Raw genomic sequence first — 1,056,793 nt, 5'->3', positions numbered from 1 at the left:
CGCACCTGCTGGGGCTCACGACTTCAGAATGAGCAGGGCTGAAGCCCTGAGCCCTGTCGGGCAGCTCCTGCTGGGCTGAAGCCCTGAGCCTCAACAGGTGTGCCCTGGGTCTCAAACTTCTGAAGATTGTTGTGTGCAGCTCAAGGGGGAGGGGGAGGGTCAGTCAGTTTGGCCACCCGATAGAGAGGGGGGAGATATCTCAACCACCTCTCAGTTCCTTTGCCAATAAAGAATCCCATGTGACAGGACTCTGAACTAATGAGGATGGACGGTAGATTGTGGAATGTGTGTGGCCAATACATCTTGAAGAACCACAGTTAGTGTGGGGTGAGTATCTATTCTCTCAGGGTATGTCTACACTACAGGATTATTACAATTTTACATAAATCGGTTTTGTGAAAGATTGTATGAAGTTGAGTGCACGCGGCCACACTGAGCACATGAATTCAGCGGTGTGCGTCCATGTACCAGGCTAGCATCGATTTCTGGAGCATTGCACCGTGAGTAGCTATTCCGTAGCTATCCCATAGTTCCCACAGTCTCCCCCACCCCTTGGAATTCTGGGTTGAGATCCCAGTGCCTGATGGCGCAAAAAACATTGTCACGGGTGGTTCTGGATACAGCCTCACCCCTCCCTCCATTAAAGCAGCAGACAACCGTTTCGCGCCTTTTTTCCTGGGTGAACTGTGCAAACGTCATAGCACAGCAAGCATGGACCCTGCTCAGATCAAGACCGTAATTGTGGACGTTGTAAACACCTCGCACATTCTCGTGCAGTCTATGCTGAACCAGGACCTTCAAAGCCAGGTGAGGAGGCGGCGGCTACGGCAGAGCGGTGACGAGAGTGATGAGGACATGGACACAGAATTCTCTCAAACTGCGGGCCCCTGCGCTTTGGAGATCCTGCTAGTAATGGGACAGGTTCTAGCCACTGAACGCTGATTTTGGGCCCAGGAAACAAGCACAGACTGGTGGGACCGCATAGTTTTGCGGGTTTGAGATGATTCGCAGTGGCTGCAAAACTTTCGCATGCGTAAGGGCACTTTCATGGAACTTTGTGACTTGCTTTCCCCTTCCCTGAAATGCCAGAATACCAAGATGAGAGCAGTCCTCACAGTTGAGAAGCGAGTGGCAATAGCCCTCTGGAAGCTTGCAATGCCAGACAGCTACTGGTCAGTCGGGAATCAATTTGGAGTGGGAAAATCTACTGTGGGGGCTGCTGTGACGCAAGTAGCCAAAGCAATCATTAAGCTGCTGCTACGAAAGGTTGTGACTCTGGGAAACGCGCAGGTCATAGTGGATGGCTTTGTTGCAATGGGATTCCCTAACTGTGGGGGGGGGGGGCGATAGATGGAACCCATATCCCTATCTTGGCACCGGAGCACCCAGTATGTAAACCGCAAGAGGTACTTTTCAATGGTGCTGCAAGAACTGGTGGATCACAAGGGACGTTTCACCAACACCCACGTGGTATGGCCAAGAAGGGTTCATGACACTCGCATCTTCAGGAACACTACTCTGTTTAAACAGCTGCAGCAAGGGAATTACTTCCCAGACCAGAAAATAACAGTTGGGAATGTTTAAATGCCTGTAGTTATCCTGGGAGACCCAGCCTACCCCTTGATGCCATGGCTCATGAAGCCATACACAGGCAGCCTGGACAGTAGTCAGGAGCTGTTCAACAACAGACTGAGCAAGTGCAGAATGGTGGTAGAATGTGCATTTGGCCGTTTAAAGGTGCGCTGGCACACATTACTGACTCGCTCAGATCTCAGCCAAACCAATGTCCCCATTGTTATTACTGCTTGCTGTGTGCTCCACAATCTGTGTGAGAGTAAGGGGAGACCTTTATGGCGGGGTGGGAGGCTGAGGCAAATCACCTGGCCGCTGATTATGCGCAGACACCAGGGCGATTAGAAGAGCACACCAGGAAGTGGTGCACATCAGAGCTTTGAAAACGAGTTTCATCACGGGCCAGGGTATGGTGTGACTGTTGTGTTTGTTTCCCCTTGATTAAACCCCCCCCTTGATTGACTCATTCCCTGTAAGCAACCCACTCTCCCCCTTCGATTACAGATTGCTTAAGGAAATAAAGTCACTATCATTTAAAAATCATGTATTCTTTATTAAAAAGTCTTTATAAAAAGAAGGAGAGAACTGACAAGGTATCCTGGGTGTGGTTTGGGAGGAGGATAGGAGGAAAGGAGAAGGCCACTAAAAATATTTCAAAGTAATGACAGCCTTTTGGTTGGGCTGTCCACGGGGGTGGATTGGGCGGGTGCACGAAGCCTTCCCGCACGCGTTCTTACACGTCTGGGTGAGGAAGATATGGAACATGGTGAGTGGTGAGGGTGGTTACACAGGGGCTGCAGCGGCACTCTGTGACCCCACTGCTCTTCCTGAAGCTCCACCAGATGTCGGAGGATGTCAGTTTGATCACGCAGAAGCCCCAGTGTTGCATCCCATCACCGCATATCTTCCTGCCTACACCTCTGATCTTCCTGGCACCACCTCTCATCTCGAGCGCCCCTCCTCGCCTCACGTTCACTGGCATCTTTCCTGTAATTTGATACCACGTCCTTCCACTCATTCAGATGAGCTTTTTCACTGAGGGTCACTTCCATGATTTCCGAGAACATTTCGTCTCGCGTCTTTTTTTCCTCCGCCTTACCTGAGATAGCCTTCGGGATGGAGTAGGGAGGCTTGAAAAATTTGCAGCTGCATGAGGGAGGTAAAAAAGGGAGAGAAGTATTTAAAAAGATACATTTTACAGAACAATGCGTATACTCTTTCACAGTGAACACCACTATTCACCTTACATAGCACATGTGATTTCACTACAAGGTCGCATTTTGCATCTTAATATTGTGTGCCTGTGGCTCTGGTGTTAGAGATCTCACAGATGCAGGTCCGGGCAGCAGAATTCAGCTTGCATGCATCCATGATAAGCCATTGTCTTTCGGCTTCTACAGCCTTCATATACACAGTGCCCTCCTTTCCCAAATACCAAGCAAATCCCATTCAGTGCTGCTTCTTTCCTGTTAACATGCAGCAGCAGAAACCACTCTCCCATTCAATTCTCTGGGATGATCGCTTTACCCCTCCCCCCACTGCGTGGCAGGTATCATGGAGGATCGCTGCTAACCACCCCCCTTCCACACCACACCACGTGGCTGGTAGCAGGGAAGATCCCTGCTAGCCAAACACAAAAAAGCTCAGCGCCATTCCGCCATCTCCCCTCCCCCCGCTTGGCTACCTGCAAGGAAGGATTTCTTTTAAGCAACAGGCAAACAGCCCGGTAGGAATGGCCATCTCTGTCCCCTTAATTAAATTCCTGAACTTCAACCAGGTTCCCATGAACGATATCACTCTCCTGAGGATAACAGAGCGAGATAAAGAACGGATGTTGCTTGAATGCCAGCAAACACTGGGACCATATGCAGCTAGGCTTTGTCATGCAATGATACCAGATTACTTGCTACATGCATGGCGTGGTCAAGAGTCCTACCATGGTGGACGGAATAAGGCTACTTTGCCCAGAAACCTTCTGCAAAGGCTTTTGGAGTACCTTCAGGAGAGCTTCATGGAGATGTCCCTGGAGGATTTCTGCTCCATCCCCAGACATGTTAACAAATTTTTCCAATAACTGTACTGGCCGCTAATGCATCCCAAGTCCTCAGGGCAAATCAATCATTAAAAAACGCTTGCTTTTAAACCATGTTTTATATTTACAAAAGGTACACTCACCAGAGGTTGCTTCCATGGCTTCATTGGTCTGGGCTACTGGCGTGGGAGGGTAATTCTGTCTGGGCGAGAAAAAGCTCCTGGCCTTTGGGGAGAACGGAGTGCTGTGTGCTCTCTGCAAGCTCGTCCTCCTCTTCCTCCTCCTCCTCCTCCTAATCTTCCCCGTTCGCAGAATCCTCGGCCATGGCTGAGATTACCATCCCCACCTCGGAATCCACGGACAGGGGTGGGGAACTGGAAGCGGACCCCGTAGAGTTGCATGCAGCTCAGCGTAGAAGCAGCATGTTTTCGGCCCTGCCCTGGACCTTCCGTTTGCTTCTTTGGTTTTCTGGAAGGCTTGTCTGAGCTCCTTAACTTTCCCTCTGCACTGCACTTAGTCCCTGGTGTGGTCTTTCTCCATCATAGCCTTGGAAATTTTTTCAAATGTTTTTTCATTTCGTCTTTTGGAACGGAGTTCTGTTAGCACAGAATCCTCTCCCCATATAGCGATCAGATCCAGTACCTCCCGTGCGGTCCATGCTGGAGCTCTTTTTTCGATTCTCAGGAGACTGCATTGTTACCTGTGCTGATGAGCTCTGCATGGTCACCTGTGCTGGTGAGCTCTCCACGCTGGCCAAACAGGAAATGAAATTCAAAAGTTCACGGGGCTCTTCCTGTCTACTTGGCCAGTGCATCCGACTTCAGATTGCTTTCCAGAGCGGTCACAGTGGTGCACTGTGGGATACCGCCCGGAGGCCAATACCGTCGACTTGCGGCCACACTAACCCTAATCTGATATGGTAATATCGATTTCAGCACTACTCCTCTCGTTGGGGAGGAGCACAGAAACTGGTTTAAAAAGCCCTTTATATCGATACAAAGGGCCTCGTTGTATGGACAGGTGCAGCGTTAAATCGGTTTAACTCTGCTAAAAATCGGTATAAACGAGTAGTGTAGACCAGGCCTCAGAGTGATCGTCACAAAGATTCCTCACTTGATGGCTAGCAAGCAATATCCCATCCTGGGAGGTGGGTAAGAGTATAGTAGTAGGATTTTATGTTTGTATTTTGTATAATTTAGAATGAAGAAGGATAAATAATAATAATAATAATGTAGCATGTATTAAATGTACTGATGTATGATTTGACCATATCCTGCCAGCCACCCTTTTTTGAATCAGGGAAAGGAATGGCCTAATGGGCCATTGGTAGAGATGCATCAGCCAGAATCTGTGTCTGAGCCGATTTCAAGACAGTAACAGACCTTTTAGGGTCACCACTTTGTTGTAGGTTTAGCATTTTAAAATAAGAATACAATTGTTTTTCTCTTGCATTGCAATTTGATGTTCCTGTTCAAATGTTCTGTGTAAATCAATTCTGTTGTGCATGTGAATGAGGAATGTGTGTGTTAGAAGATAAGTGCAAAGGCCCAAACCAGATGTTCTAGGGAGGAACTGAGGACAGATGCAAAGGCGCCAGAAGATTACAACATGCAAATGTCAGAAGAGGGCAGACTGACGACTCTAAAGATGAGACAGGCACCTATCACGAGGGACAAGATTGTTGTGATCAAAACCAGCATGGAATAACTTCCAGAGAGTGGATGAAAGAACAAGATAAAGAATGGGAAGGACAATTTAAGAAAACAAGCACTTGTCAAACAACAATTGATTACAGCATGACTATGCAAAACTCATTGGTCCCAGTGAAGGAAAAATCACTATATAAACGGGGTGCCTTGCCAGAAAACTTTGGGTTTGTCCTGCCAAGACTTCCCCAGAGCATCGTGTCATGACCGACAGAAGCTGGCTCCTACTTACCCGTGATCAACCTAGCTGGCCACTAGATTGATCCAGACTCTGGACTGGTAACTATAACATCGACTGGCAGGACAGCGTGAGTGTGACTGAATGCATATGCTAATTGTTGTATCTTCAATAAACGTGGTGTATTGCCTTTTCCCCTGAAAAAGATCCCGTGTGCTTCTTTCAAGCATAACAAGAGGAGTACTATTTCAAATACCAGCTGAAGGACAGCCCTGCCATCATTATAAAGGGAAGGGAACAGCCCTCCTGTGTACAATACTATAAAATCCCTCATGGCCAGAGACACCAAAATCCTTTTACCTGCAAAGGGTTAAGAAGCTCAGGAAACCTGGCTGACACCTGACCCAAAGGACCAATAAAGGGGACAAGATACTTTCAAATCTTGGTGAGGGGAAGTCTTTTGTTTGTGCTCTTTGTTTTGGGGGTTGTTCGCTCTTGGGACTAAGAGGGACCAGACATCAATCCATGCTTTCTAAATCTTTCTGAACCAGTCTCTTATGTTTCAAACTTGTAAGTAACAGTTAGGCAAGGCGTGTTAGTCTTATTTTTGATTCTGGCCTTGGTTTGAAAAAGTTTCTAATTGTTCATGCGTTCTTTAGGCATTTCAGCCACCACCTCTGCTAAGGGTCCACTGAGCTGTGGCCTCAGCTCTATCATGTACTGGTCTGTAGAGATGTTGTACCCAAGGCAGGCCCTTTCGAAATTTTCTGAGAAGGCCTCAGTATCATCACCTGCCTTGTAGGTGGGGAATTTTCTGGGATGGGAAGCAGTACCTGGAGAAGGGTTGTTAGGGTTGGCTGGTAAATCCTCCTTAGCCCTTGCGAATTCCAGTTTCCCTTTCCCTCTCCTCCATCTCTTTTTGTTTCACCTCCATAGCTCTCTTGTGGGCAGTTTCTTCCCTTGCATTTTCTGCCTTCAAAATACTAATTTCTAATTGTTTTAGTTCCATCCGTCTCTTATGTTCATTTTCTTTCTCTGTTGCTTCCAGTCTGGCCAGCTCTAGTCATTGGTACTCATTTTCCTGCTTTCTTGTGCTAGGCCACACTCCTCTGTAGTTCACTGAAACTGGGATGCAGTCAGCTTAGGGCTGCTTGGTTAACAGAGCCTTTCTAACTAGCTATACCCGAGAGGTAGAAAGAAAGAAAAACAATTCAGCTTGTAAATTCCTTTTGCTGGCTGCTTGCTCACAGCTTGAAGCCTTCTCTTAACAAAGACTCTTGTTAAAAAAACTTAACACCTCTGCCTTCAGGCTGCTTTCTAAGCAGCCAGAAAGGAGAAAAAAAAAATCCTACTGGCTTTAGGTTTAAAATGATCCCACCACTCTGCCACCATGTCAAGGTTCCTCCCCCACTCTGAACTTTAGGGTACAGATGTGGGGACCTGCATAAACACTTCTAAGTGTTTAATTAAAGAAAGAAAGGTAAAAATCATCTCTGTAAAATCAGGATGGAAAATACTTTATAGGGTAATCAGATTCATATAGCCCAGAGAAACCCCCTCTAGCCTTAGGTTCAAAGTTACACCAAACAGAGGTAAAATCCTCTCAGCAAAAAGGAACATTTACAAGTTGAGAAAACAAAAATAAGACTAACATGCCTTGCCTGGCTGTTACTTACAAGTTTGAAACATAAGATAGTGGTTCAGAAAGATTTGGAGAACCTGGATTGATGTCTGGTCCCTCTTAGTCCCAAGAGCGAACAACCCCCAAACCAAAGAGCACAAACAAAAAACTTCCCCTCATCAAGATTTGAAAGTATCTTGTCCCCTTATTGGTCCTTTGGGTCAGGTGTCAGCCAGGTTTCCTGAGCTTCTTAACCCTTTACAGGTAAAAGGATTTTGGAGTCTCTGGTCATGAGGGATTTTATAGTATTGTACACAGGAGGACTGTTCCCTTCCCTTTATAGTTATGACAAGCCCCAGTGAAGCTTCCATCTGATCTGGAGACTTGCACCAAGGCATAGTGAGTGGAGAAGGTGTTGACTGACCTTCAAGTCAGGAATCATACTTTGCAAGAAGTTCTTGATAATTGGAAACTTGTAGCTGAAGCATCACCAAGGATGCTTTCAACAAGAAAGACCCACTTGCAGAGAAGTTAGATCTGGTCTGTTGCTTTGATCTCTGTTGGATAGCATGGATAACCAGACACCCTGGGGCGGAATGCTGAAAAAAAAAATTTACATCCATTAGAACCTGGTATCTGTCTGTATACTTGGAGATCACAGGAACACGTGCAGGAGTAGCTCATATCTTTGCCTGTTCTAAAATCCCCTACTTGATTGATAAGGCCATTCTGCCCAACGATTAGGGCTGTAGTGTGTCCAATAATTTATGCTGCTTTTCTGAGGGATATACAACGTCCTTATCAGATCCCAAAAAACTTTTAGTTCATCCAATGGGGCTATAGAGGGAAACTTAGTTGTCTTTTCGGGGACAAGGAAGAAATAGCCAATGGCTGGATGTCTTCTCTGTCAAGCTCTTGTTCCTCCAACACTTGTTACCAGAATTGGTACTGGAGCCAGTTGGCTTAGTTGCTTTGAGGAAAATTACCTTGGAGTCTGCTGAGGAAGCCATTTTCCTAATGTATGGCCTGATAACCTAAGGAGGCCCTTAGGGCCTGCAGCCAATGATTTTAGTTTAGTATCCACTTACTGTGTGATGTTATGATTAATCAATGTTATATTACATATATTCATTGTATGTTAATCAGAGTTGATTTGTAGGATTATAAAGGTATAAGACTGATCAGTATTTAGAGGAACTATGTAGTAGACGTGAGTAGAACAAGCTGAAATGCAAGAAACTGTGGGTTGATGCCTGCAAGACTTTAGCTTAGCTATTGGAGACAAGAAATGATAGTGTAAGTCAATGACCGAGAAATAACCTGAAAGATTATGGGGAAAAAGAGGTACCAACTTGCAATATTACAAAAGTATAGCTGGGAAGATTAAATTTAAATTATAAAGTGCTGTAACAACAAATATTGTATCCAGTATGTGCCTTTAACTGTGAGATAAAGGTGGTACGTCAATAACAAGGACCTACACAGCCTATAGAATTCGGAGTCTCTTGTGTTTCTAGGGGACACAGACCAATAAGAGAGAGTTTGGCACTTTCATGTACATAGGTAGAATATAGGTATAGACAGACTAACAATTTAAAAAAGGGTGCCCAGAGTAGGCAAATTGAGCTTCCTGTGGGAAACTCCAGCAGGAACAACTCCCATATTGATGGTCAATCCATGAAAGGGTCAACATACTAACATCATCTAGAAGCATGTACCCCTGTAGGTATAATTGATACATTGTACTTATCTTTAGGAATTATATATGCTGTGACATTTATAACTTCATTGGTAACTTTAATAAAAGTACTAAAAGACAGATGGCTCTTGTAACTGTATGCGTTATTTGCCTACGGTTTCATGTGTTCCTATGGACTGCAGAGCCAGAACAAACAGAGATAATTCTGTTGAACTTGAGACTGTAGCTGCCAGAGCAGAACCCACTAGAGTACAACTAACATTAAATAGAATAAAAGGCTACAGGCCCAAGGCTGGTAAAGTTACTGAGGGGAAGGAGGGCACACAGGAGGATACCAGTTCAGTGATCCACATTAATGCGTGTCTCTAAAGGATTCCTTCCTCGACTGCCTGTTCACATCCCACTGGGTTATCCACAGTGGGGAACAGGTCACATTCCAACAAGAATAGGCAGCTTTCTCATTCCTTTTCAGGATAATGTAGCAAAGTCCTGATCCCTGGAGGGAGCATGCCGCCAGTCCAGTGTCCCCCAGCTGAGCGAGGACTGTGGCCAGTTCGAACAGGTGATGAAAGAAACCAACTCTTAAGTCGGTCCAGGACTGGGGAATCTGGTACTGGGCCAAGTTAGTTGGTGCCAAGAATTGCCTCTCTGCCAGCAAGATTTTCTATATAGATGAGTCCATCGGTGCTGCATGTGTCACCAGGCCCCCAGTGGCTGGAACTGATTAGCCCGGCACATGTTTCCTTGGTATCACTGCTGTCAGAGTAATCTGGTGAATGCACACAGTGCCAGAGAAGGGCCTGCTGCCTGAGCAATACCAGTAGCAGTGCAGTGCTGTGTGAAGCAGCCATCTGTACATATTTCACCTTAGTGCTTGGGTTAGGCTCAATCTTAGGATATGAATTTTTGTCTTGCGACTGGAGAGGGAGCTGCACCTTTGATATTTGGTGCTTTGCTACCTATGGCCCCTCTCCTGGGTTGGTGGCAAAGTGGCACTAGAGAAGTGCGAGTGTCCAAGAAAAGGTGGTCTTTCCAGTTGCTTGTCAGGATCTGTAAAAGTCTGCAGAGATAACTCCAGAAGATGTAGCTTCAATCTGCCTTCTCAAGCCTCCAGAGAGTGTGCTTTGAAAATGTCCTGTGCAAGGACCAGTGTTCAGACATGTGTCCCTCTCCTAAGCACAGGAAGCAACTCAAGTGGCTATCGTTGACAGGCTCTACGGAGATTTGCCATCAGTCACTTTAGGCCTATGTATGGTGTAGGGGGAGAGGGGTCTGGCCCTGGTGCAGGGGTGGGGAAGGAAGAATCCGACCAATGCCCTGAATCTCACTAAAACTTACTTTTATTTTTACTTTGCTTTTTTATTTTTACACAAATGTGTATATTAAACTTGTCTATATAACTAAAAAACCCTCACCTCAACAATAGGTCTAACTAAAGTATCTCTGCAGGTGAAGACATGTGGACACCGCAGAATTCTGCCTCACAGCCATGGGGTGGCAATTTGAGGCCCCCCTACCCCTTATGTCCTCAATTATGGTGGCTGCTAGGGCCTAAGACAGTGGTTCTCAACCAGGGGTAGGTACATTTACCTCTGGGGGTACTTAAGAAGTCTTCCAGGGGGTACATCAATTCATCTAGATATTCGCCTAGTTTTACAACAGACTACATAAAAAGCACTAGCGAAGTCAGTACCAATTAAAATTTCATACAATGATTTGTTTATACTGCTCTATGTACTATATACGCTGAAATGTAAATTCATTTGTTTTATAACTATATGGCAAAAATGAGAGCATAAGCATTTTTTCAGTAATAGTGTGCTGTGACACTTTTAGATTTTAGAAGCAAGTAGTTTAAGTGAGATGAAACTTGGGGGTATGTAAGACAAAATCAGACTTCTACAAGGGGTATAGCAGTCTGGAAAGGTTGAGGACCACAGGCCTAGGACATGAGCACAGTTCCAATGGCCACTGCTATTCAAAAGAAAACAAACAATTTCACATATAGCGTGGGCGCCCCCCCCCCCCACACACCAAGAATGGAATCTGTGTGGACAATCACTGAAAAAAAAAAAAAAAAAGTGTTTAGTATTTTCTATCAGCCACCAGAGATCTTTAGGTGCCTACACTGTCTGGCTCATTGTGATTGTATCTTTACTTCTCTTGAAGACAAAGCTAAATAAGAAGAGTAAAAATTACCACTTGCTCATATTTGTGATTTTCTTTCCCTTTTTTAGCATATGTCAGGAAGTTCTCATTGCACAACTTCACCTGCAAAATAACCTAAGATTTGATTGAAGGACTGAAGGTTAAAAATCTAGTTACTAATTCACCAAAGTCCACACCCTAAGAATCCACATTTGGCTGCACTTTTCTGCCAGTTCACAAACCAGGAAGTATACCAAAGACAAGACTACCTGCCCTCATCAGGCATCATCATATTTTGGACCTGTCTCTGTTTTGACTGTTTTACTTTAAACATGCAACAAAAAAAGTATATCTTAAAATAAAGCGAAAGTCAGATTTTCTAATCACCTGATATTGAAAGGTTTAAAGAAACCCTCTACAAATAGCATCAGCTAGACAGTGAAGGTAAAAGCTTGTCTGAAATACAAGTATTTATATTATTTTCAGCTTGCAGAGCAGAGTAAGAGGAAAGTTCGTAAGTGAAACAGCACCCAGTCTCAGAACAAAGCCATCCCCCAAGACATTCACAGACATTTAACAATTTTTTATTTATTTAATACGAAAAACAGAATTGTAAAAATCTACATCATAAAATCTCACTAACAGATACTAGAGAAGAATGGTGCAAATTTCCCCACTGTTAAAAAAGCATCTGGATTGCTCCATGCTGAAGATTTCATGTTGCCTTACCTTGCCTTGTTTGGAAGAGGACCATTAAAAAAAACCCACAGAAACATTATATAATTTATCACTTATATAAAACCACGTTCCAGGAATGCTGAATATCTATGAATAATCATGTATTACTAAGAGTACTGCTCCACACTACAACAAAGTGTTCATATAAATTTAAGAATTTAGCCATTCAGTGAGTATTGCAACAGTGTACAAAGAATGCATTTCCAACATGCAATTAACAAATTAAGTCCTACTATGGTATGTTACAACCCCTAGTCTTCCAGCTGATAGTTGGGGTTAACTACCAGGTATGGGTCTTCATCAAAGCTCTCTCCTTCTGTGGAGCCTTTTAGTCCAGTCTGGGTGAGTTCTATTAGAATGTGGTCCTGAAACAGACACAAAAATCCTTACTCACACAAAGGCTTACAGCCTTAATACTGAACACAGTTATTTTTCAAATATAATTCTAATGCAGTAAGTGTTTGTTCTTTTTTAAAGAAAAGTCAACTCCCTTTTGCACTTTACTTCATCTTTTCCCTCACCTCCCTTTCGCATGTTTCTATCGTAAGTACTTATATGGCACCCCCATTGCTATGATATCCAAGTACAGATGGAGTAACTGAGACACAGATTTCAACAGGCGTCTGATGCCTAAATACTTTTGGGGATCTGGCTCTAGGCAACTTGCCAAGAGCCAGAGAATGACTGTGGTGGAGCAGGGAATTAAATCCAAGTCTCCCACAGCCTAGTGCTCTAAACAACCAGATCAGCCTTCCTCCCAAGGATGTGGTTCACTGCTACTTTTACCCCTTTAATCCTGCATGCCCATCCTTATTTCACCTAGTCCTCATGCTACCCAGACTTCATTATCCCCGTCTCTCCCCACTCTTCCATTGTACATGCTGTCTGCTTCAATTCTTCCCTGCAAAGATTCCACAGGCTCTCTTCTTCTGGTAGTTTTTCCCTGTGTTTTGCCTCTTAGAGCAGCTGACCCTTCTTACAGGTGGGGCAGATAGCACCACCTATTATTAAAAGTTGCTCAACACTTACCCTTATAGGAATGTTTTAAATTGTTTATAACACTACCAAGCCTTAGCCATCTAATCTGAAATTTTCCATGCCTGCATGTCTCAGATGAATTTTTATTTTGAAAATTTCAGCCAAAATGGTTCAACTATTTCCAAGAATGAGATTAAGGGGCAAAATACATTAATAAAACAATGTAAAAACATTTTGGCAACCTTTTCTTTGAATAGTTCTTGTGTCCTCATACTTTGGAGTAGGGACTTGAAATTTGGGTTGTGTGATTTGCTGTCCCTGAGAAAATCTGCCCAAATTTGACCAAATTATAATTTTTGGGGGTGGAGGTGGGGAGGTAAATTCACAGTTCATACATGCTCAGTAAAGTCTTAGATTTTAGCAGCTAAAGTCTCCAAAGTTTCCATCTGCTGAGGACAGCTCATACATGTGCCCAGACTGCACGTGCGCCATCCTCACAGAGCAACTGAGCATGCTCCATCTGGTCCGGGGCCACAGGGTCAAAACAGAACTTTCCCTGTAATGGCTGCTGTAAGCGGAGGTGGAGCCAGGCAGTGGAACTGAGGCAAGGAGTCTGCCTTTCCTGTAAATTCAATGCCCTCATTCCTGGTGCTCAGGCAGTATGGAGGAAAAAGTCAACTGACTCAAATGCAGAGGAGACAAGAACCAGAGCTGGAACAGGGAAAGGAGCAAATCACAACAAGGAGCCTGGTGGGACTAGGGGTGGGCTGGAAGATAAGGCGAGAGAAAAACTGAGCTGTTATCTGTGAGGAGCCTGGAGTTAGGGGAGACAGATCTGACGAGTCAGAGGAGAACCGAACTGGGTAGGCAAGAGAGACTAGGCCTGAGACACACAGATTTAGACTGGGTAAATGAGGAGAATACAACTGGTACAAGGAATCACGGGTGAGGAATATACTGGACAGGTTGGAGGGAATGGGGCAGTAGAGTCTGTGTTGACTAGAGCATACTTCTCTCCAGAGCCTGGAACAAAACCCAAGATTCCAGACTGTCTCACCATTTCTTTGGCGCTGGCAAATCACTGTGAAAGCCACTGGCAAAGTGTGTGTCTCATCCCTTTCTAATGCTGCTCCACGCAGAAGATGACAACCTATTCTTGTTATCAGTTATTCCATTAGCTGAAATGGCTGAGGTCAGGGTGGAAAAATTAAGGGTTCCAACTCTGCTGATGAACCATTTGGGTGTCAATAAGACACTGAAGCCTGTGCCACCACATTTTCACTATTTTTAAGATGTGATATCTAGATTAAAACCAATGTGGATATGCCTACCCAAGTTGGAGTATTGAGTCCAGTTTTGGGCCCCCCACTACAGAAAGGATGTGGGGCAGATGATTCTTCCATTTCAGCTACAAAGATAATTGACCAGGTTGTTGTAGGTGGTCAGCTGCTGAAAAGGCAGCTGACCACCTCCAGGCATGTTCAGCTCATGAAAAGGCAGCTGTTGGTGACATTAGGATGAATATCATTTTGTTTTCAAAAACACTGAATATGTTGATAACATTGCTTTGTTGGGTCGGTTTGGTGAATCGCTGCAGAGGACGGTTGATCTGGTTGGGCACAAAGCAACATGCACTGGCCTTGTTATTAATATGGACAAAACCAAGTCCCTGGCCATTATCAGCCTCCAGCTCCTGATTACAGTTAGCTCAGTATTAACCTGCCCAGTCACGATATTGGAGTAGGTGGCAACTGTCAAATACTCAGGAAGCATCACAGACCACATGGAAGATATTCACAAGATGTGGATGCTCATACAGCAGCAGTTGCTGCCATATTCCAGGCCCTAAAACGGCCTCTATGGAGACATTGTGACAACAAGGTTTCTACAAAGCGGTGTTATCTACAGACCTACAGTTATACCAACTCTTTTGTATCGCAGCAAAACTAGGAAAGGACACTAAGGGAAGGCTGAAGAGCACTGGACCGATGTTGTCTTTTCTCATAGTCTTGGTCAGTTGCTCCATATCAAGTGGCAGGACAAAATCAGCAATGAGGATATTCATAGCCAAACCCAGCAACTACTTTCATCAGCCCTGGTTCAGTTTTGACAGCTTTCTTGGTACAGATATATTATTAGCGTGGAAGACCAACAAAGTGAATGCCCCTACATGGTTGGCAATCACATAGTCACCGAAAACTTCAGTTGGCACAATAAGATTGCCAATGACAGAGACTGAACAGTCAACCCATTTCTTGCTGGAGATTGAGCTGGGTGGCACTTGAGCTGCAAGGAGGTTACGTCCCTCTACTCCAGAATAAGAGTGCCTTGTACCAAATTAGCTTTAATCTATTTAGTCAGGAATAGGTACCCTCCCAAGGTAGATAAACCCTAAAAACAGTAACTCTTGGCACTGCAGAATTTACATAGCAAACCAATTTAGCAACATTTGTACACTGTTTTAAGTAATAGACTTGCCTGCCCCAAACACTGCCATAATGAGAAGCAGCATTTCTTGCCAAGTATAGACCAAAGAGTACTTTCTAGTTAGGCTTTTGATTAAAACTGACTTCTCAGCTTCCCTCTCGCAGCTGTCATTTTAATACAGAGAGAAAAGATAGACAGAAGCTAAATTTCCAGAGAGTGAGTTACGCCACAGTGACAGAGACCTAAACTCACGAGTGAGGACTGTGACATTGAGCCAGAAAGCAACTAGCAAGTTAAATGACCTAAATTTAACCTTTAAAAAGACATATTAGCAAAGTATATAAATGGTAACTAGGGCTATCCCTTATAAATAGCTAACACAGCCACAGACTAGAGCTCTGAAATGCAAACCCATACTGTCTGTTACTATATCTATTGATTCAGAGATCAAAAGGGAAATATTAACATTTAGATAGAACTTGGGTGTAAGAACATAATTGACTAGATTTCTCACTGAAGATGGTAGTAAACTGTTTCTCAACTGCTTAATGGATAATTACCTTATGCTGATGAATGCAACTAGTTTCCTGTGTATACATAGGAAATAGGTTACTGTAAAGCCACTGTTATTCACCCAAGGAATGCCTGCTGTCAAGAGGCTATTGATGGCCTGCCAGAGCAATATAAGAAGAGCTCTTGGTCCCTGATCCTGTTATCTCAGATCTGTTAAAGCTTCATAAGGGGATGTTTGAGTCACAAGACTGAGGTCCCCAGCTCCAGAGTGGGTCACCCCGATATTGGACACTGGACTCTAACCTATGAAACTAATTCTGAAAACTCTTTGCAACTCTAAAGCTCACCATCTCTACTATGAAATTGACCTAAGGATTCTATGTATGTCTGTATGCATAATGATCTTTTAACCAATACTCACTCTCTCCTTTTTTAATAAACTTTAGTTTAGTTACCCAAAGACACACTTATAGCCAATTCTTGTTAAGATCTGAAATATTCATTGACCTGGTGGGTAATGTGTCTGGTCCTTTGGGACTGGTACAACTTTTTATATGATGAATAAGATTTTCAGTAATCCTGTATTTGACTTGGCTGTCTGGGTAGGAGCTCAAGGCTGGGTTGCTTTAAGACAACTGTACTTCTGGCTTCTGGGTAAACCAGTAAGGTATTGGGGAAACTATTTTGCTGCTGGCTTGATGAATCTAAGTATCAGAATTACCACCAGTTTGGGGGATTATCAGCCCCATTCTTTGCAGTTTGCTCTAACCAAGCAATCTCAGTGTGGCCCGCCCCGGAACCCTGATCACAAGAATATTTCAGCTACATGGGCAAAAGAAAGGGGAAAGTTCCATTCCTCGGGAGGCTCACGTTATTTACTGAATGCCTGCAAGTCACTACAAGAAAAATAGAAACCCTTGAAACCGGAGTTCATGAAAAGCTTCAGGGAGTATCACAGCCTGCTATTAACCACTTCTTGTTTGCAATTCAGCAGGACAAAAGGAAATCTACTAATACTTGGAAAAGGAAAGTATGTAATGCCTGAAACTCACTCACATCCACTCACTCCTTTTTCAGCTTGTAATTCTGACATTGCTTCCACGACCGGAGTTTTAAGAGAAAGATATCTAGGTGTTTATACAGCGCCAATTATTGGTGCCTGCGCACAGACATACTGTATGTTCCTAACTTGTCAAATGCATCAAAAAAACATTTATAAGCTAAAAACCCTTTTAAATATCCACACAACTGCATACATACATAGTGTGTAAGTCGATGAATGACTCTCTCTATGATCTTCTTTCGATTTATAAGCTCTTCTTCAGACTCTATTTCTGATTCAATTTCCTTTAAGTACCAATTAATAAGATCACTCTTCTTTAATGAGGAATCATCCTCTTCTGCAAGGAAAAAAGAAACCTAGATTATTCTAGTTACAATGCCAATCCCCAGATTGCACAAACATACAGCAGCAGGAGGATAATAATCAAACTGTCAAAGAGAAGACTTAGTATAACATTTACATGTTGAAAAGAGAAGCCCAAAATAACCTGTCAGATTATTTGTATCAAGGAGTTTTAATTTCCCAGGAAATGAGGTGTCTGATGACAGATGACATGTCACAATCACATTGGAGTCACACTTAGACTGAGAACTGAAGCTCTCATTTCTATCCATCCATGCAGCTCACAAACTAAATATGCTGTCTGGAAAAAACACCAGGCAGAAGATTCAAAAGGTAAGAAGCAGTGGCAAGCAGCGCTGTCTAGTTTCCTCCAAGTAAAGCATTATTGTTCTGCCCAAACAGGAAGACACTAGTGTCTTTTGTAATAACTGCACATTCTGTCTACCTAAACCACTTTTGCAGCTTTAACTGGATATTGCAATCTTTACTTCCAATCTTAATTTTTTCTGTAGGATTGCTATATTATTGTCAAACAGCTGCATGTTTCACCCTAGCAGTGACTTCATTTCGGCTGACATATTGTGGATCGATGGTGCTGTGAAAAAGGGCCTCCAACCCAATTCATTAAGACAAACCATGCAGCCTTCTCTCAACTTTCAAACCAACATTCTTTGGTTTAGCTGACTGGGTGCTAATGAACCCAAAGTCTAATTTAAGAAAAGTTTGCTCATGGGATTTGTCTGAACTTGGTTTCTGAATGGGTTGTACAGTCTGAGACGATATTCTTCTTGTGTCTTTATACCACAATCATAGGTTTCCACAGCATTGGGCACATAATATGGCTTGGTCTGTAGACCTTGTGAGATCTTCATGATTTCTCCAAAAGCTGGCAGACCAACAGATGGTGTGTGTTTCACTGGAGTCACATGTGTCCGAGTTATTAGCATAGCCCCACTTCCGCATATTGACCTTCCAGCTCTTGCTTGGAGGCTATTTAAACATCTCCAGGTCTATCAATCTCTCTCGGTACCTGCAGGAAGGGTTCGGCAACATCAATGTGTATTTTGTCATCTTTGTTGAGTATTTTGAGCAGTGTGTGTTACATTTCCAGTTGTGTAGCTGTTGCTGATTTTTTAAGCAGTTCTGTTGCTGCTAGGGAGGCCACGTGTCACCATGTAGCGGATGTCTGGTATCTTCAACCTGTTATAATCATTCAATTTTGCTTGTGACCACTCTCCTGATATCTCGTGGAGCAACTCCAGCAAGCACATAAAGGCTTGTTCATGTCTGTTGGTTTTAGACACCTGCGGCAGCTGTCAATCAGTACAGGTTCCAGCTGCTTTCTGTAAGCTGATCTTTCCCATACTGGACATATGTATTCAGCTCTCAAATAGTGACGGGCAAGTGCAGTGGCTCTTAGGATTCAAAATGGGGATCCCTGCAATTAGCAAGTTTTCTGAGCATATTGCTCTAGGTGCTAATTTTGCCTTTTATCATCTTCTCCACCTGTGCCTTGAAGGAGAGAATGCGGCCTGGCGACACTCCACAGTAGACAGGATTCCATCAATGGGCAAGTGATATCCCATTCCCGATGATGCTGAGTTCTCTATTGGCCTCACAACTCCAAAAATGGAAGAGAAGGACTTGCATTTTGGCTGTGCTGGCATGCACTTCATTCTCTATGTGACAGACAGAGCCCTGACAGTGCTGATGTCCGTGTAGCTTTGATCTGGGCAAGAGCCGTGGCTTGGGCAGAGACACCTAGGTCATCAGAAGATAAAACTTCTTTTGCCAGTTGATCCAGAGGTGGTGCTAGCCCATTGGGGGTCTTAAGCAGATGCATTTTTGCCCCACACAACACATAATAAAAAGCTAATAGTCCTTGAGCTGCTCGGGCCCTAAGCAATTGCTCAGTCTGCTTACGCCAAGCACCAGCTCTGAGTTGATCATTCACATAGAGGCTGAGAAGTATTGAGGAGAGTATGCTCCCTTTTGGTAGGCAGTTTTTCTGTTGCCACCATTGGCTCCACTTCCCGTGTTATTTGAAGTAAAAACATCGGTTCTCTAGTAGACACTATCAGTTGTACAAGTTGGTGACCTTTCATGATGTATATTTTAGTGAGGAGCCTTCAGTGATTTACTGTGTCATATGCTTCTGGCAGGTGCTGTATTTGTTGACTCTTATTATACCATTTTCAAAGCCATCTTCAATGTATCTAGTGATGTTCAGCATTTGACAGGTTCATGACTTGCCTGGGCGGAATCCAGTTTGCTCTAGGATTAGGTCCTTTTCAACAAGTTGTGATAGGCGGTGTAGGATGAGATGCTCTTACAGTTTGTGGAGATGACACAGTAGTGATATAGGTCTGCAAGTTCTTCAGCTCCACTGTGTTCTTCCGCAGCTTCAGGACTGCCTCAACACATGCTTGCTGCCAGATCTTGGATTCTTTGTATGTATCTGAGCAACTTAATTAACCAGTTCTTTATTGCTGGTCCAAATGGTTTGATTTGTTCAGTATGAACACTGACTAGACCAGCAGCTTTGCCATTCTTAAGGGCGTTAATTCTGGAGGTTAATTCAGTATACAAAAGTCTCCTGCTCTTCTTGCCACTTAAGCTGGCATCTTAGGTTGTTTGTTCAGTGCCCTAACATTTTCTAGGAGATGTCGCTTTGCCTTCCTTGGGTGGTTATGCTTTCTTTCTGCTGTGGGTCATGTCCATACTCTCAATGAGTTTCTGCCTTTATTGCTGTTTTTCCTCCTTTAGTACAGAGACCAGTTCTTTGCCAGTTGCGATGATATCCTCAGTGAATGAGGATGCTTTGAACTTCTGCTTTTATTTTGTGTACCAATCCGATCACTCAGATGTTAGTCCTGGCAAATAATTTGTTCTGCAGTCTCATGACGTATGCGTCGACACACAATACATACCACATTGATAAACTGTTTGTAATTTTCTAGTATTGGTTCAATCTTTCTTATAAAGAGCATTGAGGTCACTGGGGAAGCCCTTTCATTCCGCTGTCTTAAAATTAAAGTCATGCAGGAATGATACTGAATTTGGCATTATGGCTTCATTGATCTGAATGGTAATGGGCCGATGCTGCGAATGTGGAATCGGACCCAAACTAAGTTTGTTACACGAACCAGCTATGTTGTTGCTGACAAATGCCAGATCAGAGTTGTAGCCCTGCACTACAATATAACCAAAGAGCATCTGTGATGATGTAGCCCATTCACTTTACAGTTTTTAAATTAGTTCTTACCTTCTTCTGCTTTCCTGAGGTGCAGCACAATGAGGTTAGAGATTCGGCGGTATTCGGAGAAGCCAAGTTTCAGGGAAGCCTTGGGGGCTGCATCTTTGTTTGTATCCTCAGAGTGGTCACTGATCCCATTCACAAGGCCATTGACATCTGCTGGAGCATCTGCACCACCTGTATCAACAATTTTTATGAATAAAGTTTAAACTTCAGGTAATTAGCATCGTTATGCTGATCTGGAAGCTGAAGCAGTCTGACTTTCCCAAGATCACAGCAAGATAGTGCCAGAGTTAAGTACAATCCCCTACTCAAGCCCTGGAGCATGAGAAAGTAGGGACAGAGGTTGAAGCAGGAAACAAGAGAACAGATGCAGTCTGTGAAACAATTAAGCACTAAACATTGGAAGGTCCCCCCTCTCATTCACAAGCAAAGCCAGAAACTGTCAGCAAGTGACTTACCATTGACTCCATCTTCAGCCTCCTGATCCTCCATTTGCTGTTCGTCATCTTGGTCTAAATTGATGTCTGGAGTCTCAACTCTGATGATAGATTTGTTTAATAACCTGAATGCTTCCTTCACATGTTTTGGATGAACCTAGGAGAGATTTGCAAAACATATTCATGTGTTCAGAACCTAAGAATTGTACTTCAGATAGTTACTTCTCAGGGTAGAATCACAAAGAATGGCATTGCAGAGCCTCCATAGTCACATCTTACTAATCCTACATCAAAAGTAGTTTTTTTTTTTTTTTTTTTTTTTTTTTTTTGCCAGCCCCAGAAACTCACCCTCGGCTGACAGCCAAGGTTGGTTCTTTCCAAAACTATGCCCTCTGACAGCTTGTGACTTTCAGAAAATTTGCATAGGATTACTGAGGAATAAATAGCCTGCTGATGGTGAGTTTTCAGGCTGGCAATTAGAAAAAAGGTTTTGTTCAAACTGAGCCCACATAAATAGAGAACATCGAGTCCCACAATGACATTTTTATAAGATCTCTTAATGACTTTTGATAGGACATTGACCCTTAACGCAACAAGCAACATTACTTAAATTACAGATAATCCTAACCTTTTCTTAGAAAGTGACACTTTTACTATTCACTAGTGGGTTTTTTGCACAGTACTTGAAAAATGAAAATTTAAACTTGCTTGTTTCACTTTCAGGTTTCCAATACAACAACACAATGCTGTGAGATTTGACTGGCAACAGTATTCAAGACTGTTTATAATTGAAGTGTGTCACCTTGAAACCAGAAAGCAATTAACTAGAATCATCTTCATTAGCCCAACCACAGGCTGCAAGGTTTTTAAAACTAAACTTAGCCAAACTCTGACCTGACAAGCATCTTTAGAACATAACTAGCAGATATTTTTTGGATATCATATCAGTTTAGAACAAAGTGTGTCAAATTCAAACAGTAATCAGTAAAATCATGTTAATCCTATATTCACAATGAGGCAGATGGGTTTTTTAACTGGGATTAGATTATGAAAAAAGGTAGTGAAGTTTTCCAAATCCCATCCATACAAGAAACCACATTCAGTAGATCTGAACAACTGCATAAATATGATCAGGCATGTATTCTGGGTTCCCTGGTCTTGGCTCCCTCTTACTGAGTTCAAATACACCCATAGGCTTTGCTGGGCTCCTTATACTTGGCAATGCGTCAGTGAGGCTTAGATGCCCTGCTGGGTTCTGCTTGGCTCCTTCTTGACTGGGGGTGGAAGAGAGTGGCAGCATCTCCCAAGCCCACTCAATCACAATGCCAATGGAGCTGTATCTCAGTAGACTGTGTAGATCTTCATAATATTATCTTTCTCCTGCCTTACATGTTTTGATGAGCAGTGAACATTTAAATTAATATTGTTAAGCACATGAATTAATATCCAATTGGGCAGATCACATATATCTTAACTTTGAAAATGTGAGCAACAGTATATCTCCCTCTCCTCCCCCCAACAACATCTAGAGATTTTTTAAATATGGGAGAACAAGGCAGCAACATGAAAGAGGAGCTGACATGCCATACAACTGAGCACTGTGTGAATCAGACACCTTATTTTAAGCTGGGGAAGAAAATGGCCAGGAAAAAGCAAATTCAGAGTATCACTGTCAAGTTTCAAGACCAAAATGCTAATTGCCTTTATGTAGCTGTTTGATTTTTTTTTTCTTTTTTTAAAAGCTTAGTGTTACCTCATCACAACAGTGCATTCGGGCCATAGCTTCAGACAGTCGAATCATGCTCTCCAGTTGTCGTACTGTGATTCTCCAGGATGACTTTGTAACTCCAGAGCCATCTCGTTGACGTAATCGTTTATACTGCTCAACTATGAAGTCCTCTGACTCTTTAGAAATCTGATTGAAATAAGATGGTACATTTGTTCATAATGAACTGGTTTAAGTATACTGCTTCCATTAGCAGAACTTCTGAAAGTTCCACTGCATATTTCTAAAAGCCATTTTTAAGTTGTAATTTGGATAAACAACAAAGAATATGCTTCAGTTATGTTCAAATTTACATTGTTCTATGTGCAGTAACCTTTCAAAACAAAGGTTTTCAATTCAGTTGCTTGATTAAGCAACAAGTCACTGCACTACAGATTACCAGATACTGTTGAGGAAATGATTATTCTCCCACACCCACAGATATGAATTAAACATGATGAAGCTTTTCATTTGTTTTTGGTACTGACAGACACTCAGCTCAAGTTTTTAAACGCAATCTCAACTGTGCTGTCGGAGGTTCTGGCATTTATAAGGAGAGCAAGTGGATCCAAAATATTCCAAGCTTCCATGCCACAGCTTAATTAACTGCTATACTGTTGGATCAGTTCATTGATTTACTTTCTACTTGTACAAAGAAAGCATTAAGCAGAGTAGTAACTTCATTTCCTTAAAAGCAGCAAAGAATCCTGTGGCACCTTATAGACTAACAGACGTATTGGAGCATGAGCTTTCGTGGGCGAATACCCACTTCACCCAATGCAGGTGCCACTGGATTCTTTGCTGTTTTTACAGATCCAGACTAACATGGCTACCCCTCTGATAATTCACTTCCTTAGACCTTTCTGTATTCTAAGATAAAATTAAAAAGTAAAGTTACCTTCGGTTTAAACTGTCTTGCAAATAGCAGGTACCTTCTGATATCATCTAGTGAATACACACGATCAACAGATTCTTCTATTCTGGAATGCAGATCCACTATGCGCCTGGCAATGGCATAATCCGTAACCTAAGAAATCATTGCTTTGTTAGATCATTTTCATATAGCATTGAAGCCATCATCAACTTAACACACAACAAGGACATTGTTCCTTCATTTCCTACTCCCCCATTTGTGCCCTTGATGTCAGAGCTACTTTTTCCAGAAGCAAAACTATCAAAACTCTATGCCACAGGATACCATTAGAACATTAGCAGTTTTAAAGAGATGGAAGAGGTAGTAAAAAACCTAAATGAGACTGGCCATGACTTCTTGGAACTTTACTTTATGAATAGTATCTTAGTCAAACAAGTGGTAGAATCTGGAACTTGATAGTGAGGGAATTCTAAATTCTCTTTTCCTTCATCTCAGACTACTTTCTGTGCATTCCATCAACTCAATGCCTGTTAGAGAGTCACTTAGGGAAGGGAACAGAGAAAGGCAACGCTTTCTACATCTCATTATCTGTATTATCATAGAGGCTCAGAGCCACAGCCAATGATAGGAACCCCATCGTACTAGACAGGGTACAAAAAGCAAAAAAGACTGCAAATTCTATGGGGTATAAGGCTATCTAAGATAACATATAAAAGATGGAGAGACAGACTGACAGGGGAGTACAAGAAAACACAGATAATACAGTAAACTGTGGTCTCAGCACACCAAAGCAAATACCATGTTGACTATCGGCAGCAGTCACAGCTTCAGCGACCAGCCAAAGCACAAGTTAAATCAAACTACTAGAAATCAGCATAATCTGTATGGTAGATTTGTATTTCCAGCCTTGTAATTCTGTAGAATGCAGAGAGAGAGAAGAAAAGGCTCTGACAGCTCCTGCCCCTGTACTTACCTCATTACATTCATCCACAAGAATGAAGAAGAGATCAAATCTGGACATGATGGGAGCTGACAGATTTATGTTCTGTTTCAGAGATTTTGATCTGTCATAACGCCCACCAACTGGGTTTGCTGCAGCCAAAATGGAGGTCCTGGCATTCAGAGTAGCCTGACAATGAAAGAAAAAAATTACCAAAGCCTTAATATGTCACTTGTCAGTGTCACTTACTAAGGAAATGCAACAAGTTATGGCTTCTCTTCCAACTGGTAGGTACAGAATTTAGGCATCTGTTTGCTAATGCAGCCACATACTTTGCACTATCCCCACTGATTTAGAAGGAACCTCTACTGACAGCAGCAGCACAACAAAAGCAGTAGAAATGATGCCACGAAAGAGTTTTGGCTACCTAGTACTTTGCCCTGATATACAGTTCACATTAAAGGTCATCATTTTAACAGTTAAGATAGTAGTATCTGAAATACTGCAGCAGGCACTTTATTATATAAGGCTCAATGCATTCAAGGTAGGTTTCTTAGTTTTACAGAGAGGGGAAAGTGAGGCTCAGAATGGTTAAGTAATCTGTATTTAAATATATATGTTACAAATACACAGATACACATGCAAACTCTGCAAGGAATGGTGCAAGTTACCTTAACTCCTGCTTTTGTTATGGATATAGTCTGTTGCTCCATTGCTTCATGAATGGCAACTTGATCTCGTATATCCATTTTGTCAAATTCATCAATGCAACAAACCCCCTAAAACAAGTGTAAAGAAATAAGATCATCCAACTTCTACAGCAGTTAGCTCAAAAAAAGACAAAAAACTGTTGCAAAATTGTATTCAGTGAATCAAAACAACACACAGAATACTGGAACCCTACTACTCTTAAATGCTGCTTCAGATTTTAGTTAGTGGACTTACATTATCTGCCAACATCAGGGCTCCTGCTTCAATGACAAATTCATGAGACTCCTCATCTTTCACTACAGCAGCTGTTAGACCAGCAGCACTGGAGGCTTTCCCGCTGGTGTACACAGCACGGGGACTGAACTCCTCCACATGTCTGTTGGAGAGAGGTACCAATTAGTCTGCACTAACTATCCACTTTTATTAGAAATGTTGCAGAAGGTGCAGATACAAGAACTTTTACACAGTGATGCCTTCTACCACTGTATCAGGCCAAGGGATATGCTGGCCGCAGCTTCCAGCCACCCCCATTGGCCTGGAGCGGCAAACTGAGGCCAGCAGAAGCCGTGATCAGCTGAACTTGAGGACACGGAAGGTTGCTGTTCCCCGAGATAGTACATAACCTAAATTTGGGACATTGCAGATTAATAAAATGTAACAATACAGTTTAGATATTGGCATCTAAATATTCGGGTACCTCTCTCAAAAAGGTTATACTAAGAGTAGCTTGTGGAAAGCAAATATAGCAGTGAGTGTAGATTGTCCCTCTGTAGTTGATAAATTTAGGATAGGCTGTTCCTTACTAAATACAATCCATCAGAGAAGTATTTCAGTTACTTTCCCAACATGTTCTGAGTGCTATGCAATCATTAAGCCTCTAAAAAATCTACTGGACCTCAGAAGTAAAGTATAAAGATCTTACAGGTGGAGGGAAAACACAGATATGTTTAACAACTGGTCAAAGGCCTCTCACAAGTCAGTGCAGAACTGGAATTAGAATTTAATTCTTCCTATTCCAAAGTCTATGCTCGTTCCTCTAGACTACGCTGTGAGTGGAAACTCCATAAAAACAATGCATTATGTCATATCTGATGTTTTAATTTACCAAATATTAAACAATATAATAAATTTACTTGTTTATTTTCTAAAAATGGGTAGTATGAACCATGCTGTAAAGGGGTATAAATATATACTGCATTTAATACTCAAATTCTGTCAAAAGCAACACTTGTTACCATATTTGTCAAGCACCAGTCCATTTCTGGCATCTAATGTCACCACCACCACATTGTTCTTACGGTGTAGCCAACAGAGTTTATTGTTTGCTTCTGTATGTCAAAAAATATTCAGTGGTGTTTGCATGGTTCTGGAAACAGGTGCTCAAATAACTTATTCCTCTTTACCTGAGGTAAGGCTGAATAAATATGCTGTACAGATACACCTCAAGTATGGCTTGACTCAAAGATTTTTTTTTAAGTCTCTGGGATACAGTAAAACCTGAAGAAGAAGAAATATTTTAAGCCTTACAAGATTAACTATGAACTACTTGACACTACTCCTTTAAGTTATTGAATACACATATCAAAGTACTAGCTAGGAGGCAAATGCATTGCCTTCCCATATTCATTACGTGCTTTACAACTTTCTCCCAACACACACTCCTAGCTCTGGTTACAAATGGCAACATTTAAGTGCTGGATTTTAAAGATATGCTTACTTGAGAAACTGACTCTTGGCTGTACTTGGATCTCCAACAATGCAAACGTTGATGTCCCCACGCAATGAAGTGCCTTCTGCAGTTGTCTTAGGAACTCCTCCAAACAGCATCAGTAGAATCCCTCGTTTCACTTCATCATTACCTGCCCCATAAAGAGAAGTTCCAGTGATGGCCCATAATGCAGCTTTGGGATGTTACACTTTGTGTAGATAAAAATTCAGCCCAATGGAAGTTTAAAATCTCATGTATTTCAACAACATGCACTGGAAACAGCATTTATATGCTCGATGCAATTTTAAGGTAGAGCAAATTACAAAGAAGCTGATTTCCTTGGCACTATAGCAGCCCCAAATCTTTGGACAGAACAGGGGCACCTAAGTGAGTTCACAAGCAATTATTCTGAGCCAGTGTCAAAATATCAAATTGCAGCTATTGTCTGACAAGTATTTCATACACACCATTCAGAACAGAGATATGTGAAGTCCCATCCCTTGGATGTTTTTGAGCGTCTATACCAGACAAAGTTTGCATCCAACTGCTAGGCTGTAGGGTTTACTGAACAACTAGAAATAAACAGGTCACCCTTGTAACGGAAATTACTGTTCTGATTGCATTTCATTCCAAAATATTAAATAAAAACCCAACCTTTTATAGAGCAATATAAAAACTAGACAGGAAGATTTGAGATATTAGTTACATGTCTTCAACCCGTCCCAACACATGACTGAATAGCAGTAGTGGATACTATCAAGAATGCAATCTGCTCACCCTGCCATAACAGCTGGACTCTTACCATGTACAGTAGGGAAGAGGCTGGTACAGAGATTATGGTAAAGGTTTTTATCCTGGCTCATTTCAAACACCTTTTCCCATTCCTTTACAGACATCTGGTTTTTAATGCTCTCTGCAGTCTGTTCCTCATCTCGGAGCTCTTTCCCACCAAACTAAATACAAATAAGAAAGTAAGAGTGAGGTAACATGATACAAATTCAAAGTATGGCAGTGCTGGGGTGGGTGGGGAGGGAGAGGAAAGAAAACTACAGGCTTGAAATCACACAAGTTTAGCATGGAAAAGACAAATAAGGTTTCTGTTCAGTATAGCCTGCTGGGATCTCTACAGAAGCATGTGGGCTTGTTTAACAGGGAAATAAAAAATTGAGGAATTTAAGTTATGCTTTTTGATTTCCATGGAAAAAGTACATTTGGAACATCCTTTTCTTTTCCAGTAATACCACTGAGCCCCTTCACTCCCAAAGCAATGGAACCACATGCAGCATTTTGCCCATAGCAAAAGAGAATTCAGTAGTGAAAGGGGTTAAAGAGTCTGTGCTAAAACTAAACTTTTAATTCTCTATTGAAATTAATTGGAAATGGAAAGCAGATCACTAATACTAGAGTAAGTACACTTCTGCTTCCAGTAAATTTAGGAAGGATTCAAATACACATCTATGCAGATGTCAAGTTGCTACTGAAATTATGCAAATTACGTTAAAACTTAGCCACAGATAGTTTTAAAAATTGTTTTTAGTTCATTTGTACTGTGGGAGCACCCAAAGAACCACAATTTCAGGATCAGGAGCTTGGTATTGTTCATGTAACATTTAAGATGACCTTAAAACACCCAGGAGATTGAGATGTGGGGAGAGATGGGAAAGATGTATGACTGGATAGGAGACGAGTCATTTACTACCTTCTTATTTTAAAAAACTCTACAGTAGGCCAGATAGTTACACCTCTGAAGTATATGTGTGGGAGGCGGGGCTGCTCTCTAGTAACCCCTTCAGGCCCAAGCATGGTACTGCACGTGGTCCCTGCCAGAGTCTGCAAGGCTTGGCTGCCGCTTGGCACAGGGCAGCCTTTGATGCAAACTTGGCATCAGTCTCTAAACAATAACAAATAATAAAACAACAACAACAACTCAGGTTTTGGTTGTCTGTACCTTTATACAAAGAGGAAAAAAGGCAACCTTAAAATGTACATGCTAAGTTGCAGTGTTTAGGGAAAGGCCCCTGATGTGAACCTGAGTTCTGGCTTATCCTTGAGGAGTTCCTCCTCTGTCCCAGTCTCACCCAGCTCTGCCCCTAATCAAAAGCAGGCACAGCCTGCTGGTTTCTGATTGGTCAGTATTTCCTTTTGACTGTCCTAGGCTTCTGGAGAACTATCTTGTTGGTTTGCTTAAACTGAGTGGTTTTCCTTGGGCAGGAAGTGTCAGGGCACTGATGTCTCTAGCAGGGGGCAGAAAAGATTTGACACAGTGCGAACATGGGAAGAGAGACTTTCCTCTTCCATCTTGGTTTATGTAGCAATATAACATTTGCAACACATCAGATCCAGGGAAAAATCATAAACAGATATAAACTGAAGCTTCACTCCCTAGGAGAGGCAAAAAATCCACCACTATCTTCAAGCCAGATCTTTAAGTCAAGTCTATTTCTTGAAATACTTACCCGTGGATTTGTTGGAGCAACATAACATGCTAAGAAGACTAGTTTATAGGACAAATCTCTGACTCCCAGAGCACGAAGTCCTCTGATTCCTTCAGTTTCATAACCCTCTGTACCACTGACACGAGAACCAGTTTCTGCACGCACACCTGCCATATGAACAAGAGTCTTAAATTTTGTTTCAAGTATGCACACAGGACAGCTTAAGTCGCCATTTACAGACAGTAGTGTACCTGGGGTGGATAGCTGAGCTACATCGGGCACAACAATCAGCGATCCTGTGAAGTCACACTTGTCACCAGCCTGGGCTGACTCTACCGCTTCAGCACGCAGGATCACTTCCACACTGCGAGGAATGCTTCCTCGAGGCAGTTCAGCCTGCGTCTCCTGAATGCGAACCTAAAGAGGAAGAGAATATTAAATGCTCTGCTGAAACTGACAAGTTAAATTTTTAGCAATTTAAAAGTATTTCTAAACTTTTTATATCTAACATGTGGGGAAATGGCATTTGCCCTCTGGAAGCTTCAGTCATAACAAAATCATGCCACTTCCTTTTAAATAAAAAAAGGTGACTATTTAAAATGTCCTACTGGAGCAGAGGATTAAGGATGTTGGAAAAACTGGATAGGGTGCAAAGAAGTCAGAAAACTAATTTGAGGACTGGGGAAAATGCCGTGCAGTGACAGATTTAAAGAGTTAATTTTTCTTCCTTCCTCAAAAGGAATGCATAAGTTAATTTAGGCCCTATCTACACAGTAAAGATTGTAAAAAAGCAGGGTGGATTAATTTAAAATCATGGCAATTTAAATCGCCAAGTGGAAAGCCTCAATTTAAGTAGATTTTAATCAACTTTTTCCCCTTGTACTTCAGTTATTTTCTAAGAAAGAAAATATTTACATTGGTTAATATAATCATTAGAAAAATCATGTTGATTTACAACTATACAGAGCCTTCACACTAGATTTGGTACATCTTTTTGTTTTCTAGGCATGTACATTATAACAATATACATTGCTTAAATCAATTATAAAGCTTAATATTTTCAGATTCTTATTAATGTGCATTTTTAGTATGTTAGAAAACAGTGAATTATATATTGCTTATTTATTATATAATTTTTTGTTCATGATTTGTGTCAAACTGCATTAGGACAGGAGCTGGAATGTAATTAAACAGCATATTTATTTTTCATTTAAAATGTTTTGAGAGATTATAAATGTAGGTCTTAACATATTTTGTATTAAATTCCGATTATAGGGTGGTTTTTTTAAAAAGAAAAAAATTTAATAAAAACAAAAAAATCAATTAAAAAATCCAATGTTTTATTTTTTCAAAAAATCGTCCAATTTTTACATACCCTAATAACAAAATAAATTTGAAATTCAAAATAGCATTCTCATTAAACCATGTTTAAAAAAAAACAACAACAGTGTTTCAGCATAAAAAAAGAGATGAAGGCTACTGTTTTTTAAAAGCCTGATAAAATGGGTTGGGCTTTGCTTATCTGAATCACTCCATATTAATATAATTCAGTCATAACCAAAGTTAATAACTGTTAAACTCTATTTTAGGTGGACAGAAAAAACTGTTGGCATAATATTTGTATAGAACAATTTTACCTTGCTTATTATGGAAACTGGCATTGACGCTCTCCTGCCTTAAAATGTGTTTTATTTATAGACGAATAAAGCATCTCAAGTCTGAAACTTGCTTAAGTCTCATCTGTAACTTCAAACACTTAAAAATACATCTTCTGGAGATAGAAAACAGCCACTTATAAATTCAAGTGCCTTGTGTTAGGACTGCAAAATATCTGACTCCATATAATCAAGATTAAATGTGAACTAGTGGCAGTAGCACCTTCTAAATACGCAGACATCATTAACACATACACCCAACAAAGTTCTAGGGAAGTCATGGAAATACCTTTTGAAAGTCAACAAATCTTGATTTGTTTGTGTCCAGCAGGAATCTCCTTCTATTGGCACATACTGGGTTTCTGCAGATGTTTGGCTGTGTATATTTAAATTGCTGCTCCACATCTTTTATCATTGTCTGACAGTCTAGACACAGGAAGGTTCCACTTACAAGCTCGGGATGAACTGGATGGGTTCGTACCACCTGTCCACTAATACGCATCAATGAGCCAATTCTGGCTGATGTCAACTCTCGAATTCTGTTAAAAATATCAGATTAATAGCCATTCAGATCCTAGGTGACCTGGCATTCCACAGTTTTATGCCCCATTTCAGCAAAATACTTAAGCACTTAAGATAAATATGTGCTTAAGTTCTAAGTAATATAACAGAATCTAAACACAAGCTTAAGTGCTTTACTTAACTGGGGTCCTTAAGAGCATTCAGTACCACACCAACATAATTCTACAACAGACATATTACTGCCAATATCATGCTTAGCATTAATGAAACTTGCTCATTTACTCTGTGTTTCTAAAATTATTTGTGATAAAGAACATAGTTTGAATGATTTCTAAAGTTTAAGTCAGCATTACAAATGCATCAAAGTTGTGTTTTGAAAAAAAATGTTTTAAACTGATTTTAAAATAGACAAGTCACAGAACGCTTGTCTATTTAAAAGCGACAGAGGGCTTGGAAAATATTTCTGTGGAAGACTAGATGTTTTTCTAAAAGATATGCTCTAGGAATTATTTTGGCTAAATTATTTGGCCTGTGTTACACAGGAGGTCAGACTACTAGATAATCACAGTGGTCCCTTTCTGGCTTTGGAATCTATTAATTTATTCAAAGTTTCATTGCAGTGTCACGTGTTTACTGTTGTCAGATCTTCTTTATCCTACGTCTGCTTAGTCCAGCTCAATGTGTTTCAACTATATATATAATATCTTACTTGTGTCTGGTAGGTAGATCTTGGAATGCAACATAAAAGTCTTTGTTTGGAGGAACATTTCCATGGTCTCTGGCAAAAGTCTTCACTGCTCGACACAGATAAGGATAAACTCTGAAATACAGGAAAGAATTTCACATTTTACAGGAGTTACACATAACTCCTTTCCCCTTTACACCCAGCCAAAGGCCTCCCTTTGTAAGTTTTGGATTTTAGTATGTCAGGACACACGTAAGCAAGTATAAATATGCCAAATATGAAATACTGTGGGATATCACATTTTTGCTCTTCATTCTGAACAAGAGGGTTGGGTATTAAGCTTATTTCACTATTAAGGGCACACCTTCACTTCATGTCTTTAACATGGCTTGTGTAGTGCTGGCACAGTGCTGGGAGAGAGCTCTACGAGAGAGAGCTCTCCCAGCACTATAAAAAAATCCCATCTCCACGAGGGGAATAGCTACCAGCACTGGGAGCACAGCTACCATCGATGGTGCACTGTCTACACTGGCACTTTAAAGCGCTGAAAATTGCAGCGCTTGGGGGGGTGTTTTTTCACACCCCCAAGCAAGAAAGTTGCAGCGCTGTAAAGTGCCAGTGTAGACAAGCCCTAAGTCTTCTGGGTCAAGCTTAGCCTGAAATAGATGTTGAGACTAGAAAATAGCAACTGGCTCAATAAAGTATTTTCAAAGTAGCAAGTACTACGATGGGTGGATTCATTTAGTATTTCCATATTGTCCATCTCCTTTTCTCACAGCACAGATGCAATTGCCTATTTGCCTCATGTTTGGTGGTAGTTCTGAACACAACACCTGAAGTGGGCAGAGCTAGTAATCGGGCCAGTCAGCAGAAAGTTCCGATGTAATGGGAGGAAATGTTTTTAACACTAATATCCAGGTCATGTTGCCCAGTTCTCAGGTGAGCCTTACCTGTAGAACTCCTCCTGGACAGTGGTAGAGAGCTGCTGATTGAACTGCTCCAAATCCACAAAGCTCACAATTAATGTGTTCCTCTCTGGGCGGATTAGCTCTTCAGCATCATGCAAGTATTTGACTTCCCCATCACTGTTCTGGAATCTGAAAGGGACAGCATTTCAGGGAAAAAAGTTTTGCAGTACTGTATACCAAACAGCAACTGAATACAATTCTTCAATGCCCCGTGTAAAGGGGGTAGGAGAAAAAGCCATATAACACTAGCACTTGCAAACGTCACTGCCAAATACAAGTTTCCTCCTGCCCCTTTGTCCACTGATCCACAAATGGCGAATTCAACATGAATTAATACAACTGGATCTGTACTTCACGTACCTGGTTCCCCAGACAGCATTTTATTTATAGTTTAACAATGACCTGCACAGGTAAAATGTGTTTTATTTCTTTATGAGTGTTACAGATGATATGAGGAATAGCACCATGTGACAGCCTTAGTTTTTGATTGAAGACCCCTAGAGGGGAACTCTGAACTTCAAATGTGAAAAATGAAACTTAAGCAACCAAGAGATAAAGGAACTTTTGACCACACCGTATAAAGCTTCATTAACAGCTATTGAACAAACATTCCTGTCAATGACTTGGAAGAAAAGTTCTCTCTGGGAAAATTCAAATAACCCAAGGGAGACCCACATTCTCTCTCATGAGCCTTAGAAGAGACTCACTATTCATGACAATGAGATATTATGAAGCACCAAATTTAAACACAGTTCAAATCTAGGCCAAAATGAGTTGACAGTCTTGCTAACAGTAACCTTTGTAGGTCACATGTGCATGATTGTACAAGAAACCAAGGGTACAAAATAAAGGCTGATTTCTGTCAAGTATTAACATCTTCTGTGCACAGCTATCCAAAATGCACAAAGCAAAGCACCAGTGAGTAAGGTACAAGGAAATCTCATATAAGGGTCTAACAATTTATTAATCTGTAAACCATCTGGGATTATACTTTAACAAGAGAAAGCTCGAACAGAAGTAAACCAGGGGGAAGACACCTCCCCTTCAGGTCAAACATAATGGACGCCAACCAGCTGCAAACAAGCTCAGCTGTGTATGATTGTAACTAGGAGAGGCAGCATCAGTGCAGGGAGGTGCCGGGAGAATCAGCCCCCATCAAGCAGTCGCACTGACCCAGGTCTCCTCCACCCCGCAGCGTCCGTGGTTTTAACAGACCGAGCTCCAGGCGCTGGGGAGGCCTCCGGGCCAAGGCACAGCGGCGCGCTCCCGGGGAGACGTGGCTGAGGAGGCTGCCGAGTAAGGAAGGTGCCTCTCCTGAAGCCGAGTCGGGCCCCTCAGAGCAGCCGCAAGGTGCGCCCCTCCCCCGCCCATTCCTCTCGCCTCCTGCAGGGAGCATCTCCGCCAAGGGGGGCAGAGGGCAGCAGCGCAGCTAGTGCAGGGTAAGGGCCCTGCTGCCCCCGCCCCGTGACAGCGTCCCGCCGGCGGCGGGGGGCGCACAGCTGCCGTTGCCCGGGGGCACTTACTCCTCCAGGAAGTCCTGGAACAGCTTCTGGCACTTCTCCGCCACCTCATCGCGGAGCTGCTGATGCGCGGCCCCCGCATCCCCGGCCGCTAAATCCATGGCTCGCGCTCAGCCTTCTCACCGCCACCGGTCCAGGAGCAACTCCCGCGCTGCGGACAGAGGCCACGTGGCTGCGGGAGCCACCACCGACCAATCAGCGGCCACCTCTGCCCGCGCCCCGCCTCTTCCGAATATTCCCCGGCAAGATTTTCGCGCCAAACCCGACGGCCTGCAAATAGAGGGGAGGTGGCATTTAAAGGGGAAGTTTGCGAGTCGGCGGAGGCAAATTAAGGGACAGTGAAACAACAGCTCAGCCTCTGCTGGGGAATGTGTCTGAGCGCCGCAGGCAGCAGCAGCTGCGCATGCGCAATGGTGGAGGCCCCTTTCTTCGCTTGAAGAGGCCTGAAGGCCCTTTCAGTCTGTCGTTTCTGTGATTCCAGTTTGTGAGCCGAGCTGGCGACAAGCGGCACCTGGCGGCCGGCCGCAGTTTTCACACAGTGTGCCCCGCTGAACCACCCTCACTTCAACTTAAACGGGAACCGCTCAGGTTTGTCCCAGCTGCCCCTCCGTTGTGGCCAGCGGGCCAAATTTCAGTGGCTTGCGCTGGAGCCTGGCGTTGTTTCCCCTGCGGGAGGCCTGCCCCTGTCAGCGGTAAGCCCTGCGCTTAACGTGTGCCTGGCTCCGGGCGCCTCTGCCAGAAGCGGGCAGCCTGCCTAGGGTGGAGTGGCCACTGTAGGGACTAAGTCTCACGTCGCTGCACTGCGCGGAAGCGTGGCTCAATGGCAGCTCGACCTTCAGCTCTGGAGCAAGTACAGTAGGTGTCAGGGACCCACAGGCTCGGTGCGGTGCCCCCAGCTCTGCACTAGTGTGAAAGCTACTGTTGGTCCCCCAGAATAGCTTACAAGCAGCTGGCCCCCCCTTAACAGTTTACAAGGGGCTGGGGGGGGGGGAGGGCAGAAGCCTCACGAACACAGTAGCCTAAACTTTTGAACTATTTTTTTCTTTCCGCCTCAAGGGTCGCCTAATGGAAGCGCCGGCTCTGGCCCTGCCCGGGTACAAACGGCATAGCCGTGAATGTGGATATAAATCCGTGTCCGCAGAGCTGCAGGGCTCTACTCATCAGCAGGTTGGGTCTCTGCCGGGCCAGGAATCGGGCAGCTCCTGTGTGGCTGAACCACCTCCAGCTCCACCCACTGGGGCGGTGCCCAGGCTCACCCGCAGCTGTCCCTGGTTGTGCTAGTGAGTGAAAGCGGATGCCATGCTCCCGGACGGGAGTCCCTTCCATGCCTTTTTTTTTTTTTTTTTTTTAAACAAACAGTAATCGTATAGCAGGGCAACATGCTCAAGGGGGCAGTGCTGCATGCCTTCAGGGCAGAGTGCCGCTCCCTGCTCCACTGCTGCTACCACTTCCTTCCCCCCAGTGGTGCAGTAAACATTTCTTGCTGTACTGCCCTCAAGAGGGGGGTACCTGACCACCTCACATGACCTTCCATGTAACTCCTCCCTGCCTGCCCCCCCCCCACAAAAAAACTTTCCCCATCCCCTGTGACATCCTTCTTTGTATACACAAACATCAACATGCTTAACTACTACCTATTTGGGGGTGGGGGGTGTGAGTATTCAGTTTTATATGGGAGTTGGGAGAGGAGCCATTTCAGCATAAGTATGACTTATTTAAAGACAAATTTTAAGTAGAACTGTATCCTAAACTGTTTTATGGTATTGTATTCAAACAGTCATTGCTCTACTCATTGTACCCTGACAACATTGCTGGATGTCAGGGTGTCCCCCTCTCCTCGCCTGTGTACCTGGGACTGATCTTATTTAACCTTTTTATTACTGACCTTGGCACAAAGAGCGGGAATGTGCTAATAAAGTTTGCGGATGACACAAATCTGGGGGGTATTGCTAACACGGAGAAGGACAGGGATACTATTCAGGAAGATCTGAACCACCTTGTAAACTGGAGTAATAGAAATAGGATGAAATACAATAGTGAAAAGTGCAAGGTCATGCACTTAGGAATTAATAATAAGAATTTTGGATATACGTTGGAGGCGCATCAGTTGGAAGCGACGGAGGAGGAGAAGGACCTTGGGGTACTGGTTGATAGCAGGATGACTATGAGTCGCCAATGTGATACGGCTGTTAAAAAAGCAAATGCGATTTTGGGATGCATCAGGCGGGGTATTTCCTGCAAGGATAAGGAGGTGTTAGTACCGTTATATAAGGCGTTGGTGAGACCCCATCTGGAATACTGTGTGCAGTTCTGGTGTCCCATGTTCAAGAAGGATGAATTCAAACTGGAACAGGTTCAGAGACGGGCTACAAGGATGATCCGAGGAATGGAAAAACTGCCTTATGAAAGGAGACTCAAAGAGCTTGGCTTGTTTAGCCTGGCCAAAAGAAGGCTGCGGGGGGATATGCTTGCTCTATATAAATATATCAGGGGGGTTAACGTTAGGGAGGGAGAGGAATTATTTAAGTTTAGTACTAATGTAGGCACGAGGACGAATGGGTATAAACTGGATATTAGGAAGTTTAGACTTGAAATTAGACGAAGGTTTCTAACCATTAGGGGAGTGAAGTTCTGGAACAGCCTTCCGAGGGAAGTAGTGGGGGCAAAAGACTTTTCTGCCTTTAAGACAAAGCTTGATAAGTATATGGAGGGGATGTTATGATAGGATCGTTAATTTGGGCAATTGATCTTGGATTACCACCAGATAGGTCTGCTCAGTGGTCTGCGGGGAGATGTTGGATGGGATGGGAACTGAGTTACTGCAGAGAATTCCTTCTTGGGTGCTGGCTGGTGAGTCTTGCCCACATGCTCAGGGTTTAGCTGATCGCCATATTTGGGGTCGGGAAGGAATTTTCCTCCAGGGCGGATTGGCAGGGGCCCTGGAGGTTTTTCGCCTTCCCCTGCAGCGTGGGGCACGGGTCGCTTGCTGGTGGATTCTCTGCAGCTTGAGGTCTTCAAACCAATTTTGAGGATTTCAATAACTCGGTCCTGGGTTAGGGGTTGTTATAAAATTGGATGGGTGGGGTTCTGTGGCCTGCCTTGTGCAGGAGGTCAGACTAGATGATCATATTGGTCCCTTCTGACCTATGAGTCTATGGGCTGAGCTGGGGTTGGGGAAATAGGAAGAGCTGGCTGAAAAAAAGCCTTCAGGCTCCTGAGTGTTCTGCTGAAGAAGATAGTACTTGCCCAACACCCAAAATATTTAAATAAATGGTATTCTATTATGGTTTAACACTGTGATTAAAACTGTGTTTAGGGGTGACTTTTAATGTTGTGATTCATAGAGTATCAGGGTTAGAAGGGACCTCAGGACATCATCTAGTCCAACGCCCTGCTCAGAGCAGGACCAGTCCCATTAACCTCAGTTAATTTTTTTTAATCATTTGACAGCACTAAAAATACCCTCAACATCAACAGACTTCTGCTCTACGTTTCTGGTCTTGTCTACACTAAATTTGCTTTTTTAGTGGGGTTGTTGCACCTACACACATATACCACAACCAGAGTACAGATTACACTTCAGCAGGATTAATACCGGGGTAAAGTTCAGATCATGTACCAACATGGATGGAGCTTAATACAAGTAATTCAAATACTCTTCCAAGCACTGTCCCTAAGTCCAGTCTTCACTGCTTAAGTGTTCTGTCTAGGTTACTGTCTGCACTCCATTGCACATGGATCAACTTGGCTAGAAGTCATGTACCCATACAACTAGCACTGTACTGTGGTCTATACTATCATAGTACAGATTGCTTCAATACAAAGTACTTTTGCAGAAACTGCTATAATGCCTTCTACCCAAGACATTTTACGAACAGCAACCTAGCCTCAACACATGCCTGTAATGCAAGAAGTTATCATCACCCATCTGACAGATGTAGAAACTGATTCCTGGGAAGATTTGTTAGGGCTTGTCTATACAGACAGTGCACTGTCCATTTACAACCCAGTCTGCTGTGCATTGCTTATCTTGCCACATGCTAGCTGGATGTGTGGACCCTGCTACAGTGCATTAAAGTTCTGTAGTGTGCTTTGATCTGCTGCTGTTCTCCAGTGAGTTAGTGCACGACAGGCTAGTGCATTGTAGATTTACACGCCACCTTGCCACGCACATAACTCTCCATATAGACAAGCCCTAAGTAACCCCACTTTTTACCACCAATTCTAAGCAAAGTTTGAGAAGTACAAGATCAGAATGCAAAGTTAATAGGGGAATCAGTCACACAAACACCATGTGATGAGAACAATTGCAGTAATTTATAATTTTATCAAAAGATCAGATAAAATGTACCTATCAGTTACCATGATGAACATGAGTCCAGAGTAGGAAAATCAAACAAACAAAAAACACCACTAGCCCATCATAAACCCCAGTAGAGCTACCTGTAGAATTATCAGTTTTGCTGGAAATAAACCAAATATGAATATATAATTAAGTATTATAGTAAATGCACATGGGAGTTATTGAAAGAATCGATAAGGTTAAATACCTGTAAGGTGAACACAGGAGGTATTAAAGGTTTTACAGGAATGTTTTAACTCCTTTCACGCCAAGTCCACATTGAATGAACAATTGCTATCTAGTACAGACATATATATGTGTGTGTATACACACACATTATATTGATAGATATTATGCATCTGGTATTAATATTTTATATATATATGTGCGCATGTGTGTGTTGGGCAATCAAGATAAATTATATTATACTTATTCTTTCCTACTTATGCTAAGGCATATATCCGATGATGCTCCAGGACAAGTATAGCTCAGCACTTGGCTTATGCAAATACAAAAACTCTCAAAAGCTAAATGGATGAGCATTATATTCTAAAAATGTAATATCTGGAAACAAAGATACGTGGAATTTCAAGGAAATAATGTAAGATGTATGAATGCTTTGTATTGGGGAGTATCTACATGCCCCTTCACGTCTGGAATTTAATATTCAGTAGAAAAATAGGGAAGTACAGGAAGCACCAAAGGCCAAGCTGGCTAGTTCAACTGTAAGTGATGTGAACAGGATTCTGTAACTTGTACACAACCATCCTATGAAAAATGGATAGTTTAAGGGGGCATTTGGGATGCACATCATCGGTGTAAGATGAATTGAACACATTGTGAGATTTCACTTCCTGGGAAGGACTGGCAATATATTAACTCTTTATCGTGTACCATACTCTATTGTCTTTAGACAGTACATTTGACTGAGCTTGGTTATTTAGTCTCTTGAACATTCTTAATATCAAATTGCAAGTATAGTAAATGAGTTGGCTGTACCCTTTGAGTCAATAACAGCCATGAGTAACAGTATTTAGAGCTTTTTTTTTTTTTTTTAATAGATAGCTCTGAATTGTGGGGCTGCTGTTGCTTATAACCAAGAACAGTGGAAACTAGATAGTCAGTCAGTAAATCCTTGTGTGCTCAGAGTGGGTGATTGGACTCCAGGCCGTTTACTTCATCCTTAAGCCAACATCCAGGTCCTTTAACACTAGCAACCAATATGAACAGGTAGTAATATGAATCAGTGTGTCTGGTGAAATATTTGCAAAAGTGTGTGTTACTATAAAAGGCTAAGTCTGGTCAAAAGGGGGACCTGGCAGCATCTGGTCAGATCTACTGGCCGGACACCAAAATTCTGGTTACTGAGGGCATGGGAGGTGCCAGGTCATCACCTGTGCCAGTCCCAACTCAGCTGGGGCCATCTCCTGCCTGTGTCTGAGCACTGCAGCTTCCAGATCCAGCTGTGCAGGCGAGTCCCACCCAACCTTGCGGGGTAGGGGAGCAGTGAGTGATGGGGAGGGGGAAACAGCAGCAAAGGCAGGGGGGGTGCAAAGCCTTGAGCAGAAAGAGGTGAGGCAGGGTAGGTTCCAGCACTCCCACTCAAGTGTCCAGTTTTTAAAAATTACAAAGTTAGCAATTCTATCTCACCCCTCCCCAAAATAAGCAAACCATCACATAGTTCACTGTGTGTGTTACACTCCTTCTGCCATCTTTTGTCTGCTGTGTCTAATCAGATCAGGGGAGGGCAAACTACGGCCCACAGGCCAGATCCTGCCCATCAGGGCTTTCAGTCCAGCCCGTTGGATTGCCAGCCCCATGGCACAGCGGCGCTAAAGCAGGCTCCCTGCCTGCCCTGGCCCCTGCTGCTCCCGGAAGCAGCTGGCACCATGTCCCTGCGGCCCCTTGAGGGGGAAAGGGGCAGAGAGCTCTGTGCACTGCCCTCACCTGCAGGCTCCCATTGGCCAGGAATGGGGAACCGCGGCCAATGGGAGCTTCAGGGCTTGTACCCACAAGTGAGGACAGCGTGCAGCAGAGCTGCCTGCTCCATCCCCAGGAGCTACTGCCCGAGATGCTGGCCACTTCCAGCAGCATGTGACCAGGGCAGGCAGAGAGCCTGCCTTAGTGCCACTGTCATCCTGGAGCCGCTCGAGGTAAGCGGTGCCAGGCCTGAGTCCGCACCCCAAACCCCTCCTGTACCCTGCATCTCAACCCCCAGCCCTGAGCCCCCTGTCACACCCCGCATGCCTCCTGAATCCCAACCCCCTTGCCCTGAGCCCCTTCCTTCACACCGCACCCACTCCCACATCCCCAACCCCTTACCCCAGCCCTACATTCAAGGCCCTGCATACAATTTCCCCACCCAGATGTGGTCCTTGGGCCAAAAAGTTTGCCCACCCTGAATTAGATTGTAAGCTATTCAAGGCAGGTACTGTCTGCTGCTCAGTGTTGCTCTTAGGCGCCAGCATGATAAATAATAAATAAAGGTTTTTGATCTGACAAAAAACGTAAGCAAGTGCTTCACAGGATCAAGCCCTAAGCAGACAACACACAGAAAGAGAGTGGAGAACTAGGATTGTTTTAAGAAAAGGCTTGGAGAAGACTGAAGCACAATAGATCAGGTCAGGGAGCAGGTTCCAGCATTGCAAACTTTCAGAATTTTTTTTGTGAGTGTGGGGATTTCGGTGAGTGCTAGAGCTCATCTCCCGATGAAGTGAGAAGTTCCACCCCCCCTTGTGAAGTTCAGACCTGTTGGAAGGTAGCAGAGCCACTCCCCTATTCTCCCTGGATGGGAGGAAGGAGCAAATAACCCTGTAGCTCAGCACAGCTTTGCTCCCTCCTCCCTTCCTGTCCTGCTTGCAATACCTGGCCTGGGAAGGAGCAAAGCGGACCCCACTTCAGGCCTCGAAGCCCAGGATAGGGGAGGTGAAAAACACTAGGAAAAGCAGAAGTGAGGTTGCTGGGGCTAAGGGGCTGAATCGATGGCTGGGCTGGACTGATCTTGATTGGCTCAGGGGTGCTGAACGGGGACAGAACTGATGGGGGGACTGGGGAGTGAGGATTAATAGCTGGGCAGGGGATAGGCAGATGTGGGGGCAGCAAGGACCAAAATCACCTTGCCCAATGCATTCAGGAGAGTGGCTAACAAATTTCTCTCTGACATGGAGGGGGAGTTCAAACATCAAAAGAGAAAATTAAAACAATACTGTATAGTGTGGGTGGGGGAGACTGGGGTTTTGTGGGCCAATCAGGATTTTTGATCTCTTGATATTGGAAGTACTGGGATTCTAAGTGCAAAAGGTACGAAGATGTGATGGAGGAAGCAGCTAGACGTGATTTGGGTGAAGAAAAAAGGTAGACACAAGCAATACAGACCCTGAACTATGCAAATTGTTTGCTTTTTATCTGTATGCAATTAACATTATCTACCTTATCCAGCCACACTGACCTTTGCCATAAAATTTAGGCAATACATTTCTCTTGCAATTAAAAGATTATTTTTGTATTCTTTGTGACCTCTGTCATTCTTTAATGGCCATCCCCTTGATGCTGAAAGTTAATGTTTCAGTAACATGAGACTGCAACAGAACACAGGTATCATGGCACGCTACCATTATCTGGAACATTGGCGGAATCTAGTCCATCCCTTCCTCTCTACCATATTTTATTTCAGAACTCAGGAAGGGGATAGTCACTTAAGATGAGTAATTTCCATTGGTTTCCACTTCTGACCTCAACACACTAGATTGGTAGAAGGAGCAAATACATTCCTCACTGTGAACAATGTCTATTTTGTTAGCAGTGTAAACATTGACCCTGTGGGTCAATGTGAAGTTAAAGAAAAGCCATATCATTAGAAATTAGCAGAAAATGCAGAAATTAGTTCACATTAGCTTTATTTGGCCTGTTAATGACTAGTGCACTTGTAAAAGTCATCCACATATAACTTTATAATGTGAATACTCATGTTACATGGATATTACTCATGCTAAAATCCAACTCTTGTTTTGGTTCTCCTATGTAGAAGGGCTTTAAGTCTTTTAAAAAACCATGTGAAAGTTAATGGAATCTGTGTACTGCTTCCCATACCCTTCTCACCACCACCCCAGGCACTGTCATTACAAACTGAACACTTGACCAGATTCTAATAGTGGACAGATGTTCAGGAAAAAAAAGTGCACTGTGAAGTTAAGTTAGAAAAAATGGTGACCACTAAGACCAAGAGATTCTCAGAAGCAGGAGAACAAATACTTGCAGATGAAGAGAAAACAGGCTAGATGGGAAAGGAAAACAGACTAACATTCACAAGTACATAACAGTGCATTTAAAGGAAGCTAATCTAAATACATCATTTTTGCTTTCAACTGTGATTTTTGGAGCAAAGTATTCTGTTTCTCTCCCTCATCTGACACCTGGCTGGAGATAAGACGGAGTAAAACTGTTAAGAAAAGAAAACTCAAGTCAGGCAGCTGTAATTAGGCAGGACCCAGTCCAAGCATGAATGGAGCAGCCAGAGGGGGAAAAGGCTATAGGGATATCAAAGCCAGATACTATACAATGAATTTTCTCCTCTTATTAATAAAATGCACCAACTTCTCTTGCTCTTAATGTTCAAAGCAACTTTCACTAGCTCTGTGAAATGGTTTTTGCTTCCTAATAGGAGAGACTGGTTTCTCTGCTAATTTATTGTCTACAGGATAGTATGCCTGGCAATACTCCTAAGTGGATTGTCCTTCTGCTGGGCAGATTCAAAGGCAATTCAGAGCTGTCAGTCAGGAAGCCCACTGCTCTGTAGGTCCACCCCATAACTGCATGCTTCTGACTGCTAAAGTTAAATAAAGGAATGGAAATATTAATAAGGTTAGCTTCTGCCTGACTTCCTGTTGGCAAAGGCAGGACTCTGTTTCTATGCAGCCAGTGGATGATCTTCAGAGTCCTGGGCTTGCTGACAGGCAGCTCTGAATTGCCTTTGAATCTGCTCAGTGGGACAGAGAACTCTCTTCTGAAGAATACAGAAGTGTTCTCGTAAGAGAACTACCCCCTAGGTTTATTTTGTATGAAAATTTTAGAAGTAAAGCAAGTTTTACAGAGGCTCTGTGGCTATTGCTGTCTAATATCCTTTCTGAATCTGGAATGTTTATCAGACTCTAATGTCATTATATATATATATATATATTTAAGAAAACAAAAAACAGAAGTCTGGATTGGAAAAAAGGAAGCAGTCATGCAGATCAATGGTAAAAAATTTGGGATCCCTCCTGAAAATTGATGGAAATTAAGGATTATGCACAATTGATTTTTCTAAATCTGCTATAGGAGATTCAACATTTATCAAGACAGCATCCATACAATTGTAGGAGAACTATCTGTAAAGTTTTAACTGTATGTTATAATAAAGTGTTTTACTCCCACATTAAAAAACCCCACCACCATAGCAGAATGTAAATCTTAATGCAGAAGGTGTTTATTCTTGTGAATTATTCTTTAGGAAGCCAAGAGGAAATTGCACATTAAGGATTATGCATATAGAGAAGTCCAGCTTCACATCCTAAATATGGCCCTAGTGCAGCCAGTGTGAATAAACTGAACTGAAGCATGAGCTAGGACAGCTCCTATGGAAAAACAGATACAGCACATTGCCAGAGAGCATCTGCAGTGATTACATGGTATGTATGCACCAAACATGCTGCATACTTTCATGGCTAAGGGAGCAAATGGCAACCTGCATTTAATTCTTTCTGAAACAGTCTTTCCTCAATTTGTTGTTGGCACAAAACGTGAGGTAGTGATTTTTATCATAAATGGGGCTTCCAAAAAAGACTCATCTGGATACATTACCAGCTCTGTATGAAAAAAGTTAATTGAATTTAATTCCCATTGGATTGGCTGAATAACCAACTCTTTTGAAGCTAGGATTTAGTAGTAATTAATCTCTGATAATCAGCTGTATTTATAATCCATTTAGCTTGTTAAATACAACTGGGATACTGCAACAGATTTTAAAAAGAAATTAATAATTCTGGGAGAATTCCACAGTAAATCATCACAACAGCAAATCCGTGCAGTGTATTCTCTAAATTGCATGACTTCTATCAAAGCTTTTGGCATCTTAAACTGATTATGTTTTATTAGAGAACTTCATCACAAACCATTAGAGCTTAAAGCCTTGTTAGATGACAATTGCAAAAACTGATTAGTCTTTTTGAAAAATGCTCCACAACTGCACATAGTCTGATCCTTGTATTATAGCCAGTATCTGCTTTCCCAGGCACTTTAACATCAAGGTGGCAACAATACTTAGCATCTATAAAGTTCCTCCTATAGAAGGATCTCTAAACATGTTAAATGTTAAGGCCAACATTTTAGAACCTAGGAGTCACAGATGCTCAACACCTCGCAAAACAAGTCCGTTATATTGAGGTGCATAAAAATTGAATTAAGTGCCTAATTTTTAGGCACCCATATTTGAAAATTTTAGCCTACTGGATAAAGTACAGGACACTGATTAGGTATCGAAGTACCACTGTTTTACAACTGGTGTGACCAATGTATGGGAAGATTACATGATTTAGCTAAAATCATACAACAAATTAAAGATGTTCTATATTAAATAAATTACCTGCATGAAAGTAATGAACACTCAAATATGTATTTTCATAAATAGTGTATTCATAATTAAAACCTCTCATGCAATCAGCAATTTATTACTAAAAACATCATATTCCAGCAAACACCTGGCCCTCTACAGACACCATAAAAGTAAATCTAGCATTGATATTTTAAGAGTCACAGCCTACAACATAGCCTCACTCACAAGTTAAACCTACTTCAGATATTAGCCTCACCAAAATTATGTTTCTAACAAAACAAAATGCTCATTCTGAAGATTTTGCACGTAGACATTTCATATATACAAAGATTAATAATTTTAGTTTATTTCATTATAGAAGGCAATGCATCATCTTGAGAAGGCACAACTGACCTTGATAGGCTTAAAAAAAACAACAAGCTATTGAGAGATGGGAAAAGCCAGTCTCAAGCAATTTAAAAAAAAAACAAAAAACTGATCAGTGTTAGAAATAAGGAAAAATATGATGCAATTGCTCCACAAACTGATGCTTCTGGGCTATAATCAAATACACACATCCTAATTTGTATTCCCCCCCCGCATATATCTACATGGATTGTTTAAAAGTAAAGAGTAGTTAATACAAGAGCTTTCAGGTGGCAACACTGTGTTGGGGAAATAATGTACAAGTTTATGAACAGAATATAAAATACTTTAAAAAAATTAACAATAAAAAATGTAGTTTTTCAGTTCTATATGTCAGAGATGCAAAACTGTGGCAGATTGCTCAGTTCACCCTGCTCATAGGATTTATAATTAACAGAACCCAATATTTACTGGATCACATTATTCTCCTGTCTTAAAATGATGGTGTAAATATGTTAAAAACGTGCTCCCTCTTTTACTAACTATTCCATAAGGACTGGAAATTAAGAAACCACCTCATAGGAATCGCTTTTTAAAATTCATTTTCTATGCATTACTCTTGAAATGTCTTCGCTGATTTCTCCTCAGTTATTCCTGTTTTGTATGTTGTCAGAGGCTTTACCTTTACAACATGCCATTCTGGGTGCTTCTTTTGCCCCAACACCTTTCTCTTGCAACAGGTTTTGCTATAGGGTTGGTCTAAAGAGTTGTGAATATCAGGGAGGCAGTTCCTCCCTCTCCATAGTCCAAATCAGAAAGGAAAAATTGAACAGTTCTGTAACTCATAAAAAGTCCAGCTTTGCCCCACTTTCCTTGAAAGGCAATGGGGTCAGTTGTCAGGGCTGGGTTTCGAACCCCTTATTAGGCTGAGGTTCCTGGGCTATAAGGAAGAGAAGAAAATAAACAAGTTAAACCAAGTCTATCTACTTATCCAGAGGGTCCAGGCAGCAGAGAACCTTAAACAGCTTTTCTAGTCAGCAGTCCCTGCTCTGTGGGTTTAGGGAGTTCTGTGACCTAGCTCTGCATCTATGTACATGCCACCCCTTACTGGGCTTAGATATTCACTTTTAAGGAGCTGGCCTTCTCCTGGTGCAGCAGACTTCACAAGTGTGTAGGGTTGGAGCTGACAGCCCAGAGTAGTTCTTTAATCCCTTCCTGACAGGGGTGGGGCAGGTTCCCACCACATAAATGGGTAATACACACAAAACTAAGAGTGATCCCATTGTCTTTATATTACTTTCTCAAGGAGTTACACACAAAAAGAAAAAAAAATAAACCAATTAAACTTCAGGTGTTTGTAGCATCTCTTTCCAAACAACTTCTGTATGCTCAGGATTATTTTATATGAACCCAAAGGAAAAAAATACAGATACGGAATAGATAATTTACTTTTAAGTTTTATTGCAAGCTATTTTTACAATTTAGTATGAACACTTAGTTAACAAAGTTCAACTTTTCACAATACTCAGTTTATCAGGTAAATTAATTAGCAACTTGCTACTTTCCGCCTGCTTTTTAGGTTACCATTGTCTACAGTTATTGTTTAAGCTTCGATCAAATACTGTACTACAAGATATACAAACTTGTTGCTGTAAGTTAAAAATTCATATTTTTGTAGTCTTTATTGGACAGTTTATTAAAACTGAAGTGTTTAGAAACTTGCTAAGTAATGCACTAGTATAACATTAACTGAATGTAAGTATGACATTACATTAAAAATGTACACACACCTATTGCAAAGATTCCAGATTTATTAAAATACTTCCCTTTAAACAGATAGTAATGAAGGATTCAAAATATTGTTGTGGCACTTCAGTAGGATTTGACTTCCTTATTTTAGTGCATATTACAAGTAGTCAGAGTATAGGCTGATCAATAGCAGGAGACTGGAGAACTTTCACACAGACGTCTTAAGGAGTTAGTCGTTTGGGATCCCGAGGGAACATGGAGGTTTGACGAACATTGCTCAGTCCCAGATAGAGCATAGTTACTCTTTCCAACCCTATAAAAATTAAATCCAGTCTAGTCAGTCATTAGTTTCTAACTCTTGACAACATGAACACACAGTTAACAATTCTAGCAAGCTTTATATACAGCAGAGTAAGGACCACACAACAGGGCATACAAGTGCTCTCAGATATCAGCAACTGCTCTCAGATATCAGCATAACTGACTACAAAATGGAACTAGCACCAGAAAAAATGCAAGTTTCCCAACACCACACACATTCTGCCATGTATTACTCTGCCTTATAAAATTAGTTTTTGCGTGCCTGGACTGGGCTATGCACACTAAGTAGGTGGGCCCTAAAGGGCAAAATGGGGCCCCAACTTCATTGGGAGTCTCTAGGTGTTGTTATTATTATTATTATTAATTGTAATAATAATAATAATAAAGATGGAGAGAAAAAATCAGTGCTGTCTTAAGAACATATTAGATGCCAGTACACATCCGAGCAGTTTCTGACAGTGTCTAGTACCAAATATTTCAGGGCAAAGTGTCAGAAACTTTAGTAGACAATTATGGAATAACCTGTGCTTAGGGGAAGTTTCTTCCTTATCCCATAGTGGTTACAGGTAATTTAGAACTCATACCTACTACTGGATGTAACTGAAATTATTATTCCTTCCAATGTGCAGTATTGTGTATTTATAAATGCTGAATTTTATGTGCCGTCATGCTCCCCATTCACCTAGCTTTGTTAGGCCCTCTTAAGTTCCTCACAGTCTTCTCTAGAGACAATTATTACGTTGTTCAGGACATCAGCAAATATTGCCACTTCACCGTTCAGGCTGCCTTTCCAGCTCACTAACACTTGCATCAGACATAAACCCCTCTCTGCAATGAGTTGCTTACAATTTCTTATAAATCTAATTACTGAAGAATATATCTGATTTAGAAATTGTTCTGAAAATTTGTTTATAATTTTCTAAATTCATTTTACAAAGATAAGAAGACACCCATGCAAAGAGAGACCGAAACAGAGAGCATTGGTTTTGGGCACTTATTGTGTTTAGGACACATATAGAACTCTATTTCAAAATGCATGAATAGGTTACATTTTGCTGCTGAGACCAGTGTGTGCAATTGCAAATTGCTGTGCTTAAAATGCATTTTAAAATTTAATGCTATACACTTTGAAAAATTCTCTCATTTTTGTTCACTTTAATATTTAAAATGCTCATACATAGGAAGCCCCTAAACCTCAATACCTTTGCTGAACAAGTAGCTGATCAATGAGATTCAGCTGGGTAACTTCACCATGAATAAAATAAAAGCAATCACTGGTTTCTCCTGACTTCAGAATGGTTTCATCAAAATGTAGTGAGGAGCCTAGAGCCTCCACTATCTTTATTCACTTTAAGTCAGTTATAATAAATCATAGGAAGTATTTTTTTTATTGAAGTTGAGAATCAGAATGATCAATGTGACTAACAAGTGATTTATTCTTGTGCTCTGTGTCTCTTAACTTTGGCAGATTGGTCCCTCAATATTTTCCATTTTATGAAATTACTAATGCTCACAATTTAAGCTTCTTTCCTTAAATATTCTTCGACAAGGAGCTTACAATGTTGCTCAACAAGGCCACAGCACACATACAGGTTAACTTTTTGAATTTTATTCTGAACACTTTATTGATTACTGTAATCAAAGTTACTTGAGACTGACCATCTGATGTTAAACTTGGACTGGAAGCTAGCAAAAAATAAAATCAAGGCAGATACATTACCTATCCCACCACCTGCATGGGGAGGTGCACCAAAACGGAAGGAATCAATGTAAGCCTTTATTTTCTCCAAGTCTAGGGAAGAAAATAATTTTTATTTTCATGCAGAGCTAATGTCTCATCTTACTAATATACTCAAAGAAGCCAAAAGACTAAATGCTTGGGTGTGTCCATAATGATTCTACAAAACAAAAACGGGGGCAATGAAGCCATGAAACCAGATGTCGGTTTGTAGCCATCAAACAGATGTAAATAATGAAGCACTGTCTAGAAGCTATGACTTTATCTGGAATATTATCTTTAATTTATAATCAATGAAACTCCATGAAGTCCCCTGATGTGATTTATTTGGGGAATGCCTTTTATAATAAAATAGCAGCTAGGCCTCTACTGTACATCATGGTGATCTTAACCCTTACATAGCTGAGAAATATAGTGGAACATTCATGCTGGTACAGTATTCTGAGAAGCTGAAGCTCAGTGTACTCATTTCAGCTTCTCTCTCTCCTCACAACCACCAGCAAGAGAGCTCTCCCAGCTGCTGTTCCTTACCTCCAAGATAGTTGCACTGCCACTCTACTTGCTACCCTTCACAAAATATCCTGACTCATACTCACTTCACCTCTGCTGATTCACTTCTGTTTTCCGCTCACTTCCTTTCTGTCTCCCTCTATTATCCAGGCTGCATCCATGCTGATTCCCTCCCCAGTTCCACTGATAGATGTTCCCTACATGACCCATTCCCCTCTTACTGGTTCAAAGCCTAAGGGTCAGCAGCAGCAGGGAGTTGCACTGGAAGTGGTATACCAGAACCATGGCAGGGTGGGACCTGCTCTCATAAGAGTACCCTGTCTGTTGCTGCAGAAAACCTTCCTACTTCCTGTACTCTCTACAGCTGTTAGAAAACAGTTTATAGGTTTTTCTTCAGGATTAACACTATAATGTTTTAAAAAATGGTTAAATTAGAAAGAAATTAGTTTGTTATGCAAGAGCCAGTATTACTATTGCAATATTGCCCCAGATTATGGTCTCAAAATGCCCAAAATCTTCCTTTAAAGGTATAGAAAAACAAACATTCAGAACTCCCTTGATGCAAATGATTCAGACAAGGATTATGCCTTCATGCCTGAAACTAAAGACAGAAATAGACAGAGAAAAAGGTTTTCATGTCATGCTTCAATGTTGAACTGTTCTTTCTCTCATTACCAATGCTTTGCACAGATTTTGGAAGTCATATGAAAAAACAAATTCTATCTCACAATTTATAACCTTTCGAAATTTAAACATTTTATTACCAATGCCATGATGCTGGGCTCTTTCTGTCAGCAGCTCAGGATCGTGAATTCTCTGAGCCCCAGATAAAATCTCTTCCCCTCTCATGAACATATCATAGGAGTTGGAGTTTTTCTGGAAAGGAAAAGTTTGCATTTCATTAGTGACTGAAGTTGGAGAGAAGGGTGTGTTTCCCACTGACACCTGCTCAGCCTGCAACCAGCCAAGATGCTCTTTTCAGTAACTTCACCTATGATACTTGGTGCAGCGAAGTGACGGTGTGAAATACTGTGGGCTGCATCAGTAAACTCAGCTCTGCTTCCTGTCATCACATTCGGACAAACTGATTTGTGAACCTGAATTCTGCCACCTCCCATTTTGCAGAATCACAACATTTGTATTTGGAGTTTCAGCAAATGTAAATGTAAAAATGCAGAGCCCATTCTGGCAACAATTAGGGGACTCCATACAAAAACTAAAGAAAGCATGGCTTCGGCTACAGCTTTTATTCCCCTGTAAGACTAATTTTGCTCTCCATGCATTAGTGACTACAGAAACAGCAGTACTCTGACAGACAAGGCCTCTGCTGGGAAGTTTTCTCCTACGGGTTTCTAATATTTACAGCTGTTTGTTTTTCTTTCTGGCAGATAATACAGGTATGGCCCAACAGATATTGGTTTACTCCTAATACCAATGTGAATAACAAATCTTATTGGAAATGCAGATCGCATAAGAAAAAGTTTTTAATTCAGCTGTGCTTTGTCAAATTAGATTTTCATAGCTAGATTAAGACTTTGCTTTTTTACACTGAAAAACACTACACAACTTTACTTACAGGATTTCCTGGGTCCGGCATTGTATAGAAAGGCCTCACAGCCAGAGGATATTTGTCAAGAATATAGAAGTCTGTATCGTACTGTAAGAAGATGAAATATTTTAATAAAGTTAATACTAGATCAAATGGGGTGAGGTGAGGGTTACATAGAGGAAGCGACAACCAATGATTCTTTTAAATCGAAACAAAAAGTCTGTTAGTTTAAAACCTCATCTTTTTATTAACTTTTGCACAATTTAAGAAAAGGAGAAACAGTTGATCCATTTATTTTACCCATATCTTAGCTTGAAAAACAATAGTTAGAAAGGGACACTACTGTACTATCTTTACTAGCTTTTTGGACACTGCATTTGTTATGAGCTCTAGCATTCCTGAATATAAAGTTCCTTGTCCTAGAACGTATGAATGGCCATACTGGGTCAGATCAAAGGTTCATCCAGCCCAGTATCCTGTCTACCAACAGTGACCAATGCCAGGTGTCCCAGAGGGAGTGAACCTAACAGGTAATGATCAAGTGATCTCTCTCCTGTCATCCATTACCACCCTCTGACAAACACAGGCTAGGGACACCATTCCTTACTCATCCTGGCTAATAGCCATTAATGGACTTAACCTCCATGAATTTATCTAGCTCTCTTTTAAACCCTGTTATAGCCCTAGCCTTCACAACCTCATAGACTCATAGGTCAGAAGGGACCAATATGATCATCTAGTCTGACCTCCAGCACAAGGCAGGCCACAGAACCCTACCCATCCACTTTTATAACAACCTCAACCCAGGACTGAGTTATTGAAATCCTCAAAATTGGTTTGAAGACCTCAAGCTGCAGAGAATCCACCAGCAAGTGACCCATGCCCCACGCTGCAGGGGAAGGCAAAAAACCTCCAGGGCCCCTGCCAATCTGCCCTGGAGGAAAATTCCTTCCCGACCCCAAATATGGCGATCAGCTAAACCCTGAGCATGTGGGCAAGACTCACCAGCCAGCACCCAAGAAGGAATTCTCTGCAGTAACTCAGTTCCCATCCCATCCAACATCTCCCCGCAGACCACTGAGCAGACTTATCTGGTGATAATCCAAGATCAATTGCCCAAATTAAACTATCCTATCATAACATCCCCTCCATATACTTATCAAGCTTAGTCTTAAAGCCAGATAAGTCTTCTGCCCCCACTACTTCCCTCGGAAGGCTGTTCCAGAACTTCACTCCCCTAATGGCTAGAAACCTTCGTCTAATTTCAAGTCTAAACTTCCTAATATCCAGTTTGTACCCATTCGTCCTCGTGCCTCCTCAGGCAAGGAGTTTCACAGGTTGACTGTGTGAAGAAGAACTTCCTTTTATTTGTTTTAAACCTGCTGCCCATCAATTTCATTTGGTGGCCCCTAATTCTTATATTATGAGAACAAGTAAATAACTTTTCCTTATTCACTTTCTCCACACCATTCATGATTTTATATACCTCTATCATATCCCTCTCTTATTCTCTTCTTTTCCAAGATGAAAAGTCCTAGCCTCTTTAATCTCTCCTCATATGGGACCCGTTCCAAACCCCCAATCGTTTTAGTTGCCCTTCTCTCAATCTTTTCTAATGCCAGTATATCTTTTCTGAGATGAGGAGACCACATCTGTATGCAGTATTCAAGATGTGGGTGTACCATGGATTTATACAAGGGCAAAAGGATATTCTTTGTCTTAGTCTCTATCCCGTTTTTAATGATTCCTAACATCCTGTTTGCTTTTCTGACTGCCACTGCACACTGAGTGGACATCTTCAGAGAACTAGTCATGATGACTCCAATATCTCTTTCCTGATTAGTTGTAGCTAATTAGCCCCCATCATATTATATGTATAGTTGGGGTTATTTTTCCAATGTGCATTACTTTACATTTATCCACATTAAATTTCATTTGCCATTTTGTTGCCCAATCACTTAGTTTTGTGAGATCTTTTTGAAGTTCTTCTCAGTCTGCTTTGGTCTTAACTATCTTGAGCAGTTTAGTATCATCTGCAAACTTTGCCACCTCACTGTTTACTCTTGTCTCCAGATCATTTATGAAAAAGTTGAATAGGACTGGTCCAAGGACTGACCCTTGGGGAACACCACTAGTTACCCCTCTCCATTCTGAAAATTTACCATTTATTCCTACCTTAGTTCCCTGTCTTTTAACCAGTTCTCAATCCATGAAAGGATCTTCCCCTCTTATCCCACGACAACTTAATTTACATAAGAGCCTTTGGTGAGGGACCTTGTCAAAGGCTTTCTGGAAATCTAAGTACACTATGTCCACTGGATCCCCCTTGTCCACACATTTGTTGACCCCTTCAAAGAACTCTAATATATTAGTAAAACATGATTTCCCTTTACAGAAACTATGTTGACTTTTGCCCAAGGATTTATGTTCTTCTATATATCTGACAATTTTATTCTTTACTATTGTTTCAACTAATTTGCCCTGTACTGACGTTAGACTTACCGGTCTGTAATTGCCGGGACCACCTCTAGAGCCCTTTTTAAATACTGGTGTTACATTAGTTATCTTCCAGTCACTGGGTACAGAAGCTGATATAAAGGACAGATTACAAACCATAGTTAAGAGTTCTGCAATTTCACATTTGAGTTTCTTCAGAACTCTTGGGTGATTGCCATCTGGTCCCGGTGATTTGTTACTGTTAAGTTTATCAATTAATTCCAAAACCTGCTTTAGCGACACTTCAATCTGTGACAATTCCTCAGATTTGTCACCTATAAAGGACGGCTCAGGTTTGGGAATCTCCCTAACATCTTCAGCCGTGAAGACTAAAGCAAAGAATTCATTTTCTTTCTCCGCAATTACTTTATCGTTTTAAGTGCTCCTTTTATATCTCAATTGTCCAGGGGCCCCACTGCTTGTTTAGCAGCTTCCTGCTTCTGATGTACTTAAAAAACAGTTTGTTATTACCTTTGGAGTTTTTGGCTAGCTGTTCTTCAAACTCCTTTTTGGCTTTTCTTATAACATTTTTATACTTAATTTGGCAGTGTTTATGTGCCTTCCTATTTACCTCACTAGGATTTGACTTCCACTTTTTAAAAGATGTCTTTTTATCTTTCATTGCTTCTCTTACACAGTTGTTAAGCCACAGTGGCTCTTTTTTAGTTTTTTTACTGTGTTTTTTAATTTGGGGTATACATTTAAGTTGGGCCTCTTATTATGGTGTCTTTGAAAAGTGTCCAAGCAGCTTGCAGGGATATCACTCTAGTCACTGTACCTTTTAAATTCTGTAAATGTGGTGTTGTTTTTTTAATATACCAAACACAGATGTTCCTTCTCCCACCATTCCTAGTGGAAGCCAGACTAAATGACTACATTTTATTTTTAGTGCACTAGTGTGACTGTACTCAGAATGATGTTTGTCAGTGAATTAGTTACTGAAAAACTACCAGGAAAAACTAACATTTTATTTTGGTTAGAGCAACTAAAAATCTTTTCTGGGAAGAGTAGTTTTTTAAAGCATTATCTTTTTGGAATTTACAATCTAGTGAGATGGTAAACAACAAATATTAAACAAGACAATAAAAAGATATTCAAATATTTACTTTATGGTTTGCTTTTAAGAACAATTATTCATGTGAAAGAAAATAAACTGTCAACAGATTGATGAACAACAGTAAAAAAAAATCCACACACACATCTAGAACAGAGGTCCCCAAACTGCTGGGCACACCCCCCTAGAAAGGTGTGTAGGAACATTTTGGGGGGAGGGGCATAGGGACCCTGGGCCAGCCCCCATAGGGAGCAGGGATGGAGCACCACCCAACTCCATACCCAGTCTTAGTGCGGCTCCACACCTGGCCTGGGGCTTGGCTGCTGCCCCACTTCTGGCCCTGCCTCCACCCCCAGATGCGGCTCTCTTCCAGCCCGGGGCCAATATGGGGGCCAGGAGCAGCCCTGCACCTGGCCGCAGGCTCCCCTCATGGCCAGCTCATACTCTGCTCCCACCCCAGCCTCGGCCCCTGGCCGCAGATCCATTCCCAGCCCCGTTCCTGGCCCCAGATCCACCCCCAGCTTAGCTGCGGCTCCAGCCTCAGCCCCCTTACCCGTGTTCTCATTCCTCCTCCCGCCATCCAGACCTGCGGCCCCACTCCCAGCCCCAAGGGGCACGGACAAGGGTAACTGGGGGCATGACCCTCAAAAGTTTGGGAACCACTGATCTAGAACAATCACTGAGAAAGTCTTATGCCAATCATAGAATGCTGCCCAAATTACTCTGGCTTGTTCAGAGAAGAGCTGGCATTAGAGATGCAAAAAGCTGGTTTGTACAAAACAGACATTTCTCTCTTGTTTCATATGTTAAGATTAAGCGTCAGTTTTAATAAAGAGAGTAATTTATTCTGAAATGACTGTTACCTTCTCTTTCACCAGACGACCCAGAAGCTTTTCATTAGGTGTGCTGAAAAGAAATATTCTCACCATCAGAATAAATCAACTTAGACCTTTACCAGACATGCACCTCAAAGAACACAACAGATTTATATCTAATGGGTTCCCCCACACCCTCCTTTGGAAAACATACAAATAGTTCCTGAATAGTTTTAGATCCTACAACTCAGAATTTTAAAAACATTAATCACATTTCTTTGGGTTCTTAAATGAAGTGTGGTAGTGTCCTAAAATATCCCACTTTGCAGAAATATAACCCCCCTGAATTAACTGATATCTACATATGTGCTTGCTATTACCTTGCCGGTTCTTCTCACACTATTTTTACTAGTGAAAGATTATGGGCCTCATTCCCTACTGCCTTGCACAATCATTGACATTTGTGTAAAATGATATCAGTTAGATATGGAAATAAGCATTTTGCAATATTGTACCCTTAGACTACCTTTTAGGGGCAGAGATCTGTTATTTTTATCAGCGCTTTGGAGCTGTGCTCTCGCTCCGCTCCAGCTCCAGGCAAAAACCTGCAGCTCGACTGCTCTGGAGCTGCTCCGCACTCCAGCTCCACTCCAAAGCCCTGATTTTTATTTACTTGTAGAGTAACACACACCTCTATGATGTTGTACAGATGCGAAAGAGCAGAAACGTTTTATGTGGTAAGTGTACTTGGAAGCTGTTGTGAACCCACAGGGCCTTTATTGATATCAATGGGAATTAGATCAGGACCTATGTTAAACAGGAAAAAATGTACAGCAAATTTCCATGGTAGAAGGGCTGATCAATAAGCAAGATTTTTGACTGTAGAGTTTTTGAACTAAAATCATGCTCACACAGATTCCTGCCACTGCCAGGCAGACAAATGTTTTATTCTTAAAAGGAGTTCTGCCCTCTTTGTACTTTTAGTTTGTTTTGTGTTGGGTCCCAGGGCTTTCTAAGGTATAAAATCTACAGTGGGGAAAAAAAAGAATTATTTTCATATCCAGTCACTTTAATTTTTCAACAGATATGGTCTAGTTTATTCTTCATTTCAAAACTTGGGATGTGTTCTCATGCTCTTTGGTCACACAATGCATAATCGACACCTTAACAGACGGTGCTAGACCACTTTTACAAGATTGTGCTACATTCTAACAATATGTATGTACCTTAGATCGTCTTCATCCCCCATCTCTACTCCAGCTTCCCTGAGCATAGCCAGAGCTTCACGGTACTCCAGCCTCAGAGTTGGCTCCAAAAACTTGAATGGTTCACAAGGAAACTGTTTGTTCACTGTCAGAATTTCAGTTTGAAACCTGTATACATTTTTTTGGGGGCGAGTGGGGGGGGGGGGGAGAGAAGAGTTATTTCATTTGCAGTCAAATAAGGTTACAATTGCAGTGCACATTTTTGCTGCAAGAGGTCACTCTTGCAACACAAACTAATTTGAAGCAGTTTCTGGGAGATTTCTATATAATCAAAACTGAATGTTATCCAAGATAATGCAATCTCCATTTAAATATTACAAAAATTAAATATTTTAACACTACTCTTGCTGCTTCATTCCCCTCTCAAGAAGTAACTGCCTGACCAGATTTATCCTCAGAATCATTGCTCTTAAAAAGAAAACAAAAAGCCCTCAACCCTCTTTACTAGCTCTACTCCTTTGAAATTAAGTATTACGTAAATCAAACATCATAAAAACACAGATTTCCTTTTGGTCGAGTAATAAGATCTGTGTTTCTGGCAGCAAGATACTGCATAATTTGTAAACGGATGTTAGATTTCCTCCCAGTACTTGATGAACCAAATTTGTCATGTGAGGTATGTGGCAAAAAATGGAAAATACTGTTCTTGGCTTTCGTAGCAGATAATGCTGACTACTACAATAAATAGGATTCTAAAAAAATTTCTGTAAGAGCAAATATATAGCTCAATATCAAAATAAGGACAAAGAGTTTGTATGTGTACAAGAGTAAGGACATTTAAATTTGAGGACAGATCATTTCTGTTAGGAGGCCATTCCAACAGTGAGTTTTCTTAATGCACTCTGACATACCCTAGGAATTACTGCCCCGGGAAGAAAAAGATCATTTCTTCAGTGAATTCCAAAATCTAAGATGCACAGGGAAAGTCATGCAGAGTAAGAGCCTTAATTCTGAAGCTCTCACGGCATAAATCAGGTTTCTAGCAGTTATTTGATAGAGTGAGGATGGAGCACCCACTACTTTTCTGCAAGGACTCTAGAGATCTCAAGCAGATGAAGCTGTCCACAGAATGAAAAATGCTCTATTTACCTTTCTTGAAGCCCCTTGAATATCTGTACTAAGGTGTCTGCAATCTCATCAACCACTTCATGATAGTGGTAATTAAAAGCCATTTCAATATCCAGACCAACAAACTCAGTTAGGTGTCTGTGTGTATTGGAGTCCTCAGCTCTAAACACTGTAAAATTAGAGCACAAATTCTAAACAACCTTGTATCCTAAAGGAAATGACTACAATAGTATTTGATTTACAAAGAATAACTCAATCACATCATGTCTTGCGTCGATCATGCATTACTGTACGTGAGCATGACAATTCCTCTTACCTAAAACCACACACAACTCTTCCTGTAGAGATGGGCTACCCCCTGAACTTAATTTTGGTAATGAGCAAGACTTACTTGGTACCTTTAGAAATCTTTAATTCTCTTACTTTAGATGTTGTTCTGCCAATTTAGAAATAAATCACTCGTTACCAGCTTTAAATGTACCAGTTTTACGGTTCTGACAAAAATATATGTTAGTGCTCAGTGGACGCTATTTCTGTTTTTCAAAAGCTTTTGAGGAAAGGGAGATTGGAAATTAAGGACTAGGGTTCTTTGCTCTCAGTCCAATTTACACTGGAGGTGTTGTTTAAATGAAGTTGTTTCTAGACATACAACACAGGAGGGGTGCATTTTAGGAATTAAAATAAATTTAAAGAATGTAAAAAACTAAGCATATTTTTAACTGCTTGGTATTGGAAGTAAAGCATGTTCATCAAGAATCATCAGCTTCTGGCATCACAGAGTTAGTAGATGCTTTACTAACTTGTTTTAGCTCATCACTGAATTATTAACTTCCATTTCAGTCCTCCCTCTTTTTCATCCCAGGGCCTGGAATACTCCATGGCAACGTCGGCTAGAGAACACCAGTGCTTTCTATCAACGCGTCTGACTTGAGCATTGCACTTTTATTCCACCAGCTTATCCCTTAAACATGGTCATTATGTCAGCCCAGTTAGTAGCCTTGAAACTTTTGTTCACTATGTAGAGAAGAAGTGAAAGGATTCAAACTTTCAGTGTGTGCACATCATCCCATTTGTCACAGGCTTGCTCTAAGCTAAGCCATCACTACAGCATGAAAAACCGATAAAACGAAGTTATTCTGACCTGGTCCAATGCAGAAAACCTTTTCAAAGTCAGCACAAATACACATCTGCTTGTACAGCTGTGGGGACTGAGCCAGGTAGGCACTGCTTTTGAAGTAGGATACAGTAAACACATTGGCTCCTCCTTCACTGGCAGCTGAAAAAGCAAATGTTTACAGCAATTAAAATATAAACTTACAAAATCCGAGGCTGATCTATTCAAGTACGTTTGGGTTCATATGTAAAGCTCAGGATGAGATATTTCAAAACCAATTAGGGGAATATACATAGAGCAACCATTAATTTCAATGGGAATTGTATGTTTAAATCCTTTACTCACTTTAGGGGTGTAACATGCTGGGCATAAAAAGTTATCCTGAGAGAGCAAGAGCGCACGCACTTGAGTGCAAAGTCAAAAGAAGCAAAGAACTCCTGCATTCTAATACCACAACTGAAACTGACTCCCTTCTGTGCCCTCAGGTGAATCACTTTACTGTTGTTTCTCTGTCTATAATATGAGAATGATACTTTCCTACCTAGGTAACAAAAGACGTTGTGAGGAATCGTTAACTAATGTTCTTAAAGAGCTTTGAAGATGAGAGTACTATGTGAGTACTGAAAGATTATCCTCTCTTCCACGAAGATAAGCTTCTTTTTTACCAATACCCTCTTTTCAAACTCATGTGCAAAAACTGTTATGCCATATGAGTTGCAACACAACCGCCCCCCCTAAAATCTCAGATTTTCAGCAGCTGTTTCTGCACATTCTCAGTAGAAATGGCTTAATTTAAGTAAATATGGTAACAATTATTCTTGAGCATGAACCAACAACTTTTGAAATCTTGAAGACTGAAACAGCTAGGATATTTAAATATGAAAATTAGCATACATAGACTGTACCTACTTAACGATTTTGCATAAACATAACCTCACTGAAACAAATAGGATGTTTGCACTATTGATATGCAACACAGTAAGAATGGCACACTTCCTGGAGGGTCATATGCAAAGAGAGACCTTGTGAGCCATTTGTACTAGAGCAAGTCTGTTTTTATAAAACAGACATCTAACAAGAAGGAGGTGAACTGTTGCGTTCAGTGAGATTTTCTGTAGTAAGACAGTTGCTTGCACATATTAGGTTATAAAAGGCTGCCGTTACAGTCTCAGTTGATAACTGATCTCATAAAATAAAAGGAGAATTACAAAATCCACTTCTAAGAAAGATGTCTGAGTAAGGCACATCCAAAGAAAGAATGCCACCACTAATACTTTGCCCTGATATAGCATCTTCCATCAGAGAACTGCCATACAGCTTAGCAACGTTACTGACGTCTCGCCATACCCCTGGCAGGCACATACCATCTCCAATTTGCAGATGGGAGAAGTGAGGCACTGAGCCATTAACTGACTTGCTCAAAGTCACACAGCAAATCAGCGGCAGAACCAGGAACAGAATCTACATTTCCCATCTCCTAGTCATGTGCATTAGTCATTAAGCCCTGCTTCCATGCAAAGCTATGCTAGCAGCTTCAAATAACCTTATTTTGCTCTCTATAGATGTGACAACTTGCAATATTTTCTACCACGGAATGATCTTCTGTTCAGTATCAAGTGAGAGAAGGCTCTTCTGTGGGGAAGCTGCATTTAAGTTAAATGTATTGGATTTTAGATTGGTGGTACCCAACATTCAAGAGTTCAAGCTTTGTTTAACTTAACAGAATCTTAAAGTTCAATCTTTGTTTAACTTAACAGAATCTTTACATGCCCAGGAGAGACTCCAAGTCAGGTAATAATAATCCTTTCTTGTCAAGAGTACTAACACTAAAAGGTGTAAGCAGTGAGCCAACTACTAACATCTAAGGATAGGAGAACAACAGAACACTGTTTTTGATTTCTAGAAGATGCTATTCTAAACTTAAAAGATAGTAATTTATTGCTTGTTAAAAAGAAAAAAAAATCATTTTTCAGCCCCTCAAATAATCAATCCAGTATTGCTGTGCTAAGTAAATGCCATACCACATTAAACCATACCATACCTGAGATGATTTTGGGAGTCTGAATTTCCACAAACCCCTTGTGAAGGAGAGTTTCTCGAAAGAGCTGACAGATACCAGACTGAAGCTGGAAGACAGCTTGACTAGTACAGGTCTATAGGAAAGGAAATAAAATAATGAATCCTTAATTAGTTTTACTTGCTGAACTTTATTACTTTTGTCATGACCATGAGAATGTTTAAGCACTCTCAGGAGTGCTCATTATCCCATATTCCCAACGGTCTGAAAAAAGAGAAGTCTGAACTGAGAATTACTAATGACCTGAAAACAACAACAGCAAAGGTAACAAGTGAAATCCTTTTTCTTCACTTTACAGTGCATTCAGTTACAAGGCACTAGTGTGAATTTTACACCCTCCTAAAGAACCACTGAGTTGTGAGATACATCATTCTCCTCCAAGATGAGATTTACAGTACGATAACACTGTAAAAGTTAAATCTATTAGAAAGCTTTCATTGCACTGAACCAAAACAGATGGCAGAAATATATAATGAATTAGCTTTAAATGAATACAAGATAAAAACAATGACCTTGGTAAAACATATAAGGGAGAAAAATCAGTTTAGTCCTGTTAAAGAGACCACTGAAACACAGGGCCTTTGGAGATAATGTAAGATGTACCTTTAGATATACCCCCCATCCCTACCCCCACTGCCCCCCCCCCAAAAAAAGAGAGAGAGACATAAAAGCATTTAAAATTTACCACAAAAACTGGTCAAGTAAACTACTTTTTGTTCAGTCTTTCGCATGTTTGCTGCAAAATGTAAATCACCTTTTAAAGTGAAAACTTTAAAAAAAAACGTTATAAGGATATTGCTTTTCATGTGTGCAACAGTTAATCCACTTGTACATCTAAGTACACTAAATATTCCTTTAACGCTTTTTGGAGCTTTGGTGTGAAAAAAGTAAGTCAATACTGAAAAATATTTCAATACGTCAACACTGAACCCACACTTAATTTCATGCCGATACAGCATGAAACTTGACAGTTAGTTATCTACAGCTGTATATAAATATATCAGATCTTTCAGTTGCTTGCAAGAGCTAACATTTAAAAAAAATATATGATCTGCGTCATAGCACTGTTTACTTCTTCTTTCTGCAATGTATCTGACTTTCCAGTTAGTTGAGGAGAGACTTGTGGTTTTTCACATGACATGCCACCAAACCACATATACCTATAAAACAATCAAAACAAATCACATAATCATCCAAGTTTAGACAGACAGCATACTGAATGCTTGGAAACAAACCTAGTCTGATCTCCATCGGAAGACGAAAATTTCACTCAACTGAAAAAGCGAAATAGAAAGGTATAAAATATTGTGGCTTTGTAATAGAATGCCAATAAACTCTAAATTATGAGTCTAATTACATATTTTGGTGTATGAGTGAGTGGGACTCTCTTCATAGTTGCTGGAGTTTTCACAGATTGATGTCTTAACCACAACTGTGCTCCCAATACTTTCAGAATGCGGAAACTAAGGTTTTGAATAACAGTTAAGAAATGAGTCCCCTCTAACTTTTTTCAACCCCTGCCCTGCTCAGTTTACAAAATTTACTCACTCCAAGAGGAAGGCACAGATGTCAAGACAACAAATTGACCCCAAGCCTTGTGGGCTTAGGCATTGCAGTATAGAGTGCTGCATCCAGACCATGGGAATGATCCAGAGGGATAGTTTTCTATTTTGCAATTTAATACTGAAAAGTTGGAAGATATTGTCCACCAGATGATGACCATCCAAGGCACCAAATTTGGGACCTAAATTGTCAGTGCCTTATATCTGATTAGGAAGGAGATATATGCCACTATATGATATGCCACTATCAAAATGCTCAGAGGCAAGTTCCTACAGTATTCCTTTTAGGTGGCAGAGTAATAATGCCTCTTCCATATGTTTGATGGACTACCACTAATTCTAGGAGACAGAGAATTCCTGGGCTACAAAATCATGAAAAATAAAGAAAAAGAAATGGGATTTTGCTATCTCTTCCTTCCCAATCTGAAAGCAATTATTTGTTCTGCAGCCTAAAGCTGTATACAGTAATACAGCCACCTGAGATCTAACCATTCTCTTTTACAAGTTGTTTCCCCAAGAATTCCTCTTCTATCTGTTTAGCAAGGCCGCAGAGCAAGGACTATGCCTTCTTAACCCCACATATAGTACTAAGTTCTCTTTTTTTTTTTTTTTTTTAAGTGAGTATTTGTGAAAGTTGTCAGATTGACAGGCCTGGAGATTGATGCTTTTATTTAGTTACATAATGGGTACAGCAGAAGCAGTGACAATGCAACCCTCTCCAAAGTGCCTCAATTCTGACCTGATAGGACCACCTCTAAAGGTGACGGTAGTTGATTTTCAATGCCCATTCAATCATTGGCTTCTCTGTGGAGACTGCCAACAAGGGTACCTATTTAAAGTCCATTGTGATGTGGAAACCTATTCAGCAGGAATTAAACAGGCCACCAACTCATTTCACACAGGCTGCTAAAGAGCCCTTACTACCAATGTAAAACAAATTCAAACTGCTGACCGAGAAGTGAAAAGCTCTGTATCCTATTACCAGTTTCCTGAGCCAGCCAGTCCTGAACTGAAGATGTGACAGATTATTCCCTGTCAATATGAAGCAACACTTCTCTCATTTAAACATTTTCACAGCAGTAAAATAAGCCTTAGGACAACACAGATCTAAACTGAACTGGCTAAAGAAATTCAAGCTGTCACCCTATCCTTAACTATCTCTGCTGATGTATCTAGTATTGTGGGGTTTTACAGTGGTATGCAATGCTGTTACCCAAGTGCTACAATACCTACGTACAAAAGACCAAATTAAAGATAGTGACAAGGTCTCATTGTGAATTATTTTTATATTTGCCTTTAAAAAAGTTACACCACCACAATTATTTTTCCGACAACACCAAACCTTCCACTGATATATTGGCAAATTGCATTGACTGAGTCCATTCCATAGTCTGTGAAGATTTCTTCATGGAATTAAACGAGAAATTGAAACAAACACATTGCAGTATTAATGTTCGAAGTAGGTTGTCATAAACAGATAAGAAAAGTTAATAGCACAGAAGTGCTTCATATCTCTTTTGCCTGGAAAGGGTTAACAAGAACAGTGAGCCTGGCTGTCACCTGACCAGAGGACCAATCAGAGGACAGTATACTTTCAAATCTTGAGGGAGGGAAGTTTTTGTGCTGTGCTGTTAGTTTTGGTTGTTGTTCACTCTGGGGGCTCGGAGGGATCAGACGTGAAACCAGGTTTCTCTCCAATCTCTCCAATCCAGGCTCTTGTAAGTTCAGACTAGTGAGTACTAGGTAGATAAAGCGAGTTAGGCTTATGGTTGTTTTCTTTATTTGCAAATGTGTATTTGGTTGGAAGGAGTTCAAATGTGTATTTGGCTGGAAGGAGTTCAAATTGGTATTTTGCTGAAAAGATTTTAATTTGTACTTGTATACTTAGGCTGGGAGGGTGTTCCCAGTGTCTATAGCTGAAAGACCCTGCACCTATTCCATTTTTTTAAAATTTACAAAGATAATTTTTACTGTTTTTTCTTTCTTTAATTAAAAGCTTTTCTTGTTTAAGAACCTAATTGGTTTTTTATTCTGGTGAGACCCCAGGGGACTGGGTCTGGATTCACCAGGGAATTGGTGGGGAGAAAGGAGGGAAGGGGGAGAGAGAGGCTAAATTCTCTCTGTGTTAGGATTACTGTCTCTCTCAGGAAGAGTCTGGGAGAGGGAAAGAGAAGGAGGGAGGAAGGTGAATTGTCCTCTCTGTTTAAAGATTCAAGGAGTTTGAATCACAATGATCTTCCAGGGTAACCCAGGGAGGGGGAGCCTGGGAGAGGCAACGGTGAGGGAAAGGGTTTACTTTCCTTGTGTTAAGATCCAGAGGGTCTGGGTCTTGGGGGTCCCTGGGCAAGGTTTTGTGGGGACCAGAGTGTACCAGGCACTGGAATTCCTGGTTGGTGGCAGCGCTACAGGTTCTAAGCTGGTAATTGAACTTAGAGGAATTCATGCTGGTACCCCATCTTTTGGATGCAGAGTGGGGAATTGTACCATGACATAGGTCTTCTGCTTTGGTTTCATATGCCAGCTCATCTGACCTCTGTCACAAACAATGGAAGAAATACTGTTAACTATTTGAACCCTGTGCTTTCTTGGTCATAATCTCTTCCCATTTTTGGCTATCGACCACTATTTTTTGGCCATTTTAATAATACAAAGTAGAATTAAAAATAAGATACATTTTAAAGATATAATTAAGCTTGTAAATATATAGTGAGCACATTTCAGTCAAAAAGTGCTGTCTACAATAGAGTGACTGTAGCCATACAAAATACCTAGACAGACAGAAAAATTGTTCCAATGGAACTTAGCACCTTGCAGGACTGAGTTATAAGAGAGTTGCAAATTGAGCTCAGAGGTGCAGAGCCAGGAACTATGAGTAAAGCTAAGATTTTGTCATGGATATTGTTAGCAAAAGTCAGGGACAGAGCACAGGCTTCTGTGAATTTTTCTTTATTGCCTGAATCCTGTCCGTGATCTTTACTAAAAATATCTATGATAAAATGGGAAGGGGCTGGGCAGCTGTGGGGTAGCTAAAAGCTCCAAGGCCCCCACCACCCATGGGGGTGCAGAGCTCCAGGGTCCCTCTGATCCCCATGGTGGCAGGGAGTTGCAGGATCCCCGCACCCTGTCCCCAGTGGTGGGAAGCTACGGGGATTCCAACAATTGCTGAAGAGGTGTTTATGCCCAACCAAACTATTTTCTATTTAAATGGTGTGCAAAAGGAGTAAGCATTCTTTATATTTATTCTTCAATGAATGAAAAGTCAGTACCTATTGCCGGCTCAGAATTATTAGTTTAAAGCATTTGTCACTCTAACGTATGAAAGAATATTTTCAGCTGGGTAAAAAACAGTTTCTTTGTGTTACTAGTGTAGTGAGAACTACCAGTTACTTAAAAGCAGTGCTCCATACATTTAAAACCGGAAACATTACACAAGAAATGGCCTTTGCTTGATATAGGTATTAGGAATTTTGACAAATCCAAACTATCCATTACTTTTAAAAAAACCCTAATTTTTACATCTTGCTTTTTACAACCTATACCTATTTAAGTATACAGAGAAGCAGAAAACAATTCCTAAAGGAATTCTGAAGTATTTACTGCTGCTTTCTGCCTGCTATAACTGACTGACTTCTAACTATTACAAGAATTACTAAACAGCAAAATTAAAAAGGGAGAAATAATGCAATTTCTCATTTTCAACATCTAGATAAAACTTGCAACTCTTCAAACATCCAAATGCACATTCTACCACCATTCTGCACTTGCTCAGCCTATAGTTGAACAGCTCCCTACTATTGCCCAGGGTGCCTGTGTATGGCTTCATGAGCCAGGGCATCAAGGGGTAGGCTGGGTCCCCCAGGATAACTATAGGCATTTCAACATCCCCAACAGTTATTTTCTGGTCCAGGAAGTAAATCCCTTCCCGCAGCCGTTTAAACAGACCAGAGTTCCTAAAGATGCGAGCGTCATTAACCTTTCCTGGCCATCCCACGTGGATGTTGGTGAAATGTCCCTTGCAGCAGCATTGAAAAGTACCCCTTGCGGTTTACGTACTGGGTGCTCTGCTGCTCCAGTGCCAAGATAGGGATATGGGTTCTGTTTATCGCCCACCAGTTAGGGAATCCCACTGCAGCAAAGCCATCTATTATGACCTGCACATTTCCCAGAGTCATCACCTTTGATAACAGCAGCTCAATGACTGTGCTGGCTACTTGCATCACAGCAACCCCCACAGCAGATTTGCCCACTCCAAACTGATTACCGACTGACCGGTAGCTGTCTGGTGTTGCAAGCTTCCACAGGGTTATTGCCACTCGCTTGCGAACTGTGAGGACTGCTCTCAACTTAGGCCATGTCTACATCTAAAATTTTGCAGCGCTGGTTGTTACAGCTGTATTAGTACAGCTGTATAGGGCCAGCGCTGCAGAGTGGCCACACTTACAGCAACCAGCGCTGCAAGTGGTGTTAGATGTGGCCACACTGCAGCGCTGTTGGGCGGCTTCAAGGGGGGTTCGGGGAACGCGAGAGCAAACCGGGAAAGGAGACCAGCTTCGCCGCGGTTTGCTCTCGCGTTCCCCGAACCCCCCTGCAAACCGCAGGGAAGGAGACCTGCTTGTTCGGGGAACGCAGAGCAAACCGGGGAAGGAGACCAGCTTCGCCGCGGTTTGCTCTCGCGTTCCCCGGACCCCCCTGCAAACAGCAGGGAAGGAGACCTGCTTGTTCGGGGAACGCGAGAGCAAACCGGGAAAGGAGACCAGCTTCGCCGCGGTTTGCTCTCGCGTTCCCCGAACCACCCTGCAAACCGCAGGGAAGGAGACCTGCTTGCTCGGGGTTCGGGGAACGCGAGAGCAAACCGGGGAAGGAGACCAGCTTCGCCGCGGTTTGCTCTCGCGTTCCCGGAACCACCCAGCAAACCGCAGGGAAGGAGACCTGCTTGCTCCGGGGTTCGGGGAACGCGAGAGCAAACCGGGGAAGGAGACCAGCTTCTCCGCGGTTTGCTCTCGCGTTCCCGGAACCACCCAGCAAACCGCAGGGAAGGAGACCTGCTTGCTCGGGGTTCGGGGAACGCGAGAGCAAACCGGGGAAGGAGACCAGCTTCACCGCGGTTTGCTCTCGCTTTCCCCGAACCACCCTGCAAACCGCAGGGAAGGAGACCTGCTTGCTCGGGGTTCGGGGAACGCGAGAGCAAGCCGGGGAAGGAGACCAGCTTGATTACCAGAGGCTTCCTCAGGTATGCTGGGATACCTGCTTATTCCACGGAGGTCAAGAAAAGCGCTGGTAAGTGTCTATACTTGATTACCAGCGCTGGATCACCAGCGCTGGATCCTCTACACCCGAGACAAAACGGGAGTACGGCCAGCGCTGCAAACAGGGAGTTGCAGCGCTGGTGGTGCCCTGCAGATGTGTACACCTCCTAAGTTGCAGCGCTGTAACTCCCTCACCAGCGCTGCAACTTTCTGATGTAGACAAGCCCTTAGTATTCTTGTGCTTCAGGGCAGGGCAAAGCAAGTCACAAAGTTCCATGAAAGTGTCCTTACATATGCAAAAGTTTCGGCACCACTGTGAATCATCCCAAACATGCAACACTATGCGGTCCCACCATTCTGTGCTTGTTTCCCGGGCCCAGAATCAGCATTCCACAGCATGAAACTGCCCATTACCACCATGATGTCCACATTGCCGGGGCTCACGCGCTGAGAGAAGTCTGTGTCTATGTTTTCATCACTCCCGTCACCGCGCTGCCTTCTCGCCTGGTTTTGCTTTTGCAGGTTCTGGTTCTGCATATACTGCAGGATAATGCGCGTGTTGTTTACAGTGCTCATAACTGCTGCAGTGATCTGAGTGGGCTCCATGATTGCTGTGCTATGGCGTCTGCGCTGAAAAAAGGCTCAAAATGATTGTTTACCATTGCTCTGATGGAGGGAGAGGCGACTGATGACATGGCTTACAGGGAATTAAAATCAACAAAGGGAGTGGTTTTGCATCAAGGAGAAACACACAACTATCACACAGAATGGCCCCCTCAAGGATTGAACTCAAAACCCTGGGTTTAGCAGACCAATGCTCAAACCACCGAGCTATCCCTCCCCTTACTATTCATGGAGGAGGGGGAGCAAATGAATACAAAACAAATCTGGTCTCTTTTTTGTTTTGATCCACTCACACCATCTCTCTAATACATCTTAGCCTGGCAGCAGATGGTGCAGTACGACTGCAGGCAGGACTGAATCTCCACGAGAGAAAACTTAGAAAGAGAATGACCTGGAGTCACTCCCATTTATGTCCAACTGCCCCTGACCGACCTTAACTCGGTACTGTGAACACACTCCGCCATTATAATGGTCTTAAGTGGGAACACACACAATCGACTGTATAAAATTGATTTCTAAAAAATCAATTTCTATAAATTTGACCTAATTTCGCAGTGTAGACGTACCCTTAGTTGCAAACTTCCTCACCACATGCTTCAGCAGATTACTGACCAAGCTTTCAGGTCGGGACCCCACACTCCCACTCTGAATCCAACAGCTATTTTCCTTTGTCTACTTTGGTGCAATGACAGAGAGAGAAAAGGTGTCTTAGCATGTCTGCCCTTTCTTTTTATAACTCTGTCCCCCACTTTGGGAAGCATTTTCAGGTGGGAGCAAGGTGACAGGCAATCTAGTAAAGAAAGGAAACTCCATGCTATTTCTTTGCTAAGAGCCTAGAGGTAGATTTTTGTCCCTGCTCCCTTCCTTGCCAAAGAATGGTCTATCAGCCTTGTTGACATCTGGCTGAGGTGTCAGCTTGCCCTTTGTCTCTGAGAAATAGATTTAGCCATTCCCCAGACTTATCTGGGAAACATGTTCATAAATTTACATATAATGTTGCTATGTGCATTTTGGCATGGTATTACTGATCAACAATTTATGAATTTTTAAATGATACCTCACAAGGCATATCTTGTACATATTATTATAACAGTGTGTCGTTTCTGAACAGAGGGGCATATTTTGTCAATGGGCCTTTTGTTTTAACAGTTTTGGCCATCATATATATGAAAACAAAAGGCACGTATGTCTCTGAATAGCACATTTAAGTACAAGCATACAAGAGAGGTAGTGGGATGTTGATTGCATATTTTTAATCCTATAATGGTAACACAAGATTGATACCTTTTGTACAAGTCCAACCTGGGATATATTGTTTCTCAATTCACCTCCCACTAGCCTCTCAAATGAATTTTATTTATAGTGCTCAGAGCAGCTCATGGCTGTCCATGAAAGTGGATATTTTAGAAAGCAATGCCACAACCTGGAGCTTTTAAATGATTTTCTTCCCTGATACACACAATTTTAAAATGACAAAAGTGGCAGTGCTGACATTTACAGAAAGCCAAGGATCATAATTTAAAAATAGCACCTAAGTTTACTGTTATCAAGGTCCTTTGCTACCTGACCTGTTGCAAAGTCCATTTTGCCCTACACAGCACTTACTATTAATTTGTAAGAGACAGTGCTTCATGGGATAATGTGCGTGCTGAGTGCAGAATGTCAGACAGACCACCAGAGGTAGCAGAAAGGAACTCAACTTTTTTTTTTTATTGTGCTGTCTAATCTTTCAAACCTCTTTTCCTGAACTAGACAAATGGTTTAAGTATGAAACTGCCACATAGGGCTTTTGTTTTTAAAATAGAAAGACCCTGACCTCCTGGTTAACCTAAACTTCCTTTTTGCTGATCATAGAGAAGAGATATTGTCACCATCAGATTCACTGAGTTTTCTCTTACTACCTGTGACCCATGAATGAAGGGAAGCCAAGGGAAGAGGAGCGGAGGCAGTGGTTATAAAGAGTCCTAGGCTTGAAGATATCCCCCCCAGCTGTAGATGTTTCTCATAGTCACTAGATCATATCTGAGACTAAGGCCTAGCAGAATCCTACTTAGATGATATGGTCTCTTAATCCTCCAAAGTAATTTCCCCCACACTCATATCTTTGTTCCCTAAGTAGCCTGGGCTGAACATCTATTCATTTTGCTTAAGTATCAGATGTTTCATCCCCATCCGCTCTTTAAAAGAATCTTAAAAACCAAGTGTTCATTCCTAGACTTCCATAAATGTAGAACAAACATTTGAAATGTAAAAGGTCTAGGTGGTAATCTTAGTCTATTTATCCAGTGCACAATTGTTCTATAAAATGTTTTCTACTGTCCAGTGTATTTACAATTGCATCTAGGAATGTTTTTTTGCCATTTAATTTAGGAGACTACTCCTTATTACAGTATGACCATCAAGATATTTTTCTTACATTTACCTTAAAATTTCCCTTTTGTAATTCTCTCATTCTTCCTAATTATGCCTCTTGTACCATACCATGTCTCTCTCCTTGAATTTTGTATTCTTCAAAATATATACACTTCTGCCCTGCTTTTCCACTGACCATATCAACTTGGGGGTTAAAATGTGGTTCTAAACACAGTTCAGAATAAGTTCAGGCTAATTTGTTTTAGCATACCATTGTGGATGAAGCCAAACTGAGTTTGGAAACCACATTTCCCTAATCTAGAACATAGTTTCTAGACCAGAGATCGGCAACCTTTGGCATGTGCCCCATCAGGGAAAGCCACTGGAAGGCTGGGACAGTTTGTTTACCTGCAGCGTCTGCAGGTTCGGCCAATCGCAGCTCCCACTGGCCACAGTTCACCGTTCCAGGCCAATTGTGGTTGTGGAAGGAGGTGGCCCTGCCTGCGCCGCTTCCTGTAACCTCGATTGGCCTGGAATGGTGAACCGCGGCCAGTGGGAGCTGCGATCGGCCAGACCTTCAGACGTTGCAGGTAAACAAACCGTCCTGGCCCACCAGCAGCTTTCCCTGATGAGCCGCTAGGGTGAACAGACGACAAGAACAAAATATTGGAACCGCTGCCAGCGAAGCAAAAAAAGAAAAAAATCGGACAAATGGCGACCCAACCATACAGTGGTCAGGACACAGGACAAAGAACAAAGATTTTATCGGGACGTCTGGTCACCCTACAATCCGTGTGCCAAAGGTTGCCTATCCTTGTTCTAGACTCTGTTTAAGTGTGATTTGGCTCCAGCCACACTGGCTTGTTAAATTGTGTTTAAAATGAGGTCACCTGAGCTATTATAAAATAAAAGTAGTTACACAGTCAGCAAACACAATTCACTGCAGATTTGATAAAAAGCAAAGAAGGTACCAATGTGAGATTTCTTAAGATAGCTAAAGCACTCGACCCAAGATTTAAGAATCTAAAGTGCCTTCCAAAATCTGATAGGGATGGGTGTAGTGCATGCTTTCAGAAGTCTAAAAGAGCAACACTCTGATGCGGAAACTACCGAACCCGAACCACCAAAAGAGAAAATCAGCATTCTGCTGGTGGCATATGACTCAGATAATGAAAATGAACATGCATCAGTCCGCACTGTTTTGGATTGTTATCAAGCAGAACCTGTCATCAGCATGGACGCATGTCCCCTGGAATGGTGGTTGAAGCATGAAGGAACCTATGAATCTTTAGCACATCTGGCATGTAAATATCTTGTGATGCCTGCTACAACACTGCCATGAGAATGCCTGTTCTCTTTCAGATGATATTGTAAACAAGAAATGGGCAGCATTATCTCCTGCAAATGTAAACAAACTTGTTTGTCTGAGCGATTGGCTGAACAAGAAGTAGGACTTGCAAGCTCTAAAAGTTTACATTGTTTTATTTTTGAATGCAGTTTTTTGGTACATAATTCTATATTTGTAAATTCACCTTTCATGATAAAGAGATTATATTACTGTACTTGTATTAGGTGAATTGAAAAATGCTATTTCTTTTGTCTTTTTACAGTGCAAACCCTTGTAATCAAAATAAAGTGAGCACTGTACACTTTGTATTCTGTGTTGTAACTGAAATCAATATATTTGAAAATGTAGAAAACATCCAAAAATATTTAAATAAATGGTATTCTATTATTAACAGTGCGATTAATTGTGATTAGTTTTTTAAAATCACACGATTAATATTTTTGATCGCTTGACAGCCCTATTTATCACTTTATTATCGTCTAGATGTTTGCAAATTGATTGCTTAATTATTTGCTCCATTATCTTTCCGGGTGCAGAAGTTAAGCTGACTGGTCTGGAATTCCCTGGATTGTCTTTATTTCCCTTTTTATAGATTTGCCCTTTTCCAGTCTTCTGGAATCTCTCCCGCCTTCCATGATTTTTCAAAGACAATTGCTGATGGCTCAGATATCTCCTCAGTCAGCTCCTTGAGTATTCTAGGATGCATTTCATCAGGCCCTGGTGACTTGAAGACATCTAATTTGTCTACGTAATTTTTAACTTCTTCTTTCTCTATTTTAGCCTCTTCTGATCCAACCTCATTTTCACTGGCATTCACTATGTTAGACGTCCAATCATCACCAACCTTCTTGATGAAAACTGAAACAAAGAGGTCATTAGACACCTCTGCCATTTCCACATTTTCTGTTATTATTTTTCCCCCTTCATAGTGTTTGTCCCAAAGACTATAATCTAAATAACTACCATCATTTTTTTTCTTGGACTGTTTCTAAACAATAACCATCTGCTCTTTAGAGCAAAACTTTGCATTTGAGTTCTGTTTCAATTTAAAGATTTCTTAGAATTTTTACATGGGACCCTGGTTATTTAAATGATGTTACAAACAGGAATGACAATTGCTCTGAAGCAGCACTGATGAATATATAGCATAATTCTCAGAGGTTTGTGATTCTTCTATTCCCATTATGGCAGCCCAGGCTTTTCAGACATATACAATGGATCTAACCTTTCATGTCTGGGAGCTTGAATTCAAATCTTGACCAAGAACTCAAATTAAAATGAGCTCACTGAGCCACATACATCTCTGACTTACATCCCAAAATGCTTTCGAGTCCTTATTTTGTCATCCAGTATCTCTCTCCTGTATTCATAGAATACTTTCTTACCTGAATCCTTGGAATTCTATCTCAATCAGACATCTAAGAGGACATGGACACTGTTTAAAATCTATGTACCTTTATATCATGAAACACAGAAATCTTGGTAGGATTTCAAGTCAAGTGCATATGTTTAGCACAATTATTACTAATGCAATAATTTTTTCCCCAATGTTATCTATAACGATCAGTTAACATGAGCTCAAAACAATTAACTTAAATCCTGGGGTTCTCATGGATATTTAAGCTCTAAATTGCTGCAGTTAACCATGTAACATAACCAGTTCCTTACCCTCAGATCAATTACTCTGTTGTCCAGCCGTGTATCTTGGTTTACAGTAGCTCTTCCTTCCTAAACAGTTGTGCAAAAAGTATGTAATGAAAACATATACACACAAAGAAATACATTCCACAGAGTGAAACACACTTTGGTTATAAAGCATTTGCAGTATTTGCAAATCCAGTGGGAGGACTTCTAACACTACTTTGAGGGACTTAGTAGAACAACTCAAACAAGAATTGTGGTAGATTCTCTATATCGGGTAATTTTTAAATCAAGTTCAAGCTCTAGTTCAAAAGCAATTATTTTGGGAAACTTCCATGCCCTGTGTTACACAGGAAGTGAGATTAGATGATCACAATGTTCCCTTCTGGCCTTGCAATCTATGACCAGTTCTTTGTTCCCCCAGTGTGATCATGAGTGTTCAAAATGTGGCCATTCACAATGGATACAATGCATAAACTAGCCTCGAGGACTGCCAAAAACCTGAAACATGCACAAGTACTTGTTTTAGAATGAGGTTCTGTAACACCATTTGGTACAACAGAGCAGAGTCTGCAAATTATGTAGCTGTTGACTCCCACTGTACCACAGCAAGTATCACATAGATGAGAAGGTTTCAGGGAACACACACAATCTGGATGTAAAGGAAGTCAAAAAGCAAAAATCACTGCATTAAGAAGTGCTTTCATGTTTTTGCTCAACTACAAATACAATGAAAATTCACAGGTGTGTTAGGGACAAAAGTTTTCACCTCCTCTCCTTCCACCTCAGCTCGAACGGCATCATCCAGCTGCAAAGGCAGTCGGGGCTCAGCCAAACTGATCACATAGATCTGAAAGTGAGACAGTAACAGAAATAGCATAAAACTCAGCTCAAAACAAAAGGGTGATTTACAAAAAGGTATTTCTGGCACAAACATGAAACAGTGTTTGCATAAATCGTTAACTGGAAGCGTGCGAATTTACTCAAAAAGTCAAAAGAGGGAAATGTTTATTTGGCTTTATTCTCATGGCTGTACTGGAACACTTAGTGTCATTTCTTTCCTCCAAAAAAACAGGAAACAACGAATTTTCTCTCTTTTTTGGAATAAGCACATCAAGGAGAGATAGCCAGAAGATGCCAGCCTAATGATTCATAACTGGGCTTTTGGAACCTGAGAAATCATATCAGTCCTTTTCCCCTCTGAGGAAGATAAATAGAAGCCCATGTGGATACTTATTAAAGTAGCATTATATTGGCAATATGGTAGTGGCTAGAGGCCCTGATTAGGAGCCTGTTGGACTAGACACTGCACACACACAGATTAAGAGATAGTCCCCTTAGCTTACTCTCTAAATGTACGGTAAGGCATGTATGGACACTTTCGTAAGAACCCACAACCTGCCTGATTTGCATGATTATTAAAACAAATTTCATGGAACTTTTAGTAAGTCTAGGGGCTTTCCTCAATATTCTTGACTAAAATATACCTCCCCAATGCACCTGTGTAATGTATTATACATTGGCAGGCTGCTGGACTCTACCTATACAAACTACTAAAATGCAGTCATCCTGAGGGTGTAGTTTGTGAAGTGCTTAAGTGTCCTTTTGGTGAAAGATGCCATATGAATGTTAAATACTAATTCTATCAAACTGCACTTCCCCAGCCTCAATATGCAAACTATGGGGAATTTATGTACTCTTAAATGTATTTCACAGAACTTTAGAGGGGACATGTATGATGCATAGCCCTTCTGCATCACAGTGAAGACATATGCATTTTTCTGCACTAACACAAACATCTAAAAAAATTCTTGCCTTATGCTTAAAAAGAAAGAGGCAGATCTCTATGGACAGAATTTGCTATTGACAAGAATCAGAACTGGAATTAAAAGCCAATCCTAGCCCAAGTGTTCTAGCTATAAACTTCAAAATACGATTCCAAATGAGGATTTTTTTTTTTTAAAGAGCAGATGGAAACCACAAATTCCTAAAATTACATGAGTGCGTGTGTAAAAAAAACCCCAAACAAAAACCACAAAAGTGCTTCATGTTTACCGTATTAAGCATTTAAGTTTGTGTTTTAATGCAGTTTACTGTAAGACGAGTCTACAAATCTTAGGAACTTTTACTGAAAACATAAATTTCACATTTTTTTTATAAATTTGTATTAAAAAGGTGTCAGAAATAATTACCCAGGTGCATTATTTGCTTAAAAACATGTTACCCTTTGGACGTGCAGCTCAACATCTTGCTGAGTACAGCCTCCAATTTTCTGATGCACTTTCCTCACAATGCCTTCAACATCCACAATGCTCTCTTTATTGACGCTGTCAATAGAGATAGCCATTTTAATAATTTCATCACACTTTTAAGTACTAATTTGGATATCACCCACCAAGAAAACTACATTTGTACATAATGCTGGAACAATATAACAGACTAGAGCATTTTAGGTAAAGTCATTATTATTTATATACAAGTATTGAGCTAGCAAGAGGTCTTTGTTAAAAAAAAATTTCCCAGCTGCAATAAATTAACATTGGGGTGGAGGGTTGAGGAGAAAAGGGGTAATAATTAAATATATTTCTTCTACATTTCAGATTTGATTACTACTACTTCTGTCCGTGAATTGCTTTTTCTTTCTCTTTCTTTCTTCAAAACAAAAAAGAAAAAGGTTCTCAGTGTACTTGCAACTGAATGAGGTAGTAACAGATTCCAGAGTCAAACATCTTTTAGGAACAGATTTCAAAGTATGGTGCATGTTTTGCAGGCTGTGGGGTCTAAAATGGTGGTCCCCCAAATTACAGGAACACCAAGGTGAGAACTAAATCAATCATCTGCAGGTTTGTTTGTGTTTTGCTGGTGAGCTCAAACAGAAAGTTCATTTAAGCTATAACTTAAGATACAAATCCATGTTAATATTATAGTTGTGTGCATTTACTTTTGGTAAAAAAAAAATTAAACTACATACAGACAGGGAGGCAGATACTGGCCTTCAGAGTCAAAAAGTTGAGGTACTCAAAAGGGACAGAAAAGAAGCTAGTTTGCCAAGGCCACTAAGTACATTCTTCATCCCCAGATTTCTTGGCCTGCCTTTCGTTGCTTCTGTAATCAGCTTCTCTCTGTTATAGATGATAGATAACATATATTCTTGTGCTATAACTGGCCTATTTTCAGGTACAGGTGAGCTGTGTTAAATGCTCATTTAAATCCAAAGACACACACCTTCACTTAAATTGTTTGCATTTGTCAATTTTTATTACTGTAATGCCTGAGCCAAGAAAAAAAACAAAAAACTCTTCCTTTCCTTCCAACGCCTGTCCTAGATTAAATAAACTTGTAGTTTAGATCCTATTGGTCTATATTAATTTTTCTGCCATTTAATTGGAAGAATCATCTCAAACTGCCAGTTCACTTTTTTCCTAGGGTGTAGGCCAAAGGGTCTGTTTTTATTCTGTTCAGTGCTGGTTCTCACCAGCAATATAACTTAAATCTAACCAAAAGTTTCTGGATCAATATAAGTTGATGGTGTGACGGGTTGGATCACAGAAACCGGCTTGGGAACTGCCAACTGATGTGCCAAGACTACTTCTGCCCCTGCTTTCCCCCCTAGCTCAGGACTCCAGCACCCTGTCTTGTTGAGCCAGACATACCAGACTGCTCCAACACAGACCCAGGATCTGAATCATATGCCCCAAAACTGCAGACTCAACTGAAAGCAACTTACAGAAGTGTTCTGTCTTTAACACTCAGATGCCCAACTCTCAATGGGGTCTAAACCCCAAATAAATCCGTTTTACCCTGTATAAAGCTTATACAAGGTAAACTCATAAACTGTTCGCCCTCTATAACACTGATAGAGAGATATGCATAGCTGTTTGCCACTGCTCCCCCTCCCCCAGGTATTAATACATACTCTGGGTTAATTAATAAGTAAAAAGTGATTTTTATTAAATACAGAAAGTAGGATTCAAGTGGTTCCAAGTAGTGACAGACAGAACAAAGTGAATTACCAATAAAATAAAACATGCAAATCTAAGTCTAACACAGTAATAAAACTGAATACAGATAAAATCTCATCCTCAGAGATGTTTCAATAAGTTTCTTTCATAGACTGCATTCCTTCCTAGTCTGGGCACAGTCCTTTCCCCCGGTACAGCCCTTGTTCCAGCTCAGGTTGTAGCTAGGGGATTCCTCAAGACAGCTACCCCCTTTTGTTCTCTTCTAACCATTTATATACTGTTTGCATAAGGCGGGAATCCTTTGTCCCTCTGGGTTCCCACCCCTCCTTTTCAATGGAAAAGCACCAGGTTAAAGATGGATTCCAGTTCAGGTGACATGATCACTTCACTGTAAGACTTCATTACCCACTTGCCAGCACACACCTATACCAGAAGACTGACCAGTAAAAACAGAGCCATCTACAGATAATTGTCCTGGTTAATGGGAGTCACCAAGATTCCAAACCACAATTAATGGCCCACACTTTACATAATTACAATAGGCCCTCAGAGTTATATTTCATATTTCTCATTTCAGATACAAGAGTGATACATTTATACAAATAGGATGACCACACTCAGTAGATTATAAGCTTTGTAATGATACATTACAAGAGACCTTTTGCATGAAGCATATTTCAGTTACATTATATTCAAACTCATTAGCATATTTTCATAAAATCATATAGAGTGCAACGTCACAGATGGCTCCATTTGCTTCAGAAGAGATGTAGCTAAATTTTATATTACCCAGTTAGCTTCTAAGAAGTCTACCAAAAGAGAGGATTCAGAACTAGGAAAATATACAGAGTTTTCAGCTAATTTTCTGAAGTTCAGATTCTTCATCTATATTTTCTAGTGTCGTCATACTATGGAAAAGTATACTAACAATATTTAAGAAACCATATCCAAAAGGATAACTAATTCTACTCCACCTACCAAATAATATACAATGGGTAATGAGGAAAACAGGTTATCTGCCATCTAAAAGAACCTGACAATTACCAGTTAAAACAACTCAACCTTGAAAAACACATGCCCTCCCCATATACCTGCCAAACTCTACTCCACACAATAAACAAACAAAATATTTATTAATTAATGTTCTCTGCTGGTTGTCAGTTTTTTAAAGTCAGTGGTATAGGACAGGAGACAGCAAAAAGCCTTGTTTTCTTTTTCATGTGTCTTTAAAAAGAAAGGACACTACCAACAACCAAAAAGCAGCATTAAGCCATATAGAAAATAAATCCACAACATATGGTACCAGTACTCCTGGCCATTTCTTAGTCATTTTATATAGACTACTGAAGGTTTTGTCTGGTCCATCCAGTTCTTCAGCTATTTGTGGCAGCAATGGATGTAAAATGCAAAGCAAGACGAAGCAAGCCCAATGCTGAGCTTTTTTAAATATTCCATCCTATAATTTTTTTTAATAACTTATCTAAAACTGAAGCCCAGCTGCAGAGGAGAAGAGACATTAAGAATACACAAAGAAATTACATATTCAAATAAGATTTTACATGAGATGAACCATCCATGAAGAGATTCAGAAAGACTATTGTAAAGAACAGGAGCAGCAAAAGAGAAAAGGCTTTTCCACCAGAGTATCAAAAGTATGTAGAAGAACAGAAGTCAATGCTAGATGAACAGAAGGAGCAGAGAGGAAATAAAGAATGAGGAGCAGGGTGAGATATGCTGAAGAAAGGCTGTGGAGATTACACAGACCAGGAGAGCAATTTTAAATGGACAACTTAAATGAGTGGGAAGCCAATGGTGTTTTTACAGGCTGAGAGAGTAATTTTTCTTTCTACATGGGACAAGGGAGTCAGTAACATTCTGGACATGCTAGAGCAGGGGTTCCCAATGCTGTGCCTGCGGGCACCAGTACCTGTGGAGGGCATCTAAATGCGCTTGTGTCCTGGCCAGCGGTGGAGCATCCGCCGAATGCTGCCAAATTTCTGTGGCATTTCGGCAGCAACGCCTCTCGATGACGTCACTTGTCGGCAGCAAGCAGCGTCATCGAGAGGCGTTGCCGCCGAAATGCAGCAGAAATTTGGTGGCATTTCGGCGGATGCTTCATTGCCGCCACAGTCCTTTGTCTGGCACCCACCAGACGAAAAGGTTGGGGACCACTGTGCTAGAGTTTTTCAAGCTGTGATTTGAGGAGAATGCTCCAGCACAGTCAAACTGAAAGGAAAGAGAAGACGACACAAATGAGTATTCAGAAGGTCTACCCATAGAAAAGGCTGTAGATGCGACGACAGACCTATAAATTTGCCCAGATGGTAGAAGGGAGGGAGAAACGAGCAAATTTATAGATATATCATGGAGGCAAATGGATGGTCTGAGTAGAGATGTGGGAGGGATATGGAGTTATATTAGGCATCTCCTCTTGCCTAAGAAAAGCACTTTTGTGTTGGAGTCATTTACATGGAAGAAACTGAGATGAAGTCACAAGTTTGCTTCAGCAACACAAGCAGAGAATGTGGATATGGAGAAGTCATTAAAGAGAACTAAATAATCCCTGGTCCTTGTATTTCTACTCCTCCTTTCTTGAAATATCGCTTTACAAAGCACAAAACACACTTGCTACTAGAGCCAGCTATATGTGGGCATCTCAATGGACATCAGACACAAGCAAGTTTATTTTACTGAACATAGAGGCCTAGCTTTTATGTTACCATAAACATTCACATTATATAAATGAGTATTCATGGTTTTAACTGAAGGCTTCAATACATATTATGTGGATTCCAGTCAAGACTGGAATTACACAGAATCCGAATTTTTAAACTCAAACTGATTACAGTTGAAAAATCAAACTGCTAACTTTTGTGTTTCAGTTAACATAAATGACAAATTAGAGAGTGTGATTAATGTCTGAATTCTTGGCTGTTCATTGAACCACCTACTGGGTAAATTAAAGATTACCATTAAGATCTTTTCTGATTTAAATGAATCAGTCATTTCTTGCTCTGAGAGATTCCAGGTGAAGCAGACATTTAGTAAGTTTCCATCAAAGCGCTACCTATTTTAATGTTGTATAGAATTAAGTTCAAAATTAAAGAAACAGTCAAAGATTTCTTTTAAACGGCCTAATTAAAAACCTCTCAATTTTCTAACCGCCTCCCAAGGTACTCCTTAAATTCCTTTTTTATAATGTTTTATACAGATCGTTCTTTACATTTTTGTTGATATGACTGTCTCAAGCAGGGGAGCAAGAGCGGTCTGAAACTTACAAACACGTCCAGCCTCACACTACTTCCGAGACGTCTTCCCTGTTAACTTTCATTCAGCCTTCCAACATGGTGCTTTCCAACTCCCTATGGATGAAGCTGGGAAGGGGATTGTCATTGTTCTTCTGAGCCCAATCACTGCTGCAGAGAGAGTCATGCCAGGGATGCGGAATCCCCACTGCCTTTCAGCTCCCTAGAAGTGGAGACTTTCTCCTGGCTTCCTGAGATGGGAGATACAACTGCTCTCCAGGTCCCACACTTTCTCCAGGCCCTACTTCTATTGAGGCATCTACTGAGTTGAATAGAGGACTCCCTCCAGGATTTTGCACCTCCTGGTTCTGCTGCATACCTAGCTCTAGGAAGGAAAAGGGGGAAAAGGCAGGATGACCCTCGTTTCTTTTGGTCTTATTCTGGAGGAGAGCATCCTTTCACTCTCTCTGTCTCTCTTCTCCCCCAATGGTTTGTCTGTCCATGTTGCCACCAGCTGCTTTCTGTTCTGTAGCCTGCGGAGTTGGCTCCCATGCTCGTGGTGCTCCTCAAGTCAGTGAAAGGGCTCCCAGAGCCTTATCATCAGACTTCCAGTGCTCCCTGCCACATACAGAAGCCAGAGAAATGAAAGGGAGACTAGTCTCAATTCCCTCACTGTTACTGCTTCATCTCAGACTTGTTGAGGGTCCCAGAGAAAAGGTGTCACTCTGGACCCAAAATCAGATATAGTAGCAGATGTACTGCTGTGTTACTGGTAACACTCTTGCAGGACCTGGGATCTACCCTCAGAACAAAAGTACAAGGGTCTCATGCCAGTGCATGAAACAGGCAGTTCACCTGAACATTAGGAGAACAGTGAAATGGACCACCCACAAAGTGAATAATGCACAAAGTCAATATAGTGTAAAATGCACAAAGTTAATATAGTGAAAGGACCAATAAATATTTTTTTTGTGTCTTTCATTTTTTGCAATATTAGGGATTACTTCTAACAACAGTAGGTATAATTTTTTCATACAAGTGTGATTTTCAAATTTAACTTAACAACTGTCAAACTAAAATTTAAAATGGAGGATAACTATAGAATGTAAAATTACTACCTCCATTTGAATTTATCACTCCAGAATACTTTTAAAAGCAACAAATCTAGAAGGAGAAGTGGAAGAGGGGAACAGGAAAGAATGGGACACACAGGACTCCTGGTTACGGAAGAGATTGGGGGATCCTGGTATGGCAGAAGAGGGGCACACACAGCCTCTAATAGGAGGGAGGGAAGAAAGAGGGAGTTCCTATTTAGATCAAAGATCTTAATATTTTGCCATCATTAGAAGATATACACTGGTGTATCAGCCACACAAATCAGCTGATGCAATAGTCTGAAGATTAACTCTAACCAACAGAATAACAAACTGAAGGAAAGTCCATTAGCTGGTAAAGAAAAACAAAACTGACTGAACTTGTTTAAACTGCATGACTTATTACTGAAAGAGGTAACATGCTTGTGATTCATTAGCTATACAACACAGACTGCAACCTAACTTCCCTTCACTGAAGATCAATAAAATATAGATGATATGGCTTTGTACATTTTGAACATTTCTCAACAATATGACCTAAAGCACAAGTGTTATCAGCAATCAAAGCTCTGAGGTGATGAACAATAATGAAAGAGATACTGGAGACTGGTGAACATGACAATTAATTTATCTGAATAATTATCTCATATAGTAGATTTTACAATAATAATTTCACCCATCTACTTATACGGATATTTTAAACAATTTACCTCTGTTAAGCTAAGACAAATTTTCACTGTGTGTACCATTGCTAGCCAGCAGATAGAAGGTGAGGGATTGGGAAGGGTGTTTTTTTCATGTTTCTGTCCTATGAAAGTATAAACAGTGCAACTATTACAACTAATGTTATTTTGTATTAATCACAACTTCATTCAAGGATCTTAAGGCTAGTCTACAATACAGAAGCTATACAACTCTATTTGCAAAACCCCCTTGTGATGATAGTGTACACCAATAAAACAAGTTCTTTTTCTAGTATAGTTAAACCATCTCCATCAATGACATAGGCTGTACCTACAAAAGAACTGTTTTTGCCTGTATAAGCTACACCTACATGTGTGGGAGGGGGCTGCTGGCATAGCCATGTGGGTTAAGGATGTGGTTTTTTCACACTACTAAACAACACAGCTATGCCAGCAAAACTTTGTAGTGAAGATCTGGCTTTCAAGCACTTTACAAACATTACTTAAGGTAAGCCTGACATAAACTCTTGTTAAGTAAGAACTGTAAGCAGATGCCCCATTATTCAGATGCAGAAACTGACAGGTGAAAATCACTGAGCTCAATAGAAGAGCTGGGAATAGAACCCACAAGTCCTGGCTCTCGGATCTTTCCTCTTCCAATTAAACCAACACAAGAACCTCACAGGAATTAAAAGTTAATCTTCATATGCACCCATATTTTTTTAAAAAATCATCATTCCCTTGTATTGTTAATTTAATAAGGGCACTCCTATTTAAATGGTGAAGTCTGTCCTTTTGATTAGCATGGAATTAGGAGATACTGTTGCTGAGAGAGACTGTACTGTGTAACTCCACATGCAACTTACTTCACATTCAGGTTGGTCCACTGTGGTTTTACATAAAAGTGATAAATTCTATGAAAAACCTAATGACTGCAAAGTAACATTGGCAAGTTCCAGCATTATAATTCTCCAAGCTTAAGGCTAGCATCAAAAGAATTACAACTAGCTAAAGGCGGCAATGGGTCACTTTTAACATCTTAGTTAATTATATGACTTAATTAATAATGATACAGAACAGCCACCATACTGGCTCAGACCAACGGTCCATCTAGCCTACGATCCTGTCTTCCAACAGAGGCCAAGGCCTTCAAACAGAATGAACAAAACAGGCAATCACTGAGTGATCCATCCCTCGTCCACTCCCAGCTTCTGGCAGTCAGAAGCTAGGGACACCCAGAGTATGGGGTTGCATCCCCGACCACCTTGGCTAACAGGAACTTATCTAGTTCATTTTGAAACCCCATTATAGTTCTGGCCTTCAAAACACCCCCTGGCAATGAGTTCCACAGGTTGACTGTGCATTGTGTGAAATAGTACTTTCCTTTTGTTTTAAACCTGCAGCCTATTAACCTCATTGGGTGACCCCTTGTTCTTGTGTTATGTGAAGGAGTAAATAACACGTCCTTATTCATTTTCTCAACATCATTTGTGATTTTACAGACCTCCAGCATATCTACCCCCTTAGCCATCTCTTTCCCAAGCTGGAAAGTCCCAGTCTTTTAACCTCCCCTCATATGAAAGCTATTCAATAGGCTTAATAATTTTGATTGCCTTCTCTGTACCTATAATTCTAATTTTTTTATTATTATTATTTTTTTAAGATGGAGAGACCAGTATTCAAGGTGTAAGCACACCATGGATTTAATATAGTAGCATTCTGATATTTTCTGTCTTCTGATTTATCTCTTTCCTAATGGTTCCCAACATTCTGTTAGATTTTTTGACTGCCACTGCACATTGAGCAAATGTTTTCAAAGAACTATCCGCAATGATTCCAAGATCTTTCTTGAGTGGCAACAATTAATTTCAATCCCATCATTTTGTACGTATAGTTTGGATTACTGTGTCAAGATGACAAAGAATTGTAACCCAAAGGAAGATTACGAACAGTTGATCCCAAGCATACGTCCCTGTGGACCAATGGTCTAAGCACAGCTGTTTAGTTGATCCACTTAGCCCTTGTCTGCACTAGGGTGGGGTGGGGGGATCATTCTAAGTTATGCAACTTCAGCTACGTGAATAACGTAGCTGAAGTCAACGTACTTAGACCAACTCACCGTGGTCTTCACTACGGTGAGTCGACTGCTGCCATTCCCCCATCAGCTCTGCTTGCGCCTCTCGTGGCACTGGAGTACAGGAGTCGCCAAGAGAGCGCTTGGGGGTTGATTTATCGCATCTAGACTAGACACAATAAATCGATCACCGCTGGTTCGATCACTGCCCGCCAATACAGCAGGTAGCAAAAACATACCCTTAGTCTACTTAATGCTAGACACTTCACAGCTTGTGTAGGCTGAGCTCAATGCACACACCATGGGCTTCCTCTTATTCCCTCTCTACAAGGTGTGCGTGCCCCACCCTCTTCTTTTTCAGGGATTCCCTGCAATTTCCCTGGGAGGGTAGGGGGTGGATGTGTGTTTCTGTCTGCTTCCCATTCTACCCTCTTCTTGTTACCGTGGTCTCCCATTCCCCCCTTCCCTCATCACTATATCTTTTTGAACTCCATTCCCCTCTTTCCCACCCATCGCCTCCATTCCTTCAAACCGGGGCTCTGGCCATGGCTACACTCACACTTTACAGCGCTGCAACTTTCGCGCTCAGGGGTGTGAAAAAACACCCCCCGAGCGCTGCAAGATACAGCGCTGTAAAGCGTCAGTGTAATCAGGGCGGCAGCGCTGGGAGCACAGCTCCCAGCACTGCACGCTACACCCGTAAGGGATGTGGTTTACATGCAGCGCTGGGAGAGCTCTCTCCCAGCGCTGCCGCTCCGACTACACTCATACTTCAAAGCGCTGCCGGGGCAGCGCTTTGAAATTCCAAATGTAGCCATACCCTCTGTGTGCCCTCCCATACCAGGGTCTTCCAATATCCCCCATCTCTTCTCTAATAAGGGTTCTCATTCCCATCTCTCCCTAGACCTCGCTACCACATTCTCCCGTTCATGCCAGGGCCTGTGTGCACGCGTGCACACCTTTGCCCTCTCCCCCCTTATTCTTCTGTCTGAGAGAGAATGTGTACAGGATGTGTACATGTTAAACTCTATTGGGAGGAAAAACTGAGATAAAATAGGGTATTGTTATGCTGGAAGGCGTTAACTTGTGCCAGGTATCAGTTCTCTGACCTGTAGACAATTGCAGAGATGCATGAGGGTGTGGCTGTGCTTAAGAGTTGGCAGCTGCTTCATGTGTCTCCCATTTTCCCCTCTTCAAGGGAAAAATGTGGACAGCGTGAGAGATTCTCCCACCCATGTAGCTACTGTCTTGCACGTAAACTCACTGGCAGAGAGCGTCTTCACCAGATATGCTACAGCAGGTGTGCCGCTGTAGTGCTTCTAGTACAGACTAGCCCTTGGTTTTCCAATTTCCCCTCAGATCAATAGGTTTCCGCCTGCTGATGGCTAAAACATTCTCTGAAATTCTGTAATGGATTGGATATGATGTTCAAAACCTATTACGTTACATACAAATTGAGCATAAGACCTTCAAAAAGCTTGGCCAATAATTTCTGAATGGTATATATTTCGAAATATTTCCCAGGTAATGTCACCAGCTAAGCAGAAAATCTCTTAGTACTTTTAAACCTGCTACAGTCTCTCAAATCAATATGATTATGTTATAGCAGGGGTGGCCAAACTGTGACTCGTGAACCACATACATCTCTTTTACCATCAAAGTGTGGCTCACAGAGCCCCTCAGACCACTCCACATTCTCCACCTACCAGACGGCCATGGGGGCGAGGCTCAGGATCTCTGCTTTGCAGCAGGATGGTGGGTGTGGCAGGGGCTTCTGCCCAGCAGGGAGGGGGGGGTCTTGGGGATTCAGCCCTGCACCCTGTCAGATGCCTCTTTTGGGACTGAAGCCTCGAACCCCAGCAGGTGTGCCCCAGCCCTGGAACTTATGAAAATTGTCATATGCAGCTCGGAGGGCCAGTAAGTTTGGTCACCCCTGTACTATAGGATAATTGGATTCCAAGTGTACAGACTAATAGAACACCTTCTTTAAATTCATTTGGGTGAAAATTCACTCTACCCGATTACTAAACAGGGGCCTCAAATGTGGTGAATGCCAAGGAGAAGTGTTACAAAAAGCACGTAAGAGGAAAGCATTGCTGATGCTGTTTAAAATTCCTCAGAAAGTCTGCAGGCAGCAGCAATATGCCTTTCAGGTGCAAAAGACCATGTGGAAAGCTGAAATACAGACTGACTTTTACATTTAAAAACATGTTGCTAAATTAATTATGCAATTTTAAATGGAGGATGTTATGTTAAAATGTTACACAAACAGCTACTAGCTCCCTCTTCTTTTCAAAATAAATGATAGTTCAAAAACAAAGTTTTACTCTGCAGTTATTTTTCCTAGAGTCTGAAACAGTTGTGCTTTCATTCTCCCCTTTCCTTTTTAAAATTGGCACCGTCATAAACACCATGATACCAATATCAGCGACAGTCTGGCAAATCTGAACAGAGCCACATTAATTGAAGATGAATGTTATTAATATGGTAAGAGCAATTTTCCTTCACTACCAATTAGAAATTCAAGTTCTGACCAAATTCTGCACGAAGGGGAAGATCATAATATTAGTTAAGATCAGCTGACTTACATAATTTCTTCTTAGTCAGATTTTTCATTCCAGGACTAATCACTGGCACCACTGATTTCACTGTATGGGTTTTTGTTGAAGACCGATTCCAGTTATAAAAAAAGAACCAGAAGCAACTTAGGCTATTTCTAAACTACGGACCTTACAGCAGCACAGTATACCGCTGCAACTGTGCCGTTGTAAGGTCTCCTGTGTAGCTGCTCTACACTGGCAGGAGAGAACTCTCCCGCTGGCATAATTAAACCACCCCTAACAAGCAGCAGTAGCTATATTGGTGGGAGACTCTCCCGCCAACATAGTGCTGTCCACACCAGTGCTTTTGTCAGCGAAACTGTCGGTCAGGGGTGTGGTTTTTTCACACCTAACAGACAAAAATTTTGACAATGAAAGTGCAGTGTAGACAAAGCCTTGGCAAATGTACAATAATTCCAATTATTCTTTATTGAAATTAAATGTATACGCACATACATGAATTTCTATATGAATAGTAAATTATCTTTGTAACCTATGATACCAGTTGATTCTCAGTTAGTGCATACATAAATAACACCACAGTATATAATTTGAATGAAAAATACCTAGCATTGATGTACCACTAAGGTAGCAAACTTAAATATTTAAGAGTTAGGAAACTCCAAGAATGAAGTTTACTTACTACATTGTACATCCTCTATATTTCATGTCTTGTATTAAAAATAATGTCTGAATACATGTAAAAAGGAAAATATTTATAGAATATATTTGAAATATATTTGTAGAATGTGTGTGAAATACAACCAAATTTAACATTTAATTGGTTGGGTTTTTAGCTCTAATGTTGCCTTTTAGCTATTTACCTAGCACAGCTTACAAACTCTACAGTCTTTGCTAAAAGAGTTTGCAGGTTCCTTGCTGTGAACAAATGGTTAGTTACAAAAATGCTGTAATGCTCCTTAGTCTGGAGCCACTTTAAAAGCTCCACTACCCATTACTTTAAAGCCATTAAGTCTGTCAATCCTACAGTCTCCTTCTGCTTTAGCAGCTTTGCTCTAACCAAACAGCTGTGCAATTAACCGGGTGCGCATACAGAGGCACCATATCCATCAAGCTTAATGGAATTTTCTCCTGAATGTGCTCCACCTTTCATTTACAAATGTTCATAACTTACTTTAAAATCAATTTATTTGTGTAACTATAAATCATACTCTTATTCATATATGCCAGACTTCAAATCCAGCATGCAAGTAAAAATTCAGGTCCTGAGCTACAGCTGAGTTGTACTCAGCACAGTTGAGGAGGGGTCAAAGGTGACTTTAAGGCCTGGTCTACACTAAAAGTTAGGTTGTGAGAAATCCACATCCCTGAGCAATGCAGTTAAGCCAACCTAACCTCCAAGTTAAATGGTAGCTACTCCCTCTCGTAAAGGCGGATTACCTACCCCAATAAGAGAGTCCCTCATGTTGACGCATGTAGTGTCTACACTGAAGTGTGACTGCATTTCAAGTATAGACAAGCCCCAAGTTTTTACTCTGATCTGGGGTTGTGTGGCATCCAGCACCAATTAGAGCAATCTCAAAGCTGCTCTATTTTAAGACAGTTGCTAATAGTCCCAATGGGCAGTTCCAACACCCAGAGATCACTGTTCAGTAGAAATAGCTATAGTTTTAGTTAAAACAGATATCAGTATGTTTAATTAACAAATGTTGTATTACTGCTGAAAGCAGCTTTAAACTTGTCTATGGCAGAGCTCCCCCTGCTCAGGTGGGAGCTTTTTGGTAAAAATCCTTAGTATTCACATAGCGTACCTGAATCAGCTACACAAACACTGACCAAAACTGTAACTACTTCTATTAAACACAATATTTATGCACATTATATCAGCAGTTAATTCAGTTAAGTTACAAGATGTGAGAGCACCTGAACCAGAATACAAAGGAAAACACTGATTTACACAGGATTCACAATCTTTTAGTCTTTATGTCTATAAAGCTGTTCTACAGAAAACAGGACCTCTGTATGACAACCTACTCCCTTATTCTACACCAGTGGCTCTCAACCTTTCCAGACTACTATACCTCTTTCCGGATTCTGATTTGTCTTGCATACCCCCAAATTACATCTCACTTAAAAACTACTTGCTCACAAAACCAGGCATAAAAATACAAAAGTGTCACAGCACACTATTAAGGAATAATTGCTTACTTTCTCATTTTTATCGTATAATTATAAAATAAATCAACTGGAATATAAACATTGTACTTACATTTCAGTGTATAGTATATAGAGCAGTATAAACAAGTCATTGTATGAAATTTTAGTTTGTACTGACTTCACTTCTGCTGTAGACTGTTGTAAAACTAGGCTAGTATCTAGATGAGTTGATGTACCCCCAGAAGGACCTCTGTGTACCCTTGGTTGAGAACCACTGCTCTACACTAACTTTCTTTCCTCAAAGCTGACAAAAAGTGTAGTTGCTACAATGGCCACTAAATGCCTTAATCTCTCTTTGTTATCCGTACGTGTATTAATCTATACTTTCTGTTTTAACCACATAACTGTATTATGGCAGTCTCTGACTGATGATAATCTTTCATCAGCTTCATATGGCAAGCAAAAACCCACAATAGCCACTTCGCAGTGAATCACTTTCTCTTAGCTGCTGTTTTGAACAACACTCTCGTGAACTAACTGTAAGAAGCTTATGTACATATTAGTTTACTTTAGATAGAACACAAACTGTTGCTGCTCAGACCTGAAAAAAAATTGACCTTCAGGGAGAAGCCAATCCTGGAAATTTTCAGCAAATTAAAATGGTTGAACATGGTGTTAGAATGGAAATTCTTATGATACCTTAAATACAGTTGTTCCTGGTGCCCTGCTATAATATTAAACTACAATTTACAATAACCAAATCTAACCAACTTCCCTGGAATTGGAGTCAATACCTCATTTATAAGGCAAGGCAGCAGTAATAATGCGGATCAGTACCTTTGATTGATGGCACTGAGGATTACTGCACCAGCAACTTAAATCATGCTGATAAAGTCAGAAGGGAAAAATAGTCATCACCAGTAGTTTTATACTCTCATTAACTCATTCAAACATGGCAAGGTGTGTAATTCTTTCATTATAACGGATAGGGCCTACCAAATTCATGGTCCATTTTGCTCAATTTCATGGTCACAGGATTTTAAAAACAGTAAATTTCATGATTTCAGATATTTAAATCTGAAATTTCATGCTGTTGTAATTGTAGGGGTCCTGACCCAAAAAGGAGATATGCGGGGTGAGGGGGGGTCTCAACGTTATTGGAGGCGGGAGGGGTTGTGGTACTGCTACCTTTACTTCTGCACTGCTGCTCGTGGCAGCTCTGCCATCAGAGCTGCGCAGACAGAGGGTACGTCTACACTACAGCATAATTTCGAATTAACTAAAACCGGTTTTATAATACCGATATTATAAAGTCGATTTTATGCGTCCACACTAGGGCACGTTAATTCGGCGGTGTGCGTCCATGGTCCTAGGCTAGCATCGATTTCTGGAGCGGTGCACTGTGGGTAGCTACTGTAAAAGAATGAGGCCAATAATGTCGATTTGCGTCCACACTAACCCTAAATCGATATAGTAATATCGATTTTAGCATTACTCCTCTCGTTGGGGAGGAGTACAGAAATCGATTTTAAGAGCCCTTAAAATCGATTTAAAGTGCATTGTAGTGTGGACGGGGACAGCGTTAAATCGATTTAACTGCGTAGTGTGGACCAGGCCAGAGAGTGGCAGCTGCTGGCCAAGAGCCCAGCTCTCAAGGCAGTGCCGCCACGAGCAGCAGCACAGAAATAGGGATGGCATAGTATGGTTGTGACACTTGATTATGGCATAACTATGATGTATTTTATGCAAGATAGGTCATGTGAGATATTGAAAAGCTTATGATTTACTGAATATGGTTATCCTATTTGTATGCATGTATCATTTTGGTATCTGAAGTTAAGAATATTGTCTATGCATCTATTACAAATGTGTTTACACCTGGGGAACGTCCACTAGGCAGAATGCAATCAGTCTAGAAAGCTGACAAGGGCCATTAGAGAGAACAGGTCTTAGAAGAAGCTAATCTCCCACCGGGGAGCCTTCCTGAGGATGCTACAAACAGCCTTTGAGTCATGGCTGCTGTGACCTTACAATGATATGTGACCAAGTCACCTGGTAATGGACTCCATCTTGGAATACCAGGGTTTTTCCACTGACCAGGCGTGGGAACCAAGCTTGGAGACAAAGGGTTCCCACCATATGCATAAGCTATTTAAGGCAAGGGAGTGACCTCATCGTCATTCTTCACTGACTTCCTGCACAAAGAGGCTCTGGGAAAGACCTGAGGAACAAGGACTGAACTGGGGGAAGTGCTGGACCCAGGCTAGAGGGGTTTCTAGACTTTGAAAGGAATACCTGGGGGTTTTAAGCTGTAAGCATGGGAAGCTGGCCCCTTAAGAATCTCTGCAACTGGCTTGAATCATCATTTATGGTGAGAAGTTGCTACTCATATTCAATCTCTTTAGTATCTTATGCTTAGACTGTGTTTTTGTTTATTTGCTAGTAATCTGCTTTGATTCTTTGCTGTTCCTCATAATCACTTAAAATCTACCTTTTGTAGTTAATAAATTTGTTTTTGCTTTATCACAAAACAGTGTGGGAGAATTATAACTTGGGGCAAAAAGCTATTGTATATTTCCTCTCCACATTGAGAGAGTGGACGAATTTCATGAGCTTATGCTGTACAGATCACTGTGCAGTGCAAGACTGTACAATTTTGAGTTTACACTCCAGAGCGGGGTGTGCACTTGGGTACCTGGGCAGTTCCTTAGCTGAAGCCTTCCCATGCAGAGCTGATCTCAGCATCTGTATACAGCCGCAGCTGGGTGTATCCCTACCTGTACGTGTGCTGGAGAAAGCTTGAGGGCCTGTCGCATCAGTGCACTGTAAAGGGAGCCCAGGCTGGTGGGTCAGGAGGGCTCAGTGGTACCCCAGTTCCAAGTGGCACCCTGGGGGGAACCCATCACAACAGTATTCCCACACTTACTTCTGCGCTGCTGCCTTCAGAGCTGGGCCCTTGATCAGCAATCACTCCTCTCTGGCCACCCAGTTCCGAAGGTGGCAATGCAGAAGTAAGGGTTGCATGGTATGGTATTGCCAGCCTTACTTCTGCACTGCTGCTGGCTGGACGCCCGGCCAACAGCCACCACTCTCCAGCTGCCCAGCTCTGAAGGCAGCGCAGAAGTAAGGTTGGCAATACTCTGACCCCCTTAAAATAACCTTGTGACCCCCCTGTAACTTTTGGGTCAGGACCCCCAATTTGAGAAACGCTGGTCTCTCCGTGAAATCTGTATACTATAGGGTAAAAGCATACAAAAGACCAGATTTCACGGTGGAGACCAGATTTTATGGTCTGTGACATGTTTTTCATGGCCGTGAACTTGGGCCTTAATGATGGACATAGTAGCAATGCTGAAGAAGAGACCTTTCCCCTGTAGTGGTCTAAGAATAGATGATAATGAATGATGTAAAGTGATTCTAATTCCATTTTGAAGGCATGTGATTTATTTATTCAGCTAAACTCAGCTCAGCTGCATCATTTAATTCCCAGCAAGATTTTTTTTAAACCCATTTTTCTGGCTGGTTGACTGAAACAGAAGGAGGCCAAGTTACTTGACCAAGGTTACACCAAGTCAGTAACTCATTTTAAAATTAGAACATAGAGTCTTGTTTTTTTTTCACTGCTAGACCACATGACCTCCTGTGGTTCAAATTGAGAAGTGGGGAAAAGCCCAGCAAAGAATTAAAACAAACAAATCAAAAAATCAGCATCACCACCTATACCTTATACTCTCTGGGAAATATAACTCACAAAATATTTTGACTATAAGTTTTAACAAATTACTAATTGCACCTTGTTGGAAGTCTTAGCAGAGGCTTCTAATGGAAATGGCAAGGAGACAAGTACCCTTCTTACTCCTACAGAAGGTCCACTCCAAGAATGGACTGAGACTTTTTGATGGGAAAGTTAGGGGAAGCTTGAATTAATATTGCCCATGGCTGTTCTCTGGACTTCAATTCCATGGCTGTTAATCTAGCATCTTTTATGGGCACTACATTGTTTTCAACAATTCACTTATTTTTTACAAAAATTAAAAGCAGAAGTGTATCATAGATCAATTTACAGTTCAATCTCTTTTTAAAAGCGGAGATTAGATAGATATTCCCTTTGTTTACAGAAAGACAAATACTGCATGAAAGCTGGAACATTTAGAATACAATTTATTAGTATGTTAATACTGTTAGACCACGGCAGATTATGAAAGTTCTCATTTTTCATATGTCAATACCAAAAAGAGGAACTAGTTTGTTTACTGCCTGTGAGAATTTTTACAAGAATCTCGTTAACCTGATATTAGATTATCGTAGGTTCTTTTTGTAAACCACATATGCATCATGTCACCAGATGTTTAAAACAGTTCTTGGACATATAAAAGCTTGCAGACAGGGGAAGCAAGGCAACTCAGAGTCAAGAGTTATTGGTATTCTTTCATATATGTGAAAGTACTACATGAATGCTGAGGTCTACATGCTGCCACAGGGGAAAAGGTCAACTTAAATCTTAAATATTTTATAAGATAAAGGATATTTCATCAATTCATATTTGGGTAGGAAGAGACAAGTTGAAGAGAAGGAAAAAGACATAAAAAAAGGCAGGGAAGCACATGGTAATTATTAATCATTTATTTATAGCATTACATTTGCAAAAGGTAATGGTCACCGGCTCAAAACACTCTTAGCTGGCACAAGACAATGAAGACAACAGTTGAAGTATGGTAAGATAAAAAGGGATTACTGGGAGAAGAGCAAGGTATGAAGAAGTCCTGGAATGAGTTTAGCAGGGCTTACGAGAAGGAGATTGGGAGTGGAAATGAGGATTGGAATTGATGGAGAGGAAATGGCAGACTCTTTGAAGCACAGGGAGCAGTATGAATGAGGAAAAAGATAAAACAATAAGCAACAAGGAGCAGGTAGAGCATAGGAAGAAATTCATAAAGTGAATGGAATAAGATTATGTATGACCTTGAAGGTGAGGACAAGGTGCTTGACTTTCGTGTGGTAAAAAAACAGGAAGGCTGTGAGGGATTAAAGAGATAAGAGGAGAGCAGTAAGAAAGTTACACCAATCAAAACAACTAACTTCCAGGGCGTAGGTAAAATGGTTTTGAACGTAGGGATAGTAAGGAAAACGCAGACAGTGCTAAGAGGAAGATGTGTCAGGATTTAGCATGAGAATGTACATGGGGGAAAGAGTAGAGGAAAAAATAAAAAATGATACGGCATTTTGAGCCTGGGCAATGGAAAGAATAGTGGAACTGTATCAATGGTGATTAGAAAGAAGAGGAAGAGACAAACTGGAAGGAAAATAAGAAATTCAGTTTTATAAAGATAACAGCAAGACATTCAACAGGAGATGCCAGACAGCTGAAGATATAAAATTGGACAAGGCTGGATGCCAGGGCTAGAAGGGTTTATGCAGGATTCATTGGCATAAAGGAAGCCACCAGATTGGAGATGATTGTACAGACAGCATAGCAGGAGAGAAAGCCCTTTTTCTTTCAAAGTATCTATTAAGTGCTGGGAAGAAACTAAACACAGACTGTCACATGGAGACACAGAACACTTCACTCTGGCTCCTCAACACCTGTAAACATCATGTATCCTGCTGGTAGCGCCAACACTAATTGCCGCCAAACAACAAACAGGGCTGGCTCTGTTTTCCCACTGCCTTGCATCTAATCACCAGAAGCACTGTTCTAACCTTCTAACTCTGCTTCTGGGAGTGTATAGTATAATGAATCCCTCTCCCTTCCCCTAGCACATCAAAGGCTTTCACACTCTTACAGCTAATTACTGGGGGCTACATTCCCAGTTACAAGGGTAGTGCCAAGGACTGAACAGCAGCACCTCAAGTGCCACATGTTAAACATATTATTGATTGGTTCTATATCTTAACTTGTGGACATTCAGCTAAAAGACTTGTAAGTTCAGAAAGTTCTACTATAAAATCACCTTTTCCACACAGACATATAAAGTAGCAGATGACCCAAAACCTGAAAGTCCAGTCGAGCTTAAGAAAGGAGGGCAAGGAGAAGAGACCCCTTTAACTCACATTCATCATTTTAGCCTTAAGAATAATACAAGCCAAATAACTAATTGTAAACAGCTGTAACACACTTGTTAATTGGAAACAAGTCTAATCATTGCCAAAAAATAAAAAGAACAACAAAAGAGCACAGCTTGAAATGGACAACAGTAGAGAGTAAATTAGATCAATTAGGTTCATAAAAACAACTCTCAACTTTCTCCCACTCAGTAATCAATTTGCAACATGGAATTTATTTCAAATAAAATGTAGTTCAGAGCGTATATTTATTCTAGTTAAAAAACATTCTACTAAGCTGCAGATCTGCTACTTAAGGAAAATAAAGACTGAGCATGTGCACACACCCCGTTCTCTCCCCCCGAACACAAAATTAAAAAAAAGTGACCCACTATGCTAAGCCTGCCAGGCTTTTTGTTAGCTGGCTTGGAAGTAAACGTAGGTTGTCTGTGGAGAAAGAATGCTGCTTCAGCAGTTCAGAATGAATTTCAAACCTCTGTTCTATTTTATCTTTTGTAAGTGTAATGTATTCAACGCAATAGTGAACTGACAATTTAAATAACTACATTTTAAAACAAACGAAGCATTGATGTTAATGTGTGAAAATGGTCCCAACCCCTTGGAGTCATGGTTCCCACCATTGTTTACTTTGACAACAGGATATAATTGCTTACTTACTTGGCAGCAAACTTTACCATCTGCTTGCTTGCATGGTCTCCCACAGCTACAAGAGCCTGCACATTAAACTGCTGCTGACGTAGGACTAAAAAACATTGCTTCCCTGAATAAAAGGAGAAAAAAATGCAGGTGTATTAAGGTCAAGTTACTCAGGATCTTTGTGAATGAAAAATGTTTTACTACTTTGAAATTAAGCCTGAGTTTTAACACAAACGAAACACGGTACATTATGCATGAGCATTTGAAATTGCAGATAAGCCAGAATGATCTTATCTCTAATATATGAAAAAAAAATAAAAACTTTTTCTATAAATAACAAAATCTGTTTTTAAAGCAACTTGAGAAAGATCACTGATATTTATACAAGATAAAAGGAGCAAAGAATCCTGTGGCACCTTATAGACTAACAGACGTTTTGGAGCATGAGCTTTCGTGGGTGAATACCCACTTCTTCAGATGCATGTGGTGGAAATATCCAGGGGCAGGTATATATATGCTAGCAAGCAAGCTAGAGATAACGAGGTCAGTTCAATCAGGGAGGATGAGGCCCTGTTCTAGTAGTTGAGGTGTGAAAACCAAGAGAGGAGAAACTGGTTCTGTAGTTGGCAAGCCATTCACAGTCTTTGTTCAATCCTGAGCTGATGGTGTCAAATTTGCAGATGAACTGAAGCTCAGCAGTTTCTCTTTGAAGTCTGGTCCTGAAGTTTTTTTGCTGCAGGATGGCCACCTTAAGGTCTGCTATAGTGTGGCCAGGGAGGTTGAAGTGCTCTCCTACAGGTTTTTGTATATTGCCATTCCTAATGTCTGATTTGTGTCCATTTATCCTTTTCCGTAGAGACTGTCCAGTTTGGCCGATGTACATAGCAGAGGGGCATAGCTGGCATATGATGGCGTATATTACATTGGTGGATGTGCAGGTGAATGAACCAGTGATGGTGTGGCTGATCTGGTTAGGTCCTGTGATGGTGTCGCTGGTGTAGATATGTGGGCAGAGTTGGCATCGAGGTTTGTTGCATGGATTGGTTCCTGAGCTAGAGTTATTATGGTGCGGTGTGCAGTTACTGGTGAGAATATGTTTCAGGTTGGCAGGCTGTCTGTGGGCAAGGACTGGCCTGCCACCCAAGGCCTGTGAAAGTGTGGGATCATTGTCCAGGATGGGTTGTAGATCCTTGATGATGCGTTGGAGGGGTTTTAGCTGGGGGCTGTATGTGATGGCCAGTGGAGTCCTGTTGGTTTCTTTCTTGGGTTTGTCTTGCAGTAGGAGGCTTCTGGGTACACGTCTGGCTCTGTTGATCTGTTTCCTTATTTCCTCGTGCGGGTATTGTAGTTTTGAGAATGCTTGGTGGAGATTTTGTAGGTGTTGGTCTCTGTCTGAGGGGTTAGAGCAGATGCGGTTGTACCTCAGTGCTTGGGTGTAGACAATGGATCGTGTGATGTGTCCGGGATGGAAGCTGGAGGCATGAAGGTAGGCATAGCGGTCGGTAGGTTTTCGATATAGGGTGTTGTTAATGTGACCATCACTTATTTGCACCGTGGTGTCAAGAAAGTGGACCTCCCGTGTAGATTGGTCCAGGCTGAGGTTGATGGTGGGGTGGAAGCTGTTGAAATCATGGTGGAATTTTTCCAGCGTCTCCTTCCCATGGGTCCAGATGATGAAGATGTCATCAATGTAGCGTAGGTAGAGAAGGGGCGTGAGTGGACGAGAGCTGAGGAAGCGTTGTTCCAGGTCGGCCATAATGATATTGGCATATTGTGGGGCCATGCGGGTGCCCATAGCAGTGCCACTGATCTGGAGAGATATATTGTCATCAAATTTGAAATAGTTGTGTATAAGTATAAAGGCACAGAGCTCAGCAGCCAGTTGTGCTGTGGCATCATCAGGGATAGTGTTCCTGACAGCTTGTATTCCATCTGTGTGTGGGATGTTTGTGTAGAGAGCTTCTACATCCATGGTGGTTAGGATGGTGTTTTCTGGGAGGTGACCAATGCATTGTAGTTTCCTCAGGAAATCAGTGGTGTCACGGAGATAGCTGGGAGTGCTGGTGGCATAGGGTCTGAGTAGAGAGTCCATATATCCAGACAGTCCTTCAGTGAGAGTGCCAATGCCCGAGGTGATGGGGCGTCCAGGATTTTCGGGTTTGTGTAGTAGATAGTTTAGGTAGTAGATAGAATAACCCTGGTCGGGGCTCTAGGAGTATGTTGATTTCTTCTGGTGTTAGTGTAGGGAGTGTCCTGAGTAGATGCTGTAGTTTCTTAGTGTATTCCTCAGTGGGATCTGAGGGAAGTGGCCTGTAGAATTTGGTATTGGAGAGTTGTCTGAGGGCCTCCTTTTGGTAGTCAGACCTGTTCATGATGACAACGGCACCTCCTTTATCAGCCTCTTTGATGATACACAGGTGCCCTCCCACCAACAGCACAAGAAGAAGAACTCCACATGGACTCCTCCTGAGGGTCGAAATGACAGTCTGGACCTATACATTGAATGCTTCCGCCGGAGTGCACAGGCAGAAATCGTGGAACAACAACATTGCTTGCCTCACAACCTAAGTCGTGCAGAACGCAATGCCATCCACAGACCTCAGAAACCACCCTGACATTATCATCAAAGAGGCTGATAAAGGAGGTGCCGTTGTCATCATGAACAGGTCTGACTACCAAAAGGAGGCCGCCAGACAACTCTCCAATACCAAATTCTACAGGCCACTTCCCTCAGATCCCACTGAGGAATACACTAAGAAACAACAGCATCTACTCAGGACACTCCCTACACTAACACCAGAAGAAATCAACATACTCCTAGAGCCCCGACCAGGGTTATTCTATCTACTACTCAAACTATCTACTACACAAACCCGGAAATCCTGGACGCTCCATCATCTCGGGCATTGGCACTCTCACTGAAGGACTGTCTGGATATATGGACTCTCTACTCAGACCGTATGCCACCAGCACTCCCAGCTATCTCCGTGACACCACTGATTTCCTGAGGAAACTACAACGCATTGGTCACCTCCCAGAAAACACCATCCTAGCCACCATGGATGTAGAAGCTCTCTACACAAACATCCCACACACAGATGGAATACAAGCTGTCAGGAACACTATCCCTGATGATGCCACAGCACAACTGGCTGCTGAGCTCTGTGCCTTTATACTTATACACAACTATTTCAAATTTGATGACAATATATCTCTCCAGATCAGTGGCACTGCTATGGGCACCCGCATGGCCCCACAATATGCCAATATCTTTATGGCCGACCTGGAACAACGCTTCCTCAGCTCTCGTCCACTCACGCCCCTTCTCTACCTACGCTACATTGATGACATCTTCATCATCTGGACCCATGGGAAGGAGACGCTGGAAAAATTCCACCATGATTTCAACAGCTTCCACCCCACCATCAACCTCAGCCTGGACCAATCTACACGGGAGGTCCACTTTCTTGACACCACGGTGCAAATAAGTGATGGTCACATTAACAACACCCTATATCGAAAACCTACCGACCGCTATGCCTACCTTCATGCCTCCAGCTTCCATCCCGGACACATCACACGATCCATTGTCTACACCCAAGCACTGAGGTACAACCGCATCTGCTCTAACCCCTAAGACAGAGACCAACACCTACAAAATCTCCACCAAGCATTCTCAAAACTACAATACCCGCACGAGGAAATAAGGAAACAGATCAACAGAGCCAGACGTGTACCCAGAAGCCTCCTACTGCAAGACAAACCCAAGAAAGAAACCAACAGGACTCCACTGGCCATCACATACAGCCCCCAGCTAAAACCCCTCCAACGCATCATCAAGGATCTACAACCCATCCTGGACAATGATCCCACACTTTCACGGGCCTTGGGTGGCAGGCCAGTCCTTGCCCACAGACAACCTGCCAACCTGAAACATATTCTCACCAGTAACTGCACACCGCACCATAATAACTCTAGCTCAGGAACCAATCCATGCAACAAACCTCGATGCCAACTCTGCCCACATATCTACACCAGCGACACCATCACAGGACCTAACCAGATCAGCCACACCATCACTGGTTCATTCACCTGCACATCCACCAATGTAATATACGCCATCATATGCCAGCTATGCCCCTCTGCTATGTACATCGGCCAAACTGGACAGTCTCTACGGAAAAGGATAAATGGACACAAATCAGACATTAGGAATGGCAATATACAAAAACCTGTAGGAGAGCACTTCAACCTCCCTGGCCACACTATAGCAGACCTTAAGGTGGCCATCCTGCAGCAAAAAAACTTCAGGACCAGACTTCAAAGAGAAACTGCTGAGCTTCAGTTCATCTGCAAATTTGACACCATCAGCTCAGGATTGAACAAAGACGGTGAATGGCTTGCCAACTACAGAACCAGTTTCTCCTCTCTTGGTTTTCACACCTCAACTACTAGAACAGGGTCTCATCTTCCCTGATTGAACTGACCTCGTTATCTCTAGCTTGCTTGCTAGCATATATATACCTGCCCCTGGATATTTCCACCACATGCATCTGAAGAAGTGGGTATTCACCCACGAAAGCTCACGCTCCAAAACGTCTGTTAGTCTATAAGGTGCCACAGGATTCTTTGCTGCTTTTACAGATCCAGACTAACACGGCTACCCCTCTGATACTTATACAAGATAGAAAGCTAGGACTGAAATCTACAAATCATAACAGGTCAGAATGATTGCATGAATAACTACAGAGTATATCAGTATTCACTGATCTTGGATAAAGTTACCCTTTTTAATTCTGATATTTTCCAAACAATTCATTTGTGAGAACGGCCCTACTGTTGCACTTGCCTTTTGACACTGCTTCTAAATCTTAATTATTTTTAAATACCAGAAGTTTAGTCATAAGTTTTCCTTTTCCTAAAGTTTCTCCCACTTTTATTCTCCAAGGTTTCACTTTACATGAACTGCAGGTAAACCAAGAGTCTTCTCTAGTCTATATCACTTTAGAATAAGTCAATCAATCAGTCGCTCTCTCCCTGCCCCTTCCTAAATTTACTCAGTCACTGCCAAAATTAAAGAATAAATGAAGTTAAAGGCATCTAGGTCACTACAGACTTGCTCTGACAATCACTGAGGGCAAAAAAGTCTTGATTTTAAGTCATAGGGACTAAACATCAGTGTACACACAAACAAACACACACACACACACACACACACACAAAACGAGAAAGAATACTGATTCTGGAGAAGGACAGGAACTTAAACAGTTAAAAACCTGAGGGAAATTCCTAGAAGATCAAATTTATTAAATCTAGAATTTAAGGAATAGCTAGCAAGACAATGGTAGTAGCTTACATAGAGTACAACAATGCAGTTTGTTGATTTCTGAAATGCGTCTCTCTCACTCAATGAAGTGAAACCCACTCAAACCGATTTAAATTGACAGTTGCAACAACCTGGCATTTCTTTTCACACTTCTAATGAAAATTTACTGAATTTAATTTGCAGCAAAGTTTATGATTTTAATTGCATTTTGTTCAGACACAGAGTGTTAATAACATACATTCCATTGTTTTAACATCCCTTGACAAGATGTGTCAACATCCTTTTAATATCCAGTTCTGACTCATAATGATACAGCAATATTTCCATTAAATTGTTGATAGTGCACGTGCTGAAAGCCAGATGCTTCCCTAAAAATTGTCATTGTAAGTTTGTTGGTTACTTACATTGCAGAACACTAAAATCAACACATTGTCTATATGTAATGGGGTTTTATGGCTTGCTGTACCCGTAAGGGCAGCTAATCAGCAATTGGAACCCTTATTGGTGTCCCTCTGCTTTGGCCACCGTGGGTTTCAACTGCCTGGATTCTTAGCTGCTAACTGGTGGTGTGTTCACCCGTTTATGATAGTCAGGAACCTACCTTACTTTCCTCTATTGTTTCAACTATCTCCAAATCTGGTACTTATCCCTATGACTAGTCTGATACCTGGTGAACATACTATTCTGACACCTCAGTAATGGATGAACCCATAATCAAGGTACTTTATTTACAAGGGGAAACAGAGAAAGCATATAAAAGGGAAGGGGAAGATCGATTTGGAGTGGGTACATCAGTAACACCACACAACCCACAAATAACACTACTCCATAGGGTGGATTTTCCTAGATTCACAGGTCCAATTTATTCTACATTAGTGGGCTCCTTAATGTGGAAGAACCCACACATCTTGATGAGTTGTTGCAGACCTGACAGTACTTGAGTGCAGCAAGGTGATGATGGTTCAAATTCACCACCCGACCATGACAATTATGTGGAACAGCCTGACTTCTAGTAGTAGACTTAGCTGCCATCTCTCCCCAGACTCATTTCCAGGAAACCATACCAACTTCCCAATAGGCAGCAAGCGATTCCTGTAAAGAGTTCTGACATTATCTCCTTTCTTCCTTCTCTCTGAAGTCGACATACGGGAATCCCAAGTAATTTCTGAATGTATGGGGTTCTGAATGTCCTCTGTCTCCCAGATTGTTCTTCCCTCTTCCTCCCCAGTTCCTTGTCAAAATCTGGTCTCCTGGGAGTAGTTCTTGCTCCTTTATGCATTCATAGATTCATAGATTCTAGGGTCAGAAGGGACCAATGTGATCATCTAGTCCGACCCCCTGCACAAAGCAGGCCACAGAACCCTACCCATCCACTTCTATAACAAACCCCTAACCTATGCCTGAATTATTGAAGACTTCAAATTGTGGTTTGAAGACCTCAAGCTGCAGAGAATCCACCAGCAAGTGACCCATGCCCCACGCAGCAGGGGAAGGCAAAAAACCTCCAGGGCCTCTGCCAATCTGCTCTGGAGAAAAATTCCCTCCTGACCCCAAATATGGCGATCAGCTAAACCCTGATCATGTGGGCAAGACTCACCAGCCAGCACTCAGAAAAGAATTCTCTGCAGTAACTCAGATCCCATCCCATCCAACATCCCATCACCAACCACTGGGCATACCTATCTGGCGATAATCAAAGATCAATTGCCAAAATTAGGCTCTCCCATCATACCATCCCTTCCATAAACTTATCAAGCTTAATATTAAAGCCAGATATGTCTTTTGCCCCCACTACTCCCCTTGGGAGGCTGTTCCAGAACTTCACTCCTCTAATGGTTAGAAACCTTCGTTTAATTTCAAGTCTAAACTTCCTAGTGTCCAGTTTATACCCATTCGTTCTTGTGTCTACATTGGTACTAAGCTTAAATAATTTCTCTCCCTCCCTAATATTAATCCCTCTGATATATTTATAAAGAGCAAGCATATCCCCCCTCAGCCTTCTTTTGGCTAGACTAAACAAGCCAAGCTCTTTGAGTCTCCTTTCATATGACAGGTTTTCCATTCCTCGGATCATCCTAGTAGCCCGTCTCTGAACCTGTTCCAGTTTGAATTCATCCTTCTTAAACATGGGAGACCAGAACTGCACACAGTATTCCAGGTGGGGTCTCACCAGCGCCTTATATAACGGTACTAACACCTCCTTATCTTTGCTGGAAATACCTCGCCTGATGCATCCTAAAACCGCATTAGCTTTTTTAACGGCCGTATCACATTGGCGGCTCATAGTCATCCTGTGATCTACCAATACTCCAAAGGTCCTTCTCCTCCTCTGTTGCTTCCAACTGATGCGTCCCCAATCTATATCTAAAGTTCTTATTATTAATCCCTAAGTGCATGACTTTGCACTTTTCACTATTAAATTTCATCCTATTACTATTTCTCCAGTTTACAAGGTCGTCCAGATCTTCCTGTATGATATCCCGGTCCTTCTCCGTGTTAGCAATACCCCCCAGCTTTGTGTCATCCGCAAACTTTATTAGCACATTCTCGCTTTTTGTGCCAAGGTCAGTAATAAAAAGGTTAAATGAGATTGGTCCCAGAACCGATCCTTGAGGAACTCCACTGGTAACCTCCTTCCAGCCTGACAGTTCACCCTTCAGTACGACCCGTTGGAGTCTCCCCTTTAACCAGTTCCTTATTCACCTTTCAATTCTCATATTGATCCCCATCTTTTCCAATTTGACTAATAATTCCGCATGTGGAACCGTGTCAAATGCCTTACTGAAATCGAGGTAAATTAGGTCTACTGCATTTCCTTTGTCTAAATAGTCTGTCACCTTCTCAAAGAAGGACATCAGGTTGGTTTGGCACGATCTACCTTTAGTAAAACCATGTTGTACTTTGTCCCAATTACCATTGACCTCAATGTCCTTAACTACTTTCTCCTTCAAAATTTTTTCCAAGACTTTACATACTACAGATGTCAAACTAACAGGCCTATAGTTACTCGGATCACTCTTTCTCCCTTTCTTAAAGATAGGAACTACGTTAGCAATTCTCCAATCGTATGGTACAACTCCTGAGTTTACTGATTCATTAAAAATTCTCGCTAACGGGCTTGCAATTTCATGCACCAGTTCCTTTAATATTCTCGGATGAAGATTGTCCGGGCCCTCCGATTTTGTCCCATTAAGCTGTTCAAGTATGGCTTCTACCTCAGATGTGGTAATATCCACCTCCGTATCCTCGTTCCCGTTTGTCATCCTTCCATTACCCCTAAGCTCCCCATTAGCCTTATTAAAGACTGAGGCAAAGTACTTATTTAGATATTGGGCCATGCCTAGGTTATCCTTAACCTCCTTTCCATCCTCAGTGTGTAGCGGTCCCACTTCTTCTTTCTTTGTTTTCTTCTTATTTATATGGCTATAGAACCTTTTACTATTGGTTTTAATTCCCTTTGCAAGGTTCAACTCTACTTGGCTTTTAGCCTTTCTCACTTTATCCCTACATGTTCTGACCTCGCTAAGATAGCTTTCCTTGCTAATCCCACCCTTTTTCCACTCCTTGTAGGCTTTCTGCTTTTTCTTAATCACCCCTCTGAGATGCTTGCTCATCCAGCTTGGTCTACAACTCCTGCCTATGTTTTTTTTCCCCTTTCTTGGGATGCAGGCTTCCAATAGTTTCTGCAGCTGCGACTTAAAGTAATTCCAGGCCTCTTCCGCATTTAGATCCACAAGTTCTTCAGTCCAATCTACTTCCCTAACTAATTTCCTTAATTCATTAAAGTTAGCCGCTTGAAATCAAAAACCCTAGTCCCAGATCTATTTTTGTTTATCTTTCCATCTAGTTTGAACTGAATTAGCTCATGATCACTCGAACCAAGGTTGTCCCCTACAACCATTTCTTCTATGAAGTCCTCACTGCTCACCAAAACCAAATCTAAAATGGCATCCCCTCTTGTCAGTTCTTCAACTACTTGGTGAAGGAATCCATCAGCTATCACATCCAGAAAAATCTGAGCCCTACTATTCTTGCTAGCACTTGTACTCCAGTCTATATCTGGGAAGTTAAAGTCTCCCATGATCACACATTTCCCATTAGTGTTTACTCCCTTAAAAACATTAAAGAGGTCTCTATCCATATCCAAATCAGATCCCGGTGGTCTGTAGCACACTCCAAGCAGTATCTCAGGGGAGGCTCTAGTAGCTTTCTTTCCCAGTGTGATTTTTGCCCAGACAGACTCTGTCTTGTCCATTCCATCACTTCTTATTTCTTTACAGTTAACCTCCTCATCGATGTACAATGCTACTCCACCACCTTTGCCTTTTATTTCTATCTTTCCTAAACAGCACATAGCCTTCAATACCTGTACTCCAGTCATGACTACTATTCCACCACGTTTCCGTTATCCCTATAATATCTGGTTTCACTTTCTGCACCAGTAGCTCTAGTTCCTCCATTTTGTTCCCTAGGCTCCTCGCATTAGTGTACAGACATCTTAATTTTTGCCGTTTGGCTTCACTCACATTCTGTACCCTCTTAGGCACAGACATTCTACCACCACCATCACCTGTTAGTCTGCTATCTACACTACCCTTCCTCCTTATGTCAATTCTTCTGTCCACGGCTGTATCCCCTCTTACTTTGTTTACTTCCCTCTCAAGGGGAAATTCCGGCGTGGAGATCTCCCGAACATCTCCCAACCATCTCCCCCAAATTTCTAGTTTAAAGCTCTCTTAATCAGGTCGGCGAGCCTCCATCCTAGAAGTCTATTTCCCTCCTTGCTCAGGTGAAGTCCATCCCGAGAGAACAGTCTTCTGTCCGTAAATGCTTCCCAATGGCCGTACATCCCAAAGCCCTCCTTATAGCACCACTGCCTGAGCCATCTGTTGATCACCATAATCTTGTCACACCTCTGTCGCCCTTCTCTAGGAACCGGCAGAATCCCACTGAAGATCACCTGAGCCTCGATTTCCTTAAGCGTCTTCCCCAGTCTGGCATAGTCTCCCTTGATACATTCCAGAGAGTATCTAGCCGTATCATTCGTTCCCACATGAAGGACAATCAACGGATTCTTCCCCGCTCCCACTAGTATCCTTTTCAGCCTCAGGTCCACATCCTGTATCTTAGCACCCGGCATACAGCACACCCTTCTGTTCTCCTGATCAGCTCTAGTCACAGGCCTGTCTATTCTTCTCAGTAAGGAGTCTCCAATCACGTAGACCTGCCTTTTCCTGGTGACAGTGCGCTTCTCCGGCCTATCTCCCGCACCCACCGGCTGCAAGTCCTCTCGATTCCTATTCCCCCTTGCAATCCTCCTGGGGTTCATATTTGGTGTTGCCTCCATTGACTCCTCCCCTCCTCTTGCAGGACTATCAGCTCTTCTCTTTTTCCTTGCCCTCTCTCCTTCAGCGACCACCTGCTGTGCCCCTTCTTCATTTTCCAACTCTGAAAACCTGTTCCTGAGTTCTATTTCTCCTTCACTGGCCCGTCTTTTCCTCTGCCTGGTTCTCTTAGTCACATGCTTCCACCGCCCACTTTCCTCCCCCAGCAGTCTCTCCTCTGAATTCTTTGGTCCTGCTTTCATCTGCACATCTGAGCTTATCCCTTCAGCCCCCTCGTGTCTGTGCTCCATTGTCTGCTCAAACCCCCTTCTGAACTCAACCACAGTTTCCACCTGCATCTCCAGTCCTCGGATCTTCTCTTCCATCAGCTCTATCAGGCGGCACTTCATGCAGACAAAGCTCTTTTCAGGCGCCTCCTCCAGGATCATGTATATGCCGCAGCTTCCACATCCAGTCATCCTCATTGTGTCTTTCACTGCTGCCTCTGTATCAGTCATGGCCTTCCCACCTGACGCCTGGTAGTCAACACAACACAAGCCCCCAGCAGGCACCAGACCACCACCCTATCCCTTGATTTGCTTGTCGGTTCCTCTGTCTTAGTCATCCCTGCAACCTCCCCCTGGAAACTCCCACTGAAACTCCCCTGTTTACAGCTCTGTTTGCTAGCTGTCTGTGCTGCTGCCTGACTGGCTGGCTCCTTATATAGGACCCCATATCAGGTAAGCCCCACCCCCTAATCAGGGCTCTGCTGCTCTCCCAGCACACTGCCCCTAGCAGCCCCACACACACACTACACACGACAATCCACAAACTACAAACTACACACTACATAATACAATCTACAAACTACAGACTACACACTACACAATACAACTACAAAAACCTGCTCCTCCAACAGAACTCCCACTGAAACTCCCCTGTTTACAGCTCTGTTTGCTGGCATTGATCACGTTGAGTCTAATTCTGAGTTTCTGTCTTCACTTCACTGTCTTCTGTCTCCATAGCCAGTTGATAGGAGTTCTTCAGTTGTTGCTTTAATTTTTTTTTTAATATATGTGTGTGTGTGTGTGTGTGTGTATATATATAAATTAAAGTATATCTATAAGATACATCTTAGGGAGACAAGTCATCTGGAGTCACTCCAAAAAAAATGTCCAAAGGTTGTCTTGCTTCCTTCCTAAACATTAGATAATAAAGGCAGAATACATTAGCATCATTTCTGGTACAATTAAAAACGTGTACTAGCTGTGAAATGTGTTGGCTTCATTTGTGCTTTGTATTGGGCTGAGAGTCCCAACCACGTACAAAATCATCCTTTTGAAACTTTCTGGCTGTGGATCTCCTTGTACGTGATACGGAGACATCCAGGATTATTTTATACCAATTATTTGTAGTAGTTCTTTAATAAGTCTACTTTCTGGTCAGAGCAAATTCTGGCATGCCAACCATAGTGCATAAAATACTTGTCTGTAATATCTTGGCTACAGCAACAGCACACACTGATCTTTCGTGGGGAACGCCTGTGCATATCAAGTGAAATGATCGGTTACCACTAATACGCTAGTGTCCCATTTGTTGTTAGGGTCTAAGGACAGAAAGTTAATACACACAAGATATATGGGTCCCTTGTTTTGGATATTAAGTGGGAAGACAGGTAAAGTCTTCCGAGCTAAACATTTGGCATAATCCTTAAAATATTCCTCTACATTCCTTGCTAATCTGGGCCAACAGAACCTTCTTCTTACCATCTCAAGTGTCTGGTCTATCCCAGAATGTCCTCCTTCATCATGCAAGACTTCAGAACCAGGTCCCTGAAATCTCCTGGCAACACTAGCTGACGATAATGGTGATGAAGCAAGTTCCTAGTCTCTTGACATAACAGGCCTCCTTTCAATGTTTACTAGTCTCTCTCAAGGTCAGTTTGATATCTGGATGTGCATTCTGTATGATATTCACAGGTCTACCTAGCCTTTTGGCAATCAGGATCACTTTCAGCCTAGGATCTCTAAAGCTGGGCACTGGTGATATCTTCCTCATGCAATCTGTGTAATGAGGTAAGATCCAGATGGCTGGTATTTGCATACACCTCAGATATAGCACCAGGAGGGGCTCTAAGCATGCTGATAGCCCTAATTTGGTTCACGACTGCATCAACAGGCCAGGTCTCAGCCATCTTACACAAAGCTTCAGGATATAAAGTTAAAGGATTGTTATATGTATGGACTGTGAATTTCACTCCATAGAGATAATTGTGGAATCTCGCAGTCACAGTCTCTCAGTCACCCACTTTGATGCCAAGAACTCTAGTTTGTGAACTGGACAGTTTTTCTCTGACAATGCTAGACTCCTACTAGCATAGGCAACTGGTCTCCATACATCTGGATATTCTTGGTAGAGAATCCTCCCAGTCCTTCCTCACTAACAGCCACATAAATGCTTCTGTGATACTAAAAAAATGGGTGTCAGTGCATCTATAACATCCAAAAGTGTTACAATTGGGAGTCTCCCACTTTCCAAAAGGTTGCCTCTGTAGTAGATGGCACCTATATGCAGAGCCCAACCTTTTCCTTTAAAATTTCATTTAAGGGTTGACAAAAGGCAGAAAATCCTTCTACAGATAGCCTATAATAACTTTAGAACCTTTCATGATTTTGGTCTTGGCCATGTCATCACGGCTTCCAGCTTATCTGGATCTGCAGCAACTCCATTTTGAGAGACAACATGCCCTTTATACTTTACTTTTTCTTGAGAAAACTGGCATTTGTTTGGAGAGAGTTTCAACCTTTATTCCTGCAGGCAGTCCAACACTTTCCACAAGAGTTCTTCATGCTCTTCCAAAGTGTGCATGAACATTACCAAGTCATCCAGATACACCAGGACTTTCAGAAAGTTCATATCACTAACCATTCACTCCACGTGTCCAGGGCCCCTGATATTCTCCGGAGCACTCAGAAATTCGTAGAATCCAAGTGGACAGAGGAAGGCTATTTTTTTATACTGGGAAGTTCTATGGGTATCTTGATAGTATCCGTTTCTCAGATCCAAAACAGAAAAGCGATAGCTTCCTATTAGGCAGTGTAAGGCAAGATCACTCTTGGGGTAGCATACTAGCTAGGGACTGTACATCTATTTAAAGCATGTTAAGCTATGCACATACATCTATCTCCATTCTTGTTTTCTAGCCACAACAAATGGGAACGGATAAGGACTTCTGGAATTCCTGGCGGTTCCTGAGGACTTCCAACCCCTAGATACATTTCTGAACCTCTTCTACATTAGCAGATACTAGCTTCCTTGATCTTTCAGAAAACGTCCTATCATCATTCAAACAAAAGCGATGCTCAACTCCCTTAGCACAACCCATGTCCCACTCACAAGTGGAGAACACTTGGGCTCTCTGTGCTAGTTTCCATTTCAATCTCTCTTTCCACATTGGCAGAATCAGGGAATTCCCAAAGTTCAACATCTCTCGGTCAAATATGAATACAATCTTCCTGCTAGGGACAGTATGGGCCACAGTTGCAGCCAAACACCCCTGACTTAACACACTTCCCCAAGGGACAGTGTTTGAATGTTTACTTTGGTTAGCGATCAGTAGCTTTACTGACATTTTTGTATGAGATGACATTTTGGTCAAATCTAATGGCTAATTACAAGAATAATATCATAATTTTAATATTCTGAATTGCATTGCACACAAATATTCTCAGTTCACATTATGCATTACAGGACTTCAAAATTAGAACTGCAGATTTAATTTGCAATAACGTAGCTCTAACATGCAGCTGCAGACAATTTAAACAAGTCTCAATAGATAGATGGAGAGCATCTGATAACATTTTGTTTGAAACAAAACAGTCAGTGCTAATATGAAAATGAAACAAGCACCAAAAAGTACTCAAAAGTTAACATCGCAATGATGTGAACACTAAAGACTTTTTACCCTATTATGTTGATCGCAGAAGTTCTACTCAGTATATTTGATTTTCAGAAAACAGATCACAAAAAAATTCCATACCTCGTGGATGGAAGGCGAAAACAAAGGAGATGAGTAGGTATATAGTGATGAGCTTACTTGTTTGTAACACAAACAACATTAAGAGACTGCTGTAAATTAAAATCTTCACAGCTTTACAGTTCAACAGAGCACAGCAGAGGTAAATGGACTGTGTTTTTTGTTTGTAAAATATGCCTCCACAAACTAACAGTACAAAGACAAATCTACTTCTTTTCAGTGATATATCTGTATCTACCAAAGATAATCCTCCACAGATAAATTATCCCTATTCTACACCCATCAAATACCAGTGTTTTGTAAGTGTTAATTTTTACTAAAAAAAGAACACACCACTATGGAGTTGCAAACAAAGAAAGGTGATCAGATAAAATAGATATTGAGAAATGCTGGTTTAGGGTTTAAGAAAAACACACAGTTCAGAACAGATACATAGTAATCATACTAGTAAATATTCAAGGAGAGGACGGTAAACTAAACGGGAGGACATTGATTTGCACAGGTTAGAAACAAAAATGTAGCAGTTTTACTAAAATCAAAAGTGAAAAGTTGTTTGCTACAGTCTGATGGGAGGCTGCATTACAAAATGATTCCAATATTTTTATCATGAGCAATGTTGGTTTGGCTTGTTCATATACTCCATAAAATGTTCTCTTTTCTCATATCAACTATTTCTAATCACACAAAATGATAAGTGATCAAACAAATTTCATTGCTGGGGATGATTAAAACAGCACAGTTAAAAGAAAACAGGAAAAATCTGAACTTCTTCCAAAGGACTAAACCATGTGAAACAAAATATCAAAGAGGAGTCATGATCATATCTAGTTCAAGACTAGATGCCTTTTGAGATGAGACAAAGGGAAAAAGAAAGCATCAGGATGCAAGAAAAATATTTAGGTTTATAGTTCTTTTCATGTATCAAAATCTTTTTCTGTTCCTTAAAACTTAAAGTTCATGAAGAGCTTTAACAGCCTACGTTCAATCACTTTCACATGTGGAAATAAGGTTTGTCCCATAATAAGAACGTCAGTGTTCAAATCAGATACTGTTACAGCCAAGACAAAGTCTCACTAAAAGATATGGGTAAAAAATAATACAAGGCAGCCCAATGCAAAGATCCTACACAAGGAAAAAGGTTTGTTTTGAACACTTGTTAGTTGGTTGGAGTTGTTAGTTGGTTGCAGTAGGAGAGAGCCCAGGATTTACCTCAGCTAGCTAAAACATATTACCTGCCTTGCCTAAACTAGGATTTTAAAGCACATCTTTTTTCCTAGTGAAAATAAGACCTTACTATCTAAGATGTTTCCCATATAATATGTTCAGGCCTCCATCAGTGTAGCATGAAAAAAAAAAAAAATCTTGCAATAAGCTGTGCCAAGAAATCTGGTTTCAATCTTGCAAGGTGTCATATTTTCTTATAAGCCTCTGTATACTTACTGCATCTCTCAAAATAGAACCAGGGCTGCGAAAAAAAACTAAATATTTTCTATTAAAAAAATTGAATGTTTCTTTAATGCCCCCTCTACCCATTCTCCACTGGGGGGGCGGGAATGAGAAAAGGAAGGAGGAAGCAGAACCAAAAGAACTGACAACTGACCATTTTTAATTTTGTTTTGATGAAAAAATTTCAGATGTTTTCCATGTTTTCAAAAAGAAATTTTTCTCTCTAGACAAGCTTTTTGATTATAAAAATGTGACCAACTCTAAATGTAACGTTGTATTCATTTGTGGATATAGAAAGATAAATAATCAATTCTTCTCTTCACTTGTGTTCTTCAACTTTAAGGACCCAGGACTTAGGGCATAGTTATGTCGGTGTAGCTAAATTGGCATAATCCCATAATGTAGATGCAGCCTACACCAATGGAATGGGTTTTTCTGTTAGTATAGGAACTCTACATCCCTAAGCGAAGTTAGCTATGCTGACATGCTGCATCTACACTGGGGATTAAGTTGGCAATGCTATCATGGTGCTGTCTGCACCCAGACTGTCCCGAACAGAATCCTCTCATCCCACCTGGATCCCCCCTGGTTGAGCCTGCCTGCCCCACACCTGATGCACCTGGCACAGAGCCGTGGGTGTTTCTGGGGCAGGCTCAGGCCTTGTGCTATATCAGCGTTGGGTGCAGCCTCACCGCTGAGTCCGTGTCCTAGGGGTAGGGAGGCTGCAATGTGATCTCCCACCTTGTGCAGCCCCTCCTCACTGCCATGCTGGAGCCTCTGCTTTTATTTACTGACAGATAAAACTTGCAGAATTTTGCAGCATTTTAAAATATTGTGCACAGAAATTTCACTTTTTTGTCAAAGAATGCACTCGAGTACAATTAAATAACTCAAGACAGATCTCCCTAATTTAACTTTTTTAAATGAGAACAAATTAAAACTTTTAAAAATCATATAAAGAGAGAGTCTAATCGTCTTAAGGTTATTTTCTGATCTGAGGGTAGGACTCTGACAAAGCAAGAGAAACCAGAACAAGCTCTCTCTCTCTCTTTTTATTCTCTCTCTCTATCTCATTCTTTTTTATTATCTCCACAGAAAGATTAACTAAATTGGTTTCTCAGGGAATTTTTTGGACTGAACTCTTCTCCCCTCTTTGCCTTCTGCATTTTTTCCTGTTCTCAGATTACTATCATGTAATTTCTGAGGACCGTTTTCTTTATGTTCTTTACTCAACAAATCTGGGGAGGACTATCAACTCTCAACAGAATAGACAAAAACAGCTGAAATCAGCCCAACAGTTGTCAGTGTCTGATGTAACCTGAAAGGCCAAAGCCTATTTCAGTACGCACACTGCAAACGGATCTCAAGGGAGAACTTCTGGTTCCAGTGAAGAAAAATGGCTGTCAGCCTTGTGTGACAGCCCATAGTACTCAGGACCTACAGAGGACTTTCCCTTTCTCTCAGCTGAGAAAGATGATTTTTTTTTGTTTGTTTTAATTTGAAGTTTTTTGGTAATTTGAAACTAAAATGGTTTTGTTTCCTTTAGAGGACAAGATGGCAACAAAAACTAAGCCATAAATTAATTATTCAGCTTGCAGACTGATTTTGGTCTGTGCAGCGATTTGGAATGCGATTCAGTTTTGCTTGGAAATCTGAATATTTATGTAGCCGTGAAAGTATGTTTTTAAACAAATCTCTAAAGTTCAACTAAAATAGAATGACTACGATTGTCTGTTTTAAAACTCTTGGATACTGTTTGCCTACAAAGTAAACTTAGTAAAAGCAATGCTACATACAGCAAAATGTGCTATTTCAACACAGATTCCAGTTTAACAAAGAACAACCTCAGAGTCTCTCTTTTCCCAAACATTTTATGGGCAGGGGGAGAGGGAGAGGGAGAGGGAGAGAGAGAGAGAGAGAGAGAGAGAGACTGCTACTGTCTCAAATTATCACATAGGGCAGCAAAATGGCAGCTGCCATACTCTGATTTGTATTGTTTTTACGATAACTAAAATTTAAATGTGAAATAAGTGCCAATAATTGTTCTGAAAAAGGACAGTGAAATTCTGGAAGTAATCTGGTATTTTCTTGTGACACACACATAAGTAGTAGAAGTTTTATAATGTTGCCTCTCTCTGGCGAAGGAGACATTGTAAGGAAAATACAAAATACTCAGTTTATTGTAAAAACAAAACAAGAAAAAACTTGGATGCATCTCACCTTTAGCTCTGCTTGTATGAATCCTGCCACGAACCCAAACCACTTGATCAGCTTTTTCTACTGTCAAGTCATTTATTCGAACCAAAACTCGATCTGTATCAAATGAAAAAGTTATTTTGGTATGTTGATCTTAACATAAATATTGTTTGTCATTGCATTCTAAACACTAGACTTCTGTACAGCACTTGCTCATCTTTGTATGACAAAACCAAAACCATTACTAATTAATGGGTGTTAAAAAGCACTAAAAACACCCCAATTCCATTTGCAACATTCGATGAATTGTTTTGATCAACTAGCTTCAAGATGGTTCAGGCTAGTTTATAGGTTGACTTGTAATTGTCATTGGGGACAAGGTCTAAATGAGTTTAGAGATTAGAAGTAGTGTAGGTAGAAAGTCATGCTGAACATCAGTTTCTAAACTCTGTTAATTAATTAATGCTTTTACAGCCCTTTGGAGACATAAAACCTTATAACAGACAAATTATTTTGCAGGTGTACTTACAAAAAAGCATGAACCAGAAACACTACAGAGCTATGGATGGATCCATACAAAATTCTAAATGAGCAAACCCAAACTTATATAACTCAATACTGACACAGAAGGCCTAAATAACTTTAAAAATACGGTCCAGGGTGCTGTGGAAGAACAGGGCTTATGCCTTGCAAGTGCAATCTCTATGTAACATACAGTCTTTTACAGGTGTGACAATGATTGCCTAGAGTCAGAATTCCCACATTATACTTTGGGAGTTAAATCCGTTGGTCCTTTTGAAAACCCCACTAGACAGTTTCTGCATCTTTAGGTGCTAAAATATCCAAAGAGGCTGAATTTTTAAAAGTATGTCTACACAGCCCATGGGAGTGAGCCTTCAAGCCTAGGTTGACAGACTTGAGCTAGCACGGCTCATGCTAGCACTGTAAAAATAGCTGTATAGACAGCACTTTGAAGTTGCATCTCAGGCTGTTGAGCTTAGGAGGGGGTGGGCTTCAGAGCTGGAGCATCAGTGCAAACCACACGTTCAAAGCACTGAATATACAGCTATTTTTTAAGTTCTAGCCAACCCAGGCTCACTCCCACAGACTGTGCAGACATAACCTACAAGCCTAGAAATTTGTATACCATCTTTGGGCTGGTGCTGAAGTGCCATGTTAGATTAACCATAGCCAAATGGAGACTGCGAAATAGAAAGGAAACAATTCCAAGAATGAAGAAGTGACACTGGAAAACCAAAGGCCACTCTGAAAATTAAGGCTTTGTCTAGATTAGGATTTAAAGATGTGGTGTTAGATCACGTTAGTGAACATATGTTAACACACACTATAAAAGTCCAAGTTCCTCCTAGGCTTTACCAGCTTACTATGTGTTATACAGTGCACTGTCTACACTAGACTTTCATAATGTGTTCACTAACATGGTCTAACGATACAAGGGACATTCATAAAGACAATGGTTTAAGTGTCTTGATTAAAGTGCAATTTTGGAAGCAATGCATATTGCTTTTAAGTTTTAAGCCATCACTACTTTGGAATGAAGAATGGAAAGTCAGTTAAGAATGAGAACTTCACTTACTACATGCCTGTGTGCATCTCATAAAACTCTAAAGACCATATGTATTTATTTTTTAAATTCCTACAAATGGGAATTGTGTGTGGTCAGTCAAGGGCAGAATATGGCCCATAAAGCAGCATATTAAAGTATTGGGGAAAATAGTTTTAAAATAAATCCATAGTTAAAGGGATTAACTAACCAGACAACTGACATTTCACACTACCGCAACCAGTTAATACGGTAACTCCATGAGAATAGCTTTATTTCTACCTGTCTTTTCAACTGTACTTCTTCCTAATTTCTTGGCTGTAAATTTGCTGAATGATGTTGAGCACTCACTTTTATTTTTAAACAGTATCTAATGTTCAGTTACAGCATAAGTAACTTTTTATAACCCACAAATTCTAGCAATAACATCTAATCATTCATAGTTGATATGTGGTTAAAACTGCTACTCATTAAAAGGGATAATGGTTTTATCTTCACAAGAGATATGTTATACCGGCAATCTAAGGTAACACAGAGCTCAATCCCTGCTTCTAGATTTCTCCATTCAGTGGGATCCACCTTTTCCAAATACCAAATTTAATTTCCCTAACTAGAAACCCCATCATCCCTACTCCAAGTTTCCCTTTCCATCAGAACTCTCTCATCGCTTGCCCACTCCAGGTTACTGTCTGCCATTCTGAACTCCTCTCTGCCTTTGAATACCTTTCACAATTTGCCCTGCAATGGTATTATTCTCTTTTGGGTTGGGATTTAATTTCTGGGATTTAAGTTTTTGGTTTGGAAAATTCTTTTTTCTTTTTTACAACAACATGAGTACATTAAGGTAGTTCTGGGTAACATATATGTCATTTCACCTAAAATTCTGTTAGCAACACATTCATAGTTGTTTTGCAGTTAGCACTACTCCTCCAAATAGGAAAGAACTAGTCATTCCTTTGCAAATAATAGACACATAGAAACAAAGAGCTACAAAATGAAAGTACACAGAGGACTCAGATGGAAAATCTACCCAGCTGGAAAGGGTGTTATAGAGTAACAACTCCCTATCTTTCAATTTCAGCATTGCTATTGCAAATATGTAAATAGTGCAACCTCTAGTTTCCAGCACTTCTAAAAGTTTGATATTTAGGCAGAACTAGAATTACCTTAATTTAAAATTACAGTTTCAAAGCTACAACTTTTTCCAGGAGCTAACATAAAGACAGACTGATATGTCACTCTTTTTACAAATCTCTAATGCATTAGACATGACCAGCAATCTGCATTAACATTTCTAAAAGTTTACTGTACACAATGGTCCAGCTTTCATCAGACAACTCACATTTTGCTATGAATTTTTATATAGTTTAAAAATGAATTTGAATTATTTCATCTTACACAGAAAGGGTAATAAAACAAACTCCAAAGAGAGGAATTATAAAGAAAACTATTTTTCAAGAAGTAAACACAGCTACTTTTGTAGCTTGTTGCTTCTCTAACATTTCTAAAATTCACCCTTCTATCCTTGTTCATGACAAGAACAATCAGCTTTGCATGATTGTAACCCTGACCCTCATCTCTCTTCAAGGCATCCAAGAAGTTGTAGCTAAAACAATCCTCCCTTCATGCTGTTCCAACTATGTCCCCTCTCCCAGGAGTCCCTTTAATGGCTGTCTTTTCCCAGATCAAACTCAAGCTCCAAGTCCTCACCTTCAAGGTGCTACACTTCTTTGCTTCTGCCTACACATCAACCTTTATTTCTATCTACTGTCCTGTTCACTCCCTAATACCTGTACCCAATATTTTCACCTTGTTGTTCCTTGTCTCTTCCTCTCACTTGTGCATCTATGCCTTTTTTCTATACTGTGTACTACACTCAAAACAGCCACTTCCTTTTAGGGTGACAAAAATCCTCATCTGTTGTTCAAAACCCATTATTAAATTACTTATTATCCACTAATTCCACTCCAGCTTCTCTTGTGGCTGACCTTATTCTAAACAAGGAAAAATTTAACCAATAAAATAAGCTGTATCAACTGTACAAGTCAATCTTTATTGTAAACCAAGCTCTTTCATTCCCTCCCCTAAACCTTTGTCTTTATCAGTGTTTGCCCAATTTAGATTGTATATTCCTAGAGGCAGGGTCTGTGCCTTCTGATATTTCTATGGTGCTGCATAAATATAAAAGGCAGAGAGTGGAAGATGACTGATGAAGGTTGTGTAAAAAAAAAAGCTGAAATTCAAAGGCTGTAAAGATGCAAGTAGTTACAGCAAAGGGAAATGGGCTAAAGGGAGGGAAAGTCAATTGGGTTTAATTAGCAGTCACAGCCTGAAGCAGACAGGAAAGTTTCTAAAGACATGATTTAATGGGACGTGAGAACATCAGATAGCCGCAGGGTTGCCAACATTAGCAGAAGAGAGACTGAATTTATAGAGTTACAAACAGACCATGATCAAAGGAGGAGACGGGTTTGAGATCAGTGTAGTAGAGAGGAATACCTATGAAAATGTTGTGTGAAGTAGCAGAACAATTTTGACTTAGATTTGGAGAGAAATAGGAATCCATGAATATAGTGGGATAATAATAGTCCTGTTTCCTAGACTGGGAAAATAAATTGGCTGTATCATTCCGTACCTTTCGGGCTAATTGTCAAGTGACTATTGATTTTGGTTACTCAACTAAGATGTCTCAAAATGAGGGCACTAAAAAATTGAAGTATTCAAAATAGCTTTTGAAAATTTATACCACTAAATTTAAGGACAAGCAATTTCATTAAACAAGTTGGGAAGTGACTGAGGGTCAAAGAAGGATGTATTCTAGTAATGTTCCAAAATAATGAACAAACTTAATACATGAAATATGGGGAAAAAATATGTCCGGGGTCAAGAGAGCTAAGTAAAAACCCTAGTCAAAAACAGATAAAGACACAAGCCAAAAAGGACTTTTTATCCATGTGAACAGACAGTTTCAGAATCTAAACTTAGAGTGGGGAGTTAGAAGCCAATGGATAATAGAGACAAAAAGAAAGGCCTTGACCTAATGCTGGTGGAGGAGATGGTCAATTTCTTTGGTTCTTGGCAAAAACCTAAAGGCACTTCATAGGGAAAAGCGAAATGAGACAGTGGAAAGGAAGTATTCAAAGAGGAGTGTGCTGGATAAATAGCATGAGCAACAGTATTCAGTGTCACACTGAGATCAAGTAGGATGTGTAAGGACTAATCCATAATGAGAGGCAAGGAAGAGACAGTATTAATACTCCACAGTTTACCATATTAAGACAGTTAGATGTTTTTATACTGTGCCCTTCTGACACACAGTGATCACCAAACACTTTCTTTAAAGTACAAAAGCTTTTAGCAGGGAAATGATGACATGGTTCAACTGTAGGGAGAAATATTGTAGAGCAAACTACAATTGTAAGGACTTGTGAGAAGATCTGAGCAGCTGAACATGTAGACAAGAAAGTACTTTTCCACTGTTTTTCTTTTAAATGAATATTGTTTCTCCTTATAAATCCAACTTTTCTAAGGTACGTTGATTCTGTGGACCTTGTAATCTGAAGAAAACATTTTCAGATAAGCATATACAAAATGTCCTATTTTTTAGTGAGGCAAAATCCACAAATCCTCACACTGGGATTTTAAAAGTAAGAGAATTTCTGGGGGTCAGGGTATTAATTTTGATGAACTAAACACAGTTTTCTTTTTTCATACTTGAACTCATCTACTGAAGAACTACAGCACCAGGCACTATCCTGCCAAACCATAGGTTGATGACCATATGGCCATCATATGTGTCTGTAAGATTCTTTTGGGCAAGAACATGGCTATTTATCTTAAGGAGTTTGTTCTAATTTACGACAGAGGAATCCTATTCCATGGTTTGTATGTCTTCAATATACATCATTTAATCCACCTGGAAATTGATGGGTTTGCAGGTCCTGCCACATTCTGAAGGATCATACAGGAAATCTAGGATCACTGGTCTGCAATCTCTTCTCGTGTAAGGTAGGACAATCTGTCCCTTATGTCATGCTTTGTTTAGGATGATTCCTAAAAAAATATGTTTCTCTGTAGAATGGTCTGTATTTCTTCCTGTGCTGTCTAGTCACTGTCTTTTTTTTTTTTCATTTATTTATTTGCTTCTGTTGGTGTCTCTGGCACTATTTTACCCAATGATTTTCTAAACAATTTCTAGAAGCTGTTTACCTTCTATGATGATTTTCCACATGCAAAGCCACATGTGACTACATATAGCATGCTGTAATTCATGACTCTGGTTGAGAAGGGAAGTGTGTCCATATGGACATCAGAGAAGAACAGTTACTATAAACTTTTTCAAGAAGGAAGCACCCAAATTATGGGCTCTCTTGTCTTGAGTGGTAGTTCCTCCAAGACTGTGCAGGATACCATGGAGTAGATACCATGGGATAGATATTGCTGATGCTGTTAGGGACAAACCAGACTCATAATTTCCTTTAAGCTATAAGACCACTCTTCTGTCAGTGGAGTCCTTTGGTAAGAGGCCTCCCTTCCTATGCTGCCACATTCTAAACTAAGGCCACGTCCACACTACAGAGTAAAATCGAAATTAATAAAATCGATTTTATAAAATCGATTTTACGCGTCCACACTAGGGCACATTACTTCGGTGGTGTGCGTCCATGGTCCCAGGCTACCATCGATTTCCGGAGCGGTGCACTCTGGGTAGCTCAGTAAAAGAATGGGACCAATAACTTCGATTTCCATCCACACTAACCCTAAATCGATTTAGTAATATCGATTTTAGGGTTACTCCTTTCGTTTAGCTGGAGTACAGAAAACGATTTTAAGACCCCTTAAAATCGATTTTAAGTGCCTTGTAGTGTGGACGGGTACAGCGTTAAATCGATTTAACGCTGTAGTGTGGACCTGGCCTAAGAATGAGAAAATGGCATCTACCTTAGTCTTAGATTTGTGATTATAGAGTTTCCTATTTCTTCTGTGAGCTGTTTTGGTTTTGAGGGGCTTTCCCACTCAGATCTGACGACCTCCTCCAATACCAAGTGGAATGGATTTGGATACTGGCAATGCTCGATGCTGAGAACATTATTTGGGGGGGGGGAAGGGCCCAGATACAGGCAAGTTTGCAGAGCTAGAGTCAGGGAAAGAAGTGCTAGAACATGCCACAAATCTGCCTGCATCAAGAACACAGAAATAAGGGGCTAGGATACCTGTACCCCACTTAATGGGGGAGCCCCTGCTGGAGTCCCAGTGTTGCATACTAGGAGAGGGAGGCTGTAAGCTGGGCAGCTGCAGAGAGAGAAGCTGCAGCCTGGATGCCAGGGCTTTCCACAGAGAGTAGGGGTGCTGGGGGCCCATGAAGCTGCATAATACCCCATACCGATGCTGCCCTGCTCACAGCTTCCCTCCAGACCCACAACAGGTAGAGGGACCTGCCCTCATGCTCCCCAGCTGCTGCCCTGCCCACAACCCCTCCTCCCCACTGAAAGCCTGGGCATCGAGGTTCCAGTTCCCTATCCATAGGCAGTTTTGAAGGGCCTTCAGCCAGGGAAGGCACATCCCAGCACTTCTTTCCCCAGCTGCAGCCCCACAAACCTGCCCTCTGCTTATTGGCAACTGCTGCATAATGGCAACTTTTTGCTAGTAACCAAGGTGTTGCTAATAAGCAGAATCTATTGAATTTCCCATAGCTCCTGCACTTTCCCACTTCACAGCATTTCTGGTGGGGTTTCTTTGGATTTGAGATCTCTGGTGCAGGGTCTTCCCTGAAAGGCAAAGAAGGGTACTGCGCCTTATCAAGGTAAGGAGGTCCACAAGGCTGCTTGGTGGAAGGTCTGAAACTAGCAGGAGGGAGCTGCTCTTGGGACTCTATTGTGGTGCAAATCTTCAAACCAAGAAGCTCTGGAACACCAGATCTGTTTGCTGGGTAGTCAGCATCCCCCTGGAGAAGGGCACAGGAGGAAAAGCAGCTTGGGCAATCCTTATGGAGTTGGCCCATAAACATGTATCACCTTTTCTCTGTTAGTATATCTTGATATGTCAGTTCCTTGTCCTTCGGTGACCCCATATAGTTTGTGCAGAGCTGCAACCACAAGCAGTGGCTATGGATGTAGTATCCAGCAGCTTCCTACAGCCTTTGGATTCTCTGGCTTGAGAACAGCAGCCGCATAGGTTTGCCACCCCCCAGTATGTACCCATAGGTTTCATGCAGGCTTGTACGTGGGACAGTTTGCCTGTGCTGCTGCAGCTACAGTATTATTTTTATTGTGCTAGTTCAGATGAGAGCTTGCACAAGCATGTGTATGCAAGCTGGGACTCACTCTCCCAGCTCATAATGTAGATGTAGCCATTGATCCATTTTAGGGAGGCACTGCTTGCTGCTACTCCTGTAGCTCTTTCTCCTCCCCTCCTCATTTGCTTGCCTTGCTCTGCATTTCCCTGAGGAGAACCCACACAATCAATTTCTTGGAGAGGCAGCAACTGCCAAGTCTTGGTCTCTCTGCAGAAAAGGCAAAGATCTCCCTTTATACGATTCATTATGGAGGATATGTTCAAGGGGCAGGTTTTTCCTGAAGTTTTACTATTTTCTGCCATAGTTTCTTGCATCTAAGGCTATGAGCAGAGACTAGTCCAGTGGTTAAGCGCTGGATCACAGGAGACCTGGGTTCAATTCCTCATTCTGTCACAGACTGTGTGACACCTTGGGCAAGTCACTTAGTCTCTTTGTACTTCAGAACCCAATCTGTAAAATGTGAATACTTCCCTATTTCACAGCGGTGTTGTGAGAATAAAAATCCATGTTTGTTAGGTGCTCATGTACTGTGATGAGGGCCATAAGTACATATATAGTTTTATGGCTAGATAGCTGTTGCAATATCTCATCAGAGTGCTTACTCCAAACCAAGGGAACAAACGCTATTCCATTTCCTAGGACTTGCTGAATTAATTTAAATTTCACTAAGTCAGTGTTAGAACAGTAACGTGCAAGGCAATTTTATTTTATTCCTGAGAAAGAGTCAAGCTTGCAGTGGGAGACAAAGAGAAAAACTCTTGGTTCTTCGAGGGACATATAGGTTGCTTCACTGACTGAAAGATCTGTCTCTACTTCCAGTACTGCAAACAAGCTGAATAGGCAGCGTGAGATCTGTGGACCTTTCCTTGCTAAAGAATTAACATTTTAACAAATTAGGCCAGGTCCACACTGCATGGACAATAGCAGCATAGTTGTGGCACTGTAGCTACGCAAATATAACCCTGTGGTAGATGCAGCCTTCAGTAACAGAAAGGATTTTTCTATTTCTGTAGGAACACCATGTTCCTGAGTGATAGAAGCTACGTCGACAGAAGCATTCTTCCATCAACCTAGCTGCATCTACCTCAAGGGTTAGGCCAGCATAGCTTCAGCACTCGGGACTGGATTTTCATACCCAAGTGTCGTAGTTATGTTGACCTACATTTTACGTGTAGATCTGGCCTGAGTGACATCCATATTTTATTGTCTAATATTTCATCACCTGTCTTTGCAGATCAATGCAAATGCTTTCAGAGCCTTTAACATTTCAAAGCAATAATTCCAATAACAATTGGAATGAATTTTTTTTGTTGACACCTGTGATGTAGTAGTATAAATGGACATGGATAGAGAGACAAGTAGTGACAAGGGAGATAGAAAAACAGTCTAGCAAAGAAGTGTTTTAGTTCAAAACTGGCACCGCAAGTATCCAACATTGTATTAATTGTTTTAGACGTTTGTTTTGTTTTTGTAACTGACCTGATTTCTCTTGTGATTGTATCAGTGGTAACACGCCATATCTCTCCTTAGCATAATCCTAAAAGGTGTTGGAGGGGACAAACAAAAATTATTTGTGTCAAAAAAAATGTATACTACAGCATGTAAAAAATAATTGCATAGTCAACTGGCCCATGTTAGGACAACAGGGTAATCTAAAATAATTATAGCACTATTTCCTATAAGTTTCCCTATGTGTTATTTTGATACCCAAGATGAGCTGATGTACCACTGACAACTGCTACAAGATTAAATGCATGCGAATAGGGTATTATAAATAGAGGGATCCCAATCCTGGAATCCATTTTCCCTCTTAGTCCCCTGGAGCCCAAATCTGCAGATCTCCAGGGAACAATGTAAAATTCATCAGTTTACTCAGGCATGTGCCTGACAAGTGAACAGATTTGGCAAGTTTCTTATTCTATTGGAATATTTTGGCAGTTGTGTACATTTAACTGCAGCTAACAGAGGCTTACCAGTTTCTGTTGTTTTTAGTGAAGCCATTTGTGCCCAGAATTAATTATGAAGGGTTCCTTTTTCACATTTTAAAAATTAAACAAGTCACTCCATGGGTACGTGTTATTGATGTTTGTCCCACATGCCATTATTAAGGCTATGTCTACACTACTGTGGTAAGTTGACCTATGTTACAAGATAATGTAGCTGGAGTCAACATACCTTAGGTTGAGTTACCGCAGGGTCTACACTGCAGGATGAGGTGGGGTTGATGGGAGACTTTCTCCCAGCAACTTACCTACTCTTCTTGTGGGGGGTAGAACCCAGGGGTCAACTGGAGAGTGAACGGCTGTCGATTTGGTGGGTCTTCATTAGACCCACTAAATTGACCACCGGTAGATCAATCTCAGAGCCTCAAGCGTACAGTAGATGTAGGCCAGCAATTGGCAACCTTTCAGAGGTGGTGTGCCGAGTCTTCATTTATTCACTCTAATTTAAGCTTTTGCATGCCAGTAATACATTTTAACATTTGTAGGTCTCTTTCTAGAAGTCTATAATATATAACTAAACTATTGTTATACGTAAAGTAAATAAGGTTTTTAAAATGTTTAAGAAGTATCATTTAAAATTAGATTAAAATTCAGAGCCCCCTGGACCAGTGGCCAGGACCCAGACAGCGTGAGTGCCACTGAAAATCAGCATGCGTGCCATAGGTTGCCTACCCCTGATGTAGTCTAAGGTAATGTTTTCTTTATATGCAAAAAAGACTTTGGTTTACCACTCCTCAGCTTTGACCTGTGTGATCTCAAAGTGTAAGACAAACGCTTCCCAGGCCACCAGGAGGCTGCCATAACTCATATTTTGGTGCGGGGAACTGAGGTGTTGATTTGGTACCTGACTGTCTCATGAGAATAACTGGAGTGTTTCTAATTGCTCGTGTGAGGACCCCGGTCATACACACACCTATGACACAACCCCATGAAGGATAAAAAGCCATTCGTTTGTTGGGAGCTCAGACACTAGCCTGAGAAGGGCCGTATAAACACAGAGATCTCCAAATAGCGGTGCAGCTGTCCCCTGGAAGGGGGGGAGGAGCCCCTGTGACAGGCCAACTCCGGAGGCTGGGCATAGTTCCTCTGGGAGCCCGGGGGAGCGGGACGCGAGCACGAAGCCGTCTCCGTGGTGTGGGCACTGGCTCCCCGCTCCCTGCCCTGGGGGAGAACCTTAGGTACACCTGCCTCCCCTCCCCCAGGGCCTCCTCTGCAGCCAGCAGCCCCCGAAGGCCTCCCGGGGTGGGTTGTGCCCCCGTCCCTCACGGCAGCCCAAGCACCCCTCCAGGGACGGGCAGCCCAGCCCCCGGACCCGGGGCCTTTTCCCTCACACCGCCCGGACCCACATCAGCAGGCGGCGGCTCCATGCTAGCTCGGTCGCGTTCCTGACTCTTGCGTGCGGCGCTGGGCATCTGGCCGGATCCTGCAGCAGCTTCTGTCCCTTGGCGGCTCCCGTACAGGACGTGGCGAACCCACTCCCCACCCCCACTCCTCGGCTCTAGCCGCACACACGACTCCGTCCGGTCTGCCGCGTGGCCGCAATGTTTCCGGGCACACAAAGCTCGCGAGAGCAGCTGTCAGCAACGGGAGAACATCTACCTGCGGCCGTATCCTCCCAGAGAGTTCTGTTATCTCGCGAGAAGTGCGGAGCCCGCTCGCGGCCTTCCTTCCCCCGCGAGCATCTCCTCTCGCTCAGGTTCCTCCCCGCTCCCGGGAGGCTGGGGACCATCAGCCCCCCTGGCATTAGCTGCGGCCTTGTCCAGCAGGCCCCCAGCGCCAGTCTGCGCTCCCCGCGGGCGGGCGCCCCGCAGCCTGGGGAATAGCCAGGTGCTTCCGCCCCTGCAGCTGCCAGCGCCCAGCTGATGCCAGAAATGGAGGTTGTGCCCAGCTGTTTGGTGCCTGGCTGCTTTCCCCCCCCCCCCCCCCAAGACTGGGCGGGCTGGTTAGCATGCGAGTCCAGTTTAAATTGGAGTTTCGAGTGTTTACGTTTGGCCTAACGAAGCTCTTGCTGTGTGACTGGTGTTCATCCTTCCCTGCCTTGCGTACTCTGTGCTAGCTCTAGTCCGGCTTTCTCCCAGCTCCAGTCCGTGTGGTAATTTCCCTTTCTAGCTCCATCTCACGGAGTTATGGACTGTAGCAGCCGCGAACTCACATACATCACACAAGACAAAATCCTTCCTCGCCCCCTGAATTGCAGCATGCAGTTGGAAGGCATCAGCAAAAGGGAGAAAATCTGGTTTGTATGCGGTGTTGCTGTAGCCCTGTTCGTTCCAGAATATTAGAAAAATAAGGTGGGTGAGGTCATATCTTTTACTGGGTCCATTTCTGTTGGTGAAAGAGCCAGGCTTTCAAGCTACACTATCCTCTTCTTCAGGTCTGGGAAAGGTACTCAGTGTCACAGCTAAATGTGCAAGGGGAAACATTGTTTAGCATAAGCAGTTACCACGTGTTCTAAGACTTGAAGAAGAGCTCTGTATGAGCTTATCTCTCTCACCAACAGAAGTTGGTCTCATAAAAGATGTTACCTCTCCCATCTTGTCTCTAAAATCCTGCTTGAGAGCAATGTTCCCTCTAATTTTTTACATCCATGTGGGGCTGTGGGGTTTGAGGTGTGGGATGGGGCTTGGCTGGGGCGGAGAATTGGGGTGTGAGAAGTGAGGGCTCCAGCTGGGTGTGCAGGCCCTGGGATGGGGCCAGGAATGAGGGGTTTGGGGTGCAGGCTACAGGAGGGAGAGAAGACTCCACGCAGCTCTTTCTCTCAATGGGCTCGGGGAGAGGTGCCTCTTCCCGGCCACAGCAGTTCAAATGCCGAGGAAGAGGCGCCTCTTCCCCCGTAGCCCTTGATAGCCTTTTACATGGATGTGCAGCTTAGAGGGAATTTAGTTTGAGAGTCTTTGTGGTACTTTCTTCTGTCTAGTGGAGAGGTAAGTTTAGATAATTAGTATATTGATAGTTTTATCTTTTAACGGTAATGTAAGAGCACCCAAAAAATGTAGACTTTCAAGAGGGGTCAGATTTTTCTTTCCCAGTTCTTACTGCTGCACTTAATGACAGCAAATGCAAATCCTGTGACTCGCCACTAGATGAAAGGTGCATTTGCTGCTATATTGGAAAGGCTCATTGCTCTCTGGAGTTTTACTACCACTGAATTTGCTGCAGAATCGGCTTTTTCCTTTTAAAAAAAAAAAAAAAAAAAAAAAAAAAAGTTTCACAGAACTGACCAAATGCAAACTGAAGTGCAAACTGATGCAGTGATGTTTGCCTATGTCTGCAAACAGCTTGAAGCAATAGCTCTAAGTGAACTACCCTATTAAACAGGATAGTAACTCTGAATCCTAAAGGTGGGAGTTTAAAGGACAGCATTAACTGTTTCATTGCTGATCCATTTACAAGAAACATCCACCTAATGTGCTTTTCCCACAATCCAAACCACATCTCATACCTCCCCATGTGCCATAATCCCCAACTTTCCAAAAATCTCATCTTCCCCATGTCCTACAATACAGAAATGCATTTTCAGTACAAAATTCTCCAGCACACTGAAAATAAAGACATCATAAATTAAAATAGGACAATTGTACTAACTGTATTCACTTTTATATTTGATTAAATACAAAACTCAATGGTCTGTGTATTTAAAGCTGCTGTAGGATTTCCAAGCAGTTGCACCAGAGTGCTGCAGAATCCAGGTCCCTTGGCACAAAATTCAGGTCAAGCTTGCTGAAAAGTAGAAGGGACATTATTTAAAGGTAAACAATAGCTCATCTGCTGCACCTTCTGTTATGGAAAATGGTTGACATTCACTGAGGCAATTTTATTGAAAACCATTTAATTCACCTGCAGTGAACCCAAGAGTGATGAGTAGGAATAGACCTGTTATTAGGCACAGACCTGTAAAAAAGGCACTAGGAACTCTGCCTAGAATGGGCTGGCTATTCCCTGTGGATTCATTGCAGATTACCAAATGGGGATAACATCACCAGCAGCCAATCAGATGGTCCTCTTGAGTATACATGGATGAAAAGCATATTACACTTAAGTAACAAGACATGACAGACCATGTGTTAGTGCTAAATAATTTATGCCTCAGCCACATAATCACAAAGCCAAGATGAGATCTGGTCAGCTGTTTGGGGTTTAAATTAAAACTAGCTTCTCTATCTGAAAAGAAAGATAGTTGGCAAGTGTTATGATCAGAAGTGCAGTGTAGAATTCCTAGCTGCTCAGTTTAGAATAGACAGTCCCAGGTTTGGTTTTTCTGGCAGACATTTAATCATTTTACAATTCTATCCTACCAACATTTTTTTCGTTGACTCCATTGCATTTCAGTGTTGCTAAAGGTACGCTTCTTATTTATACCTCCCTGTGTCCCTACTGAAAGGTTTCATGTTTATTTAATAGACTTCAGTTTTTAAAGTTAGCATTCAATATTACAGACATAGTTGATCTTTAGGCACAAATGCTAGTGTTTAGATGTTGATATTCTTGATATTTAAAATACTAGCATTTGCATCCTCAGCGTATAGGTGATGTGTAGGGGGGATCTATGGGGTCAAGTGCTCCCCCAGATTTCTGCTTGGCCTGCTAAGGGGGAGGGACAGGAGCTCTATCCTTTTCCCACTGCATCTGTCCCCCTAGCATGATTGGTCCCCGTCCCTGGCAGTCTGGCCCAGCTGGGGAGCAGAAGGGGTGGGAGCAACCATTTCTCGTGTTAACTGCTCCGGGTCACTGCTCTGTGCAGTGCGGCAGCTGCCTGAGAGATAGCCTGGCTGGAGAGGTGGTGGTGGGGGCCCGCCCTCTCCGCTACCCACCCAGACCCAGCTGCCGGGGAAGGGGCTTAGTGAGCCAGACCCCCTCTTCGCTCCCGGCACATTTTCTGCTCATTCAGCCTCTGTCCCCAGCAGCCCGGTTTGGTGGGGAGTGGAGAGGGCAGGCTGCCACTGCCATCTCCTCAGCTAGGCGCTCCTCAGGCAGCTGCCGTGCTGCACAAAACAACACTTCAGCTGCATGAGAAGCGCCTCCATCCTGCTCCACTCCCTGGGCACAGCTATCGGGCAGGGACCGAACATGCCGGAAGGAGGCATAGTGGGAGAAGGACGTTGCTCCCACCCCATTGGCAGGTAACTCTTGAGACGAGAAGAGCATGGCGGTCCCCGGGCTGGGCGCAGGATGGGAAGGTTCCAGAAGCAGGTTCCCTGGCCTCTGCTCAGCCAGGGCTGGAGCTGGCCCCAGCTGGGCCCAGAAGCACATGCTTCCCGCTCCTGTGGTCTCATCCCCCCTGGAGCCAGAGGGATTGGCTGCCCTCGCCCCGGGAGGTGAGGCTGGAAGTTTCTCTCAGAGGATACACATGTGCTCCCTTTCCTCATTATTAGGAGGCATGAATGGTCTATGCTGGAGGCTGGCCTAATGCTATAAAACTTGGGTCTTGTGTTGATATCAGTATCACAAAAAACTATTAAAATACAGTGCTGTTTGTACTTAAGAGCTTGATCCTGCAAGATGTGGAGCAGTCACATAGTCCATTGAAGTCAGGATGAGTTGAGGGTGCTCAGCACCTCACATGATCAATCCCTGTCTATGTAACAATCTATAAAACTTTATCAGTTACCCTTTAATCTCCCAACATGCACTTTAATTAATCAGAAACAGAGAGTTAAATATAAAATGTATTTGGGGAAGGAGCTTAGGCATTTAATTTTAAATCCTTTTAGGATCAAAAATTAAAAAGTCATCTGATTTATGATACAGGGGTACATGTTTAGCCCCTGCCCCTGACAGCAGTGTCCAGAGATATAGTATACATCTCCCCCTTATCTGCTGTTTCAGATATCCCTCTCATCAATAGGGGAACGTTTTCCAATTTACATTGTTCCTGATCCACATAGCCATCATTTACATGTATCGGGACCAACATGAATTGGAACATGTTTCCCTGTTGTACAGTACAGTACTGTACTTATGTCCGCCGGCCACGTCCAAGGCTTATTACCTAGAGAGGACATTCTCCATACTGATTAAGGAGACAGCAGGTGAAGGAAAGCCTAGTGTAAAGGAGTTCTGGAAGTTCTACAACATCTTGAATGGCGTGGAAAACATTGATGTGTCATGGGAAGAGGTCACATGGCAATATATAAACAGCCTTTGGCACCGTGCATGGCCAGATGCTGTCCACAGCTTCGTGGGATTTGATGCCGTTCCTTCTCTCGAGCAAGCAATTGTCAAGTTGGTGAAGGGTATCAGCTTCGAGGAGGCGGATGTACAGGAATTCTTGGACCCACACTGAGCAACTGACAAATGAGGAACTGATAGAGCTGGCCTGACAAAGGATATCCAAAGAAAGCAAGAATGATAATGATAATGACATAGGGCAGGAAGCCAGGAGTCTGACGACAAAGGATCTCACCCATTTCTTTGGATTGCTGGATGAGATGGCAGAAATGATACAGAGCCATGATCCTTTTTCATGAGTGGTCTGCCAAAGTCTCCAGGGCTGCCAATGATGCAGTGGCTTGCTACAGGGAGATCTATTGTTCAAAAATTCAGGCAGGAGAGCAAACGCTGATAAAATCTTTTTTTAAGACTTCCACAACCAAAAAGCCATGAAAAAGCCCACCCAAGAAAACCCAGCTGCCACCCCTACCTAAGTTTAGCTGTTTTATATAATACACTGTTTTATACTGTATTACTGTATTGTATTTACTGAATTAAAATGTTCTATGTGTTTGAACGGTGTTAGTAGGGTTCTACATTTTTTATTCAATGTTTTATGTGTAAAAGGTGTAATGTATAACCTGTCATGAAAAGGTACACTGTTTAGGCAAAAAAAGGCATTGTCATAGGCAAGTGTGGTGAAGTTGTGAACGCATCCTCCCCTTATTCCATTATTTCTGATGGGGAAAAATTCCCCAGTATACGTTGTTTCAGTACCATTGACCTTTTCAAGAATGCAACCCCAATGTATGCAGGGGACTCCCTGTATAGTAATGAATGTTTGCTTAGGCTCTGACTACAAAGAGGCTATGCTTTTGGCTAATCAAATCTTGGAAGTTTTTGAACTCATGTACAGAATTAAAATGTTTTCGTGAAAACACAAAAATTGGGGTGGCTTGGAAAGGCCTCAGAGAGCTCAGCTCTATTGCCAACTAGTGCACTTTTTAGTGTGCAATCACTCTTTGTCATGAAAAGTGATTTTAAAGTGTTTCTCCTATTTTGCATGCTACAGAACATGTTTCAATGGGGTAAAAAGTTGCATTTGTATTTTTCTCCCCAAATTCGTCTATCTAGGTACTACACTTATATGGCCCTCATCAGCTCAGTGTCTGAATGCTCCTGCAAATAATTAAAAACAACCAAACAAATACGAACATAAATTCTCCCTGCAGCATCTGTAAAAGAAAACTTGAATTAGTATTTGATTTAAGAAAAAAAAAGAGTTCAGTGTGTGTGTGTGTGTGTGTGTGTGTGTTTTGAGAGAGAGGCAGAGAGAGAAAGCTAAGTTATTTTTATAACTTTCAAATGTTGGCAAGTATGTAGTTTGTAATTTATCCAAAAAAAAAAAATCACAAACTTCACAAATGAATAACAAAGGCTTTGCATCCAAATTTGAGTAGGAACTGGATCTGGCAAATCCAAATCCTTCCTGGATTTTCCCAGCTCCGCTTCCTTTAGGAAGTTTTTAGTCAATGGGAAACAAAGCCTTATTCAAAGGATTAAAGCCACAGCTATTCTCTTTGTTTTACAGCTTCAAACATGGTTTTCCTCTAACAAACAACATTTGCAATTAATAAAACTTCTACAAAACAGGAACTTTGGAGACATACATGCTTAGATAAGAAGCAAGGGGTATTTCTTTTACAGAACTTCATACAACGTTTTGTAATCTTTTTCATTAAGATGTTGATAATTGAGTTTCCCAATTAGTTTTGGAAGAGTTCTTAATAATAAAACAACATGTACTGTGATCTGTGATGGATGGTACATTAAACAGGAGAAAAATCTTGTTGGCACTTCAACTGTAATGGGTCCCAGGGTGATTTCAAATAGCTGAGAGGAAACAACTCAAATTTCATATGATGCATAGTTAATCACTGCTTATAACAGTGAAAAAACTGCAGCCAACTGGGATTTAATACTTCACAGTTTTACAAAAATGTAGTTCTGCATTAATTCTGTCATACAGCTATTTGAAGTTGGACTCAGATTCTGTATATCAGTGTGTTTGTAAAAAAAAAAAATCATATCCTAATATTTTACTCCATTGTTTTTATGCCAGGAGCTATTTGATGGATACTTTCATGTTTACATCCACTTTTGAGGGCAGGGAGAAGCTGCACAATTTCAGCATTGTTGACCAGTGACCCATGGCCTGATCCTTTGGAGATTACGAGGCAAGCTTAATTTATATATTGTGATAATAATACGGTTAGTAGTTATAAGTGATTTCCATATAGTTGAAATACGAGTAGAGAAGCACATAAAATAGTAAATAGTATCAAGATAAGGTTTAGGGTTGACAATTTTGTTTAGACATATTCCTGGAGGTTGCATCACATGGCATACTTTTTAATTAAAGATTAATCTTTAATTCCTGGAGACTTCAGGACAATCCTGCAGAGCTGTCAACCCTAATAAGGTTGGCAAAAGGTTGAGGCCTGAGCCCGAATAATTATTGGACTTAACACAAATGCTTCACCTAAGGTCATAAAATTTAGCAGTATGTAGCTTGTGACAAACAACTAAATCACAAATGAGCAAAAATAAGTTTAAAGTAGTAGCTTTTGGGAGGATTTTTGTGTAGATATATCTATTGAGCAAACCACATTGACATTGAAAACATTGGGAAAGACTTCAGAAGTTTATGATGCTCCAGAATACCAAACAAGGTCAGTAGGAATACCACATATGGGCAAGGGGCTGAAAACTCATCAAAGAGGGTCCCAGATATGTGTGGATAGACTGGGAAAAGTTGTGTAAAGGTGATGTTTGCCTGACCTTAGTTGGGCACAACAGGATTGACTAGGCTGGTGTAAGCTGGAACGTCGCTTCTCACTTATGGTGTACTCCACTGACTACCTTCTATCTGTGTTTTCCACGGTCTCCAGGAGTGAGTATGACAGCACTAGGGACTTTCCTGTTGCATGTATCTATTTTTGGTTCAGTTACATTAATGCTTTTATTTATTTGTATTTTGAATGAAGTTTTCATGTCTATGTGATTATACTTATGTCATTCACCAAACTTGTTTATTATATAATTTATGTAGTTGATGAGTAAAAACTTGTTATCTATGACAGGTGGATTTGCACCCTGAATTAATTCTAAGGTTACAGCAGGATTACTGGAAGGCATTGTGCCTCAGAGAGCCTTCCAGTTTGCAGGAAGAAAACTACCACTGTGGTACCCTATGTCTCCCTCCTCCCCGCCTGTTGAGGGAGGAGAGGGACTTGTGTCTAATAGGGTGCTGGCAGGAAACAATCCAGAAAACAAAGGGTCTGAACTGTGCTAGGGTTGCCAACCCTCTGGGAAATAAAGATCAAATTTTAATTAAAGATTGTCATGTGATGAAACCTCCAGGAATACATCCAACCAAAACTGGCAACCCTAAACTGTGGCAGGCCCTTTTGTGGGGATACAGAGGGTGCAGTTACTAGAAAGATCTCTTGAAATTTCCCCTGTGCACTTTTATAGAGATTGCTTACTGTCATTAAAGTTTCTATTATTTGCACTTTTATCAGTTCTTCAATCGTTTGTATAAGTATCTCTGAAAGCATTCAACACATTGTATGACATGAATAACTCATTTATGGATATAGAGCTATATCTTTTTTTAATTGTGTGCTTATTATAAAACATTAACATATATCAATAAAAAGTCTATTTGCTCACTTACTAAATTATTATTTATAAATGCAAAGACTTCGTTTATAAATCTGTGTACTTTTTTGAGCTGGTTTGCAAACCCATTGGCTTCTCCTCTTTTAAATCCTTCCTGAAGACCCACTTTCATAAAGCATACAAGGAATTTGTTGTTTAAATCTTCTACTTAATTCAGTCTATTTATTTTATCATCTTAAAAAAATTATTTGCTCCATCCTGCCATGCACTAGCCTTCACTGAACAACCATGTAATCTTACTGATGTGGACGCTCTCCATTCTCCCCAGAACTCCCTTGTGCATTGTAACCTCTCCCTTTTTGTCATGTCTGAGATTAGTTTTTAAGATCTTCACTGCAGTGATTCTGTCTTATTTTTTTCTGTACTGAGTAGTACTTTGTACATTTTTGGGCCCCATTAATCAGGATCCTGTACCCTGGGAAGATAGTTCTGACATAGATGATCTAATACTTTATAATCGTTTCCAGACAGCAAAGCCAACTATTGTCCATTTTAGACTAATTACAAGCACAGTGTTATTTATAAAATGCCATTTCTGAGTTATAGAAACATAGCAAGCATCTTAAGTCACCTTCTGTTATTTTTTTAATACTTGTAACCCAAATATAGATTTATTTTCTTTTAGATTTTGTCAGCTAAATTTGCTTTTGCCTTGAGACTTTGTCTGCTAAATTTCAATCTGGAATAAACTTTTGCAGTCAAGTCATAAACCCCTTGAAATGGAAGGTTATAATGGAAATGCTGAATCAGGCCTTAGATACAGTGGCAGGAACAGTGCTACTCTATTAGTAAAATATAAGTCAGGAACCAACACTAAATGTGATCCTTGAGCTCATCCATTAAGAGTAAATGTTCTTTGTCCCTGTCTAAAACAAGCAAGGAACTCAGAAGAGTAAATGGTTATATGTAATAAAAAGGATTTAATATACAGTTCTTACATTTTTCTACAGAAATCATACGACTTATCTGTAAACAAAGTCTGCTATTGATTAAGGGAACTACAACAGACCTTTTCACATGTACACATTGAATCAGACCCCGAGATGTTAGTCACATAGTGGAAGTGTGGAAGTGGACTGAGTGATTCCTAGAGGAAATAAATGCTAGCATGAGAACAACAGCTGAACTAAAATCCCATAAGCCAGGAAAAACAGCTACACAATTACACTAACAGGTGGTTGGTTTCAAAACAAATTTCAAGGTCTGACAGCTCAATGCACCTGCTTTAGGCTGATTTCTTTTAAGGGTGTGTATTTGGAATGAACCATTGATAAAAACCATAATTCTTTGTGCTTGAGAAAAGTCATTATTACCATATAGTGAAGATAAACTACTAGAGCTTGCAAGAAGCAGTACTTAGCCAATAGGTAATATGATTCATTCTGCAATCTCTCTCATTACAGTTGAAACCTTTCAGTGCCAGACCTAGTCAGACAAATACACCTGAGGCCAAAATCATCTCGGTGTGAACGAGGTAACTCCATTGAGTTCACTAGATTAATGCCACTTATGCCAGAGCTCAAATTGGTCCCTGGTCTTCCCGATGATCAGAGAATAAAATCTCATCTCATCTGAGATTATATGTGGTTAATTATATGTAGATAAGGTTGAACAATATTTTTTATTTTAAATATCCGTATGACTTTGTTAAATTTTTATCTTTTGAGATGAAATTTTGTATGTTTGTTCTCAGCTCATGAACAATTATTTTTAAGTTTGAGCAAAAAAAGGTTAGCCATCAAGGAGTGTGGAAATACACACTTTTACCCTTTAAATTTGAATGCTTGTGACCTTCTTTGAACAGCTCCAGTGTGTTAGCAGTACATGTTATACATTTAAAATTTGACAGAGACATAATCCCAGTTCAGACATCTGCCTTTTGGTGGTCTGGTGAAAATTGGTTTTGATTTGATCAGTTTACAGGGGTTTAGGGTAAAATTTTCAAAAGAACCTAAGTGATTTTGAAACTCAAGTCCCACTAACTTTTAATTGAAGTCAGTGGGACTACTTGCAATGCATAAAGTTAACCATGTATTTAAGCCTTTGTAGGATCTGCACTTTAGTTTGGACATTTCTTGTTTTTTGAATGCTTCACTTTGCAACTTTAAAGTATTTTTATTGAGTATTTTGTATGCAGTAATTTTGTTTGTTCTTTAGATGTTCCTGGTATTGTATGAAGAGAACACAAAGAAAGTGACACAATTTACAGTATCATATTTCAATTCTATTCAGAAAACTTGAATGATTAAATAATATGTTTAGCAATCGTAGACAGTCTGTACATAGATTGAGAGAATAACTGACTAACACGTAAGTGGTAACAAACTATGTATTGCCTTAGTTAAAACATTGCAAACTGAACATTAGGTGCTTGCTTTTCAAGTACCATAGGAAAGATTTCATTCTTTAAAATTGGCCTCTGCTGTACCATGAAAGTAACTCTGCAAATAACAGGAAATTTATAATCTATATTTCCTAGTCTAACTCTTCAGAGATTTTATGCTATTATGGGTTTTTGAATGAGACTTAAAAAAACTCAAGGTTTTGTCTGCAAACCTTAAATATTCCATGGCACTTTTTGTAGGAACAGGAGTTTTCCCTGTTGTCTTTAGTTAAATTCCCCTTCATCCAGTTGTACTGGTTGATTTCTACCACTTTTCCAGAGATGGCAGCATTTTAGTAGGACTATATATATATATATAATTTGCAACGTGCCTTTGGATCCCAGGAGTATTCATGTTGTTAGTTGTAATCCTATAGGGAACTGTCTATGCTGAAATATATGAAACACCAGACTAGTGGTTGTGCTTGTGTCAGATTCATTGCTCCATAGGCCATTGGGGTTGAGAGCATAGACATAACTTTTGTGGGAAGGTGAGCACTTTGTGTCATTATATCAAGTGATTCCACTCCCTCCTCAAATCAACACACAAGCATCATTCAGATTTCCTCAGCTGGAGAATTAGCTTTCTTGACACAAAGTGCTGGAGCGGAGAGTGGGGTAAATAAACTGAGCAAACGGGGAACAGGGATCCCAGGGAACCATATGCAAGCATATACCTTATACCACAGAGAGCAGCTGCTTCCTAATGCTGCCCCTTCTGCCCCCCAATTGCTGTAGAGCACCATCCACAGGCATTTGAAACCTCTGCATTGTTTGGTATTCTAGGGAGCATATGTTGAATTGCTGGTTTTATTCTTCATCAACTTTGTGCTTCCCTCTACAGCAGATAAAAAAGATGACAATGTGGCCCAATGTCTGTAGTAGGGAAACTAAGTTGAACCGAATGTAACTGATTATCATTTAATCTTTTTTTTTCACAAATGAAACTATATAAATCCTATGCTACCCTTTTGTTGTTGTTGCTCTTTCAGATTTAATAAATTCTTTACCTGACCACAGTGTTGCTTGTAGAAATTTGTACATACCACACATTAGAATGACATCTTTTTTTGATTCATTGTGGACATTCCAACTAATTCACTATGCATGGCTTCTCTGTCTGAGTTAACCATGGAGTATATGGAACAGTAAATCACTGAATATTTCTTTACTAAATATGTTCTTATGATTACATTTAAGCCCCTCTGTGCTCTGTGGATTTGAACCCTCTCTAATTGCAAAAAGTGGATAAGAATAATGTCATGGAAGATGTTTAAATAAAATATTTAAAATATTCTTCACTCACATATCTTTCCAGCTTTGTTGGAAACTGTCAATTATCCAAACATTTAATTCATTAATTTAAAATCTTCCTATTTGTTTCTGTAAAACACAAGTCTAATTAATCTATCTTTCTGTGCTATAAGCAAATGATTTGCATTCCATACATTTACAGAAATGTTTGTTGGTCAGTGTGACAACTGACTCATGAAGAGCTGGATTTTTATAGTGTCTTAGAGGATCAAACGGATTTTTTTGTTTTCTTTTTCATTTCCTATGAATTTAGTGATTGTCAAAGGGGCTGTCCCATCAGTTCTGGTGGCTGGAGTCCTGTATTTAGCCATACAACTTGTGTTTCCCCTACTCTGTCCTGCCTGCGTGGCTCAATCTTCATCATTCGTGAAGCCCTTTCAGTCCTTGGCCTTTTCCAATGAAACTGTGATTAAAGATGCTGATAACATGCAGTAAGGGCTATTTTCTCCTCTTTTTGAAATTGAGCAATTGTTCTTTAAATTGTTCTTTAAATTAAAAAAAAAGTCATATAACTTACTTGCCTTCTGAAGAATTTAGATTATGCAATGGTATAATGCAAGAGCCTACGCCACTGCCAGAGAAAACCACCATATCACAAAACCAGCTATTCGCAATTGGCAGTCTCAGTGGAGAAGGCCTGGATTTAATGGACATATGGACTGAACTAGCCTCTTGGTACCCACTATAGACAGAACAGTTCCACTTAAGACAGTGTTGTTCCTTCAGTGCATGAGTGAGGCACATTGTTGGGGCAACACAGAGAAGCTTGTACTGCCACTGCCTATGCTGTACCTACTCAGTCAATGTAGAGAGGATGCCAGTTTCCCAGCCAGTTTAACATTGTTATCAGCTTTAAATTAATTAAACCAAAACCTCAGTTGTGTTCCTCTGGAATAAAACATATCATAAAGCTGAAAACTAAGTGCATGAAATCCAGGACAAAGTGTTCTCAGTCAAGGGGATACAGCAGTGAAATGAACTTCCAGAGAAGAGAAGATGAATCAAAAGTCTGAGCACCGTTAGGAATATTTGCTAAAGCTCCCCCTTTGGTAAAATGTCCCCTTATTAGCAGTAAACATTCACATCATCAACTATTTTCATCCTGTGTCACTTTCCTCCTGAGGTAAATGATCCAAAGCAGAACTTTCTGTGCAAAACAAAACAAACAAGCAAACAAAACCTGTGAAAAGGGAGAAGTCCACTCAGAGCTTTTCTATTGCCAATCCTATTAACGTGGAAATGCTCAAATACTACAGAGCTGGGAAGCAGTACAGAATCTCAAGATAGATGGATGGAGATGAAGTTCTGTTCAATAAAACAAGTTTGTGAGAAAATATATCTTCCAGGAGATGCTAAATGTCTAGCAGACAGGAAAGAGTAGTCAAAAGGTAGCTTTTCAAAAACATACAGCCTATATTTTTGTGTATAAACAGCAACATGAAAAATCTTTCAAAAACCAGGGCCGCCTGGGGCGGGGCAAGAGGGGCAATAGGCCCTTGGCCCCGCAGGGGCCCCCACGAGAGTTTTTTGGGGCCCCTGGATTGGGTCCTTCACTCGCTCCAGGGGCCCCGGAAAACTCTCGCGGGGCCCAGGCCCCCGGAGCTTCTTCGGCTCCGGGTCTTCGCCGGAGGGGGGTCCTTCCGCTCCAGGGCGGAAGGACCCCCCGCCAGCAAATTACTGCCGAAGCTGGACCTGCCGCTGAAGTGCAGCCGGGTCTTCGGCAATAATTCGGCGGCGGGGGGCCCCCTGCCACAGGTCTTCAGGGCACTTTGGCAGCGAGTCTCGGAACGGAAGGGCCCCCCGCTGCCGAATTTCTGCCGAAGCGGGGCCCCCCCGCCGTTGAAGACCCCAGGCTCCCGGAATCCTCTGGATGGCCCTATCAAAAACTACCATTTGATCTGTTACCATAACTTACTTAGGATTTTATATTGCTCCTGTCACATGGCATCTAAACACCAAATGAAAATAGATATCTATAAATTACTTTTGAAGAGTCAGATTTAAATAAAACAATGGGAATTTAAAGTAATTGGGAAATGACATATTTTCAGCCTCTTAAGGAGTATAAGCCAAATCTGCCCTGATGTAACTACATTCACTTAACTGATGTTACTCACTGAGTCAATTTCAGAAGATTTGTCTCTCATTGAGTTTCTGTGCGCATGTGGACCAGAACTATATTAGCTACAGCTATGCTGTTTCTAGTAGAACTCTAGCAGTATCTCCCTATCCAAGGTGGACAGAGTTTTTTGTCTGAAGATTGATTTAGAGTTATGTTGTAAAATTACTGTGTATACTACATCTGAGGTGAGGTAGTAGGAAGGGAAGTAGGGCCTAGTTCTGCTCTCACACCAGTGTCAATCAGGAATAATCTACTGAACTCAATGGAGCTACTCCAGTGTAAAATCAATGTAAATCAACAGAGACTCAGGGCTAGTCTCCACTACCGGTGGGATTGATGCTGCAGTGATCGATCCACAGGGAGTCGATTTAGTGGGTCTAGTGAAGACCCGCTAAATTGTCTGCCAATCACTCTTCCATCAGCGCCGGTACTCCGGTATGAGAAGAGTAAGGGAAGTCGACTGGAGAGTTTTTGTGACCCAGCGCGGTGTGGACTCCGTAGCAAGTAGATCTCAGCTACATTGACTTGAGTTATGCTACTAACATAACTCAAATCGCATAGCTTAGATCGACCTTTCCCCATAGTGTAGACCTTCCCTCAGGGCTGTAGCATTTGGTTGGTTAGCTGAGTTTTCAGAAAAATATTCTTGTCACCCTGATCAGGGAAACTATGCTAGAACTCTGCTGTATATCTTATCCCAGCATAAACAGAGTTTTAGTTTTCAGTTTGCTGTGATTTATAGGGGGACCACTAAATGGGACCACTGTAATCATCTAGTCTGACCTGCATAATGCAGGCCATAGAACTTTCCTAAAATTATTCCTGTTTGAACTAGAGCATGTCTTACAAAAAAAATCCAATTTTGATTTTAAAATTGCTGATGGAGAATCAACCACAGCCCTTGGTTAATTGTTCCAATAATAAATTGCCCTCACTGTTAAAAATGTTCACCTTATTTCCAGTCTGAATTTGTCTAGCTTTAACATCCAGCCTTTGGATCTCACAGTTCTGTCTGCTGGATTGAAGAGACCATTTTCAGATGGGCCTACAGTGGTAAATTTGAATCTAGATTTGAACTTTCTAAAAGTTTAACAGGCTACATGTTCAGACTTGGCTTTGAGTTCAGGTCTACCTCTATTCAGAAGTGCTTACGTTTTATACAGAATAATATGGCCTGCTTTGGAAAGGAAGTAGAATAAATAGAACTGGAAGTGGCAAGGTCACCTTTAATAGCATATGAACTACTTTTTAACAAGCTTTACAATTGCTTTGTTTCTTCCTCCTTTAGTGCTATAAACAAGCTTAGTCAAAGAAAACCCTTTAAAAACAACATAAGGAAGCTGTGAAAGATGTTAAGAAAGCACAAGAGCTGCCAGACTGGTTAGTATTAAACACAACATTGTCCAACAATTGTATTGCGTCACAGAGTCCAGAAGGGGAAAACTTTTTTTTTTTTTTTTGAGGAAGAACTTATATTGTCATGAATTCCTGTGTTGTAAATGAGACATAAACAGCATTAGAGTTGGAAGATTTCACTGATGTGTGTATCTAGTTTATGGTTTTCATTGGTGCATTTGCTGTTGCCTTTAAATAACATATTTTGGTTGAATGGCACAGGCTTATAAACTGTAAGCCTGATCCTGCAGACTTTGCTCATATGCATAGTTCCACTGGCTTAAATGGCTGGAGGACTAGCCAATGTGACATTTCAGAAGTATCATTACAGTTGTGCAAAATATAATGGAAATGTTTAACAATAAGTGAAAAGTGAATGGGTCTAAGTTTTAAGTACAGGTACTTGAAAATTTATCTCAGTTTGAAAGTGTTTAAGGAACCTCTCTCTTATATGTCTGATGATAATAAAATACTTATACCCTGCACTGCTATAGCACCTTTTATCTGAGGACCTCAAAGCATTTTACAAACCAGTAACTAATTGCACTTTGCCTCCATGTTCCATGCCTTTGTCACCTTAAAACTATACTACAGCAGTGAGGTTCTTCATTATAATCTTCCCAGAAAGTAATTTGTGCAGAATGCAACGGCCAATCCGCTAAGAAGCACATCTGTCCAGGAACACGGCACACCAGTGCTCCATGTGTTGACTGCCTGTGGATTTTTAAATGGAGTATAAGAGGGTTGTTTTGACTTTTTAAGCCCTACATAATTTAAGATCTGTCTGCTTGAGAAACTGCCACTCCCCCTGCAGTTGCAATCAGCAGAGGCTCTCAGTGTGGAATTAGCTCATTTTAAAAACTCCTTGCAGTATGTTTTCTGTGAGAGGCCTTGCTCCCTGCCCTAGTCCGAAATAGTCTGAATTTTTTACCTTCGGAGGATCCTGTAAACCTCATATATTTTTGTGGGTTTAGGAGGATGTAGAGCAGCGGTGGCCAGTCTGTGGCTCCAGAGCCACATGCAGCTCTTCAAAAGTTAATATGCAGCTTCTTGAATAGGCACCAACTCCGGGGCTGGAGCTTCAGGTGCCAACTTACCAATGTGCCAGCGGGTGCTCATTGCTCAACCACTGGCTCTGCCACAGGCCCTGCCCCCACTCCACCCCTTCCCACCCCTTTCCCTGAGCCTGCCATGCCCTTGCTCCTCCCACTCTCCATCCGAGTCTCCTGCATGCTAGGAAACAGCTGATCTGCAGATGCGGGGAGGGAAGGGGAGGCGCTGATCAGCGGGGTTGCTGGGGGGTGAGAGGCACTGGGAGTGGGTGGGAAAAGCTCATGGCGGGCTGCTGACATATTACTGTGGCTCTTTGGCAATATACATTGGTAAATTCTGGCTCCTTCTCTGGCTCAGGTTGGCCATCCCTGATGTAGAGATAGAATGAGGGCTGGTACATGTGAATGACTTGGGGTATTGTTTGGGATTGATGTTCGTTTTTATTGCTTATTTTCCAAGTTTGGAGATGAGGAGAGTCTTCTGGTTTTGTTTTTTTTTCTGTGTCGCTGTGTTTTAACATGCAAAAAACACTTGGATCCTTTGACAGGAATTTTTAATATTATAAATTGAAAAGTAAATTAATTAATTATTATTTATTTTAACTTTACAGTATCTCTGTGAGGGTAGGAAGCATTATTCAGCTGCACAGATGAGAAATTTGAGGCACAGAGACATTAAGTGACTTGCTCAATGCCATGGAGCAAGTGAGTGGCATATCCAGGAGTAGAACTTCACCCATTCTCTTGCTCTGACCACTGCACATACTTCCTCTTTGGCTGTAACTGATAACACTGGATATCAAACCATTATTATCTTTGCACCAAATGAGGCCTCTAATTTTTGATGGCTGTAGTAGCTATGCTTTGTCCTTTTCCTTCCAATGTTAATGTCTCATATTATTAAGAGATCAGCCACTGTGTAGGTTGGTAGAAGTTATTTTTTCCTGAAACTTTCTTATTAGCATAAGTGTCTACAATGACTACATACTTTGAAATTTCTGAACCCGAAGACAACAGTTATGCACAGTCCCAGAATAAGAGGAAAACATGGCACAGTACATCACTGATTACGTGAGAACTGTTGCTAGTCCTGTTTTTCAAAACCACAAACCCTGACAAAATGCTTTTAGTGGGAGCTATTCAATTAGTCGTCTGAATAGTTCTTGCAAGAGATCCAAAACACTGCCTTCTTTTTAGAATAAGTGACATTTAAATTAGCCTGCCTCTAAAAAGCTATGAGAGGGGATGAAGTAGAGGAACTATGCAAAATGGATGCTCAGTGGGCAGTTACTACCACTTGCTGCAGTTTAGTCATTTTTTTCACAATTACTGTATTGATTTGTGGCACTGTAGACAATGTGTATCTGATTCACCCTTGGGCACAAATTGTGGCACATAGTTGGTACTGTTTTGTGTTTAAATACTTCCATAATGGCACCTCATATCAAACAATTGTGATTTCTAGTAGCTATTCCAAACCCCCACAGCTTTGTTTAAAATACTGATTTAAGTTCCTCCCTGACAAGAATGCATTTACATGCAATATACAAAATAATAGAATTGTGGTCTGTAAGGGACCTCAAGAAGTAATCAAGTCCAGCCCCCTGTGCTGAGGCAGGAACAAATAACCCTAGACCACACCTGACAGCTGTTTATCCATCCTGTTCCTAAAAACCTCCAGTCATGGGAATTTCACAACCTCCTTTGGAAGTCTATTCCAAAGCTTACCTACCCATATAGTTAGATAGTTTTTCCTAATATATAACCTACATCTCCCTTGCTGCAGATTAAGCCCATTACTTCTTATCCTACCTTCAGTGAACATGGAGAACAATTAATCACAGTTGTCTTTATAAGAGCCATTAACATACTTGAAGACTGGTTTTGGATCCTCCCTCCCCTCTCCCCCCACTTTATCTTCTTTTCTCAACAGATTTTTTAATCTTTCCTCATTGGTCAGGTTTTGTTGACCTTGTATCACTGGTGTTGCTGTCCTCTGGACTCTCTCCAATTTGTCCATCTTTTAAAGTGTGATGCTCAAAACTAGACACAATACTCCAGGTGAGGCCTCACCAGTGCTGAATAGAGTGTGACAGTTACCTCCCATGTCTTTCATACGATAGGCCTGTTAATACACGGCAAAATGACATTATTTTTTTCCCAACAGCATCACATTGATGCTCAGATTCAATTTGTATTCCACTATAACCCCCAGATACTTTTCAGCCATACTACCACTTAGCCAGTTATTCCCCATTTTGTAGTTGTGAATTTGATTTTTCCTTCCTAAGTGAAATATTTTGCACTTGTTTTTATTGAATTTCGTCTTGCTGATTTCAGATCAATTCTCTAATTTGTCAAGATCAATTTGAATTCTAATCCTGTCCTCCAAAATGCTTGCAACCCTTCCGACCTTGGTGTCATCCACAAATTTTATAAGCATATTCTCTACTCTATTATCAAGCCATTAATGAAAACATTGAATAGAACAGGACCCAAGACTGGCCTCTGTGAAACCCCATTAGATACATCCTCCCAGTTTGATAGTGAACCACTGATAACTAGCCTTTGAGTATCATCTTTCAACTGAAGTCTATGGCAAAAAAAAATAAAACTCCCACTGAAATCAATAGGAACAGGATTGGATCCCAAATTACCGACAACAAAAATCATTCATAAATTTGGTTAATTACAACATATTCAGTTTACACAGAGACAGTGCATGAGTTATCAAGGAGATTCAAGTATGTGTAAAGTTTGAAGATGTTGTAACAAACCATTTTTGTTTGGGGAAGGGATAGCTCAATGGTTTGTGCCTTGGCCTGCTAAACCCAGGGTTGTGAGTTCAATCCATGTGAGGGGGCCATTTAGGGAACTGGGGTAAAAAATCTGTCTGGGGATTGGTCCTGCTTTGAGCAGGGGGTTGGACTAGATGACCTCCTGAGGTCCCCTCCAACCCTGATATTCTATGATTCTATTTTTGAGCCAGAATGATGTAGAAACATTAGACAAAAGATACAATTTCAAATCAGAGTAATTTTTAATGACTTGTAGTAGAAAAGAGGTCTGACCATACTTTCCCCCTTCCCCCAAGAGTCCTTTGCATTCAGAGTAAATCTGGAAATTTTCAGGCCAAACCAAATTTTCCAAACCATTTATAAAGGAGCTAAACTGAGGTTTAATAACAGAAGCTGGTTACGACTTTAACTGTTGAGAGAGAACCATTTCACGGTTGTCTTGGATCACATACTTCTGGGAAGCAGGTACAGGGCACTTGGCTGCTGGTATGAGAGCAACTTTTGCTTTATTTAAATGCTGTGCAATAGTGGGTTAGGTTAGGTTCTGTTTGCTTGTCTTCCTAAATCCTCGCTGCATGGATAGTTGCTTTTCAGAGACTTGAATCGAAAGGTTGAAGGTGAAAGGAATAGTTGAATACATCTTTCTTCAGTAAGAGGATATTTAGCTACATGGGCTTCAGTTAAAGAGACCTTCAGCCATTTACTCAGCTTGACAGCATAGACGTTCACAAGATAGGAAGTGCCTCTCTCAATAAAATGGGAAAGATTTTTGCATAGTTTTTAAAGTTCCTTTTGGCATCCCTGAGCCTCTCACCAAGGAGGCCAGCTTGTTGAAAGAGGCTGTCATATTATTATTATTAATTACTGATATTACTGTAGCACCTAGGATTGCTGATCATGTAGCAGAACCCCATCATGCTAGGCACTGTACAAGCACAGGACAAAAAGACAGTCCCTACCCCAAAGAATGTACAATTTAAGTATAAAACATGAGAGAACAGATAGATGCGGACAGATGAGGAAACCGTGAGACAGTGTTGGTTAGTGTGGTGGGCAGTGGCTTCCGCATACCAATGGCCTAACTCAGGGGTTCTCAAACTGGGGATCAGGACCCCTCAGGGGATCATGAGGTTATTACAGGGGCAGTCACGAGCTGTCAGCCTCCACCCCAAACCCCGTTTTTCCTCCAGCATTTATAATGGTGTTAAATATATTAAAGAGTATTTTTAATTTATTGAGGGCGGGGGGGTGTCGCACTCAGAGGCTTGCAATGTGAAAGGGGTCACCAGTACAAAAGTTTGAGAACCACTTGCCTAACTGTTGTTAAGTTTTTTTAGAGGCGTCACTGCAAAGGAGACTTTTAAGGAGGGATTTGAAGGAAGCTAATGAGGTAGCTTTGCATATTATTACAGGAAGCACCTCCCAAGTGTGAGGGGGGCAGTATGAAAGAAAGTGTTACACTGGCTGCAAGCAAAACTAATGTAAGAGCCACAAACCTGCCTTAATGTTGGTTCAAGTATCAGAAGGAAAATGGAAATGTTGGGGTAACACACATGACTGGTATATTGGTATAGAAGGGTACAGCTTGCTTAGGAAGAACAGGCAGGGGAAAAAGGGAGGAGGTGTTTCCTTATATATTAAAAATGTAAACATTTGGACTGAGGTTGAGATGGATATAGGAGACAGACTTGTTGAAAGTATTTGGGTAAGGATAAAAGGGATAAAAACAAGGCTGATGTGATGGTAGGGGTCTATTACAGACCACCTAACCAATAGAAGAGATAGATGAGGCTTTTTTTTAACAACTAACAGTATCATCCCAAGCACAGGACTTGGTGGTGATAGGGGACTTCAACTACTCAGACAGCTGTTGGGAAAATAACACAGCAGGGCATAGTTTATCCAACAAGCTCTTGGAATGTATTGGAGAATTTTTTTTTCAGAAGGTGGAGAAATCTATTGGGGACAGGCTGTTCTAGATTTGATTTTGACAAATATGGAGGAACTGATTGAGAATTTGTAAGTGGAAGGCAGCTGGCGTGAAAGTGATCATGAAATGGTAGAGTTCATGATTCTAAGGAAGGGTAGGAGGGAGAACAGCAAAATAAAGACAATGGATTTCAAGAGGGCAGACTTTAGCAAACTTAGGGAGTTGGTAGGTAAGATCACATGGAAAGCAAGTCTAAGGGGAAAAACAATTGAAGATAGTTGGCAGTTTTTCAAAGAAACATTATTAAGGGCACAAAGCAAACTATCCCATTGCATAGGAAAGACAGGAAGTATGGCAAGAGACCACCCTGGCTTAACTAGGAGATCTTCAATGATTTAAAAATAAAAAAGAGTCCTACAAAAAGTGGAAAGTAGGTCAAATTACAAAGGATGAATATCAGCAAATAATTCAAGTATGTAGGGACAAAATTAGAAAGGCCAAGGCACAAAATGAGATCAGACTAGCTAGAGACATAAAGGATAAAAAGAAAACATTCTATAAATACATTAGATGCAAGAGGAAGACCAGGGACAGGGAAGGCTCATTACTCAAAGAGGTGGAAAAAAACATAACAGAAAATGTGAAAATGGCAGAGGTGCTTAATGATGTCTTTGTTTTGGTTTTCACCAAGAACATTGGTCGTGATTGGACATCTGACAGTGAATGTCAGTGAAAATGAGGTAGGATCAGAAGCTAAAATAGGGAAAGAACAAATTAAAAATTACTTGACATGTTAGATGTCTTCAAGTCACTAGAGCCTGATGAAATGCATCCTAGAATACTCAAGGAGCTGACTGAGGAGATATCTGAGCCATTAATGATTATCTTTGAAAAGTCATGGAAGACGGGAGAGATTCCAGAAGACTGGAAAAGAGCAAATATAATGTCAATCTGTAAAAAGAGAAATAAGGACAACCTGGGAAATTACAGACTAGTCAGCTTCATTTCTATACCCAGAAATATAATGGATCAAATAATTAAGCAATTAATTTGCAAACATCTAGAAGATAATAAGGTGATAAATAACAGTCAGCATGGATTTGTCAAAAACAAATTGTGTCAAACCAACCTGATAGTTTTCTTTAACAGGGTAACAAGGCATGTGGATGGGGGAAGTGAAAACATGGTATATCTTCACTTTCGTAAAGCTTTTGATACGGTCTCACATGACTTTCTGATAAACAAACTAGGGAAATGCAACCTAGATGGAGCTACAATAAGGTGGGTGTATAATTGATTGGAAAACCATTCCCACAGAGTAGTTATCAATGGTTCACAGTAATGCTGGAAGGACATAATAATTGGGGTCCTGCAGTGATCAGTTCTGGGTCCAGTTCTGTTCAATGTATTCATCAATGATTTAGATAATGACATAGAGACTACACTTATAAAGTTTGCGGACAATACCAAGCTAGAAGGAGTTGCAAGTGCTTTGGAGGATCGTATTATAATTCAAAATGATCTGGACAAACTGGAGAAATGGTCTGAAGTAAATAAGATGAAATTCAATAAGGACAAATGCACACTACTCTACTTAGGAAGGAAAACTCAGTTGCACACATACAAAATGAGAAATGACTGCCTAGGAAGGAGTACTGGGGAAAGGGATCTGGGAGTCATAGTGGACCGCAAGTTAAATATGAGTTAACAGTGTAACACTGTTGCAAAAAAAGAAAACACCATTCTGGGATGTATTAGGAGGAGTGTTGTAAGCAAGACACGAGAAGTAATTCTTCTGCTCTACGCCACACTGATTAGGCCTCAGCTGGAGTATTGTGTCCAGTTCTGGGTGCCACATTTCAAGAAAGATGTGGACAAATTGGAGAAAGTCCAGAAAAGAGCAACAAATATGATTAAAGGTCTAGAAAACATGACCCTGTGAGGGAAGATTGAAAAAATTGGGTTTGTTTAGTCTGGAAAAATGAAGAGTGAGAAGAGGACATGATAACAATTTTCAAATACATGCAAGGTTGTTACAAGGAGGAGGGAGAAAAATTGTTCTTCTTAACTGCTGAGGTAGGACAAGAAGCAAGGGGCTTAAATTGCAGCAAGGGAGATTTAGGTTGGACATTAGGAAAAACTTCCTAACTGTCAGGGTGGTTAAGCACTGGAATAAATTGCCTTGGGAGGTTATGGAATCTCCATCTTTGGAGATTTTTAAGAGCAGGTTAGACAAAAACCTGTCAGGGATGGTGTAGATAATACTTAGTCCTGCCATGAGTGCAGGAGACTGAATTAGATGACCTCTCGAAGTCCCTTCCAGTCCTATGAGTCTATGATTTTAAATTAAATTATTTATTTAGGTATTGGAGTTCTCAGCTATATCAGATGATTTTGCGCTGTCCTTAGTTTACTACCAACAGATGTCCCAGATGTTTTATTGCCTGCTGCGCTGGATGTGTTCACTGTAGATGCTGCATTAATGAAGTGGTATTGCCAGAGCTCCTTGTGTAGTCACTTCTTACAGCTGAACTGGAGGATAGAAAGCGTATTACACAACAAACATTTGTTTAAATCAAGGCACTGAAAACTTAAGATCAGGTAGAACCTCTGTGTGTGTATCTAACAAACCCCACCCAATCCTTTTTAGCTTGTAAGATCGGAAATGATCTCGGGGCAAGTTAGTGTGGTTGACAAATGCAGGTGGGTCCATATTTATATTTAAATATATATACCAGGTATTTTTAAGGCATTTATCACTATGGTATCTAATCTCTCATTGAAGTCTGTGAGACAGCATTGATGTAACTGAAGGCAACAGTTCATCCTAGAGAAGGACTTTAGGGGCCTAATCTCTCCTCATAAGATATGGGTAGTTCCCATCAGTGGGATTTATTCATCTCCTGCCTGGAGGGAAGCCTACCCAATGAACTGGTCCATAGATTTTAGGTTACTGAACTATATCTCACATCCTACAATTCGTTGTATTTCTCTGGAAACATCCCATCACTTTGTAAATTTGGGGACTGGAGGGAGGCTTGCCAGAATATCGTTATCGATTAAATGAGGCAAGCTGCAGCTTACAGTTACTCATTTAGGTAGGTTAATGGAGTTGCTTTTTAAAGAATTTTCAGGTGAGTGTGTTGGGTTTTTTTTTTTTTTAATCTAAGTTCCATTTAAATACTTTGATTAAATGAGGGTGGTTTTTTTTAATCTAGTCTACCCATTAAAGCATTTTGTATGAGACTTAAGTGTAAATTCTGATAGGATCTGAGCTGGTACCAAATGAGGCGGAACTAGATATCACACTCATGCACAGCAGGAATTAAAGGAAGTAATTCCATATGAAAGCCTCTAGCAAATGTAAGGAGCAGAGGAGGATGCATCTTCTACAAGGTAAATGAGTTGGGGAAACTTATGAGGAGAAAACAATAAAATAACAAAGGAATAAGAAAATAAAATTAGTTATACTCACTGTACTGAACTAGTTAGAATTATCTTTGTATTTCTGTTCTGCTGTTCTTAGAATCTTATTCAAAGTACATTAAAAATAAAGAGGGGGAAATGCTTAATAAACCAGTCCTTACTATGGAAATCTGAGTTGTAAAATGTCTTTGTTTCATGTACTATTTGTTTTTTGATACAATCTTGAAGTGTTGACTGATCTCTTCCTGCAGAACACCCATTTGCTGTGACAAAAGGGAAGGCTACAGCACTCAGTGTTTTGACTTTTGAGTCAGTATGTAAACTGTGAAGGTAAAAGGGACAGATTGCCCACTTTATTGATCTGACCATCCAAGTGATTATGAACTTCTGCATCAGACTGTCTGCCTTTATGGTAAGCCAGATGTGCCAAGCTGAATTAAGTTTGTAATTCTTGCCTGTTGGTCAAAATTAAGGCTATAAACCACCATTGAGAGAGCAGAATTGTACCCCTATGCTGCTCTAACTCATTCTAGGGCTGGCACACAGAATAGAGGAGCCATAACCAGCTCCTTGATGGTCCCCTCACTCTCTTGTGATAAGCAGCTCTTGATGCAGGAGAGAACTGGTCCCAGTGTTGCATTTCACCAGCTGATTAGGGCATGATTCCAACTGTAGGTTGCTGTCTACAGGTTCCCAGATATCGCTAGAAATTCAAAAACCCAAACTGTCCAAAACCCAGACATTGCTCCCCTACCAAGACATGGCTCTGGAGGCTCTGGAGGCTTCTGGCCCCACCTGAATCCAAGTGATCTTCTCTGTGAAATAAATTGTAAACTGCACAGTGAGAAGCCCTCGAGTCCATAACTGAATGGAGACAAGTAGGCTGTTCACCATCCAGAATACCATGGATCAGAACTTGGTGGATGCTAAGGTGGAGAAACCTTTTGTGGCCTCCACCACAGTCATGGTATAAAATAGAGGTTTCCTATATGTTTGTCCCTGTCATGGTGTCCACTCGCTGATTGGGTAGCTCCTCCTGGCTGCTCTGGGGATTAGAGTCCTTCCAGGTCTGACATCCACTTCTGATACTCATTCAATCACACTCTGCCACCTCTCTGTCTCTGTCTCTGTGACTCAGGGAACTCTCTCTTCATCTCTTGCTCTTTGTGGTTGGCTACTTCCTCTGTGTGATTTGGCCCTCCTGCAAGGGCATTATCTGTTTTTCCCCTTCTGGGGTATCAAAGTGTCTGCATATAAATAGTCTCATGCAGTCTTCCTATTCATTGCCCAGACAGGGCCACTTCTCCATTGGTTGGTAGGGTAACCTGGGCATATCCTGTACTCCAGGTTCCAGCTCAGCAGCCAAGCTCTGCACCATCTTAAACCTTGCTGCCATTTCCCTGGACTTTTTCCTATCTATGTTTCCTTCCTTCCCTTTCCGATGTCCGGAGAGTGGCTATAGGCTCACTAACTTCAGCCCTCTTCTGCTGCCAATTTCTTGGGTTTATACTAGTCTCACCTAGTCCATCTCACCTGGGCTCCATCAACATTCAGGGGTTACTTAGGCTACCCAGTTCTCCTCAGCTGTAGCCTATCCAGTTAATTGGCCCCTTCTCAGTCTCACTACCCTCTTGTACCGCATCACACTTCCATTCCCATATGTTTCTCCCATTTAATTTAACTCAGAACAGGATTTCCACCATCAACACTCTCACCTCCTTTTCTACTTCATTTGTCACAGGTTGCTGTACACCAAGGTGACTGGTGAAGACAGTGCAGTGAATGAAGATGTTTAGGGGCCAGTGCTTCAATAACAGAAGATGAAATATAATAATATCCAGCTAGACATAAGACCATAAGAACGGCCATACTGGGTCAGAACAAAGGTCTACCTAGCCCAGTACCCTGTCTTCCAACAGTGGTCAATGCCAAGTGCCCCAGAGGGAATGAACAGAACGGGTAATCAGTGATACATCCTCTGTCACCCATTCCCAGCTTCTAGCAAACAGAGGCTAGGGATACCATCCCTGCCCATCCTGGCTAATATCCATTGATGGACTTAGCCTCCATGAACTTATCTAGTTCTTTTTAGAACCCTGTTATAGTCTTGGCCTTCACAACATCCTCTGGCAAGAAGTTCCACAGGTTGACTGTGTGTTGTGTGAAAAAATGCTTCCTTTTGTTTGTTTAAAACTAGCTGCCTATTAATTTCATTTGATGACTCCTAGTTCTTGCGTTATGACACCACTGATAGAGTAGTCCACCAGCTGAACAGAGTCCTGCCTGAAGCCACCTGAAACCCTACTGCTTCCAAAAATCTTTGAGGTGGTCTAATAAAATAGATCCTGTGCTACAAGGGGAGCAAAGGAGAGTCCTGATTGCAGATTAGAGGAGGAATTGGTCTTTCCATGCCAATGGATTCATCCCCTCCCTACAAAACCAACCTGAAACCAAGTTCTAGATTGTGTCTAAGATTTAAGTTAGCTGTTGCATTCAGTGTTTCATTTAACCATATTTTCCATTCAGTGTCAAACATGTATGTGGAGCTCTTAAAGACCCACCCTTTCCCCTTCCTTCTCTTTCTCCATTTTGGCCTCTTCAGTGTCTGTTTTTTCTGTCCTGTTTATTTTTCCTTTCTCCTTTTGCTCTTTGTCAGTACTCCCCTTTCTTATTTTTCTGCTTTTCCATCTTCCTAAATGTTTGGTCTTTGAGGCAGCAAAAATCCTTTATCCTATGGAGTGAAACTGACTAGCATTCTTCTAGACATTTTCCCTGATAGACCCTTTCTTGTTTAAAGAGAAACTACATTAACAATACAGGGCTAGAGAAATTTTGTTTTTAATACACCAGCAGCCTCAGTAAAATCTGTGGAGCTGTACAGGTGTAACTGATGGCAGAAGTGGGCTGCAGAAACATGTAATTCATCTTTGAGTAGTGTATCCACATCTAAAGGATGTGGGCTGAAGAAACAACCCTCTGACCCCTCTCACAAAGGGAAGAAGAGAACAGGAGGTCCCCACAGTGAGTCCCAAGATAGCCGTAAACGCTCTCTGGCAAACTCGGAAGCCTCGGTACCATCAGCACTGAGACCTTTGCATACCAGTACCCATGTCTCATGGAAGTCCTCCATGGCAGGTACCATTGACAAGCTCATGGACTCGATGGGCACTGACACCGAGTCATTGGCAGCGAGGGACGAGGACAAGAGTAAGCACTCCTCTAAAAATATATTGCCGGTAAGTGATCCAACATCGGTGCCATCATCGACATCTCATTCGGCACCAGAGCCACTGGTATGGACAAGATCTCCGGCCTCCCCAAGTAGCGCCAATGGGATTGAGTTGATCAGTACCTCCGGAATTCCAACACTCTTGGGACTTCTGTGTGTCAGAAGTATCAGAGTCCCCTCTTCTTGGTGCCAGAACCTCTGCACTGAGTCTTCGACTGGCATGGGAATCTTCCCCACTGCCCCGTCATGCTCCCCTGCTCTCTAGTGAGGGGTCAGATAGTGAACCTGAGGAGGTGGCACCACAGTACTCCTCCCAGTCTCCTTACAGTGCCCAATATCAGCAGGGTCCTCGAGCGTAACCTCAGATGGCTCCACCACCACAATCTTCATATGGCCACCCATGGGCATCACCACTGACCTCTATGCCACCACTACTCCAGTGGACATACTGGGACCATCAGGCTGCATATCACCACCGTGCCTCTCAAATTTCTAGCCCCACCCAAGAACCCTCAAAGCACACCCCTTTGGCCATGGCTTTCTGAGTTTCAGAATCTCTGGAAGAAATCATGGAGGAACATGAGGGTGCTGTTGAGGAAGAAGTGACCCAAGGACCATATCCTCCTCCCTAGATGAGGCCGTCATGCCTCCCCTGTCGTCTCTGGCAGATGACTTTCGCCTCTTCCAGGACATCCCGAAGAGAGTGGCAGACACTCTCCAAATACCACTAGAGGAAGTCAAGGACACCCACCATTGTCTCCTTGATGGACTCCACTCATCCTCTTCCTCAAAGATTGTCCTAACCATTAACAAGGCCATTCTGGAACTAGCAAGAACCATCTGGCAGACCCCAGCATTGGTGGCACATACCAGCAAGTGGGAAGACAAAAAATATAATGTCCCAGTGTGGGAGACTGAGTTCTTCTTCCCCCACACTCCACCCAAGTCCATCATGATGGATGCTGTTAACTCCTGAAGCCATCAACAACATATGAAGTCCACTCCATACACTAGGGACTGGAAGTGTTTGGACCTTTTTGTGAGGAAAGCATAACTCCTCAGCCACACTTCAGTTTTGAATCACCAACTCTCAAGCCCTGATGTCAAAATACAACTATGTAAATCATTCAAAACTGAACGATTTTATTGAGCAGCTGCTTGTGTCACATCACAACCAATTCAAGGCCATTATTCAGGAGGGATAGTCAGTAGCAAAAACAATGCTACAATCTGCCCTCGACACAGCCAGTACAGTTGCCAGGTCCATCTCTCTGGCAGCAGTGATGCAACAGATGTCATGGCTCCATCTCTTGGGCTTCCTGAAGGAGGTACAGTCAACCATTGAAGATCTTCCTTTTAAAGACACTGAACTCTTCATGGAAAAGACTGATGCCTCTCTTCCCACCTTGAAGAATTCTCTAGCCACTCTCCATTCGCTGGGCATCTACACATCAAAACAAAAGAGGAAGGTTAGCCCACAGCCCCAGCACAAACCATGCACCTCCCAATATCCAGCTCAATGCTACTACAAGCCACAGAGGAAAAATAATAAATTTTCAAAGTATAAACCATCTGACCCGCAGCCTTCCTCAGCCCAGCTGTCTATGTCCAAACTCCAATTTTGACGTGTTGGTTGAGGTGCCAATAGACTACCCCCCAACTGCTACAGCTGATCACTGCTATCTACCCATTTGGCTGCTGGTTGGCAGCATTCTGTAGCACCTGGGAATGCATAAATCGAATCAATGAGTCCTAGAGATCATTTGCAATGGTATTCTATCCATTTTTATTCTCTGCTCCCTCCACAACAACCTTCTCTATCCCTCTTCAGGGACCCTTCTCATGAGAGTTTACTATGACAAGAGGTAGATTGTCTCCCCAGGTAAGAGCCAGAGAACCAGTACCTCAATATCTACGAGGAAAAGTGTTCTACTCTTGCTATTTTCTAATATCCAAGAGGAAGTTAGGTTGGAGACCCATACTAGACTTCAGAGCTCTCAACAAGTTTGTCAAAGCTCCAAAATTAGAGATGGTCACTCTAGCAATGATCATTCCAGCTTTGGAACAGGGAGACTGATTTTTCGCCCTCAACCTTCAGGACACCTATTTTCATATTTCAATCCTACTGACTCACAGATGATTTCTCAGATTCACTTTAGGACAAGACCATTACCAGTACAGGGTGCTCCCCTTAGGGCTATCATTGGCTCCAAGAGTATTTTCCAAGGTTCTCTCAGTAATGGCCGCACTTTTACGCTCCCAAGGGATCATGATTTACCCTTATCTGGATAAAGGCCCAATCTTATCCAATTTCAGAGCCCAATCTCTCCAAGAGGCTCACCAAGTCACCAAAGCTGCAATGCACATGTTTACAGACCTGGGCCTACAGATCAACAACCAGAAATCAACCCTTGCTCCAGTGCAACGTCTAGAATTCATAGGGGCCGACCTCGACTCGGTACAGGCCAGAGCTCTCCTACGTCAACACAGATTTCTCTCCCTGGCCACACTCATAGAGACCATTCAAAACAGCTCACGTATATCAGACACTGCCTCCAACTCTTGGGGCATATGGCATCAGGCACAGCAGTAATACCACATGCCAGGCTTTAATTGTGATGCCTCCAGATGTGGTTCAGCTCAGTTTACAAACCAAACAGGGATAGACTAGACAAACCTGTCTCCCTACCTGCCAGGATCTAGAACTCCTTAGATTGGTGGAAAAAGACCCAGCCAGTGTTGCAAAGGAATCACCTTCTTGCAAACTCCACCCCCCACGTCGTTGCTTCTCACTATCAACGCATAGCTCACAGGTTGGAGGGCACATCTAAATGACCTCACTACACAAGGGAAGTGGTCATCCAAAGAGGTATCTCTTCACAGCAACCTCCTGAAGCTAAAGGCAGCTAGGATTGCATGCTCCCACTTCCGCCCACTGATCAAAGGATTGCACACAAGAGTCCTAATAGACAATGTAGCCTCTCCCACAACGTCACACTGTCAGCAGCCTATCTCCCCGGCACACAAAACTCCATAGTGGACAGTCTCAGTCACAAATTCCATATGGTCATGAGTCGGAGCTAGACCCACTAGTACTTCATGATCTATTCAGGCACTGGGGGATGCTGATCACAAACTTGTTTGCCACTTACCTGTTCACCTACATACCTCTCAATGAAAACAGTCTTCCTGGTAGCGATTACCTCAGCTAGGAGAATAGGAGAAATAGCGAATTGTCAAAGTTAGAATCAGGACTCACAATTTGTCAGACCACTCTGTTTTATTAGCACAGCGCTCTGCCAATAACATTCAGAATATGTGAGCGGCCATGCAAGGCCAAAACAGTCTTATTTATACAGATAAAAGAGCGGGAATCAGACAAAGGAACAAAGAAAGCAAAACTGTAAAATTCACCTGGGGCACAGCATGCATATCCTACTTCCTTACTAACTCTTTATGGATCTGAGGCTAATACTTCACCAATTGCCCTTAAATGGTGCAATTGTTCTATGTGAATGTCTGTATTCCTGACACCTGGATTGCAGCATTCCAACAGTTTTTCTTAAAGGTACAGACAGCATTTCTTTAATCCTTTCTATTTTCACAATATAATTCATTCTACTTTCACAATCCCTCCTTTTGGTCAAGCGCACGCCATGACCAACAATTACTGGGTTCCACAAATTAACCGTTCCTTATCTCTTAGTTCATCAGCGATATTCAAAATCATCATATTAGCACTCTGTTTTGGGGCAGCCATCTGGGTGACACAATTCTGGATACAACAGATTAACTGAAAGCATACAAAAATCACTAAGATTTCAAACAGGATAGTTAGGGCTCCCTGAAACAACCAGTTTCCTATGCCAGAGAAATTGAACAGGTTACTTAGCCACTTCCATAAAGAACTCAGCTCTTCATGAGGAAGATATGCGATTTGTTCTAAGTGGCTGTAGCGATCTATTACCTTATTGGTATTGTATAAACATACAACATTGTTTTCCAGTGAGAGCACAGGTCCCTCCTTTGGCCGTGAGCACTATGTCCAATGCCTGACGGTTCTGGAGGGCCACCTGTCCGATCGCCTCTGTTTCCTTGGCCAGGGCTCTTAAACTTTCTCTGGTTTTATTTGCCATTATTTAACTACTTAGGAGCCTTTTTGCCTGGTGTATTGCTCCCCCAAGTGGGGTAAAGGAACTGCCAATAGCCTCTTCCCAGGTGTCATTACTGTTCCATATTGTGTTAAACAGACAAGGTCCTCCAGTGAGGTCTGGGGAATTGAGTGGGATAGCCAGGACAGGAACACCAGTTTGAGAGTGGGCTGGGATGTGGCTGCAGACCCAGCATTTAGAAATAATAAGGGTCTGAGCTATCCACACTTGCTGCTGGATAAAAGAATTGTCATTGTGTGTACCCCAGACCTTAAGATACCAGCAGCCGAGGAACAGGAGCTACCAGAGCTGCATGTTGGAGGCAAGGCCCTTCTGGTTCTGACAACCTCAACTGAGGGAACTGCACTCACAGTTTTATGTCCACCAGGCAGCAGGCGCTCGGCTCACTACTGCTTCTTCTTGGGCCTTGCTTTATGTAGTCATCTGCTTCTGGCAACCCTTACGAGAGCGTAGATTGTAAGGTATTGCAGGCTGTTCCTCTACGTCTTCTTCTGGAGTCAAAAAATTGACTCTGCGTGGTCCTGAGGTGGTATTTGGTTCACTGGGGTGGTGCATTCTTACACTGCGAAGCATGTATCCACTCTGAGATGCCAGACAGTTTAACAGCCGTCCCTTGACTCTGGCTATAACAATGGCCTTCACACCTTACCTTGTCCTGATGCATACATTCCTCATTCACACAAATAGATTTGAGAATACAAACAGTAGTATTTTATATTGAACAAAAAAAACATTGCAAATTAAACCTTGCTAAGTTTTACAATTGATAACTAAGACAATTTACATTGAGACCCAGGCCTTCAATGTTTCTCTAATTTACTTAACACAGACACAATAGAGAATCCTGTCTCTTACTACCTAAATCTTAAAACAAAGAGTTAGAGAGGGCCCAATTTGTAATGCATATGGGAAAACAGAATCCTATAGTCCCAGGGGGTCATTTCTTTCTGCTATTTAAAAATAGTGACTAGCAGGATGAAATCAAATTATACTTTAATTCTTATGGGATATTATAAAATCCTGCTCCTACATATCCCCCTTTTGACACTAAGATTATTAATCGCCAGTGTCACTTCTTATTTAGTCCACGTAATAGAAAATACTGGGAGGTGATTTGGGCCTGTGGCTTTAGCTTTACATACATTTGTTTTATCCACCAGCACTTTTTAAACATTTCAATTAAACACATACAATGTAAAACCAAAAACAATTAGGGTAGTAATATTAGTATGCCAGTAGTTGTGGGAGACCATCCAGAAAATGTTATACCAATGGTAAGCTGTTATGCTTTTATGCAGTGGCAATTTTTAACATGTCCCCATTTGCGTGTATAATATGAATAGTTCAGTTTTCCACATTTTTGTTTTTATTTATTTTTTTTTTTAGGAGCCATGTTACCTTTTTACCTTTTAACAGATGATTGGTAACTGTTTGCCATTTAATGCCAAGGTTGATAGAGAACTCAGCTAAATCAGTGCTTACAGTAAGCGGAGACTCTTTTGTTGTTGTTGTTGTGGCAAATAGTAAATGTGATTATTGGTAAACACAGTACTTACATTACATTTACATTTGTCTTCTGGTGGGTTGCTAGCACTTTTTAAACACTTTTCCCCAAGAATTAACACATACACATAGTCCATTATACAGTACTTTGGATTACCTGAAAGACAAAAAGAACAGTTTTCTACCCCTTTTGGGGTGGCATTGATTATTGCTTAAAGATTTCATTCTTTTACAAATACCCTTCCTGACTGCAGGCAAAACAGAGGAATTACCCCCATATTTTCCTGTGTGTTTTTTTTTTTTTTTAAATAGGCAGGCCAGGTTTTAATGGCTTCTACATTTTAAGGGTTATGCAAAAATTATTTCACTGTTTAGTTATTAAATTCATGAGGTGGTGTACCTCAAGTTTTGCCTCTTATATAGCAGACCAAGTTTGTAATGTTTTCCCTGCTGTGTTAAGCTTTAAGTTTATTCACAGGTAATAGCTGAGAAGCATCATTACCATATTACTTTAAAGGATTTTTCCAAAAATCATACACACTACAAGTTGTTACAGGGGTACTCACTAACATTAAAGTTATTTTAATGTTTAATATTAACAGTAACATTAGCATCAAATTAATTAAAGGTATCTTGTTATACCATGCCTTTTATGTAGGCAGTTTGTTTGCTGACCAGGTATGTTCTTTGTTTGCAGCTTCATTTGTGCTGGCAGTTTTCACCTTTCTTTATCAGTTAGGTAATTTGCATCAACACAGGCTAGGCTTTTGGATTCAAAGCCATCAGCAGAGCTCAGAGACTCTGTTTTAACACACAGGGATCTGAAAAAGAAAACACAGCCTATTGCGGCTCTTTTTGGAGCCCTAATAGGATTTTAATTCAGCAGCATATTTCATTTGCATTTTTTTTTTACATCCCTTTCTACAATATACGCTGCACATGTCCTACGGAAAATGCACATTCTTTCTATACTATAACTTTTCAAAAACATTAGCCATATTAATTTTTACATAAGGTATACCTTTGTTTTGTTTTTACAGAGTTTTCATGTACTTTTATTAAAGTGACAGTCTGATTACACATAGTCATTTTAAGGCTCAGTGTTTTTAACATTGCTTCTTTTTGTTTTGTGCACCTCACCTCTGCTGTTGCTTCAGAGGGTCACTGTTAACTTCTTATTCTGTCATTACAGCTCTTATCTGCTATTGTTACAAAAAAAACAAACCAAACAAACAAAAAGACTCCAGAATCTCTACCTATTCTCCTGATTCTGACTGCCCTATTGCAGCCATGACTTGGTCTTTATTTAAAAACATTTTAATTTTTGTAAAGAATCAAGTTACCCCTTAAGGGTTAAATGCTAAATCCCAAAGCCAAACAACACTAATTACCTGTGTCTTGCAAAAAGGTCTGTCAGTTTTGCAACTTTGAATCAAAAGTCAAATGAATTTTTAGTGGCATTAAAAACAAAAACAAAATCAATTTATCTTACACCTACAAAACAGTAGTTTTACAAACCAGATGTGTTGGTTTAGATTCTTAGAACTTTACATACACAGACAAATAGATACATACACATTTTCTTTTCCTTAACATTTTTTTTTTACACTGCTTTGTTTTTGCATAGCTGTATATATATAAGGATTATTTACAGGCACTCTTCTGGAAAAGGGCCCATTTTCCCTTCAGAATGTCTGCAAAGAAACCAAGAATTCTCTCTCTTTAACATGGTCCTTTTTAACATTTTCCACAAAGTTTAACTGCTTAATTCTCTCCAGCCTCTATAGTTAACTTTTCACTCTCCTTTCTTAAATCACTTGTTTATGTTCCAAAATGACACCTTTATCACCTTAGATTTCACCCTTTTAAGTATTGTTCCAGGGGTTCATGCCTGCACTTACTACTTTTTTTTTACTCCTGACTCTATTCCCTTAGGGCTTTCAACCTGTTTCTTTTCTGTTGCTTGCCTGCTTGTCTGGGCCCGATCCTGCTTTTTTCAATGAACCATTTGTGAATGATATTGTGGTCATTTCACAATTTTGAAAGAAATGTTCAAGGAAAGGGACCAGGAAGGGTGGGAGCTAGTTGAGGAGCCCCCCCCCACCCCCAACCTTGCTGAATTGGTAGTGGGACACTATAAAGAATCAGTTTCTGAGGCAGACAACAAAGGGGAACAGAACAAGGGACTTTTTGTCCTTTTTACAATGAGATGGGAGTATGAAGGGGTTTGGATCGATCCGGGGTTTGGAGAACGGGGTAAAGGGGAGCGCTCGGTCTAGTGGTGGGAGAGGAGGCTTTTAATAAAGCTTTTAACTTATTATTTGAATAAGTGAGAGAGGCCAGTTTTGATTTTGTCCACCTATGATTTGCCTCTTCCCACCACTGCATGAAACAATTAACCTCTCCTTTAGCCAATTTAGTTTTAGGTTGGCCGAGTTTGTCCTTTAAGACGTCCACCCAGTCTTTGTTCCAAGATTTTAACAGTGGCCACTGAGTTTTGGGATCCCCCTGAGTTAGCCTAGACCATTTTCCCAGAAATTTACAGGAGTCTTGACCCTTTTTACAGGAGTCTGGACCCATCCTAAATACATAAAATGAGCCGGCGTTCATTTAGGGAACTGTCCCGACTTAGACGTCTGGTTACCAGTACAGGAGGACTTTCATACACCAATCACACAAGAAGGAAATTCAGGTTCGTCAGAGCGATGCCTGCTGCAACACATAAAAGGAGCCCACAGGCTACTGCCTCAATTGCCCTTGCTTTCACACTAAGGGTTTTACCCAAGGTGTGGTGCGGCTGCAATTCTGCAGATTTCACTCACTCAGACCGCGGGGACAGGAACCCCTTGGTCGGCCGATCCCCAGACAGAGACGGCACCCAGACTCAAACACTCCACAAGAGGACAGATAGACACAGAGACAGGACAGTCCTCAGTCCGGACAAAACACAGAAATAATTACCTGACCAGATTCCTGATGTCAGATCCCGGGATCCCTACCAGAACAGAGTGGGAACCAACAGGTTCGATGGCGTAGACCTCACTGTGGCTGTGCGCCTTTCCGCTCTAGTGGGGGACCGCTTGGGCCAAATGCCCAGGTGCCGGCTGCCACGGTCATCCCACAAAAACAGTCAGGAATCACACAGCCCCAGTGAAGACGGTTGCCATCTCGGTGGAACCTCCAAATTGTCAAAGTTAGAATCAGGACTCACAATTTGTCAGACCACTCTGTTTTATTAGCACAGCGCTCTGCCAATAACATTCAGAATATGTGAGCGGCCATGCAAGGCCAAAACAGTCTTATTTATACAGATAAAAGAGCGGGAATCAGACAAAGGAACAAAGAAAGCAAAACTGTAAAATTCACCTGGGGCACAGCATGCATATCCTACTTCCTTACTAACTCTTTATGGATCTGAGGCTAATACTTCACCAATTGCCCTTAAATGGTGCAATTGTTCTATGTGAATGTCTGTATTCCTGACACCTGGATTGCAGCATTCCAACAGTTTTTCTTAAAGGTACAGACAGCATTTCTTTAATCCTTTCTATTTTCACAATATAATTCATTCTACTTTCACAGACTCTGATGGCACATCCCCCCTACACAGTATTCTTTCAGGACAAAGTTACTCTCAGACCACACCCAAAATTCACTCCCATGGTAACCTCCCCATTTCACATGAATCAATTGATTCACCATCCAACCTTTTACCCAAGCCACACTGAGACAACAGGGAGGCTATACTACACGCTTTAGATATCAAGAGATCCCTAACCTTCTATCTGGACAGGACAAAGGTTTTCAGGAAGTCCCCAAGACTTTTTCTCTCCATTGTGGAAAGATCAAAGAGCTCAGCAATATCAGCACAAAGCCTCTCCAAGTGGGTTTCGAACTGCATTAGATGATGTTATCAAGTTTGCAGTATAACCCCCCCACCGATACTATTCATACATACTCCACATCATCCATTGCATTTTGCAAGAATGGCCCTATCTTAGAGAACTGTGGAGCAGCAATATGGATATCAGTCCACACTTTCCCAGAACATTATGCGATCACTGGGGACTGCACCTCCGATGTCATCTTCGGCTCTATGATGCTGTCATTTGTAACTGACCTGACTTCAAAGCCCTGGCTCTCCAGTGGGGATATTGCTCAGGAGTCACCTACAATGGAGCACCTATAGAGATATTACTCAAGAAAAATTACTCACTTTGTGCAGTAAGGAAGGTTCTTTGAGATGTATGTTCCATGAGTGCTCCAGAATTCACTCTCCTCCCCTCTACTTCAGAGTTCTTGTCAATGATTCTGTGATAAAGAAGTAAGTGAGGGAGGCTAGCCTCCTGGTGGGGCATGAGGGGAGACATGGCCACATGTGCGGGCCAAGTGAACACTGCTTCCGAAGTTCTCCGATCAGCAGCACAGTGATGCACGCACACCTACAGTGGAGCACCCATAGGGACGAGGGCCAGCGCTTCCATTAGGCAACCCTAGGGGGTCGCCTAGGGCACCAGGATTCTGGGGGAAGCATTTTGTGCGCTCCCCCTGGGGCGCACGGGAAATTCCGGTTCCGCTCCCGTCGCGCCACCAAAGAAGGATCTTCTGCCGACGTGCCACGGAAAACAGCAGCAGGCAATTGAGCAGGTCAGTGACTGCCGCTGTCGCCTGCGGCATTTCGAATGAGGGTCGTTCTTCGGCGGCGCAATGGGAGCAGAACCGGAAGCTCCCACGCGCCCCGTGGGGAGTGCACAAAATGCCGCCCCCCGAATTCTGCCTAGGGTTCCAGAAACCCTGGCGCTGCTCCTGATAGGGACACACATCTCAAAGAGCCATCGTCACTGCACTGAGTAACTTCATTTTCTGGTCTGTTTCCCTTTCCACCAGCAATGAGCTAGATACCGAAGGAAACTAATGAATCTTAGTCAGTTTCCCTCCAAGTGCAGAGCTATTTAAACATCTATTGACAAAGAGAAATGGGCTAGGATTAGTCTATTTCCCTTTGAAGACAGCTGTGTGTCCCCAGTGCAGAAGAACTGGAGCTTTATTTCACTTGCTGCTTGCTGGCAGTGAGTCCCTTCCAACCCTAATAATCTATAATTCTATCTATAAATTGTAGTGTCATCTTAAATTGACGCAGGACCAGATGACTCCATAAAGTAGGATGCATCTGACAGTGAGCCAGGAGTTCAATATCCATGTGATAGATTGTTTTGGGCCCTTGCCATTCTTAGCAGATAAAAGTCTGTTTGGTAAAGGAGCACAGGAATTATGTTCACTGGTATCTCCAACTCCAGCATCAACTTCTGGGGTTCTTTTCTTTTCTTTTCTTTTCTTTTCTTTTCTTTTCTTTTCTTTTTTAAGGTTAACTACAAATGGAATTGGCAATTTGTCTTCATTGCAAGAATTAGATTGTGTATTTTGTTGTTGTTGTCTTAGTGTTACCAGTCTGTGTTTTTGAGAGGATAGACTTCCATGCTATTCCACCATGTGTGATGTGTGTGAAGCTTGAGGTACTGTGCAGTGCCAAATGATATATATGTGGGACACATGAAAATACTAATATTTTCCATTCAAATAGCATCTTTCTTTCCAGAGGATCCCAGAACACTTCCTAAGCTATACATTGACTTCACAGTCCTAGACTGAACACCATGGTTTCTTGCTTCTCACAATAGCAGGAACAGAAGCCACATCATTTGCTCCAAAAGAACACAACCCTACCACTTTAGCTACTTTGCTAGCAGTATAAGAGCAATGGCACACAGTTGAGCAATTCTGATCATGTTCCGTAGAAGACAATGGTATACAAATGCACTATCCTACTCTTTGCAATATGTACACTGGAATGGGGAGTAGCTGCCAACTGGCACACAGCATGCCCCATAATCAATATGGGGAAAAGTTGGAAATTCTGGCTGGGACCCCCCCTTTACATGAAGCATACAGGGCCTTACCTAACTGCATTGTCTCTGTGGATTACAGTTGTCTTGGAGAGTTGTGGATGAAGATTCTTGATTGTCTCTGAGGTAGCCATGTGCCAACTCATTTTGGGACTTGTAGATTAGGACTGGGACTTCAAACTTGGTCCAAAAGTGAAAGGTGAGTCAGTGGAATGCACAGAGCATTGCAGCAATATTGGACTGCTTCATGCTCTGTAGCTTTCTCTCTGTTCACATGCACTGCTGGTAGAGTGAGCCTGCTGCAGTCTGTAATGGAGATGACAGAGGCATGGATTACACAGCATTTGCCATCAGTAACCAGCATGTTAAAATCATGCCAATAAAAGAACGTACAGAACCACTGCAGAATTGGCCCTTTAAAATCACTTTTTTATGATACTCTTGTCTCTAACAGGAAGTGAGCGATTATGTGATATGGAATAGTGATGAGTTCAAACTAGAAAATCTGCACCCAGATATCCCTGAACTTTCAGAAGGTTTGGCAAACATCTCTAAATGGATGGATAAAATGTTGACTTCTCCTGGGGCTGGGGAAAAACCTGTTAGCTGTTCTTTGTCTTGGGAAAAAATGGTGAAAGGAGAGAAAGTGAAGGAAACTATGCTTGCATGCCTGAAAAGGCACCATGATAATACAAATTGGAGAAAAAGAGTCAGGTAGGAAAAGATTATGAATGAATGGCCATGGGAATTTACATGCAAAGTTATTCTTAACTGAGAGTTAAGAGAAAGCTTAACAGATCTCCATAAGTACTATTACTTCAGCCAAAGCCAACAGAAAATTGGCAATGATCTGGAATGCACAGTGAACAGCTCCAAATGCATGCAAGTTGATTAGTCATGCGTGACTTCTGAGGGCCCTGGGTTGCAAGGGGATTCACCCAATCAGGAGAGTGGGGGGAAAACAAACAAACAAAAGGAGTGCAAATAATTCTATACTCCCTCTCCTGCCACATTTGGAGATGTCCCCTTTTGTACTTAATACAAGGGAGGCAGAAATTAGGCTACAGCATCACTGGAACAGACGGCCACACTCTGTCTGTGCAAGGGCAGCATGCGCTTTCTTTCAGAGAGTTGCTTGGCAACAGAATGCTGTCTGCCCAAGTAACTGCAGGAGCCCATTGAACTTGACAGAGGGAGAGAAAGGGAAAAGGAAAGGGAGGAAGAGAGTGAGCTCACCAATTTAGAAATTTCTGGCAGCTGGGCAGGGACACAAAGGAGGAGAGAGAAAGGAACTAAAGGAAAATGGGAAAAATACAGCTATATAAGGAGAAATGTCTGTATAGATGGAGGATTAGATTCTGATCTCAGACTTGTTGTACATAGGTGTAATGCCCTTGACTTTGTTAAAAATTAAAGGAGGATTGGGTCCACAGGATTTATTAATTTGTTTGATGAGGAACATGCACTCTTTTGAAAAGCTTAGAGTGCATGTGAAAAATAAATAGACACATAACAACTGTAACACATCTTTTGAAGTGGATAACAAGGCCATTTCCATATAGCAAATTTTTCCCTTACATACTCTCAGAATGAGATAAGAGATGTGCTTTCTGTGATGCAGGCCAATAAATTCAGGCCAGGTCTACACTACAAAGATTTGCCAGCACAACTACATCAGTTAGCAGTGTGAAAAAATCACACCTCTAATCAACATAGTTATGCTGGCAAGCAAAGCCCCCTGTGCAGAAGCAGCTTATACCAGAAAAGAGGCCTTTTGTTGATATAGCTTATGCTTATGTTGTTCAGGGAAGTGGTTTAACTGTAGTGAAAAGATAACTCTTTTTGCCAGTTGTGACAGGTTGGATCACAGAAACCCACTTGGGACTGCCACCTGATGGCACTGAGACTACCTCTGAGCCCGTTGTCCCTAGCAGCTTGGGACTTCAGAACCCTGTCTTGTTGAGTCAGACATGCTAGTCTGCTGCAAACATAGACCCAAGTCTGAACCACGTCCCCCAAAAGCTGTGGACTTCACTGAAAACAGCTTAAGAAGTGCTCCTGTCTCTAGGCCCCATACACCAGAGCTCCCAATGGGATCCAAATCCCAAATAGATCCATTTTACTCTATATAAAGCTTATACAGGGTAAACCCATAAATTGTCCGCCCTCTATAACACTGATAGAGAGATATGCATAGCTGTTTGCTCTCCCAGGTACTAATTCCTTACTCTGGGTCAATTAATAAGCAAAAGTTAATTTATTAAGTATAACAAGTAGGATTTAAGTGGTTCCAAGTAATAACAGACAGAACAGAGTAAGTTACCAAGCAAAATAAAACAAAACACACAAGTCTAAGCTTAATACATTTAAGAAGCTGAATACAGATAAATCTCACCCTCAGAGATGTTCCAATAAGCTTCTTTCACAGACTAGACTCCTTCCTACTCTGGGCACAGTCCTTTCCCCTGGTATAGTCCTTGTTCCAGCTCAGGTGGTACTAGGGGATTTCTCATGACTGCAGCCCCCTTTGTTCTGTTGCACCCCCTTATATAGCTTTGGCACAAGGCAGGAATCTTTTATCTCTCTGGTTCCACACCCCTCCTTCTAAATGGAAAAGCACCAGGTTTAAGATGGATTCCAGTACCAGGTGACATGGGCACATGTCCTGTGAGACCCCAAGCCTTCATTCTTTCTGGCTTAATTCACAGGAAGGCTTGCAAATAAACAGAGCCATTTACAACCAATTGTCCTAGTTGATGGGAGCCATCAAGATTCCAAAGCACCATTAATGGCCCTCACTTTGCATAATTACAATAGGACCTCAGAGTTATATTTCATATTGTTAGTTTCAGATACAAGAATGATACATTTATACAGATTGGGTGATCACACTCAGTAGATTATAAGCTTTGTAATGATACCTTACAAGAGACCTTTTGCATGAAGCATATTCCAGTTACATTATATTCACACTCATTAGCATATTTTCATAAAATCATATGGAGTGCAACATCACACCAGTATACACTGGATCGCCACTAGGGGGCTTTGCTGATAGTGTAAACTAGTCCTCAGCCTGTGTCAGCTCAAGAGTGAGTGAGCTCTTTAGCATGATGTCATTAAGTGCTGTGTTGAGGACTGGATGTCTACACTATAGAGATCAACAGCTAAATAGGTAATAGTAGCATCAGCATACTGAGTGACTATTTTCTATTAATATAGAGGTTTGCATTTCTCCCAAGGAAATTCAGTGGGACCTGAGCACCAAACCCTTAGGCTGGAATTTGCAAGAAGTCTAAACTATTATTTATTGTATAACTCCTGTTTTTTTCATTTGATATAAATGGGGTATCCATACTTTCATGAAAATTTTTTCTTTACAGAACATTCAATTATTTGCATCATTGAAACTCACAGAACTTACTCTATGGAATAACTTCTCAAATGACTCTAACCACAGCATATAAACAACATTAGCCAGATATTTCTACTAAATGATCATTAAATAAAAGTTATTAATGTTGACATAATGTCTGGTTTCAGAGTTAGCAGCTCACTGAGATGAATGAGGTTAGTAATCTCAATTCTTTTAGAGCTGATGTTCTGGTTTGTGAGTCTACAGATTCAGGAAGACAGCACTGAATCAGTTTACATTGAGAAGGTTTTGTTAGGCCAAACAGAGAGGCTAGAGGAACATAAATTTGTAAATGAAAGCTTAATTTCATCAGAAAATACTGGGACAACCAAAAATCCCAGGAGAACTCTAAATAAGAGATACTATCACAGATCAGACCCAGGTCCATTTAGCTTGTTATCCTGTCTTTGACTGTAATTAGTACCAGAGGAAGAAGAAATCAATCACATGCTAAATAATTATGGAATAACCTAACAAACAGGAGCTGCATATCGGAGTTTTGCAATGGTGTTCTCCGGGTGAAGGAGGAGAGACTGTGTGACCCCTGGGGAGAGTTTGTTTGTTTGTTTGTTGTATGCTTGCTTGTTTTCTGTGTTCTTGCTTGATTAAAGTGTATAGTGTGGTTGCTGTGGGGCCTCTGTACTGAGCCAAGCAATCTACCAGGCTTGGCTGAGAGCTTGCTAATGAGGCTGTACCCTGCTATCCTTTGATTGCTAACCCCATTAGGATCCTTTGACAAGAGGGTGGGGCTAACTCAGGAAGAACAGGGTTTTAAAGAGCCAGCTCCTAATTGACCAGAGGAGCTATCAAACAAGAGCAGCAAACAGGAGAGTTTAGAGAGGGAGTGTAAGAGGCAGATTCACCTAACAATCACACTCTAAACTTAGGCCAAAACTCCTCTCCCGCTCCCAAAACCAAAAACTAACAGTCAGTTTTTTTAAGTACATCAAAAGCAGGAAACCTGCCAAACAGTCAGTGGGGCCACTGGAGGATCAAGATGCTAAAGGAGCACTCAAGGAAAACAAGTCTGTTGTGGAGAAGCTAAATGAATTCTGTGCATTGGTTTTCGCTGCAGAGGATATGGGGGAGATTCTCCCACCCAAGACATTCGTTTTAGATGACAAATGTGAGGAACTGCCCCAGATTGAGGTGTCAGTAGAGGAGATTTTGGAACAAATTGATAAACTAAACAGAAATGAGTTACCAGAACCAGATAATGTTCACCAGAGTGTTCTGAAGGAACTCAGATACAAAATTGCAGAACTACTAACTATGGTATAACCTATTGCTTCTTAACTCATCCTATGTATCAGATGACTGGGGAGTAGCTAATGTAACACTGATTTTTTAAAAAGGCTCCAGAAGCAATCATGGCTAGTAAGCCTAACTTCAAATTGTTTGAAACCATAGTAAAGAACAGAATTATCAGACACACAGATGAATGTGATGTGTTGGGGAAGAGTCAACATGCCTTTTGTAAAGGGAAATCATGCCACACCAATCTATTAGAATTCTGTGAAGGAGTCAACAACTTTGTAAATAAGGCTGATCCAGTCAATGTAGTGTACCTGGACTTTCAGAAAGCCATGAGTGGTGCGTATCATAGGCTGGGGGAGGCTGTGCTTCCCCAAACAGCCTGGCATGCCCCCGCCCACACTCCGCACCCATGCCCCCTCCTGCAGTTCCGGGTGCTCTGCTCTGGCCCAGGCTGGGGCTGTGGCTGGGGCTGGGGCTGGAGCTGGAGCTGGAGCTGGAGCTGGCTGTCCTTCTGCTGGGATTTGGGTGGCTGGCAGTTGGGCCATGCTGCCGGCCTAGAGCTTGGACTGTGTCACCCAGTGCACTGGGGCTGGGGGCCATGATGGGGGTGCTGGGCTCCAGAGGGGGGAAGAGAAAGGGAGGGGAAAAGGTGGGGCCTCAGGCAGAAGGGGAGGAGCCAGGGGCTAGCCTCCCCCAACGTCCAGGTCACTGGCCACCCATGCAAAAAGTGTTTGACAAGGTCCCTTACCAAAGGCTCTTAAGCAAAGTAAGCAGTCATGGGATAAGAGATAACATCCTCTCATGGATCAGTAATTGATTAAAAGATAGGAAACAGGGTAAAAATAAATGGTCATTTTTCACAGTGGAGAGAGGTAAATAGTGGGATCCCCCAAGGATCTGTAGTGGGACCTGTGCTGTTCAATATATTCATAAATCAGGGGTTCTCAAACTGGGGGTCATGACCCCTCAAGGGGTTTCGAGGTTATTACTTGGGGGCCGCAAGTTGTCAACCTCCATCGCCAGCATATATAATAGAGTTAAATATAAAAAAATGTGGTTTTAATTTATAAGGGGGGTCACACTCAGAGGCTTGCTGTGTGAAAGGGGTCACCAATACAAAAGTTTGAGAATCACTGTCATAAATGGTCTGAGAAAAGGGATGAACAGTGAGGTGGCAAAGTCTGTAAATGATACAAAATTACTCAAGATAGTTAAACCCAAAGCTGATTGTGAAGAATTATGAAGGGATCTCACTAAATTGGGTTACAAAATGGCAGACAAAATTCAATGTTGATCAGAGCAAAGAAATGCACATTGGAAAAAATAATCCCAGCTATGCATACAAAATCGTGGGCTCTGAATTAGCTGCTACACTCAAGAAAGAGATCTTAGAGTCTTCATGGATAATTCTGTGAAAATATCTGCTCAATGTGAAGCGGCAATCAAAAAGGCTAAAATATTAGAAACTATTACGAAAGGGATAGTTAATAAAACAGATAATATCATAATGCCACTGTAGAAATCCATGGTATGCCCACAACTTGAATAGTGCATGAAGTTTTGGTCATCCAATCTCAAAAAAGATATGTTAGAATTGGAAAACGTGTAAAGAAGGACAATGAAAATGATTACGGGAGTGGAACAGTTTCTATACGAGGAGAGTTAAGAAGACTGGAACTGTTCATCTTAGAAAAACCATTGAAGAGGGCCATGATAGAGGTCTATAAAATCATGGATGGAATGGAGAAAATGAATATGGAAGCGCTATTTACTTCTTCACATAACACAAGAACTATGGGTTACCCAATGAAATTAATAGGCAGCAGGTTTAAACAAACACAAGGAAGTACTTATTCACACACTGTGCAGTAAACCTGTGGAATTCATTGCCGGGGATATTGTATAGGTCAAAACTATAACTGGGTTCTGTAAAGAACTAGATAAGTTCAAGGAGGGTAGGTCCATCAATGGCTATTAGCCCAGATGGTCAGGGATGCAATCTCTTGCTTCAGTGTCCCAAACCCTCCAACTTCCAGAAACTGGGACTGGATAACAGCAGATGGATCACTCCGAATTGTTCCTTTTCTGAAGCATCTAGCACTGACCACTGCCAGAGACAGGATACTGGGCTAGATGGACAATTGGTCTGACCCAGTACAGCCATTCTTATATTCTTAACCTGCCCAAAAGGGAAATTTCTTCCTAACCCTCATCTGCTAGTGGTTGGCTTGTATCCATAAGAGTGAGGATTTATATCCGTTGGGAAAAAGGAAATCCTTTCTAATGTAACTAGGTGTTCTAATTAGTCATAATACAAATATTAATATGTTATAAATTTGTGTTCCAGTGGAGAATTTCTGTGGTGCATGCTCCCAGTAGCCCTACTCACCATCAATATCAAATTGTTCTTTCTCTGCTTGGAAAAAAAATCCCAACAGGTCACAGCTATCTTCTCTCATTATCTCTGATGAATGCATCTAATCATATCAGAGCAATGTTATTAGCTGATTCAGTGGAAGGTTAGAAGAGAAGCTGTAGCAAAACAGAGGAAATGAAAAAAAAAGTTTATCCTTTTAGAAAGTTACTAAAATTAAAACAAACACCATTTGTTCAGTAATGTGATTTTTGTTTTAGTTCCCCCTAGAGAAACAAGCTTAAAATGACTGAGGAGAATGAACCTCCCAAAGAATGTGATAGTCACAACTAAATTGTGGGGCAACTGAGAGAAGCAAATCTTCTTGGATCAACTCTTGTGTGCGCAGCCTAACTTCTGATGTACACAGTTTTATTCAAAAGTGGATTCTAACTTGCTGGGGAATTTTTTAGGTACTGTGTGTTGCTGCTGTCATCAGGCATATCATTCCAATTCTTCTCAGTGCAGTGATTTGTGCAAAAACATTTTTCCTCTTGATGCCCAGGAAATGAGCCATACTGACTGTCCATCAGAGGAGAGAGATGCCTGAAGGTGAGCATTGTGTTTGACTCTCTCATGATGACAGAGAATGCTCTTTAACCAAAAACCTGACTGTCTGTTCCATGTCAGAAAGTATGATCATATCTGTCAGAAATTACCAGGTTTTCCAGGGTATAGGGATATCTCAACCATTCTGATCTTAAAGGAAACTCATTTTACCTTCCCAGTGTGGGCTTGACCTTTGCTTTTCTCTTATCAGGTTTGCCATGCCCTACAATACAATAAACACACAAAACAATGTCAAAATAACATTAAGGAAGGAAAGGAAGGAAATTCTGAATTACTGCTTTCACTCAAGCCTTCACTCAGCAGGACTCGGTGTTATCAAATGATCAAAGATCTGGAGCTGAAAAGCTCTTTAGGGACCCTATAGGTTGTACCAATATACTGTGAGCCTATTATACAAATTGTGCACTAAGTAATTGTAAATACTTTCAAAGAGATATGTAAGTTCATTGCTCAGTGTTCTGCTGCTACCTTATAATACCAAAGTACAATAGGGATGAATTAGAGTTGCTGTTAACAGCATTTAACTTACACCTTCCATTTCTCTGTGGTTTTGCTTCCTTTTGTCATCTGGAGACAAGTTTTCAAATGTGAGAGCCTATGTTAAGTATTAAGATCCCACAATTGTGAACCTGATCTAAGCAGCCTAAAAACCCATTTTAAGTGCTTAAGTGTCACGCTAAGGATCTAGTGCAGAGCTCAGTTCTCACATTTGAAGATTTCGCTTCGCATATGCATATATAATGATCACTGTGACATAGTACTTCATTTTCTACAGATTCACAATTACCTTGTTTAATTTTGTTCAAACATGGTAACAAGATCTAGACATGAATTTCCAGACAGATTTGTGCACTCTTTTTGTAGCTGTGTTGGTGCCAAGATATGAGAGACACGAGGTGGGAGCGGTAATATCTTTTATTGGTCCAACTTCTGGTGGTGAAAGAGACAAGCTTTTGAGTTTACACAGAGCTCTTCTTCAGACAGATTTATTTCATATCATCTGAACATCGTAAATATGGTCTGCATTGACTTTTAGTGACATAAACCCATTTTATTTTGACCTGGCTTCCATAGATTTTCACTGAAACCATTTCACTCTGACAATTTAATGTTCTCTCTATAGGTTCTCATCCTACAGACCCCCATTGATACTGATTGCTAACTTTCAATTTGGCAAAGGAGTGTCTCTGCAGAATTACTGCGATCATTGTAACAATCACAAGGATGGCTTAAGGGTCTGTGGAGTTTCCCTGCCCCTCTGCAAAGCCACACTCTTCTCTGATGTTACTTTTGGAAAACCTCACTTTATCTGAAAGAATTTTAAAACACTCAAATGCTGAACTGTTGTCACACATATGAGACCTTTTGGAATATGCATTCTCACCTGTCATTTACTATTAAAAGTACATAGAATAATTGTCTGCCAATGACTGGATTATGGAAATAGTAAAATATAATGGACTAGCAATAAGTTTATATAAAATTTTGCTTCATTTTAATATGGAAATATGTCAGGTGAAGGGCATTGTTTGCCAATTCCACAGATGAGTTGAATGAAAAAGGACCATGGCTACAGCAAGAAGGTGCTAAGCCGTTGCAAATGGGCTGTACCTTCTTCAGAGAGACCACACCAGTCATAAGGGACCTGAACAGAAACAGAGGGACAGAGCTCAGCAACCTCAGTGAGTTCACACCTGCTCTCAAGTACCTGAATATTATCAGAAGGGCTTTAGTATTTGTACCAGAGGATTCAAGAACCTGCCATGGTCACTGCTGTAATTTTGGTACCATTATTTTGACATTGTGTTAGACTGTTTGGGAATGGATATAAAAGTATTAACACCTTTCCAGCCATGGTTAATTTGTGTGTAAAGTAACAGGGTCAGATTTATTCCTGCAGTAACTCTGTTGAGCTACATTAGAGGTGAATTTGTCCCTATGTTTTTATGACAAGGGTAGGCAATCTATGGCACACATGCCGAAGGTGGCACATGAGCTGATTTTCAGAGGCACTCACACTGCCCGGGTCCTGGCCACTGTTCTGGGGGGCTCTGCATTTCAATTTAATTTTAAAGGAAGCTTCTTAAACATTTTAAAATCTTTATTTACTTTACATACAACAATAGTTTGGTTATATATTATAGACTTATAGAAAGATACCTTCTAAAACCTTCTAAAATGTTAAAATGTATTACTGGCATGCAAAACCTTAAATTAGAGCGAATAAATGGAGACTCGGCACACCACTTCTGAAAGGTTGCTGACTCCTAATATATGAACAACATGAGACTCCAAGGGTGAGCAGACAAAAAAATCAATGGTTTATTGTGTATCAGTTGAATTACTTATACAGGGTACAAATTGCTAAAGGATAGTCATATGTTTCTGTACATCACTCTTATGTGTTTATTGCTTCATTGGACATGAGCTCATAACAATGTTAATTTTAGCATTTTCAGAAGTGAAGACAATGCTTGTGTAAAATGTCAGCTAGGTTGACACTCATGGAGACAAAAGCCTTCTTTATCCAGTAAGAGTTATGGGAGGGGAAATGGGAAATGGCAAGACAAGCTTTCTACACTGCCCTGCCAATGTGTCTTGATACTGACATAGCAGGCTGTAGGGTTGATACGGTAGTTCAATCTTCATGCACATTCAGTCTTCAGTATTTCTCCAGATATTGCCAACAAGGATGCCAAAAAGAACAGGAGTACTTGTGGCACCTTAGAGACTAACAAATTTAAGGTGCCACAAGTACTCCTGTTCTTTTTGCTGATACAGACTAACACAGCTGCTACTCTGGAAGTTGTGATAGCAGTTTTTCATAGAATCATCGGACTGGAAGGGACCTCAAGAGATCATCTAGTTCAGTCCCCTACACTCATGGCAGGACTAAGTATTATTTAGACCATCCCTGACAGGTGTTTGTCTAACCTACTCTTAAAAATCTTTAATGATGGAGATTCCACAACCTCCCATGGCAATTTATTCCAGTGCTTAATCTTTAAGTTTTTCCTAATGTCCAACCTAAACCTCCATTGCTGCAATGCTTGTAATGTTGACTCTTATCTACTGGATCAGGACAGATACCATTTCTTGTAGGTCACCAAACACTCAAAATGGAGTGGTGATTTTTGGTTACTACTCACACATATTCTGAGTTAGCTATCAGAATTTGCAATGTGCTATAGCGGTGGTATACCAAAACTATCCCAGGAGCACTTCCTTTTCTGTCTGCCTAATGCCTATACTAACCCTTCCTGATACAGAGTCATTCTCTTACAGAAACTTTTTCCCAGAAAGCCTTTCTGGGGCCTGACCAGAAACACAAAGCTGCAGTCCTAAGGTGGCCATTTTGTAACTTGCTACTGCTCGCTACATCTCCCTCTTTGCCAGCTGGTAAGTACACTTAGCCCCTATGATATTTTCTCCTACTTTCTTCTTTCTGAGTTTTGAGATGACATATTCTCATGCACACCATATGCCATAGATTTGTTGGCACTGTGGATAACAATGAAAAAAGGAGAGTGTAAGAAAACAACGTGGTTAAATAAGCTGTTTCTGTAGAATGCTGTTTTAGCTTTGGGTCAGCCTGTATTTTCAAACAAAACTCTGGAATACATTTCTGGTTGGTAATACATTTCAAACAGTCTTTCATTGTTGAACATTTACAAAATTGTGAAAGGGATTGATACAAACCATCAAGATACATTTTTCTTTTTAAAAACAATCCTAAAACTATTTAGGGAACTCAAGCAGAGCTATCATATGAAAAGAGTAATAGACATAGCTGCTGTCTACACTGAGAATGGAGTCATGTTTGAAAGAAAAACATGGTTCTTCTTAAAATATTTTCTAATGTTTTTGGCTCTTCGGGGTGGCTAGAGCCAAGCTATGTTAGAACAGTGTTCAAAAGTCATATTCAAGGCTAGAACTGAGATTCTTGACCATGTGTAACCCACACACCTCCTAGGGGTGGTGTTCTGTCCCATCTAGTGGCACCGAGATCACTTAGGCCACGTCCAGACTAGGTATTAAAATCGATTTTAGATACGCAACTTCAGCTACGGGAATAACGTAGCTGAAGTCGAATTTCTAAAATCGAGGTACTCACCCATCTGGACGGCGCGGCATCGATGTCCGCGGCTCTCCGTGTCGATTCCGGAACTCCGTTCGGGTTGATGGAGTTCCGGAATCGATCTAAGCGCGCTCGGGGATCGATACATCGCGTCCAGACTAGACGCGATATATCGATCCCCGAGCAATCGATTTTAACCCGCCGATGCCGCGGGTTAGTCTGGACGTGCGCTTAGAGAGAGAGATTAATGAGTCTGCTCTACAGCCTTAGCTAAAGGCGATATGTCTTCTAGCTCATGCAGTAGAGGCTCATGCAGTAAGCTCCAGAGGCCCCAGGTTCAATCCTGTGTTCCCACAACCGGGGTCTGTCAGCATGACACCTACTCTGAGCTTTTTATGCTGGGTAAAAGGGCTGGAGTGGCATAAATGGACTCTGAAAGACTTGCATCTGATCAGGTAAGAATTTCCCTGGTGCGGGCACTGAGAAAGACAGCCATAAGGTTGTCCTCCAAGGACCCCTCATAAAACGTGGTGTAGGGATATGCTAGGCATGTGGTATGTGTCACAAAACATGCAGTGCTGCCAAGATTCTGGGCAGAGCTATGACACGTAGGGCAGACCCAGGAGTTTGTCGTAATTTTCCAGACCTCAGTGTTGTTTAAGTTCTGATGGGGGCCTCCCACCTTAGCCTCCCCTGTCCCTATGCTGTGAGTTCTGTGCTGCTCCATTTAGGGGTGTCTACACATGGAGTTATTCAGGAATAGCTATTGTGCTTTGTTTATACACTACTTTAATTTGGGTTTACTTTCAAGTGCAGACAAGCCCTATGGAAGACTCAGCATAGAATCTCACTCTAGGATTCTACTTAGTTCTGTTCCAGTTATATGGGACCATATAGTCTGTTGCTGAGGAAAGCTATGTAAGGAAAGAGAAGAACTGAATTTAAAAGATATCTAGATTTCTTTCTGAAGAAAGAAAGGACGGAGGTATACAGTAAAAAGTTATGATCATGTTATTTTTTGTGCATGCATATTTTCATGCTCCAACAGGCTTTATAATCTTCATACTTTTCTGTTTCTTCTACCATTTTGCAGCACTCTTCTTTGTCTCCCTCTCCCAGCTCCATTTTATTATTCTTATCTCATGTGTTAGAGTGAAGTCACAGAATTAACAACAGAAAAATTATTTCTGAGTTGAAGGTAAAAGGCCAGATTGGTCAGAGAGGTGACCAACATTTATGCTTTAGTTATCATGAATTGGTGTTAAATGTGTACTTCTAAAAACAAACACATTCTTGTTAGTACAATATATCTCAAAATGGGTTCTCAGTTCATCCAGTCTGATTTCACTTATTCAATATATTGAGGAGATTTATTGACTTCGATTGAACTATGACAGTTTACACATCTGGGAACCTGCCCCTGTCCCATTGACTCAGCTGTCATTTTCTTTATCGTTTTAGATTTTTCCTTTTAGTTTCACTCTCCCACATTTTCCTCTGCCCTGTCTATCTGGATGCTCAAGGAACATCACAGTGTTTGGCTGTCCTGTAAAGATAGTTTAATACAATATGTTCTGAGTTTTGGCTTGGGATAAAATCTACAAATGTTTGTCAAAGCCATGTCAAATGGGAACAAATCCTAAAGAGCTGCCCCTTGCTTGACCCAAAATTATGTGGTTTATCAAAAGAGTAACATCAAAGCTGATTATTTTACCAAGAGGCACCACACAGGGCAACCCTTTGATTTTCCCTTTTACTGCTTACACGCTCATATAAAGCTAATTAAAAATAAAATATCTCCAGATCCTTTTTTTTTTGTATTTTTAGATACTCCCATATAAGGGATCACGTCCATGTTCTTGGGTGTACTTTTTAAAAGTGTTTTTCTACTGAGCTAGAACAATTATCATTTGTACATTCCTCACTTAAAAAATAGGAAAGTAGTGTAACAAGGAGCCTGCATTATACAGCTATGTCATTGTATTTACATGATTCAGTACTGCAGCTGTTTGGTCCCTTTATTCTTTTCTCTGGCAATAATTTAAAATAGATCTGGATAAAGTGAAATCACATTCCTGTTATTTGCCATGCTGTAAAAAATCCTTACAATATTTAGAGTGGCAACAGTTAACTGAATGTTTTGAGATTATGTTGAGAAGTCAATAGATGTGAGCAGATGGGTCCCCAGTTCCAATCTTCATACTGGGTTATAGGGAAAGAAGTGTACTGCTGAGAACCAGCCTTTAAGTAATGACTATACCATATGTTGTAGACAAACACATTATGGTTTAGCAGAAACAATCTGAAGAGCATATCTTGAATCATTCAAAATCTTGGTTTAAATTTAACAATGTTATCTCAAAACACAGAGCTGGAGATTTGAATTTAACACAAATTCAGTAGTGCTAGCTCGCATTTACCTTTATATATCCTGGATGTGCTACATGGATAGTCAAGAAAGACTAGAAAACTGATAATACTGTGTCAGATTAAGTCTTTTGCAAACCATTAAACTGGTCTGTCTTGAATATTTGACATGTGAGAATTTAGCCATCTCACGCTGATTTGTACTATGAATGCAGAAAGCAATGGTTGTCATGGGTCAGGATCCCATTAAAACACTTATTTGAATTAACGTGTTAATACTGATAGACCTATTTCATTGGCAGAGAAAAGAGCTTCAAGCACTGAACTTTTAGAAGTTGTTATAATATGAAGGATGTAATTCAGGCAAATATTTAAAATGATCTTTCATGTGTGAAATAAAAAATTTGAGAACTTACAACTGCCTACTTTTTGTGGGAATGCCTTTCTATTCGAGTTTACAGGAAACAACAAAATAAGGTAGCACAAATGTAAATTCTCTGAGAGAACACAACAGTGCATTTCACTGTAAAAAGCTGTATCCACTCTGCCTTGCAAAATGGCAGATGGAGACTCCTTAGAAATATAAAGAACACAAAGTCTATTGTATAGCTTACATATACCATAATATCAGCTGTAAGTGGTATTTTATTGAGGTAGGAATAAATCACTAAAAGAACAAGAAGTTCGGTGGCACCTTAAAGACTAACAGATTTATTTGGGCATATGCTTTCATGGGTAAAAAAACTCCACTTAACTTACAAATGATGAAATTTTGGCGCAAAAATATTTGCAAATAACTAGTCTAAATATTGTAGCATGCTTTATCAAGCCATGTTTTATGCAGTGTATCAGAGCTTTGGTCTTCAAACAGAGGAATTCCTCCCCACAGTCCCTACACTGTGCCAATCTTCTATGAGAAAGTTGCATGGAATTCCCTTCAGATTTCATCATAGTCACTCCAAAGTTGTGGCCACTAGGTTCGCTGAAGAGCATGTCAATGTGCTCTTTCTTCTCCTACACTCTGAAGCTGAGCACTCTGCCTCCAAAGTGGAGTGTGTTCCAGAACCTTTGTTGGAATCTGAATGAATTTATTAATTTTTAAATTAAATGTAGTCTTTATACAGACAAAACTCCTATTGTAGTTAATGGTTGATCCAGATCCTGAAGTTCTTTGTCAGTGCATAGCCTGAATAATCTGGCTGTGCCCATAGGAATTTTCCTGATAGGGTGAGAGAGGACTCAACCCCAACTCAAAGACTGATGAGCTGCATGGAGCTGCTCTGTAATCAGTAATGAAGCCTCAGGTCTACAGTGGCCTCTGCAGCTACTGCAGCCTCCCTCTGTTTGGAAGGGGAAGGAGTGGCTGATGGATCCACAAAGTGAGAGACGGACAGGCCAGAAATTTACATCTGCACACAGATTTCATTGTTCTGTGCATAGGTTTAGCATACAGCAGCTTCCCTGGCATTGTCCTGTCTTTCTTGGGACCCTGGTGAGAACTGTCCACAGTGTCAGGTTCCATGTAAAGGGAGTGAATGCGCCTGTGCTGGGAAAGAGTGGACCAGGTGGGAGATGACACGTTGTCTTACCACCGTTGTTCTCCCACCAGCCCTCCATAGATTACCAGGAAAAGGGAGTGCAGCTCCAGGTTCTGTAGATTTTATCTGGAACCCGTTTGCACTAGAGACCCCCTCTACAGGGGCAGAGTCCTGGGAGGAGCTGTGACTAGACCTGTGCTTTAGGGCCACATTGCTACAGAACTAGGGAGCCTCAGAGCCAATGTGAAAACTCAGGTCCGCTGTGCAAAAAGCTCGTGTCCCTCAGCAGATCTACAGCATCTGCTTGCATTATGGGGCATCTTCTGGGTTCTGGGGACAGCATTACAGCTCATTCTGCCCAACTCTTTCCCTGCCATGAAATTATACTATGTGACAATGAGCTTAGTTTTCCTCCCCTCAGGCCAGCTCGCTAGGTATTTCCATAGGAGAGGAGGCCCTGGGCCTTAGTTTTTACTGAGTCCTTGCTAGAGAAAAATATTCCTTGAAATCAGCATAGTCGAAAACTTAGAAAGGACTTCAAGATTTAGTCCCTTATTTTTTATTTTCCAGTTCAATTTCATGGTGTGTGGGAGGTTACTGTACTTCTCAGAGAGTAAAGTCCCATAAGCCAGGTCTGTACTACAAAGTTTTGTTGGAATAGCTATGTCAGTCAGGGTGTGAAATAACCTACTCAACAGGCAAAACCCTGATGTAGATGCAGCTACACTGACAGAAGAGTGCTTCTGTCAGCGTAGCTAATGTTGTTTGGGGTGGTGATGTTACTGCGCCAGCGGAAAACCTCCTTCTCTCAGCATATGCAGCATATGCTGCATCCATGCTAGGAGGCTCTGCTAGTATAGCTATCCTGGTATAGCTGTATTGGCACACCCTGGATAGTGTAGCCTAGCCTTTGGCATTGCTTACCAGCATAGATAAAGCATTATACTGTACCTGGCCCGTGTCAGTGTAGCTGATGATCCAACCAGTGGACCAAATTTGGTGATGAATCCAGGTCACGTGCCACCTGAGGCCTTTTGCATATACACTAAGAAGACTCTCCATTGGCTGGATGCAACCATACCAGTATAAAGACATTGATATCAGTAGAACTTATTGCTGTACTGGAAGGGGAGGTTATGGGGAGATTATTAATAATGGGTAAGATTTTTAAAGGCTCAAATGGTATAGGTATGACTATAATCTTCAGCTTGCTTTGTTGCCATCACCATTTCTCAAACATAAGAAGATTCTGACTGCCAGAAGTACAGAGAGATAGGACCAGTGAACTAACATATAAGAATGTAATAAAGGGAAGCAAGCAATGCAGTGATCGTACGAACACATCCTTAGATAATGAAAGAAACCATAATAAAGGGAAACTTTAGCAGTTGTTTGTAAAGAAAAATGTCTGATCCATCTAAATAGAGTTTGAATGTTATCTCTATGAAACAGATCAGAATTGTGCTCTTGTATGTAATTACAAAGTACTCCCATCAACTTCACTGATGTCTTGTAGGCATATTTCAGGGCAGAATTTGTGTCCTAGCATCTTTAGTACACTACAAATATAAAATAGAGTCTAAGTGTTTTCACATTTGTATGCACGTTTGTAAGCTAGGCCTTTTCTCTTGTGTTACCTGAACTTGAATGTTTTCCTACTTGCAAGTGTGAATCGTGTGTTCTTTTATTTTGTGAGAGAGTCGAAGCGGCTCAGACAGTTTGTGTAGCATTGTCCCTTATCAAATGAAAACAGATACGTCAGTAGTTTGAAAGCAAATCCCAGAAGTATTTCTAGTAAAAACAACTCACATTAACTGTAACCATTTTTCTATTCAGACTACCTTTTTTCCTCTGCTTGCAAGTCGCTACTGTTTTTACTTCTGCTGGTCTTTCTAACAAACAAAAATAAAACAAAGCCTGCTTGGGTTTTGATTACAGCATAGTCACAAAAGTTCTGATTAGCTAATATCACATGGAATGTGGATGACTTTTTTTTCTTTTTATGAAGGTGCAATTATCTGAACTCTTCAGAAGGCATTTGGCAATATTCATTACTTTTTCTCTCATAACAAAGTTGTCTGAAATAATTTCAAAGGAGCATATCAGTAGTGAAACTTCAAAAGAATGTTGAGAGTTGGAGTTCTGCAAAGTGTTTTTTGTAGACAACATGGTTCTCAAACAAGCTTTCACTGTCAAATGCCTTTGTTAGTGATTGTAATTTGTTTTTAAATAGTGATGAATGTAACTGTCTATAAGGCTGCCCTATATGTCTATAAGCTGCCTCACCAAAACCAAAACTACACTGCACATGTAATTCTCTCTCTGGGGTCGAGGATGAGAGAGAGAACAAACCACATGATGTAAGTCACATTGCTTAACGCACTTCTGGAATGCGCTCTGATACCATGGTGATGGGGGTGGTATAAGACCCTATATAGAAAAGTATGATGTGCAAATTATTTGACTACTGAATTAAAAGCAAGCAGCTATTTATGCACGTGTGCACACACACACACACACACACACACACACACACACACACACACACACACAAAAATCCAACAGAACAACCCCCCTCCAAAAGTTATGGCTCACTATACATATACTGTGTATTTTTCTTATAGAATTCAGGTACTTGTCTAATCTATGAATTAATCTTATACTAAAGAGCCAAGCATTCAAAATGGCAGGTTTGCAAATTTGCTTCTGCAACTATTTGTTAATACAAGTGTACACATAACCCTTTGCACATACAACCTACCCCCTTTCCCCAAACTTGTGTGTGCAAACAGCAGCTGTCCATAGAGATCCGGTAGGTAAATATTCAAGTATGTGGCTTATATGCACAATTCCTCCTTTTAAGAACTGACACTGCTAAGGTAGGAGTGAAATGGATTTTATTCTGGCTTATTCATCTTCAATTGGATTGTTAACTAACAACCTCTGATTTGAAGAGGTGCAGAAGTCAATACCATCATAAAATAATAGAACTGGAAGGGACCTCGAAAGGTCATCTAGTCTAGTCCCCTGCACTCAAGGCAGGACTAAGTATTATCTAGACCATCCCTGACAGGTGTTTGTCCAACCTGTTCTTAAAAATCCCCAATGATGGAGATTCCACAACCTCCTTAGGCAATTCATTCCAGTGCTTAACCACTTTGGCAGGAAGTTTTTCCCAATGTCCAACCTAAACCTCCCTTGCTGGGAATGGATATAGGTCAGTAGAATCTTGTGCTGGTGTGGATCTCCTCCCTCTCCCAAGAAAAAAGAAAACAAAAATCTCGGAAAAACCCAGCTTGACTTTCACAACCCAGGCTGAATTTGTAGTATCATAGACTTAGACTTAGACTTTAAGGTCAGAAGGGACCATTATGATCATCTAGTCTGACCTCCTGCACAACTCAGGCCACAGAATCTCACCCACCCACTTCATTCCTCTGGTGGTTAGAAACCTTCATCTAATTTCAAGTCTAAACTTATGGAGGGCCAGTTTATATCCATATGTTCTTGTGTCCACATTGGTACTGAGCTTAAATAATTCCTCTCCCTCCCTGTGCTTATTACTCTGATATATTTATAGAGAGCAATCATATCTCCCCTCAGCCTTCTTTTGGTTAGGCTAAACAAGCCAAGCTCTTTGAGTCTCCTTTCATAAGACAGGTTTCCATTCCTCAGATCATCCTAGTAGCCCTTCTCTGTACATGTTCCAGTTCCAGTTTGAATTCATCCTTCTTAAACATGAGAGACCAGAACTGCACACAGTATTTCAGATGAGGTCTCACCAGTGCCTTGTATAAGGGTACTAACACCTCCTGGAAATACCTTGCCTCATGCATCCCAAGACGACATTAGCATTTTTCACGGCATATCACATTGGCGGCTCATAGTCATCCTGTGATAAATCAATACTCCGAGGTCCTTCTCCTCCTCTGTTACTTCAAACTGATGTGTCCCCATCTTATAACAATAATTCTTGTTATTAATCCCTAAATGCATGACCTTTCACTTTTCACTATTAAATTTCATCCTATTACTATTAAAAATTAAAAGGTCATTCAGATCTTCCTGTATGATATCTTGGTCCTTCTCTTATTGGCAATACCTCCCAGCTTTGTGTCATCTGCAAACTTTATTAGCACATTCCCACTTTTTGTGACAACGTCAGTAATAAAAAGATTAAATAAGATTGGTCCCCAAACCGATCCCTGAGGAACTCTACTAGTAACCTTTCTCCAGCCTGATAGTTCACCTTTCAGTATGACCTGTTGGAGTCTCCCCTTTAACCAGTTCCTTATCCACCTTTCAGTTTTCATATTGAGCCCCATCTTTTCCAATTTAGCTAATAATTCCCCATGTGGAAACATATCAAATGCCTTACTGAAATCGAGGTAAATTAGATCTACTGCATTTCCTTTGTCTAAAAAATCTGTTACCTTCTTAAAGGAGATGAGGTTGGTTTGGCACGATCTACCTTTTGTAAAACCATGTTGTATTTTGTCCCAATTACCCTGACCTCAATGTCCTTAACTACTTTCTCCTTCAACTTTTTTTTCCAAGATCTTGCATACTACAGATACTTTTGCTTTCAGTGAAAATCTTTGACTTTTTCTTGGGGAAACAAACATTTTCTCACCAGCTTTACTTACTTGGCATTATTCCAGTGTTTTGGGTGATGACCATAGAATATTGCAGCATTTTGTTATGGGTAACATATATGAGGATGCAGGTTTTATTTTAATAGTTCTTGTCAGCATCTGACACCTATTAAATATGGACATAGGATGAGAAAAGGAGGAATAAAACTTTTAACTCACTTGAAATATACTGGAGCAAGGGGAGCTGGTTTACACTGTAGATTTTTACCATATTTGAACACAGTTGTCGAGAATCAAATTAACTGAAAGTCATCAACTTTGCAGTCAGTGTAGATGAGGCCAAATTGTGCCTCTCCATGAGCTCTAGTAGAACTTTTATACATCATATACATGACACATTACCAAGACACATTAGAACCCCCTTCACATTCTGCAGCTACTGTTAACCAATGAGAGCTACTTCTCTTTGTAGTGGAAGTACACTACTGTCACAAAGATGTTGTTACAATAAAATTTTAATTCTCTTGATACTGGTAGTAAGGAACAGTCTTTCATTTGCAGGGTGATTGACAAGATAATTAATAGGTCTTTTCCAGCCCTAATGTCTATAATTCTGTACTAAATGTGTGTGATGCAGATAATAAATGTATAGCTTAGTAATTTATTTGAAGAGCGACATGTTTCCACTAGCCACTGGAAAATATTCAGCTATTGGATATTCACAAGTGCAGGCATGAAACCTGGGTTAGAGGCTTGGGGGAAATTTCTAAGTCTCTTCAGTGCACTGCAGCCAACTGGTGACTGAATTTCGATTCTCAGTTATGTAATCTATGCAGCTCAGCAATATGCAGTACTCTTCCTTCATAATGGATGCTGTTGGCTGGAAAAAATTGCTGCTGTCAGAGCTGCAGTGTAAAAACAATCTCATTGTATTCTTACTTATCAAATTTACACACCCACATGAAGTTTCATCTAATTGCATCCTATCTGACTGTCAGGGAAGGAAATGGTTAGATAATCTTGTCTAAGGCTCAGAATAAAATCAAAATCAGACAAAAATCAAAACCAAAATTCTCTTTTCTCTTGTCTGCTGGAGTTGTGATGCCCTTACTGCTAGCCACTCTCACTTGCTGCTGCTGTGTATACTGACCCTCTGCTCGCTGCTTCATAATACAGTGCTTCTACTATAGTGCTTCATCTTCTACTCCCTCCAATTGGCTGCTCTGTGCTGCCCTGCCCAGCTGGGGTTTCCTGCATCTGTCTGCTAATTATGCTAACATGACCTAATGAAGGGCTCAGTGTCAAACAGACACCCATAATACAACATTCAGGAACAACACGTCTCTCCTCTCTCCTTGCTTGCCTGTTCCTGCTGCTTTTCTTGTTTCCCTGTCCAACATGGTTCAGTTGGAGCCCCATTATTTCTATTATCTGTTTTCCTGAATCTGTGTAGCCTCCCACTATGATCTATATAACGGCACCATCTAAATACAATTGTAAGCCTATTAATCCGTCCTTACTTGTACTAATCGTCTTGGTGTGCTTCTTCACAGGCCAGTACCCAGAGTACTGTTCCTGATTATTACTATTTCACAGAGGAGCTGAAGTCCAAGCTTTGCATCTAACTTGGAGGGTCAGGTGTGCTTGCATTCATGCAAAATTCTGTTCTTTTTTATTTGCCCTGATAATAGAAGAGCCTGCAGCTGCAGAAAGTGGCTTAACATCATAAACAGAAAGAGTTGACAATATCTGTCGGATTTCTGAAGCTGCTGCCTTTGTCTTCTTACTGCCTCTAATCTCACTTGTATTAGCATGTGTCCCTGTTCTAACTTTTTTATGCAAAACAGCTAATTATGGGCATGCTTTCCTTTTTCCATCTGCACACTCAGATCTAAAGTTTTCATGGTCACAAGTGTAACCGATTGTTTCCGACACTTTGATCACAAACTCCAAACAGCACCTAATCTCCATAAACTTGTTTGTAGAAAGATCTGTAAGAATAATAAGAAGTGCTAAGTAGTAGTATTATCTCATTTTAGAACTTCCCAATTTGTCTTCACCTACAGTTGGAGTTAAATTCCTCTTACCTTTTCTTTATCCCCATTACTTTACCCATATATTGTTTTCTCTCCCCTGTTAACAGCCAGCAAGAATCATTGTTTGCTTCTTGACCAAGCAAATCTCTACTAGCTTTCTCTTCTATGATTGTGATTCAATACATTTTCATTTTCCCTTTTTTTTTTCTAAATTCTTGTACCCAACTCTGTTCTGCCTCTCACTGTAAAGCATTTGGTAATACTGGTTATGATGGATGCTTTCTAAAAATTTGTTGTTATTGACCTGCAGAGTTAATATTTCCATCTAGGTGCAAAAGGAACACATTGTGCGTTCTTGCGGAGGCCTTCTTTTCAGGAAAATGTGGATTTGTCACTCATGAGGCTGCATAGGTGCTATTCTTGTGCTTCAGGGGAAGATGCAAGCTGCTTGATTAATTCTGGACTCCAGGCAAGCCAACATGTGATGAGTAAGTGATACAATAGCCTCTGAGGAGACAAATACCTTTTCAATATGATGAAATATCAAATGCTGTGTCAACTGGTCCCAGGAGGGAAGCATGGGGTTAAGGGAAAGAAAATTTGGAGAAAAAGTATTAATTATCAGCAACATTTCCATTGCTCCTTTTTGAAAGACTTTCATCACATTTTAGAGACAGATAAAATTTCACAAACATTTAATCTTCTGTGTTTTTTCCACTCATTTTTTCTCTTTTACCTTTCTCCTTTCGCTCATCATTCACCCCATGATTCCTTTACACCCAGCTTTTCCTCTTTTAGGGCAATTTTTTAAAATTGTGCCACCACCTCTAGTGCTTTAGTGGCACTTTTGAAAGTCTTCCCCTTGCTACCCACTTCCAGTTTCTGATTACAGATGCTAGGGAGGAAGATAAAGAGCTGTCAACAGTGGAAACAGATAAGCAAGATTATATATCACAGGATCTGAAATGTGAACATGTCTGTGATATTTTAGTTTACTTCTCTCATAGTTAAGGCAACTTAAAATAAGAAAGCCTGTCTGCAGTCTGATCTTGTACTGTCTGGTAGGCAGCTTTACAACCGCCATCAGCAAAGATACCAATGACAGACCCAGATATCACTGCCAGGAAAAAATACTTTCCTGAACTTAACATCTGGGTCCTGCAGCTGAAAGGAGCAGAAGAAAAAGGGGAAACAGTACAGACTGTCATCAAAAGGATGTGATGGTGCCAAATTAGCATGGAAATTACATATAGATGCCATTTTTGACTTCAGACAAATGGCTGGGCTATTTCAGAAGAACAAAAGTGCTTAGAAAGGGATGATTAGTGAATGAATGTTGATTTTTGTAGCTATACAAAACAGGGTTATAACTAGTGACATGAAGATTTTGAAGTCCTAATGCCCAATTAGGTAATTTTTTAATTTGAGCAAACATATTGAAAAGCCAATATATAAAAGAAAAGAAACTACGGAGAAAACCAATGGTTCTTCTGATCATTGCATCACTGAAGCTGCACAGGGCACAGTGTGACACTTCCTCTGAAAAGACCTATTATCTGAAAATTCACAATTAATCAAAATTAGTCCACTCGCTGGGATTGTGGTATAGGAAATTGGAAAGGCTACTGTACCATAAACCCTGTTTTAGGGGCCCATTGAAGTCAGTGGGCATCTCCAGTAGGCTTTGGATCAGGTTCTAGGCCAGAGTGTCTCCTTTTTAAAGGCTATACATCCAAGAGGAGAGAAGGGTTTGTTGGAGCTAGGATGCTTGAGAACACTGAGGCTTGAGTGGGGAAATGGGTGCACTGGGTACACCTTTGTGGGTGTTTTTTGTTTGTTTGTTTGTTTACAGAAAACTGGAGGAAATGCAGTTTAAGTGTAAGAGATAAGCAAAAGGGAGATAATGCAACAGTGCTGTCACTGGAACATTTTTGCACTGTGAATTCAAAAGCCTGAGCATTAAAATTTCTTTGTTGGCCTGATAAAAACTATAACACTATCTGCTTTGTTCTTATAGTCCTTCTCATACAAGGGGTGGTGGGACAATTTGTATGTGGGGCGGGGAGTGCTGAGAGTAATTGAACCAAACTGTAAACCCTGTATATGATGGAAACCACTTCAAGCCAGGAAGTGCGGAAGTGCTGCCGCCCCCCTCCTCCCGCACGCTTAGTTCCAGCACCTATGTCTCACACTATGCCTCTTCTTGTCATAACTGGATGGGTAACAATATTTGCTTTTTATCTTCCAGATAAAAACAAACTGAAGCCAGTGATTTAGGTGGTTGCTGCTTTTTATCTTTCATGACTACAGTTAGAGAATGTGTCACAAAGTAGTAGACTGTAAAACTTATTTACAAAATTCTATGCATTTTAGAATGTCTTGTTTTCAATTTATATTTTCTTTTACTGTTGTACCTGAAATTACTGTATACAAATGTGTAGGATACATTTCTGATAGTTGTTCATGTTCGAGTCAAAGAAGTTCAGGTAACTGCATCTTGTATATATCTCAGTGGATAAAAAACATTGAATACATATATTTAATAATTTATCAAGTTTTTTTCCCCAAGTAAAAATTGGAAATGGAATTTTAGAGTTTGAGGATGGAAACATTTGACGTGTTTGGTTAGCCAATATGAGCAACTTCTGGGAAAGAGAGAGAATCAAGTCCCTCCCCCCCCCCCCCGCCCCACTAACTCACAATCCCTGCCGTCAGAATCATTACTCTTACTGTATTGCATGCATCCTCCGCCGAAGGAACTCTGCACAATGAAGGCACATTGGAAAATGAGAAGGCATGGCAATTTGATGTGCTACAAATACAAGACTATCCACAACAGCTTTTAACTAGAGAGAGATGATGGTAGGCACTATCTAAATCTAAGTAAATACATACAAAGGAAAACGAAAAAGGAAGACTGGTTGGCTCAGAGGTTCTGTAATAGGATACAGAACTTTTCCCTTCCAGATCCAAATCCAGTCTGTTTTGGAAATGGTTGAAAACTATCCACCTGGTAGCTGTTTATTAGCCTATGTGAAACAAATTAGTGTTTTAAATCCAGTTCACAGTGGAAAGGTGTAATGTTGATTTTGTGATATGGATAATTGGAATTAGCTGGCACCTTGTTGACAGTCTCAGCAGACAGGCTGTGGAATCCATGGTCCATGAACACTGCACTATATCCCCTCACCTATAGAGGTGTTTGCTCTAGAACAAAACTGAAGAACATTGAGAGGGCAGTGTAGGGGCAGCTTGCACAGCCATCTTTCCTATACATACAGGATGTCAGCCTCCAGTGCCATCAAGCCAGCATCTTTCTCAGTACTACATTCACTTTACATTTTTTTAAAAGATGGAGCAGTACCATGATGTAGGGTGGCCAGATTTGAAAATTAGGCCTCCTCTCTTGATATTACCACAGGGTGCTGGAGCATGCCACAGGGTGATGTCAGTAGCTGAAAGGAGATTGCAAGAGAATTCATTAACTGGAAGGGCTGGCAGGAGAATGCTTACTGGGGCTGGGAATATATGTTGGAAGGGTTTGGAGATTTTACCTACTCAAGTTTATCAGGGGAAGCAGTGTAGTTTGGCAGTGAGATGGGCCTTTCAGGTTACGGGGGCACTTTATAGTACATACCACAAAATAAAACTGGAAAACCTTGAATCAAAAATAATCTTGTACAAAACAAATACCTTTAGTGTTTTGCTTGTAGTGGAGTTCTTTGTCTTGCTGGTAGTTAAAGCAACATTGATGGTTCTTACTACCAGTTGGGAAACTGCATATATTTCAGTCACACATTGTTCTTGCAGGATTTCCTTAGGCTAAGCTGTAAAGTGTGAAAGAGTACCATTTAAGAAAGTCTGTGAATAACTAGGAAAAGAGGATCAAACTAGGCAGTATCAGAAGCAGTGCAGGATCTCAGGGCCTTGGTAACAGAATATTATGAGTACCTACCCCTCAGGGCCTCCCCTCAATCTATTTAATGTTTTTTGGAAGAGTGGGCGGAAAGAATTTCAGATTTTTCCCTGGGTCCCCAAAACCCTCTGTGCAGCCCTGCTGTCCCTGCACTCACCCCATAGTGGCTGGGCATGGCTCCCCTCTGTTGGCATTGTGACCTTGTGCATGGGGTCACAACCAGCAGCAGCTCCAGGCACCAGCACAGCAAGCGTGTGCCTGGGGTGGCAAGCTGTGGGGGGGGGCACCCTGCCAGTCCCTGCGAGGGCAGCAGTCAGGCAGCCTTTGGCGGCTTGCCTGCGGGAGGTCCACCGGTCCCATGGATTCGTCAGCAATTTGGCGGTGGGTATGCTGAAACTGCGGGACTGGCAGACCTCTCGCAGGCAAGCCGTCGAAGGCAGCCTGCCTGCTGTGCTTGGGGCGGCAAAAAAGCTAGAGCTGCCCCTGGTCACAACACCACTCAGCTTTGCCCCCAGCTGCCCCTCTCCTGTGACAGAGGGGCAGCCGGGCCAAATTTAAACAGCGTTGTGACTGCATGCGCTGGATTGCAGTGTCATTCACTGAAATTCCATGGATGTGGAAGCCCTTAGTCTTCTTTTGCATTCTTGGCACTAGGGGCTCTAACCAGGCAAAGAACAACCTCTGCTGCATTAGGCATAGGCCAGCTCCTCAGGTCTCCTTGGATATATTACTGTGGAGGCAACATTTGCTTGAGATGGAGATATGCCTTCCCAGCAGTGGAAGCAGGTACAGTTGAAGGCATTATATGGCTCCCTGTAACAGCCCCTTTCCAGAGCAGAGTCATTTGCTGTGTCTTCACTGACAAAAGATGTGGTGGGTTATTTTACCGTGCCTTAGCTATCCTGCTGTAAAATCGTAGTGGAGATAAGGCACTGTAGTCTTACCGTGAGCTAAGCTAGGTGAGGTCAGCCATGAGCCTTGTCTCTAGTTAGTATTTTACAGCAAGATAACTATCCTGCATTAGTTATCTAGCTTTTAAAAGCCACCTTTGGGCTTGTGTAGCCTAGGGCTTAAGTCAGTGTAACTTACCTCACTCAGGGGTGTGAAAAAGCCACCCCCGTGGGCGACATAAATTACATAGACTTAAAGCATGGTCTACATTGTGCTATGTCGGCAGGAGAGTGTCTCCTGTCAATATAGCTGCTGCCTCTTGTTGAGGTGGAGTAATTACTTTGGTGGGAGAGCACTCTCCTGTCGACACAGTGCATCTTCATTAGATGTGTTACATGGGTGCAGGTGTGTTGATGGAGCCGTGCTGATATAAGGTGGTAGTGAAGACAAGCCTTTTATTTCAGTGAAGACAAAGCCATATGGCTTGTCTACACTGACACTTAACAGTGCTGCAACTTTCTCGCTTAGGGGTTATCATAACCTTAGTCCCAGATTTGGACCTTAGCGTCCAAAATATGGGGGTTAGTATGAAAACCTCCAAGCTTAGTTACCAGCTTGGACCTGGTACCTGCTGCCACCACCCAAAAAATTAGAGTGTTTTGGGGCACTCTGGTCCCCCTGAAAAACCTTCCCTGGGGACCCCAAGACCCAAATCCCTTGAGTCTCACAACAAAGGGAAATAATCCTTTTCCCCTTCCCCCCTCCAGGTGCTCCTGGAGAGATACACAGACACAAGCTCTGTGAAACTACACAGAGACTCCCCCCTCTCTGTTCCCAATCCTGGAAACAAAAAGTACTTTCCTATTCCCCCAGAGGGAATGCAAAATTAGGCTAGCAATCCAACACACAGATCTCCCCGATTTCTTCCTCCCACCAATTCCCTGGTGAGTACAGACTCAATTTCCCTGAAGTAAAGAAAACTTCAACAGGTCTTAAAAGAAAGCTTTATATAAAAAGAAAGAAAAATACATCCAAATGTCTCTCTGTATTAAGATGATACAATACAGGGTCAATTGCTTAAAAGAATATTGAATAAACAGCCTTATTCAAAAAGAATACAAATCAAAGCACTCCAGCACTTATATTCATGCAAATACCAAAGAAAAGAAACCATAGAACTTACTATCTGATCTCTTTGTCCTTACACTTAGAAACAGAAGACTAGAAAGTAGAAAGTACTTCTCCAAAGCTCAGAGAAAGCAGGCAGACTCACAAAAGACTTAGACACTCAATTCCCTCCACCCAAAGTTGAAAAAATCCGGTTTCCTGATTGGTCCTCTGGTCAGGTGCTTCAGGTGAAAGAGACATTAACCCTTAGCTATCTGTTTATGACAGGGGTGTGAAAAAACACCCCCGAGTGCAGCAAGTTTCAGTGCTATAAAGCGCCAGTGTAGACAGTGCACCAGTGCGCTATGCCCCTCGAGGAGGTGAGAGCTCTCTCCCAGTGCACTAGCACAACTACACAAGTCACCTTAAAGTGCTGCCGTGGCAGCGCTTTAACGTTGCCAGTGTAGACTAGCCCATAGTCTTTGCTCCCTCTGGCCTGCAGCCAGGCTTAGGTGTGTTATGGCTGGGGGTGCATTGTAATACTGTGGGCTGGCAGTCTGCTGGGGAAGAAGATTTAAAAGAGACCCCATTCAGGAACCCAGGCAGGGAGATGAATGTGGGGCTCGATCAGGCCAAAGATTTCCTCCCACAAACGAAACTGCAATTGATGAATAAGTGAGAGACGAAGAGAAGAGTGGAGTGAGTCTTTTTGATTAAGATCTTGTTTGTGCATACGAGTTGTATGGATGTAGTTAAATTGGCCTAGAAACTGATTTAATTAAGTAAGTGCAACTCCCTTGTGTGGATGCTTTTAAATCACTTAAAGGAGAAGTGACATTCCTAAGGAGCTACATAAGTATATCAGGGTAGAGCAGAGATTAGAATTCAGGAATTCCTGCTTCTCAGCCATACGCTCAGTCTCATAGACTGCATTTTGTCCATATCTCAATAGAATTCAATAGAATTAAGTAGGAAGAGAAGAGTTATAGTATTTCTATCAAATGCTGCCAGCATAATTTGTATGCTTGTTTGTGCAATCTAATACACAGAGTATTCCCAAGTACTAAAGTTTGCATTGGAACATTTCATTACCAGATATTTGTGTAAAAAAAAATACTAGTATCTTCTGAGAGACGGACCATCTGGGAAGGCTACAGAGAGTAAATTATTTCACCTACCATCAAGCATAATAAACACCTCTGAAACACTTCATTTAAGTGAGCCAGATGGTAAAATAGGAGTAAATGGTGCATTATTAATTATTATCATCAGTGTTTGGTATTTGTATTGTTATAGCACTAGGAGCACTAGTCAAGGTCCGTTGCCCTAGTCATTATTCAAACACTGAACAAAAGGATGATCCTTGAACAACGGTGTTGCTTTTTGAGCTGCAATTAACTCAAGACATGAGTAGATTTTGGAGTCAGTAGAAACCAGTCAGGTTATTGTTTTAGCCAGGAATAGATTTCACTTAAGTCTCCTTAAGTGTGCATATGCAAATCTAGTGGTATGGTATTTCAACCTTGCAGCATGACATTTCTCCTCTGGTATATCAGCTTAAAATAAGATTAAAAAGAATTAATCTATGACAGCCAATAGATGGGCTAAATTTGAGTATTCTATGTGGGTGCAGTAAATTTAATAAGGTAGAAAGGTAATGCAGCCTTGCATGTTTTTTATATATATAGGGAAGATCTAAAGCTTGCTTATCTATAATCCAGTTTGGGTAATTATCTTAACTAACAATAAGGAATGTTAATAGAATCCACACTCAGGCAGCCAAGACTTAACTAGGATTTACCTCTGATTCTCACAGTGTTAATTGTTAACTAACAATTTGTCTTAACAGAGAGACAAAGTGAGTGAGGTACAGACAAGTCTCATCTTATGCTGGGGTTATGTTCCGCTGTCAGTGCGTAAAGCGAAAATCGCATATAGTCAAAATTACATTGAGTGTAATGGCCGGCGCAATCGCCCGCACTGCAGATACAGTATTTAAATTGTTATTTTTCTCTTTTTTTTGTTTTTGCTGACCGCACAAAGCTCAATTTGCGCATGTTAAATGCGTGTAAGATGAGACTCGCCTGTAATATCTTTTATTTGATCACCTTCTGTTTCTTTCAGCAACAGAACTTGGTCCAATAAAAGATATTACCTTTGCATCTTGTCTCTCCAAAATCCTGGGACTGACAGGGCTACCATACTACTGCATAGTTGGTGTTAATGACACGCAGGTAAACACTCAAATCTGCTCTTTTCATTTTTACACCTTTCAGTCATAGATAAATCCTGCATTGATACCACAGTGGATTCTATGTAATGCTCCTTATTTGTAGACAGGTCAATTAAAGGTCAATGTAGTCTAGAGCTCTGGTGGGCAGTCAGTGGCACTTTGAAGATATCCTTGAGGCTCCATAATTTGGTTACTGCTAGCTGATTGGCCTTTGAAAACATCTGTGCAGCTCAGCAAATTAAAACAAAGAATCCTTCAATGAGTCTTGATTTGTGTATTTAGGTTTTTCTTTGTTAGTGTTGGTGGTGATGAGAAAAGGTTTAAAAGGTCTGTTTGCTTGCAAAAGGAGAGAATTTGAGTTTAGGTATTTCTGACATTTGGACTATTTAAGGCTTTAATTTTTTTCCCCTTGTTTGTTTTTTCTTATATGTTGAGGTGGTTTTTTTATTTACTTGAATTTACATTTTTGGTTACTAACTTTTAAAGCAAAATTTCAGTGGGCAAAATTCAATATCTATTGATTGTGAGGTCAATATGTGTGTTTTCTCTACCCATCAGGTATTTCTTTGTGCTTTGAAATACATCAGCAACCTTGATTATCTAATATTTTAAAGTATTTTGAAACTCTTTAGGGGCATGATATACAGAGAGTGAATTAATATCTAGCATTTTCCAAGTGTGTTTCTCAGTGGAAAAATACTGTGTGTTTTTATTGTAGGTACTAATCTGAGTAATAGTGATCTGACTATTTTTATTGGTTTGTTTTTTAACAAAATCAGTTTAACAGGGGAACTGTAATGAGATTAGACAGCTCAGTTTTACCTCTAGGCCCCTGATATGAATTTGCCCAGTTTGGTAGTGACTGAAAGTTTTTTACATCTGATGGTTGTTGGTGGTTTATGTGAAATAAATTTGCAGTTGGGAGTTTGGTCTCATGTAAATCTATGTAGTTGTACCAGTGTGAATTTCCTTAATGTACAAAGGGTCCCAAATACCACTTAGGAAATTAGTGAAATAATTATAAGCCTTAAATTGTGGAAGACTCCAGATACAGATGGGATTGGGTCTGAAAAGTTTAAGGACACAATGTAAAGCTTTATCAGTTCTGAGATTAAAGGGATCCTTCCAAGTATTTAGCCTTGTATTCATTTAGTCCCTATGGAAAGCAGAGACCTGGCAGTGTGTGTGTGTGCTATGGATGCCTATATCTAATTAATTTATGATTATATCCTTTCCAAAATATCACCTAAAATAGGTCTGAATCTCAGTAGTGAATTATCATCCATCTGGATCAAATGGCTCCAATATATGCAAGGTCTTCTACTTACATATTATACTATTGGTTTCTATTAAATGCTTAAAACACTGGGGCTAAGGGAGCTATATGAAGGATGTATCTGGCTCATCTAACGGTCATATAAGATGAGTCCTCCTCAAGTCCTTGGTTTAGAAGAAGCATTTAGGCCCTGATCCTCCAAAGACTCATGCATGTACTTACTATTATGAACCATGAATAGTCCTATTCATTCAAATGCAACTGCTCCAACTGCATGAAGATAAACAGTTTAGCAAATCTTTGTGATTTGTTTTTATACATCTTTCCAAAATATAATTAAAAAACCTACACTTTCTCTTCCATGGAGTTCAGTTAAAAGAAGGCCTCCTTTAATGACAGTATGTTCTTAGTTATGGGGAGGAGAAGGGGTGAATTTGAGAGGCTATGGTGAGAAAAAGGGAATAGACGTTTACCTATGAAGACATTATTTCTACTAAGTTTGCTGCCTATTATTATTGTTGTTTCTGGGTTTTACGTTATTTTTGATCAATGCAACACCATAAAAGTCTCCCCTTCTAACTAGTCATTGGTGTGTCCTAGTCTTCAGGCTTAATTTAGTGAAAAATCTTACTAGGACTTTGAATACCTGGGTCATTTTTAATGCCTCCCTCCCTCCCCTTGATACTAGTTTATATTTTATTTATTTCTCTCTGGTACTATGAATTTATCAATCATATACATTAGGTTTTCACTGCACCAATTTTTATTAATTGTTCAGTCTGAAAAAGTAATATAGGATACAGTACCACAAAAAATCCATGTATGAGTCTTTTAGAGGAATATAATTTACTAGCACCCAGTGGTGCTAGAACTAAGGGTGCTCGGGGTACCCCCTGTTTTAAAGTAGTAATACCAAATACATGCTTTCCATCATCAGCTCCTCTACTATAAAAATTGTTTTCGCACCCCTGCTAGCATCTGCTCAGATTTCTCAACTACCTTCATTATTGGGAATGAATCCATGAAATATTGTATGTGGAGTTGTGTGAATCCCAATAGTAAAGACAAAAATGGTTGAGCAGTTTGACAATTCCAATGTGTTAGAACTAGTTGTACACCTTTTCCAGATCATAACAATTAATTGTTTCATTGCCAGAAACCCTGAATATTTATTGTTATACTCTGGAACAAATAAGAGCATCTGGAAAGAATAGTCATTATAATTAAATTAGTCTTTCCAATTGGAGAAAATGGCAGGCCTTCTCCATGATTTAGAGCTGGATAATCATCAGTAATTTGATTTAAAATGGGCTTATGGTTTCATTAATACAATTGGGAGGCATTAGCCATGAGATAACCTCCTAGGTATCTAAAGAAATTAGGAGCTCACAAAGGTAGGAACATATAATTAAGTCCTGAACGGACAGCATTTTTGATCTCCACTGACCTTTGGTTGGATTAACTCCACTCTTTATAAAATAATTTCATTTCCAGCAGCTCAGATCCATTATCGGGTTTTGCTGATTCAGGATTAAAAATACTTCAGTGGCTGAAGAGCTTCTTCACAAATAGATGGACAGCTTACGTTGAGTTTTGTGGAAGGGAGAGGGAAGATGCTGTATGGTTCAATTAATTTTCTGGTGCATGGGCTGAGTTTGTGTGCAGACACGTTCTATAGCCCTCCTCAGTTATTTACTTGATGTTTGTATTCACACATACAGTATCTTGGGGGAGGGGGATGGGGGAGAGCTGCATTTCTTCAAAGCAGAAGCCCTTCTCGCCAGTTATAAAGTGTATGTGGAAACATGAGCCTAATTTTCCACTGCCGTGCAGTTTGTCCAGTCATTTGTACCTTGCATCTGATGAAGTGGGTATCCACCCACGAAAGCTCATGCTCCAAAACATCTGTTAGTCTATAAGGTGCCACAGGATTCTTTGCTGCTTTCATTTGTACCTGTGCACAGTGAGTGTGAAATGCTGCATGATCTGGTGGTGGTTTACACTCACTTTGTATGGAGCTGTATATCCTCATAAGGTGCAAAGGACTAGAAAATCAAGCCCACTAATTTTATCTTAAACTGACAACCATTTTGCCAGTAAGCAAAATCACTTGCAGCAGTATCAGGTCCAGTGTTGCATAAGTTAGACACTGCGCACTGACAACGAGGCTGGTATGCTGTTGACATGTTATAGACCTACTGGTAGGTTTGTGAAAAATTCTATTATTTGGCATCAAGACAAGTGAAACCTGTGTCAGAACAAATGACATATAACAACTTATTGCCTGCTGGACAAGAAGCTGATCTGCACTTAAACATCCTGCTTGCACTGAGTGACCTGAGTTCCTTAAGGACTTAATGGTGAAAATGATAACTGTCTGCCTATCTCAGTTTGCTTGGTGCTTGTGCACTTAAGGGAAAAATATATCCATAACCGGGTGCCCTTTTCCTGCTTGAGCAGTCACAGGAGGGATTTAGATAAGTAGATGGTTGAGTGAGCAAATCATCTCTGCTGTTTGCTGGTGGTTACAAGGAAACTGAAGCAAGAGGGCAGATTAGATCTGCAGCTTGTGAATGCATAAAGGGCCAGTGTGGCCCCTGCCTGGGTGTGCAAGGGGTGGAGAGGGTTCAATGACACTGTACCCCTCACCCGTCACCCCCTCTTTATGCAGAAGTCAGCCATGAAGTGTTGGGGAGGGCAGACCCTCTTAGTGCCCTCCTGGGTAGTAACTAGTGGGAAGGGGCAGTATGAGAGTGGGTCATGACTCCAGTACTCCCTCAGCACTAGCTAGAAATGCTGTTCAGTTCCAAAACCGGTGAGGCTGCTGTGTTGTTGCGTGCTGGGTACTCTGGCCAGAGCATAGCAGTTCCATCTCTTTCAGGGTACCAAGAGCATTGCGTAGCGCCAGTCATGCAGACAACACAACCTAGATTTGCACAACAATTCATTTTGGCTAACAGAAATAGGGGTTACTATGTTTTCTTGCCTTACACCAAAGCTGGGATTCAGGCTGAGGCTGAAAGCATTTTTCCTAGCCCCACTTCTAAACTCTAAACCAGTTTCTCCCTTGCTTCATGCTTCAGTTAACAGTCGGGAGAGCTTTACAGGGTAATACTTAAAGCAAAAACTGAATGCTTAAATGGCAAAGCCCTTCTAATTTTTAACTAGTATTAAGTAAGATGAAAACCAGTGTCTACCCTCGGAGGACTTTGTGCATATTGGATGAAGATTGATAGTGGTTAGCTTCTCACATTTGACTTATCTTAAAAGTTATAATCAGAAAAGTAGAACATCCCATCATATTCTCTCTGTAGTCTAACTGCAGCGCTCTATTACATATCTTCTAGTTTAAAACGCCACTGTTATTAAAGATCTCCTTCAACCGTATGCTGACAGGATTTTGTGCTCTGACTCCATCTTGATGATCAAGCTTTTGTTGTGGGAGGCGTGGAATCAGTTTCCTATTGTCATCCATCTCAGTCCATCCATCCACACCTTTAAAGAATAATTTAAAATTATTGTCTCCGGTGTTCAACTATATACACTGTTTTTTAAGTATATTCACCTTGACCATTTGTTTATATAATAATCCTTTCCCTCTCCCCTTTTATTCTTGTCAGAGGTCCCTAGCTTTATTCATCAGTACACTTGTGTTTGAGTTACAAGAGTGTGCTGGCCAGTTGTACAAAATCAGGAGAGAAATGATCCCTGTCTCCAAGAGCTTAAAATCTAACCAGAAAGTAGTATATTTCAGGTCCATAATGATCCAGATTCGCACAAAATATATTTAACTACCAGTGTCATTTAAAACAACAACAACCGCCTACAACAGAGAGAGAGAGACAGGCCAATCTCTGCTCTCTGTTTTCCTGATATGAATCCGCTGGCTTTAGTGGAGGCATTGCTCCAGGGTAATGGAGGGTACAGTTTAGCCCAATGTAGTTAAATGTAACAACATGTCTTTCTTTGGTGGATTATCGTTGACAAGCTTCGCAGAAGAAGTGTGTTTTAAATAGGCAATTCACTGAAGACCACTTGGTGCCCCAGATGGAGAATCCTGGTATAAGGGACAGCACGGGAGAAGGAGTGCAAAGACAAGCATGGGAAATTGCTACCGAGGGCGCAACCTGGAAGAGTGAAGGGAGTGGGAGGTAAGAGAAATGTTGTCAGATGTTCTGTTTGCATTTTGCATGTTTGTTACGTTTATTGTGGCTGTTTTGCAATGTCCCGCACGCTGAGGGAAGGGTGACACTTAGACATGAAACTGATAATTATGACGGCTGTCCTGCTTTATGATTGCTTTGCAGTGGTAGCCGCCAGCATGGAGAACAAAAGTTAATTGACAAAACCTATTCTCAGAGCTGTGTTGACATCACTGAGGACACTGACACACAGATAAGGGGCCTCTTCAGCACACTGCATTCAGACAGACTTCTTGATGAGGTCAGCAGGAGATCTACCTGATTAAGGAGTGCTGAATAAGGGCCTAGGACGTAAACAAGCCTGGGCTGTGTTTGCATTATAATAAACTTGAGAATAAAAATCAACATTTCAATAGGAAATTGAAGAATTTCATGTGATATGGGAGGAAGTTATCTTCTGTCTAAGGCAAAACCCGGATGTGGAGGAGAGAGGCACATGAGATGGCTAAGGAAGTATTGTGGACAGCCAGGGATTTGTGCTTTGTAAAGTGTTTATTTGTTGCTCCTCCATATTTTACGTTATGTATAGTTTTGTAGAACTGTTTAATAATCTATAAAGATATATTAAAAAAACAGGCAAAGCAGGAGAAGAGAGAAATGTTCTTGTAACTTCCAAAAAGAGGAGAGTAGAAACAGCAGGGGAAAACATCAATAGCAAAAAAATGACTAGACAGTGTGATAGTTTAATGAAAAATTTAAATTTCTTTGTCTGGTGAGAGTCTGTTCTGATGTGAATTTCAGAGGGTATTTTAAAAATATTGGCCCATTTCTTTTAAATAGGTGCCACTAGAACTAACTGCTCATGAGTTGTTGAAAGCTACACATGCAGGGCTCCTGACAGCAAGACAAAACATTGCTGAAAAAAGTAAATTATATGGTATTTTATTTCAGTTACATTCAGCCGAACAATTCCATGTGCTCCATGTTAAAATGTTTACCTTTTTGTGGTACTGGGGGTGTGTATGTGATACGCAGGGTCATATCCCGCCCCCGCCCCCCGATTTGCTGCTTGGCTTGTACTGAGCCTGCTCACATGGACTGAGCATGCTCAGTAACAGTGCTGGAGCCGGCTGCCCTCACTCTGCCCCTCCCACCCCCCAGATACACACTATGGGCAGGCATAGGTCATCTCTGCTGACTCCCATTGAAGTTAGTGGAAAGACTTCATTTGGCTTCAGCTGGTGTTGGATTGGGCTATAAGAATGTGTTCAAATAAAAGGCATGATTCTGCAGATAGTGAGAATATGTCACAGGTGACTTGTCCACACTTGAGAAAGTAGGCATGCTAACCACTGTGTCCTCCTATCCCACCTGCAATATAACCTTGGATGAAATCCTCATCCATTGAAATCAATGGGAGTTTTCCCAATGACTTCAGTTGAACCAGGATTTTATTTCTTGGATCTACACATGAAAGTGTATGGTTATGTACATGTGAGCCAGCCTCCTTTCAGACTGGACTTGTTCTGAGCAAACGTCATGTTGGTTTCTTCCATGTAACTCTGCACTGCATCAGTACCAGAGTGGAAGCAGAATCAGAACTTTGTTTACTGCACTACAGTAGGTGTGAAAAGCTTAATGAACCCTAGGCGTGTTAAAGATTATATATATTGGGAGAAAAAAATTAAAAAGTCAAGAAATTTTGTATAATTGAGAGAAAATGTTTTCTGAAATTCTAAATATTGTAGACTCTTCATAATCAGTGATCTCAGTCATCTCTTACACTGCTACCTACTTGTGACCGGCAATTGTGTTTGTGTTTTAACGACAAGGAGAAACCTAACGTGTAGAGCTTTCAAACATAAAGTGAGGGAGTGGCATCCTTTGAGCAAAACTAACAGGGCCCTATCTGCTTAAGTGTTTCCCAAGTTTCAGCACTCTGCATTATATGAGAATGCACCATTGTTAGGGAACTTTGGGGCATGTCTGGCTCAAGGAAGTACTTCCTCATCATGCTGTTTCCTTTCCCAAACAATATAAAAAATGGGCTTTTCAACTGAACGTGTAGAATGGGCCATTTTGTTCATTGTCCAACTTGAGAGCCACCATCACAAGATAAACCTTTCAGCATTTGTGTAAATGGCTACATGGGTTATTGTAATTTCCTTTATATTTTCCTGGTGATTTTGTTCTGATTGATACATAAGCTTGGATGTAGAACTCACTCTAAAAAATTTGTGCAGTGCCAAATCTTGCCAAGACTAGACAAGGAAAAACAAGAGAGCTTTCCTTCACCTGCTTATTGCATCCTGGAACTTCTGTTTATGACCTCTGAACCACCCAAGTTCAGAACTGAGCTCTGAAGTGTTGAGTCCATGCCATCTGATTTGGCCAGCATAGGAGAGAGAATATAAAATGTAATGAATTATTGTGTAATGCCTTCTCCAACAACACAAAGTATTCTGACTGTGCTCCCAGCTGGGGCAGCAGAGTGAAGGAAAATAGACAGTTACTTTGAACTTGGTTCTTCCTTGCATGCTCCAGGGGATAGAGGTATCTGCTGAACTAATCTTTAGCATTTATAATGCTCCCATCACAGCAGTAGCTAAATGATTGTGTTTTAATTCAGACTTTGCTAGTGGCTCACTGTGTCACCCTGGGCAAGTTGCTTAGGGCCTGATTTTTTCAGACATGCTAAAAAAGAGAGGAAATGGGAGCCATAGGCACTTCTAAAAATCGGGATCTAAACCTCTTGGTGCCTCAGTTTACCAATTTATGAAACGATATAGTACTTACCTACCTCAATGGGTCATTGAGACCGTTACCTAATGTTTTTAAAGTGTGTTGAGGTCCTCAAATGAAAGCTATAGGAAAATTTGTGGAGAGTTAATGTTTCCCAAGGCAGCCTTAACCCTTCAATGTGCACTCCCTCAAACCACTCAGAATGACAGAATATGGGAGTATGGCTACTGTCCCATGCTGCAAAAGTTGAGGCACAAGTTTGCAGGCAGGGGCGGCTCCAGGTACCAGCGCAGCAAGCATGTGCCTGGGGCGGCAAGCCGCGGTGGGCGGCCTGCTGGTCGCTGTGAGGGCGGCAGTCAGGCAGCCTTCGGCGGCTTTTCTGCAGGAGGTCCGCTGGTCCTGCGGTTTTGGCAGCAATTTGGTGGTGGGTACGATGAATGTGCGGGACCGGTAGATCACCGGCAGAACCGCCACCAAATCCGCGTGACCAGCGGACCTCCTGCAGAAACGTCGCCGAAGGCTACCTGACTGCCATGCTTGGGATGGCAAAAAACATAGAACTGTTTGCAGGGGAATCCGGAGGAGTCCCTCTACTCAGCTGCTTCTGCTCGCTTTCGAACCCTGAGAGTCCCCCAGACCAGTGAAGGAGAGTTTGCAAACTGCAATTCAAGTACAGCTGAGGTGCTTGAGTATGTATTACTCTATTCCCCTCTGAGCACTTTTGCACGCAAAGAGAGCATTTGGGCCTCAGTGAATATATTATAGATTTTTTAACCCTGTATATCACTTTAGCACAAGTAAAAATATATGAACTGGGTTGTAACCGGAGTTTATATGTGTGCTGCATTTGCTGTGCATTGTCTGATGTTTTTAGGAGAGGGTAGACATAGCTATTGTTTTATTATATAATGAAAGTGGTGTGACTAGGCATTATGGGTGTCTTGAAAATTAAACAATTAACTGATTATTCTGCTTACTAAAGAATGACTAATTTGGAAAGAGACTGAAGTTTGTATTCCTAAAATTCTGATGTGCGGGTTTGATTTGCCCAGAGATTATTCCAATGTGTAGACTGGACCCTGAGGATCTGATTCACCTCTGACACCCAGTTTTACATTGGGGTAAATCCACTGACTAAAGTGAAATTGCTCCTGATTTACACTGATATAAGAGCAAAGTCAGGCCCTCAGTTTTATGATGTATTTAAAGATAATACATTTTTCAAAAAATGAGGCAAATTCTGCATTTTGTTTACACAGTTGCAAATCTGCAGAAGTGTAGTGTAGTAGTGTAACAGAAAAGAATTGGGTCCATAATTTCTTATGAGTTTCCTCGTGACAGATTTGTATTTAATTTACAAATGTCTCCATAAATCTCAGTAATGTTTCAAGTTGTGTAATTTACTTCTTTAAAAATATGTTCTATTTTTGACTTGTTTTCTTTTCTGGAGCCAAATCCCAAAAGATCTTACAACTCTTACTAGATGTTGAGGCCATGATCCTGCAAGGCTTACTCTCTCAGATCCCGTTGAGGTCAGTGGTAATTTTGTGCAATAAATCCTGAAAGACTGTAGGAATTGGCCTCTGATGTTTTAATTCACTAGCCTATTTTCCACAGAAACACTTCCTGTGTTTTGTTTTTAAAGGTCTCCTTTCAATGGTCTTCACTGGTAGCATGCACTATTGGTTTTCTTGCACATTCTCTTCCACTAATTCTCTGCCTAAAGTAAAGGTCGACTGACTGCAAAGTGTAATGGGAATGACTTAAATTAATGGGAATGGCTTAAATTAATGTTAGAGTGCTACAAACATTTCATCAACAACTAAACAGCAGAAGGTTGATAGCCAGTAAGTCTTTTGTAATTGGAACTGAAGGAGACTGAGTAATTGGATAGGGGTGCAAATAAAATGAGTCAAAATCAATGAATAACTGATTCTTTACAGAAAACTTAAAAAGCAAGAAACCAACATTCTATTTAGGAAGGTCTGCCCCCATATCTTTTTTCCTTATTTTGCTTCCCTTGTATTTTCTGTTATGCAGGACAATTGGATGAAAACAGGATCTTTTGTTCCTCAAGAATTCATCTGTTCCTGTTGCTAATTCCCCAGCTGATGTCACTGAGGATTACATGACTTCAGGTGGGGAATAAGCAGATGAACTCTGACACAAAGATCCTGTGTTCATGCAAGTATCCTAAATAATAAAGAACGAGGAAATAGAAAAACAGAAAATGTTCGGATTTTACACATTTTACAAATTCTGCTCTCATTTACACCACTGCAACCCCATAAAAACATTAGGATACTCGCCCATGTGGGAACACATTCTGACTCAGTGGGTTTGCTGAAGTGCCAATATCTGCTTCAATTAAGAGAGTTGTGTGGCTAATATGAACAATATATCTTTTAAAAATACCAAAACAACAAAACTTACGATTGTTAGTCATGTAAAAAGCACTTGACAATATCTTCTGTTTAAGTGGGAACACAAAAATTATACTCAAAGAGCTTTCCTTCTTGGTTGGATATCTATTATTTACTACTTTTGAATTCACAGTTTTAATACACAGCAGTAACTAGCATAAAGAAATAGGATTGTAACACTAATTGTAAGAGTTTTTTCGGCTTTAAATCTAATAGTATTTTTTTTCCCTAGGACAAAAAATGTAAATTACCCAACGACAGTTTTTGAAATTTTAAACAGAATAAATGTTAAGTTATACTGTCCTCAGAATATGTTAATTAAGCTTAGTGGCAACATGCATGTGATTTTTTTTTAATCTGAACACTATAGAAATGAAACCACACTACTGACTTTTAAGAAACCTTGTCTCAGTAACATGGTTTATACATGAGTTCAGTAACAATAAGCTACTTCACTGCATGGCAAACGAACTATTGACTTTGCTTGGGATTCGTACCAGGACGTGGGCAGCTCAATGGAGAAAGCTCTGTGGGGGGAAAACACTTTTCACAAAGGAAACAGCATACCACCTTTGTTTGCAGCTGGAATAAAATGTCTATTAGAGGAAAGGATTTTGGTTCAGCTACTTTGACTATTGTTGGCTTATGGAACGGCCAGTTAAAAAACCCTACAGCTTATTGCAGAAGTGTAGGATTTGACTTTATAAGGAATCAGGAAGGGGTTTTGAAATGTTATGAACAGGTGAAAGAGGAGGGACATCTCTACCCTCTCATTTTGGAGGCCTGTTCCTGTTTAAGTAGATCTGTGCTTTGTGGAATGGGTGGCAGGGCCCTGATTTGGTAAAGTACATGCTTCTCTGCAATGGGTCTACTCACCTGCTTAAAATTAAGCATGTGCTTAAGTGGCATTTTAAATTGGAGCATTTGTCACCTTTGACTTGCAAACTGTGGGTCTAATCTATCACTATTGATGTCAGTGTCAGCAGGATCAGACCCCAATGTTGCCTTAGGCATTACAATATAAATATAATACACTTATAGGGGAAGCACATGTAGAATGATTTTAAAGGACAAGGATATCATCTATTTGTGAGGATATCGCAAAAGGCTCATGAGAACTTGTATTAGATTGTATTCTAGTTGTACTTACAAACATGATTTCAAATTTTTCTGATGTGTATTATACAGAGTGGGAGTTTAACTTGGATTGTATATAATTACATTAAGTGTAAAATCTCCTTTCAAGATATCTGCACACTGCCAATCTGTTTTGTTACATGCAGGTATCAGATAGCACTTGAAAAAAAGCATCTAATGGAAGTTGTATACTTACCATGAGCAGTTAGAATCTCATTCTAACATGGATGTTTTTGATTTTCCTTAAAAGGCTGATAGCACCTGTTAAGGTGGTTAAAAAGACATTCTGGTTGCAGTATATTACAATAAAGAATGTTTTTTTTTTGTTTTCAAATAGCCATTAACAGTTTAACTGAAGCGGTGATAAGCTATTGTAAAGGCAAGGTTGGCTACACTGTGTGGAAAAAGCATTAGCAAGTTGGTACAAAATAAATACCATAAGCTGCTCAGTTGTCTGTATTGATGAATATAGTTTGTTTCATCATTGGACAGGCAATATATATGAAATCTCTTGTTTTCCCCTAGGCCCATATTAGATGAGTTATGTTGGTTTCAAAGATTGAACATTAATAATCAATTCAAAGTGGTAAGAAAAATAAAGTATATGGAATTAAGATCTGAAGAACATACCACTCAAAGTAGTTTTTATCATGTACTTTTATTAACAACCTTACATAGCAGAGTTTTGCAAACCAATCCATTACTAAGAATTGAAAAAAAAAATCTAGCATTTGACAGAAGAGGCTTTGGTTATAAGTGACATTGTCTACAGCAGAATTAAACTATTGTAAACCAAACAGCTTATAGTGGGGTACGGGGGAATTCTTGAATATCACTCAAAATATTTTTTAAACAGGAACACATTTGGAATATTTACATTCAAACAGAAAAACATTTTCTAAATTTTGAACAGTCACTTGCTACACTCTAAAAGTTTTTAGTTCACATATCTATACACTCAGACAAGTACTAAAACTTTGTGAACTAACCACTTGTCCACAGGTCCTGCCTAGACACTTTGCCATCAACATGAAAATGTTTATATAAATAAGTCAATTAAACTTCACAGAAACTAAAAGAAAATATAAAATTCCAACCGTAAATAAAACTGTACATTATGGTCAGTCTTGTTTTTTCCGAAATCTCATGTAACTTTTTTTTTTTAATGTTCTTTATTACAAAATAATGGGAAGGAGACTGTGTTAGCTGGAATGAAAACTTGAAGACTCTGACTCTGTAGAAACAGAAGAATGTCCACCACGTTTGCCTTTGGAAAGGATCTTAAGGCTTGATCCTCTGCTAACTGATGTCAAGGCATTTTGTGCTGATGTTTTGAATTTGGCACCCAAGAAGGCATAAAGAATCGGATTCAGGCAACAGTGGAAAAATGCTATGGCTTCGGTAATAGAGATCCATTTGTGTACTATCATCTCAAAGCTGCAGCCATGCCTGATGACTCCAAGCAGAATGAAGGTGTCTGTGCTGATGCCAATGTAGTAAGGCAACCAGCAGGCAAAAAAGGCAAGGATGAGAATGACTGTAGTCTTCAGTGCTTTGCGCTTCTGGTGACCCTTGGAGTGTGACAGCTTAGAAATTATAATACAGTAACAAGTCAGGATTATTAGACCAGGCAACACAAATCCTACCAAAATATGCTGAAATCTGAATGAAATCAGCCAGTTGTCATGAGGGTAGACGCGATCACATACATACCTTCCATCTACTTCACTAGTACTGGCAAAGATTATATCAGGCACTGTCAAAAGCATGGCTGGTAGCCATACGCCTATGTACACTACCTTTTCAGCTAACAGCTTCCTTGGTCTCTGGCTATTGGTAGCATGGACTATTGCCAGGTAACGATCTAAACTTATGAAGGCCAAAATCAGGACACTGCTATATAGGTTGACAGTGTAAATGACATGGACTGTCTTGCACAGAAAATTCCCAAAGTACCAGCTTATAGCTGCATCCACAGACCAGAATGGCAAAGTGATGACAAACAGGAGGTCAGCCACTGAAAGGTGCAACCTATATTTGTCGGTCATGCTTCTTAATTTCTTTTGGTAGCCCATGACAACGATAACCAATCCGTTGCCAATGATTCCGGTCAGGAAGATGATGGAGTAGATGACTGGCAAAAAGATACGGTTGAAATTAGCATTTTCATGCCCAAAGCATGGCTCTTCGAAGTCCCCATAGTCACGGCCCGAACCAAGCTCATCAGTGCCATTATCAGGAAATTCAATGGTGAACCCAGAATACAGCTACAATAAAACGAAAGAAAAGCTGTTAGACCTCAACTCCACTTCCACTAAGACTGTTCACTATGTATCTATTATTTACTACTTTTACCTATTTTATCTATTATTTACTACTTTTGAATTCACAGTTTTAATACACAGCAGTAACTAGCATAAAGAAATAGGATTGTAACACTAATTGTAAGAGTTATTGTATAGATATTTTCACATTAATGTCTAAAGAGCCTCCTAAAAAGGCATGGTCAGGGATAGGGAAACACTTCCAAATGCTAATCAAAAAACCATAGTAAGATTAAGTTTACTTTAAACTTAATTATCTAAACAATATTTAAAAGTTTTGATCACTTCTACTTAATTTTCCCTCCCCTTTGGGAAACAATGTTTGTCTGGGGAGCGGGCAGGAAAGATAATTGCCACTCTGAAATGTTATCTTGGTTTCAGTACACCTATTGTATCTGTTTTTAGCAGATTCACCTTACCAATGGAAAAGGTCTATTGCATCGCCTAGTGGCTAGCCCATCCCTTGCTACTGTAGGATAGCTCTCCAAAGAATAAAAAAAAAAAGGAGTCCCGTGGCACCTTTATTTGGGCATAAACTTTCATGGTTAAAAAAGGGAAGGGAAGGGAATTCCCTTCTCTTCATGTGCCAATATATATTTATGACTGTATCTGTAACTTGCACTCCATGCATCTGAAGAAATGGGTTTTTTACCCATGAAAGCTTATGCCCAAATACATCTGTTAGTCTTTAAGGTGCCACTGGACTCCTAGTTGTTTTTGTGGATACAGCCTAACACGGCTACCCCTCTGATACTTGTCTCCAAAGAATATCACTCATAAGAACAGTTTCATTTTAATTCTTACTACACAGGTGTAGAGGTCCGTAACTAAGCATCCTCTAACCAGTAACACTGCTTCTCCAGATCTCCCACTGATTCAACTACTGCGATCAAGAGAAAACAATAATAGTGAGGGTTCCCTGCAGAGGAACAACTGACAGTTCTTCAGAAGAGGTGACCTCTTAAATAGAGGAGAGCCACAACCCTTAGAAAGGTCACCAAGAGCAAACACCTTCCCCTCCCTCTGCTGTGGTTGCAGGGCGTCGGGCGTCATGGGACTAAGGGATTGTTGGAGCCTAGCTGGGGAAACTGTTGAACGGTGCCCGCTAGTGGAAAAAGGAAGCGAAACAGTGGCGGCCTCAGGCATGAAAGTGCATCAGGAAACCACCAACGGCTAAGAACCAAACTAGCAAAACAACACAGGTTGGAGGGAATGGCCACTCTTATGCAATTACTCTTCGTTTATATACATATAATAAAAATTATATAAATATAATATTTTCAGAGGGTTTATGCATCCTAGGAGATTATAAGGCACTTATAAACAATCTGATACACCAGCTCCAAATGGATTGATCTATTTATGCATTTTACAAGTTATAGATAAAAGATTAATCTTGCCAGATCTAGGCAATTTTTGGCCCTATTTGCCCCCCCCCTTTAAAATTTCACGGGTTAAATGGAGAGAAAGTGTGGGAACTCATACTCCACCACCACATCTCCAAAATATCATGCGGCTGATGAATCCTGGCTCCACAGCACTGCAAATCCCCAAATCTGGTATCTGGTCCCAAAATTCCACGGGCTAAACTGAAAAAATAGCAGAGCCAAAAAATAAAAATCCAGCGCTGCAAAACCTGTCCCCAGCACTTGGGCACCCTAGGAGCAACTAGACTCCTTCTGTGTTTAGACATTGGAATTTCGGGGCTGGCTGCTGCAACAAATTGGCTTGATCCAAGTGGATCCAACTTTTATCTTTGATAGCAAACTCATCAGGGCGGCACCATCCACCCGAAATCTTACATTGTAACAGTGCGCTCAAGCCAGCACGGACAGCCTTTGTCGTTGGCACTGGTTGAGAAGGCAGCAAGGATGGAAGGAAAGTGTTTGAAATTCATCTGACAGCTCCGCTTTAAAACGCCTAAGGGGACGCAAGTACAGCAAGAAGCTGGGGACCAAACCCCGCCAAGTTTTAACGGGGCTCAGAGCCTGAGTGCGGGACTCCGCTCAGGTCTTTTCAGATGCCCGCCCTGAAAGTCCAGCGCCGGGCACCTCCCATGCGCGCGCTGAGAAAGGAGGGAGAAGAAACGCAAAGTGCACATCGGGTCCAGTTAGGCGAAGGCAGCCACCGCCTAGTCCCTTGCGCCCCCGTCTCCAGCCGAGCAGAGAGGACGCGCCTGCCCCTTGCAATCTCCTGCCCGCACGCTGGCCCCAGGAGTCAATGCACTTTTGTTTGCAAAGAGCTGGCACATGGGTGCGTGCGCGGGCTCCTGGCTGCAGCCCCGGCGCCAGGCGCTCCCTGGGTGCGGCGCCAACCGGGGCAAACCTCTCCCGCGCAGCGCGAAGTGCTGGGGGCAGGCTCCCGCCCGAGCCTGGTGCTCTCCTTCAGCCCCCCAGCTCTCCACACTTACATCCAGGCTGTCCGCGACGTGCGCCATCCCCCCCAGCTCCGTGCCTCAAAGCTGCCCACGCGTCTCGCTGCGCTCCGAAACTTGCAGCTGCGCCACATAAACTCCGGAGTCCCTCTGGCGCGCCCCGGACTCTTATAATCCACCCGGGCCCCCCACCCCACCCCGGTGGCAGCCTGCCTGTGGCTCCTCCCAGGCGGGGGGGTGTCAGCCGCATATGCCCTGTCCGCTAGTGAGCATGTGCGGCTGCCCCAGCCGCTGCCTAGGGGTCGGGCGGAGGAGGGCGGGCTGCCCATTCGGGGAGGGGAGGCTCCGCCAGGCTGCTGCCCGTGCCCTGCCCCTTGTCCTGCGGCCGTTTCCGCGGGCACTGAGTGCCCAACAGCCAGGGGTCCGCTCTCCACCTCCAGACTGGCGCGGTGGTAGCCAGAGTTGGGGTGGGGGCAGCCCCTCTCAGCCAGTGCCCTATGCTGCCCCATGGAGCCCAGGCTCGCCCTCATAACGAGGCACTGTGCTGGATGACCTGGAGGAGACCCAGAGGTGGGAAGGACACCCCTCAAAGTGGACCCAACTGGTGCTTAATTTGTAATGAAAGAGGTGGGAGGATCAGGCAGTTAGTTAACCGGGCACAAGCAATTGAGGTGGCAAGCCCAGAGGTGCCAGGGCTCGGAACTGCCAAACCTAGAGGTGCAGGGGCTCAGCTCTGGCACAAGTTAAGCATGGGACCCAACCCTCTGTTCCTCACAGCTGGTTTTCAACCCCAGCCCAGACTCAGAGTAGCACATATGTTGAAGGGTGTGCAGTGAGGGTAACAGCTAGAAAATAGAAGGAAGTGATATGAAAGAGTGCCAGAATGGCAGTATTGCTGCCCACAAGAGCTGTAAAAGATGAGACAGCACCCCCAAAAATAAGGAGATTGGCTTGAAAAAGCATGAGATTTTAAAAAAAATTCTAGTCCACGTTTTTCCAGCTTTCTTCTATAAGCAGGAGGGCTAGAAGCTTAAAAAACCTGAGATTTTGGGTAATAATTTAAGAAAAACAAAATATTCTGAGGTTTACAATAAATCACCAGATTTGGCAATGATGGAATAGGCAAGGACTAACAAAATCATACTGAGACAATAAAGTAAGGGCATGCTTGCTTTACAATGATCTAATGCTGCCAACACCTATGCAGGTAAATTACTTTAATGAGTAATCCCACAGGTTTCAATTAGGGTAATTTATTCACAACTGTAGCATCCATTCTATACTGGAGTATAATAAATACTAATTATTTTGGAAACATTGGTTCAGTTTATTCTTTGTGGTGGGTGAGTATCGTGTGTGTGTGTGTGTGTGTGTGTGTGTGTGTGTGTGTGTGTGTGTGTGTGTAATATTTTATAAATTTTGCAGATAACGAAGCACATAAATCACATTGAGGTCCTTCTGTGGCATATATGTGGGACTTTGTCAAAGGTCTTCTCAAAGCAATAGAAACTCCCCTATCCTAACAATGCACATTGTCTAGGCTCTATGTTAGCCTCCAGTTTTGGATGCAGGGCGTATTACTTGGGCATGTGACAAAAGTCAATGTTGTGCTACTGTTCACAAGGGTTTCTTCACATCATGTCTGAGAATACATATGGCTAATATAAGCTGTGGTCTCCATTAGCGAACAAAGGTGCATGAGTATTCAGTTATGACAGATAACACTAGTCCTTTTGTTAGTTAACAAAATGATTATATCAGAGACGCAGATTCACTATGTGCAAGTTTCTGACTTTAGATAGTCTAGTTTTTTAGTTAGAGGGCCCAGAAGTATCATGAGACTCAGTGTGAACTTTTTAAAGGCTAAATTTTAGCTTATTGGAATTTGGGAATTCATTAAGAGATTTACTTGAAAATCCTCAGAAAATTCAAGCCGATGTTGAGATTATATCCTGAAAATTGGAGCTGGATACTCTGTTTAAAACACAAGCAAACAAAGAAAATCTCCAGAGGTTGAATGCCCCATTGTAAGTGAAAAACAAGAACCCAAATTTAAGTGTGGCGTGACTACCATTCTGGCATAATTAATTATTCAGGCAGGTAAATTTTTCACTAACAATCTCTATTACATATACAACAAAACAAACAGCTTTTCAGATGTGTCTATGATACACTCATGTCCTCTTGTTAGACACCTGTCACACATGATCTTAAAAGCAATGGATGAGAATCAACATTAAAAATGAACCATTAATGTATTTTGTGGTCTTTCAAGTGTGCAGTAGACCAATTGCTAGTGTGTGATAAATGAGTGTGATTTTCTTCATTTAGATATATTATGGTACCTTTCGCAAGGTCAAATGATAACATTTAAGGGTCTGATCCTGACAAACATTTTTCGCATGAACAGTTTTCACTAGTGCAGGAAGTTCAGCTCACCTTAGTGATACCACTATGTGATTAAAATCCAGGCTTTCCAGGGACTGGACATATTTTGAGGAGTTTGTTATAAAAATATGCAACCATAGATTATGGGCCAGATTGTCAAAAGTGTTCAGCACCAGGCAGCTGCCACAAACTGGCCACTTCATTTAGATTCCTAGATGTGAACTGAGCACTTTGGAAAATTTGGTCCAAAATTGCCAGAAGTTGAGATGACAGACAGATACATTTTAATGGAGAGCACATTTTGACCTGGGAGAGGAAGCGGTTAGGCTAGATATCCTCTCTGAATAAATACAATACAGCTACAATGAGTTTGCTGCCTCTCCAACTGTTGAGGCCAAGTCTATGGCATACAAATTCACATACAACTAAAAACATAGTTAATAGAGTGGATAGCACTGAAGCTGTGCTGCACATATAGACTATGTGGGATATTTGGAGATCCTAATGGGACCTATGGCATTGAAATGTGTTTGGCTGCAGGCTGCTGAAGCCAGTATTCACATAGCTGTTTTTATATCTATAGCTCCTTTTGTTTCTCCTAACTACCCCTCCCCAAAAAAGTGAAAACTTCCTTTGTAAGGGGGACTGAAGTGTGTGAGTTAATGATTTCCAACCTGATAAAAGAAAGAGGCTGTTTCTGCAGAAGCATGTAATTCAGTGAGTGAGCTACCAATCTTCCACAGACAGTGCTAACAAATAGCAATTTACAAGCTTGTGTTTTGCATTAAATGTTTTTCTGGTGAGAAAATTACTATGAAAATCAGATCGTACCCTCACCCATTTGGCATGTGTTTGTTTTTGAAAATGCGCACTCTGGGAAGTGAAATCCTACATGTCCTTACACTATTTTGCCAACAATGCAAGTTCTCAAATTGTGAATCATTAACCTATTTTTGTCTACTAAAAAGAAATATCAGTGCCTCTCCCTGGAGAACAAAGTAGTCTCTAATACAACTTCCACAATGAAAAATGACCTATAAGTAGATTCACAAAGATGGGGGAAAAAAAGTAAATTGTGTTTATTTTAATTATTGTAAACATCACTTACTTACTTTGAAGTCACTTTAACAAAACAAACTTTCAGCTAATGGAATAATGATCATTACATTATTCTGTATGTACAACACCTAGCACAAAGAGAACATGATCCCTGACTTATGGCAGATAGGTGCCACTATGATGGAAATAAAGAATAACAATACTATATGGATAAACTGCTCCCCACTTTGTAACACATATTATTGTGCTGTCCCCCTGTATGAGTGTGTTTTAAATATGAATGGACACATTCTCTATCTGTCTGAAATTATTGTGCCATTTATTAGGCAGTATCTCATTTTAGAAATATCCACTGTTTTCACATCTACATGCAAAATCTCTGTTCATTGTACAGCTTACCAAAATGGGCTTTGGTGTACGAACGAGAAATCCCTTTTGAATGTGTGGGATCCTTCCACCCACTGTGTTTCATTTCAGAAAGCAGGGCCAGTGCAAGAAAGATGTTATTTTTCCTTCTGCTATGTATTGTATTGCACAGATTTTTCAGAAATCATGTAAATTAGCCCTAAACAGGCCTTCTTGAAGTGCGAACTATGCAAAATGTTACAGGTATGTAGTAATTTTCTTAGAAATTACTAATCTGTGCTTTGAATCTTTGCTGTTTTTACAGATCCAAATTAACACGGCTACCCCTCTGATACTTAATCTGTGCTTTGTGTTTGTACTGCATCTTCACAGTCAGTAATGTTAATGATGCCTCAGCACAGCATCCTGACAGTGTTTCTATGAAGCACGCAGACTTCTCTATTATTCATGTATGACTTTGGGTGATGGAAAGATCAGGAATTATGACATCAAACAAAATTGGCCTATTAGTATGCTAATAGGAGATTATGGAAGGTTTATGGGCCATATTTTTAAACTGGTAGAGAGATCACAGAAAGTACTATAAGAAGAAATTTACGAAGAACCCTTCACTGCTAAGTGTTTATCTGGAAACTATCCGGAAAGAAGATGGTTACTTCACAAAGGAAATGGTTAGATAAAGGGAAGACTTGGAGAAGAAACGTGATGGAAATAGATTCAGAATAGCACTAACAATTATAACTTTAGTAAAGTTTGGGGGAAGGGATAGCTCAGTGGTTTGAGCATTGGCCTGTTAAACACAGGCTTGTAAATTCAATCACTGAGAGGGCCATTTGGGGATTTAGTTGGGGATTGGTCCTGCTTTGAGCAGGGGGTTGGACTAGATGCTCTCCTGAGGTCCCTTGCAACCCTGATATTCTATAAAACATGAGCTAGCTTTAGTAAATCTGGAGGCCACCTGTCTGCAAGGCCAATGGATTACCCTGTGGACCTGCCTTAACACAGACCTACATGCCCCAAACTGTGGTGCAGCTTTCTGGGAAGGGGCTGTCAAGTAGTGCTTAATTTGTAATGAAAGAGGTGCTGGGACTCAAGCAATTTTTTTTTTCAAAACTGACATGGCTAGCCCAAGGGTGCTGGGGCTATTGGATATATCTCGAAATGGTATATATGTTTGGGGTGAAGTTTGGTGAGGAGTGCACAATTTTGTTGTAAAAAGGAGAGGAATGCAGTGTTGTGGCCCAGCTGGCCCAAGACAAAAAGGAGGAGGCAACAGATTCCTTAGGAAACTCAAACTCTTACTGCCACAGACTGGGCAGGACATATTATCAATAGGGTGTCAAGCTGCTTTAAGTTGTGTGCATTCTGGAGGAGTAGGCTTCTCACTCATATCGGTCTGCTGAAGGGGGACAGACATCAAGCCTACGCGTGGCAGAGTACGTGCAGAAGGTGCAAGAAAGCTGGGTGTCAAGTGGCAGCTTTCTTAGCGTTGTCTGCCTGGATCCCACCAGGTCAAGATGTCAGTGGCTGCATGCTAAAGAGGTACTGTGTTCTAGTCGGAACCAGTGTAATTCCTGTGCTCTAATGCCATCTCCCTATGTGGCCATCAGGAAATCACTTAACCTCTCGGCCTTGCTTTACACAACTGTAAAATGGGGATAACAATGCTTATCTCCATACCTGAGAGGGGTGTTGTGGGGATTAATTGGATGATGTTTATTAAGCACTTTGAAGATAGACAGTGCTTATTTTAGAACCTGTCAAAATTATTGTTGACACTGATCAGTCCAAACTCAAAGGGGACCAAACTCATTAAGTTTCTGGACCTCTTCTTCTCTTTGGTGGTGTTTATGGGTAAGAAAATCTGCTTGCCCGGTAGATAGTTTATTGCTTGTTTGGAAGCAGAGTAGACTGAATTGACTCTGAAGAGACACTTTGAACAATTCGGTTAATCCTTCTAACAAACATGTCTCCATTTGCACATCACTGAAGTGGAAGGTTTTATCTTTGATTATATGGCAGGGCACTCGAGGAGGCATTTTCAGGTTTCTTCCAGAACTGCAGTCAGATCAGGATTATGAAGACAAGGTAAAAGTTGGGGTTTATTACCTATATTATAAATCATTCCTTCACGCTGAGCAAGGCAGGGGTCTGGCTTCCCCAGTTTGGACATGCTTGTGTTTTGCTAAGAAATGTTTTCCTCCTAGTTTATTATCCTGGTTTAGTGTTGTACTATAAAGTTCCACTGAAGGCCTGCCTGCCTCGCAGTTCAATTCTGGTTAATAAGGAATGTATTTGCTAGTGTGGCTCTTGCTAGCAATGTGAGGCCCATTTGACACATTTTATATAGTTCACATATTTTATGGTGTATAACACAATTTGGTCTTGCCTGTAAACAGAAGGCAGTATCACAGCATGGATACATGGTTACAACATAGTTTATTCCCATCTAGATAGGTAAAAAAATCTGATGTCTTGGCTGCAATAATATCATGTTAGAACACAATTCTCAGACACTGGAAAGTGTACTTTGCCCATGGGCCCTATTATTATTTCTTCAGCCAGTGTAAATGGGGCCTAGCTGTTTAGAAGATAATTAGACCCATTCCGCTTTTGTGTCCTAGTACCCAGACAGCTAGCAATGCAACACATGCCCCAGGATGCCTTGGTCGGTATTTATTTTAACTTCATCCCTTTTGGCCTACATGACAGTAAATGACATGTTTGGCATTGGGCATCAGCCCCACCACTTCTCCTCAAGCCAGTCTTCAAAATGGCAGTCCCACTGGGGCATAGAAGGCAAAGCAAATACTCATTGTAGCAAAGTATGCTAGGCACCTGATTCTAGGGTGACCAGACAGCAAGTGTGAAAAATCGGGACAGGGGCTGGGGGGCAATAGAAGCCTATATTAGAAAGACTCAAAAATTGTAACTGTCCCTATAAAGTTGAGACATCTGGTCACCCTACCTGATTCTACCATTGCGTCTTTTCCACTTTTGCCTCTTCCTTTTAATTCTTGCTTCTGGGAAAGAAGTTCTACATTCTGCATGTGCACTGGGCAGTCTGAGGTGGTCTCTCTTGTTCATTTTCTCAGTTTTCAAAATATCTGGTGAAATATCTTGTTTGTGTGGCTGAGAGATGGTTCTGAAAGCAGAGGCAGGAGTAAAAATCTTCTTCTAACTCAGTCTGTTCATCCAAGGCCAATAACAGCTAAATTATACAATTTAATTCTAGCAGTCTTCAGGAGCAATCTGCACATATGAATATTGCCTTAATTTAAAATAAAATAGGATTCAGCCAATTTCCACTGATGCAACCAGAAAACAAATAAACAAACCCAAGGTACTTATCAACAGACAAAACATGATTCTGCATTCTTGATGTTATAGAGTAGGGAAAGTTTCTACACTCTTTATAAAACCTCTTAAAACCAGACATAGGGCTGTGTGTTTCACAACAGTAACTGCCATGTTTGAATCTGGCTGACAGGCATAATGCCTGCCCTCTGCTTCCTCTCAAGTTGGTGTTGAAATCTATTGCCCTGCTAGTTCAGGGAGGGACAGCCAAGTTCAGTGCCGTAAGGAGCAGATTTTGCTAGACACCTGGTCCATTCTCTGTGGATTGTGTGCTCTAAGTCTCTCCCAATGAGATATTAACTCACTGCAGAATTCAAAACATTTTCTGAATGCTTGGAAGCCAGGACGTGTATATACAGCCATTGCATGGTCTTCGAGCAATGACTAGGGCCGGTGCAAGGATGTTTCGCGCCTTAGGCAAAACTTCCACCTTGCGCCCCCCCCCCCCCGTGCCCCAGCTCTGAGGCACCCCCCTGCTGCAGCTCTGCCCTGAGGCACCCCCCTTGCAGCAGCTCCGCACCCCCCACCCCAAGGCACCCTCCCCGCCCCAGCTCACCCCTGCCTCGCCTCCTCCTCAAGCACGCCATGGCCGCTTCACTTCTCCTGCCTCCCTGTCAAGGCGCCGCAAGCCTGGGAGGCAGGAGAAGTGAAGCGGCCATGGCGTGCTTGGAGAGGAGGTGGGGCAGGGGTGAGCTGGGGCAGAGAGCTCCCCTGTGTGCCGCCCCCTCCCCAACTTGCTGCAGGCGGCCCTCCCCGTGCTCCCCTGCCCCAGCTTCCTCCACTAAATGCCAGCAGCGACCGGGCAGCCGAAGATCCAGCCGCTGCGGTCGCTGCCGAAGAAAATGGCACCCCCCAAATTCCAGCGCCCTAGGCGACCGCCTAGGGCACCTAAATGGTTGCAGTGGCCCTGGCAATGACCTACTCTTTCCTGACATGGTGGTAGGGCTATGGCCCACTTTTTGTTTTTTGAGTTACTTTCTCCTCAAAGAAAATTTTTATACCCTTCACTTGTTACACAGCTAATTATCTTCAGCAAGGTGAAGGCAATGTTAATGTATGTATTGAGATGACTATTGAAAACACAGATTAACCTTTGCCTTTAAAACAAAACAAAACAAAAATCCCCCTCTGAATGCTGCCAGACTTACAACCCTGTAGACTGAAGTTCTCCCAATCCACAGGACTTGTTCAGACACTGACAGTGGATATACAAACAGGGCCTGGCAAATCCATTCACTTTGTCTGTCAAAGTCAAGGACATTGGTACAGAGCTGGTAGAAATGTTTGTGGCAGTTCACTGATTTGCTAATAATTTGTACAGGTATTTGGGTCTATTCTTTTTTTCCCGCTGGACTCTTTGCGATGAGTGCTCCTTTGAGTGTTCGATGCTGCAGGATTGTTGCTCGATATTTGTAAAGGTTATGTAAGTCAAATAGTTCCTGTTCCCTGATTGTCTGACGAGATCATGGGGGTGTTGAATCACTCAGGTAAAGGTGGAGGGAGCACTTAAGGAAGGTGACAAAGTAGGAGACAAGCAGGCCTAGGAAATTTTAGGGTACTCAAAATCTTTTCCTGTCTGCTTTTGCACAAGAAGGAGCATTATATTAGGCTATGTACATGGACCTCACATTTTAAAATAGCTACTTTTCTTCCTGGTTGAAGGAGTGGGGGGACAGGGGAGAAGAGATTATAAGTCAGTTTTATTGGCTGCTTAGTAGACTATACATTTAATTTTCTCTTGTCACATTCCCATCAAGAAAAATACAATGGATATACAAAGTGTTCAGGCAAGCACTTCTGACATGAACATACTTGTTCACATATGAATGCTTTTCTTTTCTTTTCTTTTTTTTGCACTTGACTCTACCTGATTAGGCACAAGTAACTGTATTTGTATAGGTAAAAAACTCCTCCCCAAATATTAATGTGGACATAAAATGGCTGCATGAGTTTTCCTGGAAAAGTGAACAAAAGAGGGCATGAATGTAACTGGATCAAATGGTGAGCTGAGTTTAGCAAACATGTTCACAAATAAATTATTTCACTGTTTGCCCACATGTAAGTTGAACATGATTAGGGACAGTGTGAGGTTGTAGGTGCTTATCATGTGTAGTTCCTACTTGGAGTAATACATGTCATCACATTTGCCCATAAATTCAAATGGTGGCCTAGGATCCTGATCCTTCATCTTCCACTTGAGTCAGTGGGACTGATCACATGAGTAAGGGCTGCAGGACTGGAAGCAGCCATTTTGTATCTTCATCTATTTCTCTAGGAACTGTAGCCTAAACATACCTGTTACTGAGACTATTTGTTCACTTCTGAGTGAAAGTTTTGAAAAACATACAGGAGTGGCTATTCTAAAAATACGTCTAGGGTACAGTCTGTGTTCAGGACACTGTGTGCTAAGTGATGCTTTATCAACCTTAAAGAAAAGGTTATAAAAACAGGAAGATGCATTGATATAGCTAAGGACCCTGATAGCATTTCTATCTGTCTCTTTCCTTCTAGAAAGATCTCGTTGGGTACTAAGGGAGGGTTGTCATAAACAGGGACACTTTTACTCCTTTTTCCTTAGGGTTTATGTGCAAAGAACTTGGCACAATGCCCAGTTCAAACCACATTTGTTGACGTCTTAGGTAATCACATGCTCAGTCTTCTCACGTACTGTGGTTTCAATTTGTAACGGTTGTTTTGTGGTTTGGAAGATGTGTGGAGCACTGTCCCTTTTCTTTCAAAAATGCAAAAAGCCAAAATCCCCCCTTCCCTCCCCTCCCTCGATGAAGGCAGAGCTGCTTGGGTAACAATTATTTCACCAAAAGTAAGTCTTTAAGGAAAGATTGACTGTTGTATGATTTAAAATTGAAACCAAACTAAGTAGCCACTTCAGATTACTTTACTGTGTAAATATGTTAGCAGATAAAGTACATGCAATATATATTTCAGTGGCATTTACTGAATTTGAAGACACACTTTTAATCTCTCTGGGATATGGTCAAGATGCATCAAGGAGTTAGGAAATTCATAATCCATGTCTTTATACATTTTTAAGACTTGTGGTTTATGCCTAGCCTTGGAGAATGACTTGGAAATGTTTTCTGCATACTGGCTAGTGAACCTGTATGTGTACTACTGCCTTTCTTTAAATATAGTGCCTAACCTGCAAAAGTATTTGTGACTATCACTTTTTAGCAACTGATCCACAAAGGGTTTAAATCCAATATCAGTGCAGCTGGGGAACATTCTCCTCTAGGTCAAGGAGCAAAGACTTGATTCTTGGGTTCTATTCCCCTAACAGCTGCAAAGTCCATGAGACTGACACTGTATATTGTAGCTGATGACCATGAGGTCCATTTAGTTGCGGAATAATTTAGTGTGTATTTATTCTGTGTTCAGAACAGTTGATGTTTGATTCCTGGTCCTTGTTCATCAAGTGCTGAAGGGGTAGCATGATCAATTTCCTGTGACATGCCTTACTTTTCAGAGAAGCTATACTTCTGCTGCCTTAAAGGAAGGGCACTGGGTATTTCCAATGGGAGTCTTTTACAGCTAGAAGGCTAGCAGTTCTGAATGGGAGTTGAGGGAGGCAGTGACAATTAAATTGGTGGAGTAATGGGGAAGATCTTCATGCTTTTAGGGTATGTCTACATTGCCCATGTTACAGCGCGGCCGCAACAGTGCTGTGCCATGGGCAGTGTAGTAACGCTTTATCACTGGAGGAGATCTCTCTCAGCGATAAAAAACCCCACCTCAAATGAAGGGTGGTAGCTTTATTGCTCGGAGTGCAGCTCCTGGTGATAAAGCACCATCTATACTGGTGCTTTTCAGCACTAAACTTTTGTCGCTAAGGGGGGTGTTTTTTCACACCCCTGAATGACTAAAGTTTTAGTGCTGAAAGTGGCAGTGTAGACACAATTAGAGTAATGTAGTTGACAGATGGGGGGATATGTAATCCATTTGCAGAACAGTCATACCTTGCTGTTCTGATTTGCCCCCCAAGCCTTCACATAGAATCATAGAATTGTAGGACTGGAAGGAATCTGGAGAGATCATCTAGTCCAGTTCCCTGCACTCATAGCAGGATTAACTATTGTTTAAACCAGGGATGGGCAAAATATGGACCTTGGAGCGCGGTGGAGAGGGGGGCGGGCAGAGGGCTCTGCATGCTGCCACCCTGGAGCCGCTCCAGGTAAGTGGCACTGGACTGGAGCCCTCACTCTGAACCCCAACCCCTGCCCTGAGCCCCCAACTCCATGCCCTGAGTCCCCTGCCACACCCTGCACCCCTCCTGCCCTGAGCTCCCAACCCCCTTTCCTCAGTCCCCGCCTGCACCCTGTGCCCCTATTGCACCCTAACCTCCTGTCCTGAGTCTGCAACTCCCTGCCCTGAGCCCCCTGCTGCACTCCACACTCCTCCTGCACCCCAACCTCCTGTCCTGAGCCCCCTGCCATACCCTGCACCCCTCCTGCACCCCAACCTCCTGCCTGAGCCCCCAACCCCCTGCCCTGAGCCCCCTCCTGCACCCCTCCTGCACCTCAACCTCCTGTCCTGATCTCTGTCCCGCACTCAGCACCCATCCTGCACCCTGGCCCTCTGCCCTGAGCCCACTCCTGTACCCCACATCCCTCCTGCATTTCAACCTCCTGTCCTGAGCCCTCTCATACACTCTGCACCCCTCCTACACCCCAATAGCCTGCACTTAGCCCCAACCCCTGCCCTGAGCCTCTTCCTGTACACTGCACCCCCTCCCGTGCCCCGCTCTCCCTCCTTCACCCCAACCCCCTGCCCCTGCCTACATTCATGGCCCTGCATGCAATTTCCCCATCCAGATGTGGCCCTCGGGCCAAAACGTTTGCCCCTGATTTAGACCATCTTTGACAGTGTCTGTCTAACCTGCTCTTAAAAATCTCCAATGATGGAGATTCCACAACCTCCCTAGGCAATTTATTTTAGTGCTTAACCACCTGTGACATTAGGAAGTTTTTCCTACTGTCCAACCTAAACTGCCCTTATTGCAATTTAAGCCCATTGCTTCTTGTCCAATCCTCAGAGGTTAAAGAGAACAATTTTTCTCCCTCCTCCTTGTAACAATATTTTATGTACTTGAAAACTGGTATCATGTCTCCACTCAGTCCTCTCTTCTGCAGACTAAACAAACCGAGTTTTTCAATTTTTACTCAAAGGTCATGTTTTCTAGACCTTTAATCATTTTTGTTGCTCTTCTCTGGACTTTATCCAATTTGTCCACATCTTTCCTGAAATGTGGCACCCAGAACTGGACACAATACTCCAGTTGAGACCTAAACACCACGGAGAAGAGCAGAAGAATTACTTCTCAGGTTTTGCATACAACACTCCTTCAAATATATCCTAGAATGATGTTTGCTTTTCTGCAACCGTGTTACACTGTTGACTCATATTTAGCTTGTGATCAATCCACTCTGATCCCCAGATCCCTTTCTGTAGTACTTCTTCCTAGGCCAGTGGTTCTCAAACTTTTGTACTGGTGATCCCTTTCACATAACAAGCCTCTGTTATAAAAGCTGGAGACAAAGTGGAGTTTGGGGTGGAGGCTGACAGCTTGCAAGCCCCCGCCCCCTCCATGTAATAACCTCATGACCACCTGAGGGGTCCCAACTCCCAGTTTGAGAACCCCTGTCCTAGGCAGTCATTTCCCATTGTGTATGTGTGCAACTGATTGTTCCTTCCTAAGTGGAGTACTTTGCATTTGTCCTTATTGAATGTCATCCTAGTTACTTCAGACCATTACTCCAGTTTGTTCAGATCATTTTGAATTTTAATTCCATTCTTCAAAGCACTTTCAACCCTCCCAACTTGGTATCACCTGCAAACTTTGTAAGTGTACTCGCTATGCCATTATCTAAATAATTGATGAAGATATTGAACAGAACCAAACGTGTTTTAACTTATCTGTCTTTCAATGTTTTTTCTCTATGGCACCTATCCTTTTGGTATTTAAGTTGTGTCTGAGTTAGATTGTAAACTGTTTGGGGCAGGAATCTTGTCTCTTTTTACTTTTGTAAAGTGCTATGGACACACAGACAGCTCACTAAATAGTAGAGCTGTAGGGTTGGAAGGGACCTCAACAGGTCATCTAGCCCTGTAGAAAATAATTTGTTATTAAGCTACAAAATGTGAGCTGAAGCTTGAAGCCTTTATTCAGTCTTTGCTAAGGCAAGTCCCCCACTGAATTCAATGCAAGTCTTGACTGAGTAAGGACTTCAAGCTCTGGGGAGATGTGAATGGGTTCCCCTTCAGCTTCTGGAAACCTTGGCTAGTGAGCCCTCTGGATGAATTAAACAGCATATGCGATCCACTAGGTACCTTAATCAAGTACTCTTTATTATTGTTTTCTCCATTGTGCTCCAGGTGCAACACAAACATAGCAGCAGTTAGGAACCCCACTCTTGTGCCCTGGCTTTTATAGTGCTTGCCTTCTCCCACCCATCCAGCTGGTGAGCTACTTATCTTATCAGCTTCACTACAGGTGCAAGTGATCCCTTCTAACCTTCCAAACCTGCTTCTACTCGAACTATACAAAGTAACCCCAATCACCTCAGTCCAGCTGCTATCTTCCCCGAGTCCATATTCCACATATGGACAGTCCCACTTAATGTGGCCTTCCCCTCTGCCACTCCCACTGGAAGCAGGTTATATCCCGGCTGGCTGAAGTGGCCACTCTTTCCTCCTCTTTTGCACTCTCAGGTCTTACTGCTTGAGTGATCTTGCCTCCCCACTCCTGCTTGTGTTGGACAAGTTCCTTGGAAAATCCACTTCAACACACACTTCAGCCAATTTTACTACTGCCTTCACCATCTCTGATTGCTGTGTTCTCATCCAGATCTTGGTATCTGGGAGGATCTGTGTAAATTGCCCTAATATCATGGCTTCCATAACCACTTCCACATCTTGCCCCCTTGGTCTCAGCCATTGGTTGGCTTAATCAATCAACTTCTGCGCAAATGTTCTGGGCCTTATCAGATAAGTCCACCTGGCCAGGGCCAATTGAGAGGGTGCAAGAGGGCCACTTGGCCTGGGCCTCAAGCTCAAAGAGGCCTCAGATTTTGACACTTGTTAATTTTTTGGCATTTGATAAGTTTTGCAACTTGTTTTTATGCATATCCCTATCGGACCAAAATGTGACACACTCTCTCAGCTATGGGACAAGAACATTTGAATGGGCTCGCCATGCTTAATATCAGCTATGACATTGCATGAAAGCTAGATTTTCCCTCAATAATTAGTGCATTTGCACAGAAAAAGGCTAGAAAAGCATTTGTTAAATAAAAAAATATTCAAATTATGTCTCACTCTTTTTTTGGTGCCTTATTTTGTTTTCATGTGTTGTCATTTTTTATTTTTATTATGGCTAGGAGTCTCAAAAGTAGGAAGTGGCCCAGTCTCTCTGGACCTCTGAGAGGGCCTGCACCTGGCCACTCTAAATTTCTGTTGGTATTTTTTGGCTGAAAGTGTACACGGTCCAACATAGCAATCTTTAACATGTCATAGTTCTTGTCCTGCTCCTTGCTCAATGCTATGTAAGTGGTTTGAGCTTCTCCTGTCAGATAAGAGGCTAACTGTAGGGCTTGTAATCCTTTACCTCAGCCTGTGCCAGCAGCAATGCTTTTGGGAGTCAGTAAGAATGCATGGGCATCATCCCCAGGGCTCATTTTACAAAGTGTCAGCCCCAGCCCCTTCCCCTCTGCCTGACTTCTATTCTCTGCAGCAGAACTTGTCATGTTTTGTATTAACTGCTGAAGTACCTGGGCCTGTTCCTGCATGAACTTCTGGAACATTCACTGTTATTCTTTCTGCTATTCCAGCAGAGCTTGTCACTCGGTCTGCTGAGTTTGCTGGAATGCCTGCAGCATCCTCTGCATCTCCTTTTGTTGCTCTACATATCAACTCCTCCATCTTTTCCCCAGTTCAGCTTGTTGCCTGATCTAGGGTGTGTTAATAATATTAATTTAATGTATCAATTTAATTTTATTTTACTTTTGAATTTTCTATTAAGTATTGATAATAATTAATTATTAATATTAATTAGTATGTGTTTTAGGCTCGCCAATCTGTTTGATCAGAAGATAAAAGTTCTTGTCCCAAATCAGGCTCCACGGAATTTACAAAGGACCCTCAGGGGTATGATAGGAAGCTCACACTGAGGCAGATATAGTCATAAAGACCTTTTAATAAAATCAATGAAATAGTAAGTAAATGGTAAAATAATCAGAGTTACAAAGTTACAATTGTATTACTGTTATTCAAAAGATACATATAGTAATACAATATTATATGCTGCAAAACTTTGGTTAATATATTCACACCCTATCTTGATAACCTGGTGTTGAAAGACACAGGAACTCACCTCTGGGAGTTCAGGATTCTCACCTCTTGCAGAGGTGTGCAGAGGAAACTAATGCGAAGAGTTGTCAAAGCTAACTTAGAGTTTACTTAACTAACTTAAACTTAAAATTAAAACCTAATAAACAAAACTAAGAACAAAAGTTTAGGGAAACCAAGCTTAGCCTAGTCCCCTTGGAACTGAAAGTTTGAAAAGAAAATAAGTACGGCCCATTAATAGTTAATAGCCATCATGGATGGATAGCATCGATAGTTGAAGATGAAGATAGTGAGGTGGGTCATCTCTTTTATAGGGCACAAGTGCCAGAAATCCTTCCTCTTATGCCCAAATTTCATTCCTCACCCACAGAAATGTTAGGGTACACTTACCCCATAGGCTAGTATGTATGTGCATATTTTTGACATGTACGTATGCACATAAGTTTCCTTGTACTATACCTGTTAAGTCTATGGGTACAACTTTGAAAGAAACCCCTATGCCATTCTTCATTGTCTATTGGTCTAGGTAAAAGGTCTTAGACCTAGGCGTACTGAAATCTATTTAGGTAACAAGATGAAGGTCAGCTTTCTGGGTAAAAGGTCTTAATATAGATATGCTAACTTTGCCTTAGCTTAACATACAGGTTTTTGGCCTGTAGGTCTCTTGCATTACAGCTAAACTTATTTTTAATATACATCTGTAAACCTATTACAATACATCAAATACTTAATCTTATAAGAAAATATATATCTATGCAAGCAAACAGATAAATCCTTTAGGCTACAGCCTGTCCTCACACCGGCTGCCTCCCAGACCTCCTGGCTCTAGTGACAAGTGGAGCCCAGACAAGCCCCCACCTGTGAATGAATTCTCCCTTCAGCTCCTGGAAACCCTGGCTGGCAGGACCAGCTCTAGGCACCAACAAACAAGCACATGCTTAGGGCGGCACAATTCCAGGGACAGCATTCCGGCCACCTTTTTTTTTTTTTTTTTGATTCGGCAGTTGCACTCTTGGAGGGTATTTTGGTTTTGTCCTATTCTAACCACACCCAGTAGCCTGGGTGCCCCAAATGACCAGGGGGCTGGCTTCCCATAGGTTCTATTTTTGGCTGCTAAAAGCACTCTGTCATAGGAAGGAAATTTTGTCCTGTAAAATATATATGAAACTGGAAGTTAAAATTCCTATGGCTTATATCTAAAAGAGTAGTAATTACCAACCACTGTCCTGTTCCTTCTTCAGTTTAAACAGATTCTAATGTCCAAGGCCATGCATCTGCGTGTGAGCTCTTGCTGAGCATATCACAGCCTCTCTTTTGACCTACAGAGTTACTGCACTACTAGTATCTGACTTAAATATTTGCACCTTAAGATATCTGGAGTTCAAAAGGTACAATATAAAGGTAAATTCTATTCTATATTGTTTGTTTATCAGAAGATGGATCAAAATCACTGATCTGTTAGTTTACTGATTGAGTGCATAAATGTCACTGTTGTAAAGGAACCTTGAGAAAAGGCCAATCGTGACCGATTCCGAATGATTGTCCAAAACAAACAGTTGAAATCATAGATGACAGAGACAGAGAAAACCTCTCTGGCTATCTAGCTGTACTCTTGCCAGTGCAAGGCTGCATGCTGCAAGACAAGCAGCAAACCAAGACCAAGCAAATCAAAGCAAACCCAAGGCAAACTAGTCCCCAGTCCATTACTCAGGAGAGCAGTGCCTGATGCATTAGGAAGACAGGATTTCCATGGTGTTAATTTTAAGGGATTTGGATGCCTAGTTCCCTTTAAAATTAATGCAAATTGGTTGTCCTAAGAAGCTTTGACAATCTCAGCCTTCAGTCTTAAAATGTCATTTTTCTGAAATAGAGGGAAGTCCTTTTTTCTATATTTATTACAAAATTATGCTTGGAGGTTATCCTATGTATATGCTGTAGAGAATTAGAAGATGCATTTTGGCTGTGATTATGAATCAGACATACATACTGAAATGGAGGTGAGTGAATAGTACAAGTATTGCTCCCACTTCTAGGTAAGGAATGGAATAGCACATAATCTGTAACAATGCAAAAACTGTACAGTTTACTGTCCAAACGGGCAGGTGGACAAGGAATGGCAGTGAGTGCTTTATTGGCCCCATGCCCATTCTCTGGGTGAAAGTTGGTGGAGATAATACATATTGCTGAGTAATAAAACACTAAGGATCAGATAGGTTTACATTCAGTGCACTGTAGACGATACTTTTATGTGGCATGCACCTTCCAGCTTCCACATAGATAAATTTCAACCCACAGGGGCAACTTGTTTGACTTAACTTAAGAGGATTCATGCAGTAAAATTAAACAGGACCAGACCCTCGCTGGAAGATAGAGGGAGAGGGAAAAGAGCATGTTAAAAATATTCACTACACAACCATTGTGTATGCAAGTCAGCAGTAAATTTGTATGCACAGTGGTTAAAGAGCAGCTTGTTCCTGTGAAAAGATCACCCTTACAATGCTTGAAAGGAAAGGTCTGTGTCAGCTTAATTAACTCCTTGTAAGTGCTAGTAACTTAAGTAAGATCTCCCCAGGAGCTGGTCTAACTTGTGCACCCGGCTTTTCAGAAAATTTGTACAGAGAAACACGAAAGAAATGTAAAAAATGAACAAAGACTGGATCCTGGCATTGTTCTGCTTGCAGAGCTCCCTCTGAAGTTAAATTTTTTATGTGTGGAATGAGAGGTGCATTGGATAAGTAAGGTTAAACAGTGAAGAGAACAAAAAATAGCCAGGGAAGGAAAGGCAAACAATAAGAAGTTCATAAGAAGCAAACCATCAGATAGGAGGAGAGACAGTAGGGCCATTGAAGGGCAAGAGCCTGAAAAGTTAGCACCAGATGAAGCTGATAGTCATTCTCCATTTCAGTAGTTCCACAATCAATAAAAAGTAACTCATTCTGGGCAGGATGGGGAGAAATAAGGATTCCCTCTGTAACAGAGCAGGCCTGTTTGAAATGTTGTGAGCTGAGTTGAATTATAAATGGGTATTCAGCGAGAAATAGGGGGAAGCCTTTGGGGCAATTTGTTCTAGCTCATTAAGAACAGGGATTCCAGGGGCTAATGTCCCATCCATAAAAAGAAACCAGGGAGAATGCAGGAAATAACCTTCAGTTCTGGGCAAGTATTAAAAATACTGATAAACACAAATTAGCTAAAATAAAAATCTCTGCCTGTGCATAGGTGTTCTTGTCCATCTAAAAATGAGGTAATTTAATGCTTGTGAGAGTGAGGCACATTATGAGCCCTGGAGATAGAAAACCTCAGCTTATTCCCAAAGAGGGTACAGCATGGGGAGCAGAAGACCTGGGTGGGGCACATCATGATTTCTGTCCCTCGAGCTGTTAAATAGGAATCCTCTATCCTTTCAATCTGATTTCTGTCTAATCTTAGTTATCGACCAATCTAATCTAATTATTTATATTTTTATAAACTCATCCGTCCCAATGGTATCACTGTGGTGTTAGCTGGGACACATCACAAGTTCCTGTCTCCTACTATTAAGTAGGAAACCTCCTTCCACCATTCCTCTAAGCCTAACACACCAGGTCTGCACACTTTGAGTTAGGGAATGGTGATGGAGACTTGCTGTTTAATATCAAGAAGGGGGAGCTTGTGGCATGCCCCTGCCAGGATCACAATAAAGTGGTTGATAGCCTGATTCCATGGAGGACTGAAGTAATTACCATGAACAGCTCATCACATTAGCACTTGAATCTGCCCAAGTTCTGTGGGAATTCCATGGCCAGGGCATTCTAGTTTTGGCAACATAGTCATTGCTGCCCCACTTGTCTCTCTAATCCTTAGCCTTCAGAAACTACCTGTGGGTACAAGAGGGAGTTTAGTCTCCATACACATTCCATCCTTTCTCCAGTGATGGCCAACAAGCAGGGCTGAATTTAGGGGCAGGCAACCCAGGTGACCGTTTGGGATGTCGGGCTTGTGGGGGTGCTGGGCGCAGGGTGCAGTTTTTGTTGTTAGCGACAAATGGGAAAATAGAATGTTTGAAGTAACATGTTTCAGGTATTCTTTATGTGGAATTTTTCATTCTGGTTTAATTATGTAACTGATTTCTCAAGCAATTTTGATACATTTGGAGTAAAAACCAAACAACTGTAGATATGTTGATACATGGGGAATATTTGGACATCAGTGATAACCTCTACGTCAAATTGGACAACATCTGTCACATTTTGCAACACGGGAAGAACTCTCCACCCAAGTTCTCCAATTTATTCATGATGTAGAGCTGAAAGACACTTTTCCTATTGTGTGGATAGCTTTGAGGATTCTGCTCACTCTGCCAGTCTCAGTTGTTAGTGGTGAGCGCATCTTTTTGAAGCTCAGACTCATTAAAACATATCTTTGATCGACAATGGCCGACAAGAGACTGACATCATTTGCTATTTTATCGCTCGAAAAGGCCATTGGCCAGTCTTTGGATCTCTCTGTTGCTGTGCATCAGTTCGGGAGAGCAAAGGCGATAAAAACGACTTTTGAACTAAAGGACTAGGTTTAACATTTTAAGGCTATCACCTATGGTAAAACACTATTTAATACTGGTTCACCCAATGCTGGTGCACAGTTCAATTTCTTGATTTCAGTTATTCTTAAAAAGTTTCTGTAAACTTAGAGGAAACAATTTTTTTATTTGCTTATATATGGCATGAATAAATACAGATTTACAGATTTTACCATGTAAATTTATCGTCTTATATGACAAGGATATACATGTATGCAGATCATGCCTCAAAAGATATGCAAAAGTTTCACAAATAGAGTGGGGGCACTGAAGAGCTCCTTGGGCCCCACAGGTGAGTTCACACGGTATAACCAGGGGGTGGTGGGAGGACTTCCCTTAGAACCTTTCGCCTATTAGATAGGGTACTCACCCAGGCAGGGCCGGTGCAAGGATGTTTTGCGTCCTAGATGAAACTTCCACCTTGCGCCCTCCCCCCCGCTGCGCCCCAGCCCTGAGGCGCCCCCCCCAGTGGCAGCTCCCCCCTCCGCCCTGAGGCACCTGCCCCACCCCAGCTCATCCCTGCTCCGTCTCCACCATGAGCACACTGTCGCTGTTTCACTTCTCCCGCCTCCCAGGCTTGCGGCGCCTAAGCTGATTGGCGCCGCAAGCTTGGGAGGCGGGAGAAGTGAAGCAGCTCACCCTACCCCGCCTCCTCCTCGAGCACGCCGTGGCTGCTTCACTTCTCCCGCCTCCCAGGCTTGCAGCGCCTACCTGCCCCGCCTCCACCCCGAGCACGCTGTCGTTGCTTCACTTCTCCCACATCCCAGCCTTGTGGCGCCTACCTGCCCCACCTCCACCCCAAGCACGCCATCGCTGCTTCACTTCTCCCACATCCCATGCTTGTGGCACCCACCTGCCCTGCCTGCACCCCAAGCACGCCGTTACTGCTTCACTTCTCCCGCCTCCCAGGCTTGCAGTGCCGTGCCCACCCTTACTTGCTGCAGGTGGCCCTCCCCTGCCCCAGCTCCCTCCACCTAAGTACTGGTGGCGACCGGGGCGGCCGAAGATCTGGCTGCCGCGGTCGCTGCCGAAGAAAATGGCGCCCCCCCAAATCCTAGCACCCTGGGCAAATGCCTAGGTCTCCTAAATGGTTGCACCGGCCCTGCACCCAGGATGTGGAGACTCCCTAGTTTAAGTCCTCACCTCTCCTGAGGTAAGAAGGGATTTGAACTGGGATCGGATACCTCTTAGGTGAGTATAGGGTGACCAGATAGAAAGTGTGAAACATCAGGTCAGAGGGTGAGGGGTAATAGGCGCCCCATAAGAAAAAGCCCCGAATATCAGGACTGTCCCTATAAAATCGGGACATCTGGTCACCCTAGGTGAGTACGCTAGCCACTGATCTGAGATATATTCTGATAGCAGTCTCTCTCAATCTCTCCTACTGAAGTTGTTCCACTTTAATTAAACAACTGAATAATTATTAACTGGGCCAATGAACTGTGTAGCCTAGTGGCTAGGCACTCACCTGAGAAATGGCTGATCCCTTTTCAAATCCCTTTCTTCTCCTCATAAGGGTGGGGGATCTTGACCTGGGGGTCTCCCATATCCTCAGTGAATATCCTATCCACTAGGCTAAAGGTTATAAGAGAGGTGCTTCACCTTCCATCCCCTGCCAGCCATTTTGTTTTGGGCTCCCACATGCAACTTAGGTGGCCTAACACCTATCTTCCCCCGTTCCTCAATGACAAGCAGAGCAAAGCGCCTCCCTGCAGTCTGGATTTAGGCATTTATCTCTGACAGAGGGGTGGGACTTAGAACACTCTCCTCTAATTGGCATCTCCCACTGGCTGGTTTAGGTGGCTCCCTGCCTAATATGCTAGCGTTGTGGCTTTGTGTATTGCATTCTCAGGTACCTATCTCTCCCCATTCATTGTAGGGGGAACCTTGGCACCTAACTCAGGCTTTGTGGATCGCGGTGCTGTTCCTGTGATTTTCTAGGCTCCTCAGAGTTAGGCTCATGATGCCCAGCATTGCAAGACCTAAAGGCATGTCTATACTACAAAATTAAGTTGACTTAAGTCAGCGTACTGCCATTGCAGTAATTAAAGTGGTGTTTCACATTCACACTATGCTCCTTCTGTCGGCAGTGCGCATCCTCACCAGGAGCCAGAGGCAAGGCTTGGGGTGTGTGTGTGTGTGTGTGTGTCACATGCCCCCACCCAGAGTTGCTGCTTGGCTTGTACTGAGCGTGCTCAGTAACATCTGCAGCCACTGCCCTTACTCTACCCCTTCACTATTGGCAAGTATGTCTCATCTCTGCCAGGAGCACTTCCACTAATTTAACTGCATAGGGCATTGTGAGGCCTTGACAGGTCTGTCAGTCTTGGGGCTGGGTCCAGGTGTGAGTCCTGTGGGGGGTTGTCAGTCAACAGGTGATGTAAGTAACACAGTGCCCTCACCCTAACTACATCGACTTAAGCGCTACACCTCTCGTGGAGGTGAAGTTATAAAGTGGGTGTATTGGGTGATTTACATTGGTAGGAGCTACATTTTAGTGTCGATGTTTGCAGAGTTATGTTAACGTAAGCTACCTTACTTTGGACTAACTCTGTAGAGTAGACCAGGCCTAAATTGCTTGGAGCATCCCACCCTTTATGTTATCCTTTACACCAGTGAATAGTGAGTGTGAAATGTTACCTCATCAGAATGGTGCACGCACTTTGTACTGGTGCAAATGAATTCACAAGGGACAGAGCAATGGGGAATCTGGCCCTTTGAATATGTCACTGTATCTATGAAAATGAGTGAAGCTAGTGGACAGAGTGCATTTGGAAATCAGGAAAGTACTTTCTTATTACGCTGTCCCATAAAGGATATTGCAGAACTAGAAGGAGTTCAGAGAAGTCTGATGAAAATTATCAAGGGTGTGGAAGAGAGATTGAAAAGGCTAGGATGGTTTACCTTAGAAAGGAGATGAATAAGAGAGGACTTGATAAGCCTATAAAACAATGAATATTCTAGAAAAGGTAAATCAGGAACTTCTTTTCTCCTTGTCTCATAACACAAGAACAAGGGGACATTGATTGAAATTAAAAGGTGGAACATTCAAAACCTGTAAAAGGAAATACTCTTTCAATGTGATTAAACTAAAAAACTCTGCCACAGGAAGCTGTTGCGGCTAAGAACTTAACAGGATTGAATAAGGGATTGAAAATGTATATGGATATGAAAAACAGTGAGAGTTATCATACTTTGTAATAAAAAATTGTGGATGGGATTTTAAACCTCATGTTTTCAGGGCTCAAACTGATTTATTTCTAACTTAGGCTTGGTCTACACTAGCAATTTATGTCAGTACAACTACATTGCTCAGGGATGTAGAAAATCTACATCCCTGAGTGATGCTGTTAGGTTAGTATAGGTCCTGGTGTACACAGCGCTATGTTGATGGGAGGGCTTCTCCCACAGACATATCTATAGCCTCTCTGGGAGGTGAAATTCCTATCTGGGTGGGAGAAGCAGCCCTCCTGTCAGTGTAGGTAGTGTCTTCCCTGAAGTGCTGCATCAGTGCAGCTATGCAGCTGCAACATCTTAAGTGAAGACAAGTCCTTATAGAGATCAGGTTGAGACCTAAAGAGGCAGGTAGCTGTCTCCACATCTGCCTTTCATAGAAGCATCTGATTCTGGCCACTGTCAGAGACAGGGTCCTGGACCTCGAGGCTGATCCAGTATGGCAATTCCTGCATTCCCCTCTTGTGGCATAAGAAAAAGTATATTAATTTTGACAAAGGAGGGCCTGTGGTAGTGCTTGTAGCACAGGATTGAGGTCAGTTGGGACTCCAGGTATTATTCCTGGTTTTATCACTGACTTGCCATGTGATCTAAGGCAAATAATTTAATACCCCTTTGCATCAACTTATTCATATGTACCAGGAAGATAATACCTACCTCACAGGTTATGCTGGTGTAACTTCATTGACTTCAGTCAACTATTCCTGATTTAGCCTGGTGTAAGTGAGAGGAGATTTAGGCCCTTGATGCCTTTGCATAAAGGCTAATTGGCTGGAATCGCCATGGGGAGTACAGTCCTTGCTCCCTTCCAGCACTCCCAAAGGTACTCTGTACCTGCAAGGGGATGGGGTGCTGCCTGTGGAATTAGAGAGTATACTGCACACCATGGTGTGTGCTGCTGGGGAGTCCCTCAGAGGAATTCTGACCAAGCCAGACACACTCTGTTTGAGGGTTCAGACTACTGTGCAGCTCCTCTAATACCCAGCAGACAACACTTCGGGTAGAATCCAGCCCTCTGTGTATAAATGACAACACTGTAGTCCAAAATGGAGGGTCCGGGAAATATAGATGACTAGAGACCAGTTTGGATAGGATAAGCACTTACATTCTGTTTTATAAATACCTTACATAGAAAGACAGCTAATGCTTTTTGTATGACAAGTGTTCCATACATAAACAGTTCTGCATAAATAAATGTCTGGGTTAAATACTCACTAAGAGTGGTCAGAAATAATCTTGCAGACTAAAAACAGAAGGTTCGCAACATAGCAAACTGAACTCAGAGAAGTCTTGGAGGTACAGAAAAGATATGTAGATATAAACTGAACTGATAAAACCAGTAACTGAAGTTCATCTCAAGAGGGACCTGGACACATTTTATTAAAAACAATGGAATGAAGGAGTACAGATACTATTTAATCAGAAGCATGACATGAAGATGAATTATAGTTAGGACTTTTCCTCCTGCCCTCACTTGACTTTGTTGTGCTAGACCTGGAAAGTCTATATGGTTGGTCTGTCATTTGTATTCTTATATGGTGCCCATGTCTGTAGTATCTGACTACCTACCAAACTATGACCTTGTCTATACTAGACCTTATGTCACTATAACTTATGTCGTTCAGAGGTGTGAATAAGCCACCCCCCTGAGTGATGTGTCAGTGGCTCTCAACCTTTCCAGACTACTGTACCTCTTTCAAGAGTCTGATTTGCTTGTGTACTCCCAAGTTTCACCTCAACTAAAAACTTACAAAATCAGACATAAAAATACAAGTGTCACAGCACACTATTACTGAAAAAGTGCTGACTTTCTCATTTTTACCATAGAACTATAAAATAAATCAATTGGAATATAAATATTGTACTTATATTTCAGTGTATAATATAGAGAGTAGTATAAACAAATCATTGTCTATGAAACTTTAGTTTGTTCTGACTTTGCAGGTGTTTTTTATGTAGCTTATTGTAAAACTAGGCAAATATCTAGATGAGTTGATGTACCCTGGAAGACCTCTGAGTACCCCCAGGCGTACACATACCCCGGACTGATAACCACTGATGTAAGTGTTGGTGTAGGCAGCGCTATGTCAACGGGAGAGCTTCTCTGGCCGACAGCTACTACTGCTCATCGTGGCTAGAGTTACAGTATATCTACTATAAAGATAAGTCAATTTAAGTTACCTTAACGTGCAGCCACCACTGTAATTTTGTTGCATGTCCCCACTATGTTCCTTGTGACAGCGGAGGGCATCCACAGTAGCAGCTCTTGCATCAACATAGAGAGCAGTGCACCGTGGGTAGCTATCCCACTGTGCAACTGACTGCAGGGTGTTTTGAAAAGGGTTTGCAATGCCTTATTGGGACACGTTCAGTGTCACATGATGAAGGTTTCTCAATCCCATCACTCCATAGGCATTTTACCGGTTTCCAGCTGTTTTTCAACTGCTTTGGTAACCTGCAAGCCAGCCATCTGTGTCAGAAAGCAGGGAACTTGCACTGCTCTTCAGTGGTGTACTGTTTGTTATGAACACAAGGCTATAAGAGGAGCTCAGTGGGGTGGCTACTCAGCTGAGGGAGGCCTTGAAGGAGAATTTTAACTATGAGCCACAGTAATGTGTGTTGCTGTAGTGTGCTGAACCTGGCACTGTTAATTTAACCCAGTGCAATTTACATCTATATGAAAAAGTCAGTGCCAGTGGTGTCTGTTTTTACTTGTCCAGGGAAAGTTTTAATTCTGTTTCTTTTCATTCTTCCTTAAAATCATGCTCTCTTTTCCCACAGCCTGAGGCTAAGCACCCTGACCCTAGCCCCCTCCTTGTAGAAGCAGTATGTCTGTGGCTCCGCACCAAAGCGATTATTTGCTGCCCATGCCTTCTGCTATGCCACAGCTCTTTAGTTTTTACATGGCACTGCGGCGTGGCCTTGCACAGCCCTTCTCCTCCATGCCCTGAGCACCTTCCTGTGGCTGGAGTGGAGCTGTGACTGCACAGCCTCCTCTCCCCACAGACCTAGCAGTTCCACCACCTCCCATGTACTTTAGGCAGGAGCATGTTTGCTGCATGCAGCCGACCTGCTCAGCAGGGCACTAGCTATATGAGCGCTCCACACCAGGCAAACAGGAAGAGCAATTTCAAATCTTCCTGGGGCTTTAAAAGAGGTGCATGGCTGCGTACCTGGTTGCAGGGCAGTGGAGCTCAAGAGTGACCAGAGTGGTCATGGTTTGTATTGTGCATAGGCAATATGTAGGTGGGGGCATTTGGAGTCAAGTGTCCCTCTCCCAGATTTCTGCTTGGCCTGCAAGGGAAGAGGAGTGAGAGCGGCTATGTCCTTTTCCCGCAATGTCAGCCCCCTAGCATGTTTGGCTCCTGTCCCCAGCCACTAGTTGTATTAGCTAAGGATGGCCACTCCGGGTCGTAGCTTTGTGCAGTGAAGTGCCTGCCTGTGAGAACCTGGCTAGGGAAGCGGTGGTGACCCTGTTCCCTTTGCTGCCTGCTCAGGCATTGCTGCCAGGGACATGGGCCGAGTGAGCGGGAAATGTGCCAGGGACTAGGGTGACCAGATGTCTGGTTTTGGACTGGAACATGCAATTGAAAAGGGATCCTGGTGGCTCCAGTCAGCATTGCTGTTGACTGTCCAGTTCACGGCACGCGCAGCAGGGCTGGCAGGCTCCCTGCTAGCCACCGGGCTCCACAGCTCCCAGGTTGGGAAGCAGCCGGCATATCCGGTTCCTAGTCTTAGTGGCTACTGGGGGGGTCTGCATGCTGCCGTGCCCCCTGCCTGCAAGGCACAGCTCCCACTGGATGGGTCAGGGCAGAGGAGGAAGTAGCGCAACCACGACTCCCGAGCGCTCAGCAGGTGGCTGTTGAGGTCACATAGCGTGCGCCTCTCCCACTGCTGCCCAGCCGTCTTCTCCTCGTGCTCCTCCTGTGGCTGGGCTCCAGCTGCGGTACATGCCCTGTGGTGAACCACGGTCTGTCTGTTGCCCCATTGCCAGCACCCAGGAGTTGGAGGCATGTATCCCCGTCTCTGAGTGCTGGGAATGGGGCTGCATCCCCACCCCCTCACTGCATTCCTCCTTGCCCCAACCCCTCCACATCCCTATTGCATCCCTCCCCATCTCATCCCCCGGCCCCCATCCTCCTCACTGCATCCTTCACCCATCCCATACTGTTCTGCCCCCCCACACGTACCCAGCCCAGCCCTTTACCCCTTACAGCACTCTCCCACCCATTCTCTCCACCTCCCAGAGTTGTCATCCCACACAGCCCCGCACCCCATTCACCTCCATACACTGCTGCACTCCCACTATATCCCTATACACCCCTGTGCGCCCCACATCCTCATGCATCTGTAGCCTTCTGCCTCCCCCTGAATCCTCATCCACACCACATGCCCCAAACCCCTCCTCTCTCCTTCACTGCCCCCTCTTTCTACCACTCTGCTCTCATCCTTGGCCTCTTTCCCTCCTCATCTCTCCTCCCAACCCCATCTTTTCCCCTCTAGCCTACTCTCCTCCCTTCCTGGCTGGGTGATTTAGGCTGTCCCTGGAAAAGTGTATGAAAAAGTGTCTCTGTGTAGGCAAATGTGTGCATGCATGCATTGTATGTGTGTAAGAGACTGTGTCTTTGTGTAGGGAGGTGCGTGTATTGCCGCATATGTGTATACCTGTGTGAATAAAATTTGTAGCCTAACTCTTTGACTTTTATTCCTTTTGCTGGCTTGCACACAAAAAAATTGATGACATAAAATGTGTGTATTCATTTCATAACACGTTTTTAAAAGAGAAGGGAACTCTAAAATAAATGTATTATTGCTTAAAAAGTTAATGTTGTTGATTAGTAATTGCAGAAGAGCCAATGTATTATATATTTCTCCCTACCTTTGTCTAGCTACATTATAAACTCTTTGTTGCAGACTCTCTCTTTTCACGTGTATGTCCAGCACCTACCACCCTGGATCCCTGATCTTAGTTGGGGTTTATAGGCACTAAACAACGATTGTAATAATAAATAACGTGGAATTATATGTACTAGTGCATGCTAGATGTGTACACATGAATACATGTGTGTATCTGCATGTAGGTGTGGGTGTCAGGTTCTACAGATTTATTTATATAGGTATTTGGACAGGTGCATTTCTGTGGCTGTGCTCTATGGATTTGTATTTGGGTTTCAGGAATGGGCCTTTAATGTACGCATTGCAGCTGTGATAATGTGTGGTCCTAATGGAGGGAGGGGACATGGAATGAGTGGGGGCGTGGCCTTGGGGAGGGGCAGGGCCTTGGGAAGGGCAGGGCAGGGATGTGCAGGGGGTGGGACAGGGATGTTTGGTTTTCTGGAATTAGAAACTTGGCAACCCTACATGGGAGGGAGGACTCTGCCTCCCCAGCTGGGCTGTCTTTCAGGCAGCTGCCTCACTGCTCAGTCAGTGACCTGGAGCAGCTATCTTCAGCTGGTGTTAGAAGCAGCTCCATCCCATTCCCCTCCTGGGCCTGGCTGCCAGGGAGAGCAGCTGAGTGAGGCGGAAGTGTGCCGGGAGGAGGCACAGAGGGAGAAGGACAGAGCCCCCCGCAAGTAACTCTGGTGCGGTCGGGAGAGCGGGCGCACCTTAACTGATTACACTCGTTATAGTTGGTATGGCAACACCCATTTTTTCATGTTCTCTGTGTACATATATATATATATCTTCCTACTGTATTTTCCACTGCATGCATCCGATGAAGTGTGTTTTAGACCACAAAAGCTCATGCTTAAATAAATATGTTAGTCTCTAAGGCAGATGTGGACAAACTACGGCCATTGGGCCACACCTGGCCCGTAGGACCATCCTGCCTGGCCCCTGAGCTCCCGGCCAGGGAGCCTAGTCCCTGGCCCCTCTCCCACTGTTCTCCCTTCCCACGCTGCCACGCTGACCAGGCTGTGGCCCGCCGCTCCCGCTGGGCAGCTTGGGGAGTGCAGCTGGCTCTGGCTGGATGTTGTGGCTGTGAGCTCCTGCTGCTGGTAAGGGGATGGGGAGTGGGGGTGGGTGGGTAAGGGAGTGGAGGGTCCTGGGGGGCAGTCAGGGGATGGGGAACAGGGAGAGTTGGGAGTGGGAGTCCCTGGGGGCCTGTCAGGGGGTGGGGATGTGGATAGGAGCTGGGAGGGCAGTCAGGGGACAGGGAGCGGGTGGGAGGTTGGATAAGGGGTTGGGATCCTGGGGAGCAGTTAGGGGTGGGGGGTCCTGGGAGGAGATGGTCAGGGGACGAGGAGCAGAAGGCGATTGGATAGGGGGTGGGAGTCCCAGGGGGGCTGTTGGGGTGGGGTGTGAATAGGAGTCTGGGCAGTCAGCGGACAGGGAGCAGGGGGTTGGATGAGGGTGGGGGTCCCAGGAGGGGGCGGTCAGGGGACAAGGAGTGGGGCGGGGGTTGGATGGGTTGGGGATTCTAAGGGGGGCAGTCAGGGGGAAGGAAGTGGGAGGGGGCAGATAGGGAGCGGGGGCCAGGCTGTTTGGGGAGGTACAGCCTTCCCTACCCGGCCCTCCATACAGTTGCGCAACCCTGAGCCAAAAAGTTTGCCCACCCCGCTCTAAGGTGCCACAAGTACTCCTCATTCTTTTTGTCCTGAGATTGTTGATATTTTGATCTCTTCTGTGACAGTTCTAGATTTGTGGGAAAGCTACTGAGAAAGCATTATCTGCTGCGCATGCAGGTTTCACTCTTGAATTTGACAGTTTCATAGTTGCAGCGTAACAGAGCAGTCAAGGCAAGTCATGATCACACATTGTCAAGCGGTGCCTCATTTAAATTGGAAGGGCTTTGGAGATAGGAGCAAAATCTTTAATTTGACTTGGTAACCTGCAGGAAGGGATTGAAAAGAGCAGAGCCCCGGGGCCAATGTGCTCTTCTTGGTAGCTTGTGTTGCTGTGCAGGTGTGGTGATGTGTTCTGAACCAATTGCAATTTTTGTTGAGCTCAGCAGTTACAATAATCAAGTATGGAGGTCACAAATACATGAATTTCTGTGGTAAAATTCTAATCCAGTGGGAAAGGACCAGTGCTCTTGCCCACCAATGATGGAAAATGTCCTTACTCCTTATGTCTTTGGATTTCCAGAAGCAGTGAGGAGTCTGGATGGGCAGTAAGAATCTTCACCTGACACCTATGTGATAAAGGTAACTACTTTTGGAATATTATGGCTTGGTAAAAGCAAAGTCAAAGTAATAAAATTAATTAATTTGTTTAAAGCAGTGAATTAAAAACACTACCTGGTGTAGGCCCAAGAAATATGTGAAGTGGCATTTTTCTAATTACTAAATGTTATTTATTGAATATTATTCAGATCTGTTGACATTTATATTGCTTTTGCCCTATTTAGAGTCCTGTATATGCCAGTTCTCTGTGATATATGCAAGAGAGAACTGATCACTTTCACACAGTGGGTGCATGGCTTAGTGAACTTCAGATGCATCATTTACTTAGAATTAATACACACTTTATGCAAAAACTACACTTCAGAACAGTTTAGGGGAAATTAACTTGACTTCCATGGAAACAAGCCAAGGGGTTTTAATGGATTGAGACTATAAACGGGTTTAACATTTCCTCTCTTAAACACAGCAAATTAAGAAACATCAAAACAATGGCTTCTGATAATCCTTTCGCATGAGGCTTAAATTCCTAAAGTGATTCCTTTGCTGGAGTAGCTGCTTTGTTTAACAATGAGTTTCATACAAAAGGCTCCCTAAGGCAAGAAGACAGACAGGATGCAGGCTTTGAAAGTTTGCTGGGCCAATCAAGATTTTTATAGCCGCAGGCTACACAGCAACAGTTAATTTGGGGAATCGTTTAACTGACTATTTTTTTGTATAATGTTACAGTACCTGTGCCTTTAGCCTAAACTTTTTCTTTGTACCAGCTGGCATCATTATAACATTTCTAAAACATCTCAAAGGCTGCAGTCAGTGCCTTGGATACCTTTATGACTATACTGAAATGAAAATGAGAGAGTGAAATAATGGCTTTTCACTGGCTTTTCTGTTGCTGTGGATTTCATGACCTCTCTGCAAAGAAATATCTACCTAGCTGATAGGATGCATTATAATCAATTCAGCCCAAAGTATGTGTTTAAAAAAAATTACTCTGAAAGCAGAGTAAAGTGTGTGTGCTTGTGTATGTATATTACAGTCACATATTATTAAACTTCCAGCAATTAGAGAAATATGTCTAGGTTGTTGAGACAGGCAATACACAACTATTAGGTCCCAGAAAGGGACTCTTGTGGTCATGGTGCCCCCATGTTCCAGCTGTAATTGATTCCATTGCCAATTGTTTTTCATTGTACCTCCAAGGCAACCAGCTCTCTTTCCCCTTGTGAACCAATAGTCACTGGACTCTTTGGAAGTTACCAATATCTTTCAATGATAGGGAGTTGCTTTGTTTAAAAACCCACATTTGCATATTGGCCTGTTAGAATATATATTTGTATATCTATATGTAAAAATATTTATCCGTAAAGCTGACACATTTAAATCTGAATATTAGAGTGGAAATTTATTATTTTATTATTAGCAAGTTTATATAGAAAATGACCAACCCTTGGTTTCAAAATGGAGGAATGTATCAAGTGTTATATTTCTGTGTGGGAGCAGGAGGGAATCCAATTATATGGGAGCTAGTTAAGTAATAAATTATAAGAACACAAAGTGTTGTTGTTTTTAAAAAAAGGGCAACAAATTTTTATGTTTGTTCAGATAGCTCCCAAGCTGATCATAGTTTTAAGTTCTTTAAATACTTGTAACTAATATCCCACAAACTGAGATATCTTCTGTTGTGAGGGTGGGGATATGTAGGAGGGAAAATGCCACAAAGAACTAGCTTCTCCTCTCACCCCATCCCCAACCATGGCAGAGCCTTACCTTCACTCATCTCCAATGATGGGGTTTCAACATGGTACCGGGGGAGGGGAAGAGGGGGGAATGATGCCATAGACCTGACAGGCCTATTCTGTGGCTCCCAGACAATATCTGCCTAGTTTGGGTCCCATCCTTATTGTCCTGTATCAAACGGGATGTTTTTGGATGACTCAGAAACTGAACCCAAGTCTCTAGGGCTCAGCCTGGTCCCTGCCCACTAGACCATGCTTCCTACTTAACATTCTAATGAAACTTGTTAGAACATGGCTTCAGCAAAAATAGCAAAATTTTCAAAGAGTCTTAAACCTAGGAAACCCCATTAGTGCCACCCTGTCCCTCTGACTGCACAGGCTTGTCAGATGGCTGGTGGGTACTAGCACCCTCTTTTGTGTTCAGATTTTCTTCACTACAAAAGAGCCTCAAGGAAGTGATTTAATCCACCCATTCACTTAGTTCCTGAATACCATGCATCAATGACTTCTAACAGGAGCTGTACTTCTCATTTGAGAACTAGTGTCTTGGCTTGATTTAAAAATATGTGTGTGGGTTGGACTAAAGTTTACTAATGCAAACTGAGCAATCATAGTAAACATTCCTGCAGGTGTACACTTGCAGCTGGCCTTCATTGCCAAGTTAACTTGATCTGTAACTAGAATGTTGCTCCAAACTTGAGTCCTTTCCACATACAAAACCCCTTATCTTTAGTGTGGTAGGGCTTTTAATTGGAATTGGCTGGCCTCTCAAGAGGTATAGGCTACAGCTCAAGTTAGTACACCTCATCTGGTGTTAATGCAACCACTCTGTAGCATGGATACAGGCTAGCTGTCCTCAAGTGTCACCAGTCCTTCTAGTGCCATGTCACAATTCCTCCCATAGGCCTAGAAAGGACTGACAAGTTTTCCCACAATTCTCTGGGAAAGAATTAATAGATTGGCTCAGCTGACTGAAGTGCAAATTACTATGGGATATGCCCCCAGAAGTCGCAGTGCCACACACAAGTGAGTGCATGCACACCAATGTGGACACAGCAGCTCGAGTGGTTTTTTGCAGTGTATCTGCTTTCACTCAAATCAGGCTACCTTGAGAGTGTGGAAAACTTGAGTTGACTCTGCACTGAAGACATACCTTCTAGTCACATTTATGGTTAAGGGTATGAGAGCATCAAGGTGGGTGAGGTAATATCTTTTATTGGACCAACTTCTGTTGGTGAGAGAGACAAGCTTTCGAGCTTACACAGAGCTTTTCTTCAAGTCTGAGGGCTTGTCTACACTATGCAGCTTTAGCGACAAGTGTGAACACTCTTTTGCGGTATTTTGTCAGCACTTTTGCCGACAAAATACTTCCAGCCCTGCAAGCACCATAAACTTCGCTCTCCTGCCGACAAAGCCACGTTCACACTGCTGTTTGCATCAATAAAACTTGTCTTTCACGGGAGGTGGGGGGGTTAAGTATCCGCGAAAGACAAAAGTTTTGTAACAGCTGTGCAATGTAGACATACCCTGAGGAAAGAACTCCCAGCCTCACGCAAAAAGCAAGATAGAACAGATTGTGCTAACTGCTTATGCTAAACCTATTGTAAGGGAGCATTTAAGGTACAGTGGCATGTTAATACTTCTGCAGTCATAGGACAAAGAGAGGTTAGTGGGTTACAGATTGTTGTAATAAGCCGTAAATTCAGTGTGTCTGTTTAATCCATGATTTTTGATGTCTAGCTTAACGAATTTAAGCTGCCAGACTCATCTTTTGAAAGTGTTGTGCAAGTTTCATTTGAGGATAAGGACTGATAGGTCAGCTATAGAGTGATGGCTTTGTGAAAAATGTTCACTCACAGGTGATATGTTGTTTGTCTTTTATCATTTTCCTGTGAGAGTTCATTCAACAGCAAAGTGATTGTATAATTTCATCCACAAACTTGTTATTGGGCATTTAATGCACGGATGAGGTATACCACATGTTGTGATAGGCATGTGTAGGATCCAAGGATCTTGAAAGGTGTTGTGGGAGGGTTTGATTTTAGACACTAAAATCATGGATTTATTTGCAGTTCAAGCTATTCAGACATTTCAAGGCCTGTAAAAACACGAGTCCTTTTGGCACCTGAGAAACTAAGTGCTGTAAGTTTAACATGTAAGAGCTCTGAGTAAGAGCCCAAATTCCAGCATCACTTCCCATTGCATGATTTCCAAGATTTCTGATGAGAGTTCTGCACAAAAGCTGCATTGTTCCCTCTGGGATTTACATCACCATTTTATCCTATTATTCCTGATATTTTGCCAGTCATATTGTGACCTTCTTGAGAAGGATGAAAAAGCAGTTTGCCTCCTTGACAGCAAAGAACAGAAAGAAGAGTTCTTTCCTCTTCCTGAAAGAAGTTCTTTTAAAAAAAGTATTTTAACTTGAAGCTCTGCCTTAGACTAACCCAAGGAGCATGCGGTAGGAAAATATGCTTTTATTTTATTTTATTTTATTTTATTTTACCAAACTACTAAATATAGAGATTGGATGGCTCAGAAAATTGGGATGGGATAATAGAATCCTTTTGGACTTTTAGGTCAACCATGCAGTTCTAGTCAAGGCTAGAAGAGGTACATATAGACACTGCAGGATTTCATCTGCATCTGACTCCATAGAAATCAGTGATAAAGCTCCCATCCACTTCAATGAGGCCAGGATTTGACCCTGCACATCCTAAGTGGCCCAAGTACAAAAAGTTAACAGGTTTCAATCCAGTTCCCTATATACTAATTATCACATCTTAAAACCCATTGACCAGATTCTCTTTTACACTAAGTCCTCTTTACATCACTCTGACTTAAAGTGGACATAAATTATTATTATGCCCACTCCTAAACCTCCTTACACTGCGAGAATGGCCTACAAGGACCATAGTGTAAATGAGAATCTGACCCATAATGGCCACATGTGGGGAGAGGCACAGCAGTTGAGAAACTGAGAAGTGAGAGTCCTTTTGTGAATACCCAATAGGCCAAAGAAACCATGGATTCTCCCTGTGGCTGTGTGCGATACTTGTGTTTTCAGTGTTGCACAGCAATTCTGCAGGGAAGTGGTGAGTGGACAGATCAGCAAATGAGTAAGTGGAAAGTTGTTGGGCTATAGGGGCCTATGCAAATTTTAGCTGTTCATGGGGATAAATTCTTTTGAAATAATACTAATGTAAATTCTTTCTTAGCAACTACAAGGCATTATATAATCCTATTCACTTTTGTGAATACCTATTTTGTTGTGTCCCATTAATAGGCTAAAACTTATTCTTAGGCTAAGTAACTAGCAGCTTTAAGGACTACACCCAGGTTTGCTGGTGGTCTACATAGAAAAGGTCTACTCGCCTGTTCAAGCATTTACTTGGTCTTCTGTAAACTATGGGATGGATTCTTCAGGTCCCGTCGTCCCTTCTGGTCATGAACGCAGAGAAGATTTTTGTAGATTTGCTTATGTTTTCAAACCAACTTTAAAATGACTTATGCTTCCAGCTCCTCCTAGTATAACTACCAAAGGCAATGAATTGCATAGAGGAGTTTAAACCCCAGAGATAAGATAAGTGCTGTAATATTGTTAACACATGAGAAAACTAACAAGCCTTGATTATAAGAAAGCAAATAATGCTGAGGTTCGGAAAGAATTAATACATCAGAATTGAGGCTGAGGTTAATGCCGTAGAACAGTTTAACCCAGCTTTAAAATCAACATGTTGCCTGACTGAAAGCTATTGGAAAACAGGAGTGATACAACCTAAATTCTTAATTCAGTATAAGAACTGAGAAGCAACGTGCTTAAAACATCTTACTGAGCTTATCTGGGAGACAAATTTTGTGGGTTGCATTGTACCTAATATTTAATTTCTGTATACAAATCCTTATTTACAGAACTGCACAGGCTAATCCAAAGGCATCTGTGTTAGGCAACCATTCCAAGGAGCTACAAAAATTGGTTTCTTAAGGTGGGTCTTTCAATAAACATAGATGATACATTTACTCAAAGAGATCAATGGAATCCATATGGTTTAAATCATCTTAATTTGATATAAAAACTACTTCCTTATGTTTACACTTGAATATAAATATTTTTATTTATATGAAAATTTTTAAACTCGTACTTAAAAACAAATAGAATTTAAATGTGTATAAGGCCATTTGTAGCCAAAATTTGTTTCATATGCCAGTTACTCTAGACATAGCTGAAATAATAACATAGGGCCAAGTTCCCAGCTGTGCAGTTGGAATTATGTCAGTTTATACCAGCTGAGATCTGGCTCACAATGTTAATTGCAACTCTTTTAATTAAAAGACCCTGTTTTCAGTTGCTTTTAACTTTGCCAAACTTTAATTGTTTGGGCTGAAATTTTCCTTATTGGGTGTCTGCCTCTGGCTGACATTTTTTGGAAAGTTTCAACAAAAAGTGATGTCCAAGAACGAGACTGGGGAAAAATATTGTTTTGCCCTTGTTTTGAAAAAATAATAATAATTGAGCAGCTCTACTGCCTTTTTTGTGGGACTTGAAATTTCCCTGGGCGGAGGGGTGTTCTTGTTGCAGGATGTGTCTTTTGACATCCCAAATTTGATCACAGTTTGCATATGCTCAGTAAAGACTTGTCCGGATTTGGAAGCTGAATTCTCTGAATATTATCTACACTAAGCATGCCATCCTCTCACTGCTCTTAACTGCTGACCTGGCTGCATCTGTGCCAGTATGATCCCCACAAAGTGACTGTGCATGCTCCATCCCAGAGATGCTGGGACTGAGCAGGGCTTTTTGCCCTGTGATTACTCCTGTCAGGCCAGGGCCACTGTGGCACTGGACACAGGAATTGAGAGCAGGGAGATGGCATCTGCTAGCTCTCCATGCTATCTCTGTTGGTACCAGGCAGTGAGGAGGAGGAGGAAAGAAGTAGCCTGATTTAAATGCAGAGGGGTGCAGGAGAGAGTTAGGGCAGGGTAGAGATGGGATAGGAGCCTAGGGAGGGACAGCGGTAGCAGGTGAGAGGGGCAAGTGCCAGGGAGGATAGAAGATAGTCTGGAATAGAACCAAGGGGTGGAGAGGAGGGAAGTGGAGGGGCAGGAGCCATGGTGGGGGGATAGAAGCAGAGTGGGGGAATATGGTCAGGAGCCAGGGAGGGCAGAGGCAAGCGCTGGATGAGGGTGGGTAGGAGCCATGGGAGATAGCAGTGGAGGGATTGGAGACAGGAGCAGAGCATGTGGTGTTCAGTGATCATCAGTGCTAAAGGCTAGAGATCTGCTTTGTTCAGCCTCTGGTTCCAGTGGGCTGTGCATAACGAGCTTCACAGCACCCCAGACTCTATTTGGGAGGATCATCACCATACCACAGAGTGGACAGGAGCCAGCTGGGAGGGGACAGGAGCAGAAGGATCTGTAACCACTAGAGCACACTTTCCTGCAGAGTTTGGAATAAAACCCGTTATTTCAGACTCTCAGCACTCCTTTGCTGTCAACCAATAGCTGTGAAAGAGTGTGGCAGAGTGTGTCCTCTCGATCCCTTCTATTGACAGGTCCACATTAAAGATAACACCCTCTACTGCTATAGATACACCATTGCCTCAAGTGGTAGTGGACTGTGCTGTGGCTCTAAAGATCCCAATCTTGCTGATGACACATATGTGGTCAGTATGGTTCCATGTGATGGAATTTCTGACATATTAAGTTTTACGTCTTTTAATAACTTAGGCAATTACTTTCGTAAAATGTTTTTAATGTAACATCAAGGTTGAAAGGCCAACACTGAGAAGTTAGGAAATGCCATAATTAAGGTTGCCTGGACAACCCTCAGTTTCCCCCCCTTGTGAGTATGTAGTAATAGTGTCTTTAATTACAGGATCACATACAATTTTTTCTACAGGACCCCTACCCTATTTTTTCTTCATTCTTCCTGCCACTGTTGTCTGTAGGATCTCGGCCATATTTGTTGCAGAAGTTGGAAGGTGTGTAGTGACTGAGACAGAGAACTGCTGGAAGCAGGGCTGGCTCCAGCTTTTTTGCCGCCCCAAGCGATGAAGAAAGGAAAAAAAAAAAAGGGTAAAAAACCAATTGAGCTGCTGGCGAAGTGCCGCCGCCGAGTGAAGAGAGGGAGTGAAGGCCCCGCCACCGAGTTGCCGCCAATGACCTGGATGGAGTGCCACCCCTTTCTATTGGCCGCCCCAGACACTTGCTTCCTTCGCTGGTGCCTGGAGTTGTCCCTGGCTGGAAGAGAAAAGATACTCTCATAATTAAAGTGGTTAAATGGCACCATGGAGAACTGGATTCAACACCTGCCCTTTCTATGGAGTTCCTGTGTGATGCAGAGCAAGTCACTTAAACCAAAATTTTCACAGGTGGACACTGTGAGTTCCTCATTTTCTGTGTACCGAACATTTAGATGCCTGGGATAGGATCTGATTTGCAGAAGTACTGAGCACTTGCACATGCAGCTCAAGTCAGTGGGAGCTCTACTCTGAACCTAAAAAGGGCTATAGAATGCTAAGGACTCTGAAAAATCAGGCTCAACGCTTCTCACATTGGGTTAGGGTACCTAAAATTAGTGAACATTTCTGACAATTTTGTCTTCAGTTTGTGTCTATTTCCCATGTGTAAAAGAAGGATGATAATACCACCTCCCCTAAAAGGGGTGTTTTGAAGATAAGTTCATAAATGTTTATAAATCACTAAGATACAATGATGAGGGCACCATAGTAAATCCCAGAAAGAAATTAATATTTTGGATGGTGTGCAGTAAATAATGCGTGGTGCTACACACTGAATGATGAGGAAAAAAGATACATCTTGAATAGCAATCCATTCAGTGAACACTTCATGATGTCCACTGAACGAGGCAGGGGTCCGACAGGGAAAAAGTAGCATGAGATCATGTAACTAAAGACTGGAACGTAATGCATACACGGAAGAGGGGTGAATTAAGATTGCACAGGTAACCTTCATCATGGCATTTCCTAACTTGGGAGTGCTTGTGTTAGTAATTGGGGAGTGGGTAGTCTTGCCTAATGGAAGGATCTATGAAAAGTAATCAGGTGTTAGGTTGGGGTCAGTAGCCAGAAGATGAGCTGGGATTGGAGCTGGGACTGGCAGCCACTAGTCAGGAAGGGAGTGTGGGAGTAGAAGGCAGAGATGAGACCAGGATCACACATGGAGCAGGAGCAATGCAGGAATGTGGAACAGGATGAGAGGGGAGCAGGAACCCAGTGCCGGGTTTACAATGGCACCAGTGGCGCCATGGAGCCAGGCCAATGCTCAGACAGGGCCCCAGCCTGCTCTGCTTGCACTGTGCCCTGAGACCCCGCCAGCCCACTGGTTCCCCACCACTTGCTCCTCTTGGCCAGCCCGCTGGCAGGGCAAGGGCTCCTCTCCACCCCCTGGTCCCACCTACCGGCTTCTTTCTGCCTCCTGATCTGACCCCATTGCACCTCCAGCTCCGGGTAGTCTCTGCTTCCCACCACCTGTGGGACCCCACCTGTCTCCCTGGAGCTGAGCCGCCTGGGACTGGTGCAGAAGCCTGGCCAATCTTGGACAGTTTGAGGGAGGGCTATGTGGAGAGCTTGGCTGGGCCCCTCCAGGCAAGTGGGTCCTGAGGGCTCCTGGCTGGGGCAGGCCCTGGCCTGGCTGATTGCGCCCCTCCCAAGGGGCCGGAGCGATTCCCAGCCCTGGCTATACTGCCGGCTCAGCCTGGCAGACACAGTCACCTCATGGAGTGCAGGCTCCGAGTGGCGCTTACCTCAAGAGGCTCCCGGAAGCAGTGGTATGTCTCTTCTCCAGCTCCTACGTGGAGGCGTGGCCAGGCGGCTCTGCACGCTGACCCATCCGCAGGCACCCCCCTGCAGCTCCCATTGGAGCCCGTAGGAGCCGGAATGGAGCTGTGACAGAGTAGGGAGTGGGGAGGATTGACCTGGGAATGTTGTGTGGGAGTTTTACTGGTATTATCTGCATTGGTGATGGGATAGCAGGGTGTGACTTCACTTGAGGAACGATACCTGAGCATGTAACCTGAGCCAGGAAGGGACTGGGGCCAGGTAACGCCTTCTACCCAGGAAACTGGATTAAGGCTGGAGGAGGAGCCAGGGTGTGTGGCTGGCTGGGACGGCTGGAAGGGGTATCAGTTTGGAGCTGGCTGGGGAAAAGGAGGGAAGCCCAGACCAGTGTCTGGGCTCCCTGCCCCCCAAGATGGACTTACTGAGGGGTCCTGTTGTCTGTACCTACAAGCTCTGTTTTGGATTGTATTCCTGTCTTCTAATAAACCTTCTGTTTTACTGGCTAGCTGACAGTCACGGTGAATCGCAGGAAGTTGGGGGTACAGGACCCCGACTCCCCCACACTCAGTGACAGGGGCCATGCTGCGGCTTCCAGGAGCCGCATGGTCTGGCCCCTGACCCAGCACCCCAGCCAGAGTGAAGCCAAGCTTAAAACAGCTCGGGCCATAGTTTGCCCACCCCTGGGCTACATACTGCAGTCCATTTTCAGGTACAATTCTCATTAACCCAACCGGGGTTCTATCCGTGGATCTAGAATGATAAATGGCCCTTAGTTTTTAGATATATTAAATATTTTTGAATCAAATGGGCTATCAAATAAAGTTTCAAGACTTTCTATCTTATCATTTATTTCTTACACTCATATAAGACAACTTACGGATGGATTAAACACGAATGTTTTGAAATGTTTCCCGGGCAAAACAATAATCCTCTAGTTTAATGAAAAAGAATAAACATATCCCTCCTAAACGCCTATCAAATGTTTCTTTCCCTACCAGCTTAGCTTCTGGTTTTTGTGTTGCTAGACTGATTGGAGGGGTCTTGATCTGCCCACAGTTCTTTGTTTAAAGCTTTCCACAAGTTAATTTTCCCAGGGTCATGCCGGGTTCTTTCACTATGGTCACAGCATTTTCCTCAAAGATATTTTCTGCAATCTCTCTGGCTGGCTGGCGCTTACTCAGGCTCCTTGTTTAAATAATGTTGATGGTGGAAGCACTCTGCTGGCCTCTTCAATAGGATTTTTTAAAAACAACATCAGCTTTTCAAGCCTGTCCTGCTCTCTGTACTCAAGTAAAACTCCCACTGAACCTTCTCAGTACCGTGTAAGCACCACTGAGTACAAGGGCAGTTTTACAGGAGTAAGGACTACAGGATTGCACTTAGTGAAAGTGTATTGACTTTTAAATGCTAACAGTCCAGTTCTATCAAAACATAGTTAGCAAAAGATGATGTTAAAAGCTGAAATGTGTGTGTAACGGGCCAGATCAAAAGCCAATTGAAGTAAATGGAAAGACTCTCGCTGATTTCAAAAAGCTTTGGATGAGGTCCTAGGTGTATAGCTCAATGAGAATTTTTAACATTTGTTACAATACAGTAGAACCCCAGAGTTACAAACGCTTTGGGATTGGAGGTTGTTTGCAACTCTGAACAAAATCTTATGGTGGTTCTTTCAAGTTTGCAACTGCACATTGACTTAATACAGGTTTGAAACTTTACAGAAGAAAAATGCTGCTTTGAAGCATCTTAATTTATATGAAACAAGCACAGAAACAGTTTCCTTACCTTGTCAATTTTTAAAAAAATCTTTCCTTTATTTTTATTAGTAGTTTATGTTGAACGCAGGACGGTACTGTATTTGCTTTTGGGGTGGGGAAGGACTCTCTGCTGCCTGATTGAACACCTGCAGTTCCAAAGGAGGTATGTGGTTGACTAGTCAGTTCATAACTGTGGCATTCATAAGTCTGAGGTTCTACTGTACATTATTTTGAGAATAATTCATAAAGTTGTTCAATATTTATTATAAAGAAACCTGTTAATATGAAAATGTCCCTCTGCTCTTGTCACTCTGAACTTTCAAATTTCAATACAATTATCTGCAATGGGCCAAACCCTGTGCTGCCTTCAGGAGACAGGTGGGGAAATTAATGGTGGTTTATGGAGTTGTGTGGAGCCAATTGCAGAGGAAAAATGTTCCATCTCTTAGGCCCCACTTCAGGAAGGCAGGTAAGCATCTGCTTAAAGTACATGTCTAAGGGCTGTCCTGAATAAGGATGTCTTGCTGAATCAGGAATCCTGCGCCTAGCAAGCATCAGACATGATAATGACCATGATGTTAGCTTCCCTCCCACAGCCAAAAACCAAAACTGTGCATCAGCCCACTGTGTGAGAAGAGTGGGGATTTTCTGGTTCCCCCACTCATGTTGCTCTAATTTACAACAGAAAACAGAAAAATGCATGAGTAGATGTTGCTTCTCTAGGGTCAAGCAAAATCTTCAAGATTCTCCTAAATACTGCACTGCTTGTGGCATGCCATGTTTGTTCTTTTAAATCTGTGGAAATACAGTACAATCAAACAGACTAAAGGACTGCTGCTGTGAATACTTCACTAAAATAAAGGCAGGTGAGATAGTATCGTTTATTGGATGAATTTCAGTTGGTGAGGCAGAGATGCTGTTGAGCCACACAGAGCTCTTCAGGTCAGCTCCCTATTTCTCTCTTACCAACAGCAGTTGGTCGAATAAAAGATATTACCTCACCCACCTTGTCTCTAATATCCTGGGACCAACACAGCTACACTGCAGTTCAAATAAGACAGATGTGTCTATTTCATGAGGGGAGTCTCCAGATGCATGCATTTGTGGTTATTTAAGTTGAATGATTCCACAGTCAATTGAAATAACAGGTGTCCATTGCTGGAGTACTACTGACCGTTTTATGGGTTAAAAATAGTATTGAACAGCTTGTGAGAGGCCTGGGTTTGATTCACAGTTCCCAATCTCTTGCTGCTAAAGCCAGCAGAGATTAGGAATGCTGTGCAAGCAGCTAATATATCCGCTCCTCTTCCTCAGCCAGGAGGAAAGGTGGTCAAGAAGTAGTATTTCTGGTGGGGGAAACCTCAGGACTCCTGCAAAACTGAAGGTTGTCTTTGGTGGGGAAACAAATCATTATGAAGTCACTTAAATACTTTCTTGAATCATTTAAAAATCTAGAATTCTGCAATAACATTTAAAGTTGGATTTAAGAGTCCCAACAGTGTCAGGGCTTCTGACTGCAACAGGCAACTCCAATTTTTGGGAATAAAGCAACTAGTGACTCCAAGTGATACTTAAGTAAGGTAAGAAGTCTATTATTGGCCGTTCTGAGAGAGACCAGAAACGAATGAAGACAGTAAACCGATTGAATAAGACAGTAAAATGCTGTACAATGAGTTAAATGTAATGGGTCAAATTAATTCCTGGGGGAACCATAAGCTTCAGTGGAGAAACAGCAGGAATGAATTTAGCTCGGTAATGGTTAGTAGGATTGGGCCATCAGTGAGAGAAAGAAACTATATTGAAAATATTACTAAACAGGAAACCACAGAAATTAGTGTACAATGAGAGTGTTATGGTGAAATAACCTAGAGCAGGTATGCATCCTGGTTTAAACACTGAAGCTTGATTTTTCAGAGGTACTGAGTATCTATCTATCTTTCTGATTAACTTCAGTGGGAATGGGGGGAGGGGGGTTTCAACACAGCTAGGGGAAAAGGGCAAAGCTTTGTGATTTGTTTGCAAATGGTGCAGAATCTTGTTAGAAATGAATAACTCATTACAAAAGCACATTCCATCATCTCAGTATTGTGTTGCATTACGAAGTTTCACAACAAAGCAGAAGTTCTCAGGTGGTAAAAAGAACAAAACAACACAACTTTGTTCCTGAGAGTCTGAAGATGCAAAGGTTTCCCCTCCCGCTCCACCACCCAAATTCGTGGTAAAATAGGATATGGAAGTCTGATTGCCACCAAACATTGTTTGAGAATTGGGGAAGACTTTTACAAGTCATATTGTTTGCTGTGTTGTGGTGGATGTCTTGGTCCCAGGAGATTAGAGTGACAATATAGGTGAGGTTATATCTTTTATTGGACTGACTTCTGTTGGTGAGAGAGAGAAGCTTTCAAGCTAAAAAGAGCTCTTCTTTAGGTCTGAGAAAGGTATTCAGAGGGTATGTCTACACAACAGACCCCCCCGCTGGCCTATGCCAGCCGACTTGGGCTTGTGATTGTTTCATTTTTGTGTAGACATTTGTGCTCAGGCTGAAGCTGAGACTCCAGGAGCCTCCAACCTGCAGGGAACTAGAGCCTTGCTCTAGAGTGTGGAATCCCTGTCACTGGAGGCTTTTAAAAAAGGGTTGGCCAAACACCTGTCATGATGGTCTGTGTTTACTTGGTCCTGCCTCAGTACAGCAGGATGGACTTGACTTCTCGAGGTCCCTTCCAGTCCTACGTTTCTATGAACTGGGTGTCACATGGGCATCTCTCCTGTAATGAGCTCATGGATCCTGGTTTAAATGAGTCTGTAATGTGAAATGTTTTGTTCATGAGCTCAGGTAGTTTATTGAAACACCAAAGACACTCACAGAACAACTAATGTCCTGAACATATGAGTGGTGTTACCCTGGGCTTGTCTTGGACTATTTTCTTGGTTAGTATTTACCTTCCTTTGTGTGGAGACTGGCTACCAGAATCTAAGAAATCCCCCCTCTCTCCTCACTGAGAGCCTCATTGTCCATGTATGTTGTTCAGGAATGAACTTGAAGTGAGTATAGTTACATGCGTGAAAAACTGTGTGTGTGTAAATTCAGGTCCAGTACCTCCTCTGAATTGGCAGAAGAGCAGCTCCCTCTCTAATGCTGCCCAAGGGCGTATTCCATACTTGTTTCTGCCCTTCTTTTTCCAAGCAGCTTTCTAGGGACCCAGCAGCCAAAGCTTTTGCCTCTAAAGTCCTTTTGGCTGATTTCCTGCTGAGGTAAGCTTATAAAGAGAGAGATTGGCATGCTAATGTATTGGTCATAATCCTGTTCTTTGTTGATGGCATATTTGTGATAAAAATTGGCCAAGTTGTCATTATCTTCCTTTCAGAAATTCTAGCTGAATCAGGGCCTTCTCGTTTCAGAGTCAATGTCTAGGTACCTCCCTCCTGGAGGATGTCATCTGGAGCCCTTCTGTAATACTTTTGCTTAATGCAAGGTCTTTGTAATGGTCTCATCTAGCGTTTAATCATTTGGCTTCCCCTTTTCTCTAGACTTTCCTTTGTGAGATATATATGTTTAGATGCCTTAATCTTGCTGAGACCTTGAGCTAATTCTTTAACTCTAGTTTCTCATGGGCTAAATCCTGCAATCCTCACAAAGTTCCTATCCAAGCAATTCTCCCCAGGCCTGCAGGATCTGGCTAGAGGCTGCTAGAAGGAGTTTTCCTTGAGTATGGGCTACAGGCATTGGCCCACAAGAGGCAACAATTTCAGTAATTGAGCCAATGGCTGAGGAAGACCAAGACATCTTAAAATATGCTTTATCGAAAGAGATAATAACCATGGTGATGGAGTGTATAATGCTAAGACCAGGTACCTGGGGAAGGGAATGGTATTTTTAGCAGCCATGTGCTATCCCAGTGCCAAAGGAAGTGATTGTAGTACACAATAAAGAGCAAGAGTGGGAAGAGATAGGTCAGTGGTTTGAGCATTGGCCTGCTAAACCCAGGGTTGTGAGTTCAATCCTTGAGGGGGCCATTTGGGGATTGGTCCTGCTTTGAGCAGGGGGTTAGACTGGATGACTTCCTGAGGTCCCTTCCAACCCTGATATTCTATGATTCTAAAAATAGGTTCAAAGGAAAACTTGCAGAAATTTATTGAGTAGGCTGCAGTCCAGTGCTTGCTTAACAAAAAGACAAACCCTGAAATTTGTACCAGTAGAGCAAGTGTATTAAGATAGCATTGTGCAAGAGAAATCCAGGAGATATTAAGGCAAATGAAATAGACATTAATTAATAATATTACAGGCAGGGCTGAATTAACTCTCCTATGGATCTGGGGCTATTAGATTTTGTGGGGCCCCTATATGCAAGTCTTTTTCCTAATTTAAAACAAAATGATCACAATTAGGGCATCAAGGTTATTAACCCTATACTAAACTCGCCTTTTAATTAACAAAGCCCTTCTGTGGTTACATTTCAGTCTTAAAATACATAGAATATAGTTATTTTAATTCAAAGTAGCCTACTTCTTACCTTAGAAGAGTTGTTATATTAGTTTCTTTCTGGGAGGGACATTTCCCAGTTTTATGACAAAATCTTCAAAATAAGACTGCGGCAATATAAAGAGTATTAAAGACAACTGACGTTCTAACATTTTTCAGAAAATATATTCTAATCTTTACAAAACACTATCACTTAAAATATTGCAAGTAGGGAATAAAATTATTACAGCAAGAAAATGACGTAGCAGAATGACTTAGACATGGGTCTGAATGCTAATGCTGGTATTTATGATACCGGCAGGCTGTATTCAGTGTAAAGGTGCAAATGTCTAGAAATTAAAGTGTCATATTGGCTGTATGTTATATGGTCAGGAGACAATGGAACTACACAGCATGAAATAGGAGAGATTACAACAATCTGGTGCAAATGTTGTGTAAAATTAGAAATGTTAGAACAGTTATCAAAGTCAATGAGATTAATCATAATTAAATCTAGGCAAAATAAGATTTGCAGAGTTGATTTCATTGTACTGCCCTTTTCTCATAAGCCACTTAAAATGTGTTGCTAAAGTCTTTGGTAGAAGGTAGCAAACAATATTAAAGGGGAAGGCATGACTTGGAGACCTTATTTCAGTGGAGAAAACTATATTAGTTGTAGTTAACTCTTACAAAGCATTTTCATATGTAGATTTGAAAATGCTTTGCAAAAAAGACATTCTCCCTTTTACTGATTTAGAAGCTGAGGCACAGAGTGGTGAAGTGATTTACCTTTGTCTACACAGCAGCTAGTTCACAGAACTGGGAAGATAACCTAGATCTCCTGACTCTCCATCCAGTGTAAGAGAACAAAAATTGAATTATACATTCACATTCCAGTTTTGTTACAATATCATGGGCAAAATGATCTCTCTCTCTCTCGCACTGCAATGTGCCTTCCTTTTCCATTGTAGGTCTTGAATAATTCAGGTGAAAGTTTATTTCCATTAATACCATTAATCCTGAAAAATATAAGCTAGGCAATAAATCCATGTGTGCTGCTCCACTGAGGGTTTAATGGGATTCTTTGTGACTTCTGGCACTGGATCAAACAAGACACTCCTATGATTATTACTGTTCTTTGTTTGGTTAGTATCTGCAAGGTTCTAAGCAATTTCCAGACATAAAAGAAGACGCATTGCCTTCCCTAAGAGTTTATGAGGTAAAAGACAGAGGAGAGGAGAAAAAGATACAACATATAAGGAAAGTGGTCAAGATAGTAACTGGCAATGCTTTAATATCACAATTTTTTAAAGATACACAGAAATACCACTACCACAACCTAGCCAAAATTAGTCTAAATGAATAATCTGTGACATTTCTGTAATTTAATTTATAATCATGCAATGAGTTACTTCAACAATGATTTTCCTAAGAGGTAGAAAAATACAGTTTACAAATAACAGTTCAGTAATAAAGCACTACCTTGTTAGTAATGTGCCACAGAAAGCACCAGGGTAATATCATGCTTAAATCAATAGAGAGTGAGTCGATGATCAAGAAAAAGAAAAGAAAAAAAGCCAGTTTTTTATCCACTTGTCTGCGGCAACTTTGGTACACACATCTGTGCATGGATATTTCTTGTACTAGCCCTTTGTGTATGCAGGTGATTTACAAAGCCAATGTATCTGAATGGGCTTTGTGCATACAGCTTTGATTACCTGTAAACAGGATGAAAACTCTTAAAATGTGTGAGCAAATGTTAATGCAACAGAAGTGCCTGGATGGTTATGTGTACAGGCAAAATTACACCTGCACAACTGGAGGCCAGGTCAAAGTTCCAGTGATAATTGACTATAAGTGAGTAATACAAAAAACAAAACCCCACAAACATTGAAGGGTTTGTTAGCGAGACTGATGGCCTTGGATCTAGATAAGTCATCAATTCAAATCCAGCCCAGGTCAGTGGTGACCAAATGTCGTCATATGAAGGTTTTTCACAAGCCCCATATTAAATAAATTTGCTAGTCTTATCTAGTTAATATCTACCTCATAAACACCATTACCACAATTTAGATAATGGCATAGAGTGTATATAACCCACACACCTCCTGGGTGTGGTATTCTGTCCCATTTAGTGGCACTGAGACCACTTAGAGTTAGCTAAGTGCCTGTTGGCTTTTAGCTCATGTGGTGGAGGCTCATGCACTAAGCTCTAGAAATCCCAGGTTCGATCACGCCCGCCAATGACTGAGGTCTGTCCGTGTTAGAAATACACTTATAAAATTTGCAGATGATACCAAGCTGGGAGGGGTTGCATGTCCTTTGGAGGATAGGATTAAAATTCAAAAGGATCTGGAGAAATGGTCTGAAGAAAATAGGATGAAATTCAAACAAGGACAAATGCAAAGTACTCCACTTAGGAGGGAACAATCAGCTGCACACATACAAAATGGGAAATGACTGCCTAAGAAGGAGTACTGCAGAAAGGGATCGGGGGTGAGAGTTGATCACAAGCTAAATGAGCGACCAGTGTAACACTGTTGGTTGGGTGGGGGGAGGGGAAGAAAGCAAACCTCATTCTGGGATGTATTAGCAGGAGCATTGTAAGCAAGAAACAAGTAGTAATTATTTCACTTTACTCCATGCTGATTAGGCCTCAACTGGAACTGTGTCCAGTTCTGGGTGCCACATTTCAGGAAAGATGTAGACAAATTGGAGAATGTCCAGAGAAGATCAATAAAAATGATTAAAAGTCTAGAAAACATGACCTATGAGGGAAGATTGAAAAAAATGGGTTTGTTTAGTCTGGAGAAGACAGAGGGGACATAAAAGGCTGTTACAAGGAAGAAGGAGGAAAAATTCTTAACTGCTGAGGATAGGACAAGAAGCACTGGGCTTAAATTACAGCAAAGGAGGTTTATGTTGGACATTAGGAAAAACTTCTTGTCAGGGTAGTTAGGCACTGGAATATATTGCCTAGGGAGGTTGTGGAATCTCCATCATTGGAGATTTTTAAGAGCAGATTAGACAAACAAATGTCAGGGATGGTCTAGATAATAATCCTGCCATGAGTGCAGGGGACTGGACTAGATGGCCTCTCGAGGTCCCTTCCAGTCCTATGATTATATGATTCTTTCAGTCTTTGTCCTCTATAATCATCTGATTCCGGAGATCAGTGGCTGCCCCTGCCTCACTGAGGGAGGTGGGTTCTGTCCACTTTCCCAGTTACCAAAGGCCAGAAATGTTCACTTACTGGAGAAGTGAGTGCTGTCCTGGGAGACAGCTTTACCTAGGTATTTTCTTCTTCATTCCCATTTCTGTTTTTTTGTTCTTTTTTTAAAATCCCCAGTAATCAGTTGATTACAGTGTCCTTGTGGGGCCCCTCTTATCTGAGAGGAGCCATTGCAGTTTTGGTAGATGGAGCCCCTTTAATGCAGGCTTCCCCTGCCAATGCAGGAATCCAATATGCCAGCACCTGGGCTGACAAAATGCAACTACTGTACTTCTGAACATCAATCCGTTTGGAAGCCTGAAGGTCAATAACATTTTGGTGGTATTACATTAGAGCAGGGGTAGGCAACCTATGGCACGGGTGCTGAAGGCGGCACGTGAGCTGATTTTCAGTGGCACTCACACTGCCTGGGTCCTGGCCACAGGTCCAGGGGGCTCTGCATTTTAATTTAATTTTAAATGAAGCTTCTTAAACATTTTAAAAACCTTATTTACTTTGCATACAACAATATTTTAGTTATATTATAGACTTAGAGAAAGAGACCTTCTGAAAATGTTAAAATGTATTACCAGCATGTGAAACCTTAAATTAGAGTGAATAAATGAACACTCGGCACATGACTTCTGAAAGGTTGCCGACCCCTGCATTAGAGCTTGTCTGCATGGTGTGTGTGTATTCGCACCAGTGTGTTGTGGCCTGTGTGGACCCTGCTGATGTGCACTAGAAGTTCCTTAGCACGTTAACATTGTACTGTTTGAAATCGGACTATATTAATATGAATCACAGAACTTTTAGTGCATGATAACATAGTCCTGAGTTCTTCTAGGAATGATGCTCTGACTGTATGTAGCACTGTGTGTTGTTACTTCCTCCCTACTGCTTTCCAGAGGCAACTTGCAGGAAAGCTGTTGAAATAGGTCTTCCTGCCTCTACCTCGTTCAGGCTGGTCACATGTTAGAAGGATAGTCATAGGTACCAGAAAGGGGTATACCTTTGATGTATTTTGCTTATTCAGAAAGTGCAGGCTACATGAAACAACTTCAGTGAGGTATGAAGGTTAAATTTACACATTGGATCAAGCTCTGCTCTCCTTGAAGCTAATGGAGTTAGTATGGGGGGACATGCCAAATTCTGTTCATAGCTACATGGCTATCTTCTGATTTTTATTTTTTTAATTTTTTTATTTTACAGTTTTGAATATAGTAGTTTCAAATCAATTTACTTGGGAGGTCACTGATATAATCATTAACCCTCTTAATGATGGTAAAAGTTAATTAGAGTGAACTATTGTTTTCAGATACCTCATCATTCAGGTTCCAATTATCACCTCATTGTCAGTATTATTCCACTGTGGTATCTTTAGCTGCTATTAAAACACATCTTTTGTAGTTACAACACCACTAAAGACACAGAGCCCAAACAGATAACATATCTCAAGTGTAAACATTACATGGGACAGTATGCTCTGTATCTCAATACTGAGTAGATTAAATCTAACAACAAACCACAAGGACTGAAGCAGGGGAAAGAAGATTTTCCTAATTAGCTTATGCTCTGAGTCAGCTGAAAATATCTGATAAAGGAAGTTTAAAAATATAAAATCCTAAATGCAAAGTTAATATGCATTAAAGTGAAAATAATAAAATAAGTTAGTTATTGTATTTGAGCAGTGGATGGTAGGTTGCATTTGCTTTTTTCCTTAGTTTTCTCAGTTTAACGTAACAGTGGATTCTAAATACAAGGCTTTCTCAGTCTCTTAAAAATGATAATTTATCTGTAGATTGATTTCATTTTAATATAACAATTAATTTCCTCCTATTTTAGGGTGTGTCTAGACTATAGGTTTTTCTAGATGAGAATAAAAGGTGGACTTTTAAAATGCGGTAAAAGTAACTGTAGGGTCTGTCTCTTCCAGCTAACGTGTAATAATATAACATTTCAGTGGTGTGGGTTTAGAATGGGTATGCAGTTTTAAATTTGGACATAGATGGGTAAGTATGGAGTAACATAGAACTCGGTGGGAATGGGGTGTGTATGGTGGGGGAAAGACAGCCTAGTACAGATGGAAAAGAAAGGAAGTGGAAGACTGTTTACAGATGGTCGCTTTTCCCGTAAAGTCTCAACGTAATCAAACATAGGCTGTAGTAGAGCACAAAGCAAGGACTGTGCCTTGGCAGTTTGGCTTACCTCTCAGTTATACCATTTTTTTTTATACCGGTATAAATCCATTGACATTAATAGAGAACTCCGGATCTATACCACTGTGAGGAGGATCAGGAACTCTGTGTAAAAGTTCTTGCCCTGTAAGTTTAAGTAAAGTCTTGTCTAGATTAGGACAAAAGGTTTCTTTAAAAAAAAAAAATTACCTAATGTATTTTAGCCAACATGTTTTAAAACCATAATTTAGACAGGGTAATGATCCCTTATTGTGATACTTCCTTCTCTCCCTGATGTCAATTGACAGAATAACATGGACATAAGCAAAATGGGTTGCTTTGGTTGAGGATTCTCAGCCCCTCAGAGGATCAGGCCCACTTTGTAATATTTGCCATTACTTAGAGTAATGAGGTACAGAACAGAGATATATGACCTGAGCATCAGGAATATCCAAGTTCTAATCCTGGCTGTGACATTGACTCTTTGTGGCTTTAGGAAAACCACATAATCTTTCTGCCTCAGTGACCTCATTTGTAATATTGTGACCATGCTTAAACTTCGTTCTCCCATCACATAGGTGTCTATTAATAGGCCAGATCAGGCCTGCACAACATACGGGCCGCATGTAGCCAGTGTGGGCTCACTGCGCGGCTCGTGGGAGGTGAGTAGGCAAGCAGTGGGGTGGGGTGAACCAACGGCTGGCTGACTGGCCAGCCAGCCATTGGGTAGGGTGGTGAAGAGGCCAGTGGCAGGCTGGGGAGTGAGGGTGAACCAGCTGCAGCGGGCGGGGCAGTGGCAGAAGGTAAGAGGCCAGCAGTGGGCAGGCAGGTGAGCTGGCAGCATGGGGAGCATTTGATCCGGTGGCGGCGGTGGGTGGGAGGGCTGAGGAAGTGAGCAAGCGGCAGGAGGATGACAAGCCGAGCAGGTGGGCAGTGGCGGGGGGAGCAGGTGAGGTGTGGGCAGGGGGCTGAGCAGGTGAGCTGGGCATGGGTTGATGAGCCGAGTGGGCGGGCAGTGGCAGGGGGCAGGTGAGCCAGTGGCAGGGGAGGGGGGCTGAGGAGGCGAGTGGGTAGCGGGGGGTGAGTAGGCGAGCCGGGTAGGATTGGGGGGATGACATGCCAAGCCAAGCAGGCAGGTGAGCCAGCAGCAGGAGAGGGGGGCTGAGGAGGCGAGTGGGTGGCAGGAGGTGAGTAGGTGAGCCTGGGGGGTGCGGAGATGAGCCTAGTGGGTAGGCAGTGGGGGGGCGGGCTTTATACTTGGGCGGTGCTGGGGTGTATGTGTTTCGGCAGGGCTGGGGGGTTTCAGCCCTCAGCTGTTTTCTTTGGAGTAATATGGCCCTCGCTGCTTTACAAGTTGCGTAGGCCTGGCCAGATCCTCAGAGCATATAAATTGGCATAGCTCCTCCATTGACTTGAGCAGAACTAGGCTGACTCTTACCAGCTGAGAATTCAGCCCAATGTTTGCAAAGTTCTCTGAAGATGAACAGTGCTGCCTAGGAGCTCATTATCACTACTGTTGATCTTTGATACAGCATTGAGTAAGCCTATTGATGTTCACATGGTTACTCTGTAACCCTTGACCACAAGAATTGTGTATTTGGTTTGAGTGCAGGGGTTGGCACACTACCACCCAAGGAACAGGGGTTGGGGCCTGCCCGGCTCCAAGCCCTGGCTTCTGGAAGCAGTGGCATGTCCCTGCTACGGCTTCTACAGTAGGGGCAGCCAGGGGGCTCCACATGCTGCTCCTGCCCCAAGTGCTGTCCCCCGCAGCTCCCATTGGTCAAGAACTCCTGTCAATGGGAGCTGCAGGGGCGGCGCCTGGGGATGGGGCAGTGTGCGGAGGCCCTTGGCCACCCCATCATAGGAGCTGGAGGGGGCACATGCTGCGGCTTCCGGGAGCTGCTTGAGATAAGCACCACTTGGAGCATAGAAGGAGGTCAGGAGTGCAGGCTCCAACCCCCTGCCCTAGCTCTGATCCCACTCCTGCCCTCTGACCCCTCAGTCCCAGCCCAGAGCACCCTCCTGCACCCCAACCCCTCATCCTCACCCCAGAGCCTGCACTCCCAGCTGGAGCCCTCCCCTGCATCCCAACCCTCTACCCCAGTTCAGAGCCCCTTCCCTCACCTGAACTCCTAATTTCTGGCCCTACCCCAGAACCGAGCATTCAAGGCTTGCCATACAATTTCCATGTGGCCCTTGGGCCTAAAAAGTTTGCCCACTCCTGTTCTAGTGGATATTATGCCTTGATTCCTCTGGCTATCATTTGTTTATCCTCTGAACTTGGTGTTGCATTATGACTCCATTACAAACCCAGATACCCACCTATAGCTAAGGAGCACACAGTGGAACTCAAGATAGGCTGCAAAAGTGGCATCTGTAATTCCACCAGTCCCAGGCCAGCTGTGTGTTAGGCCAGTTCACCACTGTAAATTAGCGCAATCTGAGGCTGTATTGTCTTTTGCATCCACCCATCCACAGCCTTTAGGAATCCTCGGGGTTGCCGTGACCTAGAGCTAGACTTTATCGGGACTGTCCTGATATTTACTTGTTTGTCCGGCGTCGGACGCAGATTGTCCCGATATTTTGCCCTCTGGCACACAGGTGGAGGGGCTCGTTCCCCCAAGCCCCAACTCCACCCCTCCCTCCCCTATTGGATCCCTCCCCAAATCCCTGCTCTGGCCCCGCCTCTTCCCCAAGCACACCGCATTCCTCCTCCTCCTCACTCCTCCCTCCCAGGCTTGCGCTAATCAGCTGTATGGCAGGACATGGCAGCCAGCTGAAGGGAGATGGAGGCAGAGCGAAGGTGAGCTGGGGCGGGGCAGGGTGTGGAGCTGTCAGCGGGTGCTCAGCGCCCACCAATTTTTCCTATGCTTTGGGAGCTCTTTGTTCGGTTGTTGTTGTTGCTCTGCTGGCATCCCCCCCGCATCCCAATATTTCAGGTCTCATCTGGTCACTCTACCTAGAGCAGACAGCCAGGGACTAATGGTGTCCTGCCAGGGGTCTCAGCTGGTGTAATGATATGACCTCCCATGGAGCCTCAGGGATCTTCTATGTTTCCAGGCATTTTTGGAATTTCAGAGTATGTTGGTAGTTTGCCTGGGGAAAGGAAAGTTTATAGGGAATTAGCTCCATATCTTCAGGCTCAGAAGATACATATATATTTGGTAGAAGCCAAAATAGTGCCAGGCATGACAAAAATTGCATTTCCGCTTGTGAGTTCCCTTTACACCTCTTTCAGATAAAACCAAAATGTTACCAGCAGCTTTATAGTCTGTTGGGCCTGTTCCACTGCTGGGGGGACAAATCAGTCAGCCACACCCAACTCTGTTTTAGCCTTCAGTGCAGGCTCTTCTATTGCTCTGCCCCACAGCATCACTTTGATTGATCAGTGCATCAGTCCTCACAAAGAGAGCACTGATCACAGAACATGTCACCTGTGTTGTTCTAGACAATTCCTCAGCCACCCGCTGGCCAGGCTGTCAGTGGCACTGCCCTCCCAAAAATTATTAAAGTAACAAATTATTGTCCTGACCTGGCTGGTACTGCAGGGTCCTCTACCCCCCAGTAGCTTAAGGGGCCCTCTCTTGCAGACTTCTGGCATTGCTCAGGAAAGTATTTCTCTCTCATGCCCCCTGCCCCTTTGCCTCAGGTGGGTCCTACTTATATTCTCCAGCTGTGAATCAGAGCCAATAATTAGTTGCTGCTTAGTTGGATTAGCTGATTCCCAACACCTGCCTGCTGTGGGCTTCTCTTTAGGCCAGGGCTTGCTGCTCTCTCACTCCTCAAGCCCTTACAGGGGCAGATTGCCCTGCTACAGGGGCGTGTTGGTTCTTTCAGCTAGACAGGAAGCTGGGGCCAACACCCATACAGTGCTTGTGTGGTACCTTGCGTTTTAGTTTTTATATTAGTCGTGTCTAGAAGCACTAATGTCCTGTCCCTTAGGCCACACTTCTGCTTCATCTTAAGAATATTACAATCCAACACAAAACAGCATTTTGAGAAATGGATATTTTTCACTTAGCTAAACTAAACAAATAAAACCAGACACTATGAGTTAGATTCTCCTGTTTGCCAAGTTCATTTTGAGTCAACTTAGAGTGGCTGGAGACCTGTACTGGTGAATTCCTGCATATGCTCTGCTGCTAGACTCTGCCACCTTGTGTACTGCAACCCCTACTTTTAGTATAAGGGAAAGAAAGGAAGTGTGCTGGGGAGGAAGAAAGGGAGGGGTAGTATCAGAGTAAGGCTCTGCTACAGCTAATTCTTTGCTGGTGTGGAACTACAGCCAGCCATGTAAGATAAAGCCATACCTGATGACTGGCTCCCTGTGAGCCCCCACCTCTCTACTGCATTGAGAATCCAACCTATTTCTTTTTAAAAGGTCCTCTCTTTAATCAAACTGTTTGCCACCTTGTCTTTTGTTTGTGAAATCTCATGTAACATGGTTCTACAGTCAGCAGGGCCTTTGCCAGGGAGTCAGATTGGAGTGGTGCAATGAGTCAGGAGATGAGTTTTCACCTCTGAAGCGATGGCTTCAAATCTTGGCCTAGGCCTCGGATAGGAATGAGTGTACATTAACTCCACTAAACAACTGGCATTGTTCAAGAGAGGGCTCTGGATTGAACTCAGGGTAGCTGCAGGTCAGCACTGAAATACATTGATAGAGTTACATGTTTGGGAAGGTTGCCCAGCACCTCTGCTCATCTTTGGCGCAAGTTGGTTTCTTATTGTATTCATTGACTTGCTTTTTTTTTTTTTAGTCAGATTCTGTGCAGAATCTTCCTCCACCCCAATCTACAGGTGTGCTGGGAAAAGATTAATATTATTAATGATGCATCCGTCCTGTGCTGGCTGCTCTTGTGTACACAAAGGGGACTTACACTCCCCAACATGGAAGAGAGAAGCATAGTATTACTTTGGAAAACTTCTCCTCCTCTTTGTGCCAAAACTAGGTTTTGTGGAATTTCCTACGATCTTGAGTTGTAGCACAGGTTCAAAGCCACAGTGGAGCACGTCTTTCTCCTCAATGCAGGTTGCCACTACAAAAAACACCCTGTATACCAGGGGTAGGCAACCTATGGCATGTGTGCTGAAGGTGGCATGTGAGCTGATTTCAGTGGCACTCACACTGCCCAGGTCTTGGCCACCGGTCCAGGGGGCTCTGCATTTTAATTTAATTTTAAATGAAGCTTCTTAAACATTTTTAAAACCTTATTTACTTTACATACAACAATAGTTTAGTTATATATTATAGACTTATAGAAAGAGACCTTCTAAAAAGTTTAAATGTATTACTGGCACACAAAACCTTAAATTCGAGTGAATAAATGAAGACTCGGCACGCCACTTCTGCAAGGTTGCCGACCCCTGCTGTATACCTTTGATTTGAGCCCTTTTGGGTCCTGTGATGGGGCACACTCACCTGTTGTGAGCACCTCCTGTCGTCTGAAAGTGAACCTGCACTCTTTCTGCTTACAGTGCCACCTATAGGCTGTTGCCATCATCTGGCAGGTCTTCAGTGGCTGAGTCTTTTGGCTAAGTCACACATAGTTTAAAATGGATTAAGAACCCCTTCTTCTGGGGTAGAAGGTCCAACAGGGCCTGTCCCTGTGCCTTTGTTAATGTCTTTAGCCCTGTCTCTGGGCTCCGTTCTCAACCCCATCTGGGCTAGCTCTAAATCTGTATCTGCCCCATCTCTTGGGGAGCTGGATTACCTATGCTGACCGGAGAACCCCTGTGCAGGCATAGGCAGTGTCTTCACTGAAGCGATGCAGTAGTGCAGCTGCACCACTGCAGTGTTTTAAGTGTAGACATCCTTTACTTTTATTGGATGCAATTGCGTCTGCATTTTCTTAACCACTTCTGTTAAATAAACAAATCAGACTGTTATGAGCCTGCTATTGTTAATCTATCCTGAGGCTTTTCTTAAAAATGCTGTAAAAGATAGAAACTATGGTTCCATTCATTCAAAATGTTCTTCAGATCAATATGGATCACAGTGTCATTGCATTACTTTGCTAGCTATCCCTTGTTTCTAGATTTTATCATCTCACACATCTGTTAGGGTTCTCTGATTTCATAATTATTTTGCCTGAAATCAGATGCATATTTCACTCTATTCAGTAAATATGCCCAGAGATTGCTTTTTGGATAATCAATAGCTGCCTGATACAGCTAGTTCTGGAGAGAAAAAAATTAATTGGTATATGAATAATCCTGTTGGTCAGTAAAGTTGTGTATTTAATTAAAGTATTGACATTCTGTTGCTGTAGTGGTGGTTTTCGTATTAGAACTTTGCAGTTTAAAGCAAGGTGTCTGCTGTTTTGACTGGGGGTTTTTAATGTTAAAAATTAGACTTTTTTACTCTACCTTAGAGGTCTAATTTCATACAAACTTGTATTTTGCATAGAGAACCAGATTTAGTTTTAGTATTTCTTTAGTTTCATTTTGTTAAATGGAGGGAAATTCTCTTGTCTTCCACACAGAAGTCACAACACTTCATAGAGAGTTTTGCCATCACCTTCTCTTTCTCCTTTTGTTTATCTAACACCTTTGTGAGATGTTTAGAACCCTTCCGCTCAATAGAAAACATTTGTTTGGCATCCTCTTCCTGTGATGGATACAACATGTGAGGAGTTGTCTGGCACACCTGACCCCATCCTACACTTCTTAGGAACTTGCTTATTTTGATTTAGTAACCTGGAGGAAAGCTTCCAAAAGAAATTAATTAGAGAGACAAAGTGGGTAAAGTAATATCATCCATTGGACCAACTTCTGTTGGTGACAGAGAGTTTTCAATCTTACACAGAGCTCTTTTTGAAAGCTTTCTCTAAAATCACATACTCCCGTAATTCTCTTATTCTTTAGATGCTTAACAACCTACATTCCTGCTCATTTTGTCTGCTTTCACAGTTGTTTTACATGGACATTTGAAACCAGCTGTGAAGTGTGCTTTGTGCCATACATATGCCCAGGAATGCTATACTCTCTGTATTACACCTTGTTTGAAACAGCAGCAGAAGCAAAAAAAGTTGCTGTTTTTGTTCATTGACAAGAGGACCAGGCAGGTTGTAAATGTACTCAGTATTTCATAACAGTAAGGGTACAGAGAGAAATAAAACATACAAAGCTATTTGAGACTGAAGATATTTAAATTCAGTGCACATGTACTTTGATGTCCATTCCTTTCATGTAGGGGAAAGGCTGAACAGTGGTTATACACAGTTCATTTAAAAAAAAAGGAAATGCCCCCAGACTTTATTTTCATCACAGTGTGCACAGACACTGACCTACAGCTTCTTTTAGTATTGCACACTGCACTGAAATGGAACCATTCCTGTTCTTTTAACTAGACAAATATTTAACTTGCCTCTTCAGATCACTATACTGTCACTGTTCAGATATACAGATCTGCATTTTGCCAAAAAGCCTGTCTGTTTTTCAGTCCTGTGCACAGTGGAACTGCCATCATCCCGTTATGGGGGGGAGGGAGGATTTTGAGAGATTGGGTAGCATGGTAGTGTGTGTCATACACCCTATGGTTGATTTACAAAGGATTATGGCCTACTACTGTTCTGAACTAGTGGCGTTATTCCTTTAGCTTAGGTAGTGGAGGTTTGTGCCGAAGGTCCTGGGCTCAAATTGGCTCATTGTGGCAGCAGTGGTTACAACTGCATACTGTGGAACACCGCTTGTCAGGGACTCCTCCCTTTATGGTTTCATTGGGGGCAGGCAGGAGGTGGTGCCTGTGCCTTGAGACTGGAGTAATGATTGCAGATCAAGTCTGCTGAACAGAGAGATGGGAGGCTTAAAGTTAGGCTCCTAAATACATATTTAGGTATCCAAGCACATGTGGTCTGACAGAGTTGCTGAGTACCTCCAGTTTTCACTGACTTCAGTAAGATTTGTGGGTGCTCAGCGCTTCTGAATATGGATTAAACCTTTAAACTCAGGGACTCATGTGTAACAATTCTGACCACTGCGAATAACAAAATACTGCCTAATTCACATGCTACAAAATGTGGCAGCCACCAAGGGACAGACACATAGATAAGTACAGCATGAAATACCACAAATGTATAACAGTACTACCCAAATACTTGTGTATATAATAATGCTGACCCCATATAGTCTTTCTTCAGCATGTATAACAAGGCCATGTGTAACATCTACAGATCTATTTATGCATCTACATATAATGCCATGGTGATTTTGGAAATTTGTCTGTGCAGTTTATGAATTCTAGCTGGTATTATGAAGTTATGAAATTGCTGTATTACGGAAAGCCCTCAGTTGATGTGTATCCACTGTTGCTGCCAAGCCCTGCCACAGATGTATGCAGCACTGTGAACAATCAAGAGTACCTAGCTTTGACGGTTTTGACTGAACAATAGATATGCTAAAGGTTTGCAGGTGGAAGAAAGTACATCCTCTTCCTGCCTGAAAGGTACGAGAAGTAGAGGAGTGGAAAATTCCCAGATATAGGACGAAGAAGTGAGGTGATCAAGCAGGATTTTAATAAAGTACTCATTGGAGATATACAGGAAGTTTAAGCAGAAGAAAGAAGGGCACAGACTGGCCAACACTGGAGGAAGCAAGCTGGCATAGGGAGAAGGCTCCATGTTTCAGAAAACAAACCATGCACTGGAGGAGAAGACTGTGAATGGATCTAAAGGACTCTGATCCTAGCCCAAAGAATGCCCTGGAGTGGTGAGGAAACTGAAGCAGGGAAATGTGTGTAGAGTTGATTATCTTTGTATAAATATATGTATTTCTCATGGGATTGGGTAATGAACAATAGCGTGTTAGATTTCTGGGCAAAGTATCTGCGTGTTAAATGCTATCCCTACCATGTGGACTCTTGAAAAGGGAATCCAGAAGGCTCCCACCTTTGGGTGGAGTTCTGTGGGAAGAGTATATTTAAGCTACGGCAGAGTTTGAGTCAGCACTGGTCCCTGGGACTGTGCAGAAGGTTCATGTGTTTGCAGCTCTTAGGATGGGGTGCTAGATAGAGGATCTGTGCTCTGACAAGAGTGCGCAGGGAACCTGACAGGGAAGTAACTGGACTTTGCTCAGACTCTGAGGCTTAAAACACCTGAGATCCAGTGATTGGGACTCCTCAAAGCAATCTGGTTAGCTGCTAGTTGGGGCACTTGGTTGTCTCTGTGACAAATGCTATGAGATATCTGCATATATACTTGTATAGAACAATATTGTTCCAAATAAATGTGTTCTCCTTGCTAACTGTGTACAAAACAATAGCAATAGTGCACCAAAAATCTCTGTAATGATCTGTTTATGAAACATTTAGCTGAAGAACTTTATGTACTGTTCACTTATCTGTGTGCTGACCTATTAGAAATACAAATGAATGCTCATGAAAATACTGGGAAGTACAGAAAGCTAGAGGTACAATTAATGCTCTACCTGGAGAAAACTAATGAAGAGGTTTTATCTGATGTAAGATGCTACAGAACAGAATCCTATCTGGAGGATGGGGTCCCCCACACCATTGCACGCTTCTATTCTTTTACCAAATATTTCTAATCTATTCCTGCCAAGGCATTTCAGGTGGAGAGAGCACTCTGTCAGTTGTCACTGATATAATCTCGATAACTTAAAAAGCATATTTGAAGGATTTCATAATGGCATCTTTGTATGAAAAAGAGGAAAGAGATGAGTTAAAGGGGAAGAATGAGCAAATTGAAATTGCAACTTCAGGAAACCATATTGCAGCTTAAATGCGTGAGTGTGGAAAGAAGTCGGTGCTTTGTCACCATGCAGGCTACAAGATCTAATACATATTAATAAAAGTAAACCCAGCAATAAATAAATTCACAAAGTGATTCACAAATCATCTCTGATCTTTTTTTAATTCCTTTCATTTATGTTTACACTTTAGGTTTTAGCTTTAGTAAAATGGAATGAAAGCAAATCTTAAAGGCAGGAAACTAGACCAGGTAATTTATACAGAAATGTATAACACTGAAAACCTTCCTAATTCTGTTGGTTTAGGAGTGCAACAGGGAGGCTTGTCTGGCTGTGGGCTGGAGAGCCTGGGGCTAAGCCCACCTGATTATAGTATGAGCCCCACCTGAGGGGAATCAGGCACATTTCCCATAAAGAGCAGAAGTTGGCTGAAATTATGGGAATGAGAGCCAGGCCTAAGTGGTGGTAAAACCCCACTGGGGAAAGGGCTGGAGAGAGAGCCAGGCAGAGGCCTGGGAGAGATAGAGGGTATGTCTACACTGCAATTAGGGTTGCCAAGGTATCCGTTTTTTTACCAGAACGCCTGGTTGAAAAGGGACCCTGGGGGCTCCGGTCAGAACCGCTGACTGAGCCGTTCAAAGTCAGTTGGTGGTGCAGTGAGGCTAAGGCACACCTCCTGCTTGCCCTGGCTCCATGGGGCTCCTGGAAGCAGTTCCCAGAAATGGCCGGTGTGGCCCTGAGGTGGTCAGGGGGCTCTGTGTGCTGCCCACATCCACAGGCACTACTCCCTGCAGCTCCCATTGGCTCTGGTTCCTGGTCAATGGGAGCTGCAGGGGTGGTGCAGGGACATGTTGGCTGCTTCTGTGAGCCACCTGAGGTAAGTGTCGCCCAGAGCCTGCACCCCAACCCTCCTCCCACGCCCCAACCCTGAGTGAGTAAGCAAGGGTGTGGGAGAGCGAGCAACAGAGGGAGGGGGAATGGGGGAAGGAAGGGGCTAGGGTTGCCAACTTTCTGATTGCAGTAAACCAAACTGCAATGTAAGCCCAAGGTTAGCGGGACTTCAGTCAGCTGACCAGTGTTAGAGACCTTAAGGCTTGAGCGTTCTGCAATAATTCTTAACTCTGTGTTAAGAATTTTCTAATCCAGGCTTGAACCTAGGGCTCTGGTGTCCATACTGCAGGATGCAGACCTGAGTCAAACTAATCATATACCAGGCCCCTGAAATGTGGTTGCTCTATCCCTTTGACTGTGGTGCACTATGAGAAAATTTTACTGCCTGCCCAGCATGTTATGGGAAGTTTGAACAACCTGCTGAGCAATATGAAGGAGACCCCTTTTCCTTAAGTTCTCTTGCTTGTGCTTTCACTCCCGAGTAAGGAAATGGGCAGAGCTTCCATGATGCATTGGTGGACATGGTGGTGGTGTTTTCTGACCCACTAACAGAATTTATGATGGAGGAGGAGTTACCCAGGCAAGGCAGACTTGAACTGGCTGATGCTGCTCATGACACTCGGTGTAGCCGCTGATGCTCCCTACATAGACCCATGCTTCTGGCGCAGATCCACAAGCACAGAATGGTGGCATCAAATAGTCATGCAGACCTGGGATTATGAGCAGGGGTCCAAAATACTCGCATAAAGAAAGCTACATTTTTGGAGCTTTGTGAGCAGCTTGCTCCAACCCTTGAGTGTAAGACACACATGAGGGCTCCATTGCTGATCCATCAGGCAGGTTGCTATAGCCATCTGGAAGTTGGCTAACCCAGACTGCTACAGGTCTGTTGCCAACCAGTTTGGTGCTGGAAAGTCGATTGTGGGTAAAGTGATGGTGGAATTTTCTGAGCTAAACATGTGTGGTTTACCCAAGGTGGCGGGCATAAAAGATATTCTTGAGGTAACTGCTGGCTTGGAGAGAGTGGGGTTTCCAGACTGTGCCAGGGCCATTGATGGGACTCATGTGCCTGTAATTTGACCTCCTCAAGGAAGATATGAATACATAAATGGCAAAGGATACTAATCCATTGTTATGCAGGTCCTCATGGACCACAGACAGCAATTTATGAATATTAACATGGGCTGCACTGGAAAAGTTCGTGACACCAGGGTGTTTCACCAATTGGGAGTCTACATTCCTGGACAAGCTGTGGCACTAGTCCCACTAAATGACATGGTCATAAATGGAGGTACTGTCCCCATTGTTATTCTGGGGAATCCTGTGCATCCCTTTTTGCCTTTGCTTAGGAAACCGTACCCTGGCAAAAGGCAGTTTAGTTACACTCTCAGCAAAGTATAGAATGCTCGTTGAACACATTTGGCAGAGTGCAATCCTGTTGGAGATGCCTACAGACCCATTTGGATGCCAATGTCATCAATGCTGTCTGCACTGCCATGGCTTGTTGTGCTTTTCACAATCTTTGTGAAGCAAGAGGTGCGCCATTTCCCTCTGAATGGACTTATGACAGTGATGGGCTGCTGAAGTGGTACACTCAGCCAGAAAGTCCACCTACCGCAGCTGGAGCTGGATGCATCCAGACAGTAGAAGTCAGGGATGCTTTGTTCTCCCACATTATGGACTTGCATGGCTCAAGGAAAGAGAGGGAATGGTATCTCCGTGAATATGCTTGTGGGGGGATGGGGCTACTTAATTGTAGGAAGGGTTCAGTGCATGGGGAGGGATGGAAGCTTGGTTGCCCTGGAATGTAGTTATGAATGACATGATGACTTATGAAATGGGGGGTGGGTTGCAGTGGGGGATGAGTCACAGTATGGATTCATATAAGGAAGCAATTGAAGTGTGGATTGCTGTACTTAGCTGTATAGTGAAATAGCGTTCTCTGACTAATTTCTAATTGTTCCCGATCATGTGTTTACCTTTTCTTCAAATCATGATTATACAATGAGATGTAGTGATAGCAAAAAACTCTCTTGATGACATAAAAGGCTTTATTTATAAATGTGTTAAAACAGTACAACAGTCACCTAGTGGGAGAGGCAGCAGGAGCCGGTACACTTGCAGCACTGACTGAACAGCTCTCTCTGCTGAGCTCTATCCTCCTCCCTTAGCTGACATTCCTATTCCAGGAACTGCATAGCAAATGCTTCCTCTGTGCTGAAACCCTGTCTTCAGGCTGTGCGGCCAGCCTGTGCCTGTCCTCCTGACTCTTGCTATGCCTTTTCTCCAGTCTTAAGTCTGTCTGTTTCTGGTACTAGACCTGCTTGTTGGCCTTCTCAAGAACTTCAACTATCAGTTCATGAAGGAAACACATCCTCTTTAAGAGTCCGTGAAGGTGTGCTGGGTCAGACTTCTGCTGTACTGAGGTTGACCTGTGGAGGTGTAGTGGCCAGTAGAGGTCAAGAGGACTGCAATAGCACAAGACACACAGAGTTATGGTCTCAACTAGTTCAGTGGAGGAGCACAGAATTAATTATTGTGGAATTTCAAAGACATAAAATGTTACATTTTAAAAAATGAACTGCAGTACATTGCGAAAGGGATGCTTCAGTCCACAGAATCTCCTGGACACAGCCTGGTTAATCATAGTTAAATTAATGTAGAGACAATGGTAAGTTTAAAAATTCAAAGTAGCTTTTGTTTTACAAAAATTGCATAACTACTTGGGTTAGGGATGGTTAGTGGCCGTGCCACAAAAAGTTTCATCCAGCATTTCAGGGTTTCACATTGTGGAGGACATAACTGTTCTTTTAGTGTCCTGTTGGTGACAGGAGATGTTATTTCAAGCTGCTGGTGGGAAACCGGCAGTGTATGCAGCCAAAGTGGGGGCTGAAGTGTATGCAGACAAACATATAGTGACTGAACAGCACGTCTGAGTGGAGTGGCTTGATCAGTTACTGAGGTGGCCCTGGAAAATACTGAGGTGGCCCTTCCTCACAATGTGACTACCTATCTGGAGTTCCTGCTTCAGGAAAAGTTTGCAGCATCAGCACCTGAGATTGGGTCAGAATTCATGAGGGAATCAACAGGATTCTGCTTTAGCTTCCGCATGACTTAGTCTGTTTCGGCTGCATGCAAATATAAAGAACTCCACAGCCTTTTTCCTCGCCAACCCCAGCACATTTTGGACAAAAATTCAGACCCTAGTCGTACTTGGAACAAATGATTGTGGCACTTAGGGACTGCATAGACTACCTCTAACTGAAATAGGCTAGTATTGAAAATGGATCACATTTCTCAAGTACACGCAAGCAGTCCACTGTTTCCAGGCAGCTCCACAGAGTGTTAAGTGATTACAGAGCAGCAAACATAAAGGCACGGAAATGTAGTGTTGTTGTTGTTGTTGTTTTTAAGAAACAGGAATGGCCCTAGCAAAAATCTATGTATTTCCAGTAAAAATACTCTCTGTAGGGAGGCGCCCTGGCTCCCCGCCGTGCCTGAGAGAGACGAGCCAGAGCAGGTGCCTCAGTGGGCGGAGTCACTGCCACCTGTCCCCCCCTCCCCCGCGGAAGTCAAGGGGCGGGACAGGAAGTATAAAAGCCCGGCCTCAGCGCTCAGTTGGCCGCAGGCTGTCGGAGAGGACAGATGCTGGTGCCTGAGCTCCCGCCGGGCCCAGCCTGCCCCGTGCTCACTACCCGGAGGAGCGCTGGCCTGACCTGCCTCGGGCCCGGTATCTGAAGGAGCGCTGGCCTGACCTGCCCCGCCCCGCGCTCACTACCCAGAGGAGCGCCGGCCTGACCTGCCCCGCGCTCACTACCCGGAGGAGCGCTGGCCTGACCTGCCCCGCGCTCACTACCCGGAGGAGCGCTGGCCTGACCTGCCCCGCGCTCACTACCCGGAGGAGCGCTGGCCTGACCTGCCCCGCGCTCACTACCCGGAGGAGCGCTGGCCTGACCTGCCCCGCGCTCACTACCCGGAGGAGCGCTGGCCTGACCTGCCCCGCGCTCACTACCCGGAGGAGCGCTGGCCTGACCTGCCCCGCGCTCACTACCCGGAGGAGCGCTGGCCTGACCTGCCCCGCGCTCACTACCCGGAGGAGCGCTGGCCTGACCTGCCCCGCGCTCACTACCCGGAGGAGCGCTGGCCTGACCTGCCCCGCGCTCACTACCCGGAGGAGCTGCCGGAGCTTCCCACTGCCCAGTATCCAGAGGAGCCCATGGTCTGGGACCCGCCGGACACCGCCAGCGGAGGACAGGTACCTAGAGAGGGGGAGACTGGAAGTGGCCCAGGGGTAGCCGACCCCAATCTGGCTCCAGGGGACCCTGAAATAATGTCAGTGTGTTGCGGCCAGGATTCCCCACTGACTGCACGAGCCCTTGCCGCTGCTAGGGCCCCGGGCTGGGACGCAGTGGAGTGGGAGGGCCTGCGTCCCCCCTTCCACCCTTCCAAGGGTGGCAGACTTCCCCCTCTCCCTGGCCTGAGGAGGCCTTCTGTATAGACTTACAGTTTAAACTGCTGCTCAGCCCCTGCCTAAGAGTCTGAGCTGGAACTGCTTACTGCCCCGCCCTGCCCCAGGGCCCGGCTTATAGACTTTGTGTTTGCTCAGCCTGCTGAAAGGCCTGAGTCTGACTGCCTCCTGCCCGCCCTGCCCAAGGGCCTGGGCTTATAAACTTTGTGTGTACCTGACCCTGCTGAAGGGCTGGGATTCTGCCTTGTTTACAGACCCTCTATTCCCTCAGCCCCTGCTGAGGGGTTCTGCCTACACGGACTGCTGCCTGTAGGGAGGCGCCCTGGCTCCCCGCTGCGCCTGAGAGGGACAAGCCCCCGGCACCGGACCCTTACACTCTCTAACGGTATTCTTTACTGTTTGCATTTCTTGGTTGTCATTTTGCATTCTACGTGGTAGGGGTGTGGGAGGCCAAGGCATTGGGATACAGTCCACCATTAATGGATACATGCTGCTAGCCTGGTCTTTTCAAAACATTTGCATTGATTCTTACTGGGCTCAGGGGGCCAGCTTCTGTTCCTTCCGTGACTGCTACAGGTTCAGCAGCAGGACGTTCCTCGCAGGCAGGCAGGTGATGGGAAGGGAATCAAACAGCTTCTTCGAATATGGATGCAGAATTTGCTACTCATCCTGTTCCAAAGCCTGCTCTGGGGCCAGTTTCATCAACAGTGACTCCATGCTCCTCACTCAGTGTTTGCTGCTGGTTCCTGTCAGTCCCCATGCTGGATTCTGGGGCCAGCAAGGCGCCATCCCATCATCATGCACTGTGGTTGGCTCCATGCTGGGTGCAGTGCCCAGCACCTGGTCAAACTACCCATAAAACTGGCACAATGTCTGCGAGTTGCCCAAGGTGCAGTTCTGGTCCCTGGTCTTCCAGTACCTGCTCTTGAGCTGCTTAATACACTCCCTGCACTGGTCACCGATCTGATAAATTTGCAAAGCTGCCTAGCTTCTTTGCGATCAGCTGGTCTGTGTGGTCATTCCTGGTACTTTTACTAAAGTCCACAGTTTTGCCATCTTTGCACCAGAGATTCACCCAAATCTGGCTGCGCTCCCGTGACCATGAAGCAGTACGCTTTGCAAAAGGTATGTTCTAATGGTATATTTGCAGTTCAGTGATCAGAAAACAAGTTAAGTGTTAATGCTGACTCACTGAACTGCTGAGGTGACTTTCATTTTTACTTGAGTTGATTGGAGATTCTTGGGATAGAAAAGACAAAGGAATCCCATGGGATTGTGGGATACTTTGGGGAATGCCCAGGACCCAAGTCAAGCAAGGCTGTATCTACATTGCAAAGCAACAGGACTCAAACCCTGGGTCGCAGCTTGACATGGACCCAGAACCCCCACCCTCACAGGGTCCTAGCACTCTAAGTCTGAGCCCAAGTCTGAGAGATTTGTGTGTAGACAGAAAGGGGTTTAGACTCAAGCCTGAGTTTTAAATCTGGCTTATGTTGCAGTGTAGACACATCCAGGGGGGAGAACTTAAGGGGCTGGATAGGAAGTGACCTATTGAAAACTAAAGAAATATGTAGAACTCCATAGCCTAGCTGTTCAGTACAGTGCCCTGGGCTGGAACCCAGAGTAGAGAGTGGGGACTGGGTTTCCCTACCAGCCGCAAGGAAGGGGACCTTTAAGCTCACCAGAAGGGTTATCAAGCCCAGCATGGTGACTACAGGCTGAGCTGATGACTGGCTGAGGAAGATCCCCAGAGATGGGGAAGAATTTGTTTGTGTTAGACATTTTGGAGACTTTCAGTTTGGACAATTGTGACCCAGGAAGAGGTGCACTTAAGTTCGTGATCCTGCTGGAGGGGCTTGTCACTGGAAGAGAAGCCACGGGAGGGTTGGAGTGATTGTCATCATGGGTTGCTAGATAAGTGAGAAAGCTGCTATGCCTGGCCCCAAGGGGGCACCTAGTGGTGAGTGAACTTGTTTACGGGGAGACAACCCCTTTTTTTGGATGCTTTGAATATACATACCAGTTTGCTAGACTACTGTAATCAAAATGGAGGTTATACTCTATGGATGAGTCTAAAGCAGAATAAAAATTAGATGTAATGTGCCAGCTACCCTTCTCCTCCCACGCACTGTCCACAGGTGCTGGCCTGCACCTATTCCTCTCTGGGTTAGGCATTTTTCCTCTTTGCTTATGTGGGTGTGGTAACACCTAACACAGACCCAAATGACACACACAGGAGGGGTTTGTAACCATTTATATAAAAGAATATTAGACAAGGGAATGGGTACAGACCAACAGGCTAGACTGGGGGTGGGAAACATAAGTGAATTCAACAACGGGGGTGAAACAGTAACACAATCCCTTCCCCCAACTTTCGGAGATGCCCAGAATCTCCTCCCTTCCTAGTGCCTCTAATACCACCAGTGGTGCACATAAAGCTGAGATATGCTGCTTGGTGGCTGCTTGGTCTCAACCTCTGGCCTGGTAAAGTATGTTGCTGCTCGGCTACTCGACCGTCACCTTGCTTCGGGATATACGTGAGTCTAAGTCTAAAGTGTTCACCACCCATCCAGGTCTAGCAGTGTCCTTCACAAGTCCTTTTCCCTAGGCTCCGTGTACCCACATCCAAGGCAACACAGTCCTCCTTACTTTCTACAGTGGTTTCTCTCTGCCAGGATGGTGCCCACCCTCCAGCTCCTCCCAATAGTCCTGGAATTGTCTGCCTTTTTTCCCCTCTGGGCCGATGATCCTCCAGGACTTGGCTGCTTGCACTTATGCGCCATCTGCTAGCTTATTACACTATTTAAGGTCAGTTAATATCCTTTATTGGACCAAATTCTGTCAATGAATAGGGTGTGAAAAATTGGAACGGGGTTGGGGGGCAATAGAAGCCTATGTAAGACAAAGCCCTGAATAATGGGACTGTCCCTATAAAATTGGGACATCCGGTCACCATAGTTAGTGAAAGAGAATTCCGGAGATCTCTGTGAAGCTCAAAGCTTGTCTCGTTCACCAGCTGAAGTTGGTCCAATAAAAGATATTGCCTCACCCACCTTCTCTCTTTGTTTAAATCTGTCTCTTCTCTTAGGCACTGATTCAGTAAACGACATAAACATTTACTTAAATCTATCACTATTCAATGAAGCACTTCAGTCTGTGATTATGCCTCTTTGAAGTCAATGGGGCCTAAGCATATGCTTAAAGTAAAGCACGTGAATACATGCTTAACTTAATCAAGACTTTTAAAATGGATAGCCACATAACTGGGATGGTGGACTGCCCAATGGGATTCATATGTAGTAAAGAAGACAAGAGTGTAAACAAGACAATTAAAAAAGTTGGTGAGCCGAGGTGGTGAATGAGATGAAAAGGAGGCTTCAGTGAGGAAACCCTCCACACAAAACTGTGCAAAATAATGACATTACCTGCAATAAAGTAAAGCATTAGATCAGCTGCAATCTACTGCCAGCATATGATTGTGAAAACCCAACAAATGTCTTCTTAGTTCTGTGCTTCAATGATTTTCTGATGTGCACTGGGAAGTCCTGTCATATAAAGTTTGTACTGCAAGAGTGTGTAATAGAGTCAATACCAATGTTTAGAGAAAAAGTAAACAAATTATCTTCATATTAGTTATTTACAAATAATAGCATGATTAATATCCCCATATTCCTGAATGATGAATGTTGGATCTTCAAGAATTATCCAAAGGACTGAATTCTCCTTTTATTAATAGTTTAGATCTGTTAAGTCTCAATCCACTTATTGGTGATTTTCACTTGTGTAACAAGGAAGATCAGGCCCCATGTCTTCAGTGTGAAATGTGTTGAGTACTGATGAAAAGTGCTAATGGTGAGATTCACCAGTACACTCCAGCTGCTATGTGGTGCTCTGGTGATACAAGGCAGCCAGAATGTACCAGTGAATCTGGTCATCTGTATCTTTTTTTCTAGTTTTATTTTTCTGAAGTTTTAAGCAGACATGATATGTTCTTATTGTCCTCAGGAACATTATTTTTCTCTGTTATAACTCTCATTTTACATAGTCCAGAAAATGCCATGGTGAATTAGATAATGTATTTTTAAATGCATGCTGTGTCATGGTGTGGTGAGGCAATAGCTCAGGGATACTGTTCTTTAACATGTGCTGGAAGGGAAGAGTGGTGGTTATGCCAGTCATTAAAAAAATTTTTAATGTATTTTTTTCTCCATTTGTTGAAAATACTGGAGTGCTCTTCATGAGGAAAAAAATTAAATAGAAATGAGAGCCTTAGTTGGCTAGAAGGATATGCTATGATTAAAAATCACCTAATTAAAAAAAATCAGGAAATGACACTGAAATTATAAAACCTGAAAGAACATGGAAAAATCATATACTCTTCAGCACTGATATTTTTTTAATTTACTTTTTGCCCTTTACTCAGCTGAGACAGTAAAACTAAACTGAGAAGTTTCATTTTTCTTTCTAGTCCAATTCACTTTCTGGTTCTAAGGCATTAGTCCAATGCTGCAATGTTTGGGTTGAAAGTACAGAGAATCCAGTTATTTTTGTTTTTTTCCTGAAAATAAGCCAATTAATGATACAATCAAAATGTTGAGTTTCAAATGACATATCTCTCTAACCTAAGATTTGCAAGGTATTCTACAGTGCTTATACCTGTAGTACTTAGGAGCAGACTAGGTAATTTTGGATTGGCCAAACGTGTCAATAGTGAGCTTATAATAAATTCTGCTCCTTATTTCTCCCAAGTTCCAGGAGCTTTTCTAATGCCCCGCCTCCCCCCATGTTAGTATTTCCTTGGGCCTGGTTCAGCCAGGACTTTTCACCTTGGGTAGTCCTGCAGCCATTTTGATTTGCTAGTGTTTTATACCCACCTTGCACTGTAAAGCACCGAACAAGGCAGGAGAGGATTAGGCCCCTTGTCTTTTCTTATGATGGGTGGGTTTGACAAATAGGTGGATCTTGCAACATATTTTGCAGTTGGCCAGGTTGTTTGTGAAGTGTTTGTGAAGCCAATCGGGCTACTTAATTTTCAGGATTGAAATTCCCATTTCATGGCTGCTAGTGAAAAGTTAGCACTGGTGGTAGAATTACTTGGGGCTCTAGGTGTAACCCTCCTTTCCTCGCTGGGTTACTTGGGAGTAGACGACACTCACTTATGTGCTTGATGTTGTTGACATCAAAGAAGATTCTAAGTATTCCTGTTGGATAGGTGGGAATCCTCTATTCATCCCTCTGCTGCAGTCCCTTTACTCCTAAAGGAATTTAAAATTGGCGGTGCCTCTGCCTGGCTGGCCTCTGTACACACTCAATGGCATACCTTGGGAACCTCCAGGAATAAAGCTATTCTAACAATAAATAATAATAATATAATCTGTAGCATGGGTATAACTCAAAAATACCAATTATAAATAATATACATTCAATACACTTAAATTAGAGTTAACACACCTTTTACTTAATAACTGAAAAAATTCAAGGTATAACAGACTAAGATTAAATGTCACTACTAATTTAAATCCAGAGGGGGCAATTGAATAAAATCAATTAACAAATACAGTATACAATAATAAATGAAACTTATCTAACTGGCATTTACACTGCCACCATTTACCCCACCCCGGAGTGTACACTCCTCTGGATTTCAGAGTCCCAGACACTAGTTTGCGTGAGTGCACTTAGAGCTTTGCAGCTGGAGACAGTACTCAGTTGATCCTGTGGATCAGACCAGACAAGGTAACAAGCTGTACAACCCCGCTGACGATTGGAGTTTGCCCCACCAAATGTCAGCAGCTCTGAGTCCTGGTTCGATGGGAGGATCACTCTGCCTCTCCTCGGACTCAGTCTCTCTGCTGCGCCTCTTCCATTGCTAGTACTTTCCCAAACCAGAGTGGGGGTTATTCACAGTTCCTTCACTGCAGGCCCACCTCAGTCAGCTCCAGGCACAGCAACAGTCTCTGCCCTGGCTCCAGTGAAACATCTGAGGCTCCCTGCTAGATCAAAGCCCCTGTAGGCTCCCAGCCACAGCTCCTGGCTTCCTAGCAGCAGCTCCTGGTGTGGGCAGAGCTCCACAGCAGCAACCTCAATCCCTTTTTCAAAGTGGCATCCACCACTTGCTCTCCCTAAATGAGGAAGTCGCCCCCTCTTTCCCCAAGGCATCATGGGAGTTGTAGTCTCTAAGGCTAGATTGCAGCACACAGGCTTTTGCCCTGGAACACTCCCAATAAAGTTCAGAGGCCTCTCTAGTAAAGGGTGCCTACCAGTGGTGGATAAATGATTTTGCCGCTCCTAGGCCCTGACATAATTGTCGCCCCGCCCACTCCTGGCCCTGCCCCAACTCCACCCTTTCTCCGCCCCCATTCCACCCCTTCCCCAAAGTCCTGCCCCAACTGCACCCCCTCCCTGCCCCTATTGAATCCTTTCCCCAAATCCCCACCCCAGCCCCACCTCTTCCTCCAGTGTGCCGCGTTCCCGCTCCCCCCCCTTCCCCACGAAACAGCTGTTTTGCGGCGCAAGCTCTGGGAGGGAGGGGAAAAAAACAGGAAGTGGTGGCACGCTCGCAGAGGATGTTAGCTGGAGCAGGGGAGCTTCTCCATGGGTGCTCAAATTTGCCGCCCCTTCAAATTTGCCGCCCTAGGCCTAGGCCTTGTTGGCCTAGACGATAATACGCCGCTGGTGCCTACATAGGGTCCAGTTCTTCTTGCAGTGATGTCAAATGCAAAACTCCCACTATCTTCAGAAGTGCAGGACCAGGTCCCTACTGGGTAGAGGTGAGCTGGGACCGAAATCATGGATCTGGAGGTGAGTTTGCAGCTAAAACCTGTCTGTATAACGGACTGAGTTTGAACATTCTGGACTTGGAGAAGCTTGAGTTTGAGAGTGTATGGCTCAGGACTCTTGGTTCTGTCTATTATAGAGCTAAAGGAACATGTTTTGCTCTCAGTGAGATGTAAATCTGGAAGGACTCCATTGACTTCAATGGAGTTACTCCTGATTTACAGATTTGGAATCCAGATCTGGACCTGGGGTTTTGGTTTGGGCCTGTGCCTTATGAAGAATACTTCATTGTAATGTATGCAAATAAACTCACCATAAATTGTTATTTGTAGAAGAGGGTTGTTCACATGAAAGTAGCAATAGACCAAGAGCGGTTGATTCAGAGTGGAGATCTGAGGCAGCCAGGAGGAGATTATAGGAAAAGAGGGAGCTGTGAAATCCAATAAGCAAGCTCTGAAGTGGTCAAAAAAAGGAGATCACAGAAGCAGCCTAATTTCCTCCTTTGACAAGGTTACTGGCCTAATGAATGGGGGAAACTGTATATGTGATATACACCTCTACCCCGATATAACGCTGTCCTCGGGAGCCAAAAAATCTTACCGTGTTATACGTGAAACTGCATTATATCCAACTTGCTTTGATTCACCAGAGAGCGCAGCCCCGCCCCCTCGGAGCGCTGCTTTACTGCGTTATATCCGAATTCGTGTTATATCGGGTCACGTTATATCGGGATAGAGGTGTATCTTGCTTTTTAGTAAGGCTTTTGGCACAGTCCCACATGACATTCTTATAAGCAAACTAAGGAAATTTGGTCTAGATTGAATTACTATAAGGTGGGTGCACAACTAGTTGAAAGATCATACTCAGAGTAGCTAACAATGGTTCACTGTCAAACTGGGATGATGTATCTAGTGCAGGGGTGGACAAACATTTTGGCCCAAGGGCCACATCTGGGTATGGAAATTGTATGACGGGCCATGAATGCTCATGAAATTGGGGGTTTGGGTGCAGGAAGGGGTGAGGGCTCTGGGGTGGGGCCAGAAATTAAGAATTCAGGGTATGGGAAGGGGCTCTGGACTGGGGCAGAGGGGTTGGGATGCAGGGGCAGGGGGGGATGAGGCCCACAGCTGGGGCTGTGGGCTCTGGAGTGGGGCTGAGGATGAGGGGTTGGGGTGTGGGAGGGTGCTCTGGGCTGGGACTGAGGGGCTTAGAGGGTAGGAGGGGACTCAGAGTTCGGGCAGGGGGGTTGGGGCACAGGAGGGGGTCAGGGGTGCAGGGTCCAGGTGGTGCTTATCTCAAGCAGCTCCTGGAAGCAGCGGCATGTCCCCCCCCTTCGGCTCCTATGATACGGGCAGCCAGGGGATCTCTGCACGCTGCCCCATCTGCAGGCGCCGCCCCTGCAGCTCCCATTGACTGCATTTCCTGGTCAATGGGAGCTGCAGGGGGGTAGTGCTTGGCCAGGAGCAGCATGTGGAGCCCCCTGGCTGCCCCTACCGTAGGAGCCGGTGCGGGGACATGCCGCTGCTTCCAGGAGCCAGGGCATGCAGCTGGGCAAGCCCCAACCCCTGCTCCCTGGTGGGATCTGATGGAACAGATGTGGCCCCTGGGCTGTAGTTTGCCTACCTCTGATCTAGTGGGTTCTTAGCATCATTCTGTCTTTCCATAAACATTTATATCAGCAGTTTTCTCTTATATTTTATAACTTTCAGTGACATGTGATATTGCCAAACATATATCAGATGAACCTGCTTATTACTTTATTGTTTGTGGTATGAATATGAACTTTAACTTCCTGTCTTCCAATTTAGCTTACTGTCTAGCTTTTCACTGTCTGGGTCACTTCATGTTACAGCTGGAGCTTCCTGTTTTCAGACACAAGATATCAGCCCACTACGTGAACTTGAGGGGCAGCTTGTACAGAAATGATGCATGATTCTAATTGTTTGTCTGAATAAATTACATTTACGTAATGGAAGCAGTCAGGTGTCATATCACTCTTGTGCATCAGTTCTTCAAGTACTTCCCTATTTACAGTTCTTGTTTCTTGATATGCAACTTTCTCAGCTGCTTGAAAAAATACTTGCTGATTAACTTGCTGTGGCAGATCATGAAAACCTTCCTCAGGTAAAACTCCCACTGATTTCAATGGGCCAGATTCTAAAAGCCCTCACTTCAGGCAAACTCCAATTGAAGACAATGGGTATTGTCTGAATGAAATCTAGAGCAAGAAATGGAATGATTTGAGGCATGATTGTATTCTCAAGATCAGCACTTGAGAGGTCCCTCTGGACATTTATCATCTCTCTAGTGTGCAAGCGGGGAGGGGCAATTTCTTCCGTAAAGTACACACTTCTTAGGCCCTGTAAAAGAGGTGGTGGTAGGAAGGGAATCCTCGTTAGGAAATAGAGGCATCTTTGCTAGGAAATGGGGGTTGCCAGCAGTAGCGGATTAACAAATTTGGTGCCCCATGGCCCTCAAAAAATTGCCCCCCTCGCTCAACTCTGCTCCCCCACGGTAAGCCTGGGAGGGAGGGAGGGGAGAGAAGGGAAGTTGTGGCATGCTCGGGGGATGGCAGCAGTGGAGTGGAGGTGAGTTGGGGCAGGGAGTGGTTCCTGCCCAAGAGTCACTCCCCACACCCACTGGCCCCAGCTCACCTTTGCTCCGACTCCTCCGATTGCGCCGCTACTCGCTTCTGTCTGCCTCCCTCCCAGTGCTTTTGTGCAGCGAGCCTGGGAGGGAGGGGGGAGAAGGGGAGTTGCAGCATGCTTGGGGAATGGCAGCGGTGGAGCAGAGGTGAGCTGGGGCAGGGAGAGGTTCTCGGCTCCCCTGGGTTATTCCCCGCTCCTGCAGGCCTCAGCTCACCTCTGCTCTGCCTCCTCCAAGCGCACTGCTACTTCTCCTTCCCTCCCAGCGCTTTCACGTGGCAAGCCTGGGAGGGAGGGGAGAGAAGGGAAGCATGGTGCACCTGGAGGAGGAGGCAGGCCGGGGATTTGGGAAAGAGGCGGAGTTTGGGAGGGGTCACAAGCAAATTTGCCACCTCTGCAGATTTGCTGCCCTAGGCCTAGGCCTTGTTGGCCTAGGCGATAATACGCTGCTGGTTGCCAGGACATGGAGCTAGCATGGAAGCACAGGGGCTCTGTATGTATAGTTCTTACCTTCAGCAGATCGCTCAAGATCCATGGATTGCTGGGGAACCACCAGATTTACTCTCTAGGATGGGGCTGCAAGCCCTGATAGAACAGTGACGAAGAAACTCCATAAAAAGAACTTTTGTAGTGGTTTCTGCCATCTTAACCCACTCCCACAGGTTTTTTAGAAGGGATGATCCTGCTCTTGCTCCTGTTGGTAGGAGTAGTGAGTACTAGAATTTCTTAGAGTAATTTCTGCTTGCTCTCACATGAAGCAGCTGCAATATTGCCTAGCCCAAGTGCTTGAAAACCATGACTCAGGCCCCAAAGAATCAGGAAATTTAAAACAATAAAAATAAATTTTGAGTTATTTTCTTTACTTCTGGTTTCTGAGTCTTCAGTATACACTTGAGTCATACTTTCAAGCTTTTCTCCAAAAAATAGGAGGGCTAGAACTTTTTTTTTTTTTTTTAATGAAAGCTGACATTCAAATGACTTCCTGATTCTAGCAGCTTGGACTTTTAAGAAAAACTCCAGATATGACACTAAAAACATGTGAACTGGCAACACTGTAGCAGAGCCTAAAAATCAAACCTCATCTCTTGGTTTTTTGCTTTGTTCTAGTTCAGTGAGATCCACCCTGAACAACTAATTAAACTGGGCAATGTTCATTCTGCCTCTGAAGAGAGTCCCCATTAATCTACTTTAAGTTGCTTGATTAATTATCCTCACTGAAGAGTTTATTAATTACTAATTCAAAAAGAAAAATCCATTGGAACCCTACGGTATTATTCTAGAAAGGAGGCTGAATGTAGGCACACACAACATTTAAGCTGAGGCACTGCAAAGGAGCCTTGGTGCAAATGAGAATAATGCCCATATAGTTTTCTGTCCATCTGGATTTTCTGAACATACCTGAGAAGCTGACTGAACCTGGCAAACAGTGAATATCCAACTATTATAGTTATATAAAGGATGTGTGTTTATACATATGTTCATCTTTCAAATATTCAACAAGAATACTTAAAGTGACGCCCGTACATAAGTGATCTTTTCCACTGGTGTCATTTTTTTTTAAAAGCCTTTATCTGATGCTTAATAATACAACTCAGGTTTCAGCACTGATCTTGACAAATTCAAGTTATCAAAGAAAATGTTGTCCCCAGAGTCTGAGTGATAAAGGAAATTACTGGGCGACAGATGACCTTGACAAGACTCAGTTTAAAATGGAGTTATCAAGCTAAGGGAAACAAGCAAAAAAGTAGCTTGTATGTAGTAATGTGGCAGCTGAATTGCTTATCAATCTACACTGGAAGACGGAGACAGGACTTCCTAAGAACTCGGAGCACTATTGAAAAGTGTGCGCTCCCTTTAAAGGTGTATACAGAGCAATGCTTGCTCTTCTTAATAACATTTAAATTTCACTTTGAATTTGCAGTGTGTCTAGCTAGCCAAATGGTGTGTGTGTGTGTGTGTGTGTGTGTGTGTGTGTGTGTTGGGGGGAGGGGGAAAGATTAATTGAATCGGAAGCTGAATTTCTTGTTTCATATTTGTAAACGCTTTATCTTTAACAAATGTTCCCATGAATTGAGGTTTATTTGTATGAGCTTTAGAGGAAAATGAATTTTAGGTCAGTAGACAAAGTGTATTTAGTGATTTGTGACACAAAGTTCATTTTAGGCAGATGTAGGGTAGCAGTCATATTAGAATTCTGTTTGTATGAGTGAAGGAGGTGGCATTCTATCCTATTTTGTATGGAGTCTCATGCTGTACTCATGGCTGTAGTATTTGAGCACCTTCCAGTAGTGCATTAAGTCATGTGGCTTATGTTTGTCATGTGTGGCTCATTTTCTCTCTCATCCTGTCCCTGAGGGGAAATAGTGGGTGCAATGTAATGTTTTGACAGGCTTTGTTAAAATAAATACCTACACTCTGCTATGGGTTTAGGTCAGAGAAGACAAAGTTGAAGAAGTGCCTCTTGCAGTAGGAATGGAAGGAGGTGAGGTGTTTAGTTCTTAGTTCCTATGGGAGTTTTCTCCTGAGTCTCGGATCAGCCCCTCAGGCCACGTCCAGACTAGGAATTAAAATCGATTTTAGATACGCAACTTCAGCTACGGGAATAACGTAGCTGAAGTTGAATTTCTAAAATCGAGGTACTCACCCGTCTGGACGGCGCGGCATCGATGTCCGCGGCTCTCCGTGTCGATTCCGGAACTCCGTTCGGGTTGATGGAGTTCCGGAATCGATGTAAGCGCGCTCGGGGATCGATACATTGCGTCCAGACTAGACGCGATATATCGATCCCCGAGCAATTGATTTTAACACGCCGATGCCGCGGGTTAGTCTGGACGTGCGCTAAGAAAGCTCTCTTTACTGCACAGACAAACGTCATCCTTATGGTAGAAGGTTCCATTGTGTCTGTGGGACAGAGTTGTCAACCACAGTCTTCATCCTGAAGCTTTCGATTATCTTTTAGATATCCAGGGCCCAGACCATAGAGCGCTGTGGGTGCCAACACCTTGAACTTTGCTGAATAGGCTTGGAAAGCCAATATACATAACGGAGGACAGGTTTGATGCTTCATGCCCAGACATATAATGCAATACTGTAGTCCACCTGGGAGGTGACAAAGAACAGTTTCCTCAGTCAGAGCTTGGAGGTAGACCTTATGGTGGGCCTGCAGATCATCCCACAGTGACCAGGGGTCTGGGTTATCAAGATCACTTATGCTTACCTGTCTTTCACTGTGGTAGTAGCTGACAGAGCTTTTGTCTGTACAAACTCTGTGAAATGATCCTACACTGGGGAGGACTGAGTCTTTGCATCTTCTTCCCTAAGTTCTCTTCCTCCTCTATTACCCCCACCCCCAATCCACCACTGTACCTTCACCTGCTGATCCTTTACCCCACATAATTCTCTTTCACTTAAAGGTGCACACCCAAAAATGGTCAATTCCGTATGTCATTTAGGTGTGTGCCTAGCTTCCTCACTAGTGCTGAACTGTCACATAATCGGTTTTCATCAATAACTTTCTACCATATCTGATTGGCTATCCCATTCTGATGGACAATGACCCATCCTGAGGGACAATGATCTGGCCTCAGTTATACCTGCCTTTCCCAGCAGCAGCAGATACAGTATCCAGCCAGGGAGCTGGGATTGAAGCGGAAACCACAGGAGAAAAGGGAATCCACAAAGGACAGCAGCAGGAAGGTATTCCAGTCAGATTCCTTCCCCAATGAACCGGACCGGCTGCTTTCCTTCCTTCAACTTCTGAAGGACCACTCCTCTGCCAATAGCTGGGCCCTGCAGGAGTCCTTGGTAGGATAGGTGGGTAAACTTAGCTCAGGAGATGAAGAACTAGGACTCTTGAGGGGAAGAGATGCTGAGAGGAAAGAACAGAATAGCAGGAAGTTCTATTAGCTTGAGAAGGTGAAAGCCCTGCTAACCCAGGCTTCACCATCTTCCCCCACCCCTCTAGCCTCCCTAGGTAAACCCTGCCTCTCCTCTTGAATGCATCCTACCCCTTCCAGGTCATGACCCTCCTGTGATCCTTCTGTGTGAAGTCAGAGGATGTGAAGCATGACAACAGGAAGCAGAGGAGTGTGTTTTTACCGTCACTTAGAAAAAAATTGTAAAAGTTGTAGTTTGTTTAAAATTCCCAATCATTTGGAGAAAGTAGTTCATTGGGGTGAGGAAATAATTTGTAAAAGTTACTGCTAGACGCCCAGACTTTATGAGGGACAGACTGACCGACATTGCTCTTCCAGCATCAATAATCTTGCAAGAGTGGAGGTTGCATACTTCACATTGTTGGGTCAGGATGTGAAGTGTACAGATTTGTGTGCACCATTACACTGCACAACTCCAGGCCTGTAGGCTGCGTGAGGCATCATCTTCACACCTATGAGTTTTCTTGGCATGTCGCTATCTGCATTGGGCAGCAAGAATTTGGATCAAGCTGTGTAAACTTTAAATAAGTATAAAATGTGTAAGATTTCTTACACTTAGTGACACGTTCTTAGTAAGCTTGTATTGTTTGGGCTCCTAGTTAATGCCAATGGCAGTTACATGCAAGCGAGGAGAGAATTTCAATACAACCTACATGATAAAAAGAACAAACAAACTGCCAGGCAGGATTTGGAGCAAGCTCTAACTTCTACAAAGATTTTTTTTTTTTTCCTCAGTCGGAATTCTTCCATGTATGCTATATGCTCTTCCTGCAGGGTCTGTGTGTGTTCCACCTCCTCTCTCCATAACAGACTCTGCTTAGGAAAGAAGCTGTGCTATTCTAGCCCTTACAAAGCTACAAAGAAAATTGCCTAATTATTGAACAGTATGTATTTCCTGAGAGTTTGGACATATTCTGGTCTCTTGAGTCAATAAATCCTTTCAGTCCCACAATGAAAAAAATATAATAACATTAATATTTAGGATGTGGTGAAACAAATGGACAGAAGCCAGGAAATTCATAGCTGGAGATTGCCTGGAACCTCAATGCATCGCTATTTTTCACAGAGCTCTGAGTTAAATATTAAGGATTATCTAGTGTCAAAATTAATTGTGAATTTCCTGTCTCTTCTTTTGAGTTAAATATCTCTTTACCTAGTTTTCCTCACTTTTTAAAGATTTGATTTCAGTTTTCTCCAAGAATTGTTTGTAGGGCTGAGCAGGCCACTAGGTAAACTCTAAGTGAGAACTCTTTGACATCACCAGACTTACTCCATTCCTGGCCATGCCACAGTCTTCCTGTATGACCTTGGGCAAGTAACATAATCTCTCTGTACTTTGATTTCTCTATCTATAAAATGGGACTAATACTTATCTAGCTTACCAGGGTATTGTGAGGCATAATTTATTTTACTTTGCTATCTTTGGGGGAAAATTACTAAGATATATATTCTTCCATATACCTATATGCTCACAGCAGGTAAAATCATTGACTTCATAAGAGATTCACTCAGTTAACAAGTAAATAATCATTTTGTTTCCACTGCCATTTTGCCTGAAAGTTTCACATGATTAAGACTTGAGGTGTTTGAGATCCTGTTAGATCTTGTGCTCGGCAGCTGTCCATTACTCAGAAAACTCATGTTGCATCATTGATTTGCTATTCTTTAAGAGGCAACTTTTTCCCCTGCTTGGAATGCTGAGTTTAGGCTATACAAATAGTTTGAGAACTGAACTATTTGAGAATAAAACATTCCTTTCAGCACCCAGGCAAGCTGTGTTAGCAAAAATATATTACTGCTGTGATGTAACACAACATGACTAGTTATTTCCACCACTCTTACTCATGTTTCATACTAAGAGTGGGCATGGCTTTTTTTTGTTTGTTTGTTAAACTAAATGCCACTTTTTATTATTCAGATGTCCCAAAATATTAGCACTGAATAAAATTCAGCATTACATAAATACTCACGAAATTGTTGGGTCTAAACTTTTGGTGAACTTTGGGGAGCCAAAAAACACCCAGACTGGCTGTCTCTGCATAATCCTTCCTGAACCCTTTTGAACAAAACACTGACCTGCAAACTACTCATGACACCCCCTTTCTCAAGTAGCCATTAGCCTTTATCTCTATGCATTTACTTGTTAACTTGCTTTTCCTGTAAAATCTTGATTGATTATGCATGACCATTATCTTTTGTTAATCACTTTGTTTACTTCTGTGTATAAATATTGATGCTCACCCCTAATAAAGGGGCCACACTTAATCTAAAGCTTGTAGAGCTAAGGATAGTGTGAGCCCGTTGATCAACGCATTGGTGTCTGATCTCTGACAGAATTGTGTGCCCCATACCAACTCCGCACGAACTCGGGTGCTGGAGAGGTGGGTGAGGACTTGCTTTATTTACCTAACAATTTGGGGGCTCGTCCGGGATTCCTTCTGGTGCGGTACCTCTGTCCAGTGGTCAGACCACTCATATATGAATTGGCAAGGCGCCACAGGAGATTTCTCCCAGCCAATTCAATATTGAGGGGTCGTGTATTGGACAGCAGGGTAAACGCCAGTTGGAGGGCTCCTGTCAGACACCATGGGTCAAGGGACTAGCGTGCCTCTTGAGAGTCCGTTGGGGATTGTAAATAAGTTATGGAATGAAGGGAAACTCCCAGTACAGACAGGAATGTCTAGGAAGAAGTTGTACACACTATGTGTAAGGAATTGGACTGGGTATACCGCGGTATTGGCCGACCCGGAGATGAGGTGGCCTTCGTATGGCTCTTTCGAACAGGCTGCCTTAAGAGGAGTAAAGAGCCAGATCGAAAAAGACCATCCGGGACAGTTATGTTACTGGTTTTGTTGGGACACAGCAGCAGAGCTGTGGAAATCTTTAAAAATTATGGCAGTCAGGTACTCTCCCGAGAGTGAACCCCCTCCAGGTTATTTCGATGAAGGGTGTAGACCACGGCGTGTTTTGACTCGTCAGCTGGTCCCCTCTGCACCTGCCCCTATTCCTCCGCAGGGGGACTCTCTCCATGTAGCAGAGGGGAATCTGCAGGATCCCAGATTGGAATTTCTGCAGAAGGATGAGGAGGAAATGAAGGGGCAAACCTCGGGAGGAGTAGTTACTAGGCTAATGTCCAAGCAGATACAGCAGGGTGCATGCCCCCCCCCTGAGGATAGCCCAGAGGATGTCCCCGTCAAATCTCTTGCGAGTAATAAAAGTATAGTTAGAGAGATGCCTTTACAGGTGCACGATCAACCTTATATGGGCAATGATGGACGGTTACAACATGCTAATATTGTGGAATATAAAGGATGGCTAGAATGGGATTTGAAAGAGTGGGGACGGTTGTCAGGGTCTTTTGGGGAAAATCCCCGAAAGATCATAGAACTTCTAGAAAGATTGTTTTTAAGTTATAATCCTACTTATACGGATGTGGATCAGTTGTTAAGTAGAGTTTTGACCGGAGAGGAACGTAGTAGATTGTGGATGGCAGAAAGGACATGGGGAGATAGCAATGCAGTTAATCTTACTTGGATGGATAGGCGGGATCTGGCCGCTGGCTGGAATCCCCTAGACTGGACTCAGCCAAGGCTGACTCAGCTGCGAACAGATCGAGAGCGATTGTTAGAGAGACTCAAGGAAATGGCTCGCCGCTCGCCTAATCAGGCTAAATTCATGCAGATTCGGCAGGAATCTGATGAGCCGCCCAGAAAGTTCTGGTCGAGGCTATTGGAGGGGGCCCGAATGTTCACTCAGATGGATCCTGAGAGAGAAGCAGACCACCCTACTCTTATTTCGTTTTTTGTGAATCAGTCGGTGCCCCCTGTAAGGGATTACTTCTTAAAGTTTCGCCCTGGTTGGGGAGGTGAGTCAGTCACTTCAGTGTTGGACGTAGCTGATTTTGCCTGGGAGAAAGAAAGGGAAAGTAGTAAAAAGAAAGAGAAAAAGGAAGAATATAAGCTGATGGCTTTAGCTTTTCATGGCGGTGTTCGAGGCAAAGGCCGTGGCCGTGGCAGGGGATTCCAGGGTGCTCGGGGAAGAGGGTCCTGGCGACCCCAGCCATCAGGAAATTGTTTTCAGTGCGGACAGCCCGGTCACTTTAAACGTGAATGCCCCTGGGGACACCCAGAGGGTCTGGTTGCATCCGCAGATGCTTACACAAGTGAGGAATACACCCCTGCACCACCAGCTCAGCCCATTCCCCAGGCCTGGATCAACTACGGGAAACAGCAGCAGCCGCAGCAAACTCAGCCTCCTCAATGACGGTACCCCGGGGGCGAAGGCAAACAATGTGATGGTCTTATTTCCTTAATGTCTTTAGCTGGCTCCTTTCTCACTTTCTCCCCTCCCAGCAAAGAGCCTCGTTTAACCCTTTCAGTCCAGGGACTGCCTGTCTCTTTCCTCATTGATACTGGGGCTACTTTCTCTCTTTTAAATCATGCCCCCTCTCCCTGGCTATCCTCTGAGATTAAAACTGCGACTGGGGTGGAGGGCAACCCACAGTCTCTGGGACTCACTTTGCCTTTGAATGTTATTTATGCTGATAAATGTTTTCCTCACCGTTTTCTTTTTTCCCCAGCTTGTCCGATCCCTTTGATGGGCCGGGATTTACTCTGTAAGCTTGAGGCTACTTTAACCTGCACTCCTGAAGGGGTAGGATTATTGATGACAGTGTTAGGAGATTCGGCCCCTACTCAGGGTAATTGGGAAACACCCCCCTCTCTCTCCCCTGACCTCACTGACTTGCCTTCAACCCTCTGGGGAATTTCTGACACTGATGTTGGCCTGCTCCTTTCGGCAGAGCCCGTAAGGATTCAGGTGAAGCCTTCCTTAACCCCCCCGTCAGTCCCTCAATACCCCCTGTCGCTGGAAGCCCGGGAGGGCATCCGCCCCATTATCGAGGGATTCATTGCACAAAAGCTAGTCCGCCCTCAGCGCACTCCCTGTAACACCCCTATACTGCCCGTCAAAAAGCCTCCTAAAAAGGACGGAGACCCTGTTCGTTGGCGCTTTGTACAGGATCTACGAGTTGTTAATCAGTATGTGGTCCCTCTTCATGCAGTAGTTCCTGACCCAGCTACTATCATCAGCCAAATCCCCTGGGATGCTGAGTGGTTCACTGTTATTGACTTAAAATCAGCTTTTTTCAGCATTCCTGTGCACCCAGACTCTCAGTATCTCTTTGGTTTCACCTGGGAGGGACAAAGTTATGTCTGGCAACGACTCCCTCAAGGCTACAGAGACAGCCCCACGATTTTCAGCCAGTGCCTCCGCCACGACTTGGAAGGTTCCACCAGTCCGCAGGGATCCACATTGGTCCTATACGTAGATGACATCCTATTAGGTAATCGCGAAGAAGCTGCCCTCCGCATCGATGGTAAGGCACTTTTATTATACCTACACACCAGAGGCCACAAGGTAGACCCTAAAAAGATTCAGTGGGTCTCACAGAAGGTCCGATATCTGGGCTTCCTGTTAACCCCAGAGGGAAGACAGATGGACCCAGCCCGTATAAAGACTATTCAAAACTGCCCTCTACCGAACACCAAGAAACAACTTCGAGGTTTCTTAGGATTAATTGGCTTCTGTCGCCCCTGGTTGCCGTCCTGCGGGGAATTAAGCAAACCGCTCCACCGACTCACTGCTAACCTTGCTCCTGACCCTTTGCAGTGGTCCCCGGACACTATTCAAGCCTTTCAGTTACTCAAGGACAGTGTGGCCTCCTCCATGTCTCTCCGCCCCCCCAATTACAGCAAACCCTTTCACCTTTTTGTCCACGAGAGGGGCGGAATTGCTAGTGGTGTCCTTACCCAGCTGAGCGGGCCCCACCATTTCCCGCTTGCTTTTTACTCTCAGCAAATCGACCCTGTCGCTCAGGGAACCCCATCCTGCACCCGGACTCTGGCAGCAGCAGCCCTGCTGATCACAAAGGCAAAGAGCCTAACCCTGGGTCATTTTACCACGGTTTGGACCTCTCATGCCTTGTCAGCCCTTCTGCGTAGGGGCACAACCCAAGTCTTTTCGGCCCATCGTCAGCAACAGCTAGAGGCCGAACTCTTAGAAGACACTAACCTAATTTTTGAAAGGTGTGGACCCCTTAATCCAGCTACCTTGCTTCCTGACCTGCCAGTCCTCCAGGATCAGCATGACTGTGTGGAAGTAGTTTCCAGCATCTTACAGATAAGAGACAACCTGTTTGACGTGCCACTGGACAATCCCGATTGCATCCTCTTCTCGGACGGAAGCTCCTTCTATGTTGATGGCAAGCGTTTCACAGGTTATGCTGTCACCTCTGAATGGGACATTCAAGAGGCCGCCTCACTGCCAGGCAACTGGGGAGCCCAAGCCGCTGAACTCTATGCCCTGGCCCGAGCTTGCCAGTTGGCCGCTGGTAAGACCGTTACCATTTTTACTGATAGCAAATATGCTTTTGGAGTTGTGCATTGTCATATCCACCTCTGGAAGTTTCGAGGTTTCCAGACAGCTGCCGGTAAACCCATTCAGCACCTCCCCCTCATCCACAAGCTTTTGGACGCCCTCCAAAAACCCTCTGTCCTGGCTGTAGTTCACTGCTGGGCCCATACTAAAGATAGTAGCCCCGTTACCCGTGGGAATGCCCTGGCTGACGCCTCCGCCAAGAAGGCTGCCACCTTACCTTTAGCCATGCCCACGTTGGCTATTGCAGCCTCCTCCTTTACTCCACCGCACCCCATACCAGTACCCGCTGCTGAACTACAATCGTGGGAGAGCCTCGGGGCCACTCTGGTCAAAGGGACCTGGCTTATGCCAGATGGCCGAGCCTGCCTCCCTCGCTCCACATACCCCGTGGCAGTTCGCTGGCACCATGATAAAGGGGGTCACTACGGCACGCACGCCCTCGTGGACACCATCGCTCGCTTTTGGTATGCTCCAGGCATTCAACCCTATTGCCTATCAATAGTGAAAGCATGCAGCACATGTCAGCGTAATGGACCTGCTCCGCCTCTTCACAAAATTAAGGGTGGAAGACCTCCGCCTGCTGCTCCATTTCAACATCTTCAAATTGACTTTGCAGATATGCCAAAGGCTTTTGGGAAAAAGCACCTCCTTGTTTTGGTTTGCCCTCTGACTTCCTGGGTCGAAGCTTTTCCTACTGCTAATTGTACTGCTGCCACAGTGGCGAAGATTCTCCTTAGAGACATTGTACCCCGTTTTGGCATCCCTCTTGTGCTCGACTCAGATCGCGGACCTCACTTTACTGGTCATGTCCTTGGCCGTTTAGAACAAGGACTGGGCATTTCACACTCCTTTCATACACCCTACCACCCCCAGTCTAGCGGGAAAGTTGAGCGTATGAATAGGGAACTTAAGTTTACATTGGCTAAATACTGTCAGGAAACAGGATTAAAGTGGCCTCAGGTACTTCCTTTGGTCCTGTTTCACCTTCGTACTCGCCCAACCCGCGCATTGGGATTATCCCCCTTTGAACTGCTCTATGGACACCCCCCTTTCAAAGGCGGGGCGCTACCACGTGCTGATGTTTCACTATTGGGAGGGGATCATATGACCGCGTGTCAGTTTCTCTCCCTACAGGCTCGCCTCCGTACCCTTTGGAAAGCCTCGCAGTTTTCCCAGACCGTGCCGCTGGAGGAACAGATCCACCCGTTCCAACCAGGGGACTTCGTCTGGGCCAAAAAGTTCGTTCGTGACGACACCCTCCAGCCAAGGTTTACTGGACCCCACCAGGTTCTTTTGACAACCCAGACTGCAGTGTTCCTGGAAGGACGCAAATCTTGGATCCACCACTCCCACGTCAAGCCAGCCGTAGTGGACCACAGTGACGGACCAGCAGCTCTTGTCACCACTGAGGACACTGCCTTCGACCAGTGGACCAGCTTACCTCTCTCAGACATTAGACTTAAATTGACTCAAAAAAAATGAGAGGACCCTTTATTCTGACAACTGTATGTTTTTTTTTATGCTTTTTTAGTTTATTTTCTGCTTATGAAGATAATGCTTTTATTAGATATTCCCACGAGGTTAAAACTCGTATTTTAGGAAATAGAAGTAATTGCTGGGTATGTACTCAATTTCCAGTAAATGCAGCACAGGGACTCCCCTTCACACCCATTCCCCTAACCACTGCTAATATGACTTGGATGCCACCGACTAGAATAAAAGATCCAGTCCAACCCAATCTTACATGGGACAAAACAGGAGTGCCAATTAACAAATATCTCAGGGTAACCAATCAAACAGGATCACTGTGTTTTGTTAAAGGAAAAGGGTCAACTTTTGTGGGAACAAGTAAATGCAACATATATTTTAATGGCACCGCTTTTAGTAAAAATCTTGGCTTCAAGCCTTGCGCATCCCACTTATCCCATATGTGGATCCCTCACCCCGATCCAACCTTTTCAACTTTTTCATGGAGGGGCAGGTTTTCAGAGTCAGTTTTTAAAAAGCCCTGCTCAGATCTCAAGGGTGTCCAACTAATTGTTAAAGGATACACAATTGCCTTCTACAACTGCTCAAGCAGTACTACACTGCCCTTTGAGAACAACACTACCAAATTGTGCCTCTGCAGTTCACACAACGACCCCTCTGCGTTACCAGGGGAACAGTGGTACAACGGGTGGTGGGTTACCTCCTACTTTGAGAAATGGAATACCCAAAACGCATTATATGGAACATACTGGGTGTGCGGGCCCAAAGCTTATTATTTTCTCTCCCCTGATTGGGCAGGGTCATGTTATTTGGCATGGCTAGCACCGCCTTCTCGCATCTCCCTCACTCCCCCTCATTTTCCCCACGTTCGTAACATCCGTGAAACTGACAGAGATATTAATCTCCGTGATGGTTTGTCCTGGCAGCGGTGGGCTGGTCACACTAGCTTGAAGGGTGCTATCATCCGTCTACAGGGACTATTAGAATCTTTGACCAATGAAACTGCAACCCTATTTGAAAATCAGGCCGGGGAAATGTCCCAGCTGCGCCAGTTAGCTTTGCAAAACAGAATGGCTTTAGACATAATGTTAGCAGCCCAGGGAGGAACTTGCGCCCTCATAAATGAAGAATGCTGTGTTTTTGTAAATGACACCTACTCTGACACTTTTCAACGTACCAAACACCTAAGGGAAATGGCTAAAAACTACTCCTCTGGCCAGCCACCTTATGATTGGTGGGGAGCCTTATGGAATTGGCTGCCCGGATTTGGGTGGGTTAAAAAACTCTTGGTGGGTGTTGTTGGGGCCATAGTAGTCCTTATAATACTGTGTTGCTGTATTCAGTGTGTCCCCTCCCTCATAAACTCATGTAAATCAGTTTATTCTTTTCCCACTTCAGCTAAAAGCCTTACTCTCTTCGAATTGGCCCAGGCTGAAATTGCCAAGCGGCCCTTAAGATCTTGAAATAGGGTGTAGCTTTTTGATTAATAGTTATCCCAAAGCTACAAATGGAGGAATGTTGGGTCTAAACTTTTGGTGAACTTAGGGGAGCCAAAAAACACCCAGACTGGCTGTCTCTGCATAATCCTTCCTGAACCCTTTTGAACAAAACACTGACCTGCAAACTACTCATGACACCCCCTTTCTCAAGTAGCCATTAGCCTTTATCTCTATGCATTTACTTGTTAACTTGCTTTTCCTGTAAAATCTTGATTGATTATGCATGACCATTATCTTTTGTTAATCACTTTGTTTACTTCTGTGTATAAATATTGATGCTCACCCCTAATAAAGGGGCCACACTTAATCTAAAGCTTTTAGAGCTAAGGATAGTGTGAGCCCGTTGATCAACGCATTGGTGTCTGATCTCTGACAGAATTGTGTGCCCCATACCAACTCTGCACGAACTCGGGTGCTGGAGAGGTGAGTGAGGACTTGCTTTATTTACCTAACAAAATTGCCTTATTTCTAAAACAAGATCAATTTGGTGACTTATGCTATTAAAAATGGGCTTAATTTTCTTACATGTATCCTCTATGAAGACAGGAAGTCAATATTTTGGGTAAAATTCTTTACAACATTAGTCCTGGGAATTGCTCTTAACTTCCATAGTGCACAATCTTGTAATTTATATAGATAGAGAATGATATAGGCCTACATTTCCAGGTCTGGTGCAAAACTTGTGTTGGGAGGCAAAGGGGGATTTACATTTCCTGGTGTTCCTTTTATCTTGAGACCAATGCTGTCCCCAGTACAAGTTAGAGCAGCCTCAGAGCTGCACTAAATTAAGCTCAGCTGCCAAAGGCCTGAAAGAGCTGTTTAAGCAGCTGAAATCTCCCTAGAGCAGTGGCAAACTGATCACATCCTCTTTTTCCTACTCAGGCCCTCTGTGTTGGAAGGGGGATGTTTGCCCTGTGGTATCTGGGATTCCCCTTATGCTGGGGGATTCCTCAGGAGTCTGCTTAAGCTCTGCAGCTCCTTTGTGAAGTTCTGTTTATAACTGGGATAATTATTTGAAATACCAAATTTCGTAACTTGGCTTGATAAGGTCTCCTCCATGTCATGCCTTCCTAATGAGGGAGATTGATTCTTCAGCTGGTGCCTATGCAGAATGGCTGCAAACACAGTCTCCCAGGGCTGCAGTCAATAAAAGAGCAAATGTTCTGTGGTTAAACTTGTTTCTCTTTTTCATTCATAGAAGACATATTAAATCAGAAATTCCAAAGACCTTTTCTGCTTCGTAGATAACTGAAAGAGAAAAAGAGACAGCTGTAGGTTAAAAGGGGTGACACGAGTGGGCCCCATTCTAGAAATTGATGTGAAGTCCTTTAAAATCCAGTTGAACGTTTGACAGCAAAAAGCCTGCTGCCAGCTGAATTTGTACTTAAATGAAATTCTCCCCAGACTTCCCTAAATTCTGTTCATGTGAGTAGGGCAAACAGCTGGAGCTTGTGTGAACTACTGGCAAGAGAACTGTTGGAGCCAGGGAGTATCCTGAGTTTTAATCTGGTCTTATGCTACTGACTCATTGTGTAACCCCGAGTAAATCACTTGACGTCTTGGTTTTTTTGTCAGCTCAGCTTAGCTGGAAAATTGAGTAAAAAGCAAAAATTTCACTGACTATCTGATTCTGCAGCTGAACTGGGTAAATTTATGGGTCAGGGCCTGATCCTACACCACTGACTTCAATGGGAGCAGAATCAGGGTCTTAAATGAACTGCAGGAAACATCCAATATATTTCTGGCTGTGTGAAGGAGTGGATTTATTTCAGTGGATTCACCTGTTGCTAATATGTTAAACAAAAATGATTCAAGGGGTTGAGGTCACCAAAAGCTTGTCCGTTACCGGTGTGACATTACATAAATCAGTTAGGTTTTTCACTACATTCTTACAATTCTCCCAACTTTCAATATTACTTCACTCAGTGCGGCATCACTTTGAATTTAGTCTCATCAATAAAAAGTGTAAATTGGGAGTGCAGGAGAGCCTTAGAAATAACAATGGGAGAGTATGTTGTTCAGTGGCTAGAGCAGGGGACTGGTTGTCAGAAGCACAGGTTTCTAGTCCCAGTTTTGCCACTTAGTGAACTTGCCTCTGTGCTTCTATCAAGTGTTTATACGAATGCTTACTCTACCTGACAGGCATGGTGTGAGGCGCCCTTGTTGCTGTAAAGCGCTTTCAGATGCTGGGATCAAAGGCACTATTAAAAACAAAAGTTAAAATGGAATGACTAATGTGAATCTGTACTGGAAACAAAGGCTATGCTAATATTTGGTTTGCTGATGTCATTGGAAGGAGGAAAGAGCTCAAGAAAGCTAGGGAGCCATTAAAAAGAAGTAGTGAAGGAAGAAAAGCAGCAGGCCTCGCATGCGAAAGCATGGAAAAGAGAGAGAAGTGGGATAGAATTTATTTTCTCTTTTTCTCTTCCACCCACAGCCCCGAGACTCCTTGAAAAACAAACATTCTGAAAATGTATGTTGGTGCATCTCTGAGTTCTGTGATGCCACAGACAGCTTGATCCTTGCTCTTGGGGTTTGTTATGATGTCACCACAATCCCCAAGTTATTTCAAGCCTCATCAATACGACTCCTACACATTTCTCCATTATGTGCAAATGCTACATTAACCACTGTAAACTTCATTCATAACTTTGTGAGACCTTATGCTGAGTATCCAAGGGTGAATGACTTAGCTGTAGTTTTATTGTGTTCTGCTCCTTTTTTTTATTACTTCACTATAGAGAAGCCAGTTCCTATTACTGAAATCCATCTGAGAGAGATCTTATTACCTGAAAAAATGTTTTTTGATCTTTACACTTCAAAGGTAATCCTTTTTATGTCTGCAACCGGTTGGGGCCTGCCACATGAATCCCATTCTTATACTTCCAGGAGTGCGTGTGTCAAAATCCTCATCTTTCTCAATGCTTATAGGTCAGCTGATTTATTTTTTTCTGTTTAAAAATGTATGATTATTTTTCTTTTTCTTTCAAACCATGGACATTTATTTAAAAAAATACTTTGAGGTTTAAGTGTATTTTATTTTTATTATTATTATTATTAAGATGGGAACATGTTTCTTTGTTTAGAAGTTATAACAAACAATTTTCAAATGTCCCCTCTCCAGGCTTATTGTCTGCCTCTGAAAATCTGTAATGTCTCTGACAGATGTGAATCTGAACTCAGCCACTTAAAATCCGGGGAAGTTAAAATCTCAACCCACATCTAGACCCAACCTTTACATATAGCCCCTCTCTTTGAGGTTGAACTAAAACCATGAAATTTGGTATGTTTGAAAATGGGAACTGGATCTGAATTCTGAAGATTGATTCTCATCTTCCTGATTTGAACAGTGCCATTTTCAGGATGGCTACCCTAAACAGAGCTAACTCCTAAAGTTATTTTGATTATATAGATAGTAAATTAGCGATGCAATCTGATTACATTTTATCAGAGTTCTTTCTCATGACTTTTGGAGTAAACAAAACATTATTCACTTGTGCACCTATTGGTTACTATAAACTTCTATGAAACTGATGAGACGTTATGGTTCTTTGTGTTAAAGAAAGTAGATTATATGAACAGTGAGAATTTAATTGTCAACTTTTTAAATTTTCACTCACAAAACTCCATGGGCACCTGTTTCTATAGGCAAGCTGCAGATCTGTGCTTGCAAATTGACATTTTCAGAAGAAGCATGGAAACATAGCATGGTTCAAGAATGGGACTGGGAGACCCAAGTTTTCTTCCAGACTCTGTCACAGATGTCTTGTGGGACCTTGAGCCAGTCCATATGAGCTAATTTTTTTTAAAAATCCTGTTATTTTGGATACTTCCAATGTGGGCACCGTTGGCATATTTCAGATGTGCTTTTGTACCTGATGACTCCAGCTGAAGTCAATAGGCATTATGGGTGTTTACAGTCTCTGAAGATCAGACCATAAGAAAATAAAAGGTATTCATATTTTTGTAATTTAATGTGATATGAAACAGTCTGTCATGAATAACACTTTGCTTGACAGCCCACTCTACTGAGTATTTGTGTTTCACTCTGCTGTTCTGAATCACTGATTAGATTTCTCTAAAATACAAATGAAGCAGTTTTCTCTTATTGGCTGCCGAGTTTATTGCACTCTTCTGCAAATGTGTTTTCTATGTGCTAACAGACCATTTCAATTTATGAGCCATTATTGGTATTTGTATTATCTGATGCTAATCATAACATTCCTGTCAATAAGGCTGTACCAGCATCTCCATTGTAAATCATGTTTATAATGGGTTAGCCTGAATCTTGCTTTGCCTAGCACAGGATGGTGAACAGAGAAGCAGCTCTGATCCTGCCTGCCTTGTACATGGCAGGATTTGATGGGAGGATGAGGAAATCTGCCATGGAGTAGACTTTGTCACTCCTCTGAAATGGAGCATCATGTATGCACACCCATTTAGTTCTTGTTGCTGAAAGGAGCATACATTCCGGCAAGGGACTTGACGTGAGCCCTATTCCTGTTAGGAGTATTATGCAAGGGGTGAGATGTTAGTCCAGCTCAAATCGTCTTTGTGCATGTCTGTAAAGAGGCTCCCTACCTTCCCCCCACTCCCCTTGCAACCACACAGAGCACAGGGCAGTCTTGAGCTCCTGCCACTAGCATATGGGCAGGTAAACACAGATGGCACTTACCCACTTCAGCAGTATGGAGTCTAGTTTAGGTTAGTTTACCCACTTCTTTTTTTACCATTACACCAAACCAGTGTCTGTCTTTACAGATCACTGGTAAACAAGTTCAGAGATATGAGTACGACAGTAGCTGGGCCATATCATAATGGAGAGCAGCACAACAGCCAACAATGCTGTACATTTACATGGTCGGTTCAGTATGATGTAGCTGGCTGCCTTGGTTCACAAGCAGAACAGAAACAAGCTAGCAAGAAGAGTGAGTTTCTATGAATTCCCTAAGGAGTATAATTTGTACTGGCCAGAGAAAGGTCACTGGTAGGACAACACACACAGGATTAGAGACACAGACTTGGCTTGATGATTTATTTTTAGTTTGAAAGTAATATCACTTTGCTAGTATGGTATTCTAGTTGCAACCCATGACAGATGGGAAGAATCCACAGCCATTTGGACTCCTTATAGTATTTCAGCATTTACTACTGAATCTGATTTAGCCCACTGTTTGAGATTTTTAGAGAGAAGTGATCAAAACAAAACAAGTAATATAAACCAAATTCTTTTTTTTTTTTAACTGGAACCACTCCAATAGATACATTAGTAAACTTAGTGCAGGCTGCCAACAAAGACTGACCTACTATCAGGGTAAAACTTTGTTAGAAAGCAAAAATATGCGCACATTTTAGAGACTTTTTTTACTACGTTGGATTACAGATAAAATGCTAAAATGCCATTAAACTCAATTAGACATTAAGCTTTGTTTGAGATTTCCTTTTGGCTTCTGTTGCTCTCTCACAACTTTGTGTCAAACCATTTCAGTGTAGTTCAGGGGCTTGTCACTTGAAATAACAAGTCATGTTTGTGACAAATAGCTTGTTGTAATAATACTACTACTTAGCAACTCTCACAGGCAGCTAGCTCTCTGTGTGCTTTACAAACGATTAATACCAATTTTACACCTGGGGAAACCTGGTTTGGCAAAATTCTCACAGAGAATCAATGGCAAAGCTGGGAATTGTACCAATGATTCCTGATTCTGTCCAATGGAACATGCTGCCTCCATTGTTACATGGACTTCATGGAGATACAGTTTACTTGTACACATGAATAAATTTGTTTTTCTAACATGCCTCTGATATTGATAGCCAATCAACGAGGAGGAATAATAGTAGTAAATTGTCATCATCTTATTCATCATGGCCATAATTCTGTGTCTGATCTCTTCCAGTGGGTGATGAAAACTAGAGATACTGCCAGATGCCATTGCCATTCAAGGCTTTACACTGCAGTTTATATTTTCCAGACAGAGGTGTCCTGAATGGAGACAGATTTCAATATTCCCCTTATGAGCGTATGTTAGGGTGCAGTGAGTGAGAATGCGTGTGAACACATGCCAGGAAGCTAAAAAGCAGAAAGTGTCTGGGAGAATGAGTTCAAGCGGTGCACTTGCAATAGCACTTTTGTGGCCTTCTTGGATTGTGGAGCAAGAAATGATGGCTGCAAGAAATGATGGCTGCATTGTTCCAGTCAAGAGAGAGGTTTTAGTAACGGAGAGAGGCAAAAACATAGATTGAAAACTCCACAAACACCTGGAGTATCAGTGACCCTTATATATAATTTCTATAGTGACGGCAATCTCAGTCGCTCACCAGATTCTCTGCTAGGCACTGTGCAGGTAAGTGACTCTGTTAGACAAATATGTAGGGCTAAAGTGTATGATAGGGTAGATGCATAGATACATATGGATGAAAAGCTGAGCAGTGGAGCATAATTGTGGGGGATAAGAGATGGGTGAACAGTTTTAAATGAGCATCCTGTTTGGATCTTGTGAAGTGCACAGAGGGTATCACACACCACCATTTAGTATGTGGGTTCCTACTTCTGGAGGACTATTGGTTATGGTAGCAGAAATGTTAATTTTTCTTCTTCTGGCTTCCTCCTACACAAGGATTTGGACATTGAGCCCAGGCTACAGTCGTGATTAGTTCTGGCTGGTGTTGATGGACCAGAACTAGCCAGCAGTATAACTAGATATAAAATATTGTTGCCAAAGTGATAAGGGTCAGATTCATTTTATATAACAAGTTATCTCCAACTCACATACAAATCTTCCCCAAACAGGGTTGTATCCATTGCAGTGCTAGTCAGAAGTGAAAAGCAAGTGGTCTTTGCTGGACAGCAATTAAGCAATTAGGGGCTGTCTCTAAGAGGGTCCCTTTGCAGTAAAATAGGTGCCATCAAAGTGACAAAGTGATTATTTAGTTCCTTTGGTGTTGTAAGGAAATCTTAGTCAAGCTGGCTCCAAGACCCAGCAGGTGGGTTCCCCACCTGAATAATCCTTGAGAACATGTGGCTGAGCATAAGAACAAAAGGAGTTTAATGGTTTTTTACTTAGGGTTACAAAGACTCTGAGTCCTGAATTAAAACCTTGCAAGAAAGAAATATATGTGGGGTTTTAAAGAAGTCCAAAATCTTTATCCCTCTCTATGTTGGGAGAAAGGAAAGCTGAGAGTCACCAAACCGGAGCTGATGACAACTGTGCTGCTTTTACTGTTAAAACGACCTCTGCTCAAAGCCTATCTTCAGAAACTGCACACTTGTAAATGAAAGTGGATTAGAATAATTTATGGATTCAATGTCTGCTGGCCACTCATTTCTCTCTTAAAAGAAATAACCAACTTCTCAAGTTGCTGTGCACTAACTGCCCAGCACCATGACAATTCAATAAGTGAAATACAACCCTTTCTTTTCATTAATGCTAATCTATTTTTTGTCAACCTTGTCTTTCCAGCTCTCACCAGTTGGACTATGTAGCCATTATGCGCACAGAAGTCCCACAGAGATAGATGGGAGTTTTTGTGTGTGCAATCGTGTCCTTATTGCTGTCCATCTCTTGCTTCTCTTCTCCTTTCTCCAATCTTCTTGCAGGCATTTTGTTCAATTCTGCTCATTTTTGTGCATGTGAGTTCATTTTTCCTTCTTTCTTCATTCTCTGTTCTTTAGCTAAAACCAAGTTTGAATATCTGATCTGTTCTCTGTTGGAGGATAATATCCTGTCCTGGCAGTATGATGGGATTAGAGATGAAAAAAACTATTAGATTGTTAACTATTATGATCCATTCTCTTTTTTTTTAAACTGTTTTTGATTGGTTCACTTGGTTCCCTGTATTTCTACACCTGTATTTTCCTCCTCACTCCATTTTTGTCTCTCCTTTCTTTCACCTTTTCTCCTTCCCTGTCACTTCAATTCTGGTGGTGATTTTTGTATGGTGGACAGCTGTTCACCAGAAACTGGACTCAGCCCGCTAATTTATTTCTCACAAGCCACTGAATAGTCATCAAGGTATAACGATTTTCAGTCACAGCTGACCTGGAGAGCATCTGGATCTTTTAACCTAAGTTCAATAATTTTTGCAATAATAGGGGACAGGCAGAAAAAGAAACTGTGAAACAGAGTCCAATCCTACTCCTTTTGAAGTTAGTGATTCCAGTGGGCTTCCACAGTCCTGAAGGAAGTTCTAAGCTGCTTTACATTTTCATCCCAAGTCCTCATTACCTTACTACTTTAGCTATGGGTTGCTACACTTGCATACATCAGCCTAACCATATTTACCAAAAGCCATGAAAAGTGCTGGAATTATACTTTGCTTCATCTTATACCAAGTATGCTGCTTAATAGGCATGGGTCAAAAGTAAATTGACTTTTTACAGGGAAACAGGCTGTTTCTCAAAAACTATTAAGGGATCTGTCTTCTGGAATATCCCTATCTTGTTGACCTTATTTACAGATTTCATGAAAAATACATCTTCATAACATTGATATATTGACCTTGTAGCATTCAATTTCCTTAAAGGATACCTCTGTACAAAATAAGTATGCTGGTAAAGAACACATGCATACTGGAGCAAAACTAATGAGGCTAAGCACTGTGGAATATATAGCATACAAAGGCTTTTTTAAAATGTAGCAGTTCTCTTTGGAAATAAAGAAATTTGGTGATTTACTGTGGCTACAAATGAAATAGTGTTTTGTGTGGGGGTAGGAGGAGAAGAATTGGGTAATAAAAACAACAGTTGTGAAGCATTGACAGCTTTTTTTTAAATTGCAAGCTAGGTCTACATTTGTCCTTATTGTCAAAGTGTTGGTCTTGTTTACAAGTAAAAAGACAAAGAAAGTGGTATAGTAACTCAGTTGGTTTAGCACCTTGGAATTACATTTCACTGTAAATAGTTTTAAAATAATTTTAAGGCGGCATTTTCTCCATTGTCGTATGATCTGGGCTGTTTTTTTGTTTTTTGTTTAAAAAGGCTGTTCATAGAAAAGTCAGACCAGATCAGACCAGCAATCCATCTAGTTCACTATACTATCTCTGATAATGATCAGTACCAGATTCTTCAGAAGAAGGTGCAGAAATCCCAATATGGGACAGTTATGGGGCATTTCCATAGGTGAAGCATCTTCCCAGCCTTTGGCAGTTAGGGGGAGGCAGATGACCCAAAACATGAGGGTCAATATCTCTTACATTTTTAGCCTATCTAATATAATTGTGGATGTTCATTATCCTACAAATACCTAATCCTTTCCTGGATTCTGATAAGCTCTTGCACTCACTGACATCTTGTGGTAATGAGTTCCAAAGATTGATTGATTTATTGTGGAAAAAAATATTTTATCAGTTTTAAATGTATTTCAGTTTCATTGAATGTTCCCTTGCTCTGAAAGTATGAAAGAACGTAAACAGGAGCACTGAATTTACCTTCTTTTTTCCATTTGTTTAATGTCCCCATCTCCTCTCTAAATAAAACAGTCCTAACCTTTTCAGTCTTTCTGATACAGAAGTCTGTTCATGCCTCTAAGGGTATGTCTACACTACCCGGCAAATCGGCGGGCAGCGATTGATCCAGTGGGGGTCTAGACGCGATAAATCAATCCTCGAGCGCTCTCCCATTGACTCTTGTACTCCACCGCCATGAAAGGCGCAGGTAGAGTCAACTGGAGAGCAGCAGCGGTTGACTCGCTGCGGTGAACACACCACGGGAAGTCAATCTAAGTACGTCGACTTCAGCTACGTTATTCATGTAGCTGAAATTGCATAACTTAGATCAATTCCAGCCACCTCCCCCCCCAGTGTAGACCAGGCCTTATTCCTATTGCCACTTTCTGTAAATTACCCTTTTGGCTAGAATGTTAATAAATACCATGTAATTATAGTGTTCAGGTCAAGATACAGTTTATAATGGTTGCAAACCACTAATATTTAAGCCCCTGGGAATTCTGGATTTTTACTGAATGATTATCAAAATTGCTACTGCCTTGGTGAAGCTTCAGTCCTATTTCCAATTTACTATATCTTCCATTTGTATAACTCATAAACTAAATGCAGGCAGAATACTGTAAGGGATTCTATGTGGTTATTTTTCAAAATCTCTATTTTTCTATTTTGGAATGGAATGGGTGTGGAATAGTTTTTACTATTAAACTAGTATCAAACTGTCATATCTTTGCAAGTTTTAGCAGAGTTAATACAGCTTATATTATCATCAATGCAAAACAATTCACCCTAATAGGGTGTAAAGGCTCATTTATACAAATACATTCCATGATGCTTTCTAGTAAACCACAATACAGCTGTGTTTCTGTGTTGTGGACAAGCCCTTTGCCAGAGAGGATATGTTTGTGTGGAATAATAGATCATGACATTGAAATGAGTCTGTTAACTCAGCATTTGTAACTGCAGCCAGTAGTTTACTTTGGGTCTGCAGACACATACCGTTTAATCCACATTTTTTTGGAATGATCAATAGACCAGATGCTTGTCTCCCTCACCAACGGAAGTTAGGCCAATAAAAGATCACCCACCCTGTGTCTCCAATAGATCAGGGTCAGATGATCTCAGGTAGAGTCAGCAATTCAGATTAATAGACAAGTCACAAATGTATGCACCGTCTTAAGTCTTTAAGGCAATTTTAAAATCAATTTGATGTTGACAGACAATCAATGTAGCTCTTTCAATATGAAAGTAAGATGCTGAGGTCACACAGGGCCAAATTCTGCTCTCAGGTTTTCAGTGTTTTTCCTCACGTTGTAGCCTTCTCAGCATATTCAGAGGGTAAGGCCATGAATAATTGTTATAATATTCTAACACAGAAGACTTTTCTATAGGCTTGTGATATTTCGGCCACATTTTGACAAGATTAAAAATAAATGTTTCCCACAGATCTCATATTGCAATGAAGATTCTCAGATACAATGGTGATGTGTGCAGCATAAATACCTAGTTTCATTGAAAAATGGCAGATCTGGGGATAACGCCTGTATTTTCTATATACTGTACAATGTTGTATGGGTCTTCATATATGAAGCAGACCAACCAAAAATAACTCTGATTTTAGCTATATTAGTCCAATTCTGCCCTCAGTTATACAGATGCATATCTATTCCCATCAACAGAGTTGACTCAAAGGGGTTCATGGGTTTGCCACAAACTAAATGTTTCTGTAGACACTCCCTTAAGAGGGGGAGAATTATGGAATTCCTCCCCGCCCCCCCAAAAAGGTTTGAGACCCAACACCTTAGTGGATGCACTCAGGATATGTCTGCACTGCAGTAAAACAGTGGCCCATATCAGCTGGCTCGGGCTATGGGACTATAAAATGTCAGTATAGATGTTTGGGCTCCACTCCGAGTATCTACATTGCAATTTTAGAGCCCCGCAGACTGAGTCAGCTGACATGGGCCAGCCAAGGGTGTTATACTGTAGTGTAGACATGACCTCAGAGACCACAGAGGCACCAGAGGTGCAGCTAGCACTATAACTGTGACAATAGATTCATCTCTGACTCTGTGTAAGTGAAAACACTCATTATTCCATTTGCTTAATTGAATGTGAATTCCTTGTTGCATGTTGAACAAATCAATTTTCTATTCATCTCAAGTGGGCAAATCTGTATATATAACACTATTGGGTCCTTGATCATTATACTCTAAACCAGTGGTTTTAAACCTTTTTTTTAATTTGTGGACCCGTAAAAAATTCCAAATCGAGGAGTGGGCTCCTTTGGAAATCTGACACATAATCTGAGGATCCCCAAGGATCTGCAGACCCCTGGCTGAAAACCACTGCTTTAACCTTATCAGCAGAATTCATGTTTCAGTGTGTGCTTTTCATTTTTACATGATAAACATTACTAAAAATTAGAGGTAGCATTTTACTGTTTATATATTGGGCAAATATTAAATATGTGATTTCATTCATGGGATCTGTTTGGGCCATAGTAAGTAACTAACTAATGGGTTTTACTTGACAAATATTATGAAGCTACATCATTAGAGAAGATAAGTGACTGTTTATTTTGTAATTATTTACCATCTAATTTCCATTGCATTTTCTGATATTGCCATTGCAATTAAATGAGGAACAGTTACCATGAAAGCAATGAGCACTCACATGAAATTTGTGGCTTGTAAAGTAAACTATTACCAAATTAGATGAACTAAATTGGCTAGAAATGATTGAAACTATCTAATCCACACCTTCAGCTCTCTGGGTATGTGGAAAACTTTCTACTTTTGAAAGGGCTTTCTCTACCCAGTGCAGATTGGCTGTTTGCTCCAACCCTCTGCCTCTCTGTCCCTTTACTTCAGCTTCACTCTGCACCTGCCCTTCTTACCCTGGTCTCCCCTGTCCTGCCACCCAAGTCCCCTTTCCTTCAGTATCCTCTTGCCCTTCCCTTTTCAGGAGGGATAAGTTAAATGGAAAGAACTCATCCTCCCTCCCAAAAACAAAGCAAAACCCACAATCAAACATATTTATGGAACTAACATGCCGTTTGCTGCCAGCACATTGTTGACTCTGCTTGTGTGATATGTCCCTGCCCACAACTCTTCAGGGCAGGGACCATCTAATACTCTGTTTGTCCTGTGCCTAGCATAATGGGCCCTGTTGCTGGCTGGCCTTTATGTGCTATCATGATCAACATGGTTAATAATAGGCAGGTAGTACAGTCACTGGACAGCTAGACTCAATGTTTATTTCCTACCATAAAGTAAGATGAGGTGCCTGCTAATATTTCATATATCAGAAATATTGCATGGCCTCAGGTTTGGAAACATCTAGTATGTGGCACCCATTACATCAACTCAGTAGATGTGGTCAATATATAGTTCTTAACTATCTGAGATGTTATCTTGTTTATGAACACACCCACAAAACTCATTCCCAGAGTGGCTCTTTTGTTAAAAGCACAAGGTATTAGGAACAAACTCATCCAGTATGGGTCTTGTGTGCAAGGGTCTGGGGAGAAGGATGTAGGGGCACTTTGTAGAAAGTTCACATGCCCTGTATGGTACAAAACTCACCTTTCCAGGAGCTATCTTCCTGCTGGTGCACTAGGGAGCACCGCTCCCTTCTCCTGTGGAGCAAAAGACAGGAGGACATGCACTAGGGCTGCAGCGGCTACTGCAGCCTCATGTCTGTGCAGCCAGTACCCAGCAGGGGTTGTAGGTGGAATTTCATTTTGCATCCGACGAATGTTTCATTCATGTTGCATCTGACGAAGTGGGTATTCACCCATGAAAGCTCATTCTCCAAAACGTCTGTTAGTCTATAAGGTGCCACAGGATTCTTTGCTGCTTTCATTTCCCTTGTGCATCTCCCCAATATCTAGCTGCGTGCTGGATTCAACATCTGCCCCTTCATATTTTGTGGATTTCAGCACTTTTTTGCTGTGTGTGCGTGTTGGGTGAATCCCCAGGATTTCAGCTGACTGGGAGTGTTTTATTTGTGAAATATGGAGTCGGGGAGGTGCACAAAATCCTGAAGCTACAGTCCAAGGGAGTCATAGTATAGGACCTGATCCAGTTCAACTCATTGGGAGTTTTGTCTTCATTTGTGGCCGCATCAGGCCTATGTGTTGAAACTGTACCACTGATTAACCCGGAGACTGATGAAATATATTCACTGGCTGAAAACTGGCTATTTTGAATAAAGGAACCGACAGCTAAGAGAGGGAATTTCCCTGGCTCCAGTCTATAAGTAATTGAGCTGCTCACCGTTTCTTCTTGATGCTCATTTTAATTTAATCGGTGTTTTAAAATGCCTCTCTTTGTTGTTTTCTGGCATTGAAATATGAGTAAGGTCAGGACAATAGTGAGTGAAAGGGAGCATTCCCTAGATTTCGGGTACACTTTTCCATGGATTTCTATTGTTACTGCACATGACCAATTGACCTTTGAAACCGTGTCAGAAATAACTCTAGGTCTTGATGGATGACATTGACCTTAATAACAATAACAAAACACAGCAAAAGAAATCCAGCCCATTTTCTTTGTAATCACCATGGATTGCTGGCTCTCAGGCTCAGACTTTCTATTATTGTTCCTCTCATTTACAAACCAGACAACATTACAATAGTTTTTACTTATTGGCTGGTACGAGAGCTAATGTGAAGACGGGTAGTGTGAATGCAACAGACGGAACTTCATGGTAGTAAGTAACAGACAGAGGGATCAAGAACAGAAAAACTGACTTTAAAAGAAAGTATGTTCTCTCTCACAGATCTAGCCAGGCATTTTACAGTTGAAACTGCTAGTCTTTTGTGGTAAACTGAATGACTTGATTCTCTCCACCTTGAATTCTTTCCCTCAAATATATATGCCCAATTCCTGCACATATCTTAAACTAACAGGACTGGCTCCTTGTGCAAAGATTTTGTAATGTGCCCTCTGCGTTCATCATTGAAACTAAAAATGGTTGAGATTACTTCCGTGGTTTTTGTTTGTTTAAGGCAAACATTTTTTATCATTTCAGTGTTTTAAACAGAGAAAAAGGACAAATAGAAATATGAGCCTCAAGTTCCATATAATTATTTATTGGTGGGACAAGAGACTTAAGGGCTGTCAAATCTCTGTCTTTCTCTAACATTTTTTTACTGTTCTGTGCAAAAATTGCAATTAAAAAGTCCATTTTTAAAAAATGATTTAGAATCATCAGAAACCTGCTTGAAAAGGGGAACTTATTTACACAACATCTACAGTTAATGAAGAAGTTCCTTATTGGTATGATATATTAGCTCAACTTTTGCCTCTCATGGTTTAGGAAGCAGAGAGTATTCCTATGTTATACAATTCATTAAACTTGTCTAAAGAATACAAAGAGCCTATATCCCTTTGTGCTTTGAAAAAGGCCATTGTGAATCTACTCCGACTGGGTGCTTTTCCAGATTTCATGCCCTTTAAAGCATCAATTACCTCTGACAATTCTATCAGACTTCTATTAAATTTCCACCTATTAAGTTTCCACAGCCCATAAGTAAATTAATCTGCCCCAATCCAATCATTAATCAGATGAGTGAAAGAATATCTTTAAAAAAGTGTATAATTTATTATGATGATATCCCAAAGAAATTGTTCCTTTTAGTTAATAATTTGTTATCCTGTGCATGCATACGTGATATTAGACAAGCAGGACGGTTTTTCAGGCTATATCAATTAGTTCATATTTGCATAGCACTTTGAAGATGTAAAGAACTATATAAATGTAGAGTATAATTAATTAATTAATTATTAGGATAATCAATCTATCAGGCACATACCCCTATTTGTAAAATATATTTAACAGTGTCAGACTGCTTTCAGCCTTCATGGCAAAGAATTTTTTATTTTTATTTTTTTAAAAGACCTCAGTTGCTTTTTCCCATTTTGTATTTTTTTGTTAGCTTTGAATAAGAATGCTGCTTTAACAGGCACAACAGAAAGAAAAGATAAATAATCTTTTGGTAGAACTACAACTTTAGTTACTTCTTTGCATACCAGTCTTAAAAACATGGTGGGCCTGACTGAAATCAATGGGATTGCACGTTGAGTAAATCAGCATTATATTTATCTTCTGTACCTACCTGCCAATATGTCACTGAATCTCTATCTCTTAACATAGAAAGGGATGGATTCTAATGATTTTCAAAACTGTTTTTAAAAAATGATTTTAGTGAGGGATTTGGATTGACATTAATTTAAATTAGTTTAACATTGTATTGACAAAGCTCTGAGGGGGCAGGAAGTGTTGTGGCCTGTATTCATGTTATGTGGGAGGCATACAATGCAGGAACATTCAAACTTTAGTTGGGTTTAGGGGCTTTACATGCCTAAAGGCCTACTGGGAATTTTTGCTGAAGTAAGGAGTGCATGAGGTGCTAACCCAGCTATCACACCTAAGTAAGTGATGTTGCCACTAAACTGCATTGTTCATTTCTTGATTTTTTTTTTGTATAAACAAAGAAGTTGCAAACATTTTATCCTCTCATTAAATTTGAACATGATAAATTCTTTCTCAAAGCACATTCTGGCTTTTCTGACTGGAAGAAATAAAGCCTAAACAAAAATTCTGAGAATAAGAATAGGGAAATCAGAGACAGACATCACATTTAAGAAATGACTAATACGTCCCTCCCCTTTGGAAATACTTTTGTCTGGAACAACCCAATAACAAACCAACGACAATACTGCAGCCCCTGAGAACCAGTTGAATCAGTCAGAAGGGGAAGAACAGGCAGGGGGTGAATATTCTTCTAATAATTTGTTAAGAAACACTGTAAAGTCTGACAAAGGGATCTGCATAGATGGCCACAAATGGTGCTACAGTGCCACCACCTGAGAGAAAGAGAGACTCGGAGGGAGGAGGAGAGGAGGAGAAAATGAGGATAATTCCAGTGTATAAAAATCCTACTGGAGTCCTGATTTTTGAAGGTGATTGAACTCCTAGTGCTCTGTCAAGATGCAGCAGCTGTTGAGGAAGGAGGCCAGCCTCTGGTGTTTCTCCCAGACAGCAATTTGTTTTCATCTTTACCACTGACTAAGCCTGGGACTCGTAAATCATGAAATGCATATGAGACATGAGCAATGATTAAAGTAGATTGAAACAGGAGGGGGGTGATGGTGGTGGTGGTGGCTCTCACTGCACTGTACCCTTCTGCTTGGGGAGCTGTGCTTCTCCACTCCCACTTCCCTCTTCCTGCATATCAACAATTCAATGGGAATTTTACCTCAGAATTCCCACTTGCTCTGCTGGGTGCTATAGTGGATAAACTATTTCCTCCTCAGCTCAATATGAATACATGTAGAACAATCAGATGACAGGGCAAGGTACTGGAAGACCTGGAGTCTATGGCTAGCCTGGTCTTCGGTGAACTGAGCAACCTTGGGTCAACCTCTCTTTGTCTCAGTGTCTCCATTTATAAAAGAAATCCTCCACTGGAAGAGGACCACTCTGAAAGACCTGTTGCCTGTGGCAGAAGTTGCCACAAGGTGGTTTCTACAGCTCTTACTAGGCACCAGGGCCGGGTGGCTCAATAACAGGAAGCCATAACTGGGTCTCTGATGACAACCCTTCTCCACGGGTCAAGTGGGATGAAGACTTGGTTCCTATGACACTGTCCAGGACAAAATGTCGAGAGACCTTAATGGTTACAAACACCGGGAGAAGGTGGATAATTATTGGAGGAATGGCACAGTTAGGATTATGTGATTCAAGAATAAATTACCAGGGAAAGAGGCAAAGACTATCTATGCAAATTGTGTTTTAAAATTTTAGAGAATTTAGGATTATGAGCCCCATCTATGTTGAAAGTCCACTATAGCGTAGGCAAAAGCCAGAAGTTTAGTACAGAGATGATCTCAGAATGTACAATATAATCAAATGGACCAATTTTTTAGCTAGTGGTAATTGAGAGTTCATTTTTGCATGGAGAGCTTCAGTCTCCATCTGTTGAAAAATGTTGCCCAGTATAGGTTTTTGGGGTGAAGAGCACTGAATCTGTGACTCATGTAACTGGAAGGGTCTGTCTTCACAAAAAAAAAAAAAATAAAAAAATCCTGTACTCAGTGGTGAAAGGTTGAGTCAGCTGATACAATATTGAACACGACAATGTTGGCTAGTTAAGGTTAAAGCACAATGAACTGAGATGATGCTGAACACAACTTGTCAATGTCCCGTCACTCAGTGATCAATCACTCACTATCAACATTGCTTCAGCTAACTTGACTCTTCACAATTGTTCTTCAACATCATAACATTTTCTAGCAAAGTCAAGCCCTAACAGAATAAACCTTCTTTGCCATGTTTTTCCCTTATCATTGCCTGCTCAAATAGATATAGTATAAGGGTATGTCTACACTATGAAATTAGGTCGATTTTATAGAAGTCGATTTTTAGAAGTCTGTTTTATACAGTCGATTGCGTATGTCCACATTAAGTGCATTAAGTCGGCGGAGTGTGTCCTCACCACCGTGGCTAGCATTGACTTACGGAGTGGTGCACTGTGAGTAGCTATCCCACAGTTCCCGCAGTCTCCACGGCCTGTTGGAATTCTGGGTTAAGCTCCCAATGCCTGATGGGGCAAAAATATTGTTGTGGGTGGTTTTAGGTACATGTCGCCAGTTGCCCCTCCCTCCGTGAAAGCAATGGCAGACAATCATTTGGCGCCTTTTTTCCTGAGGTACCCATGCAGATGCCATACCACGGCAAGCATGGAGTCCACTCAGCTCACCATCACTGCTACTGTTGTGGGAAAGTCTACTGTGGAGGCTGCTGTGATCCAAGTAGCCAATGCAATCATTGACTTTCTGTTAACAAGGGTAGTGACTCTGGGAAATGTGCGGGCCTTTTTAGATTTTAGGTACATCCTATTCCTGTCCTTTGTCTCTGGTGGAGAAGTCTTGCAGCCGTACATTCCAGTCCGGTCGGCATTGTAACACCTCATAGCACTTCTGTGGTTGACACATGTAACAGTTCCAAGGCTTTTCTCTTTTGCCTTGGCCGAGGTACCTTGCCCTACCTTGACCTCCAAGCATTTGACATAGAAGCACCTGCAGTAGCTGGCATTGCTACACGGCAGCAGCTCCTTGCCTTCGCAGTAGATGGTGCAGTAGGACTGCTAACCGTTGTCATCCACCATTCCCACTGCAGCTCCGCTCTCCTGCTCCCCAACGACGAGCTTGGGGGATCCGTACTGGTCCTCCTGGGTGCTGCTGGCAGCAGACGGTGCAGCAGAACTGGTAACCGTCCTCGTCAGACATGTAGCTTGGTTGGGGGTTCTGGGAATGTCTTCCCTGCCCGGCTCCTAGCAACCTCCAGTGCATGGTGTACGGCTCCATCACTTCCCCTGCAACTCTGCTCCCCAGCGACGAGCTTCGGGGAATCTGTTCATGAAGTCTGGACAGTAGTAAGGAGCAGTTCAACTATAGGCTGAGCAAGTGCAGAATGGTGGTAGTATGTGCCTTTGGACGTTTAAAAACTCGCTAGTGCTGTTGGTCAGACCTCAGCGCAACCAACATTCCCATTGTTATTGTTGCTTGCTGAGTGCTCCATAATGTCTGTGAGAGTAAGGGGGAGATGTTTATGGCGAGGTGGGAGGTTGAGGCAAATTGCCTGGTATCTGATTTTGAGCAGCCAGACAGCAGAGCGATTAGAAGAGTACAGCAAGGTGCACTGCACATCAGAGAGGCTTTGAAAACCAGTTTCATGATTGGCCAAGCTTCGGTGTGACAGTTGTGTGTGTTTCTCCTTGATGCAAACCCACCCCTTTTGTTGATTTTAATTCCCTGCAAGCCAACCACCCTCCTCCCTTTGAAATAAAGTAACTATTGTTTTGAAACCATGCATCCTTTCTTTATTAATTAAAAAAAATGAGATAATGGACAAGGTAGCCCGGGTGGGTTGGGGGAGGAGGGAAGGACAATGCCACATTGCTTATTGTAGCCTCACTAAAAATCAAGCTCTTTGAATGACAGCCTTCTGTAGCTTTGGCCATCCCCTGGAGTGGAGTGGCTGGGTGCCCGGAACCTTCCCCCCCACCCCTGCATTCTTGGGCATCTGGGTGAGGAGGCTATGGAACATGGGGAGGAGGGTAGGCAGTTATACAGTGGATGCAGTGGGGATCTGTGCTTTTGTTGGCTTTCCTACAGCTCCAATGGATGCTTCATCATGTCTGTTTGCTCCCCCATTAGCCTCAGCATCACGTCCTGCCTCTGCTCTTCGCGCTCACTTAATTCTTTCCTGGCCTCTGCCACTGAATGCCTCCATGTTTTAAGCTGTGCCCTATCAGTGCGGGAGGACTGCATGAGCTTGGAAATCATGTCATCGCAAGTGTGATTTTTTTTTTGCCTTCTAATCTGTGATAACCTCAGGGACGGAGATGATAGGGGGAGCGTAGAAACATTCTATGCTCTACGATTTGGAGGGGTACTGCATGGTCACCTGTGCTGCTGAGTTCGCCACGCTGACCAAACAGGAAATGAAATTCAAAAGTTCCTGGGGCTTTTCCTGTGTACCTGGCTGGTGCATCGGAGTTCAAAGTGCTGTCCAGAGCGGTCACAATGGAGCAGTCTGCGATAGCTCCTGGAGGCCAATACCGTTGATTTGCGTCTGCACTACCCCAAATTTGATCCAGAAATGTCGATTTTAGCACTACTGCCCTCGCTGGGGAGTACAGCAGTTGATTTTAAGAGCCCTTTAGGTCGACGGAACTGGGTTGGTTGTGTAGATGCATTCATTTTTAAATCAACCTAACATGGCTAAATTTGACCTAACCCTGTAGTGTAGACCAGGCCTAAATGTTGTGAACAACAGGAAAATCTCCAGGTATTTATTGTGTGTCGCTCTAGTCTCTCCTCATTTCCAACCAACCACTGGGAAGGGAAATTGCTGAGATCTTTATATCCATTTGTTGGTCAGGATGAATGATGGAAAAAGCTAACAGACACACTACAATGAGCTAAAATCTACTGTGGGTTTTTACAAAAAAGTCCAGAAACTTATATATAAAAGCAAAGATTAGTTCAGCCCATCCTTTTTCCCCCTTTTCTGTAGAGAGGTGAGCGTCATCCACCCCCCCGCCATTAAGAAGAAAATTTTAATTTTAATTTTCCAAAATCTTGTTTAGCTAGCTTGATTAGACTCTATATTCAGTGTCCTTAAAGGACAGCAGTTGATATAAGCTGTTTGAGGTTAAGAAACAATGGGTAGTGTGGTTAGCACAGTTTCCCATGTCTCTAAATATAGAATAAGAATAAGAATCCCATTAAGACAATGAAGTGAGATAGAAACAGGATTGCTGCTTTGGGCTGCAGGTTCTTTTGATTGTTTTCTAGCCAATATGTAAACTGCCATTCTGTTTTTTCCATTTGAGAACAGACCTCTGCCTTATCATCATCATCACAGCAGCTGTGCTTGCACTATTTACCAATAAGGAAAAGAGACATTACTGTTGTCTGAGTTGTTATTTCCTACAGCAAAGAATAGGGGTATAGAGGTTGGGGGGGGGAAAGGGGAAATGTGTTGAAATGCAACTTGGACAACGTGAGCCATGGGTCTGACACTCAGTGAGAGTAAAGCAGTACACAGCTGCCAGCTCTTCTCATAGCTGTACGTATGTGGAACAAATGTTAATCACCAGCCAAATGAAACCTTACGCCTCCATGCCCCCCCATACAATCACATGAAATGATTTGTAGTCTCAGCTCAATGTTTTAGTACATCTTTTGATTAAAAACTTGCAAGGTATTTTTTCTACTTTAGCTACATCACTGCTGCTGAGCCAGTGCAAAGCCCCAGTGTAGATATGGTGCATAAGTATAAAGAGGGCTTCAAAGCAGGGCAAGCCGTATCTTTGTAGCTTATTTTACGCTGGCACAGTTGACTTATACAGGTGTAGCTACACAGGTACAAAAAGCCATTGCATGGACAGGGCCAAAATGTATTATCTACAGATTAAAACGGTATAATTTTGTTGGAAAATTGTGCAGTTCTTTGTAAAAAAGATGAATGTTCGTCTTGGGGAAAAATTACAAATTCACTATTTTAGTAAAGATAGGGAATATAAGGGTTGTTAGCTAGAAAAAGCTGAGCTCTCTCCAATAAGAGCAACATTTCACTCAGAATCAAATTCACAAACACTTATGAAAATATTAGAGATGGGCTGAGTTGCAAAGCTCAGGTCTGAATCTGGATCTAAATTATTCCCCATGTTCAGATAGGAAGTTTTGCTTCCATCCTTTACAGAGGGACAGCCAAGCAGTTTGAAGCCAGATCCAAACTTAAGGAAGTGTTCAGACGTGGGTTCTGGTTTGGGTCCACTTCTAGAAAACACAAGAGAAGTGTGGTCTGAGAGTAGGAGTCGGCCCTAAGAATCTCTGAACAGCAGTTCCTGCTCAGATACTAACTCTCTCTGCAGAGGTTGGTGTGTCACTTAACCTCTGTGTGGCTTAATTTGACCATCTGTAGAACAGGTATAAGAATTACCTCAATAGTGGATGGTTGTGAGGGTTAATTAGTTAATTTTAGTAAAGTTCTTTGAGGATTAAAAGCTCCGTATAAGTGCTAAAACGTGGGATTGCTAGCTTTGTGCAGTTCTATTCTCAGTCCTGCTACTGGCAGCTAGTGATGGAGCAGAGAGAGCTCCATCTGCTTACACTGGGGATAAAATCCATAGATTTCAGTTCCTATCTGAGTATCAAGTGGACAGAAACATAATACAAAGGTAAAAATTGAATCCCTGATCCTGTATGCTGGGTGGCACAGGTGTGCAAACAGTTGGTGTGGAGCCTTTCTGCTTCCTCCAGTGGAAACTGCTCCAAAATCTGCTATATGCAATGTTGTTGTAGCTGTGTTGGTCCCATGATATTAGAGAGATGAGGTGGCTGAGGTAATATCTTGATTGGTCCACATTGTCTCTTCAAATTCTACTGTCAGTTACAAATTTTAAAAAAAATTGCCTAGATGAAACCAAGAGCAGAATTAGTTTTCTTTGGTTTCTTTACAATGGCTCACTTTCCGAAACAAAGCCCTACCATCTGTGAATAAAGTTCATTGCAGCTGTACACAAGCCGTTTATTAACCTCTCTTGTATTAGCATAGTTTCACCCTTCTGCACTCCTCCAAATGGTCACAAAAGGACCTGCCACAGATATGGAAAACAGGAGCATAAGGTCAGACTCTCCCTTACCAAAACAAGAAAGAGATACAAAGTTGAGACCTGGAAAAATTATCTAGGACGGTTCTGGAATCTCTTTAATTGGATGTTTTTAAGAACAGGTTAGACAAACACCTGGCAAGGGTGGTCTATAATACTTAAAGGTACTGGACTAGATGACCGATCAATGTCCCATTCAGTCCTACATTTCTATGATTTCTAAATGGGGTTTTGGTGGCTCCTTGAGACCATAGACACTTATTCAAGATGCTTGTTTTTTCTTTTTTAATGTAACAGGTGTTAGTTTCTCATATTGGTTTTCTTATCTGCAGTAGAAATACTTGTATCTAAGGAGCCTCAGGGGAAACAAACCTGGAATTGCTTTAAGAACTCTCTGTATAATTATACCACACTGAATATGCGCTACAGCACCATACTCCAGTGGTGAAAAAAATCTATGTTTTTCTATCATACTTCTCAGACTAATTCCCCTGAGTAATCCCCATACTTTGCTAGTTTATTCAAAGTAAAATTGATTTTCCTGGAAGATTAAGTCATACCTTGCGGATTGCCGTGGGTTGTGCTGTGTAGGCCTTTTGTTAATAGACTCTCCACAGCTTAATTTTGTTTATATAAAGTAAAAAACAATAAATAGGAGTTGACAAAGTTTGGGGATCTTTGAGCAGACAAAAGAGTCAGACCTCTCTTCCTCCCCCTTGGAGCACAGTGCTCGGCAGTAAACAAACTTCAATTAAGTATTTAGGAAGAACTGAGTCACCACTCAGGGTAGAGCAGGATGTTTAGTTTATCTGTGAAGTGCTAAATGACACAGAAAGTGAGCCACATGGCTCAGTGTGTGTTTGGTTAACCAGGGGGAGAAGTGTTTATTGCGATCAACAGTAACTGATGTGTGACTCTGTTCACAGAGATACGTCCCACTGTGCTCTCTCTCAGCATTCAGTAGCAGCGCAGAGGTTTCAGTGTGGTGGGACTGACTCTAGTACCAGACAGAAATGCAAGCATGTACTGTAAGTGCTTGTGGGCAATGGTTTCCTGTATGGAAGTACTGAAAAGAGACCGCAATATATTCTCTTTTTAAAAGACAAGGTGGATGAGGTAACATCTTTTATTGGACCAACTTTGGTTGGTGAGAGAGACAAGATTTCCAGCTTACACAAAGCTTTTCTTCAGGTCTGGGAAATGTACCCAGAGTCACAACGAAATACCAAGTGGAACTGATTGTTTACTATAAGTATTAACACATATTTCAAGGGACCATTCAAGGACCTCCTGTCATAGGGGAGAAAGGAAGTGTGTGTGTGGGACATTTAAAAAGGATCATTATGGATATTCATTTTAGATGGCATTGGCTACACAGATGCTGTAACCTTTGAAAGTTGAGGCACAAAGACATTTAACTGATGAGCATAATGCAGCATTTAAGTAGCAGCCAGTTGCACCAGACTTAAAGAAAAGGTTTACCTTTTCTAGATGTGACAGGTTGCGTCACAGAAACCCCCTTGGGACTGCCACCTGATGTGCTGAGACTATATTTGAGCCCGTTTTCCCTGGCACCTTGGGACTTCAGTACCCTGTCTTGTTGACCCAGACACAGTAGCCTGCTACAAACACAAACCCAGGTCTGAACCATGTCCTCCCCCCCAAATTGCAGACTTAACTGAAAACAGCTTAGGAAGTGCTCCTGTCTCTAGCACCCAGACACCCAGTTCCCAATAAATCCATTTTACTCTGTATAAAGCTTATACAGGGTAAACTCATACATTGTTTGCCCTCTATAACACAGATAGAGAGGTATGCATAGCTGTTTGCTCCCCCAGGTATTAATTATTTGCTCAGGGTTAGTTAATAAGCAAAAAGTGATAAAAAGTAGGATTTAAGTGGTTCCAAGTAATAACAGACAGAACAAAGTAAATTACCAAGCAAAATAAAACAAAAACACACAAGTCTAAGCCTAATACAGTAGGAAACTAAATGCAGATAAATCTCATCCTCAGAGATGTTCCAATAAGCTTCTTTCATAGACTAGACGACTCCATAGTCTGGGTTCAGCAATCACTCACACCCCCGTAGTTACTGTCCTTTTTTCCAGTTTTTTTCAGGCATCTCTTTGGGGTGGAGAGGCTATCTTCTGAGCCAGCTGAAGACAAAATGGAGGAGTTTCCAGGGCCTTTTATATTCTTTCTCTTGTGGGCAGAAACCCCTTTGTTCTCCTGTGCAAAATCACGGCAACGAGATGGAGTCTGTAGCCACCTGGGCAAGTCATATGTCTATGAATGATTCAGCTTTTTGCAGGCTGATGCCGTTGTTTACATGTTAGTTTGAACGTTACCAGGAAAGCTCAGATGTGTATTGGCGGATCCCAAAGTCCATTGTCAGTTAAGTGTTTCTCGATTGGGCACTTACTGAGAATAGTCCTTTTTCAAGAAGCTGACCAAATGCTTCACCCAGGCTACTTAGAATCAAATGAGTACATAGCCAATATTCATAACTTCATATACAAAATAATACATACATACAGACAACATAATCATAACCAGCAAACTACAACCTTTTCCATAGACACCCCACTTGGCCTCCTCTGTACAAGAGCTGGTGCAGCCATAGGACCGTGGTTGCAACAATGATCTATATAGTCACAGTTTATGTCAATAATGTCACACTAGATAACCAAGATATAGAGCCAAGAGAGAGGAGTGGGATATCAATACCTGGAAGTGTAATTCTGCAGCTGAGCATCTTCCAGGAGCTTGTGAATTCATTCTGCAAGTGACCATAGGGATATTTTTCATTTCTGAAATAGTGATGTTAGGCAGTCAGCTCCTCATTACACAGTCCCCTTTCCAACTTTCCTTTGTCTTGGAATGGCTCAGTTTAGGAACTCAATGAGCCATACGTTTCTGCTATAGAGTAGCATTACGGGTGCTAATTATAAAAAGAGCAGTATGAGAGTTATGTTTTCTGTTCACAGAGGGTTTGGACAAATCTAGTTTTGGTTCATATAAGTTTCCACCTCTTGGGTTTCACTTTGAGTTTTGGGCTTGAACAAACCTTAGAACTTAAAGTGGAATTCATCCACAATAGTCAAGTTTTCTTTGGTTGCTGGTCTAAACCATTGAGTTTTACAAGATTTCTCGGTGAGAGGATAAATTGTCTGATGATCACTTGTAATTTGACCCAGACTTACTCAGAGCTTGTCTCAGACTCCCAGATGAACTTTTTGGTGAACCCAAATTTGTGAGTTTGTATTGAAATGGTTTTCAGTTAAAAGAATTCACACAGCTCAAATTTGAGAAACCTAACCCATGGTCATACACAACTAGATCTATCAGGCCTGATTCTCTGCTCATATAGGCCCTGATCTAGTAAAGCACTTAAACATGTGCTTAACTTTAAGCATGTGAATAGTCCCATTGACTTGAAACTCCTTTGGTGTGTTGCCAGGTCAGGCCTTTAAATTGGAGGTAAATCAGGAGAAACTCAATTAAAGCCAAATAGTGTAAAACAAGAATTAGTGAGAAGAGACTCAAGCCCTGTATTTATAGGTGGTTTCAAACTAACACTTAAATCTGAGCACCCTGAATTCTAGGTGGGTTTGGAATCCAAAATTTGGATCCAAATCCTCTGATGTGGACCTGCCTCTCTGCTGTGGGCATTTTAAATATTTTCCTAAGCAAAATGTCTTTTTCTCTAGTGAATCTTAAATAAAATCTTAATAAATTCTATTTCTGTTCTTAAATTAAACCTGTATTGTATACATTTGCTCAGACTCTGTATTCTGAAAGGTACATCGATAGGATTCAGATAGGCTCAAACCTTGAATCTTAGGGGCCAACTTCAAATTCCCAGTTTCAAACGTGTCCCTACAGTTTTTATTACAGTCATTGGATCCAGCCCTAAAGAGACCTGTTTTCCATAACTAATCTGGGTGTAGCCAAGATGGTGCAAATCTCATAAGGACTAGATGAAAAATTCGATTGAACTCCCACAATTTCTGCATGTTTGGACCAAAATTTTGGGAGAACAGCCTGTGAGACTTCCAATCCCTGCTGACAAAAGATCACTGAGGACAACTCCACATATCTCATCTCAGTATGCTAGGAGTGCACTATATGATAAACACACATGAGTGTCCCAAAACAGTGAATTGTTTAGAAACTTCAACCCTCCTTTAAATTTCACAACCATTTAGACCCTGGAAAGGGAGATTTGCCTATTATTAAGCTGCCTAATCCTAAAACACCCTTGCTTTCCATGAAACAGTCCTCTGATCCAGGACGAAATGGTACAATCTATATGCTTCACAAAAGAGCTAGTGTAACCACCTAGTTAGGGGGAAAAAGTCACTAACAACTTGTTTTCCAGTTGATGTATGTTTGTTTGTTATAATCAGTGAAGTCAACCCCTAAGGAATTTGTGTGACAAAATGTTTAAAACATCCTTATACCCATCATTGGAGCATGTTACAAAAACAGACATGCTAGGGTTGAACTCAGTAATCAGCTGCTCAGCAGAGTAGCAGGGCTGCTTGTGGGCTGGGGTGGGAAAGAATTCTAAAGCAGAAGTGCAGGGGGAAACTAAAGCATTTGAGGAAGAAAATTAGCTAGAAATAGGAATAGCTTTAAAATAGTTTTAGAACAGTCACCTTAGAAAGAAAGAGGAAGAAATGAGTTGTCTGGTGTGCCTTTTCCAAGGTAGAATTGAAGAAGCTTTGTCCTATAGTTACCCATCAAGCATTCAGCTTGGCTTGGGTATTACACTGATCATTTAGTGGCTGTCTACATTTTTCTATAGGGTAAAAAATAAGACTAAAAATATAAAATATGAATACTGAAAACTTCAGAATGTTGCTGACTGTTGAATAAAAATTGGCTTTTCTTCATGAATAGATTCTCTGGACCAGCTACGTGATCACTGGGGCTGCTGACATCACTCGTGCAGTGCATGCTGAGCAGAGCAAAACTGACGAGGAATTGCATTACTAATCTAGAAAATAAAAAGATTGCACATGCACTGCCCCCCGGAATGCTCTTTAATTTTGTGTGGGCTTTGAGCAACAAAATTGGGCTTTTTAAAAAAAAACAAACAAACATTTCTGTTCAATTCATCATAATTAAAGAAGCATACCTTTGTCAGTTCTTTGTAATACACATTCTCAAGTGTTCCAATTAATTTGTCATCCACTGAAGATATTGAACAACTAATAAATGGAAATTCTGATTCTGTAGATGGAAAGAATTAGATTCAGAGTAATGTACCTAGCAAGCTGCATGTAGGAGAAATTGTTCAGTTGTTTGGAGTATTTCAGCTTAGCAAATATATACAATGTCATCAGTATCCCATCAGGTAACACTGGGGTTTATTACATGCAGCAGAGTTAATTTGTGCACCCAGGAGGAGAAAGAGGCCATTAGAGCCTTGCACTTCAGGAAAAAGCAAAAGGAGGTGAGTGGCTCTCACTGTAGCAAGTGGTCCTTCTTGCTATAATTTTAGACATGCGGTAGATTTCAGGCCAACATTTATTTCTGGTAATATTAGCCCTGTGCTTTCCAGCCTGAATGTTAAGTGACTTTGGGGCATCTGATTAGATATGATTTATCTCTTTTGTAAAGTGGATGCTATGAAATGGTTACCTACAATTCCTTTTAACTGACTTGATTAATTGGAATTTTCAGTTGGCTGAAATGGGAGTGTGCACATAATGGAACACAACAATCATCACTGTGGTCTTAATGCACAGGCTTTTTTAAATGTACTGAATACATTTTTTTTCTTTTCAACAAACATCTTCTCAGTACCATTCCTCACCTGCTGCAGAAATGGTGGGCAACAGCAATACACTGTTTATAATTCAGTAAACAAAAGGCTACATATGCCAATACAGTGCTCTCATCTTGAAACTGGATTGTGTCTATTTTATGGTTCAAAAGAACGAGTGACACATACTGAATCACTAGCACTTGGGTTTTCCTTGGAGGTTTCTTATTCATTGATCAGGCCTGATTCCACTTACCGTATATACTCGATCATAAGCCAGTTCGTTTATAAGCCGCCCCCACTCCCCAAGATGGATAAGAAAATATGGAACATTTTTATGACCCATTCATACGCTGACCCTATAATTCAGGGGTCGGCAAACTTTGGCTCCCGGGCCATCAGGATAAGCTGCTGGTGGGCTGAGACAGTTTGTTTACCACAAGCATCCACAGACACGGAGGTAAACCTAAGTAAATAAAGTGTCCCGACCTGCCAGCTGCTTACCCTGACGGGCCGGGACAGCAACTGGTGGGGAAATTTTTTTTTGGGGGGAGAAACAGGGCATCACGGGAGGAACCCCAGTGACCACCCCAACATGACCCCATCCCTAGCCCAGGACCCCTATACTCTCCCCATCCCATCCCTTCCCACCTTATCTGGGGCGGGCCAGTGGAGGATGTCTTTGGCCTGGCCGGAGCTGCTCTAGCAGGCTGGGTGGCACGGCCGCAGCCTGCTCTGGCAGGTCAGACCAGGAGGCCAGGCTACAGCCTGCTGTGGTGGGCGGGGCTGAAAGGCCTGGCCACAGCCTGCTCCGTCAGGTGGGGCTGAGCGGTGTGGCCACAGCGTGCCAGCCCCGGAGGTGCAGCTGCTTCGGAGGCTGGGGAGAGAGCAGTGTGGCCAGAAGCGGAGAGACTCTGGCCTTGCCTCTTCCCTTCTGGCTGTGCTGCCTCTCCTTGCCTCCACTTTTGAGGGGGAGGGTCTGTGTCCCAACTCTCCCTCTCTATACCTGTTCATAAGCTGACTCCCTTCTCTGATGCTTCTCTTTTTTAACTAAAAAAAAAAAAAAAGGGCTTATGAACAAGTAATTTAGGAAATCAGGTGAGAACACAAACTACTTGGGAAGGTAATCTACAGATAACGAACAGCATTTCCTGTTTGAAATCCATGCTGAACATTTAGGGCAAAATTAATAAATGCACAAACACGGGTATGTAATTACATGCCTAACTTGCATGCTCAATGGAATTGAGCACAGAAAATACAAATGTGCCTATCTAGTCATGTATGGGCACAATTATCTTTTTTGCCTGCACAACTGTGGAAAATGACTGAGCAAATTAGGTGCACAACTAAGTGCATACTTTGCATGTGCAATTGCATGTCTAACTTTTTTGACCCTCCTGGTTCTGACTGTGAATGGTTTGATATGTGGTGTTTACGCAGATCAGCAGTGCATGCTTACATATTTGTAAGTCCTTTCTGCTGAAAACTGTGTTGTCATCACTTATTTCTAATAAAAAGAATGAGATTCACTTGCATTAGCCACACATTTAATAGTCACTATTTTTATATATACAGGATGTTTTATTAATTTTTTTTCTACAAGGTAGTATAAAATAACTCATCATTCCAGTAGCTATGCCAACATTGTACATTTGTCTTCAGGGTCAAAGACTGACTGCTTGTAATGACTTTTCTTTCTAACTTTTCTTGTTTCATTGACAATGGCAGCAAAATAAAGCTTTTAAAATGCATTCAGTGTTAGCACAAGTTCTCAGAAATACCGCCCCCTGCATATCATCTGAAGAAACCCATTGTTGGCATAATTAAAAATATCAGGGATACATGAGGAAGTGGGTAGTATACATACGTCTTTAACAGAAAAACTATTATTGCTGGGAAAGATTTAAAAAAATAGATTGAAGAGTAAGGTCACACTTTCAGAAATAAAGTTTAAATCCAGACATGTTCCAGCAGATGGTCTGATTCTCCTCTCATGCTAGTGTAATCAGTAAATCAGAAGTAACATCAGTGAAATCAGTAGTTACACTGGAGTCAAACTGGTTCAAGGGAAAAAAGAATTGAGGCCAGATGTTTATTTTAAAAGTGGGAATAAAGTAAAGATGCAAGAAATAATGAATATCTTAGATAAGATGTAGACTTTCTTTCTGATGGAGCCTCCTGAAACGTAATGTGTTCCAATCTCACTTCTGACTCCCTCTTCAGCCAGCCTTTCTGAAGTCAGAAAATACTGGCTTCCTTTGCAAGTCTGTTATGAGCAATCAGATAACAGTTGTGAAGTGCTTTGAACAGAAATGATAAACTCTTATTTAGTAGAGGGATTACAAGCAGCACAAAGATTTGTATATATCTAACACAGAGCTCTGTGGGTTTTGGACTTGACGCAGGTTTTGAGGGAACCACACAGAGTTGAACCTGGGAAAAGTTCAAGGCCCGTAATCCTTTAACTACACTAGGTTCAGATTTTGAATCGGAGCCTCTAATCACAGTGATCCCCTGAATCTGGGCCTGATCCTGCAAGCGATCCATATGCTGGAGTCTCATGGGCTTTGTGATGGAGTACAGAGAATGGCACACAGTTAACTCAGGAGTAATGCACATTGACATTCCAGGGAAACAGAGTTCTAACATACCAAGGTAGACTTCTGAAGTAGAGCACGAACCTGTACCAGGGGTGGGCAATAGATGCAGAGAAGTGAACAGGAGCCGTTCTATTTCTTCTAGAATCTGATAATATTTGTAAAGCCCAAAAGAAAATGGGTCAAATCAGCTCTCACTTATGCTAGTGCAACCTCTTAATTTCAATGACAAAACATCAGCAGGGTTGCATTGAGGTAAAAAGGATATGAATATCATGACCAGTGCATTCTCCTCTGGTCTCTAACCAATTTGTCTACTAAGCTTCCCTTTCAGACCCAAGACCACTGATGTGATGAGGGAGCAGAGGCGGCCCTGGGAGTGATACAGTGCAGAATGCGTGCAGACTCAAGTCTGAATCATTAACAGTTTCTTTTCACCATAACTGGGGAGAGATTATTTGTGCAGGGGTCAAATGGACAGAAATATAGTAACTCTGCTGAAAATTATTTGATTCTTGCTGACTGTACAGCAACTCTTGAATTTCTTTAGCTTGAGCATAAAACCCCCAGTTGTACACAGGCTTTGCCTCAAGGGTCTGTGTTTTTAAAAAAGAGAGAGAGATAAAATATCAAACAAAATAACAAAATCAAAAGGTAAACCAAAAAAAAAATCCTCATTTTAGTTTTCAACCCAATCCTAATGAGCCACTGTTGTGGAGTCAAACCTTCCCAAAGGCATTCTGACCCCTGTCTCCCATGCAGCTACTCACCTACCCTTTCCTTTGAGCTCTGTGCATGGGAAGGGAGTGGCTGAGCTGCAGTTAACCTCCTGTTCACCAGCAACCTGTCCCTGTATCTTAACAGCATGGAGAGTGGATACATATGGAGAGAAAGTGGGCCCTTTGTATCAGGCATGGTTATTATAGGCTTGTTGTTATAATAAGTTTTTTCCTGTCAGCAACCACCAATATATTTACAGTATATAAACAGCTTCTTGTGACTATAGATATAGCAACATGGGTTTCAGACAGGACTCTGCACACTTTTATTGTAACTCAAGCAAAACTAGCTTGTTAAGATCAAATAGTTCCACAGTAGATATTGGCTTCTTCAGGTTTCATGCCAGATGCAAATAGTTGTTAGGAGGCATTTATGCTCTACTGCTCTTGTTTGCTGTATAGTCTTCCACTGATACCCAATATCAGCTGAGAGGATAATCGGGTCTTGTTGGCAGCAACCATGATCAGAGCTTGTGGAATAATACAGAAAGAGAGTAGCAAATATTTTCATAAATGAGTGTGTTGAGTTCATTCCACCAACTTGAAAGGGGTCATGTTACTCTTTATTCACAAGTATTCTGTTGATTGTCATTTGTGAAAATGTTTGTGAATCCCAAAAGTTTCATTAATTTTAGCAATTCAAACTGTAAGTGCATTTGATCTTGTCTGTACTCTATTCTCATCATTAGTTAGTTATTATTCTCCTGCTGAACCACTTTCAGTCATTCAGTTAGAAAATAGAAACAATACCATGTGATTTAGATGACCAGTCTCTCTTTCTCTCACACACACATGCTCGTACTCTCTCTCTCTCTCTCTCTCTCTCTTAGCAAATTGCAAATTGTTAAACTGAAGAGTTCATGAACTGCCTATTGGCTGAAATTTTTTGCTTATACTATTCTGCAACTACTAACAAATAACCAGGCAGAACCAGGATCAGGTTAGAAAGATTCCCAAATTGAAACAAGGGTTTAACAGGTTGGATAATTTCTTTACAATAAATAATACAGCCAACACTAATGATGACTGTAACTGTGTTTTACCATGCAAATGTGGGCAGTGTTTGTGCCGTTCTTTTCTGAGCTTTCTTCTAGATTATAAACCAAATTTATGTTCTCTTTGAGTGCTGCCACTAGAAAATAAATCTTTAAGGGGAGGAAAAAATTGGTGAAAAAGGTTACTTTAGCTGTGTTTCATGTTCTGCATAGGTTCTTGTTTCCGGCTCTCTTACTAGTGTCATACAGTGCGTAATAACAAACCAGCTGATTAACAAAAAGAACATTTGATTTCTTAACACTCCTTTCCCTCTCAACTTCTGTCTGACTTTCACTTTCTGTCCTGTTATTGGCCACATCATTCTTGTCATGTTACTGGGGAGGATGACACTGTACTGTTTTTTTCTCTTTTAAACAGATTTTATGGGCTTTTCTATAGATTCTCTAGACTTTTATAGAAAGATAATGGGATCCACAACAGGGAAATCTTTTCGCTATCATTGTTAGCAAAGGCACCTGAAAGATGCCTCATCCTGTGAGGTGCTGAATGCCTCTTCAAGAAACTGAGCGCTCTTAACTCTTTTCAAACTCAGCCTGTTGGAAGACGCTCAACCGGTGCTCAGCACCTTACAGAATTAGGTACTAAATAATGTGCACAGATCTTCCAGATAATTTCCAAGGATCAAAATCTCCTGTTACTATGAAACAGTTATGGGCTGCTCTAGCATTCTGAGTAGCAAGATACAAATACAGTATTTGATATGTAAATATTATGTCATTATGAAAGTGGAGTTAAATCACATTTAATCTTGGACATGTATTTCGAAAATGTATATCTTCTATATTCTGGGGTCATGAAGGCTACTTGGCCTCCCCATATAGCCCTATTCTTAGGGCAGGCAGAGATAATAAATAATTAATGTGCTGGTGAATGAATTTCTTCATCACAGGTCTTTGTAAGGGAAAAAGATGCTTTTAAAAGGTTTGGCCTAGTTCCATTTGTTATGATAATACATTGTTTTCAGTCCTCATAGTATTGTTCATACTTGAGGTACAGTGCCTACAGGCACATAATTACATTTCAAATGAATGCAGCAAGTAAATGGTTGATGGAGTGCTGCCATCTCTTGGTTATGCAAATTGTACATGTTGCAGAAGAGTTATTGGGCAATTTTCTTAGTTGGAAATACCCAGCCTGAAAAAGCTTAATTCTATTTGTTTTGTACAGGCCATTACTATTCAGCATTAATATTCAACATGTTTGCAGATGCTTTCCATATAGTGTGCAGAACAAGATTATTTGAGATACTTTGATTTTTGTACTTTCTATTAAGGAGGGAAAGGATTGCATTGCTGCTACTGTAATCTTGGCAGTGGCTCAAGCTTTAAAAGTTCAGTTTGGACATTTAAACACAAAGCGCCAGATTCTGCACTCAGCAATGTTGAGGGGAGGCCGCTCATTGAAGTCAATGTGCAAGTGTTCAAGGGTAAATTTGACCCCAACAGTTAGAAGAATGGAATTGAATTTTGATAGAACTAGGTTCTCTAGACCACACATTGCTATTTTGGGTTGAATTCTGCTGTCACTGACAACAGTGTAAATCTAATCGCTCCAATCAGGTCTTTAATGGGAAGGGGGGGAACCCCCCGCCACCACACAGCAGTAACAACCAACAAAAATGAAAACCACCAAAATACCTGATTCTCCACTGCTATCTACCCTATGAGCAGTTGACATAAAAATGCTACCATTCTTGTTTGGTAGGGTTTTCATAGATTATTTTTACAACTAGAAGTGACCATTATGACTCTAGTCTGATTCCTGCATAACACAGGCCAAATAATTTTACCCAGCAATTCCTGGATCAAATTCATAACTTCTGAAGTGAAGCACATCTTTTACATTCATTTTCACAGGTGTTCATGACCAGAAGTGGTGGAAGCACCCTAAAAGTGTATGGGGGCGACAAGGTGCCTTAACTGTGGCCTCGCCCCTGTGCCACGCCGCCCCTGAGATCCTGCCCCTTCTCCCCTGCCCTTGCACTGCCTCTTCCCCCTAAAGCCCTACCCCCTGTTAGCTCCTCTCTGCCCCCTCCCCCGTCACTCACCCTTACAGCTGGCAAAAAGTGGCAGGGCCATGGCTCCCTGGCCTCCCCTGTTCCGGCACTCCTGTACATGAGTGCAAAAGGAGCCAGGCAGTAGAGAATCAAGCCCACTACTCATGGATGCTGACTGTAAACACCTGCAATACTCTTATTCAGTGTTCTCTGTAGTAAAACCATCATATAAACAAATATTAATATTCTAATCTGCAATAGTGATTCAGCTGAAAGCACTGAGATGTAGTTTTGTAATTGTACTGACAAATCCAATTTGATTCACTGTTCTGTTTATCTAGCTTCTTTATAATTTTTTTTTGAACAGTTGTGCTCACTAAACTTGTTCGTAATGTATAAGTAAAAGGCTTATAAAGTAGCACAGGGGCAAATTCAGACTTGGTGCCATGATTACTGGGCTAGCTGCAGCTCTGCCCTCAGTCAGGTCTCTTTGAGCGCATCCCTCAGATATTTGGCCTTGTGCTTTTACCTGTCCTAGTGTGGATTTTTGCAATTCTCCCACTTTTAGACTAGGCCCTAGGCTACGTATCCTTTGTATTGACTATTTACCCAGCAGATCTGACTGAGTTCAGGCATCTGCAGTTTTTTCCTTTGGGAATCTGAGCAGACAGACTTCTTAAAACCAAGTATTGTTAATTTTACGAGCAGGAACAAAGCATTTAGAGAAAAAGAGACTTGAAGACAAGTCTACAGGCATGCCTTCCTAAAGCTCCACCATCCTGTGATAGTAACCTAGTCAGGCCTAGCTTCTTCAGACACCCCGGCAGGTGCCTGTGTTAATCTGGTTTCTCTGAACAGCCCCCCACCAACTGCCTACTCCCTTTTTGTCCAGCCAGAATTCATTTGTACAGTCAGTCCCTGGGATTTTGGCCCTGCTTATCAAAAAACGGTTTGAACTGCTCAGCAGGAGGTCAAGACAGACTCCTCAGAGCTAATGACTCTGCCATTGTTCCATGAAAACCCTCAAATGATTGAGAGGGTGGCTTACTTCATGTACAGCCTTAACACAGACTTCATACTTTTTGATTACAAATCGCAATTGTCATAAACAGATGGTTAAGGGTTAATGTCTCTTTTACCTGTAAAGGGTTAAGAAGCTCAGTGAACCTGGCTGACACCTGACCAGAGGACCAATGGGGGGACAAGATACTTTCAAATCTTGATGGAGAGAAGTCTTTGTTTGTGTTGTTCGCTCTTGGGGCTAAGAGGGATCAGACATACACCCAGGTGTTCCCAATCTTTCTGAATCAGTCTTTCATGTTTCAAAATTGTAAGTATAGCTAGGCAAGGCGGATTAGTCTTATGTTTGTTTTCTTAACTTGTAAATGTGTCTTTTGCCGGAAGCATTTTTACCTCTGTTTGCTGTAACTTTGAATCTCAGGCTGAGGGGGGAGGAGTCCCTCGAGGCTATATGAATCTAAGTACCCTGTAAGCATTTTCCGTCCTGATTTTACAGAGATAATTTTTACCTTTTCTTTCTTTAATTAAAAGCTTTCTTTTTAAGAACCTGATTGATTGTTCCTTGTTTTGGAATCCAAGGGATTGAGTATAAACTCACCAGGGATTGGTGGGGGGAAAAGGAAGGGAATAGTTAATTCCTCTTTGTTTTAAGATCCAAAGAGTTTGGATCTGTGTAGCTTCCCAAGGCAACCCAGGGAGGGGAAAGTCTGGGGGGAAAAGGAAGGGAATGGTTAATTCTTCTTTGTTTTAAGATCCAAGCAGTTTGGATCTGTATAGCTTCGCAAGGCAACCCAGGGAGGGGAAAGTCTGGGGGGGAAAGGAGGAGAGATGGTCTATTTCTCCTTTTTTTAAGACCCAAGGGGTTTGGGTCTTGGGTTCCCCAGGGAAGGTTTTGGGGGAACAGAAGTGTGCCAAACACTATATTTTTGGCTGGTGGCAGCGTACCAGATTTAAGCTAGTAATTAAGCTTAAAAGTGATCATGCAGGTCCCCACTTTTTGGACGCTAAAGTTCAAAGTGGGGAAAAACCCTTGACAACAATGTATTGACTTTGGCCCCAATTCAGGAACTAGCCATATTTAGGAAGGGCACTTAACCATGTACACATGCTTTAGTGCTTTCCTGAATAGGGATGGACTTAAGCACTGCATCCCTTTCACACAGAGTAAAAAAGCCAGAGGAGGACAAAGAGACCCTAAAAGCCCTGTTTCCTTGTCAGTCTACATCTGAGAAGGAATTAATTTGGCTTAGAATTTTCATTTCCAGAGCTGAGCATTTAAATAATGCTTCCCAGTCTGACATTATTTGAGATGTTTTCATTATATGTAAGTGACGTTCAGCTGCTTTAATTTCTTTTTCATTTGTTCTGGTCCTGCCTAATCTCATATTTTAATTATTAAAATAAACTATATTAATCAACATCATGTCCATATAACCTTCTGTCTCATTAAACCAGTGGTCCCCAAACTTTTTACATCACACCCTCTCTTATCTCTGTCCGCATCTCCCCCATGGTGCTAGGAGTGGGCACACAGCTCCGGGAGGAGGAGGGACACGAACAGGGGTAAGGGGGCCAAAGATGGAGGTTGGGATAGGAGCGGATCCCCAGGCATAGGGCCAGCAGCCGGGACCCTGGGCGTGGGGCTGGCGATCAGGGCGGGGGCCAGGAGTGGAGCTGAGCAGTGCTTCCTTCCCACCCCCTCTGGAGGCTTCGCCAGGCCCCAGCCGCACCCCCCCCAAATGTTACTGTGCACTCCCCAATAGCGGCCCACCCCACAGATTAAAGCAGAGGTCTTCAAACTGTTTTCAGGCATGATCTGAGAAGTAAATATAAGTGGGTAATTAATTTTAATCATCTCAATACATAACCAGGATCTGATGAAGAAATCTGACAAATTTTACTTTTCCTTTCTGTCTTAATTCCCGTACCAATTCCTGACATCCCCTCTACTGTTTCCAATAGATGAGGTGAAAAGATGGGGTGTGTGGGGAGGACAGCATGGCATCATATTCTCTCGCCCTCCAGGTAGCACCTCAGTATGAACTCTACATCTTTAGTCATCCACATGTTTTTGTTTTGGCTGGGCAAGGAGAGGGTGGAGCCATACAGTCAGTCTATGGCGTCATTTGGCTGTTTTCCAGAATAAATTAACCTAACATTATACACAGTAATTTATACAAATTCCTGCTCTGCATATTCAGTAACCCTCAAAGAAGAGGTGACAAGGGGTTTGGTGCAGTTGTACATGGAAAGGACAGAGCAGTGCACTCTTATGGAAGCTATGTTATCCTGGGATGTTAAGGTATCTAACTATCTAGGTGAAAGTGAAATCTCAGCCCAACCCCAATGCTCAGTTCCCAATGACTCTGCCTGAAGAATTGACTCTCATCGTAGCCCAAATATACAGCAAACGTTTCTACTGCTCATACAGATCCGTCTCTCCTGAAGCTGCCTCCACAGTGTTGCACAACCCCAGTCTAACAACAATATAGCTTATCTTCCCAAGAGTTTGAACTTGCTTGCACACTAAGAAAAAGAATTCAGAAGACTGTCCAACAGAGCCACCTGGTGAGGTCTCCCATAACAATTGCAAAAATGAATGTGGTGGGTGGCATAACCCAGGGGAACCCAAAATGGGACCCTCATGGTTCCCTGAGGTGCCAGTTACCCTGAAGGCAATGTCAGCTTACGAAACTAAGGGTATGTTTATACTATGGGATTATTCCGATTTTACATAAACCAGTTTTGTAAAACAGATTGTATAAAGTTGAGTGCACGCGGCCACACTGAGCACATTAATTCGGCGGTGTGCATCCATGTACCGAGGCTAGCGTCGATTTCCGGAGCGCTGCACTATGGGTAGCTATCCCGTAGCTGTCCTATAGTTCCCACAGTCTCCCCCGCCCCTTGGAATTCTGGGTTGAGATCCCAGTGCCTGATGGGGCAAAAAACATTGTCACGGGTGGTTCTGGGTACAGCCTCACCCCGCCCTCCGTGAATGCAGCAAACAACCGTTTCGTGCCTTTTTTCCTGGGTGAACTGTGCAAACGCCATAGCACAGCAAGCATGGACTCTGCTCAGATCAAGACCGCAATCGTGGACGTTGTAAACACCTCGCGCATTCTCATGCAGTCTATGCTGAACCAGGACCTGCAAAGCCAGGTGAGGAGGCGGCGGCTACGGCAGCGCGGCAACGAGAGTGATGCGGACATGGACACAGAATTCTCTCAAACCGCGGGCCCCTGCACTTTGGAGATCCTGCTGGTAATGGGGCAGGTTCTAGCCATTGAAAGCCGATTTTAGGCCCGGGAAACAAGCATAGACTGGTGGGATCGCATAGTTTTGCAGATGCGGGATGATTCGCAGTGGCTGCGAAACTTTCACATGCGTAAGGGCACTTCCATGGAACTTTGTGACTTGCTTTCCTGTGCCCTGAAATGCCAGAATACCAAGATGAGAGCAGCTCTCACAGTTGAGAAGCGAGTGGCAATAGCCCTCTGGAAGCTTGCAATGCCAGACAGCTACCGGTCAGTCGGGAATCAATTTGGAGTGGGAAAATCTGCTGTGGGGGCTGCTGTGATGCAAGTAGCCAAAGCAATCATTAAGCTGCTGCTACGAAAGGTTGTGACTCTGGGAAATGTGCAGGTCATAGTGGATGGCTTTGCTGCAATGGGATTCCCTAACTGTGTGTGTGGGGGGGGCAATAGAAGGAACCCATATCCCTATCTTGGCACCAGTGCACCCAGTACGTAAACCGCAAGGGGTACTTTTCAATGGTGCTGCAAGCACTGGTGGATCACAAGGGACGTTTCACCGACATCCACATGGGATGGCCAGGAAGGGTTCATGATGCTCGCGTCTTCAGGAACACTACTCTGTTTAAACGGCTGCAGCAAGGGAATTACTTCCCAGACCAGAAAATAACAGTTGGGGATGTTGAAATGCCTGTAGTTATCCTGGGTGACCCAGCCTACTCCTTGATGCCATGGCTCATGAAGCCATACACAGGCAGCCTGGACAGTAGTCAGGAGTTGTTCAACTACAGGCTGAGCAAGTGCAGAATGGTGGCAGAATGTGCATTTGGCCATTTAAAGGCGCGCTGGCCCACATTACTGACTCGCTCAGACCTCAACCAAACCAATGTCCCCATTGTTATTGCTGCTTGCTGTATGCTCCACAATCTCTGTGAGAGTAAGGGGGAGACCTTTATGGCGGGGTGGGAGGCTGAGGTAAATCACCTGGCTGCTGATTACGTGCAGCCAGACACCAGGGCGATTAGAGGAGCACACCACGAAGCGGTGCGCATCAGAGAAGCTTTGAAAACGAGTTTCATCACGGGCCAGAGTATGGTGTGACTGCTGTGTTTGTTTCCCCTTGATGAACTCCCCCCTTGATTGACTCATTCCCTGTAAGCAACCCACCCTCCCCCTTCGATTACAGCTTGCTTAAGGAAATAAAGTCACTGTCGTTTAAAAATCATGTATTTTTTATTGTCATTATAAAAAGAGGGAGAGAACTGACAAAGTCTGCTTGCTTTTGTCTCCATTGATATTATATGCTTAGTATCTGTGTAACCCACAACCTCCTAGCGGTAGTGCTCTGTCCCCCTCTAGTGGCATGGAGACCACTTAGAGATTAATGAGACAGCTACAGCCTTAGCTAAGAGCCACAGGGCTGGAATTGAAGCAAGACAAATTAGCTTATGCCCTAAGCTCCAGAGGCCCCCAGGTTCAATCCTGCCTACCGATGACTGAGGTCTTGTTGGTGTTACATCTGATCCTTCTCTCTTTTTGCCAAAGTCTTTGTCAGTCAAGTGTGTTCAAGGAGCACATCACTTAACATTGCTCTGAAGAGAAGGTAGGCAAGAATAATTTCACATTGGATGTGATTGCAACAGTAAACAAATTCAGAGGCCTGTCAATGGCTAAGGAAGCACTTTCTGCTTTAAGATCTCCAGTCTTGGAAACCTTTGAGGTGCTATAAAGTGAGAGAGAGCTCTCCTACAAAAACAGAGGCCATTAGAAGCTGACATGGATTACCATTCATGGACACTTTCCTCACACCTTATGGGGAAATGGCAACTTCAGTTCTTACATGTGCTAGCAATGAGGATGAGCAGGAGGACACCAACAATGGCAATCTATGTACAGGACTTCAAGTACAATTGGCTTTGATTAATCACGCTGCAAGGAAGTTGCTTGCAATGCTCTCTTTGTACCATTTTATATACTAGACTACCTCTTACTTACCTTAATATTTTGATGCTTGGGTGACATGTTTAATAAATACATTCTTGTAATTTTAGAAAATGATTTTTGCCAGGCTATTATATTGAATCTAGTCAATAATTATACCTTATTAAAATGGTTATTTTTTCCTTTTTATGTGTTGGACTTTGTGTAAGATAACAATCTTTCCTCTGCTCTAAAACCTCATTGTATGTTTGCAATCAACTCTTCTTTTACTGAACTAGATATAGTAGCAAGAAATTTTATAAATTCTTGTTTTATTTCCCACTTCTCATAGCTGCTCATACTTGAATGTATTTCAAGGAACTGGGCTATGAACTAGCTATTTTATCCTGATCTATATGTCAGTGAAATTATATCAGCACTATTTATTGGATTGAAAAGCTTTACCGGTATCCAGCTGGGCATCAACTTGCTTGGTAATAATTCCCAAAGAGAAATAGATTACTTTTTTTCATGGCTTTTAAAAAAAAGTTTAGTATTGATTTTGAAAAATTCATACACAGAGGTATTTTTTATTTATTCAATAAAAGAAAATAAGTGTGTATATGGCTTTTAAGAAAAAATTTGTAAATACAGAGACTCCATATTAGACAAGTATGATTTTTCTGTCTTAAAAAACTTCCCCAAAATAATTAATATTTAGAAAAATATTCAATCTTGGTTTAAAAATGGTCAGTTATGGAGGCTCCTCCACCACCCTTGGTAAATGTTCCAGTGGTTAATTACTCTCACCATTAAACATATATGCTTTATTTCCACTCTGAATTTGTCTTGCTTCAATTCCAGCCACTGGATCACGTTATGCTTTTTTTTTTTTTTCTTTTCCCCCCATTATTAAATAATTGTTCCCCATGTAGACACTTACAGACTAAGCCTTTCTTTATTAAGATGGCTAGATTGAGCTCTATGTGTCTATCATTATACAGCTTGTTTTCTAATCCTTTAATCATTCTCATGGCTCTTCTCTGAACCCTCTCCAATTTATCAACATCCTTTTTGATTTGTGGGCACCAGAACTGGAAATGCTATTCCAGCGGCAGTCACACCAGTGCCAAATGCAGAGGTAACATAACCTCTCTACTCCTACTTAAAATTCTCCTGTTTATGCATCAGAGGATCTCATTAATTCTTTTGGCCACAGCATTGCACTGGGAGCTCATGTTCAGCTGATTATCTACCATGACCCCCAAGTCTTTTTCAGAGTCACTGCTTCCTAGGATATAATCCCTCATCCTGTAAGTATGGCCTAAATTATCTGTTCCTACATATATATATTAAGCCAGGGGCAGGCAACTTATGGCATGTGTGCCGAAGGCGGCATGCAAGCTGCTTTTCAGTGGCACTCATACTGCCTGGGTGCTGGCCACCGGTCCAGGGGGCTCTCCATTTTAATTTAATTTTAAATGAAGCTTCTTAAACATTTTAAAAACTTTATTTACTTACATACAACAATAGTTTAGTTATATAGTATAGACTTACAGAAAGAGACCTTCTAAAAACGTTAATGTATTACTGGCACGCAAAAACTTACATTAGAGTGAATAAATGAAGACTTGGCACATCACCTCTGAAAGGTTGCTGATCCCTGTATTAAGCCATATTAAAACACATATTCTTTGCTTGCACCCAGTTTACCAAACAATCCAGATCACTCTGAGTCAGTGACCTGTTCTCGTCATTACTTACCACTCCCCTAGTTTTTGTCTCCTCTGTAAACTTTATCAGTGATGATAATATGTTTTCTTCCTGTCATTGATAAAAATGTTAGTGTAGGACCAATGTACAATAGAATCAGTTGAAAAATGACAATAGTTTTTCATGAAAAATTTGAAAAACCATTCTGAATTTTTGAGGAAAAACTTTGGCAGAAAATTTTAATGAAAATCCAGAACCAGAATGTGAAGCATGTTGGACTTTTGAAAAGAAACAAACAAAAAATCATTTTTGAGATTTTTGCCCCTCCCCCCCTTTTTTTCTTTCTTCATTGGCAAAATAGAAAAAAGGAAATGTAAAACTGAACAAAAAAAATCATTTGTCAGTTTATCAGTTACTCATTGAAAAACAAATGGAGAATTTCCAATGAAACTGACATTCTCAGAAAATTTTGTTTAGAAAAAGTCATTTTTTTCACTGAAATATACTTTCAAACAAAAATTTTGACCTGCTTCAACTTATAAAGAAAGTATTGCCCTCATAACTGATTGCAGTAACAGTCCATTAATAGTTTTCCTGCTCTGTGACTATAACCTTGTACCACTACTGTTTAGTCTAACCAGATACTGTTCCATTTTAAGATTGAGCCTTCTCTGTCATGTTTGTCAGATAATGTAATCTGGAGGCTAGAGTCACACAATTCTCTTTCTGTCAGTGCATGTGTAATTAAGAAAGGGTGGTAGGAAAATTCACACCACCAGGTCTGGGGAGATATTAGTTGCCTGAAGAATAGGCTTAAGAACTGAATAGAACATTTAAGCTTCTAACAGGTCTAATTCTCATTTATCAGTCTGACACAAGCCTTTTTAAAAAAGGAATTTGTTCTGATAAAGGAAGTGTGATTTTTTTAAGCTCCCCATTCTAAATCCTCAGCCAGATTCAGTTAGTCTGAGTCTAATCCAATAATTTAATTGTTAAACACGTTCATGAGTCGTGTTAGAGTTTGTTTATAATAGTGTTTATAGCTTTGCACAGATTTGTGGTGGTGTTTGTACCGTGACTTGTTATGAACACTAGTTGCCTTCGTCTGAAGCTGCAAGTACTTGGCAGCTGTGTACAGATTTGTCTCTTAAAGTTATTTTATGAATCCAGTCTATAAATTCTGAATGCAGTATACAGATGGTAAGGTATTGGCATTGTACTTTTGTCTCTCAGAGGAAGTCCAGAGTCTACTTGTGATGGATCTGGTCTGATGGTTTCAAAAGAGTATAAGGAGAAAAAACTGGCCCTGGTTAGGGAGTGCTTCTGAAGCAGGGGTATGATCATGTAGTTTTCACACATTCCACCCCATCTTTCTCTTCTGGCATCTTTTGCTGCTCCACCCAGTTTCCATCTCATGGAGCCTAATCAAGGATGGAGCAGTCCTACAGCTGGTCACTTTTCTGGTCACAAGAGCTGTCTTACAGCTGAGAGATATCATATCACCCCAATAGGGGAAAAACTGTCAGTTCTCCCCACATCTAACAGAAATTAAACCCCATCTAAAGACCTCTCAGGTATAGTAGGATACATATTTGATGCCTTTACTGATTCTTTCTGACTCTGAAAGCCAAATAGTATAACGCCTTTGAAAAAAGGCCACTCACTCCATGACAAACTGCTGTTTTCATTTAAGTACTTATTTACTACTGATGGACAGCTGGAGCCTAAATTCTATTTGCTTAGGTGATCAGGATCCCAAGCTCATTTATCTTTTGGTCCTTAAAGTCCTCGAGTAACCTTGCCATAAGTTACTGTCCTTGAACATATAGGCACTCAGGCTAACCTTTATGCATTCTACAATATGCTTTGAATTAATCGGTCTTCTTTCTCTTGTTGTTATTTATGCTGGAAATATACTAGCCACTTCACAATACAGATAAGAAAATTTGGTCTCTGCCTCAGAGTGCCGACAATGTAATTTTAGATGTGACAGAATAAAGGGGGGTCTGGGGCAAGATAGTAGAACAATAGGGAAGTGTAGGGGGAAGAAGTAGAAGAGAACCATCAATAAGAGGATACAAACGCTCTGCAAAGGCTAGTCTGCAGCGTGGCAAAATAAAGAATTTATTGTTCTATATCTCAGTAGAAATAACTATAATTGCTAGCTCATTTCTTGTAGGTGTGGTTGTAGAAATGGCTTTTCAGGAGATTCTCTGAGCTGCACCTTGTATTGCTGGCAAACTAGGTATAACTTTCAGTCACAAATGCCTTGGGATGGATTTAAACCAATGAGCTCCATATGCCATTACCAAGCTCCCAGCTGTCTCTATGTCCAAACCTAGAATTTAGCAAGTGCTTTATATATCTGACTGTATCTGCATATGTCTGAACTGGCTCTCCAGTAAATCACACCTGGCCTGGTTGTGGTGGCTCTGTGTGAATGTACAAGACAGAGAGGGTGCCAGGTTTCTCCTCACTCCCTTTGCACCTCAGGTCAGGGGCTAGCCACCGTCAAGTTTGGGAACGGAGGGGCCATGCATGTCCAGCACTTCCATGGATCTGCCTTCTGCCGCCCCACTTTGCAGGGCTTGGTTGGAGGATGTAAGGGGAAGATGCATGCTGCATCCTGCTAAAGGGCATAGAAAATTGCTCTCCAGCCTGCACTTTACCAGAGCCTCTGTAGGGATACTGGCTAAGCCAGCCATTCCATCCCACCAGTCCCATCCCAAGCTGAGATAGCTGCTACCATTTTTGGCTGTGCTCTGGGTAGAGTAGCAAATTAATAACAATCCACTCCAGTCTTTTTGGCATTTGCAGGAGGGACATTAAAAAATAAACAGGGAGAGATGAGACAGTTTCAGTTGCATGTGATGGCAACATGTAGGCTTCCGCTTTAAAATATTTCAGGCACTTTCTGTGTCACTTTTACTTAAGGCAGATAATGATCGTATCCTTGGAAGACAAGCATAAGTATTTGCCTGCCCATCTTGGCACAATAAGTAAAGGAAGCAATTTTTCACCATATATGGAAGCTGAACACAACTATTGCTTCCTTCCAAAAACTGACCATACAACTTAGAAAAGATCCCCTGGGAAACATTCAAAAGTATGAAGATAAGAGGGCTGCAAATGCTAGCACCTTGGTGCAACCTGTAGAATCTTCCCAGAGACTCTGAGCACACCTTGGGCTGAGATAAATGATACACAGACATAGGGCTGCAGGCTCTCTTATTACAGTTTAGTCTTTGATTTCAGTTGCATTCAGAACTGATGGCAACTGATTATGGGACATGACAAAGAATATACTATACCTTCTCAGATTGTTTTGTTTTTGTTTTTATTAGACAGGGATGAGCAGTTAAGCACTGAATAGCCAAGTGAGCTACAAAAGCTGAATGAAGGATTTAGGAGTCTGCTTTTTACTTAGTCAGTTTTTCTGAATTCTTTAGCTCTCAGACTTTTCTGTTCCCCTGCTATGGGGAACCACTAAGTCACTGATTCTGCAGTCAAGTGCTGTGGATGGACCCCTACATCCTTACAGTGGGGGTTCAAATGGGTACAGGGATCTGCCTATGTAGAACACATTGTAGGGCCAAGGCCTATAAGAACCCAGACCAAAGAGGTAGCTGAATCTCTAGCCAACTACCCACTTCTCCTGCCATCCATCTCCACCCTCTGACAAACAGAGGCTAAGGATACCATTCCTTACCCCTTCCTGGCTAATAACCATTAATGGACTTAACCTCCATGAATTTTATCCAGTTTACTTTTAAATGCTGTTATAGTCCTAACCTTCACAACCTCCTCAGGCAAGGAGTTCCACAAGCTGACTGTGCGCTGTGTGAAGAAGAACTTCCTTTTATTTGTTTTAAACCTGCTGCCTATTAAGCCTTAGAAAACAGGACCTGAAATGGTGTAACTTTTAGGCACTACTGCACTATAAATATAAAATATGCCTAATGGCTGAAGGATGGGGCTCACTGGGACATACTGTATGTGGTATGTCTATGCCTCTCTATCTCATCTCATCAGCCCATTCTTCTTATAACTCTTGGCTGACTGCTCAGGCATCTACTGGCTTGATTAGACAGATATAATATAATATCTGTTAGGCATTCAATGCATTAATTTTGATTTTTATACTCTCCAATGACTCTTTTTGCCAGGCCTCGGCTCACTCCGGCCATAATGAAACAGGAAAACATTAGCATTTTGGGCAAGCTCACTGATGAAGGAAGTTTCCCAAACTCTCCAACTTCTATAAACTGTTAGAACTGGGGAGGGAAAGCCAGCAGACTATATTCTCATGTGAGCTACTTGCTTTCATGTATTTGACTTGACTTGACTTCTTTAGCCTTCTTCACCTTTTTAGTGATGGAGAAGAAATCTATTACACAATAGCCTGAGCTTTAAATACTGTCTGGCTAATCAAGGTGAGTTTTGCTTGTAGCCTCCACGAGGTGGCAGACTATGCACTTACATTTAGTGCACTAAAACAGCCTAATATGAATGTATTGAAGATAGATGGAAGTTGCTCTTTACCTTCTGAGTGGTATGTGAGTGTAATCATGGTTACGCATCTGGGATGTAGCTAGTGCACCAGCTATAATTAAACAAAAAAGGGATAGCCAAAGAATTGTTGATTAAATTTCCTATTCCAAAACAAAACAAATTGCATGAATACCCAGTCTAAAGCATATGCTTTATTTTTTTTCTTTTGTTTTTTGGCTTGTTTTGTTTTTTCACTTGGAAGGGGAAAATAGACCCTCACAGGGAGCAGTGCACAACATGATTGCTTTCTGGAATTGCTATGCTGGGAACAGTGCACTTGTTTTAGCACCCTATCGATTTTTTTAAAGCAATTTTAATGTCTAATTTTATTCTGACCTGTGACATCCCTGCTCTTCCAGGATGGGTCTGCCCTTGAGAGCAGAGATCGTTAATCATGCCAGCTTGTAACAGAGATTCTGTGATGTGCACAAATTGGGATGGAAGAGAAGGAAACCACTAAATTAATTATCACTTGTATCCTAAGCCAGGATCCCAACTCTCTATCTTATATGAAATGTACAAGCAAAGCATGGCCTGCCTGAACTCAGAGGGGACTAAATGGGACCATTTTATTCTACAGGTAAGAGAAATCAGTCACTGCATCTGAAACCACCAAACAGCCTTTCAGTTGGGAGGGCAGGTTAATCTTTAGCTATCCCACAGATGAAGGACCAGTGTTTCATCCATTAAAATGACCACTTGCTTTCTTTTCTTCTTTAAAGCCTGAGTAACGGACTGCCAGAACAAAATTGCAGTCAATCCTCAGTCAGCTGACAGTGAGGTGTGCAAAACAAGAGATGTCATTTATTTTCAGTGGGCTGATTCTATGCAGCGCTGATCTCACTTTAGGAAACAAAATGTAAATCTCCAAAAATCACCAGTTCACTCCAAATAATAGAGAATTATGGCTGGGATTCTATTATCCTGCCATTCTGTATTAACAGTACTCTTTTGAACAAACAATCACCTCCCTACAGTGTGCACCGCTGACAACAGTAAATTTGCCATTGAAAAACTGGTGGAAAACAAGTGTGCTCTTAAAGAAAAGAAATACAGGGAGTAAAAGGAAGACCGGCTACTCCCTAGGGTTTGACATTATTCCCTATTGGAATAGTACCACCAGATTACATGGAAACATACATGCAAAGAGCATGAAGTGCTCTAAGAGTGCTTAAATTTATGTGGTGCTACTCTTGATTCTTTGCTCTCTTACCCCACATTCATGTGGCTAATTTACCTCTTCACTTCTAAGAGGAAACATCACAAAGTAACTGGAGATGAGCAAAAATTTATTTTTAGAAGAGCAAAATATCTGTTCTAAGAGGAAAAAAAATACTTGGCAACTTATGGCTAAGAATAGCTCTGATTTAGTTTATTCACTCACTGCTTTGATCAAGTGAGAAAGTGGCTTGGTTTTTATTCTACTTCCTTCCTTCCCAGCAAGCCTTGCTCTGAGCCTACAATTCTAATTGCACTGCCACTATAAGTCTCAGAATTCCTTTGATCTAGGGGAAATCAGGTACAGGTCAGAGATGGAACCTGAATCCCTCTTACAGGTCCAGCTCATCCTGTGACATAGGGCAAAGGGAGAAGGAGAGCAGGTAATCTTTCTCTGATGCCTGAAAATATTGACTATTGAAATCATCCTCCTGCAAATGGCTTTAGAAATCTGAACCTGTCACAGGATCAATGAAACAGATAAAGAGCAGTTGGTGTCATTATAATTCAGGAAAGTTTCAGAGTTTGACTTTTCATTCAAAAGCTCGATGATACGTTTTGTATGTATTCTCTCTGATCTCTGCTGTATACATGGGTTTGTGGAGGACACAGCATTCAAAAGTAGTTACCAAACTTACATGCTATTGTGAGTGCACAGGTGACTTCTATCATGGGAAGATTAAAATGGAAATCCTATATAATATGCAACAATACAGTGTTGGGGAGTGATAGGCCAACCCACGTTAATAGCTAGTATGCAGATTAGGATCCGGATCAGGTTTAGGGGCAGGGTGTGGAGTTCATATTTGAGACTGAACCAGGACAGGGTCTGGAATGAAGATTAATGGAGTTGAAATCTGGTGAGGTGTTATCTCAAGGTTTTGGCTCTAAATACTGTAAATCCTGGGTGATCCTGGGTTTCAGTGAGCTTTCTGGCCACATCTGAACTGCAACTGGAAAATACACCCTTTCCAGTTTTGGGTGCAAGCTAGAGCTAAAACCATAGGAATGAATTTGGATCCAGAATCCCTTCAAATTTGGGAACGTGTGGATCTTTCTTAGATATAAGTATCATTTATTAATGTTTGGAATTTCAGTACTGCATAAAGGCACTGACCAAAATCAGGTCCCCCTTGTGCAAAGTATGGTACATACAGATAGTCAGATGGCATTGTCCTGAAGAGCTTCCAATCTAATAGAGAAGATAGACAAAAGGTAGGAGAAAGGAAGTAGAATCTCCATTTTACAAACTTGGAACTGAGGCACAGTCAGATTATAGGCTAGATTTTCAAAAGAGTTCAGTGCCTGCAACTGGGAGCAAATTTGCCAAAGAACCCAGCTCTATTTAGGAAGCTCAGCGAAGTGGCCAGATTTTCAGAAGTGCTCAAATGAGTCACTCCTATTATGAATGATGGCGTGTCAGGCTACTGAGCACTTCTAAAAAGCTGGTCAGAAGTAATTTATTAAAGGAATCTGTTGCAAAGCGGGGAATTGAACTCAGAACTCTTGAAATCCATTCTTCCTAATTCAACAAAGCACTTTAGCTTTCTGCACAGTTTTAATTTTAAATTTGTGCTTAAGTACTTTACTGAATTGAGGCCTTTTTAGCATTCAGATAACCCATGTTTAAAAATAGTTTGAGATTAAAGCTAGTTGAAAAAATTTCAGTGAAGCTTTTTTCATGGAAACCAAAATGTTTCATGATAATGTATTTTCAACTGGAAAATCTGAGCATATGCCCCAGAATATCCTGGTGTTTAGGGGCACTCAGGTGGGGTGTAGGGGACCCAGGTTCAAGTTCTTGCTTCAAACTGGGAGAACATGGACTTGAACGTGGGTTTCTCACATCAAGGATGGGGGTCCTAGTTACCTGTTCTGGGGTGGGTGGGCTTTTTCATGATACTTCTAAAGGTCTCATTTTTATTCTGCATTGGAAACAAATTGTGAAACCTCAAAAAATTTCACAAGATGGAACTGCTTTTTGGCCAGCCCTATTCGAGATAACACATCAGTCAGTGGCTTAACTCTCAATTAAAATAATGAATAGAGTTTACAAAGTTTGTCAAGGCTCACCCAAGAATACACTCGGGGAGCAGTCTCTTATTCTTTGTAATAATACGTAATGTAGCTATTTTGGATGAAAGTGTTGATCCATCAAATCACTATTAAAACTGAAAGCAACAGACACACATTCACATACAAAAAGAGAGGTGCTACCTCAAACACAAATTCATGCCTGCATTCAGCACACAGAATGTAGCACATTGTACCGTTGTCTCAGTGGATTTTACTAAAAGGATTTTCTAGTAATTGCAGATGAAATTATTGTGACCTCTCTTTCAGAAGATCTAAAGGAGTCTTTCCATGTACCAGTATTTAGTTTCTACAAAGCCCTCTTGCATTATGCACTTAGAAAAATCTGGCAACTCTAACTACATACACTGTGGAGTATTATAGCAGAAGGACAGGTAGCTTTTCTATCATTAAGGTTAAGATCAGCTTTCTGTTTAAAGGTTGAGTGTTCTAAGTGCTCTAAAATCTACATAGTTAACAGATTGCCTTGAAATTTGGTGTGCTTCATCGGGATGGAGGATATGGTCATTGATCCAAATTTGGGACTATTTGATGTGATAAGTCCCCAGGGGGGGAAATACCTTTTCTTAGAGCTGAAATATTCTGGCAATGTTTTTTTTGGTCACAGATAGAATAGAGATCAAACCAAGGCTCAGATCATCATACCAGGGTCTAATGCTTCAGTATTGCCCCAACAGAGTGTATGGCATCCACCTGCCTCTGGGGGAAAAAAATTAAAGCATTATTTGAAAAAGTTTGCTTCTCCAGTTTGGCACACTAAGGCCCATGTGCCTATTCATGCACCTATTGGATTACACTGAGCGTGTGCTGAGAGAGAAGCTAACTATCTGGAAAACTACCTCTCCATCACAGGACCTGTGTTAGCTTGCTGGGAGTGCTTTCCTGCAGCGGGCCACAGCATGATAGGCGTGCCTGCCTCACAGTTTCCCCTCTCAGGTAACACAATAACTCCATGCATACTTAGCACCTAGTCTATCAACATGGTTTATTACCAGCAGATAGTTAAAAACAGTCCATAATCAAGAGTCCCAACATAAAATCCATTCATCACTTCCAGCACAGTCTCTAAAATCACCCACGTCTCATCCCACAAAGCACATTAGCCTCCCTCTGTGAAGACATTAACAATTTCTGCCATCAATGGATCCTTGACAGCAAAGGATCCGGGTCTAACTTGCAGGCTGCCGCAGCCGCAGCCCCTCTAGAACTTGTTTGAAATAACTCCAGAGAAGTTGTTTGTCCTCAAGGCATGGTTCTGCCCCCACTGTGGTGGCCATTGTTGTCTGATTTGTTTGGTTCTTGTCTGCTATGTATGAAGGATTTTTCCAACTATCATAAGGATCTTACTCTTTCCAGGCAGATCAGAATTTATCAGGCTGTCAACTGGTTGATGCAATGGTGGATAAGTTGAAGAAAGATAAATATTTCTTAGGGAGAGGTGGAATCTTCTTCAGTGACACAAAAGCCCCTGAAACACATCACGATTCTGGATGGGGAGTTTCTATACATTCAAGTTGTGAAATGGGGGATTGCTATACATGTGAGTGGTCTCTGTTGTATATCAGTCTGCTTAAATGGGGATATAGTTTGCACAGGGTTTTGGTAGAACTATCTTTTGTTAGAGGGTGAAAAGTGACCTGAACTGTGTCTTACAAATACTGAATGAATGCAACCTGCCTTAAGTAATGCTGTCTCCTGTCCATTTACTTTCACATACATTTGGCTGTGGAGTCAGGAGAGCCCAGAAAGCCATCTTTCTGCTTCAGGGATTGTAAATTTTGTGCATGCACATACTCACTTTCTCTGTATCAGAGAATCTCTAAGTAGGTCATCTATTGTAAATTAAATTAGGCTGCAATTAAATTTAAATTACAGTTACAGTAACCAAGGTACTGGGTAGCTAAAGTGCTGCAAATTAATTACATTGGTGTTGCTAAGTAAGTAATACATAATTACACTTTTTTGAGTATGTAGTTGAAAGGAATTTGCTTTTCCAATGATCATTTTCTAGCACTGCTGCCCACTAGCTCCTGTAACTTTCCATTCCTTTGACATGCAGTCTGCTCCACACAAGCTCCAGATGCTCAGTGTCCACCCACCCACTTTAGAAAACATACCTGAATATTTAAATATGAATGAATTAATTCAGAGTTTAAAAAACAACAAAATGTACCAAGATGAGCCAGCATGATAACATCAGCAGAGTGGGAAACAGCTGGGGCAGATGGCTTTGGGTATGTCAGCCTGGCTGTCTGTTGCTAACAAGCTTGTCAGCTGACATCAGGTAGCACTCAAAACCCTACCTTGAGATGAAGAGAGAGGATATCTTTCTCCCTGCTGTCATTCTTCCAGTTTATCACTTTACAGGCCTGCCCTTGGGATTCACAGGGCCAGGGGCAAAATGTAAAAGTAGCCTCATGTTTCCTGATTTAAAATCAGCCCTCTGCACCAGTTTCCCTCCATCTTCTCTCTGCCATCACTGCCTCATCTAAGTGCATTATTTTAACCTAGCTCTTAAGAGTTTTTAAAGATCACTATGAAGTAGTTCTACAACAGTTTTTCAATTACAGAAGAGAAGTGGTGTACATCTCTCTGCAGATGTGTTGCTGCTACTGGCTTCTCAGCATGTCTGGTCCCAGGAATGAGACAGACACTTTCCCTGAATAAAATATGCTTGGAATGGGCTGGGAGGATGTAACAGAGGCTCTGTCTACATTGCATAGTAAACTTGGTCTGGTTTGCAATTTCAGTGTTTCCAAGCCCGTGCTTGAGCATACTGGAGATGGAGTGCTGCTGTCCTTTATCAGGCTTTGAAATTTGTTGGCATCTATGAGTCTTTGTGGTCTCCAGCAAATCAGGGTCATTGGTCTTTCTTGTTGCCTGGGAGCCGGAGGCTCTAGAGTCTAGGGTCACTGCCCTAAATGATCTGTCCAAGACATTGCCTGGGTTTTGATGGCCTCAATCTTGACATGTAGGCTGCAGACCAGGTCCAGGGTCTGACTGGCTGCATGAACTGGACCAGAGATGACCTGTGACAGTCCTAGAGAGCAAGATGAGTTTTGGGACTTTGGCATCTATGGCATTTCTAGTATGCATGTTGAAATACCCCAGACTTGTCATCCTGTCATATGACTTGTCAAGCTGTGGCCAAAGAACACTATGGAGATTAGACACTGCAGGAAGTGTTGCTCTGAGTGTAAAGAGACAGCACTCTCTGACCTTCTGATTGACCCAGGCTCTCTATTTAACCCTGAAATGTAGCCCAGGAAGTTGCTTAGGCAACTACACAGACTTCTGGTTTGCAGTGACTCCAGACTGCACCTTGCTTGCTGATCTCCAATTTCCGACCCTGATTTTTGCCTCCTGTTTCCAGCCTGGTAACAATTTATGATCTCTAGCCTCTGACCCTGACTCTTGCCTGTTGATCCTGGCTCTAGTGATTGTGCTGATCCCAGTGTTCTGACTACTACGCTCTGACCATCCTGGACTTGATGACACCCAGCTTTGACCACCAGGCAAGACTGCCTATTCCCAGTTTGCTCAGACCCTTTTGACCCCCTCAGCGGAAGCCCCTTAGCAGGCATCTGAAAGGGATGGGTCTGTCACCACCCCCTGGACCCAGGGATACCAGATCTGCAGGAATGGGTCACTCAACATCAAACTGAGAACCAATGGGCCCAAGTGGTGCAGCGTGTAGCAGAAAACCGGACACTCTGTGAGTAGCTAGCGTAGTCCCAGAAAGGGAAGACTGTGGTCCAGGCTTGGGCTCGGCCAATGCCCTCTGAAGAGGGCCCTGGAGTACTGCCACCTGAGCTTTCTGATGGGAATGGTCAGATGTTCAGAGGGTTCCTGAACCAGTGTCATCTCCTTTTCTTGCTCTGTCCTTGAATGTAACCTATCGACCAGGCCGGGGTGGGACTCGTTAGCTGGAGAAGTGCTGGATTAGACCTTCTCCCACTGGAGCAGGACAGCTCGGTGTTAACTGACTAGAATGCCTTCCTGCAATTTGTTTCCACTATTTTTTCCTGGGACCAGACATGCTGAGAAGCCAGTAGCAGCAACACATCTGCAGAGAGATGTACAACACTATTTTTGATGGCCTGCATCATGCTCACTCAGCCCACTGCCTCCTGCGTTGCTCTGTTCTGGTGATTCACGCTTGACGTAGAGTGGAATGAAGCTGCTGAACTGCACCAGTTTTGGTGTGGACTTAGTGAGGACATAAAGGATGAGCTAGCCTGCACTGAGACCATGACCAGCTTGGATGCTTTTACTGACCTCTCTCTCTCTCTGTACTGACAATTGGCTGTGTAAAAGGATAAGCAGGGGACCATGCTGCTGCCTCATCCACATGCAATGCCAGAAACCCCCGGCCCAACCACAAACCAGTGCAGGTTTTTATGGGCCACCGATGCTTTCCCCTGGAAGAGAAGAAACGTCAATGGTGCAATAATTGATGCTTTTATTGCAGAGCACCAGGACATGCCCTCACCTCTTAACCATAGGGGACTGCTTCACATTGCCACCAGTGAGGAACTAGGAAACAAGCAAACCCAGGCTGTATGGAGGCCCAGGCAGGGTATTCCCAGGGGACTATGCTTAAAATTCAAGGGAAACTTGATCAGGGACATGTGAGTCCTCTCCACATTTCCAAGTACAGATAGGGTTACATACCACAGATGGGGCCAGGTTGATTCCCCACTCTCTTTATCAGTTCTGGGGCTACTGATAATTTCATAGATGCTGAAGCTGCCAAAACTCTACAAATCTTCTGGTTAAAGTTTATGTCAATTCTTGTGGAGACGACTGATGGGGTCTCTCCTGTTCTCAGGGCCAGTGACATAGGAAACAGTACCCCTAGAGGCTGTACTCCAGGACATTGGGAGCTGCGTCAATTCAGTATGATTCATTCCCCATGCTTCCCTCTTATTCTCAGCATCACCTGGCTTGCATCTCCCAGAGAGAGAAAAGAATCATCTTCCACTACAAACATTGCCAAAGGATCTGCCTGCATACTGCAAGCCCTGTCCCTGCAGCCATTTGGAGGTGACAGCACCTGTCGGGGAACCCCTGATGATGATGGCTAGCCAGAAGGAACGGCTCCCAGCCTGAACCCCATCTCCCTGATAAGTATCAGGATTATGTGGACATTTTTGAAAAGAAAAATGTGGACACGCTACCTCACACTGGGATTATGACTGCCCCATAGTCCTGCAAGACAGAGTGAAGGCTCCTTATGGACAAATCTATATAATGTCCAAGCCAGAACTGGCAACCCTTTGTGTGTACATCCAGAGAAAACTGGCCAAGGCTTCATCCAATGCTCCACCTCCCCATCAGGGGTTTTGGTCCTTTTTGTTAAGAAGCATGGGATGCTACACTGCTGCACAGATTACCTGGGCCTTAAACCAGCTGACGGTCTGAAGCCACTATGCCATGCCTGTCATTTTGGAGTGTCTAGATCATGTACAGTCTGCCAGAATTTTCAGCATATTCAGAGAACATGGAGTGGCATTTTTACCACATTTATTCCATCTTGGAAAGACTGTGAAGCACGGCCTCTATCTGAAACTGGAAAAATGTACCTATGACCAATCCTCCACAGAATTTTGGGGGTATATCCTTTCCTCACAGGACATTAAGTTGGACCCCCCAGAAGGTGGAGGCCATCTGTGGCCGGGCAGTGCTCAGGTCACACCAGGAGTTGCAGAGATGTCAGCAGTTCAGCTATGACTGCTAAGCCAGAGTGTCTATGCCCCAGTCCTTTGTGTAGCTGGAGGAAATGTAAACGCCTCAGACATCAATAGAGTTCTGAGTTGTGAACTGAAATCTCCTCTCTATAATAGCCATATTCATTGCAGTGAGTTTAGCTGGGAAAGATTGGTTATGTTTTAGGGTACTGATAGGTTTAATTTGAGTGCTTTTAGGATTGGATTTAAGTACTACTAATAAAGCAGAATGATTATTATCTTGTTCTCTAGGGAACTGAATTATATCAGTCTCCTTTCCTGGTGATCATCTTACTTTCTCTTCTGCTTCTATTCCTTAAATGAAAAAGAAAAGGCTTTTCAGTCATTCTTTTGAGGGCAGCTTGTGTCTGGGATTTCCTACAAAGAAAGAACAGAGATAATTCCAAGTACATCACCTGGCCTTTACCAGAGGTTCTGTATATCAATCAGTGTGCCCAAAATATAGCAAGTAATGCTATTTTTTAGCTATAGAGTAATCCTATGTGTAAAAATTAGTGAAAAAGGAAAACCTTAATTTAAGAAGTTGAGTATAGATGCAAAGAAGTTAAATTAACCAAATAATGGCCTGCATTTGAGTGTCTTAGGTATGACAGATCTTTATGAACTACATCATTCTCATTACGTCTTGCTATGTGTTTCAGTGAGAAATTGCATCTGGGTGCTTCAAAGATAGACAGTTACTTCTTTGGAAGCATCTCGGTCTTTTGTATATTGTGATTCATTATTACCATTAGTACACTTTAAATAAAGTCTTTCGTTAAATGTATAGTTTTCCTTATTAATTTGATACTAACAGTCATTAAAAAAGAACTAGTCAGATAACCCTTCATTGACAAGGGTATTTTATGCAGGCTAACTCTTCCTAATTAGGTATTGCAGAACTATACAGTTGAATAGATGCAGTCTTTACTACATTTTGAAGCTTGCTAATTACTTTAGCAAGCCACTGGTTTTGAAAACAGGGTCTGGCAATCTAGTAATAATTTAGAGCAAACATATTGAGATCCATCTTGGCATATGAACAATGCTTTTTGTGTGGCTGAGAGACTTAGAAATGAAGTAAAATAACAAACACACTAAGAACTGACTCCTGGGATTTCTTAAAAGAAAGGAAAAAGGCATCCCAGAGAGGGCATTTCAGCTAGTTAATGAGCAGGCTTAGCATGGCAATTTTATATAACTTGCTCTTAAATTATATCAATATATATAATTATAGCTTATTTTCTTACCTGCCCTTGGGAGAGGCTGCAGGTGCAATGTGCCCAGAAGAAAACAATCCTTGCAGCATGGTATATTAGATTTGTATCTTTTAATACTTGTTTTTGCCCTGTATAGCAAAACTGAGTGAAGTGAGTAGGAAAGAAAGAGGTGATCAGGTTTGTGATAGCAGTTCTAAGAGTACACTGATATTTCCAAACGTTTATTATTATTCTTCTATTAGGTATAAATGTAAAAAGAGTAAGATCACTTAGGTGACCCAATCCCAATGCCTATGACTTGTCTCTGAGGGTATGTCTATGTTGCAATTAAAAACCCACGGCTGGCCTCTGTCAGTTGACTTAGGCTTGGGCAGAGGGGCTATTTAACTGCAGTGTAGACTTTTGGGCTCAGGCTGGAGCCCAGACTGTAGGATCCCATGTGGCAAGAGAGTCCCAGAGCTCGAGCTGCAGCCCCTGAACATCTATGTCGCAATTTAACAGCCCCTTAGTCCAAGCCTGAGTCAGCTGGCACAGGCCACCCGTGGGCGTCTAATTGCAGTGTAGAGATACCCTAAGAAATTGCAAGTGACACTACGTTTAGAGCACCTTGGTATTATTTCCTCTCTATAATTTTGAAAATGATCTCGCCTTTGTTTTATGTGCTTGCTGAGAGTATTTGCCTTTCCTCAGTATTACGCACATCACTGATTTTATTATTCAAGTTCAAACTCTGCTGTTTTTGTTTTACACTCTTTTTGTGCCTGGTGAGCTCAGACCATTCAGGCACTGTGAAAAGATTTGGCTAACTTTTAATCTTTTCATTTGATTAAAAGCATTTCACATTAAAACAAAAAAACAAAACAAAACAAAACAAAAGCCAAAGGACTTCTAAGAAAAACAACAATAGACTAGAGTTGGCCATTTTAATGGTCAAATAAAACAAGATCTGATTAGACTCTCATTTATCCCCAATTCAGAACTCCTATGTGAGAGTGTCTGAAATCTTCATTCATTCTTGTTTAACCTGTAGCCGGTTAACCATTTTCTAATGTGACTGTTGTTTTGGTCTTGCATTTTTTTTTTTCTGTGTCTGAACTAGTTTTCAAACCTGGATTTTTTTATATTTGCAATGTTTTGGGTCATGTTTTCTCATGACTCTCCAGTCACAGTGCTGGACACAAGTTAATAGAAGTAGAAATATAACCTTACTGTGATATGAACTCTATAATGTATTCCTGACAATATCTAGTTAGTGTTTGTGGGTACATCTATGCTGCAGACTCAAACCCGAACAAAACCCCCGCAGCAGTGAGTCTCAAGAGCCTGGGCCAGCTGACAAGGCTAAAAATAGCAGTCAGCCCAGGCTCTGAGACCTTCCTCCTTGCCACATTTCAGAACCCAGGACCCAGCCTGAATGGGAATGTCTACACTGCTATTTTAGCCCCATAGCATGAACCCCCTGAGTGTAAGTTGTTACCCTGGATTTAAGGGGTGGATGTAACAAAGTTGACCCAGGTTTTGAGACTCACTGCTGCCTTTTTGTTTATTTTTTGCACAGTGTGGACATTCCCTATGGCAGTGGTCCCCAAACTTTTACATCTGGTGGCTGCCAGACGACGAGCCACAGAGGACCGTGGCGGCGGACGAGCATCCGCTGAAATGCCGCCGACAAGCAGCAACGTCAATAGGTGTCACCGCCAAAATACCACTGACAAGCAGCGTCATCCATAGGCGTTGCCGCCCAAAATCGGCGGCATTTCAGTGGTGACGCCTTTGGATGGCACCCACGGGCACCGCTTTGGGGACCCCTGCCCTATGAGAATTTACAGATATGACTCTGTCAATCTGAGCTTTTCAAAGAATGCAAAAGAAACCTAAAGCAGGAACTGTCATTTATCTGTGTATTCTCTATATGTCTGTGTACCACAATGGGGCCCTATCCTGGTTAGTCTCTGTGTGCTGTGATGATAGAAATAAAGAATTACAAAGGAAACAATTAGTGAAATTGATAGCATGGGCTGGGCTACAGAGCTTGGTTGATCTCTTTGGGAATGATTAGTCCCAGCCCTGGCCAGATGTGCACAGATGGGAGATTAGGCAGGAGCTCAAGAGGCAGGCCAGGGAGGGGCATGCTGGAGGAGAAGAGGCTGCAGAGCTGTCTAAGGAAAGCTGATTCTGTGAAGAGAAAAGATTGCAGCATGGTGAGCAGGCTGCAGCCCTTTGAGCTCTGAGCTGTAAGCAATCGGCTACCAAAGTGGCCTGCAGTTTGGCTGCAGTCATTTCAATGTTCCTTTCCAGTGTTTGTTGTCTTGCTGCAGCTTAATCAAATGAGCTCCAGGAGAGTCTGAAGCCATAATAGTTTATAAAGCAGTATTCAGTCCCAGCAGCTAAAATCTTTACTAAGATATCAAACCCAGCAGGGTTCAAGACTAAGGATCACTCCAACAGATCTGCCATCGTCTCAAAGCAGAAGAGAAAAACAAATCTCTACAAAGAAGAGTATCGCTGATGATTAGTCCTCCAGCAAGAGCCAGACTTCCACAAGAAAACTGCTAGCAATCAATAAAATAGCCACCGTGCTGCAGTGAAAGCAAAACACCCTGGCCTCATGTGGACTCCATATTCATTTGGCCTCTGAACATGAACATCCTCTCTTGTACTGTTTTGATTTTGTTCAAACTTTTCCCATACTGTAACAGGAATGATCACTCTCATGGTATTGAAATAATATTTTCCACTTCTCTAGTGCTTTCCATTCAAAGGTTGCTGTGCTTCACAAACATTACAGAGTGAATCCTTTCCTCACCATTGGGGAGAAGTAAGGAAACTGAGGCAGCAAGCTTGAGGGCACATTTTTCAGAAGTGTTCACTAAGTATGTACCTGACTTGAGACATTTTGTGGCTGATTTTCAGAGGGGCTGAGGGCAGGCAGCTCCCAGGGAAGTCAGTGAGAACTGTGGGTCCTCAGCACTGTGAAAATCAGGAACAAGGTGTTTCAAATTTGATATCTCAAAAACGGAGGTAGATAATTAGTCTGCATTTCTGAAAATGTGATTGCCTGTGACTTGCCCATGGTCACACAACAACTCAATGCCAAAGCTGGGAACAGACCGCTGATTTCTTTACTCCCACTCATGAGCCTTAACCACAAGACCCACTCTGACCCAAAACCTCTGTATGACAATTGGCAGAGCACTGGGGCATACAGAAGTACATGGATCCCCTGGGCTCACCAAAGTGTGTCATGGAAAGTCTAATGAAAAACATTGTGAGATGCATGTACAGAGAATATGTGAGGACCTAGGTATGTATACGCTAAACATTATGTTCTATAGGTCTGTAGTTAAAAACAGTCACTCAGAGGAAGCGTGTCTTGAGACAAACTCCTTCAGACACTTATCTATGGGGTGGACCCTTGTGTTTTGTATGTCATTCAACAGGAGTCTATTAGCATTCTAAGTCAAATGCTAACGAACAGCTGGCGGAGAGTTGAGGAAAAACAGCAGAGTACGGGGGGTGTGTGTGACTGTATCTTGAGGTAAACATCAAAGATCTGTTCTGGTATAAAAAGAGATATTCCAGCATCCTTCACCTAGGAAGTAAAGTGACAGTGAGCATGGTTCACAAGAAAAGCGGTCTCAGCCAGGTTCAGTTTAAAACACTGGAGAGAACTTTGGGTCAGACAGGCTTCTTTGGACAGGAAGATAAGGTGTTAGTTAAGTTTAAGCATTAGAATGTGTGATATGATCATGTTTTACATGCAACCATTTGTTCCAGTTTCTAACATTGGTTTTTATTTGAATTCCTGTTCTTTCTCAGATTTCTGCTTCTTCTATAATTCAACTCAAGTGCTCTGTGTGATACAGGAGCAGTGATCTAAGGTAAAACTAGTAAACTATGTACGCTGTTCCTTTGGGAACAGAGGATCTGGGGTTTTTGTGGATATCCAGTGACCAGTGGCTGGATTCCGCATGGGGATATTTTGAGAGGACTTGTAGGAGGGTGTGTGTGCATCTGCCCTTAACCTGCAAGCAAAGACAGGACTGATGTAACCCAGAGGAGAGTGCTTGAGTGGCTAACAGGCTGGTTGTGTTGGGGAACTAACACTCAGATCCTACAAGCAAGACTCCCTCACTCTGGAGGTAGGTGGAAACAAGGTGACTCACAGTCCAAGAAATGTCATACCCACCCTTCATTCCTTTTGGTATATGACCTTGATGAATGGCTTCTCTTTATCAAATATTTCAATCTTGCTTTGGCACTTAATAATTTGCAAAAGCCTCTTAGCACTTTGTATGCTCCTCAGCCACCTCTTTACCTGACGATAAAAATATTTAAGTTGACAGTGACTTTCATCTATGCAGCTCTGCCTGGGAATGGTCTAAAGCAAAGATTCTTCTTTTATAGTATATTTCTGAAGAAAGGCTCATGGTCAAAATTGCAGTACCAAATTCTATTTGGATCAATTTACAATAGCTTTAATAAACGTTTTGAAGTGCACGTGGTTATACAGCAAAATAATCATCTGTGACATCAAACAGATGTCTCGATGCTTACAAATGTACAAGATGAGGAAGGGACATATGCAGTCTAAGGCTATGTCTACACTACAAAGTTAAGTCGACTTAAGTTATGTTGACATACAGCCACTGCTGTAATTAAGCCGCTGTTACATGTCCATACTATGCTCCTTGTGTTGGCAGAGGGCATCTGCAGTAGCAGTTCTTGCATCAACAGAGAGTACTGCACCATGGGTAGTTATCTTGCTGTGCAACTGGCCGCAGGGTGTTTTGGGAAGGGTTTGAAATGCCTCATGGAGGCAGATTCAGTATCAGATGATGCAGGTTTCTCAATCCCATCATTCCATGGGCATCCTACGAGATTTCCAGCAGATTTGCAGCTGCTCTGGTAACTTGCAAGCCAGCCATCTGTGCCAGAAATCATGGGTCCTGCACTGCTCTTCACTGTTGTGCTGTGCGTTATGAACACAAGGCTATAAGAGGAGCACAATGTGGGGGCTATGCACCAGCACCACCCTGACCCCAGCCGCCTCCTTGTAGAAGCAGCATTCTGCAGCTCTGCACCACAGGCGACTATTTGCCTCCCTTGCCTTATGCTATGCCTGCGGCAACTTTTTGATTTTTACATGGCACTGCTGCATGTCCCTATCGGAGCCCTCTTCCTCCATGCCCCAAGCATGTTCCTGTGGCTGGGGAGCTGTGACTGCACCGCCGCCCCTCCCCACAGACCCAGGAGATTCACCACCTCCATGTACTCCAGGCAGAAGTGTGTTTCCTGCATGGAGCCGACCTGCTCAGCTGGGCAGTAACTATGTGAGCTCTCCACACCAAGCAAATAGGAAGAGCAATTTCAAAACTTCTTGGGGCATTAACAGGGGAGGGACTTGTACCTGTGTCCCTGGCTGCAGGGCAGTGGAGTTCAAAACTGTGACTAGAGTGGTCATGGTTGGTGGGCATTGTGGAATACCTCCTTGAGGCCACTTAGGGCAAGGTAAGAAATGTAGTGTTCACACTGACACTGCATTGCTTTAACTATGTCACCTTAAGTGCTATACCTCTCGAGGTGATTTTATTATGTTGGCGTAACTGGTGAGTTAAAGCAGTGGGGGGAGCATTGCAATGTGTAGACCTCCATAGTTAAGTCAATGCAATCTGCCTTATGTCAGCAAAACTGTGTAGTGTAGATGTGGCCTAAAAGTGGATAGCATCATTAATTCAGCTTATAAAGCATCAGTGGATCATTAGCAGACAAAGTATCAACAGTGTTTAAAATGTGTCAAAAGAAAAATCATGTTGTCCAGTACCCAGCAACTTTTAACACAAAGTAGCAGTGGTCTTTCTTTCTTTCTTTCTTTCTTTCTTTCTTTCTTTCTTTCTTTCTTTCTTTCTTTCTTTCTTCAAAACAAAATTGCCCAAATGCAGCCCAGGTTTTGAGCCACTATTGGCACTTGACCATTAATAAATAAATCTTTTAATGTCTGAAAGATCTTCTACCCTTGGGTAACTCAAAATGTATGAATGGATTTTCTTTAGATTTTTTTCTTCAAGAAACGTTTATCTCTATGTTGAGAACAAGCAAGAGAAATTTCAGCCCAGAAGATAAAGTTAGAAGTTGCTAGAACTGAAAATAGGGGCTGAGAATGAAAGTGCCATGTCAGATATGCTTATTTGGACAAAGCCACTTGAGAACTAAATAGTCACAAAGTTCCAGTGTGGATTAGGCACTGTTTAAGAGAAATAAATATGGACTATTATCACTATGGGAAATAAATTAATAGCCGAGTGCCCCAAGGACTTGTACTAGGAGTTGTGCTAATGATCTGGGAAAGTATGTCAACAGCAAGGTGCTGCAATTTTCAGGTTAGGCAAAATTACTTAGAGTAGATTAATAAAGAGATGACTGTGTGGAATGTTCAAGGGCCAAACCAAACTAGGCAATTTGTAACACAATGGCAGATGAAATCCAATGTAGACAAGTGAAAGTAATTCACATTGAAAGAACAATTTGAACTAATCATACTTATTGATGGGCTTGAAATTAGCTGTAACAACTCTGGGAAAAAGACATGGTCATCACTGTGAAGAATAGCTCGGTGAAAACCACTTCCCAGTGCACACCAGCAGTCCAAAAAGCAATTGAGATGCTAGCTTACATCAATGTGCTGTATTAAGACAATATCCAAAATATGGAAACTGATGGTACACCCTCACCTGCATTACAGTGTTCAACTCCTCTCTATCTCAAAAGGCATAAAGCAGAACTAGAAAAGTCCAGTGGAGGGCAACTAACCTGATTAGAAACATGGAACTATTTCACTATGAAGAGAAATTGGGATTATATAGGTTGGAGAGGAGTCTAATAAAACATGACATGATGGAACATGTATAAAAGTGTTTGCTCTCTTGCAATATGAGGAGAAAGGGACACTGAAATGAAAAGGCAACAAACTTAAAACTGATAAAGGGAAACATTGTTTACAACATGTAGAACTAATTTATGTAATTTGCTGCTCAACCTTTTACTGAGACAAAGAGATTTTGGGCAAGATTTTAAAAAGTGACTAGTGATTTTTGGGTGTCCACATGGGCTGCGGGAATCATAGGCCAGGGGAGGCTGTGCCTCCCCAAACAGCCTGGTGTGGCCCTGCCCACACTCCACCCCCAGACCCTCTCCTGCCTTCTTCCAGGTCCCTTCCCACTCTTCTGTGGCTGAGAGGCTGGAGCAGACAGGCTGGGGCTGGTGCTTGCAAGGCCCGAGGCTGCAGGCGTAGGGGCTGGGGCCACATTGCGCCACCCACCCAGCACTCTGGAGCTGGAGTTGGAGGCATTGGGGTTGGGGGAGCTCCGGCTGTGCTGCCCACCCAGTGTGTTGGGGCTGGGGGCGCTCTGGCCATGTCGCCTGCCCAGTGCTTCGGGGCTAGGGGCACTCGGGCCAAGCTGCTCCGGGGCTGGGGGCGCGCAGGGGTGTGTGCTCTGGTCTCCGGCAGGGGAGAAGGAGAGAAACAGGAGGGGGAGGGTCAGAGCCTCGGGCAGAGGGGGATGGGCCAGGGGCTAGCCTCCCCAAAAGGCTCGTTCACCCGCCACCCATGGGTACCCAATACCTTAAAAGGGTCTGGAGTTTGTATTTTTTTTTCTTCAAAAGGGAACGTGCCCAGAAGTTCAGGACTCTTCATGGAATCTCAAGCTGAGCAACCCAAATTGCTAATCACTTTAGAAAGCATTAGTCACTAAAATAAATTCTGAAAAATAATAATTACCTGTTAGGTCAGTAAAGCCATTGATTCTAATCTGTAATTGTTATTTTCCTTACACCTTAAGAGAGACAGAATGGTGTAATGGAGTGGGTAGTAGACTGGGACTCAGGAGACCTTGGGGCTGTTTCTGGCTTCATTACTGAGTGTGTGACCTTGAGCAAGTCATTTCACATCTCGGTGCCTCTGTTTCACATCCTACTATATTACAGTCTAAAAAGATAAGACTGACCACTCTTCTGGTATTGCATCTGGTTATGTGCTTATACAGCATGCGTCACATGGGGCTGCAGTAACAGGGCTTCTAGGTGCAACTGTAACATAAATCAGCTATAACCTTAACCCTGTCTCTAGTACTAGAGACTAGAGCTGGGGAAGAGAGGGACAGTGGTTCCTTAGCCTCATAAGGCTCTGGGGGCTCCATTTTCATGTACAGGACCTCAGCAATGGCATAATTCTTACAAAAGATTTAGATTTGGTGTTGAGAAGACAATAGTACTCATGATATTAAATGGACTGTCACTAGGCTGCATTTCTAAACCAAGCCATTCCCCCACTTATTTGGTCACTGGCTGGCTGTGATTTCTAATCAGAATCATTGAGAGCAAATTCTGCCAGTGTGCCTCTTTGCAAGTCTTTCAATCTATAAACATATTGGATGCTGTTGTCTCTTAAGAACATATTATATAAACTCTCCTTCTTCTCCTGTTGTGTCATTGCTACTTGTTCCTGCTATTCACACCCTGCTCACTGAAATAAATGTGGTGGTGTCAGAGCTACTTTCTGTTAATTATATTTAACTTAATGAATGCCTCCTTCTTGCTTTCTGATGTGGCAAATAATTGAGAATAATCGGAAACAAAATAGTTGGTGTGAATTCAGATTGTAACATGAGTAATCTTTTTGTAACATGAGTAATCTTTTGCTGCAACACGGGGTGTTTAGACACAAGCTACAGGCATATTGTGGCAATTTAAAGTTAACTATAAATTAAAGGAAAATGAAATGAAAATAATTGATTACGCTGATCTAGAACCCTGGGTTACTTTGCAACTTCATACATTCAGCTTGTAATCCCCTGTTGTGTAGAAGGTGGCAGTCACCTAGCATACACTATACTGGACAAGTCTGAGGAAGTTTCTATGAGAAGTGACATGGGAATTTTAAAGAAACAGAAACTTGGTTTAGGGCTTCACCCAAAAGAGTATAATAATTATTTAACATTATATTTCAAAGTTTATCTGCTTGTCATTATTTAATGTATCCATTAACTGGGGACATGGAGATCATGAAACTAATAATAGTCCAGTGGTAGATATGGAGTATCAAATAGTTTGAGAGTTTACATTTGCAAGGGCTCTATATGAATCCTGCTTGCTGGTCCACAGACACACTTGCATGTAATGTTGTCCAGGCTGGCCAGAGAACAGATACAGTATTGGCAGCATGAATATAAACTTCCCTCTACAAACATCTTCAATCACAATGAATTAGCTCATCAATTGAGTAGATTCGGGTGACTGGTGGAAAACACTTTGGGCCTGATCCAGATGTCATTCGATTCAATGGAATCACTCTCGTTGAGTCCAATCGTGCAGTCCTTTATGGATGCTTATCTGCACTGAAACATTAATTCATTTCAGCTCTGCCCACTCCCCTTCTCTGTTCATTTCCTGTGAATGTTGATGCAGTGATGTTTTCCTGGCAATAATGTTGATGAAAAACAACCTTTGAAGTTCTCTTTCCATGATCATTTGCACCAGAAGCCAGTGGAGAAGAGTAAGAATACCATGTGATTTATGCAGCTAATCATCATGAAGCATTACAGCTCAAATTTTGAGTGTCGAAAGAGTAACCAACATGTAGCAGAATTTTGAATAATGCATGCATTTTTAAACATTGGGCTCCAACTGTGGACATTCCACAAACAAAAAACTCTCAGATTGTTCTTTTTGAATTGTATTCTACTGCTGAAAGCATCAGTTGGTACTTTGGATGATATGGATGCCTGTCTACTACCGTTTGGACTGAGGCCATAACTGTCATCTCATAAGTCACTGAAGAGTTGTCAGACATTTAACATTCAAAATGAGATGAATTCATAAGATGAAGATTATTCATAAGATGAATTCATAAGATTTCATTAAGATGAAATCATAAAGCTAGTCACAAACTAGCATTTATTAAAGTTCAAAATTCATTAGGTTACTGCAGAAGCGATGCAAATTAGTCGATAAGATCCTGTATTCAGATAAGATACAGAGCATCCTTTTGGATGGCATTTAAAGTGTGGTTTGTCACGCTGGAACCCCATGGCCTTAGACATCAATATTACACTTTTTAAATCGATACATACTTGGTGAACTGTTGTTGCAAATATAACTTAGATAGAATGAAACACACAGAACAAGGCAGTCACAGTACTATGACATACTCTTGTCTTTGCTGTTCCAGACACAGGATAATGACTGTGAAAATAACAGTAGAGTGTATAAAAGCACTTTGAGTAAAGTGACTTGTAATAGTGCCTGACCTCTGTATGTTGCCTGTCCAAAAGCAGAAATAACGTACATTATTAAAAACAGTTCTGTAGTTATTGAGTAATGTGCAATCATACATTTTTCTACTTTCTTTCCTCCGTTTCTTTGCTACCAAAGAAAACGGCAAAAGAAAATGTATTTGTTTAAAAATGGTTTACTAGGCACTTTTCTTCTAATGTCAAAGTGTTCTTATACTATTACTTATTACTGTGCATTGTCTGCTAGGGATATATTTTCTATCGCAGGATTCAAATTGCTTCTTGTGCCGTCAGTGTTTCGCTGTATCTTTCTTTTTAAGGCAAGACAGAAAATGCATTTCTCTACAGCAGCAACAACGATGTAGAAAAACTTTATTTTGTGTGGCAAGGAGAATAATGGAGTTAGAAAGAGCCTGTAAACTAAAAAAAATCTATTTATGGCACTTAAAACCCAGTCCCTTCATAAGACAGGTATGTGTCTGTTCAGCTAAAATACAGAGTGAAATAGAAAAGCATAGAATGTAACATAAGGCAATAGTCTTCCTAATAAACACAAGTCACCTTATAAAAATTCCTTAAATTACGCTAATGTGTGGATTTAAAGGTGATGATCGCACTCTGTTGTCTTGGTGTTGAGCTGATTGTAAGTTTAGGCACAGGAGCTGGTCTGAATGTTGATTCAAAAGCTGGATGAATTAGTAATGAGGAGGTGAAGAAAACAGAGTGACTGATATGAGGAGACTAGGAAATGTAAATCATAAAAGGACGTGGAGGACAAAATAAGTGAACACTGAAGAAATGATAGACCCAGAGCCAGTGTCCACCATTTGAGTGCCAGACATCCCCTTAAGTACAGTAAATTGTTGCTATCACAAGAAAATATCTAAATGCATATAATAAAGTATCATTAAAGCTGATCATCTAATTAAGAAAAGAGATTAAAAGTCTACAGTGTCTATAATCCAGGTATGTTAGCAACAAGAAGAAAGTCAAAGGGTGGGCCCCTCACTGAATGAGGGAGGCAACCTAGTGAGAGAGGATGTGGAAAAAGCTAATGTACTCAATGCTTTTTTTGCCTCTGTCTTCACGAACAAGGTCAGCTCCCAAACTGCTGCACTGGGGAGCACAGCATGGGGAGGAGGTGACCAGCCCTCAGTGGAGAAAGAAGTGGTTCAGGACTATTTAGAAAAGCTGGCTGAGCACAAGTCCATGGGGCCGGATGTGCTGCATCCGAGAGTGCTAAAGGAGTTAGTGGATGTGATTGCAGAGCCATTGGCCATTATCTTTGAAAACTCTTGGCGATCGGGGGAGGTCCCAGATGACTGGAGAAAGGCTAATGTAGTGCCCATCTTTAAAAAAGGGAAGGAGGATCTGGGGAACTACAGGCCAGTCAGCCTCACCTCAGTCCCTGGAAAGATCATGGAGTAGGTCCTCAAGGAATCAATTCTGAAGCACTTAGAGGAGAGTAAAGTGATCAGGAACAGTCAGCATGGATTCACCAAGAGCAAGTCATGCCTGACTAACCTAATTGCCTACTATGATGAGATAACTGGCTCTGTGGATGGGGGAAAGCAGTGGACGAGTTATTCCTTTACTTTAGCAAAGCTTATGATACTGTCTCCCACAGTATTCTTGCCAGCAAGTTAAAGAAATATGGGCTGGCTGAATGGACTATAAGATGGATAGAAAGCTGGCTAGATCGTCAGCTCAATGGGTAGTGATCAATGTTCCATGTCTAGTTGGCAGCCGGTTTCAAGCGGAGTGCCCCAAGGGTCGGCCCTGGTGCCGGTTTTGTTCAATATCTCCATTAATGATCTGGAGGATGGTGTGGACTGCACCCTCAGCAAGTTTACAGATGACACTAAAGTGGGAGGACTGGTAGATATACTGGAGGGTAAAGATAGGATACAGAGGGACCTAGACAAATTAGAGGATTGGGCCAAAAGAAATCTGGTGAAGTTCAACAAGAATAAGTGCAGAGTCCTGCACTTAGGACGGAAGAATTCCATGGACTGCTATGGATTAGGGACTGAATGGCTAGTCAGCAGTTCTGCAGAAAAGGGGTTGGACTAGATGACCTCCTGAGGTCCCTTTCAACCCTAATATTCTATTCTATTCTAATGTCTTTTATATTTTAGAGCAACTCTGTGTTTGCATAACTATAGCATTTATGAAATTTAGATATGACAGAAAACAAGTTTATTTGAGGCAGCTTAAAGTTTCACATTTCCCCTTCTTGCTCCAGCTGAGTGATAAGGAATTATGTCAATAATAAACCAGAAAGAGAGAAGTTTAAGTATGTACTTCAATTAGTGCCTCTTCATTTCTTCTCTGAACACATGCAATTATCAAATGTTTGTAACAATGGCCACCATTCAAACTGTGCTAGTTGCAAATGATGTAGGGTGCAGTGAGCTGAGCACATGCATATCTTTAAGCCTGTGAATAGTTGTATTGAAATCATTAAGACTACTCACATAATTAAAGGTAAGAATGTTTTTAAGTGTTTTGCTGGATGGGGTGCCAGAGAGCTCAACACCTTGCAGGATTGAGCCTATGCTGACCTGCCAATCAATTGCTTATGAGAAGGAGTAAATTTGGAAGAGGCATTCTTTTTTCCTTCCAGTTTTAATCATGTTAACAGTTTATTCTTCCCTGTCTATGCAGAGAGAATTGTAGCTATATGTGTTTCATTCTTACAGCATTAAATGCACCTGTGACACTCTATCCACCCCACCACACAAGGCTTGGAGAGGTTAAAGTGTCTAGGCAGGCCAAGTATCTGCCCACGCTGTACCTGAGGAAGGAGACAGGGAGCAGGCCAATTGGAAATGGGATCAGCTGGGCAGGAACAGGAGGGGCCTGTATAAAGCCCAGGAGCCATACGCCCTAATGGGGGTAGTCTACAGTCATACTCTGGGAGCAGGGTGTTGGAGGCTGGCAAATCCAGGAGGAAGGGGATGCCAGTTAAGTAGGAAGAAGCCCAGGGAAACAGCAGCAAGAGTGTTGGACCATACAGACCATGGCTGCTTGTTATAGGGTCCCTGGACTGGAACCCACTGTAGAGGACAGGCCTGGGTTTCTCTACCATCCACTGAGAAGTGATGCAGGATGTTGAAGCTGCTAACTGGTCTGGAAGGACCTTGATTTTCCTGGAAGGGGAGGATTTTAGTGAGCTGGCAGGAGGGCCATGCCAGGAACAGGAAGCTGCAGTTCCAGCAGTGAGAAGGACTACAGGTTGAAAGAGATAACAAGTAGAGATCCTGCCAGAGGAGGGCAGGGCCTGACAAGAGCTAATCCCCAGAGCTACCAGCAGGAGGTGCCATTTGTGGTGAGTGGACCCTGTGAAAGGTCCATAAAAGAAATGATCTAATAAATCTGTAGATATATCCTGTATGCAGTTATCAGATGAAGTGTGTGTCATGGTTTGTTTTTTTTTACTAATTTTGGCACATTAATTTAAAAGAAAATTTAAGGACTCCTTATATGTACCTGCATACTTTCTTTTTCTCTGTGGGTCTTTTGTGTGTCCTGATGGGTGCTGTTCTTTCTGATATTTGGAAGTGTGTAAGCCACTATTGAAGCAGGGACTTTATTTTCTTGTTTGTGTTCTAGACATTCCAGTTTTTGGCCTATAGAACAGGAAAGGAAGGATGTCTTGCAGTCAGAGCACTGGAGTGGGTATCTGAAAGTCTGGAGTCTAGTCTTCACTTTGACACAGGCTTTCTGTGCAGCCTTGGGCAAATTCACTCTGCTTCAGAACATTATTTTACATTGGTGGAAAATACTTCTCTTCCACCAGGGATGTAGTGCTGCTACATGACTATAGGGAAAGCACTTTGTTTTCAGATGGAAAGTGCTACAGAAAACAAACCCATGAGCAGCCAAAGAAGCTGTGTGAGATCCTCTGATCTTGGCTTATCCCTGGATTTATGGGGTCAAACCCTATATCTGGCAAGGAAGGAAGGAGACAGCAGTTAAAGTGGATGCTCAGTTACTCATTCCAGGATTTGTTTTTTTAAAACAAGTATCTTTTTAAAACTGTGGTAATGCTCTGAGACTTGGTGCTGTAGAACAGCTCTGTCAGTTCAAGGCTTGATCCAGAACTCATTGAAGTCAATAGAAAACTACATCCCCATTGATTTAACTGGTTCTAGATCAGAGCAGTTGTTCTGTAGAACGTCTGGATGGGCTAATGGGAATTTTGGGGGCACAAGGAATGAAAGATCTGGTCCATATATTGTTGCCATTTATCCTTTAGACTAGGGTGGGGGAATTTTGAGGTCTCTTGGTGCAAAACTGCCAGAGAGGCAGCGTAGGTGGCTGGTGCAGTGCTTCTCCTGCACAAGGGAATCCTCTGGTGGCACAAACACTGTAGCAGTTCCTGTGCCACTGCCCCTCCCTTGCCCTGACACAGGAGAGTTTGGCTTTATCCACTCGACACCCTGGCAATTCCTGGCTGCCAAAATGACCCATGTGAAGCTGTGGGCAGTTGGTTATAATTTTAAACAATCTGAGGCTGCTCTAATCTACAGTGGAGACTGGGCTGGCACAGAACTAGCATCAAAATTGGTATAGTAGGGGCATAAAGGGCTAATCTGGGCACAGCTGAGAGTCTGGCCTTTAGCCTTGGGAATGGCTAGACACTATAAAGCAGGGGTTCTCAACCTTTTTCTTTCTAAAGCCTCTCCCCCAACAAGCTGCTACAGAAATGCAAAGCATTATTTAAAAAAGTGTTCAACAGTTAAATGTGTGGCATTGCCACTTAGGATGGAGGGAATTAAGACCAGTTACTTCATAAGTACTCAAAGGCTTTGTCTGCTATGTATGAGGACCAATGGCCTAACCTTTATGTGAATGAAAAACAAGCCTCTGTGTTAGGGGAGCACCAAACAGCTTATCTCTAAAACTGCACTCTTGTAATAGAAAACTAGCTAAGCCTTCTCATTAAATGTACGCTGCCCATCTTTACAAAAATATGCTTCGTTTTCTAATAAATCTCTTAGAAAACTTCAACTGAGCTCTTTCCAGTGGAAATTCTTGCCTCTAGCTGTGGCTCGTTTTGAGCCACCTGTATATTTTTCTGGAAATGATAGGCTCACTTAGTCACCAGGGACTCCCTTCAGGGAGCAATGTGCCAGCACTCCCTTCCAATGTTGGCAACTCTTGTGATATTTGGTATTTTTCTTAAAGCACCAGCTTCTAGAATTGAGACACTTGTAAGGAAATCTCATCTTTCATTTAATTAAAATAAAATAAAAATGTTGAGTTTTCATAGTTGCAGGAAAAAAGCTTGAAAAGGTTACCCGAGTGCACCCCGCAGGCTCAAACCAGACAGCAAATAAAAGGAACCTAACAGTTATCCCCCATGATTTTTAAGCAAATGTCATTATTTTTGTGGTCTGACTCATGATTTTTTGGACATTTGGGGTTGGCAATACCTCTCTTCCAATGGGAAAATGGTCAGGTGCAAGGACCTGATGGCAAGTGGATGCCCTCAGTCTGATTAAGGAACCAAAAGTAGGCTGGAGGAGAGAACACAATATGCAGTTACAAGCTGCCTCTTAGAAATGCCTGTTTCTTACAGAGTTCTTAGAGATTTAAAGGTGCAGTACCCAGAAAACAAAGGCCATAGTTTCTTCCTGTGAATACATTGCTTGACTTGTCCCTGGAGTTATTGTGCAACATCCACAAAAGGCACAACACAACCAAGAGATCTTGGTTGAAATTCTGGCCCCATTGATGTAAATGTTTTCCCATTGACTTCAAAAGAGGCAGGATTTCACCTCTTGTCCTAAAACACTGGTTCCTTATGAAGAAACTGGTGTACCTGCTTTAAAGGAAAATAAATATGTAAAACACTGGAGAGAACACTGGGGTTTGGGACCGATTGCTTTTTCAGAATAACTGCATTTTAGGGTCCAAATAGATTGACACCTCGCTTATGCAATTTTTTCTTCTCTTTGGGTGAGACTTTATATGCTGCATTTCAGCCCAGAGTATACTTTGTCTGCTGTATATAAAGTCCTGAAAACAGGGTTTAGAATGGGAAAACAGACCAAGCTTTTACTACAGCCGCTACCTGCAGTAGCGGCTGTAGTAAATAAACTTGTGTGATAAAGGCATTCCTGAAACCTCTAACATGCTACTTCACTTTTAGAGAAGTACCACTAATAATGGAATTGTTTCCCCAGGATGTAACTTGGATTTAATTGTATGTTAAATATTCATCATGTGTGATAGCTCATAAAAATATCCTTGCATTAATGTCCTTTTAAGTGGGACATAACTCCTCGCTTTGGGCAGTGATCCTTAAAAAGTGATGCCACACGAGAGCCCAGTGTACTTGGGACATTTTAGTAAAAGAGAAAAAGGAATTGGGTAACACATATTGGACTTCTAATGGCAAAACTTTATTTTTATTTAAAAATGTAAATGGCAAATCATAGACATAAGCATTCTCTCCAGAAAGCTGATTCTAAATGAGGGAACAAGCATAGTATTTGACAAATGTCCAATCAAAATTTTGAATGTGTATGAACACTGTTTTACAGATTTACAGACCAAAAGAGTTATTTGCCAAATTTCAAGTCATTATTAACTATACTAAAAAACTGTAAGCTGCTTGAACACAATTCCAAGAGGTGAAATTAGCCAAATAAAAAATTAATTGAATTATTTGCCCAGCTGTATTCTGAACAAATACTTTACACTGGCAAGGAACATGAAAGAAAAGAACATTATTTTATAAATACAGCTCACCTTCACATTACTCTTTGGTGCAAATGTTCCCTCATGGATGTGAAATCCTTGTACTTTACTTTTGGACTTTGTGAATTCTCATTATAATCACCATAGTTATAACAAGTGTTTATGATAAATATACTACTCGTCTAGGGATAGTAATATGAGAGCACACACTGGAGATTACTTGAAAACTGGGAGACAGTTTAAACAAAATTATTTCATATAAAGAGTAATACATATGTGCCAATATGTTATAAAGGGCCTTTGAAGCAGGGAACATTAATGAGCTCAGGAGACAACTAAATGAGTTTTTAAGTAAAACGAGACTAAAGACGAATGGGAAAGAAATGGGGGGCGGACAAAGGAGCAGATATGAGGAAAATTACTCTACCTTGCCATCGGAAGCAGAAGAGCAAATCTAATGAGTGTCATTGCTTTCAGTCTTTTTTTTTTTAAAAAAAACACCACTTCTCAGGTATGAAATGTAGTCCATTATCTGTCATTGATATTTCAAGAAGACTACAGGCAAGAATATTTTGTAGAATACAATGGCTAGCTATTTTCTCCTTCCCCCCCCCACCCCCAAGTGTAGGGATAAAAGAACCTTGAACCACTAGGAGAAAAAGATTTTCTCCATGTTAGTCAGCAAAAATCAATGCACAGTTATATTTAGTAGCTGATCCCTTCTTCACATATGAAGTGATGCTATCTAGGGATCTATTCACTTGCCCTGCAATACCCTCACTGTCTGAAATGTTTTAAAACCACTAAAAGGGATGCTAATCAGGTCACGGTAACTATTCCCCAAATTATTCTACGGAAGTCAAATATGTAACCAAAGTACATATGCCTCTTCCTACCCCATCTCTATCCTCAGTTACTTTAGGAAACAAAATGACCAGATAATTTAAAGAGACATTGTCTATTCTACTGTGTATGATCCAGCCATTGGGGGGAGTAGGCACATAGCTTAAAACAAGGAAATGTTTGGCTGTTCCAGGGTTGTGTTGTGCATTGTCAACTTTGGAAAGTGTGGGTCAATGGAGCTATTGCAAAGATGTATGCAAGTTGCTTGAACTAAAAAGACTGTTAATACTTGAAGTTGGATTATATCTTGTTTATATTACAACATATGGTGGTGAGGTGGAGCTGAAAGAAAAAAGAGAAATAGGTCTGGGAAGACATCTGTAAGTAAGGTCTATACATCCATAGAAACACAGGTGAAATGGCTGCAATATATGGGACTATTTAATCCACAACACTTAATTTGGGATGAATACTGAAAAAATATTTTGTTCACTGCTAATGATGTTATAGGTGAAGATGAGAAGAAACGATAATACTTGGCAGTGTAGGGGTCAAGACCTCAGTTTAATGAGAAACCTGCTAACCCCGAAAAAGCTCAGGGATAAAAACTTTTGATAAGCTTAGTGATGCTGTTCTTTTAAAATAAAAACCATTTCAACCCAACACCCAGTAAAATAGCAGAATGATTTTAGTTTAACTCTGGGACAAGGAAATCCAGGGTGACAGGAGGAGAGTTTGTGGCAGAACCGAGGAAGCTGTCTCAAGATTGTAATTATGGTGTGCTTCTGACACAAATGCTAAGAGACAGATTAGTCTGTGGCATTAATGATGACAAAATGCAAAGAAGATTACTGTCTGAACCACAGTGAACATTTGAAATAGCTCTGAAATTGGTCCAGGCTATGGAATCTGCAAATAAAAATGTACAGGATTTACAAACATAAGTCACAGGAGCCTGGGGAGATGGAAATAGCATGCAGGAAATACAAGGTACTGTGCACAGAATTGCAAGGCAACCTAGAAACAGATCTAATTGTCTAGCAGAGTTTTATTGTGGAGGCAGTTAAAATAGAGATAGTTAATAGGCACCAATGGTCTGCTGATTTAAAAATCACATTTGTGGATTGACTGGGCACGTTCAAGAAGGTTGAAACAAAACCAAGAAAGCAGACATACAAAACCATGATAAAAAGCAATCTAATAGCTATGATACCTTTCATGTACTGGAGGAGGAAAGTAGTGAGAAGGAAAAAATGGAAGTAGCTTATGCTATCTATAGTAAATGGGTAACAAATATACCTAAATATATGTAAATGGGTAACAAATATACCAGCCACATTGGCCTCACTTGAAATGGGGTGGGGTGGGGGGAATGATTTGAGCTTGACATGGGATGTAGCATGATTATTATGAACCAAGAAGCATATGATACCTGGTGAAAAGGTAGTGAACCATTTCCACTGCAGTAATGCAGGGTAAAATTAAAAACATACTAGAGTAGTAGTAAAAATACTGGGAGCCACCAATGTGAAGATTAGCCATCAGAGTCAAGTAAGGCATTTACTGTTGCTCGTGATTACTGGGTACTGACCCTAACTTGCCCAATAGAATGGTAGGCTGACTCCTTTCCACGGGAGTGGAAAGGAAAGATATATCACTTGAAATCACAAGATCTAATTCTGGAAACTGTTTAAAATATATGTAAGGAAGTACTTACAGATGAAGTGGGCATTTTAAAAAGGTACTACTGCTAAAATCTACAAAAAACCAACTGTCAGGCTTTGTTTCAAGCCCAGACTTGTACCCTTTGCTGTGAAATAAAAAGTTGAAATTGTGTTAATAAGACTACACACAACTGGTGGTATTGGATCTTTAAAGTTTTTTTTTGAATGGGCTGCACTAATAGTACCAATGTTTGAAGCTGGATGGTTCCATATGCATGTATTGACTATAAACAAGGTTTCACAATTAAAACAGCCAATTTCAAAAATTGAGGATCTGTTTGCAGTTTTAGTAGGAGCATAATTGTTCACCAAGTTAGACATGAGCCATACTTAACAGATTGTCCTGGAAGAAGATTTCAAGCAGTCACTCAAAATGCTCAAAGGACTGTTTTAAATATAATCAGTTACTTTTTGGTATGTCCCCAGTCCTGGCTATTTTCCAAAGAACCATGGAGGCATTGATTCAGGGAGTTCCAGTGGAGCAGTATATCTGAATGAAATGCTAATTACAGGTACTACTGAAACAGAACATTTACAAAATTTAGCTGAAGTGCTAAACAAGCTAAAGGGAACAGGTCTGCACCTGAAAAAGAAAAAGTGTTTAGTCCTGGCATATAAGTGATATACTTGGGATATAAAGTGGATGCCCTGGTACTATGCCCAGTGAAAGATAAAGTCAAAGCAATTTGGGGTGCACCTACATATAGGGATGTCTCAGAGCTGAAAGCCTGCTTATGCTGGCTGAATTACTACAATAATACTAAGAATTTTACTAAAGAAATCGTGCTAAACAGGTTGGGTTTTTTTAACCCTTCTTTGACAAGGTAATTAGTTTGGTGGATGGGGGAATGACATGGACATAATATACCTGGACTTTAGCAAGGCTTTTGACACAGTCCCACATGACTTTTTGTTCCTAAGTAAGCTGGAGAAATGCAGGCTCAGTAGAACTACTATTAAATGGATACATAATTGGTTAAACAACTGCAAACAGAGTAACTATTACTGGAATAATGTCAGATTGAAAGAAGGTCTCAAGGGGTGTTCCACAGGGATATGTTCTGGGTCTGGTGTTATTTAACATCTTTATTAATGACCTGGATGTAGAAATAGAGAGCATTCTGATCAAATTGCAGATAATGCAAAGTTGGGGGTTTGCAGACACTTGGGAGGATAGAACTAAAAATCAAAGGGATTTTGATAAATTGTAGAACTGAACTATAGGCAACAAAATGAAATTTTACAAAAGCAAATGTAAGGTGCTACACTTAGGGAATAAAAACTAAATGTACAAATACAGAATGGGGGATAACTGACTTGGCAGCGGCACTGCTGAGAAGGAATTGGGAGTTGTGGTGGATCACAACCTCAACATGAGTCAACAAAATGTGGAGCTGTTCCAAACAAAGAAAATGCAGTTTTGAGTTGCATTAACAGAGGCATAACATGCAAGTCATGGGAAGTGCTCTACTCAGTGCTGGTTAGGCTCAGTTGGAGTAGTGTCAACTTTGGTCACTGCTGTATAGGAAGGATACAGAGAAATGACAGGATACAGAGGCAAGCCACAAAGATGATCAAAGGGATGGAATGCAAGCCATATGAGCAAAAGCTGATGGAACTGGGTGTGTTTTCTTTGGGAAAAGAGGAGACTATGGGGGGACATGTTAGCGGTCTTCAAATACTTAAGGCTGCTGTTTAAAAGATGGAGAAAAATTGTTCTCTTGCCACAGAGGGCAGGAAAAGAGACAATGGGTTCAAAATACAGCATAGCAGATTTTAGACTAAATCTCAGAAAAAACTTCCTAAGAACAGTAGGACAATGGAACTGACTGCTTAGGGAAGTCGTGGAAGCTCCTGCACTGGAGGTTGTCAAGAAGAGACAGGATAGCTATCTGTCTTGGATGGTTTAAACACAACAAATCCTGCATCTTGGCAGGGGATTAGACTAGATTTTGTGGTTCCTTCTAACCCTATGATTCTATGGTACGTTTTTGCCAAACTTACCAACACTTGTAATGTAGATGTTACTGAAAAAGGGTGCTAAGTAGTATTGAAAATCAGCTCCAGGACAAGCTTTCGAGGATTCTAAACTACTGCCATAGTCTTCAGGATGCCAGCTGCCATTCAAGATATTACAGGGACAGTCTCGTACACTGTAATTCTGGGGGACAGAGGGTTATGCACCTACATGTGCAAAAAAGGATTATGGTTAACTCGGCAGATATTAGTACAGCAGCAATGGATTTGTCACCTGAAAATGCCCAGTTAGATTCCTGCTCAGTTTCTGGAGGAACAGCTACTGGACACAATATCAACTGTTACAGAGAAATCTCATGGACAGACTGTTCCAGTTACTGCACTGCAGAACGACTGTTTTGAACCAAAAGTTGTATTTTCAGGAACAACATTGATGGCAGAATTACCTTTTGCAAAGATTGAATTGACGTGTGCTAGAGGGGGAAAAATGTCCACCTACCTATTTAAAAGATTATACAGTGTCACAGTGACTGAGTGCCTATTTATTTCTTATTTTCTATTTGAAATGCATTACTGGTTGTTTAGTTAACATTTCCCCACTTTTAAGTATTTATGTGTATAATAAACCAACTATTATGTCTATAGTAAACCAGCTGTCTGTTTTGTTGGCAACTTTGGAAAGTATGTCTGTGGAACTATTGCCAAGATATTGGCATGTTGCTGAAATTAAAAGAATGTTAATGTTCAAAAGTTGGATTGTGTCTGGTTGATGCTATAGCACTGTCCAAATAGCTTACCTAAAACAATGTAAGATTCTCTCTGGGTGTGCTGTAGGGCAAAATACAAGCGAAGATTGGGGCTGTGATTGTCCAGCCCCATGTTATTTCACACCATCAGAAATATACCAACTTCTCACTAGAACTGGTCACAAAATATTTTCCCCTGCAAAGTATTTCAGTTACAAACTATTTTTCTTCTTCAAATGAGTGCTTTGGTGCCCCAGGGAACCTTCAGGTACTTTATACTCTCATTCTTCTCTACAGGCTGGGCTTGCTGTCTGGAGTACATATCCCACAATGTACCACCTTGTCCTGTCTTGGTGAGGGGCTGGGATGCATCATAGGAATGCCTGGCTGTGGTTCATCACAGGGGCTGTAGTGTGGCCTTCCATGGGAGAAGGAATGGAAATTTAAGGCACCCAGGCTATAGTTCCCTTGAGGCATTACTTTGCCCTTTTGAATTTACATATTGATTTTTTTGGCCAATGTGTACGTTTAGGGTGGGGTTGGTTTGCTTTTTCAAAACAAAGAAACAAACACTTTTTGTGAAAAAACTCAATTTTCCATCAAACAGTTTAGACAAGAAATTTTGGACCAGCCTTGCTTCTAAAATTGTTGGGCTAAATCCTGCTGTCTTACTTAGATACTTTTGATAGGATAGTCAAACCCTAGACTGGCCAGGAAAGGGGTAATGAGCTTCTTGGGTTCAGTCAACTTCTGTCCTGCTACATCTACAATAGGTGCCAGGCTTGGAGAGGTTAAAAGGGGAGAGCCCAGATCAGCTGGAAGCTGGCTGGGTAGGAGAGCAGACATCTAGCTCTCAGTCTGAGAAGACTAGCTGGGACCAGGAACTGCTTGAGAGACTGCTGCCTGTCAGCTTCCTGAAAGAAGGTAGGCCTAATGCAGGAATATTGTGGTATCCTCCTAGTGCCTTGCCTGTTGTTGGATGAGATGGGGTGTATAGATCCCACAGTGAGGCAAGAGAGGGCTGGTGCAATACTGGGCCCAAAAGGCCCTGTCCCACTACCTGGCACTGCTGAGCATGTTTCTGGGGAAAGGACCAGTATAAAAGAAGCTCGAGAAGCCATTTCGTGGAGTAGAACTACTCTGCTATGGAGGGGGTCTGACTGTGAGTCTCCCTGTTCCTGGTTTTGTGACACTAACTTATGGAAAGGTTACCTAAGGGTCACAGGTATTGGCCCTAGATTATGGGGGGTTGAAGGAAGGATTGTAACTCAGATTGTGAGCACACCCTAAACTGAGGCACAGGGTTCGGTAGGAAGGGGCACAGGGGCAGGCTGAACCCAGGCCAACCCCACTGCTACACTTTCAGTGCCCTGGGCCAGGGCCTAGTGAAGCAGGAGGGCCTGGGTCCCCCTACCAACCACATGCCCCAAGAAGGGCAGGGCAAGGGGTTACCATCCCAGAAGTCAGTCCAGCAGGGACCTCCTCCAGACAACAAGGGACACTGAACTGAAATGAAGGCTGTCAGAGGCCCAAACTAGGCCTGATGACGGACCAAATCACCCTGCTGCACTGGGAAAGATGGTGCCATGGTATAGATGGTGCCCTGCCTGAAGGGAGTGACAGCCAAATAAAGACCACTTTTTTTTTTTGGCATAATTGACTGAGGACCACCAGTGGTCGGCTCAGGGTAGGGTAACCAGATGTCCTGATTTTATAGGGACAGTCACGATATTTGGGGCTTTCTCTTACGTAGGTGCCTATTGCCCCTCATCCTCTGTCCCGATTTTTCACACTTGTTATCTGGTCACCCTGGCTCTGGGCCCAGAACTGTTAATACTGCCTGTGTCCTCTTAGTTCTGTATGAAGCTGGCTGTATTCTTCACTTCACTGTTGCTGTGGTATTAATTCCTGAATTATTTCTAGTTAATGCCTTTAAATTAGTGATGGTGAGGCTAAGTTCTGTTCTCATTTATACTTATGCAACCACTTAGGCTTTAATGGTTGTATAAGTATAAATGAGTGCAAAACTTGGCCTGCCCTTTAGAGATCCATGCCATGTTCACACGTGTGTATTCCAACTGGCCATTGATAAGGAGGTCCCACGCTACACTGTGCTTAAATATAACTTCTATAATACCAGTGAGTGTTTTGGCTTTAAATATCTGCACTGTTTAACAAACAAATTTTCAAAAGGTCAATTTCAGGTATTTGATTTATACCTTCAATCTATCTCTAATTATTTTAACCTTATAATCTCCATAAATCCAATCATTGCAGTCAAGCTTTGAAGATGACCTAGATACCCTAATGCCTTGTGATTTTGCTCATGAGATCACAAGTACAATACTAGGGCAATTATTTTACTTGACTCTTTACAATTTTTTCTAACTCTGAATTGCTTTAACAATTTTTCTGCTCTTGAAAGCAAAAGGAAGAACTGAGCAAAGTGTAACATATCCTGGCATTGTGGAAACTATCCTAAATAGTTCTACCAACACTGCAGACCTACAACTGGACAGATAACTATGGAGGAGTATAAAAATATTGCTCGAGCATGCAGGGGTGTAATCAGGAAGACAAAAGCACAATTGGAGTTGCAGCTAGCAAGGGATGTGAAAGGTAACAAGAAGGGTTTTTACAGATATGTTAGCAACAAGAAGAAGGTCAGGGAAAGTGTGGGACCCTTACTGAATGGGGAAGGCAACCTAATGACAGATGATGTGGAAAAAGCTGAAGTACTCAATGCTTTTTTTGCCTCGGTCTTTGCAGACAAGGTCAGCCCCTAGACTGCTGCACTGGGCAGCACAGTATGGGGAGAAACTGAGCAGCCCTCAGTGATGAAAGAACAGGTTAAGGACTATTTAGAAAAGCTGGATATGCACAAGTCCATTGGTCCAGATCTAATGCATCCGAGAGTGCTGAGGGAGTTGGCTGGTGTGATTGCACAGCCATTGACCATTATCTTTGAAAACTCGTGGTGATCGGGGGAGGTCCTGGGTGATTGGAAAAAGGCAAATATAATGCCCATCTTTAAAAAAGGGAACTACAGATCAGTCAGCCTCACCTCAGTCCCTGGAAAAATCATGGAGCAGATCTTCAAGGAATCCTTTTTGAAGTCTTTGGAGGAAAGGAAGGTGATCATGAACAGTCAACATGGATTCACCAAGGGCAAGTCATGCCTGACCAAGATGATTGCCTTCTATGATGAGAGAACTGGCTCTGTGGATATGGGGAAAGCAGTGGACATGATATATCTGACTTAGTCGCCCACAGTATTCTTGCCAGCAAGTTTAAAAAAATATGGGTTGGTGAATGGATTGTAAGGTGGATAGAAAGCTGGATAGATCATTGGGTTCAATGGGTAGTGATCAACAGCTCGATGTCTAGTTGGCAGTCAGTATCAAGCGGAGTGCTCCAGGAGTCAGTTCTGGGGCTGGTTTTGTTCAACATCTTCATTAATGATCTGGATGATTGGATGGATTGCACCCTCAGCAAGTTCGTGGATAACACTAAACTGCGGGGAGAGGTAGATATGTTGGAGGGTAGAGAGGGTCAAGAGTGACCTAGTATCAGAGGGGTAGCCATGTTAGTCTGGATCTGTAAAAGCAGCAAAGAATCCTGTGGCACCTTATAGACTAACAGACGTTTTGGAGTATGAGCTTTCGTGGGTGAATACCCAGATGTACATGCATCTGATGAAGTGGGTATTCACCCACGAAAGCTCATGCTCCAAAAGAGTGACCTAGCAATTTGAAGGATTGGGCTAAAAGATATCTGAGGTTCAACAAGAACAAGTGCAGAGTCCTACACTTAGGATGGAAGAATTTCATGCACAGCTACAGGCTAGGGACCGACTAGATAAGCGGCAGTTCTTCAGAAAAGGAGCTGGAGATTATGGTGGACAAGAAGTTGGATATGCATCGCCAGTGTGCCCTTGTTGCCAAGAAGGCTAACGGCATATTGTGCTGCATTAGTAGGAGCATTGTCAGCAGATAGAGAGGAATAATCACTTCCCTCGATTCAGCACTGGTGAGGTCACACCTGGAGTACTGTGTCCAGTTTTGGGGCCCCCACTCCAGAAAGGATGTGGAAAAATTGGAGAGTGCAGCAGAGGAGAGGCTCAGGGAACTGGGCTTATTTAGTCCAGAGAAGAGTGGGGATTTGATAGCAGCCTTCAATTATCTGAAGGGGGGTTTAAAAGAGGATGGAGTGAGGCTGTTCCTGTGGTGGCAAATGACAGAACAGGAGCATTGGTCTCAAGTTGCACTGGGAGAGGTCTAGGTTGGATATTAGGGAAAAACTATTTCACTAGGAGGGTAGTGAAGCACTGGAATGGGTTACCTAGGAAGGTGGTGGAATCTCCATCCTAAGAGATTTAAGATGCAATTCTGTATTTACTGTAAATTAAGAAAGAAGCATCCTTTGCTGTTTGGCATTTTCATGTCCCGATGAAGAATCAGTTTATACATATAGTAGGTGACCATGTAGATCCCACCTGAAGACCCACTCAGCAAGGCTTACAAGAAGCTGGATGACTAAGTTGCATGACAACCTATTTCATTTATCTTAGCAGATAACTCTCACTTGTGTGGATGGAGGGGGATGACCATTCACAGGGAGCAAAATAGACACTGACTGATACTGGGCATGGGTTAAAAGCTTTCTCTCCCTGCTTTGGGTAAGCAACACTCCCTTTCTCTTCTTTGGCTGGGGCCACGAGAGCTCGCCCCACATTCCAATCTACTTAACTACTGGTATTAGGAGTAAGATAAGTAGTTGAAAGAAGGAGAGTGGAAGAGGGAAACAGAGTATATTAAACAGAAGTGTAACCAGTAACACATACACAATAAGCCATGCATTGCCCTGGCCACTTAGAGACTGGTCCTGTAAGGTTCTGAGCACTGTGGAACTGATCCAGCAAAGCATTTATATGAGTGCTTAACTCATGCACATGCGTAGCTCCATTGGAACCAACAAGACTGCTCACATATTTAAAATTAAGCCTGGGTTTAAGTGCTTTGCTAGAGTGCCAGCATGCTCAGCACTTAGTATGCGCAAGCTCTTAGCATGTCTGTTTTTTATTCTTTTCTCCACTCTTCCCTTGAAGAGCAGCAAAGACAAATGAAGGTGTGATGGGGTGTACAAACGCCACACTAAGCCAAAAGGAGATAAAAGACAACGCTGGGCCCAGGTAGCTCCACCCTTCCAAGTCTGCAGAGCATGCTCCAGCAGGAAGAGCAGGTTAAAAAGAGCTCAGAAGCATAGGCTGAGGTGAAAAAGAAAAGTAGCTGCAAGGAGAACAAACCTTTCTCCCGGGGAAGCCAGACAGAAGATTGAGCCTGAGACAGAACTACATGAAGTACTTTCTCCCACCCCCTTTGAGAACCGACAGGCTTTTGGGGGCTCTATTCATTTTGAGCTCTGTTATTGAACACTGGGATCATCCAGTTCTTGATTGGGGCGTGGCCCCCTATTGTCCAAACTGAAGGAGAGTAAGTAGGAAGTGGCTCAGGATGGCAGACTAGGAAACACTGCGGAGGACTCTACTCCCCAAGAGGCCAGGGCATAGTGGAGCTGGAGGGCCTACGTGGCCCTACCCTGCTTAGTTAAGAGCAAGGCCTCAACATGGATCAAGGCTGTGATGCCTCCAGCTTAGGGGTATGGGCCAGGCATCTCTCTCAGCTTCCAGGGTGTAGGTGGAAAACCGGCTGCCACTAGGTCCCCTGACCCTCTATGATAGAGGCCCCAGAAGGGCTGTATCTTTCTCTGTTTGGAAAGTGCCTGGCAGAACGTGGAAGTGACTGCAATATAGAGATAGCTATATACACCTTTAAAAACTGTGTCCTTTCCTGGAGAACACAGAGCAAAGAAAGGAATTGAATTAATAAAAGGGAAAGTTGAGGAGAAAGTGATGAACAGTAAAAATAAAAGCATTAAAAATGAGTGAAACACCTTTAAAAAACTTTAAGTACCTGGAGTGAGGATTCAGAGGCTCATGGGTAGTAAACACTCCCAGCCAGGGGTTATTGCCTTCATGATAGATGTGCTGTAATTCCCTGAAGCACCGCCATCCTCCTCCTTTCAGTTCTTTGGTTTCTTGCAGTCATGTAACACGTTTGTTTTTGCTTCGGCTAAGTCTCGGGGATGTTAAAAATCTCCAGTGCACAAGCCATTCTAGTCTGTTCAATTTCTCCAGTCTCTGTTGGGTTCAGAGCAAAAATTTGTCAGGATCAGAATTCTCAATTCTATCAGATGACACTTTCTCTAATATTTGTTTCTTATTTTACTACTTCTTAATGATGGGAACAAGCCAAAACCATTTATCTAAAGTCTCCTCAGTGTTGGGAGTAAAATAAAATAAGGGATTAGCTACCCGGATGTTGGTTTTGAATAAATAAAACCTGAGATGTGGCTTTGTCAAAGAGGTAAGTGTGGACAAAACTTCAGAGCATTTTTTATGGGGGAAGTAACTTTATATTTCAGCTCAGGAGCTATTTGTATGTGTAGTCCTATTTGACTTCAGGTCCTTCTTGGTCACCATTCTCTGCATTCTCTATTTCAAGTACATTTAAAATAACATCAAAATTGCTTGAAGGTTTCTGAAATGAGATGAGTCCTGACTCAAGCTCAATTTGACATCTCAAATTTGATCAGCATGGTCCAGTCAGTCAGGAGAGCTGGGTTATCTTGCCAGCTCTACTACTGGCTTTTTGTGAGAACTTGAACCAGTCATGTCATCTGTGTGTGTGCCTCAGTTTCCCCATTTGTAAATTTGAGGTAGTGCTTACATCCTGTATTTAATGTTGAGATCAATGGATGAAAAGCCCTACAGAAGCATGAGTGGGTCCTTGTGATTGTCCATTTCCTCCCTACCAAACTTTGGAAAAAGATGTAAAAACAAAGTGTAAATTCTTTCTTTTCCTCCAACCAATATTAATGCTATTCTCTAGTAGATCTAAGAAAACACAATTCAAGATGATCAATACAAACCTCAAAGAAACCCTCAGGGCAGGATGTAAATCATTGCAGCATTTGCCAAAATGTTAAAATTTCCCTCCTCTTCTTACCATTCAGTCTTTCATGACTGGCTACCCAATTGTTGTCTTCCTCCTATTTCTTTTTTTACCTACTGCTTGAATTGAATGTATTATCACTTGTGTGAGACCCAAGTACAAACTGGATGACTCATACTTCATGCACATAAACCCTTGAACACAGTGAGCCAAAATCATTTTTCGGATATCTCCACTGAAGTGAGTGAACTTACAACAATGACAACTTGGCCCATTATTACTGAAAAACATGGCAATTTCACACATGGCAATTACATTTTCAGTGATGCCTCTGTCTGAATAAAATCTTTCATTTCAGCTGAAATACAAAAACAACAAAGAGCCCAGCTGTCTGTCTTTCTTTGTGTCATCCTGCACACTTCTATTTTTGATTAAATGTATAGGATTCACATGATATGTAATGGGTATCCAGCCATTTAAATACACCTCAGTCCACTTTCAAATGATGCCAGAACACATAGGCATGCAATAAAGGGGAAGGAGATTGTGCAAAACAAGAGTGACGTACTCAAATTAGCAAGTCACAACCATTTTCCTCTCATGAAATTTAGGAAAATTGTCAAGTTGCTGAGAGCAGCTTGGATCTATCAATGGTGACCTCATACAAACAGTTGAATATAAAGCTCCAATCACACCCTCCAATTCACATGTTGTAATTCCCACATGATTATTCACATATCTTTATGGCCTAATGACTTTTTTTATAGCGTCTTACACTGTGTATACACATGAAGAATTTCACTGCTTAATAATTTGCATTTCTGTAGCAACTTCCCTCTGGGGGACTTGAAGCATTTTATAGCACTTCACTACGACTCACAATACACCTGTAAGATACAGTACATAATAATTATAGCAACATTACAATGATTCTGTTTATTTAACTGATTTACTCAAGATCAGAGTCAGTGGCAGAATGAAGAATAGATGTCAGTAGCCATAACAGTTGTACCCACCTCTAACCATTACATCACACTTTTTCCAAAGAGGTTTGGCATCATATTTTTTTTCCCCAGGCATCTACCCATTTTATATCATTTCCACTCAGTGTTACATAATGGTGTAAAGTACCACCCTGGAGCTTCTGCCTAATAAGTTTAATACATTTGGAGTATCAGCGCTAAGCACTCGTGTGTACTGCATGCCTATGGAAAAGAGTCTGTGCCAAATTCACCCCAATGTAACTCCCTTAAAGAGAATGAAGTTACACCAAGGAAAGAAGAAATTGGAATAAATGCATACTTAGTGATTTATTTATTTTGTAAGCAGTTTTGACTATATTGTCCCAGAATATTAGACCACCACCTCGCCCATCTTGTATCTCTAATTCAGTGACTTTGTAATTCTACCTATACTGAGGCCAGAACATGGCAAATGTGCCTTAAATATACCTCACAATGATCTTGCATCTCTCATTTATAGAGCATCTTTGTGAGCCTTGCAGATAAGAGCTGTTCATTCCTGGCAGTGTACATAACACTGCTGAGTCCTTTAATCTGAGAGGCTGAAAGGTAGTCTTTGGGCTGGGAAAGGGTTGTGACAGGGGCCTTCTGTTACTCTCCCACTCAGCCAGAATGAGCCTCTCACAGACCAATGGGAGATGATATTTCAAAACAGAAAAAAGAATTGTAGCTATATGACTGTTATCAATGGGATATATATTTTAATCCACTGTTTGGTGTTTTTAAATATGTAAACTGTTTGTGACATTAGTTTGTCATTTATTAAGTAAGGAAAGACCAACCTTGCATTCATGTTCTATACAGGCTTGCCATCTTCTCAGCTAGCATCATGCCTTTTATGGTATGATTAGAGTATAGGAAAACCAGAGAATATAGTGAGACCTGGAGAAACCTCAGGGAGCTCTAATTCCTGTAATACTAATAGTGCTGCAGCAAGCCACACTGAATAAAGAGTGGTGCATGAGAGAAGACAGAAACTCATTAGAGTAACAGTTCAAGGCCAAATTTTGCTGTGTTACACTGAAAAATCAATGGCGTGACTCCAGCTTTAAAGTGAGAGCAGAATTTGGCAGTGTTATACCAATCTTCCATTTTTAGCTGTCCCTTGCAGGTACCTACAATGTAAGGAGATTAAAGTTTCTGCAGCCCGGTTGTGTTTTACTAAATCGTTCGGAGGCCAGGCGGTCTTTTTGTCGGTTCTTCCTTGGGTTTCCTTGCTGCTGATCTTTTGTAGTAGAGAGAGAAATACAGTATTATCCACATGCAGATGCACCTGCTCAGAGCCAAAGCACAACTTAGGTTTATGGACGCCTCTCTGAGAGGCCCGTTACTGTTCTTGGTCTGAAGCAGTTGCTCTGAATTCAGTGAAGTCCTCCTTTATATAATAAATCATTCTGTGGATTTTACTTCTGAAACATCTTGAAAGGAAGAGTTTTTTCTGGATAGGAGATTTCATTGCAGCAAAGCAAACACTCGAAAGAAAGGGGACTATTCACCATGGTTTCAGGCAAAATAAACACTAGCATGTTTAGCCATTTAAGGCTATTCAGAACAGGGCCTGTGCTGTTTCAGGCAATTAGTTTTCCTCATATCGGATCAGTTTTTGATTTCAACATTTCAGGTCCTTTGGGATCAGATGCTTCAAATATCAGATGCCTCTTTCTTATTTAAAAAGGAATCGCATATTTTTTTACACCCGGGGTGTGTGTGTGTGTGTGTGGAATACTGCTGCAATGAGCCCACAATTGCTTCTTCTAGGGAGATCTGCAGCTGGCTGATGCTGTCCACTTTTTGGACAGCAGTGGCTAAAGAGAGGTATGGCTGGGGCTGTCTGGAATGAAGATTTGCAGCTGCACCTGCCCAGTCTCAAGGCAGCCTATGAGCACAGCTGAGCCTATGAGCATAGTTGAGCTTAGTAAGGCTACCTGATTGGCTGAGGACATCAACAAGCCTGCTCTTAAGCCCAACGGCAACAAGTGAGCTCTGGCTTGGCTTAAGCCTGCTTTTCCTTTGTTCTCAGCCCTGCTGCTGTCCCACCCTGTCTGCTCCAGCCCTGCTTAGTTCTATCCGTTGGCTCTGACTGTATGCTCTTCTTAGCCTGACTGCCTCTGCTCTGACCACTAGGTATGATTAGTCACATGCTGGTTAGGGACAAGGGCACAAGAGATGATCTGATTCAGCATGATTTTCATTGGTTATTTTCTCTCAGAACCCTTTGGGAGGGTAATGATGCAAACATGCCCTGCCCAGAAGTGAATGCTCTCTTGTAGTTGCACCAGCAGGGTTAAACTAGGACGTTTTCTCATCCATATTGAGAATGGCTGGTCCAGCTAGATTTTGTGGTGGCTTTCCTAGATCAGCAAAAAGCAGCTACCTTCAGCTTCTGATATGTGGCTGATTTAGGGAGTTTGTGGCTTTTAACTGTGTGGCTCCTGCTTTGAAAAACTGTTTCTGCATGTGCAGTACCTGTGCTGCTGTACAAAGCTTTATGAACTATTCTGTACATTTTTGTACTTCCTCATCTGAATGCAAGCACTATAGGAAAGTGGAGACATTTTACTTAGAATGTCCATTGTGTTTTATATTCAATTATATTAATAAAAGTGAGGGTTGAACAAGTGGTTTAAAAATGGTTTTCATTGCTGTTCTTGGAATCCTAATTAACAGTGCTTCTGGACTTTGCATAAAGTTTGTATGAGACGCTTCCTGCTGTACAGATAGGCCACTACTCAGTCTGGCATCTTCATTATTGATTTTTGTCAGGCCTAAAATCCCCATGGAGTTGTATGGAGTATTACATACTGCTGTGTGTGTTTTGCAGGAATGAAGTGTGACAAAGACTGTTTCCTCATCAAGCCCTTTAAATGAGGAACATGATGATTTACTACACATGTGTTGAATGTCTAACATATATTGAAACAAATTGCAGCAAGGTAGGCTTATAACTAATTCATTGAAGTGAACTGAATAAATATTAAGCTGTCTTGAATGACTGACTGATGCCACTATGTAGTAGACTTGGTATTTAAAAGTTTAATTGTGATCCCAAGGCAGTCACTTGGCCTCATCCTGAAATATAGAATAAGAAATGGGGTATCTGGCATATTAACATTTTCAGGATCTGAACTTGGGGCTCATCTCTACTTACAATGATATTTTAATCATTTTTCAAAATTCCAGTTCTGCCTTTGAAATATCAAATGAGGATGGGCACATGAACTTAACATTGTGGATATGTCCTCTTCTCCCATTTTTTCAAATTACTGATTGGGAAGTGGACCAATAAATTGTAGATAAAACAGAGAGGGGTCTTAATGGAATAAATTGTGATGTTAAGATGTTTGATATAGCAATGACAATGTAAATTTTAGTGCTGCTCAACATTTAAATGTCAATGAAACTTTTAATTGTCAATTTTTGACAAAAAAATGGGAAAACTGAACACTTTCTCTTTTGCAATGAAAATTAAATGCTATTTATCTATCAATATTTAATTTGATGTCCTGTGTATATATAACAAATAGCTGGTAAACGAATTCCCATTGCCATGGGGAGAAAAAGAAAGACCTAGCAGACTTCGATAGTGATGATTAATCATATGGCCTCCATGTTTTTAATTTAGATCAAATTTTAATATAGATTGACTGACTACTTAGTAGCTGCATCTTGGAAATTAAATGTCTTCATAAGCACCTAACATAGGAGCACAAGTTCTGTTGAAAATCAATAGGACCTGTTCTCCAGGTCGCTCTTAGGCACTTCAGGATGGAATTTTCAGAAGATCAGGTACATAGTTCGAACTGTGTATCTTTAGCTGTCTTTTCCTTTCTGATCATGAAAATAATCTAAAGCACATGTACAAATAAGACTCTCTCATTTGAAACTTTACTCTGGGCTTCTTTCAGCCCTGAAGTAGGGCTTGCCTTGCTATCTCCTCTCAGAACTGAAATTTAAGCACTGTTGTGTCTGGGGAATTCCTTGTCCACCAGCTGCCTCAAATCTGATCTGCTGGGAGTTTAAAATGCTGGAGACCCAGATGCCTGTGCTGCTGTCCCCTTGGGCATTTGTGCTGTGTTTAATGACAAACTTTAACGTTTAGTCAGAATGCATCAGTTCCAAGACTGTCAGCTTCCTTTCTTTCCAGTGCCTCTGCTTCATGTTAAACCAAATAACTTCTGCTCTCACTCTTGTGCAGTTTGAGTTCCTTTGTGGGGAGTCTGGTATTTGGGGAAGAAATCCCCCGTGGGGACCTGACACTTGACCATATATATCAGTTGTTCTCAAACTGGGGCTGCCACTCGTGTAGGGAAAGCCCCTGGCAGGCCAGGCCGGTTTGTTTACCTGCCCCATCCACAGGTCCGGCTGATCGCGGCTCCCACTGGCCGCAGTTCTCTGCTCCAGGCCAATGGGAGCCGCTGGAAGTGGTGTTGGCCGAGGGACATACTGGCCACCGCTTCCAGCAGCTCCCATGGGCCTGGAGCAGAGAACCGTGGCCAGTGGGAGCTGTGATTGGCCGGACCTGCAGACAGGACAGGTAAACAAACTGGCCTGGCCTGCCAAGGGCTTTCCCTACACAAGCGGCGGCCCCAGTTTGAGAACCACTGATATATATGGTTTGTTTAATTGATGCTAGCCTTTGGCTCCCCTTCTCTTCTCTTCTCCCCCCACCCTCCTGAAGCTTTTCTCAGGTACTGCAGTGTTGAGGACCACAACAATAACTCTAAAGATATGGTAAGTAAACTTTTCAATAAGGATGATAATTGAAAGTAATCTACGTAGTTTTTAACTAGTGGCTATGGGAAAAGGCTGGGATGCACCACTTGTACCTGCATGTCAGGGTCAAGGGAAAATGTACTCATGGACACTGACATACTACACCCTGAGCATCCCTCCAAGGGTGCCCCATGTTAGCTATGCTGCCAAAGCTCCTACAGCCAGAAAAAACACTTAGATGCAGCTCACAGGGAACATAGTGAAAGATGAATACAGCCTGCTGCTCCAGTGGTTTTCCTAGGGACTATCTGTAGGGTTTGGGGCATGAAGAGATTCTGCCTTGGATGTGGGCTTATGGAAAGTGGTCTGGCATCCCTTTATTTATAGATTGGCCAGATTCAAGGACAGATCAACCCAGTAAATATGCACAAGGTTTAAACTGTGTGTGCTCTCCCCCTTTCTTTAGTTCCCATGTGCACCTGCTGTGCGAACCCAACATACGTTTAGCACCTGTAGCAGCTGCTCCACAAGGCTGGCAGCTAAATCATTGATTGGACACCTATTGCTTCTGCTACTTGCACCTAGATAGACCTAGCCTGCATATTTATATGGCCCTCAGAACCATAGCATGAGAGCACCACCCATCATTGATGGAATTTATGCTCACAACACTCTACTGAGGTAGAGGAAATACTAGCCATGTTTTATAGACCAGGATCTGAGGCATGAAGCAGAATGAGTAGCTTGTCTAAGGTGACATGGGAAGTCTGCAGTTGAGGCAGGAATTGAACCCAGGTCTCTTGAATCTTCTCTTAGCCACTATCCCACTTTGCCTGGATCTCCCATTGCCTTCTGACTGCACTTTTCAGTTTTCCTTCAATTTTTCACGTCAGCTGTTTTCCCCTTCTCTTTGTTTTCTAATGCCCAAAGGATCGCTCAGCTATGGTATTCTGGGAGCCTTGTCTGACCAAAAACTCCATGGTGGTGTTGTCTGTCAAATGAATATTTCAGTTGTATAATGAAAGGGCATTCATATATTGTACCTCATGCTCAAGGAGTGGGCAAATAGCTATTCAGGAGGGCTTTGCATATTAGCCTCCTCTTGTGAACTGGTGCTACAGGATTATATTAAATGAATACATAATCCCATGTATTATGTAGAGATTAAAAGTGACTTTAGCTTGCATGTCAAAATGATGATGGATGGAAGCTTCTTGCATATGCATTTGCCCAGTAAACTCTATTAAACAGCAAGTCTAGGAGGATTTAATATGCTGGTTTCAGAACAGACCAAATCAATAACATGGGTGAACCTGACAAGATATTTCGTCTTTATTGTGTAGACCATAATGGCTCTTATTGAAAAGTGTTCAGTTTTTTTAAACTGTGGTCAGAGTCTAGATATGACAGTGATTACTTAAGATAGATAAATGATCACCTACGCTTTTCTCTCTGAACCTGACACCGTTCTCATTCACTCATCACTTTTATTGGCATTATTAAATTGTCTCGTCTTCACAGACTAAGGAAAGCTACCAATATTCTGTATTGTGAAGGCTTGTTTATACGCTCTTTTCCAGAGTGTGTTTCATTTAGATTTCCTGGGAAATATTCCCCCTCACTCCTCTAATTGCAGCATCTTTCTGGCTGAATAGGTGTGATGCACAGCTCACATTGTAAACTGGTACTTCTGTTTTTGGAATACAAGAGGACAAACATCACTCATCTGATATCTGGTCTTCTCCCGACTAGACAAATTTGGTTGAGAGGTCACTAACAAAGTTGAGACTTGCACTGTCTCAGTGCAGGAAACTGCTAGTGCCACTCTACAAGTTATAAAGGTGGTAAAAGCTAAGATTCTCCAATAATGTAAAAGCGCTTACAATAGTGCAGCTTGGCTCTTGGTTGAATACAATTCTATAACTCACTCTTACAAGACTAAGGACCTCTTCCATCCTCCTGGAAGCCCAGCTGCTATTTCAGCAGCAATTTGTGACCCCAGAACTCAATCTTAACTACCTCTAACTCTAAAAATTAAACAGGAATTTTCCACAGTTCTCACTTCACTTTTTACACTTACAAGTGCCTGAGATCCCCAGAATGCTGCTGACAGTGCAACTTGGCATTATGGAGGGGAAGGGCCAGTTTAAAATGGTCTCTCCTTCTCCATCTCCTCTCTATCCTAACCAACAAGCTGCCCCTCTTCTCTCTGTAGCCTTGTTATCTTTTCTATGCTCCCATACAACATGATGGGTCATATGGGCTTTATTTTAAGCAAGGAAGTTCTAGCTATTGGGAGTTGGTTTAGGGCTGTGACATCACAAAAAATGTTCACTTGGCCAATCAGAACACGAGGTTGGACAGTCAGTGCCCAAAGAAGGACTATAAGGAGTAACCTTTTTGATCAGAACCTTATGGGGTCTCCATGGAGTTTAAGCTGTGTAGACTTCTCTCTACTGGGTAATATGTTAAATAAAACCTTGCATCAAGTATCCATATGTTTATATAAATATAGCTAATGTTTTATGTTAATATTTGGCATGTATATAGCTCACTCCATGCATGGATCTCAATGCACTTTTCCAAGGTTAGCAATCATTACTTCCCCCATGTCATAGATTGATGCACAGAGTTTGAGTGACAAGGTTGCACAACAAGTAATTAGCATAGCTTAGAATAGAACACAGATCCGCTCTAGTGTCTTACCCATTCAACAATACTGCTTTCCTTATTACATGCATTTTCTTTTGCAGAAGTTGAGGAGGAAAATGAAGTCAAACCAGTAAAATAAGCATTACTTGTGCTATTGCAATTCAGGTCCAGGAACTACAGGAGAAGGTATGTGCTCAAATCCAAAGAGTGTTGTAGTTGCCATTTATGTTGTGGGGACCATACTAAAGTATGCATCTGTGCTGTTCATTTATTCACTGGGGAGTAGTCCTAGTACATAATTTGTATTTTCAAAGTATTTCTTGTCTGCTCTGGCTTGAAGTCAATTTTTCCATCGGCATGCAGGCATCAGTGCCTTTCTTCAATCTTCACTCTTTATATAATTTATTTGACCAGTGCAATCCTACACATCTTCTAGAGATTGATAGTCCAACAGCCATCAATTTAGTCAGCTGTTTATTAAGTCCTGTTTCAGAGAGATCATGTATCAAGGAAACTTTGGGGCTGTATATACTGAAAACATTGTGCGCATATATATATTAAGTATAGTTTAGTATTTCTAACTCATCCTATTTATATGGCTGTTTGCATTCAGAATTTCCATATTTCTCTACCTTCTCAAATCATATGCCATAATGTTTGTGGCTGGTTCTCCGCTCCCTTGCACCTTGTATAAGCATTTACGCCTGTGCAAAGAGGATGTAAGTGTTGCCAGATGAAAACTTGTGCACTTTCCCTACCCATTTTGCACTGGTTTAAATGTCTACACAGTGTAAGAGGATAATCAGACTCCCTGTTTCTAGTTTAAACATGCAACCTTAGTTTGTTTATAATAGGCATTATAAAAAGTGCATGATTCAAATCTTAAGGTGCAGAAATTTCTGAAAATGTGTCAAAGAAAAACCTTCAGTGACATTAGTTTGAGTTGAAAAGGCCAAGCCTAAAAAAGGAGACTTGCTGAGCAGGTATTGTGGATGCACAGAGCTATTGAATGTATGTATGACATAGGGGGAAAAAATAAGATTACTGAGAGTTTGATGTATGCAAAGTGTTTTACCTGAAAGTGTGCTGCAGCTCTGGATTAAAGGTAGAATGATTGGATTGAAAGAATAGTTGCTGGAAAATAAATTGGGTTGCCATTAGAAGTGATTTTTCACATTTTACTTACAAGGCTGAAATAATTAGACCTATGTAGGTTATCTATCCTCTATAACGTGGGTTATTTTGTGAGATAGTTGACAGATAATTACAGCACAAACGGTCTAATTTTTGTTCTGGTCTATTCAACCCATAGTGTCCTGATTGCCTACAAGGAAACACACAAAGAACTCATTTTTATTTAGGTAGGTCACAGTCCTTCCATGGTTTAGAGTTATATATTGTACTCTGTACTCCTGAGTTTTGCCTGAGTAAGGAATACAATATATAATTCTACTGATGAATGGTTTGTGACCTACCCCAAATAAAAATGGGTCCTTGTTATGAAGGAGGAGGTCAGAGATAGTCTCTAGTTCTTAATGTGTGCCTGAAAGCAAGGATCCTATACACAAAGTAATAAAGAAAATGTAACTCATGTCTATATTAACATGTATTCTGAATCTAGGGAGCATAAGAACAAAATAAGGATAATTCTTTTGCCCATGATCTGAGAGAGAGACATGCTGGAGAATTATTGAGGGTTTAATCCTACTCCTATTGAAGTTAATGGGCTCCCTATTATTATCTGTCACCCTATTATATGAAGTATTATATCTATAATTGAAACAATAAGCCACAATAGAAGGTGTATTCATGAGCATTTGCTTTAGACCTCCCCCAGCACTCCTGGGCCCTAATTCCCATTTCACTTATCTCAGGTTAAATCAGGTAGAACTCTACTGAAGTACAAAATAGTGAGAGGCAAATTAGCTGCACTGACTTTTAACCATCTCATTTTCATTATGTGCTTTTGGCACCCAGAGAGACTTGGAAAAGGGGTTAAGTTTGTGGAGTAGTTGATGTTTCAGCTAAAATGATCATCCCTCTGAGCTATTGTTTCTTGCTGTTTGCAGGCCAGGGTAGACAGTCCTGCATCTGTTTATACACAGTTTAGGTCTTCACGGTTATGTTTCCATGAAGCCTAGAAACAAAGGCCATGATTTGCCTCCTATACCAGTTCTAAACAAGTGAAATTGCATTGACTTCAATGGAGTTACTCTGACTTGCACTAGTACAGGTAAGAATGGAATCACATGAGATCTATTTTAATGAAAGCACAGTTCTACATCAAGGGGTGAATTCTACAGCAAATGCTATGGCTATGGAATCCTGGGCTACTTGGAGCTCTGAGAATGATAGGCAGTCAATCAGCAGTGAGCGAGAAAGAGGGCAAACACTGGAAGAGTCTGAGCAGTTAAGGAAGAGGGATACATCAAGGGGAAAGAGGTGAGTAGTATAAGAGATCCTAGATGTGCTAATTCAAGTGATGAGGAAATTGTTTGGAAATTGTAGGTATAGCCCTGCAGTCACTGCTATACTAGAGGCACTGGCAGAAGTATTCAGACTTTCTTGGGAATCTGGGGTCTGCACAAGGCTACTGGGACTTGTGATCTTCTACTGTTGGCTGGGGCAGCAGGGGAAGGCAGATCCTGCTCCCACTCCTAGAGTCCATGCTATGTTTTGGCAGCTGGCTCAAAATCTGGAAAGCAACTTAATTCATATGATGTAAGCAAGACATGAGAAGCAATTCTTCCACTCTGCACTGATAAGGCCTCAGCTGGAGTATTGTGTCCAGTTCTGGGTACTATTTTTTTAGGAAAGTTGTGCACAAATTGGAGAAAGTCCAGCTGAGAGCAACAAAATGATTAAAGATCTAGAAATCATGACCTATGAGGAAAGATTGAAAAAATTGGGTTTGTTTAGTCTGGAGAAGAGAAAACTGAGGGGGAACATAACAGTTTTCAAGGACTTAAAAGGTTGTTACAAGGAGGACTGTGAAAAATTGTTCTCATTAACCCCTGAGGCTAGGACAAGAAGCAATGGGCTTAAATTCCAGCAAGGGAGGCTTAGGTTAGACATTAGGAAAAACTTCCTGTCAGGAGGTTAAGCACTGGAACAAGTTGCCTAGGAAGTTTGTGGTACAAAGTTGCATTTTGCCTTTTATATTGAGCTCCTGCCGGTATGGTGTCACATCACACATGGCTGGGCAAAAGAATTCGGTTTCCAGGAAGCCGTGGGTATGCCAAAGGGTACGTGGGGTTGGCTTCTTCAGCCTTCATAACATGTGGGAATGGTTTCAGACTGCTGCACCCTCCTTTCCCATAGCAAGCAATGTTGGTTCGGTTTGCCGTTTAAAAGGAGGGGTGGTGTGCAGCACACCCCTCCCCCCACCACATGGCTATTCTCCGGGATGATCCCTTTTAGTCAAGCGCTAACAGCCCAGCATGAATGGGGTCCTTTTACTGTTTCCTTACAAAAATTCCCCTATTTAAACCAGGTGACCATGAAAGATATCACTCTCCTGAGGCTGACACAGAAAGATAGACTGAATATTGCATGAATGTTTCAAAAACTTAGGACCATTCGCTGCCATGCTTTGAGCTGCAATGATTCCAGACTACTTTCTACTAGCTTGGCATGGTAAAGTGTCCTACTGTGGAGGATGAAATAAGGAAGCCCTCCCCAGAAACCTTCTGCAAAGGCTTTTAGGGTATCTCCAGGAGAGCTTCATGGAGATATCCCTGGAGATTAGTGCTCCATCCCCAGACACGTTAATAGACTTTTTCTGTAGCTGTACTGGCCGCAAATGCATCCCATTTCTTCAGGGCAAATCAAACATTAAACACAATTGCTTTTAACCCCTGTAGTTACACATGTACACTCACCAGAGGTGCCTTCTCCTCCTTCAGGGCCCGGGAACCCGCTTGGGAGGGTATTGGCTCCAGGGTGATGAAAAGGGCCTAGCTGCTGGGGAGGACCGATTCTTCACTTGCCTGCTGCGCTTTTTCCTCTTCCTCATCCACAAAATCCTGTTCTGTGTTGTGTGAGACTCCCCCCTTGCAGGTGTCCACAGACAGTGGTGGGGTACTGGTAGAGTCCCCCCTAGAATGCCATGCAGCTGATCATAGAAGCGTCATGTATGGGGGTCTGATCTGTAGCGACCATTTGCCTCCTTTGTCTTGTAGTAGGCTTGCCTGAGCTCCTTAACTTCCACACGGCACTGCTGTCTGTCACTTGTGTAGCCTCTCTCCATCATGCCCTGTGTGATTTTGGTATATATATTAGCATTTCTTCTGCTCGATCAAAGTTCTCCCTGCACAGATTCTTCTCCCCATACAGCAATCAGATCCAGTGTTTCCTGTTCACTCCATGCCGGAGCTTGTTTACAATTCTGGGATTGCATGGTCACCTATGCTGCTGAGCTCACTGTGCTGGCCAAACAGGAAATGAAGTTCAAAAGTTCCCAGGGCTTTTCCTGTGTACAGGCTAGAGCATCAGAGTTGAAGTTGCTGTCCAGAGCGGTCACATTGGAGCACTCTGGGATAGCTCCCGGAGTCCAATACCATCGAATTGCACAACGCTGCATCTGCACTACCCCAAATTTGAAAGACGGTTGATTTTAGTACTACTCCCTTCCTTGGGGAGGAGTACAGCAGTTGATTTTAAAAGCCCTTTAGGTCGATGAAACGGAGTTGGTTGTGTAGCCGCATTGCTTATAGAATCGACCTAACACGGCTAAATTCGACCTAACCTTGTACTGTAGACCAGCCCTGAGAGGCAGTAGCTAGGTCAATGGAAGTATTCTCCCATTTACCTAGTGGTGTCTACACTGGGGGTTAGTGGATCAACCTAACTACGGTGCTCAAGGCATTGAAATTTTTCACAGCCCTTAGCAACACAGCTAGATCTAATTTTTAAGCGTAGACCAGGCCTAAAAGTATTGAAGATTTACATGAAAATAACATTAGTTTTATCACAGCTTAAGAGAAGGTAAATGGATTTGAAAGTTCTGATGATATCTCAGAATATGAACTGTTTGCAAAACTGCTGGTATTAAGCCAATCTCTCTTTAGAAATTTAGAGTTTTAAAAGAAAACACGTTTAAACTTCACAGAGCCTGTATACTATACACATTTCTAGTGGAAAAAGCATTTAGCTTCTGCACTCCAGTTAGTTTTTTGACAAATGAATGATGGGAAGAAATAGTCTAAAGGCAAGTCCACTGCATTTTAGAGATACATTCATTAACACAGAATAGCTAAGATTTTATATACATTTTTCACAGGATTCCTTTGCAATTATATTAAAGACTGTGGAATTCAGATGTGTTGTGATTATAATAGTGATGTTGAACTTTTTGTGCTTGTCTATTTGTAGGTACTGGGGGTGAGGGGAATAAAATTTAATTGATACATTGCAGCTCTCATCAGCTTTGGTATATTTAATGAAACTTCAGTCATGAGGAACATCTCTTGTTCTGACAAAATCGGGTTAGTGATGCCTGACACACAAGGCAACATGGGCTGACTGGTTCAGGAGCTCCTCAGTTCTAACCTAGGCTCTGAAAACAAAAGAGGGATAGTGTTCATACACCCCAGTAGAATGATGTCATCTTAATTAAGTCCTATGAAAATTGGTGCTGAATATCACATATACCTGTAAGGAATTTATTCTGAGGCAGTGAGAATGACACGCCTGGAACTGTCAAAGTGGGTAGCCCTGACATGTAGTTCAGCTGCATGAGAATGGGTAATGTATAGAGCGTAACTCAATTCAAAATAAAATAAAATTTTGGATTAGGTTTGTTTATTTTTTAAATTACCAGCGAAGCAAAAATCCATTGTTTTTCCAGCTATGGTTATAGGCCCTATACTGATAACCAATTATCCTTTAGTTCAAAGGTTCCTGAATTTTGGAGCAGGAGCAGGACCTCTAGCCTGACCACTGCTAAGACCCAAGTGGACATACAAAGTGGCATACTCACAGCCATGGAATTCCAGGGAGACAGCTTGCTTTCTACAGCATCAACAAAATTATGATTTATTTAGACATGAGGATTCCTAAAATATGCTAGACACTTTCCAAGTTCAGTAGAGGCCACATTTCCTGCCTGAAAGTAAAAAGGTTCAGGGTGGTAATAGATCATGGCTTATTAATTACATTTTTTTAGGTTCAACATAGGAAAAAACCCTCATTGCCTCCCTCCAGAATCCCGCCTTTTCATCTTTTACCCACATTCACTCCCATGTTCATTTGGAGGATTCCTACACATTTTCCCGAGCACTTGACTTCTCCCTTCATGACAAAGAGCAGTTGACTTGGGAGTTGGATAAATGCAATAGCAATATACAAAAACCTGTAGGAGAACACTTCAACCTCCATGGACACACAAGAGCAGATTTAAAGGTAGCCATCCTGCAGCCAAAAAACCTCAGGACCAGACTTCAAAGAGAAACTGCTGAACTTCAGTTCATTTGCAAATTTGACACCATTAGCTCAGGATTAAACAAAGACTGTGAATGGCTAGCCAACTAGAAAAGCAGTTTCTCCTTCCTAGATGTTCACACCTCAGCTGCTAGAAGGGGGCCTCATCCTCCCTGATTGAACTAACCTCATTATCTCTAGACTGCTTCTTGCCTGCATATTTATACCTGCCTCTGGAAATGTCCACCACATGCATCTGACTAAGTCGGTATTCACCTACGAAAGCTTATGCTCCAATACTTCCGTTAGTCTATAAGGCGCCATAGGACTCTTTGTTGCTTTTTACAGATTCAGACTAACATGGTTACCCCTCTGATACTTAGATGACCTAGTCAGCTAGTTTCTTGTAGACATTGTAGAGGAAGTGGGACTTCAGGGAGAAAGTAAAGAAGAGGATGATGCTTTTACAGGTGAGCTCAGGAAGAGTATTCCATGTGTAAGAGATGGTGTGGAAAAATGCCTGGAGCCCACTGAGAGAGAAGCAGACCAACAGTGTCATCAGGGCAGCTCCATGGTCAGAAGAGACTAGGAGATGTAAGTGGGAAGGCCTGAGTTTTGATCACCATCAGGATTTAGAAGATTTATTAACCCTGAGGTGAAGAAAGGTGAGGCATCAGAGGGGGAGGGGATTATAGCAACCTTGGATGAACTGGAGCAGGGTGATGTGTGTATTGGGAAGGGCAGTGAGGAGGTGATTACAATAATCAGGACAGGAGTCAATGACAGCCTTGATAAGATTTTAGTTATCTGGACACAGAAGATCAGACTTCAGAAATACTGTGAAGACAGAAGTAACCTGGGTGTGTGGGGCAAGGAAGAGGGAAGAGTCCAAGGTTAGAGGTCTGAGCGCGGGGATAATGGTGATTGGTTTTTGGAAGCAAGATCACAAAAAGCATATCTACTGGAAGACATGCAAGAAGAGATGTCAGAGATCCTGAGGTACAAACTTGGGTGGAAGGAGGCAGGCCAGGAGTGGAGAGGTGTATGTGTGAGTCAGTGGCATAGAGATGAAAATGAAAGTCATATGAATAGGCGATATCATCCAGACATAGAGAAGGGTGACTCTAGGACAGAGAAACTTATCCTTAGAACTTGCTGAGAGCAGGTCTGTGGAGCAGAGATGGTGGAAGCTTGTTTGGAGAGGGAATCTAGGATGGAGCTGGATGAAAAAACTTGAGGCAACAGATGCAGACTTTGCACTTGTGTTTGAGGAGAAGAAAAGAAAGGGATAGGATATGGGTTGGTAGTTAGGTGGAGGGGTGAGAAAAGGGGTGGCTCTTTGAGGCTGGAGGAGCTCAGAAAATTCTTGTGTTGTGAGGGGAAGGAATGAGAAGTTAAAGGGGAAAGCTATACAGTGGGGAGGAACTGCAGCAAGGGAGGTCAGGCAGTCAGAGGGCATGGGGTTACTGACACAGATGGAGGGATTGGAGGCAGCGGAGCCCTATGCCCATTATACACAGTATGTACCATTGGCTGGGATGCCAATGGTGGTGGTAGGGATGGGTTGCCTGAGTGTGTGTGTGGGGGGGGTGATAGAGGCAATTTTCCCTGGGGCCTCATTGGAGAGGCCCCAGGGAAACTAAACCAAGTGGCATTTTGACCCCATGTACCAGGTGGAAATGTACCAGGTGGAAATGCCATTCACTGAAATTTGGCCCTGTGTATTCTCCACCATGTTTCGTTATGCATACCACGTGAAAAATGTCTGGGGCACCCTTAATTAGAGGTAGACTGTGTGGGAGACACTTTTGTCATGGAAAAATCATCCAGGGGAGGGGAGAAAGCACCAGGGATATCATAGTCTGGCTAGGCAATCTTAGAAGAAATCAGCAAGAAGCTGTAGAACAAGGGAGAAGAGTGCATGGTTGGAGGTTAAGGACTGGCGTGAATGTACAATGTATTAATATTATATAGGTGAATACTATTAGCTGACTGAACTTTACCATCAGTCAATAAAAGATGTTTCCTGTAATTTCTGGTAAGTGTAGTACAAAATGTTCACTCTGTTTCCCTGCATGTGAGATTTCTATCAAAGAATCACAATGCACAGTGAAATCTGTTTTTATAAGTGACCCCTTAAGGGACCAGCAATACTTGGTTACCTAGCAAAAATGCACTCAAACTGCAGGTTGAACGGAATTGTTCTGGAAACTTTAAAATGACCTCTTGAGATAATGGTGGCCTAATGGAGATGGGGCCCTTGGTGTGCAGCACTTGTGGTATATGTGTGTGATGGGAGTGGGGCAGTCCCTTGCTCAGGTTCTGGAGGTATAATTATTTTAAAATGTATATAAAACGTTATGCTTTTTTTTCTCTGTTGGGGTTTGCAGATTTTAGCAGGTTCAAATGAAAGTAATTGGCTTTGTCATCATTCGGACACTGAAATTCAATTTTCAGTGTAGGAAAGTATTAAAAAAAACAAAACAAAAAACAAAAACCCAAACCAAAACAAAGAAAAATGGCCTAAGTGCTTATAGTTGTAATACATGCTACATTTATAGTATCCCACCAGGATACAAAAACAATATAGTTCAGGCACTTTGCTAGGCTGAAATAGCATCATTCCTGTGGTATTAGTTTATAGCACACGGATTCATCTCTCACTTGTGGGAAAAGTCACTGAAATAACTTATGTCACTATTAAACAGCTTCACTGCTGATGCATTGCAGCCTCAGCACATTAACTATATTTACTGTCTGAGATACAGAAAGGAGTCTGCGTCCTATCTGACGAGGAAGCAATAAAGTTTTAGTGAAATGGAAGTAAATCAAGGTTTAAGTTTGCCTAGTAAAAATACACCCAGTTATGTTTTGCATCATGTTTTATTCATTTAGGAATTTTTAGTTAGCATTGTATATACAATCTGAATTTGTTGATAAATACATTTTTCATATTGTCCATTGTTTTGGGCTGTTAATTGAACATTAACAGAAAGGAAAACAGAAGTGTGTGTTCCAAAATATCATCCGTGTCTTTTGCAGAAGTTGGAAATACAATGAACACCTTATCAAGGGGGAAGGTGGGTTAAAAGATGTAAAGTCATTGGATTCCAGGTGTATACATTGCTGCATATATTGAAAGGGTTACCAAGATAATCTAGGGTACATCTACACTGGAGTGGCACAGCTACGGCATTGCAGCTGTGCTGCTGTGGCACTGTAATGTAAACACTTGCTACAGTAACAGAGGGGGTATTTCTGTCACTGTAGTTAATCCACTCCCTTAAGAGGTGCTAACTAGGTTGAGGGAAGAATTCTTCTGTTGACCTAGTGTTGTCTATACTGAGGCTTAGGTTGGCTTAACTATGTCTCTCAGGAGTGTAGCTAGGTTGAACTAAGTTTTTAAGTGTAGATCAGGCCTTAGAGTTCTAACATTCTTCTGAAACTTGTGGTTTTGAACAAACCACTCACCCACTCATTCAGTGCTATCCTTGCACTCTCTCATTCCGGTGTGGAAGGCTGTGCCTTGTTAAAATACAAATATGAAGGCTGGCCTAGTGGTGGCTATCATTAGCATGTGGCAGAACTAAATTCTGAATGTCACACCAGTCCCTTACTACTTGGGTTGTGGACGCAGTGTGCTCAGCTTCTGGGCAGTGTGTCCCTCTAGCTCATTAAGGATTGGCAAAGACAGACTCCCAAGCTAATCAGAATCCCAGCGGAAGGGGGAGGGATTCCATACGGGGAACCTGGATTTGCATGGTAAAACATGTGGAAAATGAAGGAGAGGGCAAAAGGGTTGAGGAAAATCCATTTCATAGGGGAAAATTGTCTTCTCTAACAGGACTACTATGCATCTCTTCTTGCTCCTGTTTCCCTTTGATATCTCTGTTGTAGCAGATGAGCTCCTTTGGATCAGTGTTTGATGATTTCTGCTCTGTAGTGGCTCTATGCCAAAATGATTGATTGGGGCGTTGTCACCATTTTAAAAACCCTTTGTGATGGGGTGGATGTCATCCCTAGTGACATGGGGAAGAAACTGTTAACTAGCTCCTCAAAGGGAGGGAAAAGTCCTGCCACACCCCGGAGGACTTTGTGCAAGCCATCAATCGTGGTGGTGGTGGGGGACACCAGATATCAGGACCTCAATAAGGGAGGTGTTTGGGCTTTAAGGGGGTCCATATACCCACAGCTTGCAGGCTAGCCCTAGCCAGGGATGAGTCTGCATGTAGGGCTTGGTGGGCTGCAGCACAGGTCAGCATTTTGATTTCTAGGCATGCATAACCTGAGGGGATAGTGGCCTCTTCTTAAGAGGAGCTGTCAGTCCACTAAGGCCTTGTCTACATTACACACAGGAGCGGCGCCAAGGTTTTTGGTGCCCTAGGCGCAGGGCCAGCTCTAGCCATTTCGCTACCCCAAGCACGGCGCGGGGGGCGCTCTGCGGCTTGCTGGTCCCGTGGCTTCGGTGGACCCTCCGCAGGCACGCCTGCGGGAGGTCCACCAGAGCTGCCCGCCGCCCTCCCGATCAGCAGCAATTCTGCAGCGGAGGGGGGGGGGTCCTTCCACGCTCCGGGTCTTCGGGGCACTTCAGCGGCGGGTCCCGGACCGAGTGAAGGACCTGCTGCAGAATTGCTGCCGCCAACCCAGAGCGCAGAAGGACTCCCCGCCTCCCCAAATCCCAGTGTCCTAGGCGACCGCCTAGGTTGCCTAAATGAAAGCTCCAGCCCTGATTACACACTTATGTTGGCAAAATTCTGCTATGGCTAGGTACTATCAGGTGTATTACAGATGGAAATTAAGCATTAAATTCCTTTGCTTCTGTTGGTTTAATTAGATCCTTATGGTTACTTTATAGTCTTGTTTAGATTTTGAAGCTGTTAAAAATTTCTTTTGGCAGATATTGTTAAAACACCGATATATAATGCAAAATTAAGCTGCAATACGTCCAGGCAAAGGGATGTATTAGCAGCTTGTATAGAATCTTTCACACAAACAATGGAACAAATCTCAATAGGCTACGTCAACATGTCCCCATTGCCTATTTTAACAAATGCATATTTAAGATTGCCAAAGTAGAGCAAGGTCACTGTCTGATTGAGTAATCTGACACTTACAAAGACATGCAGTGTAATATGTCTACTGGTCTCCAAAAGAGTATGTATGGAAAAATAATAGTAGAGGTGAAAGATAACATGTAAGCATTAGTAAAATGGCAAATAGCTTCTTAGGCATGTCAGTCCTGGCACCATCAGTCCTGCCACTAGCTAGACGGTGAATGAAAACAGAAAGGAAATGTCTCATTCTAACACTGAAGATTACATGCCATCAAAGTGATAAAATTCCCCAAGACTTGTCCAGACCATCTAAAAAGAGGGATTGGATATGTACAGCATATTGAAACTCCAGGCTAATTTATCACTCTCGTGAAAACCAAGATTATGTATTTAAACAGCACACAAGGTGCATTAAATAAATAAATAAACCAACCTTAAAGGCTGAGCCCAAAAATGAAAATCTGAGCGGACTTCAGCCTTTATCATCTTAGCTCTCTGTGTGTGACAGGCAATTTTCCTTTTTAATTTTCTCTAGCAGTGAGGAATCCAGTGGTACATCTTAAAAGATATGACCTTTATCCTTTTAAGCTACCTGAATCTAGGCAGGAAATACAATGGCCTCAGTGCCTATGAAAGGCCAGCTTGAAGGGGTAAATTCTCCTGGGTTTGCCTCAGTGGGCTGAGGAATGGAATGAAAGATTTGATTTTTGCACACAATTCTTTGGCTCTTTTCACCGATTTTGTTTAATGGTAGCATTTTATACATTTTTAAAATCATGGGTGTTCCATAAGAATGGATAATGACTTCCACTTGGCCAAAATAATATGCAGATTCTGGCCGTAAGCCAGACATATACATGCATATAACTACTCACTTGCATAGTTCCCTTGGACTCAGTGAGACTACTCACATGAGTAAAGTTACACACACACACACACACCAATGTTTAGAAGATTGTAGTGAGAAGCAATTCCCCTCACCCCACGAAACAAGAAATATATACTATAGCCTTTGAGTTAGTGTTGAACAAAAACCACAAGCTCACTTTTCTGATTTCTTTTGGATTCTAAATTCATATGCAACTTGGAGAGAGGTTTTTTTTTTTTAAATTATATTGTGCTCCTTTATTTCTGAAAGGATGTCAACTTTCACAACTGAACTTGGAAGACAGTTACCCCATAAAGTGACCTTATTGCTTAAGCCATTTTTAGAGAAACATGTTTAGGAATCACCCAGATATTGCATCTTCCAAGGTGGCAGTACCATGTGTTTGCTGTATATCCCTTCACTTTGGGCAGCATACTTCTTACATTTAAAGTGCTGTTTACAGTCAGAAAAGTGACTGGTGGCTTGACTGTGAACCCCTTGATTACAATTAGCTGTTATACACCTGTGTAGCCTCACTGGAGTCCCAGGGGACTACTTGAGCATAGAATTCCTCACCATTGTAAACAAGGGACTCACAATCCAGGCTCTCTCATAAAAATTCACCATCTTTCTCCAGAGAGTTCCTCCCTTTGGGCTAGATTCTGCCATCCTCAAGCTCATTTGTACCTGACACCACAAGAGTCTCTTTTAAAACCAATGATATAAAGTACTATTCAACTGGGGGGGAGGGGGCAGAATCTAGCCTTTTGAGATTAATATCTGCTATTGTTCTGACTATAATACATTTCACTCTACATTACGACCAGAGTCTAGTGCGTGTGTGTAACAGGCAGTTTAAACTGTGGCTGTCTGCTATTGGAGATGAGGAGCCATTGCTTACACTGGGTAAATAAGAGCAGAATTCAGGGTCTCTCCAGGCCGGCAGACCCCAGAATCTCTGTCTCCAACAGCAGACAGCCACAGTTTAAACTGCTGCTTCATGACTTGTCCAAGATCATAGAGGAAGTCTGGGGCAGAGCAGAGAATTGAACCAGGGTCTCTCAACTGCCAGTGACTGACTTAGTAGACTGTCCTTCCTCAGACTTGCTCATTGTTGGCTTTAGAGTACATGCTCCACTGAAGTGAATGGGAAAAATCGCATCAGTTGAGGCTATTATTTCAGGTGTCTGCATACTGGGGCAAACAGGTTGGTTTAAATTCATTTCAAAAGGATTTTTGTGATCAGAAGGTTTAGAGACTTATTCTTTTAAATGAAAGCAGAGATTCTGAAATAGAAGGTGCAGCCACTAGGGAAAAGTAACCATTCATCTGGTGGCTGGAGGCCAACACACTCAGCCCCTTTATTTTGATTTGACTTTGCAAGGATAGACTCTGGGTTTTTTTGTGGGAAGAGGGAGAGCAGATCAATCAGGAAGGCACTAAGCCCCAGTAAACAACCTCAAGATGGCACTTTTACAGAGTCATTTTTCAGATTAGAAGCCCACTTTAAATAATTGCATCATTATATGCAATTATAGCATCAAATAGCAACATTATACACTCCAGCAATTTTGCTACACCTATTTACATGAAACAGATCACTTTAAATAGTGAAATAGATCACTTTAAATAGAGCAAATTCATTGTTTGATTTGATTATGGTAATTACATGATAGCATGATGATCAAATACCATTTTTTAAAGAAATCCACAGGATTAAAGGAGCCCTAAAAACTATTACAATTAAAACAAGCATAGTAAGGACAGTTTGCAGTGAAGGAGTAAACAACTAATGGCCAGACAAAAATCACTATCCTACTGTGCTCCATAGGCTCTAGATTGGATTCTTATCCATGGATGCCCACATGATCATAAGTTTACCCAATAACCTTCCAATTGTTTAGTCAGTCATTAATATATTGCTGTGTTCATCTGCCTTTTGTATAGAGTGGTGTGCTGGTATACCAACCCAGGAAAGGAATCATGACTTTGTTAGGCTGCCAAGCCTTCCTTTCTCTGGCATGATCCGAGTCTGTAGGAAATTACTAACCTCCTCCTGGTGCATTGTAGAGAAGGGTTGAAGCTACTCCTGCCCGCAACTGCCCAGGGGAGTAGCAGCAGCCACTGTACAGTTTCCTCTTTCTCCTACAAAGCCCAGACAGGGGAGACCATGAGAGGGTGCTTATTCCTTCTTAAGATTTCCTACATGGCTGTGTAGCCTTGGCCACAATCTGGCACTTGCTTATTAGCATTTAAGGGCCTATTCTGCATGCCTCGTCCACTGAAAGGACACTCTGGCTCAACATTATGCACACCAACCAGGCAATATTCTGTATCACTGTACACTCCCTTTCTTCCTGCACCTCAGGGTAACTCTTTGCTGAAGCACAGGCTGGAGTTGTCTCTTCATAGAACATTACAGAGTTAACCTTCTGGGCTATTGTATGTAAAGGATGTTAATTCCCAGTCAGTTTTCTGAGAGAGAAAGAACTATACGCTTTGTTAGTACAAGATTTAATGCACACACAACCCATCTTAAATAGTACACAATATTGTAAATAGTATTTGGAATATTATGAATAACTTTTTAAACAAAGTTATTAGTCAACTTTTCTGCTTGTTTCTGTTACAAACATACACATGCAAATTTTCAACATGGCTTCTTCCATACTTCAGCACACATTGGCACAGCCCCCTCTGGTCTTCTCTCTGAGGTGATTTCTCAGTCTTTGTGGCATGACCCTGCTATGTAGTGTGGTGTGTCACTTGAACTTTTCAGAGCTTGAAACATGGCAGCATCTCAGTCCTTCCAAATACTTCAGGACCCTGTCACCAATCAGTCTGGGGAGCTCCACAGCTGCTAGCATTCCAACCCTTGTGTTAATAGTGGAGTCATCCTCTCAATTGCTGGTGAAACAGAAGTCTGTAGCCTGTATCCAAAGTGGTCAGCATATAAAAATTCATTTCCTGGATCTCGATAAGGCTCTCACTTTATAGGGCATAATCTTCTCTCTGTAAATCCAGCTAAGTTGCACACGAATGCACAAAACCTCAGCACACTAAATGCTACCCCATTCTCTTTAATTGAGACAATACCAGTTTAGAGTTGACAGCTCAATGTACGTTCTATACTGTAGTGTCTGGGACAACAATCACTCCCCCTCCCCACCCCCGCAGCTCTTCTCTAGGCCCGTAAAACACACCAGGGTGGGTCAAATATTATCTTAACAGAATGCTTCTCTAGGAAATAAAGCTGGAATGTATCCAAAGTGGTACAGGAAGTAGAACCCAACCCTCACCATAGCGAACATCTCTTGGTCCTGCATTGATGAGCCACTGAGCCCACAGGACTGTCTTTAACCCCTGTATTTATAACCTTCCCCTCTTGTGCTCTTATAGGCTCAGCTCTCAGCAGGTGGCTAAGGTGTTACCTACCAGGCAGGCCCACGACGAAAGATTCATGTGCAGCTTCAGAACAGCTACTGAGCATGCAGGCAACTGCCACACCCTGTTCTGGACATTTCTGAGTCTTTCTAGCTGCATGCAGCACACAAAGTATTCAACTAAGATCCATGTCACACCTCCTTTGGATAAACACAGTGGAAAAAGACTGCTGTAATATAAAGCATGTGGGTTATATAAGGAATGCAGGGTTGGGCCCTAAACAGTTGTATCCTTTGTCAAATAATTTGAAATTGCTCACACCATTGACCTTGTGTTTTTCTGACTAAGCACTAGTTTGGCTTTAAGGATTGCATTAGTATAATGTCACATTATAGCAGGCTGTTGAAAGAATCCATTAGGGGCGGGCATTTATAGGGCTCCAGTGTTAGTCTGCAATTTGCTAATGACCATCAGGAGAAAAGCACTAGCTAATAATGGGTTTGAGTCAGCAGACAAAAAAGCTTGTCAATGACTATTAATCTACTAAAGCTCCTGTACTCTTCAGCCATGAAGTCAAAGTGCAGTTCTTTGGGGGAAGTTCAATTTCCAATCAGTGGGACAATTTCAATAATGCACAGCCTTTTCTTTTTCTGAGGGGAAAATCTACCTAGCTGGATTGATTGATTCATCAGAATGATGTACGGGACTGTTGAATATGAGGACACCCCCCCCCCCACCATCTTCTTTGTTGTAGAAAGAGTCTCTCTGCTCACACAACTCAGCTGAGAAGGTCCTTAAAGGGTCCATAGCTAGGGCCCTACCAAATTAACGGTCCATTTGTCAATTTCATAGTCATAGGATTTTAAAAGTCATAAATTTCATGATTTCAGCTGTTTAAATCTAAAATTTCATGGTGTTGTAATTGTAGGGTCCTGACCCAAAAAGGAGTTGTGGAGAAGTTGCAAGGTTATTGTAGGAGGGTTGCGGTACTGCTACCCTTACTTCGGAGGTGCCGCTGCTGGCAGTGGTGCTGCCTTCAGAGCTGTGCAGCTGGAGAGCAGTGGCTGTTGGCTGGGAGCTCAGCTCTGAAGGCAGAGCCACCAGCAGCAGCAGCGCAGAAGTAAGGGTGGCATGGTATGGTATTGCCATCCTTCTGCACTGCTGCTGGCGGGGCACTGCCTTCAGAGCTGGCTGCCAGGCTAACAGCCGCCACTCTCTGGCTGTCCAGCTCTGAAGGCAGCACAAAAGTAAGGGTGACAATACTGCAACCCCCCCCCCCACACAATAACCTTGTGACTCCCCCTTGAAACTCCCTTTTGGGTCAGGACCCCCAATTTGAGAAACACTGGTCTCCCCCATTAAATCTGTATGGTATAGGGTAAAAGCACACAAGACTGGATGGGAGGAGACCATATTTCATGGTCCGTGACACATTTTTCATGGCCATGAATTTTTGGTAGGGCCCTATCTATAGCCCAGAATTTGAGCTCTATCCTATCCGATCCTGACAATTGTATTACTGAGCTCTAGGCATTTTGGGGAAGGGAGAGAGAAAGGGCTGTATTAAATAGCTGTATCTGGATGACAATGGGAAACAATTAAGGAAGTCAATAAAGAGCAGGAAAAGGGACATAAGGACTAAGCGACAGGACAGTGGGTATTTAATTGCTGCCAGGGCCATTTCAGGTCACCAGTCCCAGCCCAGGATTCCAAGGTGCATTTAGCCCATCAGAAGATGAATAGCCCCAAACCATTCACCTCTCAGTGTGGTCACACTGTACAGATTCAGCTCATGGTTTGGGAGGCTTGAAATTGAAGTTTGAGTTTCTAGGCAGCTCTGCAGTTTTCAGTGTCTGATTTCTCCAGTGGGCTAAGCATTCTGATGCACAGAGGGAGTAGATGCCACAGATATGTGGCATTTGAGGCTTGTGGCTTAAAGCTCCACACATGATTGTTTCTGAATAAAACCTAAAGTCTAAACTAACTTTAGACAGATAAGACTTCCTGGAACTATTAATTTATCAAGAAAACAACAACAATTAGAGTTATCAAACACCCTTTCCTTTCCTCTCCTCTCCCTCCCCCTAATGCTAACCGACGATTTTCTAGTCCAACAGTGTATTTAAACTTATTTAATCTGAGTGCTGTGTTAGTAAAGAGATTCCTCTTGGTTTTGAAGTCCAAAAGGGTGTTGATTTATAGAGGTTGCATTGTTTACCTTGAGAGAGAGACAGAGGAAGTTGCAAAGCAATTCTGAAAGTAGATTCAGTCATTCTCACACATCACCTAGTTTCTTGGACTCTTGTATTTTGTCTTCAATCAAAGGTTCTCATTCTCTTCCATACCAGGATCTCTGACTGTTTGTGAAACTCCCTGACCAGACTGAGAACCCCTCTCCAAGGTTACTTGAGAACCAGTTACTCACACATAATCTGTAGGAAATCTGGGCACTCAGTTACTACTGTATTAGGCACTATAAAAATTCCTGTAATAATCAAGAGCCAAATCCTGACCTTTTTAATGTATCCTTGATGTGAATGGGACTTCCTTCTGAATAAGGGAACTTTAGGACTAGACCCAATAATAATAAATTCAACGATCTAGAGATATAATGACTAAATGACTGATTCTCTCTTATTTTAGCTTTTCTGCTGTGACTATAGGCCCATATAACCCTAGTGGCCACACAATTCAGTCCTTTAAAACAAGAGGGAAAAAAAATCAGTTTTAAGGCCCTAAAACAGTGGTTTTCAACCTTTTTTCATTTGCAGATCCTTCAAATGGAGGTACGGACCCCTTTGGAAATCTTAAAAGTAGTTGGTGGATGCCCAGGGGGTACGTGGACTATAGGTTGAAAACCACTGTTCTATGGTAATGACAACCTTAGACATAGTCTCTGGACCCCAGGTTGAAAAGCATTACCCAGAAAAACCCAAAACCCCAAAAAACCAAACCAACCTAATTACATTTATGTCAATTACTCAGGTAAATTTCCATGATTTGATATTATTTGCCTAAAAATAAGGACTGTCCCACTTAACTTGATTCCTGAACAGGACACTTGCCACATATGCATCTACAGCTCTAACAACGTTATTTAAACCCCCATCCTACCTCAAATCTCCCATTATGATGGGAAAAGATTCTCACTGAGAATAAGTGAAACTTGAAGCAGCAATTTCATTTAGCTGGAAAACCTTTTACCCAACTTGGGTGTAATTATTTGCATGATTTCTTAACATATTTCTGCATTTTATGTGTAATTCAGTGCATAGCCCCAGGTTTTAACTGCCATCATTAAATTCATGTTTTAATCAATACATGAGTTACATGAAACTTTCTTTAGCAGTAGATAATTGGGGTATTTTATAGGTTGTGAGACTGCAGCACTTTGAGGGTAGGTGAGGGAGAGGGAAGTATCCTGTCAGCACTGTTTGTATTGGAGCTTTTACTTTAATGCAAGCTGCCCTTTCTAAAAGAGGTTTAACAAACAGCACAAAACACAGCTGACAAGCAGATGAACAAACAGATGTGGCAAAGTACCTGCCTCTCCTCTGCTAGCTCAGTCCTTCTCAGCCTTGGAGACACAGGCTTGGGCAAAGTAAAAGCCCTTCACAGTCACACAGGGTCTGTCTGATCCCTTCTCAGTCAGGCCTTATTTTGTTTTCCTCTCCTTCTGGGGAGAGTGCAATCTGCCTTGCAAGAAAAGTTTCAGAATTCAGCTGCCCCTACTCACTTTCAGCTACTCTACTTCTCTCCTTCCCCCCCCTGCCAAGGAGGGTTTAAAAAGGTCTCCAGCCATTGGGGCCACCTGAAACTAATTAGCTCCCTGGTAACCTCTGTTCCAGCTGAACCTTATTCCTCCATGGTTAAGCCTTCTGGGACTAATTAGTATCCCTCTCCTGGTAGCTAAGTGTCCTGAGTTTGCCACACAGACAATAATCCCTTTCGCCTGCCTTTTTGGTACACATTTAGTGAATTAGCCAATGCAGTGCTGACTTTCTGATGGTGTTTATGGCAATTTTTGCTTTGCACATTGTCTTCTGTTTAGACTAAATTATGGCAGAAAAGGTTGGGGAAGTCCAGCGAGGCTTGGGACAGGACTCCCAAGAGAGGAAAGGGGCAAGAATGTAAAATTGACAGAGAACACAACCTGAGAAAGGAGAGTGGGAAGGGAATAGTTTTTGCCTAATGTGGATACATGAGACTGAAGGGAAAATACACTCAAAGACAGAGGAAAAGATGCCTAGTAGAGGAAAAAGAACAAATGCAAAAGGGGCACAGTAAATTTACAAGTGGTTTTTACTTGTTAGAAAGGGTGGATGCAAAATTGTACAATAACCACATGTAGGAAAAGTGATGATGTGAAGTGGCACTGGAGTGGAGGTTAACCCATATCCTCCCTGATTTTTGTTTTTATGTTGAATAAGGCTTTCCCTTCTGATTCCCAGCCCATAGTCTACCAAAATTACAGTTGGAATTGGAACCAGGATCTCCTGATGTCTATATCTACCTTCTAACTACTATTCTTCCTGAAAAGAGTGAACCTATTGGCAGATCTAGCAGTGTGAGCAGAACAATGTGCTGCTATTTCATAGAACCAAAATTTAAGATGGATGTCCAGATCTTCAGCTGGTGCAACTTTGAATTCAGTGGAGCTGTGCCCATTTACACTGGCTGAGAATCTGGCCTCTGTTCCTGGATCCCTCAGACCTGGATTATTGAAATACATTTTCAATATAGAATCCTTGAGTGACAAAATGTAACAGTGTTGTAAATGAAGAGATCCATTCTATAGTTTGAGTAAGAGATATGAAGCTTAAATAAAAGGATTTAAGATGAACACTGTACCTTTTGAAATACAAAGTAGCTGCATGATCTAACAAGCTAGAGTCTTCAGTAAGCACCCCTTGGAACTGTAGGTATTTTGACCATGAGAGGGCTCCCATATTTTTCATTAATTTTTACAATTAGAGCTGGGCAAATAACTTGGTTTTTTTTGTTTGTTGCTAGTTCTGAAAAATTTTGCACAGTTTTGCCAAACTGAATCTGGAAATTCCAAACAAATTTCAGCACACTGATGAAAGCCCTGTCAGGCCAAATGAAACATGTTGTTTGACTTGAAAGACTTTGTTTCCAGGCATGTGTAAAAGGCTAGCATCACAAAGTGGCTGGAGGGGAGGGTGAAACCTGGATTCAAATTTCTGCTCTAAAATGGGGACTCAAATCTGAGTGTCTCACATCCCAGGTGAGTAGGGCCGCCTCTAGCATTTTTGCCGCCCCAAGCAGCAAAAGAAAAAAAGCTGCGTTTGCGATAGGCAGCAGCTCTGCCGCCGCTTCTTCTACAGTGGCAGTTTGGCAGCAGGTCCTTCGCTCTGAGAGGGAGTGACGGTCCCGCTGCCGAATTGCTGCCGTGTGGCCACATGTGCCGCCCCTCTCTTCATTGGCCACCCCAGGAACCTGCTTGCTATGCTGGTGCCTGGAGCTGGCCCTGTAGGTGAGTGCCCTACTCACTGTGATAATAGTTATAAGGTGGGCAGCACTACCACCACCTCCCCGGACATTTTGTGACTCTAGTCTGAAACATTTTTCTGGCTGAAACTATTTAGTGATCTTGTGTCAAATTCACTAATAGTTTTGGGTCAACCGAACCTTCATTTTTCAGCAAATTCTGCCAATCTTTAAATGCAGTAGAAACATGTAGAGGAGAATGCAGAAGAAATCAAATAGAGCAATGAAGTTCATAGTGTATATTTCCTTGTTCATATGAAGATATGTTAGTATTTACCAAGAAATGTAGGATGAAAACATAAGAAAAGTGTGATGTTGAAGAATAAACTTTCTCTTCTTAGATGCATCTTGTTATTGGTACCATATTTTACAGCAGCTTTTTGTGAGAGAGTAGAACGTGTAGGTCTATTCAAAAGCACTGAGTAAAATCTTGGCTTCATTGAAGTCAACAGCAAAACTCCCATTGACTTCAGTGGGGCCGGGATTTCAATCCAAAGGAATAACTTGCCAGCAGAGTACCTAAAATAACTTAATATTCAATAATATTTAGATATGAAGATTAATGGCCTTGGATTACAATCCAACTTGATTTTTGAGTGTGTTATGTGTTTGGGACCAGTTGTGCATAACTGAGATTAGCTCACAAATTGTATTAAATGCACATGCAGATTAGGCAAAAATATTGCCCATTGTCTTAGACCTTACACGTTTATGTTCTGACACATTCCACTCTAAAAGCAACATCCTCAAAAGGAATGAAAGTGACTTAGTTATTTCTTCCATAAGAGCACAAGTTTCAGGAGTACTGAGCTCCCACAATTCCAGCTGAAGGCAATGGGAGTTGCAGGTGCTCAGCACCACAGGATCAGGCTCTACCTACTTCTAGATGGTCTTACAGGTGGAATTAAGTGGGGTGCTGGAACCATCAAGATGTTCACCTAATTAAACTTAAATGAGGATTTCTTCACTTCCAGCTGGAGTCATGCATGAAAGTTTGGAAGACAGCATGTTAGCTTAGCAGAATGTGTTCTATTGTAAGCTCTTTGGGAGCAAGGATATTCTTACTGTTACCTGTTTGTATAGCCCTTAGAGCAAGGGGGCTCAGAAACTTGACTAAAAGCTCCACTACTGTAATGCAAATTGTAATTGTGATTGAGTTGTGTTCTAGACTTGATTTTAACAAATAGAGAGGAACTTGTTGAGAATTTGAAAGTAGAAGGCAGCTTGGGTGAAAGTGATCATGAAATCATAGAGTTTGCAATTCTAAGGAAGGGTAGAAGGGAGTACAGCTAAATAGAGACAATGGATTTCAGGAAGGCAGATTTTGGTAAACTGAGAGAGCTGATAGGCAAGGTCCCATGGGAATCAAGATTGAGGGGTAAAACAACTGAGGAGAGTTGGCAGTTTTTCAAAGTGACACTATTAAGGCCCCAAAAGCAAGCTATTCCACTGGGTAGGAAAGATAGAAAATGTGGCAAAAGACCACCTTGGCTTAACCAGAAGATCTTTCATGATCTGAAAAATAAAAAGGAGTCATATAAAAAATGGAAACTAGGTCAGATTACAAAGGATGAATATAGGCAAATGACACAGGAATGCAGGGGCAAAATTAGAAAGGCAAAGGCACAAAATGAGCTCAAACTAGCTATGGGAATAAAGGGAAACAAGAAGACTTTTTATCAATACATTGGAAGCAAGAGGAAGACCAAGGACAGGGTAGGCCCACTGCTCAGTGAGGAGGGAGAAACAGTAACAGGAAACTTGGAAATGGTAGAGATGCTTAATGACTTCTTTGTTTCGGTCTTCACCGAGAACTCTGAAGAAATGTCTAATATAGTGAATGCCTATGGGAAGGGGGTAGATTTAGGGGGTAGGGGTAGGTTTAGAAGATAAAATAAAAAAGGAACAAGTTAAAAATCATTTAGAAAAGTTAGATGCCTGCAAGTCACCAGGGCCTGATGAAATGCATCCTAGAATACTCAAGGAGCTAATAGAGGAGGTATCTGAGCCTCTAGTTATTATCTTTGGAAAATCATGGGAGACGGGAGAGATTCCGGAAGACTGGAAAAGGGCAAATATAGTGCCCATCTATAAAAAGGGAAATAAAAACAACCCAGGAAACTACAGACCAGTTAGTTTAACTTCTGTGCCAGGGAAGATAATGGAGCAAGTAATTAAGGAAATTGTCTGCAAACACTTGGAAGGTGGTAAGGTGATAGGGAATAGCCAGCATGGATTTGTAAAAAACAAATCGTGTCAAACCAATCTAACAGCTTTCTTTAATAGGATAATGAGTCTGGTGGATAAGGGAGAAGCGGTGGATGTGGTATACCTAGACTTTAGTAAGGCATTTGATATGGTCTCGCATGATATTCTTATCAATAAACTAGGCAAATGCAATTTAGATGGGGCTACTATAAGGTGGGTGCTAACTGACTGGATAACCGTACTCAGAAAGTAGTTATTAATGGTTCCCAATCCTGCTGGAAAGGTATAACAAGTGGGGTTCCGCAGGGGTCTGTTTTGGGACCGACTCTGTTCAATATCTTCATCAACGATTTAGATATTGGCATAGAAAGTATGCTTAAGTTTGCAGATGATACCAAACTGGGAGGGATTGCAACTGCTTTGGAGGACAGGGTCATAATTCAAAATGATCTGGACAAATTGGAGAAATGGTCTGAGGTAAACCAGATGAAGTTTAATAAAGACAAATGCAAAGTGCTCCACTTAGGAAGGAACAATCAATCAGTTTCACACATACAGAATGGGAAGAGACTGTCTAGGAAGGAGTATGGCAGAAAGGGATCTAGGGGTTATAGTGTACCACAAGCTAAATATGAGTGAACAGTGTGATGCTGTTGCAAAAAAAGCAAATGTGATTCTAGGATGCATTAACAGGTGTGTTGTGAGCAAGACACGAGAGGTCATTCTTCCGCTCTACTCTGCGCTGGTTAGGCCTCAACTGGAGTATTGTGTCCAGTTCTGGGCATCGCATTTCAAGAAAGATGTGGAGAAATTGGAGAGGGTCCAGAGAAGAGCAACAAGAATGATTAAAGGTCTTGAGAACATGACCTATGAAGGAAGGCTGAAAGAATTGGGTTTGTTTAGTTTGGAAAAGAGAAGACTGAGAGGGGACATGATAGCAGTTTTCAGGTATCTAAAAGGGTGTCATAGGAGGAGGGAAAAAACTTGTTCACTTTAGCCTCTAATGATAGAACAAGAAGCAATGGGCTTAAACTGCAGCAAGGGAGATTTAGATGGGACATTAGGGAAAAGTTCCTAACTGTCAGGGTGGTTAAACACTGGAATAAATTGCCTAGGGAGGTTGTGGAATCTCCGTCTCTGGAGATATTTAAGAGTAGGTTAGATAAATGTCTATCAGGGATAGTCTAGACAGTATTTGGTCCTGCCATGAGGGCAGGGGGACTGGACTCGATGACCTCTCGAGATCCCTTCCAGTCCTAGTGTCTGAGTCTGAGGAAACTGTTTGGAGAGTAGAAGACTGCTATACCAGGGAAGTAACTAAAAGTGTTCTCATTAAAGTGAAATGTCTGATTCCTGTCTTTACATATATCTGAAATACAGATGTGTAGATTGAGGCTTAACAAGTTTTATTTAATAATCAGCATGAGTGAAGCATGATGGACTATGAGTAATCATTGGTTTACCCAGCTTTATTTTTCAAAGACTGCAAAATCTTCCTATTTTGTGACCCCTTTGTCTGAAATAGTATATAATGTGTAAGTACTTTGAATTTTTATTTTCCAATTAAATAGGCATTTATGCCCTACATATCAACACTTCTTCCTCTTGTTTTAGCAGGCTGAGAGATTGGTTTGTGCAAATTACTTTGTTCTGTTGTTGATTGCTTTGTTGGCACTTAGATGATGTACCAATGTGACAGATAACTTAGACAGATTTGATGCTGCAATTTTCTAGTTCTCAGGTAACTTCCTCTTTCTCAGACGACACATTTTATTTGAAGGGAGGAGGTTAATATACTTTTACTGTGCATATGAGAAAGCTTTTCAACTCTTCAGTAAAAGGGGTCTTGCCTTATGAAGGCTGCTTACTAATATTGCTGAGCTGGTTAACCAGTTCTGTAACTGTAAACTGTGTGACAATCAGAAGTAAAAATTTTTTTGTAGCTTTGCAAAAAAAGTGAACTTCCATTTCATGTTAACTAGTTTGATTAATGGCAGGGGAGATTTTCAAAGGCACAAATGGCAGTTAGATGCCTACCTTTCCCAGTGGCAGTTGTCTCCTACCTTTATTGTAACACTGTGAAGTGGCTTTTGGATATACCTCAGTGATTTATTAAGTATTGTTTAAGTCAATTTTATAATTTTTCTTTTTCCATGAAGGAGAATCCTAGAGCAGGCAACAAGCAGGAACTCTTACACTATTACCCAGAAGCAAAGCAGCCCTCTGATAGTAAAAACTTTGCCTCCATATCTGAAGCCACATTGAGCGTGACTCCATTACCAAGGTGAAATACAGCAGTATTTCAGTCTGTCAGATATTTTAAATATCCAAGTACTTGTCACATCTCTAAAGCCTTACCTGGTATATTTACAAAGATAAAGGTTTCTTGATGAGCTATGGTCCTTGTGTTTTGTTCTAGAAGAGATTTATAGTCAATTTCCATGAGACCACACAATGCAGACATTTGGAACCTGGTATTTATGGAGTAAGGAATCCATGAATACAAATAATGGGCCTGATTTCTCATGTGTGAGTGTTTGAATTTAATAATAAGAATAACAACACAAGATGTTAGATAGGAGAGTTTAAGCAGAATTTAATCAAACTCTATTAGTCAGAGATTACTAAAACACAATATAGAAAAGCTATACATACCCAGACTAGAGAAATGACCTTGCAGCTTGATCTATTCCTGACTAACTCCCAGAATTCTTCCCTTTATATTCTGTTTAGAATGAAGACATTATTTCCCCATGATTGATCTGAGTTCTATTCCAGAGATCTCAATTTACCTACTTGATAAACTAAAGATATCTGTGACCAATCCATTGTTCCCAAAAACATCTGTGGCAACAAATAGTTCTTATTTTCTTAAGCATCAATCAATGGTTCATTATTTTATCAATCAGAGAACACATCTGATAACAAATACCCCTTGTCAACCACCAGCATCTCGTCAATCACAGAACATGTGTGATAACAAACCTCTCATGTCAATTACCAGTGGTCCATCTTTAGGCATCTGGACACAGTTTTCCAGATTTTAATGGAGTCAGAGTAAAAGATTATACTTATTGATTACACACATTCCTTCATTTGATCAACCTAAGTTTTTCCAGCAAAAAGGGTCAAGATATGAGACAAGAGAACAAAGAACCCTGGCCACCTCTTTCCTACCCCATCTCTGGACTGGTGAATTCTACCCAGGGACCTTTGAACAAAAAGTCTGAGATCTCCAAAATTATTTGGGCAACCCAGAGAGATTTATAGAAAACTAGCAGATTAACATTCCTGCTGTTAATTTGGACTATATGCTTAGATCCAACTGTAATGTATTTTATCTGCTTTAACCATTTAATAAGTCATTTCTTTTTCTTAGTTAATAAACCTTTAGTTGTAGTTTAAAGGATTGCCTATCTGTATAGTTTTTGGCGTGTGGTCTAATGTATCCATTTATCTGGGTAAGTTACTGGCCTCCTGGGGCTGGAAGAACCTAATGTGTGGTGTTTTTTGGTTATAGTAATGAATATCACAGAACTCCAGTTTGTCTGAGTGGTAATAAGGAGCTGGAATGCCTAAGGGGATTGGCAGCGATTCTATGGTAAAACTAGTATAGTGATCCAGGAGTACATTTTTATCACTTGATAAAGTCTAATGATAGAACATACTGCCAGTTTGGAGGTATCTGCCCTGTTTTCTGACCATCTGTCCTGTGTTGGCATTTTTAGATGTGACCCGCTCCAGGCAGTGTGACAATAGACCTTAAAGAATTGCAGGGGTTTTAGTATCTACTGACAGATCAATATTTGCTGCCTACATTTCCAGTTATGGCAGCATTAAATAAAAATAAATATATGCAGATATACCTATCTCCTAGAACTGGAAGGGACCTTGAAAGGTCATTGAGTCCAGCCTCCTGCCTTCACTAGCAGGACCAAGTACTGATTTTTGCCCCAGATCTCTAAGTAAGTGGCCCCCTCAAGGATTGAACTCATAACCTTAGGAGTAGACCAATGCTCAAACCATTGAGCTGTCTCCTTCCCCCCCATACTAAACTACTTGGCTAGGTGTTTATATGTGATTATTGTTAATTCATTTATATGAGATTTGTTGTCTTTGTATTAAGAACAGGAGTACCTGTGGCACCTTAGAGACTAACAAATTTATTTTTGTATTGTATATCCTGCTAGTGAAGGCACGGGACTGGACTCAATGACCTTTCAGGGTCCCTTCCAGCTCTATGAGATAGGTATATCTCCATATATTTATTTTGTATTGTCTTTGTATTGCCATTTGTGTGTTTTGTTAAATTAATACAAATAAACACCACACTATTTGTACAATAATTAAAATAACACTTTAATCCATGTGTTGGAAATAAGTAGGTCCAAATCGCCATCTGTATTAAATCTTCTAGAGCCCCTTCTTTTTTTATGCACATCACTACTAGTCTGAACAATATGGCATCCCTTCAATCTAGCAGTGGTTTTAAATGTAAGGTTGTGGATAAATCGCTACAATAAAGACTAGAACATAATTCCTGACATCTTTTGGGTAGTCAGGTTCACTTTGAATAATTTCATTTTGAAAGCCTGAGAGGCAGAATTATAGTTAGTTAATAAGGAGCTGGAATGCCTTAGGGTTGGAAGAATTAGATTTGTAGTAGAAAACATTGGTAAATGTTGATTGCAACATATACACACATACCAAAAATATTTCCATTGATGATAACCAACATTTACAGATAGGAAAAGTAAGAAAAATGTGGCTTGAGAACTTCTTGGAGTTTGCTTTAAGGATATTTACTTTAGTATATTTTGACATGTGATGTTAACAGTTTTTGTTTTTATAAAGCTTTAACTTTATGAATCTCAATGTCTGTCATTAAATAATTGTCTGACCCCACATAATTTCCTGCAACTGTGAAAATGTAAATTGATAAATAAAAAAGCTTAACAATATTGATATTATCTTTCACAATTATGAAAAATAATTACATTCTGCCAAGCTTAATTATAATTTTGCCAATAAGACTGTGTGCTTGAGGACCAAAACAGAAATTTGGAAAGGGGACATTGCATGAAAACTTTCCATACAGAAATTTCTTGTAGTTAGATACCATACAATACTGTCCATTGATGCTACAGGTTACTTTCCACGCTGGAAGAATAACATGGTCTACTACCACCAACAGATATTTGCTTCCCTTTTTTTAAGTCTTAGGTCACAGTCCTACAAAGTCAGTCTGCAGAGTAGACTGTGGTCCTGAATTTGGCTATGGTCTAAGAATTGTTCTTATTGCTTGTGTGGACAGAATAAATGTCACAGTATTCCTTCATATTGTTTTTTCACATGGTAAGAATGACTTTACTGGGTCAGACTGATGGTCCATCTAGCCCAGTATCCTGTGTCTGCCAGAGTCCAGTGCCAGATGCTTCAGAGGGAATGAAAAGAACAGGGCAATTTATCAAGCAATCCATCCCCTGTCATCCAGTCCCAACTTCTGGCAGTTAGAAGTTTAGAGATCCCTAAAGAAAGGGGTTGCATCCCTAGGTGATGTGTTGGGGGACATACAAGGTCAAGAGACACACCCCAGATTTTTGCTTGGCCTACTGGCGAGGGTGGGGGGGAAGGGTGAGAGGGGCTCTGTCCTTCTCCCACTGTACCTGACCTCCAGCATGCTCAGCCCCTGTCTCTGGCAGCCAGGCCCGAGTAGGGAGTGGAAAGGGTGGGACCAGCCATGTCTCACGCCGGCTGTTCAAGGTGGCTGCTCTGTGCAGCATGGCGACTGCCTGAGAGAGAACTCGGCTGGGGAGTTTGTGATGGTGGGCTGCCCCTGGGGCCAGCTGCTGGGGATAGAAGGAGTGGGACCTTCTGCTTCTCATGTCAGCCATGCCAGGTTGCTGCTCTGTGCAGCAGAGTGCCCTCTGTACCCTCTACTCCCCACCTGGGCCTGGCTGCTAGGAGCAAGCCAGAGTCCCCTCTCCCTTCTGGTATATTTCTGCCTTGCTTGGCCCCTGTTCCCAGTGGCCAGATCTGGGTGGCGGGTGGCCTGCTGCCACCTCCTGAGCCAGGATCTCTCCAGCAGCTGCTACGCTGCACAGAGCAGCAACCTGGAATGGCCAGCTTCAGCTATATGTGAAGCAGCTCTATCCTGCTCCCAGCCTGGGTCTGGCTGCCAGGGAGAGCAGCTGAATGTGCTGAAGGGGGGAGGGAGGGTGGAAGGTGCAGCAGCAGGAGAGATGCAAAGCCACCTACTCAGGTAACGTAGGGTGTGGGGAGCACAGCAGCCATGGGACTAGGTGCAGGGCAGAGGAGGTTGCTGGTCAAGAAGACACATGAAATCACATGTACTCACCTTTAGATTGTGCCCTACCCCCAGCATGGGGAGGCACAAGTCATATATGCTTGACCATCTTGATTTATGTAATTTTATTTGAACCCAGTTATACATTTGGCCTTCACAACATCCCCTGGCAATGAGTTCCACAGGTTGACTCTGCATTGTGTGAAGACTTACTTCCTTATGTTTGTTTATTAATTTCATTGGGTGACTGTTGGCTCTTGTGCTTTGTGAAGGAGTAATAACACTTCCTTGTTCACTTTTCACAGTTCACGATTTCATAGACCTCTATCATATCCCCTCCTTGGTTGTCCTGTGGCACCTTTCAGACTGACAGATGTATTGGAACATAAGCTTTTGTGGTTGAATACCCACTTCGTCAGACCCATGGTGTTACATTAGTTATCTGGTACAGAGTTTTGATTTAAATGATAGGTTACATACCACAAGTAGTAGTTCTACAATTTCATATTTGAGTTCCTTCAGAATTCTTGAGTGACTGATCCTGGAGACTTACTGTTAATTTTTCAATTTGTTCCAAAACCTCCTTTACTGACAGCTCAGTTTAGGACAGTTCCTCAAATATGTCACCTAAAAAGAATGGCACAGGTGTGAGACTCTCCCTCACATCCTCTACTGTGAAGATGATGCGAAGAATTCATGTAACTTCTCTGCAACAGCCTGGTCTTCCTTGAGGATTCCTTTACAAACTTGATTGTCCAGTGGGCCATCTAACTGTTTTGCAGGCTTCCTGCTTCTGATGTATTAAAAAAAAATTCTGTTAGTTTGTGTGTCTTTTGTTAGTTGCTCTTCAAATTCTTTTTTGGCCTCCCTTTATACTTTACACTTGACTTGCCTGAGTTTATGTTTCTTTCTATTCTCCTCAGTAGGATTTGACTTCCAATTTTTAAAGGATGCCTTCCTGCCTCTATGTATTCCCTTTCGCTCTGTTTAGCAATCATGACATTTTTGGTCCTTGTACTATTTTTTTATTTGGGATATACATTTAGTTTGAGCCTCTATTATGGTGTTTTAAAATAGTTTGCAGGCATTTCACTTTTAATTTCTATTTACCTAGTGTCCTTATGTTTGTGTTTTCCCCCATTTTTTAAGTTAGATGTCATGGTGGTGGATTTCTTTGGTATCTCCCTCCTGCACAAGGAAGTTAAATTTAATTACAGTAGAGTCACTGTTACCAGGCAGTTCAGCTATAATCACCTCTTGAACCAGATCTTGTGCTCCACTTAGGACTAAATCAAGAATTGCCTCTTCCTTTGTGGGTTCCATGACTAGCTGCTCCACAAAGCAATCACTAATGGTTTCCAGGATTTTTTTCTCTGCATCCCATCCTGAGGTGTCATGTTCCCAGTCAATATGGGAATAGTTGAAATCCCCTATTATTGGGTTTTCTGGTTTTGTAGCCTCGCTAATCTTCCTGTACATTTCACAATCACCGTCACAATACTGATCAGGTAGTTGGTAGTGTATTTCTACTGCTAGAAATTCCATGCTTGAACAATAGAAGTATATCTATAGAGATTCTATGGTGCTGTTTGGTTCATTTAAGATTTTTACTGTATTTAAGTCTATACTTTCTTTCACATATAGTGCCACTTCACCAGTGTGACCTTCTCTGTCATTCCTATATGTTTTGTACGCTGGTAATTATCATCCCATTGATTACCATCATTCCACAAAGTTTCTGTGATGCCTATTATGTCAATATCCTCATTTAATACCAGGCACTCAAGTTGACCCACGTTTTGTTATTTAGACCTCTTAAATTTGCATAGAAGCACTTATAAAAATTGTCAATATTTAATTGGCTGCCTTCATGTGATGTAATTGAATGGGACTTTTTTCATTTGACTGAGTTTTCTTCAGCTCCTACCTGTACTTTTTCAATTTCTATCCTCTCCTCTTTACTAGGATGTAGCATATCCCCTTTAATAAATCCTCCCCTGAGGGAAGTCCTTGTCTGAACCATATCCTCAAACATGTGCTTCTCCACACCTATCCGCTTTCTCTTAGCCCTTAATTTAAAAACTCTGCTATGACCTTTTTAATTTTACATGCCACCAATCTGGTTCCATTTTGGTTTAGGTGGAACCCATTCTTCCTGCATTGGCTTGCCCTTCCCTGAAAGGTTCCTCAGTTCCTAAGAAACCTAAGTCCCTCATCCACACATTGAGGCCCTGCAGTTCTGTCTATCTAGCTGGCCCTGCGCTTGTAACTGGAAACATTTCAGATTGCTACCATGGGGGTCCTGGACTTTAATCTCTTACCTAGCAACCTAAATTTAGTCTCCAAGACCTCTGTCCTACCTTTCCATATGTCACTGTACCATAACCATTGGCTCCTCCCCAACACTGCACATAAGCCTGTCTAGATGTCTTGAGGTTTGCAACCTTCACACCCAACGGGGAATTCACCATGTGGTTCTCATCATCACAAACCCAACTATCTGTATTTCTAATAATCAAATCCCACATTATTATTCTTTTTTCTTCCTAATAACAGGGGTCCCTCTCCCCAGAAAGGTATTCACAGTGCAAGAGGATACCATGATATCATCTGGAAAGAGGTTCCCAACTATGGAAACATTTCCCTCTGCTGCCCTCTGCAGAGCAGTCTAATGTTTCCAATCTCTGCATTGTTTATTTATCTGTCCCCTTATTATGCTTATAAGAAGCACACAGAATCTCTTTCAGGGGAAAAGGCAATACGCCGCATGTATTGGAAATACAACAATTAGCAATGCTCTCTCTGTCTCTGTTTGCCGCTAGTCGATGTTATAGTTACCAGTCCAGAGTCTGAATCAATCTAGTGGTCAGCTAGGTTGATCACGAGTAGGTAGGAGCCGGGTTCTGTTAGTTGCAACACAATGCTTTGGGGAAGTCTTGGCAGGACAAACCCAAAGTTTCATGGCAAGCACCCTGTTTATATAGTGATTTTCCTTCATTGGGACCAATGAGTTTTGCACGTCATGCTGTAATCAGTTGTCATCTGAGTGCTTGTTTTCTGAAATTCTTCTTCTCATCCCTTTATCTTGTTCTTTCATCAAGTCTCTCAGGGAGTTATCCCATGCTGGTTTTGATCAGTTATCTTGTCCCCATTGATAGGTGCCTGTTTCATATTTAGGGTAATCAATCTGCCCTCTGACACGTCAATAGAGACGTGTTGCAATCTCCTGGTGCCCTTACATCTTTCCTTGGTTCCTCCCTAGAACATCTGGTCTGGTGATGGTCTTCACACTTATCTTCTAACACACACACATTCCTTATTCACACACAAAACAGTATTGATTTACACAAAGCATTTGAACAGGAACATCAAATTGCAGTGCAAGAGAAAACAATAATTGCATTCTTTTACTTATTTTAAAATGCCAAACCTACAACAAAGTGGTGACCCTAAAAGGTCTGTTACTGCCTTGAAATCAACTCAGACACAGATTCTGGCTGATGCATCTCTACCAATGGCCCATTAGGCCATTCCTTTCTGCTTTCAGAAAGGGTGGCTGGCAGGATATGGTCAAATCATACATCAATACATTTAATGCATGCTACATTGTTATTCTTTATCCTTCATTCTAAATTATACAAATATAAAATCATACTACTACACCCTCGTGCTCATGAAAGTACACCATGGACTGAGGCCAGAACAAATTAAGAAGAATTTGATTTCATCATCTATTCTGGTGTTGTGAACCCTTTGTACATGAGCAAATAACTCCGTTGCTCGAGCCAATATTAATTCATGAGGTTTTGTTGGAGGATCTTTTGACAATTCTTTTCCCACCTGCACCTGTTTAATTGCTTCTAATAACACTGTATCCTGCTTCTGTAATCCTTGCCGTCTGTACCATGCTGACTGCTGACACAGGTACAGCTCCTGTAGTATTAACTGCAGAAACAGAGACACACAGAATTGTGTGTGTCAAGATTCATTTCTCACCCCTTTGAACATCCTGTTGTGCAAGAGAGTCAGCAACAGAATGTTCAAAATGAAATGGAACTGTTTTTTGCTATGGAGTTTAACCTTCAGAACAAAGTGAGGGGAGAAGCAAGGGAAGCAATATAGGAAAGAATTGATGCATGAACCAGGGAAGATCATCAAAGCATACAAAGTTGTGAAAGTGCCAGAAGGGAATGAATTCTGTAAGAGCGCTGCAGACCCACACAGCACCAGAGAGAAAAAGCAATTGTAGATTAGAAGTAGCGAAGTGTTCCAGTGTGCACACAACAGCAGTGAGTTCAGCATACTGGGCTGAATGAGGTGTACAAGAAAAAGGGGAGAGTATGATGGAAAAGGATGTAGAAGCTAAAACCAGTGAATGGTTTCTTGTCTTTGTAAAAACTGGATGTACTAGTTCAGGGCAACGGCTCTTGTATTTTCCCTTGTGGTCAGCAAGGGCACTCATTTTTAGATTCCTAGCTCATGTGTAACCTCTCTTGAGGAGACCCGAGTCTCTCTTCCTCTCCTGACTAGAGTTTTTTTTCCAGGCTGCATAGTTCCCTGTCTACACTATGTTGTTCCTTGGAAGCTAAACTTCCTACATAAGCCAGCATATGTGCTTTGGTTTCTCCTAAGAGGTTATGACCAGGTAAATGTCCACAGTTATACATTACCACACAACACTTTATAAGCAAGCAGATTTATTCTTAAGGTGATAACATTACAGAGAAAACATATTAAAACAATAAAAGAACAAACATGCATGCCAAAGAGTACCAGAAGTCACCCCCCAACTCCACTCTTGGGCTCTGGCTGGTGTCAGTCCTTCCAACTCTTCCCAGAGAGGATTTGGGCCCTCTTTCTTACCCAGCAAATGGACAGAACCTTCTGTACCAGTGGGCCCCTAATCATTTGGAAAATGATATTCATGATCCACTTATAGTATAAACTATGAAAATAGGTGACAAAGAAAAAAAGGCCTTGAAATATTGTAAGAATAATGAAGTGCTAGGTTAAATAAGGAAGAGGGAATAATGTAGGCCAACAAATAGAAAATGCTTGACCATGTTCTAATAAGGTATGTTATTGATCAGGGGACCACTCTATTTGCATTGGGCACAATTGATGAAAGTGACCATTGGAAATTGTTTGAATTGGAGACCGAGGGGAGAGATAAGGAGCAGAAATGCATGCAATGCAAGGGCTTAATGAGACATGCATGGCATTAAGTAATGTAGCTAGCTAAATGTAGGAACTGATAAGGGAATTAAAGTGTAATTTAGAGACAGAATCGCAGCAAAATAAGGAACTAAAACAACAACTTGATGGCCTGAGTAGTCTTAACACCTCTATGTTTTGTAGGTTGCAGGAGGCAAGAGGGAATATTGGGGAATGTCAAGCACAATATTATCAGGAGACCAGTAAGATTAAGTTGGCAGAGAAAGACTAAGGACTTGGGGGGTGCATACCAAGTAGAACAGGTTGTAATAATGCATTAAATACATGGCTGTTATAATTCATTACAATGAGACAAATCTTATTAGCTTATGGGAGAAGAACATGGAGGTCATAGTGTATCCTGAAACTAATGGAAAAGTGAACAATGAAACAAAAATTTAGAGAATCAAGAAGAAAACTCAAGTAGGGGACTTTCAAGCAAGGTGTTTTGGGCATACTATCTGTGTCCCGTTCAGGACTAGAGATCTCAGTAGATTGCAAGTCCATGCATATTTGCAGATACTCTTGGGAGACTTTTGAAATTGTGCTGGGATATATGGAACCTGTATATAGAAAGATACTGATCTGGATATACTTTGTATAGTAAATGGATACCTTTTTTGGGAAAAGATCACATTTTATTACAATGCTTTAAAAAAAAACAGCAACAAATTATCCCCTTAATTCTAAAAATAATGTAGTCATCCAGTTCCATGCATAAGAAGGATAAGTAACCACAGTATCTTATTACTGTCACACTTGTTTCCTTGGCCCTGACTACGTCTTGTTTAAAATGAGATTGCAGAATCTTTGGCTTAAGAACTATGTTATTGCTCTGAAGTGCATAGTGCACATTTAGTCACTAAATAAGTAAATAATAAAAGAATTTTCTGTGACCAGAATAAACCAAACAAATAAAATAGAATGAGATTCAGTAAGGTATAAGTAATGCTAACATAACTGGGGACTCTTGTGGCTATGTAATACCCATTTTAAGATCTAAAGCTGGCACAATCCCTCTCTGAACATCTCTCTCAACCTCATGAGTATTCTGAATTCACAGTGTTTACTATACTGAGTACAATTTGTAGATTTGATTGTTCTTTTGGTATAGTTTCTTGTAACTCTAATATGAGTAAATCACCTTCAGAGATCACAGTTGAATACAAAGCAAGAAAGTCTTCTCAGCTTTGCAATCTGAAAACTTCTGAACACAAGACTGTTTCCTTAGTAGGAAAAGGGGTCTTGTAAGTTGTAGAAAGGCAACTAAGTGGTGTAAGAAAACAAGTTTTATTACTTTAAAAAACTTTAAATGATCTACAGGCTACTTCTTCCCTATACTGAAAAGTATATAACATCCATAGCACTCTTCATCCTGCATCCTTGAACATAACTGTGACGGGGTCCCCAGGGCACAACCTGGTCTGTGGGACCCCTGAGCCCTCCAAACCCACCAGCCTGGGCCATCCCTCACACTGTGATGCTACAAGCCTCTGACCCTCACTGCACTTAGACAGCCATCCATGGGCAGGGACATAAATGATCTCCTAGCCACTCATGAACTCCCTTAGATAGTGCAAACTCACTAATTAGCTTGCCACTTCTTCATGGGAAAGTGGACATGCCCCAGCATTTGTAATCTGAGCTGAGATTCCCAAGCACTTCAACCAAAACATACTGTTTTAGATAAAATATAAAACAGATTCATTAACTAGAGAAAGATAGATTTTTAAATGATTATAAGCAGCAGGCATAGAGATGAAAGTTTGTTACCTAAGAGACTGCAGAATTATTTGTATTTAACTTCTAAATTAAACAGATTAAGTAAAATTTGAATCAAATAGTCCCTCACCCTAACGGATGGAACAATCAGCTTACAGTTCCTCAGTACACAGTTCCTCAGTACAGTTCCTCAGGACCCCCTTCTAGCCTGGGACCAATCTCCCTAGTTCAAAGTCTTTGTCTTCCAGATGATCTTCCAAGTGTTTGTTGAGATGGTGGGAGGGGAGAGGCCAAGTGATAATGTCACTGTCCCTCTTTTATACTGTCTTCCAGCTGCTAGAAAGATCCTTGCTGTGATGTGCACTGCATACGTGCCTTCCCTGAGAAGTCTCTGGAATAGTTGATTCTTCTTGATGGACTATTAACATTGTCTGGCCCTCCTTTGTTGCAACTGAAAGGCTGGCTCTGGGCCTTTTCCCAACCTCATAACATATTTCAGTAGCATATATAGCAATACTTCATAACTTCACATACAGTGATAGCACATACAAACTAACAGCATATTAAAATTCAAGATATCAAGAATTTTTGAATGATACCTCACAAGGCATACTTTCTACAAAACATAATCCTATGACAGTGATGAGTATGGGGGTTCCAGAGTGCTACTTTGAGGTACAGTGTCACAAACACCCACTATGTAATGGCTTACTTTATCAATGTTGAGGATGTCTAGTAAATTGACCCAGCTGTGACTCTGCAGTGATAGAACGGTGAGTGCTGAAAGACCGTAACTTTTTTATCAAAAGAAAATCTCCGTGCATCACTTGTTCCCTCTAAATAATACTGCATCTAAATTTACCATGCATCTGTTATAGCAAGTTTGTAATAATGGCACTTCTCTGGTATGGAGCTGGACCCACTTACAGTAGGGTACCACTTCTGTTCTGGAAATATATTTAATGGAGGACACTCTTTATTCTACAGGACTACAAAGAACAGTTCAAGCATTGCAGTGCACAAACTCTTGTGAGAGGTTGAAAAAGCCAGTCTAAAGAACCGAGAAAAATGACTGAAGTGGGGAAAAATTATTAACACTGCTGATAATGTATATGTGAATTCCTCCTTCTTTTTTCCAGCTCAACAAATAAAAACTTGGACAAAATAACCATGTATGTGAAAATTAACACTTAGCATCTCTATGTTCTTTATCATGTAATGGGAACCAGATATAGGACACCTCCAGGTCGTTAGTTCAAATATGACCTAGGAAAATACTAACTGAAAAGCATTACCTTCTGAAGACTGTTCTGTGTGTTTTGAACCAGTTTCTACTGAACAATGTTCACAAAAATAACCAACATATTTGGCATTTTTGTTGCCAGTCTGCAAAGAAGTAAGAGACCGAATGTATGGGAAACTAAATCATTCTCCTAATCATAGATATCATCCATGCTCAAGTGGGAGGTGGACAGTCACTATGGGGTAGTGATCAACGGCTCCACGTCTAGTTGGCAGCTGGTTTCAAGCGGAGTGCCCCAAGGGTCGGTCCTGGGGCCGGTTTTGTTCAATATCTTCATTAATGATCTGGAGGATGGCATGGAGTGCACTCTCAGCAAGTTTTCAGATGACACTAAACTGGGAAGAGTGGTAGATATGCTGGAGAGTAGGGATAGGATACAGAGGGACCTAGACAAATTAGAGGACTGGGCCAAAAGAAACCTGATGAGGCTCAGTAAGGACAAGAGCAGAGTCCTGCACTTAGGATGGAAGAATCCCATTCATAGTTACAGACTAGGGACCAAATGGCTAGGACTCAGTTCTGCAGAAAAGGACCTGGGGTTACAGTGGATGAGAAGCGGGATATGAGTCAATAGTGTGCCCTTGTTGCCAAGAAGACTAACAGCATTTTGGGTTGTATAAGTAGGGGTATTGCCAGCAGATCGAGGGACGTGTTCATTCCCCTCTATTCGACATTGGTGAGTACTGTGTCCAGTTTTGGTCCCCACACGACAAGAAGGATGTGGAAAAATTGGAGAGAGTCCAGTGGAGGGCAACAAAAATGATTAGGGGGCTGGAGCACATGACCTACGAAGAGAGGCTGAGGGAACTTGGATTGTTTAGTCTGCAGAAGAGAAGAATGAGGGGAGATTTGATAGCTGCTTTCAACTACCTGAAAGAGGGTTCCAAAGAGGATGGATCTAGACTGTTCTCAGTGGTACCTGATGACAGAACAAGGAGTAATGGTGTCAAGTTGCAGTGGAGGAGGTTTAGGTTGGATATTAGGAAAAACTTTTTCACTAGGAGGATGTTGAAGCACTGGAATGAGTTACCTAGGGAGGTGGTGGAGTCTCCTTCCTTAGAGATTTTTAAGGTCAGGCTTGACAAAGCCCTGCCTGGGATGATTTAGTTGGGAATTGGTCCTGATTTGAGCAGGGGGTTGGACTAGATGATCTCCTGAGGTCCCTTCCAACCCTGATATTCTATGATTCCAAGTCTGTATTGCCGTATCTACTAGAAAGATAAACAAGCCCAAAAAAGTAACTCGGACAGGAAATCTGCATGATGTATTTTGGCATAAAATGCTAAGATTTTCTGTTGATCTTCAATGATGTGTTGAGTAGCCATTTTTAAACTGCATATTGCATCTTTGTGGTTCTGTATTTCATCACTATAGCAAGGTTTAATCGTTAGACAGGTGATACCTAAGCCTCTGTTTAACATCCCCTTCTGATACCCTACATGACTTTATGCAAGTGATGTGAGAGCGTAAGCACTTCAAACTTGGGAGACAGGTTAATTGACACAAATCCTGCTAAGACATTGTGGAGTATATGCTGGGTTTTTTGGGGGGTGGGGTGTGGTCTCTCTCCATGAATTTGATTATAAGTTGGGGTAGAGAATGAGGGAGTTACTTGAATTTTTTTATATTGTTGTGGTTTATATATATATAATCTCCACTTATAAATTGATACAATTATCTGTGTCATATTATCCTAAATGAATACATAGAGTTAAACCAAATGACACTGTAAGGGACAAACCAACAGAAAACAAAACAAAACAATGACAGATATAAGGTGCTATCATATAGTGTACCTAGAATCCTTGAGGAAACAATGGAGAAATCATTAATAATGGGAATACTCCTGCCTTGGATCCAGCTAGTCTGGTGATTTGTATTCTTCCCAGACCAAAAAACCTAGGGATAAAAGAGGAGCCTAAACCTTAAAGATGTCAGCCCAGGAAAGAAGCAGAGGAGTGGGTTGTCAGCCTTTTGTGTGACAGTTGGACTGACTGGCTGATACATAGACAAGAGGATGCTGAAGCAGGGGAGTCGGCTTATCCCAGCCAAAGATGGGGGTTAGCTGGCCAGAGGGGAGCTTAAAAATGGTTCTTGGGAAAGATTGTGTAGGTAAGAAGAAATATGCATATTTGACTTCGTTCGTGTAACCCTTTGCTTTGTGTGCTGTATACTTTGGGTGAAAGAATCGATGTTTTCTTTGGAAGAAGCTGTTTTGGAGTCACTAATCAGCCCCTGTTACAGGCTCCCACAGGAAAAGCTTACATATGCCAAACTCAGTTGGGCCTGTCAGGTTAACACAATTGTGAAATGGGCAGCTGCAGCCCAGAGATCTGGTCTAAGAGTGGTTGGATTTCTCAGAGTCAGATTTCTCACAAAGTGAGATGCAGGAAGCCAGGCCTGCCACCTGAAGGGTACACTCAAGATGGACTTAAAGGGGCCTAAATTGCAGCTTGATTAGTAACCATGACACCTGTCTAGAAAGGCTTTAATCTAAAGAAGTGAACTCCAAACAGGTTGTTTTTCCCTGAAGCTTGCGTACACACTTACCAGTGCTTACAAATCTTGCTTCATGGAGACATGAAGCCACTCTATGAGCTTGTTGACAGTCTAGTTAGAGGCTGTCTTGTACTCTTCTTTGAAGAGGTAAGGAATCCCAAAGGCTCTCTGTTTTCAGATTGGCTACAGCCTTGATTTTAGTTGACACTGAGGGAGGGGAAGCTGTCTTGGGAAGACAGCAGGAGGATTTTTTGGAAAGCTGGTCCAAAGTGCTGCTTCACTCAGTGCCCTAGACAAGAATTCCCAGGTTCAAGGTGGACAGGAAGTCCTTTCTCCACTTGACAGTGAGACCACGGTGGGAAATACTCTAGGGCCTGGCCTACACTACGCGTTTACACCGAATTTAGCAGCGTTAAACCGATTTAACCCTGCACCCGTCCACACAACGAGGCCCTTTATATTGATATAAAGGGCTCTTTAAACCGGTTTGTGTACTCCTCCCCGATGAGAGCAGTAGCGCTGAAATTGGTATTGCCATATTGGATTAGGGTTAGTGTGGCCGCAAATAGACGGTATTGCCTCCGGGCGGTATTCCACAGTGCACCACTGTGACCGCTCTGGACAGCAATCCGAAATCGGATGCACTGGCCAGGTAGACAGGAAAAGCCCCGCGAAATTTTGAATTTCATTTCCTGTTTGCCCAGTGTGGAGCTCTAATCAGCACGGGTGGCGATGCAGTCCCAAATCCAAAATGAGCTCCAGCATGGACCGTACGAGAGATACTGGATCTGATCGCTGTATGGGGAGACAAATCTGTTCTATCAGAGCTCCGTTACAGAAGATGAAATGCCAAAGCATTTGAAAAAAATCTCCAGGCTATGATACAGAGTCCACAGCACAGTGCTGTGTGACAAGCATAATGGAAAGCCAAAGAATCAAATGGGTGCTCATGGAGGAAGGGAGGGAAGACTGAGGACTCCAGCTGTCCCACAGTCCCCGCAGTCTCCAAAAAGTATTTGCATTCTTGGCTGAGCTCCCAATGCCTGTAGGGTCAAACACATTGTCTGGGGTGGTTCAGGGTATATCTTGTCAATTTACCCCTCCCCTACCGTGAAAGAAAAGGGAAAAAAATAGTTGCTTGACTTTTTTCCATGTCACCCTATGTCTACTGCATGCTGCTGGTAGACGGGGTGCCGCGGCACTGAACAGCAGCATCCTCTCTCCTCCCTTCCCCGGTGGCAGACAGTACAGTGCAGAAGCACTGGTAGCTGTCCTTGTCATCATCCTGTGAGTGCTCCTGGCTGGCCTCAGGTGAGGTCAGCCGGGGGCGCCTGGGTAAAAATAGGAATGACTCCCTGTTATTCCCGGCAGATGGTACAGAACGGCTGGTAACCGTCCTCATCATAGCAACTGGGGGCTGAGCTCCATCAGCCCCCCCTTTCATGTCTAAAGAAAAGATTCTGTACTGCCTGGACTATCATAGCAGTGGAATGCTGGGCTCCTCTCTCCCCCACCGTTTAATGTCCTGCCTGGACTATCATAGCAGCTGGAGGCTGCCTCCTCTTCATTTTATCTCACTAAAACATCAGTGTTTCTTATTCCTGCATTCTTTATTACTTCATCACACAAATGGAGGGACCCTGCAACGGTAGCCCAGGAGGGTTGGGGGAGGAGGGAAGCAACGGGTGGGGTTGTTGCAGGGGCACCCCCTGTGAATGGCACGTAGCTCATCATTTCTGCGGGATCTGACACAGAGCGGCTGTGCTCTCTGGTACACTGGTTCTCTAGGACACTTGCCCCATATTCTAGGCAGGACTCACTCTATTTTTAGATACAACATAAAGGAGAGAATGACCCTCTTGTCTTTGAGCCCCAGGCCGACCTCAGCAAAGGTCAGCCAGGAGCACCCATGACAGCAGCAGACGGTACAGAATCACTGATAACCATCATCTCATCACCAATTTACAATGGTATAGCAGACAGTACAGAACAACTGGTGACTGTCTCTGCTACCTTGCAAAGGCAAATGAATGCTGCTGTGTAGCGCTGCAGTACCGCCTCTGTCAGCGGCATCCAGTACACATATGGTGACAGTGACAAAAGGCAAAATGGGCTCCATGGTTGCCATGCTATGGCATCTGCCAGGGCAATCCAGGGAAAAAGGGCGTGAAATGATTGTCTGCCGTTGCTTTCACTGCGGAAGGATTGAGTGACGACATTTACCCAGAATCACCCGTGACACTGTTTTTGCACCATCATGCATTGGGATCTCAACCCAGAATTCCAATGGGTGGGAGAGACTGCGGGAACTATGGGATAGCTACGGGATAGCTACCCACAGTGCAACACCCCAGAAATTGACGCTAGCCTCGGTACATGGACGCACACCACCGAATGATTGTGCTTTGTGTGGCCGCATGCACTTGACTTTATACAATCTGTTTTACAAAACCGGTTTATGTAAAATCGGAATAATCCTGTAGTGTAGACGTACCTAGTACTCCTTCTCTCATGCCTGACTGGGAAAGAATAACTAATTCCTTTCACCTTGGCTACTAAACCCCTTGTTGGGACAAGGTAACCAGACACTGTAAGACAAATTCAGCATTGGATTTGGCAGGGCTACATATACAAAGTAGAAATAGGGGAGGCATGTTGTCATAAGACCTACTGGAACAATTCCCTAACAAATGCTCATGGAGTGGACATAGAAGATGCTCAGTACTTGGATTCTTTCATGGCTTGAAGGGTGACACACAGCTTCCTAGGAAAGTCTTTAATATTACACACATGCGTGCACACATGCGTGTGTATCTATGTGATCTAGCAAGCCAGCAAATTCAGCAAGGAAGAAACTTCTCCCCGGCCAGCATAGGACAATAGGTGGATTTTAAATTTGGCTTTTGTTGCTTTCTCTATTTTGAAATGTAAGCAGCAGGATACCAGACCTATGGCTCATTGGTTTGATCGGGTGTGGGAAATCCTATATTTCTACCACTATGTATCTCACAAATTTAAGTGCTTTATCTGCACTATTTTCAAATCATGCCTTATTTCTAATTCTACCAAACTGCAGTTGTGGCCCAAATAATGTAACTGCAACAGAACACAGCCTGAAATGACACAGTAACTGTGCGATAATATTTAGAGATTTACCATAAACTTTCAATAGAATATAATTGCCATTTGAGTAAAATGAAGATACACCAGAATCCTAAGTAATTATCCCAATCACTTGTAGTGCCTGTGATAAAAATGCATTTCCTGGGAGTCATGACTGTAATTTTTGATAATGCTATTCTTGCAGTCCTATTCTTCAGCTTATTGTTCCAGTGTCTTAAACTCACTTTGCAGGTCAACTGCTTGTGTCACTAGCGTTCTTCTCATGCAACTGGGAGGAAGTTCTACCATGGAGGAACATGTCCACGTTGTCAGATGACTGTTGATTAGGAGGCAACAGCATAAACCAGGACCTAGTCCAAAATCAGTCTTGAACTCTCACCATATTTTATTTTAACACTAAATTTATTCTCTGAAGCCATGACAATGCACTGTTTTATAGTACTCTGAATTACAGTGGCCTCTATCTGCATTTTTCTGTGCATTAGTGCACTTCATGCTCTTGTATAGCACCAAGTACCCAGTCATTGCTTAAGAAATACTAAACAATAAAATGCTGTGTCACCCACAGCCTCTTTCAAGATGGAGAGGCTGGTTAACAGTTTAACTTAGCTTTGCTATACCTCAGGAGCAAGCATACCTCTTTCCCCTTCTCCGATGCATTGAGCATAATGTGTCTTGTCCTGTTGCCAATACCACCCGAATAGATTAGTGCCTCTCTGAATACAGGTACTGGTCAGTAATTTCCATCCCTATAAAATTAATTCAAACACTTTCCCCAGATTTACATAAAAATCAAGTACATCCATTGATATAGTGCCCACTCGTATAATCCTTAAATAGGTAAAGCTGTCTTTGAAGGACAGTTCCCTTAAATCGATGACCGATAATTGAAAATACCATTGAATACCTTTAAAAAATGTCCTTGAAGGTGTTAATGAATGCTGAGGTATGTTCTGATTCAATAGTAATAGTTTAATTTTTAAATGGTCAAAACATTGTTTCAGTATTAAAACATGTCTATATTATATGCATATGTGGGATAATGTAGGCCCAATTGTGTATTATAAACTTGTAATTCTATTGATGAGTCTTGGTGAGATCACAGTCCATCTGTGTAATGCTCAAGTGGATTACTCACAAGAAATGGGATGCATGATATAGCCACTTCAGTGTGTATCTCATCTGTTGAGTTTTCTCACTCTGCCTATTCCCAGGCTGCTGTTGGGGGTAAATTGGCTTGTTGTTGTCTGCCCCTAAGGCAGCATAGAGCAAACAAGTGGTGTTTTTACTGATGCTTCCATTTGTACTGGCACTCCCTTGTTTGACTGCCAGCCCCTCGGTGTCCTGTACATTACACAGAAACACCACTTTGTGACAATGTAGAACTGGAGAAAGCGAGCTCTGGATTTTGTCACAACAGTGCTGCACCAGGTGCCTACAATGCAGCTTTTTTTCAAGCACGTATATCACTGATGTCAGAAACTACTCACGTTAGTTGGTTTTTTTTCAGGTCAGATTCTATTAACAGTATTTGAATGTATGAAAATGAACAGTTTAAAGCAGAAAGATAAATATTCAGAGATTCAAAATTCATCACATTATAAGTGCAAAATATCACCCTGTGCACTTAAGGCCTGATCCTGTACCATTAAAGTCATTCAGAGTTTTGCCCAGTTTCAGCCAATGGAACAGAAATGCTCTTAAACTCAATCTGTATCAGGTATGCTTCTGATATGGGCTGCAAACCTGCCCATAGATTACCTTCCAATTTATAACATGTTGTGGGCTAGCCATACCAGCTTGCCTCCTGCCTACCATCTAGTGCAGCAGTTCCCACAGTTTGGGTTGAGACCCCAAACAGGGTCATGCCATCAGCAGTTGGGGTCATGGTGATTCCTAGCATGCGGATGCCATGTTGCTCCGCAGAGTGTGACCTTGCATTTACAGTGTGTGCAAGCTCATGATGCATGGAGGGACACCATTTTGCTCCGCCCAGTGTGGCGTCGCATGCACCATATGTAGAAGGTCACACTGTGCAGAGGATACCATTTTGTTCTTCAAAATGGTGTCCTCCATGCTGTCTGGAGTCCCAGAAGCAAATAATCCATTAAAATGGTGTCATTCTGACAGAAAGTTTGAGAATCCCTGAGGCTCCACCTTTCTCCTTACTCTGTCCCAATGTCCCTCTATAGTTAAAAGAGCAACATATTTCATCTTCTCCATTTACAATTCAGAAACTATATAACTTTTTCTACTTATTCCTTGATGAGGCAAGCACAATCTGCTTAGCCAGTAACTCTCTCCTACAGAGACTGGAAAACCCTGCCATACCTTCCATACTCATCCTCTTGATGCAAGCCATTTCCCAGATGCATAGCACATATCCACCTGTACCCAATCCATGCTGAGTGCCTCTTCGGTCTATGGACGCTTCATAAAAAGTGAGCATCAGGCCCATGCAAATGGTGTGTTTTGCTTTCCCAAACAATGTCTTATTTGTGTTACACAGGCCTTATGTTTCTTTCAAAAAGAGTGTGCATTGGTCTTTAATAGAAATTAATATTGTCAGGATTAAAATGTCAAGCCAATTTTAGCTAGAAGGATCATTAACAATGGTACTTAACACTTTTATGCATCTACAAACAATACAAGATGCAAACAGTTGCTTTGAATCTGTCAGGAGTTTGACACCAATAACAACAGTATCCTGACACCTTCAAATTTACACTAGAATATTTTGAAAATCTGAATGCAATTACAAATACTTTACTTTTCCTGTAAAAATACAAGGCTTCTAGGGCCCAATCCTGTAATGTACTTTAGAGTGGTGCTGAGTGTCTACAACTCCCAACACACTTTAATAGCACACTGCTTTTCTTGAAAGTGCTCAGCACCTTGCAGGAACAGTTCTATAAATATATATTGCCTTTAACAACCCAATCCATAATATGGAACATTTGGAATGTTAATAACTGTCTTTGATCTGTCATTGGGCTATTAGGTGCTAGTAAAAATTTCAAACTGGCATATTTTTTTAATTACATCTAACACACCTTAACCTATATGTCTCCAATCTTTGGCAGAAAATTAATTTTGGGTGAGTCTGCTGTGACAGTCGCATATGTCTGTATCAGACTGTGAGCTGCATTTTATATTAGGACTTCCATTTTGTATTCTGTACTGAAAACCTGTCCAACCTTTCCTTGGACAAAGTTATTAAGTGGCTTTCCAAATAGCCAACTACCCAGAAAAGATGCTTAACACATGGTTAATAGGCCATCATTGAGAAGCCACCATAGCAATCTGGAGCCATCAACTTTGATAGTCTCTTAACTGCTGACCCAACCTCAGGGAACAATGTATTTTCTACACAGGGGTACCAGCATGGCTGGTGGATCCACAGCTTCTCAGAATATGCACGCTGCAAAATAAACTATAATTAAGGGGAGGGGTGCTTCTCTGAGCATTGGAGCAGACCATCAGCACATGTAAGGTGGTCTGGCTGGAGAGAGAGAGAGAAGGCAGGAAGGCTGCTGAGCTTGAAACACTGACAAACCTTGGACCCACAGAAGAGGAGAGATCAGACTAAAGGGGGCATCGCAGAACTTTTGTTGTTTTGCAACAATCTGTGCCTCTCTCTAGGTTTCTTTTAACAATAAAGTGGCTATGGCAAAGAAATTCCTTTGTTAATGCCGGTGCTCCTTGCTTCCTTGCATGAAGGGGTTAAACTAGAAGCCCAGAGTGCCCACAACCAGGTGGAACCCTGATGGAGTGTGTGCAAGTGACTGGGGAAGGGAGAATTTGGGAGGTTTCATTCACTGATTTCAGGGTCTATGGCAGCTGGGCTGAGGAATCCTATATCCCCAGGAAGAGCTCGGACAGAAGGTCTGAGCCTGAGAGTGTGCCCTAAAGACCCAGAGCTAGAATCAGTAACTAGAGTCTATCTAGAGCCAGTAGGGTGACCAGATGTCCCGATTTTATAGGGACAGTCCCGATTTTGGGGTCTTTTTCTTATATAGACTCCTATTACCTCCCACCCCCTGTCCCGATTTTTCACATTTGCTGTCTGGTCATGGTAAAAGCCAGTGAGTTTAGAAGCATGTGGGAATCAGTGATTGGGGCCACTCACAACAGACTGGTGTCCATTCAGTGCGATACTGCGGCAGGATGTGACACCTGCAATTAGCCTCTTGCTGCAAATAAACTCACACATTACTAGATAAATCATATGTTCCTGCAAAGCTGGAACAAGATCCTTGGTGCTTCAGCACCAAACCCACAGGTTTCTGCCACTTGAGCTAAAGGAGAACTGCGAAGAGTGTAAGGACTCATTGTCTTCTTAACATGCAATCAGCCATTACAGGGCACAACTTGTCCATGTCTTTACGTATAGGCAGCACAACTCACTGGAAAACTAGATGCAACAATTTTAACTTTATTTAATTTGCAACTTATTTTTCTTCTCATACTTCTTTCATACTAGTTTGCAAGGGGATGGAATGCTCAAATGTGCAGAGATCAGACATTTTGAGCTGCAAGGCTAATGTTTCAAGTTATGGCAATTTTAGTGACACTGTAACTCAAAAAGCAGCATGACCAAGTTTCTTCAGAATTTATGAAGACAAAAGAGTTTTGTCTATAGTAAACCTGGCAATTTTCAGGCTAGTTCAATTTTTTTCTAACCAAAAATTATATGGAGCTGAAAAAAGAGCTTATCACAATGTAACTGTGGAGTCTTGAGCATGGTTCCATCATACTGCTGTTCATGCTAATTAAAATAAGGGGGAAAAATAAAACCAGATTGTGCTAAGAAACTGTGAAATGAACAGTGTTACCTTAAGACTTCTGTCTGTTTTTCTTCGTTTCTATAATTTATCCATGATGGGGTTTCTCACTTCCATCTTTCACAAAGTACATTGAATGGTGTGATGGGAAGGATTAAAAAATAACAAAACAAACTCAATACCTCTAAATCTTCCTGTCAGTCTTCGTTGTCACATAATTGTTATTTTGGTTATTTCTCTTTTGGGTATGCAGTGTGCACAACTGAGTGGTTGCAGCATGTTGATTTTATATCGCTGAGTGCTACAGGCTCTTACCAGGCTGCTGGAGTAGTTTTAAGTGTCTAAGACAGATATATTTTTCTAGTGTGCTTAAAAAGAACTCTTCAGCAACTGAAACTAATAATTTCTACTTTTTTTCCCCACTATGTTTCAAGGAGCACTGAAATACATTTTTTTTAAATTTGTAGTACAGTTCACAGAATTCTAATACAGAGCATAACACAGAATTAATGTTTTATATTTAATGTAGAGAAATATACTAAGGTATTTTAATAGCAATGTACCATAAGGGAGGACTTGATATTTCTTTGTAGTACCTGAAGTAAAATTTAAAACACACAGGGGAATAGATTTAGATGCTTCAGGGAAAATGCTAAATTAGATGGATTGATTATAATTTTACATACCATGCTCATACATATGCTTAACATTTTGCTTAGCTGTACTCAATTCCCTGTCTTGCAAATACTTATGTCTATGTGCAACTTTACACAGGGCCGCCCAGAGCAGGGGGCAACTGGGGCAATTTGCCCTGGGACCTAGAGGAGCCCCTGCAATAATATAGTTGTATGGTATTGCAACTTTTTTTATGGAAGGGGCCCCTGAAATTGCTTTGCCTCATGCCCCCTCAATCCTCTGGACAGCCCTGACTTTACACATGTAATTCCATTGAACTTATTGGGCATACTCATTTACAAAAAGTTACTCATATCCATATGATTAGGGCCTAAACAATGTAGATCTCTGGTCACTGTCAAATGTGAAATGATATCCATATTTTAATTGCTATGCAATGGCTGCAAATTCAAATTTAAAGTCAATTTTAAATGTATTCACAAATGTTTTTATTTTTCATCAACATTTTAATGTAAGTGATTTTTGTAAAGAAAAATAATGAAGCTGTCTGACTTAAATATAAGGAAATAGTTAACATAGCTAAAAGAGTTAGTGCATTGGCTTCCCGAGGAAGAAAATTTGAAAAGGAGATTTGAGTGACAGTCTTTAAATCTGCATTTGTTTATGCACCTGTTAGTCTGATATTAGCTGGATTCCAAAGAAAAGCTGCAATCGACAATAGCTATCACATCTGTTTAGCAGGCTTTAAGTTCCAGTTGAACAACATGTTAACTTTTTTTCCTATTATTTGTGTGGCTCAGAGGGACATCAGAGTGTAAATAAAAATGTGAAGAGTCATAGAGCAAAGAAATACTAAAGTATTATAGTCCTAATCTAGACATATTATTTGTACAGCCTATTCAACTGATAATAAAGTAGTAAATGTGCACATAAATGCATAAGTATCTTTCTTAGCAACATTTTCTGCAACAGAAATATATCTGGCTTTTGATAGCTATTATTAATTGAAATACTGATTGTCAATTTCAACTCTGAGGTGATCTCTCATGCTGCTAGAATTAAAAGGAGATTTGTGAAACTGTGTAATGGGAGCAATGCCAGGTTTTTGTTGTTGAAGGGCTTGAGAGTTTATTATGAGTGCTGTGCTGGGATAATTGGGGATCTGATTGCAGAGTGTTATGTTGTATATTTTTAAAATGAGCGCTTAGGGTACCCAGAGTTTAGAATGGGCACTGTGTGTGTACAATATAAATTTAAACCAAGTAAAAGGAACAAACCAGCGTTGTTTTTGGTGCCCTACAATATATGCTTTTTAAACATTTTAAAATACGATGATAAACACTACAACTGAAACAAATGCCAGGCTAAAATAACATCAAACATTTCTCATCTAAAATTCAGTGTGTCTTTCAGTTTGAGAAATCAGGAGAAGTTTGAGTTGAAAATCTGATGTTGAACACAAAAGGACCCAGCTATGCTTCCAACTCTACTGTGCCAGGGATCATATTGTAGTGCGCTGACCAAGTGGTGAAGTGCATTTGGTGTCATCTGTACAGCTTGTACCAAACTGTACCACAACCCTGGTCTTTACACAGTTAAGCAACATGTTTTGCTCCCATCTACACAGGGCAGTAACAAATATTTTGTGTACAAAAGCTGACAAATGTAAACCTGGGCACCTCCTGTGGTCCAATGAGTGAGTCCCAGAGTTATCTGGGCTGGCTGCTGAGTCATGCAATCAGCTCTCACTTGCATCTCACATTCTGGGGTTAGTAGTATTGAACAAGAGACCTTCTGCACTAAATTAAAAGCTTCAATGGCTTGAGCTAAAGGAGAACTCCCTTAGCTGTGAATAAGATAGTAGAATTGCCAGCTGTAAGCGCTCAAAAATCATGACTCAGCCCCCAGCCCCAATAACGGGGATTGGCTTAAAAATAATGAGATCTAAAGATAAAAAGAACCAACATTTTAATTTCCTGTCTGGTTTCTGAGCTTTCAGGCTGCACTTTGGTCATGTTTTAAAGCTTTTTTCCCCCCCTGAAACCATGAGGGCTAGGAATTTACTTTTTAAAAAAAATGAAAGCTCATAAAGTTTTTCGTTTCCAGCAGCTAGGGCTTTATATAAACATGAAATATCACAAGATTTGTGATAAAATCATAAGAATGGGTAACTATGAGGTAGCAAGCCATTATACTTTCTGTGGTCAGCTACTAGGCGGATCTGTCTTTTACACATGTGATATTTAGACATGGGGTTTTGGTCCAGTCCCATTTCTTGTTCCTGAGCTGGTACAAAGCTCTACTTAGTGGGTATTTCTACAGGAGTTAACTATTGCAGACTCTCTGCAAGGGAGAAATTCAACCCAATGCATATGTAGAAGGTATGGGGCTAAGATGGGGGCTGAGCCATAATGTTTAAGCTTAGGAAAAGCCAAACTACTCAAAAAGATGCAAAAATGCTAAAATTAGGCAAAATCTGCAAATCATGTTAAAGGAAAAATGTATGCAACAACAGAAGAAAAGTTCTGCTTGTATGATTTTTCTTTTCCATAGCCAAGCTTCAGATTCAGGGTATCAAATGGATTATGATTGGTGCTTGATCTAAGTTTAGAAAGAGCTGTGAATATATAATAAATACAACTGAGATAAAGATTTCAGTGTTAACTGGTTTAGTGATGCCTCACTTGCCTGTCTTTGCAAGTGGTGCCATTCGGGAAGACATGGCTAATCACCAAAGACATTCTAGACTCATTTCATTTCCTGCTCTACTGAGTTTGCCTTTTGGCGAATCAGGAGCTGTTTGAGTATCGAGGCTCACAAGTCTGCTTTGAAAAGCTTCCAGCTTTCAGTAGTAAAGGCTATCATTATAAATTAGGGGAACAATAATTGAATATATAAATTCTAATTTTCAGTGACTGATATAGTGGCCAGCCTTAATTTTTGCCAAGTTCCTGAGGTAACTAAGTAAATGTTACTTGAATATTTTTACAGTTCAAGCTATCCTTATATTAAGTACAGGAAATGCTGAAGTAACTGCATATTTTGAATGGTGACTACAATTAAGTTGATTAGGCAGATAAGAGAACAAACACTCAAGTGATCAGCCAGAAATTCCTCATTCCATAGGTGAAGGTTCCCTTCAACATTCAAATACAGTTGTGCTTTAAGATTTTGGAATACTTGAAAGTGGTCACTTCAAATCTGATTGAAATTAATCCTTAGTATAGCTTTTGCTGTATAGAATACAAAGTGTCAGAAGGAAATACTTTATAATTCTCAGTTTATTTAGTCGAATGCTGACAGGCAGCGTAGAGAGAAATAAACACAGGGAGATTTTTGGATCCAGTATATTTAAATTGAATGCGGCAATTTTATGGACCTATAATTTGAATATGTGTAACTTTTTTTTCACCTTTTTAAAAAGGGACCAGTGATTTCTGGGTGCCCTAGTTTCAGAGTGTTCAACTGAACATGCTTGTAAATGAGCCTGATTGTTTTCAGAGGGTGGGTGCTCATCACTTCCTGAAAATTGGGCCATTCAATGGTATCTCAAATTGAGCACATCAAAAATCACTAGTCACATCTGAAAATTTTAAGCTACGCTTTCTAGGCAGAAAACAAGGGAATTTTCTCATCCACATGTGCCTTCTGCCTCTCCCCCACCCCTTAACTTCAAATTCAAATGCTCAAAAATAAATACTTATTTAATCATTATCCAAGAACCACAAAGTTCTCTACAGACGTTGAAGGACAAATTGCACAGTCAGTACTTACTAGGGCCAAACTCCTATTGACTTAAGGAGAAGTGTGGAGTAGTATGCTGCAGAGGAGCATGAAAGGTATAACAGAATGTTTGATAGATACCTGTAAGTGTACAGTCTCTTTAACAAAACAATGAGGAGTATAAATTATCTTTTTTCTTTTTCATTCTGTTTATTCAATAGCTAGGGATTTTAGTTTTTATAAGCTTCCCAGGTTTTATATTTTGAACTGATTTCTATTCCCCCAAATCTTACTATCATTAAAGTATCTATTGGTGTAGATAATAAAGGCCTGCATGTGTCAACAAAAGAGTAACTTTTTTTTTGTAGTCTGTACATCATTTTTCATATGCTGCTGAATTAGATATTGATGTTACTTTGCATTGCTATACGGGGCTATGTTTCATTTTTCTAGTGTTGCAGTTTTATTCATTTCTGATATCGGTATTATGTTAAATATTTTATTCATAGGTACAGCATCTTGCTGGTCTAAGATGTCATTAAGTGTGCCCATGGGTGGGCTGTATTCTCATGTCTAAAATGACTTCTCTCATCTATAAACTTTCTGCTGTAGCTAGGTACTCCACATTCCATATGGACGTGTGCTATCCTTTCCAGTCTGCTGCATTCTGCAATTAGAACCATTTACCTCAGAATTCCTGCTTCCCTAGGGTGTGTCGGTGTGTGACACTGATGGTGTCTCCCTCCCCTCTCCTGTTTGTTTTCCAGTAAGTTTTTAGTTGAGCTGATGGACCAGAATTGGTACTTAAATGAAGCTTATTCAATCTCATTTTCCAGCTTGACTCTTAAATTGTGTCTGAGGAAAAAAGGTTCACTTCTCAAGTGCTCAAAAGAGAAATGTGCACATACAGTGGGAAACTGCTCATGCAAACAGGTCCCTGGGCCTACAGTTACCTGATTTTGCAAGTAGAAGCATGAGGGTGAGGAGAGTCACATCTGAGGGTAACCCTCCTTCTCCAGTGCCCCTAATACATGGGAAAGGGGAAGCAGAGCAGGAGCTTCTGGAATGGAACCCATCCCAACAAAAACAGAATCTTCCTCTGCAACTGGGGAGGGGAGTACAGGCAACTTCAGAACCCAGTGACACCAGCAATGGCAGCAGACTACATTCTACATGTTGAACAGTGAACTGAACTCATCCCACCATCTTGAACTTTGGAGGAAGGGAATAAAAAACCCTCAGGGTTAGGGTTATCTCTATTCTGCTTGGACTTTGGGAGGGCGAGATTCCTAAGGACTTGTCTACACTTAAAATGATGCACCACTGCAGCTGCGCTCCTGTAGTGCCTCAGTGCAGAGACTACCTATGCCAATGGGAGGGGTTCTCCCATCAGCATAGGTTATCCACTTCCCCAAGAGGTGGTACACAGGTCAACTGGAAAATTCTGCCCTCAACATAGTGCAGTCTACATTGGGGGTTGGGTCAGTTTAACTGCATCATTCGGGGGGAGGGGGGGAGAAGGGGGATTTTTCACACCCCTGAGTGACGTAGTTATACTGACCTATTTTCCTAGTGTAGACCAGGCTGAAGGATATACAAGGGATACCCAACCGCTTAGTCTGGATTAGCCCTAAAGGACATATAGAGCTTGCATATCACAGCAGCATCTAACAGCTTTTGGAATCTAAGACTGTAAATAATTTTCAATATTGACAAACCCAAATGTTCAAAAATCATGAGTCAGGCTCACCAAGAATCATGGGATTGGCTTTAGAATAATGAGATTATGTAAAAATAATGGCTCTGGGGTTCTTTTTATTTGCCTTCTGGTTTTTGAGCCTTTAGAGTGCACTGGGGTCACACTTTGAAGCTTTCTCCACAGCCACAAGGGCTAGAAAATTACATTCTCTTTATAAATGAAGGCTGAAATAATGACATATCCACTTGTTGCCAGGAGCTGGGACTTTAAGGAAAACAATAATTATCGTGAGACACATGACATAATCACGAGAGTTGGCAATACTGCATTTGTGTGCGTATGTTTACCTGCTTTAACTTTGTAAGTAACTCTCATTTCTATTTCTTAGTTAATAAATCTTTGGATACCTTAGTATAGGATTGGCTACAAGTGTTGTCTTTGTAAGATCTAGAGTGCAGTTGAACTGGAGTAAGTGACTGGTTCTTTGGGATCAGGAATAACTGGACTATTGTTAAATATCAGAGGGGTAGCTGTGTTAATCTGGATCTGTAAAAGCAGCAGAGAGTCCTGTGGCACCTTATAGACTAACAGACGTATTGGAGCATGAGCTTTCATGTACATGCATCTGACGAAGTGGGCATTCATCCACGAAAGCTCATGCTCCAATATGTCTGTTAGTCTATAAGGTGCCACTGGACTCTCTGCTGCTGGACTATTGTTGTGATTTTTGATGTAAGGGACCTCCTATCACAAAGGTAAGCTTGCCTAGCTGACAAAATAGACTGGAGTACCCAAGGGTGTCTCCATGGTTAGGCTGTTATAGTGCCTGAGGAGTTTACATTTGATATTGGTTTGTGAAATCTAAGTATAGAACTTAGAGCCAGTTTAGGATTTATGCCCAGCTGCTAAATTGTCTGCCTAAGGTTGGTGCTCATGCTCCTGAGCCATACCAGACATTTTGACAAAGATGAGTTCTACAATTGCCTCCAAAGAGTGATAGATAGAATACCTAAGATATGGCTTATTCCTTGTGACGGGAGACTTCAATGCTAAAGCAGGATGTGACAACCAAAGAATGGAAAGAGCAATGGGGAAGCATGGATTGTGAACCATCAACCAAAACGGTGAGAGACTCATTGAATGCTTGGTGTCCAACCTAGTTCTTTGGAGTATCTTCTTGCTTCACAAAGACGTATATAAAGAAACATAGAATTCATCAGATGGCAAAATGAAAGATCGATCACATCTGCATTAGCTCATGATTCAGATCATCCGTCCAAGACATAACAGTACATGAAGCAGCAGATGTAAAGATTCCAGTTGCTGGTTTCATTGCTAAACTGAAATTAAAATAGAGAAATATCAATTTTAAGCAGAAAATGGTAAAGAAAAAATCAACCATACAAAACTGAAAATGAAGTACTGTGAGAAATTCCAACCTGAACTAAGGAACAGATTTGAGGAACTGCCAGAGACAGAGGAAAATGAGACACAGACTGGCCCTGAAGAAGAATGGGCAGTGTTCAGAGATAATGTGACTCAAGCTGCAGCAGTCACAGGTAGATATCAACACAGAGCAAGAATTGGTTAAGCCAAGAGATGTGATGTCTCATCAAAGAAAGAAAAGCACTTTAAGGAAATCTCCTGACTGATAAGACCAACCACGAAAGTAGAAAAAACGATGAAAAGCAGTGTGAGGAAAGACAAACAAAGAAACGTTGACGGCCTAGCAGCTAAAGCTGAGACTGCTGCTATGTTAGGAAACCACAGAGCCATTTATCAAATGATGATTAAAACACTCTGTGGAGATTTCAAAACAGGACATGGGCCAATAAAGAGCAAAAACTGAAAAATACCTACATAAGAATATAAGAATGGTCATACTAGAACAGACCAATCTAGCCCGGTATCCTGTCTTCTGACAGTGGCCAATGCCAAGGAATGATCAGAACAGGTAAACATCAAGTGATCCATTCCCTATCACTCATTCCCAGCTTCTGACAAATGGAGGATAGAGACACCATCCCTGTCTATCCTGGCTAATAGCCATTGATGGACCTATCCTCCATGAACTTATCTAGTTCTTTTTAAAACTCTGTTTTAGTTTTGGCCTTCACAACATTCTTTGGCAAAGAGTTCCACAGGTTGACTATGTGTTGTGTGAAGAAATACTGTGTGTATTTTAAACCTGTTGCCTATTAATTTCATTGGGTGACCCCTAGTTCTTGTGTTGTGAAGGATTAAATAACATTTCCTTATTCACTTCCACCACACCAGTCAAGATTTTATAGACCTCTGTCTTATTCCCCTTTAGTTGTCTCTTTTTCAAACTGAAAAATCTCAGACTTTTAAATCTCTCCTCATATGAAAGCTGTTCCATACCCCTAATCATTTTAGTTGCCCTTTTCTGTACATTTTCCAATTCCAATATATCTTTTTTGAGATGCGGTGACCAGATCTGCATGCAGTATTTGAGATATGGACATATCATGGATTTATATAAAGGCAAGATGATATTTTCAGTCTGATCTATCCCTTTCCTAATGGTTCCTAACATTGTTAGCTTTTTTTAAAAAAATATTTTTTCTGCTGCACATTGAGCAGATATTTTCAGAGAACTATTCATAGTGACTCCAAGATCTCTTTGAGTGGTGACAACTAACTTAGACCCCATCATTTTGTATGTATAGCTGGGATTATGTTTTCCAATGTGCATTACTTTGCATTTATCAACATTGAATTTCATTTGCCATTTTGTTGCCCAGTCACCCAGTTTTGTGAGATCCCTTTGTAGTCCCTTTTGCAGTCTGCTTTAGACTTAACTATCTTGAGTAATGTTTTATCATATGCAAATTTTGCACCTCACTATTTATCCTTTTTTTCCAGATCATTCATGAATATATTGAACAGCAATGGTTCCTCTATGGACCCTGAGGGGACATCACTATTTACCTCTCTTCATTCTGAAAACTGACTATTTATTCATACCCTTCGTTTCCTATCTTTCAACCAGTTACTGATCCATGAGAGAACCTTCCCTCTTATTCCACGACTCCTTACTTTGCTTAAGAGCCATTAGTGAGGGACCTTGTCAAAGGCTTTCAGAAAGTCTAAGTGCACTATATCCACTGGATCACTCTTGTACACATGTTTGTTGACCCCTTCAAAGAATTCTAATAGATTGGAGAGGCATGAATTCCCTTTACAAAAATCATGTTGACTCTTCCCACTCCCCCCAAATGTGTTCATCTATGTGTCTAATAATTCTGTTCTTAATTATAATTTCAACCAATTTGCCTGGTACTGAGGTTAGGCTTACTGGCATGTAATTGCCGTTACAACTTACAGCTGAGGTAGGACAGAAAAAACAGAAGGGTGGGACATTTGAGTCATCAATATAGTAACCCTACCTCAGCATCAGAGTTTGATAAAACATATGATCCTGGTCAACTTGACATTAACATTGGTCAAATAAAGATATCAGAAGTACAGGCTGCAGTAAAAAACCTAAAAAGTAAAGAAGTGGTGGGTGATGATCCAAATACAACAGAAATGCTAAAAGTACTTGATACAACCATTCTAACAAAAATTGACAGAGCTGTTCAATTAGATTGGAGAAAAGAGATCCCTCCTGACCAGTGGAACCATGGAATAATTGTCAGAATACTCCAAAGAGATGATCTTACTGATTTGTAACAACTGGAGAGGAATTACATTTCTTTAAGAACATAAGAACGGCCATACTGGGTCAGACCAAAGGTCCATCTAGCCCAGTATCCTGTCTTCTGACAGTGGCCGTTGCCATGTGCTTCAGAGGGAATGAATAGAACAGGTAATCAAGTGATCCATCCCCTGTTGCCCATTCCCACCTTTTAGCCAACAGAGGCTAGAGACACTTCAGAGAAGAGTTTTGCATAGCTTTCAGTTGTAGGGAAAGCCTTCTGCTGTGTGATACTACAAAGGATGAAGGAAGCAATGGACGCAAAGTTTAGAGAAGAACAGGCTGGAGTCAGGCCGTAGAGATTCCGTGTAGATCAGATATTCAGACTAAGAACTATCATAAAGAATGCATAGAATGGCAAGTTCCCCCTTTCATCAATTTCACTTGTATTTTTCAAACAGTATTTGAAAGCCTGTACAAACACACATTGTGGACTATTCTTCAGTCCTATGGAATCACAGCTAAAGTTGTCAACATCATGTACGTTGATTAAAAAGTCCTCTGTAAGTGAGAACAATCAGACAACAGAGTGGTTCAGTGTGGACACTGGTGTGAAACAAGGCTTCATTTTATCTTCACTGTTTGGCATTCTCATAAGATTGCATAAAGAAGAACCATATTAGACCCACAAACATGGGTATAGCATGGGTAGATGGCAAATGCTTAAAAGACTTGATGATGATATCGGACTAGTGAGTGACACCTCTGAAAAAGACAACCTGGCAAAAATAGCAGATCAAGCAGGACTCAGAATTAGTTATGCTAAAATGAACATCATTGAAATCCAGGTATCAGGCAGTTACATCACATTAGAAGGCAAAAATATCAAGAAAGTAGAACAGTTCATCTACCTGGGCAGCACCAGATTAACTAATGGAGATCTCAAGAAGGAAGTGACATCAAGGATAGGAAAGGCATCCACAGCATTTATTACATGCAACAATGTATGGAAATCAAAGATACACACTGAGAATTTTCAATTCAAACATAATTTTGGTGCTAATTTATAGCTGCAAGAGCTGGAGATCTGCTAAAACATTAGACAGAAAACTAGACATCTTAAAAAACAAGTGCCTACATAAGATTCTGGGCATTGGTTGGAAAGACTTCACCAACAAAGAGATCTGAGAAATCACCAACCAGCAGCTCATTTCTACCAGAATCAGAAGGAAGCACTGGACCTACTTGGACAATAGACTTTGAATGCCAACACACAGAGTCCCACATGAAGCAGTCAAGTGAAAATCAACTGGTGTGAGGAAATAAGGGTGCTCAGTAGAAACCTTAAGAAGAACCCTTAGCAGGGAGGACAGAATAGTCTCTCTCAACACCACAGAGCAAATGGAAGCAGTAGCAAATGGCAGAAGACGAGAAGACTGGCTTCTGCCCTGTGCAACAACATTGGTGCAGAAATGTTTGTTTTTCTTAAAAGAAAAAAAAGGGTAGGAAAAAGCTGTTAGCCTCTGTAACCACTTATTTCTTTTGTTGCACTCATATCCACCTTCCTCTTTCCCTCCTGTTGTTTGTAAGACACTTGATTGTTGCATCCTATCTTAAATTAGATGGTAGGGTCTTCAGAGTAGGGTGAATGTCTCCCTGGGTGTTTATAGAGTACCTAGTACAATGAGGACCTGATCCTGATTGAACCCCTTGGTCATTTATCACAATGTAAAAAAAGTTTTAAATGGGTGTGCACCTATGAGATGTCTGTTTTGAAAACTTGGCCTGCAAAAAGGGGACATGCTGTATGGTTTGGAATTCCCTGCTTTCAATAATGTTGTCAATTCCCATCTTCACCCTAAATTAATGGGGTGCTAAGGCTTGGACAGTTCCTGCATAATGTTTCTTAACGGGATATATTCCTAGAAAACTTATTCTGTACAGCTTGGATTTCTTTTTGTTTTGTAATTATTAGACATGAATCTGCTTTTCAAATTACTGTCTTCCTTCCCTCTGGGTCCTTCTGGTTCTGTGAAAATAGGCAGATTTTTGTCTTAATTGATTGATTTTTTTTTGCCACAGTTCATATGCATCCCTTTGTAGCTCACAGGTTCTAAAGCCATGTTTTGGAGGATAGCAATAGTTCAGATTTTGATCACTTGCATTGGAATCCATAGCTGTTTCAAGCTGTACTACTAACTTTTTAAACTAAGTACTGCGTGTTTTCTTTGGCTATGTTAACTACTAGCAATGGATCACCAGCATACACTAATATTCTCTTCTAAACTGGTATATCTGTTTTTCTAAATCTCCATATTTTTGCTGCATATGCAATGTCATTTGGATTAATTTCTTGGCTCATTTAAAAGTGGCTCAAATATGATGCTACTGTCTCTGATATAGAAACAGCTTTTGATAGGGTAAAATGGAGTCGTCAGTCACAATCAGCATATTAAGATATAGGCACAAATCTGAATGCAAATATACAAATGGAAAATGCATCATATAGTTGTAGTTCAAAGCAAGTAATATGGACCTTTTAAAAAATTTCTATGCGTGTGTGGGGATACAGGGTGAATATCTTTTCTTGTTAAACCTTGCCAATTACCATATAAAAAGAGACGCACATAAATGTAAAGGAATATATGAATTCAAGAGCTAGTTCTGTGAAAATCTCAGTGCTAATTTCTTGTTGACTTCAGTGGGAGCTGAGGACACTCCAGATCTCTTCCTACAAATAAGATTTAGTAATATAGTCCATCAAAGATAAAAGTAAACATTAAAATATGATAAAAGGGGAAAAAGCTTTTACATAGGATTATGTGAGATGTAAAATTGTAACACACGGTTCCCAAAATTGTGATAGAAAGTAGTGAATGTAGAATTCAGAATATTCACGTTGGAAAAGAGAGAGGGTAATTTTCCAACATGGCCTCCTAGTCCAGATTTATCTGTAGCAAGTTGGCAGTTGCATGCATGACACCATCACACTTGAAGTTTACTTATAGGTTAAAAATGGTTTTCAACCATGGGAAAACAGGCTTCTATTTCTGACTCAGGCACACATTTGGTGTATATCAGGGTTATGGTCACACAGTAGTGGACACTATTCACTGATTGTGGTGGCTACTCTTTATAGAGTTCTCCAAAGATTTTTTTTTGAGCTTCAAGGCCAGAACTCCAGTTCTGACATCAAAAATTGTTGATACAGTTGTAGCCTTCATGCGCTAGCATAATTCTATTGTAGTCACATTTTCCAGCACTGTGTGTGAAAGTTGGGACGGCTGGCTACTCTGGTTTAACAAGATTGTCCCCAGTTTGGATCTGGAAGGCCTATCTTGCTTAGTTCTAGTGAAACAGAGGCATGTATATTGGTTTAATTGTAACTCATCATTTCCTCTATCCCACCAGTCATACAGAACAGAAAAGGAAATAAATGGCCCAGGTGCCGGAGGAAGAGCAGCTGGGGAGCAGAGTCTGCTGCTGCTGCTGCTGCTGCTCAGGGGAGAAGGTGAGATGGGGTAGCAGCAGTAGGGCCTGCAAACAAGGGTGGGGCAGTGTTAATTGGTTGATGGTAGAAGAGTAGATTTGGGGAGGAGTAACAATAATTAGTTTTTTGGAGAGGAAAGATGTGATTTTGGAAGTAATATGTTAGACACAGTGTTGCCAATTCTTTCAAGTGTGATGGTATCCAGTGTTGTTGCTGCTTCCCCCAACCTCAGCTCCTGGAGTCATGTGATTAAGTAAGAATGCTGGCATTGATTTTTTTTTTTAAGTTTCTAGTCCTCTTAGTTGCATAGGAAAGCTTGAAAATGTGAACCCTAAAGCCTCAAAAAAAAGGTGGCAAATAAAAATAACTCAAATCTATCACTTTTTAAAAAAAAATTCTTATTACTCTTTTGGGCCTGACTTGTGATTTTTTTTTGAATGGTTGGGATTGACAATGCTTCCAGAAACTTAGAATTCAGGGGTGGCTAATTGTTGGTGATTTCTTCCAGAATTCCCAAACAAGAAAAGATGGCTTGTCGATAATGTGAGTAGTAGTAGTCAATCCGTACTCATCCCTTACTGTTTCTATTGAGACCAATGAAAGTTGTGTGAATAAAGACCAAGAATCACTGGATTTGGCACATAAGGCTTTAACTCAACTCACTATTCCATGTTTTATTTTAACAAAACCCTCTAACTGGGGGCTTATCTACTTGGCAATGTCCCTTCATAATAAGAATGCGCTGTTCATGACTGTACTAAGATAAGGTGAGCATTCTATTTTATTTAACAGTAACGTATATTTACCATCAATATTTACTACTAGGATTTTTTATTAAGGGGATGGGAAAGCTGGGTCTTATCTAACAGGTAAAAAACAGAAAGGCAACAGAACTTTAACTTGTAAACCAGTTGAAATAATTTTATGTTTCACCAAACTTTTTCTCTTCCCATGTTCTCCTATCTTAATGTAACTGATGTTTCATACCATGCAGCTCACTTAATTTTCACAGTGACTGTAGAGATGTATATTATACTTATAAAGTTTTTCTTTTCCAACAAGGAAAAAAGCACCATACCATTCCTAATTTATAATAGCAATAATGAATCTTCTGGCATTTTTAACTAAGCATTTAATGACAAGCTTATCTTGGGCCCTTAACTCCTTTCACCATTAATTGATCCACAAAAATATACCAGAGGAGTGGTCATTAATTATAAAACTCTCATCATGAACTCTGAAATTCTGTTGGCTGAAAACATTAAATATAGATTAATAAAACAAAATGCTAAATTAATGATTAGCTGGTTTCCAGTGAATCTGGCTGACTCAGCCTCTCATTTTATGTGGTACTGTCAGGGCCTGCTCCAGGCACCAGCATTCCAAGCAGGTGCTCGGGGTGCCCATCTGCAACGGGTGACAGTCCGTGTGTTTTTTCCCCCGTCTCTACTGTTTTTGCTGCCCCAGGCAGCATGCCAAATTATCGCCATGGACGGCAGGGGCAGTCTGTGTGCTGTTAGGGCGGCACGCGTGTTTCCACAGCTGTGGCAATTCGGTGGCTGCCTCTGTCTTCAGCTGCCCACAGCACAATTTGGTGTGCTGCTTGGGGCAGCAAAAACAGTAGAGGCGGCCCTGGGTACTGTAAAGAGTGCATCATTAACCCACACATGGCCAAATTTTGTTCTCAGAGACACAGGTGTGCATCCAGACCAACCATTCATGGGGCTATTCTGGATTTACTTATACATAACTGGGCAGAATTTGGTCCAGGGTGCAGTCAGGGGTGGCATGCAAAGATAGCTGCAAAAAGGAAATGGTCCAGAAAGGAACATAGGCAGAGTAAAGCCAGGAGGCTCCATTTAAAAACTGCTGTGGAAGGCATTAGCAGAAGAGTCTATTAGTATCCTCACTGAAGCCAGAAAAGAGAGGCTGAAGAGCCATATTAATGGTCAACATGTAGCTGGATTCCAATACTGAGATTGAGATTACGATAGGCTTTGAATTCAGATGGAAATCTATGCTGTATATTAGGGCAGCCTTGTGAAATTGTCATGAAAATTTACCTGATTACCTGCAAAAATCTATTCTCCTAACCATACTATGATTATAGGAAAATGTGTAAGTGTTCTGCACACCCACCAGGGAATTTTTTTGGGAGTGAGAAAGTAAGCAGAATTTTGCTCAGCTGTTTTATATACTTATAAGCAAGGATCATTGTGTCCAATAAAGCTGTTAGTATGAGGTTGAGCTTGAAGAATGCCCACTTGCAAAGGACATTAAGAACTCACATTTAGTTGTATGCATGCTAGAGTGAAAGGGATTCCACAATTGCTTTCAACTATGCTGGGCTATACCATTATGGCTTAGTTTGAGTTGTATGCCACAATGTATGGTAAGAGTGTGATATGTCTGTCACTCCTTTGACATATAAATGGTGCAGCCCATTGGGGCAGCTCCTCGTACCAGGAGAAACCAGTGTTGATTCTGCTGGGTATTCTCACACAGGTAGTCCTTAAATGCTTTTGGAAGAAAATTTCTCATATCAGACCACACGGTGCTTTCAGTTTTACCACTGAACACCTGGTGTAATTCTACTGAAGCCAGTGGAGTTACTCTGGATTACTACCAGTGTGATAGTACTTGGCCTTATGTACTCACCCACGTATCTGCAATGTCAGTATGTAATGCCAGTTGAATTTTCCCATACATCTGTGTTTATTCCCTTGAGACAGATGTGGGGGTTTTTTATGTGCAGGAATTTTAATGTGCCCCTCTGAGAAGATGGATATACTTTGTTTTTTAAATAGCATAACATTTATGAAAGCATCTTAGATACTACTGTGATTCACCTGAGAAAACATCTAAAAATAGACATCAGAATCATCTCTCCCACGCAAAGCAATTTTTGCTATAGAAGTAAAATTCCAGTGTCCCATATCCATAACCTGCTTTATTGTTTGTATTGGGAGCTTTACATAAGGAAATAAGGGTGAAGATATGTACATCTGTCTATCTGCCTGAATGTCATCTTTGTGGAGGTTGTGTCATGTCTATTATCTTGGAATACCCATATTATACTAGACATGACTTGCTAATATTAACACTAAGATGTTAGAATCCAGTGTAGTGCTAACATGTTTTTGAAACTATAGTCCATTTTGAAGAAATTGGGGATTTAAGTGGCATGAACTATTTTATCCTCCCTAGAGCTCACTACGGTCTCCACCTTAGAGTTCACAAGGTCAGCGGTGAAGGACACTGGTGAGGAAGTGTCAGAGAAGCTTACACTCTTGGTACTTATTCTATAGGTAAGGAAAAATATTTTTCATCCATAGATTTCAAAGCACTTCAAATTTTTGTTTTCCATTTTACAGATTGTGAAACAGAGTTGATTGACTCAGTGAGTAGCAGAGCTAGGGTTAGAAATAACATTTCTAGCCTCCTCATCTGGTTCTCTATTGCAGGGGCAGGCAAACTTTTTGGCCTGAGGGCCACATCGGGTTTCCTAAACTGTATGAAGGGCTGGTTAGGGGAGGGGGTTGTGGCCTGGCCCCCACCTCCTATCTGCCCCCCCAGGACTCCTGCCCCATCCAACCCCCTGTTCCCTGACGGCCCCCCCGGGACTCCTGCCCCATCCACACAACCCAGCTCATTCCTGATGGTGCCCCCCCGCCCCCCCAGGACTCCTGCCCCATCCAACCACCCCTTCTCCCTGTCCGCTGACCAGAGCCAGCTCTACTGTTTTTGCCAACCCAAGCAGCTCACCGAATTGCTACCGCGGATGGTGGAGGCAGTCCGTGTGCTGTTAGGCAGCACGCGTGTTTCTGTGGCAGTGGCAATTCAGCGGCAGCTTCTGTCTTCAGCCGGAAGACAGAAGCTGCCGAATTGCTACTGTGGGAAGACGAACATAGAAGCTGCTGCTGAATTTCCGCCGCCATGGAAACGCGCGTGCCATCCTAAGGGCACACGGACTGCCATGGCGGATGGTGGAGGCAATTCAGTGTGCTGCCTAGGGCAGCAAAAACACACAGACTGATGCCCCTTGCAGATTGCTGCCCCAAGCACCCGCTTGGAATGCTGGTGCCTGGAGACGGCCCTGCCCCTGACTGTCCCCGGAACCCCTGCCCCTGACTTCCCCCTACTACCTCATCCAACCCCCCTCCTTCCTGACTGCCCTCCTCAGGATTCCTGCTCCCATTTGACCCGCTGTTTCCCCCTTCCCCAACTGCCCTAACTCCTATCCACACCCTGGCCCCCTGACCATCACCCCGAACTCTCCTGCCCTCTATCCAACCCTCCTGGTCCCTACCCCCTTACCATGCTACCTGGAGCACCGGTGGCTGGCGGCACTACAGCCACACCGTCCAGCTGGAGATGGGCCATGCCGCCGCTGCCACCGTGCAGCACAGAGACTGGGTCAGGCCCGGCTCTGCAGCTGTGCTGCCCCAGGAGCACACAGCCCTGCTGCTGAGAGCATTGTACCAGCAACGGAGTGAGTGAGCTGAGGCTGCAGGTGGAGGGGGGAAACAGCAGGGGAAGGGCTGGGGGCTAGCCTTTCGGGCCAGGAGCTTGGGTGCCGGGCAGGACAATCCTGCAGGCAGTAGTTTGCCCACCTCTGCTCTACTGACTGATCCAAAAAAAGAGCAAGCTGTTTGTAGGGTATTTCTCTAGCATTATTTATGAACCTAAATCTCACTTTAATTGGCTTGCTAAGAAATAGCCAGAATATGAAGGGAACCAACATACTGACATTAACAAAAAAGAAAAAAACATTGCCTGACAAGACAGTGATGTTGAAAGCTAAAATTCAATAGGGGTTGAGACTGATTGGCAGTAAAGACCAGAAAAACAAAATATGAGACAAAATAAAGGACCAACACTGGTAAAGGTAAAGCAAAACCCCCTTTTGTAATTTAATAAGATTGTTCATTTTATTGATTTTAAAATAAAAAAGGTCCATTTTTGTATGTGCTCCTGAATATACCTGCTGAAGCCTGAAAACACAAGTTCATGCGGCCTCGGGCAACCCCCAGGCCTCTGGCCAATAACTCTTTCCTGAGTCAAACTACATGCCTTAAGTGTGCAGGTGTTCTGTCCGCAAGGACGTTCATCTATAAACTTCTAGGAAAATAGAGGGAGAGGATTCTGCTCTGCTCTTTATCAAAGACTCATCCAGGGAAATGCTGAAATTTAATTTTCATTAAAAATTTAAAATAACTTTAAAAAGGGGAGAAGAATCTTCTTTAAAAGTTCCAATTGCAAAAGTTTGATTAATATTTCATGTTTCTAAAGAGATCATCTCATGTGAGAAGTTTTTCTTTTTTAAAAAATAATTTGTTCCTGTATAAGGAAAGTACTAGACTCTCTGTTGCTGTCATTCAATCATTCAAGTTAGTCAAATAATGAAAAACCAGCTGAGAGAAAGGAAAAGTTCATTTCAGACAAAGCAGTGCCAAAGAACAAGGGGGAAATGAAGAGAAATTGGTTTAGGGAGAAAAAACCAAATCTTAACTCTTAACAGGAATCTTTAGAAAAACAGAACCTTCCTAATGCTCAGGTTCTCTGCATGTGTAAATTAGCATAGCTCCACTGACTTCAGTGGACTCAAGCCAATTAACAGCAGCTGAAGATCTGGCCCAAGGAATCTGACTTGCAACCCTGTGTTTGAACAAATAACTCACTTCAGAGCTGACTTTGAGGCCCTTTGACTCTTGTTCTCAGAACTGCATCCCACCCAGAAACTGTGCAAGAGTCACTTCGCTGTGCCTCCATTACCGTTGTTTGGGCAATCACTGATGTTACTTCCAGGGAATATTGTGGGGTTGGTCCACAGCTCTGTGGCAATGTTTTGTTAGCCCTCCCCTTCTCAAGGCTTGAGTAGTGCTCTGTAGGCATGGAGACTAGCAAGCCCCCCAGAACTCTGTCCAGGTACTGCACCCAGGACATACCACGGTGATGGGTGTGGTATTTATGAATTTACACAGATATGGGAAGGATTTGGTCCAGAGCCAGTTACAGGTTTAGGAAAGTATTGTTTCACCCTTGTAAAAGTCAGATTAGTAACTGACAGCTACCGTTTTTAGAAAGGCCAGGGATATCTATGGTGAGCTGTAGTTTACATCAGACTGCTGGAAATTGGAACTGAGAAAGGCAGAAATGATTCTGAAATGTCAGCATACAGGTGAGCTCAAACTCCCATTTAACCACTTGGTGTGAAAAGTGTCCTTGTTGTCTGTGTTTCTTAGGAGGGTGGAAATCATTCCTGCTCTTCACATTGTTGCCTCCTCTATCTACTCTTTCCTGTGCACCTTTTTGTTTTGCTACCCAGACAACCCCTGAATAGTAGAATTCTCTCACTGCACTGGTAGTGATTTGGTCTCACTGCTTGCTCCATTGCCTAAAGATGGCATCTATTTCCCAGCCTTCCTTTTTGTAGCACTGGCCCTTAGTGGAAATAGTATTTTTTTTCAAAGAAGAGCATGGACTGGAGACTTGTAAAGCAGCTTGTGACAGAGAGTGGAGTGGAAAAGCCAGCACAATCTGACTTGCCATAATTGTTCCATTGGCCACTGCTTGTCTGTGAAGCATATTTTGAAAACTCCACCCTAGATCACAAACAATTTCGTTTAGTAACCTTTTTAGATTGCGTTTGGGACCCATGTTCCTTGTATCTGTGTACAGAAATGTTAGTAAATAGTACTAGATTATATGTAATATTTGAAATGATTGGATGAAGAAACTTAAACGCTGAATGTTTTAACATTGCATTTCATTTCCAACTCTGGCACTTTTTAGACAAATTCCTGAAAATTCCACTTGAAAATGGGCCTCTTGTTCTAAGTGAAAGCTGAGCATGTTTGAAGTGAAATGTAGCTTCACAGTTTGTGTTATCAGCATTTTACATGTACTTAACGTGAAAATAGGCATGTTGTCATTTTCTCCCCATGTGGTAAAGCAAAATTTTGAGAGGCTGGGCGTGAAACAAGTGTAATTTTCCAGCAAAACTGTGGAGCACTTTTCATCAATTTTGCATGCTCTTATACTAAAACACTGCCAGGTTTAACACTGAAATATGCATGAAATAAAACAGATTTTCCTGAATCTAGTCCAGCACTTAACTGATTTAAGATTTTGCATTCTAAGAGATGCATGTATGTAATGAAATATGAAAAAGCAATAGAACGCTCTGGGAAAATGGCCAATTTATTCAAACAGTGCAATTTTTAAATTAATTCTTTTATCCGAAAAGAAAAACAAACAAACTAAAATCTCCAAAAGAATGTACTCCTAAAATAATCCTTGGAAGCCAATTATTTCAAGTGTTCAAAGGGAGTGCTAGAGCTTTATAGACCCAAATTTCAAAGCCCATTGAATTCAATGAGAATCTTTCCATCCACTTCAATGGTCTTTGGATCAAGTTCCGCAGCACGCTCAGATATGGTGATGAACATAGTATAACCATCTATACAGAAGTAAAAATGGTTAGCAGAATGAAGACTGTGTGCACTTCGGAACCCAGATATTGAACATAGTGTGATAATAGCATGAACAGATTAATATCAAGGGCCCAATCCAACTCTGATTGGAGTCGATGGACTTCCATCTTGGTGCTTGATCTGAAGTCAATGAGAGTCTTTTCATTAACTTCAGTGAGAGTTGGACCATGCCCAAAAGCATTCTGGGCATGCCTATGTGACCCTCTTTGACTAGTATTAAAGAAAATGGAAAACCAAAGATCTCATGACGGGATGGGGGAAATATTTATAGTTTATGAAATATGCCTTCCATTTCACTAGACATGGTGCTTCTAGATACAGCTAACTGTATATCCTATTAAGAAGAGTGCAAATGTACCTGAGATAGTGTCTTAGATCTAACTTAAACTATCCCCAGCTGCAGAAAAGAGACAAATGTTTCAATTTATTCCTATCCTGTGCCTCTATGTTTGGTAAGTTGCTTTGCTTTGAAATGGCGAGCCCTTGTTAAAATTATCATTTGCCTAGTTGCAGTGGTGCTTTAGTAAACTAACACATTAGTCAGGGAGGAATAAGCTGCCAGCATGCTTTGTAATTTTGTGGTTTGCATTAACTGTAAACTGTATTAGGTTTTTTGCTGCTTTTTGCCTTGACTCTATCTTGTATGATAAAGGGAAGCTGGAAATTATGAATCCATTTTGCAATGGTACAAAGTTAAGGCCTCTGATAAATGTGAGTGCTTCCCCTAGTGTTTGTCTTGCTTATTTCATACAAAATGCACTAACACTGGGTAAAGCAACTACTGTGTCTAGCTCTACTATTGCAAAATGTATTAATATATTCTCTTTATCATAACAGTAGTGACTGTGCCACACAATCTGGCCCTTTTGCTTAGCATTTCCCCTCTGCTTGACCAGACAGTTCCACCTGTGACTGAAACTCTGCTCAGCCTGGTTAACTTCAGGCAAAACAAGCTGAACACCAATCAATGAGTTTCATTAACACACTTGGCAATGTGTGAATGGCCCTGTGATCCTGCCAGCTAGGTGGCAGGCAAGAGCATTGTTTCATACTGTGTGGGAAAAAGATGCTCTAACTTGCATGGCTTGTGAGTCATTATGGACAAGGCTGGCATCAAAGCTTGTATAGCTGTCACAACCACTCATCTTCAACCAATGTTACATGTACTCAGATTTTATTAGTGGTGCTTTTGCACTGAGGGAAGAGTTCAGACCGTTCAGAGTGTCAATAAGCAATCTTAAAATAGAATAAAAGAAGGCAGAAGCTCTTTCAGCACATCTGCTGGTAGCTCTCCTGCTCAAAGCAAAATCCAAGAACAAGTAACTATCTGAAGGAGCACAGAGAACTCATCCCTCTTTTTAACACTTATTTCACTGTAATTATTGTAGTGTTATTTTTCACAGCACTCCACTTAAGGTTGTGTCAGCACTTCGGATGTGAGTGTCTATTTTCAAGGCTTTATAACTTGGCTGTAAACTCTTTCTCAGAGACAAAATTTGGCACCCAAGGTCTGTGTCTGAAATCAAACTCCTTTGAATGGACTTTTTTTAATCGTTTGTATTTAAATTGCACGAAAGCATAACAAAATACAACTTTTCCAGTTTAATACACTGATTCCTATGTCTATAAACTGGAATACAGAATTGAGAGAGAAACCCAGATATTAACCTTTTGGTGGATCCCATTATTTTATCATCATCCTCGCCAATCAGATGGCCAGCAGCCTGATACATGCCAGCAATTTGAGTGTCCATAGATTCATAGGTTCCAAGACCAGAAGGGACCACTGTGATCACGGAGTATAGTGACATCTGATCTGTATAACACAGGCCATAGAACTTCCCCAAAATAATTCCTAGAGAATATCTGTTGGAGAAACATCCAAAGTTGCTTTGCAAATTATCTGATGGAGAATCCACCTTGAGACCATTGGTAAGTTGTTCCAATGGTTACTTACCCTCATTGTCAAAAATTTACATTTTATTTCCAGACTGAATTTGTCGAGTTTCAACTTCCAGCCATTGGATTGTGTTATAACTTTCTGTGCTAGAGTGTAGAGCCCATTATTAAATATTTATTCCCCATGTAATGCTTATAGACTATAATCAAGTCCCCTCCGTCCATGCTTTTCTTTGTTAAGATAAATAGACTCTCAGAGCTCAATCTATCACTATCAGCCAGGTTGTCTAATCCTTTAATTGGCTCTTGGCTCTTCTCTGAACCCTCTCCAATTTATCAACATTCTTCTTGAATTGTGGGCACTAGAAGTGGACACAGTATTTCAGCAGTGGTTGCACCAGCACCAAATATACAGGTAAAATAATATCTCTACTTCTACTTAAGATTTTCATGTTTATGTGTCCCATGATTGCATTAGCTATTTTGGCCATAGTGGCACATTCATGTTCAGCTGATTATCCACTACAACCCCAAATCTTTCAGAGTCACTGCTTCCCAGAAGAGAGTTCCCTATTCTGCAAGTATGGCCTACATTATTTGTTCACATTAAAGTGCATATTGTTTGCTTGTGCCAGTTAATCAGGCAATCCAGATTGCTCTGAATGAGTGACCTGTCCTTTTCATTATTTACCACTGCTCCAATTTTTGAGTCATCTGTAAACTTTTCTGTGATGATTTTGTTTTCTTCCAAGTCATGCATTAAAAATTAACATTTGCAGGCAACTCATTCATAATATGAGCTAGCTGTTTTTGTGGAGGAAGACCTTTTTAATACAGCAAAAACAGTGAAGCTAAAAATGTTTCCATCTATTCTTAATTCAGAACCCTGTATTTATAGCTCAGGAAGGTGTAAATCAGAGTTTGTGTCAAAGTAAAGGATCCAGATTTTAAAATTTCCTGCTAGGATTTTTCCACCTTCTCCTTCATTACTATTGCTCTCATAAAACTACTCTTGGGGGGAGAGTGTTTTTTAAAAAAAGCATTTAAAATTTATTTTCAACGGGGACAGACCGTCTCTAGTAAACTGACATGAAATGTGATCCTAGGGTTTGATAATCTCCCTTTGACTTAATCACATTTCATTATATAACTCATTTTAAAGAAGAGATAAATAATCACACACACATTCTCAATTCAAAAACCACTTGGAATAAGTTGCATATTTGTGTATATTAAGGCTGCTCTTATGCAGCTTTGATTTGTTCAGCCAACACGTATTCAGCAGTTCACTATAACTCTTATTGACCTTGGCAGCTGTCACATTGCTCACCAGGTTTTATGTTGCTAGGGATGTCAATATTCAGAGAAAAAAATGTACTGAATATATTGAGTTTTATTTGCAGATTGGAGTGAGAGGCAGAACCTAAACCTCATTTCCAAAAGTGTTATCCTGAAGACAATAGTCATAGAAGATCTACAGTTGACTTTAACCTCTTACTACTCTGCACTGGCTGAGAATTAGAGACCAACAAGTGAGAAAATTTGCCCCCTCAAAATTCTGATCTGCTCTAAGCTAGAAGCTTCAGTTTTAGGGTCCTTCAATTAGTATACTCTTCGCCAGTCACTCATATACGATAAAACTAAGATCCAAAGCATCATGGCATATTCTGTAAGAATGGTATCTTATACAACTTCTTGTCCTGCAGTTAGAAAACCAACTTGGGTGACTTCAGCAGAGCATACTAAGTGATTTAATTTTCAACTTTGCCTGCTGCTAGCATGATTAGTTCTTCTCCACTTGAATGTGTTCTATGCAGTATAGATTCTGTCGCGTGATGTGCTCAGCACCTCACAATTGCCATTGAACTCAGTGGGAGTTGGCAAAAAGTGCTCAGCATTTTGCAGGATTTATTTCTCTGTATGGAGATTCCCCCTCTTGTATCTGGAGCTACAGCCTGTGGGTACGGGTAGCACTCTTGACTCTTCCTACTGAGTTAACATTTAATCGATATCCAAGCAGGATATAAGGGGTCGAACTGTTGCTTAAAGTGCTGTCTTTAACATGAGACCAATTGTGCTCTTTAAGACCCTATGGCATATTTGTACAGATGAGGATGCTAATTTCTGTGGCCTGACAACAATCCAGTGTGGATAATTATATTCTGCCTCCCTCCATTCCCCCGGCATTTTGAACTGGAAAACATATTCTTTACTTCCTGTCCTAAACGACATATGGGTTTCTGTGTATTACTGCATTTCAGCGGCAGAGGAAGCTATATGTCAATGGTGAGTTAAGTAATCACTGCGCATAGTTCGTATATTATGCTGTTAAATTTGGAAAGTGCTTTTGAGACAAGGGTGATTATATGCATGTAACATCGTTCTTATTGTCATGACAATTCTTGAGCTTTACACCTTGTAACTTGATGATAATGTCCTAATGATGTGGATAAACACAGAATCAAAATAGTTAATACTATAAACAGTTGTCAGAGTTTAAAACCTTTCTTCCTAGCTCAACTGAGATTTTCTTTGGGCTTTGAAGACTTGATTGCCACTAGGTACAATCTGAAGAAACCTTCTCACATAAATCAATTGCTACCATTGGGTATTAAGTAGGCCTAGTGAAGCCATCCTCACTAATGGATGGAGCTTGTAGGAGCTGCTCCAGTAAACACCGCCCCCCTGGCCCCCAGCACTAGCAATTGGGGCATCTTATCTCTTATGGTAACCCGTGATGACGGATGTCACCATTGTTGAAAGGTCAAGGCAGTATGTGGCATTTTTATTTTGACCTAAAATTGACTAGCTCTTTTTGAAAAAAGGATCTAGCAAATAATTATGCTAATCAAGATAAATCAAGTCACAATCAAGCTGTGAAAGTCAGCATCATCAGATGGATACCAAATGCTCTCCAACCACTTGCTGATAAAGGTGGAAAGTGTCGCGTAAATATTGCTTATAATTTTAGCATAGTGGACTCTTGCCCCGAATAAATACACAACTTTGCTGTCTCTCATCACTGCAGTTAGCTGTGCTTGGTTTGCAAAGGATCTCAATATAGAGAAATTAACCTAATTCTACTTAAATAGGATTTAAAGATTTCAAGTTGATTTAGGGCTTATTTATGCAGCAAACCTTTCTCTCAGGTTCGAGTGTTTTGCTAACTTTCTTCAAGCAAGTATACAATAAAAATTCAAGGACAGTCAGGAAGTATAACTTGAAACTGAAAAGAATTTGTGTTTGTGGGCCATCGATCTCTACCATATGGAGTGTCATGAAAGCTCAGCTGTGTGTCACAATCCCAATACTGCTAATAGTAGGGGGTTCTCCTATTTGTAGGGGCTTGTGCTGTTGGAGAAAAAGCATCTGAATTTTATCTATGCTGTCACAGAATTTTATAGCAGATGTGGTGTACAAAGTAATATGACTATCGTGGAATCATAGATGACCATAGATTTGTTACAATATTTCCATTGAAATTAAATCGCTTACTAACCTTTTTACAAAGACTGTCCTTAACTGTAATCTGCGATTTTATTTCCTTGAGTGGTGGAAAGTAGAGTTAGCAAGTAGTTTTAAGGTGTGAGAGCCAAGTGCCCCTCTGTGTAGAAAGACATTATCCTTTCTCCCAAATGATATGTAGCTGCTGTTGGAAATTCACCAGAATAATAGAAAGAAAAAACAAAAGCCACCATTTGTACATTTTTTTGTCTTGGGGGGAGGGGGCAGTTTGCTGCTGTTTTTAGTTGTTTGTTTGTTTATTTTTGTTTAATTTAGAAATAAAAATATTAAAACTACCTTAACCAAAATACACAAATCCAGGAAATTTTTAAGACGCTCAGTTAAAAGCAAAAAGTGAGCAGCAATGGGGAGACACTTATGCTTCTAAAACTCTGATTCTTGCCCTCCCTCCTCCCATCAAGTTGCTCAGAAAACTTGACAAATGCTGCCTTCACCCTGACATGGAACAGAACATTTAAGACACTTACTTCCCATGTAGAAACCCAACAGGCAGAGACCTCTTAAGATAGGTATAAATAAAAAATCTTCTCTGACTTAGGGTCTTCAGTGTCATCTCCTTTATCTCTCATAAATAAACAGTGAAGTAGCAAAATTTGCAGATGATAGAAAATTACTGAAGATAGTTACGTCCAAATCAGAGAAGAGTCACAAAGGGTTCTCATAAAACTGTGTGACTCGACAACAAAATGGCAGATGAAATTCAATGTTGATAAATGCAAAGTAATGCACATTGGAAATCAGAATTCCAACTATCCACACAAAATGATGAATCTAAATTAGTTATTATCACTCAAGAAAGAGATCTTGGAGTCATCGTGGATAGTTCTCTGAAAACTTCCACTCCATGTGCAGCGCCAGTTAAAAAAGCTAATGGAATGTTAAGAACCATGAGAAAGGGGATAATAAGACATAAAATATTATAATGACTTTATATAAATCCATGTTATGCCCGCACCTTGAATACTGCATCTCAAAAAAGGTGTATTAGAATTGGAAAAGGTACAGAGAAGGGCACCCCCAATGATGGAGGTTATGGAACAGCTTCCATATGAGGAGGGATTAAAAAGACTGGGACTTTGGAGCTGGGAAAAGAAATAGCTAAGGGGAGCTTATGCAGAGGTCTATAAAATCATGAATGGTTTGGAGAAAGTGAATAAAGAAGTGTTATTTACTCCTTCACATAACACAAGAACTAGGGGTCGCCCAATGAAATTAATAGGTAGCAGGTTTAAAACAAACAAAGGGACATACTTCTTCACACAATGCACAGTCAACCTGTGAAACTCGTTGCCAGGGGATGTTGTGAAGGCCCAAAGTATAACTGGGTTCCAAAGAGAATTAGATAAGTTCATGGAGGAAGGTCCATCAATAGCTATTAACCAAGATGATCAGGGACACAACCCCATGCTCTTGGTGTCCCTAAACCTCTGATTGCCAGAAGATGGGAGTGGACGATGAGATGGATAACTCAATGGTTGCCCTGTTCTGTTCATTCGTTCTGAAGCACCTGACACTGGCTACTCTTGGAAGACAGGAGACTGAGCTAGATGGACCATTGGTCTGACCCAGTATGGCCATTCTTGTCCTATCTTGTCTAAACAATGAACAAGTGTCCACGAAAGCTGGTGAGTAACAGAGTATGGAAGCTGAGGGCAGGTGTGTCATTCTAAATAGTTTTCCTTGCGACTTTATTTTTCTTTTTACTGGATTTTTGTACCTCTTGATCATATTGATTTTATTAGCTGTGCTAGTTTAGCAGTTCTCTGGATGAGTTATCATAATTATAACACACTGCATAGCTGGGTAAACAGATCCATTGAGAAATTAACATTTTTAATTGTCTAACTGCAAATAAACATCAGTTTTTTTGGAAATCCCACTTCTCAAACACCATTCATTTGTTGCTACAAATCCTATAGCACCTCTTCATTATTGTGTAGGAAAAAAAGGAGACATTCTGTGTTGTAATTCATAAACTTCCCCATACTTGTTTACATATGCTGAAGAATTGTAAAATTGTCCAAAGCAGATGAGCAATTAAGTGACAAAATGCAAGATAAGTTTGATTTTGTCTACCTAATTGCAACCTCTTTATTTGTACCTTTTGCCTTTGTTTTGACTGCTGTATTTGAGTTCAGACACTTGGCAGAATGTATTTAAAATGTTTGTTTTAAGGCTGAATAGTAAATGTAGCAGTAGGGCAAATGTTTCATATTTCATAGACAATAATTGGTAATCATTATAAAATCTCATCCCAGAAAACAATGTTAAAAGACCATTTAGGCTGCAAAGTGAATCTGTTAAAATTCAGGTGATGTTAAAGTGAAGGATGCTTGTAACCAGAAGCCTCACACTTGTGGAGGTGGAGTCCTGGGAGGGTGTGTGTTTATGTGGCAGGGAGGCTGAATGCTTAGCACTGCACCCAGTGATGTGTGGCAGCTGGATAGAGTGTTCCAACACTCAGGGGTGAGGGGAGATGGATAGAAGATCTGCACCCAGAGAGTATGCCTAGGCACTCCAAGAATTGTGGACTCTGTTCAGGCTTGAAACACTACAGGGGATCCAGAGCACAGAGGCTTGGATTCCCCTCACAGCAGTCCTAGTGGGTGGCCAGGATGGGGAGCTCGCTAGGATCTGTGACACGATAATAATGGCCTATACTGTAATGAAGAATTTGGCCAATATCTGAAGGTTCCTTTTTAAATTACTACCTAGCCAAACCTTATTCACTAGCACATGCAAAGTTTTCATGATTAAAAAATAATCTAAAAAACTGAATGGTTTTTCTCTTATAAACGGTTTCAGAGATGTGCAATGTGTTCCTAAATAAGATAAATACCAGAGGGGAAGTTTAAGGAGGAAATTTCTGGATAAAATCAGTTCTTTAACATGTACAACTGTGAGAAGGAATGACCAGTGTGGGGAAAACTAATGATGTGGTTGGTTCCAAGACAATATTGTTCCTTTAGTGAACCCCCATGGTCCACATGGTTGTACCAATGGATTCAGTGGGAGTTGTGGGCACTTAGCAATTCACAGGATCAATCTCTTAGATGAAGACCAAGTCATTTATTTTCACTTTATGTTTTGAACAGGATGTGCCCTCAACCTTTGGGTTGAAAGATTAGTGCATTAACCCTTTGCATATTGTTTAAGTCTTTGCAGAAATTTCTCACTATTGTTTAATGTCACTTAGCTCCACTTGTGGTAGCAATGTCGGAAACCCTAATGTAGCATGGTCTGTGACAGAGAGGGCGACTTCCTGCCATATCTTTGGGAGATCTTATTGAATTATGAATCTTTGGGGTCCATTGTATTAAATGAATGATTTATGAGTGATTCTGTTCTGTTTTATGGAGGAAGGCTGCCATAGCTCCTTCAGGAACCTAAAATTGTGGGTGGTGACTATGGCAAATCACTCAGATTGTAATACCCAAGAGAGGTACTACCTCCTGGGAAGGCTCGCATATACTACTTCAGATTGGATTCCTCAGAGACCAAGAGCCAAAGAAAGGACTTTTGGATAAATAGCCTGAGTTTAAATGGACTCAAGGCTCTTTTGCCTGATCCAGCAGATGGATTTTCTATTGGAGGGGAGGGGAAGGGGATGACACACCCTTGCAGAAGGCTTGGAAAGGCTTTAGCCTGCTAGGGGCCCATAAGACTAATGGGTAACTTCTGGTAAGCTTTTAGCATGCATATTGGAATGTTTATTGGGTTTTTTTTATGATGTGCTCTTCAATGTTTTCATCTGAAGAATAAATGTTCTTGCTTAGAAAGAGCAATGTGGTAACTTGTAGCTCCTGGCAATACATTGGCCATAGCCCTATGAGAGAATGTACAGCATGGGCACTGGCCTTTTAGGCAGACTTGCTTGCTGGGATTATCACTGTATTGAACACGGAATTGTGCAGTCTTAAAAACCCAGTCAGGAGGATGTGAGACATGAGACTCCACCTAGGAGAGGTGACACCTGGGAGCTGGAAACCTTTAAGTGGGTGACTTCAAAGGACCACGGAGGGGGGAGTGTAGGAGTAGTTACCCTTAAATTGTGCTGCAGAACAGTAAGCATCATGTCATCTAACACTGCTCAAGTAGATGATATGGGGCTTAAAATTCCAGCAGCAGGTCCACCCTTGGGCTCTAGTAATTGCTGCCACTAGTGGAGCTGAATGGTGTTAGTAACAGTGGAAATTTTTGCAAGTTTCCTTAATATAGACAACTTCTTACTCTTTAGACTGTAGCATGTCTCTTTAGAAGGAAAACAAAGACACTGGACACATGCTCAGTTTCAGTGAAAAAAGTTATTGCTCCCTAATGTTTTAATATGTAAGTAAAGTGCTGAAGCGAAAACTCTTTATAAGTATTGCTTATTCCTTCCGATTGGGTACATTATATTTTCTTAGGAATTTAAGTACTTCTTTAGATTGTACATGAAGGATCTCAAGGCAGTTTCCAAGCTGGGATGGTTCATTTCTGGCAAACACCTCTTCTGTTTTATTGGGATGTAACTACAAAATTCCTGCTACTGCTGAACTCTGCAGTTAGATTAGAATGATTTTCAGTCTTTTTGGCCCTAGCTTGATTTGGGGAATGTCATGATACGGTCTGTGAAGTGTAACAATCTGATCAATTATAAAGAAGAGCTCCTGGACCAAGAAGCATTCTTTCTGTTTTCCAGTTAACCCACTTATTGAGTGAAAAGCCATTTTCTAGGATGATCGTTTTTGCTTAATTCGTAGCACTTTTTTGGTAAATGTAGTTGTAGAAAGTCTAAGTTCCAAACACAATTTTTCACCAAATAGCTAGTTCATATTATTCAACCATCTATGGGAAGAATTCTCTCTGGCCAAGTCATGTTTCCCTGTAGGGGAAAATCTGCAGGGGGGGGGGGAAGAGAGAGAAACATGGTGAGGTTCCTTTAAAGGCAGTTCCCCCTCCCTGCCAATTCTTCTGAGGGAGTAGAGGACCTGAATTCTCACACTGTTGATAAAGCACTATATGGACCCCTCTTGTGTGGTTTGGAGGCACAAGTCCTACTTCTGAAAACTTTCAGGACCCGCGCCCCCCCGCTTTAAGGGGATGGGTGATTTTCCTCATGTGAAAGCAGGGCCATCTCTACTAATTATAGTGCCCTATGCAGTCCGAGCACCTGCTGTCCCCACAACCTCTGAGGGTCTGGACTGCGCTCAAGGCTTGTGGGGTTGTGGAGGCAGGAGCTGTGGAGGGCCACTTTGGGGGGCCCCGCAGGCCCAAAGCAGCCTGGGGAATTACTGAGGGGCCCGGCGCCAGCAGCAAGAAGTGGAATAACCTGGTCCTAGCTCGCTCCGCTTCTCCCGCCCCAGCCATATTGCTCAGGGGAGCAGGCTTAGGGGAAGGGGCCTGCCTCCCCCCACCTGCTCTCACTGGTGTCGGGAAGTGGAGCGATACAGTGGGGAACCAGCGGAATGGAACGTGGGGAGCCAGCAGAGTGGAGCAGGCTGAGGCTGGGTTGCTTTGCTTCCCACCAGGGGATTAGTGGAGGGGGGCTGGTGAGTGCAGGACCAGCCCACCCTCGCTAATCCCCTGGGCCGTGTCTGTTGCTGGGGGAGTGGGCTTGGGAGAAGGGGTGGAAAATGGGGGCAGGGTGGGGGTGGGAAGAGGGAGGGCAGGGGCGTAGAGAGTTGTCCCGGGCCCTGCACCCCCCAGGAATGAACAGGAATGAATGGGACTGGCTCTTGATGCTGCCACATATGAAGCACATATGTAGGACACCATTAAATATTATGCCCCAAATTTTTTGGTGCCCTACTCAGCTGACTATTCTGCCTATGTCTAAGGATGGCCCTGTGTGATAGGGACGATGATGGAAAGTTAATATAGCTTTAGCTTTTCTATGGAATCCCCACAAGTTGCCAGAGGGGACACAGTTCCAAGATTGGGCTCCTCCTTAGACCCTCGGGTGAGCAAACATGTGTCTAGATTTGGAGAGGGTAGAAACACTGCCAGAGAGATAGCTCATGCACCCCTTTCCTTGCAGCGTCGGCAGATCTGTGTGTGAAGAGTCACTACTGCCTTTGGTTCTATGGTGCATGATCTGGTGTAGTGTTTGTGCATTAGTATTATTTTATTAGTTGAGTACCAACAGAGTATGTAGTCCTTTGAGTTCCAGAGTGTAAAAGTTTTGGCTGGCATATCCTGATTAATAACTGCATTAAAGCCCCCAAAATGTTGAAAATGTTTTTTGTTTTGTTTTTTAATAAAATATAAAAAAATTAAATGCTGATTTCCTATGATTGAAAAATCTTGCAAGTTTATAACTAAACCAGTGTATTACACAAGCTTCTCCAGCATTAGGTATCTAAGACCCAGATCATCAATGGTATTTAGGTTCTTAACATCACTGATTTCAGTGTGAGTTAAATGATGATTTAAACTTTGATGATCTGGCCTAAATGCTTATTAGTCTGACTTTAAAACTCTGGAGGAAATACATGCAGTGAACACTTTCATTTTTCCTTTTGTGGATTCCTGAATATCCTGACTGTATTGAATTTGTAGCTGCTATTATTCATTGGAGAGAAGTCTCCAGATGCTGTTGAATACAATTCAAGCCAGTGAGGATTTTCAGTATTTATGTCTGTACCAGTAAGTGTTTACTATTTATCATTTGAGTGGATGGAAGCTCTTTACCTCCAGATAGATTGCAGCTTGAAAGAGCCCAGTAGTGCAAACCTTACACATAGAGTAGCACTTCAGGGAGTAGTCTCACTGAGATCAGCTAATGAATAAGTGCTACTCAGTGGAAGGTTTACACAATCTAGCCATAAGTAATTAGAACACTTATTACATCACACCTTTGTGCTTCAGTAATTAGAACCACTCATTTCCTGTGAGTATTACATTATTTCCTGGTTTGCTGTTAAGAATTGTTGCACCTCAGTAACCTGAGGCTGTTTGGCAGGTGCAGTCTTGGGGATTTGTAAGTAAAGGTTCAGTTTAACGGCATACAGATTGAGCATGTCACTCAGCTGCCAGATGCCGTACTTTCATCTGTTTATAAGGAGAACCTGATTCAGCTTAAATTTCTGTTTCTACTGGGTAATAGATTTATTCTCTGTCAAATAGATAATAGGGAATAGATCTATCACATGGATATTTGCCATTCTGAAATGCGCGTAAATGCAACAAGGTTAATGAACCACCATACTTGTTTCTTAAGGACAGTTTTAAAGTCAAACAGTAACTTGAAGTCCAAGGGAGAGGTGTCATTCCTTTTATTATATTTTTACATTTGATTTCTTTTGGCAGGTTAAGACAGCAACTTTACATGAAATGGAAGACTGTCTGGGATTTTGTGAATTCTGATTTCCCAGTTATTTCATATCTAATCAATCACTGATGGAGAGAAGTAGGCTTTTGTAGGTGTCTCAGCATTCTTTTGTTAAAAAGACAGTTCTTTAAATAGTGTTTTTACTTATGCTCAACTTTGTCAGATTTCAGGGGCATAACTTTCTCCTCAGAAAGTCTATATGACCATTTCTATTATTGGCTTAGATTAAATAGAGCCATATAACCCATGCTGATAAAGGTCAGCTCCTGCCCAACATTAAGGCCCCTTTCAATATGTTTACACTGCAGCACGGAGTGAGTCTCCCAGCCCAGGTAGACAGACTTACACTGGCAGGTGTAGCCATGTAGTAATTATAATAGTAATCATAAGAAAAGGGGTAAGGAGTTGGTAGCAGAAATGCAAGAGACCTTTAGGCTTTGACCTATAAGAATAGCTTAAGCAGTGTGCATAAGTATAGGGCCTTATAGTCTGGCTAGGAATAGTGCTCAAAAAGTTAGCATAAGTAAGTAAATTAACAGTGACCTTAAGTCACAGGATGGCATAAGACTCTGTTTATTGTTTTGTAATAGTACCAAGTGGTGAAAGAAGGCAGTTTGTACCAGTTTTAGAAAGAACATTAGCAGATACATAACCAGAGGTAATCATAGTACTTCAATTGATGTATTGTATACATTAATGAGCTTTGCTTAATTAATCTACTAACCTGTAGAATCAAAATGATGAGGGTGAGGAAATTAAGATATGGTAATGGAGAGAAAATCTATGCATACATATGCATGAGGATATCGAGGTCTATAAAACATCTGGTCTCAGGTACAGCCATTGGAGTTTTTTGTTGGGATGCCAGAGTCAGACCAGGATCTATCTCAACCTTTAGCGGTCTCCCCAAGGATAGAGTGAGTATAGACCTGTTCTGGTGCTAGGCAGCCTTAGAGTTGTACTACATCCCCATAGGGAATGAGTTATATGGGCCTGTGGTGCCCGTGCTCCAGCAATACTCAAGAATGTGGTCCTGCTCCACCAGTGTAGGGCTGCTGCAGGCCTCTCCCCCAGCATCAGAGCTCCATGCTGCCGGTGGGGATGGGGGGAGCCCTGTCCCTGGAGCTCATTGCTGCCAGTGAGGAGAGGGCTGGTGGGAGTCCTCTGGCCCCAGCCCCAGGGCAGCCTGCCTGCACCCCAAACCCTCATCTGTAGCCCCACCCCAGAGCCCTCACCCCCAGCCATAGCCCTCATCCCCCGCCACATCCTAACCCTCTGCCCTAGCCCGAGCCCCCTCCCACACTCAACCCCTCAGCCCCACCCTGATAAATTTCATTATGTGCACCAATATCGAGGCGATTTGTCACACGTCACCTCCATATTGACGCACATAACAAGATTCATTCCGCACGAGTGGGAAAAATTAGAGGGGAACACTGCTGTATTCTGTCTGAGTGTCTGAGGAGGAAAAAACGTGCAACTTAAATTTGGCAGTCAGTTTGGGGTATGACCATATTTGGCACAATGCTTGATTATTCTGTGGTCTTTAAAGTAAATTATATAATTTGTCGTATAAGCATACAACAAAATATAATGTATTGAAGCAGGCGAGTACTGATTCTGAGTCTCCACTTTTAAATAGCCCTTGTAATCTTGTGGTGCAAAAGAAGGAGCTATATTTTGTTTTAATTTTAGAACATATTTGCTTTTGAGGGTTATTGATCCAAGAGTGCTTGGTTGTTTCCATATTCAAAAGAGCTGTGTCGTTATCATGTATAGATGGGAAGAATGTACTCAAACACAGCATGTCATATGTAAGTAGTAGTAATAGTTGATATTCTTAGTTAAATAATTTTTTCTTATGATAGTGATATTGTACAATATAGAGAAACTGTTAAACATTTACTATTTCCAATCCATTATATTGGTTTACATGGCAGGTGTTGGGGAGGGACTTGGACCCGTTTTGAGCAACACTAAAAATTTTTAAAACCTGGCATCCATGTACCTTGCTTTACTTGTCTGGATTGGTTTACTTATTGGTCTACTTCTTTTAATAATAATAACTTTACAGTGACAGATGGTCTTCCCTCGTGAGTGGTGTTGTCCTGGCCTTGCCCCACAGGACTCCCAAAGCAGTAATTCTGATAATACCGGGCCTGCTTTGAACCTACCAAATTTCAGAGTGTTCACTGGGGATTCTAAATCAATCACCTAATCAACAGATCAGGCAACACGGGGATCGAGCTACCATATTCAAAATAGCAATGTGGACATTCTGGCTCAAGGTCTCAAGCTTAGGGGGTCTCGAGACCCAGAGCTGGAATGCAAATGTTGCTCTTTTTAGTGTGCTAGCTTGAGCCCTGCTTGCACAAGTCTGTGTACCCTGGCTGGGAAGCTCACTCCCACCTGCAGTGAAGACATGCCCTATGTGCCTTTCCAGGCATGTAAGGAACCTCCTGGCATGAGGAAGCCATTGGTTGGGGTAGAAATGGCATAGCTAGAAGAAGTGTAGCTATAGCATGTCATGTTCCAATGATCCTGGCTATATCATGGTCCCTGATGGCTGTTGCAGTTGGTAATAATTTAGAGCTGCTGTGAAGCTGCTCTAAATTTATGCTTGGGTCAAAAATGGTCCCTTACTGCCCCGAGGATTGTGGGAGCACAAAGATGATGAAGAGCTGTCTTTGCTCTCTTCTTAGGAGGGGGAAAAAAAGGAACCTGGGCGTGGGTCTAGCCAAATATATTTGCAATTTTCATCCATGTTTATTTCTTCCATTTTTTTTGTTGCTAGAAATTCACTAGTTATCATTTCCAAGGATTGTTTTCCATTTTCTAGATGGATAGGAAAACATCAATCAAATCATGGGCAATTACCACCAATCAGATCTTGAATTAAGATTAACATGGAATGATCCAGAAAAAAAAATATTTTTCGCTACTGTACCAATGGAAGGGAACTACTATCAGGTGAACAAGTTCAACTCAACCGCTTATTAGTTTCTCTTCTTTCTCCTCACCAACCCAGAACTTTTCCCTGATTGACTGAAAGAACAAAGCTTATATACAACTCCAAGATTTACAATAGAACTGAAATCGTCTAGACTCCACTGTACTTATTTTAGGGGTTAGGCTGACGCTGGATTTCATGTGAGCATGGCCTTGAAGATCTCTATTTATTCCCTCTTTAGCCCCACATATTGCTATTTGCCAAACCTTTTAAAACACTTTTCTACTATTTGACGCTATTTTATATTATGCCTAGAAAGTAAAATTTAGAATTGCATAAACAAGCTAAAAATCAGTGACTTTTTTCTGTTCCAGCTGCTCATCTGTCTTTAGATACACATGGAGTAACCTGCCTCTTGCTGCTGATCTCTTACCCCTAGCCATATTGGAGCAATGCACATCCGCTTAAGTGTCATCAAAGAATAGAATTGCAGAACTAGTAGAAGTTACTCCTAAAGTTTGTATAGAGATCAGATGGAACGTGGGAATGTCTGTGAATCTGCTCATAGAGCATAATTGCAAAGGCAATAGCAAGAATAGATGCCTATTCCACTAGACAAACAATGGAGAAGCAGTCATGGATCTTTGATGTGCCTGATGACTTGGTGAACAGGGCACGTAGGTATGGTTATCAGTTCGTCAGGGTGCTGCGGGATGAAGCTCAACATATGACACTTTTTGCAAACTCTGTTCTATGAATTCCTTAGTCCTTGGTTCAGGATTCCTTTCTGGAAGTTGAGCAGGCATATTAGCTGCCCTGCTCACGCCTCCTGATAGTAAGAGACCACTGTCTATGGCTGAGAAAGTATTGAAAATAAATGATGGTTTCCCTATGCTGTTCTCTAAATCTGCTAAACCTAGCTGATAGGATCATGCCTAAGCCCTTTCTACGGTAGCACTGCTTCCATTGCTACCACCAACAGAGCTACCTAAGCCAGTGGGAGATTTTCCCAGACAGTATATTGTTTGAGATTATTGACTTCAGAGGTAGTTTTGAGTGTGAAACGAATGCAGAATCAGATCTTATGGCTCCTCTGAGGAAGAAATATTTATGAAACATTTTATTACAACAAATGATAGTACAGGACAGAAACCTCGAGAAAAGACCATCCAGTTATTTATTGTCATAGCTGTGGTCCCTGGGAACTAAGAATGCAGTGGTCTTGTTGGTCAGGCTGGATAACATGATAATGGTACTGGTGTACTAAAGACAATTCTGCCAACATGCAGTAGAAGTATTATAGGACGCTGGTGAAAGGAAAACGTGTGAAGTGCAGAAAAATATAATGTGTCTGCCACCTGTTCAATAATCATGACAGGGAAAGAATTCTACCTGCAGTGTAAAACAAAAGGAGCTTCATGGATGTGTTTCACGAGCTATTAACCTTTCCTGATTGGAGTCTTGCTGTGCAGAAGGGCAGGTATGCTGTTGTAAAGCTGGGTTTTGTTGCAGAAGACTATCATGAATGTGATTCAGTACCAGGGGAAACTGTATGATACTTGTAGTGACAAAATTTTTTGGCGTCTGGGATTACTTCAGGTATTCTGTTATGACAAGTGATAATAGGGTTTAGGAGTGGCTGTGGACTAATTATTTGATTTGGGATCTGACACTGTCTGGAAAGTGGAAGATCCTATGAGTCTAGTGAGAGACTATGCCTCAAGGAGGTCCAGTCCCTCCTCATGCTCCCCAGCGTTCAAGAGGATGCTTAAGCTGCATCATCTTTTGGTACGGTGAACACTGTTGCTATCCAACGCATCCTGCATGCTGTGCAGAGGGGACAGTGCGGGGAGGATATGGTGATGCACAGCTCTGAGGATGCTTAGAGGGAGCCGGCATTGCAGGGCCTAGGGACAACAACCGTCCCTGGCTCCTTGCACCCTTCCTCCCACTCTTCTGGGCATCTGCACAAGTGTCTGGGCCTCTCCAAATTGAGGACTGACTTGTCATAAAGTCAATACATTCACAGATTCCTCTCCCCCCAGAAGTTGTGTGTGAATTTAGTACTGGTGTTGCCTGACTGCCCTGGAAAACAAAGTCTACTGACTGGCCACATTATGAGCGCAGTACAGGAAATGGTGCACTGTCTTACTCATGTGCTTCAAGCCTGATGTGGGAAGCGAAGAGGAGGGAACCAGCTTTAGAAGCAATGACAGTCACTATCCGTGGTGGTGCTGGAAAACCAGATGCCAGCTCTTACTGAGGCTGTAGGCATCAGTTGAGCACTGACAGATTCATAGGTGAAAACCAGCCTAGCCCACTTGTATGTTAATATTGTTCAAGACAGGTGTCCCATCCCCCTCTAGTGGGGGTCCCCATAAAGGAAGAACCATAGACTATTGCTCATCTGTGTTTGTGTTACCTGCTTCAACCTGTAAATAACTCTCATTTCTTTTTCCTAGTTAAAAATCCTTAGTTGACTATAGGATTGGGTATCAGTGTTGTCTTTGATATGAGATCTAAGGTACAGATTGATCTGGGGTTAGGGTTGTAAACTTCCTAATTGCATAAAACCTGCCCTGCCCCAAGGCCCGGCTCTGCCCTGCCCTGCCCCACTCCTTCTCCGAGGCCCCGCCCCCACTACTCCATCCCCCCTCCATCCGTTGCTTGCTCTCCCCCACCCTCACTCACTTTCACCAGGCTGGGGCAGGGGGTTGGGGTGTGGGCTCTGGGTGGGACCAGAAATGAGGGGTTCAGGGTATGGGTCAGGGCTCCAGGCTGAAGGTTGGTATGTGTATGTCTAGGGGTGAGAACTCTGGCTGGGAGTGTGGGCTCTGGGGTGGGGCTGGGGATGAGTGGTTTGAGGTGCAGGAGGGGGCTGGGACAGGGTGTTGGGGTGGAGTGCGGGCTCCGGGATGGAGTTTGGATGGTGGAGCGGACTCTGGGCTGAGGCAGGGGGTTGGGGATGTGGGGTCTTGGCAGAGCTTACCCCTCGCGCCCTCAGGCACTGCGCCTGCAGCTCCCATTGTTCATAGTTCCCGACCAATGGGCGCTGTGGAGCCAGCCCTCGGGGAAGGGGCAGCATGTGGAGCCTCCCTGGCTGCCCATGGATCTAGGGACTGCAGGGACCTGATGACTGATTCCAGGAGCTGCACAGATCTAGGGCAGGCAGGGATTCTCCTCTCCTCTCCTCTTCTCTCATGATACTATGGAATAATACCACAGCACAACTCATTACCGTAGCTAATTGCTGTTAATTTTCACATCAATTTGATATAGAGTCAGACAATATCTTGACCTCTGCAATTTAAAGACAAAACAAATAGGATTTAAGATTCCATCCGCTCGGTTTCTGTTGTGGAGTGATTGGGAATTCAATCAGTAGCTTAATATTCTTTCATATCTTCCAGAATTTGTGACATTACCAAGTGAACATTCTGGACTGTTGAACAACTGCGTCCTCTCACTTCTCCAGTCTCGGATGCCTTCTACAGTACTTCGCCTGCTCACACACAGCCTTCAGCATGTAATTTACCTCCAGCTATACTGCAAGGGTGCTTCAGCCAGCCAGCCTACCACCCTTGAATTATACTGCCAAGCAACACTAGCAAATTACCAGCCCAAGACTTTTCCCCAGAAACTTGCAACATGTACAGCCCAGTACTCCTAGACAAGACAAGCTCATATAAAATCTCTTATTTCATAAATAGAAAATGATATGCACAGACCTTGTTATCTCAAATGGAGTTCCCCAAACATGCCAATTCAAACACACTAGCTTAGATAAAGCAAGTTTATTAACTACAGAAAGATAGATTTTAAGTGATTACAAGTAATGAGGCATAAAAGTCAGAATTTCTTTACAAAAACACAACTAACAGCTAACAACAAGCTAAAGTGAATTCAAAACAAAGGATCTCTTTCACCACATGTTCTAGCAGTCTTACTTCAACCAGGATCACTTCCCCCATTCAATGATGCTTCCTTTGTTTTTTGAGTGTCCTCGATGCCATGAGTAGAGATGAAGGGAGAGATAATGTGTTCTCTGTTCTCACTTATAGTTATTTTCCCCTTTGAAAATAATTTACAGATAAGGTTCCGGTGATAGCAGTCTGTGGGATGGGAACTTCCAGCTGTTTCTTTGCCAACATGTAAATTTCTCACTCATCCCTTTTTCCTGCCAAAGAATGGCTGCTTAACCAGATGATAGTCCATTTGATTATGCTGACACCTGGCTGAGGTGTTGGCTAGCCTTTTGTCTCTGGGGAAATGATTTGAAGCTGTTTCCCTGGACTTGGAACATGTCTTAGATAGTAGAATTTTATAACTTTACATACACTGTTGTAACTCATAATGTTCAGTGGATTATGAGCTTTGAAATGCTACCTCACGAGGCATACTTTGTACTAAATTTATCATAGTCTTGTGAAAGGGTGAACATAAGGATACAGATTGTCACAGTTGTGTAGGCAACGCTTTCCACCCAAAGAACCCAAGCTCATAGGGATGATTTGGCTAGCTGTATCAGCCAGGTCTAATCACTGGATGCACTGTTTTTGTTCTGAATGGAAAGCCTTATGTTAAATTTTGCTCAGGCATTGCACAGAATATAGGTTGCTGAAGAATTTGCATCCTGGTCTTTGTCTCAGCTATATATCATATGTATAAAGGTGCCTGTTGTGTTGGTATCTAAATATTATACCACTTCTGGTGCTTTGCACACATCTGCCAGTGTCCTCACAAATATAAGAGTTTGTGTGTCTGTGTATAAGCATCATATATAGTCACAATTTTACATCTAAAACGTAAACTTCTTCCTTTAAAATTCTTGAAGAAAACTGGCAGACTCCTCACAAAATTTAGATATTAGGTCAGTTTGTCCATCCCCTCTATTCTCTATAACATATTTGTCTTTGCTGACGCCACAATCAATGCTGTGAATCGGATAAGACATGGTACCCGTGAAGCAAACTGCTACCCTCTCCTGCTTCCCTAGATCACAAGCTTGTCATGAGCAGGAGCATCAGCAGCCTGGGTAGTAACAGACCCAAAGCCTTTGCTAAAGATAGCCATCTTGTGCTGTAGCAGGCAGCACTATTACTAAGGGTATGTCTACACTACGGGATTATTTCGATTTTACATAAACCAGTTTTGTAAAACAGATTGTATAAAGTCGAGTGCACGCGGCCGCACTAAGCACATTAATTCGGTGGTGTGCATCCATATACTGAGGCTAGCGTCGATTTCTGGAGTGTTGCACTGTGGGTAGCTATCTCGTAGCTATCCCATAGTTCCCGCAGTCTCCCCCGCCCATTGGAATTCTGAGTTGAAAACCCAGTGCATGATGGTGCAAAAACAGTGTCGCGGGTGATTCTGGGTAAATGTCGTCACTCAATCCTTCCAGCGTGAAAGCAATGGCAGACAATCATTTCATGCCCTTTTTCCCCTGGATTGCCCTGGCAGACGCCATAGCATGTCAACCATGGAGCCTGTTTTGCCTTTTGTCACTGTCATTGTATGTGTACTGGACGCTGCTGACAGAAGTGGTACTGCAGTGCTATGCGGCAGCATTCATTTGCCTTTGCAAGGTAGCAGAGATGGTTACCATACCTATTGCACCCTCTGCCATTGTAAATTGGTGATTAGATGACGGTTATCAATCATTTTGTACCGTTTGCAATTGGAAATTGGCGACGATGGTTATCAATCATTTTGTACCGTCTGCTGCTGTCATGGGTGCTCGTGGCTGGCCTCGCTGAGGTCAGCCGGGGGCGCATGGACAAAAATGGGAATGACTCCCCGGGTCATTCCCTTCTTTATGTTTTGTCTAAAAATAGAGTCAGTCCTGCCTAGAATATGGTGTAAGTCTACTAGAGAGCCAGAGAGCACAGCCGCTCCGGGTCAGAGCCCCAGAGATCCCGCAGAAATGATGAGCTGCATGCCATTCTAGAGGGTGCTCCTGCAACAGCCCCACCCGTTGCTTCCCTCCTCCCCCAACTGTCCTGGGCTACTGTTGCAATGTCTCCCCATTTGTGTGTTGAAGTAATAAAGAATGCAAGAATAAGAAACACTGACTTTTTAGTGGGATAAAATGAGGGGGAGGCAGCCTCCAGCTGCTATGATAGTCCAGGCAGGACATTAAAGGGTGGCAGGGAGAGGAGCGTAGCCTCCCGCTGCTATGATAGTCTAGGGAGTACAGAATCTTTTCTTTAGACATAAAAGGTGCGGGGGGCTGATGGAGTTCAGGCTCCAGCTGCTATGATGAGGACGGTTACCAAGCATTTTGTACAGTCTGCCAGGAATGACAGGGAGTCATTCCCATTTTTTACCCAGGTGCCCCCGGCCGACCTCACCGAGGCCAGCCAGGAGCACTCATGGGATGATGACGGTTTTCCACGATTTTGTACCATCTGCCATCAGGAAATGAAGGGGAGGTGATGCTGCTGTTCAGCGCAGCAGCACCGCGTTTACCAGCAGCATACAGTACACATAAGGTGACATTGAAAAATGGCAAGAAACAATTTCTTTCCCTTTTCTTTCACGGGGGAAAGGGGGGGGGAAATTGACGAGATATACCCTGAACCACCCCAGACAATGTTTTTGACCCTACAGGCATTGGGAGCTCAGCCAAGAATGTAAATGCTTTTCGGAGACTGCGGGGACTGTGGGATAGCTGGAGTCCTCAGTCTCCCCTCCCTCCCTCTGTGAGCGTCCATTTGATTCTTTGGCTTTCCGTTATGCTTGTCACACAGCACTGTGCAGCGGACTCTGTATCATAGCCTGGAGATTTTTTCAAATGCTTTGTCATTTCGTCTTCTGTAACAGAGCTCTGATAGAACAGATTTGTCTCCCCATACAGCGATCAGATCCAGTATCTCCCATATGGTCCATGCTAGAGCTCTTTTTGGATTTGGGACTGCATGGCCACCCATGCTGATCAGAGCTCCACGCTGGGCAAACAGGAAATGAAAATCAAAAGTTCGCGGAGCGTTTCCTGTCTACCTGGCCAATGCATTCGAGTTCAGATTGCTTTCCAGAGCGGTCACAATGGTGCATTTTGGGATACCGCCCAGAGGCTAATACCATCGATTTGCGGCCACACTAACCCTAATCCGACATGGCAATACCAATTTCAGCGCTACTCCTCTCGTCGGGGAGGAGTACAGAAACCGGTTTAAAGAGCCCTTTATATCGATATAAAGGGCCTCGTTGTGTGGACGGGTGCAGAGTTAAATCGGTTCAACGCTGCTAAATTTGGTTTAAACGCGTAGTGTAGACCAGGCCTAAGTGATCAAGGCAGCAGTTCACATACTAACACCATACTTGTCATTCCATAATCCTCACCTTCTTGTTTCCTCCAGCTCTGCAGTAATTTATGCTCAGTCTCACATGCACACACAATTTAGACAAACAACTTAGACAAACAGTGGTTTTCCTGATTCATAGATTTAATGTCTTAATGGCCTTTCTGTACACATTGTCAAATCTATTTTTAAAAGAGACTTTGTAATCCTAAACCCTACATGTGCTGGAGCACATAGTTTCTCTCGCTACATTCTTCATTTTTCTAAAGACTACAGCACCTTGTAAGATGTATTTACAAAGCAAATTATTATACTTGTTTTTGCACCAAGAAACAAATGAACTTATTTTAGGCAAAGGCTCAGTGCTTCCTGAGGAGATAGCCAACTGGTGGCAGCGCTCTCTGAACTTATTAGTCTGTGTTGAAGTGTTGCAGGATCAGTTATAATTAACTGTCATTGTGTCATTTTTTTCTCCCAAACACTCAGATTTAAAAAAGACTTGCTGCAAGTATGATTAAAATATTTCTATTCGTTTCCTACTTACAGAGCTTTCAAACTTTTCTCCCCCAAGTCCCCTATGCATTTGTTCCCTGTACGCATATATAAACAAGAGTATTTCAAACAATAGCAAAATTGTAAGTTGCATAGTGTGTGAGATGACTAAGACAAAAATTCAATATTAAAGAAATGCTTCCTTACCAAACCCTTCAGTTTGTGCATTCTGGGTGTAATAGCCTATGGATACCAATTGTTGATTTATTAGCTTGTATTTCTTCAAGACACTTATTGCAGCCTCTAGAGGTGTGTTCAAAAAATAATTAAAGGGAAAAATATGAATTCATCAATGAGCCAATTTTTCCCAATGAACCAATGTCAACTAAAACTAACCTAGAACTCTCCACAATTCAGATTCTCCTGGTTTGAAGTGAGAATAGACTTGTCTTGCAACATTGCTTTGAAGGTCAACAGAACCCAAGTTCTTCAATCAAAAGGGTGGGAAATGAATTCCAGAATCGCTGAGAATACTGTGTACAAAAATAAAAATTTGGAAGATCCTTTGTAGTATACATAAAACATGGGCTGTGAGCTTTACCTCAGGTGAGGGTTTGCCATCTTTGTAGCAAACAAATCTAGCATGGAAACAGTCAATGGCTACTTTTTATAAAAGGCATGCAGGACCAGGCCCATAAATGTAAATTATGTTCTTTTATGACCGCAAATAATCCTCTGCATTAACTAGTTGTGTGTTGGATTATAACCAGTGTCCAGAGTGGTAATTATGCATGTAAAGGATTTTAATTTTTTTCTTCCCCCAGAGTAAAAGTCAATTTTCACTTTGATAACTTTATAATGTACAAAGTTCTGAAAGGGACACTTCCTGCAAGTTTCTTATTATGAAGAAAAGCAGACCCACCCCACCTCAAACATTTTAGTTCTTAGCACCTCCCCCCCAAAAGAGAAATTGGCTGAGGTCAGTAACTTTCAGAGTAAACAGTTCATTTACTTACATGTCCGCTATCCAAAAGGCTTTTTTGACCAATTCAGTTTTTCCAATACCCTAGATGTAATGGACAACAATTGTTACCCAATGTGGTATGTGCAGAACCACTGTTTATATTTTAGCTACATATCCTGTCTCTTTCCTACCTCTTAAGGAGTTCACTACCCAAGTATATGTTGAAGTCAGCACTGCTACCAAATTATGGTTAGTGGCTTGATAAATCCCTCCATTATGTAGGATAATTGATTTCTGCCCTTCAAATAAGAATATTATTAAACTGAATATTTGTTAATCCCTGTTAAATCTGCCAGGGAGATATGACCCTTTGTGAAGCATGGATGAATGACTTCATCTCTTTCTTCTATCCCCCCTCTAGTTATAAATAATGGCATTCATACAGTCCCCTATGAATGCACAGAACTGATACCGCAGAGGAGATGCAAGCTCCCGGTGCTGCACTTTGTTCATTAGCATTGATTTCTGAAGGGCCATCTCTAGGGGTGACAGGGTAGCTTCTTTCTTTTTTCTATTCTTTTTCAAATTCTCATGATCCAAGCACAGAATAGACTATTAAAAATAACTTCTGACCATTGATAGAACTCTGGAACAAACAGATTCAAGACCGTTTTCAAAATCCACTTTTCCATGAAGTATTAAAGCCCCAATAACTACAGCTACCCTCTGCTTGTCTTGTTTGTAATATTTGCCTCCTTCTGCGCCTCTAGACTGTAAAGCTTTTGGGGTTGGGATTCATTATCTGTTTGGCTTTTTTTTCATACAGTTTATAGTGCCATGTATGTTGACTGCACTACTTAAATTAATATTATTGCAACAGAAAATGTATGGCATTTAGTATTTGAAAAATCTGCCATGTATTTGCCATTCTAGTATACTAACAGGATTCATATGGTCCAAAGTTATTCTCTTCTGTAAATTTCCTTTAAAAAAAAAAGGCGAGGGAGAAAGACCAGCATTGGTAGAATACTGTAAAAACACCATCACCGACAAAAATCCACTACTGCTTAACAACAAATATAAATCTGATTAATGAATAACAGTAACTAACTTGGTTTGCTCTGATTTGTGGAGCCATCTTTACTTATTTGTGAATGTATGAATAAATGCTGGATATTTGTGAAAATGTTCACATATCCCAAAAGTCCATCAGACTTCAGAATGAATAATTATTCTTACAAAAATGTGTACCAAAAATACTTTCTTTCTTGTTCTGCATGTCATTGCTTGTAAGGATTATTGGTAAATGTTGATTTCATGTTGTACACACAGGAACGGAAAAAAAATGTCTATCGATGATGATCAAAATTTACAGATAGGCAAAATAAGAAAAATGCTGCTTGAGAACTTATTAGAGTTTGATTTAAGGATATTTACTTTGTATATTTTGACATGTAGTTTTGACAATTTGTGTTTTAACGGTTATAACTGTTTGGACATCTACTGTCATTAAATAATATTGTTTGACCCCCTCCATATTTCCCATAGCTGTGAAAATTTAAAATGATAAAAAATGGAAAAAATGCTTAAAATAAATATTGATATCTGTTGAAATAAAAAAAATTGAATTCTGCCATGTGTAATTAACATGTTTTAGTCATCCATACAGGGAGCAGAAAAAGTACCATGGGTTATATAACCAGTCCTGCAATATGAATAAATAACAAAAAAAGCTGAGGTAGATAGGTCATACACAAGCCCTAGTCTTGAGAATTATTGGTTCAAACTATTCCTTGATTACTTGCAAACATTCAAAGAATAGGTGGATCAGTTTGTGAAAGATTTTCTAACAAAGAGACTATATTACAAACTAATATAATTTGTAATGAATAGTTTGACCATCTTTAAGACAAATAATGGAAGGTTTTGTTTCCTAGATAATTTTGCATTTTTTTTGCTACTTATGGAAAGGAAAAAGCATACTTAGAGATGTGACTCTTAAATATAAGGTATTATATTCAATTTTCCTTTCTCTCTGATGTTGCTTGAAACCCCATCCTTTTATTAGATTGTAAAACAGCCCAGGATATAGCAGGCTGGTTGAGTCCCCCAAACGACAGGGAATCAGAAAAGGAAGGCTTCTCTGCCTATCTTGCTGAAGATAGATCTGTCTGTAGTAAAAAATTTTGCACAATAGCAAGCTGCAATCTACATAACACCTGGCCTACACAAATCAGGTCATTATGAGCGTGATCCAAGCTGTCATTCAAGTGCCTTTGGTATTCCCATTTTAATCTGACCTAGTAATCCATAAAAGAGAATTATTTTAGCACTTCTAATACTCTCTTCCAGGTTCCACTCTCCTTTACTTGAGACAAGTAGATCTACAAGACCCATCCAACAAGGTGAGCAGAATGACAGGATGATCATCCACTTCCTAGATGAGAAAACAATGAACTGGGTTGAAAGGTGGGAAGCTGATTAGATTTCTAAGATCCTCTCACTGTACAGTCTGTTTTTTATCTCCTCATTGTCTCTCTCTCTACTGAGGCTCTGTAATTCAAATTGACCAGTGCAGATATGCCTCCTTGTTTACTTCATGCACTTCTTTTGGAAGATCTATTCCTCCAAAAGGCTTTGAGGAAATTTTAACTCTTAAGGGGTTAGGAGCTGAGCCAAAATGGATGCTGGGGAAGGAATTAGCACTCAGATGGAATAACCATCTCCCGTCCTGCATGCCCCACTGCTCTTTGGTAAGCTTGCTTTACATCCAAGGATCTGTCTTGGTGGCCAGGCACCAGCATAGCTGCACTGATGCAAACTCCTAATGTAGGTAGGCAAAGCTGATACAAGCAACAACTTGCATTCCCTGCTTCAACTCAGGGTAAACTACACTAATGCAAACTGTACCTTTGCCTCACTATACACAGCATCAGTGCTGTTACACTGGGGGCTGGCAACCAGTCTAGCAGCTGGATTGGGAAATCTCCAGAATTGCTACTAGGTGAAATTAACTGCCTATATACACTAGCAGGCTTTTCTGTCCAGGGAACTTCCCAGGAAGATGTCTGAAAAAAGAGAAGGAAATATGTGTTCCCAAGTGGCTAGGACACACGCTTAGAAGTCAGGAGGCCTGGGTTCTATTCCTGGCTCTGCTATGGATTGGGGTGGCCTTCAATCACTTCACTGTGCCTCTATTTCCCCTCCTACACTTTGTCTGTCTTGTCTATTTAAAGAGACTCCTCAGAATCAGGACTCTCTTATTATGTGTTTGTACAATGCCTAGTCACAATAGGGCACTGATCTCTGTTGGGGCCTCTAGGAGCATCAGCAATATAAATAATAACGTCATCAAAGGGATTTTGTGATCCAGAGGGATGATTTAAAAGAAAAAAAAACTAAAGAAGAAATTCTTGGCTGACGCAACTTTGTCCTTTAAAATGGTGTAGATTGTTGGATGGGAAATTGGGAAAAATGTTGAGTGGACTAATTTTTGGTGTCCCTGATGTACAGTCATATCACAAAGGTCATATATTAGACTTAAAGGGCCTGATTGTCATTCATTAATGCCAATTCGTGCCACTGAAGTCAGTGGAATTATTCTTGATCCACACTGGTCGTAATTAGGTTCACAGTATATGGAGTATAAGGATGAACCATCAGCAACAATGCAGAAAAAAGAGCCATGAGAAATAGTTGGGATACTTTCATTATGTGTACAGTCATTTGGTACTTGGTTAATTGTATCTGAGCATTAAAATATCCTGATATAAGAAAAAGGGTTATTGAGTATAGGTAGCTTTTTTTGAAACATTCAAAAAGTATTAGTGAAGAATGAGAAGAATATTTCTTTTCTTTTCTTAAAAAGTGACAGACTTTGCTCAAAAATCAAAATTGCCCCTTTATTTGAGAATTTCAGCCAGTCTGGAGTTCTCTTGTACTAATAATTGAACTCCTGAAAATACAGGGTAAGATTGTCAAAAGCATTTAAATGACTTTGAAGTCAATATAATTTGTGCTCTTGAGCCGTTTAAGTTTAACAAATCTTGAGTTTTGAAAATCTTACCCATATGAGTCATCATGGAAGTGCTTTAATATTGCATGATGAATACAATTATAATGCTGAAGAAAATACAATATTGTGATTTTATTGTGCTAAATATAAAAAGTTCACTCAATATTTAGTTATTTATTGGGATTATTATTAAATATACAGTAAGAAATTTACAAAGTTCAATAATCTAGTTAATTTATTTAAGCAAAAGATAAGAGTCTATCTAGTTTATCATGGTCTATAAGTACCTACTTAGGAAAGAGAGTCTGACAGTAGATGGCAATAATGAGTCCTGTGACACCTTAAAGACTAACAGATGTATTGGAACAGTGGTCCTCAATCTTTTTGTGGCCAGTAGCACATTCATGTTTTCAGAAGAGTGTGGCGGGTGCCAACAATTTTTCAAAGCTTATTTTGTATTTGTACATTAAATAATATGAAAAACATCATATTTAATATTATATAATATATGAATCCATAAGATAAAAAGTGTAATTTTACATGTAAAAGGTATTAATTAAATTATTCGGCAATTACTCTTTCACCTTACCATGTGAATTTGCTCTTTTTTATCTACCAGTAAGAAAAATTAAGGGTTTTTTACAAAATAAATATCATAAACGGTTTTCATCTTATTTCTTTTAAAAAAGTAAAACATTGTTGAATTGCTGGTCCAAATATATTTATTATTCTTACTTTAACACAGAATTAAGTCTGCAGCCCTGGAGTTCTCTGTCCCCGGCAGGGGCAGGGCTGCGTTTTCTCTCCTGCTTAAGCCACGGCCCCGCGCCTGCCGGGGACCGAGAACACCGGCGCCTGCAGCCCCGGAGAAGCCAGACAGAAGCCACAGCCCTGTCATAACATATTCCCAGATTTGGACCTTAGCGTCCATAATATGAGTGTTAGCATGAAAACCTCCAAGCTTAGTTACCAGCTTGGCCCTGGTAAAGCTGCCACCACCCATGACAAGCCCCATGTCTGCCAAGGACAGAGAACACCGGCGCCCAGCAGCTTGCAGCCCCGGAGTTCTCGGTTCTCAGCAGGCGCGGGGCCGTGGCTTCTCTCCTCTGCTGGGCACTAGGCGGGTGCACATAAACACCCCGCCGGGCGCCATGGCACCCATGGGCACCACGTTGGGGACCACTGTATTGGAACATAAGCTTTCGTGGGTGAATATTCATGTCCAGACTAACATGGCTACCCCTCTGATACTTGATAGTAGATGCCTCTTCTTGTGTCTAGCAGAAAAAGGCATAACAGGATCCAGCTGAAGGTAGACAATTCAGACTAGAAACAAGGCACAAATTGTTAACAGTGAGTAATTACTATTGCAACAAATTATCTATTGCTATGATGGATTCTCCATAATTCAAAATCTGCAAATCAAGACAGAGTGTCTTTCTGAAAGATATGTTCTAGCTCAGAGAAAGAAGATGGGTGAAGTAATATATTTTATCCGACCAACTTCTGCTGATGAGAGAGCTTTTGAGTTTACAGAGCTCTTCTTCAGCTCACTGTAGTTCAATAAGAAGTTATGGGCTTGATGTAGAAATTGTCTGTGGATCTATGGACTGTGTTATGCTGAAGGTCAGACCAGATGAACATAATAGTCCCTTCTGGCTATAAAAAACTATGAATCTATGAAAATGTGGTAGCAGTATTGGGAACTTTTAGAGAGAAAGAGCTAATATAGACATGCCCATAGAGAAGTAAAAGTCCTCAATTGATTCAATGCATTTTAGCGGATTTTTCCTCTGTTTATAGTGAAGTTTCCATGCTAATCCCTTTAGAATGCAGCATTTATCACCTACCAGATAAGTGTTAAGTGCTGTGTTCCAACGGGATTATCACCTACTTTCTGTTCTTGTACTTGGCTGAAGAGATAAAGTGAGTTGAGGAGAAGATGTCTCATAGGAAGGCGGCTTAGGAGGTTTCTTCTCTTGGTGCAGCTGCTCCTAATGCGGAGTGCAAGAGGAGCTGCTCCCTGTTGGAGTGAAGATATAGGCCTTGGCTACACTGGCACTTTACAGCGCCACAACTTTCTCGCTCAGGGGTGTGAAAAAACACCCCCCTGAGCGCAGCAAGTTACAGCGCTGTAAAGCGCCAGTGTAAACAGTGCCCCAGCACTGGGAGCAGCGCCACGGGAAGGTGGAGTACCTGCAGTGCTGGGAGAACTCTCCCCCAGCGCTGGCGCCACGACCACACTTGCACTTCAAAGCACTGCCGCGGAGCTCTGTACAGCTGCAAGTGTAGCCATACCCTACATATGCCTCCCCACAATTACAAATGGTGACTGGAAGTGCAGGCTCCAACATCCTATGTAATTTCAGATCACTTGGCCCTTTGTAATTCAATCAACTGACTTGCACACTTTAGTTTTAATTTTGAAATTAAACAATGAGTACTGGGATGGCTATTTTCTTCTTCTTCTTCAACGCTTAGCCGAATGGTTGGCCGTAGTGATCATTCACCATTTGGTCCATTCCTGTATGGCTGCAAGGGCTTGATAGCCTGAGGGTCCAATACTGGAACAGACTTGATGAACCCATGTAATAGGGGGTCTGCCTTTGGGCCGCCTCCACCCCTCAGTGTTCGCTGGAACGTCTTGTGGCATTCTTGTGACATGTCCAAAAAGCGTAAGTTGCCACCTGCGGACAACGGCCCCGGTAGCCTGTAGATTGGAGTGACCAAAAACATCTGCATTACTAATGAAGCCATTCCACTTTATGCCCAAATTACAACGTTGGCATTGTGTGTGGAAAGGCTCCAGCTTTGCCCAGTCTGAGCGGCATAGTGTCCAGGTTTCGCAGCCATACAACAGTATGGAGAGGTTACAGCTTGCATAGATCCTGAACTTGGTTGTCGTGCTGAGATGATGCTGACTCCCCACTCCCCAGGTCTGACCCGCACCTCATTATGGTGGAGGGGTGTAACATGTGAAGTAGGGGATTGCTTGTTTGAGCTATGCCATCAGCATATTTCAGAGCTTGTCCGAAATATCACCTTGGGCATTATGCGAGTTGGACAGGTCCAGTGAGAGCTGTGAAATTATGGCTAACACAGGTGGCAAAGATGCAGGACAGCACCTAGCTACATGAGGTGAAGGAAGTCACTGAGAAAGACAACATCTTGGGCCACATAGCATGAAGCCAATACTGGTAAACCAGGAAAAGGTTCATGTTACTCCATCTCATCCCAGTGGGACAAGATATGCTTTGGGACAATTGTTCACTCTTGATTTTGACCAACATGGCTATTTTGCAGATATGCTAAAAGAGTGTGGAAAGCTGCTTTATTTATTTATTTATTTATTTATTTTTAGTTACAAATTACTGACAGCATTTCCGTGGTTTGGTGCAAATAACTGGCTTTGGCCAAAATCTTTTCTATACGCTAGTCCCACTTCTGTTTCCTTGTTTTTTATGCCACTTCTAAGAGAAGCCTTTACTTGTTCTAAATTCAAAGTTATTTCTTAAGTGTTGCTGCCACTAGATAAAAGGTACAACTTGCTCTTTCCCTGTGTGCATGCTGCACTGGGCCCCCTGTGCTTCAGGGGTGGGTGCCAGGCAGACTTGCTGCTACTGCTGTAGAGGAGCGGAGGGAGTGGAAACCCAGCCGGTGGAAATGAGAGACCCTCTTGTCTCCAACTTTGCCCTCTCTGAGATCTGAGCCGTCTGTGTTCCATCATTCTCCCCCGCCTCTGCTGGGATGTGTGTGTGTGTTAGGTCTGAGCCCTTTACCCCCCACCCCGGGCAGGGAAAGGGCCTGGGCTCTCTGGCCCCCAGCTCTGTGCAGGGGATGGTGTGGGGAATATTAGTGACTTTCTCACCCCTGCCGCTGCGCAAAGCGCGGCAGGTGCAGCGCTTCCACCAGGCACCTGAGCTGGGAGAACTGGGCGAAGGGCGCCTCCCGCCCCCCGCCAGGACAAGCCCAGGCTGCCGCGAGGAGCTGCTCTGCTGATCGGAGAGGGAAGGTAGGAGGGGGCTGGGGCTGGCTCGCCCGCTTGCCTCGGGGAGTCACCTACCAGCCAATAACGCTGCAGAGCTGTACAGCAGGTGGCGTTAGAAAGCGCTTGTTCCACCTCCAGAGCTTAACCCCTCTGGGCGGTTGCAGGCATATACGCTGGGATGGGTGGTCCGCTGCTAAACCACCATCTTTCCTCCGCTCGGGGAAGCGCGCCGCTGCTCCCAGCCCCCGTGGCAGACTGAGGCAAGGCTGGTAAGTGCCCGTCCCTTAGCAGGGCGCAGCAGCCGCCTGGGCTTCTGTGCTTGCAGCCTGCACTCCTCTGGGAAACAGCCGCCCCGTGCTGACTTTGCAGATCCTGAGGGGATGCTGATTTGGGAGCAGGCACATTTGGGAGGCCGGTGTAAACGGTCACCTTAAACCTTGTCTGCATGCAGTTTTCAACTGCCCATTGCTTGGGATGCGCCTTGAGTCAGGGATTTAGGGACCTAGGCAGCAGCAGCAGCTCGCAGAAGGGTTGAATCCCTCACACAACTGACTTTTCTTCTATCTCCCCCCCTCCCCAAGCTGGTTATTTTATGAAAAAAACCTCAACAAACTCTGATCTTATTTCAGCCTAACCATGGTCTCAGATTGTTATGGAAACCTTTGGAGCCCAACAAACCCTGTTCCGCACTGTAAACTTGAGACGGAATGAGCGCTTCAACCTGTTAAAAGACGAGAGAGTTAATTTCCCTCTCAGTGTGGTTGTTAATCTGCATTGCGATTGCCCCAAAGTCTGTGCATGTATTAAGACAAGGAAGAAATTCGCTGGGTTCTGTAATCTGCTAGACTGTAACCTGGTCGATGCACTTCCTGGTTAGGCAAAGCTCGTTTTATAGTACGATCCTGTAGTCTAATTGGCGTTCTTGTTTTACTAATGTAAACTACTTGGAGTTGAGACGCTTGCTGTGAAAGTGCCGCTTCTGTGGCATTAAACAAACGTTGCAAAAGGGTTTAAACGAGGCAGATTAAATCTGCAATTAAAATGTATTTACTTTGTTTAAGAAATAGCTACGTCGCCGAGCACAACTCTCTGCAGTCAATGTCCTCATTTTAGATACCTTGCGATCCTGTGTAAAATTGGGATTCAACTACATAGGTGAAATCAAAGCATCTGATTTTTTTTTACTGTCTAGTTTCTGCGCTGTCTTCAGTACTTTTTTTTTCTTCTTCCTTCAAAGAGCTTTGGGATAGTATCAGTTGCTTTTCATTTCTTTTGAAATACACTCTGAAAAAATGGTTGGAAATAATTCTTTATTGCTGCACTGGTCACTGTTCAACCGTAAACACCATTCTTGCATCACCAAAGCTAAAAGCATCTTTTGATTGGAAAGGTGAGGGATACTATCATGCAGTTCATAACATCTATCGTGCTGCAGGCGATAAACTGTCTCTGGAGGAGCTCCAGTAGTATTTTTCAGAATTATACAGGTAGTCTCTGCAATGTTTAAATAGCCTGAATATGTTGTATTACGTAATCATAGTACAGGATATGATAAAAAATGTCCCCATTTTTTGTGGTTTTCTTTGTAGTTGAATGTCAAAATGATAAATTTATCTTTCATGCAGAGTGTCAAGGATGGTACAGGTTTGTTGGGTAACTAGAAGGCAGCTAATCTTCAGGGATATCCCTTTGTGTCCCCTAGTATATGGCTATAATAACTGTTTTAAAACTTGTCTTTAAAAGATCCAAAAGTGCTATTAAATATGAAAGTAATGAGGGCAAAACATAATAACATTTTTACCTGCATGTGGAAAAAAATGGGGCAGGGGAGATACACTGGAAACTCAGCACTTGTTTAAAGGCTTTTAAAAGTAGCATAGCTTGTACTCGGTTGTCATTTTTGGTTTACCTGCACCTCATCTCCTATGTCCAGTGCTAGATGGCTTATAAAAACATAACTTCTCAAGTTGTACTCTGAATATTAATATTGCAGTGCATCTGTTTTGTCTTTTTTCTACATTAACACTTCAATTAGTGATTGAAACAGGGGACTTTTATATGCTCCTTATTTCCCTAACCACTGGGTTCTCAGTTTTGACTTAGCCATCTTCATATTTCAATTTACTCCATGTCTCACTACTCAGCAAAGGTCAAACCATGTAGAAACCTGTTCTTTATCTGTGTTGGAGACAATAAAGAATGATGACCAGCAATAAACCTGTGATGACTGGTTTTCTTTTCCCTATCCCTCCCCACACTGGTATGGTGAGGTAACCATTTGTGGAGGATGTTTTAAAAGGATGTATGGCCATAAGGAATACTTGTTGCCCATTGTCTTCAGTTGTCTCACGTGATTTAAACCTTTATTGATATAAAACTTAGCATTTTCAATATTTAATTTTTCTAATACACATTTTTCTGTTTATCTTAATATGAAATTTTTAATTTTATATTTCTGGGGAGTAAATTGTCTTTGAAGTTTGTGAAAGAAGCTGTGCAGAAGATGGAAGACAATTATTCATGTTTTTATATTTGCTATGAGCGATAAAGGAATGTGGTGAGGGGTAGGAGTGGGGGTGGAGGGGAATTTTTAAACCATGAGAGCTAGTACAGTGCATCTGATATACATGAATTTCAATCAAAGTATTTGAGAAAGGGGTCTGGTAATATTTTTTACAGTTTGCACACACTGTGCTTTTACAGGTGTCTGATGCTTCCACAAGTTAAGCGCTCAGGGAATAAAATCTTTTCAGAACTTTGAACATAATGGGCAAACTTTTTAACATTTGAAAGCACTAAAATGTGGTGTAAGTAATACCTAGTCAAAGATGGGAAAGGTAACCTTATAATAACATTTACGAGGATCTTCAGAAATCATAATGCTTCTGAGATAAATAGATACAGTACAATGAACTTTTAAAAATTAGAGCTTTCAGACTTGTATACACTTTAACAAGTATATAAGCAATAAAGAGGTATTTTGATGCTTGAAAGAAACTTCTCAAAATGAGATAAAAATGTACAATTAATGCTAATTTACGGTACTAAATAGTGGTAAAGAATTACACTCTTAGCTACATTATTAGTAATTATTTGCATTTCATTATCACCCAAAAGCCCTAATCATCATCATGCCTCCATTGGTTACATGTAAGTGGTGTACAGCATTCACATTCTATAACAAATACCAAAGACAATATTTTCCAGTGGGGTACATGCCTAAAGAATGGAATTTTATACTTCCTAATCTTGCAATACTAGTCTAAATACAACAGTATCTCTTTGTTTGGGGCTCTTAAAAGAATTAGGCCCTGATCCTGCAAAAATATCTGTGTGTATGTTTGTCTGTGAGTTTAATCCTATAAACTGTGGGCAGTCTCGTTCATTTCAATGGGACCCATCAAAGAGCATTAATTAAACGTGCACGAGTCTTTGCAGGATCGGGCACTTAGTAATTATGTGATCATTTAAAGTTCTTAACATTCAAAAGCAGAGGAATTCTATACCCATATATTATCTTTTAAAAGTGTTAATGTGGGCTTTCAGTTAGCCTAGTGTTTAATATTATAACTTGTGTGAATATTAATAGGAGGAACCTGATCCTTCTCTAAGTCAATGCTAGTTTTGGGACATTCACTTCAATGATATGTGGATTATCTGATTATTGTTTACAAGTAAACTAAAGACTATCTAAAAAGCCTTTCCTCAAAAGCTGACCAAAGATCTGTTTTTTTACTATGTTTCTGCTAGGAATATCTATCTTATCTATCTATATTAATATTCTGTAATTTGGTCTGATTTTATTATGTGATTTAAAAAAAACTTTTTGTAATCCTCTGAAGAAACTAAAATACAATAAACCTCATATTTAAGGGTTAAACCTATATGTTTTGGTTTAACATGATCTTCTTTCAGTGATCATGTTTCAAATGGTTGTAAATGGAAGACCAGACAGATGGTAGCTGCTGAGCTCCATATGTATGCACTAGGGGAAAGAGGTGATTTGTGGTCTGGGGTCATGTTACGTCCTACTTCATTACTTCTGGATCAGTAACAACATTCAGGAAAGCTCTCTACATGTAGCGGCTGCTTTTTAAGTTGTCTGATGCTGAGGGAGTCTGAATTTAGGGATGGGATGTTTCTTCTTCAAGCTTTCTTAACTTGTTTGTATACACATGTATTGTTGACAAGTGTTCAAGAAACAGGACTTTTATAATACTGTATTGCTTGAAATTGGCAAACTTTGTCTCAAAGTTTGAGTTTTAATGATTTTAGTAGTTACTTAGGCCTAGTCCCTTCTGGAAAAGTTTTTACCATGGTTAGGGAATGTGACATTTTACTGCTATTGTTACACCAGTATAAGTCCTAGGTCAGGTCTATACCACACACTTATTTTTGTATAACTAGGTCGCCGTGAGCGATGTAGTTATATCAACTTTAACTCCCTGCCCCCTTCCGTGTAGACAGTGCTATGTCAGCAGGAGCACTCCCACTGACATAGCTACCACCTCTCACAGAAATTGAGTTATTACGCCAATGGGAGAGCTGTCTCCCATCAGCTTTGGGCATCTTCACCAGAAGCACCACAGTATTGCAGCTGCGCCAATGCAAGTTTGTAGTGTAGCCCTGCTCCCAGTGTGGATACAGTTATACTGGTATAGCTTATTTTGGTTCCTGAAGCAAAATAACCTATAACAGTGTAAGCACTTTTATCCTAGTATAATTGCTTTCACACTTGGGAATGGGATGGGGTGTGCATGTGTTGCATGGGTGGCTGCTTTAACAATCCTAGTATAATTAAAGCAGCAAAGCTTTCTAGTATAAGAATGTATCTATGCTACTAGTGTAGTATAGACACTCACTACAGTGACAGAAGGGGTTTTTCCATTACTGTGGAAAATCTACCCCCTTGAGAGGAGGTAGCTAGGTTAATGGAAGAATTTTTCTGTTGACCTAGCTGTGCCTACAGTGGGAGATACATTGACCTAATTATATTGCACAGGGCATGAAATTTTTCACAGCCCTGAGCGATGTAGTGAGGTCAACCTAAGTTTTAGGTGTAGAAAGGCCTAAACAAGCACCTAGTGTGAAAGACATAGTGAGAGAAAAAAGGGGTGTAAGTCTCTGGGTTTTGTTTTTTTTAAACTAAAAATCCAAGAGTCTGGGAACCTTCATGTTCATGGCATAAACTAATTGGGGGAGGGTAGGAAGAAACTTTTATGCAGGCAGGTTTGTTCATAACTTCCTATTGTAGGGTTTCTTGCCCCATCTGGTGAAGCATTTGGTATACGTCAGTATCAAAGACAGGATACTATACAAGATGGGCCACTGGCCTGATCCACTGAGGCAATTCCTCTGTTCCTGTGTGTGTACAGATATGTATGTAAGATGCCCTTGGTCAAGGTACTGAAAATGAGGAAAAAGAGATAGGACAGTATGAGGCTGTAAGCACATATAGAAACATAATTATAGTACAAAGAACATGACAGCTATTAAAACTCAAGCACATACGGCTTGACTAGGAAGTACAATGTAAAAAGAAGAGCAGGGGAAGGTAAGTTAAGGAGAAATGATAATGCAGAGATAAACAGTTTCCAGATAATTTTTTTAAATTATTTAACTGTAGTAATAGGGGGATGGATAGAAGGAGACCTAAATAGAAGATGTGAAAAGGACTCCGAAAAAAGAAATAGTCTGAAAACAGTGACTATTGGGAAATACTAAAATGGATGAGAGGGTCTGGATTCTAAAGCAGTGTAGCAATATTCTACTTTCACTCCAGCTTGGAATGAATAACTCTTTTTTGTTAATAGGCAAGTAAGATATCAATTTTCATCATCAGTTGCAGCAGCATAATGGTAACAGTGAGTACATAGATTTTATTCATGGGCTGGGTCGTTTTCTGATCAGTTCAGCCTTTCAAAATAAAGAAACATCAAATCACATATCTGTAGAAATTAACTGTAATTTTGGCAATTTCTGATCTATATTTCTTCAACAGCAGGCAATAACTCAAACAGCTGTAGTTCTGTACCATATCAGGGAAGCACACTGTCTTCTGTATGCTTCTGTTTTATCTGATCATGTTGGGCAGAAGAAGCCATGATGTAGTCCCAGAAAACACGGCCAGTGGTTAATCTATATCTAGGACTACTTAGGGTCTCTGCTTAGGCATCTGATAACTTTAGTGTTCTTTGTTTTGGCTGTGGTACTGAGAACTGGTTTCCTAGCCATTTTCTTTTTACCAGAAATAGAGACCATAATAGAAACTGAGATTTGCATTATGTGAGAGAAATAATTCCTGGGCACAGGAGTGCAGGAACAATTTGTATAGTTGGGTTGCTGAGAGCCATTGAACCGAGCTGTTAACCCTATATATGATGGAAACCATTTCAAGCCAGGTGCAGCAGCAGTGTTAGCACCCCTGGTTCCAGCAGCTATGCCTGGGCATAACACATGATCTCTAAGATATTGTGACAACTACAGGCTCCAAACAGGTCCAGCAGTTCAGTACAGGTATAAACTGTAAACATAACTTATCCCTACCTATCATATCTTGTGTCACTGTTGCAACAAATTCCAGTGCATCTACCAATTCTAAAAGGATATGTACTGCAACAATTTGCAGTTTATGTGGCAGTATTTTGTAGTGCATGACATACTTTCAGTGAAAAATAAATAGCCTATTTTTTTTGGCGTTGGGGGGGAACTCTGGCAGGTTGACTGACATACTATCTAGGCTGCGGCACACCTCAAAACCCCAGGCCTAGATTCTTTGCTCACACATTTTTTATGTTGGTAATTGCCACTCAATTGTGTGCTATGTCATAAAATATGCTGAAACAGATACAGAAAAAAGAATATTTCTTACCTATTTACCTATTCAATTTCTATTCAAATGATTATTTATAACATGACTGTTGCCCATAACATGGGCTGATTGTCGGTCTATCAGATATGGTGAATAGTCATTAATTTATGGGATTAAAGCTCTCTCTCTCTCTAATGGGCTGAAACCAGCGGTCACCAAATGAAATTAACGGGCAGCAGGTTTAAAACAAAACAAAAGGAAGTACTTCACACAGCGCATAGTGGACCTCATTGCCAGGGAATGTTGTGAAGGCCAAAACTATAACTGGATTAAAAAAAGAATTAGGTATATTCATGGAGGAAGGTCCATCAATGTCTCCTAGAGAAGATGGTCAGGGATGTAACCCCATGCTCTGGGTGTCTGTAAGCTTCTGACTGACAGATGCTGGGACAGGATGACAAGGATGGATCACATGATGATTGCCTTTTCATTCCGTTTGAAGCACGTGGCACTGCCTACTGCCGGAAGACCATTGGTCTGACCCAGTTTGAGACCATTTTATGTTCTTATGAAACCAAAACCCAATTTCTAAGCAGTTCTGAATTTCAACATACCTGATTTATATTTTCTTGGAGAATAAATGTATCCAGGCGTCTATGTGCCATATACTCTATATTTTCTGGACTAACACAGACAAGTCTACTCAGAGGCATTCAAGAAGCAGAACTTCTAGGGTTAAATCTTTGGGAACTGAGTAGAGGAATAAATGCAACTTCCCAGAATGATAAATATCTGAATTTAGTTTAAACTTTATTATCAGCCCAAGTTACTTTATTGGGCAAATTCAGACATGTTATACAACCTGCAGTCACGTGGCCCTATGGATCTGAGGGAGGAGTTTGCAAACACTATTCATGTATTATTTTTTGTATGTATATGTGAAAGAGTAGCTTGTGTTAAGACATTGTTGGTTCAATGATGTTTTTTCCTGCTTCCTTAACCTTGTCTGTGTTACTTTTCTAAGTATAATGCACTTACACTCCCGATATGTTATTTTCAAACAGAATCAGATAAAACTTGCATTAAAACTTCTCAGTTTTTGGTCAAACTGTGTCTCAATGTCACTATCCTAAGCACAGGTATGTTTAATTGTATCTGCTTGGAGAAAAGGTTTAGTGCACAAATTACTGCAGGCTCTTTGAATACTTAAATTATTTGACTTTTTGGTACTAAGTAATTTGGACTTTCAGATCCAAATTGAGCCCTAAGTGTTTGGACAGTGTACTGAAATGATCAAGCGAAAAAGTGTAATTGGACAATGGTTGCTCCATGGTCTAATCTGTCTGAAGAATAAACAAATGTAGAGAGGCTTTAAAATGTCTACAGGTAGCAGCAAGATAAATGTTTGGTTCATAGAAAAGAAAACAGCTTATGTTTTTAAAATAGCAGAAAATTACTTATGCTAAGGGAGGTGTAGAAAGACGATGAACATTTTGTATGTGAATAAAAAGAGAGAGATGCATGAGTGAGAAATGGAAAGGTGGTGGTAACTCAGAACTAAGATGAGATGTGACAAGAAAGAGTTCTGGTGAATGAAAACATAGGAAAGAGAGTAGGCAAACAAGGAAGCTGATAGCAAAAAACTGGGACTGTAAATGTGTTCAGAAAGATCACTGGATTGAAACCATGGAATGACAAAGATGGAAGAAAAGGAATGAAAAAAGACATGATGCAGCTCCGGTTTTAGTGATCTGCAACAGAGAGAAAAAGATTGATGAGGGGAGATGGAGAAGAGCAGTTTATGCCACTCAGATCATGACGTGAGTCAAAGCTAGAAAGAAGATGAAGAGAAACTTTAAAGAGCAAACAAACAAGACGGAGAGAGAAATGGCCCAACAGAAAGTATAAGAAACAAACAAAACACAGCTAGTTTTATGCACTATATCATTAATGTGCTAAATACATCAGGCCAAATCTTTCTGATGCATCTGCTTACATCAGATCTAATTTTGGCAAGAAATGTGGAAAAACAAAACAAGAACTAAAAACAAACTAGAGAGGATCCTGTAAATACATCCATGGTCAACCTGATGGCCCCTTCCCCAACTGACACTACTCCAGCAGAGATTGGAATAGCTTTCCACCAGGGTGATGTTCTTGAAAGATTCTCAATTCTGGAACTTTCTTTCCCCCTGAATACAAAACAGCCTGAATTTGTTAAGCTTCCAGGCACGCTGCAAAGGTCATCCTTTTTGTTTCAGATGTTGAGGGTGAAAGGAGATTGATGGGCTGAGGTGATGGGGTTTGTTTATTGTTTGGGAGGGAGGTGGGGGATCTGATCAATGTGGTTAAGCCGATGAGTGAGTTTGTTGGGATATCTGGCACCTCTAGAAGTCGGAATATTAATTGCTTTCATTTTTATATTCAAAAATCAAAAGGAAGATACTTGTATTTGGGAGTCTATCTGAAGATGATGATGTGCATTTTGTTTAATTAAAACTGCCTCAAACTCCAAGATAGACATTTAAAAAAATTTAAATTAGAACGAATAAACTTGTAATAGGTTAGTGTCTAGAGAGTGTCAATTCTGTGATGTAGGAAGGCAGGGGAACTGGTAGAGGGAAGGCAGGTGGTAGAAATACAGGAGAGCTCAAGAGGTTTAGGTAAGCTGTGGCTGTGCATCTAAAATTCTTTTGGGCATAACCAAGGTGAACTTCTTAGCCCTATTGTCTCACTAATAATGACAGTAATAATCTTTCTCTGTAAAGGAGGATGAGGGAGTGCAGTAAGGGATGTAAGACCCTATTTATAAAGCTGCTAAAAGTGCTTTGGAAGGTATTTGCCAGAATTGTTTTAGTTGCTGGTGCAGCTAAATGGAATTGTTCAGTAAGATTGACTGTGTTTCAAAAGGGGTGGATGTTGAGTCAAGCCCTGCAGAGATGAATTTGAGGCAGGGTTTTGCAAATCAAGATTTGAAAATGAAGATACAACTAATTTTCCAACGAAAGAGATGACTACATATTCATGGTTAGAATTAATACGGATCTGTCTTCATGGGGATTTGCATACCTGCTGTTTTCTGTTACACTTGCAAAGTAAAATCAGAATAATCCTGCTGGGACCAATAGCTTAAGGTCAAAAACTTTCAATAACGACTTTAATTCTTCTTCCCTCTAAAGGAAGAAAGGATCAAAACACAAAAGGATTCAACTAAGTGTAACAGAGAAAGTAATATTAATGACCAGTAAACAATAACAGAAAAATTGACCTAACAGCCGTATCTGAAATGCTTCACTTGCCAAATTGTCCATTACTTTCTACCCTGAACAAGGTGAGCATGTTAATCACTTGCTTTGTTTTGTGAATCAGGTACCTTAAGTACTATGGCTGTGCCCAAGAGCACCTCCTTTATCAAATGGTGGATTATCATGCTTTTGCTGTGATATTTTCTAGGGTTTGGATCTTGCATGTTCACACACCAGCCACTGCCCTGGGCCCTCCCTCTGCATTTTAAATAGTATCTGAAGAACACATTATTTTCCCCCAAGAAGCATTCAATTTTAATCATATTACCCTATATTAGAACCCATCTGTGACAATCAGTCCAGACACCCAAGGGGAGAACAGAAGGTTTAACCCCCCAAAATGAGCAGATGAATAAGCTGATTGCATGCTGTGTTGTTGTACTATAAAAATATATTAGTAAGATCTTTTGTGAAAGCTTGTAATATTCTGAACTTGATGGTCATTATTATATATGTATACCAACTGTGGTTATGAATTTATATATTTATGCATATAGAAAATTGTGTTCATAATCTGTAATACAACTTCAACTAAGAACTTCCTAGCAAGAAGGGGCCCCTGCCTAGCCAGGTGTTTACAGAAAACCAGCTCCGGGCTTGTCTACATCACAAAGTTGCAGCGCTGGTGAGGGGGTTACAGCGCTGCAACTTAGGAGGTGTACACATCTGCAGGGCATCACCAGCGCTGCAACTCCGTGTTTGCAGCGCTGGCGGTACTCCCGTTTTGTCTCGGGTGTAGAGGATCCAGCGCTGGTGATCCAGCGCTGGTAATCAAGTGTAGACACTTACCAGCGCTTTTCTTGACCTCCGTGGAATAAGCAGGTATCCCAGCATACCTGAGGAAGCCTCTGGTAATCAAGCAGGTCTCCTTCCCCGGTTTGCTCTCGCGTTCCCCGAACCCCCGTGCAAGCAGGTCTCCTTCCCTGCGGTTTGCAGGGGGGTTCGGGGAACGCGAGAGCAAACCGCGGGGAAGCTGGTCTCCTTCCCCGGTTTGCTCTCGCGTTCCCCGAACCCCCCTTGAAGCCGCCCAACAGCGCTGCAGTGTGGCCACATCTAACACCACTTGCAGCGCTGGTTGCTGTAAGTGTGGCCACTCTGCAGCGCTGGCCCTATACAGCTGTACTAATACAGCTGTAACAACCAGCGCTGCAAAATTGTAGATGTAGACATACCCTCCGAGTAACCATCCATAGTCTGGCCCAGTAAAAGGCAATGATGGCCATTAGATTTAATGGGAAGATTGAGACATCCTGGCTTTCAAGTCAAGAGGGAATTTCCCCCACTCTGAATAACCATGAGTTACATGCCAGGAAAGGGCAGAGGGAAAGGAAAAAGTCTTTTTTGAAAGGAGGCTTGCAACTCAGGTTTTCATCCAGAAGCCGAGGGGCAGCTTCTAGTCAGGAAGATGTCTGCGAATGCAGGAAAACTATTCAAAGGCAAAAAGTAACTTGTATTAGACAAAGGATTTTATCTGATATGGAAGTGTAAAGCCTGAGGTTGTGTCTTTGTTTGCTTTCTGTGTAACTTGTATATGTTTGCTTTCCCTTATTATTTCATTTTTGAATATGTGGTTTTTCTAGTAAACAAACTTTTGATTTATTTTTATCCCAAGCAGGTCTCTGGTGTGCAAACTACATGGAGTGTGTGCGCGCCAAAGTGAGCTCATAACTGGAGGGCTGATTTCACACATGTGGGGCTGACAAACCAGAGGGGAATGGTTTGAGTGCCTGGCCCTTAAGAACTTGGGGAGGATGGAGTTGGGGAGATTTAGGACTGGAAGGACTGTTGATGTCACCTTGCAAGGAGTAACTAGTCTGATGAAGTGGGTATTCACCCACGAAAGCTTATGCTCCAATACATCTGTTAATCTTTAAGGTGCCACAGGACTCTTTGTTGCTTTTTACAGATCCAGACTAACACGACTACCCCTCTGATACTAGTTTCTACTTTGCTGTTGAGTTCCTGTTACTTTAGATTATCCTGAGAGATGAAAAAATACACATGCTTATAGAGCTAATGATACATGTGCCGTCCCCAGTGGAACGTGTCATTTAAGTGGATGGTGGCATTAATGGGGCTAATACTGTAAGAAATTAGAATTTTTTTAGAACTACATATATAAAACTATAGTTCCATATAATTACTGTAAACCTGACTCTGCGATCCTTGCTCACACAAGGTAGTCAGTGGGGCTGTTTGCATGAGTAAGTGAATAAGCAATGGTTGCAGAACTGGCCTGGAATGTTTAGCAGATAGTCATGGGTGGCTGGTATCATAGGGTGGAGGAGGCTGTGCCTCCTCAAACAGCCAGGCATGGCCCCTCCCATGCTTCACTGCCAGACCCCCTCCTGCCATTTCCCCTGTGCATCGTGGCCTTGGCTAGGGCTTGGGCTTGGGCTAGGGCTGGCGCTGGGGCCACGCCACCCTCCTGGCGCTCAGGCTGGGGCCGCACCGCCCTCCCTTCTGGTGCTCTGGGGATGGGGGCAATAGGTTGTGGTGGGGGCCAGCTAGCAAGGAATTCAACCTCTTCTCAGCTGGTGGTTCACGCGCCGCCCATGCAGATAGTAGGACCCTATAAAGTAAAGGTACTTTGCTTTAGTGCCCTTTTGCTTATAGACTTAAGCTGAGTTGTACTAACTCCCATAGTTAAGGTTGCCCGAGAGTTTTCATTCTAAAGGCAATTTGTGAATGTTTATAACTTTGCCAAACTTTTACCTTTTCTCATGCCAGGAGACATTATTTTTCTTTTTTTAAATTTAAGCAAAAAATGAGTTGGTCTACTGTGGTAGTGAAGTGAGTGGAGAAAATACGCACTTCTGCAATCAAGTATATTTACTGACACTCTTTTTAAATTGCTTTAGTTCCTTGATAGCACATGGCAGAAATGTGAAATTTGGCTCTCAAGTTTCAGATTTTCCTTTCATTGGTCTGGTGAAAATAATTTTGATTTGGCTGAGCTATAACTGTTCAGAAAAATAAACTCCAATATGTGCATCTTTTTATTAAATTAATGATTTACAATAGTTCCACTGGTAATGCTTAGGTAAGATGATGGAAATCTCTCTGAATGTACTATGGGGATTCCTCTTACATGGACAATTTTTATTTGTAATGTGTAGTTGATTGTGGAATATGATTTTAGGAGAGTGTGAATGGAACAAGACAGGTTTGTAAAAGAGCCCTGTATCATTCTGTATGATATATAATGCTGTGTATAGAATAGGTTCCTGCCTCATTACATACTATGTGTACAGGACAATGTCTTCTATTTCTGCCTGGCAAATAATTGCATATGACAGAATTTCTTTAGTTTTTCCATTTTTGTAAAATAAATAAATAAAAACAACAAAAGAATCTTAGGAAATTCCATAACAAAATTACATGAAGAGAATGCTAAGTGCGCAAAGCAGTCAGGTCAGAAAACACCTGAGTTGAGGTTGCCCAGTTAATCTTGGCTCTGGCCTGTGCACATATGTCTTAATTACATGGCATACTGTTCTCCCTTGCCACAAGATCCCTGCTCAATCCGCGTGATGGTTAGATGTGAGTGAGACAGGCTTGTGTGGCAAATATGGCTGAGGTTTGGAGTGCCTTGTTGCGAGGTTTGAATGGTATGAGGCATGGAGTTACACACTAAATGAGGAAGATGAAAACATATATGCAAAGAAAAGCACTTCAAAGTCAGGAAATGCCAAAATTAAGGCAGCTCATGCAATCTTATTTCTGCCCCTCTGTATCTATGCACTACAATAGTATCTTTAATTATACGATCATACACTGCCCTTCCACTGGCCACTGCTTCATTCAAGCTCTAATCCAGCAAAGCACTTAAGCATGCATACAACTTATGGGAGCAGTCATATTGAAGCCAATGGAACTATTTTGTGTGATTTTTAAAGTTAAGCATATGCTTGTTCGGCTAGCTCAAGGCCTCTATGTTTAGGGCAGACAGGACTTTGTGTAATACAGCTATTCAATACTTAATGTTCTTGGTATAGATTTTTATATGGATTTTTGTATTTTAAATAAATCTACAGTTATATATTGTAGAAAACATGAGCATTTACGTTTTAAATTAAATTTTCAATGGGCTCAGCTGCCCATTCAGTTATAGTGGGTGGGGACTGATACAGAGACAGGCAAAGTATATAGGCTTGTGTTCCAAATTGGGCTGAAGGGACGTGCTTATCTGGTTTAGCAATCTATGAACAGGAATGAGTCAAGTGGCATAGGCACCAAAGTAGTTTCTCGTGGGAGTGAGTTAGGTGCCTGCCTCACGCCACACAAAATGGCTGCCACCAGATGAGAAGAAGGTGAAAGAGGGCCCACATTATAACTCAGCCCAGGGGTTAGAGCATTAACCTGGGATGTAAGAGACCTAGGTCTAATTCTCCTTTCTGCTGCAGGGAGAGAAAGGATTTGAATAAGGGTCTCCTGCTTCTCAGAAGAGTTATTCTCATTCTCTCTGGCCCAATGGCTGTCCACTGTGGATAACATTGACCTTAGTCATTGGGCCAGAGGCAAGATGACTCTGTAGTCCAGTGGTTAGGGCATTTACAAGGGAGGTGGGAGACCCACTGTCTAGTCCTCCTTTTCCAATTGCTCTTTCATTATTTAATCTACAGTGGAACAGCTTCATCAGGAGAGAGTGAAAGGACCTTATAGCACAGTATCTCATAGTTCATGGGTAAGAGCAATTTCCTGACAGGTGGGAGACCTCTGTTCAAATTTCCTCCCCACCCAACACCAGTGGGAATTGAACCTGGGTCTCCCACAGCCTGGGCAAGTGTGCTAATCATTGGGCTAAAAGTTACAAGGGGTAGCAGTAGCAGCAGTACTACCTCCTCCTCCATTCAGAGTTTGAATGGGATCTGATCATGTAGGTCCCCTGTGAGCACATCTACTAATTTGGCTTGCATGTGGAATAGGTATTTGTCTGCCTGCCTTCCTCTGATCCATGGATCACTCTAGGGTACATAGGCTTCCAGACAGCTGGAGTGAGGCAGCACTGTGCATGCCCTGAGGTGCTAAGGGAACTTTTACCTTTCAAACTTAGGTGACAAATGAGTTGAAGCATCTTCAGGGTTTGGTGGGAGTTTTGTAGATTTCAGTGGAGCCTAAAATTGGGATTTATGCACCTAAACCTGACATTTCTGTGGCTAAATCTGGGTTTAGGTGCCTGACTACTTTTATTACCCTTGTAACAAAACTCCATGACCGGTCTGGTTTTTTTCTTCTACTTTCAAAAAAAAGTAATAGAAGCATAAATGTCAAATTTCTTTAAAGTCTGAGCATGTCTTTTTAGATTTCAGTTTAGCTTAAAACTTAAGGACTAAAGTCTGCCTTCTTCAATGTTCCTCTCCACAGAAATCTTTAGTAAAAGGCGAAAGATTTATGCAATATGAAGAGAATTATACTTGATTAGTGTTCTAGGCATTAGTTTTCTCAAGGTACTTTCGAGTACAGAACGCTAAATGGTAGAATTTTTTGTATTCTTATCAACAGATAAATGATTAATGGTATCTATGCTGCCTTCTGTATCACCTTGTGAGAGGTCTCCTTCATCAATCTGTCAAGGGGATTGAATGGCAGTTTGCACCCTAATTAGGGTCCCCAGCTGGGGATGTGCTGTTTAACAGATTACTTGTAGCTGAAGCATAGTCATCACAGATGTAGTTAACCATGCTGGTGTTTGACACTGTGTTGCAATAATGAGCTTTTCTTTTTAGGAAAAAAAAATCAGGTTACTATAAACAGTACAAAAGACACCAAATGTTTAGTTGAAATTAAGCCTATAATTTAAAGGCTTAATAACAACAATGCTGTTTTTCTAATCTTTCACCTTATTTCCTTTCTTTTCTTCTGCTTTTATAGGCAAGACAACATTGCTATCCAGAAATTATATTACCAATAAAACATTAAGGTATTCTCTAGGGCAAAACAAAAGTAATCAAAAAGGTGCTTTTACGGATGATAGGTTTTAGCATGGAGCAGCTTACCCAGACTCAAGCATGTTCTTTCTACTTGGTGAGTTGTTATCATTGACCTGGTTATTGGCTCTGCTTGCATTGCAGTATCACCAGGAAAGCAGTGCAGATTCCATGTAGAGTTGGGAGAACTTAATTGTTCACTTAAACTAAAACAACTTTCCCACCCAAACAAATGTGGATCTACTGATAAAGGCTAACTTGTTTAAGGAATAGCATAATGTAAGGGAGCAGGCTCTGAACTTCCTATCTGGTCTGATATAAAAGCCAGGTACTCATGGTGGTATTTAGCAATGAGGGAGCCGGGGAGGGCTGTGGAAAGATTTTGTAGGTGGATTGAATTCTGCATGCCCTTGCATATGGGGTGTGTTGTAGCAATCAATATTGCCAAGCCTGAGGAGGTAATAACATGGCCAGCATACAGTGCTTTTTTTTTTTTTTTTTTTTTTTTTTACATTTTTGCTTCTAGGTTTTTCTTGTTCCTTGTTTTAATTTTAGTCTGTTTTATTTCTAGCATTTGTTTCAAAAGAAACTTTGGGAGTTGTGCATTTGAATGGTGAGCAGAGTCAAGATCTGCCATGTGGCTCTGAGAGGAGAATTTTGTCCAAAATATGTAGCTGTGTTTGCATAGGGATATTTGGTCTCTTTTTAATGTTCTGAAAGTATTCTTAGTGCTGCTATGCAGAGCTTAACATTTCCTACACTACTGCTAGTAATGCTGTAATGTGAGAGAACCAGGAAATCTCCAGGATGATGTCTCTTGGGAATGAAGATCTGAAATCTTACAGGTGATCCTAATTCATTTGTGGATTTATAATTTAACATTTGTCTTATAGTAGAACTTAGAGGCCACCCAGACTGGGGCCCCATTGTGCTAGATGCTGAAACTTGTATTCATATCTCTGCTAGACTTTGAGGATTCTCCACTCTTCTCTTCCTCCAACCCCCTCCTTTGGAAAATGAGACTAAAAATCCTATTACGGATTTAAATCCCAGGCATCCAGTATCTGCGAGCATGTAGAGGGGGCTGGAGACTGCACAGGCACAAGCAGCTTCAGGGTGGGGTGACAAGGGCTTCCAGGAAAAAGGCAGTAGGGAGGACTCCCCCCCCCCCGCTTCTCATGGACTATGGTTTGGGGTGGAGCCAGAGTGCTTAAAATCATTTGGGGCTAAACTATGGAAAAATTAGGCCCGAACGATTGTGGTGGTGGATGTTTTAGGGGTGGAATGTTTAGAGGCCATCTGACTCCTGGATGTCTGATGGAATGTCAAGTAGCATCTCATTGTTGTCTCTTAAAATTAGATTAGATTAAAAAGACTTTTTTAAAAGTTCTTCAGTGGAGAAGCAGTAAAATATTCCAGAGCTATATTTGAAATCTGTGGGTCAGGCTTTGGGGGGTCAGGGCCTTCTGGATGAGTTCCCTCTACACCTGTGGGCATGTCCAACCCTGATTACCAGCTATAACCAGTACATACATATGAAAGAGGGGAGATGTATGACAATAGCTTCATCTCCTTGCCCTTGGAACCAGAGGAAGCCCCTCCCCAGGTTTTCAGCTCTGTAGATTCTCAAGTAATGGCTGTGTGGAGATGTATATATGTCTGTTGGGCCTCCTTCCCTCTGAAAAATAAAAGAATTGAGTCTGTCAGCATTATATTATACAGAAACCCTCACTCTGAGTGAGCATTTGGAATAGGTTATCCCATGACTCTGACCCTACCTATTGCCAACAAAATCAGCTGAAACTCACAGTTTCTGGTCTTCTAGTATTCTTTTTGCCCATGGAGGGGAAGATTTGGCTCTTATTTACTGTTCAGGAGTGATCCTGAATGTCTTGAGTCCTTGCTTTTTTCCACTAGAATTAAATGTTATTAGACTTTCCTCTTCTTTTTTCTTGTTCAAGTGCACTTGTGATGTTACCTTCATATCTGTTTCTCTCTCAAATGTCATAGCAATGTACTTTGGTTTTGTGTGACCATTCATCACACTTCTGTCTGCAGAAAGAATTCAGAGCAAATGGTCCAAGTCTCTATTATTACACATACTTCATGTCCTTTTCAGCTGCGCTGCTTGAACTAGTTATTTGAGATGTGGTGTTGCATCATGAGGTAATACATCTCATTCTGTGGTCTTGCATATTAATTGCCATATGATGTATTCACACTCCACAAACTTGAAAAAGTTTGGTTTGGCTCAGCTTCCCCCACCCCTTCCTACGCCCTCCCCAGGACAAATGTATGTGCTCAAGAGGAAAACATTATTTCCTAAATTATTTTAGCAAATGGAAATCTACTCTAGCTGAAGAGTTTGTCTTGGCTGAAAGCTTGAGAGATTTAAACATTTGCAATTCCTTTTATTGTTTAAATCTGTGTAGCATATTTTGAATTAGCAAGCAGTCTGTCAAGTTGTTATAAATCATTACCTAAGAGTTATGTTAAATAGATGACAACAGCTAATTTTTCCACTTATCACTCACCTGGATTGAATATTTCTGATCTTTCAGAGGCATTTCTACTTAGCCAACTTTTCTGTTCTATATTAGAGTTAGATTATCTGAGCTTTCAGGGAGCAGAGTTGCAGTTCTGTACACACTGGAGTAAGAAAGGGGTGTTTAATAAATGAAATACTCATGAGTTGAACAATGAGTGCTAAAGTAGGTTCATGCAGTTTGTGAACCTAATTTTTATTTCAAGAAATACTGCCACAGCTATGAAGCCCCCAGATTTGACAAGCCTCTTGTTCTTATAGCTATTTGTCAGATACAAATAATTGGCCTTAAAATAAAAAAGCATTTAATGAAACAGACTAAAAAAAAATCAAAATGCCTTCAGCAGTCACTTATCAGTCTGTATGAGAGTGCAAGGGGGAGGGAAGGGGGAAGGAATCAGTTGGAAGAAAGAAAATAGATTTCAGTTGAAGTGGTGTATGTTTATTACAATAGTCACTAAAACCCCAAATAAGCTTACACCTACTAAAAATACCTCTTGGTAGAGGTTTAGGGACTAATCAGTGTGTGTGCATTGATTTTTATGTTACACCTGTTATTTCACATGTAGAACTCTAGTGGACACTGAACTAACATCACCTTCAAAAAATTAAGAATTTTAATTTTAAAGAAGTAAACTGTTAAGAATTCGGATGTGCACAGGGCTCACGTCATTACCCTGCTTATGTGGGAGAGTGGTGTTAGTCCTGCATGAGAGAAATGCAGCCCAGAAACCTTCTTATTTCTTACAATACGCTTACCCTATTAAAAATAAGGCAAAGTGCTACACTTCGGGTGAAAAAGATAGCAACCACCTTGCTGAAAGAGTTAAATCATTTTACTCATGGAAGGATGCAAGCCCAGTGTCACAGAATGAAATCTAATTTCTGACCAACTTTCCCTGTAAGGTAAAATGTTGAATATCTATTGTTTCCAATAGCATCCACACTGTGCTACATGCTGCATGAGTTTAAAAGAAGGCAGGGACCCTATCTGGAGGAGCTTGCAGTATAAAAAAGACCAATTCCACTAAGGGTACATGTATACTTTAAATGGGAAATTCCAGCTTGGGTATATGTATGTGCACTGGCTTTGATAGAGTAGCCATGACCGCATGAGCAGCAGGATAAGATAGCTGCCGCCCCAAGTACAATCCTGTATGGAGCCATCTATACTTGGGTGGTTAGCCTGTCCTGCTGGTGTTGTGGCTATGCTTCTATTTTTACCATACTAGCTAGATCAAAGCTAGCATATATACCTGTCCTCAGGCTGGAAATTACACCTGCAGCTCATACGTAGCCCTCATCTAGAAGACAGAGGAAAGGAGGGGGGTATTGAATGTGCAGATAAAGTGCTTGGGTGGTGTTGGGCCGTTGCCTGATTTATACAAAGTTTCAGTGACACTTTGTGTGTGTGTGTGTGGTAAAGTAGTATATGGACAATCCCAGTTCCCCCTTCCCCATGCTGTTACGGGTATTGATAGATGTCATAATAGAAGTGAGACTTCAGGAGGGATCCGAGTGAGGGAAAGGTAGTGGCTTTTTGTACTGCTTAAGGAAGTAGGCATTCTGTGTGTAGGGACAAGCTTGGAAAAAGCTACAGAGAGACGTGTTACAGAGGGGAAATGGCACATCTGTGCTGACTGGAAAATTGTTATTGATGCAGATGGCTGGATTCATAGATTATCAATTTAAATTGTAATTGGTAGAAATATGCAAGATCTGCCCTCCCAATGCTGTCAGTCTGGCATTCTCTTTGTCATGCTTTTTGGCTTGAGTAAAAAGCTCCCACCCTAAAGAGAAACATCAGAAATTAAATTTCATTACAGATCTCTTCTTTTTCCCTAACAATACAGTAATACAAGCCCTCAGAGCCAACATTTTGCAAGAACCTTGCAAAAATGAAAAAAGCATGAAGACTTGGTATTTCCAGCTATACTGCTGATTTTGATGGTATTTCTTCTTGAGTAGTTCATTAAATCACAGCCTCAGCTTCAAAAAATATATGCTTGTGTATGGAAAGTATCTGTAGATTGCTTCCACTGAAACACAGCTTAATCTTCAGATTCTTTGTCCCGATGTTCTATTCTGGAGTGTCAATTTAGGTAAGCTTTAGCACATTATACATCATTACCTTCGCAGTGACTAATGGGTTTGATTGCTCGGCATTCTAAGGCACTCTTTCCTTGTTAAAATTAGTTAATGTAGTTGAAGTGGATTGAGCACAGGGCTAGACATTCATGAATTCTATGCCCAGGTCTGCTACTGACGTGCTGTGTGGCCTTGGGCAAATCACTTGGGCTTAAAATTTTGAGAGTTCACTAATTGTGGGTGTCTTCATTTGGTGTGCCCAGCCCGAGACCCCAGAAGGCCAAATTTTTAGAAGTCTTGACCACCTGGCACTTCAGTGGAACCTGCATGTGCTCAGAGCCTCTAAAAATCAGGCCTCTTGAAGCCTTTTGAAAAGATATGAAATTCAAGTATAATAAAATGTCACTTTAAAAGTGTGGAAGGTGTACATTTTAGCCAAATCTTAAATCAAGGAATTAATATCCCATCATGCCATTATTTCCAGAATGGCAGCTACAAACTGACTAGAATAGTCATTCTGAAAGTTTATCAAAGGCATATTTGAACATTGTTTGCATTTTCTACAGAAAATCAAACAGCCCTTCTAAGGCTCTGATTCTGCTCGATGCTAAATTTTTTTAAAAAACGTCCCAGGCTCAAGCGGGATTTGAGGACACTCAACATATCACAGGAGGTATTTAGCACTCTTCTGGATCATGCCTTAAATTCATTTTTGCCTGTGTGGAGGACCCAAGACAGCCCTCTCAGAATCTTGGTTTTATAGGATTAACCTTGCCTGAGCATGGGGAATGGACTAGATGACCTCTTAAAGTCCCTTCCAGCTCTACGTTTGTATGAGACTATGCAGCTTCCATGGGGCTGTTCCAAGTCTACTGCTTTGGATCATGTTAGAACATCGCTGAGTAAGGGCTGGTTCCTGCAAGGTAACAAGTGCCTTTGACTCTCATGGGATTCAGGTGGGAGTGTGCATGCTCTGTACACACATTCTTCTTCGAGTGCTTGCTCATATCAATTCCAATTAGGTGTGCTCGCGCCGTGTGCACATTTGTTGGAAGATTTTTACCCTAGCAACACTCGGTGGGCCGACTGGGCACTCCCTGGAGTGGCACCGCTATGGTGCCGAATATATACCCCTATATATGCCCAACCGCCCCTCAGTTCCTTCTTACCGCCCGTGTCGGTCGTTGGAACTGTGGCGTGCGGCTTTGCTGACCTCCACATCCCTAGCTACTCATAGTTCTCTACTCCTCACTGTGTATATAGTTCGAGTTTTTGTGTTATACTTAGTATTAGTACTTAGTTTTATAGTTAGTGTACATAGTTGAAAGGGGGATCAGGGATTAGCCCCTTTCCTCCACCCCGGTGCGGGCCCATGCCCAAGGCACTGGGATTCAAACACTGCTCGGCGTGCCAGAAGCCAATGCCAATAGGGGATCTCCACGACTCCTGCCTCAACTGCCTAGGGGAATCCCACCTTGTTGACAAGTGCCGCATTTGCAAGTCCTTTAAACTGAGGACGAAGAAGGAGTGGGACTTTCAACTGAAGCAGCTCCTCATGGAGTCGGCACTTACTCCTGCAACATCGGTACCGAGTGCCCAACAGACTGCCTCGATAAGGAGCGCGCCTTCGGCACCGGATTGCCCCAGTACCGAGAAGGACTCTCGGCACCGACCCTTACCGGCAGCGACTCCTCGGCACCGCTCCCTTTCCCCTACTGGGAAACGACATGCTGATACAACTTCAGCCTCCCAGAAGGACCACTCATGGAAGACGATTCGCTGGGCACCGACTTCCGCTGCGGCACCACAGATAGCTGCTCCACCTGGGACGGCACCGTCGATTCCGGTCCCACAAGGGCCATTGAGTCCTGTGCCAGACAGCTCCCCGCCTCCTGCTGTGGTTGAGCTTGTTCTCCCTTCTACGCTGGAGACCTTCTCTACGACAAGGGAGCTAATTTCGATGACGGAGCCGATGTGTCCTCAACCCCCGGCACCACCAGTGCGGGTTATTCAATCCATCGGCAAGCCGGCCCTGGTAAGGCCTCCATCTGACCCGCCAGAGAGACATCGTTCCAGATCGCGTTCTCGCAGATGCTCTTGATCACGTCGCTCCCGATCCCGGCGCCGCTCGCGGTGCCAGTCGCACTCGCGGCGCCGCTTGGCATCACGCTTACCGGATAGATACTCCTGGTACCAATTGGCCTCTTGGCACGGATCTCGGTACCATGTATCCCACAGTTGCTCCAGGCGACAGGGCTCGAGATCCCAGTCGACCTCCCGGCACCGTTGCGGTAGAAGGTCCCGGTCTCGAATGCGGCACCGCCGTAGCCCCCGGTACCACTCCCCGGTACCACCCTGGGATTGAGCGTCCAGAACAGTGCCGTCCTCACAGGGCCTCTCGGCACCACCGTGGCCTTTGAGACACACTTCAGTATCGTTTCAGGCTGCAAGTGCATCATACCATCTGGAGGCTGACTCTGACATCCCCAGCCACTATTCAGAGAGATAAGGCCACGAACAAGGGCCTCATCACTGGTCCTTCTGGACACCATGGGCCTACCATCAGGCCCAAGGTGCCCCATCAGTGGCTCAATGCTCGGCCCCCTCAGAACACTGGGTACCAGAGGCGACAGTGAGCCACCCTCCCCCTACAGAGATGGATGAAGGTCCAGTTCCATCCGTGGGCACAGAGGCTCCACCTGATCCAACTGATGCTCCTCCTGTACACACCCCACCCTGGGACCCATTGGTCCCAGGCCTCTCCTCCTCTTCCTCACCTGATGAGGCGGTAGCAGGAACATCCTCAGGCCCTCTGCCAATCGATGTCAGGGCCCATCAAGACCTTCTGAGGCGGGTGGCCCAGAATATGAATTTGCAGATGGAGGAGGTCACTGAGATAGGGGACTCGGTCGTGGACATCTTATCAGCTGATGCACCTACCAGAGTGGTGCTCCTATTCATCCGCACTATTCAAGCCAATGCCAGCACCATTTGGCAGTCCCCACCTTCAATTCCACCTACAGCTAGGGGAGTAGAGAGGAAATATATGGTCTCCTCAAATGAGTGTGAATACCTCTACACCCATCCACTTCCCTGCTCTCTGGTTGTCCAGTTGGTGAACGAACGGGAGCATCACGGCCAGCAAGCATCAGCTCCTAAGGCAAAGGAGGCTACACGCATGGACCTCCTAGGCCGCAAAATATACTCGGCTGGGGGCCTTCAACTTAGAGTGGCAAATCAACGGGCCGTCCTAAGTCAGTACAATTTTAACACCTGGGTGTCTGTGGGAAAGTTTACAGAGCTTCTTCCCCAGGACTCCCATCCAAAGCTTACGGCCCTGCTCAAAGAGGGTAAAAAGGTGGCAGAAACCTCCCTCTAGGCCTCTCTGGATGCCATGGACTTGGCAGCCAGAACTCTGGCAACCGGAGTGACGATGAGGCATATTTCCTGGCTCCAGGCTTCAGGCCTTCCCCCTGAATTGCAGCAGACCATTCAGGATTTACCTTTCAAGGGACAGGGCCTCTTCTCAGACAAAACCGACTCCAGGCTACAAAGCCTCAAGGACAATCATGTCATCATGCGCTTGCTGGGCATGCACACGCCAGTGACTCAGCGAAGGTTCTTCCGGACCCACCCATACCGCCCGTACAACCAGTCTAGGCCGCGTCAGGATGCTACCAGATGGCGTGGCAGGGGGAATCGGCGCAGGCAGTCTGGCCCTCAAGGATCCCAAAATCAAGTACCTCCTAAACCACCAGCGGGTCCTAAGCAAAACTTTTGATGGGACGCCCGAGGATGGCTCACCAGTTATCCTACCAGATCCTTCTCCCTCTTTTTTTCAACCACCTCTCCCATTTCCTCCCTGCCTGGTCCCAACTAACCTCCGATCATTGGGTCCTTCGCACGGTGGAAACGGGATACCATCTACAGTTTGTGTCAACCCCTCCCTTCCACCCTCCCTACCCAGCCCTCTTCAGGGACCCCTCTCACGAGCAATTCCTCTGGCAAGAGGTCCAGGCACTCCTAAAGCTGGGAGCCATAGAGGAGGTGCCAAAAGACATGAGGGGCAAAGGGTTCTATTCCCGTTACTTTTTAAATCCCAAGGCAAAGGGAGGTCTGCGACCAATCCTAGACCTGGGAGAACTCAACAAATTCCTGATAAAGCTGAAGTTCTGCATGGTATCCCTGGGGACCATGATCCCATCCCTGGATCCAGGAGACTGGTATGCTGCTCTCAATATGAAGGACGTTTATTTCCACATCACTATCTATCCACCACACAGACAGTACCTCCGTTTTGTGGTCAACCATCAACACTTTCAGTTCACGGTACTTCCCTTTTGGCCTTTCTACAGCTCCAGAGGTCTTCACCAAATGCATGGCTATAGTAGCTGCCTCCCTCCGGCGTCGTCGAATACACGTCTTCCCATATCTCGACGATTGGCTTATTAGAGGGACTTCTCGCTTATAAGTATCGCAGCACCTGTGTATCGTCAGAGAGCTTTTCGGCAGTGTAGGTCTCATGATCAACACAGGAAAGTCTACTCTCACCCTCACGCAGAGAATAGACTTCATCGAAGCCGTTCTGAACTCCACTTTGGCCAGAGCCTGCCTCCCCCAGTCTCGTTTTCAAGCAATGGCTTCATTAATTTAGTCTTCAATCCTTTCCGACAACATCGATGTGGACTTGTCTCGGCCTACTAGGTCACATGGCCTCCTGCACCTTCATGACCAAGTACGCGAGGCTATGTCTCAGTCCCTTCCAAACCTGGCCGGCTTCTATATACCATCTTCACAGAGACAGTCTGGATTCCGTGCTCACTGTCCCCAGGAAGGTTCTCGACTCCCTCACTTGGTGGTTAGACCTCTCTCTGGTTTGCGTAGGGATGCCTTTCCACCCACCACAACCCTCGGTAGCCCTAACCAGAGACTCGTCATCTCTGGGTTGGGGTGCCCACTTCGGGAGCCTTCACACTCAAGGCCTTTGGCTGTCCCAAGAGCTGTCCCTGCACATCAACGTGAGGGAACTGAGAGCAGTCCGTCTAGCCTGCCAGGTGTTTCGGGACCATCTCCAAGGCCGTTGTGTATCAGTATACATAAACAAGCAGGGTGGAACATGCTCCTCTCTCCTCTGTTTAGAAGCCATCCACCTCTGGGAATTTTGCATAGCCCACTCTTATCGATTTGGTAGCGTCTTTTCTCCCAGGAGTCCAGAAAACTCTGGCAGATCACCTCAGCAGGTCCTTCCTGTCTCACGAGTGGTTGATACGCCCGGACGTTATCCATTCTGTTTTCCGGAGGTGGGGCTTTCCCCAGTAGACCTCTTTGCCTCTCGAGAGAATAGGAAATGCTAGGTGTTCTGCTCCTTCCAAGAACCCTCCCCGGGCTCCCTCTTAGATGCATTTCTGATCCCATGGAAGAGCACCTACTTTATGCCTTCCTGCCGTTTCTGCTCGTCCACAGAGTCCTACTCAAGCTCTGCAGGGACAGAGCCCACCTGATCCTCATTGCTCCAGCATGGCCGAGGCAACATTGGTTCACCTGGTTGTTTGACCTCTCCGTGGCAGACCCGATCCTCTTGCCACTCTGGCCAGACCTCATAACACAGGACTTCGGCAGGCTTCACCATCTGGACCTGCAGTCCCTTCATCTGACAGCATGGCTGCTATGTGGTTGAGCCAGTCGGAATTGCGTTGTTCCGTCTCGTACAACAGGTGCTAGTGGGCAGCAGGAAGCCTTCCCCAAGGACAACATATCTCGCCAAGTGGAAGCGTTTCTCCCACTGATGTGCTCGGAGTGACTTAATCCCTGAACAGGTTTCTGTTCCCATTGTCCTGGATTACCTATGGTCCCTCAAAGAGCAGGACCTGGCGGTCTCTTCTATAAGGGTGCATCTCTCAGCTATTTCAGCCTTCCACTCGGAGGAAAATGGCAGCTCCATCTTTTCTCACCCCAGAGTTTTCAGGTTCCTTAAGGGATTGGAGCAGTTGTACCCCCAAGTCAGATGCCTGACCCCTATCTGGGATCTAAACCTGGTGCCAACCAAACTCATGGGTTCCCCTTTCGAGCCTCTAGCCACCTGCTCGCTGCTGTACCTCTCCTGGAAGACAGCCTTCCTTGTTGCTGTCGCCTCAGCAAGACGAGTATCAGAGCTTTGAGCCTTGACAGTGGATCCCCTGTATACGGTATTCCACAAGGACAAGGTACAGCTGCGACCACACCCGGCAATCCTCCCTAAGGTGGTGTCCGCTTTCCATGTTAAGACATCTTTTTCCCAGTTTTTTTCCCAAAGCCACATTCATCGCGTTGGGAACAACAACTGCATACCTTGGATGTCCGCAGGGCTCTCGCCTTTTATATCGAGAGACTCAAGCCCTTCTGAAGGTCACCCCAGCTCTTTGTAGCCGTGGCAGACCGGATGAAAGGCATGCCGGTCTCTTCCCAAAGAATTTCATCTTGGGTGACATCCTGCATCCGAACGTGCTATGAATTGGCTCTCATTCCGGCTAGCCCATTCTCCTTGGGCGCAAGCTTCGTCTGCTGCTTTCCTGGCCCATGTCCCCATCAGGAAATCTGTCACACTGCTACCTGGTCTTCCATTCACACCTTTGCCTCACACTATGCACTGGTTCAGCAGTCCAGAGACGATGCAGCCTTTGGCTCAGCAGTTTTGCATTCCACAATGTCTCACTCCGACCCCACCACCTAGGTAAGGCTTGGGAATCACCTAACTGGAATGGATATGAGCAAGCACTCGAAGAAGAAAAGACAGTTACTCACCTTGTAACTGTTGTTCTTCGAAATGTGGTGTTCATATCCATTCCAAACCCGCCCTCCTTCCCCACTGTCGGAGTAGCCGGCAAGAAGGAACTGAGGGGTGGTTGGGCCTGCAGGGGTATATATTCGGCACCATAGCAGCGCTACTCCGGGGGGCGCCCAGCCGGCCCACCAAGTGTTGCTAGGGTAAAAATCTTCCGACGAACGTGCATGCGGCACGCATACACCTAATTGGAATTGATATGAGTAACACATCTCAAAAAACAACAGTTACAGGGTGAGTAACTGTCTTATATTGAACCCCACTTGATGGCATTACAAGCTAGGCAAGAATGGAGAAGCAATCTTACTGAAGTTGGGAGCTTTGTGCATAAATCTTTGAGAGAAAATTTGAGTGCTTAGTGACATCACATTTGAATATCAATATCCCTGGAAAAGGACAAGTTTGTGGGTATGTATATCCATGTGTCTAGGTAACAAGATGGTAGCTTGTGTGTGTCTGTGATAAATTATACATTTCCAGTTAGTTTAAAATAACTTGAATCACTGTTGACCTGAAGATCCTAAACCCTTCAACATATTGCTTTAATTAAAAAATAAAAAAGTTTAAAAATCCTAGCTTTTTTTTTAACATGGAACAATGTTCAGACTTAGCTTTGAATTAAATATGCTTTTAAATGATAAATTAGTATCAGTAATTTCCTGAAGCAGATTGTACTACAAAGATAACTGATAGTAAACCAAAGGAAAGTCAAGGTACTTTTATCCTTCCTTCCTTTTTTTTTGTTCCTGTAGCTGCAGCATTCTCCTGCTCACTTTGAAATTGCCCCACTTAGGTTGTTCTGAAGTTATTGTTGCTATCGGGGAAAAAAATGTCTTTTCATTAGAAAAAATGTTTTATTTGCTAGGTTTGAAACATGTTTTGAAATGAGAGTTACTATTAGAAACAAGGGGAGAACATCACAGCACGTGGGCTGGGATCAGGCTAGTTAGGAGATCAAAGAAATATATTTCCTCCTTTACTCAGTACATTTCACTTAGCTGAATGACTGAGTGTAACAGTACTGAAGTCTTTGAAAATTTTTTTATTTCATGTAAACAGGCCAGGTTCTGATCTCAGTTACTCTACTATAAATCCTGAGTAATTCCAAGGAAAATGGTAGAATTACTTTGGATATACAGCTGATAAGAATCTGGCCCACTGGAGTTACCTTGAAGTAGAGCTGAGTGAATAATTTTCAACATAGTCTCTCTGATTAATTTAGCTCTTTTATATCTGTGAACTGATTGCATATTTTGCAGATGATATTCAAAATTATTGGTGTAAGTTTTCTGCAATTTTTGGAACTACGGATTGATTACCAATATCTACCAATCTTTGTTCACTCTTTGCAGGGCTTTGGAGCTGTGCTCCGGCTCCGCTTCAGCTCCAGGCAAAAACCTGCAGCTCCACTGCTCCGGGATCCGTTTCAAAGCCCTGACCCTTTGAGCTGTGTGTAGATGAGAGTGGTCAGATAAGTCACATGGAGCTGAAGATCTGACTCCATCCATGGAGCTATGGCCATTTACACCACTGAAGGATCTGCCTAATGGTGGTTGTTTTCTCATTGGTAAAGTCAGAAGGTATGGCTGCGATGACTATTCGAATACTATTCCCTGGGTAATTCTGCACCACTGCACATGCACAGAATTTGTCTCCCACAGATTTCTTTGCTTTCTTACAGAAAAATTATTTTCTGACGTGGAAGCAAAGGGAAGCCACAAGAGTGGTGATGTGACCCTCCCCAGCAGTATGTTTCAAGTGCCCAGGGCAGCCACCAGAAAGGGAGGTAAATCACTGCAGGGCAAGGGGCGGGACTGGGGAAGGCCCTGCTGGTGGCTCCTACCCTGTGTCAGGGTCAGCTGCTAGTCCCAGCTGGGCTGGGGAGGATGGGACTTCCTCTTCCCTTGCATGGCACCTGGGGCCAAGTCAGATCCATCCCCAGATTTCTTTCCCCAGCTTCAGGAAGCTCTGGAAACTCCCCCCCCCCACTTTCTGCACACCTATTGCTCCTCAGCCACAGCGGGAGGGATCCCTATATAGGGAGCTCCCACACCCCCCACCCAGCCCTGTGTATTCAGACCCTCTCAATGAGCCTCACTCCTAATGAGCCCCAGTCCCCCAGCATCTGGACCACCCGCTGAGCTCTTTTCTCCCCCTGTTGAGCCTCAGCCACCTTCACCTGACCCTCTCACGGAGTCCCCTTACTGTTGCACCTAGAATGTCCCAATAAATCCCTGTGCATCCCGATTTTCCCCCCCACACTCGGATCCCCCACTGAGCTGCTGGCACTTACATTGCCCCACACAGAACCCTCTCAACCTACATCTGGATCTCCCCCATACTAAGCCCCTCCACACTTGGATCCTGCCTTGCTGAGCCTGAGTGTCCACTGGCCCTGGTGTGTTTCTGGGGTAGACCTGATCCTTGCCCTGTGTCAGGGTTAGGTGCAGCCTCACTGCTAAATCCGTGTCCCAGAGGGGAGATGTACAGTCATCTCCCACCGCTGTGTAGCCAGTGGCCTCTGCTCTGCAATACCATGCTGGAGCCTCCACATTTATTTTTTCCTTCAGGAGTAAAATACTCACCATGCACTTTCAGTTTCCCTAAATATATGTATGTCTTTTGAAATTTGCTGAGTAATTATTCCAACAAAACTCAGTCATGTGAATATTTGAAGCAAGTGAACTCAAAAGGGATACAAGAATAGTGAAAGTAAATTCATTTAAATGTTGAGGGGAATAAACAGGGACTATTTCCCCCCCATTACTCATCTCTTGACTTGCATCTGAATAGCTCATGGTAGGATTTGGCTAAGCTTGAACTAAGGAGAGCTTGGATGCGGATTGTAATAGTAGTAGTTTACAGGACAAAAGCCTAATCCTGCAAATAGACCTGCCATTCTTACACAGAGGGCTTGTCTACATCACAAAGTTGCAGCGCTGGTGAGGGGGTTACAGCGCTGCAACTTAGGAGGTGTACACATCTGCAGGGCATCACCAGCGCTGCAACTCCCTGTTTGCAGCGCTGGCCGTACTCCCGTTTTGTCTCGGGTGTAGAAGATCCAGCGCTGGTGATCCAGCGCTGGTAATCAAGTGTAGACACTTACCAGCGCTTTTCTTGACCTCCGTGGAATAAGCAGGTATCCCAGCATACCTGAGGAAGCCTCTGGTAAGCAAGCAGGTCTCCTTCCCTGCGGTTTGCTCTCGCGTTCCCCGAACCCCCGAGCAAGCAGGTCTCCTTCCCTGCGGTTTGCTCTCGCGTTCCCCGAACCCCCGTGCAAGCAGGTCTCCTTCCCTGCAGTTTGCAGGGGGTTCGGGGAACGCGAGAGCAAACCGCTGCGAAGCTGGTCTCCTTCCCTGGTTTGCTCTCGCGTTCCCCGAACCCCCGAGCAAGCAGGTCTCCTTCCCTGCGGTTTGCAGGGTGGTTCGGGGAACGCGAGAGCAAACCGCGGCGAAGCTGGTCTCCTTCCCCGGTTTGCTCTCGCGTTCCCCGAACCCCCGTGCAAGCAAGTCTCCTTCCCTGCGGTTTGCTCTCGCGTTCCCTGAACCCCGAGCAAGCAGGTCTCCTTCCCTGCGGTTTGCAGGGGGGTTCGGGGAACGCGAGAGGAAACCGCGGTGAAGCTGGTCTCCTTCCCCGGTTTGCTCTCGCGTTCCCCGAACCCCCCTTGAAGCCGCCCAACAGCGCTGCAGTGTGGCCACATCTAACACCACTTGCAGCGCTGGTTGCTGTAAGTGTGGCCACTCTGCAGCGCTGGCCCTATACAGCTGTACTAATACAGCTGTAACAACCAGCGCTGCAAAATTGTAGATGTAGACATACCCAGAGACATGGATTTCATAGGGAGCTCTGCTCACAGAATGAGGCCCTTAGCTACCACCATATATGTTACTAGAGTTTACCCCTTCCACTTCCTGTTGTATGATCAAATGATTTATTTCTGAACTACGTTTCCAACATTAGATAGGCAACAGCCTTAGAAATGAGAATGAGCTCAAACCAGAACTTGTAGGGCAGTGAGTTAATATATTTATAAGGATATTATAGATATGTATATATTGATATCAAAGTACTTTAAAAGAAATTTCAGCACTTCAGGAACATCTACATATACTATTACTTTGTATTAGGGATTCATAACAGAACTAGAGAAGTACATGGAAGATAGGTCCATCAGTGGCTATTAGCTAGGATAGACAAGGATGATGTCCCTAGCCTCTTGTTTGCCAGAAGCTGGGAATGGGCAACAGGGGATGGTCACTTGATGATTGCCTGTTCTGTTCATTCCCTCTGGGGCACCAGGCATTGGCCACTGTCGGAGACTAGATACTGGGCTAGATGGACCTTTGGTCTGACCCTGTTCTTATGTTCCTATGAACTTCATTGTAAATATGGCTAATGTTATTAGGATTAACCAAAGGGAAAAAATTGTCTACAAACTTTCCAAGAACTTGCATAACTATAGGTTAAATGCAATTTCCATCTATATTTCTTAAGAGATTCAGTTTAGACAGGTTGTCAAAGTTGAGATTGCAAGGACCTTAGAAATAGAAAGAAGCATATGAAAGTTCTGTGGACTTTTGAGGCTAACCATGTAATGGGCTAAGAAGCCTCCACTTGTTTGATACCAGTGAGAATTAAGGGTATTCAGCAGCAGCATGTAAGATTGGGCATCAGATTAATTAATTGGACTGCAGGTAGTCATAGACAGAAGCCAGATATCCCTCTGTAAATGCTAGCCCAGAAATATTGCCTTCGACTGGCAAAGTGTAGTAATGAGCCAACCCTGGTCAAAATTCAGTCCCCAAAAGAGCTACGTTGGGGGACTGGCTACCATATCTGCTGGAACACCAGAGACACAAGGGATGTGGTCTGGCATCTTGAAGAGCTGAGGTGCCTGGCCCCATATGCACTGTAGTATATGCTGAGTGGGAGAGGGGGGAGAATGTGCATGTTGCTCCTTTTAAAAGGAATAGCAAGTTGCACCTTCACATGTTCTGTTTGCCTCCAGCTACTGTATACCATCCTGACCTGTGCTGTCACTACCATTTCTTCCTTTCTCCCTCTTTTCCCTCAAATAGTAAAAGCAAGATTTTGCTCAGTGTTTTGTAGCAAAAAATTTCCCACAAATGTTAAATCATTGTTGAGATAAAGAAAACTTAATGCTAAGTACAAACAAAAGAAAAAATTAGTGATCTAACATATCAGTGACCATACCTAGGTACAGTGTTGAGTGCAGCATGAGATGAACATCTGTTCCAAGCATCATATTGTTAATGCTGAATGTTCTTGTTTTTATGGTTTAAATGTGTCCATTAATGTTGTTTTAACATGTCTTTTTTGTGTGTGAAATTGATATCTGCTTTGTTGATGTGAAGGTTGAATTCAGGGGGAAAAGATAACTGACCCTTGATCTAGAACAGCCAACCTAGTTTACAATTCAGATTGCAGATTTACCTGAGCTGTCATCATTACAAAACGACTTCCCAGCAAGGCAGATAAACTGTTACAAACTCAAAATATCATTAAAGCTCTCAGAGATGCAAAGCACCTGAGTGTTTCTTTTCTTTACATCTAAAGCACAGGAATAGTTTGATTTCTGTGTGGGGGTGGGGTGGGGGGGCAGCACCAGTCAGGCCAACGGGGCCATGTGGCGCAAATTCCCTGCCTGCCGAAGGCTTGCAGTTTTGAGGGACAACACTCCTCTTTCTCCACCACACTATGCTCATGCCTAAAAGCCAGGATTTCTTAAAGTTGCCAGCTTTGTTGAAATACTGTGTAGGAGTATGTGTGGAATATTCTGTCTGGGTGTCTTCACTGTGTGAACTTCACTTAATGCTCATACCTTCATGCGTGCACTTCACACTATGGCACCCTTAAAAGAAAGAACGGAGGCATCCCCAGTAAATGAGATAAAAGCCCCCCAAATAATATACTAAGTGGCTTGTGCACTTTTCAGCTCTTGTTGTCTTCAGGACAATGGTAGTTGCAGGCACTCAGCACTGTGCAAGGTACTATATGTGGGGAGAACAAATAATCTGTCCTGATCGCTGCAAATGACTATTTTATGCCCTGAAACATAACACTTGATGACTTGAGGGTGCAAATCTACAATGGGTGGGTCCAATTTTGCAAGGTACTGAGTGCCTGCAACTACCATTGATATCAATGGGAGTTAGTTTCATGATGGAGACTGCTGTTAGCTATAAAATTACCCAAATTATTTTAAAGGTTCAGGCTTTTCAGTTTTTACCAAAAATATAAAGTACTATCTTGCTCTGTATTTTTACACATTAAATGATACCTTCAAGGTTTTGTCTGTGAAAACTACTCTATGTAATTTCTTGAAACTTTAAATATACAGTTATACAATATTGCCTTTATTTAGTGACAAATAGCATTGATTTTATCCATTCTCTGGATACAAATATGAGTCTTTCGTCATGTGCTGGGTGCCAGTCATGAGGCATTAACATCGAGATTATCCTTTTTACCAGTTGATTGAATTACAACATAAATGCTTCTCCTAGTTTGTCAGTTGAGTAAATTATGATATACTCCTAAACGTTCATGTGCAGTGGTGTGGAAGAACTTTTTTTTTTTTTTTTTTTCTTTTTTAATCCAGGGAAAGTGAAAAACCAAGGCTATTTGTATCTAAGGCACTAAGATATCAGGCACTAAATATTTAATTGGCCAGCTGTACTGCAACTGAGTAGTGAAGAAATATAAAAACTGCATTTTCATGCACAGACCTTGTCTGTGCTGGAGAACTGAACTGTTCCTAATTGAACCAGTGAGATAGGAGAGATTTAAGCACAAACAATTCAGTGTGTCGCCACTAGCATTGCTGAATCATGTTCTGAACTGCTACAGTTTTGTCTTTGTCTGAACTGCTTTGTCTTGTGGCCACGATAGTGTTGTTCTAAGCCATTTCATTTGCAATGCCTTCTGCACATCTATTTCATAGTTTCTGGCTCTTCTTCTAGAAGCAATGGAGACTGGGAGACTTGAAAAGGCCATCGAGTGCACTGGTGGCACCATAGACGGCAGTCTGCTGCTATAATAGAGTGAGCAGTTCAAACAACCTTCATCCATACTGGTATTAAAATGATGTAGATTGAAATGGTGCAGTTTGACACAATATTTAGATATTGAATTTTTGAAGAGGCTGGATAATAAAAGGTAAAGCGGAGACTTCTTCAGGATGCATGAAGCAGTAGTTGTACAATGAGGAGAAACGGTTAAGGCCAAAGCAAAAATGCACAGTATGCTCTGGGCCAAATTCAGTGGGAGCACTGCTTGAGTAAGCAGTGTTGTAGAAACCCACTTTTTAAAAAAACCTTTACACTCTATGCTCTTAAATGTAAGAAACTAACACATTTACTAGAAATAACTGTAGCAATGTGCAAGTTTCCCTGTTTGCTAAATTCTGCCAGGGCACCTGATTCCTGATATTTAACCATTCTGCTGTTCCAGTTATTGGCCTCTCCTGAGCACAGAGTGCAAATTCAAGCTGCATATTTTTTTCTTAAGTAAATTAGAAACCAATGAACCTGGAGCACTTTTTTGCCGTTTTGGTTTTGGATGCAAATTTTCTAATGTTTAGCATAACATTTGCGATATTATGCATTTCCCCCCCAGTACTTGAGTAGTCAGTTTGTATATATCCTAACTAGGGGAGGTGTGTGGGTTCTTTACATTCAGGGGTATACAACATATCAAGGCACAACATTGGATGTGTTCCTATGGGTCAGGCTTGGCTGGATGTTTGTTGGATTTTGAATCCAGTTATCTAGGGGTATGTCTACACTGCAATTAAAAAAAAGTCACACTAAGTCTGGATCAGCTGACTCAGCACAGGGGGCTCAAAAATGAATTGTACACACTTGTGCGGTAGCCACTGTGTGGGTCTGAGCCCAGGCTCCAGCCCAAATGTCTACACTGCAATTTTAAGTCCTGCAAGCCTGCATAAGCAGATCTAGCCAGCTGCAGCCATGCTGTGGGTCTTTTTTTTGCAGTGTAGACATACCATCAGACTCCACACTTAACACCTTTACCAGAGATATTTCTAACTTCACAGATCCCCTTTCTCTAGCAGCGGGATCCCTCCATTGCTTGATCTTAATGATAATTTCTGCTAGCTGTACATAGTACAGAGTCTGTATCACATGGTTGGAAGAGCTCTGATTCTATTGCAGTTGAGACAGTGATACACCTGGGAGGAAGGAAAGACCCTGAACTTGAACTTGATATGCTCAGTCCTACCATAGATAACTCTGAAATCCACCTAATGGGGGAAGATTGTCAAGGAACCAAGCTGATTTCCATAATACTCAGCAGACAGAGCTATCACTTAGTGAGGGTTTTAATGTCACTTTATTGGAATATGAACTGCAGCTTTTCCCTTTGAATTTCAATCAAAATTCCTGATTATTCTTTGTAGAGCTTCTGAAATATGTCTTTCTACTTACTTTAGAACCTTTTCAGAGACAGGCATGGGTGTTTGAAGGTCCAAAGTGTCAAGTTTCTGTAGTGATTCCATCTCGCACAGAAATAGGCTTGGAACCCTGCAGAGAATAGAAGTTGTTATAGTTGGAAAGGTTGCTTAAACTGTCTGGGAATGTTGTCCACCAGACGGTCTTGACTGAAGCAACTTTAACTGTATTATGGGATGGAAGGCGGCTATTGCTTCTCTAATTACCTAGCTTCTTATTAATAATACAAACCCCCATGTTTTTCTTCTGCTGATTAAGCAAAGATTCCCCACCCTCCCAAGTGCTTCAGTGCTGTTTTGAGAGAGATTGGCCAGTGCAATGAACAGTCCAGTAGAACGTTGTTCTGTTCTTTTCTTTTTCAAAAAATGACCATGATTAACCTAAGACTACAAAACTATTATGACTGTGAACATCTTATGTTCGCCATGCAGAGTGAACCCTGAACTACTGGTGGGAAGGTTAATGATTGATCCTCAGGAGAGGGGGAACATTGATCTATCATTATTTAAGTAAAGATCTGAGTGCAAGCTCTGAGATGGCTAAAATGCTCTTGTTTTTAACTTCTGGTCTAAAGTAGAATTTAGATTACAGAATCTATACTGAAATCCTATTAAGTTTATATAAACAGGCAACTCTGAATTATAGGATTATAATTCAATCTAGGCACTTTAGAGATATCATAAACCACAAGAGCAAAGCTCGAGTGATTTATGTAGCTACTGGAACCCTGAAATGGAGTTATAGCCCCAAAACTCAAACTGCACTATGTATTTTATATATCCCACGGATCAGACTACATGCTCTGCATGGGCTATTGGTCCCTTCCTCTTTTTATCATGGTTCTTTTTTTTTTCATAGATTCATAGACTCTAGAACTGGAAGGGACCTCGAGAGGTCATAGAGTCCAGTCCCCCTGCCCTCATGGCAGGACCAAATACTGCCTAGACCATCCTTGATAGACATTTATCTAACCTACTCTTAAATATCTCCAGAGATGGAGATTCCACAACCTCCCTAGGCAATTTATTCCAGTGTTTAACTACCCTGACAGTTAGGAACTTTTTCCTAATGTCCAGCCTAAATCTCCCTTGCTGCAGTTTAAGCCCATTGCTTCTTGTTCTATCATTGGAGGCTAAAGTGAACAAGTTTTCTCCCTCCTCCTGATGACACCCTTTTAGATACCTGAAAACTGCTATCATGTCCCCTCTCAGTCTTCTCTTTTCCAAACTAAATAAACCCAATTCTTTCAGCCTTTCTTCATAGGTCATGTTCTCAAGACCTTTAATCATTCTTGTTGCTCTTCTCTGGACCCTCTCCAATTTCTCCACATCTTTCTTGAAATGCGGTGCCCAGAACTAGACACAATACTCTAGTTGAGGCCTAACCAGTGCAGAGTAGAGCGGAAGAATAACTTCTCATGTCTTGTTTACAACACACCTATTAATGCATCCCAGAATCACATTTGCTTTTTTTGCAACAGTATCACATTGTTGACTCATATTTAGCTTGTGGTCCACTATGACCCCTAGATCTCTCTGCCATACTCCTTCCTAGACAGTCTCTTCCCATTCTGTATGTGTGAAACTGATTGTTCCTTCCTAAGTGGAGCACTTTGCATTTATCTTTATTGAACTTCATCCGGTTTACCTCAGACCATTTCTCCAATTTGTCCAGATCATTTTGAATTATGACCCTGTCCTCCAAAGCAGTTGCAATCCCTCCCAGTTTGGTATCGTCTGCAAACTTAATAAGCATAATTTCTATGCCAACATCTAAGTCGTTGATGAAGATATTGAACAGAGCCGGTCCCAAAACAGACCTCTGCGGAATCCCACTTGTTATACCTTTCCAGCAGGATTGGGAACCATTAATAACTACTCTCTGAGTACGGTTATCCAGCCAGTTATGCACCCACCTTATAGTAGCCCCATCTAAATTGTATTCGCCTAGTTTATCGATAAGGATATCATGCAAGACCGTATCAAATGCCTTACTATAGTCTAGGTATACCACATCCACCGCTTCTCCCTTATCCACAAGACTTGTTATCCTATCAAAGAAAGCTATCAGATTGGTTTGACACGATTTGTTCTTTACAAATCCATGCTGGCTATTCCCTATCACCTTACCACCTTCCAAGTGTTTGCAGATGATTTCTTCAATTACTTGCTCCATTATCTTCCCTGGCACAGAAGTTCAATTATCTGGTCTGTAGTTTCCTGGGTTGTTTTTATTTCCCTTTTTATAGATGGGCACTATATTTACCCTTTTCCAATCTTCTGGAATCTCTCCCGTCTCCCATGACTTTCCAAAGATAATAGCTAGAGGCTCAGATACCTCCTCTATTAACTCCTTGAGTATTCTAGGATGCATTTCATCAGGCCCTGGTGACTTGCAGGCATCTAACTTTTCTAAGTGATTTTTTTACTTGCTCTTTTTTTATTTTATCTTCTAAACCTACCCCCTTCCCATAAGCATTCACTATGTTAGAATTCCTTCAGACTTCTCAGTGAAGACCGAAACAAAGAAGTCATTAAGCATCTCTGCCATTTCCAAGTTTCCTGTTACTGTTTCTCCCTCCTCACTGAGCAGTGGGCCTGCCCTGTCTTTGGTCTTCCTCTTGCTTCTAATGTATTGATAAAAAGTTTTTTTGTTTCTCTTTATTCCCATAGCTAGTTTGAGCTCATTTTGTGCCTTTGCCTTTCTAATCTTGCCCCTGCATTCCTGTGTTGTTTGCCTATATTCATCCTTTGTAATCTGACTTAGTTTCCATTTTTTATATGACTCCTTTTTATTTTGTAGGTCACGCAAGATCTCGTGGTTAAGCCAAGGTGGTCTTTTGCCACATTTTCTATCTTTCCTACCCATCGGAATAGCTTGCTTTTGGGCCCTTAATAGTGTCCCTTTGAAAAACTGCCAACTCTCCTCAGTTGTTTTTCCCCTCAGTCTTGATTCCCATGGGACCTTACCTATCAGCTCTCTGAGCTTACCAAAATCCGCCTTCCTGAAATCCATTGTCTCTATTTTGCTGTACTCCCTTCTACCCTTCCTTAGAATTGCAAACTGTATGATTTCATGATCACTTTCACCCAAGCTTCCTTCTACTTTCAAATTCTCAACGAGTTCCTCCCTATTTGTTAAAATCAAGTCTAGAACAGCTTCCGCCCTAGTAGCTTTTTCAACCTTCTGAAATAAAAAGTTGTCTGCAATGCAGTCCAGGAACTTATTGGATAGTCTGTGCCCCACGGTGTTATTTTCCCAACATATATCTGGATAGTTGAAGTCCCCTATCACCACCAAATCTTGGGCTTTGGATGATTTTGTTAGTTGTTTAAAAAAAGCCTCATCCACCTCTTCCACCTGGTTAGGTGGCCTGTAGTAGACTCCTAGCACGACATCACCCTTGTTTTTTACCCCTTTTATCCTAACCCAGAGACTCTCAGCACTTCCGTCTCCTATGTCCATCTCCACCTCAGTCCAAGTGTGTACATTTTTAATGTATAAGGCAACACCTCCTCCCTTTTTCCCCGTCTATCCTTCCTGAGCAAACTATACCCATCCACACCAACATTCCAATCGTGTATTATCCCACCAAGTTTCAGTGATGCCAACAATGTCATAGTTGTATTTATTTATTAGCACTTCCAGTTCTTCCTGCTTATTACCCATACTTCTTGCATTTGTATATAGGCATCTAAGATACTGGTTTGATCTTGCCTCCCAGTTTTGCCCTGACCCTCCTTTTTCTCTCTGCCATTATAGCCCACACTCCCTCTTGTTTCCGACCCATCTCCCAGGTCTTCATGTTCCCCACTTACCTGTGGGCTTTGCTGACCTGTCCCCGTTGAACCTAGTTTAAAGCCCTCCTCACTAGGTTAGCCAGTGTGTGTGCAAATAGGGTCTTTCCTCTCCTTGAAAGGTGAACGCCATCTCTGCCTAGCAGTCCTTCCTCGAATAGCATCCCGTGGTCGAGGAAGCCAAAGCCCTCCTGGCGACACCATCTTCGCAGCCAGGCATTCACCTCCATGATGCATCTGTCTCTGCCCAGGCTCCTACCTTTGACAGGAAGAATCAAAGAGAATACCACCTGCGCTCCAAACCCCTTCACCCGTACTCCCAGAGCCCTGTAGTCACTCTTGGTCTGCACCCTGCCCTGCCCCTCTTGATCCACACTCTTGCCCTGCACCTTCCCCTCTCCTTTCTCCAGTCTCCCATACATGGGAAGCTAGGGATGTTATCCTGCAGATCAAATTTATCTGGGAAGTGTTTAAATACTACGGTGTTGGGTGCTATATAGAAACCCTATAATACTTTAATAGTTCTAATTCCTGGCTTGACCATGCATGGAGTTACCGTTCTACTCCTTGCCTACTGGTCTGACCTGCGCTTCTGGGGAGTGGCTATAATCTCTTGCTATGTCAGCTGTTTATAGGGAAGGAATAAATAGTGTTAAGATATTGTTTGTTTGTATTGTATAAGGTCACAGCCATGAGGTGCGATTTCTCTGTGTAGATTTAGTGTCACAATTAATTTGGATATCTCTTAACAAAGCATGAAAGCTGTGAACAGTTGCCAAACCTAAGTCCTTATTCTTGCATCTAGAAATGATAAACATTTCTATCATGCGTTCTATGTCAGATGCAACACGTAGTAACCTTAGTTGTGAAATTCCTGGTTTTAGGTAGATACATCATTATACTAAATATAGCTTATTTAACTATGGAAATAAATAAATGTCAGTTGTGGCAAAGCTAAAGATCCAGGTTCAGAATCCCTGGGTAAATCAACTGACTTTCTAGTCAAAACATTGTTATGCAAATTATCTTCTATAGTATAAAAAGCTATATTCACAAGTAAAATATTTTTATAGCATACATGCGTGAGAATAATTTTGAAGGAGCTAGTCTTTATGTTGTGCATAAATATTGTAAAAAAACAACACACAAAAAAAACCAGATGAGTAAATCTTGGTCTGGGCTGGTAAATTTTTATGATAGCTTTGCAAAGCTGATGTACTGTGGCAATTAATAGAACTACATCTAGCAATCAGGACAACAGAATACAAACATGCCTATTGCTTAATACTCAGAATCTTTTATTGGAGACAGAAAGTATAGTTCTTCTTCAAGTGCTTGCTCATATCGATTCCAATTAGGTGTGCGCGCACCACGTGCACGCTCGTCGGAAGATTTTTACCCTAGCAACACTCGGGGGTTGGCCGGGTCACCCTCTGGAGTGGCGCCGCTATGGCGCCGGATGTATACCCCTGCTGACCCAATGGCCCTTCAGTTCCTTCTTACCACCCGTGACGGTCATTGGAACTGTGGAGCGCGGCTTTGCTGATCTCCACATCCCTAGCTTCTCGTAGTTCTTTACTCTTTACTGTGTTTATAGTTCAAGTTCTTGTAGTTATAGTTAGTGTTAGTACTTCTATTCATAGTTAGTGTATATAGTTGCAGGGGAGATCGGGGATTAGCCCCTTTCCTCCACCCCGGTGCGGGCCCATGCCCCAGACACCGGGATTCAAACCGTGCTCGGCGTGCCAGAAGCCAATGTCAATAGGGGATCCCCACGACTCCTGCCTCAAGTGCCTAGGGGAATCCCACCTCATTGACAAGTGCCGCATTTGCAAGTCATTTAAACCAAGGACAAAGAAGGAGCGGGACTTCCGTTTGAAGCAGCTTCTCATGGAGTCGGCACTTAGTTCTGCAAAATCGGTACCGAGCGCCCAACAGACTGCCTCTGTTAGGAGCGCCCCTTCGACGCCAGATCACTCCGATACCGAGAAGGAGTCTCGGCACTGACCTCTACCGGCACCGACTCCCTGGTACCGCTCCCTTTCCCCGACTGGGAAATGACATAGTGCTCCGACTCCGGTCTTGCAGAAGGAGCACTCGTCTAAGACGGTTCGTTGAGCACTGTCATCCACTGCGGCACTGGCGAAGCCGGCACACAGATTGCAGCTCCACTTGGGACAGCACCGCCGATTCCAGTCCCACAAGGGCCGTTGAGTCCAGTGCCAGACAGCTCCCCGGTTCCGGCTGTGGTTGAGCTTGTTCTCCCTTCTACGCTGGAGACCTTCTCTACGGCAAGGGAGCTCATTGCTATGACGGAGCCAATATGTCTTCAACCCCCGGCTCCGCCAGTGCAGGTTGTTCAATCCATTGCCAAGCGGGCCCTCGTAAGGCCTCCGTCCGTCGGTCCACCAGAGACATCATTCCAGATCACGGTCTTGCAGACGCTCTCAATCACGTTGTTCCCGCTCCCGGTGCCGCTCGCAGTCCCGGCACCGCTCTCCATTGCGGTACCGGTCACACTTGCGGCGACGTTCAACATCTCGTTCACCGGACAGATACTCCCGGTACCGATCTAGCTCTCGGCACGGATCTCGGTAACATGTATCCTGCAGTCGCTCCAGGCGAAGGGACTCAAGATCCCAGTCGACCTCCTGGCACCGGTACGGTAGAAGGTCCCGGTCTCGCTCGTGGTACTGCCATAGCTCCCGGTACCGCCCAGAATCGAGTGTCAAGAACAGTGGCGCCCTCCCAGGGTCTCTTGGAACCACCGTGGCCTTCGAGACACACATCAGTATCGTCTCAGGCTGGCAGTGCATCCTACCATCAAGAGGGGGAATCTGACGTCCCCAGCCAATACCCGCAGGGACAAAGCCACGAACAAGGGCCTCATCACTGGTCCTTCTGGACACCATGGGCCTACCACCAGGCCCAAGGTGCCCCATCAGTGGCTCAACGCTTGGCCCCGTCAGAACACCGGGTACCAGAGGCAACAGTGAGCCGCCCTCCCCCTACGGGCACAGACGAGGCTCCAATTCCCTCTGCAGTCTCCGAGGTTCCACCTGATGCAGATGACGCCCCTCAAGGTCACGACCCACCTCAGGACCCGTTGGCCCGGGCCTCTCCTCCTCCTCACCTGTTGAGGCGGTACCAGGAACATCCTCCTTAGGCCCTCCACCAATCGATCTCAGAGCCCATCAAGACCTCTTGAGGTGGAGGAGGTCACTGAAATAGAGGACCCAGTCGTGGACATCTTATCGGCTGATGCACCCACTAGAGTGGCTCTCCCATTCATCCACACTATACAAGCCAATGCGGACACCATTTGGCAATCCCCAGCTTCAATTCCACCTACAGCTAGGGGAGTAGAGAGGAAATATATGGTCCCCTCAAAGGGGTACGAATATCTCTATACCCCCCACCACCCTGCTCTCTGGTTGTCCAATCGGTGAATGAACGGGAGCGTCATGGCCAGCAAGCATCAGCTCCTAAGGCGAAGGAGGCTAGACGCATGGACCTCCTAGGCCACAAAATATACTCGGCTGGGGGCCTCCAACTTAGAGTGGCAAACCAACAAGCCCTCCTAAGTCGGTATAACTTTAATACATGGGTGTCCGTGGGAAAGTTTATGGAGCTTCTTCCCCAAGACTCCCGTCCAGAGTTTACGGCCCTGATTGAAGAGGGTAAAAAGGTAGCAAGAACCTCCCTCCAGGACTCTCTGGACGCAGCGGACTCGGCTGCCAGAACTCTGGCATCCGGAGTGACGATGAGGCATATCTCCTGGCTCCAGGCTTCAGGCCTTCCCCCTGAATTGCAACAGACCATTCAGGATTTACCCTTCGAGGGCCAGGGCCTTTTCTCAGACAAAACTGACCCCAGGTTGCAAAGTCTGAAGGACAACCGGGTCATAATGTGCTGGCTGGGTATGCACACGCCAGTGACCCAACGAAGGTCCTTCCAACCCCAACCACACTGCCCTTACAAGCAGTCTAGGCCGTGTCAGGACGCTACCAGAATGTGTGGCAGGGGGAATCAGTGGAGGCAGTCTGGTCCTCAAGGAACCCAAAGTCAAGTGCCTCCTAAACCACCAACGGGGCCCAAGCAAAACTTTTGATGGGACACCCGAGGACAGCCCACCAGTTATCCTACCGGATCCTTCTCCCTCCTTTTTCAACCGTCTCTCTCATTTTCTCCCTGCCTGGTCCCAGCTAATCTCAGATCGTTGGGTCCTCTGCATGGTGGAAGCGGGATACCATCTCCATTTTGTTTCAACCCCCCTCCCACCCTCCCTACCCGTCCCTCTTCAGGGACCCCTCTCACGAGCAAGTCCTCCTACAAGAGGTCCAGGCGCTCCTAAATCTGGGAGCCATAGAGGAGGTGCCAGAAGACATGAGGGGCAAGGGGTTCTATTCCTGCTTCTTCTTAATCCTCAAGGCAAAGGGAGGTCTACGACTGATCCTAGACCTGCAAGAACTCAACAAATTCCTGAAAAAGCTGAAGTTCCGCATGGTATCCCTGGGGACCATCATCCCATCCCTGGATCCGGGAAACTGGTATGCCACCCTCGATACGAAGGACGCTTATTTCCACATTGCCATTTATCCACCACACCGACAGTAGCTCCGTTTTGTGGTCAACCACCAACACTTTCAGTTCATGGTACTTCCCTTTGGCCTTTCTACAGCTCCAAGGGTTTTCACCAAATGCATGGCTGTAGTAGCTGCCTCCCTCCATCGTCGTTGAGTACACGTCTACCCATATCTCAACGATTGGCTCGTTCGAGGGACTTCACAGTCACAAGTATCGCAGCACCTGTGCCTCGTCATACACCTCTTCGGGAGCCTAGGCCTCATGATCAACACAGAAAAGTCTACTCTGACACCCTCACAGAGAATAGACTTCATCGGAGCTGTTCTGGACTCCAATCTGGCCAGAGCCTGCCTCCTCCAGTCGCATTTTCAAATGATGGCTTTAATAATTCGAAGTCTTCAATCCTTTCCGACAGCATCGGTGCGCACTTGCCTCGGCCTAATAGGTCACATGGCCTCCTGCACCTTCCTGACTAAGTACGCGAGGCTACGTCTTCGTCCCTTCCAAACCTGACTGGCTTCAATATGCCATCCTCACAGAGACAGTCTGGATTCGGTGCTCACTATCCCCAGGAAGGTTCTCGACTCCCTCACTTGGTGGTTAGACCCCTCTCTGGTTTGCGCAGGGATGCCATTCCACCCATTGCAACCCTCAGTAGCCCTAACCACAGTTGCATCATCTCTGGGTTGGGGTGCCCACCTCAGGAGCCTTCACACTCAAGGCCTTTTGCTGTCCCAAGAGCTGGCCCTGCACATCAACGTGAGGGAGCTGAGAGCAGTCCGTCTAGCATGTCAGGTGTTTTGGGACCATCTACAAGGCTGTTGTGTATCAGTGTTCACGGACAACACAACGGCCATGTTTTACATAAATAAGCAGGGCGGAGCACGCTCCTCCCTCCTTTGTCAATAAGCCACTCGCCTCTGGGACTTTTGAATAGCCCACTCTATCGATTTTGGTAGCGTCTTTTCTCCCAGGAGTCCAGAACACTCTGGCAGATCACCTCAGCAGGTCCTTCCTGTCTCACGAGTGGTCGATACGCCCGGACGTTATCCATTCTGTTTTCCGGAGGTGGGGCTTTCCCCACATAGCCCTCTTTGCCTCTCGAGAGAACAGGAAATGCTAGGTGTTCTGCTCCTTCCAAGGACACTCCCTGGGCTCCCTCTCAGGCGCATTCCTGATCCCGTGGAAGAGGCATCTACTTTATGCCTTCCCACCATTTCCACTCATCCACAGAGTCCTACTCAAGCTCTGCAGGGACAGAGCCCACCTGATCCTCATTGCTCCAGCATGGCCGAGGCAGCACCCTGTTGTTCGACCTCTCAGTGGTGGACCCGATCCCCTTGCCACTCTGGCCGGACCTCATAACACAGGGCTTTGGCAGGCTTCACCATCCGGACCTGGAATCCCTTTATCTCACGGCATGGCTGCTGTGTGGTTGAGCCAGTCTGAGTTGCATTGCTCTGCCTTGGTACAACAGGTGCTCTTGGGGAGTAGGAAGCCTTCCACGAGGACGACATATCTTGCCAAGTGGAAGCGTTGCTCCTACTAGTGCGCTCAGAATAACTTTAGTCCCCGGACAAGTATCTGTCCTGGATTACCTATGGTCCCTGAAAGAGCAGGGCCTTGCGGTCTCTTCTCTAACGGTGCATTTGGCAGCTATTTCCACCTTCCACCCAGGAGAAAGTGGCAGTTCAATCTTTTCTCACCCCATAGTTTCCAGGTTCCTTAAGGGATTGGAGCGGTTGTACCCTCAAGTCAAATGCCCGACCCCTACCTGGGATCTAAACCTGGTGCTAGCCAAGCTTATGGGTGCCCCTTTTGAGCCTCTTGCCACCTGCTCGCTGCTGTACCTCTCCTGAAAGACAGCCTTCCTTGTCGCTGTCACCTCGGCAAGACGAGTATCGGAGCTTTGGGCTTTGACAGCGGATCCCCCTGTATACGGTATTCCACAAGGACAAGGTACAGTTGCAGCTGCACCTCTCTTTCCTCCCTAAGGTAGTGTCTGCCTTTCATGTCAATCAAGACATATTTCTCCCAGTCTTTTTCCTGAAGCCGCATTCATCGCATCGGGAACAACAACTGCATACCTTGGATATCCGCAGGGCTCTTGCCTTTTATATCAAGAGGACCAGACCCTTCCGACGTTCGCCTCAGCTCTTTGTAGCGGTGGCATGAAAGGCATGCCGGTCTCTTCCCAAAGAATTTCATCTTGGGTGACATCCTGCATCCAAACATGCTATGAATTGGTTCACATTCCGGCTAACCATCTCACCGCCCATTCTACTCGGGCGCAAGCCTCATCTGCCGCTTTCCTGGCCCATGTCTCCATTCAGGAAATATGTCGCGCTGCTACCTGGTCATCGAGTCACACCTTTGCCTCACATTATGCATTGGTTCAGCAGTCCAGAGATGATTCAGCCTTTGGCTCAGCAGTTTTGCATTCTGCAACATCTCACTCCGACCCCACCACCTAGGTAAGGCTTGGGAATCACCTAATTGGAATCGATATGAGCAAGCACTCGAAGAAAAGACAGTTACTCACCTTTGTAACTGTTGTTCTTTGAGATGTGTTGCTCATATCCATTCCAAACCTGCCCTCCTTCCCCACTGTCGGAGTAGCCGGCAAGAAGGAACTCAAGGGCCATTGGGTTGGCAGGGGTATATATCCGGCGCTATAGCGGCACCACTCCAGAGGCAACCCAGCTGGCCCACTGAGTGTTGCTAGGGTAAATATCTTCCGACGAGCGTGCACGCGGCGCGCGCACACCTAATTGGAATTGATATGAGCAACACATCTCGAAGAACAACAGTTACAAAGGTGAGTAACCGTCTTTTATCAATGTAATTTAAGAAATATTGTAGGGCACGATCCAAAGCCCAGTAAGGGACTGTAAAGACTCAAATTGACTACAGGGTGGGCTTAGATTATGACATGTATGAACCATGTTATATCACAGGTAACAAGTCTTGGTATATTTTTTCCCTATTTTGTTACCAATGTTGTCTTCTCCATCACAGCTGTTTGACAATTCTTTCAACCATCGTTGTATGGAGGTGTCCTAGAGTTCCATTTCCTGAGTATTAAATGTTTTGCTGCATGTCAGTACCTATTTCTCGCTGTTTACTGGAAGATTTAATATTTTTTTATTCCAGTATACAGCTCTTTTGGAGAGGAGCAGTTCTGCACATTCAGAATGGTGGCAAGATCTTTGCATTTAGTGTTCTGCTGTTTTCATAGTTTGCAACAAGAAAACTTTACAGGACAGTTTAGCTGATGGCTAGGGGAATTGCTGGTATTTACAATAAGTAGATAAACTTGCTTGATGTAGATATTTGGGTATCCTGTAAATTCTCTATTCTGAAAACAAACATAGAGATAACAAATGGGATATATTTGACATATTTCTTCTCAATCTTCTTTTGACATTGAGATATAATTGTTTCCCACTTACCTTTTACCTCCAGTGCCAGTAGAAACAATGAAGGCTTACAGCATTTGTATGTATTGCCTGCCAGCAGTCAGTCAGTGTCTGTCTGTCTGTCTCTCTCTCTCTCACACTTTTTTTTTATAATTACCCAATTTAATGTTTTCTAATGAAAATGTAAATTTTGACCAGTTGTATAACTGACTGTAGAAATCAGCACAATTGGAGAAAAAATATGCAATACATATAGGTAAATATAACAAACTGAAACAACTGTATCCAAAAGTAAATTTTATGTAGATGCAAAACTGGTGGGTTTTTTTTTGTGGAGATGGAAAACTATTTAGCTGAGCTTTCTTGTGGTGCTGGCTAGTTCTTGGTAGTCAAGTGGCCTCAGCACATTCCCATTCTTGGGATGCATCGATGTCACAGCTTGGACTAGTGGAAGCTTCTAGGAGTAGTGCCCAGGAGTAGAACTATAAAAAGGGGTGTGGCATACTGACCACCTCAGTTCCTTCCAGCCATCATAGAGGCAGAACAGGAGCCTCTTTGGACACTTGGACCCCAGTTCGTCAGACCAGATTTTTTGTTTGTTTCCAGTGCCATCACTTTTTATGTGCCTTCTCATTGCTCCATAGGCCATACCTTCACTCTGGTTACAGCTGATGACTTTCATTTCTGAGAAGTGGAATGGTAGTTTCTATTTTGCTACTGTCCTATTGCAGAAACAAAATGGTATTTTGTAAAGCAAAACTGTCAAGTTAGATGCTGTCTTGTGTGTTTTTTTTCCCTTCCCCCGCCCGCAACCAAATGAGCTTAATACTCCAGGGAGCTCAGTAGAGAATTAGGTGTTTATGTATGGATGAAGAGAGGTTTAATGAATGAGGAAACCACTATCTTTACTCATTTGGGGCTTTCTACACTCTTTTCTTTCTTTCCCAATGAAGTGTCTCTCCCACCCTCCCACCCCAAATCTGTATTAGTAACTCTGTGGGTATGTCTACACTACGAAATTAGGTTGACTTTAATAGAAGTCGATTTTTTAGAAATTGATTTTGATAGTCACTTGTGTGTGTCCCCACTAAGTACATTAAGTCGGCAGTGTGCGTCCACAGTACTAAGGCTAGCATCGACTTTCAGAGCATTGCACTGTGGGTAGCTATCCCAAAGTTCCCGCTGTCTCCGCCACCCACTGGAATTCTGGATTGAGCTCCCAATGCCTGATAGGGCAAAAACATTGTCGCAGGTGGTTCTGGGTACATGTCATCAGGCCTCCCTCCCTTCCTCCCTCTGAGAAAGCAACGGCAAAAAATCATTTCTTGCCTTTTTTCCTGGATTACTCATGCAGATGACATACCATGGCAAGCAGGGAGCCCGCTCAGCTCACTGTCACTGTATGTCTCCTGGGTGCTGCTGGCAGACATAGTACTGCAGTGCTACACAGCAGCATCCCCTTACCTTGCCTTGCGGACGGCAGACGGTACAATATGACTGCTAACCATCATCAATGTCCCATGGGTGCTCCTGGCCAACCTCGGTGAGGTCAGTCGGGGGCGCCGGAAAAAAATAGGAATGACTCCAGGTCATTCTCTTCTTTAAGTTTCGTCTAATGGAGATTCAGTCCTGTCTGGAATATCATGCCAGCTGGAGGCTTCTTCCTCAGGCTACTCTCCCAGTGGTAGAATGTGCCTTTGGACGTTTAAAACCTCGCTAGTGCAGTTTATTGGCTCGGTTAGACCTCAGCGAGACCAATATTCCAATCATTATTACTGCTTGCTGTGTGCTCCACAATATCTGTGAGAGTAAGGGGGAGACATTTATGGCGGGATGAGAGGTTGAGGCAAATCACCTGACCGCTGATTATGCGCAGCCAGACACCAGGGTGGTTAGAGCGCAGCAGGGTGTGTAGTGCATCAGAGAAACTTTGAAAACCAGTTTCATAACTGGCCAGGCTAGGGTGTGAAAGTTCTGTTTGTTTCTCCTTGATGAAAACCCGCCCCCTTGGTTCACTCTACTTCCCTGTAAGCCAACCGCCCTCCCCTCCCCCCTTTGATCTCCCCTTGCAGAGGCAATATCATTGTTGTTTCAGATTCATGTATTCTTTATTAATTCGTCACACAAATGGAGGGACAACTGCCAAGGTAGCCTGGGAGGGGTGGGGGAGGAGGGAAGCACAGGGGTGAGGTAGTTGTAGGGGCACCTCCTAGAATGGCATGCAACTCATCATAGAAGTGGCATGTCTGGTTTGCCTCTCTGGTTCTTTGGTAGGCTTCACACAGCACTGCTGCAGGTCCCTGTTATAACCTCTGTCCTTCATGCCCTTGGAGATTTTTTTTCAAATATTCCGACATTTAGTCTTTTGGAACAGAGTTTGGATGGCATGGATTCGTCATCCCATACAGCGATCAGATCCAGTACCACCTGTTTGGTCCATGCTCAAGTTCTTTTGTGATTCTGGGACTGCATGGTCACCTGTGCTGATCAGTTTGCCACTCTGGCCAAACAGGAAATGAAATTCAAAAGTTTGCGGGTCTTTTCCTGTCTGCCTGGCCAGTGCATCTGAGTTGAGTGCTGTCCAGAGTGGTCACAGTGGAGCACTCTGGGATAGCTCCGGGAGGCCAATATCATTGAATTGCGTCCACACTACCATGACAAAAATGGCTTTGTGTGGACGGATGCAGGGTTAAATCTATCTAATGCTGCTAAATTCAACCTAAACTTGTAGTGAAGACCAGGGCTGTGTGTCTCTTCCTTATGGAACCTCTTATCTTTTCAGCATAGAAATTGGAGACCAATGACCACAACCACAGTCAAGCTTTGAAAAACAGTAATGAAAATCTCGAGAAGCTGTGCATTTCAGTGGTTTTAGATAGAATACCTTTTTAATAAAGCAAACAACTTGTTGTAAAATATGCCAATATTTTGTTTTTTGAATTGCCTAGCTTTGAGAGTGACCGATAACTTCTTGTCCCTGCTAAGTCTTTGATGGGAAAGTTTGCTGGCTACTGTATTTTATATCTTTTGGGCAAGTTGTACTTGCTCTGTATGTGACTGACTTCAGTGCAGATACATCGACTAAATGTATAACACATGAAATGGTGCTGTTAGGACTTGTCTGAGAGGAGACGAGTTCCATTTTACTTTCCAGATGACCTATAGAAGACAGTGAGGGGTAACCCAATTACATATAATGTGTATTCATAACTTATGCCTGAAGGCCTAGTATATCTAATTTTTGTCCCACATTATTGTTGGGAACAAAAGGATGCTGTGACCAGTAGGGGTTTTTAATCTGTTTTTCCATTTATCTGCTATAGAGGATTACTCTGAAAAAAAGAATAAACTGTGGGCTATTGTACAATATGATTTTGTTGTATAGTACAATATGATACCAATCAGTAGGACCTTATGCTAGGACCTGATTTTTGAGGGAACCGCAGGACTCCAGCTTGTCTGATCAATAGATATCAAGCATGTTGGACAGACAATAGGCTTCTCTAGGGCAAAAGAAAGGAATATGTCAACTGCTCCCTATTGCTTCTCTCTACTGATTGATAGTGTGCCAATAGCACCAGTATTGAAGGAGACCATATGTTTCAGGGGTAGGTTATAAGGTAATTTTAAGGAATGAGGGGAATGCTGATGATTTTTGCCCACTACAATATTTTCCTGCCATAGAAAAATTTTAACTCTTGATTTTGATTTCACTGACATCACTGTAAATTGGAAGTAACTTCACTGAAGTGTAAAACTTATATAAATGTGGTCAGCAGCAGGCCCTAAAGTACTTCTTTTTCTGGGGAGGAAGATTTTTAAGGAAGGTGTGTGTTTTTTTTTTTTTTATTTTATTTTTTTTTCCCCCTTCAATACTGTATAAGCAAGTGGCTGGTCAGTATATCAAGGTTACATGTCGAGAGGGCCAAAAGGACAGTAGCAGAAAGGGAGCTGAGAGGAGGCTGTAGCAGGATAAGCAGTAATGGAGAGTAACTTGTCTTCTGGCAACTTCATCTTATACCCTCCTGCTGTTTGCTTTATCTTTCTGTTCTTGCCCTGCGCGCCTCCTCTCCCCCACTGCTGCAGGGCCAGCCAGAGGTCGGGGGGCAAGTGGGGCAATTTGCCCTGGGCCCCACAGGGGCCCCCACAAGAATCTCTGAGGCTCCCCCTCGCCTCTGCCTTCGCCTTCCCCTATCCACCGGCACCTCAGTGCGCCGTGTCCAGGAGCGGCCCTGGACAGAGCTAAAGCACCATGGTTCCAGCGGGGCCTGAGCGACTCCCGCTCAGAGCCGCATGGTAAGGGGGCGGGGCTGTGAGCTGCGGCCAAGCGGTGGGAGCTCAGGTCCTGCTGGAGCCACGCAGCTGTAGCGTTGTCCAGGGCCGCTCCTGGATACGGCTCTCTGAGGCTCCAGAAGAGGGGGGAGGCAGGGGGTTGGATAAGGGGCAGGGAGTCCCAGGGACAGTCAGGGGACAGAGGTTTGGGAGGTGGTTGTCAGGGGATGGGGAACGGGGGGTTGAATTGTGGGCATTCCGGGGGTCTGTCAGGACTCAGTGGCGGAGGGGGGGTGGATAGGGTTTGGGGCAGTCGGGGCAGGGAGAGGGTGGTGGCAGTTGGTGGGGGGGATCAAGGAGCAGGATGGGTTGGGGATTCTGAGAGGGGCAGTCAGGGATCAGAAAGTGTATGGGGGTCGGATGGGGGCAGGACCAGGCTGTTTAGGGAGGCACAGCCTTCCCTACCCTAAAGGTCATTCAGCAGTTTGAGGCTTGCAGACAGTTATTTAACATGAAGAGCCAAGCCATTATTTTTCCCTTAGGGCTTCCATCCCTTTCACTTCTCAAATGCCAAATTATAGTCTACATTTAATTTCGGTGCCATAGGGAGATTCATGTCGGGGGAGGGTAGCTTCATTTAAAATTATCCAGTTTAGATTAACAGTGATAGAGCCGAGAGCCATGGGGGAAGGATCACATGAGAAAAGCAATATCCTACACCACCTACCTCCTTCCCAACCCTACCAAGGGAGGACTCCCCCCGCACCCACACATTCCCCGAGGCTCCAGAGGGGTTAATTCAGTGGTTCTCAAACTTTTTTTTTTGCACTGGTGACCCTTTTCACATAGCAAACTTCTGAGTACGACCCCCCCCCCTTATAAATTAAAAACACTTTAAAAAATATATATATTTAACACTATTATAAATGCTGGAGGCAAAGCAGGGTTTGAGGTGGAGGCTGACAGCTCGTGACCCCCAGTAATAACCACATGACCCCATGAGGGGTCCCGACCCCAGTTTGAGACCCCCTGGGTTAATTTAATTTTAGCACCCTGTGTCCATTCATATGCATGTGCTATTTTGAGCATTTCAGTTTTCACAACATAGGCTCATCCCAGATTCTGGAACAAGCTCAAATGCTCAGTTCATGGCGTATGTATATAGTCTATACTAAAGACAAACCCACAGTAACTATCTCTAGTTTGTGGGGAAACAGAGACATTCATGGAGGTTAAGTCCATTAATGGCTATTAGCCAGGATGGGTAAGGAATGGTGTCCCTAGTCTCTATTTGTCAGAGGATGGAGATGGATGGCAGGAGAGAGATCACTTGATATTACCTGTTAAGTTCATTCCCTCTGGGGCACTTGGCATTGGTCACTGTTGGAAAACAGGATACTGGGCTGGATGGACCTTTGGTCTGACCCAGTATGGCTGTTCTTATGTTCTAAACTAAATGAACACAAAGTTATGGAGACAGATATGAGTCAAGGAAGCCAGCAGAATATCAGAAACCTGGAAAAATCTCTGACTGGATGGCTCAGGCGTTTGGTCACAAGCTGAGGTGGTTCAAAAGTTTTGGTGTTTTTAAGCAGGTTTTTGTTTTTGTTTAAACAATCAAACACAGCAAGTAGCAAATATTTGGCCACACACTTCTGAAACCCCAAACCATGTTCAGGTTTTGGCAGACTAATTTCAGCTTTTCAATTAAAAAAACCACAACAAATTTTGGAGGAAAGCAGACATTGTCGGTGATTTTTTTTTCTGCTTTTTAAAAACCCCTAGTTTTCAAGCCAAACAAACTTTTTTTGGAAAATATTTGTCCAACCCTTTTAATGAGCTTTTGTGCCTTTTAGCACTAGCTGATGCTGAGAACCAATGATGACTTCTTTTCAAGTCTCCTTTACAAGGTTTCTCAAAACTGGGTTTGTGCCAAGATGCGGAAGGTTTTTAAATGTTTGTTTTTTCCCAGGGCTGCCTGGGCGGGGGGGGCAAGTGGAGCAATTTGCCCCAGATCCCAGGGCCCCCACGAAAATATAGTATTCTGTAGTACTGCAACTTGTTTTTTTATGGAAGGGGCCCCCAAAATTGCTTTGCCCTAGGCCCCCTTAATCCTCTGGGTGGCCCTGCACTGCTGTGAAAATTACACTTGGTTTGCACACCAGCTATAACACTAGATCAGTGTGAGTTGCACTACGTATATTTTATTTTCTGGCCAAACTGCGCAATCACCTGTTGTCCTTTATATTGTTCCACAATACTTCTATGGGAGCTGCACTTGTTTACATCAGGGCTGACTTTGACCCAACTTTATATATCAAAATTCACGTGTTTTAGTTAGTCTAACAAAATAAGCAGAATTTAAATAACTGTTTCTAAAGACTTTTTATATTGTTGCCAAAACATATTGGGTAGACAGAGCTCAATCCTCTGGCTTCTCTATATATCCTCCATCAACACGCTGTGGAGGGCAATGGTCTATGGATCTGTTTACCCTTCCTTGATCCAGCTATGCATTGAAATTCCAATATACAGTAACATGCAGAGCTGGACCACTAGTCCTATGGAGCCCTGCACAAGCTCCCTAAATCCTGCCCTTCCTCACAGTAAAATTTTATCAGTTTTATTGCATCTCTGCAATCTACAGATGGAGCAAAAGTTACTGCTTAGTTAACATGCTGTTTCAAACATCATTAATCCCAATCTCGTACCACAAAACCCACCATTTCAGATGTTATTTGTATTATAGTTTCAGCATAGGTATCAAGATTGAAATGGATATGGAAACTGAATAATCCTTTCCTGCCTGGATTTGCACTCTCCAGAGGAGAGGTGAAACATACATGTGCCGCAGGGAAGCTTCTGCTGCTGTTTGTGGTGTTGTTGTTTTAGAGGCACAGGACATATCTCCAAGGTTTTTACTCCAGAAACTTTTACAAGCAAATTACATTTACTTAACACTTGTAAAATGAGAGAGAGAAAATTAATTTAGAGATTACATTTTCTTGTCTTCTCAAGCGTGCTCAAAATCACATGAAATGAAGAAAATGGCTCCTATAGGGAAGCGTTAGGTTTATAGTTATTCCTACCCATTTTCAGCTATGTCTTTTCCAGTAATTCTAAAGTTTTCAAGAACTTTAATTAGAGAGCAAGATGAAATGGTACAGCCAATTTATTCCTTTTGTAACACTTCTGCCCCTCTGAGTTGGCAGCAACAAGGGCCGGGTTCAGTATCCAGGGGTTTCGTTTCAATAACACAATGCAAAACCGGCTTGAGCCCCGATCCAGTGACCTGGGACAATTACATACCACCTCCCCCGGTCGCCTCTAGGAGGCAATACTTCCCCACTCACAAGCATGGAGTCTGAGTGTAGCAAAATCCTTTTAATAAAGGAGGGAAACAATGCGGCATCATGTTGGAGAAACACCACAAACAGAATTATAACACAAACCATAAGCAAAAAACCCACCTCCAAGTACGTTCGGCAATGTCTTTTCCCCCTTAGGGTCTTAAATCCAATCACCTCAAAGTCCAACAACCCAAAAGTCTCTGTTTCTGGTCAGTGCCATCCCAGAGTTCAAAAGTTTATCTGCAGAGTTTCTCCCCCTCCGCCCCCAGCCTGGGTGGAAATAGAAGGGTGTACACAGGGTGTTAAGGGGCACCTTACATGGGCCAGGGGCCAACTGCTCCACTTCTCTGTGGAGTTCTTCTGCAGCCTTCACCATGACCAGCTCCACTCCACTCCACCAGCTGTGCCGCTCCTCCAGCTGGCCTATACATATCCTACTCCCACATAAACATATTAACATACTATTAAAATTAAAATGCTTTTAGGAAGATTATACTCTGAGACCTGAGTGTGTTTACACACATTGTATATGATCTTCTGAAGGCTTGCGCCTGCACCCTCTCTCTCTCTGATAAGAATAAAGAGGATAAATGATCAAATCCCAATTAGCACCTTGTTAACTTTGGTAGGTTCTATTTTTAGATACTTGCTTTTTTCAATTAACTGTTTTTTTATGATTTTTCTTTCTTTGGATGATGAGAATAATTGAAGCAAGACTCTACCATATGAGCTAAGGACGTTCAAGTGTAGGTAAAGTAGTTTAAAGGGGTTTGTAATGAACTTAATTAGAAATATCTTCCTTTGTTACTTTCCTCTGGATTCAAACATGTATTTTAAAAAATTTCTGATTTAAACTCCAGTCTATAAAGAAGATTCAGTATTTCCTATGCTCAAGAGAAAAGATGTGGAAGGCCAAGTAGAATACTTTGGCTAATTACTTAACAGCTATTTGTCCTTTTATGCAAGGAACCATTTTAATAATGAGAATAACCCAAACAAAGGAATGGAGTTAGTGTCTACCATTCTCCATTATATGAGAGAGTACATTCTCTCTTGGGATACGGGTGTGCAAGTGGAATAGAGAGGTGAGTGTGAATACATACACACACGCATATACACATTCATTGAACAAATACAGAAAAGACACTAGAGATGTGCGTAGGCCCTTTTTCTGCAGTGTTTAAGTTAGACAATGCATGCTAAGACTAAGCCTTCATTGTTATCCTTAGAATCAGGAGTTCTGTGATTTGCAATATTTGACACTTTGGGAATTTTGAGGGTGGGCAGGTGGCTGCATGCATGTGATCGTAACAGCTGAATTATTATCCCATAACCTCAAGAACTGTAAAATTAAAAACTTAGACCGAGGCTAAGGGCCAGATTGTGATTGGCCTTTGTGAGGGAGGGGGAGAGGCATAGGGAGCCCTCTTCCTCCGGCTGCTTCTCATGTGTGCTTGGCCTGAGGTCAGTTGCAGTTTTTTGAGTTCTGGAGACCATGTGAACTGCTCCCTTGCTTGCATCCCAGGAATGTACATCACCTCAAAGGATGCAAGATAGTGCTGCATGTGGGCCCCACTCTTTCTGCACCAGGAGGCTCTGGCAGGGATTGTGCAGAGTTCCTCATGGAATGGATTTACGCTGCCTTTTGTTTGAAGCCATATCTTAAAGTGCAGTCCAGCCCTAAGGGAAAGAGGTGATTCCCATAATTAGGGCTTGCAGCTAGACATGGATTCCCTAACTTCTTCCTTGGCCTTGGGTGGGGAAGTCATGGAGCTTACATTGCAGGTTCAAGAGGGGTCCGTGCAGCGTTGCTGCTCTGTTTGCATCTGTACCTAGCTCATAATGGCTAGATTATGTCAAATGTTGAGGAGGAAGCAGGAATGCATCACTGAAGACATTACAGCAGCTCTGGCTCATCTTCCATTCTGTTGTGATGCAGAACTGATCCTGGGATAATAGTTCTGCTTGTTTAAAGACCATTTTAAGCAACTAATTATGTTGTAATGTTACTTATTTCAAAAATAACAAATAATTGGATTATACTGATTCAACCCTTATCTTGAAATGATGATAAATCTTAGAATCCTAATTAATTAAAATATATTTCATTTCTTACTCAGTGTCATGTGTGTGCTTTATTTAAGTTTGTGGGGATTCAGTGCCCAACATGGTGGTGGTAGGGACTGGCTTTTAGCTCTTATGTGAGGTCGATGAAACTGTGAACATTTTATTATGCTATATTACGTTGAATCTCGTAGGAGATTAAATTTGTCAAACAAAGAATTAAGGGCAGTGGTTTTTAAGAATTGCTTGAACTGTACCATTATGCCTCTTCCCTTTTCATCTCAGTGATTTCTCTATTTTCAGAATAAGTCTCATACACATGATGTCTTAATGAAAAATTGCAGAGGATTATTTTATGGGTATGAAAAGCTGTTGAAAGAGCATACTAGTTGGTATTAAAACAGTGAAGCAGTTTGTGTGCCTTGTAGCTTGTCCAGAAATAATTGACTCATTAATCTTGGCCACATCAACCTGGTCACAGCATGAGGGTCAAATGTAGGTTGATTCTAATAGGTAGATATGTGTCGGTTTACAGCCCATATCTGACAGTTATTTCTGTCCCATGAAAACTAATACTTTTACAAAGAATTTATGAAGGAAAGAAGATTGAGATGGATATGGACTGAGATAAAAACTTTCTGCACCTCAATCTCTAGGCCCTGATGGGGCAAAGTTTTGGGAACCAGTACATGAGGGGCAAAATCCAGAAGTCGAATGAGGAAGAAAAAACAATCAAGATTATTTTTCTTCCCTAACCTCTTCCCCGCTTTCATTTGACTTGATTGTGTGTTATGCAATGACCTGTGCACAGTTCAGTGCATTTTTAGAACTAAATTCTTTTGGGTCATTTATTCATCCACACATTTTTGGAGATCCATTTCCTGTCTAAGCAGATGTTTAATTCTCTCTCCACCCAAAGTGGATTCCAGTCTTGGCCTTGCTTTCTCATATCAGAACCAGCCCCTGCCAAAATAAGCATTCTGTAGATTGGTTGTCATGATGATGCTATATAGGATTGTAGGTCTACTATGGTTCTTGCTGGAGTTCATCTTATGTAGCAATTTTAAAACTCTCTTAGAGCTGAGAAAATAACAGACAGAAATATGAGAAGATGTGCACAAAAATCCACCAAAATCTTCATCTGGTATTATTCAGCTAGGCTCTTACACACATTAGAGTCTTGTATTAAGTTTTTAATGGCAGGATTCTGAAAAGAACTCAGCATTTTGCTAATTCTCTGCTTCTATTCATTTCAGTGGCAACAGAGTTAGGTGAACACAGAACACTTTTGAAATTAGCACCCCGAAGGTGCACCATTTGGCATAACCTAGCCAATACAAAGTACTGCTCATGTTCTCTGTGAGGTTTTTTTGTAGCTTTAAATGATCTGGTAGAGCCTAACACCATGCTTACACTACCACTTATGTCAGTAAAACTATGTTGCTCAGGGGTGTGAAAAAACACTCTCCTGAGTGACTTAAGTTTCACCGGCATAAGTGGTAGTGTGCAAGCACTAGGTCAATGGGAGAGCTCTTTCCTATCAGCATGGAGTGGCTACACTAGAGACTTTACAGTGGCACAGCAGCACTGGTACAGCTGTACCCCTTTAAGGTGTCTAGCGTAGCCACTCCATGCTGACCGGAAAGAGCTCAGGTCCGGCACTAATGAAATGCTAGGAAGCTTGCTCAGATTAGTGGCACAGGACAGTGTTTCTCAACCTTCTTGATACCAGGGACTGGTTTGCTGCTTTCCTATACCATGTCCGGGAGATCTCCGAGGCTGGTGCCAGTCCACATCTGGTTGTTGAGAAACAGTGGCGTTAGAATAGCTAATTAGAGCTATTGTAGCAGGTTGGGGTGTGTGTGTGCACGCATGCACAATGAATCTGTGGATGATAATATCATTTTTGCTTCAGAATGTAACGTTTAACTTGCTATCCAGCAGAGAAATCTTTAAGTAAAAATGATGCCCCCCGGATTTCATTTCTTAACTCTGCTTAATTGGACTCCGGTTTAAAGGGCAGATGCTGTGCAGGAGACGGTGAGGATATAGCTTTAAAACATTAGTTGGAAAACATCCTTATTGTGAAATTAAAAGGTGACACTTTGGTTAAATTCCTCCTTTAAAAATAACACCCCATGTAAAATATCCTCAAGTTGCTTTTGTTACAAATCCTTGAATTCCAGACCCTTGTCCAAGAAGCTAAGCAGCCAGAAAGAATAGGATTCAAGGTTTTGAACCAACAAGGATAAAAAGAAAGTTTGAGACCATATAAAGGATTCTTCAAGGCTATTCCTTTTAGGAGGATGGATTTCTCTCTCCATACACACAATGAAGAAGCCTAGCATCAGTCAGCTGTCAAAAGGATATTGTACAGTGTTCTTTCACAGTTTCCTTGTTCCAAGAACATTGATGTCTCCCATTTTTTAAAAAAGCTTTGACACCAGTAGTGTCAGCTAAAAATATATTCGCCAGAACATTAAAGCAATCCCACATTTTATCACCAATTGGTATCAGCGAGCATGGGATGTCTTAGTGATGGCATTGATACAAATGGGTCAGACTGATAGATGCTCTGATTATGTAGCACAAACTCTCTGGAAAAAGGTGTAGATGTGGACAGGCAGAATTACATCCTTCCCTAGTTGAACAAGTGAGCGATCCTAGCAGGGCCGGCTCTAGCCATTTCGCCGCCCCAAGCACAGCGGCACACCACGGGGGGCGCTCTGCCTCTTGCCGCTCCCGCGGCTCTGGTGGATCTCCCACAGGCATGTCTGTGGGTGCTCCACCGGAGCTGCGGGACCGGTGGACCCTCCGCAGGGACGCCTGCGGGAGGTCCACCGGAGCCGCCTGCCGCCCTCCCGGAAACTGGCAGAGCGCCCCCCGCGGTATGCTGTCCCAAGCATGCGCTTGGCGCGCTGGGGCCTGGAGCCAGCCCTAGATCCTAGATTACTTTCACATTGGTGTTTGTGATCATTAGGTTAGTAGCAGTACTTCACTCTTACTGGGTTGTACATAGAATATTTATTGGATACATAGCTCAAAAGTTGTGCACACAAGCTGTATGTATACTTCCTTTTTGCTGCTTCACATCGCATTCACGTGACCCTTCATAAACTATAATAAGCTCTTCTGGGTCAGGACTGTCTCCATATGCGGGTGTGGAGCACCCTGCACAATGGGACCCTGTCCCTGATGGAGGTCTCTGGGACTCACTGCAATTTAAAGAAGAATCTTTTATTTCCCTTTATGATTCACTGCTCTTGGCACAGAGAAGTTTTGTCAGAATATTCCTAATTGCAAGATAGTAAAATTATACTGCCTCTGTTACTCACTGCAAGTAGGTAAGTCATCCTGAACAACAATATCATATTATGACTGGGAATCTAAATGCTATTAGAGATAAACAGAAAACTATAATTTCTGGAACTCAGGGTAGTTTTTCTGGTTTTCCAGGCACTGCACTGAATATCTACCACTAAGCAGTGCTGATGTGCTGTCAACAAGTAGTATGAAATCTGGCACTCTGACCTCTGCTGAAGCAATGTTCTGCAACATTTTGCAGTTTAGATAAGATTAACTTGTAACATAACCCTGTCAAACATCCATGTTGCCACTGGATGAGAAGTTATCATCCACAAGTGAGAGAAACTTTCAGCTTCCAGGAAATTCACAGGAGGAAGAAGCAAAAGTTTATTCAAAAATATTCTGTTAGGAATTATCTCAAATATATAAAACATTACTTTGTAAAGCTGTTTTCTTGTACAGCTTTATTGATCTTTTCTGCATTACAGGCAATGCCAAACAGTCTCTGCTTTTTAATTATAAGTAAATAATTACTTCTTGAAAACATTGCCATGCTGTTACTTGAAGAGCAACTTACTGGTTAGTACTTCCAGGTGAGGTTTGGTGTTTACTATAATAATTAATAAACCATCATAATTGTTAATAACTGACTCACTTCACTTAAACTGGCACTGAAATCCAGCTGCCTCTGGATGGGATATAACTGACATTATAACACTGCACATCATTGTAACTCTCTTTAGAACAAGCAATGGAAAAAGAATAAATTATCTAATTTAAATAATAGTGGCAGTTCGAAGAATATGCCTGTGTCAAATTATGAATTACGTTTTGTGAAATATTGTTCAGTTGTTGCAGTCCTAAATTAGATAATTGTTTTGATAGTGGGCACCTGGTACATAGTGAACAGACAATAATCTCCGACTATTAACTGAATAGCTCTACTTTGGGAGAACAATGGGGTTGCTCTTGTAGAACCATTGGTGGGTTTTTTTTTAATATCTCTTTTTCCAGCAATCCCATGGGTGGGGGGAAGATGGTGGTGGTTCATGCAACTTCCCCAGTGGAAGGACGTAAAGAGGAAAGTGTTAGATTGCTTTTAAAAAGAGAGATGCTTTCTGGGAAAGGGAACCAGGCCTTCACCAGAAAGAGAAGATGCCTCTGGGGAAGTGAGGCAGAAGGAGCTTGCCTTCCACCTCAAGTCCCTGACCAAAACTCCAGGAATCTTGGAAGGAGAGGTGCCAGAGAGGGGAACCTGCACTCTAGTAGAGGCCAGAACTAGAGACCGTGTCTAGCTGGACTCTGCTCAGACCCAGCTATCTGGAAGCAGATGGGATCCAAAACTTGGGTCTAATACAGAAGACTGGTGACTGTCTGCAAGGAAGAATTCCACCAGGGCAGTAGCGGGGGGAATTAGTTAAGCAGGATCCCTCCTCTTAATAAAACTGCCATTGGGCCTTTGATGCCCACAATAAGGGCCTCAGTTCTAAAGGCTTGTCTATACTTCTGGCTAAATTGGCACTGCTGCGATCAATGCAGCGGTGTCAATTTAGCGGGTCTGGTGAAGACAAGCTAAGTCGATAGTAGAGCACTCTCTCATTGATGTCTGTACTCCACCTCTCTGAGAGGTATAAAGTAAGTTGGCAGGAGAGCATCTCCCGTCGACATAGCTTGGTGTAGACATTGCTGTAAGTTGACCTAAATTACATCGACTTCAATTAAGTAACTTACATAACTGAAGTAGCATAACTTAGGTTGACTTACAACGTTACTGTAACCAGCCCTCAGTCTCAAGTGAAAGACAATATATTTTCCCAGTGTGCTGGGGTGTGGTTATATGTAGCTATGTGGGCTTATCGTGCAGTTTTCTGTGGGCTAGTTTGCGCTAGAAGTGCTACATTGGTGCAGCTGCATAATAAAATCCACCTCCGTGAAAGGCAGTAGCTATGTCGGCAGGAGAAGCTCTCCCACCGACTTAATACTGTCCACACTGGCGCTCAGGGGGTGGCTTATTCACACCTCTGAGCGACGTAAATTATACTTAAGTGAGTGACAGTGTAGACCTGGCCTTAGTGTTGCTTGTCTGTCCTGACGGGAGAGAAGGGGCAGTGTTTTGAGGCAATATAGGATGGCTGCTGTTACATAGCAAGTCTCACACAGTCTCTCTCATGGAGACTTGTTTTATTTCTATTATTCTAAATTACAAAGTCTTCCATGTTGAAAGCCACTAGTGATGGAAAATGTTACATGCAAGAGGGCTGATGTAGACCCACAGGGAAGATTTCCACTTGCTGGATCACTTCCTGCAGCGCTTGGATTCCATTTTTATGCATTGTAGTTGTTTTTTAGATATTTGCATGAGGAGACCGGTAAAGAAAGGAGACTAAATCATCCCAAACCATCTGCTAGAATATAAATTCACTCAGAGCAAAGTTGTGTTGCGGTTGCTCATGCTGGATAGCCATTTACTCCACAAATAGATCTAATTGATTTTAATGAGACCCTTGGGAGAGTAAGGTCCTACTCTAGTGTGGAAAAGGATATTACAGTCTGGCTCTTGGTGACAGAGCTTGTGATAAGGCCTAGTATTTAGTCAGTATTGCCAATCTCAAGTTCAAAATCGCAACTGAGGTCCCTCCACAATCATATTTTAAAGAATAATAAAATTTGGGGTCTTTATTTGTTTTCTTGTTTTTGAGCCTCTTAAGAATCACATTTTCAAGCTTTTCTCCACAGCCATAAGGGCTAGATACTTTTATATTTTTTTTAAAAGAAAGAAGCTGAGATTCTTGCATAACATAACTTCAGGAGCTGAGGCTTTAAGAAAAACACCAACTATTGTTTGGGTCATGATAAAATGACCCAAAATGAGAGTTAGCAACACTGAGTTTTTATTTCTAGAATAATGTTAGTGTTTATTTTTAGCCAAAGTTCTTTTAGCATGCCATCTGTGCATAGTCAAGTTTGCATCAAATAATCTGGGCACGTAATATTATTTTACAAATTGTATGATCTCTTGTTTAAGAAGGAAAAATAACAAAAGAAATGAAAATATGCAGATATTTTCCCTGATATGTTTTGAATAAAAAAATCTTGCTTGTTAAACAAGACCAGAATTTTGAATCAGTGACTTAACAGGAAAATATTGTTTAGATTCTATTATGATGACTTTGTTTTACATTAGAAATTATGAAAAGCAATGAATTAGTGAAGTACATGCTAACTACTGGGTGGCTTGGTTTAAGAATATAGCATATGAAAGACAAGATGCTTCATTTTTTGCCACTTTCTCCTGTATACTAGGCTTGATTTGTGTGTGAGCAGGAATATATTCTAATTCAGGGTAGAGCTTGGAAGATATATGAATCAAAGACCTGTGGAACATTTCCTGGTATTTTTTCCTTAATAACTTTACATGTTACAATTTTGTTATGATATGGTTTTAGGAAGGATTCAAACTGAGAAAACTGCTTTCTCTGTGCAGCCACAATTGTCAGCAAAAATCTTATTGCACATCAGATGTTTTTAAAGGATTTCAGATCCAAAAAAAATGTTTACATTATATCAGTTGAAATAGCACGATTATTAAAAATAATTGAAATTAGATTACAGAAGCTGATCAAATGCTTCCAGTTCACTCAAACTGGATGTACCAATGGCAAACGTCTGCCTACTTCAGTGAAAGTAGGATCAGGTCCAGAGATTACAATAGTTCAGATATTCAATCATGTAGCTGTTACTCTTGATGATAGGCAGGTAAACTGAACATTCTAAGTATAGTCAGTGGCCTTCTAATTACTACAGTTATTTCTTGAAAGGGTTTAGGCTAGGGCTGTCAATTAATTGCAGTTTACTCACATGATTAATTCAAAAAATTAATTGCGATTTGAAAAAAGTAATCCCTTTTAGTCGCACTGTTAATAAATGTCAATTGATATTCTATTGTTTAAGTATTTTGGATGTTTTTCTACATTTTCAAATATATTGATTTCCGTTATAATACAGAACACAAACTGTACAGTGCTCACTTTACGTTATTCTTACAAATATTTGCACTGTAAAAATGATTAAAAGAAATAGTATTTTTCAATTCACCTCATACAAGTACAGTTGTGAAAGCGCAATTTACAAATATAGATTGTTGTTACATAACTGCACTCAAAAATAAAACAATGTAAAACTTTAGAGCCTACAAGTCCACTCAGTCCTACTTCCTGTGCAGCCAATTCCCAAGACAAAACAAGTTTGTTTACACTTACAGGAGATAATGCTGCCCATTTCTTATTTATAATGTCACCTGAAAGTGAGAACAGACATTTGCATGGCTCTTTTGTAGCTGACATTGCAAGGTATTTGCATGCAAGATATGCTAAACATATGTATGCCCCTTCATGCTTTGGCCACCATTCCAGAGGACATGCTTCCATGCTGAAGATGCTCATTTAAAAAAAATGCATTAATTAAATTTGTGACTGAACTCCTTGGGAGAGAATTGTATATCTCCTGCTCTGTTTTACTCACATTCTGCCATATATTTCATGTTATAGCAGTCTCAGATGATGACCCAGCATGTTGTTTGTTTGTTTTAAGAACACTTTCACTGCAGATTTGACTAAATGCAAAAAAGGTACCAATGTGAGATTTCTAAAGATTAGCTACAGCACTCAACCCAAGGTTTAAGAATCTGAAGTGCCTCACAAAATTTGAGGGATGAGGTGTTGAGCATGCTTTCAGAAGTCTTAAAAGAGCAACACTCTGATGCAGAAACTATGGAAACCGAACCACCAAAAAAGAAAATCAACCTTCTGATGGTGGCATCTGTCTCGGATGCTTTGGATTGTCATTGAGCAGAACCCATCATCAGCATGGACCCATGTCTTCTGGAATGGTGGTTGAAGCATGACATATGAATCTTTAGCGCATCTGGCACGTAAATATCTTGCAACAGCAGTTAAAACAGTGGTATGAGGAGACCTGTTCTCACTTTTGTTAATACACCCTAGGCAAACATTGTCTGGCCGGGCTCCTGCATGACCCGCACGAGAACCTGGGACCCAGAAAAATGGGGCAAGGAGCACTGCATGACCTTATTAAGGCATAACAACGGCCACCCAGAAACAAGGAAGTACACTCAGTCGAAACCTTCTGCGATTCTAAAACATCTCCTAATAAGGCAGTAAAGAACTACCCTAAGTGACCAACCAATTATCGCACGCTCTGTACGCATTAGGGACCCTATAACTTCAGCCGGCACTTTTGGGGGTTGGACTAGATGATCTCCTGAGGTCCCTTCCAACCCTAATAATCTAATAATAATCTATGATTCAGTAGAATCATACTGAAGCCCAACCCCTCCAGGACTGATCACCCAAGACCAGGCTCTCCCACTCCCAAATCCCTCCCAAGTGCAACTCGAGTGCTGGCTCGTAATGCGTGTGGTACAAATTCTACTACTTTGTTGTGCTGTATTTTAACTCTCCCGTTAAATTTTGTTCAAGGGTTTGTATGCATCTTGTTCAAGGATTTATATGCATTTGTGGGTAACTTGTGTGTATGTGTGTGTGTGTGTGTGTTAAGTCATTTGTAAGTTAGCTAAGCTATCAATAATTAAAAGACAATTAATTCCGCATCTTAGTCTTCATGCTCTGTCACTCCTCCTCCTTTGCGAACTGGAAAGAACCACCCTCAACGAAAACTAAGTGAGGGTTAACATTAACAACTTTCAGGTGACATTGTAATCAAGAAGCAGGCAGCATTATCTCCTGCAAAATGTAAACAAACTTGTAAGCTCTGAAGGTTTACACTGTTTTATTTTTGAATGCAGTTACTTGTTGCACATAATTCTACATTTGTAAGTTCAACTTTCATGATAGAGATTGCAATACATCTCTCCCATTCACTTTGTTGTGTTCACTTAATTGAGTCCTATCTAAAGTCATCTCCTTAGGGAAAATCAGGCCCTTGGGAAAGTTATATTTTTGTCTTTTTTTTGTATTCATGACTTTAAGATATTCAGATTTGCTGTCCCCTCCCCGTCATGGTAACATATCTGCTTTTATTAAGACACTATGAAGAGTCTGATTTTTAATATGACAATAATACTCTGGCAGGTCAGAGTTAAATATGAATGCAATCTCTTTCTGAACAAGGGAAACCAATGGGTGACTATTTTTCATGGGACGTGAGAGCATCGCAAGAAAGGGTTTTCAGCAAAGATATGTAATGTGACAGCTAATTTGGGGTTCCTCATTTTTTTTCGTGTGCAACCTAAGACACCTTAAAAGGGCCCTGATTTTTAGAATATGTGGTGCACGCATTCTCTGAAAATTAAGCCTCTTTCAGGTGTTTCATGATGGGTACTCAAAATCACTAGCCCCTTTTGTTAAAACAAAGAGGAGAGGTATGGGGTTGGGTGGCTGGAATGCATATATTTAATTTTCTTTATTTTTTCCGTTAAGGCACAAATAAAGTGAAAGTAATTAACCACTGGAACAACTTACTTAGGAATATGGTGAATTCTTCATCATTTGAAGTCTTAAAAAAAATCCCATCTTGATTTAAAAAGATACTATAGCTCAAGCAGAAGTTATGGGCTTGATGCTGAAATTATTGGGTGAGGTTCTTTGGCCTGTTTTATACAGGAGGGCAGATTGGATTATTATAAAGGTCTTTCTGGCTGTAAAATCTGGGAATCTTTATTACAATAAAACTACTAATTAAAATATTTTATGGTGAATAGAAGGAAACAAAATATTCAACCTAATAAATGAGTGCATTATCAAAAATTTCCAGTTCTTAAGGGGAAAAATGTAAAAAGAAAAAGAGAAAATTGAGTGGCTGGAGTATGGATTTAGAAACCATTTAGCTGCATTGGAATGGAAATGCAGAGGTTCAACTGCAGAATACACAATACTAGCTCCTTCCCCTCGCCCCATTACTGAAGGGCTACTTCACCTTGCATTAAGGTTAATGAGGTATGCTAAACAATATGTTTCACAGTGTATTTAGCTGTGGCACTGAGTACACTCTGTGTAAGCTCAAGAGTTCATGTCTCTCACCAACAGAAGTTGGTCCAATAAAAGTTGTTACCTCACCCACCTTGTCTCTCTAAAATCCTGGGATCAACACAGCTACCACAAAATCACTTTGGAGGGCTGTTAGGTCATGGATTTGGATAAATGTAGTCTAGTGCAGTATAAGTGCACTTAAAAAAAGTGAATTGATAGAAAAGTGAGGGAAAATAATTGTATTACTGCATCAAAACTTCATATCCAATGGATGCCCCATGGAATAAAATTTTTTAGCTCTGGCAGGAACTCTTAATCCTCCTCTGGATGAGAGTTAGGGTGTGTTAACAATTGGCAGTTAATGGAAAGAGGAAAAGGGAAAATGTGGAAAGAGTAAAATTTCTAGTTTCTCTACAAATGTTGTCATGTAGTAATAGGCTGTGAGATTCAGTTAAGCAAATATGTAAAAAATGAAGTAGACTCCTGAACTATTCTTTCACCATTTCAGTGTTGTGTCTTATGCTGTCTCCAGTGCTTGCAGTGTCTAAGTAGCACTGATTTAAATATATCTCTGGAATTAAAATATCAAAAGTTTATGTTCTGAAGCATCCAGAATAACTGTTTTAGAACAAAATGTTTATTGTATGTGTAGCAACTTCACCAGGGGAGTTTAAGATGGAATGATAAATAACTTTGGCAATAAATACATAAAAAGATGTATAACTGTGGGCTAGATTCACTGAAGCTGGTGCATGGAGGTATAAATTATACTTCCCTGTGTTTGAGGGGGATTTGCCCCAGGGAATTTAAGCCTCTGCCACTGCTGATTTTCCCTCTAAGATTTCTACTAGGTGGTGCAGCTTGATTTTTACAGTTGGGTGTTAGAGGCTACTGACCTGAAGGGGATATAGTGAATTGGTGTGTATCCTGGCCAAGCCTCTTCCATTCCCTCCTGTGGAGGGGTGGTTGTGGCCTCCACCCTGGCAGACTGCCAGAGCACTGTGCTATAGTTTGCATCATCATAACTCACTATAAATCTTGGATTAATCTAAGCATGCTTCTATTTGTGGGTGGGTGTGCAGTGTGCGCATGTGGAGGGAGGGAGGGAGAAGGGGCCAGATAAAAGAGTTGTGTTTATATTATTTTAAAAAGAAATATTGAAGTTAATACTAATAGGTGACGTTTACAAGACTTGTTAAATAGAATTGATGATGTCCATAAATATATTCAAATGAGATCAACATGAGACTATGCACAATTATATAATAGGAAGCACAAAACTTTTTATTTATTTTTAAGATACTACCCTGGAGCAAATGGGCATTAGTTCCCTCCTCCTCCTGTTTTTTCTTAGTAATTTGTTGTTTGTGAGTTCATAGTTGACTGGCCAGGTCTTCCATAGTAAGAAAACCCCTATATAGATACATGGATGATATTCAGCAAGCTACTTCTAAAGATATGAAAATATGCGGAAATGCTGTTTTTAGATATTCTAAGGCCATGTCTACACTAGCACTTATGCCAACAAAATGTAAGTTGCTCAGGAGTATGTTTGTTCACACTCCAGAGTGACAAAATTTTTTCCGGCATAAGCGCTTGTGAGCACAGCGCTCTGTTGGTGGGAGACGCATTCCTGCCAACATAGCTGCTGCCACTTATTGAGCTAGTTTTATGTCATCAGAATAAATTGTCTACACAAGCGCTCGTACAGCGTCACAGTGGTGCCACTGTAAGCTTAGACATGGCCCATGTCACAATTCATACTGACTTTTTTTCTTCTCTGTTTCACATCTTGGAGAACCTTACATTTTTCTAGAAAATTAGTTACTAGTCTTATGGATAGAAGTTATTTTCTCCTGGCTTTTTCAGTCCCACACGTAACTATTACAATCAGCAGTATCTGAATAGAGAGAGAGCAAGCGAGCTCTTTTGTGTGTGTTTATTGAATGCCCATGCCAGTTCTAAATGCAGTTCTTAACCTTGGTCAGTTTTACATAGCACTTGAAGAGATTAGTGGCTCATTTATAAAGAACAGCACATATTAGATGGATGTTTAGAATGCTCTCCAGTTGTTTTGCGGAATGTTGGCCGTAAATACGTTCCCATTTGTTCACCAATGCTGCTATCTGCAAGTGAGTAGTGCACTCAGAAGCTGACTAACTTTTGTGATGTGCCTAAAACTCAGTGTTTAGGAGAGGGGCCTGAATATTGAGGACGTTTTCAAAATTTAGGATTCTTATGTTTGCCAGAGTAGGTACAGCCAGGATCCAGGAGTGAGCTGCAACCCAGAGACAAAAGCTGCATTTTCCTGTTTTTTTTAATTCTCATCTCCCAAGGGCAGAGGGGTTGCATGGCGGTGGTGGCAGGGGCAGGGTCGCTTCTCCTCCCTTCCCCTAGATTTGCTGCTTGGCTTGTACTGAACATGCTCACTTGGACTGAGCATGCTCAGTAAAACCATTCAAGCCAGCTGCCCTCACTCTGCACACCACCCCCTACTATCTGGCAGGCACTCTGCCAGAGGGTGATTTGTTAAAATGAAGATTTTTGTTTTGTGTGGTTAAAAATGTTAAAGACTGTCTTGTGTATGTAGCAAATTGAAATCCTTGGTAACAGAATGACTAATAAATTACTATCAATATTGTGGTAGTAAGAAAAGTAGTAAATGGGGTAACTTAAATCTTGCCTAGTGGTCTTATGTATTTCTCACTTGCACATCTGTATCTTCCTTTAGGTAAGAAAGATCATCTTCCCCCAACACAAGAAAATTTTTTATAGTTTTGCCATTAGTCTTATAAATAAGATGCTCATAAAAAGCAATTTCAGGCACATCAACATCCCAGTGTTTTTAAATGTAAGACATACAAGATTTTACACTTTCTAAGGATCAATCTCTGTATAACCCAGGGCAATTGTGGTGTGTTATTAAAAGATTTTTTTTAGTCTTGTATATTAAAGAAAAATTATGTAGCAAATATAGTTCTGACTCTTGGTAATTCATGATTCCATACTGTCTTTACCATTTGAGCCAAAAATGTCTAAGATGGATCAGATTCCCATACTGCCTGCATATATTGTCCAGGAGACCGAGCTTTGAAGAAATGTACAGGACTTTCAATAAATTATTTGCATGATTTTGAATTGTAACTTCATTTTAAACTTGTTTGCATAAATTGTAGCATAGTCAATATATTTGACTGTTTTTACCATCAAGGCATGCATGTAACTCACATTCCCATCTCTGAGCTATTGAAATGCACAAGTTGGGTAAGACAGCAACATTACATGGCAGACAATTTTGAGAGTAACTGGGAGGAAAATAAAATTTTTAATATTTGAAGGAGCTGTAGGAGTTGTCTCTGATGGTAGGCAAGCAGGAATGCAGTTAACTTGGTAGTCAATCAACAACTGAGATTTCTTGTAATTTCAAGTAAAGCCATTTTGCAGAGGACGCTGGTAATCCTACCAGATATAAATCCACATGAGAGAGAATTTCTGCCAATATCCATTCCTCCCAGTTTTAAGGGATTTTGAAATATAAATTGAAGCAGCATTGTTACAGATGGAAGAATGAAGGCTTAAGTTTGGCAAAACACTAGTCAGTGAATGTTTCCTTATAAAAATGTCTTTAGCATTAGATTACTCATTAATGCATCTAGATTGGAAAGAGTGCCATTTGTGAAAGATTATTTACAGTATAACTTTTATATGTCAAAGATGTGGATAAAAAAGGTGTTTTTGTTTAGAATGTGTGAATAACCAACACCAGAGTTTCTGGGGGTCAGGAGGGAGTTTGGCCTGAGAGGAGAGTGGTGATTGTGTTCTGGAGGTTCAGTATTGATGTGTGTATGCGAGCGATTTGTTCCAGGTGTTTGGCTTGATTCAGTGCTTGCTGATATTCCTTAATGAAGGGGTGGTGCTTACTTAATTTTGCTATGTTCAAGAGCCAGTCACTAGTGAACATTGGAGCAACAAGCAGCTAAAAGCAGAGTTTCAGTGGGAGTTTGGAGAGAGTGCGTGTTTTTCCTCCTAGCAATAGGATCTAGGAAGAGAAGACAACAATGGCTACTGAGGCAGCACAAGAAGTGACCCAAGAAACAGAGGAGACAAGGAAGGTGGTCAGATGCAGAAGCTGCAGGATGTACATCACTCTTTAGTGGGTATCTGATGGAAGTCACTTATGCATGAAACGTCATTTGACAGAGTTCATGGCAGAAAAAATTCAGGCATTAGAGATACAGTTGGAGATGATAGAATTCAGATGAGGATTTGAAGATACAGTGCATGAGAGAAGAGAAGATTTGCAGACACCTGATCAACAAAAGGACCTAGGTGGGGGAGAGACTGCCAGAAGAAGAACATAACCCATGAAAGAACGTGCCCATGGAAACAAAACAGAGAAAAAGACCAGCTAGTGGTTGTGAAATTGAGTTGAGTAACAAGCTTGCTGCACTGGGGAATAAGGAGAAGAGAAACAGACAGAAGCTGGGGAGGGGACGAAGAAAAGAAGGGAAGCCATCCCTGCAGAAGAGAGGAAGAGAGAACCAGGGACTGGAGCCAGAAGAAAAATGAGGATTATGTACCAGGAATTGTGAGAGAGAACATAAAACAGATTCATAGCAGAAAGAAACAGTCTGTGTGACTTGGGATTCCATACTCAGAAGAAATAACAGGCCTGTCCCCAGGCCAGATCCAGAGAACAGAAGAGAGTGCTGTGTGCCAGGAACAAGAGTATGAGATATGGACATGAGGCTGAAAAAGGATGCTCATGGGAATGGGGGAAAATCCATTGACTGAGCTGCATGTTGGGATGAATGACATTGCTAGATTCCCTCTTTCAAGAATGACTACACTTGGCTGGGGCAAATGTTTAAAGAGGTGGAAGCTCACTTGAAAGTCAGTAGAATGCTCTGGTCCCTGGAGAAGGAGAATGAAGGTTTGACAAGATAATTAAGATCAACAGAAGGCTCAAGGATTTGTGCTGGGAGGAAGATTTGGGGATGATTGCTCACTGGGAGGCATTCACAGAAAGAAAACTCTGCTTGGCTGATGGACTTCACTTGAGTCCCTGGAAAATTTAACCTTCTGGGGTAAAGGCTGGCATAATTAGTATTTTCTTTAACCTAGGAAATGAGGGGAGTAGGTTGGGAGAGATTCATGAAATCTCCATGCCTGGGTTCAATACACATGAAGAAGAAAATCAGCTAAATAAAGATCTAGTAAGGGATAGTGTACAACTACAAGGTAACAGTGTGGACAGGAAAGCAAAAGAAAGTACATATATTGATTGGAGTAGGAGTCAGGGAGGTGTTGCAGTTAGTGAAAGGAGTATAGCTAATCCAGCTTGAAAACTGGGTGAGGTTTGGGCGAGACAGGCAACTGAGATGATTGTACACAAATGAAAGGAGCCTGGGCAATAAAATGGAGGACCTGGCCCTATTGGTGCAGGATATTATATGCATTATAGAAACATGGCAGAATAGTATTCCTGACTGGAATAGAGGTATTGAAGATTATTTTCTGTTTAGGGATAAAGATTGAGGTAGTGGAATAGTGTTGTTCATCAATGAAGCTGTAAATTGTGAAGAAATGAGACGAGACAGTAAACAAAGCAAAATCTGTTTGGGTCAAAAATCATTTTGTGGAAAGATTGTGAAAGATTCTATTGAGTCTGCTATAGACCTCCAGGAGTGGACTCAAGTATGAATGGAGATCACTGATATTTATTAGAGAGAAATACTGTTGGAAATTATGTTGTAATGGGACACTTTAACTTCCCAGATATCGACTGGAGAATAAATGCTACTAATATGGGTAAGGCCCAGTGTTTCCTGGACGTGATAAATAGATTGCCACTGACTCAACAAGAGGGGATGCAGTTTTAAACTTGGTTTTGGTAAACAGAGAGGACATCATAGAAGAGCTGGTTGTAGGAAATAACCTTGGATTGAGTGACCATAAGTTGATTCCATTTAAATAAATGGAAAGATAATCAAAAACAGGTCATCAGCTGTGTCAAAAGGGTAGACTTTGGGAAATTAAGGAAATTCAGTAAAGAAGTCAGCTGGACTGAAGAACTCAAGGACGTAACTGGAGAAGGCTTGGAATTTCTTCAGATCAACTATTCAAAAAGCATCTGAGACTTGCATTCCAAACTAGGGGAAAAAACTTGTAAGAAAAAGCTCCAGATCCAGCTGAAGGAATAACCACCTCAAAGAAGACATTACAAGAAAGCAGAGAGCCAATAGGCGATGGAAAAATGGTTTGATCAGCAGAGACTGCTACTTTGAGGAGGTTAGAAGATGTAGGAATAACGTGAATTTCTAAAAGTCAAGCTAAATTAGTTCTTGCCAAGCAAATGAAAATAAGACATTTTGTAGGGTTTGTTTGATTTTTATTTATAAAAAGGATGAAGCTGGGTTGCTATGTGGTGTGGATGGGAAGGAGATGAAAGATAATCTGGGCCCATAATTAAATGAATACTTTGCCATGGTTATCAATAAGGTTGATGATATGGAACATGCACATGAAGGCAGGACAGTGGATGAAAATGAGTGTATAGAAGTGGAAATTTACCATCTCTGAGGTAGAAGGAAAACCTTAGCTCTTGATGCACTCTAATCAGGGAGAACTGGATAATTTAAATCCCAGACTACTGAATACTGTGACATGAGATTGCTAGTCTGGTAGCATGGATTCTTAATAAATTTACCTAGGAGGATAGTATCATATGACCTAGAGAATAACTACTGGCATACTTCTATTTAAGAAAGGGGGAAGAAGTGACCCATGCAATTACAGACCTGTTAGTCTGATCTGAGTAGTATACAAGGCTTTAGAACAAATTATGAAGGAAAAAATAATTAAATTTATGGATAAAATGCAACATTGGTTTACCCAAGATAGACCATGCCACACTAACCTGATTTCTTCCTTTTGAGAAAATAATCTTTTATTTATTTTTTTTTAAGATAAGGAGAATGCAAAAAGTCGGAATATGCTAATGAAATTTCCTACTGGTATGAAGCTGGGGAGCATTCTCAATGCAGAAGATGATCAGAATATTACACAGGAAGATCTGGATAACCTTAAAAACTGGAGTGACAGAAATGGGAAAAAATTCAATAGTACAAAATGCAAGCCCATTCAATTACAGCCTAATAGAAATTTATGCTACAAGTTGGAGGATCTTCGGCTGGAAGTGACAGAGGAGGAGAGAAACCTGGGAGTGTGGGTCCATCACAGAATGAACCACCAATGTGATGCAGCTGTGAACAAGGCAAATGCAATCTTAGAATGTATCAGATAGAGAAGTATTAATGTAATTGTATGAGGCACTAGTATGACTTCATTTGGAATACTATATACAGTTCCGGTCACCCATGTTCAAGAAAGATGAATTTAAACTGGAACAGGTGCAAAGAAGCTTATTCTAGTCAGGGCTGGCTCTAGCGTTTTTACCGCCCCAAGTGGTGGGGGGAAAAAAGAGCCACAATTGATGAAGCTCTGCCACTGCCACTTCATTCTTCGGTGGCAGGCCCTTCCCTCTGAGAAGGACTGAGGGACCCGCCGATGAATTGCTGCTGAAGAACCAGACAGGCCACCCCTCTCCATTGGCCGCCCTAAGCACCTGCTTGCTGCGCTGGTGCCTGGAGACAGCCCTGATTCTAGTAGCTCTATCTTATGAGCAGAGACTAGAAGAGCTTGTTTAGTCTAGCAAAAAGAAAGAAGCGGGGAGGGGCATGATTGGTCTCCCTAAATCAGGGATAAACACCAAGGAGGGTAAAAAACTCTTTAAGCTAAAAGACAATATTGGCACAGGAACAAATGGGTATAAACTGGCCATGAACAAATTCAGGCTGGAAATTAGAAGGTTTGTAACCATCACAGGACTGAAACAACCTTGCAGTTCATGTTATAGGGGCAAACTCCTCAATTGGTTTTGAGAGAGTGGGACAAATATATGTATGATTGTATGAGAGGGTTGCTTCTGATGGTAGAAGGCAGGGCTTAGTAGTCCTGGGATGTCACCTGCTCAAATAATGGCACTCTGCCTACACCATGCCGAAAGTTTAAAGCATAGGCTCAGGCCTACAGGGGCTCAATACTCGTTTGTCTTATGATTCTAAAAACTCCAGGGCTTCATCTGATCACTTGCAGTGATCAGGAAGGGATTCTCCTCCCCTGTTCCCCAGTGTATTTTTTCCCCTCTTTCTTCTGACACATCAGAGATGGCTGTGGCTGGAGATGGAACACTGGAAAGGGTGGGCCAGTGCTCTGAGATGGCACTGATCATTTTCTCTCTCAGGTGCTTGACTGGCTGGTTCTTGTTTAATGCTCCAGGTCTAACTAATTGCTGTATGTTGGGTCAGGAAGGAATTTCACCCAGGTCTGATTTGCAGTGACCTGGGGTTTTTCTCAACTTCCTTTGCAGCATGTGGGTGCAGATCACTTGCCAGGATTATCTGGGTATATCTCATTTAATCATTTTCCTGCCATTGCAGGGGCCTTCAGAATTGGTGCACCGTGTTCCCTCAGTTGTCTCCCTGAAACACATAAAGGTTTAGTCTCCTGTGGTTGTGATACTTTTGGTCTAATTTTGGGTGTTCGTTTTACTGTGCAGGTGCTTGGTGGTGGTGATGGTACCTGTGGTATATGGTGGTCTCTTTTGGCCTTAAACTCTGAATTAACTAGCATATTCTAACTAAGATTGATTAAAACTCTAACATGTGGACAAGGCAGGTTGTACTTTAGCTTGTCCTAGCTGTTGAGTTGAAGTCTAGGCTCTTCCCCTAGGCTAATACATTTTCAAAATACAAATTGTATCCTATCACTTGTCCTTCACCCAACCTCTTTATACTCCTTTTATGCAGCTTAGAATTGGGCCAAGTGTGTTTGAACGGATATTTGTTCCTGTAAGGGTTATTAATCTTGTACTATAACTTTAAAGCAAAATTGGCTTCTACAGTATTTGGTGTATACCTCAGATACTGATCTTGAGCCAAAATCAAGCTAGACCTTACTGGGATTAAAGCCATTTTAAATCAGTTTAATGTAATATATATTCTATTGTATAGTTCCCTTAAGAGTGTGTGTGTGTGTGTGTGGGGGGGGGGGGTAGAATTAGTAGGGTTGCCTGTAGTTAAAGATGCCCAGTGTTTCCCCTTATAGGATTCTGTTTTCAATTGCTTACAACTTTACCAATCTACTATTTAGGTTGGTATGTTCCATATTGTGTGTCTGCCTGAATTCTTTTTTTGGAAAGCTTGAGCTAAATTGATTCCATTGTTTCTGAGAATGACATTACAGAAAAATATTTTGCCCATGTTTTAAAATTTCCGCTCTTCTGTTGAGATGTTCCAATGCTTCTTTGCTTTGGAGCTGGGACTTGAAATCTAGCAGAGGTATGGTCCTGGTGTCAGGTATGTCTTTTGTTACCTAATGAAAATCTGCCCAAACTTGGTGAAGTTATAAGCCTCTCTGAGAAATGAGTTTACATGTGCTCTGTAGAAACTTGTTAGGTTGGCAGCTAAATGCTTTGAAGATTCAGTGTGCACTGAGCATGCTCCATCCCCTTACAGCTCCTACATGCCGACCACGCTGTGCATGAACCTTCCCCACAGAATGTGACTGAGTTATACTCCAGGGCTGAGTATAACTTTCCCTATTGTTGTTCCTCCCGGCTCTAAGGGGCTGTTGTGGCTTCAGTCTCCACAACTGAGAAAAGGGAGATTCCTATGTTCTTTCAATGATCCCCCTATTGGTACCCTGGCAGTGAAGAGGAGGAAGAGAAGGAAGCAAGCACCTTATTCTAATGCAGAAGGGTGCCTGGTGTGTGTGTGGGAGAGCCAGGGGTGGGGGGGGAGGAGGGCAGGAGCTGGATGGTGGGGGATGGTGGCAATCAATAGTGGGGAGGGTGGTGCTGGGGCAGCAGCCAGGATGGAATTGGGGGGTGAATAGGAACAAAGGGGACAAACACTGGGGACATGGTCAGAACAGTCCCAGAACCATTAGTCCACAGATTCCTTCAAAACCTGGAATTGAACCTAGGATTTTTGAGTCTCTGCTTTCTTCTGTGGTCAACAAGAAGCTGTGACACTTTTTCTCAGTGTGCCCAAGACTGAGAGCCACCTTGTTACCCCTGCCTTCAGCACAAGAAAGACCTGCGGGTGCTTAACTGGGTGTCAGCTTCCTGATGCCAACCTGCTAGCCATTCAGTCTCCTCGGGGTAATGCTAGCCCTTGCTTTGCTTTGCAGGTTATCAATAGGTTAACCCCCGTCTTTGAGCCTCTTTGAAGCATTCCCTTGTGATATCCAGCTTCTGTCACTGGCTACTGATAGACATACCAGGTTTGCTATGCCTAAGCGGACCGTGTACACACCAACTCATTTGATTCAAGTGAGGATCAATTCCTACACAACACCACAGCACTGAAATATATTTTATTGTCAAAACAATCATACGTTTATTATCAAAGGTTAAGATTTAAGAGAGAGTGAATAAGGAAAATGGAAATAGAAAGGTTACTTATGCTTTTCTAGAGACTAAACTTCATTTTAACAGGCTGTCTAAAAGCAGTCATGCCTTAGTCCATATGTCTTTTGCAGCATTTCCAACCAAGGCGGGTTGGAATTCCATTTTCATGAATGTAGTTGCTTTGCCTGAGTACTTCTTCAGGTGCAGGATAAAATGGTGCCCTTTTGCATTCGCATTATATACTCCAAAGGTCATTGTTTTGTCCCCAGAGTCAGGATGATGCCATGGTTTCTTTCCTGATGTGCTGATTCCATGTTGCCTTCACATCCTCATGTTGACATCGTATGGAAATGAGGCTTCCATTGTGTTGGCTTAGAATGCTTAATTTACTTATGAACTGAGGCAGACAGGTAAATATGTTTCCTTTGTCTGGCAGAAACATGTTTGTCAACCCTGCCTTGATTCAGACTTTTGGGAACATATTTTCAGTATTAATATACGTAACTTCTCACATACTGTATGTACATGTTGCAATATTAATGATTCTGGCTTTCATTTAAGACTTCAGATGATATTCTTTATGGATAAATACTATGAAAGCAGTGTGCTAGGTGTAGTGAGTAGGTCAGGCCTGTTAGAAGTTGCTCTTACAGAACAGTGAACCCAATTGCCAGCTGGCACCAGTGTGTGTGTGTGTGTGTGTGTGTATGTGTGTACATCGTTTCAGTTTTGCTACATTCTAAGCTTTTAATATTTTACTCAGGGAAGAGTGAGTGAAACCCACCATTCATTTTGTAGAACCAAGATGCAGAAAATAGTTGCAATTACTTTTTTTGTTTACAAGCTGGAAAGGGATACTAATAGTTCATACGTGTCAGAAAAACTGATTTTGGAAAGTTCTTGACTGCATAGTTGAAAAACAAACCAGTGTGTTTTTTGTTTTTCAGTTAGCTATAATATGTTGAAGCTCTGCAATGTGAAATGAACTGATAATTTCCGAAGGTCATGCTCTTCCCCATAAACCAAACTGCTCTGCACTCCCAAGGGGAAATGGCACAACTGGGTTGACTTCTCATTATTTCTTCCTGTGGCGCTTCCTTATTGAATTATTGCCAGGTAGATGCAGCAGATGCTCATCAGGCCACTGCAGGACTCCTCTGTTAATTGAACTATAATGGGGATGACAGCAGGGAAGGTCAAAATGATGAGACCAATGATGTAACAGGAACTCTGGTTGCCTACGAGCTGAACAAATAATTGACCTTACTTTATCATATTAGTTTTTATAAGTCCACAGCCTTATTATTGTTTGTTTGTTTTGTGTTTTTAATTAGTTGTATTGTGGTAGTACCCATAGCCCCACTCAAGATTGGGGCTCCGTTGTGCAAAACTCCAAAGAAACACGATCCCTGCCCTGAAGAATTTACTCTCCAATATGAAACAACATACAAAAAAGTTTAACAAACTGCAGAAGAGAAGAAAGAGAAGGAGGACAAGGTTAATAAAAATGAAATCATGCAGTTCATGTAGGGTTGTGGTTTAGCACTACTGGGGTGATTCCAAATCATTTGAATAAGATAGAATCATAGAAATGTAGCACTGGAAATATCCTTAAGAGGTGGCTGATTCACTACAAAAGCAATTTTTCCTCTCTTGGTATTGACATCCCCTCATCAATTCTTGGGAGTGGACTACATCCACCTGACTAAATTAGCCTTCGACATTGGTTCTCCACTCATAAGGTAACGCCCTTCCTTCAAGTGCCAATATATATTTATGCCTGTATCTGTAATTTTCACTCCATGCATCTGAAGAAGTGGGTTTTTTACCCACAAAAGTTTATGCCCAAATAAATCTGTTAGTCTTTAAGGTGCCACTGGACTCCTTGTTGTTTTTAAGAGGTTATCTAGTCCACCCTCTAGCGCTGAGACAGGACCAAGTATATCTAGATGGGGGTTCTGACAACAGTTTTTTTTTGGTGGCCTCAGAGTGCAGCCATCAACTCTTGCTGGTGGCTGCTATGACAAACCTGTCTCTCTGTCCCTGCCTTCCACAGCCCCCAGTTGAGAGCCCACCTCAGGGAAGGTGGGTCAGGGATTCTCCAACCGCCCATAGAGTGCCAGGCTGGGCATGCCTTGGCTGGGGGAGCTGCCCATGGGGTGCCATGCCAACTGAACACTGCAGCCACCTCAACTGGCAGAATCCACCTCTGGTGCCATGCACGTTGGCCCGCATGTCTCCAGAAGTTCTGCGTAGAGCCCCCAAGGAAGCTGCGTGGTGCAGGGTGCTGATCTCTGCTGGAGGCACCAGTGCAAACACCAAGGCAGCACATCTCACTGCCCTTGATAGCAGTTATTCAGGAGCAACAGCTGGGTGCTGCAGGGAGGTGGCGCTTCTCCTGCTCTTCCCATCCCCGCAGTCTCCACCCCTGCTTTGGAGGCTCTTGTGACCACAAAAAAAAAAATCTACTGGTGGCCACATGCGGCTATGGGAGCTGCATTTGAGAAATGCTCATCTAGACCATTTGAGAAACACTGACCTAGACCATTCCTGATAAGTAGCTGTTTTTACCCTCTTCCTCTGTTCCATGATCTCCCTTCATAATCTATTCTAGTACCAGGCCCACCCGGGGGGGGAGGGGATATGGGGCAATTTGCCCCAGGCCCCACAGGGGCCCCCACAAGAATGTCGGAGGCTCCCCCCACCTTCACCTTCCCCCAGCGCCTCAGCGCGCCGCATCCAGGAGCAGCCCTGGACAGAGCTAAAGTCTCTGCTGAGCTTAAGCTCCTTCCGCTCAGAGCTGTGTGGTAAGGGGGCGGGGCCTGAGCACCTCGTGCTCAGAGCCGCATGGTAAGGGGGCGGGGCTGTGAGCTACGGCCAAGCAAGGGGGGCTCAGGTCACGTGGAGCCAGGTCGCTGCTGCGCTGTCCAGGGCCACTTCTGAACGTGGCACGCTGTGGCTCCGGGAGATGGGGGAAGTGGGAGTAAGCAACACGGTAAGCCCCTCTGAACTGGACCCTCCTTGGACCCCTCCCAACAGCTCTGACCCCCAGCTCTGAGCCCAGCCCCTCTGAGCTGGACCCCCCCTGAACCTCCCCCAACAGCTCTGACCCCCAGCTCTGAGCCAAGCCCCTCTGAGCTGGACTTCCCGCGGACCTCCCCGAACAGCTCTGACCCTCAGCTCTGAGCCCAGCTCCTCTGAGCCGGGCACCCCTCAGCTCCGAGCCCAGCACCTCCTGACCCCTCCCCCCCAACTCTGAGCCGAGCCCAGCCTCTGTGAATCAGGCACCCCCTGTCCCAGAGCCCTGCTCCCCACCCAGCTCTGGGCAACAGCAGTGCCACCCCTAGGCAGGGACAGCCCCCTGGCACCAACCATCACCATCACCCAGCGACAGCCCATTATGTAATTGCAAATGTATACATACCATTAAAGCATTTAATATTTTTAAATCCTGTTCAAATTATTAAAAATTATTTTTTGAATTTATTTCACTGGTTATTTTTAACTTTTCCAAAAACATGATACTACAGTATTGCAACTTTTTTTATGGAAGGGGCCCCCGAAATTGCTTTGCCACAGGCCACCTGAATCCTCTGGGTGGCCCTGTCTAGATTAAACCTATTACTACTTGTCCTCACGTCAGTGGACATGATCAATTTCTTTTGATCACCAACTTCTTTATAATACCCCAAAATGTATTTCACGATTATTATCAGATCTCCCTCAGTCTTCATTTCTCAAGACTAAACATGCTCCTTTTTTAACCTTTCCTCATAGATCAGATTTTTCTAAATCTTTTATCATTTTTGTAGCTCTTCTTGTCTCTCTCCAATTTGTCCACATCTTTCTGAAAGTGTGGCACCCAGAATTAGACGGTGCTCCAGCTGAGTCCTCACCAGTATTGAGTAGAGCCGGAAAGTTGCCTCCTATCCCTGACATAACATTCCAGTTAATACACCCCAGAATGATCTGAGCTGCGAAGGAGAAGGGTCTAGAATTCAGGCTCTAGCCTGAGCCCAAATGTCTACACTGCAATTTTATAGCCCTGCAGCCTGTAACCTGAGAGCCTAGTCAGTACTGGGCTATCCCTGGGTATTTCATTACAGTGTAGACATACCCTGAGTGACCAGAGTGCTGGGTCAGCTCTAGGCTCCTCACACTCTCATACGCTAACACCCCTGTCTGTCAACTTCTCTGAGTTTGTGTATGTGTGTGTGTGTGTGTGTGTTCCAATATCCTTTCTGGACTTTTTTGTTATTATCATTGTTATACTTCACAGTAGAATCCTCTTTACACATTTGTCTTAATGCACTATGCTATTACCAGTTGTCTCTAATGACTGAAAGAAATTGCATGAACCAACAGTAAGTCACAAAATATCTTTTATCAGAGGGGTAGCTGTGTTTAGTCTGTATCTGTAAAAAGCAACCAAGAGTCCTGTGGCACCTTATAGACTAACAGATGTATTGGGGCATAAGCTTTCATGGGTGAATACCCACTTCATCAGATGCAAAATATCCTTTGTTTGTTTATTCTGACACCTCTAGCTTTAATTACTTAGAGTAAAATGTCAGAATGTGGTAGTAAATGTACCGTATTACTGCAGAGTATATTTTGTAGACATAATGAAGCCTTAATTATATGAGAGCTTGTTACAACACTTGCTATTTGCTGGGACTCCTGTTTTAGTGTGTGCATTAGCACGGGTCTATTCTACAGCCTGTCAGTTTCTTGAGTCCTACAGAGTGCTGCTCAGGTTTTCCAATCCTTTCCCTTTTTGAAGGTTGATACTTAAATGTACTGAGGTAAACATTTGATGACAGAGCATGCATTGGAACAAATGTTTATTTCAGCACTTCGGAAATGAGTTGTTGAAACAATAGAATTTATCATGTGGATGTGTTTGTGTCTGTTTATATTAGCTCATTTGTGTCTGGCCTAAAACTAGGTAGTGGGAAAGGAAAGAGTAATAAGGGCAAAATTCATAGGTACCAACACTGTGGAGACCATATTATTCTTTAAAATGTAGGCATTGCAGCAAAATTGAGTATTATTATAGCTTAAAGAAGAATTGAAGATGGCCTATGCCATTTATATAGCTTCAGTAGTCTGTTATGAATATGATTTTTTCCCAGTCATCTCCAATTTTGGAGATGCAATTTTGCACCCACAAATGTTTTCACCTGCATTTAATTGCATGCAAAAATGGTAGCATTTTATGGGGTGCTGGAACTAGCGGTGCTGAGGGTGCAGCAGGAACCCTCTGGCTTGAAGTGATTTACAGGTTTGTTCAGTGGCTTTCAGCATTGCCACTATAAAAATTGTTCCAATGCTGCTGGAAAATTTTCCTGGATCTCTGTATCTGATTTCCTGAATCAGGCAGCTGAGCATGTATATGCAATCATTTGTTCTGGCTGTTGTACACACCCATTGTTTTAGCAAAAGCTTTGCACATCACAACCTATTAGTTACATAGAGATGCAGGGGTAGTGTTAATTAGATATATTTCCCTTTGTCCTGCTAATCCAATTTTAACAGTATTCCAGAATCAGCACAATTCTGGGCACTATTCTTATTATGAATCAATAGGTTAGAGATGGAAAAGACTTACTGGATCATCCAGTCCATAGGACTGCCAGTGCTAAAAGGTGCATCAGATATTAAACTGGTAACAGATCCAGTCTAGGCACTAGCCTGTTGAGGTTTTTTAAATACATCACAGCATTGCTTTGTGAAGAAATCCTAATGCTTGTACTTGAATGCAAAATTTTGCTTGTCTTGGCATCTTCAGAAATGTTTTTTATTCTATTAATTCTGTCTATTAATTTTGCTATATTCTGAGGAAACTTCAAGGAAAATTTCATCACTGTACTAAACAAACAGTTCAGAAATTTAAGTACAGGTGTGCAAAGGAAAGGCAGTGCAAGTAGTATCCCTTGTCACTTTCCATTATAAGACCTTGTTTTCAATTTCAGTCAGAAAAATGAGTCCCTATGTTTCTCAAACCGGACACTCTGACACTTTTGACAATTCTGGCCTTAATTTCTGTTACCTTGTGTGTAAAATGGGAAGGATAATACGACAGAGGTGTTGTGAAGATAAATCCATGAATGCTTGTAAAATGCTAAGATTCAACAATGATAAGACCATAGAAAAGTCCACGAAGAAATAAATCATTGTGTATTCAGTGCAGGGTTTGGCTGGTGTGCGGTAAATAATGCATGTGGCCATGCATTAAATGGCGAGGATAAAAAAAATATTAGTTAACCATTCAGTGAGCACCAAATGTGTGCGCTGAATAAAGCAAGATTCCTGTGGAAAAAAACACTATAAGATTGTATAAATAAAGACAGGAAGTACCAACATTTTGATAAAACTTCCAAATTCTTGACTTTGCAACCTTAATATTCTTTTAAAGTAGGGTTTTGTTGTTGTAATATAATATATACACTTGCATACAGATGAATTAAGTTTTGCACCAATTGGGTTTCTTTAGTTGACCCATTGATCTGGACTGCTTAGAGAAATTTAAAATCATATATGCTTTCTATTATTGAAAGTCAAGTATTTTTTTCATTGCGTGCATTGTAAATACTTACAATGAACTGGATGTAACAGCAATATCATTTCACAGAAGAGTTGCATTCTATCGTTGTTTTAATTAAAACCATTTCGCTGATGGAATGATCATCCTCTGGTGTTTAATGTATTTGTAATGCATCTGTTTGGGCTCCCTTGCTAGAGATATCTTTCATTATAGCCCACTTATCTAAGTTTATAATTAAACTTCTAAATGTAAACCTTTATTAAGTTTCAAGAATGCACTCTGAAACCGAAGTTCCTGACAGAAAACAGGAAAATTTTGCGGTTTATATGTTTCTCCTAATTAGGTCACTATAATTTCAGAGGCATTATTGAATTTAGAAATAATAAAGGTAGTGAAAATTTTTATAGTGGCTTTTTTTTCAGCAGCTAAACATCTATTCTTAAAAAGGAGTCACTGATGTTATAAAATGGAAAAAGGACCAACTACTGTAGTTTGTATTGGACCTTGTCTACATTGGAGTTACCAGCTACTGGTGTAACTGCCTCGCTGTAATTGCATGGATCCATACCCTAGGATAGACACAGTGCACCAGTGTGACTTACTCTGGGTCAGGGCTGGCTCCAGGCCCCAGCGCGCCAAGCGTGTGCTTGGGGCTGCACGCCACGGGGGGCGCTCTGCCGGTTGCCGGGAGGGTGGCAGGCGGCTCCGGTGGACCTCCCGCAGACCTGCCTGCGGAGGGTCTGCTGGTCCCATGGCTCCGGTGGAGCATCCGCAGGCATGCCTGCGGGAGGTCCACCAGAGCCGCGGGACTGGCGAGCAGCAAAGCGCTCCCGCGGCGTGCCTCCGTGCTTGGAGCGGCAAAATGGCTAGAGCCGGCCCTGCTCTGGGTAATACTCAGGAGTAGACTGACTTAGATGATATATCCCCTAATTGTTTGCAAAAGTTCTCTTCCAGATGCAGATATATTACTACCACTGTGTGTTCTTATAAGAATATTTCCTCTCTCACAATTATTGTAGCAAACTGCATTAAGTATTCTGCAGTTTAATGTTCTGATTCATATAAATAACCAATTAAGAAGGTGACATTTAGAAGTAATTGCCAACTAATGTTGTAGGTCTATAAATCTAGCACTTTTACACAGTGCATTTTAATCCATGGATCTCAAAGTGCTTCAGAAAGGAGGGTAAATATCTGTAACTGCATTGTATAAATGGAAAAGGGGAGGCACAAAGGTCCAGAATGCCATTCTTACTCTTGTTGAGTAGTTCTATTGAAGTCAGTGGGACTACTAGTACATTACTCCACAAGTGGCAGAATCTGGCCCTGAGTGACTTGTCTTAGGTCACATAGAAAGTTTGTGGCAACGCTGAGAATAGAATCTAGGTCACTGCACTTCAGTCACAAGACTATCTTCATATAAAATATGTCAGCAGTGGAAGAATTGATAATGTGTGTGTATAAATCCTATGGGAATAAAACCTGTTTCCAGTTTAGCTTGGTATTTTCTCATGATATTAAAAATTGTGTGTGTGCACATGTGCACACAACAATAGCTAATAGTGAAGGACCAGATCCTGGCTCCATGGACGTGGCTGTATAGAGCTTACTCGGGGCTGGTTGTAAATTCACAGTCTAGTTCATTATTTTTTCTTTAGTTTTTCTATAAATCTCAATGTTTGTAAAATTTAGAATAACTTTACCTGAAGACCTTTGATCCGCTGATTATCACAGGTTATCTATGGCACATGTAAAGGGTGGTTTGACAGGCACCATTCCAAGCTATGATCTGCTGAAGAAGAATCAAATAGGATTAGTCTTTGGATAATACCTTTTGCAGAAGGCAGGGCAGAGTTTAGTAGTACATGGTGTTAACATTTCAGAAAGGTCAAGATAAGTGAAAATCTATAAATCTTAGGATGAATAAGTGATGAGTTTCTGCCCTGCATTCCAGGCAAACTGTTATTACTGTTTTTAATTTTGTTTTTTCTGCTAAGGGAATTGAATAATCATTAAAGTGTTTTGTGCTGGACAATTATCAAATGATTTTCAGGTCAAATATAAGACATGCAAGTGCTTTTTCTATTGTTGTTAAAATTGTGCTGGTTTATTTTAGTTGCATGATGTTTTTTAAATGTAATTTTTCCCAACCCTCTTCGTAAGTATTCTCATTGCAAAGAAAAATGCTAGGGCAAATTCAACCATGGCTAAAGTGGGCACAACTCCTACTGAATTCAAAGGGAATTATACTTCCTTATGACAAGAGTGAATTAACTGACTTGGGTTTTCAGACTTCAGCCAGTTCATTTTCAGGTTGAGTAACAAATATTGCACAAATTCATACAGAACAGGGCTAGATTTATGACGTCAGAAGTCATTGCAAGGAGTGTGAAGGGGTACTGCACTAGTGGTAATGATCTCAGTTATTTTCTCTTTGGGGTACCTGCAGAAACATCAATTACTATACTATTGTAACAGAGTGCATTCATTGTGTATTTCCTCCAGTGTTGGTCACTAATGGCTGGCTGCTGTTGAGAGCAGAAAGAGGCATAGCCTTGGTTACCCAGCAGTGCCAAAGACCCTGCTGCTTTAGCAGTGTCTAGCACTGCTGGGACTCTGGTTCTTGTGCTCTGGGTGTGCAAGCACTAGCATTCTGGTTACATGCGTGGGACTGGGCAGCAAGTTTCATTACAGCCTCTTCATCTTGCTATCCATCTATGCAGGGAAAGCCAGAGTCTGGTCACCAATTTCTTACTAGAAAATCCAGGACTCTAATAACCAAATAAGAATTTTTAATATACAAAGAGAACAGAGTCCCTTGATGTGCTCTATAGTTGCTCACCTCTAAAGGGACTGTGGTAGTTTTGTGGTACGTGGTAGGCTTCTGCAGCCTGCATTCTGTTGCGTAAATTTTCATTTTTAATCTGAGGTGGGTGGGTAGGGAAGAATTAAAAAACAAAGAAAGAAACTTCCTGCTAGTTAGCCATTTTTACTGTACTGTCTTTTAAATACATGCTCACTAATAAGATGGCATTGGCATTTATGATAATACATCTGTTACAATGCAGTTTCCATTAGTGGAAGGTATTTCAAAGAAAATGGATTTTGAACCTTTACTGTCACACGTGCATGCAAACAATTTTATTCACATTCCGACTGATCTTTAATATCAGCTAAAAATATAATGTAAACACTGTGGGCCTGATCCTTCAAACATATGAGTGTAGCACTGGAACAAGTCTTGATTTTAATGTCATGAGAAATGTACCAATGTGAGTATTTGCAGGATTGAGCTGTATGCCACTGTTGTCATGGTGTGAAAATACAGGATGGGTAGGGGCCTCAGATATAAGGAGGGATAGCTCAGTGGTTTGAGCATTGGCTTGCTAAAGCTGGGGTTGTGAGTTCAATCCCTGAGGGGGCCACGTAGGGTTCTGGGGCAAAGATCAGTTCTTGGGTCTGCCTACTGAAGGCAGGGGGCTGTACTCAATGACCTTTAATTTTTTTGGGGAGAGGGATAGCTCAGTGGTTTGAACAATGGCCTGCTAAACCCAGGGTTGTGAGTTCAATCCTTGAGGGGGCCATTTAGGGATTTGAGGATTGGTCCTGCTGTGAGCAGGGGGTTGGACTAGATGATTTCCTGAGGTCCCTTCCAACCCTAATAATCTATGATTCTAAGAATGTCATAAAAGACATTGAATAAGCTGGAAAAATCAAGGGGATGTTTAATGTGATGTCCCTATCCTGCAAGTATTATGCACATGTAACTTTAAACATGTGAATAGTCCAACTGAAGTCAGTGGGATGATTTGTACTTGAAACGTAAGCACATGCATATGTAGTGTTGGGGCACAAGATTATTTTAGGTAATGAGTTTGTCTTGGATAACTGTGGACTATATAAATCGTTGTTACCTCTCCTAATTGGCCATTTTTTAAATTTGGGAGTAAGTGGAGAAAGAAACCTATAAGTGACCAGAAAAGAAAATACAGTAAAAGAATTTTGGAGGAGAGAAAAAAATATATATATTTGAGTTGTGATTTGAAGTTTAATTTCCTCATCTGGGGGAAAAAAAACAATATCATGTTTTTTTTCCCCAGATGAGGATCATGAGGATCATGCATCATGAACATGAAGTGCAGATCAGAATTAATAGTTTGAATAATCTGTAAATTATTTTTTAAAATGTGAAGTACAGATTTTTTTCCTCTCTGTATTTCCAATTCACAGTTAACTATGCCTTCACATTTGGAAGTTTGAGATATTCAGTAACTAAATTTGATGTGAAATCTTGGTGGCCTTCGTAATGTAATTTATTCATGCTACTGTGGATGGCATATGTTGCCTGTGTGGTAACTTTTTATCATATCTGCACAGAACTGCTAGTGTTTCAAATTGTGTTACACAAACTGAGATAAAGGGACAAATTCAGATTTTTCTTGCCTCGGTGTAAATCAGTGTACTCAGTGGAGTTACACTAGTGTAAGTGAGATGGGAATCAGGTTCAGGGTCTTTAATTTATTCCTGTGAGTTTCTTTTTCAGACTTAATATAATCTCTGTACTCCTCAGACAACAGCAGGCTGTTATTTTTGTAGTCTTTCTCAAGGAACTAACAGATGCCAAGCCTCCTGACTAGGGCAGGAGTCTCCTACCCTTGGGAAGTTACTGCTACACACTAAACCTTCCAATTCTGAGCTGGGGAAAGTATGGTCAAAAGGCAGCTGATGAGTGCTACCTGAGTTAAAAAACACAAACTGAAAAACCACAACTGGCAGTGAGTGTTGTCTGAGGTTTCCTTGGATTTGTGGATTAGGGTCTTTAGTGAAATATCTTCTAGTGGAAAGATAAAGTCCCTATCCTGGCCTTATTCAGCTCCACAATGTGGAGTGCTGGCTGGGTCCTATTTGAACCTACAGAGGTCTCATGAGGGTCAGCAGCAGAGTGCCTGCACAGGGCATGATCCTGCAAAGTTCTGAGCACTCTGGCCCTGATCCAGTAAAGCACGTTAGCATGTACTTAAATTTAAGTTTATGAGCAGGCCCATTGCATTCAGAGAGATGTCTTGCATTCTTGAACTTAAGCACATGCTTAAGTTCCTTGTAGGATTAGAACTTGTGACGGGATCCCCAGCGTGCATGCTGGGACTGTGGAACCTCTGTGCCCCCCGAACTCTCTCCAGCCTGGGTTTTCTCTCACAATGCCTTGCTAGTGACCAGCAGCAAACCCCTCCAGGTGCTGTTATCACTTAGCACAACCACATGTGGGGACCCAACACCCAGCTAGATTACATGAATGCTCCCAGAGCCACTCATGAATCACACACAAAAAGTCACCAGAGCCAAATCCCCTCAGCTCCCAGCACTGTACCTCAGGAATATGCCATCTTGCACTGTTCGAGATGGGCAGTGCAGAATTATTAATTGGTTCACCACTTCATCAATGGAAAGTTGAGGAGATTTGCCAAACTCTTCATCAAATTCATTGGTAAAGATAAACAAAACAAATTTATTGACTACAAAAGATAGATTTTAAGTGATGGGCAAAAAAGTCAGAATTAGTTGCCAAAAGAAATAAAATGTAAGCACACAGTCTAAACTCTCCTCCCTATTAGACCGGGCAACAACTAGACTAAGCAGTTTTTCTCACCCCACTGGATATTGCAGTTCATAGTACACAGATTTCACCTTTGAAATCTGGGCCAGTTCCCTCAGTTGGAGTCTTCAGAGTGTCCTTGTTGATTGCAGCATAGATGGGTGAAGGAGAAAGGCCCAACATGGGCCTCCTCTGTTCGGTTTTATACCTCAGTCCGTGTGCTTGGAAAATAAGTCCAGGCACGTCTGGGTGAGTCTCCAGGCAAGGTTGAGCAATTCCCCTCTTTTGGCCTCATGCAGGTGAGTCATTGCATTGTAGCTCCCTTGCTGGACAGTGGTTGTTGATGGGTTGGTTGACAGCCGACGCGAGTGTTGGCTATTTTCCTTGCTGTTGCCTCTGGAGCTAATATCTGGCCGAATCCCCAATTTACAGTATGTTTTAGTGATAACCATACAACGTAATTCTCATAACTTCATATGGGTTAACGATATACATTTATGGTTAGAGAAATGACTTTAAGAAGATCGTAAACTTTCCCCGATACCTTAAAAGGCAGGCTTCACAACTGTATATAAATGAGGAATATGGGGTTACAGAGTGCTCCCCCAAGGTACAGAATGTCACAGAACCAGTGTTGCCAAACCCTGCCAAGTCTCCCCCACCGCAGGACATCTGTCATACATAGTATCAGTCGTGGAGGTTGTGATGCTAGGAATGACATGAGGGGAAGCGGTGCCCCTTGATATTTGTTGTGGAGTGAGGAGGATTAGTCCAGATGAGTGATTGTTGTGTAGAGTTAATTACAGGATGGCCTAGTGTTAGAGCTGGCCAAAAATTTTCCTGTGGAATAGAACTTCACCAGATAATGCTGGTTTGTGAAACCCAAAATGTTTCACAAGAACAGTTTGGATTTGAACTCTAGTCTCGTCACAGGCAAGTTTATGTTGGAAAGTTGCCTAGTGAGCTCAGGGTCTCTTGCAGCTTCCAGGGTCTGTGGCATTGGGGCAGCTCCATGGTGCAGAGCTTCAGGACCAGGGATCGTTGGATCGTGCCTAGACAACCTTGCTATGCCAGGGATTCTAGGCTCTCTGCCTCAGAGATGGGATCCTGAAAGCCCCGGGACCCCCAGCTCTCACCAACACTTGGCTCCCAACTCAGCAGCAAGGAGCCTGGAAACCCAGAGAGCCCCACCTCTCACATATGATTTCTTATCTCTTCTCTCCCCCGCCCTCCTTGAATTTCTTTTTGGCTGAAACTTGCAGTTTTCATTCTGAAATGGAACAAAAACTTTTTTGGAGCTTCCACTGGCATGGAATTGAGGTATGTGTGTCACTCTCTCTCCTGAAGTCATCTCATTTGCAATGCACTGGATCCAAATCCTTCTTCCAAAGAGTAGGGTGCAGAGCCCCTACGTCTCACTTCTATACCAGGCCCGGTTGGCTTCTTGGGCTTGATTAGCCCAGTGCAAACTTGCTTACGAGGCCACTTATGGTCCTTTGTTTGACCCTGTAAGATTTAGGATTTAGCTCTAGACCAGGGACTAGGATTTTCTTTTTTCCTTTCAATTCAGGGTGCAATGTTTGTTCTTGAAATTGAAAGTCTAGGTCCTAACGTTAACCCCAAAACATTGGGAAAAGTCCATGAATGCAAGCGTCTTACATTGCCTGCATTACTTTGCCTGTGTAAAAAGCTCAAGTTGATATCTTTACAGGTTTTGCAATGCAGCTAAAATATAAAAATGAATTAAGCTAAACAGATACAACAATGTATCCTCCACAGCAGTTAGTCAATATCTGATTAACTATAATTACATGAGTTTATCATGATAGAAACTATTTGAGTAATTTCAATAAAACTCCAAATTAAAAGATTTAGTGTATATCCACTATTTTCAGGTTTATCTTTGACTTCTTATCAAGAACCATACTGTGTATTATGTATTGTAATAATGCTGCTTTTTTATAAGGCTGGAAATGTAATGGAATTTCAGAACTAAACTTCTAATATCTGATAACTTTAATGAAAGGCACCGAATGATGCCAATAACATGTTGCAGAAGAATCTTATCACTCTGCTTTCCCTGTCCCAGTGGTGAAACTTTGACATAGGAAATGTGGGACTAATGATCAGGTACAAATGTAGGAATTCAGGAAATATAAATGCAAAAGCTAATCTTGTAGGAGCAGAAACCAAGATTTCTGTATAATGTTCTCTTTCAAATCAAAATTCAGTTCTTAGTTCTAATGCCATTTTTTAATTGTATCATCTACTTACAGTATGCAGAAATGAACTGGCAATCCAAATCTTGTGTCTGTGTCCTTAGCTTCATGGAAGTTGGGATTCATATCTAGAGCTGAATTTTGCAACTTGAATCTGTCTCCATCCATGGCTTGTTTAATTATAAAATACCAGATATCATGGATGATGGACATGTTAAAGATAAATAGATCGAAGAGAGAAAAAGTGTTGCATAAGGCTCTCACATGACATGTGGCGAAAGTCTTGAATTTTAAAGTTGTGACACTAGCAAATTGCTTTTTAGGAATTCACTAAGGGCATTGGTAATGGCCACCATTTTGGCTGATACCTAGAATTGAACCAGGGGCCTCCAGAGCTAAAAGTACGTATCTCTACATGTACCATCTCTAAAGTACCCACATAACAGACTATGCTCCAGAGAAGGGGTTGTGCAATGTGTATTGAGTAGTACTGACCCTGAGTGCTCTGCTTTATTACTATGTATTTTAAGCAAACTAATTTTGCCTTTTCTTCCAAATCTAGGACTAGAGAAGACAAGAGACTGAATTATGTTTCTGAGGGATCTCTTGGTTTCTGCTCATTGGGCATGGCAGGGCATGAGGAATATCTTGCTTTTACTTGTGCTGTCAATGTTGCAAACAACTGATTTGGAAGCCAGGAAAGATCATCAATTTGTCTGGAAAACAGGTAGGAATCAACATATTCTTTTATTCACTTTCTAGTTCCTATGATTTAAGAAGTCTGTTACCTATTCCTACTCTGACTTAGCACTGTAAGAAATTCTCAAAGAAAAATGTCCTAATAGTATTTTCATGTAGTTTTATTTATTTGTGTGTATATATACATATATTTTCCCCTCTACTTTAGTTTATTTCATCTTTTTGTTCACTGAAATGCTGTACCCTACAGTGACACTTGGTATAGTCTGGGTTTTCATAATACTATCACTTGAACAGAGGCAGCAAACAGGAGACTTTGTCCTGGAAGGCGGTGGCACTTAGTGAGTGGTGCTTTTGCTCCATCTGTGGGTTCTCTGTGAACAGGCTGCATAGCTGGGCCATGAGGCCTTGGGTAAGCAGTTGAGACATATCTGTCTGTTGGTGCCTTGGTAAAGGCCATGAGGCTTGGAGCTTTGATCAGATCCAGTGTTTGAAGTCTTTGAGTGGTCCTTTGTTTCCTAGTGGTGAGGGATGGAACTGGGCTAAACAGAGAGACTTGATATAAAACACATCTTGTTGGGTGAATTTGAGAGCCACAAACGGGGGCAGCTACTAGGGGAGTTTCGGAGATAGTTGAGAGCAGGAGTGTGAAAAGCTTTGCTTCCAGGTTCTGCTCCTACATGCAGTTTCAAGATGGCCAGCGATGGAACTGTGAGTGTCCTGCAATGGATGTGCGTTATTTTATTTCCTGCCTGAAGCCAGAAGGGACATACTACACATGAAGTGAAAGCCGGTGCTGGAGAAACTTCTTGGATTGGACAGGCAAATAGAGACACTATTGAGAAACAGAGAAGTTGAGGAGTTCCTAGACAGCCCAGTTCAGGAAACATCAAGTACACCAGGTTCAAGGAAGAAAGAAGCTGGCCACCAAGGAGTTGGGAGACAGAAAGCCAGAAAGCAGGCCTGGCCATTCATACCTATCAGAGGCAAGAGGTCACATCTACATTTTTTGCAATTTGAGACAGAGGAGGGTAGGTGGACTGTGGCTACTAGAGAGAAGAGGAAGCTTTTAGCTGTATGGAATTCCTCCTGGTCAAGTCAGTGGTGTCCAACCATTTTACACACACAGTCACTTTTTGAATTTAAGATCAACCCAGGAGCTGCACCGCCCCACTCACTCCATTTTTCCCTCACTCACTTTCACCAGGCTGGGGCAGGGAGTTGGGGTTTGGGAGGAGGTGTAGGCTCTGGGTTGGGGCCAGGATTCAGAATGTGGGAGGGGTCTTTAGGCTGAGCCTGGGGCAGGGGATTAGGGTGCAGGAGTGAGGGGTGCAAGCTCTGGGAGGAAGTTTGGGTGCAGGGGTCAGATGGTCACATTGCACCTAATCTCATAGAATCCACTGGACTGTTCATGAATTTTACTTTTTATTAGTTTCGTTTGTGGTTTATAGATCCAAAATCCTTCAGGGATTGTCACAAATCAGTGTAACATTCTCAACTATGGGGTGTGCATTGGCTGAGCCTCGGGCATGGGGTTAGGGTGAAGGAGTGAGGGGTACAAGCTCTGGGAGGGAGTTTGGTGCAGAAGGGGGCTTATAGCTGGTGCAGAGTTTTGGGGTGCAGGAGAGGGTGGGGGGGTGGGCTCTGGGAGGGAGTTTGGGTGAAGGAGAGGGCTTCGGGCTGGAGCAGGGGGTTGGGATGTGTGTGAAGGGTGCAAGGTGGAGACTCTGGCTGGGAGGCGCTTACTGCAGAAGGCTCCTGGCTGATGGTGCAGTGGGGCTCAGGCAGGCTTCCTGCCTTCTTTGGCCCCATGCTGCTCCTGGAAGCAGCTGGGCTGCTGGCATATCTCTGCGGCCCCTGGGGGAAAGAGGAAATGCGGGTCTCTGTGCGTCGCTCACTCCTGCAAGCGCCGCCTGGCCAATGGGGACTACAGGGCTGGTGCTGGGGGCAGGGGCAGTGTGTGAACCTGCAGCCCCCACCCAGGGGCAGCAGGGATGTGCCAGCAGCCAGCCTCTTCTGGGAGTGCCATGGGGCCACGGCAGACAGGCAGCCTGCTGAGCCCTGCTGTGCTGCCAGACTTTTAGTGACCTCGAGATCACAATCAACTGGCAGAGACTCCAGAATCGACCACTGCTTCAAGTTGATACCAGGTCTTCAATGTTTAAACTGTAAAAGATACCTCTTAAGAACCAGGGGGTCTAAGGGAAGGGAAAGCTGTATGAGACATGCCTGTGCATGGTAGCTAAGCCCAACCTCTAAGAATCAGTTTTGCCCATAAAGAGTTTCCTCAACTGTCAAAGGAAGTCTGTCGATCCTTGCTGGAGGTTCAACACTCAGAAGAATCAAAAGAACATTCTGCAAAGGTTAAACAGACAACAGGATGGTGTACTGTCTTCCCAGAATCAAGACACGAGACATCACTCACATGAAGTTGGAGGAATTTCTGAAGTTAATGGGCAAGGATCCATTTATGGGCACTAATGACACTGCATCATGGGATATATCGCAGATAAGAGATGACCAGGGAACTCAGAAGCATGCTGAAGAATAATGTCCAAGCGATCTTCTTTGTTATCTTCTTGTCCCGAGAGTGAAGGGAGACAGAAGGCAGAAGATTCTAAAAATGAACCACTGGTTAGGTAAGTGGTATAGGATTTGGTTTTGTGGAACATTGGTCCACCCTCTTCTATGGGAAGAGGAGACTCAGTAGAAATGGAACCAATCTCCTCAAGAACAGGCTGGCTCGAGTAGTCAGGAGGGTAATATTATTAAACTGAAATAACACAATGGGAGGGTAAAAAGAGAGGAGATATGAGCACTCATTTAGTGCAGAATCAAGAAGTTGAGAACAAAATTAACGGAACCAAAGGATGTGAAGAGAAGAGATTCTTTAATTTCCTGTACATCAATGCTAGGAACCTCAGTAGCAAACAAGAGGATTTGGCATTGCTCATTTGTGAGTATAAATTCAATCGAGCTGATATTACTGAAACATGATTCACACATTTGGAACGTTAACATAAATGGTTATAACCTATCTCTCAGTTTACACAATATAAATGTGATTAGTCATGATAAGCTACCGTTAATTTTTAGTTCTCTAATCAGTTCCTCTTGCTATTGCTATTGCTATACAGGCATATGCTAAATAAGGTATAGGTATGGATTAATGCCGTAATGCAAAAGCCTACAGGTCCCAAACTGTAAAACAATAGCTTAGCCAAACTATCTAAGGCCTAAGGTTTAAAGACTTGACACAAGCAACTAACCAGTAAATGACCCTATATCCCAAGATAGATTGCTGTTATAGGCAATTGTTGCTAACCACAAAATGACACTTTTTACTGGCTTTAGATATTTTAAGTTAACCACATCAGCATTTGTCAACTAACTGATTAATAATAATAAACTTGAAGTAAAAGGCCTATTAACTGATGGGAAAAGGGCATCCCAACGTTAGTAGGGTATGGAAAAACAGATAAGGAAAAGGGGCTGATGCCCGTACTGAACAGGCATTAGGCTTAGTTAGTATTAGCACAATCTCTAATATAAGGTGGCACTTGGCCCATACACCTGGAGCCTACCAGCTGAAGGACCATTCATGGGTCATTGTACTACTACAAGGTTCCCTGCAAAGGATGGTGTGAGTAGGCAAATTCTGGATGCTTGTATTATCTCTGTCTGCTTAGCTAGGTCACAGTGTTTGTGATATTGCTGACTATGCTAATAAAGCTATTGTAGATTCAAAAGGTTTTGCCTAAGTGTGAGTGTCTGTCTTGCATACCTGGGGGTCCTCACTCCCAAATTAACTGTGATGCTGTGGCTGATCTAGAGGCAAATGAACCCTGCCAAATCACCACATGTTAAATTGGAAACTCTAAATAATACCTAACCAACAGATCACACAATGTTACTTGTCTATACGAGGTAGAATTCCCCTGTGTTGGTTCCAATTAGCTTTTGAGTTTGGAAATTGTCATCTACAATATTTAGAAACATCCAAGGATGTTTTACTACTGGCAATACGAGACCTCCTATAAAATAAAGTCCAGACCAGTGCTTATTTTTATTTATTTATATATATACACACACTTGATGCTTTAACAGGGCTTATTTCACAAAACTGAAAACAATTGAGTCAAATCAACTGGGAGAAGAATTTAATCAGAAGAATGTGAATAATTGGGAATTGTTTAAGGACTTAATAGATGACAATAGATTCCTCTAGCAATTGAGGAAAGAGGCTGAATTAGTTTTTAAAAATGACCTGGTTTAGAAGGGAAATAAAGGCAGCTACAAAAAATAAAAAATGAGAAGTTGATAGTAATGACTATAAATCTGAAGCTAGGCATTGTAGAAAATTAATAAGGAAAGCAGAGAGACACAAGTTGAAATCTATGACCAGTATAATTAAAGACCATAAGAAGGAGCTTTTAAGTGTGTTAGGAACAAAAAAGAATTCTGACCATAATATTGGTCCATTACTAGATGGAAATGGTGTAGAATTATCAATACTAATGCAGAAAAGGCAAAAGTGTTCAACAGATATCTGTTATGTATTTTGGGGAAAAAATAGGTGTAGTCTCATCATAGAGTAAAATCATTCTTTCCATTCCAGTAATGACTTAGGAAGATATTAATTACACCTGCTGATTTTCAGTAAATTGTGTGATGCTGGAGAATTTCCAGAAGATTGGAAGAAAGCTAATGTGCCAATATTTTAGAAAGGGTAAATGGGATGACCTGGTAATTATAGGCCTGTCAGCCTGACATCAAGCCTCGGCAAGATACTGGAGTGGCTGATACAGGACTCAATTTAACAAAGAATTAAAGGAGGGAAATATAATTAATTATGTCACAGGCATGAGCAACTTCATCTGTATTCTTCCTCCTCTGTGGTCCAGCAAGGGCACCACTCTTAGGCTTTCAGCTTCCCAGCAGTCACCTTTCTTGGGCTGAGACATGTCTCCCTTCCCTCCTGACCAAGGTATTTCCAGGCTGCACAATTCCGGCCTAGACTGAATTCCTCAGCAAGTCAGACTGTCTAAGCAGGCCTGCTTTGCCTTCATCTCAGAGGCTATAAACAGTGTAATTGCCCACAGTTAAGTTACCACTTTGGTCTTTCCAAACAAGCATGTGCATTCTTAAAGTAAAAGCATTACAGAGCATTAAAAGCAATAAAAGAATGTAGGTGCATGCTCAAAGGTTGCCAGAGATCACCTCAGCTCCAATGAGGTCACTGGCAGGTGAACTGTTCTTCAAACCCCACACAGGTTTTTCCTATGGTTACAAGTTCATAACACCTTTTGCTCAGAATAAGCAACCCCAAGAACAGGTCCAATCCTTCCCAGGCAGGACTGGAGCCCTGCCTTGGACAGAAGGTCCTATCCATTTTATGGCTCAGAAAGCAGGCCCCGAGTCAGTTTAAACTCAGGTTATTTATCCAAAAGTCCTTTCTTTGTCTGCTGGTCTCTAGAGAATACAGTTTGAACCAGTATATGCAAGTATCTCCAGGTGGTGGTACCTTTTTGGAGGTGTTACCACATGAGTGAATCTAATCCCACCACACTGTTCTTTGTTCCTGGAGGGCTGTGATCCCCCTCCATAGGGTAACCAGATAGCAAGTGTGAGAAATCCAGACAGGGGTGAGGAGTGATAGGCGCCTATATAAGACAAAGCCCCAAATATTGGGACTGTCCCTATAAAATGTGGATATCTGGTCACCTTCCCCTTGCATACTTGCATACAATCCCTGCCCCACAATGATATATAAACTTAATTCAATAACGTTTAGCTTAATTCAACAAGGTTTGTTCAGAAAATTGCCATATTTGTCACCCTTGATTGGCACTCATTATATTACTTTCCTTTTTTTTTTTGTTAATCAACGTGAGTTTATGGAAAATAGATTCCGTCAAACCAATTTGATATGAGATTACACATTTGGTTGATAAAAGTAATAGTGTTGATACTGCTTACTTAGACTTCTGTTAGGCATTTGATTTTGATTGAAATGCATGACATTTTGATTAAAAATGATAACAATATGAAATTAACATGGCACACATTAAATGAATTAAAAGTTGGCTGACTAATAGGTCTCAGTGTAATTGTAAACTGGAAATCACGATGTGTGTTCCTAGTGGAGTCCCGCAAGAATCTGTTCTTGGCTCTATGCTTTTTAACATTTTTATCAATAGCCTGGAAAAAAACTGAAATAATCGCAGATAAAGTTTTGCAGATGACACAAACTGAGGGAGTGGTAAATTATGAAGAAGGGACAGGTCACTGATTCAGAGTGAATTTAAATGTTTGGTAAATTGGGTGCAAGCAATCAATATGTGTTTTAAAACAGCTGAAGGTACATGTATACATCTAGGGAATAAAACGTGTAGGTCATACTTACCTGATTGAGGAAGTCTATCCTGGGAAGTAGGCTCTGAAAAAGATTTGGGGGTCATGGTGGATAGTCAGTTGATGCTGTGGCCAAAAGAGTTAATGTGATCCTGGGATGCATAAATAGGAGAATCTGGAGGAGGAATAGAGAGGTTATGTTACATCTGTATTTGGCACTGGTGCTACTACTGCTGAAATATTGTACCCAGTTGTGGTGTCCACAGTTCAAGGAGGATGTTGATAAATTAGAGAAGTTTCAGGGAAGAACCACAATAATGGCTAAAGGATTTAAAGACCTGCCTTATAGTGATAGATTGAGCTACTTCAGTCTATTTAGCTTAACAAAGAGAAAGTTAAGGGTTGACTTGATTAGTCTATAAGAACGTACAAGAGGAATAAATATTTAATAGTTGGCTTTTCAATTTAGCAGAGAAAGGTATAATAACATCACCCAATGGCTGAATGTTGATGCTCAACAAATTCAGATGAAATAAGATATTGGACTAGGTGTACAATAGGTCTGATCCAGTATCCTATGTTCCTTCATAATGTGTTTCTAAGAGAGAGTCACAAAATCTTAAGTGTTACATTTGAAAAACAAAACAAAAATCCTCTGGTTCCCGTGTAATGTTGTACAAATGGTTTTTGAATTAGCTTTGCATGATGGGGTTTGCAAATCCCAGTCCAGGGTTTAGGCAGGGGAAAGGCTTTGGAGCAGTACAGGATCTGGTTATCTCCGCACCTCAGGCACTGCTGAGCTTGATCCTGAGGAAAGCAGCAATATAAAGACAGGTCCAACAGCCCAGGGAAAAGGGGAGAAGGGAAGCCATTTCCCTGGAGAAGCACTGCCCTGTCACAATGGGAGAAGCTCTGACTGAGGAGTTCTGGCAGTGAGTCTTCCTCCTCTCCTTTGAGACACCACACAACTAATAGAAAGAACCCTGAGTGCAGGCAGCAGAAGGTCACCTTGCATCAGCTCTGAGACTCAGGGTTTGAAGAAAGGGACTATAATTAAACAGCTGTCATTCTGCAAACTGAGGACCTCATAGAAGAACTGGGTGTACAGGACAACCTTGGATTGAGTGATTATGAGCTAATTCAGATTAAACTAAATGGAAGGATAAGCACAGACAGGTCTGCAAATAGAGTACTTGATTCTAAAAGGGAAACACTTAAAAAAATTAAGGTGAATAGTTAGGGAAGTGAACTGGACTGAGAAACTCAAGGGGCTGAATATAGAGGAGGCTTGGAATTACTTTGGCCAAGTTGCAAGAAACAATCTGAAGGCTGCATCCCCAGGCATTATACAAGACACTGGTGAAACCTCATCTGGGATATTGTGTACAGCCTGGTCTCCCATATTTAAGAAAGATGAATTCAAACAGAAACTGGTGCAGAGAAGGGCTACAAGGATGATCAGAGAAATGGAGAACCTACCTTACGAGAGGACACTCAAGGAGCTTGGCTTCTTTTCACTATCCAAATGAAGGCTGAGGGGAAACATGATTGCTCTGTATACATATATCAGATGGATAAACACAAAAGGAGAGAGAGGAGTTATTAAAGTTAAGGGCTAATGTTGCATAAGAACAAATGGATATAAACTGGGCATCAACAAGTTTAGGCTTGAAATTAGATGAAGGTTTCTAACCATCAGAAGAGTGATGTTCTGGAACAGCCTTCCAAGGAGAGCAGCGGGGGTAAAAAACCTAACTGGTTTCAAGACTAAGCTTGGTAAGTTTATGGAGGGGATGGTATGACATGAGTGCCTACAACGGAATGCGGCCCATCTGTGACTGCTATTAGCAAATCTCTCCAGTGGCCAGAGATGGGACACTAGATGGGGAAGGCTCTGAGTTACTGCTGTGAATTCTTTCCCAGATGTCTGTCTGGCAGGTCTTGCTGACATGCTCAGGATCTCACTGATTTACATATTTTGTTGGGAAGAAATCTTTCCCCAGGTCAGACTGGCAGAGACACTTTCTCAACTTTTGCATGTGGAGCCATGGGGCACTTGCTGGTTTGAACTAAAGTAAATGATGGGTTCTCTGTAATTAGAAGTCTTTAAATCATGATTTGGGTATTTTACTAACTCAGCCAGTGGTTATGGAGGAGTAGATGGGTGAGGTTCTGTAGCTTGCAATGTGTAGGAGGACAGAGTAGTTAATCACAATGGTCCTTTCTGGCCTTCAAGTCTATAAGTCTGAGGCATTGGGTATGGTCTGAAGTGGCCTGGGGAAGGTAAGCAGGATGTGGGATAGTGGAGTAAAGGTCCCAGGTCCCCCTACTTGCCTCACATTCCCCTATACCTAGCCCCAGGATGTGTAGGACTAGGAGGTTACCAATAAGGAAGTCGACCCAGCTGAACCCAATTTTTGGTGATCCTGGATATACTGAACCAAAAGAGACAGAGAAACAGCAGAGCCTGAGAACTAAGCCTGCTGACCTAACTGACATCTCCACTGTATTTTGGAAGGTGGGATACATAAGAACAAAAGTCCTTCAAGTTTTTACTTTATTTCTGTCCAGTTCTGAAATGCTTTGTACTGTAAGTCTTTAGTGGTGTACATAAAACGTTCTTAAAATGTCAGCTTCACTTGATTCCAATTGACAAAGAATTATTAAACCCTTGAGGACCTTAGAAAATATGTTATAGAACTAGCAGAAGGATGGTTCAGTGGTTTTCATGAACATGCACTTTTGTCATGAAACTCCAATGAAAACAACAGAACTGTTCTTGTCAAGGTGCATGTGCCTCAGCGATTGATAAATATATCCTTTCCAAAGCAGAAGTTTTAAAAAAAATATTTTTTAGCAGTCAAATATTTAAGATCCATGGGTTAGGTTTGATACACTCAATCCTAGGCTGCAGTGTTGCAGTAACAATACTGCAAGATCTCTATTGTGATGCTCTGTGGTGTTTATGGCTAAGAAAGAAGCACTTAAGTTATAAGCCTCCATTTTCAGGCTTTTAAAATTCTGTGGGGAAAATAAACCCTGCCCCATAGGCTGAAATGTCTTCTAGTAATCCAACTGGTGTTTAAATTAAAAAACAAAACAGAGTATGGAAAAATACCCTAGTGTTTTCACTGATTACATTTTCGGACCCTATTTTTTTTTATGCTGAGAACCTTTCAAAAGATATGGTTTTAAAGCATTGGACATTAAAATTAAATGCAATAAGGTTGAAAAAGAAAAAGGGAATAAGAATAAACACGCGCACATTCTGCCCTCATGAGAGTGCACATGGCTGCCCTTGGTGTGCATCTCTAATGGGTATATTTAGCTTTACATGCATTTATGTACAGGTACAATGAATCACATTCTCCTCCCCCCCCCAAAGGAAATATTTGGCAAGGGTAGGGAAGGGAGAGAACCTGCCTTCATGCAATGTTGCTAAAGTTGTAAGACTTGGGACTGGAATAATTTCGCTGGAGTTACATCATTGGTCTATGGTTCCCAAACTGTTATGACCCCTTTCTACTTATATAGTATGGCCTAGTTTAGGTATCTGTGGACTCATAACTTTGAATTTATTTACTGTTGTAAATCCTAAATTTTAACTACAATGTTGCTTTAGCTTACAGACACTTCCTGGTTTGTTTGTTTTTTGTGTAATTGTCGGGTATACTTTCCCGACTTGCATAGAATTTGACTTACGCGAGGTGTTCCAGAACAGAACGCTTGCATAAGTCAGGGAGCATCTGTACTTGACCTTGTGGAGTGTGGTTGTGGAGTGTGGACACCCATATGCAGCTAGGGTTGCCAAGTGTCCAGTTTTCGATGGGAACGCCTGGTCGAAAAGGGACCCTGGCGACTCTGGTCAGCATTGCTGACTGGGCTGTTAAAAGTCTGGTTGGAGGCGCAGTGGGGTGAAGGCAGGCTCCCTGCCTGCCATGGCTCTGCATGGCTCCCGGAAGCAGTGGCATGTCCCTCCTCTGGCTCCTATGCCTAGGGGCACCTGGGGGCTCCTCATGCTGCCTCCACCCCAAACGCCAGCTCCGCAGTTCCCTCCTATACCCCAAACCCCTCATCCCCAGCCCCACCCCAGAGTCTGCACCCCCAGCCGTAACCCTCACCCCCTCTCGCATCCCAACCCACTGCCTCAGCCCGGATCCCCCTCCCACACCCGAACTCCTCATTTCCAGCCCCACCTGGGAGCCCACATCCCCATCCAGAGCCCTCACCACCTTCCACACCCCAACCCCCTGAGCCAGTCCAGTGAAAATGAGTGAGTGAGTGAGGGTGGGGAGAGTGAGCAACAGAGGAAGGAGGGGATGGAGTGGGGGTGGGGCCTTGGAGAATGAGTGGGACGGGAGTGAGGCCTTGGAGGATGGGTGGGGCAAGGGTGCTTGGTTTTGTGCAAGTAGACAATAATACAACCCTCAGACAATGTTACGTATACACTTGAATAATATGCATCTATTTGTGTGTATGTGCATATCAACTGCAGTCTACTTAGTAAATTAATGCAATATTCTTACACTAAAAGAGATTTTAATAACTTGGATTTAACTCTCATGGTTTGTAATTTTGATCATTTTGACCATTTTCTTTAAAAAAAATCACCTTTAGGGTAAAATTGTTTTTCTAAAGAGAATTTTGTACCATATAAAGTCATGGGGACACACGTGAGCTCCTTATAGGAAGTCAAAAACCTTCATGAAATAAACACTAAAGTGGATAAAACAGGGGATTCCTTGGCTAGGTGCTAGGTTGAGTGTCTTATGAAAGTCCACGCATTGTAAAACTGGGCTTTGTGGGCCAAATTAAGCCCTAGTGTAAGTGAGTGCATTTCCATTCAAATAATATAATTGCAACTAAATTTGGCCCCATATTCCTAAAATCTAGGAACCTGAATTATGACTTTCATGGGGATTATACAATTCTCTTCTCTTAGCTAGTCAAGACTTCCACACTTAAATTTAATATAAGTTGCTGGCCTTTCTTATTCAGAATAGAAATTTTTAAGCTGTGGATTTCGAGAGAGGATACATTAATATAGCATTGCACTGAGGATATCTGTTAGTTTCAGGATGCCGCTTGTCACCATACTTGTAATGTGACCACAAGCCTACACATAAAAGCAATAATTATACCAATTAAATTACTCTGCAAATTTTAATGGCTGAATAATTTTCTAAAGCTTCTCAATTGCTAACAAAGCAAAAATCTTATTGCCTTTAAATGCTTGTAAATTAATAGTGTTCATTGTGATATCCAATTAGTGATTTCCATATTTCATCATGTTAACTTTCTTCATCTTTTGAACAGTCCTAAAGTGTATGTATACTTCCTTTAATGCAAATATGGCTGTTGTTTTAACAGTGACAAATGAAACATTTTATTAAGTTTAAATATTCATACCCTTATGAATCTATAGTGCAGTTTTTACTTGGTATTTGAGACTGTGAAATGAAGATCTTGGTCTAAAAATGTAAATCACTACAAATATTTCCCTATTTTTAACAAGTAATGAGAATAGCCAATTATGGGTTTAAAATGGCTGACAAAATTCAGGGATCAATGCTAGTTCACAATACTCCTCTGTATTTCCTGGGGTTTGCCATGTGTTCCTGGAACTTCAGGGTGCAATTTTATGGCCATCAAGAAATGTCACTAGTGGTGCCTTTGACTCCACATTTAATCCTCAAATTTGTAACATGTAATCTGAGTCTACCAAAGGTGTTTGTGGAAATAGGGGGAAGGGATAGCAAAGACACCCTTTTCAGATGACAAATGGAAGAAGTTGTATCTTTTTACAACATAGAACCAATAGTGATTTTAGGAATGAGTTCTCTCTTTCTGGTTAAATGTTCAGTGCACTTGGGAATGTTTTCTCTCTCTAGTCTAAATGTAAAGAGAGCTACCTAAAATCAAGGAAGGGTTTTGTGTCAGATTTAATCCAGGATTCAAAATCTTTTGTACAAAACAGATTACACCTACTAGTCCTAATCCCCTTTTGTTAAGACCATCCCTTTGGCCTAGTGACAATTTGCTCAGTTCTTCTTATTTCTCTAGAATCAAGGGGTGAAGCCAATGGGAGTTTTGCCATTGAGTTCAATAGATCAGGCTATCACCCAGGGAGTCTATTTGCTAGAAGACCAGGACAAAAATATCTGGCAGCTGAAATTAGTGCACTAACATGAAGAGGGCAGCTGAAAGAGACCAATATAGTTGGAGAATTCTTCAACACTTAAAGTCAAAGACTATCATCACTGAGCCAAAACTCTTTGGCTGGGAAACCCACTTCAGTGACACAATAAAAATAAAAATATTGACAAAGGAAGAAAACCAACTATATTAACATTCTGGGAGAGAGAGTGGTCTGACAAAAACTTGAGGGATGTGCCAGGTAATGCAATTCTAACAAATGTAGACCATAGACTGTTAGGCCCATTGTGTTCCTCATCTGGAAATAATGGAGATTCAGTTAAAGAGAGAAATACTCACTTTTCTGAATGGAGGAGCTTTAAGAGTCAGCCATCATGCTGGAAGAATAACTTGCGTTGTAGGTAATCACAGAAAACAGATTTAATTCTGAAGAATATACTATTAATTTGCAAGTCTTTGTAGGTTGCAGGAAGCCAGGGTTCGTGAGACCCAAATTTGATTGCCAAAGGTGACCAAAAATCTTCCTTTATTTTAGTGTTGTTATAAACACCTGAGAGGAACACACACACACATACACACACACACACACACTGCTAACCTCATTAGCCCTTCAGGAATAAACTATAATGGAAAAGTTATGATATCCACCTTATAGGTAATGATCTTCTAATGAAAGAGGAGCCTTTGAACTATTAGAGAACATGGGTGATGCAGTTATGGGCAAGAGCAAAAAGAACCTCTTTTGTTTAATTTTCAAATGATTCTGCCTCATTTCCCAGTGTCTTAATTTCAGGAAGATCAGGTGCTAGTTTGAAAGTCCTTTTGACCTATTTGTTAAAAGACACTTTTTCATCTAAATGCACCAAATGTTAAAAGGGGTCTGAATCTTTATCTTTGAAAGACTGAATCTCAAACCTACTGATAAGGGGTTCATTCCTTATGAAAATTAGAGAACCACTTATCTTCTTAGGGATTATTGAGATACAAGTAATAGTCTTTCACAAGATGAGAATGAAAATCCATCTAAGATTATCAGGGTTCACCACATGAGGGAAATAAATATTTTAAAATTACCTTTATATAGTGCCTATTGTGGGGGTTTCACGGCACTTGAGATTCAACTAAGTCAGTGTGCTGCTTAGCAATTTCTGCTTTTGACCACTGTATTCTTGAAGCAGCTCCTGAATTCATGCTGGTCTCCTACTTTTCTAACCCCCAACCCTTTTTAATTTTTTTAACAAGAGTACCACTTTAATGCTACAATCCAAATACATACTGGAATAAAACAGAGCATTGTTTCTTATTTGCCATTTGAATTCAGTAGGTTATGTTGAACAGTATGTTGTAATGGTGTCAGTTATCACTATTTAAGGGTGAAATTAAGCCTTGGATCCCATTTTTCAGCCACTCATAATCTTCACCATATTTCTTTAGGATTGAAAGTTTCTATGCTTTTCTGTCAGTCAGAAACCTAAGGAAGGTTTGACCAAAAGTAGTTCAGCTGTCTTTGAGCTATGTTTATACATTTGTATTAAATAATCAGCAAACACACCTAATGAGAACACAAGAAACCACACCTCTCTTATGGTTTTTGTAAGAATCTTTCCAAGTCAATGGGACTATTTGTGTGTCAGTCAGCATTATTGTGTAAATCTTCTCAGGAAAGAAGTCTCGGCTTGTAAGGAGAGTTGTTTTCAAAATTTCAATGGCAACAAAATGTTGATTAAACAAATGAAAATTTGATTTTCCTCCTTCCCCCCCTCATTTTGCAATTAGCTAAAAAGCCAGTTGGAAAACTGATTAAAAATGGAAATAAAACATTCTGTTGACTTTTTAATATAGTTTAAATACACCTTCACTAGATAAAGTCTGATATGTTAGGACCAGCAGATGACTGATGCTGTTGAGTGCTAAATAAACAAATAGAAAAAAAATTAGTCTGGGAATAAGGAACTAATATGGGGAACATATGCTGACTGGAACAATCATCCAGCACACTAATCAGAAAAAGGATTTGGGGATTATTATTAAAAAAAAAAAAGAATCAATGCCTTCATTTTTTTCTGTAGCTTGCATTGGGTTGAAAACTAGATTGTATTGGCAGAGGAAGAATGTACTTAGTCATCATATAAGTCAGTTAGCAGATTCCGGGTTGGATTTAAGGCTCCAATAGGGAAATAAATAAGATGCCCAATCGTAGTGGTGGTTGTGGAGTTTCAGAGGGGTGGAGGCAAGAGGTAAACAATATCAGTTCTGACCTCAGAGTTGTGCAGGGTTTCTTGCTTCCTTTTTTCTTCCACTTTCCTTTCTCTTCTCTCTTCACTTTCATCTTTGTATCACGTTTTTATCCTTTTCTATTACTTCTTGTCTCTTCCTGTCTCCTCCCCACTTCCCCGATCTCCAGATGGCATACCTATTACTTTCCCTCTCTCTCTCTCTAACACTGTTCACATCCATCTCTTTTCCCCTGCTTCCTAATTTTATCTTCCTCCTTCTCCTCCTCCCCTCTTCCCGCATATCATAGTCAACTATCTTCAAGGAGATTTCAAGGTAATATCATAGATATTTTCATAATGGACAGGATTGTACCTTCTCTCATGCTGCTAATTGGTCTTAAACCCTGTGGCTCCTGCCCCTTTCTTGCACCCTCTCTCTGTTTCACTACTCCACTTCACTCGCTGGGCTGCTAACCTTTACTCCATCCACCAACCCTTCTATCACCCTGACCCTTATCAATTCAGCTCTTCTAACACCCTCCTAACCCCACAAATATACAGCTTATTAACAAACTTTTTTTTAATTACTCTTGGAATAATCAAGGAGCTTCCATTACATTTGTAACCCTTGGGCTCCCTGTCTCATACCTGTCCTCTTATCATATATCTGTTACTATTTCTGTTGCTTCCTGTATAAACTTAGATTGGAAGTTCTTTGTGGCAGGGACCAGATCTTGTTATGGTACATCTGAAGTGTCTGGTGTGGTTTTGAGTGCTATGAATAAGTTACAGCTTGTACAGATAGATATATAGTTACCAAAACATTCCATAAATGAGTGGATGTGCTGTATCTCTCCTGTAGGTAGGAGGACCAGAGGATCTGCAAAGTGACAAATCCTCTGCCCTACCTATGCTTTCTACTAGCCTTGCCTCCATTTACCCTCTAAGTGCTGCCTTTCTGGTCACAATAGCCCAGCTGGGTCCCATGCCACATTGGAAGCATACACCCCCTTCACGCTTTCCCCTCATGCAGCAGAACTGTACTGGATGTCCTGCCAAGGAGCCCTCTGTGGTTGTGGAGACAGCATTGCTGACAGAAACAAACAAAACCAAAACTTGTTAGATGCTGTACTGTCCTCCAAAAGAGGTTGCCCAACAGTCATGAAAGTATTGGGGTACCAGGCACAGAAAAAAGATCCACTAAGGAAGTGCGGAGGGAGGGGGGAGAGTAGAAATGTTCTAAAAGATTTTCGTCTTGTATACCTGAAGATAATGTACAAAATACTAGTAATACAGGAGGAAATGGACTTCTGAATCCACTGCTACAGCTGCTAGAGTAAGGACCGTACTTGCTAGACTAGTTGCAGAAATAAAACTTTATTGCATATATCTGTTAATATTGGTATTCCTGTGCTTGTGAAACTATTTCAATAGTTTTTACCCAAAGTCTATATACCTTTCAATATGTTTCTCTAGCAAACTTTAAGTGCACAACAGGTGGTGTTTTAAAGTAGATTACATAGGAGATTCTTACACTAATCTTTTAATGTCCCACTTTCCTCCCTTACAATAGTAGGTTTTGAAAATAGGGCTGCTTTTTTGTTGTTGTTAGTGTAGGGAAAAGTATGAGTTAGCCATCTTATCCTTTTCTTTTCTTTATAGTTACTATGGGAACAGAACTGTGGGTCACACAGGAAAATCTGCAAATGTGGTTTCTTTTAAATTGTTCAGGTTTTTTTTTAAAGGGAGCTTATTATTGGAATTGTAGTACTTTTCATTCAACTTTGTTGGATTTCATTGTTGTGCATATTTCACTCACAAAAGAAGCACAATGAGCGATAAGAAAAACAGATGGGGATGTTTTTATACTTTTTCCTTGGGGTTAATATTTTTTTAATTGAATGCAGCTGTTGAAAAGATTTCTGTTGCTAGGTAAGAGCACAACATTAAAAATGGATAGTCACATTTCAGTGGAGTGCTAGGCTTAATTACTCTGCTGCACTTCAGTACTACATAGTATTTTTGTAATAATGCACATCTCAAGTTAGCTTCAGCAAGGGTTTTACTCAACAATTTTACTGAACTAATTCAATATATTGGGGGTAATGGTGTATCCATACAACTGATGTCTATTTAGAACAGAAAATTAGTGTGAGGACACTCTCCCTCTAATTGCAAAACACTAAAAATATGCTTGAATATTATCTGTACTCACATAACATGGATTATGATGGTTTTTAGGGTCCAGTGGTTCTTAAGTGGACCTTTCCACTGATTTTAGAATTTCTCTAGATTTTGAATAAATTTGCAGCTCAATCTCGTTCCTTTTGAAATGGAAGTTATTGGCAGTGTTGCTACTGGAAGTGTTGCTATTGATTTCACTTTGAGACTGAATGTGTAAAGCAGATTGTGTGGCAGTCTAATATTTTGCTGGTTGTGGTGGTTGTACTGTGTATTTTAAATTTATTCCAGTAGCTGGTTGGTATCCAAAGTTTCTTCTTAATGTTTTAGTTCGCATAGAGAGTTCCCACTGAGAACAATGGGAGTGATGTACTTTTATCTAGACTAGAGGCGATGTATGGTCCTTAATGTCCATGACATGGTATTTAATCCACTGTCTGCCAGTTTTTCCTGATGTAGATTTTGTGTGTGTGGCTATTCCTTCATTCAGAGACCTTGAGGTTTCATAGTGAAATGCATCATGAAAGTGTCATACTTTAGTATTCCAGTGATTTTAGAATTATGGTATTAAATTTAGAAAAGCATGATAAAAATCTAATTACTGTAGTTCTAAATATATTGGTTCTATATGCTGGGGGATATAAGTAGTAGACACTTGCTGAAGCACAGCCTCCTTTTGTGTGGTGTGTCCTGGAAGGCTAGCCATAAAAAATCACTTTTCAAATTAGAACTTAATAAAAACTTTCCTGTTCAGAACACTAAGCCCTACTCCCTGTGCGATTAGTGGTTTCATTTCTTTCTCAGCAGTTGGGTAATGATTATGGCTCCAGATGCTGCGCGAGTGATAAAGAGATTGATTAATTTCACTTGAAAGGGCATATGTTCAAAGAGAATCCAGTCGGAACACCACGAATGAGGATCTGACATCCTTGCATCACTAAGGCTTACGTGGCTTGGTACCCAACTGTTCCTGAGAAAAGTACTGACAAACCAATGTAATTTATCTAGTCAATACATTAAACATTTGGTTCTACCCATTCATTGCAGAATTTTTTGACTATATTTTCTTTTACAGTGATAACTCTTCAGAAGCTATTTATGATTTTGCTGTGTAAGACACCACCATTTTCACCCTACTGGAGACTTTAAAAAGGTGACTGGTGCCAGTGCTGCATTTTTTAATAATAAACACATTCTGAGTTTGGCTTACATCATATTATAGTAACAATGAAATGATAAAACAATACGAATTAGTGGCCAATAGCTGAAGAATTATATTCCAATTAAATTTGCAGTGATTCTCCTACATGTATTACTTATGAACAAAAGTTTGATATATTAAAGCAGTGGTCTCCAACCTTTTTATGCCCAAGATCACTTTTTGCATCTAAGGGCAACCCAGGATCTAACTTGTCCCTCTCACTCCACCCCCCCCACTCCATCGCTTGCTCTCCCCCCACCCTCACTCACTTTCACCAGGCTGGGCAGGGGGTTGGGGTTCATGAGAGAGTGTGGGCTCTGGGCTGGGGCCAAGGAGTTTGCAGTGTGAGAGGGGGCAGAGGGGTTGGGTGCAGGAGGGAGGTCCAGGCTGGGGCAGAGTGTTGGGGTGCAGGAGAGGGGAACAGGGTGCTGACTCTGGGAGGGGGGGTCAGGGTGGGGCTTGGGATGCAGGAGGGGCTTTAGGGTGCAGGAAGGGGTATGGGATGCTGGCTCCGGGAGGGGCTCAGGGATGGAGGGTTGGGGTGCAGCGTCCTGCCAGGCAGCACTTAGCTCTGGTGGCTCCCGGTTGGCAGCGGGTGCAGAGAGGCTAAGGCAGGCTCCCTACCTACCCTGGCCCCACACTGCTCCCAGAAGGGGCCAACGTGGCCCGTGAGGTGGGGTGGGGTGGGGTGGGTCATGTGGTGCCGCATGCTGCCCCTCTGCAAGCATCACCTTGGCAGTTCTCCCAGCCAATGGAGGCAGTGCTTGCAGGCAGGAGCAGTGCGCGGAGGGAGACCCCTGCCCGCAGGGCTGCAGTGGCTGCTTCTGGGAGCAGTGTGGGGCCGGGGTAGGCAGGGAGTCTGCCTTAGAGGCAGCCACATGATGCTGCCACCAGAGATCATGATTAACCGGTTTGTGACCAAGGCATTAAAGTATGACATTTGTAAATGATAATTCAGTGTGTCATGTACATTCTTATTGTTTTGGAATAGTTTGCTCACATTTTGCACTAACTCTTTAGTATGGAAGTTTTGATTTATTATATCAAGATAGGTAATTTAAATACAATTCAAATACGTAAAATACTCATGGTAGTTATAGGCAAGTAATAAATGCAGAGCTACATGATAACTGGTGTTTATTATGATCCATTAACATCTCACCTGAACTCTGCCCATTAATCCATCTTGGATTTAGAGTTTGATCTTTTTGAACCATTGGATTCATAGATTCATAGACTCTAGGACTGGAAGGGACCTCGAGAGGTCATCGAGTCCAGTCCCCTGCCCTCATGGCAGGACCAAATACTGTCTAGACAATCCCTAATAGACATTTATCTAACCTACTCTTAAATATCTCCAGAGATGGAGATTCCACAACTTCCGTAGGCAATCTATTCCAGTGTTTAACTACCCTGACAGTTAGGAACTTTTTCCTAATGTCCAACCTAAATCTCCCTTGCTGTAGTTTAAGCCCATTGCTTCTTGTTCTTCTTGGTGATAGATACCATTTGAATGCTTTTTAATGACACTACTTGCTTCTAATCTCTGTAGGTCTACACTTTTATGTATAGAAGAGCTACTTTAGGTAAATTTTAGTGGTTTTTAAAAGATATTAATTACATTTTTTTTCTGTTGCTTAGATTTTACAGGTGAACTCATGATACCAAGTCTGAGTCACTTTACAGGCACAGTGTTCTTAAAAAAAAATACTTTCTTAAGGTTTCTAAAAATAGCTTTTCTATTAAATATGTGCCTTACACAGAATATATAATGACGTGGTCCTCATTCAAGATGACCAGCATAAGACATTTTAAATATCTGTGTTTGTGAGCAATGAACTCATGCTGAAATACCAAATTAATTACAGGATAATTTTTATACCACTCCATGTATTAGTTATATACACTGCAACATGGGAATATACTGCTGCATTAACACTACAATACAGTATTTCCCATCATACTCTAATTCAGTGCTCATATATTTCAAGTAACATTAGATATCTGTTAGAATAACTGTATTTTAATTTCTTTGATTTGAAATTAAGATAATATAACTAAAAACCCTGATTCTACAAACACATTTGCAGATGATTAACATTATATACACACACACTGTGCATGAGAAGTCTGAGTTCAGTGGGATTACTCAGTGTGTAAACTGAAGAATGTGCACTAATCATTGCAGGATTGGGACCTAAACATTGCGCACAGTGCAATGGAACTGTGGTACTTATTTTCAAAGCTCTGAATGTTAAACCTTCTTAAGAAATCTGATCTTGATTATTATGATGGATTGTCCACCCCACACAGGAGTGGAAAGGGCTAAGGGGAGCCAGGGTCCTTCCATATCCTGTCCCCAGGAAGGAATGCATGGACTGCAGCCAATTAGAGAAGGGCTGCAGGGACCAGTCAATCCAGGCCCAGCAGGCCCATATAAGAGGAGCTGCAGTGCAGAGAAGGGTCAGTTGCTGCTGGGAGTTCAAGATGTGAGGACTGTGTCTTTAACAAGCTGAGACCTGTGGCACCTTGGACAGAGCAATTCCTGGCATGGACTAGCAGAGCAAGAGGGAGATCCTGGCTGGCTGCTGAGACTGGGTAGCTGAATATCTTGAGGTAAGGCTGAAGAAAATGTTGGGGCCATGGGGAAGTGGCCTAGGGCGGTGTAGCAGCATTAGGAGAAGGTAAAGAGTTGCAGCAAGAGGCTGCTATCTGTAGGGTCCCTGGGTTGGGACCCAGAGTAGTGAGTGAGCCTGGGTCCCCACCACTCCATTAGCCACTGGTCAAGTGGCCAGACTATTGGACAATGATTACCTCTCCCCCCTGGAAGGGGGAAATAGAGCAACTTAGCTGGAGGATGTGGCAATTCATGAGGCTGAGAGAGGGGCCTCAGACTGGAGGGAGAGTCAGAGTGGTGGTGTGCAAAACCATAGACAGGAGTGTGTGTGTGTGTGTGTGTGTGTGGGAGTGTTGGCTTTGCGCTAATCCCCAAAGTGATCAGGAGGAGGCACCAGCCCAGCGGTGAGTGGTGCACCCCATGACAGTTATAATAATCCTTAAAACACATTTTAATCAGTAGAGATCACACTTTTCTCTTAAACAAATGACCCATCTACCATTACAGTTCTCCTGACAAAAAGAAAGGATTATAAAAATGCATTGCTTCCAGAATTTTCCCCAAAATACTTTCTTTTAAATAAAATTCAATTTATTTTTTGGCAATGATCTGCATGTAATAGAAAAATATATTTAACTACTATATAGAGCCGTAACTTCAAATGATGCCTTATCAAAATGAAAAGTGGTGATTGTAAGATCATAAGGACAGCAATCTAAAGACTAGATCATGCCTCTTAGGCCACAAATAGGTAGTGGTATAGGTATAGTCACAGAAAGGGAAACTTATTGAGTTGTGACCTTTTGCATAGATTGAAGGGAGGCAAATGGGAGTCAGGGAAGTTGGGGGAAATGATGAGAGCAATGTTTTTGTGTCCTAATGATCTTATGAAATATGCTGCTCAGAACCAATTTTTGTTTTCATTTGAATTTGTATCTCCCAGTTAAGTCAATATGTGTGTGCACTAGATGGCAGAACTTAGCATTACTCTTTCTTCAATTTTTTTTCATACACGTTTCTGTAACATACTCTTGTTAAGTCCCACCTCAGGTAGTTTTTTAAAACAAACCCAACATGCTATTTGGTTTAGTAATGTGACTTCAAGTTGGACAGCTCCAATACTGAGCACTTTCATATTTGGTATTTATTGATGGCGATTTGACTGCTGACCTTTTTCTAAAATACCGTCCAAAAAGGCAAACAGTGTGGATGAATGACAGTGGAGGATTACAATGCTAAATCATTGGAATAAACGGGGATATGGGAGGAATTCCATGGATTTAAGCACCCCTCACACTGATAGCTAACTTTTAAACAGTGTTTGAAAAAAAAACCACCCAACTTTTACTTTGAAGAAATGAGTGCACTTCTTGAAGACATTGAACTCTTAAAAGAATAAAAAGTGTCATTGAAATGTTAGTACACCAGCACCTGAAATGTAGAATCCTAGTTATAAGCAAGATTTGAACTTGAATTATTTATTGCTGGTCTCTATATATTAATCTCATCAATTAATGTGACAATATACTGCTCAAAGAAAAGTAAAATTTTTGCCATCACTACTTCACCTTCGTTACTCTGATTTGTTTGTCCTTGATGGGTTTTGAAATGGATGAGCCAGCTTTCAAAGCCCTCAAAATGATTTAATTACAGCACACAAAGCACCAAATCAGATTTGTAGTATATTGATAGTGTGCAGAACAAACTAGTGAACAGATGCAGGGAATGTGAAGCTGCTGATACTGGATACCACCATATTGACTTATAGGCCTATACATCAGGAGGTTGACTTTAATTGGTCCACTTAATCTGCTATCTTTTGGGATAAATACATTGGTATCTTGTAAAAGAGATTCAAGGAGAGACTCTCTGAATCTTTTCTCTCTCTCGTATATATATTTCACGTATATACACATAAATAAATTTGTATTTCAAAAGCAAAGAAGTCTGAGGTGGTAACTTCACAATTTATTGAATATATTACACAAGAAAATTAAATCAACAGATTGATTAAACGGAGTATAAAATTCAAATGATATTCCAATATTAGCAGCATTGATCACTAGCCCCAGCCAGCTGGAGAGTTATAGCCAAATATTTGGCTTAAAATGAAATAAATCAACCCCAACAATGTCATAAAACAGTGAAAAAATGCGAAAGTAATTCTGTGTTGAATCCACTGATGTAGCCAATACAAAATGTACAATGTATCGCCCTTAAAGCTACAGGTACCCAGTGAACCGAATTAACTCTTTCTCCGAGGTATTTAAAATGCGCAAACATCTCCAACTTTGAGTTGGGAGATCTTTGAGTGAAATGAAAACACAGAAAATCCATTGATAGTATGAAACAAGAAAAAGATTAAATGAACAGTTTGAATGTAAGATGATCACATTTACCATCCAATCAATGAATAGCACATAGGAAAAAATGATGAATTCTTAGAATCACTCACTCAGATGAGAGTTGTATAGAAAAAGGATAAGATTTGTTGATAAAATGGAATAGAAAATCAACATTGAAGCATAAAAAGTGAAAAAAATGCTAAGTAAATTGAACCTGTTGTGATGATGATATGTGAACATACTGTATAGAGGAATGATGAAGAATGACTGAATGTTACAAAATGATGATAAGTGATAGATATGTGCAAGTTAAATCAGATAGAGAAGACTACAATTGTCTGATAAACTCAAATTCCAAGATGCTTTTAAAAAGGTACATAATAGATACTCAAGATAATTAATAAAAATGCCTCACTAGTATCAAAATCCCATTTCTTAGATCATGACAGTTTAGAGTAGGGACTGTCTATGTGGACAGTAGCAGCCACAGTTGCTTTATCACAGCAACAGAAATAAGTAAGGTGATAAGAGGAGGCAAGAATATGTAAATACAGAGCTCTTGTCTTAACTTGTACAGACCTTCATAAAAGTCCACCATTTCAGTCCTAGATATTTTACTTTCTTTAGAATTATTATTAAACAATATTAAAATTACTGCTTTCTGTATGTGGGGAAAGACTTTCCCATTGGTTCTGTGGGAAGTGGATGGGACCTAAGTGGAGACTAGATTCTCTCCTCTCATGGTAAGACAATTAAAGAAGGCTTTGTGGGGGAGGAAATCTTTGAGGATCCCATTACAGGGCTTCCTCCAAATCATATAATAGCAGAGAGGGATGAGATTTATCCCTCATTACTGAGCACTTACCCAACTAGTTGTTATACATTATCTTGTTATATGGCAGCATATGGATACCTTGTCTTTGTTGGCATTTTTCATGTCTAGTGAGAAGAGGACGCTTCAGGCTTTTTTTTTTTTTTACACATCTCAATACAGGAAGGACAGTGTGTAGTATGTTTAACATGCTGTGCCATTATGATGGGATCAATACCCTTTCTACAAATCTCTTACCCTATTCAGCAATTTCATCTCTCCTGTCTTAAGTTTCTATGCTTATTGCCACCTGTGCTTTATCTGTTAGTCATCCACCTAGAGTAATTCTCTCTATATAGCTCTTGTAACATTGGGTCATTTTGTATTTTCACATTCTGAATATACCAGCGTTTGCTTTGGAAATGTGTAATACTCTGTAAATGTGTAAATAATCCTATTTACTTCAGCTTATTTTTCCTACATGTTTTTGCTTTAGTTTTTTTTATATAGACTCTCTTGAAAATGCGTCTGAAGAAGTGAAGTTTTTTACCCACAAAAGCTTATGCCCAAATAAATCTTTTAGTCTTTAAGGTGCCACCGGACTCCTTGTTTTTGAAAACATATTAATTCTAAGAAATTACCAGGCATGTGTGTTACGTTTATTGAGTACTCTTGAAACTTGATTATTTTCTGAAGTCTGAGTGTGCAATGCTCAGTGGTTTCTGTAACATGGTGGCCAATGGCTTATGGTCTGTTTCTGCTTCAACAGATTTCTGACCATATTTGCAAATGAAATCGTTTGCAAACAAAACTAGCTATGATCAATTCTCTTTGAATCTCAGCACAGTTCAGTTATGTTTTAGTGACTGCTTTGGAAGCTTATGCTACAAAATGTGATTATCTTGTGGGAGCCCAATACCAGGTTCTGTGAGTTTGCATCACATAAGATTTTGGACTTTGTTAATCTCAAAATATTTCAGCACTGGTTCTTTTGTGGCAGCTCTTTAAATACAAATACTGAAGCTCTTATTTTGCCAATAGTCCCTGTCATTCTGTATTTTCCTGCAGAGGCAGTCTGAGTGAAGGACTTAATTGTGACTAACTAGGAATGAATTTGCCAATGAATCTCTAAGATCTCTTTTCCATATGTATAATTTTCTCCACTTTTCTTTGTCACTGAATGTGTCCTACATAACTAATTTCATTCATCTTGATCTGGGATTTATTCCTGTTCAGTTTAAGGTTCTTTTCTTTGGAACACTTCAGAACATAGACTAAATAAACCAGCACAATGGCTAACTAACTTCTTCTGGAAGTTTGTTCCACAGTCTAATCATCTTGATTGAGAATGCCTTATCTTGTGTTCGTGTTATCTCTGTGGTGTGCTTCATGGGCTCTGTTAGTCCAAGAGAAACATAAGATACATTTTTTTTATTAAAGTTGTGGGATTTACTATATAAAGTAAAGAAGGCTAGAAAAACAAGATGGAAACTAAGCAAGTGCAGTATCCAAGTGGGTAAACAGGATGAGTTCTGAATCATGCATTTACTTACTTTCACCAGTGCAATATGTCTAGGTTAGAGCTAGTGGGAAAGATTAGTCCAAAATGAAATTTTGATGGATAATAGTATAGTGGGGTGGTCCCCTGCTCCTGCCTGGAAGGGCTTAAAACAGCCCTAGGAGAGGGCTGTGGCAGGGAAAAAGCTGGGCTGATTGGGGAAGTGGCTGCAGCTGAGCCAAGTCCCAATCAGGCCACAGCTGGCCTATATAAAAATGCTGTGAGCCAGAAGACCAAGGCTACGTCTTCACTACCCGCCGTATTGGCGGGTAGCAATCAATTTCTCGGGGATTGATATATTGCGTCTCATCTAGACGCGATATATCGATCCCTGAACGAGCGCCTATTGATCCCGGAACTCCAGCAACCCGAACGGCGGTAGCAGAGTCGACATGGGGAGCCGCGGACATCGATCCCGTGCCGTGAAGATGGTAGGTAATTCGATCTAAGATACTTCCACTTCAGCTACATTATTCATGTAGCTGAAGTTGCGTATCTTAGATCAATTTCCCCCCGTAGCGTAGACCAGCCCCAAGACTCCCTCTAGATTCTGAGAGGGAGAGACCTGGCTGCAGGGACCTGAATAGAGTACCTGAGTGGAGTAGGGCTGGGGAAAGGCCAAGGGAGCTGGGGAGCTCCGGCGTAGGAAGGCCCCAGGCTGAAGGCCTGGTAAGGTCTATTAGGTACTGGGTTGCAGGGGCAGCCCATGGGGAGACAGAGGCAGCAGATCCAAACCCCTTTGCCTCTGATGAGTGGCTTATACTGGAGTCTGCTTATACTAAGGCGAAGTAGGGATAGTGGGTAGGGGTTCCCCTGGGAGAGGAAGGTCCAGAACTGTGATGGTACTGCCAGAGGGCAGCACCCAGTTAAAGGGGCACCGGGCTTCAGGAGGGACACGGCAGCCCAGCGGTAGTGGATCACCGTCTGACAGAAAGCGCTCCAGAGGGCTGGACTGAGCTAATTCCCAGAGACAACCAGTAGGAAGCGCTGCGGTGGTGAGTTCCAAACTTGTCACAAATGGAAACCATTCATGAAAATGATTGCACATTTTATTTTTTGGTTTACAGCTAGTTAGAAAACTAGGTTCTCGTTCATCATGCAGGAATTTTAAAAGCCACTGACACAAGCATAGACTAGAGTTATGAATTATATCCTCAAAGTAAATAATCATAAGAAAAACATGTTTTTAACTTTTGCATGTTTAATTCGTTCCTCTTTGCTTATGTTAGTAGTTGCATTTATACTGTAAGGCATGAACAAGAGTTCTTCAGAAAACAAAAAAAATTGACTATAAGCCAATAAAATTGCTTGTAATGTATAGGTATTAGTACTTAGAATTAATTAACTTTCAAAAGAAATTACTCAAACTTAAATTACTTCTACCAGGTGAAATAACTGCTTTGTTTTTTAAGAATTACTTATCAATACTTTTTTCTTGGCAATTGTTAAATCACTCTGCAAAAGCAATGTAGGTATTTAATCATGCAGGCAAATGATGTCATTGCTCATAGTTCCCTCCACATATATGGAGGTGGTTGATGTGTTTCAATGCCCACACCTCTGTCCTCAATTCTGTGGACAGCCATACATGCTGCACTCTGCTCCTGCCAGATATAATCTATCAGCATACGAAACATCCACCTATGTAAACGAGCTCCACGGTAACATAACCATACTTTGTGTGGTGAAATGAGGAGTTTCAATTTGCTGATGCTAGTTTTCTTCCTTTTGATCTGACTTCCTCTGCATGTGGATTACTTTGGGCTTTACTCTGACAGAAATCCTGATGACACACAGGATCTTACATGGAAATGATGATGCTTAATTCACTTCATGAATAATTCTCTGTTTTGTCTCTTTGTTTAACCAAAATGATAGATGATGGATGTACTATTTCTTAGCTTTCTAAAAAATCCTTTCAATGTATCTCTGGAGACTCTATTGATAAACTGTTCCTTAAGCATGCGTACAAATCGGATGAGAACCTGCAGCTAAAAGAAATTACTCCAAGGCAATGATTCACAAGGATGAAAAATCAATAATAGTTTCATTAAGGAAGGAAGGAAAGTTTAGACATGCTCTTTGCTTTCATATGGAAAGGAAAGGGAACAGTCATTGACCGTTTTATTCTGCTGTATTCTTAGAAATGAGTCACATAGTACTGATATGGCTGTTTTGAAGCATGAACATAATCCTACATGCAGCCTGGCAGCCGTTTACTCTATCTTCCCAGCAATCAATCTTTCCTGTCTCCCCACCCACTTTCTTTACCAACTCTTTGGGATTTCTGATCATATTCTTCTTTGCATACCTTCACCTTTCTCCGTATACTCAGATTCTGTTAGAAGCAGAATTACCTAAGAAGAAGTGCCCTGTGAGCTGTCTGCCTAGAGTGCTCCTCAGAAAGCTGCTTTCACTGGGCTGTGCGTGTACTAGTTTGCAGTGTTTGGACTTGAACAGGGGTACGAGATGGAGGTTAAGACTAGGTACTAAAGAGCTGTGAATGAAGTTGGTATGGCAGGGTGAATAGGGATGCAATGTTTCTGTGAGCATTTGTTAAGATCATAAAATGATTAGCTTCTGTCACATGTGCACACCTCTCATGTTCACTTTCTACAAACATTTGTGCAATCCAGTTTTATGGGTATGAATGTTCCCAGAAAGCTAGTTTCAAAGTTGTATGAGAAGAAACCCATTTTTCTCTTGTCATAGATTTTAAAATGATACAAATGGCTGAATCTGTTCATTGCTGTGTAGCAACTATTCTTCAAGCACTCATACTAAATATTGCTCCCTGAAGGTACTGGTGTGTTGTCAGGGCGGGTAGCATGGAAAAATGTATTGGAACTTAGGGGGAACTTTACCAATATCTAGTAGAAAGAATGCTGGCGCTTTCCCCGAATCAGAATGGTGAGAGGCTCAACAGGTCACTCCTCTAATTTGGTCACACGGTTCCTGGCAGCCCAGTTTTACCAATGCCACTGTTGTAGCTGTCCATAGCATTTGAAAAGCTGCAGTGCAAAATTTATCCGGGCCTACCTGGGCCATGACTTGCATGCAGTGGTCTGACTGAATGCACCTCTGTAGTCACACCCTACATACTATTGTAATATGCCTTGTGAGGTATCATCTGAAAACTAATAACTCATTGGTCAATCACATCATGGTGAAATATGTGTAGTGATCTTTTATATGTAATGTTATGAACATAAACTGAAATTATGGCTGAAATATGTTTACCAGACAAGTCTGTGAATGGGGTAAACCTGTTCCTCCAAGACAAAGGACAAGATAATGCCTCTAGCAGGAGTCATCAAAGTTGATCGTCAATCACCCGTCAAATGGTCATGCTTTGGCAATAAAGGAGGTCAGGAACAGATTGATTTTCATTTTAGCTAACAATATGCAACCTCTTTCAGCACAAGACTCCCATCTCTCTGTCCTCACAGCAGGAAGGAACTTTATCTAGGGGTGACCCTCAGGAAAATGCATTTCAAAGGGTGATTGGATTATAAAAGTGGGGGTCAAAAGCACCCTAGGATCTTTTTCTCCTTCCCTCCTCTTTCACATGAAAAGACTTAAGAAACGGCCTTTCGAATTTGGGGTATCCTGATTTGAGAATTTGGTCAGTTCTGATGCTGGGAATGTATTTTAAGGATTTTACCTTGAATCAAGTCTCTAGCTACAGTGTTTTATCTTGCAATTATTTCTGACTTTAATGCACTGTACTCACTTAAAATCTATCTCTTTGTAGTTAAATTTTTTTTTTAATCAAAACTAATCCAGTGTTGTGTTTAAACTGAGCTGCTCGGTAACTCCATTTAAAGTAGCAGGCTGTTGGATATTGACCCTTTAGGGGGCAACGGAAATATATATCTGAACTGTCCAGGAGAGGGCAGAACACATGTTCTTGGGGAAAATTCAGGACTGGGTGTGTTGGGGTCACCCTGCAAGTAGTAACCAAGCCTGCTGGAAGAAAGAGTTTGGCTGGTTTTTGCTGACAGGCTGCTGGGGGCAGAGTTGCTGATCTCTTTTACCTTGCTGTAGTGACACTCTGGGTTGCAGATCTGGTGGGCAGTAGAGTCCATAGGAATCCACTTCCCAAAATTCCTGTCATGCACCCAGTCAAAATCTATATGTCCATCTAGACCTTGGCTGCACACAATACAAACCTAATTTTCAGTTTGACTAGGCGCACACACAAATTTTTGACAATGGAAACCATCCTATGTGGACAATGGAGCTCGTATCTCGTGTGCACAGAGAAGAAAAATCTTTGGAAACTGTGGACCTACATACTATATATCTTTCTCTGTCAATTTCTGTATTTTTAAAAAAATTATTACACATTATTAGCACTATTCTAGCAGTATTTTGCAGTTACAAGTCTGTCAGTGTTTCCATTATAAACTCCTTTTATGAAACATTTAATGACCAAGTAAAATGTACTCCGAGCTGAAGCTTGGCAGAATCTCAGCCAAGTACAAATTTATTTCCCACAGTCTGCTTGAAATGCTATTGCTGTTTTTGTATCCTACAAGGACAGAACATAATCACAGATTTAAATCCTAGATCCTTTCTGTGGGTGTAATGGTGTTTGGGGTTGGAATTATTACCGTCTTCATTCTGTAAAGTGCCCTTCTGTTTCAGTCATGGAGAGATGCCTTTGGGATACATATTATTTGCATAGCAGCAATGACATGACCTGTGCTTTATAGACAAGTATGAAGCTTCCTAGTCTGAAGATGCAGCAAAGAATCCTGTGGCACCTTATAGACTAACAGACGTTTTGGAGCATGAGCTTTCGTGGGTGAATACCCACTTCCTCAGATGCATGTAATGGAAATATCCAGGGGCAGGTATATATATGTGTGCTAGCAAGCAAGCTAGAGATAACGAGGTCAGTTCAATCAGGGAGGATGAGGCCCTGTTCTAGATCTACAACCCATCCTGGACAATGATCCCACACTTTCACAGTCCTTGGGTGGCAGGCCAATCCTTGCCCACAGACAACCTGCCAACTTGAAATATATTCTCACCAGTAACTGCACACCACACCATAATAACTCTTGCTCAGGAACCAATCCATGCAACAAACCTCGATGCCAACTCTGCCCACATATCTACACCAGCGACACCATCACAGGACCTAACCAGATCAGCCACACCATCACTGGTTCATTCACCTGCACATCCACCAATGTAATATACGCCATCATATGCCAGCAATGCCCCTCTGCTATGTACATCGGCCAAACTGGACAGTCTCTACGGAAAAGGATAAATGGACACAAATCAGACATTAGGAATGGCAATATACAAAAACCTGTAGGAGAGCACTTCAATCTCCCTGGCCACACTATAGCAGACCTTAAGGTGGCCATCCTGCAGCAAAAAAACTTCAGGACCAGACTTCAAAGAGAAACTGCTGAGCTTCAGTTCATCTGCAAATTTGACACCATCAGCTCAGGATTGAACAAAGACTGTGAATGGCTTGCCAATTACAGAACCAGTTTCTCCTCTCTTGGTTTTCACACCTCAACTGCTAGAACAGGGCCTCATCCTCCCTGATTGAACTGACCTCGTTATCTCTAGCTTGCTTGCTAGCACACATATATATACCTGCCCCTGGATATTTCCATTACATGCATCTAAGGAAGTGGGTATTCACCCACGAAAGCTCATGCTCCAAAACGTCTGTTAGTCTATAAGGTGCCACAGGATTCTTTGCTGCTTTTACAGATCCAGACTAACACGGCTACCCTCTGATACTAGTCTGAAGATATTACAGTCTAAACAGGTAGCGTACAAATGAAGACTAGAGGTTGGGATGCAGAGAATAATGGTGTGACTGAGGCGTGAATGTAAGCACACATCTTGTTCAACACTATATTTTGTTTGGATTTTTTTCATCTTAACCAAGAAAGTGCCTAGGAGTCTACAGTTCTCTGGAGGGGATTGGAACGTGTTGCATCTCACTGAAATCATCCTCCAGTTAACCATTTCTAATCATGCTGATACAGTGTTACTGGCTTTTAAGGGTTTTTCTGCATCTTATTTTAAATGCAAACTATTCCTGTGCTGGCCAAATATTTATAGTGTACCATGTACAGCAATTGTCTAATTTATTTACACCTGCAGCGAATCTGGTCTGTAATTTGAAGGAGTTTACTGCTTTGTTTTATAGCAAAATTGGAATAAAGTTGAAGTCTATAAGGTGCATCATAAACCTAAGATCTGTGGTATAAGATGTTTTAAACAGTAATAAACATTTGTTCAGTGCTTACGGTTCCAGGTTCCTGAAGGCCTTGGCCTGCCTAATAGATTGTCCACTTTACCCAGTCTTTGAACCGTGGTTATTGCACAGATTGGGACAGATCTTATTTCAACATGTTTTGTTCTTGCAGCTGAAGCTACCAGATGATCACATCATATAAATTATTTAAGGTGCAGTATCTGTTACCGGAGCCACAAGTAAAGGTTAGGGCTCCGTCTGTTCTGCCACCCCTAAGGACTCTTTATTTTCAAAGGAAATAGTCTGTCTTGCTGGCTGACAGCATTAGAGTCCAGAAAATTCAAATATGCCTTGAGCTGTTGCCTCACTGTAGTGGAAAGGCCTAACTGCAACATCATATACCAAATCCCTGGTAGAACTGCATTGACTTCAGCTGAGTTCCACCAGGGATGAATTTGGTACCAACTAGAACTAGACTGTACCTATTGTAGAGAAAAATGCTACATTAGGAGATCTGACAGATTCTTTGTATATATCTGTGTAATAATTTGCGGGCAAGACCTAAGCAACTTTTGTTTCTAGAAAGTACTGTGCATATTTTGTCCCATTTGTTTAGCTTAAGTTAGTATTTTGCATGAAAAGCTTATTGTTAATTTATGTAGTATCATCAGTGTGCTAGGCATTGTACAGTCAGGTCTGATGGCAAGGGGGACCTAATTTTGCCTGGAACACTGATGTAAATCTTGAATGCAGTGGAGTTACTCCAGGTCTATAGTAGAGTAAGATAAATAAGAATCAGGCCCTGAAAATTTACCCTTTTATTCCATATGGATGTATTTATTTTTATTACTAGTTTCATCATTGCCCAGCCTAGGCAATCAAAAGTCCTGAGTCATCCCCCCCCGACCCCAAATCATTACTTTAAAAAAAAAGTGAAGTTCTTTTTGTTTGCCTTCTTGCATCTGAGCCTTTAGAGTGCAGTTCAGTCATGTTTACAGGCTTTTCTTCACCATCATGAGGGCTAGAAACTATTTTTTTTAAATGATAGCTGAGATGCACACAACATTACATGACTCCAGGAGCAGAAGCTTTAAGAAAAAAAACACGTCATATGATTTTTTTTTTTTTGCAAGTGCTGATTTGGTAACATTGCAATTTAGTCCCCCTAAGACAAAATAAGTTGTGAAGCTTAATTCTGCCCTTATTTGCACCTTTGCAACCCTTCAATGTATAAACACTTGTATGTGTCTTTTTAGGCTTGAGTGATTTCACTTGAGTTGGAAATCTGACAATATAGGGTGTGTGGAATTAAATACCTACAGAGTTTCTCTTGAATCTCTGTGTCAAATATAGTTAGGGTATTATGTCCTATTCTTACCTTCTTCTGGTACAAAAGAAGAGATCAAAAACAACATATTGTATTCCTACTCTTCTTTTTCTGGAAGAATACAATGAAGACCTTAACTAATATAATGTCAACTGACAGCACCACTGAAGTTAGCTCTTAATGATTGTATTAATGCTATATTTCAGAGGGGTATATAACTCGGAGCTTTTGAACGAATGAAAACAGAGGGCAAAGTCAAGAGCACAGTGCTTTTCTGTGAATCTAGACGATTTTATTCAGAGTTACTGTTTGGCATTTCCAGTGTTCACCAAGAGCTTTATTTTTGTGTAGTTGCTCAAAAGTGGATTAAGTCACCATATATGATTGTATAAGGTAGTTCAGTCTTGCCCTTTCCTCTGCAGCCATGTAGGGACCTAATCCAATGGAATGGATGCATTTCTGCTACAGAACAGAGATTTGGCTACCCTACTGATCTCTGCTCCCAAGGGAAGCCTAGTGTACAGTGGATGGATCAGATGGGGATCGGATAGATAAAGGGTCAAGTTCTGGCCACACCTGGCTCAGTAGTAGAAGCCATATATCCGCTCACAAAGCATGTTGTTGAGTGGGTCTAGGCAGGTTCCCAATAGTAAGCGTTTGACATTCTAATGGATGCCCCTGTCGTGAAGTACCACCGGCCAGGAGAGCTACTAATACTCCAGTGTGATGCAACAGAGGAAGGACTGGATGTAGCTTTCTTTAGCAGGAGCAGCCATTCTCTTATGCTAGCAGAACCCTGTCAAACTGAATAGGGATACATCCAAATAATACCAAAGTCAGAAGTTCTTTTTCTATCTCTTTTCCACCCTGGGAATAGAGCAATCAGACCATAAACCCACAGAGACAATCGTGGCAAAGCCCCTCCTTAGTGTTCTGAAGAGATTGTAGCACCTGTTGCTGTAACTCCAGAGCTACTAGATGGAGAGCAGATATTGTCCAGGATGACTACTAGTGTTAGCTGGCATCCTGAGCAGAGCATATATACCTAGCATCAGTGAGTTGGAGAAAGAGGATCAAGACATATTACCATGCTGCACTGGTTTCATTCTCCCAGTTTCAGCAGCAAAGCTGATAGAAATCAGAGGCTATAGGAAGACATCAGCTACAATTAGTCAAGAGAGCAATACTAGCAGGGTAACCAGAAGAAAGCAAAGTATGGGTAGAAGCATAACCATATTTTCAAAGTGAAGATATGCTGGGTTCGCAGGATGGAATCCTATTACAAGAACAGAGAGCACTTCTCCCCACCTCATTATGTAAGGATGTCATGCAAAAAATACGTGCCTCGCATCTGGGCATTGACAGCTGCCTTAAATGGGCTCAAGAGTGTGTTTACTGGCTGGGCATGAATATATAAGTCCACTCCTTGATAGAAAGGTAGAGTGTGACACCTGTTCAGTCACAGGAAGAGACTGTTACCTTGTATGTTGCCCAGTGAACCTTGGGAAAAGGTGGGAGCAGCCTTAGTTATCTTAAATGAAAGCAATAATTGATTGCAGTGGACTGTTTAAATCTTTTGGGAGGCCAATGCCCTGGCTGACACAAGAAGCAAGTCAGGGACTGGCGAACTGAAGACACACTTTGCAAGATACGGCATTCCGGGTGCTAGTCACTGACCACGGACCCCAGCTTGCCTCAGGAGTTCAAGGAATTTGAATGCAAATGGGAGTTTGACTGCCACCATCTCCTCCCCAGCAGACCTACAGTGTAATTGTAAGGTGGAATCAACTGTGAAAACACTAAGACTGTTACACTAGGCTCTTTCTTGTGGTTCAGACCTCTTGTATTCCTATGTGCCAGAAATGCTAACCCCACGACAAGGTTGCCAAAACAGTCTAGTGCAGGCATTGATGGGGCAAGAATCAAAACCCTGCTACCATGAGGGGAGACCTATTGCTGCAAGAAGAATGGAGACACGGCTGAGAGGAGATGTCCAACAATCAGAGAAAGCAGGCACTAGAGTACGACAGACCAACCAAAGACCTACCAGCCCTGGTGATCGGCATTCCTGTGACAGTCCAGCCATTAGAGAGAGACCAGAAAGTGTGGACTAAAGGAGCCTTAAGGGGTGCAGTGGCACCAAGGCCATACAAGGTGACTACAGAAGAGGAACAAGTGGTCTGAAGGAACAGGAGACACTTACAAGATGGCAGACACAACACCCAGAGAGCACACAGAGATCCTCACACAATGCAGAGGGAGGGGGAGAGAGAGAGAGAGAGAGAGAGAGAGAACCATCCAGAGGCGAACCCCACAGGGAGGAAGGAGACTCCACAGAGCATTTGCTAGACTCAGACAGGTGACAGTGAGATGGAGATGGATCGCTTCTGCTGTGAACTCCTGTTGAGGAGACCAGATTACAAAGGGAGAGACTCTGTACCAGCTGTATCTGTCGTAAAGACAAGACTCCAATTTGGCTACATGCTCACAACCTCTGGCCAAAGGGACAATGGGCAGGGGTCTTGGCATCACTCGCTTGTTTTGAATGTTTATAGTGAAATGTTTGTAAAATAGGGAAGAGAAGATCAGTGGAACTGGAGGCAGAGGGCCTGTGGTCACTTGATGGTGTGGGGGAGGGAGGAGGTGTTGGAACACCAGGAAAACAGAGATGTGAGGAGTTGTGCTGGAAGTGATGCAGCCACATGGACAGAGCAGTGTATGGAGTTAAATAAAGTTCCCCTTGTTCAACTTAACCTGCTTACAGTTTGGCTTTTTATGCATGAACCACAAAGGAGAGAGAAATTGAGAAGACAGTGAAATCTCTCTGTATTCCAACTTTGTGGGGTTTCTGCCTTCTGTGATCCCACTGTGCTTTTCTGAGCTGGAAAGCTGAAAATATAGTCTCATAAATTTAACCAAGACAGAAAGACCACAATGAATAAATACAGTTAACTTTCAGTGAATATCTTTACTAGTAAATTTCTCTCTGTTCAGATTGGGCTCCACTGCCTTGAGTATGCATGCTCCCACCTGAATCTGATTTCCAATAAGACACACATTTTTGTGTGTGTGTGTATCCACTTCAAAGGATGATGCTTTCATGTGCCCTGTTTCTTTGACATTTGCAACAGCCTCCTATGCCTTCCCCAATGCCCACCAAATTAAATATAAATTCCAGCTGGTAGGAGCAGCAGCAGAAGCAGCCAAAGCAAGGAATGGTGCACTGGGAGGGAGAGGGTAAAATGAGACTCACTTGGGGCCAGCCTTCCTCCAGTACCTCAACCCAGAACTGTGCTGGAGAAGGGACGAATTGATGCTGTTGCTGAAACAACTTTTATAGTGGATGTGCTGAAGGCAGAAATCATGTATTTGGGTTGTTAGTACTACAGCACCCCTATTTCCAGCACCTATGCCAATTGATGCCTCCCCTCCCTACCACTGTGTGGCTTTGGAGAAAAACTGCAGAGGGGAACCAGCCAGAGACTCTAGCTGTAGGAGGAACAACTGCAGGAGGAACAGCTGCAGAAGCAGCCAAAGCAGAGACCTCTGGACATTGAGAACTTCCTACATTTTTAATTAGATTTTCCCTGCCCTATCCTGATTGGCAGCTTGCACCAATATTCCCTCTGCTTCTGTCTCTTCTCCTCAGCTTCCCTCTACCTGCCATGACCCCTTAGTCCTCTTCTTTTCAGTGTCCCCTCTCATGTCCCTTCCCTATCCTTTTACCTAATCCCCTCCTAAGTAAACTCACTTTAAAAAAAGGGGGAGGACCGAACATACCAGTTGCTGCCATCGTATTGGTCACTCTGCTTGTGTGTTCTATCCTTCCCTCCCCCCACCATCTGTGGTGTCTATTTAGACTGTAAGGTCTTCAAGACTTTCTGCTACTCTGTGTTTGTACTGTACCTAGGACAATAGGGCACCATTCTTGGTTGGGACCTAGGCATTACTATAATAAACATGATTATTAATAATAAACTCTGCTAGTCTCTGACCTGGATGATTCTTGGATTTTTGTCTCTTGTGTGTGGGATGAGGATCTCTGCTTCATAGTAAACATGGAGCTGTCTGTAGGGAAGTAGAACCACTTTTACGTAGGAAGCAGACATTTCTCAGGTGCCAGTTCAGTATTGTGGATTATTTTCTGTAGGATCTATGAACCACCTCATACTTTCCCGTTTCCCATTCCAAATTTAAGTGCATGTGTTTGAAGTCACCTTCAATAGTACAACATGCATAAATTTTAAAACAAAAATCTCACTTTATATTTCTCCAAGTGAGGAAGGGAGAGAATCACAAATGTTTCCAGTCATGTCACTTAGTACACTCTGAGAGGTGCTCAGATACCATGGTGATTTCATGGTATAAAAATATGAACAGAGTAGAGAACATCAGGTGATTGTCATGTCATTTGGATCAGATGCCACATGAGTGAATGTATTTTGGTAGGTTGTAGTACATTAGTAAGCATTGTCAGTAAAAGATGGGCATTTGTAATTTATATTGTATTGGTTTCTGTATGACCTGATGGAATGTCTGTTTTTCTTTTTTAAATTCACAACTTTGGCAAATACCATTATTGGTTGTGTGATAGGGCAAAGTAGGTCTGGAGGCCCTCTGCTGGACACCTCATGGCCCTACCTCACCCTGCCCTAGAAAAGAGCAGAGGAAAAGTCCTTGAGGCAGTCTAGAATGGCTGCAATGGAGCAGCCAATCAGAGGGGCTGTGGAATGACCAGAAGGGCCATATAAAAGGAAGCAGCAGAGGCAGAGCTGTCAGTTACTGCCTGAAGAGGGAGGATTGGGTGCCTGACTGGTTGGAAGGACTAGCAGGACCTTCCAGGGTCCTAGTCCTGGGAACAGGACCACGGACCCCTCACTGCAGGCAGGACTGAGCCTAGAGAAGGCTGCTGAAGACCAGGTGGCTGGCTGGCAGGAAGAGCAGCAGGACCATGGACAGCTCAGTGTGGGCAGGCTGATCCCAGAACCCAGCCAGGCCAGGCGAGGGTACTGTGATGGGCCCTTCTGGTCTGAAGACTGAGCCCAGGTGAGGGCTGCCAAAAGGACACCAACCAAAAGTACAGAGATCGGCCCCTGCTGGGCTGTTCAAGAAGACAGTGCCTCTGGGGAGGAAGCCTTGGTGCTACAGCCCCCTACCAGGACTGTGAGCAAGAGCTAGAGACTGTAGTCCCTGGAAGCGGGGACCGTGTATGTGACTCGGCTGAAGGGCTGAGTCACTGAAGACCTGCCAAACAATCATTGTCCAGGGGGCGCTCGCAAGAGGCAAGCGCTGCTCTGTTATAAACTGAAAGAAAAGCAGGCTCTCACCCAACTAGATGGGCGGCACCTGCAAGAGGTGGGTGCTGCCCCATTCAAAACTAAGTGTTTGCAAGCACGTATCAGCCAGAAGAGAGTGGGCACTCATGAGGGGCAGGTGCCAATGCTGTTACAGGGAGCAATTAATGTGATTTAATTCTCGACATAACACAGTTTCTTTTGCAGTCAGTGGAGTTAAACTATAAATGAATTTGTGCCAACCAGATAAAATAACAATCAAGGCTTGATGTACAAAGAGAGGGGAAAAAAAAACAAGTGATTTTTTTAAGGTATATCTTCTACTCTGCATTTTAACTCACGCTGTTGTCAGGTATTGTACCCTGTAGTTTGCATGTGAACTATTGCTTTGTTCTGAGGTCCTTTCAATGCCTAGTAAAAATGTTTAATTGAATAACAGACCGGTAGGCACCCCTGTTTAACATTTCAATGGCTTGCTGGGTGTGCAGATCTCTAGTGTTCATTTGTGCATGGGTTTTTAACTGAAAAATTCATCAATTTTTCACTAGAATTTATTATTGTCCAAATTTGTAATAGCTTTGTATGCATTTGTTAATTGGACAAGCTTAATTTCAGTCAATGTGGCCCTTTTTCAGAGAGACACGGTAAGTGAGATATCTGACAATTGCAATTTGCACACACTCAGTAGAGGCTTGTGTGGAAGCTAAATTGTCTACAGACTTAGTCTGCACTGAGCATGCTCCATCCCAACCCAACTCCAGTGCATCATCTGGACTGTGTAGTCATTCACAGAATGACTTGGCATGCTCTAGGGCTGAGTAGAACTTGCCTTGCAATTGACCCTCATGACTGCCGGGGGCTGCTGTAGCTCCAATTTCCAGAACTGAGAGCAAGGAGATTGTTTCTTGTGCTTGCAGTTCCTCCATAGTTGGCCTAGACAGTGGATGGGGGGAGGAGAAAAGGTAGCCTGATTGGGATGCTATGGGGAGAGAGACAGACAGAAGGTGGAAAAAGGGGAGACAAGCTGAGGAAGGGAGAAAGGGATAAGCTGGAGAGGACAGAGGTAGAAGGAGTCAGGTTTAAGAGGAACAAGGGCAGAAAGGTTTATAAGCATCTCCAGAACTTGGAATTGAACACAGGTTCCTGAGTTTTGACATTCTTACGCTGTCAGAAAATATCTAAGACCTACTGGCAAAAAAGTGTCATCTTTATCTCCTAGTGGATGGTGCACATAGAAGATGACAACCCACTGTTGCTATCAGTTATTCCTGTTAGCTTAAATGGCAGGCAGGAGCCTGCGCTGTAGGACTAAAGATTCCAAGTCTGTTAATCACTCTGAGGGTCGTCATGGTTCCTGAATGATGGAATTTGATTTGTTTGCTTTTTCAAAAACTAAGGAAACTACATCCAAAGAACTGTTAAAAGCATGTTAGAGTTGCAAAGTTAAGCACCAAAATTTATGAAATGCCAGAATTAAGATTGCCCATGCACCCTTAATTTGGCCCCCTCGTATACAGGCGTTATGATCCAGTCTTTAATGATCACATGGTCACATACTATTTCCCGTCAATACCCTGCTTCCATCAGTGCCCACAACGGATGATGCTTAGTGAATTAATCAGGGTTGTGTAGTGAAGGTCATAGGGCCCAGGTCTTGTTTATTGCAAAAGTTGGAAGGCATGTCGAAAATAAGGCAGGTGATTGCAGCAAGAGAAAGGATGGCTTCATGGTTAAGAGTAGCTGAAATTATGCAGTCCAGTTAAAATCAACGGACTTAGGCTTCTAAAGTCACTTAGGTGCTTTTGAAAATTTTTATCTTTTTTTTCTCTGATATCAGTGTCTGATGGGAGCTAGATAACTTTGGTGGATTTGAGTGAAGAATATCACTTTGAAGTTTGTGAAGTTAGCTACATAACTGTATTTTTGTTTGTACTGCTCCTTTTTATATTTTTGTGGAGTGCAGCTGTAAGCTATTTTATGAGGCAGAGCAGAAGCACCCTGTTAGGAGAAGAGAGAGACCGTATTGTTTTATGCAAGACTTAATTTCTGTTCGTTCTTGTATCATTGTTTCTTTTAGTGCAAAATAAGTCACTCAAACCAAAAGCAGTTGATTACAGAAAAATAGGCTACTTCTAACTCTTGCCTGAGGGCCCATCCAAATATTGATGGGTTCCTGCTTTCATTCTCTTTGGTATGGATGCTAGTACCTGAAGTTCTCCTGATAAACATCCCCCCAAAACCTTAATTCATTACTAAATCATGACATACCTAATAACTAATCAATATCCTAACAAGGTAGTTAGCTTTAGTAAATAAGAACTCTGATAAAATGTTGAAGATCAGACTTTAAATAACAATTTTTAAAAAAATCCAGCAAAATTGGGATGAAGCTTTTCTGCATTCAATTTCCTTAGATCTTTCCTTAGAATATTAGATTTTAAGGATTAGATCCAAATAATCATGACCAGATTTCTAATACTATGAAGGTTGTATTTTTTTATTTTGGTAGGTACTTAATGCTATTTTTGTAAATGTTAAGAATTATTGAATCTTAGCAATTCAATAAGGCTGGAGATGGTGGAGGGTGTACGAAGGCCAGTTAGGCATCCAATTTCTATTAAGAGTCAACGGGTCTTGTGCCAGCATCCAGCATGCCTCTGAAAATCTCCCTCCCATCCAGGTCATCTCCTCCATGTGTAGCCTGTGCAAGATCCAGTTACGCTTTTGTATTTCCATTTTATTATTTTCTATTTTATTTAATCTAAACTTTCTCTAATGTGAATGAATTGGGGAAACAAAACCAAGGCTCAAATGTGTGACTTGTTTTTGTTTTGTTTGTGGTATAAGACGATACTTTCTAATGAAGGATTTTGCTTCTGTGGACAATCTTTGTAAAAACTACTACATAATTCCCCCCCAGTGTCTTACAGTAATGCTGGCTAAATGCAATACTATTGATATACCCTCTTTCTGTCTTAAGTTTATTATAGTCTTTGCATGGAACAATCTTAAGAAACATTGTTCATATAGTAGCGATTACATAGCATGACTGAATGGTATTCACACTGCTGGCATGCTAAGTCTAGTGCGAATTTAGCTATTGGAATACAGTTTTGTGCATTGCTCTGCTATTATCTAGGAAGAAAAATTATTTTATCCAGGACTGTTCTCATTATTATTTTGCCAAAGGAACCCTTTACTGACAGTAAAAGGACTGGACAGGCAACAAGTTAAAAATATTAAGCAATTACAAATAAGGTTGTTCTTCAGGGTATAACTGACTTGACTTCTTTGACCTTGTGCTTACCCCATTGAGTATTTTATTCCCAGGCACCTTTCCCTGCTCTCATTCTTTGTACTGCAGATCAACAAACTGGAGTTGGTTAGATGGTGGGCTCTCATTGGTCAAGTAGGTGAATAGTTTTCCACTCTTTAAGTAGGGGTAACTACCTGCATTTTTAGGGAACACAAACTGATTGAAAGCCCCTGGAGTGAATGGAAGTTTCCCCTGACTTTAATGGCCTTTGCATCTGTCCTACTGAAAAAAAGAGAGAACAATGCTGTTCTTACTTTGAGATACCACTCCATAGTGCATGTTGATGGCTTGAAAACCTACTTTAAATCTGATAAAATACTTCTTAGTAGTTTCTTATTGGATGTCAGGCCAGAAAATGACTTGAAGCACATAAGAATAATAATAGCTTACTGAAATTCTGAGAGACTCTTTTCATGTATTTAAATTCGATTATGGGTTCTGTTCCCTTTGTGTAAACTGAGGATATGAAAGGGAGATTTGATTTTCAGTTAAGACTAATGGAGTTTCCGCAAACCCTTGAAAACTGATGGGAGCATCGGATCTTTCATTGTGAATCTTCGTCAGCCAAATATCTAGAAAATGCCAGAGAGGGAAGGAGGGAAAGGTAAGTAGGCAGGATGTGCCTTCCTCTTTAGGACAGCGCAAGTGCTATGAAAATATTCCTTCCCTCAAACTGTGACTGATCATATGAAACCTGCAGTACATCCTGGCTCAGCTATGACTTATTCAGTAACATTGAGTATCTGACCCTCTTTCTCTTACTGCCTTTGAAAGCAAAAAACTTTTTGTCAACATATCTGTTTATCATTTAATAAATAAAAGTAACTAAAGCTTCTCTGTGCTTGTATTAATATCTGCTGGAGATAATCTTGTTTTGTTGTTTCTGTAGGGAATATTTGAAGTGTGTTTGTTCCTGAAAGCTTGAAGCTTTTAGAATACCTTCATGTGGCCAGAAGGAGTTTTTTGCCTTTGTGTTTAGCTGAGGTTGCAAACCAAGCAGGAGAGAGAGCTCATTTGAGGCAGCACCATGTAAGGAAGGATAATTAAACAAATCTGCCTTCCTTACATGGTGCTGCCCCAAATGCCCTGCCACCTTGAGAACCAACCAAACTACTAGAGGCTGTGTTAAAGGATGTATAATAGCCAGATCTATTAAACTCTGGAATAATTTCCTAAAGGAAACTGAGAACCTGAGGGGTGCTTGAGACCTTTGAAACTAGACTGATAATGGACAAAGCACTAGAAATACAACATGCTATAGGGAACAACTCTGTGCTGTCTGGGGATGGCTAGATGACCTAATAGGTCTTTCTCATTTCTAACTTCTAAGATTCTGTCTTTTCGTTATGCGGTTTAGAATTTCATGGAGTTTTAAAAAATAGTTTACTTTACCCTTTGCAATTCATTTTTGAGCCTTATGTATTGGACTCCCTGGTGCAGGAAAATAAAATGTCAGTGTGGTATAGTGACATAATATAGCTGCTTCATTATCAGAATGAAAATCCCATCCATGGATTCTGAGAAACTATCAAGTCATGAATATGTTATGGATTTTCTTTGTAATAAGAAAATGGAGAATGTTTGAATGTGTGACAGAGGGTGCATATGAAATGCTATTTTTTTTGCTTTTTTGTTTTCCTGTTGACTACACAAAGCTCACTCTATTTTACTTAACTTTTAAGCAAAATGTATCCTATCCCACTATTTCCTCTTTTGCTTTCATTTTATCTTTGTCTATTCCCCAAACCAAAACCAACTCCCATCCCAGCCAAACTAGTTGTAGTTTCCAGAAGAGTTGTTATATTCCATGCAGCCCAGGTGCTAGCTTCCTCACTTTGTAACATGAAATAGTATTTTTGTATCACCATTATTGTCTTTGATCCCTTCTTTGGGAGACCTCTATTTTACAATATGCTGTGCTGTTAAACATTTAAGAATGAATACTGTGGTCTCTTCATAATTATAAAAGACTCCAGGGTACTCATTTTCTAAAGACTTAAAGCACAAATATGAAAAGATGTTTTCCCTCCTTTTAGCTGAACATTTGTAATGATTAAAATCATTTTATCATTAAAAGGAAAAGAATCTAGTTTACGTTTATTGTATTATATTTGAACTTAATAATTTTGTATTTTCTTACCTCTGCTATTACTCAGTAATTATGGTAATACTTTGTATTCACTTGTAGGTTGTATGTTTTGTTAATGTTGCAAATAAAGCTTAACACCTTTTAAATTAAATAGAATTAAATATAAAAAATCAAAATGGTCACATGCCCCAGTATGTAAGAATGTCCTATTTTGGAAGGAAAATTAGAATCAGGAGCATTGGTAATACAATTGCTTGTCCCTTGTTATCCAGGGTTACAAAAAGTTGGTTGATTTGTTGGCTTATTTTTTACCTCTGCCATATAACAGAGGTAAGTATGCACTGAGTCCACTTGCCTTCTGTTTCGTTCTTCTCCACTCTTCTGGATCAGGACTGAGCATGCTATAGCACAGTAAACGCTATTTCCTGTTTTATAGACCAGCGAGTAAGGAATTAAGATTGTGACCCAAACTTAGATCACCAACATGGCAGTGTCTCTGCATAGATTAAAGCAGGGTTCGACAATCTTTCAGAAGTGCTATGCTGAGTCTTCATTTATTCACTCTAATTTAAGGTTTCACGTGCCAATAATGCATTTTAACGTTTTTAGAAGGTCTCTTTCTATAAGTCTATAATATATAACTACATACAACAATAGTTTAAAGTAAATAAGATTTTAAAAATGTTTAAGAAACTTCATTTAAAATTAAATTAAAATGCAGAGCTCCCGGACCAGTGGCCAGGACCCAGGCAGTGAGTGCCACTGAAAATCAGCTCGCGTGCCGCCTTTGGCACACGTGCCATATGTTGCCTACCCCTCAATTAGACTGTATTGCTTAATGAAACATCTACAATCATGCTTTACTTCTAATTATCATAGGTCTTACCACTGTGTAACTTTAAACAGTAATTGAAATTTATTATAATCTCCTAGGAGTCTATTAATATTTTCTTCCTATGGGTCTGTCTCTTAGCTGTGTACTTTATTGCTGACCTTAGACTTAAGAAGGAAAAAGCAAATACCATCAACAGCTGTATCCTAGATCTTGAGTATAACTTAAATTCTGGCACACATCCATTGACCAGATTGATGGAATAAATGATGAAAGAAGCCTTGTGAAAAGCAGTTCCAAAAGTGTATTTGTGTCTTTTTATTGTTATCATAAAGAAGTAGATCATGAAAACTGTTTTATAAACATGAACGAGATAGAAAATATTACAATGAACGTTACTAAAGAACCAGAAATGAAATTTTAAGATCAGATTCATCCTCCTTTAATTTGTACTCCTGCTGTACTGTAAATGTAATAACCATCAAAATGAAAAATGCAACAGATTGATAATACCATTGAGTTTTAATTAAACCACTGAATTGAAAAAGGCCCAGATGGATAACTGGAAAATGTAGTTATAACCCTGCTATGAAGAATGCTGGATTGCCGGTTATAGTGTCGTACAAATAAATGTTATGCCAAAAAATAACCCATTTTTATAATGTCTACCAAAAATTAATCATTTCAGTGTGTAAAACAGATGGTTTCTTTATTTCATTTAATTTAGCTGCAAAATACTCACTGCCCTCAGTCAGAAGTATTCTTTTTTTCAAATCCCTGTGCAGGTATGAAGTCGAGCTCTGTAGCTTCTTCTGTAAATAGAGTAATAGTGCCAAACCATGTGCATTGACAATCCATAAAGCCATTGGTTAGAATTTTTTAACTTTTGAAATGACATGTTTGTTTTGCACAAAATGGAGTAATTTAAGTAACTGCTGGAACATGAAAAAAATAAAATAAAGCAAAACCAACTGTTTTAGTATTTGAAGGGTGTCAACATTTATACTTAAAATGATGAATATTTTTTTGGCAGGTTGATTTTTAAAAAAGAGGCACTTTTGCCTCAATTACATTTATAATAGCCCAAATAATAATTTGGTAGATAAACAAGGTTATATAAGTCAGGTAAGTCAAAATATAGGTTCTCCTAACTATTTTTTGGGGGGAACTATGAGGAATCTAGACACTATTATGAAAGGGAATCTTCAAATCATCTTGATGCATTTAAAAAGAAAAGCATTAGTTTAAATTAGGTGCTATCAAACCCTTAAATTGCATAGAAAGTTTGCAAAAATCAATAACTTGTTACTTTCAAAGCCTTTTATCCGTAACTTGTCATTAATTCATTTTAGAAACTTTTGTAGAAAATGACATAACAATTGATCTAAAGCTTTCAAAAATTTGGTGATCAATAATTGTTTGTTAGTCACAGAGAAATTCATTAACTTTATACTTATTACATTGTTACATTATTATTGAACTCTTTTTCTAATCACCACATTATTCTTGGCTGAAAACACATTAGCTATAAAAATTCATGAAATGAGAAACATAACATTATAAAGTCTTGGTTTAGGTATAGTTAGCTAATGGGTTCTGCAGAAAAGTGGAACACACTCTCATTGCCAGTGAAGATAAATTTATGTCTCTCATTGTTTTACACTTAAACATGAATATCTTTACTGCTTTATTGCCACATAAACAAATTATTTCCAAATGAATTTGGAGATGTGCAAAATACTTATTTTCTCAACACAATTTAACAAGCTGATTTTTCTCCTATGCCAACGATATGTCATCGTCAAGGGATAAAACAAAAGAAACTTAGGGCTAGATCCTCAGCATTAGAATCTTGGAGAGAGGAGCATGGCAGTAGCAAAAGATGAAGTCACGGTATTCTCCTACAATTTTTGAGTTGTCCAGGGCCTACAGCAGCACAGGGCATAAGTTCTGAGCAGCTTTAGGACTGCTCTGACATATGTCTCGCTTTCTATTGTACTAGTCATTTGTTTCAGCAGCTGAAGATGCACAAACATAACTACTGCCACTTCAGACATGCCCCCTGAACTGAAAGAGGTGATCTAGGGGACAATATAGTGTCCTGATGACATCTGAAGATATCCTCTGGGGGCTGAATCCCCTAGTTTGGTGATGCCATAATGCTGTCAGATTGCCATCTCTCTTGTGTTTCTAGCACCCCACTCTGAGTTCTTTCACTGGCTTTCCCTTCTCCACTGAATCACTTCCAAGTAGTTTGTCCTTTCCTTCAAGATCCTGCATAATTCTTGCTCCACTCTGCTCATCTGTCTGTATCTTTCTGTGTGTTCCTCTCCTTTGCTTCACCAGCCAGGTCAGCCTTGACAAACTGATCACTTCTCCCATTACTATCTCTGTACTTTTTTCCACACCGTCCCTAAGGCATGCAAACACTCTTCCTGAGCTGGTCTGCAAGGCCACTACCCTATCCACATGTTAATGGCCTTTGAAGGCCCATTTCTACCATAGTACCCTGAAGAAACTAGCTGACTGAAAATGGCAAGGCTGAGGGGTAGTTGTGACTATCTTCTCGTGTGTGTGTGTGTGTATAATATATATATATATATAGTTTTGAAAAAGTGGCAAAAATCCCTACATTGTGTCAACCAACATTTTGTTATCCCTATGTTTAATAATCTTTGCATTGACCACTTACCTTGTGCCACTTTCCTCCCTCTCTTCATTTGTCATCTTATACATTAAACTGTTTGGCAGAGACTCTTTGGTTTTTACCTCCTTTGTGGTTACTGACCAAAATAAATAACTTAATAATGGATGTTGGTGTCAATCACTTCTGTTAGCATCAATTCACTCTGATGATTTGGAAAGGTCTAAACATTGTTAATATTGGTATATGAAATAAGGGCTTCCCATTGACAATGCTGAGAAAAAGAATATGCCTTAACTCCACTGTCACATAAAAGGTTGAAGTAACTCTAGGAAAATGCTGACTATTTAAATACTAGCTAATAAAAATCTGCCATTATGGCAATATAGAAAATACTTTCTGCATATGATATGCTACATAAATATGTGTGTGTGTGTGTGATATTTAAATGTGTAATATTTTATTATATCTATTGCCTATATAGTAGATTGTTCTCCATATATCGTGTGTATGTGTGAGAAAATACTTGATGGTATGGTGTAGAGCTTTTACTGGCCTGAATCTGAGATGGCTTCATTTAGAGAAAAGTAGCAAAGCCATAAGTGAGTTACAGTGTGCAATACTGGGTGCAATGGGGTGCTCAGAGTTGCAATCCTAATTCAAACACTATTTACTCCTCCTGTAACCTTGTATTTTCATTTTCTCCATAATTAAAGTGCTAAGTATTAACACTTCCATGTGTCAGAACATATATACAAATTGCAGTTTATGTATTGGTTGTTAACTTTATTGCATCTCTCTCAATTTTAAACTAAAATCGTTGGTGGTTACATAATATAAACCAAGGCCACAACTCTATGTTAGGCTGGAGCTAAAATCTGGAGAGAATATAGCCAAAACCTGCTTGTTCCATAATTTGCGTTGGTTTTTTAATATATTTTCAAATACACATTCTTTTTTATAACATTTGCTTTTCACAATGTAAGTTCACTGAAGCGCTTGTTAATTTAAGTGCAACCATAAGATAACAATTTAGTGGCAATCTGCTAACTTTAAACAATGCTCTTAAGGATTGATGTCTGTAAAGGTTTTGCAATCTAAATTGTTTGTTTATTTACTGAATCTACTGTACTGTTATATGCATTCTGATATTGCAATGTAGAAAATGAAAGAGAGCTCAGTTCTGCTCACATTAGTGTAACCATACTGAAGTCAGTTGGTTTGCACAGGTTTAACTGAGAGCAAAATTTGGCCTGGAGAGTCTGATTTTTTTCAATGAAGTCCTATAAGCTTTGTACTGCTGGAGGTATTTTAAATGTTGTCTTTTAAAACTATTTGTGTCAATTTGTATTTACTATTTTTTATGTATTTTATTCTCTTTCGTAAAACTATTCATATCTCATGAAAGTAATAGCATCTTGCTGTAGCTATTTCTATCTCCAAGTACCATGGAGCTTTGCTACAGACCACTGCCATTATAATCTGCAATGTTTGTGCTGGGCTGAACTTAAATTTCTCTTGAGCTGACAGTCACCTACACTAGTCTCTAATAGTTTTGTAATGGGACTGACAAATGTTTAGTAAGGACTACAGTGTGCCCACAAACCTAAGTTCTGTCCTGGTTACCGTTCAATAAAGATCTAAAGCACACCCACAACTGATGTAGCTGTGCTGGCAAAAGCCCTAGTGTAGGCATCATTATGCCAGGTGAACTGGTATAAGATATACTGGAAAAAGGACTATTTTGCTAGTACAAATTATATATGCTGGAATAGCTGTACTAGCAAAGTGTACAGCCTGGGCTTACACATGTGCCTCACCTTACCAACATCATTAGCTTTATTGAAACCAATGGGAGTGCTTATGTGCATAAAGTTAGCATTGTGCACAAATGATTGTAGGACTGGGCTTTAAACAGTTATTTTAAATGAATCTAAAATGGATATTGTTTGTATTGGAGTAGCACCTGAAGGCCCTAATCAGAACACTGTTGTGGTAAGAGTTATACACGCATGTAAATAGTCTCTGACCCATGAAGTTTACAATCTTACCATAAGATGGAACAGCTCAATAGAGTAAACAAACCAGGTGGAAGGTACGTGAAATGATCTTGTTTAGTACAGTAAACAGATTTTGTTAGTTAGTAAGCAGACCAGTTTTACATCAGTGTACCTGCATTGTCTTCGCTGGAGTAAATTCCTTTAGAGTCTGGTCCATGACCTATGAGAGGCTAGAAAAATCTATGGAAGGTTTTAAAAGCACAAACTCTAATGCACAGGATTTGTTACATACTGAAGGGATGTGTTGTGTTAGAACCCCTTAGTTAAAATATTGGTTAAACCATCTCTGCTAAAATTAGGGGAAAGTATTGATAGCCTTAGTTGGCAAAAAGGCTTCAAGGAAAGGAACATTTGATGGGAATTTAGGTTTATAAGGATATAGGAAACCACCTCCTGGAGACTTAAAAATCAGGAATTTTCCAACATACACTGCAAAAAGCATGGCATTACTCCATACCTTTTTCTATATGCTGAGCAGTACATACTAGGAGAAATGTAATTTTTCTTTTATGCAATGTTTTGATCAAAACCTAATGTGGCAAATAGTTTGTACTATAATCCCATCTGTAGGAAACTGTTATAAATTATGACCCATCTGTTTCAAACTGCTGTTTTGCTAGCACATTCATGAATTCAGTGTTTTGCATAATTAAATGTATGAGTTCCTGTGTTTAAAATATTTCTCTGAATTGTAATGTTTCATTGAGTGTGTATTGTTAAATGGTGTTTGGTGAATAGCTCCTTTTACTTCTTGCTGATAACATGGCTTTTGGGAAAGAAAGTAAGCATGTCAAAATATGGCCTGATCATGTTCCTGTTGGAACTTTTGCTACTGACTTCAATGACTTCAAAAGGAGGAGGAGTGGGACAATGATATTTGGCTAAAGATTTATAACTATATGTCATAAACAGATAGCTAAGGGTTAATGCCTCTTTCACCTATAAAAGGGTTAACAAATAGTGACCTGAAACACCTGACCAGAGGACCAATCAGGAGACAAAATACTTTCAAAACTGGGTGGAGGGAAGTTTGGGTGTGAGTTCTTTGTTCTTTGTCTTGGTTCGGTGACCCTCTCAGCTCTGAGAGTGATCTCTCTATCTCCAAGTTTTCTAATCTTCTGTTTCGAAGTTGTAAGTACAAGGATAGTAAGACAATAGGTTTATATTGTTCTTTTGTATTTACATGTGTATAGTTGCTGGAATGTTTTAAATTGTATTCTTTTTGGATAAGGCTGTTTATTCATTTTTTCTTTTAAGCAATTGACCCTGTATATTGTCATCTTGATACAGAGACCATTTTATGTCTTTTTCTTTCTTTTTTATACAAAGTTTTGCTTTTGAAGACCTGTATGTTTCTTTTTTCCCCTCGTTGAGGCTCGAGGGAATTGAGTCTGTATTTAACAGGAATAGAGAAGGCGTGGGGAAGGGTGGAATCCCTTTGTTTCGATTCACGGAGCTTGAATCTGTATATCTCTCCAGGAACCCAGGGAGGAAACACCTGGAGGGGAGGAGGGGGAAGGGAAATGGTTTATTCCCCTTTGTTGTGAGACTCAAGGAATCTGAGTCTTGGGGTCCCCCAAGGAAGATTTTGGGGAGACCACAGTAAGCCAGACACTGGAATTTTCTGGCTGGTGGCAGCGATATCAGAGCCAAGCTGGTAATTAAGTTTGGAGGTTTCATGCTAGCTTCTCATGTTCTGAACTCTAAGGTTCAGATCTGAGTAGGAAAGTTATGACACTATATATCAGAATTTGAGATCTGTGCAAGGTAAATGCTGAGGCTGAGTAACTTAAAATTGTCAATTTTCCTCAGTTAATTTAGTAGACGTGTAGGGGGAATCCAGATGAATATGACTGGGTATTAATATACATAGTCGCACAAGTGCAGTTTCAGGGAAAGAGAAGTAATCTTTTCAAGCGAGTAATTTAATGATATAAGAATAGCCATAAGAACATAGATCAATGGTCTATCTAGCCCAGTATCCTGTCTTCTGGTAGTAGCTGTTGCCAGGTGCTTCAAAGGAAAATGAACAGAACAAAGCAATTACTGAATGATCCATCCCCTGTTGTCCAGTCCCAGCTTCTGGCAGTCAGTGGTTTAGGAAAAACAAGATCATGGGGTTGATATAATAAATCAAACCTACAGCTACTGCATCTTTCTCCTCCCCCTTCCCTTTCCCTTTTCCTCTCTTATTTAACTCCCCCACCCCAGTTCATTTTGTTCCTATTTAGCTGTTTCTCTCTCCTTACCTTTTTCTGACCACCTCTTCATTGCCATGTCTAAATTAAGATGGCCAACGGTCCTTTGGCACTCATGGTTTATGGGCCCCTTTCCTACACTATTTAAATCTGGTTTTTAAAACATTCAGGATCTTATGTGGATATTAAATATACTTTTATTCATTTTTACTCTGGCTTCTAATCACTACAATAGTGAAAGTTTCAAAAATTGCCTTAACAGTCACATAAGCTTTCAAGCCCAAAGATGTAAACAAATTAAAACTTTCTCCACTGTCTCCCTTGCCCACTATTTTTCAGACATTGAAAATTGTTTAGTTGATATAGCAATAAAATGAAATTTAATAGCAAACAAGATAAAAAGCTTTGCTGAACAGTCTTTGTCACATAATGCTGCTTCACATTTCAAGACCTCCTTAAATGACAAAAGTATAGCCTATAAAATATGCTGTCTGGCAAAACTCACAGCAGATTGAAAATTGTTTCTAGCACGAGAACAGGCCAATTTTTTTTACAAAGTTCCTGTTTTGTACTGTGGCATAACTCATTGTGTGATATTGGAATCAAGTGACATCAGGAGAATATGAACATAAAGGCATATTGTCCCCTTCTGAATACATACATTTACTGCCTTGTAATGTTAATTTTGTTACTGTTTTTGCAATTTTAATTTTAAAGCTGATGGCTAACACGACCTTTTACTTCTGTGAAATATTGGGAAGGCATCTAGCAACATAGAAAACCTATAAATATAGTCTATATTGTCTTGATTCATTGAAATTGTAAATTCTGTGGACTGATGTATTATTTCTGTCATAACTGCAAGAGGGGTATTTCTAAGATATTGCTATTTAATTTAAACTTGAGGCATGATGTATGTTGTAGAATGTAGACCAAATCCTGTTACTCCTATGAGAGTTGTGTCCCTGGGCAGATTTTGGCCCATTAGTGTTTCATTTGTACTGAAATCTGGTACACTGATAAGAGAGCAGCAACGTGGTGCCCAGAGTCTGCAATTGGATCCATATAGGGATAGCCCTGTGCTTGTGCTAACTCCCACCAAAGTCAATAAATCTCTGCAGGATTGGGAACTTCGCTTCAAACTCTATTATTGGGGCTATATAGTGTAGTTGATCTGTCAGAAAACAGTAGAAGGAAGCTCACTCTTTGTGAGGTAAGGAAATGATAAACATCGAAGTCAGAAGGTATGGGATTGTGGTTGTTTTTGTTTATTCCAAAGAGAATTAGCCATAAAAGATGGCAAAATATCTTGATTGCTAGGGCTGTAATTTCAGTAGTTCTGAGCACTCGGCACTCCAGTTAGTCATGGATAGGGCCATGACAAACGTGCCATGGACCATGAAATCTGGTCTTTTGTGTGCTTTTTACCCTATACTATACAAATTTCATCGGAGGAGACCAGTGTTCCTCGAACTGGGGGTCTTGACCCAAAAGGGAGTTGCAGGGGGGCCACAAGATTATTTTAGTGGGGTTGTGGTGTTGCCACCCTTACTTTTGCACTTCTGCCTTCAGAACTGGGTGGCTGGAGAGTGGCGGCTGTTAGCTGGGTGCCCAGCTCTGAAGGCAGTGCCTGCCAGCAGCAGTGCAGAAGTAAGAGTGGCAATGCCATACAATGCCATTCTTACTTCTGTGCTGCTGTCTTCATAGCTGGGTGGCCAGAGAGTGGTGGCTGCTGACTGTGGGTCTAGCTCTGCTGGCAGCAGCACAGAAGTAAGGGTGGCATGATATGATATTGCCACCCTTACTTCTGCGCTGCTGCTGGCAGCAGCTCTGCCTTCAGGGCTGGGCTCTCAGCAAGCAGCCACCACTCTCAAACTGCCCAGCTCTGAAGGCAGCACCGCCACAGGCAGCAGTGCAGAAGTAAGGGTAGCAGTACTGCAACCCCCCTACAATAACCTTGTGCCCCCTACTCCTTTTTGGGTCAGAACCCCTACAATTAAACACTGAATTTCAGATTAAAATAGCTGAAATCATGAAATATACTATTTTAAAAATTCTATGGCACTGAAATTGACCAAAGTGGACCATGAATTTGGCAGGCCCTACTCATTACGAGTTGTGGTCCCCAATATATTTAAAAATATACATAATACAGCATGCCTCTTGGAGAAGGGCAAGGAAGTTATGTATTGTAGTTTAACTCTGGTGTGTACATGGTACTGTATACAAAAAGTTTATGTCATAGCATTCCTTCCCAGTTCTGGACCTTAGCGTCCAAAATATGGGTACTAGCGTGAGTTTCCCTAAGCTTAATTATCAGCTTAGGTCTGATATGCTGCCACCAATCAGGAATTTTCCAGGGCCTGATACCCTCTGGTCCCCCCAAACCCTTCCCTGGGGACCCCAAGAACCAAGATCCCTTGGGTTCTTAAAACAAGGAGAAATAAGCCATTCCCCCACATCCCCCCTCCCAGAATTCCCCTCCCTGGGCTATTTTGAGAGATACTGATCCAGCCTCTTAAATCACCATACAGAGAAGCATCTCCCTTCCCTCTCACAAAGAGGCAAACAGATTCTAGGAAAACAGAGAGAGATTCCATCTCTCCCTCCTCCTGTCTCCCCCACCAGTCCTGATGAGTTATCCCAACCCACTGGGATAAAACAAGGGAAACAAGAAAAAAATCAGTCAGGTTCTCTAAAAAGAAATCTTTTAATAAAAGAAAGAAAAAGTAAAGAATTATCTCTGTAACTTCAAGATGTAAATATACAGGGTCCTATAGCTTACAGATACCAGAGAGAGACTTTCCCCCCAGTACCAATAAAAATCAAAATATTCCCAGCAACTACACGTATAAAAGTTAACCAGCCAGATCCACAATTGCAAATAGAGTAAAATAATTAAAAAGCCTAAACCGCCTGGTTTTACCTTCTATTTAAAAAGAAACTTAGAGAGCCTGTAGTAATGTCTGGTCTCTCTCAGACCCTCCGAGAGAAGAACAAAGAACTCACACCCAAACTTCCCTTCACCCGAATTTAAAAGTATCTTGTCTTCTGATTGGTCTTCTGGTCAGGTGTCCAGTTTCCTGCTTGTAACCCTTTACAGGTATAAAAGACATTAACCCTTAACACTCTGTTTATGACAGTTTAGTACAACTTTAAAAACCACATTATATGGAATGAGTCAGTATGAGCCTTTATACATTGGATCAAATCCCACTTAGTTATCTGATGCCACCCCATTGATTTCTATTGGTGATTTCTATTTCTATTATGTAAAAGGAGAGAGTCTTTAAACATGTCTAAAAATGAATTTCTAGCACAATTTTTTGCTTTGTGGGGCAAAGAGCAGTTGAGATCAGTGCAAGGAAAGGACTATGGGTGAAATGCATTCCTCCCACATACAGCCACAATACTAAGTTTCTAGCTGGTGCAGGGGCTGTAGAAGTGAAATCCAATCTAGCACCACCACACCCTGCCTCTGTAGTAGTTCATAGGAGATGGATAGGAGATGGATAATAAAATAGTATGGCAAGGAGTATTCAAACTTCCTATTTTTAACTTCTTTGCATCTGTTGAACCAAGTCTGTCACCTTGTGTCCACATAAGCACTGTTGCAAGGGCAAATGGAACTTGTGAGAAAAACTTTCCCACAAAGTTTATCTGTCTGTGGGAGGAAGTAATTGGGCCCAGAAAAATGTCTCTGTAAATAAGCGATCCTCCTAAAATAATTTTATTTTTGTGTGAAATGTTTTGGTTGTACTGGTTCAGCAAGCAGAATAAGCTATCCTGGCAAAAGCACTGCATCTGCACTAGAGCTCTTGCTGGCATGGAAATGTCACACAAATTTCACCTCTAATTGAAGCTGCTATACTAGCAAAAGTTTCTAGTATAAACCTGGCCTTAGAGTGCTATGCTTTTTTATTACCAAAGCAGCAATTATATATTACCACTTTCAGAGTCCTGAAGCAGGTCTGTAGGGCGTGACTGGAAGAAATGTTGTATAACTATAAACCACTAGTTGGACATAAATTCCTTTACCTCTGTTCATTACTTAATAAATTTAGACCCAATATTTGTTAATTTATTTGAAAGTATAAGTTCACTTAGACACCAATCTAGCCACTGGATGTGAAGTGGTGATTTCCATTGCATATGGATCAAATTCTTTGCCAACATGTAGGCTTAAGGGAGCCATCTTCTTTGAACTTACGTTTGTGAAATTGAATACAGAGCTCGATAGAAAAATGTCTACAATTGTGAACTTAATTTCGTGTCAGCTGTACACTCCTATGCCAATTATCTTCCCTGTTCTTTTTTTATCTTCAAGAATTATATCCCAAATGTTCACAAAACTGCCACTGACTTCAGTAGGAGTTAGTCACAAAAGGTGCTAATCCACTCTTGGTGGTGGTACCAGTCTGTTTTTGTTTTTTGTTTTTTTTTTTAAAAAGATCTGTGCCATTGTGTTTGCCAATATAAGGCGTACAGAGACAAATCCACACCTGGTCTATATCAAATCTGAATCTGGTCTGTAATCTGTTCCTAAATGTGTAAATAGTTGCTAATATGTTGCTGCTGGGCCTCTGTACTAAAAAAGTTATGTTTTGTTTCTGTTCATTGTGGAGAAATGGTGAAATTAATATTCCACTGAAAATTTGTGTCAGGTGCTTTTGTATATACAAGCTTGTGAGGTTACTACTACCGGGGCTATCTTAACAGATGCCTTAGAGTGTGGCCCAGGACAGCCTTTGGTTAGAAGAACTCTCTTCCACATGCAGAGTCCTCCGCATTTTACAAACTGTGGCCAATTCTTAACAGTTTGAATAAGTGCTTAGAAAAAGTGCTTAGAGGCAGTCATCATACATGCTTGCTGGATCATGTGCCCCCTGGCCCTTTCCCCCTCAGACCATCCCTTTACTTAGATTGGCTTCTTCTTATTATACAGAACAATTTTAAAAGGGATGCTGAATTATCTATTTATCCGTGATCCTAAATGTTTCATGAACGGTAACTTTCATGGTTTGCTTTCTTACTATATACAGTTTGAAAAGTGAGAGAGTAAGAACTCCCTGTTCACACTAAGCAGGCCAAATTCCGCAGTGACATAATTAATCATGTAAGTTACACTTTGGGTTTAGTTCTGATAATGTTGCATCACTTTTACATTCATGTTTCTCCATTGACTTTAATGGAATAATGCCTGACTTACCCCAATATAAGTGAGAACAGACTCAGGGCCTGTCAGTGGGGAAACTAATGCAACTTGCACTAGTTTGGACACTGGTTAGGCCTCAGCTGAAGTACTGTGTCCAATTTTGATCACCAATGTATAGAAAGGATGTTGAGAAACTGGAAAGGACACAGAGGTGAGTGACAAAGATGATCAAAAGGATGGAATGCAAGCTATATGAGCAAAGGCTGAAGGAACTGGGTACGTTTACTTTAGAAAAGAGGAGATTGAAGGGGTACATGATAGCGGACTTCAACTACTTGAAAAGTTGCCATAAAAAAGGCGGAGAAATTGTTCTCTCTGCCACAGAGGGCAGGACAAGAGGCAATGGGTTCAAACTACAGCATAGCAGATGTAAATTAAATCTCAGGAAAATCTTCCTATCTGTAAGAACAGCAGGAAAATGGAACAGACGGCCTCGGGAGGTTGTGAAAGCTCCTTCACGGGAGGTTTTCAAAAGGAGGCTGGATAGTCATCTGCCTTGAATGGTTTAGACACAACAAATCCTGCATCCAGGTGACCATGCAGTCCCTTCTAATCCTATGATTCTTTCACAAACTTTGCAAAATAAGTGTGTGTGCTGAGAAGGTTAAGGCAGGAGTGTAACAGGAATGGAACTAATGAGGTTTTTAGATGGAAGGGCTAATCTTTTGGTAGTGCAAAGGGACCAGGAAGCCATCTTAAATGGCTATTATTAGGATGGAACCCTGGGTGGCTTTGTGCCATAGGTGGCTCTATGCCTCCTTCACTGCTCGAAACCAGCACAGGGAGGTAGCTGGGGAAAAGGGAGTGTGGCTAGAGCTCCACTGCACTCTAGCTATCTCAGGCTGCCAGAATGACTTTTTGGTGGTGCGGGCAGCCAGGTGCAATTTAAAATAGTCTTGAAGATGCTCTAAATTGCATTATTGGCAGATTTAATTCCTATTAGTCCCAGGATCAGGGTGCTGAAAAGATGACATATCACCTTTGTTCCAGGGCCAGTGCTGAGTGCCACTTAGTCAGACAAATACAATGGTGAATAAAAGAAATTAATCTTCACATTTCATTAATTGGCACAGGAAATCTATGTATTGCCCACATTAGCAGCTGAAATGTCTCTAGGGCACAGGATTATAAGAGGAAGAATCTTACAAGTCTCAGGAGGCAAGACTCCATAGTGGCACATCAACACAAAAGCAAATGTACCATCTGTAGTTTGAAACATACTGAGCAGAACATTTTACTAGCAGTAAAACTTTTGCTAGTTACTGTGCTAGAACGATCCTCTGCTTAAACGCTCAGAATTTAAAATAATCATAACTTAATTCTTTTCTTTACTCTTTCTGCAGTGCTGCCTGTATTGATTCCTCTCCCCTATACCCCTCCTTGGCAATGGATGTTGCTTGCTGTCCAGAAGTTCCATCTGAATATGTTCAAGGGCAGAGTCATCTTGAGTCTGGAACCACAACTTTAGAACTCCTTCCCAGAGGATGTCTGCCAGTCTGTGTAGCTGCCTTCAAGGGTTGGCGCAGGGGCATCTTTAGTTGAAATACAATTGCACTTGGCATTTGGTTTTTATACACTTGGGTACTTTACTGATGAACTAGGCATAAATGTCTGTCTATCTAGAGAGACCTTTTAATTTAGATCAGTTCATCTGTGATAATTCTGGTCTTTTTCCCCCACACATCACTAGTTCTTTCTTTGTGAACTATTTTCTTCTGTTTTATTTGAAGGGATGGCTGGTTTCACTGGGCATTGGGCCCAGTTTTTGTTTTATTTCCATCTAGAGTTTTGTCTAGCATGTAAGATACTGCGTCTGACTCTGCTCTGTTACGCCCATACAAAATCAGGAGCAACTCCTTTCAATTTAATGGAATTGTAAAACTTTTTTTTTTAAATGAAGAGTAGAATCAGGGCTCCAGTCTGCAGAAATGTTCTAAATCAATGTCAATAAAAATGAATCTGTGTAGGCAGTAATGTGGATATTTGTTGCAAATGCAACTTTGCAGAAGTTTTGCTTTGTTTTGCTTCTTTGTAGTGCGATGGGTTACCGAATCATAGGACTGGAAGGACCTCAAGAGGTCATCTAGTCCAGTCCCCTGCCTCATGGCAGGACTAAGTATTATCTAAACGGTTCTTGACAGATGTTTGTCTAAACCTGCTTTTAAACATCTCCAATGATGGAGATTCCACAACCTCCCAAGGAAATTTATTCCTGTGTTTAATCACCCTGACAGTTAGGAAGTTGTTCCTAATGTCCAACCTAAACCTCTCTTTCTGCAGTTTCAGCCCACTGCTTCTTGTCCTATCCTCGGAGGTTAAGAAGAACAATTTTTCTCCCATGCTGACTGTTACTTATCACCTTATTACCTTCTAGATGTTTGCAAATTGATTGCTTATATTTGTTCTATTATCTTTCCAGCTACAGAAATTAAGTTGACTGGTCTGTAATTCCCCATGTTGTCCTTATTTCCCTTTTTATAGACTGGCACTATATTTGCCCTTTTCCATTCTTCCAGAAACTCTTCTATCTTCCATGACTTTTCAAAGATCATTGCTAATGGCTAAGATATCTCCTCAGTCAGCTCCTTGAGTATTCTAGGAAGCATTTCAACAGGCCCTGGTGACTTGAAGACATCTAATTTAAGTAATTTTAACTTTTCCTCCCTATTTTAGCCTTTTCTGATCGTACTTCATTTTCACTGGCATTCATTCTGTTAGATGTCCAATCACCACCAACGTTCTTGGTGAAAACTGAAACAAAGACGTCATTAAGCATCTCTGCCATTTTCACATTTTCTGTTATTATTCTCCTCCCCACATTAAGTAACAGCCCTGCCCTGTCCTTGGTCTTCCTCTTGCTTCTAATGTATTTGTAGAACGTTTTCTTGTTATCCTTTATATTTCTAGCTGGTTTGATCTCATTTTGTGCCTCTGCCTTTCTAATTTTGTCCCTACATACTTGTTATTTGTTGATATTCATCCTTTGTAATTTTCTCAAGTTTCCACTTTTTGTAGGACTCTCTTTTGATTTTTAGATCATTGAAGATGTCCTGGTTATGCCCAGGTGGTCTCTTGCCATAATTCCTATCTTTCCTATGCAGCGGGATAGTTTGCTCTTGTGCCTTTAATAATGTCTCTTTGAAAAGCTGCCAACTGTCTTCAATTGTTTTTCCCCTTAGACTTGCTTCCCGTGGGATCTTACCTACCAATGCTCTGAGTTTGCTAAAGTCTACCTTCTTGAAACCCACTATCTTTATTGTGCTGTTCTCCCTCCTACCATTCCTTAGAATCATGAGTTCATCCTTTCATGATCACTTTCACCCAAACTGCCTTCCGCTTTCAAATTCTCAACCAGTTCCTCCCTATTTGTCAAAATCAAATCTAGAACAGCCTCTCCCCTAGTAGCTGTATGCACCTTCTGAAATAAAAAATTGTCTCCAATATATTCCAAGAACTTATTCGATAATCGGTGTCCTTCTGTGTTTTCCCAACAGATGTCTGAGTAATTGAAGTCCCCCATCACTACCAAGTCCTGTGCTTTGGATGATTTTGTTAGTTGTTTAAAAAAAGCCACATCTACCTCTTCTTCCTGGTTAGATGGTCTGTAGTAGACCTCTACCATGATATCCCCCTTGTTTTTCGCCCTTTTATCTTTACCCAGAAACTTTCAACGTCTGTCTCCTATTTCCATCTCAACCTCAGTCCAAGCGTAAACATTTTTAATATATAAGGCAACACCTCTTCCCTTTTTTCCCTGTCTGTCCTTCCTGAGCAACCTGTACTCTTCTATACCAATATTCCAGTCATGCGTATTATCCCACCAGGTGTCTGTGATGCCAATTCAATAGGTGGCCCCATCTCTGCTTAACAGTCCTTCCTCCTGGAACAGCATCCCATGGTTAAGGAAGCTAAAGCCCTCCTGGCAACACCACTTCTAAGCCAGGCATTCATCTCAAGGATGCATCTGTCTCTGCCTGGGCCCCTACCCTTGACTGGAAGGATCAAAGAGAACACCATCTGCACTCCAACTCCTTCACCCTTAGTCCCAGAGCTCTGTAGTCACTTCTGATCTTCTGAGGGTCATACCTTGCAGTATCACTATTCCCACATGGATGAGTAGAATGGGGTAGTAGTCAAAGGACCGGATGATCCTAGACAATCCCTCCATTATGTCTCAGATATGGGTCCCTGGGATGTAGCTTACCTCCTGGGATGCCATGTCAGGGCAACAGATGGGTGCCTCTGTCCCCCTCAGAACAGAGTCACCAACTATGACTGCTCTACATTTCCTCCTGGGTATGGTGGCTGCGATCCTCCAAGCCTTGGGGGTACATGCCTTCTCCTCCACCTTTTGGGGTGATTCTTTATCGCTCGTTGCCAGGGCAGCATATCAGTTTTCCATCACCATGGTAGGTGGGTTGGGAATAGGGGTGGAGCACTGCCTGCTGCCAGAAGTAACCAGCTGCCAGTGTCCTCCCTGTGACAGAACCATATCCTTCTCCCCCGATAGTGTGATAGCAACCCTCTGTAGCTGGATAGCTTACTTAGCCTTGAATGACTCCATATGAATACTCTTGAGGAATTCCTTGTGGGCATGGATGCTCCTCATAACCTGTCTCACAAATTCAACAATGCCACTGCAAAAGGAATCCTGTGGTCCTGTGTAAATACTTGCTGTGGAGAGTAAGGGAGTTATGTGGAGCAGTTTTTATAAATATATGCCATGCCACTTAGGCTAATGATCACAAGATAACCTGCTTGGATGCATAGAGATAAATCAAAGGAGGCTGTAAGGAATAAGAAATAAAACAATGGCAAAGATGAGGTGTTATCATAAGGAATACCAAGGATCCTTGGGGAAACAATGGGGAAGTTATTAAGTAGGAAATATCCTCCAGCCTGGTGCCTACTAGGCTGGCGAAGTTTACTCTTCCTAGGTTGAACCTAGGATCAAAGGTTTATATTTGTATAACCTTAAAGATGCTCTTCAGGCAGGGCGTAGGGGTGGTGAGTGGGTTGGCTGTCAACGTGCTGACAGACACAGAGAGGCAGAAGCTGCAGGAGAGCACTCTGCTTCACTCAGCCTAGAGATGGAGGTGAGGGGAACGCTCAAAGTTTGCAAGGAAAGATTAAAGTGTAGGTAAGACCCATGCATACAGAGCTTTTATTGGTATTACCCTTTGGTTTGCATGGTGTGTACCTTTGGATGAAGGAATAAATAATTAAAGCAGAGTGAATTTTTTCAGCAAAGAGAATTCGGCAAAATCTTTTTTTTCAGTGCACCAAAATTATTTGCATATTCTGGTTGAATTTGACAAATAGTTTTCATTGGAAGGGGAAATTGTTTTGATCACTTTGAAACAAAATGGTTCAACTTCTCAAAATAACATACTGTTTTGAAATGTAGCTCATTAAAAAAGAAGTGCAAAACATTCCTGAACAAACCAAAGAGAAACCAAGAACTAGAAATACTTCATTTGTTTGATTAAAAACATTTCATTAGACCGCAAATGATTTTTTTCTCTTTATTTTGGCAAGCAAAGAAAAATAAGTTTTAGTCCAAACTTCACTTGTGGGGTTTTTTTTTCCCTTCAGCCCCTTAACTCACAAAGCAGTTATTCCTTCAGCTCTAGAAATAATGCTTTGCTCTGAAGAAGCTATATTTCATTCACTTTAACAGTCACAGACTCATGGAGTAAAAGGGCGTACAGGGGCTAAACCCAGTTGAGTTGTTGTGTTAAAGCAGCTTGGAAAAGGAAGGACTGCAGTCCAGTGATCCAGTAAGGTGAAGGCAGCAAAATCAGTCCCCCAAAGAGGTACACTTGAGAGAGACTAAAAGTGGTCTAAATAACAGCATGCCATGTAACTGAGACTTAACATTTCACTAATTCTGTTGTAGCCAGATTACTTGTGAAAATCTGCTGTAAAATATCAGTGATTTTTTATCTTCTGTTTTGGAATAATTGTTGTTCCAAACACTACTACCCATAAAATAGTTTATATTGTTCTCCTAGTATTTTAATCACATTAAGAAATAATTAGCCCTAATTAACTTCAGAAGTCTGTGATGATTATAATCAAATAAGATATTCACATACAAGCATAAAATTATTTTGAAGCAAATGCTTATCTGATAATTAACTAGGGAACTATCATCACTGTAAATGTTAGTCATTTTAGTTTGACAGAATTAAATCTGATCGCTGCGGCTATGGTATATTTAAATGTGAGCTTTGGCAGTAATTGTCACTTGTGACTCTTTATGTTTGTGTCTTATCTACTGCAAATACTTATGTTCTGAGTTTGTTTCCTCTTGTATATGAAAATACCTGCTGTGAAAATGATGCTGACTATTTTCATAGAGCTGTAACTGTACATACCCATTTCCAAAACAAATAGGAAGATGCGGTCTGTGGCAAGGCAACTCTTTCGCCTTGCTGGGCTCAGCACTTCCCCCTGTGGCAAAGGGGGGCAGCTGGAGTAAATCAGTCCCACTCCAGAGTGTTTTTATTCCTCACTTGGTTTTTATTTTTCAATATCTTACAAGGTGGGCCTCAGGGTAGGTCCAAGCAACACTTCAGCCAAACCGAAGCAAAAAAGATCATATTGTTGTTCCCCATTCCTTCCTTAGGGCATTGCTATGTTATGCTGGCTCTGGGCTGCCAGTCCTTCCCCAAACAGTCAGTTAGCTTAGTTGCTTCCCCTATAGTTCTAACTGTGGCTTAGTCTCTGATTCCACCACAAGAGTCCTGGGAATCCCATGGGCTGTCAGGGCTTTCTGCCATGAAGCCAGGAGCCTAGAAGTCATGTGACGGGCTTCTAGGGAACACAACCCCAGGGTCCCACTACATGGACTGCTCCAGGGCTGGGATCCCAGGTTTTTCACACTCGAGGGCCTGCTGGCTGCTCAGGTTTCCAGACATCTGATGAGTGACTTGTCCCAGGAGTCAGGTAGCCCAGGAGTTGGATAGCTCCTGTCCTGGAGCAATCTGCATGGTGGAGCCACAGACCCTGCAAGCCCGGCAGCTCCTAACTGATAGAATTCTTGTCACCCGCCTGTCGGTGTTTAAAATAAATAAATAATCCTTATGGAATTTCTGATTAGAATGAACGTTTGAAAAAATTTGGCTGCATTCCAAATTGTAGCATAACTAAATTTCAAAATGTTAGAACGGGAAATTGAGTTTTGGCTTGCTCTACCTCCAGGGATTGTCTGGTTTGGTTAATCCAGATTCTACATCTACATTTTACCAAGTTTAGCCAGGCTGTAGACATGTTGACCAGGTGCACTGGTACATATTCTATACTACACCCAAAGAGTTTTCTGAAATAAGAGCTAATTGTGCTTTGGTAGTTACTCTAGAAAACTTCTTAAATCCTGTCTTTTCATCTTCCTGTTGCGTGACTCCTGTCATTTAGATAGCTTTTTCCTGACACTGGAGTTGCCTTTAAAACTTTCATGGAAGCCACATCTTCCAAAAATTGGGAACTGGGCTTTTAACAAAGGTGTTTATATGATATGGCACTCTCTTTCCCACTAAGAGTTGAGATAAACTCTCATTTGGTATTGTAGCTGCATGTGGAATGATGTACAGTATACGGCATTTTCTTGTTCTCCTATAGCCTCCCAGCTTGTGTGCAGGAACTTGACAAGATCTGTCAGTTATCCTATTTCTTATTTTGGATGAGGAAGCCTCTGTGTTTTCCCCTGGTAATGCCTGTTAGTCCCTAGTTCCCAAAGAATTCTCCCTCCCCAAATCCAGTTGTGAGCGAGGCCAGAGTCCATGCCTATTGTTGATCCTGTGTCTTTAATGTCTCCTTAGAGAATTCCTCCTGCTACAGCCTGCCTTGCTATCTGACCACGTCTTGCATGGAACCTAGGGAAAGATCTTCTAGGAACTGAAAATCTCAGCTAGCTTCTTTCTTAGCTTAGAATGATATTTCAAGCATTCTCTTACGTCTTTGGCAGAGGCGGCAAAATCCCTTGCTCCACATCAGACCAATCTGCTTCTGACAACTTGGGTTGCCTCTCTCTCTCCAGGACAACATAAATGAATTGGTGGACTTGATTTCACTGTATTTGGCAGTCACTATATCTAGCATACTCCTTGATGCTATTCCAGCTCCTGCTAATCCAAGATGTTAAGATGAAAGGGAGGAGAAAGGCATTCCCATTTCTGGAATCCCTGGAACAGATTGTGGATGCAGAATAGTCCAATCTGTAGAGAAAAATTGGGCCACTCAGCAGAGCCACTCCAGAGCTTTACCATTATTTACATTCTTCTCAGCTGCAAACATCAAAATTGTTGCAAGTAAAGCTTTAATTTAAAAGAATTCAGATCAGATGCATCGCAATTAAATAATCTGACATTTTCATCACACTCTGACATTTTCATCCGTCTTTAGCTAACTGGGCCTCACAGCTTTATCAAAGCCCCAGAAAAGTTTAATCCACAAATCTCGTATAGTGGGTTTAGGTTCCATTTTCAGTTTATTGGTTAAAAAGTTAAATTTAATTGCTTAGGCCATAAACTCTCTCTTCCCATTTTATTCATCTTTATCTGTGAAATACAGACCCCCCTTCAACGTCAGACTGCCACATTTACATAATCAGCAAATCCACTATTCTGCTTCCCAATTTGCTTATCAGTTTTGCCATCCTGCTTTCCTTAGTGTCAACTGGCTGCAATCAATTCCTCTTACCCTTGAGTAATGTACGTTAGTACTGTAATACAGAATAAATAGCAGCTACTAAAAAACTACTGGATACTAACATTCTCTTATAATGCCTTATTACCTTAACTTCCTTTAGAAGCTCAAACGCTCTTCATATTCCATTGGCTCCCAAACTGGTCCAGTGACCACAGATGGTGAATGGAAGACTGGCTGGTCACATGCTGCCAGCTCTTCTTGTCAAGAGGCTGGTAAGTGTCTGAAAATAAGGAAGGGGAGCAAGGGGCTCCTGCTACATCTGAGGAGGAAACAGGGTGCTCGGGCTGAATGCACCGGTGGAGCTGGAGCTGCCAGTCATGAGTGGAGAGGATCAGGAGAGAAGCAAATGGAATGCAGCAGCTGGGCAGTGTGTTCAAGGAGGGAAGGACCAAGCAGCATATACAGAGGTGAGGCAAAGAGAAGCAGGGAGGAAGAGAAACAGAACAGGTAGGATGGGTGCTTCAGCTGTGTGTCAGTTTTACCTTGTAAAATCATGTAGTGATTGTGTGGTATTTTGGCATGCACTTTATCTATTTATAGTGTGTCAAATTTCTGCTATATAAACCAAATATTTAGACATCATGAGTTTAGGATTTTTATTTGTATTGCAGTAATGTCTCTGGGAGCCCCTGTTCTGGACCTCATTGTGCTAGGTGCTGTGTAAACACAGAACAAAAAAGACAGTCCCTGCCCCTGAAAGCTTACAATCGATGTAAATCTAAGTGTTTGATTACTTACAGTGAAAAGAGGAGTGTGTTATGCTGCTTATCCACAATATTGCCTGTCCTGGCAGTGTACTAGGCTTTTTAATGATTATTAAGAAGATGAGGGAGAAAGTGATTCTGAAGTTTGGAGGAAAGAGAGAATTTGTTGTGACTAGTTAGTTTTTTAATCAATGGTGTCTGTGTGACGTTTCTGTCCTGTATGCATGAGCTGGTCTTGGAGACAGCTACAATAGGTGCAAACTGCGAGAAAGTTAAGAAGGTGGGTGGATTTCAAGGTACCATCTGCCACTTTAAATATACATGTGGCTGCCTGTTTGCCTGAGTATGAGGTTGTGTGAATGCTGATCTGGGGTCCTTCAGCTTTCCCCACCAACACTGATCCTCTCCTCTATGCTTCTTCAACTAGTCTGACAATCCCTGTGCAGGGAAACACTACTAATTTATTGCTTTATATGAAAAAGGGGTATTGGGTTCTTTATGTTCTGGATTTTTTTTCTTTTGATCTGCTTTAGAAAGAGAGTTTTGTCTCTTTAAATATCCACAGATATGGAAAGGAATAGCCCTGATACAGCTGGAAATGAAATGCACACAGATGCATTATATGTTGAGTTAAATTCTGCCTCAGTTTTAGAGATAATTTTGGACTAACTCCATTTACTTCAATGAAGCTACACTGGTGTAACCAAGAACAGAATTTGGCCCTGCATCTTTGTTCTAGCTTTGGAACTTCAGCTGTTGGTATTAGCATATGTGAGTAATACGTTTAGATTAGCGTTTTTTAACATGTCTAATCCCTTCGTTTGAGAATTTGGATTTAGTATATAAAACATTGGGACCTCCTTGTTCAGATATTTTCCTCCTTGAACCAGCAAATGTTTTATGAACAAAGTGTACTGGAGAAATTAAAAAGGTCAGCTGCCAGCCAAAGCAGTTCAGTAGCCTGGATCTTTAATTCCCTAAAGAAAGGAAATACACAAGACTCTACAGGACGTGTCATCTGTTGTTCTTCCCCCAGGCAAGAGACATGTGTCCTGGTCAGTGAAACCACTTATCTTTTACCTTGTTTGACTGACACCCGATGACTTGTCATATCAGCTCAGCTGTTAGACATAATCCTAGACTTTATATAAGACTATATATATGTTGGTGTTTCTGCACTGAGCCATTTAACATACGTGGCATTAAATGCATATTTTACAGTAGTTTCTATCAGCATTTTTATTAGAATTACAAGATTCAGGAGTTTTTAAGTTGGCCATACAATTTTACTCCCCATCCTAACTAAAGTTTTTCAAAAACACTTTTCAGGAAAACAAACAAACAAACAGTTTGCCCATATTTAAGTTCTGAATATAAAATGTAGAGGCTCATTGGTTTAGATGGTTTCATGTACTTGTACAACTCAAATGCACCTTTGATGTAAATGTAATTTAACAAACTGTTTCTAAAACAGTGTAATCAATTTTGGTATTTTGAAAAAAATTGAAAACATTTGAAAACACCATGATCATCTTTGTAGTGTAAGGTAACATACTTCAAACAATGCTTGTATTTGAAATGAAATCCTTTGAAAGGATTTGTCCTCAACATCAGCATGTTGCAATAGTTATTTTTTATGATGAACACTAATTCTGAGCTTTAAAATTCGGGCTAGACATAGTCTTTTTTTGTTTCCTAAGAGAGAACTAGATTATAGTTTCCAGTATAAAATTGTAGTTGGGAGAATATTAAAGTGGAGTTTTTTGCAAAACTTTACAGGCAGATTTTCATAATTAGGTGGAGACACACACATGCACGCACCTAACCTATGCATGCAAATTAGTTACCCGTGCTTATGTTTAACTTTTACAATTGTGGTCGTATGATACTGCTTCATTTCCAAGTTAAAATGCCATTAGGAAAACCTCATCTCCTTATTGCATATTTGGAAAAGAGATACTGTTAATGGCACTGTCTGTCAGTAGAATTGAGTGAACTAATGAATGAATTCTGCCTCTTTTATCTGTTTTCAAACACTGATTTTTTACAAATTTGGTTTTTAGAATTTTTTTTGCCTCCTATCATATCTGAAAAAAATTCAGCCCATGGATTTGCCTGCAAGCTATTCACACTGTATGCATATTCATTATTAAATGTGTTGATTACTCACATGGGATTATCTTTCTTTCCTGGTTGGAAGAGTATAACTATAATTGGCATGGGGAGAGTGCAATCATGTCACCAATCTTTGTTTTACTCAGGCAGATGGCCAAGCAGTTGGTGTGAGGGTTCCCCTAGGGTTGCCAGTTCTGGTTGGACATATTCCTGGAGGTTTCATCACATGACATAATATTTAATTAAGGGTTAACCTTTTATTCCTGGAGAGTCCAGGACAATCCTGGAGGGTTGGCAATCCTAGTTCCCACACAGATTGGGTCCTACTTTGCTAGGAACTGTACAGACACACAGTAAGATACAATCTTTGCCTTGAAGATCTTGCAGCCTAAGCAGACATAATAGATATGAGGTTAGAGGAGAAAAACAGTCGGAGAAGAGGGGAAGTGATTTGCATGAGGTCATGCAGCAGTTTAGAAGAAGAGGCTGGGAATAGAACCCAACGTTCCTAAGTCCCAGTCTGATGCCCTGTCCTTTTGCTCATGTTGACTTCCTGTTTTTAGGACATCTTAAGCTTTTTCCTTTTGTAACAGCTTGAGTCTGGCCTGGCCAGAATCACTGCTATAAAAATTAAACTATTATATCTTTACATTACATAACATTGTGAGTAAGGACACATGTAAAATTAGTTTCTGTTGCATAAAGTATTTGGGTGTGGTGTGTACGTGCAATGGTGCAGCTGGATCCTTGGCTGGTTTATGCTAGGGACTCTGCACAGGAATGTTGCACAGTCCATTTTGTGAGAGATGTGGTCCTGAATTTATCTGTCTTTTAATTGTGTTAATGATTGGAGTTTTGGCAACACTGAACCCATGGCAGTATATTGATTGAGGAGGGGGCCACAGTTTGGGAGAAGATAGCTTTCACCTCTCACAGAAGTGAAAATGTCTCATAGCAAATTCCCTCTTCCCTTTCTCCAGGACCCAGCTCTCTCCTCTACAGCCTGGCTGTGGGTAGCGGAGCAGACACCAGAGAAAGTTCTTCAGTGAAGGAGAACCAGCTGGTCTTGTGCAGATATAGCATCTTGCAGGTGGAGTCCTACTGGCTGCTCTACCTTTTGTTGCTTCTTCTGGGGTGGATTCTGCTCTCTTGGGCAGTGGGTTCCAGGTACATTGGTGAAGATGCATTGAGGAGATACTTCTCCACCTGTCAAGGTCTTCAACTCCTCTCCGTTGTGTCAAAGTGCCCATCTTGTCCCCACCTGCATCTCAGTTTGCCTGCCTTTCACAGAAGCTGCAGGGAGCTTATCCCGTGCAAACTGGGTCCAGACAGGTGATGAGTGGATGCTTCCAGCCGTAACTTCCTTATTTTTCCGCCCCACTCTGCCCTCCCCTTCATTTTCTACCTCTCTGCATGGTTACCTATCATCCATCTCTGCTAATCTGATAAACATATGTTTGCTATGCTACTCCATCCAAAATGAATTTCATTTAGTCATGACATGGATATAACCATGAGCCCGAAACTCATTTTCCATGAACAAAGCTTCATGTTCATGAGTACTTGCAGAAATGCAATTGAAAACATGGCACAATGAAATATCAGTTTCTAATTCACTGCAGTATTTGTGAACAATTTTTTTTCTCAGACAGGAGGAGAGATCAGATTGTTTTTGAAAAATCACATTGTCTATATACCATTTAGCAAAGTATACTTCTAACCAAGAATAAAACAGACAATATTCGAGAGAAATAAAATGTCAGAAATCCCAAAGTGTCTTTGTGGTCCAAAATGTAGGCACTGGACTGGATTATTAACCCTCCTCTTCCGCCCCAAAAATAGCATGCCTTATGGAAGTGCACTTGCTAACCAATATTCAGCAAGTCAGCCACTGGGATCTGCAGTTTCATTATAACACTGGTTATAACAGCCTAACAGGATCTGCAATGCCACATAGGAATGCAAGACTTCTTTTGACTCACTCTGTTAGCAGGAGTTAGAAATTTGCATATAGCTGCTAAATAAACTCTGCTGACTCATTGTCGCAGGTCTGACTTAATTCCATTGGTGATATGGGATGTGGATGTTACTCTGATCAGAGAGAGCTAGGAGTAGAAGAGTGAGATCCTGAAAGAAATCCTGAGGACAGCGAGGCTGAGGGGGAAAGCTAAGGCTGGGGACTGATGTTCTGTTGTTGTTGTATTTTCCCCTGTCTGAGATTTGGCTTTATTGGTAAGTTTGACCTCATGCAGTCTTTATAAACTTTGTCTGCGTGGGAGTGATTCTGTCTTACTCTGTTAGAAAAGTACATGTGGAGAATGAATAGACATGCAATGTAAACACTTTTGTCATTATCAGTGGGAAATTCTTTGGGCAACAGTCATTATACAAAGACAAATTTAGATGTATGAAAACATTGTCTAAGTAATTATTAATATTGTGTACTTGCATATGTAAAAATTAAAACAGGAAAGAATTTAGTTGCGTAATTTAGCTGCCAAAATTATTTTATGGATTTAAATCAGAATATTTAGAAGAATACAAGATATTGTCATCATAGTGGTTGGGAAGAGGAATTTATACAAAGCAGCTGCAATTCATTTTGGGAAGTCGCACAGAAAGAAATGTTAGAGAAATCTGAAACTTTTTGATCCATATGTTATCTGAAGACTCAACATACAGGAGTTTGCTTTTGTTGTGTGACAAAACATTACATCATAGCCCTATTAGCAATAAGGCATATTAATTATCAGTAAATAACATTTTTAAGAAGACAAGTGAACATGTTAATATTTTAGATTGCTACCTGCCCTTGGAATCAATGCGGATTATCAGACACATGAATTTTCTGCAATTTTCAGGATCTCTTCTTTGGCTTTTTGTTTTGTTTTTGTTGTTGTTGTCACTATACAACAGTACAAATTAAAATCATTGTGGAAAATCTGAAATCATTAAGGGCTAATTTTCGGAGATGCTGAGCACCTTCAGTTCCCATCGACATGAGTACTCACCCCCTCTAAAAAGCAGGCCCTAAATGTTTTAAATAAGAAGTTAATATGTGATTCAACATGCCTTATGTCTCTTTAGCTGGTTGATTTGACCATCAAAACTCACAATTATTTTATACAAAGTTAATACTTCACATTGTATTTGAAGGGCAAATTTTGAAGTTATGCATGCATAGCTGAGACACACTTCCTCCTCGCATGTCTGAGTTACATTTCTTAGTATTGTTGAGGGTGTATCTTGCAGTCCTTATTCAGACAAAATTCCCATTTAAAGCCAAAGCATGGGAGTTTTGCCTATATAAAATATTTCTTGATCAAGTCTAAATGATGACTTTTTTTTGCATTACCTATAGTAACTAAATCCAAATGAGCTAGAGCTCAAATCAGCTTGCGTTTAATGAGTAAGCTACTCAAGTGTAAGAGAATGTTAATGATGCACATTAAAATTCTTTGGAAGTCCCAGATAAGTGTCCATCAATTCACTTGAAAATAACTTGAGCCAGATAGTATTATCTTCATAGCCTATGGCTCAACTGAGCTCTAACATGATTTGTTACTTGGTAGTCATCCAATCTCTTCTAATCATGAGTTCAAAATGTGTAATTAATGATTATGAGGGTTATTAGGATCTATTTCAAATTAAATTAACTTTACTAAGCATAAAGTCTTGTGCCTTTTGTTTGTTTATTTTGGGGTTCAAAAGGAAGGAATATGAGTCTCCAAAAATGCTATTTTTCAATGGATCAATGAACTGCATAAGAGTGCCTGTTGGCATGAAAGCTCATTTGATAAAGTTATTTCAACCTTTGGCTAGAGAGAGCAGATCTTTCATATTGGACAAAGTAGGTCAACCCTCTGGACCGCTCTGCACTCTGTTTTTGCAGTTTGATGTGGCTGCACATTTGGTTGTAGATCTGTGTAAATAACTGATTTTTTGTTTGTTTTTGTTTTTTAGTTCAGTGGTTGAACTAAAAATAACTAGTTTTCAGTCAGCCTGAAATGAAATTTTCAGTGAAACTAAAGTTTAAAAAATGTTTTGGGTCAAATGAAACATGTTTGGTTTTGAAACAAATTGTTTAGTCTAATTTTGAGGGATGTTTACCACTTCTAAAAATAAAATGGAAGTAAACTTATAAACTAGCAGTTGTTTTGAATCTAAATGTTTCCTTCTGAAAAAGTCAAAATAAAACAGTTTTTGGCTGGAAAAACAAAATGGTGAATTTGACCCAAGTATGCATTTTATTTGGTGACAAAGTGTCATCTTAAAAATTTTGCCAGGTAGATGGGTATGCTAATCTCTAACCATCTGTCTACACTGCAATCAAAAAATCTACAGGTGGCCAGGCCAGCTGACTCTGGCTCAAGGGGTTCGGGCTAAGGGGCAAGTTAATTGTCATGCAGACATTGCAGCTTGGGCTGCAGCCTGGGCTCTAGGACCCCGTGCAGTGGGAGAGTCCCAGAGTTTTGGCTGCAGACTGACTCAGAATGTCTGCAACGCAATTAACTAGACCCTTAGCCTGAGCTCCGGAAGCCCAAGTCAGCTGGCACGAGCCAGCTGAATGTGTTTAATTGCAGGGTAGACATGCCCTAAGTTCTGTTAATACCCTATATTCATCAGTTTGGTCATTTCTGCAGTTTGGACTTGCAAATGGAGCTCATTAAAGAAGAGTCATGTGGTTTGACTTCTGCAGTCTTCCCAACCAGCTCACATAGTCCATCTGTCTGGCTAATTAAAGTGTACTTTCTAAATACAGTTTACTGTTAATTATGGTGCTGTTGAATTTTCTTTTGCTGCTTGATGAACCAGTAGAGGTATGTCAATCAGACGGCCACTAACGTAGGGGTAGTGACACCAAAGTGCCGAGAGATCTGTGGATGAAAAGTGTTATCTAAGTGCTAAGTATTATTATCAGCACTACACTGATTGTTCCTCTTTCTAATTTCTTGGGCTGGCATAGGAAGACTTGAAGTAAATGGATGGGAAGGAACTTGCTGTCCACTGGTGGTCATCATCAAAAGTTCACCTACACCCCCAACTACCATATAGTGCCCTTGGAGATACTGCAATTATTCTTACACTACAAACAGAAAAGAAACCCAAACACAATATGTCAGAAGCTGTGGAATAACAACAGTGGAATTTTTAAATGAGGCACTTGTATTTAGTTTTAATGCATTTTCTTCCCATTATAAATTTGAGTCTCAATATGTGATGGTTTAGAACATTGGATTTACAGTTGCACACAGTTCCCTGCCAGTACAAGAGGAGTAACAGTAAATAATTGAGTCAGATACCTCTCTGGAATGTGACAATTTAATGGATTAATGTTTAGCAACATTATAAATGAAATCTAGACAAAACTATGGTGTTAAGAATTGGGAAGTGAGTTTTTGTTTTAGTAGAACAGGAGCACATTAAAAATGCTAACCAAAAGAACATGTATTTAGGTTAATCTTATTATATATGCGATCCATTTCTAGTTTGATCATTAAGTGCTTAAAGATTACCTTGCGGTAGTTATATACGTTCAGTGACCCCACTTTATCAGTTGAATTCATGCACTGCTCTGATTACACTTGCAGTAACACTGTTCTGCTGTCAGTATTTAGCAAGTTGAGGGACTTCATGTCCAATCATGATGAACCTAAAAATGACCCTATTTGAGCTGAAACCAGCTTGTGACAGGTACGCCTTTTTAAAATCGTATTTGAAAAGTTGTAATAGTTCTTTGAAGCATATTTAAATTAATAACCACTACATTTTCTTGACAATACTAGTAAAGATAATGAGATTTCTATTTTTCAGACCCAGTTATCTATATGTCCCCAGTTAAAATGAAGATGATAAATGATCATCTCTCTGAAAAGATATTTGAAAACATTTGATTTGCTGTGTTGGTGACATAGCAGAGCAAAGACGCTACAGAGAGATAACCAGTGCTAAAGTTTAATTTAAAATAGTCTAAAGATTTATACTTGACCCCTTTATAAAAGGTGTAATTTAGAAATCAATGCATGCTTAATTTAAACCACGTGGGGTTACACAGCAAAGCTCTCTAAAAATTAAATTTTCATGCAAATATCTATTTGTAATGTGAAACTGTTCTAGTTTTTTAATCTTTTGTGCAAATTGGTGACACTGTGTGTGAACATCTTTGCAATTTGGAGGTAACGGGGGTACTGGACCTATAATTAATTAGTACAGATATATTCCAAGAAGCTACTTCTAGGAACTAGAATCAAGTTGAATGTGAAACTCTGCTTTCGGGAAGATGCATGCATTACACACTATTAACCTGTTAATTTAACCTATTAAGAGCTACATTTTCAAAGGCCTGTGTGAGGGGTGAGTCTCATTAAATGATTACTCATGCCTATGAAAATTTGACTCTAAAAATTCCCTGGTGCAGTGTGGGCTGAAATTTCAAACACAAATGCCTAAGTTCAGCTGTACAATATGCACGCAACATATATGCATGCAGATTCTGTATTTGTGCATGGAATTGTGCTTTTTAAAAAATGTGGACATGGTGTCCCTTGTTTACACAGCTATCTGATTTCTGCAAACACGTATTTTTCAACGTGCAGTTTAAATTCACACATTGGAAAAATTTGCCCATGTATATGTTCAACAAACTCTATTATAGTATTGTTCTTTATACTGTATATCCTGCTGCATCTGTGATGGCCTTGAGGAAAAATGGATCTGTGCTAAACAATGGAATCTTGGGAATAATGAAAGCATATCACTCAGTAGGCTTTTTAGGACCTATAAAGATCAAGCTTTTAAACTGTTTCTAAGAAGTGGTTTGTGGGTGAACATGTAAAGTTTAACCTTTGTATTCAATCCTTCAATAGTAACTACTGCCAGGGCTGGATTTAGGCAGGGGTTTTAGGGGCTTCTGCCCAGGGCCCGGCTTAAGGGGGGCCTCGCAAAAATAAATCACAGGCAGCGATCTCCGGGCCATTAAAAGGGGCATTCAGGCAGTTTGCCTGCATGCCGTGGCTCCATGCTGCTCCCAGAAGTTAATCTGGCTCTGACAACTGCATATTCAGAAATGCGTGTCTCCTACGATATTAGGATAACTAAAATGGCATCCTCTATAAGGTATTCAGTTACCAGTAAAAAGCCTGGTAAACTAAACATCGTGCAAAATGGTATTTCCATTTATTTTTAAGATGTGGCTTGGGATCAAGAAATTATATGAAATGGCTGAAGGAGAAAACATCAGCTTTAAACTGTTTATCTGTAAATTGGAACTAAAAGAAAATCTGATTCTTTTTTTTTCTTTCAAATTTCTATGGTGCAGCAAATAAAAAGGAGAAGTTTGTGCTTTCTCATTGCTCAGAACTGTCAGTTGATATTCTGCTCCCTGCAACCGTCATGGTACCTGTGCTCTTCTGATTTACTGACAACGAATTTATAACTGCCTGGAGAATGTGTTCCCTGTTTTTTCCTTAGCGTTTCTCTAGGCTTTGCTTGCAGGGACAAACTGAAAAAGAAGAAAACACTCAGAGGAAGAAAATGCTCTTTCTGTAGTAATTCTTTACAGCCTAGCGTTATTGAGTCTCTTGTTTTTTCTCCCTCTTTTCTCTGTTCTAGTTTGGAAACTGTGTTCGCAAAGAAGGTCTACTTCCCTTCTCCATCCCAATCTACCCCCTCCTCCCACCAGCACAAATCCAGATCCCACATTCATATCCTCCTTTGCCTCAGTCCAGGCCACCTTCTGTCCCCACACACATCCTCACCACCACCTCTACCCCCTTTCTGCCACCATTCCTAACCTCACGCCCATCTTCCTTCTTCCTGTCTCCCTGCTCCCATTCTCTTGGTATCTCTGGAATGATTGTTGGGGTGTTGGGCTCCTCCACTCCTGTTTCTGCCTCTTCCAACCTCTTCTCCCCCTTCCCACTCATCTTTTGAACAGCTCTGCATCTGACTATTCTATCCTCTCCCCTTCATGCTGTTGTAATTTGCCATCCACTCAACTCCTCCTTGTCAGCTTACTCTCTGATTTTTACTCATAGCGCGCACGCACGCTCTGTCTCTCACACACGTATCTCTGGTGACTTCAACTTCCATGTTGATGACCTATCCCAGCCCTTAGCTTCACATTTCCGTGATCTCTCCTCTTTGATCCCCCTGCAGCCCTGGTTCACTTCGCCCACTCACCAACATGGCAGGTCATTTGACTTGATCTTCACCAAGCACTGCGCTCTCTTGATGAGAACCCCGCTTCCCTTCTGACTATCATCTGGTCTTTTTCAGCATTACCTTATTAGCCCCTTATTTATGCCCTATCACTTTGGCCTTTCTGTGACTCCCATCCCAGTGCTGAAAACTTCTCTCCTGCTCTCAGCCCTCTTCCCTTTTTTCCACTGATATGGTGGTGATGTTTTCCCTCCTCATTCACTGTTCTTAGACTATTTCCTCCTCTCCTACTGCAAGGTCTACCATGTCAACCACAACACCCTGGATCACCTGTAAAATTTGCTTCCTCCTGTTTTGCCATCATGCTGCAGAGTTTATCTGGTGGAAATCCTGTGGCCAGGCTGACTTCCTCCACTACAAATTCATTCTCTTTCTGCAGCTCTGCCATCTTTCTGGCTACACAACTCTACTTCTCCAGCTTAATTGAATCCCACCTCTTCAATCCCAGCTGGATTTTCACCACCGTTGGCTCACTCCTTAAACCTTCCCTCCTCCTGCCTTCACTTCTCTCTCTGTAAGGATTTCACTGATTTCTTCTGAGAGAACTGACTGACTATAACCTGATCTTCCCTTTCTCCTTGGCTCATCCTTCCCTTCCCACAGCTCCCTCCTTGTCGCCTGCGTCAGATGCAGACATTTCTTTTTGATCTCCTCCTCTAACCCCTCACTTGCTGCAGTGACACCCATGTCATTGATCTACCTTGCACCCACTCTCATCCTTCCCTTACTCTTTTTAACTTCTCATTCTGCTTTGCTCTTTCACTTCACAATACAAGCATGCTGTAGCTCTCCCATCTTAGAAAAATCCTCATTCTTGACCCCATTTATCTCTCCATAAACTGGCCCTACTCTTTTTCATTTCTATGCACATTGACTGTGCTGTTTAAAATCAGTCTTAAATTCCAGTCCTCCAATTACATCCCAAATCCTCTTCAGTCCAGCTTCTGCCCCTTATGCTGCACTGAACAGTTCTCACCAAAGTCTCTAACAGCCTCCTGCTAGCCAAAGCTCTGAACCACTGTTTCAGCCTTATTCTTTTTAACCGATCAGCTACCATTCACACCATTGACCATGGTCCTCCCTTGGATTCTGTGATTCTGTCCTCTGCTGCTTCTCCTTCTGCCTTTGTCATTGCTCCTTCATCACATCCTTTGAGGACCCTCCTCATCTTTCCTCCACCTTTCTATGGGATTCCACAGAACTCTGTCTTCATTTTTCTAGCCTGTCACTTTGACTGCATTACCACCTCTTTACTTCCTTCTACTAGCTCCTCTTCATGGATTTTACCAAACATGAGATTTTGTCTTCACTTTCAAGCCCTTCATGGCCTATCCCCATCCAACCTATCATCTCTCTGAGATTGCTACTGAGAGATCAGTAGACTGATTGGCCTGTGATGCCAGCCTCCAGTATCCATGTTACCTTTTCAAACATGCACCTTTGTATTTTCTCCCATGCTGCCACTCATGCTTAGGAGCTCCTCCTAAAAATCTACAAACTATTCTTCCTTCCCAAAATCCTCCTTAAAACTTTCATTTGCTGTGATGTAAACAAAAAAATATGACAGTGCTGGTGAGCTGATATCACTGGCCTATCATGCTGGCCTGTATTGACTTTGTTTCCTGGTAGTCCCTTGTCTGTCTGTCTATCCATCAGTCTTGTACTTAGATTATAAGCTCCCCGGGGTAGGGATAATTATTTTTGTCTGTTTGAACAGCACCTAGCATATGGGATGCTGGTCTGTGACTGGGGCTTCGAGGTGCTATGGTAAAACAAATATTAAATCAGAAGAACGGTGGTCTCCTCTTGCCTTAAAATTTATGAATAAAAGGGAGTTTTTATGGTCACACTCTAAGATCAAGTTTGAAGTCTGAAAAGGTAACTACACAATTCTGACTCTTAGATTCTTCTGGCACCTCATCTTCAAAGAAAAGTGAGTTTACAGCACCACCATTCAATTTGCGGGAATGAGCAGTTACCTCACCTTTTTTGCTCTTTCTTAAAGTGATCAATCTAGTTAAACCCTTCTATCATAGATAAGGGAAATGGGAATTCTAGCAGTAAAAATTAAAAATAGATGTTCCCATTTAGTAAATGATAAAAGGATCAGACACACGAGGGTTTGGAAGGAAGCACCTGGATCAGAAAGCCCAGCCTTCTGCATTACATTGTTTAGAAAGTTGGTTATCTCTACCTCTTAGATTCAGATTGATTGGGCACTACTCTAAATTCATCTATTCTTTTTGGTGGCAGCCTTTTCTCTAAGAATCTTTTAGATGAGCAGTTATTTTACTACAGAAGAACATTTAAGAGACGACATTCTGAGATCATAGCATAGCAATTTATAATGTTTACTTCTACATATCTGTTTCCAAGTTCTGTAGATCAATGCACTCTCTTCTAGATTCATTTAGCAGCGTTTCCTTTTCCAGAACTTGGAACCATGAAAATGTAATCTTACTTTACAGACATGGACTGTAAATTAAAAAATGAAAATCATGCCCAATATAGTAATGGATCGAAAGAAGCTTGTCATCTAAAATGCGTTGTGTGCAAATTTTTAATGTAATGTATACATATTCAAAATTTCTACTCTTCACTTTAATTTCTTACATTTGCACAATAAATAGGCCTGCTAGTTCTGGTGCACTTTGAATGCCTTGAATGCTAATTAGTAGACATGTTGACATCCTTTTCCACTCAGCGTGCTTGTATAATTCCCATTAATGTTCATGAAAATTGTATGCACGCACCAAGGGAAGAATAGACTCGTAAGCAGTTTGATATGTACCTGTGATGTTTTGGAGGTCATCCAGACCAGTAAAGGGTTCTGTCACCTACTGTTCTGTAACCTTGTGGGCAGTTAGTCTGTGCAGCCAGGGTTCAATTCCCTGACACCAGTAGCCCTGCCCAAAAGCCAAGGTATCACCTTGACTTTCACCAGTCTACGTACTCTTTACAGGATAACAACCAACAGCCCCTCCAATCCCAAGTCTTGTCAAATCCATGCTTCCAGTATTCTTATGTACCAGATACTCAGACCATTCCTCTATGGTTCATCACACCCTGAAAGCATGAAACCCCAGTTACCAGTTCACCTTAGCATACGCGCTCCACACGGTTCAGACACCATAGACCCAAAAGTTTATTTAATGGAAAAAAACACAGATTCAAAGGTGAAATATTAAGAAAAAGCAAACATATATAAGAGTTACACAGAAAATAAATATAAAGATGAAACCTCAGGCTTTACACTTCCATATTAGATAAAATCCCCTTTTTTGGTACAAGTTACCTATCAACTTTGACCAGTTTCCTAGCATATTCCAGCTCTAGAAGAGATTCAGCTTCCTGCCTAGATGTTGTTGTCCCTCAGTTCAGTGGCAGACTAATGCGTGGGGCTTGTGCCCAGGGACCCAGGCCAATTTGGGGGCCTCCAAGCACTGGAACCTACGTAGAAATTGGCGGGGGTGGAGGCACTGGTGCCAGAACTGAGGCCCTGCCCCGTGGTCATCGTCCTTCCCTGAGGCCCAAGCCTGGCCAGAAGCTGGAGCTGAGCAGTGGTGAGAGTTGGCCAGGGAGCCCTCGATTCTCCATCTGCCCTGGGTGCGGGCTGGAGTGCCTGAGAGCAGCCACTGGCCTGTGTTCCTGCCCTCGGGGCATGCCACTGCTAGTGGCACCCAGGGGCAGAGGCTCTGGTTTGGCCTCATGCCCCTTTCCCAGCGTATGCAGAAACACTCTGTGAGAAGAGGAGGCCCTGCCTCCACTGGGAGGCAGCAGGGAGCCTCGGAGGTCACATTCCACCTGGGCTTGCTCGATGCCCATGCCCAGCTCCCACAGCCAGGCTGCATCCACCAGGTCCTGCTGCTGCCAGGCTGCCCTGCTGGGTCTCTCCTGCTCCCAGTGACAGGATGCCCCCACTGGGCTTTGTGCCCAAGGCAGCAACCACATGTGGCACTGTTCCTCCTGTTGCCTTTGGCCCAAGGCTTGTAGTCTGGGAGGGCAACAACCCCTGCCCCAACCAAAACTGCGCCCAGGCTGCCATCACTCCACACCTGCCTGAGGCTACTATGCCCATGTTAAAAAGTAGGTGGGCATGGCCTGTCCACTTTTAAAAATGTGGGGTGGGCATGCCCCCACACCTCCCTGATTCTGGTGCCCCTGAGCCCTGGGTTGTGAGGCCCAAATGTTCTTTGTGCCCAGGGCCACAATAAATCTTAATCCACCTCTGCCTTAGTTTCTGGATGACAATCCTCAGTTCCAAGCCTGTTTTAAAAAGGCTTTTTCCTCTCTCTCTCTCTCTCTCTCTCTCGGCATGAAGAACAAGAGTACTTGTGGCACCTTAGAGACTAACACATTTATTTGAGTATAAGCTTTTGTGGGCTACAGCGCACTTCATTGGATGCATAGAATGGAACATATAGTAAGAAGATATAGATATATAGATATAGATATACACACATACAGAGAACATGAAAAGATGGAAGTTGCCATACCAACTCTAAGAGGCTAATTAATTAAGATGAGCTATTATCAGCAGGAGAAAACTTTTGTAGTGATAATCCAGATGGCCCATTTCAGACAGTTGACAAAAAGGAAATTCTAGCCAGGATGTCTCACTGTCTTCTCATTAACTCTCCATCATTGTCTTGTCTTGGGCTGGACGATGGAGGAGTACTTGAATTTGGCTTCTGGTAAACAACTGGTTTGGAAGGTGTTCCTCCCTACTGTTGAAGTGTAGTTGAAGTTGTAGTACAGGTTATGAGCAGAGTTTTTATATACATAAATACATAGATTAATAACCACAGTCTGTGTACGTATTTCATAATGACCGTCAAGTTCAGAACATTACAAACTTTCATAAAAGACATTACTTGATATACTTTTATAGTACAATAATACAGTGTGCAATCAGTTGGTTCAACTGCCCATGTTGGGGTTTTAAAACCTTCTGTTCTCCCCAGGGGTAGACCCTGATTGTCACAGCATGTTCATGATATTGTTTGCTAATGTATACACAAGTTATTTAAATATGACTACATCTCACTCTGGTGTCTTTAATAAAACTCAGATTTTCTTCTGTCTTGCCATGGGAAAATAATAATAATTGCATCTTTTATAACAAGAAGAGCAATATGGATTTAATAAGCAGGATTTTACTTGTTTTACTGTTTAAGAAATCTCCTGTTAGGATATTTTCATGCTTTTCATAACTTTATTTTGTATAAACAGGATAGAAACCTACAGCATGGAAGCATTGACAGAACTGCTGTGTTACTGATAATGTGTAGTGAAAATATGCTTATTCCAAATTCTCTCATAACTGTAGGAGGTAAAGCTCTGATTCAGCAAAGCGCTTAAACAGTTAATTTTAGGTAGCACTTAACTGCTTAGCTGGGTAAGAATTAACTTAATCATCTGGTTAGATGCTTTGCTGAATTTGAGACTCAATCCTGTATGTTTGATTCTAGAATGGACTATTTGCTATCTAAGAATCCATAAAGCAGTATTTTATTATAAAATGTTTTTTTTTAAAAACCTGTTTCAGTTTTGCCAAGCTGTGTCAATGACAAAGATTTAATAAAATCCAGAGTGCTGTTTTAAATCTTTAAATCTTATTGAAACTTAATGAAAATTCCTTCACTGACAGAATGAGGTATTTAAAACTGACTTAATATGAAGCCAACGGGCTGGATCCTGGACTGTGCTTGGTATAGCTAAGGTGTAGCGGATGTGAGAGGGAAAAGATGGCTTTATGGTGTCTGCACCCAATCCAGTCAGTCCTGAGACTGTTCAGTTGCTGATACAGTGCCTGGTCAAAAGCAAAGCACTGGTAGGGCTGTTGCAGCTAACAGAATTCATGAGGGAGCAGGTATGCCTGGCCATGTCCTCTTGTTCTTCTTTGAGTGCTTGCTCATATCAATTCCAATTAGGTGTGTGCGTGTCCCGTGCACAATCATCGGAAGAGTTTTACCCTAGCAACACTCGGTGGGTTGGCTGAGGCGCCCCCAGAGTGGCGCCTCTATGGTGCTGGATATATGCCCCAGTCGACCCAGCGCCCCCTCAGTTCCTTCTCACCATTGTGACGGTCGTTGGAACTGTGGAGCGCAGCTTTCCTGATCTCCACTATCCCTAGCATTCGCTTAGTACCTATTAATAGTTTTGTGATTAGTTGTTGATAGTTGTTACTAGTTACTTAGGATAGTTAGAATTAGTTTACTTAAAGGGGTGGAAGAGGGACTTCTCCCCTATCCGGTACCTTGGCCCATGGCTGGGTTTCCAGGCTTCAAACCCAGGTTGGCCTGTCTGAAGCCAATGCCAACGGGAGACCCCTATGACTCTTGCCTGAAGTATCTGGGGGAATCCCACCAAGTGGACAAGTGCCACATTTGTAAAGCCTTCAAGCCAAGGACTGAGAAGGAGTGAGATATTAGACTGAAGCAGCTCCTTATGGAGGCAGCACTTAGCCTGATTCCTTCCTCCGCTCATCGGGACTCGGCATCGTCGTCTTCGGTGCGGAGTGCCCCTGTGGCACCGACGGGCCCTGCACCACATTGAGACTCTACTAAAGTCTTGCAGCGTCAGATCTCCCTGGCACCTCCAACACAGTGCTGGTCCTTGTCTCCGGGCCAGAAGAAGAAGCAACCCAAGCAGGTGCCGACTGCTCCTTGTTTGCTGGCTCGACAGCCACCGACGCTTCCTGCACCGTAATCGGAGCCACTTCCTTTGCTGGAGGCACAGGACAACTAACGGTTCCGGCACGTCGACACTGGTGCCGCAAGGGCCGTTGAGTCCGGTGCATATAAGCTCCCCAGTGCACACCGCGGTTGAGCTGAGACTGCCCTCCATGCCAGAGATGTTCTCAACAGCGTGGGACCTGATCATGCTCACAGAGCCAACTCCTCTGCAGTCAGTGGCACCATTCAGGATCCTTCCCCACCTTTCCAGAATTGACTCTACCGCTTCCTCCATGTGTGGTCTCACATAACATCAGACGGTTGGGTCCTGCGCACGGTGGAAAGGAGATACTCCCTCCAATTTCCACGTACTTAGCCAAGTGGAAGCATTTTTCCTGCTGGTGCGCTCAGAGTCATACGGCCCTTCTACAGGCATCAGTGCCTATCATCTTGGACTACCTCCTGTCCTTAAAGCAGCAGGGCTTGGCAATATCATCTATCAGAGTGCACCTGGCAGCTATTTCAGCTTTCCACCCTGGTGAAAACATGTGTTCTGTCTTCTCCAATCCCATGGTCACTAGATTTCTCAAGGGGTTGGAGTGCCTGTTCCCACAAATTAGACAACCAGTCCCTACGTGGGATCTTAACCTGGTCCTCTCCAGACTCATGGGTGCCCTGTTCGAGCTGATGGCTACCTGCTCACTCCTGTACCTTTCCTGGAAGACAGCCTTCCTCATAGCTATTACCTCAGTGAGGTGTGTGTCTGAGCTCAGGGCACTCACATTGGAACCACCGTATACGGTGTTCCACAAGGACAAAGTACAGCTGCAACCCCACCCAGTCTTCCTCCTTAAGGTGGTTTCTGCCTTCCATGTCAACCAGGACATCTTCCTCCCTGTCTTCTACCCGAAGCCACATGCCTCTAGACAGGAACAACAGCCGCACTCCCTGGACGTTCGCAGGGCCCTCGTCTTCTACATCGAACGAACAAAACCTTTCAGGAAAATGTCACAGCGGTTTGTTGCTGTGGCAGACCGGATGAAGGGCCTTCTGGTCTCCTCCCAGCGCATCTCGTACTGGATCATATCATGCATTCGCGCGTGCTATGACTTGGCTGGTGTCCCAGCTTCGAACCTTACAGCCCACTCCACGTGGGCTCAGACTTCATCCTCTGCTTTCCTGGCACACGTGCCCAATACAGGAGATATGTAGGGCAGCGACTTGGTCATCAGTGCATACCTTCACCGTCCACTATGCGATAGTTCAGCAGTCCAGGGGTGATGCTGCAATTTGGTTCAGCGGTCCTTCACTCCGCAACATCTCACTCCGACCCCACCAGTTGGGTAAGGCTTGGGAGTCACCTAATTGGAATTGGTATGAGCAAGCACTCGAAGAAAAGACGGTTACTCACCTTTTGTAACTGTTGTTCTTCGAGGTGTGTTGCTCATATCCATCCCAAATCCACCCTCCTTTCCCTCTGTCGGAGTAGCCAGCAAGAAGGAACTGAGGGGGTGCTGGGTCGGCTGGGGCATATATCTGGCGCCAAGAAGGCGCCACTCCAGGGGGCACCTCAGCCAACCCACTGAGTGTTGCTAGGGTAAAAATCTTCAGACGATAGTGCACATGGCACGCACACACCTAATTGGAATGGATGTGAGCAACACATCTTGAAGAACAACAGTTACAAAGGTGAGGAACCATCTTTTTCTGCCCTCACCCTACATCAGGGATGTGTGGCATAGGATAAAAATACTCCACTGGTCAGACTACATAAGGTTAGTTGGTTTGTGTCTGTGGCTTGGTGCAAAGTGGCCACAGCACATCTGAGAGTCTAGACCGTTGTTTTCAATTCTTACTGAAACCGACAGATTCTTGTGGTTTACCTTCTTGATGTTTTTTGGAGTGACACTTGCTCTGAAGCATCCAAGATTTGACTTCTGCCTCACAAGCTATGAAATACTTTCAACTATTAGTTACTGAAAGTCATTAATGGTTTTCCCTAAAAGTGACTACAATGAATGAGCAGATGGACATCAGTAGCAAGGAGCAGAACAACGTGTTGGGATGTTTGTGTGAGAGGGAATTGCAACACTGGAACAACTGAACTTCAGAGTCTCAATCAGTAACTGCTTATTACTCCAGGTGCCAAAGGTTTTTCTATCTCAGGTGCATAGTCCTTCTGTCAGAGTAGGACAGTTTTCACACTTGCTCTTAATGTCGGACAAACTTAATTTCTTGCCTGTCAAAATTGCTTTGAAAAAACATGGACAACTGAAAACACAGAAATGGGTAAATATTATAAATCTAGCTTCACAAAAGGATAAGAAAATCCAGATGACTGGCCTTTAAAATAGACTGAGGAAATGGGTTTGCTTTTCAAAAGTCAGATATACAGTCTAGTCCTGCACTCCTTGCTCATGTGAAATACCCATTGAAATAATGGGAGTTTTGCTTGAGAAAAGGACTACATGATGAGGTGCAGAGATTTATCTTTAATTCTAAGCATTTACATTTTATAAACACATCAACCTCATTCCTGAGGTTTCACTCGGGGGGCCTAAAACAACACATGGCAATTTTTTGTGATTTAAGCCAAGTATATTTCATTGTTTCTGAATCAGTGTAAGAATTCTCCTTAGGCTTTGGAGCTTGAATTCCCCATAGATGTTGAACCACCTGCCAGGGTTTCCCCTTTATCTTTCCTACTGTGGCCCTGTGTCAGGGCAATCAACCTCTAGCAGAGATGGCCTGGTTATGGCTCCCTTTGGAATCCATTAATGCTCCATAAATCATCTGGTATAGTTCACTGCTGAGAGATGTGTGGGTCACTCTCTTTCTGGCTAAGTATAATGCCTCTGCAGCAGTTTTATCCTTTGCAGGCCTGATTAGTGAGCAGGCAGGTCCAGACAGCAAATCTGGACCTTATGCATGGCTGAAGAATAAATTGGAACAATTCTCTTATGGGCATAAAAGCCAGATGGTGTAAGGTCTGTGAAAGAAACAGGGAGAGGGGAAAAAACAGCTTTTGCTGATGTGGCAACTATCAAACTATAGGTCGGATTATGTGTGGAGGGACTGTGCATTGTCAGAGTGGAAGGAGGCCTCAGTCACAATCATGGATTTGATTTCAAGCAGGGGAAACCTAGAAATACAGTATTCCAGGGGGTTTTGTATTGGGGAGTTCTTGGCTTTTTCACTGAGGACCTGGTGAATCTGATCAGAGTGTGGAGTCCTCCGTCAAAGCAAAATGATGAAGAGAAAAAATTTTTTGGTCAGACTTTGTATAAAGTCTGCATTTGTAAATAGCTGATATGGAATTAATAGGTGTTTTAATAAATGGTTAATTCTTATAGATTGTTAGAGAAAGTAAGAGCTTGCTTGTAACCACCTATAACACCTTCTACTGATGTAGATAACTGTCTATGGCACTCACTACTCATGTCTGTAGCATGCTGATGATGTCTCTTAATCATTTATTAACCACTTGAAAACATTTAGGAATTGAACCTTACTATAAAGTGTGACCTGTCTTTCTAATTGTCAAAGTTATCAAGACAGAAAGTTTATCCTAATTCATGATCAAAAAATGCTATATTGGTATTGTAGAAACAGCTTTGTATGGGAGGTGTTTTCCTGCTTTCAAAACTAGGGAGTGTAGAGAAGGAGTATGTTTTCCTAGGCTGTCTCCTTGACGTGAGTACATGATCCAACAGCTAAGCTAATGCAGTTTACATTAGTGCTTAGTGTTGAGAAATTCTGCCTTCCAGTGCCAAGAGGTTAATAAATCATTGGATCTTCATAAGAAGCACTGCTCTTTATCCATTACTGCAGAACATCTTATTTGGTGGAGTGGTCTATGGTGTGTCCCCATGTGGATAATAATGTGAAGACTTTAATTGTAAAACTGGAGGGAAAAAAACTACTGTACTGCTGTAAATCACTAAACTTCATCCTTATTCAAATCTAGAATAAGATGAATAACTAAGACTATGAATTACTTAATATTGTGTCATGAAATTTTTCAATAGCACCGCACATATTTAAAATTAAACAGAAAAATCAGAGGAATTTTATACGCTTCGTATGACACTACAAATGCAATACAATTTTATTTTTATAGTATCTTTCATCATAGTAGAAATTATAGTAGATCTTTTGCCGAATTTGTTGTTTAATAATAAGCAAAAGAATTGAGACAATTAAGTACAACCAAGAGGAAAAAGCAATATTTCAGCTGAGATTTGTCTTTCCAATGTCAAGTCTTGAATGTACAGCCACCTCCTCAAACTTAGTTTGTCTAAAACTGAATTTCTAATTTTTTTTCTTTCCCCTTCTCCCCACACTGTTATCCATCACTAACAACTCTCCATCCATTCTCTTTTCCCTGAGACAGACCCCTAACACAACCCCTGTGCTAGTGTACCTGGATTTACAAAATTTGCCAGCTTTGTATTGCCAGAGTTTAACGAAGCAGGTGTGGGGGGCATGGAAGGGGAATCTAGCTCTGTGCTCTCTGAGACAGGATCCACGTTGTCTTATTTGTTCAGTGTCCATGGAAACTTATAACCATGCATGCATGTTAAAAATAAAGAGCACCAAAGTCCAGGGTGTCTGAACAGAGGGGGTTTGCTTTCTTCCATCTCTAAATTGGACAAGCAAGTGGGTTTTAATTTTACAAAACCTCATTAGAGGCATTCTATAAAATCCACAGTGACTTGACCCTGTTTCCTTTTTATATAAACTACCAAAGCTCACAGAGGTCTGACTAATGCTTCTTGATTTTGGCTCAGTTCCAAAAATGCAAATTTTAAAACAAATTTCAATGGGAATTGAATATATATGTGAGCTTCATTTATGCTCTTTCTCATATTGTTTCCACTAGATAAAGAGGATTTTATGAGTAAATATCTAGTAGAGTTTTCCAGGAAGCCAGCTTTAACTGATTTTTTTTCTTGCAACTAGTAACCAGTAATTCATAATTTTTGTAAAAAAAATTTTATAAATAAAACTGACTTTTTTGAGTCAGCAACACCTGTCCATGAAGACAAATAAAAATAGCCTTCTATTGTGTCAGACTCAAATGTGATCACATGGAAAGATGCTGGATTTATGCCAACTGCAAATATTCAATTCAAGTACATGGATAATCTTGACGAGTTATGATAGAGGCTGCCTGAAGTAATTCTTCAGTCTGGCAATAATAAAATCATGATTTGCTGCTGTTATGATTGGTGGTTTTTGTCTACTGTGATATTAATACATTATTTTTAAAGAAACATCATTTCAGCCAGGTGCAAATGTTCCTCAGTATATTTTTGGTTTCTAAATAGAACCCTTCTGTTATTATCTATGCCAAAAGACACAAATAAAAACAAACAAAAGAAAAATAAGACTTCTAGAGCAATTGCTCATTCATTTTCTTCAGGTTTCTTTCATTATTTTATATATTAAATGTGACTTGGACAATATCTGTTGAAATTACTAACATAAATATTTAATTAATTGCTAATTTTGTCTCTGAGTTCATAAATGAGTACACAGCCATGGGAACAAACTTTGAGAGATATTCATTGTTAAATGATCTCTGAGATGGTAAACGGATGGCAACTCAGCTAAATGTCATACTAAACAAATCATAATTATAATAGCCATCCTTATTAAGCAATAACATGCTTATTAAGCAACCCTTATTAAAGTGCACATTTTAGGGTTGATATTTAGTACTGAAACAATTTATTCCTAATATAGACTCATTATCTAAATAGCTTGTTTTTTCTGATGTTCATGAGCCCTGCATGTCAGAGTGTAAGAGCAAATATCATTGTGTCCTAGCAAGCATAATTATTGCATAATTTTTAGTCTGTAGCCATGAAAAGCAATTCAGATTACAAGCTACAATTACTGTGTTATATTACCTGGTGGTAACTGAATTAGCTAAGCAATATGGACTTTTTCTGTCAGATAAAAGCTGATAAATAAAATGATCTATAGATTTTTTTCTATTGGATTGATTTAATTTAGTAACTGCTCTTACATCTTTATTACTGTAGTGTGTTAGACAGTTTGAGACATTCTCTGAAGTCCTATTTGTTTATGTTGTCTTAAAATTGTCCAGAGTATCCTTTTAATTTTCTCAAGTTAGTGAATGATAATGAGATATAACAGGGTTCAAAAAAGAACTAGATAAACTCATGGATAGGTCCATCAATGGCTATTGGCCAGGATGGACAGGAATGGTGTTCCTAGCCTCTGTTTGCCAGAAGCTGGGAATGAGTGATGGGATGGATCACTTGATTACCTGTTCTGTTCATTCCCTTTGGGGCACCTGGCATTGGCCACTGTCGGAAGGCAGGCTACTGGGCTAGATGGGCCTTAGATATGACCCAGTATGGCCATTCTTGTGTTCTATATTGGTTGAGTTCCTCCTCTTCTATGACTATACAGGAGAACTAAGAAGGACTTTTTTCATTCTGTTGTAGGTTTTTGGAACTCTTACCCTTGGCAGATCCAACAAGTCTGCACTCACTCCAACTTCTATAGTCTTCATTGCAGAGTTAACCTGCATGATTGGCATGCGTGTCTGGGTATCCTGGTTAGCCCAGGTGTGAATATCTTCACAGCAAAGCCACACCCACATTTCTGTGTCCTCACTCTTTTTTTTGCACTTGCCTGTGTGTGTCTGGAACTATATCCCTATGGTTCGTTGTGCTGAGACACTCTAGGAATCTTTTCTGATCAGTTGTGGGAGAACTTGTCTGTCCTTTGGGGGGAAATGTGGGATGGGCATTGGAGGACTCTTAGCACTGGAATGTTTTTGCTTGTGTTCTCTGTACAAAAAGGGCGGGTTCTGAGACAGGAAAGAGGAACACAGGTGTATCTTGAGATGACTGTATTCAATTTTATAAAAGTAATGTATATCTCTGTGCATCACGGATGGTATGCTGGCTGGTTGGGGAGGGCTATGAAGGTCTTCAGGAATTAAAATCACTTGGCAGTGATTAATACAAAATCCCAAAGCTGATTATGCAGATACCCTGCCCTTTGAGGCTTGGACCCCCTGTGGGAGGGGACAGTAAGTGGTTTTACCTGTTGTCAGGAGGCTGAGAGATGAAGGATTTTGGAAAATAGGCTCAGGGGTCTTCCTTTTGATCCAACAAATGGAAGTCCCAGGAAGGACTCTACCCTGCTGAAAAACTGGAAAGACTGGAACATGCCAGAGTTGCCTTAGGACAGATGGGCTACAGGTAAAGCTCTTAGATCATTTTATTTTTTTTTAAATCTTTTCTTTGTATGCTTTTGTCCCTAAATAAAAGTACTCTCCTTTGTAATAGCTATGTGGTCACTGGTAAAAATTCTGTCATTGTCTTGGACAGAAATTAAGGAGCAGGGGCTGGACATTTGCCAGACCTGCTTGGGATTATCACAGTGAAGTACAAGGTGAGTGTAGTGAGAAAACCCCTAGTTAGAAGGCAGTGGGACATGGGTCTCTGCTCAAACACAGGTAAAGGCTAGAGATCTGGGAACTAAGTGGGCATCCCTTGAGAGGAGTGAGGGAGAGGGGTGGTATTCAAAGCTAGTTATCTTGAAACAGTGACACGTTCCAGCCTGAGTTAAGCCAGAGCCCAGGTTCTCACCTATGCACTCTGCCATGTTAGATAGCCAGACTTTAAAGTGGCTCCAAACTTATGTCAGAGGTTTTTCTATGTGGTGGTAGTGGTCTGGGGCTAAAACCAGGTTAACTGCACAATGAAGACATATCCCAGTTTAATTAATAGGAACTGCACATGTAACACCGACAGACCCTAGTCATTGGCGGGTAGGATCGAACCTGGAACCTCTGAAGCGAAATGCAAGAGCTAAAAGCCATATGGCCGTTAGCTAAAGCTGTAGACCAGGCTCATTAATCTCTCTCTAAGTGGTCTCAGTGCCTGTAGATGGGACAGAACACCATACACAGGAAGGGTGTAGGTTACACACTCACTCACACTCTCTCTCTCTCTTCCCCACCCCCAGGTGGGGAATTCTGTGCCACTGAGTGTGCTCAGAATTCATGTCCCTGCAGATTTCTTTGCTTCCCTGCAGAAAGATGACCTCAGACAGGGAAACAAATGGAAGCCACAAGAGCAGTCATGTACCCCTCCCCGGCAGCGCAGGCACATTGGTTGAGCAGCCAGCAGGGAGACAAATCATCACCGGGTGGGGTGGGACTGGGAGTGCCTGCATGGGGAACAGTGTTCTTTAATTTTTTCTGCCCATTTGCAGAATGAATTTTATGTGCAGCAATATGGAGGTGATGTGTGACCGTGGATGAGGAGTCTGGGGTGCAGGAGGGTGCTCTGAGGCTATGACGGGCAGAGAGGACTCTCCCTAGCTCTCTCTCCCCACAACAGCACCTGGGCTGGGGGGAGAGGTGCTTGTCCCCACATTGGCAGCTCCAGGGCTGGGGCTGCAGGATAGGTGCCCCTCCCCCAGGAGCTCCAGGCCACGGCTGGGTTCGAGCCGTGCCGTGGTGCGCTGGCCGCAGCTTGGGCTGTCCCGTGACAGCTGCAGCTGGGTCCAGTCTAGGCTAGGTTGGGGCCGGGGGAGGTGCGCCCCTCCCCTGGCTGTGGCAGCTGCCCAGCTGGGTTCCCTGAGTGCCTGCCCCGCACTAAGAAGGCTGCTGCGCAGCCGTGCAGCTTACAGGGAACTTAGGTGGGATACATCATGACCACCAGGGGGACCAGAGCTGGGCGAGTGAGTGAGAGTCTGTTCCTCTTGCTCTCTATTGCAGCATACCTGGTATGGAGTGGCAGGGCTTTGGGGTTTTTCTGAGGAGGTCGGCGTTGGGCAGGCTCTGTCCCCTCAAACAGAGCAGAGTTTAGCAGCCTGCCTGCTTAGTGAATTGTTCCATTGTTCTTGGAGAATTCCCCTAAGAGTATAAAACAGGTATAAAAGACTTAAGGCTCTTTTTTTCATTGCTGGAGTCGTGTAAAAGAGCCGTATTATAAATACTTATGGTGCTTTATTGATTAGAATCGGTCTAAATTTTTGGACAGAAATTTTCTCAGGTGATAAGTAGGCATTTTGATGGACTACTGTGAGGCTGGCTGGCTGTCAAACCCCTGTGATGGAACTTCCTATGGTCTGTTTCCTCAGAGGGTCATGGGAAGTGGAGCTGAATCTGGTTACCGTTGTTGCTGGGTGGCAGTCTGGGTATGTCTGCTGCCTGGTAGTGCTGCAGACCTGTGTTCTAGACATTGAGGTCTTACACAGCCTTTCTCATAGACTCATAGACTCATAGGTCAGAAGGGACCAATCTGATCATCTAGTCTGACCTCCTGCACAAGGCAGGCCACAGAACCCCACCCATCCAATTTTATACAACCCCTATCCCAGGACCGAGTTATTGAAATCCTCAAAAATGGTTTGAAGACCTCAAGCTGCAGAAACACCACCAGCAAGCGACTCGTGCCCCACGCTGCAGGGGAAGGCGAAAAACCTCCAGGGCACCTGCCAATCCGCCCTGGAGGAAAATTCCTTCCCGACCTCAAATATGGCGATCAGCTAAACCCTGAGCATGTGGGCAAGAGTCACCAGCCAGCACCCAAGAAGGAGTTCTCCGCAGCAACTCAGTACCCATCGCATGCAACATCTCCCCGCAGACCATTGAGCAGACCTGTCTGGTGGTAATTCAAGATCAATTGCCCAAATTAACGATCCTATCATAACATCCCCTCCATATACTTATCAAGCTTTGTCTTAAAGCCAGGAAAGTCTTTTGCCCCTACTACTTCCCTCGGAAGGCTATTCCAGAACTTCACTCCCCTAATGGTCAGAAACCTTCGTCTAATTTCAAGTCTAAACTTCCTAATATCCAGTTTATACCCATTCGTCCTCGTGGCTACATTAGTACTAAACTTAAATAATTCCTCTCCCTCCCTAACGTTAACCCCCTTGATATATTTATATAGGGCAAGCATATCCCCCCTCAGCCTTCTTTTGGCCAGGCTAAACAAGCCAAGCTCTTTGAGTCTCCTTTCATAGGCAGTTTTTCCATTCCTCGGATCATCCTCGTAGCCCGTCTCTGAACCTGTTCCAGTTTGAATTCATCCTTCTTGAACATGGGACACCAGAACTGCACACAGTATTCCAGATGGGGTCTCACCAACGCCGTATACAACGGTACTAAGACCTCCTTATCCTTGCAGGAAATACCCCGCCTGAATATGATTAACTTGATGTAACACATGCACCAATTACATATTTCCCTAGAGCGTTTATCATTTTTTGTTGCTGAGTTTCATTTCTGTGAATTTCCCTTATATAAAGGAATCATTTGTTGACTCTCAAGTGTCTCTTGTGGGAATTTTTCTTACCTCTTTTTATCTTGTTCTCAGCTTCTTTCTTTATTGCTTTACCTCCCATTAGTTTTGTGGCTGGGTATGTAATATTGTTTACTCTACAATTTATATATTAAGGGTGATGTTTGGTAGGAAAAGGCCTTGTATACATGGACTATCCCAGTATGGTATCTATATGTTGTTTGTTGAGACTTGTACTACTTTTGCTGACAGCTATGATGATATATTGAATTATTTACCTACAATGAAAATGAGTCAGACTAGAAGTTAATAAGTAAATTAGTTATCTGAATTGAGCCCCTCTTGCCAATATAATCCATAGATGTTCAACTATGGTATAAAGACCACTTTTATATCCTTTATTGCTAGTATAAATTGCTGTGTAAGAAAATAATTTATTTGCTTAAATTTTGGGCAGTCAACTGTTTTTTCATTATGTAGCAATGGATGGAGATTTCCCACTTTTCATAAGCTGATTTCTCTCACATAAAGTTCACTTTATTATTTCTTTAGCTTTAATTGTGAGTGGCCTTCTATCTAAGGCTAGGACAACTAACATATCATTCCAGAATGCTTCCTTCTTGGTGTTATCATTTAATGGGGTTTCTAATAACATTTATTAGTCTTCATATTCTTCAGATACTTCTAGCTGATCTTAAATTTATTTATGGAGAAGTGTAAATTTAAGATGGCTCCTAAAAATAATTAACTACTAACTACAGAGCACATTATTGAGTGCAAATATCTGCATCCTTCCACTTCGTTAAGCTATACAGCAGGAAATTTGGCTGAGCAATGAAGCATTGTGGATTAGTTTACTCTCGTGTCCAAAAAGAGATTATCAGGAGATGCAGCGAATCCATATTAATGAGTCCTGCTTCTGATTTTCTTACACTTACTTAGCTTCCTCCCCCCACCCGATCTCTGGCATACAGCAAATTTCCTGCCATGTGTACCACAGAATCATTGCATTTGGAGGCTGTGGTCAGTGACAGTGACAGTGTCTTGCTTGACTGTCTTTTTTAGTAATTCTTTATCTTAAATTCGCATTTAATGTAAAATTGTACTATCTCGACTTGTGCTCAAGCTTCTTCTTGTTCTACCCAGTCAGGGTGATTGTTAAAGTTGCAGCTATTTTATGGATTAGCTGTTGAGCAAAAAACTACAGAGAAGAACAATTCTACGGCAGTATTGTGTAAACTCATTCTAATGATGCATTTTGGCAAGTGCACTTTGGCCATCCCTCCTTTATACCCAGCATTCCTTTCTGGGTTTTTTTTTTTGGCTACTTTGATGTATAGCTCTAAAAACAGTAAAAAATTGCTGTGTACGTCACACTAATTAAACTCTGAAAATCTTTCATCCCTAAGAAAAGTCTTACAGCGATGGTGTGATATGCTGCAGAGTATCATTTAAACTAATCCAGTGAAATGAATAATTTAATTAAAAAGATATTTGCATGAACTAGGTTGAGGCCTATTATACCTGAGCTAATAAATTAACACCTGCTTAAAAATATGCACTAAACAAAACACATCTTATAGAATCTATTAAAACTGCTTAGGCTGAATATATGATAATATAATCAAGTCATGGAAAAGCTGCATTCTTCTTCTTTATAGTAATTATACCTCAGTGATCAACATTTCATAAATCAATTCAGTGCAATAATACTTACATGATATGACAGCCTATTACTGTTAAAATGATGGCAGCATCTAACTCTTCGGTTTGTTTGTTTTCATATGTAGATAATTTTTGGGATTTGGTGTGGAATATTTTACAAGAAATTTCAAGAATGTATATTTAAAGTGCCAGTGGATTATTATATGTGATTTGATTTAAAAAATCCTCTTTAAAAGCTAATTTTTATCTGTTAGCAGATGCTCATATAGTTCTCTTGGAAATATATGCCATATTTTAACTTTATCAGATAGTTTAATGCAGCTTTTTTCCTATTCAGAATATTTATGTGCCTCTGTTCAACAACTGAATCTAATTGTGGAAAATATAGGCAGAAGGAGTACAATTTTCAGAAATTAGTGCCTTAGTCCCTTTTCCAAAAGTGACTTAGGTACCTAAGTGCCATTGGAAGTCAATGGGAATTAGTCTCCGAAGTGTTTGTCACTCTTGAAAAGAAGACTTAGTTTTCTAAGGGCTACATCCGTAAAAGGACCTAGGTGTCTGGCACCTAAATCCAGTTTTTAGAATCATAGAAATATATGCCAGGAAGGGATCGTGAGGTCATCTGTCCATCCCCCTGGACTGAGAGAGGATCAACTACACCAGACCATCCCTGACAGATGTTTGTCCAACCTGTTCTGAAAAATCTCCGATGATAGAAATTTCACAACCTCCCTTGAAGCCTATTCCAGTGCTTACCTATCCTTTATAGTTAGAAAGATTTTCCTAATATCTAACCTAAATCTCCCTTGCTGCAAATTAAGCCCCTCTTGGCTTTATACCAGCCCTTAACATTTGAAGACTGTTATCAGGTCCGCCACTCAGTCTTCTTTTCTCAAGACCAAACGTAACCAGCTTTTTTAACCTTTCCTCCTTGGCCAGGTTTTTTAAACCTTTTATACTTGTTGTTGCTCTCCTCTGGACCCTGTTCAATTTTTCCATGTCTTTCTAAAAGTGTGGTCCTCAGTATTCCAGCTGAGGATTCTCCAGTGCTGAGTAGAGTGGGAAAATTACCTCCCATGCCTTATATATGATGCTCTTGTTACTGACCCTAGAATGTTAGCTTTTTAGCAACGGCATCCCATTGTTGACTAACATTCCATTTGTGATCCACTATAGCCCACAAATCCTTTCCTCCAAAGAGCTAGCAATCCCCTTTAAGGTTGGTGTCAGCTGCAAGTTTTGTAGGCATACTCTCCTCCCCATTATCCAAGTCATTAATTAAATTATTGAATAGTGTTCAGGGCCGGCTCCAAGGATTTGGCCAGCCCAAGCAGCACCCTTCCTTCGCTCCGAGCGGGAGTGAGGGACCCTCTGGCGAATTGCCGCTAAATCCCTGCAAGTGCTGCCCCACTCCCGAGTTGCCGCCCCAAGCACCTGCTTGATAAGCTGGTGCCTGGAGCCAGCCATGATAGTGTTGGATCCAGGACAGACCTACAGGATCCCACTAGACACATCCCCCCCCCATTTTGACAGCAGGCTATTGATAACTACTGTTTATGTACTGTCTTTCAGCCAATTTTGCATCTACTTTACAGTAATTCTATCTAGATCACATTTCCCTGGTTTGCTTATGAGACTGTCACATGGGACTATGTAAAAAACTTTACTGAAATAAAAACATGTCTACAGCATCACTCCATCCAGTAGGCCAATAATCCTGTCAAAGAAGGAAATTAGATTTGCTTTGGCATGATTTTTTCTTGACAAACCCATGTTGGCTATTACTTATAACTAAGGCTACGTTTTAATCACAGGTATTTTTAGTAAAAGTCCTGGACTGGTCATGGGCAGTAAACAAAAATTCACAACCTTTGACTTGTCCATGACTTGTACTATATACTCCTAACTAAAACTTGGACCGGGAGGCCGGGGTTCTCCAGGGAGGCAGTCTGAAAGTGCCATGGGTGCTGGGGTGGAGGTGTGGCCCGGGATCCCCGCTGGTGCTGGTGTGCAGTATTGGCATGTGGCCTGGGAACCCTGCTGCTGCTGGGGGAGGGAGACTGGGCAGCTGGCTGGGACCCTTGCTGGTGCTGGGGGCAGGGCGGTTCATGGGGCTGGCAGGCTCAATACCCAGCTCCATGTGTCCCTGCAGCTTCTGGGGGAGTGACGGCCAGAGGGGCTCTGCGCTCTGCCCCCTCCATGAGCTCCGGCTCTGCAGCTCCAACTGGCTGGGAACTGGAGCCAGTGGGAGCTGCGCCTGCAAGCACGGGCAGCTCCCCGAGGTAAGCACCGCCTCATGCTCCAACCACCTGAGCCCCCTCCTACAGGCACACTGCTCCAGCAGTGGCTGGTGCTGCTGGCCAAGAGGCTGCCTGTTCTGCTGAGGCAGCCCCAGAACCAGCCACACTGGCCACTGCAAAAGTCATGGAGGTCACTGAAAGTCATGGAATCTGTGACTTCTTGTGACCTCCATGACAGACACGCAGCCTTACTTATCACCCTATTATCCTTTAGGTGCCTACAAATAGATTGTTTGTTAATTTTTTCCAGTATCTTTCCAGGTGTCAAAATTAGGCTGACTTGTCTATAATTCTCTAGGTCCTCTTTGTTCCCCTTTTAAAGATAGGTACAATGTTTGCCCTCCTCCAGTCCTCCGGGCTCTCACCCAACCTCCATAAATTTTCAGAGATAATTGCTAACCATTCTGAAATTGTCAACTTGAACTCACCTAAACTTTTATCTAAATATTCTGTAACCTGTTCTTTTCCTATTCTGGTTGCATTGTTTCCTCTGTGTGGTTAATGTTAATTGTGCTAAGTATCTGGTCACAATTCACTTTTTTTTGTGACGACTAAAGCAAAATAGCCATTAAACACCTCAGTCTTCCTGATATTATCTGTTGTTTGCTCTCCTTCCCCACTAAGTAGAGGATCTATGCTTTCCTATGTCTTTCTCTTGCTCCTAGCCTAATGCATCTAAAGAACCTTTTCTTATTGCCTTTTATGTTCCTTGCTAGGTGTAGCTCATTTTGTACCTTCGCATTTCTGATTTTGTCCCTAGTTGCTTGCACTATTCTTTTGTACTCAGTCTTAGCAATATGTTCATGTTTCCACTTTTTCTAGGATTGCTTTTTGATTTTTCAGGTGATTAATGGGCTCCTGATGGAGCCATATTGGCCTCTTGCTAGTCCTCCTGTCTTTCCTTTGTATTGGGATAGTTTGCTATTGCTCCTTTAATATTTTCTCATTGAGAACCTGCCAGTTCTCTTTTATCCCTTAGATCAGTGGTCCCCAATGTGGTGCCCACAGGCACCATGGTGCCCGCTGGGGCATTTATGTGTGCCCATCTAGTGCCTTCCTCCCCATCTTCCTCCCCCCCACCGTCTTCACTCCGAGACTTTCAAAATCCCCACTTAACTGCTGCCTAACTCCGTAACAATCCAAATTTCCACGGTTAACATTTCCGATTTGCCTAAGTTTCTGCCAATGAACATGCACGCAGCCACCTCAACCTAGGTGCCCAGGCACCTAGCTCATGCCTAAGCCACAACAGGATCCTCAAACTAGGCATTCCCCACCTATCTTGCTTTTGGGTCTTGCTCAGAGCACACCTAACCCCACACAAAATGGGAGGAGGCAGCAAAGGTAACTTCCCAGGGGTTAGAGTTAGAACATATGGGCGACCTAGATTCTATTCCTCCCTTAGCCTGATGTGGCAAAGGTATTTGAACTTGGGTCTCTCTCCCTCCCCCCCAGAGGTGGTTCTAATCCCTGGGCTATGGTATAACCTGGGCCAATGCTCTTTCTTACCGCTGTTGGAGCTCTTCCATTGGGTACTGGTAGTTATATATTCATATATTCACTGTAACAAGGATCTCTCACATCCCAGATGAATGCCCTAGAGACGGGGCTAAAAGTTGTAAGGATGGTGCACCTTCCTTGTGTGTGTCTTTTTGCAAGAAACAGCTTTGCAACCTAATTTCAGGAAGCTGAATGTCAGGTTTATGGCTGAGAATCCCAAGCAAAGATAGGCACCTCTCCCTGGCCCAGAGTTAGGTGCTTAACTCCGCTTGAGAGGCAGGGCTTAGTCAATAGCCATCCCTTCAACATTTCCTACTGGCTAGATTAGCTGGCTCCCCACTCAGTGTGATGCCTTTTACAGATCCCATTCTTAGGCATCTAATTGTCCCCATGCATTATATATGGAGCCTGGGCCTCTAACATGGGGGTTGTGGTTTCCCTGGGGTGGCAAGGCACCTAAAAGTAAGGGGCTGTGATGCCTTGTTCTCTTGAACAAAAATATTTACATTTTAGTGTAATTTACAATATTTAATGTATTTACATTTTTAGCTTATGAATTATGTCAAATTGTGGCTCTGCAGAGGTCCTCTAGCTATCCATAAAGCAGGGGGTCTAGCCCAAGAGTTCTCAAACGTCATTGCACTGTGACCTCCTAACGGTAACAAAAATTACTACATGACTTCAGGAGGGGGGACTGAAACCTGAGTCCGCTTGATTCCCACTGCCCCGGGCAGGGCCGTCCTTAGGATTTATGGGGCCCTACGCAGTATTATTAAACTGGTGCCCCTATGCCGGATGGCAGCCCAAGCTCACAGCCTGGTGGGGGAGGGGGAGGAGGGACTTGACAGCAAAGGATAATAAGATGCCCGGCCTGCCTCATGGTGGCGGAGAGTCACAGTTCCCCGCAGAGACTTCCATGCCCTCTCCCTCATGCAGAATGGACATGAAGAAAGTACCTAATTAAAAGCACTAAAATTTGGGAATAAAAAATGTCTGTCACAGGTGTTTTGATGTGCCTTAAAGTTTGTCAGAGATTTATTTGCAAAAACTTCATAGTAAGGGTGAATCAGCTGTCCTGCTGAATACAACATTACATATAATGGAATACATGATGCAGCTCTTCTTTATTTTACATTTTCTTAATCAGTATTTCTAAGCTGAATGTATATTTTAAACGTACTCAAATCTTAAGCCAGCATTCCAGATTACTACATATTTAACTCACTGAAACGAAGACATTCTTTTAAATTAATCAGAGAGGTTTAGTGTGTTCATAACAATGTTCATTGCTTTTAGAAAAAGGGAACAGTAATTTACTTTGTGTGATCTCCATAACAAGAGACATGGTTATGAAATTTCACCAACTTTAAAAAAATATGTTTCCAAAGATTTTAGGTATAACAAGGATTTTGTCTTACTAAGGTACTGATTTTGCTGGAGGGTTCTTTTAAAACTAGTTCGTCGGATAGTCAGAAGTAAAGAATGGGAAACTCTTTGTCCAGCTATCTGGAAGGGAAGGACTGTTGTCCCTTTAAGGGCTCTCTTCAGTGGGGAGTGCGGGGAGAGGTGGTGAAGGGATGGACTGAAAGGACACAGGAAGACTTGGAAGCACTTTTTGAGGGTATGGCTACATTTGGAATTTCAAAGCGCTGCCCCGGCAGCGCTGCGGGAGCGCTGCCACAGCAGCGCTTTGAAGTGTGAGTGTAGTCAGAGCGGCAGCACTGGGAGAGAGCTCTCCCAGCGCTGCACGTAAACCACAACCCTTACGGGTGTAGCGTGCAGCGCTGGGAGCCCTGCTCCCAGTGCTGCCGTCCTGATTACACTGACGCTTTACAGCGCTGTATCTTGCAGCACTCAGGAGGGTGTTTTTTCACACCCCTGAGCGCGAAAGTTGCAGCACTGTAAAGTGTGAGTGTAGCCATCAGAGTGGTAGTCCTGTTAGTCTGTATCAGCAAAAACAAGGACGAGTCCTTGTGTCACCTCAAAGACTAACAAATTATTTGGGTATAAGCTTTTGTGGACTAGAACCCATTTCATCAGATGTCCACGAAAGCTTATGCCCAAATAAATATTTATACTGTCAATTTCTGACTTTACTGACAAAAACAGTTGTGCATTAATGTAATATTTACACAGAACATGTCAGTCTACAGGACCTTAGTTTAAAGTTTGCTTTAAAAATATTTCATTAGTGAGCTGGTGAAGATTATAAAATCACATTTCTAAAAAATGCTTGCATAGAGTTTTAGATGCACAATCATCTTTAGCCTTAAATGCATGGATCTTCAGACATACAGTTTTTTAAATAAATCCTTCAAAAGACCTCCCTTATCTAAAATACACATTTTAATTACTATAGTTAAACCTGTCAGTATATACCTTGGGGTTGGCAAATGCCTGTTAAATGACTTTATTACCCCTTGAATGTCTCTTTAACAGTTTCAATGTTATGCTAATAGGTCTGGCAGGCTGGAGGTTTTTTTCACTTTTAACTACTAGATTCCCTCCCAAGGAAGACTCACCAGGCTAGAGCAGCCATCTGTGGGAGCCTGCAGGAAGGGTCAGAACAGGGATAGGAAAACAAGAGGGTGGACACTAAGACCCAGTGGTGCCCCAAATTTTCAGGTGCCCTACACAGCTGCCTATGTTGCCTATGCCTAAGGATGGCCCTGGCCCCGGGTTGGGGAGTCAAAACCCGAGCCCCACTGCTCTGAATGAGGAGGTGGTCAAAGCCGAAGCCCAGGGGCTTCAGTCCCAGTCAGGGGGCCTGTAACCTGAGCCCCACCACCCAGGGCTGAATCCCTCAGGCTCTGGCTTCCCCTTCGGGCAGTGAGGTTGAAGCCCGACCTCCAGCAAGTCTTAGCCAGCCCTGACAACCCCATTAAAATACGGTCATGACCCACTTTGGGGTCCCAACCCACAGTTTGAGAACAGCTGGGCTAGCTGAATCCCTGTATCTGATTCTTCTTTTGCCTTTTTGCTGAAATTGCCAATTGTCTACACTGTGAAAATATGTTAAAAACATGCTAACATTTTTCAACTAGGAACACAATTTTGCCAAAAGTAAAATTTAATTTTGTTTTAGCAGTTTGTAGTTAACTTGAAAACATGATTGCACTTGTCCACGAGCTTGCCTGCTCCAGTCTTTTCTACAGCTGTATATATATGCATGTAGCAACATGCTTAGGATCATTCTCCTTAGATCCATATGCAGTAGGCACCTTCAGCACATGGAGATTTAATTCCTTGTTAAAAGTCTAATTGGCTTTTAAAAACCGGATGGTGGAGATGGGCTGCTGTTGGTACTACAGAGAACAAATACTGTCTGGTGTTTTGGGGTGAATTATCTTTACTGATTATAGATATGGTGAAGGGAGAAGGATTGAGGCCTGAGGGTGCTGGGAACCCCAGAAAAACCCCAAACCTAAAACCTTTCCTTTGCCTCTAAGATGTCTGAAATTACATGCTTATGCTTATATGTATTATAATGCTTAGTGTTTTATATTTTCATAATGCAATTCAAATATCTTGTGAGGCTTACTAAATCTAGCATTATAATAATTTTACCTAAAAACCAGGGCACAAATAGCTAAATATTATATTTATGAAACATTGTAACTTTCACACCTACAAGTAGTTTGCATGCTAGCACTAGGAAGTTTAACATAGCAAATATTCCAGTTAACAAGCAGTTCCATCTCGCATCCCCCGCCCCGCTCCCCCCCCCAAGTACTTGCCTATTAGAGGAAACAATAGTCTTGGCAGGATTTGCACCATAGCAACTTGCTTTAGTTCTGGGGAGGAGAAGGGGTAGCAATAATGTTTAGGGACAGAATGTGGAATGTATTATGTTCTCTCCTAATCCTCTGTTCAGCTCAGATATGTGCCTTTACTTCTTGCTCAGACAAAATGGCTCTTAATTTGTCAGGAGTTTTGCTGCCAGTATAGATTTCAGTTTTAGGCTGCTAGTCAGGATTGTGCTGCTGAGCCTGGACTATGCCTTCAGACCTAAGCGTAATCAAAAAGTCAACAGAAATACAAAGCTCGTCACAAGATAGGTCTTCACTCAGGGAATACTGCCTGCACCTGAGTCTGTTTTATGAGGCTTTCTTTTTTGCAGTTTCTTAATTGTCTCTACTTTAAAAAACAAAAAACAAGTTGAAAAATAGCCTACTTTGCAATGCTGTGCTGAGTGTGTATTTGCATTTTGATTGCAATTATATTATAATGTAATTCAATTGTCTCATTTTTAGACTTGTAAACATATGACAGATTTTAAAATTGATAAAACAGAAATTAGCATAGTATTCTGAAGTTCCATGTATTATTATAAATCCATCTATTAACGCAAGTCATCTTCTGGCTCTAAAAAATCCTGTAGGAATAGATTGATAGATTCTAAGGCCAGAAGGGACCACTCTGTTATCTAGTCTGACCTCCTGTATAACACAGGCCATAGAACTTCCACAAAAGAATTCCTAGAGCAGAGCTTTTAGAAGACTATCCCATCTTGATTTAAAAGTTGTCAGTGATGGAGAATCCACCACAACCCTCGGTAAATTGTTCCAAGGGTTAATTACCGTCACTGTTACAAAAAAATTGTCTTACTTGTATTCTGAATTTGTCTAGTTTCAACTTCCAACCATTGGCTTGTGTTATACTCTATTTCTGATGGGTTTGAAAAAATTAGACTGTTAGATTGAAAAGCCTGTTATACATGGATAACAAATATTTAATAAACTCTAGTCAAGTCACCCCTTAACCTTTTCTTTGTTAAGCTAAATAGAATGAGCTCCTTGATTCTATCACTAGACTGTATGTTTTCTGATCCTTTAATCATTTTCGTGGCTCTTCTATAAATCCTTTTTAGTTTATCAATATCCTTCTTTTAAATGGTGGGCACCAAAACTGACATAGGATTCCAGCAACAGGCAAACCACAGCCAAATAGAGGTAACATAACCTCTCTTCTCCTATTCAAGATTCCCCTGTTTATGCATCCTAGGATCGTGTCAGCTCTTTTGGACACAGTTACACTGGGAGCTCCTGTTTGCCAGATTATCCACCACGATCCCCAAACTTTTCAGATTCACTGCTTCCCAGGATAGAGTCTCTCATTCTGAATTATGGTCTTACACATAGAGTGACCAGATGTCCCGATTTTTATAGAGACAGTCCCGATATTTGAGGCTTTGATATAGGCACCTATTATCCCCCATCCCCATCCTGATTTTTCACACTTGCTGCCTGGTCACTCTATACACATTCTTTGTTCCTAGATGTAAACATTTACATTTAGCTGTATTAAAATACATGTTGCTTGCTTGCTTAGAGTTTACCAAGCTATCCAGATTCCTTGGAATCAGTGACCTGTTCTCTTCATTACTTACTACTCACCCATTTTTTTAATGTCATCTGCAAACTGTATCTGTGATGTTTTCTTCCAGATCACTGATAATGCTAAATAGTATAGGGCCAAGAACTAATCCCTGCTGAAAACACACCTCCTTGGTGACTATTTTCCCCCTTTACAATTACAGTTTGAGACCTATCTATTAGACAGTTTTTAATGTGGGCTGTGGTGCTGGCAGGCCAGCTCTTTCCAGCTCTTGCCAAGGCTGCAGGCATTAGCTAAGAACTGACAATCTCATGGCTGGAGACCAGACCATTCAATTATGTTAGTGTGTCATTCTTATAAGAATGTATTTGGTGTTTCGACTCTCTAGAATGTTTGTAAGTTGCTGCATGCATTAATCTTATTTGTAATGTCTGTATTCCATGCTATAAGGAAATGTGTAAGGTTTTCTTTATAACTTTGAAAATGTTTGCTCTAAACTTATGAATCCAGATGGGAAGTGTGTTTTTCCCCCTCCTCCACCCTCTCGTCCAGAAGAACTATCAAAATCAGATGGTCTATCAAGGAATATCACAATACAAAGCATTTCCTTTAACCAATCCTATGTGCAAGAAAGCTCGTCCTATGGGCATGGAGGCTGAATGAAGGAAATAAAACAAAGACACAGGATAATATTTCACCTGTTTGCTGTTTGAACTTTCCCAGGGCCAGAGACACCAAACTGAAGCCAGAGAACCCCAGGGGCTACCTCCTGGGTCTCCCCTGAAAGACACTTTGAAGATCATTACAACTCTGTCATTTTAAGATTTAGATTGCAGCTCATCTGTGTGTGTTTGCTTGCTTTAACCCGTAAATAACTAGGAAAAAGAAATAAGAAAGTTAATAAACCTTTGGATAGTTTATTTCAGGATTGACTGCAGGCCTTGTCTTTGATGTAGGATCTAGGGCATTAATTGATCTGAAGTAAGTGACTACTTCCTTGAGATTGGAAGCATCTGATGTTGTGATTTTTGGTGTAAGTCACCGTTTATCACTAAGTCCAGTTTGTCTGGATGGCAAGATAGACTGAAAAGTCTAAGGGGACTGTCTGTCATTCCATGGTAAGACTTTTATAGTGATCCAGGAATTCACATTGGTTGCTGGCTTGGTTAAATCTAATTATAGAACATATCACCCATTTGGGGTGCTTTTGGTAGCCTGCCCTGAGGTAGGTACACATGGTTGTGAGCCACTCCTGACAGTGTGACATGAACCATGTTAATTTTATATCTTTCTAGGTTTTTTAATCAAAACATCATGCAATACCAAGTCAAATGCCTTACAGAACTCTAAGTATATTACATCAACGCTATTACCTTTATTAACCAAACTTGTAATCTCATCAAAAAATCTCCATTTGTTTGAAGGATCTATTTTTCCATAATTTCATGCTAATTTGCACTAAGTACATTATTCTCCTTTCATTCTCTATTAAGTGAGTCCCATATCTGTCTCTTCAACATCTTGCCTTGGATTAATGATAGGCTGAAAGGCCTATAATTATCTGGTTCATCCCATTTACCCTTTTTTAAAAGGTGCACCAAGATTTATTGAAAATTACCATTAACAGTCCAGCAAGCTCATCAGCCAGGTCTCTTAAAACTCTAGGACAGTTGCAGTGTATTTTCAAGTGCACATTATAGTCATAATATATTACCCAGTGAAATAGTGTTGTGACTGGATATTGGAAACTTTCTAAGGTAAGGAATGATGTTGATAACTAAATTCTCATGTCAGGTTGTCTGTATTCTTTTTTTAACATAGCAAATTCAGTCTAGGTTTCTTTTTCCCCCAGGTTGCCAGTAATTTCATACAGTATAAACTTGATATCAGTTATTCCGTAGAATTTTTTTTTGATTAAACAAAACTGAAACAGCAAAATTTTGTCTTTTTTTTAAAAAAATGTACTAGTAACTCATTAGATAAGATTCATATAACTACGGTTAACAATTCTGATGTGTTTGCATATGCACTTACAAAATTTCATAATAAGTTTCCTTTTAGTCTGTGCTTGATATTTCAGCTGTGGTACCTTGCAGTTATAGTACATATTGAATTTATTCCCTCCAGAGTAATTTAAAGTTCAATGCTTGTGAGGTGCTGATCATTTTCTGTTAGCTGTTGAACATCCTGTGCTCCCAAATGAAGCACCTTGCAAAACCTGGCCTGTCGTACATACAATAGTAGATAAGGTTAGAAAAGTCAGTTCTTCCACTTCAGCCTCCAGCAAAGAGCAGGATCTTATTTTTCTAATTTTTGTTTTTTAATCTATCCTGGTTTTTGACATCTCTAATGATTCAGCTGCCTTACCATGTAGTCATTCTATTGACTAATTGCCCCTATTAAGAATGTTTATTCTTTTGTCTAACCTGACTTTTGAATTTTTTTCTTTTAGACAGCTATTCCTTTTACCAGATTCAAATTAATTTTATGCTGGAAAAACTGTGTAAATGAAATGAAATGCTTGTGTTTCCTTAGGCTTTTGGATGCATTTTATTACAGAAATGTTATTGGCTCCCTATACTTTTGGATGTTAGGGAGAATTTGTGTAAATATGGGAACCTGTGTGAAAGTTTCCCATATTGATCAGGATTAGAAAAATGAGGGCTGGTCACCGTTCCTCAAAGCTCTGAAACGGGTTAGCTCCCAGTGATGTCAATGGGCAGAGAGACAAGTCCGGCTTTTAGGATGCATTCGCGTACTGCAGGGTCAAGATGATAATTATTTACTGGTATACTGAAACTGTGAGATATTGTTCTCGGGCTTGATCTTATTCCACTGCAGAACTCTCATTGACTTCAGGAGGAGGTTTCTAGTATGGATTAATGGCAGCAATGGATTCTAATTAGTCTTTCTGAACTGGATTATCTCAGTTTTCCTTTAGAAGGGCATTCTAACCATTTGCTCAATGTTTTCTTTCTTTCATAGGTCATTGGGGGCGATGTATAGGTGACTGCGGGTCAGGTGGTATTCGGAGCCGAGCAGTGTGGTGTGTCCATGTAGAAGGTTGGACAGCTCACCATTCAAACTGTGGACTGAGGGACAAACCTGAAAACCAAAGGAGCTGCTTTCAAGTATGTGACTGGCACCTTGAACTCTTTGAGTGGGAAGTTTCAGAATGGCAGATATGTGTGCTTGTTCCTTTCGCTCATGGTGAAGTCAAACCAAGGACTACAGACTGTGTGACTGCACAGCACGGGCTACAACACAGAAGTGTACGTTGTATTCAGAAACTGAATAGAACTATAGTTGCCAGTGAAATATGTGAATATTTTATATCACAGCCACCTGTAGAACAAGCTTGTCTAATACCTTGTCCACGGGATTGTGTTGTGTCAGAATTCTCCAAATGGTCTGAGTGCAGCAAAGACTGTGTGAGGAGTTTACAACACAGAACTCGTTTTGTTATCTCTCCTCCACTCTATGGTGGTTCCAATTGTCCAAACCTTACTGAGTCAAGAATCTGTGATGTCCCTATCTCTTGTTTTCTTGGGGAAGAGGAATACATTTACAGTCTTCAAGTTGGACCTTGGAGTAAATGCAGGTTGCCTCACCTTAAAGAAGTTAGTCTTGTTGGAAGAACTATGCTGGATTTCAGTTCAGATTCTGCAGAACGAAGCACATTCAAACTGCACAGTTATAAATCCCACCACTATTCCAAGCCATGGGATGTAGAGATAGGTTATCAGACAAGGCAGGTTAGGTGTACAAGGAGTGATGGGAAAAATGCCATGCTGAGGTAAGGGTGTCTTCACATTCATCTTTTTTTTTTTATCTAAAATAGGTTTGTTTTGTAGAAAGCTGGCAAACAGGTTCTGCCTGGTAACATGATGCAAAGGCACTTAGTTTTTAAGTTTTAAACCCACATTTTAATGCACTTTTTGTTTTTTACTTTGTTTACCCTCCTTGCAAAGCCAATGTAATTGGGATATTTTGCATACTTTTACTCTTTGTGAATTTTGTTTTTAATGCTCCTTTTTGTGCTAGCGTAACCCACATATCTCCTGAGTATGGTGTTCTGTCCCACCTACTGTCACTGAGACCACTTAGAGAGGGAGAGCTTAATGAGTCTGCTCCACAGCCTTAGCTAACGGACAGTTGGCTTTTAGCTCATGAGATATAGGCTCATGCACTAAGCTCTAGAAGTCCCCTGTTTGATCCTGCTGACTGACGACCAAGGTCTGTCGGCATTATGCTAGTCTCAACTTATTTTTGTTTGCCCATTAAAGGAAATGGAAGAATATATTGCTTTCTTTCTAATATTAACAATTCCGTTTTATTTATTTTTTGCTATAGACACAAATTATTCTTGTAGAATATAGTTTACTTTTGTTAGACTGAGTGTGCCAAACTTTATCCCAACCTAAACTCTTGGTATTCTCACTGATTACATCATGGGTGCAACTCAGTGAAGAATTTTGGCACAATAACAATTGAGATATTGAATTTTCCAGCAATGTTGCTTTAGCTAATGAAAGTTCAGTAATAATAGTTTTATTTTCATCTGAGCATAATTATGGGCCTCCATATGCATATACAACTCTTATTGATGCCAATGGTAGGTATGAGAGTATATTGGAGAGAATAAAGTTTTACATTTTTTTTCTGTGATAGCAGTTGTTGACTGCTGTCCTCTTTTTGCTACCTAATCATTTTTTTAGACCATACGGTATGGATTCCTATAATTTCAATGTCAAGGTTGTAATACTGTACAGCAAGCAGTGAAAACCTTTTATTTTTCCAATTTCTCCTCAGATTTATATTTTAAAACATCTTAGCACTGCATTTAATTTAGGATTGAAATATTTTTTTCAGTAACATTAGATGTTCTTCAAAAATCTTGTTCCTGAATTTTTCAGAACTCCATGTATTTCTCACTAATCTGTAGCTCCTGGCACCTGCTCACATTCAAATTGGAGAGATATGGGGTTATTTTGTGTTCTATGCTTTACTTCTGTTAATGTCACTGGCAGTTTTGCACACATACTGAGATGAAATATACCCTGTAACCTTTTTCGTACCGGCTTTTATTATATCTGCAGCAAAGTACAGATGTTTTTATTGGTTAGAAGAAGAGTCAAGGCAAACTATTCCAGCAGTTTCTGACAGCTCTACTTTTTTGCATGACTCTAAATATGTAGCCTGATTTTAATCTTGCTTGCACCAATTTTACCCTCATAGACTTTAATGGAGCTACTTCTGATTTGTATCCCTGTGATATCAGAATTTGGCTCATGGGCTGTAGGGTATGTCTGTACTTCATTGTAAACCCAGGTCTGTGGGATCTGAGCTTGTGGGCTTGGTGTTTCTAGGCCTGATCTTGAGCATTCACACTGCATTGTAAACTTGGGTTTATAGTTACAAGACACTGGTCTCACAGCCATGCTAACATGTCCATACTGCACTACCCAGAACTTCTGACTCAAGTCTGCAGTTTGAGCTGGATTCACACTGCAAAATTACAGGGCTTGGACTTGAGTCACAGCAGGACTCAGGTTCTTACTCCCACCCCTCCCTATGTCAGATTGGTTTGTATGTGGATGGAAGCAGGGCTTGGGTTCAAACCGGAGTCAGAGCCTGGGCTTAGTGTGCAGTGTAGACATCCCGTTATACCCAGTTAACTGATTTCCTGACGCTTACCATGCATGCTTCACCACAGATGATGCCTACAAATTGTGTTAAATTACACATTCCATACCACTAAGCATCCACTGGCAGATTCACCCCAAGAAAAAGAAGAGTGTGTTTCCACCACTACATTCCCTGCTCAGGCTTCTACTATGTGGGGGGAAAGGTGCAGATTCAATTTATAGCTGAGGTGCCATAGAGCCCCACTGGCAGAGACTCATAGACTTTAAGGTCAGAAACGACCATCATTATCATCTGGTGTGACCTCCTGCACATTGCAGGCCTCAGAACCTCACCCACCGAATCCTGAAATAGACCCCTAACCTCCAGCTGAGTTACTGAAGTCTTCAAATCATGATTTAAAAATTTCAAGTTACAGAAAATCCACCATTCACACTAGTTTAAATCTGCAAGTGACCCATGCCCTATGCTGAAGGGGAAGGTGAAGAAAATTCCTTCTTGACTCCAAATAAGGTGAGCAATTAGCCCTTGAACATGTGGGCAAGATCTACCAGCCAGACAACTGGGAAAGAAATCTTTGTAGTAACTCAGAGCCCTCCTATCTACTGTCCCATTGCCATCCATTGGAGATATTAGCTGCTGGAGGGATGCCATGCTACCTTCTGCCCAGTGCCTTCCCCCTTTTTGGGCTATGCTAGTCGCTCTTTATAGGGCAGATATAATCATTGCAACCTCCTTCTGGCAGACTTTCTTATGACAGATTCTCATGAATCTAGCTCATAATTTACTATTATTGCACAAATAAAATAAGCTGCCTGTCAAGGTTTTTTCCCCACTTTGAACTTAGCGTCCAAAAAGTAGGGACCTGCATGATCACTTTTAAGCTTAATTACCAGCTTAAATTTGGTATGCTGCCACCAGCCAAAATATAGTGTTTGGCACACTCCCTCTTCCCCCAGAACCTTCCCTGGGGAACCCAAGACCCAAACCCCTTGGATCTGAACACAAGGAGAAATTAGCCTTCCCCCTCTTTTTCCCCACAGACTTTCCCCTCCCTGGGTTACCCTGAGAGGCTGCACTGATCTAAACTCCTTGGATCTTAAAACAAAGAGGATTTAACCTTCCCTTTCCTCCTTTCCCCCCACCAATCCCTGGTGAGTTCAGACCCAATCCCCTTGGGTCTTAAAACAAGGGAAAAAAATCAATCAGGTTCTTAAAAAAGGAAAGCTTTTAATTAAAAAAATAAAAAATAAAAATTATCTCTGCAAAATCAGGATGGAAAATGTTTTACAGGGTATTCAGATTCATATAGCCTAGAGGGACCTCCCCCGCACCCCCCCTTAGCCGGAGATTCAAAGTTACAGCAAACAGAGGTAAAAATCCTTCCAGCAAAAGACACATTTACAAGTTAAGAAAACAAACGTAAGACTAATCTGCCTTTCTCATGTTTCAAAATAGTAAGTAATAGCCAGGAGACTGATTCAGAAAGATTGGAGAAAACCTGGGTGTACGTCTGGTCCCTCTTAGCCCCAAGAGCGAACAACGAACAAAACAAACAGCACAAACAAAGACTTCCCTCCACCAAGATTTGAAAATATCTTGTCCCCCCATTGGTCCTCTGGTCAGGTGTCAGCCAGAGGTTCACTGAGCTTCTTAACCCTTTACAGGTAAAAGAGACATTAACCCTTAACCATCTGTTTATGACACTGCTTTTATTGATTTGGTTGGGGGTTAAGGATCACATTATTTTATAGTGCTCAGATTATCACGTTTTATTATAAGAATATCTTTTTTTTACGCAGTTGCTAGTGGAAATTGTGCAATTTGGTACTAGAAACCTAAAATCCAAAGCATTCTGCACATGTAATACTAGAACTAAAATGTCACCACTACAACATGTGCCAGACAACATAAACAATCCCTCCGTAATGTCAAACTCATTTCATTACATAGAATATTTGCCAGCTTGCTTTTGAAGAATGGAGCAGATCTTGCAGGTCCTGTAAAGCATCTCTTTACAATAATGATGATATTTTTGGCCACTGACAAAGAAGAGCAAACACATTTGCATAACCCTGAGCAGAGCTGAGCTTAAGCAGCCAAAAATCTGCTGTGGAACTGGAAAGAGAAAATGAGCCTTTTCTTTTTCCTGACCCAGGTTTCTTCTTTGGGGTGTTGAATGAGTACTGATGAGATGTATCTTATAGATGAGAAAAGTTGAAGCAAATGGGCAGTACCACACAATATGTCTGTACTGAAATCTCTCATGGTGTTGAATAATTATGATAAATGTCCTAAGAATTTCACCATGCTCATTAGCTGCTTAATCATAAAAGAAAAATGAAAATAATCAAAGTGGTTAATTGACTATCAGAGTATTTCAGGAAGGTAAATACTGTGAATCTGATATTCTAAAATTTGAGACTGTTAGAACACATATGACTGTATAATGTTAGCCATGGTGCCTTCCTTATTATTGAAGTTGTTTAATTTGTGGGGTAGTTTGTGCAACCATTACTTATGTTTGTGGGCACTACCTATTGGAAATATTTGTGAGTGAGTCCTATATTTGCAAAGATGCCTCAAATGGAAATTAAACTTTCTGTTTTAGACAGTTACAAATGAATCTGTAAATAGAAAAGAACTCTACTCCTCTGGCCACAAGAAGTGTATTTCGTTAAGGCCACAAACTGCTTTCATGTGTTATGAGGCTGAAGACAGCAGTCATCTCTTTGCAGCTGCAGGATTACTAACGGGAATTCATTTTGGCTTCTTATCCGATAAGCTTATGGTTCATACTAATAGAAGCTTCCTGCCCTTTTGAGGTGGCTAGCAATGGTATGAAACTTACTTGCCTCAAATCTGCTTTTATTTTCTCATTAATTGTTGTTAACTAACATGGCAGAAGCCAGCCAAAAGAACCTCCTCTGTCCAGCATGAAGCATTATGTCTGAGAAGAAGAATCTCCTGCATAAGGTATTCAATTCAATTAAAAAAAATTGCACCCTACAGTGTTTCATTTGACTGTTCCAGCCACAAGTGCATGAGCAAAATGCACCAGCCTTGCACAAAAAAAAAAAAAAAAAAAAAAGCTAAGATAGAATTACTTTGTGAGGAGTTGAAGGTGATGGAAGGGCGGCCAGACCTCAATCTTTGCGGAAGCAATTCTAATAATTATGGCCTGAAAAGGATCACTGTGAAATCAAACATCATGCATTCTTTTATCTCAGGGATTACAAGAGAATTTCCATTTTGTTTTTCCAAAGAGTCTGCATGTGTTTAAATAGAAGCCTCTGCCTAAGTCACTGGAATGTATATTCTGGCACTTCTTGTGTTGGTTGTTTCTGCATTGTCACATCTGAGCAAACCTACAGGAGATTGGGCCAAGATCTACTCATTCTGTTGGGTTAGACAAATTAGACAGATTAGACAATCCTAAATCAAGATTTTCAAAAATTGGTGCCTAAAGTTAGGGTCCTAAATCCATTTTAGGTTCCTAAGTAGATCTGGTCTAACTTTCAGAAGTGCTGGACATGCTCAGTTCCCACTGAATGTACTCTGCACTTTTGAAAAATCGGGCCAAACAATTTCAGAACCCAACTTCAGGTACTTGTTTTTTAAAAGCTTGGTCCCAGCTACCATAGTGATCATGACTATGAGATAAATGCCTGCCTAGATAGATGAAATAGAATTGTGAGTACATTTTTAGTTCTAACAGGTCAATGCTTGTGCTGTGGTAATAGTGAACATTTTTGGAGGTGGTCTCAGCCTAGACAAAACCTTATGTTCAGTCTTTTCCCAAGCCATTTTCTCATTCCCATTTTGGATCCCTGAGTGAGCTAGGATTGGAATTTGAACCTAGGTCTCCAAAACATCCTTTTCATTTGGGCAGTGAAATTGCATCTTTGGCTCACAGGCTCAGCAAACTTAACAGTGATGCCTCGCATGTCTAGCCTTTACTTGTGTGGGTTTGCTGCAAATACATCTGGAATACATAAGACTGTGTCTGAGCTTTGTCCAAGAGGAAAGATCATGTCTTTACATTTGGTTTTGAGTGGCACTGCCACAATTATTTTGACTTCAGGTCTCTGCACTAACAGATACAAACCAGTGAGACTCACATTTTAGTGGGTCGTTGCACATAGGAGTCTGCTGGGGAACAGATGTTATGAGGTAACACTGGCCAGAGTATGTGCACGTGTATGTATCTATTTTTCACTGTCTTTCCTCACTAGAAATATTAAAATGAAAAGAAAATCCAGTTCTTTGACACCATTTAGGGCTGTTTACTCTCTTTACGTTAACTTGTTCGATCCAGTATTTGCCGCAGATTTCTAATCTCAGTTGCAGCTATAACCCCCCCAACATGGAATGGGGTTATACAGCTGTACGTAAGGCTAGTTTCAGTTGACACTGTCCTTAAAATGTTGGTATCAGGTGCCCTACTAGCCATGTTGAGCTCCACTGAAATTTCCCAGTATAATCAGATTGGCTAGTAATTTACTTTCACTAGCTCCTTATCTATTAGAAATTAAATGGTTTTTGAACAATATTTTGCACACTGTCTTGCTAATGTCCTGAGCAATGTATACATAAACTAGTAAAAGAGTTAGGGTGGGTATAAGCTCCAAAGCTGTTTGGATATGCTTGCCAATCCACTGTTAAAATGTATTGACATTTTATACCTGTGCTAATGTTTAAAGGTCATGATGGAGGGGGTTAGCGAGTAAGTAGTTCACCTCCTATAACTTCGATCCCACACTTATTACATCTAAAATTAGAATTGTTATGGAGTTGTCATCCTAGGCTCCATTGGACAACAGAGAGCTATCCCATAAGTGTTGTTGATGCTTTCCATTCAGGTTTTTATACCACAATCATCCTGATATAAGTGCCTAATTTTGCATGTTTAGCTCATTTACAGTCTTTGCAACATATTGTTATCCTAAGCACTTAGTGTTTCTAAGCACTAATTAATTCACCCTCACAACACCCCAGAGGTAAGGAAGTGGTTTCCTAATTTTAAAGGTGAGGAAACTAAGACACAGAAAGGCTGATGTTAAATAATTTCAAATGTGGGTGCTTAAAGTTAGGCCCCTAAAGCCATATTTGGCCAATATATACAGACCAAATCCAATTCAATGAAATCAATGGGAATTTTCCTATTGACTTCAATAGCAGTTGGGTCAGCCTCTAAGTTGCATTCTGAGCATGTTTACCTCCCCCCCCCCCATCTCACTGAAGAGGTTAGTATCTCTATTTTACAGATAGGAAGACTGTGACACAGGTGCCCTCCATGATAGAAGGAATGAGGATCAGACCGGGAATTAGAGTTCACAAGTCTGTGGTTCCTAGTCCCATGTTTCAATCACTTGACCATCATAATTAAATACTGTGGGTTCAAAAATCCATCTCAGATTCTTACTTTAATAGGAGTAGAGAGTGGGCAGAGCTGGGGGCGGGAACAGTGGGGGTGAAGGAAATGAAGAGAAGTAAGTGGCTAGATGTGTAAAGATATCTTCAGAGAGGGAGAAAAATGTGTATGGCAGGGTAAAAATTCTTGGGGGGTGGGGGGAGTAAACGCACACAGGGTACTCCTGTTTGTGCCAGCTTTGCAGTAAGGGAGGGCTTTGACTATCCTTAGGCTGTAGCACAGGTTTACCTTTGGCTAGAAAGTATTTTTCATGTATGTATTCAATTGAATCATGGTTTGGGGTCCATGGGGGAGAATATGGGTTTAAATTAAAGTGGGAAAAGGTTTTGCAAGAAAGCAATGTGATGCAGTGAGCAAAAAATATCCTGGTCTCCTAGTTCTCCACACTGGCATTCCATGTAGAATGCCTGTGCAACTGGCCCCAAAATGTTCCATGGGTCACATTACCTTTTACTGGGGTATGTTGGCAGAAAATATATTAACAAGGAGCCAGAGCCTAATCCCCCGTGACCCCAGCACCGAGCCACTCCATCAAAGATCACAGCCTATATGCTCCCCCTGTCCTCCTGCTCTTTCCCCTTCTCCCACAACCATCTCTTCTTTTTCTCTCCCATTCTACTTCCTGTTTTGTGGCCTGAGTTGGTCCACCAAACCACCACCTTCTCCTTACTGAATTCTTCGTTGAGACCTACTGGGACACACAAAAGAGATGTTACATATTTTTTTTAAATTGTCTACCAAGCGTTGCTGAGTAACTGTATGATCTTAGTATTTATATATATTATGATAGCACATCGAAGCCACTACCCCATTGTACAAACATACAACAAAGAGAAGGTCCTTGCCCTGAAGAGCTTGCAGTCTAAATAGCTATTGGTGTAACTCTTGTCCTCCCTCTCACAAACCCTTCCTTCAGCTTTATTTCCCATTAGTTGTCACGTGTCTGATATTGGACTATAAGTTTCCAGGACAGGGCTCATGTCTCTTGTGTACTGTCAGGCACCTAGAACACTTTAGATAACTATGGAAGAAGCATGTAAAAGGATTACTTCTATATTAGTTTTATAAGTATCCAGTTTCTAGTAAAGAGCCCTGAATGAAAGCATGTGTCCTGGTTACTTTCACTGTGTTAGTAAGTAATCTAAAAGAGATTCAATAACTGATCCCTTGACATTTCCCACCTTTTAAGAGCTACATGCTTTGTTCTTTACATTCGGTAAAACCCTGACTGTGAGCCGTTAGGGGCTGGAAAAGAATAAAATTACAAAGGAAAGAAGTCTGCGCTTAGCTGAGCTACATTTGTAATAGTTTCATACCAGCCTTGCAAATTAGTCATGGACATTTACAAGTCTGGGCAAACATCTGCTTTCTCTTTCCCTGAGACTCCCCATCCCAGAGAGTTTTCTTTCCCTGCTGGATCCATCTTCTCCACCTCCATCTCCACTTTCTTGGTGTCTCCCTGGTGAGCCCCCTGCCCCTAAGTCACTACATTTTTTCTCACTTTCCAACCTCCCATTGCACCAGTTGCTATGGGACTGGAGTGTGGACAAGGGGCTTTCTATTCTAGAGGGCCATTGATGGCTCTGTGGCTGAACGGTGGGATGTGGAGGAGGAGAGACTGTAAAGGGGTGGAGCAGGAATTGTTGTTTTCTGCAGGTTCTCTTTTGCAGTTCTACTAAATGCCATTGAGCAGAAGAAAAAAGGAATTAATCAGGTAGCTGCTTGCATACGTGTGCTCCTATAGCTAGCATTCGGATATTTAATCAGAGAGAAAATGGGCACTTGGCTTGAGTCTGTCTACTGTAAGAAGTTACTTGCCTGAAGTAATCAAGCTTATGTATTTTTGAAAAGCTGTTTTAATGCTGTACTTCAGGGATTATTTGCCTTTTGTTTTTTTGTTGAGGTACTCCTGAGTCATTCTAATGTAAAGCTGTCTGCAGCTGTTAACTCTTAAGGCCTGCTTCTCCACGTTCAGCTGGCATATTGATGCTCACTTCTATAAAGTGAACAAGCACTTTACAATGATTTTGCACAGGTATCAATGACAAAAGAAGCAAATAGTGGAGAATCAGATCCACAGAATCCAGCTGCAAAAATTCCAGGAACTTTCGCTTTCATTTGACGTTGGAATCACTCTATAGATACAGAAATATTTAATTTAGTGGTTTTAATCTAGCCAAGAGAAAGCAAAGCCAGAATGTCTATTAGAACTAATATGGTTTTGGTTAGCATGTCACTGTACTTCTTGGTGTGATCCCAGAATCACAGGTTTAAAAACCTAAATTTATTGCTTCATCCTAAAGATGTTGAGCTCCCTCTAGTCTCTCAGAAGTGTTGTTCAACAGGAACTATTTGAACTCTTGACTCACTTGGATTCTTGGATATCCAACAGAAAGAATGTGGTGATGTGAACTGTTTATAGTGACAGCAGTTCTGCAATATTCTGTGTGTGTGTGTGTTTTTGTGTGTCCTGGATAGACTGTGAAGTACAGGCTTGATCCAGCTCATAAAAAGAAGTTTGCAGAGTATATCATCACTGAACTGCTTTTTGAATCTATTCTAACTCAGGGGGTGAGCTGGACATATACTGTGCAAGATATTTTAGCATAAAAAATCTAAATACAATCTTTTCTAAAACATGCCAGATTAATTATGATATCACACCTGATTTGATTCACTTTTCACTTATGCCAATTTTACCCTGGTATAACTCCATTAACTTAACTGAAATTACTCTGGATTTGCACTGATGGAAGTGAGATCAGAAACTGTATGTAATTTTGGGGGGGAGAGAGGGCAGTCAGGTGGAAGAGGACTGTAGAAAAATTAAAATCCAGCAACAAACAAGAACTCCTCAGATTTTTTTTGTTCCATTTTCTCATCACAGCCTTTGTATGCAAGAAACCATCCCACTGACCTTTCAGTCATGTGTCATGCCTAAAGATTGCGAAACATCGGTTTGGTCTATGTGGAGCACCTGCTCGAAGACTTGTCACTCAGGGGATCTCTCACCAGGATTCCGAAGCAGACACAGGAGCATAAAGTACATCGCAGTAGGCACCGGAAAGGAGTGCCCTGAGCTAGAAGAGAAGGAGGCCTGCAATGTAGGAGGAAAAGAACTTCTGCATCCGTGCCCCAGGTATATTACATGCTTTTATTAGCACCTTTTCAAGTGGAATGCAAAGCCCTGTTTGCCTATTTGTTGGGAACCAGCAAAGCTCTTTGATAATGAAGGTCAAATTTATTCCTGTCTCTCTGCGCCCTCGCCCCTATTTTTGCAAAAAGGTTAATGATTCAAAGATTTTTTTTTAAGTATAAATGTAAACTTATTTTTGTATTAGTAGCTGAAAGCCCATGCTGCCGCATGGGTGTAATTCATAAATGGCTGAGATGTTATAAATTGAAAGGCAACACACCATGAATCTCAGAAATACTCTAAACACAAAAAGCTCTCCACGATGGTTGTAGCTGTTTCCATTGCTTCGCACTACTGACTCAGACATTCTAGGCTTCAAAGTGATGTCTGAGGTTATTGTGTGTGTGTTGATTATGTTGATTTATGTGTGGGATGTGGTATTTTGGGAGAGCTATATGGATCTGTGTGGTTGTTGAATGAGGGGGAAGTGATACGTTGAAGGGCTGTATGTGTTAGGGGTTATTTTGTCTGTTGTGCTGGTGATTTGTGTCTTGGGGGTTGTGCTGGGCAATTTGTGTTGATTTGGGGGAATATCAGCTGGGCACACGGGTGCAGCAACTGGACCAAGTAATCCACTGTCTGAAACTGTTGCATGAAACTTAGCTGGAGAGTGAGACTGGTGATTGGTTGAATTACCTCTGATATCACAATGGTCTAGGATTCTTGGAATGGCATAGATACATGTCTTACTGTCGCCTGGGTATAATATGTGAAGTCAAAATGACTGAGAACTTAAAAATTGGATGGTACCAGACTCTGAGTCCCAGTGATGATTGAACAGAAAGCGCACTCAAGCATGCCTTTAACTTCTTCCATCACTTCGCACTGACTTGGACATCTTTGGCTTCAGAGTGACAGAGACAGTGACAATCCTGGAATCTTATTATATAGACACCTGAAGAGAATCCTCACACGGCTGTGCTCCATGTCCCAGCTAGATTCCCCCTCTCAGGAAAGCTCCCCCTCTCAGGGACTGTGGCTTAGTTGCTGCACAGAGGTCAGAACCAGGGGCAGAATCCATGGCTTTGCAGGTGAGGAAAGAGAGCTCCTGTGCATACACAGAACCTCTCTGACTTCATGGAAGTGGGGCAGGTGTCCATGGCTATCTGTTAATTGGCTCTGGAAAACTTGAAAGGGTCCACAACAGGCAAAGAGCAGTGAAAGCTCATCTTGGATGACTATGTCTTTTCTCTCCACACAAAAGAACATCCTCGTGTGTAAATAGGGACTGGTGGTAGGGAACAGCATGGCCTTGACCTTACCAACTTCCAAGCCCATCCCACAAGGAGACACTTTGTCCCCACGATTGCCGACTTCATATTGCAGCCAAAAAGCCTCTGGTGGAGGGCACGGGGATCTCTGCAAGATGCACATGCTCTTGGAAAGGTGAAACTTGTGCAAATGTCATTAATGGGATCGCAATTGAGTTCCTTCAAAGTCAGCCAATTGCTGATTGGCTCTGTGCCCCCAGCTAGCGGGGAGGTTTAAAAAATTAGGTTCCTTGATTGGATCCAACAAACAAGCTCTTGTGTACTGATTTTTACTCTTCCACCTAAATGCACATCAATTTCAAAGACAAAAGAATGAGAGATTGTCCTGCTGATTTTATGCTCTATGTACAATTGTTTCTGTTGATACCTGATTGAAATACACAAACTGCTGGTTAATGAGGAAGTGACGAGAGGTGTGTCTGTAGCCTAGTTTCCCATCCCTGCCATTTTTGTTGACACTGATGAATTAGCGTATGAGATTGTGACAGTTGTACCACAGCACTGTATAGATGGTGGTGTGGAACATCAGCAAGCGCACAAGAGACTGTGCCCCATGCTGGTGCCTCATACAGCTCTCCCAGTGCTACTCTTTGTGCACACGGAGCGGGTTGTGTGTGCTGTGCTCTACCTACTGAGATGGAACAGATTGTTCTCTCAGTGTGTCAGTTCTGCACCATGGGTCACTTTTTCTCATGATCCCAGAAACTCTAAGCTCCTTCCCACCCATTCCCACCTGCTTTTTGGCATTCTGCACATTAGAGCACAGGACTGCTATTGGCCGCACCCTGTCTAGGAGCTGAGCCAGGTACCCTTTCTGTTAGCACAACATTCTCACATGATCTGGCCCAGAATGATGGCAATAAGATTTCAGATTGTTCTAGCTAGTGGGGCAAAAATTCTGCAAACAATCCACAGTGTTTAGTTAGCCATGATTTACAGGGACTAGATGCCCCCCAGGACTGGAAGTAGGCTATGAAGTTATTGAACATCAGCTAGTGTGTGTTTTGGTTAAGCTTGTGAGAAGTTTCATTTCTAGAAGTCCTTCCTTTGGCTGCTGTCTTCTACAGAGGCATATACTGGATATAAGGAAATCTAACCAATTGGAAAGCAAAGAACTATACAATGGTACTGTATACATTGCAGACCTGTTGGATCCAATACCATTGAGTCTAAAATCCTATATGAGAAATACAAGATCAGAAATTTCTAAATGTTGAGCCTACATACATCATCTGCAGTCAGTAAGAGATGTTATATCTCCATACTACCATCTACAGCCTGTTGATCTGGTGGTTATCCTCTTATAAACACTACTGGAAGTTTTCAGATAAGGACAAATCAATTTGGCAGGATGCCAATCCTTCATACTAGAAACTGGTACCTCAGAGTTGTAGAATAATGTTGCTTGAGATATGCTAAGAGTGTCATCTTCTGTTTGAGGAGAATGGCATGCTATTTCTCCCTACTGTCAATGGAATACCTAGAGAGAGTATATATTTTTCTCACTCTTGGGTCACGTGTGCCTTGTCCATTGCATTGCTGGGGTGAATGTGGACTTCCATCCTTTCTTTTCTTCTCTTGCAGAAAGGGGATGAGTTCAAAGAACCTAGATCCTGGATTGGAAGCTTAAGGCTTCCTCCAGCATTTGAAAGGCCTACTCACATTCCTTCTAATATGAACTTCATTTTAGTCTTACTATCTGTACAATGATATTTTACCTCTACTTCCCTAATTCCGAAGAAACACACAATCTGACTTCTGGTTTAGTTTGCTTTAAGATATAGTTCTTCTCATAAGCTCTGCCAATTGCCCAAAGAAGCTTCTCGGGGGGCCACTCCCTTATGAAACTCTCCATGCCTGAAGAGGAAGGAACAAAGAGAGAGTGTGCACGATACCTGTAGCTCTTAAGATGTTTCCTTCCTTCTGTTGGATAAGGCAAACACTTGAGCTGGTTTGATTTAATCTAGCAGAGGGCAATGGTAAATATTTTGTACATCCCCATCACTCTAATTAAGGAAAGAACTTGCTGCCATCAGCTCCAGAAAATTAGTTCTTCTAAAGGAGACTTTTTGGTAAGACCATTATAAGGTTCCACACGTGACTGGATGCTAAAGTATGAACTTTTCACTTTACAGTGAAAAATTTAAAATAACTTCCTAAAATCAATAGTTTAAATGCAAAAAGGAAAATATTAAAGCAGTGTTAAATGTTATGAAGCTTAGTGTGTATTTCTGTGTTGCTATTAGTTATTCATATGCTTGGCAAATTTAAACACACAACCTGATTCTTCTTTCATTTACCTGGTTTAAATCAGGAATAAATCAATTAAAGTGAATACAGTGATGTAAAACTGTTGTACATACAAAGAGAATCAATTTGATAGGCTAAAGAGATGAGGAGGTTAGCAGGGCCTGACTAAATTTACCCTAGAGTATTTAAGGAACTAGCTGAAGCAATCTCTAAACCTTTAGCAATTATCTTTGAGAACTCATGGACGACTGATAAGGTCCCAGAGGACTAGAGAAGGGCAAATATAGTACCTATCTCTAAAAACGGGAACAAAGAGGATCCAGGGAATTATAGACCAGTCAGCCTAACTTCAAATACCTGGAAAGATACTGGAACCAACTGTTAAACAATCAGTTTGTAAGCACCTAGAGGAAAATAAGGTGACAAGTAATAGCCAACATGGATTTGTCAAAAACAAATTATGCCAAATCAACCTAATTTCCTTTTTTGACAGGATAATCAGCCAGATGGATGGGGAAAAGCAGTAGACATGATCTATCTGGACTTTAATAAGTGACACAGTATCGCAAGGAATTAAGGAAATATAGTCTAGGAAAAATTACTAAAAGGTGGATGCACAAGTAGGTGAAAAAATCATACTCAGAGTAGTTATCAATAGTTTGCTGTCATACTGGGAGACTGTATCAACTGGGATCTGTCCCAGGTCTGGTGCTATTCAATGTTTTCATTAACCAGTTGGATAATGATGTAGAAAGTATATTTATAGAATTAACAGATGACACCAAGCTGGGAGGGGTTGCAAGCATTTTAGAGGACAGGCTTAGAATTAGAAATAATCTTGACAAATTGGAGACCTGGCCTGAAATCAATAAGACGAAATTCAGTAAAGGCAAGTGCAAAGTATTCTTCTTGGGAAAGAAAAATCTACTGCGGAAATATAAAATGGGAGAACAATGGGGCTAGGCAGCAGTACTGCAGAAAAGGTCCTAGGGGTTACAGTGCATCACAAATTGAATATGATTCAACAATGTGATGCTGTTACACCCGAGTGATATTAACCTTTTTTGTGTTAATAGGAGAATCATACCTAAGACATGGGAGGTAATTGATCTGCTCTACTTGGCACTGGTGATGTCTCAGCTGGAGTACTGTGTCCATTTCTAGGCACCACACTTTAAGAAAGATATGGACAAATTGGAGAGAATTCAGAAGAGAACAGCAATAGTTATAGGAGGTTTAGAAAATATGACCTGTGAGGAAAGATTGAAGGAATTAGGCAAATTTAGTATACAGAAGAGAACACTAAGGGGGAGGGCATCGTCAAATATGTAAAAGGTTGTTACAAAGAGTGTAGTGTTGTTTTCCAGGTCCACTGACAGTAGGACAAGATTGCAGAAAGGGAGATTTTAGGTAGGATGTTAGAAATATAAGGATAGCTGAGCACTGGAGCAGGGTACCTAGGGAAGTTGTGAAATCTCTGTCACTGGAGGCTATAAAGAACAGGTTAGACAAATAGCTTTCGGGGATAGTCTAGATGGCATCTTGATGTCCCTTCTAGCCCTACATATCTATGATAATATGAATCAAATAAGTTATAAAGAAGTTATTTGCAACATAGCTATCATGGAGTCAGCAATTTCTTTTAAACTATTTTATAATATTGTTTGAATCCCAAAAGTGTGTTTTCATGTTCACTGGGAATATGCAGTTTTGCCAGAATTGTAATTATTTCTTGAATTCTCTTGAGTTTCCATGGTTGTCGTGTAACAAGACAATGACTTAAGAGAGAAACCTCTTTGCCTTGTCAGCAATCAAAGCTTTCTAAAAATTAAAAGTATTTGGAAATAATGAGAAACGTTTAAGAACTGCTCTTTATTTTAGAGGGCATGCTGAGATCTGAATGTGACGGTATTGTATTATGAATTATGCTCATAATGTGTCTTATTTAAAGGTAGAAAATCCTTTTTAGAGTGGTTACTACTTACATGGAAGTATACCAATTCAGAACAGATAGACTGCTTCTCTTTCACTCTGAAAAGCAGTAGTCCTGTGGCACCTTATAGACTAACAGATGTTTTGGAGCATGAGTTTTCATGGGTGAATACCCACTTCGTCGGATGCATGTAGTGGAAATTTCCAGGGGCAAGTATATATATGCAAGCAAGAAGCAGGCTAGAGATAACGAGGTTTTTCAATCAGGGAGGATGAGGCCCTCTTCTAGCAGCTAAGGTGTGAAAACCAAGGGAGGAGAAACTGGTTTTGTAGTTGGCAAGCCATTCACAGTCTTTGTTTAATCCTGAGCTGATGGTGTCAGATTTGCAGATGAACTGAAGCTCAGCAGTTTCTCTTTGAAGTCTGGTCCTGAAGGTTTTTTTTGCTGCAGGATGGCCACCTTAAGATCTGCTATTGTGTGGCCAGGGAGGTTGAAGTGTTCTCCTACAGGTTTTTGCCATTCACCATCCTAGCCACCATGGATGTAGAGGCTCTCTACACAAACATCCCACACACAGATGGAATACAAGCTGTCAGGAACAGTATCCCTGATGATGCCACAGCACAACTAGTTGCTGAGCTCTGTGCCTTTATCCTCACACACAACTATTTCAAATTTGATGACAATATATACCTCCAGATCAGTGGCACTGCTATGGGCACCCGCATTGCCCCACAATATGCCAACATTTTTATGGCTGACCTGGAACAACGCTTCCTCAGCTCTCGTCCACTCACTCCCCTTCTCTACCCACGCTACATTGATGACATCTTCTTCATCTGGACCCATGGGAAGGAGACTCTGGAAAAATTCCACCACGATTTCAACAGCTTCCACCCCACCATCAGCCTCAGCCTGGACCAATCTACATAGGAGATCTACTTCCTAAACACCACGGTGTAAAAAAGTGATGGTCACATTAACACCACCCTATACCAAAAACCTACTGACCGCTATGCCTACCTTCATGCCTCCAGCTTCCATCCCGGGCACACCACACAATCCATTGTCTACAGCCAAGCACTGAGGTACAACCGCATCTGCTCTAACTCCTCAGACAGAGACCAACACCTACAAAATCTCTACCAAGCATTCTCAAAACTACAATACCCGCACGAGGAAATAAGGAAACAGATCAACAGAGCCAGACATGTACCCAGAAGCCTCCTACTGCAAGACAAACCCAAGAAAAAAACCAACAGGACTCCACTGGCCATCACATACAGTCCCCAGCTAAAACCCCTCCAATGCATCATCAAGGATCTACAACCCATCCTGGACAATGATCCCACACTTTCACAGTCCTTGGGTGGCAGGCCAGTCCTCGCCCACAGACAACCTGCCAACCTGAAGCATATTCTCACCAGTAACTGCACACTGCACCATAGAACTCTAACTCAGGAACCAATCCATGTAACAAACCTCGATGCCAACTCTGCCCACCTATCTACAGCAGCGACACCATCACAGGACCTAACCAGATCAGCCACACCATCACCGGTTCATTCATCTGCACGTCCACCAATGTAATATATGCCAGCAATGCCCCTCTGTTATGTACATCGGCCGAACTGGACAGTCTCTACGGAAAAGGATAAATGGACACAAATCAAATATTAGGAATGGCAATATACAAAAACCTGTAGGAGAACACTTCAGCCTCCCTGGCCACACAATAGCAGATCTTACGGTAGCCATCCTGCAGCAAAAAATCTTCAGGACTAGACTTCAAAGAGAAACTGCTGAGCTTCAGTTCATCTGCAAATTTGACACCATCAGCTCAGGATTAAACAAAGACTGAATGGCTCGCCAACTACAAAACCAGTTTCTCCTCCCTTGGTTTTCACACCTCAGCTGCTAGAAGAGGGCCTCATCCTCCCTGATTGAACTAACCTCGTTATCTCTAGCCTGCTTCTTGCTTGCATATATATACCTGCCTCTGGAAATTTCCACTACATGCATCCGACGAAGTGGGTATTCACCCACGAACGCTCAAGCTCCAAAACGTCTGTTAGTCTATAAGGTGCCACAGGACTCTTTGCTGCTTTTACAGATGCAGACTAACACAGCTACCCCTCTGATACTTGACAAAAGCAGTAGTGTAATCTCTGACTAGTTCTTTGAATTGGCAGTGGTGAGAGTGCTCTAAAGGGTAATGTCCTGGCTAACATTATTCAGATACAGGCCTCATTATTCTTGGGCATACAGAATCTTGACGTGCAGGGTTCACTAGTTTCTCACACATGAGGATTTAGACATGGTAAAACATGCCTTTTTCAGTTCCAGATTGGACCATCATAACTCCTACCTGGGCTTCAGTGCAAAAGCTTGAAAGTGAAAAAGGTACAACACAAAGCAACACACTTCATTAGTAACAAAGACCAGCATTGACACATGGTTGTACTTCCTGAACTCCACTGGTTCTTCATTGGCTCATGAGCAGAGTTCCTGGTCATAATCTACAAGACTTTTAATGGACTGAGACCGACCTCAGAGATCACCTTACCCAGCAAGATTCCAAAGCCAGAAGGGATCATTGTGATAATCTAGTCTGACCTTCTGTTTAACTCAGGCCACAAAACTTCCCTGAAAGAACTCCTAGTGGTCAGTCAAGAGAATCCACACAATTTTTGGTAATTTGTTCCAATGGTTAATTGCTCTAACCTTTAAAAACGTTTGCCTTATTTCCAGTAGGAATTTGTCTAACTTCAACTTCCAGCCATTGGATTGTGCTATACCTTTCTCTGATGGATTGAAGAGCACATTATTAAACATTTGTTCCCGATGTAGATACTCACAGGCTGTAATCAAGATAGCTCATAACCTGCTCTTTGTTAGATTCAAAAAGCTCTATTAAGCTTATCACTATATAAGGAAGTTTTTCTAATCCTTTAATCATTCATGTGGCTCTTGTCTGAATCCTCTGAACCCTCTCCAATTTATCAAAATCCTTCTGGAATTGGGAGCACCAGAACTGGAGACAAGATTCCAGCAGGGGTCACACCAGTGACAAATATAGAAGTCAAATAACCTCTCTACTCCAACTTGATGACATGCTCAACAGGAGCAACGAAGACCGATAGACTCAAGTTCTCACCGTTAAGAGTTACCGTTAAGGGAACATAACATTCTCAGCAGCAGCACCCTGCTTGTGATACCCCTTGCCAGAAGAGATCTGACTCAGTTCAAACTACTGAAATGTCAAAATACATATTTTTGATTAAATCCTTCTCTTGGGTTGAACTCTTTCAAAACACAAAATCCTTCACACACACACGAAACCTGCTGCAGTGGCAGATCACACAGAGGAGAACTTGTGTAAGTTTAAAAACCAAAGATCAATTTGTCTAGTACTTAGAAGGTACTATGTAGGGATAAATAGTCAGATGGCTCATCCTTGCTCTCTGAATAAAAAAATTGACCTAATTTAAGATGCTAAGTGTTAATAGAGCTGCACAAAATATTCAATGTCATATTTAAAGTATTTGTATTTCATTTCTATGGAAGTGTATTGAGATCCACATAGAATGGCCATACTGAGTCAGACCAATGGTCCATTTAGCCCAGTATACTGCCTTCCAACAGTGGCCAATGCTAGGTATTTCAGAGGGAATGAACAGAACAGGAAATCATTGAGTGATCCACCTCTGTCATCCACTCCCACCTTCTGGCAATTAGAGGCTAGGAACATGCAGAGTTTGGGGTTACATCCCCACTCATCTTGTCTAATATCTGTTGATGGAACCATCCTCTAGGAACTTATCTAATTCTTTTTTGAACCCAATTATTATTTTGGCCTTCATAACACCCTCTGGCAATGAGTTCCACAGGTTGACTGTGCAAATGACTGTGTGTGTGAAGTATTTCCTTTTGTTTGTTCTAAACCTGCTGCCTATTACTTTCATTGGGTGACCCCTGTTTTTTGTGTTATGTGATCATTTTGGCACAGCATTTCTATCTGCAGCACACCTGGGCAGAGTAGGTATATCTATGCAAACATGGTCTTCTGAATTTCCCCCCCCCCCCAGTTCATCACTAGATGTTAGGGGAGAGCTCATTCAGACCCTCCTTACACTAAGTGCAGGGAAATGCTGCTGTATGGTAGGTTTGCGATACAGTAGATGATAACTCTAGTATATCCAATATCTCTCTGGTATGGTTGATTTTTTTTTAAACTGACAGCCAGTGTGCATATTTAAATCAACTAATACATGAGTAGAATTTTGCTTTTCATAAACTCTTATTGCATCATAGGGCCTGTCTGACTGATAAAAGCAACACCATTGAATTGATATGGTTTTACCCTCTACTTTAAAGTTTTTCTGTTGATTAACAGGCAATGACTACAGCACATGGTTGCTCAGCAGCAGAATATCCATTTATTCTGTATACTGCAATTCTAAGGGAATTTTCCAACCCTGTAGACAGATGAGGTTTAATTATGTCTGAGCTGAGATACATTTAGTTATGTTATATAATTTTGAATGCTAATGGCCTGATTTTTCAGAAGGTCCAGAGCCTAAAATTATGCTGATTTAAGTTAGTGCATAAGTGCCTAAAACACGTATTTAGATGATGAAATAAGGACTTATATATACTTATTTTTAGGCATCTAGTTTTGAAAATTGGGCCCTGTATACTCTAAATGATGTGATATTTTAATCTGCTGTGGGGAGAAATGTGGTAGATTACCTTTTTCAATTAAGTGTGATTCTCTTTCTTCATGTGAAAACTGGAGACCTGCATTAATACTGAATATTAGAAAAGCTGTGATAACCTACAAAAGGAACTTCTCTACAAAAGAATTCTCCATTATAATTTATGTATTGTGGGAGTACAATTATTTCCTACATGTCATGTACAGACTATATTCCTCTTTGCTGGTAATAAACCCTGTGAATGTATCCAAATGTGCACAAGATATACTGCATATTATTTAAGAGAGAGCAAGACAGCTAATCTGAAAAGTACCTGTAAATTAGAAATAATTGGCAATATTCACAACATCTTCCATGAAGATATTACAAAATTCATAAGTGCTTTGAGGCTAGAAATGACTGATATTCACAAGATAAAATGTTTAGAAAATGTTGAAGTGTGCTCAGGTTTTTTTTTTGCAAATAATTTGCAGTTTAAGTTTCCTTGTAATTTCTATGCCCTACCTACAAATATTTTCTAAAGACAACACATAGAATTTCAAGCTGGAAATCTTTCTTCACAAAAGACATCCAAAGGTGCATACAGTTATGATTTATGTGACAAGGTAAACACATCATGCAAATTTAACAACCAGTGAAATTGAGGTAACAGGAGAGTGTATTTTGTTTTGGAGGCAAAGAAAGGAATGAAACTGATTTTGCACATATTTTAAGAAATTAAGACCATATGGAGACTGAGGGAATATGGAGAAAGGAAGGCAATAGAAAAGATTGCAGAAGACTCTAAGGAGGAATGTAGATAACACAATACGTGCGTCAACAGAAACATAATACTTGGTTATTTATATAGTGCTTTTTTGTCTGTAGATGTTAGTTTTTCACATAGGAGAGGAAGTATCTTCTCCATTTTGCAGATGGTCAGTTGTTTCTCAGACTGGTGTCCTGTTCATTGGATCTGAGATTGTCAGTACCTCTGAAAGATCCCCACACTTGTAGATGAGATGGGAAAACGTGATTTTTGTTTGTTCCTTTCCATAGTTTTAATCAATTCTTTTTTTGGCAGATCAGCTATTGTTAACCTCCATTTGCACCGTATATTCTAATACACAAACCCTCAGATGTATCCAATTCAAATGTGGGTGTTTTTCTATGTTGCACTTACATATTTGTGTGTAAGAATTTAAACCTTTCCTGAGTGTTTCATTTCTTTATTATACATGAATTAATTATGCTGAGAAAATACTTTTTATCTAAATCTGATGTGTGTCACAACTTCAAGAAAGAGAAATTAACTCAAGTATTGCAGTCCTCTTCTGGAAGCAATTGGTAGTACCCAATAAACCCTGTAATTTTATGAAGCTATCACTCAGAGACCAAATCCCAAGATGTTCTTGAACACTTGGCACTCTGTTGACTGTGCAAGTGTTCAGTACCTCTCACAATTAGGTCCTTAGTTATTGACAGAGAGTTATGGCCTTGTGACCTGAGGGCAGGATTAACAGCCAGCTTTCAGGCTTACTCCCTGTATGGAGCAAATCACTTAATCTCTGATATAGAAGTGTGAAAAATTCTACATAAGTACTGGATTAATGTATTGCCTGGCACTGGTAGGTATGTCTTGAAGTAGGAAGATATATGACAAATATTAAAGTGTTTGCATACTAAAGAACAACAAATTTCTAATATAAAGAACCACCAATGCGTCATAGTCTTCTATAAAACCTTGTTTTACACACACTATTTTTCTTTCAAAGATTTTCATGGAGGACTTCTGAATGGAAAGCATGCCATGTTACTCTCCTCCTTGATGGACAGGACCCTCGCCGACATAAGCACACAGCCCTTTGTGGAGGTGGAATACAAGTCCGGGAAGTGTACTGTGTCCAAAGTGTGATAGAATCTGGGACACACAAATTAAAGGAAGGTATGTTGTTAGAGGTTATCCTAAAATGCCTATTACAGGGATCTATAAATTGGAAAGGTAAAGAAATATTGTGAGACTCATCAATAGCATGAATCTGCATGCTTTTTTGCTGCCGCTGAGCTGGAAAAATACCTTCGTGGGTAAAGATAAAAATGTCTCAGTGGCCTGGTAATAGACTCCATTGGAGTCATGCTGCCTGGAAGCTGGATGAGGGAGTCAGTGAGCTCCAGACCCAGCACAGCATGTCTGTGTGGAGATTCCTTGCCTCCTATGGGTCCCCTCATGATCTGAAGGGTTCTGGGTTTGAAACCACAGCCCATCATGTGTGGTCATGGGGACACACTGTCTCCCACTCTCCTGTCTCTCTTGGAATGAGTTCAGTCTTCCTCCTGTCTCACAGGTCGGGGAGGAGGGGCAGACCTGCCTCACCCCCTTGTCCCCATTTGTTGAATCCACTTGGCCATTTTTTGGTGTTAGTTCAGTTATTTATCAATACAGTCAAACCGCAGAGTTACAAACACCTTGGGAATGGAGGTTGTTCGTAATGCTGAATGAAACATTATGGTTGTTCTTTCAAAAATTTACAACTGAACGTTGTCTTAATACAGCTTTGAAACTTTATTATGTAAAAGAAAAATGTTGCTTTTAACCATTTTAATTTAAATGAAACAAACACAGAAACAGTTTCCTTACCTTGTCAAATCTTTTTTTAAACTTCGCTTTATTTTGTAGTAGTTTGTTTAACACAGGACTGTACTGTATTTGCTTTCTTATGACTTGATGGAGAAAGCCAACATAATAATGACGCACCTTCTGAGCAGGCAGACAGACAGGTGTTGGAGTCAGAGGAGTTATTTTGCTTTTGGCAGAGTAATGAGCGGATACAGATGCATTATGAATAATTTGTCCTCGTCTTTTTTATCTGCAGTGTGTACTGCTCCTGTAGAATATGGCTTTGAGCAGAGATGGTAAAATAGTAAGAACACAACATTGCAGTTTAAACTTATTTACTTACAAAGCCAAAGCAAATCTTTAGGCCATGCAATCTGCCACTAATATCTGCCTGCAAAATAACCTCTCAGACTACAGAAAAACAAGACTTCATTCAGTCCATATACAACTGCTTCTTCTCCTGTTCCAAGAAACTGAAACCTTGGCTTCCCAACACACAGATTTCGTTGTTCTTCATTATCTTGCACTGCATGTGTCTCATCAAGTGAGGAAACTGTTTTAGTGACTACAATAGGATAAAATTTTCGTTCTCTTTCTTATCCTCACAACAGTTTCTTGCATTGACAAAACCACTAATGGGCACGTCCACATGCAGTAAGCCTCCAAACTGTAATTGTGCTTGAACTTTGATTTGTATTGTGGTAGCACCTAGCAGCCCACTCACGGACCTGAACCCCATTGTGCCAGATGCTATGTAAACACAGAACAAAAAGGTGGTCCCTGCCCCCAAAGAGTTTACAATTGCGATATGCTAAGGCGTTTATCCAAAAGTGCTCAGCATTGTTACTACAAGCAATGTTCTCTGCATAACTTCCAGATGTGATGAACTGCTCTGTGAGATGGCTTGTGGCTATGTTTGTGGCTTCCACAATGGAAAGAAGCCAGTGTTGGCTGAATCTTTTCAGATCAATCTGAGAAGATTATCTCGGGCACTGTAACCGACCGTAGTGTTTTTGAAGGAAGACTTAATTAAACACTGTGTCAAATGTATTGTGGCTTTTTGTGTGCGTCTTTCATAAGACTTTTTTTTTAAGTAAAAATGTAAAGACAAATCTATTTATTTATATACAACATCTTGATTCAACTTCTCACCAGAATGCAACTTCATTTCAAGGGTTGGCTGGAAAAAAACAATTCCATTTTGCAAAAAAATTTCAGGTTTTGAAACTTGTTTTCCTTCGAAAGCAGAACAAAATTGAGACTTTTAGAAATTTTAATGGAAAAATTGAGAGCACAAGCTCCAACAATAGCCTCTATAGCCTGGTGCTTAGGGCAGACACTGGGGGTATGGAAGAGCCAGGTTCAGGTGCCTGCTTTGGTCTCCCACATCTCAGGTTTGTGCCCTAATCACTGAGTCTTCTCCAGGAATGTCTCTCTTGTTGGTTCTCTGTCAGAAATACCATCTTGGACTGGAGAAACTTTCCTGACAAAGCTTTATTCAAAACCAATATGTTTCTGGAAAACCTTTCAGTTTCAACTGAGAAAAGTTTGGTGAAAAATAGTTTGACTAGCTCTATTTCTCTCCCCACCTGCCCCTGCCCCTGTTTAGACAAAGAATACTACTGAACTATCTTGCCAGCACGCTTCTAGATCTTGTCTCCATGGGCTTGGGCATCTATAGTATATTTTCTTAAACATCTGTCTTCCATACACACATGAAAAAAACTAAATTCTTAAATATCGTAAGTCATTTATTTTCCCTTATGGTACATAGTATAAGAATTTTGGTGGCAAATTCTGTTTTAAGTCACATCAGTGTAAATCCAGACTAATTACACTGAGTTCAGTCGAGTTTCTCTGGACTTATGCCAACATAGTTTAGAACAGAATTTGACCCTTATCTCCAGTTTTTGAATTTATTCAAACTTTTCTTTGTTCAAAACAGAATATATCCTACACGTCATATGGGCCTTTACATTTTTCCAGAGCAGCATCAAAACCTTTTGGGAGATCATATCCCTGTTTAGGCAGCTCTTGATCTCTTTAAAAACAGTAAATGTTACCCAAGGGGGTGTCATGCAATAGGATAAATACATATTTGTGTAAGTGAGGAAGGGTATTAGCAGTCACTTTAGACTCGTTAGCCAGCTGGAACATATAAAGGACTTGTACTGTATTTGAATTAGCACTAACCCTGTCCTATATTCAATGTGCACTGCTCTTCAAATTCATGCCTATATTGGTACAGCTCCAGGAAGAAAAAAATCAATTTATGACAAAGAAATTTAGATTTTGGAGACTCAGATCTTTGAGTCCTGACCTTCCTGTCTTGTTTGTGAAAGTATTTGGAAAGAATAGGCTAGAATGTATTGGCTATAGGAAAATTTGACTAGTACCCGGGGAGAAAGATAGCTGATGGTCAGCAGTGTCATGAAAGGATCTTTGTTTGCTAACTGAGTGTTGCTACTGAAGCTGGATAATCCAGCATCTGAATTAGTGGATCCAGTTCAGAGTAACCTTTTTCTCAGGTAAGAAACCGGCCCTTTCTTATCAAAATTACCTGGCTTCAGAAGATGACTGTACCTCCACAGTGTGAAATATATTCAGCACGCCTATGTCAAATCTGCATTGTTGGGATGTTGAGCTCTTGATCTAACATTCTGTGAGCAGAATTTATAAGATTAAAGTCACATAATAGAATAATAAATATGTAACAGCTGGCTTCTTCAATGGAAACCCTTTGCAAGCAAGACAAACGATTTTACGCAAATCTTTGGGGTGTAAAGCTGGCATGATTTAAATTTGTAATTCAAGATCTTAAAGGTTTAAATTCATGAGAGAAAGCAACCCATTTATCACAGAAGTATAACATTTTCAGTTCTCAGTTGTCTGGAAGTTAGCTGAAGTGAAAGGAGCAGATTATATAGAAAATATTTTGAAGGTAAAATACCTAACTTTTTTTTAAAAAATGTGATTTGTTTCTCATGAAGGTATTTGATATGACATGTAATATTTACTCCATTATTACTGGTGCATTTATTTATAGAGCTATTTATTATATGGTAAGTAGTTAATCTGCTTCACCCAATCAATTTGCATGAGACTGTAGATTTTAGTCCAGTTTCTTATCTTTGAAGTCTAAAAAAATCAAGTGTGCATATTTATATTTTAGGGCCATTTATGCCACTGGAATATGTAAAAGTCATTCACAGATCAGTGATAAGGGCATTATATTTTTGCTTATTATAAAAACAGAATTACTTAATTTCTTTGTTGACCAAACTGGAACATCCACAAAGAAAAGGGCAGTCATAAAAAATGAAGTTTTACTTAGAATAAAAATATCCTAATTTTAAACAGTTAGTGGAGGGCTAATCTCACACTGTTCCAAGGTTTGGTTCAGAGCCTTTCCTGAAGTGTATCCAAAACTTCTGGATTCCCTTCCCTTTCTTCTTCATGACTTCTCTGGCAATGTGACTTCCAAGTACATTGTGACCTTTTCTCAAAGCTTTCTAGTATCCTATGACCCTTGCTTTTTTCTAACCAATCATCAACAAGCTACCGGCACACCTTCTCTTCCCATGATCACCTTCATTGATCCCCAGTATCCCTACTCCCTTAAGACTCTTCCAGTAGATTCTCAACTGCATCCCTCCTACCTTCTGCTAGTCAGTCATAGTACTTACAGTAATAAACACTATGCCCCATTGTAAATGTTTGCCAGATATATTTCTGTTGTGGTGGCACTGAGATGCACCAAGCAGGATTGGGACCACGTTGTACTAGGAGGTGAACAAACACAGGAAGACATCTTTTCTCTTCCAAAAAGTTTATAATGTCACCTAATTCATGCACCAGGACTTTCTGATTGTTCCTAAGTATACTGAATCACCGTTGCTTCTGGCAACCTATTATTAACTTCTTTCCATTCTGAGATTAGCCTTTTATTTATACTATGAAGTAGTTTTCAGTTGATAATGGGTCTTTACTTCTCACCTTAGAAAGGGATTTTTTATGCATTTATCAGACACAGGATGCAGCAAGTTTCCTTAACAGTCTCATGTGAGGAGCTAGTATCAGAGCCATTTCTAAGCTCAAAAAAGATGATGCAGTTATCCTTTGCCCACTATTTTGTCATCGCTATCAAAATAGTGTCTTTCAGGCTGGAGACATATGACTTGCCTTTACAGAAGTTGTGATTATTTGTTTCTATTGTATACTCATTTAGGTGTTTTATATTGTAATTCAGACTTCAATGATTTTCTCAGCTAATTTCCTCTAGTACAGAAATAAGAGTCACTGGCCTGTATTTCCTGGCATCACCAATAACAACTTTTAAAAATGGATACTATCCCTGTCTTGGCCTCTGGTAATTAACTCTGTATGATTCTGCCAAACATTAAAAATATATTGACTTCTGTTGTGGTGGATATGAAGATGTATTGTCTTGGGAGGTGAATACTGACTAAGGTGAAGGCAAAGTTGAGATACTCCTTAAGGGACACTAAATCTTGACGTTGTCACATTGTTGTGTGTTCAAAATAGGTTTGTCACAGATACCTAGAAACTTCTCTGTTCTGGCCATGAATTTCTGAAATGTTTAGGTGTTCATTTTAAACTAACAATCTTGAGAGATTAATTTAAAAGTCCAGGAGAAAGTATTATTTATCTTCTGGGAGGAGTGAAAAATAGTTTTGGGAAGGCTTTCTGTAGTTAGGATGTGCATTCACTCTCTGGTTAAAGAACATTGTTCTTTATCTCAGTATTGCCTTGTGTGAATGTAAATAGTCGAAACTCACTGCATCAGCGTGACTGTATTTATTAGCCCAAAATTAATTTATATAAGTCACTGCTATAGAACTGAGCAGTGTTTCAATGAGTTACAAGATTTGCATTCAACTGAGTTTTCAGGCTTATTCTACAGATCCAGAAGAACATGGGATTTTAAAAAATAGGAACAAACAATCTATAGTAAATGGGCTGCTATTTGATTCAGGGGCATTGACCCAGAAATTCTGAGAGGAAACAAGTGTTATCAAGCTGAAAATATGACATTTTTTCCCAAACAAAGTAAATGCTTTATTTACAGTACAAGTGCAATTATCAAGTGCAAGTTAGAAGGTGCAATAAACCCTGACCTTTCCAATACATAGCCAGAGGTCTAGCAGCTCTGTCCATTTATCACAGCAATACACTGAATTCTCTCCTACTGACCCTTTGCAATAGAGCATCCTTGATCTAGGACGGGTCGGCAACCTTTCAAAAGTGGTGTGCCGAGTCTTCATTTATTCACTCTAATTTAAGATTTCGTGTACTGGTAATACATTTTAATGTTTTTTAGAAGGTCTCTCTCTACAAGTCTATATATTATATAACTAAACTAGTGTTGTATTGTAAAATAAACAAGGTTTTCAAAATATTTAAGAAGCTTCATTTAAAATTAAATTAAAATGTTGATCTTACGCTGCCAGCCCCTCAGCCTGCTGCTGGTCTGGGGTTCTGTTCACCTAGGCCGACAGTGGGCTGAGTGGGACCTGTGGCCGGGACCCCAACTGGGAAGGGTCTGGCAACCAGAAACCCAGACTGGCAGCAGGCTGTGCGGGGCCAGCAGTCGGAACCCCAGACCGACAGCGGCTCAGCCCACTGCCGCTTAGGGGTTCCATCCGCCAGCTTCTGCCAGCCGGCATCCCGGCTGCCGGACCCGCTCAGCCCGCTGCCGGTCTAGGGTCCCAGCCCTGCCCACATACTGTGGGTCCTATCTTTTCCCTGGTTCTGGCCCATTCTCTTCCACTCTCTGCACTGAGCTGAGGGTGGAAGTGGACCGAGTACAGGGCTGGGGGTGAAGGGTCTGGCCAGGAGCTAGAATGAGGGACAGGGCTCAGGGTTGGGGTTGGGGGTGGGGGCACTTACCTGGTCAGCTCCCATTTGGTGTGAGGGATGCAGGTGGGAATGTGAGTGGGGGTGCAGGAGCTCTCATTTGGTGCTCAGGGTGGGGGTGGGGGATGTGCGGTGTGCATGGGATGTGGGGGATGCAAGAGTCAGGGCAGAGGGCTGGGGGCATGTGAGGGGGTGCAGGTGTCAGGGTAGGGGGCTGGGTATGTATGGGGGTGCCAGAGTCAGGGCTGGAGTCATGGGCTGTGTGTGAAGGAGTCAGAGTGCTGGGTGGTACAGGGCTCAGGGCTACGTATGTGTGGGGGAGGGGTCAGGGCAGAGGGCGGGTGATTACTGACCCAGGACCCAACCCCCCCTTGTCCCAACTACCCCTTCCTGGGACCCCACCCCCTATCTAAGCCTCCCTGCCCCTTGTCCCCTGACTGCCCCCCTAAGACCCCCTATCTGTTCCCTGACTGCCCCAACCCTTATCCACACCCCCGCACCCAGACAGAAACCCCTGGACTCCCATGCCTATCTAACTGCTCCCTGCCCCCTGACAGGACCCCCAGACCTCTGGACTCATAAAAGCCCCCCTACTCCCTGCCTGCCCCAACCCCTCTCCACACCCCTACCTCCTAACAGCTCCTCCCCCAGCACTCCCGACTCATCCAACCCCCCTGCTCCTTGTCCCCTGACCACCTCCTCCAGAGACCCCCCCCACCCTAACTGCCCCCCAGGACCCTCCTTGCTCCCTGTCCCCTGACTGCCCTGACCCCTATCAACCCCCCCAACAGACCCCGGGACTCCCACGCCCCATCCACCCCCACCATCCAACCCTCCCTGTCCCCTGACTGCCCCGAATTCCTTACCATGAGGCTCCCCGCTCATCCGGAGTTTTGTCGCCGCCGCGCGCGCAGCCCCGCCCTGCCCCTCAGAGCGCTGCACACGCGGCAGCACGGCCCCGGATGAGCGGGGAGCGGTTTTCCCTCCCCACGGAGCCAAACGCTGCCCCGCGGGAGCGCGCAGTCCCAGCCCGCAGAGCTCTGCGCTCGGCAGCAGGGCTCTAGGGGAAGGGGCTGGCGGCTTGCTGCGCTCAGCCGGCGCTTGGGCCAGGGAGCGCGGACCCTGCAGCTTGCCGCGTCGGCAGGCTCCAGCGTGCCATTACAAATCGGCCTGCGTGCCATCGGTTGCCAACCCCTGATCTAGGATGAGCTATTTCTGCCTTGTAGGAGGTTGCATGTTTCTTTGAGTTCTGTCATTTGGCAATGAAAAGAATCACAGAAAGAGACACTTTATCTTAACACTGAACAAAGAACTTTATTTGAATAAGGAAAACAGCATTACCCATAAAGGTATTCAGACTATTTTTCTCTGCTTTCCTGCAGAGCCTTTACCCATCTCGTTCCTACCAGTTGTCCTGCTACAGTTTTAAAGAAATACTACGTATATAGTCAGACAAATTAAAAAAAAAGCAAATAAAGCTCCGCTGGAACTCAGAACAGGGTCAATCAATGAACTGTATCCTTGAACTAGTGGGAGCCACCCTTGAGTTTGGGGTTGTCTGCCAATCAGATGGCTAGACAAATAATGGAACTCTTTTACAGATGGTCAGTTCTCTGTTAGAGTTCACCTGGCAGAAGAAGCAGTGCTTTTACAGCTACCATGTCTAGTCGAAATGACTTAGCTCATGTAATACTGTAACGTGTGTTTATTAATGCAGCCTATTCCTTTTTGTTCTTATTTCTGAAATACAGTATTTCGTTACAAGTTTTCATCTCTGCAATATGCAAAGTAACTACTGGCAGAAATTTGAAGGACTTTTTGACATTTGGCCATATCCATGAGCATATTTCTAATTCATCAAGTTAATTTTAGAAATGATATATTCATACTCTAAATGTATGGATGATTGCTACCATTTTTATTTCAAAATAATGTCAAGAGATGCACAACATGGCTGAAATGAAACAGTTATAGTAGAATGGGATGTGACTTAATTCTTAAAGTTGACTCTGTGCCCTAGAACTGATTTGCTTTCGTTTCTCCCAGTGAGTTACAAAAATGATAAATTATTTTGCTAAACCTAGTGCTGAGGGGATATTAAGTAACACAGAAAGCTTCTTGAGAAAAAAAAAGCCTTATGGTTAAAATTCTAATATTTATCTTACCCTTTCTGTCATTTGACTTTTGCAATCTGTGGAAAAGGTCTATTTACTTTAGCAGTAAGGTGAATTGGATTCCTGCCAGCTTGGTGTAGTCCCTAAATGAATATGTCAAAGGCAATATTGTTTTTCAGAAATCATTCAGAAAGCAGTCTTTTTAACATTAATAGTATCTTTCATTAGTTTTGAATTAAATTTCATCTATTGCCATTTAATAGTACAGTTATATCCTAGCGTGCCTTAGGAGCAAGAGATATGAATTCTGAGTCCATGACTTAGAATCCAAGTTGCTGCTCAGTGTTCCTGTATCTGAACTTGAAGTACTGGCATGAAAGAACTTTGTGCATTAATGTTTGCTGAGACAAGCACCAAAGCCTTCTGTGAAAGCAATTTAAGACTGTGGTTTCCTTTAAGCATAAAATGGTAGAACATCAGGAAGAAACAAAGAAATGTTTACTAATGCATATAGTTTTTGAAAACACTTTTTTTTCCAGTCAATCCCATGGTCCCTTCATTGAATGTATTGTATGTAAATAGATCTGGGCCATATCGTCTTCCAGGATGGAGAGTCTTCTGGAATTGTGCAATCTATCCATCACGCACAGCCATGGAGATCTACATAATTGATGGTGTGAATGAAGGCAAGATTTGGAACAACAGCTGGAATTTACTTAAACCAATGTGGTGCATGAGCCAGAGGAGAATTTAATTAATCACCTCATCACCACTGGTTTCTGCAGTATTAATAGCAGTAAAATTTAAACACTTCTTTTTTCCTCTATAGCAAGCAGACCTGACCTGAATATTCACAGGTCATGGATCTGCTGAGTAAGGTGTTTCATTTTTACATAGTTACCTTTCAGAGTGAAAATACAGCTGGTACTCTGATTCAGCAGTCAAGTCCTAGACTGGAAAGCCCTTAAACATGTGCTTAACATAATCCTGGATTTAACTGCTTTCCTGAATAGGGATGGACTTAAGCAATGCTTAAATATTTTGCCTTAGAACATAAAACACTTTGGGTCAGGTAGATTCTTTTTTGCTGCTTAATTAGAGCCTAGCAGATTGGGTTTGCTCCAGGGAGCAAATGCCAATAGTAAATTCAGAAGCTCTGTGAAATTTATATGAATGAAACCACGTCCATAACTTCTTTTCTGTTTAGTCACTAGGCCAGTTAACAAGAAACTGTGTGTTGGCCCTGCTCCCTCTGCCTCCCAGCTGTGCAACGTTCCATGTTCTTCTGACTGTCTGGTTTCCTCCTGGTCTGCATGGGGACCCTGTGTTCATGAGAACTGCCAGGATCACCAGGGAAGAAAAGGTTATTTAACTGTTTCTCTCATATGCTACAGCCTGTAATTAGATCTGAATTAAATTCAACACCAGCAGGTAAGGATAGGAATTTAAAACAATTGGATCCAAACGTGGTTTCCTATTGAATTCATTTGATATAAGTTGGACCCAACAGGTGGATCCTAGGGTAGAAGGTGGCCTTTGATGTTTACATATGTCTGACAAAGTGGATATTCACCCACGAAAGCTTATGCTCCAATACATCTGTTAGTCTATACGGTGCCACAGGACTCTTTGTTGCTTTTTACAGATCCAGACTAACACGGCTACTCCTCTGATATTTGATGTTGTATGCTGTTATTCTTGAAAAATATGGGTGAGATCCTTGTCCCTACTCCAGCCCCTCTATTTTTGGTAAAAGGGCTAGAGAGACATAGAGGGGCTCTAAAAGTCTTCTGGGAACTGTCTTAAAACTCCTGGTATAGCGGGCATGCTGGGTGTGGAGCTGGAAGGCAGGAGGAGAATGTTAGGCTCAGAGTTGCAGCATGTAGCAGTGTGGAGATTCTGGCGGCTCATAATTGTAGCAGTTTTCCCAGGCTGCCCTTAGGCAGACATGAAGGCCTGTCTAAGTTATGCTGGGAGCAGCCCCCACCTCCAGGGTTGGGAGGTTTGTGCCTCCAACCACGATCTGTCCCATGTCCTCTGTCTGAGATGTTGGTGTAGTAGAGACTCAGAGGGAAGTGTGCTGTTTTCTGAATCACCAGCCCTACTTTCTGCAGCACCAAATGTTTTCTCTAGAAAATTTCCATCCAGGTGTGGACTTGCTTCCTCCAACTCTGCTGAGTCAGTGAGTCCTAATGAGAACATTGCATGATGCAGAATGGCTGCACACCATGGTAAATCCACTAATTCAAACCATGGATATAGCTAGTTTATACTCTATCATATCCAAAACAAACCCATGCTGAAAGACGCTTGCATACTAGCTCCACTATTGAATACAGCATCATGACTTTTGTTTTCATTCAAATGGCATTAAATTATGTACTCAGTTCTTTATTTTGTAACTTTTTTCTTCCAATATTAAATTTGAATCTCCCACTTTAAAAGGATGTTATTTTGAGGGGGTCCAATATGAATTTTATATCTTCATAAAGCAGAGTAATTATTTCTCAGTAAACTGGTCTTTTGTATCTCAGAACAAGATTTTTCAAACTCAAAGACCCAGAAGTAGGTTAATTATGGTTTAGATTTTGAATTACTTGTTTGGTCGTCTTTATCTTTTTAAAATTTTATTCACATCATGACATATATAGTTACTTTATGTCCATGTATTTGGGCATATGTTTTACATCCAAGTTCAATGAAAAGGCATGTATTGGATCAAATGGCAGTGGAATTAGGGGATGGGTTGTGGTAGAAATCAAGACTCCTGGAATTCTGCAACCAACATTATGTTTGCAGTGACAAAACTGTAAATATAGAGAGATACATTTTGTCTTTTTTTGCAAGGCCAGTGAGGTTGCAAATATTTAGAAGGCTTTATGAATAAGGCTAAGATTTAGCCATGGGTATTTTTAGTAAAAGTCATGGACAGGTCATGGGCAATAAACAAAAATCCATGGCCCCGTGACCTGTCCATGGCTTGAACTATATAACCCCGTCTAAATCTTGAGTGTTCTGGAGGGCTCTGGGAGTACAGCTGCTGGACTGGAGGAGAGGTCCAGGGTGCCCGCTGGTGCTCGGAGGGGGGTGGAGGCACAGGAGACGGCCTGGGACTGGCACTGCCACCACGGCTGGCTGGGGGTGGCCATGCTGGCCCAGGACCGCCACTGCTGGTGGGGTGGGAGGCAGTGTGGCTGGAATCTGTGACAGACTCGCAGCCTTACTTATGAACATTGCTGTACTGTTTTTTATTAAAAATATAGTTTGAAATGCCATAGAACTCCACATGCCCTATATATTAACCTTTGCAGACAAAATACCTTAATACTAATGATGATAAATGTCTCTGTTCTGTCTTTCTAGGATTTAGAATGAGACAAAGGCATGTTGTTGTGGAACCCATTAGTATGTCTCAGGGTTGTCCACACTTAGTAGAATCTATTCCTTGTGAAGACCCGATGTGTTACCAGTGGGTCATTTCCGAAGGAGTCTGTGTACCTGATCATGGAAAATGTGGGCATGGAAATCGCATACTGATAGCCATATGCAAGAACAATAAAGGTAGGTGCAGCTAATTTTAAGCTGTTCACCTTTAAATGTGCATATTGTTTTGTGCGTTCCTTTAAAATCTATTTTTGGTAAAGGGCAATTGCAAAGACTTATTATTATAGCAGTGTATTTAATTTAATGTGAAACACCAGATTTTGGAATGGGATCTGAGTTTCCCCAAAGTCTAAAGCTGTTATTATCTGGGATTCTAGTTTGAGCCCATCTCTGATTAAAATAAAATGAGACACTGCCACAAGTCATTTATTGCTGTTATGACTTACATTTCACCCCTCCCTAAACGAATATATTAGCAGTGTAATATTAATGGCCTGATTCTGCCCATTTACTTCCTGCATTCATGTTATAGTACTTATGCCAGTACTCTCGTCGAGTTCAATAGGACTATTTGAATATGATTACTCAGCCTGAGTAAGAGTGTCAGAATCAAGCTCTTTGCATTTCCACTAACAGCACTAAATTCTTTCACAAAAAAATCTGGAATACTTCTTTCATCATAACAGCTGTTTAAGAGAGCATACTGAGGAAAGCTTAGTTGTGCTGCCAAGGTTAATTATGCTACAAGAGTCTGATGTTATGTAAATGAAAAGAATTGTGCTGAGTAATACTGTATTTACTTGCCAGCAGTTTGAGACCGACCTTGTGTTCGGTTTACAACTTGTTAATAATGCATAAAGCACATATTTTATAGGAAGTTTACAAACAAGCAATGAGGGCTTATTTCTCATACACAATTTGAAATGCAGCCAACAGTTTCATCAGTCTCGATAAGGTCAATGTTGTCAGATCTCTAGATTCTATTGCGTAAGGCATGATTTTGCAGCCCTTAATCACAGTGAGTTGTACTGTCGGGTCAAAACTGAAAAAGTTTGGAACTTGCCAGTTTAATGCTATATCTGAGATGGAGTTGATTCTTCCATTGCATGGTGTTTGAAGCCATTACAGGAAACAGTTCCAAGTCTATAACAAGTTGAGTTAATTGGCACGTGTTTAAGAATACATTGAGAGATATGGGGCATTAGAACCTGATCAACAATTAAATAACAGCAGCTAATCTGCTGAAGAGCAAAGATCCCTTTGAAATATGTATGAATGTGTATGTGGCTTTTTTGTGTTCCTAGACTTAGTGAACCAAATCCTCAGCTGCTGTAAATAGCTCCAGTGGAGTTAGGGGTAGCTGAGTGTCTTCTAAGTGGTCTCTGGGGTGATGTGATAATAATTTAGGCTGAATTCTGCAGTGATGTGTCCGCAGGTGGATCTGGTGTGGTAGCCCCTTGAGGCTACAAGCTGGTGCAGTGGTTCACCTGCATATATCTTTTGGCAGGATTGGGAGCTTAAACTTGTGCCAACTTCAAACTCAGAAAAAATGTGCAAGGTCACAAAGTCACAAACCTGGAATGATCTCTGATCATGGTAGCATGTTGCTCTGTAGTAATTATACATGCAGAGACATCCTAATTTTGGGGCCTCTCTCTGCTGGTCTGTCCAACAAGAAATTGGAAGTTTCAGTGTAGTTTTTTTTCACTTTCAGCCATTCAGCTCATGATGAGCACTGTGTGTGTGGGGTGGTGGTGGTGGGGTTTGGTTCTGTCAGTTTTGCTTTCAACATTTACAGAGTGCTTTACAGTTAGTCTCCTTGAGAATGGAAAAATACACATATATTCTGAATGTCTACTGGAAGTGAGAGAGTGATTGAAACCTCTCTTCTAGCATTGCAAGAGTAGCACAAAAATCCCTTTTGAATTTCAGCAGGGGATTTTGGACAGTTTCTTTATTGTCACTATAACTGAACATTTGTTTTGCTTGTCCAACCCTAATTTGGGAGATTTCACAAGACATACCATAGCTCATTTGACAGGTTGGAAGCATTCATGGATGCTCTTTTAAAACCTTCCTCAATCTCTATTGCAGTAGGATTTATTTACCACAGAATCTTAGAAATCAAAGTTGAAAAAAGTGCTGTTTGTCGTCTTCATCCTTCTATGAATCTACTTAATACCATTAATTGCTTTGACTATAGTTTCCAGTCCTTACACACTGCTGTCTTAGGCAAAATTGCCGTGGAAATCAATGGACTATTGACCTCAATAAGAACTGTGAGACTGAGCATCAAAATTGTGCAGTCTTCAGTGGAACTAGTAACTAAACTGAGCTCTTAAGAGGAAGTTGTGACAAATCACAAGGCACATGGGGTATGACTGCAATAGCATAAAAGCAGTACTAATACTTAGAACGTACAAAGTTGATACATGTTCAAAGCACTGCATTGACTATTGTTCTGTTGTAAACCTTTAGCGTAGCTGCTTCACATGCTGATAGGTTCATTAGTCTCAGCTGCCTTTTCGGTGTCTGCTGCTGCATCCTGAAACTAGACACTTGTCTAGTTCTCTGATGCCAGTGTGCTATCCAATATTGACATCAGTATTCAGCACTGCATACATCTTCAGGATTGCTGACTTACTGAAGAGAAAAAGAATAAATTATTTGGGCCCTGGAATGTTACAAAACCCTATTTCCTTGATGAATGTAATACCTCATTAACAAAGTTCAGGTTGTGACAGGTACACTGAATTTAGAATACTCTGGTGGTTCTGTGTATGCTTGCATACCCAGTTTCTTCCTCTTGATATTAATGCCAGCCTTTTCTCCATGACCGTCTTTTTAAGTTTTACTATATGTCAGGTTATCTTTTTTAACATTTCAGGGATGCTGTTCTGTCAATCCTTGCCCTGTTGGTAACAATCTTGAAGAAACCAGAAAAGTGACCATTAATATTTTCTGGGGTTCCAAATGTGCCCACATATCTAACCCCAAGTGTCATTTGCATCTCTTGATTTTATAATATAGATTAAAAATATTAGAGTAATAATTCACTTTTGATTTCAGCTTTTTGATTTTCTTAAATCTGCTACTTCAGACAGAGAATGGCCATGTAATCCTGGTTTGGTGCCCCATGGCTCGGGATGTCCACAGAGGTTCTATAACTAGCAGTCGGAGCCCATATCTTTATAATTTGCTCTGTAGTTTTTTTTTTCATGGCTCAGTTATGGTTAGAGTTGTGGAGAGTGTAGGAGGACTACAGGGTTCATAATCTCTGTTCATAATCATCTAATTATCTCGTGCTCTGCCTGTCAGTTTATTGCATGCATTTGTTGGCTCTCATTTTATTCTTAGATTGTAAACTGTTTGGGACAGATCATCTTTTTGCTGTGTGTGAGAACAATGCCTGGCACAATGAGGGTGTGGAGAGGGGGGAATCCTTGACTGATGCCCTGAAGCGGTATTACAATATAAATCATATAATAAAAAGGATAAAAGGGAATAATTTGTGTAATGGAGAGGGATTTATACAAGATGTCTCATCCAAATAAAATGTTTCCATAAGTGGGTTTTTATTTAATTATTCAGCAGTTACTTCATTAGCAAGACACAGTACTTAAAAGTTCAGTGTGCAAAATGATAGGCAGGGGAAAGACAAGGAAAGCTTAAAGCCAACTGAGAAAAGATGCATGTGGTAGTATCACAGATTAGATTGTTAAATTGTATCCTAAGCAGATCTGGGTGTGTAATTCAAAGCAAGTAGTTTCTATGACAACTCAACCTTTTCTCTGTCCACAAATTATCTGTGAGCTGATCATGATTTTCTCTAATTTGTTAGAAATTATTTGTTGAGCAATTTCAATGAATAATTCTCAGTCTTCAACATTTTCCTGAGAAGTTTGTTGCCAGTATTTGATATTTGAACCCTCTTGATTGGACACACAGGTGAGAGAGTGTATTACTGTTTCCTAGTTGGATGAGAGTAACTCTTGAAATATTCGCATTCATTTTTTCTTTGCACAAATATGGTCCATTTGCCTAAAATTCACTTGTTTCCGTGAATGGTTCCTGCCAGTAGACTTTCTTTCCTAAAATATTCTTGGTAAGTAGATACAAAGACGTGACCAACTCTTGTTTAAAATACAAATAAATATTTGAGCAGTGTTTTTTGCAAAATTCGTATAGCTCGAGGTGGCTCTCCAGGTATTACTTGGTAGCGACATGTACACTTGAAGGTTGTATACAAGAATGAATATTCCATACAGTACCTAGAAGGAAACTCAAGATTGTAATAGTGTTGAGAGCAAGCTCTGTATGTAAAAAGATCAATCCAATTAGGAGGTTAAATTTGCGTGGCTTTGTACGAAATTTCCCAGTTTTTTCATTTAGATGCCAAGAAAAATTAATGTTGAAACACTGTTACTGTCTAAAGTTCAGATGGAGAGATGTAGGAACTGTCTTAATTATTAGTATATTCTCCCATCCACATTAAACTGGCTTTTTTTTAAAGCAATTGTAAACACATTGAAGCAATATAAATGCTAACGAGGAGCGCTGGAGCGTGATTTTAAGAAATGTATATTGTGTTGCACGTAGGCTGTGAACAAACAAGGGCTGTGGTTGGTAGTTCATTCTACTTTCTCTGTTACATACTTAAAATAAATGAAATGAAATAAAAAACTTCCATAATATAACAAGTGTGACTCATGCAAATAATCTATCAGTTTTTTCAAGTATTTAAGAAATGTTAGCATCTTAAAATGATTATAAGGAAGGGTGAATTAAAATAGTTTTTAGTCCTATGGACTGAACCTTAGCTATGAGCAATGTCTGTAAATTGATTATAAAATGTTTTTGGGTTTTTTTATTTTAAAGCCGATCAATCAGTGTTCTGCTAGTCAGCAATCTGGTTTATTGTAATACCCATAGAGTCATTAGTTAGTTTGCCTTTTGCTGGTCCTATACCAAGCAAGAAACCAAATTAATAACAAAAGATTATTCTGTGATACTGAACCAAAATAAGTGTCTATGTGATCAAACAGAAGAAAAAATGTTTTGAAATAAATTAGCAAAAATTGATAAATCTTGCATTAGTACTTTAGAAAGCAGACACTATTGTTCTGTGATTTCACTGATTTAATATTTTCATACCATGTTTCTAGATACTAACTATAATCAAATAAGTATTATTTCTAGTTAGTGGTAAAACAAAAGAATGGAGGACATGGGAAATGTAGGACCCGATCGTATGCATTGTTGAGCACTCTAACGCCTTTTCACGCTGCAGGTTGAGGCCTTACTGATACTGGAGTTCTTCAAACTGTGTGGGACTCTTTAAAGATAATAGTCTAGAAATAGAACATGCTATTGTCCTTATTGTGGGAGCTGTCTTGGTGGCAGAACAATTACTAAAGTATTCTCATTGAGACTGAGAATAGAATGAAAAACTGATTGGCTGCAAGCTACAATAATAATTTAAGCAAAGGGAGTTAGCAGACGTAGATTTAGCTGTAATTATACCTCGTGTCAACCCAAGGAACCGTAGCAGTGATAGATATGGGTCTGCACAAGCAACAGGAAAGATGATTTATGAAAATCAATTCTTGCTGTGTGGAAAATGAATCATTATCATCATTTTAACTGTTACTTTGGGCTGATTTAAACAATTTTGTGCTTCTAACACTAGCGTTTTAAAGACAGGACTCAGGAGTCTTTACAGGGGCTGCTGAATGCAAGAAGCATACCAAACAGACATATTCTTTCGAGTTTCTTTACTAGCTAAGCATTCCATGCTGGTTTTCATAATGACCATTTTAAAATGGATTAATCCTATTGGTAGGTTTGCTTTTTTGAAGAAATCAATATAATACTTCTAATGGCTCCAGTCACGCATAGGTTAAATAAGATAATTTCCTTTTATTTAATCATGTTTTCTTTTAGAAACAATGCTTTGGGGTTTTACACATTCAGTGCTTGGAACTAGAAAGCATTTGTATCACTCCATCTCTCCCCGGCAGTTTGAGTTATCAGACCTTAAAATCACAACATTTTGATTACTATCTTGATATTTCTGTCCCATTCCCTCACTTTATTGTTGTCACACTGGGATTAAGGCAATGCAGGGCTCCAGACACACCAAGTGACAGGCAGCTATGGCTCCACTACTGTAGCCCTGAACAGTGACCTTGCCCCTTGCTTGGAGTGGCAGGCAGTGGTGTGGAGGCATCCTTCTAACATGAGGAGCAGCAGCAAGGATCCCCTCTGTCACTCGGAGAGGCAAGTGTTTAGCAGCAGGGAGGCTCACCCTGGTATCTTGGAAAGGTGGTCCAGGCCCACTGCACTCTTCCTCTGCTGCCATACAGAGTTCTCTGTTGGGATGTATTAGTGGGCCCCACCCCAGTGAAATGGGTCTTGGAGTCAGCACTTTCCTGAGATGCATCAGGAAGTTTGCCCCTCTCAGAGCTTTTTTTCCCCAGGCTATCTACAGACTTAGGTAAACTCCACTACATCAGTTGCACTCACAATCATGAGGGATAGAAACATACTTTCTTTTTTAAAGTGAAAAATTAAATTTTAAATATGTAAATGTAAGCTCAAATTCAGGATCTGTTGCCCTAGGTATGGACCAATAATAGTTATACTCCAATGCAGCCTTAAATTATTGTTCTTGTTCTCTTTCTCACATACGTACATGCTCACTTTAACCGTGAGGTGATTTTAGCAGCCAATAATTTCATACACTGGCACAGTCGGGGTCAAGGCTATACCATTTGAAAGCTGAGATTCCAAATTGCTATTAGCTCTACCAGTTTTTGAGAAAGCAATCACTGAAATCCTGTTGGAATTCAAGCTGGGACTGAAGGGAAGCATGGTAATCAAAGTGATGTCATTTTAAGATCCAATATTGTGCTCTACCAGGGCTTAAAAGGAATACATTATACCAGAAATGAGTAAATAAATAAATTTTGACGCAGTGCTGGTGTTCTGGGGGGAGGGGGGGAGGTTTTTTTCAGCTGATACTATTTCTTGCATTTGAACTGAATTCACAAATAGTTTTGGTGCCTGAAAAATGCATTTTTCAGCAAATTTATTATTAGCCAAAAAAACTTCACCCTACTCTAATCTATACCACTGGAAGGCTGGGGACTTTCTGGGGTGGGATACTAATTGTGGTGTTCTTAGCTATATAACTATATATCTTTATTTCCTGTACACCACAACTTTCAGTCTCTAAGAACTATTGCCTATAGAGCCAGCCAGCCATGTGTGTTCAGTTCAGTATAGGCTGCCACAAAAAGATGTGCACTCTCATGGAGATTTTATACTTTTTTCTTGTCTCTGGTTAATCTACAATAATTCATTTAGACAGAAAAAAGTTTGTGAATGGAAAAATATAGAACTAATACTTGTAAAACTTTCAAAATAATTTTGAGATCCTCAGGTAAAAGATGCTGTAAGTACAAAGTATTTTATTTATTCCTTGTTTGATGCATGTAGTTAATAATTTTACTAGGGGTTCTGATTTAATATGAATCTTTTCCTAGCCCAAGCCCTTATTAATGTTGTGAAGAATTCATTTTGAATTTTCCCATCCCTAATGGATTATTGGCAGTGTACTAAGTTGCACTTTCTGTTTAATTTCTCAGAATTGATTTATTCTGTTCAACATATTGAATGTGAGTTGTAAATTTGTTGCCTTCCTGGCTTATGGCTAAGTAAATTCTTAAATCTTATGGAAGGGTGGTACGCCTGGATTCCAGCTGATCCTATAAATAAGAGCAGCATAACTTCACATTTTGATCATTTGTCCTCTTAGAAAATGAACCATAAAATAAATTATTTCGTTGTAAAATTAATGTGCTCATATTTTGATGCAACATGGAAATGAACCAAGCATGGACATAACCTTAAAACAGGGAATGGGGCAAATCAGATTTCCAGATCCACCTATATATTAAGCAACGGGAGGGGGACTGAATTTACTAAAGAGTACAGATAAAGTGCTGTGCCACTAGTGATAAGGCATAAATGGGGAAAAAATTAAGAGATAAAAGTTTTATATGGTTAAGGACTAGGAGCTGTTGTCTTTGGTTAAAGGAACTCTATAAAGCACTGTGACTCAGAAAGGGCCCTCTAAGCTTTGTCGATCTTGTTTGTGCTGTATGAGCATTAACACAGCAGCTTCTGTCAGTGAAAGTTTTGCCTGCATAAGGACGGATGAAAATCTGAGGGTATGTCTATGCTTTGAGCTGGGGTGTGATTCCCAGCTTGAAGAGATGTACCTGCGCTAGCGTTAACAGAGCCAGCGTGATAGAGTGACAGTGCGAGGGGGTAAGTACATAGCTAGCATCTCTGACGAGTATGTACTGAAACAGCTAGCTCTTCCCACCACTTATGCTGCCACAGCCACACTTATTTTTACTGCGCTAGCTCAGTTAGAGCTAGTGTGAGTATGTTTCCTCAAGCTAGAAATTACACCCCCAGCTCAAAGAGTAGACATACCCTGGGAGCCTCATGATCCATTACATGAGTTATTCAAATGTAGAACAGCTGAGCCCTTGTGAGCGAGAGGTCCCAGACAATTGGAAAAAGGCAAATATAGTGCCCATCTTTTAAAAAGGGAAGAAGGAGAATCCAGGGAACTACAGACGGGTTAGCCTCACCTCAGTCCCTGGAAAAACCACCTAGCAGGTCCTCAAGGAATCCATTTTGAAACACTTGGAGGAGAGGAAGGTGATCAGGAACAGTCAACATAGATTCACCGAGGGCAAATCATGCCTGACTAACCTGATTGCCTTCTATGGTGAGAGAACCGACTCTGTGGATATGGGGAGAGCAGTGGATGTGATATATCTTGACTTTAGCAAAGCTTTTGATATCATCTCCCACAGTATGCTTGCCAGCAAGTTAAAGTATGGATTGGATGAATGAACTATAAGGTGGATAGAAAGCTAACTGAATCATCGGGCTCAATGGGGAGTGATCAATGGCTCGATGTCTAGTTGGCAGCCAGTATCAAGTGGAGTACCCCAGGGGTTGGTCGTGGGACCGATTTTGTTCAACATCTTTATTAATGATTGCGGATGACACTAAGGTTGGGGAAGAGGTAGATACATTGGAGGGTAGGGATAGGGTCCAGTGTGACGTAGACAAATTGGAGCATTGGGCCAAAAGAAATCTGATGAGGTTCAGTGAGGACAAGTGCAGAGTCCTGCACTTAGGACAGAAGAATCCAAGGGACCGCTACAGGCTGGGGACTGACTGGCTAACAGGCAGTTCTGCAGAAAAGTACCTGGAGATTACAGTGGATGAGAAGCTGGATCTGACTCAACAGTGTGCCCTTGTTGCCAAGAAGGCTAATGGCATATTGGACTGCATTAGTAGGAGAGTTGCCAGCAGATCGAGGGAAGTGATTATTCCACTCTATTCGGCACTGGTGAGGCCACATCTGGAGCATTGCGTCCAGTTTTGGAACCCCCACTACAGAAAGGATGTGGACAAAATGGAGAGAGTCTAGCGGAAGGCAATGAAAATGATTAGGGGGCTGGGGCCCATGACTTCTGAAGAGAGACTGAGGGAACTGGGGTTATTTAGTCTGCAGAAGAGAAGAATGAGGGGAGATTTGATAGTAGCCTTCAACTGCCTGAAGGGGGGTTCTAAAGAAGATGGAGCTAGGCTGTTCTCAGTGGTGACAGATGACAGAAAAAGAAGCAGTAGTCTCAAATTGCAGTAGGGGAGGTCTAGGTTGGATATTAGGAAACAGTATTTCATTGGGAGGGTGGTGAAGGCCTGGAATAGGTTACCTAGGGAAGTGGTGGAATCTCCATACTTGGAGGTTTTTAAGGGGGAGTAGTAGGGGCAAAAGACATATCTGGCTTTAAGACTAAGCTTGATAAGTTTATGGAAAGGATGGTATGATGGGATAGCTTAATTTTGGCAATTGATCTTTGATTATCAGCAAGTAAGTATGCCCAGTGGTCTATGATGGGAGGTTAGATGGGATGGGATCTGAGTGACTGCAGAGAATTCTTTCCTTAGTGCTGGCTGGTGAGTCTTGCCCACATGCTCAGGGTTTAGCTAATTGCCATATTTGGGGTCGGGAAGGAATTTTCCTCCGGGGCAGATTGGCAGAGGCCCTGGAGGTTTTTCGCTTTCCTCTGCAGCGTGGGGCATGGGTCACTTGCTGGTGGATTCTCTGCAGCTTGAGGTCTTCAAACCACAATTCGAAGTCTTCAGTAACTCAGACATAGATTAGGAGTTTGTTATAGAAGTGGATGGGTAGGATTCTGTGGCCTGCTTTGTGCAGGAGGTCAGACTAGATGATCATATTGGTCCCTTCTGACCTTAAAGTCTATGAGTCTATGAGCCCAGCTTGCCAAAGCCCTGGCTGTGATTATTTAATTGGGGTTGGTCTTGCTTTGAGCAGGGGGTTGGACTAGATAGTCTCCTGAGGTTTCTTCCAACCCTAATCTATGATTCTAATGAATTTAAAATATAAGAGATTATTTGGAATTCTTCTTGGGGAGAGGGGAAACACTCACTATTTTATAAGCCACTGGAAACAAAGATCCTGAAAGCGAGACTTTGGAGTCTATCAGTAAATAGGTGGACTCCTTTGTTCTGATGGATCAAGTTTCTTTATCTACCAAAGGTATGTAAAGTTAGACTCTGCAAATTATCTGGAGAGACCCCATGGCTCCCCAAAAAATAAACACAGCAAACAGCATATAACCATCTAGTCAACCATAAATTCTTGATAGCTTTAGCCCAGTTAACACACCCTGAAAATATTTCTGAATGACTTAGAATAATTTTAGTTAACCATGAACTGGAACTAGGACTGTAAATATTAGACTACAGCTCTGTTTAGCAGTTACTGAATGTAGGGAACCGCGGAAGACTGTGTTACGGCCTAGCTAGGGTATTTCCGCTTTCTCGACGTCCGGTCATTGTAGGACACGGCACGCCAGTTATAACCCACTTTTAACTGGTTAGAACTGCTTTGCATGGCCTCTGGCCAAGGGGCGGACACGGCCTGTGGAAAGTCCCTATTTGCTTATGTATGAGTTGTTTTTTGGTTTTGTATATATAGCTGCATGGTCTTGGTCCCGCCTTTGGACTCTATACCAGGCCGAGCTTCGGTGCGTTGGATTCCCCGCCTCCGTGACAGCAACACCAGGAGTCCCCGTTGCACGTGTGTCACTTTACCTTCATTAAAGCCAATAACTCACAGTGTGTGTGGGCCTCGTTCTTGCAGAGCACCCTGGATAGGCCCGTAGCCTCCCAAGAACCTTACACTGTACTTGCTAATTCATTTTAAAATCACAGCTAACAATATCAATCAAAGCTCCAAATAGTGAACACAAACTAATGTATGGAAACAAAACTATTTCTGCCTTCCCCACACTCTGATATGCTTCTCATATCCTGGCCCTGAGAAGGAGGGAAATCATTTTCTACTTGTGGCCATGTGGGATACTAGATTATAACCAGAGTAATCTATTGCAGTGTGGGAACAAGGACTCGGAGTGTTCCTAGAATAAGGAGTTGGAGTACATGACAGGTGAGCATTCGTGGCAGATTGTCCTGCCTTTGACCAGGCTGTCCTATTAGATTTGCATAGCTCTGAGTTAGTGGGTGGTAATGGTCTCATCAAGCCCAAACTCAGTAAAATTACTACTATTGCATATATCTTGTAGTAGTCTTTGCAAGCATCCAGGAGCCAGATTATAGATCGTGTACTAGTTTAGATGGGGAACAGAACCATCATTTATTCAAGTGGACGGATAAATTCAAAGCCCTCTCAGCACTATTCTGAAACTGATGGTTATGTAAAGAACTCAGACCCATTTTAGAATTTTTCAGGGACGAGCAAGTTGCTATAAAGTAAGGGCAGTGGTATAGCATTGTAACACAAACATTTCTATCTTATGAGCATTTTAATAATCTTTATTCATATAAGAGGACTGGCAAACGTGGTTCACTAGCTTGGAAAGACAGCTGTTCAAAAAGTCTAAATTTATGTAGTGATTATGCTTGCATACATAAATATCAGGTGGTAGATATGCACCTTGAAGTCAGGCATGTCACAGCAAAATTCAGGCTAAATCATGGCTGTGCTTTTTCCAGTTGTGGCATATGCGTTCAATGTGGGATGGTGGGGATCTTCCCTCCACCTTTATAGCAACCACAAAGAAGGCAGGCAGAATGTAGACCCAGCGTTATTTTTTTAGTATCCGGCTATTTGGCTGGCAGATGGTCATCTTTGATTCAAAAGGGACAGGCAGGCTGATTAGGGATGAGGCCAAGACCCATGCTCCCTGTGCTTGATATCAGCAGGTATGAGGTCCACTGGTGAAGTGCTCTTCACAAAGTGCCCCTTGAAGTATTCTGCCTAAGCCTGCCTGGCATAGGCAGAATGCCTCAGAGCACTGTCACATGACTGCTAAAGTTCCTCATTCCCTGAGCTCTTCGGAGAGGAGCAAGGTTATAACTTCCCTTCTTAGTATTCTGCTGTAGTTAATGGCTCCCAACCACTTCAAAGACAGTTTCTAGATCCTTGGATAAGCTGTTGTTATAATGGAGCATATGGAGAAAGGCAGTCTATTCTGTAGCAACATTTCAAACCACAGAGAGGATCTGACTCTCACAGGTGCTGATCACCAGCAACTCCAACAGTAGCAGCCAGGGCCGGCGCTTCCATTTAGGCGACCTAGGCAATTGCCTAGGGCGCCAGGATTATTGGGGGGCGGCATTTTGTTGGGGGGGTGGCAAGCGGCTCCAGTGGACCTGCTGCAGGCATGCCTGCGGAGGGTCTGTTGGTCCCGCGGCTCTGGTGGACCTCCTGCAGACAAGCCTGCGGCAGCTCCAGCAGAGTCGCGAGACCATCGGACCCTCCACAGGAACGCCTGTGGCAGGTCCACCGGAGCCGCGGGATCGGCGCGCGGGGCGGCAAAATGGCCGTGCGCCTAGGGCACCAAAAACACTGGCGCCGGTCCTGGTAGCAGCAGGTATTCAGTCCATCTGAAAACCAAGCTTCTTAGAACTTGGAGAACTGAAACGATTGGAATTGCACCTTTGAGCACATGGGAATTGCAGCAATTTTTTTGAAGACAAACATCAGCACATTACAACCAGTTGTAGTACTGCCCTTTTTTATTTTAAATGTTATGAAATGAGTTTGACACACGTTGATCTATGTTTGTGATAAAGGTTATCTAAAGAGCATGGTGAGTCTGAGTGACCTGCAAGGCTGTTAAATTGGAGCTGTAGGTTAGAGTCTATTGAATAGAATCATAAAAATTTATCTATCTGTCTAGTTCAAAATATATAATTTTCAGCTATGCATTCAAGAGGTGCCTACAGCTGGTCAGAAGAATTTTGTTCAAGTCAGCCACCTTTTTTATTCTTTCAGTTACCAGACTAAGAAAATCCTTCACTTACTGTACTTTATAGCAGTGCACTTAATTTTTTTCATTTGAAAAACCTTAGGATAGATTTTTTTTCTTTCCTTTAAGTGGAGTCTAGATACAATCCTGTATGTATGGCTGTAATGCATAACTTAAAGGACAATACCTATCAATGCCAATAGCTCAGTGGTTTGAGCGTTGGCCTGCTAAACCCAGGGGGTTGTGAGTTTAATCCTTGAGGGGGCCACTTAGGGATCTACGGCAAAAATCTGTCTGGGGATTGGTCCTGCTTTGAGCAGGGAGTTGGACTAGATGGCCTCTTGAGCTCCCTTCCAACCCTAATATTCTACTCTGTGAAACAGAGCATGCAGCATAAAATACACTTTCAACTGTTTTTAAACTAAATATAACTTCACATTTTTATTTTATAAACAAAGTTCATTTTCTTTTCAGAGATTTTATTCCTCAACAAACACTGATTAAACAGGAGGGATGTGTAAATGAGCAAAACTGGATACTCTACACTTTTTTGAGCTCTGCTCGAAAATGATTAAATTGTGAACAGATGAAAAGTATTGAAATGAGTTAGGAAAAAATGTTTTCAGAAGGAATCGGAGATTGAAGAGATTAATATGGAAAAATGCTCTAGGAGCAGAATTCTTCTGGAGCTGCAGCTCTAGATCTAATTAAGCTTACCAAGAGAAGAAAATCTGACAACTGAAACTTGAGTGAACCTCATCACAGAACTATTTATACAATTTAGACATCACTAAACAACTTTCAGAAATAGGTAAGAATTTCACCTTCTGGTCTTCAAAAGCAAGGAAATATTCAATTAAGACTGCATGGTATTCTTCCAGTTTGTAATCCAGTTGATTGCAGTAGATAGTGTAAAACACTGGGGGTGAGGTTCTGTGCTGAGCCTCATAGGCTATATCTACACTGCATTGTAAAACCTGCTGCAGTGGGTCTCAGCCTGGGTCAACAGATTCGGGTTTGTGAGGCTTGGGCTACAGTGCTAAAAATAGCTGTGTAGATGTTTGAGCTTGGCCTGATGGTCAGACTCTGAAGCCCAGAGAGGGTTTGAGCCTGAGCTCCAGCCCAATGTCTTCACTGCTGTTTTTAGTGCCGTAGTCCGAATCCTGTGAGCCTGAGTCTGTCAGCCCAGGCTCTAAGACTCTCTGCTGTGGTTTTTAAAACAAAGTGTAGACGTACCCTTGGAAGTGCAGCACAAAACCCCAGTCCCAAATGGGTGGGGGATATGGTGGCATTAAGCCATTTTTGCATCTCCCAATCCTAGGCTACCCTGGGGCCTAAATTACAGCTGACTCCCCTATGGGCAGCAGCATTGTTCAGAATCTGCATGCTGTAGCCCCACCTCGACACACCTCTCATGTCCCGAACCCATCCTCCTACAACAGAGCTTGAAAGGGGGTCTTCTGAGGACAGCCTTATTGCTGTCGTCAATATAGTCTGAATCAGGAAAATCCTGCTCTGGCTAGATATGGGGCTTTTACTGCCTTTGTACACCATTGTGACCTGGAAGAAATCACACCACCTCCCTCTATTTCACTTTCCCATCTATAGAATGGAGATGATAATGCTCATCCACTTTTGTAAAGCCCTTTGAGATATGTGGACAGGTAGTTTTATATAAGTGCTAAGTATCAACTCCATTCTTAACTTACCTCATTGTATGTAGGTATTATAGCATATCACATGTAATGCGTTTTTTGGAGAACCCTGTGACCAAGAGACTGTGGAGCACACAGGAGGTTGTGGTGTGGTGAATCATTCATTTAGGAAGGCTTCCTAATTTGTTCACATGGGGGGATTGGTGATAGATATCAGTACAGAGATGCTTGGGAGATAAATGATCAATTATTTATCTTTCAAAGTATGTTATTTACAGTGCTCTTAAAAATAAAATACCAAAAGTCAGCCTGTAGCCTGTGTGACATTTTTACTGTTTCTAATGGCAAGAAAATTGTCAAATTACTAGTTTAATATGGATGCCACAATGGCACTAGTAATGAAAACTTTGTAAACTTCTGAGAGGTTTTCACACAACAGAATTGGCCTTTTAAACAGTCTAAAAAGGGTACAAATGAAACAGAAGAGCATACAAATAAATGACCAGTGGTATTCTGCCCTTGATCTATGACCTCTTATTGATGGCATTGGGAGTTTATATAAATATTAAGGATGAAATATGTCTCACAGAAGTAAAAGCAGTTTCAGAGGGAGTTAATTCAGTTCTGCATGTGATATAATTGCTTAGGGTCTCTGCAATCCATGTCCTACACCAGAAGATATTGAAGGGAGCAAACTAAGGCCATGATTCTGCAATAACATTTCTGCACATGCTTAGCTTTCAGCATCAGAATAGTCTCATTGGCTTCAAGTTAAGCATAAATGTTTGCAGGATCAGGGTTTAATATGAAAGCTCCATAGGAAGAGAATGCAGAGTCGGTGCATTCCTCTTACCCTAGTCCGCAACCTCTTCTTCTCCTCTGACTTTGGCCATTTCCTGAGCCTTTGTCCCAATATTCTCGGAACAGTGTCTTCTGGCCGCCTCTAGGCTTAAAGGGCCAGTATACGCCATTACAACTCCCCACTAAGTCTGCTTCAATATTGATATGCACTGACTCTTTATTAGATCTCTCTTTATATATAAGCAGTAAGAAGAGACTAGTCATGCCATGATAATGGACAGAAAACAGCATATATATGAGACAAGAGGGAGATTGGTAAGCACCTAGGATGGGTATGGGAAAGAACTTCCTGGACTGTATCTTGCACCCATTGAAATCAATGGGAGTTTTGAAACTGGCTTCTATGGGAGTAGTTTCAGACCTTCTTATAGATCCAGGGCTCTATATAGACATAGGCATCCATGACAGTGGATTCAGTTACAGGACTGGGCCTTATTTTAAGTCAAGACACAAAAACGTGTCGGTAAGAACAACAAAGAGAGACAGAAACTGAGTTCATCTGCCACATTTTTGAAGCCAAACTCTGATTTTAAATAAAGATTTTGTTTATCTGTGGATTGAATCCTGTATTTTAAAAACCTGAAGATTTAGACAAAATGCTAAACATAGAGTGAACTGAGAAACATTAGCCCTTTGAGAAGATTATAGATCATTTAAAAATGTATTGTTCTGTATTTGTCTTTCAATATGTCGGTATGAGACAAATCCAGGGCCGGCTCCAGGCCCCAGTGCACCAAGCGCGTGCTTGGGGCGGCATGCCTCGGAGGTCGCTCTTCCGGTTGCCGGGAGGGCGGCAGGCAGCTCCGGTGGAGCATCTCCAGGCACGCCTGCGGGAGGCCTATCGGAGCAGTGGGACCAGTGGACCTGCCGCAAGCACGTCTGTGGGAGATCCACCAGAGCTGCGGGACCGACGAGCGGCAGAGTGCCCCCCGTGGCCTGTCACCGTGCTTGGGGCGGCGAAATGGCTCGAGCCGGCCCTGGACACATCTGTAATTGTTTAAAACTAGGTATTGCCTGTGCTTAAAGGAGTTAAACAAGCAAAAAAGATAAGAGCAGCCAGTTCAATTTATAGCTTTAGGAAGTTGGCAAATGGCTATACAAAACTTTTGTAGCAGAACATACATATGGGGAGAAGTCTCTTTAGAAATTGACTCATCTCTGTATTGCTGAGACACTTTTTCCACTCATTGGACCATTGTTTGAACAAAATTCCTCCCATTTTGTACAGCTTTAATGAATCTTTCCAACACTCCTTAGTTCTGATACTCTTATCAAACTTTTACTGAAGTGTAGGAATTGGATTGTAAGTATCAATTTTGTTCAATTCTTTTCTGTAAACTGTGGTGTGTATTTTTCCACCCAGTTATGTGAAAGTGCAACTGTCACATGCACCCTCAAATGTCTGTCATATCAACCCAGTGACTGTCAAGCCCACAGCCAGGACAAATGAGACGTGTGAAAGATAAAAATAATAATAATAATAGGAGATATACCAATCTCCTAGAGCTGGAAGGGACCTTGAAAGGTCATTGAGTCCAGCCTCCTGCCTTCACTAGCAGGACCAATTTTTGCCCCAGATCCCTAAGTGGCCCCCTCAAGGATTGAACTCACAACGCTGGGTTTAGCAGGCCAATGCTCAAACCACTGAGCTATCCAAGAAGCTTTCCATACTTGGCCAACAACAACAAAACATAAAACCAGGCCCATTTCTTCTCACATCACCAGGATGGGGGAAAAAAATCACACGTCAGTGACAGGATTGGATCCTGCTCCTCTGAAGTCAGTGGGAATTCTGCTATTGAGTTCAAATGGAGCAGGATCTAAGTGAACAAGGAAGAGAAAAGTACCTATACATGCATCCAGGAATGACAATAATAATCGCTCCCAACAGAGAGGTGGGTGAGGAAGGCTCTGTCTCTCTATAAGCCAGCCAGCAGAGCTGGCCAGAAAGTAAGCTGTTCCCCTAAGAGGGTGAAGTAACTTACACTGTCCTCAAGACTAGAAGGAGAGTGTGATCTCTGAGTACAATTCCTTTTCCAGATCTCCTTCTGGGTCTGCACTGCTATGTACTTTCCTTTGATCAGGGCAGAGCCTAAAGGCTCAGTCTAGCCCAGACTGACTGGTTGTTTCCGTTTGTTAATGGGAAATTTATATGTACTATAGAATGTCCGTTTTGTAGTAAAAAGCTTGATGTTCAAAGGAGACCAGTAAAGAATTCATGTAGGGGGGAAAACATTTCTTGCTACAATATTTAAATCACTAGTTGAGTGTTGAAGTAGATGAAAGATGAGATTATTTTCTCCCTACAGTACCTGGTACAAACGAAAATGATCCCTTAGTCCCATCCAACGCAATGGCACAACTCCCATTGTTTTCAATTGAGCAAGAATTTCACCCTTAAAGTTTTTGCTATGCCGTTAACACTGTGTTTTTATGGTATATTTAGTATTACATCAAAGGCAACTAGATCCTGAAAAGGGTGAGGAGGTGTTCCTTTTTGTTCATGAATCTAAATAGTCACCAAATCAGTCAGCCTTCTCTATCTTGAAAACTCACTGAGCTGCAGCATTAGGAGAGAGATCTCTAGTCATGCATAGGTAAAGGTGGTAATTTCTTGGCTATCAATAAATAAATATCTTATGGTTTTCACTTTAATGCTATATGCAGTTTAACTCAGGAAAATAGTTCTACAACTGTTATTCATTTATTTCATAGTAGTCTGCATTAATTCAGAGTTTGCAAGGTTTCCTGATACATTATTTGTTGTGGTATAAAGAAATGTGTTTGTGGTACTGCATATGGTTGACCAAGCATAATTTTGTAAATCAAGAGTAAATGTGACCCTATTTTCCCAAGCTGTTAAAATAAATGAATGCATTGGAATAAATCTGATTAAAAATAACTCATTTTCCATAGAAAACAGTGTAAAATCCCCATAATCTCTTAGTTTTGCTTCTCTTCACAATAGCCTTTTACTTTTTTTAACGGTTCTGAGGGGATCTTCATCTATTAATCTTCTTTTCCTGAGAGATTAAATTTGGGCAGGATCCTGAAATCAAACCCAGGTAGTTTTTTCTGGGTAAGGAATGCTGGAGCAGCATCAATTTCATAGTATCCCTTGGGTTCAATGAACAATTATGTATAAAGGGAGAAACAAGTGAACTCACATTTTCCAATAGTTTACAAAGCTTACAGATCAAATCATGTGAGACTGCAGTGCAAATAAAGGAGAAGCAAATAGTATAAAAAGCCTGGAAATAAATAAATCCTCTGGATGAACATCTCGAGCCAAGTATCGAGATTAAAGTCAACTATCTACTATACAATTGTATAATTGTTTCTGTGATGGATTTGGAGCTGCTCTGTAATAATTCATGAATTCTGTATCTGACCTGGTTATTGGGATGTTTAGTCTGTGAATATATTGGTTTAGTTTAATAAGGGGCTGTTGGGGGCAAAAACAAAAAGTAAAGGGAAGACTGGTTCAAGATAAGCCACTTCTTAGCAGACAATTGAAAGTTGAGAGACAATGTCAGGACTGGAAAGGGACCAGGAATGCAGAAGAACAAAAGAATTCTGGTGTGACCATTGTTTCGGGGGGGGGGGGGGTGGTTGTTCAGGGGAGCCAGTCTGACAGTCCCTCGGGGGGAGTAGGGGAAAGGTCTGAAAAAATTAGACATTCCTATGTTAACATGCAGGTTTGGTGAGCCTTTACGTAAAGTAGACACGCATATGGAGTGTGTGTTCGAAAATGCTTTGTTCCCACTGTTAAAATAAACAGTACTTTGGTTTAAGGAAGCTGCTTGCTCCCTGTATGCCACTAGCCATACTCCCAAACCTAGCTGGACATGCTGATTAAGCACAGTTGATACACAGGCCTAAGCCAGCAGTTTTCAAACTTTTTCAGCTGAGCCCACACTTTGAATTAAAATTTTTGGATGTGCTTCTCCCTCCCCCCCGCCCAACTCAGACAAAAATAGACACAATGCCTGCTCTTCCCACTCTCAGGTTTTCAGGGTTGGGTAAGGCACATATGACTGTCTCTGGGGGCAGAGCCAATGTTGGGCATGGAGGCTGCCTGAGAGCAGAAATTGGCACAGTTGCAGTGAATGTTGACGCTGACCCATAGGCTGGGTAGCCTGCTCAGGTGAGTCAAGGGGTGGAGGTGGCACTCTCTCCCCGAGTCCTGTCATGCGGAGCTGGCCTGAGCAGCCTGGCATTGCCCCACAAACATTCCAGGCGGGGCGTGTCCCACAGTTTGGAAACCTCTAGACTAATCCAAAAGTGGGGAATTGAGGAAATTTCACTCTGAGATTGGTAAAGGCATGATGGGGTGCACTCAGAGACCAGAGAGGGAACAGAGGTGCAGCGAGTCCAGTAAGAGTGACAGCTTCCTATATATTTTTTTGATTATCCCTTTTCAAATTTAAGTATTCTAAATACTCTAGACTAAGGTACTTATTTCGTAAGATAATATCTGCAAATTAACCTTGGATCTCTGTGCAAGTTCAAAAAGAAAGAGATAAGGAATTTTATCAGAAGTTACCAGACTTATTGGGTTTAATGTACAAGCCATGGCAAGTAATACATTTAAACTGCATTTAAGTAGAGAAGAGCCTAGTATTGAAATCTGAAAGCAATAAACATTAATTTCTTCTGAAAGTGTTTATTTTTTTTCTCTTACTGCTTTTATGTTCTTTTCATGCAATGTCATTTAATGAGGTTATGTTCTGTTTAAAGTAAGGGGGAACTAAGTAAAATGTTTTATTTCAGTAGATAAAATTTAGCTCTTTAAGTGCCAGCCTGCCCTATGTCTTTTGAACTAGTTCTCCACCTTTCACTTACTTTATTTGGGGAAGCTGCTGGACTAACATATTTGAAAAATAGTCATCATGCACAGAGTTTCATTTGAGATTCATATCCTCATTTTCTGTCGTGTTGATTGAAAAACATTAAATATTCCTCTTCAATTATGTCTTCACCTACGGCATTGCCAGTCATGTGTTCTGAAGGTTAAGACATTTATTGGCAGATTAAGGTTTTGACTTTATGTGGACTCACTTATTCATTTTTATGGGCTGAAATAGACATGACTACAGAGAAGCATAATTTTTTAAAGATGATATTCCATTGAGGTTATATTTCAGTGCCGCAATTTGATTAGAAATGGATCAGCTGTTTTCCCTGCCCTCCGAGGACTATTGCTCACTTCATTACCGATGAATTAGAGCCTGCACTGCGATCAGTATTCGTGATTCACTCTAGTTACGTACATTTCTCTTAATTGACCTATGGTGGAGTTTTTAGTGCAAAAGTATATGATGCCCAACTGTACAATCTAATATATTTTCTTAGTAATGTCTTAGTGCAATTAATGTGTGCTCTCAATATTCATCCATGGATCTGGTAAAGGAAGCCAGGTTGTTCCTTTAGATGTCATGCCACAAGTACTGTCCTTCTTTCCAGACAGCTTTAGTTTTAACTTTACCTCCAGCTTCACTGGAGGGTGGCAGTCCTCTTCTATCATTTCTCGCCGTAAAGTAGATAAAGAAAAGACATTTAAATTATCTTCAGTTGTGATCTACAGAGCTCTACTGCACACCTGGTGTGTTCAATTATTTAGACATGTAAAGTTGAAGAGTCACCCACTCTAGGGTCTATGGATCCTTGGCATTTCTTTGATAGCACAAATCTAAAGGTTAAGACAAAGCCAGCGGAAAATGCCCATCTTGTTTTGTGCCTCTCTAGACTCCTGTCTCTCAGTAGGTGCAGAATGGCTACCAGCCAAGCCATGTAACTTTCAAATATAGCTGATCATTGAGTCCAGAGAAATTCGAAGTGCCCCTCATTTGCATCCCAGCCACTCCCACAGTGGTGACTACAATATACATGGATTCCAGCCCCCTAGGACATAAAGGGACAGACTGCACTTGTGTCTTGTGCAGGTGCGAAAGAGAGACTGGAAGGTGCTCATTGATTCTATGCCAGGACAGAAAGCATGGTGCAAAACCCTAGACAGGAGGGTCTAAGGAGTCATCCTCTCCTCCATGCCCTGCATGCAGGGGCTTGTCACTGTGGAAGTTTGTGCTCTTATAGTGTGCTTACACACACAGTCTGGTCCTAAACTAACAGTGAAGGTTGGAGAAAGTAGTACCAGGGAGAGATTAGGAAAAAACAGCCAAGTGGGGAAAATTAAAAACTCTGAGGAAAGCATGTTTACGATGCTAGTTTTGAGCTAATTTACTACGTGCACATTCAGCATTCATTTCAGTGATATTGAAACAAAAATACTAGACACATTTATAATGTCTGTGTGTTCATTGTAAGGAAGACACTCAGCATATCTCACTATTGAAATGCTCAGTTTAGTCATGGTTCTGTGTGAGAGACTAGTATACACAGAGGAGCAACTGTCTGCAGGAAGAGACCTTTAACTAGGTGTAACAGAATCACAGTCACCTGCATTAGACGTGCGGGTTGTTGAAAAGCATTTGTACCATACTGTATGAATGTATGGCAAATAAGGATCCAACCTTTACATTGTCACTTTGGGAGTATTTGCATACATCAACGGTCAGAATGGGACCAGATAGACTGGGACTAATCAGAAACAGTCTTATCCTGTTTACAGTTTGGTTTCAGGAAGAGAACTTTCCGCTTTCTGTCCCAGAAAATCCAGTGATTGGTAAACAAACCCATGGACAGTCAGGAAGTGTGTGGAGACACTGATGTGACCCTACATTATTGTTCTATATTTGTTACAGCAGTGCCTCAAGGCCCCAACCAAGGTTAGGTAATTCCCCATTGTGCTTGAGTCTGTATATATAATACAAGTATGAGACAGTCCTTGTCCTGAAGACATTACAATCAAAATAGATAATATAGATGAAAGGGAAACCACTTGTCCAGGGTAACATAGCAGGTCAGTTACAGAGCCAGGAATAGAACACAGGTTTCTTGAGTCCCAGTCCAGTGCCCATGTGGCCTCCCCAAAGCTCCTGTGACTACTGTGTGGCCCTGATGGGCTGTTCTGTGGCAAGCTTTGCCTATGAACCTGTCAATGAAGGCTGGAGGCCAAAGCCAGTCTAGCATAATTAGTGAGTACTCCACTTGTACTCCAATGAGGCATATAAGATGCTTACAAAGAAGCCAACTCTATCGGTGCAGTAGAAATAAAGCAGGATTACTATGGGTGGTCATGAATTTAGTTGTCTTAGGGGGATCTCTAAAATCCAAACAAACCTTTGTAGAAATTTGTAGTTATTTTAGGCCAGTATTAACACACATTGTGCGTTTTGGTTCAAATTCAGACTTAGAAAAAGTGTAAGCAGCTCCCATGAAACACAATGGAAAGTGCACTCACCTGTTCCACAGTTGAATTTTTGCCCTTTATGTCCATTTCATTTCACTTGGAGGAGAATTTCATTTCCTCTTAGAGGCAATAAATTTTCTGACTGCTCAGATAAGTGACTACAGAGGTTCATCACCAGGATTTGAGGAAATAAACCTAGTAGGAAGATGGATGATGACGGGGGGAGTGAAAGTTGTTATCCAGCCATTTGTCATGGTCTGGAACATTGAGATATATGGGCAAGACCACTAGAGGTAAGTAAAAGCCCCTTCTCCCAGCAGTCTGTTGATATGAATAATTTATCTTGTGCAGTCAGACAGGGATCATATGCTTTCTGAAAACTCATTTTGTTTGCATCTGTATGTGTATAGTAAGTAAGCAATAACACAGGGCAGAGTGTCAGGTATTGCTGAGACCTGCATATACTATACATCGTCAGATTGTAACCCCATGACCACTGAATGTACTCATGTTGCTTCCTGCACATGCACACTAGTTCACAAAACACAGCTGTTGAGATCATCTTTCTTGCCTGTTGCTCTGACCACATAGTGACTACAATCTAGTAATGGGTTTGAGTGATAGCTGTGTTAGTCTGTATCAGCAAAAACAATGAGGATTTCTTGTGGCAACTTAAGAGGCTAACAAATTTATTTATGCCCAAATAAATGTGTTAGCCTCTAAAGTGCCACAAGAACTCCTCGTTGTTTTAATCTGGCAATGGGTTGTTTGCTCCAGAGTCCCTTTCGTCCCACAAGCTAGTCTGTGGTTCCCTGCTTCATCACAGTCTTACTCTAGTTCTTCCCATAGCTCAAGGTTTATACAACATGCCACAGCACTGGGTACAATCTCAGTTTGTATGAAATGAAATTCAACATTCATGGATGTCAGAGTGCTCATTATAGAATTTTGACTAATTTAACATCTCTTGTCAGCTTCAGATAAGGTATGTTGCTGATGAGATGCCTTACAAGTGTCTTCCTACTGAAGTGCATTTGAACTCAGTATTTGAGGGTAGGTTAAGACTTTGCTAAGCAAGGATTTACCGTGTCTTCACAGAAAGTTTTCCCTTATGGTTTCAATTCAGCAAGTTCATGTTTCACTCAAAATCAGCAGAGAATTCTCTTCAACCTTCCGTATTTGTCTGAAAATACTCTCTTGTACCACTTAACAATGATAACAATACACAGGCCCAGATCTTGGCTGTTTTGTGCAATGCCAGTAGAAGCTTCTGGAACTACAGCTGATGTGACTGGCTCCAGGAGAGTCACCCTAGTGTAGGGCATGGCTGGGGCTTCACTACACCCTTCCAAAAGTGCATGTAAAGGTGACCTTTGCCCTGTCCTATTTGAACATACTGTGACCCATGCTGTTCAGCAGCCTAGCTTTGATCAGCTTAGAGGATATGTCAGCTCACTGCCTGCCTGTGACAACGCCTTCACTGAGAAGATTCCCCAGAGCTGCCTTACGTGGGATTTGCAGCCACGCTATACCTGCATAACTGGCTTGGTATGCAACACTTACACTTTCTCATTTACTCTGGACAGTTCTAGTACCATGCAGCACAGGAGCATTACCAGTAACCACTGAATAATACAAGGCTTAGTGTATTTGATCTTATATCCCTCTGGTGGCTGGCCTGAGGCACTACAACTGTACAGTTTACTGTCAGACAGAGGAGTTCATCTTTAGATCAAGTATAGAGACCAGTGTCTGTTGCTGAAGGTTCCAGGTTCAGTCCCCACAGATGGCCTTTGTGTTTATATGTGAGTGTAGATTTATTTTATAACAAAGGAATTCCATTGATGACAATTGTCTGTGTTTGTAACTTACTAATTCATTACAACAAAGAGTCCTGTGGCACCTTATAGACTAACAGATGTATTGGAGCATAAGCTTTCATGGGTGACAAAGTGGGTATTCACCCACAAAAGCTCATGCTTCAATACGTCTGTTAGTCTATAAGTTGTCACAGGACTCTTAGTCTGGATCTATAAAAGCAACAAATATGGCTACCCCTCTGATACTTAATTCATTACAATGACACTAGCATATCAGCCTGTCTCTGGGGAGGAGGTCTCCAGGAACCAGGGACCCCTGCAGATGAACGTTTGGTAACATTGTCTGAACCAGCTGTTGCTGCATGTTCATTAATCTACCTAATGAATGCACAGTGTTTGCAGTTGTGTGAGATCATGGTAGAGAGTCAAGGTGGGTGAGGTAATATCTCTTATTGGACCAACTTCTGTTGGTGAGAGAGACAAGCTGTCAAGCTTACATAGAGCTCTTCTTCAGGCCAAGAATATGTACCAAGGCTTGTCTACACTTAAAATGCTAAACAGGCACAACTGCGCTTCAGTGTAGACACTACCTACGCCAATGGGAGGGATTCTCCCATTGGCATAGGTACTCCACCTCCCCGAGAGGTGGTGGCTACATCAATGGAAGAATTCTTCCACTGACATAGTGCTTTCTATAAAGGGACTTAGGTTGGCTTAACTATCCTGCTACTGACTGACGTAGTTAAACTGACCTAATTTCCTAGTGTAGACCAGGCCTCAGTGTCACAGCTAAATACCTGGTGGAATAGATTTTTTATCATACATAGTTAAAACATATTTCAAAGGACCATTCAAGCTGAAGTGATCCATTAACACCTCTCCAGTCCTAGGGAGAAAATCCCCTGCCAGCACCTCCCCTCCTCTTCTTAAGTGGGAGCTATAGATTTTTTTTATAGTAAGACATAAATCCAGCATCTCTGTTCAGTCCATGATTTTCAGGGTCTAGCGGAGTTATGAATTTAAGTGCCGAGGCTCATGTTTTGAAGGTATTGTGTAGATTTCCTTTGCGGATGGGGACTGAGAGGTTAGATATAGAATGACTGCTTTATGAAAAGTATTCACACACAGGTGACATAGTGTTCTCTCTGTGAGTTCATTCAATAGCGTAGTGATTATCTTGTTTCCCCCGCATAGTTGTTATCAGGGCATTTCATGCAACAGATGAGGCACACCACATGTTGTGACAGGCATGTGTAGGATCTATGCATGTTGAGAGATGTGTTGTGGGGCTGTTGGTTGTAATAAGAGGAGGCCCTGAGATGTAAGCCTTGGTATCAGAGGCCTGGTATGAGGCCTAAGGCCTGAACTAAAGTAATGGTTAAGACTTTGCTAACATAAAGCAAAGTGAAGCTCTGAGCCAGAGGCAGGCCCTGCTCACAGAAGCTGACAAGGAAAGGGCTGATGCTGCAAGAAGATACGTACCTAAAAGGTACTGAACACTAGAAATTAGAGCATTCACATACTTGCACATTCCACACAGATAACAAGGAACAGGCTGATCCATCCCAATAACAGGACCAAAACGGTAATATGATGGATAGAGTTGTTCTGTTCGAACCAACATGTACAAGGTGAAAGGCGGTACCTTACTACGTAGAGCAGTTGCACCTCATACGTCAGTAGTGATGTGTAACTTGTTTGTACCTGTGTATAAAAATACATCCCTGGGGCGGTGTCTTTGTCCAGCCGAGGGGGCAGTGGAAAGTCTCGCCGCTGACTGAGCTGAGTCCATTGCCAGGGGGCACTTTCTCGTAGTATGCCCTGTAGAGTAACAATCTACAGGGAACTATCATCGTGCTTCGTTTGACAATAAACCTGGCCGACATGCCTTCATTCCTTACTAGACTCTGTGTTCATTGGGTGTTCTCTTCTGGTCTGCTGTGTCGGCTATCTGCACAGAGCTGGGACAGCACACAGAGGGAACACACGCACGCAGCCGAGTGATATCAACATTGAACAGAGCAGAGCACCATACCGGTAGGCATCTGACAACATCGGTCATTGTAGCAATGGAGATGTGGCTACAGGTTTTGCATCTGCTGTTCTGGCAATCCAGGTAGTTATGCATGCAGATGACCAGACAACTGACCAGGTTAGTTTGATTAGCCATGTGTGATTAACTGACCTATTAGGCTTTGGTCCAGATGGAGGTGGTGAGGAACTGCATCAATCCAAAGCTGTGTCTTCACTGCCATGATCTACACTTGAATAAACTCCTCTCAAGTGAGCCTTGCTTGAGTGAGTGTAGCCATATTGCTAAATAACACTGGAGAGGTACAGAGATTGGAGTTCTTCACAGAGCAGCTGGGTTAGCAACTGATGAGCTATGCCAGCTTGAACTATAACCTGTATCCCAGATGGGCCAGCCAACTCAAGTTAAAAGCTCCAAACACTTGAATTAAGAGGTTTTGTATGTGGATAGTACTCAGAGGGCAACACTAGAGTTATAACCTGAGTTAACTTCTGCAGTGAAGACTTGAAGCTCTGGGAGACCCTGTATTACACCCATTCAGTGCAGCATATTCCCCACTGTGCTCCAGACCCACTCCATAGGGTTTCCCCTGTGGAGTTCTGTGAACTTTGAAGAAGTCCCTGCAAACCACTGAGTCTAGGTACTGCAACTGTGACACAACTGTGCATGAGGCATAGAGTGATGGAGGGCTCCTTGTGTATTTTCTCTACCCACCCACATGCACCCAGGTAGGAGCCAGTCACAATATTACCTTTGGTGTGCACATTTTTAGGTTTTGAATTTCTGGCCAAAAGAAACTTTCCAAAGGCAATCCACATCTTTTCATGTATTTATACCTGCTCCTGTATTTTCCACTCCTTGCATCTGATGAAGTGGTTTCTAGCCCAGGGAAGCTTATGCCCAAATACATTTGTTAGCCTCTAAGGACACTGATGACTCCTCATTGTTTTTGCTGATACAGACTAACATGGCTACCACTCTGAAACCTTTCCTAAGGTTATTCATCACAGGAAATTTGTGTTAAGACTGGGAATAGAACCCAGTTTTTATGAATCCCTGTGTGCTGTATTCACACAACTATCCTTCCTTTGTATAGCAAATCTATCTATTCCTCCATCCATCCTAAAATACAGTGCTAAGTTTTTACAGCCTCAGCATAGTCTGGTCTAATGGTTTTCCTCCTATTTTCCTCTTACCTTTGCTCAGACAATTATTGAGAGAAGTTTGATTAGAACATTGTATGCAGAAAGTCATGCCATTATCTGTTTTATTTACATTATTCTGAGAACCATTAAAGTGGCAGTTATTTAATCAATAGAACATTAGCTTCAATTTCAAGTGACCTTTCAGAAGAAAACAGAGGTTGTGCCAACTTTATGCCTACAGTTCGGTGCAACATTTACAATATATTATGTTTTTGGCTGCATAAGCTGTTACTTTTTTCCTTTGTTTTCTTATTTGTATTTTACCCACAGAGTTAATGATTCCCACAGATTATGATACATGTTCATGATTACTTATGATATTTTGAATAGTCAAGTATCATCAGTGTTATATAGTGGTTCTTACCTGTTTTAGGGCTTGATCCTACAAAGGGTCAGTTTCTGATCTTTATGGCTGCCCTTGCTGTTTGTTTCATCTAGACCAGCTCTTAAAAATGTTCAAGAAGACACTACTCCCAGCTGACACTGAGTAACTGAAAATCCTAAAATTGGCCTCTACATACCTCAGTTGTATTCCTGGCACTGCACTTCAACAACCACAAATTGGCTAAATACTCTTTCTCCCCCTCATCCTTTACCCTCACATTCCCTCCTATTCACCAATGCTCAGCTGTGTTTTGATTAGAGCTATTCTCATAGTGCTCAGCATCATGAACATGTCCCTGCGTGGGCCTGTTCAATGGAACTTTTACCACCGACTTCAATGGCAACAGGAATGGGTCCAGTTTTACAATAGTGTCTCTGCACAGATGCCAAGCAAACACTGAGCATCCAGTTCTGGCACTTTGGTTTTGTGCACTTCTTTGACAGTGCTCAGCAGCATGGTGGATTGAGCCCTTAATTGTTTAGTGTCTGTCGAGTTCTCAGTTATAACAGCTCCTAAGCTGACCATATAATTACATTTGAACTCTACAAATATTATCTAGTTTTCACCAAACATATAACATGAAATTCTATAACATTAATATTAAAAAAAAAAAGAAAAAAAAATCCTGTTGCTTAACTAGAACTTTAAACAAAATGATTTTTCAATTCCATTTTCAAATAGGTATGTAGATAGAGAGATTCTGTTTGCAATGTCAGGATTTCACTAATTTATTGGATTAGTAAAGGTTTATTACATTTTTGTGCCTGCATGCACTCAATCAAGTAAAAGTTGTAATAAATGAAAGTTCGAAGGTAAAATTTTATTGCTGTGCACGAAGGGAGAAAAAATAAATTAGAGTAATGTAATCATGCTCATATATATAGTATGAATTTTGAACACTGTCTATTAGAAGGTTTGTCAGAATATGCTTAGCTTTGAACATATAGATTAACACTGAAGGTTTTAATATTGTTCCTTACTTATTTCCTGAGTGTGTAAGTGTGAAATATCTCCTGCCGAAAGCAGTTGTCATAAAATGACACTTCCCCATTTTAATAACTGAATAATCAGAATGGAATTTTTTTCTAAGTTACAAAGAGATTATTACGTTTTTCCTGTGTGAAATTTTTAGTGGTAGGAAACCAAATTTTATCAGACATCCTCCAGTTTTACTGTTTTACTTCTTATTTTTGAAAAACGTGTCCAAATATTGCCTGACAACCTTGACACTTTAGGGAGTTGGAATAGAAGGGGTTTTCTTCTAATTCCATTTGCCGATTCTGTGTTTTCCTTTAATCTAGTAGCAAACTTAGGGTATGGCTACACTTGAAACTTCAAAGCGCTGCCGGGGCAGCGCTGCGGCAGCGCTTTGAAGTGTGAATGTGGTCGCAGTGCCAGCGCTGGGAGAGAGCTCTCCCAGCGCTGCACGTAAACCACATCCTCTACGAGTGTAGCTTGCAGCGTTGGGAGCAGCGCTTCCAGCGCTGCGGCACTGATTATACTGAGGCTGTACAGCGCTGTATCTTGCAGCGCTCAGGGGGGTGTTTTTTCACACCCCTGAGCGCGAAAGTTGCAGTGCTGTAAAGCGCCAGTGTAGCTATGGCCTTAGAGTGGTAGTTCACCAACAGTGGGGGAAAAAAGACCCTGTACAGAGACTGACTAGTTAGTTTCTAGACCATGTGCAATTCAGACATTTTTAATTTTTATTTGGGACCTACACAAATATAGTAAAAGGCCTGTGTGGCATGGAGACTTGGATAAGAAGGTTATCTACCGGTGTGTGCCATTCAGGCTTAGCAACTTACACATAGACCTGTAGCACTAACTTTAGCTTGTGCCTAAAATAGTTAATTACAGGTTGGTGCAATTATGATATCATAGGGAATTCCCACTCTTGTTTGCTCCTCCACCCCTTGTCATTATCCTTGCTTCTTCTGTTGTTGCTGTATGAGCAGAACTTCATGGTGTAGGGTGGCACTGGTAAGAGCAGAGCCACCCCACCCTTCACAGTCTAGTTTGCATATTTTAGTCCTGTTGGTTGACAGGAAATTTGTTAATGGTTGTCAAACATATATGCACTCTAAATGTATTATGTGAATGGATTACTGGCTGTTTGCTTATAAAGGGCCAAATCCTGGCTCTTCCTGCATGCTGGAGTAAGGGGACATCAGGGATCCTCTTAGTCCCTTGAGCTGGGGCTCCATGCTGCCACTCCCTGTGTGCAACGATAAACAGATTTCACAGACTTGCGATGTTCCTGCTCATGCAGGTGGCTGGGGATTGGGCAGAGCCTTGATTCTGCTCACTCCAAAGCACCCAGAAGTGTATGTCCCCTGATGTGTCAACATAACTACATTGTGACAAGCATACACCCAGTGCAGCATACTCTCCTCCTTGCAGCAACAAGGAACCCAAGAGGAAGACTGTACATCGTGACATCACAATCTTCTTCCTTATCTAGAGGCCGATGATGATAATGTACATTGAGAGATGTTTGCACCTGCCATTGATATCCATGATACCAATGAGGTGTAATGAGGGTAGTATGCATGGATAAAGAGCACACTACGATCTTTATCGTTTTTCTCTGGTACGTGTGTAGATCTGATATTCTTTATCTAATAATTACACCATCCATACTAGTTCCTGCTCCTGCACTGTTTACTCAGTAAAATTTCTTGTTGAAGCCAATGAGCGTTTTGCCTGACAATGGAGTACAGGAGCAGCTGCCAGATATTATATTTCTCTGGCTGTGAAACACCTCAGTCTCTAAATAAAGGGGATGATAGAATGACAGAATCGTTTTAAAGAACAAAATTAATTTAAATCTTTTTAACCATTTAGATTAATAAAATAACTTGAAACTTTTCTAAATGAACAGTCTCCATTGTAGACTATCCTAAATGATTCCTTTCAGTATACATTCTTTTATAGATACCATCATAGCTGAGCTGTGGGTAGGATTAGACTGTTGTTTCAGTATTACCAGTGGACCAGTTATAGAAGATGGAGCAGCTTAGATATTTAATATTCTTTAACTGTCTCCAAAGGAATCATTCACTACAGGCTATACATTTAGACATAATTATTAATGATGTAATTAAATTTCCAGCCTCAAAGGTAAAATGGAAGCATACTGAAAATGTAACATTTATATTGCACTGTATAGCTTGTTTGATTCCCCCCTTTTGTTTAATATTTAATCTATGCCAAATAGAGTAGAAATTAAACACTTTCTTGCTTCTAAAATTGAGGATTTGTCTTTGTTAGGAAAATGTGTTGAGGCTACATCAGTGTGGGTTAGCTAACTGTAACTTAGACCAACTTAAAATTGCCTAGTCATCCTAACTGATATTTTGGTACTTGGCAAAACTTGAACTTCCCCATAGATTTTACTCATTAACCCAAGATCACAGTTTCATTTGTATCTCTTTTTCTGGGAATAGATTTCAGTCATTCTTTCGGATTCCTAACCGGTGACCATTCTCACTTACTGCTTACATTTCTTTTTTCTTTGAGTCTGTTTTGAAGCTAAATGAATGCAATGGCATTGAATTATGGTGCCTCAATATTACTTCATTCTTTACATCATCTTACCTCATCTTCAATTTTATCTGTATTTTGTGCAGTTGAAGAGAGATATGATGGAAGAAGAAAACAAATACATAAACTACCTCAGAATTCAATCCTTCCAGGGCAGAACATTTCCTGGCAGGTGCTGCATGTCCAATAGGAAACTCTCAGAATCTTGTTGCAGGATTAGGCCCAAAGGTGACAACCAAATATAATCAATTTTGTGTCAGTTGCTTCTAAATCAGCTCTGTTTTGAGCAGGAGGCATAAATCTAATTTTATTTACTCCTTTTATTTTGGTCCTCTTTTTTAGTACAAACTCAGTTGCAGGCTTTGAGTGGGATGTACTTCAGAGAGTCCAGATATTTATAATTATTTATCATCATTAGCATTCTGCATTAGTATCTGAAAACAAGAGTTTTTCCGACACGCATTAAAGCTGTTTGTGCAAATCTGTTCTTTATAAGTGGGTCAGTTTCAGATGCTAATTACAGCTTCCTCTTTGGGGCATTCATTTATGAGTAAAAATGATAGAATCATAGAATCGTAGGACTGGAAGAAGTCCTCTAGTCCAGCCCCTTCACTCAAGGCAGGACTAAGTATTATTTAGTTGTTTTGAACAGTCTGATTTATCCAAGTAAAAGCATGGTGTATGCAAATATTAAGTTTTCTGGTTAGAGAGAGGAGTCCCAGTTGCTTATGGTGGTTATGTTTCATCAAAGAAATGGCAAACTGCTAAGTTTCATTTGTGGTTCTTATTTGGGGGGCTGAATGGTACTTAGGCCCTGTGCAAAGCTATCCATCGAGTCTGTGTCATTGTGTAACCCACACACCTTCTGGGTGTGTTGTTCTGTCCCATCGAGTGGCACTGAGACCACTTAGAGAGAGTTAAATTAGTCTGCTTTACAGCATTAGCTAACAGCCTGTTGGCTTTTAGCTCATGTAGTAGAGGCTCATGCACTAAGCTGCACAGGTCCCTGGTTCAGTCCCACCCACAAATGATGGGAATCTGTCGGCATTACAGTTGCACAGGATCTTTGGTTATTACACTACTCCACCCTCTGATAATCATGGCCAGGCAGTGAGCATGAATGGCATCATCACACTTTTCTATACACACAGGCTTTCAGTTAGACTGATTTTCATCCTTTTCATTGAGAACTAAAGAAGAAAGAACAAAAGTAAAATATCTATGAGAGAGCATATACCACAATGTGGATCTTTCTAACACTTTGTAGCCCTGAGGACCAAGGTGGTATTTGAACTCTGCATACAGGGAGGGTACTTAGACATTTAAAGATGTAGTCCACTGATAATAAAAAGCACTATTGTCACTATTTATTATTTGCAATAATCCTCAAAAGCCACAGCCAGAAGAGGGACTCCTTCGGTCTCTACCCAGGAAACTTAAAACTTAAAATACCATGTCTTTAGTTGGGTAAAGCAGCCCACTCACAGCCATTATTTTCTGTTAAATATTCAGGAATATACCTCTTCAAAGCACACAATACTTTAGTGGATCCAGTTTGTCCATATAAAAGTTTCCTACATAAATTTTATGTTGATTAACATTTTAAACAAAGCAATATAGAGAAGAAAATAGAAGTACTCCTGTTTCAGTTAGACTACTGTGGCACTCTCAACAACAAAACTTAATCATAATCAGATTTGATCAACCCACCTGCATAAATTCCACAATTGATATCAAGCAGGAGCAGTTGTAGAAAAAGAAAACCTCTAAAGACAGAGGGAAAAGAAATAGAACCTAATAAGGATAATATTAGTACTTACAGGGTGCTTTGCATTTTCAAATTGATATGCAATGTTAACTAATTATTAGGAGCAACTACCTAAGCTTGCATACTTTTCTCCAAGAATGCAATAAGCTTCATTTTCTTTTCAGATGCAGCTGAGGAGTTGTGTATGCATACTGCAAGCCAGAATTAGTCCCTTTGTTTTCACTCCCAAGAGCAGCATGTATATGAATACCAAATTCTTTAAGCACCTGGCTGTGTTTGAGCCTAAAACTAAATATATAGGGGCCAGCTACTAATAAATAAGCATTTTTCAGGTAACATAGCTAATGCAGTTTCATCATTTTCAGTCATTTTTTTAACCTTGAGACTAGTGATCATTTTGTAATATTGTTTCATGTCCACCGCCCCCTATTTATGGAAGGTCCTTCCCAAACTAGTTTGCTCTGCATTCAAATCCCTCCCGAAGGCCCATTTTTATTGTGCTTTACAGAAGAAATTAGTCAGCAGGACATTTTCTCATATATACTTATTTAAATGAAAGCAGAAAAATAAATCTTGTTCCACCATACTATGCAAATACCTTTGCTGAATAGCTGTGTGATCTTACTGATATTAACAGAGTCCTTCTCCCTCATTATTGCATTGCTATTTTGTTGTCTTGTTTGAAAATAGACTGTTGGCTCTTTAGGGCCCGTGTGACACTTACCTGTAGTGTGAAGTGCTTGGCATGCTTTTGGACACTTCAAAAAAGTAAATAGTTTAGAAATAAATATTAATAATTATTCCACTAAACCCCAAAGAATGAGACATGAAAGGATAAACATACCAAGGACTATGGAAAACAAATGTCACACCAACATTTTATGCTTTTTCCTCTGTAGACTTTGTCCCCCTTGTGGCTATGAATGAAGGGCCCAGCTTTTTAACACTTTTGTCCGCAGAGAAAACGTTTGTGTGACACTGAGCCAGTGAGGATTAAGTAATCAGAAGGCTGGGTGACCTGGAAGCAACCCTTAGGGATATATTAGAAAAGTATTGAAATTATAAACAGGACCATCCTTGCAGATAGTTATAAAAGCCTATTAAATGTTAAATAGACTAGAATCTTTAATATGTAGGTCTGTATTATTAGAGAATCAAGAGTAGATACTAATTGTATTTGTCTGTGTTTATCTTGTTAGATGTTTAACAATGTGATCTAATTAGCTTGTAGATGCTAAACTTTTGTGCCTGTCTTCAATGATTCATTACAGTATTCTGTTGATTCAGCGATCAAAAGGGGATATTATCATTTAGAAGGGACATGTGGTATAATATTATTGTCCTTACTTTTCTTTGACTCTTGTAATTTTACATAGTAAACTATCTGTGGACTGTTTTAGTAATTTGGATGACTTAAATGTACTGTCTGAGAAAGGACCCATTGAATAGAGATCAAACTGTCGGCTTGCTTTCATCAAAGTCCAGGTGGTAGGATTATCTGTCGACATTCGACTTGCTTCAGTTATAAAGGAAGCCCTGGGCCTGACCCTTTTTATTTTAGATCTGCTTAAACTTTGACAGGGAAAGTCTAAGCCTACAAGATTTAGGTCTCCAAGCTTACTCTGGATCCACCCTGGAATTCTCATGGAAGAATTTGAACAAACTCTGCACACGGACTGTCTATTCAACTATAACTTTTTTAATTGACTCTAAAAGGACTTTTATAAATCAGCAGCCTCGCCATCTCTGCTATGAAACTGACCTAAGAACTTGACTCATATCTGTATGTATATTGATCTTTTAACCATAGCAACTCTCTTTTTCTTGATAAATCTTAGATTTAGTTAATAGAGATTGGCTGTAAATATGTATTTGGGTGAGATCTGAAATATTCATTGACCTGGTGGGCCATATGTTGGATTTCTTGGGATTGGTAGAACTTTCTATATGGTTAATAAGATTTTTAGTAACCTCTCACTATATTGGACTTGGCTGTCTAGGTGGGAGCCAAAGGTTGGATTGCTTAAAAAGGACTGTATTTTAACTTCTTGGTAACCAATATGGTATTACTGAGTTTTGTTACTGGCTTGATGAATCTAATTATAGAATAAACCACCTGTTTTGAGGATTGTCTGCTCTGTTCCTTGCAGTTTGCCCTGAATAAGCATTCTCAGTGTGGGCCACCAGGCATCCAAGTCACAGTTCATTTTTACTTCAGAAAGGGCATTGTAAACTTTTCTTGGTGATTCATTTGCTGCTACCTTGGGCTGATGCACTAAATTAAATACTACAGACCATAACCTTCTCTTTGATTACGCAGCACAGTTGTCAAGGGTGAATGGCCTAAGTTGCATGAGAGATATGCACAGAGAAGAAAAACAGCTGCACCAGTATTCCCTACACTGCAAAGCCATTTGTGCATAGACACTAATGCGGCAATTATGTTGGAGCCCACTTGTGCACAGCTGAGGGGGCATAGGCAGGGAAAGTGGGATAGGTATTAGGGAGATTGCTTTTCCTATTTTATTGTGATTATCCATTTCTAGACACATTTTTCTGCTCGTTTTTTCTCTTTGGGCATCTCTACAATATCCACAATTCAAACTATGGGAGCACGAATAGCAGTGTACACCAAAGTGCTGCACTAAAAGGTTCCTAGTTATCACTAATGTAATCCCCTGGAAAAGGACTACACTAGGAACCGTTTCATTTGCCCCCGGAGTGTCCACATGGGGGAGTTATAAAATTGCTCTTTGGTGTGCACTGCTATTCACACCCCTGTGCTGTGCGTGACAGTGTAGACATATCCTTAGTCTCTTGCTTTTTCTCACACTCCTCAGTAGTTTTTAGTTCTCATTTGCTTCTTCTGATCCTTTACTTTTCTTTTTTCCATTATTAGTTTTCTTCTTTCTATACTACACACTCTACAATTCCAGTATGATTTTTTTCTTTCACCTGAGGATCTATTTCTGCATCCTATTCTTTCAGCCCATCACATTCTCCCTTTCTCTTCTTTTTTCTCTTCTCTTTTTTTATGTGGAGTTTTTCTTAACTAAGAATTTTTTTCTTTTGTTCTTAAATCTGTGATTATGTGACCTGCTTAATTGCTTTTTTTCTGTGATTCTTTTTAAACATATTAGTGTAGATTTCCTCCTTTCTCTCTTGTGCAATATTTTTTTGTTTTCCAATTTCATTTTTACACGTAGATTTTTGCCCCTAATCTTCTTCTTTGTTTTTTCATTCTTTCTTTCTATTACTGGTCCCTGATAATAGTGATGGACCATTGCAATTAGACTTATTCCACACGCTGCTGCCTTCTGTGACAAACTGACAATACTTTTCACAGAGGTTCTTATCTGTTGACTGGCGTTAGAAAAAGTCAACCGATAGGTAAGAATTTCTGTGAAGTGATATTGGCCTTCCAGTTTGAAAGGTAGTGTAAGCAATAAAACTTAGCTCAGAAATCAGCTGGTGTGTTCGTCTAAATTTGGTGTTGCCACATGAAAAAATTCATGCATTGTTATTACGAGCTGAATATATCCAAAATTGCCTACATCCAATCTTTTATTGCTACATTTTTATTGTTATTGCTTTTAAATTTAATATTTCCACTAACTGATAAATGGCCAGGCCAAGATTTTGCCAGCAAACTGCTTTTTCCTGAAGGAGATAGGCAATTGCTGTTAGTGAACTGGCATAAAGTCACTATGAATTTTTCAGAATTTACTACTGTCTGCTGACATTTTCCTCTGTAATAGGCAAACATTTAATCAAAATTTATTGGCATTCTTTTCTGAGATTCAAACGGGACATAACATTTTATGATATGCAGAGTATTTTAGAAGACTATCATTATTTTCAGTGGAAAATTTGAAGTGATACAAGGATAACTATTGATGGAGAACTGGTAACTGTCATTAAAATATGCAACATTTTTTGCAGGAGTCATTTTCCTTTTTTTCAGGTACAACTGAAAAAGTATAAAGGGTGGAATTACCTCTGGTGCAGAGGGCCAGCACACAGCTGGGCACCACTATAAGCTGGAGTGGGGTTCAATTTTATGACTTTGCCAAGGTGCCAGTTAAATGTTGAAGTTGAAATCTAACAAATTAGATTTGCCAATTTGATAAGTGTTGCAGTCCACATAGGTATGTCTCCTAAGTTCCATTCCTATCTCCTAGAACTGGAAGGGACCTCCAAAGGTCATTGAGTCTAGCCCCCTGCCTTCATTAGCAGAACCAAGTACTGATTTTTGTCCCAGATCTCTAAGTGGCCCCCTCAAGGATTGAGCTCACAACCCTGGGTTTAGCAGGCCAATGCTCAAACCACTGACCTATTAGGAAAAACCCTTTTATAGATACCAGGGAGTGTTAGCTTATTATTTTTAATGCTAGTTTCTTAGTGTAACTTTTACTTTGGACAATATGCTCAAACCAGGATGCTTGGTGCTCTTAACCATTCAAAACATTTATTAATTCATCCAGAACCACCTGATCCAAGGATCAGCAACCTTTGGCACACAGTCCATCAGGGAAATCCGTCAATGGGCTGGGATGATTTGTTTACCTGCAACGTCCATGAGTTCGGCTGATCGCAGCTCCCACTTGCCGCGGTTTGCCGTTCCAGGCCAATGGGAGCTGTGGGAAGCGGTGTGGGCCGAGGGATGTGCTGGCCGCTGCTTCCTGCAGCCCCACTTGGCCTGGAACAGCAAACTGTGGCCAAACCTGCGATTGGCCAAACCTGTTGATGCTGCAGGAAAACAAACCATCCTGGCCCGCCAGCGGATTTCCCTGACGGGCCACGTGCCCAAGGTTTCTGATCCCTGACCTAGTCATACAACAACAGTTCTTCAATCAAGTGTAGATCTAGTGAACATTCTAGGCATGTGCTGAACACAAAATACATGTGCATTCATGTATCAGAGGGGTAGCCATGTTAGTCTGGATCTGTAAAAGCAGCAAAGAATCCTTTGGCACCTTATTGACTAACAGACGTTTTGGAGCATGAGCTTTCGTGGGTGAATACCCACTTCATCAGATGCATGTAGTGGAAATTTCCAGGGGCAGGTATATATATGCAAGCAAGCTAGAGATAATGAGGTTAATTCAATCAGGGAGGATGAGGCCTTGTTCTAGTAGTTGAGGTGTGAAAACCAAGGGAGGAGAAACTGGTTCTGTAGTTTGCAAGCCGTTCGCAGTCTTTGTTTAATCCTGAGCTGATTGGTGTCAAATTTGCAGATGAACTGAAGCTCAGCAGTTTCTCTTTGAAGTCTGGTCCTGAAGTTTTTTTGCTGCAGGATGGCCACCTTAAGGTCTGCTATAGTGTGGCCAGGGAGGTTGAAGTGTTCTCCTAGAGGTTTTTGTGAATGGCAATATACAAAAACTTGTAGGAGAACACTTCAGCCTCCCTGGCCACACTATAGCAGACCTTAAGGTGGCCATCCTGCAGCAAAAAACCTTCAGGACCAGACTTCAAAGAGAAACTGCTGAGCTTCAGTTCATCTGCAAATTTGACACCATCAGCTCAGGATTAAACAAGGATTATGTGCATTCATGTAAGCAATTAACATAGACCAGTCTTGGAGCCAAGCAACTAACCAAGGAACAATACAAATCACCAAGAATCCTTATTACATTTCATTATAACCGCCAGTTATCAGTTCTTTGGTGCTTCTAATATATTTAGCATACTTCCAGTCCTTCTCCAAGGATGAAGGATGTATTTGTCTTAAAGGTACTTCTAGGAGCTTGGTCCTCCTATTTGAATGGTTTGGTATGAACAGGACAAATTTTAAATATCAAAAGCAATTGCTTAAAATTATTGTTTAGATCTCTCAGGCCAATTTTCTTGGGCTTAGAAGGAGAGCATGCTTATAGCATTTGTTAAAAGCCAAACTGTAGTTATGTGAGGACTCATTAAAAAGAGTGTAGACTCAATAAGATAACTGTCATTTGTTTGTATTAAAGAATAGAAAGAGAAATATAATCTTTGACACGATATCTCACTGCTGCTGCTTAGTCCTGTTAACCTGGGAGGAGAGGGAGAGCTGTTCATCAATGTTATCCGCATGTCCAATAGTGCTTCTAGATTCTGCAGCTTCTTTATCTGTTCAGTCAACTCTAAGATCCACACAGTGACCTTAGGCTTCTATATCCTGTTTTGTTGAAGAATGGCAATCCTCTTTATTTTGTTTTGGACACTTTCCAAATTACTTTCAGCTTTCAGTATTCTTAGGCCTTGTCTACACTATGGGGGGAGATCGATCTAAGTTAAGCAACCTCAGCTATGTGAATGACGTAGCTGAAATTGATGTACTTAGATCTACTAACTGTGGAGTAACACTACGCTGTTTCAATGGGAGACTTGTTGACTCCTCTTGCGCTTCTCATTCAGGTGGAGTATAGGAGTTGACGGGAGAGTGACCTGCAGTTGATTTAAAATTACTTAGACAAGTTAGATATCTTCAAATCACCAGGACCTGATGAAATGCATCGTAGAATATTCAAGGCGCTGATTGAGGAGATATCTGAGCCATTAGCAATTATCTTTGAAAAGTCATGGAGGACGGGAGACATTCCAGATGACTGGAAAAGGACAAATATAGTGCCCATCTATGAAAAGGGAAATAAGGACAACCCGGGGAATTATAGACCAGTCAGCTTAACTTCTGTACCCAGAAAGATAATGGAGCAAATAATTAAGCAATCAATTTGCAAACACCTAGAAGATAATGAGGTGATAAATAACAGTCAGCATGGATTTGTCAAGAATAAATCATGTCAACCAACCTGATAGCTTTCTTTGACAGGGTAACAATCCTTATGGATGTGGGGAAGCAGTAGATGTGGTATATCTTGACTTTAGTAAGGCTTTTGATACTGTCTCACATGACCTTCTATAAACAAATGGGAAATGCAACCTAGATGGAGCTCCTATAAGGTGGGGGCAAAACTGGTTGAAAAATCGTTTCCAGAATGTAGTTATCAGAGGTTCACAGTCATGTTGGAAGGGCATAATGAGTGGGGTCCTGCAAGGACTGGTTCTGGATCTGATTCTGTTCAATATCTTCATCAATGATTTAGATAATGCCATAGAGAGTACACTTCTAAAGTTTGTGGATGATACCAAGCTAGGAGGGGTTGCAAGTGCTTTGGAGGATAGGATTAAAATTCAAAACGATCTGGACAAACTGGAGAAATGGTCTGAAGTAAATAGGATGAAATTTAATAAGGACAAATACAAAATACCCCACTTAGGAAGGAACAATCAGCTGCATACATACAAAATGGGAAATGACTGCCTAGGACGGAGTACTGCGGAAAGAGATCTGGGGGTCATAGTGGATCACAAGCTAAATATGAGTCAACAGTGTAACACTGTTGCAAAAAAAGCAAACGTCATTCTGGGATGGATTAGCAGGAGTATTTGTAAGCAGGACATGAGAAATAATTCTTCTACTCTACTCCGTGCTGATTAGGCCTCAATTGGAGTATTGTGTCCAATTCTGTGTGCTACATTTCAGGAAAATTGGTGAAAGTCCAGAGAAGAGCAACAAAAATGATTAAAGTTCTAGAATAGAAGTTGGCAACCTTTAAGAAATGTTGTGCCGGGTCTTCATTTATTCACTTTAATTTAAGGTTTTGCGTGCTGGTAATACATTTTAATGTTTTTTAGAAGGTCTCTCTTTATAAGTCTATATATTATATAACTAAGCGAGTGTTGTATTCTAAAATAAACAAGGTTTTCAAAATGTTTGAGAAACTTCATTTAAATTAAATTAAAATGTTGATCTTATGCGGCTCAGCCCACTGCCGCTAAGGGGTTCCATCCGCCGGCTCCTGCCAGTTGGGATCCCGGCTGCAGGACCTGCTCAGCCTGCTGCCAGTCTGGCGTCCTGGCCCTGCCCACATACAGTGGGTACCTACCTTCTCCCTGGTTCTGGCCCATTGTCTTCTTCTCTCTGCACTGAGCACAGGGCTGGCGGTGAAGGTTCTGGCCAGGAGCTGGAATGCGGGGGGGCTCAGGGTTGGGGCAGGAGGTTTGGGTGTGGGGCACTTACTGGGCAACTCCCATTTGGTGCAAGGGGTGCAGGTGGGAATGTGGGTGTGGGTGTTTGTAGGAGCCAGGGCTGGCTTGAGGGGTGTTGCCGCCCCAAGCAGCCAAAAAAAAAAAAAAAAGCCACGATCGCGATCTGCGACAATTCAGCAGGAGGTCTTTTGCTCTGAGCGGGAGTGAGGGACCTCCACCAAAAAGCTGGATGTGCCACCCTCTCCGAAGTGGCCGCTCCAAGTACCTGTGTGCTAAGCTGGTGCCTGGAGCTGCCCCTGGCAGGAGCTCCCATTTGGTGCTTGGAGGGGATGTGTGGGGTACAAGAGTCAGGATGTGGGGGGGTGCATGGGGTGTGGGGGAGCTGGGTATATGGGGGAGGTGCAAGAGTCAGGGCAGAGAGCTGGGGGCATGTGAGGGGGGTGCAGGTGTCAGGGCGGGGGGGGCTGAGTATGTGTGGGGGTGGCAGAGTCAAGGCTGGAGTCATAGGGGTGGTGGTAAAGGAGTCAAGCAGAGGGCTGGGTGTGTATGAGGAGGGTACAGGACAGGGGCCTGGGGTGTGTGCGGGGCGCGGGACTCAGGGCTCAGGCCTAGGGGGTGTGCGGGGCTCCAGGCAGAGGGCTGGGGGGGTGTGTGTGCAGGGGGTCAGGGCTCAGGACAGAGGGTTGGGGAGTGTATGAGGGGGGATATGCCCCTATTCCATGCACCCCCTCCTTCTCTGCAGCCCCTGCTTCCGCCCCCGCTTCATCTCTGCAAACCCCGGGACTCCCATGTCCCCTCCAACCCGCTCTGCTCTCTGACTGCCCCCTCCAGAGACCCCTTGCCCCTAACCATTCTGCCTGGGATCCCACCCCCTGTCCAACTCACCCTGCTCCCGGTCCCCTGACTGCCCCCACCCCTTATCCAACGGCCCCAGACCCCTTACCATGAGGCTCCTAGCTGCATGCTGTCCTGCAGGAGCGGGCAGCCCTGCCCCTCAGAGCACTGTGCGTGCACCGGCATGGCTTCAGGGGAGGGGGAAGCATGTCTGCCTCCCTGAAGAGCCAAACACTGTCCCCCTGAAGCGTGAAGCCCCGGCCCCCAGAGTGCTGTGCTCAGTGGCGGCATGGCTCCAGGAGAGGAGGGAAGCCGAGGAGGGGCCGGTTGCTTGATGTGCTCAGCCGGGCACTCCAGCCCGGGAGTGCAGACTCCGCAGCTTGCTGCAATGGGAGAGTGGGGCCATTTGCTCACCCCTGCATTACGGCATGCCTGGGCACACCCGGCACACCCCGTGCGCATGCCTATGCTTCTGCGGAGGGCGGAGAAGAGCGGGCCGGGCCAGTCTGGGCAGGATTTTTAATGGCATGCTGCTCCGGCAGGCAGCAGCGTGCCATTAAAAATTGGCTTGTGTGCTGTCTTTGGCATGCGTGCCATAGGTTGCCGATCCCTGGTCTAGAAAATATGACCTATGAGGGAATATTGGAAAAAATTGGGTTTTCGTAGTCTGAAGAAGAGAAGACTGAGACGGGATATAACAGTTTTCATGTACATTAAAGGTTGTTACAAGGAGAAGGGAGAAAAATTGTTCTTCTTAACCTCCGAAGATAGGACAAGCAATGGGCTTAAATTGCAGCAAGAGTGGTTTATGTTGGACATTAGGAAAAACTTCCTAACTGTCAGAGTGATTAAGCACTGGAATAAATTGCCTAGGGAGGTTGTGGAATCTCCATCATTGGAGATTTCTAAAAGCAGCTTGGTCAAACACCTGTCAGGGATGGTCTATATAATACTTAAGTCCTGCCTTGAGTGCAGGGGACTGGACTAGATGACCTCTCAAGGTCCCTTCCAGTTCTATCATTCTGTGATTTAGCAGGTCTTCACTAGACCCGCTAAACTGTCTGCCAATGTATTGATCACCACATGTTGATCCCCAGGTAAATGTAGACAAGCCCGAAGTTTCTCTGCTACTTCTGTTGATATCCAGTAGATGGCATGGGTCTATAATGAATTTCTTCAGTCTGTTTCTTATCAGAAGCTTTTTATGTTTGATTCATTTCCAAAATTGTTTTTCAGTATTAGCCCAGATATGAATTGGAATTGCCCCCTCTTTTAAGCAATTTCTTTTAATATTTCAAAGTTATAACTTGTTAGGTGTATATCTTTCAATATTCTTTTTACTGTTGGTGTCATACAATTTATATCATTGCAGGAGTGTAACAATTCTTTAGAGAGAAACCAGACATCTGTGATGTTTCCTAGTCTGCACAGTCTCTCATCTTGCTAGAGAGATTAGATGTCTAGTAGCTTCTCTTTACATTTTTCAGGGCTTGTCCTGGGATATGTGACATTACATTGGAGGAACAAAGCAGATTATTCATATATAGAGATTTGTATTTCTGGTTCATAAGGCAAATATACAATTTCTAATTTGGGATGAAATCTATATTAGGCATCTTGGGGTATTAGGGAGTTTGACCTCTGGAACTTTTAGTTTTATGGGTCAGCAGCAAGCTATTCCCAGCTGGTTTAAACTTAATTTTTTCATAGTCATTTCTGTCTTTGTTAATGTATAGGAGACAAAAGAGCACTTAGCACAGGAAAAGGAGCAGTTATTCCTGTCTGTTGCCCAGTAGGGGTTCTCTTTTGCAAGATGGAGAGATGGAAGTTTTATCTACATGTAAATTATGGGAGTCTTTGGTTTCATGGACTAACAATAGTTGGAAGACTTTTTATCAATCAAAATTATGTACTTCAGTTTCAGTTTAATTGATGTTCCCCAGGCGAGGATGTCACATCTGTGGTGATGGTGTGTACATTTGATTCTCGTTGTCTTTGGCTCTGATAGGAAGCTAAAGTTTTAGAATATGCGTTGGGGTAATTGATGTGTTCATAGTTACTACAGATAATTAAAAGGGCAGAAAGAGAACTGTAGCTGTTATTAATATATTTCCAAGGCTTATTTGACAGTTATAGTGCTTACACCATTTATGTCCAACTGAAACTTTATTTTAAGATGAGGTGATCGGTAATTTTCTATTAAAATAACTTTTTGATGGAAAATGCAGTTTCTGCAGAATCTGAATTTCCACAGAAATATTTTAATTTTGCCATAGAAATAGATTTTCCATCAAGGAAATAAAAATGAAATATTTCATTTCAGGTTGATTCAACATTAAGTAGCATCTCCTTGTTGTTTCAGCAGTGCCTTGTGGGAGCTGTGCTTTAGGTGCTTCATGCCCCTGCTCTGCTCTGTGAGTCTAGCTCCTTGACCAGACTACATTTGGACACATGCATCATGGGAGATGTGGTCTGGTCAGGGAGCCAACCCATAGGAAAAATGAGAGGACATAAAAATGGTCTGTCTTGCCCAGCATCCTGCCTTCTGACAGTGGCCGGTGCCAGGTACTTCAGAGGGAATGAACAGAACAGGGATGTACCAGAACTACAACTCCCAGGAGGTACTGCGGCATCATAGGCAGATGCAGTTTAATGTTGAACTGACTCAAAATGAAACTTTTTGAGTCCATTCAACAAACTGCAACAAATTTTTTGATTTGGGAATGTCAAAATATTTTGTTTTAACCAAAAATGTCAAAACAAAATATTTAGACATTTCAGAACTGAAATTTTTGGAAACTTTTCATTCTGTGTAAAATGTTGATATTTCAGATCGGGGAAAAAATCAAAATATCAATTTCTTGTAGGATGTAGATTCAGATTTCCACTTAGCTCTAATTTTGAGTTATACATAAGTCGTGTATAGTTAGGCATGGCAGAATTTGGGTTTTTAAAAAAAATAATTTCAACTAATAAGATCAATGTTTATTTTTAGACATTTTAAAAAATTGTTTATTGATTTAAAAATGTCACAGTTGCGGGAAGTTGTAAGAGGGTCACACAATGTGGGAGGGGTCATATAATAATTATTTAGTGCCAGGTAGACATTGAGATTCAAAAAGTTAAAAATTTGTAACCATTAAAACACAAATAGTCAAATCACATATCAAAAGTTACAAAGTAAATACCCTTAAATCAAATGTTAAGTGTCAAGCAGCATTTTCTTACTTTGCCTATCTGTGTATTTTTTTATTATCATCATTGAAAATATTTTTTCACCTGTTTGTGTGTATACAGTAAAATCACTCACATTTAACAGTAAAGATCAAATCTTTCCAAGTCTATGTATTGTTTCTGTGCTGCAACTCCATGCTGGGAATAATTTCACCTACAATTACTAGAAATGGGCCGTGCCAAGCTGCAAAATTTACATCCAGAATTGGATTTCCCTAGATTTCAGGAGTGTTTGTTCAATTCTGTAATGACATTCAGCTCTGAAAACAGTGGCCAGATGCTTTTTTAATGCACATTTACCATCTATGGTTTTGACATTAGGCGATCCTTAAATTTCGTTTCAGATTATGGGATGCTGACTTTAAGAAATTGGGACTAATTGCCTGTTATGGTTGTCTTTAGAAAGACAGGATATAGTATCTTGATAGATTAGATCATGTTTATATAGCTCTAATCACCTAGTATTTAGGTGCTGTCCTTCTGTAATAGCATGCAAAACATTATAATCATCCTTTTCAGGACCTCAGATATTTCCCAACATGAAAGAATTCAGAAAAGCAGTGTCAAAAAGTTATTGTTTGGGTTGTGGATCGAATGTAGCTATTAAAAATGGTAGCTTATAGGTCTAAGCCCTTACATTCTCAATGCTTTGTCAACAAATAGCTTGTTTCCAGTTATTAGAATAGGTGATTTTTCCCCCACTTGATATGCCAGCCATTGTCTTTTGAACATACAGTTTTACTACCAGTTGTTTTCTGATTGCCAACTACATCTATACCACAAATGGAATAAGGATGCATTTCACCCTTTTGAGGCAGGTCTTCATGAGGCCTGTCCACCATTTAAATCCATTGTAGGCCCTCAGAATTGGGAAGAAGAAAATATTGTCCAGACCAAATGGTACCAACTATTTATCTGTAAATTGTGGAGAAAATCTTCTTCAGAGAGTTTAAACATCATTTCTTGGCACTAATTCTGGGCTGTCTGCCATGCCAAATAAACGTAAGAGGCCTTTTGTTAAATTGATCAAGTATTTGGGATCTCAAGAGAGCAAATGAAGGGAGTGATAAGAGCAGTAGGTTAGATTAAATGGGACCTGGATCCAATCCAGATCAACTGAAGAGCCCCAGTTAACCAAAGGGTTCCCCCCACAAAAGTGTTCATGTTCCTTTTTCCCTATCTGATTCTGATGCATAAACATCAGCTTTTTAAAACAATATATATATTTTATGGCTCTGTTTACTAATGAGCAATACTTTAACTTTACACAAACATCACAGCAGTTGGCATACGATAAACATGGGTCCAGTCAGCAAACTTTGGGAAATTACTGCATCCAAGGGAAATCATGAAACTCGGAGTCGTCTTTTCAGATGTACCTATTGTAGTTTTCCATGGAAAATAAAAAATGCCTATTATATATTTTTTGTATGCTATCTTTCTCAGAATCTATTTTGCTAGCAGTCTAAGAAGTGCACACAGTGAATATGACTATAAATCTAATCAGTTAAGCAAATGTTTTAAAATATCTTTATGCATTTTGTGGCAAAGTCATCTATCAAACCATTGAAATCTGCCTCTTTCTGCTGAAGTGGGAAAGCCATGAACTTGCACTCAAAGTGCTGCTGCTGTCACTGTCATTTGGCTGGAGTCAGAAGTAGTAGTCAGGGTGAAGAATTAGAGAGGGTGGTTGTGTTCCTGGCTCGCTCTCTCATCCAGTACATGTGGCACATCATAGCTGTCTCCCTCATGGATTCAAAATTAATGAGTACAAGTGCCCTCCTCCAGGCTGGGAGCAGAATCCTACCATAACTCATCCCTGCTGAGAGCGATGCCATGATCTGAGTGAAGTTGCACATACTCTCAACAGGCCTGATCTGAAGTCAAGAGAAAGACTTGAATGGATTTCAGTGGGCTTAACAGAGACAGATTACTGTTTTGTAGGGCCCTGAGCCAGAGCAAGCTGGAGCCCCTCCCCACCCCTTCTGTCTGCAGCCTTCCCACCCCAACCATGCTCCCTGACAGGAGTGCTGGGGGGGGAGGGGAGGCTGCAATTCCCAGGAGGTACCCATTTTTCCAGGACCCCTCAATTAGCCAGGGCCTCTAGGCATGGTGGCCTGGTGGCTAATATGCCACTGGGGCTTAGGATCAGGCTGTCTATTACGTTATGCAAGACACCTGAATTCTTGTGCCACAAACTACCCCTTGGAAAAAATCGAGAAAAAAAACAGGACCCACTTACCACCACATTCTGCATCAAGAGGATTAAATCTTGTTCAAATTGTTTTAGTTGGTCTGGAAACATTTTAGACAGACCGGACAAAGCACAGCACAGATGCTTTCAAAGGGAACGAGGGTTCAAGCACAGAAACAAAAACCAACACTTTTTGATCTGAGGCACAGCTTCTCTGTCCAGCATCAGCAGCCACCCACCCACCAGCCTCAAGTCCACTATGTAATATAGACAACTCCCTGCCCTGTGAGAGAAGAAAAGGGGGAGCTGGTGCTTGTAGCATGGCATGTTGGCCTGAAACCCAGTTAGTCCATTCCATAAACCTGCAGCTGACTATTTGAATGCTTTCTTCCTATGAATATAAATAACAGAGGATAGATGTTTACTGCTCACCTCACCTAAATTATGTAATCCCCTAGCATTATAGCACCAATAACTTCTTAAAATCCAGCCTCACCTGGATGTACACGTGTGTTACTCACTGCTGCAGAGGCAAGCTGTTAAAATGTTAGCAAGGACGTGGATATCATAATGACTTAGGGAGACAAGCATATAATTGAAGTGTAGCTTAAGGTTTTGGGTTTTTCCACCTTGGGTATTGGCATGATGTTAGCATCCAGACCAAGGGTGATAAAATGGACTCTTCTGAGGGAATGATTAAACATAGTCTGTAGATAGAGAGAAAGGAACTTGCCAAGTGCAATGTAGAAATAGTCCTAAATTCAACAGGACCAGAGGCTCTCTTTCAGAGAGATTTTTGGATTTGATTTTATTATTCAGCAGGCTAGAATAATAGAGTGATCAGGGATGTCAAGTCTGAGGGAGAGGACAAAAATAAAATATTTTTTACATCTCTTATAATCTGCCTGCTAGATTCTCTATTACTTCTCATACCATGCTTGGAAAGTTTCATTGGTACCTCAAGGGCAATGAGTCTGTCGTTATTGAGGGATATGAATGCAGATACTACTGTGGTCCTACTGACAGCTGTAAGCAGTCTCACTAGTAGCCCTGCCAGTCTTATTTACTCACTGGTACATGTGTTGTCTTGCAAAAGCAACAGAGATTTCTTCCCTCTTAGTTATAATTGCATCCTCAGCTGCCTTGCGAGACACACAACTCCCATGCTGTGTTAAGTGGGGAAAAGCCAGGTTTCTTTTGCAGCTGACAGTCTAAATTTTAATTTTTCCCCTTCTAATTAGGCTTAGGTACTCCTTTGTGTTTTTCCTATATTCATATGAGGTAAAGAAACCTAAAAGGAAAGGTTTGCAATTATCCTAAAGGTGTAAGATGTAACAGTCAGAGTGAGATTGTTACTCATAAAGAGTTCGAGTTGAGCTTTAAAGAATTCAGATATGAGAGCAATTCAACAAAGTTACCAAATCTTGTCTTCCTGCTGGCCTACATATTTTGCCTACACACTCGTATCCATTCATACCATTAAACAGGAAGTTCAGAAAAAGTTTTACAGGGGAATCATTCAACAAAGCTAACCACATTTCTTTTGAATCCATTTACAATTATAGTTTGTGAGATAAAATTCCATCAACAACAAATTATGTCTGCAAAAAGGTACATTTCAATGTTATATGGAATGTTCAAGATTCCTATATGGTTTGTGTAACAAAGTTACAAATAAAATGATTAGGAAATTCGGCTCCATTATTTTTTCAATGAAGCTATTTGTTTGTTTTACCTTGCTTTAGAAAAAAATAGTAGCTCTAACAACAATTAGTAAATAGATGCATATTGAAAAGGGGATTTGTGGTAGTCTTAATGTAGACTAGGGCGACCAGACAGCAAGTGTGAAAAATCTGGACAGGGGCTGGGGGGTAATAGGAGCTTATATGAGAAAAAGACCCTAAAATCAGGACTATCCCTATAAAATCGGGACATCTGGTCATCCTAATGTAGACTTTTATGATCCAGCTGCTTTGCATCAGACCAGTAGTGTAAAGTAGCTGGAAATCCATCTTAACTGGCTACCTGGGGATCCTCTTTGTGTCATCCCTCATTGTGATAGAACTGATGTAGCAGCTGTACTCCATCCCCACACTTCCTCTCGTGTAGGAGGCATTCTGGAAAGAAAGGAAGTGTGGCTAGCGTGTCGCCATGCTCCTGATATCTCCAACTATCAGGCTAAGGGAAAGCCCCAGGATTTGGCGAGAGGGGCATAAAGGTGGTTTAGAACCACCTTTGATCCATCCTCTTGATTTGCACTGAGCTTAAATGGTCAAGACAATCTACCCCTCAACTCTTATTCCTAGGGAAATCTCTCATTATTACCCTAAATTCACTACTGTCTTAGAGACTTGCTATTATTTCATTTTGTTCTTAATTGTAATTTTGACATCAGAAATGTTGTTGCTTGATAAAGAGGTTATGAAAATCTTTGTTAAACAAATAAATTAATTAACTGAACACAATGCCGTGTTTCCTCCTCCACTATGTTTTCATTGTGTGCTTTGTTTGGGGTTTTTAATCACATATTGTCATGACCTGTGTGTTCTATGTTTTGGGTGAAATCCCAGCCCCACTGAAGAATATGGCAAAACTATTGTTGACTTTAGTGAGGTCATGATTTCACTCTGAGCCTTAACAGTTTAGTGCTGTGAGCCTTCTTCTTGTTTTCAAACCTCTCCATAGACTTCCTCTGCCTACTGTCTCTGGCCTCAATCTTCTGCTCTCTCAACCATGTCCTCTCACTCTCATTCCTTCAGTTTTTTTTTCTTTGCATTGCTCTGCCCACCTCCTGCCACAGGGATTACAATCTTGGCATTGCTACCAGGTGTCCCACATTTGTTCATGGTTCTCTTGGAGTCCCTGGTGCAGTCTCTCTCCTCTCCTATGTGAGATCTAGCAGCTCTGTTTGCTTAGGCTATGTGTACAGTAGCAATTTTATCGGTAAAACTTATGTCATTCAGGGTTGTGAAAAAACCACCTCCCTGGCTGACATAAATTACACCAACAGAAGAACTGGTGTGGACAGAGCTATGTCTGTGGAAGATACTCTCCTGCCACTCATTGAGTATGGTTTAATTCTGCCAACGGGAGAGCTCTCTCCCCTCAGCATAGAGCAGCTACACAGGAGATCTTACAGTGGTGCAGCTGCATCAGTAAGTTTCCTAGTGTAGACATAGCCTGTGTCTCTTAAGGTTTAAGTGAGAAGTACTCCAGGAACTGGCACTCCACTCATTCTGCCTAGGCTCCAGCAGAGGTATCAAAACATCAGCTCCCTGGTTTGTGCAAGCAAGAAAGGGGCATGTGCAATTTGCATTGCTGGATACAAATCCTATAGCTGCAGAATTTTGGTAAATATGGAGCCCTGGTAATAACTGATTTGTATTGTTCCATCTGAAGGTTATTCATTTCATTCCCTCATGATTGCCATCTCCTAGATTTCTATAAATCTAAAAGGCTTAGTTATTAGCAGTGTTCTCAATTCCCCAGAAGCTGGCCTAAGCTTGTAGATCAAATATCAGACTTAAAACAAAGTTTTGTTTTGTTTTTTCAAAATGTATATATGTCAAACGCTTTTAGTGCTTTCTTTTCATCAGTTTTTTCCATACTGTTCTACACATGTATACACATCTTAAGACTTGTCTACACTTAAAACTCTGCAGCAATGCTACTGTAATGTTTCAGTGAAGACTCTGACCTACGCCGATGGCAGGGGTTTTCCCATTGATTGATGTACGTACATCACCAGACTTGATAGCTAGGTCAATGGGAGAATTCTCCTGTCAAGCTAGTGCTGTCAACACCAGGGGTTAGGTTGGTTTAACTGAGTTGGTCAGGGGGGTGGATTTTTTACATCCCTGAGCAACGTAGTTATACCAACCTAATTTCCTAGTGTAGATCAGGCCTGATTATATATGCAACATATAACATATTTATTGAAAATGGTCCCAAACTCACCTCACTTTTTTATGCTTAATTTTGTCTTGTTTGTTTCAGGTGACAAAGTATCACATACCCTTTGCTCAGAGTTTCTCCATCCTGAAACGATGGTTTGTGAAGTACCATGTGCAGTGGACTGTGTCGTTAATGACTGGTCAGAATGGTCATCTTGTTCCCACTCATGTTCCAGTAAAAATGCAGAGGGGAAACAAAGCAGAACTAAATCTATCCTGGCACTGCCAGGGGAGGGTGAGTAGAACTATATTTGGATAAGACCCAAACACCAATATTATAGTCATAATTAATAATACTTCACACAGAGATGAATCTTTGCACTTACAAAGATCTGTGCAAAGATTAATCTGTGTGTGGCTAGATTATACCCATTGCCAATATAACTATGTTTTAATGAAAGATATTTAATAAATTTTATTCTGTGGATTATTTGATTTTAAGGGGCAGGTTCTCAGCTAGTGGAAATTGTCATAACACTCTTGATTTCAAAAGAGTTATCACAGTTTGCACCAGCTGAGGATCTGCCACCTCTAAAAGAGGAATCACACACACACACAATAAATGTATGGCACAAACTCTCGATACCTATGTAACTGTATAGAAGCATATTAGTTCCAGTCTAGAAGAGAACAGAAATATGTGTAAAATCAGATACTTTAAAAGCAAAAACATGTTATATATATTAGACTTGTCAAATTTGCTCTGGGTTCTTGTTTTTTAGAATTATGTAAACAGCTTTATAGCTGTGTCCCTTTCTCTGACTCTTCATAGACACATGCATTAGGCATGTTTGTCTGGCTTACAGTAACACACCCGGTGGACTACATTATGGTGATTCTTCTACTGGCACAGTTTTGTACAAAGACTTCTTCTCAAGCACAGAGTTCATACAACTTCTTGGTTTTAGCATGTACAGATCTGTGATCAGGATTGGGCCATTGCTGTTCTCTATGCAACAGAAAGTCAGAAAATACCAATATCATTTTAAAAAATGGTCTGTGTCCTAGCTGATAGTGACAATCCCATCAGATATGACAGACTAAGTAGTACTGGGTCGGCATTTGTATGTCAGATCTCTAAGGCCTTGTCTATGTTCTAAAAAAATAACCTTTATCGTCAGCAATGCGTGCAACTAAACTGGTGCTTAACCATACTTTCCCCACAACTAAAGAAAAAACTCTATTAAACACCATTTAGAAATCATCATTAAAATCACAGGTTATGTTTGTGTGTCAGCTTAAGCTTGCAAATGCATCCTCATATGAGTTATCTTTATTCACATAAATGGCCCCCATTAAAGTTTGTAAAGAACATTGTGATGAAAACTGCTATGTAAGTGTAGACAGAATGGCAACAGTTATTAAAAAAGACTAAAAGGTGGCAAATTATTAAAATAAAAAAATAAAGTAAGCTGCATATTTCCCATGAAGGTAGCAATATGTTCTGAAATGCAAACAAGATAGATGCAGAATTTCAAAAGCAAAATAGAAACCAGAATTGTTAATTTGAAAGAAAATACATGTGCAAATGTGCATGCTCTATAATCACAAGAATTTATGATCTGAAAACCTAAAATAGAAGTGAAATGCTTTGAACTGAAGACTTTGAATTTCTCAGAAAGAAATAAAACATGAATAACAATCAAAAGCCACAAGTCTTTCTGAACAGTGAATAAAGCAGTCTACTGTACAATACCAGGAAAAGATAAATACTGCTGTCTATCAGGATAAAAAGGGAGAAAAGGACAATAATATGACTTTAGTGAGACAAGGAAGGAGAAGTAATATCTTTTATTGGACCAACATCTGTTGGCAAGAGAGACAAGCTTTCAAGCTTATACAGACCTTTCCTTCATGTCTGAGAAATGTACTCAGAGGGTGTATCTACACAGCAAAGAAAAACCCACTTCTGGCCCATATCAGCTGCCACAGGCTCATGGGGCTCAGGTTGTGAGGCTGTTTCACTGAATTTCATATGCCATTTTGTTGGCCAGTCACCTGCGTTTGTGAGATCCCTTTGTAACTCTTTGCAATCTACTTTGGACTTAATTATCCTGAGAACTTTTGTATTGTCTGCATACTTTGCCACCTCACTGTTTACCCCTTTTTCTAGATAATTTATGAATATGTTGAACAGTCCTGGTCCCAGTACAGACCCTTGGGGGATCCTTCTATTAACTCTCTCCATTTATTCCTATCCTTTATTTCCTATCTTTTAACCAGTTATTGACCCGTGAGAGCACCTTCTCTCTTATCCCAATGACAGCTTACTTTGCTTAAGAGCCTTTGGTGATGGATCTTGTCAAAAGTTTCTGAAAGTCCAAGTAGACTATATTCACTGGATCACCCTCATCCAATGCTTATTGATCCCCACAAAGAATTAGTAGATTGCTGAGGCATGATTTCTCTTTACAAAAACTGTGTTGACTCTTCTTCAACAAATTATGTTCATCAGGATTATCAGATACATAGTTAGTCACCATAGTTTCAACCAATTTTCCTGATATTGAAGTTAGGCTTACCAGCCTGTATTTGCCAGGGTTGCCTCTGGAGCCTTTTTTAAAAATTGGTGTCATAAAGCTATCCTCCAGTCTTCTGGTAAAGAAGCCGATATAAGCAATAGGTTACATACTATGGTTAGAAGTTCTGTAATTTCGTATTTGAGTTTCTTCAAGAACTCTTGGGTAAACACCATCTGGTCCTGGTGACTTATTGCTGTTTAATTTATCAATTTGTTCCAAAACCACCTCTACTGACACTTCAATCCAGGACAGTTCCTCATATCTGTCAGCTAAAAAGAACGGTTCAGTTGTGGGAATCTCCCTCACATCATCTGAGGTGAAGACTGATGTAAATAATTTATTTGGCTTCTCCGCAACGGCAATGTCTTCCTTGAATGCTCCTTTAGCACCTTGATAGTCCAGTGGCCTGACTGATTGTTTGGCAGACTACTTAAAAAAAATACCTAGAATTTTTGTGTCTTTTACTAGTTCTTCAGATTCTTTTTTGGCCTGCTTAATTATACTTTTACACTTGACTTGCCAGAGTTTATGTTCCTCAGAAGGATTTGACTTCTAATTTTTAAAGGATGCCTTTTTGCCTCTGAATGCCACTTTTATTATGTCAGTTAGGCATGATGATGTTTTTGGTCCTCTTACTATTTTTTTTAATTTATGGTACATATTTAATTTGAGCCTCTATTATGTTTTTTTAAAAAAGTTTCCATGCAGCTTGCAGGCATTTCACTCTTGTGATGTTCCTTTTAATTTCATTTTAATTTTCATTCATGTGTCATTCCCCTTTTTGAAGTTAAATGCTACTATAATAGGTTTCTTTGGTATTTCTGCCCCCCACCCTCCAAGATGTTAAATTTAATTACATTACTAAATGATTCAGCTATATTCACATCTTGGACAAGATCCAGTGCTCCACTTAGGACTTAATCAAGAATTTTATGTTCCCATGGGGGTTTCAGAACTATCTGCTCCAAGAAGCAGTCATTAATAGTGTTTCGAAATTTTATCTCTGCATCATGTCCTGAGGTGACATGTACTCAGTCAATATGGGGATAGTTGAAATCCCCCATTATTATTGAGATTTCTGTTTGTATAGCCTCCCTAATCTCACGGAGCATATAGCAATCACCCCGGGCTCTGGTAGGTGTCAGTTCTTCAAAACCCACTGCTAGGTTTTCCCCATGGTTACAAGTTCATAACTGTCAGATTCCAAACTGGAACAATCAGGACTATTTCACTGTTTCCTTTGTACATTTTGGACCTCTGATCTTGGCCTCATGTAACAGGTGATCAGCAGACAATGGCCTACTCCTATAGATGGAACTTCAAAAGTCTGGGATTTTGCATAACTGGAGGTAGGAAATTTGCCTTCATCTCCCCTTAGATATTCCCCAGGAAAACCACTTGATATTTGTTCTAAAAGTCCATTCTTGTCTAGCACATTGTTCAATATAGTCCTTTGAAGCCCTTCTTCCCAAATCCTGATTTCACATCTGTCCCATCTCTCACTTTGAGAAGGTACATACAATCCTGATCTATAATAATACATAAGCCATTCATTTAATACAATAGACATCAAAGATATTTAAACATAATTCAGAAAGGTCTCTAACATATCAGGGCACAGTCCCAGCTACTGGGGGGCTATGTCACACCTGCTCTGCAGTCTTGGGTGCCTTGCTGTGCCAGCTCCCACCTGGGCCACTCACAAACAGTCTTCCATCATTCAACCATGCCCTCAGTGTCTGTGTGTAAATGCAGCCTGCCAGCTATGCCCTGGCTCTCACTAGCCTTGGCAACACAATTCCAGTCCTGGATCTTCCCCCAGAAATGTATATCCTGTACTGCCCAGCTCTCTTTTGGGCTGTACAAATATATTAAGTCTGTTATTTCTTTAAGGGAATAATATGCCTTCTTAAATAGAGTACCCTGACACTCCAACTTAAACACACTGGATTAGCTGAAACAGTACAATAAGTTTATTAACTACAAAGAGAGATTTTAAGTGAGCATAGAGTCAAAAATGGTTAGAAGAAAAATAAAGATAAAATGTTTAGTAGTATCTATTTACAAAACTCTTAATTGCAAAGCAAACTTTCTCACCATCTGCTCCAGCAGATTGCTGACCAAACTCTCAGGACGGGACCCGTCCCCTAGAGTCCAGTGGCTGTTTCCTTTTGTCTTCTCAGGTGCAGAGTGAGGTGGATAGGGAGAGGGGTGTCTTGGGAGGTTTACCCCCTTCATTTTATAGTCCTACCCCGTCCCCTTTGAGAGGCATTTCCCCGTGGGAGAAGATGAGACACACTTTAATGAAGAAAGAAAACTCCATGCTGTTTCTTTGCTAAAATGTAGATTTTTGTCCCTGCCCCCTTTCTTTTCAGAGAATGGCCACTTGGCAGGTAATTGTCCGTCAGCCTTGTGGACACCTGCCTGAGGCATAAGCTTGCCCTTTGTTTCTGAGGAATTGGTTTAGCCATTCCCCAACCTTATCTGGGAAATATACTTCAGTCATGATTTCAGTTTATGTTCATAGCTTTACATATAATGTTGCAATGTGCATTTTTTCATGATATTATTCATCAGAAAGTTATGAGTTGTTTTTTTAAAATTATACCTCACCAGGCATACCTATGTAGAAATGTTCTTATAATAGTGTGGTGGTGTGAACACAAGTGTATTCTGTCACAGTGCCTCAAGGATATGGCAGGAAATTGCTGTATCTGTCAGAGTGAACATATTATAAAGGTAATATTTAAATATACTTGTTTGAAAGCCAGAGTGATGCTGGCATTTAAATGGAATCAATTAGCCTATGAATAGTAGTAGCAGCATGGGAAATTGGAAATCTACTTCACACATTTCAGTTTCCATTGTTCATTCCTCAGAATTCAATTTTGTTCAAGGCTCATTTAATGGGGAAGCAGTATTTTGGAAGGCTGTTACTATAGCCATAAATGTCAAAAACCGACCGACCAACCAACTTCTTTCTTTGTTTCTTTCTTTGTTTCTTTCTTTCTTTCTCATAAAACAAACTTCATATTTCCACATGTGGTATCCATCCACAATGTTCTCTTGATTATAATAATAAATATATTATTCTTTTCACTACTTTCAGGTGGGAAACCCTGTCCTCCTCACCGGGCCCTACAGGAGTATCGCTTATGTAATGATCACATTTGCACACAGCTCTATTGGGAAACATCTCCATGGGGTCCTTGTTCTGAAGACACTTTGGTAACTGCCCTCAATGCTACCATTAGCTGGAATGGAGAAGCTACTTGTGGAGTGGGCTTGCAAACACGGAAGGTCTTTTGTGTGAAGAATAATTTTGGCCAGGTTACAAATAAAAGGTATTGGGAGAAAGAGGTTCTTGCAGATGCAGTGTTGACTGCATTGCTGGAGTAATTATTTGTAGTTACAGTACTTTAAAAATGCAAATATTCAACTGTGTTTTGGGAAAACTGAAGCTATGAAAATATTTTTATTGCTAGCTTAATTTTCCAGCTTCTGAGAAAGGATCTTTTTATATAACAAAAAATGAATGGATAAACCAGTTTTATTTGTAAATGTAGCAGTGGGTGGGTCGCAATACAGTTTTTTTCAGTGTCTGAAAAAATTTACAATGGTTAATCTATGATTCTTATTCTGACTTTTTGCACATGTTTTTACTGCTAGGAAGTTGTGATTAAAATATAACCTGGAACGGAACATAACAGCTACCAACCTGTTTTTAATAAAATCCTGTTAATAAAAGAAGAAACAGTTCACTTGGAAGAGTTGATTTGTATTGCTATTTCAATAAGTACACTAAAACCATTTATTTAGCACTGTGTATATTCTGAGCTTCTACATTGTGTTAGTACCCCAGGAAATGAGATGCACAGATAATTTCCCCAATATAAAAAAAATCAAGCCATCGCTTATTCCTTGCAATCTCATTTTAAATCTTATTACATGTCTTAAAACAATACTGCTAAATATTGGCAGGATGTGGTCACTTCAATAAAGGTAATTAAAATTCTTGAGGTTAATTAAATTAATTGAGCAAAGAGAATGTCTGGTACCCATTAATGTACTGTAAATTTGTCACCATTAAGTTATACCATTTGTAGTGCCATATAATGTGTAAAATAGTTATTTGTCCCCATCCTCTGCTTACTAGCTAGGTGGAAATGGAGCTGAAATGAGAAAGTAAACACTTGGGGAAAAGGGGAGGATGGATCTAGGACTAGCAGAGGAGGAAAGAGGGAGTTTTTATAGAGAAAAGACTTGGGTTGTTGTATGAGAGAAATGGAAAATTATAGCATGCACTGGGATCTTCAGAATGCAGCACTCCTGCATTTTAAGGTTTCAGTGGAAATATTTTGTTCAAATGTAATTGTATAGTTACAATAACATTCTAATTGTGAAGTGTAATGGAATGGATTGTATCAGAAAAGGTGGAGGTCATTGAGCCTCTAAGGACGATCCCATTGGGATGACTTTGTTCCTCGTTATTCTGCACTTCAATATATTTTACAATGGCAACCCCTTTTCCCCCTAGATAATTAAATTAAAGAAGCAAAACCAAACCTCTCTGAAGTTTCTCAAAACTAGTTTCTTAATTAAAGAAAGGGCTTCCAGTATTTCAGAAGGAAAGAAGTAACTAGTGGAACTCCAAAAATGATAGAAAAGTGTAAAAGAGGTGATAAGAGATTAGAATAACCTGGTGTTTCCAGAGAAGAAAGGAATAGTACTCTATTAAATGTATTGACTTTGAGCCCTGATCCTGCAATGAGCGTCACATGTTTGGATTTCCTCACCTATGTGGAAGCTCTTTACAGACTTGGGGCTCCTGGCAGTAAAATGGCGAATTTTTAGGCTATAATGATAGTAATATAACAGAATAATTGTTAGTTTTTAATGTATTTTACAGTATATAGTTGTTTATTAAAATTGACTAACAAGTTAGGTTTTAATATAAAACTGCTGAAGCAGTAGTAAACTAGCCTTGTGGCTTCAGGAACTTAATTTATCCAAATAAATAATCTTTGTGTTACCACCCTGAATTTTTTACTTCATGCTTCTCCCCCACCCTCCCATTATTTGAAAAAATGTAAGCTGAAACATAACACACCACCTTATGGAACTGAAAGCCACTGAAAATGGGGTATAAAAAAGAACACTGAATAAAAATAGATTGCAGTGGCTTATATACTGTATCTAGATGTAATGAAAGAAAAAAAATCATTGTACAGTGAGAATTCTTTCTTCCCTCTTGAATATTCATGGTTATTGAATCAATGCATTTCATTGTATCTCTTTTTTTAAAACCTTGTTTGATACTTTTAAGCATTACAAAAATGTATTAATAGTTCAGTTAGCTGAATTATGATTTTCAGATATATTTTTGCTTCTAATATCCTTTAGTGGTACAGTAATATACATATAGATAGATATTTAGTTATTGGTTGGATGCGTTCAGGTAGGTGATGGGTATTTCTCAAGCAATCTTTCTACATGGAAATTAATAAAGATTGCGAAAGGCTAATTCTGTTTTTATTCTCCCACTTAGAACAGCTGATGTTCCTGATCAAAGAGAACTGCCCCTTTCCCCTTCCACCCATGATTCAAACATGGAGCTTCTTGCATCTGATTTTTTTCATTAGAATATATATTTCATTTTTAAATTAGGAATCTGAAATTGACTGCAAAATCACAAAGATCTAGTTACTGTAGTGTACTGAGAAAATTATAGACACACATTCCCATAAAGATATAGACCTACATCTTGGTTTGTGCCTGAAGAGTGCTCAGTGCTGGTCAGGAGGGGGATTGCAAATGAAGCTTTAAGACACTTTTGAACTTTCCTAAAGCAAAGGTTGGTGAAGGCTGGGCCAAATCCTACGTACAATTTAGAGTAGCCTGAAGGTGAATTGTAAGTTATGCTAGCTGCACACAGATCACAAGAGTTGTTCTGGGAGCCAGAGGTAGCTGGCATGTAAAATTAGGCCTAGTATGAACAGAAACAAGCTTAGAAACAAGCTAGAGAGTAAACCTGGAAGGTTTTCAAGATGTAAAGAACTGAATTGTTGTACTTATTGGCTATGCATTATGGAGTTCAACCACAACCATGTGCATCCTTTTTTTTATTACTTAGCTGATGGGGTGTGTGTGTGTATGTGTGTGTATGCACACATACACATTATTTTAGGGACTCTCATATGTTGTATTTACAATTGTATTGATAGGTGTCCAGATTCCCTCCGACCTGAAACCATGCGTCCATGTCTGCTCCCGTGTAAAAAAGACTGTGTTGTTACCCCTTTCAGTGAGTGGACACACTGCCCTATGACATGCCAACATGGTAAGATTCTGAAAATGAGAATAAATAAGATTTTAAGCAAACCTGTTCACCTCAACCAACCCAGGCAATGGTTTTCAAGACAAATAAAGTTTCACAGGTCTTTATATTTACAGTATGTGTTACCTCGAATAGATGAGTCCATGAGAAAGCAAATGGGTAAGTTTTGCCTCCAACTTTTATGCATGGTCAGATAAATATTTGTACCCTTAATCTCTAATGATTATTAAACTACAGAATGGCCAGGCCATCAGAGGCCTTTCTATACTAATAAATTTGTTGTTTAAGCAACTTGTTAATGTTATAAAATTACTTCATTATTACAAAATAATTTAATGGAGTTTATATTTTATTCTAACTCCAGGTTAGCCTGTTTAATCAAAGCCCTAGTTAAAAAAAGCTGTGATAGACTCCCCAGGTTTTCAAACCTGGCTGGCCAGCGTCGCCTCACAGCATTAGAAGTGAGATCTGAAGTGTAGACTTTCAGACTGGTTGTTAGGCTCCCCCTCTTCACCTGCCACCAGGCTTACTGGAAAATTTCAAATCATCCCTCAAATCTTCCACTAAATAGCAGTATGTCTATTTAAGAGAGAGATTTTCAACAGTGCTTAAAGGGTTTAGGAGTTCAAGTCCAAATGAAGGTGCCTCAGAAAATCTACCCCATATTGATTTTCAAATCATTACTTCCATGTCTATCTGTTATGAGTCCAATCCCACATTCGTTGCCCAAGTAAAACTCTCACTGATTCTACCCATTGGGCACTGTGATATATAGTGGACTCCACTGGCTGATTTGAGTCCGTGAAGCTGTGCTGTACAGGGCCACAACTCCTGATTAGAGTGTGCTTTTGGATCTGGAATATAGCTACCGTGTCTGGTCAGGGGACAGTCCTAAATGGAATGTGGGGGACAGAATGGCCTCACTAAAAGCTGCAGGATTAAACTCAGGAGACTCTATCACACCTAGGAGTGCAACTCAGGAAACTTTGCTCCCACAAGGGTCTGGCTGTGGCAGAGCGGTGAGAGGAAGACAGGGTGACAGGTGAAGCAGGTATGCTTGTGATCTCACTCGGAGATCCTGGTTGCTCATGGTTTCTGGCTGAGCTAGAACTGATCCTGCAGTTCTGGCCTCAGCCAGTGACTGCTGCTGTTGGCAACCTGAGCCACTGGCATTGGACTGCAGTTGTGGCTGCCACCAGCAGTGGCCACTATGGGGCTTGTTGGCTGGAAAGGGGACAGTGGAGTTCAGGGAGGCTTATAGAAGGGGGAGAGGCACCGGGGGTTAAGGGAGGCTTGAAGATGGGGGAGGAGGGACAATGCGGTTAAGGGAGTCATATGGAGTAGCAGGGGGGTAGCAGTGGTGAAGGGAGGCTTGCGGAGGCAGAGGGGGCAGCAATGGTAAAGGGAGGCTTGCAGAAGGGGGATGGGGACGGGGACAGCAGTGTGGTTAAGTAATGTGTATTGCAGTGGGTAGTGGAGGATCTATCTACTGTTTCTTGAACCTTGTAGTGCCCTTACATTTTTTGTCTCCCTCTTGAGAAGAGATCATTCCTAAGTGTGTTGGGTACGCAGACAATATCTGTGCGAATTGATATGATGTAAAGCTAGGAATGGGTAGGGATATTTATCCGTTGGTTTTTAATAATGAGAGACGATGATACACGTCCTAAATTATATTACAGATGGCTAGTGTAGGGAAGATGTTTTTCACTGCTGTAATAGTAACGTTAATAAGAAAACATGGTAAGATTATTTCATGAGCTTTTGATTTGGTGAATTGTGTTGCTGGGGAAAGTTAAAAGACTGATATCACACACTGGAGCCTGCCATTGTATGTGCAGGGCATACACAAACTCCCTTTTATAGCTGTGTCAATGTATTTAAGTCTGCAGTGCCCCTGCTGTTCCAGTCTGTGGCTGTCTAGAGTAAAGACTAGCAATTTCACTGTAGTTTGATCACCTAGACAAGTGTTCATAAAATACTAGGTAATAGCTTATTGCATTTATTTTAACAGTGATTTACATCAGATTTAAAACCAAATGGAATAAAGCCTGGACCCTGTCAGAATGTTTTTTTTCCCTCGGATGCTACGCCTATTTTTTTGTTCTGAAGTTATGCTGTCATCGGTGGGGTTGGTAGAGGGACAGGAGGCTGGAAGTAGTTGGGCAAGGGGACTGGGAGCTGGTGAGGGAAATGGGGGTGGATAGCAGAACAGGTAGCTATTTGGCTTGGGAAGGGATCAGTGCAATTAGATGAGGAGCTGTGTGGGGAGACGGGGACTAGAAGAGAGTGTGGGGAAGCGGGGGAAGAGGCATCCTTCTATAAGCAGGGTGTGAGGGAAGAACTGGAATTGGTTAGGCAAAGAAACTGGGCAAGGAGCCATGGAAGGAGGAAAAGGGGGCAAGGAGTTGGGGGAGGAGTAGACTGAAATTGGATGAGAGTCTCAGAAAGAGATTAAGACTGGAAATCGGTGGGGGAGAGGGAGAGACGAGGCAGGAGAGGGGAACTGGGATTGGCTGGGCAAGGAGACTGGGAATGCATGTGGAGAAGGGGAGAGGTTGGGAGTGGAGGGGGAGATTGGGACTTGGACATCAAGCTCAGAGGGGAAGACTAGGACTAGGTAAGCAAGGAGAATAGGACAGGGGCAAGGAGCTAGGGGTGGGGAAGATATAGGACTGGGATAGGTTGGAAGAGATGTGGACAGTTAGAGGGAATGGGCAAAAGGATCTGTGCCCACTAGAGAACACTCCTGTCCAGAGATGGAACAGAACCCAAGATTTCTGAGTCTTCACCATTCTTCTTTTGTCAGCAAATATCTTTGAAACCCAGTGGTAAAGTGTATGCCTCATCCCCTTCTACTACTGGTCCACATAGAGGATGACAACCTACTACTTCTATCAGTTACTCCATTACCTCCAGTGCAGAAGTCTGGTTGGAGGATTTAAAGGTTCCAACTCTGTTGATGAACCATGTGGGTGCTGGTATGATGCCACATGATGAAATATCTGGTTTTTCAGTTTGCTTTTTTAAAAAATATAGGAAATCACACACAAACAAAACTGTACTACACAATCCTGATTTATCACCAGAGCTGGTCCACCTGTGCATTGAATGAGGCAGGGTTCCTGTGGGGAAAGTAGTTTGTGATCAAATAATGAAAGACTGTATCATAATGTATATCTACAGGAGGGTTGAATTAAGGTTTTAAAAGTAACCTTAATTTTGGTATTTCTTAACATCTTGCAACCATAACAGTGTTCTTTTACTGTAGATTTTTGTGCGTAAGCAATATACATTGTGATAGTAGAGATGCTGCTGTATGATGATAATCAGATTTGAATACGAAGTAATTTCTGAAGTTAAAACCCATTTGATTTTATGCATTCTTCTTTTTCTTCTAGTTTTTAATTTCAGTGATAGCAGGCACATCCTTCCTCAGTCGTTTCAGAAAAAAATCTCTTATCTGCTTCAATGGGAGTTTGAGTAAAGACTTCAGGCTTGGCGCCTGCATAATACCCTTGAACTGACTGTGTGCTCTGTTGTGGGCAGCATTCATTATACTGGGGAAAGGGTTCACTGATATGATACATTTTATGCTTTTCCACAAAACATTCTACTATACGTTTTCCAAGTTGCAAAAATCTTTGTTTAAATAGTGTGTAACTCATTAAAGCAAGTAGGCTTCTGTAGTCAAACATGATATTTATTACCAGAACATTAAGTGTGTCATTATCTTTAATGAAGCAGACATGTTTATATAGAGTTTTAAAAATCTAAAATACACATATATAAAGTTGAACGAATGTTGTGTTCTTGGAGGTGATGATTCAGTAGCACTGACTTGAACCAAGTCTTATGGATCTGATCCAGTAAGGGTCAGAGGGATCTTTAATAGGAGCGAAGTGTATGCATACTTACTAAGAGCCAGGTTCTGTATGAACATTCTTCCCAATGTAATCTATCTCAGTCCTTGCCTGGAAAACTGATGAGTTTCAGTTTTGGCTGTGTTTCACAGAAAAAGACGCTCCTTTTGTAATTGGGCTAATCAGCATGGTGATTTTTTTTCTGAAGTGTACAAATCAGCAAGGATTTGAGCCTACAGGATACTGATCCCTCTTGCCCTGATCCAGCGAAGCATTTCTTTAAATGTATGAGTAATCCCATTGACTTCAATGTGGACTACTTGTGATCTTTAACTAAGTACCTATTTAGGTGCTTATTCGTAGACTTATAGATTGCAAAGCCAGAAGGGTTCATTGTGATCAAGTAGTCCAATCTGCTACTTAACACAGGCCATAAACTGCATCCATAAATTTGTTCATCAAGCGCCTACCTTTTGTTTAAGCTATAGTATATCTTTTTGAAAGACTTCTAGGCTCTTTATCTAAAGACTTCATGTGATGAAAAATTCACCACATCCCAAGCAAGTTGTTCCAGTGGTTGCTGTTTAAATAAATAAATAAATAAAAGGGCCTTGTTTCAACTCAGCATCCAACCACTGGACTTGTTGTGCCTTTTTCTGCTGTATTAAAGAACCCTCTACTATCAGAAATCTTGTTCACGTATAGCGACTTGTAGACCATAATCAAGTTACCTGTTCACCTTTCCTTATATGAACTAACAACATAGAGCTTCCTACATTCTCTCATTATAAGGCATGTTTTCCAGATCTTGAATCATTCTTGTAGCTCTTTTCTGACCCCTTTCCAGTTTTTCAACATCCTTTTTGAGAGTGGACTCTAGAATGGGACTTGGTTTTCCAGAAAGCATTTCAATACCCTACTCCTACTTCTTTTGTAAGGATCCCATTTGTCTTCTTAGCTACAGCACTACACTGGATCTCTTGTTTCAGGAGAAACTACCATTTTCTTAAGTTCTTTTCAGTGTCATTGCATTCCAGGATGCTGCCTCCAGTTTTGTAAATCTGACATACGTTCTTTATTTCTAGATGGTATGACCTTGTGTTAGAATGAGGGTCGATGTAGAATCACCACACGTTGGTTGCAATAATTTTTATGTTAGAAAGTTATTGTCTATAATTTTTAAAAACTCTGAGTATGTTTTCCTAGTGGCAGCTTGAGATCTATGGTATGTGTCCTGAATCCTCCCTCCTCCCATGATGATAACAAGTTTTGTTTCTCCACATTATAGATAGATGTTTAAGGAGCTACTCATCCCATCTCTTGTTTGATTTGATGATCTGTAACAGACCCACCCCCAGTGCCCTAGCTTGTGATTTATCACTTAGAAAATTGATCCATAAGCATTCTGCGTTCTGTTCCACTGATGTGTTGATACCTGTATCTGCTTTAGCGTATCTTTGATATAGAGTGGCACCTCTCCCTGCTTTGCAGGATCAAGCTTTCATTGTTTTACTAGTTGTAACCTCAGGTGGGATTTTAACCCAGATAGCTAATGCACTAACTGATGATGCCAACTATGCCTGGAAAACAAATGTTTGCTGCTTTTTTTCTTACAGACAATGCTACAGCAATTAAACAGTTCCGATATAGGATTATCATTCAGAATGCTGCCAATGGGGGACAGGACTGCCCGGACACCTTGTATGAAGAAAGAGAATGTGAAGATATTCCTGTCTGTCCAGTTTACAGGTTCTGTAAATAAGCAGCTAAGAATCTCTGACATTGAGTTTCTAGTTCTCCAGAAATACATTTTATAATTTAATTATGTGCAATTTATTTAATAATTTTTCATCACAAAAAATGCATATAAATATTAGCTGTGTATAAACAAAAAATGCATTTTAGTAGAACTAATGTGTGATTTCATCAAAATGAGCCTCAGTGCAAACACCATCCTAAAAAGGCAACCATCTGTTTTAAAAATGGATGAAGATGCATGAGAAAACAAACCACCCCAAATATATTTTAAATATCAGTTTAATCTAATGTGGGATCACAATCACTAACCTACCTTAATGATAATTGTATGGTTATTGCAGATACTCCACCGTCTTCTCTGCAGGTGCACACAGCTCACTGATTAATATGTATTTTTTAGTTTCTGAGTAGACAAATAGCACAACGAAGGAAACTATTTACCACTCCAGTAAAATTCTCTGGCCATGTGTGATGGTTTGGGTCACAGAACCTCCTTAGGACTGCCACCTGATATGCTGAGACTACCTCTAAGCCTGTTTTCCCTGGCAGCTTGGGACTTCAATACCTTGCCTGGTTGTGCCAGACACGCTAGCCTGCTACACACACAGACCAAGGTCTGAACCACATCCCCCAAAAGCTGCAGGCTTAACTGAACACAGCTTAAGAAGTGCTCCTGTCTCCATCACCCAGATACCCAGTTCCCAGTGGGATCCAAACCCCAAATAAATCCATTTTACTCTGTATAAAGCTTACACAGGATAAACTCATAAATTATTTGCCCTCTATAATACTGATAGAGAGAGATGCACAGCTGTTTGCTCCCCTAGGAGCTCTGGGTTAATTAATAAGTAAAAAGTGATTTTATTAAATATAAAAAGTAGGATTTAAGTGGTTCCAAGTAATAACAGACAGAACAAAGTAAATTACCAAGCAAAATAAAACAAAAACATGCAAGCCTAAGCCTAATACAGTAGAAAACTAAATGCAGGTAAATCTCACCCTCAGAGATGTTCCAATAAGCTTCTTTGGGAGACTAGAATCCTTTCTAGTCTGGGTCCAGCAATCACTCACACACCCATAGTTACTGTCCTTTGTTCCAGTTCTTTCAGTCATCTCTTTGGAGTGGAGAGGCTGTGTCTTGAGCCAGCTGAAGACAAAATGGAGCGGTTTCCAGGGACTTATATAGTTTTTCTCTTGTGGATGGAAACCCCTCTCTTCTCCTGTGTAAAATCCCTTCCACAAGATGGAGTTTTGCAGTCACCTGGGCAAGTCATATGTCTATGAATGATTCAACGTTTTGCAGGCCGACACCATTGATTACATATTAGTTTGAACATTCCCAGGAAAGCTTAGATGTTGATTGGCGTCTCCCAAGATCCATTGTTAGCTAAGTACTCCTAATTACTCACATAACCCCTTCACACTATGTTGACCAAATCTGCCTTATATACTTCCTACAGCAAACACTTTAAATACAAGCATAGAATCAACACTCATACCTTCAGATATAAAAATGATACATGCATACAAATAGGATTAATACAGTCAGTGGAACATAACCTTTGCAAAGATCTGTTACGTAGCATATCTAGCTTAAAACATATTCCATTTATGTCATATTTATACTTATAAGCATATTTCTATAAAGCATTATGGGGTGCAATGTCACACCATGTTTTATACAGGTATTAGAAAATAGAGATCCATTATATCTTTGTATACAAACTTCTGAGTCCCAGATCACGACATTACAACATGTACTTGAAAAGAGTAAAAATGCATATAGCGACAAAGCTGCACATTCCAGTAGACATTATGCATACATGTTTCTAAGCAGCTGTAAAAATATATGGACAGATGCTCACTTACATTCTTATATATCACACATTGTAACCCAGACAGCAGATTCCACAAAACATTAACTTTGTGAATAAGGATTTGCAGGAGAGGACTCTGATCAAGAAGTTACTGAAGTCAATGATAAGATTTCCATTGATTTCAGTAGACTTTGAAAAAGGCACTGAGACTGTTAATGAGAAAAGAACAAAGAAGGAAGATTGGAGGCTCATGTAGATTTTGTATAAGTTTAATATTAAATCTGACCTTAAGTTTGTAAAGTTTATTTGAGGGAAAATTACAACATTCTTGTAGTTTGTTTTTTACCCCTAAATTACTGATATGTACCGTGAACCTTCACTCCAGTGTGATTTTTTTTTTTAAATTTGCTTCAATGCTGTCTTCACTTCCAAGCAACCATAATAGCACACACCTCTTAACTCTTTGTTTATTATCATAGATGGAAGACCCATAAATGGAGTCACTGCATACTGGTGCCAGATTCTGTGAGACAGGGCATATTGGGAATCAATGAAGCATGTGGCCGTGGTTTGCAGTCGAGAGGTAAGCCTTTTTTCCGACCGCCCCCAGAAAGTTTTAATCTAAGATTTTCATTAATTCTCTCTTATTGATAGACTAGTGTATTTTATGTGCTTTCCATAGTTTGAAAAGTGTATTTTAATACAGAAAATTCACATTATTTTCATAGAGAATCCTTTGTTTTATTGATGTTGATGAGCAGACAGTGGAAATTTCCAGCTGTCAAATCCCTGTGTTTTGCTTAAAGATTCTGAAGGAGATTGTGAACTGATACAATAGTAACTTCCCTTGGCCACATAACACAGAGACAAATTTTGAAACAGTACAGGTATCTGGATTCAACAAAGGAAATAGGTATAACACCATTCAGAAAATGTATGCATGCATTATATTAACTACAGCTTTTCAAGAAAGCATTTCCCAGGCTTGGGAGCCTTTGCAGAAACAGGCTGTACATAGAATACTGATTTAACACTATGGGGATGATGTGTTTCAAATACCATACAATGAAATCCTGGGCAAGAAAAATGTCCACATGAAAAAGCTTTGCTCTGTGCTCAGAAGGCCTGAGGCAGACGAATGGAATCCTTGGAGCCTACCTGGGGTATATGCCGAAGGAGCTGTTTAACAGCCAGTACTACATGGTCCAAAGGGGAGTTGAAGTTTCAGCCCATTGTTCCTTCTCCGTGTATTGTTTTGGGTGAGCATTGCAATTTGCTTCATCTTCAGCACTCTTTGTTCCTCACTCTGACACACTCGTTCCAAAGCAGGTATGGATCTGGACTCCATGGTACACCGGAAGCTGTAGGAACTCCCTCCATGTCTTCTCTGCTTCCTAGTTCAACACTTGGGCATGTGTTGCAATTTGCTACATGTGAGGCTTTCCCTGATCGTGTAGATGTATAATATGCTTAGCCTTTGTGGTTCAGGGGAGAAATAAACAGAATTTGTTGAGTGTTTTATATTGTGCTGAATCTAGAAATGGTTGGTATTACTAATTTGATCAAATGTGTGCAGTGGAGAGTGGAACTTGGTAGAATCTGTACTCTTTTACACATGCCAATTTGGAAACAAAGTGATTGGAGCTACTAGGTTTTAAAATAAAATGCTTGAAGGAGGGGCCTACTGAGTCTGGGATGCATGAAGGGCAGTATGCTCAACATTCAGAGGTGTTGGAATGAAATCTTTAAGGTAACCTTCTTTTGCCAGTTAAAAATAAAGTGGATGTGCTGTGGAAAGAGGTATACCTCAAAGCAGTCTTCTGGAGGTAAGAAAAGCCAGAAGGGGAAATGCTTTCTTATATCTAGGCTTGAAAAAAAAATTTGATATTTTCCATCAATTTTTATGTTTTTATAATTTCTGATGGAAAATATCAATGTTTATTTTTAAACATTTATTTCTAGTTTTATCTTACAGTTTTTACAGTTGTGCAAAATTATGGGTTTTAAGCATTTTAAAATGTATCTAGTTAATTTTCATAGCTGCAGGAAGTTACAGGACAGTAATTAGTTAATGACAGTACATGCTGAGATTCAAAAAGTTATAAAGCTTTAACTGTTAAAAGCAACAGAGTCCTGTGGCACCTTAAAGACTAACAGATGTATTGGAGCCTAAGCTTTCAAGGGTGAATACCCACTTCGTCAGATGCATGTATGCTTTTTACAGATCCAAACTAACACGGCTACCTCTCTGATACTTAACTGTTAAAACACATTGTCAACATCTCATGTCAAAAAGTACAAAGTAAATATGCTTACATGAAACTCTACATTCTCTAGCAGCATTTTTCTTACATTGCCTATCTGTAAATTTGGATTATTATTGAAGGATTATTTTTTTGGTCATTTGTGAGTGAATGGTGAAATCAACTTTTACTGACATTTATTGATAAAAATCTTTTAATACATTTACCTTATTTTGATTATCAATAATTTACATGGGGCTGGATTTTCAATGGGACTATTTGAGATGTAAAGTACTGGTCAGTGTGGGAAAGAGAGTCAGACTCTGACCGTTGATGGTTAAGCACTTGGACAGTATAAAGATCCAATTATATTGAGAGTGTGAGTGCAAAAATCTGGACTGGTTCCTGGATAATGGCTAAGAGATTTGACTGTTCTCGGTCAGCTGAGAAAACAATACAAATTTTAACTAAATATTATTTTTATTGGGAAAACCTTATTCTTTGGGTATCTTAAGCTACAGGGAACGTGACATAACAATTTACTCCTTTATAGGATTAGAAATCTTTTTTAATGATAAACTATATTTGCTGCATAATCTGGGAACAAAGGAAAGGAAAGTGAAGCCCTGCTATTGTGTGGGCTACAAATGGAACAAAAGGTGGTGTTTTTTAAACTGCTGTTGAAAACTGAAAATACAGTTGACTAAGAGGTTTTGACCGCGTGACCTTCCATGGGAGGTTTCCAAAGAGGGCTCAATAAATTGAAGTGTCATCCTCATATTTATTCCCCATTCTCTGTGTGAACTGAAGACAATCTTTTTGTTCTAATAGTGCACAAACTTTCTATGAACTTCACTACCAAAATTCAGAGCATATTAAAAAAAGTCCAGTACTTGCTTTTGCTCCGGGAAAAGCTCTCGTACTTTAAAATAGAAGGCTTTTTGCTTTGCACCTCTGGAGGAAAATCCTAAACCCAGGCAAGGAACCTGATAACATAGTGGGGTTAAGCAAAGTGTTGCTGATAAAATATCAGAATCCAATCAGATCTAATTTTCTCTATTTTTCCATAGCTTTGCTTTTAACTCTAGTTTTTGTAACAGCTTCTTAATCCTGTGATATGCTAGAGCCAAACTATTATGCATTATTGGTTGGCAGAGACACTGGGAATGAGTGAGTTTTGCAGGAAAGTGAATTTTGGGGTGGAACCACTGTGAAGAGAATCTTGGGATGTTTTCTGCAGGCTGGGGTGCAGTGCTCTGTAACATTAGGCTCCTCCCCTGGTTTCTGCTCCAACTGCTGCTAAGAGGGAAGGCACCAGCTTGTCAGTGCTCCTGTAGCTTATTTTAGAGAGCTTAAAGGGAAGAGAAACCCAGTGGGCAGTCTCTCTGTCTCTGGTGGGGAAACCTTAAGAAAAAGCTGCTGCTGCTGCTGTCCTGCTGCCTTATTCTGCTGCCACCTGCCACATCTGCAGGGACATGTACAGATGGCAGCTGCAGCTGCCTTGCTGCTTAGGAAAGGGGATGTCCCCTCATTTACACCTTCTCTCAGCAACAAAGTAGTCACCGGTTTTGGAGCTCCTGAAGTTGAACTTGAACAAGAGTCCATAAGTATTTAGACATCTGACCCCAGCCTCACTTCAATAAACAAGTCTCATGGAGGATCTTGAACTCTGGCATATCAGCAAGGGGTTGTAGACCACAGATATATCTTGACCTGCTACATTCAGATTCCCCAAGCATGAGTCCACATACCAAATAGCAGCACCATACTTCCCACTGATTAGCTTCCTTACTGCAGCTATAGAGGAGAGGCCAGATTTTTAAAGTTGAAGCAGTTTGCATGACATTGCAGCATATTTATCCAAGATGTACTTATGCTCCAAAGAATGCTTATGTGAATTTCTTTCATCTCTCTTTTCCTAAGTAACCATTGTTTTCCTTGTGCCCGTTGAAAGAAGTGGTCTCAACACATATTAGAGCATCAGGTTGCAGAAACTTTCCAATTTGCTGCCCAGGCCCTGCTGTCCATATCCTGCCTAGATAAGAGGATTTCAGTCTTCGGGCCTGTCAGACCTGGCAAATTACAGGAGCAATAAATGCATACCAATTATGTGTAATAAAATAAAAATCATTTTTAAAAGATGTGTTTATATTTAACTTCTCTTCCCCCTCCCCTCTCTCCCCCTCATATGTATTTTATAGCCCTCAAATGTCCATTCCCATCTATGGACCAGATTCTGATACCCTTTCATATGTTCTGTAGCACCTTACTCCATGAACGATCTCAGTGAAATCACTTCTGGAGTCAGATGCTACTCACCATGAGTTAGAACAGAATCTGGCTCTGATTAATGTACAGTAAAGCCAGACATTTGGCAATCTTCTATATGCTATATGTTGCACTTCTAATGATTGTTTTTTTAGTAATGATAATTTATAAGATGTGGTTAAGCTACCTATAATGAGGTATTGCTTTCTTAAATAACAAATCTTTTATTCATATCCCGTACATTGCCTTCTATAGAGTGATTTAGTTACAAAAGAAAATGTCAGGGAGGTAGGGAAAAACAGTTAGCTATACCTAAAGCTAAAAAAAAATACTTGTCATTTAAATTTCATTAAGAAATGATTTGCAAGAAGCCCCTTGAGATAGGGCATTTCAGAAGGAAAGAGGTTAGAGACTTTTCTGTTACTTGACAGTGACATAAACAACATTTCCAAGAATAAATGAAGAGCTCTACAAGATTTTGTTTTGCTGTATAACTGTCACTCTGCTCGACAAGTGACTAATTTACTAAAAAATGTCAAGACTGAGAAAATTGCTTCTGCTTTAGATGCCCTTCAATGACTACTGCTCTCTGATGTCTGTGATGGAGGATCCTCAAGAAATGGCCTCTTACCTCAACTCCAACATAATCAAGTTGCCTTAGAAATTTAGATTGGGGCTGGCAGAGTGTTGCTCATTATAAGGGATTGGTGATATTTAATTAGTGGATGCATAACCTATATTATAAAAGCTTCTTTGAAGTCTTTTTTTCAAAAGCCATTGGATGAAGTAAATATTCATGTATGACAGAATGTAATGAGGCTCCACTTAAAAAAAACTAGTCATGAAAATACTGTGGTAACAAACCATTTTCCCTCCATGGAAATAATACCTATTATTGCATTTCACACACTGGCATATTCTAGAAGCATCCTACTTTTCTCCCTTGTTTACTTCCAATCTCACTTTTGTTTGCCATATCCTGGCAAAGCCTCGGGACGGAAGACCACATATTCTGATCCACCCCCACCAATTACCAGAGGCTCTTCTGAAGGAAAGCAAAAACATCTCTTTAGAGAAACCTCATTTATTGATTTAGATATTAGCAAAATAAAAGGACCCAGTGTGCAGGATTCGGAAGCCACCCTTGATTAGCTCGGAAACCTTAATAAACAAACTAACAAAGAACTGCTCCAAGCTCCTACAGACAAGGAAAACAGTTCCCTAGGCATTCCTCTTTCCCTAGAAACTGCCCTTTTTTATACCCCTGACTTCACCGGACCTGAATATTAATGAAATGCTGCAATCGTTAGTGGAGCATGCCGTAGTGGGACCCATTTATAACCTCTCAACTCATCTCAACTGAAATCCTTCTTTCCTGCATGCGAAGCTCTCCTATCTTGTTGGCCAAATTGCTGCTGCTTCTCTTCATTAAGGATAATAAAGATGTGTCTGTGTGGTGGGAGGGGGGGACATGAAGGGCATCTGTTGGGTTTCAGAATGGTCTGTACTGCCCATCACACCTCCCTGAGCCAAGGAGGTCTGCATACATGTAGGTTCTGCTGTAGCCACTGGGCAGAAGATGTTGTTTGAGAGAGAATCAAAGTAGTGCCTCCTCTTCAAGGACAGAGCAGTCTGTCTTGCATCATTTCCAGTCTTTTTCATCTGAGGAGCAAGAGAGAAACTCTTGATCTTCTGTGTGGTGGACAATGTGTTAACAATTGGCCGCTTGGCTGTCTTCCCTCTCTCTCTCTGAAATTCTAATGGTTTGCTTACCCTCCCACCATAGCAGCCTATTTGGGCAAAACAATGCATAGATGAGTTTAGAACCTGTCCCCTCACTTTCTTCAAACCATTTGTAAAGAGGTAAGCTGGGGCTCGTGTCTCTCTGGGGTGGCGGGGAACCACACCGCCTCACTAAACTCGGGAAGATGTCTTGTGGGGAATTAGTTCAGCCGCAGGAGTCTTCCTCAATGGCCTTTGTAAGGGCAGAAACAAACACCACAAGCGCAGGCCCTAAGTCAGGGCGGGGCAATGGTGGGTCAGGCACTTAGGCCCTCAGGCAGGGGCTGAGCAACAACAGTATATAAACAGTAGGCCCAGGCCCTAGTTTCGAAAGGGCCTTGGAGAGGGGGAGACTGCCACCCATGAGTTGGGTGGCAGGGGGCACACACACCCTCCCACTCCACTGCGCCCCAGCCCTGGGCTCTAGCAGCTGCAGAAGACCCGCTGCTGTGTCAGTGGGGATCCTGGCTGCAACCCACTGATGTGGTTCTGGCAACGATGCAGCCAGTCTAAGGTTGGCTGCCCCCCAGGCTACTTCCATACTCCCCCTCTTGAAGTACCTGAGTTGGGGTGGTGTCCTCAGGGGGGTCCAGCATCATGGGTTACTCGCAATAGCTGGTGAGGGGTAGACGTGGCAACGCCTCCTGGTAGCTGGCTGTCATAAACAGATAGCTAAGGGTTAATGTCTCTTTCACCTGAAGCACCTGACCAGAGGACCAATCAGGAAACCGGATTTTTTCAACTTTGGGTGGAGGGAATTGAGTGTCTGAGTCTTTTGTCTGTCTGCCTGCTTTCTCTGAGCTTTGGAGAAGTAGTTTCTACTTTCTAGTCTTCTGTTTCTAAGTGTAAGGACAAAGAGATCAGATAGTAAGTTATATGGTTTCTTTTCTTTGGTATTTGCATGAATATAAGTGCTGGAGTGCTTTGATTTGTATTCTTTTTGAATAAGGCTGTTTATTCAATATTCTTTTAAGCAATTGACCCTGTATTGTATCATCTTAATACAGAGAGCCCATTTGTATGTATTTTTCTTTCTTTTTATATAAAGCTTTCTTTTAAGACCGGTTGGAGTTTTTCTTTACTTCAGGGAAATTGAGTCTGTACTCACCAGGGAATTGGTGGGAGGAAGAAATCGGGGAGATCTGTGTGTTGGATTTGCTAGCCTGATTTTGCATTCCCTCTGGGGGAATAGGAAAGTACTTTTTGTTTCCAGGACTGGAAACAGAGAGGGGGAGTCACTCTGTGTAGTTTCACAGAGCTTGTGTCTGTGTATCTCTTCAGGAGCACCTGGAGGGGGGAAGGGAAAAAGGATGATTTCCCTTTGTTGTGAGACTCAAGGGATTTGGGTCTTGGGGTCCCCAGGGAAGGTTTTTCAGAGGGACCAGAGTGCCCCAAAACACTCTAATTTTTTGGGTGGTGGCAGCAGGTACCAGGTCCAAGCTGGTAACTAAGCTTGGAGGTTTTCATGCTAACCCCCATATTTTGGACGCTAAGGTCCAAATCTGGGACTAAGGTTATAACATGAGTGGCAGCAGGTGGGATATAGACAGAATCCAGAAGCCAGTAGGAATATTATATTTTTCTCTTCTCTGCTAAGGGCTTTTTAGCAGAGAGAAACAGTTGGTTTTAAAAGGGAACCAGAGAGAATTTTTTTTTCTGCTCTCTCTGGCAGTTTGTGGCTTGCATGTTAAGCGAGAAGCCATTACCAGACTGTTAAGGGTCTTTTGTCATGCAATAGCCCTCCCATTAGGAGGCAATTTCCAGCACTATATGCATGCAAATAAAGTGGTTTTTCAGGTTTACTTAACATTGAAGATTAGCTAAAGGCACTGTTGCTAGGCAGACTTCAGGAGGCAACAGAGCCTGCAGTGCAGAAGATAAACACCGGAGGGCACCCCAACACAAGAAAACAGGAATCATGACTTCTAAGGCAAAAATTGAGGCCGAAGAGCAAATCAAAGAAGCTGAACACAGGCGACAACTGGAAATAAAACAAAAAGAGATGGAGATGAAAGAAAGAGAAGAACAAATCAAACAGGCAGCACACAAAAGAAAACTAGAAGAAGAAGAGTTCGCCCACCGAAGGAAACAAGAAGAAGAAGAGTTGGCCCACCGCCGAGAAATGGAAAAACAACAAAAAGAGAATGAAGAGAAGGAAAAACAGAGAAAACATGAACTGGAGTTGGCAAAAGCTGGGCTGCCTGTGCCAGCCAACCCTAACAACCCGGCGCCAAATATTGCTCCACAGCACAGGAAATTTCCCACCTGCAAGGCAGGGGATGACACCGAGGCCTTCTTGGAAAATTTTGAAAGAGCCTGTCTTGGGTACAGCATTCCCGAAGACCAGTACATGGTAGAATTGAGGTCACAGCTCAGTGAACCTTTAGCAGAGGTGGCAGCTAAAATGCCTAAGCAGCAAATGAATGACTATAAACTTTTTCAAACCAAGGCCAGATACAGGATGGGGATAACCCCAGATCATGCCCGTCGGCGCTTCAGAACCCAAAAGTGGAAACCAGAGGTGTCATTTCCCAAACACGCCTACTACATTGGAAAAAACTATGAGGCCTGGATAACAGGAAACAACATTCAAACCTTGGAAGAACTGCACCTCCTCATACAAATGGAGCAGTTCTTGGATGGTGTTCCTGAAGACATCACACGGTACATACAAGATGGAAATCCCAAAGATATCGCTGAGGCGGGGGAGATTGGAGCCAAATGGATGGAACTAGCAAAAAGCAAGAAAGCTACTGTCAAGGGAAACGATTACCCCAGGGGGCACACAGACCATAAACCCTACAACCGAGGACAGCCAAAGACCCCACATACCACCCAAGTAAAGCCACAGACGCCCTACTCTTCCACCTCACCAGTCTCCAGTAACTCACTTCGGCCCAGTGACCCATCAGATGGAAGATGCTTTAAGTGTAATGAACTGGGACATATCAAGGCCAACTGTCCCAAGAACACCATGCGAGTGCAATTAATTACACCACCATCACACCAAAGATCCCCAGGCCCGGATGCCTCTCAAATACCCTTGGAGTGAAGGGAAAATTTGAGAGTGGGCGGAAAGAAGGTTACTGCGTGGAAAGACACGGGGGCACAAGTGTCAGCTATCCACCAATCCTTCGTTAACCCCAAATTCATCAACCCAAAGGCCAAAGTTACAATTTACCCCTTCATGTCACAAGCTGTAGACTTGCCTACAGCTCAACTGCCTGTCCAGTACAAAGGCTGGTCAGGAATGTGGACTTTTGCAGTCTATGACAATTATCCTATCCCCATGCTACTGGGGGAAGACTTGGCCAACCAGGTGAGGCGGGCCAAGAGAGTGGGAATGGTTACACGTAGCCAAACCAGGCAAGCTTCCAGACCCATTCCTGTTCCTGAGCCGTCCACAGACGCCCCGTCTGTGTTACCAGAGACCCAGACAGAGGTAGTGGACCCGGATTCCATGCCTACCACTGAAACAGCCACAGCACCTCCAGTCCCAGGCCCGGAACTGGAACAGCAACCAGCACCAGCAATTGCAACCCCATCTTCAAACTCAACGCCAGTGGGCGCGAGCGAGCCAGAACTGACAGAAGCAAAAGACAGCCATACCCAAAAGGCTCAGCCAGAGCCTGAAATACCCTCAGGTGCACCAGCGGAGAGCGATTCACCAGCAACGGAAACAACCCCATCACCTACATCGCTTCCAGAGGGACCAAGCCCAAGTCCACAGTCTGAGGAAGAACTGGTGACCCCAGCCTCAAGGGAACAGTTCCAGGCTGAGCAGGAAGCGGATGACAGCCTTCAGAAAGCTTGGGCGGCGGCACGGAGCACCCCACCGCCTCTCAGCTCTTCTAATCGATCCCGGTTTGTTATAAACCAAGGACTTTTATACAAGGAAATTCTTTCTGGTGGACACCGGGAAGAATGGCAGCCGCAAAAACAGTTGGTGGTTCCAACTAAGTACCGGGGGAAGCTCTTAAGCTTAGCCCATGATCATCCCAGTGGCCATGCTGGGGTGAACAGAACCAAGGACCGGTTGGGGAAGTCCTTCCACTGGGAGGGGATGGGCAAGGACGTTGCCAAGTATGTCCGGTCTTGTGAGGTATGCCAAAGAGTGGGAAAGCCTCAAGACCAGGTCAAGGCCCCTCTCCAGCCACTCCCCATAATTGAGGTCCCATTTCAGCGAGTAGCTGTGGATATTCTGGGCCCTTTCCCAAAAAAGACGCCCAGAGGAAAGCAGTACGTACTGACTTTAGTGGACTTTGCTACCCGATGGCCGGAAGCAGTAGCTCTAGGCAACACCAGGGCTAACACTGTGTGCCTGGCCCTAACAGACATCTTTGCCAGGGTAGGTTGGCCCTCCGACATCCTTACAGATTCAGGGTCTAATTTCCTGGCAGGGACCATGGAAAAACTGTGGGAAACTCATGGGGTGAATCACTTGGTTGCCACCCCGTACCACCATCAAACCAATGGCCTGGTGGAAAGGTTCAATGGAACTTTGGGGGCCATGATACGAAAATTCATCAACGAATTCTCCAATAATTGGGACCTAGTGTTGCAGCAGTTGCTGTTTGCCTACAGGGCTGTACCACATCCCAGTTTAGGGTTTTCACCGTTTGAACTTGTGTATGGTCACGAGGTTAAGGGGCCATTACAGTTGGTGAAGCAGCAATGGGAGGGGTTTACGCCTTCTCCAGGAACTAACATTCTGGACTTTGTAAGCAACCTACAAAGCACCCTCCGACACTCTTTAGCCCTTGCTAGAGAGAACCTAAAGGATGCTCAAGAAGAGCAAAAGGCCTGGTATGACAGACATGCCAGAGAACGTTCCTTCAAGGTAGGAGACCAGGTTATGGTCTTGAAGGCGCAACAGGCCCATAAGATGGAAGCATCATGGGAAGGGCCCTTCACGGTCCAAGAGCGCCTGGGAGCTGTAAACTACCTCATAGCATTTCCCAATTCCTCACTAAAGCCTAAAGTGTACCATGTTAATTCTCTCAAGCCTTTCTATTCCAGAGACTTACAGGTTTGTCAGTTTACAGTCCAGGGAGATGATGCTGAGTGGCCTGACGGTGTCTACTACGACGGAAAAAAAGACGGTGCCGTGGAAGAGGTGAACCTCTCAACCACCCTGGAACGTCTGCAGCGGCAACAAATCAAGGAGCTGTGCACTAGCTTCGCCCCATTGTTCTCAGCCACCCCAGGACGGACTGAACGAGCATACCACTCCATTGATACAGGTAATGCTCACCCAATCAGAACCCCACCCTACCGAGTGTCTCCTCATGCCCAAGCTGCTATAGAACGGGAGATCCAGAACATGCTACAGATGGGTATAATCCGCTCATCTACTAGTGCATGGGCATCTCCAGTGGTTCTGGTACCCAAACCAGATGGGGAAATACGCTTTTGCGTGGACTACCGTAAGCTAAATGCGGTAACTTGTCCGGACAACTATCCAATGCCACGCACCGATGAGCTATTGGAAAAGTTGGGACGTGCCCAGTTCATCTCTACAATAGACTTAACCAAGGGGTACTGGCAAGTACCGCTAGATGAACCTGCCAAGGAGAGGTCAGCATTCGTCACCCATGCGGGGGTGTATGAATTCAATGTCCTTCCTTTCGGCCTTCGAAATGCACCCGCCACCTTCCAGAGGCTGGTAGATGGTCTACTAGCTGGACTGGGAGAATTTGCAGTTGCCTACCTCGATGATGTGGCCATTTTTTCAGACTCCTGGCCCGAACACCTACTACACCTGGAAAAGGTCTTTAAGCGCATCAGGCAGGCAGGACTAACTGTTAAGGCCAAAAAGTGTCAAATAGGCCAAAACAGAGTGACTTACCTGGGGCACCAGGTGGGTCGAGGAACCATAAACCCCCTACAGGCCAAGGTGGATGCTATCCAAAAGTGGCCTGTCCCACGGTCAAAGAAGCAGGTCCAATCCTTCTTAGGCTTGGCCGGATACTACAGGCGATTTGTACCACACTACAGCCAAATCGCTGCCCCATTGACCGACCTGACCAAAAAGACCCAGCCAAATGCGGTTAAGTGGACTGATGAGTGTCAAAAGGCCTTTACCCAGCTTAAGGCGACGCTCATGTCTGACCCTGTGCTCAGGGCCCCGGACTTTGACAAGCCATTCCTAGTAACCACAGATGCATCTGAGCGTGGTATAGGAGCAGTGCTCATGCAGGAAGCAACAGATCACAACTTCCATCCTGTCGTGTTTCTCAGCAAGAAACTGTCTGAGGGGGAAAGTCACTGGTCAGTCAGTGAAAAGGAATGCTATGCCATTGTGTACGCCCTGGAAAAGCTACGCCCATATGTTTGGGGACGGCGATTCCAACTACAAACTGACCATGCTGCACTAAAGTGGCTTCATACTGCCAAGGGGAACAACAAGAAACTTCTTCGTTGGAGTTTAGCTCTCCAAGATTTTGATTTTGAAATTCAACACATCACAGGAGCTTCTAACAAAGTAGCTGATGCCCTCTCCCGTGAGAGTTTCCCAGAATTCAGTAGCTAAAAAGTGTTCTTAAAATGTAGAAGTCTGTTAGTTATATACTTAGGAGTATATGTAAAGGTTTATGTGTTGTATTAATCTGTTTATTTTCAAGTTCTAGAAGGAAATCGCCGCCAGTGAGCTTCCACACTGTCTGCAATTTGGGGGGCGTGTCATAAACAGATAGCTAAGGGTTAATGTCTCTTTCACCTGAAGCACCTGACCAGAGGACCAATCAGGAAACCGGATTTTTTCAACTTTGGGTGGAGGGAATTGAGTGTCTGAGTCTTTTGTCTGTCTGCCTGCTTTCTCTGAGCTTTGGAGAAGTAGTTTCTACTTTCTAGTCTTCTGTTTCTAAGTGTAAGGACAAAGAGATCAGATAGTAAGTTATATGGTTTCTTTTCTTTGGTATTTGCATGAATATAAGTGCTGGAGTGCTTTGATTTGTATTCTTTTTGAATAAGGCTGTTTATTCAATATTCTTTTAAGCAATTGACCCTGTATTGTATCATCTTAATACAGAGAGCCCATTTGTATGTATTTTTCTTTCTTTTTATATAAAGCTTTCTTTTAAGACCGGTTGGAGTTTTTCTTTACTTCAGGGAAATTGAGTCTGTACTCACCAGGGAATTGGTGGGAGGAAGAAATCGGGGAGATCTGTGTGTTGGATTTGCTAGCCTGATTTTGCATTCCCTCTGGGGGAATAGGAAAGTACTTTTTGTTTCCAGGACTGGAAACAGAGAGGGGGAGTCACTCTGTGTAGTTTCACAGAGCTTGTGTCTGTGTATCTCTTCAGGAGCACCTGGAGGGGGGAAGGGAAAAAGGATGATTTCCCTTTGTTGTGAGACTCAAGGGATTTGGGTCTTGGGGTCCCCAGGGAAGGTTTTTCAGAGGGACCAGAGTGCCCCAAAACACTCTAATTTTTTGGGTGGTGGCAGCAGGTACCAGGTCCAAGCTGGTAACTAAGCTTGGAGGTTTTCATGCTAACCCCCATATTTTGGACGCTAAGGTCCAAATCTGGGACTAAGGTTATGATACTGGCGCAGGGCAGTCCTCGAGTTTACTGCAGGCTGCTGGGGTTTCCCAATTGCGAGCTAGGCCGGAGGCGTCTGGCCTGCCCAGCGGTTGCTCTCTCAGTGAGCTCTGAGGACGGGCCTTTGTACTTCCGGAGCAATGCGTGACCCTTTGGGAGCGGGCTCAGAGCTCCCTGGCCCTGCTGACTCTGGTTTCCAGAGGGACTCATCTCTCTCCGGGATGGCAGGGAACCACACAGCCTCACTACACCACTGTTTTGGCAGCACCTTTAAGTACCTAGCATGTTAAGAGTTAAAAGTTAGATATAGGCCATTTTGATAAAAAGGTTGTGTTTAAATGGATAATATAGAAATCGGAATCAGACTCACTGAAGAGAATATAAGAATATTCTGTCTCTTTCCGTGCAGGTTTCAGGCTCCAGTTGGTAACTTTTGTACTATGTGCAAGTATGTTGTACATATGGTGGTTTTAGACTGATGCACAGATTTAAAATTGATCATTATGGCGGGGAAAAAAACTCAACAATCTGGCATCTCAGTTTCTAGTGGTTGTGTGTTTAAATGCAGTGATTGTTTCAGGAAAATCTTATAGTCTAAAATATATACCAAATTGTCTCTAGAGATATAGTTTGTAATAAAGCAGTGAGGTAAATCAGTATTCTAAAACTAAATAAGACAAAAGAGAGAATTCTTGCATTGTCTATGAATGTAGCATTCAGAAATGTGCTCACATTCCATATACAATTTAAAGTTATCCAGTGCATTATCAAGTTGTAGCATAGTAAAGACAATATAACTTATCATTGTTTCTATTAGAATTACTTTGTCATAACCCAGTTATAATGAGATGTGTCATCACAATGCATCAACATTGTCATTTTTGTTTTGCTTGTAAAATAATTATCAGACACTGCTTATTAGTGGTTAGACGTGCAGTTAATGTAATCGCTGATTAGCTGAATGAAAAGACTTATTAATTGTAAACTTCAGCTGTGAAATATTGCAGACTGTTTTTCACAGAACCGTTGATTTCAAGAGGCACATATTGGAATTCTAGTTAATGACAACGTGATAGTTTTAGTTTATATTGAATAAGTTTATGGCAGAAAATTTGGCAAAAATACCGACCTTATAATTAAATTTGACAGTGGTATTATAGGTATTTGGTAATACAATCCTGTGTATAATTCTTTCCTGTTGTCAGTGGCTTCCCTCTAATGATTAGCTCCCTCTAAAAACTCCTTAGGTTTTAAATAAGAACATTGGTACAATAAGGACCTTATATTTAGCTGTGCTGTGGGTTTCACAACTGTCACTGGGTCTGATCATGTTTCCAGCTGGAGTTTTGACATTAAGGTGGTGCCCATAATTTTTAGTAAGTGTTAAGGTTTCCCAACACCTCTCAAACCCTAACATAGGAGCCACTAAATTTGGAAACACAATTTTTTTTGGTCTTCAATGATATGCCATCAGTGGAACAATATCTGAAATTTGTATGCTTCACTGTTACCTGAACTGGTCAGCAATTGGCTCTGTGTGTGTGAGAGAGAGATGCAGTTAGTACACAGATCAGCTGACTCAACACAATGGTTCAGTGATTTTTTGGAGCCACCGAACCGTCTCCTATCACTGAGAGGAGAAACACAGGGCAGTGCTGCCAAAACTCATCCAAACCATGAGAAAATGGAAGAGAGGAGGACTGTGAAGACCCTCATTGCTATGTAGGGGTGTGTGGGGTGGGGGGATTTCTGTGTTTAGGTGGAGGGTTGTGGGAATCTCTTCTGTCTTGGAAGATGGAGAATGTATAGCAACATTTCTTGGGGTCCAAAGTTAGGGGTCATTCCACGTCTTGAATCTCACCATCAGGAAAATATTGGACTCAGGTATCTGGCAATTGGAAAGCATGTGGGGCTTGAGTCCCACTCCCTCTGCTGTACACATTGCCTTAGGAGGCTAGCTAGTGCATAAACACTGCTCTAGCATGTGACAGCATTAGTAACGAGGACTTGAAAAACAAACTATAGAAAAAATAAGTTTGCAGGGTTAGGTCAGGAGTAGTGTCTGACATGTATATTCGGGAGGAGGGGTGAAAGTCCACCCAGGATCTGGATCAACACTTTGCGGGGCAGCCCTGAAATTTGCTGCCTGAGAATCTTGTTTAGTCTGAATTCTCCCACACAGGAAAGGTAAGGTTATATTTTATATCATTGTCAAATTATTCATTAATGTTTGTGACTTGATAAATTTGAATGAATTTTTACAAGTGTAACTGCTCTAATATGTTGTAAATTCATGAGACTTGTATACTTTGTATTTTTGCTGGCTTGCTGTTAATAATATCATGCTTAACTACTCCTTTCCTATCATTCTCTCTTGGACCTTACCCCCCTTCCATCTTTTATTTGTACAAATGTTTTGGGATTCTGTGCCTTTTAACTGCTCTTCTAGATGAGGCCACAAGTAACCCTATCATCCCAGCCTGCACAGTTTATCAACCTCCCCTTCATTCTAGTGTCTTTTATTTCACCTTTCTTTTCCGGCAATGTAGTTACAACAAAGAAATCCTTTTTTTACACCCAGACATATACACCTCTATTTATACCCAGTGGCTCACATGTAAATGAAAATATGGTAAATTGGCCACTTTTAAAAAATTAAATAAAACTTCAACCAAACAAATAATTATTTTGTTAGATTACATTTTATTTATGTATATATCTATGTTGATCCAAAATGACTAATAATTATAAACGTAGTACTGCAGCAAAACTCTCTGTAAGACAATGCAAATGAAACAAATGACTGTAACAAACACTTGACAAGGATACCAGTAATAAGCTCATGTGGTTTATACAGGTTTCCTGATGGTTCCAATTTAGTAAGTAACAAAAATCAGCTACCCCTGACTGATGCACAACAAAACGAGCACTGATATGTAGGTGTCAGAGCAGAGTTGGTCTTGAGGAAGCATTTATAGGAAGTCAGAGTAGTGGACTAATGTTATATAATATTGTAGGACATTAATACACATCAGAAAAAAACAGCCATCTGCTTGAATTACAGAAGTACTATAAAAGCACTAAAAGTACAACAACAACAAACCCTTGAAATAAATTCCATCTATTATTGGAAGGCTGTAATTTTAACCAAACTAAAGTAGCATTACTCTGTTACAACAAATTTGAAATTGAAATGAATTTCTACAGTTGAGGAAGACTAGGAATACTGATCTATCCTTACCAGAAAGGTGTCAGTAGTGGTGCTTCTGTAATACACTTTTCTCTAATTTCTCTAAGTACTTCTTCTCATGCAGTGAGGATAAATGTGATAGTCTGTGAGGCACTCAGCTACTATAGTGGCGTTATCTAGATAGCTATTGAGTGACAGAACAAAAAGGAATCCACCTTCTTCATTACTTCTGTCATAAACAGATAGTTAAGGGTTGATGTCTCTTTTACATGTAAAAGGTTAAGAAGCTCAGTAAACCTGGCTGACACCTGACCAGAGGATCAATAGGGGGACAAGATACTTTCAAATCTTGGTGGAAGGAAGTCTTTGTTTGTGCTTTTTGTTTTGGGGGTTGTTCGCTCTTGGGACTAAGAGGGATCAGATGTACATCTAGGCTCTCCAAATCTTTCTGAATCAGTCTTTCATGTTTCAAAATTGTAAGTAAGAGCCAGGCAAGGCGGATTAGTCTTATGTTTGTTTTCTCAACTTGTGAATGTTTCTTTTTGCTGGAAGGATTTTTACCTCTGTTTGCTGTAACTTTGAATTTAAGGCTGGGCGGGGTCCCTCTGGTCTATATGAATCTGAATACCCTGTAAAGCATTTTCCATCCTGATTTTACAGAAATAATTTTTACCTTTTCTTTCTTTAATTAAAAATTAAAAGGGAATTGGGTCTGAACTCACCAGGGATTGGTGTGGGGGGAGAGGAGAGGGGATGGTTAATTCCTCCTTGTTTTAAGATCCAAGGAGTTTAAATCTATGTTCACCAGGGAATTGGTGAAGCCTCTCAAGGCAACCCAGGGAGGGGAAAGTCTGGGCAGGGGGGGCGGGACAGGGAGTGCACCAGACACTGAATTTCTGGCTGGTGGCAGCATTACCAGATCTAAGCTAGTAATTAAGCTTAGAAGTGTTCATGCAGGTCCCCACTTTTGTACTCTGAAGTTCAAAGTGAGGAAAGAAACCTTGACAACTTCCTTTACGATTTTCATTTCTTGCAGATCAATTAAGTGTTAATTGAGTATCATTAACCTGCATTCCCATCCAATGATACTCCCACTTTTTTGTCTAGCTACTTAGTATTACTCTTCCCTCTAAATCATGATGAGCACCTTGGACCAAATTGAAACCATAAATGTTTCCTGTAAAAAATTTCCACACATTGTTTACCCATAGAGTATGAAATTTTTTTATACATAGTTGGGATAGAATTTTCAACGTACCTAAGTCTCATTTCAAAAGTGAAATAGGCATTTAGGAGTTTAAGTCTTGTTGGCTTTTGATAACACTTAGGCCCCTAAGTCACTTAGATGCAACTGAAAATTTTACCCTAGGCCTGATCTGCTCTTTCTGTAAATTTCTGTATCATCTGTTAATGTAAAATAAGTTTAAAATCTTTAGAATATAAAATAATCCTGTATCTATAATCAAGACCTTTCAAAATACCAACACACACACACACTGTCTTTCTTTCTCTCTCTCTCTCTCTCTCTCTCTCTCTCACTCTAGATCAGTTTGACTATGACATGGATTTTAAATTTGGATTCGATTCTGACAAAATCTCCTCAGTTTTTGGCAACCTTGAGAGAAAATCTTACAAGAAGAAAAAACAAGGAAGAAAGAGGAGAGGGTATTGGAAGTAAAGAGGAGAAGGAGGAGGTCTTGCTAGAATGATTGTCACTTTTTTGCTCATACTGAGCCTCAGTTGTGAGAATTCCAAATTTGCGGGGAAGAGGAAAAGAGATTTTTGAGGCAGAAAGATATTGTTGTAATTATGTCTATTAAAAACTGCTTGGGGTTTGGGAATGTTCGAATCAGTCCTGGGAAAATAGATTGGGGGTAGAAAGCAAGTGAGTCAATATAAGGTGCAATAGATGAAATGGTTCTGAGGTTTTTTGGCTGCCTCTAAGATTTTTGGTAGCTAAAACACTTAGCTTTACAGGGAAGGGATACAAAAATACAATCCCAATACAATTTCTTAAAACTCATCCAAAAATTTGACATAATATTTTGGTAATGCATGCATTACATGTAGCACACATGGTGGCATGGTGTGGTACAAAGGGGTTTTATCAGCTCTAGTTGCAAATCACACCAGCGTAACTCTCTTGTGTTTTACCCCATGCAGTTTTCCTCCAATCCTATCTTACTTCTATCTCCCTCTCTCCATGTACTAGATAGCATGGGGGGAGTGGAGATGCACACACATGTGTGTGTATAAAATTCACAGTTTGAGGTTAGGTAATGGAGTTGTGCATGGAAATTAATTGTCGTCATTACTGTGCATGCTATTGATCTCCTAGTGTTGTGTTCTTGCAGAACAATTTTTTTCTTCACTTTGATTTTAGTTGATGGGTGAAGAAAGATTTATTATGATTTCTCATCACACATTGGGCACAAAAGAGCTCTTTCTTAGGAAGGAAACTTTAGCAGGTATCAGAAGCAAGATATTTAGCAGTGCTGTCACAATTCCCTTCTCTTTCTGTGTTTAGTCCAGCTTCCACCACAAATAATTATAGTGGTGTTAGTATTTCAGAGGCTGTCAAAGAAACAGTGTATCTCTTTTTTATAGGTACTAACCACTAGCAAGAGAGAACCCAGCTCATTGCAGTCATTGTCCCTTTCTGCCACCACCACAATCACTGAGAAGACTCTTTATAAGAATGTATCCTGACAGCAATCTGTACAGTGATACATTTTATTCAAAGGCAATTTAGCAATCTGAAGGGGTTTTCTGTAAAATACAGATGATAAAGGCCATGTCAGATAAAATTATACATATTTGATTTCCTGCAGTAACTGGCAATTTATTCCACTCAGACAAGCAAACAAGCAGGTTTCCTAAAATGACGTTTTACAATGTACTCCTTGTATTTGGAAAACAAAACAAAAGTGCCAAACTAGTACTAGGTACAGCTTTTATTTTCTATGCAAAAAATCTTGATCAGGTATAAAAGCCTTTGGAAGCCAGAAGGCTTAAACACAGAAAACATATATTACAATACATTTACCAATACAGGGATTGATAAAAGACCAAAATAATGAAGAGCAGAGCAATGGAACATTATTAGGAACAGGGGAGGAGGGGAAGGCACTAGATCAATAGGAAATGGCTCAATCACCTCAGCCAACAGAGCCTTGCTGTCCGACGTGCACAATTTATAAAAACCACTAGAGCATTTCAATCATAAAAGCCCAATATGGTCTGACAGTGCACAGATTGTATTTAACAAGGATGCAGAAAGAGCAAAGACCATCTTAGCTGAAGGAAACTCCTCTTTAAATTTAAAGGGAGATAGATTTTCATTTTGTCTTTCATCCCCCCTGGTTAAGTTCAGCTCTCTTCAGTCCCCCCTGGATTTCTTTAATCTGACCTGTAGTGTACATGGGCTAAGCAATTATCTATAGTGGATGCCATATTTTTGGTCCTTTTCCAAATGATGGATCATCATTAAACAGACAATGAAAGAAGCCCAAGGAGGATCAAACTGTGCTGGGATTTACTGGGGAGAACGAGAAACATAATAAAGAGCAATGTCTCCCCACAAACTGAAGGCAGGTGCTGTCAGTTCTGAATTCCTTTACAGTTGTTCAGAGACACATTGTCTTCCAAAGATTTAAAGATCACAGCTACGCAGGGGCGGCCCGTCCATATAGGCAAACTAGGCAATTACCTAGGGTGCCAAGTTAAATGGGGCACCAAATTTGAGGAAAAAAATCAAATAAAAAAAATGAAAAAGATGAAAAAAACAAAATAACGAAGATGTTATTTCAATTCCCATGTGCGTATGGAGGGAATATGAATTATAATTTTTCTCTACATTTCTGAGAATGTATTAATATGTCAAATCTTTTATTTACTGCAAAAATAAATAATATATTAGCAAATTTTTTTTAATTTGCGATATAGGGTCAAGATGACCCACTCTGCAATTTTGATAAGCAATAACTCAGCCACCATGATATACATCCACCAGCGGCAAGAGCTGCAATACTAGTGACACCTAACTTGAATATACATTGAGATTGCATAGCTGGAAGTTCATGTACAGTAGAGATATTGCGAGTTGATACATGTCAAACAGACATTTTAACACACGTTGCAGGTAGATGGTTAAGAATCGAGCGAATGCTGTGGAAAATTGTGTTTCTTGGTGCCAAAGAATAAAGAATAACATCTTTCAGCATTATAAACCCAAAATGTGGTATCTTTAAGCATTATTTAACCTTAGCATTATTATCGGGCTGTATAATTATGAATTTTTCTTTGTTATAACTGGTTCACATGTAATAAATAAGGTCCATAAAAGAAAAGTAACAACATTAACGCTTAATAGACTACTAAAGTGATGATGTCACACTCCAATCTGGTAACTATGAGGAAGGGAATTACTTTCCAAACAACCAGTGTCGGTTTATAATCTCGGTGTCGGGTTATAACATGGAAAAAGGTCATTTTGTTTCCATGTAAATGCTCTAACTAACTATTTTAATAGGTTAGTGAGCGTAAGTTACTAATCATTGAACCTTTAAGCAGTGAAAAGACATGTTGGGATGGCTGCAGTGTGGTTTAAATCGCCAACCATGTGGTGTGTCAGCCATCCTTAATGCTATAATGCTTGCAGTCAGGAGCACAGTACATAATATTCAAAAGCCTCATGGCAGAAAGAGGAAAAAGAAAACCCTCAGGATCTGAGTATCATAAATGAAAGGCTGAGAAGGAAAAGGACTAGGGAAAACAGCAGGGATCCTTCCTGAAATATCTTCTCTTTAATCCAAATAAAGATGGAAGCAGTTCACGGCATCCAGATGAAGGAATTTTACTTGGAGAGGAGGTTAGCTCACATCATGGAAGCAGTTTGGAACATCCAGATGAAGGTATATTACTTTGAGATGAGGGTAGCTCACATCCACAAAAAAAGCAATTTGGAAACTCAAGAATGGAAACTTACTTCTAGATGAAGGCAGCTCACATCATCAGACTGATATGGAGCGGATAAAATTTATTCACTTTCAGAGACACATGCAGAAATTGAAGTACCGTTTATACTCGTTCATAAGCCAATTTTTTTTTAGTAAAAAAGGGAAGCACCAGAGATGGGGGTCAGCTTATGAACGGGTATAGAGTGGTGGAGGTGGGACATAGCCCCTCCCCCCAACAGAGGGAGCAAGGAGAGGCAGCACAGCCAGCAGAGCCAGAAGGGAAGAGGTGGGGCCAGAGTCTCTCCGCTTCTGGCCACTCTGCTCTCTCCTCAGCCTCCAAAGCAGCTGCAGCTCTGGGGCTGGCAGGCTGCAGCCGTGCCGCTCTGCCCTGCCCCCCAGAGCAAGCTGTGGCCATGCTGCTTGGCCCGCCGGAGCACGTTGCCGCTGTGCCGCCTGGCCCAGCCCGCTGGAACATTCTGTGGCTGCGCCACCTGGTCTGGCCCGCCGGAGCAGGCTGCAGCCGGGCTGCCCAGCCTGCCGGAGCAGCTCCAGCCAGGCCAGAGACATCTTCCCCTGGCCCTCCCCAGATAAGGTGGGTTGGGATGGGATGGGGAGAGTGTGAGGGTCCCGGGCTAGGGGTGGGGTCATGTGGGGGATGGTCACAGGGGTTACTTCCCTGACTCTCAGCTTCTCCCCCACAAAAAATTTCCCCACCAGTTGCTGTCCCAGCCCATCAGGGTAAGCAGCTGGCAGGCTGGGACACTTTCGTTTACTTAGGTTTACCTCCACGCCTGCGGACGCTCAAGGTAAACAAACCATCTCGGCCTACCAGCGGCTTATCCTGATGGCTCGGGAGCCAAAGTTTGCTGACCCCTGAATTATAGGGTTGGCTTATGAACGGGTTATAAAAAATTTCCATTTTTACTTCTCCATCTTGGGGGGGTCAGCTTATAAAACGAACCTGCTTATGATCAAGTATATACGGTAAATGAAGTAGAAGGAAGAAAGGATGAGGAAGTTACAAACAAGTTGCAGTATAGGGACCCAGCTTCATGGCCCAGATGTGATGACAGTGTGTGGGAAATTCTCATGGAACATGGACCCAAACAGTCCATGAATTTCCCTTCCCTAAGGATGGAAATAAAAGAAAATTCTCTGCTCAGCATTGCAAGAGGAAACTCATTAATGGGGAAGAAATTCATCGAAACTGGTTACAATATTCAGTGTCGAAGGACTCTGTGTTTTGCTTTTGCTGCAGGTTGTTTAGAAATCAAGCAATTGTTATATCACTTACTGAAAATGGTTTGAAGGACTGGAAATACATAGCTTCAATTCTCTCTTCACATGAAAGAAGTACAGAACATTTGGAATGTTTTCAAAATTGGAAAGAACTTGAATTACAATTGAAAAAAGGAAAAACTATTGATGAAGAAAATTTGTGTGATCAAGGAAAAAGAAGAATATTGGCAACAAATATTAGAGTGCCTGATTGCTTTAATGAGAGTTCTCAGTGGGCAAAATTTAGCATTCCGTGGCCATGGTAGAAATGAAATATTATACGCTCCAGATAATGGAAGCTTTTAAAAATTTGTTGAATATCTAGCTTTGTTTGATCCAGTCGTGAAGGATCATGAAACACAGGTTCATTACTTAGGAAAAAATATGCAGAATGAACTGATTCAAATCCTAGCAAATGCCATTAAAAAGAAAATTGTAGAAGCTGCCCATTCTGCAAAGTACTTTTCAATAATACCGGATTGTACACCAGATATGAGTCATGTTGAACAAATGACGATGATCATTCATTTTGTGGCTATGGAAAAGTCTGCAGATGAAGATAATGTTGAAGTGCTCATCAAGGAACATTTTTTAGGTTTCGTACCACTGAAGGAGACAACTGCAGCATTTATGACTGAAACTATTCAAAAAGAGCTTGAAACAATGTCACTATCTGTTGAAAACTTACGTGGCAAAGGCTATGATAATAGGAGTAATATGAAGGATAAAGACAATGGCGTGCAAGGCAGAATGATGGAAATCAATCCTAGGGCCTTGTTCGTTCCTTGCAGTGCGCATTCTCTGAGTTTGGTTGTCAGTGATGCTGCTAGATGCTGTTTGGAGGCAAGCCGTTTCTTTGACCTGGTGCAGCGTGTTTGTATTTTTCTCAGGCTCAACACGCCATTGGGAGATTCTGACTCGCCATGTGAAGTCTCTTACTGTGAAACCACTTAGTAAGACAAGATGAGAGAGTCGCACTGATGCTTTGAAACCTCTTCTCTCTAAGCTTGGAAACATTTGAAATTTCTGATACTACCTTTACTGGATCATCCGGCAATGTGGCACGTTCAGATGCAGAAGCTCTTGCAAATAGCCTTTCCAAGTTCAAATTTGTGACTTCACTCATTTTGTGGTATAATATCCTTTTTGAAATTAACCTCACTAGTAAGCAGCTTCAGGAAAAGAACTTGAACATACATTCTGCTATTCAAAAACTGCAGCAAACTAAAAATATTCTGGAGGAATTCAGAAGTGATGAAGGGTTTGAAAGAACACTGGTAGAGTCTCATGAGCTTGCTGAACTGTCCACAGGGAGCTCCTCTGGCAGCTGATGTTAGAGCTCTGTGTGCAGAGTGTTATAACTGGGCCCAGTGCCCCATTGTATGGACATCAGTTGGAAGTAGACCCAGTTGCTGGGGCCCATGTCCTGCCAAACCAGCGGAGTCTAGGTAGAGTCTGCCCATTGATTTTTAGCTCTGAGTCTCTAGGATACACTCCCCTGTTCAGATTTCTCATCTAAGCCCTTTCTTGGGCCCTGGAAGGCCTCCATCCAGCTGTTCTGGACTCCAGACTTAGTGTCTGTGTCTCCTGAGCCCCCACAGTCACTTAACCATGCTCCCCCAGAACTTCACCTAGGCTAGAGGCACTCTGGACTTGTAGTTTAACCCCTTTGGGGCAAAGGAACACAGGCTTAGAAAAGGAATTTCACACCCACAGAAACTTTACTCTTAAAAACACTGGAGAGTTACAGATCTTTTAAAACAACAAAAGTTCCGAAACACACCCTGCCCTAGTCTGAGCTTACCCCTTCTGTGAAGTCTGAGGGTCACCAGTCTTTCAGGCTGGGCTGAGTCCCCCTTGTCTTCTGCAAGTCCTTCATAGGTGTGGTGATGCTCAGCACACTGCAGAACCCCACTATTCAATAGGACCCCTCTTTCTGTGCCATGTACTCAAACTGAGAAGATCCAGCCCCACCAGTTGTGCTGGCTCCTGCATGATGCTGTGTAGAAAACCCATTGTTCCATGGGGATGAGCCAGCAGTTGAAATGCCTTCGACACAGATGACTCCAGATGGCAGTCTTGATGGCTCCTCAGATAATCTTGGAAGGAGGTGTTACACGCCTTTACTGGGCAAGGCAGCTGTTCGGAATGCAGTAGGACAGGCTGCCCTCAGGCAAGTTTAGACATGTTCAATACATAATACAAACTGCAGTTCATAATAAGATGCAGACATATCCCCCTTTGTCACACAGGGCACTTAGAGAATCGGGCCCATTTTAATGCAGAATTTTACAATTATGTGAAAAGGGCATGGAGTACTTGTGGCACCTTAGAGACTAACAAATTTATTTGGGCATAAGCTTTCATTGGCTAAAACTCACTTCACTGGATGCATGCAGTGGAAAATACAGTAGGAAGATGTATATACATAGAACGTGAAAAAATGAGTATTGCCTTACCAACGCTAATGAGACTAGTTAAGGTGGGCTATTATCAGCAGGAGAAAAAAAAAACTTTTGTAGTGATAATTAAGATCCTGAAGTGTAAGGGTATATAACCCTTAATTAGAACATCTGACCATTACATGAGATATTATCTGTACGAATGTCTGATCCTTTCTTTTTTTTTTACCAAGTGCTTAGCCTCAATTATATTTGGTAGCAATGAGTTCCATAGGTTAATTATGCACCGTGTAAACAAGTATTTTGTGTCAATTTTAAATTTTTGCTGCTTTACTATTTAATTGAATGTTCCTTTGCTATGAGAAATCGAGAGCCCAATTTGCTCTCAACAAATCTTTCAAATGTCATTGTCTTGTCCCCTCTTATTCATCTCCTCTGTATTCTAAACAGTTCCAACCTCTTCAGTGTATTGTACAATACTGTACTCATTCATTTATTTTGCTTTTTTAGAATTTTAATGGAACCTTATGTGTCTAATATCAAAAGCAGAGCTAATTGATGCCAGAATCATTCTAACTGGTCATAAAATTTGTCACACATTTATGTTTGTTTAGGTTTCGATTTCCATTACCATGCATTTCCTAGAAAAATGGCTTTAATCAAAACTTTACCTCAAAATGGCCACTAAGAACAAGAAACCTTAAGCCTGACCACAGATGAGGAAGTTTAGACAAAGGATCGCTACAATTGTCATTTGCCAGATTTGAAACTGCAGAGATTTTTGCTCCAACAAGTTGCCAGAATGATTTTCCTTTCTCTTTTCATAATGATCTCACTTAAACAGAATGTACAAATTCTGGGGAACTCCAGAAATACTAATCATAGATATGGAGGGGTTTCGCTATCTGAAAAGGTTGAAGAACTTGTATTTATGCACCTTCGGAACAAAAAGCAATAGGTGATTTATTGTTGCAGTGTGGAAGTACCAATATTAGGGTAACTAGGCAACAGCAAAAAAACACATGAATATTCCTAGTGTGAAATCCTGACTCTGTTGAAGTCAGTGGGTGTTAGGGATTTCACCCCTACCCTTTTTTTTAACTGTGGGGTAAATAAACACAGAAGCTTTTATGGAAATGTGGGATTCGATCCTTAACACTATAATTTTGTTCACAGCACACTGACAACTAGGTTCTGGGGAGGGATTTTCCTCTGAGGAGCCCTGGCAAAGATTTGTTTTTGTATTTCCCCTGCTTTTGTAGCATTGATCAGGGAACATCTGTTAGGATCAGTTTCTTGAGATGAGTGTGATGATGGAGAGGAGAAAAGGTCTGTGTTTTGATGGTACTTGGCCATTGCTGCCTTTATCTTCTGGATTTAACTGTATTCTTTGGCAGAGTTTCCAATTCCCTTTTAGAGATTACCAGAGTGGAAATTACATGGGTGTGTTCTTTGCAAGTAATGTACTTATTTATACGGCTTTTCTATTTTTTAAAATAGTGTTTTAGTCGTAACGTATCCTGGTATTATTAGACTGAATTTAATGCATAGACATATTTTGAAGCTCTTAATCCGTTCACTAAGTGCCAATTCAGTTTTTTGGCAGGGAGTTATTGAATTTGCTTTCTTCAGATAAGCACATACTGCTACTCTACATCACTGCTAGCACTCTAGAGTAATGCTGCCTATTATCTAGTGTTGCTAACTGGAATTCCTCAGCCACAATATTTATTTAATATGACCCTCACAAAGTTGCTAAATATTTCTTGATACCGTATTCGTAACATGTGAAATTGTATGTTTATGTTCTTGAAATAGCCTATTTTGTATGTCCATCAGCAGTGTGTTTAAAGCTGAGGTTTTACAATACTGTTTTCAATTTCAGAATAAATGAACAACCCACAGTCAACCTGCCATTCAGAAAAGCTGAGAGTTTATTCTAGATGGGCATTTTAGATCTACTGTACAGTGATGAGAGATAGGTGGAATGGTTATGAGGACCTTATCTTGCAAGATATCCAGTGGTGCCACCAAAGCATGTAGCAATACCAGCAATTTCTGTATGCATCCTAGGGTGCTCTTTTTAGTTATTTCACTTTTGGAAGTGCCACTCCTACAATGATAGAGGTTTGTCATGTCTGGCCTGGTAACACAATTAATTGAAAATACCTTTTTTAGCGTGTTGTATTTGTGTGAGAGATGAAGAAATGGTACCATTGTGGCATCTGGGAGGTAGGAAATTGTCAGGACTGGGGCATGAGTGACCTGGCCTTGGCATTAGTGTCAGGAATGGGCAGAGTGTCTAGGGGCCAGGAGCCTATTAGCAGGATTCAGGATGGGGTGGAATACCAGGAGATCAGAATCAAGAAACGGCAGGGATCCAGAATCAGGCCAGGATTAGGATTAGGATACCAGGAGGTCAGGATCAGGCAATAGAATCAGAGGACCTGAAGCCAAAGGTCAAGTTTAGGCAATGCCTCCCAGTTCCTGCCCTCTGGTTCCAGTTACCAAGAGTCAGGCCACCAGAAAGTCAGGATCAGAAGGCTAGAATAGGTAACACCAAACATGTGGCCTGTGTCAGGGTGAAGCCCAGTTGTACAGACAACTTCCTGCTTCCTTCTCTGGCTTAAATAGGGTCTGCAGTCCAATCACGAAGCTTGGAGTTCTCTTGATCAGAATGTCATGGCAGGGCTTGTGCCCCACTTGGGCTTCAGGGATGTGGGTGCCACCTGCTGTCTGTGAGCTGCTGGATGGAGGATTGGACTGAGGTTCAAGACCCATAGGACTTGACAGTTGTATTATCAAAATACTTTACTTAGCAGTGGCATGGAAATTATCTTCTATGCCCAGAAATACGTACTGGTGTTTTATCCATGTGGGTTATTTTTTAATGCAATCTAATTATTGCACAGTAATATTTTGAGCTCTCTTTTAGTGGGAGTGGCATCCCTCCCAAATTCACCAAGTGTTTGAGTTGATTCAGTTCCCCCAAAAGATAAATCTTGTAAATCAGGGAAAATGCCATCCAAGAAAATGGAGTTACACCAGGATGAAACTGATGAGAGGAAAATCCATCCCATATTCTTCAATTGCAAAAGGTGGTGATAAGAAGAACCTTATTTGTCCATTTTACAACAAAGATCCTTGATAGTTCTGGCTGCTACTGCCTTTGTCTCATATATCAGGCACTACTTGTCAAGTGATTGCTTTTCCAACTGTTAGCTTCAGGGTGTGTTGAGGAGCTTTTGGAGAAAACATTTCTGGTAATAAGACAGTGTCTTCCCAATATAGATAGGATGTTCTGTGTCTGTTTTGAGTCTTGGATACTTAGTTTTTTAGAACACATAGCTTCTTACCCCTTGTGACATTCTATACTTTGCGGGAGTGTACTGTAACTCCCATATTCCTCATTTTCATATCATTGTGATCTTATATATAAAGCCTGCCTTGTAAGGTATCAGAGGAAAGGTTATGATCTTCTGAAAGTCATTTCTCTATCCATGTATGTATATCATTCATGCATATGAAGTTCAGAGAATTGTGTTTTATCGTGGTCACTAAAACATGCTGTAAATTGGGGAATCAGCCAGATATTAGCTCCGCAGAGGCAACAGCAAGGAAAGTAACCAACGCCCGAGCGGAGTGTCAAACAACCTACCAACAGACATTGTCCAGCAAGGGAGCTACAATTCAGTGACTCACCTGCATGAGAATTGCTCCACCTTCCTTGGAGAGAATCAGCAATGCCCCCCAGACATGCCTGGACTTGTGCTCCCAAAGCACATGGGCTGAGGATATAAATCAGACAGAGTTGACACATACTGGGCCCTTCTCCTGTCCCCACCTTCGCTGCAAGCAACTAAGACACTGAGGGCTTGTCTATACCACACAGCTTTTAACAGCAAGGCTGTGTTGACTTGTTGCTGGCCTTGTTGCTAAAAGTCAGCATGTGTAAATGCTCTTTTTTGGTACTTTGTCAGCACTTTTGCCTGCAAAATACTTCCAGCCCCACGAGCGGTGTTAGCTTTGTCGGCAGGAGAGCGCTCCTGCCTACAAAGTCGTGTTCACACTGCCACTTGCATTGGCAAAACTTCTGTCTTTCATGGGAGTGTGCTTTTTTAAGTACCAGTGAAAGACACAAGTTTAGTTGACAACTTTGCTGTGTTCAAGCCCTGAGAAGAAGACAAGACTCCAACAGAGGAGATTGTTCCTTAAACCTGGACCAAACTTGTATATTAAGGACTACAGTATCCAGTGGGGTGAGAAAAACTGCTTAATCTAGATGTTGCCCCATCTATTAGGCAATCTAATAGGAATGAGAGTTTAGACGGTGTGCTTATATTTTCTTTTCTTTTGGTAACCACTCTGACTTTTTGCCTGTCACTTAATATCTCTTAAAATCTACCTTTTATAGTCAATAATTTTTTTACTTGTTTATCTTTACCAGTGAGTTTGTATGAAGTGTGGGGCAAATTTGCTCAGGTTTGACAAAGGCTGGTATATGTCCACTTTTCATTGAAGAAGTGGTGAACCAATTAATAAATTTGCACTGCCAATCTTGAGCAGTCCAAGATGGTATATTCCTGGGGTACAGTTCTGGGCGCTGGGAGCGATTTGGCTCTGATGCTTTCTCTGTGTGATTCATGAGTGGGTCTGGGAGCATTCATGCAATCCAGCTGGGTGTGGGGGCTCCACATACAGTTGTGGAGAGTGATCACAGCACCTGGAGGGGTTTGCTGCTGGTCACTAGCAAGGCATTGTGAGAGGCAGCCCAGGCTGGAGACAGTTCAGGGGGCACAGTCCCAGGCTGCATCCCAGTCCTAGGCTGCACCCTGGAGGCAGGGCCGGCTTTAGGCCGATTCGCCCGATTCCTGGGAATTGGGCCCTGCGCCTAAGAGGGCCCCGCGATTTAGGTGCCTTTTAAATTTTTTTACTTACGCTGGCTGCGGTCTGCTCCGGGGTCTTCCATGGCCCTGCTCCCCTGACCAAAGCGCCGGCGGGAGCGCCGCTGCCCCACAGCCCCGCTCTCCTGGCTGGAGCTCTGGCCGGAGCGCAGCAAGCCCCGCGGCCCCGACTGGAGCTCTGGCCGGAGCGCGACAAGCCCCGCGGCCCCGGCTGGAGCTCTGGCCGGAGCGCGACAAGCTCCGCAGCCCCGCTCTCCTGGCTGGAGCTCCGGCTGGAACACGGCAAGCCCCGTACCCCCGGCTGGAGCTCCGGGCCCTTTAAATAGCCCCCAGAGCCCTGGGGTAGCAGGGGGCTCTGGGGGCTATTTAACGGGCCCAGGGCTCCAGCTGCTTCTGCCACCCCGGTCCTTTAAATAGCCGCCGGAGCCCCGCCGCCCCTGTGCATTCCCCAGGGCTCCCATGGCTATTTAAAAGGTCCGGGGCGGGGTAGAAGCAGGGGAGTCCCGGGCTGTTTAAATAGCCCCCAGAGCCCTGGGATAGTGGGGGGCTTGGGGGCTTTTTAAAGGGCCAGGGCTCCAGCTGCCTCTGCTGCACCCTCTGCCCTGCCCGCACCAGCCCCGCCCCCCACTGCCTGCAGCCAGCTCTGCACCCCCTGACCACAGCCAACCCCTACCAAACCCCTTGCCCTGTCTCCAGCCAACCCCTGCCACACACCCCTGCCCGCACCAGCCCTGCACTGCCCGCCCTGCCCTGTCTCCAGCCAACCCCTGCTGCACCCCCCTGCGTGAAGCGAGCCAGTCCCATACTCCTGTCTCCCGCCCTGCCAACCCCTGCTGCACCCCCCTTTGGCCCTGCCTGAAGCCAGCCCGCCCCACATTCCCCTGTCTCCAGCCAGCCCCGCACCCCTTGCCCTGCCTGCAGCCAGACCCTACCTCCAGTCAGCCCCTGCCCTGCCTCGAACCAGCCCCATGTCCACTGCTGCCCTGCAGTTCCCAGGCCAGTAACCTGCACACCTGCTTCAATGAGGGGGGCAGGAAGCAGCGGGAACCCACACATGTGCACGCCCCCAGGGAGTGGCAGGGACCCACACGTGAAACGGCAGTCATTAATAACCAATCAACAATCTTTTGCAATGTACATAATATACAATTTTATTATTTATATAGTTATGGAAAATAAATAATACATGGAAGAAATGGAAGGCCTTTTTTTACAGTTTTTTCTTTTTAAGTCATCCCTGCCAGGGCCCCGCCGAAAGTGTTTGAATTGGGCCCCGCACTTCCTAAAGCCGGCCCTGCCTGGGGGGATCCCATCACACCTCCAGCTTTGGGAAGTCCCACCATCTGTATGTTCTTGCCCATACCTAGTTCCCAAGGGTCTCAGTCCTGCTATTCAGTATTTGTTCTTTGATAGTACTCTAGCTGTTACGGTGCTGAATCCTTGTTCTATCTGTGTCTCTTGTATACTCATTTGGTTTTCTTTTCTTGCTATCCTAGCCTTTGTTGGCAAAGCAAACTTCTTAATTAAAGATATACAATATGAAGGTAGCCTTCCAACCCATTAAAATATAATTGGCTTTTTAAAGGCCATCTATTTTGGCATTTGTTTAATCTGAGGTAAATCAGACTGATGTATCCTCAAGGAAAATCTGAGAGGGCAGATTTTCAAACCATTGTTGTGTAATAAGATCTTTTTAGCTGCTGCCCCTAGTTTGGATAAATCTTCAGATTTGGTTTATTTTCTCTTTTCCACTATAAGTGAAGATACTATTCCACTATAATGTCAGGTACTTATTTAGAAATGTTTGAGGAAAATCAAAGGTGGTATTGGTAAATCCATGTAGTTGAACAGATATGTCTTACTCTGGGCAGGGTCTAAGCCACTCCCTTTTCTCCATTTTTTTTTTAAATTAAAAAAGGATGTAGGAAGTGCTTCGAAAAAAATCTGTTGGGAACAATCTTGCATTTTCAGGGAGACAAACTGGACACCCAAAGGATCTTTTAATTCTCTGTCCTCTGACAGGCTGCTATTGCTAGGTATCAACCATAGAGAGAACTCAAATATGCAAGAGCAACCTTAAGGTGTTTGTTTCCCTGGCTGTTGGAAATCAGGCATGCCATATACGTGAGGGGTTGTCCTGATCAGCGAGTGCTTTGTCAATATACCTTTGAAACAATTACTTAATAGACCAGCATAAAAATCACTGTCTGCAAGAAAGATGAAAGCAGCAGAATTGGAAATGAATGGGTTTGAACAGTCTAGGTTGCTGGTGAGCTTACTCATCAACAAAAACCCAAACAAATAGGAAATGTAGTTGTTCATTAAAATATATTGCTTTATTCAGTGCTTAGTTTCATGTAATATAAATTATGATAAAATCTAAGCACATCTGTGGTGGGTGAACAGAAAAGCTATGTCAGCTCAATAGATATATTGTTTCATATTTGCTCATCATAATGATTAATTGTAGCCTTTATATGAATGTGCCTGCTTTTTAATTCACTTTTGTTTTTAGTTTATGTATCATGCTTTCTTTTGCCTTGTTCATTAACTTATTCAAATCTAAATACTTTGCAAATTCATTATGAAAGAATACATTTACCAAGTTTGTTATTTGATGAGAAACCTAACAAAGTGTTTCTGTAAGCACACCTTGCTTAAAATGTATTATCATAAGACTTTGAAAGATGTCTACCTTTTCTAGTTGCATGAACTTCACAGATGAACATAAACATTAAAGTAGCTATAGAGAAAACGTAGAGAAAATTCAGAATGATGTGTGAAATTCAATTTGACCCTGGGAGTCAATATTTCAGACAGCAACTATAATAATAGTAATGAAACACATTATTGGTTTATGGTTGGTCTTGAGGTGCTGGAAGCATTAAAGGCTTAATATAAAACTGATGATAACCTGATATAATTCCAGCAATTAAATGTACTTCATTTCTCGGGCTTTAGTTTAGTAAAATTTGACTGCATTTTGAGGAATTCATGCTTTTGGACCTGTGGTGGTAGGAAAAGTGTTGGACACTTCAGTACAGCCTATCAAGTAGAGTTTAGAAGTGGCATTCAGTGTCATTATTGAAGCCAAATGACCCTATTCTCCTTCCTCCCAGTTCAGTAATCTTCCAACCCCAGTGTGTGAAAACGAGTAGTATTTAGAATATCGATGTTTTGGATCCTCCATTATGCATTTTAAGGCCTGCTTCTTTTCATTTCTATATTGCTAAGTGATTCAGCACCTGCCAAATCAGCAGTCCGACAAGCAGTACTTTCTTTTTTACCCCAGTTTCTTTTCAGTCAGGAGTAAAAATCATTGCATTGCCTTACACACAGTCTCTCCCTGTAACTTTGGTCAGGCCCAGAATAACCCGGTGCACTTTCACAGGGTCCCCATATCAAGTGGTCCTCTGACCACTGGATTTGGGTGAGTGGTGTTGCAACAGGCGAACCTGAGTGATGCTGCTAGCTACTCAATAATACCACCCACTCAAATTTGGTTCAGCTGCTCCCCTCCCTGCTATCTTGATGGAGGAGTGGCTGAGTCAAATTTGAGTGAGTGGTGTTGCAACTTGGCAGTACCATTCATTCAAATTTGACCCATGCCATGTGAATGGCCAGGGGAGGCACCAGTGAATGGCTAGGAAGGTCCTGGGCCTTGGGATGGAACTGGGAGGGTCAGTGGGGAGTGTTGGGGGACTGCAGGATGAGGGATTCATGGTTATTGGGGGATATTGGGGAGAAGTGAAGTGAGCTGTGGGAACTGTGTGTGGGGGGGGAATATGGGAGAAGCATGGGGTTGAGGGCTGGGATGTTGGTGGTGAGATGGGGCATGTTGGAGCATGGGCTGAGTGGGATGTATGTCAGGGCTGCTGGGATGCTTGTGGGGGCTGTCAGGATAAGTGAGGATGGTGGAGGGTTATTGAGATGTATGTGGGATGGAAAGGGCATTCAGGGATCTGTGTGGGTATGTATGGGATGGGGATGCGTTGCAGAGTGGATCTTCTTCATTCTGCACAGGGCTGGCAGCTGGAGCAGAGCGAGAGTGGGGTTGCAGCACCACCTGAGTTTGGTTCAGCTGCACCTCCGTCATGGTGGGTTGGTAGACCGGCCAAATTTAACTGAAGATAAGGCCCCCAATTTCCGCACGGTCCCAAATTATTTAATTCATTACTGACTTTGTTAGAGAAATGTCATTATCACCAAATAATGGCTGTTGAACTCAAGAATGAATATCCAAAATTAATTTAACCATGTTGTACTCTTAAATGCAAGGGTGCGCAGAGTGTGGTGCCAGGGAGAGCCAGATGCAGACGAAGGAGTTCTAAAATTGGTCCTGCATCTTCCTATCTCTGTGAAGAGGAGAATACAGGCTGATCAGTTGCAAGTCTTCATTGCTGGTGAACTCAAGCAATAAACTTCTCTGGCGATGGAAGTGCTAACATTGAGGGCTCTACATAACAAGCATCATTGTGTCAAAGTTTGGGCACTCTAGGTAGTAAGGTTGTGTTGTAACTGAGCAGAATTTAGCCCACTAAGTATAAAATAGCTCAAGAAAGTGATGCTTTGATTTTTTTTTTACTACTTTACCTCAAAAGTGTGTCCTTGCTGCTTAACTTTTTGCTATCTCATGAACAGGTACTGGTTGTAAATTTTGTTTCCATGGGGTTTGGGATTAGAAATTATAAATTCCAGGAACCAGCATGTGTTTTTTTGGAACCAAAATGTACCCTGCCAACTGTTACTTTAAAAAGAAAAGGGGAGGGGCAAGTTAATCGGAACAAAATACTCCCTGTGAAATCTCACTATAACTCTGAGGTGGCATGAAACTCCCAGTATGTATTATACTTCACACTTCAATGCTATGTGGAAAAATCTCTTTGCCAGTTACATACACACATATTTTTTTTTGTTTTGTTGAAGTGCTTCTTATTAAAAATCTAGTGTCAGTATTTTCCCAGTAGACAAACCAGAATCAACAAATACGTTAATATAAATTTAAACTATTGCAGCTGGTATAAATGAACAGATATATAATAAGCAATTTCCGGATAAAAAGCCAAGATTGTATGAAATGTTTATAAAGATAATATTTAAGGTCTCACAGAATAAAATTGCACTCAAATACAGTGGTAAAAGTCAGTAATGTTGATGCAAACCCTTGTGTTAGATTAGATACATATCAGGAGGACTTTTAAAATTTCTCACATATGGAAATTCTTTTTGCGAATAAGAGTCAGCTCTTGGTTTGAAGTGGAGTTACATTGGCATAAACTGATGTAAAACACTGGTGAACCAGGCCTAGTGAGAATTATAGAACAAGAAGCTTTTTTCCATTTCTGAATTTTCCTGATGTTAAATATACTGTATGCTGTTTGGTTAACTGCAGCTGTTCTTTGTCTACCACAGTATTTACTAATGAAAAGAAAACTGCCGAATGCATGTGATTTTGATACAATATGATGTATTGATTTAAAAATATTAACTCTGGAGTCATTTGGAGTTCAAAGTGCGGAGCATCTTGTGGGATCTGGTTCTCAGGAGAAAATGCACGTTCCTGTTCTAAGCCCAAGTAAACAAGTCTGGGTATTTGGGAACAGGGGCGACTCCAGGCACCAGCATGCCAAGTGCGTGCCTGGGGCGGCAAGTTGCGAGGGGCACTTTGCTGGTCGCCGCGAGGGCGGCAGGCAGGTTGCCTTTGGTGGCATGCCTGCGGAGGGTCTGCTGGTCCTGCGGCTTCGGTGGACCTGCCACAGGCACGCCACTGAATCCGTGGGACCAGGGACCTCCTGCAGGCAGGCCGCCAAAGGCAGCGTGCCTGCTGTGCTTGGGGTGGCAAAATACCTAGAGCTGCCTCTGTTTGGGAAGGGGTATTCCTAACTCTTTACCCCTTGTGTTTCCTGGTTTCCCATGCAGTGGAAACTGTGGCAGCTTTGCTGCATTTGGGGCCTTTTGTAAGTGCGGATAGGTGTTAGGTTGTGGAATGCAACCCTAAATGGACTACTACTATTGAAATAAATGGCAAAATTCCAATGGTTAAGTAGTGCAGGATGAAATCCTCATTTGGGCTTTTGCCTTTGGCATTCATTTGCTCATGACAGCAATTGTTCATGCATTATTGATAAGAGTGGCTTGTTATGTTACAATGATTTCTTTGCTAAATTTCCCTAAAATGTGTTGCTATTAATTGATCTGGAGGTGGAAAGTGAGAAATTTCATTCAAGAAAAAAGTGTGATTGCTATGTGATAGTTTTGTAAACATCTTCAACTTATTTTTTTAAAGTTTTCTTTTGTGGCAGTTAGGCATTGCTGCATTTCCTTTGTGCCATTATGCCGCCATAGTTATTTCATCTTTTCCTGACTCTGCAAGTGCACTTTATTCTGGAACTACAGTAAACTAACTTTGATGAAACATAAGATAAAATAGAAATAACCCTTTACCTCTAACTTGCATAATTTAGGCATCTCCAATAGATTTTGAAAAAAAAATCTGATCTGCAACAAAATTATGCTTGGGTGGATAAAAGTGTTTAAAGGGAACTTTGAAAACCTTATTTCTGATGCTAACTTTCTGCCAGTATGTGCCTTGTAGCATTATTATGGTGAAGCTTTATACACTGCACAGTTATGCTGCACTAATTAAAGAAAATAAATGTTCCGTTAGTTTACCCTGTGAACATCAAGGGAAACCTCATGCAATGCAAACAGATGGGTTGTTCTACATAGCAACTAAGAAAAAAAAGAGACCAAGCAGTTACACCCTTTTTTTCCCCCATCTTGCTTGGTTTCTGGAGAGAAGTGTAGCAGAGTATATGAAAGAACTGAATGTATAAATCAGTAGTTAGTCATGTATTGAGACAGGAATGTCAGTGCCATGTAGAAAAATGTCTGTGGCAATACTAGGCTAAGGTACATTAGGCAACCTCTTCAGGCAACAGAAAGTTCAGGTTCTATATCTAAATGATTTATACTTTGCAGAAGTAAAAACTTCATATAAGTTACATGGAAAAATTACTTTAACAATTATAGTTTTTCACCATTGTTTATAAGTTAATGTTTGTACAGAACTTAGATCCTGTAAACCATTGGTTGTGTTGATACGGAGGTGTTGGGCTAAGTAAGGGATAAGATGTCAACAAAACCTTTAATTCTTCTTTGAGTAATGTCCCTAGGGTGCTCCATTTCAGGTGTGCATGTGCCTCTTGAGCCCTGGACTGGAGAATTTTCATTAGCAATGTCCATTTGGCCATGCACACATTCTGTACATCCTCTTGTTGTGCAATGAGGCTATCCCAGGCTACGCGGGTGAACTTCCCTCAGTTCCTTCTCAACCGCCTCAGCCTGAGACTGAGCCTTAGCATGTCTGCCTGGAGTGGGCCTCAGCTATAGTTCTTGTGTATAGTTTTTAGTTTGTTATTAACTTAGTATTATTTAATTTGTAGTTAGTCGTGTCACAGAGTGGCACAAGTTTCCTTCTCCTTGTCCCTGCGCCCTGTACTTGGGCTGTCCAAAGAAAGGGTCTCAAATGCCTCTCATAGGTGCTTCACCCATGTTCTTTTATTTACAGCGGCTGTACAGTCCCAGTTTCCCCAACACCTGTCCCCGCTCTGACCCTTCACTGGGTCTTCTGGCCTTTGAGGCTTCTGTCAGCCAGCAGAGACAGAGCCTCAACCCTCCTATCTTCCTGTCTGGCTCCTCTCTACCCCCCTGCCCCGCCGAGCTTTTCCCTGGGTTTATATACCTTTCCAGTCATCAACCCAGCTGGTTCCACTAGGTTCAGCAGATTACCCTGAGCCGGCCCTCATTAGGGTTTGCAGCTGGGCTCCCTGCTAAGGGTCTTGGCCCATACCAGCCACCCTACAGGGAAACAGGGGGAAGCCGGCTCTTTAGCAGGGCACACAAAGGTTTTATACCTCTGCCCTGCGACAAGTAGACAGTAAAGTAGTGAGAGGATTTACCTTGTTCCTGTCCCAGCAGGGTATGTTTGGCTTTCCAGATTTCAAACTGTCTCTCGTTCTGGAGGCTATCCTGGTAAGTGATGGCCATTCTAAGTGTTTCTGCTGCCTGGCAGCATCTCATTTTCCCCAGAAATATAACTTCTCCCTGGCCCTCAAATTCAGAGCAAGAAGGAACTAGGAGATCAAGTTGAGGCTGCCGCTGATGGAGTGTTTCCAACTTCAGAGTGTAGTCAGGACACCCTGCCCACCCCTCAGACACTTGATCTAGTTCCATTTCGACCTCAGCTCAGGTTTTCTCTAGGAAAGGGAAGACTTTAGAGACCTCAGTGATGGCTCCCAAGAAGAGGAGCTCTGACCCTCCATCATAAGGAGTCTGCTTTCAAAAGACCTCAGTCTGCCACTAGAATGACAGTCTCAGAAGCCTCAACCTCTGAGCTCAGTACCGTAGAGGCAAAAGACTCTTCCGGTACTGACAGGGCTGGAATGTCCTTGAGCTCTAAAGACACAGAGTTCCAACCAAGCCTCAGTACCACTTACATGCAACAAGTAGGGTATGGATAAGAACTCCTCCAGATTGCTACTATCAAGCACAGCTTCATTATTGGTACCTCTCCAGTAGCTCTTGTTACCATGCAAACTGAAGCATCAGACACGATCAGCGCCTACTTTGGTACACTCTAAATCTGCTTTGAGAACCAAGCACACTGCTACATGGGTACCAGTCTTTCATTTGGTACCACAGGAATTTAGATACAGATGGACTGGAATCTCCATTGCTTGTGGGTGCTGAATAGTTCTTGGTACTGCAACCCCAATCTCTGGGCTGCCATCATTCCTGGTGTTGCCTGATTCATCACCATTTTCTGCTAGTTCCCCCACCCCTGGGAGGAGAAGGGAGACCTCCCTTCAGTCTCATCCATCTCCAGGCAGGGTTTCCTTACCCAAACATATAGGAACCCACTCTTTGATGTCCACAGAGAAGATTCTCATGGTCGGCACCAGGGATGTTGGGACCAACCCTGAGTGCCATCTTCTGTCCCCACAGTGGCCATATTGGGATCCTTGGGCTGTGTACAGACAACAATTTGACAGAACACTGACTACAACTGGGAGGATAGAGACATTCAATGCGCTCCTAACCAAGATCCCAGCATAAGGAGATGTTTCAGGAACAGAAAGTTAGGGCAGATAAAGAGGCCACTGTCAGACTCCTATCTTATTGTTATCTCCAGATGAGGTGATCATGCCGCCACCATCATGTCCCATGATTTCTGGCAATTTCAGGATCCTCTTCAAATACCACTTGAAAAGGTCAAGAATTTGCAACACAAATTGCTTGACATTTTACAATCAGCAACACCATACAGAGTTGCATTATATATTAATGAAGTGCTTCTGGACTCAGCAAGGACTGTTTGGCAAACACCTGCCACAGTTCCACCAACTTGCAAATAGGCAGATAAAAAATATTATGTCTCCAAGATTGTTATTCTCTTCCCCCACCCCAACCTAGTTCTCTAGGATGAATGCAGTGAACAAACAGCGTAAGCAACACTAATCTAAGATTACCCTGTATGACAAGGATCAAAAATACTTGGACCTCTTTTGACAGAAGGTCTGCTCATCTGCAGCTCCATGAAGATGGCCTTTTTAGTGGCTATCCCATCAGCCAATAGAGTCGGATAAATTAGGGCCTTAATGGCATACATCTCCCTCTCTTTTATGGTATTCTTCAAAGATAAAGTTTCTTTATGACCACACCCTCAATTCTTACCTAAGGTATTATCAGACTTCCATCTTAACAAGCCCATTCATCTCTTGGTGTTTTCCCCAAAACCATATAAGTCTCAACAGGAGAAATCTTTTCATACCTTAGATGTCAGGTGGGTGTTGGCCTTCTCCCTAGATAGAATCAAATAATTTCAGAAGTCACCTAGACTATTTGTTTCTATCATAGACAGATCCAAAAGGTCTGCTCTCGCTATCCAGTGACAGTCTAGATGGATCTCTGGGTGTCTTGTTGCTTGTTATGATGAAGCTGGTGCTCAAACCTCCCTTCCCTCGTCTTCTCCCCCAACCCCCCAGCTCAAAATCTTATACTGAATGAGTAACCTCTTCTTGTTGTTACAACATTACACGGTTAAATGTAGTCTGGAGTTTCTGTCAAATTATTGCTGGAGACTCATATTGTAATATGCATAAGTAAAAATCTTTAAAACTTTTTATTAAGCACACATTTGAAGTTAAAGCTTTGAAATGAAGAGAGTTTAATAAGGCTTTCATTTTAACAATTACCATTATTCCATTTCCCTTTAGCTATATGAAGTATTTTAGGGGGGAACCCTTGTCTGACCATCTGTTTTACAAGCGGTGAAATGGAGTTTTAGCTCGCCTTTCGTTTGGGGTGGGCAAGAGAAGAAGTTAGTTGTGAGCAGCTGCTGTTGTGGAAGAAGTCTGATCCTGTTTCCTTGCAGACAAAACAAGGCAAACTCACACATAGAGAGACATCAGGGTAGCAAAAAATAGAAAGGTCTGTCTCTGATGCTGATAGCCTGAAGCCAGACTGCTAGGAAACTACAGACATGCATTTTTTTCAGCTACTCCAAGACTTGGGAATCTTTTCACAGCGTTCAGTTGTTTAAAGCATTGCCTTTAGCTTGCCTACCTGGTGACAGGCTCAAAGCAGCGTTGCACAAAGTGTTGTTTTGGCCAACTAAACCAGACTCTCTCTAGGCAGAATGGAAAAAACAAAAAGATAGAAAAGGAGAAATAAAGTAGGGAGGGAAACATATGTATGAGGTAGAGGATGATGGCAGGAACTTCAGGTTTATGTTTTAGCTGTTCAGGATTTAGCCAAAGCTAGTGGAGTGATGATGACATCTAGTTCCCTTTCTCTTGTCTTGATCCACCCTAGAAATCTTTCAGGATCAGGATGGTGAAGACCCTGTGGCATCATGATAGATCCTGGAGTCCCAAAAAATGGTGAGAGCAGCTGCAAAGATGGTGAAGCTTGTTCCTTCCAGTCTACCCAGCCCTCTGTTCCTCTTGTTTTGTTTTTTTAGAGATCTCTTCTCCCCCCACCCCCACAAAAAAAGGTCTAAAAAAGGAGCAGCCACCTCATCTGTTTGAAATCGGACAGATTTCAGTGATTTGAACTATCAACGTTTCTCTAAAATCATTCAGGTTGTTATGCCACAATGACTTTTCTAGGAGTCTTGATGACCCCTTGTATAGTTCTTTTAACTTAAATGCATCCAGTGTTCCTGTCTCCAACTTTCCTCATTTTATAAACAATTTTATGTAACAAGTTGAGCTAGATTTTTGTTACCTTGGACAATTTACAGTATCAGCCTCTGCCCAGTCCATTATATGTATGTATATAGTTTGTTTTGTTTTGTGCACTACAATGGCTCTTGGTTGATTTAGTCATGAATGCTGATTTATTAGACGATAGCATATATTCAGCTGGTATGTGGCAAGCCATTATCTTCCTCTTGCTCTACTCGTTAAGATTAATACCTGAAGAAAAGCCTTCCACATGTGTGTGTACCTGTATGTTTATCTTAGTGTATAGTAGGGCATTGAATGATGCTGTCTGTGATTCTGTCCCAAGTGCATATTTATTTTATTTTGTTTTAAAACCCTTTTGTAAGATTCCAGTTCCATAAAGCAGCCCCTAGCAGTACCTAATCTCATAGGTAGGGCCCTACCAAATTCACAGTCGATTTTGGTCAATTTCATGGACATAGGATTTTAAAAATTGTAAATTTCATGATTTCAGCTATTTAAATCTGAAATTTCACAGTGTTGTAATTGTAGGGGTCCTGACCCAAAAAAAGAGTTGTGAGGGATCACAAGGTTATTGTAGAGGGAGTTGTAGTACTGCTACCCTTACTTCTGCGCTGCTGCTGGTGGTGGCACTGCCTTCAGAGCTGAGCAGCTGGAGATCGGTGGCTGCTGGCTGGGAGCCCAGTTCTGAAGGCAGAGCCGCTGTCAGCAGCAGCGCAGAAGTAAGAATGGCATGATATGGCATTACCACCCTTACTTGTGTGCTGCTATCTGCAGAGCTGGGCCCTCAGCAGCAGCCACTCTCCGGCCGCCCAGTTCTGAAGGCAGCAGTGCAGAAGTAAGGGTGGCATGGTATGGCATTGCCACTCTTACTTCTGCGCTGCTGTTGGCAGGGTGCTGCCTTCAGAGTTGGGCACCCAGCCAACAAGCCGCCATTCTCTGGCTGTCCAGCTCTGAGGGCAGTGCACAAGTAAGGGTGGCAATACTATGACCTCCCTAAAATAACCTTGTGAATTCCCTACGACTCCCTTTTGGGTCAGAACCCTCAATGTGAGAAACGCTGGTCTTTCCCCGTGAAATCTGCGTAGTATAGGGTGAGACCAGATTTCACAGTGGGAGACCAGATTTCATGGTCTGATGGTTTTTCATGGCCGTGAATTTGGTAGGGCCATATTCATAGCAGCAGGTCTGTCTTTTAAGGATGAAAACTGAGGTCTTGGTTCTCCACTGCCTTGCATCTTGAGTCATCACTTACACCTGTGCAAAGTGGATATAAAATGGTAACAGGTCAGAATAATAGCATTTTATACCCACTGTGTAAATGATGAGACACGGTGCAAGTAAGAGCAGAATCAGGCCCTGATTTTTTCTTTTCTTCTGTGTAATGCCAACTGTGCTCTGAATCTCTCAGAAATGTCCAGAAATTGTGAAGATAGCATTTTGTTATAGTTTCAGGGCCATCTGTTTATGGGCATTGCTCTCATCTGGCCGAGCAAGAAAAGATTTAAGTTGAAGTTTCAACATATTTCCATGCAAGTGAAGTACTAAGTAATGTGCAATTTTCTTTCCCACTATATTTGAAAGAAAAAAAAATTGATAGATGTTTACATGGATGTGAATATTTAGCACAGTGTGTTATTTTTAAATGATTAAAATAGACGTCGTATGTAGCCACCCAGGATATTGTCAACAACTTAAGAATGATTTAGCCATTCTGAAATAATTGTTCACCCATGAGCATTTAGTAACATTATCCATATTGGAAGCCCAGCTTTTGGCACTTTCTTTTCCTGACCTTTATCTAAGTTTCACTTTTAAATACACTATTCATCATGTACCTTCAACATATGGTATTTAATTTACAGTCCTGGCCTTTTATCATTTTACCTGCTACAGATGATTCCTGCATGGAATGTGCTAGGGATGTCTTTTCTACACAAGCCTAATGTTTTATGAAATAAATAAATGAGTAATTCAAGCTTTATAGTCTCCGTATGCCACATATGGGCCTCATCATAGTTTTTGAGTTGTCTGTCACACATTAGATCAGAGTGTCTATTTGACACAGCAGCAGCATTTCACAAGCTCTACTTGACAGTTCATTATCTAATCTTTGAGAACTCTCATCTTTCTTCAGCTCCTCTCTAAAACAATGCTCCTGCAGTTGAACTTTTGGTAAAAGTCAAGGTCACAGCTTTGGAATAAAGTTTTATATTGGAATTTCTTGTCTTCCTCTTGAAAGTACAAGTAAATCAAACGTACTGAGATGGTATCTAAATCTACAGTATGTTGGCTTGCGTGTTGTTTGAACTAAAGTATAATAAGTTTTACTGGCCTTTTAAAACTCTGTCCCCCTGAGTGAGACTTTCTTCAGAATGTTTTCCACTGACTGGGATAAACCTCTTTTATAGTTTTAATCCTGTAGTTATAAGAAACATTGTGATTGTCAAAGGAATGACACAAAGCTTTAGCGGATATTCTTTTTGGTGCTGGAGTGGACTAATATTTATGTTCCCCAGTCACAGACCTCTTCAGATTAAATTGGCATGTATTTCCTATGGGGGCCATTCTTTGGGGGGCTGTCAATCAGCAATACGCCTCTTTCCCCACCAATTTATAATTTTCTCATAGAACAAAATGTTCATGAAAGGAAATATCTTAATTTGTGAGATTGATTACATTTTGTTTCATCAGCGCAAAAGAGGCTGAAGAACAGACCTGCGTTGCTGTTTATAGGAATTGAAGTGAATGTACCCAAAATACATTTTCTAAAAATCCATTTCAGTTTATGAAATAATTTGGTTTGATATGTCTAGATACCTTTCTAATAGGTTATGAAAATAGATCTTCAGTTCATGAGCTTTTTAATTGCTTTGTAAAGTGTTGCCACTAGGCAACATCTATTGGACCTTTTCTGTAAATTCTATAATTCCCGTTACAATTTGCCACTACTCTCATGTTTCCATTACCCATCATATTAATTTTTGGTGTGCTTTTAAGAAAGGCTTTTTAGTTAAGTGATAAATATCTGTCTGGGTACTGATGGGAGTTACCGGATGCTTTCTTTGCTTTTTATTTCAAACATTGAAGATTATTTCTAACAAAGGTGTTATGATTATTTACACATCCATACTACTGATGAACCACAATTGCCCCGAAAGCATTTGGAGGAAATCCAACCTTATGGAAGTTTTTGTATGAATGGTTTAGTTACAGTATTTGTGTAGGAAATCCAGCCCTGAAGATGAATGTTTGCTTTTTAGCATGTCGATGAACAATTCCTCTAGATGCAGAGGGAGCAAATGTTCAGCATGGTAACATACTCTTTGTTCTTGATCCTTCAAAAGCTTTTTAACTTCAAGTACAAAAATCTAACAAACACATGCTTCTGCTTCCTAATGACAAATTTACATTTTCACCCCCATGGGCTGAAAGATCTCCTCCCATATATCCCACAGGGGATAAAGAAGACAAATGACAAAGTACTTAGTCTTTTGGACCAAGATTTGCCAGACACAGCATCACTCTTCTCCACCCCATCCCCGGTAATCATCCAATCATCTGCTCTTCTGTGTCAGCTCCATGTGGTCATTCTTCCATAGACATTGGTGAGGTTGGGAAAGGATGTAACAGCTGAGGGGAAAAGTACTGTCCATGGCATCATCCTTCTGTGGGAATTTTCCTAAATTATGCTGCCACTGTTGAGCAAAGAACAGTGTCTACTGATGAGAGCAGCACGCTAGAGTCAGGACACCGGAGTTCTGTCATACATGCTGTCATTGGCTAACTGTTTAACTTAGTCCAAGTCATTTTATGTCTCTCTGTTTCCATTTACCCATCTGTAAAACAGGGCATACACATCTTGGTACAATGTTTTGAGAGCCTTACGAGGCAGACATTGTGTGCAAGTAACATATTGATTGATAAATGTACATGAATGCCTACTTCCTGTGATCAAGTCCCTCTGAGAGGACAGGGTTTTGACTAGGCCTGAGCAGTGAGCCCAAGGGTATATTTACACTGCAATCAGAGTTGTGACTTCAGTACATATAGACATATCTGAGCTAGTTTTGTTGTAGCTAGCTTGAATAACAATGGCAGTGAAGCCCTGTCAGAAAGGGTAGCCACTTGAGTAATACAAAGGGCGCCAGGCAGGCTTGTATTGTGGCTTCACTGCTATTGTTATTTGAAGTAGCTAGATCAAAGCAGCAGTCACACCTTTGATTGTCATGTAGACATATCTCAAGTCTCTTCAGGGAGCAATGCTGCCATGTAAGGATAGGGAGGCTTGAGAAATGCTGGCAGGAAGGGGACAGCCGTGGGTTTCCAAGGATACTTTAACATTCACACAATCTGTGCACAGATCTTGGGATGCCTGTGGATTAGGTAGACTCTGTACTCACTCTGCCACCAGCCAAATCTCCTTCTCACTGACCACAGGATGCTCTAAGAACTCGAGCCCCAGGGTCAAGGGCGGCTCTGGGCCCCAGCACACCAAGCGCGTGCTTGGGGCGGCAAGCCGCGGGGGGCGCTCTGCCGGTCGCCGCGAGGGCGGCAGGCAGGCTACCTTCGGCGGCTTGCCTGCGGAGGGTCCGCTGGTCCTGCAGCTTCGGCGGACCTCCCGCAGGCATGCTTGTGGATGGTCTGCTGGTACTGCGGCTTTGATGTGCCTGCGGGAGGTTCGCCGAAGCTGCGGGACCAGCGGACCCTCTGCAGGCAAGTCGCTGAAGGCAGCCTGCCTGCCATGCTTGGGGCGGTAAAATGCCTAGAGCCGCCCCTGCCCAAGGTCATGGAATTTTCTGATTATATTTGGGTCTCCAGTGGATTTGTCTGTAGAGGGCTATGATCTGGGTCCATATTTTCTGCCTCTGTCTTTGTGGTTTTAACTTTTCCCCACTAATTATCTAATTAGCGTGGGTCATAAATTTTCCCTGGAGGAAGCCTTTGTAAAACATTTTACCTGTAGGACAAGTTATCCTTTATTGAGCCCTGTAAAAAGGAGCAAGCGGTGTGGTATTTAGATGACACATACAGATTTTTCCCAGCCTTATACTAAAAATTGCTTCTGCCTGAAAAAAAAGTATAGAATAAAAACCTCACTTGACCTTCACTCCCTCATTGCCATCAGTTTCAAACTCCATTCCTCAGCAAGCTTTTGAAGAAATGCTCTTTTTTTAGCTCTCTGAGCACTGATCCCAGCAAAACCTTCTTGCTTCTATTCTTGCATAGTACCAACACTGCCATTCTCTGTGTGGTTAGTAATCCCACCTTGTCTCTAATCCTATATCCCTCTCTCTTTCATCCTCTTGATTTCAATACAGATTTAAACAGGACTGATCACACAATATGAGCAAGAAATCAATGGGCCAGAGAGCAGTAGTTACTCTGGATTCACACTGGTGTGTCTGAGAACAGATTCTTGGCCAATGCATCCAGGATGCTCTTACCCTATATCAACCCCAACAATCTAATCTCCCCATTACAATTTCTGAAGGAGGATTTTTTTTCTTTTGCTCCTTCCATTATGAGGGACTTTCCGTGCTTCGCCATTTTCTCCTTTCTCTCTGACATTTCATTGCCATCTTAAACCTTAGATGTAATTTCTATTCAGATGATACAAATTATGAACTCTTGAGCAGTTCATCTCTTCATCTGCATTTCTTCTGTGTCCCTCATTGTGGCCTGTAGGTGCCAGATACAGAATTAATCCACTCCTTGAATCAAAAGTTCAAACTTTATTGGTTTACAGGCTTTTTTATTTCTCCTTTTTTTCTTCATTCCACTTTGTCATTGGCCAGCCAGAGCTTAGGTGAAAAAGTTAGTTTTCTTTGACCTTGGATATGTAGTTGCCTTGTTATGGGCTATCGCAGGGGTAGGCAACCTGTGGCACGTATGCCAAAGATGGCACGCGAGATGATTTTCAGTGGCACTCACGCTGCTCTGGTCCTGGCCACCAGCCTGGGGGGCTCTGTATTTTAATATAATTTTAAATGAAGCTTCTTAAACATTTTGAAAACCTAATTTACTTTACATACAACAATAGTTTAGTGTTATGATATATATATACAAACACACACACACACATAGAAAGAGACCTTCTGAAAACGTTAAAATGTATTACCGGCACACGAAACCTTAAATCAGAGTGAATAAATGAAAACTTGGCACACCACTTCTGAAAGGTTGCTGACCCCTGGGCTATCAGCTAAGAATGTGACCCTCTCCTCACCAGTTCCTGGCTTGTCTCATTGGAGAGGAGTGAACTCCTGGTGGTTATAACTATGTGACATAAGCACTGCATTATTCTGGGTAACATTAATGCAGTAAAAATAATGGATGAAATCCTGGTCAATGCCAAATGGAGCTAGGATTTCACACAACATGTTGTTTAAACAAGTGTGCTGTTGCTGAATCCTCACTGTACCTACCCCCTAAAATTATAACCCCAACATGAAACTTTATTTTAAACACAAGCTAAAATCCATACCTCTCAGACTAGGTCTGACACTCTCCTCTGGGAACCCAGAACCATAAGCCATTCTGTTACCTCTCTGTCTCAGCACGTGCAAGCTTTGCTGCTGCTGAACCATGTGCCAGCTCCCTGACTCTGCAGTCTGTCTGCCTTGCCATCAAACTCCTCAAGACTCTGCCAATCTTAACCTTGCTTTGCATGTAATAATCAGGGAACCCTGACTTCCCCAGAGACGTCTTTCTGCAGTGCCAAATCCCTGGATGCTCAGCAAACTTAGTTGGTGTGCCTCCAAAGAGCACAGCACACACCAGTCAGTTTGTTTAACTGAGGACTCACACTTACTTAGATATAGAAGCACTAAGATGGTTTTGTAAAAAAACAAGAATAAGTTTCTTAATGAAGAACATAGTTATACCAGGCAAAAATAAGAGATATAGAAGAATTACAAACAAAACAATGACATAGTGCCTAAAACTTTTTGGTGCCTAAAACTTAATTCTAGCAAGCTATATCTTTACCTAAAATAATTTCTCACTTACAGCAAGCTATCAGCAGCTCCTGCCAAGAGGATCCACCATTCACAGGCTCAGAGGATGCTGTTCCCTATGTTCCCTAAGTGATAGATAACTGATGGGTTTGCTCCCCTTCTTTTTATAGTCCCATGAATCTTTGAATTGTATCCCACATAAAGTTTTTCTCCACTGCTGCTTGTGCGGGTGCCATTATGTCTCCCTCCTCCTGTGGCCAATTTGCTTCTCTGGTTGGCTTGATCATTTTGTTTACGTTAGATGTACTTCCTTTGTCTTCAGCCTCACCTTGCTCAGTTTGCATTGGAGACACAGGCAAATAGGCAAAATAACATTCTTTGGTTTAGGGCAAACTTGTGAATCAAATGTCTCCAAAACATATTTTAAGAAAATATTTCCAGCCTCATGTAACTCTGCATACATAATCTGTATATATGCCACACAATTATATTTATGACCACTATGTTGCCAGTTTTTATGAGATTCTTCACAAGTCACTGTTTGGCTAGATATTCTGACAATGTTTTATTGTGTGTGCACTTTGCCAGTCAGCGTAAGGGGCTTTTAGGGTCACACTTTGATCAAGAGCTGCATTGCTCAACATTGACAACCATACACGTGAGCAAGGTTTCTTCTTCGTAATATTTATGGTATGTTTTCATTTTGAAGGAAATTAATTAACTGATAAGATGTAAACCCTAGATTGTGAGTCTGAGAATAGAATGAGAAAAAGGTTTAAAGAGAAACTGAAACAAAGGTTTCAGGCAATGAAGGGAAGAGGATCTAGAAAAGCAAACAAAGAAATAAAATTTAGTGGGTCCATCAATTCTGAATACCTTTACAGATCTTAATTTGATAGACTTCACTTTCAGAAAGTTTACAAATACAACAATTCTTGAGTTATGAATTAATGGGATGCTATGGATGTTTATACTTCCATTAGAGTTGCACCAAGAGTTAGAGCTTTCTTAGTTTCTGTCTTTCTGTCTTCTGGCGAAATAGTAAAATTAAATCAACTGCTATTTACTGTGTGTTTGAAATATACACTTAATTTTTTTTCAAACATCAGTACTCTCTTAGAAAAGTGATATGAGAGGAGAATTTTAATGGATTTTCAAAGTATTGAATTGTTTTCTCATTAAATTTTATTTCCTAAATAACTTATCTTAAAATGGAACAGATAATTATCACTGTAGGAAGTTTTGGATGCTCCCTTTTTATGTTTGCTTGCTTTTAACCGTAATGGCAGTATCGGCATAATTGGTGTTAATCTTTGTTCCCTTCCCTCCAGCCTCATGCATCTTTTTTTTTTCCTTGACATTAACAAGAATTGCTGGCAGTGCTAATAGGGCCACATCCTACTCTGGACTGGCTTCCCTCTGGTTACATTGGGTGTACGTCAGTTAAGATGTTCTCCATTTGGCTGGTATGGCTGCTTCTCTTCTTTAGTCCTGATCTCAGGTCCTGATTCTGCAAGGTGGTGCTGAACACTTCTCAAAGGTACTCGGATCTCTAAGCTTGTCAGCGGTGGGTGGATACCACCTTGTGCAATGTCCTAGTTTGAGAAGCCTGGGTCAGTCCTTTATCTGGGCAGTGGTTGCTTAAATCAAATCAAATCAACAGAAGTCAGAGTCCAGAAGTAAAAACTAGTCAAAAAGTCCTGGGTTTCTGTTTGCAGCTCCCTCCCCTGAACGCCAGGAGCATGTCTACCTTGCATCTGGGAATGATACTTGTGGTAATGGGGCTTGTGCTAGCTCTCTAAAAATAGCTGTGTAGATGTTTTGGGTTTGGCTGGAGCTTGGGGCTCTGTAGCCAGGGTGGGGGTGGAGAGGGTGTTGGGCTTGAGAGCTCAAGCTCCAGCCTGAGCCGCAAAGTCTACACGGCTGTTCTTAGAGCTCTAACATGAGCCCCGCTAATGCACGTCCGTGGACCTGGCTGGGGAGGCTTGCTCCAAGATGAAGTGTAGATGTGCCCCTGACGGTTCCCAGTCTCTTAAAGGCAGCCTGGTGCTAGATCCTCTGGCAGTCTGAAAAAGAGTTGTTGCTGTTCTTTTGATGTCCCAAGCTCATCTGACCCCTCTCTTCCTATTTTTCCCTCTTTTACTTTCTCTGAAGCAGCTGGGGAGTGGGTGTGTTTCTCCATCACTGACATTTCTCACAACTGAGCTGGGTTGGGGTTGGTTTTGCTGTCTGTGGGCAGGGAGGGTTCTTAGCCCCTTCCTGTTTTCTGTGGGGATTGTAGGCCCCATCACAAATCCCCTTTAAAGTGAGCAGAAGTTGAGGATGCTCAGCACCTTTCAAGCGCTCAGCACCTTGAAGAATTGGGCCAGTGCCAGTGAAGGCATATGGGAGGGTACAGAAATGGACATTGGGGTTGACTGCTGTGTCACTGATGACATTAATGGGAGCCTGTGCCTGAGCTGCCATTACCTGTTAGTGCCTCTTCTGCTGTTGACCTGTTCTGGTGCCTTTTTCTATATTTTTGACAAGTCATATTTTTCAGACATTAGATACACTTCAGAATACAGAAACTTTTTTTTATTTAAAAAAAAAGTCACAACATGAACCAAAAAATCATTTTTGCAAGATTTATTTTATTCCACTTTACTCCCCAAAGACACTCATGCACATTCCCCCTACTTCATGCTCTCCCCATTACAAGTCTGAAATGCCCCAGTAGTGCTGTAAGAGACAACTGGTGAAAATATCTAACATCAAGTAGGAAGCATGCTCATAGCAATTTCATGGCAAAAACTGTTGTGAGTTTTTAGCAAAGATGAACAGAAGTTCACAGATGAAAAGAGGGAATAAGATGACAACCAGACTGACAATTTATTATTGTCAAGATTAAAGATTTGCACTGGAAGGACTGTAATATAAGAAAACGTATAGTGGTATCACAGTTGTACCCTAGGGATAGATGGAGTAGAACACACAGAGAAGACCTGAGAGTATTAATGATCTTCCGGCAATGTGTACAGTAAGGCAACTTCCGATGGAAACGTTTTTTGTTGACTAATTTATTTTTTGCTACATTTTAAATTTTTACATAAACCAGCAAGTTGTGCATCCATTTATCACTGTGAAGTTTCTATAGATGAAAATAATTATGATGATCTGGTTCAAATCATTAGGAAAGCAATCATTAATGGAAAACTTTTATGGCCTAATACTGTTGCTCTTATGCATTCATAATTCCCATTGAAATCAATTGAGGTTTGGTATATTTAAAGGCTGCAGGATCAGGCTCCTTATAAATGTACACTAAAGGAAGGTCTGTCAGGGCCCATTCTTCTTCCTATTGCAATCGATAGAAGTTTTGCCAATCATCCCCATAATCTGCATTCGCTACAATAATATGGTATAGAGATTGCCTGAATTACAGTTACTAATTGAGATGTTGTTTCTTATTGGTAAGACAAAGCATAGGAAGTGGGAAGACCAGTAACACATTACAGAAGGTATACTACCCTCTACATTTTTTCATAGTCTTTTCTCCGCTCCCTCATCCCCATCTTAACTCAACTAAAAGGACAAGAAAATAGTCCATTTAGATAGTGCAGCCTTCTAATAACAGTAAAAATGAATGTGCTGTTAGTGATGACCTTAGCAATAAACGTAATAGTAAGAACAGTAAAAATAATTATGTGCTCATCTCTGTCTAGAAGAGAAACCTATTTCAACTCCTCTGTTGGATTAACAGTGAATACTTTACATGATCCAGGAAAAATACTGGTTCCTATTCTTAGTGGGGATCAGAGTTTAAAACAAAATATTTAGAAATTCATCCTTCAGCATCTTTATTGTTAGTCCATTCTTTTTGGTGATTTTTTTTACTTAACAAAGCTATTGTGCCCTGAGGAACAGTTTCTGTAAAACATTTTCCCCCACAATACCTAAGAATGTTCAAGAAGATGTGTAAAACATTTATTTTATTTTATTTTTGGATCGCCTGCACATCACAGTCAGACTTGGTTCTTAACGGAATTCAAAGCTGTGTAGTTAAGTTTCCCATTGGGCAAGTCTGCTGAAAGGCACACCACTTTTGATTTCTCAAGTTCTGCCTGAGAACCTTTTCACAATCTCTCTTTCTCGCTTTTTTTAATCTGTTTCAAAGTACAAAATGACCTTCCAGTCTCAAGTAACAATATCTCTGTTTCGGCTCACATTAGGTGGACAGTATTCTGGAATGACTGAGAAAGAGTCTTTAATTTAGATGTTATAGATTATTTGTGCATTTTTATTACAGGCAGTGAGTCTGAACAGATTTTGTTGTTTATAAGTTTTAGATGGGAAGTTTCAGATGGCAAAGCGTTTAAACATTCTTTATTATGCCAAGGTAAAGATGAGAAGCCCCAGTGCTATAAAGAGTTGTCAGAATTTGGGAGAAACTTGACTAGTTTACAAAAAAAACCCAAACCCTAATGAGACAAATTCTGCTCTCAATTACAGCATTACAAATCCAGAGTAACTCCTTTTCTAGTCAACTGGCAGAAACAATGGCACTTGGAGCAGAATTCGCCCCAGTAGCACAGGATGGGTTTAATCAATTTCAGACCAATTCCCTATCCCATCCCTCAGTACCAGGTATCTGGGCCAGATGACAAGTAAATGTGAAGACTGGGAGAAAATGGAATGAATCCACCTCCACAAGCAACCATGTCCCAACTCCACTGAGACTTCAGTCTAATGATTAGAAGTACCTGTAAGACCCTAAGAGTTCCCAGTGCCAGTTGGCACATTATTCTCATGATAGATACCCAAAAGATGGCATGTAATACATCACTGGAAAACTAATAACTCACTGATAATTAATATTTGTATGTGATGTATGTATGGTAAACCCACGAATGACTTTACAATGTGAAGTGGAAGTGTGTTCTTAACATGTGTTTGGCAAGCAATGCCTAAGTCGTGTCTGTTCCAGAGAAGGGAATGCGGTTCCACCTGCTTGAATGTGTCTAGAGTGCAAGTGAAGCAAAGTATGACCAAAGACAAAGAAACATACATTTACATGCAAGGTAAACAAAAGCATCAGGAGAATAAGTGTGGAAAGGTGACCAGGTAAGTCATAAGGTGGCATGGAGATTGCATCTCCAGGAAGCCTTCTTGCCTCTTGAAGGAAGGTCAATGAACTTTGAGAAGATATAAGGAGGAAAAAAAAAGCCATTTTGGCATTCTTCACCTGAGGAGACAAAATAATCGAACACTTTAAGCTCTGTGAAGGGTCCTATCCAGAGATTCTGGTTAGCCGTGCAGGAAAAGAGACTTGGTGAGAAACACTTCTTTCAACTTGAGGTTCTGGTTTGTTAAAACAGGTTTTATTCTTAGAAGAGTATTTTTACTTTTGTTTGCTTGTAACCCTTCCTATATTCCTTATACTTGGTAGAATTTAAACCTATGACTTTTTGTTTAATAAACTTGTTTTACTTTTACAATAAACCAATTCAGTGCTTTGCTGGCTACTTTCTCTTTAAGGGAGCAGCTAACTTAATTTCTGTAAGTGTTCAGTGAGAGGGCTAGACACTATAGGACAGACAATTTGGGGGAAATTTGGGACTGGGAGTATGTTAGGGTCATCTTGCAATGAGTAACCCAGGCTGGTGGAAGCCAGTGTGAGACTATTGTGCTGTGAGTGTGTTGCTGGTGTCAGGGTGCTGAACCACGGCTACACAGCACAGAGACATCCAGGGCTACAGGGCGGCAGTGACACAACCCCTTACTGGTCTGGGTTGAACCTCAAAGCATTACACTGCTGTGCAAGCTGGATGCATGCTCTTTCGATAATGAGAAGATCCATGCAGCAGGGGACTATCTGTGTCCCTCTCCCCGTTCACTTGGCACAATGCTGCCAGGCAGGCATGCTCCATATAGTTTGGTTCTGCACCATAAAAAGGGTGTTCACTCCTCAATGCAGTCCATCCAGTCCCTCTCCAACAGAAACATCAAGATGTGAGAGTAACTATGTGATCATAGTATTGTCACTGTTGTCCTTCCTTTCTGTTTCCCTGTGCCCTTTTTTGACTGTCCTGCTCTCTTGTGTATTGTGTCCTGTCAGATTTAAATTATAAACTCTTCAGCGTAGAGACTGTATCTTTACTTGTTTTTTGTGAGACACCCAGCATATTTTTGGGAGCACAGGCTATGATTAATAACAGTGAAAGGAAACTTGCTGGTATTCAGTGACCTTTACAAAGGCTCAAGTGCGCTATTTACTGCCCATCAAGTTCAAAGGCATCTATTATACCCACTTAAATACTCAGTCAATCCAGATGTGCTCATTTTGGAGCCTGCCACTCTGTCTCATATTGAAGCAAAGACAGTTAGGAAGCGCTGGTGTCATAGGGTAAACATTTGGGGCCTGGTTTTCTGATTTGTATGCTGATGTAATTCTTTTGGCTTCAGTGGGATTTCAGATTTCTACCTGAAGAGAACATTCAACTACAGTCAAGCGTGCAGAGGGAAATCAGGGCCTTTCACTGCTTTCTCCAGATCCATGGGGATCTGCCAAAACCCAGGGGGATCTGCCCAGACTCTAAATACAACAACCAAGGACACAGGGAGCAAGTCAAAGCCTTTCACTGTGTATTGCCCTTTACTGCATCTGAAGGATCTCCAAGGATCAATCCTACGGAACCTCTTGACATCATCATATTCACTTAATTTTTAAACTTGGCTTCAGGATACATATTTTTTCCTCATTTCCTTGTGTTTCATCCTCATCCTGCCCTTTCTAACATCATAACCCCACAGCTCCCTAGGCTCATGCTGTCTGATTATTGTGGACTATTCTCCTCTCTCCTTTCACTTTTATACCTCCCTCCCTATGAGATTATCTTTTCCTTTGATCACTCTCTCAATTCCTTTCCCCTATTTTCCTCCTCCTCAGAGGCTGCTCAACACCATCTGCCACCTTAGGCAGCACTTCAGTGCTCCGTCCCTCATGCCACTCAGATTTAGCCTAGCTGCCCCTCCAGTGTGACAGGAATGGCTGTACCAAATTTGAGTGAGTAGCATTGTGACATGGTGTATGGGGTTGCAGCACCCCATACTGATTTGGCCTAGCCCTTGTATCAGGCCTTGTAACTTTATTACAATAGATCATTTTGAGGCAAAGCCAGAAATTAGCCTGCGGTTCACTCAAGAGTTTTGACCTTAGCAAATCTTTTATAGGACTCTGTGTTCAGGCTGTATAAAAAAAAATTCATGTGGTTTGGGGATTTGTTGTGAATATTTCAAGTAGCTGTAGAAGTGATTGATATAAGTGTTCTGGTCCTTAACTATGTTAGAACCAGCATAGTAAAAAGCACAAGGACCTTCTTAGTACAAGAGAATCCTCAGGAGGCATCTGAGGAAGTGGGTATTCACCCACGAAAGCTCATGCTCCAAAACGTCTGTTAGTCTATAAGGTGCCACAGGATTCTTTGCTGCTTTTACAGATCCAGACTAACACGGCTACCCTCTGATACTCAGGAGCTTGTAAAGCGAGTGTAACAGTTCATATGCTGTGTCTCCCTCCTGTGGCCAGTGTAGGGGGCTGTGGACAAAACTTCCCTGTACCAAACTGTTTAGGGTATAAGCAGTCTGTCCTGACAGGAAACCACACCAGCGCACAGAGGCTCCAGGTTAGTGTAAATGCAATGGTGGGGTTGCAACCCCACAACCCTTCCTTTCATGTGATGTGCACTTCTCACCTGCTGCCAAACATCCCTCCCCAAGTTGTTTAATTAGGTCTATTTATGAGACAGGTGCCATTCATCGACCTCCAATTCAATTAACATGGAAATTAATGGGACTCTTCCCACTGATTTTAATGGAAGCTGGGTTAGGCCTGTAATATTTTTAGGTCAGTCTCTCTACTCACCTAAGTCAGTGGCAAAACTCCCTCTGTCCTCGGTCAGACCAGGATCAATCTCTTCAAAAGTATTGTGCAAATTGATTTTCTAATTTGACTCTGAGTGGTTTTTTATTTTCTGCCTCTCATGTTACTTGATATATTTAATCCTCTTAATCTCATATGCAATCTGTATGTGTGTGTGTGTGTGACAGCCTGTCTTTGTTTATGTTCAAGGATTGTAATAAATAATCTGTCCTAAATAGGTATTTAACGGGCTGGTTGGACCTGCTAGTTATTTGAACTCTAGTGTTCTTAGCCAAATGTAGATCACAGAAAGAGGAAAAAAGAAACCCACTTTTGTGTTTTGATTCATTTTCTGAGAAGACTGCACTATGATTTCTAGCATTAAGCATCTTATATATTTTCATTGATTTTTCCTTTTAATATACATTGAAAATAAATACAAAATTCAAAACCTACCATAAAGCTAGAATAAAAGTGGGGTGAGGGAACAAGACAGCATCCACAGACTGTGTAACCCAGAAGAGTGTTCTGTGGTGGATGTCTCAGTCTCTCCTGTTGGAGCTGTTCCTCTTTGTATAAAATACGGTCATTGAGCCAGAGAGAGAGTGAAAATGGCTCCAAACCCCAGTGGCTCAGGCACTTACCCAAATTTATATCTCCACTTTAATGACTATTACATTATTTATACACAATGTATTTCTCTCCCTAACGGGTGAGACTGAGAGCAACCCATCCCAGAATAGCTCAGGGCACTCACCGGAAAGGGGAGAGAGCTGGGTTCAAGTTCTTGGTCCCCATCAGGCAGAGGAAGGATTTGAGCCCAGGCCTCCTAGCACCTGCGTGAGTGCTTTAACCATGTTAAACATTTTAAACGTTATAAGTGGGAGAGGACTACAGCTGCTACCACCTTCTGTGGCATTTTGTGTGAGGCCCAATCTGGTGAGCAGAACTACTGGATTGGGCCCTGAAGGCAAGATAGTTTGAGGGTCCCACTAGGGCTCAGGTGTGAACTGGACATCTGGGTGTTGGGATGTAGGCAGCTGTGTGCATGCCCCATGGCAGAAATTTAGGCACCATGTGGCATTACTAGCTGAAATTTAGGTGCCTACAGGGTTAGAGAGCAGCTGAGCAGGATTTTTAGGACCCGAATGTTGGACTTAGATGCCTAAAGTGGCAGTTAGGTGTCTAAATTCTTTTGTGGCTGTAGCCCCCAGAATCTTAAAAGTATGAAGAGTCTAAACATGTGATAAGTGTGCATTTCTTATGTTGTCCTCTGCACCTGGGACAGCCGTTCTACCTGTGCATCAAAAAATCACCCTTTATTCCTTCACAGTCAACTGATGCCAGTGACATCTAAAAATGGGTAGGACACACTGGTGATATCAGAATCAGTTTAAAACCTGCTTCAGTATTTCTAAGCAGCTTTCCATCACTAATCTCCATCCCAACACTATTTGTTCCTTTTCTTCTATCTTTTAATCATTGTATTGTAATGTCCTACTGTATGTCATGATTCTGCAGACACTTACACATGTGCTTAACTTTACTATCATGAGTGGTTCTATCGAGTTCAGGGGGATTAATCACAGTAGCAAAATTAAGCACATCTGTAAATCTTTGCCAGATTGGGACCTTAGACATCTTGCCTTCCTATACTGGTGGTTTATAAATAAGCCTTCCATGACTCAGAATACTGTGTACCCCCACATTAAACTAATGGAGTAGAATAAATGTTGCCATCTGGGTAATCTGGGGAAAATACACCTAGAGAAGGAAACAGTTCAGTATGGAAAATAAATGAGATCATCATGATGATTTATGAATCTATTCTTAGAAACGGTCAATATTGTGGAACTTTAAAGTTATTTTCAATTTTTACAAAAGCCAAATTATCTCTAAATTCTGTTTTCACAGCTCATTTGTTACCTAGTTACTGCTACATTGAGAGATAATGAGAATAATCATCTAACATGGAATATAGATTTTTCTGAACAATAATAAACTAAGCAGTCATGTTAAAAATAGTTCAATTCTCATTATGTGCTGGCTCTAATTTTTCACAGATTCACAGAGATTAAGGCAGAAGGGATATTAGATCATCTAATCTGATTTCTATCTCACAGATCATTAAAATTCCCCCAGTTATCCCTGTGTTGAGCCCAATAACTTGTGTTTGACTAAAGCATCACTTGTGCTTTGGCTAAAGCACATCTTTCAGAAAGGTATCCTGTCTTGAACTAAAGACATCAAGAGATGGAAAATCTACCACTTCCCCTGGTAGCTTGTTCCAATGATTAATCACCTTCGCTTTTTTTTTTTTTTTTTGGTCTTATTTCTAATTTGAATTCATCTGGCTTCAGCTGCCAGCCATTGGTTCTTGTTAAGCCTTTCTCCCCTATATTAAAGAGCTCTTCAGTACCCAGTATTTTCTCCATGAAAGTATTTGTCCACTGTAATCAAGTCACCTCTCAATCTGCCTTTTGATAAATTTAACAGGCTGAGCTCTTTAAGCGTCTCACTGTAAGACATTTTTTCCAGCCTTTGACTCATATATCTGTGAGTCTTTTCTACACTCTCTCCTATTTTTCAACATCCTTTTAAAACTGCGGACACCAGAACTGTATGAAGTATTCCAGTATTGGTCTCACAGATGCCGTATGCAGAGGTTAACTCACCCTCATACTGCTACTGACTGCTCTCCTGTTTATCGCATTAGCCTTATTGCCACAGCATCTCTCTGAGTTGCTCGTCAACTATGACCTCTAATTCCTTTTCACAGTCACTGCTTTCCAGGATACAGTCCCCCATTCTGCAGATATGGCCTGCATTCCTTGTTCCTAGACAAACAGCTCAGCATTTGGCTGAATTAAAACACATTTTGTTTTAACAGGCCCAAGTTACCAAGCTGTCCAGATCTTCTGTATGACTTCCCTGACCTCACTGAAATTTACTACTACTAATCTTGTGTTACCTGCACATTTTATGAGCAGTGATTAATGAAAATGTTGAATAGCATAAGGCCTAGTATCAGTCCCTGTGGAACTCCATTATAAACAGCCCCACTGAATGATGATTCCCTATTGACAACTATGTTTTGAGATCTGTCACTTAGCCATTTCTTAATCTATTTAATATCTGCTTTCTTGATATAGTGCTAATTTTGTAATCAGAATGTTATTTGGTATTAAGTCAAAAGCCTTACAGGAGTTTAGGAATATAACATCTATGCAATTACCTCTGTCAACCAAACTTGTAATTTCATCAAAGAATGAAGTAAGGTTTATTTGACAAGACCTATTTTTCAATAAAACTATGTTGGCTGGCATCATTTCTATTCCTATCCTTTAATTATTTATCAACTGAGTTTCATATCAGGTTTTCCATTATTTTGCCTGGGATTGATCTCAGGCTGACTGGTTTATATCCATGTCATCCCACTCTTACTGCTTCTGGAATTTCCTCACTATTCCAAGATTTATTAAAAATTGATACCAGTGGGCCAGAGATCTCCCTGGGCAATTTTGTTAGGACTCTTGGGTATGAGTTATTCAGGTTTGAACACTTTACAAAGTTTATCCCTAGTAGATTACGTTTAACATTCTCCTTAGCTTCTAGTGGATTGAAAAGTACTTCTTCATCCTCATGTGATGTAGGTACATCATCCTTCTTTTCAAACACAGAACAGAAATATTTATTGAACACTTTTGCTTTTCCCCCTGCATCATTAACTGTTTTGCAATCTCCATCTAGGAAGGGTCTATATTATTGCTATGATTTCTTTTGTTCTTAAAACATTTTACAATCTCCTTGTTGTTCTTAGCCCTGCCAGCCATGGTTTTTTCTCTATTTTCTTTAGGTTTCCTAATCAATTTTCTACACTTCATAACTTCTGATTTACATTGATTGCCATTTCTCCTTCTCGTCTATTGGTTATATATTGCTTTTTTATTTCCAATTGCTGCTTTCCTGAATTGGGACCAGTGGGCCTAATCCTGCAAGCCTCGGCTTGTGTAACTCTGACATAATGGAGCTTCAGTGTGCAGTCTGCTTTTGAGCCTCGGATTGAGCCCAACATATAAAATATGAAAAAATATGCTTTTGCAGTAGCCGTATAAAATAGTGGTGTTCCTCTAAAGATTTATTCAGCATCTCTGTACGTTAAATACATAAAATCTTTGATTCCACCATGTAAAAGTTTATTGAAGGAATTTCTGAAGCTCACATTTAACTAGAGATAATTGTGATTTAAAGAATATAGTTTCCAGATGCCACAAGTTTAGAGTGTGGCACACATTTTAGTTGTATGTATAAATAAATCACAGGAACATTCTAAATCTAACCATTAGTTGCTGTAGTTTGGTATTCTGTCTCTTGACACTGGCCGATTACCAGATGGAAGGGGCAAAGTGCTCTATCATGGAGTAATCTGGGCATAAGGGAAATTTCTTCCTAACTTTATTTAGTTAGTGATTCTCATATGCTGTGAAGCAAAGGGCTAATAGTCTGTCTAATGTAACTGCAATACGGATAATCTTATTATTCATGGAAATGTACAATCCTTTTGGAGTCTTACTATGTTCTTGGCCACTGATATCTTATAGCAGTGAGTTCCTTTTATTAAAAAAGTATTTTTTAAAACCAATTTTAACTTCCTTTCCTGTTAGCTTATTTGACCATCATCTTGCTCTAATGTTATAAGAGAAGAAATATGGGACTGCCTAGTTTACCTTTTCTGTGCCAGTCACTGTTTTAAATTGAAGTCGATAGAGGTACATTAAATTAAGAGTATAGAACTTGCTCCAGAATGTCAAACTCATCCCTGTTTCCAATTCAGTCTTGTTTAGTGGCAGTGCCGAGAATGACTAGCCAGAGTTAAAAAGGAAATGCTTAATTTCTCTTCTAGCCCTAGCACTTCTTTCAATAATAATTTAAAAGCATCTGGCCGGCTTTGAACTTTACTTCAGACTGTAAATTGAGAGCATCTAAACAGCATCTAAATTTAGTTTTAAGTAGAAGTTCAGATATTAAGCAGCCTGTCTTTTCTGTGGTATTTACTTTAAAAATATGTGAGATGGGAGTGTTGGTATAATTTATGCTTTGGTGAGAGACAATATTCAAATATATGAGATCTGCTAGTGAGTCTGAAAGAAATCAGGTTGATCTGTAATTCATATGAGGGATTTACTTGACTGCTGCACAGTAGTTCAAACAGGACCTGTTAGCCAGTGACTTAGCTGGGGATATGGGAATCAAGGTGATAATTTGTCACACTTTGTTTGGCAGTGTCTAAATATTAGCAGTGTTTGTTCATATCCATTTATAACTGCTACGTAGTACAGAATCATAAATTACTGTTGGGTGAAATTTATATTTTGTTTATATTTCCTCAAGTCATGAGGCTGCAAATGGACCACAACTGCCCTTTGGTCCCACTCATAAAACGTGGAGTGTTGACATAGCAGAAATTGCTTCATGTGAACATTTTATTTAGAAGTTTAATGAGAGAACTGAGGATTATGGGGAAAATGTATCTCTGGCCTAATGGAAAGCATACATGGGCCAAATGCATCCTAATTTAGCACCATTGAAGACAAATATTTTTATTAATCAACCTCATTGGAGTTACACCAGGGATAAATTTGATCCATTGTGTTTATCAAAGGCATCTAAGATGTGTTTGAATTTGAAAATCCTTTTCCTTTAATGGACACCAATAACTTAACTAGGGAGTATGTTTGCAACGTGCCAAAATGACTTGCTTATTTCCATATGCTAACCTATAATTGGGTTCCTGCAGCCTTCCTGCTTCACATATGGTACTTATGAGTCAATTAAAGTGCCCTAACAAGCAATTACTGGTTTATTGTTTAATTTATTTTAGCGGCTCATGCTGTTCTGCTCGAAAGTTGCATGTATATAAGTCAGCATGTAGCACAAATCATATTGTTTCGTGTGACTGAAGTGCTGAAAACAAGGCTTTGGGAGATCAAATAAATTAATTCACGTTTTGGATGATAATTCAAATAAAATTAAAGAAAAAGTCATGCATTTGTGGTATGACATGCACTGACAGTGGCTTTTGAAAATATAAAGCATTGAATGAAAATGAGTTATCTGCTACGATTGTGTGAATTCCAGCAGACTCCACTTAAATCAAACCATTTGGACAAAATCTGATTTCTAGATACAAATGGAATTTAATGGGGCCAATTTTTCAGAAGTGGCCTTTCATTTTGCATTCCCAAAATAGTGAGTGCCTTTTGCATGCCCCCATTACTTCATTCATCTCGTCCCACAGCTAACTGTAAGGCTACTGAGTCCAGGCATGCCAGCTTAGTATCAACATGTTCAGCATTGGTATGTACAAATTTCGGGAACAGTTTTATGTTAGCTGAAGATTTGGCCTTTAAGGGTGGTATTTAAACATTATTTAAACTGGATAAACAAAAACTCTCTGGGAGTCTGTAAAGGGGAAAGGAATTTGTAAAAGGATAGGGAAGTGTTCATCCACATATAATTTCTAATAATTAATACCATCCAAACATTATACTTGAAGCAGGGCCACCCTATGCAATTTGCCCCAGGCCCCCACAAGAGTTTTTCGGGGCCCCTGGAGCAGGGTCCTTCACTCGCTCTGGGTCTTCGGTGGCAATTTGGCGGCGGGGGGTCCTTTCGCTCCAGGACCCACTGCTGAAGTGCCCCGAAGACTCGCAGCGGGGGGTCCTTCCACCCTGGGACCCGCCGCCGAAGTGCTAGGTCTTCAGTGGCAATTTGGTGGTGGGGACCCCCCCACCACCGAAGACCTCAGGACCCCTGAATCCTCTGGGCAACCCTGACTTGGAGGGACACTTCTCTACCCTTCTGCAACTTTTTTCCCCCATTACGGATTCCCAGACAGTCTTTGTCTTTCCACTATAGAACCCTTCCTGACCAGTTCTCTTTCTATGATGTGTAGACATAAAGGTGCCTAAAGCACAGAAAGAGCACTGAGTCCACATCCTAAATTATTAGACTAAGAGAAGAATGGGATGACATAATCTTTTACTTGCTACCCATTGTTCCAAGTATCAGTTTAAAATGTCTAAATCTAGCTTTATTCACCATGCTTTGATCTGCATTTGGAAGTGGGTTCTTTTTCACCTTGGAGGACATCAGTAACTTAACTAAGGAATGAATATGTTTGCAATGTGCAAAAATGAGTTGCATATTTCCATATATTACCTTATAATTGGATTCCTGCAGCTATGCTGACTTTATTTCCTGTTGTTTTCTGCACTCTGCAAATAACATCAGCCTTGACACTTGATTCCTTTTCTTTTGCCTCTCACTCCTCCATGGTCTATTTCTAAGCTCTCTCCTATGGCTGGGCCACCTTGTTCATTCCATACTTCTTGTCTCACTCTTGTCTCCAGGTTTTTTCTGTTCTGCTCCCTATGCATGGAACAACATCACTTTTCTTGTGGTCCAAATGTCCCTGTCTCCTTCTCCAAGTCTCTGTTAAAAGCCCATTTTTTCACCCAGATTTCTCTTGTGCTATGTACTCCTCCTCTCCTGTGCCATTTGTCTCTCTTAAAAATATTATCACTTATTAGATATGCATGCTGTAGAAATGATTTGCATTATTATTTATTTTACTATCTTATTTTCGTTTGCCCACCCTTTACCATGATCACCAAGTTCTCTGAGCTCCATGTTCTATGTCTAATATAGGCCCTGATTCCATGCACACTTCGATACATGCTTAAAGTTAAGCATGTGAATGGTCACATTTATCTCAGTGGACTAATCGCGTACTTAAAATTAAGCATATATGTACTTATTTGTAGGATCAGGGAGTTAGACTACAAGAGCATTGGGACGTAGAATGTTTATTTTAAAATCTGTCTCTATTTGAAAATCATGTCAGTGTTAATATAATTAAATATGACATTTTGTCATATAATAATAAATATTGCTGCATGTTTTTAAATTATGCAATTGTAAATGCTAGAGCATAGTTCCTGTAGCATAGCATATTGTTCATCTCCTGGAGATGCTAGCAGTCATAACACACCTAAAGAGAAGTTTTAAATATTTACTTTGCCTCAATTATACTTAAGATGGGACAATATGGCAAGTTTATGTAAGTTAATTTTGGTGCCCTTGATGAAGATAATGAAGCTGTTCAAACCTTAGGCATCAACGTCTATTACTTGTTTAACCTTCCCAGCAGAGGACAATTACCATGCCTTATCATAGAGGAAAGCAACCTCTGCCCCTTTGCTTTCACAATTGAGAATGAGAATCTCTCAGTATCATTTTCAACTGCTAGTGTTGAGAGATGGTAAGGATAAAAAAGATTGAAAGTGAAAGGCAAGGATCAGCAATTTGGAGGTAGTTATTAATATGCTGATTTACTGTCACTTGAGTCTAAAGAGACTTTAACAACTCTCGATTTTTTAACGTGCTCTTTAAAATACTGAATTTTCCTCAGAAATCTAGTTACATTTTAGTAAATTCTTTTCTTCTCTAATTTTTTGCCAAGTCACCTCATACTCCCATGAAATATTTGTATTTTTTTAAAAAAAAGATACTGTGACTTCATTCTGGTATAGATTTCCTATGTATCTTCAATGACCAGTTGATATAAGAAAAGAATTAATTACCTTTCCTTTTCTCTGGTGCACTAAGCTATGTTAGGTGATAGATTAAAATAATTATGCATAGTTACTAAAGTATGGATTAATTTGGAATCTCCATAAAATAATAGTGCAAACCTTTAAAATTAAGACATAATAAAATCTAAATTAGATAATGTTATGCTTTACAGCTTTACTGCATAGTATGTGGCTTTACATGAAGTCAGAGCACTTGTCTTAAGTAGGCTCCTCGGGCCAAACTGTGGTGTAACTGACAGCATAGCTGGTCCTTAAAGAGACATTATCTAGTGTCTAGGTAAGGGTCTTCTGGGCTTTGCTCCTGATTCTGCCCCTGATTGATTGCCTGAGTCAAGTTGCAACCTGTCCCGGCCTTGGTTAACTTGTATGTAGTTTGTGTTTAATAATCTTGGGGGTATTGTGAGAATTAATTTTTATTGAAGCTTTTAGATCCTATAATGAAAGACACTATAAAAGTGCAAGCTGTTAATGGTTTGTTGTGATTATTTGTCATCAGTAGGCTGAATCTCTGTCCAGGCCTCTTATACTGACCCTGTAACTTAGTGTGTGGGCAGCACACAGACATTAATACATGTATCTTCCCAAAACAACCATGAAGTAGGTTAGCGTCATCATCCTCATGGTGACATTTAGAGATTGTGGCTCTCCCAAGGTCACACAGGATTTTTATCCAGTTCTTCCAAGGCTGACTGCTGCATCATAACCACAAAACTGTCCTTCCTGTCACTGGCTATTTCCATATGTTGATATATCAGCCATTCATGTCAGCTCTCCAGAAATTATTAGCATTTCAGAATCAGAATAATATTAAATTCATCTTCTAGACAGCAGTTGAGAAAAACATTTTTTTAAATGGCTGTAAGTTTTCTTATTTAAAAAAAAAAAACATTTTCCAGAAAAAGGTCGCAGTCTATGTACAATAAGCTCTTAACACTGCTACCCTTAGAATGAAATGGCAAGGTATATTGAACCACATTCACCCCGATCCAACTAGATTGCTGTCAGTGAAGTTATATTATGAATGGATTTGGCCCATTGTTTATGATTGAAGATTCTAAACCGTGTGCCTGCTTTGAAGTATTAAGCACAATATTTCCACAAGGAACAGTTCACTTTACCTTTCGTTTTGTATGAAATATCCTCCGTGACTCTAAGTTGATAGCTAAGGGCTCAGATCATCAGTCTCTGATATCCACAGTTCTGGCAGGAGAGCCTCCATGAGTTTATGGAGTTTGGCTGCTACAGAGCTTTTTGTCTTTTATTCGGCCGAGTTCAGACTTAGCCTTTAGCTACCCTTGGCCCCCATTCCCAAACAACATCATTACATGAAGACATCTCTCTCTCTCTCATGCTGGCTTAGAGGATGTGACCTGCATGTGATTCACTAAGGACTGGAACTTTTATATGCCAACTGAATCTAGCAATATCCCCAGATGGCAGAGAACTATTTGGAGCTGACTGGTACTCACATAGCTAAAGGTCTTTAAATAGAATTGTATCTTCAGATTCTGGCAGTCAGAACTCATGTAAGAGGCATTTCCAGGCTCTGGATTAAGCATTATCATTATAGTATTGCCAGACTTTAAGAACAAGAGGCTCAGATCATTCCCAAACATGAAAAACCCACACAAGGGACTGGAATTTCTGTGAGGTTCCCCTTACAGAGCTGCCACCTGATTGTTCCATGGGGGCTGAGGAATGGGGTTGGCCATTCCTTGCAGAACAGGGGGTGGATTCAGCTCCCATGGCTTGCAGATCTCTCAGATCTGTCCATGCATTCACAATACCTCCAAAATACCTCTTCTCACTAGCAGCACAACCCAAGGAGGGTGGATCTAAGGCATGGAAAATTGCATGCAAAACTAAATACAAATACAATACACTTTTGCTGTTGCTCTAAGCATCACACTATAGTCAAATGTCCAGAAAAGCTCTGAACTGGGTTAAAATTGAAGTAAAATAAAATGTAAAATTTCTTCAATAGCAGTGTAATATTTTAAATTTGAATCTACAACAGTAAATCAGCATTAATGGTGCACTGGGGAACAGAAGGGGAAGAAGTGGCATTATACTGAAATCATCAACTCTCTGACTCTCTATACAAGGTCCCCAAAGAATGGGCTGAAAAATGATACCGTTGGACAGCAGACTGTCTCCTGAATTAGCAGACAATTTGAAGCCAACAGCCCTTTGTCTTTTGGCAGGTTTAAGAACTGCAAACTGTTGAAGTTAGAGTTAACCTTGACATAAGATGCAATTTCTTAGCTGTGAGAGTAATTAAATATTGGAACAGCTTACCAGGACAGGTGGTGAATTCACCATTGCTTGGCATCTTTAAAACAAGGTTAAATCTCTTGTTAAAAGATCTGCTTTAATCCAGCTTCTGGGAGAAATTCACAGGCCTGTGTATGCCGCGGGTCAGGCTAGATGGTCATACTGGTTCCTTCTGGCTGTGGAATCTGATTCTCCCTCTTTATCCCCTTTCTTCATGGCCGTGGGGAGAACAGGCCATGCATCACCCTCAACATGCTCATAACACTTGGAGCTCTGAATTAAGCCTGGTTGTAATAAATCCCATGCTTCAGGACTTCAGCCTGCAGGGGATGGTGTGACAGTCTCCCTAAGGGGAGAACGGAAGGTTTAGACCCCCACAATAAGCAGTTAAACCAGCTGTTTGCACACTGTGTTATTTGACTGTAAGAGCTATTGTGAAAGCTTGTAATGCACTGAACTTAATAGTCATTATGAGAGAAAGAGACACACACACAGTGTTTATGGTTATGAAGGTGTATCTATGTATATAAATAAAACTGTTATTGTCATGCAACTTCAACTTTGCTTCACAAATGGGCAGTGAAGCAACCAGGTAAGAAGGGGCTACCTCCTCAACCAGAGGAGACTTGTTTCAAGCACCTTGCCATTGTCCAGCCCAGGAAAGAACAATGAGAAACTATCAAAGCAAAGGGGAACAAGAAACAAAGAGAGGAAGTTTTCCCTTCTTTGAATTACTACAGTAACTGAAGGAAAACAAAACTGCAGACCCTTTTAAAATGGAACAGGTTTGAACTGAAGACCATTCAGAACTGGGGAACAGTCTTGAGGCAGGAGGCTGTCCATGAATGCAGGATTCCTTCTATAGCTAGATGGTATGCTGGGAAACTCTTTTAAGGCAGTTGGTAACTCTTATTATTCCTTTTCTAATCAGAAATTTATTTTCTAACATGAAAGGATGAAGGCTGAGGTTGCACCTTTGTTTCTTTTCTTCAAAATTTGTGTATGTTTGCTTCCCTTTTACTATTTCATATTAGAATCTGTGGTTTTACTATTAAATCAACTTGTTTATTTTTATTCCAAGCATGTCTGTGGTGTGCAAACTGTGTGGAGTGTGTGTGCCAAAGTGAGCTGCTGCGTAGGGGGCTGGTTTCACATCTTGGGTCAGGGAGTGGTGGTGACTAACCAGAATGGTGTCCAAGAGGCTGATAATTAAGAACTCAGGGAGGAAATATTTGAGGAGGCTCAGGACTGGAAGGGCTGTTGGTGCTACCCTGCAAAGAGTAAATGGGCTGGTGGAAGCCAGCGTGTGAGTTTATGCTTGTGTGCTGCCTACTAGTGTCAGGGATCTGAACCATGGCTGCACAGTACAACGGCCCCCAGCTTACAGGGCAGGCGGTGACAGAACCCCTTACTGGTCTGGGTGGACCCTAAAATGTCAGTCAGGAAGGAACATTTTCCCCCAATGCATAATTGGCTATAGGTATTCTATTTTTTGCCCCCTGCCTTCCTCTGAAGCATCAGAGATTGACCACAGCTGTAGACTGGACACTGGGCAGGGTAGATCAGGGCTCAGAGGTAGTACGGAAAATCCTCTTAAGGTGCCAGTCTTGTGCATTTTGTTCTTATGCTCAGAGTCACAGTGATTTGGGGTTGAGGATGATTCCACCCACCCCCAGATCGGGGGTTTTCACTTTCCTCTGGAACATGGGATGTGGTTCGCTAGATAGGGTGATTTGGGCATATCTCACCTAATCAATTCCCTGCCATTGTAGGGGCTCTGAACATTGGTGACACCTTGGTCGCTCCTGTTCTATGCCTGTAGCACATGGTTGTCTCCTGAGGACTGAAATGCTTAAGTGCAAGTAAAGTCTTTGAGCTTGATATAGGAGTATTAAGGAGAAATTTAATAGCCTGTTGTGTATAGGAAGTCACACTAGATGATCTAATGGTCCCTTCTGACCTTAAACTCTATGAAACTGTGAAATTGACTGTAAGATAAGCAGTCATTCTTTATGCGTACATACAAGCACTTATCTATATCTTTGCCTTTTCATGCTGTCATGTACAACCAAAGGGTTATATTCTAATTTCTGAAGCAAAATGGATATCATGGCTTATATCAAATTTATGTTATGGGTTGTCCAGCTGTAGCAATAAGTAGTTTTTGGATGGTCCTATGCTATATAATTGGTCAAGATGTTGCTGGGGCGGGTCTATGTATTTTGTCACCCCAAGCACGGCAGTCAAGCGCCTTTCGGCGACATTCCTGTGGGAGGTCCACTGGTCCGCGCCTTCGACGTACCCGCTGCCGAATTACTGCCAAAACCACAGGGCCGGCGGACCACCCACAGGCATGCCACTGAAGGCAGCCTGACGGCCGCCTTCACAGCAACTGGCACGCCTCCCTCCCCCCCCCACCCCTCTCGTGGCTTGCTGCCCCAGGCACATGCTTGCTGTGCTGGTGCCTGGAGCCACCCCTGGATATTGCCCACAAAGTGTAAAACAATGGACTCTTTGAGAATATTGATCTTTCAGAATCTAATTTACATCATAAGCTTTTTGAAGCAAGGATATGTCTTTTACCATGTCTGTGAAGCACCTCGCTCACCTTTGAATGCAGTATGAATAATAACTATAGATTTTCTTTATATTATTGGTATAGAAAAGCAAATGTTGCATATATAGCTAGCTGGTTTATTAGAATGCAGAAATTAAATGTATCAGCATTAACAAAAATTTTTTTTTCTCTTTAGCTGTTGTGTGCCTCTCAGACAATGACCTTGCTGCAGACGTCACTGAATGCATGAAGTGGACAGAACCTATGCCCTCCCTGGTACAGGAGTGTCTAATTCCCTGCAAAGATGATTGCACATTCACCCCTTGGTCTAAATTTACAGCATGCTCTTCAGATTGTGAATCAACAAAAAGTAGAAGAAGATCACTCACAGGTACAATCAATCTTTTTATATGTTATGCTTTATGGACACGACTTGTGAACAATCTTTTTCCGATGTTGCTGAATTGACTTTGAACTTTTGTCAGATTACAGACAGAATATTGTTCATCTTTGAACAAATGATTTGTCCATTATTATATATAAAGGGCTCATGTAGGTGTGAAGGCAGTGCAGGAATTGACCCAAACTAGTTCAACATGAGCTGCAGACAGGGCCAGCTCCAGGCACTAGCGCAGCAAGCAGAGCTGTGGCTGAAGGTGCCACTGATCGAGTTAGATTTTTTGCTGGAGTCGTCCCTGGCTGCAGATAGATCAAAAGTGATACTTATTGTGACATACTCAGGACACTAGAACTCAGAGTCCCACTGTTTTAGCATATATCAGAGGGTAGCCGTCTTAGTCTGGATCTGTAAAAGCAGCAAAGAATCCTGTGGCACCTTATAGACTAACAGACGTTTTGGAGCATGAGCTTTCGTGAGTGAATACCCACTTCCTCAGATGCATGTAATGGAAATATCCAGGGGCAGGTATATATATGTGTGCTAGCAAGCAAGCTAGAGATAACGAGGTCAGTTCAATCAGGGAGGATGAGGCCCTGTTCTAGCAGTTGAGGTGTGAAAACCAAGAGAGGAGAAACTGGTTCTGTAATTGGCAAGCCATTCACAGTCTTTGTTCAATCCTGAGCTGATGGTGTCAAATTTGCAGATGAACTGAAGCTCAGCAGTTTCTCTTTGAAGTCTGGTCCTGAAGTTTTTTTGCTGCAGGATGGCCACCTTAAGGTCTGCTATAGTGTGGCCAGGGAGGTTGAAGTGCTCTCCTACAGGTTTTTGTATATTGCCATTCCTAATGTCTGATTTGTGTCCATTTATCCTTTTCCGTAGAGACTGTCCAGTTTGGCCGATGTACATAGCAGAGGGGCATTGCTGGCATATGATGGCGTATATTACATTGGTGGATGTGCAGGTGAATGAACCAGTGATGGTGTGGCTGATCTGGTTAGGTCCTGTGATGGTGTCGCTGGTGTAGATATGTGGGCAGAGTTGGCATCGAGGTTTGTTGCATGGATTGGTTCCTGAGCTAGAGTTATTATGGTGTGGTGTGCAGTCACTGGTGAGAATATGTTTCAGGTTGGCAGGTTGTCTGTGGGCAAGGATTGGCCTGCCACCCAAGGCCTGTGAAAGTGTGGGATCATTGTCTAGGATGGGTTGTAGATCCTTGATGATGCGTTGGAGGGGTTTTAGCTGGGGGCTGTATGTGATGGCCAGTGGAGTCCTGTTGGTTTCTCTCTTGGGTTTGTCTTGCAGTAGGAGGCTTCTGGGTACACGTCTGGCTCTGTTGATCTGTTTCCTTATTTCCTCTTGCGGGTATTGTAGTTTTGAGAATGCTTGGTGGAGATTTTGTAGGTGTTGGTCTCTGTCTGAGGGGTCAGAGCAGATGCGGTTGTACCTCAGTGCTTGGCTGTAGACAATGGATCGTGTGATGTGCCCAGGATGGAAGCTGGAGGCATGAAGGTAGGCATAGCGGTCGGTGGGTTTTCGATATAGGGTGGTGTTAATGTGACCATCACTTATTTGCACCGTGGTGTCAAGAAAGTGGACCTCCCGTGTAGATTGGTCCAGGCTGAGGTTGATGGTGGGGTGGAAGCTGTTGAAATCATGGTGGAATTTTTCCAGAGTCTCCTTCCCATGGGTCCAGATGATGAAGATGTCATCAATGTAGCGTAGATAGAGAAGGGGTGTGAGTGGACGAGAGCTGAGGAAGCGTTGTTCCAGGTCGGCCATGAAGATATTGGCATATTGTGGGGCCATGCGGGTGCCCATAGCAGTGCCACTGATCTGGAGATATATATTGTCATCAAATTTGAAATAGTTGTGTGTAAGTATAAAGGCACAGAGTTCAGCAGCCAGTTGTGCTGTGGCATCATCAGGGATAGTGTTCCTGACAGCTTGTATTCCATCTGTGTGTGGGATGTTTGTGTAGAGAGCCTCTACATCCATGGTGGCTAGGATGGTGTTTTCTGGGAGGTCACCAATGCATTGTAGTTTCCTCAGGAAATCAGTGGTGTCGCGGAGATAGCTGGGAGTGCTGGTGCATAGGGTCTGAGTAGAGAGTCCATATATCCAGACAGTCCTTCGGTGAGAGTGCCAATGCCCGAGATGATGGGGCGTCCAGGATTTCCGGGTTTGTGGATCCTGGGTAGTAGATAGAATAACCCTGGTCGGGGCTCTAGGGGTATGTTGATTTCTTCTGGTGTTAGTGTAGGGAGTGTCCTGAGTAGATGCTGTAGTTTCTTAGTGTATTCCTCAGTGGGATCTGAGGGAAGTGGCCTGTAGAATTTGGTATTGGAGAGTTGTCTGGCTGCCTCCTTTTGATAGTCAGACCTGTTCATGATGACAACGGCACCTCCTTTATCAGCCTCTTTGATGATAATGTCAGGGTGGTTTCTGAGGCTGTGGATGGCATTGCGTTCTGCACGACTTAGGTTGTGAGGCAAGCGATGTTGTTGTTCCACGATTTCTGCCTGTGCACGCCGGCGGAAGCATTCAATGTATAGGTCCAGGCTGTCATTTCGACCCTCAGGAGGAGTCCATGTGGAGTTCTTTTTCTTGTGCTGTTGGTGGGAGGGCACCCATGTATCAGTGCACCAATGTAATATACGCCATCATATGCCAGCAATGCCCCTCTGCTATGTACATCGGCCAAACTGGACAGTCTCTACGGAAAAGGATAAATGGACACAAATCAGACATTAGGAATGGCAATATACAAAAACCTGTAGGAGAGCACTTCAACCTCCCTGGCCACACTATAGCAGACCTTAAGGTGGCCATCCTGCAGCAAAAAAACTTCAGGACCAGACTTCAAAGAGAAACTGCTGAGCTTCAGTTCATCTGCAAATTTGACACCATCAGCTCAGGATTGAACAAAGACTGTGAATGGCTTGCCAATTACAGAACCAGTTTCTCCTCTCTTGGTTTTCACACCTCAACTGCTAGAACAGGGCCTCATCCTCCCTGATTGAACTGACCTCGTTATCTCTAGCTTGCTTGCTAGCACACATATATATACCTGCCCCTGGATATTTCCATTACATGCATCTGAGGAAGTGGGTATTCACCCACGAAAGCTCATGCTCCAAAACGTCTGTTAGTCTATAAGGTGCCACAGGATTCTTTGCTGCTTTTACTGTTTTAGCATTTTACCTTAGCAAGAGTGAAAGCTTTGCTGCTGTTAAGCTGTATGTCAGTTCCTGACACACCAGCCTATCTACCTTGCCCACAAACTCTTAAATTCTCAGTCAGTCTAACCGTGCCCTACAAATAACAAACGGTGGAACCCCTGTTCCTGAGTTCCCCAGAGACGAAAGCAGCGTCCAGACCCTTTCACTGGACATTTTCAGTGCTACCTCCAAAGAGATGGAGCACACATCAGCCTTTTAGATTATCTGACAATTTACAGTTAATTTTAATATACAGCACTGTGGTGGTTTTGTAATAAAACAAGAATCAGTTTACTAACAGAGAAAAGAGAGATAAGTGATACTAAGCAAGAATGAGACAGATGTCATTACAAATAACAAAAAACAAAACATGTTTTCTAGTGACTAAAACTTAAGTTTAGTAAATTACAATCTTTGCCTAAGCAATTTTCTTTCCTACATCAATTTAGCAGCATCCCTAGCCCGCTGCGCTAGGAATCCAACTTTCACAGGTTCAAAGAGCACTATTCCTTATTTCACCAACAAGAAACTGCAGAACTGGAATTAATTTGCAAACTGGACACGATCAAATTAGGCCTGAATAACGACTGGGAGTGGATGGGTCATTACACAAAATAAAAACTATTTCCCCATGCGAATTCCTCCCCTTCTATTACTCACACCTTCTTGTCAACTGTTTGAAATGGGCCATCCTGATTACCACTACAAAAGTGATTTTTCCTCCTGCTGATAATAGCCCACTGTAGTTGATTTGTCTCATTAGAATTGGTAAGGCAACCCCCATCTTTTCATGTTCTCTGTCTATCTATCTATCTATCTATCTATCTATCTATCTATCTATCTATCTATCTATCTATCTATCTATCTATCTATCTTCCTACTGTATTTTCCACTCCATGCATCTGATGAAGTGAGTTTTAGCCCATAAAAGCTTCTGCCCAAATAAATTTGTTAGTCTCTAAGGTGCCACAAGTACTCCTCATTCTTTTTGCTGATACAGACGAACATGGCTGCCACTCTGAAATATGTCACCACAGTGATGGATAACTAAAAGGTCTTCTTGCTCCCCTTATGATACTCAAAGTCCACTGTCTCAGCCTCAAGAGCCAGGAAGGCTTTCTGGTGTGCAGATTCTGTCCTCCAGCATGATTGTTAAATGATCATCTCCCCCATTTGTTTAGTTTTATGGCTTTGTTTACCTTACACGTAAATATACTTTAATTGTCCTCTACCTAGCTAAGCAGGTCAGACAGGTAAATACACATTTCTTTGTCTTTAGCAGATTGGTTTCTTCTTCTAGTGCTCATATCTACGTGTATTCTACACAGGGGAATGCATACGCACTGTACCCCCTGAGTCCAGAGATTCTTAACAGGCAGTGTCCATTGGCTCACACATGTGCAGTTGATCTCACATTCCAGACCAAGGGCTGACGCCTCTTCAGTTTCTTCTTACCACTGCATGGCCTGAGTCGGTGTCCTCAGCGTACACAGATTTCTCCAGCTTCTTTTTTATAGCCTTTAACTAGATATTGTCAATTGTTTTTATATTAGCATAGAGTTTTTATAGTATAGCTTGTTTTTCTGCTTGCTGGGGAATCCCTTCCTAAAGTCTGGGACTATGCCTAGGCTCCCAGGGTTCAAGAATTGCTTCTCTTGCTTCTTCTCTGTGAGTGATGACCACCAATGCTACCTCTACTGTTTGGGTGAGATGCATATCTCTGAAAAATGCAGCATTTGCCACTTGTATCCCCCATGAACATGCAAAAGTAATGAGCTTCAGGTGAGGAAACAGGTTATGGAGAAGGCTATGAGTTCTTCATCAGATCTGGTTCATGGAACCCCCACCCCCCATACAGCGATGCCAACTAGCAAGCAGCACCCCTCTGAGCATGAACTTGGGAGCGGAACATAGAGCTGTGTAAGCCCAATGACTCATGATCCAAGGCTTCACATGAGAGTAAGGAGCACTGTCCTGGTTACAAGGACAGATTCCTATCCAAGTCTGTTCCTAAGAGAAGAGATCCTTCCCCAACCCTGTCAAGGTTGGGCCATCCTTTGTATGCAGATCCTAAGGTCTCAGGACTGCTTAAGACCCCCCGCACCCAGGCAGGAGGTTAAAGTGCAAAAGAAAAAGAATCAGTCAATTTTATTGGTGGTTTCGATCCTAAACCTAAAGATTAACATCCACTGGGCCATCTAAGATGAGTCCTTTGGGGACTGGTCACCCACAACATTTTGGGATTCGTCAGAACTGTGGATCCGAACTTCTGGAGTGCCCCAAACACTGGGACATATGGATACTTATTTCTTGCCAGACAATATCTTCTTCTCTTAGCTACAGTCCCCCCTCCTCTTGGGCCCAGTTCTCCTGAGGGACATTGCTGCACTGGATGACAAAACTTCTTCAGTAACACTCTGCTCCAGTGCTCAGGTAGAAGTGTTCATCTTCTGGTACCGTCATCCCCACCAGTGGAATGAGAGCAAATCTTCCACTTCGATGAGTCAGATGATCAGGCTGGTCCTTCATCTCCTCGAACAGAGATGAGTCCTGATAGCGCTCAAAGAAAGCCGAATGCCACCCTCCCAAATATGAATTTCCCAGGGACCTGTAGTACTTGATGCCATGGGGTCCCCCTCATCTGGTTGACCCCTGTAGTTGCCCTACTGGGGCTTGTGGAACCATATGGCAGATGTCTTGGATCAATCCATGAGTCCTCTCCCACTCCACATCCACCAGATCCGTCATTATGAGGAGGAAATCTCATCTTCATCTCCAGAAGAAGCAATCAGTCTGTCCTCACCATCTCCACCAGATAATGAGAGGCAGTACCAAGAGCTGCTGCAGAGGATAGCAAATGATCTTCAGATCCCACTGGAGAAGGTCCAGAAGTCCCATCATTGGTTCCTTGACATTCTGTAACCTACAAATCCAAGGACATTCTGTAAGCTACAGATCCAAGCAAGGTGGCACTCCTGGTAAAAGAGGGCATCTTGGAGCCAGCCAGAGTGATCTGACATACCTCAGCCTATGCTCCCCCACTCCTAAAAGAGCTGAGAGATGCTATTTTGTCCCAACCAAAGGAACTGAGTTCCTTTTCACCCATCCAGTGCCCAACTTGCTAGTGGAGCAAGCAGTCAAGGAGGGAGCAAGCTCACAACATCCTAAGACTATCCCCGCTGTCAGGGGCTCCATGAAGTTGGACCTTCTGGGAAGAAAGGTTTTTTTCCTCTATGAGCCTGCAGTTCTGTATCACAAACTATCAGACTTTGTTAACAAAACATAATTTTAACTGCACTAGACTGGCAGATTAAGGGCAAACATCTTGAGGACAGAGCCAAATTTCAATCCTTCATCAAGGAAGGCAGACTAGAGGCAAAAATATCCTGACAGCTATAGTGGTTGCAGTGGACACAGCATTTAGAGGGTTAGAGACTGGTATAGTGATGAGGCTTCACTCTTCAGTGTTCCACAAGGAAGTGCAGAACACCATAGAGAACTTACTATTCAATTAATCAAATTTGTTTAATGAGAAAACTGATGTAAGTCTACACTTTTAGAAAAACTTTGGATTGAACCTCCTCTTCCTGAGAATTTACATCCTGGCCCTGAAGAAAAAACACCAGCAGCCAAGACTACTGCCTCCACAAGCATTCTACCACTAACATCCGGTCATATATCCATGCAAGTGGCAGAAGGTTCAGAGACCTCGATTTTCAGAATCCTCTACTATCACAGCTTCTACCCATTCCCTCCCACCCACCCATTCAGGACTACTTTTGATGCCTCCGTTGAGAGCTGCCCAACATTATTTAAGCCAACCACTTCTATCTCCCTGTCCCCCCCATCTTTGGGGACCATCTGTCACTTTTGGTGCACAATTGGGACTCTATCATGAAGGAACAGTGGGTTCTAGAAATTATCCACCATGATTACTCCATCTAATTTCTCTCCTTTCCTCCCCACAAAGCTCCTTCCTGGTTCCTCTTCCTGGAACATTCTTAGGAGGACATTCTTTGCCACGAGACAGTTTCTCTTCTCCAATGAGGGACAATAGAATAAGTGACACCTCAGTATCAAGGGAGAGGGTTCTATTCCCTATATTTCTTAGTCCTCAAAAAACAGGAGTGGAGAACCATTATCTTTGACAACCAAACATCTTTATTTAAAAGTCAAAATTCACGATGGTTACACTAGCATCCATAATCCCTTTCTACAGGAGGGAATTTGGTTTTCAGCTCTCGATATGAAGGGTGCCCATTTTCATGGAGATATTCATCTATCCCACAGAAATTTTGTTTGGTTTCTAGTAGGTCAGGAACACTACCAGTTCAGAGTCCTTCTCTTTGGACTAGCAACAGCACCCAGAATATTGATGAAGGTTTTCTCTGTGGGGGCAGCCTAAACGAGACACCACGATTACACAGTTTTCCCATATTTGGATGATTGGCTCCTAGCGGGACAGCTCGGCTACTCCATCCTTCTAGCAGCACTGGGTGTCTGTGTGAACAAAGAACAGTGTGTTTTTGAGCTGCATGCAGATGGCAAACTTTATTGGAATGACGCTGGAGTTACTTTCATGAAGAGATTTCCTCCCCAAAGAAATATTTCAGACAATGAGCAATCTGATAACACAGGTTACTCACAGACCAAAGACTATGGTCAGAGTATTCCTTTCTCTATTAGGACACACTGTAACAAGCGCAACCCTTCTGGTTTGAGGCTTTCACCTGAACAACCATGCAGTACAGGGCACTTGGACCTCATGGGAGGTCAGGATGCACATTAATCTGCTGGAACTGAGAGCTGTCCACCTGACCTGCAGGGCTTTCCTCCCATTCATACATTCACTCCATATCCAAATAATGGCAGACAGCATCACCACAGTATTTTATATAAACAAGCAGGTTGGGGCAAGATCCCTTCCCTGCTACCAGGAAGCAGGTAAGTTTTGGAATTGGTGCATTGGAAACCACACCATTACCCAAGCCAGGTGTTCAGAATTCTTCAGCGGACAACCTAAGCAGGCAATTCTCAGCAGACCACCAGTGGGAAATACACAGCTGTGTCCTGAATGGAATATTCACTCAATGGAGAACACCTCAGTGGGATCTCTTCACATTCCAAATGAACAGTAAACTTCCCCTGAACTACTCCAGAGCAGCTATTGGTCACAGCTCCCAGGGTGACACTGTCTTGCTGTCATGCACAGACTAACTCATATATGCCTTCTGCCCGTTCCCCTGCTACCCAAGGTCTTGAGAAAGCTCCACCACAGCTGGACTAGAGTCATTCTTATAGCACTCACCTGGCCCAGACAGTTGTGGTTCCTTCAACTTCTGAGAATGTCAACTTGTCCTATCAGGATCTGTCTCTTCCCAGATCTTCTAATTCAGGAAGATGGCCAAATCAGACACCTCAGTCCAGACCTTTTTCACTTCATGGCCTGGTGTTTGGATGGGCATCAGATCTAGAATGCTCATGTTTGTTAGCCATCCAAGCCATTCTTAATCAAAATATGAAAGATTCAAGTAGGACCTGTTATCTAGCTAAATGGAGATGTTTCTGGGCATGGCATAATCACTGTTCCTCAGACTCTGCAGATATCCCAGTCATTTTAGATTATCTCCTTGAAGAACTCTGGTCTTTCCATTAGCTCATTGTGTGTCCGTCTTGCAGCAATACCTCCCTCCCTCCATTTTCATTCACCCAACAACAGTTAAATTCATGAAAGACCTAGTCAGGACCTTTTCACCAGTAATCAGCAGACCACCATTTGAACCTCTGATAACATGTTCTGTGTCCCCTCCTTCCCATGAAAGTTGCATGTTTAGTTGCTATTACTTTGGCCAGAAGGGTCAGTGAGATGGGAACATTCATGGCCAATCCACCATATACCATTTTTTACAAGGAGCCGATTTCCTGCTGGTTTCATCCCAGATTCCTCCCTAAAGTTATTTCTGAATTCCATGTCAAACAACCAATCCATGTATCTATTCTCTTCCAGAAACTCCATGCTTCTGCTGAAGAAAATAGATTTCATTTACTGACGTTAGATGTGGCCTGGAATTCTACGTACAAAAGACCAGACCAATTAGAAAATCACCAGGACTATTTCTTGCTATAGCATAAAGGTTGCAAAGTCAAGCAATATCTTGTCATAGAATCTCCAAATGGATTTCTGGTTGCATCATCACATGATACCAATTAGCACATATCCCTCCCCTGGATGGAATGAGGGCACAAGTTGCTTCTACAGCATCTGTACAGGAGGGTACCCTCCCCTGGATGGAATGAGACCACAAGTTGCTTCTACAGCATCTGTACAGGAGGGTACCAATATTGGGTATATGCAGAGTGGCCTGGAGTTCCATTCATGCATTCACACAACGTTACATGCTAGTTCAGGCCTCCATTGTGGATGTAATGGTAGCAACTGCAGTTTTTTAAGCATCTTTAAGTGCGCGCACACACACACACACACACACACACACCGGTCTGAATACTGCTTGTCAGTCACCCATGTGGATGTGTGGAATACACATAGGAACCAGCATTTGAAGAAGAAATCAAGGTTACTTGCCTGCAACTGTTGGGCTGAAATCTGGTTGGACATCTAAAGTTGTGGGAGTCATATTGCTTTAATAATATAAGTAATGCTGGGCTTATGGAATTTGCAAAGGGTTTATATTGGTTTTAGTTGGTCATTTCCAAATATTAGTAAAACATCCTGGTTCAAGCCATTTTGCAGTAACTACTGGAAAAATATTATGTGTTATTTGAACACAGAACAAACTGAGAAGAATTGCAGAATATTAATAATTCAGGTACATTTGTTTTAATAACAGTCTTTTCTTCTGCTATATTTTGTTAAGCCAAATTGAACTGAATTGGGAGGGATGGGGTAAAGCTACTGCTTTGCACTTGAAGCATTTCATATTTTCTATTTTGCATTTAAAAGGACCATAGTTTGGTTACTTCATGTTATTCCATTAGTAGAGGTGATACATCAAAGGCTTTTACAGCAGAGTGAAAAATTAAACATGACAGCTTTAGTAAACATATCCAGCATAATAATGTTTAGGAATTGAATAGTAGTATAACTATGGTGGCTATCACTTTGCTTTTCTTCTGGAATAACTTGTATTCAACTACAAGATTATTTTGTTATTGTGTGGAGTGATTCAGGTTTTCAATAACATAATTCCTTATACAAATGTGATGGAATCAAAGTGTTTTATTCATGAGCTCAGCTCATTAAAGAATAAAGGTACCCTTTTGCATAAATGTCATTATTATAGAAATTTCAGTTGTTTCTGGCAAAAGATTTATAGTATAATGCCTTCCCTAGTGATGCCTTCACTTATGGAGAAATAAAAATTCTCCATCCATCTCTGATTACTATGCCTAAACATATAGCTAAGCTATTATCTTAAGGAATTAAGTGAATGGCCCTTTTGTGGTATGTTTAGATATGTATTTTTTTAATATTGACTGCTATTTCTTATGCTATATTATACCATGGGCCTAAATCTCCTCTCACTTTTACTCCAGTGTAAGTCAGGAGTAGGTTCATCTAAGACCTAAACTGATGTAAAACTGATGTTCTCCTACGGTTGCTTAAATCAGTTGCTTTGCTCCCACTGACACATGTGACAGGTATCTTTTTTGCAATAAATTGGCTTTGCTACAGCTACTACAGCAAGGCAAATTCATTTAGGCCGCCTTAGTGAAGCATCACAGATCTGGTCAGCACCCCTCTGCCAGCTGTCCACCAGATTGCTGTGAGGGATTTCCTAGTGTTTTAAGCTTCCCTATGTCTCAGTAGGCTTTGCCTCCCTTGGCTTCTCTGGCACATTTCTTGGGCACTAACTTTGTCTGTTATCCTTTTATGGAATTGAAGCTCCTCAGTCCACTTGCCTAGGCCCTCAGGTCCAGTCGTGACTCCCTCTCCCAGAATCCCAGCGAAGGTGTGAGCTTTCTGGGTTCTCAGCAAGCATGTGGTAGTTGTGAAACATGTAACACAAAACCATATTGCACAAAGTCTAACATGTTATTGCTCTTTCACTTAACAGAAAAGGCACAAGGAAACACAGTTCATTTAGAAAATACTAAACGTTCTAAATGCAATGCTACTCCCTACCTCATCTTTCTGTTGGGAGTGCTTGAGGGACCTCTGTGCTCAGGATGGCAGGCAGGTCGTCTGCCTCATTAGACTACTACAAGTAGGGTTGCTTTTCTCTCCTCTTGAGGTGAAGAAAAATGCCCCTCCCCTCCCAGTAGATCAGCTTCTGCTCTCTTATAACTTTCATCCACCTTTTGTCAGGTGATGTCCTGCTTAGCTTCCTCAGATGATCACAGACCCTTGCCAGGTGACACTGTTGCCAACGTGACCTCCCACCAGAGCTTATACTTGAAAAACAGACTTGCCCTGGGCATTAGCCATCTATTTATTATTTAGATGGCCAATCATCAAAGTTTAACCACACTCTTGTTAGGCCTTTGCCACTACCCCCGCTGGAATTTCAGTTCAGCATGCAGGTAAAGAGACCACAGAGAAGCTGAACATTTCCAGTTTGTAGAATGGTAAAGATATATACAGAGAGTTCATAATCTCACACACAATTCATATGTTGGACAGATTCTTCAAATTGTCACAGTGAGTGGAGAATTAGGCCCAGCTTACTGAATTTAAATAAAATACAAACACCAATTTTCCTGTTCTTTAACACTGCTACGTTTTGAAATATAAGCACCTTTATACCCAGTGATGGCCTATACGAAAGGTCTTACTGTCTGTACACTCCTAGGTTACCAAAGCACCATTTCGGATTTCTGTGTGCCATCTCGGCACAAGAACATAGTGCCTATCATCTTACCATCTAAGTACTTATAGCTATTCCTTGTTTAGGGTGTCACCCAATTCCAGGTGATTGGGCGTTCACAAATAATACCTGCTCTACTAACTGGTAGAATGCTCTACCTCTTGGCCCTGGTCTACACTAGTGGAGGTCTCGACCTAAGATATGCAACTTCAGCTATGCAAATAGCATAGCTGTGTATCTTAAGTCGACTTACCTGGCCATGAGGATGGCAGCTAGTCGACTGCTGCCACTCCCCCGTTGACTCCGCTTCTGTATCTTGCACGCTGGAGTTCCGGAGTCGACAGGGAGTGCTTTTGGGGATCCCGGATAGATCGGCAGGTAGTGAAGACCTGCTCTTGGTTTGCTAGTAGATCAGCTTGTCCACCCTGGGCAGCCTTTGGTTGACAAGTATTAGCTTCTTGACCTATGAAGTGGCAGGCAAAGCACAGAACACAGTGAGTGCCATTAGAAGACTCTCCAACTATTTAAAAGCATATTATCATATTCGCATACAGTACAGGACTTCACTGAAGTCAGGTGAGTTGTATTCTCTTACCCCAGATCTGAATTTGTCTTTGTATATTTGTTATAGGATGGATTGTTGGCATTAAATAATTTGATTTTTTCCCTTTGAATATTTCAAGGTACCTCATTTTCTCAAAAAAACCCAAGTGGTGACTTTGCTATCTCATGGAACAGTGTATTTAATCGATAACTTGTTTGTTATCTGAGTCTGACCTAAGTGTAAGACATTATAGTTTGAACTCCTGTCTGGAAAAATGTGGAAATTATTTCCCTGTTTTTTTGGTTTTTGTTCCTATTCGTTAATTTGCAAAGTTTCCTATTTGCAAGTAAAATTATTCTTAGAACTCCAGAACACATCATTTTGAAAGAATTAGGTTTTGGAAACTCATAAAATTAAGGCCTTGCTGCTTCTACATTTCTCTTTGGAAATATATGTATACATCTGAGGAGTAATAGAGATGAATAGAGAGTACAGCTATAGTCCTGGTCTGGTTCCCACTGAAACTGGTGACAAAATTCCCATTGCCTTAATGGGTACAGGACTAGAAAATCAGATGTTTCAGCATGTAGATTGTGTGTATTCTGTATTTTCTTACTGTGTGCAATCTCAGGAAAGAAAACATGTCTATTGACTTTGTAGTTACATAATTACTTACCAAACTCCATTTTATCGAAGTGTGCTCCAGAGATCTTGAATTGGCATCTTGGAGGCATACTATTGTGATGAATTGTGGCTATGTCTGTACAGTTTATAAATGCTACATGAGATTGTAAATGCTATGTGTCTGTCAGGCTGCAAACTCCATTCTGAATGTGCGGCCTTTTGCCTTCTACTCTGTTTGCCTCCAAGTTGGGTTGAAAATTCCAAGTCCTGGTGGCAAAAGAATAATAATAGAGGGAGTTGACTGTTATTGTTGGAAATCTATTCACTCTAGGCAAAAGACTAGTCCTCAGACTTCAAATTATGGGGTGAGGGGAGAGCAGGAGGGTTTTTATCAAATGCAAATTGGTTGAAAACAGTGTGCAGCAAGGTGCCCTGGTGTGTCTTGGTTGGCTCCTGTGCTGGCATCTTCTATTCTGCCAACCCCAGCTGTAGCAAGACTGTCTTCTCCCCTTACCCTTATCCTCTCATCCCCACCATCTGCCCTACTTCCTCCTTTACCCCTAACTGTCCCTCCTCCCTTACCTGTGACACCTAACCCAGTTTTCCCCTCATTCTACCCTTCCTGCCTTACCCCTTCTGCCCCACCTCCTCCTCTCACCTCTGCCCCCATTCATAACTCCCCCTTCTGCACCCACCACATCATCTGTCCTACCCACCATTACCCTCCATCTGCCTTTTGCCCCTGCCTCACCTCTAACTTGCCTCCTGTCCCAACCCAGCCTCCCTGCCTGCTGGCCTTCTGCTGCCAACCAACACCCTTCTGCCTCCCACTGCATTTAACACCCCTTCTGCCTCCATTAGTCCTGCCCCAATCTCTGTCCTCCAACCCTTTGCCCCACCTGTCTCTCACCTCTCTTTATAATGGCAGCTCCTGTTGTCTATTCTATTTTCCCATTTTAGGTCTCCCAACCTCAGCCCTACCCCTAGATCTCCAACATCCCTTTCCTTCCATTACCCCTTTTCTGTTTCTCTCCCCAGCTTGTTGCTGGAGGAGGAGTGGTGGGATGGGACCTGGCAGACTTGAGCCAATCTCTGCTGAGCAGTTGGTCAGGGTGCCAGGCAGTGCCTCTCACTTCCTACTGGGATGAAGGAGCCCAGCTGCTGAATGTAGTAAAGGGCCCAGATCTCTTCCCCTCCCAAGACACCCTGTAATTCGAGCATTGCTGGTCCTGCCCAGAGCAGATTGTGCAAGGGGGAGGTCACCCTGGCAATGAAGTCACCTGACAGGAGTCTATACTCATGTGAGGAAACTGGCAAAAGGGTCACTTGACACAAAGGGCTGAAGCTTTTAAATGGCAGAAGCTGGCCTGCTCAGGAGCCCCTTTCTCTTGTCCATGAGGGAGAGACCACTCACCAAGTAACAACCTGCATGCGGCAGGGGACACCCTGCCTGCCTGCACCCATATCTGCCCCAGGGACTTGCAAGAAAAGGGTGAGAACCACATTATGGTTTCAGATGTTTGTTTTCTGTATGATCTATACTCTCTATGCTTTACGCGATTATGTATAAAAGAGCATAAAGATGTTAGACTGTGTCAGCTGTGTTGACTGCTTCACAACTATGGTGTGCCCCAACAGAGTTAAATTGTAACCAGAGGTTTTGCACTTTTGGGGTGGATCTCTGGGAGAGGGTATGTTTAAGTACTGGAGAATCTGAAGGGTCAGCTCTGCACAGTGGAGCTGTGGGGGCTGGACAGGGAGTTCCAACACTCAAAGAGGGGTGCCAGTTAAAAGCTTTGTGCCCTAAAAGTGTACATGGGAACCCCGAGATTGGGATAGTGGCTTGACTCCATTCAGGCTACAGGAGCTTGAAACACCCAGAGATCCAGAGCAGCAGAGGTTTGGATTCCCTGCACAGCAGCCTAATGGTCAGCCAGGAGGGAGTGCTCACTAGTGTCTGTGACTATGGGAGAGGACCCAAGAATCCTTCTTTCCAGCTCTGTACACTTCTACATAGTGGCCAGACACAATCCCAAGCACATGTTCAGGCAGCACAAATACTGCCCCATTCCACACAGGCCAGCAGAATTAATCTCTTGCAAGAGAAGCAGATGTTTCACCTTTTCAAAGGGTTTTATCAGCCCCCTTGCACTCTAGAATTCCAGCAGGCAATCACAAAGTTCCGGGGAGCAGAGGTTCTACTACACCCTTTGAAAAAGAACAAGATCTGCTCCCCCCCATATGGGACCTGCTCGTAGCCAGTGTGGAGTGAGGCATGTCCTTCAAGCACAATGTCTCTGGGAGGACCAGCTAGGGAAATACCACACTGTCCTCCAGTGTGGGGCTGTACTTTAAAGATAAATAGATGTGTTGTACTCCATAAGAGACAGAACGGAAAAGACCTTTAAGTAATATTCCTTTAAAATATATCAGAAGCGAGGAGGTGGGAAGGATACCTCTTAAATGTGTTCCAGACTCAGTAATTTACCAGGGATTATTTTTTTCTATTTTCTTCAAAGTAGTCTGTGTGCAGCATGCATGTTTAACTAATTTGTAAAATCACTTCAAAGAAAGAGTTGCAGCTTACTTAGACTCCTTTGTAGGTTTCCCTGGCAACCATTGATTGCAGAAAGAATAGAGACAAAATAATCAATTTGTTTTCATCTGATAATTAGGGGGAAATGATATTACATACAATTACAAAGAATTTTCTAGCCATACCATTACTACGGCAAGTCTTTTCATAAGTGTTCAATGCTCTAGCCAACAGAACAAAATTTGCCTAAGTTCCTCTAGGTCCCTGGTTGCCCTGGAAATAACTACCTTGCTTAGCACTTTAAAGCACTGGCAACAGGTAATAAATGTTTTTGAAATATTCCTCTATATTAAGATTTCGGATCATCTTGGTTTTAATGTATTAAACTCCTGTATAAATAATATGACACACTGTTATCAAAAGCAGTAGATGTTAAGCTAACAAACAGATTTCTTTGGTTGGAACAGGGAGAAGCAGAAAACGAGACAAATGCCAGAATACAGTAGTGTATCCTCAAGTTGAAACAGAAGCATGTCCCTGTGAAACATTTATCACCCAGCCCCATGGAAATTGGTCCGATTGCATTATTGCAGAAGGAAAAACAGAGCTGCAATTAGGAATGAGATTCCAGGGAGAGACCAAACAATGTGGAGAAGGTGTGCGACTCCGAGCTATTGCCTGTTATGATAAGACTGGCAAACTTGTGGAACCATCCTACTGTAGCAGTTCTGGTAAGGAGATAAAATAGTGTACAATGAATGTAAACAACCCAGGTATTCAGTGCTTACTTACTAGGCTATTCATTCTGAACCCTTCAGTACATATGAAACTTTTCACTTGCTGGAGTGGAGCAACGCTGTTATAGATCCCATAAATGCTAAATGTGATTCTCCTTTCTTAACATTTCAGTGCACTTTTTACAGCTGTTAGTCCAATGTCCAGTGGTTACTATTTTGTACAAGGGTCCATTGATATTTCCCTTCATAAAATCCTTCTCTACGGGAGTTTGTAAGTGAAATTAAATAGAAACATGTTGCAGGTAAAGTTGGGCACATAGTCACGGTGCAGGGATAGATTTATTTTCCATTTGTTTAAGAACATTATAAAAACATGTATTAATCTGGGATCTACAGAGTTGAGGTTCCTTCTCCCACCCTTATTTTGATATGGTACAACTATGTGTTTTTATAGTATTGTTATTTAAATTGCTATTCTCAAATATAGAGCGAGAAATAATCACTCCTCTGAAGGGGTTCACAGTCTAAGACCCTGATCTTACAATGAGCTCTGTGTGGGCAGCCCTTGCACCTACGTTGAGCGCTATTGAAATCACTAATATTGTGTGGGTACAGGTGCCTGCTCACATAGAATGGTTTGCAGGATGGGATGTGGCGGAGAAAGGCAGGAGTCAGCACAATTTAAATAAAGGAGAGTGTAGAGTGACTCTTGGTGAGGAGCACAAGGAACAGGAAATATTAAAGGAAGTAATTTAATTTTAAAGAGGAATTTTGGAAAAAAAAGACAGCATAGCATGAATGAAGATGTGAAGCTGGGAGTGGAGGGAAGGGCAAATGGGGCAGTGATTGAGTAAAACAGGGAGCCATTGAATGCATCTGAGCAAATGAGAGCAGAGAGGTACCTGGGACCACATTTTGGAGGGCCTGCCAGATGAAGAGAAGCAGCTTGAATTTGATGTGGTAAGAGAAGCTAACATAGTGATTCAATCCTAGTGTGAATTCCATGTGCAGCTGTCTGTTTATTACTGTTCCAGTTAGCTGCACAGATTCATAACACTGCTTTTCCATGCTTTTGTTTTCTAGCACCATAGTGCTGTACCCACTCCCCGTGGTTTTCACATGGGACATGTGGTGTGCCATGTAACAATTGATTATGCCTCTGTGCTGCACGGGAAGAGGAGTGTTGCATTTTCACTCTCCTTCAGAACCCTTTTCTACAAAAAGGGAGCAGCTGGTGTTTAGGGAGGTGGGTTTTTCTGTGTAGTGACTTGTTCTTTTGAGGAACCTAGGGCTTGTGTGACTACTAATTAAAAGGAGTTTACTGTGTGTGGCTTCCCTGAACCGATTGAATCTGTTTTGAGCCATGTTTTTCTTTTGTTATATTCATGTGGAAGTATAATGGCTGTGATTCTCTCTTGAATGTAGTGGAGAGTGATGGCCACAGGGAACTGTTTGTAGCTTCTTGATCCTTGGCCTCTGGCCTCAGCAGTAATTGGAGCAGCAGGGGGCCTGCTCCAACTTCTGGCATTTACATAAGGTCAGTCATGGATGTGACACTAGTGACGGATCTAGTAAAACTCTATTCCACCATGCCCCCTCCCACATCCTGTCTCCAGAATGCCTCTGATGCACCTTCTCCCTCCTTTGACGTTGGGAGGGCAGGAGGTGATGGAGCTGTTTCTATTAGCTTTGAGCAAGTGGGCTTTCAGCTGTGCAAGGACAATTCTCTACCAGCTGTCTCTGGACAGATCACTGTATGCTGCTTATGTGGTGTCAGAGGCTTTAACGAATGAAGGAATCTGATTCAAAATGGACAATCAAAAAGGTCTTACCATAGTAAGGCACAGTGCAGAGCTGCCCCCCCAAGGGGGGACCACAGGGAGGCATTTGGCCCCACAAAAGCAGAGTGTCCTCTGGAGCTCTTGAGCAGATATGCACCAATCCCAGCAGCTTGTTCCTCTTCAGATGACTGGTGTCTGTCACCTCTCCGCTCAATTTGGAGTACACTATGCTCTCTCATGGGGGAGCAGGGAAGCAACATTATTCCTTATACTCCCCAGAGCATGCCAGCTGTCCAAACTGGTACACAATTGGAAAAATATAATTTTTTTCTTTCAACATCTAATGATGGGACAAGAAAGAAATGTGTACTCAAGGTTCTAAGTGATTTTCAAACATATTACAAATGGAATCATACAAACAAAAATGAAACTCTGTCTCTGCTGCCCCCGTCAGCTAGAAAATAACCAACAAAACCCAACAATGAGCCCCAAGAAGTACCTTGCCCCAAATGTCCACCCAGCTGTACTAGCCCTCAACACATCTCTCTTTCCCTGAAAGTACAAGAAAATAGCTGGTCTTTGCAGTGTACCTTAAAGGTCAAACTCAGTCATGCTATTTCAGACCAATTTTCCAGAATGTTCAAGTTGAACTATCTCCCCTCTTGAGTTGGATATATGCTGTATTTCTGTTTAATTACATATTGCAGTGTTCCTGCTACTATTTTTGATTTTATCATGTATATTAGTGGGGGGGATGTACGTGATAGCTGCACATGGAATAAAATATATAAAATTAAAAGCAATATATATATACACACTATCACTAGCAATTTACACCAAAATATACAGAACTATATATATTTGTCAGGGGAAAAGAAACCTTTCAACCAAAAGACATTCCTAGGGGAAAGGAAGTAACTAAGGATTCACCTTTTGTAACTTTGGGGCCATTTTCTGCCAGTTGGTTTGCCTGGTTCAATTTGGACGACATGTACTGAAACTCCATATTTAGGTACAAGAACAATCTGTTATAGTCTAACATCCTCACATGATGTGAACCTTCAAAGCTGTTGTCACCTTCGACTATCAGTCTATCTAATAGCTAATGGGCTCTAAATTTAGCTCTGAAATCCCAACTGGACTCTCCTTTTCAACCTCTCTCAGATATTTCTGGTTGTTTCCTTGAGTACAAAGTGGCATGCTTAGTTACGATTACGTCTGCCATTGAATTTGTGAAATCGGAGCCATATCTGTTAAAGAATTTTTCCTCCATTTTAATACAACATATTACACACAACCTTATTGTGTTCAAAGTTCATTTTTTAAATATAAATATTTTCCTTCCTTTTTGTTTAAAATCTACCCGTCCATAAAAGAATTTGACACTAATACTCTCTTGCCTGGCACTTACAAGGATAATCAAATGCCATTTGATCAGAACAAAACAGTCAGAAGCTCTGCTGTTCTGTATGTTTTCTGTGGCAACAGAATCAAAGGTGCAGCTGACGCATCAAACCCTCTGGGATTAATACCCATGAATGCACATTCTACTAATCTGTATCTTATAAAGCATCTTGTGAAAAATATGTGAAGTAGCAGCATGAGCAACATCCTCTGTTAGTGCTACATTCCGGTGCAGTGCTGCAGGCTGTTGTTTCTTCTCTCTGAATGTAAATCTTAATATCATGGCTTTCCTTCTTTGTTGATATTATATACTTTTTGCTACATTCCTAAGAATGACGCTCTACATTGGCTGATGTTCACACCTGTGAAAATGGATGCTGCTTTGCTTTCCTGAAAATTTGTTTTCCTATGCTTAAACATTCACCGACTTTTATTATCCTGCCCTTATCAGTAATCTTCATTTCTGTTGTTAGCCATATGCAATGCAGTTGTGATGAGCTATATAAAGCCCACTCTGCTGCAACCTCTAAATGGTCAAGGGATCTACCCGGCTGAGGCTACTAGATTGACCAGCATCAGTTGGGATAAGAGGCTACAGTCCAGGCAGAAGGAGGTGGCTGCAAGAAAGGTTAAGGACTATCCTGCATCATCAGCAAACTGTTGGGAAGCTGCCCAAGGAGCAGGACCTTAAGTTCCATGAGGACTGGGGTGAGACTGCTGGGGGAAAACCCCACCATCCTAAGTGGATTCCCCGTCTCACATTCTTTGTAAACTAGAGGAAAAAAATGGACCTCCTGGAATCTTGCTACCAAGGAGGGATACAACATAGAGATTGGGTTGGAGGATCTGAACCAAAAGGCTAAGAAAACAAGATGTCACCTTCCTTTCCGTTCCCTGCTTTTTCCTTTTCCTCCCTGCCCATTTCTTTTATTTGTTGTTCTTTTGGTTTTTTTCCTGTTCTCCCCTTATTTTTGAAGTGTGTGTACGTGTGCATGTATATGTATATGTGAATATGTACAAAAAGGAACAAGCTCTTAAAGTTCCAATGTACGTTCAAGGCTCCTAAGAACAGGCAAAAGGGCTGAGCCCCTTCCCAGCAGTTTTTGCATTTTCTGTATTTGTTAGTAATTAGAAATAACTTCTGCTTTACAAGAGAAATTTTGGCACAAAAATGGGCTAGTCATCCTAGCACAGGTGTATCAAGTTTTGGAATATTCTTGTAGAAACTTAACATAGTGTGTGATCTAGTATGCTGCTTTGTGCATTAAGCTACTGAAATATACTTTGGTAAGAGTCTCCTTTTGAAACTCATTCAGTCGTGTGATCCATAATAGCACTGTTGATTAAGAAATGGCATAGCATTTACATACCACATTCCACCAAAGTAAAGTGAGACTCTTCTCAGTGTGTTTTGTCCCCATTAATATGTTACACTAGAATTCATTTTAGAGTAAGGCATTGTCATGAATTTGTGTACTGTACCTTTAAGGCCCCTGGTGCGGGAGCTCTTCCTAACACCCCTTTTGGGCATGTGTAGCCTGAGAGACTGGGAGAGCATGTGGGTTGCAGCTCAGAAGGTTTCTCCTGTTTCTTTGAGGGCTCATAGTTGGTTTTGGATGTTTGTTTTAAACTTTTGTACTCGTGTCCACTATACTGAACTGCTTTTTGTACCACTGTGTTGTCTGAGTTTCTTCTTCCTTTAAACTGAATGCGCAGCCGGTGAACTTCAGAACATACTGCGTTCTCTTTAAGGTCACAGACGACATAAAACTGAAACACAGAATCCCCAAGCAAAAAATATGAAGACATTCAATATGTCAACCTCAGACACCTGGTGGTGTCTACACAAGAAAAATATCTAATTGCCTTGTGTTTTTCAGTATCCATGTTCCGTTTTTCAGTATCCAGTATCATCTGGTATCTCAATTAGTTAGAGGACATGGCAGTAAATATACCCCCACCCAGTCAACACAGTAGATGAAATTTTTGGTAGCCAGCTGTGGCAGTTCTAAGCATTTTTCAAAAGTTTTCCTATGTTGATCCACCCTTGGTGGCATATGAAAACAGTTTGTGGGTAATTAAAATATGTACGTTGGTTACTCATTCAGTACTGATGATGAGACACAGAGGAATTTAGGCAGTGTATTGATTTAGACTCATCTATTTTAACTACTATTAGAGGTTACCTTGTCACAGGAACTAGAATGTAGAGGTATTTGTCTCCCCATAATGCAGGAAATGCTTGTCTCAAAGGTATGTGCTGGCTCAGATGGTTTTTGAATCTGTTGTCAGTGGTTATGATGACATTTCTTAAAGGTAGGCAGTTAAGTTGGTAAAAATATCCCCAAAGTGTTCAAATAAACGTCTCTAGAAACCTAGAGATGACCTACAGGATTGGTATGGAGAGAAAAATGTATTGAAGAGGCTCAGACATGGGAGAGATTCGTTTAGCTGGATTCTGAGACATCAGGGGGTTTTTTTTGCCTCTGCTGCTACTGTAACAAAATGAATTTTTTTAACCATAACAAAATAAAAAGATACAGTAAACACTAGAGTGTTTATCTTTGTTAATGAAGCTAAGTAGTAAAACAAAAGACTAATGTATATTATAGGGCTTGTCTGCATGGGGACCTGTGTGTGGCAAGGCAGGGTATGAATGAACAGCACGCTAACCTGTTGTGTGCTAAATGGCCAGGTGAATCCTGCTACCTTGCACTAAAAGTTCCTTAGTGTGCTTTGTCCTGCTGCTGTTTGAAATATTTCCGTAGTATGACAAAACACACTACAAAACATTTTTTGCATGGTGGTAGGGTCCACATGGCCAGTTAGTGTGCATAAAACTAGCGCCCTGCGGATTTACACCCCAGCTTGCTGTGTATTCTGGGTATGTCTCTACTGCAATAAGACACCCGTGGGTGGCCTATGTCAGCTAACTCGGATGCTTGGGCTAAGGGGTTGTTTAATTGTGGTGTAGAGGTTTGGATTTGGGCTGCAGCCTGAGCTCTGGGACCCTACCACCTTGTCAGGTCCTAGAGCCTGGGCAGTTCAACAGCCCCTTAAACTGAGCCCAACTCAGCTGGCACAGGCCTGTTGCAGGTTTTTAATTGCAGTCTAGGCATATCCTAAGTCTCCGTGTAGACAAACCCTGAGGCTGAAGTCCCATGTCAACTCATAGTCACACCAGGTTTGCAATCTGATTGCTGCATCTGTCATGAAGGTAGATAAATAGAAGTCTATATTCCCCACTGGGGCGATCAGATCCTTAGCTCTGTGTTTGTTCTCCATGGAACACCAGCTTGTCATATTTTAAAAAATAATTGATCCTTTTTAACATAGGCAAATAAAGTTAGTCAATATTTAAGGCCCACTATTACGTGTGTTTGAGCAAGCAGTTCAGGAATTGCAATCTGCCAGGTTTTATCCTTTTTCAAATTGAAAACTTGTAATATGAGATTAATTCTGACCCATGTGTCCAGAATTCTCCTACCAGGAAATAGTGAAAAAGCTTTCAGATTGGAAAAGAAATAAATTTTCGAAATAAGTGTTTGGTTTAAAATCTGTGCCTTATGTAAGAGGAGCAATGATATAGATAACATATTTGACAATGGTTTATTGCAAAGCTGACATCTTTTATAAGCTAATGATACCTTGCTATGACATTAGCACCAGGGCCGGCTCTAGCCATTTTGCCATCCCAAGCACGGCGGCATGCTGTGGGGGGCTCTCTGCCACTCGGCAGTCCCGCTGCTCCGGTGGACCTCCCGCAGGTGTGCCTGTGGATACTCCACCGGAGCCGTGGGACCAGCGGACCCTCCGCAGGCACGCCTGCGGGAGGTCCACCAGAGCCACCTGCCGCCCTCCCGGCAATCGGCAGAGCGCCCCCCGTGGCATACCACCCCAAGCACGTGCTTGGTGCACTGGGGCCTGGAGCCGGCCCTGATTAGCACACACAGCTGGAATATTCCCTTTCATTTAAGAAACTATTCTAGCTCTAACTAACAACTTTGTCTTGAATTATTTGTTCAAAAACAAAGGGCCAGATCCTAGTCTGTTTACAGCCTCATTTTGTCAGTCAATAATTCCTCCAAGCCCTTTGTTTTTTTGAACTGTTTGTAATATTTGCCCAGAGAATATTCTATGGCTCCACAGCCAATCAACCTAAAAGCCATTTTTCAAAATGCCTTTACTGAGATAATTTAAAAAAGACAAACACATTTGCCTTCTGCAACTGAAAAATTTCTGCTTTTCCAGTCATTCCAATGAGGAGCGGACTGTTTGGAAGAGTATAAACAAACTGGATGGGAAGTTGAAACAAATATCTAACTTTGTGCTATCATGTCCTCCCTTGATTAGATCTGCTGGATGTTAATCTAATTTCTTAAATTGACTTTCTGTTGCCAAATTTGCAACAGTTCACATCATTTTTACTGAGATGCAGAATAGTGGCCATGTTCAAAATCCTGCATTGGTAGTTTCCCCATTGACTATGAGAGTATAACAAAATATACAGCCACTCTTCCCTTTCCACAGAATTAACATCATGGAATTATTGTCTGGGTTGAGCTCTCTGAATGAGAGAGACTTGCCTGTATCTTAGGGTCATAACTTGGCAGCTGAAATTAGCTGAGGTATTTGTTGACAATGCTTAGCTTAGCACATTGTGAAGCTGGCAGCAAGATATTCTCAGTGGAGAAGTCCTGAAATCTGGCGTGTGCTTCCCCTGCTTGCGCCAACAGAGCCTGAATCTTTTGACCTTCGATGATTTTCTGGTGAGGGGCATTTTTTTGTTGCCATTTGGTGGTAGAGTGCTTTCAGGGAGAGACCCTCAACTCTGGAACACCCCTTCAGCCCAGGTCTATTGATCTTCAGACTGTGCTGCAAGGCACTGCTATTTACGCAGCTATGGCAGAATTGGACCTTTGAGTCATACAATATTCAGTGGTGGTGGTGGGGGGAGTTTGCTGTTCTCTGGATGATCCAATTTTGTTTTTGTGATTTGTTGTGGGAGTGTGTAGAGACTTGAATAGGATCCCGTTGTTATTGCATTCATTTAGTAATAATAATAATAACTGTTAGATTGGTTTTATAATGTTTTTGTTACAGTTGTAAATGGTCCTAGAGCATTTCTGATACACATTTTATAAATGGGACGAGTACAGATATATTGAAGTTTGCTTTGTGTTGCTTTCCTGTTCCTCTCAGAAAGAACATACTTCCTAAAGGAACGGCTAGTACCTTAGTTTGAGGTGCGTGCAAGCAGAGTAGATGATTTTCCTGAGTTAGAGAACACTGAGCAAAACAGATCAAGGAACAGTGCTGAGCCCCTCCCCTCACTGACTTATTGGCCCCGAAAGTTGAATTTTTTGGTTTGCATTATGGACAATTAGTTATAAATTGTGAGTGTTGTAACTTCACCTCATTTTTATCTTCTACGGGTAGGGAAAAGGGTTTGGTGAGCAAAGAATGTATGTTTTCCTCTGAAAACTACTTAAAGCTTCTGGGCTAGATTGTGATCCTACAACCCAATCTGAGTAAGAGGCATATTGGGAACCAGATTGTGACTCGTGGTCATAGTCTGGTTCCCTTTCTCCAAAAGTGAGAGGTCACATGTGCCAGCCTGTTCCTTGCCCAGATTGCTTCTCCCTTGGCACCAGCTTCGATATGTGGACCGGTTCCATCTGCTCCCTGACCACCTGCATGGGAGGGCAGACTCTGGTGATGGAGTAGCCAGTGCCTTTGTGCAAAAGCATTTCCTATAAGCCCCCATCCCATTCCTTTATGCGATTGCACAACAGTGCTCACAGTTGAGCGTTTAGTATGACGATATAACAAGTGCTTGAACATAGCAGACAATAAATGCACTGAAAGAATGGTTACTATGATCACATGTAAAATCACCTTTCTGAGGTGTACCAAGCAGGGCTCCAGTCCCGCAATGCTGCCATACGTGGATCTCCCCTTGAACTCATGGAGTATGTCTACACTGCAGTAAATGACCTGTGCCACGTCCATGGCTGGCCCAAGTCAGCTAACTCGGCTTGCAGAGCTCAGGCTGTGCGGCTTAAAATTGCAGTGTATATGTTCAGGCTTGGACTGGAGCCTGGGCTCTGAAATCCCATGAAGGGAGTGGGTCCCAGAGCCTAGGCTCCAGCCCAAGCCTGAACATCTACACCGCCTGAGCCCTGCAAGTCAGAATCAACTGACTTGGTCTCAGAGACTTGATGCCAAGGGTTTTTTCTTGATGTGTACACCTACCCATGGAAGTTTTATACATGGTGGACTTGCAATGTTAGGATCTATTTATCTGCACCATTGGTCATGGCCTAAAAGATTCTTAAGGTACAGGTTTTCAGTGGGGATCCTGACTAATCTGAAATTCATACACATACAGGTGTTTGTGTACACACTGATACAAATTTGACCTAAAGTATGGATATGCATCATTAACCACGTCTGCAAAAGGTACAGAAATTATAAAACTTGACACTTCTCTCTGAATGTATCATTTTGTTCTTGGAGAGTAATAGGGTTTCAGGTCATTGTGTGATATACAGTACCATACTGCAGCAAGAGTTCAGAATTCCCAGACCTCAGGTTGAAATGTACGTTTGTTTTTGTTACTTTAAAATGTATTTTTGACTTAATAAATGCAGAGGTCAGTATCAAAGGAGAAAATTAATTGTAGAACCTACTAATATTAACATTTCAGCCAAATAGTGGATGTCAACTTGATTTTTTTTTTAAAGGAAGAAAAACATAATGCAAAATCAGCACCAAGAAAACTGCTGTTTCAGAGCTTATAAAGGCTCTAAAATTGAAGAATAAAAGCAACTTTTGGATACATTTCAATAATTATAATGATGAGTTAAACTTACTGTCTTTTTTAAAATTTATTCTCTGATCTATTTAGAATCTATAATCAGTGTGCTACAGATAATGAAGGAATACACCTTTTTTGTTCAGAAAAGAAAGCCAGAGTAAATTAGTCAATGTGATTCAATATTTGAGCTCAGTTAAATATTTATTGTAAAAGATTTGGGGTGTGTGTGTGTGTTTTGTTTGTTTGTTTGTTTTTTTTACTAAGTTTTGATATTATAGTATCTCTTAAATCTCCAAAAAAGCAAAATAATGGTGCATCTGACATTTTAAATCATCACATGCTGCAAAAGGGCAGGAGGGAGGGATTGCTCAGTGGTTTGACCATTGGCCTGCTAAAGCAGGGTTGTGAGTTTAATCCATGAGGTGGCCATTTAGGGAACTGGGGTAAAAATCTGTCTGGGGATTGGTGCTGCTTTGAGCAGGGGATTGGACTAGATGACCTCTTGAGGGTCCTTCCAACCCTAATATTCTATGAACATTCATTCAATTGTAATATCACATGCATAAGAGTCCTTTGAGTTAACTTACATTGTTATCAATTTAAAGACACTAAGCCCAATTCCATTTGCTCTGTTGGTTTAGCTTTATAAAATATTGGTACAACAGTAACAAGTTTGGATCTCATTTTCCCTTAGTGACTAGTTCTCATCAAGGATAACAGCCTACTCTTACTGTCAGCTCATGGAGCTAATTTCCTAGCTTTAGTGGTAGAAGTCTGTGATTGATGCAGAGGGCCGTGAGCAGAAACCTGTGATGAGGGTTGTTACACAACCCAAATGGATTCAGTGGAGTTGAACTGGTCTAATGGACCAGATGGCCCACTGATGTGTGTTGCATGTTTCATCAGGACTTGTTAATAAAATTATTGCTGTTAGATTTGTGGAACCATATAGATTTACTTCATTAGTATTAATTCATGTATGTTCATATTCAGTTGCCAACTATTGTAAATATTAATCACATGAGTAAAACTAATAGATCTTTGTTTTTTTTCCAAATTCAGTCTATATAATTAGAAACAGTTCCTCCATTTGGATTCCCCCAGCTGCTTGTTTATTTAAGCTGAGCTATTTTGTTCCACATAGTTCAAAGGAAATTAATGGTGGTGTTATCAGTGGCCCTTGAAGCGATATACAGAATTATACCTATAATCTGTAATCAAATCACCCCTTCTCTTTGTTAAACTGAATAGCTTGATCCTCTTGTGTCTGTCACTATTAATCTTCTCTAAAAGGCCCTCCAATTTATCAACATTCTCCTTGAATTGTGACACCAGAACTGGACACAGAATTCCAGCAGGAATCACATTAGTGCAAAATACAGAAATAAAATAATCTCTCCACTCCTGCTCACACAGGGAGTTCATGTTCAGCTGATTATCCACCATGATCCCCAAATCTTTTTCAAAGTCACTGCTTCCCAAGAAATGGTCCTTCATTCTGTAAGTATGTCCTACATTCTTTGTTCCTAGATGGATATATTTTCATTAAGCCATATTAAAAGGCATATTGTTTACTTTCACCCTGTTTACCAAGTGATCCAGTTCACTCTGTGTTAGTGACCTGTCTACTTCATTATTTATGTCATTTGTGAGCTTTATCAGTGATTATTTTATGTTTTTTCCCCAGTCATCAATAAAAATGTTAAATAGTGTAGGGCTAAGAACCAATCCTTATGGGACCCCACTAGAGATACTCATTCGATCATGATTCCCTGTTTACAATTACATGTTGAGACTTATCAGTTAGCCAGCTTTTAATTCATTTAAGAAGTATCATGTTAATTTTGTGTTTCTAGTTTTTTAATCAAAATGTCATGCAATACCAAGTCAAACACATTACAGAAGTCTAAGTATATTACAACTGCGCTATTACCTTTATCAACAAAATTTATAATCTCATCAGTAAAAGATATCAATTTAGTCCAACAGGATCTGTTTCATAAATTTATATTGATTGGCATGAATTATATTGCCCTTCTTTAATTCTTTATTAATCATGCCCCATATCACTCCACTATCTTCCCCAGGATTGATGTCAGATTGACAGGCCTGTAATTGCTTGGCATATCCCATTTATCTTTTTAAATATTGGCACAAGATTAGCTTTCTTTCAGTCATCTGGAACTTCCCAGGTGTTCCAAGACTTATTTAAAAGCAACATTAACATCCAGCAAGCTCCTCAGCCAACTATTTTAAAACTCTTGGATGCAAGTCATCCAGACCTGCTGATTTGAAACTGTCTATTTTAGTGTAGGTGCTGTTTAACATCCTCCTGAGATACTAGTAGAATGAAAAGAGTGTTATCATGTGATAGGTCTATATCACATGCCTTTTACCCCAAATATATAACAGAAATATGTATCTACTTTTTTGCATTATTATAATTTCTACCATTTCCATTTAGCAATGAACAAATGTCATTGTTAGGATTCTTTTTATTCCTAATATACTTTAAAAACTCCTTCTCACTGTTACTTAAATCTCATGGTCATAGAGATCTCCTTGTGTCTCTTTGCTTTCCTTATCAATTTTCTACAATTCCTAGCTTCTGATTGATTTTCATTACTATCAACTTTCCTTTCTTCCATATGCTATATGTTGTTTTATTTCTTATAGCTGCCTTCATTTCTCCTCCAAACCAGGTCAGTTTACTAACCAATACAGACCTCTCTCTCAGTTGTAGGATTGTGGTTTTGAGGGCATGGAGAAAAGTGTTCTTAAACCATTAGTTTATCATTCACGTTTTTTTCAGAATAAATTATTCCTCTGAGTTGATTTGGCTCGTAATTGTTTAGCTTTGTGAAATTGGCCCTTTTAAAGCACCAATTTTATGTCACTGGTCTGTTTTTTATTCTGCTTGCACATTAAATATGTGATCAAGTAATGATCACCTAAGTTGCCATTAATTTTAGATTGGTAATCAGTTTCTCTTTATGAGACAAGGTCTAATATAGAATTTCCCCATGTTGGATATAATACTTTTGAGTTAGGGAATTGTGAGTTATAAGAAGATTTCAAGGATATTTTAAACTGGCAGCCTAACTTCCAGCATATGTCACTCAGATTGAACTCCCCTGTGATTATACAGCTTCTCCCCTTTCCCTACATATTATATTAAGGAGCCAGTCATCCTGTTCCCTAGTGTGATTTGCCAGTCTGTAGCAGATAACAACTAATATCCCATTTTGTGCTTTATCTGTTAAGCATAAATATGCATTCAAGATAATTTTCTTTTAGGTTATCAGTGACTCAGAAATAGGTAATGCCATTTTTACTTAAACTGTCACCCCCTCCTCTTTTGCCCACTTGATCCTTCCTAGAGAGGTTATAATCATTTATTTTAAAATTCCAGTTGTGTCTCATTCCCTGCAGGTGTCAGTAATACTAACTAGATCAAATTTATACTGATAAATGAACAATTCCAGTTGCTCTTGTTTGTTACTCAAGCTCGTAGCATTGGTGTATAGGCAATTAAAGAATTTCTTCTCTTCATGTCCTTTGGTTCCTTGATCAATTTCGTATTTGGTTTCCTAATTTTGTGCTCAGTACTCATCTTCCTTCTTCTTTAGCTTCCTGTTCTTTTATTAGTTTAATAGCCTCCTGGCTACCCTAGCCAACCAGTCCCTGAAAAGATTGGTTCCCCTGCTGCAGATGTGGAATATACAGTATGCAAAGTATACAGCCCTCTCTCTCTCCATACAAGGTGGGTCAGTGTTCCACAAAACCAAAATCCTCCAGCCTACACCACATATCTAGCTAGCAGTTCACTTCCAGAATCTTCTGTCTTCCTTTTCTCGTGGGACAGGAAGTATCTCAGAAGATTGCTTGGGCATTCTTTAGCACACTCTGAGTTACTGAAGTTATCTATGATCTCTGAGATATCCTATGATGCAGTGTCTTTAGTGCTGATATGAACCATCACTAATGGATTGTTTCCTGTTGGATAGGTTTTTGAAGTCAATTTTCACGTCTCCTTTTCTGGCTCAAGGAAGGCAGAACACTGTCCTGTTGTCTGTCTATTCCTTGAAGAATGCTATGTCAATTCTTCTGAGTATTGAATCCCCCAAGAAGAATCATATATCTTTCTTGGATGGCTGGAGAACTCTTTGTGGTCAGGCTTGATTTTTTCTTACAAGTTGAGTCAAGTTGCCATCAGTGTGTCCCATATGTCTCTCCATTTCCTTTGACCAGCTGGATCTTGAGAAGTATCTTCCACAGTTTCCATACTGAGGACCTAGTATTGATTGGAAACTTCTACCTGTGTGGAATTCCTCCTGGTCCTCTTCTCTCTGGTGGCTACAGCCTGCCTATTCTCATCTGTCCCCAGCTGTATTGCATTTTGGGGTTGCCTAACAAGGATAGCACTGTTAGAAGTTTGTTAATTGAAATAATAAAATAAACTTGTGTGGATACAAATGAGTTGAAAGCCAATTCAATATTAAGTGTATCGGTTTCAAAAACTGCTTAAGAAAGGGTATTTATTTTCAAATCACTTTAAAGTCAACCTCATGGAATGCTTTTGGCACTTTTGTTTAATACTGTGTTCAAAAAATTTAACTTTAGCAGAACAACAACCAGGCAAATATCAGTGGTATTAATGTCATGTAGAGCCAATAATAAAGGCTCAACAACAAACTATCTCAGTGCAAATAAAAAATAGTAAGATTAGCAAGAGGCCACTATGACTCCTGAGATGAAATCAGACTTTTCTCTTCACTCCCATTTTGCTATGCCAATAATACAACTTTTGATAATGCTCAGAAAATCGTATTATATTTAAATTATAGAATTAAATATTACAATTAATATATTATTCAATATATAGATATGTCCTGTTTGTTTTGGGGTGTGTGTGGTTTTTTTGGTATAGTGTGTATGTATGTTGCTTCCGAAATTGCCAGTGCTGGAAGTCAGTAGCCAACATCTGGGATTATCATGCATGTCTAAAGTGGACTCCCTTCAACCTGCTGGTTGATGCAGAGGCCAGTTGCTTGAGTCTTCCACCAGACAAGCTGGCTGGCTCCTGTAGGGGAGAACCACCACACATCCCTGCTCTCCCCTGAAGTCTCCCACAGGGGAGACAAACTAAATAGCTTCCACAATTCTTCCATCCTAGAGAAGCTAGTCTAGTGGACAACCAGGCCAGCAAAAGCTGGCTTATTCATTTGGGGCCGGAGACATTTGGGAAGCTATCTGGCTAGAAATATTTTATTCACTGAATTCCAATAATGGGACATCCATAAACAAGTCTTTATATTTTTAAGCCCCTCTGAGGATAGCTGTTTATCACATTTAGATTCTTGCAAAGAAATGTGTATCCACTGCAATCTCTGAACATAGGGACCTCAACGTATGAACCCCTAAGTGGTTAACAAAACAAATAGTAACTGTCTGCAAGGACAAGAGCAGGAAAAGAAAATTGTCATTCTACTTCCTTTGAAGGTGAAATATTGCTCAGTCTTGAGAACTGGTTCTGCTTTGGCATTATTCTACTGGTACTGCCATCAGGATTTATATAGTATCTCTGGGGAGGGATTATCAGTTTATCACTGAAAGCAAAGTAGAATAAGTTGGACTTTCAATACTAAAATGTTTTCACAGTTCAGAGGTCTGGTGAAGGATCCCAATTTAGCTGTGTTGGAAAGAAATACCATTGATTTCTTCAGTTTTATTTGTTATATTCATATTCCTTACTACTCTCTGGTAGCTCTTTCTGTTATAAATTTAGGTCTTTCTCTAGACCTCACACTTGTAAATACTATTTGAAGACCCATTTTGCCTCCACAGATCAGTTGATAACCTTTCTGGTTAATCCTTCTTTGAAACAAAGCACTTTTTGTTCCTGTTGATAATCAATTACCTGGGCTGTCACACAGCCAATAAAACTGATATTTCACATAATTTTAACAGAGCTCCAGTTCTGCATAAAATGTGATTTACAAAAATCTATCACTGGCAAAATTCTTTTTCTTTTCATAATTCATTGTAAATTGCTTTGAATGGCAGCCTCTTTAGTTGGTACAATAATAGTGGTGAGATATCCCAGGGGTCCCTTTTTTTGCCCCATATTGTTTATATAATATAAGAATACAGGGCACTCAAAATCCAAAGATCTCAAAATCTGCCACTAACACCGAAAGTGAAAGAGTAGCAAGTAACAAATGATGAAAAACGATGACTAATTAAGATGGCTTTGGAATAATAAATGAAAAGGTTGCTTAACACAAGCCAATGTAAAACTATAGATCAGACTGTAACAAACTAAAATAGAGTAAGTTTTAAGTGAAACAGTCATGCAAGTTTAGGAAAGAGTTACAGTAGGAGCAATTGCAGAAGAATTACTGCAGCTGTCACCCTTATTGTCTGCCTCTAGTTAAAAAAAAAAGGGTGGGGGACATTTCAATGAAAGGAAGGCAAACTACTATTATTGGAACACCACAGAATCAGCAGGTTCAACCTTTGGCATGGGGCACCTTGCATAGCTCAGCAGTGGCATAGCTAGAGTATTCAGAAGCAGTGTTTGATGGTATCATGGGGCCAAGCTTCTCCTTGGTTCTAAAGAATATGCTGCCACACCCAGTCCTCAGCAAAGAGGTTTACTCTCTTAACAGAGGTTAACAAATAGGCAGAAAATAGTCTGAACTCTATCCTTGGCCCCAGGATTCAGACCACCCCTCCCAGAGATCTCTGGGAATCAGCTGTACTCTCTTCCTGGAGCAGCAACCACAGACTACTTCCTGAGCCTCTGGCTCATTGCGCCAGGGACCCACCACAGGAGCTAACTCCATGTCAGTGTGGATTTCCCTCCCAGGACTCAGCATGTCTTAATGCTTCCTCCCTCCAGCTGCCCAGGTGAAGCCCAGCGCTCTTTAATTAGTTGGATTGGGCTCACTTGCTCCGATTCAGGGGAGCTGGGCTTAGTCTATCCACGGGGGCTTTTGGAGAGCCTTCAACTGCTGTGACTGTCATCCTGATGTTGAATGGGGACATCCTTCTTGTTAAAAACTCAGGCATAATCAAGTCTATGGTGAGATCCTTTGAATACAATATTTGCTGTATGCATTGGCTTTATACTACTAGAGCTGAGTGGAATATTTCAACTGAAAAACATTTTTATTAAAAAAAAGAAAAATCTGTGAAACTGTTCTTGGAACTATTTTCCATTTTCTGACCAGGAAAGAGAGCATGATTCAGTGGTTAGAGTGCTAGCCTATGATATTAACTGTGATATTAATATAATTGCTTTATGCTGACCAAAGAACAGAAACAAGAATTCTAATTCTGAAAAGCTCCCTTCTGAAGAAGGCAGAATCTGAGATTAATAAAAACTCAGTATGTAAGTGCAGGTGAAAACTTAAAAGTCAGGTATCTCATAAGGAGTGACAAGGGAAGAGCTGCTGAGGAGCGCATGATTAGTGTGAGAACCAAAGGGAACCTATCCAGGTTGCTAAGTCTCTTCCTGCACAAGAGGATTCACAAGCTCCCATGGAGATCACCAGATGTGACTGTCAACCAGATAGATCATGTGAGCACAGCTAAGAGATTGACATCTCTTTGAGAGATGTCAGAGTCAGCAGCGAAGTGGATGTTGGCTCAGATCATTATCTTTTAGTTACAACATTACAGTTCAGATTTAAAAAGATCCCGAAGGCAGACATAAAGAGTATTACAGCAACAGAGCAGTTCCAGGACAAAGAAAAGCAGATCAGATTCCAGACTCCCATTTAACAGCCTTTCCTGTGTTTTACAGGACCAGGCTGATGAAAGTCTGGAAGAAGACTCTAGTCGCTTTAGCAAAGGAAGTAGTGGGCCAACAAAGAGGGCAGAAGAAAGATGCCTGGATTGCATCTGGACCATGGGCTGCGATTGGTGAAAGGAGAGATCTCAAGGCAATTCAAGACACAGGCAACACTTTCAGATGCAGATGTAAGATATAGAGAAAAGGACAAAGAAATACAGAAGTGATACAGGCAAGATAGAAATCCTTGGGTTCAAAGAGAAGGCTGCTGTGGCAGAAGCAGCAGCACAAATTGGAGACTTCAAGCAACTCTACAGAATACTGGAAGACCTCTCAGGAAGAACCAGGCTGTCACAGGTGATGCCCTCAGGAGCTATGTGGAGGTCTCAACTGGCTCTAGGTACCTGGAACTGGGTTGGTTCTGTGCCATCATTTATCACTAGATTCCACCTACGCCTGGCCTCCACCTCTGCAACCCCAGTACCTTTTCAGGCCTTTGGCTAGGCCTGAGGGTTTTCCAGGCAGGAGCTCCCTGGCTCCCTTGCCCTATTCCCCAGCACTGCTCTACTCCGGTACCTTACTCAAGTCCCAGGAAGCTAGGCTCTTCTTTCTCTGTGCCTAGAGAGAGACTGCCTGTGCTCTCGGCCCACAGCCTCTTTATAGGGCCAGCTGTGGCATGATTGGGGCATGGCCCAGCTGTAGCTACTTTCCCAATAAGCCCAGGTTTTTCCCTACCACAGCCCTCTCCCAGGGCTGTTTTTAAGCCCTTCAGAGTAGGAGCGGGTGGCCACCCCGCTACAGCCCAACAAAGTGTCTTTATAAATCACTCCATCCAAAGCTCCTCATTGGCTTTTCTAGGAGTTTCCAGTCTATTCTGTCCCTGACTCAGACCTTAAACAACTGGGAAATTATATCTGGAGGTTCTGGAGCCATGGTTGTAATAGTCCTGGGGGAGGACCCCTATAGGCTCAGCTCTGTGTTCCAGGAGCTATCAGACTCCAAAGGGGAATACACAAAGGAGCATACAACCTACTGCATTCACTTTAGTCTTCATAGCTGGGATTCCAGCTTGTCCCACCTCAAGTTATCTCTGACTGGAGGTCCCTGAACAAATTTGGCAAAAAACACATCTCTGACCCTGACAACCTGATCCAGTCTCCTCAAAGTCATGAGGCTCTAGCCTGTGGTTAGCTTTGAAAATTCCCCTTTAACCAGCACTTTCCTTCAACTGTCTATTGCTGTAACCACAGAAGATATGGGCCTGAAAAACATCAAAAGAGTGAAAAAAACATGAGTCAACTCTTGGAGAAGTTGTCCCGTCTACACCTCTGGAATTAATAGCCAAATTATATCAAATGGCCTCAACAGCTGCTATAGGCTTCAACAATCCATAAAAATAATTAATTACACTGGTCTACAATTTTTGAGAAGTCGTCTGCTTCAGAGATAAAATGTGCTATTTATTATGTATTTTGATGTGCTGAATTCAAATATGACAATTAAAACAACTAATTGGCTATGTTTCTAAGATATTTAGGTTTTTACATTTTATGTCTATGTATATTGTGTAGGTAGTAGAGTTTTAATCATAAATTGTAAACCTAGGTCTTTTCATGTGTTTATGGTTGCTTTACATGATAATATTTCACCTGTCCTGTTTATGTAACACTTTAAAAATCAGCAAAAGGGTTATATAAATAAAATTTATTATGAAACAAAAGGCAAAAAACTATTATGTACATAGTTTAGTCCTATTCAGTGTCTACTCGTCGCTTCTTGGCTTGTCTCTTGTATTCATTAAATGGAGCATCTCTTGTCACTGTCCAGCAATAGTCTGCAAACATTGATGGGCTACATTTGCCCTGATAGCCTGCCAGGAGATTCCACTGCAGTAGTCTGGAGCCCAACAGCTCTGCCTTACTCTTGGGTAGTTCCAAATCCCTGACAAGGTCATTCAGTTCACCTTGTGTTACGAGGTGTGGTTCAGAGGAGGAGGAGGATGGGAGAAAATGTGGGTCCTGTGACATTGATGGTTCAGGACCAGAAGTTTCATCCTCTTCCTCTTCCTCGTCTGACTCAAGTGAGAATGATTCCGGGGCATCAGGAACCGGCAGTCCTTCTACGTGGGGTACTGGGCGTATAGCTGATGGAATGTTTGGATAATGCACAGTCCACTTTTTCTTCTTTGACACACCTTTCCCAACTGGAGGCACCATGCAGAAGTAACAATTGCTGGTCTGATCTGTTGGCTCTCTCCAAATCATTGGCACTGCAAAAGGCATAGATTTCCTTTTCCTGTTCAACCACTGGCGAAGATTTGTTGCACAAGTGTTTCAGCATATGTGTGGGGCCCACCTCTTGTCCTGATCTCCAATTTTGCAGCCAAAAGAAAGGTGAGAGGCTTTCTTAACCATAGTGGTTATCCTGTGCTTTTGTGATGCAGAAGTCACTTCACCAGGAACATAGCAGAAGTTATCTGCACTGTTCACACAAGTACGAGGCATCTCTGCTCACTTTGGCTAAACAGAAATGTGTCCCTTTGCAAAATCAAACACTGACAAATAAGAGAGCACGACCCGGTATGATTTCTAGAGCTGATATAGGGCAATTTGTTCAGCAGAGTGATGTAAGCTTCGTTATGATTGCATCATCCATGACTTCTAGGAATAACATGATGCAATTCATATCATGTATGACGCAATACCAGCTTCAGATGGCATCATTCATTGTTTTGCCTCAAAAGCAAGTACTGTCCAAACCCAGTCATAGATTTATTCACAGATCCAGTCAAAGATGTATTTTAGTCATTTCTGGTTTAAATTGAGATCCCTTCCCTTTATAACTCACTTATCCTCTGCCATTCCCAAGTCAAGGGTCGTATATACTGACTCAATAGCATATCTTGAAAACTAGAGCCAATCAACAATTTTAAGCATCATTTTTGTTCTCAGTGACCCAGAATTAGTAAAGTTGGACTACATTTATTTCAGAAGCATTTTGGCTGTAGAGCAGTGTTACCTAATAAATCATTCACCCACTGTTCTCACACACATCCTTTCTCTAGTTCTCAAAATACATTCAAATAGATCTCATAACAGCTGTCAGCCTAGTTCCTTCAGAAACAGGAACTAAGGGACTGTTTAGTTGGGTAAAGGTGTTCATGGCCTTTACTGTGTGAGAATTCACAACTTGTTTTCCATCTCAAAGCAGAAAGTTTGCTTTGCAACTTCAATATAAAATCCATTTAAAACAGACACAGTTAACGTGTATACTGTTGTGTTCTCATATGGGCTGTTTCTCCCACATCAGTACAGAGTTAGTGCAGCTCTGGCCTGGTCTACGCTACGCGTTTATACCGAATTTAGCAGCATTAAACCGAATTCACCCTGCACCCATCCACACAACGAAGCCCTTTATTTTGATATAAAGGGCTCTTAATACTGATATCTGTACTCCCCGACGAGGGGAATAGCGCTCAAATCAGTATTGCCATTTCGAATTAGGGTTAGTGTGGCTGCAATTCGACGGTGTTGGCCTCCGGGAGCTATCCCACAGTGCACCATTGTGACCACTCTGGACAGCAATCTGGAGTCGGATGCACTGGCCAGGTAGACAGGAAAAGCCCTGCAAACTTTTGAATTTTATTTCCTGTTTGCCCAGCACGGAGAGCTGATCAGCATGGACTGCACAGGAGATACTGGATCTGATCTCTTTATAGGGAGACAAATCTGTTCTATCAGAGCTCTGTTCCAGAAGACAAAATGCCAAAGCATTTGAAAAAATCTCCAGACAGAGGCCACAGCAGGAACTCAACACAGTGCTGTATGACAAGCGTAATGGAAAGCCAAAGAATCAAATGGACACTCATGGAGGGAGGGAGGGGGGACTGAGGACTCCAGCTGTCTCACAGTCCCCGCAGTCTTTGGAAAGCATTTGCATTCTTGGCTGAGCTCCCAGTGCTTGAAGGGTCAAAAACATTGTCCCGGGTAGTTCAGGGTATATTGTCGTCAATTTACCTCCTCCCCTCCCCGTGAAAAAAAGGGGAAAAAAATAGTTTCTCGCCTTTTTTCAATGTCAGCGTATGTCTACTGCATGCTGCTGGTAGACACGGTGCTGCGGCGCTGAACAGCAGCATCTCCTCCTCTTTCTTTTCTGATGGCAGACAGAAAGGCTTGGAAACCGTCCTCATCATCCCATCAGTGCTCCTGGCTGGCCTCGGTGAGGTCGGCCGGGGGTGCCTGGGCAACAAGGGGAATGACTCCTGGTCATTCCCGGCAGACGGTACAAAAGGATTGAAAACCGTCCTCATCATAGCAGCTGGAGGCTGAGTGCCTCACCTCCCCACTTTCATGTCTAATGAAGATTCTGTACCGCCTGGACTATCATAGCCGTGGGAGGCTGCCTCCCCCTCATTTTATCTCGCTAAAAAGTCAGTGTTTCTTATTCCTGCATTCTTTATTACTTCATCACACAAATGGGGGGATAACTGATACGGTAGCCCTGGAGGGGTGTGGGAGGAGGGAAGCAATGGGTAGGGTTGTTGCAGGAGTACCCCCTAGAATGGCATGCAGCTCATCATTTCTGTGGAATATCTGGGGCTCTGACCCGGAGCGGCTGTGCTGTCTGGTTCTCTAGTAGACTTGCCCCATATTCTAGGCAGGACTGACTCTGTTTTTAGACAAAACATAAAGAAGGGAATGACCTGAGGAGTCATTACCATTTTTGTCCATGCGCCCCCGGCTGACCTCAGCGAGGCCAGCCAGAAGCACCCATGACAGCAGCAGACGGTACAAAACGATTAATAACCATCATCACCCATTTCCAATTGCAGACAGTGATATAGGGCTGGTAACCGTCTCTGCTACCTTGCAAAGGCGAATAAATGCTGCTGTGTAGCACTGCAGTACCGCCTCTGTCAGCAGCAACCAGTACACATACAGTGACAAAAGGCTAAACGGGCTCCATGGTTGCCATGCTATGGTGTCTGCCAGGGCAATCCAGGGAAAAAGGCCGCGAAATGATTGTCTGCCGTTGCTTTCACGGAGGAAGGATTGAGTGACGACATTTACCCAGAATCACCCGCGACACTGTTTTGGCCTCATCATGCATTGGGATCTCAACCCAGAATTCCAATGGGCGGGGGAGACTGCGGGAACTATGGGATATCTACCCACAGTGCAATGCTCCAGAAATCGATGCTAGCCTCGGTACATGGACACACATCGCCGAATTAATATGTTTAGTGTGGCCGCGTGCACTCGACTTTATACAATCTGTTTTAAAAAACTGATTTCTGTAAAATCAGAATAATCCCATAGTGCAGACATACCCTCTGTGTCACTGGCAGTTCCTTGCTACTGATAGTGGTTAAAAGGCACCTCCTAAGGATGACCTGTGTGTTTATTTCCATCTTCTCCAGACTTACAGAATGGCAGATACTGGTTCTGGCTTGTACATTTTGGCTCACGGTGTAGATAGTGTTTCAGCTGGTGTCATGCTAGCTCCATAGGATTCAGATTTGACAGACAAGTGGATTGTTTTTCTAATACATTGTAATAAAGTTGTTTTGGGAGATGAATATTTCCTTAAGAACGAATTGTGCCTGGCTGTTCCAGATATAGGCAAGACAGCGAGGGTGCAAGAAACTCACTCTCTTGCATCCCTCAGCAATAATTGGCAGTCCCTTCCCCACCCCAGAGCACAGAGACTTGTCTCTGAATGGACAAATGGGCTGTTTCCATGACCTTTTGGCTGTCTTGATCTCTCTCATTGACCCAGGATCCCTGCCAATAAGACCACATTAAATTAGCACTAGCACAATCAGTAAAGGAAGAAAATCCAGCTTTTTATAGTGCAAAGAATGTGCAGAGGGGATAGGCAGGATGAAAACGCTAAAGGGAAAGTATGGAAAACAAAGGCTCAGAGATAGAGCAGAGGTGTCACCATTTCCATCACTACATTCTCTGCTGTTAGCATGCGTGGGCCTTCTGATATGGTGGCTGATCCCGCAGCCAGTGATCTATTGTTGTGGCCCATTCCATTCTATCATGGCCCCCTCACCCATACAAAATCTCATGTTTAAACCAAAATAATATCTAAAGACGTGAAAATGGGCGAATAAAAGTAGAGGAAGAATACAATTTGCAGTAAAATAAGCAAGAACACATGAGAGCAGCTACTTCCATCCCAGTCACCAAAGACAGAGAACACCATGTCGATTTAGATCTAGGGTGGTCACACAGTCCCCTAGAGTGAGCTTATTTTTGCGCAGACTCTTATAGGGTATGCAACTACCACCTAGCGGTTACTTCCCATAGTTATTTATTTTCAGTGTAACTCTCTTCTTATCATGTTCTCTTTAGTACACCTCTACCTCAATATAACGCTGTCCTTGGGAGCCAAAAAATCTTACCACATTTTGGTGAAACTGCATTATATTGAACTTGCTTTGATCCACTGGAGTGCACAGCCCTGCTTTTCCCCCCCTCCCCGGAGCACTGCTTTACTGCGTTATATCCAAATTCGTGTTATATCAGTTCACATTATATTGAGGTAGAGGTGTATTATTCAAGTTTATCATGTCTTCCATGAGATAGTTATTTTTTTAAATAAATCCTAGCCACTGTTATCTCTAGCCAATACTGCCATAATTAAGTGTCATGAAAAGTATCTTCAGCATACACTGATTCTTCTCTTGATACCAGTGTAACAACAGTTATTGTTAACTGAAGTTATTTGTAATTCTCCCTTCAATATCTATAACACTTATTATATCTTCTCACTTTCTTCTGTCCTATAGAACATTTCTAGTTAGTCCTGGTATAGAGTATTTCTAGTTAGATGATTCTCAAACTGTTACATTATTCTGAGAAGTTTGTGAAGAAAAGAAAGTTACAGTTTATATCATATTGCTTTGACTAAGATGTCTTTCCTGAATTTTTGTTTTAGGATACATTGAAGAATCTTGTGTAATTCCTTGTCCATTTGATTGCAAACTAAGTGACTGGTCTAGTTGGGCCTCTTGTAGTGCTTCTTGTGGAGCTGGAATGAAAATTCGATCCAAGTGGCTTAAAGAAAAGCCTTACAATGGAGGTCGTCCATGCCCAACACTGGATCTGAAGAATCAGGTGAAGTGTATCAAGTAGCCAATAAAATATTATCAAATATCTTTGCTTTGATCAGTGTACTGTAAGGGGCCATTAAATAAGTACTGTTCTCAACCAAATAGCTTATGGAGTTTATGGTTTCTATAAAGTAGTTACTGAGGTAGCTCCTCAAATTTCATTTTGATATGCTTCTAAGAAAAACTCCAAAATATGACGATGATAAAATCTTCCATGCCTTAAGTTATGATCTTAATTTAATGTTTTTGATCATGTCTGACTTGATCATTTTAAAAATTGGTCTTCTTTCATTGTTTTTAAGTATTTCAAAAGATAACATTTTTGCTAATTAAATCTTACTGGTTAGAATTGTGCAAACTATTACTATTTATTTTTTAAAGGTACTATAAAGTTACTATGAGACAATTACAAGATAATTTTCAGGAATGTGCACTAATGCATGTAAGTTTAACACTAAACTATTTAAGATGGAAAATTAGGAGGAAAACATTTCTTCAGATAATATGGTAATTTAATACAGTGAAAGAAGATTGTCTATTAAAGCTGACATCATAATATAGAAGTAATACATCTCTTATTTTTTTTATTTGTTTCCAAAGACTACCACAACAAAATCATTCATTATCACTATAAATTCTCCCTTAATTTTCATGTCAGGTATTTGTAAATGTTCACCTTTACTCTATCTCACCCCTGGAGGCAACCATCTAATTAAGAAGGCAAGGTTCATACAAATACAGTACCTGACATAAATCCCTGGAATTTCACACTCTTGAGCCCATCATATCCAACACAAATTCAGATCCTATGATTTGGACACTGTACCCCTCTAAACAGCAAGGAGCAGCACATCCTGGCACATTTCTGCACTTGGGGTTAGATATGTGTCTGGCAGAGGCATGGCGGATCTATACTGAGTGCACATACAACGGACCACATACCTGTGTGGGTGGAGAAGAGTGACAAACCACATCCATTACTCCTGTCTGTATCCATGCCCTGTAATAGCATCCCTAGGCCATTTGTCTGGGGTATCTCGATTTGCATGTGACTGAGAATTCTGCCACAACTGCCACTTTTGTTGTTGTTTTATTATTTGTATCACGGCAGAACCTCAGAGCCCCAGTTGTGGACCAGGACCCTATTGTGCTGGGTGTTGTACAAACACAGAACAAAAAGACAGTCCCTGTCCCAAAGAGCTTACAACCTAATTACAGATGTTGCAGCAAATTACTAGTTACTCATTCGTTGTAAGGCCAAGATTTACCTTTTAAATATTAGAGTTTAAATTCATTTTAATTGTAAATCAGGTTCATAGGATTTCATTGTCTTCATTTTTCACTCTGAAAGTCATCTTTGTAACCTCACTTTGGGCCAGAGTTGCATTCAGTAGCGCCCACTGAAGTGAATGGAAGGCAAATCTTCACCTCACTGAAAATATTACTGTCGCATGAGTGTTCTTAAAATACAGTACTGGCTAAAGCTGTAATGTATAGAAATGCCCTGTACTGTTAATCTGCATATGTTTAATGTCCAAGAATGGCATTATAGGAAAAAATACCATGACTGAATGATTACTCTAAAAAAAGTCAACATTTTAGAAACAGCTACCTAAATAATGTTATATGTGGAAACAAGACTAATAGTGTTTTCATAACTATTTTGATTGATTTTACACACTTGTACCCTAAATCAAATCAATAAAGCATTATTTAAAGTTTTTCCTTCTCTCATATCTCAGTAGGTTCAGTCTGTCAAAATTAATTGGCAAAGGGACAAAAACACATATATTTTATGGAACTTTGCAATAATGTTATTTGTTTAGGTCTTTCTTTATCTAATACCCTGCAGGTCCCACAGCTGGAGGAACCACTCATTTATATAGCAACTGTGGCTGCAGTAACTGCATTCTGTATGACAGTTTTGAAAGCCTGGATTCGAAGTGGCTTAATGTTATTCACAATTTATCCTTTTCTCCTTCTAGATATAGACAACCTTTTACATCTTTTTATTGCTTTCTATACATTGAAAAATAAAGATGGCAGTCTAACAGTAGTGGTAGGTTCTCAGGAAATGTAATATGAGAATGCAGGTAAGGTTCATTATATCCATATCTCAGTGCTTTCCCTTTCAGAGCAGGCAGATCACTAAAGAAGCAAAACGTTATTCTACAGTAACTCATACAGCGACAATAAGCTCCTTTCATAATGAAAGGATATGAACTCTTGTCACCCAAAGATACAGTAGATGATGTCTATTAAAAATAAATATATTTTTATAAAGTTTTCCCTGTACCTTGCCTATTAGATTATCTAATTTCAACCCCCTTTTACAAGGTATTAAAGGAAAAAAACAGTCAAAAGTTGAGAATTATTGACTTTTGGGGATTCACTGGTGTATAATCCTTGCCAAGAAACATGACTGTTAGTGATCTAAACGGAGTTGAGTTTTTTTGCCTCCTTACCTAAGCATATGAGAGGTGATCTAAAGCCCTTTGGATTCACTAGAAAGATTCCCACTGACTTCTCTGTGCATTGGAATAGGCCTATGAATGGGAAGTCTTGATGTCAGTAGAACTGCATCAAATTCTCTAGTTTTCACTTGGATAATAGGCACACCTGAAAGGTGGCATGAGATTAGGTTTCTATCTGTGATGATCATGACTAGTCCCAAAATAGGATTTGTATTTCCCAACTGATGGTTAGGGAAGACCATCTGGATTTCATACATTCACAAATTTTAAGGCCAGAAGGGACCATTGTGATAATTTAGTTTGACCTTATTTATAATGCCAGCTGAAGAACTTCACCCAGTAATTCCTGCATCGTCAAATAACTTGCTATGAGCTAGAGCGTATCTTTTACATTCTTCTTTTACATTCTTTTACATTAAACATTTTTAATCATTAAATCATTCTTGTAAGTCTTTTCCAAACTCTTTCCAATTTGTCAACGTCATTTTTGAAGTGTGGACACATGAGCTATAAGCAATATTACAGTAATGATCTCTCTGATGCCGCGTACTTCTGTTCAATATTCTCCTGTTTATACATCCAAGGATCACAATTGTCTTAGCCACAGCATCACACTGGGTGTTCATGTTCAGTTGATTATCTGCCAAGTCCTCTTCTGAGTCATCGCTTTCCAAAATCAAGTCTGAGAGCTGGGCAGAGAATTGTAATTCATTTCGCAGAAGTTTTTTGCTTTTCAAAATTTGGTTTAATTCAGATATTCCAAAATACCAAAATTCTCTGAGGAATGAAATAGGAGCAGTGTTGAGCCTGGAAACGCTGGCTTTCAAGAAGCCCACCACATGAGTTGCTAAGGAGCTGGATAGGCAAGTTGTCAGGAAACCTGCTTGGTTTTCATCATCATTTCATTTAAATTGACATTTCTCCATAGAATGCTTCCATTTTGATGAATCAGAAAATTATGACAATTTTTTTTCTAGTGAGCTCTATACAGTCCCTATAAATCTGATCTACATTTTCTGTTCCTAGCTTACGTTTAGCTGTGTTAAAATGTATGTTGTTCAAGTGAGTCTGTTTACCAACCAATCCAGGTTCTTTTGTAGAACTCACTTGATATTATTATTTACCACTCTACCAATTTTTTGTCATATGCCAACTTTACCAGCAATTATTTTATATTGTTTTTCAGATCACTGATAAAGATATTGAATAGTATTGGGCCAGAACAATCTCCTGTTCTACCCCTGTAGGAACACCCCTATTGAATGACAATTTCTCATTTACATTTATTTTTAGAGACCTGTTTTTCTAGCTTCTACTTCAAGCCCCTGAGATACTATTATGCCTTTGTCTGCTAGTTTAAAGAGCCATCTAGTATCTGATAACCTCTCTCCATGTAGTTACTGATAGACTTTAATCAACTTGCCTCTTTACTTTTTCTTCAATAACCTAAATAGATTAATCTTCTTAACTCTCTTATTTTAAGGAATGTTTTTCATACCGTATTAAATACAAGGTTCTTGTATCTCTTTCTTGAGCGTCTTCCAATTTTCAACATCATTTAAAAGCATACACACCTGAACTGATGTAATAGTCCAGTAATGATGTCACTAATGCTTTATACAGAGTTGATATCACTTTCCTACTCCTGCTTGATCTTCCCCTGATTTTATTTCAGAGTATTTTGACCAGGCCTCTAGGCTCAGGTTTCCCATTGGAGATTGCAGAAGAAACTTGGGTTCCAAAGTTTTAAGGGAGAAGGAGGGATTTTAGCATCTGATTCCGTGACATGTTTTGTGCCCCTTCAAGTTATTGGATACCTCTAAATCTTGTAGGACTTGAGGAGACACTGCACCTTACAGGAAGCATTCAGCAGCTCATGGTATCGGCCGTTAGTCTTTGCCATAACATCTAACCATCTGTCTGTGCCATAGTTGTTTGTTTTTTCTAAGCGTGGAGCCCTTTTTCATAGTAAACTAATCCTTTAGTACTTATAATAAACTAATTCAGTGAAAAGTCTCTGCCTCTCATTCATGGAACCAGCTGAGAATTACAGATTTGGTGGAATGAATCAGATCCTCATGGATTTCTGCTATGATTTTGTGTTACTTTCTAATACATCTTAGATTAAAAAACAAAATCCTTGTGGGCTGTGTGTGAGGTATTCTAATCTAATCATTTGATCTATGCATCTTATCATTTAAATTGCTCTACATATTTCCCTGTGAAATCAGTTGATTAATTGTGGCATTTTAAAGAAATGTACAGCAGGTGTTTTAACACAAACCTATGTAATATACTGTATCACCCAAAGTGCTAGAAATTTTTTTTGCAATACCTTCAACATTAAAAGGAAACAACATGTAAAAGTTCAATACCAATTATTTATAAACAGATGATTGGATTATGGGGTTAGTTGCCAGATATTCTCTGCTATGCTGTGCATGTTAGAAGTTGCATAACATTTATATGAATACCTTTTTGGCCCTTATTTAAATATGCAACACAGCATGCAGCTCCTAAGCTGTTCAATATGTATTTCTACATGATGGAAGGTTAAATACAAGCTAGAGGGGGTATATAGCTTGAATATTTTTATACGTTTTGGGGATTACTAAAAAATACATCTTATTTTAAAGACTTGTGAATTCTAAGGATTATCTCTTTGTTGATTGCTCAGAAATATATTGTTGGCAAGTTGATTTTCCCTGCTGAGAACAAATAACAGCAAATATTTTATTTCCTGCATTCTTTAATATTTCTTGTGCATATTTAAAGACATAAGAACATGAGAACGGCCGTACCGGGTCAGACCAAAGGTCCATCTAGCCCAGTATCTGTCTACCGACAGTGGCCAATGCCAGGTGCCCCAGAGGGAGTGAAGCTAACAGGCAATGATCAAGTGATCTCTGTCCTGCCATCCATCTCCATCCTCTGATGAACAGAGGCAAGGGACACCATTCTTTACCCTTCCTGGCTAATATCCATTTATGGACTTAGCCACCATGAATTTATCCAGTTCTCTTTTAAACATTGTTATAGTCTCAGCCTTCACAACCTCCTCAGATAAGGAGTTCCACAAGTTGACTGTGTGCTGTGTGAAGAAGAACTTCCTTTTATTTGTTTTAATCCTGCTACCTATTAATTTCATTTGGTGACCCCTAGTTCTTGTATTATGGGAATAAGTAACTAACTTTTCCTTATCCACTTTCTCTACGTCACTCATGATTTTATATACCTCTATCATATCCCCCCTTAGTCTCCTCTTTTCCAAGCTGAAGAGGCCTAGCCTCTTTAATCTTTCCTTGTATAGGACCCTCTCCAAACCCCTAATCATTTTAGTTGCCCTTTTCTGAACCTTTTCTAGTGCTAGAATATCTTTTTTGAGGTGAGGAGACCACATCTGTACACAGTATTTGAGATGTGGGCATACCATGGATTTATATAAGGGCAATAATATATTCTCAGTCTTATTCTCTATCCCCTTTTTAATGATTCCTAACATCTTGTTTGCTTTTTTGACCACCTCTGCACACTGTGTGGACATCTTCAGAGAACTATCCACGATAACGCCAAGATCTTTCTCCTGACTCGTAGCTAAATTAGCCCCCATCATATTATATGTATAGTTGGGGTTATTTTTTCCAATGTGCATTACTTTACATTTATCCACATTAAATTTCATTTGCCATTTTGTTGCCCAATCACTTAGTTTTGTGAGATCTTTTTGAAGTTCTTCACAATCTGCTTTGGTCTTAACTATCTTGAGTAGTTTAGTATCATCTGCAAACTTTGCCACCTCACTGTTTACCCCTTTCTCCAGATCATTTATGAATAAATTGAATAGGATTGGTCCTAGGACTGACCCTTGGGGAACACCACTAGTTACCCCTCTCCATTCTGAGAATTTACCATGAACTCCTACCTTTTGTTCCCTGTCATTTAGCCAGTTCTCAATCCATGAAAGGACCTTCCCTTTTATCCCATGACAGCTTAATTTACGTAAGAGCCTTTGGTGAGGGACCTTGTCAAAGGCTTTCTGGAAATCTAAGTACATTATGTCCACTGGATCCCCCTTGTCCATATGTTTGTTGACTCCTTCAAAGAACTCTAATAGATTAGTAAGACACGATTTCCCTTTACAGAAACCATGTTGACTATTGCTCAACAGTTTATGTTTTTCTATGTGTCTGACAATTTTATTCTTAACTATTGTTTCGACTAATTTGCCCGGTACCGATGTTAGACTTAACGGTCTGTAATTGCCGGGATCACCTCTAGAGCCCTTTTTAAATAGTGGCATTACATTAGCTAACTTCCAGTCATAGGGTACCAAAGCCGATTTAAAGGACAGGTTACAAACCTTAGTTAATAGTTTTGCAACTTCACATTTGAGTTCTTTCAGAACTCTTGGGTGAATGCCATCTGATCCTGGTGACTTGTTAATGTTGAGTTTATCAATTAATTCCAAACCCTCCTCTAGTGATACTTCAATCGGTGACAGTTCCTCAGATTTGTCACCTACAAAAGCCAGTTCAGGTTTGGGAATCTCCCTAACATCCTCAGCCGTGAAGACTGAAACAAAGAATCCATTTAGTTTCTCCGCAATGACTTTATCGTCTTTAAGCTCACCTTTTGTATTTCGATCATCAAGGGGCCCCACTGGTTGTTTAGCAGGCTTCCTGCTTCTGATGTACTTAAAAAACATTTTGTTATTACCTTTGGAGTTTTTGGCTAGTCGTTCTTAAAACTCCTCTTTGGCTTTTCTTATTACACTCTTGCACTTAAGCTGGCAGTGTTTGTGCTCCTTTCTATTTGCCTCACTGGATTTGACTTCCACTTTTTAAAGGAAGTTTTTTTTATCTCACTGCTTCTTTTACGTGGTTGTTAAGCCACAGTGGCTCTTTTTTAGTTCCTTTACTGTGTTTCTTAATTTGGGGTATACATTGAAGTTGGGCCTCTATTATGGTGTCTTTAAAAAGGGCCCATGCAACTTGCAGGGATTTCACTTTAGTCACTGTACCTATTAACTTTTGTTTAACTAACCTCCTCATTTTAGTATAGTTCCCCCTTTTGGAATTAAATGCCACAGTGTTGAGCTGTTGAGGTGTTCTTCCCACCACAGGGATGTTGAATGTTATTGTATTATGGTCACTATTTCCAAGCGGTCCTGCTATAGTTACCTCTTGGACCAGCTCCTGTGCTCCACTCAGGATTAAATCTAGAGTTGCCTCTCCCCTTGTGGGTTCTCGTACCAGCTGCTCCATGAAGCAGTCATGTTTAAAGTATCGAGAAACTTCATCTCTGCATTTCGTCCTGAAGTGAAATGTTCCCAGTCAATATGGGGATAATTGAAATCCCCCCACTATTATTGGGTTCTTAATTTTGATAGCCTCTCTAATTTCCCTCAGCATTTCAACATCACTATTTCTGTCCTGGTCAGGTGGTCGATAATAGATCCCTAATGTTATATTTTTATTAGAGCATGAAATTTCTATCCATAGCGATTCTATGGAACATGTGGATTCGCTTAAGATTTTTACTTCATTTGAATCTACATTTTCTTTCACATATAGTGCCACTCCTCCCCCTGCACGACCTGTTCTGTCCTTCCGATATATTTTGTACCCCGGAATGATTGTGTCCCATTGATTGCTCTCAGTCCACCAGGTTTCTGTGATGCCTATTATATCAATATCCTCCTTTATCACAAGGCACTCTAGTTCACCCATCTTATTATTTAGACTTCTAGCATTTGTGTACAAGCACTTTAAAAACTTGTCCTTGTTTATTTGTCTGCCCTTTTCTGATGTGCCAGATTCTCTTTTATGTGACTGTTTATCATCTGATCCGGCCCTTACATTATCGTCTTCGTCCTTTGTTCCTGACTATAACCTGGAGATTCTCTATCATCAGACTCTCCCCTAAGAGAAGTCTGTGTCCGATCCACATGCTCCTCTGCAGCAGTTGGCTTTCCCCCATCTCCTAGTTTAAAAACTGCTCTACAACCTTTTTAATGTTTAGTGCAAGCAGCCTGGTTCCAATTTGGATTAGGTGGAGCCCATCTCTCCTGTACAGGCTCCTCCCATCCCAAAAGTTTCCCCAGTTCCCTCCTCTCTACACCATCGTCTCATCCACGCATTGAGACTCTGAAGCTCTGCCTACCTACCTGGCCCTGCACGTGGAACTGGGAGCATTTCTGAGAATGCCACCGTAGAGGTCCTGGATTTCAGTCTCTTCCCTAGCAGCTTAAATTTGACTTCCAGGACATCTCTCCTACCCTTCCCTATGTCATTGGTACCTACATGTACCACGACCACCGACTCCTCCCCAGCACTACACGTAAGTCTGTCTAGATGCCTCAAGAGATCCACAACCTTCGCACCAGGCAGGCAAGTCACCATACAGTTCTCCCGATCATCACAAACCCAGCTATCTACATTTCTAATGATCGAATCTCCCATTACTAACACCTGCCTTTTCCTAGCAACTGGGGTTCCCTCCCCTGGAGAGGTAACCTCAGTGCGAGAGGCAACCCCAGCACCATCTGGAAGGAGGGTCCCAACTATGGGAAGGTTTCCCTCTGCTCCCATTGACTGCTCTGCTTCCCTGGGCCTTTCTTCCTCCTCAACAGCACACAGACTGTCTGAGCAGAGGTGGGACAATTCTACAGTGTCCTGGAAAGCCTCATCAACATATCTCTCTGCCTGTCTTAGCTCCTCCAGTTCCGCCACCCTGGCCTCCAAAGTCTGTACGTGGTCTCTGAGGGCCAGGAGCTCCTTGCACCGACTGCACACATACGCCACCCGGCCACAAGGCATATTATTTACAGGATTTGGTAGTCTTACTAGATCCAAATATAGTAGGAAAATATTCTGGTAGTTGAAATTTAGATTTTGCCTTGATTTAAAATGAACATGTTATCCTCACTGACATTTTTAAGTGTTCGCTCCAGAAAGGACAATGGATACATTGGAAATGAGAAGTACAACTACATTACACTTTACAACAGATCTGCTTCTTCTGAAATATATCCTATACAAAAAAACTACATGAAGAAAATGTTACAATTTTGAAGCGGAGCCAAAGTTAAGGCAGCTTGAATTTTTATATCCATTTGCCATTCTAGAAAATGATAGAACTGTTTTTTACCCAAACTTTAGAAAAAAATGTTTTTGGGCTAACAACAAATATGCCAAATTTCAGCCCCAAAGATGAAAATATGCCAAAGTTGTCAGTTTCTGAAAGCAGCCTCTAAGAGATAAAGGAATGAGCAATGTTAAATAATAGACATTACCACATCCTACTGTCTGCAGTTTTGCTCTCACTGCAGAAGTCCCTTTGATATGTAACTGGCATTGTAAGAACTGTAACCATAATGGAGCTAGATGTCATGTCTTATCTCAGGTCAACATATGGAACAAGGTGCATATTTATGTATAATCAGGCATTCTCAGAAAACAATGACTTTCATGCACAATGAAGGATTTGAGAAGCAGACATAGCACTGCAACATTTTCCTCTTTTTCTGCCATCATCCTGTATAGAAATCCTTATTTGCAGGACCTGAGTTAAAACCTCTTGCATGTATCTATCTGTCCACTCGTTGATTGTGACTAGTAGATAGATTTCATGTTTATGCTCTTAATTTTGACTGTGTCCCATGCAATTGAGATCAATTTCAGGCTTACTCTTTTCTTCGGGTAAGTGCATGATTAGGGTCTATAACTATGTCAAGAATATCTGTAGTAAAGCACTCACTGCAGTCCAGTGTGCCCTGCTCTAACTGAAATGTAAACCAGGATTCTGCTGGTTGCACCCTTCCCTGACTTCTTTCCGAAGGCACAGTTAGGTGGATCTTACATTTTTATTGGACTGGAGTTCTATAGAGTCATTTCTGAGCTCTGTGAAACTATTGTATCAATAACAATAACGTTATGCAGTTATTTATATGCTTATTTTATCTACTATATGTAGTATATATGGAATGCAGTATACTGCTGACCAGTAAGTAAAAGAACCATCATTGGTATTGATAGATTGCTACACTGAGAAGCTTGAGATGGGAGAAATAAAAACTGCAAGTTCTGGCTTTGCTTAACTGGGGAAAGAAACCTTCTGTTTTTTACCGGTGGCTCTGCCATTGTACGTTCTTTGATTTTCTTCATGTCAAGTTCAGTTTCAGATACCTAAATCCTGCCCTTAACCTCAATTTCTCCTACAGAAAAAGAGATGTTTTTCTCTTATTTCCAAAGTAAAAAGATAGAACTATAGTACAAATAGTATTTTTTCCAATTTTAGTCCTTTTTAATAATATAGAAAAAAAGATTTATGTGGGTTTTTTTTCTACAGCTCTGTGGAAAAAATTCTCAGTGGCAAAAAAACCCTGAAAAAGCCCGTATTCCATACAGACTTTTTTGCTAAAACTGAAACGAGTTTTTGAAGTGACTACAATATATTTTCCATCAGGATAACCATCCACTCCCTGAGTGAAGAAAGAAAGCAAAGCCTGTCCTTTGTAGTCTGCCTGTTAGACCTCCCCTTCCTTTTGAAAATGTGAAAGCAAACCTACATTGAGAATCTTGTTCCACCCCATCAGATTCGCCAGTTTCCATGAAGACTGCAGACTTATCCTATATTGGATACGTCTGGACAGTGGTCTGTGTAAGGCGCTTTAACTCCCAGCAGCCACAACGTCTGCCTTCAACTTCAATAAGCTGTTTTCAAATGGAAGGATTCAAGGATATAAAGATACTTCTGAGGGAACCCAGAGTTCCCACCAAGGATGTTGCCTTTTTACTTATGACTTGATTTTCATAATTCTGCAGTCTGCTTGGAAACTGGTGAATCTGATGGGGTGGTATAATGTTCTTGGTGTAGGTTTGCTTTCACATTTTCTCAAAGCAGGGAGTGTTAACAGTTTTCTATTGAATAGGGGTATTGCACAGGCCCACTTTCATTCATGAGAACCAATTTTCCATGCAAAAATTTCCCAGCTCAGCAATTTGTTGAAGAGTACCCTTGTTTCACTTTATACTATATGCAGGTTTTTCACACTTCTCTATCATTATACCTGTTAATTTTCAAGCTCTGTAGTGCCTTTTATCTGAGCATGTGAAGGGACTTTATAAACCTTAGTTATGTCTCATAACACTCATCTACCTCACAGTAATTACTATCTGCAACTTACAAAGGACTAGACAAAGGTACAGACTGGCCCAGTGTTAAACAGGGAACCAGTAGACGAGCCAGGAATAGAATCTAACAGTACTAACTAGCAAACTCTTGCCCTACTGACCAGATTGCATTCCTCCATCTATTAAAATCACTATAAACTCATTACTTAAATGTGCATTCCAAGAGTTTATGTTGTTGTAAAAGGAAGTTGTATATGTAATTCTCTATCTGTTGGATTGAAAACTGTGCCAGTAATGGCATCTTCTGATTGAAATTCTGTGTTGGCTTTTTTGAAGGAAAAAAACCTATATCTTTTATGACCATGCACTAGAAAATGCAGTAACAGAGTAGGAAATGTACGGAGATTGTTTTATTCTGAAATGCCACTAAATGGAAAAGCAGACGTAGAAGGTCAAGTTGTCCAATAGAAAAAGTATTATCATTTTACCTCAGGAACTGAAGTTAAATTAGTTTGGGCAGTATTTTTAAGGAAAGAAGTTTGGTTTGTGCCAAATCTCTAGTGGACAGTATGTCATGTTACAAGACCGTGTGTCATAAATCAGTGTGAGAATGGCTCAGACTGAGGCTGAACTTACTCTTGCTTGTCTTTGTATTAGGAGCAAAGGAGCACAGTAGGACTGATGCCTTAGTTATTCCTTAGCAGCAGATTTAGTCTTTTTTTTTCCAGTTTGTTCCTTTAAAAAGTTTTCTAATGCTTCTTTGCAAAGTCTTTCCAGTGTAATATTCAATACCCCTTGTTTCTGTATTCTGGAGAACAAACAATCACGCTCCTTCTGAAAGGTAAATATTATGTCACATAGTTAAAATCATACTAGTCCAACTATGATTTGGACAAAAGCAAGAACATGCACAGTTAAAGATGCCAATTTGTCCTTAACTCACCCCGTTGTACCACCAACCTAGAATACAAGACTCTGAGGACCATGGGTAACCTTTTCTGTACATATTATAGCAGATGTGATAGTATTATATAGAAACAGGGTGAGCCAAAGGGAGAGAAAATGTATGAAGTCCTTTTCTTTGGTAAATTTAATTTAGGATTGTAGGATTTTTTTGTCTTTGTCTTTACTTTCTCATATAGTTATTTATAAAACAACAAAAAAAAATTCTAAAGAGTCTCTTACTGACAATGTAACCATGCTTGTGTTGTAATGGCTACAAAATAGAGATGTGTTAATTCCTTTGGATCATATTCTAAGTCAACCAGCACCTAACAGAAATTAATTATAATTCTATGCTGTTCTGTAACATCTTCCATCCAAGGACTCCATTTTTTTTCCATGTATAAATGAAATAAGCTTCACAACCATTCTGAGAGGCTGATAAATATTATCCCCACTTTATAGCTGAGGAAACTGAGGCATGTGGTGTTCCCAAGGTCTCCTGATTCTCAGGACTTTGCTTTTTTGACAATACCATCTTTTCTTTCCATTGTCAATTTTTTAAACATTGTTATACTATTTAGGTAAAAATCTTTGTTTTGACATTTATCAGGTCTTCAGTGTTTTTGAACCACTAAAGTTATCTTTGAAATGGATATAATTCATGCTTTCATATATTGGTGGAGAAGGTTTCACTGACCTCAAGACTTATTCTCACCAGGTTTTTGCTCATGAGGATACAAAACAAGCAGAGCAAGTTAAGTCAGAAAGAACATATCATTATACCCATGATTGGGCTTATGTTATGTGCTCCCATTCACATTGGCAGATAAACCATCATGGATGAAATGCATGCTGTTCAGAAACAATGGAGCAGTTATTATACCCACTGGCCAGCCGCTCCTCATACGGTAACTTCAGAAACCAGCAGGAGGACTACATGCTTAGCTTATTTAAGCAAGAAGTTAATATGAGGGATCTCAGGGCATGCTGAGGTCACATGTATAACTGCCATGACTGATTCAGTTGAGGAAACCAGGAACTGTGATATGAGTGCTTTCTCTGTGGTAACAATATTACACAATCCTTTCATTCAGGAGAACTACTGGAGTACTGCTGCATTCAGGGCCATTTGTGTCATCTCTGCCCTTGGACACATTTCACCATTGGTTAATAAAAAGAGTTGGACCCATTCTATTTGTTCCTTTGGACAAAATACAGTGTATTTAAATACAAGGGTATTTAAAGTTCCCATTGACGTTCTAGTCTATTGGTTCTGTGGACCCTGCACCAATTCAAATGAGCCAGTACAGTATCATTGTACAGCTGAATGTTGTTCAGTTAAAAGTATTGCAGTATTCAAAATGCAATGTCTTATTTATAGTAGAAGAATGCAAACTGTGAGGAAGAGGGAGTCATTTTGGTTAAAGGCACCAATCTACAATGAGAAATAAATTCCTATGACATATTTATGTTTAAAGTGAACATTCCTCTATATTACAAAGCATGGCTTTTAATTATACTGCCTATATAAGATTTCCTATATTTGTACAATACAGAAAAAACATGGTTATGTTATCCTGTAATGAAACCTTTTCTACATTCTACATGAATATATCCTTATTCACAGGAGTAGTCCCATTTCTTTGTAATACAGCAGGATACTGATTTTATGTATAGGCCACCGGATGACCTCTTCACATCTGTATCAGAAAGACCATTGTAACTAGGGCAGATTTTTTTTAATTTTTTAAAAATTACATTGTTGATCAAGAAAGCATCAAATATTAATAAACCCTCCCCAACCATCTATTTTATTATCCAGTCTATAGCTACAATACAATGTAATCAGTCTGATAGATATTTTAAAGTAAAATAAACCATCTCTACAGCAAGATAACTTTGACTCCTCTTAAATTTAAATTAAAATGGCAAATTAACAAACTTCTGACTAGCTAGGCATTTAACAGAAATTACAACTGACCTTAAACTATACCTTTTCAAATCTAATGCAATTTATAATGTCAGGAGGGATAAAACAGTCTGAACAAAATAATGTTCTCAGCAAACTTTTCCGCATTACAGGATGCCTGAATAAATCCTCCCATTGTGACTTGAGATTTGACTGTGTAAGAAGTCTCGGTATAATTAAAAGGTGATTTTTGTAGTAGTCTATAATACCCTTTTTTGGTTCTTTGTTCAGTCTCTTAAATGTTTTTTGCAAGACCGCTGGACTTAAATATGACATATGATATCTCTTAAGGAATGACTTCTATATATAATACATATAGAATATGAACATGCAGTATCATTTACCTTGTCAGGTTCAATTATTATACAATGTAGTCTGATATCCAGATGCTTCAGAGAAAGACGTAACAAACAAACGTGACAAATCCTCAACTGGTGAGCTGATGTCAATTGGTGTAGCTCCATTGACTTCAATGAAGTGATGACAGTTTACACTAGCCGAGGATCTGCCCCATGATGAGCATAGTCAATTGTGTAATGTTGTATGTGCACACATGAGCATGTGTGTGTAAGCAAGAAAGAGACAAGTGTGAAGAGGTAGACCCCTGCAGGTGATCAGGCATTACCCTGAAGAATTTGAGTTATTGCACTAAGCTTGCACAACTACTGCTATTGCTAGAAGTCGGGAAACTATCCAACCGTTTTTCTTAAAAGTCTAGGTTTTTGACTGTCTCCTGTGGCATTGTTTGCTTCTATTTAATTGTACAATGGTGACTATTAAAAATGCAATGCGATTAAAAAGTCACAATGTGCGCAGAAAGGTATCTGAGCTACCACATTTATCTTCTGTCCCATGCACAGAGGAAGACTGTGGGATATCACATGCCACTAAGTGGTAATTGTAGAAAAAGACTGACTTTTAAAACTGGCCCATGAATACTGTAATATTGGTATTTCCTTTTACTTATTCCAACTTTGCTAACCATCCCCTTCTTATAAAAGGAGAAAGTCATAAGTGTTCATTCAGCCTTTTGTTCATTTGAAAACCTCAGTTAAGGTCTCTCCAGCTTTTCTCCTTTTCATGCTAAATAAACCTAGTTTTTGCAATCATTATATTGTAGATATGTATTGTGACAGACCCAGGCCAGTGGGGTACAGGAGTCTGGTAGAGGGCAAATATATTGGTCACTGGATGAGTAGTTTTCTGTTCCCTGAGTGACCAGAGCAAGGGCTGCACTAGAGTAATCAGGAACCTGCTAGAACCAATTAAGGCAGACAGGCTGATTAGAACACCTGCAGCCAATCAAGGCAGGCTAATCAGGGCACCTGGGTTTAAAAAGGAGCTTACTTCAGTTTGTGGTCGGCGTGTGAGGAGCTGGAAGCAAGAGGTGCAAGGAGCTGAGAGTGAGAGGGTGTGCTGCTGGAGGACTAAGGAGTACAAGCATTATCAGACACCAGGAGGAAGGTCTTGTGGTGAGAATAAAGAAAGTGTTTGGAGGAGGCCATGGGGAAGTAGCCCAGGGAGGTGTAGCTGTCATGCAGCTGTTACAGGAGGCGCTATAGACAACTGCAATCCACAGGGCCCTGGGCTGGAACCCGGAGTAGATAGTGGGCCTGGGTTCCCCCCAAACCTCCCAACTCCTGATCAGACACGGGAGGAGTTGACCCAGACTGTGGGTTCCACCAGAGGGAAAGATCACTAAGGTGTGCAAATCTGGCAATAAGCACAGGACCCACCAAGTTAGAGGAGGAACTTTGTCACAACATGTTAATACTTGGGCTGAGATTTGCTAGAGCAGTGGAAGGGACTTAATCACATCTTGTCAACCCAATTTAATGGAAGACATGTGGCTGAATTCCCTCTACTGCTTTGAAATCTCCAATTAAGTTCCACCATGTGGTACTTCTTCCCATCTTTACTGACATTAGCAAAACTGGCTGCAATACTCCATATACATAGACACATACACATATCCATGAACATGGATGAAACCATTTTTTAGAGCTAAACTGTTCTATTTTCAGTATTAATCAATGTAAACACACACTCAGATAGTTCCTGTTCACAGTTTCTCCTAAATTGCCTTAACTGGAGGATCCTTCAAATTAAGGGTCTTGTAGCCTGATCTATAGGTTATGAATAAAAATTCCCAGTTATCACTTTGAGGGTTAACAGGTTCTTGTCCCAAGATCAGGCCCAGTACTATTAAAATTATTATATAGTTGAGAACCCCAATGTGCACAGGTGCAACACTGACTATAAGAACTCACTTATATTTACAAATAAATAATGTATTAATACATTTAGCAAAGTCACACCCACTCTAACTCAGTAAGGTAGATAGAGATAACACAGAAATTACATCTGAACATCCATACTCACACCATCCCCTGTGGAACAACCTGAAATGTTAGCCATTATCTTCCTGATCACCCTCACCTTCCTCCTCTTCACCAGTGACCATCATTCTGGCCCCTCCCAAGGGCTACATCTCTCTCTCCTACTGCCCTGAGATGCCACTTTTATAATATATTATGCTAATGTTATTATGTCTAATGCATATTCAACAGGAGTTTTTCCCGTCTTCCTTACTTGTACTTCCTCCCCTTACCAATGTTAAGGTGTCCTTCTTCTATAGGTTAGTGTATTTATGATTTCACCCCATTATCATATACAGTAATTCATTGGCATGACACTCTTGCAGTCGGATGTTCCGTCCAAAACCTTCCAGAAGTTGGTGTCAGTTCATGTTTTGTGGTTGGCTGATGTCATTATGTACAAAATTCCCCCGTACACTCTACTTCCAGTTCACCAAAACTTATGAGTTTCCTAAGTTTATCTATGCCAAAGTTGATAGGCCTCAAGCCTCAAGCTAACTGCTGAAGCCAGTGTCTTACAGAATACAAGCCTGTATGTTCCTTGCATTACTGCTGAATCTAATAAAGCAGAATATAATGCAAAGCAGTGAATGTAATAGAGGTAAGCTGGCCCACTGGGCTACAGGCTAAAAATGAATCAACAGAGTTAAGACTTTGATTTAAGGAAGTTATATTCTACCTGTAATCAAGATGTTGAAGGGAGCAGATTAATAAGAATTGGAAGTGGAGAACAGTGGGGTTGTAAATGGTGAGCTCATTGAAGCAGACCAATAGTTAATTGTACAAAGGCATTCCAGAGCTGGAAAGAGGAGTAGATAAAAATATGGGCAATTCTGTTATAGGCACTTAAATTACTGTAGGAGTTGGGAAAGCCAGTTAAGAAAGTCAGAAGAAGCCCCTAAAAAAGTAGAAACAAAAGAAAGTTTATCTTACACACTTGACTGATTTTGTGCGTCTTCAGTTAGGACCAAGGAATTAGGTTTGGTTGGCTGATTTTGTTTAAGCAAAAGGAGAGTTTGATATAAATTATGTTTACTTCCGGTGAATGGAGGGAGTTTCTGTAACATCCAGAGCAGAGAAGTTCTGTCTGTGTCCTATCTGTCCTAACAATGTGGCTCAGTACTTTCTGATACTCAGCTTGTTAACAATCAGTGAATATATATGAAATTAAGTTGTACTAGTCCAAAATAACGAGAATGAACATGAAGAAATAAATTATGCTAATTCATATACCCAACACTTTGAACTTTTACTAAAAAATCATGTATACTCTCATATACAGCATCTGAATTAGTTCCATTGTTAACATTAAAATTATTAGTTTTGCCATTTCAAGTAGACAATGTTGCTGTTATATTCTCTTTTCATTAGTACTAATTAATACTTTTATCACACACAGATTTATTATGTCCATTACCCAAAAATTAATCCACTCATGCTTGCTTAGTTTGCTTTGTCTCATCCATTTATTACACAGTATTATTCTCCTTCTGGGTTGTTCTTTTTATCTCCTTTTCCAAGACTGCAGCATAATATAAAGTGAAATTGAATGCTTTCTATCTCTTGATAGCTTATCATGTGACTTTATAGATTGTTCCTCACTTGCCATCAACTAAGCATGCACAGTTAAACTAGCATCTGAATATTCAACTTAGACATCTTTTTAGATGACAGTATCAGGATCATCAGCCTTAACAGGCTGCTAGACAGAGAACTGCATTATGATTTTGGAGCTGCAAGTCCAATTACAGCTTTTTGAGGGATTGACAAATGTCTTTCGTCTATGAAAGATGTTGATTAAATGCATAGATACTTCTCTATAGATGAAATTCACTCCAATTCCAAAGATTCCAGGTACTTGGCTTCTGTGAGGGTGTGAGTTGGGGAAGATGGGGAAATAAAATCCACCTCTAAACTGCAGTAGAATGCAGAACTTCTTCAGAGCCGTTCCATAGTTGATATTTCAGCATTTGTGCTAGAGAAGCAGTCATGTCATCTCTGCATCAGTTGCACTCATTTATTCCCATACAGTCTGGCAGACGTCAAGGGTAACATTTCACTCAGTGGTTCTTTAGGCTTGTAACCTAACCTGAGCTGTTCTGCTGGATAATCAACATCCAACATAAACCACCTGTTGTATCTTATTACTTAAATGTACTGTGAGATTAGTCTGTTCTGGCTTTTACTTCTTAGTAGTTGTAGTTACTATTTTGCCAAACAAAGTTCAGTCCCTATATGGTCTTTTATTGTTAATATAAAAGGTTACAATTTAAGGATTCACATGTTTGAAAAGGACAGATTTGGTTAATCCACACTAATTTACTGTTAGATAGCTATACGTTGGTTTGTCTTATAGATAAATATGTTATAAGTGTAACCGCAGGTCGAGAAACTAAAGAGAAGTGAATTTTTATGCATTAATGAAATGTGAATGAATAGAGATCATCTTGTATAATGAGATGTGTATTATACCTTGTCTCATTTTATGTACTGTGTACATAAATCAGCACTCTCGCATAGTCTGTTGTGATTTATTGCTCAATTAAATGTAAGTTATGAGGGCTTTTAATCATTCTGTGATTCATGTTACTTGAGTCAGCTGTTTCCAGTGTTTGTGTCTTAACCATATGAGCTTGATTGTATTTAGGCAGCACTTTCCTGAATCTGTTCTGTTCTCTAGGAGATGTTACACAAAACAGTATCACGGAGGTTGGAAATTGCTGTACGGAACATGACAAAAACAGGATTTATTTTCTGCATTTCAAGTTCTTAACTCCAGAAATCTGTGAACTTTCTCCCACAAGTCGGACTAGTTGAGTCTAATGAATTGTGAGCATTCTTCAGATGATAGGGCCATTCAAGCTTTATTTTATGATGGCCCAGAAAGTCATAGAGTTTAAGCCTAGAAGGGACCACCAGATCATCTGTTCTGCCCTTCTGTATATCAGGCCACCATACACCTACATACTAAAACCTACAACCAATATTAGACCAAAGTATTACAGCCCACAGGAGACTAGACTATTATGTTCCACAGACCAAGAATAAAGAATGAGGAGTACTTGTGGCACCTTAGAGATGAACACATTTATTTGGGTAAACTTTCATGGGCTAAAACCCACTTCATCAGATGCATGGAGAGGAAAATACAGTAGGAATATATATATATATATATATATATATATATATATATATATATATATATATATATAGACACACACACACAGAGAACATGAAAAGATGGGGGTTGCCTTACCAACTCTTAACAAGAAAAATCAATTAAAGTGGGATATTAGCAGCAGGAGGGAAGATCACTTTTGTAGTGATAATCAGGATGGTCCATTTCAAACAGTTGACAAGAAGGTGTGAGTAACAGTAAGGGGGGAAATTAGCATGGGGAAATAGTTTTTATTTTGTGTAATGACCCATCCACTCCTGTTCTTTATTCAGCCCTAATTTGATGAAAGCTTATGCCCAAATAAATTTTGGGCCTCTCAGGCCTGGTCTACCCTTGGGGGAGGGGAGTGCAATATAAGATACGCAACTTCAGCTACGAGACTAGCATAGCTGAAATTGACATATCTTATTTTGACTTACCTCCCATCCTCACGGTGCAGGATTGATGACTGCGGCTGCAGCTCCCCTGTCAATTCCGCTTCCGCCTCTCGCCCTGGTGGAGTTCCGGAGTTGATTTATCTCTAGACGAGATGCGATAAATCGATTCCCCGATAGATTGCTATGGGCCGATCCGGCGGGTAGTGTGGACGTACCCTAAGGTGCCACAAGTACTCCTGTTCTTTTTGCTGATACAGACTAACATGGCTACCACTCTGAAACCAGATGGAGAATAGGAGAGACCAAGGTGCATGAATGCCTGAGGCCTGTGCAATAGAAGGGAAATGATTAAGTGAAATATACCGAGATAATCCCGGCAAGAGACGCGAACGCGCATGCTGCAGAAGAAGGCAATTAAAGTACTCATTAAATATTTTATGGCAAATATACAATATGTTTGTTAGAGTTATGGATTAGTTTTAAAAGCAATCATGATAATACTAAAGTAGTACAATAAACTAATTTTTAGGTGCAGTTTATAAATAATGATGCAATACAAATAACGCATTTTTGCACATGTTCTAGATTCTGACCTTGAATGTTTGTGTTAATTTCATAGACACTGACTTCTTTGGAAGCCCCAATAAGACAGAATTTAGGCCACATAACTATAGTGTGATAAATATAAACTTTACATGTAGAGTGGGAACAAGTGAGCTAACTCTGGTAATTTGGTGGTTTGGTGAATGCTTTGTATTAACTTGTATGTACTGGAAGTAGCCTCTCCATACTTAAAGTTTCCATTACCTTCCACTACAAAACTATCTCCATATAATTTAAGATTGGAGCACTGGCATGGCATGAAAATTGCTGTTTTTACTCTGATAGCAAAATAGAAAATTTCAGCAGTTTGAAGAAAATTTATCATACTGTTTGTGAGTTGCATGTCATTGACTATTATTCTGATATGAAAATTGATGTTTGTATAACATTTGTCTCCTTCTAGCTCAAAAATTGCTCTTTATTATCTCCTCAGAATTTCCATATAGGTGGAAACTCACAAGCCAGCTTCATTTGAAGAAGATAGGCTGTGATTAGCAAACTTTGTGGTTTTTCTGCTGTGGATATATTTGGGTCCCAATCCTACTCTCCTTCAATTCAAATTGCTTTATGGTTCCAATTCTGATTCCATTTATGTCACTAGAACTGAAAGTGGTGTTTTTTTTGTTTGTTTTTGTTTTTTTGGCATTGACTTCAGTAAGAACAACAATGAACATTACAGATGAACATGTATGAACATGTATGTGTGAACAAGATGCTCTCTTTTGGCTGGCTGTAGCTGTTGTTTTGTGATGAAGTATTTCTTTTCACTTTTTTTCATCATTGTGGTACTCCAATTTTACACCAGTGTAATTCCATTGAATCAGAGGAGTGATACCAGCATGCACTTGTTTACTATGTGGGCAGTGTAAGAATTCTGATTTCCTTATCTACTTGTTTTTGAATTTTGTAAATGATGTAATAGTTAAGTCATTGAGCAACCTTAACTGGTTTCTGGAACAACGTTTTCTTTCTGGAGTTTATTTAACTTTGTGATTTGAGCATAGGTTTAAAAATCAGCATTAAAGATCCTATAACCCAGAGGTCGGCAACCTCTGGCACGCGGTTCTCCAGGGTAAGCACCGTGGCGGGCCGAGCCAGTTTGTTTACTTGCCGCGTTGGCAGGTTCAGCCGATTGCGGCTCCCACTGGCCGCGGTTGGCTGTCCCAGGCCAATGGGGGCAGTGGGAAGCAGTGCGGGCAAAGGATGTGCTGGCCATGGCTTCCTGCCATCCCCATTGGCCTGAGACGGCGAACCGCGGCCAGTGGGAGCCGCGATTGGCTGAATCTGTCAATGCAGCAGGTAAACAAACTGGCCCGGCCTGCCAGGATGCTTACCCTGGTGAGCCGCATGCCAGAGGTTGCCGACCCTTGCTATAACCCATCATTTGAGTTATTCTACCAAAATGCACACAAGTGTTTCCATTAAGCATCAAAATATTTGTATTTTTTGTCATACTATAAGAAAATTATCCCAGGCATTGTTTTACTTAACAATTGTAGATAATCTTTCAGATACTTTCTGAAAAAAATACCGATATCCTGCAGAGATTTGAATATCAGCTCAAGAAATAGTCAAGTAAACAGGATTTACAGTATGCAATTCTAGCTATTGAGAAAGAATAAACCATTTATTGTAGCATCTACATGGATCTCATTAATGCTGCCAACAAAAATGCATTTTCTAAGTAGTTCTGAATGACTTTATTAAATTTAGATGTAGAATATTCTAAACTTTCATTAGTTATGGCTTAACTGAGAGAGATGAGAATTTTCATTTTTTGATCAAACAAAATTGTGTTTCAAGAACTTGTCAATTACCGATAATTATTGTGCAAACTGATATTTTCATGAGGTTTTTGAAGAGGCTAAAATTGAATCTTATTAATAAATGAAAAAGAGTAACATTCAACTGTATATGGATTTAGCAGTAGAGTCTCTTTAAGTAGGACTTTCAGAAGCACAAAAACCTGGTCAGTATGCAGTTTTTAAAAATTTGCCCTGTTTTTGATCTGTGCATTTGGCTGGGGAAGTAGTTAATGAACACCTATTTGTTCCTGTTACTGTATATATCACAAAGGCTCTCCAATTTCCTACACTGAATGCTAACTTAACCTACGGAATATGATGAACAATGCTGTTGAAAGATTTCTAAAGAATAACATCACCTTATGAGCATGGGGACCCAAACCCACCAGGTGCTGAGTACCCTTCAGTCTCTTTGATTTGAATGGCAGTTTAGGGTGCTCAGCACCTCAAAAGAGGCTCTCACCATCTAGCAGGACTCAGACCTTTCAAAAGATGTAGGCACCTAGACAAAGTGACTAGATTTGTGTAAGTGTTAGCAGCTCCCATTGTGTTGAGTAGAATCTGTTGGGTGTTGAGAAGTTCTGAAAATGTGGCCCTTAATCCATAAAAGGTTTAAAAATGTCTCAGAATAGGTCAAATCTGTTCTTTAATCTACATTCAGTAGTCTCAAAAGAAGCAATCTGTGGCTGTCTGGGAATATCTATTCAAATGATTCCTTCACTATCTAAGAAGCATTATCTTTGCTGCCACTAGTCCAATTATTATCCAATTGTCTTATCATCTTTCTCATTGCAGCAAGCTGCCCTGTGTCAAAGTATTAGCTGGGGACAAATCCTACCGCTATTCAAGTCAGAGAGAAAACTCCTATTGGCTTCAGTAGGGGAGGACCAGACCCATAATATCAATGCATGATAAAATATTGGAATAAGCAATATCCCTAATAAATTCTGTGACTGTCAGAAAGACAACGTGATACTGCTGGTGTGTGATCTGGAAGTTATATAACTCTAACTGCAGAGTGGCAGGAGAGTACACACAGCAACCACTTTCTCAGATAACCACCCTTTGACAAACTTGCACCAATGCACATAAAATTTTCAGAAAAAAATGCATTTAATTTTCAGGCAGCTTAGTTACTTCCCGCTTTAAAAGAAGTTACTATAAAAGAACATAATAGAGTAGTTCAAAAAAACTGAAATGTTCCAAAATTTAGAAATTGGTAGTTCATTATCAGTAAATTAAAGATGGACACCAAACCAAATACAGTTGAGGAAATCCAGATCTGGATTCAAATTTGTGCGCTAAATTCTTATCTGGCTTTTTTAAAAGGGCCAAACTCAAACCTCAAGAATACTGAGAGAGTCCTGATCCTGCTCTGGATCCACATTTATTGCTATAATTGCAATGAATTTTAATTCTCATTAATATAATTTATATGTTTAATAATGCCAGAGTAACTGTTAAATATAGCACTTGAAGTTTTTCACTTTAGCATTATAATATTAATGAGTTAATGTTTGGAAAGTCTTGTAAACATGTAATATCCTACCTAAGGGCTATGTAGCTTTCTTATTTGTATTAAGGGCCAGATCCTGCAACACTTACAAGCCATAATGCTTGCTGCCTTAAGTAGTTATATTGAAGTCAGCAGTAAGTAGTACACCCAGCAGTGTTTATGAGGATCAGGCTCTTGTTTTGATTATAATGTTCCTAAAACATGAATTTCCGTGTTTGTGTGTGTGTGGGGGGGGGGACTCTTCTATGTCTCATTTTCCTGTGGCTAAGAGCTGGTGTCGGACAGGATTTATATTTGTGCGCATTTGTTCATCGATAAAACAAACATCAGTAAGTAGGTGCTTTAGTAGTTAGACAAGCAATAAATCTGCATTAGAATATCCATCAGAGAACTCAATTATAATTTGAGTTTGTGTAGTGGAGAGAGAATGCAAATATTCTGTCTGTATAAACCAGGTATTTGTAGAGTAATTATCTGGTGGGCAGAAAACATAGACTTTATGGATAGTCTTGCAGGTGAGTAAAATAAAATAAATAGCCTTTATATTCCTGTAACATCCATTGAAGTAACATTCATTTCTTGAGAGTGAAATCTGAAAGATTGTGTCCCATAGTATAAAGTACGTACATTGCTCATCAGTCCTGATCTGTCAAGTTTATAAAGATGATAATGAAACTCAATCAAGCTAAATACTTACATATAGGATATATTTAACATATCCAATTCAGGAATGTCTGCACTACAATTAAATACCCGGGACAGGCCCATGTCAGCTGACTTGGACTCGTGGGGCTCAGGCTACAGGCTGTTTAATTGCAGCGTAGATGTTCAGGCTTGGGCTAGAGCCTGGGCTCTGGGATGCGCTCCCCACCAAATATTTTAATCAAAATTCATATATTCATTTTTACATAATTTGCATTCCCTCAGTGTCTCTGTGAAATCTGTAACATTTTCATTTTCAAAAATATATAAATCTTTGGTATATACTATATTCAGGTGAAAAAATCCTAACCACAGAACTGTTACACAGGGTTTTCTCGACTTGAAACTACAGTAACTTATATTCTCCTATTTCCAGGAGGTTTCAGGAAATAAAGTGATGGGGGACAGAGCTCCTCCGTCAGATAAGCGATTGGTACAAACAAGAGTGATTTTTTTCCTCTAAAAAACCTTTTTATTGAGTCTAAAGCACACATCTAAAATAGTAATAGTCTAGAGCAACCCTAGACTTTTAGCATAAAATGTTTTTATCGTTTTAACTTAATAGGACCCAAAATCTGAGGTGCTGTTGAGTGGTCAGTGGCAGGTTTCTGGTGGCCAGCCTTCCTCCTAGCCACTGGAGAGTTGGCTGTTGGCCTCCTAGCTCATAGAAAAACCTCTTCAAACTTCTCCAAATTACACATTTTGACTCGTTTTTTATAGGTTGCTGAAAACAAAGCTAATAACTCATAGTAAACCTTGCGCTCTAACAATTTTCCTAAAATCAGCAAGCAACTCCTAGACATAATATCAGCAAAAACTCATAATCACAAACTCCCAGATCCAAGCTCAGCCATCCACACTTCTGCCCATTCTAATGATGCTTTCAATTTTAGTTTCCATTCTTATCAGGAAAACTGCAGCTGCAGTTATTTTGTATGCTTATACAAAGCTCAAATTATTTCTAACTGTGTTGTTCTCTCTTCCAGTTAATGGTGGCTGAGTGCACAAAATGGCTGTGATACAGTCACTTCAAATTCTCTAGTAACAGAACCAGATTCCAAATGTGGGATAAATGAACCAATTTTGACTATACCTGGTTGTCTACACCTCTTCTCACACTTCTTGCATTTACCGAATTCACTAGTGGTGTTAGCAAGTACAAATAGTCTGGCAAATTGTAAAGGCCTTTAAAAAGTTACCAAGAAATTTGCTTTTGTGGAAAGTTAAAATGCTAATTTTAGACAGAAATATTCTGGTTTCTTATATACTGTAACTTCTCCACAAGATATGTAAATAAACCTTTCTAATAGGTTATGTTCTTAGTAAACATAAGAAGGAACATGAACAAAGCTCTTTATTTTTGTGTTATGTAGACTCCTATATCCCTGCTCAAGTCAACCTAATTGTTTGTTGCTATTGTAAACTTAACAGCATAAATGGGCACATTTTCATCCTGCTGCTTTGGGAGTTTGGTGTTTGGGAGTTTTGTACCTATTTTTCTGAAAATTTATTCTGGGCTATAAAATGAAAACAAAAACTCTAATCAGTACCTGGCAATAGAATACTTCAATTTTTTTTTATCATCATTAGGCAACATTTAAAACTGGGGCCTGAATATGTTCTTACCCCTGTTTGACACTGGTGTATTTTTACTGGTATTAAAGGAATTACTTTTGATTTACACCAGGATAAGTGATATTGGAATCAGGCCTCTTATGTTTTATATATTTTTCTTTTTACAACAGTACATGACAAAGGGCTATATGCTAGCTTTGATCTGCAATGAAACTTCATTCATGGGAATTTCATGTATGGATCCAGGGCACTATATAACCTATTTCCTTTTTTCCTTTTATGCTTGAAACCATGATTAACCCTTTGGACAAACAATTGTTTGTGGATAACTATAATAATGTTACTAATATACAGTTACAGGGCTAGATTCATGAGTATGTTCTAGTTGCTTTTCACTGTTCTGGAAGTCATAAACCCAGTTTAATTAGCTGATTAAATTGATTTTTATGGCTGATCTGCAGCACTAGCGCATATCAGTATATCTGATATGATAGTCAAAGATGCACACAGAGACTTGTTCTATAAAGACAACTTTCTAACCAGTAGTGTCTACTGAAATTATCACTACAATATCTGGCCTGTCCGTGCTTTCATTAAAGCTATTGGGAAAATTCAAACTGACTTTGAAGAGAGCAGGATCTGGCACTAGAAATCTTGTAGGTTAACACTAATATTGTACATTTTTTTGTTTATATTGTGAGCAGGAAGAGATTTTCTTTATCCAATTTACACTACATGCAAGAACAGGTGGTTAGTGTTTATACTAGTCAGTTATTTTAATATACTAACTAGTCTTCATATAGCCATGAGTCTTGTTCTGGTTTTCAGATAACACGACAGGTTTATCAGTAGTTTGTCTAAAAATTGAAAGATTTTTAGCATAAAATGTTTTTATCGTTTTAACTTAATAGGACCTTTGAATATCTATTACACCTTAAATGTGGAAAACATTTGAATAAGTTTTTTTAACATGATTCCTGGAAATTTAGTTTATAAACACCTATTAGTTTTAACGAGAGAGACAGCCAACTCTCCACATGCTGCTCTTAAACTTGCCCAATAATATTTTGCAAATATTTTATTGTAGATTTTAAATTATGAAATACAGATTGTTTGTATCTTATAAATATTTTCTGTGCCGAGAGAGAGATTAAATATGAATTATTTGAATGCATGGCCCCAAAAACGTATGGTTATAGCTGGCACGCATTATTATATGTGCTGTGTTTTGTAATTGAGACCTCATATCAGGAAATCAGTTTTTAGATTTCACTGCACAGACTTATCATTTACAGATGCCACACATACACTGATAACACAACTGGTTGCTTAGTGTTTATTTACATGCTTGACAGATTCCTTTTACATCTTAGACATTTTAAAGGAAAGGAATATTCCTCACCAGAAGAAATTACAGAGGAACAAAGCCAGCCCAGAATAACATTCTAAGATAATAACATTCTGTTTAGAGTGAACTGGGATGAAAGTCACAAATTCTTGTACGGAGTTGCACTGCATTGTGCAAATTATCACTGCTGTTATTGTGGTCTCCCTCCATTAAGTTTCAATGGAAGAAATGATTGTTTAGATATTTTTAGTTCAAGCATGACTACGGTATCTGGACACAGTATGTGGGTACCTAGATTTCACTTCTGAAAGGGCTCCTTTTAACAGAATTACCAGGTTAATATATATTAGTTTTTATTGTTACATTTCAAATGTATGAGAATAATGAAAGTATTGAAAGTGAATAGCTCGTTGATAATACGCTACCTGCCTATTGCATTTTTAATAATTTTAAATATGTACAATAAAAGTGAAGGAAAACTGTTTGATTAACAGGCCTCATCCTGCTCCAATTAAATTTACTTGATTAAAACTCCCCTTAACTAACTTATATGGGAGCCAGAATGGCCTAATACATTAATATTTCATCTCTACCAAGCTACCAGCTCCTTTTCATCTTGGTATCAAAACTACTGCAGTATCAGTTCTCTGTTATCTGCACTCAGCTTTGTAAACAGTGCTAGCTGTGAAGAAGCAGACATTTTTGATCAAAAGGCAATTCCTGCAACTTTTTCTTGTTTTGTTCCTATTTTATGATAAACTGTGTAAAAAAAACAAAAAAAATAGTTATCTTAATCATATTTAGATTATTTTAAATCTACTTATCTCTTCACCTAGATAACTGAAGTAGCACAAACCATGCCACAGTTGCTAAAGGCAAAAAATATTTCATTAGTTCCTTTGTCAAAGATTACACCTACAGTAGTTGCTCATTTAATTTACATTTAGTTCAAGATTTTATCAAGAACATTGTCTGTGATTCACTCTTTAATTGTGGGTTTCCAAGAAAAAGATCTCAGCACCCACAGGACAGAGTGGGTGCACTCTATTGTACTTCAGTGCTCTATTAAAGTAACTCAGGTTTACTTCTGAAAGGTATTTTCAAAACCTTGAGTCTCCTCTCACATTGGTGAACTGCCACAACTTCAGTGAAGTTATTCCAATGTGAGAGGAAAATCAAGCAACCTTAAGGCCTTATAAAACTAAGAACTGCTAGAATGTCTATGGATTTTTTTTGTTTGTACTAATCTTGAGAGTAGCTTGGGGAATTTTGAGCTCATAAGTTTTTCACCAGAAGGTGCTGATTCATTGAAACCAAACCTTCCTCTGAAAGGGCCCTTTTAATACAATTTTCATCAGGAAGGTTTCATCAGGTCCAGGATAGAACTTCTGGTCAAAAGAAGAGAGAAAACCCCACCCGCATAGCCAGTAGCCTGGTGCTTAGGGCACTCACCTGAGATATGGGAGGCCCATGAGGAACCTCAGTCTCCCACATCCCAAATGAGTGCCCTGACTCAAAGCTATTGGGTGTCTCCCTCAATCTCTCCTGCTGGAGCTGATATAAATAATTAAATATTGTTAGAGGAGGGACTTGAACCTGAGTCTCCCAATGCCCTGTGAGTGCCCTATAGACGCTGTAGAGTCAGTCTTGCTCTCTCTGTCACACAATGAATATTTAATTGTTTATACAAAAATGAAGATCTCCAGCAGGAGAGAGAGAGAGGGAGAGATTAAAACTATAGTGTGGTATTTCCTCTGAAGCCTGTCAGGGTGGGTACATGATGCCTAAAGTGTATGGCTTACAGGTGACGTAAGAGGAAAATATAATTTCAAACCAAGTTTTGAAGACCATCTAAAATGTGCATATGTATTTTTAAATATAGTTTTATTTGCAACACAAGATAGTATACTGGGGTTTAAAGGTTGTACTAGCAGCTATGTGAGATGACCTGCAATATTTTAATGGCACCATCCAAAATTTTTGCCACTAAAATTTTTACACTTCACCACACCATCATGTATTTTTCTCCATCTTTCTTTCTGGTGTGTATTTTTTAAAACCAAGGTACCAAATTCCCAGTTTAATAAAAGCCAACAGGTTATATACCAAATGTTACACGTGCATTCCCACAAGGAGACAGTCTTTGTGTGCAACCTTGTTACTCTTGAACCTTAAATTTAACACAAGCTTCAGAATCCTATTGACAGCTGATATATGGAGAGTGATTTTTCACACTTTGTAATTAGATAAAGCAATTGAAGGTTAATTCAGTTGAAAAAATACCTAAGAACGTGTAGTTCTTTTCATAAGGTCATGGACAAGGTGAAAAGAAAACAGTTTCATTATACAAAATATTGAAAAATGAACTTTACAAGATAATGCCCTTGATTTAATTTTGAACAAAGTTTGTATTTAATAAGAACAGCAGATGCTACAGATCAGATTGTAAAACAGTTTCAGTTATAGAACCCTCTCTTTATTCACTAATAACGTTCTCCTTTGGGACTGTTAGATGTCAGTTCAAAAGTAATTTAAAAAAATCTTTACAAAAATCTAGTTGTTCATTCATGAGTTTGGCAAGTCTGAAAACACTTGAAAATATTATTGCCACACATTTTTCAGACAGCTCACAAGTAGCTGAACTTTGGAGCTTTTCATGTGAATAGTGCTCATTTTGGAATAGGGCCTCAGCTAAACTTGGAGGGGAAAAAACCACTTAGATAACTGAATTGAAAAATAGCATTGAAGGATAGTTGCCAGACATCTGCTAAGATGCTTTAGGGGGAGTGAAGTGCTGTCCCTTTGACATTCTCCCTGTCCATGAAAGGAAACCAGAATACAAAATTTGGGAAACTGTGGTCTCTGTCCACAGAGCAAGTACAGTATGAGCAGCATCACAGCAAGTTTCTCTGCATTGCCTCACCAATGTTCTGGTGCCACCACCTTTGGGCCTGAGGTGATAGTTCAGTCTCCATCATACTCATATTCAGTCCTTGGCCTCCTTGCTGAGATTCCAAACGAAAAGGCCAGCTAGCAGATGTGGTGGAGCTTTCTAAGAATTGGACTGACCCACAGACTCTCACCCTCAGTTTATTTTACTTAAGCCACCTAAGGAAGGGCTTTACTGCTAAATGCTGTAGTTAAAGCATTTCAAATTGGCTGCCAGGTTTGAAATTGGAGAGATGGTGACATAGGGCTGTTTTAAGGTCTTAGTTGTGCTGCGTAAGAAATATGTTTTTTATTCCTTCCTTTAAAGATATTCAGAGCAGTTATAGCTCTCCTCTTCCCTTAACTGTAAATGAATATATAAAAAAATAGGATGCCATAGGTTATTGGATAGCACTGAGCTGAGAAAACCTAGTTCATAGGCATATGAGTAGAATTTACAAAGTAGGAATCCATAAGATATATAGATCGACAGATAAACTGAATGAAATAACTGATGTCTAGTATCAGACGGGTAGCTGTGTTAGTCTGGATCTGTAAAAGCAGCAAAGAGTCCTGTAGCATCTTATAGACTAACAGACGTATTGGAGCATGAGCTTTCATGGATGAGTAACCACTTCGTCGGATGCATGTGTAATGCTCTAGCAATACTTTGCACTCCAACAGAACCTTCCATCAGAGGCTTTCAAGATGCTTACACAATGCATTGGAGTCCCTGCTGAGGCAAGACTTTCAGTGAAGCTAATGAGTATTTGGACTGAGTAAAGACTGGAGATTTGGGACCAGTGTTTGTATGGTACTTTGAAAATGTACAGTGTAGAATAAGTACTGGATGATAATTATAGTTTTTTATTGTTACTAAAAGAGAGAGTTGTTCTGGAGCAGTATAAAGGCTGCGAATGTCCAAATCCCTTGAACAGCCGTGTTCTATTTTTCTTTCTAATTTGTGGTTACTTATATTCTTCATGACTGCTTTCTTCACTTATATTCTTCATGACAATTTTTCTGCACAGGAACTGTTACCAATTATTCAGTAGGTTATCCAGTTACATTTTTACTTGTCATTCAACCTGAGCATAACACAAAATATGCTAATAGGCAAAATTATCTTTAAACAATTGCAGATGCAGCAATTGTATGTCTTATTGTGATTTGAAAAATTGATTCTTTGATCTTTCTTGATTGCACTGCAAACACATCTTCATTTTGAGTACTAGAAGGTAGAGTAGGATAAATAGATTAAAAGAGTAGCTGTTAAGGTTATTCTTATTGGTATTACAGTAATGCCTAAAAATCTGCATTATGCTAAATGCTCCACAGACACACACGAAGGCACATTTCCTACCCAAAAAAGATTATCTACTTATACTGAAATAAAATACAACAAAGGAGGGTAACAAACAATAGGAACTAGTTGGGGAGGGAAGACAATGGCAACAGTAATAAGATCACATGGTTATGTAGGCTTACAATGTGCATGACATGATGGTTACAAATCATTTAGCAGTTGCTTTTTTAAACAAGTCAATAATATCAGCTATTGCCAAATGTCACACAACCCAGACATGGGTTGACTGATTTTGGTTGACTGTGGGCATTACAGCAGAAACAAATCTTGAGAAAGCATTGAAAGCTGGACAAGGCAGTGGTCTTACATCTTATTTCCAGGGAGGTGTTCAATGTGTCTGAAAGAAGATGTTGGTACATTTGTGGGAAAAATGGAGACATGAGTATACAAGGTAGGCATCATTGGCAGAGTGAAGGAGGCAGAGGAGGTGTCAGAGAGAAAGTGGCTGAAATAGGGTTTTGGATGGCAGGGGATAGCTCAGGAGTGAGAGAGAGATTTGCTAATCATCAGCCTAAAGCTTTTAGTTGAAGCCATGTGAGACGCTGCAATTGAGCCATACACAAAGGGCAAAGAAAGTGAAAGAGAAACCATAACAGAGTCCTATGGAAACTTCATGGGAATGGGATAAGAAAGGAGCGGGACCCATTAAAAGAGATGCTAAGGAAATGGCTAAAACTTGTGCTTTTATATTCTTTCTTTGGTGCAGTACAATGTGATACAGCATGGAATATATGCTCTTTGGCACAGGGATTATCTCTTTGTCCTGTGTTTATAGAATGTCTGATACAAAGTGGTCATGGTCCTTGGCACTATGGCTTTTGGCACTATGATAATACAAATAATAATGTGATCATACTGGAACGCTATGTGTGTATATATATACACACACACACGCACACTATTCCTCTTTTTATCCTGGTTCTTTAAATGTTTTTTGTTACTAAATTTCATAAATACTAAGAAAATATTACTATTCTGGATTTTTGCATTGTTTTAACATTGTCTCATTTAATAATGTTCCTACATTTCATTTGATGAGTCAAAGCTCGTTCTAGACCAAACAAACCTACAACTGTAAGATATGACCAATACTCACACTCTCCCATCTAGCTGTGCATGCTGTAAGTCACAATCATGTATGGGCTGGCTGATTTGCATGGATTAGTTAATATGCAAATAACAGAGAGGTGGACATCAGCACTGTGCTAATCTGGTATAGAGGCTCTTCATTATCATGCAGGAAGGAACATTTTCTTAATCACAGAAGGTGCCTTTGAAAATCTCTCCTATACTTAGGCTTGGCTGAATTTGATTTTTTTATTTTTTATAATGATGAATAATATTGATGTTTATTTTTAAGCATTTTTAAACATCAATTTAAATTTTCACAATTTCTGGAAATTCTGGGAGGGTGTCAGACAATAGAAACAGAGATTCAAAAAGTCAAAACTTTATAACTGTTAAAACATAAATTTTCAACATCATATATTAAAATATACAAAGTAAATATCCTTATATTAAACTCTCAGAAGTTCTTAAGTAACATTTTTCTTACTTTGCCTAGTTGTAAATTCAGGACATGTCTACACAGGGATGAAAAACCCACAGTTGGCCAAGATCAGCTGACTTGGGTTCACACGGCTCCTTTCTGAGGCTCAAAAATTGCTGTGTAGAAATGCAATGGTGGGGGGTCTCAGAGCTTGGGCTCCATCCCGAGCCTGAATGTCTACACAGCAATTTTTATCCCTGCAGCTTGAGCTCACAAGCCTGAGTCAGCTGATCCGGCCTGTGCCACAGATCTTTTATTCCAGTGTAGAAGTACCTTTAGATTATTATTGGTAAAAAAATATTTTTTCTTTGGTTTGTGTGTGTACAGTGAAATAGACATTTACCGAAATTTATTAATAAAAATGGAATCCGTCGAAGCTAGAATTTATAGTACTGTCATGTGAACCAGTTGTAGGCGAGCAGTCACCACTGTTGGAATAATAGTTTAAAGAACAATGCTATATCAAGTCATACTGTAGTTACTATATGCCTCTTTCCGTGAAATGGAACTGTTCAAAGAAATAAACCAAAGAGATAATTTGGCAACAGTTTATTTTTAATATCAATTAATGAATATTGCTTGAATTGTAATAAGACTTCTGCAAAACTACATGTGAAATTTTAATATGCCAAATGAATTATGAGTGCCATTGGATTTTTAATGTTCAGATACTTAGTGTCCCATAAAAGTAGCTTCTATTAAATATACAGTATTGCTGTTATGGCAATATTGGAGATGTAACTGCCCCTTTCTGTTTGAAAAGAAGAAACAGGACCCCTGACATTTTCAATGAATTAAAGAGTGTCTTAAACCTCCTGTGTTCAACAGACTTTAAATCAGCTCTTACTGAAATTTTAAAGTCTTTAATGAATAAGCTTCAGGAACTTTAATAAAAAAAAAGTCTACTGTAAACAAATCAGAGGCCATAGACTGGAAATCATTGTAGTAGGTCAATAAATGCAGTAAAAATATAGTAAAAATGTGTATCAGAAAACAAATAAAAACACTAGATATTAGAAAATAATCAGAGAAGCATAACTGTGGTATATATGGCACCCTATGGATATTGGTTCTGATCATTGTTCTAATGGTACTAAAACTTAAAGATCTGATTCTTTACTATCATACACCAGTGAAAATAGTGTTTCCATCAAAAATCATGGAATTTAAGTGGTAGGAAAACAATATAAGTGAGAACAGGAACACATGAAGACCAAGGATAGTGACCACAAACACCAGCAGAAGTACAAAGTCTTATCTATCAGAGGGGCAGCCGTATTAGTCTGTATCTGCAAAAACAACGAGGAGTTCAGTGGCACCTTAGAGACTAAGACATTTATTTGGGCATAAGCTTTCGTGGGTAAAAACCCCACTTCTTCAGATGTATGGAGGGAAAATTACAGATGCAGGCATTACAGGTACAGTATTTATGCCTGCTAATTTTCACTCCATGCATCTGAAGAAGTAGGTTTTTTTACCCACGAAAGCTTATGCCTAAATAAGTCTTATCTGTACTACAAATTTTATTTAAAGCGATAAGTAAAATTACAATTACCCACGTATATAGAAATTCTACAAAACCACAAATGACTAATACTGCAGTCATACTCCTGTCCTCAAAGGTATTCTAGGGTCTGATGGATTTCTCAGTAGGTGATCATCAATAGCGGGGTGGTTCTTGATGGGGTTTCCCTGGGGGTCTTTCCACTTTAACCCAACCAGGGACCTTCTTTTATATTGTTGTTCTGACACCCTTTTGAAATGTAATGAACATTTCAGTAAAAAAAAAGACTGTGTCATTCTGAGTCTTGATTATGAGATGAATAAATGAATGGTCATTCACAAAGGGGCAATTTACTAATGACTAGATGAAGGGTTGAGTAATGTTTGTGGCAAAACACATTGTCATTGAGCTGGTGTTGACACCCACATGCAGACGTTGGCAAACATTGTACCTGATACTGCTCCCATTGCAATCCATGGCCACATGCCCATTGACTTTAATGGGAAGTAGGATTCGGCCCATTGTGCTTTCCAAAAATGGATGAGTGTGGGGAAAAGATTTGTACAGACAGATATAGTTTTCAGAAGCATATAACTAAAAACTTGTGCCAGTAAATTCAGTCAGTTTCTAAAGATCTCACTTGATATAAATTCTATAGGAAAACCCCAGTTTAGAAAGAATTATTATAAAAGCATCCAAACTTTTCACTTAAAATATTCCTACCATTTTCTTCTGTGTTTTTTTAAAAAAAAACTTTCAATATTGTGGCTATAAAATCAGTGATTTCCCATTGTTCTATGCAAAAATGTTAGACAATGGGTCCCTCCTTACCTTCCTGCCCAAACATAATTGTGTGGAGTCTGCAATAATCAGCTGTTCATGCATCTCTCTCTGATCATGATATATATTCTTAACTTTTACAGTAAGAACCTGTCAAAGACATAAACTGCTTTCACATTTTTTAAAATCTCTGCAGGCTGAAACTCAAGCTGGCAGGCTCGATAGATGCTAGGTAAAGATGCTCACTAAGCAATTTTTGACAGCATTATTTATGTTTGGTCAATTTGGCAGGGCTTATAGTGGGTGCCCGTGAAAAAGCTGTCTCCTTCAGTAATATATAAGTCCACTCTGCTTAAGATGGTTTGTTTACAGTTACAAAACAAACAGTCTCAGATTGCTCATTATTGATACTCTCTAACCTCACATTCATGCAGTGACCATTCAGGGGAAAGGACTTTTGTCCTTTCAGCTAGATTAAAAAGATCTTCCTTTCCTTCTCTCTCTGAAGTGGCAGAGCCTGCAGCACAATAATGAGGTACTGTTCATGACCAGTCACTTTTAAAATTTCCAGTTGCTCACAAGATTTTGATTTTTAAACCGAACTACTTCATAGACTCATTGAATATTAGGGTTGGAAGAGACCTCAGGAGGTCATCCAGTCCAATCCTCTGCTCAAAGCAGGACCAATTTCAACTAAATCATCCCAGCCGAGATGATTGTCAGGCCGGGCCTTAAAAACCTCTGTCATGGTATAATTCCCCACTCTGAACCTTAGCGTCCAAAAAATGGGGTACCAGCATGAATTCCTCTAAGCTTAATTACCAGCTCAGTACTTGTAGCGCTGCCACCAACCAGGAATTCCAGTGCCTGGTACACTCTGGTCCCCCCAAAACCTTGCCTGGGGACCCCCAAGACCCAGACCTTCTGGATCTTAACACAAGGAAAGTAAACCCTTTCCCTCACCATTGCCTCTCCCAGGCTTCCCCTCCCTGGGTTACCCTGGAAGATTACTGTGATTCAAACTCCTTGAATCTTAAAACAGAGAGGAAAATTCACCTTTCCCCCTCCTTCTCTTTCCCCCTCCCAGACTTTTCCTGAGAGAGAAAGTAATCCTAACACAGAGAGAAAATTAACCTTTCTCTCCCCCTTCCCTCCTTTCTCCCCACCAATTCCCTGGTGAATCCAGACCCCGTCCCCTGGGATCTCACACTAGAATAAAAAAACCAATCAGGTTCTTAAACAAGAAAAGCTTTTAATTAAAGAAAGAAAAAAACAGTAAAAATTATCTTTGTAAAATTTAAGATGCAATATGTTACAGGGTCTTTCAGCTATAGACACTCCCAGCCTAAGTATACAAGTACAAATTAAAATCCTTTCAGTAAAATACAAATTTGAGCTCCTGTCAGCCAAATATACATTTGCAAATAAAGAAAACAAACATAAGCCTAATTCGCCTTATCTACCTAGTACTCACTATTCTGGCCATATAAGAAACTGTATCAAAGAGATTGGAGAGAAACCTGGTTGCACGTCTGGTCGCTCTCAGAACCCAGAGAGAACAACAACGAAAAACTAACAGCACACACAGAAACTTCCCTCCCTCAAGATTTGAAAGTATCCTGTCCCCCGATTGGTCCTCTGGTCAGGTGACAGCCAGGCTCACTGATCTTGTTAACCCTTTACAGGCAAAAGAGATATGAAGTACTTCTGTTCTATTAACTCTTACTTATCTGTTTATGACAACCTCTAAGGATGGAGATTCCACAACCTCTCCATTCCAGTGCTTCACCACCCTCCTAGTGAAACAGTATATCCTAATATACAACCTAGACCTCCCTGACTGCATCTTTATTTACTTTATTATTACCGAGTCTATCTTTATTCACTCTAATTTAAGGTTTCGCATGCCAGTAATACATTTTAACATTTTTAGAAGGTCTCTTTCTATAAGTCTAAAATATATAACTAAACTATTGTTGTATGTAAAGTAAATAAGGTTTTTAAATGTTTAAGAAGCTTCATTTAAAATTAAATTAAAACGCAGAGCCCCCCAGACCAGTGGCCCGGACCCAGACAGTGTAAGTGCCGCTGAAAATCAGCTTGTGTGCCGCCTTCAGCACACGTTGCCATAGGTTGCCTACCCCTGCTATACTGTACTGAACATTGGTGTAGAAGGTTGGACAAAATAATCTCATGGGAATTGTTCATCTCTAATGGCTATGATTCTAAACTGTGCGTGTTGATTTCTTCCTTGATTTTATTGGTTTCTAATGTTGGGAATAATAGCAATATGTTTCATCCATTGACAAAGAGCATACCCTCCAAGGTCTACCATGTGGCCATTTGCACAGAATACACAGAGTGGAAAGCTCTCAGTCTGACTGTAAGAATGAGGTTAAAGAGAATACAACCCTAACAAGAAAAATAGTCATTGTAGCAAGGGATAGAAACCACCAACCTAATGATTGTAGACCACCCACTTTGGCCAAATAAATAATACAGGAGGCCCCTAGATACCCATGTTTCTTGAACTGACTTGGTCATTCAACTTTACCAGGCCTTGGATCCATAGTTGACAAACATTATACCCTTGTGAAAAGGATTGTAGTTGCCCTAGGTTGACCCCAGCAGTCTGTACCATTGGATATCACTTTCCTGAGACATCCATAATTCCCCCGCCTCCCATTACTATATCAGAATTCAGAAACCACCTGCCATTGAACCAATTCATTGATACATTTCCCCTGCAAGAACTCTCATTTGAACTTCCTTGCACCTACAGAGTTGCAAGCCTGAAACAAAAGTTCAACATGTATAAAATACCCAACAGCAAATTGACGTCCTTGATACAGAAAAATGCTGTAAGACCAGGGTAAAAATGTTTAAGGTACTTAAATGACTTAGGGCTTATCAAAATGAACAGTTAGTATGTGGCAAGCTGTGGTGTGGACCCTGCTACTGTGACTAAAGTCTCCCTAATGTGCTTTGATCTACTCCACTTCAAACTGGAACTAGGTCACTGCACACTAGTGAATTTTTAGTGTGCAGGTGGTAACAGTGTCAACGTGCACAATTCATGCGTGGCATGCTATTGTGCTGTAGATTTACATGCCATGCACTATTAGTCTACACAAGCTCTTAGGAGCTTAAACCCCTTTGAATGTCATTGACATGTAAGCTTCTAAGTGCCAAAGTCTCTTTTGAAAATGGAATGTAGGCTTCTAAGTCACTTATGTGCTTTTGAGAATTTTAACCTAACAACTTATTAACATACATCAGACCACATAGAACATATTGTACATATTGTACATATTGTATTCTATGTACAATAACTGTAACTGTACATAGAAGTTTGCTCCAGCACTATTGTCATTAGGTGGGAGTGACCATCCATGCAATGACAGTACAAAATGGTTCCTATGTCTCTCCTGACCTCCTTACAACCTTTGGGGCCTTCCCAGCCCAGAGTTCCTTCAGTCCACCAGCACTGAAAGACAGGTAGGATTACCAGAAAATTAATCCACAAACTTTGACAACTAAAATTTCCCTAATCATTTTCATGTTATGATGCCAGAATGTTAAGGCAGGACTGGTAGAAAGGAGAAAAAAGAAAATGCACTGATATATCGATATGCAGGAAGGCATTGGAAGGACACCAGCTATTTATTAGACTCTATCATGTCATCAGCAATATTAAAAATGGGAAGTGTGAGGGGAAGATAAGAGTGTGTACACAGGATAGTAGTAATGTCTGGGTGATGACCTGCATGAGTCTAGAGAAGCCTGCCAGTTTAATCTCTTTATGTTTATTTGTGAGAAGAATACCAGATGGTGTTATACTATTGTGACATATGATTTCAATTTTGAGGAACTAAACATTCACATTGCAAATTTCTGCTTCAGTTATAAGGAGTCAAGAAGGATTATAGGAATGGATGAAGAATGTGTTAAAAAGAATGTAGAGCCTTCTAGAAACCCATGCATGTCCAATTAAGGGAAAGTATTGAGTTTAATCCCAGAATACTCAATTCCAGGGCTGTTTCTAATCAACAGAACTGTTCTAGGCAGCAGGGCTAGCTGTAAACAAGTTAAATATGCTGCTGATATAAAACTGAATGGAGTAATGAAAACACAGACACAGAGCCCTGTGCTTCCTTTCCCTTCCATGCAGAAGGCAGATGAGGTCTGAAGAACCTATAACTCTTTGGAAGAGGATTGGTATACACTTACCTTCCCTGGGAGATGGCAGAAGCATCTGACTCTACTGCAGGGGCTCCATGGGCTTGGGAAGGGTATGCATCCAATCTATGTAGCAGGCTCTGCTCAAATAGCAATGAATTTCTAACTGGCCAGATCACCACTAACGCTCCTCTGTGTCTTCTGCTGGAATTATGCGTGTGTGGAGTGGGGGGGTAGTATTAGTGAGCGGACATGATTGGGTTTGTATGGCTGAGCAACAGCTAAGGGGGTTCAATGCATTTCATGAATACCTGAAGCATGTTAATACCAAAGAGAAAACGCAATTATACAGTGGGGGTCCCATGGGCATAATAGGACTAATGGGATGGAATTAAAATGGGAAATACAGGCAGAGTGTAAGAAAAAAAATCCTTCCTAGCCAGTTGGCCCACACAAAAATGCCATTTGGAGTCTAAAAGGGCTAGTATTTGAACAAGTCTGAACTATTCCTTGAATGATTTCTCAACTTCATTAGGTGCCATCTTGGGTCCTGATTCTCTGAAGTCATTGCTGTGTGTAGTTCCATTGAATTGAATGGGACTACAGGCAAGAGAAAGAACATAGTTGGGAGTAGAAGTGTGCAGCATCAGGCCCATTATTTCCTTCAATATCAGGCAAATGTCTGTCCTTTTTCAATCACTATATTGTTGCTATGCAAGTAAGATCCAACCATACATTTATTTAATTCCATACTGTATATGTCTGATTGTCTCCTAGGGTCTGGAATACAGATTTATTCCCAAATATCTGTTTAGGTTTCCATTAAATAGTCCAATGCCATTGAATATACTGGCCTTCTGTCAATGTCTACTCTAGCCTCCTCTTTCTTACCACTTCCCTATTTGGGATCAGCAACCTTTATAGCTTTCTTCTAAAACTAATGATCATGCGCCATGTTGTCATGCAAATTGGGCTTCCTGATCTCTGTTGATATTTGGTCCATGTACTGAATCTTTTGTCTCCCCCTTAGTTGTCTATGCTAGCCTAGTTCTCTTAAAATTTCCCATGATGCTATAACAGTGAGCTCCCCAGTGGACCTGCTAGTGTGGACAAAGGACTGGTGGCCTTTAACCATCATGTCTGCCATCTGCAGCTACTCAGAGCAAGTCCTGACAACACAGTGGTCAAAATGCTGACAGCCAATGATGCCTTGTCTACATGAGTGCTCCCACTGATGTAGCTGCCTCACTGATACTAAGGGAAGGAAATTTCAAGAAAAAATAGCAATATTTTCAAAAGTTGTGATGACCATCTCTCATGCTGACCAATATTGTCTAATATGTTCCCAATATGCTTGTCTGTCTTTTGTCCTATGGTTAGATTGTAAGCACCTTGCAGCAGAAAACGTCTTTTTGTTCAGTGCGTAGCCCAGTGGGGTCCTGGTTCATGACTGGGGCTCCTAGTGGCTATCACAATATAAATGATAATAATTAGGGACCTAAATCCCTCTGACTTACTTAGATTCCTAAATGCCTAAATCTTTACTCATAACGTAGTGTAGAGTAAGCCAATATTTCCAGTTGTTCTCTGTCCTAGGTGCTGAAATAATTCAGTATGTGAAAATCCAGTGAGTCTCTTTTCCCATGATCTCTTTCCCCATGACTGTTGTAGTCGTACTAACAACTGACTACAGGCTAGCAGAAGCAATGGAGGCATCAAAGGGAACCACTCTAAGGATGTTAGCATCAATACACCATTGAGGCGATGATAGCAAACATTTCCGAGTATGTGTTCCAATTTTTACAGTAGTCAGGTGACAACCTTAGTGATATCTCTGTTTTCCCTTATGCGTATTGCATAAAATCATGCAGTTCCTGTGCACTGTGTGATAAGGGGTTTTGTTTGATTGCTTTGTTTTCGTTCTGCAGGTATATCTTTGTGTGGTTCAGAGAAGGAAAATCCCCTCTCCTTTTGTGCAGGAAATCTATACTCTGATACATTCATTGAGGCCTTTCCAGATGGCAGGACATGACAACACATTTTTGATCTTTTTGTTTAATAATACATGCTATATCCAAAACATCCACCCAGCTGCACAGAGGAATTATGTAAGAAGAGGGCTGCATAAATCTAACCGTTTGGAATAATTATGCTTGTTTACCTATTATAAATGTACTGGGCCTGACTCCGAGCTTGTGGACCCAGTTTTACACTGGGGTGACTTCCATGGACCCATTCCAGATTCATGCTCGAAAAGAGCAGTCAGAATCAGACCTCATAGTTATATTTAGAAAAGGCTCTATGATGTACATGGGTTTCTTAAAGAGGCAAGAAGAACTGCTGGAATCGGAGCAAATTCCCAAAGTGACAAGGTCTTAGTATAGAAATCTTTGTGTCACGCGGATACCATGCATCTGCATTACTACGAGCGCCCATTGTGACTTTGCCTGAGTATGTAGTGCAGGATCAGATTCTGATCTTTCTTCCATGGGTGTAAATCAGGAGAAATTTCATTGCAGCCAATGAAGTTTCATCAGTGTCAAATGTCTGTCAGTGAAATTAGAAGAAGGCCTTATCCTTGATGAATCTACTTTATTTTATTTAAGGAAATCACTACAGCAAACTAATATTTTCCTCCTAGTTGTAATGTTTTGTATTTGTATTAGGAGTAATACTTCCATATTTGAACATAAACAACTACAAATATCAATTTTTCTCCTATGGTGGTGGTTGGTGTTTTTTTTTTCCCCTCCACTTTATGCAGGAGAGCAGCCTTTTGGCATTTTTCCTCTCTGACAATGTTTGTTGCTATAATGGAAGGCAACAGCCTGATTATTCTAATACCTTAACTGGAAATGAGTTAAAAAAAATCTACAATAGCTGTTACTAAATGTGATCAATCTGTCTGTGATCTAACAGGGATATTTCTCCATATGCAGTTTACATTTTGTTGTGTAAACCTGCCCCATCTACATCCTCTCCACATCAATGTGTAACATTAGAAAAATATTTACAAAATATGTCTGATGCATATATGAAAACATTGGAAAGAATTCCGTGCCACCATTTAAATAACATTTTTTTTAAGACTGAAGTGACCAATTACATTTCTTGCCAATGTTTAGTGTTTGGTTACTTTTCAAGTCTAAATGAAAGGGAAATGAAACACAGTGGATCATTTCTTACATCAGTGTATATTGAAACAGAAGGTGTATTTGCGGTGAATTACACTTTGTCAGACTAAAAACAACTGTAGAAATGTGCATGCTTCTGGAATTAGCACAGTGCTGTTCAGCTGCAGTATAAGATGCCTTGAAGTAAAGCTGATGAAGCTTGACTCCAACTCCTGCACAGTTTATCAAAGCCTGAATGTCCAAAAATAACTTTGTGAAACAGGTGTAGTGTAATTAGGAATTTTTTAGCTGTCTTAACAATTTAAAAGAGCAAAAGAAACCATAATCTGAATTGCCATCTGACTGATGATGAATATGAAAATAATAATCATTACTCAGATGTTTTCATTTTCAGTGGTCTCTAAAAATAGAATTAATCTTCCCCACACCCAGACAAGGTAGGTAATTGTTATCCCTATTTTACAGTCAAGGAGATGAGGAGGCAGAGAGGTTATATGACTTACCCAGAACCACAGAGAGTCACTCATAGAGCCAGGATTAGAACAGAGCAGTGACTGGTGCCAGATCCAGCCCCGGGCATTTTGCTGCTCTAGGCTAACTTCAGTATTGTTGCCCTAGGAACCTACCCAATCCTAGCCCAGGTTTTGCTTTGCATTGTTTAACATTTAGGCATTACACTTTCTATTTGCATTGTTGTTTTACTGCTCACTGGGTCGTCTTTGTGAGTGTTTTTCCTTCTCTTATCCATTTCCTTTTCTTTGCCTATTTGGTATTTTGGGGTTTAACTTTTTCTCACCCTTGTTTTGTTTTTCCTTCAAGCTGATTTCAGTATAATGAATATTTTTCCATCTTTTCTCTCACTCAGTCACACTCATTTCCCTGCCCGTTGTTTTTAGTTTTTCTCCGCTTCTCTTCCCCATCCATCCCTCTCTTTTTTTCACTCCACCAGACACCCTCAAAACTTTGTCATTACCCCCATGCATACCCATTCCCTCAAGCTTCTCCCTACCTTTGGGGATGCATTCATTTTCCCTAACCTGGATCAGTGGGACCTCATCTCTCCTGTGCTCTCTCATCTCTCCTATTCTGTCCCCCAGTGTCCTTCCTCCCTCTGGACATACACAGACAGACTTATGTGCTTACAGTGGTAGTACAATGACTCTTTTCTTTTTCTCTGCACATGTGCAGAAGCAGGGCTAGGTGGAAGCTGTCTTGTAGCTCAGGGTATGTCTATACAGCAATTAGACACCCATGGCTGGTCTGTGCCACCTGACTCAGGCTCACAGGACTTGGGCTAAGGGGCTGTTTCATTGCAGTGTAGACTTCCAGGCTCGGGCTGGAGCCCAGTTTCTAGGACCCTGTGAGGTGGGAGGGTCCCAGAGTTCAGACTGCAGCCTGAGCCTGGAAGATTACACTGCAATGAAACAGCCCCGCAGCTCGAGCCTCTGGGACCAAAGTCAGCTTGTCCGAGCCAGGCGCAGGCTTTTATTTGCAGTGTAGACATATCGGAGGCATGTTGAGGAGAGAGGCAGGATGGATGGGGGCATGGTCTTGAGCCAGTGGGTGGAGTCAATACCCACAGAAGAGAAGAGAAGCAGGACTTGCTGGTGCTGACAGATGTGGAGCAGATTAAAACACTATAGTCCATTATTTACCCCAGGGCAGGGGAGCCTAAATGGAATTTGCTGGTTATGCTCTCCATTATATCCACCCTGGAAGTGGGCAGAGATTGTTGGGAAGAGGCAGAGGGAAGATGCAATCACCCAGTTGAAGGGAGCTGCAGTAAAGAGAGAGTTTGTTCATTTTTTAATGATTTTTTTCTGCTACCCTCTTCAATTCTGCACTGATAGGCTAAATAACAGCATGGAGAATCTATAACGGGTTGGCAATTTCTGGCACGCGGCTCACTAGGGTAAGCACCCTGGTGGGCCGGGACAGTTTGTTCACCTGCCGCGTCAGCAGGTTTGGCCGATCGCAGCTCCCACTGGCCGTGGTTTGCCGTCACTGGCCAATGGGGGTGGCGGGAAACCGTGGCCAGCACATTCCTCGCCCACGCCTCTTCCCGCTACTCCCATTGGCCTGGGAGGGTGAACCACGGCCAGTGGGAGCAGCAGGTAAACAAATTGGCCCTGTCCGCCAGGGTGCTTACCCTGGCAAGCCGTGTGCCAGAGGTTGCCAACCTCTGATCGATAAGATATGGTTATCACTGCTGGATTCCAAATCCTTTCTCAGTCATCGCTTAGTGGCTATAGTTAATTTAGTCCCTTTTCAGATAACGTAGTAGAAGAGTGTTGTCCTTTTTGTGGAATCCTGATGTGTTTCTAATCCATATGTTTAGGTTGCCCAGATACTTCATTGATGGCCCCATACAATCCATGCATGTAAATTAATCCCCTCAATGACATTGCCTATCAAGACATTTGCATTTTCAATAACTTTAGTGTGGCTCTATAAATTTGTTCTTCAATTAATGTTTAGTAGATAATTTTATAATTCTGCATTAGAAACATTGATTCATGGATTCAAAAATTCTAAGGCCAGAAATGATCATTATAATTATCTCTCTTTACCTTCTGATTAGTCCTGGCCATAACATTTTGCTCAATAATCCCTGCATCAAGCCCATAACTTTTGGCTTGGATACGGCATATCTTTTAGTAAGAAACCCCATCTTGATTTAAAGACTTTAGGTGATGGAGAATCCACCACACCCACAGGAACTTGTGCCACTGGTTACTTGCCCTCTCTGTTAAATATGTTTCCCTTATTTCTAATCTGAATTTGTCCAGTTTCAGCTTCCAGTCAGAGGATCTCATGTCTTTATCTGCTAGATTAAAGAGCCCTCCCCTCTACTGTCAGATATTTTCTACCCATGTAGGTATGTATAGATCATCATCAAGTCATCTGTTAACCTTCTCTTGGATAAACTAGAAAGGTTGAGTGTCTTTAGTCTGTCACTGTGAGACATGTTTTCAGACCTTGAATCAATCTTGTACTCTTTTTCTGGACCCCTTAAAAGAATGAATGTCATTTTTTAAAAGTGCAGACACTTGAACTTGCATGGTATTCTAGTAATGGTGTCATGAGTGCCTTATATGGTGGTAATTACACTTCCCTATTTCTAGTTAATATTCCCCTGCTTATAAATCCAAGGGTTGTGTTAGCTCTCTTAGCCACCACATTGCACATGGCCCTCATTTTCAGGTGGTTATGCATCATGACCCTGAAGCCCCTTTCACAATCACTTGTTTCGAATATAAAGTCCCTCATCTTTGTTCCTGGATGTATGACCTAGCATTTGGCTATATAAACATACAGATTGTTCAAGCTTTTTTGACAAAATCAATTTCTCATAAAACAATGTTGATTGGTATTAATTATGCTTTTGTCCTTTAACTCTTCACTGGTTGCATACAGATCAGCCTTTCCATGATTTTATCTGGGACAGCAATAAAATTGCAGCTATCTTTCAATATGGGACTGACTTTCAAGGAGAGTGACTGAACCAACAGTTTCTGATCCTCAAGTCTCTTTAATCTCCTTTCTCTCAGTTCTTTTAGCTCTGCCTTTTAACTTGAACTACCACTTTTAAGATGATGATCCTCAGCTGCCGTATTTGTTAAGGCTCTAATGACTCCCTGCTAATCACCTCTCTACCTGTCCTGATAAAATAAACTTTTGGCTTTGTTTCGGTCTTCCTCAGCTAAATGTCTTGAACACGGAAGTGGTTCTCTTGGGCAAAGAGAGGCACAGTTTCACTGTATTGTCTCCTTGGACTCAGTCCCAGAGCCTGTTGAAGTCAGTGGGAGTCTTTCCATTGACTCCAGTGAATTTGGATCAGGCCCCTAAAGAAGGGCATTCAAGAAGATGTCTACTTTCCTTGAGGTACAGAGCAGGGTTAGGGTGCTTACAGATCAGATTTTGACCTACTGCACCTCAACCCATATAATAAAATGCTCCATGATCCAACGGAAAGAGTAGGAAGTTCTGAGCAAAGATCCAAACAGGTGAGGAGGTGTAGGTTTCCCTCTGCAGGGTGTTGGGTAAGGAGACGATTTACCATTACCCAGTATCTCAGGAGACAATATACATGTGCTTTGCCACGTATTCCCTGCCAGACGCCAAGATTTATTTCTTGGCTCCAGGGAGCCTTCATTTTACTAACTGCATTTATTTAGTGGGGAACAGTTTCAAATAGGAACAGTGTTTTTCTCTGCTGCACATCAGCCTTGTATAGCACATGACTTTGGTGAATAAAATTAGGCTCTCTCATGCTTAACTCCTATTCAGCTGCAGCCACTTATATGATATCAGAACTATCCAAGAAGCCCCATTGTTTGTCAGATTGTAAACATTTTAGAACAATAGTCTGAGTTTGCAACAATACTTTCAGATCTGTGAAAAAAACCTTCATTCAGTTAGTTTATCATGAATGTGGTGTCACCCCAATAACAGAGAGGTCGGTGTTACCTATAATGACACAGAAGAAATTACTTCTGTCAATAGCATCTCTAGAGGTAGTGTTAACATCTGCCAGATTTTGAAGTAAGTTTGGGTACCTCTGCTACACTACCCTACAGGCTATCAAATACTCTGGTGTCTAGAGATACATGCTCTTCTCAGACAGATTTCCTGATTCGAAGCAAGAATTAGGTTCTGAGCTACCTCCCCTTTCTAGCCCTGTGGCTAGAGGGGATGGATTAGACTCATATACTGTAATGCCAGATGGGACCAGGGATATCAGGCCCTGTATGGCACTTGCTTTAGTGCCAGTGCTAGTGAAGTTGTTACAAGTTATCTGCCATCTGCATCTCACTGCTGAGACTGCTCAGATGGTATGTTGCCTCCCTTCTCTGCACCCACTGCCAAGTGGATAACGAGAGCGAACGTGCCCCTTTGAGCTACCCCTTCCTACCCTCTGACTGAAGAGGGAATAACACTGTGAATTGGCTCCCATTTCTGCTCCCGCTGCTGGAGAAAAAAATTAGCTTTTTTGTTGCTGAAGATACATGAAACTGTAGCAGTCATTTGTGCTGCTTCTGTTTATGGCCAGTCAGGTATCCTCTCTGACAGTCCCCTGGGTATGTATTTGAGAAACAAAACAAGCCTATGACTAACCAATCTCTCGCACTTCTTGGCTGGAATGGTATCAGTCCAACTAACCCCAGCTTTTCCTCTCTTTCATCCAAGGCTAAAATTGGGATAGAAAAGAAGCCGGCATATACCTTTGCTGGTTTAAGACATAAAGACAAAATGCTGATAAACTACTTATGATGAGTTTGTAGACTTCTTTTGGAGAAGTTTTATATGATTGTGTTCCATACCCTAAAATGTTATTTATGTGGTCATTTGTGTCTTTACTAAATCAGAGATGGAGACAGAAAACCTAAATTTCTAAATCATTTAATGATCTCCACTAACAGAATGAGGAAGGTGAAATACTGACCTCAGCCAAAAGGGGGAGTCAAAATGCAGCAAATTACTATGGTATAAATAACGAGGAGTCCTTGTGGCATCTTAGAGACTAACACATTTATTTGGGCATAAGCTTTCAGAGCATCTGAAAACCAAGGCTTTGTTAATGCTGTAAATGCAATTGTCAGTTTTCCTTGATTCTGTTGCGATTATGTTGGGAATAGTATATGATGGCCAAGTACTGCATCCCCTAGTGCCAAGACTTCTAGATTGCTGTGGAAACTTAATTAAAAATATTTCTAAAAAGGAAGAGTAACTGAAAGTGTGCTCCTGGGATATAAATTTCTGTCCAGTGGTACACTTATCCCCCAGTGTATAGAGATGCACAAAGAAGATGCTCTTCTGGTGCTATTACTACTCACTGCTGTTTTTATTTTATTTCATGGGACAGAGGACTTGTCTGTTGGATCCAAAGCTCTCTAGCTCATATCCCAGCAGGGGCAGGTTTCTCATCCACTGAAAAGGCACTTTTTTGGTTCAAAGAAATGAATTTGCTATATGGAGCCACACTGTGCTCGCATGGGCGCTTTCAGGACTGCTGCAATGTTGCTGAGAGATTCCCAAGGAGCTGCACCAGCTTTGGGCTTCTGGGGCACTTGGACATGTGCATTCCTCTTGAAGGTTCATTAAAATAATTGCAGTGGGGACTTTGTGCTGTCCAGATTGTATTAACAGGAGTTGATTATGTGCTGTTCACTTTGGTATACTGTTACAGTGAGATTTCCTCCAGGCTACAGAACAACTTTCACAGACACTTAAGTAATTCTGCAACTGCACTACCAATGTGTTCCTTACAAGTGTAGGTGTAAATTCTCCCCACACGATTGCATTCCTTTTGAGTGTTGGTGTGCACTGTATCCATGGTGCTGAATTTTTATTGTTCAATTATTTTTCCATAATGGCATCCATTTTGTAGTCATTGATTAGTATTCACAGAGATCCAGCTCCATCTGATAAAGCATAGCTGGCTGTGTTCTGCCTGAAATATATTCTATCTTAATCTATATACTTCAAAAAACACAGCATCACCTAATTAAGATTTATGTGTCTACAAGGCTTTAATTTCTATTGTGATTGGTATTCTGCAATTGTGGGGTTTCTTGCCACATTTCCAGTTAAGCTTCATAGGGTTTTTGACCCCTAAAACCTTAATCTTGAGAATCCATTATGCTACCCCAAAGATACTTGAATGAAATCTGTTTCATTCTTTAGCACAGTTTTGCTTCTCATTCACCCACAAATATATGTTTGATTTCTACTTGGAGGGTTTTTTCTCCTAAAAGATGGGGAAATCGAGGAATTTTGATACAATCTTATGTTATAGCAATTTTATTTATAAGCAGGAATTCTGCTTTTTTTCAATACAGTAGCTGAACTAATTAATATACAATTTTCTCTCCTTTTTGCTTGTCATGCCCTGCTAACATGGACATCTACAAAGGCTCAGGTTGGTGTTGCAATCTGTCTTGATCTTTATTGTTCTCATTTAGTAAAAAGGGACTTTGTTCTCCATCAGTCAGCTTTTCCACCTCCTCTCTTTAAGGCCGAATCAAACATTATTGTTGCATAACTAAGAATGATCCAGAAAGGCACTACATTTATTTGCTATTGCTGAACATATTCCTCTGCTTCAGCAAAATGTGTTGTTTCAAAACACAGGGCGTTAATTTATTCATATCTACTTAAATTTGCTATGCTTGCCTTGCTTTATGTCAGGGAAAAAGCAAAATCTACCTTATCTAGAGACTCTGGAATCAGCAGATGATGATCAAAAATTCAACAGATTCTCACTAATGAGTCTGCACCTTAGTTTTGGCCCTCGTATATGGTGGCACAGTAAAATCTTATTTGAGCACTGAACATGCAGGTGAGAATTGAGTACCCCATTGCATAATGCATTTCTGAGGTCCAGAACCACCACTTCTGATGAAATAGTTTTCAGATAGTGAAATGTGTGTGTGTGTAAGTAAAACATGTTGCCATCTCAATTTCTTCAGAATAATATAAGATTAAATTGCATTACATTGGGGTTGCAACCAGGAGTAATTTAACCTACGCTCAGAAATCTAGGAGCTGATCTTGCCAGGTGTTGAGCACTCTACTCTGTGCTCAGCATCTTGCGTGATAAAGCTCATAGTTACAGTAAATCACTAATGCTATTCCTGTCTGTCTGTCTTCTTGTTTGAAGTATTATAATAAATACAAAAATCATTAGTGTTTTCAGACCTATCAGTACTCTAGAATAAGCAATTCATATTAGCCCTTTGGGATCAGCCAATAAGTGCAGTTAAAGTGTTTTGCACTGCCCCAAGGGAATTTTACTTTTTAACATATCAGATCATCGGAAGGCAGAGAGTGAGTGTGTTGAGAAGGTCTTGCACTCTGGTTCCAGCACTGCAGGAACGGTGTTAGCTGCTGTCATTCTACAGTTACATGACGTCTACTGGGGGAGGCAGTGTGGATTACTGGCTGGGAGCCTGTTCATACGAGTGCTGACAGAGCTTTAGGGTCTCATAACTCCTGCAGCAGATAATTAGAGAGATGAAATTTATTGAAATGAACTATCACTTAGAGAATATTTTGTCCCATATTTCCACATTTAATTACACCAATTTCTTATTATAAGTTCCAGTAAAGAATGCTTACACGTTAGCATAATACAACTTGACATTTTTTGTGCATGCGCCAGCTTTACAGAAAATAAAAACATTTAGCTCTGCTAAATATAAATTAATAAACCTTGGTCAGTGAGATGTTACTTCCATAAGTACCAACCATAATAACTGTGGTTTAGTAGATCTCACTTCAATTAACTCTTTAAACAAGACATTTTCCATTCATTGCACTTATCAATTTGAATTATAGAGGTACCTGTCTTTGCATATTTAATGATCTATTAGAAGAAAATGAGAGACTGACTAACAGACCAGGGCTTTTAAAGTTAGGCAAAGGGACTGCATGAGAGGAGAAAGAACACTTAAAGAATATGCTGAGGAAGTACTGGGAGTTCAATTGTCTTTTTAACAGTATCCTACTGACTCTTTCTTCATTTCTACTCCTTACTTTTAATCCCTCACTTTAAAGCCACAGTTTCGTATTGTAGCATTACCAGGACTTCCTTTGTTGATGACTTCATCCATAAATGTCTTCTCACACTTGCCATTGTTTTGATTGTAAAATGAGGGTGAACCAGTGGTTAGAGCATGAGCAAGGGAATATGGTGTTCCAGCATTCGAATCCCAGTTCTCATACTGGCACTCTCTCTAGCTTGGGTAAATCACTTAACCTCCCAGTCTCACTTTCTTCATCTGTAAACTGGGAATTACACAATGCTGCTGTGAGAATTATAATTAGGTAGTCTGGGAGGGAGTGAATTCTGAGTGGATTCATGAATGTTTCTCCTCCCATGACATCACAAAAAGCTTCCTTGCTCTGGGAATCCCTTTGAAGCCTATCATCAGTGCTACCCACTTAACAACAAAAGTTGCTTCAGGCCAACCCGAAATGTCCCTCCTTTGGGAGGGCTGAGCAATGTACTGCTGAGCTCCCGAACAGCAAGGGGAAATTAGAAAATGGAACTAGGAATTAACCTGGTCCCTCACGTTATAGTCATATACTCAGAAAACATCAGACTGGCCTTTGGTCTTGTTTGTTTGTATTATGGCACATAGATGTTAGGGTAACATTGGTTTCCTTTTCATCCACCATAATGTTTTGTACACATGTAGGATCACTTCAGTGGTTTTGTGGGTTTTCTTTAAATTTAGCTGGGCAGCAGCTGAGCTTTTAGTAACCTTTATTAAGCTTATGAGTGATCCTCTTTGATCCTTACCATAAGGGCTAGTCAGCTCCTACTTCAGGTGTATATTAATGAATGAATGTGCTTTATTTGTTTTGCTTTTTCAAACATGCAATCATATTACTTGTTATGTAGGATTATTGGAACAAATCACCAGCATTTATATAAAAAAGTCCATGAATCGCAATAGTTGCACAAATTTTAACAATTATTTCTCCAAAATTCTCTACCATGAATTATTCGCTACTTTTAGTTGGTTCTTATCCTGACTCAAATCAGGGAGCAGACACAATACCATATGATTGAGGCAACTCACTATACAACCCAGATATTGAATAACAAACAGCAAATGGTGGCAACTAGTAGCTTGCAAATAAGCCATAGCCTAAAAATGATTTATTCAAACACTTTGAAAACATGAATGGCTAATATATTTGCAGAAGTCTTGGTCAGTATGCAAACTATCCTTACATAGTATTTTAAGTTTGACACTTTTTGTGTTGTCATTTGTTGATAAGGTAATATTCTCCCTTCAGATATATAGCCCAATTCGGCCCTAATTCAGATAAGCATTTAAGAACATGCCTAAATTCAGCCAGGCTCAGGAAAACAGTCAAGCCCAGTAATTACTTGAATATTGTTTATAATTATTTATTTATTTATTTGTATTGCTGTAGCACCTAAGGATGCTTTGCCAATTTGTGGTCTTAATAAATTAAGCCAGAGAAACTGATTTTTTTTTTAAACCGGCTTGTCTAAAGTTGAATGAAGCCAAAAGACAAAATATGTGCTAGTTCCTAACTGAGACAAACATTATTTCTCATATTGGTAAATACAGCACCTAACAAAAAGGAAATTCTCATGAAATTTGGATGAACTTGGATTATTCAAGGTCTGCACCTAAATCAGAACTGCAGGTAATCACTATCTGAGCTCACACTGTACTTTGTAATACCCTCACTTTTGTGACAGGCAGACTGTGCCTGTTGAGGTTACAAAACATCACAGCAGCTGTAGTTCTCAATTTGCTGTAGTCCCAGTCATGTCAGGTTGTCTGTGAAAGCCACAGTGACCGCAGTTCAGATTTTAAAAAGTCATTTGGGCTCTACATGGACTTTTACTGTAACAAAAGAAGAGTCATTACAACACAATTCAGTCTAACAGCTGCCTCCTCTTGAACTCTGGGCGCTGGGGGGAAGATAAAAAAAAGTGAAAACCCTGCTGGAAAGTCTCAATAGGGGTGCTTAATATCAAAGTTCAAACTTCCTTGCCATCAAGTGCCTTTGGAAATCAGAGTCAATCAGCTCACTCCCCTACAGAACTAGATTATGTGGTTCATGCAGCTTTTTAGTGTTATTCTTAGTGGTCTCCGTACTTTAAAAGTACATTTTTATTTCTTGGGTTCTGGCTATTTAAACATATTTGGTCTAGTGTATCCCTGGTGCAAGATCATTGACATGAGTTTATACCAGGGATGAATTTGCTCCATTTTGATAAAAATTAATAGCAAAAAGGATGTTCTCGGGGTTCCAGTCATCTGCTACAGAGATCAGTTTGGTTGTTCTAATATAATAAGCAGATATTGACTTCTGTTGAGGTAAACAGCAAGATCTACTGACTGGAAAGCTAAAATATTGACTAAGGCAAAGCCAGAGTCGATATTTACCTTGACAGACAATAAATCTTGATGTTCACTGAAATATGCAGTTACTATGATTTTCAGAAGGACTGAGCCCCTGCAACTGCAGGCCCTTTGTCTCTCGTGTATAGCCATTAGTTCTTTTAATCATTCAGATCACCTGTGCAAGCGCACCCATTTCTTTAGGTGATCTGATAAGTAAGTTAACATTTGTTCTGTACCAACTTCTGAGGAAGTAAACAAGAGAATCCTACCAACTCATCACATAATTATTTTCAGATGTTCATGTACCGGGATATTTCTCCAGCACTGTTTATTCAAGAGGAAATGAACTGATTAATAATGTTTCTGTTCATTCTAATAAAATACTTAATAATTAAGACTAAAAACTGAGGTCCAAGGGAGTTGGGCTCACATTTCTTAGGCAAAAGGTAGTCCCTAGTGTAATAGTCTCATTCCGTACAAATCAAGGCAGTTTTATGTCCTTTTATTCACTGAAGGAGGACCACTTCAGGTACCAATTATCTGTTTTATAGTTAAGACCTAAAAGGGTCTTTAGTTTAGTTACAGATGAACCTCAGAAAGTTTAGGTTTGATCATAAAAGCACCATATATTCTTCTTCTTTATCTGTAATCAAGTTGTTGTAGTCTTTTCAGTCTGCAAAAGGTGATGAGGAGCTCAAATGTATATGATTTTTCACAAGATGTATGGTGCTTCCTGCTTCTAATTCTGCCGTAAAGACGGTAAGTGAAAACCTGACCTCATTTACAGCAGTGGCAAAACTCCCACTGATTTCAATGAGACATAGTTTCACTCCATGAAAACAGAATTTTGTGTGGTATTTAGCACTTCTGGCCCAAACACGTTAATTATAATAATAATAATTAATAATTAATAATTGAGGGAAATAGTGAAGCAAATATTTTAGAGACTTCAAAAAATTTAGTTTGAATTCATTTTTAGAAGAGGGCAAATGTGTCGAGCAAGTTCCTGCAAGGAGGAGCAGCATAGGGCCATTCTGGCAGCTCTACACCACCCGGAAATCCTTAGTCCAGCTATCACTGGCTTGTAGCTCCTCTCCACCAACAGAGGGAGGCAAAAGTCTCATAATTTACCCCGGAATCAGGCCCGTGATCTAAAAGGAAAGAAGGAAATTGAAAGTTTTTAAAAACAAAAAACAACAAAAAAACCCTACTCCAGTTAACTCCCAATATTTAAAAAGGACACTAGGGGACAGGGGACATGCAACTATTCATTGTCTTTTTTTGTTCCTTTCCTTGAGTAGTTGGGTTGTGTTGCCAGCGCAATGTTGTGTATTTCTACACCTGTGGGTTCTGTGAATATATTATCACTGTTCTTTGGTTTCATACATCCAGCGAACTCTGGGAATTTAGAAAAACAATTTAAGTAAACTATTTTAATGGTTTTAGATGTACTTCACAGAGGGAGAGCGGATGGTGGTTGTCAGAGAGCAGACTTTATTATCTGCTTTATAGTGCTTCAGAGAACACACAATTAAACAAACTCTGTGAAGGCCAGTGGCAGTAAATCATACAAAATAACGCAGCTGAGTCACACTCTCTGGGCAACCCAGAATCATGAGGTTCATTCCCTTGATCTTCTTAAACAATATAACTATAAGCAGAATATATGACCTGGAGACCCTCCTGCTGATACAAAGAAAAATCAGCATTGATTAAAATATATCATTGCTAGCAAGGAGAGAGAAATTAGAAAATGGTCCTGTTCCATTGTGACAAGGAGCACAGCTTGTGACCAAGTTACACTTCATCGTTTGTGAGGCCAGAATCAAAATTACAAATAGCAGCCTCCATCCTGTAAAGAAATGTCTGAGTGCAGACCCATACAGAATCCCACTGAAGTCAATCTTGCGTCTGTTTACAGAACAGGACCTAGAACATATAACTGAGTATAAAGTATGTATTGAAATGGGGTATGGACTGTTCTGTTGACCTGCCCTGTTAGCAGACTCTAGGAGCCTGCATAAATCTACTGAAGTTCTCCTAAATCATTGTGACAGATGCAGCAGGTGAAGGAACACCTGGAAACAGAGATGTCAGAGAGAGAACCAAGGCCACAGCTGCATCCTAAATCTGAGAGGCTTTCAGTTAGATAAAGAAGCCATCATGGAGAATAGTAAGAGGGTTGATTAGCCAAGGTGGCAGCAAAAAATGCTCTTGAAGGAAAGCCGGCATGTTGTGCTTTTGAGTTACCAGTGAGCAAAATCTCAGGAGAGTTGTGGGAAGTAGTTTGGATGCTAACTCAGGACTGCAGAGGGAACAGGACTTGTTTTGGTTTGTTCACTAGGGTTGCCAACTTTCTACTCTCACAAAACTGAACACCCTTGCCTTACTCCCTGCCCTGCTCCTCCTCTGAGGCCCTGTCCATCTGCTCATACCATCCCCTTCCCTCTGTCACTCACTCTCCCCATCCTCACTCACTCACTCACTCATTTTCACCAGGCTGGCTCGGGGATTGGGTGAGGGCTCCAGGTGGGGGAGCAGGCTCCAAGGTGGGGTCAGAAATGAGGAGTTCAGAGTATGGGAGGGGGTTCCAGGCTGAGGTAATGGATTGGGATGCGGGGTCTGGCTGGGGGTGCGGGCTCTGGGGTGGGGCAGGCGTGAGGGCTTTGAGGTGCAGGAGAGGGTTCTGAGCTGAGCAAGAGGTTGGGGTGTGGGAGGGGGTATGGGCTCTGGTCTGGGGGTGCGGGTTCTGAGTGGGGCCACAAATGAGAAGTTCAGGGTGTGGGAGGAGGCTCTGGGCTGAAGCAGGGGATTAGGGTGTGGGGGATGAGGGCTCAGGCTGAGGGTGCGGGCTCTGGTGTGGGGCCAGGGATCAGGGATTTGGGGTGCAGGAGGGGGCTCCGGGCTGGGGCTGAGGGGTTTGGAGTGTGTGTGTGTGTGGGGGTGAGGACTCCGGCTGGGGGTGCAGACTCTGTGGTGGGACTGGGGATCGTAGAATCATAGAATGTCAGGGTGGAAGGAACCTCAGGAGGTCATCTAGTCCAACCCCCTGCTCAAAGCAGGACCAATCCCCAACTAAATCATCCCAGCCAGGACTTTGTCAAGCCTAACCTTAAAAACCTCTAAAGAAGAAGATTCCGCCAACGCCCTAGGTAACCCATTCCAGTGCTTCACCACCCTCCTAGTGAAAATTTTTTTCCTAATATCCAACCTAAACCTCCCCCACTGCAACTTGAGACCATTACTCCTTGTTCTGTCATCTGCTACTACTGAGAACAGTCTAGATCCATCCTCTTTGGAACCCCCTTTCAGGTAGTTGACAGCAGCTATCAAGTCCTCCCCTCATTCTTCTCTTCTGCAGACTAAACAATCCCAGTTCCCTCAGCCTCTCCTCGTAAGTCATGAGCTCCAGCCCCCTAATCATTTTTGTTGCCCTCTTCTGGACTCTTTCCAATTTTTCCACATTCTTCTTGTAGCGTGGGTCCCAAAACTGGACACAGTACTCCAGATGAGGCCTCACCAATGTCGAATAGAGGGGAATGATCATGTCACTCGATCTGCTGGCAATGCCCCTACTTATACACCCCATAATGCCGTTAGCTTTCTTGGCAACAAGGGCACACTGCTGAATCATATCGAGCTTCTCGTCCACTGTAACCCCTAGGTCCTTTTCTGCAGAAATGCTGCTTAGCCATTCAGTCCCTAGTCTGTAGCAATGCATGTGATTCTTCCATCCTGAGTGCAGAACTCTGCATTTGTCCTTGTTGAACCTCAGCAGATTTCTTTTGGCCCAGTCCTCTAATTTGTCTAGGTCCCTCTGTATCCTAGCCCTTCCCTCCAGCGTATTTACCACTCTTCCCAGTGTAACGTCATCTGCAAACTTGCTGAGGGTGCAGTCCACGCCATCCTCCAGATCATTAATGAAGATATTGAATAAAACTGGCCCAGGACTGACCCTTGGGGCACTCCGCTTGATACCAGGTGCCAACTAGACATGGAGCCATTGATCACTACCCATTCAGCCCAACAATCTAGCCAGCTTTCTATCCACCTTATAGTCCATTCATCCAGCCCATACTACTTTAACTTGTTGGCAAGAATACTATGGAAGATCGTATCAAAAGCTTTGCTAAAGTCAAGGAATAACACATCCACTGCTTTCCCCTCATCCACAGAGCCAGTTATTTCATCATAGAAGGCAATCAGGTTAGTCAGGCGTGACTTGTCCTTGGTGAATCCGTGCTGACTGTTCCTGATCACTTTCCTCTCCTCTGAGTGCTTCAGAATTGATTCCTTGCGGACCTGTTCCATGATTTTTCCAAGGACTGAGTTGAGGCTGACTGTCCTGTAGTTCCTCGGATCCTCTTCCTTCCCTTTTTTAAAGATGGGCACTACATTAGCCCTTTTCCAGTCTTCCGGGACCTCCCCCAATCACCATGAGTTTTCAAAGATACTCATGAGGATGAGATGTTGGGGGTGCAGGAGGGTGCTCTGGGCTAGGATCGAGAGATTTGGAGGGTGGGAAGAGGATCAGGGCTGGGGCAAGAGTCAGGGTGCAGACTCTGGGTGGCTGTTACCTCAAGCAGCTCTCGGAAGCAGCGGCATGTCCCCTCTCCCCACCCCTGGCTTCTATGTGGATGCATGGTCAGGTGGCTCTGCGCACTGCCCCATCCATAGGCACCACCCCCGCAGCTCCCATTGGCCATGGTTTCTGGCCAATGGCAGCTACAGAGCCAGTGCCTGGGGCGGGGTCAGCATGTAAAGCCCCCTGGTTGCCCCTATGCATAGGAGCGGAAGCAGGGACATACTGCTGCTTCCGGGAGCTGTGCGGAGCTAGGCGGGCAGGGAGCCTGCCTTAGCACCGCTGCACCCCTGACCGGACTTATAATGGCCTGATCAGTGGTGCTGACCAGAGCCTACCAGGGTCCCTATTTGACCAGACAAATACCAGACACCTGGCAACCCTATTGTTCACAGTAGAAAGCTATATAGAGCTAGAAGGAGATGATCCTCCCTGTGGCATCTGTTCAGCTCTTTCTCAGTTGTGAAACCCAAATCCTCCCAAAGGGTTGATTCTACTCCCCAACTTCTTGGGGATGATGGAAGAGGAGACCATTCCTGTCCACTGTCTGGAGTGAGGTTGAGGTTGTGTTCATAAATACATATTTCTGGGTGGTCATGAAAACACGGTGCAGGAATGTTAGAAATGCACTGCCTGCTTAGAAGAATGGGATTATTTCAACATCCATTTTTGACTTGATGTGACCTATGAATCCTAAGCAATTTTTCAATTATAAATGAATTAGTAATTTATAATCAAATCCAGCAGTCCTTACTCAGGTTAAACTCCCATTAATTTCTGTGGAAGTTCAGACTGAGCACGGTCTGCAGGATGTGGCCCAGTAACAACAGAACCACTACGCTGATTTCCACCTGGATAGTTCAATTGTTGTGGGTGCTCTGTGCCCAAGGTCAAATAGTGAGTTAGTGGCAGAATCAGAAATAGAAGGAAAGGAATTTGGCACCAAGCCACCTGCTGTAACCACTGAAACACACTTTGCCTCCCTAGACTTTTCAGCAAGGACATTTGTCATTCCTGCGTGTTAATTAAACTAGCAATCCCTCCAATAAATTGTAATTAAAGGGCTATATTCTCTTTTCATTGCACTTGTGTAACTCAGATTAATATTAATTAGAGCTAGTGTACAGCAAAATACATCATTATTGTTGCTGCTAGGCCACTCATTACATGTGTAAGAAGAAAGAACAGGAGTACTTGTGGCACCTTAGAGACTAACGAATTTATTTGAGCATTTGTTAGTCTCTAAGGTGCCACAAGTACTCCTGTTATTTTTGCTGATACAGACTAACAAGGCTGCTATTCTGAAATATGTGCAAGAAGGAATGTCTTACTATTTATATTAGCTCCCTAACCACAGATCTAAGTATCCCTGAACCTTGTATATGTCAGTGCCTCAGTGTAAAGACATGATTAGCTCAGATTCACTAGTTGCTGTGCAATGTGAGCTGATATTGAACTTTGGGCAAGACCCGCATCCCTCTAGTGAGAGATGAAGTTGGAAACATAAAATTATCCTCCTCCATCTCCAGAAACACCAAAATAAGAGTGCCAGGGTAATGCCACTTGCCCTTATTTATAATGGCTCTGTACTGGCATGTAGGTTATTACATGAAAGTGTAATTTTCAGCCCTGTGTATCAGCACGAGTGAACTTGGCCCATAGTTGTGTGCACACAGAGCTTGAAATATGACTCGGGCTTAAAAATATGCAGAAAAAACACATCCCACCTGTCATAAACATACAGCTAAGGGTAGCATAAAATCCCTCTTTACCCTGTAAGGGGTTAATTCGTCTTTTACCTGTAAAGGGTTAAGAAGTTCAGATAACCTAGCTGACACCTGACCAAAAGGACGAATGAGGGGACAAGATACACCACTACCTCGATATAATGCCACCCGATATAACACGAATTTGGACATAACACGGTAAAGCAGTGATCCAGGGGGGTGGGGCTGCGCTCTCCGGTGGATGAAAGCAAGTTCAATATAACACGGTTTCACCTATAATGCGGTAAGATTTTTTGGCTCCTAAGGACAGCATTATATCGAGGTAGAGGTGTACTTTCAAATCTGGGGTGTGGGGAAACAGGCTTTGTCTGTCTGTTCTGGGCTTTTGCTGGACACAGATCAAGGAAGCAAGCAATCCAGGTCCTATAAAGTTAGTAAGTATTTAGCAAGGAAATGCGTTAGCTTACTTTTATTTTGGCTTGTGTTTTCCTTTGTGTAAGAGGGAGGTTTATGCCTGGTTTTGTAACTTTAAGGTTTTGCCTAGAGGGGAGATCCTCTGTGTTCTTGAGTCTTTTGTTATTCTGTAAAGTACTTACCATCCCGATTTTACAGGGGTAATTCTTTTACCTTTTCTTTAATTAAAATTCTTCTTTTAAGAACCTGATTGATTCTTCATTGTTTTAAGATCCAAGGGTTTGGGTTTGTGTTCACTTGTGCCAATTGGTGAGGATATTAGTCTCAAGCCTCCCCAGGAAAGGGGGTGTAGGGATTTGCGGAATTATTCTCAAGCCTGCCCAGGAAAAGGGGTGTAGGGGCTTGGGGGGATATTTGGGGAAGGTAGGGCTCCAAGTGGCCCTCCCTAAATGTTTGTTTAAATCACTTGGTAGTGGCAGTGTTACTTAATCCAAGGTATAAGAGAGAAATTGTTCCACGGGGAGTTTTTAACCTAAGCTGGTAGAAATAAGCTTAGAGGGTCTTCATGCGAGTCCCCGTGCCTGTACCCTAGAGTTCAGAGTGGGGAAGGAACCCTGACGCCACCCATAAACAAACTTTTATTGTCCCTGAAGTAGGACCTTTGTTATATCCTGTCATCCTTGATCCACAGGCTCAGTAATCTGAGATTTGTTGCTTTTCCTTCCATTTTTATTCATTTCCATTATTTTTAAATAGCTACACTTCTTATCTCTCTCCTCTTACCGCATCCTTCTAAGCTGACTTCTTTGTTGCAGTTATCACCTCCTTGTTCTAACGGCAATTGGCTTCCGACCCTCCCGTTTCCCATTTCAGCTTTCACGGCAGGAAATGTGATTCTTTTACTAGTTAAAGCCTTACTTTCCTTTCACCAATCCTTGCTTCCATTCCTCTGTGTTCTTTCATTTTGTCCTCACATATTTCCACTTTTCAGTTTATCTCATGCCCCTTTCAGCTAAACCTGAACATTGTATACACAGAGCTGGAGACAGGCCTACAGTTAAAATTAGTTTCTCACATTGTTAAAAAGTACCTTAGGAATAGAAAATAAAATTCCCCTTTTCATTTGATTTGCAACCAACATACAGACACTGCAGCAATCTTGTTTTCCATTATACAGTACTTTATCTCTAGTCTCCCTCTTCTCCCCCCCCACAAAAAAAATATTGCAAATAAAGGTTCCTTATTGTTAATGCCAGAACATGCATGGACATCATCTGCCATTTTTTAATGAAATTGTGAGCTACAACACTGTGGTAAAAGTTTCTCATTTTGTAAGAAAAGGTATGAGTTACGGACATTGTAATTGTCAGAATAGAGCGGTTCCCCAGCAGCAAGACAAAGAAGATTTTGGTGTGCTGGAGAGCAATATCTCGTTATGCAGTCTTTTTTTTTCCTCCTAGCATAGTGCAGTGTGTTTCATAATGAGCAACGGAGAGCACTGTGTCTTAAAAGTTCAGTTTCAATTATGCAGGCAAGCTAGATTTATTGGCCAAGTTAAGTGAAATACAATGAAAATAAATGCACAGGAAGCTGCCCTTTCAAGTATTCTTTGAAAATAATGTTAATACGTTTATTAATTTAAACATAAAAACAGACTTTTATATAATGTTTCTCAGTACAGTGTTACTAATAGTTTGAATAGCTGTTGTAAACATTTTTCAGACTTTCAGATGCATTCTTTACTTGAAGAAAACAGAGTTCATGTGAATACGCCCATAGTGTTTGCCTGGGAGATATATGGAAGTTAAGTGGCTGTTAAGGAAAAACTTTTTTACAATTTTTGGTTTAAAAAGTGCTCAGAATGCATAAAATTTCATTTCTGTACAGCGAATGACTTATAAGGACACACTAAATGCAAAAAGTAAATGCTGCTTATATTTCAGTTAGCGTCTTAAAGGAAGTCTAAGAATGCAATATGCTATATAATTGTGGGAAGGGACACCTGATAGATGTTGTGTGAGGAGTCTGAGCAAATGAAATTGTAATGGAATTCTTGTTCAGACTTTAGAAAATAGCTTTTTATTTATTTTTTTTTCTAGAGATGCTACGTCCATATAATTCATTACCTATTTGCACATCTTTCAGCAAGTCAATAATGAATCAATGAATTTAAACCTTTACACCATTTTTAGCATAACAAATATAATCAAGGGTGTTTTTCAGTGGTGTCCTTTTTATTGTTGTTTTCCTAAGGCATTTCTGTGGAGATACTCTGTGGTTCCAATGAATCATTTTGATTCTTTTCCCTGGCAGGTGTATGAGGCAGTCCCATGTTACACTGAGTGCAATCAGCATTCCTGGGTAGTAGAACCATGGTCTCCATGCAAAATCAACAGTGAACAAAATTCCCTCCACTGTGGAGATGGAATACAAACTAGAAAAATCAGGTGCGTGAAAAGAAAGGCATAATTATTTTAAATATAAAGAAGCTAAAACTTTTTTTTCATATAGAAAAAGTAACTGGACTTATGAAAGTGAATGTCCAACATCTCTGAAGTGGAAAGAGGTGTGCATTGACATGTAAAGGTTTACAGACAAAGCTGCTCTCAGATGCAGTTTTATTCATAGTCATAGAATTAGAGGTCAGAAGGGACTATTAGATTATCTAGTCTGACCTCCTGTACATAACAGGTCACCAACACCACCCAGCACCTGCACACTAACCTAACAACTGAAATGAGACCAAAGTATTACAACCTGCAGGAGACTAGGCTATTATGAGCTGGGAAATGATTAGGTGAGATACTCAGATAATCCTGGAAAGTGACCTGAACCCACATGTTGCAGAGGAAGGCAAAAATTCCCCAAGATCACTGACAATCTGTTCTGGAGAAAATTCCTTTCTGACCCCACATACGGTGATTAGCTGGACCCTGAGCATGTGAGCAAGAACCAGCCAGCCAAGCACCTATAGAATGTTACAATCATGACTTCTTCGAAGTCATACAGTACCTACATTGGAACTCTTCCTTTGACATTCCGGCTGTATAGTAGAGCAGGCTAAACAACAGAATAACAATGAGGAAAAATTTGGATTCACTAATATTTTTTTTAATAAAGTCCACCACATTCAGTCACTGTGATTTATGGAGTAATATTAACCATTTGCAAATATTTCACACAACCACTAATTATTCAGGAAAGTATTCCTCTATCTCCAACTTTTTATGAATGTTACTAGTGATTATTCTTCCAAAAATTTATTCTGGAAGTGTTTTTATTATCTCATAGTCTCCTCTTTAAAACACTGTCTTCCAATCAGGGAGCAGAAACAATATCATGTGACAAGTGACCAATTATTTATTCATATTCACACAAAGCAACAAATCAAAATTTAAAGCTTGCATCTCATAGTTTAAAATTATTCAATTATTATTGAATATTTACAAATAAATGCATACAGGAAGTCAGCATTGAGTTAGCATAGGTTTGAAAGCAATTCTCTAAATTCATAACTAATGTTATTTGTAACAAATAGTTTGATCAGCTTTCCTGTGCAGACCCATGGTGTGTATATATATATAATGGCTCATTTGGAAACATACAGACCTGTTGTCAATAAGCACCTCGTTGTTCTCTACATTAAGCTATTATCTACCAGGTGTAATCGATTATTAATTTTTTTCCCTGTAGATGTGTAAATACTGCTGAGGATGGTGAAGGCGAGACTGTGCCCATTACGCAGTGTGATCAGTCTGAAATCCCTAATGAAGCCCAAAAGTGTAATCTTTACTGCCCTAATGAGTGTGTAATGTCTGACTGGGGACAATGGAGCCAGTGTCCACAGGTAAATGGGTTTTACAGTGTCTCTTAAGGGAATGTTTTCATGCCCGCTTCTCAGTTTCCTCTTCTTGAGTCACTTTAGGCTCCCTTCATATAGTACGCATGTTTCAGTAGCAAGGATAACTGACTTTCCAAGGGAAGTCAAGCTCAATGGATTCTACATCCAGACTGATTAAATCTTGATGTTTTTAGATGTCTGCTATTTCTCCAAAGACTTTGCCTTAGAAAAACTAATTAGAAAAACACATAGCGATTATTTATGACAGATGGCCAGATTGTTCCTCCATTTGGACTGGTACCAAAGCAGGTACAAAGAGGATAGAGAGCAGCAGCTCCATGGCATATCTCCTGCTGACTCCTGATCCCAGGAAAGGCCGTCTGTGCTGGGCACAGGGAAGTATTTTACAGGGGAGTTATATAACTCTCATAGGTATTTACAGGTCAACCATAGCGCTGGAGCCACCTGGCTCTGGGAAAAGCAAGGTTGGGGCTGAGAAGATAACTGTTTTCCCCCCTCAAACCTGAAGAGAATTGCATTATCTGGCACTGCTTCCTTCTCCACACCTTGAAACACTCTTGAGGCAGTGTTTGGGACAGCAATTAGCGATAAGCCCAGTGTTGCATGATTGAGCTATAGTGCCATGAGGAAAGGAGAGGACTGTGAATTGCACAAAGGCACACGCCACTATCCAAATGCCCTTTGTAAGTGTCGCTATATTCATGACGTTACCCCCAAACACTCCCTCCCAGAGAAGGATGGAAGGAAACTCTGAATCTTGTGCAGATTTTTGGTCCTGGTGGGTATGACATAGCAGGGTTTCTCACTCACCAGTGTTATGATTCACACAATAATTGCCCAGCTTTACTTTATTATTTTAACTTAGAAAAATCAAGACAGGTTTTGTAACATACCTGTCTTGTGTAATTTATCTATATGAGAGCACTGTACTTAAGTGACAGATAAACATTGTCCCTGTGTTACAGGGTTCATTATCAAAAGTGTGATCATTATTGGGCATGTGTTTCCATTATTGCAGGCGCAGAAAGTTTCCTTGCACAATCAGGCAAGCTTCTCTTCTTCCACATGGGGACATGTCAAATAAAAATTGTATTTTCATTCCGGTACTTATCCTTAGTGCAGCAGGGCTTTGATGCAGTGTAACACTTTGTTCCGAACCTATATCTGTTTCTTGGATAGCTTTTCAAACTCCCACTGTGATAGCAGCAGCTAGTCTTGGGAAATGTCTTTTTCTTGACCAGCGAGTGTTTCCAGGAATGGAATTAGTTGTTGTTTGTGCTATCATGGAATGACCAACTCTGTAAATGTTTCCCTTTTGTCCTATGTTTTGTGACAGACTCACCATTGGAAGGTGCTAAACCAGAAATTTTAGGGCATTAGAAGTGTCAGCACCAATTCAGTTTACTGAACAGACTGTTTGTTTTTAAAAGTTATGCTACCCACTTGCTGTGAAAGGGAGGAGTGTGTGTGTGTGTGTGTGTAGGTGCTTAACAGACATAAAATAATGACGCTTTGTCTTGAAGAGTTTATAAAGTGAGGTCTGATCTTGCAAAAGCAACTAACAAACATGGTTCTTACCACTATAAGTTGTCCCACATGCTCAGTGGGGCTACTCACGTGAATAAGAATTACAGGATCAGATTTGTTTGCACCTATGAACAGGACCGCCTCCAGGCACCAGCCCAGCAAGCAGCTGCTTGGGGCAGCCAATGGAGAGGGGCGGCACGTCCAGGTCTTCGGCGGCAATTCGACAGTGGGTCCCTCACTCCCTCTCGGAGCAAAGGACTAGCCGCCGAATTACCGCCGAAGACTGAAGCGGCAGCGGTAGAGCAGCAGATCGCGATCGCGGCTTTTTTTTTTTTCCTTTTTGCTGCTTGGGGCTGCAAAAACCCTGGAGCCGGCCCTGCCTATAAATACTACCAACCCACAACTACGACCAGCACAAGGATCTGTGTGAGGAGATTCTGTAGTAAGGAGGCAGTGTCTGGTTCTAGGTTGGGGAAAATCTGCACAGGGGAGGAAATACTGTGGAGTGTGATAGTGGTGTAGCGTCCTGGCTGGTGAGCCAGCTAGTCCTCCTGCATTGTGAATCTTGGCCAAGAAACTATACAAGTTAGATAAAACATATTGTTAGTTTAAATACACTTCAGTGAAGGAAAAGCATGGAGTTTAGCTTTAGGAAGTTATGTCCTGGATTTATATTCTTGAACTGTGTATACAGCTTGCCTAACAAACTAATGACAATTAATGGGTGGGAATATTAAGTGTAAGCAGTAGCTTGTTTGGGTCTGAGACTTATTAAATGATGTTCCAAGTACAATCTACTAATCAAACAGAGACTCAGTTTCAGCTCTATCACTAAGCCAACCATTCAAGTGGTAACATGAAAGAGGATTCCTGTGGTAGAGATGGTACTTTGGGTTCTAAGGAATAAAAGCCAGACCAAGTCTCAGTCATAACATTTTGAAGTGCCAAATGCATGAGGTCTTAAACTTTGTGCTACAAAGAACAGAAATAGATATCAGGTTTTCTTTCAGGTGGGGACAAGGATTATTTTGGGAAAAAGCAATGCATGTCACCTTTTATAATGAGTGTGTTGAAACTCAGAGGTTAAAAAACCTCCAACTTTTAACCACTGTGATAAGATATCATTTCTGACCACACTGCTACAAAAATTACATGACAGCACCAGTGAAACAAAATTTCTAGTACTGACCCTGTGAAACCTCTTCCTGGGCAGCTGTACTACAGTAATTAAATATCCATCCTGACTTCAGTTAAATGGGTATCCTGTGTTAGGAGTTATCCAGGTCTTTGAGGTATAATTCAGTATCTCTAGTTGACAACATGCATATTGTGAGGTCTTAATGCAGACTGAAATCTGTGCACAGAGGACTCTGAATACTTGATGTAAATTGTGAAATGAAGATGATCCTTTTCTTCAAGCATTTTAGAGAGTCACCAAGACATTCAACTCCTATGCTATTTTGAGTAACACAGATAATTAAACAGCTCTGTTTCTTAACAGCAAAGAGGGCACTGGTCTTCATGGGTACATTTTTCAGAATTGTTCGCTATTGGCCTAATATAGCTCTCATATGAGTCAGTGATAACTTCAGTGAGAACAGAGCGAGGCCGGCACTGAGCACATTTGAAAATCCTACTGTTATATTTCATTAAGCAAAATAATAGGCATTTTAGGTGCTAAATGCCCTCAACTCCCAAAGTGGCAGAGTCAGAGAAATGAAATGAGAACTCAGGACTTGTCACTTGCCCCATAGTCAAAGGGCATTGGCTCAGTGGGAGTTCAATGCCCTCAGTGCCATGCAAGAAGTGCTCTGTGCCTTACCAGTCCTAACAGAACTATGAGACCAGTTTGGAGCCTTTGAAGAGACAGGGATCCTGATTAGAACTGCAATATCTTGGTTTGTATCACAGATACTTCAATAAAAGCAAATACTATAGGAAGATAGGGAGTATGATGATTCAAGTAGAGAACTGGGAATCAGGATGCTTCAGTTCTCATGTCTGTTCACTGACGCATTTTGTGATCTTGGGAAAATCACTTAACCTCCTTGTATTTCAATTTAATCATTTCTAAAATGGGTATAATAATTAACAACACCTTCTTCACAAGTTGCTTGGAGGTTTAAGTAAATTGTGATTGTAAAATACACTGATATCCTTTGATGAAAGGTGTTATATGGATGCAAATTATTAACAACAGCACTAGTTGACAGACAAACTTAGGCTCTGACAATTTTCTATAGCAGCACCACTTTTGGAATAAAATAAGTTTGGCCACTACAGAGTAAACAAGGCTCTATCAAAGAGTGAAAAGCAAATCACTGTGGTTTTTACAAATTTCTAGAATAGTTGCTCATATTGACAATGGTGTTGCTGACGACAGACATAAAGAAATTGGAGGTGGTTGTAGTATGTGAACACAGAGTGACCAATGAAAAATATTAGATTGAGATACTAAGGGGTACGTTTTCAGCAAGGCCTTTACCATGCTTCTTGCATATGCACCTATACATACATGTGCCCAAGTTTTGCAGGTGCAGACATTTGCATGTGAATAGCTTTTGAATGTGTAAAGTGTACACACAAGTATTTTGTATGCACAAAGTGAAGGTATTTGTTATCACTCACTCATGTATTTGTTATTGTGACCTTTATTTACCCACAGGATAAGCACAGCATGGACAATGGTGGTGCGTGCTTCCTCATGACACTTCAGCCAACATATTTCAAACAGTCTTCGTCTAGGAGTGATAACATATTTTCATTTCAAAGTATGTCAGATCCATGGGCTCCCTACTGATGCTGCCAACACTGCTGCCAGTTACTGTTGTTTATGATGGCTGTTTTTGTAGTGTGAACAGCTGGCCACAAAGAAATGAGCTGAAATATTTTCTCATTCCATTTAGGTCACCAAAAAAATTTCAGTGGTAGAACTGTGAAATTATTTTAAATGATTTTGGGTTAGATTATGAGACATATAAAATAGAGGATAGCAAATTTATTAATCATGGATCTATTAGTATACTCTCAAGGCAAAGCATGATTGTCAAAATTATACGTATGCGGCCTGATCTTCCTCCCATTAAAATCAATGGGAAAGCTTCCACTGACTGCTGTCGTGCAGTACTGAGCCCTTTTAAAGAAGATATTGGAAACGATGACCAAGTTAAGGTTTGTACTGATTTCTGAGAGGGTCATAGCTAAACTTAAGTGAAATTAAAAACTGTTGTTTGGTAGAATTATATACAACAGAGGTTGCTGTTTTGTTGAATACAATTTTCAACCCTCACATTTTTGCTTTATTCAAAATTGCAACAAAATGGCTGTTTTCAAACGGAAAATGTGTGAAACACAAGTTTTTGGCTTTCAATGAAAGGCCGTTTTCACTTAAAAAATGGAACTATTTCAAGAAATTGGATACATGGTTTATTCAAATATTTATCAAAATTTTGAATGAGATTGTCTCAAAATGCAAACAAAAAAATTCAGACTAGCCTTTTAGTGTGTGTATATGTGCATGTGCGTGTGTGTGTATATGTGTATGTGTGTATATATATATATATGGTTTGAAATATTTCACACACATTTAGTGATAGATTTTTGTGAGACAGGTTGCCAGAAAGTATTGTGGAAAATTGTAGACTCACAAGAGTTGCTTCTCCATCCCCATGATATTTGTGGCTCTCTTGAGAATTGTCAGTGTTCATGAAACTTCTCAGCAGTTGACAGGACTAAATGGCCACCATGTCATAGCTATCTCTGAAATGACCCACCCTTTTGAGTCTTAGATTGAAAAATACTTGATTATGATTCTTATCGTGGTAGAATTCCTTCCCAGACACCTGGGTATACTGCTTTTTCTTGAGTTCAAGTGCTTTGGATATTGATTGATAATAAACTCGTTTCAGTAGGAGATTCACAGAATCATAGCAGTTGGACATGGATCTCTTAGACCAGTGGTAGGCAATCTATGGCACGGGTGCCAAAGGTGGCACGCGAGCTGGTTTTCAGGGCACTCGCATTGCCCAGGTCCTGGCCACCGGCTGGGCTGCCCAGAGGAGGGGGCAAGTGGGGCAATTTGCCTCAGGCCCCGAGCTCCTCAGGGGCCCCCAAAGAGAATGGGTGAGGCTCCCGCCCCAGTCCCGCCCCTCTCCCGGAGCCTCAGCGCATCCAGGAGAGTCCCTGGACAGCACTGCAGCGTGGCTCCAGCAGGGCCTGAGACCTGCCCTGCTCAGAGCTGTGTGGTAAGGGGGTGGGTCTGGGAGCTCCAGGCTGAGCTCAGCTCCCTCCGCTCAGCCTGGAGCTCACAGCCCTGCCCCCTTATCACATGGCTCTGAGCCGGGCGGAGCTCAGGCCCCACCGGATCCACGCTGCACCACTGTTCTGTTCAGGGATGCTCCTGGATACAATGCGCTGAGGCTCCAGGTGAGGGGGGAGCCGGGGGTAAGAGGCTGGGGCTGGGGGGGGTTGGATAAAGGGGCAGGGAGTCCCAGGGACAGTCAGGGCACATGGAGGGGGCAGAGGTTGGGGGGGCGGTCAGGGGACAGGGAACGGGCGGTTGGATCCTGGGCCTTGCGGGGGGGTGTCAGGACTCAGCAGGGGGGTGGATAGGGGTCAAGGAAGTCAGGGGACAGGGAGCAGGGGTGGGGTCCCGGGGTGGTGGTGGTGGTGGGGTCTCTAGGGGATGGTGAGGGGGCAAGGAGCAGGATGGGTCAGGGATTCTGAGGGGGGCAGGCAGTCGGGGGGCAGGAAGTGGGTGGGGGTCAGATAGGGGGCAGGGCCAGGCTGTTTGGGAGGCACAGCATTCCCTATCCTAAAGCTCATTCAGCAGTTTGAGGCTTGCAGAAGAGCCAAGCTGTCAGATTTTCCATTAGGGCTACCATCCCTTTCACTTCTCAAATGCCAAAATTATCGTCTATATTTAATTTCAGTGCCATAGGGAGATTCATGTCAGGGGAGGGTAGCTTCATTTAAAATTAGCCACTGGGGGAGGGATCACATGAGAAGAGCAATATCCTGCACCACCTACCTCCTTCCCAACCCTATCAAGGGAGACCCGTCCCCTGCATTCCCTGAGGCTTCAGAGGGGTTAATTCAGTGGTTCTCAAACTTGTGTCCTGGTGACCCCTTTCATGTAGCTAACCTCTGAGTGCGACCCCTCCCCCCTTATAAATTGAAAACACTTTTTTATATATTATTATAAATGCTGGAGGCAAAGCGGGGTTTGAGGTGGAGGCTGACAGCTCACAGCCCCCAGTAATAACCTTGTGACTCCCTGAGGGGTCCCTACCCTCAGTTTGAGAACCCCTGGGTTAATTTAATTTTAGCACCCTCTGTCCATTCACATGCAGGTGCTATTTTGAGCATGTCAGTTTTCACAACATAGGCTCATCCCAGATTCTGGAACAAGCTCAAATGCTCAATTCGTTGAGTATGTACATAAGCTATACTAAAAACAAACCCACAGTAACTGTCTCCAGTTTGTGAGGGACCCCATGGAGCCGTCTCTAGGAAACAGATAAATGCATGGAGGTTAAGTCCATTAATGGCTATTAGCCAAGATAGGTAATGAATGGTGTCCCTAGCCTCTGTTTGTTAGAGGGTGGAGATGGATGGCAGGGGAGAGATAACTTGATCATTACCTGTTAGGTTCACCCCTTCTGGGACACTTGGCATTGGCCATTGTCAGTAGACAGGATACTGGGCTGGATGGACTTTTGGTCTGACCCAGTATGGCTGTTCTTATGTTCTAACCTAAATGAACCCAAAGTTATGGAGACAGATATGAGTCAAGGAAGCCAGCAGAGTATCAGAAACCTGGAAAAATCTCTGACTGGATGAGCTCAGGCATTTGGTCACAGGCTGAGGTGGTTCAAAAGCTTTGGATTTTTTTAAGCAGAATTTTTTATTGTTTCTTTAAACAATCAAAAACAGCAAGCAGCAAATATTTGGCCACACACTTCTGAAACCCCAACCCATATTCAGGTTTTGGCAGACTAATTTCAGCTTTTCAATTAAAAAAACACAACACATTTTGAAGGAAAGCAGACATTGTCCATGATTTTTTTTCTGCTTTTTAAAAGCCCCTAATTTTCGATCCAGAAAAAGTTTTGACGGAAAATATTTGTCCAACCCTTTTAATGAGCTTTAGTGCCTTTTAGCACTGGCTGATTCTGAGAACCAGTGATACCTTGTAAAGAAGTTTTCTCAGAACTGGGTTTTTGCCGAGATGCAGAAGGTTTATTTTTCCCATGGCCACCCGTGGAGGGGAGCAAGTGGGGCAATTTGCCCGGGCCCCTCAGGGGCCCCCATGAGACTATAGTATTGCAATTTTTTTTATGGAAGGGGCCCCCAAAATTGCTTTGTCCCAGGCCCCCTGAATCCTCTGGGCGGCCCTGGCCACCGGTGCGGGGGGCTCTATATTTTAATTTAATTTTAAATGAAGCTTCTTAAACATTTTAAAAACCTTATTTACTTTACATACAACAATCATTTAGTTATATATTATAGACTTATAGAAAGAGACCTTCTAAAAATGTTAAAATGTATTATTGGCACATGAAACCTTAAATTAGAGTGAATAAATGAAGATTTGGCACACCACTTCTGAAAAGTTGCCGACCCCTGTCTTAGATCATCCAGTCTATTCCTTGTCAATGAAGGATTGTTCCCTGTGGTGTACTTTTTAGTATCTTGTTCAATATAGTTTTATATGTCCTCTTCCTCTTGTGGATTCCTAACCTTCAAGACACTGTGTGCCCTTGACTCCTCTTGAAATCAGTCGGACTTGAAAGTGGCCAGTGCTCAAATAATGAACTCCTCAATACTTCTTTCACCTGATATATTTCTAAAAGGCCTTAGTTATACTTCTTTGATTATCATAAACTTTGATTTTTTCCCCCGCTCTTCTCTTTTCTGGACACTTCCTCTGATTCGAAGAATTTGTGTTTGTTTGCTCACTCCCTTTTCTGTTTCCAGTGTGGTTTTGATTCATTTCAGATTTTTCTGCAGCTCCATCTTCCATTCTTTTTTTCCAGTTGAACTGCAGCTTGTACTTTGGTTATAGTGCCTTTAGGGATCACCTATAGGGATTTCTCACCATTACTGCTCAGTGGCGGATTTTAATACTTCTTCCCATTGTACGCTACCTTTCTCAATTACCCAAAATGTGCCTTTCTGAAGTCTAACACTTGAATGTTGCTTTCTATCATTCCATTCTTTTCTTTGCTGAACCCAGTGAGCTCAAGGTCACTTATTCTAAGCTTCCCTATTATTCTTACATTCCCTTAACAGTAAGGAGTAAATCCAACATGGCTTCCACTGGTTGAAGACTGTCTTCTGGCCCATAAAGTTTTCTTCTTTGTAACTAAGGAACATCCATGTAATTTCAACGTGAAGGCTTTAATTCATTTCAAAATAAAAACAGTTTGAAGCTTGCCTGTTTTGAAAAATCATTCAGAAATTAGATTGATTTGCATTTGGCTTTAGAGATTTCATATTAGTTCCAGTTACAATAATGTGTTCAGACATCATTTGATTGCTCAAAGAACTAGCTAAACAGTCCAGAAACTGAAACTCTGCCATCTCTGTTAAATATTCAGTGATCAAATAACATGCAGTACCTGCAGTATCTTGACTGTGTATTCATCTGACTTGGAAATGTAATTAATTGACTTCAATTGAATTCATCAAAGCATTTTAAGCTGAGTTAATATGCAAGTTGTGCTGCAAGTCCCTGGAATAATTATCTCAATTTTATTTTGTTAGCCCTCTGCTATCATGCTGATAACAGTCATAGCCCCCATATCAGATCTGAGTGACCTCCTTGTTTGCCTCAGCTGTTGGCATTTACAGTAAAGAGTCTGAAATTAGTTAATAATACAAGGTTACATATATACTCAGTGAGAGCAGCTGTTCCTACTTCAGTGGTTGTTCTCCACATGGTGGTGCCATATACGTAACAATTAAATTATTATTCTCTTAAATCTGTATAGTGTTTAAATACCAACGGATTTTAGAAGTGGGAGCAAGAGATTTGGTTGGCTTGTAGACTTGGCATGGGCTTTAATTTTAGATGACAGGTCTGAATTGGTGATGGCTGGAAATGCTTTCCCTACAGAGGCAGTTGGAAATGAAATAGTGGTCTCATTTCTGTTCTTGATAGACAACTGTATACATTAGTAAAGTTTTCATCACAACTGATACCTTTATCAGTAGTCTGTTCAGAGACTTCAAGACACAGAGACTGGAGTAAAGAATTAAATAGACATGGAATTATATTTCCAAAACTAGAGATGGGCTATCCAAGTGGAGGGTGGGAAGTATTCTAGTCAAGGGACATTATGGGGAAAATTTACACTATTTCTGTTGGCGCTGTGCCTGTGGATAAATGAGTGCAAAGTTCTGCAGTTTAAGTAATGGAGTGGTGGCAAGAAACACTGGATTTCTAACTTCAGCTCTGCCACTAACTATGTATATGCCTTGGGCAAATCACTTAGCCTGTCTAGGCCAAATACTGCCTGCAGTTACACACATGCCACCCTCTAGAAATCAATGAAATTGCATTGATATAAATGAGGTCAGAAGTTTTGCTCTCTCTCTTTGTTTTCCCACCTGTTAAATGAGGAAAATGTACCTGAAAGAGATGTTGTACAGTGCTTTGAAAGTATAAAGCACCATATTAGTGCTAATTATTACCAAATACATTTCCTATGTCTGCTTTTATATAACTATGCAGTATAGTCCAGGTTTCTTGCTTTATTTTAAAGTTTGCCTGAAAATCAGTGAGGAAAGAATAACTATTTTAATAAGTACAGGATGAATGAACATATCGGTGCCTTTTAAAAAATTAAGAGTGCGGAAAGCCCACATGAACAATATAGGCTAATACATTTATATTATAATGGACTAGTTATGTTATTGTATAGAACATTTACATCTTCATGAAGATTATGATGAATGGCTCATAACACAGTCAAAACTGGTCAAAACCACTTGCTACGGCTGCACGTACTCAAGTTTAAGAGTTGCGTGTCTCTTTGAGTAGTTTGTTAAACATAATGTAGCTAGCCATATATAGTGCAATCCACAAGCATTTCAATAAATTAAATTGGCTAATGTGTTACAACTTTTGTACTGCTTGGTTATGAGAAACTAGGTACATAGATAGATTACTCATTTCTGAATCATAAACGAGGCTTAAATTGTGATATACTAGGGACTGTTAGATATATGTTAGGAACACTGTAAAACTCATATCTGGCAACCTAGCATTTTATAGCCTTACAATTGTATTCCTCGTCTTTTACCATTCTCTTCCACAACAAACTTTTCTTATGTTATATAAATGTCTTCTCTTTGTCAAAACAAAGGTGGATTCTCTGTGCTTGGTTATACTTGTATTTCCTTTTGTGTTAGCTTATAGTGGGGCCAAGTGGCCACAGCGGATTAAAAGAAATACAGTAATTATACCCCTCTACTCTGATATAACATGAATTCAGATATAACACGGTAAAGCAGCACTCGGGGGGGTGGGGCTGCATGCTCTGGCGGATCAAATCAAGTTTGATATAATGTGATTTCACCTATAACATGGTAAGATTTTTTGGCTCCCAAGGACAGCGTTATATCGAGGTAGAGGTGTATTTACCAAGATTTGCTCTGTTGGAATGAAGATGATGTCTTTCACAGCTTCTGAAGTGACTGTGCTTTTGTGGCACACGCTAATCCCATCTGGTTTTGAAATGGTTTGCTTCCTGCATGCTTTTGTATTTTGGTAATTCATATAAACTAATCTCTGAGTCCAGTTCAACACCATACATGTCATCTAGAGATAGGAATTGGAAGATGCTCGTGTCAGTAAAGTTAAGTAAAGTTATGTGGCTAAGAAAACTCCTTGTAGCTGAGTTTGACACACTTGTGCAAGTGAAAGTGTTACTGACTTCAGACTCTAAGCCCTGGTCTACACTAGGGGTGGGGGATTGATCTAAGTTACACAACTTCAGCTACATGAATAACGTAGCTGAAGTTGACGTACTTAGATTGACTTACAGTGGTGTCTTCACCGCGGTGAGTCGACTGCTACCGGTCCCCCTTCGACCCTTCCTGCGCCTCTCATGGCGCTGGAGTACAGGAATTGAGGGGAGAGCACTTGGGGGTCGATTTATCATGTCTAGACTAGACACGATAAATTGATCCCCACTAGATCGATTGTTGCCCACCGATCCAACGGGTAGTGTAGACATACCCTAATTTTAGGGCCTGAGCCTAATTTTAGGGCCTGAGCCTATTACCATTGAAGTTAAGATCAGAATTACCATTTGTTTCAGTGAAAGCAGGATTGAGTGCCTGGATTGTCAGGGACCTTGTCTTGGAACTTGTTTGTAAAGGGTTTTCAATTAAGCCCCAGCTCTGCCTTCATTTTTGTAGGCTAAATATTTCACCTACAAATAATTCCCTCCCCCTCACAGTGAATTGGGGTAAAAAAATTATTCATGGGATATGTAACTATGTGGTACAAAAAAATAGTAGACATGAGTAGTAGAGACTCTCTGCTGAGGGGGACGGAGACACCCATCTGTTGCCCTGACCGTTCATCCCGGGAGGTATGCTGCCTGCCAGGGGCCCATATCCGAGATGTTACAGAGGCATTGTCGAGGATTATCCAGCCTTCTGACTACTACCCCATGCTACTCATCCATGTGTGCACAAATGATACTGTGAGGTGTGACACTGAGCAGATCAAGAGTGACTACAGGGCTCTGGGAGTACAGGTGAAGGAGTTTGGAGCGCAGGTGGTATTCTCTTCGATTCTTCCTGTCGAAGGTAGGGGCCCGGGCAGAGACAGATGCATCGTGGAGGTGAATGCCTGGCTGCGAAGATGGTGTCGCCAGGAGAGCTTTGGCTTCCTCGACCACGGGATGCTATTCGAGGAAGGACTGCTAGGCACAAATGGCGTTCACCTTTCGAGGAGGGGAAAGGCCTTATTTGCCCACAGACTGGTTAACCTAGTAAGGAGGGCTTTAAACTAGGTTCGATGGGGACAGGTGAGCAAACCCCACAGGTAAGTGGGGAACAAGACCTAGGAGATGGGTTGGAAACAGGAGGGAGCACGGGCTATAATGGCAGAGAGAAAGGAGGGTCAGGGCAAAGCTGGGAGGCAAGATCAAACCAGTATCTTAGATGCCTATATACAAATGCAAGAAGTATGGGTAATAAGCAGGAAGAACTGGAAGTGCTAATAAATAAATACAACTATGACATTGTTGGCATTACTGAAACTTGGTGGGATAATACACACGACTGGAATGTTGGTGTGGATGGGTATAGTTTGCTCAGGAAGGATAAACAGGGGAAAAAGGGAGGAGGTGTTGCCTTATATATTAAAAATGTACACACTTGGACTGAGGTGGAGATGGACATAGGAGATGGAAGTGTTGAGAGTCTCTGGGTTAAGCTAAAAGGGGTAAAAAAAATGGGTGATGCTGTGCTGGGAGTCTACTTCAGGCCACCTAGTCAGGCGGAAGAGGTGGATGAGGCTTTTTTCAAACAACTAACAAAATCATCCAAAGCCCAAGATTTGGTGGTGATGGGGGACTTCAACTATCCAGATATATGTTGGGAAAATAACACAGCGGGGCACAGACTATCCAATAAGTTCCTGGACTGCATTGCAGACAACTTTTTATTTCAGAAAGTTGAAAAAGCTACTAGGGCGGAAGCTGTTCTAGACTTGATTTTAACAAATATGGAGGAACTCATTGAGAATTTGAAAGTAGAAGGAAGCTTGGGTGAAAGTGATCATGAAATCATAGAGTTTGCAATTCTAAGGAAAGGTAGAAGGGAGTACAGCAAAATAGAGACAATGGATTTCAGGAAGGCGGATTTTGGTAAGCTCAGAGAGCTGATAGGTAAGGTCCCATGGGAATCAAGACTGAGGGGAAAAACAACTGAGGAGAGTTGGCAGTTTTTCAAAGGGACGCTATTAAGGGCCCAAAAGTAAGCTATTCCGATGGTTAGGAAAGATAGAAAATGTGGCAAAAGACCACCTTAGCTTAACCACGAGATCTTGCGTGACCTACAAAATAAAAAGGCATCATATAAAAAATGGAAACTAGGTCAGATTACAAAGGACGAATATAGGCAAATAACACAGGAATGCAGAGGCAAGATTAGAAAGGCAAAGGCACAAAATGAGCTCAAACTAGCTATGGGAATAAAGGGAAACAAGAAGACTTTTTATCAATACATTAGAAGCAAGAGGAAGACCAAGGACAGGGTAGGCCCACTGCTCAGTGAGGAGGGGGAAACAGTAACGGGAGACTTGGAAATGGCAGAGATGCTTAATGACTTCTTTGTTTCGGTCTTCACTGAGAAGTCTGAAGGAATGTCTAATATAGTGAATGCTTACGGGAAGAGGGTAGGTTTAGAAGATAAAATAAAAAAAGAGCAAGTAAAAAATCACTTAGAAAAGTTAGATGCCTGCAAGTCACCAGGGCCTGATGAAATGCATCCTAGAATACTCAAGGAGTTAATAGAGGAGGTATCTGAGCCTCTAGCTATTATCTTTGGGAAATCATGGGAAACGGGGGAGATTCCAGAAGACTGGAAGGAGGCAAATATAGTGCCCATCTATAAAAAGGGAAATAAAAACAACCCAGGAAACTACAGACCAGTTAGTTTAACTTCTGTGCCAGGGAAGATAATGGAGCAGATAATTAAAGAAATCATCTGCAAACACTTGGAAGGTGGTAAGGTGATAGGGAATAGCCAGCATGGATTTGTAAAGAACAAATCGTGTCAAACTAATCTGATAGCATTCTGTGATAGGATAATGAGCCTTGTGGATAAGGGAGAAGCGGTGGATGTGATATACCTAGACTTTAGTAAGGCATTTGATACAGTCTCGCATGATATTCTTATAGATAAACTAGGAAAATACAGTTTAGATGGGGCTACTATAAGGTGGGTGCATAACTGGCTAGATAACCGTACTCAGAGAGTAGTTATTAATGGCTCCCAATCCTGCTGGAAAGGTATAACAAGTGGGGTTCCGCAGGGGTCAGTTTTGAGACCGGCTCTGTTCAATATCTTCATCAACGATTTAGATGTTGGCATAGAAAGTAAGCTTATTAAGTTTGTGGATGATACCAAACTGGGAGGGATTGCAACTGCTTTGGAGGACAGGGTCAAAATTCAAAATGATCTGGACAAATTGGAGAAATGGTCTGAGGTAAACAGGATGAAGTTCAATAAAGATAAATGCAAAGTGCTCCACTTAAGAAGGAACAATCAGTTTCACACATTCAGAATGGGAAGAGACTGTCTAGGAAGGAGTATGGCAGAAAGAGATCTAAGGGTCATAGTAGACCACAAGCTTACTATGAGTCAACAGTGTGATATTGTTGCAAAAAAAGCGAACGTGATTCTGAGATGCATTAACAGGTGTGTTCTAAACAAGACACAAGAAGTCATTCTTCCGCTTTACTCTGCGCTGGTTAGGCCTCAACTGGAGTATTGTGTCCAGTTCTGAACACCGCATTTCAAGAAAGATGTGGAGAAATTGGAGAGGGTCCAGAGAAGAGCAACAAGAATGATTAAAGGTCTTGAGAACATGACCTATGAAGGAAGGCTGAAGGAATTGGGTTTGTTTAGTTTGGAAAAGAGAAGACTGAGAGGGGACATGATAGCAGTTTTCAGGTATCTAAAAGGATGTCATGAGGAGGAGGGAGAAAACTTGTTCACCTTAGCCTCCAATGATAGAACAAGAAGCAATGGGCTTAAACTGCAGCAAGGGAGATTTAGGTTGGACATTAGGAAAAAGTTCCTAACTGTCAGGGTAGTTAAACACTGGAATAGATTGCCTAGGGAAGTTGTGGAATCTCCATCTTTGGAGATATTTAAGAGTAGGGGTATGGCTACATTTGGAATTTCAAAGCACTGCCGCGGCAGCGCTGTGAAGTGTGAGTGTAGTCAGAGCGGCAGCGCTGGGAGAGAGCTCTCCCAGCGCTGCATGTAAACCACATCCCTTACGGGTGTAGCGTGCAGCTCTGGGAGCCGCGCTCCCAGCGCTGCTGCCCTGATTACACTGACGCTTTACAGTGCTGTATCTTGCAGTGCTCAGGGGGGTGTATTTTCACACCCCAGTTGCAGCGCTGTAAAGTGTGAGTGTAGCCAAGCCCTCAGTTAGATAAATGTCTATCAGGGATGGTCTAGACAGTATTTGGTCCTACCATGAGGGCAGAGGACTGGACTCGATGACCTCTCGAGGTCCCTTCCAGTCCTAGAGTCTGAGTCTATGAGTCTATGAAAAAGATTTTTAAAGGCATATACAGTAGTTAGGCACACAACTCTCATAAGTACTTTAATAACAACATATCTTGTTTTCAGACCCTGAATCTGCAGTCTTTTCGTTGCATCACTTTTTTCCCCTCCCTACCTTTCAGCTTTACACCCACCAGTAGCCCACTGTGTGGAAAGAAACCACTGTTTATCTGTACAAATATAATGCAAATTATAGTGTAGATTCAAGTTACAGTTCTTTTCCTCTACAAGAAACACAAGCTCATGCAGGGCACGAACCAACTGGACTACCTTACCAAAGGATAATCACTTACCTAACTAGTAAAAAGAAGATTAATCTTTGATCAAAGAAAATAATAGTTATTACTAGAACACTAGGAGAGAACAAACTCTTTGAAAAGACATTCAGTTATGACATCTATTTAAAGGACTAAGATTTGTCAGAAGTGAAGAAACTCCATAAGATGCTGTTGAATCTCAGTAATACTTTTGTATGAAAAATATAAATTTATATATATTAGCAATGAACGAAAACTGTTAAGTCTTATCTAACCCATCTCCTTCTAAAACTGAGTTTTTCCCTGGGTATATTTCCTACTGCTTTCTCAGCCTAGTGACAGATGTCTCAAATTATGAGGACTCTAACACTCTCACAGAACAGCATTTCAGAGCAAAGTACTCATGATATCTTATAATTTCTTCCTTTATAATACTATCCTTTCCCCTCTTTCTGCGCTATCCAAATCTCTGCCCATGCCTTGGGCTTCACTCTTAATCAGAGGAACCATCTCCTGCCTGACCCTCCTCTCTTATCTCCAGTCATCCTGAAAAGCTGCTGAATTCATCTTCCTGCTCAGCCCTTCCAACCATTTCACCTCCAGGTAAAACTGAATAATTTCCTTTGTTTCTTTTATGAGATCAAATTCAAGTGCCTCTTCTTTATCTTTAAGAGCATACGAAAACTTGTCCTTGCTCATAGCTCCCTCCCTCTTCTCGTCTCACTCCCTATACTCCCAATAGTCACTCTTTCCTTTCATCTCCTTCACTCTCAGCTTTGTGGCCCATGCTCTTGCATCAATCTCTCTTCATATGTATCCCTAGCCTGCCTCTTCAAAATCCATTCCTTCCAGGAATTATTCCTAGTTTGTTTTCCTGAGATAATTTCTAGTCTAGTTGTCTAGTTTAGATGGTAAGCTCTTTGGGGTGGGGACGTGTTTGGTATACATACACTTATACGTTTGCAGAGCTGTTTAAGTCTCCCTTCCAAACACACTAATGTGCAGTCTGCACCCATGTGCAAAGTCTGACTGACATCACTGTGACTCTACTAACAGGTACAGAAGTCTGCACTGGCAGATCCCAATGCAGGACCTAATGATCTAAACAGCTAGTGATTATGATACTAATAATATCATCATTAGGAGTTTTTCCTGGTATGCAACATAAATGTTTGTTTACGTCATGCCTGCTGTGTATTACCCTAACTAATCCCTCTTCCTTCTTAGTGTTTACTATTTATACCTCTCAACTACTCACACACTGTTATACCCATCCTAGTTGATTAACCAGACTGTAAATATTTTATTCTTCTAGGCTGGATTTTCAAAGGTTCCTAAAAAAGTCAGGTATCCAAATCTCACTGAAGTTCCATAGGATTTGAGTACTCAGGCGCAAAAGGGAGCTTTGAAAATACCAGCCTTAATTTTTTTAATTGCAAGTCATTCCCTCCTGCCTCTTACTCAGTCCAAAAATATTTGCTTCAATTTTTTAAATAGTTAACACGGAAGAGTAAGGCCAGAAAATCAATTCTAGCACTACACTGACTTTTCAACTTAGGTAAAGGGAAATTTAACAAATAATGCTACCAAATATTAGTTACAGTTAGCATAGATTGCATTTTTGCATGTTTCCCATAGACACAGCCTGATCAGTTGAACGTTTTCCCTTTAAGATCTTTTATTTTTCAGAGACAGTGGAAGCATTTAGTTTGTTTATATTGTTGTTTCCAAACATCATGGCTCATCAGCAGAACTGATCAAAATGACAGCTATCAGAGCTGCAGCAAACTACTTATTTATTTGGATATCAGTAAATGCAAGATGTACTCTGACCTGTTTGAATCATGGTTGTTCTGCTAGCTGCTGTGGCTAGGAAGATACCTGAGTGGGAAAATAGCCCTACTTTCCAATAAATTTGTGTTCCAATTTGACAGCATATAACAATGTGCTGTGCTGAGTTATGTTAATCTCCTATAATCGTGCACAACTGGCTGATGCTATATCCCTGCGAAGAGTACATATTGTCTGCCTGCATATTATCCTGTTGAAGGAAACAGAAGCAGGTATTTCAGAGCTGGCACATATCTACTTCTTTGAGCACATTCATTGATTTTTGTATAGTAAAGTTATGCAGAAGAACACTAACTAGGAGTGTCTACTGAGATACCTTCTTTGATTCTTATTGGCAAATCATTTAAGTTATTCTTTCCTGTGAGGGCAAACAGCCAAATTAATTGCAAGAAAGGTAATAAACTATTGGTAGACACTTATCATGGGATTAGTTTTCAGATAATTAAGAGCAATTGCTTATTTTAGATGAGTAGATGACTGTTTCCTGAATAGCAATGTACATTTCAATAAGATTACCATGTAAAACTATTTGACAAGGTGATAAATAACTATAGGAACATAACAGTATTCCCTTAACGCTGGGCAAGTGCATTCAGCTGAGCTATCACTGGCTGCTTTCCAAGATAGGGACAGATTCTGCTCTCACTTTGACTGGTATGAATTGGGAGGAGCTCCACTGATGTCAGGGAAGATAAGACGGGCCAGCGATGGACAAATAGAACTCAGGAATAGGTTTGCTGAGTTGGGAAATGAAGATGGAACACAGCAGGCTGCTGAAGGAGTAACGGCAAGGAAGAAGAGGCAAGCAGCTAGTCCTGCAGATGGAGGGGAGCAGTCAGTGGAGGCAACATCAAGTACGAGCCCTAGGAGGATTGTGAGGGCAAATACAAATCGGGAGGAATCACAGCCAGCTGCTGTGGGGGATAGACCGGAGAATCGCATTGTCACCAGGAAAAGGCAAGTCTACGTGATTGGAGACTCTCTACTGAGAAGAGTAGATAGGCCTGTAACTAGACCTGATCGGGAGAACAGAAGAGTGTGCTGTCTGCCGGGGGCTAAGATACAGGATGTGGACTTGAGCCTGAATACGATCTTAGCGGGAGCGGGAAAAAATCCGTTGATTATCCTTCATGTGGGAACGAACGACACAGCTAGTTACTCACTGGACTGTATCAAGGAGGACTATGTCAGACTGGGGAAGAGGCTTAAAGACATCGAGGCTCAGGTGATCTTCAGTGGGATTCTGCCAGTTCCTAGAGCGGGGAGACGAAGAAGTGACAAGATTATGGCGATCAACAGATGGCTCAGGGAGTGGTGTTATAAGGAAGGCTTTGGGATGTACGGTCACTGGGACGCATTTACGAATAGACGACTGTTTGCTCAGGATGGACTTCATCTCAGCAAGGAGGGAAATAGAATTCTAGGATGGAGGCTCGCCGACCTCATCAAGAGGGCTTTAAACTAGAAAATTGGGGGAGATGGTTGGGAAATGTTCGGGAGATCTCCACGCCAGAACATAACCTGGAGAGGGAAGTAAACAAAGTGAGCGGGGATACCCTTGCGGCCCCAAGATTTGATCCAAGGAGGAACAGTGGAGTAGAAACCAGAGTAACGGGTGATGCTGGTGGTAGAAAGTTTGTGCACGACGGGGGAAAGAATGTCACTGATGCCAAACGCCGAAAATTAAAAGGTTTGTACACTAATGCAAGGAGCCTAGGTAACAAGATGGAGGAACTGGAGTTACTCGTGCAGGAAGTGAAGCCAGATATTATAGGGATTACCGAAACCTGGTGGAATAGTACTCATGACTGGAGCACGGGTATTTGAAGGCTATGTGCTGTTCAGAAAAGACAGGAAGAAAGGCAAAGGTGGGGGAGTAGCCTTGTACATCAATGATGAAATTAAATGTAGCGAAATAAGATGCGATGGAATGGATAAGACAGAGTCCGTCTGGGCAAAAATCACGCTGGGTAAAAAAGCAACTAGAGCTTCCCCTGAGATAGTGCTTGGGGTGTGCTACAGACCGCCGGGATCGGATTGGAATATGGATAGAGACCTCTTTAATGTCTTTAATGAAGTAAACACAAAGGGGAAATGTGTGATTATGGGGGACTTCAACTTCCCGGATATAGACTGGAGGACGAGTACTTGCACGAATAATAGGGGTCAGATCTTTCTGGATGTGATAGCGGATGGATTTCTTCATCAAGTAGTTGAAGCACCTACAAGAGGGGATGCCATTTTAGACTTGGTGTTGGTGAGCAGTGAGGACCTCGTAGAAGAAATGGTGGTAGGGGACAACCTTGGTTCGAGTGATCATGAGCTGATTCAGTTCAAACTAGATGGAAGGATAAACAAATGTAGATCTGCGATTAGGGTTTTTGACTTCTCGAGGGCTAATTTTAAAGAGTTAAGGAAATTAGTTAGGGAAGTGGACTGGACGGAGGAATTAGTGGATTTAAATGTGGAGGAGGCCTGGAATTACTTTAAGTCACAGCTGCGGAGACTGTCGGAGGCCTGCATCCCGAGAAAGGGGAAAAGAACCATGGGCAGGAGTTGTAGGCCAAACTGGATGAGCAAGCAACTCAGAGAGGGGATTAGACAAAAGCAGAAAGCTTACAGGGAGTGGAAGGAAGGCAGGATCAGTAAAGAAAGCTACCTTGCTGAGGTCAGAACATGTAGGGATAAAGTGAGGAAGGCTAAAAGCCACATTGAACTGGAACTTGCAAAGGGAATCAAAACCAATAGTAAAAGGTTCTACAGCCACATAAATAAGAAGAAAACAAAGAAAGAAGAAGTGGGGCCGCTATACACTGAGGATGGAATGGAGGTTAAGGATAACCTAGGCATGGCCCAACATCTAAACAAGTACTTTGCCTCGGTTTTTAATAAGACTAGTGAGGAACCTTGCGATGATGGAGGGATGATAAACGGGAATGTGGATATGGAAGTGGATATTACTGCAACTGAGGTAGAGGCCGTACTTGAACAGCTCGATGGGACGAAGTCGGAGGGCCCGGACAATCTCCACCCGAGGATATTAAAGGAACTGGCGCGTGAAATTGCGAGCCCGTTAGCGAGAATTTTTAAGCAATCGATAAACTCGGGGGTTGTGCCGTATGACTGGAGGATTGCTAATGTAGTTCCTATTTTTAAGAAAGGGAATAAGAGTGATCCGGGTAATTATAGGCCTGTTAGCTTGACGTCTGTAGTATGTAAGGTCTTGGAAAAAATTTTAAGGGAGAAAGTAGTTAAGGACATTGAGGTCAATGGTAATTGTGACGAATTGCAACACGGATTTACTAAAGGTAGATCGTGCCAAACCAATCTGATCTCCTTCTTTGAGAAGGTGACGGATTACTTAGATAAAGGAAATGCGGTAGATATAATTTACCTAGATTTCAGTAAGGCGTTCGACACGGTTCCGCACACGGAGCTGTTAGTTAAATTGGAAAAGCTGGGAGTGAATATGAAAGTTGTAAGGTGGATAAGGAACTGGTTAAAGGGGAGACTCCAGAGGGTCGTATTGAAAGGTGAACTGTCGGACTGGAAGGAGGTCACCAGTGGAGTCCCTCAAGGATCGGTTTTGGGACCGATCTTATTTAACCTTTTTATTACTGACCTTGGCACAAAGAGCGGGAATGTGCTAATAAAGTTTGCGGATGACACGAAGCTGGGGGGTATTGCTAACACGGAGAAGGACAGGGATACTCTTCAGGAAGATCTGAACCACCTTGTAAACTGGAGTAATAGAAATAGGATGAAATACAATAGTGAAAAGTGCAAGGTCATGCATTTAGGAATTAATAATAAGAATTTTGGATATACGTTGGGGGCGCACCAGTTGGAAGCGACGGAGGAAGAGAAGGACCTTGGGGTACTGGTTGATAGCAGGATGACTATGAGTCGCCAATGTGATACAGCTGTTAAAAAAGCAAATGCGATTTTGGGATGCATCAGGCGGGGTATTTCCTGCAAGGATAAGGATGTGTTAGTACCGTTGTATACGGCGTTAGTGAGACCCCATCTGGAATACTGTGTGCAGTTCTGGTGTCCCATGTTCAAGAAGGATGAATTCAAACTGGAACAGGTTCAGAGACGGGCTACGAGGATGATCCGAGGAATGGAAAAACTGCCTTATGAAAGGAGACTCAAAGAGCTTGGCTTGTTTAGCCTGGCCAAAAGAAGGCTGAGGGGGGATATGCTCGCCCTATATAAATATATCAAGGGGGTTAACGTTAGGGAGGGAGAGGAATTATTTAAGTTTAGTACTAATGTAGCCACGAGGACGAATGGGTATAAACTGGATATTAGGAAGTTTAGACTTGAAATTAGATGAAGGTTTCTGACCATTAGGGGAGTGAAGTTCTGGAATAGCCTTCCGAGGGAAGTAGTAGGGGCAAAAGACTTTCCTGGCTTTAAGACAAAGCTTGATAAGTATATGGAGGGGATGTTATGATAGGATCGTTAATTTGGGCAATTGATCTTGAATTACCTCCAGACAGGTCTGCTCAATGGTCTGCGGGGAGATGTTGCATGCGATGGGTACTGAGTTGCTGCGGAGAATTCCTTCTTGGGTGCTAGCTGGTGACTCTTGCCCACATGCTCAGGGTTTAGCTGATCGCCATATTTGGGGTCGGGAAGGAATTTTCCTCCAGGGCGGATTGGCAGGTGCCCTGGAGGTTTTTCGCCTTCCCCTGCAGCGTGGGGCACGGGTCGCTCGCTGGTGGTGTCTCTGCAGCTTGAGGTCTTCAAACCATTTTTGAGGATTTCAATAACTCGGTCCTGGGATAGGGGTTGTTATAAAATTGGATGGGTGGGGTTCTGTGGCCTGCCTTGTGCAGGAGGTCAGACTAGATGATCAGATTGGTCCCTTCTGACCTATGAGTCTATGAGTCTATGAGTCTGTTATAGATTTACAGCAGTCTAACTGGGGTGAGAATTTGTGCTGCAGTGCAATGACACTGCTTTTTCATATGCATAATAAGGGCATTACTCACATTTTCTCCCACATTCAGTTCAGTATTCACTGGCAGCTGCAAAGCAATAAGGCTGTGATTTTTAACCTGATATCTCTATAAAAAGTTTTTAAATTTGAAAATAGATCTCAGTATGATTTATTGAAGAATGATATTTGAAATTCCCAAGCATTTGTGAAAATAGAAGCTTTCTTACATCTTGCTGTCCAGAGTTTCCTTCGTATCTTTATTGTCCTCATTTTGAGTAGTCTTTAGGACTAACAACATATTGTCATGAATTACCGTATATACTCGATCATAAGCCAGTTTGTTTATAAGCTGACACTCCCAAAATGAATAAGTAAAAATGGCAAATTTTTATGACCCATTCATAAGCCGACTCTATTATTCAGGGGTTGGCAAACTTTGGCTCCCGGGCCATCGGGGGGAGGAGACGATTTGTTTACCTTCAGTGTCCGCAGGCCCAGATTAAGCCTAAGTAAACAAAGTGTCCCATCCTGCCAGCATCTTCCCCAACGGGCTGGGACAGCAACTGGTGGGGAAATCTGGGGAGGAGGAGGGGGCGAGAAGCTGTGGGTCAGAGGAGTAACCCCTGTGACAACCCCCCACATGACCCCACCCCTAGCCTGGGACCCCCACACTCTCCCCATCCTATCCCCTCCCACCTAGGCTGGAGCGGGCCAGGAGAGGATGTCTCTGGCCTGGCCAGAGCTGCTCCAGCAGGCCAAGTGGCGTGGCCGCAGCCTGCCGGCCCCAGAGCTGCAGCTGCTTTGGAGGCTGGGGGCAGAGCAGCGTGGCCAGAAGTGGAAAGACTTTGGCCCAGCCTCTTCCTTTCTGGATCTATTGGCTGTGCTGCCTCTCCTTGCCTCCTCTGTTGCGTGGGAGGGAGGGGGCTGTGTCCCACCTCTCGCCCTCTCTATACTTGTTCATAAGCTGAACTTCTTCTCTGATGCTTTCCTTTTTTACTACAAAAATTCAGCTTATGAATGAGTATATATGGTAAGTATACTCATGAACAATTTTCAACTGCTTCCACTGTATACATTTAATACAGGCTTTCAGCAAGTATTTATGTTGGTGGTTAAAGTGAGGAAACTCAGTCATAAATCCACCCAATTTAGGCTTAATCAGTTTCAAACAGAATGATTGTCACTTATAATTTCTGAACACGCGTTTCTATCTCACAATACTAACATACCAGATGGAATTGGTAGGAGCCCAAGTTACCACATTCTGGGGCAGCTGGAAGTCCTTCCAACTTCCATGTTGATCGTTGCCTCTTCTGATCTATGTCATAGTCCTTCAGTCCCACCTTTCAGTTTCTGGTCCAGCGTTCTCCAATTTGGGCCTTGTTTACTTGGATTTTTTATACATTTCCACATTTCAGACTACTTAATCTTTATCCAATTGGCTTTTAGCACATGACCCCTTCGAGTTTTATGGAACCCGTACATTATGTACGCAAAATCTTGGTTTACATAATTTCTGCAGTTTTGTTGTTGTTTATGTAGGTTTTATGTCATGAGTTTTCCCAGTCAAAGGTTTCTTCTTGTTATAGGTCTGTGTGTTTTCACCTCAAAACTTCTGGCACAAGCTGATACTGTTGTTCTGTCAGCAGTAACCTAATTTTAAGTAGACCAGCCAAAGATTCTATGTCAAAGAAGTGGCAAAACCACACTTATGTCAGAAAAACCTGGGCCTTAGTGTTACCTTATCTATATTCATTCCCTGTCCATAATTATAAATCATTAAAATATAACTAACCAACCTCACAGTCATTGAAATTAGACCACTAAGATTGTTTTCTCTTGGTAGCAGCACACAAGAGTCTTATCTATATTCATTCCCTGTCCATAATTATAAATCATTAAAATATAACTAACCAACCTCACAGTCATTGAAATTAGACCACTAAGATTGTTTTCTCTTGGTAGCAGCACACAAGAGCCAAAGCAGATGTACAGGGGTGGGGGAGTCTGTGATAATTTGGCTGATATTGGGGGAGGCACTAAGTATGCTCAATTATTTACACTGCTGTCCTAAGAGAGTTCAGACTTTTCCCCATCTGACTGACATTCAGTAGGCCACTAGAGAAAAGTTAACAGATGCACAGGCAAAAGAAAGCATCTCTCTGGCTGTCAGCTCCAATATGGAGCTAAAGTCAGAGAGAAAAGAGAGCCCATCTATCCAAAGCTCTTGCAAATGTCGTTAGCTCATGCGATGGGGAGCGAGGGAGCATTTTACTCCAGTGATCAAATGGATGGGACATAAAGAGGCCCTCCATCTTCTCTGGAAATCAGGACATGATTCCTTGCAACTTTGTTTCCCCTGGGACATTGACAAAATGAATATTGACCACTCCTCCTACAAAAGCATGACACATATATACTTTAGCACAGGCTGTACATCCCCATCTTCTCTTGGAGCCATGTAGGAGTAGGGGCTGATGCCCCAAGTGAGGTGAGGAGAGAGCAGAGGAGTGCAGCAGGATATTTTTATGTGTGGGAGCATGCTCTCTTAGGTCTCTCCACCATACTTTGGTAAAACAGGAATGTTGTTCATTGGAAAAGGAGATAGAGGAAATGAGAGGGGCCCCGCATAACAGACCAAGTTCTCTCTTGACTTGATCTATCTGCAACATAATCAGCATGCATGACTGCGTACAGCTCCATGGTAACCTCCACATACCTTTCAAGGCTGAAAGAATTAGGAGAGCATTTTTTTCAAAAACATGGGTGCTAAATTGCACACACAATTCTGGATGCACCTGACGTGCACAGGGAAACTGAAATTTGCAGATGCCAGGACTGGTTTGTATGCACAGCTGAGGATTTGTTCATTTGTATTTAAGTTTGCGTGGGCACACAGATACCTACATAATATAGCACATGCTTTTGAAAATGTAGCCCTATATTGTCTACAGTGTCAAACACAGTATGTGCAGAAAGTAATATACAATAAATGAATGCTCTGCTGTAATTTCTTCTGTTACTTTCTACCAGAAAATATATGCTTTAAATCTTCACAATGTAACAGTCATCCTACATTCCTTGATAATGTTTCATACAGTCCTGGTATTAAAGATTCCTATCAGATGATGCTATCTATTTAAGTGGGGTCTTTAAGTTACAAATAACATGACTGGCAGATGGTTAATGATTTTTTGAGAGTCATGAGAAAGGAGTGCTTAAGCATTAATCATCTGATGTAAGTGTCACTCAGTGAAGTCATGTGTCCTAGATAGACACCTCTTCCATCTCTTTCAGATGCGAGGCACATTTTAGCTCAGCTATAACAACTAGGGAAACAAAAATTCTTGTAGTAACTCATTTTTCTTTGTTTATTGAGACAGAATTCTGCTTGGGGGTCTCATGGGGCTGAAGCAGAAAACTTCTAAAATTATTTCTTGGCCATCTGCCTTAACCCATTATCCTGATTGGACTCATATGTAGGGATGGAATTTATATTTGGAAAAGTTTTATATATATATTTAAATAATCTCACAGAGGAGCACAGTAGATGCCAAGACTTAGGAGGACTGGATTAAGGATTTGTTAACTATTGATCCTGCCTTCAAAACAGGCCCATAACTGAACACATTTGAAGTGGCTTAAACAACACAAAGGTAAAAGTAACATAAAATAAGGTCTGATGCCAGAATAGCAAAATATATGTAACAGCTACAGCTGGTACATATCTATAATAATTACTAAGATATTTTGTGCTATTTAATGTTTTATGTAGGTATGTGACCCCAATATTATGCAAACACGGACTCGACATGTGTTAAGATCGCCTTTAAATACCAGGACTTGTCCTAAAGATTCACAAATGCAACCTTGTGTTCTCAATCAAAATTGCTTTCAGTATCAGTACAATCTAACAGGTAAGCAGAACACTAATTCACAAGAAAAATGCAGGGTATCATATTTCTCAATACACTCTTTGCTACAAAGTTAAGAATGTGACATGACAATTTAAAGCATAATATTAAAGTACAGTTCTACTTTTAAAAATAATTATGTATAAAAACAACTTATTACTTAGCAGACCTGCTCTTTGTTTGTATTTAGTTGTCTCTTTACTGCAATGATTAACATCCCAATCCTTCAGGTGCTTAACTTTAAATGTGTTAGTAGTTCCATGGAATTCATTACAGCTAAGCACATGTATAAATCTGTCCATGTTTGGATAATATAAGATTTTATTACTTGTATTATCACTGCAAAAACATCATAAATTAGCAAGAATGAAATAATCTATTCTTTTTTGTGTATTGTCAGTATTATTGAAGTCAGTCATATCCAGATGACACCCAGAGTATACATTAAAGACAATATAGGTTATACATGTGTACTTGAGAATAAAATTTGTGGTTCAGAATCTTAATTACAACTGATTATAGCTGTTTTGGGGGAAAAAATTGCAGACAAATGTTTTCCTCTTTTTAGCGAATTCAGCTACTGCTTATACATGAGGACAGAACCCGTCTTTACTTTCAGATCCTTGACTAAATTTGTAGGGTTAGCAGTTAGAAAAAGTGACATTTCTACATATGATCCAAATGCATTTGAACAGCAAGCCACTGAGCGACAAACATGAAACTTGTTTCGGAGGGTCACTTTTCAGAGCAGAACCACACTTCTCATTGTTCACAATGGTGTAAGGCACAGCACATTATTTTTTCTGTCATTATTTTTTAAAAAGCTCACTTTCATTTGACTTCCTTTTTAACAAAATTTTGGAAGGATGCCGTGACAATCAAGACTGACTATAGGTGCTTAACACAGTTGAAAACAGCTAAAGAAAATCAAGAGGTTTTTTCTAGAATGAAAATATTTTATTACACAAAGCTGCATTTGATGATGAGCTGTGCTTTGAGACAACACAGATTAAAATACAGTAGCACTTCAGAAACTTTTATAGCTATTTCATTAAATTGAAATTTTACTTCAGACAAAAAATGTGGCCTTCTGCATGTGCCAGCTGTTTTCAGACGATACATTGTATCAGCATTAAACAGTTTTTGACATACTCTGATGTGTTGCTTTTTTTTAAGGGACATTGGAGATATGATAGTGAATTTCCCAGTTCAGACTTGCTTTTTTTCTTTAAGAATAACTTCCTTTTATCTGTTCTTAGAGTGATATGAACTCGCATTATAAAGTCCCACAGTTAAATGAAGAGAACTAACTCACTTTGTAAGTCAAGTTAAAAATGAAGGTCAGTGATGGTTTGCTGTACTAAATGCAATGACATTGTATCTTTAGATTGGAGTACATGTCAGCTAAGTGAAAATGCAACCTGTGGACAAGGGATTCAGAGACGCCTTTTGAGCTGTATGCGCAGTGATGGAAAATCAGTGAATATGAACTACTGTGAGCAGGTGAAGTTTATAAATACAATACAGAAATGGCTTAAAGTCTAACATACACCTCAGTTGTTTTGGAAATTACAGTACTCTGACACTGTACCCCAAGCTGCCAGCTGGAGCTTTGCAGTTACCATTTAGATGGCATAGATAAGTTGCTATGATCAATATTCAATTTAGCTAGGGTCAGAAGTTTTCAGGAACCAAAATATAAGAAGAGTACCAGAATAATAATGTGCACTGATTAGTCATCTAGTTTCTTCTTTCTACCCTACAGGAAGATTTCAATGATGGAGTAATATATGTATGTGTATAGAACTCAGTTCTATAGACCCTATACACAAGTAGTCCCAGTGAAGTCAATAAGTAAAGGATTATGTCTTTTTGAAGTCATGTGAATAATGATTTGCAGAATGGGGCCCAAAGTTTGCAAGGGTCTGGGGAGCCTTTGAGATGTAAAATGTCATAAAAACGTAAACTATTATTACAGATGAAAAATCTCCCTGTAAATGGTGACCTTGGGAGTATCACTTTAGTCACTATGAATTTTCAGTTTTCTAATTTTATGACCAGCAATAGCAAAGTGACATTTCAGATTTGTTTTTTTTCATACACAGTTAAACTTGGAAAAACCTGAAAAATTGAGCATTCATTGCCATGTGGAATGTGCTGTGAACTGTCAGCTTTCCAAATGGTCAGCCTGGTCAGAATGTTCAAACACTTGCGGCATTGGAGGTAAATTTGTTTCCAAGACTATTGTCACATTTCATCTGCATCTCTTGGAATGTTTACATATGGTGAAGAACACAAATATATCCCAAATCCTGCAGATGTTTATGCAATCCATAGAAGATGTAACAACAGTAATATAGATAATAATAAAGAGCAACATACATGTCTGTGCAGATTTTAAAAGTGTGATAATCACTTAAATGGCTTGTAAATCATTAGAAAATGATCTGCTGACATTTTTTTAGGGTTTTTAATAGACGTAAGGACTTTTCTTTGTTTTGTTACATTTCGTAAAAATCCATTAGACTGTTTTTGAATTACCCAACGTGCAATTTAGAAAACAGACTTGTATACAAAGGATCATTTAACTAATTAATTCCAAAATCTGAAAATTCAGTCATAGTTGAAAATAAACTCTTTTATATAGTGTATTTATAGGTATAGTAGGATTTGTGTTGTGCCAAAGGAAAGCTGGTGAGAGTTTTCAGGATATCTTTTTAATTTAGTTCTTCTCTTGTGCTTTATTGTATATTTCAGGATTCAAAATTTCAGCACAACTAACCTTATGATGATTAAAATAATTAAATATCACCTTAAGACTTAAAAAAAAAAAACGTAAATAGTACTTCCTTAGATCCCATTTCTGTAACCTGGTATGTGAGCACAGGTCCCTGTATTTGTGTAGTGCCCCAGTTGCTTCAGGAATAGGTCTTCACCCCCATAGAACAAGTTACAGGATTAGGGCCTTAGCTAGTCTTGCATAGCTTTTCAAATCCTTGGAGAGGTCAGTTGAAGAGAAGTACTGTAGGTTTTATTTAAAATAGATCTGCAACATAATTTTTCAAGCTTCTGGTGAGCATCAATTTCTAATTGTCCATAGTGTTTATCTGAATCAAATTTATTTGAGAGCAAAGACAAAACAGACTGATAGCTCCTGTGGAGGGGGTCTTTTTAGATGGATTGCAGAGATCAAAGCATGTAACAGAAATGATCAAAGAGATTAATATTTGCATTAATTGTGTTCTTTGTCTATTGAGTTTTCATCAGTTCAGTAAAATAGTACTCCTGTAACATAAATGAGCATTTCAGATATATTATTTAACAGCCAACATGCTAAGAATATTAATTCCAAGCTGTATTTAAAAAAAAAAAAACTTTGAGACTTTTAATTCTCATATTATTAAATCAACTAAAGAGAGGCAACAAAAATGATTAGAGGTATGGGACAGCTACCATATGAGAAGAGATTAAAAGGCTAGGACTTTTCAGCTTGGAAAACAAGTGACTAAGGAGGGCTACAGAATCATGAATGTTGAGGAAAGAGCTAATAGAGAAATGTTATTTACCTCTTCACCTAACGCAAGAACCAGAGGTCACCCAATGAAATTAATAAGCAGCATGTTTAAAACAAACATAAGGAAGTACTTCACACAATGCATATTCATCCTGCGGAACTTGTTGCCAGGGGATGTTGTGAAGGCCAAAAGTATAACTGGGTTCAAAAAAGAATTAGATACATTCATGGCAGACTGGTCCAGCTATGGCTATTAGCCAAGATGGTCAGAAATGCAATCCCATGCTCTGGGTGCCCCTAAACGTCTGTCTGCCAGAAGCTGGAACTGGATGATAGGGGATGATCGCTTGATAAATTACCCTGTTCTGTTCATTTCCTCTGAAACATCTGTCACTGTCCATTGTCAAAAGACTGGAAACTAGACCATTGATCTGACCCAATATGTATATATACTCAGTATATCTTATGTGTAAGATATTGTACATTCCACTCTCGCTAAGGTTAGGTGAGCCATATTTCAAGTTTGTATAACTGAGTTTAGTATATGCTATGAGTCCCATTTTAATGCAAGATACAAGTTTACTACAGCTACCAGATAGAGAAGTTCTCCTTCAAGTGGCTGTGCATATGTCCATTCCTCTGCAGGTGTGTGTTCACCCTGTGCACCTGTCGAAGATTTTTGCCTGCAGTACCACTAGCCAGTGGACATGTCCCTGTTCTCCTCATGGTCTCAGATGAAGGCATAAATGGGAGCTGTCCACCGCCTCCTTCTCAGTTCCTTCTCACTACCTGAGATGATGATTTGAGCTCCCTATAGCTTTGCTTTGGTGAGCCAGGTTAGACAGCATTTCTGTACATACTTAGTTGATGTTTAATAGTTTACTTAGGGAGCTGTAGTTCAGTAGTTTTCCCAAGAGATTTATTATGAAAAAATCCCTGGTGTTTAAACAATGTGCTACGCGCAGGACTGTTTTCACTGTCACAGACAGCACATCAATTGTTTAAACTGTTTAAGTGAGGGACATGTGAGGGACAAATGTTCCATTTGTACCTCCTTCCCCACTAGGACTAAAAAGCAGAGGGACAATTGTCTGAAGATTCACCTCATGATGGAGGCAATGTGACCTGCATCTGAACCAGGCCCTGACTGAGATACAGAGAACTCTGATTCAGCCTGAAGTGCCCCTCCAGCTGCTTCTCACTCGAAGCACAAGCTGGGTGAAAAATGTCATGCTTCATCTTATCCATCAGACTCAAAGTGTTGAAGACATCTTGACTCTGGCAGAGAATCTAAGACTTGGTCTCTGAGTAAATCTTGTAAGTTCTCTGGTACTCGTTCGAAGCTCCACAAACCTAACCACTCACCCATTCCATCTGAGGACGCACCATGGACTCTGGCTCTCTTGGGGCTGTTGAGACTGGTGCCTTTACCAGTGCTGGGACCTCCTTCCTCTCTTCAGGCAATTCAGTCTGCATCAGCATTGCCAGCACCATCAGCTCAGTACACTCACCTCAGGTGCCTCCAACTCCACAGGCCTTCTTATCCACAGGAGAACTACTTTGTTTTTTCTTACCTAATTCTCCCCTTGATACAGCTGACTCTACTGCTTTCTCCATCTATGTACCCAGCACCACTGACACTTTGAGACTATACTGACACACCCTGAATCGTCAACATACTTGGTGATCATACCAGCGCTGTCAGCACCGACAATACATTTGGCACTTTGAACGCATTCTCTCATGCATGCACCATTGACGTGTCTGACACTGACAGTGCATTCAGAGATTGTCCCTGCACTGCTGGCACCGATGATGCACCTAGCACCATTGTCACAGTCTGAGGTTTTACTGGTACCACCAGTACCATCAACTTCCGACCACCACAACAGATATGTGTTTTTGAATATCATCTCTCTCCAATGCCTGGACCTCCTAGAACCCTGATGGCAATTGCTTCTCCCTATTCTGAGGACATTTCTGTTTTCTCTTCAGACTCTGAAAGGGAGGAAACTATTTCTTCATCCAGGTTTTTCAGATCCCCTTACAGGTCTTCTGAATGGATGACTTAAAGAGCATTGAGTTCCTTACAGAAAAGCTCCAACATGGTGTCTTCCACTGTGGATGGCTCTGTCTATGCCATTTCCTCTATGGGCTGCCCTGTGAGAGACTCTAGGCCTCCATCTCACACACTATCTAGAAGGAAATCTCCTCCTTGTATAGTGCAGGACTCATCTGCTCAGAATCGTGCTAACATTCCTCAATCTCCTGTACTGGATCCTGTGAAGGAGGGAGAATTATTGGAGGAGGCACTTAATGTTGCTTCTCAAATATCTTCATCTTCACCAGAGGAAGCAGTTAGCTTGTAGTCGACATCTCCTCCCCCAGAGACCTTTAAGTCTTTTTTCAAGAGCTTATGAGAAGGGTGACTACTTCGCTAAGAGTCCAAGCAGAAATTGTGCAAGAGAACCCACACGCTTTCCTGGACATTTTACAGACTACTGTTCCAGGAAGCGTTGCCCTTCCTATCAGTAAAGCACTTCTAGATCCAGTACGATTTTACAGTAGACTGCAGCCTCTATACCATTACGGTGAAGCAGGTGGATAGATGTTATCAAATCCCTCGAAAAGACATTGGTTATTTCTTTACCCACCCACTTCCTTGTTCCCTGGCGGTCACAGTGACTAATGAGCAATCTTGCCAGTCTCAGTCTAAGGCCACCCCTAGGTTGTAAAGTTTATTCCACTGCCATACTTCAAATGAGGATCACCAATCTCTTACCTAAATTTTATTTTCTTAATTATTCAGCCATCTCAAAGTTTGCTGATAAGTTGCTGAAGAATATAGGGAACAGTTTATAGCTTTAGTTTCTGAGGGTCATCTTACCCTTATATGTCTCTTCAGGCAGCAATACATGCCACTGACACTGACTCACATTCTGTCACCGCTGCTGTCTCCATGAGGTGTTCATCCTGTCTCCAGGCTTCCGGCTTTCCAAAAAATGCTGCAGAATACGATTGATGATTTGCCCTTTGAGGGCTCTAAGTGTTCTCTGCCAGGACAGATGACATGTGAAGGACTCTCATGCAACACTTCACTTCTTGAGAGCTATATTCCTGCTGCTAAAAGAAAACTATTTAAATCACACCTCTACCTGAGACCATTGTTCTATCAGAGAACCTAAGAGAAGATCAAGAACTTCTCAATGTCACCAGGCATCTTCCACTGAGGCGGGCCCTTCCCACAAGACAGTTACTACCTCAAAGTCATTTTGACTCTACAATTGAGGATGACACATTGATGATATCTCCTCCCTTTTGATTATGCCTGTCTCTTTTTTACTGTGCTTTGCAGAACATCAGGCTGGACAAATACATACTTAGCACAGTAAAGGAGGGATATGTAATCCAGTTCATCTCCCTCCCTTTTTCCAACCCACCTTCCCCATCCCTTTTCTGGACCCTTCTTAGAAGAAGCTCATGTTACTTCAGGAGCCTATGGTCTCTTCTAGACTTCGGAGAAATAGAGGAAGTTCCTTACCAGCACAGAAGGAAAGGATTTTATTACTGGTACTTCCTGGTCCCAAAGAAATCTGGTGGCTTCCACCCCATCCTAGATGTAAGAAAGCTGAACAAATTCATCAAGAAAATCAAGTTCAGGTCACTTCCACATGGTAATACCTCCCTCCCACAGGAAGTACCATCAATTTCTGATAGACATGAACCACTGCCAGTACACTGTGCTTTCTTTTGGCTCGTCTTGAGCCCCAAGAGTTTTCACCAAGTGCATAACAGCAGTTGTTTGGGATTCAAATATATCCCTACGTGCACAATTGGCTGGTTCAAGCAGTATTAAGAAATCATGTCCAGAACAGTGTCCTAGTAATCAGGTTGATGTTCTCCCTTCTTGGCCTGAAAATAATATTGGACAAATCACAGATACAATAAACTCAGGGCATAATTTTTATAGGAGCAGATCTCTACACTGGAACAGCCATGGCTTATCTTCCACAGGAACAGTTCCAATCTATAACCTTCCTTTCAGAAAGCTATCCAATAATTATCATATGATCCTGTATTCAGCTTCTCAGACACATGGCTTTGTGTGTGTATGTAAGACCACATGCCGGACTTCACCTCTGCTGTCTGCAAGCTTGGCTTCATTCAGTATATCAACGTTGTAGGCATTCTCTGAACATGTGGATTTGCGTACCTGCATGGGTGCTTCAGTCTCTAGATTGATAAATGTATGCAAGGGAGTTCTGATTCTGTACTCAGAACCATCAATGACTCTGGCTAGAGATGCATCTACAAAAGGCTGGTGGTCCATCTCAGTCAACTTCAGGCTCAAGATGTTTGGCTGCCTCATGAAATTTTCCCCCATATAACCATGCTGGAGTTTAGGGCCGTATGTTGGCCCTGCAAAATATTTATGCCCACCATCAAGAATCAGGTGATTCAAGTTCTCACAGACAATACAACTCCTATATTTTATCTGAACAAGCAGGGAGTCATCTAAATTGTGCTAGAAAGCTAGCATCCTGTAGCATCTGTGTATTTGTCTCAAAGTGTCCCTGAAGCCTTCCATCTTCCTGAAGTGAGGAACACTCTAGCAGATTCCCTCGGCAGGGTTTTCATAGACCCATACAAATAGTCAATTAGGCTGGATGTTCTACTCCAGGTTTTCCACCACTAGGGATACCCAACAATAGATATGTTTGCAACAAACCTCAACAGCAAATATATGAGATTTGCTCGAGGGCGGGTTGCAGCCTGGGTTCCATCACAGGTGCTTTCTGCTTCCTTGGTTCAGTCATCTTTTACTTTATTCTTTCCCGTTCTTTTCATTCCAAGGGTCCTCAGGAGGCTGAAACAAAACAAAGCATCACTAATCCTCATTGCACCAGCATGGTCCAGACAGTATTGGTTCACTTCTATTTCTGCATTACATCTGCCAGTGGACCGTTTTTCCATATTTTCTCATCCTCCTGTTTCTTGAGCTTTTAAAGGGCCTGGTCAATGTTTACCCTCCTGTGTCTGATCTGGTACCTGTATGGGATTTGAATCTAGTTCTTTTCAAACTGATAGGAACTTCATTTGAGCCTATGGCCACAACTTCATTATCTTTATTGACAATGCAGACAGTGTTTTTGGTGGAAAGCACTTCTGATAGGAGGATTTCGGTGCTTGAAGCTGCTTTAGCTGATCCTTCTTTTACTGTTTTTTTTAATAAGAATGATGTGGTCCTTAGGGCACATCCTATGTTTATGCCCAAGGTAGTGTTAGCTTTCCACCTAAATCAAACAATTAATCTTCACTTGTCTTTCCTGAAACCCCATTCATCTAAGGCAGAGGAGGCTCTTCATACCTTGCATATTCATTCAGATGTGGCTTTTCTTGGACTGTGGTAGATCCTTTGGGACTACAACATGGCTCTTTGTAAGCTATGCAGCAAGAATTAAGGGTCAATCAGTGTCATCTCAGCAAATCTCACACTGGGTCTCTGACTGTATCAACTCTGTTATGACCTTGCTAAAGTCTCCTCCATCAAAAGTAACTGCTTATTCCACCAGGGCTCAGTTCACTACATCAGCGTTCCTGAGTAAAGTCCCAATCGCTGATATACGCAAGGTGGCAACCTGGTCATCTGCGTATACTTTTCTCTACTCATTATGACTCTGGACATGCACACACCTACAGTGGAACGTACATGTACACAACACGTCTCAAAGAACAAAAATTACTGCACAATAAGTAACCATGTTTTTTTACTACTTTAGCTCAAGCTATAGAGTTTCATGGTTTTAGAACTGGAGATCCTAGATGCAGTCCCCAGCGAGAACCCATGATAGCTGTGATTACATTTGCATCCATCAGGGATTTAGGATAATATAAAGGGCTTATCCTTCAATTTTATAACAAGGCTCTGTGCAACTGCTAAATCCAATCCTAAAAGTAGGATAAATATGTTATCTGGGCTGGGTCTGAAAACTTGGGCTGTCTAGTCTTCTTGATCCACAGCAGCTCTCCCATGGATACCAAGAGGAGGCTTGCAAAGATCCAGGGTAGAATTATTATATCGTATTTTTAAGTCCCAGTCCTGCACAAGATTCTGGTAGAGGAGGCCCCTGTGGAGTACAGCCTCCACTGCAGTCATTCCCTTTCCTGTCCTTGGTCCTAGTTACAGAAAATTGGGGCAGGTAAACATCAGCCTGTTTTGCCCTCTGAGAACTGAAGCACATCTTCAAAGGACTGTGGTTACAGAAATGTGCTCTTTGTTGGCACAAGTGGTTTCCTTCTTCCTCCCTCCCCACCTTGCGTGTTTGTGATGCAGGGGGAAGTTAGAATCTGGGAGGACAAAGGTTTATTGAAATGAAATTCAGTCTGAGCTCTTGATTAAAAACTAAGACCATCCTGTCTTAAGTAACTTGATATATTGCTAAAGGTCAACTGTGATACAGATCCTGCGCTTATCTAATTCTGCCTGTATATGCCCCAACAGCATAATTTGAGGCTTCTCAATTTTAGTTACTTTATCTTGTATTATAATAATGATCATTATACAGTTTCATAATTGTTCATTGCATTTTTCGGACAAATAAAAAGACAAGTCCCTATTCTGAGGATCTTACAGTGTAAGGATCTGATCTTGTTCCTTTGAAAATAATGGAAGTTTTGCATTGACTTTAGTGGGAACAGTGCTGAGCCATAAATTAGACTTAAAACAGCAAAGGATAACAATAAACAAAGGAAACTGTTGTTATCATTGTCCTGAGTCTCATTTGCCAAATAATAAGTTGTACACTCCTCAAAAATAATCAATGGCAGATAAACTGCATATACTGCTGCTACAACTGCTCTCTCACTCCTATTTAGTATTTGAGAGTCAAAACAAGAATCTGTTTCTCTGAATTTTCTCAGTTAGTGAAGTGCCTGCTCAGGAAACGTAAGTTACTGTAAAAGGGAAAAAACAGAAATACTGTTGATGAGATCAAAGTTTACTATTGATGCATGTATGGTTTAATGGCACTTAACTCAGCAACATCACTAACACTTTTATTCTGCCCATCTTTTATAGTAAATTATTCTGTTGTGTTATATTTTAATGGACTGTAGGAGTGCCCTATTGGATGCTGTTCTGGTTTGATGAACAGCACCAAATCTTTTTTATATATGTGGCATGTATTTCGCTTAGAGTGTGGCTGTGGTGTATTGCAGCAAAAGGGGAACATACTGATTCTTATAACTGACGATCAATAAAGTGTATCTCTCTTTCCTGCCTTGGCCGAGCCTAGTGAGTCATGGAAATAAATTATATTTGCCTGTTACAGCTATAGCTTTCAGCAGTTTCTGTTATGGATGCTATTTAGTGCTATAAGCTAACTTTGTTTTATATGCTGGAAGTCCTACTTACTGCGGAACTGCTGTACATGGATTTATAATACTATAACTAATGGATAGTGCTCTAAGGTCCTGACCCAAAGCCTACTGAAGGTATTGGAAAGACTTATTGAGAGGAAACTCCAGCAAATTCAATTCTCTTTGGTAAGGAAATTTATATGAGATAAACCCTTTATGGTTTTGCCTCAAATCTTTCATAAAGCTGAAAAAGGACTGTTTTTTTCTGGGTCAGAAAACTAACTAAGGCCTGGTGTGATAGAGCTGGCCTGAAAAAGAAGACACTAAAAACAACCTTTTCTGATATGGGGGCATGGGGACCGAGCTGTTTGTTTAAACAATGCTATTTAAACTGCAGGGCATGCTGGATCATTGGTAGTGCAATTGCTTTTTAAGTGAACCAAGGCTGTATGGGTTTATTCTTCTTCTCTTCTCTGTTACCTAGCCTGGTCTCCATAATCCTATTTCGGCCATATATTAACTGACTTAAAGCCATCCTCTCACTGCTCTGCTCTGTTCTGCTCTACTTGTTTGATAGGGAATATAAAAGTCTGCAACAGCTCAAGGCCTCAGTAAACAGATATCAACATTTCTGCCGAGGTGGTCTGGAATTAACTTTGGCAGATATTTTAGGCATCTTGGTTTCCACGGATGTCACATTTTGCTCGGTGGGGTTGGAAGGCAAGAAAAGGGAGGAGGCTCTTTGATTGTAAAAATGCTCTCCTGTGATGAAAATATAGTCATGGTTCCAAATGAAAATTTGCAGTAACAAGGAACAATAAGCCCAGCAATCTTTTCTTGCAGAACTTTTGACAGGTTTGAGGGAAGTGAAGAGGCACTTCACACTTTCAGTTTTCAGCAGCCTTTATCTCTGCATTTTCAGATTGTTTAATAGGACGTAGCAGATGAAAGAGAAATTCAGTTTGTTCACTGAAAGATACAAGAACCAATAGAGATTTTACACCGCCACTTCCAGTCCAGAGATTGTACAGGGAGAAAGTTCATTTCAAACCTATGAAGATAACAGTCTCTATCAATGAGATATCTACAGAGTAAATAACTTTTTCAGTGTTTCTTCCACTTGAGTTGCTACTGACCACCTGTCTACTGTATGAAGACAGAGAATCAGAGCTTTAAGGAATCCACTTCAGTGCATAGTCCCAGGGGAAAATGCCCTTTCAGCACTGAGCTACTCCTTTTATTTTGCAATGATTTATTTACAGCATCATGAGAAAGGAGATAGCAAAGATGGGTCAAGTTCAGGAGTATCCTGTGATTTTGTAGTTTATTGGTGAGCTAACTATCTTGTATAGCAGCTATCAGGAAAATATTTCATGTCATGCAACGACTAGGCTATCTGATATTTTTGTTCTTAAAAATGAAAGTTGTCAATTGTCAGTCAATTTTAATTTTGCCAAAAAATATGCCAGTCTCAGCACAAATAAAAGCAAATTATTTCATTAATGTTCATAGTGTTACAAGTACTTTTCAGGAGTTTAAAGGTTTTTAATCATTAAAATTTTGTAAGCTAAAAGATCACTTTGTCATTAGACACTTGAATTTATGTTCAATTCCAAGAGAATTAGTGGCAACCCTCTTTCCTGATACTTTCAAAACTAGAGAGGACAAAGGAAATGTACTGGTGGGAATAATCCTGCCAGGACCGCAAACCACCTGCAGTCCCTTTCTTCAACCCACTGATATTCTGAGTTGCTTTTTAACCACGAGGATTTATGAGGTTGTGTCACAGCACAAAATCTAATTCTGTGATAGCTGAATATACTGGTGTTGGCGAAAGCTTTTTTGAGGAATTCTGTTACAAATCCCTGTTTCCAGGGGATAACAACTCAGCAAAAAATAGTCTTAAAATGGGTTTTAAAATGGCATACCAGGGCTCATAGCAGGAGAACAGCATTGTGAACATATAGACAATCATTTTGCAAGATTGCCCATTGGCAGCTCTTAAAGGGGTTTGCTTTTCGCCAGCAAAATAAAAAAATCATCTTTTAGGAATCACACTCACTAGACATATATTACTTCAGTTCTTAGCAACAGTTGACTTCTTTTTGTATTTCTAAGCATAGCTGTAAGACAAACAGTTAAAAATTGGCTGCTCTGTATCCATAATAACTACAATGAGGAGTCAGCTCCATTTCTCAGCTTCCACAGATTTCAGGAGCATTTGCTTCATGCATTTGTGTTGGCCCATCTCTGTTTAAGAGCACATCTACAGTATTGCTGTCCCAATTGGCGAACCTTACCATAAGTGCTTCCTTCACTGGCAGTGTTAGCATTGGACATATCTTGCTTACATCCATTTCAGGTGTTCATAATCCATCACTTAAGGAGACTCTTTTTTTTTTTTTTTTTTACTGTTTCTCAGATTCAGTTCCTTCAAAGCTAAGGCAGAAATTCTGTCCATAATATGATTTTAAATGTCACTTGGTTGCACGGTATGTGGATTTCCCGCCCCCCCCCGCCCCTTTTAATTGTAACCAGGGTTCTAATTGGAACATTTTGTGAGAGAACTGTTTTCTGTGAGTCTGACTTTTGTAAGGAAAGGAAAGGAGTAAGAAGTAGGATTGCTGTTATTTTAATGAATGGTGTTCAGTTCTATTATTTCTGAAATGGTAACATAATTTTTCTTTTCCATTCAGTGGGTTAGAGAGTTTTCACTGAAAATAAATAGGATCTTAATGGACATTGTAAAAGTGGTTATGGACAGTAATGGCTATTAGAGTGCTTGCAGTTTTCCAGCAAGTTGCATATAATTTAGTCATAAAAATCAAATTTTCTTTGTTAAAAATGCAATGAAAACATATTGGAATGTTTAATGTTAAAAATGATGCTGCCATCAGAGTTGTGTAGCTTGTAATATTTAATAATACATCAGGATTTAGTCATGTATTTCACGGAATATATTTGGAAAACATGTTTTAAAGTAATAAGATTGATGTAACCACAGCACTGAATATTTACTGAACGTATTCAGGGTCAACTTGATAAGCGTTTTCTCCAAATATTTTGCTAAGATAGTTATACAAAAAAACTTATTGGTGCAAAATGAGCTAATAATAATGATAAACATTCATTATATATTCTACCTTATTTTTATTGATTAACTCAATATAGAGGCACACCATAGCAGCACTGTATGTTAGTTTGTCAGCAGTGTCATTAAGTCCTCATAGAAAGAGATGGAATGCTCAGATGGCTTTAATTAAAGAAAAATCAAAATACTTTCCACTGCACTTCTATAAGCAGTTGTAAAGTCACAAGGAGATGATGATGGGCATCTATCTATCTATCTATCTAATCTTGAATAGCATTAAAAACAAACACAGAAGGGAATAACTCATTGCTGTATCAGAACTTACATTATCAAGAATTAAGCTTTGTATGACAATACAGTAGAACCTCAGAGTTAAGAACACTTGGGAATGGAGGCTGTTCGTAACTCTGAAATGTCCATAACTCTGAACAAAACGTTATAGCTGTTCTTTCAAAAGCTTATAACTGAAAAAAATGCTGCTTTCCCTTTATTTTTAGTAGTGTACGTTTAACACAGTACTGTACTCTATTTGCCTTTTTATTTTTTTTTGTCTCTGCCTGATGTGTACTTCTGGTTCCAAATGAGGTGTGCGTGATTGACTGGCCAGTTCGTAACTCTGGTGTTCGTAACTCTGACGTTCTACTGTACAACCCAGAGATCTCAGTCCTGCATGAGGATCTGCTAGAGTGAATCCTTGCACCTGTACAGAGTCCCATTGACTTTAGGAGACTAGCAGATCCTGATGCAGGATCACAACCTTAAGCTGTGCTGATGTTTCAGCTTTGTTGGCCTTCACAGGCATGGAAGAGAGAATGATTCTAAGGAAGGGAGGATGTGGAAAAGTTGAAATTACTGTGGCTTACAGGAGGAGAAAGGGGTGAAGGAGAAAAGAGGAGAGGAAGAGACTTGCAGGAGAGAGAGAGAGAGGTGCTGGGTAAGAAGAGAGAGGAAATGACACTGGAGAGAAGATAGATCAATTGAGAGAATAAAGAGGTTTGAGGAGAAGAGTATGGGGGAGAGAGAAGGAAAGAGACTGAAAGAGAAGGAAGGAAAGAACACTGGGACAGAGAAGGGGGGGAGAGAAAGAGAAGAAAGACTAACTGACAAGCTGCTCTGTTATCTGACTGATAGCCACAAAGAAATCACAGGTTGGTCTCATGTAACAATAATAATACCTAGCTCTCATGTAGCAAGTTTCAGAGTGCTTTACAGAGGAGGTCAGCATCATTAGTCCCGTTTTACAGGTGGGGGAAGTGAGGCACAGAGACTTGTGCAAGGTCAATGGCAAGGCCAGGGATAGAACCCAGGTCTTCTGAGTCCCAGTTCAGTTCTCTTCCTGCTAGGCCCCACTGCCTCATATTCAGCCCACTATTGCATTGGCATGTGGTAATATTGCATTTTGGGGCAGTGTTCTCATCCAGCGATACAATAGTATCGTGTTACGAGTTCATTCCCATCTTTCCTAACACTCCCGTGCTGCTGTAAAATGGCTATCTTCTGGGATAATAACCTGGTAGTCCAGCAGAATGAATGGAATAGCAGTCAAACACAAGTACCCTGCAGGAATCACATGAAAGGAGCTACATGTGGCTTGAGCACCAGAGTTTTCTAAGCTCTCCCCTTTTTTGTGTTACTCAAAGTATCTCCACTACCTGGCATTGTAGTCTGCTTCATTATTCACCACTCACTAGAACGTCGCTATAATATTGGAAACTTTTCGATTTACAGTAAATTCTCCATTTCTAGTACAAATCCTATGTACTGGTGTCTTTTCTATTTGTTTAGGCCAGATGATACGTACTCGGTCCATAATTATGCAGTCACAAGGAGAAGGAAGGCTATGTCCTACACAGCTCACCCAGTACAGAAACTGTCCTGTAAAACCCTGCTACACTTGGATTCTCGGGGCATGGTCACCATGCAAAGTAGAGGTATGTTGTTGTTATGCTTATGAGGCGCTTCTCAAGTGATGCTCGTAGAAAAGCATTTCATAACGACAAATGGCACAATTAGGTGGCACAATTAATTTATACAGCTTTTCAGAGATCTAAGTATTTTTGCTGCCATTTAGACCATGCTAACATCCACTTTAAAACAAAATGAGTTCATCATGAGTAGAACTATTGTGTTTTATCCAGTCATTAGATTAATAGATTCCAAGGCCTGAAGGGACCATTGTGATCATCTAGTCTGACTTGCTGTATAACACAGGCCATCGAACTTCCCCAAAATAACTCCTTTGAACATATATTTTAGATAAACATCCAATATTGTTTTAAAAATTGCCAGTGATGGAGAATCCATCACAACTCTTGGTAAATTGTTCCAATGGCTAATTACCCTCACTTTGCCGACTTGCACCTTATTTCCAGTCTGAATTTATTTAACTTCATCTTCCAGCCAGTGGACCACGTTATACCTTTCTCTGCTAGATTAAAGAGCCCATTCTCAAATATGTGTTCCCCATGTAGGTACTTACAGGCTGCACTGAAGTCACAGCTTTAGAAACTAACTGTAACAGTGCAAGTCATAACAGTGTACACATATATCAGTACCGAACTGAGTTCCACCAACTCTTCCTGGAGTGCAGCTCTAGCAAACCATTATATAATTACTTACAGCAATGCTAGCAAGCAAATGTATGTAGCAGATTTTGGAAGTAGTAATAACAATGACCCCAAGAATAACTGATGTCCCTAGACATTTATAATGTCTTAAACACTTCAATTTAAAGTTATTCTGTGGAGTGTTGATTACTTCTTCTTAGTGGAGTTATCAAAATGTCCTGCAAATGTAAAAGACTCTTAAATTGCAATGCATAGCACACATACCCTCCTTGCTTTGTTATCAATGGGAATCTGCATTTTCTCACTATCTTCATGTTGCTTTGTGCTTGCACTGATTTATCTTACACTTTTCCCCCCTCTCCTTAGTAATTGATGTGAATTAATTTGTAATTAAATTGATGTGAATTTTCTACACCGAAGTTACTCCTACAGAGTGAAATTTGCTTCACCTCCATTAACCCGTACTAACTGTCCTCCATGAGGAAGAAGTATGGGTGAAATGCCAAGAGGAAATCCACTCCCTTTACCCAGGGCACATGACCTCAGTGCAGATCTCACCATGGCTGCTGTTCCACACTAAGAGGCAAAGAGTGTTGGGGCCATTAGATGTGTGTGCAAGTGCAGATCCCCTGGCCTTTCTTCTGATCTACCCTTATCATGATGTAGCAGGCTTTGTGCCATCTTTTGCTCCCATATTTCTCCCATAGAAGGAAGAGAGGATACAGCAAGTGTGCCTGTGATGACTGCTGCAGCTGGTATAATCTAGAGCAGCCTTAGCCCATTGTAAATTGGAACTGGAACTGTTTTGACCCTTGGCCGGTCCACAATCAGGGAAGCAGCAAGATGACTTAGGGCCACCCTTTCCTTCTGCTCTTTTCAGTTCTGCTAAATACAAACCAGGTACAACTGATAATGTGACCCAGGCATGTAAATGTAATATTTTTGTAGCCCTAACTCCCTGGGATCTAATCTTGTCCAAGTAAACAGGGTTAGTTCTGATGAGTACTAGATGGGAGGCCTTTAATTGTAGGAAATAGTGCTGGTGATAAGGGAGTGGACACTACTCTCTGAGTTAGGTACTGAATCGACACCCTGACATATTGCTAAGATTATTAAGTTGACGGCACCTTTTGCAGAATAGAAGCATGTTAAATCTGGAGGCTGGCCAAATTTCAGCTGAGATGAAGTAATTACATCCTGTCTACCCCAGATTTCACCCTGCACTTTCAGTAGGATACAGTATTCTTCTTTCCTCCCTAAACTATTGTGTTGTCTTTCTGTGCTCTATTAAATGGCTGTCAGAGGTGGCTGCACTTCAGTGGGGGTTGGTGGAAGGAGGAGTGGTTCCTTTACAATGTATTTTAGCAAAGCTGTTAAGGAGGAGGCATGTTATATAAATGTAAGGCAATTTACTTCTAATTTTTTTCAGGGAACGAATCCTAAATTCACTTTCCAAGGTATCAAAAATCTTGTTTTTCACAGGTGTTCTGTTGAATCGACTTTGACTAAAATGACACCAGAAAAATCTGTTGTGAAAGTAGCCTGACATGGTTAAATAAACAATAATCTTAGTTATGAGTAGTCTACAATATTTATCTTTTCTGTATTATAGGATACCTGTAAAATATTCCGTGGTCTTAGAATAGTAACCATTTTAATCCTAAATTAGTTGTTTGGTATGAATGAGTAGAGCTGTTTGCATGCTTAGAAGTAGAGCCTGGCCCACCAGATGCTGTGCATTGCAGATTTTCACATTATTTAAGCCAGAGAGAGGTATTACTGTCAGTCTCTGTGTCCTAAAAAAGATACGTTGGAATGCACTTCTGGCGGTGATGGAATGCACTTCCAGCTCCCAAAGGCAGTGCCGTGGTTCAATGCAAGTCAAGCCCTGCTTACCACTGTCCATGAACCTGCATGCATCACAGGCCATTTCCAGTTGTGCAAGGAGCAAACCTGCAGCCTTCAAAGAGATGGAAAACCTTTTAGAAGCAGTGAACGTTACCAGTCCTAACGCAATAAGGTACATAAATGGCAGAAAATTAAACCTGAGTGTGAATGTTTCCCTCTATAACACCTGATCATAACCTGGATAAAAAACATCAACAACATGAAGTATTACTAATTTTTATTATTTGGGTACTAAGGGAACATGAGACATGTAGTTAAACATTAACAAATCATTTATCCAGGGCCTCAATGTCATTTAAATTAGATGCATTTAATGCCAAATTTCCAAAGGTATTTAGGCTCCTAAACGTGCAGAGAGGCTCCCAATGGGATTTGCAAAAGTGCCTAAGTGCCTAACTTTTATTAATTGGGAGTTGGGTGCCTAGACACTTTTAAAAAAGCACCTATTTGCATCATTTGGTGCCTAATACCATCAAAAATCTGGCCCTCAAAGTCTGATCATGCAGCCCTTTCTCACAAATACCCGAATAGGTGCTCACTGATGAGGGAAAGTGTTGCCCAATTGGGTCCTTAATTAATAACTCTTTTCCCTCAGGAGAGAGAACATTTACCAAGCAGACCTTACTCTTGGGAGCTATGTATGTCCAATAACCTCCTCAGGGATCTTCCTCTGTTTATCACCTGTTATTCAATTTGGGCTGATTATTGATATCCTTACTCTAGCAAATTCCCACTGAACTCTACTGGATGGTTGGAACTTCAGGAATGGGTCCTACATAGTTTTAGGAAGCAAATAGGGACCAGTATTTTTCTCCTGCGTTATTTATGCACCACATATAGTAAAAGAGCAGGCTTTTCCTGTCCTCTGTAAATGGCATCATGACTTCCCATTTTCAAAAAGTATGATGATCCCTGCCACGAAAGGACGTTGTTAGGTTTGGTTGTTTGTAAAGCCAGCCTTAAATAATAAACAGAGGTCACCATTAAAGGGTAAACATTTACCACAGCATAATATCTAAGATACAGTAGCTATTTCCTATTCCAAGTACAGGGATATCCAGAGATATCAGTGATGTATCACAGTGTAGTAACTGTGTTGACAAAAGGCTGACTTTATAGTGGACAGCACTGTATTAGAGGTAGGTATTATTGTCGGCTAGAATAAGTGTCTTTTCATATCATCTTAGTCCTCTACAATACCGATTAGTCATTTCCTTGTGCTTTTCTTCTAAGTTTGAAATATACAGTAGTTTGATTAGATCCTGTCTGCTGAGAATTCCTTCCATATCATATTCTGTCTCCACCAGTAATTTCTAAGAACTCCAACCCAGTTTGGCACCTGGGTGAGCTATTCACTCACCATTAATCCAAGTCTGCAACAGAGGCTTCTGCAGTGAAATAGCAATTTAGAATAGTAAGTTACAAACAGACTAGATTGAAACACAATGTTGAAAACTTAATGTCTAGCTGCATACAGTAAATCTGCACTAATACTTCTCTTAGACATTTGATTACCAACTGCTTTAAATCCAACTCCTTATACCCTCACTTATATTTCACTACCTGTCAATGAGGAGGTGCAGAGAAAATGAGAAAGGTACTGCATGAATATGGGAAAGCCAGTCTTGAGATTCCTGCTACCAAGCCCAGTGCTGAATAAATATACTTGGTAGGTAGCCCTTTAGGTCTGTGACTGAGGTCCATTATTTTCAAAGAATCTACTGCCAGGTGATCCAGAGTATCACTTCCCAGAGTAGCCCAATAAAAGCAAAATTTTTACTTAAGAAGTTTTATAAAATGCTCATTTCCATAAAGCTCAAGCACATATGTAATAAATATATTAAATAAAGCACATATGTAATAAACATAACATCATTACAAGTCCACATCTTTAAATAGAGGACAACAAACCCCATCACCTACAACAGTTGGATCTTCCCTCCTCCCAATAGCATCCTTCAAGGTGTGATTGTCATTTTGTCATCTGTTTAATAAAAAGATATTGATTTTCCAATAAAATTAGTGCTTTTCAATAAGTATTCCACAGCAACCCTGAAGGGGTGTATAGCTCAGGTGACTGGTGGTAGGGTATGGAGCCTTTCAGCTTAGGTTCAGATATGATCTACTTCATGATAACCAAAAGTTGCTAAGCTTTTATGACAGGTCAGTAAGGTGCATGATATAAAGGAGTGGTCTCTGTCCACTTTTTCAATTGTTAATTGTCCACATAATAAAGAGAATAAACACATATGCTGTTGACACTATTTTCTGCCGTCTCATTGAAGAGTTCAAGGATTTTATTGTTATAAAGACTGACCATCTTTTAACCACTAAGATCAGAGTTGCGGTATATTGTCAGGGGAATGTATGGAAATCTACATTCCTTCCACCCATTACATATCCATTCTGTGGCGAAACTGAGGATTTCAGTTTCCAGTGCTGATTGGAAAGGTCTGAATATCATGAGAATATTTTCTAAAGCTCTATGAATTTCACACTTACTGATTATCCAGATGATCAAAAGCCAGTTCCAGTCATTGTGCTCTGTGAATTTGAATTCCTGCTGCAGAGTCACTGGGGTATTGTACTCTTCTTTACTTCCTTGTCCAAACTGTTTAGAGAATTACGCAGCTATTTAACAGTTATGGCCAATTCTACCCTAGAGATGACTACATCTTAGTGCTGGCTAAAGTAATTTCTGTATACATCATGCTCGCTCATGTCACTGAGGCCCAATCCCTGATAGGGCAGTGTGGAGCTGTACCTACCACCATCTCCATGTCCTGACCCTGAGAAGCTCCTGACAGCATCCTCCTGGTGTGCAGGAGAGGCAAGTGCACTGGTACGCTTCTTCATGCATGCAGCACACCTCCCCTTATAGTCCTGCCAGATCTGCTGATCAGTGCATATGGGGAGGAAGCTGGTACTTCCTGCCTGCCCAATCACAGCTGTTTCATAAAAGTGCAAGAAGGAGGTTTACCCTCCCTGCAACATTGCAAACCTGCAGAGGAGGTGGGCACAATCTAGTTACATAGGTCTGGATCCACAGAGGGTGTTAGGCATTGCAATGCTCAGAGTCACTTTACAGCGCCTGACTTTTGGGCACCTAGAAAATCACAGGAACAACACTGCAATCTGCAATACCTGTGTTAGGCACCTAGACATCCTATGCAATGAATCAGGAGAGAGAGTCACCTAAAAAATGTGATCTACAAAAGCCAGCATGCCAGGCAAGGTGCCATCTAAGCTAGACAGTGGGAGTTGTTGATGGGGGGTGTGACCTAAACTGTGCCTTACTCTCAGAAAGAGGTGCCTAAGTCCAGGCTGCAAGAAGTCATCTACCTCTGCTAGAGATCCACAAACAGGAACCCTTCTCCTGCAGTCAGGCAGCAAAGCGCCAAAGGCATTTCTTGTGAGAATGAGTTAGGTGCATGCCTTGCTCCACACAAAACGACTGGAGGAAGAGGTGGTGCTGCTGCCACTGCTGCCCAGTTTATAACTTTTAGCTAGACTACCCAAAACTAGTGATTAGTGCACTCACCTGGGACATGGGAAACCCAGATTCAACTCCCACCTCTGCCAGAGGAGAGTAAGGATTTTAATGGGTCTCTCCCACTTAGCAGAATAGTGCTCTAACCACTGAGCTATGGGATAGTCTGATGTGGGCTCCCTCAATCGCTTGTGTTGAAGCTCTTCCACTCTGAATAAAGAGTGACTGGAGCTGGGGCACTGGACCCTGGGTTTTCCATCTCACAGGTGGGTGCCATAAGCAGCAGGCTATAGAGTCAGTCTCACTCTCTCTCTCAGGTCCAGTGACTGCTCCAGTATGGATAAATACTTAAATGTAGGGGACGGGGAGGTGGGAGTGAGTTTAGGCACCTATATGGTTTGGCAGAAGTTTTAAGGATCACAGTGGAGCCTAAAACTGGGATTTATGTACCTAAATCCCAGATTTAGGTGCTTATGTGTGGGGTTTAGGCACCTAATACATTTGTGGATTGAGACTAGAGTCTGTAAAGCACTTTGAAATCCTTCCAGGTGAAAGTGCTATATAAATTCACTTATTATTATTTATTATTTGATTATTGTTTAAGTTAGCAACATGTGATTGTTATCTCTCACAGGGTGGACAATGCGGTGAAGGATTCCAAATCCGTAACCTCACGTGTATAGTTCATGATGCCTCTATGTCTGTTCCATCCAAGCAAGTAAAAAATGCATTTTGTGGAGAGCTGCCATCAAAAGACAATGCACTACAATTGCCATGTTCTGTGCCTTGCCCAGGTAAGCTCTCAGGGGGCAGGGATCCCTTTCTAGTTTTAACAGTCAGAACTAGTATCAGAAATCAAACCGCTATTAATTATTTGCATTGTGGTAACATCCTTCAATCAGGCTCAGGGCCCCATTGTTCTAATACAAGTACACAAGAAGATACAGCCCACAAAGAGCTTCTAATGTAATCCAAGACAAGACACAGCAGACTTTCTGCCAAGCAATTGGAGGGCATGGGGGAGAGAAAATGAAGGTGACAGTAATAAGAATTTGTGATTCTACAGATTAGCTGCATGTTTACCTTTATGATTTTAGATCTTTTGAAAGAGGTTTTCCATTATTTTGCAGATACAAAAATAACAGAAGAAGCCATGCTAGTGGGTTATAATTGGCATTATTTCCAAAAGACTAGCTGTATGTTTAAACCATCCTTTGAGGCTGTCTCTTTCAGATAACAGTGTTTTATTCTTTTGACGTGTAGGTGATTGCCATTTGACAGGATGGTCAGAGTGGAGCTCATGTGAGCTAACGTGTATTGATGGCAGGAGCTTTGAGACCACTGGTCGCCAGTCTCGATCAAGAACCTTTATCATTCAGTCTTTTGAAAACCGAGACAGCTGTCCTGAGCAAGTCTTGGAGACAAGGCCTTGTTCAGGTACTGAAGCCACAGCCCTTGGCTTTATTCCACTACAGGTTTATGTTTTTATAGTTATGGGAAGGTTAATTGCTTTGTCTTGTTTAAATTGTAGGAGGGAAATGTTATAACTATGCATGGAAAACTAGCCTTTGGAGAGATAATGAACGTACTGTGTGGTGCCAGCGTTCAGATGGTGTAAATGTCACAGGTATGTCTACAAAGCATGGGACACAATGTGGAAGCTTAGCTGAGAATTATTAGGGTTAGCATGGGAGGGAAATGTAAAGAGTTTTTAAAATTATGTGAAACTTGAAAGAAACAAAAACCATTGTTAGCTGATTTTGGACATAGATTTCCCAAAGCTCGGTTTGGATTGTCTGATTAGGTCCTTTTAATAATGACATATTTGTGTTCGAATTTAGCTAGGAAACACAGATATGAATTCACCAACTTCATATCAGATCATTGTAACAAATAGGATGTAAATGAGATGATTTGCCAATTTATGCCCAGGTTTTGTTGGTGATTCAAACACAAATATGAATTCACTAAAAAGGCCTGAGTGGGCCAGTTTGTATATCCGTTATCAGTGTGAGTGTTACATAATTTTAGAGAAAGAAGGAGAAACCACATGGGTGCTTGCAGATTCTGCAATTCTTCTTCCCTTTTGTGCACCAGGAATCTTCATCCACTCACCCCTCCACCTCTATCGATAGAAGAGCATACTATATGGTCAGCACTTCCAGGCCCAGTGAATCCACATGGTTTGCTAGTCCCTAGGATCTCTTTCTGGTTATATAAATGAGGAAATAGGTAGATATGAAAACAGAAATCTTCCCACCCTACTCCTATATATAAAGATTTTTTAAAAAAATGTTATATAACAAACGTTAGCTGCAAGGATAGCAAAGTTGTTAAAGGAGCTGGTTCTACAACAGGGTTCCAAAAAGAACTAGATAAACTCATGAGGATAGGTCCAGCAATGGCTATTAGCCAGGATGGGCAGGGATGGTTTGCCAGAAGCTGGGAATGAGCAGCAGGGAATGGATCACTTGATGATTATCTGTTCTGTTCATTCCCTCTGGGGCACCTGGCACTGGCAACCTTCGGAAGTCAGGATACTGGGCTAGATGGACCTTTGGTCTGACCCAGTATGGTCGTTCTTATGTTCGCATTTTCCATATTCACATGAAAGCTTCAAGCAGTACAAGGAGTAGTGGACGCTAGTGTGGATTAGACGCCAGTGTGAGATGCAGGAAATCTTCTAGACTTCTTGTGTGGCCTCAGGAACGTCATTTAATCTCTCTCTACCCCTTTTCCCCATCAGTAAAATGGATAAAAATTCCCTGCCTTGTGAAGCTAGCTTAACTAATGAGTCATACAGAGCTACTATGATGATGAAGCTCCATAGAAGAGCATATAAATAAATTTTAAAATAAGCAAAAAAATGCTATTCAACCCCAGAAAGATGAGCATTAATCTTTTTCAAAACATTATAAAATGTATTCTTGAAAGTACGTGGTGATGAGAATTTCTTTTACAGGAGGTTGTTCTGTTCACACCCAGCCTGCTGAAACCAGACACTGCAATCCAGAGTGCAAAAAACCATTCACCTACTGCACCCAGGTATGCGGCTGCTGCAGAAGATATTTTAGGAATTCTCTTATCTTGAACATCTTAGAAGCTTTCTAACCCCTCTAACAATGGTGTGTACATGACACCACCTAGAGATGATTCTGGGAATTTGTGTTTAGAATTTAGATCCTGAGGAGAAGGTGACTTGCACAAATCTGAGCTGGGTTGACTGATACATTTCTGGTTTGCTTTTTAATTAAGAGTTTTATCTGAGCTGTTGACTATAGATATGAGAGGTCTGGAACTTCTTTAAAGATGAGAGCTCAGAGACTTCTCCCTTTCTACTCCCTGGGAGGGGACAGAGAGAGCTAGGAGGAGGCAGTGACACATCCCCAAGCTAAAAGAGTCAGGCTGGTGCACAGAGAAGCAAACAACTAACCCCAGAGAGGTGGTATAGTAAGTACATCCCCCTGCCCACTGGGGGCTCTGCCAGGCACCCTGAGGTTGGATGTTTTCCCTGGAGAGGTTCGACTCCATGCCATCCCTTACTCTGGGGTATGCCTAATGGCCATGATCTAGACTGACATAAGCAAAGAGCTGTATTGGTCCCAGAATATTAGAGAGAGAGTGTGGGTGAGGTAATATCATTTCTCTCTCACCAACAGAAGTTGGTCCAATAAAAGCTATTACCTCACCCACCTTATCTCTAATAAACAGCATTTTCAAACTTGAGTGTCTTAGACACCTAAAGTGGCATGATTTACAAAGATGCTGGGCATCTGCAACACCTACCAGTGTCAACAGCAATAGCAGGTGCAGTGGGCTTTGAATCAAGCCCTAAGTGTCTGACTTCAAACATTGCTCTTTGAAAGGGTTCCCATGTTGTTGTTGTTTTCCTTTAAATTAGTGATAGTTTCTCAGCCATAACCACATATTAACAAGCTCTCTTTTTGTCTCAGAATGTGTAGCTACGGTTGGTTACACAGTTCTGTAAGCAGGCTCAGTGGGTGAAATCCTGGGTTCAGTGAAGTCAACAGCAAATCTTCCATTGACTTCACTGGATTTCATGTGGTATTTTTGGTCTCATCCATTGTATTTTGTAAGCCCTGTCTCTGTGGGTTTTCCTTTTATCTAGCGCTGATATTCTAGTTTGGCTGCTGTTGAAATTAATAAAATATTTTACTTTATTATTATGATTGGGAAAATATACTGTGTACATGGGCCTTTCACTGTCTGTGTGCATAGTGTAAGACATTTCTGAGAATATAAATATAAGCAAGTCACAGAATACTTGTGTGGGGGGAATCAGAAAAATATCACAGATTTCCTTGACATGCTTAGTAGAATGTACTATGTGGTTTAATACTAAACAAATATTTGTTGCTTAGAGTGGAGTCTGCAGTTGTGAGAGAGGATATACAGAAATAATGAGATCAAATGGTTTCCTGGATTACTGCATGAAGGTACCAGGTTTGGAAGATAAGAAAGCTGATGTTAAAACCAGTGCTGGAAAGAATAAACCTGTCAACTCAAAAATGCATGACATTTTCAAAGGATGGTCTATTCAGCCTTTTAATCCAGGTAAAAAAAATGAATAGAAAGAATATATATTTCTCTATAGAAGAAATACTTTGTAAATCTTAAAATCAAGGATTGTGAAGGAGAGTTTAAATTGTGAGACTAGTATGCTAGTTTGTATCTCTTCGTTTATTCCTTCACTGTCATATCCAGCATAATCATAATTTATTATGCTGAGATATAATAGAGACTGAATGAAGCAATAATGTTTGGCAAAAGCACCCCCATATGGAATTCTTGGAGTTACTTGGAATCACATCTGGCTACTAAATAGTGATGTTCTACAAATGTGCTTGGTACCAGGGAAAGACACCTTGCGTCATTAGCATTTCTAAAGGTCTTGAACATAAGATTTCTTACAGGTTTCATGACTGGAGACAAGTTTGATTAATCATGTGTTGTGTTTTGAAAGGATGTGGGGAAAAAATAGGCTAATGAATACAGACACAAACTGAATTTAGTTAAAAAGGGTTTACCCAGAAGAAAGAGATTATGTATTAGGTTGTGATACCTTTACAATGAGTAGCAATTTGTTCCTCAAGTAGTCCCATTGTGGAGTTAAGATGCTACAGTAGCTGTGAATTAGGGTATCACAATCTGGTCAGAAATTAGCATTTGTGCACTGACATGATATCTTGAGTTAATACTTATTTAAATACATGGCAGACTTCCTATTTGCTTCAATAGGAGGTGGATTTCACCCATGGATATAGTATCTGATTACCAGTTTAGATGTTATTCTTTATTGAGTAACCTAACCAACAATTCTGGGGAACAGCACAACTATAACAACTAGGTTTGGTTGGCAAAATTCTTCAATGGGAGAACTTCAGAAAATACAGAGTCTTCAGAAACAAACGCACTGGCTTGCTCTTCTAGCTTTGGTTGATCTTTTCTTCCCCACTGCAAATGTTTTAAAATTTTTATTTTACTTTTCCCCCATTTTGAAACAATATTTATAAGAGTAATTGTATGCCAAAAAACAATAGTGAAGAAACATCAAGATGGACATTTTGATAGACTGAAGTCTCAAGCGTACAAGTTAAGTTCCCCACAAGGAGATTAACTCTATAATACACAAAATGACTGTATTGTATTGTATTTCTTATGTTTGCAAATTAGTCTGTGATGATCACACAAAATTGGGAAATGTAATGAAAGTTCCTATTATATTATGCGGGACAGAGTTAAGGCTGCCTGAGTGTCTTGATATGTGTGATTTCAAATCAACTTTAATGTTACATTAGCTTATTTGGTTTGCATATAATAATAGATCTCTGTGTTTACTGTATCCAAGCTAATAGTACAGTCAGTGGTTTTTAGAACAGAGCATGGTCCAGAAAGAGAGGCAATATAACAACAGTGGTATGTGTGCCTTTCTCTAAAGTTTGACAGTTGATTTTTTAGTTCACTTGCTTGTTACATTTATAAGTATACGTAAAATTACATTTCATAACAACTTGGTGAGTCTGACATTTGTGTCCCCTAAGATGTTTTGCATGACCATGCATATCTAGTTTTGGAGCAAATGATAATTATTTATCTAATTACTATTAAACTACATTCTATGAAGCCAGAGTGCAGGTACAGAGACATTCCTCAAGTCAAGATGTAATTTAAATAATATTGTTTAAAATGTAAGGCTGGATGCTCCCCTGCATTTATACCAGCAAAGGAGAGCAGAAAGAAACAAATCAGGCGAGGGGGCTCTTTTTGTGTGACCACCTGGGTGTTTTCTAGGTCTCTGGTTTCTAGCTATCTGTGCTCAGGTTGAGAGGTGCAGCATGCTTCTCTCCTAACCCATTAAAAATATCAACAGCAAAGTCAGCAGACACTCCATGATGAGCCCTTCCCATAGAGGGAGATAGAATGCAACTGTTGAGGGTCATTGACTAAGGAATCATGATGCAGGAAAGAAATGCCTCAAGTGTAGCACAGAGGGACAGCTTTCCCATAAGATCAGAGCCTCTTTTCTTGGTGTTTTATGGTTTTTGGAGCCTGCATTCCTCTGCTTCTTGTAACTCCCCCAAGCTCCTTATAGAACATCTGTGATATCAAGGGAGTACTGAAGACCCATTGTACCACCACTGAAAACCCAGGCCAGCAAGGTGTTGGTAGCATTGGAAAGTGTAGTACCAGGTAAATTGCACTTCCCTCAAGAAATTAATTTTAAAAAAACAGTAATCTTTTAAAAAATCTCATCTCATCATTCAGATTGAAAATATAATAATTGGCTGCATCTGTGTGATGTTTCAACTCTTACATGAGATTGAGTTTTGTACAGTCTCTGGTCTGTTATTCCCACTGGCTCATGTTGACATTTGTTGACATCATCTGGAATTTATACCAAACAGCAAAATCCTGAAATGTCTTTCAGAACAAAAGATTTTGATTCAGAATTGTCAATTTTGTTAACCAGAAGGAAACGTTTCAGCATTCTCAAATTAAAACATTTCTCTTTGGGCCAGCTCAGTATTGAACTGTGTCCACCTGTGCCTCATAAAAGTTGTAGTTAGGTTGCCTTTTTTCCCCATTATCTTCTATGGACTGGACTCCCTACCTTGACTACTTTTCCCAGGATGCACTGTGGTCATCTGGCTCCTGTGACACACCACCGCAGGCCAGGAAGAGGGGAGACTGTGTCTATGTGGGATGACCTGAAATAAAATATTTCATTTTTATTTTTCCATACATACAATGAAGAAAAAACAGCAAAATCAAATTTTTCTTACAGAAAACAAATTTTTTTAAAATCAGAAAAGAGTTTGCCACAAAATTTCCAACCAGCTCTAGTTAGCTCCTAGCACCAGTTTCCAGTCAGTAATCTTAATTTTATTCTTATGTGTTAAGACATTATGCATTCTCTTTATATATAGACTGGTAAGAATTAGAAGTATTAGTAAAATAAAGCTTAATAAATGTGATTTGTATTCTGTCTCCTGTCCCCTCCCCCAACCCAATGTATTTTAAAATAGATGGTAGACTTAAGATTTGGGTGTACGGAGTATCCGCTGGTGGTTTTCTCATCATACTTTTCCTGATTTTTACATCCTATCTTGTTTGGTAAGTACTCTCAGTGTTTTGTTTGTTTGTATTTAAGTCATTTGAAATGCATGATAGTCAAATGCATCAGTGTCACCATGATATCATTCAGTGGGTCTCAAACTTCTTCACTGGCGACCCCTTTCACACAGCAAGCCTCTGAGTGCGACCCCCCTAATAAATTAAACACGCTTTTTAATATATATGACACCATTATAAATGCTGCAGATAACCGGGGTTTGGGGTGGAGGCTGACAGCTCGTGACCCCCAATGTAATAACCTCATCATCCCCTGAGGGGTCCCGACTTCCAGTTTGAGAACCCCTGATGGAATTGAATTAAAGCGGATATCAATTTGGCCCATTACTTTGTCCCAGGTGTTAGAATAATGCAAATTCTGCAAAAAGCTGCTCTAAGCTGCGTCACAACGAGGTAGAGAATCAGGCAGCTATAACTGTCTCCCTGACAGCTTGACAATTCTGCTGTGTCCAGAATCTAGCCCATACATATTTCCCTTGTTCTGCCTTTTTTACTCTAGGGGTGTATGTATTAAAACAGAATCTCTGTGTTTTTTAAGAATTTTTGTTCTAGTTACTTTCTTTTTTATCAAAGTCCAAACTACCCATTATTTGTGACCTCACAGGTTGAGAATATAGAGATGTTTAGGAGTACGATATCACAAGTATAATTCTATGAAATCCTTTGAGAAATAAGGAGTTTATAAAGTTCTGTGTAACAAATATTTCTACCTTTTTGCAATAAAAAAGGGGGGAAAGAAATGAGGATTTATGAGATACAGGCAGAATTGTTTCTAAATTGACTTGTTTCAGTTTTTCTGTGAGGTGCAGTTGCTCTTTTTTGTTTTTGCCTTGTGTACAGATTAAGAACAAAAATTATCTACATTTCAAATAGCACGTTAGCCTGCACTCTTTACTCAGGTGATAATTCTATTGAACTCAATAGGAATCTTCTTTCAGTAAGTGCAGAAATAGCCCTATAACTTGTATTCTTAAATGTGTCCAGTGTATGATAGGTGTCATGTAATTTGTGAATGGAAATAGCTGGAGCATAAAGTTTTATATATTTGTAGGGTTTCAAATGATATCTCAATTCACATTTTTGATTTCTGAAGCATGTTTTCATTTTTCTTTCAGCAAAAAAACAAAACAGCATCAAAGTACTCCTCCACAACAGAAGCCTCTGACCTTCGCATATGATGGAGACATGGACATGTAACATAAAAGAAATCCAAATGCATACTTCAACTGCCTTAACTGCTTACTCTTTTATAACTTTCAGATTCCTCAGTTTTTTGAGGAATCCCTTGACATGTAATATACCAGGCAGAATATAAATATTGCAAATGTGGAATTTTGCCTCTGGTTTATTTAAAAAATGGAGTCAAAGACCTTCAGATCTTGTGAAAATTTTTCCAAATTTTTCTTGTGAAAATGCATCTCTTCCTGTTTGACAATAGGAATAAAAAAAATACATTTTTTTAAATAACATTTACTTTAAAAAAAAGCATGACAATCCTATGGAAAATGTGACATTCAATGTAAATGACAAATTTGACACTTCATCATTATGCACTATATTAGTGCAGAGTTCCTTATTCTGCACATACTTCAACAATGAGTTTTCTAGTGTTTATGTTTAGTTCAAAAGACTTTGAAGCTAGATTGTGTATTTTGAGAATGCAAAAAAAAAAAGAATGTGTTGAAATAACTGGAATTCTCCGGGTTTTTAAAGTTACTGCTTTCTTATGCTGTTTTCTAGCCTGGAATATGATTTTGCAGCATTTCCATCAATAGGACAGAATAAGGATTGTTTAAATTTACAGCACAAGAAGTGATATAGGTGGTTTCCTACTGAATATGTTTTTTAAAGAGATGAGTAAATAGATGTTTTGATGAACGGGTAGAGAATTTGATTGTTTACAAATGTATTTTAAATTAGATCAAACCATGTAGATACATTCTGGCCATTTTAAATTATAATTCAGTTTAATTACTACAAACTCTGCTTTTGTAATTTAAATTTTCTTATCTGAAATATTTATACATTCTTTTTTGAATTTAATTATCTGACCTCATTTAATATACATCTGACACAACTACTGTTTGTAGAAGATCTTGCTTTTTTAAATGTTTGAAAAATACTGAAAAGTTACCATTGTAAACATCTTGGGAATATTCGAAGAAAATAAGTGTTTGTAATAGTATGTGTTGCAAGTAAGAAAGTGCCATCTTGTGGTATTGATATGTATTTATAAGCAAATAAAATGTTAGAGAGTGAGAATTTTGCTTCCAGTATATTGAATTAAATGTGTGTTAAAGACTTTCATTTTGACCCTTTAGTATGCCTCAAATCACACTCTGTACTGGATGAAAACCTTGGATAGTCCAGAGTTTTCACCTGAGTGGGTCTGGACATTGTCCCTTCTTCGAGTGATTGCTCATATCCATTCCAGGTAGGTGTGCCGCGCGTGCACATTTGCCGGAAAATTTTTTTTCCCTAGCAACTCCAGTGGGCCGGCAGGTCGCCCCCTAGAGTGGCGCCACTATGGCACTTGATATATACCCCTGCCAGCCCGCCCGCTTCTCAGTTCCTTCTTACCGCCGTGTCGGTTGCTGGAACTGTGGAGTGCAGCTTGCTGTCCTCCACGTCCCTAGCTCTCCTTTGTATACTGTTAGTAGTTGTAGTTGTAAATAGTTTCAAAACCAGTTTCAGGTAGTATAGTAGTTAGTTGTCTATTGTATATAATTATAGAACTTATTCGCGGGGTGGACCGTTGCCCTTCCCGACGCCCGGCACCGGGCTCATGCCTGGTTCGCCGGGCTTCAAGCAGTGCTCAGCATGCAAGAAGCCGATGCCGACTAGCGATCCCCACGACGTGTGCCTTAAGTGCCTGGGGGAATCGCACATCACTGAGAAGTGTCGTATCTGCAAGGCCTTTAAGCCTCGCACAAAGAAGGAGAGAGATCAAAGACTCCACGCTCTCCTAATGGAAGCGGCACTGACTCCGGTACCGGCAGCACAACCGGCCACCTCTACTCCGGCACCGGACTGCGCCGGCACCGGCAAGACTCCCCGGCACCGTCCATCCCCGGCACTGGGACCCGATCCAAGACCCTCGACGTCTGCAACACCATCTCGGCAGGCTCGAGTGGAGCGCCCGGCACCTACCTTGGCCGCGGCATCCCCTGCAGGGCTGCTGTCGACTCCGGGCCCGGAACGTCCATCGAGTCCGGCCCCTCCTAGCTCCCCCTTGAGATCGGGGGTCGAGCTGTTAGTCCCATCTACGCCGGAGACCTTCGCCTTGGCTCGGGACTTGATAGCGCTCACTGAGCCATCGCAGCCTCAACCCCCAGTACCCCTGGGGCGGGTGACCTCCAGAGGCAAGCCAATGCTGAGAGCGCCGTCTCCGGAGTCCAGGCACCGATCGCCCCGGAGACGTGAACGCTCGCGCTCTCGGTGCCGCTCGCAGTCCCAGCACCGTTCTTCTCGGCGGTACCGGTCACACTCGCGGCGCCGGTCAACATCTGCACGGTCCCTGTCTGGCTCCTCTTACCACCGGCACCGAGACTCTAGGAGCCGTTCGCCTCAGCGCCCCGGTCGACCTCCCGGCACCGAGCCGGTGGTAGGTCCTGGTCCCGGTCGACCTCCCGGCACCACGTCGGTGGCAGGTCCCGGTCCCCAGTGCCATCCCGGCACCGCGCTGGATGCAGATCGCGGTCCCGCTCTCAGCACCCACCTCAAGGCAGATCCTGATCCGGATCCCGGCACCGACTACCACACCGATCCCGGTCCCGATCCCGGCACCGGTGCAACTCACGGTACCGATCCTTGGCACCGAGGAGATCGTCGGCGTATAGAGAGGTCTATCAACCAAGCTCGGCGCCTCCATGGCCTTCGAGGGAACCATCCGTGTCCTCTCAGGCGGAGAGCGCCTATACGCTGGGGCAGGACAGACACGCGGCCCTGTTTCAGGACCCTCTGCCTCAAGACCGAGGGCCTCAGTGTTGGGGGTTTTGGACCCCCTGGGCGTACCGCCAAGCCCAGGGTCCACAACATATTACTCCCCGCCCTGCGGCGGAACGCAGGCCACCAGAGGCAACGGTGTCTCGCTCCCCTCCCTCCCCGGAAGCCGAGGACAGGTCCAGCCACCAGGACCCAGAGCTCCCTCCAGAGCTGGAGGTGCAGCCCCAGACAGAACCCCCCGTGGACGCTCTGCTGCCAGGGGTCTCCTCGTCGTCTTCCCCTGATGAGGCGGTGGCAGGTACCTCGTCCTCCAGCCCTCCCCTCTAGATCTTAGGGCACATCAGGACCTCCTCAGGTGCGTGGCACAAAACCTGGACATACAAGCAGAGGAGGTCTCTGAGATCGAGGACCCAGTGGTGAGCATCCTCTCCGCCGATGCTCCCACCAGAGTGGCCCTACCCTTCATCAAGACTATTTAGGCCAACGCCACCACTATCTGGCAGTCACCGTCCTCCATCCCTCCAACCGCTCGAGGCGTGGAAAGAAAGTACATGGCCCCCTCCAAGGGCTATGAGTACTTGCACGTTCACCCGACACCCTGCTCCCTTGTGGTCCAGTCGGTGAACGATAGGGAGCGCCATGGTCAAGAGGCCCCGGCGCCCAAGTCTAAGGAGGCGAGGCGGATGGACCTCCTGGGCCGTAAGGTCTATTCAACGGGGGCGCTACAGCTCAGGGTCTCGAACCAGCAGGCCCTCCTTAGCCGCTACTCTTTTAACTCCTGGGTAGTGGCGGGCAAATTTAAAGAGCTGTTACCGCAGGATGCACGTCAGGAATTTACCACCATTCTTGACGAGGGCAAAAAGGTCGCAAGGACCTCACTGCAAGCCTCCTTAGATGCTGCGGACTTGGCCGCTCAGACCCTTGCCTCAGGGCTTACGATGCGCCGCATTTCCTGGCTCCAGGTCTCTGGCCTTATGCCAAAGCTCCAGCATACCATCCAGGGCCTCCCCTTCGAAGGCCAGGGCCTGTTTTCCAATAAGACAGACCCCAGACTAATGGACCTTAAAGACAATAGGGTCATCATACGGTCTTTGGGGATGCATACGCCTGCGACGCAGCGCAGGCCCTTCCGACAGCAGAACCAGCAGCAGCAGCGTCGGCTGTATCCTCAGTTCCGCCCGCGGCAGGACCTTAATAGGCGCCGCGGCAGGAACAGTAGGCGCAGACAGTCGGGTGGCCAAGCGGGGCAAAACCAGGGCTCCGCCAAGGCCCCACCCGGTCCCTTCGGATCCTTCCCCGCAGTTTTCCAACCGTCTTTTGTTTTTCCTCCAGGCGTGGACCCAAATAACATCGGACCGTTGGGTCTTGCGCACTGTACAGGCCGGTTACCGCCTGCAGTTTTCATCGCCCCCCCTCCCACCCCCCACCCTCGTCCCTCTTCAGGGACCCCTCTCATGAACAATTCCTCCGTCAGGAGGTACAGACGCTCCTCGACAAGGGAGCCATAGAGGAGGTTCCAGAGAGCGAGAAGGGCAAGGGGTTTTATTCCCGCTACTTTCTAATCCCCAAGTCCAAGGGGGGCCTCAGGCCTATCCTCAACCTGCAGGAACTCAACAAGTATATGGTGAAGTTGAAGTTCCGCATGGTATCCTTTGGGACCATCATCCCATCGCTGAATCCTGGAGACTGGTACGCCGCCCTCGACATGCAGGACGCTTACTTCCATATCGCCATATTTCCACAGCACAGGCGTTTCCTTCGCTTTGTGGTCGACCGCCAACATTATCAATTTGCGGTCCTCCCGTTTGGCCTCTCTACGGCCCCGAGGGTGTTCACAAAATGCATGGCAGTCGTCGTCGCATATCTTCGGCGCGGCCGCATTCACGTGTTCCCCTACCTCGACGACTGGCTGGTCTGGGGCACATTGGAGCTGCAGGTCCGTGACCATGTCCGCAGGATCAGCAGCCTCTTTGCTGCCCTAGGCCTCGTGATCAACATGGACAAGTCTACCCTGCTCCCCACGCAGAGGATAGAGTTCATCGGGGCCGTTCTGGACTCTACCCTGGCCAGGGCCTTGCTACCCTTGCCCAGGTTCCAGTCGCTATCGGCCATCGTTCTGCGCTTGCAGGCGCCCCCGCTGACTTCTGTAAGAACATGTCTGGCCCTCCTGGGCCATATGGCGGCCTGTACGTTCGTGACAGCGTATGCTCGACTCCGCATGAGGCCTCTTCAATCTTGGCTCATCGCGCAGTACCAGCCGGCCAGACATTCGTTGGACACAGTTGTCACCGTCCCCCAAGGGGTACTGGACTCCCTTCGGTGGTGGCTGGATCACTCCGTAGTCTGTGCAGGGCTCCTGTTCCATCCACCCCAACCCTCGGCATCCCTGACGACGGACGCCTCAGATCTGGGCTGGGGGGCGCACACTGGTGCTCGGAGGACTCAGGGCCTGTGGTCCCCCCAGGAGCTGGACCTCCACATCAACATACGGGAGTTGAGAGCGGTCCGTCTTGCTTGTCAAGCGTTCGTCCATCACCTTCAAGGTCGTTGTGTCGCGGTGTTCACCGACAACACTACGACCATGTTCTATATCAACAAGCAGGGCGGCACCAGGTCCTCTCCCCTATGTCACGAGGCGATGCGGCTCTGGGAATTTTGTATAGCCCATGCCATTCAGCTTTCGGCCTCCTATCTCCCGGGAGTACGAAATACTCTAGCGGATTGACTGAGCAGGTCCTTCTGCTCACACGAGTGGTCCCTCCGCCCGGACGTCGCCCTCTCACTCTTCCAGAGGTGGGGTCATCCCCGGATGGACCTCTTCGCGTCCAGGGAGAACAGGAAATGTCAGACATTCTGCTCCTTTCAGGGTTGGGAGCCCGGGTCAATAGCGGATGCCTTCCTTATCCCATGGGCGACCCATCTGTTTAACGTGTTCCCTCCCTTTCCGCTGGTACACAGGGTCCTCCTCAAGGTGCGCAGGGACAGAGCTCGCGTGATTCTGATAGCTCCAGCGTGGGCCAGGCAACATTGGTACCCCATGTTGCTGGACCTCTCAGTAGCCAACCCAGTTGCCCTGCCCCTTCATCTGGACCTGATCACCCAGGACCACGGCAGGCTCTGTCACCTGGACCTTCGGTCTCTGCACCTTACGGCATGGCTCCTGCGTGGTTGACCGGCCCTGAGTTACGCTGCTCTACCCCTGTTCGGGAGGTCCTCCTGGGTAGTAGGAAGCCTTCCACCAGGGCTACTTACTCAGCTAAGTGGAAGCGTTTCTCCTGTTCGTGTTCGGAGAAGGGTTTTCTCCCTACGGAGGTTCCCATCGCCACTATTCTGGACTACATCTGGTCCCTCAAGGCCCAGGGTCTGGCAATATCGTCCCTTCGTGTTCACCTAGCGGCTATCTCCACGTTTCATCCCGGAGGGGACGGCCGTTCCGTCTTCTCCCACCCTATGGTGGCGAGATTCCTGAAGGGGCTGGAACGTCTCTATCCACAGATCCGCCCTCCTGCCCCTTCATGGGATCTCAACCTGGTTCTAACTCAGCTCATGGGCCCTCTATTTGAGCTGTTAGCGACTTGCTCCCTGCTCTACCTCTCCTGGAAGACCGCCTTCCTAGTGGCCATCACCTCAGCTAGACGGGTGTCGGAACTCCGGGCCCTCACAGTAGATCCCCCGTATACGGTCTTCCATAAAGACAAGGTGCAGCTGAGGCCACACCCTGCCTTTCTACCCAAGGTGGTCTCAGCTTTTCACATTAACCAGGAGATCTTCCTCCCCGCCTTTTTCCCAAAGCCCCATTCGTCCCGCAGGGAGCAACAACTCCACTCGCTAGATGTCCGTCGGGCGCTAGCGTTTTATGTGGACAGGACCAAACCGTTCCACAAGTCCCCTCAGCTCTTCGTGGTGGTAGCGGACCGGGTTAAGGGACTACTGATTTCCTCGCAGAGGATATCTTCCTGGGTTACCTCCTGTATCAGGACCTGTTATGACCTGGCCCACGTTCCTGTGGGCCGTGTGACTGCACACTCTACCAGGGCACAGGCGTCATCGCTGGCTTTCCTTGCCCGCGTGCCGATCCAAGACATTTGTAGGGCAGCGACTTGGTCATCGGTCCACACATTCGCTTCCCATTACGCCCTGGTGCAGCAGTCCAGAGATGATGCGGCCAAGGCCAAGGGAGGCCTCAGACCTATCCTCGACCTGCGAGAACTCAACAAACATATGGTGAAGTTGAAATTCCGCATGGTTTCCCTGGGGACCATTATCCCATCTCTGGATCTTGGAGACTGGTACGCCGCCCTCGACATGCAGGACGCTTATTTTCATGTAGCCATTTTTCCGCATCACAGACGCTTCCTTCGATTCGTGGTCGACTGCCATCATTATCAATTTGCGGTCCTCCCGTTTGGCCTCTCCACGGCCCCGAGGGTATTCACAAAATGCATGGCGGTCGTTGTCGCATATTTTCGGCGCAGTCGCATACACGTATTCCCCTACCTCGACGACTGGCTGATTCGAGGCACGTCAGAGTCGCAGGTCCGCAACCATGTCCACAGGATCAGCAGGCTCTTTGGAGATTTGGGCCTCATTATCAATGTGGACAAGTCCACTCTGCTCCCCACGCAGAGGATAGAGTTCATCGCGGCCATTCTGGGCCGTTCTGCCGCTGCCCAGGTTCCAGTCGCTGTCGGCCATCATTCGGTGCCTACAGACGGCCCCCTTGACATCTATAAGGATGTGCCTAACCCTCTTAGGCCACATGGCGGCCTGCACCTTTGTTACAGGTTATGCGCGGCTTCGCAAATCCCCCCAGCTCTTCGTGGCAGTAGCGGACCGAATCAAAGGGCTTCCCATTTCCTCACAGAGGATATCCTCGTGGGTAACGTCCTGTATCAGGACCTGTTATGATTGGCTCACACCCCTATGGGCCATGTGACTGCGCACTCCACCAGGGCACAAGCATCATCGATGGCTTTCCTCGCCCACGTGCCCATCCAGGAGATCTGTAGGGCAGCGACCTGGTCCTCTGTCCACACCTTCGCCTCCCATTACGCCCTGGTCCAGCAGTCCAGAGATGATGCGGCCTTCGGCTCGGCAGTGCTCCATGCCGCGACTTCTCACTCCGACCCCACCGCCTAGGTACGGCTTGGGATTCACCTAACTGGAATGGATATGAGCAATCACTCGAAGAAGAAAAGACGGTTACTCACCTTTGTAACTGTTGTTCTTCGAGATGTGTTGCTCATATCCATTCCACACCCGCCCTCCTTCCCCACTGTCGGAGTAGCCGGCAAGAAGGAACTGAGGAGCGGGTGGGCTGGCAGGGGTATATATCGAGCGCCATGGCGGCACCACTCTAGGGGGCGACCTGCCGGCCCACTGGAGTTGCTAGGGTAAAAAGTTTTCCGACAAACGTGCACGCGCAGCGCGCACACCTAACTGGAATGGATATGAGCAACACATCTCGAAGAACAACAGTTACAAAGGTGAGTAACCGTCTTATCTGATCCAGTCTGGCAATTCCCATATTCATGACTAGACCATCTCTCTAGTCTATCTCTTGTTTGATGCAGCTCCCTCTATAGCTGTTATACATGCTTTAGACCTCACTCTAAAAGGGTTTAGATCCACATTTTCTCAGCTATGGTACCGTCGTGTTCCTTCCAAAGAACACAGGATAGGAAAAGTGAGTCACACAAAATGCAATAGAATATAATAGCCAGATTGTCAATAACCTTAGCTGGGCAACTGTGGGTCATATGCACATGCACCTCATGAATTGTGCTCATAAAGAGGGTGTTTGAGTGCACAAGTACCACATTTATGCATTTAACTGTGCTTAGTATATAACTTCATTTACATACATGAATGGAAAGAAAGGAGAGAGATATTTTAAATATAATTTTAACTCTACTTCTCAATTGCGAAGCAACAATTCAGAAAGAAAATAATGTTCAGATCCTTAGTGTATTGGTCTTAGTCCTGACTGCTTGATGTATAATCTGGCCCCTATAACAGATTAAAATTTCATTTAGAACAATTACATTTCTGGCCTTATGGCTGTGAAAATGACCTTTCACATGTAACCCATACAATATAGAAAACATAGCTCTGAGACACAGGTGAACTGCCACCATTCATCTCAGTAGGGTGTTAATTCTGAAGCCTAATTATGGCTATTTACATTTAAGTGGTATGGGTGAACTCCTTATCCCATTGAAATGAATGGAAAACTCCCATTTATTTCAATCTGAACAGGATTTCACCCAATCTATATAATTGTCTGGTTTTCATTCATTTACAATGTTTAAATTGGATGTTGTCTTAAAAGATTTTCAATTATGAGAAAATGGAACTCAGAAGGCGATTCCAGTGGAATACTTTAAATACAAACCTTGGTGTAAATATATAAATGAAAACTATTACATTATACTTTAAAATTAAACATGCGTTGCCTATATTTCAGAGATGTGGATAGAACCTCATGCCCATAAAATTCAATGGCAGCTAAACGTGCTCAATACCTTTGAAAATCAGAGCATCTATAAAACAGTAGGGCAAACATGGCTCTGGTATAAATAGGGGCAACACCAGTGATTTCAGTGGAATTTGTCAGTTTAAAACAGAGTTGGGTTTACCACAGCTGACCCGATTCTAAATCAGCTATTGCTTGTTGTCTAATCTTGAATTGAAATTGAGAGCCATTTCCTACTCCAGTGTCTAAGGAACACAGGCAAGATACTTCCTCAAAGTTGCAGAGATAATAAAAGACTTTCCTTCCTGTCAGAGTTGTACATAGTCATTCCTGAGAGCACAAGATAGCAGAACTAGCATCATGCTATGCAGCTACCATAGAATCAGCAATTAACAATAATATACTATAGAGGCACAAGGGATAAAACCCCATTCACAGCTGCATGCTCCTCTCCTGGGCAGACACTTGGTTTATATCCAGTTTTATGAAGCTGTATTCTGGGTAGATTTCATTTATTCAAGTGCCAACAATGTGCTTGATGTTATTTGATGCACTGAGCTACCTCCTGACAGATACTTAGTTACTTTCATTTACATGTTGGCATCGCTTGTTCAGCTAGCCGTGCCCATAAAGATAATGTAATTTGATTTGAATTTGTAACACTTCTAGTAGGTTGCAGCTCCAAGCTCAGGCTATGCCTATAATAGGAGCATTTTACTGGTATGAGAATACTAGTATCTTATGCCAGCAAAATGCTCCTAAAGTGGCTGCAGCTAAGTATGGTAAAACCACTCACAAAACAATCTATACCAGGGGCTTCTGCCAGCACAGCTGTGTTGGTCAGAGATCACACCTCTTATACCCATGTACAACAGAGCTATGTGAGCAGAAGTCTAGTGTAGACTTGGTTGTAGTCAATCATGAAACCTAAAGTAAGCCTCACAGTATTCACTGTTCTTTTCCCTTTGGCTCTGAGCTCATCCAGAACTAAAGTGCAGTTCTTCCCTTGCCTGGCTCAAAGCAGTCAGCCTCCCTCACCCACTCTTGTACCAAGACCTAGGCTAAGTGACTGCTATTCATCCCCTGCCCCAGATGTGAGCCAAAAATGAAGCCCTTATCTATACTCAGTTTTTGTACCAGTATAATATTTTACTTATATAGTTATACTGGAATTGCTCCTAGTGTGGATGCAGTTGTACCAATATAAAGGTGCCTTATATTGATATAGCTTATTCCTCTTCCTATACAGAAGCAGCTATACCAGTATCCGTGCTGGGGGGCTTTAATTATAGTTAAAAGGGTAAAACTTGTAAACAAGGCCTTACAGGATCATATGCATGAATTTGTTGCTTGGACTACACCCATAAGCAAGACTTAGAAGGATTTGGTTGGTTTTTAATTAAAGGAAGAATTAAATTGTGTAATTTCTTTTTTTCATACTCAGTAGGTATGAATAAAAGTCTTACTATGTATGTGCTATAGTATTGGGTTTTAAGCCAATCTGCTGTCTCTTGTACAAGAGCTAGCAGATTGGATACAAGTTATAATGCTAATCACAGTTACTGTATGTCTGCTGTATAGATTTTAATGTGCACCATTTTTATCTTCCAGTCTAATTTAGTTTGTACTTATTTTAAAATGTAAGCAACCCTTGCTTATGACGTAATAAATGTCCTAGGAAGAAATTATAAAAGCATATTTCCCCTCTCCAGTAATTGCACTCATTACCGTGGTTTGTTACAATAGAATGCAAAATGGACTGTGGACAGATGTGAATTAAAGCAATTTATGGGACTTGGCTTGGCTTTGAGGCAATGTTTTGATGGAATAAACATAGAAATCAAGATTCAATTTCCTTATGATAAAAACCTGTTAAATTGTTCTTTGCTTTATGAAGGGTCACATTTTGAAAAATTCTGCAAAGCAACCCTTTCAATGACAAGCAAATTAATTGGAACACAAAGCACTAATTGTTCAGGTGGGGAAAGGTAGGAATTGAAAAGCTACTGTTGGTGCAATTCAATCATTGCAGAAAGCCTAAGTAATTAAGTTGCAGCTGGCTTTCCTACAAGGGTTAGGGATGAATGCAATCTAGCCTTGGTGCTATAGCATGGCTATTACTCTAGTTTTCAAGTCAATGGCCTTGAAGTTGCAGGTTTTAACACAATTATAACGATATTGCTTAGTTGTTTTCAATAGTAGCCATTGTTGTGTTAGCTCTGAAATTCATACTAACTAGGATGTTGAATTAACTGCAATGCCTATTGGCAGGCAGCACACCAAAGTAGGCACCATCGTGTTCCTGTGCGATCTGAACAAAAGGCAATAGAAGCAGCATAAGAAGAAATAAGAGTAAGTATATGGATTATATCACCAAACAAGCTGAAGCAGCTGCTATAACCGTGGACGATAAAACATCTGATCAGCTCAACAAGGTGCTAACTGGCAAGGAGGGTCAGTCAAGGATAAATGAGGAAAGCCTTTAACAACAAAGAAAGTAATGGGAGGAGGACCTTCAAGGACAAACAGGCCAACACCACAAGACAAAACAAATGAAACACCCACAACTAGACATCTTAACACCTCACAACACAAACAATACCAAAGTTTAACCTTGGGAAAGCTGTGGGTGAAGACCAAGTCACTGGGGAAATGTTGAAAGCTTCTGATCAGGAGACCCATTGATAAAAATCACTGAACTCTTCAACAAAGTACAAGACCAAGAAAAGCCTTTAGAAACAATGGCATCATAGTCAAAATACCCAAGAAAGGTAACCTAAGCTATTTCAACAGGTGGGTGAGGTGAGAACTACAGCAACTCCCAATTCAAACCTTCCATTGGAAAGGAAAGGAATACAAGAGGTGCATCAATTCATGTATGTTGGCAGTAATGTGCAAGCCAGTGGGGATGCCCAGAAGGACATAAGTTCATGAACTCGCATTGTGGTAGCCACATTCACAAGCATAAACAAGATTTGGTTATTGAATATCTACAACTCAAAGAACAACCTATGACCTTCAGCTCTGGTTTATTTCCAGCTTTATGACCTTCAGCTATGGTGGATTTCCAGCTTTCACATCTATCTGTTAAGGTGGAAATATCATGTAAGATATAGACAGACATCTAAATGCCTTCAAAAGCAAATGTTTTAGAAAAACACTAACTAGTAAGTGGAATGAATTTGTAACAAATGCTAAGATTCATCAAAGAGTTCAAGAACCCTTTATCTTTAAAGTTAACCAGCAAAGAAGATGGAAATATCTTGGATATATGTTAAGAATGAAGCCAGATTGTCTGCATGCCACTCGTGTCATTGTGCAGTTGGAGGATCAATCAAAAGGGGCTGACTAGAAGGAAAACTTCTGGGACTTAACAACATAGAGGATGTGCAAAAAGTGTCCCCAGATAGACAGGGATGGTGGGGATGGGCTTGTTCATGCCCTAAACAATGTTTAAGGGTGTGGGAAGAATTCATATTTAGCTTGACTTCAATGGAAGTTGCATCAGGCCCTTGATAATTTGCTATTTATTGCTTATGTAATACTGATAGAACAGCAATCATTGGTGGGTGGGATTGAACCTTGGACCTCTGGAGCTAAATGCATGAGCCTCTACTGCATGAGCTAAAAGCCATATGGCCCATAGCCAAGACTGTAGAATAGACTCATTAATCTCTCTCTCTAAGTGGTCTCGGTGCTACAAGATGGGACAGAACACCATACCCAGGAGGTGTTTGGGTTACACTGACTTAGAGCTTTTCATCTTGAAAGCTCTTTGCAAACAGTAACTAATCAAGCCTGTAACACCCTTGTGAGATTGAAGTCATGTGACCTAATTATTTGGATTTACCTTGTGCATTCCCACTCTGTGATTGCAATGTAGAAGACAAGTGGTGATGGATACTTGGGCACCTTGAAGATCAAAAGTGCACCATAGAAATTATGCTATTGCTGCTACCCCTTCTCCAGCAGAAGGGTTGTGATGGAGTTTTGACTGTAAGGCCAAATCGTTAGTTTGCCAGGTATGCCCAAAGTTACTTCAGTGGGGTTTCATGTGCCGAAATGAGCGCAGAAGGTGGCCTGGTGACTTCAGTTTCTAGACCTTTCCTATCACCACCTTTCAAATTTTGAGAAATATCATGCAAATAATTCAGAATAGACTTCAGTAAGTATTTTTTCCATTTAATGAATGTTTTAACAGTTTCTTGACAATCAACATTGTGTTACCCGAGGTTCTTTCAACCCAAAGTGCTTGGTAACTTTTACTCTGTGTGAGGAGGTGTCAGGAAATAAATCAGGGGAGACACGGCTATCCGACTGATAGATGGCTGGCACAAACAGGACAACACAAGAGTGCTTTCACTTAAAGCTAAACTTACGTCCGCAACAAGATTAGTAAAACACCCCCAACCCCTGATAATTACCAAAGCTGAGTGTGGGTCTCGAGTGGCACAGTGGCAGCCCATCTGCCAGTGGGGAACACAAGATGCATTCAGAGGGAGAGACCAATCCCAAAGAGTCCCCAAACGAGTTCCCTTATTTATACATTAGCAATAGAATGACATGTCCCTTAAAGAAACCTTGTTAAGTAAGCAATTTCAGTGATCCAGCAAGAGGCTCCTTCTGATTATAGAATAACCAGGTGTGGGTTTTTCCAGAACTTGCAGTTTGAGACCCCAATAGACATTCCTGAGGGTACATCCTGCTCTTCTAACATGTATCAGCAACTTCAACACAATTCTTATCAGGAAGGACGTGGGGTCAAGCTGCCCTTTCTGTGGCACCCTAAACCCCCCTCCCCTCCTACCTTGGTCAAGCTGAGACTTGCTTTTAACAGCTTGCTGACTAGGCTGTCTTTAGCAATAAGCCGTGGTGGTTTCAGGCACTTTACTGGTTTGCCAAAGTCTCCCCACACAATTGATCCTCTCTCTCTACACAAAGGCCTCACCATGAAATGGGCAACACAAAATACAAGTGTCAGGAGCTTGTTTACACTAGTTGGTTTTTCCTTAAAATGTCCCGCCCAGCTAAGAATGATGAGAGCTCTAGCATAAACACAGAATTAGAGGTGATTGGGGTTTAAATTGCTGTATCTCATCTACACCTGTTCTGAGTAGGCCTAGAAAACACAACAGTTAAAATATTAGCAGCATGTCTCTAAAGTAGTTCTCTCTCCAATGCACCCATTACTAGAAACAGTGATAATGTTTGCAGAAAAGGTCTAGACAGAGTAATGCTGTAGCAAGTATCATTTAGTCTTAATTTTATCTCACCCAAAATATTCATTTAATTGAGCAAATAACTGCTTTCATCTAACAGCAAAATCTGCTAGCCTTCCATGGAGGGAAAAATGTATTATTTTGTCACAATACAGATTGCAATTCTGATTTCACCACTTTCACTCAATGTACAACTCTGTGCGTTCAGGAAAAAAAGCAGGGTGCTAGCTTACACCAGACTGTACATGGTGGACACACATTACGGAGAGTCATGAAAAACAACCCTTTCATCTCTGTGATGCTGATAAACCAAGTGCCAGCTCTGCCCAAGGCCGTAGGCATTAGTTAGGAACTGACAAAACTCATAACTGTAAACCAAACCAGCTCATGGTAGTTTTGCTCAAAATAGATATTAGTTTTACAAGAATGTATTTAATGTTTAAACTCTATGAAATGCCTGGAATTTGCTGCATGCAGTAATCTCACTTGTAATGTCTGCATTCCGTGCTATAAGGAAATACGTAAGTTTTGCTTTGTAACTTTGAAAATGTTTGCTTTGAACTTGTGAACCCAGCTGTGTGCTCTCTCTCTCTCTGTGGATCAAAAGACAAAAACTTTAACTGCCCCGTCCACCCATGGAGAATTATATGCAAAAAGCCTCTTCCGATTGGTTTCAGTGCTGGAAGAGCAAAATAAAAATAGCGGACACATGACAAGAAGGTTTTTCATCTCTTTTCTGTGTGAACTTGAATGGAGCCAAAGACATTAAATTAAGGCAGTGATCCCCAGGGGTTACCCCTGCATCTGCCCTGAAAGACATTCTGAATTGACAGATCACTACAACTCTATCACTTTTAGGATTTCTATTGCAGTGTGTGTGTGTGTATATGTTTGCTTGCTTTAACCTGTGAATAACTTTCTTATTTCTTTTTCCTAGTTAATAAACCTTTTGTTAGCTTATTACAGAACTGGCTACAGACATTGTCTTTGGTATGAGATCAAAGATACCAACTAATCTGGGGGGTAAGAGACTGGTCTCTTGGGATTGGAAGCAATCTTAGTGATAAGTGGTCACTTACACTAAAAATCACAACAAAGTCCAGCTTGCCTGGGTGGCAAGATAGACTGCGCCGTGGGTGCAATGCTCTGGGCTGCGTGGCGGTGAGCTCCTGGGGTAGCGCAGCTGCAGAGCCTGGGCTTGACTCAGTGCTCTGTGCTGCACGGTGCGTGGCTGGCTCCTGACGGGTGGCATGGCTGTAGCGCCACCAGAGCTCCAGGCAGCGCGGTAACAGGGAAGGGAGCGGGGTAGGGTGGTTGGATAGAGGGCAGGGTAGTTTGGGGGGTGGTTAGGGGCCGGGGGTGTGGATAGGGGTCAGGGGCGGTCAGAGGGCAGGGAACAGGGGGGTTGAATGGGGGCAGGAGTTCCAGGGTCAGTCAGGGAGAAGGGGTGGTTGGATGGGGTGGAGGTTACTGAGCGGGGTGGGCATTAAGAATGAAAGGCAGGATTGAATGGGGCAGCAGGAGGCAGTCGGGTGGGGGTTCTGGGGGCGATCAGGGGACATGGAGAAGAGGGGGTCGATGGGGCAGAGGTCCCAGGGGGGCAGTCAGGAAGGGAGGGGGTTGGATGGGGCAGTGGGGGACAGTTAGGGGCGGTTGAATGGGGCAGGTGTTCCAGGGGGGCAGTCAAGAAGGAAGAGGGGGGTTGGATGGCGCAGCAGGGGGGCAGTTAGGGGCGGGTCTGGAGGTGGTCAGGGGACAGAGAGCAGGAGGGGTGGATGGAGCAGAGGTCCCAGGTGGAGAGTCAGGGGGCGAGAAGCAGGGGGGATTGGATAGGGGTGGGCTGGGCCATGCCTAGCTGTTTGGGGAGGCACAGCCCTCCCCTTACCAGCCCTCCATACAATTTCTGAAACCCGATGCGGCCCTCAGGCCAAAAAGTTTGCCCACCCCATCTGTGTCTGTGACTCCATGGTAAGACTGTTATAGTGATCAAGGAGTTCACATTTGTTGCTGGGTTGGTCAAATCTAATTATGGAACATTCCACCAGTTTGGGGTGTCTGCCTTGCTTTTGCCAGTCTGCCCTGAGTTAGGCATTCAAGGCCATGAGCCACTTTCAGACTCTCTCTTGACTGATTTACTATTCTATGGCTATAAGAATTAAGTTAGGCCTGGTTTCCCATTGTTTTAAAGTACAATGGGGTATTGCCACTTTTTTCCCAAGAGTAAAATAAATAGTGTTATATGTTTGTAAATTATTTCTTCTATGGTACAGCTACTGCATTGCATGACAGAAAATGTCAGCCTCAAATCATAGTGCAATCAGCTGATGAAGCCTATGACAGTTTGAATTGAGATAAAAGGCTCTAATGAAGACATTTGTAGCAAGTGTCACATCCAATTTGCTTTGTCTATTTATCGCTTTCTGAAGTAATGCTCATTTACAACAATTATTTCTCACTGTAGTATAAAGCTGCATATTAAAATAGCTACTAATTTATTGCTTTCACAGTGAATGACTTTTAGTCAAATTTCTCACTAAAACAAACTGCTACCCTCTTTTGAGAGGACAGAATATATTTACAGTGTGCCACCATAATTCAGACTTTTCTTCAGAAATTTGGTCATGCAGCTGTTCACAATCTTTATCAAATGTTGCCTTCATGATGTGCTCTAAGGACCTGAACTAAAGTCCAGCGAGATTATTAGGAGTCTATTCATTTACTTCAATGAGCTTCAGATCAGGCCCTGGACTAGAATTTCCATTATTTATTCTTCAGTCATACCCATGAAATGCATGACTTTATGTTTGTACAAAAATAACCCCCAATCTCTGTCTTTACTATGCTGCACAGTATTTTTAAAGTGCTAAGAGAATATCATACAAATATGAAAGGTGGTCTCTACGTGCGATTAATGTGAAGGGTTTCAGTTCCAGCATCACAAACTTACCACCACTGGAAGATTCAGAAAAGATTCACAGAATTGCCAGCCCCAAGAATTCAAAAATCATGACTCTGGCTACCAAAATCATGAGATTGGCTTCAAAAAGTATGTGATTTTAAAAATAACCTGATTTGCCTTCTGGTGTGGTGCTTTTGGAGTGCATGTTCCCCACAACTATGAGGGCTAAAAACTTCCTATTTTTAAAAAAGGAAAGCTGAGATTCCCACATGAATGCATGAACGGGGGTTTTAGGAATGTGCTGGGGGATACAGACTCCACACTGGCCAGGAAGAAGTTAACAAGCGCCTGTTTACAAAGTCAGTTGTATCCCAGAAGGGGTGGGACTGTACTTGACTCAGCCCTAAAGCTGGGTCACAAGAAGAAGTAGATCACTTCAGGATTAGAGGAGCTCTTGACGGGGCGGGGCGGTTACTAGCAAAGGGGTGTGCCAGAGTAATGCCAACAGACCCTGGTCATCGGCGGGCGGGATCGATCCTGGGACCTTAGCACATGAGTCTATACCACATGAGTTAAAAGCCAACCGTCTGTTGGCTAAGGCTGTAGAGCAGACTCATTAATCTCTCTCTAAGTGGTCTCGGTGCCACTAGATGGACAGAACACCACATCCAGAAGGTGTGTGGATTACAGCAGCAGCGAGTTACCCTTTGTCATATTAATTTCAATGGAATATATGGGCCCAAAGAGTCAAAGGTATTAACATGACCCTGTTGTGCAACATTAAACAAAGTTCGGGGTTTAGTATACAGAGACCTCTGCCTGCTTTAGTACAATGGAAAGCACATCAGTAACAATCCTTTTTAACCTTCTATTAAAGATATAGACAAAGCAGGCAAACCAGTTAAATAACTTGAAATATAAAGTATTAAGTAAGACTTTCATGTTAACAACATTTTTTGTTCCCTTTTCATTTCGCTAGAAAGAGTTTTTCAAAGGAACCTCCCCACATTTGACAATCTTGTAGATGAGCGACAACGTGGGTGAGGTAATATCTTTTATTGGACTAACTTCTGTTGCTGAGAGAGACAAGCTTTTGAGCTTAAACAGAGCTCTTCTTCAGGTCAAAGTTCTGTGTAAACTGCAAGTTTGCCTCCCCCACCAATAGAAGTTGGTCCAATAAAGATATTATCTCACCCACCTTGTGTCTCTAATATCCTGGGACAAACATGACTAGAACACTGCATATAATCTTTTACATAGTCATAACTATCCTTTTTGGGGAAAAGAGAAAAAAGTTAATTGAACTGCACTTGGGCTGTTATTGTTGCTGTTCCTGTTAGAGTCTGGTCCCTTTTCCTAGAAAACAA

General features: G+C 41.6%; 4 protein-coding genes, 1 long non-coding RNA gene and 1 pseudogene across 8 annotated transcripts; 2 read left to right on the top strand and 4 right to left on the bottom strand.

Moving 5' to 3' along the window:
- Window positions 1-11,524: 11,524 nt before the first annotated feature.
- MCM6 (minichromosome maintenance complex component 6) lies at window positions 11,525-34,669 on the bottom strand. Its single transcript, XM_050969220.1, has 17 exons — window positions 34,500-34,669; window positions 32,959-33,105; window positions 32,033-32,143; window positions 31,091-31,340; window positions 29,398-29,563; window positions 29,168-29,313; window positions 27,514-27,664; window positions 26,721-26,862; window positions 25,238-25,379; window positions 24,964-25,071; window positions 24,326-24,481; window positions 23,377-23,505; window positions 22,467-22,628; window positions 20,735-20,870; window positions 20,283-20,450; window positions 16,873-17,012; window positions 11,525-12,059 (listed from the first exon to the last, which is right to left on the bottom strand). Exons 1-17 carry the CDS (start codon window positions 34,595-34,597, stop codon window positions 11,946-11,948), a joined length of 2,466 nt encoding a protein of 821 aa, XP_050825177.1. The 5' UTR covers window positions 34,598-34,669; the 3' UTR covers window positions 11,525-11,945.
- Window positions 34,670-47,213: 12,544 nt separating this feature from the next.
- DARS1 (aspartyl-tRNA synthetase 1) lies at window positions 47,214-126,708 on the bottom strand. The gene is made up of 16 exons (XM_050969281.1): window positions 126,313-126,708; window positions 124,443-124,500; window positions 115,129-115,221; window positions 96,798-96,900; window positions 76,526-76,628; window positions 75,071-75,151; window positions 74,329-74,388; window positions 61,493-61,604; window positions 59,479-59,613; window positions 58,359-58,506; window positions 57,231-57,377; window positions 56,053-56,095; window positions 51,667-51,747; window positions 50,855-50,966; window positions 49,563-49,634; window positions 47,214-47,834 (listed from the first exon to the last, which is right to left on the bottom strand). Exons 1-16 carry the CDS (start codon window positions 126,376-126,378, stop codon window positions 47,743-47,745), a joined length of 1,506 nt encoding a protein of 501 aa, XP_050825238.1. The 5' UTR covers window positions 126,379-126,708; the 3' UTR covers window positions 47,214-47,742.
- A 9,477-nt stretch (window positions 126,709-136,185) lies between these two features.
- LOC127058916 (uncharacterized) lies at window positions 136,186-138,257 on the top strand. Its single transcript, XR_007776494.1, has 2 exons — window positions 136,186-136,334; window positions 137,018-138,257. It is a non-coding gene; the product is annotated as an uncharacterized LOC127058916 (long non-coding RNA).
- A 70,605-nt stretch (window positions 138,258-208,862) lies between these two features.
- CXCR4 (C-X-C motif chemokine receptor 4) lies at window positions 208,863-213,130 on the bottom strand. Of its 2 annotated transcripts, XM_050969327.1 has the most exons (3): window positions 212,958-213,130; window positions 209,937-210,490; window positions 209,676-209,809 (listed from the first exon to the last, which is right to left on the bottom strand). In XM_050969327.1, the coding sequence occupies exons 1-3, from the start codon at window positions 212,982-212,984 to the stop codon at window positions 209,770-209,772; spliced, it is 621 nt and encodes a 206-aa protein (XP_050825284.1). In that variant the 5' UTR covers window positions 212,985-213,130; the 3' UTR covers window positions 209,676-209,769. The 2 variants fall into 2 exon arrangements, with proteins under 2 accessions (XP_050825283.1, XP_050825284.1); XM_050969326.1 differs by having other exon boundaries at window positions 208,863-210,490; window positions 212,958-213,122.
- Window positions 213,131-499,311: 286,181 nt separating this feature from the next.
- Window positions 499,312-1,039,277, top strand: THSD7B (thrombospondin type 1 domain containing 7B). Of its 3 annotated transcripts, XM_050969169.1 has the most exons (30): window positions 499,312-499,421; window positions 592,341-592,505; window positions 699,643-700,453; window positions 710,625-710,876; window positions 722,860-723,029; window positions 732,900-733,055; window positions 735,056-735,253; window positions 746,172-746,273; window positions 787,335-787,526; window positions 791,094-791,162; window positions 792,923-793,157; window positions 796,038-796,153; window positions 801,630-801,762; window positions 804,068-804,171; window positions 873,947-874,141; window positions 890,365-890,628; window positions 915,386-915,564; window positions 978,939-979,072; window positions 980,319-980,472; window positions 1,007,168-1,007,309; window positions 1,008,694-1,008,809; window positions 1,009,412-1,009,529; window positions 1,023,056-1,023,201; window positions 1,029,870-1,030,029; window positions 1,030,499-1,030,672; window positions 1,030,767-1,030,862; window positions 1,032,198-1,032,280; window positions 1,033,618-1,033,810; window positions 1,036,783-1,036,870; window positions 1,038,004-1,039,277. In XM_050969169.1, the coding sequence occupies exons 2-30, from the start codon at window positions 592,367-592,369 to the stop codon at window positions 1,038,083-1,038,085; spliced, it is 5,001 nt and encodes a 1,666-aa protein (XP_050825126.1). In that variant the 5' UTR covers window positions 499,312-499,421; window positions 592,341-592,366; the 3' UTR covers window positions 1,038,086-1,039,277. The 3 variants fall into 3 exon arrangements, with proteins under 3 accessions (XP_050825126.1, XP_050825127.1, XP_050825128.1); XM_050969170.1 differs by lacking the exon at window positions 791,094-791,162; XM_050969171.1 differs by lacking the exons at window positions 746,172-746,273; window positions 791,094-791,162.
- Window positions 514,579-514,684, bottom strand: LOC127030552 (uncharacterized; annotated as a pseudogene).
- Window positions 1,039,278-1,056,793: the final 17,516 nt, after the last annotated feature.

The sequence above is a fragment of the Gopherus flavomarginatus genome, chromosome 10 (assembly GCF_025201925.1).
Source record: "Gopherus flavomarginatus isolate rGopFla2 chromosome 10, rGopFla2.mat.asm, whole genome shotgun sequence".
NCBI classification, from domain to species: Eukaryota; Metazoa; Chordata; order Testudines; family Testudinidae; genus Gopherus; species Gopherus flavomarginatus.
This window is presented reverse-complemented; position numbering and strand designations above follow the sequence as displayed.

Excerpts from the sequence above, each read along its gene's own strand:
- MCM6 (XM_050969220.1), bottom strand. The coding sequence starts at position 34,597 with ATGGATTTAGCGGCCGGGGATGCGGGGGCCGCGCATCAGCAGCTCCGC. Across the intron at positions 32,144-32,958 it reads GTCCAGGAGGAGTTCTACAG|AGTTTATCCTTATCTGTGTC; the intron begins GTAAGGCTCACC and ends CCTGTATTTCAG. Across the intron at positions 23,506-24,325 it reads TTGTGGATGAATGTAATGAG|GTTACGGATTATGCCATTGC; the intron begins GTAAGTACAGGG and ends ATGATTTCTTAG.
- DARS1 (XM_050969281.1), bottom strand. The coding sequence starts at position 126,378 with ATGCCCAGCGCCGCACGCAAGAGTCAGGAACGCGACCGAGCTAGCATG. Across the intron at positions 115,222-124,442 it reads ACAATCACAAGAGAAATCAG|ATCGAGTTTTGGTTCGAATA; the intron begins GTCAGTTACAAA and ends CATTTGATACAG. Across the intron at positions 49,635-50,854 it reads AGCCCAGCATCATGGCATTG|ACTTGGAGAAAATAAAGGCT; the intron begins GTAATAAAATGT and ends TTTCTTCCCTAG.
- CXCR4 (XM_050969326.1), bottom strand. The coding sequence starts at position 212,984 with ATGGCGCACGTCGCGGACAGCCTGGAT. Across the intron at positions 210,491-212,957 it reads ACGTCGCGGACAGCCTGGAT|CTGTATTCTGGGTTCACCAT; the intron begins GTAAGTGTGGAG and ends GTTTTATTGTAG.
- THSD7B (XM_050969169.1), top strand. The coding sequence starts at position 592,367 with ATGTTTCTGAGGGATCTCTTGGTTTCTGCTCATTGGGCATGGCAGGGC. Across the intron at positions 874,142-890,364 it reads TAGAAGAAGATCACTCACAG|GGAGAAGCAGAAAACGAGAC; the intron begins GTACAATCAATC and ends TGGTTGGAACAG. Across the intron at positions 1,033,811-1,036,782 it reads TATTCAGCCTTTTAATCCAG|ATGGTAGACTTAAGATTTGG; the intron begins GTAAAAAAAATG and ends ATTTTAAAATAG.